Source organism: Trichoderma breve, chromosome 3 (genome assembly GCF_028502605.1).
Source record: "Trichoderma breve strain T069 chromosome 3, whole genome shotgun sequence".
Classification (NCBI taxonomy): domain Eukaryota; kingdom Fungi; phylum Ascomycota; class Sordariomycetes; order Hypocreales; family Hypocreaceae; genus Trichoderma; species Trichoderma breve.
This window is the reverse complement of record NC_079234.1, coordinates 2871747-3757711: the sequence shown is the minus strand read 5'-3', so window position 1 is coordinate 3757711 and position 885965 is coordinate 2871747. Positions and strand designations below refer to the sequence as shown.

General features: G+C 51.1%; 259 protein-coding genes across 259 annotated transcripts; 146 read left to right on the top strand and 113 right to left on the bottom strand.

The window, feature by feature from the left end:
- Window positions 1-1994: 1994 nt before the first annotated feature.
- Window positions 1995-2926, top strand: T069G_05544 (ser-Thr-rich glycosyl-phosphatidyl-inositol-anchored membrane family domain-containing protein; the record flags this gene model as incomplete). The annotated part of the gene is made up of 2 exons (XM_056172754.1): window positions 1995-2226; window positions 2286-2926. 2 exons carry the CDS (start codon window positions 1995-1997, stop codon window positions 2924-2926), a joined length of 873 nt encoding a protein of 290 aa, XP_056029612.1.
- A 2660-nt stretch (window positions 2927-5586) lies between these two features.
- T069G_05543 (tetrahydrofolate dehydrogenase/cyclohydrolase, catalytic domain-containing protein) lies at window positions 5587-6715 on the top strand (the record flags this gene model as incomplete). Its single annotated transcript, XM_056172753.1, has 3 exons — window positions 5587-5789; window positions 5848-6580; window positions 6632-6715. The coding sequence occupies 3 exons, from the start codon at window positions 5587-5589 to the stop codon at window positions 6713-6715; spliced, it is 1020 nt and encodes a 339-aa protein (XP_056029611.1).
- A 2750-nt stretch (window positions 6716-9465) lies between these two features.
- On the top strand, window positions 9466-12213 carry T069G_05542 (uncharacterized protein; the record flags this gene model as incomplete). The annotated part of the gene is made up of 2 exons (XM_056172752.1): window positions 9466-10197; window positions 10276-12213. 2 exons carry the CDS (start codon window positions 9466-9468, stop codon window positions 12211-12213), a joined length of 2670 nt encoding a protein of 889 aa, XP_056029610.1.
- Window positions 12214-13340: 1127 nt separating this feature from the next.
- Window positions 13341-13889, top strand: T069G_05541 (nuclear pore assembly and biogenesis domain-containing protein; the record flags this gene model as incomplete). The annotated part of the gene is made up of 1 exon (XM_056172751.1): window positions 13341-13889. One exon carries the CDS (start codon window positions 13341-13343, stop codon window positions 13887-13889), a length of 549 nt encoding a protein of 182 aa, XP_056029609.1.
- Window positions 13890-14342: 453 nt separating this feature from the next.
- On the bottom strand, window positions 14343-15600 carry T069G_05540 (conserved hypothetical ATP binding protein domain-containing protein; the record flags this gene model as incomplete). The annotated part of the gene is made up of 2 exons (XM_056172750.1): window positions 14343-15197; window positions 15553-15600. 2 exons carry the CDS (start codon window positions 15598-15600, stop codon window positions 14343-14345), a joined length of 903 nt encoding a protein of 300 aa, XP_056029608.1.
- Window positions 15601-17144: 1544 nt separating this feature from the next.
- Window positions 17145-18386, top strand: T069G_05539 (s-adenosylmethionine synthetase, central domain-containing protein; the record flags this gene model as incomplete). Its single annotated transcript, XM_056172749.1, has 2 exons — window positions 17145-17192; window positions 17259-18386. The coding sequence occupies 2 exons, from the start codon at window positions 17145-17147 to the stop codon at window positions 18384-18386; spliced, it is 1176 nt and encodes a 391-aa protein (XP_056029607.1).
- Window positions 18387-20301: 1915 nt separating this feature from the next.
- T069G_05538 (WD domain, g-beta repeat domain-containing protein) lies at window positions 20302-25162 on the bottom strand (the record flags this gene model as incomplete). The annotated part of the gene is made up of 9 exons (XM_056172748.1): window positions 20302-20852; window positions 21092-21600; window positions 21742-21769; window positions 22139-22469; window positions 22518-22610; window positions 22854-23137; window positions 23306-24109; window positions 24187-24264; window positions 24334-25162. The coding sequence occupies 9 exons, from the start codon at window positions 25160-25162 to the stop codon at window positions 20302-20304; spliced, it is 3507 nt and encodes a 1168-aa protein (XP_056029606.1).
- Window positions 25163-32158: 6996 nt separating this feature from the next.
- T069G_05537 (uncharacterized protein) lies at window positions 32159-32788 on the top strand (the record flags this gene model as incomplete). The annotated part of the gene is made up of 1 exon (XM_056172747.1): window positions 32159-32788. One exon carries the CDS (start codon window positions 32159-32161, stop codon window positions 32786-32788), a length of 630 nt encoding a protein of 209 aa, XP_056029605.1.
- Window positions 32789-34139: 1351 nt separating this feature from the next.
- T069G_05536 (phosphatidylinositol-specific phospholipase c, X domain-containing protein) lies at window positions 34140-35573 on the top strand (the record flags this gene model as incomplete). Its single annotated transcript, XM_056172746.1, has 1 exon — window positions 34140-35573. One exon carries the CDS (start codon window positions 34140-34142, stop codon window positions 35571-35573), a length of 1434 nt encoding a protein of 477 aa, XP_056029604.1.
- Window positions 35574-37460: 1887 nt separating this feature from the next.
- Window positions 37461-38774, top strand: T069G_05535 (uncharacterized protein; the record flags this gene model as incomplete). The annotated part of the gene is made up of 1 exon (XM_056172745.1): window positions 37461-38774. The coding sequence occupies one exon, from the start codon at window positions 37461-37463 to the stop codon at window positions 38772-38774; it is 1314 nt and encodes a 437-aa protein (XP_056029603.1).
- A 997-nt stretch (window positions 38775-39771) lies between these two features.
- T069G_05534 (maoC like domain-containing protein) lies at window positions 39772-40838 on the top strand (the record flags this gene model as incomplete). The annotated part of the gene is made up of 3 exons (XM_056172744.1): window positions 39772-39891; window positions 39952-40000; window positions 40078-40838. 3 exons carry the CDS (start codon window positions 39772-39774, stop codon window positions 40836-40838), a joined length of 930 nt encoding a protein of 309 aa, XP_056029602.1.
- A 377-nt stretch (window positions 40839-41215) lies between these two features.
- T069G_05533 (CAP-Gly domain-containing protein) lies at window positions 41216-43130 on the top strand (the record flags this gene model as incomplete). Its single annotated transcript, XM_056172743.1, has 3 exons — window positions 41216-41387; window positions 41460-41877; window positions 41954-43130. 3 exons carry the CDS (start codon window positions 41216-41218, stop codon window positions 43128-43130), a joined length of 1767 nt encoding a protein of 588 aa, XP_056029601.1.
- Window positions 43131-43771: 641 nt separating this feature from the next.
- On the top strand, window positions 43772-44473 carry T069G_05532 (uncharacterized protein; the record flags this gene model as incomplete). The annotated part of the gene is made up of 1 exon (XM_056172742.1): window positions 43772-44473. The coding sequence occupies one exon, from the start codon at window positions 43772-43774 to the stop codon at window positions 44471-44473; it is 702 nt and encodes a 233-aa protein (XP_056029600.1).
- An 826-nt stretch (window positions 44474-45299) lies between these two features.
- Window positions 45300-46419, top strand: T069G_05531 (aldo/keto reductase family domain-containing protein; the record flags this gene model as incomplete). The annotated part of the gene is made up of 3 exons (XM_056172741.1): window positions 45300-45351; window positions 45412-45983; window positions 46054-46419. The coding sequence occupies 3 exons, from the start codon at window positions 45300-45302 to the stop codon at window positions 46417-46419; spliced, it is 990 nt and encodes a 329-aa protein (XP_056029599.1).
- A 713-nt stretch (window positions 46420-47132) lies between these two features.
- Window positions 47133-49296, bottom strand: T069G_05530 (uncharacterized protein; the record flags this gene model as incomplete). The annotated part of the gene is made up of 4 exons (XM_056172740.1): window positions 47133-48134; window positions 48186-48718; window positions 48788-49109; window positions 49171-49296. 4 exons carry the CDS (start codon window positions 49294-49296, stop codon window positions 47133-47135), a joined length of 1983 nt encoding a protein of 660 aa, XP_056029598.1.
- Window positions 49297-49605: 309 nt separating this feature from the next.
- On the top strand, window positions 49606-50422 carry T069G_05529 (ATP synthase E chain domain-containing protein; the record flags this gene model as incomplete). The annotated part of the gene is made up of 3 exons (XM_056172739.1): window positions 49606-49902; window positions 50026-50209; window positions 50349-50422. 3 exons carry the CDS (start codon window positions 49606-49608, stop codon window positions 50420-50422), a joined length of 555 nt encoding a protein of 184 aa, XP_056029597.1.
- An 843-nt stretch (window positions 50423-51265) lies between these two features.
- On the top strand, window positions 51266-53841 carry T069G_05528 (oligosaccharyl transferase STT3 subunit domain-containing protein; the record flags this gene model as incomplete). Its single annotated transcript, XM_056172738.1, has 5 exons — window positions 51266-51392; window positions 51527-51550; window positions 51649-52323; window positions 52386-53514; window positions 53571-53841. 5 exons carry the CDS (start codon window positions 51266-51268, stop codon window positions 53839-53841), a joined length of 2226 nt encoding a protein of 741 aa, XP_056029596.1.
- A 729-nt stretch (window positions 53842-54570) lies between these two features.
- T069G_05527 (uncharacterized protein) lies at window positions 54571-57820 on the top strand (the record flags this gene model as incomplete). The annotated part of the gene is made up of 3 exons (XM_056172737.1): window positions 54571-55929; window positions 55995-57588; window positions 57645-57820. 3 exons carry the CDS (start codon window positions 54571-54573, stop codon window positions 57818-57820), a joined length of 3129 nt encoding a protein of 1042 aa, XP_056029595.1.
- Window positions 57821-58798: 978 nt separating this feature from the next.
- On the bottom strand, window positions 58799-62601 carry T069G_05526 (protein kinase domain-containing protein; the record flags this gene model as incomplete). The annotated part of the gene is made up of 6 exons (XM_056172736.1): window positions 58799-59587; window positions 59654-61010; window positions 61071-61432; window positions 61499-61795; window positions 61844-62499; window positions 62577-62601. 6 exons carry the CDS (start codon window positions 62599-62601, stop codon window positions 58799-58801), a joined length of 3486 nt encoding a protein of 1161 aa, XP_056029594.1.
- Window positions 62602-65104: 2503 nt separating this feature from the next.
- On the bottom strand, window positions 65105-68720 carry T069G_05525 (PH domain-containing protein; the record flags this gene model as incomplete). The annotated part of the gene is made up of 6 exons (XM_056172735.1): window positions 65105-65256; window positions 65323-65511; window positions 65563-67450; window positions 67512-67669; window positions 67741-68142; window positions 68705-68720. 6 exons carry the CDS (start codon window positions 68718-68720, stop codon window positions 65105-65107), a joined length of 2805 nt encoding a protein of 934 aa, XP_056029593.1.
- A 4910-nt stretch (window positions 68721-73630) lies between these two features.
- Window positions 73631-74923, top strand: T069G_05524 (uncharacterized protein; the record flags this gene model as incomplete). Its single annotated transcript, XM_056172734.1, has 3 exons — window positions 73631-74061; window positions 74129-74808; window positions 74865-74923. 3 exons carry the CDS (start codon window positions 73631-73633, stop codon window positions 74921-74923), a joined length of 1170 nt encoding a protein of 389 aa, XP_056029592.1.
- A 558-nt stretch (window positions 74924-75481) lies between these two features.
- On the top strand, window positions 75482-76500 carry T069G_05523 (fcf1 domain-containing protein; the record flags this gene model as incomplete). Its single annotated transcript, XM_056172733.1, has 4 exons — window positions 75482-75569; window positions 75636-75725; window positions 75776-76195; window positions 76271-76500. The coding sequence occupies 4 exons, from the start codon at window positions 75482-75484 to the stop codon at window positions 76498-76500; spliced, it is 828 nt and encodes a 275-aa protein (XP_056029591.1).
- Window positions 76501-77475: 975 nt separating this feature from the next.
- Window positions 77476-81004, top strand: T069G_05522 (uncharacterized protein; the record flags this gene model as incomplete). The annotated part of the gene is made up of 3 exons (XM_056172732.1): window positions 77476-78005; window positions 78063-79578; window positions 79652-81004. The coding sequence occupies 3 exons, from the start codon at window positions 77476-77478 to the stop codon at window positions 81002-81004; spliced, it is 3399 nt and encodes a 1132-aa protein (XP_056029590.1).
- A 2200-nt stretch (window positions 81005-83204) lies between these two features.
- T069G_05521 (uncharacterized protein) lies at window positions 83205-84578 on the top strand (the record flags this gene model as incomplete). The annotated part of the gene is made up of 2 exons (XM_056172731.1): window positions 83205-83667; window positions 83752-84578. 2 exons carry the CDS (start codon window positions 83205-83207, stop codon window positions 84576-84578), a joined length of 1290 nt encoding a protein of 429 aa, XP_056029589.1.
- Window positions 84579-85396: 818 nt separating this feature from the next.
- On the bottom strand, window positions 85397-86122 carry T069G_05520 (uncharacterized protein; the record flags this gene model as incomplete). Its single annotated transcript, XM_056172730.1, has 3 exons — window positions 85397-85551; window positions 85662-85945; window positions 86022-86122. 3 exons carry the CDS (start codon window positions 86120-86122, stop codon window positions 85397-85399), a joined length of 540 nt encoding a protein of 179 aa, XP_056029588.1.
- Window positions 86123-86795: 673 nt separating this feature from the next.
- T069G_05519 (hpcH/HpaI aldolase/citrate lyase family domain-containing protein) lies at window positions 86796-87813 on the top strand (the record flags this gene model as incomplete). The annotated part of the gene is made up of 3 exons (XM_056172729.1): window positions 86796-86841; window positions 86897-87223; window positions 87278-87813. The coding sequence occupies 3 exons, from the start codon at window positions 86796-86798 to the stop codon at window positions 87811-87813; spliced, it is 909 nt and encodes a 302-aa protein (XP_056029587.1).
- A 785-nt stretch (window positions 87814-88598) lies between these two features.
- T069G_05518 (uncharacterized protein) lies at window positions 88599-90222 on the bottom strand (the record flags this gene model as incomplete). Its single annotated transcript, XM_056172728.1, has 5 exons — window positions 88599-88628; window positions 88783-89243; window positions 89298-89402; window positions 89453-89507; window positions 89563-90222. The coding sequence occupies 5 exons, from the start codon at window positions 90220-90222 to the stop codon at window positions 88599-88601; spliced, it is 1311 nt and encodes a 436-aa protein (XP_056029586.1).
- Window positions 90223-94965: 4743 nt separating this feature from the next.
- On the top strand, window positions 94966-95912 carry T069G_05517 (RNA recognition motif domain-containing protein; the record flags this gene model as incomplete). Its single annotated transcript, XM_056172727.1, has 5 exons — window positions 94966-94985; window positions 95064-95136; window positions 95319-95425; window positions 95517-95755; window positions 95833-95912. The coding sequence occupies 5 exons, from the start codon at window positions 94966-94968 to the stop codon at window positions 95910-95912; spliced, it is 519 nt and encodes a 172-aa protein (XP_056029585.1).
- Window positions 95913-96549: 637 nt separating this feature from the next.
- Window positions 96550-97663, bottom strand: T069G_05516 (chaC-like protein domain-containing protein; the record flags this gene model as incomplete). The annotated part of the gene is made up of 5 exons (XM_056172726.1): window positions 96550-97111; window positions 97199-97203; window positions 97296-97345; window positions 97442-97473; window positions 97617-97663. The coding sequence occupies 5 exons, from the start codon at window positions 97661-97663 to the stop codon at window positions 96550-96552; spliced, it is 696 nt and encodes a 231-aa protein (XP_056029584.1).
- A 1679-nt stretch (window positions 97664-99342) lies between these two features.
- T069G_05515 (EF hand domain-containing protein) lies at window positions 99343-100621 on the top strand (the record flags this gene model as incomplete). Its single annotated transcript, XM_056172725.1, has 5 exons — window positions 99343-99383; window positions 99504-99522; window positions 99611-99839; window positions 99897-100058; window positions 100158-100621. 5 exons carry the CDS (start codon window positions 99343-99345, stop codon window positions 100619-100621), a joined length of 915 nt encoding a protein of 304 aa, XP_056029583.1.
- Window positions 100622-100965: 344 nt separating this feature from the next.
- T069G_05514 (uncharacterized protein) lies at window positions 100966-102225 on the bottom strand (the record flags this gene model as incomplete). The annotated part of the gene is made up of 1 exon (XM_056172724.1): window positions 100966-102225. The coding sequence occupies one exon, from the start codon at window positions 102223-102225 to the stop codon at window positions 100966-100968; it is 1260 nt and encodes a 419-aa protein (XP_056029582.1).
- Window positions 102226-107851: 5626 nt separating this feature from the next.
- On the top strand, window positions 107852-109728 carry T069G_05513 (uncharacterized protein; the record flags this gene model as incomplete). The annotated part of the gene is made up of 5 exons (XM_056172723.1): window positions 107852-107965; window positions 108247-108403; window positions 108473-108645; window positions 108802-109233; window positions 109297-109728. The coding sequence occupies 5 exons, from the start codon at window positions 107852-107854 to the stop codon at window positions 109726-109728; spliced, it is 1308 nt and encodes a 435-aa protein (XP_056029581.1).
- A 673-nt stretch (window positions 109729-110401) lies between these two features.
- On the bottom strand, window positions 110402-111672 carry T069G_05512 (hepatocellular carcinoma-associated antigen 59 domain-containing protein; the record flags this gene model as incomplete). The annotated part of the gene is made up of 3 exons (XM_056172722.1): window positions 110402-110682; window positions 110739-111088; window positions 111164-111672. 3 exons carry the CDS (start codon window positions 111670-111672, stop codon window positions 110402-110404), a joined length of 1140 nt encoding a protein of 379 aa, XP_056029580.1.
- A 516-nt stretch (window positions 111673-112188) lies between these two features.
- T069G_05511 (helicase associated domain (HA2) domain-containing protein) lies at window positions 112189-115445 on the bottom strand (the record flags this gene model as incomplete). Its single annotated transcript, XM_056172721.1, has 2 exons — window positions 112189-112416; window positions 112563-115445. The coding sequence occupies 2 exons, from the start codon at window positions 115443-115445 to the stop codon at window positions 112189-112191; spliced, it is 3111 nt and encodes a 1036-aa protein (XP_056029579.1).
- Window positions 115446-115973: 528 nt separating this feature from the next.
- Window positions 115974-117662, top strand: T069G_05510 (nucleoporin domain-containing protein; the record flags this gene model as incomplete). Its single annotated transcript, XM_056172720.1, has 2 exons — window positions 115974-116224; window positions 116285-117662. The coding sequence occupies 2 exons, from the start codon at window positions 115974-115976 to the stop codon at window positions 117660-117662; spliced, it is 1629 nt and encodes a 542-aa protein (XP_056029578.1).
- A 3591-nt stretch (window positions 117663-121253) lies between these two features.
- On the top strand, window positions 121254-122258 carry T069G_05509 (uncharacterized protein; the record flags this gene model as incomplete). The annotated part of the gene is made up of 2 exons (XM_056172719.1): window positions 121254-121829; window positions 121887-122258. The coding sequence occupies 2 exons, from the start codon at window positions 121254-121256 to the stop codon at window positions 122256-122258; spliced, it is 948 nt and encodes a 315-aa protein (XP_056029577.1).
- A 1788-nt stretch (window positions 122259-124046) lies between these two features.
- Window positions 124047-125042, top strand: T069G_05508 (uncharacterized protein; the record flags this gene model as incomplete). The annotated part of the gene is made up of 1 exon (XM_056172718.1): window positions 124047-125042. One exon carries the CDS (start codon window positions 124047-124049, stop codon window positions 125040-125042), a length of 996 nt encoding a protein of 331 aa, XP_056029576.1.
- A 536-nt stretch (window positions 125043-125578) lies between these two features.
- T069G_05507 (polysaccharide deacetylase domain-containing protein) lies at window positions 125579-126391 on the bottom strand (the record flags this gene model as incomplete). Its single annotated transcript, XM_056172717.1, has 1 exon — window positions 125579-126391. The coding sequence occupies one exon, from the start codon at window positions 126389-126391 to the stop codon at window positions 125579-125581; it is 813 nt and encodes a 270-aa protein (XP_056029575.1).
- Window positions 126392-127140: 749 nt separating this feature from the next.
- T069G_05506 (cys/Met metabolism PLP-dependent enzyme domain-containing protein) lies at window positions 127141-128431 on the bottom strand (the record flags this gene model as incomplete). Its single annotated transcript, XM_056172716.1, has 2 exons — window positions 127141-128187; window positions 128252-128431. The coding sequence occupies 2 exons, from the start codon at window positions 128429-128431 to the stop codon at window positions 127141-127143; spliced, it is 1227 nt and encodes a 408-aa protein (XP_056029574.1).
- A 1368-nt stretch (window positions 128432-129799) lies between these two features.
- T069G_05505 (uncharacterized protein) lies at window positions 129800-130771 on the bottom strand (the record flags this gene model as incomplete). The annotated part of the gene is made up of 4 exons (XM_056172715.1): window positions 129800-130138; window positions 130249-130380; window positions 130444-130472; window positions 130585-130771. The coding sequence occupies 4 exons, from the start codon at window positions 130769-130771 to the stop codon at window positions 129800-129802; spliced, it is 687 nt and encodes a 228-aa protein (XP_056029573.1).
- A 2295-nt stretch (window positions 130772-133066) lies between these two features.
- Window positions 133067-133690, top strand: T069G_05504 (uncharacterized protein; the record flags this gene model as incomplete). The annotated part of the gene is made up of 1 exon (XM_056172714.1): window positions 133067-133690. The coding sequence occupies one exon, from the start codon at window positions 133067-133069 to the stop codon at window positions 133688-133690; it is 624 nt and encodes a 207-aa protein (XP_056029572.1).
- Window positions 133691-135203: 1513 nt separating this feature from the next.
- T069G_05503 (uncharacterized protein) lies at window positions 135204-136150 on the top strand (the record flags this gene model as incomplete). Its single annotated transcript, XM_056172713.1, has 2 exons — window positions 135204-135251; window positions 135314-136150. The coding sequence occupies 2 exons, from the start codon at window positions 135204-135206 to the stop codon at window positions 136148-136150; spliced, it is 885 nt and encodes a 294-aa protein (XP_056029571.1).
- A 486-nt stretch (window positions 136151-136636) lies between these two features.
- T069G_05502 (methyltransferase domain-containing protein) lies at window positions 136637-137618 on the top strand (the record flags this gene model as incomplete). Its single annotated transcript, XM_056172712.1, has 3 exons — window positions 136637-136998; window positions 137071-137156; window positions 137233-137618. The coding sequence occupies 3 exons, from the start codon at window positions 136637-136639 to the stop codon at window positions 137616-137618; spliced, it is 834 nt and encodes a 277-aa protein (XP_056029570.1).
- Window positions 137619-137727: 109 nt separating this feature from the next.
- T069G_05501 (LSM domain-containing protein) lies at window positions 137728-138138 on the bottom strand (the record flags this gene model as incomplete). Its single annotated transcript, XM_056172711.1, has 3 exons — window positions 137728-137753; window positions 137819-137932; window positions 138027-138138. 3 exons carry the CDS (start codon window positions 138136-138138, stop codon window positions 137728-137730), a joined length of 252 nt encoding a protein of 83 aa, XP_056029569.1.
- Window positions 138139-138633: 495 nt separating this feature from the next.
- On the top strand, window positions 138634-140247 carry T069G_05500 (ubiquitin-2 like rad60 SUMO-like domain-containing protein; the record flags this gene model as incomplete). The annotated part of the gene is made up of 2 exons (XM_056172710.1): window positions 138634-139022; window positions 139083-140247. 2 exons carry the CDS (start codon window positions 138634-138636, stop codon window positions 140245-140247), a joined length of 1554 nt encoding a protein of 517 aa, XP_056029568.1.
- A 240-nt stretch (window positions 140248-140487) lies between these two features.
- Window positions 140488-141312, bottom strand: T069G_05499 (uncharacterized protein; the record flags this gene model as incomplete). Its single annotated transcript, XM_056172709.1, has 1 exon — window positions 140488-141312. The coding sequence occupies one exon, from the start codon at window positions 141310-141312 to the stop codon at window positions 140488-140490; it is 825 nt and encodes a 274-aa protein (XP_056029567.1).
- Window positions 141313-142810: 1498 nt separating this feature from the next.
- T069G_05498 (bucentaur or craniofacial development domain-containing protein) lies at window positions 142811-143835 on the bottom strand (the record flags this gene model as incomplete). The annotated part of the gene is made up of 3 exons (XM_056172708.1): window positions 142811-143453; window positions 143516-143570; window positions 143616-143835. The coding sequence occupies 3 exons, from the start codon at window positions 143833-143835 to the stop codon at window positions 142811-142813; spliced, it is 918 nt and encodes a 305-aa protein (XP_056029566.1).
- A 542-nt stretch (window positions 143836-144377) lies between these two features.
- On the top strand, window positions 144378-146129 carry T069G_05497 (uncharacterized protein; the record flags this gene model as incomplete). The annotated part of the gene is made up of 2 exons (XM_056172707.1): window positions 144378-144518; window positions 144567-146129. 2 exons carry the CDS (start codon window positions 144378-144380, stop codon window positions 146127-146129), a joined length of 1704 nt encoding a protein of 567 aa, XP_056029565.1.
- A 1129-nt stretch (window positions 146130-147258) lies between these two features.
- T069G_05496 (bromodomain-containing protein) lies at window positions 147259-151734 on the top strand (the record flags this gene model as incomplete). The annotated part of the gene is made up of 3 exons (XM_056172706.1): window positions 147259-147351; window positions 147474-151469; window positions 151531-151734. The coding sequence occupies 3 exons, from the start codon at window positions 147259-147261 to the stop codon at window positions 151732-151734; spliced, it is 4293 nt and encodes a 1430-aa protein (XP_056029564.1).
- Window positions 151735-152730: 996 nt separating this feature from the next.
- Window positions 152731-154251, top strand: T069G_05495 (uncharacterized protein; the record flags this gene model as incomplete). The annotated part of the gene is made up of 4 exons (XM_056172705.1): window positions 152731-152772; window positions 152975-153132; window positions 153211-154022; window positions 154088-154251. 4 exons carry the CDS (start codon window positions 152731-152733, stop codon window positions 154249-154251), a joined length of 1176 nt encoding a protein of 391 aa, XP_056029563.1.
- Window positions 154252-154520: 269 nt separating this feature from the next.
- Window positions 154521-155336, bottom strand: T069G_05494 (protein tyrosine phosphatase-like protein, PTPLA domain-containing protein; the record flags this gene model as incomplete). The annotated part of the gene is made up of 3 exons (XM_056172704.1): window positions 154521-154609; window positions 154672-155040; window positions 155105-155336. 3 exons carry the CDS (start codon window positions 155334-155336, stop codon window positions 154521-154523), a joined length of 690 nt encoding a protein of 229 aa, XP_056029562.1.
- A 2963-nt stretch (window positions 155337-158299) lies between these two features.
- T069G_05493 (lsmAD domain-containing protein) lies at window positions 158300-161392 on the top strand (the record flags this gene model as incomplete). The annotated part of the gene is made up of 5 exons (XM_056172703.1): window positions 158300-158372; window positions 158471-158840; window positions 158902-160726; window positions 160805-161090; window positions 161148-161392. 5 exons carry the CDS (start codon window positions 158300-158302, stop codon window positions 161390-161392), a joined length of 2799 nt encoding a protein of 932 aa, XP_056029561.1.
- Window positions 161393-163264: 1872 nt separating this feature from the next.
- On the top strand, window positions 163265-164086 carry T069G_05492 (BTB/POZ domain-containing protein; the record flags this gene model as incomplete). The annotated part of the gene is made up of 2 exons (XM_056172702.1): window positions 163265-163308; window positions 163366-164086. The coding sequence occupies 2 exons, from the start codon at window positions 163265-163267 to the stop codon at window positions 164084-164086; spliced, it is 765 nt and encodes a 254-aa protein (XP_056029560.1).
- Window positions 164087-165982: 1896 nt separating this feature from the next.
- Window positions 165983-167364, top strand: T069G_05491 (uncharacterized protein; the record flags this gene model as incomplete). Its single annotated transcript, XM_056172701.1, has 3 exons — window positions 165983-166740; window positions 166803-166984; window positions 167039-167364. The coding sequence occupies 3 exons, from the start codon at window positions 165983-165985 to the stop codon at window positions 167362-167364; spliced, it is 1266 nt and encodes a 421-aa protein (XP_056029559.1).
- A 1874-nt stretch (window positions 167365-169238) lies between these two features.
- On the top strand, window positions 169239-170927 carry T069G_05490 (WW domain-containing protein; the record flags this gene model as incomplete). Its single annotated transcript, XM_056172700.1, has 6 exons — window positions 169239-169568; window positions 169658-170023; window positions 170109-170145; window positions 170287-170604; window positions 170650-170734; window positions 170783-170927. 6 exons carry the CDS (start codon window positions 169239-169241, stop codon window positions 170925-170927), a joined length of 1281 nt encoding a protein of 426 aa, XP_056029558.1.
- A 513-nt stretch (window positions 170928-171440) lies between these two features.
- Window positions 171441-172332, bottom strand: T069G_05489 (uncharacterized protein; the record flags this gene model as incomplete). Its single annotated transcript, XM_056172699.1, has 2 exons — window positions 171441-171857; window positions 171985-172332. 2 exons carry the CDS (start codon window positions 172330-172332, stop codon window positions 171441-171443), a joined length of 765 nt encoding a protein of 254 aa, XP_056029557.1.
- A 2419-nt stretch (window positions 172333-174751) lies between these two features.
- Window positions 174752-176616, top strand: T069G_05488 (tubulin/FtsZ family, GTPase domain-containing protein; the record flags this gene model as incomplete). The annotated part of the gene is made up of 7 exons (XM_056172698.1): window positions 174752-174776; window positions 174909-174949; window positions 175019-175045; window positions 175150-175225; window positions 175302-175832; window positions 175895-176318; window positions 176391-176616. 7 exons carry the CDS (start codon window positions 174752-174754, stop codon window positions 176614-176616), a joined length of 1350 nt encoding a protein of 449 aa, XP_056029556.1.
- A 689-nt stretch (window positions 176617-177305) lies between these two features.
- On the top strand, window positions 177306-178489 carry T069G_05487 (HMGL-like domain-containing protein; the record flags this gene model as incomplete). Its single annotated transcript, XM_056172697.1, has 3 exons — window positions 177306-177572; window positions 177644-177757; window positions 177815-178489. 3 exons carry the CDS (start codon window positions 177306-177308, stop codon window positions 178487-178489), a joined length of 1056 nt encoding a protein of 351 aa, XP_056029555.1.
- A 1214-nt stretch (window positions 178490-179703) lies between these two features.
- On the top strand, window positions 179704-181630 carry T069G_05486 (ATP synthase alpha/beta family, nucleotide-binding domain-containing protein; the record flags this gene model as incomplete). The annotated part of the gene is made up of 6 exons (XM_056172696.1): window positions 179704-179802; window positions 179918-180002; window positions 180099-180154; window positions 180217-180378; window positions 180441-180766; window positions 180823-181630. The coding sequence occupies 6 exons, from the start codon at window positions 179704-179706 to the stop codon at window positions 181628-181630; spliced, it is 1536 nt and encodes a 511-aa protein (XP_056029554.1).
- Window positions 181631-183257: 1627 nt separating this feature from the next.
- Window positions 183258-184559, top strand: T069G_05485 (aldose 1-epimerase domain-containing protein; the record flags this gene model as incomplete). Its single annotated transcript, XM_056172695.1, has 2 exons — window positions 183258-184104; window positions 184171-184559. 2 exons carry the CDS (start codon window positions 183258-183260, stop codon window positions 184557-184559), a joined length of 1236 nt encoding a protein of 411 aa, XP_056029553.1.
- A 439-nt stretch (window positions 184560-184998) lies between these two features.
- On the top strand, window positions 184999-186439 carry T069G_05484 (putative diphthamide synthesis protein domain-containing protein; the record flags this gene model as incomplete). The annotated part of the gene is made up of 2 exons (XM_056172694.1): window positions 184999-185209; window positions 185274-186439. 2 exons carry the CDS (start codon window positions 184999-185001, stop codon window positions 186437-186439), a joined length of 1377 nt encoding a protein of 458 aa, XP_056029552.1.
- A 295-nt stretch (window positions 186440-186734) lies between these two features.
- On the bottom strand, window positions 186735-187193 carry T069G_05483 (ctf8 domain-containing protein; the record flags this gene model as incomplete). The annotated part of the gene is made up of 1 exon (XM_056172693.1): window positions 186735-187193. One exon carries the CDS (start codon window positions 187191-187193, stop codon window positions 186735-186737), a length of 459 nt encoding a protein of 152 aa, XP_056029551.1.
- Window positions 187194-187709: 516 nt separating this feature from the next.
- Window positions 187710-189052, top strand: T069G_05482 (ribosomal protein s6e domain-containing protein; the record flags this gene model as incomplete). Its single annotated transcript, XM_056172692.1, has 5 exons — window positions 187710-187715; window positions 187880-187966; window positions 188149-188511; window positions 188718-188885; window positions 188957-189052. 5 exons carry the CDS (start codon window positions 187710-187712, stop codon window positions 189050-189052), a joined length of 720 nt encoding a protein of 239 aa, XP_056029550.1.
- A 753-nt stretch (window positions 189053-189805) lies between these two features.
- Window positions 189806-202388, bottom strand: T069G_05481 (HECT-domain (ubiquitin-transferase) domain-containing protein; the record flags this gene model as incomplete). The annotated part of the gene is made up of 12 exons (XM_056172691.1): window positions 189806-189900; window positions 189973-190317; window positions 190385-192763; window positions 192827-193342; window positions 193394-193651; window positions 193715-194158; window positions 194225-194404; window positions 194462-194521; window positions 194581-197866; window positions 197925-201912; window positions 201964-202226; window positions 202341-202388. The coding sequence occupies 12 exons, from the start codon at window positions 202386-202388 to the stop codon at window positions 189806-189808; spliced, it is 11862 nt and encodes a 3953-aa protein (XP_056029549.1).
- A 3635-nt stretch (window positions 202389-206023) lies between these two features.
- T069G_05480 (rab-GTPase-TBC domain-containing protein) lies at window positions 206024-208850 on the top strand (the record flags this gene model as incomplete). The annotated part of the gene is made up of 4 exons (XM_056172690.1): window positions 206024-206116; window positions 206200-206494; window positions 206560-208721; window positions 208788-208850. The coding sequence occupies 4 exons, from the start codon at window positions 206024-206026 to the stop codon at window positions 208848-208850; spliced, it is 2613 nt and encodes an 870-aa protein (XP_056029548.1).
- An 820-nt stretch (window positions 208851-209670) lies between these two features.
- On the bottom strand, window positions 209671-210367 carry T069G_05479 (ribosomal protein s8e domain-containing protein; the record flags this gene model as incomplete). Its single annotated transcript, XM_056172689.1, has 2 exons — window positions 209671-210227; window positions 210304-210367. 2 exons carry the CDS (start codon window positions 210365-210367, stop codon window positions 209671-209673), a joined length of 621 nt encoding a protein of 206 aa, XP_056029547.1.
- A 1017-nt stretch (window positions 210368-211384) lies between these two features.
- Window positions 211385-211999, bottom strand: T069G_05478 (uncharacterized protein; the record flags this gene model as incomplete). The annotated part of the gene is made up of 1 exon (XM_056172688.1): window positions 211385-211999. The coding sequence occupies one exon, from the start codon at window positions 211997-211999 to the stop codon at window positions 211385-211387; it is 615 nt and encodes a 204-aa protein (XP_056029546.1).
- A 919-nt stretch (window positions 212000-212918) lies between these two features.
- On the bottom strand, window positions 212919-213527 carry T069G_05477 (uncharacterized protein; the record flags this gene model as incomplete). Its single annotated transcript, XM_056172687.1, has 2 exons — window positions 212919-213230; window positions 213360-213527. 2 exons carry the CDS (start codon window positions 213525-213527, stop codon window positions 212919-212921), a joined length of 480 nt encoding a protein of 159 aa, XP_056029545.1.
- Window positions 213528-214926: 1399 nt separating this feature from the next.
- T069G_05476 (3-oxo-5-alpha-steroid 4-dehydrogenase domain-containing protein) lies at window positions 214927-216014 on the top strand (the record flags this gene model as incomplete). Its single annotated transcript, XM_056172686.1, has 3 exons — window positions 214927-214963; window positions 215051-215275; window positions 215353-216014. 3 exons carry the CDS (start codon window positions 214927-214929, stop codon window positions 216012-216014), a joined length of 924 nt encoding a protein of 307 aa, XP_056029544.1.
- A 327-nt stretch (window positions 216015-216341) lies between these two features.
- T069G_05475 (GCN5-like protein 1 (GCN5L1) domain-containing protein) lies at window positions 216342-217112 on the bottom strand (the record flags this gene model as incomplete). Its single annotated transcript, XM_056172685.1, has 2 exons — window positions 216342-216920; window positions 216981-217112. The coding sequence occupies 2 exons, from the start codon at window positions 217110-217112 to the stop codon at window positions 216342-216344; spliced, it is 711 nt and encodes a 236-aa protein (XP_056029543.1).
- A 1256-nt stretch (window positions 217113-218368) lies between these two features.
- T069G_05474 (RAM signaling pathway protein domain-containing protein) lies at window positions 218369-221478 on the bottom strand (the record flags this gene model as incomplete). Its single annotated transcript, XM_056172684.1, has 3 exons — window positions 218369-220762; window positions 220830-220941; window positions 221042-221478. The coding sequence occupies 3 exons, from the start codon at window positions 221476-221478 to the stop codon at window positions 218369-218371; spliced, it is 2943 nt and encodes a 980-aa protein (XP_056029542.1).
- A 2141-nt stretch (window positions 221479-223619) lies between these two features.
- On the top strand, window positions 223620-225315 carry T069G_05473 (DEAD/DEAH box helicase domain-containing protein; the record flags this gene model as incomplete). Its single annotated transcript, XM_056172683.1, has 5 exons — window positions 223620-223699; window positions 223832-223950; window positions 224014-224048; window positions 224113-224671; window positions 224759-225315. The coding sequence occupies 5 exons, from the start codon at window positions 223620-223622 to the stop codon at window positions 225313-225315; spliced, it is 1350 nt and encodes a 449-aa protein (XP_056029541.1).
- A 174-nt stretch (window positions 225316-225489) lies between these two features.
- On the bottom strand, window positions 225490-226176 carry T069G_05472 (uncharacterized protein; the record flags this gene model as incomplete). The annotated part of the gene is made up of 1 exon (XM_056172682.1): window positions 225490-226176. The coding sequence occupies one exon, from the start codon at window positions 226174-226176 to the stop codon at window positions 225490-225492; it is 687 nt and encodes a 228-aa protein (XP_056029540.1).
- A 1888-nt stretch (window positions 226177-228064) lies between these two features.
- T069G_05471 (fungal specific transcription factor domain-containing protein) lies at window positions 228065-230517 on the top strand (the record flags this gene model as incomplete). The annotated part of the gene is made up of 3 exons (XM_056172681.1): window positions 228065-230204; window positions 230250-230293; window positions 230356-230517. The coding sequence occupies 3 exons, from the start codon at window positions 228065-228067 to the stop codon at window positions 230515-230517; spliced, it is 2346 nt and encodes a 781-aa protein (XP_056029539.1).
- Window positions 230518-231750: 1233 nt separating this feature from the next.
- On the top strand, window positions 231751-232473 carry T069G_05470 (ricin-type beta-trefoil lectin domain-like domain-containing protein; the record flags this gene model as incomplete). Its single annotated transcript, XM_056172680.1, has 4 exons — window positions 231751-231866; window positions 231925-232034; window positions 232138-232237; window positions 232338-232473. 4 exons carry the CDS (start codon window positions 231751-231753, stop codon window positions 232471-232473), a joined length of 462 nt encoding a protein of 153 aa, XP_056029538.1.
- Window positions 232474-233810: 1337 nt separating this feature from the next.
- T069G_05469 (uncharacterized protein) lies at window positions 233811-235742 on the bottom strand (the record flags this gene model as incomplete). Its single annotated transcript, XM_056172679.1, has 3 exons — window positions 233811-234139; window positions 234304-235411; window positions 235485-235742. 3 exons carry the CDS (start codon window positions 235740-235742, stop codon window positions 233811-233813), a joined length of 1695 nt encoding a protein of 564 aa, XP_056029537.1.
- A 1451-nt stretch (window positions 235743-237193) lies between these two features.
- On the top strand, window positions 237194-239101 carry T069G_05468 (amidase domain-containing protein; the record flags this gene model as incomplete). Its single annotated transcript, XM_056172678.1, has 7 exons — window positions 237194-237448; window positions 237514-237731; window positions 237832-238216; window positions 238272-238398; window positions 238475-238597; window positions 238651-238839; window positions 238899-239101. The coding sequence occupies 7 exons, from the start codon at window positions 237194-237196 to the stop codon at window positions 239099-239101; spliced, it is 1500 nt and encodes a 499-aa protein (XP_056029536.1).
- An 811-nt stretch (window positions 239102-239912) lies between these two features.
- On the top strand, window positions 239913-240667 carry T069G_05467 (uncharacterized protein; the record flags this gene model as incomplete). Its single annotated transcript, XM_056172677.1, has 2 exons — window positions 239913-239932; window positions 240022-240667. 2 exons carry the CDS (start codon window positions 239913-239915, stop codon window positions 240665-240667), a joined length of 666 nt encoding a protein of 221 aa, XP_056029535.1.
- Window positions 240668-242157: 1490 nt separating this feature from the next.
- Window positions 242158-244095, top strand: T069G_05466 (uncharacterized protein; the record flags this gene model as incomplete). Its single annotated transcript, XM_056172676.1, has 6 exons — window positions 242158-242287; window positions 242344-242466; window positions 242524-242955; window positions 243236-243409; window positions 243467-243857; window positions 243912-244095. 6 exons carry the CDS (start codon window positions 242158-242160, stop codon window positions 244093-244095), a joined length of 1434 nt encoding a protein of 477 aa, XP_056029534.1.
- Window positions 244096-244283: 188 nt separating this feature from the next.
- T069G_05465 (uncharacterized protein) lies at window positions 244284-245257 on the bottom strand (the record flags this gene model as incomplete). The annotated part of the gene is made up of 4 exons (XM_056172675.1): window positions 244284-244480; window positions 244534-244737; window positions 244796-244954; window positions 245011-245257. The coding sequence occupies 4 exons, from the start codon at window positions 245255-245257 to the stop codon at window positions 244284-244286; spliced, it is 807 nt and encodes a 268-aa protein (XP_056029533.1).
- Window positions 245258-246041: 784 nt separating this feature from the next.
- On the top strand, window positions 246042-247062 carry T069G_05464 (uncharacterized protein; the record flags this gene model as incomplete). Its single annotated transcript, XM_056172674.1, has 5 exons — window positions 246042-246282; window positions 246342-246464; window positions 246517-246630; window positions 246692-246801; window positions 246853-247062. The coding sequence occupies 5 exons, from the start codon at window positions 246042-246044 to the stop codon at window positions 247060-247062; spliced, it is 798 nt and encodes a 265-aa protein (XP_056029532.1).
- Window positions 247063-247176: 114 nt separating this feature from the next.
- Window positions 247177-248766, bottom strand: T069G_05463 (acyltransferase family domain-containing protein; the record flags this gene model as incomplete). Its single annotated transcript, XM_056172673.1, has 3 exons — window positions 247177-247995; window positions 248044-248273; window positions 248367-248766. 3 exons carry the CDS (start codon window positions 248764-248766, stop codon window positions 247177-247179), a joined length of 1449 nt encoding a protein of 482 aa, XP_056029531.1.
- Window positions 248767-249983: 1217 nt separating this feature from the next.
- Window positions 249984-250711, top strand: T069G_05462 (uncharacterized protein; the record flags this gene model as incomplete). Its single annotated transcript, XM_056172672.1, has 4 exons — window positions 249984-249996; window positions 250063-250182; window positions 250235-250374; window positions 250439-250711. The coding sequence occupies 4 exons, from the start codon at window positions 249984-249986 to the stop codon at window positions 250709-250711; spliced, it is 546 nt and encodes a 181-aa protein (XP_056029530.1).
- A 1794-nt stretch (window positions 250712-252505) lies between these two features.
- T069G_05461 (uncharacterized protein) lies at window positions 252506-253219 on the top strand (the record flags this gene model as incomplete). The annotated part of the gene is made up of 1 exon (XM_056172671.1): window positions 252506-253219. One exon carries the CDS (start codon window positions 252506-252508, stop codon window positions 253217-253219), a length of 714 nt encoding a protein of 237 aa, XP_056029529.1.
- A 1105-nt stretch (window positions 253220-254324) lies between these two features.
- On the bottom strand, window positions 254325-260037 carry T069G_05460 (glycosyl hydrolases family 18 domain-containing protein; the record flags this gene model as incomplete). The annotated part of the gene is made up of 16 exons (XM_056172670.1): window positions 254325-254422; window positions 254502-254586; window positions 254684-254976; window positions 255053-255848; window positions 255903-255963; window positions 256118-256147; window positions 256216-256307; window positions 256358-256743; window positions 256786-256912; window positions 256993-257420; window positions 257480-257528; window positions 257595-258111; window positions 258185-258290; window positions 258351-258516; window positions 258594-258898; window positions 259152-260037. The coding sequence occupies 16 exons, from the start codon at window positions 260035-260037 to the stop codon at window positions 254325-254327; spliced, it is 4425 nt and encodes a 1474-aa protein (XP_056029528.1).
- Window positions 260038-261269: 1232 nt separating this feature from the next.
- T069G_05459 (uncharacterized protein) lies at window positions 261270-262302 on the top strand (the record flags this gene model as incomplete). Its single annotated transcript, XM_056172669.1, has 5 exons — window positions 261270-261463; window positions 261537-261644; window positions 261709-261828; window positions 261894-262133; window positions 262206-262302. 5 exons carry the CDS (start codon window positions 261270-261272, stop codon window positions 262300-262302), a joined length of 759 nt encoding a protein of 252 aa, XP_056029527.1.
- Window positions 262303-262819: 517 nt separating this feature from the next.
- T069G_05458 (uncharacterized protein) lies at window positions 262820-263527 on the top strand (the record flags this gene model as incomplete). The annotated part of the gene is made up of 3 exons (XM_056172668.1): window positions 262820-262928; window positions 262989-263194; window positions 263282-263527. 3 exons carry the CDS (start codon window positions 262820-262822, stop codon window positions 263525-263527), a joined length of 561 nt encoding a protein of 186 aa, XP_056029526.1.
- Window positions 263528-263930: 403 nt separating this feature from the next.
- T069G_05457 (uncharacterized protein) lies at window positions 263931-265664 on the bottom strand (the record flags this gene model as incomplete). Its single annotated transcript, XM_056172667.1, has 1 exon — window positions 263931-265664. One exon carries the CDS (start codon window positions 265662-265664, stop codon window positions 263931-263933), a length of 1734 nt encoding a protein of 577 aa, XP_056029525.1.
- A 2750-nt stretch (window positions 265665-268414) lies between these two features.
- On the top strand, window positions 268415-269691 carry T069G_05456 (NAD dependent epimerase/dehydratase family domain-containing protein; the record flags this gene model as incomplete). Its single annotated transcript, XM_056172666.1, has 5 exons — window positions 268415-268681; window positions 268738-268918; window positions 268980-269152; window positions 269223-269325; window positions 269393-269691. 5 exons carry the CDS (start codon window positions 268415-268417, stop codon window positions 269689-269691), a joined length of 1023 nt encoding a protein of 340 aa, XP_056029524.1.
- A 1059-nt stretch (window positions 269692-270750) lies between these two features.
- T069G_05455 (rgp1 domain-containing protein) lies at window positions 270751-273277 on the top strand (the record flags this gene model as incomplete). The annotated part of the gene is made up of 2 exons (XM_056172665.1): window positions 270751-271273; window positions 271344-273277. 2 exons carry the CDS (start codon window positions 270751-270753, stop codon window positions 273275-273277), a joined length of 2457 nt encoding a protein of 818 aa, XP_056029523.1.
- Window positions 273278-273603: 326 nt separating this feature from the next.
- T069G_05454 (phosphotransferase enzyme family domain-containing protein) lies at window positions 273604-274878 on the bottom strand (the record flags this gene model as incomplete). The annotated part of the gene is made up of 1 exon (XM_056172664.1): window positions 273604-274878. One exon carries the CDS (start codon window positions 274876-274878, stop codon window positions 273604-273606), a length of 1275 nt encoding a protein of 424 aa, XP_056029522.1.
- Window positions 274879-275365: 487 nt separating this feature from the next.
- T069G_05453 (2OG-Fe(II) oxygenase superfamily domain-containing protein) lies at window positions 275366-276578 on the bottom strand (the record flags this gene model as incomplete). Its single annotated transcript, XM_056172663.1, has 4 exons — window positions 275366-275498; window positions 275552-275778; window positions 275845-276444; window positions 276534-276578. The coding sequence occupies 4 exons, from the start codon at window positions 276576-276578 to the stop codon at window positions 275366-275368; spliced, it is 1005 nt and encodes a 334-aa protein (XP_056029521.1).
- A 702-nt stretch (window positions 276579-277280) lies between these two features.
- On the top strand, window positions 277281-278402 carry T069G_05452 (amidohydrolase domain-containing protein; the record flags this gene model as incomplete). The annotated part of the gene is made up of 1 exon (XM_056172662.1): window positions 277281-278402. One exon carries the CDS (start codon window positions 277281-277283, stop codon window positions 278400-278402), a length of 1122 nt encoding a protein of 373 aa, XP_056029520.1.
- A 102-nt stretch (window positions 278403-278504) lies between these two features.
- On the bottom strand, window positions 278505-279335 carry T069G_05451 (dnaJ domain-containing protein; the record flags this gene model as incomplete). Its single annotated transcript, XM_056172661.1, has 1 exon — window positions 278505-279335. The coding sequence occupies one exon, from the start codon at window positions 279333-279335 to the stop codon at window positions 278505-278507; it is 831 nt and encodes a 276-aa protein (XP_056029519.1).
- A 498-nt stretch (window positions 279336-279833) lies between these two features.
- Window positions 279834-281649, bottom strand: T069G_05450 (uncharacterized alpha/beta hydrolase domain (DUF2235) domain-containing protein; the record flags this gene model as incomplete). Its single annotated transcript, XM_056172660.1, has 5 exons — window positions 279834-280398; window positions 280453-280546; window positions 280619-280856; window positions 280945-281325; window positions 281380-281649. 5 exons carry the CDS (start codon window positions 281647-281649, stop codon window positions 279834-279836), a joined length of 1548 nt encoding a protein of 515 aa, XP_056029518.1.
- Window positions 281650-283645: 1996 nt separating this feature from the next.
- Window positions 283646-287408, top strand: T069G_05449 (AMP-binding enzyme domain-containing protein; the record flags this gene model as incomplete). The annotated part of the gene is made up of 8 exons (XM_056172659.1): window positions 283646-284277; window positions 284329-284424; window positions 284475-284943; window positions 285011-285102; window positions 285181-285224; window positions 285267-286216; window positions 286274-286603; window positions 286662-287408. 8 exons carry the CDS (start codon window positions 283646-283648, stop codon window positions 287406-287408), a joined length of 3360 nt encoding a protein of 1119 aa, XP_056029517.1.
- A 565-nt stretch (window positions 287409-287973) lies between these two features.
- On the bottom strand, window positions 287974-289146 carry T069G_05448 (aminomethyltransferase folate-binding domain-containing protein; the record flags this gene model as incomplete). The annotated part of the gene is made up of 1 exon (XM_056172658.1): window positions 287974-289146. One exon carries the CDS (start codon window positions 289144-289146, stop codon window positions 287974-287976), a length of 1173 nt encoding a protein of 390 aa, XP_056029516.1.
- Window positions 289147-289723: 577 nt separating this feature from the next.
- On the bottom strand, window positions 289724-294059 carry T069G_05447 (major facilitator superfamily domain-containing protein; the record flags this gene model as incomplete). Its single annotated transcript, XM_056172657.1, has 9 exons — window positions 289724-289824; window positions 289885-290210; window positions 290270-290541; window positions 290591-290687; window positions 290774-291445; window positions 291497-291580; window positions 291656-291702; window positions 292423-292624; window positions 292699-294059. 9 exons carry the CDS (start codon window positions 294057-294059, stop codon window positions 289724-289726), a joined length of 3162 nt encoding a protein of 1053 aa, XP_056029515.1.
- A 1717-nt stretch (window positions 294060-295776) lies between these two features.
- Window positions 295777-296799, top strand: T069G_05446 (NADH:flavin oxidoreductase / NADH oxidase family domain-containing protein; the record flags this gene model as incomplete). Its single annotated transcript, XM_056172656.1, has 1 exon — window positions 295777-296799. The coding sequence occupies one exon, from the start codon at window positions 295777-295779 to the stop codon at window positions 296797-296799; it is 1023 nt and encodes a 340-aa protein (XP_056029514.1).
- Window positions 296800-299597: 2798 nt separating this feature from the next.
- Window positions 299598-301341, top strand: T069G_05445 (amino acid permease domain-containing protein; the record flags this gene model as incomplete). Its single annotated transcript, XM_056172655.1, has 4 exons — window positions 299598-299890; window positions 299942-300333; window positions 300400-300989; window positions 301057-301341. 4 exons carry the CDS (start codon window positions 299598-299600, stop codon window positions 301339-301341), a joined length of 1560 nt encoding a protein of 519 aa, XP_056029513.1.
- Window positions 301342-301564: 223 nt separating this feature from the next.
- On the bottom strand, window positions 301565-302050 carry T069G_05444 (uncharacterized protein; the record flags this gene model as incomplete). The annotated part of the gene is made up of 1 exon (XM_056172654.1): window positions 301565-302050. One exon carries the CDS (start codon window positions 302048-302050, stop codon window positions 301565-301567), a length of 486 nt encoding a protein of 161 aa, XP_056029512.1.
- A 1068-nt stretch (window positions 302051-303118) lies between these two features.
- Window positions 303119-304039, top strand: T069G_05443 (histidine biosynthesis protein domain-containing protein; the record flags this gene model as incomplete). The annotated part of the gene is made up of 3 exons (XM_056172653.1): window positions 303119-303418; window positions 303497-303683; window positions 303750-304039. The coding sequence occupies 3 exons, from the start codon at window positions 303119-303121 to the stop codon at window positions 304037-304039; spliced, it is 777 nt and encodes a 258-aa protein (XP_056029511.1).
- A 1818-nt stretch (window positions 304040-305857) lies between these two features.
- T069G_05442 (cell division protein anillin domain-containing protein) lies at window positions 305858-310708 on the top strand (the record flags this gene model as incomplete). The annotated part of the gene is made up of 8 exons (XM_056172652.1): window positions 305858-305872; window positions 305958-306110; window positions 306183-308425; window positions 308486-308879; window positions 309021-309369; window positions 309425-309754; window positions 309806-310155; window positions 310244-310708. 8 exons carry the CDS (start codon window positions 305858-305860, stop codon window positions 310706-310708), a joined length of 4299 nt encoding a protein of 1432 aa, XP_056029510.1.
- Window positions 310709-311852: 1144 nt separating this feature from the next.
- T069G_05441 (type of WD40 repeat domain-containing protein) lies at window positions 311853-314170 on the top strand (the record flags this gene model as incomplete). Its single annotated transcript, XM_056172651.1, has 8 exons — window positions 311853-311886; window positions 311963-312051; window positions 312125-312267; window positions 312386-312532; window positions 312624-313045; window positions 313108-313144; window positions 313224-313338; window positions 313397-314170. 8 exons carry the CDS (start codon window positions 311853-311855, stop codon window positions 314168-314170), a joined length of 1761 nt encoding a protein of 586 aa, XP_056029509.1.
- A 9975-nt stretch (window positions 314171-324145) lies between these two features.
- On the top strand, window positions 324146-326286 carry T069G_05440 (STE like transcription factor domain-containing protein; the record flags this gene model as incomplete). Its single annotated transcript, XM_056172650.1, has 3 exons — window positions 324146-325785; window positions 325847-325930; window positions 325998-326286. The coding sequence occupies 3 exons, from the start codon at window positions 324146-324148 to the stop codon at window positions 326284-326286; spliced, it is 2013 nt and encodes a 670-aa protein (XP_056029508.1).
- Window positions 326287-326929: 643 nt separating this feature from the next.
- T069G_05439 (uncharacterized protein) lies at window positions 326930-328011 on the bottom strand (the record flags this gene model as incomplete). Its single annotated transcript, XM_056172649.1, has 4 exons — window positions 326930-327508; window positions 327577-327665; window positions 327726-327803; window positions 327864-328011. 4 exons carry the CDS (start codon window positions 328009-328011, stop codon window positions 326930-326932), a joined length of 894 nt encoding a protein of 297 aa, XP_056029507.1.
- Window positions 328012-328717: 706 nt separating this feature from the next.
- T069G_05438 (ankyrin repeats (3 copies) domain-containing protein) lies at window positions 328718-330280 on the bottom strand (the record flags this gene model as incomplete). Its single annotated transcript, XM_056172648.1, has 1 exon — window positions 328718-330280. One exon carries the CDS (start codon window positions 330278-330280, stop codon window positions 328718-328720), a length of 1563 nt encoding a protein of 520 aa, XP_056029506.1.
- Window positions 330281-331504: 1224 nt separating this feature from the next.
- On the top strand, window positions 331505-332460 carry T069G_05437 (enoyl-CoA hydratase/isomerase domain-containing protein; the record flags this gene model as incomplete). Its single annotated transcript, XM_056172647.1, has 2 exons — window positions 331505-331646; window positions 331730-332460. The coding sequence occupies 2 exons, from the start codon at window positions 331505-331507 to the stop codon at window positions 332458-332460; spliced, it is 873 nt and encodes a 290-aa protein (XP_056029505.1).
- A 172-nt stretch (window positions 332461-332632) lies between these two features.
- Window positions 332633-333508, bottom strand: T069G_05436 (NAD(P)H-binding domain-containing protein; the record flags this gene model as incomplete). The annotated part of the gene is made up of 3 exons (XM_056172646.1): window positions 332633-332899; window positions 332995-333211; window positions 333273-333508. 3 exons carry the CDS (start codon window positions 333506-333508, stop codon window positions 332633-332635), a joined length of 720 nt encoding a protein of 239 aa, XP_056029504.1.
- Window positions 333509-334425: 917 nt separating this feature from the next.
- Window positions 334426-337324, top strand: T069G_05435 (zinc finger, c3HC4 type (RING finger) domain-containing protein; the record flags this gene model as incomplete). The annotated part of the gene is made up of 5 exons (XM_056172645.1): window positions 334426-334476; window positions 334574-335016; window positions 335083-336025; window positions 336092-336640; window positions 336692-337324. 5 exons carry the CDS (start codon window positions 334426-334428, stop codon window positions 337322-337324), a joined length of 2619 nt encoding a protein of 872 aa, XP_056029503.1.
- Window positions 337325-337877: 553 nt separating this feature from the next.
- T069G_05434 (pyridoxal-phosphate dependent enzyme domain-containing protein) lies at window positions 337878-339104 on the top strand (the record flags this gene model as incomplete). The annotated part of the gene is made up of 2 exons (XM_056172644.1): window positions 337878-337992; window positions 338107-339104. The coding sequence occupies 2 exons, from the start codon at window positions 337878-337880 to the stop codon at window positions 339102-339104; spliced, it is 1113 nt and encodes a 370-aa protein (XP_056029502.1).
- Window positions 339105-339261: 157 nt separating this feature from the next.
- On the bottom strand, window positions 339262-340501 carry T069G_05433 (uncharacterized protein; the record flags this gene model as incomplete). Its single annotated transcript, XM_056172643.1, has 2 exons — window positions 339262-340322; window positions 340390-340501. 2 exons carry the CDS (start codon window positions 340499-340501, stop codon window positions 339262-339264), a joined length of 1173 nt encoding a protein of 390 aa, XP_056029501.1.
- A 266-nt stretch (window positions 340502-340767) lies between these two features.
- On the top strand, window positions 340768-341494 carry T069G_05432 (ribosomal protein l19 domain-containing protein; the record flags this gene model as incomplete). The annotated part of the gene is made up of 2 exons (XM_056172642.1): window positions 340768-340912; window positions 340989-341494. 2 exons carry the CDS (start codon window positions 340768-340770, stop codon window positions 341492-341494), a joined length of 651 nt encoding a protein of 216 aa, XP_056029500.1.
- A 1359-nt stretch (window positions 341495-342853) lies between these two features.
- On the top strand, window positions 342854-344497 carry T069G_05431 (uncharacterized protein; the record flags this gene model as incomplete). Its single annotated transcript, XM_056172641.1, has 1 exon — window positions 342854-344497. One exon carries the CDS (start codon window positions 342854-342856, stop codon window positions 344495-344497), a length of 1644 nt encoding a protein of 547 aa, XP_056029499.1.
- Window positions 344498-346155: 1658 nt separating this feature from the next.
- On the top strand, window positions 346156-349362 carry T069G_05430 (calponin homology (CH) domain-containing protein; the record flags this gene model as incomplete). Its single annotated transcript, XM_056172640.1, has 4 exons — window positions 346156-347126; window positions 347242-347308; window positions 347450-348429; window positions 348486-349362. 4 exons carry the CDS (start codon window positions 346156-346158, stop codon window positions 349360-349362), a joined length of 2895 nt encoding a protein of 964 aa, XP_056029498.1.
- An 836-nt stretch (window positions 349363-350198) lies between these two features.
- T069G_05429 (FAD binding domain-containing protein) lies at window positions 350199-352197 on the top strand (the record flags this gene model as incomplete). Its single annotated transcript, XM_056172639.1, has 3 exons — window positions 350199-351634; window positions 351704-351812; window positions 352165-352197. 3 exons carry the CDS (start codon window positions 350199-350201, stop codon window positions 352195-352197), a joined length of 1578 nt encoding a protein of 525 aa, XP_056029497.1.
- A 1987-nt stretch (window positions 352198-354184) lies between these two features.
- On the top strand, window positions 354185-356093 carry T069G_05428 (fungal zn(2)-Cys(6) binuclear cluster domain-containing protein; the record flags this gene model as incomplete). Its single annotated transcript, XM_056172638.1, has 4 exons — window positions 354185-354244; window positions 354402-354971; window positions 355113-355232; window positions 355323-356093. 4 exons carry the CDS (start codon window positions 354185-354187, stop codon window positions 356091-356093), a joined length of 1521 nt encoding a protein of 506 aa, XP_056029496.1.
- A 1280-nt stretch (window positions 356094-357373) lies between these two features.
- T069G_05427 (proteasome subunit domain-containing protein) lies at window positions 357374-358437 on the top strand (the record flags this gene model as incomplete). Its single annotated transcript, XM_056172637.1, has 5 exons — window positions 357374-357404; window positions 357474-357480; window positions 357541-357593; window positions 357661-358048; window positions 358107-358437. The coding sequence occupies 5 exons, from the start codon at window positions 357374-357376 to the stop codon at window positions 358435-358437; spliced, it is 810 nt and encodes a 269-aa protein (XP_056029495.1).
- Window positions 358438-358694: 257 nt separating this feature from the next.
- On the bottom strand, window positions 358695-359192 carry T069G_05426 (CHY zinc finger domain-containing protein; the record flags this gene model as incomplete). The annotated part of the gene is made up of 3 exons (XM_056172636.1): window positions 358695-359014; window positions 359081-359124; window positions 359188-359192. The coding sequence occupies 3 exons, from the start codon at window positions 359190-359192 to the stop codon at window positions 358695-358697; spliced, it is 369 nt and encodes a 122-aa protein (XP_056029494.1).
- Window positions 359193-359738: 546 nt separating this feature from the next.
- On the top strand, window positions 359739-362243 carry T069G_05425 (type III restriction enzyme, res subunit domain-containing protein; the record flags this gene model as incomplete). The annotated part of the gene is made up of 1 exon (XM_056172635.1): window positions 359739-362243. One exon carries the CDS (start codon window positions 359739-359741, stop codon window positions 362241-362243), a length of 2505 nt encoding a protein of 834 aa, XP_056029493.1.
- Window positions 362244-367089: 4846 nt separating this feature from the next.
- Window positions 367090-370100, top strand: T069G_05424 (cation transport protein domain-containing protein; the record flags this gene model as incomplete). The annotated part of the gene is made up of 5 exons (XM_056172634.1): window positions 367090-367189; window positions 367266-367682; window positions 367758-369019; window positions 369138-369451; window positions 369551-370100. 5 exons carry the CDS (start codon window positions 367090-367092, stop codon window positions 370098-370100), a joined length of 2643 nt encoding a protein of 880 aa, XP_056029492.1.
- A 580-nt stretch (window positions 370101-370680) lies between these two features.
- Window positions 370681-373032, bottom strand: T069G_05423 (vacuolar sorting protein 9 (VPS9) domain-containing protein; the record flags this gene model as incomplete). The annotated part of the gene is made up of 4 exons (XM_056172633.1): window positions 370681-370866; window positions 370945-372470; window positions 372534-372673; window positions 372734-373032. The coding sequence occupies 4 exons, from the start codon at window positions 373030-373032 to the stop codon at window positions 370681-370683; spliced, it is 2151 nt and encodes a 716-aa protein (XP_056029491.1).
- Window positions 373033-374671: 1639 nt separating this feature from the next.
- T069G_05422 (AMP-binding enzyme domain-containing protein) lies at window positions 374672-376561 on the top strand (the record flags this gene model as incomplete). Its single annotated transcript, XM_056172632.1, has 4 exons — window positions 374672-375142; window positions 375200-375480; window positions 375552-375798; window positions 375857-376561. 4 exons carry the CDS (start codon window positions 374672-374674, stop codon window positions 376559-376561), a joined length of 1704 nt encoding a protein of 567 aa, XP_056029490.1.
- A 1322-nt stretch (window positions 376562-377883) lies between these two features.
- On the top strand, window positions 377884-378761 carry T069G_05421 (uncharacterized protein; the record flags this gene model as incomplete). Its single annotated transcript, XM_056172631.1, has 2 exons — window positions 377884-378004; window positions 378181-378761. 2 exons carry the CDS (start codon window positions 377884-377886, stop codon window positions 378759-378761), a joined length of 702 nt encoding a protein of 233 aa, XP_056029489.1.
- Window positions 378762-380238: 1477 nt separating this feature from the next.
- On the top strand, window positions 380239-381710 carry T069G_05420 (glycosyl hydrolase family 1 domain-containing protein; the record flags this gene model as incomplete). The annotated part of the gene is made up of 2 exons (XM_056172630.1): window positions 380239-380279; window positions 380354-381710. The coding sequence occupies 2 exons, from the start codon at window positions 380239-380241 to the stop codon at window positions 381708-381710; spliced, it is 1398 nt and encodes a 465-aa protein (XP_056029488.1).
- A 316-nt stretch (window positions 381711-382026) lies between these two features.
- Window positions 382027-385814, bottom strand: T069G_05419 (ATPase family associated with various cellular activities (AAA) domain-containing protein; the record flags this gene model as incomplete). The annotated part of the gene is made up of 7 exons (XM_056172629.1): window positions 382027-383039; window positions 383105-383260; window positions 383342-383389; window positions 383475-383534; window positions 383593-383775; window positions 383837-384832; window positions 384905-385814. The coding sequence occupies 7 exons, from the start codon at window positions 385812-385814 to the stop codon at window positions 382027-382029; spliced, it is 3366 nt and encodes a 1121-aa protein (XP_056029487.1).
- Window positions 385815-386573: 759 nt separating this feature from the next.
- On the top strand, window positions 386574-388966 carry T069G_05418 (uncharacterized protein; the record flags this gene model as incomplete). Its single annotated transcript, XM_056172628.1, has 4 exons — window positions 386574-387134; window positions 387203-387404; window positions 387477-387638; window positions 387699-388966. 4 exons carry the CDS (start codon window positions 386574-386576, stop codon window positions 388964-388966), a joined length of 2193 nt encoding a protein of 730 aa, XP_056029486.1.
- Window positions 388967-389750: 784 nt separating this feature from the next.
- Window positions 389751-391478, bottom strand: T069G_05417 (uncharacterized protein; the record flags this gene model as incomplete). The annotated part of the gene is made up of 4 exons (XM_056172627.1): window positions 389751-390718; window positions 390781-390827; window positions 390993-391401; window positions 391460-391478. The coding sequence occupies 4 exons, from the start codon at window positions 391476-391478 to the stop codon at window positions 389751-389753; spliced, it is 1443 nt and encodes a 480-aa protein (XP_056029485.1).
- A 1171-nt stretch (window positions 391479-392649) lies between these two features.
- T069G_05416 (uncharacterized protein) lies at window positions 392650-393044 on the top strand (the record flags this gene model as incomplete). The annotated part of the gene is made up of 2 exons (XM_056172626.1): window positions 392650-392926; window positions 392992-393044. 2 exons carry the CDS (start codon window positions 392650-392652, stop codon window positions 393042-393044), a joined length of 330 nt encoding a protein of 109 aa, XP_056029484.1.
- Window positions 393045-394565: 1521 nt separating this feature from the next.
- On the top strand, window positions 394566-396991 carry T069G_05415 (ankyrin repeats (3 copies) domain-containing protein; the record flags this gene model as incomplete). Its single annotated transcript, XM_056172625.1, has 5 exons — window positions 394566-394644; window positions 394716-395349; window positions 395407-395972; window positions 396084-396644; window positions 396690-396991. The coding sequence occupies 5 exons, from the start codon at window positions 394566-394568 to the stop codon at window positions 396989-396991; spliced, it is 2142 nt and encodes a 713-aa protein (XP_056029483.1).
- A 1956-nt stretch (window positions 396992-398947) lies between these two features.
- On the top strand, window positions 398948-399937 carry T069G_05414 (uncharacterized protein; the record flags this gene model as incomplete). Its single annotated transcript, XM_056172624.1, has 3 exons — window positions 398948-399265; window positions 399341-399493; window positions 399575-399937. The coding sequence occupies 3 exons, from the start codon at window positions 398948-398950 to the stop codon at window positions 399935-399937; spliced, it is 834 nt and encodes a 277-aa protein (XP_056029482.1).
- Window positions 399938-400077: 140 nt separating this feature from the next.
- On the bottom strand, window positions 400078-401815 carry T069G_05413 (SBF-like CPA transporter family (DUF4137) domain-containing protein; the record flags this gene model as incomplete). The annotated part of the gene is made up of 5 exons (XM_056172623.1): window positions 400078-400293; window positions 400353-400725; window positions 400786-401224; window positions 401301-401486; window positions 401641-401815. 5 exons carry the CDS (start codon window positions 401813-401815, stop codon window positions 400078-400080), a joined length of 1389 nt encoding a protein of 462 aa, XP_056029481.1.
- Window positions 401816-402816: 1001 nt separating this feature from the next.
- Window positions 402817-405015, bottom strand: T069G_05412 (golgin subfamily A member 7/ERF4 family domain-containing protein; the record flags this gene model as incomplete). Its single annotated transcript, XM_056172622.1, has 4 exons — window positions 402817-402927; window positions 402988-403692; window positions 403756-404346; window positions 405010-405015. The coding sequence occupies 4 exons, from the start codon at window positions 405013-405015 to the stop codon at window positions 402817-402819; spliced, it is 1413 nt and encodes a 470-aa protein (XP_056029480.1).
- Window positions 405016-407069: 2054 nt separating this feature from the next.
- On the top strand, window positions 407070-408625 carry T069G_05411 (uncharacterized protein; the record flags this gene model as incomplete). Its single annotated transcript, XM_056172621.1, has 3 exons — window positions 407070-407533; window positions 407614-407638; window positions 407705-408625. 3 exons carry the CDS (start codon window positions 407070-407072, stop codon window positions 408623-408625), a joined length of 1410 nt encoding a protein of 469 aa, XP_056029479.1.
- A 4548-nt stretch (window positions 408626-413173) lies between these two features.
- On the top strand, window positions 413174-416772 carry T069G_05410 (uncharacterized protein; the record flags this gene model as incomplete). The annotated part of the gene is made up of 5 exons (XM_056172620.1): window positions 413174-413489; window positions 413549-414948; window positions 414994-415483; window positions 415541-416548; window positions 416594-416772. The coding sequence occupies 5 exons, from the start codon at window positions 413174-413176 to the stop codon at window positions 416770-416772; spliced, it is 3393 nt and encodes a 1130-aa protein (XP_056029478.1).
- Window positions 416773-417430: 658 nt separating this feature from the next.
- Window positions 417431-419135, bottom strand: T069G_05409 (pheromone A receptor domain-containing protein; the record flags this gene model as incomplete). The annotated part of the gene is made up of 4 exons (XM_056172619.1): window positions 417431-417863; window positions 417935-417952; window positions 418049-418433; window positions 418508-419135. The coding sequence occupies 4 exons, from the start codon at window positions 419133-419135 to the stop codon at window positions 417431-417433; spliced, it is 1464 nt and encodes a 487-aa protein (XP_056029477.1).
- A 1669-nt stretch (window positions 419136-420804) lies between these two features.
- T069G_05408 (single-strand binding protein family domain-containing protein) lies at window positions 420805-421406 on the top strand (the record flags this gene model as incomplete). The annotated part of the gene is made up of 3 exons (XM_056172618.1): window positions 420805-421088; window positions 421188-421276; window positions 421357-421406. 3 exons carry the CDS (start codon window positions 420805-420807, stop codon window positions 421404-421406), a joined length of 423 nt encoding a protein of 140 aa, XP_056029476.1.
- Window positions 421407-421683: 277 nt separating this feature from the next.
- On the bottom strand, window positions 421684-423429 carry T069G_05407 (eukaryotic glutathione synthase, ATP binding domain-containing protein; the record flags this gene model as incomplete). The annotated part of the gene is made up of 4 exons (XM_056172617.1): window positions 421684-422707; window positions 422762-422910; window positions 422986-423061; window positions 423128-423429. 4 exons carry the CDS (start codon window positions 423427-423429, stop codon window positions 421684-421686), a joined length of 1551 nt encoding a protein of 516 aa, XP_056029475.1.
- Window positions 423430-424881: 1452 nt separating this feature from the next.
- On the top strand, window positions 424882-430565 carry T069G_05406 (uncharacterized protein; the record flags this gene model as incomplete). Its single annotated transcript, XM_056172616.1, has 5 exons — window positions 424882-426478; window positions 426536-429702; window positions 429761-429869; window positions 429939-430318; window positions 430407-430565. The coding sequence occupies 5 exons, from the start codon at window positions 424882-424884 to the stop codon at window positions 430563-430565; spliced, it is 5412 nt and encodes a 1803-aa protein (XP_056029474.1).
- A 1531-nt stretch (window positions 430566-432096) lies between these two features.
- T069G_05405 (aminotransferase class I and II domain-containing protein) lies at window positions 432097-434018 on the top strand (the record flags this gene model as incomplete). Its single annotated transcript, XM_056172615.1, has 2 exons — window positions 432097-432418; window positions 432493-434018. The coding sequence occupies 2 exons, from the start codon at window positions 432097-432099 to the stop codon at window positions 434016-434018; spliced, it is 1848 nt and encodes a 615-aa protein (XP_056029473.1).
- Window positions 434019-435148: 1130 nt separating this feature from the next.
- T069G_05404 (uncharacterized protein) lies at window positions 435149-437615 on the top strand (the record flags this gene model as incomplete). Its single annotated transcript, XM_056172614.1, has 7 exons — window positions 435149-435246; window positions 435552-435744; window positions 435799-436092; window positions 436204-436226; window positions 436316-436501; window positions 436586-436863; window positions 436957-437615. 7 exons carry the CDS (start codon window positions 435149-435151, stop codon window positions 437613-437615), a joined length of 1731 nt encoding a protein of 576 aa, XP_056029472.1.
- Window positions 437616-437897: 282 nt separating this feature from the next.
- Window positions 437898-439866, bottom strand: T069G_05403 (hydroxyethylthiazole kinase family domain-containing protein; the record flags this gene model as incomplete). The annotated part of the gene is made up of 5 exons (XM_056172613.1): window positions 437898-438450; window positions 438552-438763; window positions 438842-439160; window positions 439278-439413; window positions 439581-439866. The coding sequence occupies 5 exons, from the start codon at window positions 439864-439866 to the stop codon at window positions 437898-437900; spliced, it is 1506 nt and encodes a 501-aa protein (XP_056029471.1).
- A 687-nt stretch (window positions 439867-440553) lies between these two features.
- T069G_05402 (uncharacterized protein) lies at window positions 440554-446125 on the bottom strand (the record flags this gene model as incomplete). Its single annotated transcript, XM_056172612.1, has 3 exons — window positions 440554-441459; window positions 441526-445666; window positions 445749-446125. 3 exons carry the CDS (start codon window positions 446123-446125, stop codon window positions 440554-440556), a joined length of 5424 nt encoding a protein of 1807 aa, XP_056029470.1.
- An 843-nt stretch (window positions 446126-446968) lies between these two features.
- T069G_05401 (GDSL-like lipase/Acylhydrolase family domain-containing protein) lies at window positions 446969-447972 on the top strand (the record flags this gene model as incomplete). The annotated part of the gene is made up of 4 exons (XM_056172611.1): window positions 446969-446974; window positions 447027-447123; window positions 447186-447310; window positions 447385-447972. The coding sequence occupies 4 exons, from the start codon at window positions 446969-446971 to the stop codon at window positions 447970-447972; spliced, it is 816 nt and encodes a 271-aa protein (XP_056029469.1).
- A 1632-nt stretch (window positions 447973-449604) lies between these two features.
- On the top strand, window positions 449605-451593 carry T069G_05400 (uncharacterized protein; the record flags this gene model as incomplete). The annotated part of the gene is made up of 4 exons (XM_056172610.1): window positions 449605-449797; window positions 449876-450139; window positions 450188-450838; window positions 450899-451593. 4 exons carry the CDS (start codon window positions 449605-449607, stop codon window positions 451591-451593), a joined length of 1803 nt encoding a protein of 600 aa, XP_056029468.1.
- Window positions 451594-451977: 384 nt separating this feature from the next.
- T069G_05399 (isochorismatase family domain-containing protein) lies at window positions 451978-452841 on the bottom strand (the record flags this gene model as incomplete). Its single annotated transcript, XM_056172609.1, has 4 exons — window positions 451978-452488; window positions 452589-452642; window positions 452733-452748; window positions 452814-452841. The coding sequence occupies 4 exons, from the start codon at window positions 452839-452841 to the stop codon at window positions 451978-451980; spliced, it is 609 nt and encodes a 202-aa protein (XP_056029467.1).
- A 1467-nt stretch (window positions 452842-454308) lies between these two features.
- T069G_05398 (AAA domain (dynein-related subfamily) domain-containing protein) lies at window positions 454309-469178 on the bottom strand (the record flags this gene model as incomplete). The annotated part of the gene is made up of 8 exons (XM_056172608.1): window positions 454309-456455; window positions 456516-458229; window positions 458287-460515; window positions 460567-460860; window positions 460918-461664; window positions 461734-461880; window positions 461940-468761; window positions 468819-469178. 8 exons carry the CDS (start codon window positions 469176-469178, stop codon window positions 454309-454311), a joined length of 14460 nt encoding a protein of 4819 aa, XP_056029466.1.
- A 405-nt stretch (window positions 469179-469583) lies between these two features.
- On the top strand, window positions 469584-470138 carry T069G_05397 (ribosomal protein l7/L12 dimerization domain-containing protein; the record flags this gene model as incomplete). The annotated part of the gene is made up of 2 exons (XM_056172607.1): window positions 469584-469721; window positions 469809-470138. The coding sequence occupies 2 exons, from the start codon at window positions 469584-469586 to the stop codon at window positions 470136-470138; spliced, it is 468 nt and encodes a 155-aa protein (XP_056029465.1).
- Window positions 470139-470477: 339 nt separating this feature from the next.
- On the bottom strand, window positions 470478-471394 carry T069G_05396 (CTD kinase subunit gamma CTK3 domain-containing protein; the record flags this gene model as incomplete). The annotated part of the gene is made up of 4 exons (XM_056172606.1): window positions 470478-470770; window positions 470828-470906; window positions 470979-471155; window positions 471239-471394. 4 exons carry the CDS (start codon window positions 471392-471394, stop codon window positions 470478-470480), a joined length of 705 nt encoding a protein of 234 aa, XP_056029464.1.
- An 856-nt stretch (window positions 471395-472250) lies between these two features.
- On the top strand, window positions 472251-473289 carry T069G_05395 (uncharacterized protein; the record flags this gene model as incomplete). The annotated part of the gene is made up of 2 exons (XM_056172605.1): window positions 472251-472438; window positions 472500-473289. 2 exons carry the CDS (start codon window positions 472251-472253, stop codon window positions 473287-473289), a joined length of 978 nt encoding a protein of 325 aa, XP_056029463.1.
- A 1101-nt stretch (window positions 473290-474390) lies between these two features.
- On the top strand, window positions 474391-475524 carry T069G_05394 (pyrroline-5-carboxylate reductase dimerization domain-containing protein; the record flags this gene model as incomplete). The annotated part of the gene is made up of 2 exons (XM_056172604.1): window positions 474391-474469; window positions 474575-475524. 2 exons carry the CDS (start codon window positions 474391-474393, stop codon window positions 475522-475524), a joined length of 1029 nt encoding a protein of 342 aa, XP_056029462.1.
- A 237-nt stretch (window positions 475525-475761) lies between these two features.
- Window positions 475762-477323, bottom strand: T069G_05393 (uncharacterized protein; the record flags this gene model as incomplete). The annotated part of the gene is made up of 5 exons (XM_056172603.1): window positions 475762-476148; window positions 476224-476443; window positions 476516-476897; window positions 476959-477240; window positions 477296-477323. 5 exons carry the CDS (start codon window positions 477321-477323, stop codon window positions 475762-475764), a joined length of 1299 nt encoding a protein of 432 aa, XP_056029461.1.
- A 596-nt stretch (window positions 477324-477919) lies between these two features.
- T069G_05392 (LMBR1-like membrane protein domain-containing protein) lies at window positions 477920-480089 on the top strand (the record flags this gene model as incomplete). The annotated part of the gene is made up of 2 exons (XM_056172602.1): window positions 477920-478230; window positions 478301-480089. 2 exons carry the CDS (start codon window positions 477920-477922, stop codon window positions 480087-480089), a joined length of 2100 nt encoding a protein of 699 aa, XP_056029460.1.
- A 329-nt stretch (window positions 480090-480418) lies between these two features.
- T069G_05391 (corA-like mg2+ transporter protein domain-containing protein) lies at window positions 480419-482723 on the bottom strand (the record flags this gene model as incomplete). The annotated part of the gene is made up of 7 exons (XM_056172601.1): window positions 480419-480440; window positions 480823-481100; window positions 481175-481806; window positions 481885-482066; window positions 482218-482282; window positions 482481-482552; window positions 482637-482723. The coding sequence occupies 7 exons, from the start codon at window positions 482721-482723 to the stop codon at window positions 480419-480421; spliced, it is 1338 nt and encodes a 445-aa protein (XP_056029459.1).
- Window positions 482724-484696: 1973 nt separating this feature from the next.
- On the bottom strand, window positions 484697-486890 carry T069G_05390 (protein kinase domain-containing protein; the record flags this gene model as incomplete). Its single annotated transcript, XM_056172600.1, has 5 exons — window positions 484697-484724; window positions 484805-485182; window positions 485237-485490; window positions 485625-486454; window positions 486644-486890. The coding sequence occupies 5 exons, from the start codon at window positions 486888-486890 to the stop codon at window positions 484697-484699; spliced, it is 1737 nt and encodes a 578-aa protein (XP_056029458.1).
- Window positions 486891-489530: 2640 nt separating this feature from the next.
- On the bottom strand, window positions 489531-490681 carry T069G_05389 (legume-like lectin family domain-containing protein; the record flags this gene model as incomplete). Its single annotated transcript, XM_056172599.1, has 4 exons — window positions 489531-490290; window positions 490350-490420; window positions 490512-490535; window positions 490598-490681. 4 exons carry the CDS (start codon window positions 490679-490681, stop codon window positions 489531-489533), a joined length of 939 nt encoding a protein of 312 aa, XP_056029457.1.
- Window positions 490682-491948: 1267 nt separating this feature from the next.
- Window positions 491949-492272, top strand: T069G_05388 (tim10/DDP family zinc finger domain-containing protein; the record flags this gene model as incomplete). Its single annotated transcript, XM_056172598.1, has 2 exons — window positions 491949-492035; window positions 492105-492272. 2 exons carry the CDS (start codon window positions 491949-491951, stop codon window positions 492270-492272), a joined length of 255 nt encoding a protein of 84 aa, XP_056029456.1.
- Window positions 492273-492695: 423 nt separating this feature from the next.
- Window positions 492696-493928, bottom strand: T069G_05387 (coiled-coil domain-containing protein 55 (DUF2040) domain-containing protein; the record flags this gene model as incomplete). The annotated part of the gene is made up of 1 exon (XM_056172597.1): window positions 492696-493928. One exon carries the CDS (start codon window positions 493926-493928, stop codon window positions 492696-492698), a length of 1233 nt encoding a protein of 410 aa, XP_056029455.1.
- Window positions 493929-494697: 769 nt separating this feature from the next.
- On the top strand, window positions 494698-495578 carry T069G_05386 (uncharacterized protein; the record flags this gene model as incomplete). Its single annotated transcript, XM_056172596.1, has 2 exons — window positions 494698-494826; window positions 494922-495578. 2 exons carry the CDS (start codon window positions 494698-494700, stop codon window positions 495576-495578), a joined length of 786 nt encoding a protein of 261 aa, XP_056029454.1.
- A 250-nt stretch (window positions 495579-495828) lies between these two features.
- Window positions 495829-499883, bottom strand: T069G_05385 (mono-functional DNA-alkylating methyl methanesulfonate n-term domain-containing protein; the record flags this gene model as incomplete). Its single annotated transcript, XM_056172595.1, has 5 exons — window positions 495829-495855; window positions 495926-497213; window positions 497405-498214; window positions 498266-499484; window positions 499640-499883. 5 exons carry the CDS (start codon window positions 499881-499883, stop codon window positions 495829-495831), a joined length of 3588 nt encoding a protein of 1195 aa, XP_056029453.1.
- Window positions 499884-500187: 304 nt separating this feature from the next.
- On the top strand, window positions 500188-501826 carry T069G_05384 (zinc-finger of mitochondrial splicing suppressor 51 domain-containing protein; the record flags this gene model as incomplete). The annotated part of the gene is made up of 5 exons (XM_056172594.1): window positions 500188-500338; window positions 500417-500500; window positions 500549-501016; window positions 501079-501736; window positions 501799-501826. The coding sequence occupies 5 exons, from the start codon at window positions 500188-500190 to the stop codon at window positions 501824-501826; spliced, it is 1389 nt and encodes a 462-aa protein (XP_056029452.1).
- A 644-nt stretch (window positions 501827-502470) lies between these two features.
- Window positions 502471-505900, top strand: T069G_05383 (PXA domain-containing protein; the record flags this gene model as incomplete). The annotated part of the gene is made up of 3 exons (XM_056172593.1): window positions 502471-502969; window positions 503027-503813; window positions 505441-505900. 3 exons carry the CDS (start codon window positions 502471-502473, stop codon window positions 505898-505900), a joined length of 1746 nt encoding a protein of 581 aa, XP_056029451.1.
- A 1347-nt stretch (window positions 505901-507247) lies between these two features.
- T069G_05382 (tc5 transposase DNA-binding domain-containing protein) lies at window positions 507248-509055 on the bottom strand (the record flags this gene model as incomplete). Its single annotated transcript, XM_056172592.1, has 4 exons — window positions 507248-508092; window positions 508165-508436; window positions 508511-508712; window positions 508779-509055. 4 exons carry the CDS (start codon window positions 509053-509055, stop codon window positions 507248-507250), a joined length of 1596 nt encoding a protein of 531 aa, XP_056029450.1.
- Window positions 509056-517377: 8322 nt separating this feature from the next.
- T069G_05381 (TGS domain-containing protein) lies at window positions 517378-519087 on the bottom strand (the record flags this gene model as incomplete). The annotated part of the gene is made up of 7 exons (XM_056172591.1): window positions 517378-517397; window positions 517496-517616; window positions 517704-517950; window positions 518037-518427; window positions 518533-518815; window positions 518956-518976; window positions 519067-519087. 7 exons carry the CDS (start codon window positions 519085-519087, stop codon window positions 517378-517380), a joined length of 1104 nt encoding a protein of 367 aa, XP_056029449.1.
- A 1097-nt stretch (window positions 519088-520184) lies between these two features.
- On the bottom strand, window positions 520185-524998 carry T069G_05380 (ankyrin repeats (3 copies) domain-containing protein; the record flags this gene model as incomplete). The annotated part of the gene is made up of 4 exons (XM_056172590.1): window positions 520185-520706; window positions 520780-521006; window positions 521071-521337; window positions 521407-524998. The coding sequence occupies 4 exons, from the start codon at window positions 524996-524998 to the stop codon at window positions 520185-520187; spliced, it is 4608 nt and encodes a 1535-aa protein (XP_056029448.1).
- A 1777-nt stretch (window positions 524999-526775) lies between these two features.
- On the top strand, window positions 526776-527663 carry T069G_05379 (uncharacterized protein; the record flags this gene model as incomplete). The annotated part of the gene is made up of 3 exons (XM_056172589.1): window positions 526776-526910; window positions 526977-527263; window positions 527336-527663. The coding sequence occupies 3 exons, from the start codon at window positions 526776-526778 to the stop codon at window positions 527661-527663; spliced, it is 750 nt and encodes a 249-aa protein (XP_056029447.1).
- Window positions 527664-527696: 33 nt separating this feature from the next.
- On the bottom strand, window positions 527697-528729 carry T069G_05378 (3-oxo-5-alpha-steroid 4-dehydrogenase domain-containing protein; the record flags this gene model as incomplete). Its single annotated transcript, XM_056172588.1, has 2 exons — window positions 527697-528085; window positions 528159-528729. The coding sequence occupies 2 exons, from the start codon at window positions 528727-528729 to the stop codon at window positions 527697-527699; spliced, it is 960 nt and encodes a 319-aa protein (XP_056029446.1).
- Window positions 528730-530319: 1590 nt separating this feature from the next.
- T069G_05377 (WSC domain-containing protein) lies at window positions 530320-532108 on the bottom strand (the record flags this gene model as incomplete). Its single annotated transcript, XM_056172587.1, has 2 exons — window positions 530320-531830; window positions 531883-532108. 2 exons carry the CDS (start codon window positions 532106-532108, stop codon window positions 530320-530322), a joined length of 1737 nt encoding a protein of 578 aa, XP_056029445.1.
- Window positions 532109-536115: 4007 nt separating this feature from the next.
- Window positions 536116-539569, bottom strand: T069G_05376 (PCI domain-containing protein; the record flags this gene model as incomplete). The annotated part of the gene is made up of 3 exons (XM_056172586.1): window positions 536116-539088; window positions 539181-539444; window positions 539567-539569. 3 exons carry the CDS (start codon window positions 539567-539569, stop codon window positions 536116-536118), a joined length of 3240 nt encoding a protein of 1079 aa, XP_056029444.1.
- A 1742-nt stretch (window positions 539570-541311) lies between these two features.
- On the top strand, window positions 541312-541941 carry T069G_05375 (ubiquitin family domain-containing protein; the record flags this gene model as incomplete). The annotated part of the gene is made up of 1 exon (XM_056172585.1): window positions 541312-541941. The coding sequence occupies one exon, from the start codon at window positions 541312-541314 to the stop codon at window positions 541939-541941; it is 630 nt and encodes a 209-aa protein (XP_056029443.1).
- A 2932-nt stretch (window positions 541942-544873) lies between these two features.
- T069G_05374 (GGL domain-containing protein) lies at window positions 544874-545224 on the top strand (the record flags this gene model as incomplete). The annotated part of the gene is made up of 2 exons (XM_056172584.1): window positions 544874-545034; window positions 545104-545224. The coding sequence occupies 2 exons, from the start codon at window positions 544874-544876 to the stop codon at window positions 545222-545224; spliced, it is 282 nt and encodes a 93-aa protein (XP_056029442.1).
- Window positions 545225-546733: 1509 nt separating this feature from the next.
- On the top strand, window positions 546734-547421 carry T069G_05373 (rdx family domain-containing protein; the record flags this gene model as incomplete). The annotated part of the gene is made up of 2 exons (XM_056172583.1): window positions 546734-546859; window positions 547032-547421. 2 exons carry the CDS (start codon window positions 546734-546736, stop codon window positions 547419-547421), a joined length of 516 nt encoding a protein of 171 aa, XP_056029441.1.
- An 801-nt stretch (window positions 547422-548222) lies between these two features.
- Window positions 548223-549490, bottom strand: T069G_05372 (calcineurin-like phosphoesterase domain-containing protein; the record flags this gene model as incomplete). The annotated part of the gene is made up of 4 exons (XM_056172582.1): window positions 548223-548267; window positions 548372-548671; window positions 548825-549226; window positions 549311-549490. The coding sequence occupies 4 exons, from the start codon at window positions 549488-549490 to the stop codon at window positions 548223-548225; spliced, it is 927 nt and encodes a 308-aa protein (XP_056029440.1).
- Window positions 549491-553552: 4062 nt separating this feature from the next.
- Window positions 553553-557341, bottom strand: T069G_05371 (PHD-zinc-finger like domain-containing protein; the record flags this gene model as incomplete). Its single annotated transcript, XM_056172581.1, has 5 exons — window positions 553553-553818; window positions 553864-554684; window positions 554770-555800; window positions 555875-556298; window positions 556350-557341. 5 exons carry the CDS (start codon window positions 557339-557341, stop codon window positions 553553-553555), a joined length of 3534 nt encoding a protein of 1177 aa, XP_056029439.1.
- Window positions 557342-560310: 2969 nt separating this feature from the next.
- On the bottom strand, window positions 560311-562906 carry T069G_05370 (leucine rich repeat domain-containing protein; the record flags this gene model as incomplete). The annotated part of the gene is made up of 4 exons (XM_056172580.1): window positions 560311-561839; window positions 561897-562692; window positions 562741-562809; window positions 562874-562906. 4 exons carry the CDS (start codon window positions 562904-562906, stop codon window positions 560311-560313), a joined length of 2427 nt encoding a protein of 808 aa, XP_056029438.1.
- A 12362-nt stretch (window positions 562907-575268) lies between these two features.
- On the top strand, window positions 575269-577246 carry T069G_05369 (major facilitator superfamily domain-containing protein; the record flags this gene model as incomplete). The annotated part of the gene is made up of 3 exons (XM_056172579.1): window positions 575269-575867; window positions 575929-576140; window positions 576204-577246. 3 exons carry the CDS (start codon window positions 575269-575271, stop codon window positions 577244-577246), a joined length of 1854 nt encoding a protein of 617 aa, XP_056029437.1.
- Window positions 577247-577872: 626 nt separating this feature from the next.
- T069G_05368 (uncharacterized protein) lies at window positions 577873-579957 on the bottom strand (the record flags this gene model as incomplete). The annotated part of the gene is made up of 4 exons (XM_056172578.1): window positions 577873-577996; window positions 578083-579012; window positions 579097-579666; window positions 579731-579957. The coding sequence occupies 4 exons, from the start codon at window positions 579955-579957 to the stop codon at window positions 577873-577875; spliced, it is 1851 nt and encodes a 616-aa protein (XP_056029436.1).
- A 2091-nt stretch (window positions 579958-582048) lies between these two features.
- Window positions 582049-584421, bottom strand: T069G_05367 (alpha-N-acetylglucosaminidase (NAGLU) tim-barrel domain-containing protein; the record flags this gene model as incomplete). Its single annotated transcript, XM_056172577.1, has 3 exons — window positions 582049-583898; window positions 583961-584109; window positions 584177-584421. The coding sequence occupies 3 exons, from the start codon at window positions 584419-584421 to the stop codon at window positions 582049-582051; spliced, it is 2244 nt and encodes a 747-aa protein (XP_056029435.1).
- Window positions 584422-586386: 1965 nt separating this feature from the next.
- Window positions 586387-587205, bottom strand: T069G_05366 (uncharacterized protein; the record flags this gene model as incomplete). The annotated part of the gene is made up of 1 exon (XM_056172576.1): window positions 586387-587205. One exon carries the CDS (start codon window positions 587203-587205, stop codon window positions 586387-586389), a length of 819 nt encoding a protein of 272 aa, XP_056029434.1.
- Window positions 587206-589844: 2639 nt separating this feature from the next.
- T069G_05365 (carboxylesterase family domain-containing protein) lies at window positions 589845-591719 on the top strand (the record flags this gene model as incomplete). The annotated part of the gene is made up of 3 exons (XM_056172575.1): window positions 589845-590355; window positions 590432-590587; window positions 590659-591719. The coding sequence occupies 3 exons, from the start codon at window positions 589845-589847 to the stop codon at window positions 591717-591719; spliced, it is 1728 nt and encodes a 575-aa protein (XP_056029433.1).
- Window positions 591720-591830: 111 nt separating this feature from the next.
- Window positions 591831-592787, bottom strand: T069G_05364 (uncharacterized protein; the record flags this gene model as incomplete). The annotated part of the gene is made up of 1 exon (XM_056172574.1): window positions 591831-592787. One exon carries the CDS (start codon window positions 592785-592787, stop codon window positions 591831-591833), a length of 957 nt encoding a protein of 318 aa, XP_056029432.1.
- Window positions 592788-593483: 696 nt separating this feature from the next.
- T069G_05363 (biotin-requiring enzyme domain-containing protein) lies at window positions 593484-594889 on the top strand (the record flags this gene model as incomplete). Its single annotated transcript, XM_056172573.1, has 3 exons — window positions 593484-593547; window positions 593676-594217; window positions 594263-594889. 3 exons carry the CDS (start codon window positions 593484-593486, stop codon window positions 594887-594889), a joined length of 1233 nt encoding a protein of 410 aa, XP_056029431.1.
- A 3851-nt stretch (window positions 594890-598740) lies between these two features.
- Window positions 598741-602251, top strand: T069G_05362 (fungal specific transcription factor domain-containing protein; the record flags this gene model as incomplete). Its single annotated transcript, XM_056172572.1, has 6 exons — window positions 598741-598821; window positions 599540-599933; window positions 600006-600214; window positions 600285-600636; window positions 600712-601375; window positions 601429-602251. 6 exons carry the CDS (start codon window positions 598741-598743, stop codon window positions 602249-602251), a joined length of 2523 nt encoding a protein of 840 aa, XP_056029430.1.
- Window positions 602252-602685: 434 nt separating this feature from the next.
- Window positions 602686-605594, bottom strand: T069G_05361 (OPT oligopeptide transporter protein domain-containing protein; the record flags this gene model as incomplete). The annotated part of the gene is made up of 10 exons (XM_056172571.1): window positions 602686-603173; window positions 603224-603438; window positions 603505-603531; window positions 603615-603820; window positions 603909-604104; window positions 604159-604377; window positions 604437-604632; window positions 604705-604776; window positions 604841-604907; window positions 605004-605594. 10 exons carry the CDS (start codon window positions 605592-605594, stop codon window positions 602686-602688), a joined length of 2277 nt encoding a protein of 758 aa, XP_056029429.1.
- A 723-nt stretch (window positions 605595-606317) lies between these two features.
- Window positions 606318-607761, top strand: T069G_05360 (uncharacterized protein; the record flags this gene model as incomplete). Its single annotated transcript, XM_056172570.1, has 3 exons — window positions 606318-606728; window positions 606796-607518; window positions 607600-607761. The coding sequence occupies 3 exons, from the start codon at window positions 606318-606320 to the stop codon at window positions 607759-607761; spliced, it is 1296 nt and encodes a 431-aa protein (XP_056029428.1).
- Window positions 607762-608202: 441 nt separating this feature from the next.
- Window positions 608203-609178, top strand: T069G_05359 (ubiquinol-cytochrome C chaperone domain-containing protein; the record flags this gene model as incomplete). Its single annotated transcript, XM_056172569.1, has 2 exons — window positions 608203-608572; window positions 608625-609178. The coding sequence occupies 2 exons, from the start codon at window positions 608203-608205 to the stop codon at window positions 609176-609178; spliced, it is 924 nt and encodes a 307-aa protein (XP_056029427.1).
- Window positions 609179-609487: 309 nt separating this feature from the next.
- Window positions 609488-610248, bottom strand: T069G_05358 (dihydrofolate reductase domain-containing protein; the record flags this gene model as incomplete). The annotated part of the gene is made up of 2 exons (XM_056172568.1): window positions 609488-609949; window positions 610102-610248. 2 exons carry the CDS (start codon window positions 610246-610248, stop codon window positions 609488-609490), a joined length of 609 nt encoding a protein of 202 aa, XP_056029426.1.
- Window positions 610249-610513: 265 nt separating this feature from the next.
- On the bottom strand, window positions 610514-611599 carry T069G_05357 (DSBA-like thioredoxin domain-containing protein; the record flags this gene model as incomplete). The annotated part of the gene is made up of 5 exons (XM_056172567.1): window positions 610514-610586; window positions 610673-611153; window positions 611215-611255; window positions 611352-611430; window positions 611566-611599. The coding sequence occupies 5 exons, from the start codon at window positions 611597-611599 to the stop codon at window positions 610514-610516; spliced, it is 708 nt and encodes a 235-aa protein (XP_056029425.1).
- Window positions 611600-612376: 777 nt separating this feature from the next.
- On the top strand, window positions 612377-613526 carry T069G_05356 (short chain dehydrogenase domain-containing protein; the record flags this gene model as incomplete). The annotated part of the gene is made up of 4 exons (XM_056172566.1): window positions 612377-612470; window positions 612537-612727; window positions 612789-613115; window positions 613212-613526. The coding sequence occupies 4 exons, from the start codon at window positions 612377-612379 to the stop codon at window positions 613524-613526; spliced, it is 927 nt and encodes a 308-aa protein (XP_056029424.1).
- A 784-nt stretch (window positions 613527-614310) lies between these two features.
- Window positions 614311-619284, bottom strand: T069G_05355 (ATPase family associated with various cellular activities (AAA) domain-containing protein; the record flags this gene model as incomplete). The annotated part of the gene is made up of 5 exons (XM_056172565.1): window positions 614311-614752; window positions 614819-616017; window positions 616076-616351; window positions 616414-616463; window positions 616521-619284. The coding sequence occupies 5 exons, from the start codon at window positions 619282-619284 to the stop codon at window positions 614311-614313; spliced, it is 4731 nt and encodes a 1576-aa protein (XP_056029423.1).
- Window positions 619285-622071: 2787 nt separating this feature from the next.
- Window positions 622072-622522, top strand: T069G_05354 (uncharacterized protein; the record flags this gene model as incomplete). The annotated part of the gene is made up of 2 exons (XM_056172564.1): window positions 622072-622185; window positions 622307-622522. 2 exons carry the CDS (start codon window positions 622072-622074, stop codon window positions 622520-622522), a joined length of 330 nt encoding a protein of 109 aa, XP_056029422.1.
- Window positions 622523-623347: 825 nt separating this feature from the next.
- On the bottom strand, window positions 623348-625283 carry T069G_05353 (fungal zn(2)-Cys(6) binuclear cluster domain-containing protein; the record flags this gene model as incomplete). Its single annotated transcript, XM_056172563.1, has 3 exons — window positions 623348-624058; window positions 624384-624521; window positions 624618-625283. 3 exons carry the CDS (start codon window positions 625281-625283, stop codon window positions 623348-623350), a joined length of 1515 nt encoding a protein of 504 aa, XP_056029421.1.
- Window positions 625284-631627: 6344 nt separating this feature from the next.
- T069G_05352 (uncharacterized protein) lies at window positions 631628-634179 on the top strand (the record flags this gene model as incomplete). The annotated part of the gene is made up of 5 exons (XM_056172562.1): window positions 631628-632596; window positions 632698-633631; window positions 633690-633809; window positions 633903-634060; window positions 634132-634179. The coding sequence occupies 5 exons, from the start codon at window positions 631628-631630 to the stop codon at window positions 634177-634179; spliced, it is 2229 nt and encodes a 742-aa protein (XP_056029420.1).
- Window positions 634180-635293: 1114 nt separating this feature from the next.
- T069G_05351 (dihydrouridine synthase (Dus) domain-containing protein) lies at window positions 635294-636966 on the top strand (the record flags this gene model as incomplete). The annotated part of the gene is made up of 2 exons (XM_056172561.1): window positions 635294-635416; window positions 635488-636966. The coding sequence occupies 2 exons, from the start codon at window positions 635294-635296 to the stop codon at window positions 636964-636966; spliced, it is 1602 nt and encodes a 533-aa protein (XP_056029419.1).
- A 191-nt stretch (window positions 636967-637157) lies between these two features.
- Window positions 637158-637669, bottom strand: T069G_05350 (interferon-induced 6-16 family domain-containing protein; the record flags this gene model as incomplete). The annotated part of the gene is made up of 3 exons (XM_056172560.1): window positions 637158-637357; window positions 637419-637554; window positions 637652-637669. 3 exons carry the CDS (start codon window positions 637667-637669, stop codon window positions 637158-637160), a joined length of 354 nt encoding a protein of 117 aa, XP_056029418.1.
- A 3243-nt stretch (window positions 637670-640912) lies between these two features.
- On the top strand, window positions 640913-642459 carry T069G_05349 (uncharacterized protein; the record flags this gene model as incomplete). Its single annotated transcript, XM_056172559.1, has 5 exons — window positions 640913-640948; window positions 641015-641158; window positions 641216-641263; window positions 641339-641630; window positions 641717-642459. 5 exons carry the CDS (start codon window positions 640913-640915, stop codon window positions 642457-642459), a joined length of 1263 nt encoding a protein of 420 aa, XP_056029417.1.
- A 1207-nt stretch (window positions 642460-643666) lies between these two features.
- Window positions 643667-646501, top strand: T069G_05348 (glycosyl hydrolases family 2 domain-containing protein; the record flags this gene model as incomplete). Its single annotated transcript, XM_056172558.1, has 3 exons — window positions 643667-643794; window positions 643864-645269; window positions 645348-646501. The coding sequence occupies 3 exons, from the start codon at window positions 643667-643669 to the stop codon at window positions 646499-646501; spliced, it is 2688 nt and encodes an 895-aa protein (XP_056029416.1).
- A 2295-nt stretch (window positions 646502-648796) lies between these two features.
- T069G_05347 (uncharacterized protein) lies at window positions 648797-649376 on the bottom strand (the record flags this gene model as incomplete). The annotated part of the gene is made up of 2 exons (XM_056172557.1): window positions 648797-648866; window positions 648991-649376. The coding sequence occupies 2 exons, from the start codon at window positions 649374-649376 to the stop codon at window positions 648797-648799; spliced, it is 456 nt and encodes a 151-aa protein (XP_056029415.1).
- An 818-nt stretch (window positions 649377-650194) lies between these two features.
- On the top strand, window positions 650195-650548 carry T069G_05346 (dolichol phosphate-mannose biosynthesis regulatory protein (DPM2) domain-containing protein; the record flags this gene model as incomplete). The annotated part of the gene is made up of 2 exons (XM_056172556.1): window positions 650195-650251; window positions 650363-650548. The coding sequence occupies 2 exons, from the start codon at window positions 650195-650197 to the stop codon at window positions 650546-650548; spliced, it is 243 nt and encodes an 80-aa protein (XP_056029414.1).
- Window positions 650549-651203: 655 nt separating this feature from the next.
- T069G_05345 (uncharacterized protein) lies at window positions 651204-654963 on the bottom strand (the record flags this gene model as incomplete). Its single annotated transcript, XM_056172555.1, has 3 exons — window positions 651204-654525; window positions 654704-654782; window positions 654957-654963. The coding sequence occupies 3 exons, from the start codon at window positions 654961-654963 to the stop codon at window positions 651204-651206; spliced, it is 3408 nt and encodes a 1135-aa protein (XP_056029413.1).
- Window positions 654964-658253: 3290 nt separating this feature from the next.
- T069G_05344 (uncharacterized protein) lies at window positions 658254-658927 on the bottom strand (the record flags this gene model as incomplete). The annotated part of the gene is made up of 2 exons (XM_056172554.1): window positions 658254-658519; window positions 658753-658927. 2 exons carry the CDS (start codon window positions 658925-658927, stop codon window positions 658254-658256), a joined length of 441 nt encoding a protein of 146 aa, XP_056029412.1.
- Window positions 658928-659565: 638 nt separating this feature from the next.
- Window positions 659566-662204, bottom strand: T069G_05343 (PHD-finger domain-containing protein; the record flags this gene model as incomplete). Its single annotated transcript, XM_056172553.1, has 3 exons — window positions 659566-659712; window positions 659787-660536; window positions 660594-662204. The coding sequence occupies 3 exons, from the start codon at window positions 662202-662204 to the stop codon at window positions 659566-659568; spliced, it is 2508 nt and encodes an 835-aa protein (XP_056029411.1).
- Window positions 662205-663091: 887 nt separating this feature from the next.
- T069G_05342 (uncharacterized protein) lies at window positions 663092-663825 on the bottom strand (the record flags this gene model as incomplete). Its single annotated transcript, XM_056172552.1, has 4 exons — window positions 663092-663224; window positions 663302-663397; window positions 663458-663511; window positions 663599-663825. The coding sequence occupies 4 exons, from the start codon at window positions 663823-663825 to the stop codon at window positions 663092-663094; spliced, it is 510 nt and encodes a 169-aa protein (XP_056029410.1).
- Window positions 663826-666594: 2769 nt separating this feature from the next.
- On the bottom strand, window positions 666595-667866 carry T069G_05341 (uncharacterized protein; the record flags this gene model as incomplete). The annotated part of the gene is made up of 3 exons (XM_056172551.1): window positions 666595-667254; window positions 667340-667421; window positions 667484-667866. The coding sequence occupies 3 exons, from the start codon at window positions 667864-667866 to the stop codon at window positions 666595-666597; spliced, it is 1125 nt and encodes a 374-aa protein (XP_056029409.1).
- A 1009-nt stretch (window positions 667867-668875) lies between these two features.
- T069G_05340 (uncharacterized protein) lies at window positions 668876-670524 on the bottom strand (the record flags this gene model as incomplete). Its single annotated transcript, XM_056172550.1, has 3 exons — window positions 668876-669659; window positions 669837-670411; window positions 670510-670524. 3 exons carry the CDS (start codon window positions 670522-670524, stop codon window positions 668876-668878), a joined length of 1374 nt encoding a protein of 457 aa, XP_056029408.1.
- Window positions 670525-678088: 7564 nt separating this feature from the next.
- T069G_05339 (uncharacterized protein) lies at window positions 678089-678669 on the top strand (the record flags this gene model as incomplete). The annotated part of the gene is made up of 2 exons (XM_056172549.1): window positions 678089-678178; window positions 678256-678669. The coding sequence occupies 2 exons, from the start codon at window positions 678089-678091 to the stop codon at window positions 678667-678669; spliced, it is 504 nt and encodes a 167-aa protein (XP_056029407.1).
- Window positions 678670-679301: 632 nt separating this feature from the next.
- T069G_05338 (pam16 domain-containing protein) lies at window positions 679302-679839 on the top strand (the record flags this gene model as incomplete). Its single annotated transcript, XM_056172548.1, has 3 exons — window positions 679302-679352; window positions 679503-679630; window positions 679701-679839. 3 exons carry the CDS (start codon window positions 679302-679304, stop codon window positions 679837-679839), a joined length of 318 nt encoding a protein of 105 aa, XP_056029406.1.
- Window positions 679840-680203: 364 nt separating this feature from the next.
- Window positions 680204-681936, bottom strand: T069G_05337 (uncharacterized protein; the record flags this gene model as incomplete). The annotated part of the gene is made up of 4 exons (XM_056172547.1): window positions 680204-680645; window positions 680700-681383; window positions 681432-681478; window positions 681547-681936. The coding sequence occupies 4 exons, from the start codon at window positions 681934-681936 to the stop codon at window positions 680204-680206; spliced, it is 1563 nt and encodes a 520-aa protein (XP_056029405.1).
- Window positions 681937-682555: 619 nt separating this feature from the next.
- Window positions 682556-685060, bottom strand: T069G_05336 (ku70/Ku80 beta-barrel domain-containing protein; the record flags this gene model as incomplete). Its single annotated transcript, XM_056172546.1, has 7 exons — window positions 682556-682573; window positions 682640-683103; window positions 683160-683371; window positions 683435-683826; window positions 683880-684392; window positions 684464-684524; window positions 684576-685060. 7 exons carry the CDS (start codon window positions 685058-685060, stop codon window positions 682556-682558), a joined length of 2145 nt encoding a protein of 714 aa, XP_056029404.1.
- Window positions 685061-685438: 378 nt separating this feature from the next.
- T069G_05335 (uncharacterized protein) lies at window positions 685439-686270 on the top strand (the record flags this gene model as incomplete). The annotated part of the gene is made up of 4 exons (XM_056172545.1): window positions 685439-685485; window positions 685561-685594; window positions 685719-686016; window positions 686104-686270. 4 exons carry the CDS (start codon window positions 685439-685441, stop codon window positions 686268-686270), a joined length of 546 nt encoding a protein of 181 aa, XP_056029403.1.
- A 329-nt stretch (window positions 686271-686599) lies between these two features.
- Window positions 686600-687001, bottom strand: T069G_05334 (uncharacterized protein; the record flags this gene model as incomplete). Its single annotated transcript, XM_056172544.1, has 1 exon — window positions 686600-687001. One exon carries the CDS (start codon window positions 686999-687001, stop codon window positions 686600-686602), a length of 402 nt encoding a protein of 133 aa, XP_056029402.1.
- A 2068-nt stretch (window positions 687002-689069) lies between these two features.
- On the top strand, window positions 689070-690176 carry T069G_05333 (haloacid dehalogenase-like hydrolase domain-containing protein; the record flags this gene model as incomplete). The annotated part of the gene is made up of 4 exons (XM_056172543.1): window positions 689070-689138; window positions 689204-689225; window positions 689279-689347; window positions 689416-690176. The coding sequence occupies 4 exons, from the start codon at window positions 689070-689072 to the stop codon at window positions 690174-690176; spliced, it is 921 nt and encodes a 306-aa protein (XP_056029401.1).
- A 227-nt stretch (window positions 690177-690403) lies between these two features.
- T069G_05332 (uncharacterized protein) lies at window positions 690404-691781 on the bottom strand (the record flags this gene model as incomplete). The annotated part of the gene is made up of 4 exons (XM_056172542.1): window positions 690404-690831; window positions 690893-691119; window positions 691185-691249; window positions 691323-691781. 4 exons carry the CDS (start codon window positions 691779-691781, stop codon window positions 690404-690406), a joined length of 1179 nt encoding a protein of 392 aa, XP_056029400.1.
- Window positions 691782-692362: 581 nt separating this feature from the next.
- Window positions 692363-694638, top strand: T069G_05331 (DNA topoisomerase domain-containing protein; the record flags this gene model as incomplete). The annotated part of the gene is made up of 6 exons (XM_056172541.1): window positions 692363-692443; window positions 692510-692707; window positions 692758-692936; window positions 692993-693162; window positions 693214-694535; window positions 694597-694638. 6 exons carry the CDS (start codon window positions 692363-692365, stop codon window positions 694636-694638), a joined length of 1992 nt encoding a protein of 663 aa, XP_056029399.1.
- A 4117-nt stretch (window positions 694639-698755) lies between these two features.
- T069G_05330 (putative sin3 binding protein domain-containing protein) lies at window positions 698756-699823 on the top strand (the record flags this gene model as incomplete). Its single annotated transcript, XM_056172540.1, has 1 exon — window positions 698756-699823. The coding sequence occupies one exon, from the start codon at window positions 698756-698758 to the stop codon at window positions 699821-699823; it is 1068 nt and encodes a 355-aa protein (XP_056029398.1).
- A 5448-nt stretch (window positions 699824-705271) lies between these two features.
- Window positions 705272-707392, top strand: T069G_05329 (uncharacterized protein; the record flags this gene model as incomplete). The annotated part of the gene is made up of 7 exons (XM_056172539.1): window positions 705272-705421; window positions 705464-705520; window positions 705655-705741; window positions 705793-705858; window positions 705917-705998; window positions 706065-706429; window positions 706478-707392. The coding sequence occupies 7 exons, from the start codon at window positions 705272-705274 to the stop codon at window positions 707390-707392; spliced, it is 1722 nt and encodes a 573-aa protein (XP_056029397.1).
- Window positions 707393-708924: 1532 nt separating this feature from the next.
- Window positions 708925-709329, top strand: T069G_05328 (uncharacterized protein; the record flags this gene model as incomplete). The annotated part of the gene is made up of 1 exon (XM_056172538.1): window positions 708925-709329. The coding sequence occupies one exon, from the start codon at window positions 708925-708927 to the stop codon at window positions 709327-709329; it is 405 nt and encodes a 134-aa protein (XP_056029396.1).
- A 556-nt stretch (window positions 709330-709885) lies between these two features.
- T069G_05327 (alcohol dehydrogenase groES-like domain-containing protein) lies at window positions 709886-710908 on the bottom strand (the record flags this gene model as incomplete). Its single annotated transcript, XM_056172537.1, has 1 exon — window positions 709886-710908. One exon carries the CDS (start codon window positions 710906-710908, stop codon window positions 709886-709888), a length of 1023 nt encoding a protein of 340 aa, XP_056029395.1.
- Window positions 710909-712276: 1368 nt separating this feature from the next.
- On the top strand, window positions 712277-713138 carry T069G_05326 (NADH ubiquinone oxidoreductase, 20 kd subunit domain-containing protein; the record flags this gene model as incomplete). The annotated part of the gene is made up of 3 exons (XM_056172536.1): window positions 712277-712319; window positions 712438-712606; window positions 712688-713138. 3 exons carry the CDS (start codon window positions 712277-712279, stop codon window positions 713136-713138), a joined length of 663 nt encoding a protein of 220 aa, XP_056029394.1.
- Window positions 713139-714188: 1050 nt separating this feature from the next.
- Window positions 714189-717128, bottom strand: T069G_05325 (HECT-domain (ubiquitin-transferase) domain-containing protein; the record flags this gene model as incomplete). Its single annotated transcript, XM_056172535.1, has 9 exons — window positions 714189-714288; window positions 714357-715766; window positions 715809-716062; window positions 716123-716388; window positions 716466-716602; window positions 716674-716779; window positions 716859-716897; window positions 716974-716996; window positions 717106-717128. The coding sequence occupies 9 exons, from the start codon at window positions 717126-717128 to the stop codon at window positions 714189-714191; spliced, it is 2358 nt and encodes a 785-aa protein (XP_056029393.1).
- Window positions 717129-719992: 2864 nt separating this feature from the next.
- Window positions 719993-720771, bottom strand: T069G_05324 (RNA recognition motif domain-containing protein; the record flags this gene model as incomplete). The annotated part of the gene is made up of 3 exons (XM_056172534.1): window positions 719993-720251; window positions 720365-720621; window positions 720694-720771. 3 exons carry the CDS (start codon window positions 720769-720771, stop codon window positions 719993-719995), a joined length of 594 nt encoding a protein of 197 aa, XP_056029392.1.
- Window positions 720772-721627: 856 nt separating this feature from the next.
- T069G_05323 (ion transport protein domain-containing protein) lies at window positions 721628-722355 on the top strand (the record flags this gene model as incomplete). Its single annotated transcript, XM_056172533.1, has 3 exons — window positions 721628-721704; window positions 721756-721992; window positions 722082-722355. The coding sequence occupies 3 exons, from the start codon at window positions 721628-721630 to the stop codon at window positions 722353-722355; spliced, it is 588 nt and encodes a 195-aa protein (XP_056029391.1).
- A 440-nt stretch (window positions 722356-722795) lies between these two features.
- T069G_05322 (uncharacterized protein) lies at window positions 722796-723530 on the bottom strand (the record flags this gene model as incomplete). The annotated part of the gene is made up of 2 exons (XM_056172532.1): window positions 722796-723333; window positions 723376-723530. The coding sequence occupies 2 exons, from the start codon at window positions 723528-723530 to the stop codon at window positions 722796-722798; spliced, it is 693 nt and encodes a 230-aa protein (XP_056029390.1).
- Window positions 723531-724643: 1113 nt separating this feature from the next.
- Window positions 724644-728230, top strand: T069G_05321 (SLIDE domain-containing protein; the record flags this gene model as incomplete). The annotated part of the gene is made up of 4 exons (XM_056172531.1): window positions 724644-724727; window positions 724794-724961; window positions 725057-728023; window positions 728078-728230. 4 exons carry the CDS (start codon window positions 724644-724646, stop codon window positions 728228-728230), a joined length of 3372 nt encoding a protein of 1123 aa, XP_056029389.1.
- Window positions 728231-728824: 594 nt separating this feature from the next.
- On the top strand, window positions 728825-730746 carry T069G_05320 (flavin containing amine oxidoreductase domain-containing protein; the record flags this gene model as incomplete). The annotated part of the gene is made up of 3 exons (XM_056172530.1): window positions 728825-729277; window positions 729352-729960; window positions 730018-730746. The coding sequence occupies 3 exons, from the start codon at window positions 728825-728827 to the stop codon at window positions 730744-730746; spliced, it is 1791 nt and encodes a 596-aa protein (XP_056029388.1).
- A 749-nt stretch (window positions 730747-731495) lies between these two features.
- On the bottom strand, window positions 731496-734939 carry T069G_05319 (mediator complex subunit MED14 domain-containing protein; the record flags this gene model as incomplete). The annotated part of the gene is made up of 4 exons (XM_056172529.1): window positions 731496-732551; window positions 732648-732822; window positions 732983-734169; window positions 734241-734939. The coding sequence occupies 4 exons, from the start codon at window positions 734937-734939 to the stop codon at window positions 731496-731498; spliced, it is 3117 nt and encodes a 1038-aa protein (XP_056029387.1).
- A 1339-nt stretch (window positions 734940-736278) lies between these two features.
- Window positions 736279-738268, bottom strand: T069G_05318 (glucose-6-phosphate dehydrogenase, NAD binding domain-containing protein; the record flags this gene model as incomplete). Its single annotated transcript, XM_056172528.1, has 6 exons — window positions 736279-736394; window positions 736480-737419; window positions 737501-737845; window positions 737943-737963; window positions 738028-738103; window positions 738252-738268. The coding sequence occupies 6 exons, from the start codon at window positions 738266-738268 to the stop codon at window positions 736279-736281; spliced, it is 1515 nt and encodes a 504-aa protein (XP_056029386.1).
- Window positions 738269-740748: 2480 nt separating this feature from the next.
- T069G_05317 (ribosomal protein l35Ae domain-containing protein) lies at window positions 740749-741468 on the top strand (the record flags this gene model as incomplete). Its single annotated transcript, XM_056172527.1, has 5 exons — window positions 740749-740773; window positions 740836-740845; window positions 741051-741146; window positions 741212-741312; window positions 741371-741468. The coding sequence occupies 5 exons, from the start codon at window positions 740749-740751 to the stop codon at window positions 741466-741468; spliced, it is 330 nt and encodes a 109-aa protein (XP_056029385.1).
- A 7531-nt stretch (window positions 741469-748999) lies between these two features.
- On the top strand, window positions 749000-750414 carry T069G_05316 (uncharacterized protein; the record flags this gene model as incomplete). Its single annotated transcript, XM_056172526.1, has 5 exons — window positions 749000-749246; window positions 749329-749409; window positions 749473-749589; window positions 749653-749700; window positions 749774-750414. 5 exons carry the CDS (start codon window positions 749000-749002, stop codon window positions 750412-750414), a joined length of 1134 nt encoding a protein of 377 aa, XP_056029384.1.
- A 734-nt stretch (window positions 750415-751148) lies between these two features.
- On the bottom strand, window positions 751149-751607 carry T069G_05315 (VMA21-like domain-containing protein; the record flags this gene model as incomplete). The annotated part of the gene is made up of 3 exons (XM_056172525.1): window positions 751149-751285; window positions 751353-751444; window positions 751516-751607. The coding sequence occupies 3 exons, from the start codon at window positions 751605-751607 to the stop codon at window positions 751149-751151; spliced, it is 321 nt and encodes a 106-aa protein (XP_056029383.1).
- A 792-nt stretch (window positions 751608-752399) lies between these two features.
- Window positions 752400-755597, top strand: T069G_05314 (uncharacterized protein; the record flags this gene model as incomplete). Its single annotated transcript, XM_056172524.1, has 2 exons — window positions 752400-754335; window positions 754435-755597. The coding sequence occupies 2 exons, from the start codon at window positions 752400-752402 to the stop codon at window positions 755595-755597; spliced, it is 3099 nt and encodes a 1032-aa protein (XP_056029382.1).
- Window positions 755598-757486: 1889 nt separating this feature from the next.
- T069G_05313 (uncharacterized protein) lies at window positions 757487-758344 on the bottom strand (the record flags this gene model as incomplete). Its single annotated transcript, XM_056172523.1, has 1 exon — window positions 757487-758344. The coding sequence occupies one exon, from the start codon at window positions 758342-758344 to the stop codon at window positions 757487-757489; it is 858 nt and encodes a 285-aa protein (XP_056029381.1).
- A 5727-nt stretch (window positions 758345-764071) lies between these two features.
- On the bottom strand, window positions 764072-766471 carry T069G_05312 (uncharacterized protein; the record flags this gene model as incomplete). Its single annotated transcript, XM_056172522.1, has 5 exons — window positions 764072-764319; window positions 764401-765061; window positions 765122-765202; window positions 765242-766102; window positions 766181-766471. 5 exons carry the CDS (start codon window positions 766469-766471, stop codon window positions 764072-764074), a joined length of 2142 nt encoding a protein of 713 aa, XP_056029380.1.
- Window positions 766472-773292: 6821 nt separating this feature from the next.
- On the top strand, window positions 773293-773778 carry T069G_05311 (uncharacterized protein; the record flags this gene model as incomplete). Its single annotated transcript, XM_056172521.1, has 1 exon — window positions 773293-773778. The coding sequence occupies one exon, from the start codon at window positions 773293-773295 to the stop codon at window positions 773776-773778; it is 486 nt and encodes a 161-aa protein (XP_056029379.1).
- A 586-nt stretch (window positions 773779-774364) lies between these two features.
- T069G_05310 (chitin synthase domain-containing protein) lies at window positions 774365-778074 on the top strand (the record flags this gene model as incomplete). The annotated part of the gene is made up of 2 exons (XM_056172520.1): window positions 774365-777563; window positions 777638-778074. The coding sequence occupies 2 exons, from the start codon at window positions 774365-774367 to the stop codon at window positions 778072-778074; spliced, it is 3636 nt and encodes a 1211-aa protein (XP_056029378.1).
- Window positions 778075-779146: 1072 nt separating this feature from the next.
- On the bottom strand, window positions 779147-782328 carry T069G_05309 (protein kinase domain-containing protein; the record flags this gene model as incomplete). Its single annotated transcript, XM_056172519.1, has 4 exons — window positions 779147-779668; window positions 779740-781423; window positions 781488-781936; window positions 781993-782328. The coding sequence occupies 4 exons, from the start codon at window positions 782326-782328 to the stop codon at window positions 779147-779149; spliced, it is 2991 nt and encodes a 996-aa protein (XP_056029377.1).
- A 1246-nt stretch (window positions 782329-783574) lies between these two features.
- On the top strand, window positions 783575-784296 carry T069G_05308 (optic atrophy 3 protein (OPA3) domain-containing protein; the record flags this gene model as incomplete). Its single annotated transcript, XM_056172518.1, has 2 exons — window positions 783575-783640; window positions 783706-784296. The coding sequence occupies 2 exons, from the start codon at window positions 783575-783577 to the stop codon at window positions 784294-784296; spliced, it is 657 nt and encodes a 218-aa protein (XP_056029376.1).
- A 732-nt stretch (window positions 784297-785028) lies between these two features.
- T069G_05307 (uncharacterized protein) lies at window positions 785029-785717 on the top strand (the record flags this gene model as incomplete). The annotated part of the gene is made up of 2 exons (XM_056172517.1): window positions 785029-785204; window positions 785282-785717. The coding sequence occupies 2 exons, from the start codon at window positions 785029-785031 to the stop codon at window positions 785715-785717; spliced, it is 612 nt and encodes a 203-aa protein (XP_056029375.1).
- Window positions 785718-788916: 3199 nt separating this feature from the next.
- On the top strand, window positions 788917-789479 carry T069G_05306 (uncharacterized protein; the record flags this gene model as incomplete). The annotated part of the gene is made up of 3 exons (XM_056172516.1): window positions 788917-788974; window positions 789042-789358; window positions 789420-789479. 3 exons carry the CDS (start codon window positions 788917-788919, stop codon window positions 789477-789479), a joined length of 435 nt encoding a protein of 144 aa, XP_056029374.1.
- An 892-nt stretch (window positions 789480-790371) lies between these two features.
- T069G_05305 (shwachman-Bodian-Diamond syndrome (SBDS) protein domain-containing protein) lies at window positions 790372-790863 on the bottom strand (the record flags this gene model as incomplete). The annotated part of the gene is made up of 3 exons (XM_056172515.1): window positions 790372-790428; window positions 790499-790622; window positions 790700-790863. 3 exons carry the CDS (start codon window positions 790861-790863, stop codon window positions 790372-790374), a joined length of 345 nt encoding a protein of 114 aa, XP_056029373.1.
- Window positions 790864-791925: 1062 nt separating this feature from the next.
- Window positions 791926-795179, bottom strand: T069G_05304 (rhoGEF domain-containing protein; the record flags this gene model as incomplete). The annotated part of the gene is made up of 8 exons (XM_056172514.1): window positions 791926-792782; window positions 792840-793061; window positions 793137-793371; window positions 793428-793646; window positions 793704-793904; window positions 793978-794101; window positions 794141-794307; window positions 794364-795179. The coding sequence occupies 8 exons, from the start codon at window positions 795177-795179 to the stop codon at window positions 791926-791928; spliced, it is 2841 nt and encodes a 946-aa protein (XP_056029372.1).
- A 1690-nt stretch (window positions 795180-796869) lies between these two features.
- T069G_05303 (e1-E2 ATPase domain-containing protein) lies at window positions 796870-800096 on the top strand (the record flags this gene model as incomplete). Its single annotated transcript, XM_056172513.1, has 5 exons — window positions 796870-796987; window positions 797089-797246; window positions 797315-798028; window positions 798089-799941; window positions 800003-800096. 5 exons carry the CDS (start codon window positions 796870-796872, stop codon window positions 800094-800096), a joined length of 2937 nt encoding a protein of 978 aa, XP_056029371.1.
- Window positions 800097-800512: 416 nt separating this feature from the next.
- On the bottom strand, window positions 800513-801362 carry T069G_05302 (proteasome subunit domain-containing protein; the record flags this gene model as incomplete). Its single annotated transcript, XM_056172512.1, has 4 exons — window positions 800513-800656; window positions 800740-801191; window positions 801260-801278; window positions 801360-801362. 4 exons carry the CDS (start codon window positions 801360-801362, stop codon window positions 800513-800515), a joined length of 618 nt encoding a protein of 205 aa, XP_056029370.1.
- Window positions 801363-802113: 751 nt separating this feature from the next.
- Window positions 802114-803724, top strand: T069G_05301 (TUG ubiquitin-like domain-containing protein; the record flags this gene model as incomplete). Its single annotated transcript, XM_056172511.1, has 4 exons — window positions 802114-802250; window positions 802320-802840; window positions 802913-802929; window positions 803017-803724. The coding sequence occupies 4 exons, from the start codon at window positions 802114-802116 to the stop codon at window positions 803722-803724; spliced, it is 1383 nt and encodes a 460-aa protein (XP_056029369.1).
- Window positions 803725-804198: 474 nt separating this feature from the next.
- T069G_05300 (ribosomal protein l36e domain-containing protein) lies at window positions 804199-804730 on the bottom strand (the record flags this gene model as incomplete). Its single annotated transcript, XM_056172510.1, has 3 exons — window positions 804199-804358; window positions 804464-804564; window positions 804674-804730. The coding sequence occupies 3 exons, from the start codon at window positions 804728-804730 to the stop codon at window positions 804199-804201; spliced, it is 318 nt and encodes a 105-aa protein (XP_056029368.1).
- A 2894-nt stretch (window positions 804731-807624) lies between these two features.
- T069G_05299 (uncharacterized protein) lies at window positions 807625-808158 on the top strand (the record flags this gene model as incomplete). The annotated part of the gene is made up of 1 exon (XM_056172509.1): window positions 807625-808158. One exon carries the CDS (start codon window positions 807625-807627, stop codon window positions 808156-808158), a length of 534 nt encoding a protein of 177 aa, XP_056029367.1.
- A 713-nt stretch (window positions 808159-808871) lies between these two features.
- Window positions 808872-811514, bottom strand: T069G_05298 (transketolase, thiamine diphosphate binding domain-containing protein; the record flags this gene model as incomplete). The annotated part of the gene is made up of 6 exons (XM_056172508.1): window positions 808872-808988; window positions 809049-810707; window positions 810831-810915; window positions 811027-811122; window positions 811204-811250; window positions 811461-811514. 6 exons carry the CDS (start codon window positions 811512-811514, stop codon window positions 808872-808874), a joined length of 2058 nt encoding a protein of 685 aa, XP_056029366.1.
- Window positions 811515-813307: 1793 nt separating this feature from the next.
- T069G_05297 (putative SAM-dependent methyltransferase domain-containing protein) lies at window positions 813308-814408 on the top strand (the record flags this gene model as incomplete). The annotated part of the gene is made up of 1 exon (XM_056172507.1): window positions 813308-814408. One exon carries the CDS (start codon window positions 813308-813310, stop codon window positions 814406-814408), a length of 1101 nt encoding a protein of 366 aa, XP_056029365.1.
- A 140-nt stretch (window positions 814409-814548) lies between these two features.
- Window positions 814549-817500, bottom strand: T069G_05296 (sacI homology domain-containing protein; the record flags this gene model as incomplete). Its single annotated transcript, XM_056172506.1, has 3 exons — window positions 814549-815407; window positions 815468-817250; window positions 817305-817500. 3 exons carry the CDS (start codon window positions 817498-817500, stop codon window positions 814549-814551), a joined length of 2838 nt encoding a protein of 945 aa, XP_056029364.1.
- Window positions 817501-819740: 2240 nt separating this feature from the next.
- On the top strand, window positions 819741-821994 carry T069G_05295 (CASC3/Barentsz eIF4AIII binding domain-containing protein; the record flags this gene model as incomplete). Its single annotated transcript, XM_056172505.1, has 3 exons — window positions 819741-820390; window positions 820500-820943; window positions 821001-821994. 3 exons carry the CDS (start codon window positions 819741-819743, stop codon window positions 821992-821994), a joined length of 2088 nt encoding a protein of 695 aa, XP_056029363.1.
- Window positions 821995-826906: 4912 nt separating this feature from the next.
- On the top strand, window positions 826907-829801 carry T069G_05294 (uncharacterized protein; the record flags this gene model as incomplete). The annotated part of the gene is made up of 3 exons (XM_056172504.1): window positions 826907-827029; window positions 827170-828202; window positions 828264-829801. 3 exons carry the CDS (start codon window positions 826907-826909, stop codon window positions 829799-829801), a joined length of 2694 nt encoding a protein of 897 aa, XP_056029362.1.
- A 1428-nt stretch (window positions 829802-831229) lies between these two features.
- T069G_05293 (ranBP1 domain-containing protein) lies at window positions 831230-835020 on the top strand (the record flags this gene model as incomplete). Its single annotated transcript, XM_056172503.1, has 4 exons — window positions 831230-833288; window positions 833334-833460; window positions 833521-834428; window positions 834482-835020. 4 exons carry the CDS (start codon window positions 831230-831232, stop codon window positions 835018-835020), a joined length of 3633 nt encoding a protein of 1210 aa, XP_056029361.1.
- Window positions 835021-835639: 619 nt separating this feature from the next.
- On the top strand, window positions 835640-837591 carry T069G_05292 (tubulin/FtsZ family, GTPase domain-containing protein; the record flags this gene model as incomplete). The annotated part of the gene is made up of 7 exons (XM_056172502.1): window positions 835640-835647; window positions 835720-835760; window positions 835914-836080; window positions 836175-836357; window positions 836425-836718; window positions 836795-837259; window positions 837361-837591. The coding sequence occupies 7 exons, from the start codon at window positions 835640-835642 to the stop codon at window positions 837589-837591; spliced, it is 1389 nt and encodes a 462-aa protein (XP_056029360.1).
- Window positions 837592-837940: 349 nt separating this feature from the next.
- Window positions 837941-838987, bottom strand: T069G_05291 (uncharacterized protein; the record flags this gene model as incomplete). Its single annotated transcript, XM_056172501.1, has 1 exon — window positions 837941-838987. The coding sequence occupies one exon, from the start codon at window positions 838985-838987 to the stop codon at window positions 837941-837943; it is 1047 nt and encodes a 348-aa protein (XP_056029359.1).
- Window positions 838988-840313: 1326 nt separating this feature from the next.
- Window positions 840314-841050, bottom strand: T069G_05290 (cAMP-regulated phosphoprotein/endosulfine conserved region domain-containing protein; the record flags this gene model as incomplete). Its single annotated transcript, XM_056172500.1, has 2 exons — window positions 840314-840772; window positions 841015-841050. 2 exons carry the CDS (start codon window positions 841048-841050, stop codon window positions 840314-840316), a joined length of 495 nt encoding a protein of 164 aa, XP_056029358.1.
- A 4302-nt stretch (window positions 841051-845352) lies between these two features.
- Window positions 845353-847849, top strand: T069G_05289 (glutamate-cysteine ligase domain-containing protein; the record flags this gene model as incomplete). Its single annotated transcript, XM_056172499.1, has 6 exons — window positions 845353-845363; window positions 845425-845497; window positions 845557-845622; window positions 845688-845857; window positions 845915-846632; window positions 846728-847849. The coding sequence occupies 6 exons, from the start codon at window positions 845353-845355 to the stop codon at window positions 847847-847849; spliced, it is 2160 nt and encodes a 719-aa protein (XP_056029357.1).
- A 10326-nt stretch (window positions 847850-858175) lies between these two features.
- Window positions 858176-859546, bottom strand: T069G_05288 (GATA zinc finger domain-containing protein; the record flags this gene model as incomplete). Its single annotated transcript, XM_056172498.1, has 4 exons — window positions 858176-858355; window positions 858407-858724; window positions 858779-859071; window positions 859147-859546. 4 exons carry the CDS (start codon window positions 859544-859546, stop codon window positions 858176-858178), a joined length of 1191 nt encoding a protein of 396 aa, XP_056029356.1.
- An 18274-nt stretch (window positions 859547-877820) lies between these two features.
- On the bottom strand, window positions 877821-880657 carry T069G_05287 (fibronectin type III-like domain-containing protein; the record flags this gene model as incomplete). The annotated part of the gene is made up of 8 exons (XM_056172497.1): window positions 877821-879174; window positions 879225-879391; window positions 879485-879614; window positions 879682-879785; window positions 879863-880085; window positions 880161-880324; window positions 880392-880474; window positions 880537-880657. 8 exons carry the CDS (start codon window positions 880655-880657, stop codon window positions 877821-877823), a joined length of 2346 nt encoding a protein of 781 aa, XP_056029355.1.
- A 2072-nt stretch (window positions 880658-882729) lies between these two features.
- T069G_05286 (g-protein alpha subunit domain-containing protein) lies at window positions 882730-884312 on the bottom strand (the record flags this gene model as incomplete). The annotated part of the gene is made up of 5 exons (XM_056172496.1): window positions 882730-883074; window positions 883139-883397; window positions 883475-883632; window positions 883837-884021; window positions 884195-884312. 5 exons carry the CDS (start codon window positions 884310-884312, stop codon window positions 882730-882732), a joined length of 1065 nt encoding a protein of 354 aa, XP_056029354.1.
- Between the last annotated feature and the right edge of the window lie 1653 nt (window positions 884313-885965).

Below are 885965 nucleotides of genomic sequence, written 5' to 3'. Positions count from 1 at the left end.
CATAGCCATGGGATGAGGTAGAGCTCACAGGGATCCCGCTGCGAGATGCAAGCCACAGGAGCCGCAAATTGAGTGCCAGCGCTTACTGTATTGTACTGGACTGGCCATGGATGAGCTTGAAGAGGCACTGGTTGGTGAATGAAGGAGAAAGGGCAGAGAAGCTTGGACGTGTGTGGTGTTTGCTGCATTCACGCAGTCACACCAGACTTTAATTACCAGCCGCTCCGACGACTGGGATGGCGGGATTCCGCCTCGCGAATCACGGAGTCTGGACGGACGCCACGACGGTCTGAGACAGATTCTTTAGCTGAGAGCAGCCGAGAAGCTGAGCGAAGCTGAACAAGAGCTGAGGGCGAGAGGAGTGTAATTGAGGCTGGCTTTTTAGTGCTTGGCGGAACAATCAGTGTCTTAACCAAGGAAGAATGGAATGGAAGTTGATGAAAATAGTAGCAGCTCGAGGGCCAGAGCTAGCAGCATCGCACACGGCAGGGTCTTTCTTTCATCATCGACGAGGGCAAATTCCTGGCTGTTATTGCGCGATATTCGATAACGGGCCGGTTCCAGCTGCAGTTGGATGGATGGCAACGGGATTTTTTTCTGTCTTTCTTTTTTTCTGTCAGTGCGTCAACGGGTAGCCAAGGCAGCAAGCCTGGCCACATGGATGACTGTAGTCGGTCTCATGGCAACGCACGCCATTTCATCAAGAATTCACCTCAGCCCAACGACCAACAACAGCGGCACAAGCTTCAACGAGCAAAGAACCTTTGTAGCAGCACCGCTCACACACACAAGTATCGGTACAGTACAGCACCGCACCCATAGCACGCCTACACTACGAGTACAGCAGCCAACGTGACGTTGGACGGGGAATGGAGCCCGTGCTCGTCTCGTGGCCTGGCGATACGGAGTAATATCTTGCCAGACCGAAGCCCAAGTTACCAGTTACGAGCCGTGAAATAACCTGGCTCAGCCCTGTCTGCACCTCATCCACTAGCAGCCAATCAGCAGCGGCCCTCAACAGCGTAATTTGCTTTTTTGCCCCTGACGGCCGGCGCCCCGCTTTTGCCGGCCTGGTTGCAGATACGTGGTTCGTCACTTTTTGCTGGAGGGCTCCTGCAGGAACAGAAGAAAACAGGAACAGGAAATGTACAAAGTACCCGTCCCGAGCTAGAGCGTGCTAGCCTCAGCAGCTTGAAGCAATGCCCCCTTGGCCCTGGTCGTGACTGTACCGTACCCTGCAAGTACTGTACTTGCGTGGCTTGGTAGCTCTGCTGTACGCCAATGGTCTCATTGGAGAGGCAATCTCACGATGGCTGCACGCTGGCGGCCTATCAATCAGCACGACGGTATTCAATTCCTCAACTCTGCTATACAATATTGCTGCTTGGGTGCACAACTGTAGGTATCGTAGATTCTCAGCTCTACGGACAGAGCATACAGTATCGTATTCTCTGTTTCAACAGCAGCGGTAATCTCCTTCGTGGTTACATGTGCTATGCATGAGCCATCTTTTGCTTGTAGGGGCTCGGCCAGTCCACGCCAAAAACCCGCATCCACTCGCGCACAGCTCGCCTAACCGCGCTATTGCGTCCGCTGGGATTCAGTGGCTACCTTACGAGTCCATCCCATCATGGAGCGCCTGTCCGCCTTTACAGTAGCTCCCTGTACGAGTACCTGTACTTGTCTGAGTGTGTGCCGGGCGTCTGGCTCAGAGCTGACCGGGGGGTGTCTATTCTCTTCTCTGCCTAGACCCTCATGAAACGCTCAGGTGCTCGTGCTTATTATCTCACCTCTCCCCCATTCCATCCACCTGTTTCTGTTCTTGTTTCTCCTTCACCCACACTCCAGGCTCAGCCGCATAACGCTCCTTTCAGCTTTTTGCATACCAGTCACTCTTTTGTCTTTACGACAACCACACTCTTTTTTTGAACCATTTTCATTCATTCTTCCTTTCAAAACCAAGTAACTTTTTTGTTCAACTTCTCTTCGACAAGATGCGTTTCACTCTGACTGTCCCTGCTTTCCTGGCTCTGGTCTCCGCGGCCTTTGCCCAGACTGCCGACTTCGACCCCGTCACCGTGCCTACTTCCAACCAGGAGATCGCTGCCGGCGCTCCCTTCACCGTTGAGTGGACTGTTCCCGCCAAGTACGCCGCCGACACCATCACCATCGAGCTGATTGGTGGCCCTACCCAGGCCACCCAGCAGGTCCTTGGAACGATTGCCAGTAAGTTGATGCTCTCCAGAGCCCAGGTGCTCTACTCGGTTGTTAACATAGCAAACTAGCCGGTGTCAAGAACAGCGCCAAGAGCTTCGTCTGGAACGTTGATGCCACCCTGGGCACCCAGGCTTTCTACGGCCTCATCGTCCGCTCCGAGAGCAACCCCAACGTCTTCCAGTACTCCAACCCCTTCCACATCAAGACTGGAAGCGTCAAGGCCAGCTCTACTCCCGCTGGACCTGCCCACACCTCTTCTGGCAGCTACGGAAACCTCCCTCCTGCGGACACCACCACTGTCACCACCTCCACTGGTGTCAAGACCGTTACTCTGGCCACTCAGTCCACCACCCAGGCTCCTGTCTACACTCCTCCCGTCTACACTCCTCCGGCCGTCACTGATGTTACCGTCATCCTGAACGCTACCACCACTGTTCCTTGCCGCAACTCCACCATTGCTCCTCCCACCCTGAGCGCTCCCACCACTCTGCAGAGCGCCACCCGTCTGCCTCCTCCTCCTCCCAGCTCTCCCGTCTACGTTCCTCCCGGTGTCCAGACCAGCTCCGTCTGGGTTGCTCCCTCTGCTCCCTCTGCCTCTAACCCTGCTGTCACCGCTCCTCCCACCATCCCTACCAACGGTGGTGCTCGCGTTGGCGGCAGCGCCCTGGCTCTGGTTGCCTCCCTGGTTGCTGCTTACTTCGCTCTGTAAGCGAGAGATGTTTGGAGATTTCGGGTTTTAATCGGCTTGCGGGTTTGATGCCAATTTCTACGGGAGCCTACAGCTCTGGTTTTTACAGTTGATTGCACATATTTTTTTACTTGGAAAAGGGGAAGAAGATTGGTTCTGGTCCGAATCTATCTAGATATACTTGCGGTACGATGTCTGTCTTTTTATGGAACCATGTCGTTTTCGATGTAGGATATTTAGCGCCTGCGTGTTAATAGATTGGTTCTTTCTTAATTGATAATGATTTTACGAGTTTGATCTGCTTCTACTGCGACTTGTGAAGTTACGAGCCCATGTAGATCAGGACTCTGTGTGTGTGTGAATCGAAGCTACCTACCTAGTAGAGAGATAGCCAACGCTCATCGCAATTCTCTCGGAGCCAATGGTGGATTTCTCACCGAGGCTGCGATACGAGTAAAGTAAGCGACGATCACTCTCCTCTCCCCGGTGATGAGACAGACATGGGGAGCGGTTGAGCGGCTATACTAGAAGATGGGGCCGTCTGCTTTGGCGATGAACGACTCAACGGGGCAATTGATCTGCAAGTCGGGAGCTCTAAGACAATGACGCATGATGAAGAGACATTTTTGCCCTGCTTCCATCATAGTGTCTCAGAATTGCGACGCCATCCCTTGCTGTGTCTACAATCATCTTCATACTGCTAATAATACTACTACTCGCCATGTCATGAGTAAGCATGTATCAAAGTTTTGTAGGTAGTAAAAACAGATGCAAGGGCGGTGCTGTGCCAAAAGGGGTTGTTGTGTGCGTGTGTGGTGTTTCCTAACCGACCTGCCTCAGTTGGTTTAACGCAGGACCGCATTGCATTGCGGCGTTAAAATGGCAGCGTCGCAGTAGCTTAGGGGTTTGAGAGGTACCTAGTAGTGCTGAGCCTATTTTTGGGTTGGGCGGTACACTTGTGTCAACTTTTTTTTCTTTTTTTGAGAATCCAATCAAAATTCTTTTTTTGGATGTGGCTGGCTCTAGGGTGGGAATGGGGCTGAATACACGTATGAGTATGAGTACCTAACCGTGAGCTACTGTAAAGATGCGTGTGGATATAGTCGTGTCGCTTTAGTGAGTGCTTTTTGCATGTATAAAGTGCTTATTGCAGTGTTATTGCGCCTTGGTGAGATTTACCTACATAAAGGTGTGAATCTAAATTGTATAGCTTCATCTTAGGCTCAGAGGATGGCATCGCGTGACGACATCAGGCGGCCGCGTAGCAGAAAGCTGCATGTTTTAGTGTACATGTCATCCGCAGCAGAGATGGGCAACCCCTTCATATAATATACTTTTAGTAGCTTCCCGCGACTGAGGTGTGCGTGAATGATATGTGAGAGGGGTATTATATGTGTTGAGTTGAGCGTTGATTAGAAGGAAGAATATATGTTTGCTGTATTGGGGTGCGGTCTGCTTTATCTGAACTACATGCTGACCTGCGCATTGAGAGACAAGCCACCTCAACTGGGTTATCCAGCATGGATCCCAAATTACTTATAGGGAGCTAGCAAAATCTTCATAGATAGCCACTGTTAAACAAGAATACCAGACAATACAAAGAGATCACGACGGTAGCAGGTAAAATATGGCAAAAATAAGCATTAAGGTACTAAGATGTTGGACGAGGGTTGAGAGAGTAGCACACTTAATGTACATATACTTCCTCGGCATCTCACCGTCAAGCGCTTGATACTGTTGTCGCCGGGATATTGCGATAGTCAGTTGATTTGATATATGCGATTACTTCATTACTTTACATGCCTTTGAGGAGTAGAATAACTAGCAAATAGTTCTGACTAATTCTGTGTATGTAGAACAAAGCATGTCTTACTTGCAGAATACAATGGGGATGCTGAGGAACTGGAATGCTCCAAAATGCCCCGCGTGTTCGTCCCCATCTTCAGCTCCATCTCCACACAATATGTACGTTGGAATGCTGAGTAGCATTTTGATTGCCTCATTGCCCGTTCTGGATGCCTCACTTTAGCTGTGCACATGTCGTACTGTCGAGTAACGCTCACGCAGAGATGAGACTACTTTGAGTCACATACTGCTTTCACACGACACTTACAATCTCCGCCAATCAAAACCGACTTGATTCAACTAGATAAACATGGCGGTTAAACATAATCTGGAAGTCATTTATAATAGAGATGTATCTACATCAACACAGCTGAAATGCTTATCCGGCAATCCAATCACTGATGCTTGGAGCTAAGCCATAGCCGGTAAGAGGGGCAGTGAGCGCCGGTGGACGGAGCAGAGGGGCCTCGATTTTTTTTTTCTCGCTCTCTCACATGTTGCGAGACAAAATGACAGCTTCAGCTCAATCATTTCCCTCAGAGTTGTCCCTCATCCTATGCGCCATTTGTCGCCCGTCTTGATTGAAGCGTTCACCAGATCTATTGCCTGTAAGGTTGCCTTTTTCTGTTCTTCTTTTTGCGTATAAAGGAAGTTGCGCTGATGTCATAAAGGGTCGCATTCTTTCCGCTCTGGCTTTGGTGGGGTCAAGAGTCACACTCGTCATCCTCATTTTTTTCTTCCTCTTTGCATCCAGAGGTGAGCAATTCCTTGAAAGACTGTGCAGCACCTCCGCTAATACAGCAATTGAATTGCTCTCTCTCTGCAGTCGCATCACCATGTCTTCTCAAGCTGCCCCAAAGACCTGCAAGGTCATCACGGCCGAAACAATCGCAAAGAAGCTGCTGCTCGAGGTCAAGGAAACCCTTGCCAAGATCCAGGAGACTGGTAGCAGTGCCCCGACCCTGGTAGCATTCCTTGCAAACGAGGACCCTGCCGCTATCAAATATGCCGAGTGGTCCAAGAAGACCTGCGAGGAAAAGTGAGAACACTGCCATGTTGCAATCTCTACGGCAAAAGGTACTAACTGCCTCTTCAAGTGGGTTCAACTTTGAGCTGCGCATCGTCGATAAGGATCTCCTCGAAGAGGACATTATGAAGGCCAACGAGGATGATGCCGTCGACGGAATCATTGTCTACTACCCAATCTTCCCCAAGAACCCCACCCACGACAAGTACGTCCAGGAGACGGTTGATCTTTCCAAGGATGTCGAGGGATTGCGCCACAGCTACTTGCACAACATGTACCACAACATTCGCTTCTTGGACGCTCCCGAGAACAAGAAGAAGTCTATTCTGCCCTGCACACCGCTGGCCGTGGTCAAGATTCTTGAGCACCTCCAGATCTACAACCCCATCCTCGCTTATGGCAACCGCCTGTTTGGCAAGACTATTACCGTCATCAACCGATCCGAGGTGAATGGCCGCCCTCTTGCAGCTCTGCTGGCCAATGACGGTGCCACAGTCTACTCCGTAGACATTACTGGCGTTCAGGTCTTCACTCGAGGCCAAGGTATCAAGAAGCCTCGCCATCAGGTAGAGGAGAAGGAGGGCTGGGGTCTGGAGCAGTGCCTGCCATTGAGCGACGTCATCATTGGAGGAGTGCCCGCCGAGTCATACAAGGTGCCGACAGAGCTCATCAGGGACGGTGCCGTGTGCATCAACTTTTCCTCTTTCAAGAACTTTGACGGAGACGCCGTCAAGGAGAAGGCATCCATCTATGTGCCATCCGTTGGAAAGGTCACAATTGCCATTCTGCTGAGAAATCTTGTGGTGAGTGTACTTTTACTTTTGGAACTGAAGCTTGATAAGCTAATTGAACAGCGTCTGGTTGCGAACCGTCCCTCCAAGGAGACTCTGGATAAGAGCACCATCCAGGCCCGAACCGAAGCCTTTGCCGACGATTGATTTGATTCGACGGATCCAAGACAATAGTCCTTAAAAACGCAGACTTTTCTTTCTCCCTTTCTTAAAAAGACTAAAACAACGGCATATTACTGGGTGGGCCATGCAGGGGGTCTTCACTTTTGATTTTGAGCTCTGGGGGGGCAGGAAAATAAAAATAAACAGAACGAAACGGCTGGTCGATCTCGGCCCGCAGCGGACGCAAGCAAGGCACGTTGATTACCTACAGTAGATGAGATGGATCGTGAAGAGGTTTGAGGGGCACCTAAAACGGGAAAACAAAAAAATCTCATAGAAGAGTTGAGGCATCTTGTACCACTCTGTAGAAAGCAGAATAGTTGGGCCAAGCGTTCTCTAGCACGGCGCGTACAAGTACCTGCGCAACCGATCCGGTGCATTTGGCTCCGTGTTACGCGGCCGAATGATTTGAAGCCATTCGAGCCGCGGAGTTCCAGTACTGTATCTGTACAAGATCTGGCGGAGTATACGGAGTAGGTACAGCACGGAGCATTGAAGTTGGCCTCACGAAGAGCAATAGCCATTGAGAGGGTGGAGCTAGACAATGACGCGGCTCTATAAACGAGAATGGCAAATGAAATGCTTGGATGCAAAGATCATCCATGGGTAAATAGGTTGAAAGCAGGAATTGACTACCTAAAATTGCATGGAGTGTGCGTGTGAGAGACAAGAAAAAGGTGGCATGATCAGCCGTGTTTTGTTTTCCTTTTTCTGCAGCTAAAGTCGAGTATCTTGTTTCTCTTGCCTCAACTGTCATTGTGCCTTGTTTTAGGCGCATTAGCTGCTTACACTGTACCCTCGTACAGCTGAATATATGAAGTCGGACTGGCATATACAACTTGATACAAGTACTAGCAGTAACAAGTAAGGTACCTGTGCTCCGTAATCAGCACGGCCTGGATACGACCCTTTTGACGGATATTAGACCAGGCCAACGGCATCCAATCAATCGACCGAGTCCCTGTCAGGACTAGAACAGGTACCAGGCAAGTGGAGCTCAGGTACCGCCCCAGAAACGGCTTAGCAGGGCCCGGTCGACACGCCGCGACTTGAAGGGAAAAAAACGAAACGAAACGGAAACGGAGAGAGATTACGAGCATCGGGGTAAGATTATGCAGCCCTCCACCGCATTGACTGGGAGTAATACCAACAGTACTTGATTTTGTTTTGATATACGAGGAGGGGTACTCGAAACAAGTACTCGTAGAGCAGGTGGGTGACACGGAGATGCCATGCACGGAGTATTATTCGTTTCATACAATATCAAGTTCACTCAGTCGCACACGGGTATGTACCTGGGTGTACTAATCGTCGTATTCTCGATAGAGTCTATTTGCGCTGTACTGTAAAGTGCAGTGGTACAGGCATGGAGCCCATTTTCCGATTGGATTCTATTTCGGATATTGCGAATGGGAGCGACAAGAAATGGAGTGCGGTGACGGTGACTGTTGGTGGCGGCAACCCGTGCGGTCGGTTGGTGGCCTAGCAAATGTCGTGATATGGGGATTTTTTATATTAACCGGCCGCCTGCATCCAATATCACGCGCATGCATGCAGGCGTGCGTGCGGCAAGCCATTGTTGCCGTACAGTACTGGGTAGTATTCGTGGGTGACGAACCGTTGCATCCGTATCGAGTGTCAAAGGTCGAGGCCAATGGATGGAGTACCTGTAGGATCGAATGGCATCCCATCCATGTGAAGAGGTACCTTACATGTACCTCCCGTCCTTTGTAAACCCTCGGCGTCTCGTAACGTGATGCGCAGATCCAGCGAAACAAAACAAAATCACCTCAAAACGCACAGGTAAAAACACACACTAACAAGGACACACACTAACAAGGCAACTATGCGCATCATCGCTCGTCCATGACAACAATTTCGATTTGACGCATAAAGGACGCTCCATGCTTTTTGCACTGGCCTCTCCTTAGTCAGGCGGCCGGCGCCCTGATTGGGCCTTCTGCGCTGTGCCTTAGCACCTAGAGGCTGCCATTCGCTGGGCCTCTAGCTGTCTTTGTCCCGGTCCGCCGCACTAATCGCCCTAGAAGAGGCCCTTTTGGATCATTTCTCAGGCCCCTGTCCCACCAATCTCCCTCCCTCTTTCGATTTGCGCAAAGTACTTGGATGTACCTGGAGGGCGGCCCGGGCCACGAGACCGCAGGCCAAGGCGCAATTTTTGGCGGGCGATGCCTCCAGCTTCTCTTTTTCGCGACGGCCTCTCTTTGTCAATCCCTTCTAGTATTTTGCTTTCCCTTGTTCTTTCTATTGCTGCAACGGCGGCCTGAGCGTGCTCTGCTTGCTCGTCTGGCGTTGCTTAAACCGCAGATACGACCTCAACTCGGCTCGACTCTTTCTGAAGCTTTTCCCGAGGCCTTTCGCCCGATCCACTGTCGCTCCTTTCTTGTCCCGTGGCGCGCCCGATCGATCTCTCGGAGTTTTTGAATATCTCTCCCTTTTTCTTTTTTTTGCAGTACTTGCTTCGTTGTTCAAGGCACAGCAGCCCGCCAAGCCCTTAGCCACCGTCGTACAGCTCTTTTTCCGTTACCGCTACTCTGGATTCTGCTTTGTTGGGCGCTTGGACCGTAGTGTTGCCTCATCTGAATCAGTCTTTGCCCCCCAGGCTCGGAAGAATAAAGAGGACGAGGGGACCAGGCCAGACGACGAACTCAACAGCACAACACCAACACTCGACTCGACTTGGAGAACAGCCACAGCTAAGCTGAGCCGCCGTGACGATGCAGTCCATTGCCACGAATCGCTATGACAACCGACAGGATGCTCGCGGCACGGCGGTTCCCTATCCCCAGCCTGCGTCTCCCACCTTGACCAATCCAGACATGATCCTGCCCGACTACGATGGCCCCGATTTGTATCACAGCCAGCCTAACACAGGCCCATCGCTGTGGAATAGCGGTCACCATATCGAGGACGGATTCCAGTTCACGCAGGAATTCTACTCCAACCCCGATCCCATGTCGACGCCAATCATCTACGGCAATGGAACCATGCTTTCAGACATTGGAGAGGTCACCGAGGTGGAGAGCGTCGTTGGTCCGATACCGTCTCGCAATGCGTCCAAGCGCTCAAACCACAGTTCGGGTGACGAAGGCCCGTTTCGAGCCTCGCTGGCCGGAGGAAAGAAGTTTATCCAGCAGCGGCTTCAGCAGCAGCGCCAACAGCAGAGCAAGGATCGCGAGCGGAGGATGTCGACCGAATCAACCAGCACAATCGGAACGCACGACGGCGGTGCCTTTGTCGACTTTGACGACTCCGCCAGCCAGGGAGGCGATAGCATCTTTCAGGGCGATGACGAGGAAAGCGTCGCATCTGCGTACCACGAGGGGACGCCTGTCTCGCAGCACTTACGCGCCTATGATCCCATGACTGCCCGGAGACTGAGTGACGATGGGGCTTCCCTCAGCAAGCGGGCCGAGCAGATTCTGGCCAATGCTAAAATGAGATTAACTGTAAGCCCAGCATACGGAGCGATGCTATTCATTATGAGAGAATAAGGACTGATGATAGATTTCTTCCCCCCTTTTTAGCATATGGAGGACAATCTTACCCGAGCAAGAACATTGAGCTATTCATCTGTGTCGGACGGCTCAACGCCATCACCTACCACGGCAAGAGCTCCCACATCCCTTCGCAGGCCCGGTATAACGCCATCTCCGACGAACCCCTCCAAGGGCACAAACGAGAACGGAACTGCTTTCGGAGCAACTTATGGAGCACAAAAGACGTCAGTTCATCCTCAACGTTCCGCCAGTGCTCTTGGCTCTGCCGGAGGCTATCGACGGCCCCTGCCTACATCTAGAAGTATGGACGGCTTAGGGAGCACGCCAGGCCACGGTTCTCAGCCGCACTTCCATTACTACCAACTTGACAGCACTTTGGAGAGTCTAGGTGAGGGTGGAAATGGTGTTGGAATGAACGGGAAGCAGAACGGTTCGCGGACGACCACCTTGGCAAGTCCTACGATGGGGGGCTTTAATGAGTTGGGGCTGACCCGCTCCGCCTCAGCATCGCAGATGCGTGAACTTCAGGATCAACTGAAGGGCTTGAAAGGAAAGATATCCACTCTGAAGGAGCAGGCGCGAGCAGATAGCATGAGGCGTCGCAGTCTTCAGAGCCTTCGCATGCCAAGCCCCTTTACCAACGCCACCTGGGAACCGGGTTTCGCGGAGCAGGGCGGTGACCACAGCAGCAGCAGCGACGAGAAGCTCTCGGAGGTGGAATACGTCTACGGAAACCCTGGTAATAGCGATAACGACCACGAACGAAAACAAGCCGAGTATGTGGCTTCACCTATTGAAGAAGAAGAGGAGGAAGTGGAAGAGGAGGTGATGGCGCAAGAGGAAGAACCAGAGGAAGAGCAGGAGAGCGGAGACGGAGAAGGAGAGGAAGGGGGAGCTGGGGTGCATTATGAGTATCCTCAGACTCCCGAGCCCCAGGACAACTATGAAGAAAATTACGAAGAAAGCGAAACGCCCAAGGGCCGGGCTCTGGCCAGTCCGTTGGAAGTGAGCCAACAGGAAGTAACTGATGGCAGCCGGAGCTCTTCGCCAGCCGAGAGCGTTTCCACCGAGTACACGGAAGCTGAATCGAGCCCCGAGGCCTTCCGAGATGGTTATTCCAGCGAAAGCGAAGAGTCACTTTATCACGAATCTGTCCAGCAGCCCATTTCTCACGAAGATCGAGAAGACGCCTTTGATTATGAGCACTTCTTTCTGCACTCCGCCATGGGCACTATGGGAGGGCGACGAATGCGCTCTGAAAGTGTGAGCTCGACGGGCTCGGTGGAAACGGCTCGTGGCCCAACACGACAGTCGCATAAGCGGAGCAACAGTGCAGATTCGACAGCGTCTATCGACACGTTTGCCACGGCCGCAGAGGATCCTGCCAGTCGTAGTTCAACAGCCCAGTCGGGTTTCAGGGTCTATACTGCGGCCGATCTGTTTCAGGATGCCCGAGAGAGGCACGCGAGATCATTCCGAAACTCAACCGACAGCGACGGGACTGTCTCTAGTCAGGTGCACCAGCGGAGCAGCACCATGACGATGGCTCGACCAGTTAGCCACAGCTCGATCAAGACTATGCACCGGCCGTCATACTCGTCCTTTGAATCAGTGGGAACGAACAGGAGCTTTCCACTTGTCAACAAGGCTAAGCTAAACGGCGGTATCTTGACACCCAGCGGTTCTCCCGATCAACCACTGAAGCGGATTAGAGACTCGCTGTTGACCGATGCTTCGAGCATTTACTCTCAAGCCAGTAGCAACAGCCGAGGCGGACAATCACCCGCTCTCCAGGTCTTGTCCAAGGATGTCCAGATGACGGTGGAACGACTGGTGGCGAGTCTCGGCAAGTGTGTACTGGCATTGGGTGAAGCAGATGGAGCTCATCCAGGCGGCCATGAGTTGTACAAACGGAGGATCGAAGCAGCCCTGCGAGTTCTCGAGGGAGAGGTTGAGCTTCCCTGAACTCGAAGTGGAGGGTGAATTTCTCGACCTGCAGAATATCTTGTGGAGGAATTTTGGAGTATACACTGACTCTGGGCACATATAAAGAACTGAGAGGAGTGCTGCATTTTACTGGGGATGGGGGACGTCGAGTTAGGGAGTGGAGTGGACAAACTATGTAATGCTGTCCGATGCCTTCTCTTGGCACGGATGGCCTACACTTTCGATACCCTTTTCTTTTTTTCTCTTTTGTCTTATTACTTATTTAATTTTCTTCTTCCTTTTCAGCACTTTGCAAGACTTTGTCTTTCGAGCGTTTCTGCTTTGGGAGGCGATGCTTGCTGAGACGAATTGCGATGATGACACGACGGCGGGAGGAAGGAACTCTGTTTTTGGCGACCACCTGGGCTAGCATATAGAAAAGAATAAAAATTGAATATGTCATGCAGTTTTGATTCGGAACGATTGTGTGATGATGTGAAAATCATGGATGGAGATGTGTAAAGTGAGAAGTAGGAGTATAATACTACAAATAAGAGCAGTGAAGTCATCTCGAGTTGGTTGAGCATCAATAACGGTTTAGCGCCGAGGCAGCATCACATGCAAACGGGGCACGTAAGATTTAGCAGCTATTTTTCCCACGAGCTTTAGTGAGAAAGCGGGCCAAAAAAAAACCCACGGGAACAGGACAGAAGAAAAGAGCGGGGGTGATGAGGTCTCGAACCAAATCAGGAGAGAGGTTTCTAAGATAACATAATAATAAAACCGAACAGTTTGTTTCTTTCTAAACCAGACGGAGGAAAGGCTCGAACGGACAGGCAGAACAAGGCCGCAAGAACCAAAGGAGCGTTGTAGAAGAAAGATCCGAACTTGACCCGGGCCTAACGCCTGACAAAGGGACGAGAGTTTGGGACAGTGAAAGAACGTCCTGCGGTATCTTATCACGGGATCCCTGTTCACCACGAAATAAACTTGTTCGTTGGTGTGCCCTCTTGGGGGTATTATTTCTTCTTTGTTTGTTTGGTCTATATCTATAGCAAACTACGACGACAGACGGACGCGCAGATCGACGAAAGATAACACCCCATCACCACTGAAGAACTCAACCCACATAATAAACAACAACAACAACACCAACACCAGAGATCATGGACGAAACGATCGTGAAGCAGCTCCTGGCATCGTTCCTCCCCCCCAACGTCGTCGCCCTCATCGACACACACATCCTCGACCCGCGCTCCCCCATCCAAATCTTCAAGCGTCAAGCCCTCGCGCAAGCCCGCGACGGCGCCTCAGCCGTGATACCCCTCGTCCAGCCCGTCGCGGACCGCGGCATGGCCGTCCTCGCGGAGCACCAGGGCGCGCTGGACCTCCTCCTGCCGCTGGCGACCATCGTGGCGACGCTGGTGGTGCTCAACTGGATCCGGCGGCTGGTGCTGTGGTGGACGCGGCTGGCGATGCGGGCGGTGCTGTGGGCGGCCGTCGTGGCGCTGGCGGCGTGGGTGTGGAACAGGGGGGTGCTTGTGAGCGCGCGGGACGCGGCGGTGGTTGGGGCCAAGATTATGGGTTACATGGCTGTGTTGAAGAATGTTTGGCTGGATGAGTATAAGAGGTATGAAGGGCAGCAGGCGAGTGGAAGGTGGGACGAGTATTCGGCGAGGAGGAGTGGAGGGGGGATGTATGACCAGACGAGGTGAAGATGACAGCTTCTTTGTCTTGGGAGAGAGGTCCCGAGCAGTGATGGGAGGGGAAAGCAAATGAAAGACAACAACATGAACTTTTTTATAAGACACGAGACATGATGTATGATTGGCGATGGATGCAAACATGGGAAGACAATATCAAGGTTGAGGGGGATCATACGAGAGGTTGATAACGGCAAAGGCGACAGCGCGTCTTCAATCACGGGTGTTTTTGTTATTTTTTTTTTGGATGGATGAATTATCATGTTTTTTGCGTTTCTTTTTTAATTTGTTTTCTCAAGATGCAGCTCAACGGGATCGATCAGTTATACCTCCTGTTTTTTGCAAACCACAAAACGCCGTCGCTATGCATTATGCTCCCAACATATGAACCTATCTAAAGCCACTTTTTGTTACCCTATTGATATCCTTTTTGTTTTTTTACTTTTCCAATCCAATGCATACATCTTAATCTGCCTCGTCGTACTCCTGCTCGTCGTCGGGCTCCTTGGGGTCTTGAGCTTCGTGATACTGGATGCAGTCGTCAATGTGGCTGAGGATCCCGCCCACGCTGTCTTCGTCTGTGACGTCTAGCTTGAGGTAGTTAATCATGCTAAAGCTCTCAATGAGGCCTGCTACAGCCCTGTTGAGACGGCGGAAGCTGGCGCCCTTCATCACTTGGCTCTTCTCGTCGGGCGGGACGGACTCGTCGTCTTCGCCCTCCGGGCCTTCGGTGATCCTCCTGCTACGCTCCAAGGGGTCGTCGTCCAAGAGGGCTACGTCGGGCGTCAGGAAGCGCTTGAGATCCTTCTTCTTGACCTGGTCCTTGATCAAGTCCATCTTGGACAGGACGTTGATGTGGGGGACCTCGAGCATGAGCATGGCGCTCATGGCGCTGAGCGTGCCGGCGAAGAACTTTGCCCTGTCGACGACAAACGTCGCCTCGAGCAGGTAGACGGCGGCGAGCCGGATGTCCAGGGCGCCAGATTGAGACAGGAACTTGACCAGGGTGGGCAGGATCGGGATGTGCGTGTACAGCTCGATCTGGCCGGGCATGTCGATGATGATGAGGTACTCTTCGGTGAGCGAGTCCAGGGCCTCGGTCAGCCAGTCGAGGTTCTCCATGAGGAACTCGAAGCAGTAGATGAGGCCGCCGTTGGGGCCCAGGCCCACCTCCTCCATGGCATCTTTGAGGGAGATGAGCTCCTTGATGTCGAGGTCGGGCGTGTGCTCAAAGGACTCGGCGGCGGGGTCGAGGTTGATGTAAAAGGCCGACCGGCGGTTGAGCTGCAGATGGGTGATGAGGGCGGCGCAGAAGGTGGACTAGACGAGGAGCGAAGAAAGCATCAGTCAGTGAGTGAGTCAGTGTTTTTGGAGTTCTTTTGGCAGCATGTGGTGTTTCGGTGGTATGGCATGGCATTGCATCATCGCATCGCATAGCGTCGCATAGCAGCGTCTTGCTCATCCCACTCCCTTGCCTTATCGCAGGACGCAGGAAGACGGCAGAGCCCGGAGGAGGATCGGAGGGATTCCCATGTCGACACGATGGATTGCAAGCATCAGCACCAGCAACCAGCATCAGGGAGCCATCCGGGCCCCCTTCCTCTCTTCCTTTGTGATCAGGCGTAAGCGCGCATAAAAGGCAGAGCCAAAGCAGACAAAAGAGACAAGCCCATACCTTGCCCGCCCCCGCAGGGCCCATGACCATGGCGCCAAACTTGCTCATGATTTGCAGCTTCTGTTGGCTATATATACATGCACAGGTACTTTTTTCTTCCCTTGTGTTATCTCTTCTCCTTGGTTGGCGGCGATTTCTTTTTGGGAAGAGGAAATGGGCTGGGCGGGTTTTCGGCGCCGAAAAAAAATAATAATCCAAGGGACCCAGTTCAAGCTTAGTAGATCGAAGCTTTACGCATCTGGTGTGGGTTACTTTTGTTTCGGCGGATGTGGGGTTTTGGGCGAGAGAAAAAAAAAAACCACCCGAATGGGGGGCCAGCAGCACAAGCACATGCACGTTGCAGCAGCTTAGCAGTCAGATTCGTCGGCGGCAAAAGGTTGAGGGAGATGAAACTTGGGCGGCGGGGTCGGCAGGAATTGGTACAGAGTACGGAGGGGGAGCTGCAGTTGTTGCGCGCAGATGGAGGTAGCTTGTACTTGGATAAAGGACCCTGTTTGCATGTGCAGATGTACCTGGTACTAGTGCTGTGTGGTATCGCTGCACATGCTGGGGGATGGCAGGATGGATGGGGGATGGTGGGATCGTCCTTCGTCTTACTTGCTGCTGGGCACTATTTCGAACGAGTCACTGCAGAGCATCGATGGCTTGTTGACGTGAGATGGCGCAATTTCTGGCCGTGGGCGCACTGCTGCTAGACCGCCATAGAGGGGTACATGAGTTTGGCTGAGGGAGAAGGCTCTTCGCAGAGGTTACCTTTTAACAGACGCCATCTCAGGTACGGGTGTTGGACAATCTTTTTCTGGCTTGGCGTCGTTTTGGGTCCGAGTTCGAGTCACACCAAATCCAATCCAGCGTCCAAATTGGCACCGGGCAAGGTCTATCTATCGTTTTGCAACATACATTGCACGTTGGGCCTCTTTGAGTACACTGCAGTACACAATTGAGTCATCTCACCCAAAGCAATCAAGGGAATAGTGCTCGTAGTACATAGATTGTAGAAAATACCAGCTATACTGCTGGCTAAAGCCCCCAATCCTAGTCCAGCTCGGCTCTCCTTGCCAATCATGGCTGCAATGGGTTTGCGGTAATTTGCACAAAAACAACATGAACCATGTCCGTCCGCTCCTAGCACTATTCGGATTCTTTCTGCCAGCTTCTTTTTCGAAATCCCAACATTTGCATGTGCATGGTGTTGCGAGAGCGGGGTGACTTGCTGGGTACCTGCTGCCCTGCGCCAATCCCGCTGCACATCCCACGTACCCACGGTGCGAATACGAAAGGCCAGCGGTACATTTTACCCGCGTCGCATTTTTTCAAGACATTTCCCAGGTTATCTTATCCATGCCGTGCTTGGCCGCCCCTCTCCGACCGACCACCGGGCCTAAATAAAAATCCAGGCAAATCCGCCATTTTTTTCTTCTCCCCCTTCCTCCTCCTCAGCCATTTCTTATCATTTCCTGCCAGCTCACCTCTTTTCTCCCCTCTCGCATTCTCTCTCCTCGAGCGATTGTCCGTCCTCTTACCTCCTCTTCGTCTTTAGTTCTTCTCTTCTCTACTTTTTACCCCTCCTCACACACACACAGACCGCCACAATGTCTACTCCCAACGGCGTTTCCAAGTCAGGAACTTTCCTGTTCACCGTAAGCAAAATTCTCCTCTAAAACACCAATTCCAGCTTGCTCGCAGCTGCTAACTCCCGCCCACAGTCCGAGTCCGTCGGTGAGGGTCACCCCGACAAGATCGCCGATCAGGTCTCCGATGCCATCCTCGATGCCTGTCTCGCTGAGGACCCCCTCTCCAAGGTTGCTTGCGAGACTGCCACCAAGACTGGTATGATCATGGTCTTCGGTGAGATCACCACCCAGGCCAAGCTTGACTACCAGAAGATTGTCCGCAACACCATCAAGGACATCGGTTATGACGATTCCGAGAAGGGTTTCGACTACAAGACCCTCAACCTGCTCGTTGCCATTGAGCAGCAGTCCCCCGATATTGCTCAGGGTCTCCACCTTGACCAGGCTCTTGAGAGCCTTGGTGCCGGTGACCAGGGTATCATGTTCGGTTATGCCACCGACGAGACCCCCGAGCTCTTCCCCCTCACCCTCCAGCTTGCCCACAAGCTTAACGCTGCCATGTCCGCTGCTCGCCGTGACGGCAGCCTGCCCTGGCTCCGCCCCGACACCAAGACCCAGGTCACCGTTGAGTACAAGCACGACAACGGTGCCGTTGTCCCTGTCCGCGTCGACACCGTCGTCGTCTCTGCCCAGCACTCTGCCGACATCACCACTGAGAACCTCCGCAAGGAGATCCTCGAGAAGATCATCAAGGCCACCATCCCCGCCAAGTACCTTGATGAGAAGACCATCTACCACATCCAGCCCTCTGGTCTCTTCATCATCGGTGGTCCCCAGGGTGATGCCGGTCTGACCGGCCGTAAGATCATCGTCGACACCTACGGTGGTTGGGGTGCTCACGGTGGTGGTGCTTTCTCCGGAAAGGACTTCTCCAAGGTCGACCGATCTGCCGCCTACGTCGGCCGATGGATCGCCAAGTCCCTGGTCGCTGCCGGCCTCGCCCGCCGTGCTCTCGTCCAGCTCTCATACGCCATTGGTGTTGCTGAGCCCCTGTCCATCTACGTCGACACCTACGGCACCTCTGAGAAGACCTCTGATGAGCTTGTCAAGATCATCCGTGACAACTTTGACCTCCGTCCCGGTGTCATTGTCCGTGAGCTGAACCTGACTCGCCCCATCTACCTCCAGACTGCCAAGAACGGCCACTTCGGCACCAACCAGTCCTTCACCTGGGAGCAGCCCAAGCAGCTCAAGTTCTAAGCGGTAGCTGCTACTGCACGCAGAGCATTCAACAAGCGCTCTGCAACGTGATTTACAAAATGATGTGTTTTTTTACATGTCGATTTTTCATCAGGCACATTTAAGGCGGCGTACGGTTCTCAACGAAACCTAAAGGCTTTCCCCACTGGGATTTACGGGAAAGCGAACGGTGGTTTCAGGCGTATTTTTCTTTTCCTTTGTTATCAAAAATTCACATATACCAGGGTACTATGGGGGATCAAACGGGGGGCGTCTTTCAACAAAGACAAAAGTCTGGGTTTATTTGCATAGACAGCAACAGGGTCACGTCTGCAAAACGGATACACATGCACACACTTATGAGCTACGCTAATGATGGGTATAAACAAGAACTGGCGTTTTCGGGGACCAAAAGAAGTTCAACATCTTTTTTCCCGAGTTCTCTTGACCGAGCTGCTGAACATGCAAGTCAGTCGTCGGGGTTGGAAACAGGAGAAGCCGGTTGATCGGGAACAATTTCATGGCTCGGAGAGTTTTATTTTAGACATGAGACTTGAGAATAGAGAAGCCCGATTTCAAGGCACACTTATCGTTTTTCCGAGACCCTTTTGTGAACCATGTTTTTAATCCTCCCGTCCTACGCTTACAACCCCAGATAGGAAGTCGGAATACGACGTGCTAACAGTGACACACGGATGGGGATCAGGGAAAAATCGCCGAATGGATGACGGCAGAAATACTGAGATCCACCCCGGAGGACCTTGCAAGTTATTATGCCATCGTGTACAAGGTAATACTCGACAATTATGCAAGCTGGGGGTTCCCGTTAAGAACAATACGCCGAACGACATTGTCGCGGTGTACGAAGGTGTAGGACAGCCATTTGTTGGATTATGTGATGCGTCATGGTAAGATTATATATGACAATGCTAACGAGAAGAGAGACACACAATGTGGGAAGAGGGGGAAATGGTGATTTACAATGACAGCTGTTTCGGATAATAGTTAAGCTACCCTTACTGCAGCGATGGGAGTGGGAAGACTTGTAGTCTCCGCGTCGAATAGGCGCTCGGACTCCGTGGTGCTATTCCCTTCTATTGTCACACTAATGATAGGATGAATCAAAACGAATTGTCCAATACGTCGGGCGCCTATTGAGTAGCAACTGGGATTTGACATCCTTTGACATCCATGAAGAATGAAGATACGCATGGGAGTGAAAGGCCAGGGATGAGCAGAGAGGGCTTACGTGAGATGTGAATCTGACAGGGACAACTTGCATGCATTTCACCTTCCATCTTGTCCATCTGGGCGGCAAGCACGGCGTTTTTCGGTGCAACGATCTGATAAAGCATCCCTGGTGACGTCTCGTCGGAGTTTCATCTCGCCTTGACTACGTCTTTCTTTCTTTTCTTTTCTTTTGGGGGCTGAAAGGGGAGAGGGTTCCGATTGGATGGTTCGTTTAAGGTGCGTGTTGTCGATCACTTTATTTGTTTTGTCTTGGCTTTTTCTTTTCTTTTCTTCTTCGTTGTGTTTGTTTTGTGTATTCAATTGATGCAATAGAGGGCGTGTGAAAACGTCAATCGGGTTATGGAGAATGAGACGGGGGGAGTGCGAGTGCACGGATTCGGTGTTGGGTATGATGTCAGTTCTGTCAACCTGTCTGTGCTTTTTGGGAGGGCGTGGGTGTAGCACTCGTACGAGTCTTTCGGATCTGGCCATTGCGGAAAAGTTTGTTTTCTTCTTTGTTTTTCTTTTCTTTTTCTTTTTATTCATGGTGGGTGTTTTGACGTCCATATCCACGGAATGGGAAAGTGGGGAGAGCATTGGATTATCTCTTTTCCCTTGAACCTTTATTATATTCAAGGATAACTTTTATCAGAATGTAAATCACGTAGCTCGGTTAATATGATAGTATTATTTATTCTATTGCTCTTTAAATTTTGAGATCAGTACATCTGGAAAATTTTATAAATGTAACTCCTCCCCATTCATGCCCAAGAACAACAGTACGAGTAGCATCATTTGCAGCAGAGCAAGTTGCTCGATACTTAAGGGGAAGCCATAAGATCTTACGGCCTTGGAAACAAACCCACTCATTTTCGAATACTGTAATCTCCTGGCGTTGAACATATCGGTTTTGAAATCTGAGAAATTCTAGGTCCTCTATTGGAGGAGGGCTGATTGGCACGGCATTCTCAGGGACTCTGCCACCCTCTCCTTCCAGGCCCTTGTGCAACTTGCCTGTGCCCAAATTCCAAGGCTCAATGATAGGACCATAAACTGGGCCCCTCAAACCATTGATATTTTCAAACCACTTCTCACGCGCTAGTAGTTGGCGATTTATGGAAAAGGCCACACACGTAAGCTGCCATAGGCAAGATTCAAGAGTCTTTAGCAATACCCCTGTAGTGCAATCCCAAATCTTGACGGCACGAACACAGTCGCCACCCTCACCAGAGAAGCAGACAGCCAGTTGTTGGCCATCTGGAGAAAACGAAATCGAGGACACATTCGAGTAATCTTCCCCTTTTTTTCGTCTTGCTGTTCGTTTCAAAACCCAGGATCCATTGTCCTCCATTCCCTGTTGTAAATTTCCAGTTGCGCTATCATTACTTTTCGTGGGGCTTGAACATTGCGTAAAGCAAGTGTGAACCCAAAAAGAGATGCGTTTTTGTCAAGAGTTACTAATTGCTGGCTGTTTGGTGAAAATGCCAACCTCTCACATTTGTCATTCATCCTGATAGTCCAGTTGATGCCCGCTTTTATGTCCCGTACCTCAACGTGCTTGAAAGTGTCAGGAAAGACGGGTGGGGTGAGAAAAGGATATGCGAGAAATCGTCCATCTGCAGAGAGTGTCATGACATCGTCTCTACCATAAGCCAGGTAGTAATCGTTAAAATCCTGCTCCAGATTCTCTTGAGAGGGATTCCAGACATTAATGCCATTGCTAGAGGAGGAGATAACCAGTTTGCCATCTGAGGAGAACTCAATCTCTTTGATCGCTCTTGAGCGAGACTCTTGTTTCGTAAATTCCACATCAAGATCCCAAAGCTCAATGGTTCTGTTATAAAACGTAGATGCTAGCATCCTGCCATCTGGAGAGTAGGCCATAATATTAGCTGCATTGGAATTTTCTTTGTGCACGCGCTGTGTGGTAATATCCCAAAGTATTGTGCCCTTAGCATGACCGATCGCTAGGAACTGATTATCTGGTGAAAATACCACTTGGCTTCTAATGTAGCGTGTTTCGAAGCTATATTTTTGAGTGCCGGTAATGACATCCCAAAGCTTCACGGTGGAAAATTCGTGGCTATATGCTAATAGCTGGCTATTGGGTGAGAATGCCAAGTATTCGATTCCTTCCTCTTCAAACCGACCCTTAATCGTTTGTCGCACAGCGCCTGTGATAGTATCCCAAACCATGATGTTATTCCCTGAGATACCGGCCAACAGCAACCCATTTGCGGAGAAAGGTAGAGACGAAGATGGCGAAGTTTCGCCTAGCTCGTGCTTTTGAATTCCTAAGGTAAGATCCCATATTGTAGTTTTGCGCAAAGTCCGAGTCGCTAGCAAGGTGAGATCATGAGAAAAAACAGCCTCAAATATCCAATTTTCTTCATGATTTATACTCCGTTGCAAGACGCCTGTGGGAACATCCCAGAACATGATTATCCCATCCTCAGATATAGATACCAAAGTTTGAGAGTCTGGTGAGAAGGCCACACATAAAACTGGCTCTTTATGACTTGAAAAATTTTGTAGCAAGGTGCCAGTGGCAACCTCCCAAATTCTTACAGTTTTATCTCTGCCGCAAGATGCAAGTAGAACTCCGTCAGGAGAAATCGCAATGAATACAATATCATCCTTGTGACCTTCAAGTGTTTGTAGTTGAGCGTCCCAGTTAGCATCGATGTTTCTTGATATTGATATCCAATCTGGTTTTTCCTGAACGAAAAGTTTTTGGATCATTGAGCATGTGGGAGAGAATAAAAGACCGGAAATATAAAGCTGAAGAGGCGCAGCACCAGCTAGATGTCTAAATTTAAGAATAAACCGTCTGGCATCGTACAGGAGTTCTAGCATCTTAGGATTTTGACCACCCTAAAATGTTTAGAACAAATACATCAAGGGCGCCTTGAAATAACATACCTGGGCAACAGATTGCAAATTCTGAATAGCGTGAATAACATCTGAAGCCAATCCTAATATACCCATTGCTTCTATCCAATGAAGCAAATGTTCCTGTAGAAACAATAATACATCTTCAATATGGGTAACTGGATTTTGACTTTTTCCCAGATGGTATACCCAATACCGACATGAGTACTGCAATTCTGGTGGGATATACTGATTAATAATACCAGCATCTATCTCCCCTGGCGCGAGTCCATGATTTGAAAGATTGCAAATATTCTTCTTGAGACTTTTCGACATTCTATGAAGGCATTGAGTTGTGAGCTTTCTGTGAGTTTCCTTTTCATCTACCCAAAGCGCAGTCTTTTCACGTGTTTCGTAATCCAGCAAGAAATCACGAAATGATAGATGGAATAACCGTATTGGCGCAGTTTCGTCAATTGGAATGTTCAAAACGGAATGTAGTGAATTTAATCTTATCTTGATTGTCGTAGTGGGAATGTCAATAAGATTTGAGAGTGCGATAACAGACAGCGGGTTCTCAAAGAGAACAATCGCGCTAACCAGTTCCTGAACTTGCTTGAACTGCTTTTGTCTCCCATTTTTGCCATATTTTGAACATAGCCGGTCTAATACTGGAAGATAAACAGCATCTAGCTTAGATTCTTCAGTTTGGTATTCAAAAACTTCTTCCAGGGTTTCCTCAGGGACCAGGTCGTGATCTTGAAGCATGCGGCACGCAGTCGCAGCAAAAATAAATAACGGAACGGACATTGCGACAAGCGCCCGAATCTTAACTTCACCAGGCCAATCTTCAGGGAGAGATCTGGATCTTCGGATACCATCAAGCTTGTGGTTAATAAAGAGAGAGAGATCATGCTCAATATCAGCCATGGGGACATGATGAAGGACCAGGTCTTGATAATCTCCCTCCACATGCTCAAAGCCCAATCGAATCGGTAACTCGGGCCGACTTGTAATAAATACTCGAAGCCGAACAGACTTAGTCGCCTGAACTTGTGGAAGCAACTGGATTATTGCTCGAATATCATTGTCATTCTCGCACTCGTCTAACGCGTCAATTACAATTATCATCAGCGGAAGCTCATTATTAATTGAATGCAAGGATGATAACGGCTGAAGGATGAGTGTCTCGAATTGCATTGAGAGGGCTTTATTCGACATATCGGGCTGTTCTTCAATGATCTTTCTTAAATCGATCTCGGGTAATTTCTGATATATTTGCTTGGCGATGGTTGGAAAAAATTTATACGCGTTTCCTCGATCTGCTTCACCTTTTTTGAAGAAGAACGTAGCACCAAGAGCTCCTTTTTCTTGGAAATCTTTTGCCAAGGTTCGTGAAATGGTAGATTTGCCCGTACCAGCCATTCCATTTAACCAGAATATGCACTTTCCCTGTGGTGAAATTGCCCATTCACGAATTAAATGAAGGATTTTAGCCCTAGTTCCTGGAAGACATTCCTCGTCATGTTGAGTTGCAAATGAATCAAATGTAGCTCCGCGAGCAATTGATAATTTTGCCCAATTGAGTTTATAGTTGATATTGTCGGTCTTTTGAACTAGGCTTTCAAGTTGACCGTGTATGCCTGGAGATTAACGGTAGGCCAGTCAGCACTTTGGCATATCCATTACATATACTCCGTACACAATCTGAAATACTAACCTTGGAGCATATCGATAGCGCTTTTCCCTGCTACCACCTGTTCAGGGATGAGATGACGTAAAAGGTCTTTTGTATATGCTGCCGCCATGATTGCTGCATAGCCTCGCCATTTGTCGTTCTTGTGCGAATCCGAGTAGTCACAAATACCCCGAATAACAAGACATGGGAAACGATTCATCAATCCTGCAGCCTCCATCTCGAAACACAAAACACCCCTTTGCCTTGCGAGTTTATCGCGGATTTGGGCATCCTTCATGACTTGGTTCCCAGAAGCAATCAATCCGTAATGTATGGCCGGGTCATCATCATCCTGGTCGCGCGGATCTCGTCGTTTTACATAAGAAGGGTCGCTGCCACATGATTTGCAATCTTCCGACGGAATGGAATGTATAAAGGTAGATTTATACAGCCGATCGACGACATTTGGACGGCAATACGCCTTCTTTAATCTCGGTCTATCCTGGAGAACTTTTTCCACGTCGTTGATGAGGGTATGGCCTTCTAGCTGATAAGTAGCCTTCAGGGCTTGTAGTGCAGTCCGTAACATTTCTGGAGGTTGGTTCAAGAAGCCAGTCTCAACAAATTCTTTTGTCTGTATCGATTTGCCGAAATCGTATTGAAAAACTCCCCCATTCCCGTCACCTGGCGTGCTTACGACAATATCACCAAGTCGAATATCATGTCGTCTTGAAGGGGCGCCTCCACCAATCCCCACCATCATCCCAATGCGAATATTAGGAAAGCTGCGAACCATGTTGATGGCAACCCCTGCAGCGGAAGCTGTGCCATATTCTCCCAATGGCAGGCAGGCAATAACAACGTTATGATCAGACATTTTGCCTAGTGCATAATTGTTAGAATCTTTCGGGTCCTGGTCTTTTAGGCGCTCATGCGTTTCATCAAGAAAGGCTCGTGCCGCAACAAATTCCTCGGTAAGCGCACATATCCAACCAACAGTATACTTGGATCGATCCATTGTATGTTTGCTGTGAAATGGGTGCAGTGCAAGGATAATTTGGGTGAGTTAAGGTGGGAATAGCAGCATAAGCGAATATTTCAATCTATTTAATACCCTATTACTGCAACCCAACTTATGCCTTATTGCAACCCAACAGGCAACAGAATATAGTAACAAACCTATTATATCATAGCCTGATATTAAGCTGCAGGCGGAGCGGAATATATTAATCCCTACCAGCTAATCAAAACAAAAGAAGTAAAACAACTTTCCGTAGCCATATATTATGCATAATACTACTAGGTACTGTTCACAATTACGACAGAGTATGATGACTACAGTTCTGCTTTCTGCCTAAGGAGCTTGCCTACGGAGAAAAATATTGGCAGCGCATAATTCTTTTCTGTCTTTCTAGTTCTGACTGCTTTGGTTGTCCTCGATATGCGCCTCGCCTTGACTGTCAAAGTGTATTTCTGAGAAGAATATTATCACTGTTAATTACTGCTTTAGATGTGTTGAAAAGATGGAGCCTCGACTCGTCAAGGAGGATAGAAGCAACTCCTCAATGTAACTGTCTTTCAATTCTAATTGTATGCATTAGTCTCTTCTCTTCAACTAAAAACATGTCTAATATGGCATCTTCCGTAATTGGAGGCGCCATACTATCCAGCCCAGCAGGCAAATTGACCCGACAGAAAGGACCGACCCCAGTCTTGGCTCGCCCGACATCTTAATGGCGAGCTTCTCTTTGCTATTCCCAATCTATATCCAGAAGAAGTGACAGAAGAGGGCGTAAGACTTACTATTTACAGACATCAATCAATGGCCCATTGTGCCATGCCCAGATCCCCGGGACACACGCATCGAACGTGGCGCCGGTGTTTGGCAAGACGCAGACTAAAGATATAGCTGACAGGACTAGCACTTCCCAGAGACATGGTAGGGGATGTAGGGTATACACATAAAAAAGGGGGGGAACCATCAACGAAGGGGAGATGGCGTCTTTGTTCGTCCCTAAGCCATCGGAAAGACGTCCGGCCGCTGGAATGAGATACAATTGGGAGACGCGCTGTACGGAGTACGGGGGAGAAAGACGCGAGAAGGCCGAGGTGGCTGTCAGTGTTTGATGCTAAGTTGATAGTTGCAGATCTGCGGAACTTGAATGAAGCTATCTCGGTTCGCCGAAAATAACAATACCAACGCCATGGTTTAGTTAAAGCCCGACAAAGAACAAGTCTGCATAAGTGTTCCGCTCGGCCAATGCGGCTATTGCGGATTCGAAACATTCTCCGCTGGTTGTGTTTCTTTAGACGGATGGGTCATCGTACTAGAGGGAATCGTGCCGGAGTGAGTGATACGATGCCCGTCTGTCCGTGTCTCCGTTACGTGTATGTGAATGGACCTGCATCATGCAATCTCCATTTCAACATGTAGTTGGTTTTGCATCTATTCATCATGGCCTCTGTCAATCAGAAAGTTCGCTTACGAAGCTATTCAATTACCTCACATGGAGAATGCCCGCACACTTGCATGCATTGGACTCGGCTTGGGATTCTTCAGCTGGAAAGTGTCCTCATCCTGCCCGCTATGCGTGCTCAGTAATTTACCTCCTAACTACCTAGCCAAAGCAGCCATGTTTCTTTGTATACGAGTAGTAGCTTGAAGCCAAGGGGATTAAGCTGATATCTGGTGTCTTCGAAATCCCACAGCTCTGGTTGACGGCGTTCAGTAGGGCGCCAGTGTTCAGCCTTCTCCCTTGGGCCTGTCTCTGTCATCCATAGAAGGCGAAGATGTGGTTGTTTCACGCCCTCTAAGGGCAGACACCCCCTTTTCGGCTCCGTTTCTCTCGTTTCGTTTTTCTTATTTCCATCAAGCCACATCGTTGGCGGCAGACTAAGGTCAGACCAGCGCTGAACCAACGACGTTGGTGCGTGTCCCTTACCGTGGCAGCGGTTCTGGGAGGGGCGTTAAACATAACCAATTACTGCAATTAGTTTAGCTAGCAGACAGACACCATGATTGAATCAATGGATGAATGGATGGTTGACTGGGCTGGGCTGGGTTACAAAGCTGCAGAAATTGAGATCTAAGATGACGAAAGTTTACTTGCCACACTTGTTACTTGTCAGTGTTGATGTCGATGATCTTTCTTAGTTATCGATCTAGAGCGGATTGTCTGGCAATAGCTCCGTATTCTGATTGACCCCGATCCGCCGGGCCGGCAAATACGATGCCCCGGCCCAGCAGCTGGGATCAGAGGACGACACCGTCATGGTCAGTGCATGGGCCGTTTTTTTCTTTTCTTTTTCTATTTCTTTTCTTTTTTTGACCCATTGATGATGTAAAAGAGGCCAATAAGACGTAGCGAGCTTGAAGGAGTGGTTTGATGGGGTGCTATCCGAACGCAACGATCAGTGAGAGGGACGAGGGACGAGGGTCCGCAGAGGGCGTGTGAGTACTAGCATGAGGGAGAAGAATACCAAGAGCTATTTGCGATTAGATCCGAGAGCGGTTATGCACGCACTGATTGATGTCTATGAGTACAAGTATGGAGATCTCATTGTTGCAAAGAAGAGCCGGAGTTGAAGTTGTAAAGATCAAGTTGAGGCCTATAGCATGTTACTCATTGCATCAAGTCTGTGGAATACAACTGAGGGTCAGTTATTTTGATCTTGGAATGTGGCAATGTTCGCATATAGAACAGATAATTCGCACCTACTTACCCGTAATTTGGCAATTAACCAGTCATGAGATTCTCTTTTTCATCGCCCCCGTTGAGATTGACGCATTTGCCGCTGTATTATTGTGACTCTTTCATATATGGCCCATTCTCATTGCTATTCATGACAACACGCTGAGGCCATGCTTGATCCAACAAGAGCAAGATGAAAGTAGCCACTGGGCAAGCCTCGCACAATGGACATCTCTTCGCTTTCACATAGTGGACAATACAACCCACAGCGCAAAAGATCTCTGGGAAGGAGGAAATTTCTGGGACAAACAGTCATCATTGTCGCTTGGCAGTTTGCATACCATATCCACATCTTTCATTCACCAGGGCATTCGTTGATTGCGAAAAGAAAAAAGTAAGAAAATCCCAGTGGCAGTGGAGAATATCACGGCGGGGCATATATGTTGCATCGCAAGATCTTTCATATTCATTGTCAAGAATGCGCAAGATGCACACACTGAATGGAGAGGTTACTTCGTTTGTCGCATTGCAGGCCCAGGCCAAAGCGTGCCACGCGACCACGTCAATGACCGTGAATCTCGGATCTCTTATTCTTTCACACCGGACTCCACAGGTCACGGAGCACATAGACGGCCTTCCTCATGTGCGCGTGTTTGCGTTGTCCCGTGCTTTCTGTTGTGGAAGAGGACGTAATTATGGGCATATGTATCGACTGATGTGTTTGATTCAGTCCTCGTAACAATAGCGAGGGCAAGAAGAAAAAAGAAAAAAGCACAAATTTCATCGCAGATACGACATTGACGGTGGTGGAAGTCTTGGCGGTTCTGGCAATTTGATGCGTAAACAAACAACGTCTGCGCTGTGTGGATATTCTCTGCTTTCCTACTCCGCAACGCATTCAGACAAAGAAAGGCTCTCATTCGATTTCGATACACAGAATTGCGATAGGCACAGCGTCACTCTAGGCCAAGTCTAACTTGGATTGGCAGGACGAGGATGGCCAAGCTTTTCCAACTGGCTGGTAATCAAACGGGCATGCATTAGTCGAGAGAAGCCCCGAGGAAGAGAGAAAAAGCAAAAGCAAATAAGATGGCGGAAAAGGCCTTTCCTAGCCCAAGATGAAGTAGTCTGGCCTACGCCGGCTCTTCGGCCTGTCTGGCGGCTTCCGACCGCACTGGGAAGCGAGCGACAGGAGCTGAAAGTCGCCGGGATGGTGGCTGGAAAGTGTTGCAATTATTTCCTTTTCAGTATAGTGTTAGTGTCGTGTAGGCTGGATAGCGCTGGGAACGGGGTGGGCGTAACGGTTTTGCGGCTATTGATGACGAAGGAGGGAGGATGAATTCATTTCTGGATGGAGGGATCCATTCGGATTCGATTCGGGTTGTGGGAGAAAAGAAGTTGGCGGTGGAATGAAGATGAGGTAGGGTTGAAGATGATGGTGGGAATAAGCTTGGCGCAGTAGGAAATAAGATTACCTATGATTGCGTGGGGAAGCTGAAAAGGGAATATTTCGAGAGAATCACACAATGCAGGAGAAGAAGAAATGATAAGAAAGAGAAACAGCATTGGCGAATCAACATGTACGTGCAATAGTTCCTTCTATTATCATTATAACTTGAGTATTGCAGTATTGAGGTGAATAAATGGCAAGTAACAAAGTCCTTTACGAGTCAAGGCAAGAGGAAAAGGAGTCAAGCAGGTTACAAGCGAGGCTCGCGAAGAGGAAGAGGAAGGCATCCCGAGTCTAGAACATGCCACGATGGGCAGCTTCCTCAAGCAATTCGCCTTTAGACGTTTATCCTCGTGCTTTGTCGGCCCTTCCTGCCGTGTCGCGATGCCGAACCTTACTGCAACGAGTAATGTCAACGCCCAGCCGCTTCCTTTCATCTGCCGCTGCGCTCCTTCTCTCTGCAGGACGGAGTAGACTCTCAAGATACCTCCTTCTCCAAGCCGCGCCTGCTGCAGCTACAGAGTAGTGGCACAGTAGTGTTACTGCAGAATATGGCCAGGGAAGGAGAGATCGCCCGCATCGGCGACTCGCCCCGCAATGTCCGGGTCCCGGGACGGCGGGCGCTAAACCGCTTCGGCACGACAATACGGACAACAATAGCAAGAGACAATAGCAAGACAAAAGCCGGCTAAGACATCCAATCCGCACCCCCTCAATTTCTTGCCTCACCACACACAAAGCCTTTCACGCGATACACACGCCTATTGAATCTGTCGCGCCACAATACCCAGACAATACGCTGGGCCGGCCAAGTGCATGCCGCAGCCAGCAATTCACCCGCCGCTGGTAGTTGGCCGACAGCGTACAGTTATTCGCCGAATGCTTTGCTCGGTGCTTGGTGCTTGGGACTCGCAATTTGTACCAGGTCTGTGTTCTGGGCGGATGGATCATTCAATGGACCTCGCTCGCTCGATTGCCGTGACAAACCTTGCACTTCTAGCTTGGCTCTCGCATTCCATTCCGCCATGACATGACGGCACGACAGCCGGCCGCCCCCTCCACGCACAAACGCAGCTTCTCCCTTGCAGACAGCTAATCCAATAGTGGCATCTTAGATGCATCTTTGTCAGTCTCGTGCATACAACGTACAGCTCTGCGATCCAGTCCCTTGGCAATGGGAGCCGGATCCAAGTACCTCCCAGGGAACCACGTGTGCAATTCTTATCCTACCAACGCCTTGCTGTTGTTGCTGCGATTGTTGTCTCGTGGCATTCCTCCCAACAGTCGACCGATATCCGTCGACAGACAATATGATACGTTGCAACAGCCGCCCATGTCAAACACACAAAGATACTTTAGAGCTTGTTCAGAGTATCGTGAGAGACAATCCGAACCCCGAATGCGCCAGAAGCGGCCCCCCTCCCTTCTTCCCGCAACTCATTCAAACCGGAGGTTCAGATCCGCAAGAAAAAATCAAACAGTGGAAAAAGAATTATGTGTACAGCAACGGAGCTCAGCCGACATGGTGACGGCCTGCCAAGAGCTGTGCTGGACACTTGTAGATCACACACCCCTCCATACCAGACCGTCGGACAGAATCAAAACGGGGGGCGTGTAGCTTTTGGGCTTTTGCTGTGTGGTGTACCACCGGCCTGGGTGCGCTACGCGGCATTTGCGCTCGGGTCGGGGGCAGCAAGCAGGGATAAACGCTTCTCGGTTGACTTATTCCAGGATTGCATTTGACGTTGATTGTGCTCTGTGGCCACGGCCCTGTGCAAGCGGATGCCGTTTTCTCTGTGTGTGAGTGAGTTGTGTGTATCTGTGCGCTCCCATCTAAGGCATATGTCCGTCCCTCTTTTTACCTAATTCCTCCCAACAGCGGAGACGGGACGCAGCAGTGGGTGCGTGTAAGTTAACCGCGGAGCCACGAGTAACCAAAAAGGCAATGATATTGTTGCTAGCGGAAGATTACATGACAAGCGAGGCGTCGTGGGCCAAGGCCACAAGACAAGCCACTTGCAAAAAGGCGCACGGCCTAGGGGGGTGTGTGGCCTGATTGCTGCATGAATCAATCACGTCTCAATCATTCAGTTGAATCATGTTGACGGGGTTTAGATTGACCGCGCTGGGGGGGTCGCCAAACGGCAACGGACATGTTCCATCTTTGGCTTTTCTTCAATCAAGGGGGACACGGGTTGACTTAGGGGGTGGGTGGGCCAAAGAGGTTCATACACAAGACTGACAGCCGGGCTGTTTCCTCAAAAGGGGTATATATCTCTTCGCTTGCCTTGATCCATCGATCTGTGTCTTCGCTGTTCATGATATCGATCTTATTGCAACTCCTGTCCTATCCTATCATAATCATCATTGCCATCATCAGGCTCTGTCAGGCACCCACATTCCTGTGCTCCTCCCTTGGCTGTTGGTTTATACCATACACTCTCGCACTTCGGGCATTTACATTGCCGCTCTGCCCTCACACGGCTTACATACACCACCAACCACCTTGATACCGACCCTCCATTTCGGAAACATACAGGAAAAATAGACTTTCTTCAACTTATCACCTTGAACGTTGGTTTTGGACAAAGAAGGGAGAAGGGAGAAGAAAAAAACTCTTCACCCAAATCTAGAGTGTAGTTGTTTCAACCAAGTCTCATTTCCACAATCTGAAACGCAAAGAGAATAGGCGACTTTGTGGGACTCTCACACTTGGATTCACTGCCAAGGAGATATATCAGCAACTCACCGTCCCCTGTCATTACACTCTTCAACTAGGCTCATTTACGACGCCTTGAGATCCATCGACTATAAGAGTTTAACTCATCCATCCTCTGTTATTCTAGTCTTTACTCCACATCACACATACACCATGAATACATCATCATCGACCGCTACTGCTACTGCAGCTATCCCACAACACAACCACATCAACGGCCCCAAAGACTCTTCACATCAAACCTCTTTGACCTCCCCACCTCCTGCCTACACACCACACACCGCACCAGACCTTGCTCAACTGCAGCAAATGCGCCAACAATTCGTCTTGGGCCGCCCAACGATGGCTGAAGCCATCATGTCAGCTATGACTACTGAGGATGAGGATGACCAAGAGGAAGAGAACATCTCCCCCATCAGCCTCCGCATCAACACCTCAGTCCTCATCTCCAAGAACAACAATCTTGTGTGCCTCACAGATACACCAGCCAGCCATGCCAACGCCATTGCCAGGGCCGTCGTCAAAGCCATCCAGGAGAACAGCTCCGGCCAGTGCGGCATCCCCATGATTGACGAAGATGGCCGGCCTCGCCCCATCAAGATTGAGGTTGACGCGGGCATCACGGTTGAGGGCTCTGGAAATATCGTCGGTAACGAAGATATTGTGAACCAGGTCCTTCAACAGCGCGGGCTTACACGCAAGAGGCCCGCTGATGAGGATGAGAATGATTTGTCTGCTCCGCCAACGAAGCAACGCCGCGCAAGCAGCAGCAATTCTCCTTGAAGCTGCTAAACCCTCGACACACTCTGCGTTTATCACCCCACACAACAACGCAAAGCGTCATCGCATCATCACATCATCACCCTCACCTCTACACACCCAAGGTCATTTGTCGCGTTGCGTTACTTGGCGTTTAGGCATCTTCATCATTATATACCCAAAAGGCAGGGCCTTTTTCTTTTCATGTTCAGGAACTACATTCACTACACTGAAAAGGTATTTCATGTATTTTACTTTTTTCGGGCGGGGGATACTATAGCAAGGGAAAGGAGGTGATGGGCTATGAGCAGGAGTTCTGGAGAAGGAGAATTGGAGGAAAAGTTGACTGCTTCGGTACCCGAAGCGTACGATTAGATGCAGTCAATAATGAATACTTGACAAACAACTCATGTCTCATACGCCCTGTGAATTTGATCAATGATGTTCACGTGTTGTACTGTAGTGCCAAGATAGGACTGCTTTGTTGCAGTTGTGCAGTTGGTTGGCGGACATCACATGCAAGGCAGAACCTGAACCCCCCACGGCTATGAGATCACGACATCCCTTTGTTGTTGGGCCTGGACATTTCTGAAACCTCGCATCGTCATTTTCTACAACGTCCTCGTATAATGAAGCGTCATCGCCGGCATTTGATTCGATGTTGTTTGTTGCTCCCCCTCATCCCGTCACCCTGTGATCTAGATCTTCTTTCAGCTCAAGCAAGGGAGGGGCGCGTCTAATATGTTGATACAAACAACATCAACAACACCAACCCTCGCATTTTGCTCAGGGCTATTAATAATCCAACTTCAGTAACAGCTTCCCGGGTTCAAAGAATGTTGTTGGACCTAGCAAAGATGTTCCGCCACACCTTTTTGTCGGGAGCTTGCCCACTCGGTTGGGCCATCCGCTGAGCCACACCTGGCGGTTTATGACGAGCACGACGGGATGCAAACAAACACCACAGCTGAGTTTGAGATGTGCCTTTTTTGGGACTTTAGAGTTAGTTGTTAGATGGTCTCCTTGATACAAAGCTCATTTTGCGTCTCCCTTGCTTGACTTGGAATAAACGACTGTGTTTGTTTTACTTCGCCACTCAACCAAAGTTGCTGATGTAGGTTATGATAGGCACAGAGTTTAGCCCCACCAACTAATGGTCTTGGCCATTGAGCTGAGTTCCGTGTTGTCTTTGTTGACTTTTGACGTGATTTGCCTTCTCCCTTGCTTCCCTAAACAAATCAATCAATTGTTTGCTTCTCACTCACTCACTCACTCAATCGCCATCTCATCTCTTCCAACTCCATCTCACATCTCCCTTGTTGTTGGCTCTCTCATCCTCATCCTCACACTCACTCACTCATACACACACCCCGCGATGGCCGACCTCACCATCCGCAACCTCACCATCACGCCCCTGGAGCTCATCTCCGTCCAGCGCTTCCAGGGCGAGAAGAAGCGCACCGGCAACGTCGTCTCCAACGTCACCGGCGCAATCTCCGGCTTCATCAACGCCACCGACTTCTCCGCCCACCACATCCTGCCCAAGGGCGACTCGCACGACGCCCGCGATGTGTCTTTCCATCTGGACCCCTTCCGCACCGTCCGCACCGACGTCCGCACCGCCGATCCCGCCGGCCGCGAGGTCCTCCGGCTGACTTTCCGGGCCGGCGACCGGCGATATGAGACGGATGTTCCTAGCCCTTCGCGCAAGTCGGCGGTGATGACGAGGATTGATGGGGATGATGACGGGGATGATGCTCTGGATCTTACTGTTGTTTATGTTCCTACGGGTGCTTTTCTTGCCATCTTCTCTTCGGCTAAGCTCCATGCCTGGATGAAGCAGCTGGATGATGCCTGGCCGCTGCCCATGCTGTCCATCCCTGGCACTCACAACTCACCAACATGCCACACTGCCCTGCCCTCTGTCCGCTGCCAATCTGTCGGCGTCCCCGAGCAGCTCCAGAACGGCGTGCGCTTCCTCGACATTCGCGTCTCCGTCAACACAGACAACGACACCCTGGCCCTCGTCCACTCCGTCTTCCCCGTGTCCCTCACCAGCATAAAGTACTTCCCCGACATGGTCGACGACATCTACCGCTTTCTAGACGCCAACCCCAGCGAGACCATCCTCATGAGCATCAAGCGCGAGGGCGCCGGCCGCGGCACCGACCAGCACCTCAGCCGCTACCTCAAAGCCGGCTACGTCGACAAGCACCCGGACCGCTGGTGGACGGAGCCCCGGATCCCGACGTTGGGTCAGGCAAGAGGCCGCATCATCATCGTCCGCCGCTTCGGCCTCGACGAGGAGATGGCTCGCACGTGCTGGGATGGGCGCGGCTGGGGCATCGACGGCCAGCACTGGCCGGACAACTGCGAGGACGGAACCTGCGAGGGCGGGCACATTCGCGTGCAGGATTTCTACGACGTCACTGAAAGCCAGAACATTGAGCGAAAGATTGACTACAGCCGCGGCCAGCTGGAGCGCTCTGCCGAGCGAGAGTTTCACGTCATTGGGCCTGATCATGATCATAATCCGGATGCTGCGTTGCTGCCTATCTTTGTCAACTTCCTGAGTGGCAGCAACTTCTTCAATGCGACGTGCTGGCCTGAGAGAATTGCTGCCAAGGTGAACCCTGCCATTGTTGAGTATCTCTGCATTCGCCATGGCGAGGACGGCAAGGGGCCTAAGCAGCTCAAGGTCGGCGCGGCGAGCACTGGTATTGTCGTTACGGATTGGGTGGGTGCGAATGGCGATTGGGATCTTATCAGGTGCATTGTCGGCTGGAATGCGAGGTTACAGCTCCCTTGAAGATGATATGAGTTGAGGATAAAATGGTTGATGCATAGTGGTTATTTTTTGTGTTACGAGCTTTACATGAGCATGATTAGGGAGTGACAAGAGAAGAGATTAGGTCACACGAACGAACAAGCGGATAGACTAAATAGTTCAAAAATCGGGTATATTATTATTGTTATGTATATGCTACACCAGTGTGACACCACAAGCTTCTACTACCAGCATGAACTAGGAGAGAAGCTCATGGTATCTCAGCATCATAGCATGTCTGCGGGCAAACAAACAACACCATAGCTCTGACAAACATCTCGCAGCTTCATAATGGTATCTAAAGCAGCAAAGTTAGCCACTACTCTACTACTCTTTCGTTTCAAGTAATGATGATTATGAAACCATATCAGTTCTCCAAGGTGAAACTTTTTTTCGTCACGTGGAACTCGGACAATGTAGATAATAATGAAAGTCATCATGATGGTAGGATAGGAAAGTGATAAGAAGAAAAAAGACAAAATACATACCATTTGATCAACCATGCAAGACATTGATACGTCTCACCTGGATTACTTGATACAATGTCAGCTTCGGTTCAGCGACAGTACAGCAAGCACAGCAAAACATTGACATGATTTTTCTACTCAGTGGTTAGCTACGTGTACGGGCAATCGACGGTGTGCGGGCTGCACTTACTTATCAGAAGGTGTAGGTTTGTTCATATCCAACGACTCCCGAAGGCGTCGCGGAAATCAGACAGTGTGAATACAAAATAATAACATTTCATCACAGAGATACAGCAGCAAAATAAAAAGAAAGCTTTGTATAATAAGTACCTATCATTATACGAGTTAGCTGACATGTACAATCCCAGCTTGAACAAGGAACCGATTCCTATGAACCACGATCAGGTGACGAGATCTCATCCTGAGTTCTCACTCCCCTTCACCACAAGGATTGTACGTCCCTGCTTTCTCAGGGATGAAGAGTAGCAAGGCTCGATATGTCCGCCCGTTCGTTCAAATTTTCATCATGTGGGATAGGTTGAGATATGAGAGAGTATGGAATTACCTATTGACAGTCTGAGTTAGCAAAACAGCTTTGACAACAAAAGACGACAACAGTAAAAATTGTAAATAGTTCTGATCAGACAAGGCTGAAACTTATCAAACACGGTATCCACATCGTATATTAAGCATGAGGAATCCCTGAGGTGTCAATTGTTCATCACACAGAACAAGCTAGTCGACAATAGCTGAAGCAAAATAGAAAGAAAAAATCACCAACCTTTTGAAAATGCAGAGAATCGTGGGTGGATCGAGGGGGTATTAGCCCTATTTCCTGGACATCTGGGACGCGTTAGCAGAGCTCACCAATGGCAAAGAGTCTGAAAAAGGTGCGATCCAAAGCTCGTTCAGGTAAGTTGTAAAAAATTACAGAGTCACCATGGTCTGGTATGAATTGGATTGTTCATGAAAATAAAGCATCATGTAAGGCGCGTTCAAAGGGAGAAGGGTATAGCTTACCGTGAAAACGATTCCAACCACCAGAGCTCGCACCCGAGCGTGCACTTGCAGCTCCGGAATAGAGCTTCTGGTGGTTTGTGAAGTAAAGAAAGAAAGAAGAAAAAAATGGTGGAAAATTTCTCGACGGAAGAAAAGTAGAAAATAAAGAAGCCCGCGCTAGTCCCGGTTTGGCACTAGGCGGCCTCAGCCCCGCATCTGTGGCGCAGATCTAATCTGTGGCGGTGTTGCCAACGCATTAGCGCGCTGCATGCTTGCGTGGCGAATGTCATTGCCGAACTTATATACGGAGTAGAGAGTCCGTCACTTCCCGTCATCTCTCCTGGAGTTTCATCTTCAACCTCTTTCAACCACCTTTTGGTGAAGGAAAACAAAGAATTTCAACATGGCGTCCGCGGGGGCGATATGGGGCCCAGATGCCCTGCGTCTCCTCCGAGTCGCCGTGTCGAGGACCACAGCAGTGGTCCGAGACAAACTCGCCAATGCGGCGAGGCCGTTTCAGAACCAAGCAGTTCAACCAATTCCTGTGTCGGCCAAAGGCGGTCGACAATCCATTCACCCAGCGAATCTCGTCAAGCAACAGGCACGAGGTGCTAGAGGCTTCTCCACCAACGCTGCGAAGAATGCCCACAAGGTTGTCCGACGATACCTCAGCTCCGAGAGCAGTGCTCCTCGACTAGATCGATCTAAGCTCCCGAGCTCCAACACTTCCCGCCGAGTTGCTCAGTTCTCCGGCCGAGCACCCTTTGCGAGTGCTCTGCGACCCAATTTGACGGGCGGAGCTATGCCCCGAACTGCTGGTGGTTATAGCTTGGGCGGAGGTGCTCGATACTTTTCTCATACTCCCACGGCCCCTGCCCAAGTCGTGCAGAACGTCTCTCAGGCAATGAGGGCCTTTTTCCTTTCGGGACAACGAATTCGATATGATGGAACAGGACCACGGGGCGAGGCTCAGTACCGAGCCGTCTCCGTGCTCGAGGACGAGGCTATGCGTAAGCTGGCTGCCATCCCCAAGTTTGCTCCTGGTGCCTATGTCGACTTCCAGCTGAGCCCAACCATCACGGCTATGAGCCCTCTTGCTGCCGCCCTTGTCCAGGCTTCCACCGCCTCTGGCTTCCAGGCTGAGGCTGCTATTCCAAGCCTCAACACCGAGGGATTCCTCGATGTCCTGTCAGCGGATTTCGGCCGTGCTTTGAAAGACTTGACGGCCATTTATGCCGATCTTGAGCGTCTTTCATCCTTGGGCGATTTGCCGATATCCCTAGAATCCGGCAATCTGCTCAGAGTTCGATTTCCAGGCGTTGATGTTGAAACAGTCGAGCGACTGTGCGATGACATTGGCATCCAAAGGGGCATTGTCAGCCAAGACATTGGTTTCGAGAGTGTCACTGGCGTTAGAACGGCACTCAAATTTCCTTTCGCACCAGACACCGAAAAGGCCTTGACGTCCCCCGGAGGGTCGGAGAGGTCTTTAGAAGGGCATGAGTTGGATGATATTTCCTCACTCGGCGATGAGTCTTTCGTTCATGAAGCATTCGCGTACGAAAATTCGGAGGATCCCTGGTGTTCAGAGACGGATGGATATGAAAGCATGTCGCCTCCGACCAAGTCAGAGCAGCACTCTGAGGAGTATGAGGGCCTGGAAGGCATCTATCGGTTTCTCGAAGAATGCGACAAGGCCAAGGGTAGGTTGGGTTGATGCTGATGCACTCATTTGCATGCAGCAAGACGGGAAAACAATACCAACAACACAGCGTATGACGTTATGAAATTCGGACAACCACACTCTTTTTGCATTCTTCTTTGTATTATCAACCATTTAGCATACCTAGCTTACTTCGGCAAGAATGAAAATTTTCTTTTGTGCACTCACTTTTTCATCATATAAATCTAGGGATGTTGAACTAAACAGTGACTGTCGTGAAGCTAGAATTCTAGGCGAAAACTGTCATGATGTCGTATTTTTGAACGCCTGCCTTTTCGAGGCGTTGCAAGCAGGGCCAGGGGGATACGGTGGACCCTTTAGCAGATTGGTATTGGTCGAAATATGCTGCAGAAATATGCCAAACGAGAAGAGGTAGGCACAGGAAAGGTCGCAGCTGATTTCATGCACAGAGACAGGCTCCATGGTTTCCTATTGGAGGTGGGATGCGAGTGCGCTGTATCGCGTGACTGACTGGCCAGAATTGCAACTCTACAGTACTGAATGTGTGTGTAGTTCTTATCGCTTATCGCTTATCGATAGTCACATGTATGGCTTCTTCATCTAATTGGCGACTTACGTTAGCAGCCACATGCTAAGGTACCAGCTAATGTATCTCCCGCTATCTAAGCCCGTGTACAACGACGAATTAGAAGAGTCAGGACCTCGAATTATATCCTTTTCACGGCCAAACATCTCAGTAGACGCGTAGAAAAAATTCTGCAAGATTATCAGATCATCTAATCTCTGCAGCGCCACCCGGAGATGAGTTCGCGGGGTTGCTCGGCTGCCGATCTCGTTTTCCCGGCTGGAGCTTTTCCCCACAGGCGTTGCCTCGGCTTGAGAATGAGTGACCGAGACTCACCTTACCTTGTCCATTCCATCATTTAAGTCGGCCGGCATCCCCAATCTTTTTTCCACCTGCATTTGCATTTGCATCTGTATCCGCTTCCTCGTATTTTCAATTCGGCCTCTCTGTTGAAAAACATTCACAATGTCTGGACCTGGTGTCGGCTTCGAGTATCCTCCTCAGTCTGTTTCTTGGCTGAAGCGCGATGTGCTGCTGTTCGCAAACTCTATCGGCGCTACTGCTGACGAGCTTCACTTCCTCTACGTAAGTTGCTGATTTCGAAGAGAAAAAGAAGAAAGCCACAATTGACAATCCCATCCACAGGAACTCCACCCCAACTTTGCCGTCTTCCCTACCTACCCTGTCATCCTGCGTAAGTGGCCCATTGCTGGCATCCCTTGACCGACAGTCGCCTGACCTTGCGCAAGAGCTGACCAATGAGCGAAACAGCGTTCAAGGGCGACACACAGGAAGTGATTGACTTCTACGCCTCCCAGAAGAAGATCAAGGTCCCCGGCGTTCCCGACTTCGACTCCCGCCGCGTCGTCGACGGCCAGCGAAAGATTGAGTTCCTCAAGCCCCTGCCCGTCTCCTCCGAGGGCCACAAGTTCGAGATCCGCCAAAAGGTCCTCGGTGTCTACGACAAGGGCCGTCCCGGCTCCGTCGTCGACACCCAGCTCGAGCTTGTTGATGCCAACACCAACGAAGTCTACACCCGTCTCTTCGGTAGCGCCTTCTACGTGGCCCAGGGCAACTGGGGCGGTCCCAAGGGCCCTGCCACCGAGAACTTCCCTCCTCCCAAGGACAAGAAGCCCGACTGGGTGCTGGAGAACCAGATCTCCAGGGAGGCTGCCCACCTGTACCGTCTGAATGGCGACTACAACCCCCTGCACGCCACCCCCGAGCCTGGTGTCAAGATGGGCTTCCCAGGCGCCATCATGCACGGTCTGTATTCGTGGAACTCTACTGCTCATGCCATCCTCAAGGCTGTAGGCGGCAGCGATCCTGCCAACCTCAAGGAGTACCAGGCCCGTTTCGCCAGTCCCGTGCTGCCCGGTGACAAGCTCATCACCCAGGTTTGGAGGACAGGAGAGAAGAAGGGAGAGTTTGAAGAGATTCGCTTTGTTGTTGCTGTCGAGGGCGGAAAGGTGTGCTTGAGTAACGGCCGTGCCTTGGTCAAGATTCTGGGAGACATCAAGGGAAAGCTGTAAATTGTATAATAATGTGCCATTTTGATGACTGATTTTGGAGAGACCCCACGATGGGTCCTTTAGCGAAACAATGAATTTAACACCCGACGCTTATGCGTAGCCTCTAAGGGAAAATGGCTGTATGATGAATTCAATTGTCGGATTAGTGAACCAATTGATGTAAAAAAGGAGAAAACTATACAAAAACCTATGTAAATGATTGCTGCCTCAATGTGGATGTCCAAGAGCGATAATAGCTGCCTGCGTCAGGTTGGCCAAATTCTGCTGCCTGACTTGACCGTCTGCTTTTTTTTTCTCCTTTATATCCCACCTCATCTCCATCTCACAACCAGACATGCCTTCACCGACACTCATCTCATAATATTAAAAAAAAAAAAATGAGCGAAACTCATCATATTGGCCAGCGGATTTCTTACGATGGCGCAGCTTGCACGGTGCGCTTCATCGGCGGGGTTGCTGGCACGACGGGCAGCTGGTTAGGCGTCGAGTGGGATGATGCCGCACGAGGCAAACACGATGGCTCTCACAAGGGCACTCGCTACTTTACATGTACTGCATCTATCCCTCTTATGAAAGTTTGAGATTTTATATATTTCATTCGGCTGACGCGATGAGATGCAGGCAAATCAAAATCCCCCACCGCCGCTTCATTTGTCCGGCCAACTCGTCCAGCAGACAGCCCCCAGAGCTTCCTCGCCGCCCTCAATGAGCGGTACGTCATGGATGCGCCGGGGGCGGTCAAGGGCAAGTCCAAGATCGAGATTGTCATCTCGGGCAAGGTCGCCCAGGAGATGGGCTTTGACAAGATCTGGCGGCGACAGTCGCGGCTGCGGGAGACCAAGATTGTAATTCTCGACAGCCTGCGGGTTGCCGTGGCGAGGACGGAGGGGGACGTCAACGAGGAGGGCGTCGCGGCGACGATTGCTGAGACTGCGCCCAAGATTGTGGAGTTGGATTTGAGCAGAAACTTGTTTGAGCGGTTTGGGCCGGTGCTGGACATTTGTCGAGATTTGAAGGATTTGCAGAAGCTTAGCATCAAGTAAGTTTCGACGACATGTGATGTCTGCTATATCCCTACTGCCATGCTAACTTATGATTTCTTTTCACTCTTATAGTGGAAACAGATTTCTAGATATCCTAACCGATGATACTCTCAACGGTGCAGAGTCGGTTCTAGGGGGAGTAATCGAGCTGCAGCTAGGAGAGACGTTGATGAGCTGGCAAGAGTCGTGTTTAGTAGCAAGCAAATGCCCTTCCCTGGCTACACTTCTCGTGGGGTCGAACCAGCTATCAACTCTACCAACTATAGTCCAAGACAGTCTACCATCAACTCTGACGTCGATTAATCTGGAGTACAATGATTTCACGAGCTTGTCAGACATTGCTAGCCTTGCGATGCTCAACAATCTTCGCTATCTACAGCTCAAGGGAAACAACATATCAGCCATATCATCTTCTTCCGGCCCTAACGATGTCGTTTTCCCTCCATCAGTACAATACGTCGATCTCTCTTACAACAAAATAGACAGCTGGGAGTTTGTCGACAAACTCCCGGCCGTATTCCCCGGCATGATAGGGCTTCGCATCACCCACAACCCCATCTACTACTCCATGGATGCCGATTCCAATGCGCAATCTTCGGATGAATCCTTCATGTTTACCGTTGCTCGTATTGCTCAGCTCAAGACGCTCAACTTTACACACATCACCACCACAGACCGCACCAATGCCGAAATGTTCTACCTATCGCGCATCGCGAAGCAGCTGGCTACGGTACCCGAAGCTGCAGAGGATTCCGTCAAAGTCCTCCACCCGCGGTATAATGAGCTGTGTGAAGCGTATGGCGAGCCCGACGTGATTCGTCGTGAGGAAATCAACCCCAACTTCCTCGAAGCTCGCCTCGTCACTACGGAGTTTCATTATGAGGGAGCTTCCGAAGAGGGCAAGAAGACGAGAATCACTAGGATTCCAAAGTCCTTTGACATTTATGCCGTCAAGGGCATCGTGGGCAAGATGTATGGCTTAGCGCCCCTTAAATTAAGGCTGATTTGGGAGACTGGGGAGTGGGATCCCGTAGCCGGATATGACGAACAGGATGGCGATGATGACAGCGACGATGAGGACGACGCCCTCCCGGAGACGGATCCGGACAGTCAGGAAGCAAGCGGTGAAGAAGACAAGGCAGGCAGGTGGGTGAAGAGAGAGGTTGAGCTTACGGATGGTCCAAAGCAGCTGGGGTATTGCGTCGACGGGTTAAGAGCGAGGATCAGAGTAGAGGCATCACGCAGCTGACAAGCTTTCACTGTAAATGGCAATAGTATGTTCCTCTTTCGGTTTCTTTTTTCTCCTCCAATGGTTTCACTCAATTGTTTCCCCAGTGCCAAGCAACAGCGGGCATCAGGTCGGATTCTCGTTGGACGAAAAACAGACAGCTTTCATGCAGGTCCCCTTCCAGCCCCGAGAATGGCATCATCTTTCTTTCCAATTCAACCGCATCGGTTGACAATCTGCGCAGGGAGGTTGTAGCCGTAAGGCGTAGAGACGGGTGAGTTCCGAAAGCGATATTCCCCGAGTTAGTTCTGCAACGTAAAATTTATGCTCAATTGATGGGATCGTATGTCCAGGCCACCCCGCACAGCAGGGATGTCTAGCCGTTATTCGTCATTGGAGCTTTCATGCAGCCTGACGAGAGCTGAGAAAGATGAGAAATGCTGTGGTAGCATAGAAGTGTGGGGATGTAACAACTAGATGTCAGTGATGCATATATGTAGTGTAACCAAAAGCTGTATATATATAGGGACAAGTATACTCAGGCCCGGACGAATGGATCATTAAACAGATCAAGACAGACACTTTCTCCTTACGAGCAAGTCGTCTCAAAGCCGCGATACTCACCAGCTTATACTCGCCTCTCTCTCACACAAATCACAAAGATGCTCTTCACCAACATCGCATGGCTCCTCGCCGGCTCGGCCTCGGCCTCTGCCTCAGCCTCAACATCAAGCTTTAAATGGCATTGGCTCAACAACCCCGGCGTCGAACCCGTATCACCAATCGGCCGCTCAATCACCATCCAAGTGCCCCCCGACACCGACATCTGGCGTCCCGCCCTCTCCAAGCACAACTTCACAGCTCCCTACCTCTACACCACTGTCCCCGCCGCGCACTTCCAGAGCGTCCAAGTAACCGTCACAGGGCCCTGGAAGACTCTCTACGACCAGGGCGGTCTCGTCGTGACGTTTCCCAACCGGCACAACCCCAACGCCACGCGCTTCATCAAGGCCGGCATCGAGTTCAACGATGGTACTCCTGCGCTGGGCGTCGTAGCCACGGACATCCTGTCCGACTGGAGCTTGAGTCCCATCACGGAGAAGCAGACGGGCAACGCAAAGGCCACGATCCTGGTGGAGAGGGACGGCACCGATGCGTGGGTGTATGTGCTAGAGAGCCAGGGCAAGACGAGGCGCGCCCTGAGACAGGTGACTTGGGCCTTCAACGAAGATGATGGTCAGGGCCTGGCTAAGGAGATTGAAGTTGGCATCTATGGCGCGAAGCCGACGGAGGAATCGGGCGAGGGCCACGCGAGGGATAAGATTGCCGTGTCGTTTTCTGGCTTTTCGCTCAAGACTGTGTAAAGGCCGTTTAACGCTTGTATTGGAGCTCTTTTTGTTTGGTAGTTAATTGAAATCATATGCATTCAATGTTGTAATTTTGTGTCCTCGCGCATTTTGCAAAATAACTCCGCTGCCCAAAGACCATCTGCGGGTATCTCCCGCGGCCCTCCGCGGCGGGTTTAATGACGCCGGAGTCGCGACACCACAAAAATCGAGTGGGATGTCTGCAAGCCACGCCACGATATGCATAGAAATCAAAGTCTCGGATCGGACCAGATCAGGTCAGCCGGGAAAAAGATTCATCATCAATTCGCGATAATGGACATTCACAATCGCGAGACAGCGCGAGATTGCTAAGCAGATCTTCGGATGCAATCGAACCAAAGCCGATGGAGCAATCTGGAGATAGCTAAACCCGGGAACATCAATCATTCAGGTACCAAAAACTCAAACAGCGAGACACAGAGAGAAGGGCGAAGGAACAAAGTTTAGCGCCAACCTGCCACAGAGAAGAGCCGTTTCGTGCTTCGCCTTTGAGTTCGGAGATCGGGACGCTAAAGGACGGGTTTGTGTTGTCGGAATAAGTGAGTCGAAATAGACTCGTTATTTCCGATTGCCCAAAAAGGAAATTTCGTACAGTTACATCATTGCCTGGAAAATCTCGAACATGCTGCGGGGCAGAATTTGATATATAGAGGCCTTGAGATGTTGAGATGAATTGTTTTTTTGAATATAGTATCAGCTCAAACAAAGCTTTAATACAACTCATTATACAAGGATTCAATCTCTGATAACATCTGCTTCATTTCATACTATTCCTGCGATTGCAGACATACATCTGAACAACATGGCTACTGTTATCAACAAGAGCGTCGGTCCTATTGGCTACGGCCTCATGGGTGAGTTTGCTCGAAACTCTCAGTTTAAAAATCGCAGTTTATACTGATGCCTTTTGTTAGGATTCACTTGGCGACCAGAGCGTCCTCCACTGGACCAGGCACTAGCCGCCTTAAAGGCAGCTGTTGAAAACGGCATGACTCTCTGGAACGGCGGCGAGTTCTACGGCACACCTGAGTGGAACTCTATGACTTTACTCAAGGAGTACTTCACCAAATATCCGGAAGATGCCGACAAGATTACGCTCATCATCAAGGGTGGCGCGGATCTTGCTACGCACAAGCTCGACGCATCTCCAGAGGGCATTCGACGCTCACTCGACAACATCATCAACCAGCTAGGAGGAACTAAGAAGCTTGACCTCTTCAGCTGCACAAGAAGAGACCCCAACGTCCCTCTGGAAGTGACTTTTGGAGTTATCCAGAAGGAGTACATCGACACTGGCAAGCTTGGCGCCATTGCACTGTCTGAATGCAACGCCGATACTATTCGGGAGGCGGCCAAGATTGCCAAGATCGGTACCGTCGAGGTCGAGTTGAGCATGTTTACCCCGGATATTCTCACCAACGGCGTTGCTGCGGCCTGTGCCGAGAACAACATCCCCATCACTGCCTATTCTCCTATTGGACGAGGAGTAAGTTCAACCCCAAGAGAACTGAACCCCACTCGCACCATCTAGTACATAAGCTGACTCTAGAAATCAGATGCTCACCGGTAGATTCAAGGACGTATCAGAGGTCCAGGGCTTTGGATTCATCTCCAAGTTCCCCCGTTTCGAAAAGGCCGCCTTTGATCACAATCTCCAGTTGGTCGCTCAAGTTGAGGCTCTCGCCAAGGAAAAGGGTTGCACCCCGGCTCAGCTCGCCATCGGCTGGGTGCACAGCCAGAGCAACCGCCCAGAACGACCAACCATCATCCCCATCCCCGGTGCAACAACAGCAGAGCGAGTGAAGGAGAACTCCAAGCTGATCAAGTTGACGGAAGAGGAGGCAAAGAAGATTGACACTCTCGTCGATTCGTTTGAAGTTGCTGGCACGCGATATCCCGCTGGTGTCCCACACAACACCTAGATACAGGCGAGCTGAGGCGTGGCTTTGTCCCAGAAGAGTTTCTGGTTCGTGTTTTGTTAGAACTAGCATAATGACTTGCAATTTACAAGCGATTGAATGTGTTATAAAATTGAGACTCAGGGGTGAAATTGTCCTCATCCGGTCAAGTTGGCTAGAAGCCAAGATGACCTTGAGCATTGCAGAATTCATCGAAATGAATACATCATAGTGCGAATAATCAAAAGGGATATTGTAATTTGATGTTTTTCAAACTTACCATTCTCGGATTGTAGCTTCGTCAATCGACTCAATTGGCGACTGCACGAATACACATTTCATGCCGTATGATTAAGAATAACGATCAAAATTATTCTGAGCAAGAATCGCGTCCGCAAAAAATAATCTTCTTCTCTACGGGGATTCACGTGACGCTAAGAGTGCGGGTACCTGAGCTTACCGACCCCCAAGGTACAAACCTGAAGTACTCCTCCATCACAACCCCTGTCCGACGGTGAGTACTCCATAAAGACAAACGAAATGGCAGAGAGAGCGTACAACCAATACTGTATAGACGTGTAAAACGACTGTCCGTTGCCATTACCAATTTTTTCTACCTCACACTTGTCTAGGGGTATACATATAGAAGCTCACCTTCATCAATCATTGCACAGGTCAGGATTCCAAGAAAAATTAAGGTGCCATGCGTGCCAGTAAACAAAAAGAAAGGAAAAATGCTAAACCATCATCGCCCCATTCATGCCCACGGCTTCCACCCGGTTGACAAGCTTCTTCACATTTGCCCATTCCTCATTCTTGAGTCCTTCCTTGCCGCCCAAGCCACTAGCCACTTCGAAGACGGTAAGAGAACCGTCGATGCCACCGGTTGCGATGCGTTTGCCATCGTTGGGCTCCCAAGCCAGCTTGTTCAAGCTCCTGGATAGCATTGTCCTTCCATCTTGTCGGCTGCTCGGTGTGATTCTCGACACCGGCTCCTCCGTGTCTATAGCAATGTCCCAGAATTCCAGCCAGCCAGCTCCATCTACGAGGGCAAAGACACTGGGCTTCACGGGCGACCATCTTGCGTCGTAGACAACGTCCTCGCGGACAAAATCGATCAGTGGCGAAATAGCACCATCTCCAGCACCAATCGTCGACGTGGCCGCGGGGGCGCGAATCTTCCAGAGTTTGACGCTCCAGTCAAGAGAGGATGAAATGGCCAAGTCGCCGAGATCCACAGGGCCCCTGGCTGGATGGAAGTCAACCGACATGACAGGTGCCGCATGCCCCTTGTAGCTAATCTTCTTGTCGACACCGGCCTTGGCACCAGCGCGGTCATATCTGTGGCAGGGGAATATTGTTCCCTCTTCGCTTCCAACGAGAAAGAATGTCGGGTCCGTCTGGGGGAACGATAGAGATGTAGGGCTGACGTCCTCAACCGCTACCTTGGCTTGGCTGGGGTTCTTCAACTCGAGCAGCTCTTGGGGCTGCGCAAACACATCCATGCTCCAGCCGCAGACAACGCCATCTGTAGAACATGATATAATATTGTTGGCATTTTGCGTGCCCACAATGTCCACTGAGTAGATTGGGTGGGCATGGCCGTAGCCCGTCAACGGCGTCTTCTGGACCGGTGCAGATTTTGCTCGAGTATCCCATAGCAAGACTTGGCCGCTGTAGGAGCCGCCAATGATGAGATTTGGGTGGTAGGGTGAGAATTTTGCGGTGAGGATGTCGGACTGCGCGGTAAAGACATATTCCGGCCGGTTGTGCATGTGAATGTTCCAGACCTGGACAAGCCCATCCGGCTCGTGGGGTGCTGTCGGATTCTTGGTATAGGATGCGAGCACCAGTTCATTGAACTTGGGTGAGAAATCTATCCCGCTAATCATTCGCTTTTTAGACCAACGATCATCGAAGAATTGCACCACCTCCTTGACTCTATGCCCTCCTTTTCCTCCCGTGTTGCCGCTTTCTTCATCCTTGTCTTCGAGGTCCTTGCCATGTAGGGCATAGTCGGTAAGAATATCGTATGTCTCTTGGTCCAAGGCTCTTTCAATAACTTTTGTCGACTGCTCTAGGAAATCTACAAATTCGTCTGAGTGAGTGACGGCTTCCAGTTCTTCGGCAGTAAGTTCTCTAATAGGATAGTTGGTCGAGGAAAAGTTTTGTGCCGCGGTACCACCCTCGGCCAAAAGCTCTTTGGTTGCTCGCAGCTCTTCCTCCACCTCGAATCTAATCTTTTGGCGCAGTTCCTCCTCTCGGTCACGCTCCTTCCTGCTTAGCCTCTTGTTTGCCGTTGAAGTCGGACTCATGAAGTCATCTACATCGGACGCCATCGATTGAGCCCTTGTCCTAGTAGGAGTAGCCCATTCATCTGTAGTCTGTACACCTTTGCTGTAGGAAAAGACTTCCTTAACAGGACTCGGCGGGCATTCGTAAACGGTTGTCAGGGGAACTGTCGTAAGGCTCAGCGTCACAGGTGTAGGGCCTGGTGTAGCTTGTCCGCCTTGTCCAGTCAAGGAAGCCGTCCATTCGGAAGTCACATTGCTGATTTCACCGCCACTGAGTACACTATTCGGCCTGCTTCCACGATGCGCAGGCGATCCAGGGGGTCCCGTCCCAATCGAGCTGGGCCTGCTACTACCGACCAAGCTGTCAATGAGGGTTTCGATCTCGCGGCGGCTATCTCCTCGTGGTGTCGGTGATACTAGCTGTAACAGCACAGACCATCAGCGGACGCGAAAGTGGGTGGCAGACGGAGAGAGAACAAACCTCGCTGGGCGAGCTCATGCCAGTGCGATTGTACGGCGTCTGGCTGGTCGCCCGAAGCTCCCTCTGGCGCTTAAGCTCTGCGAGCTTCGCCTTCTTGGCAAGAATCTCATCTCGACGTTGCTGCATCGTGATTGTCCAAAAGTCCCATGGCGGGACTCGCCAGTACAGTAGGTGAGGTCGAATGCGAAGGGACAAGGAGGGAGGGAGGTCAAGCCACGGCGCCACTCAGCGAGACGGCGATTCACGAGGGCGAGGGCGGGGTTCGAAAAGGCAGGCCTAGTTGGAGGAAATAGAAAGAAACGATTAAGTAAAATCAGGACAGGGGATTGCGCTCTGGTCGGCCACTCTGCCCACTCCTTTTCATCCTCTAATGAATACTCCGTACACCGTAATATTAATGGCACTGGTCTGTATCGGCAGCTAAAGGCGATTGCCATGAGCTTATCGGCCGTGGAGCAGCACCAGGCGCTGGCTGCACGTGACCGCAGCGATGGCACAGGCCTAGAGACAGCCGGACCAGCTGCGGCCGTCCGGGCCTGGAAAAACTGCGACTTTTCCCGAGGACATTTTCAAATCTTCATCCCAGCCGACGCAACAATTCCCTCGAGCCACTCTCGACAGGGTTCATCGACGGCCATTGTCGACCCCCTCAGATCCTCCCTCACTCCCCGATTCCTGCCTGAAGCAGCCGCGCGACGTGCGATTTTCACCATGTCGTCAACAGGAGTCAACGTACGTTGCAGTCTTATCCTCGCAGTGCCCAACCGCAGCCTTCCCGCATCGGCCTCGATCCTGCGATGCTCGCGTGCAATTGGGCCTCGTTTGGCGACACAAGTCTGATTGATCAACTTCCAGGTCCTCCGGTGGTCCGCCCTCGCCTTTGGCGTGTTCTACGGCTTTTCCCACCAGCGCACCATCACCACCACACAGCGAGCTCAGCACGCGCAGCACGAGTACGAGCAGAAGCAGAAGCTGATAGACCAGGCCAAGGCCGAGTACGCAAAGAAGAACAGCCCAGTCACGGCAGCAGCAAACGATGGTACGCATGATCCGAGAGACTATGCAGCATGGCATCTCTTCCCCTTTCTCCAGCGGGGTTATTATAGCAACGCAGGGAATGGAGGGGAAATATGGAAGCGCATTTTGGGATTTTGTCAGCAAAGCTAACTCTGGGACAGCCGCTACCGATGTCAACAGCCCTGAATTTGACCTCGAGAAGTACCTGCTGAAGATCGCCAAGGAGAGCCCTTAACGCAACCAAAACGTGGACTGATGGAGGGGTGAGGAGCAAGGGAGCGATGTTGAAAAAAAAAAATGAGAGAGATGCTGGCGGGCGAAGAAGATGCGGCCGTCATGAAGACCCAAAAAAAAGCCCTGCGAGGCATAATGAGACACCACAGACTGCAAAGGCAGTGTATATTTTGAAACTACACATGGCGCCGCTGCATAGAGGTTTCCTGGGGTCATTTGTTTGGTGAACTGTACTATGTAAAAATATGCGCAATTAGACGATTCAAAGCTAAAAGAAAAGTTTACAAGAGTATCAGCAACGTTGCGAGAAGTAGAGTAACGCTTGAATGGCTTCCAATTGCATGATAAGCGTGAGCAATACACTGCGATTGTAAAAATGAGGTTTCTCATGGCTGGTGTTTATATGCGCAGTAATGAGGTGGAACGATAATCCGCACCAACGGATGTGGTTCTTTTTTCCTTTTTTGCACTTTTGTGCTTTTACTGAGAACAATAATACTCATGGCCAAGGGTACTAGTATTCATACTCTGCAAAATAACAGCACCTTCCACCACCAGGTTCAAATACACACGTCTTCAACAGCTTCAGCGGAGATCAGACTCGTTCCCACTTTTTCAATTGTCGCATGAAGCTTGAGATACATCCTTACAGTCAGTCTCTTGTGTGATTGCGATGCTGCCTCGGGAAAACACCGGAAATAGCAGCAGCCCCACAATGTCTTGACATACGTAGCACCTTAAGCTCCAAGCTGTCCTCAGCAGTCTGAGCGCGGCTTCAGCAGGTACCAGACGAAGAATCTCCAACAACGCTCCCGGAGATTCATCTTCCACACCAGTAGCCACAATGGCGGCAAAAACCCAAGGGCCCGCCGTAGGCTACACTACGGAAAGCACTCGGACGCTGCTTCGGGTTGTCATTCTCTGCTTCATTGCAGCGGCTGCCATCTCGAGCCGTCTCTTCTCTGTTATACGTAAGCCAGCGACTCTTCCAGTTGCGATGGACGCTGCGATGGCGATGCTGCGATGCTGCAGCCATTGCTATGTCCAATTGCATTTGTGGCGCCATATACCAGAGAAAACAGTCTGACTAACTCGCTATCTTTAGGATTTGAAAGTATCATCCACGAATGTTAGTCTATTATATCTACTCTATGCACTCTCTACGCAGAGAGAGCGCACGACTCGCCCCAATCAATGCCACTTACTCTACTAACAACAATCGTCTAGTTGATCCCTGGTTCAACTTCCGAGCAACCAAGTACCTCGTCGCAAATGGCTTCCACAAGTTCTGGGATTGGTTTGACGACCGAACATGGCACCCTCTCGGTCGAGTTACTGGAGGCACCCTGTACCCCGGCCTGATGGTCACCAGCGGCGCCATCTACCACGCTCTCAGAACCCTCACAATTCCAGTCGACATCCGCAATATTTGTGTCCTACTCGCGCCCGCCTGCTCAGGCCTGACTGCGTTTGCCACTTATTTGCTCACCAATGAAATGACTACGTCGCCATCTGCTGGTCTCTTGGCCGCCGTCTTCATGGGAATTGCGCCGGGTTACATTTCCAGATCCGTCGCCGGCAGCTACGATAACGAGGCCATTGCCATCTTCCTTCTCGTCTTTACCTTTTACCTGTGGATCAAGGCCCTGAAGCTGGGTTCCATGCTGTGGGGAGCTCTCTGCGCGCTCTTCTACGGATACATGGTGGCCTCTTGGGGTGGATACGCTTTCATTACCTGCTTGCTGCCTGTGCATGCGTTGGTCCTGATTGCCATGGGCCGGTACAGCACTCGCCTCTACGTCAGCTATACCACCTGGTATGCCCTGGGGACATTGGCCAGCATGCAGATTCCTTTTGTCGGCTTCCTGCCTATCAAGACTAGCGAGCATATGCCCGCCCTTGGTATGAATATCCTTCGATGACAAAACACACCTTAACATGAATCGCTAACATTATTTATATAGGTATCTTCGGCTTCATCCAGCTCATTGGGTTCATCCAGTACGTGCGATCTGCTATTTCTGGCCGTCAATTCCAAACCTTCCTTGTCACCATCCTCGTGGCGACATTCGGCTTGGGTCTGCTGGGTCTCGTCGCCCTTACTTCTCTGGGCTACGTTGCTCCCTGGAGCGGACGTTTCTACTCTCTGTGGGATACCGGCTATGCCAAGATTCACATTCCCATCATTGCCTCCGTCTCCGAGCACCAGCCTACCGCCTGGCCCTCCTTTTTCTTCGACTTGAACTTCCTTATCTGGCTCTTCCCCGCTGGTGTCTATCTGTGCTTCCAGGATCTTAAGGATGAGCATGTCTTCGTCGTTGTATATGCTCTCTTCGGGAGTTACTTCGCCGGTGTCATGGTGCGTCTGATGCTTACACTGACCCCCGTCGTCTGTGTTGCCGCCGCCATGGCTGCCTCTCAGATTCTCGACACCTATCTCTCATGGAAATCAGCTACTCCTGTCGAGGAGCAAGAAGCCCCCAAGAAGGTCAAGGGTGGCCTCCGCGGCAGCGATAAGCCTAATGTTGGCATCTACAGCAACCTGACCAAGGTCATGGTGTCCGGATCCATGCTCGTTTACCTCTTGATGTTTGTCTCTCACTGCACTTGGGTTACGTCCAACGCCTACTCCTCGCCTTCAGTGGTCCTTGCCAGCCGTATGCCGGATGGAAGCCAACACATCATTGATGACTACCGAGAGGCTTACCAGTGGCTGCGCCAAAACACCAAGGAGGACGCCAAGGTCATGTCCTGGTGGGATTACGGCTACCAGATTGGTGGCATGGCCGACCGACCTACGTTGGTTGACAACAACACCTGGAACAATACCCACATTGCTACCGTTGGCAAGGCCATGAGCTCCAGGGAGGAAGTCAGCTACCCCATCATGAGACAGCACGAAGTCGACTATGTTCTCGTTGTGTTTGGTGCCCTCCTGGGCTACTCTGGTGATGATATCAACAAGTTCTTGTGGATGGTCCGAATCGCTGAAGGCATTTGGCCTGATGAGGTCAAGGAGCGAGACTTCTTTACCCCTCAGGGAGAGTACCGCGTTGATGAAGGTGCCACTGAGACCATGAAGAACAGCTTAATGTAAGTGGAAGTAATAAAGTCAGAGGGAAGCCATCGATGTCTAACAAGAAGCGCAGGTACAAGATGTCGTACTACAACTACGCCTCTCTATTCCCCGCGGGACAGGCCGCCGATAGAGTCCGAGGGGTCCGAATTCCCGACCAGGGACCTGTTCTCAACACGCTCGAGGAGGCCTTTACCAGCGAGAACTGGATTATCCGTATCTACAAGGTCAAGGATTTGGATAACATTGGCCGTGATCACGCCAACGCTGCTGCCTTTGAGCGCGGCCAGAAGAAGAAGAAGCCCACCAAGAAGAGGGGCGCTCGTGTGCTTCGCGTGGATTAGAAAGATAAAATGTGTTATCATGGAGAGATATCTAAGGGGGGCTAACAGGAGCCAACAAAAAGAATCATGGCTTGGGTGCTCCTATATATCTAGGCAAAAGATGGTCTAGAATGTACATCAATTTCATTGTTTGCAAAGAAATCATGCCAGCCTTTTCGGAGCGATTGCTACATATGTTTGTTTGCTTGATGTAAACTGTATTGAATGAAATAGCAGCAGTTGATATATGGTGTACGTGATTTGCCCCTATTTCGCAGAATGAAACCAAGATTGATGTCTACCAAACTGTGAACAGATGGAACACATTGGATGCACAACTTTGATGAGGAACTAGAATGTCTTCCAATTGGTTCATCCAATCTTCGACTGCATAGGTAGTCCTCGAAGCTCTCCCGATCATGCTTTCAGATTCGCATATTTCGGCTACCAATGTTGGCAGCTGCGGGAGCAACGGGCTTGCCAGCTGGCAAACACTGTTGCTATTACCGCATCTTCAAGGCAAGGCGCGTTTTCATCCCAAGTCACGCTCGCTATTTGACTTTTTCACTTCACCTTCACTTTCTTCTTCCATCTTCTCTCTTCTCCTCGCCAACCTTCCTGTATCTCTCTCTTCTCCCAACTTCTTTCTCAACCATACACCTCTTCTTCTCTTCGATTCCGTCGCTTCTTTGTTTTCCAGATAACCTTTCCTCTTCAATCTTCCTTGTCTCACTCCCAGATTCTGGCACGATGGGTGGTAGCAAGAAGAATCGGCGCAAGAACCCAGCTGATGACAATGGAGTTGATCTCCTCAGCCTTGCTTTCAACTTGCCCACGCGCCGCGATTTTGAACGTGCAGACAGAGTAGCGGACCAAAACCAGGTCCACAAGCAGAGCATCAGGATTCAATATGACGCTGGCGAAGACGTATCCAGTGAGGTCGAGTCCTCGAGTGTATCTCGAGCAGATAGCAAAAGATCCGACACTCAAGATGCTGATGAGACGCCAAAAGCCCGAAAATCATCCAAGCCTCGCCAGCAGCAACAGCAGCAGCAGAAGCAGGCCAAAGAAAAGAAGAATGACCGACGAGCTCCTTCTCCGAAAGATGATCAGAAAGTACCTGACCGGGCCAAAGTGCCATTACTTACACGTCGACTTTCGAAACGGGGCACTTCCAAGCCCCCCAAGCCTCGTGAGAGGTCGTCATCAAGCCCAGCTTCCATGAGAGCTTCTTCTCCTACTTTTTCCATCCCATCTTCGGCTACCTTTCCCCGTGCCACGTCTAAGCACTCTCAAAAAGCTGCTAATCTCACTGCTTCGGACGCCTCTGCCAGGCCTCTTCAGCTTCACATTGGTGGAGGAGCTCAACCGCAGCAATTCTATCAGCCCATGTTTGCTTTTCCCACAGCCTCTGTGTACCCTCAAACACAATACTACTCTACTGTTGGCAATGATTCTACATTTGGCTGTAATCAATTTGTACCTTTTCCTATGAGCCCACTGCCCTCTACCAATACCACGACATCACCACAGCCGCGCAACCTAATTTCTCAGCAAGTTCAACATATTCAAAGCGAACTCGACGAAGTGGTGATGAAGCTTTCGCAGAACCCCGAGGATGCTACCTTAAAGGGTAATCTGTCAGCTCTTCAGACTGAACTCAACACTCGGTTGAACTCTTTATTGGGTACGGAACGCCAGAAGGAACCCAAGGCCTCGGATGCCCCCAAGCATCATGACTTGACAATGATGTCGTCTATGTCTCAACTCACGACTATTCAGCAGGAGAGGAGCCCTAAAAGGAAAATTCGCCATCACTTGTGTACGGGCTGCGGCAAGGTTCGCTCTTCCGACTATCACAGCAAGCGCCCTGTCATTCCAGGAAACAGGCCTTCCAAGAACTACTGTGAAGATTGCTTTGAAGAAAACGTCGAGAAAGGAATTTTGGAACATCATTTCTGTTACGGCTGCGGCACTGTCAGATCCAAAGACTTCCATCAAAATCACCCGATCTTGAAGGAGGATAAGCCCTTTCCCAACTATTGCTCGATATGTGTTGAAGAGATCCGATCAGCTGAGACCGTTGCAGACTTCTCTGTAGTTGATTATGTAAGTGCTTTGACCAACTATTCATAAAGACATCGGTTTAAGATGAAAACATTAACCTATTACAGGCTCCAGAAAATCGTTCATCTTTGAACTACGCACACTCGGTTGCTGCCCGTGGTCAATTTCAGAATTACAAGCAGGTTGATCCGTTTAAATCAAGGGAAGGGTTGGGCAACAGAGACGACCAATCCAGTATCTTGTTAAACTCGGCTCGTGGCGATAAGAATGACAAGATTGATTCTTATGGAAGAAAGAAGATGCCACATACGCTGAAGATTTCCACAAGCGGCCCCCAGCTGAGCTCCTCAAACTCTTCACCCGACTCCCCATATTATCCAGTTCGCCATACTGGGGCGTCCCAAAGGCGCGCACAGAGAAGCCCTCTTGCTAGCCCAGGAAGTCAATATTGCAGCTCTCCCGATACTCCGACTACGCCAAGATATCAATCCCCCTATGTTGAAGATGTTATTTCGCCCATCCAGGAAGCAAAGAAGCCGGATGGGGACCATCAATTTCATTCAACGGCACCTAGTGGACGAGATTCCCAGAGTGGTCGTCTTCATCGCTCTGCAGAAGATCACAGCTCTGATATCTCTCAGGAGGTGTCCGACGATTCTACGGAAGGGCACGCTTCCACCGACGATTCAGCTCAATCTACCGGGAGCAAGTCTGTGAAGTTTAGGTCGAAGGTTGATATTCGTCTCTCAGATTCTCGAACATCAAGCAATGCCTCATCGCATGCCAAGATTCTTGAAGAAGATATCAAGCCCGACGATGATACCATACCAAGTCGGGTGGGTATATATGGAACTTCGCCAGTGAAATCCCAAAACGGGTATTACCCAAGAGCACTAGGTTCTCACAAGGTGCCTTCCTCTACTACTGTTGAGGACGGATACGTGGAAACCATACCAGAGAGAAGCTACAGGGGAGCTTTTTCCAAGGACAGCCCTGCAAGTTCGTGGCTGCCCCCCACGTCCAATGCTGGAGGAGATTATTGGTATTCAAGGCCCTCCACATATCATTCTACCCCAACTCCCAGTTCTACTACGGAAGGTTTCAAAGGATTCCGGCCAGGTGGCCACTCAACTTTCAATTATGGTTTCAAGAGCGGAAATGGGAATGAAAATGGCCCTCCACCGCTTCGCACTACTGGCGATACATTCAACCCGACAAATGCCGACACCACAAAGGAACGAGAATCGCAAAAGACTCCCCTTTCACCAACCTCTGGCTCCCAATCTCAAGGTCCCCCAGAATTGTCCGGGAGTAGTTGGAGGTACTATACGTCTCCATTTGGAGGAGATCAAAAAGCAGAGTCTACATTCAAAAAGACGTCTCCCTGGAGCAATGTGTCTTCTCGGTCTGACCCTGAGTGCCACACAATGCAAGACGATTCTTCGTTCAGTCAGAGTGCGTTTAGTGATTACTCTCAGCCCAGTAGTAATCCTTACTATGAACCTCGCAAACGAACCATTCCTGATATAAATGATTATTGCTTCTTTGGCACACGGACCCATCGCACTCCTGGCAAATGGGCAAAGGACTATCAAAGTGCAACAAAATTGCCCAAGCCGACGCCATATTGGATTCCTGAGCCTATCATAGAGGAACCGGATTCCCCAGAGAGCTCACCAGGGAAAAAGTCCAACATGCTTGGTAAGTTGATAACTCCACGTCACTCGTGCCAAATTTTCATTTTTAACCATTCACAGAATTTGACGACATCGACATCTCTCCTGCATCTGTCAGTAACCTTGCCACTAACTCATCGCCTGATTCAGCAGAGGGTAAAGCTGGTCTCACAGGACCCGAAATCAAGTTGGACGACGAGTCTGATAAGGAGAACGCTCCCAGCAAAACCAGTGATGATGAGCCATCTCTCGAGTAAATTTGTGAGAGATTTACAAAGTTGGGGTAGGTGGGCAATTTAAATTTGCTGTTCAACGTTTATTTCTTTTTTTTTTGATGATCGCCATTGTTGCTGTGGATGAACCACGTCTGATTTGTATGGACTTTTTTTCTTTCTCACGGCTTCTACACGATGTTTTTGACACGCCCAAGTTGCTATTGCGTTGTTATTTCTTTTTCTTATTTTCTGAAACTCGGCACACATGTATTGACGTCGTTGCTCGCTGTCATGGCCAAGGGAAGAGCGGTATGCTAGTGATTGTCAGGGGGGTGAAGAATGGACATTATGGGAAGCGATATAGCTGGACGAAGATTGAGACTCTCATCTGAGTGCGATTAGCATTCAACTTACTAGCCAGAAAGGGGTTCAGAAAAGTCTGTTGTCATCACCACCAAAAGTAAATGAGGTAGCGAGATCTCGATTTGAAGTTGAGATTGCATTAGCTAAATGGTCTAAATTATACTGGGATTTGCAACACAACGCCGATATAGTAAGATGCCCATGTTATGCATGAATAACGCGCATGGCAGTCAATAAAAAAAGAAAATGCAGCCTGCGCCGCAAGAATATTCCCTCCGACAAGTTTCCTAGCCCCCCTTCCGTCCAGCCCGTCCCAGCCCATCCAACTCATACGTCCTTTTTTTGCTCATCTAATAAAGAAGAAGAAAAAGGAACCCAAATTTCGTTTCCACATGAGTACAGACAGCTTTTTCCCAAGACAAATGTAAAGCACCAGATGACAAAAAGAAAAGAAAAAAATGGAAAAGGAAATAGAAAGACATGATGCTTGCTCACGCATTGCTTACATGGCTTTTTGGTTGATGTACACCAATAACACAAAAGGAGATAGATGTACACCACTAACACAAAAGGAGATGGAAATGAAAAATGAAAAATGGTGAAGAGAATGGCAAGGAAATAGTAACATTACGCTGGCCACAAATAGTAAATACCCGCTCATCGAACCGACCGCAGGGTATCCTTCTCCGGACTCAGCCGAATCATAGTCGACTGCAGCCTATTCGAATGATACATGGTTGTCGGCGTCACCACGCTACCAGGCGAGCCTTTTCTCGACGAGGTGCCCTGCCTCGAGGCCAGCAGCTCAATGGCCTCGAGCCGGTTCTGCTCAAAGGCGTGGCTCCTCTCGCGCTCAAAGTCGAGCCGCCGAACGCGCTCCCTGTCCTCGGCCTTTGCGTCGTTGATCCTGCTGCGCTTCTCGGCGAGCTTGTCGCTGACGTCGCGGATGCGCTTCTCCGTGCGCAGGCAGGCGGCGTCGAGCTTCTCTGCTAAGGAAGCGTCCGCGAACTCGAGCCCCTGTTGATCTGGGCGTGGGAGAGCCGAGCCGCCCCAGAAGCAGCGGAAGACAAACTTTGTCTGGAGTTGAGTGTCCGGGGTGCCCCATACGAGGAGGGTGTCTCCGGCGTACAGTTTTGCCCAGTGTACTGAGGCTGATGCAGGGTTCTTTACATCGGAGGACGGAAGGGCATGTCCGTTTATATGGATCCCATTGGTAGCTTTAGATGAGATCCAGCAGAAGTAGGAGTCTTTGTCTGGTGTAGAGTCCTTGGCCCAGGGAGGAGGCGTCTTGGTCGTGTCCTTGGCGGGATCATAGCCCTCTTTCCATAGGAGAATCTTGAAGGCCCACTTCGGCACTCTTGTGTCAGTCCTTTCCTCGTAGACGATGGTGTTTTCCAGGCCACGGCCAAATGATACTAGCGAGTCCGTCATGGGACATGAGATCCCCTGAATGCAGGAGCTCTTGTCAGGTTCTATCAGGCCAATGGCTCTGGCCTGTGTTTCTTTCTGCACAGGAACCACGAGATTCTGTGAATCTGGGATGAAAGGCTCGGCGTCCTCATCAGGCTGTATGGCAGTTGGAGGGAAATCCATGGCGACATCCTCGTCGGAAGACTGGCCCACAATCGGCGAGTTGATTTGGCCATTCTGCTTCTCTGCCGAGCCAACAGGCGGAAAGTACTTCATCGCCAAGTTCCACAGAGGTGTCTTGCCCGGACTAAACTGTTCGCCCCTGTCGCGCGCAGCTTGGACAAACGCCTGGTATTGAAGCTGCGTCATCTCGGGATAGTTGAGGTGCCACGTCTTGCGGTCTTGCTCCCAAAAGAGCTGCTTGCTTACCGGCCCGTCGATCTGACGGCCAGATCCCGATCTCTGAATCGGCGGCATGCGAGCCAGCAGCTTGCACTCCTCGACGGCCTCCTCGGAAAGGTCGTCGGAGTACACCTCGGACTTTAGCCTTTTGATGGTCGGCTTCCCGGTAGGCGTGCTATCGAATTCGTCGCTGGCTTCAACCGACGGGGGTTTGCGCTTGCTCGTGTTGAAGTCCATTGATGCTGCAGTCAAGTAGAGTGACGACGATTCCACGTGCCGTATCACCGATCCGGTGCCATTCAGGTTCTGCGAAGCGACATCTTCCACCAGACTTTGTAACTGGTCAGCAGACTGATGGGGGGCAATGGACACGCTTGTGTCTTGTCGGAAGATACGGCGGTGCTTAACGAGAGTTGCGGCAGAATCCCCAGAATCGTAGGCTTCGTCTACTTGGCTTTCAAAGTTGCTGCTGCTGCCACCACTGCTGCCGCTCACTCCATTCCTGTTCGTGACGGGCAGGTTGAGATGCTGCTCTGGTACGGCTCCAGAGTTGACAAAGGCGGAAGCGCCAACTTCTCCAAAGAGGCGAGGTTGCGTGCCTCGGCCAAACGTATAGTTTCCGTTCTCCTTTCCTTTTCCCTTTGCATTGCCCCCTTCTTCCTCCTCTTCCCCCATGGAATCGCTCACTCGGTCATCCTCATCCGCATTCTCATGTGCCTGGTACTGGATCAGCGGATCTAAGTAGTCTTCGTCGTCGGTAATTTCATCAAACGACTGCGAGGCCTCAATAGTTGTACCGGCCAGCCATGGATGGTCATCAAGCTCCTCTACTGTCGCACGGTTCTCCGGTCTTCTCTGAAGCATGCGGCAGAGGAAGTCGATACCGCTTGAGGAAATGGAATATTGATCCAACGGTCGGATGTCCAGCATCTCCGTCATGATTTTATGCAGCAGCTCGGAATAGCTGATGCCGCTTTTGACTGGATATGGAGGTTGCCCCGTCATCGAATAAAAGAGGACGCCACCTAGAGACCAGATGTCCACGGCATGGTTGTACCTTTGACCCGGTACACGGCGAGCCTTTTTTCCTCTGCTCCTAATGCCATTGTCATCATACTCCACATACTCGGTATACACCTCTGGTGCACAGTAAAGCAGTGTGCCGCAAAAGGTCCTGAGGAATGTTTGCTCAGTGTCCACCATCTTTGAAAGGCCAAAGTCGGTGAGCTTGACGTCCAGTGGCTGAAGCGTATTGATCAATATGTTGTCTGGCTTGACGTCTCTATGGGTAATGTTATTGCGATGTAAGTAGGCGAGTGCACTCAGCAGCTGCTGGGCCATTGTCCTTGAGTCTTCTTCATTAAATGGGCCATAATCTACGATGTGTTTTCCAAGGTCCCCTCCAGGCACAAACTCCATAATGATGATGAGTAGTCGATCGTCCCAGTCAAAGTTTTCCATGTATCGCACAATGTTGGGCTTTTTAAGAGATGTAATGTCAGCCAACCACGGCCATGATGGATGATTTGAAAAAGCACGACTTACATGATGCACCTTGCGCATAATCTTCATCTCATTCTCCACCTTTTGGTCCAGCACTCCATTCTTAATGAAGCGGCGTTTCTCGAGCTCCTTGGCAGCGTATGGCTTTCCGTCATACTTAGATGTGACTTTGTAAACGACCGCAAAGGCTCCCTTGCCAATCATGCCTATCCTGTTGTATTTGCCGGATCCGGTCCACTCTCGTCGCACGGCTCGGGTATCTTTGGGCTTTGAAGGAGAACGCTGATCAGACGGCACGCGCTCCAGGCGCCGCGGCGTAGCCTGCTGTTGCTGAGCTGTCTTGAACAAATCAACATGACCTCCAGGCCCCGTGGTGATGGTCTCTACCTGCAAGGCGTGGCGAGCAAAGTACTCCTCGACCTGGCGCGCATATGCCCTCTCATATTCACCGTCGCGGCGCGGGATTCGGACTCGAAAGGATAGATCGTTCATATGATTATGGAGATAGATGCAGATGATGGACCCCGAGCTCAACGTCCACCTCGTAATGGGTGGCTTGCCCAGCTCCTTGGGGCGAGAAGTGAGGAGGTTGTCGTCGACAAAGGTGCCATTGGTGGACTTGTCTTCGATCATGACGATGCCGTATTCGTTTACGTATATGCGGAAATGGATGTTGCTGATCCTGCGCAACGGGTCATTGACGAAGACGACGTCGCACCTAGCATTGTTCCTCCCAAAGACGAAGCCGTTCGCAGGGTTCTTGGCTTGGCTCGACAGCCGCAGCAGGATGGCGTAGTTGCCATGATTCGTCGGGTCGGACTCGAAACGGCTCGGGTGGTCCTCGAGTTCGTAGTCAGGCTCGACGCCGTCGGCCTCGTCCTTGCCGATGATGAAGGGCGACCCAATCCTGGCCAGCTGCTGGACCTCGTTGCGGGCGCACTCCGAGTGCGGATACAGCACGCAGACAATGTCCGAGATGTCTTCGTCGGAAAAGCCCGAGTTCTGCTTGCCCACCCTGCGCGGGTCAAGGACGTTTTGCGTCGCTGCGAGAAGGAAGAAATGTCAGCGTTTCGTTTCGTTTCCAGTTCGAGCGCCGTGAACGGCTCGGTCGTCATCTTACCCTGCGTTGGCTCTTCGCCGTCCATTGGGAGCGACCCGGCGAGGCTACGGCGTGCAAAGGGTCCAGGTTGCCGCGTCCAATGCGAAGAGCGTGCGCTCGCTATGCGTATAAGTCAAAAGAGAAAAGCAGCAAAGCCGACCCAAAGCCCGGTTTGTGAGGCGGCCAGAGGGAGGGTCGCTTTTTATCACAGACTCGGCGGAAGCCTAGACGTTTGATTTATTAGTTGAAGGGAGCTACCAGCCCGCACCGTGCCGCCAGTATTAGGTAGTATTTGATAGCTAAGCAGCGGCCGCCCTTTTCTTTGCGCCACCGGGGAACGATCGTTGCGCTACAAGCACAAGCACAAGCACCAACTTCAATCCCGACGTCGTACGCGGAGAATATGAAGAAATTATATTCAAGTTGAGTTTAAAGTAAAATGCCAATCCGGGGGAGGGACAGGGAAGTTTTGGCGTGGCGGAGAAATAAATATGTAGCAAGGCAGTACCTCGAGCAGAAGCAGCGTCCCGTCCCACGGCAGTGATGGCACTTATAGTTCCCCGCTAGAAGACAGCGGCAGCTTAGCGATGGCGGGGTTGACAGTGGCTTACAGGGCACTCTTTTCGTGTTAATTAACATGAACCACTGGAAACAGAGAGTCAAGGCATCCAGAGCGCGGTCCAAGAGGGGAAGAAGAAGCAGAAAAAAAAGCAAAGAAGGCGGGAAAACTTGAGAAAGAAAAGAAAAGAAACGGGACGAAACAAAAAACCGCAGGAAACAGCAATTCATCCCGTCCGCCTGAACCGATCAGCGACCACCCCCCCGTGTCCCGTCATTCACTCATGTCCATTTCGCGCCAAAATACAAGAAAAGCGCTTTGAAACCAAAAAAAAACACCCTACATAACATACTCCGTACAAGAGGGCAAAAAGAAAGACGGGAACAAGAAAAGGCACCAGACAATCAACACCGCTAAGATCCATGGGAGAGCGTGTACCGTGTCCGCGTGCCGCCAGGTCAAACTACCACCAAAAACGCCCTCCAAGTCACGCGAAAGACACCAGACAGCACCGCGCGCGTACTTTTCGCTCTCTCTACGCCTCTTCTTTATCAAACACGTCGCCCTATCAACTAATTTCTTTTCTTTCTTTTTTCTTTTTAGCGTTTCTTTATAATCTTTCCTCGTATCATATCAACAATTCCCCGCCACACATACACACACCCCCCTGCCACACATGTCGCGCGTCCTTCAAGTCACCGGATCGTGTAAACGTCGCCTCATCCCATCTATCCATCTCAGCCCCATCCCATAGCGAAACGCTGGATGTCCCTCCTCAATCGCCAAACACACACACCCCCTGCACGTCATTGCCGTTGCCACGGGTTCCGAGATCTCGCAGCACGCGCCAAGTCCCAATCGATTCCCATGCAGCCCAATGACATGTTGTTGTTTCTTTTTCTTTCTTTTTTTTTTTTTTTTATGATGTTTCCCTCCCATTTCCGTCTTCCTGCTTCGTAATGCCAGAAACCTTCAATGTTTCTGAAGTATCAGCCACTCCAGCTATATTTCTCTAGCATCCACTACTATGTCTATATTTCTTTACTACCTGCTGTTTGTTGTGTCTGTGCCGTTTCAATATCTGTCAGTTTTCTACTAAATGTAAATTTGAGAACGAGTTTCTTGAATAGCTACCGCGAAGAGGGCGGGTGGGGAACCACGCAAGGCACGCAGCGAGTGATGCGCGAATCCAATCCAGTGCTCTTGTACATATGCAAGCCTCACGTTAATGCCGCCCATCGACTGCAACCACCCAAGCAGACCGACCCCGTCTTAGTGCCAAAAAGCCTAATTCTGAATTATTAATTCATTGTAAGACCGACAGTCGTGCGATGTTTCTTCGATGCGAGGCCGACTGGCGTCAGTCATCTTGACATGTGAAACAGCAGCTGTTGCGCGTCCAGCGTCCAAGCAATCATGTGCCCTGCTCATCCGCCAAAACAAGCCTCACTCACTTCTACAAAGAAACAACTCCCTACAAAAAGTCACGCGAACAATGTTTTTTATGAAATCAGCCCCAGTCGTCATGAACAAGAAAATAATCCTCGTTTGCTTGGTAGTATTCCATCTGTATAAAAAATAAATCTACCTGATATCAAGAATGATGTTCTCCCATCGTTTATTATCGTGCCCGCTGGCACAATGTAGGGCATTTCCGTAACAAAGGAAACACAAACGCCATGAATGCACATCTTAGAGCAAGTATCGACAATTGCTCAGATATACTCCCAATATATATATGAATGCTCCCAACCCCAACGCCTACCATGCATACTGCATCCAAAGTTGCATATACATCACTGTCGCCTAACAAGGGTATCTATCACAAGATAGAAAAGACATGTACAAAAGGACAGGAAAAAACCACACATGATATAGAACAAAAAAGGAGAGGGAAAACGAGGCAAGGGAACAATGCAAGGAGGGTATGGTGTGATCAACCGTTGATTTTGTACTTCAAAGGAACGAAAAGAAAAAGATATATGTCATCTTAATATTGTTGCGTGCTCTGTAGTGGTTGTTGGTATCCGCCAGGCTGTGTCGGCTGCACAATGGTGCCGTACACGGGCTGCGGCGACATGCTTCGCGCCGAGTGACCGCCTAGAGAGTTGGCTGAGAGAGTTCTCCCGTGTCCGTACGGTGCTGAGGCAATGGAAGCACGTTGCTGAACATATTGCTGGGGAGTGAGGCGGAAAGATCGCTGGGAACCGGGCGACGTGGGCGCGGCGGGCTGCCATGGCACAGATTCCTGTCTCCTGTGGCCGGGCCTTGGCTCCGTCGGTGTCTTGGGTGCCTTTGGCACAGGGGACTCCGCGGTACGGGGTGCGGGCTTGCGAATCACCGCAGGGGCGCCGTAGTTGACTGTTGGGCCAAAGTTGACGTCTGGGATCGCGAATCCTGAGTTATAGTGTGCGTCCGGATCAGCGCCGCCGGTCGTCTTCAAGACACCATTGCGGGGCCGGTCAACGAAAGGCTGCTGCAGTTCGTCGCCAAACTCCAAGTGCATCGGGGGTTGAGGAGGCAAGAAGCCGTCGTACTGAGCTCGGGACTGGGTAGTGTAATGATCAATGATGTCGTTGGGGGTGATGCTCTGGTGCTTGTTGTTGTAAGGGGCATCTGGCCTCGTAGGGAGGGGCTTCCGGTGGGGATGTTGGCCATATCCGGGAGAGCCACCGGGGCTGTATGAAGCATAATGATCATTGGAGTACGATGATCCGTGGGCCGGCGGAGGCGGAGGCTGAGCGTGGTATGGAGAGTGAGGAGGCTCATCGTAGGGCGTTCTTGGCCCATAGGGGGATGGCTGCCTCTGTTGCGATCGGTGAGAGTGGTGTGAGATGTTAGAGCGGTGAGAGTGGTTAGTAGGAGGGCGATCGCTGTGATGGCTCGGCGGGGGGTTCAGAGACTGAGCGGACCGGTTCTCGCCGGCGTAGAAACCACCACCGTGCATGGGAACCGGCGGCGGGGCGTCAAAGAACTCCTCATCCTCGTCGTCATCAGGGATGTCGGGAACACCAGGCAGAGCAATGCCGCCAGCCTTGGCCATTTGAGCCAGAGTGCCGTTAGACAGGCGATTGTTGGCCCGGCGGAGTTCTTCCGAGTTGTAAGGGGCGCCAGATGGGCGGTTGTGAGAATCGCGCGCAACCATCGGGGGTCGGACAACAGGCTCGGGCGTGCGAATGGCTCCCATGCTGGTCTCGATGGGTTCGACATACGCATTTGGCGTGACAGCACGGCCCTCATCCGAGCTAGAGCTTCCTACTCGCCCGGCCATCTCAAGAGGAGACATGTCATTTGGCGAGGAGTTTGAGCCCATCGAGATGGGGCTGTTGGATTCAGAAGAATGGCGATCACCAGCGAAACCAACTCTGGGCTTTTGTTGGAAGCTTATTCTGTTGCTGGCTCTGTTGGATGCCGGTGAATAAGAGCGGCTTCCGTCCTCAATCGAGTTCATCCGCGTGCCGGTGGCCTCCTTGAGCCGCTTTCGCCACTCCCTCTCGTTCCAGGTTGAGCTCTTGCTGTCCAGTAAGAGCGTATTGACGTCTTCGAGGTCCAGGTAGCCGTATTTCTTACTTCTGGGCATAGCAAACATGAGGGACCTAGCATCCAAAATACTGGCAACAAGTCTGCCGGGACGGCCGTAGAGGCCAAAGGTGTCCCATGTCGGGAACAAGAAGCGGAGCATCGTCTCAAACCCGCTGACGGCAGGGCGCGTCTCGGGCATGATGAAGACAAAGCCCTCCGAAGATGATGCCGGAGTGGAGTGGATGGCAATGTTGCCTTCGATCTTGATGAGGGTCGAAGCGTCCACCAGAGACTTGGCCTGAGGATAGATGGCGTATGCAGAGTAGGCTTCACTGATGGAAGCAACGGGTTTTGTCCTCTTTTGCTTCTTGCCCTCGGTCTTGACATCATAGAATTTGATGTCTCCTCTGACCACGCGAGCGGCAGATCGGTCGTAAGGAGACTTCTTCTTCAACTCCTTTTGAAGTTTGGCGTACTCCTTCTCATCAGGCGGCGTGATGACACACCAGCAGCGCCTCCATGGTACACCAGCTCCAAATCGGACCCTGACCCACGCCTCAATCTTAAACTTGGACCTCTCCATCATAACGCTGATGTTGTTGAGATATTTAGCCCTGCCGGCAATCAGGGCGCCGGTGTATGCCTCCTGGAGAGCTGCATGCTCATACATGGCCAGCCGAACGGCGGATGTCCATTCTATCAGCGACTCATGAGAAGTAAAATGCAGCAAGTAACGGTTTCTGCCAGCGGTGGACAGGCTAAGAATGTTCTGTAGTGGCTGCTCGTCGCTTGAACGGGTAGGCAAAGACTCAATCTGTGAAGACAAGTTAGTTAGACTTAAAGGTCCGCGGTGAAGCACGTGAGGTTCGCCATACCACTTTAATAGAAGCATCCGTGAGATTGATGAATTTAGGAAGAACCATTCCATCTTCACCAGCTGCATCCAGCTCTGCGGCATCCCACAAGGAGAGCACGGTCCCGACAAGCTGTGCAAAGCATTCGGACCATGTTCTATCGGGGTTTGGTTTGCCCTCTATTACAGTGTTGGGGTTAGCAAGCGCTCAGACAGCACCATTGCGGGGGAGCCTTTGCAGGATCACATACGGGTGTTTTGATCATCCAGCTTCAAAAAGTAGCCTTCGTGATAAAGTTTGTTGGAGTGGCTGTTGAGCAGCGAGAAAATGGGCTGCAGCTCCGGGATGGTGTCCTCGTTGACCTCCATGACGGGAGGCTGATACGTCTGGATGATGGACAAGGGTCGTGCACTATTCCGCGAGCTACTTCGGTTGCGTCGGATTGGGGCGTCGATGTTTACCGGCGTGCCATAGTCAGACTGCGGCGAAGGCGTGGAATCTGGAGGGCTGTTGCGCAGGTCGATGTGCGCAAGCGAGTGCCGCTTCTTAACCTTGAATTTGGAGGAAAAGGGAGCTTCGTCCGAGGGCGGTGATGAAGGTGATGATGTTGGTGTCTTGCGCCCAGAGGAAAAATGGGACATGAACGAGACCACTAGACATTTGACACGCGCGCGCCCGGTTAGCAACCTCTACTTCTCGTACTACCTTGCAGGCACCTGCAAAAAAGAGCCCGTAAAGGGAACATCGAGCCCCCTAGCCCAGCATTCAATGGATTCGGCGGCAGGGCATATGCCCATTGCAGAAGGGCTACATGGAAATCATCCATGCTGGCGGTACCTGTACCTGAGTGCTAGCAGCAGCATCTCCGCAGCAACAGATACGAGTACCGCGCATGCACCGCTGGCGCTTGTACCTGTACGGCCAAGAGGCTGCCAAGTCTGGAGGCACAAGCAGCGGCCACAGGTTGCGTGAGCGCCAATGATGCCACCGTTTCTTGCGCAATGCTGGGGTCTAGCGGCAGCCCAGGGGGGGAGGAAGAAAAAAAAAGGGCTTGGAGACGATGGAACAGGGAAGGGGGTTGGCTGGCTTCTGGGGAGGGTCCAACATTGAGCCCGACTAGGGGTCCTGCTGGGGTCCTGCTGGGGTCTGCTGGAGCCCTGGTGACGAATGCGAAAAATGACGGTGCGGACAAGAACAGGAATGGAGCTACGAACCTCGATTGCGACCCATGGTGCGATGTGATGTGCGCCTGGGCTGGTCGGCCGGCGATCTGGAAAAAAGGCGGAAGAAAAACGAAGAGGTCGTCGAATTATGGAAATTGCGATATCATGAGCTGAAAATCGATTTCTTTTTTGTTTTTTCGTATGTCGTCAGCTCCGGGGCGGCGGAATGGAATAATCGATAATCGAGTAACTCTGATGAAGCCAAAAATAAAATAGGAGCAGCGAGTGGCGGGGCCGGCGTCCGGCGGCGGCGATGCTGAGTTAAAAACGAGGGAGCCTCTTCTGCAGCAAAATGCGATCAGATGGCAGTTAAGCCAAAAGACGCAGGTCGGACTTTTTAAATCCAGTCGCGAGAGATGCAAAGCCGGGCCCTCGTATCGTATGTGTCGGCTCGGGGAGACTGCTAGTGACGAGCCCCGTGAGACAAGCACGCGACGTTGGCCGATATGATGTCCTCGTATCGTGTTGCCTTTAGGCGGGCTGCAGTAGGCACTTCGGTGTGCTTGGTGTGCTTGGTGCTTTGCTTTGGTGCAGCTCAAGTTGGCAAATGTCTTCCCACTCTGGGAGAATCGGAAAGGGCGACAAATCAAGGCCAGGCTGAACGAGTGTGTTGCACGGCTACTATTTATCTATTAATTGCCTCCTTCACTCAAACGGCTTGTGTCTATCTGGGGCGAGCGGATATGCCGGAGCCATCAAGCCAGATTGGCATGACAGCATGACTAGGAAGACCAAGACCCAAGGGAAGAAAAAAAAGCCAAGCCAAGCAAAGGGCTCCGCTCTCCATCTCAGGAGGTTTCTTGCTTTTCCTGCTTGCTGAGCTTTGGCGGCCCAACTCGCCCGGGCGGGAATGTCGCAGCCATGCCGTGCAAGTTTGCGCCGCTCGTTGGTGGGTTTTGCGCCGAACCAAGAGCGGCGAGCCACGGCTACGGCACGACGGTACGGAGACGCTGGGACATGGATGGTTTGAAATCTTACTTACAGTGCGCGTATTGTACTCGTAAGTGCCGGAACTCTGTCGGTACCTCACTTTGCTGTTGTTTTTTGTTTTTCTTCTTCTTTTTCTTTTTGAATTCTCCTGTTGTTTCTCCGTATGAGGCGCAGTCGTCAAATCCAGTTCTTGTTTCTCTTATGTCTCTCTTCGTATATGGTGTGTGAGTGTGAGCCAATATTCGTATCGGGATGCCGTTGGTACCTCTAGACCGGGCTTGCCAAGGGGCCTAGATAAAGTCCCCAGCAATGGTTGCAGTCACCAGGCCAGAAGCAGCAACAACTCAAGCAAGCCCCCTTCGGTTTTCTTCTGGTGCGATCTTCCGTCCTCTCTTCACTGACTCTCTCCTCCACGTAAGTCGCCAAGACCCAGCTGCAACAAAAAGTATGCCGTCAGACTAGATGATTGTCAAAAAACGGGAAGCATGCATGCTCGACGTCACTGGCAAAGTGGCAGCTGAGGCGGCGCACTAACCAAGGCGATCGCTAACGCCAGCAAACGTTAAACCCGGAGATGGATGAGAGACAAGATCGTCACAACGACGTCGAAGAGCTGAAGCCACAGATTCCCCCAGACAAGGAAAGGAAAAACAAGAGGGAGGCTACTATTTAAGCATGGCAGAAATAGATTAATCCAGACCCTTTTTTTTGTTCGTTTTGTTTGATTTGCCCATGCCCGGGCTCTTTATTACGGATACGGAGCTTGTCTTTGTCCACGGTGATAACGCCAGTGCTCCATATTGCACGCAAATACGGGGGGATGCCAAGTTCCATCCCATACCTAGCGAGGTAGCTGGGCGCCTATAAGAACAAACAAAGGTACATAACAATGCACCAAGCCCATGTCTCCCAGCGGTGATTGCTACTGCGCACTTTGATCTCGTAACGAGATACTGGGCGTTTCTTCTTTGCAATTCTGCGCCCGCAGGGGTCTGGGCCAAGCAACCTTGGTACCACTGCTAGACAAAGAGACAGTCCGTAAATTTGAGCGACTATCGCCAGGTAGCTCCGGATGCCCCGTAGAAGGTAGGTGGCTGGTGGGGCGCTCAAGCCCCCTATCGACTCTTAGTGAGCTTTGCCCGCACTTTTATACTGGAATTTCCAGCTGCACAAGGCTTCTAGATGGGCTCGCCTTTTGCGCCATAATCGGCGGGTTCCAGAATAAATTATATTGCGTGTTCCGCTTTGGGATGTACATACATGCCATCATTGACTGCCAAACCGGGTCCATGTGCGTTGGTGTGGTGTGGCGTGCGTGAGTTCTTGAGCAAGTATACTCGCACTTGTAGGTATCCATGTACTCGAAGATGAAAGATGGAGTTGAGGCCCTTTTCATTCAACCGCCCAGCAAGGGCCACGGCGCTTTTGCCGCCAAAACAATACGCAGCCTCCCCCAACCAATCTGGCGGGGCTCTTCTATCTAGGGGCTCAGGCTGCGCTTGTAATATTCATGGAATCCATCAAAACGTTTTTCGTACGTTCACGTTGCCCTGCTGCAGGCACAGTTTCGTTGCTCTCCTAGCCGCCCTTGACCACTGGCTGTGAGTGCATACCGCCTTTGACGTGGGAAATGCACAATCCACGAGGTATCCATTGTCATGCATCATGTCACACCACTAAAGGCGCCATCATGCAGGAACTTGTAGCGCACTTTGTTCTCTCTTTTTGTTTGGGAGTGGCCATCTAGCACCCCGAGTTGGCTATCCAGCAATCCCGTGTCTCAAATTTAACGTTACTCAGTAGTGACGGTATCAGATGCTAGAGGAATATCGCAGATGCAAGAACAAAGGTAGAGGTATTTAGTCTGTAGAAGCTAGTACTGAAATAGATGCTCCCCTTCTGTTTTCTTCGTCTTCTTTGATATTCAATCTTCTTTATTCTTTTGTTCTTGCGGTTTCCATCTCTCCATTCAGTTGACACAAGCTTTCAAAGCCCCCCTTGTGCTCGCTTAGCTCTTCTCCGTATCCCAGCTTTGTACCTCGTACAGGCCATGTATCTGCCGTTGTAATTCTAACCTCATTGACACAACTTCTGGTGCATCTCCGAGCTGCCGAGCCACTCCGGGCGATGCTAACCCAGCGCCAGACGCCGCATCTGGTCTAGATAAGCGGAGAGTGCTACTGCAGAAGCATGGCAGTTTCTGCTGGACAATCTTCCAATAGCCTGTTAGTTACACCGAGCAGCAAGACGCTGGTATGAATCAAACGACTCGGGTACAACTCCCACGCCGTCAGCCGAAACTCTCAGAGAATTCGCGGCGCAGCCTGCCAAGCAGAATCCGCAATCCTCGTCCACCAATGGGCTGCTGAGGAAGCTCAAAGTTAAGTCGTGTCGAAGCCTCATCACCAAACGCGGCTTTTCTGAGACAAGATTGTGACACGGACGGGCTCTCCAGCGCATACGAGAACACGGAAGTTGTCAGCGCTTATTGCTAGTGCTGCGCGGACGGGACGGCAATCCGTTGTTACAGTACCTAGCCATTTGGAATAATACGCCGCTGAGATACACGAAGCCCAATCTGGGGCATTCAACTGCCAAGGTTCATTGCTACCCTCACCGCATAACACTAAAATGATTTGCGCGAATGTGGAAACATTTTTTTGTCTTACTCCGGACAAGTCATAGTACGAGGCGTCGTTATGGAATGCTCGTCAGCTCGAACATGGGTCTGGCTGGTCTCGAAATCCCTATCAGGCTTTGAAGCTCCCAACGCAACCTGACGTCATATAAGGCCCCCTAAAAGAATGATCAACTCCAGATGCTCGATCTCGCAGCCACTTTGTGTGCATCATGATGCTTCGCAAATCACTGATTGTCTCACAATGAATCCATTTACCGTCGGTCGTATCAAGTAGACTCACATCAACTTCAATCATCGATCATACGCGTCACAATAAGCCTAAGCCTTGCTGAGGCGATGCCGTGCAACCGTCATGCCGGTTTCCCAGGCCAATCCTTCCGAGCTGTGCACCTTCAGGTCGGTTCCACCATCCGATCACCCGTCTTGGCCGCATAGAGTATACGTCAATGAAATCGATTGGCAGTGAATGCATCGTCATGTATGTATGTGGCTATTCTTGGGTATTGGAGATCGCCCCCCTTGGATGATGCATGAAGGCTCCCGTACTACGGTGTACTCTACTGCTCCGCCTTCTTAGCGGGCATACACTTGCATTGCGCCAGTGTCTAGCTGTACTCCTGTGTCAGTAGCAAAACCCGAATACTGAACATGTCTTGCGTGTCTTGCTGTAGTATCGCCCCGATCTCTCAAGATTAACCCCCCGACTCTGTTGATCCGCTTGCTAGGGCCATATATTTGATAGTCGGTGTGTTGATCGAGAGCTCCGTGGCAATTCATTGACGCGGGTGCCGTAATTTCTAGACGGCTGCGGGATATTCGGGTTGCCGGATTCTTTCATTCATCCAGAAGCTCTCCTCTCATTTCCGTTAAATTGGACGTGATGATATTTTCCGATGCAATTTGGTGGCATCGGCTTATGGCAACAGCGACATTGTTCAACGAGAAAGGCCAGGCGAAGCCGAGTCGAGGGATTACAAATTCACATATGCTAAGCGATATTAGCCAGTCAGTCAGGCGGAAAATGGGCTCGAGCCAAGAATGATATTATTCTAGCGATATTGAAACGAGAAAGCCATGATGTGAAATTCGATGCTGCAGGGTAAGTTGTGGAAATGGGCATGAATTGGAAGCTTTTGATGTGGTACAGTACATGCCGCAGGTACTGGTAGCTCGCTCGCTCACCTCCGGATACGGACCTTTACCAATCACACCATCACGTGCGGCTAATTACCTTAATTCTTGATACCTTCGTAAGCTCCGATCCAGGCAATGACAATCTCCCGATAGCATCCGCAACGGCCGTGGTCAGCGACCCGACAGGTCGTAGCTTGCTGTACATGGTTGGAATGCGCACATTATCCTCTCCAACGTTGGCGACTTTCCTGACATCTACATCTCCATCGCGTCTGAAGCTCTTCGCTGACCCGCTATGGCGGGGTCGGTGCCAGAGATGCCTCGCCTCTGTAGCCTCGCAACAATCGCAAGCACCATCGCAGTATGGGAAACCGCCCTTTCGCTTTGAGACGGGCATCGGGCTGTTTGCAAAGCGGTCGCCTCGGCCGTTCCCGCCGCCCTTCTTGTCCCCTCCATCTGTATCCTTCTCAGACCCCCTAAGCACCCATCACCAGAGCCGGGACCGTCGAGCTCGCGCCTTTGTGAATGGAGAACTCATTAAAGGACTTACGAATGGTGACGATGCCGTGTATGCTAGCGACTATTTCATATGTGCAAACGATGGCGTAGGCGCGTGGGCAGCTCGCCCCAGAGGTCATGCTGGGTAATATATCCCTCCCGTGACATGGAAAACGCATGCTGTAGGAATGCGTCCCTGACGTGAGAAACAGGTTGTGGTCGCGACTGATATTGCACTTCTGGGCGACGGCCATCGAAGAAGAGTCAGCGCAGAACCTATTCCAGCAAAAGGCCTACCAGCCCGACCCCATTGCGTCTCTGCAGACGGCGTTTGAGCAAACACAGGAAGCAACCGGTGCTCATAACTGGCAGGGAACGACGACGGCGTGCGGTGCTCAACTCCATTATAAAATGGTGATGGATGCGGGGCGTCAAGTTGCGGCGCCAGTTCTCTACGTGACCAACCTGGGTGACTGCCAAGTTCTCGTCCTCCGGCCCCGGGATCAGGGAGTTGTATTCAAAACCACAGAGCAGTGGCACTGGTTTGACTGCCCCCGTCAGCTCGGCACCAACAGTCCCGATACCCCGAAGGAGAATGCCGTGGTTGATGTGGTAGACCTAGAAGAAGGCGATGTGGTACTTGCTATGAGTGACGGTGTTATTGATAACCTCTGGGGACACGAAATCGCGACTCGGGTGTTTCAAAGCATCAAGGAGTGGGAGGCCAAGAAAGGTGCTGATGGGGATGCAGATCGAACAGGCGGCCGCAACGGCGGGATGTCTGTCGTGGCTCAGGATCTAGTAGCGGCTGCGAAGGTGATAGCTCTCGATCCATATGCAGAGAGTCCATTCATGGAACATGCCATAGAGGAGGGTCTGGCTAGCGAAGGAGGTTTGTCTATTCTCATCCCCGGTCTGAGTGGTAATATGTGCTCAACTTCTTTACAGGAAAGCTGGACGACATTAGTGTTGTTGCTGCATTATGCGTTAGAGATACGGAACGGTAACACTAAAGATTTAGATGGTGCCTGGTGTTTATACACCGATGGCGCCTTATCTTTGGGATCAGGACTGAGCAATTGTCTTTTTCAATATGGACCTGAGTTTAATGATAATCGATTTCAATAGCAATAGGACGGTTATGGTATGATACAGAGTCGGCATGGTTCATTTTATTTTACTCTACTTGTTTTTAGATGTGCGAAGAAATTCAGCTATATATCCGATAGCAATGTCAATATAATATTCTATGAATTCAAAATTTGGGTTTCTGAAAAGGATAGCTCTTCTTGGACGAGCTTGATAGAGCATCTCATGGTGATAGTGATGATGGATCCAATGAGTTTACAGTAATAGGCCGGCGCTGGAGCGGGTCGCAGTGCGGGCGACCCACTTTTATGAACCTTCGATTCTTTATCGCACGTGCTCCACTGTAAAGCGATAAGAAATTTATTTTCGAGCTGGACCTGAGCTTGGATGAAATTCTATTGCACCCGCGACGACTGGTTTTTCTCGGTTCCAAGTTGTGAAAACCATTCCAAGCCGACCCAAGTCAAGCATACAAGATGAGAGGAAAGCGATCAAAGCAATATCGCAAGCTCATGGAGCAATTCTCCATGACGTTTGGCTTCCGCGAACCATATCAGATTCTAGGTTCGTCTGTACAATGGCTGGAAAAGTGCTGTGAAATGGTCACGACTGACAGTTTTTCAACCACAGTGGACGCAGAGATGATAAAAGATGCGAACCGATGCACTATGGACCTAGAAGCCAGGTTACAGAGCACAGTTCACGGCAAAGTGAAGCCACGTGAGTTTGGCGACAACAACACTCAAGACCACTGCTTACGATGTTCATAGTGATTACCCAATGCGAGATCCGAAAACTCTACGCTGAGAAAGACCAGCCCGGCGTCAATGCGGCAATTGAATTGGCCAAGACATTCGAACGAAGACGCTGTGGCCACCACCCCAACGAGTATCCCAAACCTCTCGAGACCATGGAGTGCATGCGGTCTGTCGTGGATCCCAAGTCAACAGGTGAGAATAAGCACCGCTACGTTGTCGCAAGCCAGAGTGTGGATGTACGAAGAATGCTGCGAGGAATTAGGGGAGTGCCGTTGATATACATCAAGCGGAGCGTCATGATCCTGGAACCCATGGCGGACCAGAGTGTGCAAATTCGAGAACGAGAAGAAAAGCGAAAGTTTAGAGCGGAGCTGAAGAATACCCTGGGCAAGAGGAAACGCGAGGATAAGGAAGAACGAAATGGAGGCGAGGGTGAGGGTGACGACGATGGAAGCGAAAGCGACGACGACGTGAAGCAAAGCAAAGCAAAACAAGAATCTACGTCAGAGAAGAAGCCTAAGAAGAACAGAGGCCCCAAAGGGGTGAATCCACTATCCATGAAAAAGAAGAAGCCTCAGCAACTACCAAAGAAGGAGGCCGACAAGAAACCGGAGACTGCATCAGATGCACCAGCCAAGCGGAAGCGAAGGAAGAAGACCAAGTCAGACAATGAGACGACGTCCAGCGGTCCAGAACCGAGCGCAGTGGCTCAGAACAATGCCGGGGAGGAGAGTTAGAGTGCGAATCCCATGAAAAAAAAGTGGTAACGTGGGCTGGATTCGTCCTAGGTGGTATCTTGTCGAGGGCAATGAAAATTGCCCCTGGTTTTGAAAAGGAGTTATAATACTATGACATTTCGGAGTACAGGTAGAAGCGATTGTACATATTAACTCGTCAGAATATTACGCGCAATTACTAGCAACTCAGTGACGGTTGCGGGTGACTCTCTTAAGGGTATTTCGCTGCTTTGGTGAAATGGTATGGAATGCAATCTGTGGTTCAGCGATGCGTGATGTGTGAAACATCTCAATGCGGCAAAGCAGGGCGGTGCGTGTGTGGGATGCTGTCAGATCATTCTGTCTTGCTCAAGTGTCTCGTTATTAGATCGTGATAAGATAGATAACCTTTATGGTAATCCCCGTCGTCTTACGACAACACTAAGCAGCATCCCCTCCAATGCCCCAGACAAAATACGAATGCGAGCCACTGCCACTCTGGAAATTGCATCACCAACACCGCTGAAGGAATTGCTCCCGTCATCACTGCCCGAAACAACGAAGCCCTTCCCCCTGAATTTACACTTCTTGTCTTCTTGTCCCAATCCAGCTGAGACAGGGACCAAATCAAAACACTTGCTATTGCTGCTACTCCGTAATCCTCTTGGCTTATCCGCGTTGGGTGGCAGTGAGCGCCGGATTTGCAGCCCGAAAGCAGCACACGTTTCTCCCTCCCGCTAGCCGGGGGGCCGCTAAATTTAATTTAACGACGTAACCACCACTTTTGCGACACCGCCCTCTTTAACGGCCTCCAGCGTCAACGGCAGAAGAAGAAATACCAGGGACACGACTTGTTCTTCTTCTTCTGCTTCTTCTCGGAGCCTCGAATCTCCACCACCGCCGTCACGTCCCATCCATGCCCGCGCGTGCCAACCAGGTGGATGTGGACGTGGACGTGATCTTCAACCCCTCCTCACAGATCCTGAGGCTGTGACAATGGCTGCCCAGGATGCAGAGCCCAAGGCGGCCGCCGAGAATGCGACCGCGGCGCCACAGACGAGCACAGCGCCGACTGCTGTGGCCGAGTTTGATGACTTTGGTCTGCCCATAAAGAAGTTCATCGCACCGGTGGCGGAACCCCCGGACTCGGACGCCCAAGATGCGACACACGATGCGGATACGAACAGCGAGACGCAGAATGGCCACCACGACTCCAAAGAAGAACATCAAGAGACATCAGAACCTGCAGGAAGCAAGAATGGGCACACGTCGAGCAGCGATTCTGAAGAGACCGGCCCCAAGGATGTTCAACCAACACGAGAGGACATACCTGCAGTTGCATCACCGATACAGCAGCAGCAGGAGCCCAAGACAGAGATAGAGACCGGCCCCAAAGAGCCGTTGACTCCGCCGGCAAATAATAACCCGTGGCCTCCTACATCCCCATCACCGATCAGAGAAACTCGTGCGATTGAAGCGCCTTCCACTCCAAAGACCCCTAACAGGGGCACCGAGCCGAGCGAAAAGTATCTCTCCCCCGGAGGATTCAGTCAGGCGCAGAAACGAGACCGAAGCTTCTCTAGTCCTATGAGTACCAATGGCGTCTCAGAATTCTCACATCAGCATGTCTTGCAGCGCCAAGAAGTAGTGGAGGAAAAAAAAGAGGACGACGATGGCGGCTGGCAAGAGATGCCATCTTATGCTAGATATGACATGTATGACGATGACGACCGCTTAATCGCCAAGGAACATGATGCAGATGAAGATGAGACATATGGTTATTCAGGACTGGGTGGTGCCGGAAAGGGATATACACGGGTTATCATGGATGAAGATGCCGAGTCGGCGACGAGCATGGACGAGCACACGCAATATCTATTCAAGAACCCAAATGGTACTTCCATAGGCGAAGATGACGAGGCCAGAGACGCCGTATCCCAGATGCAGGCTACGAAGGACCTTCTCACCGAGGGACAGAGGATTGCCTACGTCGGTGTTGTCCGCCTAGAAATCGTGAATATGGTCAAGGAAGCCGAAAAGCTCCAACTCAACACAAAGTCGGCCAAGAAGTCAGTCGTCATGGGTGCTGAAGCAGTCAAGATGTGGGGTCAGAAGATGATGATTCGGATCTACCATCACATGGACATTAGTGATGCGGAGCAGATCATGATTGAACAACTCGCAGATCACGGCGTCATGGCACAGGACCTCACACCAGCCCTCCTTGCTAATTCTCGGGTTCAGAATCCCATGGCCGAAGAGAAGAAGCCGGGGACTCCCAGGTCTAGCCGTTATCCGCCGCCCTATGAGGAAGAGAAGCCTGCTGAGATGCCGCCTCCTTATGAGACACACAGTGGCGAGGAGCTGCCCGAGGTTAAGACGCCTTCACAGATGCCGACGACGCAAAAGATCGATATTGACTTGCGATGGACAGTGCTCTGTGACTTGTTCCTGATACTCATTGCAGACTCAATATATGATGCTCGTTCAAGAGTCCTGTTGGAACGAGTCGGCAAGAGCCTAGATATTACATGGATAGACATTTGCAAGTTTGAAAAGAGGGTTACGGATGCGTTGGAGATGCAGCAAGCAGCTGAGAAAGAAAATTGGAATGAAGAAGAGCACATGGAGAACCGGAGAAAGATGGCATTGAAGAAGAGATACATCATGATGGGCCTCGCTACCGTGGGCGGTGGTCTAGTCATTGGGCTTTCGGCTGGTCTGCTTGCCCCCGTCATTGGAGCTGGCCTGGCTGCCGGTTTCACGACCATTGGTGTGACGGGCACAAGCAGTTTCTTGGCTGGAGCAGGAGGAGCCGCCATCATCACCTCCAGCGCGGCGGCCTCAGGGGGCGTCATTGGTGGCAGGGCTGCCGGTCGCCGAACCGGCGCTGTCAAGACCTTTGAGTACCGACCTCTCCACAATAACAAGCGTGTCAATCTTATCGTCACAGTGTCGGGCTGGTTGACAGGAAAAGTTGACGACGTCCGTTTGCCGTACAGCACGGTTGACCCCATCATGGGCGACATTTACTCGGTGTTGTGGGAACCAGAAATGCTCCGGAGTATGGGTGACACCATCAATATTCTGGCTACCGAGGTAAGCGTTATATATAGAATTTTGATTGGGATTTTTGCTGCAGAGGCTGACACAACGGAACTTTTCCCTCTAGGCACTTACTCAAGGTCTGCAGCAAGTTTTGGGCAGCACCATTCTTGTCAGTTTGATGGCTGCCATTCAGCTGCCTGTAGTCCTGACAAAGCTTTCCTATCTCATCGACAACCCCTGGGCGGTGTCTCTGGATCGTGCAACGTCTGCCGGTCTTATTCTGGCCGACTCGCTCATAGAACGTAGCTTGGGTACGCGGCCCATCACTCTCGTCGGGTATTCACTCGGCGCTCGAGTCATCTTCTCTTGCCTAAAGGAGCTGGCGAAGAAGGGTGCGTTCGGGCTCATTCAAAACGTATACATGTTTGGATCGCCCATTGTTGCCAAACGAGAGGAATTTCTCAAGGCCCGATCCGTGGTTTCCGGCCGCTTCGTAAATGGATACAACCGCAATGACTGGATTCTTGGCTATCTTTTCCGGCTGACCAACGGCGGCATCAGACGAGTTGCCGGCTTAGGTGCCCTGGACGATTGCCCATGGATAGAAAACGTTGATGTAACGGATCTCGTGGCTGGCCATATGGAGTACCGCAAGGCCATGCCTTCACTCCTCATGAGATGCGGATGGCTTGTCACTAGCGAGGAGTTTTCCGAAATTGAAGACCCTGACCCAGATGACCACCAGGGGCGACAGCGAGAGCTTATAAACGAAATCGAAGAAGCACGTAGAGAACTAGAGAAAGAGGGCAAGGCTGGCAAGAGAACAAGCAAGTTTGGATTGTTTGGGCGACGCAACAAGGGGGAGCGACAAGAGTGGGAGATTTACGAAGATTCGGGCAAAGATTCACCCAAGGGTGGGAAGAAGGTTGAGGACAAAGATGGCAACAACTACGGTGTGCTCTTCGACATTGATGCTATCCGGGCTGAATTGGCCAAGGAGGCTGAGAACGATGGCACAGAAGAAATACAGGTCAAAGAGATTAAGTCGACGCTTCCGCCAATGAAGCTCGACTATTCACCGGTGTCATCACCCCAAACGCCCGCCCGAAACTCCGGCCTAGCGCCTCGAGAATCGTGGCAGGCATCAAAGAGTGCAGAGGTGCTGCCGATGCGGCCTGCAAACGACAGCTTCAGTCCCCGAGCTCAGCCTGCTACTACGATGGGCACTCCTGTGACTCGCCCTTCTCCGTCGCCGTACCTCTACGAGCCCAGTCATGATGAAGATGAGATTCAAATGACGTTTGATACATCTTTCCATGAGCCCCCTCGCCGCCACTCCGCATTCGACGGAGAATCTAGCAGACCAGAGATTAAGACGGCCAAGACGGTACCAAACATGACGCTGGCCGACCCATGGAACGATCCAGACGACGACGACTTTGGCAAAGAACAGGAGATTTCTATGACATTTGCGTAAAGGCACAGTCAACCTTTGTCTTTTTTTCTCACCTTTACTTGCATTATCTCTGCACATTATTGGAGTTGGGTAACGCTTTTCACCTGTTTGATTCGGTCGTCAGCTCTTGCCCCCCCTTTTGCTAGATATCTGGGGCTTAATTGAACGAATGGATGGGATTTTTTTTTTCTTTGCTGATGAACTTTGACGTTATGTATAGGAGAGGACTGTTTTGTTGCTGCATTACCAGCGTTTGGGGGGATAATGTGTCGCATGTACGTTTGTGTGGCTGTATGATGGGCCGGAGATGAGACGGTGTATGGATGGTGTGATATGTCTAGAGCGAAAGAATCAGAGAGAACACTTTAAAAAAGAGAAGATATTCATTTAATAGAAGGAAGAGAGAGTTTGTGCAACGTCCAGCCAATGGGGAAAAAAGATGATATTCAGCCTGTACGTTCATCTGTTTGTGTCTTGGTATGGATGGCATGGAATATGGTGATTGATACCTTGATCCTTTTGCATTTTGCCCGATACTTGTCAATCGCCACCCAACGGACCAACTACCCCCGTACTATGGCTACTAATTGGTAGGCGATACCCTATAAAATGCTCAGCTCGGTTTCAGCTCCCAGAGTCTTAAGCATGTATGCATCATGTGTGTGAAACGGGCTATTCCCAAGCCACATGCAATAACGCATTCGCTTGTGCCAATAGGTTTGGGCATGGACGGGACAGTGACCAATCGACGCTGGCCAGCCGCATGGACCTGGTATTTGCTGCTCCTGTACCTGTATTGCAAGGTAAAATGCTACTTTGGCATCAAGTACTACCTAGGTAGTACCCTTTTATCAACACCTGGTACTACCTGTCACTTGAAACCTGAGGCGTCAATCTGTACTACCCAGTACCTCCGGTATTCAACGTCGTCGGCTCCGACCTCCAACTTCAACGCCGACTTCTCACCACATCAACATAGCAATCGCTGCTCCCTTCATGCAACAGCAAGGCAGATCCCAAGCCACTCTTTGACAAGTTCCAGTCCACCAAAATTCTTTCCCCCATGTCAAATGTCCGCCCTAGTCAGCCGCAGTGGAGACCCTTCAGCCTCACCCGGCACTCCATAGGCTGTTCTAAATGGTACGCCACTCCGTTTTATCCATTAATAAATCGGCCTACTGGTGCATGGAGAGCAACGGGAATCCTAGTCCAATCCGTCGGCAGCTTGTCTTGAGGGGGAGGGGCTTGGCAACTTGGCCAGCTCCTTTTTGCTCGTTGGGTTACAAAGCGCGTCGGCTGTTGCTTTGGCCCGTGTCTTTGATTGCATTGCTTTTGGGCTTCTTGAGGTTTGGGTAATTATGAGTAAGTTGAAGAGTAGATACAGGAAGACAAAACAAAACAAGAGACTCAGACTAACAGACGAAAGCAGATGGGATTGGCACGACCCCTGCCATTTACCTGTCAGCATCGTGCCCGTCGTAAGCGACCGAACCCGATTTCATCTCCATCTCACCTTGTACCTATATATACATGCGGTGTACGGAGACGACCAAGCATGCCATTTTTAGACAGCCTCATGTAGCCCCATCCATCCATCTGCCCAAGCCAAACCCACTCCAACCCACTCGCCCATCACCATCTTTTTTTGGTCTTTTATTCAGAATGGACGCCAAACGTACCAGGACAGGGGGGTGAGTGGGTTTGATCTGGCGCTGCCCAGGCTTGCCAGGCCAACGCAACGCAACGCAGGCAGGACAAGGGAAGGGCAAGAAAAACGACACAAGGCATTGGGCATGAGATGGCTTGCAGCAGAGGACCCGTCGTGAGTGGTTGGAGAGAGGCAAACGAACGATGGAATCATGCTCAAGCGAGGGAAGGAATCGACAGGCCTTGCAGCTAGTCCTGCGATTCTATACGCGGCCGCTATTCCCCCCGGTCTGACATCTCACATCTCGTGCGGCTTGCGCCTCTTTGCCATTATCGAGTCTGACGAGCCCACTACTCACATTGACTTACACCTCCTACACCCCCTGTAGATTCTCTCTTTCTCTCTCTCTTTTCTCTTTTCTCTTTTTCTTCTTCTTCTTTCTGCTCCCCTCCTGCTTTGCTCCTCGTTCCGAATATCTGGTTCTCGTGCCGTCGGATGTTGGTGTCAGGCACTATCTGGTTTGGGCAGTACTGCTAGTTACACACTCGTTCAACGCCCTCCAAGCCATTCCTCATGGCGGGCGTAGTGCCTTCCAGCAGCGTTTCAATACTGCCGTCTCAAGATCCCGATCCCAATCCCGATCCCAATCCCAATCCTAACAATGGTGCCGGCGTCGGTGGCGGCACTGGGGGGTCTGGAAGCACCGCAAACAGCTCGCCAACGCCAACACCTTCGATGAACATTCTGCCTCCGGCATCTTCACCTACAAGCACTTTCACTGCCCTCCCGTCACCCACGGTCATTATATTTAACGATGCCGCCAATTTCGGGACCCTACCTGCAGGGCGAGTCTTTTTCACCAGCAACCGGACCAAAACCTTTTCGTGGAGAGTCGGCAACAGCACGACGACGCCCTTGGATATTTCCTGGTACGGAATGCCTTTTGCTTCGGGAGAACCTTTCGATATTTCTCAGGCAAAAGTCATTACTCGTGCCAAATTCGGCGATTCTAAGCCCGGAAACGAGATTGTTAGCCGTATGTTGCTTTTCTTTGTTTACAACATATCGTGGCGCTGTGATCTCATTCACTATATGATGGAAATGCTAACAACGACCCTAGTGAGCTCTTCAAGTGCAACACTTAACCTCACAGGCTCCGATTTAGTTTCAGGCGACTGGTACCAGAAGGGCATGGTTATCAAAATCGATTGGAAAACAAAAAACGGAAACCTGGGTTTCACACAATCAGGTGTCTTTACCGTTGCGAATTCAACCTCCTCGATCGACATAAACACTTTCAACAGGGATGAGGCAACCGATAATGAACAAGATCGCCGAGGCGGCGAGGCTGTTACCTCATCTGTCAACAACCCGACTCTGCCCACCAGCGGGCCTTCTAACCCTTCTGACGGCAACGGCATCGGAGGCAGCAGCAGCGGAGACAGTAGTGGAGGAGGCGGCCACGGGCTCAGCACGGGCGCCATCGTCGGTATTGCCGTGGCGTGCTCCGTCGTTGGCATCCTCCTCATCGGCGGTCTCGCGTGGTTCCTCCTTCGCCGCCGCCGGAGACGCCATTTCGACCAGGGCTACAATGCTGCCGGCCAGACTACCAACTCTTTCGTCGCAACCAAAGAAGTTCAGGCTTCGGTCGCCGAGTCGCCCATCATCTCCCCCTTTTCCGACGACGGCACCCGTACCGGTTCCACCAATGCAATGCTACCTCTTCAGACGACCATCGCAGGGACGAGCGCTGCCAGGGGGATGTCTACTCACGATGATGAGGTGGACCGTCCAGGCAGTTCTGCTTCAGACAACAATAACAGGTCACGCAACATTGCTCACCTCGTTGAAGAAGGCATGACGGAAGCTGATATCCTGCGACTGGAAGAGGAAGAACGGCATCTCGACGCTGAGATTGAACGTGCGGCCCGGAGGACATCCACTTGATCTTCCTCTTGTGCAAGTATAAAATATGTTCCCCACGTCCATCAAAAACGAGAGTTTGCACAAGTTTTGGAAGGCCGTCGGATATCTTCTTTTTTCCTCCTTTCCGTTTGTGGACTCTTAGGAGGCTGGGATAAGCTGGCTTCCGGGCTGCTTTTCATCTGTGAAGCTCGTAATTTTTCTTTATATCATGTTTGTGTGTGACGATTTTGGGATACCATATACAGCAAAGCAAATGGACTTCACAGCTCATGATATGATATCAATCCTTTTGATGGCATCTTTTATTGTCCGCTTTAACCTTTTTGCTGAGATGACTTGGAAAATGAACTCGACGATCTAAAGATATCAATTTGTGTTCCCTCTCGCAGGCATCTCTCTCTCTTTTTTAATCTCGGTTGTATATATACACATATACCCTCTGCGCATATTTAGTAGCTTCATAGTAGCACGAGGGCGCCGCTCGCTGTAAATTCTAATAGAGAAAATAAGGAAACGCAAACCTCGATTCTTTGGTGCATTCGTGTTGATCCCGTGTGAGAGCTGCTAACAGCAACGAGGGGGGTTGGATGAATTCGGCCAAACATTAAAAACTCATTCCCAATCAAGGTCCCAAGAAGAAACAATGTCAACTCCTTTAGGAAATACACTCCGCCGCATAATCCCCTCTGGTAAGTGTACAATGAATGAGGCGGTCTGCCGCCAACCCGTTTGAACCGAAACAATACCGTGCCGTGCAGTCTTTTTCCTCATAGTTTCATCAACAAAAAAAGAAAAACAATATGCCGCTCCTGCACATTCTCCGTCTCTTCATCTCTAGGCTACGATCTGAACATGCGGCTGACAAAGTTGCTCGCAATGCTGCCCGCCAAGTTTGTCGATCCAAAGGCTCCGCCAGCAAAGTTCGATGCCTGGCTAAACTTGTCGCACCGAGAGAACGCCAGCGTATTGATGATAGTGAGAGCCAACGCAATCGCTAAATAAAAGAAAAAGAAGTCAATGTAAGCCCCTCCAGCATCCTACACCACCAACCTGGTGAAATAAAACAAAAGGGACCGCTATCCAAGAAAAGACAAAAAAACTCACCAACAAGAGGCAGCCACAAAAACTGCAGCCGTATAATCGCCAATATCGCCATCAGAATCCACCACACCGGCTGCACGTACAGCGCCAGCCAGAAGAAGCGGCTGTCCGTCGCGTTGATCTGCCGCGTGCCCGGCTCCAGGCTCTCAAACACCCACTGCGACTCGCCCGTCTGAGGGTCGACCTCGTTCCACCACCGCAGGCCGACCAGCCGCCGGCCCGCAATGTTCTTGAGGTAGTAAAAGTCCGCGGCCAGCAACAGAATCGTAATGATGAAGATCATGATCCTAAAAAAATGTTTTATCCAGACATTAGCCGTTTGAAACAACAAGAGAGAACTCCAGGAACTACTACTATACGCACATGCTCTTGATGACCCATAATCCCAAAAAGTAAATAAGAACGCTCGCTACAACAAAAACCCCATCCGTCAGCCTCTCTCTCCACCGTAAAGAAACATCCATCTTCTCTGAGACAAGAAGAATTGGAATTGGGGAGCGCGCCACCAACATATTCGAAAGCCCAGAAAGGTGAGCAACGTAATCGGATGGGAGCTGAGCCGCCAACTCAGCGCTCCCTGTGCGGGCTGCGCGACCTCTTCCATGGCAGCAGCAGGAGTATCGTCACAATCCTGTTGCGATTTCCGATGTCGCGGGTAGATAACGGGAGGAGGAATTCGGGGTTTGCGTCAAAGGTCGGCTTCGTGGTTGTGTTGTCTCGATGTAGATTGTCGTCATCAGAAGAAGCCGACTTGGAGAGCTTCGCGATCAAGCTACCGTAGCTCATCAGGGATGGAGCTATGATGTTCCGGCCAAGGTGGGGTTGTCGGGCGTGGTCTTCGGCTATTATTCGCACGACCGCTGTGGATAAGAGCACAAGTATTCGGCTATTCTTCTTGATAGTGCGCGACATACAAAAGAGACGCCCACCTCTAAGCATGTTGATGCTCATTCAGAAGCCCCAGATGATGACGACCAACTTTCTATATCTATAAATTACTCTTTCCTCGTGTGTATTTAGAAATCACCATCTCAACTCGACTGAATGCATTGCCAAATAGAATCCTTCAATTTGTCTACTCTTTTCTAAACATACGTCTCCACAGTCCCATATTATAACCTCCGCTCAGCATCCATCATGGCTGCACGAGCTTCGTCCATTCTTCGGCGCTCCTTATTATATGGTTGTTCTTCACATCGTCTTTGAAAAAATGATGCTTGACTGATATCGAGTCATAGTTCCTGCATCTTCCCAGAAGATGCTCTCCAAGTCTTTGGCCCTGACAACAGACAATGTCACATATGACTTGGAGGACTCTGTGACTCCCTCTCAGAAGGGAAATGCTCGAAATCAGTTAAAAGAACACATTTCCACTCTAAAATCGCGTCCTTCCACCATTTCAGAGCTTGCTGTTCGGATAAATGCGGTGTCAACCCCGTTTGCCCTTGATGATCTAACCACACTGTCATCGGCAGACCAGGTTGACGCCATTGTCGTGCCCAAAGTCAATTCGGCCGCAGACCTGACCTTTGTCACTGATGTACTGCGACATGTCGCTCCAGAACGTCATAATGATAGCTCAACAAATCCAATCAAGATTATAGCGCTTATTGAATCAGCTCAAGCAGTCATGGACCTTTCTTCCATATGCAAGGCCTCCCCCTTTCTCAGTGGCTTGATATTTGCAGCCGAGGACTTTGCGCTTGACCTTTCGATAACAAGAACGCCTTCTCTGACGGAATTTCTCTATGCACGGTCGGCCATTGTTACTGCAGCTCGAGCGCATAACCTCCCGAGCGCCATTGACCTGGTTTGTACTTCCTATAGAGGCGATGATGGACTCCGGACACTGGAAGAGGAATGCCAAGGTGGAAAAGCCATGGGTTTCAATGGCAAGCAGTGCATACACCCTGGACAGCTAGAGACTGTCCAGAGGATGTTTGCTCCCGATATAAAGGACGTAGAGTGGGCCGTCCGTGTCACCATTGCCGACGAAAAGGCCGCGACTGCAGGGCGTGGTGCGTGGACTCTTGATGGGAAGATGATTGACGCCCCAGTGGTGGGAAAAGCCCATGCCATAACTGCCAAAGCAGAGCAATGTGGAATTGATGTGCAGGATCTAAGAGCAAAGTGGAAAGATCAAGAGCCAGAGTAGTAACTTCATAAAATCTGTTGTTCTTGGAAACATGGAATACTTGGAAGCGAAATGACCACAAGGTATCTTCGCTAAAGATGACTATTACCACATCATATGGTTTGGCTGCCAGAATGATGTGAGCTCTGATTCTATTTCACGATCGAGGATCTCTCCTGGACTTGGAAGCCGTTGATATTGTTGAAAAGGCGAGTAACCTTCTTCATGGATTGGTTGTTGCACTGCTTTTCTTGGAGATGAGCATCTTGCATCATTGAAGACGTCCGTATGTGACACTCTCGAAGTTTGACTATGGCACGCGTCTTGAGCTGAGAGCAAAGAATTGTCCACATACGAGGCGGGGAGCTCGTCAGCACCTAGTAATTCACGCTCCTTTCTTTCGATGTATTCCAAAAGGGATTCACCAGGTATATCATCAATCACACGCAGCGTATCCGAGCACAGGGTATTTGCGTCTTGACAAACCTCCTTGGATAGCTGACAAGCATAGTCGGAGCTGGTGAGCCGCGTGGGTGGGTCGATATTGCATGCATCTCTTAACTCTGTATGGATCGTCTTCAACGATTCCGAATCATCGATAGACAACGAACCATTGTTTGTAAATAGAAGGGAGGGATATTTGGTACTGTCCGAACCATAAACCCAAGCTGGAAAAGAATCAGTTTGAGGACAGTGAATATCGCCGACTTCTGCTTTGAGGTTTAGCCTTTCAGAAACATGTGGTAGATATGTGGGGTACCCGTGTATCTGACTCGCTACACTCGCGGTGCATATTCTTGGGTTGTTTAATCGAGACAGTTGGTCTTGTTGGTTTCCTATGTGAGGTAGCATTTGTGGAAAGGTATTGGGTAGGCGTGGTTCTGTTCTTGAGTTGGAACAATCACCTTCGTCTGTCCAAAGCCGATGGTCGCCATTATCCTCGTCACTCGAGTTGTGATTCTCAGTCCGCTGGTGTATTCGGGGGCTTACCATAACTCCTATGTCTCTGTACTTGGTAGCCTTAACTTGGTTGCCGTCACATAGGTCGCGGTCGTCGCCATTTCCCTCGGTGTTCCGCTCTTGATGTCTTGCAGCGGATTCCCTCTGAGCTTCCTGTATCGAATTACCGTCCGAAGAAAGCGGCGTATTCAACATATCTAGATCGGAGCAATGGGGAGCGGTGGTTGGAGAAAAGCTGTAAATGGGACGAATATGCAGGGTAAAGCTGTCTCGTTGTGGTGGGGGTCTGTTGTTGTCCCCATCGCAGTCTTTGGCACCGTTGCTGCCATTATCTCTATGGCACCCTATAGTGTTGGCCCTCCCAGTAACGGGGTCATCATTGATGATATCAGTAGTGATCGGTCGCCGGATAGGCTGGAAATAGTTTGACGAAGTTACAGAAGTGGCTCTGCTGTTGCGGGTATCGGGGGAGCCTGAAGGCGCGTCGTCTTCTGTTAATTATCGTAAGGCATCAGAGGGCATTTCAACTTTGTCCTGATTCTTACCTTCTCTTTCTGACTTCCTCGCTATTGGTTTTGCCCATTGTTCATTATCGACTGGAGTGCGGCCTTGGTCAGGCGAGGGTATGTCGTTAAATACAAGGTCGGTTTCTGTCGAGACGTTATTAAGTCTGTCCCCATACGTTCCCCGATAAACGTACGAGGCACAGAGCTTCGGCCGTTGACAAATAATCCGGGCGTGAAGCTGGGCTTTAGCTTTTGAATGTTATCCCACGGTGGTCAGCAAACAGGAAATAGGGGGAAGAAATACCGTAATTCTTTCGTTTGGGTTTGTGATTGCGCTGGATCTGAAATTGGCCATTATCTCTCGGCTCGATCGTAGCCTCCCATTTTTTGATACGCGAGTAGACGACCTCTTTGCCTGTTGCTTCCCTCTTCTCGCATCTTTTATTTTAACCGTGTTGTAGCGATCTTTCCGAGTCTTTCGTCTGGCTTGCTTCTCGAAGATGCCATGATCTGCAAGCGAGGCTCCCGACGGCGTCGAGACGTGGGCTTTGGGAAGGGAATGCTCCTTTCTGTCGTGTACAACTTTGTCATAGTCGTCGTTCAGATAAGGATCGTGAACAAGATGGCGACTTGTCTGGCCAGCCAAAGATGGCGGTGATGGGGTATCTTGAATAAAGACATCTGATGCCTGGTACCTCCCGGCGTTGTATTTGGATTGGATATGAACAGTCGGAATGCCGTTGGGATGCCAGAAAGATTTCTCAGGGTCAGGGCTTGCTTGCCGGAAGATTTCCCGTGATGTATCATTGTACACGTCGCTTGCCTGCACGTGCTGCAGCCAGGAAGGGATAGGGTCGGTCGGTGAAGACTGAGAGGCTGACCGCAGGGTACCAGAGTTACGGCACTGATTCTGATGGTAAATGTTGCTCCCAGCTAGAAAAGCGTTATGCCTGTGACTGGCCATGCTGCTGACACGGAATGGTACGTAAAAGGCGGGATCAAGGCCAGAAAGAATCAAAGCAAGCTTCAGGCTGAAGGAAGAAAAGGCCCGAGCTTTGCGTCAAGCCATGTTTGAACAAGGTGGGAGAAATGTTTACAGTCTACAGTTTATTTGGCTTGATACTGTCGAGGAAGCTGGGCGTTGCTCTGGGTCGATATCGAAGGAGCCATGCTCTCAGTCCAGCGTCTTCTTCACGGCTCGAAGCAGGAGCATTCACTCAATTCACTGCTGGACTCACAGCAATTGGCCGCTGAGCTAGCGCAAATAGCCGTTATCTTCAGCATGCTGCATCAAAATCGCTGCTGGTGTAATCCGGACAAGCACTTGTGCGTACAGTATGTACGAGGCTTGGGAATCAAATGGTCACATTCGACCCGGGCCTTGGGGATCCCGAGGCTGATTGACTGGCTGAAACTTGGTCGGTCAATTGGCTGGACGCTGCAACAAGGCCTTGCGTACAGTATTCGTACACTACAGTAGGCAGGATTGCTGTGGCGCTGCCCTAAAGCAGCAAGGCTCCGCCGTGCCCAATCTCGTCGGCTCTCATAGGCTACTCATAGCTTGTGGGCGCTGCAAAGAGGATACCCTTAGGTACCTAAGTACCGTGCTAGGTCAATTACACGTGCGTGCAGCTTACCCCAAAGCAGCGCGGCGGATCCCCTCCCCGCTCCAGCGAGCCGGACTACCAGGCGACCAGGCCCCGTGATTGGCGCGTCGGAGCCCCGAATATCAGGTGCCTAGGCAAGGGCCATGTCCATCCGCCGTGCACGATAGCAGCATGTGTGTTTGATGGCGATACATATCAGAAAGCCACGGAGATCGCCCTGGGCTGTCAGAGATGCACAACAGCGCTGACAAGAATCGAGCTTGCAGGGAACAGGTATCGTGGCTAGTACGAGGACGAGGCATGAAAGCAGCAGCCAAGGTCCCCGTACTCGTAAGCCAAACGGCGACTTTTGCTGCTGGCTGACTAACGCAAGGCAAGCAAACCTAGGCATGGGAATGCATGCAGGCTCCCCTAAACAACTCACTCCCCTACTGTACATGCAGTACTACCTACAACAGGATGTCGACTTGAGCATGGCACCAGACCTCCTTGTTGCTGCTCATTGCTGCTTAATCATGGAGTATATAGTACCCTACAGTATAGCACAGCACAGTAGCAGCTGAATAAGGAGGTGGCTTTCCTGCCAAACAACGTCAGTATATCACGACATGCCGAACCACCGTAGTCGTCTGTGGCATTGCTTCCTACATCAAGTCTTTGCAAGACGATCCTCAGCCTAGTCGCTGTGATTGGCACCCCGTTGATTAGGTTTGTAATCAAACGCCCAGATCTCAGTGGATGGCCGAGGCTTAGCTCAGGCAAGCCCAGGGTCAATCCCAACCTCCAAGTGTGTACGGATTCGTCTAGCTGCAGGGCCTCTGTGTCACCTTGTTCGAGCAAACTCGCATCCTGTATGGCCCGCTTTGTAGGCTGGATGGGGCCGAACCCGGCTGGCTGGTTCGTCGGGGCAGTGGACTGGAAGCGGAGCCAACGAGAAAAGCGCGCGCAAGATCCAAGGAATCCATTTGCTACAGTACGAGTATGGCATTGCATCTGCTATTCTCTTTTCTTTCCAAAGTCCGATGCGCCGCTGCCCAATGCAAAGGGCTGCAGCAAGATAAGGTAGGCCTGCAATCGGGTAAGATGTCGGCTGCCGTATCGGTTCTGCACTCTTCCATCACGGTAAACTTGGCTCTCGGCCAGGGGGGTAACAGCTTTCGGCGGGAAACGAGAAACCAGGCACCTGGATTAGGAAAGCTTTGCTCTCCTCTAGCCAGCTGAAAGACAAATCAAAGGGACTCTGGGCACTCACAACCAAAAAAGATCTGGGTGAGCAATTTGCCAGCTCCTCCGCCCTCTAATTGGTGTGTGACCGGGGGTTGGACGCCAGGAGGGTTAGATCAGGGGTTCAATAAACCAAGTTGACGTGGACCCTCCCTAGCTTACGGCCAGCCAAGCTGGCGAGCGGTTCCCGAATGTATTTGGCCAAGTGCCGACCAGGGGTTCAAGGTAAAAGCCATTGGCGTCTGAGTTGAAACGGACAAGTTGAATAAGTCGCGACAACCGGTGCCATCTACGTCTTTGAGCTGAAAAGTTGGTCATAGCGGCATTAGGTAGGACATGGGTTGTTCTCGTATCTAGGAAACAAGACAGTAAGAATTCGAGATTGTTTAATAAAAAAACAGGGCGATAAGTACCTACCTACACACCCTCTTCAACACGACGCCTCGGATAAGAGGTTGCGGCAAAACACAAGTTGCTATTTTTGTCTTTGGAATAGGAGAGGGTTCAGGATGCCGCATAAACAAAGAAATTGACCCGGCGTAAGATGCGTCATTGCTAAAATCATGCAACCTTGATCTGGCCTTGTTTGATATTGCATCTGGCTAGTGCCAAAAGTTGCAGGGACAAACGAAGCCCTTTCACCAAGGATACGGATGTACGAAGTACATAATCTTCAAACTTGGCACCTTACCCCTGGTATTGCTTGTTGCTAATCTACATGTCAGCCCTGGTCACGCCATCTCGCCGTCATGTATCCGTACCTGTAGCATTATGGATACAATTCGGCTGGCGCATCCATCGAGGATAGTGGCTAAGGGATTTGCGCGGAGAATTTTCAAAGAAGCGAGAGGCTCCGTGCCTCGAGATCGTACCTGCGAGGTTCCAACTATAAGTACCATAAACCTGCTGTATTGTACAGAACAGTACGAGTACGTGTACCTGTATGGGCAGGGCACATAATATTTGTCAAGGGACCAGACCCGACTGTACAAAGGATTGCCCATTGACTATTCGGCCAATAGTATCCAACAGCCAGGGCCTGCGGTGATCCCCTTGATTGCACGAGTGCCGGATACCGCGTGGATGAAAGGCAAAGCGGCAATTCACACCAATGTTGGTTCCTGACAAGGTAGCCTCGTCTATAGAAATCCAATTTGCTGAGCCTTGGCTGCCACATTCAATAATGCGCAGATGACCAGCCATTGACCAATCGTAGACGGGCGTATACACTCATCCGTCGCTCTTTCCAGCCCAGCAACGACGTATCTTGCGAGTCACCCACGTCATCATCAGCCTTGCACACTTCGCCGGTACAAGGCGGTCACCCGGAGAAGTGCACTCTGCGTGGTGGCAATCCACGGTAGTCGCCAAGTACTAAAGTGACATGAAAGCATAGACGCAATGGACCAAGACAAGACCAAGACCAAGACCAAGCAAGCCCCGTTGTAGAAGAAGGTGCTACTGATAACGCCAGCTGCCAACCGCCAGCTGCCAACCTTGCGAGAGGCGAGTACCAAGTACCTTCTTTTGTGCCTGTACCCGCACAGGACAGACGGAGGACTGGCCACCGTTTTTTGTTCTCCCACAACAACTTCTTGACCGCATAAATCTCTTGGTCTTCTCTCCTCATCCCCATCTTCACCTTCACCCTCTTCCCGCCCTTCCCCCTCAAATCCAAGACCCCATCCCTTTTTAGCCGTTACGACATCCCGCCGAATCCAAAAGGCTCTGCGCGCTTCACCAACCGCCCGTCTTCTCGAGGCCGCCGTGACACCCGATAAGCACTTCGTACGGATAAAGACCCAGTCGCCCTCACAAACACACTGCCCCCCCCGACGCGCCGCGGCATTGCCAGCATAGTCCAGCTTCCAGACTGGACTTGGGGTCATTTTAATTAGCGCACTGCTTAGGACACTCGCCGCAGCTCCGTCGATCGCTGAGAGGGCGAGATCAGCAAGCCACAACCACGTTGTGTGGCTCATCTGTCTCTGGGCAAGCTGGGTTGCTGGTTCCAGACGTCACGGACGAATCGGCACAGCTCTAGGTACGTGGTCGCGCAGTAGTCTGCATCTTTTTCTGTCCCTCGCTGCGGTACCGCATGGAACACTTGTCCCGTCTCGTCTCTCCGGCCTCTGGTCTCCATCGCTGTCACCGTCACCGTTGTACCATCATTGTCGCTGCTGCTCCGCCCTTGTTTGCCAACCTTTCCACCGCATCCCGTGCTTTGGAACTAGGCACTACCATATTTTGGCATCCTGCTCCAGAGCATCTCTCCCCCATCACCTGACGCCCCCAGCAAAATATCGAACTGCGATTGGAAACTGGGCCGTAGCCTACTTTCATTTATCCAGTCTCTTTCTTCCCACCCGCACATTGCTGTTGGCCCATGTCGACAAGCCCCCCTTGACTTCGAGGTATGCCATCTCAGACCTTGCTTTTTAGCCCATGCTGGCGGGGGGTTGATCTGGAGCCACAAACCAGATGTTGCCTTGCAAGCACAGTTATACCCGATAGTATCCAATGTCGAATGGCACTATGAGAGGGCTTGGAGTGCATTCGTTGTCCCCTAATGACGAGCGCCGCCCATGGCCAGTGGCCTTGCGCACCACATGCAGTCTAGAGGACTTTATGCCCTACCCTCATCTGCAAGACACTGCCCAAGCCTATGATTCTCTTCTCAGACCATCCTGTTATTACCTGTTGAGACTAGTTCTTTCACTCTCCCCCCTCCCCTAACAGAACCCAACTACCATATCCCGAATTCTGCAGCACCCCGCCTGACAATATCAGAACATTCGGTCAGGGTACTACTGCCACTCTTGACAAGGACTGCCACATCCACCAGCGTCAGAAATCGAGACGCAGTGCATCTCAAAATGTCGAAGCTTTTCATAGGGTAAGTTTTCTAGCCTGCTCCCCGGCTGCGCTCGCCCCCATGGAGTCGTCTGGACGTGCTGCTGACTGAGTGCCAAAGCGGCCTAGCATGGCACACCGAAGAGGCCACTCTGCGCCAAAAGTTTGAGGAGTTTGGCGTGGTTGAGGAAGCGGTAAGTCGTTCTTTAACCCATCCCATTACGCCTTGGTACAGCACGGCTGGCTTTGATTGATTTGCGTCGCCTGAGCCGTGACTTGGACTCGCTCACAAAATGGGATCCAACATTTCCATCAACGCAAATCCCCTGTTGTGGCAGCTCACGCGTGGAACCGTGTTTCTAATGAATTTGTCAAGGTGGTTGTCAAGGATCGAGATACCGGCCGCAGCCGTGGCTTTGGTTTTGTGCGATACGTACAAGAAGCTGATGCCCAAGCTGCCATCACCGCTATGAACAATGTCGAGTACGGATTCTTTGCTTATTCTTTTCTTTGCCTGCTTTTTCTTGCTGGGAGTATCATGTCCATTGCGGAAGAGTTCTGACTCCTTCTCCAGGTTTGACGGGCGAACTATTCGTGTTGATAAGGCATCCGATAATGGTCCCCGTGGCGGAGGATTCGGCAATCGCAACGGCGGAGGGTATGGAGGCCGAGGCGGCGGCGGCTACGGAGCACCGCCAGGACCCTATGGCAATGCACCACCCCCTGGCTACGGCGTTCCCAACATGTACCAGCAAGCTCCGTATGGCCGCGGTTACCCACAGCAGCAGCCTCAGTACGGCATGCCTCCGCAAGGTATTTCAAAAGCAGATTCTCTCCCCATGGCCATAGAGGTGGCTATTCGCTTTGAACCGATGTTGACTGTCTCCTAGGTTACGTCCCATCGTATGGTGGCTACCCCAATGTTCCCCAGCAGCCACCACAGCCTCCCCCCCAGGGTGGAGGCTATTAAGCAAATCCAATAAGGCCCGCTGCAGATTCTCATCCACAGTCCTTCCCCAGGGTGAGAGGCTTAGAGCCCTTCCGGAGCCGTGTTATCGAAAAATAAAGACCCAGGCATGTTCTTTTGGTTTTGCGAACGGCACCCTTTAGAACTCTCGAGGTGGAGCGTCTATAAGTGTCAAAGATATACCCGGATTTGTTTTTCTTTCGATAAAATGGATGAGCTGTCCAGGCTATTAACGAGCCCTGCGTGAGGAGAAGCTCTTGGAGAGGGAGGATTTCTTTTGTTTTTTTTCACTGCCGGTTTTTACTTGCCCCGTCTTGTGCTTTTGGAATCAAAACAGGGGGTTCCTGCACCATTGCTTTGTGGGAGGGACTGGCCGGATCACGGACAAGTCAAGGGGAGATTTCGGGTGGAGAGACATCTGTAGGGGATATTGGAGCCATATATTTGGCCACCTTTCTAGAAAAGGTCCACTATAACATTGGCGACGTTAATGACGGGCTATGATCAATATCTAGGTCGGCCGGTATGAGAGACGAGGGCGGCATTGTCTATCATTAGGGGATCTGAGAGGAAAAAAAAGCATTTGCCTTCCATGTTTCTTTGTCAGTTTTTCTGGTCTTTGTCTTTCCCCGCCTTCTTATTATGAGACAACTTTTTCGATTTCCTCCGCCTCCCTTGTGCTGCTCTCCTGTTTGAAATTGGAGATTTGAGGTGAAGCTCGGGGAGCCTTTGCTGAGCCGTTGGCCGCGGCTTCAAGAGCCCTCACACGGCGCGCGAGATCGCTCACGTGGACATCCTCACTCTCTGGGCACAGTTCAGCCAATGCTGTATCGAGGCCGAAGAGATAGTCCTTGTTCAGCCCGCTGGGGCCACGGCTACGCAAAATGTGCTCGGCAAGTTCCTGAGGGTCTTGAGGACCGACAAACTGCTCGTTGTCTGGCGTGCCGATGTAGACCAGCGTCTGGATGGGTGAAGAGCCATCAGCGGGATGAAATGGCGTGTAATGGATGGAATAGCCGTTGATCTCTCGGATGTCGAGATACTCCTTGACTTCTGTCACATGGTCGGCGTGGATCCGGTAAGCCACTCCCCATACTTTGTCGGGAGCATCATCATGGTGGTCTGTGAGCTGTTCCCAGTGGGACCGTTCAATGAGAGTGACCACTCGCCCAGGAGCTTCTGGCGTTCCTCGGTGATCTTCGCTGGAGTGACATTCGGGTTAGTTTTGCAAATGAGCCTCGTGACTGCACTGCTCTTGCAGGGGCGTTTGTTGTCGTCGTCCTACATACCTGGCCTATTGAGGTTGTGAGCTACCGTACACCATACTGGGCAGTGAGAGAGAAAAAGGGGCAACGAGTTGCTTTCGCCAGAGTGAACTGAACTTACCTGCCAGAAACGCCGGACGTATCCCGTTACCCAACCCGGGATTCTCTTGTCTTGTTGCTGGTGTTAGCAGGTATATGTCTTTTGACTTTTTTCCCCATACAGAGGCAGAGTATGTGCAATGTGAGAAAAGTAGAAGGGAGTAATACCAAAGTGCGGCGGGGGCTTCCATATGAGGCTCCTATACGTTGGGTATCCATCAGAGATTAGATGCACGAACGACATGGGAGGAGCAAGGCTTGGGCGTCGACAGGGGAGCAGGCGGAGACAAAATCCCGAATCCTGTGCCACGTCTTGTACGCCAATTTGATTTGCGAAACGTACCCGTAGCCATAGAGCCAGAATTCCGATGCGTTTTCAGCTGCAGTCATCACGTACGAGGTCACGCGAGATACTATATCTGGGGGTGTGTGTTGTTGTTTTTCGGCTCGATTAAAATTTCTCGTCGACGAATGTTTGAAGCGACAGTATTACAGAGATGAGAAGCGATAGTCTGTTGGAATGACAAGAGCATTTAACAAGATTAGCATGCAAAAGCGCTTTTACGGTGCGGCACATCTGATTTGTCTACGGCGCTGACATGAGAGATATGGAGGTTATGGCGCAAAGAGGTTACGAGACCGTGAGTGGAAATGATTACAAAGCAGCCAGTGAGTGACCTTTTCGAGTCATGAACAACTTCAGGCTTTCGACAATGGCAAGTGACATGCAACGAACAAACAAAGACGCCCTGCTTCTCAAGGAGAGATTAAACGACAGACAAACAGACAGACAGACAGACATATAGACAGACGCTACTACATGTAAGGAGGCCTTCACCGACTGCAGCAAAGTTGGACAGCATGCATGACATTGATTCCTCAGCGTCCGGTTGGCAACTTGCAAGCTGAGGTCTGTGTACTCGCGCCAGGACGATATAATACCGCAACAGCTGCTGAAAAGAATGATCCTTTTGAGGGCCAAGAGCGAATGTGGAGTCATTTTTTGGTTCGCAAAGTCGGCCTGCCGATGAGCCTACCTTGGCCGGATGATGCCATGGGCCGCGCAGAGCCTCATGGGCATGGCGTGGCGGCTGTGCAAGTTTCAGTGTTTTCTCATCTCAGCAGCCCCGGTTTGAGTTGTTCGTAGCAGCAATGGCACTGTACGAAGTCTGAATTGCGGGTAGAAAGTAAGGCGGTTGGTTTGGTTGGTTTACCACTGTATTTTTTGTCTGCTCAGTTGGTGCTCGTATCGTGACCAGAGGTGGCCAAAGCTGAATGAATACAGCTCTCAAAGCTGAAAAGGTGCATTGGAGAACGAGTCGAAAGTATTGGGCGAGAAACGAGGCGAAGGCGCGGCATTCCATGGCCAAACCGGCACCCCGCCACAAACTGTCGCAAGGCACCGACAGGGATCGGCACTATTGAAGCTGCCAGCCCAGCTTTTGCCGCGTTTGTGCTGACGGGATGTGCAGCTGAGGCCCAGCTGCTGCTATTTAGGTACATGTAACTCCGTAGTTGGAGGTGACAACTGACGAGGGAGCGAGTCTCAGCATTTGAATCCTCCATCTGTTTTCCCCGTCGCAACTCGTCGCAGCAGTTGACCAAAATCCTTCCAATAATTTCTCGGCGCCGCGCTCGCAAGGCCTACGACGCCTACAGACCCTGCAGCCCCTATTTTCCATCTACAAGGGCGACGACTCTCGGCATCCAATCTCGCATTGAATTAGTTCTTTTCTACGGACCTGGAGTATTTACCAGCCTGGTGCTTTTTGCTCTAGAAAAGGCCCTGCCCCGCGACCCGATTACCTACAGCGCTCGTACTAGAGACCTACCGCCTCTTACTGCATAACCACACAGCTTTATCTCTCCTCAACCCCACCCCCCCAAGCAACAGCTCTTTCGACGTCCGTCTTGTCTTTGGTAGAAAGAAGCTTCCAGAGCCGACGACGCAACACAAATCCGCATCGACTGAGCACACCAGAAATTCCCTCGTTGTTTTCTCCTGTATCAATACCCGGCGGCCACGTCACAGACACATTCTGCGAAGCTCCTTTGGTACATTCGCAGAAATGGCGTACAACCGGCCCTACGACCCAGATGCTCTCCCCAGGTATGTCTCAGCCTTGGAAGCTCAAAACGTCATGGACTGCCGTGCCGCTTTTGCTCCCCTCCTCGTGGCTCTGAGAACCTTTGGTGAAATGGTCAATCGCTAACTCGTCGCCCACTACAGATTTGCTGAGCCTGATCAAGTAGGTTGCATGAATCCCACCCCCCCTGAGATCGGAGGAAGACATGTTCCATGGGATAGGCAATTAACCAAGCTTTGTCTGCTTGCAGAAACCAGGCCAAGCGCCATCTCCGCACGCTGGAGCGCCTCCGCAGCAGAGATACGACCGCCCTCAGCAGCCACAGTATCAGCAGCAGCAACCGCAATACCAACAGCACCAACAGCCTCCCCCCAACCAGCACCAGTACGATCACCCTCCGCGGCGTGATACGGCGGGACATGGTGGTCAAGGACAGTACGATCACCCTCCGCGGCGCGATACGGCGGGACATGGTCAAGGTCAGCCAAGATACGATCAGCAGCGACATGACACGAGGTCGCCAATCACCCACCCAGGCGCGTACGGGCTTGGATCACCGCCTCCTGTAGCCGCTGCTCAGCGCCCGGCAGCGCAGCATCACCCTGCTGCTACCTCTCGACCGCCCCCTTCGCCATCCAACGACGCGAATGGTGCAGACCCAACGCTGCTGCCGCTGTTTAGGGCTGTGGACAAGGATGGTGAGTTGACATCCAGAGAGATATAGGACGGCTCCTCTCTCTGAAGAATATGTGCATGAGTCAACAACGGGATGCTAACGTCAAGCCTCCTCAACTCAGGAACCGGTCACCTATCCGAAAAGGAGCTCTCAGCGGCCCTTGTCAACGGCGATTGGACCGCCTTCGACATCCAGACTGTCCGCATGATGATTCGCATGTTCGACTCGGACCGCAGCGGCACAATTGGCTTCCAGGAATTCTGCGGCCTCTGGTCCTTCCTCGCCTCGTGGCGCACGCTCTTCGACCGCTTCGACGTCGACCGCAGCGGCAATATCTCTCTACCTGAATTCACCGACGCCCTCATTGCATTCCGTTACCGACTCAGCCCGCAGTTTGTCGAGCTGCTGTTCCGTACGTATGATAAGCGCGGCGAGGGCGTCATGAGCTTTGATCTGTTTGTTCAGGCGTGCATCTCGCTGAAGCGTATGACGGATGTGTTTAAGAGATACGATGATGACCGGGATGGCTACATTACTTTGAGCTTTGAGGATTTCCTGAGCGAGATTTTGAAGCAGATGAAATGAGACCCTGCTTTCAGACCCAAGGGGATGAAAGGGTGGTAAATCGTGGTTAAGAAAGCTGAGAAAACTAGATGTTAAAAGAAGGAAACGGAGGGCTGGGCTAGGCATTTGTTGAGTAGGTTTGAAGAGGTGGGCATAGATAGGCAGATGGATGCACGATACCCTGGGAGATGTGAGGGCGTCTCATCTGCATCTACAAGTCTCATCTCACATGCATGTACCATTTTTTGTTGTTGCTTTCTCCCTCGCATTGTATTTCAAAAGACATTTATCCATCGCGGCAGATGAGAATAAAGAATCATTTACAATATTACCATTATTTTCGATCTAACTGGTGTTTTCAATCCTCAAAACGCTGAAACGCTATGAAATAACCCCAAGGCATCCGGCCCTGCACGCTGATGCTGCGATAAGGGGTCCAGCTCGCAAACACCATCGCTCGTCAGAGTTACTTCTTCACCATGGTACAAATCCAATATCTGCGTGCCCCTCGGCGCATACCGGTTCGAAGAAGCTCTCCTCTCCCTTGCCTCCGCCCGATCCAGCATCTCTTGGACCTCGTGCCAAAGGTACGTCCTTGTACGGGGTCGCTTGCTCCTCACGGTGACCTTGTCGTTCGAGCCACAAGTTGCTACCCAGGCTTTCGCGCCCAGAGCCAGAGCCGTTTCCTGTCCGATGGGGAAATAGCTGTTGTTCCGTCCAAGAGCCCACAGTGGCTTAGGTTCCGTATCGAAGCTGTGGATGAGTGCCGTCAGGGGGAGGGCGGCTTCAGATACGAGATGCGAAGTTGCGTAGGGCTTTATGCTGTTGTACGATGTTCCTCGCGGTGAGAATATCACGGAAAGTGTCTTGCCGGGGAAACGAGGGAGCGGTAATCCTGTGTCTGTATCTTTCGGAGGAGGCGGTGGTAGTTTGGGAGTGAGTGGAGGCGTGGGAGGAACGAGCCTGGCTGTCAAGTCTCCTATCGACGGCACCGGAAGCGAAGGTAAACGTTGAGGCTGCGGAGCTGATACCATTGTTGTTGATCCAGGAGTTGTGGTTGTCACGGGCATGGTGACACACCGCCGGAAGGGAGACGGTCTCGACGGCGAAGGACGATATGTGATGCCTATCGCCGCGCGAGCGCCTTTCATGAACCCCCTCTGGGGAATCAGCGAGACCGTCACTTCGCCGCGATCACCACCAATATAGCACGGAGGAACCGGCACACGAGCCACTCTATCTTCCCCCACCAGACGCGGATCCAGCCACGGCGAGAGCGCGCCGACGATGCTAAAGTCGAAGTTCTTCCATGTACGGAGCGTCTTGGCCGTTGCTGGGTCGGCCAAGATGATTGTTTTTGTGGCTGTGAGGGCGATGTGTCGTAGTGCGGCTTCGAGGGGAGGCGTGATTCTGCCTTTGCTGATGATGACGAGGTGTGGTGTTGGGATGTGGCTTATCGAGGGGATGTGTTTGCTGTGAGGATGATGAAGCAAGTTGTTGGTTGCTGGTTTTTCGAGGACGGGGTCGAGGAGGATGTAGAAAGGGTCGCGGATGCTGCCTTCTACGGGGGTGAATGTTAGGAGGAATGAATCTGCTGAGCATACTTTGGATATGTTCAATGCCATGATGGCAAGGCTCACGAAAGTGAAGAAGCGGATTGGACGTCTAAAGCTCTACGAGGTTCACGATATCCTGATCTCACGGCATGTTGTGACTTATTCATACCTACTTGGCAAAAACAGTCACGGCTAAACATCATTAGGATAAGGAATGCTCTTCAGCTACTGAAAACATCAAACTGAGTTATAGTGATCGAACAAGGCGGTTCCAGCCTTGAGTGCAACTTATCAAAGGGAGATGTAACTATGTACAAGTCAGTAGCTGGTAATGTCTCATAACAAGACAGTCATCTCAAGGAACAACATTCCTGTTGTCGGATGGCAAGACTGTGGTATACGGCGGATAAAACGGCCCAATTGACGGCTGGCATGTTGGTTGAGTCAAGTCCGTAGCATCTTTTCCCAATTCTGGAGCTCCGGATGAGGGTCAGGGATGGAGTCTTTTTGCGTGGCCAAAATCGTTCCGTTCTATATAAGCCGTGCCCACTCCGTACGGAGTCCGAGTTCAAACTACGGAGCGGACCAAATCATGCTAAACCCAGCTTGAGTTGAACCCTTGATTTTACTGGAGCTATGTCGAGATGTATTACTCCGAGGTACGGAGTAGTCATATCAAATCATCCATCCAAAAGCAGTCGATGGTACCATCATAGTGGTGTTGCGTGAAGCTTCAGACTCTCTTCGTCCATCTCAATCCACTATTTTAATTAGCAGTTCCGGTAGTTCACAATAGAAAGACCCAGGCCATTCAGGGCAAAACGGACCAAATATTCCACCACGAAGCAAAAACCGGCTGCCACATCGGAGGCGTCTTGCTTTTGCCGGTCAATGGCTGAGGTAAGGAAAAGGTACCGAAGCGCAATGTAACGGCCGAATGAAGGAAACGGGCCAAAGTGGAAAATAGATTGGATCAAGAAAAAAAAAAAGTGACAGGTATCAATGTATCGAAAGTGGCACATCGCGCCTTTGTATCGTGGCCAGTGGGCATTTGGAAAACGCTAAAGTGTATCGTGGCCAGTGGGCATTGAAACGCTAAAGAGTACTTCCGCACGGGACTCCAGGCACAATAGGCGCGGAGGGCCCCATTACTACTTAGCATAGCGCGGGCAAGTGCAGTGCCAGTGCAGCCGGGTGGGGACGTGGAGCAGCGCAAAGGTGCAGCAAGTGCAGACTGCAGCGTCACAGTGCGTGTGCGTAAGTCCCGCCTTCCTTCCGAGGGAAGCCAAAGCACCCTGCGGTTGCAGTTGCAGTAGCATGGAAGGTCGAGAGACTGTACTGGATGCAGTACCTGCTACTAGTACCTGCTATTAGGTGCTAGTCGGTAGGTACTCGGTAGTAGGACCAACTTGGGGCTTGAGAGAAGGCGTTCCATCACAAACAACAGGATGTATCCAGAACATGGAGGGCACCAAGCATGTACTTTCGTATAAAGGTGTAGCCGACAGCAGATGACATGGCAAGAGCACATCGTAACTTCCACTTACCCAAAGCAAAACAGCTAGGTACAGTACCGACGGAATGAATTGGGAGCTGAGGAAAGAGCAAGCAAACAGCCAGTACCAGAGCAAGAGCTATGGGTGTGTGTGTGTGTGTACTGTACTTACCTAGTAGGCAGGTGGGTGCAGGAGTCAAAGTGCAGCAGTTGCAGGAGCTGGGGGAGGACCCTTGAGAGCGGCCGGTGGTCGGCTGTGACTGGCTGAGCTACGGCCGGTAGGTAGCTGGTACCACTGGGAATAGTATGGCGCGGGGTCACCGCCTTTGAATCAGTGAGAAGAAGAAGAAGCATGGGACTCACTCATCCATCCCATCTCATCCCATGTACCTGTATAATGCACACAAAGCAGTGGCCATCTGGCGGCTGTGATTGGCAAGCAGCTGGCACAAGCGTCCCTTGCTGGGATGGATGGGCTGACGAGAGAGAGACGCTGTTGCAACTATTGTGCTGCTATTGTGTTCCGGCGCGCGCTGAACCTGTCGGTACAGTATCAGCTGGAGCTCTAGAGCACCAAGGTTAGTAACTATTACTACAAGGCACATGGTCTTCTGGTAGTGATATGTGATTTGTGCTGCAATAACATCATCGATTGAGGATAGGTAGAAGCAGGGAGGAGGTATTGACATCAGCTAATGCTGCTAGTTGTGCAGTCCGAGTTCTGGAAAAAGGTCAACTCAACCTCAGGTCAGTATGCATGCATGTCTTCAAAATCACCAAATAGCTCGTGTCCGGAGGGGCTATGCCGCGGTACGTGAGCATGGACAGGCTCGGTCAAGCACACCGATCATGTCGCTGCAACCTCCAAGCTTCCCATCACCACGCTGCTTGTCTGCCTCGTACAACTACCTCTCCGGACAAGCCCATCTCCGTCTTTTGCTTCGCTTCTCTGGCAGACCAAATCTCGTCTACTTCGTACAAGCTCCTTCACGACTCGCTTTGCCTGGCAAGACCCAAAAAGGGCCCTCTCCGATCCCCGTCTCCGACCCAGTCGGCTGCACGTCAGTTTCATGGTGTGCAGACCACTCGGACCCTGGCACACCAGTGATGTCAGTCGCCCTGTTAGGTTGATGACGGCGCAGTGGCGCTTCAAGGATACGATACCTGCGCCAGAAAGGCATGCCGCTGTCTGGCTCCCGTTGTTGCAGTTGTCAGAGGTACTCGCCCAGGTAGCAGATACTTGTCTCGCGACCGAACAAATTTTTTCCTCTTCCTCTGCCCACACGCTGCCGCCACCGAGCCAACACTAGCTGTATGGCCCTCGTTGACTCGCAGCACCGCACACCGACCGATTCAGCACGGCTGTTACTCAGGTGCCATCGCTAACCACGTTGGAACCACGGTTCAGACGCCAGCCCGGCCAGCCCGACCCTGTGAAACTCTTACGATGCTTCTGCGAGGGAGCAGCTTCAGTTCGAGTGTCACGGCGAAGCTACAGGCGCCAAGCGCAAGCTTAGCTCTTTGCAAGACAAACCGGAAGTGGGAGAACGGCTTGGATGACGCCTACGGACCCGCCGGTGCCAGACCTCAGACCCAGAAGCGGCTTGCAGTTGGCGGGAGACGGCCTTTCTTCCCTCTTCTTTTTCTTCTTCAATACGCACATCTTCGGCCAGGCCTGCTCCGTACAGTATGAATACTGTAGCAGGCCTTCGTGCATGTATGCCGGACCAAGGCGGTCCTTTTTTCTTCCCTGCTTCGACCGCTGCTTATCGTCCTATCTGCTTGCCTGACTAGGAAGGATAGGCAGTAGCTTGGCACAAGGGCATGAGCATGTCATGATGAGGGATAACTTGGCTTGGATACGGAGATGCTCATACGAGAAGCAAAGTCCAACAGCTCCGAGACAAGCGGGAAAAGGCGAGCCAATACTTCAACTAAAAGTCAAATAATGCATTTTTGTCCTTCTCAGCTTGGGCTCGGAGCTCCGCCAGGCAAGCCGCCAACCGCGCCTCACGGCACTGGCTGCCCCCAAGGGCGGATGGCATGGCAGACCCCGTATTGCACTTAAGCGGATGTATCACTGGAGCTCAGCAAGCTGATAAAGCTCCCCTGGTTCGCGAACAGAGAACAGACAGCCCCCACTCAAACGACCAGTCAGCTCGAAACCTCAGCCAGCAGCATTGCCTGCTCGAATCTGCAGACGGACTGCAGCATTGCGTTGCGCGATGCCGCCCCGCCAATGCCGAGTCATTACAGTTAAGAGATGCCATGATTTGCCACGAGATTTGGCGCTTGTGAGAAAACGGTACCGGACGGTGGGCAAAAGTGAGAATGTACCTGCTTCTACCAACCAGGACCTGGGGTTAGTCCCTTAGGGTTGTTGTACCAACACCTTTTACCAGCGCAAAATCGAACCCGTTTGTGTACAGTACGAAGTATAAACCAAGGACGGGGAACCTGTACGAGACATTATCACAGCTCCTCCGGAGTACTGTGCTGTTATTACGGAGTACCAAGAGCAACAGAAAGATGAAGAAAAGAGAGAGAACCGAGAGAGGGAAAGAGGGAAAACAGAAAGCTCCCAGTGGAGCCTCTTCTCTTCTTGATTCCAGCAGGGGGGCGCCAGAGCTTAACCCCAAGCTCCCCATTGGCTCGCCACCTCGTCCGGGTTTGAAGCAGAAACCTCTAGCAGATCACAAGGGACCTTCTGCTGCATGCGCACACAGAGACGATGGGGAGCGGGCCTAGGTACCTGCTACCAGACTCCATACTTGTGCATTGAGACGAATGTCAGAAGCGCGCTTTTGCCCACACACATTCCTCACGCCCTGCCTCTCGCTCACTCCCCCTCTCCCGGGGTGCCCTACTCGTGCTTGTGCTTGTGCTTGGACAAGGGACTATAACTCAAGAAGCTCTCCAGCGGCCCCAGGGCGTGTACACTGTACTTTGGTCCAGCAAGCCGAGCGCCCCAGTGACGCTCTTTTGTGCGTGCTGCTGAAGGTCCTGGGTATACAGTACGTGCGTACTTGGTCACTTGCAGCGGTTGTGCCCTTCTTGCCGTCAGCTCGGACGAAGTACTGCATACATGGAGCCTCTGTCCGGCTCTTCTCTCATAATTTTCCAATTTTTCTTTTTGCCTTTCCTGGGTCCGGGCGATGCCATCCGCAGCCAGTCCCCGTGAGCAGAGCCGAATCCATCTGAGCGCCGCCACTGTAACATGGAGTGCTGCGGCCAGGCCAAGCTACTTACTTAGGATAGCTCTCGTCTCCAGTGCTGGTCTGGCTGCTATTTTCTAATCCCCTACACTGTACTTTTACGATCCAAACTCTCCCCTCCCCATTTCCCTCCCACACATTGACGCTGGCAGAGAAATCTGCGAGCTTTCTACGGACTTGAGCTTCTGCTCATCCCTTTCCTCTTACATTGCTTTACCTTTATATTCTCTTTTCTTCTTATCTACTAGGTACCTGAACTCACCTGTAGTACCTTCATCTACCTAAACCTTTTGCCGTCGTCGTACTCGGTATCTACCTCTTACATCCCAAACTCTCTTCTCTCATACTTTTTCCTTGCCATTCTACATCACATTTGCCTCTTATTAAATACAATCGATCCCGCTATACCTTTCTACTCAGCTTGAAGCTATTTCTCTATCCCGTTACGCATCGCTATACCTTCTCGGCCATCTGTTTCTGGACCTCGGCCGTGCCGCTCAGTTTGTCGTTTCCGGAAAACCCACTTGACCTGCATAGCCGCATACCTACAATTATATACATCTGGACGATTTAGCCAAGGAAAAGCTTCAGACTCGCAATTAGAGCCAAGTCGCAAGTTACTTTTCACTAACTGCATCTTGCGGCGTCGTCGACGCAACTCTTACTCGGCGGATCAAGCCGAGAGCACACTTAAAACCAGAGTTGGCCGCTACGCATATTCTGAAGCTCAATTTCTTCCCTTTTTGGTGCTTCGTACTATCCATCTATCCAGACTCATACGCAATTTGAGTCGAGGAAACCAGCAGCTAGGCGGCGAATCGAGCTTCAATACGTCGTGCTCGCGATCGCCGCCCTCGAATTAGACGACTCTTGTTGACTGCTTTTATTCATCGGCTCGATTGAGCAACCTGCCTAGATTTGGTTTCTTCCTTTACGACACCATTGCTTCCGAAGAGAATTCCTGTCTTCTTTACTTGAATTCAAGATGCCGCCGCGATCATCCCTCACCTCGTCCTTTTCCATCACAGATTCCAACAATGAGGTTGTCTGCCCGCTCCGAAACCAAGATGGCTCAAGCTGTCGGAAACGATGCATCGGCGTGAGTACTGGTTGCCCTACTCCAGGGCCACTTCCCTCTCTTCCTGCGGCTATCCGCTTCCCTCTCCCCACAGCCCTTTTCTCCCTTGAGTTTCAATTCTACCTTGCTTCTGCCCTTTGACCGATCCTACGCTGGCACCGCCAGAAAGGCTCTATTGTCATACACGCTCGCATGCATGCAAGCACTCGGAGTTCAGCCTCCGCCACCACCAGCCGCATTGGAAGCTTTCAATGGCACTGTGAACCATAGCACAGACCTCTAACACGACGTTCCAATTATAGGAAAAGAGATATCGATCTATGCAAGAGCACATTCGCCGTGCACACCCGGAGCACTACATATCCAAGCTTCCAGCGACCGAAGAAAGCTTTCTGCTTATGATCAGCACCCCGCCTCAGGATCGCCGCCAGAATGAAGGAACACCCTCAGCCACTCAAAGTGCGTCCAAGCTCCCTTTTCCCACCGCAGTCTCTTGTCAAAATCACAGACTAACGATTGGTCCCAAAGGCTTTCATGATCGCCATTCGTTTTACAGAGACGAATCCAGCAATCCCGGCACTCCGCGGCCTGGCGACGAGAAACTACCTGGGACCAGCTCCATCCTGGGAACTGCCAGCGCAGCGGCTGTTTTGGCCGAGCTCCATGGCGTCAAGTCTGAGAGAGAGCTAGATATGGATGGTGTAAGTGAAGAATGGCTTCGAAGCGTACCCCGCTGCCTATCGATAAATAGATGGATGAATATCTTATCTATTATCTCACGATGATAGCGCTGATAACGGGAGCTTCCCCACGGTACTTTGCTATAGCTGCTAACGGTACGCTTTTCATCACTCTAGGGATATTATTCCGATTTAGATGGTCGTCGCAGACCTAGAAAATCCATTGAGCTGCCGCCTTTGAATCTCAGCAACATCACAAGTGACCCGTATTCCAACAGGCCTCGCGAAATCCTGCCTTCTCTCTTGGCAGCTTCACCACCTGGGCGATCGTCAACTTTGCCTCCGCTCCAACGGCCCTTGGGACCAAGTCGGCCTCGCAAGCAGTCTATATCAAAGAAAAGCCGAGAATCCCATCATAAGAAGAAGCCTTCACGTGGTTCTGATTGGCTACGACGTATCCAGAACGAAGAGCGATACAGAAGTGGTCATGACCGCAAGGCTCTCTCTGCCGAGCCGTGGGCAGATTACGGCAAACGATGGGAAGACTTGATTGATGCCGCGGACCAGGCTGCATCTGCAGCAGGAGATATTGACGAAGATCGCACTCCGGTGAGTAACACAGGTAATGCGTTTGCAGGGAGAAAGTTGTTTGCTAACTTTGTCTTTTAAAAGATGCCTCAATCACCAGTCTCAATTCACAGAGCATCGCTGCCTCCATTTAGCCACCACCAATTCCAGTCTGCCAGCAACAATTATCAAGCCTCTCCTCTGCAACAGGCCTTGACGCCACCCTCGTACAACCAGGATGTGATTGAGCCTTTTCCATCTGTCGAGAGCGGCGAAAGTGGAGATAATTTCCACATTGGATCTCGCGGGCTGTCAGACTCATCACCGAGCTACAACTCACAGAATATTCAGATATACTGTGCCGCCTGCCACGGCATATCCCTGCTTAAGAACTCATATGCCTGTACGGAATGCATATGCGGCCTGTGCTCGTCGTGCGTTGAAGTCCTCATGTCTGAGCATGGAGCTCGTAGAAAGTGCCCTCGCTGCGCGACAATCGGTGGTCGGTACAAGCCCTTTCAGCTTGACATTAGATGATTGATTCTTCTTCTTCTTCTTCTTCTTCTTCTTGCTTTCTTTTCTGCTTTATGGGTAACACTGGGTTTTTCTTCTTCTTCTTTTTATACGCATCAGTCGTTTATTTGCATCTTTGGCGCCACTATACAGAGGCCACTGGCAGGCGCACCAGGAAACATGATACAGGTCTATTTCCTTTCCCGCCTCGGAGCAATTGCCTTGGCCGCCCCCCTTTTTGGGTAAAAAAAGACCCAATTCGGTCCTGGTATGGGACTTTCAACTGGTTTGTTTCTTTTTCCTTTCTTTTTTTGGTTATGGCTTCATTCGTTTTTGGATATATTGGGTTCCAAAGTGCTGCGGCGTTATTACATTGGATCAGATAAGGGTTCTGTTGGGTAACCTGGCTGGCACAGTTGCACGTTTTTTTATGACTTTAGGATTTCAATCTATTGGGTTTGGGTCATGAATGGGTCTTTTATGGTTAGGTAGGGACTGGGTTCTAAGACAGTCAATGAATGATTATGCCATTATATGGATTGACACTGCTCTGCTAGTGACTTTTTTTCTCCTTGAATATACACGCTAAGTTCCAATTTCTTTTTGTAATGCTGACATTATGAGGTTGTACAGTTTTCCAGAGCTCTTGATTGACGGGATAGTCATATTATCTCGCGACAAGAGAGCATGGCTGGAATTACCTGCCCTTCTTCTCCTTCTCCTGTTGCAGCAGTTTGTCTCTAACGGCTGCTCTCATGTTCCTGCTACCACCGAGTTTAGGGCCCTTGAGAACATCGCCCGACTGCTGCTGCTGTTGCTTCTGTTGTTGCACGGGACGCTTCTTCTTGCGGCGCATGGCCTGCTCGTCGTAGTACTGCTGCCGGAATTCTTCGGCGAGGCGGTCGTCGGCGGAGGGATCAGCGCCGGGAGCGGAGGAAGCTGTTGCTGTTGAGGAAGAGGGGACGTTGTAGACGTCGACTGTGAAGTGGTGTGTTAGTAGAGAGTGTTGTTTATGATGAAAGGGGAGAACTCACGGCGGTTTTCGTGGAGGAACTGCTCGACAAGGGCATCGCGCGCAATGTCCTGACTATTGCGGCGGTTGCGGCCGCGACGAGGAGGCGGTTTGGCGGCGCCGTCTGTTTCGACGCGGCGCCGCTTGTGGCTGTCGTTGCTGTTATTGTTCCTTGCACTGTCGAGGTTCGCCATGTCGACCTCGACGAGCTTGCCATGGCGGGTGGGCTGGTCGCGCCACTTGTCTTGGTGGTTGGAGTCGCCGGCAAGACCTTGGTTCGTCGTCGCGGACTGGGATGCGGGCTGTGATGAGGGAGATGTGCCGTGGGGGTCGGCGGAGCGGCTAGCGAGGCGGGATTCTATGTATTCATTCCTGAATGATTAGCTTGGCGCTCTACAAAGGGCAGATATGAGAGAGAGAAAGGGTCGTCTGGTGGTTTTGGCGTACATGTGTTTGTCGTCGAGGATGGTGAGGAGGCCGGTCTGGTGCATGAAGCGGTTTGTAATGCCGCCGACGATGCGATCATGCGCGGCGTCTTTATCTGCGTCTCGGAGAACCAGCGCGTGCTCTCCCTCAAGGTCTTCGTCGTCTTGGTTTCGTCCTTCTGAGCGGAAGCCAACGCCTCCTCGACGAGCTGCCCGGCGCGCATTGCGGATGCGCAGCGCAGCTGCCACAGCTGATTCCCCATCCATTCGATCATCTCCATCATCGCCATTGTCGTCCTCCCCTTCGAGTTCTCTTAGTAGTTTTTCTGCGTCGGCGTTGGCGTCTCGTCCAGGCTCGCCATCCTCGAGCTTCGACGCGCCTGGCAGGATGGATGGAGCTGGAATCACGGTCGCTACGTCATGACTCTCTTCTTCTTCGGTAGGTCGTTGGCGATATGCTTTTCTTTTTTTCCCGGCGCGGAAGCGGATGGGTTCTGTGGTCGGAGTGTTTCCGTCTTGATCTGGTTCCATGATTGGGGTTGATTGTTGAATACTTCAGTTGTAGAGATAAGAACTTTTAGCAGCATGGCTTCCCTGGTAGGAAGTGGGCTAGGTGACGAAAGGGTGGTGACTTCATAGCTTCCATGTCCGGCGATTAGCCGATCGCTGGTGGCTACTACCTATTAATAGCTGATAGACCTGGACAATGAGAATACACAATGGACTCTTCCCAATGATAAACAAGAGATAAACCAGAATCATTGATTAGAGATGGTAAAAAGGGTATGTTTTTCATGTACTCTAAATGTTGCGTGCCGCTCCTTACGTGCTTCTCCAGGTATACTTTGAGGTTCACGGGTTTGTCCAAGGTAAGTGAATGGATGCTGTCATCGATTCCCACTAGCTAACATCGAGTTCCGCAAGGTGTGGGATTTCGGTATGATCAGACTCAGCTTTCTTCAATCTGCACCTAGAGATTAATCAGTCATAGGTACTTTACTAGAAAGAAAGCCCAGCAGTATGGCGTGACGGGGTGGTGCCGCAACACTATCGATGACACGGTGAGTAATCGACTTTGTGGGAGAGGAACGGATAGCTCATGTTTGCCATGAACAGGTCGAGGGTGAAGCCCAGGGCAGCGATGATATCATGCAGATGTTCTTCAATGATATCAACAAAGGCCCAGGCCATGCCAATGTCACCAAAATTACTAAGGAAGACCGCGACGTGGTGGAAGGGGATGGTGCGTTCGAAGTCCGTCGTTGAGACAGTCTTCTAAAGGATGCCTATTAAATGATAAAAAATAATGTCCTGAGACCTACGCTATGCTGAAATAACCTATCCACATGAAATATACACTATAATTACCCAATTCAAGACTAGAACCCTCTTCCCCGTCTCTTAATCACTGGCTTCTTTACCGCACCTTGGACGGTAAACTTCTTCTCGTCCTTGTCGGACTTTTTCTTGACCGTTCGTTCAGCCTCGGCCAGTTTACGCTCCTCGTCAAGGCGCTTGTCCTCTGCCATCTTCGCCTCAATTTCCATCTTGCGGTTGAACTCTGTCTCGGTGATGCGCTTGTCCCGAATTGAGTAGCCCTTCTCCTTGATGGAGTAAAAGACGCCGCCGAGATCAGCCAGCCAGTGAGGGTCAACTGCCGTGACGGTCGAGACATACACTTTGGACGTCAAGATGAGTTCGTGGTAAACAATGTAATCCGGTGGATGGCCGGCGTACAGGGCACTTGTGGGGTGCAGCTGCACTCCGAGATTTGTTCGCAAGTTGGTGTATTCGCCAGACCCCTTGTACTTGGCCGCTTGATGGTAGAATCCAGAGCAGATGCACTTGCGAATAACATCCCAGTCCATGCCGCAGCTAATTAGTTGCATCTTTTGCATTTTTACAATATCCAAGAGCTGCTCTCGAATTTCCTTTGCACGTCTTAAAGACTTGGCGTGAAGGAAATGCTTGATGCACCATCCGTCGGAATATCCGTTGGCTTTCCATGCCGAATAGACTTGGAGGTAGGTAAGATGGTCCGACTCGTGGACCCAAAACTTTTCTCGCTGCGTATCGGCTTCGTCTTGTCGCTCTTTTGGCCGGTAAAATACGTTTGGCACCGACAACATGGATACAATCGTAACCATTTCTTCGCTGCAGCCGTATTCTTCCGCAGTAATGAGGAGCTTGGCCAGGGGAGGGTCCATGGGGAAGGCACTCATCTTCCGCCCGAGCTCGGTCAGTTCTCCCAGGTTGTCCAGGGCCCCCAGAGCCCATAGATCGAACATGGATGTGGAAATGGTATCTTGGGGAGGTGGATCCATAAAGTCAAAATCCAGCAGATCTTTGACTCCGAGCGATTTCAGCATCAGAACCGTATTGGACAAATTGGTCCGCTGGATTTCGGGAATCGTTTGGATATACAACTCTTCCTTGAATGCTTTTTCGGTGTACAGGCGAAACGCCTTTCCTGGCCCTGTTCGACCAGCACGACCTGAACGCTGCCCTGCGTTGGCCTGGGAGATGGGTGTAATCTGAAGGGTATCCATGCCCATCTTTGGGTTGTACACCTTCATTTTCGAGTAGCCTGCGTCAACCACGTATTTGATACCGTCTACAGTCAAACTCGTCTCGGCAATGTTTGTCGCAACAATGCATTTACGAACTCCTGGAGCGGCCCTGTCAAAGATCTTGGCCTGTAGGTCTGCCGGCATTTGACTGTAAATTGGCAATATGCTCAACTTTGGCGGATCATTCAAAGCGTCCAGGCGTTTCTGAACCAGCTCGCATGTGATTTCAATGTCTTCCTGTCCGGTCATGAACACAAGAATATCGCCGGCATCCATGGATACATGGATGGATAGCACTTGTTGGACTGCCTGATCAACATAATCTTCGACGGGAGATCGGTGGAACAGGACGTCGACGGGGAAAGTTCGTCCCGGAATCGTAAATTCAGGGGCACCGCCAAAAAAGTCGGAAAACTTCTTTGCATTCATCGTCGCAGACGTGACAATGAGCTTTAAATCTCGCCGTCTTTGCAATATCTTCTTGAATAGTCCCATCAAGATGTCAGTGTTCAACGCCCGTTCGTGTGCTTCATCCATGATGATGCAGGAATATCTGTCCAGGTCAGGTTCGTTGAGTGACTCTCGGAGTAAAATTCCATCCGTCAGATACTTGATGGTGGTGTCGTTGCTAGTGCAGTCCTCAAATCGAATGGCATATCCAACCGTGCTCCCCAACTTGACTTCCATCTCTTCGGCTACACGCTTGGCAACACTCATTGCGGCCACTCGTCGTGGCTGTGTACATCCAATCATACCAGTCTTCCCGTAGCCATCTTCGTATAGAAATTGGGTGAGCTGAGTTGTCTTTCCTGAACCCGTTTCGCCGATGACGATAATCACTTGGTTCTCTCGTATCACCCGTAGAAGCTCTTCACGGACTGCAAATGCGGGCAGGTATTCTCGTTGCTCGCGCAACGTCTTGCTCTTGCTGAAATCGCTGGCCCCCTCCGCATTCTTGATGTGCTCGCTGAACTTGTTGCCCTTGCGTTCGCTCTTTTCGACATCCTCCTCGGCAGGCATCGGTAGCGCACTATCGCCATCCTCCTCTTTAGCTCCCATGATATTGCCGAGAGCTGTGCCCGTAATGCTTGTGGCTTCGTGTGCCTGCTTCTGCCGCTCTCTTTGCTGGCGGGCTTCCTTCACAACCCTGCTTCCTTTCCGACTGAAGACGGCCATATCGCTTTGATGGTCCCTGACGGCCGGGACAGGCTCGAGTTGTTTGGTGAAAATTGTCTTTCCATCAAGGAATGGCGGCCGTAAATCGTGAACGAGCAGGTGAACTCTGGTTGCTTCCTCCTCGTCGAAGTCCGCGGCCAGATCTCTTCGTTGTGCTACGCCGGATACCAGCATACGATTGGTTTCCCAGGCATCATTTTCTCGCCTTCTCTGCTCCTGCCTGGCGTCATATCGGCTCGTCATCTTCTCGGCCTTGGCCGACTCCTGTTGCTGGCTCTCCCAAGCCGATAGCTCGTAGGATGCGAAAGGATTATACGCCTCATCGCCAAATGTGTGTCCTCCAAATTCGTCACCGCCGTACCAATCGCGATCCAGCGCTAAAGAATCCTCCTCTGTTGGCTGGGGCTGGTCGGGCTCTCGAGGCGTTGACGGGTATCGAGACTGGCCGCGTGGTGTAGAGCTTCGGGATCCATCTTGGTACTTGTTGCCCCTGGATCTGGAGAATTCGAGCCTCCTCCGTTTGGGATTGAACCCGTCGTAATCAGCTTCCGACACCATAATTGAGCCCTCCGATCGCGGTAATGCGCCAGGTAGTAGCAACGCGACAAGGTGAAATTATGGGTGTCTAAAGAAAACAGGAAAAGATGGGCAGTGCACGCACAGTGATCTTACTGTATTTGAGGTACCTACTTATAGCGCCGATGCCACCAGAGAGCACTGTAGGAGCTCACTAAATCATGTGATTAAGGTGGCATTCAGACAGCCAGTAGCAGCTACTCTTCATCTTGCTTCCTTTAGATATGTTTCAAAGACATCAGATATTCTTAATTCCGGTTATTTGACGTGTTACTCTATTTCTGGGAGATGCCGTTGTAGATAGTTATAGTTATAGGCATGCTGCTCTTGAAATGGCATTGGATCTCTTCAACCTGAAGACACCAAAGCTCCACAGCTCCGTCAAGGGTGCGTCGGACGCTTATCGATAAACCCCACCATAGAAATTTTTGGGCAAAATATTTGGAGCGAGTTTGCGAATCGAGAAAAAAGTTACACTGCAAAGTTCAAGATACCCCAGGCATTTGCACAATGTCTTCCATGATAACCGCTGCCCAGTGGGTGCCGCGCGGCTTCGCGGCACAGTTTCCTCAGGTCTACAAGCTTGACGAGTCTGAATTCGAGAGAATAGCTGAATTGGCTAAGCTGCAGCTCAACGACGCAGAGGATGATCTGAAGGAAGCTCAGGAAGACGGCGAGGATGCAGAGGAAGAAGATGAGGGAAAAGATGAGGACATGGGCGAGAAAGAAGAGACAAAGGAGAAGGCCCAGCCTGCTGCAAAGTACGCTCAATTAGCCATTATTGTTCTTGGTCAACATTCGATTCCTTTTGCTAATACAAGAACTAGGTACGATGATGACGACCTGAAAGAATATGACTTGGAACACTATGATGATGACGACGACGAGAACGATGCGCCCGCTGCCAACGGAAGCATGGGCATGTTTGGAAATGTCAAGTCACTTGCGTATTATGAGTCAAACAAGGACGACCCTTATATTACACTGCAGGACGATGAAGAGGACGAGGACAGAGAGGATCTTCAAGTTTTGGCGACTGACAACTTGATCCTGTCGGCAAAGGTCGAAGACGAATTGGCCCACTTGGAGGTTTACGTTTACGAAGACGAAAGCGACAACCTCTACGTTCATCACGACATCATGCTGCCGGCAATTCCCCTCTGCGTAGAGTGGCTTGATATTCCGGTCAACAATTCAACAGACGCACCCAAGGATGGCAGGGGCAACTTTGTCGCCGTTGGTACGATGGATCCTGATATTGAGGTCTGGGATCTTGACACTGTCGACTGCATGTACCCTAACGCCATTCTTGGCCAGGGCGCAAATCCCCAGTCGGGCGAAAAGAAGAAGAAGCAGAAGAAGAAGAAGGCCAAGGCGAATGACGAATACCACGTGGATGCCGTTCTGTCACTTGCAGCCAACCGCAAGCACCGAAACCTGCTTGCTTCCGCCTCTGCGGACAAGACGATCAAGCTCTGGGACCTCAACACGGCCAAGTGCGCCAAGTCATATTCATACCACACCGACAAGGTGTGCTCTCTCGCCTGGCACACAGCTGAGCCCACTGTACTTCTGAGTGGAAGCTATGACCGAACAGTTGTCGCAGCCGACATGAGAGCGCCCGATGCAAAGGCACCTCGATGGGGTGTCGAGAGTGATGTCGAGAATATTCGATGGGACCCCCACGATCAAAACTACTTTTACGTCTCTACGGAAAACGGCGTCATTCACTATCATGATATCCGAAACGCCCCATCAACCCCAGAGGCCACCAAGGCGGTGTGGACCCTGCAGGCGCACGATGAGTCTGTGTCTTCCTTTGACATCAACAGCGTAATTCCCGGTTTCATGGCTACCGGATCCACTGACAAGACGGTTAAGCTGTGGAACATTCAGCCCACGGGTCCTTCACTTGTCGTCTCGCGCAACCTGGACGTGGGTAAGGTGTTTGCTACGACGTTTGCTCCTGATCCAGAGGTTGCTTTCCGACTGGCAGTTGCTGGCAGCTCCGGCAGCATGCACGTCTGGGATACCAGCACCAACGCTGGCGTCCGAAGTGCTTTTGCTCAGCGTGTCCCCGCACAGAGGGAGGGGGTTACCGAGGACCGACTGGTCGGCGTGAACGATGACGAGAGCAGCTCAAGCGAGGATGAGGGAGAGGAGGAAAAAGAGGAAGGAGACTCCATGGATGAGGATTAAACAGGACGGTTCATGCAGCCCCCGGATGATGATGGGATGCTATATATCTGGAACGTGGCGTGGTTTTTAGCAGTGTAATCATGGATGATACCTCGGAGCCGTAAATGCAGGATTGATACCAGCGATGCGGTTGGAGGAATATCATGGGTATTTGGATGTTTAATAGACTTGTCGATTCTAGAAGAGTCATCTAGCCTTGCACAATACGTGATGTTTTCCCCCCTGATCAAAGGAAATCATGTAATACAGTCCAAAGATGGAGGTGAGATCTCACCATCTCAACGCCTAGAAGGTTTCCAAACACGGGGGTTTAACACGCCGCATCTGAAACGGGTTGGCATCATGCCGTTTCGCTATAAATAACCCAACAATGTTTGTCGACTAAGTGAATCCCACGCCGGCACTTGCGGTCAACCTTCCGAAGCACATGCACACGCACGCATATGCAAGCAGGCTTTGTTTGCTACCAACCTTTGCATCTTGCGTCTTGTCAGATCCGTACTGTATGGAGCGGCTTTGGCCCGTGGCCCGTTTTCTTAGCACAACCGGGAACGACGAGGCCATTGAGTTTGTGCCTGGAAATGGCGCCGTCTGGTGGCGGATCGGCTGTTGAGTTAGCGGTGCGACTTACCGGCGGATGGATCACGGCTTGAAGAGATTTTTTTTCTTTTTAGCTTCTGATAAGCAGTGCGTATGTATCCATACAGTAGCATTTGCGATTTTGAAGCAATGGTGAAGATATCGTATGTACTGTGAGGGCTCCAGCTTGAAAGCTGAGCTTTGTCAATGGCGTTTGTGTTTCCGAATAAGAGTGGACAAGCCGAGCAGTAATCGCGCAATGAAAGAGCAGAGATGTACCCATCTGTTGCTAGCATCGGGCAAATAGACCCAACAGCCACAGGATCAGCGGCAGATGCACTCCTTGCTCTGGCGAGGTTTCGAATAACGCGCCTCGTGAGAAAAAAGAACATAAGAAGCCAAGAAACCAGGCTCGAAAGGCACAAAGTCCCCTGGAGGGGCTGAACAGGGGCTGTCAGGCACAAGAGTGCTAAAAAGGGCCCTGAAACAGCGCGGCAAGACAAGGGTCCGGCAAGCTGGGGCCAATCACGCGGCGCCGGCTCTCAGTGTTTGCAGTGCCAGAAGGCAAGATCGGCCTGTTTTCTCCGCTGACTTTTGGGGGAGCAGGAAAGCGATTGGCTGGTGGTGGTTGTTTTTTTGGCAGCCCAGGGTCGGGCATTGATGCTGGTGGCTGATTAGTGGCTTGCGGGTGTAACAAATGCCCGTGAATGGCATTGATCTGTCTTTTGGGATGTTTCTGCAGATGCAGGTACGGACGGAGAGGGTCTAGGTTTTGGGGGCATATTGCATGCATGATTGGGATCGAAACGGAGGGGATACCAGGTGAATGGATAGGAGTAGATGCATCACGGGGGTGTTTTGCCGTGCTGTTGTTTATTCGGCATGCAGAATGTACTCGTGCATGTATGTACACTAGCAGTTGGTACCTCTCTTGAGTCGTGTTTCCGCTAGTTGGCAGCATTCATGCGCGGACAAAGAGACACAAAGAAAACCGGAGAAATTTCTTAGAAAAGATTCTGCAGTGAGCAAAGCGCCACCATCTAAAATACACATTATCTGACAGCTAGGTATGTATGAATTCTCGAGTTGGCCGAGCACCTTCAGTCAAGGCAGTAAGTATCTAATTACTTGTGATAGCTGTACAACCGTATCCGATCTATGGCATGAGTGCAGGCAGGCAGCAAATGCTTGTACTGTAGATGTATACATGCATCCTCTACTCGGTGGCCCGATCCGATCCTTGTCGTCTCACTTATACGCTCCATCCTCATCATTCTCTCCGTCCGGAGGCCAGATCAACTTTGGTTACCTGCAGCCCGGTTCACTCATCAAACCCACCCACACAGTGTCCCCCTCCCCTCCACCGGATAATAGCAGTTGCATGTGCTCTATCGCCATTCCATCGACCAACAAAGAAGAAGAAAAAATGTACCAAAAAAAAGGGCCGCCACTGTGATGGTGGCCAACAACTTGGCTCATGACCATTGGCCGAAATGCAAGAGGGCGCTTCCCTGCATTTTTTCGCACCATCCTTTCATTCTGCACCCTCCCGAACGGGCATGGGTCGGAGCCTGGCCTGAGCCTTAGCCAGGGGTTTGAAGCCTCGAGCTGGTGATGAGTCGCCAGCTGGGCCAATCAGGCGGGCCTGGCGTGAAGCCGGCGTGAATGGGGAATGGGCCAGCAGGGATGCGGCAGATGTGAGGACAAGAACAAGCGCAGGCATCATGGGTTCGTTTGCTGCGGGAAATGCCACGCCTTGCTGCTTGCTGCACAGTACAGTAGCCTAGGGCCCTCTGCCTTGCTCCATAACATCTTGTTCTGCTGCCTCTTCCTCATCGCGCGCCTCGTCCCGCCTTCAACCTTCTTTTGCTCTCCGTCGCCGAGAAGGGCTGTGTTGCGTTGCGTCTCCCAATAGCACCGGCCGCCGTTATTCGCTTCTCTTGCTGCGAGCGCGCATTTACAGCTGTTTGACATCTTTTTCTTTCGTCAGTGCCGTATCGTGTCCGTTTATCGTCTCTCTCCCTCTTCACGTTATACGCCATACTGCCCGACGCAAACGCTGTTTTTGCCGCCCAATTTTCTCTCCTTTCTTTCAAACAATCAAGGCACGTTTTCTCGACACATCACATTCGGCAATCTCAAAAAAAAGCCCGGCCTTTGATTCCTTCAACTTGAAAACGTTGATCGTTTCGTTACTTCTGGCACTTAGTTGCTTGTTATCTTGTCTCACTTACTCTCCTTTCTCTATCTCACCAAAGAAAAAAAAAATTCAACGAGTTGCCGTCTCTCCCTCCGCTTGGCATCTCCAAAGACAAAGCTTTGCTCGCATCTCGAAACAAGACAAGCGACCAACCAGGACAGGACTCCGCCCTATCTGATCGTTTGTGTGACGGCAATCAATCTCTGTATCTCACACAAACAGTACATCGACACACTCGCAACAAGAGTGAAAACAAGGTAGCCGGACAGTTTCCAGTCGCAAACTTTGCCCTTACCGCAACCAACCAACAAATCAACCAACTCGCAACATCATCACCTGGCGTGAACCAAGTTGCCCTTTTTCTCTTCGTTTTTTCACACGTTTTTTCCATCTCCATCTTGGCCTGTTTGAGTGCAGATCTACTCGGCCATTCGGCGCTCATCTGTCATTGAATCCCGCAAGTCACCTTCCGACTTGAGCTTGGATTCACCTCCACCAAGAGGCCCCCTGTGCAACGTTTCCCAGCTTGCTTGTGTGTGTCCTCCGTCATCAGCCCAGCCGTCTTAGATAGTGAGCGCTGGTCACACGGCTTCACAGTCAACTTCCAGATCGGGTTGTGGCATCTTGTCCCTCACCTCACTGACCACCTCATTCGCTTGTGGTGGTTGCTCGCACAAGAGTCAGTCTGTCATACAGAGTGACACCAAATCGTCCTTCTCTTCTGCCACGTCTCCTACTTTTAACCTCTCCTTCGTTCCTCCATCGTCAGTCGGCCATTTCGTTTCCTCCAACTCAAACGAACTACCGCCACCATGTCTCTATCACGAGCTTTTACTACGCGCAAGCTCAAGCTGGGATCTGATTCCGGCGATGGCAAGGGCCCTCAGCGCTCGCATACCCTTCGCCACAAGATCTCGGCTCCCGTTCAGCTGGTTCACACTACCAACATGCTCTCATACAACGCGCCCGATCTGCCCAAGGGCGCCAAGGGCAGTCCTGCTATTCCTGCTGTCCCCGCCGTCCCAGCTGTCCCTGCTATTCCTACTGCTCCTCTACGAACCAACTCTGCCAAATCTCTCGACGATTCCGACAGCTTCGCTACCAACGAATCGACGCCTCCAACCAGCCCAGACATTGCGACGGGCGAGCGCACGCCTTCTCCTAAGCCGAACCACCTTTCAGGCTACTTTAAGAACTCGACCAAGTCCGCTGCCCCAGTCGAACCCGAGCCTGCGCCTGCGCCGATGATTCCCCAGCGCTCTCCTACGCATACCAAGAAGAACTCGGTCGATGCCATTGCCAGATCGCGATCCATTTCCCGCATTTCTCGAGATTCAGATCTATCTGCCGCATCCCGGAGTCTCCAGGCCTTCTCCCGAACTCCGTCCGTATCGACGCACTCCTCGGCACACTCTTCATCCAGCTCAAATCGATCTTTGAAACAGCCTACATCGCCTGCAGCCCCCACGGCCCCCATGGCTTTCGCAGCCCCCAGGGCTCTCAAGACTCCTACGGCTCCTACGGCCCAAGCATCCCCGACCCCCCTGCCTGTGCAACCTCCCATCTCGGCGCAGCACCACGCAACCAATTCTAATCCTTTTGGACCGGAATTGGGTCAATTGACGGAACTTGCGGAAGAGTACAGCTCCGCGACCCAGATGGAGCTAGCTGACGAGGACTTGGAGTACATCCGCTCCAAGGGCCTCGTCAGGCTGCGTCCCGACGACTATCTGAGCATGATTCAGGGCCTGTCTTCCCTCTTCTTTACGGAACCTAGCCACCCAGCTCCTGCAGCTGCGGCCCCGCTCTGGATCTAATGTCCAAGCCCGATAATGCGAAACAGCAAAAACTCCGCTGACGCGGCATTGTACATATCGAAATTGTCCGGACATAGGCTGTACCGCCATGAGCAAACTGCTTGAGCGATGACTTGTTTTTCCTTTTTTCTCTTCTTCTTCCTCTTCTTCTACTACTCTTTTGACATGGATGGGATTTCGGTGTGGGGTCTAGAATATTAGCATTACTAGGTACTTGGATTGGCTGCTTGATATACCTGAAACAGGAGACGATGTGGCGTTGAATAACGGATGGGAATACTTTTTAAATTGGCGTCTTTTGATTTTTCTACCATTTTTCTTATTTTATGATGTGAATACTTTACCAGTCACAAATCTGCACATATTCTCAGCTGATGACATTTCCTTACCATTTTCTTCCCTTCGTGGCTGATTCATCTCTGTGATTATTGTGTAATACTGGCGACTATAATATTATATTAGCGGCTTATGATACGGCATTTGGAAGGCAGACAGGAAACTAGTCAGACGGCCCGATCGTCTGCTGTCTCTCTAGACATGGCAGCTAGCTAGCTAAGATGAGATGAGAATGCCACGCGAACAGAGAATGTCAGCGGGAGGATTGACGTGATCCCTGCTGATGTTTCAACTCCCGCCCCACGCGCCGCGCAGCCAATCGCGTGATGGGGCTGCGGCTGATTGTTTCAAAGGATGCGGATGGGTGCCCGTTTGGTGGATGAGGATGAAATTAGCCTGCACTTGTTCTTTTGGCAGTACGGGATAATTCTGGTAGATGGTAGAATAGGGGAGATTAGGAAGCTGGAGTGCCGATGGGTGTTGAGATTGGTGTATGTTGAAGTGAAGCTGTCCGCTTTGGTAGTTGAAATTGATGTGCAGGATACATGTGAGTCGATGAGAGCTATCAGTCTGAGCTATCAATGACGTACAGCAGAATATTCAGTGCAAGGCCTCGCATAATAAAATTATTGGTTCTTTAGATTAAAGCACCTTGACCTTGGGTAATTGACGATTATCACTTATGCACTATGATTTTGAGACGCGGATTTTCTGCTCGGCAGTATGGCGGCCGGTAAGAGCATTCACCTCGGATCATCCCTACCAATAAGAAGTGTCTTCTTTGTGTGAACAACGATGCGGCTTACAGCGCACGAACTGCAATTTCACAGCATTTTTAACTCCCCTCAGCCCTTGGGTGAGCTCCTCGGGAGGGATTAAAAATGCGGTGAACTGTTGCTCATCCTTATTGTGAAAGCAATTAAGAGAGCAACAAGGGTCTAGGCCCGTCGTCATAACAGTAAGCTGCACTGTCATCCGAGCGGCTCTTCACAGCATTTTTAACCTCTCTCGGGTTGTTAAAAGACTCTCACGGCTTTGCCCAACAAGTACTTTCTGGTATCCCAGACCAATACAGTGGTGTATGCAGAGTGAGTCCCACACTAGATCTTACGCTGATGATCTAAGTGAGCTCTGTTAGTCCATGTATGCGAGTGAGGTGCAGTGCTCGCTCCAACCTTTCGAACTCGCCCAGGCATTTTCTGTGGCATCAATTACAAAAACAACCTTAACTTATTGTTTTCCCTCTATTGGACATTCTGATATCAACTCATAGTAAGCATATGGGTTGCTCGCATAAAGAGAAGAAGCTGCCGTTTACTTGCACCGTAAGCTTAACTATATGTACCATCTGATAAGCAACGGAAACTCACCCCACCATCTGTTTCTATCTCAACCTCTCTTTCACCTGCCCCTCCAACCTTTCAACCATTCCAAATCCCCTCAGTCTCAATCATGTCCTCTCAAGCCGCCATCACCGCCGCCCTCAAGGGCCAAACCCTCCGCGTCCCCAACCTCACAGCTCTTTTCCAAGCCTGGCCTCCCCAAACCCTCAACGAGCACTACCAAGAATCCGTCAACCTCACCACCAACACCATCCTCAAGATCGCCGCCATCGCGCCCCATCTGCAGATTGAGCGCCGTCTCCGCGATGATATTGCCCTACTAGCATGCCTATGGTATACCAATGCGCCCAAGCTGCGTCTCGAAGCCCTTGTGTTGTATGTGGTGTGGGTAGTATGCTGGGATGACACCGTCGACACTGTTGAAGGCGACCTGGCGGCAGATTTCGACCGTGCCGAGCAATGGCGTGACAGAACGCTGGCAATCGCCAAGGCTGCATTGAATCTACCCGGAACAGCTCCAGACGGTGAGGTCGATGCCATCAACGCCGTGCTGGTCGACTTTGGGCGGCGGTACGCAGAGGAGGCACCGCTCCATGAGCGCCAGCGCATGTACGATGAGCTTGTCGTCTACATTCATGCCTGTTCAACTGAACAGAAGATGCGCCTCAGCGAGACTGTGCCTAGCTTTGACGAGTACATGGCGCTCCGGGAGGGTACCATCGGCGGCGGTACGTTCCTCGCCCTGGTTCCTTATTCCCTGGATAGGGACGTGCCGCCGGAGATGGTCAACTCGCCACCCGTCAAGATTCTTCAGAAGCAGGTCAGCGTGCTGGCGAGCTATATTAACGATCTGCTATCACTCAAAAAGGAGCTGCATTCCGGCTGCGCCATCAACGTCGTATGTACGCTTCTAACTCCGGGAACAACACTGGACGAGGTTATGGCGCAGGTACTCCAGAATCTCAAGGACGCAGTCCAGCAATTTGACGAGGCGGCAGGGGAATTCATCGGTCAGTACGTGCACGATGAAATTCTTCACAGCTTAGCACAAGAGCTGGTCAACGGGTACAGACGTATAATTACTGGCGTGCTGGAATTCTCGTAAGTATCTCCCAAATTCCTAGAACCGTGGGACCCTTGATATTACCTAGCACCTTGGATCCATGATGAATACCGGCAGTTTGTAGTAGTACACGGTATAAGCTAACCTCTCTGGAAACCAGGCTCAAATCCCCTCGCTATAAACTCGCGCAGCTCCTGCGTGAAGATGGATCACTAGAAATAGTCCTCTGATATCCTTTTTTGGTTTCCCCCTTTCGCCTCCTTTATATTACTGCGAATAGCTTTCCAACGCTCCCGTGAGTCCCCAACTCCAGTACTCCCTCCCATTCTGCCGGGGGCTTTGTATAACGATGCTCTTCTCATTCCTGACCTTGGCCTCCTGATCTTGGCCTCCAGACCTTTGCCCCTCCGTATATTCCCTTTGTAAATGTGTTGTATGCGGACCCACGCCAATGCCACGAAAAGAAAAGACAAACAGAAGAAAAAGCAATCAATGCGTATAAACGAAGAAAAACGTGACTCCTCCATATTGTATTTTTGGATATGTTTCCCATTTGCAATCCTTCCTGTATTAAGAAATCACCACGATCGACCTCCCAGTGGCTCAACCGACGTCACAAGATCCGTAATGGTGACGATTCTATATCCCTGCCGCTTCAGTTCCGGCAGCACAATCCGCAGCATCGGAGCCGTCCAGCCTCTTCTGTCGTGGCAGATAATAATGCCTCCGGGATGTGCCATACTCAAGATATGCCTGGCATTGGTCGAAGGGTAAGGAATCTGAGGGTCGTGAGGGTATATGCTCCCCAGAACGATACGAAAGCCGCGATTACCCAACAGATCCCTCATGCGATGGTTGAACCAGCCAGACCCAGGCCGGAAGTAATTGTTGGGCAAGATCTTGCCCTCGGCCTCGTACGCCGTCGTCAGCAGCGCCTTGACCTCCTTGACCTGCCTCTCAAGCTCGTCGTTGCTCAAGCTGCTAGACGGCTCGTCGCGCATAGCGTGGTTGCCGAGCTCGTGGCCCTGCGCAACCAACTTCCTCAATATCGCCTCACGACCCTCAACCTGCTGCCCGATGACGAAAAACGTAGCGTGGGCGTCGTTTTCGCGCAGCACCTGCATGATCTCGTCCGTGTGCGCCGAGGGAGCATCATCAAGCGACAGCGCAATGATCTTCTCCGTGGTGGGTTCTTCGAAGAGCACATCGGGGAACTTGTTGCGCAGGTAGCCGATGAGGAAGCGCGGCGGCTTGTAGACGCAGTAGACGGAGTAGAGCGGCAGGGCGAGCAGCACGAGCAGCGCCAGGAGGAGCATCTGCGTCGTCAGGCGGTTGCGGCGGACGCGGCGCCGGAGGGTGGTCGGCAAGCGGAAGAGGTTGAGGCGCGGCATTGGCCGGGAATCAAAGGATCTTTCGGGAGGAGGATGGAGGAGAAGTTGGTCGAGATTCGATTCTTGTGCCCTCGTTAGGAGAGGCGGCGTGAGGAGACGGGGATGCCGCCTGCTGCTGGCATGCTCTCTCTTTGTCTTTCTTTTTGATATATGTCCTTTTTCGATTCCTCTCTAGTGTAAGTTCTCGTAGTCGTCGTTGCGTCAATGGGCGATTAATACAATTAAAATTTGGCCGCAATTGAAAGAAAAGGGATGCCTTTTTTTTTCTCTTCGGTCGAAAAGAGACCGCCTTAGTGGCGGGAAAGGGAAAGGGTTTTTGGGGTAATTGAGGCTTTCGCGGTCCTGTTTAGCCAGGGGCTAGGAGAGCGTGCAAGTTAAGTTATCGGATAGCGGTGCCAGGGGGGCTGATTTGGGGGGGGGGACCCTGTAATTGATTTTCGATGCCCAGTCGCTTGGACATTAGATCTCCATGCTACGGTACCCGTGCATTGATCACTTCAACACTTTACAACCCCCTTACAGAGAAAAAGACGTACAGTTTTACAAAGTTTTATTAGAATGCAATTGCGCAAGTTGGCAAGCTCCGATACATTCTTTTAAGTCGTTCATATGAGTGTCCAATTGCAAATATCATCCAAAGCTCATCACTGACTTGATCTGCTTTGGTGCCCAGCCAGGGGTTCACTCACCATCTCCCTTCCTACTCTCCTCACCTTTTTTAACCATCATACAATCTAGCTATCAATGAATTAGGCAAGCCCTTCCTTCAGCAATGCCTCCAGTCCCTGCTGCAAATCCGCCTTCAAGTCCTCCAAACTCTCCACTCCAACGCTCACCCTCAACAACCTCTGGTCCACCGTCCTATCCGTCATGGCCCGCCACTCAACCAGACTCTCCACGCCTCCCAGGCTCGTCGCGTGCTGGAACAAGCCCAGTTTCCCGGGCAGCCGCTTGGCCAGCTCCTTGTTCTTCAGCGTGACGGCGAAGACGGGCCCGTAGCCGTTGGGCATCTGCTGCCGCAGCCAGCTCCCCTCCTGGGCGGCCTCGGGCTGCAGGCTGGCGTGCTGGATCCTCTCAATCGTCTTGCCGGCGGCCGTCTTGTCGTCCTTAGCTTGTTCCGCCAGCCACGATACCAGCGCCGTGGCCGTGGCGCTCTGTCGGTTGACGCGCAGCTCCAGGGTCCGCAGCGATCGCATGCCCAGCCAGCCCTCCAGGCTGCCAATCACGGAGCCCAGGAGCAATCTGTCGGCGAGCAGGTCGCTCACCCACGTCTCGTGCTTGGGGTTGACCGCCAGGACGCCGCACAGCATGTCCGAGTGTCCTCCAATGTACTTTGTGCCGCTGTGCATCACAATGTCCGCACCCCAGGCGAACGGATCCAGCAACGGAGGCGGCGCAAACGTCGCATCGACAGTCAGATACGCTCCTACGCTATGCGCCCTGTCGGCGTAGTATTTGAGGTTGCGCGCCTCGCCCGTGGGGTTCAGGGGCGTCTCGACGTGGATGATGTCTCCGGGCCCCAGCTCCGAGAGGTCGCAGTCCAGCGGCAGCGACTTGAGGCCGTTGAGGCGCTCAAAGATCTTGAGAATGCCGTGGCAGCCGTGGTAGCCGTCTCCAATGGCAACACGCTTGGGGTTGATGTGCGTGATCATGGCGTGGAAGGAAGCCAGCCCCGATCCGTAGGTGATGGCCTGCTGGCCCAGAATGGACGTCAAGATGGCCTCAAAGCGAGCCATGTTGGGGCTGGTGTGGCGCGAGTAGATGTGGAAGTCGAGAGGCTTAGTTGTCTGTACAGGCTTTGTGTCAGTATCAGAAGCTTTTAAGTTACTTGTATAATCTTCATCTTCATCGCTCACTTACATCGACCTCTGCAATGGGCTTGAGCCTTTCGGGGTCGTTGGGATACCGAAAGGTGGTGCTGGTGTGCAGGCCGGGCGCAATGGCCGGATGACCGTCGATGCGAGCATCAGCATGCACCGCCTTGGAGGCGAGCGACAGCGCCGCAATGTCGGGCACGTATTCGTCTGAGGCGTTGCCCATTGTGACTGTGACTGCGGTTTGTGGTTTGTGTTTGTGTGATCCTTGTGCTTGTGCTTGTGTATGGGTGAGTTTGTTAGTACAATTAAGTCGTCATATGTGGGTGTATTCAGAGCCAATGTATGTCCATTACATACCTAATGTTTCAACTCAACTCAAATCAAATCATTCAAATTCAAGTTTCAAGTAAGTTGATAAGATCAGATTAAACCAAAGCATCAATGCCCATCTTCAACAAACCTTCAGCTCGATAAAAGCAGCTCCGTCCATTGGCCTTTATATCCCGATCCGCAACTCTCTTGCCCCGCTTCAACGCCGTTGTCGCTGTATTACTCAAGCGTTCAATTACCCACTACAGAGTATATCCAGCGTCCAATTACCCACTATGGAGTATATCCCGCTGGTTCCAGCTTGATCACGTCAATCTATCTTATCGCTTTTTAGCAGAAACCCAAATCTCGCAGCAGAAAAGCTGCATGTTAGAAGATAAAAAATGTCAACACAGGGCGTTTGCGCGTCACATTAATATTCATACTCCACCACACTAAGGCGTAATTACCCGGACAAGCACGCCCTCTTGTCATTGCTCTCTGCTCTTGCATTTATATACTATGTAAGTATAAGTATGCCGTGGATTTCCGCACAGAGACAATTGCTCCGAGGAGTTACAGATTCCGTAGTCGGTGGTTGTAGCCATCAAGTGGTGCTCAAGAAGCCAAGCGAATCGGGTAGCAATAAGGAGAAATGATTGAAGCATCATGAGAAATGGAGAAACAAGATGAGAAATTCAACCACGCGGGGGGTTGCACCATCACGCCTTCTACATCACCAAGTCTTGATGATTCGTTCGTGATTAGTATTTAGTAGGACCACAGACTTTATGCCTCGTTCAATGCATCATGAGCCTAGGGCTTATTCAGAACGAATGAACTCTATCAGATATGAAAAGTCGACATGATGACGGTGGCACGAACATATCAAACGTAATATGTGATGTATTAGCGATCAAGCATGTGATCGCCGACATAAGTGATTATCATTAAGTCGTCTTGCTTTTCCTTGCTTGATTATTCCCTCGCCTTAATAAACCCTCCGAGTCTGCCAACCCTTGAATCGTGGGCGTACCGGCGAGCATCGTTGGATGCGAAATACAAACTCCCCATTATACAGTTGTCCTTGCAAGGTGTGACGGCGGCAAATGTGCGTCCACCGTCTACATCGTCCCAAACGCCGTCGTTGCAGAAATAAAACATATCCATAGTCCAGAAAAAAAAAACATGGGCGCCTGATACACTTTTGAAAAGGTATGTACGATAAATTATTTCAAGTTGCAGAGTCGTTGTAGTCGTTGCTTCCCGTGGTAGGCACCTCTCAGTTTGATGAAGTCACCGTCGGCTGGTCCATTGCTGCTAACTCGGCCCCTTGGCCACTTTGAGCCCTCTTGCGACCGGGCATGAGGAATCTCGAGACTCCTGTCTGAGCCGTGGAGTCCTTCTCTTGGGCCTCTGTCAGTTTGGAGAAGAAGCCTCGTTTGCGGGGCGGCTGCTTCTGGTCCTCGAGTCCGACGTCTTCAAAGTTCTCCTCGGCGGTGGGCAGTTGCTCTATGTTACGGTTGATTGCCGACCTAGGCATTCGAGCGAATCGAGCTGAGTCGAGACTCATGCGAGCGGGAACGTCGTACGCAGAAATGGGGGATCGTGCCGAGATATCCTGGGTGACGGCCCTTGTTAGTCTCCGGTTCAGGCGAGTTGCATCGGAGGCGGGGTTGACGCCATGCCCGAGAGAATGAAAGCAAGCCAGAATAACGGAAAAGAACATACAAATGAGCGTCGGTACGAGTCAAACGACTCTCGAGAAATAGAAAATTGCTCAATCTCGCCAGAGCTGTCTGACGATTCTCGCGACGAGAGGTATCTGCGCGGCCAGTGGCCCTTTTCCTCCGACGGTGAGGGCTGTTTGCATCGACAATCAGCGACTGGTGCGCAAGGCAAAATGATGGGGCTATGCAAACTTACAGGGAGATATACGCCACTGTCATTGACGACTGCAATTCAGAAAAAGCAGTTAGCTAGTCGGTCGTGTGACGCTCTGCCTCTGGCATGGTCTACAGGGCACAGGGCAGGGATGCAAGTGAAGGCGGTCACCCCACGACATACCACTCATCTTATACTCGCCGGTATCCTGACTTCTGGCGCTGCGAATACTGAGAGCCGACGATGCCTTGGATCCAACGGTGTCAACTCGCTCAAAGCCGGGAGAGATGCGCTCTTGGTCGGTGTAAACATTGTCCTCGACTGTGACCAGAGTGCCGGGGCGGCGAGTAAATGGATTTCGAATCGGCATGGCGAACGATGAGAGTTGGCGGGATTCAAGTAAGTAGTATTAAGGCGATACGATATGATACAGCCCGGTGGTACACGACACGATACGACACGATACGCCGGTGTTGTGAGAGATGCGGGCAAGAATACGCAGACGGCGGAATAAATATCGTTTTGGCGAGGTGAAGAGAGAGGCAATCAATTGATGGGGGGAAACGGAGACTTTTAATAGGTATCCAATGCGAAAAGCGGAAGGCTTCGTCTAGACTGGGGAGGAAAGTAAAAAGCCAAGGTACGAGTACATGCCGAAAAAAGCAGGGAAGGGGCACAAGGGGTTTCAAGCTTTAAAAACCATTTGGATGACCTGAATGATGGTCAGATGTCAGGCTAGAACGGATCAGCGGCCGGATATGGGGGAATCAGGGCCTGCAAATGGGGCCGATGGCAGTTTTTGCGTAGCATCACTTTTTTGCTAGTGCTTGCAGTTTGAGTCGATGGAGCGGGAACGGCGTCTAACAATCCCCGATGGGTGACTTCAGTTTTGGGGCGGATTTTCTGGATCGAACGAGGCGAAGACGGCGATCTGATTTAATGGGCGGTGTTGTATTGGTACAGACGAAAAGGTACTTAAGGTGCTTGAGTTACCTAGCAGGGCAATGATAAGTCTGTCCAATGTACATGGACTCTCAAAGAGAGAAGCGTGGAGAGATGGATGATTCCATTGCAAGGTCAGCCCAGCAAACATCAGATCTGCGCATCCTCTCGGAGGCGCCTTGCCGACCATTTTGCCCACGGAGCACATCCGCGAGATTCGCTGGATTCCACACTGTCTGCAGTCCGCGTACTCGTACTGCGTATTATCGGCTGGATCAGCCTCTCTTTTGCACTTATACGGCTTGGCTTCTTTGGCTTGGCTCTTTGGCTGTGCGCTGCACCGCCTCGCACTGCTTGGCCTCAGCTCTCTTTGTCTGCCCAAGGCTTTCTCTCTTCCTTTCATGCATTCACCTGCTCCCTTGGCACTTTGATCCCAGCCGGTGCCCGCTCGTTGAGTCCTCTGACATTGTACAGTACCAGGTAGCATTTTCATGCAGCGTCACTCTCATCGTATCGGACCGGCTTTGCAGAGTGAGCGCCTAAAGTGCCGTGGGCATTTCTAGACTTATGAAGCCAAGGACAGTGGAGCCACCAGCCAAGACAAAGGAAAAAGACACGCGCCCGGCCTTGCTGAAAATACCCGGAAACGACTCTCCCGAATCCGAGTAGCGGCAAAGACATTTTATCCGCAGGGCCATGACGATCCATGACAGTGCGGGATGTCGTACTAGTTACCGATTGTGCGTATTTGTTTCTGTATTAGTTGATGCTAAGGTAGCCCGGCATCTGAGCCGCGGCATTCGGACAACCCTACCTTTCGAACCAACACCAACAAGACCAAGTTGGGCAGGTTTTCTTCCTCATTATTACCTCACCTTGCAGTAACTAAAAAAATCTGCCACATGAACTAGCACTCTTTTCGCAGTTCATCATCAAGCAATCGCCACCCTTCCACAAAGAGCTTGTCGACTTGTTCCCAGAAGCGTCGACTATCACTTTGTCACATCTGCGAATGTGATTGTGATGGGCTCTTCCCCGCTCTGTCATGCTTGTTACTGAAAATCCGGGGCCGAGCTGTGTGCAAGGGTTGCTGGAGACCTTGTTTCGATGGCTGAGCCGGGATTTCCGTCTTCTTGGGGAATGCCTCAGTAAAACACCTCTGAAGCTGGCAAAGCAGGACACACACTCGTGGCTGTAAACAGCACTAGAGCGGAAGCGATTGTAGATCTCCGGTGGCAAACTGCTTCCCTTTGAACCTTTTTCATTGAACCTTTTTTCATTGCCCATACCGAAAAAGCATGGGCGCCATCCAGAATAGGCTGATCAAGAGGAACGGCCGCCTGACGCTGCCGCTTTGGTCTGCCATCATACGTTGCTTGCATGGCCTGGGCAAAACGCCACCAGATGCCGGTGCCTGACGGTGAACAATGGTAACGCACACGTACAGGGCACCGAATTGATCAATCCAGCACAGAAAAGCTGCCTGGGAGGATTTGTTGGCCAGCCACAATGCTGCCCAATCTACGGGTGTTGGGAATGACTGGAGTGTGGATAGACGATATGTTATCAGCAACACTGTCGCCCTTCTGTTGCTTCATCTTACCGTGTAGGCGTAGATGCGTAAAACATGGCTTTCGACCTATAAACTTATCGTTGCCAGCGTAGCATCGGGTTCCGCGTTGAAGCGCATGGTCAAAACTGCACCTTCGATAAGCATGAAAACATGAGAGCACGCAATCCTAGTCGCACTGCTGATGCCCAAGCATGTAGCGATCACCTCCAATGGAGACCGCGAGAGGGGCCCTTCATTTCGTTCTTTACTAGCTGGAACGCAGCTCTACAGAGACAGCAGTTGGTGCTAAGGAGGAGGGCCGAAGAAGTTGTTATTGTTGCCGTTTGGTTGAAAGGGTTGCCTGTGGTCTACGATGCTTTGCAGATTGCTGAACGTTTAGGCCTTGGTAACCTTGATAGGTCTCAAAACGAAGTGTTGGTTTACGGAGAAATATCCGCCGACAGCTACAGGATTTTGGCTATTTGTAATGGCAATGGGAACATCAAGGAAGCTGCACTCCATCTCGATGGGTTGAATACCGATGTCCGCATACCAGGGGAGTTTATTGATGGGGTCAGCATCAAGAGGAGTATTGATGGGAAGCCCGATGTAACTGAACTGCTTCGAGACGAGCTATACACCCGCACCGGAACGAGGGACGATGCCAAGTTCATTCCGTTGGTGTTGTCCATGGCGGATCTCACGTACTTTAGGGAAGTTGATAATGCTGGCCCAATGATTCTTTGGTCTTTTGGGGGCAGAGGCTGGCGTTTTCCAAGGCTAAATGCTGCGTAAGTTGGCCATGAAGATACTATTAATCCGTTGCTTAGGTAGGGATTGTCTGAGATTGATACCACGTAAATTGGACAAAGAAGCTTGCAAAATACTGGCTGCTCCTGCAAGAGAATTTCTACAGTCAATGGTACAACTAGCAAATAAGTGCCTGATGCCGCTAGATGTCAACTTGGTTAAGCCGTCTGGCGCCACGCAGCGTGAATCCAAGCCATCCGCCCAATTAGGACATGCAGTCAACTACATGAACCATCAACGTAGATTTGTATTCAGTTCCATATACTGTCTATTACCTCCCGGTCCATATAATTCAACACGATACATACAATTGTCGGGATTTATACTTACTTGTGTACTTTTGTCTGCACAAACGGACACACTTTCGTGTCCGAGACATTGTCGCTGGGTCCTTACCAGTCCCAAAAAAGAAAAAGATCTCAACATCGCCTGAGGCTTGCAGATGTCAACCCGAGCGTTTGGCCAATACAACTCGAGGTTGTGCAGCCACATCACCAAATGTAAAATCTCTTGTGTGACCATGCCCCCTTTTCCTCACAACATGGCAACGTCTCTCTCTCTCTCTCTTCTCAGCCCCCCTCTGCAAGGGACCACAAAACCGGTGAGGCAAAGTCCTTTCGATTCACCGCAGCCCAAGAGCCTCTCCGCATCACAATCCCTGATGTCCTCTCCCCCAGGGATTTCCCAGCTGAATGCACTTCCACCCCTTGTTCGCCGGTCCGATCGGCGCTGTCCCCCTCTTCTTAATTGTCTTTTTTTATGTTTCCTTTTTTTAGATCGACAAACACCTGCCAACAAGCGGCACACATACGAGGTCGCAGGCGGCATAAGCTGCATGTCTGCGGGCCAAGCTTTGCGTCCAACCACAAGTCACCTCCCATGTCGAGTCAAGGCCCATTCCGCGTGGTAGTTCCATGTTGTTTGTGAACCCATCTTTTTGTCTCTCCAACCTATCGTCCATCCCTTGCATCTTTTCTTACCCACAGGAAAATAGATCCCGGCATCCTGGTCCTGTCCCGCTGCGCACATGCTCGCCTGACTGGCTGGGGCGCCGAAAGGGTGCCGGACACACAAAAAAACGTCTTCAAGGGCGCGGCATCCCGATCATCTTTTCCGCTTTCTTATATATTTGACGCCGCTACTGTAACTGTACAAATCACAAAAGTGTCACTCGCTTATCCCATTTTCCCGCGCCAATTCGTCCTTCGTTTTTCTTTCAGGTTCGCTGTGTGTGTCGCTCCTCCTCTGGTCTCACCACCGCCACGTGGATTACACTCGAGCCACCTTCGGATCTTTGCACAACTTCGTTTTCTTCAACTTCTTTTGTTTTTCTCTCGCACTTTACTTTCTTGCTAGGACAGGTGTTGTTTTGGGGGTTCGGAAAATACTTAACAACAACAAAAAGAGAGCCTGCGGATCTCAGATCCTTGCTTCCTCTAACTCGCCCGCTGATACAAACCGGTCCTGGCAGCTAAAAACTCCAGGATTCTCCGTCGATATGGGTGCTTTCTTCATTGGGTGGCAGTTATGGGAGGAAATGACATTTGTAAGTCGCCAATCCTTCTGCATCTCTCGGTTGTTTCGTCGGCTAACCTGACCTTTATGCAGGTTTTGGCATGCTGCATAGTGTTAGTCTTTGCCTTTGGGCTTGTAAGACTCTGGTGGACCAACCGTAAAATTGCGAGGCTCGAATTGATAGACGAAGAACGGCGAGTACGACTGGCAGAGATGCGGTACTGCGGTATCAACGCACGCGGCATCAATGATATCCCCTTTGGGGTGCGCGCAATACAAAAGGGTATCCAGGTCGAAGGCATCTGGATATCACGGCCTAACACGCCTGATGCCAGCCACGTCACCGGCTCTCCCACTCTTATTGGCGACTCGACAGACTCAAGAGGAAAATCGAAAAGAAAAGGGAAGGGAAAGGCGCACTATATTCCGGTGGATGTCACGGAGACTGCCATGCCGTCCTCATCGCGCGAAACTACGCCTACCTCAAGCTCCTCGACACCTCCACGAAACAAACATGCCGATTCAAGCGATACACGACAATCACGACACCGGCAGCCGGTGGATGTGGACACCTCCAGAGGGTCGATTGAAGCTCAACGCAAAAGCATTGCTCGTCAAATGGCTTCTCGTAACTCTTCGGCCAACCGAAGCAGCATGGCCTCGTCCTCCATGGGCGGCGACATTGTGATTCCCCACTCGAGAAGCTCTTACGCCAGCTCGAAGCCAATGCTCAGCGGAGCTACGGAGTACTACTCTGATCTATCTAGAACCGGAACAAACGAATTATACGATGCCCCTCCGCCCGCAGCTTGGGACCATGGATACAGTAGCTCTGATGCAGACAGTTCAGAAGCAGCGGGCCGACGAGCAAAACCGGGCCCTTCTAGGCTGCAGAAAAAACCAGCCTTTTATACGCAAGTACGAAATTAATGAATGGGAGAGAATGGTGGTAGAGATTACTTGGCTGGGCCATGATTTTCGTGTGTTTATAATGACTTAATGTTTTGGACGCCGTTTATGAGTTTATGTGGAACAAGACAAGGATGATGACTAGAGGATTTTGCCATGCAGGTCATTTGCAAATAGTTGAGCTATCAAACAAAAAGGACAGAATAAAAAAAAGAAAATCTCATACAAGTTTAACTATTAATTTTCCTCACTGTAGTCCATACAGTACGTAAAGGCCTAATTCGTCGTTGAGATCATCCTGGATAGTCGGCACTTGGTTACTCGGGGCCGTTCATCGGCTCGGGAATAAGCACGGAATTGTTGTCGGACCTCCGCACCAGTATGAGGCTATAAGCATTGGAAATGTCGAGATAGCCATCTATATAATTAGCTAGGAGCCCGTAAAGAATTAGATTTCACATCCTCTGCACTCAAGATATTTGTAATTACCAATAAGCAACCTTAAAAATGGCGTCTGCAGAGTATCTCCAAGCCTCATCGGACGGCTTCAAGGACGCAAAGGCGTATGACACGCACCGACCGTCGTACCCATCTGAGGCAGTCCAGAGCCTCTTGACCCATCTTGGCCTGGCGGGCAAGTCCAAGGCGAGGATCATCGATTTGGCAGCTGGCACGGGCAAGTTTACTGAGCTGTTGTCGGCGCGGCCAGAGGAATATGATATCCTGGCGGTGGAGCCGACGGCGTCGATGAGGGAGACGCTGGCTGAGAAGAAGTTGAGAGGAGTTGAGGTGAAGGAGGGTACTGCGGAGAAGATGGATGTTGAGGATGGATGGGCAGATGGAATTGTGGTGGCCCAGGCGTTTCACTGGTACGTTGCGAGAGAACAATGGGAGAGATTGAATTCGTCTTTGAAACTGATTGGTTGTGAATCAAACAAAAGGTTTGCGAATGAAGTTGCACTGGCAGAGATCCATCGAGTTCTGAAACCAGGAGGCGCATTGGGTTTGATCTGGAACATTGAAGATTGTAAGGACATTTTGCTTTCACGCTTACTACCTGGATTTCTCTTGAAGGAGAGCTGACAACATGAACACCTGCACAGACAACAAGCCAAGATCGTGGCCGGCGGGCAGCAAGTGGGAAGACGCACTCAACGCCCGCATTTTCACGCTGCCCGACTTCGGCCCGCCGAGATTCCGCAACAACGAGTGGCCGCAGGTGTTTGACCGCCAGGCCAAGTTTGCGAAGCCCTTGTTCTCGACGCCGATTGGGGAGGAGAAGCTCCCGTGGACGGTATGGCTGGAAAAGAGTGCGGTGTGGAACCGGGTCAACACGCTGAGCCATGTGTTTACCTTGGAGGGCGAGGACAAGGCTGCGTTCAAGGCGGCGTTTGATAAGGAGTTGAGCGAGAGTGATGTTGAGGTCAATGAAAAGGGCGAGGTGGCCGTGCATGGAAGGACTCTGGTGGCATGGAGTAAGAAGCTGTGAGTAGGATATCTCTTTGTATCCATAGAATCATCGTATATCATATTCATAAAACGAAAGGGGACATGAGTATTAAGTAGCTGTGAATTCATTGACATTATCCTCCGCGTGATTATGAGTCTGCTGAAATATACATGACTGGTCCAAAGTTAGCTCATCTCGTCCATTGTTTGCACCATCAAGAACAAAGACACATCACTCACCGTTGTTGCCTCGCACAAAGGTATCTCCATACTCCCTCCGCTTGACGCCGTTGACGTATTCCGCCGTCTTCTCCAGCGCAATGTTCATGTATCCGTCCACAGACTGCAGTTCTCCTATACACCATAATATCCCCCAAGAGTCAGATCACGGCAGCTATTCGTTTGAGATTGGAAGTGAGCCAATCTGCCTAATTGCGCCCAAACTTACCCTTGTAGACGACGCCCGAGTTGAGCTTGACGACGACAGAGTTGCCGATGATGTCGCTAAGGAAGCTGGAAGGGTCCTTGCCCTCAGCTTGTGAGATGCCGCCGTTCTCCATGGTTGCTGTGGTCGAGGGCTGCTGGCAATCGCTTTTGTCGTGGGGAAGTTTAGAGGCGAGCTTGATAAGATTGAGATTGTACACTCAAGGTACCCTGTTTTCAGATCGTGGCTGAAAGCTCAAGTGTGGCACGGCTCGCACTGTGACGTTGAGTAGCGGCTTGCAGGTACCTTTCTAGCACTCTGAAAGCGCTATACGGCGGGGCCAGTTAGCGGTGCACGCGCCCGTGATTTCCCCTAACAAAGCCCCGAAATCTCAATCGAGCGCTGTAAACAACGCTTCCATGTTCTCTCTCGCGCGCATCACACTGTCGCAACAACACTATTTATAGGGCGGAATATCCATTGGATATATCGTCAGAGGAGCTCCAGAGCTAGCTCCCCCCAAATCCATCTTCTTGCGCCGTTTCGGCGATTAATTTTCGACGGTTTCATTTCGTTGCCGATCTTTGATTTCTTTTCTCCCAAGCTTGATTCGCTTCAGCAACTCCCCACCATGAGTGATGAAGTCGCCGCCGCACCGGTCAGGAAGAAGAAGCTTCCATTTAAGCCGACGGCTCTGCGCAATGTGGCGCCAATATCACAACCTATCGTCTCTGTAGAGGAGAGTAAACGAAGCGACGGCAATGGCGACGATGACTTGGATCTGTTCCGCCAATCCAGGGAAATGGCACCCATTGTGGCCGCGGACAGAGAGAGGAAGCTCAACAAGTGGAAGCAAAAGCAGGCGGAAGAGCGGCGCCTCTCGGATATCGCAGACAAGCAGCTCTTAGATTCCGACAAGGAAGAAGCTTCACTCGCCCCCGATGAGCACTCGAGTGCGATCGAGGAGGTTCAGGCGACTCCTGTAGACGAGTCTTTACCGCCAGATGGAGACCGCTTCAAGTAAGCCTTACTGCCACTGATTTTCAAGCCAGGTCTTTGGCCATGCTAACGTTACAACAGCAGAGAACTTGCTACTCCTCCTCCTTCGAAACACTCGAGAGTTGACTCTGGTCAGGGCTCAAGGTCGGCCAAACGACGCCGGTCAGCCGCAGAATCTTTGGATGATCCCTTTAACGATTCCCCATCGCAACGGTCAATACGATCAAATCCCAAGATACACACACCGAGCAAACGCCCTAGGAAAGAGTCTGTGACACCGAGCGGTGCGCCGCTGGTCTCAATTGATTCTGAATCTGCCTCCGACTCTGAGTCTGCCACTAAGGATGACTTCGACTCCGGTGACGAGAACGACCGTACCACTGCGCCTGATATGTCGTACCAACGAGACGATAGCGTCGAGTTCGTTGGCTCGGGTATCATCGGCGCACAGCCTATTGATGTTGTCCCGGAAACTCAGACAACAGCAGAGGTGGAAGAAGATGACGATGAATTCAGCGAGTATGTTCGCAAGGCAGAAGAACAGCGCGCCCGCGACAAGGATACCATGCAAATGGATTCCGATAGAACAGCAAAGAAGGACGCGGCAGCCGACATCATGGTCAAGTCCAATATTCCCAATACCAAAGTCGCCCATATAAAGTACCAGTTTCACAGACAGCTTCGCTTGATACGGGATAGTTGGATTGCGCTTCAACGTAGGAAGGGCGTACAGCTACCAATCAACTCAGACGACGACATCATCTTGACCTGGCAGAGGAAGAAGGTGTACAATTATTCTTCTCTGCTCGGACTGGGAATCAGGCCTCAAGGCGACGGCAAAATCATCGCCAACGAATACAGCAAAGGGGGTCTACAGGACGAGCGTACAAAGGTAGTTTTGGAAGCATGGACCGTGGAAAGTTACCGCCAGTGGGAGCTCGAGGAAGAGATGCGTATCAAGAGAGAGGCTGGTGAGCTATCGGAAGAAGAGCCGACACAGGAGCAAGAGGACAAGCGGGCTAAGTTACGCATCAAGCTCGTCGCCAAAGACATGGAGGTAGTCAAGCTGGGTGTGCTGCAAGAAACTACAGTCGAGACGCTCATAATTGGATTCCGAACCCAGAGAAGTATTGGATCAGACAAGGATGTGGGCATTTGGTTTGATGGCGAGAGGCTTGAGGAGCATCAGACTATGGAGGATGCCGGTATTGACGACATGGACACGTTGGAGGTACATGTTAAGTAGCTGTCACTTGGCGGCATGGACAGGAAGATGGACATTTGGCTTGAAAGCATTGCTTATGGATATGGGCGTTTTGAACAATTGCTAGGAAAGCTGAGATACCCCGGGACGGTCATTGGAAGCACTGATACTTTAAGTCGCCACGAATTTAGCATGCAACATAGGAATCATGATTTTCTTTCCCTTTGCCCCTATTATGAACCTTTACCCCTCAACGTGATGCCATACTAACCATCCTACAGTCTAGTCAACCACTGGATGAACACCGACTGATTGATCCGACAGTCGCTGGACGATGGTATCCTCCATCATGTGCACCGTCTCCTCGTGAGCCTGTTCAAACCAAGTCCTGAAGCTAGGAGGAACCGGTTCACCACTACCCACGCGGCGTATAATCGGCGACGGCATATCCATATCTTCAAGCGAAGCGACGATGATGCCGGACTTTGTCTTGTAATAGGTAAGCATGCGCTCCTTAGAGCGTCGAGTCTTTCTCCAGACGCGGCCATCCTGGACCTCGAATCCGTCGTTGACACAGGGGTCGTTGTTGCAGTACTTGATGCCGCCCGGATTGCCAAAGTTGATGGAGAGCTGACGCATGCCTTGCTGATCACTCCGTTGCTGCATCCGCTTCGCAAAGAGTTCTAGCTGGCTGCGCTGCAGGCACTGCTCTTCTTCAGGTACACATCTCGAGACCCGGTGATGCTGAGGAAGTGGAGGGAACGCAGCGCCTTCGGAGGTGACGGACAGAGGGTACGCGTTGCAGGCGCAGTACGGAAGGCCACGATGGCCTGTTTTGTTGAAGCCTTGGGTGCCGCAAATCTCGTTGACGCGGCAGCTGGCGGAGATTGACGTTTTGGTTTTGTTGGAGGAGCCGTATCCGTAGGGGGTGAGGCCGAGGGAGAATGTTTGGGGGAATGATGGTTGGGCGCAGCGGACGGCCCAGCACATGTTGGTGCATATTTCGGGCATTTCGTTGCAGAGGAAGGTAATGTCTGGAGGGCGGGCGAGGATGGATGAAGAGAGGATGGTGAGGAGGAGGAGAATTGCTGTTGATATGCAGGACATTGTGTTGAGTCTTGTAATAATAGGTGCTATGAGGTATCAAGACAGGTAGGTATGAAAGTGATGATATTCGTGGTGGTTGTAGGAGATGTGAAGATGTCATGGCTATGGCTCGGTTTGCGTCCCTCGCCGGCCTTTTTCTAGTCAATCAACCGAGCACTCGGGTATCTGGAAGGGAGGTTACGCTGTCTAGATGGAAAGGAATGACCATCTTGTGTCTGGTGATATCCGGGAAGGAGATGCTGAGTAGCACATTTCATACTTCAAGGCACATATATAGCTATGACACTGAATTTGGAATACGGTATTAAAGTAGTTAGTAATACTGTTGCTCTTATAAGTCGATACAACCGGGTGCTATTTCTTGCAACTTATAATACAGCACATCTTAATCAAATTCTTGGTTATGTTGGAGGAGTTGAGGACTAGAAGCTGAACTCATGTCATGCCAGCAACGTCTGGTTCATTAGCGATGGAAGAGTGAGACGAGGTTTGTTGCATACGAGGCAAACTGGCCAGGCAAGCAACACAACGTTAGCAATTAAGTCGTGATACATGGATGCTCGATGTGTCTCGTTACCCAGACGCAGTGTTTGCAGCGGGCAGGCCGATGCTGTGTCAATAGCGGTGCGTTCTAGAATTATAATTAGAAATGTATGGCCGCTGAGGCAAACTTTAAGTATATCAACTTTCAAGTATCACAGGACTCGGTAGAGCTGAGATAGAAGTCACAAATCAAATATCTATTTATTAGATTATTTTACATACTGATAGACGAGTCGCTGAAGGACAATATAGCATATTGTATTATATACTTCCTACTGCTAATGACGAATATTGAAAATTGATATTTTGATCTGCCTACCCTATTATAAGGAGGGGTTAGATAAAATCTAACGTAAGAACAACCCAGCAATACAAAAACAAAAGCCAGTATCCATCCATCCAGCCGCAATAGCATCAAGCCCATCGAGTCGCCAACAATTCAACCAAAAAAAAACTGCAAAAAGCAATGCGTAGTCGAGCCGGGAGTCGAACCCGGGTCTGTCGCGCGCTCCGCATTTTCTTTCGAAGATGTGAAGCGACTGTACTAACCGTTATACGACTCGACCTAAGCCTGATTTGCTGATGATTGGAGGAGAGCATATTAGCCAATATGTAGGATACTAAAAACGAGTGTTAAGCCAACCTCCACTTACTAGAAATCTTATAAGCTGGAAGTAAACAGACATCTTTAATTGGTGATAATAAGAGCAATGCGTATGGTGTGATTTTGCAAAACAAAATCTGAGCATACTTCATTTTAACAAAACATCGCTGTAATGGAGGGGCCCTGGGCATATATCTGAAGGGGTTGTCCAAGCTAGATAGCAGTAATAAACCCATCATGATGCGTATGCTATTTCTATCCCAACATGTACATATATACGAATCGCCATTGTACACAAAAACCCAAACCCAAGTCGTGGTATCATTCCAAACGCCAATGCCTCTAGCCAGCCTACACTCGCCCCGCAACCCTCGCCTTTCTTGCTTCGCCCTCCCGCATGGCCTCGCTCCGTGCCAAAAAGTCTTGCCGCGAAGCATAGGAATCCTTGGACTTGCCAGCCAGCGCCAGCTCGTCCTTGATGCCCTCCTTGTCCACGAATCCGGCCCAGTCCATACGACTCTTCTCCACTGTGTTGAGCTTCTTTGCTTGTGCTTCGTTGGCCGCCTTCATCCTGGCGGCTAGCCCAAGGTTCAGATCCGAGCGGTTGGTCATTCCCTCCGCTATGGGCTCAAAAGCCGATCGGAACGCTTTCTTGGTCAGTCTTTTGATCGGTAGTGAATCGGGTAAGGCATCTTCGCCTTGTGAGGCGAGGTAGAGCTTGGCTTCGGCCGAATCGCGGGCGACGAGCTTCTCTTCGGTGTGGACTCGACCGGCAAAGTTGTATGTGCGTTTAATTCGAATCATGGTAGATTCATCCTCTTTTGAATCGATATTCCCGTTTGCGGCCGCAGTTTCACCCCCGTTGGCTAGCTTGCCTTCTTCGTTGTTCTGCTGTTCAGCAGCTGGGGTGCCACCCGCCAACATCTCTGCCCAAATAGCATCGATATCGACCGTCACAGGCCCCCTGTTCGCAGCATACTGGCGCTCTTCTTTTCTATACGGCTATTAGTTATGTCCAGTATACCAAATCGTACTCGTAGTGGGGTTGGATCATACTCTGCTGCACGTTGTCTCCTTGTCTTGATTAAGCCACCCTCGCCGCCTTCGTCATCTATGGATTCGCCCTTGGCTTTGGCTCTTTTCTGTCGTTTCCGACCCTTTTCAATTATCGCCTCGTCGCCTGAGTTGTCATAGTTTTCTTCTCCGTCGGTCTTCACGTCCTTCGCCGGCCGTCGACGCTTTGCCGAAGCTGCATCGGCTTCTTCTTCAGAGTCTGAGGAACCAGACGCTGCTTCGGGCGCATCGTCCGGCGCGAAGTCGGAATCCTGGGAGGATTCGTATTCCTCATCTTCGTCGATACTGCGCTCCGGCGGCATTGTGTTGTTCCTGGGTGTTGAATGGAGGGAAATTGAAAGGCGATCGCGCAGGCACGCGCCAGAGATCGGATTTCGGTGAACCTTCTCTTCGGTGTGGAACCAATGACGTACTGCGATTTGCTTCGACGCATCAAGGTGCTAACCTATAGCTCACCAATGAGCTTAACAAATGATTTGAATACGGCTCATTAATAGTATTTAATCGGCATACGACATAAATTCAATGTGGAATTAATTCAGCAAAACAATAACAGCCTCAGTAGCATTACCTTTGAAGCCTTTGCTGCACAATACCTTCGAGTTGGACTTTTCTTCTACAAGGTAGCTTTAGCTGAGTCAGCCAGATCATCGAACCCAATCCCTACCTCAAAGCAAACACATTTAAAGCCATCGGACATCCTCAGTTCACTGCTGCGCTGTTGTGTTCCACTTGACACTCTCAATTCGCGTCTCTTTTCTTCCCTTTCCTCTTCCAAGATTGCCATCTTCCGTCGTAAGTGGGTTCGCTGTCCTCCCTCATCTGGACATTCCGAGTTTTCAGCATGGCTAGCGACGATGAGTACGAGATTGAGGCCCCGGAGCTGGCTGAGGATGACCCCATGAGGGCGTTTCTTCCTACCTCGTTCGGAAAGAAGTCAAAAGAGGCAGACATCGCAGCCCAAATCGAACGGAGCCGCAGAAAAGTGGACACGACTTCGGCAGCAAGCGGCACAGATGGACATGGGAAACAGATACAGCAATCCAAGAATAAGGGTGGCTCAAGCGACGACGATGACGATAGCGACGATTCGGATGAATCCGATGACGAGGATGAATTCCCAGTATCGCATGAGCTTGTTCTGAAGACTCAAGAACGCGCCGTTACCACCGTGTCTCTAGACCCTGCAGGTGGGAGATTAGCTTCTGCTTCTCTAGACTGTACTGTCAAGCTCCACGATTTCGCGTCGATGACGCCGACAACGCTTCGCGCATTCCGCAGTATCGACCCGTTTGTATCTAAGAGAACAGCTGCCAGTGCCGAGGCCCACCCAGTTCACCTTGTTGAATTCAACCCGTTGGCGGGCGGCGCATTGCTTTGTGTATGCGCTCACCCACAGGCAAGAATCATATCACGAGATGGAGATATCTTGACAGAATTTGTCAAGGGTGATATGTACCTTCGGGATATGCACAACACCAAGGGTCACATCTCCGAAATCACCACCGGCACTTGGCATCCCACCGACAAGAATCTCTGTGTCACGGCAGGGACTGACAGCACCCTACGAATATGGGACATTAACAACAAGCGTTCACAAAAAGATGTCATAGTCTTCAAGTCAAAAGCCGCGGGCTCAGCTGGTCGGACCAAAATGACTGCTGTCGCGTGGAAGGCCTCTGCCCAAGGAAGCAACGTGCTAATCGGTGCCGCTCTGGACGGATCGCTGGTCATGTATGGCGGCAACGGGCCATTTACCCGGCCTGCCGGCGAGATCAAAGAAGCACACAAGCCCCAGACATGGACGAGCGGCATTGACATTTCCTCTGATGGCCGCATGGTTGTTACGAGAGGCGGTGACGATCTCATTAAGCTTTGGGACACTCGAAAGTTTGACAAGCCTCTTGTCACGGTGTCGCACTTGTCCACCTCAGACATTTACCCCACGAGCAATATTCGATACTCACCAAACTCCACCAGCATCATCACCGGCTCGGCCACGGGCCATCTCCACATCCTCAACCCTGGCAATCTGCAGCCAGAACATGTCACTCCGATAACGCCAGGATCAGCCTTGATTGCTGTGGATTGGCACCCTAAGATTAACCAGATTGTCACAGGCTCAGCGAACGCCGAGACGCACGTCTTGTACAACCCGTCCATGTCCAGCCGCGGTGCTGTAGAGGTCATGTCGCGAGCGCCCAAGAAACGTCACATTGACGACAACCCCGAGTTTACAATGGACCAGAACGTCGGTATCTCGGGTGACTCCATTGTCACGCCCGGGGCCATGCAGGGCTCGCGCAAGGCTGGAGTTACGGGTACTGGCAAGTCCAAGGATCCCCGACGGCCTGAGGTGCCACTGCAAACGCCATTTCAAAAGAGCCAGCCAGACGAACGGCACATTGCGGAAAACATTCCTCTGGCCAAGATGCTGCACGAGGATCCCCGTGAAGCGTTGCTAAAGTATGCTGACAAGGCCCAGAGCGACCCCATGTTTACCAAGGCGTGGAAAGAGACGCAGCCAGAGACGCAGTATGCTCAGCTGAGTGATGATGAAGACGAGGGTCCAGACAGGAAGCGTGCGAAGCGGTAGACAGCTTCTGTGTGTTGTTGTAAGCGTAACGTATACCTACCTAATCAAAGGTTCATCTATCTACTATATCTACATACAGCAGCAGCCATCTTTTCGACCACTGCCTATCTATCTATAATAGCATATCCATATTTTATTTATTGATAGTACCTAAAGAATACTGTACTTACTAAGAACCTAGCCATTATACATCCTTTACTGATCTCCATGTTCTTTGCATCTCTCTCTTTATCATCAAGCATTGTTCCTGAGACCCACTTCTTTTCTCTTATTCCCGTGAGATAAGCGGTGCATTTAATCACGTGATCCTCAGAATCCCTCTTTACCTAATGCGAAATTCTCTTCCCGGCTTGCCCCCAGCCCCAGCCTGAGGCGTGCGCAGGCATCGTGCTCAAATGTACTGTGGTCAGCCGCGCCAGAACCGCACCAGCCATCACGCCGAATCTTGTCAGTTGTGTCTTCACCACTCCATCATCAGCCAGCGCGCGCATCCCAAAAATCGCCAGGTCCCCTCGCAAACCATCGGCGTCCATCTCCAATCGTCGCAAACCTCGTGTTTCACGCGATTTTGCACGCCGCTCACGCCTGCGGCACCCGATCCGACGCGCCGCGCCTCCCCCTGGGCAGGATTTTTTTTTCTCTTCGCATCAGCTTCGGAGCCCCCTTGGCCTGCGGTTGAACTCTCGCTCGCCTCGAGATCCCCCACGTCCGCGTCTAAGAGCGTCGCAAGGCTGTCGTTGCCGCAACCTCCCACGACCCGGATCTTGACCGTTGCCTCTTTTCCACTTTTTCCTTTGCCCAACTCGCAGTCTCACCAACCGGTGACTTTGTCCCTACGACACCACTCGCCGCGCATTGTCTTTTTTCTTCACCTTCGTGCCATTTTCTTTTGCCCGGTTTGACGCGCCGCCTGCAACTTTTTTTTCCCGGTATCCTTGATATTGCTTCGACATCCAACACCGAGTCGCAACAACAACAGCAGCCACACCAGCCTCGCACACGCCGGGCACGACTTTCACACACTCGCTCCTCGCTATGCACTGTTTATAGGTGGATTACCATCGAGATACATATTGGGGTGTCGACAGGTTAAACGGCTCTTGGCCCAACTCCATCACAACACACCACCATGGCATCAGTACAGATTCCGCCCGCTGTCCAGCTCCCGGGCGCGCCAATGCCTGCCGGGGCGACCAAGCAACAGGCCGAAGAGGTCTTCAAGGTATGCAGCCACGCGCGTATTATTTTTTACCTTTTACTTTTTGACTCTTATATATACTTGTTTTATCTCGCGTTGGTTGCCATGTGTTCTTCCTAGGCGTAAAGCTAACATCTTTGGGATAGAAACTCAAGCAAATGAAAGAACAGGGCATCCCACCATCCGACCCCGAGTATGTGAAAGCCTCACAGTTCCTGCTCAACTTTCAGCAGCAACACAACATGCGACGAACCCAGCAGCAGTATATCCAGGCTCAGCAGCAGATGCAACAGAATGCTCAAAACGCCCAAAACGCTGTTGCCAATGCTGCCAATGGCACTCTCAATGGTGTTCATCCGGGTCGTCCGCAGCAGAATGGGCCCCAAACAACGCAGGCTGCGCCAAACGCCGTTGGAGCGACGACTGCGCCTAACCTGAATGCACCTACCGCCGCTGCCCCGAGCATCCCCCCGCCATCAAGCTCCGGTTCATCATCGAGCCACTTCACCCAAAAGCAGCTAGGCTTGCTTAGACAGCAGATTCATGCGTTCAAGCTTCTCGGCAAGAACGCCGGCATCTCTATGCAGCTCCAGCAAGCCATTTTCCAGCAGCGTCAACTACGCCAAGCTGGCACTACGTCCTCGATTCAAACTCCGGCCTCATCAAAGACTCCCCAACCTGGCTCGGATGCTTCCAAGTCTACGCCGAATGGCGTCGAACCTTCTGCTCAAGACGAATCGCTGTTACTTCCAAAGCCACATACCTACAAGACTGTCAAATCACCATATGGCACTAGCATGATTCGATCCTCCATCAAGTATTTCGATCACGCACAGCGAAAGAACCGATGGTTTATTCCAGGTGTCTTCCCGACAGGCATTGATTTCGACCATCTGCGGTATGAAAGAGAAGTTGTCGTCTTCAACCGCATGAGCCAACGATACTCGGAATTGAAAAATCTGCCTGCAAACATTGCCCACTGGGACACCACCAAGGAGAATGTCGAGGTTGATGATTCCGTAAAGGTCAAGGCCGTCATTGAAATGAAGAGCTTGGCCTTGTACGCCAAACAGCGGGCTCTTCGCGAGAAAATTGCCCGCCAGATGATGCACTACGATAACCTGGCCATGACGACCAACCGGACAAACTACCGTCGTATGAAGAAGCAGAACGTCCGCGAGGCTCGCATTACAGAGAAGCTAGAGAAGCAGCAGCGTGATGCTCGTGAAAACCGCGAAAAGAAGAAGCACAACGACTTCCTTCGGGCTATTTACAACCATCGTGCCGAGATCACCGAGACTGCGGCCGCCCAGAAGAACAAGTCGCACAAACTCAGCAGGCTCATGTACTCACACCATTTCAACATTGAAAAGGAAGAGCAGAAGCGCATTGAGAGGACAGCTAAGCAGCGTCTGCAGGCTCTCAAGGCTAACGATGAGGAGGCCTATCTCAAACTGCTCGACCAAGCCAAGGATACTCGTATCACGCATCTGCTCAAGCAGACCGATGGCTTCTTGCACCAGCTTGCGTCGTCGGTTAAGGCCCAGCAGCGCCAAGCCGCCGAGACCTATGGTACCGATGTGGGCACCTTTGTTGAGGAAGAGAGCGACATTGACGAAGAAGACAGCGGTAAGAAGATTGACTACTACGCTGTTGCGCATCGCATTCGCGAAGAGGTTACCCAGCAGGCCAGCATCCTGGTTGGAGGTACACTGAAGGAGTACCAGATCAAGGGTCTGCAGTGGATGATATCCCTATATAACAACAACCTCAATGGTATCCTTGCAGACGAAATGGGTCTCGGAAAGACGATCCAGACCATCAGTCTGATCACCTACTTGATTGAGCAGAAGCAGCAGAGCGGACCCTACTTGGTGATTGTTCCATTGAGTACTCTTACCAACTGGAATCTCGAATTCGAAAAGTGGGCCCCGTCCGTAGCTCGCGTCGTGTACAAGGGTCCCCCCAATACCCGTAAACTGCAGCAGGAAAAGATTCGACAGGGTCGATTCCAGGTCCTCCTGACTACTTACGAGTACATTATCAAGGATCGGCCTATCCTCAGCAAGATCAAGTGGTTCCACATGATTATCGATGAAGGTCATCGTATGAAGAACACGCAATCCAAGCTCAGCGCCACCATTCAGCAATACTACACCACGCGCTTCCGTTTGATTCTCACTGGTACTCCTCTTCAGAACAACCTTTCTGAACTGTGGGCCATGCTCAACTTCGTCCTGCCAAACATTTTCAAGTCTGTCAAGACGTTTGATGAATGGTTCAACACTCCCTTTGCCAACACTGGTGGCCAGGACAAGATGGAGCTCACCGAAGAAGAGCAGATTCTCGTCATTCGACGTCTGCACAAGGTCCTGCGACCCTTCTTGCTGCGTCGTCTGAAGAAGGATGTCGAGAAAGACTTGCCCGACAAGACCGAAAAGGTCATCAAGTGCAAGTTCTCGGCGTTGCAGTCCAAGCTGTACAAGCAGATGGTTACTCACAACAAGCTGGTTGTCAGCGATGGCAAGGGCGGCAAGACTGGTGCTCGCGGTTTGAGCAACATGATTATGCAGCTGCGAAAGCTTTGCAACCATCCGTTTGTGTTTGATGTGGTCGAGAATGTCATGAACCCCCTCAACATCAGCAACGACCTCCTCTGGAGAACGGCGGGTAAATTCGAACTGCTAGATCGAATTCTACCCAAGTACAAGGCGACCGGCCATCGTGTGTTGATGTTCTTCCAGATGACGGCCATTATGGACATCATGGAAGACTATCTTCGTTACCGGAGCTACAAATATCTACGTTTGGATGGTACAACGAAATCAGATGAGCGTTCTGATCTCCTTCGAGACTTTAATGCTCCTGGCTCTGAATACTTTTTGTTCTTGCTGTCTACTCGTGCCGGTGGTTTGGGACTTAACCTGCAAACGGCCGATACCGTCATCATCTACGACTCTGATTGGAACCCTCATCAGGATCTGCAGGCTCAAGATCGTGCTCATCGTATCGGTCAGAAGAACGAAGTGCGAATTCTGCGTCTTATCAGCTCCAACTCGGTTGAAGAGAAGATTCTGGAACGCGCTAGGTTCAAGCTGGACATGGATGGCAAAGTCATTCAGGCAGGTCGTTTCGACAACAAATCCTCTGAGACTGATCGAGACGCCATGCTTCGAACTTTGCTGGAAACTGCGGATATGGCCGAGTCTGGCGAACAAGAGGAGATGGAAGACGAAGAGCTCAACATGTTACTCGCTCGTAACGATGATGAGCTTGTGGTTTTCCAAAAGTTGGACGATGAAAGGCAGAAGGATCCTGTCTATGGCGGTCCCAAAGGAAAGTCTCGACTGATGGGTGAAGATGAGCTGCCGGATATTTACCTTAACGAAGGCAATCCCATCTCAGATGATGCTGAAGAAGTTATTCTTGGTCGTGGCGCTCGTGAGCGTACCAAGGTGAAATACGACGACGGCCTAACAGAAGAGCAATGGTTAATGGCTGTGGATGATGACGAGGATTCTCCAGAAGCGGCCGCGGCACGCAAGCAAGCCCGCAAGGACAAGAGAGAGGCCAACAGGCTGAAGAAATCCATGGTCAACTCGGTTGACGACTCACCCTCAGCCAGCCGAGCTAGCACGGAAGAAGTCGAGACGCCCAAGAAGAGGGGCCGCAAGCCTGGTAGCAAGAATGACAAGCGAAAGGCAGAAGAAGAGAATGACGAGCCTCCTACGAAGAAGCGACGTGGCCCTCAGGGACGGCCCAGCAAGTCTGCCGCCCACGCTGATTCTCGGATGTCGGCCCAGCAACGAGAGGTTCTGCAAAAGAGTTTGCGGGCGCTCTACGACAGTCTAATGAACTTGGAAGTGGACGACATTGAGCCACCCGCGGAGGATGACGAATCCGATGCCGGGAAGCGTCTCATTATCGGACCGTTTGTCAAGTTGCCTCCGAAGCGCGAGTATGCTGATTACTATGTGATTATTCAAAACCCCATTTGCATGAACCACATTCAGACGCGTATCAAGAAGGAGGAGTACAACTGCCTGAGCGACCTTCGCAAGGACTTTGACTTGCTGATACGCAACTGCCAAACATATAACGAAGATGGTAGCATCCTGTACCAGGATGCTAAAACAATGGATGTAAGTTGAAATTGAATAGAGCAGCCATTTGGGATATCGGAAACTAATGGTTTGAAAATAGGAATTCTTCACCCAGAAATACCAGGAGGAGTTGGACGCACACCCAGAGCTTCTTGAGTTGGAAGAAGGTGGCAAGGCAGGATCAGCAGCGCCTTCTGGCAACGGAAGCACCCCGCAACCGAGCGGAACTCGTATCAAGATCATTTCCAGTGCGGCCAGAGAAGCGAATGGCGCTCGCTCTGCCGCCCAAAGCGACGAAGACTGAGGATGATTACGAGATTGACGATGCATACCCTTCTTCTTCTTTTATGACCAGAGAGTAAGGGGTTGCCAACTCACGACGAAATGGGGGGTTTATGCGGTTGCCAGCGGGAGAAATAATTAGAAAATTGATGGCACCAGGAGGAGGACAACATCTCCCGACGAATGCCCCGCAAGCGGCTTGTTTGATCATGTATTCTGCGGCGTTGGGAGGATCGGCGTTTATATCGAGTGCAACTCAGGGAAAGGCGAGGACAGGTCCAGGCAGGCCAAAAATACCAACAATGTACAAGACGAGGTTGAGATGGAGAGAGAGCAGATGGCTGAAGCATCTGGGCGGCATATTTGGATGACCAGAGGACCCCCCCTTTTTTTTTCTTAATATTTTTTTCTATTGGGAAGGGAAGGATTGGAAGAGGAGACGAAGTCGAGAGAGCATGGTGGCTGTCCTTGTGGCGGTCTGCTATGTCTTTTTTGGGTTGATTGTCTCCCTGCCTGTGCATGTCTAGATATAAGTAGTAAAATGTATTCTTAATAGACGTTGATACAGACGCAAAGCAGCATGTTTTCATAGTATAGTGGTGACAATGTTTGTTTCGTTGATGTCTAGCCATCTATCTACATAGCAGCCAAGCATGTGAACCACACTAACAACAAGCTCTAGGCTATCTTAGTACTGCCTTATACTGAGCTAAAGCGCTAGCTGTACACTGTACTGTACTTGCACCAGCGCCCAAATGCCGTCAGCAAACGCCATCTGCCGCAGCTTCGCCACCTCTTGAGCTGTCCATTTATACCCCATTCGCGCCAGCCCAAGGCGGGACACCCTGCAGTTTCTCGATGCCCAGTGACGCGACATGGGATTTTTTTCAAACTGCTGAAGTAGCACCGAAAACGAACCTGGAAGTCTCCGAAATTCTCCCACCGAGTTGCTGGCGGCGGCCGTCGTGGGAATCAAGTTATAGCCAGTTGTGTCACTGTCACTGCGGATGACGGCAAGATGAAGAAGACGCTCATTTTATGCTTTATTCATGGATTCAAGGTACGTTTTGTTTTTTTCTTTCTTTGGTGTTTGCTTTGACTTCCTTCCTCTATCCCCCCCACCGCTTGAACAGGGTCATGCGTGGTGGGGGAAATCCCCGTGCTGTTGGGCAGTGGTGATGGGTGCCAACGACGTTGCGAAATGGAATTTATATTGTTAGAAGTGGCATTGGGCTTGGACTAATCGAATCGTGTCTGTGTAGGGGGGCGAATCCACGTTTGGAGACAACTACTCGTTTGTCGAGGAGCTTCGCGCGGCGGTGATTCGGGAGCTGCCTGGCATTTCTATCAAGGTGCTGGTGTATCCGAAATACGAGACGAGGGGCGACTTGGGGGAGGCTGTGAGCAGGTTCCGCAGCTGGTGAGTATGATATTTTACGCTTGGGTGCCATTGAAGAAGTGTCACAGGTACAGGGCTGACATAAATGTCCGAAAACAGGCTGCAGGACAAAATCATCGACTATGAAGTCGCTATGGGCACAGCATCGCCAACGGTCGAGCCATCCGTCCGGACGATCTTAATTGGGCACTCCATGGGCGGCATAGTCGCCGCAGAAACAGTCATGGGATTGGCTGCTGAGAAGCCCATCTACACGGAAGACGGTATCGACAAGTCTGGTGGCGGTCCGACGTTCAATCACCTCATGTTTCCTCGCATCCAGGGCGTGTTGGCCTATGATACTCCGTACTTAGGCATTGCGCCCGGCGTGGTTGCGTACGGTGCCGAGGGCCATTACCAGACGGCCCAGTCAGCCCTTGGACAGCTGGGTTCGCTGTGGAAGATGGTGGGAGGCGGCGGTGACGAAGCTGCTGCTGCTTCTAACGCCCTTACCAAAGCGCCGCCGGCCAAGAGTGATGATGGCGGCTGGGGCTGGGGAAAGATTGCCATGTACGGAGCTGCTGCCTCGGTAGCGGCGGCGGGCGGAGCGGCGGCGTGGATGAACCGCGAGCACATTTCGGTTGGATGGTCGTGGGTGTCTTCCCACCTCGAGTTTGTGGGCTGCCTTGCTCGGCCTGAGGCTCTTAAGCAGCGAGTTGCGTACATGGAGAAGCTGAGCGCGGAGCTGAACGTCGGGTTCGCCAATCTGTATACCCGGCTGGGCAAGGGGGCAGAAAGCAAGACGGTCAGCATGGTCGGCACGGTGCTGGGCAAGGACAGGACGTTTTGCGTTGTGCCGAACAAGCAGCCTTCTGGACACTGGATACCGGCTGTGAATGATAGTGTGGCAGACGAGATCGGCGCCCATGTCAGTATGTAAACCCTATCCCCTCCTCTTTTCAATTGACTGTTCTTGAATGCTAATGATGTTTGATAGGCATGTTTGAAGCCAAGAAGAATCCGGCGTTCGAGAAGTTATTACAAGATTCGTCGGGTTTGATTGGCTCTTGGGTGCGTAGGGATTGGTCCGATGGAAGCCATGAGCCACGATCTAGATCTCAGCAGTCTCAACAGTCCCGACAGCTCCAGCAGCTGAGGTAAAGGCGTGGTGAATACTATGACGTGCCATGAAATAGAAAAATACTCGGTACATGGGGAGTCAATTGGCGCGAAGAAGACGGTTGGATTGAATATTTTACGATTAGCATTATTACTCTCTGTATACACACACCGTATTTGGTTTTTTTTTCTTTTTACGCTCTGCCCGTCTATTATCCCAATCGCAAAAACTCCTGCTGAATCTAGTATGCAAATATGGCCATGTCTTGCATAGATGTGATTCTTGCTCCTTTTATATAATTACTTTTCGCTTATTGTGTCGCCTTTTCGTCCTTGGTCTTTAAGCTACGCAAGACCTTTCGTCGTTGAGCCATCATGTGAGTATACAGGATGTATGCGCCTAGAAAACTTCACGTTAGATCTCGCTCTGCGATTGTTTATTCTTAAATGCAATTGACTAACCTGGAACATAGATTGCCAAAATGCCATACAGAATGTAGGGCATCAAAGTCAATGGATACTCGGTAGCGTTCGCAGCAGGTCCCACAGCAGCAAAATAGATGAGCGAGCACTCGCTCATAATGCCAATAGGATACAGAATGAAGAAAGTATTGTATCGCAGCCAGGTGAGAATGCGAGGCGTGAAGCCGGCAAGGCTGAGAGCAAAGTAAGAGTAGCGGATGACCTCGGTGACGGACCAGGCGATGAGCATGGAGCTGTATGTGGGCGATTCGACGGCGAGGTACGGGTACAGGAAGAGCACGCCCCAGACGAGCAGGAAACGGGATGCGACCTGCATGAGAGTTGTGAAGAGGGGCGCGCGGACGACTCCTGCAAGGTCTTCGCGTTAGAAAGGAATTGATGATGTGGGATTTGTTATTGCTGCGCTGCTTACCGAAGAGGGAGTGCAGGATTTCCATGGCGGCTGCGGTTTGCACCCATTTCGTCTGTTCGCCGGTGGTGACGTAGACGAGGCTAGGTCCGCCGCCGGAGGAGAGCGTGGAAACTGTGTTTGCGAGGACAGAGGCCCAAGCTACGGCGGAGACGGCATTGTAGAGGATGAGGTAGGCGGTTTTGATTGGGGAGGAGGCAGGCTTTTGGGGCGCTGCCTTTTGGGAGGGAGCCATGGCTAGAGGATTTTGGATGTTTTGCGACGCGAATTGGGTTGCGTGGAGGGAGAGAAGGAGAGAGTCTTGTGGTGGGAAAGGAAGAAGGGAAATGTTGGCGATGCTGGAAGTTTTGGTGGTTGGATTTAGGTGGAGGAGACCCCGGTTCGTTGGGGTGGGAGGGGTCTTGACTTTTTTGTTGGAACAAATGGTAGATTTTACAGGGACGCTGACGCTGATGCGCTGCTGAATTGATGCACTGCTGAGAGCAAAAGAATGAGAATCAATTCTTCTTCAATTGCGCTGATCAACTTCTTTTTGATTTGGTTGAGTGGGAGATTCAGGAACATTGCCTATAACTGAAGCTCGGCAATGCAAAGTTGCTACATTTCATGTATGGGACACGCCGCTAACTGGATTAGGACGACAAGTTTGCGATTATCACTTCCCAGAGTTGAGATGAATCTTGCCTATCCGCTGTCAAGTCCAACAAGGATCAGAACCAACTCAGTCAAGACTCTACATGTATATGCTGCATCTCTGCGTTTGCTACGTTTCTTCGTTTGCTACGTTTCTTCGTTTGCTGCATATTCAGCCTATTCGACATCGGCAACGCAATCAAATCCATCCGCTCCGTCTCCTCCTTATCTCCACGCCTTGTTTGCACTTCTGCAGCGCCTTACATATGCGGTGCCACCTCCATCACGGACATCATGCCATCCAAAGTACCGTTTTCTCCTCTAACACCAATCGTACCTACACAGCCCCCAAGAGCCGGGGAATCCTCTCTCTCTGCCCAGTCAACTTTCTGTTTCCCCCCCAGCGCCCCGAGGCTAAAGAGAGTTTCTGCTAATGCGAGCAATAACAGCTCCGCAGGCGCGGTGCCCAATGAAGAGCTTCTCTGCCACACAGTTTCCTCTCTTCTCCTTTGTCACGATGCTGTCAGGAGCAGCACGAAGGCTAGATTTAGACTGATAGATCCCATGTGTTCTCTCGGGATGTGCCTAGCGAGCATTAGCAGCATCAAAGGTGAATTCGTCCTGCCGGCGGTGCTCACGCGCCCATGTCAATCCCATGTTTCGGCCAGAAACGCTTAAAGCTTCTGGTGCGGAGCCCTGCGCAAGATACGAATTCAAGTACATGTACCTGAGCCCAGCGTGCTGGAGGCTTCGACGCCGCTCCCGCAGGTCTCGGAACAGGCCCCCCAGGGCCGCCAGAGGGACCGCTAACCGCTAACGCGGCAGAAGGTCTCCTCCCCTGCCGCGTACCGGTACCTCTGGACAGATGCAGGGCGCGCTGCAGAGCCCAAAGCGCAAGTGACAACAGCGCAGTGCAGTGACTGGAGTGCAGCGGCATCAGCAGCAGCAGCAACCTGCAGACGGCATCAACGAGGCCAACGCTGGATGGCCACGCAGCGTCAAACGAGGCCAGGAACCCGTAGCAGGACAAGTCACCTAGCATACAGGTACCTTAGTAGCGCTACTATACCTGGGGTATCGACTGGAAGTGCTTTGGAGTCGGTATCGCTCGTGTATCTGATGCTATCCGCTGTACTTGTAGGTCCACATATCAACTACCTGCTGGATACTCATTTATATGGGGACAAAGGCTAGATTGTCCAGGTACTTTATATGTCGCTGTCGTGCCGGCTTAGCGCCTCCCACTCGCCCAACACTTGTAGCGTCTCCCTGAAAGCCTTAGCACTGCAAAATTCCGGTACTTTGGCTGTACCTCTGCCACCTGTTGTTCTAGCCCCGGGGCAAGAGTGAACAAGGGTCGCCAGCATCAAAGAAAAGTGGCGGTAGCGCTCCATGCCATGATCCGCTCAAGACAAAGCCTCGCCAGATAGACGCCTCGTCCTCCCTTTCACTTCTCTCTCACACTCTCTTTTTTCTTCTTCCATTTCCATGCCCCCTCTGCCCATTGCGAGGCAATCGTAGCAGCGGCGAGCTGGACGACACGGCCGACATTTCGACCCTCTCCTTTGGTTCTTGTTCTTCTTTCGACCTGTACTTAGCCTTTGGTTTGCCTTTGACCTCTGCATTCGCCAAAAAGCCCAGGTGAGCCTCCTTGGCCTCTTTTTCTCTTGCGCCGTTCCCCACCGAACCAGCGCCGCCTCTGAACCCTTTTTTTTTACCTATCAACGCCGCTTCTCACGATACGTCTGTTTTATGCTTGTTGACGGCTCTCTCTCTCTCTTGTCCCTCTCTGCTTCCTGTCCTCTTCTTCCTTGTGCATCTTTTCCCACTACAACCCCTCATTCCCCCTTGACAAGTCCGCCGCCTCTTTGCCGGAAGGTTCTCTTTGCGCCTGGGCCTATCAATCAACGACAATCGTGGTCTCTGCTCTGCGAGCGCCTCCACAGACGATCCGCTAATGCTTCTTTTGTGCGTCTCAGGAGCGAGCGCTGGCCACAAGCAAACTCCCACGACACTTCTCTCTCTTTCCCTCCTTTCTCTTGTCCTCCAACCTACTTAATCTCATCCTCCCCAACAGCCACTCCGACTTGCCCGGCTCGGTGGCCTGTTCGAGTGACACAAGCCCTCTTCGTCAACATCGCGAGGTTCGTCAGGCCTGGTTTTACCTCTCAGACACTCCCTCCTTGGACACCGCCTTGTTTTCAGAGCCTGTCGGCAAGCCCTAGCTGCTTCCACGTGGTGGGAGGACTCTCTTGTCTCCTTGCATTGGGTGCATTGGCTGCACTGCATTGTTTTGGCTTTCCTTGCAATCCCACTGTGTCAATCCCCATGCGCCGTGGCAACGATTTGTTCTTGAAATACGCCCTTGTCTTGATGCTAACATGTACTTTTTTTCGCCTAGGTTGGAGCATACTTCGAGACGGACCCCCCAGTAACTCAGGTTCCCCGACAAACGTGTGAGCTTATTCAAGCCAACACTTCCTGCCAATTCGACGAGTGGTTTACATTGTGGCGGTGTAATAAAGATATTTGGGAAGTTGCGCCTCCGGCAAAAGTTTGATACCAATGTCGAAACCACAGAGAAGAGACGCCCAGCAGGGCGGGGGTAATTCGGTCAAGGTGGACGGAAAAATGAATGGTAAGTTGCTGTCATCACGGCCACTACCTCCTCACGTTTTTGGGGGGATATTTCTTTTTATCAAGTAGATTATGTCAAATATCTAACAGTGCCTCTAGGTAATCGATCTAGTTTCAGGACCGACACTGCAATTTCGAACGGCCGCTTCGGAGCGCAGAGAACTCTGCAGCCATGGATCCCTGACAAGAACGATGCTATTGATGGATCTTTGGAGAAATCTACTTCCACCGCTGGCTGGGACCAGTTTGCTGAAAACGAGAGACTCTTTGGTCTCAAGACCGATTACGATGAGAACATCTATACCACTGCAATCAACAAGGACCACCCGCAGTATCGAGAGAGAATTGCAGCCGCCGAAAAGAAAGCTAGGGAAATTGAGCGCAGTGCAGCCATGACTGCTCACGTAGCCGAGGAACGTGTCATGGACTATTCTGGCCCCAAGGGTGCCGATGATAATGAGGAAGACAAGTGAGTTACATCCATCGGACTTGTTCACCCTGCGTACTGTTGTACTAAACTATCGAAATAGGTACAGCGGTGTCCGCCGTCAAGACTTTCCCCCTCTGGCATCTGGGCGGGAGAATCGGTACATGCCTCCGGCTAAACGAGCTCCAACTGGACAGGCCACTGTCAAGGGCGCTCCTGTCGATCCAGCAATCATCTCTTCGCAGATTAAGGCTGTGCCGAAGAAGCAACCTGCGCAAGCGTCTGAGCCATCAAAGGCTACGGCTGCTGATGCCCTCAAGAACGGAGCCCAGGCCAAGAACGAAACCCAAAAGCCCACTGAGAATCAATCGTCAAACCTCAAGCCTGTGGAAAGCAAAGCCTCTACCCCTACTCCTACCCCCACTGCTACTGCTGCTGCCAATGCCGCTGCCGCTCCCCCAGCGAAAGAAGACAAACCGGCAGAGAAACAAGCGGCGACTACCAGGGCCACCCCTACTCCTAATTCTCGTCCGCTCTCCAACTTGCCCCCGAATGCTCCCAGTGCAACGTCGACTGTTGAACGTGACGTTCTGAAGGAGTTCAAGTCGTTTGCTACCCAGCAACGCCTCAACGCAGAGAAGGCTAGAAGCAACAAGGCAAAGGCGGATAAGGAGGTCAAGTTGACGGAGCTCAAAAAATTTGCAACTAGTTTCAAGCTTTCAACACCGGTTCCTTCTGATCTGGTGTCCATCATCGCCAAGGACCCTGCCAAGCAAAGGGAGATACAGGCCAAGGCAATGAAGAACGCAGAGGAGATGGCCAAGGCTAAGACCGACGCCGCCCAGGTCAAGAAAGATGTCACTGCACCCAAGGACGCGACTCAGCCCAAGCGTGCGGAGGCTTCGACAACAGCACCTCCCGCCGTCGAGACCCGGCCTGCACGGGGGGCTCCTGTTCCCCAGGCCACGCCCCCGAACGGTGGATCCAACCGTCATACTGGCCCTCGCCAACAGTTCACCCAGCAGCAGTATCACAACCAAGGCTACCGAAACGGCCGCGTGGGTCCTCAACATGCGCCGCAGCCTCATGCAAATGGCACACTGGCGCAGCGCATCCGCAACGTGGAGCAGCAAAAGTTCTCTCAGCCTCCTGCTCCCCACCAGCATGCTGTCGGTCCCGAAATTCGTGCACCGCCCACTGGTCCAGCTAACGGCGCGGACTACGCTCGGCGGCACAGTGGCCATCTTGGAGCGAAACTGAACCCCAATAGCAACGAATTCAGACCTAGTCCCTTCGCCCCGTCTTTCAACCCGAATGGACATCCGAGTGCAGGATCTAGCCCCCGATCTGCCGCCAATCATGTCACTGATGCGGCCAATGCCGTCAATCAACCTCAGGGGCAGCTCATCCGGCGAAAGACCAAGGCTATCGACGTCAACAAGTGTTACATTCTGTCACACATCAAGACCATTGTCCCGCCTCAAGGCAGGAACTGGGATGACAATGGTGGTCTGCGGCCATCCTACGACACCTTGCCTACCTGGCGCCAGCTGCAGGATGACGAAAAGTCCGACTCTACTATGCATCTTACCTACAAGGAGTACTTTGAGCGACAGCCTTTCTTGGCCCCCTCCATGGCTACCCCGAACCCGCCTCATGTTGTGCCTCAGATGGCTCACCAGCATCAACTGCCCTTCCACCTCCAACAAGGTGCCCATAACATGATGCCGCGACAGTCTCCACACATGCCCCCGATGCAGATGCACACACCGCAGCATGGGCCTGTGCCTCACCAGCCATACGGTAACGACGACCACCGGATGATGCACTCCAACTCAGCCCAGTCGTTCGCCTCACCCCGCATGGGACAATTGCCCGTGGCGTACCCGCCAGTTAACCCAGGGGCTCAGGTCCCGTATGGACAGCCGGTCTTCCTCGGTGCCGGTAACCCTCAGCTCGGTCAGTTTAGGAGCTACTCTAACAACCCGCACTACGTGCCGGCACAGGGGCATATGGGAGCTCCAATGATGATGCAGCCACAGTTCATTCCGGGACCCCAGGGAATGATGGCCCCTCACCTGATGTATCCAGGTGGACACCACCCACAGTTCATGCCACCCACTGGCCCGCCGCAGCAGGTGCCGGGAGCTAACGGATATCCCAGCCCGGGACGGCCAGCCGCACCCATGATGGTTCATCAGGGGTCTCAGCAAGGGCATAACATGTACGGAATGAGCCCCAGCATCCAATACACCCAGCCGGCATACGGCCCAGCACAAACCAGTGCACCAAGTCAGTGAAGCCTTTATTACTGAACTGGAGGGGAACCTTCCGGGCTGACGTTTGCAGTGTCCAATGCGCGACCTTATAACGGACCTGGGCCTCAACATTTCGCGGCGAACCCTCAGCAAGTGCCGCACCACTACAGCCCACAGCCACCCAGCAGCTATAACAACAACAACAATAGCAACAACAAGCAACAGCAGCAACATCATGTACCACAGAGCCATCCTCATCCGGCCCCGCAGGCCAATCGTACATCTTCCACGTCTCCCAAGAGCCAGGAGGTGGAGGGATCGGATGAAGCTAAGTAGGGGATTGGACATGCACGACTAGATTTGCAAAAGACATAAAGAAGAGTCACCCTGAGCGTTGCATATCTATCAGGTTTTTGGCTGCTATTCGCTCGCCGCGGCAGTTTCTGGCTTTCCATCACAGCTCTGGATTACTTTGCGGTAGTTTTATCTTGCAAAGGAACAAATTATACAATACTCATTTCAACCAAAAAAAAGAGGAGGTGGTGGAGGAAGAGAAAAGAAGGTAAAGAGGCGCATTGAACAGTTGTGATACGGCGGCCCATGAGCGTTTACAGCCAAGTCTACATTTGGGATGACGACTCTTTTTGTGTGTATGTCCACGTGGTCGACACCTTGGCCCGTGAGAGAAGGAAATCCGATTTATGCCAGAACATGATTTCGAACATTGAGCCTGCGAGCTTTACTTCAAAGCATGGGCGACTCCGGCATGAGATTTCGCGGATGAGCTGGCGGCGATAGCCCCCAGCTGACGAGCTCTTAGATGGAGCATGAAGGAGAAGACGACTACACTTTAAATGGGGAGATGGGCAGCATAAGGTGACATTGACGGCAAAGACCGGCGATAGTCTTAGCGAACATGTATTTGGTCAGCGTGATGCAGCATTGCAACATCGCTGTGGACGAACGTTGTCGAACCATGGCATTAGACCATGAGCGGAGAGGAGAAGCAAAGTGGAAGTACGGCAACAGCCGCAGCGTTGAAGAAGGAGAGGGAGAAAGAAATCGCAGCTGCAGGAGGAAGAGGAACGGGATGAAATGATGACCAGTTACGATGATGACTCGAAATTACGGACTGCCCTTTACCGTTGATGGTGGCCTTCCTTTGAGGCTGATCGAAGGCAATGGGAGGATGCGTGTAACTGCTCGGTTTGTCAGCCCACTGCGATGAGTAGTAAGCGATGGATCGAGTTTGTGCACAGCGGAACCAAGGATGGTTTTTGAGGCTCAAGCGGGTAGAAACTCAGGGGCCTCGAGGATTGCAGCTAGCTTTATCTGATGGATTCGAAGGTAGAGTTAGGTATAGGTACTATCTCATGCAGTGGTCAGCTGAGCGAGTTATTGAAGAAGAAAATATGCACACAAAGCGTTCCTATGCAACATGAGATAATGATTCACCTTGTAGCATGAGTATAAATTACAGCTCATATCAACGTGCATATGCCCCTTAGCTATTGTATTGATGCTGTTCAGTTCAATATCAGGAAAGGCACGCAGTCATTCCAGCGTAAGGCTAACAGATACCTTAGGTACTGAGGGAAGATAAAAAGATCTTACTGCTTTCGCAAAAGCCTTCCTTCCTGTAGGAAGTCGTCGTCTCCTTTGGGCTATTCTGGGCTAGCAATCATTCGTGAATCATATGCAACGCAATACCTCGAGCAGTTACAAAGTCCAGCTTATCTACACCTTGATATTTTACAGCACAGCGAAAGACGCTGGAGGAAACGAGACTAGGAGCAATCTGATATTAAAGCGCTCTGTTTTACGTGAGAAAAGGGCCACGTTATGAGAGAGCATGTCTGTAGCCTTGGTCCAGAAGCACAGTGAGATAACTTGGTGGTGCTTGACTACTAATGTACCTATGTAGCACCGATCCCCACGTGCCAGGTCTAGTGACGCAGCAGTGGCTGATACGTTGGGAAATGGATCGCAGTAGCTCAAAGATTGTACTTCTTGTTGGAAAAAAACAGTCATAGATATACTTTTCGAACAAACTTTATATTATCGAACATACATAACAACCGATGTCCCCAGGCGTCGGTCAACCTACCTAGCTGCAATCACAACACGGAGAACTCCTGAGTCCAACAACTGCCGACCATAATTTCAACATTCGAGTCGTATAATGCTGCATATCCTTTGGTATTAATCATGGATCTAACTAAGCTCAGAACGTATAAGACCGGGTCTCTGGAGTGAGTTGAGTCCTTTAAACCTGAATCTTTCATCCTGGTCTGACAAATCGATTGTAGTTTACGGGGTAGAGCACTTACTGTTACGGTTGGATCAACCGACCCTGTGACGTTCTCCGTTCATGAGCATCTGATTTGTCGCACTTCGGATTATTTTAAAGCAGCTATGAAGGCTCACTGGGAGACATCTACTAGCGGGTCTATTGCTCTCAAAGAAGAAGACCCTGAAGCATTTGAGATATACCTGCATTGGTTGTACTTTGAGTCGCTCCCAGTCCAGAATGACAGCCCTGGACTGGAAGGGAACACTGAATACATACAGCTCGCAAAAGCATACACATTGGGAGAGTTTCTCCAGGATGTTGATTTCAAGGACGCTGTCCTGGATGTGATCTTGATCAAAACCCGTTCCAAGGCATCGGACGGTCAGACTTGGTTTCCTATTGGGCCGGTCATCCGCTACATATATGAAGGGACTCCGGAATCATCGGCCGCTCGCCGCCTTCTGGTCGATTTGTACACTTACCATGGACATGGAGACTGGTTTAAAAAATGGGCCGCTAAAGACGACCTGCCCAAACAATTCCTTCTCGACCTTGCCATTGGAGCCTTGACGGAAAGGCCTCGCCCGTCCGCATCTCTAGCTAAAAAAAAAGGAGCTTGTGAATACCATGAGCATCAGCCTGATCCAAGCAACTGCTATTTGAACTCTTCAGCATCAAAGCGCGGCAAGGCACCGCAGATCGCACCCGTCGATCTCCAAAAGATCAACTGGGCTTGAATGGTTTGATGGTGCCAGACTCTGGCAATATGCAAGACCGCTGCGAGGTTCTCGTGAAAATACTTGGATCGCATTTGGAGACTAATGTTAGGCGCAATTTAATACTACACTACACATAGCAAGGGTTTCTAACTATAGCGTGAATGTGATTCACAGCTCATATCATTGTGCATATACTCCCTAGCCATTGTATTGATGCTGTTTAGACAATAAAGGACCAGCCACTCACTAATAAGTAGGGAGCAACTAGGCATGCGTCCGACGAGAATCTAGTGACTTGGCACGTCGTTTGACTGTGGCCACTAGTCCGGCTAGATCCGCTTGGGAGGGGGCATGAATGGATGGGCTAAACTCGACGAGGAGTAGCTTTTTGGGAGTGGGTTCATGTTTTCGAGATGTTGGTGAACAGAGAGAATTTAGGGAGAAATGTGGACATGGCAGACGGAGACCAATGAATTGTTGCCGGTTTGTTTGCGCGGGTGGGTGCGACGTGCATGATGTAAGTTGGGAGGGAACATGTTTTGAGATATTTTGATGTTTGGTTTGCTGGTTTGTTGGACTTAACTGCTATACCTCAGTAGTAATGTTTGGGGGTTTTGAAAGTCGATTTAAGTAAGGCCTGATGTAGGGATGTGATAGAGCTGGTTTGGCATTGGCATGAACCGATGGGGAACATCCATTCAGATTTGATTCACTTAATGGCACCTTGGGTGAACAGAATAAGCATAATAGGTAAAATAAGAGAGAATAGGCTTTTTGCTTGCTTGCGAACGCTGTGGTTGGTTGTTTCTCAAACATGTTTCATGACAGGGGTTTGTGCTGCAGTGTGGTTGGCTGAGAGCAGTTTGCGTGCGTTCGTGACGCTGCGTGTTAGCCGCCCAGTGATCTACGCTTTGACATGGGCTTCATGTACACTCTGCGCGGCTATTGTATGCTTAAGTTACATTCGAGGTGGCCTGCCCTTGATCTACTACTTTATCTCACGCTTTTCTTTTCTTTTTCCTTCTTATTCCCACGTAATTCTGATACAGGCTACTGGAGGCGCTTGTGCAGGGTGTGATTTGAGTGGGTTTAGACGCGGCTCTGCTTTTCTGGGCTCGTAGCATTGAAAGGCAGCAAAAGTGCAAAAATCATGTCATGGGCTCGCTTCTTGTCACACTTTGATCGACAGGACGAATGGCGAGGCTAGAATTTGGGGAACTGATGGAACCCGCCCCTGTGATGGTGGGTTTGTATCGCATTGAGTGTGCTTGATGCTGGCCGAGGCGGTTGATTGAACGGGGGCGGCTAGCTTTTGTCTTCTCGTTTCTCTCACTTATTGCTCAGCACGCAAGCAGAGTGATTGTTGTATAAAGGCAGACTGGGCTCCTCTTCCTCACATGTTGTGCTTGTGTTTCGCTTCTGTACAGTCAACGGTGTTGTGTTTGTTCACTCCCTTCCTCTCCTTCTTCTCTCTTCTTCTTCTCTCCTTTTTTCTTCCTGTTCAGTCCCTCTTGTTCGGCTGTGACTTGCTGTTAAATAGCCCATTCACTCTCCCACCTCTTCGTGGTTGATTTCAATCCTTTATCCATCTTTGATTCGAGCTGGTCTTGAATCCCGAGTATATCCATACGCACCTACACAAGGAAGCGCTCCGCCAGTCGGTCGTACATACACCAGGCCGTCAACAGCTGCCAGCAGCCAGAACCCTCATTCATCGGACCAAAACGCACAAAAAACAGCATTGCCTCGCACAAATTCTTCTCTCCTTCTTCTATTTTTCTCCTTCAAAGGAAAAAAATAATCATTCGCTGCTTTTGAGAGCCACCACAGGTCTCTCTCTTTCTTGCTTTATACCCAACGTCCTTCATTGCTTTCTCGCTCTCAGATCAACGTCTCAACCAGTACCGACTTATCATGAAGCTCACCGAGACAATCGTCGCTGCCGTCCTCGGCCTGGCTGCCGTTGTCAACGGCCACATGGAGATGATTAGCCCTCTTCCCTTTCGCTCAAAGTACAACCCCGCTGTCACTGCCGACGACAGGGACTACTCCATGACCTCTCCTCTCGATAAGAATGGAACCGATTTCCCCTGCAAGGGCTACCACAACCTTCTCGGCACTCCTTTGGGTGCGTCTGCGGCCACTTGGGCCCCTGGTGGCTCCTACAGCTTCACCGTTACCGGCAATGCCAACCATGATGGGGGCAGTTGCCAGGCGTCGCTCTCATACGACAAGGGCCAGACCTTCAAAGTCATTCACTCGTACATAGGCGGATGTCCGCCTGCTAAGGGCGATTCCAGCTACCAATTCACCGTGCCCACTGATGCCCCTGCTGGTGAGGCCTTGTTCGCCTGGACTTGGTTCAACCGGGTTGGTAACCGCGAGATGTACATGAACTGCGCTGCTGTCACCATCGGCGCTGGCAAGAAACGCGATGCTTCTACCCCGTTTTCCAGTCGCCCTGACATATTCGTTGCAAACGTCGCCAACGGCGTCTGCACCTACGAGGGAAAGGATGTCCAGCTCCCGAATCCAGGCCCAGATGTCGACTACAAAAGCCTAGGCACCGTACCTCCTGGACCGCCTCCTGGACAGGACGAGTGCGGCCAAGCTTCTAATGCTCCTGCTGCTCCTCCTGCTGCTCCTCCTGCTGCTCCTCCAGCAGGCCAACCGTAAGTTGAACACTCTCCTCCTCCAATTGATCCATGGCTGTGACTAACATGATGAAACACAGAATCGCTTCCCCTGCACCAGCTCCAGTCGTTGCTCCAGTTGTTGCTCCGCCTCAAGCTACTCAGCCTGCGGAGACGTATCCTTCTGCTTCCAAGATTCCGGGTGGTGTTTTCATCACCTCACCCGTGGGACAGCCAGCAGGACAGCCAACAGCAAAGCCGACTGCTCCCGTCAGCCTCACAAGCAAGGCCCCGGCCGTCACTTCGTCTCAGCCGAAGCCCTCTCCTCCTCCTGCAGTTGCGACTTCTGCCGCTGCTTCGGCTCCCGCCGCTCCTCAGCCAACCAAGCCAGCCAGCGGTGGTTCCAGCCCGTCCAACGGCGCGGTCACCGCGGGAGCAGCTTGCTCCGGCGAGGGCCAGTGGAGCTGCGCATCTGATGGAAAGTCGTTCCAGCGATGTGCCTCCGGAATGTGGTCTGCCTCTATGCCCGTGGCGCCGGGAACTTCGTGCCAGCCTGGAACAAGCGACAATCTCACCTTGGTGAACAAGCGAGGCGGTTCTGACTTTGTTCGGAGACGACGCTTCGTCCCTGAGCGATTCCAGCGTGAACGCGCTCTAGCTTAAAATGTGCACTTGCATTAGATTTTCTCTCTTGTACCTTTTTTTGCTAGGTGATTTAGGATCATGTTTTTGTTCTTCATCAAAGCGGTTGCCGGCAACCAAAGGCACACTTTGCTATACATTTGCATTGAGTCTAGGGGAAGACTCTTGAACAAGGGAGTGAACACTGGATGAGATATGATGGATTAAGATACCAACTAGATATGGAGATTCGGGCGAAAAGAAAAATGACACAAAATTCATCTTGATCACGATGATTGATGCTTTGTCTGTAAAGCGAGTGTTGTGACTGTATGATACATGTCAACTGTCGTTATGGCTGTGAATATCACAGGCCTAGTGCTCAGTCTAGCATCGATATATCGGAGTCTGCAGTAGTTGGCACCGACTAAGCTTAGCATAGCATAAACCAAGACATCAAAGAGGCAACCCGCGAATTAACCGCAAAGCCACGCCGGATGATGAAGCCCGTTCAACGGAGGCCGCCCAAAAGCAAGCGAGACGAAAGTCTGTGGCTAGGCCTCGCCGAAGCACGTGAGCTACCACAAAGGCCGGAGACATTCGAACAAAGAGATACACAAAGCACAGAAGGGAATAGAAACGATAACGACGTGCAAAAAAGGTCATGTCAGGGTCCAGGTGCACAGCTGCGCCACACGAGTCGAGCTGGAAGCGCTGATGGGAAACATGATTCGACGAGATGCAGGGATGACGATTCCTAGAAGGAAGGCATCTTGTGTTCGGGCTGGGCACTGGCAATCGGGTTAGGTGTAATACGGACTTGGAGGATTAGGTAGCGATGCAGGTTCCGGGTACCTACGCGCCGGGGCATTTGACACTCTGGGAGCTAGTACAGGCTACCGGGTCAAGGAGCAGCAGTAGTTGGATCGATGGCCTGCCCGTGGTTGCATCTGCCGGTACCCAACTTGGCCCTATCAAGCATTGCAGGACATGTACGAGTAATCGTTGCTGCTGTAGATACGAGTACACATTCGTCGATAGGTTGCGACCTGGCATCAACGCAAAAGGCGGACAGGGCGATTGCCCCGGTCATCAGCATCCGGACCCCTGGTTAGGACTGGATGAGATGATGGCAAAACTACTACGAGGACTGGGATGATGTGATGATGTGATGTGTTAGGCTCTCACTCTCACTCTCACTCATCTTTCTGGTATAAGGCAAAGTACAGGTATCTAGGTAGCCAAAGGATTGTATTCATAGGTAGTAACCACATACCATGATACAGAGATATTTTGGGGATGCTGGATACCAGTAGGTACCTCTTGTAGCCAAAGTTGGGGTATTAGGAGGTAGACTTGCCACTCTCTCAAAGGACAAAGGAACAAAGCCAAAGCCAAAAAAGAAGGAAAAAAAATTCCATCCATACCACTTGATCCATTTATCCCCAACCCGGCCCAGAACCAGGCCTGGCCGGAGAGGCTCACTCAACCCCACATGTCGATTTTGCTGTTACTTGGGCACATGCGCTGGTACGAGTCGCAGTACTAGCACCTTGACCGACCTTGGTTACTGACTTAGCAGAATCCTGGGTGACAATCGCAAACTCGCCCGGCCCTCGTTTTTCCCTCCCTCCCTCTCTTCTCCTCTTCTTTTTCTTTTTTAGTCTCCGCCCCCTTCTCTTCTCTTCGCTTCTCCTCTCGTCAACCTTTTTTTACTTTTTTGTTGCTTTCTTCTTTTTCTTTTCCCTTTTCCCTTCAAGGGGGGCCCTTGCTTCTCGCAAGCCTAGCATCGATCATCCCCCCTCCCCCGCGAACGGCCTTCCAGACCGCACGGTCTCCTCTCGAACCGCCCACTTTTGTTCGCGATATAATAGAGGCAAAGAGAAAGACAACTTCTCCTCCCATCGATCAACAATATGGCGGGTTCTTCGACTCCAGGCACTGAGGGGCCTACATTTGCGCCCCCGAGCCTGCCAGCGGGCTGGATCGCTCAGTGGGACGGCTCCAGCAGAAAGTACTACTACGTCCAGCTGGCTACGGGCGTCTCCCAATGGGACATTCCCACGGATCCCGTTCAGACAGGCACGCCGGTTCCAGGCAGCGAGCACCCCTACGGCTCGCCGGCGCCGCAGGTCATCACACACCCGGACGGCTCGCAGACGATCAAGCATGCGGATGGACGCATGGAGCCCATCATGCCAGATGGCAGGGGTCCTGACGGCCCTGACGGTGACCGAGGACTTGGGGTAAGCAGAGACTCTGTTGGCAGCTCTGCGGAGGCATTTGTGGATATAAGATCATATATGCTAACGTCTGGTTTCTATGGTGTTTTTAGTCAATGGCTATGAATATGCTCATGGGTGGCAAGGGTTCTGGCGGCCACGGCAGCAGCGGCGGCTCTGGCGGCGGCAACCCCCTCGGTGGTCTGGCTGCTCAGTTCCTTGGAGGCGGTTCGCATGGAAGCAGCGGTGGCGGCAGCGGCGGTGGTAAAGACTCTATCGCGGGAAAGCTGGTGGGACAGCTGGCGTCGAACCTGTTCTCGCCTTCCAGCGGTGGAAAGCCTTCGCAGTCGCAGAACTACCATGGCGGCTCATCAGGCAGCGGCCAGCATCAGCAGGGTGGGCATCAGCAGGGTGGTCTGGCCGGCGTCGTGGGTGGTGGTTTGGCCTCCATTTTTGGAGGAGAGAAGCCAGGTCACGGTGTAAGCAACCATCGCACTTCTTTTTCAACTTCTTGGCGGTTATATAATTACAAAAGGCTAACTAACTGGATGTCACTATCTATAGAACCAGAGCTATGGCTACTCGAATTCCGGCTCGGGCGGTAATACATACTCTGGACAAGCACCCACTTACAATCCTCCCGGATCTACTCACGGCGCAACCCCGTCGTCGTCACATACGGGCACACACCAAAGCCCCCCTTCTGGCAACCACCAAAACTCCTTCCCCCCACCGCCTTCAGGAGCACCACCTGGTGGCCAAACATACGGGCATCAGTCATATGGCAGCCAGTCCTACTCGCATAGTCCGGCGCCTGCTCCCAGCCCGTACGGCGGATCGCACGACCAGCATGGCGCACAGCATGGCGCACAGCATGGCGCACAGCAGCACGGAGCTGGCGGCTATACCCCTCAGCAGCCAAGCTATGGCTCTCCTTCTCACCAGCAAGGCTACGGAGCTCCCTCACCCAGTGGGCATCAACCGAGCTATGGCGCACCGGGAGGCCAGCAGCAGCCTGGATATGGCGCTCCTCAGGGAGGACAACACCAGCAAAACTACGGTGCAACGACGCCTGGTGGTCACCCACAATACCCTCCTCCGCCAGGCCAGCAGCAGCAGTATCCCCCGCCTCCCGGACATCAACAATCGTTCCCTCCGCCTCCTGGACAGCAGCAGCAGCAGCAGCACCAGTATGCTCCACCCCCTGGACAGCACCAGCAATATCCTCCTCCGCCAAGCGGTGGACCACCCGGCGGCTACACCCCATCGTACGGTACCCCAGGCGGCCAGCAGCCCTATGGTCAGCAGCCCTACCAGCCAGGCCCTCCTCCTGTGCCTCATGGTAGCCACCCAAGCCAAGGAGGATATGGCGGTGGCTACTAAAGGACTTTTACGCTGTGCCGTATATTTTCTCTTGTGAGAAGAAGAATGCATGAATTCTTGTGTGTTTGCTCATTTGAATGCGGGGTTTCCTGAGAAGATGACCATTTACCGCGACTGACTAGCATCATTTGCTCGCCAAGAAAGGGCCGGATCTATAATTTCTCGTACGAATAATGCGGTGACATTAGGGAGGTGGTGGATCTTAAAAAAAGTAACGCGCGGTATGGCATGAGAGGTAGAATTATGATGATATAAGTGTAGATAGGGTGGTACATTTGGGTTTTTATTCATTTTTTCTGTTCCATATGTAGACTACCTTACGAGAGAGACGGAGCGCATGTTGTGATGTGATGAAATGGATATGAAGAATGCGTCAAAGAGCAAGAACGTTAACGGGCTGCTGTCAAGGACATGCGGCTGTTGAGAGAGGAGGTGATATCCCGTTATAATATCGTGGAGATAGAGCATCTCAAATTATTGCTACTTTTTCTCTTTTTTTATAGGGTTCTACTATTAATTTTGCTTCTTTGTCTGCTCACTCTTGGTAGAGCTGGCAATTGCAGTTAGTGAACTAGCCACCCATTTTGCTACAAACCATGACACGACGCCGACGACGACGAGATAGCACACTGTCGGAACCAGTGACTGCGGAAGCACGTTGTAAAGGTACGGGTCCAGGATCAAATCGACGAGGACGGGGGGAGGGTCCTTCATGAGTGAGGGGTGGTGAGAGAAGTAGTCGGCTGCGGCGAGGACGCGGAGGAGGAGGACGGAGTTGTCGTCGTTGTTTGGTGGTGAGCCTTCTTGGCTGCTTTGGTGAGATTGATGTTGGTGGGCGGATTTGGCGTTTTGAGTGAGGGATTGGAGGAGTGCTGGTGTTGAGAGGACGGTGGTGAGGGGGTATGTGTCTAGGGTGAATGCCGTTGGTTCCTTTTGATGGTTTGTGAGTTTTATTCTTTCATTTATTACGTGAAAGTGATGTTTGGGGGTATTTGATACAGAGATGAAGAAAATGAAGGGGGTAGCTACGGTATTCATTGGGAGGGAGAACGCTTACAAGTGCGGACCAGCAGACACGAAGCTCATAGCGCTGTCCTGGTGTAAGGTTGTCGAGCAGCAGCCATGACGGGTAGCCTTGCTCCTCGTCCTGCTGATTGAGCGGGAAGACGCGGCTGAGGTTGGTGCGTATGGACCAGCTTGTGGAAGGGCCGAGGACGGGGAGGTCTTTGTGGATGGCGGCGTCGAGGCTGGAGAGTGAGGCGGGCGGGGGTGCGGTGAAGATTACTTTTTCGGTGTTGGCGTGGGAGGGGGATATGAGGGAGAGGAAGGGGAGGAGGAAGATAGAGAGGGATCTTGTGAGTGAGATGGGTGAGGATTGGTGATGGGGGTTGTGGGTTGGCGGCATTGTTTTTGGTGTTGTCGCGTGGGTTTGGTTGACGAATCCGCAGATTTAGGTGAGGAGGATGAAGATGGATGTGAATGTGAAGAGATATGATGCGCCGTCGTTTGATCGCGAGGCAGCACGTTGTTTAAGATTTGGACAGCAGTGTCGCCTGTGCGAGCTTGTGATTGGCTGGCTGTACTTTGAGGTACGTACCCAAAGATGACCAAAGCCAGACTCTTTATGTGGTCCAGTATCTCTTTGCTTGGTCAATAGATAGACGCAAAACAATCATTCTTGTGCGAGAACTGCAACTATCATGAACCGTATGGGACGGGTTATTGTGCATTCATTACTTTGCTGATGCATTTGTGCCCTAGTACAGGCTATGATAACCGCTTTCTACTCCTTTTCTGCAACCTGGTCGAGTATGGGGTAGCGATTATTGCAACCTGGGGCATTGGGTATGAGCATAATATATTAACCTGCACTTATCCTTGAGGATTTATCGTTCTAATGCACTTCTGGAAATCCATCCATGTTATATTCCGTCCTTGACAGGCTCTGATATGTGAAAATCCTCGGCTGATGACGGATACGGGTACGAGAACTTAGCAACGGCAATTGATACTTCTCCTAGTACCGCTACCTAATGCTGAGTTGCTGCTGCTGGTTAATTAGTACCTTCTCGGAGTAATAACGCACCACAGCGATCGCCGGGCCCGTCAGGAGGCTGCTGGTAAGAACACTGGATGAGATTATGGAGCTTTCCCGTGCCGCGCTCTGTGACGATGCCAGCATTGAGAAGGCACTTGACCACATTTAGTGGAGAGCTTTGCTGGCAAGTCTGGGCGAACCATTGATTCGGGAGGGACCCTGTCGTGAGGGTCTGTCTTCTTTTGGGTTAATCCAGAGCATGGCAGAAGGGTACGAGCAAAAGGGGGAGCTAGGGGAAGCGGCGGTCGGGGGAAGCAGCCGGGAGATGATGATTGTTAGGTCAATTGATGGTACATATTGTGGTCTTGTCTCACTCTCTCGTGATGATATGAAATCGCCGTGGTTGTTGATATGATCGCGAGAGGGAAGTGCTGATGCTCAAGTAGCTAGATTTCGGAGGGGGATAGGGGATGGAGCTGCCCATATAAGATTGATCCATTGATGGAGACTGGCTGGTGCCATTTGCGGGAGCCAGAGCTATGCTTGGTACAGTTACTATATCAATACTTTGCGTCTCTCAGGTATCTATCCCACATCCCCCCTATTGATGAGAATGGGTGCTAGCCGAGCATCTTATGATTTTTTGCCTTTGGCCTCTCCCTTCGTCTGTAGGGACGGATAGTACCGTAGAGCGTTGCATTTGTTGCCGTCATTTGCTTGGTAATCTAAGGCGATAGCGGTGCTCGCTCCAGCGCGGGACCCTGTTCAGAGCTTCTGAGGGGGTGGAGGCACTCCGGACCGTACAGGTACAAGCACCGGACAGCTTAGCTCGAGGTTAGGCGGCTATAGTGGCGCCTGTCTGGCGTCGAAGGCCAATGAGCGCGTACAGTAGGAGGACAGACAAGTCTAAGAGAATAACATTGACGGGGAAATTGGAGGAAAACATGCTCACACTGATGATTTACTTGGAAATTTCTTTGTATGTACTATGGAGGATTCAGGTCATGGCATCAAGTCTCCCATCAGACTTCAAGGTAACTGTACATGTACCTATGTGCAGGTATTACAGCCTGGTGTCACCGTCCAGGGTACACGGTTCTTGGTAGCTTTATCGAAGCCCCCCCTTTTGGGCACCACATTATTCTGCCGTATGAAAAAGGATGGATGTACAGTACATGCCTCTGTGAGCTGTCCATCAGGTAGCTGTGGTGCCCCCTAATGAGGACTGTTGACAACCTCAACTTAGCTTAGGTACCATAGCTACAGCACAGCTATAGCCTATACCTCATGTTCAAAAACATCAACACTGCTACTGCATCTGCATCGCCCATGATGAGTTAATTGCACCTGTCCTCACAAGTCCCAGGTCCTCCAGTCACTAAAATTGTTTCTCATCTCGGCAATAATCATTGCTGCCCGCCCAGAGCGGTGAGGTGACAGGGGCGCGCTCGCAGACGCGCTTACCACTTCTAGCCACGCCTGGACCCCCCTGTCCACGTCCCAAACCAAAAAGTCAACAAACCTCCCCTCTTCCTCTTGCTGTGCTGTGAGCAGCCCCTGTCCAGTCCAAATTTCCCCCCCACCTCTTTTCGACCCTCTCCCGACGAACCAGCTGCAACTTGTCCGTCCTCCTGTCCTTTTCACCACCTTTTCCCTCTGGAACCCCGTAATAAAAGCCTTTTTTCTTCTTTCCCCGGGCTCAATCTTGCACTCTTGCTACCTCGAAGTCACCACTCCTACTTTTCCTCTCCAACCCTTCAGAAAACCAAAAGAAAAAGCGTTCACCATGCGTGAGGTTATTAGCATCAACGGTGCGTGCTAGCTCGACAGAGGCAAAGCCCCTTTACCTTTGGGCCCCCTCTCCCCACCAAACAAACGCGTCCCTTCACCGCATCATGGACGCCCAAGACCGCGAGTTGACGATGCTAACTTTTGGAGGATAGTCGGCCAGGCTGGTTGCCAGATTGCCAATTCCTGCTGGGAGGTTAGTTGATTCGCCATTGGCATGTGTTTTTTTCGTGACCATTCGAGCTGACATTTGCCCCTTCTCTAGCTTTACTGCCTCGAGCACGGTATCCAGGTACACCACCACCACTCCCGCACATGTGGCTTGAGCCCATTGTTTACAACCTTTCCACGACTCCAAAACGCGAAGCTAACAACGTCTTTTTTCTTCCCATACAGCCCGATGGTTACCTCACTGAGGAGCGCAAGGCTCAGGACCCCGATCAGGGTTTCAGCACCTTCTTCTCCGAGACTGGTATGTTTATTTTGCTCCCCATCTCCTTTTATATGGTGTCGTTGAGAATATGTCACCTCTAACCCTTTCAAAACAGGCCAGGGCAAGTACGTTCCCCGTGCCATCTACTGCGACTTGGAGCCCAATGTCGTCGACGAGGTCCGCACCGGTCCTTACCGCAACCTCTTCCACCCGGAGATGATGATCACCGGCAAGGAGGATGCTTCCAACAACTACGCCCGTGGCCACTACACCGTCGGCAAGGAGCTGATTGAGGGCGTTCTCGACAAGATCCGACGTGTTGCCGACAACTGCGTTGGTCTTCAGGGCTTCCTGGTCTTCCACTCCTTCGGTGGTGGTACCGGTTCTGGTTTCGGTGCTCTCCTCATGGAGCGTCTGTCCGTCGACTACGGCAAGAAGAGCAAGCTCGAGTTCTGCGTCTACCCTGCTCCCCAGACTGCCACCTCTGTCGTTGAGCCCTACAACTCCATCCTGACCACCCACACCACCCTGGAGCACTCCGACTGCTCCTTCATGGTCGACAACGAGGCCATCTACGACATCTGCCGTCGCAACCTCGGTCTTGAGCGCCCCAACTACGAGAACCTTAACCGCCTGATTGCTCAGGGTAAGTAGCAGCCGAATCTGTGTCCAGTGAAGTCTACGTGCGCTAATCGCTTGCCCACGCAGTTGTTTCCTCCATCACCGCCTCCCTGCGTTTCGATGGTTCCCTCAACGTTGATCTGAACGAGTTCCAGACCAACCTGGTCCCCTACCCTCGTATCCACTTCCCTCTGGTCGCCTATGCTCCTGTCATCTCTGCTGCCAAGGCTGCCCACGAGGCCAACTCCGTCCAGGAGATGACCATGTCCTGCTTCGAGCCCAACAACCAGATGGTCAAGTGTGACCCCCGCAACGGCAAGTACATGGCCACCTGCTTGCTGTACCGTGGTGACGTTGTCCCCAACGACGCCCACAACGCCGTCGCCACCCTCAAGACCAAGCGCACCATCCAGTTCGTCGACTGGTGCCCTACTGGTTTCAAGCTCGGTATCTGCTACCAGGCTCCCGAGAACGTTCCCAACGGCGACCTCGCCAAGGTCAACCGTGCTGTGTAAGTCTTATACACCAAGATTTCCCCCCTGATGCGTGTATGTGCATGAGCCCAAGCTAACGCGCAAAATAGCTGCATGCTGTCCAACACCACCGCCATCGCCGAGGCCTGGTCTTCCCTCTCCCTCAAGTTCGATCTCATGCACTCCAAGCGTGCCTTCGTTCACTGGTACGTTGGTGAGGGTATGGAGGAAGGTGAATTCTCCGAGGCCCGTGAGGATCTCGCTGCCCTGGAGCGCGATTACGAGGAGGTTGCTGCCGACTCTCTCGACAACGAGGAGATGGAGGCTGAGTACTAAGTTGTTTCTTTGCTGTTGGAGTCATGGATATTGAGGGTATGGACTGTGAAAACCGGTACCACCTAATCCCGCCCCTGCGTCCTCTTGGACAGGAGGTGTATTTTCTTTATTAGGTCGCAAGCCTCAGTTTTTAATGTTAAAAAGCAAATCTGTAAATGGGAAGAAGCCAACAGACGCTGTTATCTATAAAGGTTGATTTGAGCAATTGGTGTATGTATAAGAGAAGATTGGTAATCTGTAAACTACAAGTTTGCGGAATCTTGCGATTGCCGCTGCGTTGTATAAATCTGGAGTGCCTTGTCTTGCTTGAAATGTGCTGCTCCATCTGCAAGTTCAAGTACAGTCAGTAGTTCGTACTCCGTATCGTTAGCCACAATAACAATGATAGCAATGATCGATCTATCCACCTTTACGCTAGACTAGTCGGCGGCCCGACAGTTGTGAGAAGGTAATCCTCTTTTTTTAAGGCCGAGGAATGCGGAGGACGACGCCGGGCCAAACGGGCGGGCGTGACTTGCTATAGCCGTCAGACGTGGTGCCACGGGCCGATAATACGCGACAATCGCCGCTCTGTGCAGCTGCTCCCCCAATTGCCATTAATTTCATACCTGCTGCTACTCCAACACAACACTCACCTCTTTTGTTGTCGGCTCGGTGCCTCCCAACCAGATCCCACTCCCTCGCCCACCATGTCTCTACTTCGATCGTCCATCTGCCGGGCCTGCAGGCGCTCTTCACCGCTGAGGGTGCACAGAGGCTTTGCAACGGCCAGCCGCCCTCAGACGTCATCCGACAGCCGAGTCAGGATCGTCGAAGTCGGCCCACGAGATGGACTGCAGAACGAGAAAAAGGCCATTTCGCTGGCAACCAAGATTGAGCTGATTGAGCGATTGGCCAAGACGGGTTTGACGACGATTGAAGCTGGTTCCTTTGTAGCACCGAAATGGGTGCCGCAGGTAAGAGAAGACTTGTTGTTGGCTGCTAGGTCTATTTTCAGGAGAAGGATGGCTGATTCGAGGCGATGCAGATGGCCAACTCGAGCGAGATCATGGAGCATATCCTACAACAGAAGATTGAAGCCCCCGTTCCCATCACCTACTCCTTCCTCGCGCCGAATACAAAGGGTTTCCAAAGTGCAGAAGCGCTGTTGAAACAGAACCCCGGCAGGTTTGCTACATTACTGGAACCCGATGTTAAGAAACCGGCGGTGGAGGTGGCCGTCTTTGCTGCCGCCACTGAGAGCTTCTCGCAGAAGAACCTCAACTGCGACATCAAGACTTCGCTAGACCGATTCAAGGCTGTCATTCAGGACTCCAAGGCGCTGGGACTCCGTGTTCGAGCCTATATCTCAGTGGTTCTGGGCTGTCCCTTTGAGGGCTTCGATGTTGACCCTCACAAGGTGGCTGAGATTGCCACTGACCTGCTGGAGTCTGGAGCCGACGAGATTTCACTTGGCGACACCACTGGCATGGGCACCGCTCCCCGGACGAGCGCACTGCTCAAGTGCATGAGTGCGGCCGGCATTCGCACAGAGGACATTGCGATGCACTTCCACGACACGTATGGACAGGCGCTGGTCAACACGGCTGTGTCACTAGAGCATGGGATCCGGACATTCGATAGCAGCGTGGGCGGACTCGGCGGCTGCCCTTACAGCCCTGGAGCGACGGGCAATGTGGCGACGGAGAACATGGTTTACTTTATGGAGAGTTTGGGCATGGAGACGGGCGTCGATTTGGATGCCATGGCGGATATTGGAGCGTGGATTACGCAGGAGATTGGCAAGCCGAATGACAGCTCGGTAGGAAAGGCAGTGCTGGGAGCGAGGTCGAGGAAGGGAGCCGAGGCTGCTGCAGCTGCTGAAAAGGCATAGAGGACAAAGAACTGAGGATGCTTTGATCTTGCCAAGTAAATATATATACCTATCTACACACATATCTACCTGTCATCTTTTATGCTTAATGGGGTTGTATGATTTACGCTTACAGCTTGACTTTTGGTTAGAAGTGCCACCAACCTTGTTGAAGCGTTGAAGTCTGCTGTAATTCTCTATTGTTAATATTGATTAAACCAGCTCTGTCAGATTAAACTGAACCTCTATTCTATTTAAAACAATAATAACTCAATTGGTTCCGCTGCTGTGCTTATAGACAAGGGTGCAGTCATCGTTCTTTGTAGGAGATCACCGAGCTTCCCCCGTCGTGTCGCTGAACTGATGCCGATGCAGTTTGGAGGGCTTGGAGGGGTAGCTTCTACCTCTCTACAGCTTGGACCGTCGGTACTTTGCTCCCCTCAGGAGAGGTACTCCGTACCGTGTCCATGCTCTATCTCTATCGCTAATGGGCTTCTCTATACTCAATGGCCGAGTACATGTATGGAGAGTAAATAAATTCAACATCTGATAGCAGTACAAGAATCAAATGTAAAAACACACCGTCGCCAAGATAAGGTTACTGGGGAACGCAATTCCAAGCACCTTCCGCTAGCAGTCATGTGATGTCACGGCCGCTCTTCTTCGCTGTCCAAATCATGACTCCATGGGCAGCCAGCCAAAAGGCGCTCGGCGTGGGGTCTATTTTTTTGCGCAGCGAGCGCAGAGGCCTCAGCGCCCCCAAAGCAGCCCGCTAAACCCACTAACGACGCTCGCTGAACAAGAACTGCCAAGGCCATTTGATTGAAAGGCGGCGGTCGCTTGTCTCCACTCTTGTCGAGCTGTTTCGCTTCCAGCCTTCTCTTGTTCTGTCTTCCGACCTTGATCTTTCCTCCCATCTTCGCCAGCTCCCCTTTGCGACGACGCATCCCGATATTCGAGCTCGGTGGTTCTTCTTCGCTGCTCGAATAACCGACCTCTTTCTCTTTTTACTCTTTTGCACCTTTCGGCTTGCTTAAGTCCGTTGCCCTTCTCGGCCAATACGCTCCTCCGCATTCAACTCCCCCCCGACGTAATTCGTGGCTACTTGAGGTTGCTGCGCCGTGACCGCATAAGATCGAAAGCCGACCAAGGTTTAGAGAGATAAGAGCTTCAGAGGGGAAGCTTCCAGCTGCACGCAGGCGGAAACAGCAGAAACACAAGATAGATTCGCAGCAATGGCGGACCCACGCAATTCGTCATCCTACTCAGTTGTGCCGCAACTGCAGTACAACACCGTGAGCGGTGTCAATGGTCCGCTGGTTATCGTCGAGAATGTATGGCATCTCCGCTCTCTCTCTCCCCTCTCTTGTTTCTTTGATCTCAGCTGTCATGATGTGAAATGGAATGAGGATTGGTTATGTACAATGCTGACGAGTGGTTGCGGTATAGGTCAAATTCCCGCGATACAATGAGATCGTTACGCTTACGCTGCCCGACGGAACGGAGAGAAACGGACAGGTTCTGGAAGCCCGAGGTGGGTGATGATTCCTTTTCTATACTACACTTATATATGAGCATGGCGCCGCCAATGCCTGCGTGGAATGTTTGTTCTGACATGAGACGGGGTTAGGTGACCGAGCTGTCGTCCAGGTCTTTGAGGGTACTCCCGGTATCGATGTGAAGAAGGCAAGTGAGCCCGATCGCCAATTGCTAGAGGGCTGGTGACTAACAGGAAGTGCAACAACCAGACTCGTGTCAAGTTTACCGGTCAGAACCTTAAGCTCGGTGTCTCGGAGGACATGCTTGGCCGTATCTTTGATGGATCTGGACGAGCCATCGACAAGGGTCCCAAGGTGCTACCAGAAGAGTACCTCGATATCAACGGCAGTCCCATTAACCCTTTCTCTCGAGTGAGTTACATCTTTCCGGTGCATACCTCGTGAGCCGAGCAGCAAGGCCTAACATGTCTTAGGAATACCCCGAAGAAATGATTGCGACTGGTATCTCGGCCATCGATACGATGAACTCGATCGCTCGAGGACAAAAGATTCCCATCTTCTCAGCCTCTGGTCTGCCGCACAACGAAATTGCTGCTCAGATTTGCCGACAGGCTGGCTTGGTCAAGCAGCAGGGAATTACCAACAAGGGTGTTCATGACGGCCACGAGGAGAACTTCTCCATTGTGTTCGGTGCCATGGGTGTCAACTTGGAGACTGCTCGATTCTTTACTCGTGATTTCGAAGAGAACGGCAGTCTGGAGCGTACTACCCTGTTCCTCAACCTTGCCAACGATCCTACGTAAGTACTCTTGTCTTTCCCCTAACAAGAGCTGTTGGCTGAGACAATTCAAACAGTATCGAGCGTATTATTACTCCTCGTCTTGCCCTTACGACCGCCGAGTACTACGCCTACCAGCTCGAGAAGCACGTCTTGGTCATCTTGACTGATTTGTCGGCCTACTGCGATGCTCTTCGTGAGGTTTCCGCCGCTCGAGAAGAAGTTCCCGGTCGTCGTGGTTTCCCCGGTTACATGTACACGGATTTGTCGACCATCTACGAACGAGCTGGCCGTGTGACGGGACGAAACGGCTCCATCACCCAGATCCCCATCTTGACCATGCCCAACGATGATATTACCCACCCCATCCCCGATCTGACAGGATACATTACCGAGGGACAGATTTTCGTCGACCGACCTCTGTACAACCGTGGTATCTACCCGCCCATCAACGTGCTGCCGTCGCTGTCGCGTTTGATGAAGTCTGCCATCGGTGAGGGTATGACTCGCAAGGATCACGGTGATGTGTCCAACCAGCTGTATGCCAAGTACGCCATTGGCCGTGATGCCGCCGCCATGAAGGCTGTCGTTGGTGAGGAGGCCCTCTCATCCGAGGACAAGCTGTCACTCGAGTTCCTGGACAAGTTTGAGCGCCAGTTCATCAGCCAAGGCGCGTACGAGTCCCGATCGATCTACGAGTCCCTGGACCTGGCCTGGAGCCTGCTCCGCATCTACCCCAAGGACTTGCTCAACCGTATCCCGGCCAAGGTGCTCAATGAGTTCTACCAGCGATCTCAAAAGGACGCCAAGGCAAAGGGCAAGGCGCGAGCCGAGGTCGCCTCAAACGACAGGCAGCAGGCTGAGGAGAACCTGATTGACGCATAGGAGCCCTCCTCGGCGACGTCTGGTGTTTTCTTTTCGGGAGATGAGGAGAAGTAAAGTATAAATTAGTTGCTTGGCTTGGAAGTATGATATTACCCGTGGTAGAAAGTGAGGTGCATAAACCCTGGGTGTGGAACTTGTTATTCTCTAGTTTTCTTTCGTTGTTTGGCATTTCCGACTTGCGCTGGGAGAGACAGCAATCTGACACGATAATGGAGAAGGGTTGTAGCGTGAATATAGGCAGCAGAGCAAATGTCAAGTCGATTTCCAAAAAAAAAAGTTGCAGACAAGCATGTCTACCGTGTGCGGGTTTGGTTTCGCGTACAGTAGGATCTGGCCGATGTGATGCAATGCAACGTGAATTGGACTGACTGATGCAGGGTAGGGATTTCACCGCTCATCAATCCCGGATGATGTACTTGATCCTTTTGGTAATGAAAAACAATGCGGATTGCAATCTGAGTGGTGCGGAAATAGTCGTTGAAATGAAAATGTGCCTGTAAGCAGCTGAGCTAGGGGGAAAAGCCGTGGTTCCCGTTTAGTCTAGCAGTTTGTAGATTTTGGCTTGTAGCTATTGGAGCGCTTACTATGGCGTATAATAGCGTATTAAAGCTGGAGTTTTGGGAGTTGAAAGACAAGCGTGTGTTAGTTGGTTCCGATGGGAGCACTTTTGGCGCACCTATGAGGTTGGTTTGGGGGTAATTACTAGTAGTAGGTATTAATACGTGTAATTTGGTTGTTAATTGGGAGGAATGAAGTGATCGAGGTTGTAGTTGTATCTGATCTGTTGGTCTGCTTTTGCCCCGCGTTTGAGGTTACATTGGCTGATTGGGTAGGTAGGTATGTTGGTGTGTGTGTGAAGAGCTGGATTGGTGTCTTGGAAGAGACTCTATGGGAATTGATTGCAAGTATAAGTTGTCGTGATCTGCGGAGTACACAGGATGAATCAAGTGATCAAGTGACATAAATAGGAGAGAAGAAAAAAACCCAGAACTTCGTTACATAAGTCCTGGGGATTGTCATGCTCCCCCGGGTTGTTTGCATCGGGATTCCTACACCATACATCATAACCAGGTGACATCATGCTCGTATGCATTGATCAACCGCTCCAACCCCGGAGAAGCGAAATCAATCCTTCGCTCACTTCCCCCTGTTCTCTTCTCGCTCTCTCGGAACTTGTGCCTTCAATCGCTTAGCTAGTCCTTTTTTCTCCTCATGGTAAATCCGGGGAAAGCCAACCTTACCCCTCTCATTCCCTTTCCAGCCCCCTGGGATCATCGTGGTTGGTTGCCTGTTGTGGACAGTGATATGTTGGCCGGGACTTTGGTTTCTGCGTCATGTGGATGGACAAAGAAGCCGAAGACACGAGATGCTGCATACTGTGTGCAAGGTTAGAGTAGAATTGGGCAAGGTAGAGTAGCATTGGGGCGCGAGAGTCGTGCTGTGTCACTCATGGCCTCTGGAGTACTTAATGCATGGACGGGTATGCGCCTTGGGCCCTCCCGATCTGCGAATGTCTTGGCCATCTCCCTTTGTTTGACTTTCCACAGGGGCTGAGTTTGTTTTCCATAGGCTGCGCCACTACTTTTCATTGTCTTTGATCTCTTCTGGGGAAGAATTGCTCATCATCATGAAGCTGACGGGTAACTCTTTGGCCGTTTTGGCTGCGGCTGCTGCCCTTCCACTTACAGCCAGCGCCGCGTCGAGTGGAAGCGGCCCAGACAAGGACGGCAAGTATTGGATTCGCGCAAAGGGCATCGAGGCGTCATTCATACCGTATGGAGCGTCCATTTCGAACTTGTTCATCAATGACCGCTACGGCATCCAGCGCGATCTCGTCGGCGGCTTCGACAATGCCACCTACTACGGCATTGACAAGCAGCATCCGCACTTTGGCGGCGTGCCGGGCCGGTACGCGAACCGCATCAAGAACAGCACCTTTGTCATTGACGGCAAGACATATCACGCGCCGCCGAATGAGAATCCCACAAAGGCCGCACCCAATGGGTCGGACACGCTGCACGGAGGCCCTGACGGCTGGGACTGGCGCAACTTCACCGTGTCGGCGCACACCGCGACGAGCATCACCTTTAGCATAGTCGACCCGGACGGAAAGGAGGGATTTCCCGGCGAGGTCGTGTCGCACATCACGTACACGGTGCAGGAAAACCAGTGGGATTTCAAGATGGTGGCGCTGGCGACGACCAAGAAGACGCCCATCATGCTCAGCAGCCACACGTACTGGAACCTGGATGGCTATGCTAATAACGAGACCCAGACGGCGCTGAACCATACGCTGCATCTTCCGTATAGCGGACAGCGCGTCGATGTCGATGGATTCTTGATCCCGACGGGCGACATTTTGGCGAACAAGAAGAACACGGCGAATGACTTTTGGTCGCAGCCGAAGCAGCTTGGCAAGGGATTCCAGCAGAGTGGCATCAAGGAGAATTGCGGTAACAACTGTACCGGCTTTGGTAAGGATCCTGGCGTCTTCCTCCATTCTATCAAGGGAGGAAATAGGAAATGTATTGAGCTAACAGAGACATCAGATACCTGCTACCTCGTCAACCGGGATGCTCTGGGCCCCTTTGACTGGCGTACTGAAGGCCCTGTCGCGAGTCTGTCATCGCCTTGGTCGGGCATCCACCTGGACGTCTATTCGGACCAGACGGCCTTCCAGGTGTACAGCTGCAACGGGCAAAACGGCACGCTGGCGTTGAAGAAGACGCAGGGCCTGCACAATAACAAGCATTTCCCGAGAACGATTCCAAAGTACGGATGTCTGGTGATGGAGGTGGAGGACTGGATCGACGGCATCAACAACCCCGAATGGGGGAGGAAGCAGATCTGGGGACCGGATGATGGTCCGTATGTGGTTCAGGCGAGCTACAGGTTCAGTATTGATGGCAAGAAGAAGAAGAGTTCGTAGGAGAGCAATTTTTGTTGTTACAATAGTAATGGTGTTTATACGAAGAGAGAAATCAGGACGTAGGAATAATATTTATGAGGGTTAATAAGTGTAATTTCCTATCTTTGGTATAAGTGAAACGAAGAGATACATGACAACTGAAGACAAGTCCGTTGTGGGGCCGCTTGCGATCCATCCATCACCCCACCTTGGATTTGCGATCTCCAGTGTAAAAGCTTTTGTCATTTACAACTACAGCCAATCTTGACATATTTTCAAATTGCATATTGCTTGATATTCGATTTACCAGACCCACCAGTTAACACATTATCTCGCATACGAAATCGAAATCGTCAAATTTGCCTCGGACGAGAAGCGAAAAGCAAGTTGTAAACGAGGGGCAGCGAGGGGCAACAGAGAAAGAAAAAAAAATAAGAAGGACGATTACAAACAACCAGAGATGGAGGACGACCGGGCACTCGTCGATCTCGGTGCAGCAGCGGATATTGAGGAAGCGCGACTAGAAGTTCACGGAGCAGACAACGACACTACAAAAGATGAGACACCGGCATTAAGACAGCCAAAGAGGCGCTTCGTAGGACGGAGAGCGGCGGACGAGGCAGCGGCAGCCAAGGGATCAACAGAGGAGGGAGGTAGCGGCGCTGTTCAAGGTATGTTGCAACTATCCAATAGTAAAGCGCTTCGTTGGCTCTCTAACATCATCCTACCATGCAGCGGCCAAACCTCGACGAGCTCCGCGACTTCTAAACAGAGTCCCCAAAGAAATATTAGAAGACCCCAGCCTCAAGGAAGCCATAGCGCTACTACCAGCCAACTACAACTTTGAAATACCAAAGACAATACACCGAATCCGAGAGTCAGGGGCGCGCAAAGTAGCGCTGCAGATGCCCGAAGGCCTGCTGTTGTTTGCGACAACCATTTCGGACATTGTCACGCAGTTCTGCCCGGGCGTCGAGACGCTCATCATGGGCGATGTGACGTACGGCGCGTGCTGCATTGACGATTATACTGCGCGGGCACTGGGTTGCGACTTGCTGGTGCATTATGCGCACAGCTGTTTGATTCCCGTGGATGTGACCAAGATCAAGACGTTGTACGTCTTTGTCGATATCAGCATTGACACGGCGCATCTGATTGCCTCGCTGGAGAGAAACTTTGCCAGTGGCAAGACTATTGCGATTGTCGGCACTATTCAGTTCAACGCCACCATCCACGGCATACGGAGCAGCCTCGAAGCTGCCGGTTTCAGTGTCGTCGTGCCTCAGATTGGACCACTCAGCAAGGGTGAGATCCTGGGGTGCACGTCGCCTCGTCTGCGGGATGAGGATGGTATCGACCTGATTCTCTATCTCGGTGACGGACGCTTCCATCTTGAGAGTATCATGATCCACAACCCGGCCATTCCTGCCTACCGGTACGACCCATACTCGCGCAAGTTGACGCGAGAGACATACGGCCATGACGAGATGCAGTCGGTGCGCCGCTCCGCCATCCAAACTGCCCGCAAAGCCCGTCGCTGGGGCCTCATCCTGGGATCGCTTGGTCGCCAAGGGAACCCGCATACGCTGGCCCTGATCGAGCGGGAGCTGGCCGAGCGGGGCATCCCCAAGATAGATCTCCTCCTGAGCGAGATCTTCCCTGGCAAGCTTGCCATGATGAGCGATGTTGAGTGCTGGGTGCAAGTTGCATGCCCACGGTTGAGTATCGACTGGGGATACGCTTTTCCCAGGCCGCTCCTGACTCCTTACGAGGCGCTTGTGGCGCTGGGGAAGAGAGGCGGCTGGGGAAAGGAGGATGGTGGTGATGGCATTTACCCTATGGATTATTATGGACGGGATGGGCTGGGGAGGACGAAGCCGCTGGAGGGTGTTGCTGCATGAATACCGTTTAGTAGAGCGATTTAGCCACGTATTTCGGTTATGACATAGAGTATATATGTATTGATAGACATGATCTCCTGCTCTAGTAGATGAGATATGCTTTAGTATCCCTGTATATGAGAAACGATGATAATAATACCAATGCTCTTCATGAATAGAAGCAACCTGAATCTATAACAATTGCATTCATATTTCATTACGACTTGTTCATAAAGGCCTCATTGTTGTGTAAATGCAGTAAATTATATACAATGTAGAAAGATGACAAGAGAGGGGATTTTCTTCTCTCCATCCATCATGAAGCGGGGGCATGAGCCGTTCCAACAGGTTCTGGTCGATTCGCAAACATGAGCTTGTACTTGACAATATCAACCACCTCAAGATTATCGCCCTCCTCCATATACGGCCCAGAAGAACTCTCCAGCATTCTATTCTGCCGTTTCCTCACCACGGCAAGCGCCTTGGGGAGCTTCTTCACTTCGCCCGTCAGCCGCTGGTGTTGGCCAATGTACATGTGGACTCGCTTCATCCAAGCCGTCCCGATGGCGTCTGGTGAATATTCTGGAAACTCGAGTCTTCCGAATTCCACGTCTTTGAGAGTTTCGCCTTCGGTGTCTTGGGGGAGGTTTATACTTCCTTGGAGTTCGAGAATGGCGAGGCCGGATGGTGTTTGGAGGAGGGTTGGGAGTGGGTTGGTTGTGGTTGTGGAAGCTTGCTTGGATGGAGGATATAGTTTGGCGGTTGAGGAAGACATGGCTGAATCAATGGCTGTAAGATTTGATTTGAATAAAATGAAATAATAAATTGAAAATGTTGAAACGTCAACTATAGTGATATCCGAATGAGAAAACGATTGATTGGACAAATCTCATCAAGCAAGATCCATCTCAAGAACAAGCTTAAGATGTTAGACGCTGAGAATCCTGCCCCACACGTTCCCAGAGGCAGAAGGTGGATCGACGCCTCATTCAAGCTCCAGGACAAAGAGGCTGGTGAGATCACCCCAGCCACACTTCCACCAAAACTGGATCTGGGAGATCACTCTAACCATCCACAGGCAAAGACCCCACCAATGAACAGAAAGGCCTCTGATTGGCCAGGCTAACTTCCCACACGCCAAAATGGAGCCCTAGGCGAATGCACACAACAATTTCTCGTTTTTTTCTTCTGCCCCAATTTCGCTCTTTTGCCCTACCTATTCCTTCAACACCAAAGCCGACTTCACGCGAGCCAGGTCAAGCCAAACTTGCACCACCACAACACTGGCAAGATGAAGGTACGATACCATACTCATACTCCTCCCAATGCGGAACGAATCTACTCTCGATCGACATAGCCAGATGCTGCTGCAAGCACATCGTCATCTGCGCTTTTGTCGTTCCACCGCCGTGTCAACTCCAGCGTTGTCGCTAACATGATTTTTTTTTTTCTCTTCGATAGTTGAACATCTCTTACCCTGCCAATGGCAGCCAGAAGCTCATCGACATTGAGGATGAGCGTAAGCTCGCCGTCTTCATGGAGAAGCGCGTACGTCTTTCCCCCAATACGGAACGAGAGCAGGACGGGATTTTGGTTATCGACGAGAGAAGAACACCACACTCGATATCGAAAAACCTTTTTCTTCCGTCCTCACATCTTCCGAGGCCTTGTGCCACCAACCCCTCCAACGCAGAAGGAATTCGAGAATTAACATGAAATCTTTGATATAGATGGGCGCTGAGGTCCCCGGTGACTCTGTCGGCGACGAGTTCAAGGGCTACATCTTCCGCATCACTGGTGGAAACGACAAGCAGGGTTTCCCCATGAAGCAGGGTGTCATGCACCCCAGCCGTGTCCGCCTCCTGCTCTCCGACGGCCACTCCTGCTACCGCCCCCGCCGAACCGGTGAGCGCAAGAGAAAGTCTGTCCGCGGCTGCATCGTCGCCATGGACCTGTCCGTCCTCGCCCTCTCCATCGTCAAGCAGGGTGATGCCGACATCCCCGGCCTGACCGACGTCGTCCAGCCCAAGCGCCTCGGACCCAAGCGCGCCACCAAGATCCGCAAGTTCTTCAACCTCACCAAGGATGACGATGTATGTTTCACCCTGTACCCATACTCGGTCATCGCCTACCAGGAGCTGCGGTGGAGGGAATGGCAGTCCGGGTAGAGTGTGAGAAGACTACTGGGCAAACTCCTTTCTCCGCCTTTAAAAGGCGAGGAAAGGGTTAGCCCGGTGCCGAGGTTAAAGAAAAAATCATGAGAATTCAATGGAACTAATCACCATTGGCAAATCAATAGGTCCGCAAGTACGTCATTCGACGAGAGGTCCAGCCCAAGGGCGAGGGCAAGAAGCCTTACACCAAGGCTCCCAAGATCCAGAGACTGGTCACCCCCCAGCGCCTGCAGCACAAGCGCCACCGTCTCGCTCTCAAGCGCCGCCAGGCCGAGAAGGTCAAGGACGAGGCCGTGAGTATTCCCCTTGAAAAAACCAAAACTTTTCTCCCTCCATTTACAATGCTAACAAATTTCCAAAACAGAACGAGTACGCCCAGGTCCTTGCCAAGCGTGTCGCCGAGGCCAAGGCCCACAAGGCCGATGCCCGCAAGCGACGAGCAAGCTCCATGCACAAATAAGGGTTCGGCGTTTTGTTATAATGAAAGAGAAAAAAAGGGGAATCATCATACCTTGGTCCTGTGGTTTGCATGCATTGGGAGTGAGGATCTCTCGGGCTTAATTTTGGGCCCACCTGTTATGAATGTATTAGAAACATATCCAAATATTTCCAAATGCATTCATGACGCCATTTCTTGACAATATCCGTATTTTTTGCTCCATCTTTAATCATGGGGTTCGTAGTTTGCCCAAATGTTGGAGTCCGTACGTGGCCGTATAATATTGCATCGTACATCTTGAACGTGTAATAACGCATCAAAATTTTCACGAGATATACAGCTAACTGATCGAATTGGGGCCATCATACATTTAAGATCATTAAGTGATGTATTCATGAAGAACCTATTGTATTTGCCCAATTCTAAGCCTAGGTAGTCCTGCTAATCTACGTGAAAGCAATGTCTTTTTTACCACCCCTACCAAACATAAACCTTGCTTTCCATGTCATCCCATTTCGAAATATCTCGTCAATGCCAGAGAGATCTGCACTTCTCCTAGCAAGGTGAGAATTCCGAGTAAGGAGCCTTATTCCTCCCCCACCCCCCCTTTTTTTTGTCTTTTTTGTTCTTTCAAATCTCCACCATGAGTTCTGGAAGAGCTATGCATTACAAATAGTCATAAAGTGCCAAGGATATTTCTCTCGGCCACCCAAGCGTCAGTGCCATATATGTCGGTTACCATTCTGTAAAATCACACCGTCTCCAGTATCACCATTAGGCGAAGCCGAAATAATCGCTGCCTTGTGTGATTGCCTTGATGATTTGTGAGCGAAGTATGTCGTAGCTGTCATACTCAGGGAGATCAAGCTCTGTCGGGATATGTTAGTACAAGAATCTTCAAATTTGAGGGGCGGGTAACAGGAGGGGAATTATAAACATACGGTTAAAGCAGGTGTGGGTTGATGGAAGGCGATCCTTGTTTCCATAATCGCGGTGGATGTTGAACCGATTGACTCCGTTCATGCCTTCGAGTTCCTTGAATCCATTGAGAGGAACTTTGCTGGTACCGGTGACAAACTGCAGCAACTTGGCTAGTTCCTCCTTGTCGAATGATCTGACTGCTCTCCAGAACCATTGGATCTGTGGAGAGGAAGGGCTGTAGTTGTGGTACTCAGTATTGGCTTTCCAGTCGTCAATGTCAATGTCCGGAAGGCCAGAGATCAGGAGCTCCAATTCTTGCTCGTTGAAGATTGAGATTAGCTCTGCAGGAATGATGTCGTGGAAACCTAATTTAGAAAGAATATTAGACATTACTTTCAACAGTGCAGTCATGGTCACGAAATGATAACTTACCACTCAAGAAGTTCTCCATTTGATCCTTCACTGAGGATAAGAGTTTATGCTCGACCACAACACGCACATACTCGTGCTTGTTTTCTTCAGTTACCGCAATCTCTCTGCCGTTGGGGACAAGGTCAACAATCTTGGTGACACCGAATTCATCATCCTCAACAGAGAAGGTCTCCGTAATGATGTCGGTGATGTCGTTTTCCAGCATCCAGCAAAGAGACTTGTAATAATCTGGGTCAAATGATTCCATATCCTTGACAGAGACGGATTTTCCGAGGATGCGCTTGTAAACAGCACGGCTGAAGAAACAGTCAAGGAGGCGACCTTCATATAGAGCTTTGCCGATGATGCGACCGATAAAGCTGAAGAACCTCAAGTGCTCATCATTGATGCCACTCAGCTTGTTCGGATGAAAGGTTGTGCGATCGGACGAGACCGGGATGAATAGAGCATAGTTGGGATCGAACATCTGCCGGGCGAGAACCTGGAACCACTCGCGTGTTACACCGCCAGCATCTACACCCTCTTCGCCATTGAACCTTATATTGAGCTTGCCATATTTCATCTCATCGCCTGACTTGAAGCAAAGCCATTTGAATGAGTCATGGAATACGTGCTCTCGGCGAACAGAAATCTGCAACGGCGGGTATGATGGTCGGCTCTGGTTCTGGCCGCTCCGCGAGTGAACACTTCTGTTGAAATAATTGCGTTTGTTGTCAAACTCCAAAACCTTGGGGTTCTTAACAAGTAGAGCAAAAGTGCCAGACATGAGCTTTGGATTGTGTCGCACGAGCTCATTCAGGATACGTCGGTGATCTTCTGTAAAGGTAAAGAAGAGGTTCGCCGTACGAGATTCTGGCTGTGGGCTGGACAGCAGCATGTCCTTCACAATCTGGCTGTGTGAGAGATCGTCATTCGTCGTCGTGTTTTTGCAGACCACCATCAGAGATTCGATCAGCGGAAGTAGGATTGTCGCAACATTGAGCATGTTTTCCCGTTGTCGAATGGCACTAAGACAAGCGCTCAGTTTCTCCCACATAGTAGAGAACGTTGAATTGTGGTAGAGCGAGGTGACAAGATCTTGCTTCTCGGTCTCGCTAGGCCCACCCTCCTCAACGTCGTCCGTCTTCTTCTTGCCATCGAATAGATGGTCTAGTGCGGTGAGAACTCTGAGAAGTTTGTTCTGCTCTGAAGCTCCAGGTGAGAACTTGGCGAGGGCAACTCCTTGAATTTCAGTACCAGACGTAGCCGCGTCAATATGAGGAAGCAGATCGTCTAGATCAGACACAATGTTGCTACTCAACAAGCGAGCTTGGCTGACTAACTCTTGGCCAAAGACCGTCTTGGCTCCAGGTATAGCTGACAAGTTTTTGATGGTAGAGATGGTGTTCTGGAACGTCTTCGAACTACATTCCCTGGCAACAAACACTCTAACCACGAGGGTGAGGTTTTGAGGTGGAATGACCGGGGGCTGCAGCTGACGGGCACGTTTCTGTGACGTGTTCTTCGATTGCTCCTTTGAGTCCTCCGCCCCGGCCTTCTGTTGCTCGGAAGATCCCGCGGGCGCGGATGCTGCCTCACCATCTGCTGTCTGGCTGTTGCTAGTTTGTTGCTCTGCCTCATTCGCATCCGTGACAACGGCCGTGGATTCCGCTTCGTTTGTCTTTGGAGCCGATGCATCTTCATCTTGTGTCTCCTTGCGTCGACGTTCCAAGTTTTGAAGAGGAAGAGTAACTCGGTTCAGCAGGTCTGCGAGGTGTGTCATGACAAGCGAGCTTTCCGTTACAAGCTCGCGGTCCAACAGGGTCAAAAGGGAGTTGATCGCGTATTTATGAGCCTTCGAGTCCTTACCCTTTCCTCTACGGCTGAGGCTTCTCTTGAGAGAAGACCCTACAGACTCGTGTTCTGTCAAGAACAGCCAAGGGATGTGTGGGTTTTTGGTACATAGATCAACAAGGAGATCTAGACATTGCTGTACAATCAACAACGGAGATGTCTCAGAATTTGTTTGGCCAGAAGTGGTCAGGCTGCCAATAGTCGTCAAGGTCCTCTTGAGGCCTTGTGGAGCCTTTTGATCGGCATCTTTGTCCTTGTCTCTCTGCTTTCTAGCTTTCAGCGAGAGCTGGCCAAAACTCCGCTCAACGGCATTCATATCTGTGCTGCCATCCTGCAGAATTTGCAGGATAGTGCTGATGACCTCCAGGCGAGTTTGTCGGTTCTCGCATACGTCTGCGAATACGCTGAAGAGGTAGTTTCGGATAGAGCCCTGTTGCGCAATAAACATCAGACGCACCAAGGTGGCTACACCAGCTTTATCGAGCATCTGGACGACAGCCCTCCGTTGAGACTTATTCTCCCCTTGTTCATCTGGAGAGCGTCGTCCTTGTAAGGCGGCTCTAGCTGCGCTAAGGGAAGTTCTACCTGGGAGAACGATTGGTCGCATACCTCGTTGCTGATGAACCACTGGTGGACGATTTTGAGTCAATGCTCGTACCTGGGCAGCCATTTCTGGAGGAAGTTGGCCCATGATATCTTCACCCTGGTCGATAAGTGCTTGCTCACGAAGCTCCGGCGGGAACGTGAGAAGGATGCTGGCTGGGTCCATCTCCGTGGGAATTGCATCTTGGCCATCGGCAGCAGCCTGACGGCGGCTGTCTTCACGATTACGACGACGCTGCTCTTGCCTCTCTTGTTGCGCAATTTCCAACCGTAGCTCCTCTGGCAGGGCATCAAGGAATTCTTGAAACACTTCGGTCGTTTCTCCTGATGCAGCCTCCTCGCGGGCTTGAGATCGCCTCTCACTGACGGTTTGGGCGATGACTTCTTCTCGGAATTCTTCGGGAAGAGCAGCCAGGTAATCTGGATCGATGCCCAACTCAGTAACATCAACCTCCTCGCCTCTGATGATGGTTGTTACTCTTGGCAGATTAGCCCTCGCCGTGGTGTTTGCGGCATCGTTCGCTGCGGTGTCGCCAGACTCGGTCGATTCAACTCCTTCCATGGCTCCACTACCTTGGTTGCGATTCCCTTCGCTGGTCTGTGATTCAGCATTTTGGCTGGCAGCAAGAGCAGCGGCTTCGGCGGCTTCGGCAGCGAGTCTAGCAGCAGCCTCGCGTTCTTCAGCCTCTTTTCTTTCCCTTTCTGCTCTCTCCTCAGCTTCTTTAGCTTCCCTGGCCACGCGCTCTTCTTCTTCTCGCTTCTTTCGGGCTTCCTCTTGACGCTTGAGATTCTCTTCCTCCTCTGCCTTCAGTTTCCTCTCCAGCTCCATCGCTGCAGGGGTAAGCTGCGCAATGATAGCGTTGCCGAGTCGTGCAGCTTCCACGGCGGGGTTACCACCAAAAATCATCCTGGCCTCCTCCTGGTAGCGATCCAGGGTTGATTCAGGAGTGAACGCAACCGCTTGATGAGGCTCCTGAGCCGCAGCATCTCGGCGCTGATCATTTCTCAGGCCACGAATGGGCCCAAGATCCGCGCTACGAACACCCTGAGGACCGGTAATATGCACGTGGAATGCATGCTGGCTATGATTACCATTGCGCCCCATGATCGGCAAAAATTCCATAAGCTCTCCTAAGAAGCCCATGGGGCCATCAATCATATGTCTGCCTGGCCCCAAGAAGCCCTCTGGGAAGCGAAGGCCAATGGAATTTGATTGACCGGGCCGTGGATGATTCTCTTGAGCCTGGTCGTTGCGACGAAGTAGCGGGTTGATGCCGTCATCTGCGTTAGACTGCTGTCCATTATTGCGATGGCTACGAGAGAAGTAGCTGCGGAAATCTTTTACGGAGAAATACGTCAGTATATAAACCAGTAATGGGGGATTTGAAAACTCTTTCAACTTACCACTAAGCTCACGATTCGACCCGGCCATAAATCGGGGAGGGAAGGGGTTGCGGTCGCCCATTCGTGCAAAGACAGGTCGTCTATTATTGTCAAGCAAGAAGAGTTGGCGATGTCTATCATCAACCTCTGGTGTGAATCCATCCCACCCAAGAGCTGGCATTGGCGGTAGAGTCTCGTTAACTAGTTGTCATGTTAGATAACATCATTCATGGTGCAGTCGTGGAATGGTCTACTTACGCGGATAGTCGTCATCATAGATATATTCTTCATCTTCAATATCCTCTTCCTCGTCATCATCTGTTGGTAAAGGCATTAGCGGGGCCACAATGATTTATGTGCAGAAAATCATTACTCACCTCCTTCCTCGTGACCATCATCCATATAATGCTCGTCTAGTGCCTCCATTATTTCGGGCTCGTAGTCTTGGTCACCACCCATAATCGCTCTGGCCATGTTATCCAGGAGATCTCCAGGACCCAAACCGTGTAGATGAGCCTCGTGTTCGTCTTGGCCATCGGCCTCGTAGTCAATATCATCGACCTCTGGCTCTTCATCTTCTTCAGCACTGGTCTCGCTCTCCCATCCGGATTCTCCATCATCTTCGATGGGGTTTCCATCCTCATCCACAATTTCAACTCGGTCTTCAACATCCTCCATATCAGCAGAGTCGACTTCGTCATCGTCATCGTCTTCACTGCCATCTTCATCATCGTCGTCGTCGTCATCATCATCGTCCATGATGACTTCAACCACTCCAGGCTCACCGTGGAGCCCCTCAATTTCTCCCATTTCACCAAGCTCTTCGTCTTCGTCGCTGATGTTGTCTTCATCATCCGACATACCTTCATCGCCGTAGTCCATCTCATCATCATCGTACTCATCCCCATACATATCCTCGTCATCGTCATCTGGCTCCTCGGATTCGGATTCATCATCCTCCCCACGAGGTTCAAGCATGCCGAGAGCAGAGTTTCGGTATAGGTCGGGAGTTTCCTCCCGGCCCTCATCTAGATCTGACAGGGATGAAGTAGATGCAAAATCCTCATCACTTTGGTCAGCCTGTGAGTCGGATACCAAGATGTTTGAATGGCTAAGTTCTTTCGCAGTATCGGTCAAAACCCGAAGCACACGCAGAATATACTTAATTGCCCGCTTGACTCCCGGAAAATTCAAGTTGATCTCGGCAATGGACGATGTAAGCTTATCCAGGTAACCCTTCTCGTACATGAGCCGCCGAAGCTGTGCTTGGGATCTTGTCTGAATAGTATCAACATTGCGAGATCCGGAGTTTTGTTCCTTGTCTTTCTCTCCGATCATGTGATTCATCAGTTCTGCTAGGCACTGCATCCTTGCATAGCGAACCTCCAGTGGCTCATCGGTAAGTGGTGCCTTCTCGTAAGCTTTCAATATGGTGTCGAGAACGAACTTGCGAACGAAGAGTAGATCTGGCTCATCGTCATATGCGTACTTCTCTTGCTTGCGTTCGAACACTTTCTCGTTGGTTTTTGAAACCAAAGCCACCAAAACCTTTTGAGTCTGCGACGAAGTGGCGGCCTTCTTCTTTGATGCTATGTTATCCGACGTACCGCTCAGGTTGCTCTGACACAGCAGGTCGTAAATTAGGTAGTTGAGAATGCTTGACCGCGGTTTCACAGGGGTGTTGGTAGTCAGAGGGGGGGCACTACGTTTGAAGTTGATGAACTCCACCTTGGTTCTAGTATAGCTTTGCAAGAGCTCGGCCAAGCAGCTGAGCAAAAAGCACCTATACACGAAGATAGGATGTTCTTCTGATTTGAACGTAGGCTTTTGTGGCTTCTTGTCCTTGCCATCGATAGCTCCGCCATCGACAGAAGAGACATCCTGGACCTCAGTAGGGGCCGTCGATTCGCTCTCTGCCTTCACCTCTTTGCTAACTGTTGGAATTTCCTTGTCTTCGACTTCTCGATAGTTGACCAACTCGCAAAGAAGGAAATGGATGACTCCGTCCGGATTTTCAACCACGGGGCGTTTGCTATCATGGTGTGACTTATGTGCGTCTGGCATTTCCTTATCTCCTGACTCAGTTGACTGCTTAACATCATCTTTCTGAGTCTCTTCTGTATCCGCTTGAGCCACATTCGCGTTCCCCTCATCTTGTTCCTTCCAAACCAAGGCTTGGGGTCGGGCACCTTCTGTGGTGGGCGCATTCCAGCGTGAGAACCGAAGCAGTTCATTGGTTACTTCAACAAAGAGATCAGGCGCACGCAGAGCAACTGGGGCCATCGCCCTGAGGTAGGTGGACACATCTAAATGGCCGCGCTGGGTACGTTGAAGATTGGGAAGGTCTGACTTGATTTCCGCTCTCATTATTTGCTTAATAACGTCCTCATCTTCCACAATGTGGCGGAGGATGGTGATGAGGTGAGCCGTCAGTCTAGTCTGCCTCAGACGTTCGGATCCCGCACCTGACATTTGCTTAGCCATGAGGAAGAGTCTTTGCAGGTTTTTCTTCTCGCCGACTTGCTTCGCCAACGAACGCCTACGAGTCAGAATGATGAGAACTCGTAGAATGGCAGTTGCCAACATCTCCTCCTTCCCTATGCGTGGGAGCAAATCCAAAAGGGACTCCAGGACATTGGATCGTTGCTGGTCGTCGAGCAAAGGCGTCCTAAGTTGGATGATGGGCTCTGAAACGGTCTCATCTAAAGACTTGGGTGCCTTCCATTGAGCCGCAACAGGTTTCTCATCATGGCTCAATAACGTCTCTAGCACTAGAAGTATAAAGGGGATCCAAGGCGGTAGCTCTTCAGTCGGCGTCGATGGCGGAACTTTGAGGAACGCTACATAGTCGTCGATCTTATCACGTAGTGTCTCGATATTTCGGCTGAAGAACATCTCATCTTGTAGCAATAGCGCAAGTAGATGGGCATATGCAGCGATACACTTGCCGTTACGTTTTTTCTCGTCTTCTTCTAACCCGAGAGATGCCAGGGCAGATGTAAGAGTAAAGCCCACTTCTTCGTGCGCATCAGCATTTTGATGTCGCAGAACAACAGTGGTGATAAGCTCAGACACCTCAATAGCCGTATCCGGATGAGCGCGAATGACGTCAAGGCATTGATCGATCAGATTTTCGCGCAGCTTTGCCCGATGATTGTCAAGATCATCTTTGAGTGAGTTGAAATCGGCCGCGGTATACTGAGTAGCTGCTGGGTTTGATTCTCCACTGGAGGGAGCCGGCTCTGTAGCTTTTGGCGCTGTATCAGCACCACTTTCGGTCGCTAACTCATTGTTCTCGGGAAGGCGAGAAATCAGGTCATCCAATGTTTCTGCAGATGTATCGGGGGATGTATCCAACGACATTGCCTCTGGATCCGGAGCACGGGAACCACTGGCATCTCGGCTGGTCGTCGTTGGCGTAGCTCCCTCGGCCAAGGCCGCGGCGTCCGGTTCATCCTCAGGAGGCACAGGGTTTCGAGCACCTGCTATCTCAGATTCGTGTGCAGTACAGTATGCTGGGGCGGTAACAACGTTACCAAGCGTACGATACACGGCTTCCTGTGCTAGACCATCATCGTAGTCGTCAGCAAGCTGGCGGACAAGGACTCTAACGGCCCGCCAGTTGAATCGCACGTCTGTATAGTTGAGAAGCATAAAAGGAACCTAAAACAATTAGCTTCGATGGAATTTTTGACGTGGAAAAGACGTAGAAATCGCTTACCTTATCCTTTGGCATGAGCAACAGTTCATTCTCGCCTAGTGACACCATCTTCAAAATGTCCACAAGTCGTTTGACAGTCTGGTCTGGCACTCGCTCCACAAACTCTGAATCCCAAAGGTCCATTACAACAGGCAGTATGAGTGCCCTGAATTCGACGGTAATTTGACTGTGGATATTTGGAACGACTTGAGACCGATCTGTTTGTCGCTGAAGGTTGAAGAAACTATGCGTGTCGGCAATATACTTTCCGTTGACCAGAATGAAGTACAAGTCCAGTATCTTCTTCAAACCAAAAGCAGCAACTTTGACCTTTGAAGATTCATCGGCAGTAGCTGCGCTAGAACTCTTCACCGTCTTTGCAAAGACACGAAGCATAGAATTGAGTACCTCAATACCACGGCGCTCCTTGAATGCGAGGAGAACAGGCATGATAATTTGCACATTAGAGCGGTCATTTTGACGAGCCGAGGGGTGGTCAATCAGCATTTCGTGGATGGTGTGTAGCATGATGATCCAATAGTGGAAATCTTTTGACGTTGGCTCCGGGGTTGCCACAGATGGCCCAAGGTGATCGAGGACCGTATCGGCAAGTGCTCTGGCAATCTCCAAGTGACGCGGTCGGTGGTACGGGTCGCCGTGATTCGATTCACGTCTGGGCAGTAGCGCCTTGCCTATGGTCTGGAAGAGCGGGAATGATGTGGGGATCATGGGATGTAGCAAGATTCTCAGCGTTTCGTAGTTTTGGAACCTGGGGCTAGCTTGTTCCTGCTCTGTTGGACGAGCCGCTGAGGAGTTATCAGCTCCCTCATTAGGTCTCCAACCATCCGTACTGTTAAGAACGTCGGGCAACGAGGTGTCATCAGCTTCACCGTCTGCGACGGCACCTCTGTTGCCGCCTTCTGCAGGTGGCGACTGGCGTCTTAAAGACCAATGCTGGGGGACAGCCGTAAGCTCGCCTGCTTCCTCTGCTAGGACTCCACGTAACAATGGCCCGATTGAGGTTACCAGCTTTTGATAATAATCGTACACGTTGATGGGGTAAAACTGGAGTGAGTTGGATCTCGAGGATGCGAAACAATCAGATATTATTTTGATAAAAGTCTGAGCGTTGAGTAGGGCCTTGACAATATTTGTACCAGTTGCAATTATCTCGGCTGCCTCGGTGCTAGTGTACTCAATGCCTAGGTCAGGTGCCAAAAAGGGCGCGAAATAAGGAGGGACTGCCTCTGTCTTGGTTGATAATGGCTCCAGCACGTCGATGGCACGCTGAGCCCGGTAGAGCAGAGACGTTAATCCCTGGGCAGCACCGTGCTCAACCAGTTGAGAAACAACCTGATTGAGGACCCGAGATGCCATGGAATCGCCGTATCCAGCCGTAAGACTAGGGGATTGGCACATGTCGAGAAGAAACTCGATACCGCCCCTCTCGACAAAGCTGTTTTTCAAGACGTTATTGGACAAGTAGGTCGTCAGGAAAGTAGATAGAGCATAAATATAGGGCGTATACGACTCGTACGGAGATTCCCGTTCGGTTTCGGTTCGCTTGTCGACTTCCAAGCCTTGTGACACGGCCATATCGGACATGTCGACGTCAGATTCCTGCTGCGATTTGGATGCACTGGCCGCAGCAGTTGATTCGGCTGCGGTTTGAAGGTTGCCAATGGGGAGCAGTTTAACCCCCCAGCCTGCGAGTCGAGCCTTCTCAATGCCAAGCATGCGTACTCGGGCGACCATGTCAATTACTGCGTTAGCTATCGCTTTCCTTAGGGGAGGGTGATGGCGCGCAAGCTCGTCAAAGCTGGCACCAACATTGCTGGCGAGCTCAGAATCCGTCTCCATACATTTCACATGTGCAGGGCTTTCAAAGACTTCCAAGAAGCTCTCAATCGCCCGAGAGGCGACCACCAGGTGCATGCCCGCATTGTTGAGAGAGATGGAGTTTAGAACTTGGGGAACAACATTGATAGCATCAGAAGATGCCAAGATGCCTGTTGCAACTGGCCGGCCAAACGCCTGCCGAGCGACTTCATCCTCAGGAGGGTGACGCCGTCTATCGAGATCGGTGATGGATGTTATCGCAGACACGTCCACGGTATTAGGGTCCCCGCCGTCTGATGCCCGTCGTGCAAGCCGTGCGGTATGTACTTCGGGGATCGGCTGTCCAGTGATGGCTTCAAGGTACGTCTTGATCATGCCTGATTCGGAAATAGCAGCGAAGCTTGTTGGGTCATTGTTGATAAAATCGCTGAGGATGGTAACCGAGTTTGTCCAGACAACTGAGCCGAAGCTCTTTTTGTCGTTTATGATGTCCCTCAGATTGGCCAGCAAGTCAGACTTCTCGGCAAGATTTCGCAGGAGTCGGTCTGTATTGCCACTGTAGCTATAGGAATTGGACATGATGTGATGCACAAACTTCAAGATCCACTTGAGTGTCTGTTGCTGGTAATAAGGGATCTCATAATCCACAGCACTGGACTGTTGGTCAGGTTTGATGCCCTTTGATGCTTGAAGTAACATGCGAGCTTCACCAATGGTATCGACAATTAGCTTGGCAACAGCATCCAATCCATCCGCGTTGAAAAACGCAGTAAATGCATTCGGATAGGTCCATATCAAGCCATCCAGGAAGGCAAGAACCATTGAATGGTGGCGCTGCGCAATGATGGATCGAATATTTAAAATTTCGACAAGAATGTCCATTAATCCAGCAGAAACCATTTCACTACCCACGCGAGTAGCCATGGATAAGTGCAAGGTAAGTGAGAATAAATTATTCCGCCATTCGTCCATCTCATTCATCTTATCGCTATCGTCTCCAGCATTCGCTTCAGTCATTCCAGCGACGGCCTTTCTGATAACGTAAAGAAGGATGCCGTGGTTGACATTCGCATTCAAGGCCGACAAGACATCTTGGCATCGAGCGTGGAAGCTCGATACCGCTTCGAGGAGCGCAAGGGCAATGGTCTGCAGCCTCAAAGGGACATCTATTGCGCCATCCGCGGATGGATGGATCAACTCAGCAAGCTGATATACGAGCTGAAATCGGCGGGTTTCGTCAATATCTTGGCGAAGGACTTTCTCAACAAAGTTTGATTCGGAATGTATATACGCCAGGTTAGTTATCGCCAGCAGCCGAGTTGCCAGAATTTGCTGCCGCGACTCTTGGGAGCCAATGAGAGCTTTGGCTACTCTCAAGCGATGGAAGGCCTCATACTTGGCGGCCTGGGGCATATCATCAGGGCACCTGGTAATGAGCTCATAGATGGAGTGAGAGGCAACGACGGATTGGGGCAACTCGAACGTCTTTTGGCCAGACGAAGAATGGTCATCCACAAATCCCGAAGTTCGAGTTCCCAGAGGAGAGGGGTCCTCGGCAGCAGTAGCATTTCGAACCTTTGGGGTGTGTTGAGGGTTCATCGTTGAGCTTCGACGGAGGGGAGTGGGGGTCGAGGGTAGATTCGAGCGCCCCGCCTCCGTTGGAACGTCATGCTGCACCGATGTGGTTTCCTGGGGGTAGTAGAAGACCTTAACATCACCCCAAGAGCTCCACCGGTTATCATCAGCAGTGGTGATGGCGACAAGATCATTGGCGTGCATGGTAGCTACATTTCTGCTGCCACCTCCTGCAACCGCCTTATCCTTTCCCTTAGATGCGGTAGAAGGCGCGCTAGTCGGCGACGGGTCGGAAAGGTTAAAAATGGGCGTTTTGACGAACGGCAATGCAACCTGTTGGACGCGCTCAAGGTCTATGTTGTAATGATTGGCAAGCAGTGCGGCACTGATGTGTCGGGAAGCGCTTCCTATCCGCTTGACCGATGCCTGGTATCTCTGTGCCAACTCAGATCCTACCTCGAGTGTAGCAATGAGAACGGTAGGGGGAGTGCAGTTGAGGAGGTCATTGAGGTGAGCACTGCTGGCGTAGATGCTGCGATTTCCGCAGTGCTCTAGCAGCATGCGAGTAAACTTCAAAACAGCCTCGATCAGCTCTCTGTCACCATCGGAAGGAAAGCCGAGCAGGGTGAGGGCGTCCATCTCCCACTGCTTCTCGCCCTCGAATGCCGAATCCTTTGCATGATTGAGCAGCACATCGCAGCCAAAATCACGCTGCTGGGGGCCTTCATTCAATTTATAGGTTTTGCAGAAATACTCGAGCACGCTATCGAATCGGTTTAACAATGGAATCCAGTGGTAAAGGTCTCCGCGCCCGAATGGCCACCTTGTCGGGAAATCAGCAAGCTGCTGTGGAAGGAGCGGCAACGGGGCTGTTGATGCAGAATCGACGTAAAGCTTTAGCCATGGAGACTATCAAAGGCAAATGGAGTTAGCATAATAGGTTTCCGTGACAGGAGGCATGTGGAAGCGTGTGAGAGTACGGCTGAATTTCAGCCCCGCCCGCCCTGACATGATGCGACGTACCAGAGTCTCTCGATGCTTAGGCTGCATCGCCTTTGTGATCTTGCCCATGGTGAAAACAAGAGCGGCAAAGCCGCAGAAACAAATATCAACTCCCCCTCCACTTCGATCCGGCTATCCGCTGGCGCGACAGCGCGACTTGTGCAGTCGTGATATGTTCCAGTAGTATTTGCTGCAAAGGCCGCGTATACGGCTGGTGCTTTGGGAACAGTGGTGGCTGGGCTGAAGCCGAACCGCGGGGGGCCGTTCAAGTATCGAGAAAGTATATGGATTGCTTCGCGGCAAGCCTACCAGGGTTAGTTGCACAACCAGGGCTCGCCAAGGTCGTCGTCTGTTGCGGTTGAGTCCGATGCGTAGATTAATCAGACGGAAGACCGAGCTCGAGCACCCAGAAGTCTAACAATATCAAGGTGTGGCGTGGTGGAGGAGGACTGGATATGAAAGGAGCTGCTGCGTGAGCTTGCTTGAAAGCGAGTTGTAGGGCGAGTGCAGTCGTCCTCGAACAGCGGCTTCAAGGGTCCAGGCGGGCAGCGGGGAGGGGTATCGCAGGAAATAAAGAAACACGGGAGCACAGATCAGGAGTTCGGATACGATCTGCAGATGTTTCTGTCGTGAAGATACGGGCGGAAAGGTGGAGAGAAGAGGTTGTTGGGAGAGAGAAAAAAAAAGAGATGCTGGTTGACAAACGTCAGGTTGAGCAGCGGAAGCAAGTGGGCCTTTGCGTAATAGGCGTGGTGGTGCAGCTCCTCCCACTGTCCCGCACTTGATGCGAGTGAATGTGTGAATTGCCTACATCGGCATTAGGCGTCAGTGAGGGGCGGGCTGAGCAGGGAGAGGAGGGATGGATGCCGTAATATACAGGCACAGTAGCTGTAGCCTGTAGGAAATACTAATAGCGCCCTCGACGCTATAAAGTTCCGCTGTGCACTCTCTTTAGGTGGCATGGAGCGCTACGACTAAGGCGGTAGCGGGGAGGGCTTGACAAAGAGCGGCAGATGCACAGGCTTAGGACAAAGAACGAATCTGATGCTCTAGCTGTGTATGGTTAGCATCGCCATGGGCTAGTATTCTATGGGCAATGAGTGGACTGGTCCTTGCACCGTGTGCCGGTGGTACCAGCCAGGCGGCGCCGACATGGATTTTCCTACCCGAAAGCAGAACAAACAAAGAACGTTGGATAGAAAAATCTAGTCTACTCCGTACGTGTATATGTAAGTCCGTAGTCGGGTAATTGAAAGACATGGGTCAGGTTGGTCCAAGGCAAGGGTGCTGCAGGTCTCGCCATGTTCCTACAAGGTCAATCAATATATGTACTTTATCCCAGAGAGTTGGAATATCAGACTGTTTGCTACAGGATTCATATGCTCATTTGGCAACCCGAGGTAGCATACCGAGCATCTGACATGTTTGTATTTGAAGCCAGCATTTTGAAGACAAAGCTGTCTTGATATAGCCGAAATCAACCCACCAGAGTACATCTACTTGAGATACCACCCGCAGCCAAAGACTTTAATGACGCCGATGCTGCTCGTAATTTCTGATGCTTTGAACAGACATTGATGGGGTTGGCTCTATATTTGGGCTTGGCGGTATCATGATTATGTTTAAATAGTGATGTGAAACTTTATTCGACTAACCGCACGTTTAGATTCCACACTTGGTCGTGTAGCTACCTGGTTGGGCGTCTGGGAGGCTGGAGTTTATCAGATATTTTGACGACAAATTCCCACTCAAATCGTAGCCATGCTCGTACCTGAATTAGCTTGCCCGGCAGAGGTACCTACCTAGTAGTAGCTTACACGCAGTTTGCGCATGGATCTACATTTGTTTATAACTACCCGTGAGTCTGACAGTTTCTTATCTTCGTAGCATTATGCATGAGAAAGGTAAAGAACGACGCCACAATTGACGTTGCAAGGTACCATTTATCAATCTCGATTGATCAGCAAAGGTCTACAATTTCGTATATGCGGAATATCAATGAAACAGCCCGGACCCCAGCTGGTACCCTGTCATCGCAGCTAGTCAGCTTGGTTCGAATCTGGGGTATCCAAACCATAGTCAGAACTACTTCCAAGTGTCAGCGGTCTTGATTAAGATCGTGATGGTCGCATGATGCATCGTGTACTGTGCGCATGACGGAGAACCACCTGTCGGGTGATACTCGATTTAAAAAGAAAAAAGGCCACGATCACTCCTTCAAGCCGAGAGTCTAATGTTATCGCACCAGCTATTTTTGAAGCTCATTCATGCGTTTTATTTCTGCACTCTCTCCATCTGCTTTCAGCATTGGGCAAAAGATTAAGCAAGGGACCCATGGCTATCAAAAGGTGGGTATCGTGGCTCTACCCTGGAGCTTCATCGACCTCACCTGGGATCTCCAACCTCTATCCATAATGATCCAAGCCAGGAAGTAAGGTCTCCTTCTTGGAATAGTTGCACAAATACGAACTAGGAGCTGCTACGTGATCGTACCGGTGCTACCCCGATAGGAGACAACCTGGGCGTGAAAAGCCACCTGCCACGGAGCTCTGAAACAGACCGTCAAAACGGCGGGCTAGTGTCAAAGGCACCATCGTGAGAGAATTTAGGCATTGTTCCAGATTGGGGTTGAATGCCAGATGCAAGACAAGTCCGCAAGGTATCCATCTAGGTAGCAATACATGCCGCTTATTGACTTGGGTACTACTACCAAGTTGCAAATGTTTCAAGAGCGCCGAGTCCACCTTTTCGCTCGTGTATCGCGGGGCTGGCTGGAGATGGAGGATTTGAGTTTCATCCATGGCTTCTGTCTTTGACACGCCACTTTGCAAATCCGGCCATGTACTTGGTGTATATACCAATCCGTAGACAAACGCAAAATGGTGCTCTTTGTGATCGAGTGAATTGTTGTTTCCCCCTCCCCAACCCGCCGATGCTGCCCCAAGCAAACGGCATGCGAAAAGAGGAGACGGAAAAAGGGGTCGTTAGGCCACCCACCAAACCCACCCACCCATATCAATCCAGCGTTGCCGAGTAGCTGCCGCTTGGTGATCTCTGCCCACGGAGAGGAGAGCAGCACGCGACCCTGGACACCGCTAGAAAGAGGCCAGAGATGCTGTTATCTCGCCTCCGTGGGTGTCAGTTGTGAGGATGGAGAGCTAGCCCCCCTTTGGCCGGCTGTCGAAGTTGTGTGGCTTTTTTTTTTCTTTTTAAAGATGCAACGGGAGACGTTAGGCTCTGAAGACCCGCCAAAGCCACCTACGCACCCCCCACTGCCCACTGACGAGCACTGAGCTTAGCGGCCAGCCAGGGGAAACGTGCCATTTGGCGGCTTGAAAGACGCCCGACTCCATCCCATCCATGCTGGCTGCATGCTCCCTGAGACAAAATCTCCAAGCTCTCAACCTTGAACCTGTACATACCAGCTGGGACGAGCCGGCAACAGCACTCTGTACACAACACTAGCATTCGTCATTTCTTGTGAGACTTGTCCTTTGTTGACGAGTTCTTTTCCCTTTTCTGCTCATTGCTACAATTGTCATCTATACTGCATTGGTTCCACACCGTCAAACGATATCCTTCCCGGCTCTGGCAAGCAACCGCACCTTGGACTCTATAGAGCCTCTGGAAGGCCCGTCGCTGAACTCTGTCTCTTGACACGCCGTATAAACACCCTCTAGGCCAAGCATATCAACAAGGGAGCCATGCCGCAGCCAGACGACGCAGCTTCCCAGCACTCGAGCGAGGGGTCGCTGAAGGAGAGACGTCCGTCCCTTACCGACTCCGATGCTGATACGGTATGTTTAGCGTCATCCCACCACCACAACAACACATGACATGGCAAGTCAAGAACTAATAAATAGTATAGGCTGCTGAGCAGGATACTTTCGAAGACGCCGTAGACGCCGCCTCCGTACGATCCCTGACCAAGAGATCTGTATCTAACTCGAAACCTCAACCTCCCCCGCCGGAGGCGGATGCCACCAAATCCGATGCTGATAGCGACAGTGAGGAAGAGGAAGAAGAAGAGGAGGCCAATTCAGTCAAGAGCGAGGAAAAGCCAGAACCCCCGTCACGCGGCTCATCGCCAGTGTCACATCGCATCTCCAACATCTCCAACACATCAAATCTCGATGTTGTCAATTTGGACGATGATGCTGCCCCACAACACCAGGGTACACCTCTCTCACCGTCTTCACAACTTTTTTTTTTGCTTACATGTTGCTAATTGCCTCGGCAGACCCCGCGAGCCCCTCTGACAAGGACCAGCTGAGCAGAACAACATCTCTAAACAATACTCCTGCCGCTGCACAACCTTCGTCGCCGGACAAGAGCTTGCCGCCCATTCCCACCGCCTCGACCGCTACTCCAGCAGCAGCACCACCCGCTGCGGCTCCCACACCCGCCCCTGCACCGGTAGGCAGGAGACTGACCAGCCCGTTCTCTTGGCTGTCCAGGAATTCTAGTAAAGACAAAGACGTCAATTCGACTTTAACCACCCAGCCATCTGCCCGCCGAAACACTGCTAGCTCCGTCGGTACTGTGGGTAGCAACCCTGAGATGATGTTGAGCAAGCTTGAGGAAGAAAGAGAGGGTGATGGCAAGGCATCCAACCGGAATAGCCTCAAAGATCGATTCAAGGTGCTTCGGATGCAGCAGGAATCTGGTGCTCCGCTTACCATAAACACCGAGGACATCCCGGACGAAACTGCCGAGGGTGAAGCGCTGCCGGCAGCTGACTTGCCTCCCAAATCCCCCTTGCCCCCTCCAAATGCAAGCTTGGCGCCCGGAACGGCAGTCGGCATCAGCGTTGGCCCCTCAGAGACGGCGACGTCACAAGTTGATTGGGACCTTTGGCAATCCGTCGTTTATGAAGGTCCCGCTGCTGTTGCACGGTCGAGTGCCGAGGAGTTGAACAAAGCTATTGCCACTGGTATTCCCAGTGCTATTCGCGGCGTCATTTGGCAAGTGCTGGCACAGAGCAAGAGTGAAGACTTGGAGGGAGTTTACAGGGACCTCCTTGCTAGGGGAACGGAGAAAGAAAACAGGAATCGGCACAGCAGCAGCACAGCAGCAAGCAGCTTTAGCAATGCCAATCTCAGTGTTCAGAGCGGTGACGGAGTAGCGTCATCTGCGTCATCTGTTAACTCTGAGCAGTCGGGTGGCTCAGGTGTCAAGGGTGACAAGAAAGAGGATAAGAATGCTGAGGCCATCGCCAAGGCCCAGGCTGCGGCTGTGGCAGAGAGGATGCGCAAAGAGAAAGAAGACATTGCCTCCATTCAGAGGTTGGAGAAGGTCATTCGCCGTGACCTCGGTGCCCGCACCAGTTATTCTAAATATGCAGCAGCCGCGGGACTTCAGGAGGGTCTTTTCGGCGTTTGCAAGGCGTATGCTCTCTTTGACGAAGGTGTTGGCTATGCTCAGGGCATGAACTTCCTGATTATGCCCCTGTTGTTCAACATGCCGGAGCAGGAGGCATTCTGCCTGCTTGTCCGCCTGATGAACCATTACGGCCTGCGGGACCTCTTTATCCATGATATGCCTGGACTTCATCGACACTTGTATCAGTTTGAGAGACTACTGGAAGACCTTGAGCCTGCCCTGTACTGCCATCTTCACCGGAGAGGCATCTCTCCCCATCTCTACGCGACACCATGGTTCCTCACGTTGTTCGCCTACCGCTTCCCCCTCCAACTTGTCCTAAGAATTTACGACTTGATTCTCTCAGAAGGCCTTTCTGCTATTATTCGGTTTGGTATCGTTCTGATGCAGAAGAACACCGCAACTCTGCTGGAGATTTCTGACATGCAGCAACTCACCACATATCTAAAAGATAAGCTATTTGATGTCTATATCGACAAGGACCCTAGCCAAGGAAGTCTCTTGGAGAATGGCTTCTTTGGCAGCTCCAGCTCAAGCATTGACAAGGAGATTTACAGAGCAGATCAGCTGGTGAGGGATGCCTGCGAAATCAAGCTCTCCGCGGAGCTTCTTGAAGGATACACTGCAGAGTGGGAAGAAAAGACAAAGGCCGAAAAGGAGCGGGAAACCGAAGTCAAGGAACTCCGAACAAACAATCAGAGCCTCACAATCAAAGTTCGAAAGCTGGAGGAGAGAGTTGAGGTTGCTGATCGCGAGCAAGCTGACCTTGCTACGGAACTCGTCCACACAAAGGTTGAGAATGACGAACTGAAGGATGAGGTTGAGGCCCTCAGGAACCAAGTTCAAGAGCTCAAGAAGGTGATTGAGAATCAACCCTTGGAGATTGAGGAAACTTGGAAGCTTGAGCGCGATGACTTGATGAAGCGTAATGAAAAGGTTCACTTGGAGAACGAGAAAGTTGAAAAGGAGTTGGCTGAGCTGGAAGAGGAGCTGGTCCAGACAAAGCTGCGATATGCCGAGGTAAGTTTAGACCGTCACCCTTGGGCCGAAGGAGAAAAAGAAGAAAAAACTAACGATACATGACAGATTGCTGGTCAACATGAGACCCTGAGCCGGAAGTGGACTGAGTTGAAGCGCCAGTTTGTCTAGAGTTCCAGTCCTCTTCAAAAACTGCAATGCGATCACCACATTCCACTATTCTTACACTCCCTACTTCCTCCCTCCCTCCTCTTGTTCTTCTCTGCATTATGATCACATCATGATTCTATGAGAACTCAATTCGCCATCATGACTACCATATTCCCCCCCTCCTTTTGATATCACCCCAATTTTCGTTGTTAAAAAAAGTTTGTTTTTGTAAGGAGTTTTCTTTCTTCTTTTAGTGGTTCGATCAGCAGCACATACGCCCAGCCATGTTTAAACTGGCTGGTGATGAGATGAAGGACTTTGGGGGAAATAGCATTCACGCTCTAGCAGGATTATGACATGCATGTTTTTATTTCCTCTTTTTAGGACAGACTTTTGCAGTGGTACCGAGGGAAAATATGATGTTTTATCAACAATGAGAATAGATGGACTCTACCGGTGCAGCTGCCAAATACTACTACTAAAATTACTTGATACGACTTTATGATTCCTTTTTGCTTTTGTGTAGGCGGTTTCGCTATACTACATAGGTATTCGAAGGAGCTACTAAGAGCACTTAGATATAATGATGACATGCCAAAAATACTACCAGTACGAGTGTGGGTCAAGGCGGAAAGACGGTGTGTTGAATTGTTTTGTTTCTTGTATCATTATCATACTTGAATGAAACAACGTGAAAAAAGTAACATGATTGCAGAAAAGCTTTTCATTTCCCTATGGACCCGTTCCGATGCTTTGTGTGTTAGAAAGCTCTTCATGCCCTGAAAATGCCCAAGATAGCAAAAAAATCCTTGAACACCATCCAACTCACGCCATTGCGAGTTTATTTGTGCAGCTTCTTCTGGTAGAAAGCCAGCTCCTCACCCTCCAGGACGTAACCGTCACAGCGGCCGGACTGGCCGGGACGGCTGGTGACAACGGCGTACAGACGACCGGCCTCGAACTGCTTCTCAACAGCGGACTCGACCTTGCCGTTGGCGGCGTAGCGAGCAGCCTGCTTCTTCTCGACGGACTTGCTCTTCTTGACCTCCTCGACCTCCTTGCCCTCCTTGGCGGCCTGGGCCTTCTGGCGTCTACGGCCGATGGGCTGGCCGTAGTGGGACTCGTACCACTGTCGGAAAGGAGCAGCGTCGATCTGGACGATGGCGCTACGGGTCAGGGTGTTGGTTCGGACCAGCTCGTTGTTGGAAGGGTGGTAGGCGACGGCAATGACACGGGTCTTGCGGGTGCAGCCCTCGGAGGCCCAGGCGAAGTTGCCGGAGTCGAGACGCAGGGCACGGTACTTGTGGTTACCACCACGAGTGCGGACGGTGTGGATTCGCTTGGCGCCGATCTTGGTGTTGGCACCCTGGCGGCCAGCCTCGAAAGCGCGCTTCTTCCCTGTTGACGGAGGTCAGAACGTATGTTCATAAGATCATACGGGCTTTCGGAATTATTCAAGTATCATGGTACGCACGGTAGTAGGCGCGCTTGGCACCGGAGGCGGAGCGCTTGTGGCGAGAGTCACGAGAGATACCCATGATTGCGGTTTCTATACTCAGAAAGAAGGAGAAGAGGTATTAGCAACTCTGTATGAAATTTTTCCCAAGGGTGAAAGAAGATTTGAAGGAAAAGGCGGTTGACCGGAAACCCCTCCAGCAGCAAGCAAATAGTAAACCGTTTGTTCGTTTTTCGCAGTCGATACGAATTGAGTTTCCTTTTGGATGCTGCTGAAGGATCACGGCCGTAGAGACTTACCTGATGATAATGGTGCTCACCAGGGCAATCGACTTGTCGGATGTGGGAGGAATGAAACTTTTGTCGAGCTTGAAAGAGTGGAGGACTGAATTGGGTCGAAAATTGTGGTTGTGGGCTACGCTAGCCCGCGGTACGTACCTCGCCTCAGGGCTTCTTCGGGTGTGCTTTTTTCCGCACGAAAAAAATTCTGGGTGTGTAGTGGGATGCACGTGACTGCGCGTTTCTCGCTAAATGGGTACGCAAATTTTTGTACGGTCGCGACTGAGGGCACTTGACGCGGAAAGTGGTAAGTCACTTAATCGTTGTGACGGCAGTCAACCATGCTTAGACTTCTTATGAGAATTTTATTTTCCTTGACAATTTTCTCTACATATAACGACTTGCGAGATTTCAATCCCGTTCAGCTAAAGCCATGACTTGATCAGATTTCCTACATTGACAAATTTCCTGTTTCTCTTGTCTTCATAGCCAGCGTGCCGCCTCATACTTTTCTTTCGTTGCATCCTGTGAGATACCTCTCTCCTGACCTGATTCATCATGTCGAAAGTCCAAAAGCCCTATCGAAAAACAATGACACTGCCTTCTCCTTCTCGGACGACTTTGTGACAAATACGCTCTAGTATCGCCCTTGTTGATGCCCTCTCTCTTCAAGATCCGTGCTTCTGAATATCCAATACAAAGTCTCTCATAAACCCGTTCAGATCGGCGAGCTCGAGTTGCGGCAGATCGTCCGAGTCGTTTTCGAGTGACGACGTGATGGGCGGGATGTTCCAGGATCCGGTTTTCACGGCCTTCTTCTCCTACAAGATGGTTCCGTCTGCTTCGTAGGCGTGTTCCTGCTCTCCCCCCGGGATTTTGAAAGCGACGGCGTTGATTCGAGGAAGGGGGAGGTATCGGCCATATCTAGTACGTCTGTCGCCTTCTTCTTTCAGCTCAGCTAGCGATGGCCATTCCACACGGCCGTTGACTTTAGCTATATCTTGTTTGTTGAAGCAATTTTGAGCAGCAAACACCGGAGAAAGCCTGTCCCCCATGTCTCGTCCGTTGAACAGAGTGACCTGCGGCTTGGATACCGGTGCCAAGCCCGACGCCTTCGCCAGCTCTTTTTGCCGAGTTTTTGCTTCCAGGATGCTGACCTCGTGGGCAAGCTTCTGTTGTCTGGCTTCTGCAAGAGAGATCTTGAACTTGGTCAGTTCCGCCGGAGTCTTTGGAATAAAAGGTGACTGGTCGGCCTTCATGAACTGAAGGTTAAGCATCATCTTTTGAAATGCCCTGCGCTCTTTGGTCTCCGAGCTTAGCCATCTCTTGGACTGCGACCATGATGCTACCTCAGCTGGGGCTTGGTTCTGACTAGGTCTGTCAGAGGCTGGACCCTTTTTCGAGTATTTGGCTGCCGGCTTGGTGGAGGGCTGCATCGTGAAAAGCGAGGCATCTTTTTTCCAGTTCATCATTATCAATCTCTTGTCAGTGTCTAATGGTATGGGGTGGTTGGGCAGATTGCTGCTTACCTGGCTGGGTTGGCTCATTTATTGCGTTGTGATGATGTTCAGAGCTGAACAGCACGTGGCAGTCGTGTTGCGGCGGCCTTTGTTCAGCTCGATCATTTTTCTCCCCAGCCTGCGGGCCGTTGACAGCTGATGGCAACACCGCCACATTGGTGCAGTCCCAACCAAAAGCTGGCAGCTGGCCTTCGACCCTATAAGTTTTGTCACTGGGTATTTCGGCGAGGTGTCGGCCATCCAAGGCAACTGCCGGTTCGTCGGAGATCTGCTCTTTGGGTCAGTTGTTGAAGTCTCAAACCGAATAACAAGCTATGAATTGAAATTTCCAAGCCGGAAATCACGCACCAATGAACGAGTCTGCACTTGATCACTGTTCGCTGGTGCGTTTACTGCCTGTGTCAACAGTCTTGGATGATTAGGTCTATGCCCTGGGTATCCATGAGTTATGAGATTCATCTCCTCTTGAAGAGGATTTGGGTTCTGGTCCTGAGCTTGGAAGCTAGGATTTGGCATAACGAAGGATGATAGTGACCAGTAGGTTACTTGGTAAGCGTGAGTATATATATCCGGCAACGGCTGACCTGTTGAGACATCCGTGATCTGGCAGGGGATCATGTGAAGCAATGGAATGCAAGGTCCTGGCGGCGGTGGCGGTGATGGCAACACAGGTAACACCGGAGGATGCGGATAAATGGAATAAGTGCCAGATGGCAGCGGAGGGACAACTGGATATATGAAGAACGGACATTGGCCCGGTGGCCTCAGTTCCAGTGCTGGCACAGCCCCCGTGGAAATGAGCTTCGGACCCTGCGATTCGATAAGCTACTGATTCTCAGTTTGCATGGCTGTGGGAGCGAACATTGCCTGGGACAGCGCCCTCATTTGTGTCTGATGCAATCTTTCCACCGGATACGCGATACGCTTGAGGGACATTAGCCTCAAGAAGCTCTGGGGCTCGTTCGTTGCCGATGTTTGGGCCCGAGCTTGTGATGATACTGTTGCTAGCAGCAGAGCTGCCTTCTTCCTTTGTTTGATCACTTTTGAGGCCAGAAGAAGCCTTCTCTGAAGCTTCAGCATTACGCTGAGACAAAGTGGTGGTATGGCCAACGGATCGATCAGAAGTTGAAGTCGTGGGACCGGATGTCTGAGATCACACGTTATTAGCAACCGCATGAACCTGTGAAACCTTGCACCCGGTCTGCGTCATGAATGAGGCGAAACAATGAGCAAAAAGGGAGCCATGAGCTCCCGGTCCTATTTCACTCGACATTACCTGGCCTCGAGATGACAGAGCATCCACCCTCTCATATCTCGCAATTCGTGCAGTTGAGCGAGTCTTTCTGGTACGGCGTGTAGCAAAGCTCGGTTGAGGAGAAGCAAGTGGAATGAAGGGTATAGCGGATGGGTTCATCGCGCCATTAGGGTCTCGTGTCATCTCCATGGCGTTATTGGTCCGCCGTGTAGACCAAGGAGCAAAAAGAAGAGGATTACACGCAAGGAATTCGGTGATGTTGAAGTCTTGATAGGGGGAGCCCAAAAAAAAATAAAAAACGGTAGAGGAACGAAGCGAGACGCGACTGGGTTTCCTGTCCCGAATCGCGTATCCGAAGTATTGTTTTGATACAGCTGTATACATAAGCCAAATGCCGTTAGAATTGGAACTGGAGAATACAGCTGGCAGCTGGCAGCTGCCCTGAGATTGTCAGACGCCTGTAGGTCTGTTGTCAAACGGGTCCAATAGCTCACAGTCTTTATTATGCTGCATAGGTACATGAGGTGGGTATTATTTCCTGTAATGTGTGACATGGATTTTACCTATCGTGAATAGATTGTTGGTGTTGTGGCTTGTAAGAGAAGTGCCAAGACACGATATGAGAATACTCCAGTGTTACAAAGGAAGCAAGCAGACACAAAGGGCAAACATTGAAGTGAGAGATATACTGCTTCACTGTTAACTTTGAATTCACTTGGCATCTTTTCCAAACCCAAGGCGAAAGCAATGACAGCTAATCTTTCGCAGACTAAGATCCGCTGGGTGGTTGATTCGGAAGCCATCACCAGATGGTGTCGGTTCGAACATTTGACCAAATCTGCATTCACTATGGACAGACGGATGTTTTGGTCAATCGCCGATAATCGGTGTGATTTACGGGAGATTGTGCTGTGAACTATGTATGGATGCCTTTTCCCCCATGGCACTTATTAGGCCGGTTTTGGTGGTTGTTCATTCACTCGACTTGTTACCTGAAACAAGGGCAATCGTGGTGTAACAACAATTGAACAAGGTCAAGGCAAATCATAGACCATTCGAATGAGAGAGATGAGGACAATAAGTTAATGGCACTATTCAGTTGTTTCACAGCCCCATTTATGTGTTTTCTTATTGGCGCAAAGAAAACAATGGAGTGCGATGGCAGCTGGTAGTGGATGAAGAGGTGAGGCATGATTTGAGAAACTTGATCTTGCCTGTTCAAGAGATAATTCCAGCTCTAGCTTACTGTTAAATTCAACATGTGATAGCCTAAAAAATCCCCTGGTGATCTCCCTAGCCAACTCTCGAGTACCTAGCAAGCAGTATTGAAGTCCCTTGATGCTAATTCAATGCTACCTCTCTGACGCTGTGATTTCGCTGCTCGGCTCAAGTAACTGGTGCCGTACCCCGCTACCGAGTCTCCCGTACCGCGTACCTCGAAGGCCGCGTCCAGACCCCACCCGCCTATCAAGTCCCGAGGAACTAACACCAAGCCGTAATTTTTTGTTGTAGCTGGTCTTTTCCCCAACGACTTGTCGTGTCTGTTCCCTTGCAACCTCACATCGTCACCAGAGCTCTGCACGTCAAAATGGCTTCTCTAACGACTCTCAAGCTGACGAATCGCTGTAAGTCATCTATGCCATTGTCGTATTACAATCCATTGGTTTATTCCGCATGGTAAAACTCTTACTAATTCATCTTTTCCTGCATAGCTCCCAAGCAGCCCATCAAGAAGCTTCCCCCAACCATCGACCTCCCTGCCAACGCCACGGTTGAAGATGTCAAGAAGTTGATTGCGAAGCAAGCTGGCTTCAGCGACCACAACCGCATTGGCCTGTTTTACACGTCGACCAGGAAGACGCTCAAGGACCGCAGGGCTGTGATTGCAGAGGACAAGGATGTTGCCGAGGCTGGCGAAGTGCTGGTCAAGGATCTCGGTATGGATGATGATGACGATGCCCTGCTTTTTGCTTTCTATAAGACCATTATGACTGACTTATATCTCACCATTTAGGCGTCCAAATCGCATGGAGAACCGTCTTCGTCGTCGAATACCTGGGCCCCATCCTCATCCACGGCGCCGCCGTCGCCGCCCGGCCGTACCTGCTGAAGGACCCGTCCATGTCGCCAACGCAGTGGCTCAGCTTCGGCATGATCGTCGCCCACTTTGCCAAGCGCGAGCTCGAGACGCTTTTCGTCCACAAGTTCTCGGCAAACACGATGCCCGCCCGCAACATCTTCAAGAACAGCTTCTTCTACTGGGCCATCTCCGGCGCCCTCTGCGCCTGGTCCATCTACTACAGCCCCTGGTCACTGGCCGCCCGCGCCAACGACCCTATTGTCGATGCTGTTGGCACCGCGCTCTACCTGTTTGGTGAGATTAGCAACGCCCTGGTGCACCTGTACCTGTCTACTCTGCGGTCCACCGGCGGCACTGAGCGCAAGATCCCGCACGGCTACGGCTTCTCGCTCGTCACCTGCCCCAACTACATGTACGAGGTTCTGGCGTGGGTGGGCATCATTACTGCTAGCCGTGACTGGTCTGTTGCGCTTTTCATCACCATTGGTGCCATCCAGATGTTCATCTGGGCTAAAGGCAAGGAGAGGGCATACCGCAAGGAGTTTGGCGACAAGTACAAGAAGAAGCGCTTCGTCATGCTTCCAGGGCTGCTGTAAGAGGGTTCACGCTATAGGTACATCTATGTGATTGAGGAAAAGGAGCTTGTAGTGATGCTTACTGCCGAGTATGCCGATAGAAATAGAGCCGGGTCGATAGACTAGCTTAAAGGGTATAACGAAGTAACACGATTTCTTGCCATATGCAAACAAATTAGTCGGATAGCAATGGTTATAATATACTATATACCTATACATGGCGTGTACGTACATCTATCTGACCATATGGCGACATAGCTACCTACCTAGTAGCTGACCTCTGTTCATGTACCTATCTGCGTTGATTCCGTCTCTTTATCGTCGCCATATCTGTAGATGGCCGAGGTATCACCCCGTCGAAATAGACGCCGTCTCGGACCCCTTTGCTCGCCCCGTGCCGGTACTCGAGTCGAGGTCCATCAAGCTTCGACTGGCATCCGACATGCCATCCACATCCATTCTCCTCTCAGCACCGTTCTCAACACCACTGTTGGCATTTCCATGACCGCCATCACTGCCCTCGCCCTCTTCAACGTCCATGTCCGAATCGCTGCCGCACTCGCTGCAGCTGCAAGTACACTGACTGCCCGCCTCGTCCGAGTCCTCGCCCCCATTAGCCAGCCTCACGGTCTCCTCCAGCACGAGGAACCCGCGCTCCAGCACCTCGGCCCAGTTCTGGACGTTGCCCAGCTCCTTGACTTTGCGGGCGGCCTTGTCCGCCTCGGCTTTCAGCTTCTGCGTCTCCTTGCGCAGACCGTCGGTGGCGCGCAGCACGTCGCGCTCCTGCTTCTCCAGCGCGGCGGCGTTCGAGTGCAGGATGCCCGCGCGCGACTGCAGCTCCGAGTCGAGCATGTTGCCGATGGAGGCGACCACGGCGGCGCGCGCCTCGGAGACGTGCCGCTGGGTTTCGGCCGAGGGCAGCGTGGGCTGGAGTGCGGGATGCAGTGCGGGAGAAGCCATGGCCGTGGCGGCGGCGGAGGTTGTCACCACGGACGGGGCGGATGGAGGTGAGGCGGCTTGGGTTTGGGAGAACCAGCGAGGGGATGATGATGATGATGGGCCGGCTATGGCGTTGGAGTTGGGGGGCCTTCGCGGGCCGCTGGACGAAGCTGTCGACATGTTTGCGCCGAAGAGAGCAGCTTTGGTATGTATCTGGAGACTGTGCCTTCGTCTGTTTCTTCCACTTGTTGCTTTTTACTGCTTTCAATGTTTATCTGTGTAATACAGCACAGCTCAGCACAGCGATTTGGATGCGCTGATGTGCGGCGTCACTCCATTTCCCTACACACTGGTGTACTGGGCGAATGGATTTGGTGTTGCAGTGCGAGAGGAGAGGCAAAAGATAGACTCGAGGCATGGACATCGAATCACACGCACTTCTTCATTCGCCATCAACCCAACCCCAAAAGCGTTTGACATCATGCTGCTGTGGTGGGGTTTGCATGGCAGGTCGGCAGTTGGCAAGGATCATATGCAAGGCTAAATGGCGGTACTGCTGCTTACTGTACATGCTCCCCCATTGTATTGTATTGTGTTGTATCGTATCAGCCGCAGCAGCACAGCTCAATGTCCTGATACCTTGAGGTATGCTTTCGGATGGTGATGGTACCATCCAAATAAGTACTAGGTATTCAATAACTAAATGAGCTGTGTTATGATACAGGGTAGCGCATGCGAGGAGAAAAGATGCCCCCTCATTAGAGAGTTCTAACAACAGCTGCAAGCAGTAGAAACAACAAAGCTGCGTCACGAGAGAGGCATCTGTCACTATAAACTTCAGGCACACCAACTTTTATTATTCTACCAAAATACATCCCAATAACCCATTTTGAGCAATTTTATTGAATTCTCCTTCTTCCCAAAAGACCCTTCACCACACAAAAAATCGAAGAGAAGAACAAATGTCAACGTGACAGCTAATCTAATATACACCAACACTTTGTGCTTCCCATTTCTCTATCCTCTACTAGTAAAACTTGTTCGTCGTGGTATCGTTGCCCTAGAGTCTAGATATGTCCATCCAAAGGCAATCTGGTATTGAAGGATCTTGTCGGGTGTTCAATGCCATCACACCAAGTATTGTCATAACAAAACCATAAACTCCAGGGCTATGCAGAAAAAAAATGAACGTAACAGCATTCCGGCCTTCAAGCCAACATTTTGTTCCAAAGCAAACAATAATCATTCGTGAAATCCATTCAAGTACGTGCTATGCAAGAATCCCCTTCGCCGGCCAAAACAACACGGCGAGATCCAAACGAAAAAAGAGAGAGAAAAAAGAAAGAAAGAAAGAAAACAAAAAAAGAGAAGATGAGAAGCAATAAATCAGTACTGATAACTAGCTTTTTGTTTTTGGAAATCCAGGGGAGAAGGCTTCAAAGAGCTACTTTCCCCCCATTCATGCGAAATGGCGCGGATCCTAGTTGGACACTAGGACTAAAGGCCGAGGATGGTGTCGGTACACCATCTGATGACATGGATGAAATTGACGACAGTGAGTTGAATCCCGAGTGGCCTCTTGACATGGTGCCGGTGCGGGAGGACATGGAAATGCCAGGGTTGGCCATGAGCGTGTCCGCACGGTCAAAAACGTTGCCTTGGAAAACTGCCGCAAATGATCCTGTCTGAGGCGTAGCAACCGTGGCTTGCATGGCCGGGCCCAGGGCTGCGCTCTGAGGCGTTATCGGAACCTGCGGCGTGGTCGGCGATAGAACGCCTGGTGGAAAAGACCCCGGGGGACCGCCGGCTGGTCTCAGGATGTAATTCCAGGGAGAGTTCATGATGATGATGGTCGTCTCCTTCATGCTCTGATGAATGGGCCGCAATCGAGCTCTAGTGTCAGGCGGCAGAGGAATGGTGTTAATCTCCGACTTGATCTTAGAGGCCATCTTTGTCCAGGCCGAGATGAAATTGCTGCATAAGCTCCAAAATCCTGCGTGAGATCGCACCCCCGGGTCCTTCAACTTGATGAGAGACAATCGGTTCTTCAAAATCTCCGTTTGCTGGATAGCATCGTTACACATGGCAATGAGGTTCTTCCAGTCCCGTATCATTGCACTCGGGGCTCGCTGTTGTATGGCGTTCCGAATACCTCCCGTCAATTGGACATTAAAGTTGGGTAAGATGTGAAGAACGACATCTGTTGACCGTTGCAAGGCCAAATATATCTTGTCGAACTGGGCGTCTTCCTCGGAAAAGTCGGAGCTGATATCGCGTCCAAATGATGATGGGAACGAATCGTTAGATCTGGGCGTTGCCGATGCAAGTCTCGCGGTGCGACTGCCTGTGTTATTATACGGAACAGGTATGTCGGTGGCCACTCTGAGGTTGCTTGGGTTATGCATAATGGGACCGCTTCGATTTCGAGGGGGCGCTGGCTTTTGAGGCGCAGGGACGGGCACGGGAGCCACCGCAGCTGCCTCACGGAAGTAAGGCTTGATAGTATTGCTGTTGTCGGGGACTTCCAAGGCGGGAAGACTATGCTTGCTGTGTTCCGTAGAGACAGAAGAGAGCGTGACGCGAAGTTCCATTATACTGTTATAGATCAACATCAGGAGCGTCCGAATATAACGAGCATCTCCATTGTTGACAAAAGTATCGATATTATCGGCGAGCAGTGTGCAAACATGACCATACGCTCCGACCAGAGTCTGGCAGGCGCGATGCACATTAGCATTGTCTCCAAACGGGCCTTCTTCGTCCTCCGCTACCGCCATGTCGTGCTTCTGGATTTCCTGCTCCAGCTCTTCGACGTGAGAATTGGTGTTGTAAAAGACGATTTCGAGACTCGAACGTTTTGCGGACCCATCATTTGTTAGGGTCATGAGCATTTGGATCATGGGGTGGATTTGGAAAACGGAATAGAGAATGCCTTTGGCGGCTTCAATCACGGGGTCAAAGATCTTGGACTCCCGGCGGCGTTCGGGGAGGACAGAAAGTCTTCTCACGTACACTGGTCGCTGGAGAGAGTCTGTGGGCGTCGCTGGGCTCTTGGATGTTGTTGTTTGAGTCCCCTGCATAGCAGAGCCATGGCTCAGCCCTCGGTAGTGGCTCCATCTATTGCTGCCTTCAACCTCATCGAGCGTGCCCAAATCTGAGGGCGCTTTTTTCGCGAGGATGCCCATGCGGCGTTGACGACTACTTGATCTCTCCGAATGCATCAGAGTTTCAGAGTTGCTGCGGCCGCGCTCGTTGATGTTTCCAATCGTCAACGGCATGACACCGGGGCGACGGGTGGTGGTGCTCTGCTGCGATAGGCCTCGATAATGTGATCGTGATGGGATGGGGGGAGGAGGCCGTGTTCCAATGCCGGGTATCCGCATGTCCGATACATCGGAGCTGCTCACTTTGATCGGGAATCGCCCGCTCGGCATGCGTCTGAGAGGCATCCGCGGAGTGTCCGTGCCCTCACTGGATTCATCGCCAGTCGCCTCCGCGTCACGGCCGCTAATGACGTGTAACTTCATAAACTTCTTGATGTGAGCCGTAATTGCCAGATCGGTCATCTCGCCTTCTCTTCCAGATCCTTCACCAGAAGGACTTGGGGATGGTATTTGCAAAGCATCCCGTGGAGGAAAGCTGATAGGGTTCCCATCGAATTTGAGCACTTGGAGCGAGGCCATTTCGGCCAGGCAAACGGGCAATTCCCGGATCTGGTTCTTTGGGATCGAAAGAACTTTGAGAGACGAAAGTCGTGCAATGTCCGGTGGCAAAACTCGTAGCTGATTACGGCCGAGATCGAGGATTTCGAGAGATTTGAGCTCACAAAGCTAATGCACATGTTAGACTGGGTCCATGCAACGATGAGACAAAGTAAAGGGATATATGGGATCGCACAGGCAAGGGAAATTCTTTAATCTGGTTGCCTCTAATGTTGAGATATCGAAGCGAAACACACTCGGCGAAACGGGCGGGCAAAGACGAAAGCTGGTTGTGTGATAGGGCGAGCCTGTATTGTAACGACTAGTAGTCAGCAAACAAGACCTCTCCTTTGCTGGATGTTTTCCCTCTTGTAGGGAGAAAAAAAATCATGACTGTTGGCTGCTCACCGTTCCAGCTCGTTCTTGACTATATCAACCACCTCTTCGGGGAGCTTCTGTATGCCCTTGCGGCTCAGGTCGATGGTAACGCCCGACTTGAGGCCGGGGCCGACATCGACAGCTTGGCTTTCATTCTCGAGGGCATGTTGCATTGCCTCGCGGGTGAGACTGATAACCTGAGCGGGCGTCAAGATGGGCGTGGGAGGCGGGTTTCCATTGGGAGACGGGCCATTCCGGCCATTGGGCAGCGGCGGAAGCGGCATCATGGGCGGCTGCTGGCCGTTCGAAGGAGCAGTGGTGAGAGGAGGACGACGTGCTTGAGATGGATTGTTATTATCGGGCATGGCCATGCCTATGCCTGTGCCCCTGAGAGCAGTGGCGGGGGGTCCAGGAGCAGCTCCAGGACTTGCGCCCATGCCAACAGGCATTCGGTCGGGTCGCTCCATGGCGACTAACCGGGAGGTCGCTGTTCAAATCAACCGTCTACTATTTTTTTCTTCTGTTCGCGCACACAGACTCTCCCAGAGAGGCGGTACAGAGCACCTGTATCGGATAATCTGATTCGGCCGTTGGGAGCCTTGCAGGGCCGAGGCACTTGGGAGTAGAAAATGTTTCAAAAGCCCCCTCTCCAACCCTCGCGCCAGAAATCTGGGGAATTTTGCGATTAAGCAGATCGGGACTGCGACGAATGACCAAGCGAAGCACGTGAGATCATCATGATCAAGCCCGGCCAGGCGCCTAGAGGAGATTTTGCCGTTTTCGCCTTGCAGAAGGGATTGAAGATGAAGAACCAGAGACACGAGGTCGCGAGAGAGAAGCCGGTCGTTGGACGTGGTTTGGACGTGAGGCTCTTGGCGGGATTGGATCGGATTGGGTTGGACTGATTGGACTGGGGCCGAAGCTGGACGGTTAGAGCCCCTGAAACACTAGCGGGTGGTTGGCGAGGACAGTGCGAGAGTCGCTGCGAGGGTGAAGCCACAGCGGCTAGGCTGGGCCAACCTCGCCCTGAGAACGACCCTGATAGGGGACGGCATACCTGTATGTACTCTGTCCGGCGTCTTTTTTTAGAGCGCCCGCAGCTAGTTGAGCTCCGAAGCTGACTGTAACGCATCATCGATAGCACACGTAGACACGTACCTAGCTTGTGTATAAACATTGATTTGATTTGATCCATCGACTGGAGGATATACTCCGTGCTGCTCTAGGATTTGTTGTTCCCTACCCAATGGAGGCTCCTTATACAGCACTTGGACGTGTATATCAATGTCATATTCATGCTGCTATGCCGGGGTAGTTTTGCTCGTATCTGCCTGAACCTTAGATACTCGTACTGGTGCTCGCGACTCCACCGCATCATCCGGGATTGCCAAATGCATAAACATTGACTCGCATGCCCTGCAAGCACGAGCGCGGGAAGCAATGCGTTCATCTAGCAGTATGGGGCTGTCCTGAGTGCTGATAAAGCATGGGGCAATACTTACTCTACAGCTCCATACATACCTACTTGGAGATCGATATTGCCACTTGTTGGGCGCTTCATCGGCCCCTTTTCCTACCAAGTCGACTGGTACTGTACTGACATTTCTGCAAACCAATACCACCGTATTCATGTGTTACGTAGGACCCAATTCTATAAGGAGCAATCATCCTATTTCTCAAACTAAATACCTTATTCTCTCCGGGGCAAGCTCAGTTAAGTCGCTAGATATGGGATTTGGCTACCTTGGGCATTTATGACGTCCATGACAAACCTGGATAACATGTGCACTCGTACCCAGTTCAGCAATTCATCCTGCCAGCTTGTTGCTCAAGGAAATGGAGTGCTTATTTTGGCCATGGATGCTCCCAAGCAGGACTCAGGAATGCGTTCAACTTCGCATTGGCCGCAATACAGCCGGGGTAGAGAAAAAAAGCAGTTGAAGAGAGGAGACGCTAGCACGGCGCTATTCATTATGGGGAACAGTGTTTAAACGGCCTGCAGCGCTGATTTGTTTACTTGTACTCCGTACCACAGCGTTCCCGCGTCGAACCAGCAATCGAAGCAAACGAACAGAGGGCATTTAGCACATGTAAGTGGATGGATTATCGGGAGTTCCAGGATTGGATGTTTGTCATGCACAAGAAACTAGACGACGCGACCCTCCATAAGAACACACAAGTGAAAAGAAGACAACACGTGCCTCCAGGCAACATCTCCTTAGCAAGGTATTCACTACTTTGTAAGGCGCATCTATTAATATGCGTGCCGTCATATGGCGTGTCCTAGGCTCACGTACCCAATACAAGCACCCCAGCTCCTAACCACGGTACCAGGTACTCCATGTCCCGCGTCCCCGAAAGTGGCGATTCGCGTTCTAGAAGAGCGTCAAAATGCTTCTAACGCGAGCTAACTTGAAGCTTCAATGTTCGTTCACTCTTAGAATCTCAGCAAATAAACCCACATACTCGTACCAGCTCTGTCGGTTCCCAAAGATCTCGATGCTGCGCAGATCTTTGCTCACTCACTCGCTCATCCGTTGCGCCGCGTCCCAGCCAATGCCAGCTTCTGCCTCGCTGCTGTCGCCCTGAAGTCTCGATTCTCTCTGCCATGCCCCCCCTGCAGAGGGCAAATTCATGCACGGACATCGGATTCACTCTCCGGCGACAGTTCCACAAGGACGATTTCAGGTAAGCTCGGTGGATTGGTTGTTCTTGTCGTCATTTCCCCGAGTCGTCGGGGTTCCTTGCTTTTCTGGTGGACGTCCTTTTTCATCGTGTGCAGGGCTGAAACTGACATTCACACGCAATCGGCTACTCAAGGCCTCATCAGCGTGAAATTATTGAGGCGGCATTAGATGGGCATGATGTATATGTCCAAGCAGCCACATCGTTCGGGAAGAGCCTGTGCTTCCAGTTACCCGCCGTGATTGATTCAGGCAGTGAGTTGTCTGTTCGCCTTAAAAGAAAGGAGAATGAGGTGGACTAATGGGCATCTCGGCCAGTTACGATTGTTGTTTCGCCGTTGCTGAGCTTGATGGTACGGTTGGCCGACAGTCTGGTTCCCGTCGATAAGTGTTGGTAGCTGATGATGCTACCTGTAGATCAACCAAGTAGAGGCTTTGAGAGCTGCAGGAATCGATGCCAGCTCTTTAAACAGCAATACCTCGCCTGAAGAGAGAGATCGCATTCAGCGAGATCTCGAAACTGGCCATCCGAGAACCAGACTCCTTTACGTCACTCCGGAGCTGTGTTCGGGCTCGCGGTTCCGCGAGCGGCTGCAGCTCGTACACAGACAGAAGGAGCTTGCTCGCATCGCCATTGATGAGGCTCACTGCATATCGGAGTGGGGCCATGATTTCAGGAAAGACTTCAAGCGACTATCTTGGTTTCGAGAGACGTTTCCGGATGTACCCATCATGTGCCTCACAGCGACGGCAAATGCCCAAGTTCGACAAGATATCCTCAAAATATTGCGTCTCGACGCCACACCGGAAAGGATAAAAACATTTCTGATGAGTCCGGAGAGGGGCAATCTTCATCTGGAAATCAGATACACCAAAGACGAGGATGACAACCGTATATCAGACTTTTTGAAATGGATACATGCCGTATATGATCGTAGGCGCGCCGAACCGCGGCAGAGTGAGCTGGTGAAGCAGCGTGAGAGGACCGAAAATGTTTCGGGCATCATATATACTATGTCTCGCGATGAATGTGAGTCGCTTTCAGCCAGTCTCCGAGACGCAGGCGTCGGCGCACGACCCTTTCATGCGAAGCTGCCCAAAGATGTCAAGGAAGATACCTTGACCAATTGGATCAACAATGAGCCAGGCTACGATATCATCGTTGCTACAACAGCGTTTGGCATGGGCATTGATAAAGATAATGTACGATTCGTCGTGCACTGGCGGCTTCCAAAATCTTTTGAGGGGTATTACCAAGAAGTTGGGCGAGCAGGCCGCGATGGCAATGCCAGCTATTGTTTCTTATACTACAGCCGAGAGGATCTCGAACGAGTCACACGGATGATAAAGAGCGACACAAAAGCCGACTCAAATTATGAGTCGCGACTAAGGAGTCTGCAGTCATTGGCATACTACTGCGAGAGCATTAATGCCTGCCGACACGCAGCTATATGCAAATATTTCGGCGAAGAGACAGTTCCAGCGTGCGATTTCGCATGTGATTTTCACAAGGACCCTGACGATCTCGAAGATAGATTCGTGAGGGGGTTGGCTAGCGAAGAATGGGTGAGCACACAGGCAATGCAAGGTACATATGACAATTACGCGGGTGACTACTGAAGCGAAACTTTGAAGAGATGAAGAAGCATGGAATTGGAGTCTATCAACTGAAAGCATTGAGACTAGATAGCTATATATATAGACGAGAGTCACATGAAATTTCGATATTATTGCAACCCCCGATGCTGTTGCGCCCTTTCTCCACGCAAATCTATTCTGCATGACAGACGAGAATCAGTGTTTCTTCTCTTCCTTCTGAGCTCTCTTCGCGGCAATAATCGAGTCTAGCCTCTTCCATGTCGTCACACCTTCGACAAAAATGTTGCCGGCCCATTTCCACCACACCCAAGAGAACCTCAGAACGCCGTGCTTCTGCAGCTTCCATTTGTCAAGCAAGTACACCTCCACCGTGTGAATACCAAAGACTATCCAGAAAATCGACTTGACTATCCACAAGAACCACTCCGGGCCTCCTGGAAACACCACCCTGAGCGTTTCCCACACGGCGCTCCCTGGCGCAACCCACGGCAAGCCAGCGTAGCAGATGTAGTAAAAGACGACGCCGCCGAGGGGAATCCAGTCGAAGCCTCTGGGCCTGGCCCATTCTGTGAGATAGATGTCGCTGATGCCGAGTGCCTCGCGAGCAGTGACGTCCATGGCGATGACACGAGGGCGGGCCTCGGCCCAGGATGACAAAGGAGGAGAGAACGGGACATTGTAGGGGCCGCCATTGCGGGTTTTGATGGACATGCCGGCGAGGTTCATGTCCTGGATTGCGGGCGAGGCAGTGGCAGCGCGAGCAGAGAGACCGGCATAGTGGCGGAGGTAGTGGGAGAGTTCGCGGGAATGCTGCGTGTTCATATGAGTGATGATGCGGGTTTTCATCTCCTGCTCGGAGGGAGGGGCACGGGTTGTCGCCATGATGTTTTTGTCCGTCGCAAGACGGCTTGAGGGAAAGGATTTCAGGGATCAATTGAGGTGAGAGAAGATGTTCAATTGAGTGGTGGGAGTGAAATGGTGTTACACCATAGGGTCAGTTGATGATGAGGTGAGAAGAAGTTGAGAGTGGAGTCGGCGGATAACGATGTACATCGGTACCTACCGAATGCTTTACCAAATACCTCTACTGGGCCATTGGACTGATCCAGTGTCAGATATATAACAGGGTAGTACGGTTGTGCCACGTGGATATGGACATCGATTGATCGCCTTTTCTGGGTCCTTTTGGCAATTTTAGATTTCATTGCCGGCATTCAGTCGATCTATTGTTATATTCGTTGCCGTGCCGGCCTACATACATGTACCTAGGTAACCTGGATTCACACCACGTCGCGGTGATCTCTCGATTTACGTATTCAGGTCGAATACGGGTGTTTTGCTGAGCGGAATCACAGATTCATTATTGCCCATTATTATAATTTGTGTCTTTTTAGTAGGTCTAAAATAATCATCAATGGCTGCATTTGTGTATGGCAGTTTTAGCATTCCGAGGTTCTTGGGTCACAAAGCACTACTGGTGTCCAATGCTAATTCAACAGCTTTACTGGATAAAACACGCATCAACCCAATAAAGCAATGGAATCTAGCTGCGTATGCTGTTATTGTATGCAGAGTACCGTCGTCCTTTTTGCAGCATTGAGGGTGCAGTTTCCATTACGTAGATGATGGATGACCGAGCTTCACGTGTAAGCGCCATTTACGCGGCCGGATGGCTATCGGAACCATAATGGCTGCACCTAAGAGACTGGGGGGAAAAAGAGATCCAATCTTCGATTCTCGGACCCGCAATGTTACCGGCAGTCCGTGAGTCACTCGAAATCCTAGCAGGGAATTCGATCCTGGTGGAGATTGGTGCAACGAGACTGCGGAATTAGAGCAAATATCCGTCGTTAGCTGGACCGTGTATAACCACGTTTTGATCTAGCTTGACGATGGCTCTATAAGTGCTTGCTGGTCCGATGGAGTATACATATACCGAAGAGAAAGCAGATTTAACAACATGATCTTTATAGAGCTCGAATTGCCTTTTAATCTGGTATGATGAATAATCATTATGAAATACCTCGATAGACAGCCGAATGCTTAATGAACGGACGCTCCGGACCCGGAGGTGAGGGCAGCCGATGGGTGGGTTGAGTCGGTGGGTTTATTTCGCCGGAGGACGCCGGATATGTCAATTTTCATCAGCGATTCCGGGGCCGCGCTTGGCCAGTTTGGAAAGTCTGAGCGAGCTGTGCACAAGGGTTGCAGAACCTGTCTGTCATGCTTGGATCGTGCTGGATGCAGAGATATAATGATGGTCGAGGCAGCCATTTCGCGAACCGCGAAGGATTTCACTAGATGTCCTCGAGCACCGGGTAAATTCTCTTTCATCACATCAACAACGTTTCGTCATATTCGACACGTACGAGCCGAATACGACCAAGGCCACGCACGCCGGAAAAAGGAGCCGGAATTAACATACATATATATACCAACATATATAGCGAGAAAGGACTGGGACTGGCGTATTCTTGAGGTTTCCTGGCTCTTTAATTCCCATCCATGTGAACTCGGAGGTCCGAGGCGCCCAAGGCTAGCTAATGACTAAGCAGCGCAATACCTTCTGCTTCTGGAATAGACCGTCGGAGGTCGGCTCGGCTTTGGCCTGAAAAGGCGTTCATGACACACGTTGCAGCAAAATCTTTATCAGATCAGATTGATAAAAATCTCAACCACCAAACATTTTTGACCCAAGGACCCCTCCTCTCGCCTTGCGCAGTATTTCCTTGTCTCTTTTTTTTCGTCGTAACTCCGACATAACTTCGCCATGGCTGATCGCAGTGAGAGCCCGGACTCCGACGGCGGTTCGGTATCAAGACATGATTCTGACCAACCACCGGCTCGCAAGAGACAACGCGTGCGACTGAGCTGTCTCGAATGCCGCCGCCGCAAGCTCTCGTGCGATCGTGGCTTTCCATGCGAGCGCTGCATTAAGAGCGGCACCCCTGACCGCTGCAGCTACGAATCACGCAACGGGGAAGTTGTTAATGCATCATCCGGCATTCCTCCGTCCTTTGCGCAGCTGGACTCGCGCCGCTTCGGGATTGGCGATGCGGTTTCGGGCTTTGGCCCCCGAGACTCTGAGCTGGCCCGCCAGGATCATGACCGCATCCGCAGGCTGGAGCTGGAGATTACCCAGCTCAAGAACCTGCTCACCAGGCCCGGTGCGTCTCTAGATGGCAGCACCATCGTGGGCAGCACCAACTCGCCGTCGACGCAGAAGGATGAGGGCGTCGACGGTGAGGCGAGACCTCCCGCGGAAGAGCAGGAGATCATTCAGAAGAGTGGCATGGCGGGTGAAAATGGTGAGCTGCGATTCTTCCGTGGCAAAGGCTTCCGCACTCGTTACTTTGGCCCCCACAATGCAAGTATGGCCTTTGTCGAGCTGACCGGCCTGTGTCCCTTTATGCGGGAGACGGCGGATGAGTGGCTGCGGCCGGTGATTCTTCATGACCGCAAGGACCGCAAGCGCCGCCAGGAGGAGCGGGAGACTATCTTTGAGCAGTCGGATCCGGAGCTTGAGGCTCTTCTTCCTCCCAGGGAAGAGGCGGATGCCCTCATCAATGTCTATCTCGAACAGTTTGAGCAGATCCATCGCATTGTACACGTGCCCACCTTCCGCAAGGAGTATGCGGAGTTTTGGACTCCTGGGAGCAAGCACAGATACGCAGCCTTCACGGCTTTAGTCTTGTCGATGATGGCTGTTGCAAGCTGCGTACATACCCACGATGAGCTCAAGTTTATTGGCATGATGTCGAAGCCACGACACATGGCTGAAAAGTGGATCATTGCCTGCGACGCGTGGGCGGACAGGCAGAGCCAGAAGCATCGGCGACTTATTCACTATCAGATTGCCTGTCTGCTCTACCTTGGCAAGCGCGTCAATACCATTAAGAAGAAGCGCTTCTGGACCAGCTCGGGAGCTCTAATCCGCGATGGCATCGCTGTCGGACTGCACCGTGAGCCGAGCCACATGGGCGGCAAGATCACTGTATACAACCAAGAGATGCGGCGGAGGATATGGGCAACAGTGCAGGAGTTTGATATGCAGGCGTCGTTTGACCACGGCCTGCCGACCTTGGTGAGCCAGCTTCACTTCGACACCAACCCTCCTCGGAATCTGGACGACGAAGACTTCGACGAGAACACGACGACATTGCCACCTTCCAAGCCGGCCAAGGAGTATACGTATTCCTCGTTCCAAAACTTGGCGCGACAGAGCTTGCCTCTACGTCTCGAGCTCAGCCGTCTTCTTACTGGGCCAGTGTCCGAGATAGACTATGACCAAGTCATTCGATATACCAATGACTTGACTCATGAAATCGACGCTCTCCCTTCCTGGGATATGAGCCCTGAAAACAACAGCGATAGCAAGAAGAACCCACTGATCGCATACACGTTGCTGCACGTCCAGCTGCGGCAATACATCACCCCTCTGCATCAGCCCTACCTCAAGCTGCGCAAGCAAAACTCCAAGTACCAGTACTCAGAAATCATCTATTACAATGCTGCGCGGGATATGGTTCTTCTACATGATAAGCTGTACGAGCAGGGCGTACGAGCGCTCAACTTCTTGCGAGAGGACGCTCTCACAACGGCTATCAACCTTTGCAGTGTCACAATGTTGCAGCCGCGCGGGTCGACGAACATGATCATGATCAACTCGCACCATACGGTGAAGCTCATTGAGAAGTGCATTGCCATGAAGGAAGATCGTCTGCTGCGTTGCGGCAACAATGAGCCGTGGGGATACTCCATCATGTGCGCGGCCTTGGGACTTCTCGAAGCTCATCTGGGAACTAAGACGACTGAGGCGGCCAAGTCCACATCGGCTGAGAGATTTGTGAATCTCCATTATAAGCTTCTTGCAAACCAAGAGCCGCCTCTATCGTCGGCCCCGCTGCCAGGTACTCCTCTTCATCCTCCTCCTATCGGCCCAATTGCCGGACCAGGCATTGGCCCCGTTCCTGGTTTGGAACTTCCTGATGGAACCAAGGTGAGTACTATTTGTCCGTCTTTCATTTATTGTGTATAACCTGGTACTAACTTTCTTTTCAGTCTGTAACCCCATTCACTTTCCCAGCACCACTGCCAGTCTCTGTGGATCCATCATGGGGTGTAAATGACAATACACAGCCCTTTAACCTCGACCCAAGCCTTGAACTGCTAGGCCTTAATCTTAATGAGCTCTGGGGAGAGTCATGGGAGCTGGGGTTGTAGAAAACCCCTCTCAAAAGGAGCGACTGTTTTAGTATATGAGAGCGCGTGTGTGATATGAGACAGGCCAGCCTGTTTTTGTCTGGTTTTTTTTCCATGACATCGAACTTGTAAAATCGTCGGCGTTTTGCTTGTACTTGTACGAATGGCGTTTTGGTGTATATTATAGAGATACCATGTAAGCATCACAGCTCTTATGATTCTGCGACATGCTGCGGCGTAAGATGTATGTAATAGTATGTACGCGAACTTTGTTATGAGTTTTGATAGCTGGAGCTGGGGGGGTTATTCGTCTATATTGATATAGTTATAATTATGTATTCACTGCAATGATGAAGCAACTACATGAGACGAAGTAATCCTATTGCGTTACACCGTGAAGCCCCTCAACTCTCTGGAGAGAATGTTATGCAAACCACATCATGGGCTATACCAGTCTCCTGACTGACGCTTTCAGACATTGAGTGTTTCTCTAATGAGGTATTAGCCACTTGCAAAATGGGATGTCGCGAGAGCCGATACCTAGCGCAACCGGGACACATGCTTGCTCGCACTATTTTGGGTCTGGAACTACTTCAAGACGTGCTAAAGGCGCCTCGACGGCATGAGAGATGCAGGTCAGCACGGGTACGAAAACTGCAAACATCATTACTGGCCAGTAATAAGGCTAATTTTATGCTTGACCATGAGCCAACGCTCTAGTAGCTAGAGGTCGGGACCGGCATTCATCAATAGTACGTGCAGTAAGTGCCGCCACGCGCTTGGAGCTAGATATCTCAGCTCTGAGGATGGTGATGAATCTATGCTCTTATTGGAAGAAAGAGGCTAGATTAGACGGCAACTATTGATTGCTTGGCTTGCAAATGCTACTCCAGAGCTCTGGTCTCGAATTGCATCGTAAGCAGCCCTTGTGAACATGACCAACGCCTCAATAGTTAGCGGCATCACATCTCAGCCGCAGATGGTAGGAGTGCTGGAGGTACTGCTGCGCCCCGGTAGTCATGCGTCTGGATGCGAGCTATTATCTAGAGAAGCTGAAATGGCTTATTTTCATCATTATAAAACTAAATGATAGCATCTCTAGATAGCAAAAAATATATATAAAACAGTGAACAATCCCTCTTATTCTCAAATCCAAGCCCGTCTTATCTGAAGCAAAGCACTGAATAAACGCCTTGGCAATACATTTATTCTTCTTCTTTCCATCCAAGAGTTAAACATCAAACTCAGTTCATCATGCCTCTCAAGGACGGAATCTACATCATCTCTAGCACTCTCTCGGGCAATCCAGTCCTTGATATTTATCAGGCGGCCAACCCCTTCAACGGCCCCATCAACGGCGTGGTTGGTTTGTCAGTTTCACTCTAGGGCCATGTCTCGTTAAATATTCATCAACTAACTCATCTAAAGCACGAGACAGACTACGAATAACCAACATCAGCAGTGGGTTGTAACCTCTCTTCGCCGGGGTGTCTACAGTCTGGGATCCGTCATTGGCAACGCTTGGATCACTGCTCCCGGTATGCTTCTATGACTTTGTGTACATGCATTCACTGTTTCATCTGATATAAGACTATTAAACTTTGTAATTCTTCAAATGCTCATCCTAACTCTTTTATTCAGTTGATGGTAGTGTTGCGCAGCTCGACACATCCGTATACAACCCCATCTATAACGAGGGTACCCGTTGGAAAATTACCAACATCCAGAATGACACCTACCAGTGGGTACTTTTCTTTTCTTTCTTTTTATATCTTTTTCATTCATATTACTCCTTAATTTTAATTTGAGGTGAAGTATTCCGTGACTAACACATTTCTTAGAATTGAGAGCGTGCAGTTCCCAGGCCGTGTGATAGATCTCGAATATGCTAGCTCTGATGACAACACTGCTGCTATTCTGTATCCGAGTCAGCAGTCCCCCAACCAGATCTGGAAATTCATACCTATTGCGATATAGTGGATTGACATTATGTTGTTTGATAAGATGGATATAATGTGGAGGACTTTTTTGTCTTCCATAGATGTGTAGAGCATAGGACTAGGTAGTATATTAAACGCGTGGTTAGCTGAGATTCCACTTGACATTCACTTTGAATATGATCCAGAACACGCATTTGAACACCAGAACACGCATTTGAATAGGGAAAAACTGAAGAACCGAACTGCTTCCAATTGGAGTACGGTATATCTGTATTATACAACGTTAAGTCTCTTGCCGCAGGATATGGCTACATAATCTTCGTTCATGTTACAACTAACGACGCAGGTACACTCCCAGGGTGGTAATGTGATATGGATACAGATAGTCATTTGAGTACATACAATATGGACCTAATGAGTCTTCATACGGGAACTCTGCATGAATGGCCTGTCTATAAAGCGGGGAGCTTATGCTTATGCTGACCCAGACACTATAAGAACCACGACAACCCCTACGTTACACTTTCAGCGCTTCAGAGACTACTAGAGTGCTCACTACAGGCCTGTCTGTACACCATGTCGTCCCCCAAGACCGTCGACACCGAAAGCGCTGGGCTGTTATACAACCCCGACAACGAGCATGAAGATGAATGCTGCTCACATTGCGGCCGAGCATACAAGCCGCTTTCTCACCAGAAAGAACGAAGCAAAGCAACTTGGATCATCATCTGGATCCTTCTGTGTGCACTTTTAATAAACATAGGTGGGCTGCTATTACAACTACATCGAGTTCCTAGTGGCGTGCAGAAAGACCCTTCGTTGCAATTATACTGTAAGCCCTCACCTAGTCAACGTTGTTGTGTCTGCTCTTCGGCCTAACTTTCAATTGCGACAAGCCCCGGTTAATGACCTGGTGGAATATGTTCCGCATCTATTCAACAGGAGTAGAGGAGAAGATAAAACAAAATTTCAAGGATGGCCAACAGATGAGATCGACGACAATTGGGCATCATTATATTCACGTTAGTACTGCCATTACTTCTCCAATGTTAATACTGATTCAACTAATACTGATCGTTGATCATGTTTGTAGCCGGCATGTTAAGTGCGATCGATGCTCATACTGCTTCTCTGTTGCCTGAGCGCACAGCCCGCCTCCCGTTAGAAGGGAGAGAAAACGAATATGTCATGACGCTCGACATTTTCCACCAAATGCACTGTTTGGATGTTGTAAGGATGGCGTTATATCGAGATCGATACGACAAGCATTTCTACTTTCCCAATGGCACGGTGGATTACTGCAAATGGTTGCATGTTGGTATGTCTTGTCATGTTCCAGATTAATGGAGGACGTGTGGCTCATTTTCCAATCTCTCAGACCATTGCTTGGACCAAGTCCGTCAAGCGCTCATCTGCCAAGCGGACGTCAGCGTTGTTTACTTTGAATGGAGCGAGATTGTCCAAGGCCTTCGACCTCGAGTAGATAACCAGCACACCTGTCGTAATTTCGACAAAATTCTCGACTGGGCCGCTGAACACACGGTAAGTGCGCACAACTGGCACCCCAGCAAACACGTTGTGGAAGGACACGATGGAAAACTGGAGATCCAGAAAGGCAGAAATCACGCACTGCCAGGTCAAGGAGAATGCAATGCTGTATAGGCTATCTAGGTGGATTGTGGAACGGATAGGAAGATATACGTCTGTAGAAATAAAGTATGCTCATAATTTTGTTTATATCTTCAACGCTTCCTACTGCCCTCATATGGCTCCATGCTCTGTAATTCTATCTCATATATGACATACAAATGCCATTGCTCTACTTGACACATCTATTTCTCTTCTCTTTCCTCTTCTACCGACTCACTCGAATCCATTGATACAGGTTTGTAGGACATCAAACCTTCAGTCTCCATACTCTTCATGTCTGTCATCTCATCATGTCTATGTGCTTGATATGTGTTGAGTCCCATCAAAGCTACGACAAGTATAAGAAACAGTAGTTCATATGGCATATCAATGATCCCGAAGCGACTGTGCCAGAACATGTGCGCAAACTTCGTACCGTCGCCGCCGACTTTTAGAATCGCCCAGATGTTGAAACCCACAATAGCAATAATTGGGATACATAAGACCGCAAGAACAAACGAGAGTGGTTTTCGGATGAATTTATCTTCCATTGAAACCTCTCTTTGATGTTCAAGGGTAGCAGTACGTCGTCCCACAAGCATGAAGGCAGCGGCAGCAGCGCCGACAAACAGATAGATTCCGAGAAAAATAGTAACAATGGCAGGTTGAATGCTCTCAGCCGTAGCAGTAAAGTCTGCGAGTGATGCAAGAAGGAAAACAATGGGGAAAACAGCCAGATAGGCATATGGAAGAATCGTTCTGACAATTTTTGACCGCATGCTGTCCGGTGGTGAAGCTTCACTCGCAGCGACAAGCTTATGAATCATGAACATGACGACAGAGTTTTGGGTTAACTCGAGACAGTACCATAAAATTTGCAAAGCAGATGCTGCTTTGGACTCCTCAAGCTGTAGGAAACCCCATTTAAATGCAACTTGGGCAATTGATATGGTGCCTAGCACAGCTATAGAAGGGCCTATAAGCTGTTCTAAAGCCAGGTCTGTAACGAAATAAACCCATATAGAATTTGAGAGAAGCCATATCCGCGCCAAGACGGTGTAGACGGTACGCAAGCCGTTTCGGAACGCTGGGAGATTCCCATTTGGATCGATTGCCAGCAATGTACCTGAGTACGACTTGGCTGAATGGCTGTACGTTGCGGCGCAGAAATAGCCCGGGCCTTGAATGGGATACACAATCGCTATAGGCTTCGTCAAGTTGATGGCGCGAGTAATCATGGGGTGCTTTGCTTTCGCCCTAGCATGGTCTGAGATTAAGAATTCGCCAATCTGACTTTCTTCGCAGAGCTTCCGTTCCACGTTTTGTGAGTTGCAAAAGATCTCCTTCTAGTGATGTGACAATGGTGTTAGATTTGGTACCAGATGTCTATACCGCAGAAGCTTGGACGGTGCAACTTACGTCTTGAGAACCAGGAAGGCGAATTCCTCCTAGATGCTCATCTCCCAGCTCAAATACAACTACGCTCACTGAGCCCTCTGCGGCAGCATCAAACGTGACGACGAGGGAAGATGCAGTACTAGGCTGGAATGCGTGGTCGCCATTCATATCAACGCATCGCTGATGGTTTGCCCATTGCTGGTCAAGAACAAATGACCTCTGAATACCAAATACTGATCGACATAGTAACGAAAGTACAGCGAATGTACGAATGGCCATATTGCAATAGAAAGCCAGGAGAGTTAGGTTTTGGCTTTCCGATATGTCCGTCAAGAAAGAGTTGTGAGTAGCAAACCGGATGTTTCAAATGTTCAAGCTCTAAAGACAGCATACAGGTATACTGAAGGCTGGGTGTGGCTATGTACTGTGACTCCTCACCAATGCCGTTTGTCAGCGGACTGCTGACCATTCTTCGGGAGGCTGTGCAGGACGCATTCACGGATAGTCTGCTATCTCCATGCAATTACATGAAGTGATGCTTTGCGGATAAAGAGTTACTTCATGATCCACTTACGATGGTATCTCCAGGTCTTAGTGCTGATGGAGCTTGACCACCCTAAAGACGGGATCATCATACAGGGGGGAGGGGGGGTTGGTATATCGGCCGGCACTTACTCGTATGTACGAGTACGGAGGGTGTAAACAAAGAATAAACGGATAGACGAGGTTACATACGCGGGACCACTTCTCAAAACCGGGCATGGGCATTTCTGTCATCTGAATGAATCTGTCTGACCAACACGGGCGTAACGGAATCTCCGCGTACGACATATTAGCGCGCGATTCAACTACCCGCATGGATCCTTGCTCCCGGCCAGAGGAAGTGGGCTTCGGCTGGTTGAGCTTACTGTATGAGGCAAATGCTCGGAGTTGCTATCAACGAAAAACTAATTGACGAATGCATTTCCTGGTCCTGCAAGCTCCTTTTCGGCCGAAGGCTTCTGCCATGCTGTCAATGCTCCGCTATCAGGTTAATAAATGGGTCTTCTGAATCCTCATGATGTATCACAAAAAAACATGACTCCGCACAAGTACTTCCAGGATAGGATTTGAGTCTGATTAGCCTGCAGATGCCTTACCTCTTGCAGTAAGTTACATCTTACCTCGAGATATGGTACGGTCCTGAATCTATATCCTTAAAGCTTTTGCTGCATACCGGACAATAGCGGTATTATGAGGGGGGCTTTACACTTGATACACCTAGGCCTTGTTAGGATGTAGTCATCAAGATAATATTCTGCTAGGTGCTAGGATCCTAGACAACTATTCAACCACATCAGAGAGTGCCCCGCTAATAGGCTCTTCAAAGTTGGATGCAGGTTAGCAAGCTTACATGTCCGCGTTAACATTGCTGAGCTTGTTATTTGACGCAAACTGAAAAGATCTGAGTCCTGGCTTACGGCTCAGAACTACATGTAACTGCGCTTGCACAAAATACAGTGAATAGATCCTCAATAGCTGCTCGGGCAAGTGATGCCGAATCAGGCAGGTAGTGTAACACATTCCATTACACCATTCCGCTTAGCATGACTAGCCAGAATTCTGGTATACTTCATAGTGATCGTAGTTGGTGCCTACTGCTCTCTCGTATTTACGCGGTAGCAACAGTCATTTCATTGCGCCCACCTGGCCCGCAACAACACACTCTGTATTCCCTCCAAAATTTCGACATGTCTACTCTCCTGTTTGACCCATTGACAACAACAACTGTCGAGCTGCAGCAGCGACTGGCTAGCGGGAAATTAAATAGTGTTCAGATTATCGAGACATACCTCACCCAAATAGATGCACATAATCCGGCCCTTAATGCCTTCATCTCACTTGCACCTCGGGATGCTCTTAGAAGTATCGCAGCAGCGCTCGATGCTGAGCGCGCTGCTGGATCCCTTCGCGGTCCTTTCCATGGCATACCCATTGTTCTAAAGGTATGAACTTTACTTACACTTTGGATTCAATTATTTCTGATGCATTTCTTTGTGTCCTGGTATAGGATAGCATTATGACGGCTTCAGAGCTTGGGATGCCTACAACTGCGGGCTCCTTCGCGCTGGCGCAAGCAAAATGCAAAAAGAATGCTCCGTTGGTAGAAAAATTAATAGATACTGGCCTCATCATCCTGGGCAAGGCCAATTTGACCGAGTTCTGTGGCTTGAAGACTTCGGCCATGATGCCTGGATGGTCTGCTTACGGTGGCCAGACGCTGTCTCCGTATGTTGGCCAGATTGAGGATAATGAGACAATTCTTGGTCACTCTGTTCGTTCATCACCATCCTTAGTCGCCTTATTACCCTGAACTTTCGTCTAATAGAAAATGTGCACAGTCACCTGGAGGCTCATCGACGGGACCAGCTGTAGCTATAGCTGCTGGATTTGCCCCTCTGTCGATAGGCACTGAAACTACAGGATCGATTATGGTGCCTGCGTCCCGAAATGCGCTGTATGCAATCAAGCCTACTGTTGGGGATGTCGACATAAAAGGAGTGTTCTCCCTAAGTGAACTCTATGATTCCGCCGGACCGATGGCGAAATCAACCCATGATCTTGTACCTGTAACCGAGATACTCCTGGGTCGCAAACTAACCTCTGCAGGGCAAAAAAATTGGCAAGGTTTGTCAGTTGGCTTCGTTGATCCGAGAGTGTGGAATCTGGGCGACTCAATGTGCCGGCATCATGAGGGCACAGCAGAAGAGATGGTCAGTCGTTAATATGGCCTCTACATCACGTTCTTTGTGTGCTAATAATGAGTAGATTGAGACTTACGAGCGGGTTGTCTCCAAGTTAAAGGAGGCTGGAGGTGATCTCCGCTATCCCGTTGTTGTCCCGGATGTTTCAGAGTTGACCGTCGATGGTAAAGAGGCGTTTATGAAGATTGCATGTAAGATGAGTTCAATCTTCTGTGATCAAAGTGAAGTTTTACATCAATTTACTTACATGACCAATTGGAACTATAGTTTGGGATTGCAAGAACAGAACCATTGATAACTTTCTCAAAGAATACGAAGAGTCGCCTGTGCGCTCACTCGCTGATATTGTCAAGTTCAATGAAGAGCACAAAGATGATGCTCTCCCTCATCGTAAGCTATCTGAGCCACTTAGCAGTTTCCTACGGTTGCTAACCAGTCTTTAGCATTCCCTGACCAGAGTGATCTTCACAAGTGTCTGGACAACACTGATGAGGAAGAAGAGATAGAGTTTCTCAAGAAGGGACTACGAGCAAAGGCGAGACAACTTTTGGACTCTACCTTCGATACTGAAGGAGTGAGCATTATTGCTGCGCCCACTGATTCGGCGCTGCTGATCCATGGCGCAGCTGCAGGTGTGTAGAAAAGCATGAAGATGGTTGTGGCATTGAAACTAATTGGAAATGGAAACTAGGCTACCCTACTGCAAATGTTCCTCTTGGAATTCTATCGTACAATGGCAGAGCGTACGGCATTTGTTTAATTGCCAAGGCAGGCGAGGAAGAGACGCTGCTGCGGTTTATGAGTATCTTTGAGAACACGCTCCCACCAAGGCCTGTTCCTGATCTTGGAAAGCTGGATCCCATACCAGGCCATAAGAATATAGGATCTCAGTGAAACATACAATAGTTACTATGAATAAACAAGATGAGCTATAATCGCATGTACCTGAACTTCATTTCTCCGTAGATCCCTGTCCTAACTTAGGTCAGCCCCCATATCTATATAGGCATACTCCGTATACACGGAAATAAAAATCTACCTAAAGCCTCTAAAATGATACATGTTTGGACTGTGAAACTAACATTCTAACTAACTTCCTTAATAGACTGCATTATCTATGACTTTCTCTTGTTCGAAGTAAACCTGCTGATTTTACAGAGGCTGACAGACTTGCTGTTGGATACGGTTTCCGAGTACAAAGCGGGATAAAACCCGCGGTATTATCCGGCTCTATCGTAACCGTAAGCGTAGACGGGTGGAACCGAGGCAAATGCCTCTTTGAGATGATACGGCATCTGAGGTGCGGTTACATTGACTGTCGGGGGTTCGTCCGAGACTCAAAAGTCCTCATACCCCAGGGTAACAGGATGGAATCTTGATGCTGACTATTCGCACCCCGCATGGGACATGAACACTAATGCATGCGTGCAGGTAATGGCCGATCCTTGCAACTAGAGGGAGGGATCGGTATCTTACTGTAATTCAAGATCTTGGAAAATGATCTTGACTCAAGTCACGCGGCCTGAGCGGACTTCGGCGCCCCTGCCCTGTGACTGTCTCTTTCCCCCAGGTTGCAGTGAGGCACTAATTGTCAGATTCTTTTTCTCTTCGACGTTGTATCCACGTCTGTGTTAAGGCACTTCGATATCATATCACTTCAGTAATCATCACCAGCAATAGAGAAAAAAGCCAAGTCGATTGCACAATGGTACACGAATACCAAAAGTAAGTGTGGCACTTCTCAGGTTTATTTGTTTGTTTTTTTGTTTAGTATTGATCCCTACTTTGGAATACTGACGCATCTGCTTCTGCAGGATCGAACTTGGCGAAACAAGCAATGAGAATGACCCAATTCTTGAGCCTCGGAAACGAAAGAGACTTGGATATGTGACTATCCTCATCATAATCAAGGATGTTATCTTGGTTGTCCTCGCCCTAGCCGCTGCTATCGCATTATACATGCAATCGCGACCTACGTCAACGGGGACCAGATGTGACTGCGGCTCTAGCACGGCCGAAGCACGCGCAATGGGCTGTAAATACGATACTATTGCCGCAGCATGGTTGCCTCCGCAATGTATCGACAGTGAACTAGTTGCTGAGTTTGAAAAGATGGGAGATGGAGAGAATGGCACTTGGCAGTATTGGGTGGATGCAGAGCATTCCCGGCTCTTGAGTATAGACGAAGTCGGCGCATTGGCAGATACCAACGGCTTCTTTTGGACTACCACCAACTGGCATTTCATGCATTGCTTTTACTACTGGAGAAAGCAACAACGAGCACGTTTTACTGGGGTGTTGATTGAGCCGAGATACGACAACGAGCGACACGTGAAGCACTGTGGACAAATATTTAAAGATCCTGGTCCCATTGCGTACTCATACGTGGAGCTGAAGAGCAGCAGGCTTGAGGAACCAGAGTTTCTGAAGCACAAGGGTCACAACGACCACAAATTATGATTCAATCCAGTTTTCTCTTGACTTTGACGATAGATCTAGCAAGTAGCTTGTAGTATAATGATCTTGCGATTAAATAGAAAACCGATAGCATAATGCAGTCAATGGCTCAAATTGTACTGTGCAGAAGAGTTGCAGCAAATTGGAAAATCATCACATTTCTCCAACTATTTTGCTCTCTACTTTACGCATTCATAACTTAGTCTACTTGTGGAATCCTCTTGACACAAAGTGCGCTGAGTCTTGACTCAAACTTCTCGACCGATATGAGAAAATATTGAATCTTGAATTGACCTGCACACAATAGGTGTCATTCTCTTGACAATCAAGTTTACAAACATCAAAAAGAGAATAACATATCGCGGGCCTATGTTTCAACCTCATACCTAAGACTGAACTGTAAGTTATCGGTAAGTTGTTTGTGCCGAGTTCATCGAATTGCTAACCCGTTGCGGAAAGTAGCCGTTGATGAATCAGTAATGACTAACCTAAGAACATAACTCCGGGTGCAACCCAATGTTTGCATCTACTTTACTAAGTGTCAGCAGGATCATCCAGATGCTTGCGATATCTGGCAAGTCTGGTTACTCCATACTGTACGGAAAGTTCCATCGGTCTGATTGTTAACCCTCGGAATTAATTCTCCGCTTTCGTACTCTCAGCCTATCTCTGTATGTATACTAATACTTTCTTACGGATATACGATGGATTGTGGGGAGGACAATGGCTATTATCCCGCCATCAACACCCCAGGGGAGTCAGCTTCCAAATTAAGCCTTTACCCCTGCACAGGATACTCCCGCTCTTCGCCCCCACGCTAAGAAGCACACCCCCCTTATCTTCGTCGGATGATGAGATGAACCTGTTGCTGAACTAAAGGCAGATCCTGTTCCATTGTAATCCGCTCCAAAAGATTCAAGCCCCGTGAAGGCGGTAGGGGAGGGAGTACGCATAAAGCTAGTAAGCTGCAGCGCTATTCCAAACATTGAGCGAGATCTACGGAGTACGGAGATAGTCACACCTGGCCCAAAGAACCCCACACGCAGTAATCTCCCACTCTAGCTTGGAGACAGTATAGCAATAAGTACGGCTTCTTTACTCCGAAGAGATACATGTACTCTTACCTGCACCCCATACCGGGCTTGCCAACATGGAATAAAGGTGATGATAACCCTGCTAGTCGTAGCTACGTGTCACATTAAAAAAACGGGCGCTTAAGCGCTTTCATCACCTTTAGAAGAATCTAGGGCTGACACAAGAAGTACCTTGCGTACACGGACGGAGATACCTTTTTGCCAAGCTTAGAAACATCTATGCAGATCAAAAGAGGAGCGTTATCATCAACGCGTGGTGGGCTTTGGCTGAATGTTTTCAGGGAGGTATTGATGCCCCTCGAACAACTAAGACTCGCGAAGTCCGCATCTTATTCTCAAACGCACATTAGGGAGCAATTGTCCTTCTCAGTCCGGACAACAATAGAGCTCACAGCTGAAATGTTCACATCGAAGAGCCTTTATTCAGGTCTCTCATTCACCTTCCTGGCGCTCTCGCTGGTACTTCTCATTGCAGGCCAACGTTATGAGCCAAGCGATCTAGAATGTGTCCAGAGCGTGTCTTCATGGTGTAAGTTGAGAATTGGGACGCACAGTTATCACCCATAAGATACTAACATGTATCAGCTCCTGCATGGGACGCAGTTGAATATACTTGGCAAACATTTCAGAACGGCTTTTCTCAAAAGTCAATATATCGGGGTGTTCCAACTTTGGAGCTGGAAGAAGCGTGGAACGCTTCATTACAACGTATGCAACCGTTTCGTAGCTCTGAAAGTACTATTAAATGCTAACAATTCACCAAAGACGATCCTATCATTATCCCGACAAAGCAATTAACAGGTTTACATGATGCAGATACTCAATTAGTGCAGTCAGAAAACGGCAATGGCGCTTTGGCGTATCTTGAAGTTTTTCGAAACCTGGGATGCTTAAACCTTTTGCGGCAGCACACATACAGGGAAGAGTATGACTACTCTTACTTAGACGCATTCCAAGGTACAGAAGAGCAAATAATGGCTCGAGTTGATGGCTGTGTGCAGAGGCTTCGGGAGGTGCTCATGTGTTTGGGCGACACAACGCCATATCTAATCATGTTGACTCCAGAAAAGGCTCAGAAAGAGTCGCCTGATTTTAACACGTTGCATAATTGTCGCAATTTTGATAAGATTCTGGAATGGACGAAGGAAAGAGAGAGTCCTACGCTGCATAAACTGCCAAATTTGTATAGCCTTAGCCGTGAGTAGTTAATATTGAATCAAGAAGAGAACTAGTTCCATTGACATCGTCGGAAAAGGATATTAAATCTATGTTATAGAATGTGGAATAGCCGAAGCCCTAGAAGATATGTATAAGATATTAGGAAGCCCGTATAACTACCTATCAGATTACTAGTCATATATATAAACCGGCCGCCCCCCATTAGTCCATTCCTCTCTTCCTCTCCTTCAGGTCTCTGCTATATTAGCAACTGCAGCCCTTATTAACAATACATTGAATATTAACAAGATGAAGCTAGGAGAGAGCAGTAAATTTTGCACCTCGGCTTTTCTGCCGTTTGTCGGCGGCGGACTCCTAGGATCCATCATCACCCAAGCGGTGATCCCACGAGCAAATTGGCACTCGTGTCAGCAACTCGGTCTCGAAGCAGCAGCACGGCCTCCCACTTCATCAACACCTCCACAAGCACCACGTATGATAGAGTTAATGCCTTCCTCCCGAGAAGAGAACTAACCATGCCCCGCAACAGTTGACATTTTCTGGGATAATACAGATCTCTCAACTCATCACATGGTACGCACGAATGGCACGTACAATCAAACCTCTCCTTTCCGGGGTCCACCCACAAAAGAAGTTGATCAAGCGTGGGGAAAATATTGGCAAACTTGGACGTTTAGCGTGGATGAGGAGCAATTCAAGGCCTCGATGCCTCAGTATACCGAAGAGGCAGTTCGTCTTGACGATGGGCGCTATCTAGCGACATTTGAATACACCCACCAGCTACACTGTCTGTACAATCTCTTCAGGGCGTCATATATGGACTCATATCCAGATGAGAAAGCCAGCTACGACGAGAACCCTCAAGAGTGGCATGGACGAGTGGACCACTGCATAGAAATCTTGAGACAAAAACTGGAGTGGTACGTTATACACCTACAAATGTCTGATCTCTGAGCACTGATCAATCTGAACAGCGATCGTGATACGGGACTCGTGTTATACGACTGGGTCAAGGGAAGGAAAGCCCCTACGGCGAACTTCAACGTCGCGCGTATGTGTTACAACTGGGAGCCTGTGGAGAAGTGGGCGCAAAACCATGAGGTGGTTGATTTCCCGAAGAAGCCAAAGAATGTTGTGCAGCTCTCTAGAATTCCATAAGTAGAGTCTAGATAGTTGAGAAGTTGATATATTTGTTACTGCCTTATCGTTTAACTACAAATGGATACCATGCAGAATTTACGCAGTGGACTGTAATAGTTGCAATAAAGAAAACAGGCTCTCTTCAATTATAATCAGGGTCTATGTTCTTCCCCATCGCTTTTAGAGCGACCTAATCGCCTTCTGCATCAATTGTGAATCTTTCCCGTCTTCCATGCCTCATCTCTCTCATCTTGCCAATCCATTAGGGCAGGGTAATCCCTGCAAGTGTGTACTAATGAAGTGTCTGCCAAATACATCTGCTTTCCTTCGGACCATACGTGCGGTACAGGAGTCAGGTCACCTTGGCACTGAATAGTCTCACGTAGTATTTCGACGCAGTGATCTGCTGTCGGTCAGCACATTGCCTAACATCGTCCTACATAGAGAGCGACTTACCAACGTGCATGTGGAATGTGGGAACTGTTGGCTTGTTCTCGGTGCGAACAGTCGGATAATACTTGTCATACGCGACCTTCCGAAGATAATTGACGCAGTGAAGACTATGTCGAACGTGTGGAACAACAAAGTATTTTCCATTGTCTATTGAGACTTGGCCTTGAACTTTGCTGGCTTCATCTGCCGTCAAGGCAACGTAGGAGCCTAGATGCATATATGTTAACAATCGAATATGGGTTCGGCATCATCAACAATTACTTGCCTACGATTCTGTCCCATGCTGCATCTAGTTCGGCAGTCGGGTGGCCGACATAACGCTCTTCGCTCGGGTTAAGCATCAACTCAAATTGATTGGATGCGTTGACGACGATATTTCCGTAAAACTGTCGTCTATTCAACTTGATAGCAGAGATAGCGGGTTCTGGAGCCGTCAGCAACCACTTTGCAATCGCAATTCCTCCAATATGGAATACTGACGAAGTTCAGTTATAAACCCTGTTTCATAACTAGGGCTGTGTTGGACTCGTTGACCGAAGAATAAAGAGGCGCCGAGGGAGACTGCAAGTACAACCGTTGCAACTTTCCAAGGCAATGATCCATCTTCCATAAATCGCCAAGAGATCAACTTGGCTTTACCATCTTCTTTGCCATTGGAAAGAAAAGATTGGGCTTCATCCTCGTCGTGGTATTGCTCGTCTGTCTTTTCGAGGCTATTAGGTCTCATCTTGGATATCATATCTATGAACTTCATCTTTCTGGGTGTAAACCGATGTGAAGAAGAGCAGAGGATGAAAGGCGAGGCTGCAGTTGTTGGGGAGCAAAGAATGGCACTGAGGGCTTGAGCCAAACCTGCTGCACTACATCAACTTAGATGCATCACTGTCGGTGACTTCGCAATGATAGACTCAGTAGGAATAAATCAGGTCTGTGCCTGTATCCTTGCGACTCCACAATATCTATCTCTTGGGGGATCTGACATGCATGATTAGACAGGGAGGGGGTGGCCGTAACACGATGCGTCCAGGATCTTCGGGAGATAGCATCCATGCTTGGTCGGCGAATCGACTAAGCAGGGCTTAGGAAGATGATGCCCTTCGCAGAATCCTTCTGCAGACGATATGTAATCGGGCATCATTGCAACGTCTCTCACCGATAGAGTGAGTGGAAACTTCCTGATACGTACCGAGGGACTCGGGTTACCCCCGGACTTCTGTCATGAAACTCACTGCCATGAATTATGACATATACAGAGCGCTGATTGGAGGACAATTGTGACCGGGGTCACACAGGCTCGATACCTTGCATTTGACTAATCTTGGGTTACCATTGGGAGTGGAAACAAAGATAGCGTGGTTGATCCTTTGGAGAGGCCAGCATTGCTCGAAAAGCCTTAGCCCTCCCTCCTGTACCTACAGTATCAATCTGGTCACCATTTCGTTGTCTTCTCTCCTTAACTCATTTGCCATCTTTGCTGTACTGTTTCCCGTTTTCCCGACTCTACGTTCAAAATGGCCCCTGGATATGGATACAGCCTTGTTGCAGATGAGGCCGATGTTGAGGAAGATGGCTCTACTGGTACACAAGAGAAGATAACTCGTAATCCTTTGAAGTCATTAACCTGGCATCTCTTTGGACCTATTGCTTGGCTGTTCACAACCTTCCTCCTTGTTGCGGTTCTTATCCTTCTCGTGGCAGCTGTTACCAAAGAACCATCCACAGATCAGTGTGCAAGAAAACTTTCAGTCTGGTGTAAGTGACGGTTGCGGCTGTGATAGGAGATTTAATGCTGAGATTACATACCTGAATAGCACCGGCGCTAGAGGCTGTCGAATATGTCGATGTTCAGTTCCAGAACAAATTCAACGAAAAATCTATCTACAGAGGAAAACCTACTCCAGAACTTGAGAGAGCATGGCTTGAATTGTGGAATTGTAAGTCCGTTGTTCAACTTGACATGAGCTTCATGGACTGACTTTATCAAAGTTGGCCCGGTGAACATCCCTATGGATAAGCTTGATGCGCTCAACAAATCCAAGGAAGTAGATTGGAAAAGAGCCAAGCCAGAAGCGGGAGGCGGCGTAATTGGAAACTTGGAAAGTAGGCCACAGTGTTGTAATGTACCGCAATCAAGTAGTTTCCGGCTAACAATCTCGTATAGTCTTTCATCAAATTCATTGCTTAGATTTGGTCAGGCAATACACTTATCGAGATGAATACGACTATAGCAAGCAGCCGGCATTTGATGGAACTCCAAAGCAAGTCCGCGAAGTAAGAAGTCCATCACATCCATTTGCAAGGGCTCGCTAACCATTGAAATAGCACGTGGATCACTGCATCAACAGTCTGCTGATATTCTTGAAATGCACATCTGACGTGACTCCTTATTTGATGGTAACGGACAAGAGGAGGCCGTTGGGAATAGATGCTGACTTTAATACCCAACACAAGTGTCGCAATTTTGAGAAGATTCGAGAGTGGGCGGGCGTACACGCATTGAACACTAAGGATTATCAGAATGACATCTCATAATCGCCAACTTACATGTTCAGAAGAGCTAGCAATTGAAGTACAGTGTATGAAAAGAACGTATTGCTTGTGAGCTAGTGAATAGATGTGTTTCTTTTTGAATATGTAATTTTTAGTCTATGTAGGCTCAACCATACGAGAAAACCATGCTTTGGCCAACCGAACAAATGTTACATCTACAGCTCTCCAAAATATATCAGAAACGTAAAGCACCACTCCCAACAGAACCAAATATCCCGATATGAACCCAATGACATATCTCCAAACCTCATCCGTCCCAGAAACTGTCCAGAAGAACGGAAAAACCGCGTATCCAACAGTGTGAATCAAAGGCCCATGAACAATATAAAGACTGTAGCTTATGCGGCCAAGATATTGTGGTATGGATGAATTGAGAAACCATGAGATAGCTGCGTTATTCTGTTCAGTGTGAGTGAGCAGAGAGACAAGAAGGATACCGCCAAGATTTGGCAGAAAACGATTTGGCGCTGGATCTGATGGTGGAATCAACCAGCCCAAGAGTTGAAACCCTGGAGTCTCCATGACACAGAAATCTGGAGCTGACATTAGCCAAAGACTGCCTATCAGTAGCAGCACCTTCATGGCCACTACGGGCCAATTTCGACCAGGCTTCTTGATGTTCAAGGACATTGCGTCTGTTCTTGATGCAATAGCGGTATCGGCGATCAAAAGTCCAGAGAAAAACAGTGCCACGTCCCAACGATCAAGCGCATACACATAGACAATCAGGATAATCATCAAAAATACTCGGATGGTTGACCGAAGTATCATATACACCGGTAGAATGAGAAAGATAGCTAACGAGCATCTAAACTCTACAGGTATTGTCCATAAATGCACATCGTAGCGATTGTGAAGATCTCCCCACCAGAAAACATAGAGCATTCTCCATGATTGATCAAGCCAATGCAAAAGCTGCGCACCAAAAGAGTCCAACCTTTCTTGGTGTTGCTCATTGATGACGGGGACCCATTTAGGATTGTAGGCTATCTTGCGGCCATGTTCGTAAGCACCAAGCTGTATCGCGAGCATGGTGATGAAGCTGGCGACAATTGGTGGTCCATATAAACGGACAGGACGACGAAAGAAGCAGGAGGTCATAGACTTGACTGCCTTGGTAAAGCCAGAAGATGCATCTCGAGATTGTACCAGTGGCTTATAGGAGAGAACAAATCCAGAAAGGACGAAAAAGACTGAGATTGGCCAAGTTCCGACATAGATGAGTCGAAATATTGGTAGTTGATGAAACCAGTTGTTGTGATGATGCATATCCTCAGGCCGTGCACATTGCATAGCAGAACTTTCGGAGAGACCGTAGCCATAGAAAACAAAAGGCTGGTATGCGTATAAGAGATGATAGTTCATAACGGCCAGAGCCGCGTAGCCACGCAGCCCGTCGAGTGCCGAAGTAGACGCATCGCCATTGCGAGACTGTTCGCCAGTATTGCCATGAGATCGAAAGAAGCTAGGCATGAAAAAAAGCATCAGGCTGATGATAGCTTTTGGAACGTTTCTTGCAACCCAGGCTCTCTGAACTGAGGTATCATCCTTGTTGGGGCTCAAGATACGTTCTCTTTGTTGTGACTCAAGCATGCCATGTTCCTCTTCTAAGTCAAGCGACTTTGAAGACCGCCACGGCGGCGGAGATAGCCAAGGAAGTTTCCAGGATCTGGAGAACATTCGCATAATACTGGTAGTCAATTGGCTTTTCTTATGATTGTGCTAAATAGTTTGGGAAAAATTTACGAATGAAGTTTTATCTCAAACCGAGTCTGAAGCAGTCTTGGAACGGAAGTCTCACGAACAGAGCAAATCACACTGGGCATGCTTCATTATTTCCTATACAAGAACATCTCGGCAATGCCTATGGCAATGGTAAGCCGCATAGAGACAACAGTACGAGAACAAATGCCGCGATAACCTCATCAAGCTGCGAACTAACTGCCGTTGCCGTGCGTCATATTATCCGAGGTGCGATAATCCTTTCCGCTTCGCATATCTAGCCGCTGAAATACTACTAATACGAAACCGCAAATGTGACCCGGGATGTATGCAGGGGTTTAGGGACATGCTTACTATGCGTCTAGATTTCGCCAGTATTTCCGTCTACTTCGTATATTTCGTCTGTACATATTTCGTTCTTATTTCTGTCTAGTCAAGATAAGGACTAGGAACATGCAATATTGCTACAATTCGGAATCCGAGGGTCCGAAAATCATCTTACATACATCCAGTCGATGTCCGAGAATCTTACCCCAGAAATCGCTTTATCGGTGCCAAAACAACTGCGGCAAAACAGGCGGAACACGCCCGAGGAGTGTGGTTGTAGTTGCAGATCTTCTTGCAGGGGGCATCTGTGTGATCTTGTGGAGGGGCGTGTACATAAGACATCCCAGGATACCGAAGGTTAGATCAACCGCTTAATATAAGTTCGGATGAATAATCTTACTCATCTTTTAGCTGTGACGGTATCAGGGATTGTACTGGGTATTGCATATCGTGAAATGCTTGTTCTATCGCAGGAAGGGCTGCATTGAAGGGTTTCTTGCAATGCCTAGATGGCTCTTCGCTCTCCCTTCCTCTCTTTGTGATGCTGAAACTATTCTCCATTTCGCTCCCTATTGTAGACTTGAAGTTAGAGCATCCGTTGACTGACTATTGAAACTACTATGTGGTGGAAAAGTCGACTCGCCGAGCGCCTTCGGTACCAGTCAGTAGCGACACCCTCTGACGATGAAGAGCTAGCAGATGAGTCTCTTGATGAATTGAGGGCAATTGAGAGAACGAAAAGGCTCCATACCCGAATATTCTTTGCATTTTCATCCCTCTGTCTCTTCTTGTCTCTGTCTTTTTATATCGAGAGGGTGTCAAACCATGTGTCTGACGAGAGGTGTACACGGCGAATGTCGCCTCCGAGTGCGTGCAATTCCTTGCCATGATGTTTTCGACATCTCGCTAATTATTTAATTGGGATTGTTTTAGGCCCTGTTTTAGAAGCCGTTCGATATGAATGGACGACGTTTAATCAGTTCTTCGAGCCTGACGTATACAGCGGATACCCTTCAGCAGCGTCGGAGGCGGCATGGGCAAAGTTATGGGATTGTGAGTATTCCAGTGCTTGATGATTGCATAGAATCTGACATTGCTATTCCAGTTGGTGCCTTCAGCGTACCGCTTGAGTCACTCGGTAGTCTGAACAAGTCCTCGATGATTGGGGATTTCCGACTCGTGGGCGAAGATCGAGGCGGAGGTGTTGGTGGTTTACTCGAAGGCGCACATCAAATACACTGTCTGGTACGTATGAACACACATATATGAGTTGAAACTAGAACTAATATTGCGAACTTTGATTACACAGAACCTTGTGAGACAATTCATCTACAGAAATCACTGGGACTACAGTAAACTGCCTTCATTTAGTGGTGGAGACAAAACGCGTCGGCATCATGTCGACCATTGTGTTTCGACTCTACGGATGGTGCTGACATGCTCCAGCGACGTAACGCCGTATGTCCTGGAAACTTCAGCGACGGGGAAGATAATGGGAAAAGGGCTTCCTCGCAAGTGCCGTGTATATCCTGACCTAGTTCAATGGGTCAACGGCCACTCAGTTTTCAGCTCGGTAGAATAAGTTGTATTGGAGTTCTCTGAGACATAAATTTACAGTTCGTAGCTATTTTGATGAACTTAATGAAGGAACATGCCTTTTATTTTCCCTCTAGAAGCAAAATATTACTGTATAGTGCTGTCCTCTTTTCCGTGATACCGTTGGACAGAGGAGCCTTGTTAGCTTGCATCTTGGCATCCGGAGAGCGTCTTGGATAAATCCTCTACATTGTGCATAACTTTATAACCATAATTAGAAATTTCATGAATTGTTCCTTCACAGCCTCGTTAGAATCATATCAGAAGCATATTGCGTATTGAGTTATGGGAGGTATAATTACCAAGTTTGGATAGTGTTCTTTATGAAATGTACGTTTGAAGCCATTCCCGGCATCTATTAAACGGCCCGATAAACTGTCCTTCGATCAACAGCTTCTGGGTTGATTTGAGCCTCGCTGACAAACTGGATGGAGCTACGCATCACATGGAGACAAATCTGACAGTTCAATCTGACCCTTATCTCCTTGCCAGGCGAATCAGATTCTTGCCGCCCGGGCCGAGGACGTACTAAATCCTGATACAGGGGTGTAGATGCCGGCGGACTAGCACCCGAGAAATCTGCATCTTGGGTTGATCACATTTCCCATCTACTAATACATAGTAGCATTCCTCCAGATATACGACGCACACCGGGCTTGGCAACCAAGTCCACTTACGTGACGCCCACACGCCCCTTGGGCAAGGATTTGCCGCAGATATACCCGGCGGGTTGACTGCATGTAAGCGGCCGTTGTACGTGTATAGAGAGGCATGGGCTTTAGTTGTGCGGCCGCTCTTTAGCCCGCTCAGGGTATATACATACATGTAGATTCATCTTCACTAACGCGCCTAGAGCGGTATCCTACTCGTGCATACAGGCACCCTGCGCGGAGCAATAAGAAATTCTGTACGGAGTTTTCTAGATGGGGGTCAGATGAGGGCAGGGGGTCATGCATGGTTCACACCTCGCTCAAATTACCCACCAGGGACAAGTCAGCAGTTAGCTGGGTCTCTCAGTGCTACCGTATCACAGATTTGAGGCTCAGGCACAGTTCATAATAGCCCATTAACACTGTATCTTATACATGAAGCATCACGACAATACTAGCACTTGATATTGGAAGAAATAGACATCCCGCCCTAATGCCTTGAACTAATGCCTTGAAAGGAAGTTACCATATTAATGACGTCAGAACTCAGCTCTCGTAGTTTTCATGACTCGGATCTTGGCGGTTAGATAAGACAGTTTTGGATTTGGTGGTGTATTGTTCCTTGTCTTTCAGACCGACATCCCGACATCTGAATGATGGAATTTTCAACGACCAAAACCTCTCTCCTCTTGAGGATACCATAATCCATGGGGGGTGACTATAGAATCTTTTCACCAATTGGGCTATGACTGCAGCTACCATGTCAGCCAAGAGAAATGTTCCTTGTTCAGAATAATTTTGTGATACCCCAAGGCGTGTGAACGGTCTTTGGAGGGCAACGATACCTCGCCTGCTGCTTCCAATGCCCGAGATGCTCGAATTGGCCTCATTGTGAGAAAGTGTACGGAGTAATGTAGTAAATAAGCCATACGTGGAGTCAAAAGTCATTCCATATTCGGAGCATTGATCCTCATTACATTGGATGAATATGAGGGCCCAAGTACATATATAAAGAGAGCCCAGGACGGTGTTTGAAAAGTTTGACCAAGCAACTCATCACTCAAGCTTAAGAAACAACAAACCCGTCATATCATTCATCAAACTATTACAAACTATTACAAACTTTCAAAATGAAGTTCAGCTCATCTCTCGTCGTTTTGTCTCTCTCTGCTCTCAGCCTGGCAGCACCCACGCCTACTGAGTGCAGCGCAGTTACTGCTGCCGATGGAACTGTTACCAAGCGTTACAACATCCCTTGGACTAAGAATTACGGAGAGTACGATGAGAAGCGCGACCTCGAGGAGCGCACTGAGTGCAGCGCAGTAACCGAAGCCGACGGTACTGTCACTAAGCGTTGCAACATCCCTTGGACCAAGAACTACGGAGAGTATGACGAGAAGCGTGATGTTAAGGAGCGCACCGAATGCAGCGTAGTTACTGCCGCTGACGGAACTGTCACCAAGCGCTGCAACATCCCATGGACTAAGAACTATGGCGAGTACGATGAGAAGCGTGACGTCAAGGAGCGCACCGAATGCAGCGTCGTTACTGCTGCTGATGGAACCGTCACCAAGCGTTGCAACATCCCTTGGACCAAGAACTATGGCGAGTATGACGAGAAGCGTGACGTCGAGAAGCGCACCGAGTGCAGTGCAGTTACCGAAGCCGACGGAACTGTCACTAAGCGTTGTAACATCCCTTGGACCAAGAACTACGGCGAATACGACGAGAAGCGTGATGTTAAGGAGCGTACTGAGTGCAGTGCCGTCACTGAAGCCGACGGAACTGTTACCAAGCGCTGCAACATCCCTTGGACTAAGAACTACGGCGAGTACGACCAGTAAGCTTTTCGCCAGAAAATCTGATATGAAACTCCATGGGTAAGTTATAACGGCTCTTCACTTCTTTTCATACAACTTACTAAGATATGGAGTTCAGATATGAACTTACGTCAGACCACTGTGTGTGTTGCTTCAAGTAGGAGGGGGTAGTTTTACACAACTGAAGGAAGATCAGCAAAGGGAATGGAACACAATATTTCGCAGATGTGTAGAGCAGATCACTTCCATAGCATACAGTGTGCCAATAAGACTACGCGATATGAATGTTCTCTATAAACTGGCGCACAATGCGAATACTGATTGTGGTATGTATAAACGACGCTTGAACGATGCGGATAGACTAGTGAAGGCAAATTAATCCTCTTGTTGCGTTTAGTGGTATATAAGATCTCTTTGCCTCTTTCAACTTAGTTTTGATGCCGCAGGATTTATAGTCTTCGCTTGCAGAGCCAATACAATACTTTCTGTCATGGCGCTAGCAAAAGGAATTCCAGTGACTCGCCTACCTCCCATATATGAAACGTGTTCAGTTGAAAATCGTAGAATAGAGGCTGTATAATCCTTTTGGTCTTCTTCTGTAGGTCTACAGGATCTTCCAAACTTTCGCAAAGGCGTCTGACCAGGTTTTTCACTTACTTCCGGCCTGATGTTGCATTCCGCAAACATCTAAGAATGTCACTTGAAGACCCCTGAAGTAGTGATTATAAGAAGCTTTATGAAGATAATTGACTGATAATAAGTATATTATATACCAGGCTTCAAAAATGGTCCACTCTTCAAGTAAAGTCGATTGTGATCAAACGATTTTAGTTTTATCCAAGTGAGTGCACACTCTATCCAGCTTAATTAAACGCCGATTCCAAAAATTGTTGGACCACCATGCATGCCATAATGGGGAAGCAGGCTGTGTATATTTGCTATAATTTGTACAAAAACTCATTAGCCACCTAATTTGGCGTTTAGGGACGTGAGAGCAAACATACTGCTGCTGATACATGTTATCGAACGCAGTCCGCGCGCGGGTCACAGCTGCATCTAGAGCGGTGCGAATAAACTTCTTCCATTCAGCCTGAAAGCTTATTACGATACCTGGACCATTGACCGAGTACTAACTGTCATAGAAGCCCATATGTTGATACATAGCCTCGTATGAAGCACAAAACATGTCCCAGATTTCTGGAGTATTGAGGTAGGTGAAGACTAGGCCTATAATGATGACAAAGGGAAGTAGTTAGTTCATTATTCTCAAATTCAGAACCGCTACAAAGAATATTGTAAGCCTTACCAACTTCCTTAGCTACCAGGAGCTGTTCTTCTGCAGTCTGTTGTTTGAATTTGGTCATGTCTACTACTTTAGTTCCCTGGAATACCTACTATCCGTCAGTACACACCAAAGCAGGATCGTAAAAGCTCAGGATACTGCTTGGCCACGTCTGCCAATAAAAAAATAGCGAATATGAGACTTACACTGCCTTTCCTGTGATTAGGTCTTGCGAGAAAGATTGACAGTCTGTCCAAGTGATCTGAGCAACCGAGTTCAGATAAGAGAATTTCCGGAAGCGCGGCATCATAAGGTCTCCGCAGTCCATTTGAGGTTTTAATTGGGAACAAATCCTTATTATTGATGAAATCATCAATAAAAATGCAGTCAGCCAATGGTGGGGAGTAGTGTACTGTTGGATCGATATCGTTCAATTTCCCCTTCGTCAACCAAAAGTTAAAAAAATCGGGAATAAGCTGGCCTTCAAACGGGTGTTCGGCTACTCGTTGCTTTCTATTAGTCCTGTTGCATTATATACTCCAGTAGAAAAGAGAAAATGGGCCATGGATACTTACTTTCGTACTGTGGTCTCACAGGCTTAGATCCTCCGAACCCATCAGGGATATACGTGGTATCTGCTGGCATGACTTTGCCCGCATTCCAGTTTGTGCAAGAGGCCGATGTGTTGCCCCAATACTTGGATACCGTATCCCATTTGCCATTCTGAATGCCATCCCAAGGAAAGGACGCTTGGTTAGGGAAAGAAGGATATTTGTACGGCTGGAGGGGCCAGTATGTCATGTCGCAAACCGTAAACTCCTTAGAACCCATTGTCGCCACATTGGGTTTTTGTTTTTCGATTTGAGAGAAATTGTTTGCAATGTCCTGGTCATCTCTTTTAAAAATGAACGGTGAATCCAGCCACGGGTCCGGGTGCGGCTCACAAATAGAGCAGGGTGGCATATCGGAAAAACCATAGCGATAGTCCATCGAAACACATCCACAGCACCAGTTCCCTTCTTCGTCATCGGAACTGCACGACATGCCATCCGTGCACGGGAACTTGGTCTTGCGATAGGAGTCGCCAAATGTAAGATGGCCCCGATTTTCACCAAAATAGAGATTTGGATTAATGATTGCGTCCCCCCCGTAGCCCCAATCACCCATTGAGCCTATCTGTCGAGAGTGAAGGGCATTCTTACTAGACTCAGCTTGGGCATTATTCTTTGTGCGATCATTGGTAGAGGTAATTATGCCACCATATGTTGGCTTTGTGGTTGATCTAGAGGCATTTTGATGGAATAATCTTTCTCTCTTCTCCAGAGACTTATTTATACCTGGATAACACTTATACTCCCCGCTAGGTTTTTGCTTAGAACTAGAATTAGCATGATAAATAAAACAATCGTATGTAGGGAATCTTACTCGGTCATAGATGAGTTCTGCCATTGCATCGCTAGGGATGTCGTCCCAGCCAAGAGATTCACTGTTCAAAGTTGCACGAGTCAGTCTTTAGATCCATTATTACATATAAGCAATGCACGAATGTCCAAAGTGAGAAGTGAAAGAAAGAATAACCCTGCCATATCCCTTAGATAGACTAGAATTAACCTATCGGAATGGCTCTAGTTGGTACTTACGCTTTGTCAACTACTTGGTAGATACTGGTACTGTTCACGTGTATGTTAGTCAATCGAGAACTCATTGATCCCGCATATTCAACGTATTGCGAACTCACGTCACGTCGTAGTCAGTACACACGCTCCCAGAATTCTCTTCTTTCCCCTGAGAGAATGTAAAGAGTTCCATAGTATTGTATGCAAGTTCTAGCTATCATCAGTCAGTACGTCTAATAGATGTGAAGAATCGAGTGTACTTACCTTGGGCGTGCCAAGTACCCGTTTAAACAGATCTCCAAATATGAGGAATTTCATCTCTAGCCCAAAGGTGAGGACTGTACCAATGGCAATTTGTCCACCATAGGATGAAGTACCATAGAGGACGTCATCCTGAGGAATGGAAAGTTTATTCTTCTGACGTTTATCGTCATCGATCTCTTGAAAGGGATTCGATTGAGAGGGAAAGTTAGCTTGGAAATCGCCAAGGTCGGTAATAATGCGCGTGGTCATTCGTCCATCAAATGTGACCGTACTGCTTGAAAAGTCATGACCGCTCGATCCATTTAGTGTAGCCATCTCGTATTTGACCTTATAATATGGGTTGAAAGATATAATTCCTCCGGAGGTTGCGGTACTAATAGTGTGGCCTTTGAGATTAAAAACGTCTTCCTGACTTAAGGCTGGATTGCCCATGCGAGCTTTAGATATATCAATATCTCCAACGCCTCCAATGCCATAGGTCAGGTCTGTCTGGCCAGTTGCTTTAAGAAAACCATGGGCCTGATCGACATCAAGTTTAGCGTTTTTTAAAGTCGCCTATTTGTATTCTGGTTAGCTACTTCTTCTTGTTGAGAATGCCATATCAATAAGAAACTGTTGAGAAATAAGGGTCGTACGATCATGGAAAATCCAAACCAAAACTTTGCGTCTATAGTGCCCTGAACAAAGGCGCCGAAGCCTTCGCCGAAGCTTGTGCCATTGATATCACAGTCTCCTGCAGTTTGCCAGAAGAGAATGGTATTCAAATCGTCCTTGATTTTTGTAGCATCGCTAGGAGACCAATCAAAATGTTCTTTTTCAAACACCGAGTTCCAATCAACGGTAGTGGGAGCAAAAAATCGAGACTTTAGACCGTCTATGTCGCGGCTTTGGATACCTGGTGTATCAACAAGATGGTCCCAGTAGCCTTTAACGTTGGAGTAATCCACTCGAATGCTTGTATTATTCGTGTCTCTTCTCATTAGGCCGAGATTAAAGTCGAAAGAAAAGTCATAGACCGGGGAGGTGGGAATCCTGCCTCCTACACTGGAAGGGATTGACTGATCTATTACATCGATTAGTCGTACTTGAAAACATTAACTAACAAGGTATATGGTGGCCAACCAGCTGAAATTTCCAGAGAAATGGCTCTAGCGAACGAATTCGGAGCGCACTGTAGTAGACTCTGATTAATAGGTAGCGATGATTAAAGAAAGGTGATATGGAGAACATGACTGACATTGTCTGGCATCTCGACAATAGTTCCTTCAACCCCGCGTTCCAAGACACGAAAACACTCTTTCAAATCATCACTTAGGTATGTTACTCTAGCCTTTTGTGCTTCATCTTTCGGTTGGTCTTTAACCCTGGAAGGGCAATCAAGAAATACCATGGGCTCGGGATTGCCGTCTCTCTTCCTTAAGTTTGTGACAACATGCGAGTCACCTGCAATTAAGAGAAAGCCGAATGGGCCAGAACCAGGGCTGGGGTCAGCTAAAGAACCACTGCTGCCGAATGGAACAAAGCCAAATGCTGGCTTGGTGTCTGAGAGAGGGAGGTCTTCTGTTGGAAACAAATTCTTGAGATCAACAAGCGAGTATGAGCTGTCAATTCCAGTGGGGCTAATAGGGCCTGAGACAGCCCTGAGCGCATCGAGCCCGCTGCTATCAAGATCGAGGGCCCATATCAAGAGTCCTGAGAGGCCAAGTTTATTGGCATATTCAATCTTGGCTTGGAATGTAGTCTCATCGTCATATCTTGCATTATTCGTGTCAGCTCGTCCTTGGATTTGTTGTGGCCGAGATACCTCGTAGAAGGGTAAGGACTCACGAAACCCAACTGTCGTTGCCATATGTCATATACCTGACGGCTGCGTCCTTATCCAAGTATGAGGTAGCGCCAGTTTGATCAAGGATAGATTGGACCTCTGCGATTGCTGATGTCGGAATTCTCTCTGAAATGCTGTCACTGCCTAAAGGCCTCAAGATACACGAACCTCTGTATGACAAGATGCCCGCGGTGCCAGTACACTGGCCCGCATCTCCAGGGCCGCTGAAGGGGCAGCCTAGTTTCCAGCAAGATGCAGATTTGAGATTAAACGTCCGGCCATAAAATGCTAAGCCCAGGACAATGCTAGAAGGCTCGACCCCTGCTCGCCAAAACTGTGTGTAGTCGCATCACCGTCAGCACAGTGGTTGATAAAAGCCATTATATGACTTAGCAGATACATCAGACTCACCAAGTCTAAAGCGAGGTCAAATTCCGTAAGGTTGGTGTGTGCAAGGACTTGACTTCCAATCGGGTTTTTGCTATCCCATATTCCATGAAGATCATAAGACATGAGATTAATCCAATCAGCATAGGCTGCCATGCCTTTGATATCAAAGTGCCGTAGGTACCAGAATGATGTCGGAGCAGTAAAGGTTATAATGTAATCCTTCCCGCTAGTATTGATGGTTTCTCTTAAGTCTTTAAGCAAGGCAACATAGTTGGCAGCATCCGCGTCGCTGCCACCGCGATCATCCGCGCCGGGGTATTCCCAATCTATAAATGGAATTAGCATTCTCTATGGTTCACTTTTTAGCTGCTATTTGAAGGCAAAAGGTCCGAAACTGGTCATTCAAATTGTCCGTTGACCCGTTGGGCAATACTTAGGGGTGAATCGCAAACCACGCGGAAGAGATTGCTTTGCTGCGATCCATGTAAGCCCAATACTTACCAAAATCTATCATAAATGATTAGCACTCCAGTAACAAATTGCAAGTCTCTTAGGTTCCGTTTTTTTTTTGTAGCTTACCAACTCCATCATATCCATATTCAGACAAGAATCCCAATAGGTTCTGAATAAACGTGGAGCTATTACCCGATGAAGCGGCCATCGTAGGGAAAACGCTGCGCCAGGGACCAGGATCGCTGAATGACCAGCCTCCTAGCGAGATGATAATCTTTAGACTGGGATTTTGAGCCTTTAAATTGCCTACATTTCTGTAAATGTCAGATGCTACACCGTCCATGTTAGTGATTTTCAAGTCCTGGGAAATGTATCCAAAAGCAACATTTAGATGAGTGAGATATGTAACGGGAATCTCTCCAACGTCCATGTTTCCGCATGTGTGCTGTGAGTTACATGCTTCCCAGTAGCCAACCGTCCTCTTTTGGGTGTTGCCTGGTGTGCCTGAGGGCTTAGGTTGTACACAATTAGACTGACACCCGTTGGAGCAGAAGTTTGCAGTAGTCCCACAGAAGCCAAATTCATAGCAACAGACATTGAGAGGACAAACAGCGCCAACAGTTTTAGCATATATGCCACATTCAGCAACAGCATCGCAGTTGGATTGACAGCCTTTGCCACAGTATGTTGGACCATAGCCACACCAGCCGCTGTCACCACAGCAGGCGTTGTTGAAACATGGCTTATCAGGGCCACATGTGAAATCGCCCTGGCCAGGAGCGTTTAGCGTGTCCGTCTTTGTTTCTAGATCTGCAAAGAGATGAGGTGATGATTGGGGATTGGCTGTCACCGAGAATTTGTTGGCTTCTACGCGACGAATATGATGTTGGTAGTGATGGTGATGGTGAGGAGATGCTGTGACGGGTTTCAGTACAATGGGAATGTTAGAGGACAGAACTGTAAGTAGAAGGCCGGCAAAGAGCCATGATAGCTGCTGCCTTAGTGACACCATAATGGCAAAGCGAAAATCTCTCAAGGTTGAAGATAGGTAGAAACAAGAGGCATTAGCAACAGCAATAAGTACTTTGACTCCTGCCTAAACAGACAAATTGAATTAAATAGACGGTGCCCAAAAATGCCCTCGTACGACGGCAACTGAGCCTCTCATGACTCGGAGATAGGAAAGCTGCATAGATGTTTGTGCCACCCCAAAAAGGTCTTCTCCTTATTAACATCAGCACAGGTCTGGTTTACATGTGAATCCTTATTTTGTTTCGTAGTTGTATTTAACATAACCGACATCTGGCGGCGCGAGACTCTTGTTTTCTATAATCGAGCCCGTAGTTATCCCACAGTAATACCTACGGTCATTCAGCCCTGAAGTAGACAGCCTAATGAGGAATGAGACGAAGATATTTTTTCTTAGGGGAGAATGATATATTAGCACTATTAGTGGAACTAAGAGTCTGAAGCCGTGAATTGATCAAAGGTGTCGACGGACTAACACAGGGGAGAAGGTGCAAAAGCGAAGTCTATATTAGTACTTCTCCTAGGCTGTTGTGAATATGCAGTTTTCATGGAGTGGGCCATACCGCATGTCTTCGTATAGAATAGACATACGGTGTGTATTTAATGGGCAATTAATACAGACAAGCGTGGTTAGCAAACGTGTGAAACGTACTCAGTACAAAGGTATATATACCTAACTAACTATAATAATAACCTTAACATGTTTGGGGAGGATTTTGACTACATATGTAGGTTTCCCCACCACTCTGTGCGTTTCCGTCAGTCCCACATCTCCAGGACATCTCAGCCAACAGCGACCGAGAGAATGTGTCCGATGCTGACCTATTTTCAGGTGTGTACGACACAAACAGAAATGAATCCTGCGCTCACCGATATTTTGATCTCAGCTTGGAAAGAAAAAACTTAAGAGAAAGGGGGGGAGGGAGAGAGATCTCCGCCAATACTAGTCAATGGAGTCAAGGCTTGATGGATCAGGGAGTGGATATCAGCTTTCTACAAACAATCCGCGTAGATTTGGCGGTCAAGTCAATCGTGCTTGAAGTAATAGAATCAAAGGATTGAGCGCTGTAAATATCTCATCCATGTTCTTGTCTTTCTCTCTGTTAAATTGGCCCTGGTCTATTATCCATTCTAGTAATGTCTCTCTGTCTCTTTCTCTTTGCCTGATCGATCATTCTCCTCTTCTACTCGAAGACTCTAGCCTATGAAGCTACAATGAATTATCAGCACCTGAGTCTGGGGCTTCTCACCCTAGCTGGAGTATCGGCTTTCGAGGCAGCAGTATTAAGGAGCAATTGCCAGCAGTATACTGTCATTTCAAACGATACGTGCATCGGTATCTGCAGTCATAATAATATCACCTATGCTCAACTACTTTCTTGGAATCCGGGAATTGATCCCGGATGCTCGTATGTGTCTATTATAGGAGCAGATATTATGACGTATGACAGAGATGCTAAACAAGGATATCGAATACCACAGGAATCTCGCGAGCTTCATCGATAAAAGCATATGCCTTAGTAACCCTCAAGGCCAATTCTCAATAACCAGTAACACAATCAGTGCAACTGCAATTGCGACCACAACAGCGCAAGTATTCCTTTTCCTTCCAACCAATTAAAGCGAATCATGGCGTGATTAACATCTGCAACAGTTCTGTCCCATCACCAACATTAAACCAGACGACTTCTCGTTGTGCCCAATATTACCTGATTTCTGATGGAGACGATTGTTCCCTCCTGGCTACAAAATTTGGTATCACTCTCAAGGACTTGTAAGCCGTCATGCCGTCTTCCAAGTGTTCCCAACAGTATATACGACTAACCCCGGACCTCACAGCATCTTCTTAAACTCGGAAGTATGGTCCAATTGTGCAAACCTAGAGCTAGGCTACTATTACTGTGTCCAACCTGTCGGATATATTTCCACCTATCCTGGACATGGCCCTCGCGCTACAGCACCGCTCTTTAACCAGACTCCTACTACTTCACTACCAAAAATTGACAATCCTCTAGCGAATTGGCCCGTGAACGATTCTATCATCCCCATCGCGAATAATACGCGGAAAGATTGCTATGAGTGAGAAGATCGCCGGCTCTTCCGTCATCCACTCAAATTTGGATATTACTAACTTCTTGTCAATTGCTACAGCTACATTTACATGAATAACACAAATACTACGGAAAACCTAGCTGCAGACTGTTGGAATCTGGCTTGGGCTTATGGAATCACCGTGAGGTATGACTGACTCGAAAGCATCAATTGTTGGCTTGATTCTCCTCCTTAAGTTTCGTCCTTCTCCATGCCTTCGTCGATGTGTCGCCGACTAGCTGACAAGCTGCGATTTTAGGAGCTTGTTCTTTGGAATCCATCACTTGAAAAAAACGATACTTCTTTCAGCACCCCGGCCCCCGAGGAATCATCATGCATACAGGTAGCTAGCCCAACCACTGTCTCCAGCGGTTCCAGCGTTTCTGTCGATAGATATACCTATCCATGCACGCTTGCCGCAAATATTTCTTATTGCGTACTCTTGGTATCTCCCACACCTGGTAAGTAACGGTACCTGTAAACTCGAGGTCTTCGTGTCTACCTATTCGAACAACTATGGGCAACACCAATACGAGCTGTTAACCTTTTCAATGTACTTACCAGCCCCGTCAACACCCACTATTCCCCCTGGGCCCCGCGCAAGTGGTCAAGTAACCAACTGCACTAATTGGTATACACCAGTGGCAAGCGTTTCTTGCGCGAAGATCCTGAAAATGTTTCGTCTTACAATTGACCAATTCCATTTCATGAATCCATCGGTTAATCGAGATTGCTCGACACTTGTCGTGGGTACACATTATTGTGTTACGACGGAACGCGGCGGTGCACCTCTAGGGTATTACGATGATGACGACAATAACGAAACTTACACTACAACAATAGGGGGGACAACAAGCAGTGGAACAGGAACTGTTACGCCGTCACCCGTGCAGACCGGAATGACATCTGCGTGTGATAACTTCTATAAAGTTCAGATAGCAGACGGCTGCTCTGATATTGCACAAAACTATAGTATTTCGCTGGGCAACTTTTACGCTTGGAATCCTGCAATCAAGACGAATTGCTCAGGGCTCCATGCCAGTGTTTACGTCTGCGTTGGGGTCTTGACATCAACTAGAACTACTTCAGTTGTTACTACTCTGCCAATTGGCGTTACAACTCCCACCCCGATACAGAGTGGAATGGCTAGAAACTGTAAGAAGTTTCACAGTGTTCATGCCGGAGACGAGTGTGCCGCAATCGCGAGCAGTGAGAGCATCCCCCTGGCTTCCTTTTACGCCTGGAACCAAGCCATCAAGACAAACTGTGGCGGACTTCAGGCGGGCGTCTATGTTTGTGTTGGTGTACAAACGAGTTCACATTCCCTTACCTCTACCACCATCCCCACGCCTACTGAGATATTGGCCCCTAGGCCAACGTAATGTGGCATGGTTTCTGGCTGCAACGGGTTTCAAGATGTACAAGTTGGTGATGAATGCTAGAATACACCAACAAATAAAGAACTAATTTGTCCTCTTTCCATGGGTGGAATCTAGCGGTCAAGACGGACTGCTCTGGGCTCTAGGCTGTATGTCTGCATTAATACAACAACCATAACTACTGTAGTAACCTGTAGCTATGAATAGTGGACAGAGAATCAGAATCAAATAGGTTGCATTAAAATACCTAAGCTGGGGTTGTGGTGATAAATAATAGGTTTAGGATTGATTAAATCTTCATTTCGTCCATTTCTAGGCAGTACCGCATTTATTTCCCCCCTAACCTATATATGCTGGACAACTTTACAAGATATTAGCTATCTTTGCATGGTGTCTTGCCAAGCGATTAGCGAGATTGAGCAGAAGATTGCCACCGTGGAAGATCCCAAGGTTGCTCGAAGTCCGCAAGAAATGCGTCACGTATAACGCCCACACCACGAGGAACTCCAGAACGGGTAGGTTTTCCGGCAAAGGGATTGTTACCACCATTATACAAGAACTCGTCGATTTCCTTATTGAGCTCAATAGCCTGTCCATCCCTGTAGTAACCTCTACGAGGGAGAGCAATCTTGACACTGGGTCGAATTTGCCGTTCTTGCCAACCTAGGGTGTCGCGCATATCTTGTAGCAGATCAAGGTATCTCGCACCATCGTAAAAAAACAGAACGCCGAGCTCAAGTAACTTTAGCGTTTGTGGAAGCTGGGCTAAAAATAAGAGCAATTCGGATTTTTTGACATGATAATTCCACAATTTGAGATGTTGAAGCTTTGGCCAAGAGTTAATTGGGATAATGACCTCCAATGAGGGAGGTTCTTCTTCATCCGGATCCTCCATATCCATGTCAGTTGCTAGAGCAAACTGCTCCAAATCCACAGCTTTAGAAAGTGCATCTTTCAAGAGCCCGCTTCGGAAAGCTTGCCAGTTGTAGAGATACTGCCCCTCAACGTTAAGAGAGAGATGAAAGCGTCGCAGGCCAGGAAGCTCAAGGATCGATACCACATCTATGAACGCTTCGCAAGGTTGCTCAAACAAGCGGCAGCTAATCCCAGTTTGAAGTTGATTGGAGTCAATGAGAAACTCGGAGACATGGTGGTGCTGCCGCTCTTGTGCGAGAGCACAAGCAACAAACAGAAAACCACGCCAATTTTCTCTGACCTGCCTAGCCCAAGCCTCGCGCCCCTCGTCCACCCATGGTGCGGCATCCAAAGGAGACTCTGGCTCACGACGTGCGGGCCAACCGCGGGGAAGAGGGTAGTTGAAGCCAAATGGAAAGGCTCGAATCATTGGCGTCTTATAGAGAGGGCTAAACAACATCCCATGGGCGGCAGGGGTGACGGTGACAGTCCGTAATGAGGGGAACTGTCGGAGGCCATATATAAAAGCTTCTTTATCAGCACCGCTTGCAATAACCTCGTCCTGTTGGCGGACCAGATTCTGATAGTATGCCCACGATGCTGGGTATGACATCTCGCTCTCTGCCTGTTTTTCTCTTGTAAGACTATCCCATTGGCCTTTAGTATGGCTTTTATGGGCGCCGATTTCCCATAGGTTCGCTTTTCGCGCACTTTGAAACCACTCTTCATCTGCTTCCTGAGCTGTTGACTGAAATTCTGCCTCCCACGGAGTGAGAGGGTCAGGAGGAGGGCCTGTGATCAACATTTCGGGCCGCCGTGTCGCTTGAGCCTCAAAAGCAGATCGTGGGAGCCGGGCATCGTCGTAGACAATTTCAGTAACGCCATGGCGATATTCCTCATGGTCAGCAATTGCGCGGAAAACTCTGACGTTGAGCGGGTTCGCAGAAAGGAAAACACGCTTGATGCGCAAGGCCGATGTACTAGCAAGAAGCTTGCAAGAGAGACGGAGGTTCTTGAGATCGCTGTTCTCAAGCTGGCTCACGATGTTGCCCAGAAGCTCACGGGGAAGTTCTATCAGCAGGGAAGGCGATTGAGAGGACAGCCTGAGGTCTGGTTTGGGCTGCCGGGAATTGGTCGAATGAACCGGCTGAGCAGTTTCTGGCACTGTGCCCCGTGTGCCATGTGAATTAGCCTTTGGGCTTTGTTGTGGTGAATTTTCATCCATGGCTGTTGACTTTGCGCGCTCTCAATTCTCAGCGCATCCCAAGGAAGAACTCTTCTATTTAAACAAGGAGAGAGTTGGAAGAAATTGGAAATGAAACGTGGCGGCAACGCCCCAGCGCCACGCAACGGCAGGACACGGTGAATGAATGCTGTTGGTTACCACGACTTTTGTGTCACAACAGTGTGGATCGGGTTTTTATTAGAGGCGGGCATATCCAGCAGGGTAACTGTCTTCATAGAGCATATTGCTTTTTTATCTATATATTTACAGTCGATTTCTGTCTCAGCCACTTTGCAGCCAAACTCTGCATCTAATTCGCAACCTGTTTTGCTGCTTGAGTAAACAACCTTTTTGCTCTGTTACTCTCCTCGAGTACCTGCTTAAGTAGCAACCTCTTTTGCATTACTTGGGCTATTCGGAAACAAAGACATCGGGAGAAAAGAAACTATTTTTTGAAACTATCTAGCAAATTTCGTCATTGTGCTCATGTTGACCATATAGCTCTCGAATGCTTCCAATCCGGTGATGGGTGGTTGTACACTGACGCACAATTGCCCCCCAATCCGAATCATATACCGTGCCTTCTGGCCCTAAGTCATGCCACACACATATAACCATACGCTCTTCTGAGGCTCGTATAGAGAGGTCTGTCCCATAAGCAAGACAGGTGAAAAGAATTTGAGTGTTTGGTGGTGCTGAGAAAGCCGCGTAAAGAATCATCGCGAGATTTAATTTCAGATCATTCTCGTAGATGATTCCACCAAAGGAAATTAAATGAGAGCAAATTTTTAAATACTTCACGGACTGACGTGATACCATCGTGCCAACGCCAAGATAAGTATGGACGGTAAGTAGTATATATCTGCCATTCACAACCTTGGGGTAGAATGAGCGCTGTTCGAGGGGTATATGTATGTTTCGATATCTTGTTGAAAACTTTCATGGTATTATGATTTTGCCTCTTCAACATACTTTGTACTGGAAGCGCTTGTTTAATGATATCAGTAGCAAAAATGTGGAGGGTAAGATTACATTATAAGGCTGACGTAGCATAGCTAATCCTAGAGTTGCGTCTTAGGAATAGTCACAAATAGTTACTTGTAGAGAGAGAGAGAGAGAGAGACTCAGGTGCGTTAATAGCCTTTCATAACTAAGGGCTGTTTTGCATAATGATGACCATTTCACCAGAACGGGACACATGAGATTTATTTTGGAGGAATGAGCAACAAAGCTTGGTCTATATGCATTATTGTAGGCTTGATTGCTATCATAAACCGCGTTTCCGCATAGTACGTGTGGACGATAGTTTGCATGTGGCTAGCTTTATCTGCGCCATAAGATATAGCCGTAGGAGATCTGGCATGACATGACGCACCATTCGTTGACAGTCTTTGCGCCGCAATCCCTGGGAAGAATTACGAAGCTGGAAGCATGGTCCTGGCGAAGGGTTATGATATAAGCATGTCGGATTGAAGGCATCTAACACTACGCGATTGAATGCACTCTCCGATAGCTGGGAGCTCGCTCATTAATTTTCTGGAATGACCATTGATGCATTTTTCTAGGAGAAAACAATCTCAGTACCATAAGAATTCTGTCATCCGCCTTTTTCAATGTGGCCATCGTATATGCCGGAGCATAGATCCCGTCTGAAGTGAAAGTTAAGATCTGACAACGCTCGCCGCACTTGGCATGCGCCATAGCCCTCCGGTTCCGCCTTTTACGTTTTAAAATGAAAAATTGCTACAAGATGTATATAGTCTTTCATCAGTCGCATTTGTAATTACGGATTAGTACGAGGGTTCAATCAAGTGACAACTAGCGAGCAGGAGACGATGAGTGGCCAAGAGGTAATTGAAGCGGTAGAGCACAGAGCTAGTAAAATGGATAAGGTAGGACAACATGGAGTATTTACAGGCAGTTAAACTCCGCATAGACAAGCTGGTTGGTGGGGCAGGCCAAACGCGGCGTCTATAGTAAATCACAGTATCCCTACCGTGTGAATCCTACGCGAAGCTATCCCATCTTGATTTGTCACGTTCTGCATATATGCCATTTACAAATACAAAGAGTAGCGGAAATATATACGTTATCCCACTTGACAAATCAGGATGGCTTTGCGTAACCTATTATCCCTGCGTTCTGAAACCTTCCTGATTTGTAACGTTGGGCATATATGTACATGTACCGATGTATTTGCCGTTTTCTCGTATATTTATGAAGGACTAGCACATCATCACATCATAGATGTGATTCGTTAAAACAGCAACTCATGAGAAATCTTTTTGTGGACATTGTATATAGATTTGAGAGGATATAGATAGATTTATAATCAAGATAGGAGTGACAATAATGATGGAGTAGCTAGTTCAGCAGATAGCTGCGCTACAGCCTTAGAGTCAAACCCCCGAATCAATCTTTTGCTCAATCTGATAAGCGACAGCTGATCACATCATACCCTGGAGAGCGGACATGAAAGCGGACATGAAAGCGGATAGAGTATAAAGCGGTTATTTGTCAGCTGCTCCAACCGGAATGAAGTCTTGGATAACGGAATTAAATGGGTCTTTATATCTTTATATCAAGATTGTGAAAGCAAGAAACATGGGCGTCTTGATATAATATAATATAGTTTCCTAATCATTTCACAATGACTTGCTAGTGGCAGCAAAGCTTTACCGTCATTCCAACCAAGCGACAATTGAAGAATTCAGAAGCAATTGAAAAGTCTGAGCGCAATTTCTGACAGTATGAGACCCTCCGAGTACGCTATCCCTCCCGAAGGTTTGGTACTAGTCACCGGAGCCAATGGGTACATTGCGTCGCATGTTGTCGATGTATTGTTAGAGCTGGGATATAATGTTCGCGGGACTGTTAGGCAAAGTAAACCATGGTTGGATCGCTTCTTCGAAGAGAGATACGGCAAGGGCAGATATGAGAGCATCGTGGTGTCAGCAATGGAAGAAGAGGACGCCTTTGCCTCTGCTGCCAAAGGGACTGACGGAATCATTCATGTGGTAAGAAATGGGCTGATATGCCAATCTCTGTATTATAGTCACTAACCTACGCCTAGGCCACAGACGTTAGTCTTGCCAGTGATCCTCATAGGATCATACCGGCTGTCCGAAATGGCACAATCAATGCCCTCAAGGCCGCTTCGAGTCAAGAGTCAGTGAAGCGCTTCGTTCTGACGTCGTCTTCTACCGCGGCAATCATTCCTCAGGCCAACAAAAAGGGCGTCAAAGTCGATGAGAGTAAGTATAAATTGCATGTACTAGCTACGCACACATATGACTTGTCCTAATAATCTCTCAGACACGTGGAACGACGACGTTGTCGCTCTCGCATGGAGCGGCAAGGCGCCAGACTCTGCAAAAGGCTACATAACGTACGCGGCTTCGAAGACTGAAGGGGAACGGGCTGCATGGAAGTGGGTGGAAGAGAATAAACCCGGGTTTGTCCTTAACACTGTATTGCCAAATTGCAATGTAGGCAAAGACTCTTGGCTCTCTCGCAGGCTATTCACTTTTTCTAATGGACTGGCTAATGAATCTCAAGTTTGGCCGAATTTTGATACCAGAGCATATGCACGGTTCTACCATGGGCTTCGTTCGTAACTTTTTCAAGCGAGACTACTCTGCCCTGGAATTGCTGCCACCACGTAAGTAAACAAGAGATTTTAGTTACGGCGACAAGAGTTCGATTGCTAAAAATGATGCATCATCCAGAATATTTCGTCGACGTCAGAGACACCGCTCGTCTACATGTGGCAGCCCTTCTTGACCCAAATGTCAAAGCAGAGCGCATATTCGCCTTTGCAACAGAGTACAACTGGACAGATGTGCTTACCATTTTGCGCAAACTACGTCCAGACCATGAATTCCCTGACGATCCCGAAAATGAAGGCCGTGACTATACGGAAGTTGTTCCTATAGCCAGAGCCCAGAGGTTGCTTCAAGATTTTTTTGGCCAGGCAGATTGGACATCTCTGGAGGACAGTCTGGCAGCTGGGATTGAGGACATCTAGCGGCTGATTGCAATATGGCATGTGTCTGCGTTGAGCTTTGAAGAGGGATGAAATGCACAAGACATCTCTTTTTGTGAGGTCTGTGAAATAGATACTACAGCTATATATTCTCTAATATTAGGTACTATATCTACATTTCTCTCATAGCTGCTACTACATCTGTATTTTTCTAGCAGTTGCTACTATAATTATATAGTAGATTTCGGATGCTGGCTGAATAGGCGCTCCTCTACACAAGCACCACTTAATGAGTTAATTAAGTGCTTATATCGCTAAATGTATGTATACTTGTGTATTTTGCGCTGTCAACTCGTTGGTGATTAATGTGTCTTCTTTTTGGGCTCCATTTCCTTCTTTGGCCACACTGTTGTACTCTTCCGTCCCTCATCTCATATGACACGCTGTGCATGCAAGGGAGTGCAGGAAAATGGGAGCCTCGAATTGCATGCTCTGCTGCTGATTTGCATCTCCCAATTCCGTCTTACTGTACATACAAGTGAATACGCATCTACATTATCATTGAATGAAATGGACGGGAGTGTTTTGTTGCACCCATTGGCGGCTAGCTCAGACCCAGGACAGATTCGCCATTAGATTAGGCTGAATCAGAGTAGCATTGGCCGTGCTAGACATCAAAACACGAGCATTCAAGTGCACCCAGACAGGTAGGTCCTAGCAAAAGGTACATACACAAATACATACATCCTTGCCCTGTGCAAACAAGACAAGCGCCAGTGAGGGGCGCAAAGCTTCCAGGGACCTGCAGCAGGCGGGGAGCCCGGCGCTGATTGGCTGCCGCCCGGCCCCAGCGGATTGTTCCAGGGCCTGGATTGACAGACAGCAGCTCCAGCGCCCTGCTCGAATCAACTCAACACCATGACGTTGCCACCTCAACCGCACTCGACCATCGCCATTTTCCCTCGCTCTCCCGTCACTACTTCTCGGCCCAGCTGTGCGGTGCTCCTCAGGCAAGGCTAGACGCAGCGCAGAGTTGGAAATGTCGGCTCGGCCTCGTCCTGGCCGCCGCCCTGCTCCCGCCTTGCGCTGAGGGCCGTCACCATGTCCGACAGCTTCAGCAACATCCGAGTCTTCGTCCACTGGCGCGATCAGACCGTCTTCGCGGGCGAGGCGGTTCAATGCACCGTCACCTTTCGAAATATTGCCCCCGAGGCAAATCAGCAGCAGCAGCAGGCTCACTCCCGCCCTCCGTCGCAGTCACAGTCGCAGTCCGAGAGGCAGAGGCTTGCGTCGCCCATTCAAACCCGGGGCAAGGCGGCTGCATCGGCCAGAGGCCATAGGCGTGCGGCTCTATCGCTAAGCGTGCCATCGCCGAGCACAAGAAGCCGGCAGGGCTCGATCCAATGGCCTCAAGCCGTCGTTCCCGGCGACCCCCGGGGCCATGCGCACAAACGATCCGTGTCCATCGTCTCCATCGGATCAACCACCAGCACCATCGACGAGCATTCACAGTCGCCGCGTTATGAAAACTCCCCACGACAGCCGCGTCATTCGCATAATCGCGCAAGCAGTTTGCAGATTGCGTCCCGCGGGCCGCCCACAGTGCCCTCCACTCCCCAATCAGGTATTGCAACTACTTCAGCAAGCTATGTTATGACTATGGACAACCAATTGGCTGACTGATTCCCCCCAAGGCTCATTCTCACAAAGAGGAACATCTTCTCCGCTCTTTACTGCTTCATATCCTCCCGATCGATTTGGTCGGATACCCAGCGGTGGTCCAAGAAGCCCCCAGTCGTCAACTCTCTCGGTGCAGCGCAGGTCCTCCAAAACCTTGGCCAGCCCCATGCCCGAATTCCGATTCCCCGCTGCGCCCGCACCAGATTCGGAACCAATTGCGAGCCCTCGAAAAGCCTCGGGCAATAATAGCCATCTAAGTCCAAGGACGGGGCCGGTCGACAGCCCCATCCCTATACGCTCAAAGGAGCAGATCTCGCCTGCGCCCGACAGACCGATTCTTACCGCGCGTATACTCTCTAGCACGAGCATGGCTGGAGGGACACCCCGGAGCAGTGGTGAATTTTATTCGATAAGCAATCACTCGTCCGAGACGCTGGCCTCGGAATATGTGGCGCAGCCTCTGACCAGAGGTCCTGGGAGGCCAACGTATCCGCGCCGGGGTTCAGCCTTCTCCTTGCACCAGTCAAGGACCGAATCGCTCATGATGGGCTTTGCCCAAATCCAGGGCTCTTTTTCGCTAGATGGCTCCCTGATTAGTCTTGCACCGTTTGAACAGGTCAAAAAGAAGGCCGTTGTTGGCGGGCGAGGTGGTGGAGTGGTTGGACTGGAATCGGGTCGTCGAGAGAATGGCCTCTTGCGGGGCTTTGGCTGGGGAAGCATAAGCAATTCCCTGGGCGACTTTCTCGGTGGCGGAGAGCTGAGCACCATCAAGGAAATGCGTGGTGTTGCAAACTCAAAGGCCGTTCCCCTGCTGAGCACCCCGCAGTCGATCCTCTTTGTCGACTTACAGCTGGCTCCCGGCGAGAGCCGCTCATTTGAATACACATTTAAGCTCCCCAGAGGGCTGCCTCCTACACATAAAGGAAAGGCCATCAAGATTTCATACAGTCTGGTCATTGGCACTCAGAGACCAGGAGGCGCTAGAGAACAGAATGTTCGGACCGTTGAGGTACCGTTTCGTGTTTTGGGGAGCGTCAACAATTACGGCGAGATTCTCGGCCATGATCTCATGAATCCCTATATCTTGCTTCGTGATGAAGCCCTGGTGAAGATGGTTGGGAAGCAGCAGAAGAGCCATAGAGAACGCGAGGTCACTGGGGCAACAGCTGCCATGAGCGACTTTTTATCATACATCGACGGCCTAACGAATCGACCTGGTGATAAAGCAGGCGGCTCGTTGCTGTCTCCGACGGCGACTCCAGATCTACGGCGTCTGTCATCGTCGAGCTTTGACGATACGACCTCGGCCAAAGAGGCAATCCGTCTTGCTATTATGAAGAGCAACCTGACTGGACAAGGACAGCAGAGCGCCAACCGATTCGAAATTGCGCGGAATGGGCAGAGGGTCGGCGTTGTAATGCTGACCCGCCCAGCTTACCGTTTAGGAGAGGTCGTGACCATGGTTATCGACTTTTCAGATGCCGACATACCATGCTACGCTGTACACGCAACCTTGGAATCGTCGGAAAAAATAGATTCGACGCTGGCTCTGCGATCAGATTCGAGTATTCACAGAGTAACTCGCAAGGTGTACGTTGCCTCGTCTGAATCCACGCTCTTCACGCGACGGGTGGTTTTTACGCCTACGATACCCATATCTGCTACGCCCGAATTTGTCACAAGCGGCATCAGCTTTGAATGGAAGATTCGCGTCGAATTCGTCGTGCCGTCACAGGGCCACGATGCCTTGAGGGGGCAGCAAACGCCATTCCCACTGCTGGAGCAGATTTCGAGGGACGACAAGGGAGGGTTGGTTCTCGTAGCGGTTGAGAACTTGGCGTGCGAGAGCTTTGACGTGCCTGTGCCTCTGCGCGTGTACGGAGCGGTCGGAACTGGGTTGGAGCGCTTGGAGAGAGATGAGGCGGCCGAAGAGGGGCTTGTGGTGTAAACATGGAGTATTTTGTTTGTAAAGAGGAGGAGTTGGAGTATTGATGTTTGTGTTGTGTTGTATGTGAGTCTTTCGAGCTTTTCTTTAAACTTGAGCCTCTTGAAGAAATGTAAAGTATCGATGATGATTGGAATCAAAAGGCATATGATGAAGGGATATTGACGCCATACATTGTGCTCGGTGAATGAAGAGTTGAGATGCCTGTACCCGGAAATAACCCCTTCTAGTAAACATGCATCAGATAAAAGAAAAGGAAAAGTTTCATTATTCATTATGCTGGCTGGCCATTTCGCTCTAAATCACATCAAATTAACAAACACAATGTGTTACCTCTTCCCCATGACATTCTGTACAACAGACTCCAAATCTCTGTCCTCATCACCATTTCCTCTCAAATGCACCCTCCTCTTCCTCATCCTCATCCACTCAACACCTCCCCAACACGAAAAGTGTCCAAAATCCCAAAAGATGTTCCGATGATGCACTTTATCTAAACTCTCCAACTCGCTCGGCGCCTCTAGAAACAGCCGCAGCTTCTGTATCTCCGAATCGTCCCTCCCGGCCTCCACAACGCGGTCTATCCTCCCATCGTCAAACGCAATACCCCTCCAGAGTAAGATGCCCAGCTTTCGTGCTGCTTCCACCTGTCTCAGCTGTATCCCCTCTCGTCTAGTCAAGGACAAGAATTTACTCCAAAACACTTGGCGTAGCTCTTCATGGTTGTGATAATATCTGAAGCCTTCCGATGGAACGTGTTCTCCGAGGACCTCTTCAACGCCGTACAGAGCCATCCCAAAGGGCAGCCATTCCGCCTCAGCCCAGTCGATAAGTCCCGTTAATCGTCCAGTCTTTGCATCGACCATCATATTACCCGGAAGAACGTCTCCGTGCGTGAGACACCAATCCGATGCCTCTATGCTGTCAAGCCGGCTCTGCGCTTCAGAGACGTGCCTGAGCAAATCTTCTCCCGGGAGGCCATTTAAAAGACCAAGACGCCACCTCATCGACTCGCCGATTCTGCCCTTCGAAATGCTGCCTGCTAGCATCGCCACGTCTCCCAACGGCTGTCGCCCACGAAATCCCATAGCAAAAACCTTGGCTAGGCCGCGCATCAGCCTCCTGTTGTATATCTTATCATCGGCTTCACGGCCATTCATCTTCCGCCTCGTCCGAAACTCAGATAGAGGGATTCCTGGGATCCGTTTATGCAGGTAGACGTGCATCGCTGGTGATCCGACATTGCCATCGGGATGTTGTATCACGATGTCTTGGACCTTGCCTAGGTATGTGGTTGTCGGAGCGTATTTGCCATATATAGCCTTCACCTCAAGACAAGTATCTATATCCAACATGAAAGCTTCTGGCCGAAACTGCAGCAAATATTCCTTTGATATATTCAACGTATAAGAGCAATAGCCCTGCGTCGACGTCGGCGTTGCTTCTAGGCTAGGGAATCGCACGCGGGCATATTCATCGCACGCATCTCGAGTCCTCACATCAAATCCGTTGCGAATAAAGAACGCTTCAATATCTTGATTGTTCAAATGAATCCCACTGTCAGCCGTGCGGCTGCCAGCCTTTTCGGAGCTGCCCCAAACCATAATCAACTGAATGACTTATATAGCTCAGGTGCACAGATACGTTGAGCGTCTATAACACGACATAGTGCTATTACACGGCACAAGAAGCTCCATGACAAGGGGCCGAGTGTTTTAAGACATGTTCTGGTCAGATGATGAGAGATGGAAACAGGCCCCCAAGGGCAGCTTTATAAGTAAAAAGTTATCATAACTCGCACTCATAGGATCTAATCAAAAGCCACCCCCACATACTCCGTGGCTCTTCCAAAGCTGCACATGACGCGGCCCCTCTTCAGAGTGCGGCTGAAATCGCCATCATGGGCCATATCCTGGTGAATCCTCAGGCCGGGCTGCAGGGATTTATTCATGGAATATCATGTAACCGAGCAGCGCGGGCATTTTCCCCTTGTCACCGAATCGTCGAGACGGAATGGATTATCGTACATATTTCCCTGTGCACGCACACACGCGCTCTTTCGCCTTGATACTAGCCATCTCAACAACCAGTTTAATATGTCGCGGTGAGTCTCTGGACGAGATAATCGCCGCTATTGATGCTGTCATACTTCTTCTCCTTCTCAGTTGCATATGTTCCCGGTAGCACCTCGATAAGGTCCTTGAAGTTAGGGTTGCAAAAGTAGCTGTCCTTGCATTAGAGTGCGGAACATCAAATATTGCATCATCGTCCACTTACGCAATGCTATATCGTGAGGGATACGTCGCGCCCTCTTTTCGCGGCGGCTCTACTACCCTGTGAATAGTACTCTTAATCGTATCGTTGCTCCATCTCGCCAACAGATCGCCGGCGTTGACGACGATGGTGTCCTCCATGGGAGTTGCATCGACAAATGTTCCTTCGGGGCTCTTGACTTGCAAACCGCCCCGGTTGTCCTGGAAGAGAAGTGTGATGGATCCATAATCCTATATCAAACATGTTAAATGAACTCCCTTAAGAAATCATGACGCACAGTGTGATTGGCCGCTTACGCTGTGCTCCCCAGCACGAACTTGGCCTGGGGTATTGAAAATCTCAGACTTGACTTCCGGATAGTGTAGCAGCCGCAGGTTATTATCCCCAACGTCAACAAACCGATCAAAAAAGCTCTCTTCAAATCCCATTCCCAAAGCGATAGCCCGCATGACTTCAATATGCAAAGCCTTGCACTGCTCAAAGAAGTCCTTCATATCCGTCTTGAAGCCAGTAATTGAGCCCTCTTCGCTAGGCCAGTTGTTCGGGTGGCCTTCCTCATCGTCGCGGCCAATCTCAAAGCTCTCCTTCAAGTCTGGCACTGCGCTACGAATCTTTTCCACCTCGGCAACGTCCTCCAGCAAGGAAACCTTTTCACGCCCCTGGGCCACGTAGCCACGGTTGGCCTGTGGAGTGGTCCATCCTAATACCGCTTTCTTTTCGAGAGGTTGCGCAAAGAAGTTTGCCGACATGGCAAAGGTGTGCTTTACTGTGTCTTTCGAAATGGGGTGGTTCTTGAGATAGATGAAGCCAGCGCCTTGGAAGCCATTGAGAATCGCTTTGGCGGTCTCTTGGCGTGTAGTTGCATCGCCATTCAAGAACTTGGAGAAATCGATGAGCTAAATGGTGATGAGATCAGTTTAAAATTCCATTCGTGTGATACAACATGACGTGGCTTTCTGCAATGAGCGTCAAACAATGTACTTACGGGAATGAAAAGCCCATCTTTGCTCACTGCAGCATCAGTCGCCATTGTATGCTCGTATGGATAAGAGTATGCTTAATTTCATGGATATTAATGTGTCCTAGCAGAGTAATTTATCAAGAAAATCCAGCCCAGGTACATGTATTGTCATAGGTATTTATATGGAAAGCTCAAGTCCAAATTAGCGCAGAGCTACAAACTTCCCCATTCCAATGCAACCTCTGACACGCAATAGCGCGGGCGCCGAGGGAGAGAGTCGTGCCACCGTATGAAATCCTCCAAACTGGGTGAGATAAAAAGCACTTCGTATCTCAAGCCAAAGCTTAAGCCTGCGATAAGCTGGGGTCAAGACACGGCAGCTAGTATGCTTAGTCCAGGGTGTGTGCATTGGATGACTGATTCGCTGGACGCTGACTGGTGCAAAGGGTTGATTATCACGGTGGAGAGTTGAGAACTGGTGCGGGGCAATGATCTTTGATGTGCCATGCCCCTCTTCAAGACTCTCTAGCTTGCCTGTTAGGTGTTGTTTTGATGGCAATGGATCCGCGTATCAGTGTAACGTCTGCGTCGCTAAGGAGGTCGCTGAAATGAACCCGTGCTGCAGTTAAGCCACTCGAGGGCTATACCCCCGCTATGCTGCTGACGGGAAGATGAGTTTGTCCCACCATCAACCTCTTCCTCCTAAGCAAAAGCCCGAAGCTTGCTTGTTCAAGATCGATTCTTCTCCAGTGTGAGATGGCGACCTCCAAGATGCGCGTTGTGGACATCCACACGCACATGTATCCTCCGTCATATATCAAGATCCTCGAATCCCGCTCTGCAATCCCTCTGGTCCGTACATTTCCACAGGCCGCTGATCCCCGTCTGATACTCCTCGAAGCCGAAGTCAAATCTCTTGAGGAAGCCACTCAAGATGCCACAGCTAAACTTCCTGGACGGCCGCTCACTTCTCACTTCGCATCGCTTGCTCAAAAGGTCCATTTCATGGACACCCATGGTATCGACATTTCTGTCATATCTCTGGCTAATCCATGGCTTGATTTCCTGAGTGCCTCTGAGTCGGGGAAGATGGCTGAATCCGTCAACGAAGAGTTTTCGCGAATGTGCAGCGAGCACCCTGGACGTTTGTTTTTCTTTGCAACTCTGCCTCTAACCGCGCCTCTTGAGACGTTGCTGGCCGCGGTATCACATGTACAAGGCCTCAAATACTGCAGAGGGATTATCCTCGGCACCACAGGTTTGGGCAAGGGACTTGATGATCCCGCTCTACTGCCTATTCTTGAAGCTGTGGCAGCGGCCCACCTGACTGTCTTCCTGCACCCGCATTATGGACTTCCGAATGAAGTATGGGGACCTAGAGCCAGCGCAGAGTACGGTCACGTTTTGCCCCTCGCCCTCGGCTTTCCAATGGAAACCACCATTGCAGTGACGCGGATGTACTTGGCGGGCGTATTTGACAAGGTGCGAGATCTGAGAATGATCCTAGCCCACAGCGGAGGGACCCTTCCTTTCCTAGCAGGCAGGATTGAAAGCTGCGTCATGCATGACGGACAGCTTGTGAGAGAAGGCAAAGTTGGAAAGGGTCGGCGGACAGTTTGGGAAGTTTTGAAGGAACAGATCTACCTTGACGCGGTTATTTATTCCGAAGTTGGACTCAAGGCGGCCATAGACGCCACCGGGGCTGATAGATTGATGTTCGGCACTGATCATCCCTTCTTCCCACCTCTTGAAACAGATGAGCAAGGAGAGTGGGAGAGCGTGAGTTTGAACGCTGCAGCAGTGACCAAGGCTGTTGGTGAAGGATCGGGAGAGGCAACGGCCATCATGGGAGGGAATGCTATAAGCATCCTTCGCCTGGACCAAGACATTTGAGTAACGTGGCGCTGGCTATTTTCGAGTAATTCGTGCCAAAATGTAGACAGATGATATAGCCAAATGGGTTTGTGGTGTCTCATTTCCTCTGCGTAGGGGTAACTAGACAGCCGCGTCTTGCTGAAATTTTGTCTCTGCATCGTAGATCCGTTGCCTGGCTTCCCTCATTTCCTTCTCGGCGTTTTCGAGCTCCTCGCTACTCGTTACGTCCAGCTTCTGTAGGTTTCTCACCGCTTGAACAGCTCGCAACTTGTCGCAAACCAGTTCCCAGTACATCTTTTTCACTGAGCCGAGATCCACAAGATAATCGCCAGGAACCAGAACGGCGCCATTTGCAGGTCCTGAGGATTTTTTGACAGCACCCGTGGCCTTTAGTGACTCCTTGACCTGCTTCCGTCTTGCCTTTTCTTCTTTCTTCTCTTTGAGTCGTCGCCTAGCCTCGGCCAAGTCCTCCATTTCCTGCGCTGCCTCAGCCTGCCGCTTCTTTTCTTCCTCATGGAAACGCTGCTCCTCTGCCAGCCGCTCCCGCTCCTTGTCCAACTTCTCTTGCTCTCGCTGTTGCTGCTGCTGCCTCTGCTGTCTATGAGCATTTTCGCGGGCCTCAAGGTCGTCGGCAAATTTTTGGTGTTCCCTGTCCATAGCCTCGCGCTCCTGCTTGCGCAGCAGTTTGGCCTTGAGGGACTGATCATAAGCAGCACGAGCATTTGGATCGGACAAAATGTCCCTGGCTCTCTCGAATAGCTCCCATTTTGCTGCATCAAAGTTCTCGCGCGCTTTGTCTGGGTGGTAGTTCAGAGACGCTTTCCTCCAAGCTCGGTGGATGTCTTCCTTGGGGGTGAGAGCATCCACCCCAAGGAGCTCATAGAGGTCAATATTTTTGTCCGCATACTCATTTGCGAACCCTAAAAGGTCCGCCTTCTTGTCGTCACTCATTGCAAGAGTCGGTTGATTCCTTCCGAGTTATGTGTGAGATGAAGTTTGGTATAACGACTTGGACAGAGTACGTTGCCGCTGAAGAAGCCAAAAAATGAAAAGAATCAAAGCTTTTGGTGCAAATCGGTTTTTTAAATGGGTAATTTGAATGAAGAGAAGAAATTCCCAGAGATTTGATGTCGTCTAAACGGCGCCTGCCTGATGCTTATGAGATTTTATGAGTGGCAGAATGCAGTCGCGCCTTCGCGCCGTAGTTTGATACGCTATCACGTGACTCATGGAAGCCTCCAAACTTGCCACAATGAACAAAGCACGAGGTATTCAAGGTAGTGCAAATCCCATTAATACCCTTATTCACATCTATAAAACGCCGTCTTTCCAAATCCCAATGCCGCATTATATCCTAATGCCCTAATTTATGAAATACGCTAAATTGTCTGTGAGCGTCACTACTCTGCCATTAATCATCATTTTTCAAGCGATAGCTCCTCAACCGCCTTACTCCTTGCCACTTCTCAAGGCGGGAATCTTCTTTCCCTGCCAGTCAATATCCTGAGTCTCGGCAAACAGATAGACGTTTGGCGTTCCCTCCGAGAGTTGAAGCAGATATCGCTCATAAGGTCCCAATGGCTCCTCCACCATGATCCTCTGCTTGGGGTCCGTAGGCGCAGAACCCTTTGGCCCCGCGAACTCCCAAATCCATCTTCCAGCCTGTTGTTTATCCACCCCAGATTCATCGGGCGGACCTTGCCACCAGCTGGGATTGTGAGGGATCGGGTCTTCAAAAGTTGCATCCGTATGCTTCAGCTGCCAGCTGGATAGGGATGGACAGCCCCAGACTCCCTTATCGTCCAAGCCAAGACCCTTGCAAGCAAGGCGTACTCTGGCAGAGCTGTGGATACGTTCATTGGTGTCTTGCAAGAAGATATTGGTGTCACGTTCTGTCTTCGGGTCGGTTCGCTTATATAAACCAGGCGTCCTGTCTTCGAATCCCGAGAGTTTGTATATGAAGCTGCCAGCCTTATTGATGGACCCGAGTGCCCACGGCCGCACAGGCTGATTGCTTGAGTAGATAGGATCAACAGCCCATTTCGGACCCTTCTTCTTTGTAGTTTGCAGGCTTTTGTAGTAGCCGATGGTCTTTTGTGCGACCCTCTCGAGACATGATAAATCGAACTCGACTCCGACAGATGCCATCTGGTCCATCATCCCTATTCGCCCAAATGTCAGTTCTTGGCTCAACTCTTTTACTACCGATTTTCCTGTTGTTGAATAATACTTACAGGCAAGTGAAGAGTCAGAAGCCTCCTGATCGGGCCAACCTCCACCACAGTTTCCGTGGTTTCCTGGGAACCAGACCTGTCTAAGATCGGTCGTCAACCTATTCTCTGGAAGACGTTCCCAGACAGCTGGGGAAAATGGAGCACGGGTTTCATCCAGAGCAAGTGCCTGAAAGGCATGTTCTATGCGATCCGACAGCGATGTATCATGCCATTTATATGTGCTGTGGAGGTTAGCTTCCTGCGATGCCATGTATCTGGAGAGCAAATAGAAGGGAGACTTATTCGTCGTTTGAGGGATGAATGCCTATCTTGTCGAGCCACGAGACCTTGGGGATACCCAGACTACCAACAGTGTCCCAAACGCAGACGGCCTTGATTTTGATCAACTCGCCATTCTCCTGGTAAACGCGGGTATACCCCAGCTCCTCGAGCCTCTTTCGGTACACGGCGGCTGCGTTTGGTCCTTTGGGTTTGTTGGGAAACGGCTGCCCTGGAAACTCGTCGTCATAATCGTCGTTGTTCCAGTTTTCCATGTCCTTGAAGATGGGATAGAAGTACTCCAAGCCCTCTCTGGTGAGAAGGCCTAGGTTGCCAATCATTCCTGCGACTGATCGAGCTGTAAAGGCCCCTCGAGAAAATCCGACGAGAAATATTTCATCGCCGTCCATATGGTTGGAGGATAGATATGAGTACGCATCGCGGACTCGCTATATTCCAAGTCAGCTCAATTTGCTTTCCGGAGAGAGTGCGGTTCTTCTCACTTCTGAGAGACCCAGGCCGAATGCGCCGCCGGTGAGGGTGTCAATGGCATTACTACCAGTTCCCACTCCGGATTCATATGACATGACTTGCAGGGTGCCATCGTTGCACCGCCGCTTGAAGCATCGGCTAATTCGCGTCACATTCGAAGGTACTTGAAGTGTTCCCTGAGGGTGTTCCAGAGTCGGCTCTACGTAGCCGTTGTCGCTATTCATCCACGTCCCATCGCAACAGACGATGAGTCGCTTGTGGACAGGAGGCTGAGAACCCATCAGGACAATTTTCGCAAATCTTTTATGTATGAGACTGTTTAGGTAATTGATCGTTGTGAGTAATGAGAAGCACGACCTGAGAAAGGACACCACTTATACAATATACCTATATATATAAGTCAGGCAGAAGACATACACCAGTCCTCATGTGAGGCGGCCTCCCCGCAACGCCCAGATCGTCGGTTACTGTCACCCTCTCCAGAGTGAACACTTTTTACCAACACAATGACTGACTATTGGTGGCGGAAGGGGCATGACCACAGCTACAAAGCCGGCCTCACAATAAGCTCTTCGTGATGGTGTGCATCCCATGAGACTAGGTGGTCAGCCCCAGCCATAGCCCATCGTCCCTTGCTTCAAGCTTCTCCTTACGCTACGCATTTTAGCACGTCCAATACCCATGACCAAAAAAAAGCCAAAGCCTAAAACGGTTGAGGGGGCCAAGGCCAAGAATTCAAGGCTCTTTTGCCGTCAACCACTCAGGTGATCACCAGCAACTCGACTCAACAAGCGCTTCTCAGCTCCGAGCCGTTGTGGAGCGCCGTCTCTCAGCCCTACCGTTGCATCTGTAGGGAAGCAAATCCTGCGTCATTCAGGCGATGCTGACGGCTGTTTGACGATCCAACCACGGTGGTGCAGAATGGCTCATTATTAGCAAGTTTCAGTCCAGGCCTCGTCTCTCGCGTAAAGCGACCCTTGCAGTGCCCAGAACAATAGACTTAAGCCCAGCCTTTTGACGTGGTTCTAGACCGTGTTGAACGAGGTATGATTGAGGTGTTAAGAGAGTGCTTATGTGCATTCTGAGCTAGTGCGGTTATTGGGAAATGAGATTCAGGCGCAGCTTTTTTAGCCAGTCAATTGATTTGGTGTTCCGCAAGTACTGCAGAAGGATTCTTCGCTGCCACCACGTTTCAATCAGCAAACCAATGATAGCTCAAGCTATGGGAGGTGCATGTAAAAGCAGTCATCCTCACTTGCTTGGCTTGTAGCATTTATGTTGAACAGGGGATGAATTATATGGGCGCCACATATGGCTTTTACTGTGCTTTCACTGTAAACCCGAAGTACCTCTAATGGTAGATCCAGGAACAAGGTCTACTACAGCCGCAAGAAAAAAGCTTATGTGTAGTTCCAAATGCAAGCAGATCCAGATTGTATTTCTCACCGAGAAGTTAATGCTACCAGTAAAACAGCCCAGGAAGTTGGATATAGCGAATGAGTAGGTTACTTGCAGAATCCGCGGCAATGTATGCCGATGCGGAACCCCACAACTATCACCGAACAGAACCGGTCGAGTTTTGAATATTTCACCACATATGCTCGATACACCATGCAATGAGCTAAGTAAAAGGTGATATATGTAATATATGTACTGTAGGGAAGTTCTTGTATTTCTTTAATATGAGCTTGATGTAGGCGCATTGGATAGCAATGTGTGCACAATCTGATAAAATGTTTTCCGGCATCCACGGTCGATTTGCGGATCAGTGTCACGCCATTTGTACACTCTGCCATCGTCTTAATCTTGCGCAGTCTAGTTACGTATTATACGGAAAATGGCATTCTATTAGAATAAGTGATATCTATATAGCTACAGCTAGGGGAATTATAAGAAGAAATGAATTAGTCGTTGCAACACATGTTGAAACAAGATTTGTCAAGTACACCTCGTCCATAGCAACGGAACCAGTACTGAGCGGCTGCACGTCATCTGCTACTGCTACGGAGTCCGTACTGCTACAGCTGTTCCCCGCCATCCGGCTCAGGTCCACTTTTTTCAGCTATGCGGCCAGTAGGGTAAAGGTTTCTAGCGACCGCCTACTATAATAGGACACAGTGCCCCTCCCGAAGATCGGAGTGCGGCAGAATTCTTTTAACCATCCTCAACAGAGATGACTCTTTCAGAACATTAGCTTGAACTTATATATACTCCAGAGACACATTCGCTGCGAGGTGTCTTCCCATTCAGTATAGATTTTGCTATATTGCTGCCGCCATGGGATTACCTGATCCTACCTCCGACCTCGATTGGTCAGGCTACATTGGCGCCATCCACGAGATATTCCACAAGAATGCTTTGAAGCATCCCGATGCGCCCTGCGTTACGGAAACGGCCTCCTCCACCACGCCCGAGAGGAGATATACCTACAAGCAGATCTACGAGGCTTCCAATATCTTGGCCAACCAGCTCCATGAAGCTGGTATCACCAATGGCGATGTCGTAATGATCTTTGCCTACCGTTCCGTCGAACTCATCATCGCCTTCATGGGAACCCTTGCTGCCGGTGCCACCATTACCGTCCTAGATCCCGCGTACCCCCCGGCGAGACAACAGATCTACCTCGAAGTCTCACAACCAAAGGCCCTAATCACAATTGGCAGAGCCAGGGACGAGAATGGTACTTTTGCGCCGCGTGTCCAGAAGTACATTGACGAAGAATTATCTCTCAAGATACGAGTACCCGAGCTACGGGTGAGCGACGATGGCCACCTTACCGGAGGCGAGGTTGACGGGAAGGAAGTCTTTACCGACACTGAAAACAAAGCATCAGCACCTCCGGATGTTCTGGTGGGACCAGACTCAACAAGTATCCTCAGCTTTACCAGTGGCACGACATCCACGCCCAAGTACGAGATCCGGCAACTCTCCAAGTTTGGGCATTAGCTAACTATTTTCAGGGGCGTTTTGGGCAGACATTACAGCTTAGCCAAGTACTTCCCATGGATGGCCAAGACTTTCAATTGGACTTCGGACACGAAGTTTGCCTGTCTAAGGTAAACCCCACCAAATGATGCCCGGCATAAGCTCTGCTAACCAATAACAGTGGTATAAGCCATGATCCTATCCAGAGAGACATTTTTAGTCCAATGTTCATGGGCGGAGAGCTCATTATTCCTGCTCGCGAGAACATCGCCCACGAAAAGTTGGCTGAGTGGTTCCGCGATCACAAGCCCAATGCGGTCCATTTGACGCCCGCCATGGGTCAAATCTTGTGCGGCGGTGCCAAGGCAGAGTTCCCTTCATTGAAGTGGGTTCTTTACGTTGGCGATATTCTGACTAAGAAGGATTGCGCTTCTCTCCGCAAGCTGGCGCCCAACGCGGACATTTGCGCCGCGTATGGTACCACTGAGACGAGCCGCAGCGTATCATACTACCATATCAAGAGTCACGCCGAAGATCCAAATGCATTGGATAAATTTGGCGATATTGTTCCTGCCGGAAAGGGTATCGAGAACGTCCAACTCCTCATAGTCAAGCGGGATGATATTACCAAGCTTTGCGGCGTCGGTGAGGTCGGTGAGGTTATGTTGAGAGCAGCAGGTTTAGCTGAGATAAGTTTTCCCCTTTCTTTTTTGAAAGCGTCCTGCTAACATTCTACTTTACGGATATCTGAACGACCCGGAGAAAACCAAAGAAAAGTTCCTCGACAACTGGTTCGTCGACAACCAGAAGTGGGTGGAGGCTGACAACAAAGTTGCCGACCACGCCAACGAGCCCTGGAGAAAGTATTACAAAGGCCCACGGGACAGAATCTACAGGACCGGCGACTTGGGACACTTTTTGGACGATTCTGGTAATACCGCTATTACAGGCAGAGCTGATGATCAAGTCAAAGTTCGTGGCTTCCGCATCGAGCTCAATGAGATTGATAGCAACCTGAGAGGACACCAGTTAGTCCGCGAGTGTAAGACTCTGCTTCGAAGAGATCGGAACGAAGAGCCCACACTGGTCAGCTACATTGTCCCCGAAGACCAAGAGTGGCTCAAGTGGCTAGCAGAACGCGGCCTGGAAGACACTGAGGATCAAGGTACCGAGATCGGGCCCGTCACCGTGTATTCCAAGCGCTACCGGCCAATGCAACCGGAGGTGCGGGATCATCTCAAGTCTCGATTGCCCGTTCACGCTATCCCGACTTATTTCATCTTCCTAAAGAAGATGCCTTTGAACCCCAACGGCAAGGTTGACAGCCCAAACCTGCCGTTCCCGGATGCGGCCTTGATCTCGGAAGAGGCTTCAGAGGAGGATCTGAAGAGATGGGAAACGCTCAGCAGCACCGAAAAGGAACTGGCAGAGCTGTGGGCAACCCTGGTCAATGGTCTGAACGCCAAGACTCTGCATCCCGAGTCTGATTTCTTTGAAAGTGGTGGGCACAGTCTGCTTGCCCAGCAGCTTCTTCTCACTCTCCGCAAGAACCTGGGGGCCAACGTGTCCATCAGCACACTGTACTCGAACTCATCCCTCAGGGCTCTTAGCACCCAGATTGACCGCCTGCGTGAGGGCAAGGGCGACTCGGAAGTGACGGAGGATGTCGAGGCCGCATATGCCCAGTCACTCGAAAAGCTTCTCGGTAGCCTCGACGCCAAATATCAGACGGCGGACCCTGCGGCACTCTCACCGGCAAGCAAGACGACCGTCTTTGTGACTGGTGCCACGGGCTTCCTGGGCTCCTTCATCGTCAAGGACTTGCTCGAGCGTGAGAATGTACACGTGATCGCCCATGTCCGTGGAACAAAGGGTGTCCCGGCCGCCCTCGAGCGGCTCCAGAAGTCACTCCGCGGATACGGAGTATGGCAGGACTCTTGGGCCACCAGGCTCAGTGCAGTCATTGGTGACCTGGCACAGCCGCGTCTTGGAGTTGATGATGACACTTGGAAGATGCTTGGCGACACTGTTGATGTGGTTATCCATAACGGCGCCCTCGTCCACTGGGTGAAGCAGTATAAGCATCTGGAGCGTAGCAATGTTCTATCAACAATCGATGCCCTGCGGCTCTGTAACCAGGGCAAGCCTAAACTTTTCTCATTCGTTAGCTCGACAAGTGTTCTAGACACGGATCACTATATTGACTTGTCACATGAGCAGACCAAGTCTGGACAAGGAGCTGTCATGGAAGCAGATGATCTCAAAGGTAGTTCTACGGGTCTCGGCACCGGATACGGCCAGACCAAATGGGTAAGTAGCCTCTGCAGACCTCTTTCTGCAAAGTAACATTCATGCTGATGGACCACAGGTATCTGAACAGCTCGTCCGCGAGGCTGGCAGACGCGGCCTCCTCGGATCTGTCGTCCGACCTGGCTACATCCTTGGAGACGCTACCACCGGTGTCGTCAACAACGACGATTTCCTCATCCGCATGCTCAAGGGCTGTATCCAGCTGTCTAGCCGTCCTCACATAGTAAACAGCGTCAATGCCGTACCAGTAAATCACGTCTCAGTCGTCGTCGTCGCAGCCAGCTTGAACTCCGTCCCGGCCGAACCCGCAAACAGTGGCAGCAACGATGTCGGTGTCCACGTCATCCACGTCACTGCCCATCCTCGCCTGCGCATGAACGAGTATCTTTCCATTCTGAGCTACTACGGCTACGATGTCCCTGAAGTGGATTACGATCACTGGAAGGCCCAGCTCGAGACCTTTGTCTCGGAGGGTCCTCTTCAGAAGGACGCGGAACAGAGCGCCCTGATGCCTCTTTTCCACATGGCGACGAATAATCTCCCCACAAACACTCGCGCTCCGGAACTAGATGACCGCAATGCTGTTGCTGTCCTCAAGGCCGATGCAGACCGGTGGACAGGCGTCGATGAGAGTGCTGGAGAGGGCATTAGCAGGGAAGCTGTTGGTCGCTTCTTGAGGTACCTCGCCGAAACCAACTTCCTGGCGTGGCCGACTGGACGGGGTAGGGAGCTGCCGCCTATCAAGGCTGGTGTTGTCGAGGCGCAGGCGAAATGGGGTGTTGGAGGCCGTGGTGGTACAGCATGAGGAGAGGGAACGAGAACAAAAGTCGAAAAATGTGGATAGTGAAAAATATGTGTCGATAGGTCAGAGAACATAAGAAAAAGTTAAATATTGGGCATAAGAGACCTTTTGAATTTACGAATAAGGCATCACATTTGTGTCTATACTGCTTTGTTGCAAGCGATATATGAAGTCTTCATATACTCCCTTTTCGCCTCAATGTCCTAGATCAGATTTTTGATGAGACAAAATATTTAACTATTCTTTCTCTGCCTTTGTAGTGCCGGCCCAATACCCAAAGAAAGGATGCCAGAAGATGCATTATAGTATTATGGGAAATTATCGAGGGCCTTGGATTAGAGCTTGAGAAATAATCTGGAAAGCCTGATTGGCAGATTGGGTGTTATTCCAGGCCTGTATACTTCTGCGGGTGCGCCAACACGTTTAATCGCACTGTAAACAGCCACCTCTGGTCCAAAGCAAGGTTGTATCATTCATTGTCTTCCGTCCAAATATCGTACATGATTCGTACACACATGAAACATGCTGCCTCATAGTAGTAGTAATACACACACCAAATCTATGCTCATTACTGGTGCTGTTCATCCAGCCTCCGTCTCAGCCACTCCGGAACAAAGGCCTTGACCTTGACGCCGCTCTTGTTATCCTCCTCTCCCCATTCCAGCTCAAACTCATCGCCATCCTTGAACGTCGCCGCCGCCTGCTCCCCCGGCAGCACCACGTCCGTCATAATCTCCAGACGGCACAGCCCCAGCCCAATGTTGCCCACCCCGCGAAGCCACTTGCCGGCGCTGCGGCCTCGCTTGCCGGACCGCCCGATGCTAGTTTCAGCGGGAATCATGTCCGCCGTCAGCGTCTCGGGGGAGCCGCTCTCGGGTTCGTAGACGAGGCTCGGGGGAGCCGCCTTGGCCTTGTCGTAGATGACGCAGGGCAGGATGCGCTTGCGGACCACGCCGCGGTGCTTGGTGCGGATGGTCAGCTCCTGGCCTACGTAGCAGCCCTTGTGGAAGTCGACGCCGTTCATGAACTCCATGTTACTCTCGAGAGGTAGAGCCTGTTCGCGCAAGATCTCGTCCTGGCCCTCTGCGACGCCGTGTAGATATCGACGAATCGTGTATGCATCTTCGGTCGTCTGGTCAATGTCCACCTCTGGCGCCTTTTGGCCCGCAAGCTGGATGATTCTGTATCCCAAACCAGGCGCTCGAGGGTCTTCGTAGACAATTCTAGATTCGTTCGGTGCGATGTTGAGCTGCGAACCGGGAGTGTCGTTCCACGCATGCCACACAGATATTTCTCCCGAATCTATTGCTCGGAAGGCTACTTTGGCCCTGAGCTTGTACCGCTTGATATACTTTGACAGCGCGTTGATCTGCGCCGCATCCACCTCGATCAAGAAGCCGTCCCCCTCTTGCGCCGGGTCACCCCGAACTGGGTATATAAAGACATCGTGCAGCACCCTTCCTGTCGCATTCAGAAACCCCGTGTAGAAGGCGTCGGTTCGAGGCTCGCCCTTGCTAGAGACGACGTTGGCGGTAATTATTCCCTGTAGAAACTTGGCCGCATCGGGACCAGTCACAGAGAGCAGCTGCCTCGAGGACAAAGCAGCCAAGCCCGCAGCTGGAGGCCGAGCAGACGCAAATTGGCGACGCTGGAGCTTGCAATTGCGGCAGACGAGATTCGGCGAGAAGTCGTGCAACAAGGGGCGCCTCGAGAGGCTTCGAAAGATTGGCGCCGAGGCCATCGAAATGGTCGATGCTATCTAGGGCTGTTGCTCTAATCGCAGAGGGGGGGATCGATAGCACGAGAACTTGACGAATTGATAGCGGCAGCTCGGCGAAAGCTCCAGGGCGCAACCGGAGAGAGAGGAAACGATCTATGGGCGGTTTGATTACGCAGCAAAAGGTGGGAAATTCGGAAGAACGAACCACTCGAGGCCGAAAAGATGCAGCTGTGATCCGATGGTGGGGAACGTGGAGCGCTTTGTGCCTGGTGGGGGAATTCCGGCTCTTGGGCCGAGCACAGCCGGTCACCACTAACAGATATACTATATATCTTCATCTTCAACAACTAAGAAGGCATTATGATAGTAGTAGAAATTATATGTTAAAATGTTGTAAATCATAGCTATGGCATTAGTCCATTTTTTATGTGCAGTGCGATACTTTGAAATCTCCAGATGTTAGAGAGATAGTATTCCCATTGTCTGATATCTCGTCATGAAGACCTTGAAACCAAAGTAGAAAACAAAATATCGAATCCTCTGTTGCGAATAAATTCCTAGATGCTTCATGCTTGTGCAACAAACCAGGAGAGTCCAATCACTGGTCCGGGTCCTGGCTGTACCTAAACGGTCGGGGCCCGCACGCTGCCTCAGAAGCTGTTGTGATTTCTTGAGCATCCAAAATATCCAAATAGACCCCTACTAGCAGTTAGTCTAATGAAACAAGAAAACACGATTCCACCTTAGCAATAAACATACTGGCCATTTTCCAGCGAGGAACAATATCTTGCAGCAGCTCCTTGAACAGTGACATCCTCCGAGTTGTGATATCGTCGGGCTCGCCTCGACTTAATCTAATGAGAAATAACGCCGCCTGATATGCGACATGCGCTAGAAATGGAGTAGCAACCAGGACTGAAGTGGTATCTACCATCTGGTCTCGGAAGCCTTGGGCGGTGGTCGCCAGGTGGTCCAAGGTAGACAGCGTCTCCTCCGAAGTGTCCCTCACAGAGATGTAATTAGGTATGAGATCCATATTATTGCTCTTCGCCCGCCATTGATATTCCTGAAGCAGAAATATTGTGCTATAATTGGTCAACCTTATGCATCGTATCGCACAACTCTCGATGTCGAGCCCTCTTACCTGGAGCAAATCGATAATTGTGGACAAAATCCAGCACATGTCCTCAGTTCTCTCACACTGGCTTCGGCGTTTGAGACTGTAATCAGCGCATGAACAGTTCGTCGCAGTTGTGCTATTTGCTGATCCCTTTCCATTGGGTCTTGGTGATTATCCGGGCAAACAAGATCGAGAGCCTGACTGAGCATATAGGTGGCCTGCCCAAGTCTAGAAAACATGCCCATCTTAAGAGAAAAGCCCTGAGAGATGCTGAAAGCGTCGCTTGGCTTCGCAGTCTAGTGATAGTGTCAGTTTAATGATGAAACTGGAAGCGAAAACTCTTACTCCATCATCCCATAGCTTATCGTCAACCGGGAGCAAATCATCGAAGGTTGGATTCTTCGTCGCGAGGGGTCTGTTAGGATTGCTAATGTTCATAAACCTATCCAGTTGTTAATGACAGTCTGCGAATAAGATATTCCAACGTCAGACAGTAGGAAATATTCTCCTTGCCTCACGCAGACTCACCGATCGAGAAATAAGATGGTCCACCACGCGCGTCTCCGTTCGTCAACTTCGGACATTGAGCGTGGACTACTGTATTCACTCTGTGATTCCTCTCTCAGGTTGTTAACCCCAATTGCTGTGCCGTAGCGTGCACAAGCTCCAACCGTCAAATACGCAGCCGGATAGATGGCCTGCCCGAATTCATAGAGCGCAATCAAGATGCCAGCTTGAAGAACCCGCAGCGACAAAACTCCTGCCGCCTCCATCTCGAAATGCAGTCTCTTAGCATTATGATACAGAGCAGTCACATCAAGTGCCCCCGTCCCTGGATTGAGATCGCGTGCACAGTACAACTGCATACATATGATGAGAAGACCAAGTTCGCTCCGTCGCTGCGCCAGGGGGTTCAGCAGATGTGCAAAGAATCCCTTTTTAGAAATGAGAGGCATCCACCAGTGGATCGAGTCGAAGAAAGTATACGCGATGTTGCGAATACGTGAGGGATCATTTTCGAATGGCGATATATCTGCCGGTATAGAGGGATGGATCCGGGGCAGCTCAAGCTGTGCCTGTCGAAAGATTTGCGGTGCGATGAAGTATATCGCAGTCGCGGTGGCGGTTTCATTGGAGGTTGTAGGAGTTACAGGTGTCACGGGCGTCACGGGCGTCACAATAGAAGTAGACGGAGGTATCCTGTGATCATATTGGCTATCCAGGCGTGATACATTCGCACTGGAGCTCGACAAAGTGTTTGGCGTGGCCGAGCGGCCCTCGGACCGTATCTGACGAGACTTTCGCCGCGATAGATAGACGCATTGGGCACCTTTCCTAGCACACAGGGCACAACGAGGAAGGGTTCGATCGCATCTCCGTTTTCCTTTCCTACAAGGATCGCAGGCAAACCGAGCATAGTTAGCCGGCGCTTCCTCGCCCGATGAAGATGTCATGTTCTGGTCGTGGGTAGTAGCTGATCAGTATGTTGCGGAGCTGGTCTGCGGAATATCCGCCCGGGATACAACATATGCGCCTCGGCTGTGAGATTCCGTGTAAGCGGCCAAATTGGTAAATACCGCAACTCGGATTGATAGCCGACTCGAATCGCTTTCCTTGAATGATAGTTTGGGCCGATCAAGTTCTGCAAGTGAAGCAGCAGGACGAAGCATCGGGTATGCGGAGATGCGGAACTGCGGAAATTCCGCACCGGCAGTATGTATGTAATCATTGCTTCCTATGTTAAATCTTGGCATTAAACCGCCATGTCAGCGCTATCGAGACGCCGGTCTTTTGGTCCTTGGAGGAACTACGACAAGCGAAATTCGCTATTAAATGAGGACGGCTGCTGCTCATCCGCTTTACTTCATTCACATAATTAACCTTAATTCCTTTCTCAGGTCGGTAGCCATGGCGTTAGGCACAATCTTATTCATTTATCTAGCGTCATGGGTGAAAGCATCGTGATCCGACATATTTTCTGGACCTACCTGCTATAGGTCTCCCTACTAGGTACATGTATATATCATTGCAGAATAAAGAGACATAAATATTGACTTGACATGATGATGCAGCTAAACAGGCGCTGGAGTACTTGACCTGGCCGGTTTTCGGCTCCGTCTCCACGACACAAACATAAAAAGCAATGTCAGGATCATTCCGAATCCTGCTAAACCTACGCTGAAATATAACGCCGATCGATATCCTCTAAGCAAATCGCTTCCGTGATGATTTAGTTGGGTCTCGATGGTCCCTGCAAATCCCAGACTTAGGGAGATGGAATAATTGATTGTTGTAGCAATGAGAGACGCTGCAAGTCCCTGGTGCTCGCGTGGCATGGCATTGCTTAGAAGAATAGTTCCCGCAGGGAAAGACATATCCCTAAGAAACAGGTTAGTCCTTTCATTTTGCATCACCTTTAACGGATAGGACAGATGGCTCGCCCCTCCACATACATGCCAAAAGGGTAGATCAAGACCATCACAAACGCTTGTGCCCAATAGGTCTGATCGACCGGAGCTGTGGCCAGAAGCGTGGCTGCAATAAGGAACCCACACATTGCCATAAACATGATGACACTTGGCGATACTCGGCTGAGCAGATACGCTGTTGTGAGGCCTGCGATGACGCCCATGATTGGCGCCGGAGCCCATTTACCTACCGCAAGGAGCGGTTCGTCGCCCTTGATAACTTCCATAAACTGGTAGTAGTAGTAGAGACCAATACCAAAGCTGGCCCAGCCTGCCGCGATGCAGCTTAGAGTCCAGCCAAGATCCCCCGTAAAAACAGAAGTCGGGATCAAAGGGAACTTTGCCTTGCTTTCAACAATTCCAAACACAGCTAGAGAGAGAAATCCAACAATAAGAAGAACATAAACATATGGGTTTGACCACCCGGCAATCGGGGCCTGGTTCCAGGCGAAGTTGATAAGAGCAAGGCCGGTGATGCCAAAAAGAGCGCCAGGAATGTCAATTCGCTCAATAAAGTCGAATCGATTTCCCCGTTTAATCGAAGACTCTGTTCTCGGAGGCGGATCTAGCGCTCTGGGAATTACAAAGATCCCCGCAACAGCAAGGCTGAAGCAGAAGATGGCCATGATCCAGTATGACCAGGGCCACCATACCCGCTGTGCCAACAGTGCGATGAAGACGCCCGCGACGTTGAATCCAGCTGGGGCAGTAGCTCCAAAGAGACTAAACACCAGTTCCTTTCGCCGCCCAGGAGGATACGTCCTCCCCAAGATGGCCACCGCATTTGGCAGCACCAATCCGGCTCCAATGCCCTGAAACGCACGGCAGCAGATGAAGAATGTCGTCGATGTCGAGTACACGCTGAAGCCAGCCAGCAGAGACCACAAGCCATACCAAAAGAAACCGGCGATGAAGAGCCGTCTGTGGCCATACAAGTCACCGAGCCTGCCGGCGACGAGAATAAAGGTGCTGTTGGTCAGAGAGAATGAAGCTGCGAACCAGCTCAGCTGGCCATCGCTTACATGCTCCCAGCTCTGACCAATGATGTGAGCGGTAATGATGGAGAGAGCGAGGCCAGTCTGTCCTAGAAACTGGGCCATGGAGACGACAAAGAGGAAACAGGACTCGTGGAGCAGCGACTCGGGCCTCTTGGCCATGGAATGCGTCGATATCGCGAGAGAGACCGGGCGCGGGGGCCGCAGCGCATTTTCGTCGCTGCCATCGTCTTCGTCATCGACTTCATCTGGTCGGCCGTCTTCCTTCTCAGTGTCGGAACGAGGCGTTATTGGCGGGCTCTCGAGGGGAATGTCGTTGTCTCTGTGCCTATGTATCCGTAGAGGCGCCATATCTTGGACTGCGCGGCTGCGCAGGCGGATTGACGGCAAGGCTCCTGTCGCAAGACATGGTGGCTAATTAGCGAGCCCCCTTGTTCTTATATGGGAACCTGTTCATCACACCTCGGTGGTATATAAGAAATTGGTAAAGACCCGTCCGAGTGGAGCAGATCGCACCCGTCAGGCCGAGATTTGGCCAATGCTGAATCGTTCGGCGGCAAGATGGGATAATTTGACAGGGTTTCCGGGGTAAAATTTGACACGCAAGGCCCTGGCACATTGTTTCAGTGCCAAGGTAGAGTTTTGAGGACGGCTAAAGACGATGAAGTGATTTTGGCTAAGCCGGGGTTCTCGCTGGTCCGCGATCCCGCATCGACCAATAAACGGCTGGGCGCTGCTCTATTCAGGCCAAACTGCATCAGTGAAGCAAACATTCAGTGTTCAGTTGATTGATAAAATGCACGTAGCCAGCCGCCCGCACGACTCATGCTGTTGCCGCCAAATGTGGCAGTTCCGGCCATCTATCCGGGTTGCATTGCATGGCAGATGAACGCGCGGGGCTGCGGACTCTGACTGCGGGATGCGGCGGCCGCAGGCGGACATTCATGTTGATGCTATGCACCTCATCGACGGGGCCTCTAGAAAGAAACGACAACGGTTTCTAAGCCGTTTGTTTATGATTTCTCAGGATTATCAATCGCTCCAACACGACTCTGTCAAGTCCGGACGAATGTGAGAATCAACCTAGATATATGCTCACACATGCCAACTGCAGCTTGGCGGCCTGGCTTCTGACATCTGGACGCCGCAACTGTGGCCGGGATATGGTCATAAACATCGATGAAGTCTCACGATATCCTCGCCACCTGCTGCCCCTGCTGTTTACATATCCGTACATTCCACGTACCAGGAATGGCATACTAACGGCCCGCCACCTCGAAAGCCACAGCCCCCCTGAGACTAACATGTAAGATGATCCCTCGTGTTCAAGGCACGCCCTGCAATCCAACCCACCCAGAGCTTAGTTGATCTTCGAAAGAACCAACCAAAGCTCCAAAGCTCCTCGGAAAAAGTTGTTTGGCAGATAATCCCGGAGGTTTGCTTGCCGCCTCCACATCAACTTGGTGGCTCGGCAGCAATGAGACGGTGTGAAAATGCGTCAGCCTTGGCTCAAACAAGTTGAACGTCCGCAAGCTATTCCAATCAATCGCCTCCAGTATTGTGCTTAAACGAGGTGCGCACAATATGAAATCTAGGCTGATGCCCGCTGTTATAAGTATGGGGATTAGACTAGTTTTCACAACGAGCCACCATGCTGAGCTGCTCTCATAGCTCTGTGCAATACTCGGGTTCTTGTTGTATGGGCTGGGCTTTCATGCTTCACTATCTCTCTCTCTCTTTCGGTTGTCTATCGGTCAGCTACATCATATTGAATCATATTGCATCATATTTCCTCGACTTGAGCTCTCCGATCTCGTAGACTTACGTATCAACACTACCGACTGTCATCTTCATGGAGTCCACAGCAACGATGGACTGTCCAGCGGCAAACACCGTTCTATATCTCCCCCTAAAACTTGGGAATGAAGCCATTTCTAGTCGCATCGTCATGGCGCCAATGGCAAGGCTTCGAAATAGCCGGCGGCACGTGCCTTTGGTCCCTATGGTGCCTACTTATTTCGCTGAACGCGCCAGTTATCCAGGGTCTCTTGTAATAACGGAAATGACCATGATATCTCCTCGTGCGTCTGGCTACCCACACTCTCCTGGAATCTGGACGAATGAACAAGTTGCGGCATGGAAAGCCGTCACAGCCGCTGTTCATGCTCAGGGGTCGCGAATCTACCTTCAGATCGGGGCTCTTGGCCGAGTCGCAAACCCCAGAGTACTAGAAGAAGACGCAGTCTTGTTTGGTCTGCCTAGAGACTCGGTCAGATTTGCCGCTCCAAGCTCAATACCTTGTAGCAAAGGGCATCCGACACCTGCAGAGCTGACCACGGAAGAGATCAATACCCTGGTAAAAGATTTTGCTACGGCCGCAAGGCGCGCCGTATTTGATGCTGAGTTTGATGGAGTCGAAGTCCACGGCGGTTATGGCTACCTCATCGACCAGTTCATCCAAGACACATCGAACCAGCGCACAGATTGTTACGGCGGCAGTGTTGAGAACCGCTCCCGGTTTGCACTCGAAGTCATGCGCGCGGTTGTGGATGCCGTTGGCCCTGAGCGTTCTGCAATTCGTTTGTCGCCATGGTGTTCCTGGCAGGGAATGAGGATGCACGATCCCATGCCACAGTTCATCTATCTTATCCAGCAACTCCGCGGCCTAAAACTCGCATATCTACACTTGGTAGAGGCTTTTAGAGCTCGGCAGACAAACTCTGCAGAAGCTTTATTCGGCGACAGCAATGACATTCTCATCCGTATGTGGGGAATGACAAGCCCAATCGTCTTGAACCACGGTTTTGATGCCACAAGCGCCATCGAGGCTATCGAGAGATATATCGGGGTGGCCGACATTGCGGTGTCTATTGGCGCGCCCTTCATGTCGAATCCAGACCTCGTCTATCGCATCAAGAAAGGAATACCTCTAACGCTGCCAGACCGGTCCAAGTCGCACTCAGTAATAGATCCAGATGGTTATATCACCTATCCTTTTTCAGATGAGTGGAAGGCAGAACAAGACGCGAGGCTACGCGAGACAAACCTTGGCATTTTGCGATCAGTGATGGAATTTTATTCGACATACTAGAGAACCAAATCATCAACCGGACCATCGCTGCATGTAGATGTAAAGGCGCAAAGTCATGCAGCTAAGATAGCCCTGGAGATCATATCTGGAGCTATAAGATCCAACACCAGGATGAGTTAGCTCGGCGACACCACCTCGCAATAGTACTCGGTAGATACTAGCACTAAGCTTATATAACACGCATAAAAGTATACAAAGCGAAAGAAATTTGGAAAAAGAAAACACAAATAAATCATGAACCAAACGGCAAGATGACTTGTGCCTCATTTCGAGAATCCCCAAAATGGTGCTTCGGAGTTCGTGTAGCTCAGACTTGATGGTCCCAGGAAGGTCCATCATTTCGAGTAGGCCATTGCCCTGCACCTTTCTTGCTCAGGCTCTTTGTAGAGACACTCAGGAAGCTAGACTGACCATTGACGGACCCAGGATATTCCGAACTTGGCAACTCATGTTGGCAGCTTGAAGAGCACAAGTGACAGCTCAAGTGGCCACCTTGATTGCCGGCTGTGTGTAGTCGCGCGCTAAACTGATTTTCTGTCTAGCTGTTCGGAAGATGCCGCCAGTCCGAGCAAACAATCGCACAAGATGCGACGCAACACACAAATTCACTTCCAGGACCGATAATCGGCGCAAAATCAGGAGTTATCTGGAACACGTCCAATAGGCTACTCGAAGGATATCAAAGGTCAGCATGGGCAAGTGCGATATATGTCTCATTATTCATTGTCAATTTCACCAGAGAGAGGCGATCAGCCCACTGATAGGATGCCCTTTAACCAGTTTTGGCATGAGGCTCCGCAATAGTCAAAATCACACGAGTAATTCTAGCATTAAAGTGTTGCTCTAGGTGGCTAATCGCAGATACGGATTCTCAGCTAAAATAAACATCAAACTGATAGGAGATTGGAATACGGGTGCTGACACGAGTCTCGCGGCCTTGGTGCCTGATTTCCATCGTACGTCTAGAACAAAAGATAACAGCAAGTGTAATCACGTGCCATCCAGGAGAACCGCACGTTGTTTGGCGGTGGCAAAAACGCCACCACGAGATCTAGACTTGGCAGTATCAAAGCGAATCTTGATTACTGCATGATTCCGTGATCCGACGACAAGTGACGATGGAATTACAACCTCAGTCAACTTTGACCGGCCCGGTCATTCATCCCCTTTCCCCAAGGTTTCGCTTCCCCAGGCTGAGACTCCGCGGCCCCGTCAGGCTGGGGAAATAGTGTTTGCGGGGGATCGTGGGAAGGTGGTATTTTGAACCGTGTTGTGACCATTGACAGGCGAGATTTTACCTCATGGTATGATATTCTGTGGGTGTCATTTCGACACAATGGGGCAACTTTCTGACTACACCGATTCAGAACCTCGAGCCGGTTCCGATGTGGCGCTTGAATAGTGCGGGGAGAAGGTTCACTCTCGTGTCAAGTTCGCCTCCGTGGAATCCCGGAAACCCACAAGAATACACTGTCTTTGGATATCATTGACTAATGAATTGCCCGTCAAGGCGAGCTTGTCAAAATGTCATGGGAAATGTCGGGGGAAATGCACCAGCTGGAGAGGCTGAGGATGTCGGGGAACGGAGCAAAGTGTCAAATGGCAGGGGGAAAGGTGGCTTGCTAGCGCATACCGAGGTGTGGGGAACAGCAAGGAAGGCCGGGAAGAATATGTGCAGAAGGAAAAATCGCCGCCACTGGCTTGACTCGGCCGTGCCTTGGGATGGCGGTTTGGAGGCTTTTGGGGAGGTTTGGGCCACTCAGCGCCCAGATGAAGCCAAGCCCTCTCGTCAGCGGGATCTACGGCATGTGGCCAAATCTGCAGTGTGGCATACATCAAAGTTTTTCTTCAGCCAGGCACTACGCCGAATGGAAGAACAGTGTGCGTGCAGGAACGAGATCAGGCGCAAGGTGCCTGGAGTTTATCTAGGAAGGTTGCTGGGCATGTGCGCAGACATGGATCCCCACGAGGCCGTATCCATCGCATTATACATGAGGATTACTACCCGGACAGCTCAATGGACGCAATGGAGCCATATCTGGAGATAAGGCAGGGGCTGGACCATGGCCTCTGAGATGATCTTGAGTCAGGGTTGCTCCAGCTAGCGCACCAGCCTGTCTCCAGGCTTCCACTTTGATGATTGTGATGCTGCGACACACACTGGGGCCCACTGCCGATAACCAAACGCCAGACTATCTCAAGCGGCGTCTCACTCTTTACCTAACGCGTCCCACTTGGATATCGGTAGCCGCAACCCCCGTGACTTGGTAATGCTGGAGGCGAAACGCCATCAACATGACGGAATCTCTAAATTTCACCTATTTGGTCGACGATTCGGAGCATCGCGCGTGGGCAGTTCCAAGAAAAGTTAACTCGCGCATCCGCGTGGCCGGCGGGGAGGGTGATTGGATGGGGAAGTTGGAGCTAGATGGTTTTAGGATCTCACCGTCGAATCAGCGCATTGCAGAGTTTCATCGTCTTATCAAAAACGGGCATTTCTGGGGGAAGGGGGACCCCAAATTTCTCCAGTTCCCCGTCCCCAGCATGGGCCGTTCTCGGGGGCCCCGATTGTCTATCGCCCATTGAGAAATGTCCCGAATTCTGTGCACTAGCTGCGTTATCAACTGCCCCCATCAGTGCCGGTAGTCTGACGCCTTAGAGCATCATCAGTCCCGGTTGCGTTCCCGGTTCCGGTCCGGTCGGTCAACTAGCGCTTCTCTTGTATTCTCTATTATATCATTTCACTTTCCCTTCTTATTCTTCCTTTCTCCAAGTTGTCCTGCTTCTCCAAGACGAAAATGGAAGACTACAGCAACGACCCCAAACATGACCTCACCCCAGAGGCTGCCGCCCTGGCACAACTGGGTCACAAGCAGGAACTCAAGCGGAATTTCTCCCTGATTTCTATGCTGGGTCTTGCCTTTGCCATCCTCAACACATGGACGGCCTTGGCAGCTTCAATTACACTCGCTCTCCCCTCCGGCGGCGCTAGTTCCGTCATCTGGGGTCTGATCGTGGCCGGTATCTGCAATCTGTGCCAGGCTGCTTCTCTCGCCGAGTTCCTTTCCGCCTACCCCACAGCTGGAGGTCAGTATCACTGGGCCGCCATTGTTTCATGGAAGCGATGGAGTCGCGGTATTAGCTATGTGACTGGGTGGATCAATGTATCCGGCTGGGTTGCTCTTAGTGCCACCGGTGGTTTGCTTGGCAGCACATTCATCGTGAACATCATTTCGCTGCTTCACCCCGACTATGAGCCTAAGGCTTGGCATCAATTCCTGATTTACATCGGCTTCGCTCTCATTGCCTTGGTCATCAATGCTTTCATGACCAGAATTCTGCCTCTCTTCACCAAGGCCGCGTTCTTCTGGTCGGTTGCCGGCTTCGTCATTATCAGCATTACGGTTTTGGCTACCGCGTCCCCGGATTACCAGTCTGGCGAGTTTGTCTACGGCAACTTCATCAATGAGGTTGGCTGGCCTGATGGAATGGCTTGGCTGCTCGGATTGCTGCAGGGAGCATTTGCCCTGACAGGTACGTTGAACCGATATCTGTTGAATCACAGAGAAAGGGCACTGCTAACTCGTCTCACTTGAACAGGTTTCGATGCGGTTGCCCACATGATTGAGGAAATTCCGGAGCCACACAAGGAGGGCCCCAAGATCATGCTCTACTGCATCGGCATTGGCATGTTCACTGGATTCATCTTCCTCACCGCGCTGCTCTTCTGCATCAAGGACGTCGACGACGTCATCAGTGCTGCTTACGGTCCGCTGCTGCAGATCTTCATGGACGCAACCAACAGCAAGGCTGGCAGTGTGTGCCTCCTCATGTTCCCCCTCGTCTGCATGCTTTTCACCACCGTCACCCTGGTCGCCACCAGCACCCGAATGAGCTACGCTTTCGCTCGTGACAAAGGAATGCCCTTCAGCAGTGTCTTCGCTCAGGTGCACCCCACTCTCGACGTCCCTATCAACGCTCTGCTCTGGACTGTGGCTTGGGTCATCATCTTTGGCTGCATCTTCTTGGGCTCTAGCAGCACCTTCAACGCCATCACATCGGCATCCGTTGTGGCTCTTGGTGTCACCTATGCCATTCCCCCGGCGATCAACGTCCTCCGAGGCCGAAAGATGCTCCCGGAGAATCGCTCTTTCAGGATTCCCGAGCCTTTCGGCTGGATTATGAACATTGTAAGTTTTTGTTCTCTGTACACTCAGCGCAAACGTATAGACCAAAGATGCTAACTCTCATTGACAGGTTGGAATCCTTTGGGCTATCTTGACCACCGTCTTGTTCGTGTTCCCTCCGGAGCTTCCCGTCACCCCTGCCAACATGAACTACTGCATTGTCGCCTTTGGCGTCATTCTCCTCATTTCGGGCGGTACTTGGGTTTTCGGCGGCCGAAAGACGTACAAGGGACCTGTCGTGGACATCCAAGGCATGTTCCACGGCACCGTTGACGGCTTGGATGGCCTGGAGGGCCTGGACGCCGCTGCGCAGTCGGATAGCGTGCGTGAGGATCACTCTGCGGAAAAGAAATAAATTTCCTTGTCGTAGATATAGCGAGTTAAGCGGGGATTCTGTTTTTTTGCAATGAATTTAATATGATACCAGTATTCATACCAGTCCTAATCGTGATATTCGCCGAAATGAAAAGTGCATATCGCAAAACTTCCTATGCCAGTATCCATACCAGTCCTAATCGTGATGGCCGGCAAAATGAAAGGTGCAATCGCCAAATTTGCTACGGGTAAATTTCCTTTCACTACCTGAGGTAAAGAGCGTGAGCCTTGCCAATTTCGACAAAATCCCAAGCTGTTCCCGCCCCTTCTTCTGCCTTTTTCTCGACCAACGACTTGCCGTCCTCAGAGATGGCCACCTGCCACAGCTCCTCACCATGAATCGTCAAGAGCACATAGCCGCCGTCTTCATGCCTCTCTGTCATGAAGTGCTCATTAGATTTGTGATGCGGCATGCAAGCTTGTAGCGTTTTGCTCTGCCCCTTATACCCAAGGTACGAGCCGGAGACGACGTTGCGGAAGCCGTACCAGCCGGATTTCTTGACGCATTTCCACAGCCATCCTTGTGCAGCGAACTGGTCTTCCACGAGTACCAGATCGCCGAAGAAGAGCGTGATTATGCGGTGTGGCTTTTGCTTCTCCCGAATCATGAAAAACTTGTCGGCTTTGGGATGGTGCTCTACCGACTGAATGGTGAGGATGTCGTCTTTGATGTGGACGGGGTCTGACATTGTGGAGGGGGTGGGCGTGTGACACTCGTCTGCCGAACTGGTGGTGATGATTGAGGCGGTGTCCCAGGTGCTTTCGTTCATTATCCAAAAGTCTTCATTAGGGGTTGACGAAGTTGCAAAAAGGCGTTGTGGTGGTCCAGGGATGTGGTCGTATGTGCATATGCGTGAAGTGGTTCATGTTCGTTGAGGGAGGGGAGATTACGTAGAAAGGAAGCTTACCTTTGCAGATAGCTAAAATACTGGGCGTCAGTCACTGTGGTATGGAGGCCTACAAACCGCAAACGGCGTGGCTGAGTGGGCAGGTTTCTATTGGCGGGAAGCTTGTGAGTTGGCTTGAAGTTATTGGTTATCATTTGCTCGAACTTGCAGCGGCTTGAGGCTTCAATAATATGCTATGAGCATTCTAAAGTAGTTGAAGAACTTGTTCAGGTTTACCCATGCATTTCTTGCTTCTATAGAGTTACAGAGGGAAGAAATTCAGGGTAGCGAGTATCAATGTTGTACTTGGATGCACCTATTCCGTTGACAGCCATGCTGATAAGACAGTAGTTCATGTGATAGGGCGGAAAGGTTTGTTATTGTTACACCACACGACTTTGTTATCTTTGAGATGGATAACGCCTCGAAACACACAACTCATGAAGAAAGTAAACAAAAAGTTGTTGGTGTGGAGAACTAAAGGACAACTCTGGGATACGGCTAGCACACGAATACACTACCAAATACCCTAGAATCAACAAATCGCCTCTAATTACGGAGCAGCCAAGCAATTGAGTGGCTACTACAGGCAATCTGAAGCAAAATACTGATGTAAACTACACCAATCAAATCTTGGGAATATATTTAATGCTGTCACAAATAAAGAAACCCGATACAATCTTCAGACGTTAATCGAGAACAGTAAATGCCGATGTTTGCTTTAGTGCCGTGAAACTGGTGGCGTCACATCATCCACAACACTAACAGCCCCACAAGGCGGATAGCGGGCAAGATCTTTGAAAAGAGTCATAAAACTTGCAATTCTCAAATCGCAATTGTCGCTCTTGTGAATCCGGGGCTCGCATCGCCATGACGCGCTTTCGTCCCTGCATTGACCTGCATGCCGGCCAGGTGAAGCAGATTGTCGGCGGCACCCTGGACAGCTCATCCGAGGCCCTTCAGACAAACCACGTATCGCAGCATCCGGCGGAGTATTTTGCGCAGCTGTACAGGGACAATGAGCTTGAGGGCGCTCATGTGATTATGCTGGGCGGGGGAAACGATGGCGCTGCGAAACAGGCTCTGCAGGCATGGCCTGGAAGACTCCAAGTGGGAGGCGGCATCAAGGATACGAATGCAAAGGAGTGGATTGATGCGGGAGCAGAAAAGGTATAGAATAGACGGCCCCCTGTGTGTTACGTCAACCAAAATCGTCTCGAGGTGCTAACCCGGATGCTCCTTCGTTAGGTCATCATCACGTCCTATCTCTTCCCGGATGGCCATTTCAGCCAGCAGAGACTGGATGCTGTTCTCGGGGCTCTAGGAGGAGACAAGGCGAAGCTGGTCATTGATCTCAGCTGTCGCCGTCAGGGGGAGAAATGGTTTGTTGCCATGAACAAGTGGCAGACGCTGACAGACATGGAAATCAATCAAGGTTAGTCCTAGTAATCAATCCCTTGGTAATTTTGATTACGGGCTCATTTTTATTAAACATCTGCAGAGTCAATAAAGTTGCTGGAGCCCTACTGCTCAGAGTTTCTCATCCACGCTGCGGACAATGAAGGGCTGCAAAGGGGGATTGACGAGAAGCTTGTTGAGCGTCTGGCAGAGTGGTGCTCTATTCCGGTCACATATGCCGGCGGAGGTCGGCAATTGGAGGATTTAGAAACGGTCAAGAGGCTGAGCCGGGGTAAAGTCGATCTCACGATAGGGAGTGCTTTGGATTGTTTCGGCGGGACGGGCGTCAAGTTTGATGATTGCGTGCAGTGGAATAGGAGCCAGGGGGTCTGAGGAGAAGAAAAACCAGTCCGTTTGTTGACATAAAAAAGAAACCGACCCCAAAAAATCCATGGATAAGAAATGGCCCGACGCTAAGGGACCGCCAGTGTGGATGGAGACTTATGTTATGTTGTGTTGCAATGTGCTGTGCAGGTTACCGTCATAAAAATAGAGTTTACCACCCTGGATCAAACAAGATTGTCCATCTGCTGGCCCTCAGGTAGGACTGGAGTAAATGGGCCTAAAGCCTGGGTTCGTTGAGTTGGTTGAGCCCTACGGGATCGGGGTGGATCAAAGGAGGTCATGCTCCGTATATACGAGTCCACGTACATACACAAATTGGGTTGTAAGACACAAATGCGCACATCTTTGATAACGCAGCCAGGGCCTGGAAATTTGCTGGCTCAAGCGTCCTTCACAAAACCCAGGTCCTTTCTCTCGGTAACCATGGCGTTGCCGTGTTTCACAATCACCTGCAGGTAAGAGTGGCGATGATAATACCAATAAAGGAGTAGCACCAGCACCAGCACCCGTGAGATGAGAGCGCCGTTCATGCAAAGTAAACAAAAGAAAAGTAAACACCAGGATATGGGTCTGTCATGCATCCTCGAGCCTTGCATGAATCCACCGGCCGAAGGAAGAAAGGACAGAAAAGAAAGAAAAAAAGATGGATCACCGCTTAGCAGCAGCTAAGGGCCAAAAAAAGGCCAGAAGGAAAAAGAACAACATGGGCCATGGAGCAACGGAGTATTTATGAAAGTATGATGGCATCTATCGGAAACTGACCGCTTTGCATGTGTCTGATGACGACACGCAACAGGGCAGGCCGAATGCTTTGCAGGCCTCTAGCGCGAGATGCGGGTGCGAATAGCCTCTGCAAGTCTCTGCATCAAAGGCTGTACGTAAACGAATGGGTGCATCGTGCGGCGGAATCAGCCGAATCAGCGTCCTCAGACGGCCCAAACTCTGCTCGCCGTCTTATTGTTTGCATGCTGCCTCGTCTCAGACCCCTGCCGGCTGCCATGGCGACTCTTGCAGGTTCCAATGTTGAGTTTTTGGGGCTGCAAAGCTCCCCGTCGCTCATAGGGCGCTGGTACGAGCAGAGGCTCTGCTAGCTCCCGTTTCCCTTTGGCTGGGCTGCAAGCCGCCTGACGAGAGCCCTGTTGCAGCACGATTTAGCGCGCCTCCAACCCCTCCTCAGCTGCGATGTGCCCCGGAAGGCCCCCCAAAGCTAGGCAAAATAGTGTGCACCAGCAGCCGCGTTGCCACGACAACCCCTGGCACATTGAGGGGCCCGTGTTTTGTTTTGCGTTAGGCCAATCACGCTGCCCGACGGCGGTGCATTTGCTGCTTCCATGTTCCCTTAAACACTCCCGACCTGCAAATGAATAGGCCCCCCTTCTCTGAACCTCGCCAAGTTGTCATCGTTTGATATCGATTTTGGATGCCAACGATCGAGTCGACTTTACGACTCCGAGGCAGTTTTTTTTTATTTCCTTTTTCTTTTTTTTAACTGACATACTGAAGAGAACAGAGTTAACCCGGCGAACATTCTGATATTCTCGCGCCCCCTTTCCCTTTTCCCCCTCTCTCCTTGTTCAATTCCAAACGTTCGTTTTCGAGGCTGCCGTCCCCAACCTTAGCCTCCCTTTTATTTATATATACCCTTTGCGACAAAAATAAAGGAATACACACGACGCCGGCAAGTCGTTTTGCATTCCTCGCTCGAGTCACATCAACCTCTTTGCGCTGATCGGCCCTACGCGCTGATGCGTCAAACGTCCTAGCCCAACCCGAGTGCAAGGATTAGCCAGACCAGTTTCGATCGATATGTCATCTGAACCGGTACGCCCAACGTGGCCCCCAAACTTGGCCCCCGACACGAGAGGCAGCAGAAAAAAAATACTAACCTCCAACCTCTTCTCTCCAGGTGCACCCATTGCGCATCGCCAAGGGCACGCCAGGCTCGTCACCAGCTAAATCGCCCAACGCCGCTCCCCAGCCCCGCCCCCTATCTGAACTTTCTCCCACGGAAAGGAGACGCAATTCTCCTAGCTGGAACAACCAAATGTCTCCTACCAAGGTTTGTGGAATGCTTAGCGACATTGTGTTTGGTGATGTCTCGCGCTGACATGGGGTGTGTGCGTTTTTTTAGAAGTCGACTCAAAACAGCGGCAATGATTCGTCTCCATTCCAGAACTCGCCCGCCGACTCGGTGACATCGCCGCGAGTGTTTTGGCAAAATCGCAATTCGGAGAACATGTACGGCAACGGCTCGCCCTCTCCGACCCGGCGCTCATCGATCGAGCGTCTCCAGAAAGCTTCCCGCGTCAAGAACAGCAACATCAAGGCACTTGAGCAGAAGCAGGAATATGACCCAACCCGAGTTCCTCAGATCGAGAGACCTCTAGCCAAGGTCCAGAGCACATACGGTTTGCCGGTAGGCTCCCCCGGCCCTTACTACGCTGATGGCGACAAGTCCATTGCTGCACCTGCACCCATGAGTCCAACAAAGTCAGATTCTGGTCCCAGTACGCCCAGAGGGCCCAGCAAAGACCAGGCTTCACCCACCAAATCCTCACTTTCGCCATCCAAATTCAAGAGCAGCTTCGACCATGAGACGGGCACGTGGTCTGCAGATGCATCTGCCATGGACGGCTCTCCTAGCGGCCGCCCCTCGCATCGGCACACGAAGAGCGTGACGTTCGACAATGCGCCGCCCCAGATCAACGAGTATGAGATGGCCACTCCGGATCTCTCTTCTATTGGAACAAATTCGCGCGAGGGCAGCTATGACTCGATGGATGAGGACGAGGAGGAAGACGAGGATCTTCTCTACGATCCCAATCACATGGGCGGCCACGATGATGAGAGTTTCGATGCATCTCTGGAGGACACAGACAAGACGCCAGTCGTCGGCCCCGATGATTGGGCCAAAGACAACTCTTTGATGAACCACGAGCATGAGGATTATGATGGAAGCCCCATGCCTGAAGGGGGTCTGGGAGGAAGCAGTTCGGGGCGCCTATCCATCGGCTCGGTCGCAGAAAATCGCCCTCTTCCCCCTCTTCCAGGAAGTCATGTCAGAAGCCAGTCTACCGGCTCTGTGCCCTCATCTCCTGCGCTCTCTCAGGATCCGGAGAAGATGAGTGGTTCTCACAGAAGCCTACCTGTCCCACCTCCAGCCTCAGCCACAAAGTCCGATATCGAAGACTTCATCAGCGGCAAGATGTCACTTGAGGAAAGACTCAAGCTCATGATGATGTCTGATGACAGCAGCGGTAAGACCGCTGCCGAACAACAGCGCGAGCGACGTCTTCGCCGAAGTTCTGGTCGCAGTCGTAGCTCACTGTCCCGTGATGACACGCTCAACACGGCTGATGGCCACGATAGCCAAATCGCCCTCGACATCCACAAAGATGAAGAGGCCGAGGTCCATGAAGAGGAAGACAATCTCGGCGACATGTCCGGACTGGGAGACTATCAGCTGCCGCAGCCCATCTCTAGGGAGTCCATCATGAAGCGTGTCAACGGGAGCAAGATATTGTCGGATCCCGAATCAGAGTACAACTTTTCTTCGCCGCCGGGGAGTCCCCTTCGAGACCAACACTTTCCTCTTGACCCCGATGTTCCCATTCCGTCCACTGAGGACTCTCTGCTGGATGACGAGGACGACGAAGACGATGAAGAAGATGGTTCTTATGATGATGAAGAAGAAGGCGACGGCCCTTATGATGAGGACGACCCCGTGGAGAGCAGCGTGATTATTCATCGGGTTATTCATGAGGACGATTCCGAGCTCGACATGTACGATTCCGAATACGATGACGAATATGACGACGAGTCTCACTTCGAATCTGACGATGACTTGGATGCTTCGGGCTCTCATTATGGGGGTGATGACAGCCAATCTACGGAGTCTGGGCTTAGGACTGAGCCTACTGAGAACACCGTGGAAGACCCAGCCAAGGAACCTGCCAAGGAACCTGCCAAGGAGATTGTCACAGAGCTTGTCAAGGAGCTTGTCGACGAGCCTGCCAAGGAATCTGTCAAGGAGTCTGTGGAAGAATTGTCGCCTCCGGAGCATGATGTTAGCGAAGAGGCGCTGACTCCTCGTGCCGTCTCTCCGGCAGGGACTGAAGATGAAACACAAACCGAGGCTGAATCTAGTATGGTCAGCGAATCAGCACTCTCGGTTTCTGATCTATCATCGGACGCCACTCCTGAAGCTACACTGGACATATCTTCGTTTGACCCTTCTATGCTTTCGGGTTCCGAGCTTGAACCAGCCGCTCTTGAATTCAATCGTGAATTGCCAGAGGCGACAGACTCAGAGGGAGAGCACGACGTATCGCCAAAAGTATCAACTGAAATCCTCCGAAACAAGACTCCAGAGAAGTTGGTCCCCAAACCTGAATACGACGGTACCGGCTGGGGCGACGATTCATACGCAGACAGATCGGAAGATAGATCGGAAACTCCCGACTCTGTCATCCATAACCCCGTATCTGATGAAGAGGAGATTGTCCGCAAAGAATCCCCTGAGATTCCCGAGCGGCTTGCAACTATCAAGTCCTCTGGTTCCAAGTTGAAGACGAGGATTTCCAATACGCCTTCGGATATCGTGGCTATGCGGGAGGCTCGTAGGCACGTCAGTGGTGAAATACCTAGTGTTCCATCGATCCCAAGCAAGCATCGCGCGCTCATGTCAAGAGATGGCAACGATGCTGAGTTTAGCAACGACAGTTTCCTGGCCCGGCACCCAAGCTTTAAGAACAAGAGCCTGACATTGGACCTGGACATGGGCCTCAGCTTGGATAAAGACTTTGAACGAGTCATTGAAACGCAAAAGGTAGCTTTTAGTCGCCCCTATTCTCACACAGCACAGATAACCACCAACCACAACCACTCTTCACCTCGACAAGTGTCAGGGAAGCAGCACACTTCACCAGATAAGAATCAACTCGATGCTAATATTACCTCTCGTTCTCAGCGCGGATATCTCATGCGACAAAACACCAAACTCGTCTCTGCCAGCGACAAGGATGCCGAGGATCCTTGGAAAGCACGATCTGCTAACAACTCACCCATCAAGTCGAGCCGGCCGCAGTCGTGGACTGTGGAACCCTGGAACAGCCAAACTCGTCGCAGTATTCGAAAGGGCCAGCCGATATTAAGCCCCGTTCCACCATTGCCGGGCCAGGAGAGCAATTCGACCGCTCTGAACAAGGTTGTTGAGGAAGATTACAGTGTTGATGCGGCCGGCCCCGATGCGGGTGAGAGAGGCCGCCTGTTTGTCAAGGTCATTGGTGTCAAGGACCTTGACCTGCCAATTCCAAAGAGTAAGAATTCTTCTTTTTCTAAAATGTCAGCCGGATCTAACTTTTTGTTTCTTAGATGAGCGCAGCTGGTTCAGCCTCACTCTCGACAACGGTGTCCACTGTGTGACGACAGCTTGGCTGGAGCTGGCTCGCAATGCACCAATCGGGCAAGAATTCGAACTTGTCGTGCCCAACGACCTCGAGTTCCAGCTCACACTGAACGTTAAGCTAGAGAAGCCCACGTACTCCCATGTCCAGCCTGCAGCAGTCAAGATGACAAAACCCAAGTCATCCACTTTCAGCAGGGTGTTTGCATCACCCAAGAAGCGCAAGGAGCTTGAGCTTCGACAAAGGGCAGAGGAAGAGCGGTTTGCGCTGCAGCAAAAGGAAGCGCTGGCACAAAAGCGTAAGGATGCTGGCTCGGCCTATGAGCTCCTTTCACCATTGGCTGCTGAAGATGGAAGCTTTGCTCGAGCTTACATCTCCCTGAAGGAGCACGAAAACCGATGCTTCGGTCGCCCGTACACAGTCGAAGTTATCTGCTTCAACGAGTGGGCCACCGAGGAAGAGAGTTTTGCCTCCACCATCAAGAGCAAACGAGGCAACGCTGCTGGCATTCTCAGAAAGGCGCCGTACAATATCGGGAAGCTGGAGCTTCAGCTTCTCTTTGTACCGCGCCCCAAGAACGTTACGGATGATGACATGCCCAAGAGCATGAATTCATGCATTCGGGAGCTCAAAGCTGCGGAAGAGAGGCTTGCCCGTAACTGGGAGGGTGTTCTGAGCCAGCAGGGTGGTGACTGTCCTGTAAGTTGATGTTCCAACTTTTTTCTTCTTCCATATTCTCTTTGCCCCCCACCCTTATGCTCTAGTTTTGGCTAACCTATTGAATCAGTACTGGCGCCGCCGATACTTTAAGCTTGTTGGCACAAAGCTGACTGCATACCATGAGGCTACTCGCCAGCCCCGAGCGACGATTAATCTTTCCAACGCCAAACGTTTAATTGACGATCGTCGAACATTGATGGAGAAAGAGACAACGGGCAAGGGAGGCAAACGCCGCAGGTCCGCCTTTGCAGAAGAAGAAGAGGGGTACATGTTTGTTGAGGAGGGTTTCCGCATCCGGTTCAACAATGGCGAGGTGATTGATTTCTACGCCGACTCTGGTGAGGACAAGGAAGGCTGGATGAAGGCCCTTTCCGACGTCATTGGCCGTGGTGATGCCGGATTGGAAGAGGATCCCAGTGGGCCCCGGTCGCGGGCCAAGTGGTGCGAGCTTGTCTTCAAGCACGAAGAGCAAATTCGACGCCGAACGGATAGCCGGAGAGTGCACTCACGGACAAGGAGCACGTTCAACTAAAAAGCGGATGGGCAAGGCGCCAACTTGAGATGTACTTGCTATGTTATGAATACGTGTTGGATTATGGAGTATGACCGACGAAGTCGTGGCGGGGGGGACGGCGCATTTTTTCTCTCTTGCTATTACAGACACATTCATTGGCGTTGCCGGTGGTTTTCTTTGCGTTTATTTTTCTTCTTCATTGCTGCTGTTGGCCTCTCATTTTCATTTTTTTTCTCTTCTTTACATTCTACTTTTTTCTTCATTGTTTGCTGTTTTGATTCCACAGCTGTTGCGACAAAAGATCGCCTGTACGTATGGATTTTGATTTGTACTAAAAACGTTTTTATAGCAAGTATAATGAGACCAACGCAGCCAATGCGCAGTTCCTTGATGCAAAATTTGGAGTAGCTGTAACTGTAGTAGTATCTAGTAGTAATCGTTTCGCATGATGTATAGCCCCTCTCTCCTCGTTCGTTTCTAGAGAGTGAATGAATGGGCGCACGGGTGTAGAAAGTAAAAGGGGGTTCGGTATCAGGAAAGGGGTTATTATCATGCATGTATTTTAAGAGGATGAGCATGCTTGCTCCTTTAACACCCTGCCTGTTTCTTTCAGTGTGTATATTGTATGTATTAAATATTGTATATTGTAAACTATATGAAGCTATTCCCAAGCTTCTTGTATGCTTTGCCGTAAACAAGGCATAGAGCATAGCAACTACGACATACATACAGCAGCAAAACCCCTTTTGTAGACCAACGTCATTTGCTTTGTTTCCTTAATCTTACAAGGTCCCCTTTGCATTCAAGCTGAGACACGTGACCCTTGCGCCATCTCGCATTGATGCCCGCGTTAATTGAGCCTTGGGAGCGCTGACGGCAGCACCAAAAAGCGGGCTGGTGGGGTCCAGCTGGCGAGGCGCAGCGGGCCCTTTCAGTGGGCTTAGAAGCTCTGGGGGGGTCCTTTTGGGGGGGTCCTTCGGGGGGGCATCGTCACCTGGAACGGGGATTGTGAAGCACCTGGACTTCTGCTTCCTCCATCTTCAGCACCCTCAAACCCTCAGCTGTTCTTCCAAAGCGCAAGCCCGCAAAGCCCTCCATCTCTCTCTCCTGCCTCTTCTCTTCTCCCTTCTCCCCCAGATCTCGTTCGCCAGAGGACGCCACAATGGCTGGTCGATTCGTCCGGGCGTCCAAGTACCGTAAGGTCTCTCCCCAGGCGCGAGCCGCATTTCACTGACTGGCGCTGACGACGACGACGAGGCTGACGGACTACAGGACACATCTTTGGCAAGCCCACGAAGAAGGAGTTCTGCTACGACAACCTGCGCATCAGCCGGAATGCCTGGGACACAAACCTGGTAAAGGTACGGACGGCGTCGAGACGCGACATGCGACAAACTTGGGATACGGGTTGCTGATCAAAGAGCTGTAACTTAGGCCAACGCCGAGTACCTGTCGGTCAATTGGGATTCCTCTGGAGGCGGCGCTTTTGCTGTCATCCCTCTCAACGAGAAGGGAAAGGCACCTGACCAGATTCCTCTGTTCCGCGGACACACGGCGACTGTGCTCGATACTGACTGGTGAGCTTTGCCTCTATGAAACCTTCCCCCCTATTTCGGGTTGCCTTTTAGCAAACACCCCTTGTCAACCTGCCTTTCGCTCAGAGGGTTTGGGTCGCTGACTTGTCTTATCGCCAAGGAACCCGTTCAACGACCGCATCATCGCCTCGGCTTCGGAGGACGGAAAGGTCTTCATCTGGGAGGTCCCTCAGGACTTTACGCTCTACACGGATGCCGAGGTCATCCCCGATGTATCGCCGGTCAGCAAGCTGGGAGGCCACACGAGGTAGGCGACTGCCCTTTCGATTTCGATGCGTGATCCATGCTTCTGAAGCAGAAGGAATAATTACAACACCATACTGACTAGCTCGCAATAGAAAAGTCGGGCAGGTCCTGTTTAACCCCGCGGCCGATAACATCCTCGCCTCTGCCTCGGGCGACTTCACAATCAAGCTCTGGGACATCGGCACCGGCCAGAACCACTTGACTCTCCCCCACGGCGACATCGTACAGAGTCTGTCATGGAACGCGAGCGGCGATCTCCTTGTCACGACGTCGCGAGACAAGAAGATCCGAGTGTGGGACGTCCGCCAGGAGAAGCCTGTGCACGAGTACGCGGGCCACACAGGCGCCAAGAACAGCAGAGCAGTCTGGCTGGGCGAACACAACCGCTTCGCCACGACTGGTTTCTCCAAGATGAGCGAGCGCCAGATTGCCTTGTGGGAGCCTGGCCGCAGCGATCCCATCGGAGGATTCACTCATCTGGATGCCATTTCCGGTGTCTGCATGCCGTTCTGGGGTTCGTTCATGTCAACACTCCTCCAAGTCGCGCTGATCAGGTCGCTGACATGTGATTTATAGATGACGGTTCCAACTGCCTCTACCTTGCTGGCAAGGGGTAAGCTCTCTCTCCTTCCTTCGCCTCTATGGGTTACCATCTTGTGATTACTGTGTGCAGCTACTGACCAGCTTTACAGTGATGGCAACATCCGCTACTACGAGTACGAGAACGACAAGTTTGAGTACCTGAGCGAGTACAAGTCTGTCGATCCCCAGCGAGGTATCGCCTTTATTCCGCGACGCGGTATCAACGTCAGTATTTCAGCGACTCGTGGGTGTTACTTTGACAGCCCCGGCTAACCCATCCCAGGTTCACGAGAACGAGGTCATGCGCGCCTTCAAGACAGTAAACGACAACTACATCGAGCCCATCTCCTTCACTGTGCCTCGAAGAGCAGAGACCTTCCAGGCAGACATCTTCCCCCCCGCCGTAGGCCTTCGTCCCGCCGTCAGCGCCAAGGAGTGGCTCGATGGCAAGACTGGACTCCCGGCCAAGATTGATTTGGAGAGTGTCTATGAGGGAACTGCTCCTAAGGAGGTTGCTGCAGACTACCAGCCACCCGCTCCCGTAGTGGCCCCCAAGGTCGAGCCCAAGAAGGAGGAGCCCAAGGAAGAGCCCAAGCCGGTTGTGCGAGCCCCGCCTCCTAGTGTCAGTGACCAGAAGAGCTCCATTGCCGCCATGGCCAACAAGTTCCAGGACGACGAAGAGGAGGAGCCCAAGCAGGAGGAGCCATCCAGCTTTGACGAAGAGGTCAAGCCTGTTCAGCGAGCACCTCTGCCTATCCGATCCGAACCGAAGCCGGCAACTCCTCCAGCCGCCTCACCCGCCCCAGCTCCTGTCAAGCCCGTATCCTCCGTTCCAGCTCCTACCCCCGCCGCGGCTTCCAGTGATCCTACAACCTCCCTGAGCGAGATTAAGGAGCTTATTGAGAACCAGACCAAGGTGATTAGTGCGCAAAACGACCAGATTGGCCTCTTGACGTCCGAGGTCGAATCACTCAAGAAACGGCTTGGATCGGGATCCCAGGACCAGAGCGAGCGAATCAGGCAGCTCGAGCTAGAACTAGAAGAGGCACGATCCTAGATCCGTGTCTAGTACAGCAGTAGTATCACGGCCTTTACCTATCCAGATTTGTTTACCCTTTTGTTCTAAGAAAAGCTTTGTGTGCGCGTGCGTGTGTGTTGTCGTCTCATCGAGAGCCTGGAGTCTAAGGGGCGTGGGAAAGACGGGAACGGGAGGATCTTGGAAAAAAAGAAAGAAAGCAAAGAGCCATTCCTGAGAAGGGAAAAAAGCAAATGAGAGAAAAAGCAAAAAAATCAGTTGATGTAAGGGGGTGGGAGTGGTTGGTTTGATGCAAGGGCAAGGCAGCTGAGCTGTTGTTGGTTTTCCTGTTTATTTGTTTGTTTGTTTTTTTCTGACGGAAAAGAAAACGAAACGAAAACGTTGTAATTAGTTCAACTTGCATTTATCTGTCTGTCTGTCTGTATGTGTTGGAGCCAAAGACTTCTTCATATTTTGCTTTTTTCTCGTTTCTTTTTAGCTTTTTCTTTTTATTGATTCGAGCAGCTCGGCTTGTTTTATTTCATCTTACTACATCCCGTTGTACCTATCCAAGGATTATGTCCTGGGGTTTTCGCTTAAAACTTGTTTTTTTTTCATCTTACTATTTCCTTTCTTTTTGTGCTTCTTGAACGGTATACGATGGTGTTGTTTTCTCGTCTTGTTATCTCGGGACTTTTGTATCCGCGGTGCAGCCTTGCTTTTTTTTTTCCCCAGCCGTATTTTCATCATTATTGTAGTAGACACGGTTGGTAGTCCTTTTCAAGAGGTGATGATGAAATTTCCATGTGACTTGTGATGAGTAACAAAAGCCAGGGATGATCAACGAGGCTGTACAGAATCCCTACTCATGCTTTTGTGTCGGGACTCACGGGGAATCGAGAAGTGACCAGCATACGAAGTACAGAAACAGACAATCCGCACTTATCCGCCAGACTAGACTCGTCTAGAGACGTTGATCGTATTCTTCTCATGTATACGTATGTTCATTTTGATGTCCTTGGTTTTTCTGCAGTCCGTCTGGCACTGTATATGGTGAGTTGTATAATATGATACATCCATCGGTTATATAGTTACAAGCATCTACAGGCATCATCCTTCCTGTAGAAGCGTATGAGTATTGAATCTCGAGGTCTGATTTGCGAGGTCGTATTAGCACGACGTCGTGAGTCCTCACCATCACAAGCCACAACCGACTCTTTTCCTTGCTTTTCATCTTTCCTTTTTTTCATTGCGTAAGCAAGGCAAGCTCTCTGCATTCAGGGCTTGTAAATGCAACGCCATCATCCATGGACCATCCAAGCACGCCGCTTACAACGTGCATATGCGAAATTGAAGCTACCCTACAAGATCCTCCAAACAAGCCGGATCTGCAAGGGCAATTTCCACGGCCTGGGTAGAATCAGGCCATTTCCCCAGCGATCCTGTTGTCTCCCGCAGTTGGTCTGAATTTCGCCTGGGACCGCGGGAATTACAGGTAACAAAAGCACGGACAGCTCAACCACCCCCGGTTCCCTGTCAAAGGCGAAGGAACAGACGTCCAGTTGCCGCGGCTGTGACCTTGTAATCGCATCACGGGGGTGTCATTGCTTGTTCCCTCTCTCTTTTCTCACATCTCTCATAGCTCGTAACTCGCAGGCCTCCATCGCCGGGGGAACCGGGTGTGACAAATCACAATTTTCAACGCTCACCAGCAGACGCCAAATCATGATATCAGCCCTATTTCGTAAACCGTCCCTTAGATAGCTTTACTGGGTACGTACTCCGTGCCCAGCTTTTGTTCCTATTCTTAGAGACGAACGGAATGCTTTATCTGAAACCCAGACATCGGACGTACTCCCTTATGACTTTGCCCTGGTAGTTGACCGAAGCGGCTGAATGGCAAGAGGAGAAAGCGTGAGGCACCGCGCGCCGATGTGACGATGTCAATGCGACCTCCCCGTCACAGGGATTCCAAAACGAGCGAAATAGGAATAGACGGTGCCCACGGAGCTGGATGCCCTCTGTTTCAAGGCTAAAAGTTCCGGTTTCAGAATGTTGTACTGTGCCATGCGGCCAATCGGTTCACAGCCCATCAAAGCCATCACGACTTGCAATGCAGAGGGAAGGGGGTTAAACGGCATTAGGTACTATGGATTATACAGGAATGCTCCGTAGGCGAAGAGGGAGAAGCGGGCATCAGAAGCCTGTACGGAGTTGCAGTAGTATGCGCAAATACCTAGCGAAAAGAGACGCAAGTGATGGTCTGCAGGGGTCGGCAGCGGAGATGAACCTGGGATGTGATGGCTTTTCATAGCTGCATACGAAGGATGCCTAGAGGGCCAGAGCTTCTAAGTAAAGATTTGTGCCTGGCAGTCAGGGTGCTGGTAGCGATATTGCAAGGAAAGTCAAAGCGAACAATGGCCACTGCAATGCTGGTTAGCTAGCTTTCATAGAGGACCAATGCCCAGCCATGGCCGACATTCAACGCCGAAGACTCGCATGCCCCCATCGCCGATGGGAACCATGGTAGACAATACCAGGATTCAGTTCCCGGCCAGCGGGAGATCTGGGGCCGAAAGGTAGCACTCGCATCTGGGTATCATAAAGACGACCGGACTTTGAACCCGTCCGGCAGGATGAAAAGGCCATGGGTCAGCATTGACCAGACTCGACAAAGGAAACACATCAGCCACGCCAAGCATAGTAGACGTCCTTCACGAGTCAAGGCTCAACTCAGCTTCTATGCTACGCTTGGCTTCCAGAGCGCAGTTCCCAGCCTCGAGACTCTTCAGTGGCGCAATCATTTCTTTGTTCGGTAAATGGAAGCCCTCTAGCTGAACGCATGACCAATATTCCCATCTTCTAGATGCAATGGTAGTCCTCTGTTTCGAAACGTGATACGAACAAAGAAGGCTGGAAAATTTCCAGAAACGGACTTCCTTGGAGAGTTCGGGTCCGAACAGCATGGCCCTAGCTGTTGTTAGTCCGTCGCTCGTCTTCTAGAAGAGGATGAAACGGGGGCCCTGAGTCTCGTGTATAATGAAATATTGCTCCGTATCTGGCCTAGGTGTCGACGTCTGCATGTGGTCATGTAGACTAACACTTGGTGTCGTGTAAAGAGAGCCAGGTCTCGAACAAATACTCCGCACAATGCTCAAAACTGAGCTCATGGCCGTCTTTGCTGCGGATCCACCGCAACGCCTATCGCTTTGCTAGACTCTATTCGCATTAGACAGCGATCGAGTCAGCCGTGCCAGGGAAGCAAATGAGGGAAATTGACCCCGTAATCGATCGGTCGGTGAAGGCCAGTGCGGCGGACATCGATAGGTAACAGCTCATGCAGGCGGTCCGTCATCGAGCTGAGTTGGTATTAGCAGCAGTAGCAGCAGCGGTGGCGGCAGCACCCTCTTGAACGAGTTTCGCCTTTTCGGGAGCTGATGCGCTGTTTCAGGTTCAACAGCTACTCGGACCTAGTGCCCAGCCTCGCCTACCAAGTGCGATGCGAGCTCCGACCTGGGCTCCAAGCAGCTTGAAGGCATCAAGAGAAGGCGCCGATCTAGTCTCCTCTGGTGCCAGCTTCATCAGAAGCCACTGGATCCAATTGCTGGCCAAGAATAATTTGGAAATCAGTTCCGTGCTTGCATATTCTCCGTCCTCGTACTGTAGCTCAAGCCAAATTGTGCGGTCCAAAATCAGCACCGGATCAAAGGCCAGGGTTGACGATGAATGACTAGCCGACACCAGTCCTGCGCTTCTTGGCTCCGTTTCAGCGTCTGAAGCCCGTGTGGCGTTCTTCAAGAAGGGCCTTTTTTTTGCCCTTCTTGACGCCACGCAACATCAATTCCATGCAGAAATCATGGTCAGCTGAATCACATCACTCAGTCGGTTTGGTTGAGGGATGCGGGCCCATCCATGTCTTGCGTTACTATCTTTATCCCAAGGCCCATTCTCAAGACCGCGTTTGGTAACAAAAAGGGATACTCTGAGCGGTAATGCAGAGTTTACAAGATATAGCACAGAGAAAAGAGAGAAGAGGATGATAACAATATGCAAGGGGCAACGTGCAGCAAACCAATCAGTACAAGCTCCGTGAGCACCACGGCTGGTGTGCTGGGACAAACTTTGAAGTCGACACGTTCTCGAGTCCCTGGTTGGCCGATAGAGCGTTAAGCTTGATCTATATTTGGCCCGCGCCCTGAGTTGTTGGGCGTCAAGCGGCATCTGGCGAGTGCCGTCGAGGGTTTACTACCAATGAAAAGCCTGGCAAGCAGTGCCAAACAACTCTTGAGAGACCGATTTGCGGGCCAAGAATTCGCCACGCCATAGATTGATGTCGGGACTCCAGAAAAACCGTTTAATATATTTCACGTCATGATCCAGCCAGTGCCGTGCGAGAGATGCATGTTAGCTGCAAGCCGAAGCGCCAGGAACCTCTTTGAGTAGAGGTGATGATGATGCTGATTTGTGAAGATTGATGTTTTTACATCCTGATCATGCTGCCTGTATCGCACCGCATGTAAGACCCGCATGCCCCTTACATGCTCCCTCCTCACAAATAGTCATCACCATCACAAAATGGCTCGGAGTCTCAGATGGCCGCGGCGCGTACCGGGCTATCAGTTCAGACGGGCGGGACGATCAAGCACGCACACATCTATCTTCATGTTTCAGATGGCCGCTACCTTGGCCGGGGGGGGGGAACAAGTCATCACATCGCAGGACCCCATAGCTGCAGGATCTCGTCATCTTTCCGTTCACAATGCGACTAGTAGCGGCTGCTTGTGGTCAAATCTTTCAAAGACGTCGTCTTGGCACATTGGCGTTGAAGAGCAAAAGTTTGATGCCTTCTTTGTCAACATATCGTCGGCCGCAGACTCTTTTGTGGAGCAAGTTGGGCTTCGCTTTGTTAAGTCTTCCGCTTTGTGCGCCGTGCGCCAGCCTCGTCGATCTATTGATCCGGACTGAAGGGAACAAAAACTGCATGGCAATGGCGATTGTGCCTGGACGATCTGATGTGCTGGATCATCGCCTTGGCTTACTTGCATGAGATGAACTTGCCGAAGGGTGTTGGTGGAGGTCGTTTGTAACAGTACAAACTTAATACTGCCTTTACGGCGTACACACAGAAGCATCCATGGGCATATAGATGCAAAGCATTCACTTGGGTAGTGCTTGTCTGACGTCTTCCAAAGCGCCGAGTTCGTATCACAGACAGCTCAGCTCTGTGAGCAGGCATAGCCGCAAGCCACCCGGCTGCATCTTGCGGTTGCTCCAACGCCCGTGGGTTCTTAGCCTCTACCGCTCGCTGTCGTTGTCGGACAAGATGCGGTCGAGAAAAAGGACGGACCGTGGGCTCGCCATCCAAGGCGCCCGGGTACAGAGTCATGGCCCGTCTAGTTGCGGTCACCTGCATTCATCGTCAACACGACCTCACGGCATCAGGCTTAGCGACGTCGCATTCCAAGCTGTCGAGCAACCGACGCACCCATGCTCGTGCATGATAGCATGAGGGGTCGGGCTCAGCCATGATTCGGCGGGAATATGTGAAGCAAGACATGGGACAGGATCCAGGGGCGTACACACTCTGAGGCAGCCAATCAGCGCCGCGCGTGTCTCTAGCAACGCCTTGTCCCCGCCGAAGCGTCGCTCCAGGCGCGTTTCATGTTGAGAAGCCTCTCGTGCAGCCGCTTGGGCCAACCTGTGATCAGGGCGATGCTGGGTTTGCAAGGCTTTTGCGTCGATTGGCCTGGAGTTGCTTCTGGGAAGATGGGAAGAGAAAGACTTGGCGTGGGCAAAGGCCGTCGGCAGCGGAAAAAGGTTTGGCAGGCGAGGACGTACCTACATACGGAGTACCAGTACATGTACCTAGGCACGTGTGTACTTCAATGCTCGACGGTGCTCGTACATACAAGCAGCACCAGCATCGTGAGGCGAGCAATGAGATGGGCGTTGCTCGTATTTGGCCAAAACAAAAGGGCTGCTGGCTTCGATACCAACGAGGAAGCTGGAAGCAGAGTTTCATTGCCACAAGCCACTTCGGAGAATGCAGCGCTCTGACTCTCCTCTCTGGTGTGCTTCGGATCGGATGAAATCAACGACCTTTGCTCTCGTCTTTTCTCCCTTCCAGGATTCAACGGCCACAACCCTCTCCAGCCATTCTGTTTCGGATATGACAGGGGGGTCGAATGTGACAGGAGAAGTTTTTTTTCTCTTCTGTCGAGGCAATCCTGCGCTGCCAAGGAGATAGCATCTGATCGTTACCACCGATTTGAACAGCGAGGACATGCATCGCCATCCAGACTGGAGCGCGTTGTGGGGAAACATGATCACATCACTCGACGAAACATGGGCTTTTGTCGTTACAGGTGACGATTCGGACGCTATCTTGCCGGCTCTGCTCAGGCGGCATGCCGGGGTTCTACGAATATGTACGAGTTTGCAGACTAATCGCTGTCATATAGCGGACGACTCGGGATGCCACCCGGTGACTGGGCAGACAGGAGTCGGCAAAGATTGACTTCGCATACCGTGGCCTTTTTGACGAATGGTATCGACTCCGGAATCTGAGTTTCTGTTGGTGGGAAGACACAGTGGTGGTATTCCGGGATGAGTTGGATCTATGGCGAACAACATGTCGCCGTTTCTTCCCTGACAGCAATGTAAGAATCGACGGTGGCATCTTGTCGGCCAACTCTGGCGCCTTGATGCGATAAATCGAAAACAATGTTTATCGGATTCATCGTTGGGGGGTTCCTGGTTCGCATGCCGGCAGTGACGGATCACGGAGAGGCGAGACACCGGCAATGGGAGCGGGAGCAATCTTTTGGTAACGCTGACTTGTTCCTGCGTCAAGGACCAGGACACGACGAGCCCCAATCGGACATCCTTGCTGACATGGCTACAAGATGCGGTCGTCTCATGAGCCGCCAAACACTGCTCCGCCAAACACTGCTCCTCGATCGGCGCTGCGAGTGAGAGAGTCACTCTCAGGGAGTGAGTTTCTCGATTAAGCGGGTATGGACGCGTTGCGGGGCCGGCAATGAGGCACGAAAAGCATGCGGCTGTACCTGTATTCTCCATTCCCAGTCTGTTCATGTGCTCCGAGGCTTTCATGTAATGAATAAGGGACCAAATGAGCCCTAGATTGCATGTTTATGCGGTCGACACATCCGGCCAGGGGTATGGACGACTAGCGCCCAGCATAGCAACGGACTTATGAGAGCCACACAATCAAACAGAAGAAGCTAACGCAGGCCTTCTTTCTCGTTGCCATTAATTTCCATTCTCCTTTTGGCCATGGTCAACGAGCTGGCGTTGCGGCATGAATGGCATTGAGCCGCCTTGTGCGCCATGCCCCGAAAGGCTATTCGTCCAACAAGTATCCAAGTTGCCATGTGGTTGCGAGCGTGCTAGTGCACGCAGAGTTAATTACTTCGTACATTACCGTAGCACCGTACACACTGTAACGACAGAGTCAGTCCCTTTTGGGGGGCAGGGGAGCAGCCTTGGATAGAGAAAGGAGAAGATGCAGCAGCAAGGTCCGGGCTTGTCAAATGAGAGCAAAAGGAAGGCGTTGCATTGACATTGACTTGCCAGAGTTGAGGTGACGCTGAAGGATTGGGTTATGAATGCTCGTATGTCTGGATGCCACTCACTGACCTGCAGAGCGCCCAAAAGCCCCCTTTGCTTATTACGAGCACTCGTAGTGTAGTGGTGATGGTCGACACACGCCCGTCCTATTTTTGTCTCGTTATCTGCACGCCCACTCTCTGACACTGTCGTGCAAAAAGCTGTTGAGCAGGGAACTGGACTGGGCTTTTGGTGGAGGCTAGATGAAGGGGCCCGGTTTTGGCCCTCCCTGTAGCCCCCCCTTGGCTGCAATTCCACCAGTTGCTTGTTCTTTGGCCTCGTCCACATTTCGGCCGATGTGCGAATCTTCGGTCCAGTAGGTCAATTCACTGTTCGTGGTCGGGAATCTTCGTCGACTGACTGGTCTGATGCTGTCGCTGCATGCGCGCTGATGCATGTACTTTGGCTGTGATTGGGCTCTGCAGCAAAGCGCTCAGGCACCCAAACAATTGCTTTGTACGGAGTGGTTGGCTGTGGAGCCTCAGCCTGAGCGCCATGGCGGCGCCAACGTGCACTGACCGACGCAGCTTCCACGTCAAGACTGCATCAATTGCTTTGCTGTGCTGTGCTTTTGCTTTGCTTTTGCTTTTTGCTTTGCTTGCAGCCAAAGAGCTTAGACGAGGCGAACAATCTGGCCAGTCCAGACTAGCCCTGTCCTGTCCTATCCCGGTTCTCTTATCGAGACTCGCCTCTGCACCTCGTACCTGTACTTGTGGCTTCTTGGTGGCGTGTCGTGCCGTGTTGTGCCTCTTCAGCCAGCACCGGTAACTAAACTGTACTGCAACTGCACCTCCACTCTGTTATTATTAGGCGGCGCTCTAGGGGAACGCACCACCAAGGTACCACTGCCCAGGGCCTGGCCCCAGTGGGTGCTCATGCGCTATGACAGCAATTGCTCGTTTCCCAGAGGTCCACACCCTCTCAGCAAGTCACGCCCCCGCCGCTCTTGCCCGTACCGCCCATGCCCTCTTCAGGCTTAGCTTGTGCCTGGCTGGCGCCGAGCTGGCTGTGCGCACCGACCCTTGCACGTTGTTTTTTATTTTTATTTTTATTTTTTGTTATTAATGGGCCCCGGCTTTTTGATTATTTTCTTGCGCGTGTATTATTAGTGGCCCCTCACTCTCCTCCCCCTCTCCTTCCGCCAAAGGGAGTACAGCTTCGGCCAAAGTAGATATGGGGTACACTGTCACCCGCCGCCACGCCACAGAGTACGCCGCGTCTACTCCGTGCCTGGGCTGACCTGTTAATAACGGCTCTCCCACCTGCAGCCAGCGCTTCTTTAGCAGGTTCGGCTCCAGTTCACTCAGTTTTCGTTCGTTCAGGCACAGCACGAGTACAGTACAGTATACATACAGTACGTCCAGGCACAGGCACAACTTCCCGCGCCGCAGCAGGTACTCGTTACTTGTCCCGTCCACCTACACCTACAGTACAGCACACCAGTCCAATCCAGTCCAGTCCAATCTAATCTCATTGAAGCTACCACCACCTAGACAGGCACAGGCACTCAGGCACAGGCTCTCTCCCAGGCTCAGGCATCGCAAAGACGCACAACCCATTTGCAAGGCCCGCGCCACTCCACCCCATTAAACGTGCCATCCCCCGTTGTCCATCCTCACAGTCCCCTTCTTCTGAAATCTCTTCCCTGTGTTTCTTATTTCAACGTTTTTCTGCCCTTTCGCTTCTCTCCTCCGCCTCCACCCTCTCCCTCCTGCTTTTCTCCTTCTTCTTCGGAGCCGCACAGAATTTCCTCTTTCTTGTGCCTCTCGCTTTTCTTCATTTTTCTTCTTTTCCCCGCTGGGCCAGGCTGTCCCTCAATCGCGCGCATAGATCGCCGCAATCCGCTCGTCGCTTCAACAATCATCCCTCAAAGAACAACAACCCGCGAGGTTTTGCCGACTGCGCTCCTCTCCTGGACCCTTCGTTTCTATACGCATTTAATTCGTCTTGCGATCGACACCGTTTCTGCTCCCCAACGCACGACGGCTTCATCCTCGCCTTGACGGTTCGCTTTTTCGGACGCGCCCATACATTCGCTAGACGCTGTTGTTCGGGTCGTTCCCCCTTGCTGTGCAACCTCTTTCAGTCGTTTCGAGCTGGTCTCTCTCGGTCTCTCTCACTCTCTCACCACCGTCGCGTCGAATCATCAATTCCCGCGACTCTCGGGCAGCGCCTTTCATTTGATATTTCCTTTTCTCTGTCTCCAAACTGGTCTCGCACCGCCTCCGCGCGCAAATCACCAATTACCGCCCGCCACGGTGTCCGCCACACCCGTAGGACAATCATCCGCCATCGCCAATTGCATTGGCCACCGCAGATCGCCGTCTCCCCAGACGCTGTCCTCCAACAACTTGACTCACCAAGTCGCATCGTCGCAACTCGCGCATCATGTATTCACAACACCCGGCCATTGCGCCTCAGAAACCTGAGACGTTCATGCTGAGCACCGAAGCTCAGCAGGCTCTTCCCCATGATGCCCAGGTCGCCCTTCAGCAAGTCGACAACCTCAAGTATTTCCTCATCTCCGCCCCAGTCGATTGGCAGCCGGATCAGTACATTCGACGCTTTCTTCTGCCGACGGGTGAATACGTCTCTTGCATCCTGTGGAACAACCTCTTCCACATCTCCGGCACTGACATTGTGCGATGCCTCTCCTTCAGATTCCAGGCCTTTGGCCGCCCCGTCAAGAACTCCAAAAAGTTCGAGGAGGGAATCTTCTCCGATCTCCGAAATCTCAAGTCAGGAACTGATGCCTCCCTGGAGGAACCAAAGAGCGCTTTCCTCGACTTTCTCTACAAAAACAACTGCATCCGTACCCAGAAGAAGCAAAAGGTCTTCTACTGGTACAGTGTGCCCCACGACCGCCTCTTCTTGGATGCTCTGGAGCGAGACTTGAAGCGGGAGAAGATGGGCCAGGAAGCCACCACTGTCGCTGTTAGCGAGCCCGCGTTGTCCTTCCAGTACGATTCGTCGCAGTCGCTCTACGAGCAGCTCACGAAGAGCCAGCAGGCCAACTCGTCCTCCTTCAGCGCTCAGCAGTCTTCTTTTCACCCCAGCCAGTCCACCTCTCCCGTCATGAGGGCCATGGACTCCATGCCTCCCCCGAGCATGATTCCCAACACCATGGCCCCTATGGCTGAGACCATGGACTCCATGGTTCCCTACGACACCATGACCATGGCTCCCGCCGTCCCCCAGCAGGTTGCGGCAGTCAAGAGGGAGGCTGACTTCACTCGTGTCCACTACAACCAGAATGGAATTCCCATTACGCACAGCCACCACCGCCATTCCTCGATGCCCGCCTACGGCCTGGAGTACTCGCCTGCTCCGTCCTTTGTGTCTTCGGGCTACGAGGATTACAGCAACCGGGGTTTGTCCTTTGAGCCCATCACTCCTCCTCAGCAGGCTCTCGGCATGACTGCCGAGCCCGCCTACATTGCCAACGAGGAGACTGGACTCTACTCTGCCATCCCCGATCACCTCTCTGCCATGTCTGGCCTCGGCGGAATGGTCCAGATGCCGTCCCACCTTGCTGGCCCGCAGTTCCCTCGCTCTTACGGCGCAAATAACATTTACTCCGTCATCGAGGGATCTCCCACCTATAAGCAGCGAAGACGCCGCACGTCCATCCCCACCTCAATGTCTGCTATCGCACCTACGTCAACCCCGTCTGCCCCTCACAGGCCTTCGGACCTGCGTCGGTCAGTCTCCGTCTCCATGGGCCCCGTCGCTGAGGGAGAAGAGTCTACCGGCAACTCACCTTCCAGCATGGTTTACCCCTCCCAGCACAAGGATCTCATGGATATCTCAAGACATGGCAGCCCCGCTGTTCACCCCATGGCTCTCCAACATGACTTTTCCCACATCAGCGATGACCTCTCTGGTGACCGCTCCATGATGGCTGGCGGAATTGTCCGACGTGCCAGATCAGCTACTGTGATGGAGCTGGGTCCTTATCCTCACAAGTCTCACTCTTGCCCAATTCCCACCTGTGGCCGACTGTTCAAGAGACTAGAGCACCTCAAGAGGTAAGAGCGCGCCTCCAAGGAAATAACTATCGAGATAGCAAAGCTAATTATACGACCCTAGGCATGTCCGAACACACACTCAAGAGAAGCCTTATATCTGCCCTCACTGCAGCAAAGCTTTCTCCCGATCAGATAACCTGGCGCAGTATGTGCACCCTATTTCTCCACATAACTCTATGGTTATAAATAGCAGTTGGCTAACTTCATTACAGGCACAAGCGTACCCACAGCCGCGAGGATGGTGGCGAGGGCTCATTACATCTCTCTGCCGAGGAGGAGGAGGAGTTTTCTGGCGAGGAGCATCTTGGATCTGTCGAGGAGGCGTCACCAACATCAGAATCGGCCTTTGCCCCTGGCTCGATCAACGCTGTTGTTACCAGCGGCGGTATCGCTCCTCAGACCACCATGACTTCCAGCCATAGCTTCAACAGCCTCCAGACCCTGAGCATGCCCATGACCATCAGTCAACCTACCCCCATCAATGCTGGCGGTGCCATGTAATGCGCCTTGTTTTAATCTGTTCTTTTTTCCATATGATCTTTTCTCTATTTCTTTTCTCTATTTATTTGCGTCATGATACAATTTCACGTTCTATGGATCTCGGTTTAGGGGATTTCATGTTTTGTTTCCTTCTTGATATCATTTCTTCTCCATCTTTCTTTTATTTACCTCTTTTCTTTATGCGTCTTATGCTCGGATTGTCCTTTTTTATTTACGGCTGCAACAACAGATTTGCTCTTTATACACATTGGCTCAGGGCCGACGCCAGCGGAGTAGCATCTGCTGTGTTTTTGGCTCTGGACGAAAAACGAAGAGAAGGGGCTTGCATGTGACAGGAGTGAAAATGACGCCATCTGTATATATATATTATATACTATTTATTCTTCAATGTCAGATTATAAGGAAGGCTTCTCGTGGAAGGAATTACCACTTGGAGGCTTTCCTTTGTGTTAGTGTTGAGGTGTAGGATTCGATCAATAGACATGAAAAACAGTTTCTATTTACTTTTGTTTTGCGAGAACGCTCTCACCAGTGATGTGATGTGTGTCATGTTGACAATTGTCAATCTATACTATATAATATTTTCATTTCCGCTCCCAATCAAGTGATTAATATGGTATTTCCAATTCAACGCTTCTGCTTCTCATCGCTTGCCTCCCTTTCTACCAAACGTATCTCTCGTCCCCTCAATCTTCTTGACATCTCTCTCGCTGATTCTAAGCTCAGCACCCTTGAGCCTACCTACAGCCGGGCCAAACCCACCACCGCCGCCACCGCCTCCTCTTCGATCTCTCTTCTTCTTCTTGCCAGTCTCTCGTTCCAGGATAACGCCAGTCTCCTTGGCCTCGCGTCTGCGCTTAGCCTCTCTCTCCACAGCAGCAGCATTAATCCCCTTGCGCATGTGCATGGGCATCTTCTCCTGCTTGAGAATCGAAGTCTTCGAACCAAGCGCCTGTATACGCATATCGAGCGCCTTTTGGCGTACGCGGCCAGAAGAAAAGGCCTTTGGCCGGGCGTTTGGTGAGGACGTCGTGGAGAGTGCGGCGGCGAGGGAGAGGGGCTTGTTTGTCTGGAGGAGGTGGGATTCTGCGATGAGGCGGCGGAGCTCGAGGTCTTGTGCGAGGAGGGAGGGTGCGTCTTCGGGGAGGCCGGCGGAGGATTTTGAGGAGGAGGGTTGGGCGGTTGGTTTGGGGGAGGAGGTTTGATCTGGGGGACGAGAGGACTGTTTGTGTTTTGATTGTTAGCGTTGTTGTGGTTTTGGAGGGGCGGTTTTGGAGGATGAGGATGTACCATGAAGGCTTTGAGTTCGCGTTTGGACATTGTGCTTGTTGTGGGAGCCTGAGAGACGGAATGGTCGACTACTTCGATGACTGGATTGTCTGGTGGTCAAGTCAGCAAGAAGAAGATACTGACAGAAGCAAATGTGTTGCTCGTCCTACCATCTTCATCTTCCTCCTCCTCTTCGTCGTCGTCGTCGTCATCTTCACTTCCATCCTCATCCTCATCCTCGTCTTCATCTTCGTTTGATAAGCCATCCCATTCACCTCCTTCACTCCCACTGTCGCTGTCGTCCTCACTTCCATCCTCTTCCTCCACAGCCTTCGCCTTGCGCTTCGCTTCCGGCAGCGGAAGAAACTGCGCCTCAAAGTGTCGCCGAAAAATCTCTTGTGCGTCTTCTGTTGATACCGTCGGCTCTGGAGCCTTGCGCTTTCCGAGGACGGCCATTTCAAAGGGTGTGGTTGTGTGTAATTGATGTTGATTATGGCGCTGCTGCTACGATGGAACCTCAGAACAAGAGTGAGGCTCGACTTTTTTGCTTTATCGTTATCGGTCTCAATTGTTGCGGTGCTGATTTAGGCTAAGCGCGGTATTCCAAGTGCTGGAGCTTCGGCCCCACTTTTACGGAGTGATGCCGCGAGTCTGTTCTAACTGGGATGTACCTCCGTAATTGGCTGTGTCTTATACAGCGGATCGAATCATTTATCTCTGAAGAAAATTGCAGCAAGGTTGCTTGAATGAGATGAAGCTGATCCAAATGCAATGTATGAGGGCGGCTTATAGGTTGGCAAGAAAAAACATCTTGAACATGCAAAAGAAAGCGCTGGGGAAACCCATTGGATCCCACTGAAGTGGGAATGCCATTTTGGCACAGCAATTTTATGATTACACGTATCCAGCATCATGTAGCTCAAGGTTATGAATAATGGTAATCTTGAATACTAAATGGTGATATATATAATAGCAGATGATAGAGAAATATATTTACAGTGGCGGATACCAGAGAATTATAGCGATAGTAGCAAAAAGTAGAGATAGTAGAAGAGGGTAACGTATACTACAGGAATATAGCGATGGTAGTAGAAAGTGGATATATATATCTATGGCAGCGGATAGTAGCAGAATATTGCGACAGTATTAGATACTCAAGGAACTAACCTTCCAAGCAAAGCATCCCCTCTATCCCATCCCTTCTCATCCTCGCGGCCCGAGTATCCCGGAAGAGAAGCGCTCGCACGCCTCGTTCGCCATCTTTCATGGCCAATTCGGTCTTTTCTCGCCCAAAACGGTCTATCATATATGCCTCGATGTTCTTGCACTTGATTATCGATTCCACTAAGCTTACGGCAATATCAGAATCGACCAATGCGTTGTACATGACAACCATCTCTGCATGGAGCGTCATGGTCGCTCCGTGCTGGGTCAGAAGTCTCATTAAGGGAACAGACTTGCTTCTTGGGGCGTTTTTGGCATGGGCGAGCGGCGTCCAGCCCCAATCGTCCTCCGCGTTAATATCGACATCGGGGTGTTTGAGAAGAACCTCGGCCACGTCCGGCCATCCCATTTGCATGCAGAGGGCGAGAGGCGTCAAGCCGTCCTCTTCCAGTGAATTAGGATCAACCTCTTCCAGTTCAAGCAGCCTTTCAACCATCTTCTTGCGGCCCAAGAATGCGGCCCATGAGAGAGCTGTCATTCCCCAGTAGTCTTTCTTATCGGGCTCAATGTTATGCCATTTCAGGAGGAATTCAACCGCCCAGTCGTGGTTTTCTTGGACTGCTTTGATGAGAGGAGTCGTTTTCTTGCAGTTGCCCAGATTGGCATCTGTTGCTGGATGCTCAAGAAGGAGCTTGACTATCGTCTTGTCCGCGATACATACGGCCTCCTGTAAGGGAGTGTGCCCGTACCAGTCTCTCATATTCGGATTGACATTTGGGTGTGCCAGGATCGCTTTTATGGCGGCTTGATTCTTGCTTCTAACTGCCATGTGCAACGTGCTGTTGCCCAAATGATCCTCTGCATTGACGTTTACTCCTTTTTGCTGAATCAACAAGTCGGTGATGCCCATACGGCCACGAAGCACCGAAAAGGTGAGAGCCGTGATGCCATATGAGGCTTGGGAATTGACGCTGATTCTGTGTCCATGGCGCTCGAGGATCACCCTCACAGTAGCTTCATGGCCATACTCGGCCGCAAGACAAAGGGGGTTTGACCTTTGGTTGGAGTTCCAGTCGACCGTCATATTCGGATTATCCAGGAGCAAACTGACAACTTCAGCGTGTCCAGCCTTTGCTGCCCGTTCCACACACGTACACCCAGATTTGTCCTGCCGATTCAAATCCAAATCTGGCCTCTTCGAGATCCAGTCGACAATACCCAAATATCCATTGGATGCCGCCAGGTGAATAGGCGTAGCACCATCGTTGTTTACAGAGCGTGTAAGAAGCATCTGCTTTAACCGAGGAATGATGTTGCCAGATATGAGACTTGCTTCCAGATCTTCGTCTCGGAATAGCGACTTCAGCAAGAATTCCTCCCCCTTTTGCGCTAATATATGCACCAAGTTGTTGCCATTATCATCGGTGGTAGCCAGGAGATGCCGCGAGTACGTGAATTGACTTGCGAGTGATGGGATCGCTCGTAGAAGGGCGTACTGCTCTTGACAGTCGAGGTACGCGGCTATGCTGAGTATAATTTCGACGGGAAGTATGGCCGCCATTTTGCGCCTGGTAGGACAAGCAAGCTGTATTATGTGATTTAGATCGTAGATTTGGATGAGAATATGAAGAGGAGAGGAAGAGGGAAAGCAAAAAGGGATGGTAAGCAGTATGTTTATATAGGTCGACAGCCACGGCTTATCGCTGTCATCGAATGTAAACAACATGAATATGATTGGCGTGAAGCCACCATGTTTGGCTCATGTGGGCGTAAGTTAACAGGACTGGAGGCTGAGATTTGCACCACATAGCAACACTGGGAGAAACCATGGCGTAAGACGCCATAATCTTATTCACGGGAAGTTTGTCGACTGGCGGCATCATCATCTTTGAACCTTCGACCGCCGCAACTCATCTCCCCAGCGATGCGAAGAGTATAATGAATGGGCAGCGCTCTTGATTTTAGCTCATTGTAAACATGAGAGGCGACATAGGTTTATTGATCTATTCTTATCGTCAACGAGATGAGAATACCATATAGATGAGGCAATAATGCAATTGAGTGCCGTGTAAGCTCGAAGTTTGGCTGTCAGACTCTCTGGTTGGCGCATGTAAGCACGGGATTGAGGCATCTTATGCTATTGCCGCTCTAGTTGCGACGGGGCTAGCTTAAGCCCTATACGTTCCTTGTTGGTAAAAGGCAAAAGAAAGCTCTTCAATGGGAACATCGAATTGACGCAGAAAGGAAGCGATGTAAGTTGGTTGCTTCATGTCCTCTGGCATAACACTGCGTGCTGCTACCATCGCAATGATTCGTACCTTCAGCCTTCTCCTCCTCCTTTTCGTGTTAGTTAATGCCGATTTTAGCTTCTGGGATTGCCTGAACGATACATGTACTGAGCTCAATCATGTTGGTTTTTGGGATCGTCTGTCTGGCTGTTACTACTCAAAGCTCCTTATTCCCAACGCTATTCCAACAATTAACAGGCGCATTCTATCAAGATCCCAAAGATGGTTCCATATTTGGACCTTGCAGAGAATAAGTCAGCCACTCTTTGCGTACACACTTTAGTACGTTGTCTGCCTTAGTCAGCACCCCTCTCGCCGTGTCGTCACTGGAGCTCCGAGACGCGGTACCTGTTAGGCAGTTTATCCTCGGCTTAGAGCCGATGCTTTCCAGCATTTCCCCATCCAAAGCCGGCATCTTCACCTCATCTCATTTTGTCCATTGGAAGCTTCTCTTCTGATCAAACATAAACACAATCAAAACACAAAACACACTCATCATGAATACTTTCCGTTTTGCGAGGCCCGCAGTCGCCAAGGTGCCGTTCCAGCGGTCCACGCTGCCTCGAATTGCACGGGCCTATAGCTCCAAGTCTTATGAGTATATCTTGACCTCGACCCCGAAGCCGGGCGTTGGACAAGGTGAGTATCAACGGGTGCAGCGTGATTCTATGTAGAGAAAAATGAGCTTGCTAACCAATATTCTCTTATTTCTTCTTTCTTAGTGACTTTGAACCGACCAAAGGCACTCAATGCACTCTGCACCCCTCTTATCAAGGAGCTCAACGAGGCTCTCAACGACTTCAACGCCTCCGATGAGACCTCGGTTATTATTCTTACCGGCTCACAAAAGGCTTTTGCCGCCGGAGCCGATATCAAGGAGATGGCCCCTCTCACATTTTCAGAGGCTTACACCAAGGCATTCATCGAGTCCTGGTCCCTGCTGACCACTCAGGTGAAGAAGCCCATCATCGCTGCCGTCTCTGGCCATGCGCTTGGTGGTGGCTGCGAGCTTGCCATGATGTGCGATCTCCTCTACTGCACCGAAACCGCCAACTTTGGCCAGCCCGAAGTCAAGCTGGGAACCATCCCCGGCGCCGGTGGTAGCCAGCGACTCACTCACGCCATTGGCAAGTCCAAGGCCATGGAGCTGATCCTGACGGGCAAGTCCTTCAGCGGTGCTGAGGCTGAGAAATGGGGTCTTGCTGCTAGGACCTTCCCCACATATGAGGCCCTGATGGAGGAGACACTGAAGCTCGCTGAGACCATTGCTGGATACTCAAAGGTCGCTGTCCAGGCATGCAAGGAGGTTGTCAACAAGAGCCAGGACCTTGGCCTGCGGGATGGAGTTGAGTTTGAGAGACGTGTTTTCCACAGCCTGTTTGGCAGCCAAGACCAGAAGATTGGCATGAAGGCTTTTGCCGAAAAGAAGAAGCCCGAGTGGACTCACTCTTAAGCGGTTGGACAGATAATGCGGAGGGCATTAAAGATATATCACTGCGATGATACAAGCATGTACGCTGAAAAGGCGCAAACAAGATAAAAAATGATAGAAGCATTGATTACTACAAAACCTGGGTGTTTGTTTGAGCAGCCTAAATATGCGCTGCACTCATTTTCTTGAGACTCTATTTACTCCCTCCAATTCTGGTGATATCGTCACATTCCAGCGTTTCCTTCTCAATTCTTTCTGTCGCCTGGTTGAGTAACGTCGCCGCCACATCGTGTAAAGAAACAATAGGGAGGCTTATGACGCTAGTGAGGACATTCTGAAAGGTGTTGGTGACAATATTTCCCTGTTGAGGATCTCGAATGAGGCCCGGCTTGACTATGCAAGCTTCAATAGCATTGTTGGAGTTCTTGGCAAAGTCCAAGACGCGAGTTTCCACCTCTCCCTGTGATGAATCAGTTTAGCGATCAACGATCAACTTTTTATTCTCCCACTTTATTCTCCCAATAGTCACTCAGTAAGACGAGATATGATCCTTACCCTCATGAGACAGTAGTCGCCCAATACCCATGGCTTCTTGGACTGGTCGCGCTCAGCGTTGGCGCCACTAACATATACAAACCGCAGAGGCTTTGTCGTGTTATTCCGAGGAGCCTTGGATAACTCTTTAAGACCAGCAATGGTGTAGTCGGAGCAGATCTTGCGAACTTCATCCCAAGGCATCTTGCTGGAATTCCTCGGAGTTACCGCCATCAGCCTATATAGTAAAGAAACGTTAGGCTACCAGCTCACTCAAATATTCCTGAATCAAGTCTCACCAAATGCAGGCATCGGCATTGGATAGATGCTGCTTGACATTGTCCGAATAGTTCAAAAAGTCATCGCACACAACAGAGATTAATTTTGCTGCGTCACTAGAGTCTTTGAGGCTCTCCGGGACTGGCGTTTCGCGGCGACCAATTCCCACGACTGAGGTTACAGCAGGACTGGTGATGGCCTGTCGAACGAGCTCTGTGCCCACGAAGCCACTGGATCCAACAATGATCACTTTCATGGTGAATGATTGTTTCTGATACTGAGTGTTTTCAAGATGGGAATATTGGATGACTGAAAGTATGAATTGCGTCACTGGCTCTATTTAAGTATGCCATCCCCAATCCTTGCAACTAAGTGTTTGACCTTACTAACTGGTCTGCATACACCCTTTACACACTTTACACACTTTACATGTTTGCTAGGATTCTAAGGATAGCCCACGTATGTGGCGGAGATAGGATTCGGTCCGGAATTAGACCTAGGCGCTGCATGAGGGGTCATATCGGAATTATTAAATCCCTAGAGAACTGAATTTGTTGGTTGTAGAGATGGAATTTATATCGGAGAGTATCAGAAGAGGGAAGCCATGCGAGATGCTATGATCAAGCTCCATCCATACCTCAAGTAGGTAAGAGGAAGTATCAAGGTGACGACCCAATTTGGAAATAAGCTGCACTAGGCACACTGGGGAGTTAATTCGCACCTAGCAGTTGGCTTTCCGCATTGTGATGGGCACTATGGATATCATGGCGTTTTGTCTTAGATGAAGCTTGAAAATACAAGACGCTACACACAGTATGGCGTTTTTAAGCATATCGACTTTTGTTTTGAAGCTATTCACAGTCTATTTTCTCAACCACAATTTTCTCAGCTGACGATGCTCATCTAATTGCTGAGCTGATTCTAATTTGCACGCCTTTACCTGCAGCTCACCCAAATTGGTACCTCTGTCTACCTCGTATCCCGCTCTCCAGTGACGAGGCATCTGCAGTACGTACCCACCGCCCGTCTTGCCCTGAGTGGCCAGTGACCACCGCTCCAAATCTGCTCTTTTCACGATGAATCGCGACTCCTCTCGCACAAACCATTTGCGTACATATGCGCCGCTCCGATAGTCCGGGCATCTCCCCATCCGCCACAAGAACCAAAATATGAATGGAGTCTCGCAAGCCGAGCTTCGACCTGGGCAAGGAGTTGACGTGTTCGGTACGAGACCCCCGCCATTTGGTCCCTCCATGCTTGATGCTTGGATTCATATCTTCATATTCATATCAGCGCCAGTCTGACTAACACAACTCTTTAGATATGCACTGAGCTCCTCTATCAGCCGCTCACTCTGCTCGACTGCCTTCACACATACTGCGGAGCCTGTCTGAAAGAATGGTTTCGCTTCCAGGCTGAAAAGGTCGGCCGCGCACCTACCCCGCCACCTCCAGATGCAATCATCTTCACATGCCCGTCATGTCGAAGCTCGGTACGGGACACACGACACAATGCTACCGTTGCGACGCTCCTTGACATGTACACCGCCGCCAACCCGGCCAAGGCGCGGTCAGAGGCAGACAAGCAGGAGATGGAGGAAAAGTACAAGCCAGGGGACCAGGTTCTACCCAAAGTCAAGACCAGGGAACGGACGGCCGAGGAGAAGCGCGCAGAGGAGGAAGACCGGAGGCTTATCGACGAGGTTAGGGAGATGAGTCTACGAGAGGCAGTTGCCGCAGCCGCGCCAGAAACCCAGCAAGCGAGGTCGGCTCGGAGACACGCAGAAGGCCGGAGCAGCGATGGGCGGGCTCGATCAGGCTCAGATTATAGATCGGACGGCCGTTCGCAACGATCAAGAGATGGGAGAGGGGGGAATGGGCAAAGCAATACCGAACATCTGGCTGTGGAGGGCGACTCGCAGGCTCGGAGCAGACGAAGCGAATCCCGGCAACGTCAAGTCGAGCACCAGTCGTCACTAAGGTCTTTAATCGGGTCCGAGATGAGTGAGCGGGATATTGAGAGGGAAATCGAAGAGTTTGCGCGGCAAATCCAAGAAGAGGGTCTTTTAGATGGCCTTGACCTTGACAACATCGACTTGAGTCGAGATGACGAGCTCAGTCAGCGCATCACGGAAGCGTATAGAAGGCGCCAACGAGGCCGCTCCAGGCAAGAGTCAGAAAGAAGAGCCGAGACTCGTGCAAATGATAATGCTACATCTACGTCAAGGGATTCCAGGCTCCGGCCAGATAATGCCCGACCCCAAAGCCGACATCGAGCGCATTCACGATCGACAAGCGAAGTTGGAGACAGGAATAGGCCGCCAGTTTCACCATCAGCAAACCTCGGAGTTCGGGAGCCGGAAAGGAGAGCAAGAAGACGAACAACCAGCGGCGGTCATCACCCAACGCTGCCGGTAGGCTCGTCTCTGTCTGCTATGGATACGAGGCCCGCTGCCCACTCTCAAAATGATTTAGTCTTGAGGAGGGATCCGAATGAATTTGATCCTACGGCGTCAGTACCTGCTCTCAGAATCGGAAGAAGCTCTAGCTCGACTACTGTCCCTGCTGCTGCTGCTGCTGCTGCTGCTCAACCGGCCGATAGACCAGCAATTGGCAATGGGAAAATCGCATCCTTTGCAAGCCGCGCGCAGAGCTATCCATCAGCTTCCTCAACTCCAAATTCTATCAACTCCGAATTGATGGAAATAACAGCGGCGCGAAATTCAAAATCGAGCCGACTAACTGAAGTGGTGGTTAGTCCTCCTGATTCTCTGGTATCTAGCCCTATTCAAAGCCCAACGGCGGCGACGTCGCTACACCAACCACCACGATCTCAGCAGCTTTATGAAGAGCCTTCGATTAGTTGTTCAAGATGCAAAAGGCCTGACATTCAATACGACGTGCATTACAATTGCAAGGCGTGCACTGACGGCCACTGGAACATGTGTATTGACTGCTATCGATCAGGCAAAGGCTGCCTTTACTGGTTTGGATTTGGCTATGGAGCATGGAAGAAGTGGGAGAAGCGCAAACAAGCTGACGAATCGATACCCATGCCTCACATGCTGAACGCTGGTCGCTATAAGCAGCCAGCGTCAACAACTGTTAGTGGGGACGGTAAGAAAAAATTGACGACTGACGATCCAAGGTCGAGACTGGAGACTGGCACATTTTGCTCAGGGTGCTTTGCGTGGACCAATGATTGCTTCTGGCGCTGCGATTTCTGCAATGAGGGCGACTGGGGGTTCTGCAACAACTGTGTGAATCAAGGCAAGTCGTGTAGCCATAGGCTTCTGCCATTGGCTCATGAAGGAACGTTCAAGTCTACATACGAGCCTCGCAGTCCCAAGTCGGGCGGTCGACCCTCTACAGCGACGGTCATAACAGGGGCACAGCTACCTGGGATCGGACCATTTAAACCACTCATATTCAACCCAAAGTGCGACATTTGCAAGGATATCATCCCGCCATCTTCAACGAGATATCACTGTTTCAGTTGCTCAAGCTCGGCTGTGCAAGACGCCACTCCTGGCGACTACGACATTTGTAATTCCTGCTACAGCAACTTGGAATCCAAGGGAGATATTAGCGAAGAGAACAGCTCATCAGGGTGGAGAAGGTGCCCCAGTGGCCACAGAATGGTCGTTGTTGGATTCATCGAAGGTAAACTTGGGCAGTGGCGATATGTGGAAAGGGACCTCGTCGGTGGGAGAGCCCTCCGCACCGAACCTCTCGAGAATATTGCGCATCCGGATTTTCAAAAGTGGTCATGGAATGATGGAAAGGAAAAGGTAGAGCGCCTTGTCACCACAGATGTGTCGGCGACAGCCCCAGAAAGCTTTGGTGAGATATCATATGCGCGCACGTTTCCACCAGATGGCGGCTCCGGCCAGGTAGCCCATGCAATGTGGTCGTGGTATCCCAAGTCTGGTGCTGAGGATGAGCTCATGTTTCCCCGAGGGGCCGAGATACAGGAGATGCGGGATATCAATGGCGACTGGTTCTTTGGGACGTACATGGGTGCCAAGGGTCTATTCCCAGCACCATATGTTAAGATGCCACAGCAGTCATAAAGAGGCAATACGTGATGTGAACTTTGGATGGTGTAATCGAAGGAGCAAGACATATCTACACAGGAAGATGGTGCATGTGGCTGGCCAGATACCTCGAGCATTGGGATGATTTGACGGAGATGAAGCATATTTGTTTACAAGAGCTTCTTGGCTCTACTACCTAGTAATAACTGCCTGTATAAAGATGATAATCAAGCCTCACACAAGATGAGATTTGCGCTTATACCCAATATACCAATCATCCTGCAAACGATCGGTATAGTCGGATAACTTTCGGCAACATGACAGACATGGAGATGGAATCATTGGTAAATGATATGAAAATAAACATTCATGTTCCTCTAAAGCTCTCCGCTAACGGCATCTAATTGAAGCGCAAAATGACGTGATCGGGCCATCGGGGAAATGCCCCACCACGGGCCCTCGGCGCCAGCAAGCTTCTGGGGAAAGAGAGAGAGAGGCTTATGAATGGGAATTCTGAGGCTTTCCAACAGCTTACAACTCTCTCGTGGTTCATCAATTGAAGGCTGAAAAGGCATAGCATCGTTACGCCATGTTCCGACACACGACGCGGCGTCTGGCGGTTGCGGCGGCCAAGGCTGCTGAGCCGAGCGCATATACTCTGGCCGTGTCCAAGGCGCAGGGCGTGGCACGAGGGTTGACTGGAGGTATGAGATTTGAGATGAGATGAGATGAGATGGTGCTGTGATGTTGATATGACACTGTTGCTGTGGCTGGTGTTGCTGCTGTTACATGTTCGAGGCTAACCATCGCATACACAGCCATTGGAAACACGCCTTTGATCCGCCTCAACCGCCTCTCCGAGGAGACCGGCTGCGAGGTCCTGGGCAAGGCCGAGTTCATGAACCCCGGCGGCTCCGTCAAGGACCGCGCCGCCCTGTACGTGGTCAAGGACGCCGAGGAGCGCGGCCTGCTCAAGCCCGGCGGCACCGTCGTCGAGGGCACCGCCGGCAACACGGGCATCGGCCTGGCGCACGTCTGCCGCTCGCGGGGTTACAAGCTGGTCATCTACATGCCCAACACGCAGTCCCAGGGCAAGATTGACCTGCTGCGGCTGCTGGGCGCCGAGGTGTATCCCGTTCCCGCCGTGGCCTTTGACAACCCGCAGAATTATAATCATCAGGCGAAGAGGCATGCTGAGGCGTTGGAGAATGCTGTTTGGACGAATCAGTTTGATAATACGGCGAATCGACGGGCGCATATTGAGACGACGGGGCCGGAGATTTGGACGCAGACGAATGGCAAGGTGGATGCCTTTACATGTGCCACTGGTACTGCGGGCACGCTTGCTGGAACTACGCGCTATCTCAAGGACATCTCGGGCGGCCGTGTCAAGAGCTTCCTCGCCGACCCTCCAGGAAGCGTGTTGCACTCGTACATCTCGTCGGGCGGCAAGCTGATTGAGCGCACGGGCTCCAGCATCACCGAGGGCATCGGCCAGGGCCGCGTCACGGACAACCTTTCGCCGGACATTGACCTGCTGGACGGATCACTAACCATCTCGGACGAGAAGAGCATCGAGATGGTGTACCGCTGCCTGGACGAGGAAGGCCTATACCTGGGCGCCAGCTCGGCGCTCAACGTCGTCGCCGCCAAGGAGGTCGCCGAGAAGCTGGGCCGGGGCCACGTCGTGGTGACGATGCTGTGCGATGGGGCGTATCGGTATGCGGACCGCTTGTTCTCGCGCAAGTGGCTGGGGGAGAAGAAGCTCTTGGGGGCTATTCCGAAGCATTTAGAAAAGTACATTGTGCTGCCGTGAGCTCTCTCATTGAATTTGTGTTTTTTTTATATTGTACACGTATATATCATACATATATAGACTTTATCCCTTTCTTTCTTCTCTTTTTTGTGTGGTCCTTGATTTGTTTCCTGACGCCTTCCCCCTTTTCCTTCTCTGCTACTTTGTACAATGAAGTTTACCACTTGGGTGCTTGTCCGACGATTTTTGAGTATTCCTGGTCCCAGCCTTTTGTCGGGCTCTTGCTGGTCTGAACAAAGTGCCGCAGATGGTCGGCCAGAGCAACTTCCACCGGCGCAAGGGCCTGAGCCTCCTCTCCAACAATCTCCCGCGCGAGCGCAATACCCTTGATGTTCTGTGCCAAAACCTGCACGTATGCGCTTCCGTTCAGGGCAGTGGGAATCTTGACGCCCTTGGGGCTGGAGTTTCTCTCCAGTGTAGGGTTGAGCTTTGCGAATTCGGCCACCTCCTCCAGGTTGGCATTCGTTGAGTCTTTCCACAGAGAGTTGAGCAGTTCGACTTCGTCCTTGAGGAGCAAAATGTCCTGCTCGACGGCTTCGCCCGCTGCCTGCTTGACCTTGATGGCGGATGCCCTTGTGAACAGAGTCATTCCACGTACAACGCGAGAAAAGTGTAGTCTCTCTCGTGTAGGCTGGCCCTCGACTGTGTGTTCCCTGCGCTGGATAAGATCAAGGACCTGGTCCGCCCATTTCTGCGCCTGCTTCGTCTCGGCCTCGTCCCAATTGCTGCCGCTGACCTTTTCGTTGATGTAAGAGAGCACCCGGACCACCGTCTCTCGGTTAGTGAACAAGAGGCCCGTCTTCTCGGACTGCTTCGCGCACTCAATGACGGCGTGGATGTTGCCGCTCTTGCCCGCCATGCGCACAATCTTCCCCCAGTGGTTTGCCTTGAGCCGTATCCCCGCCTTCTTGTACCCCGCCAGGAGGGTTCCCAGGTTGGCCCAGTCGTCCTGGCTCTTCATGCTGCTGAGGGCCTCGGAGAGGATGGTCTTTGAGTTTTCGATGCCGGTGAAGTGGTCAATGGAGGAGAATTTGTGTTCGAGGCCCTCGACCTCGATGATGATGGGGTTTTGCTCGAGGTAGGACTTCATCTTGGGGTCGAAGACGAGCCTGCGCTGCTTCTCGGGGAGGTAGGCGGGGAGGATGATGTTTTCTTGGATGGTGTTGAGGATCTTGTTCATTTCGGTGTTTTCCGTCTCGGCGAAGACAGCCCTGACGCCTGTTTGTGTGCTTCCAGTTAGAATCTTTTGATTACAAGGCTCAGAGCCCTTCTTCCGATTGCATACCATGTGCTGGCGAGGTGCTGAATTGCCTCTGCACAAGGCCCGTAGACCGAGCCGTCCGTCCATTTAGTCGTCCAACCGACCGGACAGCCGCCCTCAGCGACTGATTTGACATTGTCGCCATGTTGGTGGGCTTTTCGAACAATTACCGACGAAATGGAAAAAGTTCCTTCGTACATGCAAAGGCCCATTGCCATAGTCGCAAGATGGTCGGGTGGGTCGGAGAAAAAGAGGCGCCGGGCCAATCACGGCGGAGAATTGCCTTTTGCTTTTCGACCCATTCGAGCTTTTGCGAAACGTCCGATCCCAAATCTCGACATTGAATCCAGCGCAAACAACCGGCCAAATTCTTCTCCCCGGCGGGCGCCAATTCCGATCACGATGAATGCTGCTGTTGCGAGGCAGCCGGTGGGCTGTCTGAAGGCGGCTTTGAGGAGGACGAGATTCCAGAGATCGTGGCAGCGGTGCATGGCGACAGAGGCTGCGAGCCCCTCCATCCCCAGAACAGCCTTCAGTCAGAGACAACGTATGGCAATCTTTGTTTGGGAATCAGGACCTTAATGACGGGCAGCTTTGCTAATGGTAATTTTTTTCTATTCTAGACATGGAGCAGCAAAAGGTCGCAAAGTTCCAGATATGGCCTCAGGTCCCTTCACCACGAGCCACCCATCCCGATCCGATGCCCGCCTTGAAACAGCAGGAGATTGCCCGTCTCGATCCGACCGGCGCCAGGACGAGGCTCTTTTCCCGAGAGCACGCCGATAGTGCTAAAGTCGGCGACGTGCTCATGGTGACGACCAAGGCCGGAGAACCCTTTTCGGGAGCATTCATCCAACTGCGGAGGCGTGGCGTAGACACGGCCATCTTGCTACGAGGCCAGATGATGAAGGTCGGCGTGGAGATGTGGTTCAAGATTTACAGCCCGACTGTTACGGGTATCGACATCATATGGCGCAAGCCCAAGAGGGCCAGGAGAGCGCGGTTGACGTTTATGCGCAAGCCCAAGCACGACATGGGTAGCGTGGATAACTTGGTGTCTGCCTGGAAGAAGGAGAGATATGCGCTGAGATCCAAGGCGAAGCAGGGTGGAGGAAGACAGGTGAGATAAAGGGGAATTGGAGAGGCGAGGCGTCATGGTTCATGTTGTATGATAGGGTCTGCAAAATGTATAATTCGACTGATTACATGAATGATTTCAATGCAAATAAATAAGACATCAAGTTTTCATTTATGAAGATATCTTTTTTGTTTACGTATAAACGGTGGAATCGAGACATGGGTGACCAAAACAAGGAAAAGGGAAATTCACTTGTTCACGCAAGGCCTGAGGCCAAAGAAGCCAAAGAAGCCAGAGCTATTTGCACTTATACAACCTTACAGAATTCAATCAGACGCTCAATTCCAGGTTACCTGCAAGTCATCCATGGCCGAACCATGGCGGTTTGTCTTTATCGATAAGAGTGTCAGGAGTCGGTTCTACCTGCCTACTACGGAGATGCCAATTGGCTGCTGCCATTGTCGAAACACTAAAAGGGTAGGAAGCCCTAACAAAGTACTAAGGCAGAGAAGAGGCAATTTGCAACCTCTCTATCTCTTCTTTCTCCTCCACTTGATTCTGCTCAGTGCTTGCGCGGAATTTGCCAAAGCGGACAGTATGAAGAGGTCGCGCTGCTGCGGTAGGTGCACTGGTAAGTTGCAGGGAAGCAAAATGCAGGGATGATGCGGTTTCGCTTTTGCGACTTTACCATCGCAAAAGAAATTCCTGGCATTTTTCCCATTTTCGTGGCATGGTCAAAAAAATCCTGCTATTTGGAATTTTGCACTAGAGAGTGTTGGGTTATATATTAAAATATCGCAATCTATATCGCCTTCGGGCATTTGGTCAATTTATAACGATGTACGTTGTATCCCCGCTCCCGTTTAGAGAGGTCGCAAGTTCGAATCGCTAACGGTGCAAACAACAGACAGAGAAGATTAGCATGGCCCCTGCACTAAGGATGTAAGTTCCACCGCCCTGGACCTTCGCTCCAGTCAACCGAATACTAATGGATTCTGCAGGACACGCTCAATCAAAGAGAAGCTAAACATTTTTTTTTTTTTTTTTCCTTTTTCAATTTTACGATTCCCCCCCTTCCCCCAATCTCTTTTTTCCCTTGTAAAGACTTCAAAAAGAAGAAGAAGAAGAGGAATGAAAAGGAAGAAAGAACCATTCTGTTTTCGAGTAAACGCAAAACGTAGGAGTGCATATCTCCAACCTCAATGCCCAAGATTCTGTCTAAATATGAAATTGTGTGCTCTCATTCAGAATGCTATCATTGCAAAACCCGTCGACTTTGCTTGTGTATCCTCTTTTACAATTGTTACCTAATTTGCGGTCAAGCACGGAAAGTATCCCTTTTGCCTAATTTTTCAACAGCGAAACTTCAAACTCATTCCAACAAACGCCCGGCACTCTGGTACGGAAACAATGGATGCAACTAGAGTTCCACCAAATTCTGCTCAGGATAAAAAGTTCTGGGAGCAAGAAACGCAAGAGATGACAAGCAGCCTTCTACAACATGATCTCACAATTACCAGCGACATGAACGTGATAAGGTTCCAAAAAAGAATTACTGGAGCGCTCAGTGTTCTCATGGACTATCCAACCAGAGTCCCATATCCCGAATTCGAAAAACTAAGCCGAGAGGAACAGCCAATGGTTACACAATTCTACACATTGATGCGAACAACAAACCTTCAGGTACTTGTTGATGTTGTGATGCAAGCCACTCTGTCGCATGTCAAACACACACTAGGAATGGAGCAGCCAACTTTTGAAGACCTCTTAGCCATGCCACTTCCAACAGAAGCCGACAAGAAGCTGTGGCTGGTATATTTTGACGGAACCGAAAGAAGAGATGTCATTGAGATTCAAGAGGGTGCCCACGAATCTGGGACAATTGTTCGACGTGGTAAATACGTTGGGTCTTCGGTGGATAATCGTGGTGGTGGTGTGAGGCTGGCAAAGCATGAACGCGCTGCAGTATCGAAGCAAAGCAGTGAAAAAAAGCAGCGCCACCATGAAGAGCTTTGTCGACCAGGATGCAAAGCCAACCTTCGGGTTTTAGCTATCTTTCATCATAATGTTGTTGAGAGGCCTTACATTGGACTCCTCGAAACATTGTTTGTGGCGTTACTGGGTACATTTGTTAGACGCGAACGTCCAAGAACACACAACCCAGCATGTTGTTATGAGCTTTATGACGAAATGAGAGAGCGATCCGATATGCCCGTGATCGAAGGAGACGGCCTCAACGGAGCGCTGCCCATCCACCAGGGAATGACGGCGATCAAACATGCAGACCAAACGTTCTATTGCACAGTATGTGGCCAAGAGCTCAGGCCATATTCGAAAGCGCGAAACGCCTGCCGTTTAGTTGATCGTGGAAATCCTCTAGGATCACGACGCTGTGGACCCTGCCATACGGCATTTTCAAAAGATGGCAAGGAGCGCACTCCAGGACCAGATGGAAAATTTCGTAGCAGTGGCGGGATGCGGAAGCAGCACCAGGCATGGGTAGCTGAAGGCAATGCTGATGTTTGTGGAAACGCAGCATGTGCAGCATTGAGACAACCAGGGGCTAATTTCAGCGGTTGGATGGAGAATGCGAGATGTGGCGACTGCTACGCATATCTATCATATTACAAGCAAAGTGAAAATTCCATTGCTGGTGTACAGGAGAGACAGCCATCTGAGAAAGAGCTTCTTGCGCGAAAGCATATATGGACCGTTGAGGAAGACGAACTTTTGAAAGCACAATGCGAATTGGGGATGGGTTACGGAACTATTGCCCGTGATTATTTTCCTGATATGCCTGCACAAACCTTGAGAATTCGAATGGGCATTCTAAAAGCATCCAGGAAATTATCACGACAGACAACCAAACCGAAAGCTCCACCATGGAATGACGAAGAAGTGAAGCTGTTGCAAGACGCCGTGGAAAATAAAACCAAGCCGAAAAGTATCGAACATCTTCTACCTCAGCGATCAATAAGCGCAATCCATGTCAAGATGGGGGAGCTCAGGAAAAAGGCTCAGAAGGAAACCGAATTTGATTCTCTGGGGGTATAGAATCCCCATCTCATCAACACTCTCCACCATATATCGACGCTCGTGTAAATGTGCATGGACAGACAGTGTGAGAATAGCAGCCAATCCTCCCACAACGTGGAAGATACAGAAGTAGCAGCATTGTTTCCCATATGTCTGGATACTCCATGATATGAGATGTCAAAAATCCGCCAAGACCTCCACACATCGTCCCCTGCCAACAGCTGAAATCGATGAAGCGAAAGTAAGCCGTCAACAGCAACAACCCGGGGTGAAAATCAAGGCAGACATCCTGGTAGTTGCAGAATGGAGGCACATCAAGTCGACAACGGTGGGAGAAACCGGAGAGACATTTCGAGCGAGAGTGGCAACGGGCCTACCGGTTGACCGTACGGTACGACGGATGCAGCTCTTGATCCTCCATGGCAACTGGCATCCTGTTAGTTCCGTCAGACAACAATATCAACGTGTCTCAATATTGAATGGAAAAGGTGCTTCGGCAAATATCCTTGACTGCATCGCATCAAAGACGACCTGTCACGTCCCCAGGAGTTGGCAGTCTGCGTGGTATAGGGGTGTGTTTGCTGAGTCCTTGAAGACGCGCTTTCGCCACTGCCCGGCGTGTCTGTTATTCTGGCTGTTTCGGTCCTTTGCCTGTGAGTGATACGGATGAAGCGGTCAATTATGAGCGTCCAGAGTCATTGTAAGATGGAAGACTGCCGAGAGCCACGAGGTCCCACTGATGGCTAATGATCACCACGGCTGAGGCTTAACGCGGTAACGTTGAATTGCCTATGCCATGCTCGCGATTGACAGCAAAGCTGATCCGAACCGGTTTCTGCAGCATCGAACGACGGCCGCGCAATCACGAGATGGCAGAGTGGATGAGATGGGTCAGAAACGAGGATTCGTGCAGCCAAGTGAACAGACGAGGCGCCCGCCACGAAGGCCTGGCGATTTGCTGGCCTTGCGTGTGTACTAGGTAGAGTTCCATCCACCGTTTTCGCGACGCATCGAGGTGCAGCTGCAGCATGCCGGCTCTGGGGTTGCTTGAGTACATGTACATGTAGGTTCACCTCTTTGAGAGAAATTCAGGTGGTTGGAACGCGATGCCAGCTGGACGCTCGTTGGGTCGTGGACGAGGCGAACTTTGTCCCCATCCTTTTCGCCTCGATCCGAGCGTTGGCGGACCTGTCTGGACTGGCCTGGCGCAGCTTTTATGCGGCCAGCGTGGAGACGCGCATGAGGACCCAATCGCGTAGACGGCGAGGATGCTTTAACGGTGCCACGTCTGTGGTTACGGAGCATCTGTCAAGCTCGCCCGCAGGGAACTCCAGAAAAGTTTCTGATACATCTCATACAAGTACTTGTCCAAAGAGTATAATAACAGTCGAGGCCCTGGTGGTAGAAGAAGAAGAAAGAGACAAAAAGGCATCAAAAAATAAAAAAGCATCAAGTCTTATATACTACTACTTAATACTACTGCTATATCCATCTGTTGATATTCTCTCTTTGGAGTTCTTGGCTGAATTTAGAGTAAAGCCACCCGCTGGGCCGTCCTATCGATAAGATACTCTGCCCCCCATCCCAAGTACCTGTACATGTACCGGTACCACGACGACGACCGTCTTTTACCGCTGCCACTAGTAGTGCTACTGCTGCTGCTCACCTCCTTCGCCATGGCCTATTACAGCCTGAGCCAGAGCGCCACAGGGCCGCTAAAGACGCCCAAGAAGATGGCGCCTACGCCCACTGGCAGCACCGTTATTAGCACCACCAGCAGCGCTGGTATTAGCGGCGTTAGCACACAAGTAACCGCCGGCACAACGGGCGCCACAGGCCTGTTGGAGGAGCTGCAGCCCGGCAACGTCGAGCTGGCGGACCAGTTCCCGGAATTTTGTTTACAACCCCAGCGCCCCTCTGGTCTAAATATCGACACCAACCTCGCCGCTTCATCTGCATCGGTCCAGCTCCAGCTGCAGCTCCAGCATCTCACCAGCACCAGTAATACTTGTAATAGTACTACTACGACGACTGCCACTGCTACCACCACCACCGTCACCACCACTTCATCCACCTGCTTGACCTCCCTGGGCCTCTGCACGCCCCCAAGCTCTCCCGTCAGCTCATCGGCCGTCTCCAGACTCGCATCGCCTGTCAGTGCCGCCAAGGCTGAGGCTGACCCTGTGCCTGTGTCTCTGTCCGTGTCGCTGCCAGTTGAGCGCCTGCAAACGCCCCTCTCTCTATCTCTACCCCGGCCACGCTGCGCTTCGGACCCCCAGCGGAGTGGGCGGGACAAGGAGGAGACTCGTAGTATTACCGGTACTGCTGCACTCCAGCGGTCAGAGAAGCGTCGCTCGTCATTGGGCACCAAGGCCCTGAGCCAGTCTCCAACGCGCTCAAAGCTTTCCCGTCCTCCAAAGCCACCGCCCAAGCCAGCAAAGTTTTCCAGACAACCTCGCCCGGCAGAAACCCAGAGTCAAGCCGACTCTGACTCTGATCTCGCCCTAGCGGAGTCCAAGGCCTCTGCTGCCGACGTACTAGTCGATTCGTCGTCGATTCGAGGGGTCCATGAACAATTCCTCAACAGGATGACTCTTTCAGAGCAGCAGAGATGGATCACGGTCCAGGAAAAGACGTTTACCAAATGGTATGTTTCTTTCAACCCGCCTGCCCGCCTTCCACAAAGGAAAAGAAGGGGGAAACCCGAATTACAGGTTTCTCAACCAACCCCTTGTGTAACATGCTGACAAAGACTTCCCTAGGCTTAACACAAAGATTGTAGCCAGGAATCTTGAGGTCAAGGACTTGGTGCCGGACCTTAGCGATGGTGTAAGTTGACCCTATCTACACCACGATGCTGCTGGCTATTTTCCCATTTTTTTTCTCGCCCTTCCTCCTACTTCTTTTCCCCTCTTGGCCCATGTCAACTCAAGAAGGTCTCACATTAACACGGAAACTATGATTTATTAGGTTATGTTGATTCACTTGCTCGAATGCCTGTCTCACGAATCTCTCGGTCGATATGCCTCCCGGCCGAAGCTCCGAGTTCAGAAATTCGAAAATGCCAACCTGTCTTTGGACTTCATCAGGTCGAGGGGTATCCAGATGACAAATATTGGTGCTGAAGATGTCGTCGATGGCAACCGCAAGATTGTTCTCGGTCTTATCTGGACCCTGATTCTGCGCTTTACCATCAGTGATATCAATGAGGAGGGCATGTCGGCCAAGGAGGGTCTGCTCCTGTGGTGTCAACGAAAAACTGCATGCTATGATGAGGTCGAAGTTCGCGACTTTAGTAGCAGCTGGAACAACGGCCTTGCCTTTTGCGCCTTGCTCGATATTCACCGCCCGGATTTGATTGACTTTGATACCCTGGACAAGTCGGACCACCGCGGCAACATGCAGCTGGCCTTTGACATTGCCCAAGAGGAGATTGGCATTCCCAAGCTGTTGGATGTGGAAGATGTGTGCGATGTGGCGAAGCCTGATGAGCGAAGTTTGATGACATACATTGCCTACTGGTTCCATGCCTTCTCCCAGATGGAAAAGGTCGAAAATGCAGGACGACGAGTTGAAAAGTTTTTCAACAACATGCAGGGCGCGTGGGAGATGCAGAATGCCTACGAGAGACGGATGCGGGAGCTCCTCAAGAACATCCGAGGCCAGGTTGACCAGTGGCACACAGCCAAGTTTGAAGGCACCTATGCTGATGCAAAGGCCCAGGCCGCTCAATTCTCAGAGTACAAGAGGGGTAAGAAGCGAGAGTGGGTTGCTGAGAAGAGCGAGCTGGCCACGTTGTTGGGAAATATCAAGACGAAGCTCAGCACGTACCGGTTACGGCCCTACGAACCTCCGTTCGAGGTCAGTCAAGAGGTCATTGAGAGAGACTGGAAGAGTCTCACAAAGAGCGAGATGGCTCGCGCACAGCTCATCAATGAGACCATTCGAGAGTATGTGGACTTTTTGTTCTGTATGCAGCGAAGGCAGCTGGCTAACAACGTCGCAGTATCAAGAACGCGCTACGAAAGTCATTTGCAGATAAAGCCAACGATTTTGCAATGGCTTTGAACACCATGCAACTTGCCATTTCAGGCTTGGATGGCGATATTGAAGACCAGTTGCACCACGTCAAAAAACTCAGCGATAATTTGGCACCCCTCGATCGATATCTCAGCACCATTGCAGAAGTAGATGCCATGTGCGAGGAAGCAAACATTGAGGAGAACGACTTCACCACATACACATATGACGAATTGGCCTACGAGTTAACCTTGGTCAGATCATCCGTCCAGAAAAAGCTGTCCTTTTTGGAAAATCAAATGGTCGCCCGCAACATGACCAACTTGACGCCCATCCAATTGGAAGAGTTCGAGAGTGTGTTCCGTCATTTCGACCGCGACGCTTCAAATTCGTTGCAGGAGCTCGAGTTCAGTGCGGCCCTGGCCTCGCTGGGACTGGTTTTCTCTGAAGAGGAGATGCACGACTACTTTGTCGATACGTCTGGGGGCAAGGAATATGTCACATTCGAGCAGTTTATTCGGTTCATGGTCGATGTCACCGAGGACCAAAACACTGCCGAGCAAGTGTTCCAGTCGTTCCGAGAGGTTGCGGATGGAAAACCGTACGTCACCGAAATGGATCTGCGCCACAGTCTTGTCCCTGAGGAGGTCATTGATACGCTCCTCAACATGATGCCGCCGCACAGCGGTCCAGATATGTCAAGGGATCGGGGTAAAGCCCAGTACGACTACATCTCCTTCATGGAGAAGATGATGGGTGGCGAAGATGCGGACGACGATATACCACCCGGTGTGCTCCAGGATAGCACCAACAGCGGTGATCGACCCCGAAGAGATTCCAAGGTCAACGGCGTGCATGCTTAAAGAGTCCCAGCGACGAACAGAATGATACATGGCCCACTGTCATTTTGTGGACGGCCTCCGTATATTTCTTTGTATACTTTCCCCCCCTTTTCTCCTTGTCGCGCACATATGCCCATTATACGGAGTCCCTGTCTCCTATGTTGTCTGGATAGTACTTGGTTGGAGAGGCAGCGGTGTTTTTCTCGGTCCCCTCGATGCATGCACGCATTGCTTATTTTGTTTTTTTCTCTCTTTTTGGATGGTAATGGTGATGTGCGGATTAAAATTGGACACAATTCTGTAGTGTATTCCCCACGTTGAATTAATAGTACTACGACGGTAGATAACCAAACTAATTGGCACTTGGCCTCCTATTTATCAATTACGAAGAAGACTCGTATTGCCTTTTATGATGGATTCCATTTGCTCGTATTACAGTTGACCAAGCTTCTTACCCGGCATCAATTCTCCGAGGCCGGACTCGGAGGCAAAGGCCCACTAATGACTTCAAGGGCCCTCAAAAGCACCGAATTGTAACTGCCCGACAGGCAATTGGGCATTTAACCAAGGGCGTCTTAGTGGCAGAAAAAAAAAGAAAAGTGACGCCTGAAAGTGGTCTTATGGCGCTTAAGCATCAATGAGGTGCTTCTGCTTGGCTCATTGTCTACCCATACGGAGTACTAAAGAGAAAAATAGGTAGCTCCGGCTCTTGCCTACCCGGGAATCGCCAGCCGATCGAAGGTGCTAAGCAAAGGAAGCTTCAACCTATGCCCCTCTGATCTCACTCCGTCTTTTTTTTTCCACCCTCCGACATTGGTTGGCCTCACGACAGCAGGATTCTCACCCTCTGACTGAAAATGGTGACACGATCGAGGCTCGTGCGAGTGCTGCAATCGCCCGGCCGGCGAATGGGCGCAATTGGCGGTGCCAGACTTGCGCCCTGCTATGCAATTTCGCCTGCTCGATGCTTTGCGACTTCGGTCCCGAGATTGTTGTCTCAATCACAAGCCGTCCAGCACCTTGCCAAACTCACGTCCGAGACGTATCCGGGACTGACAAGAGACGCCAAATATGCGTCACTGACGGCGGATGATGTGGCTTACTTCAAAAACCTGCTTGGAGGCGAGCAGGCCGTGATCGATGGCACCACCGGCGGCGCAGAGGACGATCTCAAGCCCTTCAACGAGGATTGGATGCACAAGTACCGAGGTCAAGGCCGTCTCGTGCTCAAGCCAGGGTCGACCGAGGATGTCAGCCAGATCCTCAAGTACTGCAATGACAGGAAGCTGGCGGTGGTGCCGCAGGGAGGCAACACGGGTCTTGTTGGGGGCTCTGTGCCTATTTTCGACGAGATCATCATCAACATGAGCCGCATGAACCAGATCCATTCCTTCGACGAGGTCAGCGGCTCACTCGTGTTGGATGCTGGATGCATCTTGGAGGTGGCCGATCAGTACCTCGCTGAAAGGGGATACATCTTTCCCCTCGACCTAGGAGCTAAGGGATCGTGCCATGTGGGTGGTACAGTTGCCACCAATGCTGGAGGCCTGAGGCTGTTGCGCTACGGCAGCTTGCACGGAAACGTCTTGGGCATGGAAGCCGTCTTGCCAGATGGCACGGTCATGAACGACCTGTGTGCTCTGCGCAAGAACAACACGGGCTACGACCTGAAGCAGCTGTTTATCGGTGGTGAGGGAACCATTGGCATCATCACCAAGCTGGTCATCCAGTGCCCGCAGCGCTCTGCCGCCGTCAACGTGGCCTACTTTGGCCTGGAGTCGTATGAAAAGGCACAGCTTGCCTTCCGGGAGGCAAAGAAGCAGCTGGGGGAAATCCTTTCTGCCTTTGAGCTGATGGATTCTCGGACCCAGCAGATCGTGCACAAGATCAAGGGTGAAGAGAGGCCTCTGGAGGGTGAACACCCCTTCTATTGTCTTATCGAGACCAGCGGCTCCAACGGCGACCATGACTACGAGAAGCTAGAAAAGTTCCTCGAGGACGTGCTGACCAAGGAAATCGTGATCGATGGCGTCGTGGCCCAAGGCGAGGGGCAGGCCAAGGCACTGTGGAGCTGGCGCGAGAGCATCACCGAGTGCATTGGCCACGGCGGCGGGGTGTACAAGTATGATGTCTCGATCCCACTGGCCGAGATGTACTCGCTTGTCGAGGATGTCAAGGCGCGCATGGGGGAGGCTGGCCTAATCGGCGAAACCGAGGAGCACCCGGTAAGCGCAGTTGTGGGCTACGGCCATATGGGTGACTCCAACCTGCATCTCAATGTGGCCGTAAGACGGTATGACGCCAAGGTCGAGGAGGCTCTAGAGCCCTTTGTGTACGAATGGATCGAGAAGCGTAATGGTAGCATCAGCGCCGAGCATGGTCTGGGGCTGGCCAAGAAGAAGTACGTGCAGTACAGCCGGAACGAGACTGTGATTGGCCTGATGAAGCAGATTAAGAAGCTCTATGATCCGGTAAGCCAAGCCCACACCTCGTTTGTTCCCCATTCTCAGTTGTCGCCTGTCGCTTGTTTCTTACCCTTGCTTTTGCGCCTTGTTTCAACCTGCTTTTGTTTCATGATTTTCCTCGTGTTTCCCCATACGACCCTCTTTCTGTCTTTTGCATGATCTGATTGCTTGCGGCTGGCAATATGGCATATCACATGTCTCTTGAGTCCCGCGCGGGAGGGCTTGTCATGGCTGTAGAGATGCCGCGGCGCGCGCGCTCTCATGCACCCTCTTCCCAATCCAACCTGACCTGAGCAATCTCTCCCAACTTATGCACTGCTACGCCGGTAGGGCTGACACTGACAATGGCTCATGACAGAATGGCATTATGAATCCGTACAAGTACATTTGATGACTGGGGGGTACATACAGTATTCGTCCGAGGTGGCGGCGGGGATGCGATAGCTCGAGTAATACCAAACCAGCACAAGTACATTTTTGCGGTCGGTCCATCCTAAAAAAAAACCCCCAAGGCTCCCTTTTTGGGCCTTTTGCATGTATGTAAGTCATGGCAGATGCGGACCGCTGGGAAGTGGGAGGGCCTTTCAAGGGCCATCCCCTCCCCTGGATCCCCTTAGGCAGATTCGTCACATCTTGTAACTCTTTTGAGCCTGGCGCCATTTCCCGATTTGGCTCCGTATCGGCCGACACCGGTTTGTGTGGACGGCAGAGACGCGGAACAAGGAGAAGGCAGAAGCACCATGATAGTAGTATTTTGCAAAGTCCCCTATTTTTCTTGGTCTACTGTGTCTTCTTCTTGTTATCCCCGGCGCGGCGGTCTACGAAAGTGGGCAATACTGTGCTAGCAAAACTTGATCATCGTAATCAACTTACAGGCACCCACGCAGCACGGCTGGGACGAGGCTGTTGGGCTCCGGATGGTTCCTTGGGGTTTTCGCGGCTGGGGACCCCCCGGACAACCTATCAGATTGCCGGACAGGGTGAGCGGCGGATAGGTTGGGATAGGTTGAGGGAGCCACAGGAGGCCCAAAGAGGTCCAGTCTTCCAAGAGGCCACAGGTTTTCTCATAGGTCATATTCCTGTCATTTCAGCGAGCCGGCCAATGGCAGCGCGCGCCTTGTCCAAACATCTGATCGCTGACACAAGACGACTTGGGCGACCAAGCTCAGCCGTCTCGGTGGGCCAGCCAACCAGGAGCAGAGCTGGCCCTCCGCGTCAGCCCTACGAAACTTAGTGCCAGAAAGAAGATGGTGGGACTGCAGTCTGCAGCACAAGCAGAAGGGCTGCCAGTCTAGCGTCATGCCGGGCGGACGAAGGCTGCATTTGCAGCGGAAGTTGCCCTGCTTGCTTAGCTGGGGGGGATGGGGGCAGAAGAAAGCGGACCAAAAGTGACAAGACACACAGACGAGAGACTCAAAGCTAGACCGAGAGCCAACAAGAGGCCTCGGAGCCCCTGAACCGACCGGCAATGTGGTAAGCCTTGCATCTCATGTCGTCCGTGGGGCTGAGGCCGAGAGGCCATCTCAGCCTTCCCATTCGCCGGACGCCTGGTCGCCGTTCGTACGTTTTTGCTTCGGTGGTTGCCGGGCCTTTACGTGGGATGCCACCAATCCACAGCCAAAGGGAGCCAAAGGGCCCATGCCAAAAGGCGGAGTTGTGTGCCTGGCAATATGTCCCAAGACCAGAGGAGACCAGAGGAGACCAGAGGTGAAAGGCCATTCACAGCTCGAGATTGGACATCTTTCCTGTGGGGATTCACCATTTCTAAAATTTTCCCTCTCTTCCCCCCCCCTCCAGTATGGGACGTTTTGCTGCCATGTGGTTCTGGTTTCCGGCTTGGGCCTTGTTCCCTTACCTCACCTCCGTATCATTAATGTCCCGACCCTTACACACCTGTCCCCCATCTACCTAACCTACCTACACAACCTTGTTAGCCGGAATAGCTCCCGCGTACCCAGTCCCATGCTTGGTCCTCGTCCAGGAGGCCTATAGACCAACGGCGTCCTCTTCCTCCCTCTTTTACAAATATAAAACAGACCCAACGATGATGCAAAGAGGATAAGCGGTGGCAAAGAGAAGCAAGACTGCGGGCCGGGTTGCAATAGACACCGACCAAACCAAACAGCTTTCAGCGACGAACGAACCGGACATTTTTCTTTTTTTGTTTCTTCCCATTTCTTTCTGGAAAAGGCTGAGGAACAAATCGCCGGCCTTCCCCCCCACAAGAGACCACACACACACTTACGCGCTCGCGCATACACGAACTTCTCATACATACATACGTTTCAAGCTCACACACGCACACACGCACATATTCGCACACACAATTATAAATATATATCTATATATACACACGCGTGAGTCCGAAGATCGACATCATGGTTGGTGTTCCGGGCAAGTATAAGGGGTGCGAGACCTGCCGCAGGCGTCGAGTCAAGGTTTGTTCTTCCTCTTCCCTCCCCCCTTTACTTATACGCCTTTGTCGATGAAAAATGAGACATTATGATGAAGAGAAACGAGAAAGAAGAGAGAGACAGACACACATGCAAAGAGGAAGATGTAACACGGGCAGCAACTAACATGTCGAGAAAATAGTGCAGCAATGAGCGTCCATTCTGCCAGAACTGCATCAGCAGCGGCAGAACTTGCGAGGGCTATGAGAGAGAACGAGTTTTCATCACTGGTACGCCCGAGACCAAAGGCCGTGTAGCTTCGCATCCGAAGAAGACGACACCTTCCAAGAAGCCAAAGGCCAGCCCTAGCCCCAGTGTCAAGGCTTCGGACGAGCCTGGCAGCAGCAGCAGCAGCATCTTCAGCGGCCCTCAACTCTTTCAACCCCTGGCACCACTTACCTCTGCGTGGGACGACTACGTTCGATTGACACCCGGGGGCCAGGGGGGAACCGGTTTCCCAGCCCTCATCACCGCGCTCCAGACGAATTTGCAAAGCGTGGCGAGACTCGAGGCGGCTGTCGGTGGTGAAGGCGGCGGTGATGGATCCGCCGCGGGACTTTTGAGTGCTATACAGTTTCCTCCCTACGCGGCGGCTGAGTTGCTGCCGGTGGCGGACGATGCCTTCGGTATGAATGCGCAATGTTTTGTGCGCCAAAAGGCCACTAATTCTGAGCATGACTCGACAGAGAGCTATTGCGCGTTTCTATTTGAGGTGGGTTTTGCTTTGTTTCTTGCATTTCTGTTTCCTCGTCGTGGTGTTTTGTTTTTGCAATTGCAAATCACCGCGGGATTTCCTCGGACGAGGTTCGCTCTTCAAGTCCGGTCGAAGCTAATTCGGAGATGACTTACACAGCACGATTCGTCCGGCGCATCATGGAGGCTCACGGCCGAACAGATGACCAGACTTGGTCCGCACTATTTCGCCTCTTTTCCGAATCACCACTTCTTCGTGAGGGTATATCGCCCTGTAGCTGTAGGTTCTCGGTCGATGATTTCCCCTCTGGCTGGCTGTCCGGATCTTCCCTTCCCCTTTTCTCCGAATGCTAATTGCTGGACAAAATAGATGAGCATTGCTCTCCTGAGCAGACGAGATACCTTTTTGAGAGCACCGGAATGGACCACGATACCATGGGACCAGCATCCGAAATCTGCCCTCGACCAGCTGTTTGACATCATACTTCAACTTCCCGCTATCTTCGAGCAGATGGATCGAATCATCCACCTCCAGGCAACGCTTGCCCGCCGAACACAAGCCCAGGAGCTTTTGCATCATTGTCTGGTTGTCGAAGCGCAATTCCGTCAATGGCTGCAGGAGGCCTACAGAGGAACGGAAGAGCACCCGTACCCATTCTGGGCCGAGGAGCTCAGGAGCCCCGGCGGCGCCATCCCTTTTGCGAACGCATATACCTTCAAGGACGGAGTCACTGGCTTGATGTTCGTCTATTACTGGATGGCCATGATCCCATTCCACCGCTGCATCGAGCATATTCACATGGCCATTTTCCAGCCGGTTGTTGACGCCTATCCCAACATGTGGCCGGAACTGCCGCCCAACCTGCAAATCGACCCGGCACATTACCAAGACGGACGAGAGCTGGCCGCCAACATCTGCAGGGGACTGGATTCAGCATTGAATTCGACCGTCCAGCCGGACTTGCTCCTGGGGCCGATGACGGTTGCCATGGACTTTTACCGAGACGTCAACGCCGCGTCACAGGATGGCGTGCTTGAGATTCTGTGGCTGGACGGCTTCAAGAAGCGGCTGTGGGCAAAGGCGCAGGCCGTGACGAGTGTTTTGCAAGCCCACAAATGGTCTGAAGTGGCCAAATTCTAATGAATAATCAGTGTACGCACATATCAACCAACCAACTCATATAAGTTGACCGAGGGGGGGTTGCAACCAAAAACCGACGACGACGAGGCAAAGAACGAACGATGACATTACAGTGTAGAATAACTTGTATAGCGACATTTGAAACTTTTTAAACAGATAGAATCGATAGAGATTTTTCATATAAGGGAGGCAGCTGGACTGCCGTTGGAAGGACAGACAGCAGCAAAGAAGGAACATTTTTGGGGGAAATCAAGCGGGGGAATATTCATCTCACCTCCTTCAGGAAGGGGAAGTTTTTTTTAAGGGGAGAAGGGAAAAAAGAAAAGGAAGATTGCATCAACTTTCTATAGCTTGAATATTATACATGGCCCAAACTTCTTTTGGGTGTATGCACGAGTATTGGTCATGCCTGTGATGTGGTGGCTAAGAATAGCAGTGTTAGGAGATACAGTGTGGGGGTATGGGATTATTGGGTGAGCGTTGCTGTAGATGTACAGTGTATGGGATGATGTTGGTACTGTCGTTTCTGGATGATTTGATAGGCGAGTAAGGGGTGCATGCATCGGTATTACACGCATTGAATACGAACTGCATCTTGATTATCTTGATAGAAACAGGGAAGCACGGTGTAAGCGGAGAGTTTGGAGATGATGTGAGTGGTGTGTGAGGGAATGTCGTGATTTTGCGGTATTGCGAAGCTTTGTTTGATTGGGTATTGAGGAAGGGATTATGGCGTTGAAAATGAGAGTTGTAAAGAAGATGGCGGATTTTTTTAAGCTTAACTGATCGTTTTAGCAATTTGGATTTAGTTAATTTGGTTGTATTATTCTTTATAAGTGCATCAGATTGATTGAGTCTTGTTGCTGATTCGACTCCATTCAGCATGTTATGTCCCAATGCGCGTGTAAGTCGAGCTGCTCGAGGTACAAAGTACTTTGCAGTTGAGAATTGATGTCATGTGATCACGCTCTTTGGATAGAGTACGTACCTTGAAACCGGCCCCGCCATCACGTTTCTCCGTTCCCCCCAGCGCGGCTGCCACAGGGAAGCTCCAGCCAGCTCCAGCCTTTCCCAAGTACCGCCACAGGCAAGGTAGGCTGCCACTCTGACGAAGCTCCGCTAGAACCAGCATATCGACCCCCCCAATTATCGACGTCAAGGTGCCAGAAACAAACAACAACAACCTCCTCTTGCCCACAGCATTGACCGCCAGAACTGCACTCGGGTGGCCTCGAACAATCATAATTGCATCAATTTTCCCCTTGCAATAGTCAGCGGCCATGGCGTCTGGTTACGACAGAGCTCTGTCCGGTAAGTTATTACGCACTCGCTGGCTGGTATCGATATCCTCAGGTTGCTGACATTTGCTGTGTGTTCTAGTCTTCAGGTTTGTGCCCGCTGCAGCTGTGTCTACTATCGCGCCTAGTCCATCTGACATTTAGACCAGCCCCGACGGACACGTTTTCCAGGTTGAATATGCCGGCGAAGCTGTGAAGAGAGGTCCGTTTGGATGAAGCTGTCTGCCCACCCGCCCCCCCACCTTCGACTGACACTTTCTCGGGAATAGGAACATGCGCTGTCGGCGTCAAAGGCAAGGAAGTTGTGGTGCTGGGATGTGAGAAGAGGTCTGCGATGAAGCTGCAGGACACAAGAATTACGCCCTCCAAGATCCAGGTCCTGGACCACCACGTCGCCCTGGCCTTTGCCGGCCTGAATGCAGATGCCCGAATCCTCGTCGACAAGGCACGGTTAGAAGCCCAATCGCACCGTCTGTCGGTGGAGGACCCCGTCACGATCGAGTACATTACAAAATACGTTGCCGGTGTGCAGCAGCGCTATACACAGGCCGGAGGTGTCCGACCGTTCGGTATTAGCACCTTGGTGGTTGGATTTGACAATGGAAGCGAGGTGCCCAGATTGTACCAGACCGAGCCCTCTGGTATCTACTCAGCCTGGTAAGGCCCTTGTATGCATTTCATCAAGTCTCTGATGGCTGACTCTTGATCATTACAGGAAAGCAAATGCCATCGGCCGTTCCAGCAAGACGGTTCGAGAGTTCCTGGAGCGAAACTACAAGGAGGACATGGACCGGGAGACCACCATTCGGCTAGCGATAAAGTCTCTCCTTGAAGTGGTACAGACTGGTGCGAAGAACATTGAGATCGCGCTCATGGCCCCCGGCGCACCTATGGAGCTGCTGCCGACGGACGAGATTGAGGGCTACGTGAAGGAGATTGAGCAAGAGAAGCAGGAGGAGGCTGCCAAGAAGAAGACGGGACGAACACCGGGCACCGGAAGCGCTGCCATCCTGACGAGGAGCGGCGATGACTCTGCTGCTGAATAGAGAATAAATGGAAATGGTATTTATTGGAATGCAAACTTTAGAGCGCAGATGCTATTGTATCAACATGATATGCAAGATTTAAAGAGGGACGCCATAATAAAATTGCTACCTCGGCTGATGAACGAAGAAAAGAAAAGAACTCCAATTAATGTGATGCCGTGGAACGCCGAAACAGGTGCTTTCCAAACAACGACCGTATAAATTGTATATATACACAGCCCATGCTCCCCCTTCCCCCCTTATTCGAATAGGTGCCTTTAGCCAAGCTTGTCAGCTTCTGGCGTGGGGTCGAAGATGGTCCTCCGCCCTTCCTGCCGGACCCTCTCGTCCTTGAGTAGCCTGTTGTCCATCCGAATGTCGTCGCCCTCGATGGTCAGGGCGGCCTTGGGGGTCTTTGCCTCGAGGACATAGTGGTTGTCGCAGTGCGGGCAGTACTCGTCGCTCTCGTCGAACTCCTCGGCGTCCTTGCGGAAGACCTTTTTGCACTTTTTGCAGGCGAATGTCATTTCCATGCTTTGCTTGAGGGGGTGGGTTTCTTGTTCGGAGTGGCATTCGGCGCAGTCGAACCATTTCCGGCCTTTTTTGAGGTTTGATGTTAGTGGTGGAAAGGAGATGGGGAGATTGTTGTTTGAGGGGGGCGTACAGCATGGTGACCGGATGGCGACTTGGGCGTTGAGAATGTGTTTGCTGGGAGGGTTTGGTTAGCTGCTTTGCTGGATGTTGGGTTTGTGGTGGTTGTTTCGTGCGTACCACATGGTTGGAGATGTTGACGAAGCTGGATTCGTCCCTCTTAGGCTTGAGAATATGCAGTGACTCAGAATAAGGAGAAGAAGAGATGGGTGAGATATAGGATTCCTCCTTTATCTCGTCCTTAGTAACGAGTGTGGTGATATTTCTGGAGCTGCTGCAGAATCTCTTGGTCTTGGGTTTTGTCTCCCAGACGCCGCCCTCTGCAGCTGCTATTGGTGGGGGTGCCTTTTAGTGCACTGGCCCCCTGGACTGTCTTCCGCAATTTACTTAGTCGGGGCCGCCTGAACAGTTCTTCCTCTCGGTGGCGCGTCTTTGACTCTTTGGTGCTCGGTTAGTCAGCATCTGCCTGCAGTGACGGTCATCTATTCGTCGAGCATGACCGTGAACTCTGATTAATCTTTCTCTCTTTCTTCTTTTTCCTCAGTCGTCGGCTTGCTTGTTCTCGCCACTTCTCCTTCTATCCACGGCGGTGACGCGCTCGTCTCGTCTCCCCATCAAACCAGCGATTGCGTCTCGCAGTCTCTTTCTTTCGTAGCAGAATCAGAATCACGATGCCTCCTATCAAGAGAAAGGCAGGCAGCAGCGCCGTGCAGGGAGGGCTCAAGGCTGGCCGGTCCTCGCGCATGTCGACGCCTGGAGGCACGACTCCCCGCAGCATCGATAGTGGCGATGAGGTGGCGGAGGAGGACGATGCGCCGCTGGACGAGGAGCTGGAGCAGGACATCGACAAGAATATAGATCGCTTCTCACTGGGGCGGTACCAGAAGAAGCATCACATCCGGGAGCCTCTCCCGCACATCTTTGGTAGCAATGATTTCTCGTACCTCGATCTCAAGAAAGATCACCAGAACCGGCCGCTTTGGATTGACCCTCAGAAGGGCAGAATCATCCTCGAGAGCTTCAATCCACTGGCGGAGCAGGCCCAAGACTTCCTCATTACCATTGCCGAGCCCTTGTCGCGCCCGACGTTTATGCATGAATATGCCCTCACCACGCATAGTCTCTACGCCGCGGTTTCCGTTGGCTTGTCGCCTCATGACATAATAAATACCCTCGATCGCTTTCTCAAGACGCCTCTGCCGGACGAGATCCGATCCTTTATCGAGAGCTGCACCCAGAGCTACGGAAAGGTCAAGCTCGTCCTGAAGAACACCAAGTACTACGTCGAGAGTCCAGACCCCAACATGCTACAGATGCTACTCAAGAACCCCAGGATTGGCCCTCTTCGTGTTCAAGGGACAGCAGAAATCACGACATCCGCCGCGCCGAAACTCGGCAACCTGGTCATTCCTGGTACAAAGAATGCTGCGGGTGCCAAGCAGGCGAACGGTTTGCAGCCAGCAAATGGCGAGCAAGCGCAAGACGGCCAACCAGCCATGCAGGGAGGCGACGTGCTCGCTCGACTCGGCGAGGAAGATGACGATGACCAAGAGGTGACGCACTCGTTCGAGATTGCCGATAAAGATGTCGAGACGGTTCAGAAGGAATGTCTCAACCTAGGATTCCCGGTTCTCGAAGAGTACGACTTTAGACGAGATGAAGTCAACGCGACGCTGGATATCGATCTCAAGCCCGGCACCCAGATCCGACCATACCAGGAAAAGAGTCTCAGCAAAATGTTTGGTAACGGCCGTGCCAAGAGTGGCTTGATCGTCTTGCCCTGCGGTGCTGGAAAGACGCTGGTTGGCATTACCGCAGCGTGCACTATCAAGAAGGGTGTCATTGTGCTATGCACGAGTTCCATGTCCGTGGTGCAATGGCGAAACGAGTTTTTGAAGTGGTCCAATATTAATCCAGACGATATTGTCGCCTTCACATCGGACTCCAAAAACAGCGTCTTCACGGGAAGCACCGGTATCATCGTCACAACTTATTCCATGGTTACCCAGTCGAGAGCTCGATCGTACGATGCGGAAAAAATGATGAGGTTTCTTACCGGGCGAGAATGGGGCTTGATGCTCTTAGACGAGGTGCACGTCGTGCCCGCCAACATCTTCCGAAAAGTCACATCTTCCATCAAGACGCACTCTAAGCTGGGTTTAACGGCCACATTGCTCCGAGAGGACGACAAAATCTCTGATCTCAATTTCCTCATTGGGCCAAAGCTATTCGAGGCCAACTGGATGGAGCTGTCCAAGCAAGGCCACATTGCCCGAGTGCAGTGCGCCGAAGTTTGGTGTCCTATGCCCACCGAGTTCTATGACGAGTATCTTCGGGCGCCATCGCGCAAGAAGAACCTGCTCTACATTATGAACCCGCGCAAGTTTCAGGCGTGTCAGTACCTGATTAACTATCACGAATCCAGAGGTGACAAGATTATCGTCTTCTCGGATAACGTGTACGCGCTGAAAGCATACGCGTTAAAGTTGGGTAAGGCCTTCATCTACGGCGGTACTGGCCAGGCAGAACGCCTACAAGTGTTGGAAAACTTTCAACACAACCCGCAAGTCAATACTCTATTCCTATCAAAGATTGGAGACACATCCCTGGACTTGCCAGAGGCTACATGCCTGATTCAGATCTCATCGCATTATGGTTCTCGACGTCAAGAGGCCCAGAGACTGGGTCGTATCCTTCGAGCCAAGCGCAGAAATGACGAGGGTTTCAATGCGTTTTTCTACTCTCTTGTCTCTAAAGATACGCAGGAAATGTACTTTTCCTCGAAGAGACAGGCTTTTTTAGTTGACCAGGGCTATGCTTTCAAGGTGATTACCCAGTTGGCAAACATAGAAAAGACGCCCGGACTGGCATTTGCAACGGCGACTGAGCGTCGTGAGCTGCTACAAAAGGTGCTGGTCGAGAATGAGACGATGGACGATGAAGATATCACGGACGACCTGTTTCACAGTGGTACAATGGGCCGAAAGAAGAAGAAAGGAGCAGCCCGCCGAACAGCCGGTACACTGGGCGAGCTCAGCGGTGGACAAGATATGGCTTACATTGAGCAGAACAAGAAGATGAATGGCGCTCTCAAGAAAGGAAAAGGGAAGAAGGAGAGCAGCGCATTCTTTAAGAAGATTGGGCGAGAAAATGCCAGGCGAGCTGCCTTGGGTTAGACGTTTGACCTTGGTGACAGGTTTCCTCTCCCCCTTCTCCCTTCCTTTTTCTCTCATTTCATAATTATTCGTTATTCACTACCATACAGATTGGATGATCAGATACTACTAACCAAGGTTTGATTTAATGCGAGGTTTTATGACATATATGAAGGTGTTGCTAAAAAGCATAAGAGCAGCCTTCTTGGTGAACGGCGTTGATCTCGGAGTTTTCATCAATGGTGGATATGATTCTACCTCCTGCAACGGCTGCATGGAGTTATACACTATAAAAGAATAACCATACCCATACAATATTATTCCTACTATTATTCCCACCAACTTAGCTCGTATTTTTAGACTGCATGCACGACTGGTAATCCTTGTTTGAGCGTCTCGTGACAGCCATCGTATGTTGATTGGCATGGAGGGGGCTTGCATATGGCGAATGGAAAGGCATTGGGTCAGCAATGTGCAGAGGGGGTTCGATGCTGGGTGCCCAAAGCTCGCGTGGTGAGTTGCATCGAGGAGCCCAAGCAGAGAGGAGAGGCACAGGGTTGTTTCATTGGCTGCTGATGCGCGAATGGGCCACTACGCCTCCTCACATCACGAAGGAGGCGGGCGTCAAGCAGCGCGAGTTATGATAAGAGAAGTGAGAGATTGCCTTGCTTGTGTGTGGTATGTGGAGATATTGTTCATGTTATGTTACTTTGAGAGGAGAATGGAGGAGGTGATAACTGATGGTCGTCTTACAAGATGCCTGTGGAGCTCTCCCGTTTCTGACAGACATTGTATTGCAATCGAGATTGGTTGAATGATGGATATAAACAAACTGATTCTCATGCATATAGTCACTCTAAAAATACAGAGTTTCCTAAGACTTGGGTAGTTTGGTGCTTGATGTAACGAATCCAACTGCAAAATATCAAGCGATACACGCTGCAACTGGCGCGCAAGGAGCAAAGACGGCACCAGCAACAAGACTGCCATATACACAAAACGGCAGTTCAATATTCCCCCGACACCGGCTATTCATACTGGATTTCCCTTTTCTGGTAAGGTACCAATATAGTTGAGAGTGAGCCGCTTGAGCCGTGTTTCCATTCCTTTTGACGAAGTTTGTACCACACAGGGTCAGTGCCTCGATACCAGCCTCACGTAACAATCAGTGGTACACGTCCATATTCAAAAGCAATGGGGAGGTCTATCACGACTGGATTGTAAAGATTGAATCCGCATATGCATGAAGCTTACAGCCTGTACATGGTAGTGATCAGGTATGTATTCTTTTCATGTATTCCTTACCTTAAGGTACCTATACTTTCTGTTTGCACTTGCAGCTTGTAGCGTAAGAAGTCATGTCGAGCGCATAGAACTCCTTGCTTAGTTTATGCTCAGCTCCTCACCGTATCCAATACGGCATCCGTTTGTTGTTTCTAGATCAATTTAGCTGCTAACTAGGATACGCTGTGATGACACGCTTGCGTTTAAAAGGCCGATCTACTACTGGTATTGGGGTTGGGCAGCAAGAGACTGGTGCCTTATTGTGTGGTAGATGCTTATCAGCGAATACATTTTGGAGAATTTAGCCGCCGCCGTCTTGTATGCAGTAACATGAAGGTGAGCTATGGAAATGAGATTTTGCCGCCATGGAAAGAATGGTAAATGAACCGTGAGTCTCTTCTCTTCACGTCGTTGTTAGACTCCTTCGTCAGAATCAGGCCACGAAAGATCTCTCAACAAATCACCGTGTTCATCCATCACCCCAGATGCACGTGGCTATATCAGAATGAACAAGCCATATCGAGTACCCCGGAGAATTGTTGGGCTTGGCATTTCATTGGGGAACATGGGCTAGATTCCGATTCTGGATTCCGGGTTTGGATTCTCATCATTAGACGTCATGGGATTGGAATGAACAACGTGTGCTTTCTGTATGCACATGACGGACAACAGATGCATGATCGGTGTGCGGGCGGCGGGATGCTTGCAAGACATGCATGGTGCTGTGAGAGGCTTTGCAACGGTATATTGGATATTGACTTGGTGCAACATGTGTGTTGGTGGCCGGTATGCTGTCTCGTGGGGGTGGGTTGTACAAATGCTACGGGATGTTGATTTCGTTCTAGAACTTGGCCGGCTTGAATTTGAATGGGAAATGCCATTGTCTTGGTGTAACGCTGGGCGCGCACGGAGGGCAGTGCTAATGAATCTTGCGTTTGCATTCTGATGCCGTGCGTTGCGCTATCTTACCAAAACTGGGGGTCACTTGTTTTATTTAGTTCCGTTGCAAAAGCACGGCGCATGAATCGGAGGTTGCATCCGGCCGGGGAGGGACAACAAAAGAGGCCAATGGAAGAGTGAAAATTGAATAAAAGTGCCGCAAATGACATGCTCGCCCGGCTTTGATTTGGGGGATCGGCGTTGGTGCATGATGAGGATCCCAAGGACTGGGAGCAGTGACATCATTGCTGGCGTATTAGATGCTGCCCAACGCTGCCCATTTTGGAGTGTTAGCAGAGGCAGATGATGGGGATATCCTCACGATGCATCGTGCTTATTTGGTTGACCTTTTTTGGAGTTCTTCGCTTTTATGCGGGGGAGCAAATAGTAGTAGCAATGGGTCAATAACTCTATAATGAATTCACTGCATATTATGACCCTAAATGATCGATGCTGATGTTTCATGGATATTCATTTCAGGCGTTTTTTGCTTCTCTGCACCCCGGTTTTGCGGCATGGCCGTCGGGCGCTACGGGGGATTTATTGGTCGGGGAGAGTCGCTGCGAACGAGTCAAACGGGCTCCATTATAGCGGGAGGATTCGCTGTTCGGCGTTGGCTGAGCTTACAGTACTGATGTTTATAGGGGCCCATTCCGAGGAGCTGGAGCATGCGTGGCGGATCAAATGTCCAATTGCCATCAAGACTAGTGGTGGTATCAGCAGATGGCCATTGGGGGTGCAATGCGTATAACTGATATATCAATTGGGCCAAATTGATGATTTTCTTGTTCAACAGCATCACCAAATGTACTATCAATGCTGAAAATTCCATGACATAGCAAGTGGGCAGGCTCCTATTGATTCCTGATACCTGATAACAAGGGTATGATCCAAGTAATAGGAGGTACCGAACAGACGGAGCATGAGCTAAGAGAGGGCAGCAGCTCCGTCCATCGAGATGCAAAAGCGACGAGTACTTCTGTTATCGAGGTACCAGCCCTTTTGGTGGCATCCAGCAGCAGTCATCCAGCCTCCTCTTAGCAGCTACAGGTACCCAGTGCTGCGTCTACTGACGTATGTGGGGGCCTCGTTCTTGCGTTCTGGGTCAGAAAAAGACCTGGGCTAAGCTTTCTGCTAAGCCTCTCCCGGAATAGGCCGTTTGGCTGAGAGAAGCAACGGAAGACGCTGAAAAGTCGGCAGTAACAAGTCGCACGAGGCGCACGTCGTCGATTTTCTTTTGCCCCCCTTCCCTTTCCTGGCGAGAGAGGCTTTGACTTCATCCCCCGTTTCTCTCCCAATCTCCTCCAATTTTTCCTCCTTCACCCCCCAGCTATCCCGCCGAAACACTGCGAAAACAGCGCCTCGAAACGGAACGATCTCGACCCTCTTAGACGGTGGCGCGTCTCGCACCGTCTGGCAGTGCTCCATTCTTGGCTCTCCGTCCTCCGTGCCACCAATCGCCGCCAAAGGGGCTTGGCATCTTGCCGCAGCCGCGGGACTCGACGAGGCCGGGATAATTGCATTGGCCGTTGCTTGCACCGTAACCCTGCATCTGAGCTCCGTCCACGCTGCATATTCGGGTGGTGACACTACAAGTGCCACAAATCCGGCTGTTCGAGGGCCACACGCAATCCAGCGAGAGGGTGCCTTGCAACCACGGGCCTTGCGCATCACATCAGCCCACGGGCCACGACAACGAGAAGGGGATCCCGGAACCCTGCTTTGGCTCCGACGTTTACAGCAATACTTATACGCCACCGTTCTCGTCGTTTTTTCATTGCTTCACCGTCTTTTCCTGAGTCCGATTCTGCTCAGCTACTTTGCAATTCCGCCTTGACGACCACCCCTCCAATTCCAACTTTGCGCCGTTGATCAAAGCGTCTGCAAACCAGCCTACAGCTTGCAGGCGCGCCCGGCCAATTCGCAAGAGGACTCGCCAATTACGATCTTCCTCCTCGCCAATCTCCCCAGCAGAATCAGCGCCATCCTTGTCTTTTTTCTTCTCTTTGGCTGCCACAAACCACGGCTACCTTGGCAGGCATAAATCAGTCAGCGCTCTTACTTGCACTCCTGATAAGCTCGATATCAGGCCAGGCCTCCTTGCTCCCCCCTCCCGCTACTGGCTCGTAAAGTGTCAATCAGCACGCGCTATCCTCTGTCGTTTTTCTTCACCCATCTCGGCGATAGTGTCTGCTCCTGCATCTGCATACCACTATCGGTACTCCTCTTTTTTGACTCTTTCTGCTTCCCTCTTTCAGCTTTTCTGAAAGTAAGCTTCCCCTGGACTTCGAGCTTTGCCCCCCTGACCAGACATGGTCGCCTCACGATAATCGAATCTCGACGCTTGCATTGCTCTCGATCATGCCTTTTAGCGTTTTGTTGATTGTGAGGTCCTTCGATTGGACTCACGCGTAAAGAAACGCAATCCGAACCCCGACGATCGAGATTTTTCCCGTCAAAAGAAATTTCGTCTTGCCAGCGACATCACGTTTGCTCTCACACTTCGTTCTGCTAATTCATAATCTTACCATACCTTGGCGTCGCGTCTGCCTGACGCTTTTGAAGTCAAACCTCGTTTGCTTTTTGGAGCCACCTGCGTCTACCCCTTGTAATATCTGGAGTATCTGATCCTCTCTTGGATAAAATGTTTGACGACACTCGCGCCTTTATCGCGGCGCAGATTAAGGGCGCTAAACCCGCCTTTGTATCAAAAACACCACATTTTAACTTTATCACCGTACATTGTGAGTGCTTCGCTTACCCGTTTTGCAACCTTTGCATCACCCAGGTCGTTTCCATACTGACTGTTGCGCGGCTTAGATTTTTGGATTATTTTCGCAACATTGCTTAGCGGCATTCTCATATATGCTGGTGGCAAAGGAGAGCTTCATTTTATTGATGCTCTCATGTTCGGCAGTGGTGCAAATACACAAGCCGGCCTTAATCCTGTTGATGTCAACAATCTCAATGGATTTCAGCAGTCATGGATCTACACCTTTTCTCTGCTCTCAAATCCCATCACACTACACACATGTGTTGTGTTCCTCAGGCTTTACTGGTTTGAGAAACGTTTCCAGAATTGGGCTAAAGAAGCTCGGATGCGTCGCCGAACTCTCAGTAAATCCAAATCAAAGGCAAGAAATGACTTGAGCCAGCTTGAAAATGGCCTCGGCGTGAATGGGAGACACATCACTATTGTGCCACGAGGCGACAAGGCAAACCGAATTACCAATGATGGTATCCTTCTGGATAAGATAGAAGAGGCCGAGCCTAGACCTACTGCGAATAGCGACGCAAGCGATACGACTACAGTGTCTGACGACTTGCACAAGAGCGTTTCTCTTGATGACATTGACCCTCTAGATCAACCTCGTCAAAAGGACACATCTCGTGCAATTCCGGATGGAAATGACTCTGCGCCTAGTCCTCAACCAGACAACCCGCCTTACCTCACAACCGCCATCACATTTGCCGATACTGTTAAGAGGAGTGATGGCTTGGGAAGCGACCCTACCAAGTTTCCTCAACGACGCCCTAATGCCGAACATATTGCCATCCTTGAGAGGCAGCGAAATCAGGACAATGAGGTCCTCCGCATTCCCGGGCCGCGGGAAACTGAAAGAGGCCTAGGACCTCGCCGTCTTGAAGAAGATGACCAACAGGAAGAAGAAGATCGCCAAATTGCTCGCCAGAGGACTATTGAATTTCGTAATGACGAGCCCAGCGGCATTCACGGCCGGCAACCGACTATTACCATTGCCGAGCCTGAGCATCATAAGCGAGACGAACTCAAAGATGACGTTGCAGCTGCCGGCAACGTCGTTGATAGCCTAAGGTTCCGAAGGCCGCGCTTTTTCAACAGATCACAAGATAAGTTACACGAAGACGGCGAAGAACCCAGACACGAAAGGTCAAGGACTCCGCATCCACACCCTGTACGAACCAGAACAATGGACACTATTCGCTCCGCCTTGACTCGAGAGAAGGTAGACGACATGCCGTATCTTAGTTATACGCCCACCATGGGACGCAACTCAAATTTCCTCGGCCTGACCCTGGAACAGCGTGAGGAGCTCGGCGGCATCGAATACCGCGCGCTGAGAACTTTGGCTTTGGTGTTGCTGTTTTACTTTTGGATGTTCCACATCTTGGCGGTCGTCTGTTTGCTTCCTTACATTCTTCATAATCAGCATTACGGAAACGTTCTCACGGCTGACGACATTGGCAAGACATGGTGGGCGTTTTGGACAGCCAACGTAGCCTTTATGGATGTGGGATTTACCCTGACTCCGGACAGCATGAACTCATTTGCAACTTCCGAATGGGTCTTGATGGCTATGTGGTTCTTCATCATTATTGGAAACACTGGTTTCCCCGTCATGTTACGTTTCATGATCTGGGTCGCTTCTAAACTTACGCCTCGAGGCACTGGCCTTTGGGAAGAGTTCAGATTTTTACTTGACCATCCCCGTCGGTGCTTTACTTTGCTCTTTCCATCCAATGCCAATTGGTGGCTGTTTTGGATTCTCGTCTTGCTCAACGTTATTGACCTTGTATTCTTCATTGTCCTTGATGTAGGTTCCATTTCCTCTCCTTTCCCTTCATATTCACCTTCTCCCCTAGGCCTCTATTCGCCTTCTCGTTCGCTTATATATATACTTTTAAGCGATTAATGCTAACGACTTCCTCTAGCTCGGAGCCGAACCCATCACTGCTTACCCGCTTAGGAACCGCGTTGTTATTGGCCTCTTCCAAGCTGCCTCAACCCGAACCGCTGGCTTCTCGGCAGTCAGCATGTCAGAACTTCACCCTGCCATGCCGGTTCTATATATGATAATGATGTATATATCCGTGTTCCCCATTGCCATTTCTATCCGACGAACGAACGTCTACGAGGAGAAGTCTCTGGGCGTGTATCGCGACCGAGATAGCGAGGATGCTGAAGAAGCAAGCGCTCTTGATTATGTGGGAACGCACTTGCGACGTCAACTTTCTTTCGACTTGTGGTATGTCTTTTTGGGCTTCTTTCTTCTCGCCATCACCGAAGGCGGCAAGATTGTTGGAGGTCGGTTTGACTTGTTTGCTGTTCTTTTTGAGATCGTCAGTGCCTACGGAACCGTGGGCCTAAGCATGGGCGTGCCCGGTGTCAATGCCTCTCTCTGTTCACAGTTTTCCGTTGTCGGCAAGCTGATCATCGTGGCCATGCAAATCCGTGGTCGACATCGCGGTCTGCCATACGGCCTTGATCGCGCTGTCATTCTTCCGAGCGAAGCCCGCTTGAAAAAGGAACAGGAAGAATCCGAAGCCGCCCTCGCCCGGACAAACACTGCGGTATCTACTGGTGCTACCTCAGCTCTGCAGCGACATGTAACTACGGGACGAAGCCGGAGCAGGAGTCGTGACAGGGCCAACGGCAGCCTGATAACACAACTACTCCACCCGGGACCGGTCGTTCCGCCAGATCCATTCCTGCGACCAAGGGGAAGATCGGTGGAGGGACACCAGAGGAGCATGTCTGCGGATGTGACTGGCGCTTTGCCAGAACCCGCGGGCGCTCACTTACACCCCTCAATAGAGGAAGATGACGAATTGCACCAATTGTCGAGCAACGACTTCCCACACAAGCCGAGACGGATAGAGTCCTCCGCCTTTTAGAAGAATCCATGGAAATAAGACGGATTCGATCAACTTCGTTTCTTAACCGCCCAGGCGCGGTTCTGTTACTGCTGTATATATTTATTACGTTTTTTTTTTTTCATTTTCCACGTGAAAGAAGATTCCAAAGAGGGCTTGCTTAGAGCAAGAGGAATCCCCGAGCTGGCCGTGGGTGGCGACAACAGAAGCCCTCGTGGAGTTGGCTTACTGCGCCTGTTCATGCTTGGATTGTACTCGGAGTCGCTTTTGCGGATTGGAGCACCTTTTGTTCCCAAGACTTTCATGTCACAGCGGTCGCCCGCATAATGTATTTATGATTGCAAAGAAGAAATATATGGGACTTTGCGAAAGTCAGTTTATTATTTCGTGAGTGACGCCTGTAAGACCTGATGCTCTCTCTATCCGTGTTGCCGTGTAATGAATGAAACCACATGCTCCGCCACCTTTCCATCTACTTGCACCAATTAAGCTCAAAGACAAAGAATGAAATGATGAGAAATTAATCCAGAATGTTGAGAAATGTATGGGAAACCGGTGTAGATGAGATTACGAAAATTCCGTGTCTACGATGCCCTTTTATTTATTTGTCCTCAAAGGCGCCCATGTTCTTCAGGGCGCCAGCAAGGCGACGATAGTCCTTTAGCAGATCTAATACCTCACTGAGCCTCAGATCGCCCGGATTCTGAAGCTCCATGAACCGTTTATTGGGAGGGCTGATTTTGGGGATTTCTTTCGGTGGTAGGATGCCTGCGATGTCGGGGAATGCCTTTTTTTACAATCCATGTTAGTGGTCATTGCATAACAAGTGAAAACAATGGAGTGGGTTGGGTGCTGGAAAACTTACAGTTGCCAAATCTCCTCCATCAGTTGGCTTCACGCCGTCCTTTGCATCTTTCGAGTCTTTGTCTTTGCTATCCTTGGTGGCGTCCTTTGCGTCCTTGGGAGGAGTGACAACGGGGGTGGATACACTTCGGCCAAAGCCTCGGACGAGGCTGATGCCGGAGAGTCGGGCCATGGGGTTGAATGTGTTGCCCAAGTTTCGCATTTGGTCCAGCATGGCTGGCTGAGCTGGTGCAGGAGAGGCGGCGCCGGCTTTTGCATCCTCTGCTGCAAAGAGCACCTTTTTAGAGGAGCTCGCGCTGCGACCACTGCGGGCGCTGTCTGTGCTATGATCGCGACGGCCGCCAATTATGCTTAATACACGATCATCCCGTCCATTTTGGGGTTTGACTTGATCTGTATCTGCCGCTGCCGCTGCTAAGGAGATGGTAGTGTCTTCATCTTCGGGAGGTGGGGTGCTAACAAGCTTGCGAGCATCGTCTAGGGTCTTTGGGACGGCAATGGGCTCCTTGGGATCCTCTTGACGCTCCTTAAGCTTGCCGAGAAGGAAACTATAACTCTCGCCCAGACTGTTTGAGATGGTTTTGAGTCCTTGATCGGCTGTGGTAAAAACGGCATCACTAGCGGCACCAAATGCCTGGGTGGGTGTGTTGATCAAGTCGCTCAGTCTCCGGTTCTTGACAGTCGAAGCTGGCTTGAGGCTGGGTGATGATTCGGGCTTTGGAGCGGTAGCATTTTCAGTGTTGACTGCAGATGTACTCTGCGGTGAAGTTGTAAGTCCCTGTGAGTATGCTGGTGGGAATGTTTCCACTCTAGGAGTTGCGGGTTGCCCCGGGGTCTTGACCGGCCCTGATGGGCGCTCGTCTTCTCTCAAAGTTGCAAGATCAACCGTTTGCAGGAAGCTGATGGCAGCCTCGAGGTTTGTAAGGCAGTATGCCTCTTCACCCGTCAGTTTTTGCTCCCATCGAAAGCTTTGGATGAAATTGAGGTCGCTGATAACGTTGAGGTGTTCAGGGGGGAGCGTGATGAGTGTGTAAATAAGCATCGGCATGATTTCATCCGCAGAGGCTGAAGGATGAAACTGAGCAAGTGTATCGACGATGCTCTTATGCGCTGCCTTGAGACGGTTTAGTTTCCCAAGAGGATACCTTGACTCGCCCATTCGAACTAGGTCTTTTCTGGCAGACTCAAGCTGACCACGGATAATTTCTGTCCTCTCGGCGGTTGATTTTTCGGTTTGGGCGTCCACTTCACCCAAGTCTATCCCGAGGTCTGAAGGGCCAATGCCAACGAGGGACAATGCGGCGGTCTTGGATCTAAGCTTTGCATCCTGAGCCTCATCCTGTGTACTCCTGTGGCGATAAATTCGGTCGTATATACCCTCGCAGAGCCTCCTTTCAACGGCCTCCTCGAGCAAACTTCGTTTCGCCTCTAGAGCTTTCCTTGCCTTCTTTCTATTTGCTAGCTCTTCGGGTGTAATCATCTGCTGTTCATTTTCTGCCTTTGATTTGTCTTTTGAGCCCAACGAGGCTGCTTTTGATCGAAAGCGGCTAGCGACGGAGGATGATGGTGGCGGAGGTTGGAAAATCTCACGGCTTTGGCGCGAGGCGAGGGCGCTAATATGGGTGCCAATATGAGAAGATGCTGTAGTATAGAATTCTTGAAAAAGCTGGGATAGCTTGGCGATATTCGGCGGAGTGGAGTGGACTTTGGCAGAGAGTGATTCGACGAAGCTACAGAAGTTGGTCAGACAGGTAATAGGGTGTATTCGAGCGCAGCATCCATCTCCTCACCTATCAGTCAAGGTAATTAGCTCGATTGGTAGATCGTCAAGCTCAATGGATGCTCGCGTGATCTCAGGAGGCTCATCGTTGTCGGAATTCTCGGCAGTGTCAAATGTGTCGGGAGCCTCGGCGCTGGCTCCGGCATCTCCATGCTTTTCGGAAGGCGAAGGGGAGTGGAAAGTATGTGCTCTCTTGGGGGTTTCACGGCTGGCTGTAGAAGCCGTACTTGGTTGATGTGAGTAGGAGGAGAGTCTGTCTGGGCTTGGTCGAGCTGCGGGGGGAGTGTCGGCGGATTGCTGAGAAGCCATGAGCCTCTATACGAGTAATGGAGTCCTAATAGCACAATGGTGTGAGTCTTCTGTGGCTTGGAAGGGCGCATTCAAACAAAGCAAAAGAGGATGTATAAAGATAAGGTTATCAACTGATGGCTGTTGTGGAGAGTGGAGGAGAGAGCTATCTATGGGATGAAGTAGCGGTTGAGGTACCCAGGGGCTCGATGGAGTTTCACAAGTGTACCACAGATGAACTATACATACTTGATATGTCTAGAGTAGCACCAGCTGCAGAGAAAGTATTGTAATGTAGATGCCCTCGCAAAAGGGATGCAATGGGGAGAGGTCGAGCAAGGAGAAGCTGTCGAGTTGGAGTAGTTGGGTGGACAGTGGATAGATAAGGTTACGATGGCTGAAGAGCGGACGACAGGGTGTGAACGAGGGGCTGCAGATGGATTCGGCTCTGCGGTGAAGGAAGACGAATAGGGAAGATGCTGGTATTTGGTGCCGGGAAAGATGCAAAACAAGGCCGCGACGAGATGCAATGCAATACAGACGAAGTTGTACTTGGGACGAATGGGATGACGAAGCTTTGAGATGATTTGGAGTTGGAGTCGAAGCTCAGATCCGGCGCGCCACCAAAGCTGTACTTTACAGTACCTAGTGGGCGGGCGCCCCACTTTGTTGTTATCGGGCTTATCGATATGCCGCAGGCAGCGCTGTCACTGCAGTGGTAATGCTTACTCGTGTGCTTACAGCATGCTCAATTCATCTTCCTCTTATCTCTTGCTGAGGGATAGAAGAGACAATGTCTCAAGAGAAGATAGTAAATAAAGAAGAAAAAGGAGAAGCAAGGCTGATACTTTGGGTTGTATCCATAATGGATTTTCGTTTGCATCCAAGCAGTAAAAGATCAGCGCAAGATTGGCCGCTAAAATCTCCAAAAGCCACTGTACGCAAACAATCAATTAGCACCGTCGTCATTCTCTCTCAACTTGAGTCGGCCCTCCATTACACCCGATTGCCTCGTGCACGCACACTGTACTACCTTACTCTGTAATAGTAGTACACTGCTCTATTATCTTGGTACGACTACGGAGTAATGTATACCTTGTCCAGGATGTTAGTAGATGAGAATGAAGGAGATAAAGAATGAAAATGCTAGTCAATGGCTCAACTGTGTGTGATTGCAATACCTCAGCAACACTAATGTAATCATCATCTACTCCGTTCCGCACTCCGTACTCCGTATACTAACGTCAAACAACCAAGCCCAAAGATGCCGAAGAAATGCGGAGGAGTCCCCAGATTTCCCCCCACGGCTCCACGAACAAGCCTGGTCCCTCGATATTAGTCAATGTATTAGCCGTGCCGTCCCGCGAGTCGCATCGCAACACAACTGAGCCGCGCTTTAAACCGAGGGCAAGCTGCGACTGTCTTAAAGAAGCTCGAGCTTGGATCCCTTTTGCCTCTTCTCTTCTTCTTTTCTTTAAGAACACCACCCCATTGCGACGGCTGTATACCGGTTTCTTATTCCTTTCCGCCTCCTACTTCTCCTACCTCCTCTTTTCTTTTCTCGTTTCTCTCTCTCTCCAATTTATAATCTACCCTTCTTAATCTAACTCCCTTGATCCGAGGTCGGGGCCTCTCTCCGTCTCCCTTCACCATCGCCATCATGTCCGGGCCACCGTCTCGCATCCGCTCAATTCTCGGCCATCTCATTCCCCATCAAACTCCGCCTCCTCACATCCATCATCTGTCGCCAACATTCTTCCTCGAGCGCGCTGCATCCATTGAGCCGAATGCCGAGGCAATCTATCACATCACCTCTAACGGCGCCATCTTGCACCGCACCTACCAGGAATTCGCCGATCGCGCCAGAGGCTTGGCCTATTATCTGAAAAAGCACGGCTTCAAACGCGTTGGCATTCTCGCGCCCAACACGCCCGCTTTCCTTGAGGCTATCTACGGCATCCCGGCAGCTGGAGCAGTGATTGCGCCGGCCAATTACAGGCTGAAGCCGGACGACATTGCCTACATCTTTGAGTTTGCTGAGGTCGACAGCATCATTGTCGATCACGAGTTTGTTCATCTGTTGGATCAGTTCAAGGAGAAGCACCCAAAAGTTCCTCTAATTATTGATTCGGTAAGGTTACTTACCTGGGATCTCGTTTGAAGGCTGACTGACAAATCCTGTATTCAGGATACCGACGCCACAGAAGGCCAGCTCTGCGGACCTTTCGATGAGGCCGTACTAGAGGGACTCAACTATGATCGCGCCACGGGTAACGCAGGGTGGGCTGGGCTCCATGCGCATGCCACTAATGAGGATGATATGATTGCCATTCCCTTTACTTCTGGCACCACATCTCGGCCCAAAGGAGTCGTCTTCACTAACCGAGGTTCATATCTTGCCGCCATGGGCAACATCATTGAGTCTGGACTCAATCAAGGCCGCTGCAAGTACCTGTGGACGCTGCCTATGTAAGCAATCTTACTTGATGTAGATGCTGCCGTCATGAAATCTAGATTGCTAACGATGATTTCTTAACTAGGTTCCACGCCATTGGATGGACTTTCCCATGGGCTGTTGTAGCGGTGCGCGGCTTGAATGTCTGCTTGCGAAAGATTGACTACCCTCTGATCTGGAAGCTCCTGAAAGAGCAAGGCATTACTCATTTCAACGCGGCTCCCACGGTCAACACTCTCTTGGTAGCAGCAAAGGAGGCCGAAAGACTCCCTCACGAAGTCCGAGTAACGGTTGCAGCCAGCCCGCCAAGTGGCCATCTCTTTGAGCAAATGGCAAGTATACCAGAAAATTTTGCCAGGCGTTGAATAGTGGCTAACATGAAGTTTGTAGACCAACCTTAATCTTATTCCTGTCCATGTTTATGGAATGACAGAGACTTATGGGCCTCTCACAAAATGCTACGTCATGCCCGAATGGGATGATCTCCCACCGCAGGAGAAGTACGCCAAGATGGCTCGCCAGGGCCACGGCTTCATCACCAGCCTTCCCATCCGGATTGTCAAGCAAGATCAGCCCGGCGGAGTCCTGGTAGACGTGGCCAAGAACGGTCAAGAGATTGGCGAAATTGTCTTCTTTGGAAACATTTGCGCCAAGGAATACTACAAAGATCCCGAAGCAACACGGAAGCTCTTCGAGGGAGGCGGCCTGCACTCGGGCGACTTGGCAGTATGGCATCCGGATGGCAGTGCTCAAATTCTGGACCGTGCCAAGGATATCATCATCTCTGGTGGCGAAAACATCTCCTCGGTGGCATTGGAGAGCATGCTGGTCGAGCATCCCGACATTCTCGAAGCCGGCGTGGTATCGGTTCCAGACTCTCACTGGGGTGAGCGACCCAAGGCCTATGTCACCGTCAAGGAGGGTAAGAGCCTGGTTGGGGAAGATGTGATCAACTGGGCCAAGCACCAGAGCAACATTAGCAAGTTCATGGTGCCCAGAGAAGTCGAGGTGGTCAAGGAGCTGCCCAAGACGAGCACGGGCAAGATTAAGAAGAATGACCTGCGGCAATGGGCCAAGACTGGGCGTAAGGAGTAAAAGAGGAGGCAATGGGCAAATAGCGAGGGGTTTGGGACTTGATTTGGATTGTAGAGCGTCTTGACTTGTTTATTATTTTGGTTGATTAAGATGGATTAAGAGGATAGAAGTCTTGGTTAACGGCCAAAATTCATGTGCTTGGAAAGCACTGGATACATGAATGCAGATTACATAGATATGTACCTAAATTCTGCTTTTTGGATGCTGGTCTTCTAGAGTTTTCGGCGAGAATCTGAGCTGTATCTTACCTCTTTATAAACGCCTTTCCTAGTCCTTATCATAGTACTCTACTTTCTAGATATGGCACTCGGTATTTACAGATGACATGCATGATTTGCTGTTGGGAATCATCAAACATTCAACTACCCTGGCGCCAGCTTTATAGGCCGAATATTGAAAGCCCTTCGACGCGAAAAGGTCGAGTCGTATAACGGTTAGTACAGTCGCTTCACATGTTCGAATCGAAGATGCGGAGCGCGCGACAGACCCGGGTTCGACTCCCGGCTCGACTACGCTTTTTGCCGGAGCGGATATTATTTTTGGTTGTTGAGTTTGAAGATGAGCCGTGAAGAAGAGACTGTTGCCGTGATGTTCATCTTAGAGCTAGGATAGGATGAGCAGACATTGGGTGAGCAATTCAATACATTTTGCTTTAAGCATGAATCATGTCTCGTCTTACTAAGTATGGCTGAGAGCTTCAGCATCTGGCTAGTATGGAGGATTTCTGCAATGGATCTTTAGCTTTGAGCCACCAACTACCTCCTTGCCCCGATCAGCTGTTACCGAACTGTGCGCATAAAGCATTCCTATGAGCTGCATTGACCCAGTTGACATCATTTTACTTCTGCATCATCCTCTCTTGCTTCAATCCGTCTCTCAACATTATCTACATTGCGTTGCGTTGTGTACGAGTATGTCAAAGAGGAAAACCGATCGATTCAACGCCCTGGACAATCATTACCTCTCTGGAACTCGAGCTCCAGTGGGGGTCTCTGGTCTCTGGTTCTAGAAATTCCACAACGGCGCAGTGGAACGATCCAGCACCATCGAGAGCTTCTGCACCCAAGCTTTTTAGCGCACAGACACCCTAAACCCCCCCAATCACAGCATCCATCGATTCAATTCATTCATCCATCCGTCATCCCATCGACTAAAAGCAGCAGCTGTTGTTTTTGCTTCATCCCGCCCGCGATTATTTATTTCTGCATTCACTCCACCTCTCGACAACGGCGGTCAATTGCCTTTCAAACGTCTTTGATTAATCATCTTTATTTACTATCCATCTTCAACTTCTTTCCACTGTTTGCAGGCCTCAATTCATCATGAGCGGGTCGCGGCCACTGCGGGGCGGATGCCAATGCGGCCGGAATCGTTACATCATCGTCATCCCAGAGAATGGCATCAAGGACGCTCAGGTCTTGTTTAACACTGAGCCACAGCATCGTAAGTATTTGGCCCTGTTTGCATTAGTTAATTGATTGCTACAAAGATTCTCTTTTACGGGCTATCAATCCGCTACGAATTGGAATTGCATGAGGTCGATTGATGGTCCGGGTGATTTGTTTGTTTGTTTACTTGTTTTGAATCCCGAAGCTGACAATCCTGGTGCAACCGCGCAGAGATCCCCCTCGCAACACCTCTAGCAGCGTACATTCGTGTGCCGCTATCATGGTATCACAGCTCTACGTACGCCTTCTTCCCAGATGAAACGCACACCATGATCCGCAAGGTCTACTCGCACCCAAGCCAAGACTACTCCAAACGGCATTTCTGCGGCTTCTGCGGGACGCCCTTGTCGTATTGGTCCGAGGAGCCTCGCAGCGAGGCCGAGTACATCAACCTCACCCTGGGGAGCCTGCTTCGGGAAGACATTCGAGACTTGGAGGACATGGGCCTGATTCCCGAAGACGAAGAGTCGCCACCTAGAAGCGAGGCGGCGCCGCCAGCAGTGCCGACGAGAAGAACCGCCCTCCAGCAGTCGTTTGGCGTGCCGTGGTTCGACGGGCTGATTGAGGGCTCGCGGCTAGGAAGCATGCGCAGGAGCTACGGCGCTACGCGATCGCGCGATGGGCAGACGAGCATCGAATGGGACATTGTCGAGTATTCGGAGAATGGCGGCGGAGAAATGGAAGTGGAAGAGGATGAGCCTGCCGGGGCAGTGTCGACGCAGCTGGGCAAAAGGAAGCTCAGAGATCATTAGTACGAGTACGGGATGGAATTTATGCTCGGTACAAAGTCTGTGTATAGGCAGTTTGATAAGGGAAAAGCGATGGGACCTGGTTTAGGGCATGGCCTGGCCTGTTGTGTGTATATGAGCTGTCGCTTACGGCTGCTCCCTTCTTTTTTTTTTCTTTCTCGGTAAGGCGTTTATTGTTTTATTCTTTTGTTTTTGGCTCGGACAGTGGCCGGCCGGGGTGTTTTACCTTTAGGCGTATCTCATGTCGGCGACAAGACAGAGGCTATATAGACACGAATGGGATGAGGCAAGTCTTTGTAGTACTGAGCAGCCGTGGTTTATTTACCCACCATCTATCGACCTACCTATGTAGGTATATGTAGCCTAGCAAGATGCCGCCCGTTATGCATATAATATACGGAGGACCAGTAGGGTCAATACTTTTCAATAGTTTACAGGACGAACGAATTATGCCACCGTAGCCGGAATGCAGGTTGCTTACACTTGTGCTTCAACATTGCAACTCTCCCACGTGGGCTGTCGGCTGAATCTATCCGTCGGGGCTTCTGAGCAATGTATGCATCACAAATAGCCAGATCATCCATCAAGTGACTTGACTTGACCATCCCGAGTTCCCCGATGGGCATCTCTGTCCGTTCTCACCCCATCGAAATCCTTCCTCAATACTATCACCACTAGTAAGTAATATCACCACATTTCTCTTGTCGGCCCGCTGCCACCACTTCGGACAATCATCCACCTCACCCACCGGCCTAGGCTGCTTGGAGCCCGCCGGATCGCCATCCTCCGTGGCGCCAGCTTCCCCATTGAGGCCGACTAGCCTTGCCTTGTGACTCGTTTGTCGTCGGTCAAGATGGCTAGCTGCTGTTGCGAGGCTACGTTGCGAGGTGACCATTTTTTCGGTATCCCCGCCAATTCTTCTTTTTGTTGGTTGGCCTCTCTGTTCTCTCACTATTCAGTACTAAACTTGCACTGCATTTTAGACTTCCGGGGTAGATACCATGTTGCGCCCCATAGACTACCAGAGGTAATACGGGGTTTATACGGGGCATGTCGAGCAAACTAACGTCTATGTAGATAAACAGGCACCAGACCACCTCGGACCCTTGCTTTTCTCACGGCCGTATTGGATAAAATACTCGCGGCCAAGCAAGCGGTTGGCTAAATGCGCAGGTACCCAGACGAGACGCAGCGCCATCCAAACTATCCGGGAAAATGCAGCGTCTCGCATGATGCGGGCTTTGTATTTCTCCATGTTTATTTTCCGACGTCAAGGTGTGAGGGGGGGCTTCGTTAGTGTGTATATATATCCGGGGGACCAAACGCTATTTCTCGCCGTTTCTAGCTTTGCATGAACTTGCAAGTGGTGTTGAGAGTGAGTGCAGTGAAGTGTGTCTTATTCATCTCTTGATTACTATATAGTATATATAGTATTTTTCATATCTTACAGTTGAAAAAGGAGAGAGAAACAGTTGCGAGAATGTTGCCCAAGGACTTTCAGTGGGGTTTTGCGACGGCTGCGTAAGTCTTTGTCTTTGTCTCGTCTTACCTCATTCATCCCTGCAACATACAACTTACACACAAACTTCCAACAGCTACCAGATTGAGGGCGCCATCGAAAAGGACGGACGAGGCCCCAGCATCTGGGACACCTTTTGCGCCATCCCCGGCAAGATTGCCGATGGAACCTCCGGCGTCACGGCCTGCGACTCGTACAACCGCACCGCCGAGGACATTGCGCTGCTCAAGTCGCTTGGAGCAAAGTCCTACCGCTTCTCCATCTCCTGGTCCCGAATCATCCCCAAGGGCGGCCGCGACGACCCCGTGAACCAGCTGGGAATCGACCACTATGCCCAATTTGTTGACGACCTGCTGGAGGCGGGCATCACGCCCTTCATCACGCTGTTCCACTGGGATCTGCCCGAGGAGCTGCATCAGCGATATGGTGGCCTGCTGAACCGCACCGAGTTCCCGCTGGATTTCGAGAATTATGCGCGCGTCATGTTCAAGGCATTGCCCAAGGTGAGGAACTGGATCACCTTCAACGAGCCGCTCTGCTCTGCCATCCCCGGCTACGGTTCTGGCACTTTTGCCCCTGGCCGCCAGAGCACCACCGAGCCCTGGATCGTTGGTCACAACCTTCTTGTTGCCCACGGCCGTGCTGTCAAGGTTTACCGCGATGAGTTCAAGGACCTCAACGACGGCCAGATCGGCATCGTCCTCAATGGCGACTTTACGTACCCCTGGGACTCGTCTGATCCCCTCGACAGAGAGGCCGCCGAGAGGCGATTGGAGTTCTTCACGGCCTGGTATGCGGACCCCATCTACCTGGGCGACTACCCTGCCTCTATGCGCAAGCAGCTGGGCGACCGCCTGCCAGAGTTCACTCCCGAGGAGAAAGCCTTTGTCCTTGGCTCCAATGACTTCTACGGCATGAACCACTACACGTCCAACTACATCCGCCACCGCACCTCGCCCGCCACCGCAGACGACACCGTTGGCAACGTCGATGTGTTGTTCTACAACAAGGAGGGCCAGTGCATCGGCCCAGAGACGCAGTCCTCGTGGCTTCGTCCTTGTCCTGCCGGCTTCCGCGACTTCCTCGTGTGGATCAGCAAGCGTTACAATTACCCCAAGATCTACGTCACCGAGAACGGCACGAGTCTCAAGGGAGAGAACGACCTACCCAAGGAGAAGATTCTGGAGGATGATTTCCGCGTCAACTACTACAACGAGTATATCCGCGCCATGTTCACCGCCGCGACGCTGGACGGAGTGAACGTCAAGGGATACTTTGCCTGGTCGCTGATGGACAACTTTGAGTGGGCTGATGGCTATGTGACGAGATTTGGTGTGACTTATGTGGATTACGAGAATGGGCAGCAGCGATTCCCGAAGAAGAGCGCAAAGAGCTTGAAGCCCTTGTTTGACGAGTTGATTGCGAAGGAGTAAGCGGGTGTTGATACCTATGACATTTTTTGTGCTGGGATGCAAATATGAATTTACGATGGAAAGGATATGAACCAGAAAGAAATGAAATATGACATATCTGGATTGCTTAGGGAATTGGTATATAATGAGTAAAAATAGAAAATACAAAAAAAGAACTATAGTCCTATATAAACAGGATTGGAGTGACATAACTGGGATATGTCGTAAAATAGGCATGTGAATAGGTATTAATACACAAGTTTCACAAGATCATTATTGACAAACAAAGAAACCCTGGTCTCTCAACTGCTAGCATTCATTATTCGTCATCTAATGTCTACGATTGTGCTACTGGAGAGGCTCCTTCGTTACTTCTCCCCACAGCTTGAGAAGGCATCATGTTCTGCATCATGGGCCACGCCCCATTTCCATTCCCATTAGGCCAATTCTGACCAGACATCTGTTGTCCTGGATTGAACATTGCCTGTTGGTTACCCATCATGAAAGGTTGCTGGGGATGATTCTGGCCCTGTGCAAATTGTTGAGGCATCCAATACATGCCTTGTGGACCATTGGCCATCACATATGAGCCCTGAGCCGGCATCATCTGAGGCGCCGCTGATTCTGAGGTTGAAGAAGGTGTCGCGAGTCCAGTTGAGACGGGCATGTGGCCTGTATTCGGGATGGCACCGGCCATCATGGGAGGCATCCCAGTCATCGGTGGAACCATACCGCTAATTGCTGAAGGAGGTATAGCTGGCTGAGTTCCTTTAGTAGGACCATAAATAGCCTCATCATCACTCGTGTCAGTCGTATCATCATCATCGTCTTCATCCTTCTTAGCTGCCTTGGGATGTTTCGCACGAAGCCTCATATTCTTGGCGACTTCATCCGCACTGAACCCATATATACTCTTAAGATAGCGCATAAACTCGAGATACGCGTCCGAAACAATCTGAACATGATGATGAGTCAGTTCCACCTGAGTAGCATGAGCATCACCACCTCCCGAAGCAGTCTGGGCATCGAATTCTGCCATTGCCAGGGCAGTTTGGCAAGCGTTTCGGATTTGGCGGCCGTTCCAACGCATGTTTTCGTGCTTCTTCCAGTAGGCGGTGGCGTATTTGAGGATGTCTCTTTCGTTGATGTTGATGATGCGGCCTTTGTCTTCGAATCGTTTTTTGATGATGCGTAAGTTGAGGCGGAAGATTTCGCGGGTGGATGTTTTGTCGAGGGGTGGGTAGTAGAGGCTGATGTGGATTCGGGATGTAAAGGCTTCGTCGAAGTCGCCGATTCGATTCGTTGTGAGGAAGAGGATGCCGGCGTAGTATTCCAAGACTCGAAGGAAAACTGCATACCAGACAGATTAGATACTATTTATTTGGTATATAGATAGCATACTGAGGGAGTCTTACCTGCGACAAGTCCATTTCGAACAAAGTTCTTGGGCGAGCGTTGGGCAAGGAAAACGTCTGCTTCGTCTAGGAGAAGAATGCATCCCCATCTGTTGGCAAGACTAAAGTTTCTCTCTAGGGCAGCTTCTACTTCACTAGCAGTAGCACCAAGATCACCTAAATGAAGGGGATAAACACGTTAATATATGTCTCTCGACTTATATCTTGATAGGCAAAGAAAAAGATATAGAGCCATACCACATGTAATTTGGAACAAAGGCTTGTTGAAGCGCTCAGCAACACCCTCTATAATGGCCATCGGGTCAGTATATGCACAAAACAGAATAGACTGTGGCAATGCTCAAATTGCTATAATAAACGTTATACTCACCAGCGGTGGTCGTCTTACCCACTCCAGGGGAGCCGTGTAGAAGAAGAATGAGACCCTTTCCTATATTGAGAGTCAGCAAGTTCTGTAAGCAGATCATATTAGTGAAACACGAGACAACCTTTTCCTCGAATAATGTCGACCTCTTCATTGTCACTAACTCGGGCCTCCTTATTTCGAAAGTGCTGGTCGACTAAACAGTAGACTATGTCTTTATGCTGCTTGGGAAGCACCAGTTGGTCAAAAGCCGTCTGTTCTTTAGAGCCCTCACTAACAGGACTCAGATACTTGAGATCGAGTTTTGCTATTAGAGGCATATGGTTAGCCAACATTTTTGCATTTCCTTGATAGTGAAGTGGACAAACCCCATTTGCGGCTTCGCAAGACAAAGCCAAAAACTCGATAGGACATGATAACCAAGTCATCATTCGTTAGAGAATTCTTGGAGGCCGTAATCTCCTTTAATGATCGGGGATAGATGGCTACCGATGGCTCGTCGTTAGGCTCATCAGGGCCAGGCATCAAACTCGCGATATAGTTCTCGTTCCTCGTCTTATCGACATAGTTGTCATTGTATATGTATTCGCCCGCACAACAGGCAGCCGAGCAGCTCTCCTCCTCAGATGAGCTTGATCCTCCCAAATCTTTTCCAATAAGAGATTCAATCTCGGGCTGCCACCCGCTTGACTGTGTTGCAGCAAAAGCCTCCGCAAAATCAACCATGACTTGGCTGTCAACTTCGTCTCGTGCCTCCAGGGTGAATCCATTGTAATGCATGTGCTTCACGCTGGCCACGTCAATAAACATCTTGCCACGGTCGATGAGCTCTTGCTGGAAAGTAGCCTTGGAATCCTCCTTTGCGGAGTCATCGCGGCTCTGGTAGTTTGAAGTAGGGCTGTCTGCGAATCGGATGGGATACACTTCGAGTGACGTAATCGCCTTCTCGCCGTCGAACTTTGAAATGACGAATGACTTCGATACTGGACCGAGTTGCTTTCCGTCAAAGTCGATGTAAACACAAAAGAGTGTGATGTGGGCGGCCGGTTCGCTTTCGTCTTTCCTCCAGGCACGCCAGGGAGGAGTGACTTTGTGTCCCGTGCTGGTGATGCTTATGACTCGGTAGGCTTGTCGTCGGCCCTGTGCTACGACGTCATCTCCTGGCTTGAAGAGGTACCATAGGTGGTTGAAGGAAATGGTGCGAGGCTGAGTTTCTGACAGATAATTGATCTTGGCCTGGATTGTGTTATCCATAAAGTCGATGAGGCAGCTCATATGCTGGTATGCCGTCAGCGAGTTTGTAAACTCATCCTCCTCGGTTGCTTCATTGCCTTCAGTGCCAGATTTTGGTTCCTCTTGGTCTTCTGAGGGTTTTGGTTGCTCCAGTATAACCTCACCGTTGCCAAACTTCTCTTTTAGCTGTGCAAATTTCTCACGAATTTCCTGGTTGTAATAGACGAGTGCTCGGAAAGGGCGAATCATGACAAGAGCGCTGTTCATGCGATAATCCTTGGCTTTATTCTTGAATATGTTGTTGAATATCTTTATAATGCTCTGCGATCTGATTCGAATTCGCTCTGGCACAAGTTGTTTGCCTCGGGTAACGTTGTTGGCGATGTCAGCCCACGACGAGACTTTTTGCTCTTTTCCGCCTGCGCTTATTGCTGGGTTTTGCGATTTTTCCGCGTAGCGCATGAACCAGGGATTGTTATAGCCGTCGTAAGTGATTGAAGGTTCTTCCGTGAGGACTTCAATGATGAAATGATCTCTGTTTTGGTCTCCGTGATGACCCTGGAATTTAAAACTGCTCCAATCCATTGGACTCACTTCCACCTGCACTACATTCGGCGTGGCCTTATCCGGATCGTCTTCAGCATCTGAATCTTCTGTTTTGATTCCATTAACCTCTTCCAATGTCGGAATGTGCGCTCCGGGTCGCGCATCTTGAAGCTGAGTTTTCAATACGTCGAAATATGTAGCCCACTCCATTTCTTTCTTGGTCATTGTCTCTTTGGTCTTTTCTTCCTCTTCGATATCCCGAAGCTTTGTCCTTAGGCTTCTCAATTTACGCCAAGAATTATATGAAGTGTTGCCTTTATTTATGAGGGTCTCTGTCCTCTCTTGCATCAGTGTTAGCGAAGATAAAAGGCCGGGCCCCTCTTCGTTTGCGATTTCCTCAACGAATCCCAGCATTTGCTTTTCAAGTCGCTCCCTATCGCGCTTCTCACGCTTAGCATCTTCTTCTACAGTATTGAGTCTTTGTTGCAGTTTGAGCAATAACTGTTCCATGTTTCCTTGGTCCCCGTTAGCCTGACCAGAGGCATGTGTGACTGGGGTTTCTGCCATGGTGATGCTTGGGGGTACTGCTGCGCCCTGATTTGATTCAGTTTTTTTCGCATCCTTAGCCGAGGAAGCATCCATGGCTAGTCGATGAAGATGCTTATTGTATTGATTATATGACATGAAAAATAAAATAATGGAGTGAGTTTCGAAACGCCGCAGAAGAGAACGCAATATCCTTCCTACAGCATGTCTTTCTTCCTAGGCAAGGTACATCTATATGTATGTACCTAACGCTGGGACAGGGATCGCAGCAAAAGGCGCCATCTTGTCCAATAGAGACAAACTCCATAATCATGCAAACACTTGAAGAGACCTGTCGATTAGGCAGCAATGCAGCCAAGAAGGAATCATTGGCTGAAACGTGAGGCGACGGGACAACTAGAATACCGCGCAATATCTCGACGGTTGCAAAGAGCAAGGAGTGGTGCAATCATGGAGGGTCGGCAAAGCAATTGGTAGGAACAAAAACTCAGCCGCTTATGGATCCAGCGTATATGAGGTTAGCTTAAAGGAATAGGTAGCCTGTCAAAATATATATAGAAAGAGGGGTAAGTCATTTTTGGTTTCACAAGGGTGTTGAAAAGTGACAGGAAATAAGCAAGTGATAGGAAATATCAAGGGATGGCTAATACCAAGTGGCAATACTATTAACTATTTTAATATGGTTTCTGAGTTACGGTTCTGTCAGCTGTAAGACGCAAGACATCCTTCCTTGACATATCCACCCTTTGTATAACAGTTTCTGTCTTCAACTCAACAGTCATGTCGACTAAATCTTCGTCGATTCCACCTGTTCATCTGCAGCCTCCATCTGTTGACTATATTGATAATCGGCTTCCAGAACACCATGGCGTCTTTAAAAATACAAACTCTCACTACGATCATACTGTACAAAAATATGTGCAAAACGAATCCGGAAGAGACGGGAAAAGCATAGTCGGAAACCAGGACAAGGGTCAAAGTGAGAACCAACTAAGCCCGACATCTCAACTAGGAGATATTGGAGACCCCGAGAAGTTTTGGGGTCTTATTTTCCCCGAGGCAATTGCAGCATTTACAACCAAGTATCCAAAGGAGCCTGATGGGCTCGAGAAGCTAGGATATCGCATCCGAGACCAGACAACATGGAAAGGCATCAATGCCCAGCTCCACAGAGCTCGTGAGGTTTACGATGGTACACAAGTAAATTTTCAGGGTCGTTGCAAGCGAGCGTTGCGCAAACTGGGTGATAGTGCTATTGAACCGACAACGAATGTCGTCAACCTCGTTCCCAATATTGAATACATCTCTCCTGTGCTTGGAGCAGTGCAACTACTTCTCAACGTAAGCTTAGTTATATTCTTGATAATACACTAGCCATGCGCAACATCATTGCTGACTGGTACATGAAGGCGTATAAAGTGGCATCTGAAGTGCGAGAAAGAGTTACGTCCAGCTTCGACGAGGCAGAGATCCAAGAACTCTTCAACGATGCCGAGGTCTATTTGATTACGTTTCCAGACAGTAGCAAGGTAAAAGATGCGACTATATCACTAGTAGTGACAGTGATGAAGGCAATCGAGGATGCTATCGTATTTTTCTTGTCTAAACAAAGTATGTTCCTTTACATCAACAGCATGCACTTATAAGCGGTTCAAGGCTAACATGATACCATCTCGTGCTAAGTAAAACGACTTCTGTCCGCTTTTTATCGTGGGAAAAAGGGATATCAAGAGACTCTTCTTAGAAGCCTCGAAGCTATTAAGATTAATAGTGAAAAGCTCATTCAACAAGCACAGAGTGCACACCTCTTGTACACACAGTTCAATCTTGCAGCCATTCGAACCGGTAAGTCTCGAGTACGAATCGGACATTGCAAACAACATCTAACAGTGCACACCATTGTAGAGGCTAAACGGTTTCATAATGATGCCAAAGACCAATCAAGGCATACTACACTAATGCTTAACGATATACATGAAGTCTCCCTGGAAGCATGCAACAATGTACTTATTATGCTCAATGATGCCGAGGAGAATAAAAAGCGACAATTACAGATTTTAGCCAACCAAGAAAGCATACTCAGCAGACTGGAAGAGATCTCCAGAGGATCAACTCCGGTGCCCCCAGAGACTCTACCATGGCCAACTCAACAAACTTCAAGCTTCAATTCTCAATTCCAGTTTAATACAGTTCTGCCAATGCCTTATCAACAATATTTCCAGCCAGGGCAGCCACAGATATCTCTACATACTGGTCAAATAGGTTGGTTCGACAGCTTTCCTAATGCGGCCCAACAGAGGCCTGTATCGCCACAGCCGAGGATCGTTAGCTCTTCGATGATTCTAGACTTACTGAACATCCCACTCGACCTAGACAGTGTAGACCTGCTAGCTGTCAAGGAATACAGTTATCGACTACCAAGGAAATACCACACCCGTGCCGTGCAAGTGACCCAAACACGAGAATTCCGCCAATTCATCGTCGCCCCTACCTCAAGACGACTATTGATCCATGGTCACTTTTCACCACAGAGTCTTGATACATGGCGAAGTTCTCCGCTGTCCTTTTTCTGCCTCTTACTGGTTAAAATGCTCCGTGAGAGAGAGAGATACATCACCCTAGTGTTCTTCTGTGGGTTCCATGTCGAGGACGAAGACAGCAACGTCGGCGGTGCTGCGATAATCAGGAGCTTTATTGCTCAGCTGCTACAGCAAATACCGTTCGATTTTATGCCGCTGGATATGGCGATAGACTTGGATAGTATTTCCAAGGATGACTGCAAGATCTCGCATCTGTGTGACCTCTTTGTTTATCTTGTTCGACACTTGCTCCGCCAAGATCGCACTCTTGTTTGCATCATTGACGGTATCGGAGATTATGAAACAGATGAACTCGAATCCGATATGCTGGCTGTTGTAAAAATGCTTCTTGGGTTCTGCAACGCAGACGAGCATGGCAATGGTGCAGGTCTACCACATGGCGATGTTAAAGTACTGGCTACAGCTCCGTTCTCCACTGAGTCAGTTCAAGAACTCTTCATTGGTGAAGGAAACGAAGATGAAGATGATTTGCCATTTCTGACAATGGAAAGCTTTCCGGATGTAAACGACACTGTTGGCATAAGCATGCCGTCGTTTTCATTACGCAGGGGGAATACGGATGAACTTGATTGAAGCACCGATGACTCTAACGATAACGGTAAATGTCAAATACATGACCTCTTTTCGCGTTGTTCTTCTAAGGCCCGACCCAATCTCAGTGTATCCTTCAGTTCCAAGCAACGACGGGATACAACCTACATTTCTAAAAAATAAACGATCGACTATGAGAGGAAAGTTCACTTACGCATCCATCCACACGAACAACACTAGAGAAACAATTTTTACACAAATTTTAAAAGAAGGAAAAAGAGCAAAAAATTAAGCGCATTGGAGATTTGCTCCCGGCAGGGCTTGAACCTGCGACCTTCGCATTACCAAGACTGGGCTGAAAGCTGAAGTATTAGTACGAAGCTCTAACCAACTGAGCTACGGAAGCGCTCGATGATGACCAGAGACGATGATAGGAGACTCTTGAACTCTGCTCCGCGGGAGATTGAATCTCCAAATGGTGATGGAAATGGATGTTGGACACAGGAGCGCAAAGAAATGCTCATACCCATTACATGACACAGGTCTCAGATATATGTAAAGCGAAAATATCATGCCGCGTACATGACTCGCGTAAAATAATATAGTTCACAGTTTGTTACCATGTAATCAACATAGCCAAAGCGTTGACAATCATGAGGAAACATCTTTCATCTACCTGATTCTCCAAATATGAATTGCTAATTGCTATCGTCCTGTGGTATCCTTGTGTAATTAATGTGTTAACGCTAAACAAATCCCAGTAAACATTCGTGATAGTCATTCTCCTCGCTCCTCATAAAAGTAGACCTCAAAGACCCAAATACGCTCAAACCTCTGGTTTTTCCTCCGTCACATCTATCGTTTGGCTGGGCCTCCTCCAGCCTTGTGACCAGCTCCAGATAGACTTTACCCATTCTTTGCAATCACTCACACCTCTAGACATTTCGTTATCAATCACCCAGAACAGCAGTATAAGGGTAACTGGCACAGAGATAGCCCAATAGACGTAGAAGAGCCTTTCACCAGCTGCAAACTCTCCATTCATAGACAGAACTGACGCCACAAAGGTGCACGGCACAACAACTGTGGCTATCTTGGCGAGTTGGCCTGAACTTCGTGCCATTTTGTTGGTGGCTTCTGTCTGAAAGAAAGATTCACGAGACTGAATCTTGGCTTCGCGGGCCTCTTCCATATTGGCACAAACGGTGTACATCTCCATGTGGCTGCTGATGATTTCATCCATCCCTCTTAGCTTTTCCTCAAGAAATTTCCATGCCCTACCCTCCTCTGTCGCGATACGCCGAAACTTCTCATCTTCCGGTGATAGAATTCCAAGGTCTCGGAGTTGGAATTTCCAGGTAATGGCTTGTAGCTCCAGCTTATCAAAATTGATGCTCTGCCGCTCCTGCATCAGGCCATCATACGCCTTGATGGCCTCGTCGCTTTCGTAGGCCCATTTTTGCCTGACTCGGTAAAATCGTTTATCTTCCACTATGAAGTCGTGAAAATGACGCTCGCGTCGCCAGACATGCTCTTCCCACACTGCACGAATGCAATTGCGAGCAAAATAAGTCGCTGAAAACACATCATCGTTAAAAACCATGGGCACATTCTCGTAGGCCTTGACGAGACTGTTGAACATTGAGCGCTTGTGCACTTGTGCATGGTTGTTTTGTGAGGAATTTATTATCACTTCGCGTAGAACATCGAGCCCAGGTTCCCAATTTTCCAAAACAACCGATTCAAGTCCATTTAGATGCAAGTGAGAAATCTGAGGATCGAGTAAAATAACAGCTGTGTTATATCGTCCCTTGTTAGCATATTATACCTGTTCTCAACTCGGAAAAGCGACAAACCTGTCCATGAGCCGTTCCCATACGACTTGCCCCAGTAAGATACCAAGCTACGAAACATTAACCAATTATTACTCTTGTCTAGGATTCCTGCTCCGCGGTAAAAACTTCCACAAAAGACGTCTACAAAACAGTCAACACGAAATCCCTTAGGAAGGCAACGTCTTTGTGGCACCGGTACTCTCCAATACGTCGAACTGCCTTGTTTGACGTACTGTTCATCCATGATATTGAGGTCCACGCTTTCGTCGCAGTGCGCCAGGAAAAATTCTGGAGGAATGTCGAGCAAGACTCCCAACATCTCTGCTAGCCGCGCGGAGACGTCTTCCAAGATGATAATGCGTCGGTTTCTCTTCTTGGCTGTGCCGTCTTTTGGTGTATTCTCCCAATACATGAATTCATCTCGCGGGTTAGAAAATGTAGGCTGGCCATTTTCTAAGCCAACATGATCCCCTTCAAACTCATATATATAGTAAGTGCATGATACGCTGTGCGGCACCTCTTTCCATGGGTGAGTTGTCTCTTCTTTCAGCATCTCAGTTTCTGCAATGCGCCTTGCCCTCGCTGCGTACGCCATAGTCTTTTGTCTCATATCGTCATTATCCGCCCAAAACACATTCGGATCTGAGAATAGTCAGCGCCCTGTTATATTATGCTTCAGTCGCCGTGAGACTTTTGGTACCTTGATCTGATCGCGGCATCGCGCCTCAGTACTTTGTTGGTCTCAGTTACTGGTCTTCCTATCTTGTGCCTCCCAGTTGCACTTTAAGAACAATGACGATTAAAAAAAGATGAAAGGTTTCTGATATATCCAAATGTATTAGACGAACTAAAGCCATCATCGCCCTTCAGATGCCGCATCCCCCCTCAACCGACTTAACTACAAGTGCCATTACTAGTACATGCAGCCTCCCACACTTCACAAGGAACAGCTATCTTCTAGCGAATGAGGGAGCACTGCGCAATGACACATGCAAACTAATGCATCCAAGTGACCTATGGCGCTGTTAGCACATCGAACTATTAGCCCTCGTCTACATGGGTAGGCAGGGATTCTCAAAAAACCAGCCGCAGCTGAAATGTTGAACCGAACGAGGGGGCGCTGGCATGACACACACGGCATAAATTCTTCTTTGCTAGATTCATTCATTTTGTATAAAAATACAAAGCATGACGACCTTATCAGTCCATGGGATTGCTTGTCTGGATGATGTAACTCTCTCGTATCCCTCATTTGTTTATACTTCTCTGCTAGCAAACACTCGTGAGGGTCCATAGAGCTCAAGGATTATTTACCCAAGGAGAAGGCTCTTGGCTTTGGCATATTTATAAGATCTTAAGGGTATATTTGTGATAAGTTGCGATTGTTAGATCAACCAAGAGTATACCCAGTCGATGTATCGTACGACTGCAGCGAAATCCTAGGGTAGATTCTACCAACGACGGTTGAGTAACAGAATTCCAGCCATACTGATAACACAAGCCCTCAAGCATATAACAAAAAGGCCGCCTATGAATCCAAAGGCTTGAATAATGAATCTAAGGTTAAAAAACAGCCCGATTTTATCATAGGCCCGATAAATGGAATTATACTCCATTAATACACCATATATAGAATGCGATACTCTCCCACTTTCTCTGGCGGAGTATCCTTCTTTCCATTGCCACGAATGCGCTTTTCATCACCATGGCTATTTTCCATTTTATTGGTATCACGAACTCTCTCATCTTCTCGCAGAGACATCGACGTGCGCGCAGTACCTCTGTTTCTCCAAACCAATCTCCTCAGCCGAGCCATCCATATCAGATCAAGAAACCGCCGCTTCTCGAGAGAGTGCTCCTACTTTTAAAAGAGACAGCTCAAAAGACGATATGACTGAAGAATCTATGCTCAAAGACGGCGCTCTTAAAGATAGAGTTTCTGGAATTGATGATAATTTCGGAGATGAGACTTCTGGAGACGATGAGTCTAAAGATGTTCAGTCTAGAGATGTTCAGTCTGGAGACGATGATAATTCTGGAGACGATGATAATTCTGGAGACGATGATAATTCTGGAGACGATGATAATTCTGGAGACGATGATAATTCTGGAGACGATGATAATTCTGGAGACGATGACGAGGCTGGAGACAATAATCCCAGAGAGGGTAATTCCAGAGTCAGCGATTCCAAAGACGACGAAACTCTTGAAAATGACGGCGATTACATCCAGATGATGCCACCGTCGTATCAAGAAGCAACTGCAGCCTCGGAAAATATTGCTGACCCAGATGGATCCCGTTACAGCACCTCATGTGTTTGTGTATCTCACCAAGGCTGCTGCCGCAGGCATAACTCACTACGGTCGTCGAATTGCAACCCTTTGCAAGCATTAAGCACATCTCAATTCCTCCCCATATGGTGGTCGAATGGAATGTATCTCATACAGATGGAAGCCGGAGATTCCAATGCGGGAACACCATCGTCTAGCACGCAATCAGCCCTCACACTTGCGCCTATACATTCTGCTATATCCTACCATCTATCGCTGGATAATCTATGTTGCATCCGTCATTAGAGATGAAGTCGAGAAGGCCCGTATTAAAGACCTATCTTACAAAGATCAATGTACCTCTGTCACATTTACCAGCTATAGGTGGTCTAATGAGATATACTTTTACCGAGGCACCTTTTTACAAAAGCAAAAAATCATCTGCTCTCTACCCAAAGGATACGAAAATCCACCCGAACGCTTCACTGCCTGCCCGCATCAGAGTTTGTCCATCTCTGCCCCGGAGTTTTTGATAGAAAACAACTTGGATAAGGTACAGGCATGCTTAATTCCCAATCCACCACGCTGTTCTCGCCATCTAACGGAAACATGGAGCAACACTCATGGGCCTTATGCCAAGATAACTGCTTGCACGATATGCCACTTAGTTGCTGAGTGTTCTTTAAAGTTGCGAAATCGCATTTTTTATATAAAGTATACTTGCTATAAAGACCTTGGCCCAGGAACAGATCTTTATCACCCTAAATGGCTTGCTTCCCTCACAGGCGCGGGCAACCCCCATCTACAAGAAAATAGGCACGAAAGGCTTTATGCACATTTTTGGCGTATAGTTACTGCTTAGAGAAAGAATAAGGAATGACGATTCGGCGCCGAAAATTTGCTATCAAGCATCCCATTTACAGCTTTAATGGCAGTTTTAATATTAAATACTAGATTCATATACTGTATAGTAGTAAATACTAAAAGATTATAGTTATAGTAGCAGATACTAGGGGAACACGGCTATAGTAGTAGAAAGTAGCCATAGGGGCAGATATTCAAGAAATCGGCCATCAATTACCTCAGTAAATGACTGTATTGGTAAATGCACTACTTTCTTTCATATCTGGTTTCGAGGCTTGAACTTCACTCTGTTTCCGACGTTCTCGGTAGGTAGTCCCAAATAATACCTAACAGCTGAAGTCACGCAAGATACCTAGTATTGAACGGGGTGTCTCACACCAGTTCTATGTGATGGGCGAAGCCCTCGTAAAATAGGAGAAAAAAAAAAAAGAATAATTCTCGTCCAATACATCGAAACTACACACCGTATCATTTCACGATAACCAATCATTGCTATTTTTAGTGTTTGGCGATATGTGCGGCTAGAATTCCAGTTTCTTGTTCGCCTGGCTGTCGATCCCGTGATTACAGCCTTATTCTCGAGCACGGCATGCCCAAGTATTTCAAACCCCTCAGCACACTCACAGCACCAATGCATCGACAATTGACACGCTTAAAAATGACCTCAAGCAATGGAGAACTACAGCATTTCCTCTAATTCATTCGAAAATAACGTCCAAATTCATCAGGGAAACAACTATTACGCTTCTGGTACGTCACGCTCATCTCATTCTTACATTTACCTGGATGGAGACTTTCCGCTAATCCTCTCGACGACACAGAACCACCCCAAAGCAAATCTGACGCTTGTCGAGATGCGCTGTTCCTTGCAGACCCAATTGTTGATCGGGAAACTCTCAAAAGTACAAAAGGCCGAAGGACTGCAGGCACCTGTGAATGGATCAGAGACAATGAAACCTACCAATCCTGGCTTGATGGTGACGTGCAATGTCTCTGGATTACTGGCGGCCCCGGCAAGGGAAAAACAATACTCTCAATCTTCCTAACTGAAGAACTTGAAAGGCGCACTCAAGAAAGCAAAGCTGCAGAACTTCTGTTGTTCTTTTTTTGTACCCCAGACGAGAAGCACAGCAGTGCTGTGGCTATTCTTAGAGGTCTGGTTTACCAGCTGGTCAGAATGCGCCCAAACTTGGTCAGCCGTATCCTGTCCGACTTTGAAAGTACGGAAAAAACCCAAGAGACGCTAAAGTCTCCCAACGCTCTCTGGATGGTATTGGAAAAGCTCCTGCAAGCTCCCGACCTTGGAACGGTCTTTTGCGTGCTCGATGGACTTGATGAATGCGACGAGGAGTCATCAAGCCTACTGGCTGACAAATTTTACGAATATTTCTTGGAGAACTCAAAACCAAGCAGTACGCAGTTCAAACTAGCGATTGTTAGCCGAAAGATTGACGGGTTGGATGTCCTCCCCCAAGTGAAACTAGATCCTGACAACAACGAATATGTCAACAGCGACATTCAAAACTTCATCGCCAGCAGCGTTAAAAAACTGGAAAGGATACGAGGCTTCAATGATTATCGAGAGAGTATCGAAACCACTCTTCTAGATCGAGCCCAAGGCACATTCCTATGGGTCGGCTTCGTTATGGTAGAGCTGTCGAAAAAAAGGACCTGTACCCACATCATAGAAACTTTGGAGGAAATTCCTCTAGGGTTGCATGGAATTTACAGCCGAATGTTGACACAGATTGAAGCCAGTCGACAATCAGTCATCTTCGACATTTTGCAATGGGTTACCAATTCCGTTCGGCCTCTGACACTGTCTGAACTGGGGGAAGCTATCCATCTTCCGCCTACAACGAAAATCAGCAAAGACCAGGCTATTCTCGATTATGTCACTCTATGTGGGCATATTCTCACAATCCATGATCAGCAAGTCAGCCTTGTTCACCAATCAGCGAGGGACTACCTATTACAAAAGGACGCCGACAGCGACCCTATACTCAAAGAGTTTCAAATCAAAGCGGAACATGCGCATGCTACTCTAGCAGAAGTATGTCTTGACTATATTGAGAAGAGTGAGTTACGTAATAGACATCTGGATATAAAAGATACCTCTGTCCTGCAAAAGTCGCCTCTATTACAATACGCTACAATGCACTGGCCAGAACATGCAAAATTGTGTTCAGATGCGGATAATAAGAATGCTTTGAGGCTTTCAAGACCATTTTTCGAAGAGACATCCATTGTGCGGGAGCACTGGTGGCAGATTTACAAGATGGAGAACGACATGTATTTTGTTATATTCCCGGATATCTCCAGTCTGCCTTTGTTACACATGGCCTCTTGGTTCGGGATATATGACTTGGTTCGGGGGCTGCTTATGGCCAATACTTTGCTCCGGACATGCCCAACGGTAGATGAAACTGGCAGGACTTACACCAAGCCGCTTGGGTTGGCTCTCAGCAATGGCCACATGTCTATTGCACAGCTACTGCTTGCAAACGGCGCGGATGGTAAAGACGAGGCACTGGAATCGGCTGCTAGCAGTGGTCATATAGATGCTGTGCAGCTACTGCTTGCATACGGCGTAGATAGTAAAGCTAGGGCGCTGCGATCGGCTGCTAGCAGTGGCCACATGTCTATTGTGCAGCTACTGCTTGCAAATGGCGCGGATGGTAAAGACGAGGCACTGGACACGGCTGCTCGCTATGGCCACACGGCTGTTATGCAGCTACTGTTTTCAAATGGTGCAGATGGTACAGCTGAGGCGTTGCGACACGCTGCCTTCTTAGGCCAAACGGATATAGTGCAGTTATTTCTTGCAAACGGCACGGGTGGTAAAGATGACGCGCTGACAGTGGCTTCCTTAAATGGCCAAACGGCTACGGTGCAACTACTCCTTGAAAGCGGGTGCAAACGGTTAACGGAGGCGTTGGAAGGGGCTGCCAACAGAGGCCACACGGCTATTGTGCAGCTACTTCTTGCATATGGTGCAGATGATAAAAATATGGCGCTGCAAATGGCTGCATCCTCACACCATATGGATATTGTGCAACTCCTTCTTGCAAATGGCGCGGACGATAAACTGACGTGATGCTATAGAGCTAGACTTAAAAGTAGGCAGCTCTTGATGGCAGACGGTGATGGCAGCAAAGATGTTGAAAGGAGCGGCAACTGTGCAACTACTGCGTCAACAAAGTAACCGCAACATATAAATGACATAGGTTAATCATCCAACCGCTAGACAGAAAAGATTTCATATAGTTTCGGGTAATTAGCACGCTGAGCCTCGCGTAGCACCAGCACTTATGATATGCGCATTGGATTTATAGGGCATAATACTGCCTACCGTCAACAACTAGTGATCGCACCTGTAGATTCGTCCTTTTGTTAAAGACCGGGCCTGGATGTGTCGTCCTTTTGCCCCGTTTCGTCCGAGGACTGGGGCCGGCGACGTGCTCCGGACCGAAGCCACATGCCGCTCCCGATGGCGCCGAGCGCCACTGCCGACATGTAGCGGAAGCACCGGCCAAGACGCCGGCAAGTTCATGGCGTCAGTAGAGGAGGCTCTCTTTTTTTACAACATCTATAATTCAATATTCTCCTCGGTTTTTTTCGCGTTCTTCTCTCTTTTCTTCTTCACGGCATCATCGGTATTGTTGCTAAAGCCTAAATTGAGGCTAGAGTGAAGCTGGAGCTACTGTTGGTGTTGTCGATCGCATGCTGATTACAGAGTATTCTCTATTTTGAAGTATTGAACGATAACAGAAGATTGTAATAGACGAGAGAAGCATGATACGCAGGCTGCCTCCAATGTTATACACGAATATCAGTCATGAGATACCCTTGTCCGTGAAGCTAGGCAGACATTTGTACGTCGCATCGGTAGCTGCGCCCACTGCATGCATGATGTGATTGGCCTCAGCTGGGGTCAGATCCTGGCGCATGTTGCAGTGGGCTAGTATTTGGGGATTGGACCTGTGAGGCTAACTGCGAAATTGAGCTGAGCCTCAATTTAATCGCAATTCTTGTTTTCTTCGCATCTACATTGTGTTGAGCACCAGCCGGTCACAGGAATATAAACCAGGCTTGCCAAGGAGCCTTATCCAGTTGCAACTAATATCCCGGGAATATCGTCAAACGGTTATCTTCGAGTGCCCACCTGGATCCTACACACTGCATTACATCCGACCACTGTTTGATCCTCGTCAGCTAAGGCGCTATCCAAGGCCCAACTGCAGACTCGCCCTGACAAATCCGAGAGAAGAATATGTCCGAGAACTCAGCTGCTTCGGGCTTTGGAGGCCAGGGAAATCGAGAATGGTTATTTGATTGGTGTCCAAATGTCCGAAAGTCACCCTCGGAGAAAGCCAATTTCGATATTGCGATGATTGAATGTTGGAAATATGAAGACGATGAACCAACCAAAAAATACGAACTCTGTGGCTTCCACACAGAAACCGTGGACTCGTGGCTAAAAGAGCCCACCCCAACGCGAGATGGACAACAGCCATCGGCCGGCTTCAAGGTGGCAGTGTTGCCTTGTGCCGATTCCGAAAAACTTCCACACTTGACAAATGGCGAGATACAAGCGTTTAACGCTGCTTTTGGGCTGCCATATTTTCAGAAGCATTTCTGCTCCATAGACAGCGGTGCATGCGGCATGTTTTTGCAGCCTGACAACAGTTATGGTATTTGACTTCTCTATACATGTACCTAGGGGCCTACATACGTGCCTACTAGGTAGTATATGTATGCACATACACGTGTGAATAGGCACTGACTGCGGCTAGTCTTTATCATTCAAAGAGCCACTGACTGGGCTTCGATCGGTTCGGCGCTTCGATACGATCCCCAAACGAACATCACTCGTGGCTTTTTCTATATTGCACTTAAAAATATCAGCTTCGCACAGTTTGAGAAGATGCCTGAGCAATTCATGAATTGTAGTCATCCTCTCTTGCTGCCGCTGCTAGCCGTCGAGAAAACATTTGAGGCGAAAGCCAATCACCTTTGGATGAATTTAAGAGATCTAAAAAAGATAGAAGAAATGACGGGATACGGTCTCAGCGTCTCGGAGAATGCGACAGACTCACAGAACGACTACCGCGTCCTGGTGAAAGGACTAGGTAAATTGCAAAGTCAGCTGTATTTGGGACTGGCAACAATAAATTCGTCTCGATACATGGCTCTATTTCTGCGTCAGAAAATACAGCATCTTAGTGGAGTTATACCAGAGGAATGTCAGCAGAAACTAGCCCCAGCCTGCCACATGTTGGATGAGCGGATCGAATTCCTTCTGAGCAATATGGAACACATGTGCATAATGGACGGCATGAAGGAACGAATGGAAGCGCAGCAAACCGTCGTAAGTACATTTTACCTAGACTTCCCTGTTTAGCCAAAATGCAATTTGAGAAAAAATAGAATTGACAGTAAAAAGCTTTTCAACCTCATTGCTCAGGCAGATAGTCTGATCAATGTCAGCCTCGCGCAAGATTCCAGAGAAATGGCCGTGTCGAGCAAGCAAGACAGTTCAGCTATGAAGATCATTGCCCTACTCACAACTTTTTTCTTACCAGGCACCTTCATTGCGGTAAGTTCCAGACTATCTAGCTATCCCGCGGCTAACCAGCAAATTCCTATTTGACGCATGATATGCTGACTCTCTTCCTAGTCATTCTTCGCCATGCCGCTATTTAACTGGTCTGAGCCTTCACTCCATCAGGTCGCAAACAGCCACTTTTGGGTGTACTGGGCCGTGACAGGTCCTCTGACATTACTCACTATGGCAGGCGTCATTGCCTGGGCAGTCTGGAACAGCCGTCGCATCCAGCTCTTACAGTCTCGTGCAAGAGAGAGCGTGGTTGGTGAAGCCAACAGACGCAGAGCGAGGGACATGGACGAGAAACAATCACAGGAAACGGAGACAAAACGGAGTTCGATATCGGAGCAAGATCCTTACAAAAAGTATTCCATGTTTGATATCCTTAACCACCGCTGGCGCCACCATCACGATTTGGACACAGCCGAGCCGTGAGAATTGGCAGTTGGACTCAAACGAGATTTCGCATACGATGCAATTCCATGGCTTAGACCACGCTCCCAAGCATTGATCTTCATGAGACATTAGGTCCACATTAGGTGCGCATTAATCATCATATCTAAACATATACCCCTCTATCCGCTTTTCACAGTGTCTTTCTCTTCAACCCTTTCTACCGGCACTCTTTCTTCCTCGTTATCATCATTATCATGAGCCGTTATATCGCTTTCGTGATCTCCTGTTGTCGCAGGTTGCTCCTCATCAACAATCCCTGCATTACTAGCACCTGGTTTTCGATCGCGTCGTAAATACCATCTAAAATAATAGACTAGACCTTGAGCCATAAAGACCTTATTCAAACGCTCGTTAACAAATAAACACAAATCAAAGAGTGGATCCAAAAACTCACCTGTTCAATTGTATAAAGCAAAACTGGAATCGTGATAAACGCCCTTGTCAAATCATCCGCCTGGTTCCACATGGACGTTACCAAAGGGATACCCAAGCTTGTCGTTTTCGCCGCTCCGCAAAAGCACACGGCAATGGTCTGTTCCTTAGACATTTTCTTAACAGAGACTATACGTTTGACGCATTCGGGCAGACGAGATTCCTTGACATGAGGGTTGACGTATGTTGCGAGAAAGGCGGGTGGGCGAGCGAGGTAGAAGCAGATGAGGGTGAAGATCATGTAGAGGCCGATATTAATGAAGACGTTGAAGATGACGTCTTCTTTAGATAGCTTGTAGAGCGCACCAGTGCCGAATGCGCCTGAAAATGTGGTCCTTTCGTCATATTCTTGTTAGTTAAACAGCAATATCCAGCTTGAAACATGCCCAACTCACCATACTAGCAGTATCAAGCAAACAGCCGGTAGCTTTCCCAACATCGTCACCCTCAGCACCTTTGCTACAAGATCCCCCTTCCACCACCTCACCGCCTGTCCCACTGCCAGGGGTAACAAGACGCTCAAGCCAAGCTGCTTGGCCACGTTGGCATACATGTCGCCCAGGGTACTCGGGTCCGCAGGTCGCCAGTTGTCAAAGACGGAATCGCGCGGTATGAAGCCGTATATCAAGATTGGCGTGAGGAACGAGCCGAGTGTGTTGCCAATGACTACTGAGATGACGGCCGCAGCTTCATCGCCTCCTGCTGAGCGTGTCATGACAACGTTGGAGGCGATTGTGGTGGGGAGACAGGCTGTGGCGAGCATGCCGAGGATGATGGGGATAGAAGGAGTGCCGTGCCGGAGGGCGCCAGCCGCAAGACAGATGTGTACAAAGGCTATATTTCACATCTTTGTTAGTTTATGTATATGGCGATTGTAGTGACAGGAGTCGTATAGTTGGTCTCTACTCACCCAGCATAATCACAGGAATAATCACAAAGCTGCAGCCCTGAACCATGATATGCAGCCTCCAATTTGTCAGGTTCTGCTTCAACTTATCCGGAGGAAGCTGCAGTCCGTTGATCAGAAATATAATTGCCACGGCACCATATAGGATGCTATACTCTGATCTGATGACACCCCCATGTTCTGCGACATCTGTATTTGTTGACGTAACCAACCGATTAGCTTACTCTATTCCACGGCACCACCCCTCATCCAATTGCCGAGGGCAAATCCGATTCAGAAAAGAAAAGGAACTCAGCATCGTTGAAGATGTCAACGAAGAGAAAATGAAGAAGAGAAAACTCACGTGGGAAGAAGCATCCAAGCACACATGCCACGCCGAATCCAATGAGCAACCACTGCGCCGCCACAAACTCGACTCCCTTCCAAATCCACACCAGAGCTTTGTTTTCCTTCCAATTACTCCTGTCCGTCGTCGTCGTCACTGTCGTCATCGCTGTCGTTAATGTCGTAGCAGCCATGGCTCCCAATCACTTTGTCGTAAATATCCAAAAAAGCAGAATACACAATCAACGAGAAAATTTTATCATAAAATCATCGAGAGCATGTCAAAATGTAAGCCAACATATTCAAATAATTAGAGGAAAATAGTCAAAAATGAGAAAATGGAGAAAAAGAAAGAAAGAGAAAAAAAGTCACGATATGGATCGTAGATAAAATACCGTGCCGGTCGGTCAAAATATGTTTTAAAGACCGAAAGGGCTGCACAAGTTCTGAGACCGCGCAGGAATGCTGCGGGAGCAAAATGCGTCTTATTACCGGCGATGAAGGGCGGGTCTCGTCGGCCGATCGCTTGAGATATCTGCCGACATCGCATATTGGAATAGCCAAAATAGGACAACTGAGGCGGTCGTCGGTGGGATGATGGGTTGGAATCTTCTTGTAAGCGTCATGATAATGGAAAGGGGGCGAGCGGCCTGAAAAAGCATCAGATGCAAGGGGAACAACGAGCTTTGAGACAGGCATACAATGGCGTCAGGTCGGCATACATACTCCCGTGCAGAGCATAAAGATGTGAGAATGAGGAGACTCTTAATGCTTGGATAATCACAATAGTATATTCAATCCAGACCGCTATTAAATACGTCGGCTACTCCTATCGTCTGAACTCTTCATAAGCTTATACAGTCGGGACATCAGAACAACATTCACCCTCCGTCACGTCCCGTTTTTCACCAAGTGACAAACATCTAATCATCCAAGAAAAAAAAATCGCTGCCTCCTCAAAAGGCAGCTCAAAGCAAGGCTAACCCCAACGCCGTGCGATGCCTATGGTATCAAAATAAACATTCCTCTGAAAAACAAGTTTTTCAAGGATCAAATCGTAACAAAAGAGCCTGCTCTTCTCATGGCGCCTCCATTGGTCGTGAGAATATTAGATGGAAGAATAAATATAAGAAGAAGAATGAGGTAGCAAATCTTCAGACAGACAAAGAGAAAAAAGTATCGGTATATGGTTGTTTTATGCGACAAGCACGGGTGCTGGCTCCAAGGGCATAGCTGCAATGGACTCAGCAGCGCCGGTGCTACTCGGTGCTGGTGCAATCTCTGGGTCTGGTATTTGGATGTCCAGCTGACGAGAATCATTAGCATTGGCTGCCAGAAATTCCAAACAGGAGAGAAGTCCACTTACAGTCATGTAACCCGTGCGCCGGAGCGAAATGAGTTTTGGAGGGAGAATGCCCTCCTCAGATGGTGTGGTCTTTTCTTTTTCTCGATTCCACTTCTCTATCCACAACTCCAAGTTATTCAATCGAGATTTGATGCCAGTCATACCGAAGTCATCCCAAAGCCATCCAGTAACAAGGCCCAAGACCGCGTCAAGCACATTACGGGGATTGTAGGGATCAAAAGCCGGTACCAGCTCCTTGTTGAGCTTGTCTATGATGCGCCGAAATTCAGGCTCAGGAATTCCAGCAGGATCTAGGATCTCAGGGTAAAGATTCGAAAATGTGGGAGCAAGATCACCCTGGAGAAGCCAGTCGCGGCGGATTCGGATTATCCGCGTCTTGGCATATTCTGCAGAGTCTGATGGTACATGGGGGTTTAAGTGAGGGAAGCAAGGGTGCTGCGGTCCCCACGATTCACCTAGATCTGGCTGGATCTCTTCGCCCATGATTGACGAGTTGGATGACGAGATTGCAGATCCTATACCATCCCCAAGGGATACGTTGGAGAAGCGATGGTTGTCCATTACATCAGGTCCTCGCTCCAGGTCTCTGGAGTAGGACCTCCTCGGCTCCTCATTTTCGGGTAGCATGATGCCTTTGCCCTTGTCAACTTTAGGATTGTTGGTAGGTGGCGGCGATTCGCCAGTGTAATCGCCGCTAGTTCTCGTCTGGAAATCAAACCGAGTTGGGGAGAGGGTTTGTGAGCGTCTCTCGTCGTACGAAGCCCGGACAGATCCAGGCAAGCTTATGCGCTTATTATCCGTTGTGTTTAGGTCAAATTGAAAGCTGAGGGGTGTTGACGAAGAGTGCCGCACCTGTCGGTGTTCGGTGAGGGTCAGCAGGGGATAGTCGCCAGCACCAGTGACGTTCGGGTCGGCAGTGTCGGTAGATTGATCAAGGGCCGGGTGCTGTAGTGGGACGGGAGGTCCAATCGGACTTGAAGGGCGTCGCTTGTGGGAGGGAGCTCTGGGGGTTGAGTTTGTAGGATTCCACAGACGGGCGGAAGAAAGGCGTTGAAGTCGAGTCGGGCCAGTGGCCGATGTTGTGAGACTGCGAAAAATCGAGTGTTGGTTCCGCTTATGCAAGACGGGCTGTGGCGACGCAGGTTCCGTCACCTTGGAAGCGTCGGGACGAGGAGGCTGGTGAGAGGCCGAGGGTGAGGCTGGGACGGCGTCTGAGCGAGGGTTTACCTGCGCGCCTAGGGAGGGCGGGCCGGTTGCTGTTGAAATTGCCTGAAGCTCGTATGAAGCCGTGGGAATGGTGGAAACGGCACGGCCGCTGGGACGACCGCGCAGCGAGGAAATGGCGAGATCGCGTCGGGCCTAGGAGTCGGCGAGACCAGCGCAAAGCTGCTCCCAGTTGAATTCGAGAGTGCCGTTGACTCTGAGAAGAGCAGCCACAGATGCGATAGAGTCGCTGCGGGAGAAATTTGAGACTCTTCCGCAGTGGCCGTCGAGCGCAACGCTGAGTTAGAAATGCACAGCCGGAGAAGTGCTGAGAATGGTTTGGCGTTGAAGCCGTACTCGTATCGGCTAATCAGGGGCGCGCGCTCGAACGGGTTAGTGCGGGTGATTAATTCTCTTGCGCGGCTGTTGCGTGATTGCATATTTATCGATTTGGCATCAAGTGCGATAAGACAGCATCGAAAATATTCGGCAGGCTGTGGAAGATGCTGGGAGAAGAAAGAATTTTAAATGCCCATTGCTGGTGGTCCAAATAACGAGCCGAGATCAAATGGTTCTAAAATAAGAATAAGAAGAAAAAATAAGAAGAAGAAAAGAGAGCGAGAATGGAGAAAGAAAAAGAAATTATGTTTACCCGACCTGTACCGGAGGAAGAAATGGTCTGTGGCCTGGGCCTGGGAGCCGCCTCACCTTTATCTGCGTTTGATGCTTGTTTGCTTGCTCGCCTGCACAAACCACTAACACGCCTTTGCCCTGACGATCCATGCAGCATCTCAAGTGCGAGAAGCCGTGCTTACTTACATCCATGAATGCTTGCCTAAGCCGCTGCGAGTGAGCTCTAGCTAGGAGAATGCGGCATGGCTTCGGGACTCTGCGTGGGTGGCGCCCAGCAGCAGGCCAAGCTGAACCGTTAGACTTAATTTTGCCCTGCCAAGGGTCATTTATTATCGTGGATCTTGTGACGACAACCCAACAGTCAAAATTCCACGATGGGACTGGGCTGCTATTCTAAGGATCAGACCCATGGCGAACAGAAATTTGCATCATCACTCGCGGCAATCCCGAAGATCTAGAGGCACGCATAACACATGGCATGGATGGTGATAATGCATGAAAGATCACACCGATTCACATCATGCCACTCACTAAAACTAGTAGACGACTCGCTTCTGGATGTGGCTTGCAGAACCACCTGGTTAGTTAGGGCTATTGAGCGATTTGACAGCCCTCACTGCTACCTCCTGATTGCTGCATGGAGGCGTTCCTAGCCTTGTCTCACCTTTGTCTGAGGAAGCAACTCTGTTACGTACAGGCTGGGGCTTTTCATCCAAGAGCCAAGGCCAAAGGATTGAGTTTACCAGGGAATAGCAATACATCTACGAATAGGCTGGGGTGTCGAATAGAAGACTGGATGGAACAATGATAGCAACAGCTTCGTATCGTCAGCCTCAGCTACAGCAGCAACAATGGTGCCAGGGGCCATCCCGGGCAAATCTATCGGGTCTCACCGACCAGGCTTCATGCGGAGAAAGAACTGAAAGATCGTAAAACCCCTTCAGCCTGCCATCGATCGAGCAGCAGTAATTCCGAATAGGGGGCTGAACGAACCGTGCGCTTCCATATTGCACGGGCCGCTGTCATTGCTGTTCCCCGGTGGGAAATGCCAGCTAGTCACCACGGTGCGGGACAGGGGCCAGCATTCAATTTAAGTCTCCTATTATCGCTATCCAAACCAAGGTTAGAATCGGATTTCTCGAGATTGCCCTGCCTGCTCACACTGCGGTGATGCGGAATATCACCACGAAGGGAAATTATTCAATGCGCACTTGGGAGATGACGTAGGCGATGATCTGCAAGAGCTCTTCAGAGCTGGGAGGCGGGGCGAGATCTAGGCTGGGCCTCATTTCTGGGAACTGACTTGTCAGCCCGCAGTTGTTTGCTGCTGTCTGGGGAAATGAGATGGGCAGTGTAGGGCCGAACGATGGAATACAAGCTTGATGCCTGATCTAAATCGATCCATCTACCGCAATTTGCATACATGTATGCTGTAAATGCTATAACTGTCGTGCTCTTGATCAGTATTGTGGTCGACACAGGGCGGGCCTTAAAGTCAGATGACTGTATGATGACGCTTAGAAAAGCGCGAAATAATGAGAAACTCCATCCAGCCAGTGGTAAGCTACTAAGGCCGTTAAATAAGAAAAATCAAGTAACCACACAAGACAGTGGACCAATTACATGTACATGATTCATTCCATTCATGTCAATGGCGCCTTTGGCGCCCGGAGTCTTTCGTCCAGAATTGTTCCAGTGGAGACTTGTTTGTCGTGCCATGTTGCGCCGCAAGATGGGGTAGCTGGTGCAAGGAATGCACAAAGATATCACTGCGGGAAACCATGCGTAAATGGATCTCTTATCAATTCATGGGAGAACTATCAAAGATTAAGATGCATCAACACATCAAAACATCACACCTTCTTATCCAGCCATACCTTATCATTGGACCTTGTATCAATGCTATTGATATATTAAGGTACCGCTATCAGCCGGTGACATTTTTGCTGCCCGCAGCCCGCCACTACGTCAAAACTGCCAAAATCAGCACAAGCCCGCTGTACCCCAGATTCTAGCCCGCCCAGCCATGCGGGAGCGCTAGCCATTAGCAGGGAAGAGCGCTGGAGCATCCACTGACACCCGCTAACAGCAGCCCGGCCTCGAATTCCAGTTGACGTAACGACTGGACGCTGCGTGTCTGCCCACCACTCCATCTCTCCCTCTCCTCCCTGCCACTCGTCCAATGATCCTCTGCTGACATCCATCCTGCACGATCGTGCATATCCTAAACCATGTCGGCGGCAGCAATGCCAGACGACGGCCGTCAGGCCTCGACCGCTTCATCCTCAGCTCGGCCCGGACTCGCCGCAAGCTCCGGCATCAGCCTCGGCCACGGTGTCGGAAACGCCAGCAACGCTCCTCCTGGACACTCCATCCGCCGTGTCAAAACTCTAGACGAGCCTTCGATGCGATTTGGCTCCATGTCGCGGCACTTTTCTTCAGATTCCTCCTCCGAGGCGCCTCCGCGCAGGAGCTCCAACTTTTCGGATTACAGCCTAAATGAGGCACGCGACATCCTCAACCCCCGGCCGCACGCTCACGGCGAGGTATCCCATCACGATTCATCGCCGTTAGCATCTCTGTCGCTGGCCTTTGCATTATTGCCCGCCATCGCCGGCGTTCTATTTCAGAATGGCACCTCCGTCGTCACCGACATTATGCTCTTGGGCCTCGCCGCCATCTTCCTTCATTGGTCGGTGACGCAGCCTTGGTATGTAGCAGCACCACTATCGCGTCTACCACGCTCTATATGGTGGGAAACATAATAACCAAGCTCATACTTTGTTGTAGGCAATGGTATCATGCCGCGCAGGAAGTCCGTACCTTTGAAGAGCAATCGATTAATATCGCGCTTGAAACGGACAGCGATCTCGATTCTCAGGCCAAGGCTCCGAGTACTAGCACACCCTTGGACGACGTCCCTGAAGAGCGAGAGGGAGATAAAGCAGATAATTTCAACTCAGAAAAGAGAGAGACAAGAGAGAAGGTGGTAACAGAACAGCAACAGGCCGCTCTCAAGGAGCTATATCGCCACGAAGGTCTTGCTCTCGCATCATGCTTCGTATTACCGATGCTTAGCGCATACCTCCTACATTATATCAGAGGGCAGCTGAGCCGACCATCTGAGGGGCTCGTTTCCAACTTCAACTTGACGATTTTCCTCATGGCAGCTGAGCTGCGTGTATTGTCACATATAATCACGCTGGTCCAGTCTCGGACGCTGCACCTTCAGAAAATAGTGCAAGAAAGTCCGTTTGGTCAACGAGTTGGCACCGAAACGCTACTTGAGGAGATGCTCAGAAGGTTAGAAAGGCTTGAGACTCTTTCAACGTCTCAAGGCAACGTGATCGCTGGGCACGGAGAGTCCCTGGGTACGACCACAGCGACGGTTAGTCGAGACGTCAGGAATGCTATCCAGCCAGAACTGGATGCTCTGAATCGAGCCGTAAGGCGATATGAGAAGAAGGCAACGCTCCTGCAGCTACAAACAGAGGCTAGGTTCTCTCAAATGCACGCAAAGCTGGAGGACGCCATATCCTTGGCGGCAGCGGCAGCAAAGCAATCGAATCAACGAAGCAATTGGCTCCCGTGGGCATGGAAATTGATCGTGACGGCAGCGACGTTTCCTTTCAAGGTTTTCCTGGAGATACTCGCCCTGCCGTTGAAGCCCATAGTTGCATTTGCAAACAGAAATAAACAGCCATCTGCCAACCTTCGGGCACCGCGGAGCAAGCCGGGGAAGCCACCAGTGTCGGTAAAATATAACGGCGATCGAGTGCCGCCGAGAATAATCAAGAGATGATACCTTTTTCACTTCATGTTGCTTATTCTGCTGGGGTTTTGTTTTGGGCTTGTTAATGTTTTCGTTATTAGCAAGCAAATTGGTACAGCAGACTGGCCAACGGCTGTATTTGAATCACGATGGATATTATTGTTATTACCATGTACATCATTAAAGGAGATACCTTACCTGATAGCATTGCCTCTTGGAATCATCACTACTGCAATAGAGTTTGATCCTGAAACGCTTACCCTGCAAAGTGATGATTGATGAGCGGCCTTTAATTTCCAGCTGGAATAAACTTCATCGCCTGCATATTTGGATATTTACTATCAACTTAATTATTTACGGGTGCTTCGCTTGTGGCGTTGACTCGTTTTCATTTCCCCACAAGCCCCTCTCAGCTCAAATGAAGCTCCCGGCGATCTCGAGCGTGTATCGCAAATCATCGGAGCGGCCCTCAGAACTAACTGTCAGATATCATACGGCTCAAGCTTATCGACTAAAAAAAAAAAAAAAACAATACAAATCATGATCGGGTAATGCACGTGTTCACGTGTTCCTGAAAACTCCCTTTCAGGTTATCCAAACCAGCTTTTCGGCTCAACATTCGGGGAGGGGACGGGGGCACGAGAAGGTAGTGCTACCACACGGCGATGGCTTCATATGTCAGGTGAGGCGCCTCAGCTCATCGTCACTCCAGGAGCGGAAATTGCAATGTTCTTTGAGTTTTAAACTCTTGCATGTCACGAGACGTTTATTGATTGTTTATTATTGTAATGCCAAGCGGCCAGGTGAAATTATGTACCACCATGCACTTCGAGCGAGCTTGGAGTTGAGCTTTTTCTAGCGCCATGTATCGACGAACGATGGGATTAGCTCTGGTCGATCAACAACAACGCGTCATAGCATTTCCCCTCCCCTCTTTTATTTGGCGAAGCTTGCTGATACGAATATGCATTCAGATGCAATGCGTATTTCTGTGTTTTCCGAGTACCACGTGCAGTTCTTAGACTGACTTTCTTTAAACGCAAATGGATGATATACTACCGAACGGACTCGTAAGCCATTTCTCTCAAGAGTAGGCGTTGCCTCGCCGCCAGAGCCAACTAAATGTTTTGTGGCATGTTGACACTGCTTCAGGGCCAGAACACGACTTTGATGCTGTGAAGAAAAAAGCATGTGGTGCAGTCCACACTTTTCGCGTCTTCCACTATAGCAGGTAAAGCTGGAAGATGAAAACGGTATGTGTATCGTTGAGCTGCTTGTAAGTGGAGTAAATACAGCGTGGCACAATTCCCATTAGGCCGCGCATGGTAAGGTTTCACTATCGACGGAGATGTGCACCCAAAGTGATCACTGATGAACCGACCAAAGTTTAAACAGGCCGATTTGCTGCTGCAAGATCGCGAAAATAAAACGGGTTTCATGGGAGGTACGGGCCTGAACGTGGGAAGAGGTTCAGTTGTATTGTGCACCACAACGAGCCAGTCATATGTCGACATCGAGTCACGCCAGCGGAGTGGATCTTTTAATTTCAGAACACAATGTAGCGTGGCGCAAGGGATTGCATGAATGAACGCTGGTTGTGTCCTGGGCCCGAAAGTTTGAAGTTGCACCAGGACTCATACGGAGTAGTCCATGGCTGATAGTGTCGCTGCTTTTCATGTGTTGCCAGAAGAGAACTGGTTCTTCCGTGCATGTGCTCTGTATATCCCTGGCTGCAGAAGATGATTGTTCATGCTTCTCCTGCATGCCAACATCGTATCATGCAAGGGATATGCTTGGTTTCGTAGGGGGGGGGGAACGAGTGGCGATGGGCACGATCGGCTGTGCGTGGCTGGGATTTTTCTAGAGCATACGTAGTACATGCGATCTTTCAGTGTACACTGAAGAAAATGGTGAACCGTGCAGGTGGTGATTCTCTAGCAAGCAGTGGCGGAGAGACATTCGTGGACAGACATACAGCGGTCAACATGTCTGTCTGCGATGTAACAGTGTGAATCAGGATTCAGTTGGCGTTATCGGGGCTCCGTAGCCGCTGGAGACGTGATGAGCCTTGGATGCCACCACATCCGACAAGACAAGGAAATGCCTGGTCAGACAACTCGACAACTCTTGAACCTTGCATTGCAGTGTTTCGCAACCGGCCACTTCCAAGACCATGGGTGGTCAGCGGCTTCCCCGCCCCCAATCGCGATGCCAGGATATTCAGTGAGAAAGGCGCTCTTTGGCTCGTCCAGAGTGCATCTCTCCGTACTAACAGGATGATGCATCAGTGGCGTCCTTTGCGTAGGGATGCGGTGCAAGGGAGGATTTCAGCTTCATTTTTGCTTTTTGCTAGCAGTACAGAATACGGGGTACTTGCAGCAATTTGTAGGATCCGGGAGCGAACCAATGGCTGGTCATTCACCATATGCAAGGGAAAGCATCATGAGATACGGAACACGATAGACACTTGGGCTGCTGCCCGGTAATAGGTACTGAGCTGTCTCTTGCGTGGATTGAAGAGAGGCCAATGTCATGCCAGGCACAGTTTGATAGGTAGACAGAGCACCTGAGATCTTGACTTGGGGGAAATGAGACCGGAGATCTCGGGTACACGGATCACTTTTGGTTGGACTCAGTTGGTGTATCCAGAAATAAACCGTACCAATACCCATGGAATTCTCCGGCGAATGCTCCGTACAGCAGGGGAGAAGACGACGCAGTCGAGAATTTAGCCGTCTGGGCGGTTGGCCTTTAGTGACACAATGAGTTGAGGCTTCCAGCCCTCGTACTACTGCGGCGCCCTGTAACGAGCACTGCTGGGCCTCGATTTGGGTAATGGATGACGAGATGGCGCTGTTGGTGGTGCGAGTCAAACGAGCTGATCTATGCCTCGTCAAGCACTGACTGGCTTGCCCAGTACCAAGCAGCTTGTAATACTGTATGCATCCTGATTCTCTTCTGAGTGAGAGTGAGGGATGAACAGTCAAATATCATGGACTGACAAATGAGTGTCTGCCACGACCTCACCAATTCTTCTGTCGAACCCAGCCAAATACTGCAGCAGTTCCAATTGGGTGGCGCATCACACGGCATTTTAGCTTCTGGCTTGGCTGGCTGAAAGCGGATGGCACCGCGCCCGGCTTTCCTGCCAGCCTTGGCGTTCTTTTGGCGCAAGGGGCAGTAGCTGAACAACCCCGCCCGGCCAGAGCTCTTTCCTGCCCCTGGGCCGGCTGGAGCAGCACAGCTCAGGTACCACTGGAGCCACTACTACCATTAGTGCCCCAGCACCTGCGGTAGAGCTTGCGGTAGCATGGGGCAGTGGAGGTACTTGCGGGTACCTGATGCAATGAGATCGGCCAGGTTCCTGCATGCATCTCTGCCGAAGCCGCATCTGGCCCTTGCGCGCCCGCTCGCTCTTGCTCTTACAATCTTGGGCACAGAGCATTCTGCAATTGAGTACATACGAGTCAGTACCTATGATTCCAACCAAGGCTGAGCTTGTCCGATTGATCATCTTGTCTTTATCTGAGCTGCTCACGCCAAACAACACCAGAACAACACCAGGCGTCATTGATGGGGGCTAGCTAATGCGTCCTAATGCTGCGAGTCCTCCCTCCGGACGCCTCTCAGTGTACGAGTACATCCGCCTGCACCACGACGTCACGCTTCTTGGTGGTACCGCCCAGAGCTGCGAGCCTCTGCTCTCGACTTCATCTCTCCACCAGCCCTGCATCCACCGCTGCAGCCGGGAAATTGGCCCAACAGCCACGCGCCATGGCAGATGCCCGCTATCCAACCAACTAGAAGCAACTAGCAGCTTTCAATTCTCACGATGGACCCGCCTTGGGAGCATGTCCCGCGATTCCGGGTTTGACTTTGGGTCCGTTCGTCAGAGGTACAGGGAATAGAGCCATAACTGACGAGTACGGTACCAGCATGTGCCACACGTCCAAGGCTTACCAGGTGCTGATAGAACCGCAAGCACTAGACATGTGGGCAAATGCCGTGCCGATGGAACTGATGCTGTCCGCATGCAGGTATTACCAAACCAAACTATTGGGCCGGAGGGGGAAGAGAGTGAAAATTGTGACGCTCGTTGCTTTTTGGCCACCACCAGCCTCTGCCCCATATTCTTTCCCTCCTCTCGCTTGGTGTTTTCAGGTCTCGCTCGATTTTTTCATGGTTATTTGACCGTCTCCCCCCATTGTGCCTCCTGATGCAGATGAGACATCGTTGTTCAGTCTCTTCGTCCTCCTCCACCAATCCCCTACCGCCGCTACCATTCGTGTCTCAGCCCGTGCCAACTTGACCTGGGTGTAAACTCGCAAGCGTATTAGCGCTATCTGGGAGCAGTTTTTCTTTCTTTTTCGTGTAATTACCCCGACCTGACGATACATTCTTTCGTGAATTTGCTCCTTCGCTTCATTCAAAGTAATCCTTTCTTACCCTTATTGCTACAACCAGTAGCTCTCGGATAATGCTTTGTGAGCCGGCAGATATAAGCGGGAGCCTTTTCTGATACTAGAAGTTTCGACATTTACCGCTGGCGGTACCCGTGATCGGGCTGGTACAGCGAGGATGTTGAAGATGGTGAGGCTACAGGCACTCGTATGCCTCTTGTGTTTTCAATTGGCCACAGCCCAGGGCTTTCGTGCGCTGAGACGAGACGAACATTCCATCTCATCACCCACTGTGTCATTATCCAACCCACAGCCAAGTTCTCAGCACTCGGCTACCAAAAAGCCGGATGACGAGCACAAACAAACAGACGGCCCTAAAGAGCCAACCATCACAAAGGCTCCCGGGACAACTGCCTCTGCGGAGACGACAATTCAAATCACAACGACGTCGATTGCTCCAGAGGCACCTCTCAATAGCTCGACCTTGTTTAACAGTGAGAACAAGTCTTTATACTCTATCGATTGAAGTTTGTGCTGATATAGAGCGTGCTAGCAACGATCCCGGCCGGCCATCTACCAATCCAACCTACCATAACTCCAGGATGGGGTGTTGCCGGCGTCATTTTGATGCTCACCGGTCTTGTCTACACCCTAGTAGGCATCAAAAATCGATGGATTAACTGTTTCTTCTCGGCCGCCTTTATCACTGCACTTGGAATCTCGGTTCTTATCGTCTACATCATGAATGTCCCAGTCAGTCTAGGTATTCAGGGAGCATATGTCGTTGCCGTTACCTTGTCTGGTTGTGCGCTAGGCGGAGCATCACTGATCTTCAAAGATTTGACCGAAGGTTTGGGGTGTGCTCTGGGCGGCTTTTGCCTCAGTATGTGGTTCCTCTGTTTGGCACCGGGAGGCTTGATACACGATACGATCGGTAGGGCCATTTTCATCTCCTGCATGTCTGTCGTTGGCTTCTGTTTTTATTTCAGTCGCTATACTCGGGATTGGGCCATGATTTTCTTGATGTCCTTTGGAGGCGCGACGGCCATTGTTTTGGGCATTGACTGCTACAGCAGAGCCGGACTGAAAGAATTCTGGGCCTATATCTGGAATCTCAATGATAACCTGTTCCCCCTCGGTGCAGACACCTATCCCATCACCAGAGGCATTCGAGTCGAGATTGCAGCCATCATCATAATCTGCTTGATTGGAATCGTTTCCCAAGTGAAACTTTGGAAAGTGGTTCGAGAGAAGCGCGAAAGAAAGGCCGCAAGTCTTGCTGAGAGCCGGAGATACTTGGAGGAGGAAGAAGCGATTGTTGGTCGCAACATCGAAGCGCAAGCAGCAAGAGAACGAGTCGAGTGGGAAAAGGTCTATGCAGGCAGAGTCCTGGTCAACAGCAAAAGTACAGCTTCACAATACTCGGATGGCACCGACGGTGCCAGCAACAGCAAGAGCTCTCCCGCTGGATACTCTGGATCTGCCTATACAGGCCTCAAAGCTGATGGTATCGAGATGGCAGACCTTTCAGACTCAAGTGCTGCACATACTGGGTCAGATGGGCTTGCGTACTCCGAAAAAGCTAAGGGCGTCAAGGTCATGGTGCGAGTGGCTGCAGATGAAATAATGGAGTCGCCAAACGACAACGAAAATGAGATCAAGGAGAAAGTTGTAACTTTCCCAGAATCTGACGCAGTATCTTACTATGGCGAGAGATCCGCTTCAAAAGGGGATGTGGCAAAAGGGAAGCAACTCTCCCAAGCAAGCTCGGAGGCCGATGGTAACTCTCAACAGAGGCACGTCACAACGGCACCTGAAGTTGTACCCCTGCCCTTCAAGATTCCGAGCGAAGACGACTTGAAATCCGTTGGCGACCGATCTTCTGTTGCAACTTTTGCTGACGACGAAGCTATCGCACCCGCATCTCTCCCACGAGATTCTCTTGTCAAGAGGGTCTCACAAGGTTCAGTCACGCTTCTGAGAAGTTTGTCCCAGCAGAAGAAAAATGTTTCCTCTGAGCGTCAATTAGAGACTGGCGAAAGTACTGAAGAGTTAGTTGAGCCGGTTGTCATTCCCCACCACGATGATGACCAGTCGTCCCTGGCTGCAACTGTTGACTACGACAGCTCGAGCGATGATGATGCGCATAGTTCAGTCATTGGCAATGAGCAAAGAAGGAGTATTGAGATTGCTGCGGAATTGGGCAATGTTGAAGAGACCGGAGAACCAGAAAAGACGGAAACAGAAATTGCCGCTGACAACAATGTTGGCGAGGCAGATAATGAGGCATCTCAAAACGATGCCGAGCAAAATATCGCGCCCAAATCAGACACAGAACTACAACAAAAAGATGTCGAGCCAAGCGGAATGGATGAGAACCAGGAAAAGGGTAAAGAGGGCTTAGAAGCTAAAACTGAAAATGCGGCCGACGTTGACGAAGAAAATTCGCTGCCTCGTGAGCAGGAATCTACAGCAACTGGAAGCAATGGTGCCGAGGTTCTAAAGCCGCTTGAGCCCACTGAAAAAGCCACATCTCTTTCTTCAGCGACCTCGAATCTTGTTAGTCTGACCAAGGACCGATTGCCTGAATCTTTGTCCAGAGTTGCCCTTTCGTATAGAACAAACGAGTGGACCAAGCATCTCAGCCATGCGGATACCCCGGAACCTGAAGCCATCTACATCGAGCCATATGCATCTGAACAAGATGTTCAAGAGGTCCCTAGATATGTCGACGTGGAGGACCTTCAGAAGACTGTCGCTGGCGAGATCATCTCTCCCCCAGCCGCCAAGATATCGAATTCTAAGACAACACAAGTCTCTTTTGCTCAGCCGAGCCACAGAAACGGCAAAAAGAAGCATCGTCTTTCTAATGTGGTTATATCAACCGCAGTGCCTCCAAATGTTGCGAGCCCTAATGGAAGCCCCGGATCGCCCCCCATGGATGCCTCTCTCCAGCCGGCTTCACCAACCCTGCAACGTACTTCCACAGGATTTGCTCCAATTGTCGAAGAACAGGATGGAGTACAGGCAGCTGGTGTGCCCATTTCCGAAGAGGCAATGCAACAAGATCGCGTCCAATCGAATTCGACACCTTTCCGGCCCATAGTGCCTCGCGTTGTGTCCTTTTCTAATCCTAATACCTTGCTTGGTCAACGAGAATCTGTCCTTCGGAGTAGGTCACAGGGCAACCTTGTTTACAACGTGTCCGAGTTTCCTATAGATACGCAAGGATCCGTTGGTGATGCCGAGTCGCTCCATAACTATCCCGTATACAGCCGAGTACTGAGTCCCGACCCTGATGATCTTCCACTCAATCGACGGAGAGAAATTCTACGCCAGAGTAGCATGACAAATCTGCCGCCATCGAATTTTAGACTGAATCGCACCAGCAGTGGTGTTGAGGTTTCGGGCAATACGCAGTTCAACTCCCATCAGCCGAAGCGAGAATCTATGGTCTCAGGGGTAGCTCGAGAGACAAAGCTTGCCAACTTCAGACAGTCTATAGCTCACGACCTTCAATCTATGACTCCTGGTGTACCCAGCAACATGGGGCGTGAGACACCTTTTGCATCGACTTCTACTCTTATTGACGACATAGAAGTGCAGCGCACTATTCTAATGGAGAAGAAGGAAGCTGAAATGCAGCGGAGGGAGATGCAGAGACGCCAAAAGGAATGGAATGATCGCATGTTTGACAGTCGTATGCGGAGTGGCGACCTCCTGGAGGCACATCGAGAAGTCATACGCAAGATGCAGAGTGCTGCAAGAGATGCATAAATGATCAAAGAAATCAGGGGTTGTCGGATATTGAGCCAATATGGCGTCATACAAGAGGGATTTCACCCAGATTCTGTGTTTATATTCTCGTTTGGTTTGATGTAATTGATTATCAAGACGTATAATGGCGATACCAATTTCTTTTTCTTTGGTTGGATACAAAAGGGATACTGGTGGGATGGCTTCGGATAAGAGCCCGGCCTAGGTAGTAGTCGTGGGCTATCTACATTGCACTCGCTTGTACTAGAACATGGAGAGAGAAGAGTAAAAAGACAATAAAGTAATAAAAATATGTTTAAGATGAAGAAGTCAATTAGCGGGACTATTCGACGAAAAATAGGAGATGTAAATTGCTACCAGCGACTATAAGTTAGTGTTCAAGCTCCTCCTTTTCATGACACTAGCTAACTAAAAACGTGAATGAAGCAAGTGAATATGATACGACTGAGCTCTCTCCTCCCTTTCCTCATTATGTCCATTGCACACTTGTGTTATAATACTGTATATATCAAGAGAGGTTTCCTGAGTTGGATGCTTTCGGGGGGGAAGGACACAGGCGAAGACATTGAAAGGCTTAGAAAGACTGCGCTTCATGGAAACAGAAATGTACCTCCTTTTCTTCATACCCATAGCCACCAGAGCGATATGAATAACACATCTAATGTTTCCTTTCGCTATTGGACCGGTCCAGTGTAGAGTCGAGTACTAGCACTGGTGGAAGAGCCGTGATGGCAAGATGATCGTTTTCGTTACCTCTATCGTCCGAAGCAGAAGCTGAAGAAGGGACAAAGAGCTTGGCTTCCTCGTCTGACCAGGCGGATTGGTGAGTGGGTTGATAACTGAGTGGTTCCAGTGGAGTTGAAGATGTCTTTGTCTCTGGAACCTTGAAGAGCGAAAGACTGAATGGAAGAGAGAAGTTGAGGCGGGTGCGGAAGAGAAATGGATTTGGCTGAGGCAATTGAATGGGGACGTCTTGGTTGTGTATGGGGAGGGATGCCGTGGGAAGAGGTTGTTGGAGAGCTGACGATGTGGTTTGGTTGGACAAAATGTTTGAGAGGACGCCCGAGGAGGCTGGATTCTTTCTGGAGGATCTGGTAACGACTTGGTTAGCATTTCTTTTTCTGTGGTTGAAGTAGTAGACTATTAGTTGAAAAGTAATTACCTTGTTGATGCCGTGTTGCTGTTTGAACAACCGTTAGACATCGAGGCCAGGGCCCTTGAGTCAGGATTATACTCTTCGTATAGACTGGGAAACACTTTCCCAAGCCCAACATACAAGAGAATAACTCGATAGCAGTTCATGGCGTCTTTGGTCATGCCGAAGAAGACGAATACCGGTATCGCTGTTACGATGGGTACGTAGCAGATGTTCGTAAACATCCATCCTATCTGGCTGCTGGGTATATACATAATAGTGTTCCAGGGGACCGATCGATCATTACTATGGATGGCTTTGAAGTCGAAAGGCTCTAATGGCAAAGTATTGACAATGTTGATGGCTGCCAGCGCGAGGATGACAGGAAGGAAGGGTATAAGAATGGAGATGACCATGAGATAGAGACGGCGGCGGGCTCGTTGGTTGCGGACGTGAGCAAGGGGGTTGCTGGAGAGGGCAGATTGAGTTGACTTTGTGATCTGGCGGAAGCGTATGTAAATGAAGACTGGGAAAGATGTTAGCGGATGACTCTTAAGGTTTCCGGAGCCGTGTATCTCGGATATTGATTGCTATACTTACCCGCATAGCCGGCAGTGATAACAGACACAATTGCCTGTGGGAGAATTTCGAAGACGATAGTAGGCCAGGCAGAAGCATTCGGCCAGAAACACCCAACCAAGGTGCCGACGTAATATCGCTGCTGTGCAAGAGGATACGTCCAGGCAACCTGCACCAGCGGCAATGGGAATATGATGAGAGCCTGGATGATGTTGCGTCTTCGTTTCTCCCTGCGAGAGGGAGGGTTGGCTCTCAGACTACCGACCTGGATGGCCAGGTTCCGCATGATGGCCAGCAGGCATGTGGCGTAGAGACTGATACAAAAGTTGTGCAGGTGGCCGTCGACGTCACACAAACCGTAACCTGGCCACCACGATTCCACATCGTCGTTGCGCCAGATGAGAGCATTGACGATGTTGCGCAGGTTCTCCAACTCCATGTTGAGGATGAAGACGACGGCGGCGAATTCTCCGTTGCGGTAGAGCAGTTGAAGGGGGATGAGGCAGATGAGGTTGGCGAGGATGCCGAAGAAGATGCGGCAGACGAGGTTGACCGTGAGGGAGGGAGTGGTGTAGATGGTTGGGGGTGGACCAAGCATGAAGATGGAGAAGTCAGGGGTGATGGGATAGAGGGGGATGGTGGTACTCATGATGACAGGATTGATCGAGGGAGAAATTGATGATGATGATGGGTTGATATCGTGATGTTGAACAAACTTGTGGTAGATGATGGAGATGGAGATGGTGATACTGATGAAGATGGTGATATATATAGAGAGGAAGAAGAAGAAGGAGAAGAGTGACGCTGATGAAGAGAAATCCGCACAACTTTTGAAAGCAGACGAAAGAAAAAGAGCCTTTGCAAAGATGAATCCAAGTTCAATAACACATCACTGTGTAAAGGTGAACGGTTGACAAAAGAGAGTCGAGCAATTGATTTTTATACAGTCAATAAGACAATAAGGCACAGCAGCAGCACTCAAGGATATTTCATTACGAACAGCATCTAAGCGACCTGAATGCCCAAAGTAATAAAAACGCCCATCTGAAAAAAAAAAAAAGAAAACCCTAATCATCAGCTCATACAATTGGCCAAGATAAAACTATCGACCGCTAAAAGAACAGCAAACTGCAGCGGCAGCCTGCGAAGGGGGGAGAAGCACGGCATCAAGGACCAGGTTCAAGATCCAGCTCGAAGCAGCCCATTCATTTTCTTGCAGATGGTTTCTCAGCAGGCACTGTAGGGGATACGAGCCTGCACAGCGCAGGCCAAAAAGCAAAGTAAAGTACATTTTTAATTAACATGCGCCTGGAGATGAAGCATCACAGCGCGGGCAATCACACGGCGTAAGCAAGTTTTGTGAAGTTTGTCTCAGTTTGGAGGCGTTTATTGAGAGCCGTATTGGGAGTCTATTGACGACCGGATTGGGAAAGTCTGTGCGCCCGCCATCCCGCACCTTCAGCGGCAGCGGCTCCCGGGATTTGGGATTGGAGGCAAGGCGTGGGAGAAAAATAGAAAAAAATAGGGGAGGATTAGGGACGGCTGTGGCTGGATTTGGAGGGTGGGCAGTCTGTTTGATGCCGTGACAAGGGGGAGGCTTCAAGGTTGACTTGAGTTTGGGTTGTTGTGATGGATTTGGTGGAGAGAGGATTGGAGGCTCACCGGAGAGGCGGGTAGGCAGCCGGAGATGGAATTTGATTTGCAGGATTAGGGTCAGGTCGTGTTTGATGCTATTAATGTCTTTACATGTGCAATTTATACAAAATTGTGCTGCTTATTCGCGGCAGAGCTATGCTGAGTACTATTTACGTGTTGCTATTGCTGTTGTTGTTGCACATGTGAGATCTGACTTACATTGATAGCCCGGATACTTGCTGGGTACCTGGCTGCCGCTGCTAAAAATGCTAAAAACAGAGCAATGGGCTAGTCACCCCGCAGTGACGACTGCCAGAAGCTACAGGACAAGGTACCGACGATGTTACTGTAAGCTGGTCTACCTCATATAGCGATTCATCCCTTTAGAGGCATATGAACCACATGCCCTGCAGCTGTTGCAAGGGGAGCTTCTGCATTCTGGCGTTGTTGATCTCACAACCGGGGGCCGGAAAAATACCCCGCCATCCAATCACTGCTCAGAGAGCTTGGGCGTGGGTCCTTGATCTTATCGCGGGCCGTTCGTTTCGACGAGGGAGAAGAGCAAACGGAAAAACAACAACCAAAAGCTACGAAAACCTCTTGCTGCTGCTCTTCTTTACCCTTCCATAACTACTTTTTTTTTTCCTCCAGTACTTTCCGTCTTTGCGTCGATTACCATCACAATGTCGTCCTTCTTGCTGCGCCGCGCCACCGTCGCTACTGCGGGAGCTGCTCGCGCATTTAGCACCACCTCGCCTCGCTCCGTCGCCCGCATCACCATCATTGGCCACTTGGCTGACTCGCCCGAGGGCATGACTGCCGGCTCTGGCGAGAGCCTTAAAGAATACGTCAGATACACCGTCGCGAGCAACAGTGGGCCCAAGGATGCTCGCCAGACGAGCTGGTTCCGCGTCACTGGCTTCGTCGAGGGTCCCCGCAGGGAGTTTATCATGGGTCTGCCCAAGGGGTATGCTATTTGTTCTTCTTTTTTCTCTGTTTGGTCGCGAAAGGGCGATGAAGATATCTGTTACGAGGAACGCTGCTGATATTGAACTTTGATTACTAGCTCCATGGTCTATGTCGAGGGCGATGCGTCCATCAACACTTATACCGATTCCAACGGCCAGAACAGACAAGGCCTCAGCATCATCCAGCGTAAGCCATCCTCCTCTCCAAGATTACACGAAGTTTTATAATCACAACAGCTTGCTAACTCAATGGTGTGAAAATTACAGGCAACATTGAGGTTCTGAAGCGCCCTTCCCTCCCTGAGCAGGGCGAGTAAATCGATACAAACGTGGCTGGCTGCAACTGGTCGGGATCGGTGTTTGGCGAATTGAAGGGCGGATGGATGCCTACTATGTAACTGTATTGCCTGATGATATGATGTACGATCTGTTATGGTGGATGAACTCTCGGCTCTCTTGCTAGCTTCTATGCGATGTGCGCTCCCAAGGCTAGTTTGCCGGAGCATCTTTAATACGAGTCCCCTACGTGCTTGTGATGATAAGTAGTATTGACTTTTATTTTACTTTACTGATTTGATTCTAATGATTCAGTTTCTACACCAGACTGACGCTATCCATGCAACCGTACCCTGCCGCAACGCCGCCCTCCTCACTCTGGTCTCCCTTTGAACGGAGCAGATATCCTGCGCCCTTGTTGTGGAGTATCTCACCGGTGCCCTGATTCCATAGACATGTACCGTATATGCCCAACTCGCATATGATGCCACCCTCCTCCAGGTGGCCATTTCGAAGGATGATGTTTGAAACCGGAGGCGGTACAATGAGTTCCATGAGAATATATGCGCTCCAGTGGGATTCTGGCAGCGCCTTGAGGAACTCGGGGATGGCGCTGCGGTAGATGTTGTTGCCTCCACCCTCTCGTTGGGGCTTGAGAACGTATGCCTTGCAAAGCTCGGGATCCTGGGCCTTCCTGCGTGCTTCTAGACCAGCCTCAGATGTGTCCATGGGGTAAATGTTGGTAAACGTTTTCCAGAGCTCGGCTGCAGCTGGCGTGCTGTCGTCGATGAATTTGCTGAGGACAGACGGCGCGGATGATGGCCGAGGAGTGGCGAGCACTTGCTGGACCTTTTTCGTACCGGCGAGTTGGGTGAGGATGCTGGGACACTTGATCGCACCAGATCGCTCTAGGTGGTATCTGGCGTCCCAGGCTGTTTGATCAGGGTAGTCATTGGTGTGGTAACCAGATCGCATGTAGATGACAGCTACTTCGAAGACTTTGGAGGGGTCACGGGGAAGATGGTAGAGGAGCTGGCGCTTCGAGGTGTCGGCGAGGGTAGTGTGCTTAAGGATGTCGGCAATGGCAAGTCTGAAGACTGGTATCGTTGGTGATGACTGAGTGACTTGGTACTCCAGATGGCGTTGGTCAAAGATGTTGCGTTCGCCGCCCTGGACCAGGAAGATGACGCACTTGGCGTAACCTAGTTCTGATTTGGGGTATGCGTGAAAGGCGGCTTGGATACCGCCGGCGAGGCCCTGGATGCTTTGATTATCGGGAAGGTTGAGTGAGTTGGGTGCCAAGGCATTTTGGAGTAGGGGGTACTCGGTATCAGCAAGAAATCTATGAGGAGGGTTTAGCTTCTGTGATCATATAAAAGGTGAGGTATGGACTGACTTGTGTAGTTTTGAGGTGTAAGCTGAGAGACCACCGAAAGATGCAGCAATGGTGTTGAATTCAACTTGCTTCGCTTGGACGGACGGGGGAGACGTTGAGCTGTCTTGGTGAACCATGTAGTCTGATCTAAATAGGCCTAGGGACAGAGGCTGGAGGCAAGGGTCATGAATGAGTATGACGCTCATAGGTAGAAATCAATTTGTAAAGGGTGATGTAGTAGATACCTGAGTGTAGCCCTCAGCCTTGACCTTGAGATGAACATCCCACAGGTTGCGGATGAAGTCGTCACCATCTATGACCCTGAGCAGATTACGTTAGTCTGATGAAGCTCACAAAAGGGATAAGATGTCTATTGCTGCTGCTCACTCCTTGACTGTTTGCTCCAGAAATGCCTCGTCACGACCCACGGCCGCATACAGCTCATTGTAAGTCTGCTGCACCGCCTGCCCCTGCTCGAAGCACTTCTTCGGGAACGGACTGGGGAAGAGAGTGACGGGGACGTTGACGGCCGTGATGCCCGCTGGATCTGTCTCAGATGGAACAACCGTGGGGGGCGACCGCACAGCGAGGCCATTGGCAATGGCCCAGTCCTTGACAACCTCGACGAGAGCATTCTTCTCAGTCTCTTTCAGTGGTGGGGGGAATGCCCCGCTCGTGAGAGAAGCCATGATGGCTGGGAATGAGGCGAGGCGGGTAGGAGGCCTCGTTGGAGAGGGGGAAAATGGCTAGCTGGAGGCTGTTGGGTCTGGATAACGGCCGGGAATTGTGGTGAAGAAGTTTCAAGTGTGGTTGTTGGTTGTGTAAGAGTTGCCCGTAGGCTGAGCGGATGGGACGTTGATGCTAGGGCGCGATGTCGCTGAGTGGCTTATTAATTGCGTCTTAATGAATTTTTTTTCTTCTTCTCTCTTCCAGAGATTAGAGGCACCTTGATGAACTTGGATCAATTATTTGTATAGGAATCGCTACATCAGCTTAAAATCATTCCATATGTATAGAAAAATTATAACAAGCAACCCTATATACGCTATTCTTCTTCTTTGCGCTCATCATTATGCCAGCCGTCCCTCGGTCGTTGGATCCCAGCTGCGAAAAAGATGCCTTGTCCAGACGCAGCGCAACCCAGTGCCCGCCTCAGCCCCCGCGATCGCCTATCAGCTCCCCCAACTAGGCGCCAGTCCCCTGTAAACCACGTTTGTCTGAGACCCTAGACTACATACTAGCCGCCTCCCTAGCAGTTCCCGCTTTGGCACTACCGCCATGGCTGAGACGCCCTGACACCAGTGCCGTCATCTTTTTAAGCTTTGGTGGGCTGAGGCCGGCATGAAAAATAATTCGAAGAAAAAGAACACAAGGAAAAACCAAACAACAGCACAGATATAAAGCGCCCGGCCGCGCTCGTGGCAGCTGGGCATACACAAGGAGAAGAGTTGATCCGCTGCATCTGTGGTTTGCGCATTCGAGAGTCACGTGAGTGCGTGCTTGAATCGTTCTATTTCTCAACCAACAAACTCGAGCCAACGCGTATCGAGCCTGCACAGATGCAATCACCACAGCAAACAAACTTATGAGCACGCAGCCCGCATCTGGTCATTAGCAGTCTGTGCAGGGTTGCATTTCTTTGTTCTTGTTGTTTTCTGGGAAGATTCCTAGAATTGTTTGCGGTTCTTTTACTTTCTATTTGCTTTTCTCGCGGATTAAGTGAGGGCACGGGCCATTTAATATTCCTCTTCCTCACAACCTCAGATATCAAGCACGCTCCCATCTCTTATCATTTCCATCTTTCTCTTTTCATCCCATCATATCTCCTTTTACTCATCTCTCTTTAATCTTCTTCTCGAATGTTTCGACCTGTTTCAAGGATTCCTTCCCCTCTTCACAAAACCGCCATCTCTCTGTTCTAATGCACACGCTGCTTTCAGCGGGAGAAATCCTAGTAGTGAGTTGGCTCTCTATTTCCTGCACCACAATCTTTGTTTACGTCACCTTCAATCTTTATGAAAACATTGCCCTTCTTTCTATTTGAAGATGAAACGACCAGCAAATCTTGCTCAAGCCTACGAGATATGACTGGCTAACGCTTGATAGTGGATTCATTCGCATTGACTGCACCCGTGGCCCTGATGGGTACTGCGACTCAGAATGATCCGTTCTACTGGGACCCAGATACTCTCTCAAGGGAACTCTGTTCTCAAAGCCATCTATGGGTCAGAAATCCGGCTGCGTTGGCCGCGAAGCTAGCTACTGAAGACATCGATGGAAGAACACTGCTCACCTACGAGCTTCTTTTTGGAAGGAGAGAGCTGCAGGAAGCTCTCGGCATAACCACTGCGCGCAGCAAAGCAGGTCTAGCAGAGGCCATCCTTAGTTTCCAAGCGAAAAGTCAAGGTTTTCGTTCATGGAAGAAAAAATGGCTGAAAGAGAGCCGCGATGCGACCAACCTCGACGAAGAAGGAGGTGACGTCAAAGGCGAGACAGCCAATACACCTCCCGTGAAGCCGTATTCATATGCATCACCAAATTTAGGCCTACATGGCAATCCAGCCAAGCATGAGACAGATCAAGAGGAAGGGATGAATACAAGACATGTTCAAGATGTTACATCCTTCGACAACTTCTTTGCAGAATTTGACGGGGACTGTGTCATGCAAACAAGGAATGGAGACACAGATCATTGTATCAAGGCAGACTCTGCATCTGTTCCTCCTCTTAATCTCATTGAAAGCCCGCCGCCTGCTCAGCAAAGCGAAGAACAGCCTTCTAAGCGGAGACGATTAGCGCCAACAAACTTGAGCACGAAGCCTCTGGCTGATTCGGATTCACTTGCATTGACGCAAACAGCACCATTAAATTTGGTGGACACAGTTCAGGAACAAAGCAATAATGACGAGCGTCCCGCTACAGAAATTTCCCCTGTTTATGCCTACCTAGGCGAAAAAGGCCGCCGTCGAGAAATTGTGCTGTCTCATATTGATTCTCCTGACGTCCCTCGGATCAGTCATGTCAATGGCGGATTTGCCGTCCTGTCTTCAAAATACACGATACCTCCTGGGAAAAGACTTGTCACCAACAGCATCATACGAAGGCAATTACGTAAAAACTCCAAGAAAGAAGCGGCGCTCAAACGGGGTGATGCTGTTGTTAGGTCTCCGACCCCTTCTGACAGAAGTGGGTCTGTGGTTAATCTTGACGACCTGCCAGATTCTTGGGATGAAGAGACGCAGCGAGAGATTGATGAAGAGAACGCAGAGACTGCTGCAAGGGAGCGTGAACAGGCCCGCCAATTCTCCACAGAGCGCGTGGGATCCATCTTGAAGGAAGAGATGGCTGCCATGGAAGCTAGATGGAAAGAAACAAAGCTGCCTAAATACAACCTCAAAGCCTACCAAATCTGGAAAAAGTCTACGCGAGGAGAGAGGACTAAAGAGAAGAGATTTAAGGTGCGCAGAGAAGTTTTGCGCTATGAAGCGCGGATAAAGAAGCTTTATGCCGAAATACTCGACAACACTTGGCAAACGGAGCGCGAGGTCCGAACGCAAGCAAGTGTTATGGAGCAGAGTTTGAGCGACAAGCTGTATCAAACATGGCTGCTTGAGCTTCTGGAACAGCGCGAAGCCCCGCCTAAACCCTTGGATATGCCAAAGCCAAAGCCGAAATTATCTACCGCAAAGACTCCCCTGGATCCTTTCGGCGACGAAGTGCTGACTAGTGATGATGAAGGTGAATTCCTTGTGCCTGATGAAGAGGAATTCCTTGTGCCTCATGATGGCGATGAAGATGAATTCATTGTGCCTGATGATGGCGATAAAGGTGACTTGTTCATGGCCGACAGAGAGTCTTTTGAAGACGTTCCCCAATCGCTACCATTTCGACCAAGTCACATACCATCTGATATTGAATCTGACATGGTCATCGATCTTACGCTTCTGGAGTCTGATGATCAAATCACAGACAGTAAATCGGCGATACAATACATTGATTTGACATCTCCGGTTAAGCGTGAAGTGCGAGAAGCTGGTGTCATCGCAGAAAAGTCATTGCTAGCAATCGTTTTGCCCAAAGAGGTACCGCCTATGGATCATCTGGGAAGCCTACAGACCATCGGTGAACATTCTCCAAGGCACTGGGCAAAGCAGAAAGATCGTTGGAGATTAGTTCTCTGTCTGCTATGGAAGCTTCCACAGACTCGCCGTGAATGGATTCTTCGATTAATGCAAGACAATACGGCAGAAGATGCTTGGCAGGCTTCAATACACTCCCACCAGACGAATCCTCTTACCCAAGAGTCCGATATTGGAAAAGAAGAGACAACAACCGTTGCATTTGATGTCACAAAACTCTTCTTGAGCTGCACGCGGTGCCGTCAATTGATAGATAAGCGAATCGTGGCTTTGGACAAGACAGACAAGAACAGAATCAATCGCGCAAAGGCTTTCTTCTCTACTTTCCATGCGTTTATTAAAGAGTGGGCGCCCCAATTCCCACAGAGCAACCAAATTTACAGAACCGATGCCTTTGACGACGAAATAGGGCTAGACGAAGCTGATGAGCATCAGCTTGGCGTTACCGATACGCCCTCAAAGGTGCGCAAACACGTGGTCAAAGAAATTATCCAAAATAAAGAGGGCGTTGCTCTTCGAGAACGAGAGATGAAACGTGCTGCAGAGATTGAGGCTCGCCGAGAGAAAGTGCGAGCTACTCTAGCAAACTCAAACGCCCTCTCTGTGGATAAGTCTCGAGTCATTATCAACGAAAGCAAGGAGGACGACCAACCATTCATTTATGTGAACGATGATATCGGACAGCGCATAAAGGATCATCAGATCAATGGAGTGCGGTTTCTGTGGGACCAAATTGTCCTCGACGCAAAGGAGCGAAAGACTCGCCAGGGCTGTCTCCTCGCTCACACCATGGGCCTAGGGAAAACGATGCAAGTCATCACATTTCTGGTAGCTGTGACCGAGGCTGCAAACTCAGATGATGAATCTGTGCGTTCACAGGTTCCCCAAGAGCTCAGAAAGTCGCAGTCACTTATCCTATGCCCCGCTGGCCTGGTCGATAATTGGCTCGACGAGATATTGATGTGGTCCCCCAAAGGCTTACTTGGCAATGTGTTTAAACTCGAGTCAGCTCAGAAAGGGAATGAACGCATGTCGATTATCAAGGCCTGGGAGCGAGATGGCGGAGTGTTGGTTGTTGGGCACCAGATGTTTGTAGGGACCGAAAACGACATGCGGGAGATACTTACACAGTCGCCTAACATGGTGATATGTGACGAAGCCCATGCGATGAAGAATCCGAAATCGAAGATTCACCGAGCTTGCCAGGAATTTCGCACTAGAAGTCGAATTGCCTTGACCGGCTCTCCACTGTCCAACAATGTCGAAGAGTACTATTGGATGATCAACTGGGTGGCGCCGAATTTCCTCGGCCCTGAACAAGAATTTCGAGACATATACGGCAACCCAATCCAATGCGGCCTGTGGCATGACAGTACAAGGGAAGAAAAACGAAAAGCCCTGAAAATGCTGGAAGTATTGAAGCTCAATGTAGCACCCAAAGTGCAACGAGCCACCACTCAGAGTGTCAAACATGAGCTGCCTGCCAAGTACGAATTCGTCCTATTTGTTGAGCCAACCCCCACTCAGAAACTACTCTACAACCTCTACTTGGCCGAAATGGCGCCGTATTTGGCGGACTCGAAACAGGTAATGGTATTTGGCGCCACAGATCACCTCAGGCTCATCTGCAATCATCCCCGTTGCTTCAGGCAAAAGGTGTTGGAAATGTCGTCCAAGGCAGATGTGCCAGGATCATCAAGGACACCAGCGGCGGCACAGCTGAAAGAAACCGACGAAAACGAAGACGACACAGGCGACGATTGCATTGAGAAGACTAAAGCTCCGGCGATGACCTTTCCCCAGAGTATGATTTCTAGTGTTCTTAAGGAGACAAGCAAGGCTGATAATGCCAATCCTGCTCTGTCACGAAAAGTTGAGCTTCTTCTCATGATTCTAGATGAAGCACGTGCTATAGGAGACAAGGTTCTCGTGTTTAGCCACTCTCTTCTTACCTTGGATTATCTCGAAAATTTGTTCAAGGAGCAAAGGCGTACGGTATGTCGCCTAGACGGTTCAACCGCCGTTAACAAACGACAGGAGCAGATCAAAGCTTTCAATACTGGGAAGCAAGAGATCTATCTCATTTCTACAGATGCTGGTGGCGTGGGCCTTAATATTTACGGTGCCAACCGTGTGGTCATCTTTGATTTCAAGTGGAATCCGGTGACAGAGCAACAAGCGGTGGGACGAGCCTACCGATTTGGGCAACAAAAGACGGTATACGTCTATCAATTTGTCGTTTCAGGAGCTTTTGAGGAGGCATTGCAAAATAAGACTGTTTTCAAGATGCAACTCGCGTCACGCGTGGTAGACAAGAAGAAACCCGTTAGCTGGGGCAAGCGAGTAGGGGAGTTGCTTCAGCCAATAAAACCGAAGCCAGCCAAGGACCTCGGAGTCTTAAAAGGTCGAGACAGAATACTGGACAAGCTCATCGAGCATGCTCAACCTGGAGGTACCATTCGCGAAATCATCTCGACAGATACATTTGAAGAAGAAGACCCCACCAATGAACTGACAGATGAAGAGCGAAAGTACGCCCAAGAGCTGCACGACTTGGAGCGGATAAGGCACACCAACCCTGAGAAGTACAGGATGATGCTGGACCAGAAACAAAGAGCAGAACAGATTCGAGCTATGGCTGAAGCCGCCAGGCCCTCTAGGGTTGATATGGCCGATTTCAACGCACGCTTGATGGAGGACCTGTATATACCACAATTGAGTCCGTCACAGGGTCTTGCTCATGACGAAACAACGGCACCAAATACAAACACTGAGCCGGTTGCGCAAACACAAGCAGATGGTATCGTGCCACTTGGCCCTCAAGTAAGTGATGCGAGATCCTTTCACCACCAAGAGCTCATGACTAATATCCAGAGCAAAGGCGCACATGCCGCAGTTTTCGTCGTCAGCCCCGTTACCAATGACCGGGGCAAACACACATATCCTGAGATCTAACGCTCCATCTATCTTTCCAATAACGCCATCGAATGGTGCGGCAAGGGAAATGGGACAAGAAGAAGGATCAACGCCAACAGTTGCGGCACTTGCGACTAACACAGGGGCATCATTGTTCAGCCAGCCTCGGAGTCATGCTAAGGTCGATTTCGAGAAGGAGTTGGCTAAAATGATAGAAGCTCATTCAGAAATCAAAGATAATTCGCCTGATGTAGCAAGAATGCTTACCGAAGGAATTACCGTGGCCCAAAAAGCACAGGGCCATGGGTTTCTCCCTGACGACGCTCGATGGCGCCTCCTGCTGAACCATATACGAAATAATCGCCGGTTTATGCTTGCGATAGTATTGGGCCATTGCACTCCAACATACCTAGCAACAGCACCGGAAGAGGAAATCCAAAATAGGATCGCAATTATGAACGGTCATTCGGAGAAGGACTTTTTGGCCCAATTAAGACGGGTATTTGAGACACCTGACCCAAGTGTAGGTTTGTCATGATTTTCTTCCTATTGATGTTTTCCTCCTGGCTGTGTTTGATATCCTCTCTTGTGCTTACACCGGGGTTTAACAGAACTTGAACAATATCCATCGGCCGATGCCACATTCGGCTCGAGCTTCCGAAGATGCGCAGGTAATGCGGCGAGCGGCCGATAAAAGGACGGAGCGTCGCTTTCGGCTACCTCAATGGGCAAACAATGCACTCCATCAGCCCAACAGCCAAAATTTTTGAGAAGAAAACGTGCGCATACGATACAATACTGAGGACGGTGAGGCGAGTTCATTCCGGTGTTTGCGGCATTCATGCGGCGGAGTGCGGCGTTTGGGCGGCTAAAACTTTTTAAGCCTCTTTTTCTTTCTTTCTTTTTTTCTGGGCTTCTTGTGGTCCTTTAGTCTCATGTCAGTTTATGTAAAATCGAGATACCCACCAATGCTCCATATGGAGTATAACGGCGAGAATGCGGGTGTTGCTTGGCCTTGTTGTTTGGCGTTTTTTCTTCTTCTCTATCAGGGATGGTATTCGATTCTACCAAGTTCGTTACAGACCTCTGGAGCAGCACGGGATGGGATTTTTGGAGTCTCTCTATTTACCGCTAGCTAATAGGACAGGAGAAGAAGATATACATGTAGGAAATGGAGATTGTGCTGCATGGGCAGCCACGGCGATTTTTAGTGGATGTATGCGGTCTAGAACAGCAGAAATCATACGAAGGACTGGGAGAATCAGTCCATAAAGTGAGCAATTTGAGTCATTGGCAATGGAGAATTGATGCAGAGCATTTGGACCTGACAAGTGAGAATTACACATTTAAAGCACTAATAACGGCTGAGCAAGTAAAGGACAGCGCTGCAATGCAGGTAGCCCGTAGTCGGGCAACGAGAATGACGACAAGGTTGGCTGCACTCCGTAAAACCGGAGAATATACGGAGTGGACTACAGGCAAAGACAAAAAGGGCTCAACTTCTTTTCCGAACTGCCATGGCCCTAACCGGAGATCCGAAGATGCAGGGCATTGGAAGGTCGGCCAATCAGCAGCGAGGCAATGTCAGACGACCCGAGCCAGGCCGAGGCGAGCGGGTTGGTCTGACGGCTGACTGGCTGGGATGCACGCGCTATAACGGGCGGGTTTTGCAGGGGCTTCTAGAAGTTGCAGCGAGCGAGAGGCCGGAATCGCCAGAGGCGTAAACTGCAGCTGAGAGGGCGTATTTTGGGGCGTACTGTATGTACAGTACGAGTATTGGATGTTGGGGGGACTCCGGCATTCGGGAAGTGAAGCTGTGGGGTGGTGTCGTATTAGTGAGTCTTGAGTCTGAGACTGTCTGGAATAGATATTGGCGCTGTCCCCGAGCCTCGGATGGACGAGTTTCCATTGTCTTCCACTTTTCTGCATCTTCTATTTCTTCTTCCGTTTTCCTCCACTCGCATCGACTGGACAAGTATCTTTATTTTCTCCTTTTTTTTCTGCAAGCAATTGCAGGGACTCGAGGTGCAGTGCAACCGCTTTGTGCTTTGTGCTTGTGGACAGACAAATCTGGAAAGGCGACCTGACACGGGGTTTCTGTGGCTGGACTATTCCTCCGCTTTTTCGTCTCACCACTGACTAAACACCACGGGCTATTTTTTTCTCTTTTCTCTTCCCAGCTTCCTCAATTGTTGCCACGCTTACTTTGCAACATTGAACCTGGAACAACCCGAATTCTAGGCTTCTCCCATCGTCAATCCTGCAACCAGCGAACATCTGATCAACACCAACTTCTTCGCCATGGATAGCGTCCTGCGTCAATCCAAGGCCATGTGCCCGTTCTTGAAGTCGGCATCGCCCGCGACCCTGCGTGCCATGTCGACGGTGGCTCGCCCCAAGGCCTCGCCATTGGGCGGCACCATGTCCAAGCTGCAGCTGTATGCGCACCGCTGCCCCGTCATGGGCAAGGCCATGGCCGTTCAATCGTCCAAGTACGGCGCTGCGGCTGGCATTCGTGCCTTTTCGGCGCAGACCAAGACCACCGGCAAGGCCAGGCTTCACACGAGCCGCAACCAGGAGGCCCGGGCTGTTGAAAGCCCAATTCTCGAGGGACGCAAGAATGGTGAGTTTTTCATGAAGTTTGCAATTGCAATTGTGAATCAATTCAATCCAACTAACATGTATATTTTGTTACAGCGCCACCTCCTCCTCCCGGCGTGGCAACCCGCAAAGATGCGCCGCCGGTCGCCGCGACTCCGTCCGTCTTCAGCTCGACCGGCAAGTTTTCCTATGAGGATTTCTACCAGTCCGAACTGGACAAGAAGCACAAGGACAAATCGTACCGTTACTTTAACAACATCAATCGCCTCGCCAAGGAGTTCCCGGTTGCCCACATGGCCAGTAAGGAGGACAAGGTGACCGTCTGGTGCGCCAACGACTACCTCGGCATGGGTGGAAACCAGCACGTTCTCAACACCATGCACGAAGCTCTGGAGAAATATGGTGCCGGTGCTGGAGGCACTAGAAATATTTCTGGACACAACAAGCATGCCGTTGAATTGGAGCAGACGCTGGCCAAGCTCCACGCCACCGAGTCGGCCCTTGTCTTTAGCTCCTGCTACGTTGCCAACGATGCCACTCTGGCCACTCTTGGCAGCAAACTCCCAGACTGTGTTATCCTGTCTGACAGCTTAAACCACGCTTCCATGATTCAGGGCATTCGCCATTCTGGAACCAAGAAGATTGTTTTCAAGCACAATGACATTGCAGATCTCGAGGCCAAGCTGGCGTCGCTGCCTCTGCACGTCCCCAAGATTATCGCTTTCGAGTCCGTTTACAGCATGTGCGGTTCCATTGGACCGATTGAGGAAATTTGCAACCTGGCTGAAAAGTATGGCGCTCTCACCTTTTTGGATGAAGTTCACGCTGTCGGCATGTACGGCCCAACCGGCGCTGGTGTTGCCGAGCACCTGGATTGGGAGGCTCATGCCAACGGCAGGCCTCGTGGAACCATCATGGACCGCATTGACATTTTCACCGGAACTCTTGCCAAGGCCTACGGATGCGTTGGTGGCTACATTGCTGGCAGCGCCAAGTTTGTCGACATGATCCGATCGCTCGCTCCCGGCTTCATCTTCACCTCGACTCTGCCACCGGCAACAATGGCCGGCGCCAGGGCTTCTATCGAGTACCAGATGGCCTATGATGGCGACCGTCGCCTGCAACAGCTCCACACCCGCGCCGTCAAGGAGGAGCTCAACGCCCGCGACATTCCCGTCATTCCTAACCCGTCTCACATTATCCCCATCCTGGTCGGCAACGCTGGTTTGGCCAAGGCCGCCTCGGATCTTCTCCTCCAGGACTACAAGATCTATGTCCAGGCCATTAACTACCCCACCGTCCCCGTTGGCCAGGAGCGTCTCCGAGTCACTCCTACCCCCGGCCACAACAAGGAACTCCGCGAGAAGCTCGTGACTGCTCTTGATGAGATCTGGACTCGCCTTGATATCAAGCGCACTTCGCAATGGGCTGCTGAGGGTGGCTTCATTGGCGTCGGCGAACCGGACAACGTCCAGGAGCCTCTGTGGACTGATAAGCTGCTGGGTATCGAGCAGGCCACGCAGGAGGCCAAGGCCGCCGGTGTTCCTGAAAATGGCATCACCGAGGCTCTGCTCGCCCGCGAGGAAAACAACGCCAACCGCGTGATGGACGTCTCGGCTTAAATGACCGAGTGCCGCCATGCGATGGCCGCGGCTTGCCTCGAGCCAGCTGCAAATCAAGTTCCTTTCTCTATATAGCCACATTTTTGATGACACTTTTTTTTGATGCTCCCACGACAGCTAAAGCTGCATATAAGATGGGATGACGAATACAATAAGTTCTTTGGCGTCGTATACGATGCCGCCTATAACCTCTCTTGTGTCCCTCTGCATTGTGCCTTGTGTTTCTGTGTCTGTGTCCATCTATATTCATCTTGTGATGACGTACTTTGTATAACTCCGTGTACTTACTCGTATCGCCTTGGATCGGAACTAACGCCTTGTGTAAATGAAATCTTTAATTGACGTTTTCCAGTTGGCCAATAAGACGCCCATGATTGCAAACTGCGTCATTCCCACATGCTGCATGTTGGCTGTCACTTTTGCCATGGAATGTCTGGCAGCTGCTACAACTGTATGTACGAGTACAGTACCCGTCTCCCCATTCGGCCTAGCACTCCCCGGAGCTGGAAAAATGTGTCGGATGTCAACTGTCAACTGTCAACCGCAACCCGCGGAACATCAGCCCCACAAGTTCCGAGACGGACGTCCGGTGCAATTTCAACTCCGACTCTCCGTCTCTCAGGCCTTCATGGAGCCCTTCTCTGGATCGTTCCGTTTCTGCAGAAGCCCCCCGAATGAATGAGATTCCCTTTCCTCTCTCTCTCTCTCTCGTACATTGGCAACTTTTGTTTTTCTCTCTCTGCTTGTTTTGTTGGGACATGTGCTGACTGGATGAATGGCTGCCTGTTTCGATTCCCCGTGCTAAAAATTCACACCACCACCCAACTTACTTTTTGTTTTTGGTGTCTTTCTCTTTTGTCTGTCTCCCTTATCACTTATCAACCATACTTTACTCTTCCGTGATATCAAGACGGAGCAACTCCACGCGGCGAGCTTACGGAGCAAAAGCCATCTACGGCTCCGTAACTAACCTAAAGACCTAGTACTTGCACCGGGGATTTCCATACCTTGTGTGTAAATCCAAAAAGTACAAGCGAACCAGCCCTCCACAAAATAATAGAGAGAGAGACCTCGGCATCCCCAGAAGCAAGCATCAAGAAAAGAAGACCTACCGTCCCGGCCCCCCGGCGATGGAGCTCACTAATAAAGGTCCGAAGGCTTGCACGACATGTGCAAAGGCCAAGGCGCGGTGCATTCCCGGCCCGGAGAGGAGCAGCAAGTGTGAAAGGTATGTGAGAGCTCTCTTGCATTTGAGTCTGCCCGTGGTGTGCTTTTGTATTTGTATTCCTCCGGAGCCCGATCCCGGGGGGAGGGGAGGGGAGATGTACGTGCGTGGGGTGTGTTTGTTGTTCCCTCCTCTCTCGGAGGGACCCGGGGACGGGATTTTCTTTTTTGGTTGTCAGTGCGGCTCCGGAGTGATTTCCCTATCCTATCTCTCTTTGGGCTTGGTTGGCTTTTGCTGTTGTTTACGTTATTGTGTGTTACGGCAGGACTTTGGTTTATTAATACGTTTGCCTGTGTTGTTGTTGTTAGGTGCCAGAGACTAAACAAGGAATGCGTCTCGCAGCGGCCCGCCCCGCCCCGAGCCAAAAAGGCGCCGAAGAGATCCAGGGTGGCCGAGCTGGAGAAGCGATTGGACGAGCTGTCGTCGCAGTTTGTCGATGGAGTCGTTGCTGTAAACCCCAGGCCCAAGCAGCCGTCGTCGTCGTCGACGGGGCCGGAGTCGGTGTCGACCTCATCAACCAATGGCCAGTCGCTCACTGAACGGCCCCACGGACAGCGTCCGCAGCAGCGGCGGCAGAAGACAAAGTGCGACAGCATTGTCACGTTTGAGTATCTGTTCCCGTCGCCGAGGTCAGAGAGTGCCGAGGCTTCGGGGTGGAGCTCCGAGGCCGGGAGTAACGACTATGTTGCGGTTGATCGGCTGTGGCCCGATGCGGCGGAGGCGGAGGCTTTGCTGCTGCAGTTCCATGATACACATGCGCCCCTTGCGCCGTTTGTGGTTGTGCCGAAGCATTTGACGGCGGCGGAGCTGCGTCGACAGAGGCCGTTTTTGTGGAGCGTGGTGATGATGGTGAGTTGCTTCGTTGATGGGCCAAGACAGCATCGGTTGGGAAAGGAGGTGATGACTGAGCTGGGGAGGTTGATGGTGATGGAAGGGAGTAAAAGACTTGAAACTCTACAGGGACTGTTGTTGATAATCGGCTGGTGAGTGAAGTCTTTTTGTCGCTAATGATTTACTGCAACCCCCTTGCTTCAGGATATGGCGATGCTAATGGTAGTTTCACCTGAAACAGGCACAACTTTGCCTTGAGGAGTGCGCAGTTGACCAACCTGCTCTTCCTCGCAAGATCTATGAGTTTAAATACAGCCAATACCGGATGTCTATGTGGCGCCACCGGCCCTACCAGCAAAGACGAGATCAGATGGGGAGAGCTAGAATACGCACGAGCATACGTGGGGACATACTACGTCAACGCCATGTAAGTTCAGCAGCCCTAAGACGAAGAATATCAGCTTTCGAACCCTATTGCCTCTCTCATTTTTCTAACGACAATATGAAACAGCGTCTTCAACACCAATAAAAAGGCAGATGCCTTTATAAACACTTCACAGCTAGACAACTTCTGCAACATGCTTACTTCGCCGGGGGAATATCCCTCTGATATATACTTGGCGAAGCTGGTCAAGATTCAGATGCTGTCGCAGTCGATATCTATGGCCATGACGTTTGATCCTACGCAGCCGCAGCCGATGCAGCTGCCCCTGACGATGGTGATACAGACGTTCCAGGAGCAGATTGATGCATATCGCGCATCGTTACCAGCTCATCTTGTTGACAATGGCAAGTTCTCTTCATTCCTTTTCTCTCCTCTTTTCTTTAACACTCTGTTCCATGAATATACCTATAGCCATCAACATTCTAACATCTTTGCAGGCACCATCCAATGTCACATGGCCATATCAGAAATCCTCCTCGCCGACATGTCCATCTCCGATTCCCACTGCTCCTCAGTCGGCCTCTCCCTCGAAGACCGCATTCAACTCCTCTGGTCCTGCCTCCGTGCTCTCCGCCGCTTCTACACCGCCCACGCAGCGGTCAAGTGCTGCGACCTCAGCGACAAGGAGCAGCGCAACTTCCTCGGCCTCAACGCCTCGGATCTCGCCTACGCCATCATCACGGGCATCAAAATGCTCATCATACGGCTTCCCGGGTGGGACCCCAGGTATATCGTTTCCGAGCTGGGCATCAGGGAGATGCTGGATCGGGAGGTTGAGGTCGTGGGCGCGGTTGTAGCGCGGAGGGAGAGCGATCGTTGGTTGGAGGAGGATCCGCTGGATAGGATGTACAAATTGTTAAAGTACGGTAGGGATCTGGTGGATTTGCAGCTGCAGAAACTTGGGATGGAGATGGATGTGAGGAGCAGTAGTGATTCTGCGTCGTTGTCGCCGCCGTCGGTGGTGAATAAGAGGGAGGATGGGCCGGGGTGGATGATGATGGGGATGGAGGATTTGGATGATGACTTGTGGCAGAGCTTTATGAACGATACGGCGTGGAGCTTGAATGGGGAGCCGATGGTGATGGATGCGTTTTAATTTGGTGTTTTTTGATTGACTTGTAAGATTGGGGGCATCAAGAGTTGTTTGTACTATGGATCTGGATCGATCTACAGACTGGACAAAGCGGTATCATCAGGCGTTTTGAGAATTGAAGCGAGCAGGAATGGGCATTGGATTATATTAGCGATTTTGTATTATAGCCCGGCAGGCAACATACATCATAGGGTTTCTCTTCTCATAATTATATCTTATAACTTCCAGTCCTCCTTTTATTTGTTTATATATCAACCACTCTACCTTGATAGTTATTTACACTCTTCACTCTACTGCCAGAGCTTCAATCTTGGCCTTTGCTAGCCATGCAACGTCTCCCTTTACTGTCTCCGTCCGAATTGCACTCAGCTCATCTATAAAAGCCGGCACAAACGTCCCCGGCCCCCTAACATCATCCCTCACAGCCGCCCTCTCCGCCGCAATCTCAAACAATACCATGCCCGCCACAGCCGCAATCAACGGATCACTCCGAAACGCAGCCTCCATGGCACTAATAGTCGTCCCAAGCGTGCACCCCGTGCCCGTAACCCTGCCCAAAAACTCATGCCCATTGTCCACACGCAGCGTCCGCACGCCATCACTAACAACGTCCGTGGTGCCGGTCAGCACGACGACGGCGCCGGTGCTGCGGGCGACGGCTTTGGCGAGGGAGGCGCGCTGGGGGATGGTCAGGGACGAGGCGGAGTCGACGCCGCGCTGGGTGACGGAGGCGCCGTAGACGGTCTGGATTTCGCCTTCGTTGCCCTTGATGACGGTGAATTTGCCGGAGGAGAGAAGGGTTTTGACGGCGTTGCGGCGGATGGAGGTTGCTCCAGCACTATAAACGTGTGATGTTAGCATTATGATCGAAGTGAGATGTCATACGAAGTGAAGTTGAATAGGGGGATACAGGGGCAAAAGGAGTTATCATGGACATACCCAACAGGATCGAGCACGACGGGCCCTCCAACGGCGTTATATGCCTGCAGTGCTTGAATGTGGTTCTTCAGGCCTTCAGGCGTCACAGTGCCCATGTTGATGACGAGGGCGCCTCCCAGCTTGGCCAGATCAGCGGCCTCTTCGGCGTAGTTGGCCATGATGGGGCTTCCGCCAACAGCGAGAGCGACGTTAGCGGCGAAGTTTTGCACGACCTAAGCATGAATATAGTCAATCAATCATAGCTCTATAATTTCCTTTTAGTATTTCATTCTTCAGAGTAAGAAACCCACCAGGTTGGTCATGTTATGAGACAATGGCGTCGTGGCGGCCACACCCTTGATGACATCCGGAACCCGGCCGGCGACGACCTTTCCAAGCAAATCCCGGGCCGCGGCCGCAGGGTCCGCAGCGGCGACAATGGCGCTGACGACTGCGATGCCATCGAGGCTCTTTGCGGGGGCGGCGCTGGACTCGGCCAGCACGGAGGTGGCGTTGGAGCCGTTGATGCCGCCGATGCAGACGGTTGGGATGGAGTAGCCGGCGGAGGAGAGGCCGAGCAGGATGGAGCGGATGCCGGCGGGGCCGATGATGGATTTTGTGTCTTTTTTGCTGTGTTTTGCGTGTCATTCGGTTGTTATACATATGTGTATGTATGTATGGTAGATGTCATGTGTTGATATAAGGGGGGGGAGAAGGGAGAGAGTTCTCGTGAGACAACCGACTTACGTTGAAGTGGCGTAGACGGTGCCCAGGCCGAGATAATCGGCGCCGGCTTCACATGCCTTGAGGGCTTCTTGGATGGAGCTGGCTGTGACGCCGATGATTTTGTCGGGGCCTAGCAGTTTTCGAGCTTCTTCGTATGCTGTTTGTTTTTGAGTCATGAATGGTCAGCTTCTCTTGTTACCCATGATATATCTGTCACAACGACAACCAATTGAAAGCGAATTAATCTCAACTAGAGAAGTTTCTTCACCTCATGCTCCTCAACAGTAAAAAGACAATCAAAATAAAAATAAGATAAAAACTCACCCATGTCATCCTGTCCAATATGCACTCCCTCGCATCCAACCTCAACCGCAACGTCCACCCGATCATTCACCAGCAGCGGCACTCCAAACCGCCTCGTCACCTCGTGCAGCGCCCTCGCCGTCTTCACCGCCGTCTCTCGGTCGCTCAGCTTGTCGCGGTACTGCACAATCGTCACGCCGCCCTGCAGAGCCGCTTCGACGACGCTGGTGAGGTCTTTGTTGCCTAGGATTGCGGGCGTCGAGTCGGTTACCAGGTAGACGCTGTAGTCTACTTTTCCCTTGGCCATTTTTGTAATTCAATATCTTTTCCAACAAGCTAATTTTATAGTTTGAGAAAAAGAAGTCGGTATTAAACCGTTGAGTGAATGAGGGATTGTGGTTGTTTTTTTGAGGTGAAAATGTGTTGTGGAAACTGCTCAAGACTCGCAGGGCGTAATTTGATACCCGGGAGGCGGCTATGATCGGACCCATAGGACATGAGCTTTATTATGACGCCATGTTGAAGTAGCTCACCAACAATGGCAAAGGGAATCAAATGATTCATTTTTCTATATGATAAAAAGAACAAAATGAGATCAATTATCAGCCAAGAACAATTTCCATTAAGAAGTTTTCCACGGTTTTTTTTCTTCTGCGCATTTATCCAATTTCCAGCTCAATACTCCAAAATGCTAGATACTATTCCCCAGAGACGATTCGGCTCTCAAGAGTTAAGTCGATCAAAATCTACCTCATACAAATTTCATACATTAAAGACACTGACAGTCACTGTTTAGCTCTCCTGCGTCTATTCCAAAATGTACTCTGTATTTTTGCGCCAAATGCTGCTGAGATCTGGAAATATACCCATCTAAGCTATTTATATCCACAACACCATATAATTCACATCGACAGCCTTTTTTGTTTCCCTCCTTGCGTGACATTTTCTGACACGCCGGCCCATACTTTATTTTATTATATACTTCCCTCCCACATTACTGCAACATGGCATCCAGGCTCTCGCCAAGCACGCCCTCAATCTTGACAATCCATCTGTGAGTCTCTCTTTCAACCACCTCGTCGTCATCCTCCTGCAGCTCGCTGATTCTAGGAAGCATCTCATGCAGCATCGAGAGCCATTCTTCGCCGAGTCGATCCGTCAACGCCTGCTCACACTTGACAGCTGCCAACCTGATGGCTGCCTTTTCCGATCGAAGATGCTTGAGCAGCGCCGAGTTCAGTTCCTTCTGGTGAGCCTGCGAGTCTGCCGCTGCTGCAAGCTCCACGGTTGTTGGAATCAGGGCTTCGTCAACATTAACCAATGCAGCGTGAGCGTATTGCTCCATCAGCACGGGGGCAATTGCTCCAAAGTGCGATGGCGCCTGCCAGAAGTCGTCCTGATCATGTTCGAAGCACTTGGCCAGTGTGGTGAGAACGCGGCTCCAAAGCTGCTTTTCGCCGCTAATCTTGACATCGACGCTGCTCAGAATCTTGATGGCGTCTTCCAACACGTACGTGGCATAGTTGGTCACAATTGACTTGAGGTTCTCGAAGAATGATTGCAAGAACCCGTAGACACTGTACCGTCGAGCTGCCAATCCAACCTTGTCGCCCTTGGGTAGCCCGGTGCTAGACCATTCGATAAGCTGCACGAAAATAGGTCTGAAAGCGGCATCGTTGAGTTTGTAAATCATCTTCAGCGCCTTGTCGTTCATCGACTCCTCTAGGGCAGTGACACGAGCAAGCGTTGCATCGCTGGTCTCGCCCTTGGCCAGTATCTGCCTTCGCAAGTCGAATGCCTTTAGCAAGATGCTGGACAAAACTCCGGCATTCTTAGTAATGGAAGACTTGGGGTGCTTGTCGATAGCCATTCCCAGCATCTCAATATACTCGGACGTAGCCTGTGTTCCACAAGTTAGTGCCCTGCTCTCTTCTCCAAAACTTGTCATCTTATTGTCATATCTTACCGTAAAACCATTGGATGTGGCGCTCTCCCAGTTCAGGTCCAAGCTTGTAAAGATCTCCTTGGCTTCCAATTTCTTCGCAAGGAACTCGCGGCAGCCAACACGGGCCTCATTTGTTTCCGCACCAAGCTCGGCTTCCGCTGACTTGTTGGAGACCTCCAAGATCCGGCCAATGTAAGTGGAGAGCATGTACGGCAAGTGTTCAGCAAGAGCGCTGATGAATCCGAAACCAGCCGAGTGAAGCTCCTCATCTCGAGTATCCTCTTGTAAGCTTTGGTTGAGATAAGTAACTGCCTGAGGAATAGCAATGGGCAAAACTGGCACAATGGCGTCTTGCAGCACGTCGACGAGAGAGGTGAGGCACAAGAGAGCCATGATACGAAGCTGCTTCTCATCTTGACCAAGGCAGTGCTCTCCAGCAATTGTTGATGCAGCCGCAACCACAGCCTCGATATCCTTCTTGCCATACTTTTCAGCAATCTTGTCAACACAAGTGACCGCCGTATGCTTGTAGCGGATATCGCTGGACTCTCGGATCGCTGCCGTGAGTTGTGGCAGGAAGGTGAGCAATGCTGTCCTTGAGGCAGGATCCGTGTTGCTTTCTGATCCCACGCGGAGTTCCAACGCGCGAAGGACCTTTTGGCGAAGGTCAAGGTTGGGTCTGTCGAGCAGGCTCTCCACGGCCTTGATGAATTCACCAATTGAAAGGAGGTTCAGCAGGTTGGAAAGTGCATTGCCGCATCGGCTGTGCAGGCTCTTGTTTGATTTGACCGTATCCGCGAGTACCAGCACGTCCTCAAGCAGAGTTGCATAGAGTTGGCGGACCTCTGATGTTTCCATATCATCTCGGTCGGCAAGCTTGCTAATCTGCACCTTGAGCTTTCGGTTGGCCAAAAGACTCGGGAGCACGGAAAGTTGGCGAAGTGCAATCTTTTCAACGTCCTTTTCTTCGTCTTCATCACCGCTACCAAGCAAAACAAGCGACAGGGAAGGCTTGGGCTTGAAAAGATCAGAAGTGAGGTCGAGCAACTTAACCAGCGTCTCCAGCTGGATTTCGATGCTGAAATCATTGAGAAGGTCCAAAACAAACTGGAGCAAGTCGTCGTTGAGTTCATAGCGGTCGACAAGCATGCTCACCAGAGTGAATAAAAAGTCCTTGGGTCCCATGGTTTCAACCAGTGCTACGAACAGGCCGTGTCGTCGGTGCACCGGGATATGCTCGTATGCCGTCGTGAAGCTGACCAGAATGTCCGAAGCACCGGCAACGGGGCTCTTCTGACCTTGTCGTAGCGACTCAATCAGCGGAGGCACGACCTCTTTGATTGTCTGCGCTACTACGTGAGCAGAGTAGTCGTCGCTCTGGCGAAGCACCGATGTGCCCATAAAGGTGAAAATGGGCATGACACTGTGAAGCACCAGGTGCGGCGCAATAGTGGCCAGGTTTGCGATCAGCAACAGCGCAGCGTTCTGGACTACAGGGCTTGACGATTTCTGGATACAGCTCACGAGCAAGTCTCCGTAACCGCCAGAGCTGTCCACCTTGAGATTCTTGTTGGCCTTGTATGCTGGCATCATGGCCAAAAGACTGCGTAGGATCAGGTTCTGCAGGTATCCCAGCTCTGAGCCGACGACAGTCCTAAAGTGTTGAAGCTCGGATAAAGCTGTGAACAGGCCGTCCAGCAGCTCAGGATGTGATACAGGATCCGAGCTGTCGACGATTTGCAGAACAAAAGTAACCTTGCGCAGCGCACGGCTCAGCTCGGGAGTAACCTGGGTGTTCAGACCGCGGTTGGCATCGGAAGAGCTTGTTCGCCTTCGCTTGTTGGGAGGAGGCTCGGTAATCATCTTGGTGCCTGTCTGAATCGAGTCCAAGAAGAAGGATAGGATATCGGTCGTCAGGGGCACAGACTTGAGAAGATCTGCAGCCTCGGCGGGGATGACGGATTCTGTATTCTCGGAAGCAGCCTCTGGTTCTTGAGACAGCTCCAAGAACTGTTCCGCCACCATAAACTTCATTTCATCCTTCATCGAAGCCCACATCTTCTTGATTCGAGAGAAAGCCGCCCGAATAAGGCCCGGTCTTTCGCCACTTGCAGTACCCTTCAGCAGCGTAAACACAAATTCTAACCCGGCAGCGTCGCTGGGAACAATAATGTCAATGAACTGAGAATCCAAGACGGACTTGTCCAGCTGTTGAGAGAGGCAGATCTCTGTCACCTCGGAATCCGTCAAGCTAGCCCAAGACTGCAGGGCAGGCAGAAGAAGCTGTGTCCGTGTCACGTTGGAAACACCGCGGATTTCGTTTAGGGATTTGAGGAGTCTACTCTTCACAAGCAGCAATGGAGTCGAAACAATGTGAGAGGCGAAGAAGGTTAGCAGCGCCTGTCTGCCGGACTGAGATAGGTGGTCTTTTTTGTCCAGAGACGGCTCAGGGGCGAGTGAATATTTGCCGCTCTCGATGGCAGACTTGAGAACGGCAGAGATGTGCTCTGGGTCCATGACGCACTCTTCAACTGCTGGCAGGAGCTGGAGGTGAAGGAATCTGGCGGCAACATCTACACCCAGGGCAGCGACATCCTTGGATTTGAGCTTTCCATAGAGAGAGTCGGCTCCCCATGCCTTTGCCGATTGCTTAGCAAAGGGAGGGTTGTAAAGCCCAGATGCTACGGTGATGAGATCTGCTGCTGCTTGGCGCACTCGCTTGGAAGGGTCACCCAGAGCCGCAACAGTGTAAGGGATTAGGGCCTGTACATCCACAGTAGACCCTTGTGCAGCCTTTAGTCTGTTCCGAACCATATCCAATGCCGCAGCACGCGCCAATGCTGGGTATTGTCCGCACCAGATCCTAATAAAGAAGCTAAAGTATGTGCAGTCTGCCAAGGCTGATTCCCGTTTGAGCTTGGGGAACTGGTCAAGCTGGCCAAGAAGTTCCGGTTTCCGCGGAGTCTGGTCGGAGACGATGGACACAAACAAATCGCTGAGACTAACAAAGGCTGCATCATCTTCTGTTGAGAGAGATGAAGCGAGAGACGCGGAGATGTTGGCCAACTCGGCGAGGCGTGCCTCAGGGTCCTGCGATTGGGCTTGAGCAGCGGCGTCTCCTGCCTCGTCTTCTCTCGTGGCTTCGGGAAGTTTCCTGGTGCGGAATACGAGATCCAGCTTCATTTCCAGCTCCTCGATATCGAATTTGACTTCGTTAATGACCAGTTGAATAACCTCGCCAGACGATCCAGTGGTTTGAGACAAAGAAATCAGGGTAGATCCGACATCTCTTCTCAGAGAACCGTCTTTGTCGTTTTCGTCGTGGAGCTCGTGAGCTGTTAAGAGTAGCGATTTGAAAATGACAGACACCTGCTTGTCCTTCAAGATGTTGCTGCCCAAAATCGTGGTGATAGTTGCAAGACCTCGTGAATCGCCCTTCTTTACCAGTCGTTCGACCAGTGCCAAGCATAATCCGTTCGCCAACTTATCTACACGACGCTCCTGGCCAATTTCGACGAGAAGGCTACCGATATCTTGCACCTTCATAAGCGCTCTGGTAACTTTGCTGCTCATCTGTTTGGCGGATCGGAACTGAGCAAGGATCGTCAAGCAGACAAGACCGGGTCGAACGGTGTCGGCAGTCCAGCCGTGAACGAGTTGCTGCATCAGCGCCGTAACAGCATTGTCGTGCAGATCGCCCTTTGAGACGAAGACGGTCACAGCCATGTAGGAGGCAATTTGAAGGTTGGGGACCTTTCTCATGACGAGCGATTCGGCGAAGATGGGGCCCAGTCTGTGCAACAACGCCTGGCTGCTGTCGCTCTGCACTGCAGCTCGGCCAGACTTGGTGCGATCCAGGATTCCACTCACGGCTTCGGTTACGAGCCCGCCCCAAAAGGTGATGAGAGCGGGATACTGATAGCCTTTGCGGCATGATTCGAGAACGTATTCAGACACAGCAGTTACGAAGTCGACGTGGTGGATGGCCTGGTGAACAAAGATGGATCGGGGAGGTGGCGTGAGAGATCGAATATAGGGATCGAGGAATCGGAACTGGCTCGGAATCTTCGGGGGAAGAATGGATAGGAGAGTTGCAAATGCGGTGATGGAATGATATGGCAAGAAGGTCATGAGCAGGATTGACGTATTATCCACATGAACGCTATAGATGGGTAGACAGGTCAGCTAACCCCCATTCAACTTGAGGGGGGACCGCAATTGAATTGCTTTGGTATTAAACGCACTTGAATCGTCGAACCAGCCACTCAATGGCCTTGATTGCGGGCATCAATCTCAACCGACTTCCCACAAGTCTGAGAAAGGCTTCGATGTGACGATCCAGCTCTTCATTTTCAGCGATTGTGAGCTGGTTTCGGTCTTGGTTCTGGCTCTCTTCGCTGAATAGCGTTGAATGGAAGGCAGTGAATCGACCGTCCAACTGACAAAGCTCTTCAAAGCCCTGGTGGCATGTTGCATACAGAGTTTGATAGCTCTGGGCGGCCGCAACTCGAGGCTCCCAGATCAGAGACTTTGAATGGGCAGCCTTTTGCGCTTTGATGTCCAAACTCGACTTGGAGTTTGCGGCAACCTGCGCCAGCTGCGCAGCAAGCGAGGTCGCCATTATGTCGAAAGTTGAGGCTCCAGGTCGGAAAACGGACTCGAGATGGGAAAAATCAGGAACGCGGCGTTCTTGACTATGGCGCCTTGAAGCCTGTTGAACTTTTTTTTTTCAAGACCTGGAAGATTGGCGGAGACTTGCTAATAATTTTCTTATCGATAACTCCGCACTAACAATGATGGCTGCAGAATGTACTCCACGTCCAATCACGTGGCTGGTGTCATCCGTTTCACCACTAAATTTGGAGCACCAGCGATTACACTAAGACATCCATTGATCCGCGCAGTACGGAGTAGGTTGCTTGTAGTGCTGAGATGAAAATAGCCGCCTGGAACTTTTCTTTTGTCGCGTGAGGCTGGTTTTGGAATGTATGTGCGATGGTGCATTGTATTTGAAGAATGCGCTTGGTTACCTATGTTTACCATTTCTTCAGCTGGTTTGCTACTATTGAGCTTTCGATGTTACAGCGAGATGGAATTACATCCATGTGTAGTACAGTTCTTCTGTGCTCAATATCAAGTCTAACCAGAGGCATTATTATTCTACTTGACTAAGAATTACAAACTGAGGCAGTGTTTGCGTATCTGAGTTACTCCATACAATTATATGGTGCCGTGTTCCACTGCATTTATACCCGACCAATTGGAGATTAACAAAGGCAGCAAAAGGGCAAACTTCATTATTCGGTGAGATTCAAGTGGGGAGGAAGCTACTATTGATATAAGTGCGGGCAATACTCCGTAACTCCTCCGTAGATTCCTAAGAGTTGAACCCCCCGCATCCTCGTAAAGATCAATACTGCCGCATCTACAACTTCAAGAGATCTCTGGTAGTGTATTTGGTAAAATGGCGGTACGTCACTCAATAACTCTGGTAGCTTCTGTAGAAAGCTTACTCGTCATAGAAACCGTATCCTCAAGTTATCCTCCTGGGGGACTCTCTGATTGAATTTACTGCCCTTACCCTCAGCGGCTTTTCGTTCCAGTCGGCTCTTCAAACACGTAAGGCCTCAAAGTACAGGCCTCATAGACTCGGACTGGGATATCTAACGAAGAATCTACAGGGTTGATACGACGCTTCGACGTGGTTAACCGCGGCTTTTCAGGATGGAACACGGCAAACGTGGTCAAGTATTTGCCCGAGATTTTCTCAGAGCCATCTGATTCGTCACCAAAGATTGCGTATTTGGTGAGTGCAATGCAAGGGGATGAAGTCTTACTCATTAAGAGTATAAAATGCTGATAAGCGGGGGAAACCACCAGCTTATTCTCTTGGGCGCAAATGACGCAGTTCTTCCTCTGGAGACTACCTCGCAACATGTTCCCATTGAAACATACAAAGAGAACTTAAACAAGATCATCAACGATCCTCGGGTACGGGCGCACAACCCCAAGATCCTGCTGGTGACCCCTCCTCCGGCGGATGAAATCAGGCTCAAGGAATTAGACATGGCACAGGGCCACGCCCAAGCGATCCGAAGCTCGGCCGTATCTGCGTCGTATGCAGAGAAAGCCCGCGAGGTAGCCCGCGAGAACCCCGGCGTGGTTTTGGTTGATCTCTGGCAGGCCATTATGGGCGAGGCGATTTCCATGGCTCCCGGAGATTATCAGCCTGGAGGTCCGTGGCTGGGGTCGCCAGAAAATGGGAAGCAGGGGGGCCTGACCACGCTGCTTCCGGACGGGCTTCACATGGGCGGAGAAGGCTACAAGGTGTTTTTCGACGAGATCAAGGCGCATATTGGACAAGACATTGTTCCTGATGAGAGGGGAGACTATGTGCTGCCCGACTGGAGAGTGGTGAACCCTCCCAAGGTGGCTCTAGCTCCTCCTGTACGCGTCTCTCTTGAATAGATGAACTGCTCATTACCTCCATACTCAGGTATGCTATAGATTGGTGTAGTAGATATCCAATAGATAGATGGGATGGTAGAAGGTGCATGTAGGTAGAGATAGATACTAATTGAGTGATGCACAATATGTTAAAGCTTTCTAACGTAATACATCAAATTTATACATGAAATGAAATGCGGATTTATATCGAGAAATCTGATGTGCAGTAATCAGCTGAGAAAGTACGTCATCTGAAGAAGGAATCATGCTGAAATGCATGGATGGCATGGGACATCCATGAGAAACAAGCTCAAGCTCGCATTTGTCAGTCAGAACCTGGACTTACAGGGCTGTCTGCGGGGAAGCGCCAGCTTACAGCCGGCCGTCTACCCGCTACGGCGCTGTAAGCAATGGCTGGACTTGGGCTGCCCTGCGCTGTAAGGGCCGCTGTTAGCCAATCGACAGCCCCCTGGTCATGAGTGGTGTTTTTCTCGGGCTGGAATCCTGGATTGTGGAGAGACGCAACAACCTCGCATCATCCATCGCCCAGGCATTTCATCCCATCCGCCTTTGGACCTGAAACCGCGTGCTGTGCTTGCCCTCAGCCGTTTATTTACCTCCCGTCTGCACATGCACATGCACATGCCACAGCCCGCCAATCGATAAGCCAGTCTCCTTCTGCGGTTGTCCCTCTTCGGTCTCTCCTCTCTCCCGTCTCTGCTCCGACTCGTCGCCTCTCCCTCTCCAACGGCCTCCGCTCAGACGGCCAGCCAGCTTCTTCAACGCTGCCCCCTCTCGCCCACTCGCTCGTGCAGTTCAAGCATTCCTACCGCCTACTGACTCAGCATATCCGTTGCCCGTTGCTCGTTGGACGCTGCGCCCTCGTCGCGACTCTCCCTGCGATATACAGCACCTGCGCCTGACAAGAGCAAACAAACTGTCGAGCTGCTCTACTCCATACGCATCCAACATACGCATACATACCGGCATATATTCTGTCTTTGTATTCGGCTACTGCTCTGACCTAGCTGCGTTATCGTATACACAGAGTTTGCCCTGCACGTCTTATTAGCATTATACTCCCGCATACGAGGCCTCTTGGGTGTGGTTAGAGCCACAATATTGGTGCCGTCTTGTGTCCGTGACGACACAGTATCTGCTACGCGATCTCGCCGTTACTTGAACCATTCCTCGCTTCTATCGATACATCCAATACCCAAAGTGCTCAAGCCTTGAAATCTACCCAGGCCATAGCGCACATTCTGCGTTATCGGCAGTGTGGCCCCGGGGTGTAGGGCAAGGAGATGTGGTCGACGAGGTTGATCGTGAACTGTTGCTAATACCCGAGGGAATAAATCCAAAAGAGCCACGCACCAACACCACCTCTAAACGACCACCGAGTCGACTGTGAAGCCCAGGCTTACAATACTTGGCACCTTCTCATTCTTTACCCCTGTGGCTTCGACCTTGTGCGACCCTGCCTGAACCCTGCTTTTCTTCCTTTTGTTTCCTTGTGTCGATACCTAAGCCTAATATTTTTTTCTCTCCTAAACCCGCTGTTCAAGTATACACTCTCCCTTCCTATCAGCTTGAATTTGTCTTTTTGCACCCTCACATGTCCCCTTAATCCCTTTGTTGAGAAGTCTTTCGGACATGGATCCCCGCTTTTCTGTTTCCCGGGACGAGCTGTACAACCTGCAGATGGAGTTGAAGCAGGTCCAATATGCCCAAGCAAACCACGCAGAACGAATTGTGAGACTAGAAAAGCGTCAGGCAGACGACTCTGCACTGAAATCTGTATGGAACTCACCATTTCCAGGAGTTCTGGCCGGGACGCCACAGCATGGTGAGCCATGGCCCTCTGTACCGTTTATGCTAATGCATGTTTTCTTCATATCTTTACTAACAATAACATCTTCTGTAGGCCCCGTCCAAATTTCTACGAATGATGTGTTCGACGACTTGGATGAGCAGGGAGAGCAGCTGCTGGGCTCTCTGCACTTGGGACCTGCAGAGGAGGAACCCGTTCGGCGCGGTGGTGCGGCTTCGCGAGCAAACAGCGTCCGGTTTGACGAGAGCGCGTTGCACGGCTCAAGCTGGGGTGCCCAAAACAACCGTCACTCTGGAGACTTTGGCGCAGTTCGTCCCGGATATATGATGGAACGGTCCCTGTCACACAAGTCAGACGGTAGGCATAGTTCGGCCGGCCACTCGGTTCACTCGCACCATTCTGTAGCGTCTGGCCGAGCCAGTAGCATTGGCCTCGATACAAATTTTGCCACGGGCGATGAAGACGACGACGATTCTTCATTTGACATGCCGGGGCTTCCAGCCTCCGTTTACGTCTTGGGAACGGTCCCTTCCATTGTTCGCTGTTGGCTGACCACGGATTACGCTCACGGAACGCTGCTCTATGCAGACATTTGCACTGGGTCGCAAAAATCTACAATTGATTATTCGCTCGTGAAAGAACTCGACTTTCTCAGCGAGTTCCACCGAGACGTCAACGGAGTTTACAGGGCCAGATTGGATGTCTATCTTGCAGAGGCCGTCATCACACGCCATAGCAGTCGGTCAGACTCCGCTGCAGGCTCGGTTCCCTCCATGTCGGTTTGCTTCGAAATGTGCGGCAGTGAACAGACCAAGCCGAATCAGGTGTCGAAAGCAGTCCGTATCTTCATCGGAAGCGATGCTCTGAGGGCACATGCGGCCGATATTCTTTTCTCTCAGAACACAATGGTGCTCTATAGCAACGAGCGAGACCGGCTGCGCGTTCCCTTCATTCGCCCAGAAGACGAAGAGGTATTCCGCCACATAACCACCAGCAGCGCCGCGCCAGAACGGCCAAAGCTGAATGCCAACGCCGCGCCATTCGTCTTTGGAGATGGTAGCCGGGCTGATGGCGAGGACAAGGCCGCGGCCGCACCGCTAACCGCAACATCTACAGCGACTGCAACAACGCCTACATCGGCAACAGCAACAACTAAAGAGTCGGGAAGTAGCGAAACTAGAAGCCAGGCTTCCCCCGCTACATCACATTCCGAGCCTTCGGGCCGTGTTCGGGCGAATAGTGTTCCCGATTACGAGGAGGAAAATGAAAAGTCTGGAGGAGACGCTAACGGCTCCGAGCGCCGGCGAAGAGACGGATCAAGCGCGTCTGAAACTTCGCGACGAGGAACGTCGTCCGGCATCTGGGGCTCTTGGCGAAACCCCAACGGCAGCGGAGCAGATCAACGTGAGACTGGACCGCCTCTGAGCGGATATCAGCCTGCACCTCGAGGACGCAACATGAAGGTGCTCAAGGCCCAGAAATCGGGGTCATCGTCGGCACGCACCGGGGCGTCGTACGAACCCCCGCTGCCGTCCAAGTCTGAGCTTGGCCGGCGGAAGAGCCAGGTTAGCATGAACGGTGAAAGTTCGACGGCTGCGAATGGCGGCATCAGATGGGATCTCAAGGGGCCAGCGACGCCAGGCGAGGCAAAGGGTGAAGCAGCAAAGTCTGGCTCTAGTTCTGGTGGCCGGGCGGCCTCGACTTCAGTGTCGTTGCCCAGATCGGCGAACAACCCGATAGGAGCAGCGTCGGCCTTTCCTTGGATGACACCACCGGCGAAGCCTACTAAGACGTCGCCGTCGGCAGAATAAAAATGCCCAGCAACGATGGTTGCCCCGGTCAGCGGTATTGGGACTGTTGTGGATTTAAACATCTACACTTCCTACGACGGATGAACCGACACTCTGTGCAGTGGTTGGCTTGATTTTGACTTGGGCCTCGCAGCCGTGTCTATTGCTGTAGCTAGGAATTGAAACAATTCAGCGCCCCTAATTCCTCCCAGATTTTCCAAACCTCGCTGTATCTAGGTACCTACATAAGACTGGTGATGATGACTTTGCCCTGTGAATTAACTAACTGCCTCCTCTTTGACCCAAAAATGAAGATTTGGCTACTTAGCCAGGATGTTTTGAACAAAAGTATTGGAGTAGAACCGAATATAGAAACGAGAAATAAGAGGGCATATTTTGCCGATTTTAGATCTTGGGAGCAGGAGCAGGCGGCAGCACGCTCAAGACCTTGCTGGTCTCGCTGCTCTTGTTCTTGACCACTGTGATTAAGGACTTGAACAAGGGGTGTGAGGCATCGCCCAGACACTCGTACATCCAGCTCTCGCTCGTGGTAACCGTAATACCCGGCTCGCTCCTCAGCCTATCCAGAGCGATGCCGACTTCTCCGCGGTTGCAGGAGCTGACGCCGTCGGCGATGACGTAGGGGAAGTGGCCGGCGTCGCGCAGGTCGAGGGCGGTCTGGGTGATGCAGATGTGGGACTCGATGCCGACGAGGGCGATGCGGGATTGCGGTTCGAGTTGGGCGGCGACGGAGGGGACGAGCATGGAGAATTTGGTCTTGTCGTGGGGAGGGGAGGGGAGGAGGTCGGCGATGGCGGGGACGGTTGCGCCGAGCTTGGCGGAGGTTTGGGTTGTTGTGTGGACGGGGATGGAGAGGGATTGGGCGTAGGTGAGGAGTTTGACGGTGGTGGTGACGCTGTTTGTTTGGTGTTGTTGTTAGCTGGATGGTTTGGTGACGGTGATACCGGGGGTTGAGAGAGTGCGTCTTTAGATGGAAAGGGAAGTGATAGGCTTACATGCTGTCGAATTCGTAAATGACGTTGCGGAACTTGTCTTGCATGTCACAGACGCTGTATAGTTGGAGTTGATTGTCAGCCGAGGCTCTCTTTCGCGATGGAGTTGGGGTCGAGATTGCGATTGTCTAGGCGCGGCGAACTTACAAGATGGCAGGGTTCTCTATTTAAAGAAACATGGTTAGCTCTATTCAATGCCTCCGTAAAGACGAACTCTGAAGAACTTACTGAACCGCAATTCCGTGGGGGTGGCCATTTTGAGGGGAGATGAGAGAGAATGCGACAGAGAGAGGGGACGCAGGCGTGCGAGATTGGAGGACGGGAGTATCACGGGACGGAGAGTCTGGAAGGGAAACGGCCGTCGAATAAGCATGAAGAGGATAGAAAAGTAAGGAGAAGAGATATAAAGAAGAAGAGGAGGAGGAGAGAAGAGAGAAAAGAGGAAGATGAAGTTGCTGGCAGATGGTGCTATTAATTAGTTCTGGGGCCTTGAAGATCTGCCGGCGGGGAAAGGGAAAGGAATCCGGGGGGGCGTTTGTTTAGTCAGATGTCAGTTTTGATGTAGATAGATAGATAAATAGATAGGTATAGCTAATGTGTCTGTTTTAGAGTATCATTTCCCGAAAATGGAATTCATCTCATCTCATCTTTTTATGGCGAGTCTCAGTTTACTTCTTCCCACCTTCCTGGTGCGTCTTGAAGCATCCAAAATGATTTGATTTTCCATCTGAGACCGAGATCGCCCACGGACGGACCTTTTTCGGCGTTTGGAACCCCGGGGCGTGGGGGTAGTGAAGAGCTTTGCGCCTTTACTGTATATCTGCTGATCTAGATGTTGGCATGAATAAAAGAGTACATTCTCGAGACTATTTACGCTAGTAGATGTATGCTTGAGAGGAAACAATTTGCATTACTATATACCTTATATAAAAACGGACATACCAAAAGACTCAATTCTTCCAATGTCTTGGTCTCGTCAACAAGAGGGGTAGCCTCCAAATCAACGCAAAAATAACCCATATGAGACACACATATATGAGCATCCCCATAGTCTCCCCTCGTGACAAACGGCAGATCCATGAGCCGAGGCGCCTTGTCTCTATCCCGCCAAGTCACAAAGTATTTCAAATTATCGCAGTCTAGCTGTGGGTTCCTTGCAGATTTGATAGACACGCTAAGGCGAGATGACGAGAGGAGGGGGCGTAAAGAGAGTAAAAAAGGTCTCAGTTGAAAGAGGGTACGTTCCACATCCGGGCTCCCATTTCCAGGTTTCAAATGAAACAATGGACTTGGCTAGCTGAAGCAGGGATGAAGTAAAAGAATGAAAGAAGAAGAAGAAAACTCAAATACTAAAGACACGGCTATAATTGCGTTATCAGGGCCTTTGGAGACGTGGTTATTGTGTTTGTGTAATCTTGCGGCATGGCTTGCATGATGCATATGAATATATTGACATGTGCAGGGATGGATGGAGTACGAATGGCGCCATGTAGGATTTAACACGGTAGATGTTAAAGAGAAGACGACTCATGCTGATTAACATGTGATTATTTGAAAATGAATAACACCTAAATACCACGATTCTATGCATTATAATAAAAGAAAAAGGAAACCCGTCTAAGCTCGCAAACACAGGCATACCATCACAAATCCAATCCAATCCATTCCCCAAGAAACGCCGTGTTCCCATGCTTTTTTAAACCTTATCCGCTGTTACACAACTTCATGATGCCACTTCTGCAAACCACGTCCGCAGCAATCCCGCCAGGGCGCTCGGCAGCTCCTCCAGATTATGCACAATCAGGTAGTACTGGAAGGGGAACGTGTCCAGGTACCGCTCAATCACGACCCGGCTCTCGCCCCCCTCGCTGACAAACTTGGCCTCCTTGAGCTCCAGCACGCTGTCGCCCTTCTTCTTGCCCGTGTCGTCCATGATGATGAAGACAATCATGATGCGCTCCTCCATGGCTTCTCGCAGCAGCCGCCGGATGGAATCGTGGGCCGACGACGGCGTTAGGCCGTCTGAAAGGATCAGCGCGAGCTGCCACAGATCCGATCCTCCGCTCGACCGCTGTCGTGCCGTGCGGAACGTGTCAATGGTCTGCCGGATCAGCAGCGCAATGTCCGTCCTGTCCTGGCCAAACGAGAACCGCTGCAGAACCTTGGCACCCGCATCCGAGCCAAAGGGATCCGTCAGCTGATGCGCCGTGAAGACGTCGGCGCCGAAGCCCAGCACGCCCACTTGACCAGCCTCGAGCATCGTCAGGGATCGCGACACCATGACCAACGACTCCATTGCCAGCGCGCCAGACGACGACTCGCCCATGCTCTTGCTGTCGTCCACGCACAGCATGATCTGGTACGTCCGCTTCGTCGGGATGCTGCGCCGCATCCAGATCTTGTCTCGCTTGTAGCTCGAGGCAATGTAAGGGATGATGCGCTTGATGTTGAGTCGCTTTCCGGTGCGGAACGATCCCGACAGCTTGGTAGACTGCGACGGCGTGAGAATCAGCCGCAGCTGGGATGTTAGCGACAGCGACAGGCTGTGAGACTTGGTCTGAAGTTCGGTCCACTGCTCAAGACACTGCGAAAAGTCGCGCAAGGGTCGTTGATCCTCCCAAAGGTGAGTTGTCGAGAGCTGGGCGGATGCGTCTTGTACGTCTTCTTCTTCCTCTTCGACCTTGAGCTTCTGGTCCTCTTCTTCCTCTTCTTCAGACGTAGGCTCCTTGTTGTAGGCACCCTGTCTCGTCTTCACGCCAGTGCGACTGTCGTCCACATCATTCATGCCCGCTTCTTTGTCGTCCTCTGCTGGCTCACTGAGGTCCATCTTGTCAAGCTCTGCATCTTCCTTCTCCTCTTCATCTCCGTCCATGACGTGGCTGGTTGGGTCTTGCTTCTCCTCGTCAATTGCCATAGACTCATCCAGGGGTTGTGCCTCTTCGTTGTCCGCTGTGCCAAGAGCCTGAGTATCCTCGGCTGCTTGGTCGTCCTTCAGGTGCTGGAATTCGCGCTGGCCTTGCTCTTCAGCTTCCGGCCCGTGCTGCTGCTCTTCTTCGGGATTGGCATCCTTAATGTCCTGTTGTTGGCGGTGCCATCTCTCCAGTGCGTCGCCCAGTTTCTTGAACGGGTCGCTGCGGGCTTCTTCCTGAGCATCGCCGTCTTCAGGCTTGTCCACCGCCTCCTTCGACCGTGATGTAGCTCCTTTGTTGCCAGCGCTTGTATCCTGGTCCGCTGCGCCATCTCCCATGTCACCTTCATCTTGCTGAGCTGCCTTGGCTTGGAATTCGTCATCCATGTCCATGGAATCTGCGTTTTGGTCGATTCCGGAACTCTTGACATCGCTTGGTGCCGCATTCTCCTTGTCTGCCTTGGTCTCCTCTTGCTTATTAGGCGTCTGATCTGGATGGCTCTCGTCTGGTTGTTCTTCATCCTTCTTCTCTTCCTCTTGCTCAGGCTCTGCTTCTTCTTGAATCTCGTCGACGCCGACGTTCTCTTCAATCTCCTCCGCCTCGCTCACCTCGTCCTCAACCGCAGTCTCTGGCTCTACTTGTTGCTCTGCGTCCTCTTCCATCTTCTCATCATCAACTGCCTCCGCATCTTTAGGCTGCTCTTCTTGCTCTTTGTCTTCTTCAATGTCCGACATGAGATCCAAGTCATCCTCATCTGAGCCCTCTGCGTCATTTTCGTCGAGATTCATATCCAAGTCTTCGGGAAGCTCCAGTGCGTCGTTCTCCTCCACTGTTTGGTCTTGGCGGTTTAGCTCTTCCTTTGCTTGCACATCCTCTTCCTCTGCCCCTACGTCTTCGGCCTCAGGCTCCTCGGGTTCTTCGCCATCGGGCTTTTGATCTTGATCTTGGTCTTGATCCTGATCTGCATCGTCTGGTTTCGCTTCTCCTTCAGTCGCCATTTGCTCATCCTCTTGCTTCTGACCCTTTGCTTTATCGCCCTCCTGGTCTTTCTCTGCCTTTTCATCATCGCCATCCCACATCTTTTCGTCAACGGCAGTGGGGTCAAGGTCATCCACATCACCAGCCTCTTCATCCATAGCATCCTCTTCCTCTTCCTCATCTCCCTTCTGAGACTTGTCTTCGTCTTCTTCCTCAGCGCCATCCACACTGTTCATATCTCCTTCCAGTTCCTCATCTGCCATATCGACTGCGTCCTTTTCATCTTCCATCTCACCGTCCTTCTCCTTATTCGCCTCTTGTGCAAGCTCAGAAAGGTCCTCGTCAGCTTGGATATCTTTGCTAATATCTTCAGCGCCTTCACCATCGCCAAGACCAGTGCCAGATTCCAACTTGCCTTCGGCACCTGATTTCTCGTCCGATTTTTCTTGCGGCGTGCAGAATCCCTGTGAAGCGATTTGCGTGAAAGCTTTTGTCATGCCATATCCCATCTTAACAGTAGCACGATGGATATCCACACCGGCCGTAATTGATTGTTCGCATAATGCCGTGAATTGATTCAGGATTGGCGATGCGACGGTAATAGCACTCATTGCGGCCATGCTTGCCAGTGGCTGTCCTAGATCGATTTTCTGCAAGGCGCGAATGCATTGCTCAATTGTCTTCTCCACGTTCTTCATGTGAAGCTGATTAATCATGGAGAGATAGGCGTCGCTATGCTTCTTCAACCAGGCTGCCTCATCCTCTTTCCTTGGAATCTCTGCTCCGGCTTTCTTTGCATTCTCAACGGCCACCAAAACGGTGTCACACAGAGTAGAAACTGATTCTGCAAAGCCCAAAAGGTCCATGGTATGGCCTCGAGTTTCCAAGGGCTCAGTGGTCGTATGGTTCCAGACACGGAGTTGCTGAAGAATGAAGCCAACACCAGGGTTGCTCTGAATAGCCTCGCTAACAGTTGACTGCAGCTCGGCTAAATCCCTTGTCACATCTTCGTGTAGCTTAGTATGGACATCGGACGTCAGCAGTGCAGGAAGCTTGGCCAATTCGCCCAGTCTCTTTGCGTGATTCTCAATGGTTTCTAACCACGTCTGCAGCTTTTGAACCAATGCACTGTGATCAAGCTTGCCCAATTTGCCGTGAACGCCTAGCAAGTGGATGGCAAATTTCAGTCCTTGCACGGTCCATGGGAGGAAACGTGACAAATCAGTGATTCCTTGGCTTCGAGATAGACCACCTAGGCTTTGGAATTTACCCAGGTCTTGGAACTGGAATATCGCCTTTTTGAGTGATCCGAAAGCAGACATGATGCTCGCAAGGCTGTTTCGCTGGGACAAGGCGAAGTGAATAAACCCTTCAACGAAGCCAATGCTTCGCGCGACCTCGGCGCCAGTCAAATCTTCAGAATGCTCTCGAGCTGCGTTTCGAGCCTTTGGAGCGAGATCCAGAGTCTTGTGGAAGTAATACTCTGCTTCGCTTAAAATGCCGGAATTAGAAAATTCCAATGGCGCAGTAGAAGCAAGCACAACAGACAACGATTCTTGCTCAGCCAAGTTATCCTGGCCAAGGTTGTATCGTAGACCCATACCGCGGAGATCTCGTAGTGTATCGGCAAATAGCTTGCGCTTCCTTGTCTTCATATGCTTGACCTGCTCTTTATTCTCGTCGGTCAGAGTTGACGGGGTTTCTTTCTTCAGCTCTGCCATTGACTCTTCCAAGCTAACAAGATATGCGTCCAAAGACTGGGGAACAGAGCTGGTGACTTCGGGGCTGGCTGCGATCCTCTGCATCACAGATACCGTCTTTACTACGTTGCCGAGACGTTTGTGTTTTTCCAGCCAACCGGGGAGTGCTCCATTTAGCGACTCAACAGCGGCATCAGGTACTTCGATTTCGCCAACTTGGCCTGCCACAGCTGCTGGTTGAGATGACGACTCATCAGGAAGACCCTGCTCAATAACCATTTTCATTTCCGCGCCCAAAATGCCACGGAATTTTCGAACGATTCTGAAAAGCTTCTGGTGAGATCTCTTGGCGCTATCCCGGAGAGCATTAATGTTGGTATCTTTCCAGCTAGCCATAAGAAGCACATCTTTCATTTTCTTATCGAGTGAGGCCCGGCCCTTCTGGATAGCAGCCTCGGCAGCCTTCTCGTAACGGGTAAAGTAGAAAATGAAATTTGTGAGAGCATGGAAGATGACTGTCAGGCTGGGGTAGTCTTGAATGAGGAGCTGAAGGTGGCTCTGTAGCTGTCGCAAAAGCGACAAACGAGTTGCGAATTGCCCAACGATGGAGGTCAAAAAGTACGTCTCCAAGCTCTGGATAAGCGACACAGTATACTCTTGCAGTTCAGCGGGAGAATCAACCATGGAGAGGGGAACAGCAACGACCACTTGGTAGGCGATAAACCACCATGAATAGGCGTCCTCTTGGCATTTTGTTTGTTCCGTCTCAAATAGATTGGCCCATGTTGACAGCTCCAATCGTCGCCAGCGAACAATAGTATCCGTGAGCGCGTTATAGAGCGACAGAACAGCATACACCTTACTAGCCCAACCGCCGAATTGCCATTCATAAACGTGCGCGTGTAGATGCTCTACCTTAGGTAATATCTTGGCTAGGGGATCTTCATGGATGAGCTCAAGAACGTTGTTACAGCTCTGAATGACGTCCGCCAGCGGCTGCATGTGGCCAATCTCATCAACCAGCTGCAGTTCGCGGAACCTAGCCTTGATCTTGCCAATCAGAATCACAAGTTGTCGGGCTTCAGGCAAGTTGGGGCTAGTATAGAAGCTGTACGACTTATCCTTCTCAGATGTTTGCAGCCCATTGAGCTTGTCGTCAAGGAGAAGCGTTGTGCTTGCGAGCATTCTGTTGTTCAGTCCACGATCAAGGTATGACTGATTCTTGGTTTCGTTCGCAACCCTATTGCCCACATCTCTGCTCAAATTTTGAATCGAGACTTGGGCATCCTCTCTATCCAGGAAGATCTTCCTGTGAGCTTCGGCAACCTTTAGAGACATGTTACGAACAGTGTCCTTCTTGTTTCCTGGGCTAACAGTCTCTTTATCAGCATCATATGTCGGGAACAGCTCGTTAAATTCCTGTTCATCGATTTCTTCCTCATCCTCCAAGGAACCACGGAATTGGTAGATGCTGCCCTTTGTCTCTTCTGCCTTTCGGTCTGCTTCGAGTTTCTTGCTCCACTCGTCGTAAAACCCATGGAAGCATTCGAAAATAGCCTCTCGTATGCCCGGTCGGAAACTTTCGCTTCCTTCAATATTCACAGCAACTCGGACAAGACTGAGGAACTCAAAGTTCTTCTCAAAAGAGGACTGCATGGTGACATCCCAGGTTGACCCTCCGAAGAACGGCGTCATATCTAGAAGCTGGGATGTAGGCGATGTCAGCGATGAAGCTGCGGCTGCATCATAGAGTGATAGACCGACGCGCAGGCACTGCAAGAGGTTCGCAGCAGGCCTGGTCATATCCTGGTATGCTTCAAATCGAGCTGTAAGTCGATCTTGTAGCCTCTTGACGTTTTCCTTTACCAGTACCAACCCTTCCCTGTCAACTGAAGAGTTGATGTTGTCAGAAAACTCTAGCGCTGCTCGAAGAGCTGGGCTTGTGATAGCCTTCAGGATGTTAGAAAATTCTGCATGCAGTCGGCTAAGCTCTGACTGCTCTGGTCGGAATACTGGCTGGACCTCTTCAGGTAACGGGCCCATACTAGAAAGCTCCTGGCTGAGCAATTCAATACGCTCGTTTGTCTTCTGTCCAGTAAATTTGCTTTCAAATGCGATAAGAGAAGATATCTTGTCAGCAATACCATTCTGAAGCTCCTCAAAGAACTCTCTTTCCATCTTTGGGCGTAGCTGAGGATCGAAGACGCGATCAGGCACGTAGAGCTTCAGAACGCCAACGCTGAAGTGAGTCCATGCCAGTGCAGACAAATATGTGTGTCGATCATCGTTTTTCTTCGCTAGCAGAGAAGCCATGGCCGGAATTAGATGCTGTTCAGCTACCTGCTGGAGATGGAGAGGCTCAACAGTTCTCAGGAAGGCATCAAAGGGGCTAACAGCCACATCGCCGTTGGTCTTGGCTTGTTCCTCTGCGTTGAGATAGGCGTGAATAGCAGCTTCTTTGAGGCTCGCTGAATGCGCGCCAAATACTTCGAAAATCAGCTGCTGAAGAATATTGTTCAGCTTTGGTAGCGGGTCGGCAGCGACTTCAGCAGACAGCGAAGCCACATGTCGTCCCATAGCTGGCAACTCCACATCAAGCAATGCCAGAGATCCAAGACTAACTCCACCCATAGACTGCAACTTCGACCACAAGATGGGTGTAAACGTTCCATCCCATGGGAATTGATCCTGGTGTACCAAACAATCCATTGACTGTAAAAGTGCCGCTTCTCTAGTGGCACTCACAAGCGATAATCTGGTTTTGGTTGGAACATTTGACAAAATGTAGAGATCCCGGAATCCGCTCTCTAGAATAATATTGGGCGAAACAGATCGAAGAATGTCGAATTGTCTCAAAGACTCGAATTCATTCGCCAAAAATGGCAACAGTTCGGCTTCTTCGTCAGCAATACGGCTCTCCAGAGACTCAATTCCAGTGATGAGGTCTTTGACCAATCCATCCGTTGCAACGACGCCGTCTCTGATAATTTTGTAAGCTTGCTCGAGAGTCTGCTGAGCTTTCGACAAATCAACAACAGAGGCTCCAGCCTTCCATCGTAGGTTATCAAATCTAGCGCCCAGTCGGTCAAGTTCAACGGACCGATCAAGAACCGACTTATCAGGAATAGGGATTGGTCTCATCAGGTTCCAGAGCAATTCCATACTCAAACCGGTACTCAGTTTGAATCCGCCGTCAAAGTCGTCCTCCAATCTTCCTAGTATGTAGGTTGAAAGCTGACGGTTATTGTCGGATTTCGCAGCCAGGATCTGTTTCCCTAGGAGCGCTGTACCCTGTGCCAAATGGGCCTGGAATACGGCCTCGTCAAAATCACCCTTTGTTGCAAGGGCAATTGTGCGGTCCATGTAGTATCGAATAGCTCTAATAAACTGAGTACCCTCCCAAGTATCATGAGACAGCATTTCAAGCCCGAAAAACTCAGTCAGAGCAGTCAAAATTGAAGAGACAAACGTAGCCAACTTCACAGTAGAGTCCTTCGACACAGCTGCCACACGATCACTAATGAGAGATCTCTGTAGTCTGTTTAGAGAGATCAACTTTGCCGAGCGAGCTTGTGTCTGCTGCGAGTCAAGAACGCTTTGGATGTGATACAAGTGTCGGTATGTATCATAACGAGCTGCATTCCACCTAGCCAAATCAACCGAGGGAAGCATGTTGCTGACAGTCATATTGTTGAGAGGGTGTAATGGCTATGTTAATGTCAGCGAATGAACCAACTTCGGTTACAAAAAGAGGTAGAAAGTCTTACCTGAGCATTTGCCAGTGCATCCGAGGCAGCACCAGCCAAGTTCGAATACAGTTCTCTGAGAGATAGCTGTAATCGCGATCCAAGTGGCGATTGTAGAAGCGTCAAAAATTCTTGCACGAGGGTTAGGTATGATGCACGTTCTGTTGTCATCGAATTGACGAATCTTGGAAGAAGAGCAACGTCCTGGATAGAAAGATTCTCCAGAGAAACCAGACTGGCCTCCGGATCAACACCCTCAGATAGCAGTGACTCCGAGTATTCTGTGGACTTGAGATATCGCTGGAGAGAGCTCTCAACATGCGACATCCTAGCAAGGGACGCATCTAGGACCGGCGGCGGGGTATAGATGTGAATCTCAATAGCACGGTTCCTCATGGCACGAGAAAGCTCACCATGGCGAGGATCCATGGTCAAGAAAATTCGGAACTCAGGATGAGGTTTGACGATCCTAGGTTCTCCTCCTGGGCCGCAGTGCTCATTGATGCTGAGGAATCCATTGGGCTCAAGCAACGAGTTCAATCGGTCCAAAACGGAAGCATTGCACATGTTAGCATTGTCCAACACTAGCCACTGGCCAGTCTCCAAAGCCTTGACAATCACACCATCTAGCCACTCGAATCGAGGATTCGAGAGCACCAGAGGGCTGTGAAGAATCTCCAGAGTACGAGAAAGCGAGAGGGACACTTCAGAACCGGCAGCAATCTGCTGGAGTAAAGCCTCTATCGTAGTTCTAATAGTGAAGATGCTTTCACTATCGCCATTGTAGTTGTCGAGCTGATGAAGCAGCTGTAGCACCTCACTTGGGGCCTGTGCAGGAACAACCGACATGACTGAATCCTGAAGGAAATCTCTCAGGTTCCGGAGAGTGGCATTGATCTCTCTCAGGGGATCCGCTTGTTCAAAGCCACCAACCAAATCCATGGTATCAATGTCTGCATTCATGGGGAACACGACTAGGGGCTTTCCGGCGAGTGCTGCGACATATTTCAACAGCACAGACTTGCCGTATCCCGAAGGGCTGCTGAGAATACAAGGAATATTCTGCTTCACACAGAGCATAATGGATTCGAGCTCCGGGAGCCTTGGTACAATGTCAATACTAGGAAGTCTCTCTGGCTGGGAGTTCAAGTTCCTGTCTAGTAAAGCAAGACCAACTTGGCCAAATCGAGACCCAAGATCATGGTAGAAGTGGCGAGAGCGGGGTTGCCAGCTGATAACGTGCCGGAATATCTTGTCTACTTCAGCACGGTCGGCTTCAGTGCGGAAACGCTGCCTAATTACGATGTCAAGGAAGTCTTCAACATGGCGAGTCTTCAGGAGCGGGTCGGACGAGCTCAGTAGGTTGAGCCATCGAAGGACATCTCGGAGGTTGAACTCCCACGGACTACCTTGCGCACCAAAAGTCTTTTCGACCAGAAGATGGTGCTCAATCTGTGTTACAAATTGGATCAGCAAACTGATGACCTCAGCGGACAGCTGCGGGAAGCTATGGCTGGCGATCAATTTGAGATCATGATCTTTGAAGACATCGGCATATACAACGACGAATCGGTTGACGAATGAAGCTGGAAGTCCCTTACGGCCGCCACCCTGGTGGTGGGGATTCTGAGCAGCAAAGAGACGGAAGTTTGGATGGCGCTTGAACACTTGATCGAGTTCAGAGATGTATACTTCGCCACGGTGATCCAAACAGGCGTTCAAACCCTCCAATACAGACTGAGAAGCAAGGTTCATTTCGTCGAGAAGAACCCATTCACCCTTTTGCATTGCTTGGAGGAACGGTGCATCTCTCCATGCAAAGTTACCTGCTTCTTCACCCTCAACTGGGACATCTGTTCCGAAGAGATCCATTAGATCAGTTTGATCTGACAGGTTGATTCTGGTCAATGGCCGGCCGCAGGCTTGCGCCAAGGCAACCACAAGAGATGTTTTTCCAACACCAGGGCTACCTTCTAGCAAGATAGGCTTTTGGGTTTGCATCGCTCGTATCACTCTCATGGCGTTTAGACGAGTAGTTGGCGCATGGAAGGCAAAACTTGAAGGATTAGAAGCATCTGCTGTTCGAACTGCGCTGAATCCTCCAATGGTCAAGTGAGATTCTGTGACGTCGAGTTCAGGTTGAGTCTGGTAAGTAGCAGAAACATCCCGGCCAAGAAGTTGCCCCAGCTTGTGTAAACAGTCTACCCGTTGGCGGTGGATCGCGTTAATGTCTGTTGCCAAAATAGCGGATGGGTTGGCACCCAAGCTATCAATAAAGATAGCAGCAGCTCCATGAACTATTGATAGCACGACGTCCTGATCTGCCGATGCATTGATGAATTGAACCCAAGCAAGAACCTCTCTCACTGAGAATGGAGCAGTGGCCATCGGTCGAAACGTAGCGCCAAACCAAGCCGCAAACTGTACCACAGCTTCAGCATAGCTCTTGGCGGCCTCGACCAACTTCGTCCTAGTAATGTCATAGATATCATCGCTCTCTGACAGCGGAGGAACCCAAATCTCGGTAAATCGGTTTCGCAGGGCTGGAGAAAGCTCTTTCTTGCCAAAGTCACCTCCGGGATTCATGGTGGCGAAGAACTGATAGCCGTCTACGCCAACGACGAATGAGTTATCCACTCCCTTTTCAGCTAAAAGAAGCGTTCTCTGAGGCTCTAGAACGGAATTGAGTCGTTCCAGAACCGAATCGTCAGCCAATGAAATCTCATCGAGGAGAAAGAAGTGACCGCCTCGCATAGCCTCAACAAGAGCACCATCGGACCACTCGAACAAAGCCATGCTCCTGGTCTCGTTCGACGCAATTCTCTCTTTTGTCTGCTCAGGGATGCCATCAAGGAATGTTTTATCGAGGGATTTGTATCTCTCCAGCCTATCTGCTGCCGTGCCAGATACATCGACATTGCAGTGTCTCAAGACCTCAGTCACATCAGCATCCAGCGCCTCAATGCTGGCGCCCCTGTTTCGGATAGGACGTTGAGAACCAATGATATCTCCAGTCTCTGTATTCTGGTGAGCATTCACAATATGCAATTGTCTGCCTAGAATCTCTGCGAGCAGCTGGACAACTGTTGTTTTGCCGCATCCAGTTTCACCAACCAAGAGAACCGGCTCGTTATTCTGCAACGCTCGAGATACCAGCACATACAACCTCCTGATTGCGTGAGTCCAAACAACGCCTTGAGCATTAGCCCGATGAGCAATATCCTTTAGCTCAGGTGCCAGTTCTGCGGAGTAAAGGTCCTGGGGATTAAGTCTAACTTTGAAGACTTTTTCAATAACCTCCTTGACGGCTCTTCGTTCTTCCTCGTTACGAACTCTTTCGGCCAAAAGCATGAATCCATGTGCAGCAATCTCTTCACGTGTGTCTGCATTTCTGAGAGCCCATCGAAATAGATCTCGAAGAGTGGCGAAGCTGTCTTTCTGCTCAAAAAGTCTGCTAGTTTGACGGAGTCGTGATAATTCCTTGTAGACATTGACAATGCGCCTACAATCGGGGGGTGAGGTATTGCGGCTTCGCTGCTGGAGAATGTATTCCAGTTCATCTTCGGGAATGTCGTCGAAATGAAGTTCGAGAAATCGATTTCGGAACGCCCTAGATAGCACTTTTCTGCCTCCATAAAGGCCAGGAGGATTCTGAGTAGCAAAGAGAATGAAGTTCTCGTGAGGCTTAACAACCTCCTGCGTCTCAGGAATTAACAGCTCGCGGTTATCATCAAGTAGACGATTGAGAGCCTCAAGTACATCAGTCGGTGCCAAGTTCAACTCATCAAGAACGATCCAGTGTCCCTGTCGCATGGCCTGAACGAGAAGACCCTCTTGAAAGCGTAGTTTCCCATCTGGCCCTGAAATATAAGTGCCCAGATATTCTTGAAGATCGGTATGCTCGTGGTTATTGATTCGGACGAACTTATTTCCAGTGAAATTTGCCAAATACTCAATCATACTGGTTTTACCGGCCGATGTAGGTCCTTGAATCAGGATAGGGAAGCGCCTAGTAGAAGTTGCTCGGACAAGATTGAGAAGATTTCTCTCCACGTAAGGAGTAATAATGTAATCGTCTCTCTCAATGGGTGTCTGCTCGCCTTGGAAGAGCCAGTAATGTCGATCCCGGCTCTGGTTTTGAAACTTGACATACTGTCTACCGTCGCCCGGTTGCTTTGGAGGCTGGGATAGTAATGACTGCGGATTTCCATGCTTGTCCAGAAGGTGGTGATAAATAAGCGGCAGAAGCATCTTCTCCGAGTTTCGGTCCAGTAATGTCAAGAAACCCATGGAGAATCCTTCATACATTGCTCGTCTTAAACCATAAAAGGGGGCTATCATATTGACATAGCTCAGCACTCGAGTTAGCGTACGAAGACTGAAGTGAGGGACTTCATTCGCTCCGTCTACCAAACGCTTCTCTTCTGCCATTCGCTTCGTGTTGAGATACAGGCGTGCGATATCATCTCCCACTTGGTCATTCTTGTTGCTGCCATTGCCCAAGTATGTCTTGATTATGGTAAGGAGATCCTTCAAGTCCTTATCGGGGCTTTTCACATAAAGCTCAGTGAACCTCGATCGAATACCAATAGGCAAATCTCTTTTTCCAATATCGGTCGCCGGGTTCATTGCACCAAATATGCGAAAGTTTGGATGTGCCACAATTTTTTCAATCTCTCCCGTCTCAGAGAGAAGGATGGACGGCCTCTCGTTGGGTCCCGTCAACAGATCTGTAATGCTCTCAAGGGTGTCTGGAGAGGCTAGGTTGATTTCATCCAAAAGAACCCAGTCGCCATTTCTGACGGCCTTTACCAAATTTCCTTCCACAAATGAGAATGCAAAGGCGTTTCCACCTGAAATTTGTATATCAAATTGCTCGAGAGTACGGGCAAACTGATCCCATCTAGGCTTGAGTTCCAGCAGCGTTTGCAGCTTAGACTGGGTCTTCCGTCTCTTTGTCGGTTGTGAATCATCTCCGTTTCTCGCCTCGGCCTTTTCTGAGTGAGCCCGCTCCAACTCAGACACAATTTTGAGAAACATTTTAGGAGCCTCCCTCCACAGCTTAGATAGTCTTGACCACTGTCCTTTGGCAAGGCATTTTCCGACCTGCTCGAGATACTTTTGGTTTTTGGATGCAGATATCCCTGTCGCTGAAAAGAGATCTTCGAATTCCTCTTTCAGGGGCACCGCAAGACTTCGGACATTGACGGGCTTGAAGCCACCCAAAAGGTCGCCCACCTCACTTTGCTGTGAAAGATTGACCGCGATAAGCTTATGGCCAAGCGACTCAGCCAACTGCTGAACGACTGTCGTTTTTCCTATACCTGTCTCTCCGACAAGAAGCACCGGTTCGTTGAGCTTGACAGCTACAGCGATCTGTTCCAAGAGCTTCTTGGCATGCGAAGTGCTTGCGAAGGGTCGTTTTGACTTTTGCAGCTTGGCCACAGTCTTCTTTTTCCGTAGCTGGACTCGCCCAATGCTGAATTGAACATCATTCTCTTCCAAAGGGGGTATATTGGCAGTCAAATAATGGTCTGCCCGTTCTTTGGACAAATGCATCTCCTCCGCAATGGCATAAATGAGTTGTTTGCCAAGCTCATCATCCGGACAGCTTCCCACAAAACAGTCGACTGCTTCCATGAACATCCAGTCTCGTGTAGTCTCAGTTATCGGCTCATCTCCAGTCGTTGATCCTGCAGCTAGCAAGCACTCTTGTAGTCGCCGGCACCATTTTAACAGGTCTCTGAGGTTCATCTGTCGATCCATAAGTGCTCGTCCGCGGGATAATGATCGAGATCCGCCGCTGACTTGGGTCAGACGGCCATAGACAGCGATTATTCCGGGAAGAAACTTGTGCAGAATAGGATGCGTCTGCAAAACCACTTCCTCCAGCTCTGATTGAACCATGAGCTCTGTATACAGGGATTGCCAGAATCGCATGCCGACAATGCTAGGCAGATTTTCGCGTCCATTCATACCCATTGACGTCCTCACAGTCGCAAAAAGACGGAAGGTATTCGCAGCTTTTATCCTCTCTCCTCGGCTCGGGATCAACAGTTCGTTCCGCTCAATCAGAGGAAGGAAAGTGCTGAGAACTTCGGTAGGGGCTCGGTCGAGATCCTCCACTAATACCCATCTGCCTTCCTTGATGGCTGTGGTCAGTACACCTGGGCGCCATGAAAAGCTGCCCGGTTTTGAGTCCGTCGAGTACAGGCCTATCAGCATCTTTGCGTCTGTTTGCTCGTTCAAGTGCAGCGTAACCATGCCGGAGTACATTCCGAGTTGCTTGGCCATCTCGTGGACTAGCGCCGTCTTTCCAACACCCGGCAGGCCATGAAGAAGGATAGGTTCGGGATTGCGGATCATGGCAGCGAGCCGTTCGAGATTATTAGTAGTTGTCGCAGTCATAACAAGATCCGATGGGCCTCCAGTCGGTACGGATGGTCGCGGAAGAACGATTTTGCCATAGGACACTGCATGCTGAGTGAGAGACTGGAGTAAAGGCTGGCAATCATCTTCGGGGTCTTGAGCATATCGCTTCACCTGCTGCCGTAATGCGATGATCCTCTTGGCGCGGGCTTGTTCATGCAGCGACAAGAATCCATAATCCACCGATGCACCGTCGAAATCGGCTTTGATGGCATTCGCATTGCCAACGTGTGTTTCGATAAGCGACTCAAGCTTGAAATCGGAGGCGTGGAACAGCTGGCAGAAGATGCGAATGGCAAGGTATCTCACTGCCCTGCTCTGATGCGCAAACAAGCTCTGCAGGTACTCGGGGGGGATTAATGAGCTGAAAGTTCTCAGGTCGAAGCTGAAAAGTCTCCAGTATGTTAATAAGGCCTGCGCCAATGCATCTGCATCCAACCCCAAGGTCACTCCATCAAGGGTCGGCAGCACCAAGTGAAGCGAAGGTCCCTGCGCCGCTTCCTCTCCAGCTCTGGCGGGACATTGAAGAAAAGTCGAGAGATACGGCGCAAATGGCAAAATCCTGGCAATAGCTGACGCAATTAAGAACCGTCGTGGTCCGTTGCCGGCGTTGAGAATCCATCGTGCGCAAATGTCTGAAAACACATCTTCGAAATGCACAAAGATTCTCTCTGTAAGTGATGGTATGAGCGCGGCTTCTGATACAGCATCGAAGAGCTTCGTTGACGACTGATGCTTGATAATTTCAAGTAATTCAGCGGGCAGATGGTCCAATGCAGCCGCATCCTTCAGGAGCGACCTCCTCTGCCGAGAGACATCAATCATGGCCATGATTGTGCTCTGTGTCGAACGAATTTTCACCTCTCCTCTATGCCGTTGTCGCGTTTCTGAACTTTTTTTTTTTCTTATCGATGGATATGAGAGCGCCCGCCAACTTTTTTTTTCCTAGTCGGGAACAAGGGTGCGGGAAGGAGGGGCACTCGGGGCTACGAATTTCCGGACCAATCAGAGCCCACCCAGACCAGCAAACTTGAAGCTTTCGAAAAACTTCATGACAGGCCATCGCACGACAGCCAAGCCGGTTCGAGAGATTAACCCCACGAAATTGTCAATTGCGAATTGCCCACCGCCGCCAATTCCTCCCAAACCATAGCAATGGCCACTCCGTGTCGGTTCGCTGCGCGCAGCTGCGCTCGCCAGTTGCGATCAGCCGCCTCTCCCCGATCCTCCGCACAAATGCTCCGAGTGTCATGCACAACGAGACGGTACAACTCAACCGAAGCCGCTGCCGTAAACCCCAAGATTGCCGACATTGTCGACCAGATCAGCAAGCTCACGCTGCTGGAGACTGCCGATCTCGTCTCAAGCCTAAAAGTAAATGACTAGCAAAGCACACGAGTGGCTGACCAAAGTCTGTCATGCCACCAAACACTCGACTAACATGGGATTTTTTCTAAATAGAGCACGCTGAACATTCCCGACATGCCCATCGGTGGCTTCGCTGCTGCCCCTGCCGCTGCCGCCCCCGCTGCTGCTGCTGAGGAAGCCGAGGAGGCCCCTGCTGCCCCCGCCGAGAAGACTCTCTTCACATTGAAGCTGCAGTCAATCGATGCCACCGCCAAGGCCAAGATCATCAAGGAGGTCAAGGGTATGCTGGGCCTGAGTCTGGTCGACAGCAAGAAGTTTGTTGAGAGCGCACCCAAGATGATGAAGGAGAACGTGCCCAAGGAGGACGCAGAGAAGATCATTGCCACCATGAAGGAGCTTGGTGCGGTGGTCGTGATGGAGTAAAGGAAACGAAAAGGCAAAGAAAATATCGGGAGGATATTTGCATGATCTTTATGACACGATAGATGGTCGAGGTACATGTACAACAAAATATTGTGTATTATATATTCAAAGAAGAGAATTCTTTTTTCTATTTTCCCTTTGCATGATATGGGCCAAAACCATTCTCGGTGCTTGCGGAGTCCTGTTTCCTAATTGCAAATGTATTTTCCCAGGACCATGAATAGTACAGAAATTCTCTGGGGTATCTCAACTCCATGCATATAATTTTCATAACCTCAATGTGTACACTGAAACACACAACGCCGCCCAATGCAGTAGCCAACGAACAGGATAAAAGATTCAATGGCCGTTGCCATTCGTCGGTGGTTGGTGATGACACTGCTGTATCTCCATCTCCTTGGTGAAGTCGTCACCCTCTTCGGTTAGCAGGCGGTCGTCGTCATCGCCAAAGTCGCTCGTCTCCTCCCACAGTTTGTTCATCTCGGCGTCCTCCCCCTTGGGGACAGCCCAAATCCTCTCTCGCTCGCGCTTGTGTCGTTCTCGATCCTCCTCGATCCGCTGCTCTACTTGACGCTTATCCAAGCCATGGGTCGCGGGTCGCCGCCGAGATTTTGACTCGGAAGCGGGAGCGTCTGTCATGTCAACGTCGCTGTTGGGAGATGCAAGGCCCAAATCGTCATCATTAGTACCGCGTTCCTTGATGACGTCCTCAATCTGCGTGACCGCTTGGTCTTCCAGAAAGCCCTTGTTCTGAAGGCCTATCAAAACCTGTTGACGCCAAGTTAGTCCAAGGCATCGAAAAGACAAAATAATGGCTGCTGAGAAGAGGAATACACATGCCTTGCGGACGACTTTGACATTGGCGGCTCCAGAGCCATCATCGGGGGCCACAGCATCGACAACTCTGATGATATCACGCTGCATCATGCGGATATAATCCGAGTGGCCGTCCCGCTGAGCCAAGTCGAGGAAGTGCTCAATAAAATACATGATATTGGCACGTGTATTCATGTTGTTCTTCATGTGATATATGGTCAGCGTTGAAAGGCAGGGGGAGAATAAAAACTCGTAAAAATTCATCACCACCGACTCAAACTCACCCGCTCTACTTGCTCCAGGATACATGAGTGCAGGTCCTCATCCATGTCCTTGTATTTGAGCGCATATTGGGCTGCTTTTTGCGCCGAAGCAACTGATGCGTTGAGATGCTGCAGCTGCGAGCTGAATCGCATGCGGACCTCGAAAGGATCCGCCATTTTCCGGGTGAATCCTCCGTTCTGCAGGATTTGGGCACGGCTTTGTCGAGTCTGAATTGCTGCAGTGCCAGCGCAAGGCTGAGAGATGGAGTTCAGGGTGCGCCTCAGTGTGGCTTTGCCCAGCTAAACCCGGTTCCTCGGTGAAGGGAGCCGCCACAGCGCTAGTCTAGATCAGCTTGCAGGTCGTGCTCCGTATTGCTGCTCCGGGCTTTGATGCTCCATTGATGCTATTGTGCTGTGCTACTCCGGGGCTATTATTCGACTGGCCTGGACTGAACTGGAGCTATTAATTTGCCCGCCATGCCATGCAACCCACGGGAAAGAGCCGGGACGCTGCATGGCCCCCGATCTAGGCGATGGGCCCGAAGTCGCAGCTGGGACTGACGTTTCCAACGGTTCAGCCATGCCGGGAAGCCCCTGAAATCAAGCACACGCGAGCCTAAAGTGCTCCATACTTTGCATACAAGTGATCGGAAATGATGTTCAAGATGAGGTGTGGCTGTGCATAGTGCGATTTATCATGTTTGCGCACCCGGAAAGTAACTTGAATCCGCCATTTATCTCGGCCAGAAATAACCCTGATACGAGATGCTTGCTAAGCCGCCGACAATATAATGCTTCAGCCGCCCGGCTTCTGCCTAGATACTATCTTATGATTAAAACGTCGACTCTCCGCACGACAATATCTGAGGCGAAAAGAAATGATGTTATTCATATGATACAAGCATCAAACCTGTAAGAAGGTTCTTGCTCAAGTATTTTCTCATCATCGTGAAATTATCCCTGAAGTCAATCGCCCCGTGTGCGAGTTATACAATCTCGCCACTCAGCAGACGGTAGAGCCCTTTCACACACGATGATGGGCCCCTGGAAATTGTGCCGTATTATCTGGCGGCTGTTCTTATCGATCCTCAGTGCTTGGTTGCTTCTGGCCCTGCTGTGGGCGCTTCTTCCCTTCCCTTCCGGTGAACAAGACATTAACAACGGCGCCGACTACGCCACCAAGACCCTCCTGGGCGGCAAGATACTACGTCGAGTATACTGGTAAGGACTGGCGAATTCAAACGAATAAAGACCAAAAAGGCTAACCTTGTCATCTTTACAGGAAATCCGCACAGGTGCCCGATGGTTCCCGACAGGGCTTTGCGCTTGACTATCAGCTCAACATCTCCAGCCGCACCCTTGCGGTTTCGGGGCTGGAAAAGCCTATAGACATATTTCGCCATGCATCGGCTGAGGACAACGGACATGCAGAGGAAGTATCTGCGACCGCACGAGCGGGTGACACGGATGGCGCCAACTTGCCATATTTCGCAGAGGCAGACGCACTCTTGCTCTTTTGGGAGATTCACCAAGAGTATGCGACGGTTCCACTTAGACTAGTATGGTCGACACAGGAAGCGGAAGATGTGCAAAAGTTCGATATATTGCTTAATGATCAAGGACACGGAGAAGATGCGCTTTTGTCTCTAACGATGAAGGGGGACCACATCTCGACAATCAGAGCCAGCTTCTCACCAGAGCCGCGTTCTTCATCGCCATCCAACACGTACCCTCTCCGTGCCGCCATCATACGGGCACTCGCTCCATTCTCACTCTTGCTCGCCGCAGTCTTTGAACCTCTCGCGGCACTTTTCGGCTTTCTGGTGTCCTGGATATTCAAGGGTATCTGTCTTGGACTCGTGGTGTCGGGTGTAGCGGCGATCTATATGTGCTACTCCGGGAAACGTCTCCCTGAGCTCGTTGATATGGTTGGAGACGAGCTGCAGAAGGTGAGAGATTCTGAAACGATGAGAAAATGGAGAGAGTCAGACAGTGCTGAAAGAGGATCGGCGGGCATCCCGGGAGAGCAGAAGAAAGCTTCTACCGAAGCCGACGCCAACATCGTTTTATAATCACTTATTTGAAAGTAATTTAGTCGATTCGAAGCCTGGCATTAACAACTTTTGTATATATCCATCGTGTAATATAAGGTATCATCACCCAGGCCCCTGGTACTCTCGCGAGAAGTTCTGAAGTCGTCTTCAAGTAACTTAGTGTCGGGTTGTTGTCTCGCCCAATAAAAGAGATCTACTCGGCTCAATAGTCACAGATAAATAGAGATGAACAAAGAAATTAATACCATTATTTCAGGTGATTATATCATTCTCTAGCACAACACAGCGATTTCATCCTGGTCTACCTTTGGCTTACAGTGGGTGCACAGTACTAGCCACATGTGGCGCCCATAGTCCGTGCTCGAAGTGTGTAAAAGTCCTGAAATAAATTCTTGAAAAAAGACATACAACTCGTTTTCATTCTGCCTTGAAATAATAAGAGTATTAACTCTATGATCGATCAGTATTATCGGCTCTCCATAACATCAATATTAGTAGTACAGTAGTGCACGTCAATCATCGCCTGTCCTAGTGACGGCAAGGGCGAAAAAGTCCGGGGCAAAAAGCTCAGGCGTGAGCTTCAAAGCGATGAAACATCGTCGGCTGAGCCATTAATTCATGCCCTCCCCCCCATTCAGCTCAACTGAGTCGGGGTCAGCCAAATCCAGGAGCCCAACACTTCCGTAGGCCGCCGTGTTCACACACACACCAAGAAAGATCCTTGTTCCCTTTCTTTTACTTCCTATTTGTCCCATTTTGACGATCCCGCTGGGCAGCAATCGTTACGGAGACAACCGTTTAAAAAGGGGGGAGGGGGCCAAAATGGCACTGTTTTCGGGATGGGCTCTCACTCATTCTTTTTTACTTATTTAAACTTGGACCAACTTGAGATGTGAAATAAAATCTCAACTTGATCAGTTCTTTTTTTTTCTCTCTCTCATCTCCCCTTTTTAAATAAAACCTGTCAGCCTGGCAACGACTTGGGTGACCAGAACGCTTTCTCTTCTCTCACGGCCCTTCTTTTCGCTGTTCTTTTTCTTTCGGCCACCTGTCACCGCTAGTGCTAGTAAACTCTTACTCCTGGAAACCCCAGACCAAGACCAAGACCAAACAGACAAAATGTCCAACCACCTGGCTCTCACGCATCACAGCATGCCTCAGCCGCCTCAGGACCTGACCATGGCGGTCTTGGGCTGCGGTAAGTCTTAAAAAAAATAAAAAATTGAAGCCTCGCATCATCACTTCAAGGCATCGTTTTGACCATATTTTCCTGGGCTCATACGAGATGCTTTTCTTTTTGTAGGCACCATGGGAATTGCCATCCTCAACGGCATCCTCACCTCCCTGGTCGAGATGCAAGGCCCCAAGCCACTACAATCTGGCGCCTCCACGCCCTCAGAGGAAGTCCCTCGCTCTCTGCCGTCTCGCTTCATCGCCTGCGTGCGGACCCCAGAAACAGCGAAAAAGGTCAAGAGCGCGCTGTGGGAGCACTCGTCCATCCTCAAGGTCGTCCGCAACGACAATCTCGCCGCCGTCCAGCAGTCCCAGGTCATCCTGCTGACCTGCAAGCCCTTCATGGTCAAGGAGATCCTTGGCGCCCCCGGCATGGCAAAAGCCCTGCACGGCAAGCTCCTCATCAGCGTCTGCGCGGGAATCACCGTCGAGCAGCTGGAAATCGCCCTGCACGGCGCCGTCCCGTCAAAGGACCCCGAGGAGGACGGCCGCTGCAGGATCGTGCGGGCCATGTGCAACACGGCCGCCCTCATCAGAGAGTCCATGACCGTCATCAGCGCTACCGAGCCCCCCCTGCCCCTAGAGACGGAGCTGCTGGTCACCTGGATCTTCAAGCGCGTCGGCGACGTCGTCTACCTGCCCGCCCGCTACATGAACGCTTCAACGGCCCTCTGCGGCTCCGGGCCTGCGTTTTACTCTCTGTTCCTCGAGGCCGCCATCGAGGGAGCCGTCGCCATGGGTCTCCCCCGTGCTGAAGCAACCAGGATGGCAACTCAGACCATGCGAGGAACGACTGGTCTTATTCAGAGCGGAGAGCACCCGGCTCTTCTCCGCGAGAAGGTGTGCACTCCTGGCGGCTGCACCGTCAGCGGCGTTCTCGTGCTAGAAGAGGAGCGTGTGCGTGGAACCATTTCCAAGGCCGTGCGGGAGGCCAGTTTGGTTGCCAGCCAGCTTGGTAAGAACATTCAGGTTGCTACCGTAGCCCCCCGGAATGACGTTCATCAACACTACGATGAGTAGGTATTTGGTTTGGGTTGAGGAGGTACAGGTTTTCCCATTTAATGATTGTTTTAATGAAGAGGGAGCATTTAGCATGTCTTGCTTGCTCGGGTTGCCCAGTTATACAATAGATTACATAGAGTCATTGTTTTTCTCCTAAAGCATCGTATCAAGTTTTCCCCAACGCCTGCTATTAATTTACCTTGTCAGCCATCCACTAGGATCAAGCTCAGTCTCGATATGCCATAGTCTTCCCTCTCACGCGTCCTCCACTCTGGCCTTCTTGCTGGAGGTCGCCTCGGCCAAAGCCTCACTCGGTTTCCGCTTTCCATTGGATGAGGTCGAATGCTTCATGGCACGATCATGGGCTGCCAGTATCCTAGCATATTCTAATTCAACGCTTCCTAGCGTTTCTGACAGTTTGTCGATCCTTTCGCCAACATCGATTTGAGAAAGGACTTCTTTGTTGTGGCGGTATAATCGCTGCTTGACAATAAGCTGCCACAGCTTTTCTTTATGCTTGTCCGCCGCTGTAGGAGACGGGACATAGTCGTCCAGTGACATGGTTGGACGAACTGATTTTGGGAGCTGAGACATCAAGTGCATTTCTAGAACTCGATAAAACTGTCGGGGCGCAATCTTGGCCTGCAACCGAATCGTCTCGAGGTCATCTCCTCCAGCGATGAGTCGGGGCAGGGGCCCTGACTTAGGAACAGTCACCTTGGTATCAAGGCGAAGCTCTCTGAATTCGGGCATGCTTCGCAGGAAAGCCAGGTCACAGCTGTCTCGCAAATCGTCAAAAGCTTCATTGGGATTCTCAACTGTGAACTCGTGTGTCTGGGGGTGGTCGTGGTAGTACTTGAAGACGGTGTTGTATAGGCGCGCGCCACTTCCCTTGCCCTGGAATGGTGGGAGAATGATAAACTGTGAGAGCCTCGTTCTGCATGGAAGCTGAGACAGGTCCATGTCACCAGTGGGAAGCTCCCAGGTATCCGCTGGGGAGGTTGGTGGCGTCGGTAGCGGTGGGAAATAGAAGAAGCGGTAAACCGTGGCATAGCCCATAAAGGTGTACGAGCTCTTTTCCGCGTCATCAGCAGACTTTTGCTTGCGATAGAGGAAAAATAAGGTCCATCGATCGGCCTCTGATAAATCCAACTCTGTCGAGTCCGACTCTGGATCATAGCCGATGTAGGTGCCTCCTTCGATGAGTAAGCGAACCAGGATTTGAATTCGACTGTTCAACTGTCTCACGGCTGGGTCGACGAGACTTCCTTTCCAAATCTCATACTGTCCATCGGGACCCTCGAACGTATCGTGCAGTGTTCCAGGAGGAGACCAGTTGTCGCCAAGTTGTTGCGAGCTGCTGTCAAAGTCTGACCCCTTAACGAAAGCAACTACATTAAGGTCAGCGAGTGTTGGTTAAAGGTAGAGTATCCAACGTCGAGTAGCGCAAACCTTTTGGCAGATGGCCTCCCTCCTCCAGAATTTCCACAATATCGGTGGGCTCTTGCTCGCCAACGGGCTTGAACTTTTTGCTGTAGGCAACCCGCAGGTGCGGGCGCATATCATTGGCACGATATCGCAGGTGGATCTTCAGGTCCTTGTAACCAAATATTTTCTCATCGTCGCCAAAGATGGAATACGTGAACTTTGGGTTGAATGCCGCAATGGTCTTGAGGCCCGATTTCGACGGCGCCACGAGACTGATGTTGAGCGCCTCGTTGGCATCTTGATACCCTGTTCCGCAAAAGTTAGAAAGAGAGGATTTCCTGAGGGCAAGATGGATCCTTACACTCTTCGAGGTTGGGAAGACCAGCCATGGTCAAAGGAGAAGATAAGAGGCGCTAGATTTCAAAGGTGCAGTGAGGTAGCTGAACTGCGCAAAAGAATTACGATTGCGGAGGTAGAGAAGGTCTCCAACCGTCCAATCAAAAAGGAAAAGAGGAAAAGAGAGGAATGAGGCCGTGTTTGTCGCAACGAGGCTGGTCAGCTGCAATTCGGACCTTTGGCACTAAAAAGCAGAGCGCGTCTGCAAGCATCCTTGTAACGCGATTCAATTAAGCTGCTGCAGCTGTTGCTGCGTTAGTGCCTTATATCCAAGGCATCAAAATGAGCGCCAGGTACAGAAGTACTTGAGTACCATCCCTTGTTACGTCACGCATGCTAAAGTCAAGTCACCTGGTGGGTCTGCGAAACCCATCCAAAGCATCCCGTAACTTGTGTGGACATAATCCGGACTTGTCCATACAAAACCATCCACCACAGCTCCGACTTGCTGATTGTCTTACGTGCCTTGCAGCAAAGCCTCTTCCAGCGTCGAAACGCCCTGCAGCTGCGTCGCCGTCTTTGTATTTGTCTTGCAGCATCCGTCATACGAGAGCGCATATGGCGTTCACCCCTGAACCCCCTCTTCGCCATGCCTGAAATCGCGAGCAGTCCAACGCCAGTTGGCTCTTTTGTCTTCTCGTCCTTTGCCCTGCTGCTGGTGTCGCTGGCAGTCCTCCTCATATTGCGCCACTACCTCCCTCTCCGAACCACGCCGGCCTTCTACATCGTCCCCATCTTCTTCGCCCTGTGGCTACCGTCGATTCTCGTTCTCCTGGTTCCGATAGATCTCGCTTCAAGCGCCATCACCGACGATGTGGCTTCGCGGGGCATCTGGTTGCCTCAGCGCGTGGTCCTGGTGCTGTGGCGGATCACATACTGGTTGACATTCTGCTTGACATGGTAAGGAGGGAGACTCTATATTCTAGACTCGATCGTATGCTTGTCGCTGTTTCTAACTCATCTCTCGCAGGTTCATCCTCCCCATCCTTGCCGAATACTCCGACACTGGCTATCGGGAGCCCTATGACAAGTTTATGTACTCTCTCCGTGCCAACGCGCAATTCTATGCCATGATTCTGGGAGCTGGCATCATCGGCCTGGTTTACATATTCGCCTCCTACGAGTTCTCCTTTGAAGCTCTCAAAGCGCTCATCATGGCTCTTTCTTACTGTTGGGGTCTCATTCTTGCCATCTACCTCATGGGCCACGGACTTGTTGCTATACCAAGGCACCTACTCCGAAGCGGAAGCATTAGCGGCAGGCTACGGCGATTACAGATACAGGCGCCTAGGGTGTATGAGAAGATGGAGGACTCTCTCACCGGTGTCGAGGAGGTTGAGCAGCAGGTTTCAGAGCTCGGCCGCCGGAAAACCGGAAGCGCCGCGGCCTTTCAGGATTGGATTGAAGAGCTCCAGGAGATTGCCAATATTCCCGAATCACAGCCTCGATCAGGGCTTCTAGACTCAACGGCACCTGCCCAAGCAGTCCCGCATGTCATTACCGAAAAGTATTTGGCCGACTTGACACGAAAACTCGTACGAGCACGGCACTCACGATCGCAATATGTTGGGGAGTGGAATCGATTGGTGCAAGAGGCTGCCAACCTTCAAACGATCCTGGACTCGGTCGCCTCCCAGAAACTAGATTTTGGCAATGTTTCCCCCCATGCCGAATTCTGGGATAGAGTAAAGATACTCACGCCGTATTCTCGATTCGTTTGCTATTATTACGTCCTTCCTTATACTCGAATGGCCCTGGGTGGGCTGTTGGCTCTAGCGTCTGCCTGCATTGTCTGGTCAGAAATTGTCAAGTTCCCCTTTCCTAAGCTGTCCATCATTCGTGTCAGCGTGGTCCATCACTGGGTTGGTGACAAGGCCCAGGTCGGATTCGCAGGGCAGGTCATTTCGGCTTTTTGGATTTGCTACATGTGCGCTGCCGCTCTTTCGTCCATGACCGGGATCAAGGTATGGCGCGGACGAGCTCTCGTCAGGCGAAACACTGGACACGAAGCAGCTTTTTGGTTCGCAGGGCAAGTGGCAAAGCTCAGTGTCCCGCTCTCATACAATTTCCTCACCTTCTTATCCGCCGAAGTCTACCAGAAGACCATCTTCTACAATTTCCTTGGACAGTATGTCGATGTTACCCCACTAGGAAAGTGGTTTGACAATCTCTTCCCCATCGCCCTCGTGGTGCCTGTCCTAGCTGCTACTTTCGGGCTGTACGGCAAGGTCAAGCGGATATTTACAGGCGTGGACATTATCGAGGACGAGGAAGATAATCCTACGGGCTACGGCACTGGCAACTGGCGCGAAGGCCGTGATCTCATCGCTAGAGAATTAGGGGGCTCAACCCAACGACGCAGCGGCGCCGCAGCCAATGGGGCTTCGAGCCGAGCAGCTCCAATTCTCTCCATTCCCGCCATTCAAGATTCGGCTGCCACACCGTCGAGATCACCACTGCGATCCCCCGTCAGCAACAACCGTAGACTCGGCCAAACACAGCCCCGCTTCACCGACGAACCGCCCGAGGATGACAACATCTTTACGATTCTCGGACATCGCATGAAGAATACGGTCGATTCATTCGAGACGCCGCAGTGGTTCTCAGATCTCGGACAGGGCATCAAGAAGCCCAAGTGGATGGGAGGAAACGATGATCAGCCAGCCAACGCCGGCAGTGGAAGCAATAACAATGACAGCGGGACCGATATAAGGAGATGGTTCGGAGGTGGTGGTGGCGATAGCCATATCCGCATTTGATTTCAGAAGCCTCTTGTTGTTGTTGTTCTTTTTTCAAAATTTCTCTTGGCCACCATCTAATGTTCCGTCGGTCGATCTTGGGTATGAATGGCATGCCTTATTACCGCATTGTCATGGAGTTGTGGTGCTTAATACATCTAGGGTTTGGTGGAGTATATATTTTTCTTCTAATATCCTAGAACCATAGATCTCATGTCTATTCTTATTTTTCTCTCTCCAGCGTTCAAATATCACCTCCATTGTCTTCTTGTTAAAAGAGATCTTCTGGTAGTGTCAATAATATAAATATTAAGTTTATTGCAATTTTGTATCGTTGCTTGCTATGCTATTTACGTATTACGTTTCTGCCAACTATGAAGCCAACCCACAGCTTTTTCACAATCTGCCGCCGTATGTTCGCCCACCCCCCTTGAAACTAAGTATATTCCCACGCCGAAATAACCAAAAACAAGCAAAAATATATATGCCCGCCATTCATAAACTTCGTAAGAAAATAAATATCGTTACCGTTTCGTCATTCCATGAAGAAAGCGCCAAAGAACAAAAAACCGTCGTCGTGTAATTCTCACCGCTCTACGGAGAATTGAGCGTTTTATTGCGACTGTTCCAAGTATGCGTTTTACTCATCGTCCTCTTGCGCAAAGAATTCAATATATGAGCCTCCATCTGCTCAATGTCGCCATCAAGCTCTTTATCCTCCTTCGCGTAACGAGCTTCCCTGCGTCGGTCATACCACAGCCAGAAGCCGACGATGATTACGGTCAGGGGAATGGTGATGATGAAGTAGACCCAGAGCCAGTTGGAGATGACGGGGTCGGCGCCCGACTGGAAGTTGAAAAAGGTCATGCTGAAGACGGAGGCGAGGTACGTGCCTGGGAGAAAGAGGGCTCCCATAAGGGAGATTGTCTTCATGGCGGTGCTGTCGCGCTTGCTTGCGTGTGCGATGCGGCGCTGCTCTCCGGCGATTTCGAGGTTGAGTCGGGCCTCTCGCTGAGAGATGATGTTGTACAGCTGGTAGAAAGAAGAAAAAAGGACATGATAAGTATAGGAAAAATAAAAGAATGCCAACAGAGAATAAAACTTACTGCTTCTCGCTGGACTTTCAATCTCTCCAGTGTAGTGTGGATATAATTCTCCAGCCCCTTGAGCTTGACCTTGTAAAACTCCAGCCGCGCCAGAATGCTCCTGTGCAGCTGATCAATCGTCTTCCTATGCGCAATCTCCTCATCGCTCAAGAAATCCTTCTTCCAATCCAGCCAGGAAACCTTGAAGCGCTCCATGCACAGCTCCATCTCCCTGACCAGCATGAAATACGCCTGGGGCCGCTTCCACATGACATGGCTGTGGCACTCGACCAAGTCGCGGTTCAGCCCGTCGACGGACAGGATTCCGTCCTGGAAATACTGCTCCTCGGTGTCGACTTCGTCGCGCATGCTGACTGCGTTCTCCAGGCGGCGCAGCCAGTCGCGCGCATCGCGCTGCTTCTCGTCGTTGGCGGGCGAGAGGTCGTGTGAGAGGATGATTGTGGAGAGGAGCATCGGGTGGCCAACCTGGCTGTAGCACCCGCGCAGGTGTTTGAGCGCCTGGACAATGTCGGAGCTGGGCGTGCCCTTGATGAAGCCCGTAGTGATGCCGGTTCTGAAGGAGTAGGACAGGATCATTTCCCAGCCGCGGGTTCTGCCCTTTTTGCGCACATCTGATTTGCGATGCACAATGTCTGTATTTTGGGGTTAGAATAAGAAGATAAATGACACTTTATCGTCGCCATTATGGTTCACAGGGATATTTCACGTACGGAGATGCGGGTCTTCATCGTCCTGGTCATACGAGCACCAAAAGAAGGGCCCGACCACAGACGATGATTCTATGGCGCGGAAGGGCAGTTTGAGTGTCCTAGCCATGGTCATGTACTTGTCCTTTGGCAAGGAGATGATCCTTGGCATGAATGTGTCCTTGTGCTGGGCATCTTTTTGGATACTGGGTGCGCAAATGTCAGTATCTTGTGCTTTGTCCAAGTGTTAAGGTGCGTCGATATATGACTGCAAGGGGAGTTCAATATCAAGTATTAAAAAGCGAATAAAGAAATCAATCAGACATCAGGAATAAGAGAAAGAAGAAGAAAACTCACATGAGTCGAATGCCGCTCAAGAGTTTTGTGCCCTCGCGCATCTTCTGCGGCGGCTCAAAGGCGCCCTGATCGTAAAATGTTCATGTCAGCCTCACACTGTGACTGTCAAGCGCCCAAAGCTTCCATCCCATCCCATCCAAGTTCACTTCATCCCATCTTACTTCGTCCCATCTTCATCTCATCTCATCTGCATCTGCATCTTCATCTCCATCAATGCCTCTCAATCGAATAAAAGAAAAGACGGCACCCGCCATTGCACTCACCCTTCGATTCAGAAAGTTCTCAAACTCCGACATGGGCAGCGGATGCTCCTCCACCGAATTGTAAAACGCATCCTAATCCTCGGCATCAGCTCAACATCCCCCTAAAAAAAGCCATCTCCCCTCGGAAACAGCCAAATGGACCTCTGAAATACTCACAGTGTAGTTGAAAATCTCGACATAGCTCGTCTTCTCCTCTACCACGCGACACTCATCCACAAAGAACTTGAACATGTACTCGTCCATCTTGGGCCCCCCAGCTTTTCAACTCCCTTCAAAAACGGTAACCGCGCAATCTCCGCCCCAAAAGCCCCCCTTTTGCAAAGTTCCTCGCCGTAAATCTCGAGCGGTTCCTAGAATGAATGGTAGATAGATTCCAACGGTGCGAGATGGTGATGGCGGGCAATGGTCGTGATGGGTTCAAACTGCGCTATGTCGCCGAGGCCTCCGCCCAAACACAATGGAGGTCACGCTCGCTATGCCGCTTCCGCTAACGAATAAGATGCAGGCGCACGCTTATAGAATGACAAATGGACAGTTCAAGCCGATTCATCAATCACTGCCAATGCAACAACGAAGATATGAATAAAAAAGAAATAAAAATCCCCATCAAAATAATCATGTACCGTAGTATGGAATATCAATTCCCCACTTTCCCAGGTGAGAACAAAAGGGGACGGGAATCAAGCCATACAAAAGTAACCGATCAAAATAGGTTAAAAAGAGAAGAAAGAAAGAAGGGAAAAGAGACAAACGACCAGAAACTGTTTCGGGCAAACCCCCCCAGCCTCGCGACTTCGGCTGCAGCAGCAACCACGCAAGCAAAAGGTCACCCCGAAAGGCCTCCATGCATCCACATAAGGCGTGCTACCCTAAAAAAATTGATATGCAAGCAGGGGGGAAATCTCAACTATCATAAACCACCTACATAAAAAACCCCACGTCAGCGAACCGAGTCGAGTTCAGTGGCCAGCAAAACCCCTGTAAAAATAGAACAGAGACAGAGGCGACGATACACCAAGAACAATCGACAGACAGCAAGCAAATCTACCGGTATGGAGTTAGCTTTGGACGGATTCCCTCTAGACCGCTGGAACCGGAGCATCTACTCACTCAATGTCACCACCTGCACCCCTAGCGGCTCCGCACAGGGGAGGGTAAAACAACGTGCATTGAACATCAACTCACCTATTGCCGAGTAAGCTACAGAATGCAACTCGGTATTACGGAGCACTGACTTTTAATCTATTCCACCGCCTTTCTCCGCCATCTCGCAGCATCGAGGCCACACGATCAACAGCACCACCTCAGCTTTTCCGCTCCGTGCTCCTTTTTTCCCGGGGGTTCTCTGTCATTCTATAGCCAAATGCAGCCAATCGGTCATGTAATGCCCCAGACCCATGGAAAATCTCTGCATGCATTGATTGTACTATCAACAAACATGGATATACGTGTGCTCCATTACCTGGTATGGCATGCACGCGTCAGACTCACTGTTGTGTTTATATGATATCTCAAGGCCACCAGTAGCCTCCTATTCACACGTATCATAGGCGTAACAGTAATCATATTCCGCACTATTACTAGATGCTCAGGTAACACACCATGATAGATAGGTATAGTAGTAGGTATGTAGTATTACTAGTACCAAGGTATAATGAGGAGCACAAGCAATTGAACGTACGCCCTCCCAGGCTCAGCTCCTTCGACAACGACAACTCTCACCCCCGAGACAGGCCGAGTATACAATGTGTCTCCCCTTCGCTCCCTCTCGTAGCCCAAAAATGAAAGAAGAAAAACAAGAAAAGAACAAGAAACAGGAAGAGGAAGAGCAAGAGGAAAGAGAAAAAGCTGGATATACAGGTGTCGTATAATTGGCTACCGGGCGAGACGGTTTTTGGCGTTGCAGCATCAAAACACAGCTCCTCCCTCCCCCGAATACACGTTTTCCAACACAGACTCCAGGTCGAAACGAGCCCCCCAAGACCGATCAAACCGCCCTTTCCAAAGAGAGAAGAAAACCCATCTCCAATGCAGAGCCCATTATCGAGACGCAACTAAAATGGCCCATCAACCCGCATCTTTTACATCCAAAAACAAAACAGTCAAAGAGCAGACATTGCTCTTTTGTTTTTCCCCCCTTGGGTCACGCATCCATCGCCTTACTTCGTCAAGTCATCAACGTTTTCGTGTATGCTCGGATATTGAATGTTGATCCCTTAGAATTCAGTAAACAGATTGCCGTACCTGCAAGAACACCCAACTTGTTAGCCACAGAAGCGTTCCAAATACATGTATAGGGGAGGGGAAAAAGGAGCACCACTCACTCATCATGACCGCCCGGACCCCCGTACTTTTCAGGGTCCTCGGGGTATCGGTCAAACTGGCTGGCGTCGCCGGCTCCAGCCTTGACTGGCGGCGTATACGGAGCATCAATGTCTTTGCGAGCCAACCGGTCCCACGTGACTTCTGCAAACCACGGATGGTTCCTGACGTCTTGTGAGCCTCCAAACAGATTGCCCAATCTCTTGGTCAAGTCTGCCGTGATCAGCCGCTCGAGCAGGTTCTGAGCATCCGGGTTTATATACGCGGGGTACTTGACCTTGCCCTTGAGAATGTTTTCGTATATGCGCATGGGAGAGCCGCTGTCCCAGAATGGCGTGTATCCACAAAGCATCTCGTATATCAAAATTCCGAGGGACCACCTAGACAAGCACAATCAGTTTCGTCCATCCAAGCCCCAAGTTACCGTCACTTACCAGTCTACAGACTTGTTGTAGCCCTTGTTAGAGACTACTTCAGGAGCGAGATAATCTGGTGTTCCGCAGAGCGTCCATGTCTTGTCCGGCACCCGCTTCGCGAAGCCAAAATCGGTGATTTTCAGGTGTCCATGCCGATCCAGCAGCAAGTTTTCGGGCTTCAAATCGCGGTAAATGATGTTTTTGGAGTGCAGGTATTCCAATGCCAACGTGGCCTCGGCAGCGTAGAATTTGGCGACCGGGTTAGGAAACCGCTATAGTTTGGAAATTTCCATCAAGTTAGCTAAAAAAGAGCTCATAGTCAAACCAAGCAGACATTTGGCACAAAAACAAAAAAGAAAAAGAAAACACTCGTGCAAAACAATGGACAGGGGTGGACTCTTCATACCCCGGATTTTCTTAGCAGCGAAAACAGCTCGCCGCCCTCGACAAAGTCCATGACCATGTAGAGATTCTTCCAGTCCTGAAAGGTACCCCACAGGGTGATGAGGAACGGGTGCTTGACGTCGCTGAGCATGCGGCGCTCGTCGTTTGTGTGCTCGACCTGCTTCATCTTGACCACCTGCGCCTTCTTGAGCACTTTGACGGCATAGAAGCGCTGGTTGTGCTTGGACTGGACCAGGTGAACGCGCCCGAAGCTACCGGTACCGAGCGTTCTCAGGATCTCAAAGTCGCCGAGCGAATACTTGCCCTTGGTGACGCGGGGCTGGGATAGCGATACGCTGTGGCCATGGTGGATCTGGTGATGCTGCTGGGGTTGTTGCTGTTGTTGTTGCTGTTGTTGGGGCGGTTGCTGCTGGGGTTGTTGTTGTTGCGGCTGCTGTTGCTGTTGCTGATGAGGAGGATCGAGCTGCATTTCCGACGACAAATGCTGCTGTTGCTGCTGTTGTTGCTGCTGTAGAAGCTGCTGTTGCTGCAGCTGGGCATTTTGGTCGGCCATCTGGGAGCCTACGGCAGCGGAGTTCTGATACGGCGAGGGGGGGTAGCCGTTGGTCGAGCCGTCATTCTGGGGCGAATTGATGAGGTTGCTGATGCTGGGGAGGTTCTGCGAGTCGTGACCCGGCGCGTACGAGTGAGGCGACTGAACGTTGACGGGATTCATGGCTGGCTGGCGGTCCGGGTCAGGAGCAGCGGTGGGAGGAACGGCCGTGGCCGGGTCTCGCGCGGCGGCGGCAGTAGCAGGGGCGGGAGCGAGAGTTGACGCTTGTTGACCTGAGGCTGGCAGAGACGACGTTGTCGAGGTCAGAGTCGAGCCCGGCGCAGGAGCTGGCGTGGAGGACGCGGGTGCGGAGGCGGGAATGGGAGTGGATGCGGACGGCGAGATGGAGCCAGGCGAGACGGCGACGGTGCTTGAGCCTGGGCCTGGAGCTGGCGCTGGACCTGTGCCTAGAGCACCTGGGAACGCACCTGAAGCGGCGTGATTGCTGTCGCCTGTAGTCGCTGTAGCTGCAGTGGCACTCGTACTCGACCCGGGCGTCACTCGCGGCTGTGTCGAATCCAAGTGCCTCGAGCCCGGCGTGGGTGCGACGGGGCTGGTGGGGTTGGCAGTGCTCAAGCTATTGCCGTTACTGGTGCTGGTGCTGGCTTTGGCTGAGGGGTCAGAGCTGCCCTCCTTTGTCCGCTTCTTCTTGAGGAATGAGCCGAAGGAAGGCATAAGGCTCGAAGTTGTCAATGGCTGCGGGGGTGGATTGAGACAAGTGAAAAAAAAAATATAGTGAGACCAGGCCGCAAACAGGGCGTGGGGAGAGAGGCAATTGGGTTGAGGGGAAGCACTCGATTCGATTGATTCGATTCGATTGAACTGAGCAAGCTGGTTTGGTTCTGTTCCGTTCGCGCCGATCTGAGCTGAGTGAGCTGAGTGACGAGTGAGTACTTGCTGAGCTTGGGAGGTACCTCGTATCAATGCAAAAGATGGAGCACGCTGGGGGAAAAGTTGGGGGAGTTTGTAGCGTGGTCGTCGTTGGAAGGATGGCGGGCTGGAGAACTGGAGAGCCTAGGGCGCTGGCTTATGGTGCTATTTAGGCGGGGGAGAAGGTGCTGCTTGGTGGCTGCTTCAGGGGCCGAGGCAGAGCAGTTCAGTTGAAGTGCTGAGGGAGCTTTAGCGTCTGTGCAGCTGGGGGGCAGGCAAGTACCGGCCAAGGTTTGGATGGAGCAGGAAATCGGGATTGAAATGCAGAGAATTGGATCTGATGGGCCGGCAATTGGCGGAGCAGGGCGTCAATGGTCAACGGGGTGCGTAACGAGTAACCGTCGAGTCTGATGCAATGGAGCTCTGGAGGGCAAATCACCAGAATGCGACTGGACAAGCTGGCCGAACTTGCTCCTCTTGCGCACGTACCGCCTTTGAGCTCGAGCTGAGCAGCTGTTTCCCAGCAACTGAGGCGGGCAACAACAACAAGATTGATGCGGCAGAGCGGCACTCGGCTGCCTGGATCGGTTGCAATGCTGCGAAATCGGTTTGGCGAGATTTGGTCCAATTGTCCCTTGCTGTTCGCTTCGGCAGTTTTTTTTTTGCTTTTTCTTTTCGTCTGCTTTCTGCTGCTGCTTCTACTTGCTTCTTCTGTTGGACGCTTTGCCCTCCCTTCGAATTGAATTGAATGGTTGCTTGCAGCCGAGTCCCCGAGCTTAACCCTCAATCCCTTTTCGTCTGTTGTCTCTCTTGCTCTGCTCTGTTCTGTTCTGCTCTGCTTGGGCTCTTCAGCAAAGTTCCTCCGATCAAGTCCAGTCCAGTGCTCAGACCATGCGCTGCTCCCGACTCAATACGAAGTCCCCAAAGCCAAGCAATCAGCTACCAATTCGCTGGGCCCCACGGCAGTCCTCGGGGGGCAATCGAATAGCTGAAACACTCCAAATTTCGTTGCCGAGTACGCTTAATGTTGTCGTCGGGCTTTTTTGAGAGTCAAATGTCCGATTGAATCTCTTTGGAAGCATTCAATTGACATTAATGAAGCTTCCACTGAGTGACCGTAGCTGCTTGCATGTGTATCGCCCTGTTTCTTTCTCCCTGGGACCGAACAATCGCTGAATAAGCGATCGTAGATGTATGATGACGCTAGGTGTAACTTGGACTCTCTCTAGCCGAACTAATGATGCAAGATGATGATGCCCATGAGCGAGATCTGGTCTGGAGGACACTATCGATTCGACAAATAGATGTTGAATAATGCCTTTTCTTGGATGTAGAGTCAATCCCTTTGCTCCCCTTCGTCTTGGTTTTCTCTAGTTTATTTTATTTTTCCATATCGCCCGGCAGCGCAACCATGTCCCGAAAGCAACACAGACGATCCATCCCTCACCGAACCAGCCGTTGATGTAAATCACACGAGCTAAGCCGCCACACTTTGCGGGGGAAGTCAGATTCAGCTACACATGCATTCGCGAAATCCGGACAAATCCCATGCTCGGTGAAACAATGCCCGGGGTGATTCAGTGGAAACGCATAAAATCCGGACAAGGACCTGCATTCGAGCCAAGAAGCTGTGAGTCTTAAGTGGATGATATAAGAAGAAACATGAGAAAATAGCCAAGACAGCTCAAGGCATGAACCGGTGAAAAGGTGACGAGGGAGACCACATACACAGCAATGCACAGACACTTACCCAATTCCAGTGGTGTAACCAAATTGTTTAGCTGCACCTAGCTCAGACTTTCTTTTCCCCTCATTCTTGACTCGCACTCGCTTGCTCAATTGGCGATCCTTCTTGGTGACGCCGTCAAAACTCTGAATTGTCCCAGAAATGTGGTGCTTCTTAGCTCCGGAGAACGACGGATTGCTTGCAGCAAATCTACACTGTAGTTTTTACAATATCCATATTTCGCAACTAAGACGCTTTGGGACAGCTATAGTATTGCTTTCGTCAAGCTCCCTTTTGCTCCATCAACATGTTCAACAAAACATCATGAATCATCAGACGGGAAGAAAAGGTTGGACCAGTAAAGCCGTTATTTCGCTGCTAAGAATGCGCTCTTACCCATCAATCAATTTCCTCCACCTCCTCACTTTATTCCCGTGCCATCATGATAAAACCCACCACCCCGTGCCGGTCAAGCAATGTATCACAAAATGACCCAACTCCCAGCACAAAGTAAATCTCTGACAGCAGACATGGCCGGCATCCAACACTAGCATGCTTTTTATGTGGCAACGACGTCTTCCCGCCTATCCATCGACCGTTTGAATTATATAATCCCTTCGATAAGGCCTCTGCCTGCGTCAGTTTCCTGGGTGAGTCCAACATCTCCCTCGCTCGTCACCACTCCCACACGTTACAGATTCGAAAAAGAGTGGCCCTGTCTAGAATCTGTGGCTCTTGGTTCTCGACCTGTACGCGGTGAAGCCCGCATATCCGCCGCCTACCACGAGGAAAAACAAAAAGATCTTGGTAAAGAACCAGGTCCAGCTTCCACCACTTGCCTCGTTCTTGGCCTTGAACTGGTTCCTCGTGTTCGCCTTGCCGGGGCCGCTGGCGGTCGGGCTGCTGTACAGGTTCTTGGCAGAGATGGAGATGATATCGTGGTGGTCGCTCAGCTCGCCGGTCTCGGCGCTGAAGCCCAGGTAGGCAATGTTGGGGATCGCAGGGGGGTTATCCACCTCGAAGCACACCAGCCAGTCGCCCACGGTCTTGTACTGGAGCTCGAGCTTGAGGCTCTTGTCTTGGAAATAGGTCAATCGCATCTTGGTGGGGATGCTCGAGTGGCGGAGACCTCTGGCCGAGCAGCCAGCCAGCTCCGTCTCCTTGCCGTCGTTATTCTTGTCGTATGACTTCTGTCCGTCTCCAAACATGGCCATGACATAGGGGAAGACAACGCCGGGGCGGTTGTTCTTGTACGTGTCGACGAAAACGCCCAGGCCCTCAAACTTGTCGGCGTGGCCAAAGACAGGTCCGAGCTGGCCTCGCTGCTTGGTGATCCACATGGCGAAGCCATCGCCATACAGTTGGTTCTTGCCATGAATCTTGAACTCGACCTCGATTTCCCAGTTGGTCGCTGTGAGGGGTACTCGTGAAAAGAGCCAGCCGTTTTGCGAAGGTCGATCGGAGGTGAGGCGGATATATCTGTAGCATGGTTGAGCTATTGGGTCGCATAGAGTGAGTGCGCTGGGCATGGAACGTACGAGTCTGTTCTAATGATTGTATCACCGCCAAAATCGAACCATCGGCTCTGCATGTCAGAGTCCAGGTAGGGCTAGAAAAGATTAGAACTCCAGTTAGCTTCTTCACTGTTCACATTTGTCCACTCTCTTCCCCCCTTTCCTCTGCATCGATTTGCGACTGACTTGTTCGAGAGTGTGCGTCTTGAGCTGCGCGCGGTTCATTAGTCCACAGCCATTCCTGCGCAATCCATGTTCGAGATCAAACCAACCGTTATGCTTCTAAAGTCATCCTGGGCCGCCGCAGTCCACGCAAACGCCGTGGCGAGCACGGCCGACAGCGAGGAGAGCCGCATCTTGGCGCGATTGTGACGCAGATTGATCCAATGGTCGGGCAGTCGGCGAGGTCACTTGGAGATCGGCACGGGATCTGATACCGCCTCTCTCGTCGTCCGGAGTTTTGGTGTTTTTGGGAATAACAAGCAACAAGCACCGGCCAGTGATGCGGTTCACATGGGAGGTTCCGAAAGGCCACAATTCGTGTTAAGCCCGCGACACAGTGCTATTCCTCAATGAGCTAGACTGTGGAGGCCCGGAGGTATCCGCCCCTACTAGCACCTGCTGGAGCTGCGCCAGGTGCTTTGGTACCTGTAGGTATATTTTATCTGACGTGCACGCAGGCTCTGGGACTCATGATGCCTCATATTACTGTTTCATGCTACTTTATGTCTTCAATATCTAGATACTGTATCAATTGGCAACTTTTAAGTCTGCTATACCAATGCTGTGGAAACGTCACCTCTAATACCAAGTCACACATCGAGTATCGGTACTTGGAGGAGACGACTTGTACGCCTGTAGTGGGGCATTATACACTGTGCTGTCTCAGGACATTGTTTGAGGCACGAGCTCTCGAATACTGGTATGTGATCCATAAATGCATTTTTTATTGAATAAATATTTCTTGTCTACCAATTTTGCGACATGCAGTTTGCCGGGCAGATACTTCAGAGCATGCCTTTCGTTGTCATTCAACCAACAGTTCCATCTAGGCAGGTAGTCACATGTCAGATGCCATATGCCATAGCTCACAAGATCAGTATCACAATGCGAACAATACAACCGAAAAGGACATCAGCCATCTGGATGCAATGTATCAACTCACTGGAGCCAAAAGAAATTGGTATTTGTATCTTTTCTTGTTTCAGAAATTGCGTGACAATATCTAAGTAGGTACAATAACATGCATCAACATGCTCCAGATTTTAGTATTACTTGACAACGAGCAAGTGTTCATCATAGAATTACGACAAGGTAAGTGAAAAAGAAAGAACACTATACAACTTATAGTGAATGCAATATAAATAGATGAAGAATCAATAAAGATTAGTCTCATGATCCGTACCATCTTGATTGCAATTTACACCTCGACGTTACAACTTGAACTCGACCAATTCAGCCGCACCCGCCTCTCCACTAGCTCTCCAACGCCACACTCAGCCACACCGATTTTCCAACTACTCAAGGTCCTCGCATCTCCAAAATCTTCCCAGCAATTCCAGTCAACCAATCCCCCTCCAATTCCAATCCACCCAAATCCTCCTCGCAAACCCCAATCCCAAAATGTCCGACTCCTCCTCCATCAAGCAATCTGTCATGAAGCAGGTCCTCGCGGAAGCGAACCTCGCCAACGCCCGAGTCCTCATCGAAGTACGCAAATTCCCCCACCTATCCTGGGCAATAAGAAGAAAACTAACAATATTTGTTTTAACTATACAGAAACTCCAAGAGAACTGCTTCGAAAAGTGCGTCCCCAAGCCCGGCAGCTCGCTCTCCAGCAGCGAACAGACGTGCATGACGTCTTGCATGGAAAAGTACATGGCGGCCTGGAACCAGGTCAACGCGGCGTACATCAACAGGATACGACAGGAGCAGGGAAACAACTAAAGATTCGATAATAATAAAGAGAATGAGAAATGATTGGAAGAAGCGGTGGAAGAGAAAAGGCATAAAATCCGAAATTGGATGATAAACGAACGAGCAAAAAGATGAGCAAAGAGATGTACTGTATGATACGGTTCAGACGGGTGAATGAGGCTGGAGGAAAGCATGAACTGGGAAAATTACGACAAGGTCAGACTACACTGGCCTTTGAGTCTCCCTATGATGGGGTTTTGTATTACTATTTCTTCAAATTAGAGTGGTCTTGGGTGCCACGGCGCGGAATCTCGGGACGGGACATAGAGCATATACAATGGATCATCCACTCTACGTCTTGAAACATTGAATTGCCTTGCGACTCGTGTATCATTACATTTCGTTTTGGGTATCTATATGTAAGTGTGTGTATATACATCATCATCCACACCATCACTCCGCCGCAGCCCCAGCAGCCTTCTTCTTCTTCTCCTCCTCCGCCGCCTTCTTTCTCGCCAGATATCTCTCCTTGGCCCCCATAATCTCCCCCTCCGTCTTGCGCGTCTTGGCCGCCCGCTCGGCCTCCTCCCTCTTAACTTCCTCTGCCTCCCGCGTGCGCTTCAGCGAAGCCTCCAGCTGTTCCGCCAGCATCCGCGACTGCCGCTCCCTCATGGCCTGTTTCCGGCCGAGCTGCTGCCCTGTGATTTCCCGGCGCTCCCGCTCCACCGGTCGTTCGGCTTCTCGCTGCGCCTCTACTTGCTTCTTTGCGCCGACGTTGAGGCCGCCCTTGAGAAGTTGTCGCTTGTCGACGACTTGGCCGTCCTCGTTGACGGAGATGGAAGCGCCCTTCTCATTGAGCTCCTGCGCCGCCTTGGCGTATTCCTTTTCCTTATCATCATCGGCCTCTCCTCCATCCCCTCCGTTTGCCTCTGTAGGACCTCTCTTGGCCATTTCCTCCGCGGCCCGAACAGTCTCCGCATGTCTCTCCTGCTCCTTGTCCAGTAGCTTCCGGTAGAAAGACGCCATGCCAGTGCCCTCATTCTTCTTCGCCTCCTCCTCTTCTTTCCTCCGCTCCTCTTCCTCCAATTTCTTGTTCTCCTCCTGCTGTTTCTTGTATGCCTCTGTCACAAACTTCTCCTTGTCGGCGAACTCGTCTCCCTCGGCTTCGCGCTCCCGCGCAATCTTCTTCTCCTCGGCAATCAGCTGGTCTCGTTTCCGCACGTCAGCCGCGCGCATCAGGTTCTTCATGTATTTCGGTTTTCGTTCTTCATCTTCCTTGGACTTGTTTTTCTGAGGCTTCATGGAATCGTATATGGAGTCGTACTCGTAGACGCTGGCGTCCAGTTCGGTGGCTGCCTCGGCATTTTTGCGCGAGGCGAGTGTGCTGGAGAGATCGCCAAACATTGTACTTGTTTGAGGTTTTGATTTTAGTTTTGGTGGTTCATTTATGAGACCCTTTTTTGATTTGGGGCCCCTCGAAGAGTCTGACGGTGCTTGAGCTGGGGCAGACGAGAAATCATCCAAATCGCCTCCAATTTCTTCAATATTGGAGTCTTTGGTAGTCCCTTCATCTTCTGAATCATCGTCGTGATTACCAAACATGGGTTTCGATCTCGAGGGCATTGGCTTGGATGCGCCAGGCTTTTTCGTCAGGTTGAGCCCGAAGGCCAGCTTTGGTTTATTCATCGCCTCGGTTGACTTTGAAATTCTGCGGTATAGAGGCAAGTGATAGGTATGTATGAAGACCAAAGGCGTGCGTAGAGGAACAGAGCAGTCACTACATGCAATTCCAATTCGAGAGTTCGTGGTAATGAAAATGGAAGAAAAAGAACAAAAGCTGCCAAGCTGTCGGCGCGTTGACCAAGTACCGAACCGGAGCACCAAATAGACGCGCGCCAGGCGGCTCCGCAATTTATCTCTGGATCCAATCCATTTTAACAATTTTTGACAATTTTGACAGGTCCCGGGTAACCTGTAAAGTGCGAGGTAGCTCAGCAACTCAGTTTAGCCACAGACGCATTCATTACAGCAAACTGGACAGTCCAATCTCGATATTCTCCCGCTAATGAGAAACCAAAACCTCCAGCTCTGGCGCCTTTTCTAGTAGCATCTCCCCCCATGTGGCGACAAACAACCAGAACAAGCAGCTTGCCATCGGCCATGACGTGATTGGCCCCCCATGTTGTCTCTCCCACGGCCAACTCGAGTATGTAATCCAAAAGCGGCGATTAAACTCACCTATTAATACAACCTACTAAGCACTCTATGTTATTCAGCCTTAGTAGGTTAGTAGATAGCAGGGCAGGTGTCTGAGATAACTAAAACCACAAGACCGAAGTTCGTGCCTCTCTCATGCCTGTCACGAGGACAAACCTCAGGTCTATTTCTACCTCCAGTTCCAGTTCCAACCTCTGCTTCTGTACATCTCGCAACTACTAGGTGTAGTAGGAATATCATGGAATACTGCAGTACCTGCACAGGCAGCCTTGCCTCGTCGCCTCCATATTCGCAAGACGCCGCATCTTTCCCGCAGGACCGGAGAGTAGAGTGCTGTTCCCGAGTTATCTGCGCAAAGTGTATACAGGTTAGCCACACAGCTTGAAGTCTTCTTATCTGCATGATACAGCGTTTATACCAGTTCCCCGAAATCTGTTGCTAATCCGCGCAAATGTCTTTTAGAGCTATCCGCGCTTTGCATCCTACTGTCCATTCTGCCAAGTATCAAGCACGCCCTCGCCGTTACCGCAAGGCCTTCGGGATCCTCCTTTGTACACCTCGGTCCCAAGTCTAGGGTCCAGATCCATCCCGGCTTCTGCTCCCCCGCCACCGTACAAATCTGTAGATGATGCGCCACCAGCCAAGAACAACAAAAGCAGCACGCCCGAGTTCGATGAGAAAGCTGCCCTAGACGACACACTCCATTTCCTGGACCATGACCACGACACCGTCCAGTCGCTGTCGCTGCGGTATGGCGTCCCGCCCGCGGCGTTGCGACGGCGAAACAACCTCACAAGTGATCACCTGCTAGTCGGCCGAAAGACGATCCTGATCCCCGGCGAGTTTTACAAGGGCGGCGTCAGCCTGTCTCCTCGGCCAGTCGAGGGCGAGGAAGAGGAGCTGAGAAAGGGGAAAATCCGGCGCTTCATGACACTTTGCAAAGTTGCCGACTATGATTACGCTCTGCTGTATATGGAACAGGCCGGTTATGATATCGATGCTGCCATCGTCGCTTACATGGATGATGAAGCCTGGGAGAGGACTCATCCAAACCAGCGAGGGAGAAATGCCGAGGCCAACAAGGTCAAGAGTCGTGGGTTGTTTTGGAGGGGCCTGTAAACCCGTCACAGCTGGTTTTCTGGCGCATATTTGCTTTCTTTGCTTTTGGAGAATTTGGGACATTAGAATTTCGTATTTCATGTAAACGTGCAAAATCTGCACGAGCATCGTCTTGGATGCCTTCTGCCTAGCCTATTGGGCATATATCATCCTGTATGTAACGCCATCATCCCTGAAACCTACTTAGTTACACCATTCATTGCCATATATTCCACATGATAAAATTAAAGTAAAAGTAAAAACAAGGCTCTTAAAAGGCAGACCGAGTTCGGATGTCCTAAGTATGAAATGTTAGCTTGTGTTATGCCGTGATACGGTATGGTGTAGGCGGAGAGGTAGGTCCTTACCGATATTTTCCGCTCAATTTCTCGGACAGAGCGGTCCAGCTCCCCTGCAATCATTTGCTTCTTATCATTTGGAAGCAGAGCATATCTCTCGCAGAGATCGCCGTCAATGATGCCCTTCATGGGTGCATAGTAGCTGCGGTACATTAGGTGGTCTCGGCCTGCCAGAGGAGGATCCTCGGCCCTCATATGCTGTTCTAGACTTTGGAAGAAGTCTGTATCTTCTCGCGTAACAAACGGAATCAAAACACCAATAGTGCCCATAAGTCCGCTCCACAACAGGACGTCCTGCCCTCCAACTACCAAGCTGGTTTTGGCAATGCTCGTTGGAATGTCCTGAGTGAAGAGGTGGCACATCAGATCCAGGCGATGAGAGGTTCCGTGAAGGTAATCTCTGGCGTTGAGTAGATGGAGTCCTGCTTGCTCCTCATCGGCCTCTTCACTGGCCTTCTGTGGAGAGCGCACGATGAAGATGTTGCCAAATTTGTCTCCACCGGCAACCGTCTCATAATCTACCATCGTTGTGCAAGTCGTCCATCTGGCGACGGTGTCGTCCACGAAAGGAATGAGTTTGTTTGTTGACTGCTTGTAGACAGCGTAGGTTATGCCTTGCTGCACGTCTCCAACAACAATTCGGTTACCTTGAGTACTTAGAGAGATGATCTGCTGTGGTGCGACTTCGGCTTGGGCCTTTCGTAGCAGCTGCCGCATACCGAGATCGTATATGCGGAGTGTCTTTCCAATGCCCACTAACACTCGTCCTTGGAAAGGTATCATGGCCATAGGAGGCTCTTCGACCTTGGTTTTGTGGATGAATACTAGACCCCTGCCGTCGTTCTCAAACCGGTAGATATGGACGAATGCATCAGAAAAACTGCGAGGGTTCACGACCATATCTTTCCCGGTTCCAACGACCAGGAAGGTTTCGTTCTCCTGACTGGCAAACGTCACGATGGCCACACTGACTGCGGCCTCATTCTCCTCTAGGTCTATTCTTTGCAGAACTTGACCATCTTCGGCTTGAGGGTCAACGACGCTGATACACGAGGCCCAGCGTCGGTTGCCTCTGGGGTGCCCAAATTCTTCTGGTGGAAGAACCTTGGTGTCCCCATTGACACGGGCTGGGTCTGCAAGCAATTTGGCGCAGAGCTCAGGAGCAAGAGTGTGATTATCCGCCTCAATCACATAGAAAAGAGGATGATCTGGATGCTTCACCATCTTCTTGGGCGTGTAAGTCAAGGGAATTGAACTCTGGATGAGTGTGTCGCCAAGTCGGTCGACAGAGAAAATCCTAGTAATCATCAGCATCTGCAATGGTAGGTTTCATGATATCAAAACAAAAACAGATGATCGAGTGCCTTTCAGTAGGAACAATTGGAAAAAAAATGCGTAATAAGAACCTCATAGCCCGCAGGCTTGGATCCCATATTTTTCATCATATGGCACGACAGGATAAAGGAGAAAGAGACGTCAATTACTTACCGTAGAGTTTGTCCTTGAATACCCACGACGCCTTCCTCGCACTGCTCGCTTGTAAAATTCCAGCCCCATTCCAGATCAACATAGTTGAGGGGAGTGACGACAAAGGTCTTGGTGATGGGATCAGCATATCCCAGCCATGGTCGAGAGCTTAGACCAAGTACACAAGTCCTTCCCTGGACCGTTACCTGGAATAGTCTCACTTGCTTCGGCCCCAGAAACTTCTGTCGCGTGTCTGTTAATTCGCCAGTAACTTCATCCAAGACAGTCCGCAAGTAGACGCCTGAGTAGAGGCCGATGTGTAGGTAGAGGGTGGAGCCGCCTGATGACGAGTCTTCCATGGAAATGATGGCGAGGGAGGTGGGCGCTGCTGTCAGTGCTTGCACTGACTTGTTTTCAAGAGTAGACTCTGGGTCAAGGCTCAAAATACGGACTGTGCAGTCGTCACAGCCAACTGCAAGGAAAGAACTTCGCAATCTGCCTTCAGGAACTTCGCCCAGGCTTAGGCACGTAACTGTTCCGAACATTTCTTTCTTCTCGTCGTATTCTGCCAGTGAACCGTCATCATCCATCTCGAAATAGACAATTTCACCAGAGCTTAGGGCAATAGCTACTTGGTGGGCGTTGGTTGAAGCGGCCACGATAGACCGGTGCTGTGGAGCGTCCCACTGGTTAACTTGCCCATTACGGATATGCCTAATACCCTTGGGGTGGACTTGAATCAGACCGTCATCACCGAGCAGCTGGGCAGCCAGAGTTGGGACACTGGTAAGAAAGCCAGAGTCGCTGACTTCTTCCACCGTCTCTCCGATACTGAGGACAAGAGTCCCGTTAGTAAAGGAGAGGACAATGTAGGCATCATACTGTGCAGTTCGATTCAGCTTCAGCGTCCAAACAGCAGATGGGATGCCGGGCAGCTCAGAGGACACGATTTCATTAATCTCAAGTCCGTGCTTCAGTGTCCGGAATGTGCTTCGAGCACCGTTGCCACAAATGGTATAAATCTGAGGCGCATCCTCGTTGGTCAAGTTGGCAACCTTGCAGTCAAGAAGAGGGTTCATGGAAGGAATGCTCTCAACGAGGACCAGATTTTCCAATGGCCGGGGATAGAAGTAGACGGGATTATACGAAGCCTGTGCATCGACAGGGAAGTCGTCGCTGGTAAACTCCAACTCTTCGTCATCGTCTCCAAGTTTTTCGAATTGGTAGAAGGAGAAGTTTCCGAACTGGCTGGCAACATAGAGGAAGCCGCTCTTCAAAATACAGAGACTAGCTGCAGCTGGGACTGTATCGAAATACTTGATTTTGAGCCTTCTGACTTCACCTGTAGTGTTGCCTTCTTCGTCCTCTACCATGTCGATTGTAACCTTGAACATGTCACCGTCCTCGGTCTGGAGTAGGAAGAAGAAAGCGCCAGCGCTGCCCTTGAGCTTGTGCATGACACCAGAGATGATGGTGCGCTTTCTGGACGGATCCTCCGTTGCTCCTCGTCGGCGGGGAATTGGCACTCGGAAAGCCTCTTGGTTGGAATGGCGGTATGTGATGTTTTCCTCGCCACACACCAGGACGCCACTGGGCCCATCATTGCCACCAGGTACCTGGAATAGCAGCGAGGCAGTTGAGTCTACAGGCTCTGACCACTTTCTCACAACGTGATTGAGACCGAGATCAAGCTCATAGTAGACCAGCTGAGTTTCCAGCTCTCGCAAAGCTTCTCCTGTAGCATCTTGATCCGCCTCAGTATAGTCCATCTCTAGAGCAGCAAACACGGGGTTGGCATATCCAACATCGAGTGCTACCATGGAAATGACTAAGACTCCAGGCTTGTGAGCCTCGAGGGGCGAGGAGATGGTGAGCTCTGCCTGGGAGTTTCGATTGAGCACGTATACGAGCTTGTTCTTCTCAATGGATGCAATGAGACACGCGCGCCCCTTGGGGTCACAAGCGAGATATTCTCCAGGAATAACTCTCCGCACGCCAGACTTTCCAAAAGTCTCCAGATGCAGCTTGTGGAATCGATTCTCTTTCGGAAGATACTCAATAATCGTGATCCGACCAGAGTCAGTTGCTAAGATTAAGTAGTCTGGAACATGATATTAGCCCATTGGTCGCGAAATAGTAACAACCCCCCGCTCTATAAGGGGGTGTTTGTCTGGTAGGGTGCGTTGTAAAGCTTTTTTTTATCTTCACCATCACTATGTGGCCCCTCCAAAAAATAATGGGAGCTGAGTAACTCACCCTTATTGCTGCCGGCTAGGCGAAAGGCGGCCAAAGACCTGATAATGCCGAAGATGTCATGAGACAATAGTGTGATGACCTTTCCCTGGGACGGGTCAGGCCGTAAGAGAGCCAACCGTGACCCAGCACCCGTGATGATGAGCTGCTCCTTGGTGCCCGCGAACTGACCCAGAACCGCTTGGACGACATTGGTTGGCGGCTGGATCGTCAGCGAGTAAAGGAACATGTTAGAAGTGGTCGCCATGTTCCTGACTGGGCGCAGTCAAGCCTGCGCGGCTTTTCAGAAGCTTGAATGGCCGATTGAGCAGCTCAGTCGCGTTGGGAAGCGGTTGTTGTGTGGAAAATCAACAGGCGGAGCTCTGCTTGAGATTTGATGCTAAAAGTTTGGAAAAGGGCCGGAAGAATGGAGGAACTATAATGCGGCGGTGGTGCGAGGGTGGTCCGAGCTCCTTGCAAATTGCGCCCATTCAATCCATCTTTTTATACTGGCGAGAGAGGCATAGCGGGGGATCATTTTCAACGTCAATTCGAGTCAATCAGGCATTACAATGGAGCCGGCTCTACGTCGAGCGGCTCACAGCCTGTGTGGGCGTTGCTCAGCATCTTTGCGGAGGCAAACAGCTGTGCGAGGCGCATTGAAGCCGTGGGCGCAAGTGTCAATACGGAGCGTGCATTCGTGCAAGTCGCAAGACGCCAAACGTACGATTGCGGGATCCAAGTTGACCACTGCGCGGGAGTTTACATCCAGCGCGAACGCAGCTTCCGAGGCTTCTGCAGCTGGGAAGTCGCCGGTATCTACACTTCGCTTGAACCCCGATGACCTTTTCCATCCATTTTCTGAATCGCCAGTTCCCGAATTCCGTCGCCGAGCTGCCTTTATGAAACAGCATGCATACTGCCCTCACCCAGACCACAAGCATGCTAGAGTTCCCCTCGACGCTTCGGCGGTTGACGACGCTGCTCCGGCCACTGGTGGCGATATGCCGCCTGCGAACGTGGATTTCGAGTGCCCCGATTGTGGCATTGCAGTGTACTGCAGCAAAGAGCACTGGATGGATGATTATGAGAATCACCTGAAGATCTGCGATACTCTCCGCCAAATCAACGAAGACGACCACGATCTACGATCCGGACGAGTGTTTCACGAAGGCAACCTCCCCGACCTTCAGATGGAGAATGCTGCGGTCAACATGACAAATTGGGACACTTTTATGTACACTCGAGAGTTCGAGGCGGTTGACTCGGACCGCTCAATGAGACAAATCACTCGACTCCTCACGTATCCGATTACCATTGGCAGTGTTCTTCATGAATTAAGCCCCTACAATATCCAAAACGGAGGCCGTTTGACGGTGGAGGGACTGAAGAGCTTTAGTGGTAAGTGGGAGCGAACCGAGCCGCGGACTGCATATTGGACTAATGTGGTATTGGGATTCTAGCTTTGAGATATAACCTGCATATACCAAGGTCTGGCCGTGGCGCTGGCATCAACCAACTTCGCCCAGAACCCCCGCCAGTGAGAATATTTATTCTCGGTGCTCGAGCCGAATCATCGCTGCCACGACCTGTATGGGTGCAGCTGGCCCATCTATTCCCAGAATCACGACTGCACCTTATCTTTATCGGACCGGAGAGCATGGCAAACCGTGACGACGAATTCCCACTGCCAGAACGCACGCCGTCGAACCCCTTTGGCACCATAGTTGAAGACCGAGTGTGGTACAACATGAAGATTAGCACCATTGTGGATTATTACCACACCATTCACAAGACGGGTCACTTTGCGCCTTATGATCCCTACTTTGATTGCTTCATGCTCTTCCACCCAGGTCTTGGCCATCCTGCAAGCAGCCACGACTGGGAAGAAACTCTGCCCTTGCTGCTGGAGACCAAGGTGCCAATTATCAGCACTGGATATACTCAGGTCGACTTGGATCGTGACGTCGAATGGGTGAAGAAGAAATCAGGAGGGGAGTTTGACATCCTGTTAGAGCCTGGAGAGAACAAATTCCGGAGTCTGCGATGGGACCTTGATGACATGGACCCTCAGGATATCAGCTGTGGCAACTGGGGTGTTTGGGCGTTCCGAGGAAAGAGGTTCGTTTTGACGATGATTGCATAATGCTTTTCCATTTCAGGCCGGCTAACAAACTTGACAGATATGAGACGACCACGAGGGACCTATAGAGAAGAGGAAGAAAACCCAAAGAAGTAGGTGGGTTTCGATGGCGCAGGCTTGTGCCAGACGCCATGCTGAAAGAGTGTAAACCATCCACCACCATTGTACGGCTATACTGTATGCATAGATGCACCTCTCCAATGTACTATATATCTAAGAGGCGTTTAAAAAGGAAGAGATAAAAAAATTGGTTTGTTTCAAAGTCATCAAATCCCTCGAGATACTGTATAGTTCCTTTTATCTCAACTTGTCTGGTCTCGGATATGCAGGCTTTATGAGGTCCAGACTAAGCTGACTGCTGCAGCACCTATCTAAGAGCCCTGTATTACTGCAGATTCCCGCTGAAACAGCTCGCCACAGCGCCTAATCCAAAACGACATGAACCCACTTGACGCACGTGCGGGGTGACCTGCAGCGCACGGTGCAGCCCAGCCCAAGCCAATTCAAGGCCAAACATCGAACTGCATGCCTGCATATCCCAGACCTGCGACCCAACAGGCGACCCAACTTTACCTTGACGACCAGCCTCCTCTGTCCAGTTCCGTGCAGTTCCGCTGCCTTCTGTTTCTCTCCGTCATCGCCTCTCCGCCTCTGCGTCTCCCCGCCTCTTGCGCGCAATGATCCTGCGACGACGCCGCTCGACTCGCCGGCCATGATAGCCGCCTCCGCCTCCGCTTCAGCTTCAGCTCCAGCTCCCCCTCCTCTCGCTCACAGAGCCTCAACGAGGCCAAAACATGCCGCCGCCTCTCCGCCTCCCGAAGCCGGCACCGCAGATCGCCGGAGCACCCGTGCCGTGCCGATAGACCCGCTGTCTGATCGGGCAACGCTGAACCTCATCCGCCGGACGCTGTGCCCGCAGCAACTGGGAGACAAAGGCCGAGATGCCCAGCCCGCCATCCAGGACCTGCTGCTGCCGCCGCTCACGAGCCGCAATGATGTCGACCTGCAGCTCTACGCCTTCCTCGCTATAATTATGCGGGAGTTTGTACAGAGCTGGTATAGCAAGATCACTGCCGACGAGACGTTTGTGCCTGAGATTCTGCGTATCATTGCACACTGCACCACGGCGCTGGAGCAGAGGTTTAGGAAGTTGGATCTCGAGAGTCTGCTCCTGGATGAAATACCAGACCTGCTCGATAGACATGCTACAGGCTAGTAGTGGTGTGGCATTGCCCTACGCTTTGGATCTGCCACTGACTGGGTCCCAGCTCGCCGCGTGGCCTCTCGATCTGCTTTGCAATCATCGGTTGATGCTGATCCCCGAGAGGTTTACCACTCCATTTTCCCCTTGCCGTTCCTTTCCCCCGTGCCTCGCTTGGATGATAACACGGCTGTGGAGCTACAACGAGAGAACGAGGCGACCTATCGCCAGTTGCTGGTCCAAGGTGTTCTAGCCATCCTGCTCCCTACTGAAGATTTGGAGAACCCCTGCCTAACGGCCCTTGTGGAACAAATATTCTCGGAGTTAATCATTGGCAATATCATCGCGGGCAAAGCATCCCAGCCATGGCTGCTCTACGAGGCCATCTGTATCGCCGCAAGGTCGTTGGGCGAACAGAAAGATAGGACAAAGGCAAGGATCGTGTCTGGGAAGGACCGATCACCGGACCTTGGTCAGGATGCGGCCAAGTCTCCAAAGTGGACGGTCCAAGGGGTCTTTGTGTTGATTATTCACTTGGGCATCCTCTTCTTCAACGCTCTTCGGCTCATGGCCGGCACCTTGGCGGACTCCATATCGCTACCTCCCAGAACGGCGCTTCATCTCGATGAGGAAGCCGCAGAAGACGCTCACAACGACAAGCAACCACCACCATCAACGGATACGAACCTCGGGGCCAAAGTACCTGTACTTAGCTTCAAGCTCTGGGCGTGTTTTGGGAATCTGATTGAGCTGGAGGAGAGGAAACCCTGGCTGGGTGGCTTCATATCATTGTTACAGACTGCGGCCATTGATGGGCCATGGCGTATTGCGGGGCTTAATGGTCCTCTCGACAGGTAAGATACGCAAATTTCCTTGTTGTACTGATGAATCGTCTTGGCCCTTCCCTTCCGATCCCTGATCATTGTTGATTCTACTCGTCATCTCGCATCTTCTCAAAGTCACTGGACCTTCCCACCCCCCTTGCCTCCAGCGAGTGAGCTTTCAAAACAGGGTCTCTCTCTGGACGGACCGTGCCTTAGCCGGATGCCGCATTCCCCATCTGTGGCACAAATACAATCTACATTGTGCACACACTCCTGCCTGGCCGACGCCCTCGGAGTCTATCTAGTAGATAGGTAGCTCCATTCGATGAGAAGTCGAACATGGCCATCCCGACAGGGTTATCATGACCGGCGCAATTTGCAACCCAAGACCACACCACACCGAGCATTCTAGATCTGGGCTGCTAGCTCCTGACCTGGCCAGCCAATGGAAATGCGAGACTCGCCATCTCGGCTCCGATTGCTCGAAATTGTCGCGCCGGCCTGGGCCACCACAAAACGGCCCGTCCATCGAGAAGCCTTTATTACGCGCCGGCCTCGAACAGGGGGGGCAATCAGCTACGAGAGAAAGCGGGTCAGGACCCCAGCTGTCTAGCCTCTCACGACGAAATGGTGTTGGAAGAGCATTTCGTCTGAAAATCAAATCACCCGCTCGCCCCGTGCCGCGCCACCTCCAGGTAGCCATCTGCTGTCCATTGGGCCGACTTCCCCCAAAGCAGACAAGGCCTCGTGGTTCCTGACCGCGCTGGTTTCTCTTGTCACACGGAAAGGAAAAAAACCCGTTTGTCCCAGCGACTGCTCCACCACGCGTGGGCGCTCGGTGGTTAGTACCCAAGGCCACTGATGGGACGCATGTCACTCGCTTCTCCTCCTCCGCTGGCTTGTTGCGGAAGCTGGGATCGTTTGCGTCAATGGCTAAAGGAATCATACGAAACTACCTGTCAGAAATCAACGGACTTTGGGCGAGAACGCGCTTATGCAAGGCGCTCGTTGGCAAGTGGCCTGTGAGCCTCCTTCACCCTCCGTCCTCGCAACGACTCCTGGCTTTTGCCGCATTACCTGACCGACATGGAGCACGACACATCACTTTCTCCCACGATGCCCATTGGCAGGTCCCTCGCCGCACTATGAAGATCCAGCAGGCACCGTACCACACATCGGAGATGTTCCTTTCTTGTTTTCCCCGCACGCAGCAAGCCTCCTGTCTTGCTATCCAATCTGGTTCAACATTTACCTCCATGGATCATGGATAGCATGAGGAGCTTTCTCTCCCCCCTCTCTGGCCTTGACCTTGACCCATGATCACATGTACCTTTCTCCATCACACCTTGAGAGAAGGGAGCACGGGTCATCCTTGACAGACGTCCCCTTTCACAAGCTAAACTTGCCAGCAAGTGGCTCTCGATGGCAACGCTTCCTCCTCGCATTCTCTATCTGTTTTTCTTGTCTACCCACACACAGCATCCACCAACCCCTCCCCTTCTGAATCTCGCTTTCTTTCCCCACCTATAGCGGGCGGACCCGATGGGAATATCCATTTCTTTCCCGGACTCGTCGTTTTTTTCTCTCTCTTGCTCTCTGATGGGGGACTAACTGAAGCTAACTAATGGCCCTTTTGCTTTTCCGTCGGCTTGTGTAGACTCCTCTCGCACCATATTCAATCTCTCTTCGATTCGTCTCATCTACCACCCATCCTTCGGTCGCTCCGAGGCGCCCTGTTTCCTAACAACAGCCCCGGCACGTCCACTCTTGTGGCTCCCCAGTCGGAGAGGGAGCTGCTCGCTCTGCGCCGTAGGGCCGCCAGCGCTATCTCGGACTTGCTCCCTGCAAGCGTGACCCGCGTGTACTTTGGCCGTCGGCATTGGCGCCTGGGCGGGCTATTTGGCCCTGGCGATGATGCAGGATCGCCTTCTGCCGCGATCGACGAGGACGATGACGAGAGGATCTTGGATGAGCTCGAGAGTCTCCTCGACGTCGTTGGAGACGAGTACTGCAACAAACACTTGATGTATAGCGCTTTGGAACTGGTTCTTGTGAGGCTGATGCCAGAGCTAAGCGACAAGGGCGTTGTGGAGCTACGGCAAGACAGACTTGGTTAATACTAAGCACCCACGAATATACCTTATTAACTGTAAAGTGCATAAACACAACCTTTTTGCACACGTAGTACTCTGTACGGATATGACCAGCAGTGTGTACGAGTACCCTCGTAGTCGTGCCCAGTAATAGTGTGTATTACAGCTTCTGCCTAGCCCCCTGTTCCAGGTCCCCATCTGGACACCTGCTCTCAACTCTCCACATGGGATAGACAGACCATCGACATGTACCCAGTACACGCAGATACTAACACACACTCTGGCACTCACACACAATGTTAAATGTGGCCCATATTAAATGACAAAAGTTGAGAAAAAAACGGGGATTAGCCGGTACAGTAACAAAGCGAAAAGCATGTAGATGCCGAGAAGAAAATTATGTCCCCATATGGGTTCCCCCCCGCTCCCCGAAGACCCTCTTTTGGTCATTCCCGTACAAAAAAACACATTTGATATTGAAAAGCATGCTTCTCCGTGAGGAGTATGGTGCCAAACAGGCCCTTGTAATTTTTTTGGTCTTGTCTTGTTCCCCCAATTCATATCCTTTCAAAAATGAAATATCACAAGAAAATAATGAAACAGGAAATGTAAAAAAATGTTAAGACCCAAGTAGATAATCTTAAGAAAACCAGAAGCGGCAGGGGATGGAGCCCAAGGTCCTGCTTACTCCCACACCATGTCAGCGACACCTGTCCGTCTTTTTTTGTCCTTTTCTGGTGTATCAAGTCAAACCAAGGAAAACAAGAAAATATGTGAAGAAAATTCCAAAGACGGATGAAAAAAGAATCAAAGCAGTAGCACACTCAGGTTGCGCGCGAGCAGCAAGCAGAATCTTTGGTCGCTAGATATGTGTTAGGAGAGTGGTAGGTGTCATCGCACTGGTTTCAAATGGAAACCAGGTAAAAAAAAAAAAAAAAAAATGAAATGAGTGATATCTGAATGATAGAAGAAAAAAATCAGTTTTGATGCTGGTAGATCTGTTGCCAGATGAAGTCGCCTTTCTCTTTTAGTTATAACCCCGTTTCCATCCGTTCAGTTCCTTGTCCATTCCTTACTTCCGTCGCCTGCGGTGTGGAAGCGGAAGCCTTTTCATGTTGTTGAAATAGGCCAGTGCCACAGCATCGATTCGATGTGAAAAGATCATCTTTGCTCTTACTCCGAGTTGGGTAGCCCGGTCCGCCGTCTTCTTCCCATACTCAATCCTTTGTTTGTTCCAGAAATGCTCAAAAAATTCCGTAACGCCAGGGGAAAAAAAAACTTCAATAACAGATGTTCAAAAACAGGGAAACAGGCGTATGCGTATGAAAGAAGTGTGTAGTTGATATTCCAGAGACGCATTTGATGTCTCCGTCATATCTCCACCATCGATGTCTCAGTTAACGACTGAATTTCCCCGTCATCACCTTCGGGGATCCTCGATAGCCCTCCTATAGAAGGACGAGTAGTTTGGTGTTGATGTAATTGTAGCTTCTTTGTAAGTTGAACAATGGTGGCGTAGTCGCTTTTGTCAAATGGCCCATTTGGTGTCATGCTGTGCAGGTAGTTTAGCAGCGTTTCCGCGGCACGTCTAGCATCCTCAGGGGTCGGAGATGTTGGCGAAGAGTCAGCAGTAGTCGAGGATACAGAGCTAGTGTTTGTGGAAGGGTTGTTTGACCGCGCAGCAATACTCGAATTGCTGCTGCTGCGGCGTAAAGCCGGCGGCGATGATACTGTTGAATCAAGCGTGAAGGGAGTGTTTCGGATGTCATTTGTTGGTGATTCAAGTGTTGAAGCTGACGTGACGGCAGATGGGTGTCGAGGGGTGAGTGGACCCGCACTTATATCCTGGTTCACACAATCGATGTTAAGAGAAGGGAATGTGTTGCTTCTCTTTCCGCGATGTTGTTGAAAATCAGGGGCGGCCGGTTGTATGTGTAAACTATTTTGAAACGCTCCAATGTTGGGGTCAGGTGAGAAGTGAAAGGGCGCTGTTGGGCTTATCGTATCACCGGGAAACGAAACACTTGGGTCCCTCAAATCACTGGCCAACGATGTAGAGGAGTGTGACCCAGCATGTCCGTATCGAAAACTGAAATCATGGGCTTCAGCTTGCAAGTCCTCGTCGCTGCGGCTGGCAGACAAAGGGGAGAGTTGTTGAGTTGGAGAAACAGGAGAGACGGTAGGATTTGTTTTATCTCCTGTGAAACGGGGAATAGCTGTGGACACGGTCATGCGGTCCGGAATGTTCGTTTCAGAGGCACGGCGCATTAACCGGCCAGCCCCTATGCCGTGCTTTTGCTTGAATTTGAGAAGCCAGTTGCTGTTAATGTTAGTCAGCCCTCTGTCTTGGCTGCCGCTAGCTCGAGCAAAGAGCCTTGCTTGTTCGATTATCTCCTCATCTTTGACTTCAAATCCTCGTTGTTGTTGTCGACGGACATAGTTACTGAGCGTTCGATCAAAATCTGGATGCTTCCCCTTCAAACGCTTAAGTGCTGAGCTATCTGGCTCCGGATCTTGCTTAAGGTACTGATCCTTGTGCCTCAACACCTTGGATACAGTGCTTGACGCCGACGTTAGTTTATTCTCGTCCAAGTGTAAAGGGGAAAAGTCCCGAGTAATGTTTGGAGAGGTTACCTTCTTTCAACACCAAATTTTGCGCCGATGTCTGCCTGCCTTGTGCCCGGGTTGTCCTCGTGATACTGGCACATGGCCCGTTTCTGCTCTGCGCTCAAAGTCTTTCTTGCTTTCTCATGGTGCACAGGGGGCCTCGGCGACGGGTCAACTGGGGGCAGGCTGGACGCCGGCGCGATGGACAACGGAGGTGCAGAGTAGCTCCCTGACGGAGTCGGGTTTGTCAACTGGCTCGGCCACTGCGTGTTCAGCATCGGCAACTGGTGATGACCCATTAGCGGCGCAGGCTGGATTAGTTGATGGGTCGAGGGCGGAGGAATGGACGGTTGAATGGGCGGAGGCATCCTGTTGAGTGATTCTGATGGCAACCCGTGAGATATAAATCCGCCAAAGGTGGCGCCATATTCATTCAGAGGACTGTTTCCATAAGGGCTCTGGCTATACGGACTGATGCTCGCCCAGTGGTCGCTGGAATACCCAGCTCCGTTACTCTGTACCATGGTAGCGTCCTGGCCCAGGTTGGCAGAACCGTGACCAGCAGTGTTCATTGTATGTATTCCAAGAAGTTTAGAGGCCCAGTCTATCGCTGGGTTTTGCTAGTTGCTGAAAAACTGAGAAAGTCAGCACTTGGCAAATAGTCTCTTGCCAGAAAACGGACAGGAGGAAGAGGAGAGCAAGAGAGAAGCGGAACGAGTGGGGGGTATTATCATTCATCCGTCAGCGAAGAGACAAAGTCCAAACCTTGTCTTGGGCCGTCATCAATGAGCCGGCAATAATATGTCAAGTATCGTTACGGGAAGCATTTGTTCAGAGCAAACAAAAAGAAGCGTACGAACCTCATGGACAGTTATGATAGGGAATGGCATAACCCTTTTCTTTTGGAGATGAACAGACCAGACGAGAAGGACAAATAAATGGAGATGCTAAAATATGATTGCAACGCAAACTAATGATGGAGAAAGGTATCGCAGTATAAGCAAGTTTGTAGGAGTTTGAGAGCAAAGAGAACCAAGATGGGTAATAGTAAAGAATGAAGTCTCGGTGACAAATTTGCTGGATGAGGGGTGCTCTGCTAGATAATGTATCGCTACTTGGCTAGCTGTAGAGCAACGCCCTGGAGCAAGCAAAGAAGCAAAGAAGCACACCTGTCAAGGAAAGCCCTGCTTCTCACGTCACTTTAACTACTACTGAAGCGTGCAAGACCCGCTGGTGGGCTCTCTTCCGCGCGGTAACGGTCTGGTGAGACAATGACGGAACTTTTCTTCGCCGTTACTCGCTGCCTCGTGCTTTCGTGGGGGTGAAAATACAAGACTGCGGAGAAGGGAAACGACTCATGTCAGCCCTGGGCAAGAACAGAAAGTAGCAGCATTCGGTCTGGTCGAGGGGCGGTGATGCATCTAAGATGATAAACCAAGTACCGGCCCCGGACCTGGCAGTGGAAGTCGTCGCACCGCGTGCTTGTCTGTGCGGCAAGCGAGTCCGTACAAGATCTGACAAGCTGCAGCAGGCCGATGCTGTTGGTCAAGGAGACGGCAAGCTCGGTGGTTTGCTGCAGACGAGCAAGTGGCCCACCAGCCAGTGTTATGCTAGGTCTACCAAGCCGGGCTAGACTAGGGTATCCAAGCAGTATCCTCCCAGAGGCGTACAAGAAGTGGTTCTTGTAACTGTACTCGTCCTGGGAAGATGCTGAAGCCGGAGCGCATTGTCTGCGAAGGAAGCGGAACGTTGGCCGTGGAGGCAGGCATGCAGACGCATGCACGAAGAGGTCCTGTACATGTACGTCCAGGGGCCCTGATGCAGGGGGCCCATGGAGAGGAGGGGGCGTGTGAGTCGGCAAGGTAATGGGCGCCTCTCCATCGTGTGGGCGAGTTGAGCTACAGTAGGTACTCGTACCTATAACCTATAAGTGAGTGAGTGAGTGAGTCTGCGTGTGTCAGTTTTGGCTGTCTACATAGCTTGCTTGTCTGCATGTCCGGCGCCCTTGTTTGCTAGGGAGAAGACGGGTGGGATTCCGTCCCAGAAGGGAATGGGCCTGAGAGACCAGAGACCGGAATGACTGAGGGGTGCTCTGGACGAACAGGCTAGGATTGGGAACGGGCCATGGATCATGGAGATTGGGCATGATAGGGCAAACATTGACCAACGGGTGACCAGGGCCAGCATGGCCAGAAGAGGCAGCGTCGGCGGGATCTGGGAACTCGACATGGGACCATATGTAGGTACAGGCAAGGCAAACCCACACCCACTCACTGATTAATATTGGTTCGTTGGCGGTCTCCTGAGCTTCTGCTGGCGCTGTGTCGCATCCGTGCCGTCGGCCTTGTAAGTTGGAAGAAGTTTCCTTTCTGCACGGCCTGTTGCATGATGCAGCATACGAGTATGTATGCTCTTAGTAAGTTAGTAGGTAGCATCCAGAGTACCAAGATGCCCTGTTTGGTGTTGTGCGACGTCGGAAAAAAATGATTCAGCATTCCGTACCTTCCCTCCGTGACGTCGGCCCAGAAGCGTGACAAGAGCCATCAACGACAAGGATGGACCAGAATGAAGCTTATTCATCTCAGGCAACGGCAACGCTTCAAGCACGTTGAGCACCCAAAATGAGCCCAGAGAGAAGCACGAAACCCACGCGAGCGCAATACTTCCGATGGCCATGCACAATGCTAGTACCACTCGGTGCAAGTACGCAAAAAGCCGCTGCTTCCAAGCCCCATGTGGTTGTCTAGGATGGACATGGACCGTCACCGACTACGAGTGCTTGTACAAGTTACGAGTGCTACTACTGACTGCTGCCAGGGCTTCATCGCGATTCCGGCGCACGAGAGCCTGGCCCGGCATATTCATGGGTCGACGATTTCATCAGCCAGACTAGGAAATAGTCTTCCGGGCAAGCATCCATCCAAGCAGGATTACAGTACAGCACAGGTATTGTGGGAAAATCCACCCTCCGGAGCGCTACAGGTACCCAGTACGAAGCTGCTCTACCGTACAAGGACGCAGCAGCGTCAAAAGAACCCCGGCAAAAAATGAGAAACCTTGATCCCGGTCTCATCACCAATAGCCACAGCGAAGCCCGCGCAAACACACCGTACCTGGGCTTGTGGACAAATACGAATCGAAATGTTCTGTATCAAACACCAAGCAAACACAGCCACTTGGTCTCGAGATTCGCCACGGAGTTCAGCTCTCCGCTCCTCAGCTAAAAGCAGTCTTTTTGCGCTCGAATCTCGCGAGTGATAGCTGAGTAGATTGACTGCCAAGTCGCTGCTCAAGCTGTGGTGGATGAGGCTTCAACGGCTCGTATACAAGAGAGGGGTTGGAGCATGTCTCTGTGGAGCGGCCCGAACTAGCTAGCGCACTTGTCGCAGATGATACCGATCAACAACGAATCATTTGCCTAGTTCAAGGTACAGTTATGCCCTCATGTACGAAGTGCCGCAGCTGATCATGTCAATCAAGCTAAGGAACGGTGGCCGTCGAGGAAGTACTCCAGATGTAAATGACAGCCCAATGCCAGAGAGGCACTTGTTCAGCCACAACCGTCTCCACCATCGCCGCCGTTTACGAGTGCAAGTATACGCAATTTTAAGCATTAGACAAATGGAAGTTTCAGATATAATAGCTTACGGAGATTTGAGAGTTGCCCCCAGATGGAGGTTACCTTTTAGGTAGGATGCTGAGTCGTACCTGTTGGTACTTCTAGCAGCTGCCCTCTTCTCCACGTTTTCAGCTACGCGCAAGTCGAGCGCGCCAAATGATGGGTGCTATACTACTGACAGGGGTAGCTAATCCTAGCCGCTCATCGGAAATACTATCACTAGCAACAAGAGAAATTGCAGCCGCTTTATCGACGCCATCTTGACTACGCCGTAAAGGCAGAGACCAATCCGCCATTTCTTCCATTGGCAAGCCTGCTCATGCCGAAGCTGCTGACCGATGACTTTTTTTTTTAGTTCAATGAGAAAGGGTCCAGGCTGTCCCTCTAATCGAGACACGACCATCGTAGCTTGGTTATACTCCGACGGATGAAGCAACAAGATTTATAGTCACCCGCTCATTCAAAAACTAATATTAACCTTAGAAACTTTGAGACTTACCGAATCTGCCGTTGGCTCATCTTATAAGACAAGATTGATCGACATTGCTGTGCGAAATACCCTCTAGTGCTCTCGAGCTTTATTCTGAAAGTCAACGCACGGGAGCGCGGGAAGACCGTCCACGTTGGCCAGGGCCGTGCCACTAGCGCCTATTCCTTCTTGAGGTAAATACTTGTGTGAAGTATTCGACGGCTTCTATCTTGCAAGCAGTACTTCTGGAGGATGATGAGGCGTCGAGGCGGCGAGCCATGGCGCGGTGGTAGTTCACACGCTAAAGCACTGAGAGGGGTGTAATTGTTGGATCGCTTGACATCGAACATAACATTGGTTCGAGCTCATCGGCCATTCCACCAACAAGATCTCTGGCTACTACTATACGAGTGCCTCTAGAGGGGAGTGTTTCCTCCATCGACCAATTTGGACGAGATCATGACTTATCGCTTGACCAAATTGGCGAAGTCATGCACACGCTTCTCTATCTACGCACAAACGACTTCAGGTGCCTTTTCATCAGCCTATTCGTGCTAGATGGTCCCTTGTTTGGGGGGGAAAAAATGCGGCTTGGCAGTGCACTAGACAACAGTATCAGTGGTCAATTTACGACGGAGGTGCCTCTGAGAACAATAGCAGTGCTGCCACTCCAACCACAGCTTATTAGACGGAACAACGTGATGCAGAACTGCTTATTGCAGCATCAGTCTCCCATCCCTGGAGGGTTCGATATCGAATTCATTCACTATGGCGCTCAGTCCGAAACTTTTTCACCTTCCCTTTCTTTCTTTTTACCCGGACAGTCCGGTGGAAGTTATAAACAGGCACCTGTCAAGAGATAGGTCATGAGGATACCTCTGATGCTTGAAAGTACGTACACAAGCAGCTCTGCATCCCTGTTAGTACTTGCATACCAGAACGATTACATATCGTCCAACACCAAAGATTAACTTCATGCTGGCAGTGACATACTTATATAACCGGCATATCGTTGACCCGAACTCAAAAGCTTCCGATTCAAGGCCAGGGAGTTCTTAAGCTGCAGACTTATGAATTCTCGGCATCTTTGTTCTCGTCTTCGCTCAAATTGAACGGGAACAAGGGGGCGGTGGCGTCCGCGCCAAGTGAATAGCTTCCGCTTCCAGGCTCTCTTCCAGTTGGCCAATTTCAACCCCTGCCTCTGGCTGCCGCTGCGTGGAGGTCCGTGCTCAACGTTTAACCCCAGCAAGATACAAGGAGCACCTGGCACTTACCAGAGCAGACAGAGAGTCAGCACCTCACAGGCGTGAGACAACACTCGGCCTCCACGATGGCTTCTTTTGGAGGCATTCATGAGTCCAACACGATGTTGTACGGCCGAATATATTCGCTGACTGCCGGCATTGACTGCTTATATTCCCCATCATTTCACGGTGGTGCATTGAGATTTGGCTCAGCATGGGTACTGCCATGTGTTATTAGACTGAGGGCCAGGTTCAATTTAGCATCCTCTCGTCAATCTCATGCTATTAACCTTTCTCTCCCGAAAAGGGCCGCTTTTGGTCTCTCTACTAGCTCCTCATGCTCTGTCTCCAACTTACGAAATAGAAGTTAGGCGAATTGTTATCAGTGCAGTCAGCTCAACGAAGCATACCGTTGGGTGTTCTCTCCAACTAAATGTTGAGAGATGTGACGCGTCCTGATCCTGTGCTTTTCCCAACAGCCAACTGAACCAAGGCGGCATGAATATCATCACCAGTACCTGGTCATTCTGGACTTCGTGTAGGATAACAACCTTTCTCTCTTGGGCAGAGTCGATGGTTCAGCTACACGCGATTTGATCCAATTGAAATGGAGACTTTAATTAGATGGAAGGAGGCGGCCAATCCCGACGAGATCTACCGATGCCCACTCTTCAAAACGCGTCCAGGTGCCGGCAAGGTGGATCATGACTGGTTGGTGGTGATACACAGAAACAACCAATTACACTTCTCGACGGAGCTGATACCTCGAAGGAATATTGCCGCGTGACGCTCTCCGTAATAGGAAAACACCCCAGGGAATCGGTCTTCAAGGTTTCCCAGTTTCCTCGTGGCGAAATTGTCCGGTAGTCTGCTTGTACGACGTCGTCGAGTTCTCATTTCAGGCAAAGATGATACAATTGTCTCCGAACGATGGCTTCGTATATGCAAGAATACTTTCCAGACCTGTGGTAGACAATAGAGCAAACGCCGAGTTTGTCGAACTCTCAGTCGTTTCATCATCATATCCGTCATAGGGAGCAGCAGGTGGAAAACTACCACCAACTTTCTGCGTGTTCTGTGTGGAAGACTTCATTTGCGGCATGGCTCGGCCTGTACGATACAATGGCTTGTATGATGCGGCTCCGCGGCGGAGGCTCTGTCACCGAAAGCCCATCCAGCTCTGCTTGCACATGGGTACAGGGCATCATGCCTGGTTCACCGGCATCACGATGTTATCTATCGCATTATGCACCTCCACCGAGCCCCATCGCAAAATTGGATTTCCCTTCTGCTGGCATGTGCGTACGAGCATTGAAGGCAGTCAAGTACTCGTACCTGTCAAGACGTCGCAACTCAACTTTGCAAGGTCTCCATGTATGCTTTCAACAAGGGCAGCATCATGTTAGTGTCCTCTTGACGGCAGGGCCAACACTGGTCTGTGCCTTATGGCTCTTGTCTCCGTCTCCGCTGCGGGCGAACTACTCCGTAGTCAGTAAGGACATGCATGAGCCATGCCGCGCCGCGCGCTCATCTTTGCTAAAACCACAGGCCGCCACCAAAATACTCGTTCCCGCGAAGCCTCTGTCCAAGCATGTACGAGTATCACATGAAGTGCTAGCAGCATGTACGAGCACAGTACCTGTACGACTACGGCCACTGAGGATGCGATTACTGGGCCTAGTACTTACAGGTGAGCACCTTGCAACATGCAAACCCTCGTTTGTACAGGCTGCCCCTGCGGCTTCCCCTCCCATGTCCCGTCTCCTAGACCGGCCGCCATTGTCAAGATGGCTTTATCTCTCCACTCCTTCGAAAGCAAGCGACACCACTCACCACTCGATTCTTATCCCAGGCCGGGTCCCGTACCTGTACGCATGATGAAGGTGGCTTGACCGACCGCGTGTTTTGTGTCTCTGCCTGTGGTCATGCTCTTGTTATCCTTTTGGCAGCACTCACTTGGATGCCGTATAAAGCACAGGGGTTCTTTTCAGACCGGGTCGCCGTTGGCCCACTCACCAATTTCTCGCAAAGCAGCAACTCGGGGCTCGACTTAGACGTTTAGAAGCCAGTAGCATTCCTCCGGCACTTGGCACCAAAGGTGGATCAGAGAAAAATACAAGAGCTCACAAATACGTACAGAGTCTGTCTTGAGCAGGGTCACCGCCATAAAGAGAGGAAACCAAATAATGCGCCTTCCGCATGCGTCTCCACCCGGCGCCCATCATTTTCTAGTTCTTCCTCGTCTGGGCGGCAAGAGAAGCTCTCTGAAAGGCTGGGCTGGAGACAACCAAGGCCCAATACAACTCCCTGGGGCGCAATGCAGCCAGCATCGGGCCTCCATATCCAGCGAATCGTGTTGCTGCGTCGCCCATCCAAAGCCACCCTGCGAACTTCCAATTAGCGTCAAGGCCGGAGTGCCTTCTCTCTCTCTCTCTCTCTCGTTCTTTTCTCCCACTCTCTCGAACACACCACACCCCCCTCCCTGGTTGTCTCTTCTTGGTGTAGCCCCAGGTTGGGCTCTCGTCCGCAGCCCCAAAAGGGACTCTTCCCATCCCCACGTTTCTAGCTCTACTTTTTTTTTCTGCGAAGGGCGGCCGCAGATCGAGAGGCCCTCGGCTATGCAGGGCCAAAGTACATCAGCCCCCCCGGGGATTGGGCCATGGCCAATTCAACTACGTTCATGCTTCTCTTCACACGCCTATGTCCATCCATCGTCGAATGGCGAGTAAGGCGTACGAAACAGCGGACCCCGAGGTTTATCTTCAGGACGAATTACTCGCGTGCCAGTTATCGCTTCTACGCAAACTCATTTGACACCCGTACACGTGCTCTGTATGCCATGTCTGCTGTCCCTGTCGATGGCACGCTGGACGGACTTGACTGCTCTGATCGTTGGGAGAGGGAAATTGGGTTATTTTCTATGAGCGTCAGAGCACGGCGTACTACAAAGTACTAACTACTTTTCTCATTTGAGTCCCCAAAGTGAACGCCCTACCACTTGCTCCGTAGTTGGCCACCCCCCTTTTCCTTTTGTTCTTTTTTTCTTTTTAATTTTCTTTTTTGCTGTTGTTGCTGCCGTTGTAGTTGTTGCTTGGTGGCAGCGTTGGTACTGTCCCATTTCCATGCACCATTCTACTCCCCATCTCCGTAGGGCCTAGAGAATCATTGCCGCCGATCATCATAGCTCATTCCCCTTCTGACGTGCCGAGTCGCGAATTGCCTGCGCATTGGCCTTTGAAACTGTCATGCTCGTGCAATATGCCACATCAATGCCGCCCATCCCTGTCCCGTTCCCGGCCAGTCACCCGGCCAAGGTTTGCATGAACTGAAAAACCATACACGTAGGGTGTGCCCCTGGCCCCCGAAGCGCTCGGGCTTTGTGAATGAAATTCTGCTTGGTCCATTTGCAGGGCCGAAACTCGGGACTTGGGCTTCGCGGGCAGATAACGGATGACAGCCTCCTTGGTTTGCACGGCACTCCAAAGAGCCGGATGAGTTATGTCGTTCTCTCCTGCATCCGGCGGATTGCCCACTATGTTTTTGGGCTTTGAAAATTGTCAAATCATCGCTTGATAATAGTCACTGGTAATAAGCTGAATTAGTATTGCGCGGTTCGCTGCCGTCCGATTCTCGGACAAGATAAGGGGTAGAGGACGTAAAGAGTAGATAATAATACATACCGACATCTTCATCTTCCAGCTCGTGTGCCAGACCAACCCTCTGCGGCTGATGCTTCACCGACTTGCCATAAACAATGGCTGACTTGAACTGTTCCACAATGCTGCGGTGAATAGCGTTGCACTAATGTTGTGTAACGCACATTAGTTGAGAAGCCCTCGTGATAGTAATAAGGGTGGGAAAGGGGGAGTGGCCTTCTTGGTGACTCACAAAGTCTTCCACGGTGCATCTCGACGCTTTGAGCACAACGGGGGCTGTGTAGTCGGGTGCCCTGCCCTTGGGCTTTGTATACACTCGTTTCAGGCTCAGCTTCTCCCACATGGCTTCCATGAGCTCGTCAATGTTCCAGCCATGCTCTGAGCTGATGGGGACTGAGTTGGGGATTCGGTAGAGCAGATCCAGCTCTTCAATGCTGATAGAATCGATCTTGTTGAGGCAGTAGACGACGGGAATGTAACTATTCAGCAGCATTAGCAATCCATCGTCCAGTTTGCCAGTAAACGCGTAGCTTCGGCACAATTCTCGTTGTCTCTTTCAACTCACCTTCGGCTCTTTGCCTCGATAATGTCAATCAGATCATCAACAGTAGCATCGCATCGAATCGTAATATCAGCAGAGTTAATGCGGTACTCGCTCATGACCGCCTTGATCTCGTCGTGGTCGATGTGCGTCAGGGGCTGGGTGCTGGTGATGTTCAAGCCACCCTTGTCCTTCTTCCTGAACGTAATGTTGGGGGGCTCTTTGTTGATGCGGATGCCGAAGCCCTCGAGTTCGGCCTCAATGACTCGCTTGTCCGTCAAGGGCTTGTTGACGTCGAGCACAATGAAAATCAAATGGCACGTCTTGGCGACGGCGATGACCTGGCGACCTCTTCCTCGACCGTCCTTGGCTCCCTCAATGATTCCGGGAAGATCGATAATCTGCAAGGGGGCGCCTGCAGCAATGTTCAGTTAGCATTATTCCTATCATTCTCTAGTCCTCTCGCTCTCCCAAGCGGGCGAAAAGAAAAGAAAAACAAAATAACCACGGCAACACGCACCATTGTACATGACCTGACCAGGAACCGATGTCAGCGTCGTAAACTCGTACGCCGCAGCTTCTGAGTGCTGGCCCGTCAACCTGCTCATCAAAGTACTCTTGCCCACAGACGGAAACCCAATGAAGCCAATACTGGCCACACCCGTCCTGGCCACGTCGAAACCGGCACCGCCGCCGCCGCCGCTGCTGCTGGGGGTGAGCAGCTCACGTTTCAGCTTGGCCAGCTTGGCCTTGAGCTGACCCAAGTGATACGACGTCGCCTTATTCTTTTGAGTCTTGGCCATCTAATGCAGGGAAAAAACGGTCAGGGTCCTTGTTCCCAGTAAAAAAAAAAAAAGCAGACCGCTCAACGCCGGATTTCGCCTTCGGAAATAACGTCGTCTCGTCGTGCTCGCTGGGGGGGTTTTCGATGCGGAAGACATACCTCGGCCTCAATCTCCTTGATCTACATTGTCCAATGTCAGTCAAAAGCTCAGGGTCGAGAGAAGATACACAAATTAAACAAAAATGCAAGCTAGAGGAGGCAAGATCATACCTTGTCCACAGTTGTCGACATGATGCCGGTGGTGTGTATCAGCTATTCCAAATAAGTTCCTCGAGTTCCCTCTTGCTTCTCTCTTCGATATTCGCGTGCTCGCAACTCTCTGCGGCGTCGTGATGGCGGCTGTGATGATACGAGTCTGTTATCACAAACTTGTTTGTGTGTGGTGGCATGAATCTTTTGGAAGGAATTTGGTGGGGTAAATTTTTGGTTTGTGGTTCCTGGTGGCCAATGATGTCAGCCCATTTGGACCAATCCGCTTTAGGGAAGAGGAGCCACAGCATTTATATGGCTGGAAGGCTTTTTGCCACAGCTTGTGTCTCATAAGATCAATGATACCATCACAGCTCTTATAAGTTATAAACTTACAGGCACCTTATACGCAAACAATTCCATCAGATATACAAGAGCGAAAAAACATAACTGTATTTAATACAAGGCTATTGTAGTCCATGTATCTTCATCACCCAAATTCCGGGTCCTCCTAAGGGGGAAAAAAAAAGCCATCAAGAATTCTTCTTGCCCAATGCCGCATTGCTGGAAACTCTTGCATCAAAACGCCTTCGTCTCACATACAAAGCTTCCCTTTTCCTCCCTGTCCGACCAAAAAAAGGAAAGACGACTCTGTAGAACCATTGACCTGTTCCATAAACAAGCAAACTGTCCAAATATACCGTAGCATACCATAGCACTCCGTCCAAGCTGTAAAGGGAGAAAAGAAGAAAGGCTTTTTTTTGTCCCTCTGCTCATGCTGTAAAAGTGTCAAGACCCATGTCAAGCAAAACAGAAATCATTCCCTCCTCAAGGAGCCAGCCACCAAAACGTCGTATTGCGTGCGTTGCGTTGCGTTGCGTCAAAGTGTGCGTAATGTGCGCGTGTGTACAAGGGAGCGCGCGGCCTCATTCCCGTCCAATCCACCACCGTCCAAGTCTATAGACATTTACATGAACAAGGCCAAAGCAATAAAAAAAATAGAAAGGGGGAGGGAGGAGGAGGAAGAAGAAGAAGCCAAGAAACCGGAAACCAAATGCAAAGGGTGTCGGATAGCGCAAGATTGTACAGCATGAGTTGATTTCATGTATTTCTCTTTCTCTTCCAGGCCAGTTCTGCTATCAACTGGTCGATCCATTAATACCATTAGTTATACCACTATCCATTGCTGCCTCGTCCTTGACCTCATCTGAGGCAGCGTGTCCATTCGTGCCGTTCATGGTCGGCTTGGGCCGTGGGGCTGAAGTTGGGCTGATTGGCGAGGAGTGAATGCCGTTTGGGAGCGGCGAAGGGCTCGTTGTATCCTTGATGAGATGCCCTAGGCCTTGAGTCAGGCAAAGGGCGTTGTAGTCCGTATCTTCGGGATACGCCCGGGTCAGGCCTCGTCGGGGAACTCGCGTCTCCGGAAATGGAGTTCGGCTCGTTTGAGAAAGAGTTGGCAGTTCTTCTTCGACCATGACTCCGTTGACATAGTATTTATGTCGTGGGGCGAGGCCGTGGTAGCGGCCAGCATCTGGGTCTTGCTTCCATTTCGAAGCTGATGCCCATTGTTGCTCGTTTTCCATGAGCTCACAATACTCTACTCCTAATCTGATGCCTCGCAGGTGTGGAATGCCAGGCACAATATCCATGAAGTCGGATACCTATGTCAAAATTAGTTACATTGTCAGGAGAGGTTGATAATAAGAAATTCTCGTCGCCTGCGGTGCAACTTACCTTCACAAAGAACATGTCCGTTGCCTGGAACTTTTCCCATGCATCTTGCTTGAGCCTGTCCTTGTTGTCGTAACTCAAGCTCTGCGGTGCCTCACCGCCATAGCATCCAGGAAGCTGTTCGCCAAGCTCCCACAGCTTCTCGGAGAAGAGCGTGTATCGCACCCACTCTGTCCTCCAAAGGCTGACTTTGGCAAGTCGAGAAGTCGGTACGCGGGTCCAGGAAGCATCTAGCAATGTGTTAGCAAAAGTCTTTTAAGAACACGGGGCAGGTGGGCGTATTGTTCGGCTTACATTTAGGGAGACTCAGATCCTTCTCTCCCAACAGCAGGGCGATGTGGGTGTTGAGAACCCATTGCTCACGACCCTCGGCGGTATTGTTCGTCTCTGGGCGGATCGTGTCAAACCGGGGCGCGCGCATGTACTTGAATTTTTCGGCAACGGCCGCGGTCTTGGGGTTTGATGCTGTACAGAGCCATCGCAGCAATGGGGGCAGCTTCTCTACTCGAGCTCGCTCTTGCTCCTCTCGAAGGCGTTCCTGTTCCTCGCGCCGTTCTTGTTCTTCACGAAGGCGTCGTTGTTCTGCTTCTTTGGCGGCTCGTTTCCGCTCCATTTCTTCCCGCTGGGCACGTTCTTGACGTTCGCGCTCCCTGCGTTCTTCTTGTTCCCGTTGTTGTCGGGCCTCTTCGGCAGCTTTGCGTTCTTGTTCTTTGTGGAGCCGTTCCTCTTCCTCCCGTAGCCTCTGTTCTTCCTCTTCCTCCCTCTTCTTCTTTTCCTCTTCTCTCCTCTTTTCCTCTTCCTTCTTCTTCCTCTCCTCTTCTCTCCTCTTCTTCTCCTCCTGTTCGAGCTTCTTCTTTTCTTCCTCTAAACGACGGGCCTCATCCTCACGCCGACGGGCCGCAGCCTCCTCAGCCTCGCGCCGTTCACGCTCGGCCTTCTCACGAAGCTTGTTGCGCGCCTCGTCTTCTTCTCGTTTCTTCCGATCTCTCTCTTCCTGCTCCTTTCGCTTCTTGGTCTCTTCTTCTCGTTGACGAGCTTCTTCTGCCTCTCGTTTCTTCCTCTCCTCAATTTTGGCACGCCGTCGTTCCTCTTCTTTGAGAGCGTCCTCTTTCTCGGCAGCTTCCTTCTTCTTGGCTTGTTCTTCCTCGTTTTCTCGATTTCTTCGATCACGAGGTGCTGCCTGTTCCTTGACATTGTCCGCGTCTGGCATTTCGACATCGTCGTCTTCTTGCTTGACTCGTATCGACTTCTCGCCAGATGTGTTTCGGACAGAGTCTTTTCGCTTGGGTTCCCGCTCATCGTGATTGCTCTTTGGCGGGTCGTCCTCGCGATGTTTTCGAGGCAGGAGAGCCGAAGATTTGGAAGAATTATCCCGAGATATACTACCCTTGCGGGGTTTGGCTTCTTCAGAGACTGGTCGCTTTGGCAGGGATCGCTTCTCCTGGCTGTCACCCTCCAGTCGCCGGCGCTTTACCGGCCCTTCGTCCTTGTCAATGTCGCTCGGCCGATCTGGGGTAATACTATTTCGGTGTCGTTTTGAGACACCATCTCCCGATACCGAGAGGCGATCTCTCGACTCATCGCGTTTCAGGGCCTTTGTTCGGTCATGATATTTCTCGGATAGCTTGGGCTTGTCTACACTTTCTTCATGTCTTGGCTCGCTAGGGCTGGACGGTTCCTTGGCCCCAGATGAACCGATAGACGCCAAGCTGCCACGTTTTTGCCTTTCCCGCTCGTCTCGCAATTCGCCTTTGGATATCAGCTTCCTTCTCGGCTTAACAGCCTCTCCTTCAGACGAGACACCGGTGGCATCTGACTCGGTGCGCTTCGGTTTGGGCACTTTGTGAGTAGGTGGCGCAGGGGACGCCTCGCGATCCGAAGCGTTTGAGGCCTTGTTGTCTTCTTTCCGTGGCCGTCCAGGTCCTCTCTTTTGAGAGTTGTCGTCGCCTCCATGGCCGGTAAAAGAATCCGACCTTCGCTTCTCCCTTGGGGCATCCGACTTGGGGGCTGAGGGCTTCTTCGGCTCTCGAGAGGGACTGGCAGCGCTTCGTTTCGGCGGTCTCGAGTCTTCTTTGGCGTCCTCTCTTTTAGCCCGCTTTTCCTCCCGCTCTCTTTCCCTGTCTCTCCGCGATGGCGATTTCGCCCTAGCTGAGTCCTTATGCGTCCGCCTATATTCGTCGTACGCGTTTTTCAACATGTGTTCTTCTTCCTTCCAATTCGATCCTTGCCGACGGCGGGCAATCTCATAATACGTCTCCCCTTTGAATTTTCGCGTGGGGTCAAACTCCTGCTGTTCTAAAAGTAATTCAACGACCTTGATATTTTCTTGGCCGATAGCTGCGAGCATTGGGGTTGCAAATTCTGGTTGTAAAGTTTTCACGGGGGCAGGGTCTGCATTGGCACTACCCAGGCCCAGTAGTAGCTGGATTACCAGATCATGGCCTCCTCTCGCGGCAGCCACCATGGATTCGGGGTCGTCGCAGTTTTCCTTGACCTGTAAAATACGTGCCACAGTTTCTTCGTCACCACGGCCAGCGGCCTGCCGGAGGGTTTTGTCGTCCAAAGGCATGTAGAGCAGGTCGTTCCTCGTCTTGGTGGACCGAACGGTCCCTGATCTTCGATTTGTTGGCATTGTTGTAGCTGGAGAGCGGCGAGGGCTGTCGGGAGCGTGGGAGTCTCGTGCGTCGTGGTAGTCGTGAGAATGACGGTCTTCAGAAGTGCGGCGCCTTTCGCCCTGTCGCTTTTTGGCCGCGAGAAGTAATGCGCGGATTTCGTCACCATGTTCAGTATCGTCCGTAACTCTATCAATAGGTTCCTCCCCATTCACATTAGCCTTTCGTGGATTGACGCCAGCGTCCAAAAGTAGCTTTACAACTGCAACGTGGCCATTATCGACCGCATCCAGCAAAGGTGTGTCCTTATCGTAGTTGACACAATCCAAATTGCAGCCAGCGTCAATGAGAAGCTTGACGATATCTTCGCAACCATTAATGGCTGCGATTTGCAGAGGCGTGTTGCCGGCATAATCAGCTACATTCAGGTCTTCAGGTCGGTCACTGAGCCTCCTCTTTGCACTGTCGTATTCGCCACGTGCGCAGGCCCTGGCAAGTAAAGTCTGACCGTGTGCATCCAGGTGTTTCTTGTGAGGTGCCATTTTCACGGGCGAGGCATGAGACTCGGGCACCGTGGGAGTAGCAAGGCCTCGCAGCTTGGCGCTACGAGGATGAGGGCTCCCGCTGGCCGAGGATTCGTCGGAGTGGTAGTCTGCTGAATGCAGCGGGGGAGGTAAACGCTTCTTTTTAAGGCTGCTAGAAAGATGATGGGCGGGTAGCTGTGTCGATACGCTTCTACGATGCTGTCGAGGGTGTGGAGAGATGGAACGAGTCCGAGTCCTCGGGTCATGATGGGACTGCTTCGAGGCCGGCTTGGTCTCCTTGAGCGTCCGCCCGGTGTCGAGGGTGACGCTCGTGGTTCGCTGGCGGCGAGCCTTTCGCTGGTCAGCTTCGTCGTCGGACTCGGCCTTGGGAGCCTTTCGCTTGTGCGGCAGCAGACGCTCTCCAGACTTTAGCTTGTCACGCAGGGACGAGGAGACTGGCTTGGCATGGGTGCCCTCAGAGTCTGACGGTGATGCGGCAGCGACGGCGTCAGATCGCCGACGGCGGTGAGATGGAAGCGGGAGCTGTTGACGGAGCTGGCTGTGATTGTGGGGAGGCGATGTCGGGGCAGAACTCAAGCCGCTCGAAGCGCCGTCCTTGCTGCGAGGTTGGCGGTCCTTGTCGACAGGGCCCGGCAGCCGTTTCTTGACACCCTCGACGGGCCGGTTGCCAGCTGCATTCTTGTCGCCCTGGTTACTGGCAGCCGGCTGGCCGTTGCCTCTGGCCGAGTCGGCGTCACTCTCGCTCCTGTCCTCCTGCCTCACCTTTCGAACCTTGGAGGGCGAATGGCCATCTTTGCCAGGCAGAACAATCGTCTCGGCGTCTGAGTCGCGGTCGGCACCAGCAACGTCGTCGATTCGGGCGGCCGTCGACGACGACAGCGACGACGACTCCCTCGTCTTCAGCTTGGGCTCCCTGGAGGGCGACGAGGCCCTCAGAGACGAACGCGGTTTCGGATCCGAGTCGGAGCCAGAGCCTCGTCGCGGGCGCTCGTGTTTGTTTTGCTGCTGAGGGGAAGCGCCAGCATGCTTGGGCGTGTCGGACTCGGCAGCATTCTGCGCGTCCATGACATTTATCTTCGAGAATTGCCAACGGCTACCACCATCATGGAGATGAAACGAGATTCGGCAGTGTGCGAGCCGGGCAAGAGGCCGATTGATCTGGTCACGTCGACCGCCACGTCAGAGCTGCTGGCAATGGCCTCTTGCGGAGATGGATTGGATAGCCGGGGGATTTTAGGCACGACAGCAGCTGGCAAAGTGGCGAAGCTCGTTACAGTATGCCGGCACGGAAGCGGCCGCCTGGGGGGATAAACAATGTGAAGGAGAAAGAGGAATTATATCTGCTACGATGAGGGCCGATGGGGCGGGCGGCGAAACAGGCGGCGTGGGAATGAGTCGATGCTTTTTTTTCCCGGTCGGTTGGCAAGAAAGCAGAAAGACTGGAGTTTCAATCTTCAATCGAAGCGTGTTCACCGTAGTGCTGCCCAGGGCACGGAGTACGGAGCAGTTTAGCGGGCTCGAGAGCTGGGAAAATAGCACGAAACTGCCGGGGGCTGGGAGCTGGGGTGGGCGGTCGCGACTGGTAGCGGAACATGTACAGGCATCGATGCGGTGCTACCAGCAACAGCGGCAGAGCGAGGTACTGCTACCGCCACGAGTAAGACGTGCTGGTACGAGCCGGCAGAGCGTCGAGTCAATCACGGAGGGCCTGCGCGTGCCGGGAGAAGGAGCAGGCTAGAGCAGACAGCGCAGCTAGTACACGCGCGAGCAACATCAACATTGAATGAAGCAACCCAGACAACATACATACAGCATCATGACTACACTACAACAGACCAGACAACACACACCGCAGACTAAGAGCCTGAAAACGGGACTTGGTGCGAAACTCAGCCAGCAGCGCCAGGCTAGGCTGCCGCGCTATGATTGGCCGTCGCCCCAAGCCGCTCCAGCCGGCGCAGCGCCTTCGCGGTGCAGTTGTGCGGCCGAAACAGCGGAGTCGCAGCCTAAACAAAAACCCTGTCAAGCCCTGTCTAGCTGCCATCCCGCGTTGCCACCCTCTAAAACCCCCCCCCAAAAGGCCCTCACGCATTGGTGCTGCAGCGGTCCCCGCCGTCTGCCAATCACGGCTGCAGGCGGCATCGGCAGTCCTGGGAGGCCACCTCGGGTTGTCTGGGCTTGAAATACGGGCGGTCTCGCCTCTTGGACAGGAAGAAAAAGAAAAGGAACAAGAGAGAGTGAGAGAGACGGCATCCTTGCCCGCCCATATTCACACGCATGCACGCATCCGACCGCGCTGTGCCGTGGCTGCAATGGACCAAATGCGCTCTTTTTTCTTTCCCTGCTCTCGTTGGTGCGACCTGCAGCACGCATCCATGGATCCATTGATCCTATCAGTCCAGCAGCGGTGCACCAGATAGCACCAGTACAGCATGGAGAGCCTGGCGGCGTCTGACTGCCCGGAGGCGGCTCAACGCGATTTGACGCCAAACGCTGCACGCCGATAAACAACATTCGTGCAATTGCTTGAACTTTGCACAACCTACACCTACACGGGACTAATTCTGCCCGGCTAACCCTAAGCGGCATCCGTTCTGCTGCGAGGGAGCAAACAGGCGCTGCAGCCCCCCTAACTCGATGTGGCTATTCGCTGGCTCATCACCCCATCGTCCCCTCTTACGACCATTCGATTCGATCTTCTCCCAGTCAAGCCAGTCCATCCCCTCGCGACTCTTCTTCCGAACAGGCTGTCTCGCTCATTGGGGGGGTTCTTGGCGCAGCTCAAGGCAGCTTCTCCTCCTGCTCGACATTTTGCCTGCACGAGTCCCGAGTCCTGCCTATGATGGCAGCCCGAGGCATCGGCGACGCGTGGCTTCCCTCTTCTCTTGAAGCCGCCAGAATCACTTCGCTTCCGTCGACGGCCTATTATTTGCCCAACTTTATCAGCGAGGAAGAAGAGCGCTTGATTCTTGATAGAGTGCGTGTTGTGCTGTCGCCATGACCAGGTGCCATCGTGCAATCTCGCTGATGACGCCGCGCCCAGATCGCCGCTGCTCCTCGTCCACGATGGAAACAGCTCACGCATCGACGTCTACAGACTTGGCCGTCCGATCTCGTCCAGAACAAGCTCCTCGATGCGCCGCTGCCTTCCTGGCTTGAAACACCCGTAGTATCGCGCTTACTGTCTCTCCCGCTCTCCGATGACGGCCAAGGCGAAAGTGTCAGACACATCTTCGCCGAGAGCCCCCACCAGCGCCCGAATCATGTCCTCATCAACGAATATCCTCCCGGTATTGGTATCATGCCGCATAAGTTAAGTATTATGGCAAAGTAGATGATCCTTCGAAATGCTCATCCACCCTAGGATGGCGCAGCGTACTGGCCCGTCGTGTGCACCGTCAGCCTTGGCGCAAGCCTCTGTCTGAACTTGCACCGCAGCAAAGAAGACGGTGCCCTTGATCCCGAGCCTGCCTGGCGCATTATCCAAGAACCTCGTAGTCTTCTCATCACTACAGACACTCTCTACACAGACTATCTGCATGGGATATCCGACATTAAGGAGGACCTTGATCTATCCGCCGATACGATTGTGAACTGGTCCTTGCTTCGAGATGCCGAGGCGTTTGCCAGCGGTCGAAACCCGAGGCAGACCCGCACCAGCCTCACGTACCGCGACGTCCTCAAAGTTTCCAAAGTCGGAGCCAAACTAGGTCTTTTCAACAAGCGATAAAAAATGCTCTCGATGCTCAATGAGCCAACTAGCCTAGAATACAAAGGGGATCATGATCCATTTCCCCACCAACTTGTCCGCCCCGAATTTGCTGGCATACCAAGCTTTTGTTCCATATGCCGTCGCGCCGAGATTTGCCAAGACGAAAATCAATGAGCACAGGACTGGTCTGTTCAAGATACATCCTGTCGGTGCCGCAACGACGGAAAGGCTCAAGTAGAGTAGGCATTCGAATGTGTAATGGGGGCAAATGAAGTATTTGAACCAGCCCTCGTTGGGAAGCGTATATTTCTTGAGTCCGGCCAAGTAGCTGTGGCATTGGTGCTGCTGAGCACCTGCCCACCCAAAGACTGCCGCACCAATGATAACTTGTGGTGTGAAGTGAATTGGCTGCGGGTGCTCCCACGATTGAAGAATTGCTCCTGTAAAGCCCCGTCAGTTTCACTTCCATGTTGACCATTTAACTAGAGTAGGGATAGAGCCCGTTAGACGAACCTGAGCCCTGAATCCAGACGGAGACACCCAATGCCGTGTAGTAGGACAGCCCAAGAGCCCAGTGGACAAACCACATGGGAGATGATCCGGGCTTGGTGACAAAGATACACTCAAGAAGCCTCCTTGCTCCTTGGGAGCTCATCAACATCCACGCCACCAGCGTCCCGGTAAGGTCAACCTCCGGTGTTTGACTATTGACTGCAGAAGAGTGCTGCATCTCGGCCACGGTCCGCATCAACCACCCCTTGGACAAATACTGATAGCCCCAGAAAATGGACCATGACAGCGATGTGATGTAGAAATGTATGAACCACGAATGAGGTACCTGGCCATAGCTTGTCAAGACGTCCAAAACCCCTTGATTGGGTTCCGGAGCCTTGGATTTCTCGGAAGGTTGACTGGGCTTTGCCATCCTGGCACCGTAGTCTAGCAAGGCCCTGCGCATATGCTCCGGGACTGCTGCGAGCATAAAAATGCTGGCCGCACTGACAATGAAGAAGATTTGGCACCACTCGGCCGGTGATGGGTCACCAACGCCAAGCGTGGCCAGCAAATTGGATGCACTGCCCATCTTTGATCTCTGAACAAAGACGCAGGAAAAATCAGAAAAAGAAGAGGAGTAGAAGGTGAGACGAGAGTGTCCCGGAAACAACGGTGACAGGGACAAGAGATGAATAAATAAGTAAACAAAAAGCTCAGCGTTGGCTTCAGTCGGAAAAGACTTGAGTACTCGTAATCGGTAGTGCGAAATTTGGCTGTGGACAGCGAGAGCCGCTTCTAGTTGCCCCCGTCCTAAGCTAGCATCATTACTCCGACCCTCCCCACCACTGCCGGTACCTGATAGAGCAACTGCAGCAGCTTCTTGGCAACTCGTGCGGCTAGACGGATAGCAAAACCCCCCCCTTTCTCTCCGCTTAGAAGATACAGGTATTGACCAACAGTTTCAACATCGGCGATAAAGGGCCAAGCCGCGTGCTAATGGACATTGGCGTTGCACTGATGTGGGGTTTGAGCGGCGGCTCGCTTGTGGATATGGGCGTTTGCCGCAAATTGTTGCTTCTTGAGATCCACGATTTCACGGGTATTTGGCTGAAAGGGGAGTGCGATCCGGCACCTGTGACAAATCTTGAGATGGGGTTAAACAGAAAGAGATGTCTTTGAGAGGGATCGAGAAGAAGCGATGAGATAAATCAGGAATAATGACACGTGAACTGTTGAGTACAGGGTAGAGGTAGAGGCGAAATCTATTCGTAGGGGGAGTTGTATCGAAGCTGAAATGCCATGGTAATATCGATCGGCTAAAGAGGGGCATTTCGGAGATCAGCATCGTATCAGTTACATTACCATTGTGCTCCGTACGCGTGTCCAAGATCTACTCTTCATCTAATAAAAACAAAATCAGAAGAGGAGCTGCGGATATCTGCTCTGTCGGATATATAAAACCCGTGGGGGAAGATAACCTGTGGTCTAAAGAAGTCTATATCCGGCAATGTTAATGCTACTCATCTACATGCTGCAATCCGGTGATTCGCCCAGAACTGCTGGGCTGGAGCTGCAGGCGGTGAGCATTGGTGATGTATGTATGACAGCACGACAGATATTTCATGCACACATGTCTTCTAGCTTAAGTACCTCTATCAATGCCTTCTCAGTTTAGATCGCTATATGCAGCAACGTGATATTGTATATAATTTCTATCAGTGATTTTTAGCACATCCAAAATCCAAACTGCAAGAACGAATTTCCCATCTTGCTACCTTTCGCACCTGATGACGACAAACTCTGTCTGTGGCACGTGAATAAAGTCGTCAAAGACCAATCACAAACCGCGGGACGACGTCATTCGCTTGGTTGTTGCCATTCTTAGTAAATGTTGGATGAAATCCAGTGCTCCTGCCTGTGCAAGCCGATGATTCTGAGACATCTGTGCTCCACGACTATTATAGTTGTATCACGGGAAACTATTTTTAAATCCAATTTTTTCAATTCTTTCAACCTCCAAGCTTCAATACAGAAGCCCAAGAAGTCATGATATCTACGGCATCAGCCAATTGTCATTATCGACGGCGTTATGAACCCTTTGTCCCAAATCCGAATCCCTTTATTCCCTGTCTGATATACACCATGCCTCGCCAGGCTTTTTACCCAAAGAAATACGCTTTTAATAGCACCAAGTCTTGCACTGCTGCTTGGGGTTGACATTTTTGTTAACGGCCAAGCAGTCAGAATACTGGGCCTGGCACTTCTTGGCTGCGTTGGAAGGAGTGTTATCGCCAAAGCCCCAGTTCTGCGTGAACTGGCTGATGCCGAGCAAGCGCTTGATCTCCTCGTTACGCTTCCACCGGCCGCTGGAGCCATCCTGGCAGCCCTTCTGGTAGACGTTTGTGCACTGGTCGTACTGCTCCTTGCAGGCATCGGCGCAAGCATTGCCGCAGCGTGAAGGGGGATATGAGGGGCAGTTGCGGCTGTTCTGGTCGATATACAGCTTAAAGGGGTTGTTGCGCCAATCGCTGTAGATGTCATTGCAGCTGACAATGGGCAGATCAATTCCACCGACAGGCTTGCCTGGGCCATATCCATACTTGGAGTTGGAGGGCTGTGTGCAAATGTTGGTAGGAGGAGGAGGGCAAGTGGAGGGCTTTGTCGTGGTAGCCGGAGGCTTGGATGTCGTGGTGGGAGGGCAAGGAATGACGGTAGTAGACGTCTTGGGGAGGCTACCGCCCTGGCCGGGGTTGTGGTTCCAACAATCACCCTTGGAACACTTGCCGTACTTGCATGTCGAGCCGCAGTACTTCTGAATGTTACCGCACCACGCGCCAAAGTTGAAGCACTGGAGAGCATCGGGGAATCCAGCTTGGATGAAGCAAGAAGCGGTGCCGGCTACGCAAGTAGCGTAGGCCTTCAAGCAATCCTTCTCATTACCCCAATCAGGCAGAGGAGGGAAGCACCACTTGCCACACTTGTACTCGCAAGTGGGAGGAGTGGTGACGGTGGCCGTACACACGGAGCTGGTGGTCGTGGTGCTGGTGCTCTTGGTGGTGGTCGTGCAGGTAGTCGTGGTGGCAGGAGGGGGAGGGGGAGAACTCGTGGAAGTAGGAGGAGGAGGAGGATAACTCGTGGAGGTAGGAGGCGGAGGAGGAACCGTGGAGCTGGGGGGAGTGTAGCCGCAGGGCTCCAAAGACTCCAGATCCTTGGCAATGTACAAGTTCAAGAGGCCTCTTCCTCCACATGTTTCCGACGAGTTTCCGTTGCAAGCGAAATTGCATTGCGAATCATCAACCTTGGCAGTATTATTCGCAAGGACATTACCGCACCAGCACTCGCCTCCAAACTCAGTTCCGGCCAACGGGAAGCCTTCTTTCTCGCAGGCAGCCAAGCAGCTCTCAGTGGTAAAGGTGGAGGAATCGACATCAGCGGACCATGAAAGGGTACGTCCCAGTTGCGAATTATCAGTGAAGCAACCAGAAGCCTTGTAGTCACCGATGGTGACGTCCTTGGTGGGGAATGTTGGGTCTTGCCAGACAGAGAGGACATTGTTTCCTCCACATGTCTCAGACTTGTCGCCGTTGCAAGGGAAAGTACACTGAGAGTCATCAACCTGAGGACCATCTACAGTGTTGCCGCAGAAGCAGACGCCATAATACTCGAGGCCAGCATAACGGAAGCCATTGCCTAGGGAGAGAGTTAGTTCCACATCAGAAGCATTTGAAGGCAACAAACAGACCTTTACAGTCAGCAACACACTGCTCAACAGTCATGTTGTCAGAGGACAGAGATGAGCGGAAGATGAGAGCCTGAGGGGTACCAGGTGTGCCATCTTGGAAACAACCTGAAGCGACAAAGGGCTTGAATTCATCCAAGCAAGGAGGCAGCTCCACGTTCCATGCCTGTGTGGATTTCACAAGAGAGAGCGTGGCAACCGCGGCCACGAGGGACCGGGAGAAGGCCATTGTAATGATACTGAAGGAGATCTGAGACACGAGAAACGGGTGTAAGTCGATCACCCTTTATTCGGGATGCTGAGACAGGCGGCTACTGATGATGAACGAGATCTTGAGTGAGATGGCGACGACGGGCCGGGGATTTATATACACATTGTCGAAGCTACGCTTGCCCTTTGGGAACCATACGACGACTTGACATCTAAACACCACCAGCCTCCACAATCTCTCTCGGACGACACCCACTCACCATCCGCGCATAGCGATTCAGGCCGCAGGGGTCTTACTCTCCGAAGTCCACCAGATCGGGTTGAGAGGTGCCCCTGTTGCTTGCCATCCCTTGTTCTCGGAAAAGGTGCGCCACGCCGCTGCCAATGTCAGCAGCGTTGCAAGTTGCCGCGAGCTGAAGGATAGTAACAGACAGCTAGCATACAAGCGCTTTGAACAAAGCACACTGCCAAGACCATTGCCGATGTCCCGTCTAGCTGCTTTGTGGTCCATTGTCGTCCTGCAAGGAGGAAATCCTATTGTCGGACAGACCAGAACTGCCTGTCACTTTCACCCGGCCAGGACGGGAGTGCTGGGATGCCCGAACTGAGGCTGGCTGAATGCAACTCTGTTGAGTCAAAGAAAGTGGAAATGCTAGAGCGAGTATGGTTGGATATGCATGCACACGTTAGGCTGCAGTTCGTTTTGTGCCTGGCACACATCAGATTTCCTGAACCATTTCAGGGCAGAATGTGCGAAGGGTCCTCGCCCTCGGCTGGTTAATGCTACCATTTCGATACTACCCATGTCAGCATCGTGAGCATCTGAAAACCTTACGATATACTACTTTCAGCCAGGGACAGATACGCTACCAGGACGGCAGGATACCCGGGTCTTGCCGAGCATAGTACAACTAAACAGTGCGTTTCATTTGTTTAACATTATTGCCTGCCAGCAAAATTCTACCCTGATGTCCTATTCCGCGTTTATGAAGCTGGCCTTAGATTGGAGTAACACTGCAATAGGACCCTTCATACTAGGCGTAAGCGTGTCGAGCACTACTAATGCATAGCCAAAGTTTTACAAATGAATGTGTGAGCGTGTAAGTCAGAACGCAACATCACTGGGCGGGTACAGTTGAACCCTCATGCAAGGAGGGTTCTAGACCTCTCAGCCTCTCCAACCCCCAATCCTTCTCAGGTCCCGACGCTGCTTACCTTTTTAGCTTGGAGGGTCAGCTAACTTTGTGATTAACCCTACGCTCAAGTGCTCATCGCGTTCGGCTCTGCGTATGGGACACACTTATGCATATTCTCGTATACTACGAAAGACCCATGAGCGATACTGGTGCCACGACTTTTCAGCTATTATGCTGGGGTATCGGGGCTTTACGATGGGCGAAATGGGCACACTATGTGGGCTTTGCTTCCAAAGATCGAGACCCGCAGTGGAGTTTTTCTATTTGATCTGTTGCTTTACTGGAGAGCCGATGGCGGGAGGAGACAAAAGTGAAGAAGAAATGGAATTGACCAAGGCGTACGTATGAGTCTCATTGAGCCGGCTAACAACATGAAAGATGCTGTAACGCTCATATCTTCTTGATCAATGACTGATTGTCAATTCCTAACTACGCAGTAGTAATGCCAAGCAGAGTCGGTGCTCTTAGGCGTCTCTACGGTGGAGGGTAACATCAACATACCAATATTGCTACCTAAGAAAAGAGCGTGAACGGACGTGGGTGCAAGGGAGAGGATGAAGATTGCTGCCAGCTCATCATGCATCCCAGCTCAGTTCCTTGCGTACCACAGCTGCATTTATCCCACGACTAGAATACGAGCGGCTGAAGTTTTCGTTTTTCTTCTTGTGCCGTGGTGGAGATCGCCTACTGGCGGCACGTACGGAGTAGTGCGGAGGAGCAATCGTTCGATATGCACGTCCTGAGAGAACAATGGCCTGCAGCATGTCCATCCATCTGCCTGTCTCAACCGACCGACCGACTATCCGCCACCCGCAGCGTTGCTAAGAATAGACGTGTAAACACGGAACTGGTGTTACTACACTTGGGCTATCCTAGGAGGGCACGGACTCGTCCTATACCCGATGCTAGTTTTGAAGTGTTTCCCTTGCGAAGCATTGGGCTGGAATTTGAGATGCTACGAGCATCCTAGTGCGTACTGCAGCTCGTCATGGAGTGCCGGATACATCATGGCCGGCTTTAAGCAGATCTCGGTCCCCATCAGCCCACAAAGCCTGTCGAGTTCAGGCTCCTGTCAGTCAGAATAACGTTATTGGGCCAGTGTTGCAGGGCGGAGTCAAACATCAACAGCTGGCCCGAGGTAATGCTTGCATCAGCCTCTCGGCCGTCCGGCTGGTCGGCCTAGTTGTGAATGCTTCAGGCTGGGGCTGCGTTTTTGCCAGGGATGCTCAAGTCTAGGCGCTTGCTTGCTGCGAGGGTGGATGCACAATGATGTTTGGTCGCCTGTTCTTGTGTGGTTTATTTTGGGTACTCATTTTAGATTATTCTCGGTGAGGTTTTCCGATACGGACCACCTCTCCTACCGTCAAAACAGATTAGTAGCGGAAACTAACACACCTGAGATTACAGATCCTGATCCTCTTCTACAGGCCCCAGTTCCGTATCGGATACCAAGCCGGGAGTCGTCTTTGAAGTCCAGGGTCGCGGAACTCGTTTTGCTTCAACTTGTTCCCGAGAATATTACTTCATCCTAAGCAGAAATGGAGAACGTCAAGGAAGAAGCTGTTCAGCTGGAATGGCCAAATGACCATGCAAGCTGCAGCTAGTTTGCGCTCCCTACATACAGCAAACTTCAGCCCCCATCCATCCCATCCAGCCGCTCTGTCAAGGGGAGCCACACCGGCCGGATCTACCCTGACTTGCCCATCTAGGCTCCCCGCTCTGCTGAGCTAGGATCTCCGGGCTTGGAGCAAATCGTCTTCGCATCTTGCCGCCTCACCAGACTCTTGTGATACCCATCTTCAACGCCAAAAGCCACACTATGCACGCGGCCGGCTTGTTCTCGAAATAAATCACCGGTGCTTGTCGTATTCCTTATTACTTACACACCACCATCTAGGTTAGCCTGGAGAAACCTCACAATTACTGCAAAGAGCTGGTTTTCGTCTTCTAAACTATATTGTGTATCTCTGCCCAGTGGGAGGCACTCTGCGTGCGTTGATGCCGCCCATTTCGACCCGACAATCCGACTCCCCGACATTTCCTTTTTCGTCTCACTCACCTGAGCTATTGATTGTTGGGGCCGCGTCTGAGCCCTCTGTGCCGCCCTTGCAGCACAAGGCTCGGTGCCAGTTCCAACCAAGGAAAAACAACAAAGAAGAGTCGAAACCTAAAAGGCGGCATTGGTAGGTCCCGTAAGCCTTAGTAAAAACGCTGTTCAGGCGTTATACTTTGTCTAAATGTGGCAGTCTAGCCAGTACCTGCAGCGAGGGCGAGTCTGGTGACTTTTTGTCTGAGAAAATCGGGGTTTTCGTCGTGGCTGGTTGTAATCCAAGAGATTGTACGTCGTGCCTTTTTGTGGTCTCAGATTTCAGGTTTGTTATGTAATTTGATTGGATACCGACTTGTATAGAGAGTAGACAATCACGAACTCAGCGATTCTATAAAGGATGGTATGCTTCAATCATACTACAATATAGACTGAATACATCTCATATATGTTCATCATATCAAATCAAACTTTAAGAAAACACGCGGTTGTTTATTTAGAATTACATCTGTAATATGGCTCATGACCCCAAAGATTCGGGCAAAGACAGCTCCTCAACTGGGTCACATAATAGAGAAAAAAAGCAAAAAAGGGGGAAGGCAAAAGAGAGAGATGCTGTGTGCTTTTTTTTCTTCTTCCATTCTGGTGTGCTCGCACCTCAGAGGACGGCGAATTATGCTGAGCTCTAGAGTACATTCAATGCAAACCATCCATCCTCTTGAATTTTCCCCCAAAACGCCAGTGCAAAATATGTAGCCAGGACTATCCATGCGCTCATTCCCTTCATGACTTGTTCCTCAGGTGAGGAGGAACCCACTTGCCAGCAGTTCGAGTAGGCAGAGACTCCGTAGGGGCGGCAGACTCAGTCTTGCCGTTCTCGCCCCGCCTTGAGCCACCACGCTCAAGAGGCTCGCGAGGTTCGCGAGGTTCACGTGGAGAATCACGAGGGGACTCGCGAGGAGAGTCGCGAGGAGAGTCGCGGGGCCCAGGGCCTCTGGCAGGCGGGGGGAGGTTGTCGCTCGCTCCGCCCTCCTTCTGTCGGTCTCTCCAGCTTGGCCTGTTGCCAGAGCCGGCCAACTGCAGTCTTGGGGGGCCGCCGGATGAGCGTTCACTGGGGCGCTCGCCAGAGTCGGTGCGCTCCATCGCGGCTCCTGTCCGTGCTGGTGGTGCGCCGCCCTCAGCAGCTCTGGCTGCCTCCTTCTCACGCTCTCTGTCTCGCCAGCTGCCTGAGCCGATGACTGGTGGTCGTCGGCCATCGGCAGCCGCAGCAGCAGGGGGAGCCTCTGGTCCTCTGAGGCCTCCCTTTTCTCTCTCTGCTTTGCGGCGAGCAAGGGCTTCTTCCTCGCGTCTCTGCTGGAGTGCTGCCTTCTCCAACATTTCCTGGCGTTCCTTCTCACGCTGCTCCTTGAGCTTGGCGAGTTCGGCCTTCCTGGCCTCCTCACGAAGGCGTTGCTCCTCCTTCTCACGAGCGGCCTGCTCCTCTTGTTCTTGGAGGATACGCTCTCTCTCTTCCCGTTCTCTCTTCTCGCGAAGCTTTCGGTCGCGGTATTCCTTCTTGCGGATGGCAATCTGCTTCTCCAGCTCGCGCTCGGCATCCCTGCGGCGCTTCTCAAACTCATCGCGACGCTTCTCGTGCAGCGTCGCTCTGAATGTCTCGTAAACGCCCACCAGGCGGCTAAGGCGGTGCTTGAGCTCCACACTCTCCTTGTGCTTCTCCTCAGATTCCTGGAGTGTCTTGGCCTTGACTGTTTCGTAAATCTTGCGATCACGCTCTGTCTGCTTGGCGTAATCATCGGCAAGCTTCTTGGCTTCCTCCTTTCGGTAAGCTCGCTCCAAGTGGTCGAGTCGCTTGCCAGTTATGCGAAGCTTCTCGTTGACATCGTTCTTCTCCCGTTCCAACTGGGCTAGCTTCATGGCACGAAGTCTGTTGCTATCCAGGTTGTCCAGGTCTTCCAAATCAATGTCGAGAGCCTTGTCGCTCATCTTCAGGTCTGCGATCTGCTTCTTGATCTCCTCCTTGCGAACACGGTCGTGCTCAGCCTTGATACGTCGGGCCTCACGCTCACGCTGCTCCTCAGCCAGGCGCTTGTCTTCGGCCTCTTGCAGAGCTTGCTCCCGCAGTCTCTTCTGTCGGGCGTTCTCCTTCTCCTTCTTAGCCTGGAGTTCGGATGCCTCCTCCTTGCGCTTCTGAATAACCTCCTTACGGGCAAGGGTATCGAGGTGCTCCTTCTCTGCGCCAGCCTTTGCACGGGCCAATGCAGCGTCATGGGCCGCCAGGCGATCCTTGTTGAAGTTGGGATCGATGTAGTGGCACGAAACGAAGAGCGACTTGGCAAGACGAGTCAGCTGGGAGCGGACAATCTCAGAGGGAGTGCTCTGGAGACGCTGAACATTGCCAGTCTCAGCCTCGGCAGAGCCAGCGGAAGATCCGCTGTGGCCGGCCTTGGCAGACGAGAAGACGTCGTTGTCGAAGCTGAGGACGCCGGTAGCATGGTCCATGCGGATAGCAAGGTCACCCTTCTTGTTTCCGTTCATGATGAACTTTTCAATAGTGCCACGAGTAACCTGGTATGGCTCAGGGAACTGAGCCAAGCTCTCAACAAAGTTCAGGTCCACAGTTTCGTAGACCTGAGACAGCTGCTGGAACAGACGGGTCAGGATGACTTGCTGGAGGGGTTGGATGTACTTCTCCATCTCGGCATCAGCAGCGATCTTGGTCAGGATGGGCGAGATCTTCTTGCAGATGAAGAGAGGGTGGAAGTCAACTTCCAGGATGTTGTAGAGATCCCGGATTTCAGGGAGGGATCGCTGAATGATTGACTTGGACAGAGCATCGCGGAACAAACGAGAACGAGAGGGGGCCTGGCTCATGCCGAGCAGGGTGGTCAGGCGAGTGTTCTTGTTCTTGCGAGCCTCGTCAAAGTCGACCATGGCACCTCGGGATCGGGAGGTGCTGATGACGGGGATGGCGAGGGCGGACAAGAGGACAAAAGAAGCAGCCCTCTGGAGATCGGCATCAGAGGCCGGGGGGTTGTCAGCCTTCTTGCCCTGGCCAGAGGCGACCAAGGCGGAGACCTGGCGGAGAAGGGTGTAGTATCTTGACCAGGCTGCAGCGTGGAAGAGGTAGTTCTCGCCAACGAGGAAGATTCGGGTGAGCTTCTCGTAGTAGTTGGCCATCATAATGTTCTTAGGAGGGCGCTTGCTGAGGTTCAGCAGAGTGTGGATGTCCTCAACACTTCGGAAAGCCTCCTGCCACAGTTCCAGCTCGACGGCGACGTTGAGCTGCTGGAAGCGAGTCTCGAGATGACGCTGCAGGGTGTCCGGGTCGCTCAGGTTGATGGCGTGCATCTGAGACGAGTACTTGGCCGCGGTCTGGACATGATTTCGGAGAAGCTCGCAGAGTCTTCGGAACTCGGTCTTTCGGGTGTACTTGAGGCAGAAGTCGAAGGCCTGCATGGCAGTGCTCTGGTAAAGGACCTCGAGACGAGCATTGTTGCGGAGGATATCGAGGACGGTTCGGTACGCCTCCCAGAGGAACTTGAGCCAAGGAGTGACGATGGCTCGGTCAGTTCGGTCACGGGACTGCTCTCCAGAGACGGTGGCGAGGAGGATGGACTCGGGGGTCTCGCTGGCTTCCAAATCGTCGATGCTGGAGGTGGCAGCGGTGGCTTCAATGGTAGACTGAACCTCGTCGGCCTTTGCCTGGGCAGCGGTAACCTTCTCCACGGCGAGTTCGATGAATTTTTTCAAGACCAACTGTGGGGCGGGTCAGTAATCCATCCAACTGCGTTTGATTTCTTTTTTTCTTTCATCCCCCTTTCTTCATTCCACGCCGGTATTGGACCTACCTCAATGGTCGAAATGTTGGTGTTCTGGGACAAGTTCTTGTACTGATACAAGGCATCCTTGGCCAGCTTTCCCTTCTTCTGCTCGACGGAGAGCTCAACCAACAGGAGCATAACCGGCTCCAGAGAAGCGATGGCGGCGCTTCGGGAGCGCTTGTTGGTGATGTGTTCATGGAGCAGGGTCAAGGCCGTCGGGGCCTGGTTGACCCCGATGAGCTCGTGGGCGCGCTTCAGGACATTTTCGGGCTTTTGATGCGGCGGGGGCGGCTGGAGAAAGGAAGCAAGGTCAGCATCACGGCCCAATGTGAATCCATGAATTGTAGGTGTATGGGGGAGGGGTAGCGGCTGGCAACGAGACGGTCAGTCGCATCAGGGCCTGTCGTACGCACCATGCTGGGCAACCTCCTTCACGGATCGACGTGAGCCGGACAAGGAGATTCGGGGGCAATGAGTAGCCGTCGCAGGCCTGAGGATGGTTGAGATGGGGCGCTGGCGTGGCACTCTTGGTGGTGAAGCGACGCACTCGGGGAGGAATTTTTCAATTTCGTGTGTGGACGCTATCCGAGCATGAGGGGCTGCGGAACGACCCATGTCACGTGCATGCTTATGTCATGCATCTTTTGCTGTGAACTGAGCTTGCTGAGCCATCTGGCTGCTGGCCGTGAAGTTTGAGTACAAGCCATGCCGTTGATCTCAACTTAAAAATATGAGAAGAGTAGACACAGTGTACTGCAGGTATATATGGCAGCTGTTGTGCACTTTTGCAATTTGGTACAAGAGATGGGGGTGGTGTATGTGATGGTCAAACATTAGGCCAGTAGTGATTCACCTCCCGTGTATTATGTATGTAAGCGTCGGTTTGCTGGGACAATCCACGATGGGCTTCTAGTCACGAGATCGATGCCTTCGATTGATCCAGAACTGCAAGTGATGATCAAGATCCTTGGCCTTGGCTCAGTCATTTCCCGGACCCGAATCCGCGGGAGGCCAATAGCCAATAACCCCAGCATGGCCTGTTCCAGAACCAAGAAGATTGGGCAACTCGTGAGATGCTACTCCGTACGCTGGACTGCTGGCACGGAGTGGTTGCTTAATTTGCGCCATCCTGACTGTGCAAATCCGCTAGCACTGCTTTTGGTTCATGGCCCTTTAGCGGCCGCGGATTTGCTAGACTGCGACTTTCGCGCAACAAAGTCACATGACCACAATGAATGCAAACAAAGCACTTTACAGAAAGATGTACTCGTAAAAGTGTATATAATTATGTCTCTTTGGAGGCGATGAGGCTGGATTTTGTGTTTTCCATTCCCCGTTACTCGTGCGATATCTCTCCAAACAGACTCAGTGTAGTGCCAAGTTAGCTATTGTAGGTTTACAGGCGTAGACAGGGATCCGTAGTAGAAGATAGTAGGGGTCTGGTACCATGCCAGCACGGTGCAATAGGTGCCGGCACAGTGCCTTGTCGGTGCCGCAAGGTGCCATAAGGTGCCAAAGGGGCGCCGTGAGGTGCCACGCGGTGTAAGCGTTCCAACGTTCCTGACGCACGGCACCGGCATATAAGGCAAGAGTACACAAGACACCTTACGCATATAGAGAAATAGTCAAGTAGTCTAGACAGTAATACCTTCATTTTTTCACCTCTGTCCAATTCCCTGCACTTGTGAGATTTTGGTGTCAGTAAAAAGCGCTGTATAAAAAGGTAGAAAAGGGCGAAGATGAGTTTCTTCTTTTGTGGCTTCGTTGGCTGTACAGCACCTCCGTGGTACCTTGCGGCACCTCTATGGCACCCATTTCCCACCGTGCCAGGCGGTACCAGGTCACCACACACTTCCACTACATGTACGAATTGTTCAAGCCACCTATCTGTAGGTTTCTAGCTCGAACCAGACTCTATAAGAAGAGGTTGCCCCCTTTGTAAAACGTCAACAAACATAAATCTATCTCTACACAGATACAGCACACCAGCTGAATAGCTGCAAAGACACCTCTTCTCCTACGTTGTGAAAGTCCTGGGATCTTAGAAGAATCTCCATTATTACCCGACCCTTTACCGAAGGGCCCCTCTAGATAGCTACTCTACTCTTCTACAGCAACCAGTGCCAGCAAAATCTGTGTTCAAACACCAGCACCAGCCATGGACTCTTCCTCGCGAAGATCGCGATCGCGATCACCTCCGCGGAGGGCGCCAAAAGGCAGTGGTGGGTTTCGGTGGAAGGATAAAAGCCGCCCAAGCGACGACAACCGCGGCAGCTATGATTCGAGAAGAGACCGATATGGAGACCGAGACCGGGATCGAGAAAGAGAACGTGACCGAGGCCGCGACCGCGATTATGGAGAGCGACGACGTGACTACCGCGATCGCTCGCGGGATCGTGGTGGCCGTGATCGATACGAGGGCCGCCCAAGATCGCGATCTCCTCGGCGACATGGTTCTGGACCAAAAGACACGGGCGACAAGGTGAAGAGAGACGACAAGAAGGAAAAGAAAGAAACCAAGACTCCCAAAGCTGCCGTTGGAGCGGGACAAGAGTTTATCATTGTTCATGTCAACGACCGGCTGGGCACCAAGTCAGCCATTCCATGCTTGCCTTCGGACACGGTTGGGCAGTTCAAGCTCATGATTGCGGCGCGCATTGGACGAGAAGCGGGACAGATTATGCTGAGACGGCAGGGCGAACGGCCTTTTAAGGATCACATCACGTTGGAGGACTATGGCATCTCGAATGGAGTCCAGCTGGATCTCGAGGTTGACACTGGCGATTGAGCAAGATGTTTTGGCGTCTCCTTTCTCTTTCATAAGTGCAACTTTATTACAATCCATATGCTCCATATTAAAATACCACACAACCACATCTGCTCTTACTCTCGTACGTAGAACTTCCGCGTATATTCTGATCCATTTACTGACGAATACCAGATGACGACACATATGGGAAGACGAACCACCTACTACTATGCTGTGTTCTTGGTTCTTGGCAAAACTACCAGTCGAGGTATCATTGCATGCTGACTGGTACGCCCGCCATCATGCTTGTCGTAAACATGGTACATGCAGTCATACGTCCGTGGTCATGACTGTGCGCTTGCAATATGCCTTGCAGTATCGGAGCTGAGAGATAGAATTGTGGATCTAGAGCATCAACAGGTAGACATACAGCGAGGATAATCCGGTATATCATTAGTACAGTCTTGGCCAAGTTGGCCCAGCGGTGCTATGCAGTTGGATTTGGAATGTCTCTGACAAGACAAGATTGAGGATTCATCTGACAAGGCATATCCTTGTTGGGACACTCGTGGGCGAGAGAAATACAAACTACCTACAGACACATGACTTGGACGCAATGGTACCGAACATTCCGTAGCGGCAGCTGAAGAAAGACCACCGGTAGTGGCAGGTAATGGAGAGACCAAGATGAGGTAATACCAGCATCGCATCGTACGTGTAATTTAAAGCAAAGGCCTCGGCGAGCTGAAGGTACATGCACAGTACGTAGTTGCATTTCATGGGTGCGTGTGGTGAAAAGTACTCGTTCGTACAGGAACAGGAACAGGTTGGTAGCGAGGCCCCGTGCCCCCGTTCTGTACCTGATGGAATGACGTGACGGCGATCGCATCTTCCGTTTCCGGGTCTGTAGGAAGTACGTACTTTGTATCGTCCCTCAAGCAAATCGTCCTACTGTACGGCACCGCTCGACAATTGTCACGCCAGCAGGTGTTCTGAGATTGATTCCGCTGTCGAATTGCTGACGCGATGCGTCGCACCCGCGCATGGACGTTGCGGTGGAGGGTTAGTACATGTACTTCGTATCTGGAGCTGCATGTACCTGTAAGATTTGGTTCCCATTAAATCAGTACCAGCAGCAGGGTTGATGGATCCTCTCTGGCTGGCTTGGAGGCCGGAAATGGCAGTGAGGCTAGGCCGGACGTGGTCTAAGCTTGATGCGGACGGGGAGGAGAAAGGGAAAGAAAAGGACCTCCTTTGTTTTGTGTTGGCAAGCAAGGTACAGTAACCTCGGCGAAGGCCATGAGTGAGGAGAGGTACTTGTGTGGTGTAGGATCCTGGGTGTCAGGTAGAGGAGAAATTGTCACACGATGAATCGTTTCCATCCATAAATCTCGATGTAGTGTACGGGTAGATCCTACTGACGCTCTGCCACGCGTGATTGATGACAATTCTCTCTCAACTCTCTTTCTCTCTTCCTCGAAGTTAGTAGAGTTCTGTCAGTGCGCACTCAAAGTAAGGTACGAGCACTCGCAAACCCCAGGTACCTCTCAGCACGGGCACTTGACTCCAACTCATCCATCAAGCAGCAATCAAATATTACTGCCTGGGTACATCCATAATGCAGCACTAAAAGGCCCGGCAAGTGCAGCAGTGCAGTAGCGCACGTCGTAACGGGGTGCTAACGCTGTGCTAAGCCAGCTAGTGCTCGTACCTACGGTAAGGGGTACATGGCTGCAGCCAGGCGGCAGGTCACTCGCACGTTACATGAAGCAAAGCACCCACCGCGCCATGGAAATCCTGGAGCAAATCCGCGCTTTGTGGTGCGCCTTGAGCCTGATTGCAAGAGCCCCCAAAGTACCCCCCTGGTCGTGTCCAATTTCCAGCACCGGCGCACGTCCCACCCGGGCTCCCGCCAAGTACAGGTAGAACTATAGAGAAAAAAAAACAGCCCCCAGCACAATCTAGCCCCCTACAGGAGCATGGAGCAGCAGCAGCAGGCGGCCAGTTACAGCAGTTCCCACTGCTAATTATCCGCCGGCAGCAGCCCGCCGCCCAGCCCAGAAGCTGCTTGGCTTGGCTTGAGACTTGGGTCAATCCAATCTCGTCTGGTGTGTGGCGGATTCTTCCAACTCTCTTCTCCAGGCTTTCCAACCCGCTCTTTCACTCTCTTGGGCCTCTCTCTCATTTTCTCACTCACACACACATTCACGTAACGCACGTCTCGCCTTCGCGACCAAACCCTCTCCTCTTCCTTTCAACCCCCATATTGGAGCAAGTGTGTCGTCGCTGTTTCTCGCGACCGATAATTGAGGGTTTCTACGACGGTTGGTAAGTCTTTGCCATTTTTTTTTTTTTCTCATTGTATCTTCCCGTTCCATTGCGCGATACGGGCTAGGGGGGAGGCAAGAAAGAGGAGGCGTCCCAAGCTCCGGCAGACACGACGTTTCGATGGCATGGCGATGGGATCAATTGAACAGACACGAATGCATCGGCATGAGCGAAAAGGGGGAATGACGAGAGGCTGGCATTGTTTTTTCTCTCGTCTCCTCCATCACCAGCAGTCGATCGCGAGTTCGACGGGGGAGAGGCGAATCGTCGCTCGCCGCTGTTGCCGATTCTTGTATCGTCTCGCGGTGTCGATCGTTGCACTGCGTCTCTTGAGCCGTCATCACTGTCGCGCCAACGTGACGGCAGCAGAGCAGACGGGCCTTTTCCATCCTCTTTGTGATTGATTTTTTGCAATTCTTTGTGTTCCATTTAGCATCGCGTATCCACCGAAGCAACCGATTGGTGATAGGTGCCTAGATGAAATTGAGGCTAACCAGGCAGCTGCAGGCAGTTTTCGCAACAACTCCGTCAACACAATCCATCGTCCCGGCTGACGAGTGCGAGCCATTCAATCACTCTCACCACCCCGACTCCGGTCAAATCCAACTCAATAGTCATTCCTTTATTTTAACGTACCGTTACGATGCCTCAGTACACCTCCCGTGATGTCGGCGACCCGACCCAGATTAAGAAGACGAAGCAGTCAATGGCAGACCTCAAGCTTAGGCGCTTAACGGAGCTCAACAACAGACTACGCGAGGATTTGGACCGGGAACGCATTCCCGTCAGCACCGCTTCCAAGAGGTAAGAGCTAAAAGACGCATCCACAGCCACTGCCGGACAGGGGACACGAGGCTAACGCGACGGCTGCAGCATCATTGCGTACTGCAATGGTACGAGAGACTACATGGTTCCTTCAGTATGGGGAACCGTACCAAAGGGCGAGGATCCCTACGCACCCCAGCAATCCGGCGGCTGCTGTGTCGTCATGTAATTCTGTTTCCCAGGACGTGGAGGAACGACCAATCGATGATGACTTAGTTGGGAGGAATTCTTGGCGCGGGACCTTTTTTCTTTTTCCCCTTGTGTGCGATATGGGTTTATTTTTCTCTCTCTCTCTCTCTTTATTTTACAACGCCACGCAGCTGGAATCAGACAGCGAGCGACGAATTCGTCACGCCGACACACCATTCAAACAATAAACACCTGGTCCGGAAAGCCTTTTACGAGAAACTAGAACGGGACTCTGAGCTGGATCGATGCAGTCTCAAATGATTATATCAATGCTGGGGAAAGGGGAGGAGGCGATGGGGGGGATGAGGAAGCAAAAGGTTGTCTGTGACCGAGGAAAGCCCCCACGCTCGCTTTTCTCAACGAGTTTTATTTTTTTTTACTACTTATTTCAGCTCTCTCTTACTTTTTAATAAAGCAGTCGAGCGGTTTCTTCTAGGCAGGATGGGATGGAGGAGGAAAGAGAGATATCCAGATAAAGGGGCCTACGGTCTTGGCCCCTTTTAGCATGTATTAATTCCCGATTTCTCTATTGTCCTTTTCTGTTCAATCGAGTGGCTCCCCTATATGCCTTCTTTCTTCTTTTTCTCTCATTCTACGTTGACTCTCTGTTTCTTCTCTATGCATTGAGGATGAGGAGGGGGTGTGATGGGATTCTTGGCGGGTGATGAGGGAGAGGTTTTTGTGCGTGTGTATGGTGGTTTTGTGAAGATGTGTTGTTGGAGGACTCGGTGTATAGGGCCGCTGGTTACGCGGGTGTAGATAATTTGACGGCCGGATTCTGAATTGATATGGAAATGTGATGGGGAAAAAAAAAACTCGTGGAGTGCCTTGTCGTGATACCCTGTACGTGTGTACACGCGCGTGATAATTCCTCGCATTGCATCGAAATGCGACAGTCCTACATAATTTCACTAAATGATATTTTTCAACAAAAGACGCGTTTAATTGTCACATTAAAAAGAGCAGCATTCTAGAGATTCTGGAAGAGGAAGCCGGAGTTGTTGGTACTGCTATTGTGTGGTGTTTTTTCTTTGCCTTGATATGTCTGTGCACGTGAGGTCATGAAGAGAAGAGCCCGCCGATCTCAAAGAGGTAACATCACATGCATTTGTCCCATAGAATAACCAATATACATGTTAAATTACACTCATATTTTCGCTCTGCTACGTAAAAGCATCGAAGAAAAAACAGAAAAACAGTTGGTCAAAACTTCAAGTGATATTTGCAGAGAGAAAAAGTCGCTCACTTCATCCATAGTAATCAAAGCAGCACCAAATTCATTCTCCACATAAAGCATTACAACATCCGCCCCGAACCCGGACCTCCGTAGCTTACCAGCAGTATTCCGTTATCATCATTCGCCTCATACAACCGTCAAGAACGCTGATATTCACGACGAGAAACACTTCAATCTCCTTAACCATACTACTTACAAATATTCTCATCTACTCTTTTTCAAAAAAGAAGAATAAAAACAGCAACAGCAACCATGGCTACATCAACATCAACATCTGCATCATCCCAGCCGCTGCAACATGCCGCCGTTACGGCTCCCCTGCCACGCATAACCATCCAGTTCTGCACTCAGTGTAAATGGATGCTGCGAGCTGCCTATGTACGTCCTCAAATAGACTCACCCTTGTTCCTCATCGCGTTCATCTCGAGAACCACTCTTCTCTTCACTTTCATTCTACAAACCGCCCACTCACCCACCCACTCCTTCACCATCTCCTCCTCCACCCTCAGAGAACCACAATATCACAGACTAACTCAAAACCTCACCACAGTTCGCCCAAGAACTCCTCTCCACATTCTCCCTCTCCCTGGGCGAAGTCGCCCTCCAGCCCTCCACAGGCGGAACCTTCATCGTCACAATCCACCACCTCTCCCCATCAACCTCAACCTCTTCATCATCCCCTCCAGCATCCGTCCAGTCCACAGTTCTATGGGACCGCAAAACAGACGGCGGCTTCCCCGAAACAAAGGAACTCAAGCGCCGCGTTAGGGACGTCATCGACCCGTCCCGGGACCTGGGCCACGTTGACCGGAATCATCGCGCTGCTGCTCCGGCTGTGGAGGCCGCTCCGGTGAAGGAGACTGCTCCTGCTCCCGCTACCGAAGAGCCAGTAAAACAAGAACAGGCCTCATCAACCATTGTATGCGAAGACTGCACTTAAAGGGGGGGAATCCTCACGGATGGAAGTGAGCAGGAAACATGGAAAAAAAGAGCTCATGTATGATATCAAGGGTCAGGGGCAAGAAAGCTGTGTGGAGAGACAACATCTGGATGAGAAAGATACCAAAGAACAAGTAACACCGCAATCGAGGACTGACATAGCATTGTCGCCTTCTAATTCTCTTCTGGAAGCCCTCGTACGATGAAACATGACATATACACTTTATCTACTGCCTTGTCAGTTCGAGCTCCGCCAAGAACCCGTGCGTTTAGCCACTCTCGTGGCAGAGGATCTCGTGGCAGATGATACAAGAAGCATGAATACGAACTCACCCCATCCTTCCAAGCCACATGGATCAGAGCACAGGTTACACAGCAGGCATCCAACGGCCTACGGTCTAGAGTACGACTACGTCATGTCATTCACACAGCACGTCAAGAAATGGTCTGCCCAAACGTGTTGGGACAGCAAAAGTTTAAAGTGACATCATGATGTATTTTTTTTTCTGTGAATGATTTGATCTGTGAAGCTAAGAAACAGCCATTTGTCGTGACGAAGTTTGCATGTTGGGACATTAGAGGCGATGCGAGCTAACCGCCGAGTCGGTACATTAATGCAGGAAGGGCTCGGCGTGTAGTTCTCCAGGCAACCCGTTCTCGCCACCAGGGCCCTGCGACGGTGCGACGTAAGAGGTTGCAGAGTATGAAGAGAGTCGGAGAGTCAAAAAGAAAAGTCGGCGGTGTCAAGTCGTCGAGATGGATCGTGCTCAGTCGAGAGACCGAACAAGGTCATCCCGCTAGTTTAACGCCGTCCGAACTTTTGTTTCTTCTCAGCAGGCTTGAGAATCTATCAAGAGGGAAAAAAGGTTAGCCGAGGTCTGAAGAAAGAAATGAAAAAGACTATCCCAGCCGTAGGGTAATTTGGGAGGCCTTTGGGTGGATTGCACAAACCTGGAATGAGCAGAGCAAACTCTCGTCCACGCTCATCATGGCACCTGCATTGTCGAACTCGCCACAGTAGTTGGGTGCACTAAACAGCGTGACGAGTTGACGCTTGGAGAAGAATTCGTAGCCATCTTCGACGACCTGGTGAGCACGGCAGATGAGGTCCATGTCGTGCTTCTGCAGGAAACGAGACACCACGTCTGGACCAAAGGTGAATGACACACCACGGTCGTTTTCGCTCCAGCCGGTAATGTCCTTGTCGGGATCGGACCACAGGAGATCACACAGCAGTCCACAATCGGGGATCTAAGGACATAGACAGGTTAGCGGACGGTCCCAGCAAGTTAGAGCACGAGCTGCCCTTGGTTGGAGCGGATGGAGCAGATTTGAGAGACAACAGAACGAAGAAGCCGGATTCTTCTGTGGGTAGAAGGCTATCGAGAGAGAGGAGGCACGTACATCAGTGGGGCGCATGACGCGACGAATCTGCTCCATCGAGTTCAGATCGGGGCTGAGACCTCCGTGCATGGTGAAGATCTTCTCGTCAATGATGGCGGCAATGGGTAAGCAGTTGAAGCAATCGGTAAATGTCTTCCAAAGCTTAATGTTGTAGCGCCGCTTGCACTCATCGTAGAAGCCGTAGATACGGTTGATGGAGGCGCACTCGTGGTTGCCACGGAGAATGAAGAAGTTCTCGGGATACTTGATCTTGTAGGCGAGGAGAAGGCAGATGGTCTCGAGAGACTGCTTGCCACGGTCGACGTAGTCACCTAGGAAGAGGTAGTTGGCTTCAGGGGGGAAGCCGCCATACTCAAACAGACGCAGAAGATCATAGTATTGGCCGTGAATATCACCGCAAATCTGCCAAGTATCGAGTCAGCACCACTACTGCACCGGCATTCCTCCCTGACAAAGGGGGTAGGTGTGACGGCAGCTTTATCCTACCTTGATGGGAGCCTCCAACTCGAGGAGGATGGGCTGAGAAATGAAAATCTCGCGAGCCTTGGTGCAGAGGAAGCGAATCTCAGTCTCGAGAAGCTGGACCTGCTTTCCAGGCCGGCTACCTCGGACCTCGAGCAGCCGGTCAATTATAGAATCGAGATCGACCTCGTGTTGGTCAGCCATCTTATAGATGCTCCCCGTGGGAGAGACGGTTCGTGTATATCGAATTAATAAGCCGAGAGAGGCTGCGCGTTAAAGAAATCGCGGGAGAAGAGAAGGGAGGGCGTGCTAGAAGCAGGCCGATGCGCAAAATAATGCGGCCCCTCGAGAAGGAAAAAGAGAGCAGTACGACAGATGATAATACACTAGACAATATGCACTTTGATAATTGAGAGATAATCCTGCCATCGAGCGTTAGAAGAAGAATAGACGAGAACCATCAATGGCTTGGGTTTAGTCATCGAGGGGAATTTGTTGCCTCCCAACTCGAGCAACGAAGAGTAAGAGGGGGAGAAAAAAGGGCGTGATGAGAGTCAGACCAACATCCCGATGACAGGAGCGATCCCAATCTGGCCCATCCAAAAGACGATTGCCGTTGTGGTGATTCCATCACGCCGCCCCTTTCCCTCTCCGTCTCTCCTTCTCTCGTCAAAAATGAGGGGGAGCAGACAATCGCCGGCAGGATGGTTGCTTTTCGGTGCCGAAAAATAGAACGAGAGCGCGCCATCGCCAGGTGGGGGAAAAAAGGGCGAAAAAACTCACAGCTATGCGGCAAATGGCTTCAGAGACCAACGCGAGAGAGGGAAAAAAAGAGACTAAGAGAGGGCGCAGCGGATGAGAAACAGGGTTCTAAACGCGCGATGGGCTTCTGCTCTCTGGATGGGCGTAAAATAAACGAAATGAAATAAAGCCGCTGAAGGGTTGATGCAGCTGTTCGTCGCCGTTTAGGGTGGCCTCGAAAAGGGCTCGTCGCTTGGGGGGAAAAAGTTCTAGTTATGGGGATGGCCTCGCGGGGGGGCAGTTCGTGTGCCTTCGTCTGCTCTCAGCGTCCTTTGTTGCTGTGGGCGCAGCCAAACAATCAGCCCGAAGTCGTCGCGTCTGGAAAGTCCCGTCAAACGGGTAGCCGTTGCAGAGCCGTGGAATCGATGCTGGATCGATGGACGATGATGGCTATCGTCGGTCGTCGTTGGGCAAAAAGAGGTCGTCTTCTTGCGGAGGATCGTCAAAAGAGAGGCTTTGACGGGGTTCGCTTTTGTGTGGTGGGAGAGAGAAAGAGAAGAGGCAAGCTTTTTTTTCCCTGGCCAGGCGAAAAAGAAGGGAAGAGTGGGTTCAGGTTTTGTGCTGGTGCTGGCCTGGGGCGGCGCTTGGCCTCGCTGGACTGGACGCAGCAGGGCAGGCAGGGTGGCCTCCACTGTAATACAGCGCATCCATCGCCTCAAGCGAACAACCTACAGCTGGCAGTGGGCGTCAATTGATAAGGCCATCAATCTTGAGAGTTCAAGTTTCTGTGCGACCTGCCCATCAATCACTATCTGCTATCTGTCCATCTTCGCACGACACTGATGCACGCGAAATATCAATCCCAAACGCAATCCCACGTGCCACAAGTTATGTACAGCACCGCACCACACGTCAATCCCCAGACAAAAAACCCAACATACCCGAATCAAATCCCATCCGTGCAATCTTCACTCAGGAGATGAATGGAATGCACCCACCCAGGGACCCCCCAAGAAAAACGCCCGTGTCCAGGCTCTGAAGCGGCCTGCTAGCGGCCCCCTCCTCGCCGAACTTAGTTTTCCCTCCAGGGCCGGGCCAGGTTCCATCCAGGTCCAGCCAGGTCAGGTAAGCTGTCGTGAGAAAAAAAAAAAAAAAGAAATAAGAAATAAAATTGAAAGACTAAACTCGGAAGCTGGAACTTGCGGATAGACGGACGCTTTGACTTCTATGATAGCTGCCCTGTCACGATGACTCGTACAAGCAAGCACCCGGTGCTTAGCAGGTACCTTACAGCAGCAACCAGCTTCGAGCGATACATGCCCACTACATGCACCTTACCTGCTCTTCTGCCTGCCCGAGTCGAGTCCTACGTGTACACCTACTCGTACTGTATCAAACCGGACGATATCCGCAACACACGAGAAAACGCGGCGCCCGTCAAAAACCCAGCCGGATTCGGCACTGCCCCTCTGCAGACACCTGAAAAGCTGGTGGGCATCCAGCATATGTCCAAATCGAGGCTAACGGGGCGAATTGGCCCTTTTTTTGTCCCAGCTTGCCTTGGTTCCTGTCCACCCCTCTCTCTCTCCAAACCGGTTATTCACAGGCGCGGCTCACAACACAACGAATCACAGCCAGAACCAAGAATTTCTGGATCTTCTTCTTTTTTTGCCTTCTACAACCCACCAGCAGTCACCCCCTTTTTTGCCGATTTATTTGTTCTATTTATTTATTGGTTATGCCCAGCGTCGTCTTTTCAAACTAGCTTCGCGCCCTTTTTTTTGCTCGTCCATTGGACAGTCTAGAGCCTGGCCCGGAACCCGCCGCCTCTTTCTACGTACCAACCTAAACGCACCTCTTTGTTCGTATCGCATCGAAGGCGTCTCGCTTTGAGAAAAAAAAAAAAACAGGGGCAAAGAACAGAATCGAAAAATGAGAAACAGAAAAAGACATCAAAACAACATCATCACCCGATAGATGCTCTCAATCCGGATACCAACACACACACACGTCCATATTTTATGATGCGTCGATTCCTCACCCCCTGCCGCCGCTGATTTTCGAAACCAAGTCGCCTCAAATCAGATGCTCGCGCAAAACGGGCTCCTCCTGCTTTTCCTTTTCTAGCTTCTCGCCTCATCACACTGCTGACGAGTCCGGCACCGGGGGACCGGGTCTCCGCATCGCCTTTTTCTCGCTCTCTCACACTTATTTTCCCCCCCTCCCCTCCCTCGGCCATCCTCCCACCCCATCTGAAAAAAGAAAAGTCACTGGAGCACACTCGAAACTTGGGATTCTCCAATAGAATCCTCGTTCGGTGTCCCGCAATTCCGCCTCGTTTCCTTCTTCTTCCCATCTGGAGTTCCCCCGTCTAAGCCCGTCTGCAGCGCACGGAGACGGCAAGTCTATGTAGCTAGTAGTACTAAGTTCTCACTGTATTTGCCTGGCTGTGAGCTTTGTTTTTCTCTTCTTTCCCATCAGCCCATGCCTAAACCATAAAAGCCCTTGTGGAAAGTGACAGTCAGCCGCAAAAATAGAACCCCAGCCTAAAAACGTTAAATTTTCTACAATCGCATATGTACCTTTAACTTTTGCCATCCATGGAGATTCTACAGTAACGTGAAAGTACGAGGTACAAGCTGCTGTCAACCCCGCCACCCCGCAGAGGCTTTAGCTTGGCTACATGTACAGAGGGATGAAACTCCGTCAAAGTGTTGGTACTTTGCCGTCCTATCAGCGCCTTGCGCAGCCTCGCCTCATGTCAAAGCTTCAAAGAGAGAAAATGACCGCCAAAGAGGATCACACATTGCCATCACCACGACAAGGCAAGTTGGCACTAGATCTGCAATATGGCAAGACAAATACAGCCATTAGGTGCTTTCAAGTTGAATTAACACAAAATGTTATATTATAATGCATACCATGTCGAAGAGCGGGATTCCGTTTAACATGCTGTAGACTGCTCCGAAACAAGTCAAACAAAGAATCATCTCATTGAGGATGCCACATTATGCACATTTGTATCAGATCCATTGAATACGTTAATCCTACACATAAAAGTTGCACCTTTGTCCGCCCGATTATCATTGATCCAGGGCAATTCGTTACCCGTTCCTAGCTCACAAAAAACAACGCCCTCCCCCCTTGCCCGGCCCATGGCAAGTCAAGTCGCCCTTTCGTTTCCCCCCAAGGAAATAAAAAACAGAAAAAAGACGTGGATAAAAGGACAGGATGAGAAGAAGAAAAGAAGAAGGTTAAAAAAAATTGAAGAAAAGAGACGGTCAAACAAAGAAGCCGGATTACTGGGTGTATCAATAGGAAATAAAGAAACAATAAAAAAAAGCAATGCTGCTGTCCTCCCAACGCCAGAGCCTTATATACCGATGCTTTCGTCGTAAAAGCGCTCAGCTGCAAAACAAAAACATCAGGACGTAAAAAAACAATCCCGTAGCAATTTCGCATAGAAAGCACATCTTTCCCATCCCAATATACCTCTTGGCTTAAATCACTCCCAAATTTCTTCCCTTATCGCCGTCTAGTCGGTCTTCGTTTCTTTGGAAGTCTACTCGCCGTCTTGTTCTTGGTGCTGCCGGCGCTCGACGCATCTCTCGGCTCTTCCGTATCCATCGCCGCAGCTGTCACGGCATCGTCAAGGTCCTTAAAGTCCTCGTCATCGAAATCCGTCAGCTCTTCGCTGAGCGTCCGCACTGCATCTCGGCCCGCTGCCCAGTGCTCCTCAAGGATGGACGTTCCGTATGGCTCAAGTGCCCTAAGGTACCAAAGGATACCACCTTCCGAGAGAGGATCGGCTGGTTCATTACCTAGGCTTCCATTACTCTGCGGTGGGGTTGGTGGCCCATCTTGTGATGGGCGACTTATGACGACGTAGCTGCTCGTGCTGTTAGGAGGGGTTTCAGATGCGATAGCAGCATTGACTCTCGCCGATTTAATGTTCATCTCTGTCGTTATACCGAGGCCCCCTGAGGTGCGGCTGGTCATGATGCCCAACCCGACGGTATTAACCTCAATACTGTCACCTTCCTCTTCCTCATGGCGATCGTTATCGTCCTCATCATCATCTTCATCATCTTCTTCTTCTTCATTCTCAGCAGTGTCCATTACGTCGCCGTTGTCGGAGACAATGCCACTCCCGCCTGCTAGAGGCTCACTCTTAATGGTAGGGAGGACTTCAGATGACGGCTCAGGAGCGTCGAGCATAATGGTGTCTTCAGCTGCCGCATCTGCTTCGTTATGTGCCGCTGCGTTGGGCTGTCGCCCTACTTCGATGCTAGCATCAATAAGGGCCTCCAACTCTCTCTGCAGCGCTTCAGACGGCTTTGTAGATATTTCGGCTTCAACCTGTAGCGACATTTCAAGCAGTGGCTGCACAGCCTTGAGAATTCGCTTTCCGAGCTTCCGCCGCTCTCGTATGTCTGAAAATGTTGATGTTATAATGGAGTTATTGGTGCTGTTGTTATCCGCTTCATCCTCCTCCATTTCACGATTAATGGATTCCGAGAGCTCAGGAGGAGTCAAGATTCCCTTGCTGATGATATCGCCGAGGTCTTGTGCAAAGCTCAAGGTGTTGACATACACCCGCTTCTCAATGCTTGCCTGTAAATCGGCCAAGCCATCCGTAAAGAGACCCTTATCCAGCCTGTCAACCGCCAATTAGCAAACCCATTCAACGCCGAGATCTTGCCCGTATATCATGATAAAGAAAAGAAACAAGAGAAACTTACGAAATAGCCTTCTCCACAGCAGGAACTAGTAACTTGGCAGTCGGAAAGTAGCACTCGTCTACAAAGTCCTGCTCGAGCTCGGCAGCATCCAACTTGAGCTGTTCACGCTGCACAATGTCGTCGGCAAGAACCTTGAGCTGTTCGAGCTCGTGAATGATACCCTGGGCAAACTCGATGCGGCGAGCCAGTCTCGCCTTGCCGCTGGGACCCATGGCGGCGAAGTTTCGCCTTGTCAGTTCCATGGAAGAGAATGACTCCATCTGCAGCTGCAAGCGCTTGAGGAGCGCGGCACCCCTACGTGCCTCTCTCTTCAGGGTCCAATAGCGGCAAGCTTCGCTGAGGAAGTCCTTGCGCTTCCTGAACGTGAACCGTTGAATAGATGCCTCGACAATGTCAAAGACGACCTGAGGGATGATGGGTGCTCCAGATGGAAGCTTCCAGAGGTTTTTAGGAGGCTGTCCCTTCTTTTTGTCGCCCAGGATGGCTAGGTTCTTCGCACCCGTCATCTGGCTCTCATCTGGCGGGTGATCTGTAATGGCAGTGCGGTGTTGCGCTGCAATGACATTTGCCATGGCTTGATTGTCTGCCCAGATACGCCCACGCATGTTCCTCTTATAGAACTTTTTGGCGGCTCGCGTGGCCTGGTGGACCTGGTTTTCTTGGGCGTGATCCGGCGGGCAATGCTTATCGCAAAATGCCTTGAGCACCATGCTGCCGTCTAACACAGCAAGAGTGCCCTGGACAGTCTTCATCTTGAGAAATAATCGTGCTCTCCTGGCACATGTGACATGGAAGGCCTGGTAGCAATTTTTGTTGCCACACTGAATGCAGGCGCCCATTCTCTGACGGCAGATATAACAAGTCAACTTCCACCTAGTTTTGGGGACCTTTTCTACGTCCATGACGGGCTCCATGAACGTATGGTTTCCTAAGGAGACTTCAGGAATCCACATGGCACAGAGTAGATGGGCCCATTTTGACGAGTTGGTTTGCTTGAATGCGCCGTCCGTATTGGGGCAGAATATGCATGTCTAGGAAGGAAAAAGAGTCAGAGATTGAAGACACAAAAAAAGAACGTAAGGGAGAGAGAAAAAGAGAATCTTACTGGTATTCCGCGACCACATAGCTGGCATTTCCTGCATAGCCACTGGCCCTCTGGAATAAAAGGCACACCGTAGCATTCTTGGTGAACCGCGAGGTTACAACCATCGCAGAAAACAATTGCGTTGGTATTTTCGCAATCTCCATCATCACATATAGCGCATTTACTGTCAGGTTCCTCGCCGCTGTGAGTCTCGCCGTTAACGGCCACAGCTGAGCTGGACCGCGGCCTGTGCGTCTGTGGCGGTTTGGGGTTTGGCTTTGGTATTCTTCGTTCCAAAGCGTGCCACTCCTTTTCGATCTTGGTCATGGTAATTTCAAAGACCTCGCGCGTGATGGCTTCCAGCTCGTTCTGCTTGCGCTGGGCGTTGTATTGCTCAAGCCACATATCGTCTTGCTCGTCCATGTCATACTCAACACGGCCAAGTCTAGACTGGTGCACATGGTCATCGCTCGCAGCCACTGAAAACTGTTCAAACTCATCATCGGCATTGCCATCGATGGCTTTGATCAGTGTACGCTCGGATCGAATAAAGTTGTCGCTTTCTTGGTAGCCAACATTGCTCATGGCCTTGTCAACATAGCGTGCCTGGCCAAAAGTCTTGCTTTCAAACAATTCGATGCGGTTGGTCTTTCTATACTGTGGTTGTTTTAGGTCGAGCCGCTCCTTTGGCGTCTGGTTCGATATGGGGAGGATCTTGGGGGTTCTAGGAGTAGGAGCAAAGTCAAGGGGTCGAACGTTATAAAAGCTGACGACTTCACGAGTGGATCGGCGAGGGCGTCTTGATGGGGTACCAGCAGCTGAATCGTCGGCATCGACTTCTGGGCCGCGCGCTGCCTGGGGATTTGGTGTATTTCCTGTCGAGGCGGGGTTGACGGATTTGGACGGTGTCATGGACTCTAGGTGTGGTGTGGTAGGAGGCGGCGCATCTATAGCGGGAGTATTCGGCGCCTCTTGCAGGACGACTCCGTCGACATCGTCGGCAGGAAAGATGACAAACGGGAGGTCGATATCAAGGTTTGGATGGAACTCTTCCCAGCTGCGCTCCTCTCGAGGCTTGTAGTCTTCGGCCTGCTTCACGGACGCAGCCATGGCGGCGGCTGATCCCCATCGCATCTCGTCGCTGTCTTCGTTGGCAGCAGTTCTGGCTCGTGTGCTCCGCTCCCGCCGCGGGGGCAGAGACGGGGAGGCGCCGTTGAGGGCCATCCGGGAGGCCGAGGTTCTGGATCGCGAGGCTGTCATGGTGCGGGTTGTATCGGGGGTGTCGATGGCGTCGGCGTCAAGATATCGTCCACCACCTCCAGGGCCTCCGGGAACGTAGCGACGTCGCTTCTTGGGGGGTGGTTCGGAGACAGCGGCGGCGGCAAGTGAAGCCTGTCTGAGGGCACGCGCAGCGTTGGTGGTGCCGGGTGGACGCCCTCTGCGGCGTCCCGTGGGTGTTCGACGGGGAGTTGGAGAGGCCGGAGCCATTGTGCCCACTACAGGGCAGCGATTTCACGGCAGCTAGGCTCAGTAACTGAGAGCAGGGCGCAAGGCGACGGTGGTGATGGGAGGCAAGTCGAGGCGAGGCTGTCGCTCGAGGCGGACGGCGCGCGCAAGAGACGAGGCAGCGGCTGGAGGGGATCGAGGGGCTTCTGAAGGCCCCGAAGCAGCAGCTGAAGCGCCAGGGTTCATAGGCAAGGCAAAACAGGCCCTCGTTGGCGAGCAGTCGATGGACGAAGGCAGCATCAGGGGACGACGTGACGTCGGCTGGCGGCTCTCGATTCGGGGGCGAGCGAAAAACAGACAACGCGTGAAGGCGTGCGCACGGACCACCTGCGGAATCTCGAACCAGACGGCTTCATTTTCATTTGGCTGAGGTGCGTTAGTCAGATCAGAGGGCCCTTGTGCGTTTCGGGCTAGCGGCGTGCCTGGGGAAAGCCATGCGCTAAACTGGCCGAGATCAATGCACTACGTGAACTGTAAAAAAAGAGCTAATCAGCTGGAACATGGAAATGGATGACGAAAAGATAACGGACGAGACGATAGATGAATCAGAAGGGTGAGTGTCAAAGATATTTCTCCTTCTCTTATTTCTTATTCTGTAATCTCTACAAAAGAATAAATGAATGCGACGACAAGAAGTAGTTCAATTTGGGTATAGTATCTTTTCATCAGGTCGCATAGGAGAATCAAGAGTGTCCATGACTTGCAGTATATGCCGCGACTCATACCACCAATCTAGACGATTTTCTAGAAGAAATGCGCCTCATGCTCCGATATAAGTCATCCACCAATTCGAGATCATGTCCCATGGCTCGTGTGGATCATGGACGACAAAATATTCATGCAATACGCCATAAGCCCCGATCCATCACACCTACACAGATTATTCCCGCTCCTCCATATCCAACAGTTTTTTCTCATCCTCTTATACACTCTCGTATCTCTCCCACCAGTTCCCCCACATTTCAATCAGTGTACCTGCCGCCAACACTCTAAAAATAACCTTGAAGAAACCCGGCGGCAATCGGCCATTGTCCCAGACGCCCGGGGCGGATTCCCGGCTCGAGCCTTCGCCAATCACACCTCGCCCCGTCAGAAAAGCGCTGCTAGTCTAATTCATTCACAGATCGGGACGGGAGTTTCTGATGCGTGGCCGCCCATCGATCCAGGCACGCACCGATTTAGATTTGACAGATCATGGATGGGAAAATGCCGGTCCCCGCTCGCTCCATCAGCCCGGGCGGCCGCCCCCAAACCTGGTCTCTCTCGTCTCTTCTCTGCCGCATTGTTAGAGATGATGGCGTGGCTGTCGCCCGAAACTAGGTCATTGAATCTACATTTGGGACAGGGCTTTCGTGTAGATGAATCTAGATGCGACATGATCAAAGCATTTGATCGTCCATCAAATATATTCTCTCGCAGTATCTACGCGTTTCGGCAATGCTGCCACACATGGAGAATATAAATCAGCGCGCAGGCACAAGATAATCAAGGTCGCAAAAAGATCAAGAAGAGGTCGTAGAGAGAGAGAGCATAGAAAGAAAGAGAAGGGTACAATTGACGCGAAGCTGCTGTTCGTATCTACAAGACCAGCAATCCATTCATCTATCCCCAAGTAGAGGTGGCGCCATGGCCAATCCATTACGACATCCCGGGAGCGGGAGAAAAAAAAAACTCGCCGAGATTCACTCAAAGACCCCTGATCGCCAAGAGCACAATGATGACACCCATCACATGGTAAATCCGAGCCCGGGAGCGGGTGCTGCTGGACACTTCAAGCCTCCGCCAAGTCTTATAACAACGTGTCAATTACACATGGCATGCAAGCCACCTGTTGGTCGGGCGGGCCGCTTCGAAAATTATTGCGTACATGTACTTAACCAGGGGCCAATTGTCCATCGCAGATTTGGTAGGTCAAGCTTGGGACTCGACCTCTTAATACTTAGACCGACCGTATGTCACATCATGGATGCGTATCTGCAGCGTCTAGTGCGGGCTTACGTACATGGATTGCATCATCCTGCCTACATGTAGAGACTAAGTACGCATACCTCACTTTACCTTAAGTACATCATGTAAGGTAGTAGTAGCCAAGACACATGCCGTACATGTAGGCTGACATGGACATTCACATGTGAAAGGGAACAAGCATCGTCACAAAGTAATAGGAACTCTAAAGGTGCAACGTGAAACTCGCATGCTCTATCATTCTTCCGTCAACAGCTCATCAGTGTTACTACTCATATTCCCGGTTTGTCACAAAACCATCTCGACGCTTGCGACGCTCAAACTCGAGCATGTCTTTCAAAGCAATGGAGTGCCGACCCGAAGCTACTTGGGGGAACACACGACACAAGTGCCGGCTCACCCCTATCATAACGCCGTTTCCAAGCCAAACAGAAAAAAGAGGTCGTAGACCCAGCTTATGCCACTGGTTGCTCTCAGCAAAGTCAAGAAAATAAAAGAAAAAAGTCATGCCAAAAACAGGAATTTTCATGCAACGTTCATAACGTGTCAAGCCACTTTTTTTATCCCCTCCCAGCCTCTGAACATCATTTAACAGAACCAATCCGTGGAAAAACCAGACAGACAAGACGAGAATTCAAAAGAAAAGGGTTTGCAATAAAACCCTGGCAATGACAGCAATTCCTAGCCGTGACGCCATATCCGCTATGCTCCGTAATAGAAAAGACAAACCGCGGTACCAATCAAGCCCTGTCGTGTGGGAAGGGACAGAGTAAAATAAGATGGATAAATAGACAAGATGAAGCAGAAAGGGTAGCTTAGCTCTTTCAAACTAGCTGTAGGAGAAGCAAAGGACGTAGGAGTGTGCCAGTGGGATGAGTAGGCAAATTTGTAAAGACGTAGAAAGGGTATCGAGGGGGGGTATCATTGAGTAAAATGGGTATATAGTCAAGGGCGCTAGGCATGAACTCGGAACACGCAGCCGGGCATTATGAGTGGCCTCCATGGATGGCTTGCATGGGAGGAGCGTGGTGGGCGGGATGGGCCGCCAACAGCGCAGCGGTGGTGGTGGGGATATTGGATGAGCCAAAAACATTGTTGGCATCCCAGCTCTCCTCGCTCAGCACGCTCAGATAGCCCTCGCCGACCTTGTCACGCAGGGCCTCTATTTTGCGACGGTACAGCTCGCCGCTGGCATCCCAGTCTTGCTGCTGGATATCGCTCGTGCTAAAAATGTGGTCGGCATGGGCGGGACCGTTGGCATGTGCGTTCTCGAAAGAAAAGGCTCCGCTGCCAAACTCGTGGGCCTTTGGATATGAGAGGGGAGTCGACGGTTGAGTTTTAGATACGTGAGAAATTTTATAGCTCCCATCCATTGAGCCGGCAATTGGGGAATTGATCGGGTATTTTGGGCTATGCACATCAACCGGCGAGGGCATTGGGTTTTTGTCACTAGTCGAAAGATCGACGATGCGTCGTTTGGTGTTCCTCCGGCGCCTCGTTGAAGTCGTGTTGATTTCGCTGGCGACGGCCTTTGGCACTGGCCTCTCCTTGCGCAGGACGGAAGCCTCCTTGACAGCACTATAGACAACGGTGGGCTTGCTTACGTCGACGCCTCGCATCTCGGTCACGATCGGCTTCACCACTGGGACAGACTCGGGAATCGGGACTCGGTCAACCAGAATACGCTTTTCAGAGGAGCTGGGGCCTGAGCCATCGATGACGATATCCTCGGTGTATCCCGGCGTCATCCGAAACAGGTTGAAGATCACCACACGGTAGTCCTTGTGAGTGCGGGCAAAGGGGTTGCCCTCGACCCAGATTTCACGAATCTCTGGAATTCCAGTCAAGCGTGCAAGTTCCTTGGGGTCTGTAAGGCGGTTGTCTCTAAGGTCCAGCCTTTCCAAGGGATACAGCTTCTCGATACCGGCGAGAGATTGCAGTCTATTGGCTCTCAAGTTGAGAGCAGTAATGGCGGGGAGGGGGTTTCGGGTCAGGGAGTGCAGAGAGTCAATCATGCAATGAGACAGGTTTAGGGCGCGGAGAGCGGTGAGGGTGGACAGGCTGTCCGGGATTTGGCTGAAGAGATTGGATGACAAATCGAGAGAGAAGAGGGTGTTGGAAAGAGGAGCCAGGCTTGAGGCCGGAATCGACGTCATGGGGTTATCTGCCAGACTGAGATGCCTCAGGAAGCGCCACTTGGACGAAGGTAGGACTGTGTTTCCCAAGAGGTTGGCAGAACTGCCTCTAGAGTGGTGATGGTACCAAGAGTCGGATAGGCTGGAGTTGGAACTCCCAGATCCAGAACGCCGCATTCTCTGTTGAGATCGGATGTGGGTGTGATTACGAGAGCTTGATGGGCGTGATGGGGAATTGCTCCTCGGCCGAGAGTCCTTGTTTAGAGAACGTGATAGGTCATCCGTAGATTGTCTTCGCAGGGTGCGGGCCGAGCCATCGGACGTGTTACCGTCCTCGACGGCAGCCTCGCTGGGAGCCATGGAGCCGACACGAAGTTCACCTAGGGAGGATCGTGGATCGGGAGAGCCAGGAATCGATACCGATCGGGGAAATTCACGACCGGACATGGTTGGGCTCTTGCGGGGGCTATGGCTCCCGCTCCAAGGTATTGAGGGCGAGTGCTGTGACTTTGACGTTCTGCGGCGCCTCTTGTCCATATCATCCAGGACAATATCGATTAAAATATCGGCAGGATCTTCGATGCCGGCATGCTTGAGCGTAAGCGAGCGGAGCTGGTCGGCCATGCGATCCCAGCCAAAGAATTGACGAAAGTCAATGTTGCTCACTTCCAGCGCCTGGACATTCTTGAAGACGTAGAGGGGGACCGCAGAGTCAAAGGGAAACTCTTCGTAGCCCTTGATGAGCCGAGCTCGCCAATCAGGGGCCAAGCGAAGACAGGGGATCTTGGTGAAGGCGGAATACAAATACTTCATGTCCGCCTCCAACGCGGCCTTTTGACGCTCCGTCCGAGCAGCAGATATGCTGGCACCGATACCGAAGCTGGCCCACAAGGCAGACATGCCAGACATGACGCTCCGGATACTGGAGACGGAGTGGATGGAGCCTACATCTGAGCTATGGCTTCTAGACCGCTGGGTGTTGCTCAGAAATGACACGTAGTTTGCAGACGATGAGCTGTCGTGGAGATCCTCCAAGCGAACCTTCATGGGCCCCACATTGATACCCAATTCTTCGAAGCGAGAGAGGAGATAGAACAGGTGGTGGGGAGTGAGGGCGAGCTTCGCAGATTTTACTCCGTGAGAGGAAAAGTTGAGCGGCCCCAGAGACAGAGCGTTGGCAAAGGCGCTGGTGCTGGAGATTGCAGTTGAGGGACGCTCAGGAAACGTCGGAGTCTGCGGGATCGTGGCAGAGCTCGTGCTTTGCGTGGCTCGGTGACGCACATCGCGGCGCTGAAGCTGCAAGGCGTTGGCGAGAGCCTTTTCGTTGCTGCGAACAAAAGCAGCAAGTTGCTGTTGGAAGTTAGCACGCCGATCTCGGGGCAGCAGAGGTAAATCACAGCAGCAGCGTATTTACCTTGATAAACAAGCTTCCGTCTTCTGAATCCATAGCTGTGGTATTCAGGGTCATATAGGCATTGGGGGTAAAGAAGATGTTTTCGCTATTATATATTTCGGGGTGGTAGAAGTGAAAGGAGCGGCGAAAGAGCGTCGTAAACGGTCGAGTGGGAAGAGTACAACTGTGCTGAATCTTCGACGTCCGACTCGAAAACCCTAATGGCCTTGTGGTGCAACAACTTTACACCACACTCTGTATCGATTAGTTAGCGACAAAGAAGCGAATGAGGTTGCCATCAGCGGGTACAATGTGAGTATGAGGGGGAAATAGCAGAATATGGTTCAAGAGGAGAAGGAGATAAATCGTGCGTACATCTAGGACGTAGCACTGCAAAGAGGGAGGGGGGTACTGAAAGGCTGCCACGATGGACCCTTTCACAGAAACATGGACAAACTGGCAATTGGCTATCAAGCAGGCTGGATGATGAGGCGATCATCTTATCATGCTGCCCGTTCCCTTGGCCAAGCCTTTGAACGCAGAGAGGCCTCACCAAGCTTCCGGCGGCCACGGAGGACAGGAGAGAGACTAGGCACCCGAAAGAAGACACCAGGATATCAAAGTGGTATCGCCACGGTTACTGCTAACTGGCTGCAACGAAGCACAGGAGGATGACAGCCAAGAGCTGCCAAGGGGGCAGTCGTACGCGAAGGGCAAAAGATGTGAGGGTTTGTACGAGGCAGGTGGTGGTGATGGTTGGACAATAGTAATAGAGGAGACAGCGTTTGGGTTGGGAAGTTGACTGAGGAGAGAGAGGATCGCCGCGACGGTTATTTTCTTCTTGTCGGTTCCCTTTCTTGATCTCGTTCTTGTTCTCGTTCGCCGCAGCAGGCAGACAGATAGGCCGAGCGAAACATGGTCAAAGAGTAAGGCAGGCAAGGCGAGGCAGAGGCAGGTAAGGCAAGGCAAAAGCAAAAACAAGCAAGCAGAAGAGCGGTCGGTAGCTGATAGCAACGAAGCAAAAAAACCAAATCATCACACCGTGACTCACCTCAATCAATCGCAGAAGAAGAATATATAAAAAACAAGAGGAAAAATAAAATAAAACAAAAGACCAACAGGACAGGACAGGCGACCAAGTCCGCCAACGAAGGGAACAAAGGTCAAGGACGAAGATCGTAAGCCGAAATCTGCCGGCAGATACTCCAGGCTTTGATGATGGCGAGGCTTCTGATTTCTCAGAGAAGCGTTTGCCTCTTTGCAAAGCCTTGCAGCCCGTCTGTAGTCGCGCAGGTTCGGCGTTGAGCAGACGAGGGAAAGGGTCCAGAGGCAAGGAATGGAGGGGTCTTGGGATCGAGGTCTCTAATAACAAAGCGCCTGCCAGCGGTGGGCCTGGCGACAGGGCCCTTCTGATGCCTGCTGATTGGGGAGGGTCACAGGTCATCTCGCTGGGCCGGGGGGGTGGGCCAGTCAAAGCACAAGTACCCGGTACAAGATCGAGTCTTGCCGCGCTCACAGGCGAGTGCGTGCACTCCGGGTCTGGAACCAATCAGTGGCGGCATCTCTAGCACTCGCAGCGCCGGCGAGTGGTTTGCGGCAGCACGTCCAATCCATCGCCGTTTTCCCTGCTTGGAGCCCCTAAACACTACATGTACAGCTACTTGCACGTTTGCACACACTAACACTAACGCAGCAACGGCGTCGAGTCAAGGGAGAATCTGTCTGTCGTTGAACTCGACTCTCTCTGCCCATGGTTGTCCATGCCGTTTCGCCTCCGAGAGAGCCAAGAGAAAATAAAATGCCCTTATCTTTTCGTCGACAAGCCATGGCCGGGCTATGGAGCTTTTGGCGCTCGTATGTACTCGCTACTATCCCGGCTGTGGCGCTAATCTATGGAGCCCAATGACAGGGTCCTGCGGAGAGAGTCTGTTTTGGCTCTGTCGCTCTTTGCTCTCAAGCCTGATAAAGAGAGATAGTTGCACGCTAGGAAGGGAAAAAAAAAAAAAGTGAAGCCGGAGGATAGTAGGTAAGTAGAGAGAAGAGAGGGGAAAATGGGCAAAAATAGCGAGAGTGAGCGATAAGCTAAAAGAGTCCGGCTCGAGACAATTATCGACGAACTCCAAGACACGGAGTTTAGAAGCAAAGCGTCCAGTCTTCTCTGTACTCATACGTACAGTAGAATGTAGAACAAGTCGGCATGCAGCCAACGCAGCGCGCATAGAGGAACTCCATGGTTCGGGGGTCCAATCACTGCTCAGATTGGTGATGTTGACTTGGAGGAGGGTCCATCCATCATGTGGGGGTTTTCTTTTTTTTTCTTTTTTGGCGCGAGCAGGGATGGATCCTTGGAGTGCAGCAGCAAGGCGCAACCCGTGAAATGACGAGTTTGGCTACGTAAAACACGGCGGAGTGACGAAGTGATGGGCTCGTTTCAAAGTCCGCACGCCAATCGACAGAAGCGACGCCGGTTGTCGTTCGTCATGCGCTTGTGTCTTGTTTATGCGGCCGGCGTCTTGATTGTTCTTTTTTCTCTCTCTCTCTAACCTACTTTCATGAATTGCCAGGTGAATGTGCAGTAGAATCACATCATAGCAGCTTGGTCCAAACTGAGCAGAGAATTGAGGGCGAGAGAAAGAGAGCACACGACCCGTCCGTCTGCGGCTGACAGCAACAAGCAACATTACATACCCCCCAGCCCGCGGAGGTCTCATTCGAAGCCCAGCCCAGCCCAGCCCAGTCCCAGCCTAATATTTGCTGCTCCTTGCTCTCTCTCACGCACCACCAGCAATCCCAAGATCCAGCCAGTGCCGGTGCTGATTGGGCGACCGTCTTCCATGGCCATTTTAGGCTCGAGATCGCTGAGAGCCACTGCCACTCCCTACCTCACAGCCGCCGATGGTGTGTCTTGGGAGAGGTTCCAGATACATGTGCCGTCCTGTCATGGGACTGGGTGGCTGCGAGACATTGCCCAGCTGGTCTCAGACAGCGTCGCCGTTGACTGGCCGCCCGGTCAACACCACATGTAATTTCGCAGCTGAGCGCCAAAAGGAGAGGAGCGCGTGCATGGCCTGGAGTTGGATGCAGCCACCAATCCGAGATGCGACTGGCACTGCTCGGAATGCGCTCGCCGAAAGGGCTCCAATCGGCCATCCCCTGTCAGGCCAGTATCATGAATCGATTTTCTTGGGTGCGCCTCGCCCGCAGCCAGGGACGCTACTGTAACTCGCACAATGAGCGGAACCTTGTGCCTGGGTTGGTGAACATTGTCTGCCAGAAAGAGATTTTGATGCCAAGTTACCATGGCGACACCTCAGCTCGAGCCCAGCCCACGGTGATGCTGTACCCCGTACGGAGGACTAGGTAGCATCCGTCATGGCGTGACCCCCGATGACAGGGTTCACATGCTTGCATGATTCTAAACAATTTAGAGCTCCGTCCAAATGGAATCTGAAAATTCCAAGCGCAGGTAGCAGTACAGATAGTGTACGAGTACTCGTTCCAGGCGCTATACTAGCATGAGATCGACTGTTTCTCCCGCCGTGGTAGCAGTTGCAGCGGTTGACGCGCGCCAGTCCGTTCACCGGGCTGTCCACCTTGATGTCAATCATGTCTTGGAGGTACTCCGCAAACGGCGTCCTCGTACGAGGTACGTGCTTATTCTCTGGATCTCGGAACATCATGCCATCGCGTTAGCCTTGTGGGATGTTGGCCATGGCCAAAACAGTAAATGGGCGCATGAATGACAGCTTCTGGTTACCAGTGGACGGCATGGCCCGGTTGACATCATCTATTTCTGACGGGAAAAGAGGCATCATGACCTCTATTCTCAGCTGATTGATGAGAGGTTATAGCGAATCATGGCCCGAACCGCACTGCTGAGCTTAGACAGCGAATGGAGTCAGCGACCGATCCAAAATCCACCTGCGGCATAAACCGCTACCCGGGAAAGGTCCATGAGGAAACAAAGGAAGAAGAGACGTCATTGTGCTTGCTTGGCAATGGGGAACGACTCCAACGTATGATGCTGCTCAGGTGAATTCCATGATTCTATACAGCATCCTCCAAAGTTGCGGTATGAGAACGGTAGAGTACAGCATCTAGTCATGAGGCCAAGGTATCGGATACTTGATGAAGATCTTGGAGCCTCCCACCCGCAACAGTGGGGTTTTGCGCCATATTGCGTACGAATGGTGGTGGCAGTATATCAGGATTGTGTGTATGTGCATGTACTTGGTACCTGAGCCCGGCACGGCGCCTGGTACCTTGCCGGAAGAGCAGCTCCAGTCGAAAAATATCCCGTGCCGGGCCGGGCGTGTTCCTGCCTCGTACCTTTTGCAGCTAAAAACAACAGAGTCGACTCGGTGCTGTTCCCTTTGCCAGAATCGTCCCTGGAGCCTCCCAGATATGTATCACACACTTGCAGTCCGATCGCTGGGAGCTGGGATTAACAAATCCAGTGTGAGGCTAGTTGTAGCCTCGCGGCCCTTTTTCCCACCCACTCGCATGCAAGACGCGCCTCTTTGAGATGAAGTGTGGCGGGTCTGGAAATTGCAAGCCCGCTTTTTGGTCGCTAAACTTAGCGCTGGTCGTTTCGCGGGCCCCACAAGCTCTCCCGAATGACATGCCCGTCACGGGCCCTGCGCCAAACCCGATAAAAAGAGAAAAAAAAAAGAAGTGAGAAGAGACGGCCGAGACATGATCTATCCACGAGACTCGTGATATCCATGGTGTTTTGGTCAGCCCGTGCCATTGGCGTTGCTTCCAAGGGGGTTGTATCGCATTTGCGCGCACCATCTTTTCGCCTATCTAGCGTGCACATGCATGTGCCGACTCACTCTGTACCTACCTATTTCCTCGATGCATCACGAATCACGAGCCAGACACAAGTCTCGATTTCCCTCTCTCTGTCTGTCTCTCTCCCGCTCTGCATAGCGATCTACTACGAATGTCGATGTTTACGATAATAGTCACTCTCAGACCCTCAAATGGCTATGTCATAATCCCCGCCCGCCGTCTTCTGATTGGGATACAGGGATGTCACTCCGAACGACAAGGATGGTCTCGCATCGTCCGGACAAGCCACTCCCACCACCATTGGCATTAGCATTAGCACGACCCCCACATTGCCTCTGCGCAAAGGGCTCTGCCAAATCTGAGATTTGACCAACCATCTCGTTAGAAGCTGGCGCTTTTATCATAAAAGACAGAATGGCCGACTCCGTCTCGTCTCAGACGAAGCGACAAGAGACGGTTGCATCCAACGCAATTCCCCCCTTGCGTTTCGTCTGGGCTGCCGGAAATCAGGGTGCATGTACATGTACTCGTATACAGCACGGGCGACCGAATCTAGACTATTTGTAGTGTATTGATCGCATTTGCAAAGACATCCATCCATCCACTATCGAAAATGCGCACCATCTGTGAAATTTCAGCCGCCTTCTCGCTAGTCCGACGTTTGCTTGAGCCCGAGATTTCAAAGGACCTCAAGAGCGACGCCATGTCCACATTTAGCCGAACGCCCGTATCAGTGATCAGCGCGTCCTCCTCTAATACTCGTAAGTACGAGTAGAATCTCGACATGACACAACACCCAGCGTCTGACTAAGAGGCACCGCCCGAAAAGCCACTCGACGGACCGAGAGATGGTCGACAAGTTGAGGTTGAGGCTATACAAGTGCAAGTGCACCAGGAATCGCGGTTCACCATGATTTAGTTTGCCCCTCCATTCACGCTTCGAATCTCTCCGCCCCGAGATGCACGGCATACCGGAGACAGTCCGTGCCACACCACCTTCGCTCTTCTATTTGCGGCTGGATCGCGCTCGCTCACCGCCTCGACGTGCGCACCAGAAAGTGTGCGCGACAAGGTGCTTTGGCGCCGTGGCGAGGCTCAGCCCGCAAGCAAAGTCTGTTGTACGGAGTCGACCAATATCCTGTGTTTTCTTTGTGTTTACATCTCGTTACATCCATGGAATTGGGGAGCTTGCTATGTTTATCCTCTCTCTCTCTAACCATTATTCTGATCTGCTCTGCTGATGATGCGCGTACTTACTCGTACGGAGCATCACGACTGGACAAGACCCTCCGTACAGGCGCCTAGCCGGAAAGTCTCGACCTCTGTGAGACACCAGAGAGGGCGTCAGCTTGCCACCCTGCGTACAATGTTTGGCACCATGCAAAGCCACCTCTTGGCTGCTTTGTCGTGTCTCAGATAAGCATCAGACTCTCTCCATCACTATCACTCCTCAACTCTCCAATCTGGAGCTGCTCTGCTGTACAGATACCTATCTAGCCGTGCTACAAGTACGGGTGTTAGTGCTTGTCTGTACCAAGCAAGGAGCACTCGTAGTTCGCTTCTGTTTGTGCCAGGGATGTACTCGCATGGTGTGTTGTCGCCCAACCAATAGATTGCCATTGTTTATGAGAAGTGAAAACGTAAACCAACAGCCCACGCCGAGAAACAGGTGTAGTGTACCGTATCGTACTTGACGCACCTACGGCAACGGTTGGCGGATGATTCATGTCACGTATGGCGTCTTTTCTCGTTGGCATGTCCACGAAGTGGACTTTTTCACATCATCCCATCATGCTATACAAAACTCGAGCACAGCTCATCGGGAGAATGTACGAGTACCTCTACAAGCATCCTCTACCCAAAGGCTGGGGTAGCGTTTCGACGTCACTTGGACTGCGTACCCCAGTTAAGGGATACCCTTACAGGAGACTCTAGAACCTGGTAACGGTAGCATTCAGTTGTTAGTCCTGCTACAGATGCCTCCTACTGGATGCAACAACCAAGCGACGATCCTCCGCCAGACCCTGATAGGCAGGCTTGTTGTGCAGGGTCGATAGTCGATACCCTAGAGTCTGAGACCCCGAATTTTTCTCATCTGCCGATGAAGATCGGGCTTCCATGTTTGCAAGGTTCATGTTGCCTTGCCCCGTGCCCCTTCTTCCCCTTGGTGTTGCGTCGTTGTCCATCGGCCGTTGAAACTTCCGGTTGAAGACATGGCACTTACACCGGCGAGTATACATGCATGCATATGGTGGACTTACACGTATCAGCGACATCCATATTATATCCAAAAGTTTCTAGACTCATGCGCTGTTAGCCTGCCCCTCCGATTTTTCTGTGGACGAAGATGATCAACGCGCCCCACTGAACTAGTTTCCCCAGCCATGACAAACTAAGCCGAGCCTACATTGATGATACAGTACATCTGTCTTGGGAATATCTCGTTACGAAACGCGAGGCATGAAACGACTTTGGAGATCGTCACAGCCCCGGCCACGTCGCTTGGCCTTTGACGACATGAACCGGCTCATTCACAGTACGCCGATGCTCTTGGACGATGGCACTGCAGACTTTATCTCAGTTTTCTTTTCTTCTAACGAGGTAAAAGTCGAGCCTCGCTGTTTGCTTTCCCAGGATCTATTCTGGCTTGGCGCGGTACGAGCGGCTGTTCCATAAATATCACCAGCGGACCCAGGCGACACATGACTCCAAAGTGGGCATTCCAACGTCGAGTCGACGGGATTTTACGGTTTGCTATGTCTCCGACAGCCTGCTGCTGCTGCTTGCTGCTCCCCCAGGGCCAGTCAGACTCCAGCACACCGCTGCAGCCAGCAAATGCTGTACTGAGGATACGATACGTGGATATGCTGCGAGCTACATCGACGATGGCGGCGGCAAAAGGGTATCGTCTGCCAGCAAAGAGCTGCGGATAAGGGCACTTCGTCAGTCCGCTGGGCTGGGAATAGCTGCACGTCTTTGGGCTCTCTCTCTGCTGCCCCCCCGCCGCCGTCCCAAGCCCGGTGCGTCATACCTGCCCGTCTCGTCTTCATGCTTGCTTGCTGCTAATGCACGAACGCCGCCATCATGGTGGAATGGCAGACCCTTGGTTGGCTAATCACGTCCTGAGCAGCGAACACCAGCTTTCTTCTCTTATCAATTTGCCAATCCTTGCTGCGGGGGATCGTCGCCACCTGCGCCATGGGCTAGACCGCAAGGCAAGGTAAAATACGCCACTTGGGCGAGAATGCTCTCTTTTTTAGTATTTGCAATCGTTTGGTCTCAGATCGAGGGAACGATAATCGCGAGCCATGATGGTTTTTAGCAAACTAGGACCTGGAGGAGGTTACTATGGGCGTGTGATTCAGCTGTGAAATGTTGCGATCTGCGTTCGGCCATTTTTTTCTGTGACGGCTGACTGTCATAACAGCGGTGAAGAGTTCATCTACGTTCCACAACCAGAATGCCTTTTCTTCTATCTTCTTCTTGCCTCTCTGGTGGTGTAGCTGCGAGTTTGCCTCCCCCCACCGATGACAAGCAGTGCGAAATTGTGGGAGCTGGGTGAAAGGTCTAGAACTGGGAACGGTGCATCTACAAGACTGGATACGCGATGACATGTGCCACAAGTACAGTAGTTCCAGCTCGCAAGAAGCTCTCTCTTTTTATTTTTGGCTGCAACATCTGTCTTGCTGTCCTCTTCTTCTCTGCAAGCTTCTGATAACACAAGATTTAGCTTCTGAGCTAAAAAGAGAGTGCCCCCCCACTGAGTCTGTGAAGCGTGATGCTGAAGACTTTTTCCTGATTCACAATTGGTATGGCTCGTAATCGGCATTGACTAGTTGTCGGCATCTGGAATTCTACGGTTTTGGACTGAGATTGGAGTCTGAACTACGGAGCGGAATATTTTTTCCGCCTCCGAGGCTGCTTTGACGAATGTTACCTTCTCTGTGTGGCAAGTTTCTGGTCTGCTTACAAAGAATGATATCGTACATAGTGGTATCGCCTCCATATATATGAGATCAAATAGAGCGCTTGTAGGTATGTAATCGCGGTTGCTTCGGCTTCGTGGGATCTGGAGATCTGGATTATTGCTTCCTAGTATTTCTTTTATGGACGTTCCGTTCTTTTTGCCATCGGAAGGTTGTTAGTCAAAACTGGTTGCACTGTAATATGTGATATAAGAGTCAGTCGCTCGTTGAAAGCGGTTGTAGTATGTGAGGGATCAAGCTAGGGATCCCAAATGAACAAAACAAGCAAAGAGAAGAAAACACAAAAGGGCCAAAGGCACTGAGCTCAAATGCAAAGAAGCAACCTTTGTGATTGAAATCTGGGTTGCGATGAAGATGGAGAGAGAATAACTAGGCATGAGAGCGAGGAGCTAGGTAACAGCCGCTCGTTGAAAGCGGTTGTAGTATGCGTATACTGCATATTTTTTCCGTAGCAAGGGGCTGGTAAGTAAAATATTGCTTATGGAGTAATATTTTATCTGTGGAGATCGATGTCTGAAATTTTCTATCCATTTGCTGCATAGGTTGCTGTATTTGTCGGAGGAAAAGCGACGATGTCAGCCTTTGGAGTTGGGCTGTCGAGGGGGAGTGATGTAGCAATAGTGAGAAATCGTCGGTTGCATGCTATCCTGACCATCAGATCATTCATCAAACTTGCCCCAAACTTTTTTTTTTTACCGAAGTCTTGCGTTAATTATGTGCAGTCTGAGAAGTGTTGGTTCGGTTATCGTTGTGCTCAATATCTCGAATTGATACTGCGGTCTCATCTCCACCCTCAGCCCCATGACTCGTTAACCGAACATTGCCGAATATTATATGATAAAAAATGGAAAAAGAAATTAAAACAAACAAACAAACAAAATAATAAATAAATAAAATTTCTGATTCAGGTAAATGGAGTAAACTATCGTTTCATCTATAATGGCAGTGTTCGATAGTTGATGGTTGTTGTGAGATTGAGTTCGCGTCGTTCTGGGTTGGTATCGGATCGTCTATCTATTGTTTTCATTCCATAAAATTAGCTTGAGAGTTATACATACATGCCATTTACTTCGTTGACCAGTGTTTAGGGCCTGTTAATGGAGGGCTTTTGGTGCCAGAAGGATCGTGGATAGCCCCAGCGTTATTTGTGACATGATTTTGTCCAACGGGTAGACTCTCGGTGGAACTTTTATTGGAGTGTAAGACGGCAAATTTAATGCATCTTAAAATAAAAAGGGGCGGGCCATTGATGTGAGTGAAGGATTCGATACAGTCGTCCTGCTGGATAGGTAGGTGACAGGGGGTCTCGTCAACGGAGTTGATAAGCGGATTCGATACGGAATCACTCAACCACTCGACCACTCAAACGTTGCATTGGGCACCATCAAGAGCGCGAAGCAGCGAGGCAGCTGTTTTATTAGCCTTCCACGGAGTTTTGAGTGGTTTCCATGGAAGCCGGACGGACAATCGTAAGACGGGCGGCTATCTGCTGGAATCGAAGTATACGCGATTCCGGGTTGAACATGATGGAGGGTGGCATTTATAGGACTTGGAGTTAAGCTGACGAGCTAGCAGACAGATGAAAGAGGGGAAATGAAGAAAGATTCCAAACTTGATTGTTGCCTGAAATCCTGGCATATATACAATCTCGAGGTGGCAAGCTGGTGTTGCAGCTTTCAACCTTCGTGACTCGTGGTATGGATTCGACTGCACGATCTCATGGATATACTCTCCATGTCAAGTAGATCGGCTATTCGTGTCCGTCATCGGAGCTCTCATTGCCGTCGTTTAAGGGCAGATAGACGGGCACTCCTTACGATACATCAGAGGCGTAAGACATTTACATCCAACTCGTACGAGTTACATGTAAATGTGGAGCACCGTGATGAGCACAGACGAGGCGACTCATTTATCACGAAGAGAATTATGGGTCTGACCTCGCAGAACTAGCCGTCTTATCAGCTCAATAGACGGCTTCATTGCAGGCCTAGACGCGGCTGGATTCTAGCTGATGTGACCTAGGAATTTTGCGTGAACTAGTCCAATCCGTTCCATGGAACTTGGGATTCCGGGGACTGCACATCAAGAGACACCATATTACTTGCAGACTTAGCCGAGTAGTCTTGGAGCCGGAGTCGCTGATCCATGCAATCCGGCTTTAATCCCGTTAAGCATACTCGACGGAAACAAAGGTCCAACCTGCTTAGTAAAGCTGGAACGTGGTGTACACGCGTGTTCGATGGAAGCAGTGGATATTGAGAGAACAGCCTTAGCGCGCCATGAGACATGCCCAATTAGGAAACTGTAACTAGATCAGGGAGAGAAGAAATTTAAATTAGGACCCAAAAGCTTCTGGATTTGTTCTTCGAGGCTTTTTTTTTTTGGCTCTACTTTCTGATGTCATGGTTAGGGTTGGGACGAAAAATGTGATTCCGTTGAAGCTGCTGATGTTTGTTTTGCGCTTTCCTACTGTTGACATATGTGACGTCCTTTGCCAGTTGCTCTCATCGAAAGCTCCAAGCTTACAGTAGCAGCCCATGCAGCATGTCGTCACGAGCTGCTCAATAACGTATGTACAAACAAGGTGCGGCTCCTTGCATCTTCCACGATGCCAAATGGAAATTGTGGCTGCGAGACGACAACCGATTCCGTTATTCCGGAACCATAGCCGGGAGACCCACCTTTCCGAGCAAGCGGCGATGGTACCGACACCAGCTGCCGATCGAGGTCGGACTCCATGAATAATTGATCGATTTTAACGCTGAAAGAGGGGAAGCTGGTCTAGAGAATGATTTCAAAGGATCCCGCAGGTCATTTTGCCAAGTTTTTGTAATTAATCCTTGCGGCAAACATCGCGGCGTGCTCAGGCACAAGTCACGGCTATGTCTCGCGGCAATGCTTCTCGAGAAGATTCTGCTGCGTCAACTGTGACGCTAAGCTCCCCCCTGGCCAGTGGAGCTGGGAATAATTTTCACGCTAAGGGATTTATTTCCTTTTCCAAGACCCGCATAACCGCGGCTTATCGTCCAATCACGAATTCAAACGTGCAGCAGGGCTGGCGATAAGCCGCTCAAGCTTCTGGATCACGATGGACTGAGTGGGGCCCGTGCCCGGTTATGGTTGTTTTTGGGCAGCTGCACTGTTTTCTGCTCGGCTTCATCCGCGCTGGCCAATGGCGGCACTTGCCATGATGAAACTTTTTTTCATCCACCAGCCAGGCCGCAGTGGGGCGCGTCCAGCTATCTGCTTGCGGCAGCCGCAACCCTTGGCTCTTGCTTCCCCTGGCCAAGACGATGACGTCCGGCGTCGGCTTTGCGTTGGTCGGACGAATGGACCGAGGTTACAGAGCAGCTCTTTGGGAGTGAGATATAGCAAACCATCGAGAGCTTTTGGATCTTGTAAGTGAGTATATATATCAAGGGCACGCCACGCCAGGATCATGATGGCCTGATTCGAGCACACTCGCACACTCTCACACACACACATTTCCCACTCACACTTACACTTACATACACACACACACTTTCGACATCTTGCATCTGGCCATCTGACATCCACTTGCAACATTACCCTTCCTTCTGCTATTATCAGTCCACTTGTGCATATCTTAGTTACCATCCATCTATTCTATCCGCTATGGCGGGATTACCTTCAACAGACTCCTCTTCAACTCTAGAGGGAGCAGCTACAGATGTGGATAAAGAGCTACATTTTCAACCCATCCGCCGACCTTCCAACGCTGCGAGACGCGGTTCAACTGCTTCAAGAGCTTCAAGACGCGGTTCAATTTCTGCAAGGTCCCAAAAGGAGACCTACGACCCCAACCTCGATGTCAACTTGCCCTATCGCACCCTTAGCCGCGATGCCAACTTCGATGAGTACCGCGTCACATCTCACACGGGCACTATCCCGGGCCCAATCGAGCCTCCGTCCGTCGCTGGTCCAGGAAATGAAAAGCGTTACCAGCTGGTAACTTTTACCCCTGACGACCCTGAGAACCCTAAGAATTGGTCCAAGGCATACAAATGGTACTGCACCATGGTTGTTGCTCTTACTTGCTTTGTTGTGGCATTTTGTTCGGCTGTCATCACTGCGGATCTGGTTGGCCCGGCTGAGGAATTTCACGTCAGCCTGGAGGTTGCATTTCTCACGATTTCGGTCTTTGTCATTGGCTTTGGTGTTGGACCTATGGCTTTTGCGCCCCTGTCTGAGGTATTTGGACGACGAGTCATTTAGTAAGCCCATCACTGCGCACAATTAAAGACGAAAATCATTGAATACTAACACACTATGTAGCGGATCGACACTTTTCCTTGCCGTCATCTTCATCATCCCCTGCGCCGTCTCAAAGAATATCGGAACCCTGATCGTCTGCCGTGCCATCGATGGCATCGCCTTTTCGGCCCCCATGACCCTGGTCGGCGGTACGCTTGCGGATCTGTGGAGGAACGAGGAGCGTGGTGTTCCCATGGCCGCCTTTTCTGCCGCTCCCTTTATTGGACCTGCTAGTGAGTACTTCCCAAACCAAGTATCTTAATTAGATCAAATCATCTAACCAAATTGCAATCCAGTTGGCCCTCTTGTTGGTGGCTTCCTTGCTGATGGCGCTGGCTGGCGCTGGCTGTACTATATCCAGATTATCCTGGCCGGTGTCGTCTGGATTCTCATCACATTCACCGTCCCCGAAACTTACGCGCCTACAATCCTTGCTCGCCGCGCCAAGAAGCTGCGTGAGACCACTGGTGATGAGAGCTACGTTACCGAACAAGACATTGATGAGCGGTCCATGGGCGAACGACTCACCGTTTTCATGGTCCGACCCTTCCAGCTGCTCTTCCAGGAGCTCATCGTCCTCCTCATTTCGCTGTACATGAGCGTTCTCTACGGCTTGCTTTACATGTTCTTCGTTGCTTTCCCCATTGTCTTCCAGGAGGGCAAGGGATGGAATGCCGGCAACACTGGTTTGATGTTCATCCCCTTGGCCGTCGGTGTCCTTCTCTCTGCGGTCCTCTCTCCACTTGTCAACAAGCACTACATCAAGATGGTTCACAAATACAACGGAAAGCCGCCTGCGGAGGTTCGCTTGATTCCCATGATGATCTCTTGCTGGTGCATCCCTATTGGCTTGTTCATCTTCGCATGGACCTCGTACACAGATCTCATCTGGGTCGGCCCCGCTCTGGGTGGCTTCCCCGTTGGCTTCGGCTTCATCTTCCTTTACAACTCTGCAAACAACTACCTGGTCGACTCCTACCAGCACCAAGCCGCTTCTGCCCTCGCCGCCAAGACATGTATCCGAAGTTTCTGGGGTGCTGGCGTGGTTTTGTTCACTGAGCAGATGTACCACCGACTTGGTGACCAGTGGGCCTCTTCGCTGTTGGCATTCATTAGCTTGGCTTGCTGCGCTATTCCCTACTGCTTCTGGATCTGGGGCGCTAAGATCCGTGCTCGCAGCAAGTATGCCTATGGCGGTGATGATGAGGTCCCAACCACCACGGGCCCCAATGATCTCGAAAAGGCTCAGAGGGTTCCCACCAACGGCAGCGCTGTTCGAGACAATGCTGACACTGATCTTGACCTGAGGAGGGCGAGGAGCTACGTCAGCAACCCATAAATCAACAAACATGAATACAATCACACAAACACCAGACTGCACGAACAAACCAACCAATCGAAACCACCAAATCAAACCAATCATACAATCATACAGCATGATAGACACGATTTTTTCTTTTAGAATGATATCCCCTACGATAGATATTTTGATTTAGCATTTGGGCGGCGTTTTAAAAATGGATGGATATACCTGGACGATACTCTGCATATAGGAGAGAATGGTATGGGGTATAGACAGCATACTACACATAATACACTAATGATAAGACTTTACTATATTTGACTTTTTTCGTTGCTGTGAGATCGTAATTGACTACCAACTAACAGTGCTCAACTCAACTACCCAGCCAGGACATATTTCCTGCAGTTCCACTTGCATACGTGTAACTTGAATACTAGGACTAATCCACTATTGTACAAGGTCCATCTCTTGTCGATCTTTTCGGCCTCTGCCGAGAGCTGGAGCCCACTTGTCGGATGCAAGTCAAGCTCCCAGCCTCTGAGACCCACCGTGGCAACGGCGATGGGGGCAGCACGGCAATCACATGATGTCGGATGAAGAAAACATGAGAACATGGCTGAAAGACGAAAACAGGGGTATAAAACAAAGAAAAAGAAAAATCATCAATCATCTTCTGGGCGGACTGGGGCATAAGAAGCCACGACTGGCTGTGCCTTGGTGCCCACAACAGTAGTCTCTGCTTTTACCAATGTGGACGATGCCTTGCGGTGTCGTCGGAAGAAGTAACTAGAGGCATGACCTGTTAGCACCGAGAAAAGAAATAGGACCCATAGAGGAGGAGCTTTGAGAAGGGAGAAGGCTTTTTGACTTACATGAATGCTCCTATGGCGGCGAGGAGGACTGGGACGCCGAGACCGACACTGACGCCGATGATGACGGCGTTGCTTACGCGGTGCTTCCCGGACTTTTCTCCGGTTGATGAATCGCCTGCGGCTGAACCTGGGGTTGATGATGTGCTTGTTGGAGGAGGAGGAGGAGGGGGTGGAGTGTAGGACTTTGGCTTGCCGGATGAGCTTGTCATGGTCACGGCGTCGTCCTGAAAGTCGACCGTCTGGAAGGTGGATGCGGGGCCTGTAGTCCAAGCAACAGACACGCCGGGTGTGATGGTCGACGTGAGCGTCTTTGTGACAACGGTTCTTTGCACACTTTGCATGGAGGCTGGGCAGTTGATCAGGCCGGAGGAGGCGCAGACGGTGGCTGATATGGTCTCGGTGGTGACTGTGCTTGTCACGGAGGGGCCATCAGCACGTTTCTTGGGGGCAGATGATGCAGCTGTTGTAGTGGCTGTTGTTGTGACTATGGTCGGTGCTGAAGATTTGCTAGTAATACAAGCTGCTGCCAGCGTGGTGAAGAAGAGAGGAATCTCTGTCTCTGGCGAAGGGCCCCAGGTGTTGCCGAGGAGTTCAACAGAGGCGCCAGCTGCGGCACCGATGCCAAAGGTGAAGCCCTGGTCTATGGTTAACTGACAGTTGTCAGTGTCAGTATCGCTGTCGTCTCTCTTTTTGAGAGAGTCGACTTCGTTGAGAGTGATGTTTGTGATGAACTCGGCAACGTTGGCGTATATGCGTGCCTCCACTCCGGCACCGACTTTGAGGGGTCCTGAGACTTCTGATCCGACGTGGAGGGAGCCCAAAAAGGTCTCAAAGGCGATGCCAATGCGAGCCTCCACGCGGAGGATTGCCTTTAGGATGACTTGGCCGTATTGGATTGTTACGGGGAGGAATGCAATCTTGCCTCCATCGCTGTAGAGGGGCCTTTGTTAGCAGCTATTCATATGTTCTTGTACTGTGCCTTATCGTGGCACGACATGGAATGAAGAGACTTACAAGTCGATTTTCGAGGCTTCTTCGCTAAATAGGGCAATCTGGGTTATTATGTTGTCGAAGCGGACGTGAAACCCGCTGCGGATATCGATCTCGCTGTCAACGCTGAAAATAAGATCAATAGAGAAGACGGCACCCAGGAGCAACTCGTCATCAAGGGACACACCGACAATCGTTTTGGATTGATATATATTGAAGGTGTATGTCATGCTGGCTGCGAGGATGGTGTCAATCTCCATGTAGATCTCCAAGTCTGTCAAGTTTACGGCCACGTTGTACTCTGGCAGCTTGAGGTCGAGATTCAGGTCGATGGGCGGAGGGCCAATTTCCTCAATCTTGTTGAATGTTCCTTTGATGTCTGTGATTGTGAAATTGTCCAAAACATCCTCTGCAAAGTCCTTAGCCCAGTGCGTGAGGTTGTTGAATGTGTTCTCGAAGCTGTCTTTGGCTTGGCCAATGGCAGCACTGACATTGAACTCGCCCTGGGCAGTGAGCTTTGCGCTGGCCTGGCCTTTGACGTAGCATTTTGTGCATACGATGGTGACAGTCGCTGGGCTGTCATCGAGAAAAGGGCTTTTAAGTTGTGCTGTTAGAACTGGAATTCTACGAAAGGAAAAGAGGAACTAATAACACTTACTACTTGAAGATTGTTTGCCCGTCGAGACCTAGGGAAAAGGAAGTCGAATTGTCAAATATGACATTTGTGCCGGTTCGCTTCACCCTGTTGGCAAGCCGCCTGCGAACCTCGTGTACGGTCTCATCGGCCGACTTTCCAGGCAGGTTTCTGACAACGAGCTCCGAAGATGCGGCAAACGGCAGCAATACGCACAGCCAGCTGAGCAAGAAGAGCAACCTCGATGCCATTGTGGACTAGATTTTAATGACAGCGCTTAAGCCGGAAGCAATCTGTTACACTTCATCTAGAAAACGTGTCGAACCGGCACTAACACAATGCGGCACCATCTCGATTCTTAAGAAAACAAGCCCAACCCCCCGGTCTGCTCGCGCCAAGCGCTTCTCAATTGCGCGAGGCAAGGCTGCGACAGCGAATGCGGCTCTTGCGCAGGTCAGCCCGGCCTCGGTTACAGAAATCTGTGCGTTGGCCCGACTAGGACCGCCATACATGTATGGTGGACTGCAAATTTAGAAGCTCAGCGAAGAAAAAACTCAGCGGAACCAACGCGTGGTTGCAGCTCTGTGGAGAGAGTACAAGGGTTTCCATGCTGTTGGGTGACTTCAAAACACTCAGACCCTTGTTTCACCCATCCATGTTAATCCTTTCGTGCGGAGACGCAGGAGATGAAGCTGCATTCCGCGGTTTCAGCTCAATGGGCTCGCTGTTGCTGCGACCAGCCGCCGACCGCCGGCCGCATGCAATTGCATCGGCGGAGATGCCGCGGAGGAACTAGACTCGCCGTCGCAACAAGAAATCGAGCTCAATCGACCCGGTCTCGCAGCTTTTTGGCGTTGGTAGCAAGTGTGTGAGTGTGTAAGTGTGTCTGTCAGTGTGGCTGTGCCAGAGTTGGATTGATTGAATTGTCTGTATGTACGTGTAAGTAAGGCGTACGGCTGCTTTGACGGGCTCCACAAGGATCAAACTAACGCTCCCGAGAAGCAAAAATAGGTTTCATCTTCGGTGTCTGTGAATTTGGGGGGGACTCAAGAGGTTGCCTAACCTGGTGTGATCAAGTTGCCCGAATAGCTGCATGGGGCTAGGCATTTTGCTGGGACAGGGGGAGGTTTGCATCACGTAGAGTGTCTGGTGACTGTCACTTTTTGACAGAGCCGCAACTAGTATATCGTTGTGGGATGGCCGAAAGAACGATAGGCGAATGTAGACGAATGTAAGCTTAGGGTTACAACAAAGATAGGTGCTGTGTATATAGTAAAGGGTTCAAGTTGCTAGTTGCAGCAATTGATCCTAGGGTATCCGCTTCACCCGTCTATTAGTTCTTACAACACCAAGTCTCTTGTCAATGCACGGCAACCTGTCGTGGAAGCGGCGAACTATCACTCAATGCGGAAATTTCTCGGAGACGTCTTTACACACTGAGGAAACATTCTCATGTGATAGTCCTTGCTGACGGTTGTGAGTTGTCAGAGGCCTTTCTTTCAAAGTAACTGCAGGTATGATTATAGATGGCTTTGGATATACATTTCTTCTCATTTCATCTCTCAAATTCCTCAATCCATGTCTATTCCATAGAAAATACTACCTAAGTAGTCTGTCTAGTCTGACTACATGCATGGAGAGCTACAATAAGACATGCTGCCCTGCTGCCCGAAGACAAGAAGACAGTATCCGCCCAGTATCCGCCCCGCGGTGAGAACATTTCCAATAGCGCAAGTATACCTATTTATAGCCATCTACATATTGAGATATAATGCAAAATAGAGAATCTAGCAATGCGTCAAATAATATCACCAAATTCGGAACAAGGAAGAAGGTCTATTTAGATCCGTTGCCTAAAAAATAGTCGCAAAAAAGACTTTGTGGCCATGTGGCATGTCGGTTACCGGCTATGCAACGGTGAATGTTACCTACCTTATGCAGTCGTGGATCTGTCAAGATAATGGAAACTGCTGCTTCTTCTAGGAATATGCTGGTTGAAGGTAGAGTTATTCTTACAAATGGCAACTGTTTTAGCGAACTTATTGCGGCATAGACTAATAGGCTTGGCTATATGCTGTGTCGCCAACTTGTTGTAAGTGGTTGCAACAACAGATATGAGTACTAAGAGTACATATGTATCTTAGTGACAGTAAGCACTATGTTCCAAGGATGTAGCTCCGAATGAAGTATTTGCCGAAATCCCGCGAGAACCGAGAGTGGTGGAAACATCACACCCGGGCCCATAGTGCAAATTACAGGCTGACACATGACAAGGACTACTAACAATAGATAAGTGGCTTAAAGAACAACTCAGATTGTCTCAATCTAAGGCTACAGAACTTCTAAAGCTTGAACAGGCTACCCCAAGTCTTGATGGTTGTGTCCAGAACGGACCGAATATCGCTGGGTCCCGTTGCTGCCTTCTTGGTGGAGGAGGTCTGTTGTCCCCATTGTATCTCCCATGCCATCAGCTTCGTGTGGAAAGCGGTCTGGTTGTAGTTTGCGGGCTTGGTTGTCGCAAGGTAGTCGATGAACTGCTGCCATCGTTCGACGTAGTAGGTGCCAACCAGTCCGGCCCACTGCTTCGAGGCGTAGTCTTCGATGTTGCCTTGAGGACCCCACAGAGTGATTTGGTTGCGCGCGTTGTACTCAAGGAAGTTGGCCGTTGATGGGCTACTTGCGCGGGCCTCGTTGATCCAGGGGGTGAGTTGGAAGTGCACATTGGTGGCGAGCACAGCATCGAGAGTCTTCAAAAGAGCAATGAGCTTGGCACCACGAGACTTGATGACGCTGGAGCTTGCGGAGCTGGTGTATGCATCAACGAGATCCTTGTAAAGGCCGTCGAATTCGTTGACGAGAACCTGGCGAGTCCAGTCAACAAGATCGTACTGGTATGCCGGGTTGGCAAATAGCTGGATGTCCTGGAGACCGGCCTTGAAGAGCTCACTCCAGGCCTCAACCATGACCGCTGGGTTGTAGGTGATGGTGGTTGGATGGTGACCGGTGCGACCCAAGAGACCGCTAATGCTGGGCACCAGCTCCAAGATTGACTTGGGCACGGCAGTAATCGTCAAGTTGGTGTTGTTGAACACGGTAGGCCTCAGAAGCTCCCATCCGGTATACAGGCTCTTCACCTTCGTGGTACCGTATCTGGCCGAGACCCAATCATGAAAATACGTCTCGGTGTCGATAGGCTTAGGGCTCCAAGCCTGATCCAACAACAGGTCATACATGATTTCGTTGCCCTCCTGGCCCTCCATTGTCAAGCCGAACCCAACGAGAGAGCTTGAGTTGCGCACCGCATCCATTGAGTTGATGGTGACGTTCTCGATCTGGCCATACAAGCCCATGTTACCGCCATAGTCGTGGAGCTCACACCAGATCCAAGGCTTGCCATAGAAGGAGTTGGTTCGGAGCCACTGGGGAGCAGATTCAGCAAACAGGTCGAGGAGCAACATATCCGAGTTTACAGGAATGCCACCCAAGAAAGACTCGATACGGTCGTTCGACCAGAAGGCACTGTCACTTGAGAACAACCAGGCCTGCATAACCCAGACGGCATCGGGATCAGCGGCCTTGAGGGCAGTCCAAGTGTTGTGGCTGACGTTTTGAAGGTATCCCAGGTCACCAGAGAGCGGCTGGTTTTCGTTGAACTGATCCAAAGTCCAAAAGTTGGTAACATTTCCATATAGCTCCTGCTGCTTGCTAATGAAGAGCTTTTGCAGCTGAGCAAAACGAGGGTCGAATGGGTTGATGTAAGTATCGGCGCTCAATTCCGCAGGAAAGTTTGACCAGAGAGGGCTTGTTGACAGAGAAATGTCAGGGAATACGCGGGAGATGTTACGAGGAACGAATCCTGGGAAGGCTGGCAGAATGGGAGTGATGCCGAGCTCTTCCATACGATCCAAGATCTTGAGCTGGAGATCAAACTGGCTGTCGACCCAGGATTGAGGCATCGATCCGCCCCATGAACCTTGAATATTGCCAAAGTGGTTCCACGCCAGGAAAGCAGGTCCGCTGATGAAAGAGTTGATCTCATCGGCATTCAGGCCGATTTCAGTAAAGACCTCAATGAAGATCTTCTCGACACCGATCCAGGCAAGGGCCAGATTGATACCACGGAGGGCCATCCAGTCCAGCTGCGTCTCCCAATCCTCCCATGTCCAGAAGGCACTGGTATAAGAGGTTGTGACTGAACAATACGGTCAGCATCCAATGCGATTGAGCGTTCAGTTCACGTGGAATTGAGCCTACCAGTGTTCCAGTGGTAGCGGTACGGCACGACACTGGTGCCCTTCAGGGGAGACTTGAGCTGGGGAAGTCGTTTCGGAGCTTGATCCAGTTGGCTCCCCACGAACCACCAAATGTCAACATTTGCCTCGCTAGACAGATATTTATGAAGACTGCAGCATCACATTGGGAGAACTCATCAGCGCCGGCACAAAAAGGGATAGCTACGAAGATACTCACCCTGATAGCAGAGCACTGGTCGTCGTACCCTCAATTCGGATCTTTCCATCCTTTGTCGAGGACACGGCATAGCTATCGTTGGTAAGGCCAGAGATCTGCGCAGGCTCAATGACAAACTCAAACGAATCTACATGCTGTGGGAGACGGCGCTTGACAAGAGATTCAACGCCGGCAGTCGGATCACAGCTGGACGCAGCAGCGCCAATGGCCGAGAGCAGCCAGACGCAGGACTTGAAGGCACGCATTAGGGGCGAGCGGGTTGCTGATGCTGCAACGGAGTCGATGTGCTCTCCTGGAGGGGAAAGTTCAAAGACATCTTCCGGACGCTTTAGGGACCGAGCTCTTATAAGAATCTCACGGCGAACATGGATGTCACCACCGCATGAAGCTAGTTTGCGTGTGGGGGTTTTACGGCATTCTGCAAGATTTGGCGTTGAAGCGACAACCACGTGGGATCGTGAAGCTGTTCAACTAGACAAGGGTTGAGGAAACCCGGCAAGGGGGTTGGTGGGGAGACAATGCGGCACTTGACCGCGAGTTCGGAGCCTGCTAATGGCAATTGTCGGTGACACAATCCAAGAGTTTGAAAGAGAATCCAAGAAGAGGAGAAACCCGAAATAAAACCAAGGTTAGTGTCTCGATCTAATTCCAGAGCCGGAATCTGCAATGTAACGTTGAGTCGTGACTTTTAGCGCTTGATAGCCATTGATCAACGGTTCCATGCACGTCTTTCGCATATTCGGTGCCTGGGGCCGAGACAGCTTCGGTAACCCCGGCACTTTTGTACACCGAATGTCCATCTTATCGACATTTAGAATAGACATCCTTAACTTGCATGGTTGAACAGGCTTAAAGATACGGAGCATTTATTCTGCGTAAGGTACGAAGTATAGCAGGTCCAATGAGATAAAAGATGTCAGCAACGTTTCCAGGCACAGCAAGTTAGCTCGGGGTTTATTGTGGCGTGAGCGTTTGCTTTCGGTCCCTGATCTGCCGTAGCTATATTCTGCTAGGATGAAAAGGGTTTGGGGATGACGCATATAAAATGTCTTACCAAGGCTTGGATAGAATGGTTCATGATTTGACAGCTAACGTGGGGAGTTGGAGATGGTGGACCCTGGAGATGGCATTCATCCAGGCACTAGTATCCCACTCCACAGACACGGTCCCGGTCCCGGCTGTTTGGCGATTGGCGAATGAATACGATGAATTTAAGGCATGTGGAAGGCTACTGAGGACATCGAAGGCAAGAGATGTCTCTGCGTGTTGCGAGTAAGTGTGTTTTGCTATGAGATGTGTCGGCATCTGCAGACGACTATAATACTCTGTACGCAGCGGCGCTTTTGCCACTCATACGGAGGGAAACCATTTAATTCCTCACTCACTGGTTAATATCTACTAGGTAATGAAAAGCAAATTCCCAAGGTACCTAAGTAGCTCTTCAGTATCTGCTTCTGTTGCTACTTTCCGTTAATATTAGTATCTTAATTTAGTATTTGCTGCTATTGTCATATTAGTATCTGCTACTATGGCTATTTTTCTTTGTCAGTAGGCTATTTCCGATGCATTATTAATCCATCACTTATAATTTAAATTTTGTAACATCAAATGGAACATTGGACAACAGAGTTGGGGTGCTGGCTAGCATTTCCCAAACGTTGCGCTGTAACACATGGCATTGTCTCTCCGAATACCGACTGATGTATGAATCCTTGCATTATCGTGTACTAACGACCCGTTCCGAATACTACTCTAGATGTATTGTATGGTACACACGCAGTCTCGTTTGGCGTAGCGTCTACCAACTTACACTACACGATGGGCAAGATCCACAAGCTACGCCGTTCCTGAATACCTGCATGTTTTCCCATGTGGAGAGCTAGAGTATAGAGTAACAGCTCGCGTGACACGTGCGTGCTGAGCACGGTTTTCTTCTTTTGGCGAATAAACATGTGAAAGTGAATACATATGGCCGATATGGTAGGTGGTATTCTGTAAATATGTATGACACAAAATTGTTTGGCAGGTTACAATCACGCGAATGCGATTTATACCATGAATCAAGTCCATATATACTGTATATATCATTTTCAGTGGATATAGCTATAACTGATGACAAACCCAATCTTCACTCTTTACCCAACATTACTGTTGATATTGTAAATCAAGCCGTTCCAAGTCCTGGTACCGATTGCTCAAAGCCCGTCTATCTATATATGCCCCTGCATCAACAAATGACACTCTCTTGCAAGTTTTCTCGCCTCAGCCGATAGAAGATCCTGCTCTTCACTCACTTGCAACAGCGTGCGCCGCCAAGTCTCCCAATGCTGTGCCATCGTGCCTTGAACAGCATGCTGCTGCCCAGGCTGCCCGCCGAGTACAGGCCTTGACCAATTTCTCACCTCCTCTGGATTCAAATCTTTCAACAGCTTTGTTCCGGCTACGGTAAGCCAAGCATGTATCTCGCCTACGACGACCTCGAGCCCCGGACGCCTCAAGCAGGCCAGATTCAACAGCTCGTATCCCCAGTTTTCTGTTACGCCGCCGAGCCCTCGAACGTACAGTTTGGCTTCTACTGTACCAATCGAGGTATAATGTTGACGTACTTTAGCTTGTTTGTCCTCAGGTATTGGCTCTCCTATTATCTCCCAGCCGTTCAGGCCACGCATATGAGGCCGATACAAGTCACTCCACATGTTCCGAAGTCCAGGGAGAACTGCCCAGTTGATTGCGCCGGGCGGCAGTTCCTGGATGGATTCGAGAAGATTTAGCAGCTTCTCACGCTCATCGCTCAACTCTACCAGGGCTTCGCACAGTAATCCCATGAGGCGATACAGTTTGGTGGGTGGGTTGGGATCGTCCAGCACAGGCGCAGCTATTAATACTGCAGTCTCATTGGAAGTCAGGTTTCCATCGAGATAGTCGCCTAGGTAGATGAAAACGTCCTCATCTTCGTGGTAGCCATCGCTCTGTTGTAGTTGTCGTATTTGAATGATGTGTAGTTTGAGCCATTCCACCGTAGTCGGCATCGCGATTCTCTGATAACAAGACAAGATGATGATATGGCGAAGAATGATAATACGAGATATAAAGATGAAAATAGACAGAAACAAGATTCAGAAAAAAATCGCCCAAGGTTGATGGCGTTTGTTCAGCTGGGCGATTGAAAGCTCCGGATATGGGCTAGCAGAATGTTAATTGTTTGCGCTGCACTGTGTCCATTGTATTCGCCTCACTGCTAGAAATTGTCGGGAGAGACCACCTGACGGGAGGAAATCGAGTCAAGAATTGGCTCAAGCAAAGCTCGGCGAAAGATTGGATGGATTCAATAAAGCTGATACGATGCTGTGCAGATCAGTTGGGCTGCTCTACATACCACCTACGTACATATACATTACATACATGCACTCGTAAGGGACAGGCTCACATCCACGTATCAATGCATGTGCATACACCTACATGTACATATGCACATGTACGAGGCAGAAATGGCCTGGTCTTTTGAGGGGGGCTGCAAAGGTGCATGCCGCCATGTATGAACAACCTGGACGCATTAAGCGACTGTAACTCTGGTGACGCAGCGCATCCAGCGGAAACACTCTCATGGTCGGATCCTACGGTTAGCCACGTCACCAAAGGAGTCGCCCTGCGGGAGAATAAGAGTGGTGAGCATTGATGATGGTGAGCAGCTCAGCGGATTCAGCAGTTGAATGCGAAGCAATGGTCCCTTGCATGAGTTATGCTAGTAAGACGAAACGAAGCCGGATCCTTGTCAAGTGTCAGAGAATAGCCGGACCCGGTAGTTGTTGAGATGGTAGCATCAGCCCCTAGTATCATATTATCTCCACTAATACAAGGCAGACGCGTTTACAGAATATTAGATGTTGGAGGAATAATCGAGAGGAATAAGAGCGGTCTATCTGGTTCTTAGCTCTATAATCCGACTCTCTCTTGAGCTTTACTATGGCGTGTTTCGGTTGGCGCTTCCGACTGTGATTGTGCTTGCTTAGCCGACAAGATGACCAGGGTAAGTGGTGTTTGTCGAAAAGAATGGGTTCGCAAACTCATTCCTGGTGAATAACATAGTCTGCGTCTGTAGAATATATTTTGCTGATATGAATCCTAGATGCGGTACTCAGAGCCAATCAATTTTCCATGAATAATTTTACTTTCTCGCATCGGCCAACAGGGATATTCATATATAAAAGCCTGCTAAGTACTAAGGTTTGGGCACATATATATATCTTTGAATTCGTATACTTACCTTCTCGTGGATTCGAGATACTAGATGTCTATTCGTAATGCTAACTACACAAATAGCCATAAAATCTTGGGCATATCCCCTCAACCTGCGGGTTGTGGCTGTCCCGGGTCCCCCAGTACTCTTTGGCGTGTGACTTCAGCCCCTGTGGATTTAAGATCAAAAGCCTCACCACAAAGTGTAGTAGTACGGTGTGATATCAACCTAGAGCTCAAATCTACGCCGGTTTACATCTAGCAAAGCCGTAGGCGCCATCCTCCGGAACAAGGATAACTTCCGCGGCAATGTCTAGCGAATTCAAATAGCCTGGTCGATCCCCAGCTTAGCTTCAGCACAGACCGTTCATCAGACGATTTCAGCAAAGGTCACGGCTCCATCTTCAGTATGCATGTAGTAATGCTTATTCATATCACCAGTGGGCTCAAAGATAACGGATAGCCACAGGGGTGTAAGGGCGATCTGGTCATCTGCTACTGGAAACTAATGCTGTAAATCTAGGGAAGTGAGGGGATCTGATAGCAGCCCTACGAGATGATTCCTGATGCCACGTCTCGGAGAGAAACCTCACTGAGTATTGAACTTCTGACCCTTGAAAGAGTTGGGCGCCGGGTTGCCACTTCATGTATTGCACGTATGTAGATCAAAAGGAGCTGAAAGGGACAAAAGGCGGATTTTAGGTGAACCAGCTCTGTATAGAAATCCACCGCCATTAACTGCCAGACATTGATTATAGCTTGAATTGACGTCTGATTAGCAATACTTGGCGAAAACTACGTGCAAGCGGGGAGACACTACGAACAAGCAATCGCTGAGCATCCGCATATACACTCATAATATTGAAACCCATACTGTCGTCGTAAAAGGTAAGGAGTGCGGAGAGCACCTGGTCGATCGCATTTCATGGGTGTGCCGCGCCATGTAACATCAGGGCTTGCATAGTAAGTGCTGTCATACTGTACAGAGCAGACAGAGGTATTACATGATGCTACTCTAGAGACTGTCTCGGATTAGTATAGACTTACGCGCATTCACGGGGTATTACGAGATGCGCTCTCGGGAGACTTCCTATCCATGTATACAAATGTCATCTGGGCTACTAAAAGGTAATTGCTGTGAAACCGTGTTTTATTAGCTTGTTAATCCTTGCCGCCCTTCTTCTTGTTTGTGCTCGGACCATTAATTTCATAGGAGCACAAAGATGGAACATTGAACTTTGTACGAGTATACTGATATTTGAGATATCCGCGAATGTCAATCGTTGCTTCATACATATAAGTAGCAGCTGATTATTTATGTAGCTTCCCACCGCTTCGTAGGAGCCTCATTGTGTCATTCCCTTGTCTCTATTCGTATTCCGCGGCCAGTTAGAAGCTCACAAATCGCATTATCCGCCTCGACAGTCACAAGATGCGGTCTGCTTATGTGCAGGCGATCTGGGGCCTGCTAGCCCACAACAGTCTTGCTGCTTTGGCCCCGTCCGCAACCATTCCCGACTGTGATGTAACCTACCGGGGTATCAATCGCAACGGGGTGGAAGCGTTCTTGAACATACAGTATGGAATGTCCACGTCTGGCGCGCATCGTTTCAAGCCGCCTCGACTTCATGTTCCAATACATGGGACTACCGTCTATGCGGATTCGTATGGACCGGCTTGTCCTCAGGCCTTGGGAGGCTGGGTAGCGCCCTTGTCTTTGACAAACGTCACTCGGATTTCGGAAGACTGCTTGAATCTCAACATCGTCAGGCCAAAAGGAACAAAACCAAATGACTTGCTCCCTGTCATGATATATATCCACGGTGGTAGCTTCTGGGCCGGCCAAAACAGCGAGATAACCACTACTCCGGATGGCTTGATTCTGGAATCGGTCAAAAATGGGCTCCCAATCATGCATGTTGGCATGAATTATCGCCTTGGGTGTAAGTTGGAATGATTCAATGTTCCCTGGGTAACCTAAGGCTAGAGCTGAGTGTGCAATGGCTTACACGGATATAGTCTTTGGATTCGCTCAGTCTGATGCTCTAAAGGCGGAGCGCTCTAACAATGCTGGATTGAGAGATCAACGACTTGCTATGGAGTGGGTTCGAGACAACATTGCGCATTTCGGTGGCGATCCCTCCAAAATAACAGTATTTGGTCAATCTTCCGGAGGTATGTGGTTATTTCATCTATAAGTGCGCAAGTATCGCCATTGCTGACTGAGTACTTCTACGACGACATAGGTCTAGCCGTGGGTATGCACATTCTATCATTTGGTGGCAAGCAACCTCTGCCCTTCCATAATGCAATCGCCTCAAGCGGTGCCTTGGAGCCTGGAGTCGTTTCAAATATAACAGAAAATGCCATGAAAGCCGTTGTGGACTATGTTGGATGTAATGAGACTGACTTTCATTCTTTCGACACCCTACTCTGTCTTCGTAACCACAGCATGGACTCCCTACTCCAGGGCTCTCTAAAGACTTATCGATCCGATATCAACGTTGGCGACATTTGGCTACCTTCCATCGACGGTGACTTTCTCCCGGAGTGCCCTTCAGCTCTCCTTCAGCAAGGGAAATTTGCCAAGAATCTCAATGTGATATTGAGCTGGTGTGAGGATGATGTCACACTCTTTACTGACGAGAGTATCTCGACTGCCGACGATACTCGAAATTTCATCGCAAACTATGTGCCGAATCTGTCTAGTGGAAATCTCAATGAGCTTCTCTCGCTTTATCCTGGGTCTGAATTCGCCACCAACGGAGAGTTATCCGCAGAGTTCTATCGTTCTGCCAGGATATTTCGAGACATTGTCATGACATGCCCAGCTCTTTATTTTGGCGAAGGAGTTGCCGAGCAGAGTGCAAATACGGTGTACTTCTACCACTGGAATCAGACTGTTTTGGGTCCTGTTTTGGAACATCTTGGCCATCCTCCTGGCATGGGCCCTATTCACACCGCAGAGTTCGCATACGTCTTCGGAAACCTCTCACATTATAAGATGGATGATGTTCCATTCAACCCTTCGCCTTCTGATCTTGAGCTCACAGTTAGGGCCTCTAGGTCTTTCTCGACTTTTGTTAGCGTTGGGGAGCCGGGGTTACCAAACCACCATACATTTCGGGGCTTCAATCCAGCCTTTGAAAAGCCAGGCCAGACCAAGGTCTTTGTCGTTGGGGGATCGGATGAGGGCCTCTCTTACATTGATGGGCTACAGGCTAATCGGGCTTTGGCCTCGCAGAAAATTAGAGAGCGATGTTCTTTTCTTAATTCAGAGGACGTATTGAAGGAGCTCGGAACCTAAACGGGATGATGTGATTTCTGCAGACATTTCGCTATTCTGAAAGACATTAGTTCGTCTAGATTACACCTTTTAATATTGTACATTTCATTGCCGAGACATTCTCAGCCCTGATTATTTGAATCCTACATTTACAATCTGCTCCAGCGTTTTGAATCCGTCGTGGGCGTACCCTTTTGTGACGTCTACTTTGTACTGCTTTCCGTCCACCTTGATAATGCCGTATCCCACATCTGTCCATGCCGCCCTTACACCTTGAAACATGTTCACAAAAGCACGGCCGATCCTTCGGAAAGGCATGGTGAAGAGATGTTCCATGTCGAATTTGAACAAGGCCTTCTTCCGTGCCTCTTCTTCAAGCTGCAGCTCGAGTCGTCTCAGCTCCGGCACGTATTCGCTCGGAAGTGAGAAGCGGGTCTTGAGTGCAACATTATCGAGCTCCGTCCTGATGACCTTGGGCTGAAGCAAGGGGACCATTCGCTTGACTGTCACTTCGAGTTGGGGCACGCCAGCGGCGATTCCTGGTCGTGTGGCCGCTTGGCCCGCCGCTTGAAGGGGTGGCAGCACTCGGATGCTGCTGACGATGTTGGGTGTCTTTGAGATGAGATAGAAGCCCATGGCTCCGAGCAGGGCATATGACGCCCCAAAGGTAAAGCCAACCCATTGCGGGATGCCTTCTGGCTGCTGGATGGCCGTTGGGCCGGTCAGCACCGTCCAGGTGATTATAGATAGACCACTCGACCAGCATCCGAAATAGAACCAGAAATGTGAAGGTGCTTCGTATAACAGGGTTGGCGTCTGCTTGGACGCCAAGCTCTTCACAAAGGCATATCGGCTGGGGGCTATTGAAGCTGACGGCGACGCGGGAGAATTCGCTTGGCTTGTTGGTGATTTCGATCTGATGTCTTTAGGAAGCTTCGGTTGGGGTTTCGGTGTCGCAGAGGCGCGCAGTCGCAATGATGCTGTGAAGAAGCGGGATTGAGTGGATGTGAGGTCTGGGAGAGTTGTTCGCGGGGTCAAGGGCGCCCGAGGGCATGGGAAGAGGCGAAAGCCCCTCGCGAAGCTCGCCATGGTTGAGCGGCAGCAGTGAGTTGAAGCTCTGTTGGTCAATGAACTGTGATATAATTGACGTTGGGCGGCTCAATTGGCTTCTTGTGTCATGAAGCAGCTGCCATCACTTGCAATGGCCGATATGGTGAAGCTATCGCAAGCACTTATATGTAGAAAATGTTGACAATCAGGCGATCTAAGAACTGCCGTATCTGTGGTCTGCGCTAAGATAACAAGTTAAGCCTGTACCTAGCTTGAGAGCAGATTGAGTGTGTGCATCGATGTCCCTAAAAAACAGCGCATTCTCCACTTGTGCTACAGGACAGCTGCTGTAGTACCTTGTTAGTACTTGATGAATGGGACTTTAAGTCTTTCGACGCAGAGTACACGGATAATGTAGTATGGCTATATTCTGAAGAGTAAGTTTCTTGTCATAAAACACATATTTGTTATTATTATTTTGTTTGTCTCTAACATGAATTCTCTTTATCAGGTAAAAAAAAAGCTTCCACGAATTCTTCCGTGCGGCATTCCGTTAGTACCAGAAACTTCCCGGCGCCTTGCACCCCACCAAAAAAAGGCCCGTGGTCTGTGCGCGCCTTTCAACAGGGCCGATTCCCAACAGCAAAGAAAGCTCTCATCTGCGAGCATTTGAGCCTCTCCGCTTGAGCATCACCACCAAAAACTCGCCTTTGCGTCTTGGTCAATTGGGCTCCAATGGCTTCACTTGCGGCGGCATGCCGCATTTCATCCCGCCTTGCAAGCGGCCGGGCCGCCCGCGGTACGTGTCCCGTCCCGTGCGCCGTTGCGCGCAAACCCTCCTACCGGAGTATAAAATGCAGAAGATGGCATGAACGGCGAGATGCAGAGAAGACACCGTAGCTAACATGACATGGCCGCTTCCTACAGGCTTCACCACTTCGTCGCGATGTCTCGCCGCCCAGAACTTCACCATGCCGGCCCTCTCCCCCACGATGACGGAAGGAAACATCGCCAGCTGGAAGGTTAAAGAGGGCGATTCCTTTAGCGCCGGCGACGTCCTGCTCGAGATCGAAACCGACAAGGCTACCATGGATGTCGAGGCCCAGGATGAAGGTATCATGATGAAGATTATCTCCCAGGATGGTAGCAAGAGCGTCCAGGTAGGCACTCGAATTGCCGTCTTGGCCGATGCCGGAGACGATATCAGCACTCTTGAGCTGCCTGCAGATGAGCAGCCCCAGCAGTCAGCCCAGAGCACTTCACAGTCCTCAGCTCCCGCGCCGCGGGAAGAGCCAAAGTCTGCTGCAAAGCCCTCTGCAAAGCCAGAATCCGCTGCCAGCGGAACCTACGAGCACAACTACCCTCTGCTCCCCTCAGTCGGCCTTCTTGTACATGAACACGGCATCAGCAAAGAGGATCTGAGCAAGATCAAGGGCACGGGACCCAGCGGACGACTACTAAAGGGCGACGTATTGGCCTTTATCGGTGCTATCAACGCCGATCGCCCCGCCCAGGTGTCTTCGCATTTCAGCAAGCTGGCCCATCTGGACTTGAGCAATATCAAAGTAGCTGAGAAGAAGGCTCCTGCTCCTAAGGCATCCGAGGCTGCCTCTAAAGCACCGAAAGCTGCTCCCAAGGAGGAAAAGGTCCTTGTCCAACTTCCCATCTCGTTGGAAAGTGTTGTGCAGCTGCAAAGACGTCTTCAGGATTCCGCCGACGTCTCCGTCTCAACAGCCACATTCATCTCCAAGGCCACAGCATTTGCAAACAGCCGTCTACCTGCCGTGCCTCATGCGCCAACTGCCAGTGAGTTGTTCGACGAGGTCCTTGGCCTAGGCAAGGCCAAAGCTACCAAATTCTCTCAGGGAGCCTATGTTCCCACCATCCCCGATTACTCATTCACTGCCTCCCGGAGGGCCTCTACCCCCAAGTCTGACATTATTGACATCTTGGCCGGCCCTGCCAAAAAGTCCAGCTCATCGTCAGCCCAACGGGCTACTCCTAGGCTCGATGCTAGACTTGCTGCCGATGGAATTCACACCTTCAGCCTGCTGGTTCCCAAGGAAGAAAAGGCCAGGGCCGAGCTGTTCTTAGAGCGATGCAAGCTCGCCCTGGAGGAAGTGCCCGAGACATTGATATGAATTTGAACCCCTTTTTGTCAGCTGAATTGTAATTATAATCACGTCCCCCAAAAACTAGACTTTTCAATTATACTTAAACACCATCTTCATTGTCACGTTTCTACTTGTTTCATGAAACTGGATTGACTTCAGGGAGAGCAGGAACAGGAAGCGGCTGAAATTTTAGGGGGGGACTCTAACCCATTCTCAGATTGGTCTTTGGTGGAGAGGTCAAGGTAATTTGCAGTCAGTGTTCGGCAGGGAGAGCACAATGTCATTGTCAGCGACTCATCTGACCCTTGGACACAGGTCAGTGTCGAGACACGGTACGCCGGGCGTAATCCGAGAGAAAGGTGGCTTGCAGCTCGGCGTCGAAAGCTAACACTGACTGGGACGAATTGGGGACCTTCGCCAATGTTCGGTAAGCAGGGATACATACTATTCAGGTTGCCATTGCTGCAGTTGCTGTTGCTACTATTTTGTGCTACGTGTGAGCGATGTTTGTCCGACTGGCTTGGTCTCGGGAGCGAAGGCCACACGCCAGAGCAATTGCAGAACAGGGATGACTTGTCCCATGCATAAACCTTTTTCTGCCCCCAATTCCCTCCTTTTTTCTTGCCAATATCCCCGTGTCTAAGACACCAGTGTCCGCCTTGTTATCCCAAGTGCGATTGAGCAACTGCCTTGTCCCATGATCCTTGCCGTGGTTTCACAGCAGAGGGATAGCTTGTGATCTTCAGCCCGAAAGATTTCGACGTTTCTAATTTCTAACCCAGCTGTGCTGTAGGTAGGATTGCTCTTCATGGCCTAGCGCCTCACCACTAACGACGAAATGGTTGCAGCACGGCAAGATTCGACGTTGGACTTCCCCCTTCGAAGCTCTACCACACTCACACTACTCTTTGGCCAAATGCAAGGGTGATCAGGCACGTGGACACTCGCGGCGATGCCGCATCTTGGAAACATCGAATAGCACGCGTCAAGGCCTGGTTGTCCATTTCCAATCATCCCATGGCGCGGCAGCCAGACCCCGAGCTTTCTACACCGGCTGTAGCTTACTGTTCCGTCATTGGGTATGTGAGGCCAGCGGGGTACGCTCGGTGAATGTAGCATGGATGATATGCATCAGGTACGAAGTACGTGGCGCAAGGGATGCTCGCAGCCATCAGGCTCTCAAGTTTATGCGGGCGCTAGTCTTCGGTCTAGACTTGCGCGGACATCGATCTTGGACTCTCGACAGCATTGGTGACCATCGATTTGCAAACTACTGCTATCTAAACGCATGCGAGGGGGCGCCATTTGCATTCAGACGTGTCTACGCAGGCTCATCGAGAAGCATGTGACTATCTTGTTTTGAAGCCCCTACGCAATCGACACGGCGTTAAGAGCCAGACCGCTGTGGACAAAGGCAACGAATGAAGCATGAGCTGGCTGTTGTCACATTATGCTCGCCAAGTGGCACGAACCGTCTCCAGGGCTCGGGTATGTCGACTTGGGTGTAGGCGAAGCTCAGACGTCGTTTACATGTACTAACGGGATAAGCCGCTTCGCTATTTTCAGACACCAAGCTGGCAACATCGGCACTATGACCGCCAGTTTGAAATTGGGGGCGAGTACCGCGAGTACCGAACGCAGTACCCAGTACTTCCCTGCTGCTTGCTTGCCTGTCGACTTTGACTCTTTTCGTCATTCTGACGCTCTGGCACTCTTCGAATCGTGGGCGGATCTTGTCTTACTTGAATATCCCGGTAATTTCACTTATGACTACGAAACCAAATATGAGAGGATGAAGGATATGCTGTGTATCCTGAGTTTCATCCACCCAAGAGGGGAAAAAATTCGTTTCTCCTCACTTTTTTCGAACCAACGGCACACACGTCAGTTCCAACACGCACATCCATGGTTTGAAAAATTACACAAGGCTGCGATGCCCAACTATGCACATTTAATCGTTTGGCCTCGTTAGACTGACAGCAAGCGCTCCACTCCTTGATGGCCCGTCCACAATTGCGCTTACACGAGGCCCCCCAGTATTCGTTCTGGATAGATACTGTGATGGTTATGTTATTTTCCGAGTGGATTGCATAGAAGATTGCATGTGCCGTCCCGTGTTCATGACAAGGAGAGACAGTGTTACGAGGCCCCTCAGCTCTCTCTTTCTCTCACTCTCTCTATTTCTCTCCCTATCTCCTCCATGGGGGGCGTACAGGATTTCGTGATCATTGGCCCCCATCCAAGTTGAACGTATCAACCTGTTGGCGTTTGTTGCTCTTAACGATCATCAGCTAGTGCCAAATCACTGGCTTTCCTTCTTTTGACACCCTTGATGACGCTTTCCTGTGGGGGAAATGTAAAATATCCACGCTACATCACATAAAGAACGACCCAGTAATTCGTCTCTCGTTTAAACGATGAGGGATACGCCCGAAGCCTTTCGATAAGCGTGCTTGGTACATGAAGTTCTCCATAATCTTGGCTGGACCGATGGTACGGCCAATCCCAGGTCTGTCTTTATATGTATGTATTACGGGATATGACCAACACTAACAGCTATCCCGACGGCAGCAGCTCAAATCTCCTTATCATCCTCGAATGTTTCAGCTGCCAATAAAGCTTCCCCGAAAGGTTGCTTTGGCCAGGATGCTTAAATGACATGCGCGGTACTAGAGTCGCACTGTCTCATAGGCCCATGCCCATGCTGAATGGAGATACATCAAACTGATGCTATACATACAGCTGCAGAGCGGTCTGAGATGGTGAAGGAGCCAAGTCTCCACCTCAAGCGCGATCGGTGCAAGCCCAACTGGGCCTCAAGCTCCTAACTCGGACGGAGATGGTAGCTGCCTTTCCGGCCAGCTCAGTGCTATTTGCGGCGAGGCTCAGACAAGAGAGAGTACCGGGGACTACGGAGCTGAGCTCATCCTTGACGCCACTGTTTCCATGTTCATGTCTTTTGCAGAAGCCTTGAACGGTCCTCATTCGTGTTAGATACTCGGTGCCGTTAAACCTCCAAGATGAGAGAGATCTCCGCTACGTCACCGATGGGCAGCAGGCATGAATTCAAAGCCCGACGCCAAGAGGGCCTTTGGGACAACAAGCAAACAGTGTTGAAACGATCAGGCGGGTGCTACGCCCTAGTACATCTTTACCAATCACTCGGAGTCATTAATCCAATGAGGACTTGCCACAGACCACCAAACGGCATATGCTTGAGTCCGAACAGCTCGGGGGTGTGTATTTGCTCCTGTCCCACCCACACGTCAGGCAAATCGCACACCGGTTCCCTTTTGCTAGGTTGATATTTCCCCAGGTGTCACCATTCTTTCAAAAGGTTTGGCTCTTTCAGTCTGACATTACATCCAGCTATCCACTCAATTCGAAGCCGTCGTCGGGCTGTCTCTGCACCAGGGGGTGTCGTGTTAACATCATTCACCCATGGAATAGGGACCGTCTCGTCCGTCTGCTCAGTTGTCATTCCAATCTGCATACTCCCGATCCAATCTTACAGCCATCGCTTCCCAAGAGCCCTTCATTAGCGGGCTAACATCTACGCCGGGAAGACCCTTGAGCATAGGGAGTGACGGGGCGATAACCTCCCATCATAGCATTGGGGGAAGTTTGTGCCTTACCGCCACGTGGGCACTTCTTACTTCTCGCCGACTCTTTTGCCAAAGAGCTCACGAGACGCGGGGGTTAGCAAAAACCAAAGCCTTATAAGTGCACGATGACGGTAGACGAGCTGTCGTGGAGGCTTTGTGAATTGCTCTACGGTAGCTGGTGCCTCCGCCTTTGGTAGCTATTACAAGAAAGGAACGATACCCGGTTTCGCAAAGAGGGCATCTGTCGGATGCACAGCACTCCTCTCGCCCCTCATGACCCGGCCAAGAGTTCCTGACGACAAGCGGCAAAGGACTGCGCGTGCCTGTGATTCTTGCAAGCGCCGGAAGCAGAAGGTGAGCCTACGAGTCATCAGTCATATTTCATTCAGTTGGCCCTAGAGGATTTGGGGCTTGTTACTTTTCTTTTTGTGTACACTCCAAGACAACGCACACACACTTCGCACTCACACTCACACTCACACACAACCTTTCTCTCTCTCTCTGTCTCTCGCACACGCATACTCTCACACTCACACACGCGCGCGTTCCCCCTCAAAAGAAAGAAAGACAGGAAAAAAAAAAATAAAGGAAAAGGGGCCTTGACCTCGCGGCTTTATTTGCGCTATTACACATTCCCACGCTCCAATTTCTGACTATCGAATGTCGCGATATGCATGTCACCCCCAACATGCGTTCGGTGTACGGAATATGGGCAGTTCGTGCGGGAAAAAAGTGGTATTTTCTTACTTCAGCTGCAGCGAACTATTCCGAGCGAGGCGAAACCATATGCGAGTGAGCGGTGGTTTTTTTGATTGCACAGCATATGTACATTTCGTATATGTCTGTGCAATGTGACAGATCTTCTACATTCAACCAGCGCCCGGCTTTAACATGGCTTGACCGGCATAAGTGTGTTGGCAAGCGGACGCATTGCCCCTTTGGAGAAACCAGGCCGTCCGCGGTGTATCATACAAAAAGCAAGCTGCATGGAAAACGCCTTCGCTAAGAGTCTCGCATGCTACTCTCGTCGTCTCGGTTATGTACGCTGCATGAGCTGACTTTTGCTTCCAAGTGTAATGGCCTTCACCCGTGCAACACGTGTATCAAGAGAAACTTGATATGCGACTACACGGACGGTCGAGGCCCTGCCAAACTCATGGCAGTCCATACGACCTCTCCGACAGGACAAAGCAACGCCTCTGACTCTGTCGATGCCGTCGGCGCAACTCCTGCCCGCGAAGCCACGCTCGAGACGCCCCCGAAGAGAGCATCCAAGCAAGCCAAGGCGGCGCGACAGGCGAAAAGGAGAAGCCAGGGCAAGGAAAAATATTCTCGCAATGTCTATGAGGTTTCTTCCGTCAGCGAGGGGGATGAAAGCGTCCGCCAGAGTACAGCGTCGGAATCGGACGAAGAGGCCGAAGTTATTGGTCAAATTAGAATGCTGCAGGACCCCATGAAACGGCTCCGTAAGTAGACTTTTTTTTTTTTATTTCCTTAGTCAAATTACTGGACCGTTGGCTGATCTCAATCAATTGCAGTTTATATCGGGGACTCGTCCACCCTTTCGTATCTGCAGTTAATCCGTATGATTGTTTTTAACACGACTGGGTCGTCTGCGTTTACAGATGATCCCAGCCGACACCACATCTTGGAGCCCGCTACAGCAACATCTTCGAGTTCCATGATTCAGTATATGCTGCCCAATAGAGATGTATCGAATTTCTTGGCTCAATCTTATTTTGTTAATGTATGTGCTGGCAAAACATCCCTACTTTACTCCCCATCGCATTACGGCCAATTGGCTAATCCCGCTACAGACCAATGCTCTCATAGAACTGTTTGATCGAGCAACTTTTTATCAGTATCTAGATGCATGTTATTCAACCCCAATGGAGGTCAATTCTTCGACACTTTGTTTGGTTTATCTGACTTTGGCAATTGGTTTTGTTCTTGCAACACCAGGCCCCAACAGCCCTGAGGAGCTGATGATGAAGAGTTTCCCAGAAGGGCCCGAAGGACGGGCAGAAACCCTGTTTCGGGCTGCCAAGTGTCTTAGTGATCCTCTGAATGTGGCTGAACATGCAGATTTATGGACAATTCAGGCCTGGACACTGATGGCGTTTTACATGTTGATTGTATCGAAGCGCAACGCAGCATACGCATATTGCGGTTAGTAGATTTCTCCTCCAACCTCATTTTTTTTTTCCTTTTCTTTCTCCTTTTCGATCCTAACATGAGCCTTAGGGATGGCTGTTCGCTCTGCGTATTCCCTGGGTTTGCATCGCATCCGGGACACAATGATGAAGTTTGACGATGAATCCGCAAGGCGGAACCTCTGGAGAAGTTTATTTGTTCTAGACAGATTTCTTGCTACAGCTCTCGGGCGTCCTGCTGCGATATGCGAGGAAGACTGCTCAAGTGATGCGTTACATTCGCCAGCAGCAGCCCAACAAGAAGAAGTTATTAGAACTGTTAACCTTGACGCCTCTGTGCGGATTTCCAAGTCTATCGGCACAATGCTGAAGAAGGTTTACTCGGAACGAAAGATTTCAACCAAGTTGGCTCAGGAGATTGTCGACGACTGCCAGTTATGGGCTTTTAACGGTGATCCGTCCCTGGCAGCGCACGATCTCCTCCACGGCAAGGCGCCGGCGGAAACGGGGATCCCCATCTTGCATGTGCAGCTCCTTCATTACCACTCAATTCTTCTCCTAAGCAGGCCGTTTTTTATTGATCTTTTGGTGAAGACGCGGCCGACGATCTCAAATGATGTGGAGCCCTTCCATCGAACATTTACGAGATCAGAGAAGTTTTCTCAGGCTTGCGTGGCGGCGTCGACTCACTCAGTGACGCTCATTCAGGCGGCGTTTGAGGCAAAGTATTTGCCGCGACGCAACCCATTTATCTTGTAAGTGTATTGGCCGGAATCCCCCCAAGACGATTTGCTAATCACGTTTGCAGATATTACCTTTTTGCGGCGGCGCTGATTATCTTGAGTAATGAGTTTGCTGGACTATATGAAAACGAGCAATACCCAGACTCCATGAGGAGCGCAATCAACATCATGGAGTACTGCGCCGTCGTAGACGTTCAAGCTCAAAGAATGCTCTACATTCTAAAGTCATTCTTGGCAGACGTGGAGAAGCACTTGAAGTCCTCGGTACCAAACGAGCAATCTGAGCCCGCCCTACCAGAGTGCCACATCGGTGATCCTGAGGAGGTTTTGCACACGAGAAGACAGAGCCTCACTGCCCGTCGCAATCACCACCATCACCATCAACCCTCTACCCCTATCGGTGGTGGATCTTCGTCCGATGCTATGGAATACTACCATCACATCGAGACGGATGCTCGGCAATCGAGCATTCATATTCAGAGCATGGGTCCCCTCGTGATGAGAGGAGAGCGTGGAATGCCTTCTTCTACTACCACCAGCCCGGCTGTGCCGAGACGCTCAAACGCCCCTCGCTCAATGTATCGGCGAGCAGATCTCACGCTCGCGAAGCCAGACCGCATGGGAATCGAACAAGAGTTTGAAGAGTTCGATCAAATCAGCCCTGCTGAATATCAGTCGCCCATGGATTCGGAGGAAACCAAAGTTTACACGCACGACTATGGCTCCGCGATGATGTCTCACGGGGAGCAAGCTGCTTTCCAGGCTCACCACGGTAGTAGCGGCGGCGGCTTTAGGGGTTATTCTACTCCTGGCGTGTCGTCGAGTGCGAGTCGGGAGGCGGAGAGAGCTCACTTTGGCGGACATTATTTGTACGTCGATGAGAAGTGAGCTACTTGGAGGCTTAGAAACGGGCGTTGAGAGTAAGTTTGAAGAAGGGGAAGACAATATTTTTACTAGAGGGTGTTGGTCGGCAAAGAAAAAAAAATAGTTTGAAAACCTTTATTTTATCTCAACATCATCATGACGGCGAAGGATTATCCTACTTGAGGATATAGGGAAGAAGAGTAAGGGGAAAGGTTTTTTTTTTTTTATAAATTTTTTATATTTTATATTTTTTTTTTTTTTTTTCACATTCGTTTTATTTATTCTTCCCTTTGTTTATATCTTCATGACTATATTCAAGAAAATTCGAATCTATATAGCAGTTCACTCCATGTTGGTCTCTTTCTTGATGGAAAGACATTTGTCGTGAAAACTGCCCAAAACTATAAAATTCTATGGAAAGCCAGCTATCAACCCTCCAACAACTTTTTGGTCCGTCTTCACCATGAACTTGGGCCAAAATGCTCTCCCGCTGCAACATGCGCTCTTATAGCCGTACCCTTGGAATCCATCGTCGAGTCAACAACAGTATTCCCCCACCACTTTGGCGGATCAATCCCATTCAAAGTAAACGCGAAAAATATGAAGAGTGTCGCCAACGCCAGACCCAAATCCAAGCCAGACGACGTCAAAAAGTTCAAGCGGCTCCACCACCGGAAGTAGCGCTTCTTGATCCAGAACTGGAAGACGAAGCCCACGATGCCCCAGGAGAAGTAATTGAGAGGGGTGGCGGGCGGGATGGAGCCAGGCCCTCCGAAGAGGAGCGGCGCGATGAGGTATCTCACGGGGGATTTTGGGTATTTCTTAACGGCGAAGTAGATGATGATTGGGGTGATTGCGCCGAGGATGAAGAAGATGAAGAGGCCGGAGTAGATTTGGCCCGGGGAGAACATTCGGCCTGGGCCAATGAGGCCCCAGATAACAGAGGCTAGGAAATTATGAGCATGGTAAATTTCAGGCGAGGAGGGGTATTCTTACCAGAATAGAATACTCTTCCACCTGGGCATGTGAAGTGGTCCTCTTGCTGATCGTCGCATACATTTTCGATGCTGTTGAGTGCCAAGTTAAGGACCAAGACTTGGATGACGCATGAATAAGTCGTGGCGACGACCTGGGCCATGAACATGGTCCTGGGAGGGATTTTCATGTAATGGCCGAATTTAAGATCTGACACGAAATTCAGTGCTTGGGACCTGTTTCGGGGCGTGGTAAGAAGACTGCCTATGAAGGGCGTTCATTGTTGCATGGCATGCACTTACATCGTGATGTATCCAAACGTTTTGAAACTAATCATGTACATAATCATGGTTAACGGCAAAGTATCTTTTCGTATTTGTCAGGGTTGCATAAAACGCGGGATAAAACATACAGCATGAGCGCTAGAGGCCGTCCCGGCTGGATGTAGCCGTAGACAAACTCCGTGAGCACATTCAAGCCAATCTGATTATTCGTCACGGCCTGGATGATACCGATTGGCAAAGAGAAGCCGAACGAAATCATGACGGCCAGTAAAAAGGCCCACCAAGTTAAATTGGTTGGGTACGCGAGCACTGTATAGAAGCCCAATGCCAGCATCTACATCACGTACGATGATGTCAGCGGGTGCCGAAGATGATGGTTGCCTGTGCTGCTGGGAAATTGGGAGAGGGTGGGAGCAACTGACAATGCAGAAGAGAGAGAGGTACCACCAGGTTGGTGCCTCTTTGTACTTTCTCATCAGTTTCATGTGAATGTCCGGCTTTTCCGTGGTGCTGTTCATGTACTGCTTCCAAATGTACTTGCCGTGGTGCAGATACGTATATACGACGAGTGAGGAGATGGCGGCGAAAGACAGGCCATATGAGATGGCAAATGTGGTGCTATTGAGCCATGAGCTATGAGGTGAGACTACTCTGGAGCAGACTGGAACTGACCTGATGAACAAGGGTGAATATTTATGGTAGGCTTCCTCATTCAGAGTCATGTCTGGATTCACAACCCGACTAATGTTGTACCTTGCTCCCGTGTTGTCGTAGATGCTGGCATCGTTGATGGGTAGGAACTGGGCATACCATGTCCCAGAGTAGTGGAGTAGAATCGTCAGACCTGAATAGAATATGACAACGCTGATCAAGGTATTGGCAATCGCGTGCCTATGTTGCTGTTACTATCAACAGCAATGCAGCCAGTTGGATGGGCTGGTGTCACTCACCAAGGCGTAACAAGAGGAGATCCAATGTAGCCTGTCACCTGGCTCCAGTCAAAGGTAATGGGTATAATGGACAAGCCAGTGTTTCCACCGAATAGCTGATTGATGACTGGGTTTTGCGGCGCCATCCAGGTTGCAAAAGCAAAGACGCTCAAGAACTGGGCAAAAAAGCCGGGGATGAAGTAGTATGCAAAGGATGCTGCAGTAATGAGGCCAAACCATGTATACCTAGGTAGTCTGCCGCCGAGGACTGTTGGGTCAATGTCATCACCCTCGTCATACATGGCATTCATCATGGCCACGGAAGCTAGGTTTCCAGGCCATATCATCGACGCAGGATACACTACGATCAAACAGTTAGCTGCCATGTAAGAGGATTCGCATCAAGGAAAGTGTAGGTATCAAACCTAGGTATTTGCGCATAACGCCAGCAATTCCGTATCCCAACGACTGCGTGGAAACGGTGAGCAAGATCTGGAAGAGCAATCCGAAATTCTGCTTATAGAAAACCAGCTGCGCCAGGATAATATCTGTTGAATAGGCAACAGAAAACGATACAGACGCCATTACTCCGATGATTGCATGCTCCTTCATGTTAAATGGGCCCGGGTTCAGCTGCCACTTGAGGCCAAATATGTTGAACTCTCGTTCCGGGACAAATCTTGCCCATCCATGACCGATGGGCCAGGCAATGATCTGAGCGACTAGAGCCCCGATGGAAATCGCCGGCCGGCGCAGCGAAAAGATGGTGTTCATTGATGCTCCGAGAATGACAAGAGACAGTCCAATTGTCCACGCACGGACTGTATTGCATGGCACATCTTCGTCGTAATTGTGGACAGCGGCGCGAACCTCTGGATATGGGGAATTCTCCTCGTCGTCCTCATCCTCAGCTTTCTTAGACCCGTCATCGGATAAGCCGTCTTCATGATGTGCATGGCGACGGGACTCATGATCCTCTGGCAAGTTTGGGTCCATGAGGAGCTCATACTCGGAGCCTTGATCATCGTCGTCAGCATCATTCCGGGCGCCTGAATCAGGCCACTTGGAGATGTTTTCCCGTAGGTTCTCCATGAGTCCGGTAGTTGGACCTGAAAGAGAATGCCGAGGATGAAGCCCGGATTCGCTCTCACGTCCACTCGTCTCAGCCATGTTATCCATGGTCGCCTCTATTCAAGGCGCTGGTTGAAGTATATGTATCTCAAGGAGCGCCTGAGAGGGGGAGATCATTAGTGGGTTAGGTCAGCTGAGGAGAGCGACGCGGTAAGAAAATAAGCCTGTATAGCATAAATTCTCTCTCTTTCTCTCTCTTCCCTCTGATTTCAATTCGGAGCATCCATCTTGAATGAAGTGGAATGAATATTGTCGTGTTGGTTCTGAGGCGTTATCAAGGCTAAGCTCACTCCGATAAGTGGCCACGCGACAATAGAACAAGCGCCTGAAGCTATGTCCAGCAGGCTCCCGGGTATTTCGGTAAGCTCGTTGAGGCTATTGCTGAATAAATAATTTCCACATGATATTTCCAGTAGATGGGCTTTCTATTGAAGCAATTGAGATGATTATTTCCTTGTGTTGAGAAGGATGAATGTCTGAGACTGAGACAGAGGAGACAAGTAGCAAGAGCGCCTTAGACGGTGAGCAGCTGCGTAACTGCAAAAAGAGGTTTAGTGTATTTGGACCCGCACTAACTGACAATACGCTGCTAAACCGGGTCGGGCTATTTCCACAAACATTTACATGTGCTCTGGATAAGTCATCTCACTCATCTCGAATTTAAGCATTTCTCATCAGATCTAGCAAAACGCCGCCAAAGTAAAATCATTTTCAAACAACTGCTCACAACCCCCAATTCCGTCTAGATCCTGATATGGAATCATAAAAAACATGCGGCGAGTTGTCGTGACTGGCCTCGGCGCCATCACGCCTCTCGGGCTCGGCATCCAACGGACATGGGCTCGTCTCATTGCTGGCGAGTCTGGCATCGTCAGCGTTGCGGATCGAGAACCTCGACAACGATGGCGAGAGCTGACATGTACCGTTGCCGGCGTCGTTCCTCAAGGGCCTGGCGGGAAGGCTGACGGCTTGTGGAAGGCCGATGACTGGCTGAGTGCCCCGGAGCAGCGACGCATGTCGGCTTTTACGCAGTATGCGATTGCAGCTAGCGACATGGCTTTGAAGGATGCTGGGTGGGAGGCATCACGAGTTGAGGACCAAGAGGCTACGGGAGTGTGTCTTGGGAGCGGTATTGGGAACCTGGAAGAGATGTATGACACGAGTCTGTCTCACGGTAGAGATGTAAGCCCACCAAACGCAATCTATGCCTATCTATAGTACTTATTAACTGACGCAATGTCTACAACAGGGATATAAGAAAGTATCGCCGCTTTTTGTGCCCAAACTCCTCATCAACATGGCGGCGGGGCACATTGCCATGAGGCACGGATTCCAAGGCCCAAACCATGCCGCAACGACGGCTTGCACTACCGGCGCGCATTCTATTGGGGATGCAGCTCGGTTCATCGCACTGGGAGATGCCGATGTCATGGTTGCTGGAGGATCAGAGTCCTGCATCCACCCTCTCACTTTTGCCGGCTTCGGCAGGGCAAGATCCCTGGCCACAGCGTACAACGATAGGCCGCAGGCGGCATGCCGCCCTTTTGATGCCGATCGGAATGGCTTTGTCCTTGCTGAGGGAGCAGCAGTGTGCGTCCTCGAGGAGCTTGAGTATGCAAAGGCCAGGGGAGCCAAGATTTATGCCGAAGTGAGCGGGTACGGCTGCAGTGGTGATGCATACCACATGACGGCGCCCCGAGAAGATGGACATGGAGCATATCTGGCGATGAAAAAGGCCTTGAAGAGCGCGGGCGTCAAGCCATCTCAAGTCGACTACGTGAATGCACACGCTACGAGCACGCAGGTGGGAGACTCGGCCGAAGCTGCCGCTATTAAACGGATCATGATGGGTGACGAAGGCGTTTCATCCGAATCTGAAGTCACCGTAAGCAGTACCAAGGGCGCAATAGGGCATTTGCTAGGTGCAGCTGGAGCAATCGAAGCCCTCTTCTGCATCCTGGCAATTCATGAGGTGAGTCCAAGTCCCCATCTTCATTCCACTCGTACATGCAAGGAGCTCTACTGTGTCAGATACTAACAACCAACTAAACAGGGAGTTGTGCCGGCTACTTTGAATCTGGAGCGGCCGAATGTAGACGTCAACTTCAACCTTGTCCCCTGCACATCCCAGGAGAAGGAAGTCAAGGTTGCAATGAGCAATAGCTTTGGATTTGGGGGAACCAACAGCACGCTTGTGTTTACCAAGTTTGAGTAAGCTTGTAAGAATAAGATACTTGTACATTATATATAAACATCAATGTAGAACTAAATAACATGACATTCTCCGATATTCTCAACTAAAAAAAAATGAAGAATCATCTTATATCAAACATCAAATCATTGATTCTCAACCCCTCCTCTACTATTGGACTCTGCGGAATCTGCCCCTCCATCGAAAACGCATACAAACCGCCAGCCGAACTTCAGCCGCCACCAACCATCCGATCGTCTAGCTAATTTCTTCGCACAAGGGAAATCCACCGCGTCATGGAAAGCCTGCCGGGCCATGTTCAGAAAAAAAAATCCATCCAATATAGCTCGCCCGCCCAACGTCCCTCTCCCTCATGGCCATTCGATCCCTCCCAAAGCGCTCACCATAATTCATAATCTTTTTCTCAATCTTTAATCTTTTTTATCTTCTTTTTCTTTATTCACAATGGCCTGCGAAAGCTGCAGATCACAGGCCCGGTCCCTGCTCCGGATCGCATCTCGCACATCAGTATCCCGGTCTTCGGCCGCCAAATCGGTTTTTTTGCCGCTGCTTCATGCCAATGCGCCCGTCCGATCGTCGCCGCTGTCCCGGAGCTTCAGCAGCTCTAACTCTAGGAAGCTGTTGGGAGGTCTTGGAAGCTCGATTGGGGAGTCGTACCGAGTGTTGGGCGCTTCGGAGAGACTGTTCAAGGCATGTGCCAAAACAGCTGATTATCGCATCACTGAGGAGCAGCGCAAGAATGATCAGGTAGAGAGATTGGATGATGGCGAGGAAATTGGCCAGGCTCTAGAGGAGGGGAACATCTGGCACAACAGTATGTCGACTTCAGTCCAAAATAAAACATCACAATTGCTAACGGACTGCAGCTTTCAAACTGCCGCCCACCTTTAGCACTTGGTCGCACGTCACCATGTTGCACCTCTACCTCATCAACGCCCGCATACGATGCCTCGAGCGAGACGCATACCGAAACTGGCAGCAGCAGCTCATCGACCACTTCTTCTTCGAGTGCGAGAAGAAGATGCACATTGACCACAACATCACATCCAGCGCCCTCCGACAGCGCTACCTCAAGGACATATTTGTCCAGTGGCGAGGTCTCCTGCTTGCATACGATGAGGGTCTCATCAAGGGCGACGCCGTGTTGGCGAGCGCCGTGTGGAGGAATCTGTTCAAGGGCGACCCCGAGGTCGACCCCCGAGCGCTGGTGGCCATTGTTGGATGGATGAGATCGGGCCTTGTGTCGCTGGAGAGCGCTTCGGACATGGCCATGCCCAATAGGGCGCTGGAAGTGCTAGCCAGGCCGGTTGATGTGTTTTGGACGAGGCTGGAGGAGCCGTTCAAGAAGGAGACTGGCAAGGATGCCGTGCAGGAGAGCCAAGAAGTAAAGCCTACACCCGAGGTGGCCAAGGCTGCTTGAATCAATAAGACGGGAGGAGATCAAAGCGACAATGATGATGACGACCAAAAGAAAACTGGCGACTATGGGACCTGTAAAATATATGTATAGTGTCAAGGGCGAAAACGGTGGCGTGGGCAAGAAAAAACGAAAAGAAGACGACGGAGGCTTAAGACGATGAGTCCCTCTTCTTTGATGGTGCATATAATAATGCAGTGTACGAGTGTGTTGGCATAAAGCGGAGGGCCGACACGCCACCTCCTGGTATATAGAACTTTGTTGATGTATAGATGAAAAAACAACCAATCTCACGCTCATCTTCATGCTCGCTCACTCACTCCTCTCCCACATCTGAAATTCATACTTGACGCCCGCCTCCTCCTGTCCACCCTCCTCAACCTCTTCACCCGTCCACTCCTGCAACTCCTCTCTTGACCTCTTCTTCCACCCATCAACCCCCTCCCCCGTCAAGTTCAGCGGGAAAAACGTATCGCACTCAAACTCAGCATCAATGCTCGTCAGCAGCACGCGCTTCGCAGCCGGATGCCTCAGCGCCGCCTCGTAGATCTGCGCGCCGCCCATGACGAAGATGCGCCCGCCGCTCGAATTCGCCTCTTGCGCGTACCGCAGCGCCGCCTCCACGGACGGCACTCGGATCTCAGAGCCTCCTGCGGGGGGAGAGGGCGGGTTGGCCGGCGCTGAGCGGGTGATGACGATGTTGAGGCGGTTCTTGAGAGGGCGGAATTTGGGGGGGATAGAGTCCCAGGTTTTGCGGCCCATGATGACTGCGTTCTGGGAAGTCTGGAGTCTAGTTAGTAAGTTGCTCATATGTACGTGATTATTTGTATTTGAATTATGGAAAGAATAGATTTAAATTTCAGTCAAAGCAACGTTGTTTGTTGAGATGAACCTCATATGAGATGGAACAAGTTTTTTCATCATACCTGTGATGAAGAAGCCGGAACTCGAGTCGTCACGCGAGCAAAATACTGCATTTCTCTTTTCAGGCCTTTCCAGGGCATCGTGCCCTGGAAGCCTATGCCCATGCTGCGGGTGGCGGCCACAATGAGGGTGAGTTCTGGCGATGCCATTGCAGCTGTGTTGTTGTTTGATATGAGGATGAGTAAGTGGTGAAAAATGGTGTAAGTTGTTTAGTTGCCAATTTAGCGCAGTGAAAGTTGCCTGCATGCTGTACTTAGGTTAGGCCATGGGTGGATATGCCAGAACAGAGACAACAAACAGCTGGCTAATGAGGATGACATCTCAAAAATTAGGCCTCAGATTATACATGAACATCAATCTAATTATCATATAACATAGTTATTACGCTTCCGGTCGCCCAGTACCATTTCTTCGCTACAACTTTGACGGCGTCAACACCGCAATATCTTGAAATGGAATGTCCAAAAACTTGTAAATATGATGAAATCTGAATGCAGTCAGTATAATAAACCCCCTTTTAGATGCCACTCATCCCTTCTTAAGCAAAGGGAAACATTTTTGATAAACACTCACCGGTCGCTACCAAAAAAGGGCTCCTGCTCGCCCTTTGCATTCGTCACCCAAATCCAAGGCGCGCCAAAGGCCCCCTGATCAACAGCCCTCTGGGTAGTAGCCATGAGAACGTCTTTCATCCCACCACGGGCCTTCAAAATCTTTTCCACCTCCTCCTCAGTGAAGAGCTTCTTGCCATTGCCCTTGCCAGGATTCTCTGTCGCCCCCTGGAGCACAGCGCGCAGGTTCTCCTCCGGGATGAGATTGACGTGGGGAGGCGTCCAGAAGGCCTTAAATAAGGACTCAAAGGTGGCAAGGAATGTTTCCTTTGGGTAGTTGGCCTTGATGTAGTGAAGTGCACGCAGTGGCGAGACGGTATGGGAGACAGCCATGAGGTCCGGAGGACCCTGGATACCGAAAAGGCCGACGCGCTCAGCGGCACGGCGAGAGTCATATTTTAGGTAGGCTGCCTTGATCTCGTTTGTCCACGGAGGACGGTTCCCTGTATGGCCAGTCAGTACCATGGTGTGATGTTGTTGAATGATATCCGAGTTAAGGAATACCTGAGAGGTGGTTGATGCCACCCAGCAGCACAGGATGTATCCTAGCGAACACAAGATGAGTATTTGATCCAATATAACGATTTCTTGTACACAATCATGCGCCGTGTCCATGACAAGGAGCATGTAGGATGACATACTCTATTTCGACTCCATTGGCCGCCAGCTTATCTCGATTCTGCGCCAAGTCTATGAACGCGATATAGCTGAAATAGGATGCTAATCGCGGGAATACATTGGTCAGTCATAAAAAGACACAATATCAAAAAAGAAAAGAAAAGATAAATGACAGCATCGCCCCATCCGGGACACACCGAGGCCAGAAACCCCGGAAAGGCACCGTGCAAGACTCACCGAGATCCAAGAAGCACTCAATCTTGCCGCCCATGGTTGGTTTGCGCTTGTTCCCCTTGTCTGCTCCAAAACAAGCAGCTTCTCCCCCAGATTTCCGCTTTTTTGCTGAGATCAAGACTAAGGAGAATTGATTCCCGCAGCTAGGCGCAGATTGCGTGATTGACGATGATGACAAAATCAGAATTCAGAGGGCATTTGAGAGAGGAGCAGCGAGAGGCACATGTAAGACCGCCCCAGTACTTGTAGTCCATAGTACGGCAAAGCAATAGCGAGGCTTTCCCCCCCATTCCTCGATTCCCATATGGACACTTAGTGTAATCCAGCCATGACTTTACCCCGGCTTACTCCAAACTGCTAATCCACTGCAGCTTTACCACACAGCCGCGCTGTAAGTTTGCGGGGCAACAGCGCTGAGGACGCTATAATCAGCACCTGGGCACGGAACCGAGGCATCAGCGCCCCTGACCCATAGCGGCGGATGTTGAGTAATCCGAAAAGAGCTCCCGGGTTTAGATGCTGTGCTCCACAATCTCGGCAGCTTCACGCCCAGCTTAACTGAACGATTTATAAGTTTCGGAGGGGATGACATACTCGTTATGCTTCAGGGCTACTGGAATCTCATCAGCCTTATAATAAGCTCTGTCTGCTTCTCCACTTTGTGAATTGAAAGGAGGAAGAAAAGCAGTTGAGCATTTATATCAATCTCTTTGAACCATCGTCGCGTCTCTCATTGTAGCCTCCATCTTACTACACACATCTTACTATCTCTCCCTCTCACTCTTCTTAAACGTAAAACAACATACCACCCAAAATGGTCAGCTCAAAGCCCGTAGCCCTCGTCGTGGGAGCTTCCCGCGGAATCGGCCGCCAAGTCGCCGTCGATCTAGCTGCCAACGGCTACGCAAGTGAGTATCTTATTAAATCCAGCGTCCAGCATTCCATATCAATCAAATCAAACTAACAACATCCAGTCGTTGTGGCTGCCAAGTCCATCACAGACCCTTCCAAGCTCACCGATAAAGCCCCCAATCCAAAGTCCAACGACTCAACCATCACCACCGTCGCCCGCGAAATCACCTCTGCCGGCGGCGATGCCACGCCCATCCAGGTCGATGTGCGGTCCGAGGAGAGCGTGAATGCCCTCGTCGCAAAGACTATTGCTGTAAGACAAGACAAAAGCCCTCCACTAATCCATCACCAAATGCTAATACTTCTCGCTTCAGACATACGGCCGCCTCGACGTCCTCGTCTACAACTCGGGCGCCATCTGGTGGGCTTCCGTCGCAAACTCGCCCCTCAAGCGCTTCCAGCTCATGCAGCGCGTCAACCCCGAGGGCCTCTACGCCGTCGTCCAGGCCGCCCTCCCGCACCTCCGCCCTCACGGCCGCATCGTCGTCGTCAGCCCGCCCATCTACAGCCGCTTCTTCCGCGGCAAGACCGCCTACGCCATGGGTAAAGTCGGCATGAGCGTCCTGACAAAGGGCCTGGCCATGGACTTTAAGCGCGAGGGCCTCAAGGACATGGCCATTACAAGCATCTGGCCCGCCGTGGTAAGTAACATACATATACACAAAACCTCCATCAAAACATATACATACACAGACATATACCATATATAAAGGCAACATTTTACTAACCAAACGCAGGCAATCGAATCCGCCGCCACCGAGCAATTCACAAAGAAAAACCCCGGCGAGGAAAAGGACCTCCGCAAGCCCACCATCTTCTCCGACGCCATCCTCGGCATCCTCCGCTCCCCCGCCGAAAAGGTCAACGGCGAGCTCGTCCTCGACGAGGACTTCCTCCGCGAGCACATGGGCGTCACCGACTTCTCAAAGTACAGCGTCGTCCCCGGCTCCAGCCCGCGCCGCATCATGCCCGCCCGCTTGCCAGACTTGACTGTCGCTGAGCAGGATGATGAGGGGCAGAGGGTTGATAGCGCTACTAAATCGAAATTGTAATTGCATTTTTTCCAAGGGAGGTGGGCCGTAGAGTATGTGTTGGAAAGCAAGCTTCAGTTGTTTGGATAATGGAGCCGTACGGAATTGGGTTTTGGCTAGAGCAAAGATTGTCAGTCAGCCATTGTAGGATATTGAGACAAATACATCACCGAAACAGATATACGAAGCATATATTTGCCTTGCTCGTGTATCAAAATAACTATGTCCGACGTGATGCTTAGCGTATCACGCCCACCCACCCAGCCTTCAAAGAAACGCTCACACAATCATGATATCACAGTTTGAGGCCAAATACCTAGTTCATAGTGTATGTAGTATCCATAAGCTTATACATCTAGTTTTCCTCAAGGTATCTCCTATTACTTATCTCAAAAAGAAAAAGGGGCAAAGGAAAAAAGACAAGGAAATATAAGAAGCACGGGTTCCTGTAAACTCCAAAGCTTTAGGCAAACACGGGGCCACTCCTTTTTTGTCGGCGCCACCCTCCTTAGCCAACAGTCCTTTTTGACTTCCTCAGAATATGTCTGCTTTTTTCTTTTCTTCGTACACAAAAGGGGAAAGATCAAAAATAGAAAAAAAAAAAAAAAAAAGAAAGATTAGACAAGGGGGGGAAAGAAGAAGAAAGAAAAAAGCGCTGTGCCAACCCAAATCCAGTATCCATAATCAATCTTACAAGAAACAATTCTGCATAATGTCTCTTCACATATTTTTGGTCGCTCCAATGCTCTAGCGATGATGTCAAAAGATTGAAACAAACTTATCGCTTCCTTCGTCAAAGACGTTCCTACACGTCCATGTCCTCTCGCTGACTCAGTGGATCCACGCCCTGCATGTTTTCAATGTCGCTCATCACTTCGTTGAACACTGCTGACACGTTCCCGAGCACCTTGACTCGATTCCACTCGTGTCTGCTTCGCCATATCTCGTCCATCATCTCACGGTTGACTTGCTCCAGTTGCTCAATTGTACAGCCCGAGGTGAATTCTGCCACTCTGTGCAAAAGTTCTTCAATTTGCCCCTCCACTTGCAACGGTTGAGAAGACGACCCCGAGTTGCGAACCGCATCCCCCGCCGAGCTTGAATCATGAGACGGCAAGCTTATCACCGACTTCACACCTCCCGGGCTCTTGTGAGTTTGCGAATCGAGCGATGGGCGGCTTATGAGCGAGGCGGATGAGCTGTCGTCGAGAGCCGGTCCCCTAGCTTGAGTATGAGGCCAAATCTCACTAGAAGATGACAAGATACTTTGGTTATGCGGCAACATTTGGCTCTGGTTCTGGTTAACTACCAACGTGTCCGGCAACGTATCATCGTGCTCTTGGTTTCCGTTTGTGTTCTGCGTGCTCCAGTTGGAAGACCTATGAGTCGACGGATCTGACGTCTTAGTCGAGGATGCCTCGTTGATTACAGCCGATGGTGATACCCCAGGAGGCAGGGTGGTAATTGCAGCTCGTTGAGATACCTGTGTTGCCCCAGCCGCCAAATTTGCTGAGGAAGACAACTCTTGGGATCTTGGCGGCGGGGCCATGGGAGAGGTTTGGGATTGGGTCAGATTCTGGGTGTCGTCGTCGGTCCCGCTCATCTGAACATCGCCCTCCTTTATTGGAGTGGGAACACCATTGCTAAGCGGATGCCCATTTTGGCCAGCTTCGCCATGTCCGTTGGATAAGGGGCTTCGTATCTGGAAGCGGGCCATGGTGCGAGCCCCCGGCACTGGTTCTCCAAGGGTGAGAGGGCCCTGCGAGTCGCTGTCATTGCCTCCGCCAAGATCCGACTGGACTCGTTCCAATACAGATTGCATGGCCTTTCGCTTTCGCTCCTTCTCTGCTGCCTCCTTGGCTCGCTGCTGCTGGCGCTGGTAGAGTGCTTCCCAATCAATATGGGCTGTGCTGGCTTCGATGCTCGCTACATCTACCTCGACGTTGCTGAGCAACTCGTTGGCCTTGAGAGTGCGCTCCTTATCGCCAATGTTCTTGGCATCCTTTGCCAGAGCCTTGATGTCGAACAAGAAGTCCTTGGGGCGAGCATAGAACCCGTTCGACAGGCGCTCCTCGATGGTTGTGGTCTCGAGATTGTAATAATACTTGCCAGACTCGACGTGCATCAGCACGTCATTTCCATGCTTGTCCTTGACAATTTCGAAGGGCCTGTTCTCCCCTTCTGTCAAATCAGGTCGTACATAGTTCGGATCTGCCTCCAGGAACAAGTACTCAATCAGGTTCTGTTGAAGAACTGGCTGTCTGAACTTCTTGTACCTGCGGTTGATCTGATCCATGATGGGCTGTAGTTGGATCTTGAGAGCATTCAGGAGCTGGTGATCTTTCTTCTTCAGAGCCTTCGTCTCTTCTTTAGTCGGTGGCTTGACAGGTGCCGGAGGAGCTACTGGGAGCTCCTCGAGAACTCTCTTCTTGCGGTTGTCAAGATCTGGGAAGGCACGAGGTTGCAGCTTCACATAATCCAACGTTTTCGAAAAATACTCCATACGGTTGGCCTACTGACTGTTAGCGATCCTTGCTCGCACTTATGATTATCGTGGCACCCTTTCTCACCTTGTTCGGTCTCGTTATCTGCATTTGGTTTTTGCGAGAGTAGCCGAAAAAGTCACGAACCATCTCTTGTGAGAGATCTTTCTTTTCGCAATCTGCGGTGGCCAAGAGGAGTACGGGGTCCGTCGGGGCGATAGACCTCAACATGGTACGGAAGGTGACCAGCGCCAGCGTTCCAGCCAGCACCGTGTACCAGGCGTCAATGTTTGGAATATAGATCACACTCGGCTTGTGGCGCCTTACTTCAGTGAAGAGGCCAACAATGACTTGCTCCATTGCCTATTATTCAGTTAGCGGTGATCTGATACAAACGAAGAGAGAGGGGGGCAGCTGAGGCTTACTCGTCCGTCATTGAGGAGGGCGGGAAGGTCAAAATTCTGTACGTGAATCCCTTCAAAGTGATGGAGGATTGCAGACGAGATGTAGCCTTGGCCCATGCCATGAGCACCTGAGATGAGAAATCTGGGCCGGAAGACTCGAGAGCGTTCAAACTCTTGGTTCAGTGTCTCACGTCCAAATCCATGATCTTCGTCCTCGAACTGCTCATACATGGCCTCTTCCAACGCGGTCGTCTTCTTTCTCCGAGGCAAGAGCAGATCAAGAGCCCGCTTGGCCTCGTCGAACTGTTCACGGAGCAGAGGCGCAATAGAGTTTGGAAGAGGGCGTGCTCCTGATGTCGCAGAACGCTCGGACGAAGGTATCAGCTTCTTGATGGAGATCATGAAATCAGAAGCATGGACCGAGATTTTGGCAGGATCGACAAGCAGTTTCTCTGTAGAAGAATAAATCTGTGGGTATGTTCGTTGAATGGCGTTGAGTGACGCTTCAGTACAGAGAGCTCTCAAATCAGCACCGCCATAGCCCTTGGTGTTCTCAGCCAGTGATCGCATGAAGTCATCCGACAGGCCCCAGTCTTGCGTATGGATGTTAAGGATGGACCGACGGCCCTCGAGGTCGGGAAGAGGAAAGTAGAATTCTCTATCAAATCGTCCGGGTCGTCGAAGAGCAGGGTCAATGTTATCTGGTCGGTTGGTAGCACCGATGACGATGACTTGTCCACGTCCATCCATGCCATCCATCAGGGCCAAGAGGGTCGAGACAATAGAAGCATGGATTTGTTCTTGCTTGCTCGATCTGACCGGCGCCAGTCCATCAATCTCATCAAAAAAGATGATACTGGGCTGGGTCTTCCTCGCTTCTTCAAAGAGCAGGCGAAGTTGCTTTTCAGCCTCGCCAACCCATTTGCTAAGCGCATCAGCACCCTTGCGCATGTAGAATGAGATCTTCTTGCCGCCAGAGCCAACCGAGTTGGCTAGAGCACGAGCAAGCAGCGTTTTACCGGTACCTGGTGGACCATGGAACAAGACACCACGGGGCGGCGTAACATGGAATCTCGTGAAGAGTTCAGGGTACAGCAGAGGAAGCTGAACCATCTCCTTGAGTTGATCGATGTGGCCTTGCAAACCGCCGACCTTGCTGAAGTCGACATTCAAATCCACACCGAGGGGATCAGCATCGGCAAGCGCTTTGCGGTCTTTGATCTTGCCCACGTTTGGTGTAGCATCGACGCCATGTCCCTGCCCACCAGATACAAGGCCACCAGCTGGAACTGCAGACGTCGGCGTCATACCAACATTTCCTGCGGCAGTGGATCTGTGTGTCATTTCATCATCACTGCTATCCGAGTCGACTCCGCCAGTGGCACCGGTCCCCCATGGGCCGCCAAGCAGAGACCCAACATCGCCGCCGCCGCCAAAGGGACCGTATGTGGTGTTGAGATTCCTGTCCCAGCCAACGCCGCCGCCGCCTCGTCTACGATTGCGGGCCGGAGTAGGTGCAGGATCTTCTGCTTCTTCTTCGATGTTGGCTGCAGTCAAGGGAGGCATGTAATAGTTAACCTTATTTCGCCTACGGGAGCCTTCCTGGTACACAATGGGAGACTCTGTCCGGGCCTTTCTATGAGGCCTAGATGAGCGTCTCAGCTCGCGGGCTTCTTCGTTGAGCTCATCCAAGTCGAAATCAGGCTCCTCATCAGCGGAAGAGTTTCGGCGGCGAGAGGTACGGCCGCGGGATCGGGTCTGTCTCCCTCGAGGCGTTGGGCTGTCCATAACATCGTCTAGATTCCCCTGCTTCTCTTCGGCGTCATCAGAATCATCACCAGGCTCAAAATCGCTACTAGGCTCCTGAGTGGATTTCTTGGTGCCTCTCGCTAGTCGGCGAGAGCGGCGAGCACCACCGGCGTCCGACCCTTCCTCGGCCGCAGCTTCAGCGTCAACGGCCTCGGTGGTTTCGACGGCTTCCTCTGTAGAAGCCCCAGCAGTAACTCGAGAGCTTCTGGTCCTCCGAGTAGTAGGTACGTCATCGTCATCGTCGTCATCATCGGCCACGTCTTGCTTCACTGCGGCGGAATCGTCCGCTGGGGCCTCTTCGTCCTCGTTGGCCTCCTTAACAGCATCCGGCATATCAGAGTCAATTTCTTCCTGCTTCTCACGATTTGGTGAATATTGCGAGAGCTCATCGGGTTCATCGGCGTCCGCCTTCTCCGGGAAGCTACTCTCATGGGAAGCCTCCAAAATTGGCTCGGGGGCTTTCTTCACCCCCTTGGCAGCGCGGGTGGCCCTGATATTTCGTGCAGCCGCCTCGGGGCTTCTACTTTGTGATTCCCGGGATGGAACGGCGTGCCGGCCCGAAGTGGATAGCTCCATGAACTCTTCAGCATCTTCGGTGTTTCCTCGAGTCCTACGCGTCTGGGCCAAGGCTGTACGAGAAACCTTGAGCTTGACCAGCCTTGAGGTTTCTCGCTTCGTAGGCTTGAGGGGAACATCGTCTAACTCATCGGGATCCTCTTCCTCTTCTTTCTCCTCAATGTCCTCGTCGTCGTCTTCGCTGCTCTCCTTGTAATTTTGCTGTTTGACTGCCACTTTCCTGGCCCGCCGCCCAGCCGCATTCCTAGGCGCTTCTTCATCCGATTCTTCAGTGCCCTCATCAAAAGAGCCTTCTTCGCTATCGGATAACTCGTCTTCGTCGTCGTCAATGTCAGAGCCGCGATAGCGGTTGGTCCTCTTCTGTCCTGGTTTCCCATTTCTAGACTGGCGAGTTTTCTTGGAGCTTCGGCTGGGTCGTGCCTCTATCGGGTCGAAGTTTTCATCTTCCGAATCCGATTTATTGGGATCGAAGTCCTCGAGGACTCTCTTCCTCTTGCTGCCAGCCATTGTATTGGATTCTGCGGCGGTTCGGGGCGACGTTCAAGGGACTGGGCCAATGTAAATGATGGGAGGTTGATGGATGAATTGCGTATGTGCGGATAGGTATTGATAAGCCCAACAACCCCTAAGCTATCAAATATGAGTCAGTAATTGCTCTTGATTCCAGGCCGCGCATCTCATGCCTCCAGTGGCTGGGTTGAGGGACTGACCTATGACCTGGATGGTGCCGCACGGTGGATATATAAGGCGTGCATGGAATCGCGCAATGACACACTAATCATGAACAGGCCCGGCGGCGTCAGAGAGCCAGAGCAGCTACACACGCAAGGACCGTCTGGATCTGTGCGTTTCGAGAACGTCGCGTTGACGGGGCGCGCCGAGACGAGCCTTTTGGCGAGCACAAAGGAAGTGCAGCAGTGGTCGCAAATCGAACTGGAATACTTGTAACGAGACTTCGCGCGTCGCGAGAGCTATTAGCGCTGAGGCCAAAAAAAACGGAGGTGTCTCCTCACGTGCAGCCACGCAGGCACGAGCCGGGCTGTGAGTGGCCCGAGCTTTTTTTTTTTTCTGCCTCCAGTGCACTCTGCCACTGCACCTATTCTAGAGTCTGCAGCCTATTGTGAAGCCTGTTGCCCAACCCAGGGCCCGCTATTCAAGGCCACAAAAGCGGCCCATGAATGACGATGTGCAACCAGGGCTTCAAACGAGATGCTGGCGAGAGTGAGGGCACGTTGATACAGTTTGGAATTGTTGCATGCATTGCGAATGAAAAGTGAATTACTAAATATTGTGGTTACGACGCGAAGATGAACCGACTCCAGCATTTGTCCATCTACTAACCCAACACCAATTTCACTGCTCGCGGCGTCAATGGCTTGTCCATGATGGCAATGTGAATTGGCATTGATTTAATTTCCAGCTTCCCCAGATTCTTCGATCTGTCTTCGGCACTGATCCCCCTGATGCGGCTCAAGCATTCTAGTCTTGCCGTAGGGCTGATGAAGAACTGCTACCACTGCTACTTTTCCTTGGACCCCACGCTTAATAAAGTCAGGTGGACAGGCACATCGTGGAACACAGAAGTTGATGCCTTGGTGCCTGAGATTTGGACTTTGCTTGTGCCGGTCCAGGGTAGGCCATGTACCTTCTGATGTTTGATGGATTCTGTCGCTATCACCCTACCGTAGGACTTAGTTGGCCACATCAACTTGAAGCAGCACGCACATCAATGTCAGCATCATGCAGCCCAGTCCTAGATTTGCGTCGCTCTAGCCGTTTCTCTCCTTCTGCATCGTCCAAGCAGATTCTGAATCCGCTCCTCTGCACCACCATTCGCTCGTTTCACATCAAGTGGAAAAGTGGGAAATGTCTCTCTTTTTCCTCCTGAGGCGTGACTCATGTTGTGGTCCAGAGCCGGCAGCATGACTGCATTCCCAACAGCCAAGAGTCGACGGACAAGATGACCTTTGCCGTTGCTCGGAAGCCATTGGCCCTTTCTGGCTCAGCTCACGCCGCCATGACAGCACATTACGACTGCGACTAGCCCGTGCTACGACGAGAGCGGCAGTAAAGGGGCAGCTAGGGCCATTCCATCGCTCGGTCTCCCAGGTTACAATTTTTTGGCCCCCGAGCTGACTGGGTGCTAGCGACGGCTGGACCTGGTTACCGACGCCTGGAGTGGTCCAGCCGACAGCCGTTCCGTGATGCGGGTACATGGGTTGATGTGATAGAGGAGAGTTTGATGCCTGGCTTGGCAATACGATGAAAGACTAACTACGAGTACTGCTCACTAACGACTACTAGCACATGTAGGCTGTCGGAAGGGCCCGTTATTGAGTTCTCCATATCGGTGCGAGTGCGAGTGCGAGTATATTCGGCTTCATCATGTTGGTTGCCGCTTCCTTGTTCTCGGCGTTGGCTCGGATCCTGGAGAAAGACAATGTCAGAAACAAAACAGGGACAAAGGGGGTTCGTCATGTCATGATATGCCGCCAAGGGCTGACTGGAGCTCATTGTCGGATGCCTACCTACCTAACTTGCTCATGCTGGACTGGCACGCTCTTCACCCTGACCGGCTGCTAAACTCTGTCTGGAAGCGATTCCTTGCGATCGACACTAGCAAAAAGCCATCAGGTTCGAGGTCGAGCCGGACAGGGTCCCCGCCATGACGCCAGCTTCCCTTGCAACCTCTCCTTTGCCCGTCACCGATTCCAGGTTTTTGGCCTGCTGCCTTATCGCGGGCTTCCCCATCATGTGATGGCCGTGATTGGCCCAGGCCGTCAATAGTCGCCATTTGATGTTTTACCGACAATATGGCTCCTTTGATGCTCCACGCGACTGGAATGCCGGCCTGGTGGTCGCACTGCAGCGTCTTGGCCGGCTGCATCTGCGGCCTGACACGGATTCGGTCAGCCGCCACATCTAGTCTGCGAGTTATGCGCATCGCAAATGAATAACACACTCCCTTTGTGCCCAGGAATAGCTGTCGTAGGTATTTATTCAGCAGCCATCCCATTCCCTCTTCCTTCTCTCCCATCTCGTAGTTCCATCAACGTATCAGTCGATGATTTGAGTACACCTCAACCTTTACTCTCGTCTTTTTTTGTTTTTCGCACCCGGCGTGCAGATCTTCAGCTGCCTTGACGGCACGGGTCATTACTATCTTTTCTAAGAGCAAGCTGTCAAGAAGCAAGCCTTCTTGTTGTCGGACGGAGCAGAGAACCGCGCCCCGGAATAGAAATAGAATTCACGTCTTGTAACGAAATAACGAAAAGAAAAAACCACACGTTCGCTATGGGTCGCTCATCTCGTGCCACCCGTCCTTCCCCGTTGGAACTGGACCCTTCCTTCGGTATCTCTGAATACACTCGCGACTCACTGGATTCGCCGCTTTTCTCTCCATCAAAGGTATGTAGCTAGCCTATCATGACATGCCATCTCTATCCATCCGTTTCATTTTCTATAAAAAGACAAGCAAAAAGCCACAAGCCACCAGACATGTCAATACTAATACCAAACCCACAAACAGAGAGTCGGAACAAGCTCCAGCGCCGCCACAAGCCCTCAATCCATCTCCTCCCCCTCGCGCAGGACCTCCTTCGGCTTCATCAAGTCCTCGCCCACTGTCAACGTCCACACCACCTGTGGCCGCCACACCGACCAGCTGCTCTTCAGCGGCCCCTCCTTGTCGGGCCTCGCCCGTACTTTTCTGTGGAAGAAAAAGAGACGGACCTCGAGCAACTGAAACAAGCCCACTCGCCGAAACAAGCTTTGGATGAAATTTGACAGCGCTGAATCCCATGTGAAAGTGGGACAGCACGTTGAACACAAAAAGCTAAATTGGGCCTCCGTTTTACTTCATCATCACCTTTTTTCGCTTTATTTCTTCTTCTTATCACACGACTTACAGTGCTGGCTGGATCGGTGCAACACCTAGTACGTTATACGATATGGCTTAATGATACGAACTATTTTACTACCATCACCCTATAATACTTTGGCAACGGGAAGGAAGTAAAAAAAAGAGACACGTCTTATGTGGCTTGCTATTTATATCTTAGATACTACTATACTAATAATGCCACCTCCTTTTTTTTAAACGAGACCACACGGGATCATCAACGTGGCGGCTTACGAGTTATCACGTTCCTGTCGCCAATCAAGTGAAGCCATCTCTGCAACCTAAAATCACCAGATCTGTGCGCACAAGTGACCTCACGTCAGTCATAAGGTAGTATTTCATAATAAAAGCAAGGCATGACTTGGACCGTCAAGCAAAAATCTCCCCCGTATCTGTATGTCGATAGCTAGCTGGTCATTCACACCATCCATCGGTGAGCCCAGCTGGCTATCTCTCGCTTTTTTTACACGTACCTTGCATCCCAAACGTCTACAAGAAAATTAATACCCAAAACACCCTAGAGCTTCCCCTCTCCACCCATTTTTTCCCCAATCAGGTGGGCGCCGACATGTGAGAAACTTGGCAGCAGGCATGCAGGGTCCAAAAGCTTCCTTTCCTCAGCAGGGAGCGAAAGAAAAAGGGTTCAGTCTCTCTCCGTTGCTCACCGTCTCAAAACGAGTACCCTTGCGCGTCCGCACGTGGACTCGGGTAGCTGTTCTTGTCCGTGGCCGCATATCTCTTAGAAAACTTGTCCAGCAGCGAAATGATCCATCGCTGAGCCTCAACACTGGCAAACTCATACGCGATTCTTATCGAATAACCCAGCCGGAACGGCCCCATGGTGCCGCTTCCCACGCTCTCGACGGATCGAAGAATGTTTTGCACCAGCTCCTTCTGGGATTCCCGATAATCCACGGGCCACCCACATTGAAGCATCAACTCCTGCAGAATCAGCATGCTGGCCCAGTAGCCCATGTGCATAGACCCGAGCCATCCCACGGGGTGTTCCAGCACCACCTGGTACGGCGAGCTGGGGTCCTTTGACGGCACCTCCTTCAGCTCGACGCCGAGCTTCTTAAAGTCTTCGTACCACGCGGCGAACCGCTCATGGTTTGCGGCTGCCAACTCGGCAACATGCTGTAAACGCTTGGGACTCACTCGTTTGCCGGCCAGCAGAGCCTGGCGGACCGGATATCCCCACCACATAACCTCGGGCATGTCTGCCAGGCACACGAAAAACGAATTGACTACTTGCATCGAAAACCCCGGGTTTTCAGGAGTGTAAATCGATCGCCCTTGGCCGTTGTAAATCACCTTTCTCCATTCTGGCTGAGCCAAGAAGCATTTGTCGCTTGTTGGAAAGAATAGGGAGCTCATAATCTAAATCGGGAAAAAAAGGACGAAAACAGTAGGATGCGTTAGCTACTCGGGCTTCACTAAGGTAGTCTTTCGGAGTAAAGGAGCGTCTTATTCCTTCAAGTTTGGCTGCAGCGGTATGCCGCTTCTCAGCCAGCCACTGGGCTTGGGTACAGCTTTGCAAAATTTGGGGGCGTGTTGAACGCCCTCGTCCATTGTTCAACGCTTCAGCTCCGAAGACGCAGGAACAGACAGCTTCGCTGCCCCAGACAAAGCAAAAAAGCACCATCGTAATCACCAATAACATCGGGGTAGAAGAAACGGGAGTGGGTAATGGGAGTATGCCTACCAGGATGCCTCGGAAAGAAAACAGTATAGCTGCGTCATTGCCCTGCGCATGAGCTGCAGGACCACGTTGCTCCATCAGCGTAGCAATTCCCTGAGCATGCTGCAACCAAGTCTCTGCTGAGGTCGTACCCGCAAACAGCTGTTTCCTGCGTCAGCAAGGCTCGGTCATGCCTTTTGGAGACAAGATAGAAGGAGGTGGGATGTGGCATATCACCGCCGATTGTTACAGGCATACCTCAAAGAAGCAAAGTAAGACAGCCGAGCAGAAGGTCTCGGACGTCTTCCACTTAGTAGGATGTCTCAATGTCGCCTGAAGAGCACCAAGGGACCATCCATATACGGTCCTGCTCCGGGCGACGAGGCTGTCATCCGCCAGCTCTTTGCCCATAAGATGCAGAGAGAGCGAACAAATGGCACCATCTAGAGCCGCCACCGTGCCAAACTCCTCGAATCTGAGACGTCCAAAGAAGCCCAGGAACGTAGAGACGTCCTTGGAGGCCAGTCTAGTCTGGGCCATGTCCATCAGAGTGCCAATAAAGAGGGCTCGATTGGGCTGCAGAGACGCCACAAGGGACGTGGACACGGCAGCAGCAGTACCACTTGTGCTGCCGCCGCTGCCAATACTTTCAGGCGTCGTGGCGGCGGCAGACAGATTCGAGGTGGTGGATGGCGAAGCTTCCGACGAGGCAGCACCAGTGCTGCTACGACACTTGGTTTGCAGCGGCCGAGAACCCTTGCTCCGGATCGTGTGCTTGCCAGACACGAACTTGATGGCTCGCTCGTAGCCTGGGCACCCAGTGCCGTACTTGCGACAGTTGCCGCACTCTGGTCTAACCTCGTCGCACTTGACCCTTCGCTGTCTGCAGAGCTGACAGCCGCTGCTGCGCGGAACTCCGACCATGGCGACGGAGCCTTTGTGTGTCGTGCCCGTACGGGCTTGTCGCACGTTGAGCTATCGGAAAGACTCGAGGCGTTGGGCGTATTTCTTGGCAAGGCAAGGAGCCATCGGGAGCGGGATGGAGCGAAAGGCGTTATGCTGCCTTTGGTCCCATGTGCTTGACGCTATCGCGAACAACCTCGAGACGACAATCTCTGTTGGGATATCATGCATACAAGTGCTCTGGTGTTTTTCTGGTGTTTCACAGAGGTTTATACCTGTACAAGTATGACGACGGGCGGTTGTTGATGATCAGGATCATTGATACAAGATGCTGTCCACGTCTGCCTGGCGACATTGAGCCGAAGGATTGAGCTGAATTTGGCACGGCTGTTGTTAGCACAAGTGGTCTTGTTAGTGTCACTTCCTCCAACTGCTTGGAGTCCATCTTTTGAGGCTAATCAACTAATAACCGGTTGATGGATGCTAGTACTATTTGGGTTACCACAATGGGGGGCTCTAGGTTAGGCCCGTTCTAGGGCAAAAGTCGAACGACTCAAGCCCAGTTAAAGCTGGCGTTTCTAATACTACCGTTCAACTGAAACGAGGTAATATTAGAGCAAACATGAAATAAGGCAAGGGATGTAACAGTGGAGCTTTTGATGAACAAAAGGTGTCTCCAGTTCCAGAGACACCGAGTTACTAAGCTCGGTCTACCCGCACCGTGAGATAGATTGAGCACCAAGTGTACCTACTACCTACTAATGCACGTACAATATTTACGTGCCAGCTTTGAAAAAGCTTGTTTAAACATGACAATTGCCAATCATTACCGCAAGCAATCAATCATGGCTGCGAGATCTTGGCGTCTACACAGTAGCTGAGCAGATTCTCCCCTCAACTAGCCCCGCGTCCAAGTAGATTTGAGCTACCGCGAACAGACAATCAGGGCCGGTTGCATCCACGGCTCCTCCCAGTGGCAAAATCAAATGTTCGAAAGTCCACAGCCGTCTGATCGGCGTGGCGTCCAATCCACAAGCCACGGCCCGTCTCAAGTTGAAGATGGAGACCATGACGGGGTTGTGAGGAGAATTTTTGTTTGTAAAAAAAGGCTCGCTTTCGGGTTGCCGGTAGTTGTACTCCGTAGTGGTAGTTGACATGACATCTATCCATTGATGATAAAGCCAATATATCACATGGGCTGGGTACGCGTACTTGTGCTACCTGAGTCGTCGTCTTCAATAATAACAAGCCTCTTACAAATAACTTGAGTAGAGTGTGAGCAAGGCGCCACCCCCTTCGGAAAAAGAAGGGAGTGGCTAATAGCCATCACCCCCGACCTGACTATTCAGCATTCCAGACTACAGTATGAAGTATATCATTACGAGATGCACATCATCTTGTCCAGTCTACCTGTACCTAGCTCTTCGAGTATTTATCCCTCTTGCTGTGGTTATCTTCCTCTGGTAGATGATATCAAGTATCATGAAGTTCTAATGGCTCCAGCCTCTTCTATGTTGTGTAATTTGGGAAGCTTTTATGATACTGCCAAGTTGTTGGGAATGCGTACGCCTGTGTATGTATGTATGTACTTATATCAGAGGCGGGCAAGGCGTTGTGCAACACCACCACTTCGCAGCTAGCCGGGAACGGATCCGCAAGATCGTATGTACGGAGCAACTCCGTAGAAGGCTTCTGCTTCGGAGAGGATAGAGATTTCTTGCGCCATGGCTTCGTAACCCGTGAGAGATCCCGAACTATTGGAACGGCCTAAAAATAACCGACGTGGGCCTCATCGGTGGTGGAGTGGAGGGTCTCGATTCTTCACGTCCGAGCATCACATGAACCTAAGGCCACCTTCTACCAGATGCTCCTACAGGCCAGAATATTCTGGAGACAACCACTTCCCCTCTGCGAATACGATAATTGTCGCATGGGATGCTACTCCATAGCGCGCACTGCATTAAGGTTTCCGTGTGGGTTTCTCATGCTTGTTACGTCATTTGCTTGTCCGGCTTCGTCCTTCTCCCTAGATAGTTTTTATGTTTTTTTTTTGCAACTCGTGCACAAAGTGAGGAAGCATTGAAAGCTTAGATTCTTGGGGGCTACGCTGACCGAAACAAACTTTGATCATATGGGTGGAAGCGACAGAGCTTTTCTCCCTGGCCATGGTAAATGAGTAGGACTGGAGCAATTTTGCCAATATCCTCGTTGTTAGGGCCCGCAATCTCCGAGTAATCACTCTACCAGTAAGCGCGTGGAAATTGGCTCAGCTGTGTGGGATACATAATATGTCTTCAATTCTTCAGCAACTTGCGGCTCGCTGCATGGCGTTGTAGAAAGCCTCTTGACCCGAGTCCGGCGCTTCTTTGCGTTCTCCTTGAGCATTTCGTGCATATACATCAAAGCCAACCAGATGCATCCCGCCGGGCATATTGCCTCACCTGGGACTACTGCATGAAATAGCGCCATGAGGGTGTGGGCTGGTGGTGCTCCAGGATAGACGACCCACGCACCTGTGCTGTGGCCGTATCGTATTGATACAAGTTTTGCCGTAGCATCCACGATCCGTGGGCGCAAGAGCAAAAACATGGAGAAGCGATAGAGCACCAGGATTAGTGCTTGTCGATCCCCGTGCTTGTTCGTGGAGATTCGTGTCTCTTTCTCAAGGCATGGGAAGAAGGCTTGGGGTAGTTGCAAGGCCTTGTACAAGTAGTCCCTAGACCCTTAAGATTTGGATGAGGTGAGTCCAAGAACGAGCATAGCCAGGGTGATCCATCAGAAGCAAAGGCTCCTAGCGCTCAGTACGTACGAGTACCGCTCGATCGTAGCGGTCCTTTGTCCACTCGGTGCTCGTACATGCACAATTACGGCACGTACTCGTAGGAGTTGCCGCCTCGCCTGGAGCACGGCAGCATCGCTCAAGCCGTTGGCCGGTCATTACGAAGAGGCAGGTCACCTTTTGCCCGGCGTGATGGTGCCACTGCCAACTTCAGTCACCCAATTGAATGATGTCCATGGGCTTTTGCAAGAAATCTGCGGCATGGGTTGCTTACAAGTATGATGGGACAATGCAGCGAGGGGAGTGGCCAGAGAAGCGGATTGTCGTATCGTATTGGGTCGGCGGCTCGTCTGGAGGTCGAGCATGTACCGGTACAAAGAGGACAGCTAGCCTTGCTGGATATTTCGGATGCTGCGCGAAGTCGGATCTGGCGCTGCTAGATGTCGATCTCACCGTGGGGGGAGGATAATCATACCAGCCGGAGGTTCTCGCAAATGAGAGACATCGACCGAGAGAAGCGTTGACCGAAGCAGCGTCGAAAGCAAAAAAGAAAAGACGACGCCTTCTTTTCCTGGCTTGGCAGCTCGTCCTGCATCCGGCCAAAGGCGAGGTTGCGGCATCGACGTACCAGTAGCGGTACGAGCCCAAGGTCGCGCTACTTTGCAGTCATCTGCGGCCCTGGTCGATGGCCCCTGGCTATCGTACCTAGTCGCAGTGGGTTTAATGCGGTCGCGAGTCGGGGATGATCCAATCAGTCGCGTCTTGGCTGGTGCTTGTTCTGTGCATCGACGCGACCTTGTCCAAAGCAAAAGCGGCCGAGGGCTGCCTACGAGAACTAGCCCAGCAAGGCATGTGTATGTGTACTTTGTCATAAGTGTCAGGGGGGAGAAAATAAAATGACACAGTACAGTACAGAGTAACTGCTGCTTCTTTTGATGTCTTCATTTTCTCTAGAAACATCAGTACTCAATGTCGGCGACAGTGACTGAGGGCATGGGGGCGATGCAATCAATGCGAGGTGAGGAGGCGACATTGCATTCATGTTGTCAAATTGCAGTGCTTAATCCCATCCATGCTGCTGCACGTGTACCTGGTACTGCACTTGCATCCAATCCAATGTACAGTAAATTGCATCCATCCAATGTGGCATCAAACGCGAGCGGAGCACGGTGCGGTGGGCAAGCTCGGAGTCCCAGCTAGGTTGGAGCCGTACCGAACCCAACAAGGCATGTCCAAGTACGGCGCAATGCTTGTCCAAGTTATTAGCAAATTGATGGATGCTACCACAAAGCCGTACGAGTACAAGTGTATTAATGGCATTGATGGAAAATGAAATCAAATCAATGTTACAGTTGAAGCTAGGCGGTCCGGAAGTTGAGACGCCCGTCCGGGGCATTCAAGCCCGGCACGGTCTCTGCACTACGGGCTGTCCTGCAAAAGTTACAGGCACAGCACCCAAGCCTAAGGTAGATGGTACCTGAATGTGCGCAAATGACACAGTCAACACCGTGAGACCATCTGATTGATAGATTGATAGATTGATTGAATGCGCCGCTCTGCCCGCAACACTCCAATCTCAACTCTCCTTTAGCCTCTTGGTTTCAGAGGACTGGGCCAAAAGGGTCGAGGTCGAAGGGGGGGAGGCGCCGATTTTTAGTGCTTCGTATCCCCCGAGTCTGACGAAGCGGCGTGCCCAGAGCTGCTGCACAGGTGGCCCACGCCATTGTTGTTCTGTGCTTGTTTGGTTCCTGGTGCAGGAACCAGTGCAACCCGTTGTTGCGCCCGCCTGGCCGCGCAAGTACAGGTACCTGTGGCCTTTTGCTGCTCGGCGCCGGCCTGTTTACATCAAATGCACAACTGCGCTTGTACGAGAGAGAAACCCGTTCCAGTGCTACTACATACAGCCTTGGCTTCTTCCAAGCTCTGCCGCTACTCATAATCCATCCATCTATTGGTAATCTAGGTACTGTACTGTGCGAGCATCAAAAATTGGATTTCAAATGGATGTTCAATGTTGTCCTTTCTCGCTGTTTGTCGGTTCTTGCAGGCCGGCCGCGCGTTGGCCCCCAGCCCTGGCTGTCGGTACGAGACCTGTACGGGGACACACCGGCCTTCCCCAGCAGCGCTTGTGCGTACCTCTGCAGTACCTGTACTCGTGCCTTGCATGTCCTCAGCCAGCGCTCAATGCGAGACCCAAGTAAAGCAATGTACCTGTACCCTCCGCTCCCCCAACTGGCTAACACCAGGCCCCGCGAGATAGCACGGTTAGGGGCGTGCTCCACCCCTGGCAGCCCGCTAAACCTGACCCTAGCCAAGCCCAGCCGTTGCCACTGCCAGGTGCCAGGTGCCCTGTGCGCTGCCTGCTTTGGCGTGGTCACTTCTCTCGCTCTCTCTTCCTCGACTTTTCTGCCTCTGTCTCCAAGGGTGGCTGCTCTTCTCCTCAGCCCATCACCATCACCATCAACCACGAACCATTGCGGCTCGTCCACCTTCACTCTCTTCTTTTCTTTCTTTCTTTCTTCTCCATCCCCAAAGCCTTCCCCTTCTGCTTCTTGGTTCGCCTGCTTTTCTCTCGCGCCCTTGCCTCTGTCCGACTTTACACAGCACGCATTTCCGCTACGCTACGCCTTTCGTCGTGCCCCCTTTCCCAGCCTTCGCCTTCGCCTTCGTCTTCGAGCCATCTTGTTTCTTTTCTCTCTTTTCACCACCTTGGGCGTTGCGCTTTATTGCACACACGTCGACATTTCTGACTCTATTGTCTCTGTCCTGTGCATTTACCTTTCCTTTTTCTTGTTATTTTTTTCTCCGTTCTGGTGACTGGCTCTGCCTAGAAAGCTCTACCTTTTTTTAACCCGTCATTTTCCCTTCTGAGCCCGTAATACCTCAGAGCCATCCTCCGACCTTCAAAGTCGGCATCTCGATACGAACGATCGATATCTGCACAACTCCCATGTTTCTTTGCAGCTAGTTGTGGTCCAACGTGTCTCATGTGACACTTGATCGTGCTCAACCAGTTAGCAGTTAGCCATCTGCTCTGTAATAGTCGATTGTGGCCTCGTGGTAATAGTGAGCTCTTCATTTCGACGCGAGGAATCTTTTAGCATCCTTGGCCGCTGGCGTCCTTCTATACAATCGTCATACCGGCCTTTCTTCTTTTGCGATTAATTGGAAAAAAACATCGAAAGCGAAATAACCGCACTTATTTGCTGTTGGCCCGTTCCCAGCTCTGAAAACAGAAAAAAAACGAAAAAAGAGAAAGGTTAGATTACATTTTGATATGTTCGCCTTCCATTTTTTCTTTTGCTGTAGTCCCGATCCTTTTCGAATGGGCAATGCCATCTACAGAGACATTGGAGCAATAGCTAATATTCGATAATGTTCTAGCATTCTCGACCCCGAATTGATCGTGAAAGCGTTGCCGTCTATTACTTTTGATAAACACCAAAATTTCCGAAGCTTTGTATCGGCACTCGTATAATTGAAAGGAGGAATTGCTGCTTCAAGCACGTTTGTTTTTGGTTCCCGGTCTGGGAGGATTATGGCTGCGTTGATCCAAACGTATCAGCAACAGACTGGTACGGTGACAATGCTTCAACGACCAACACCCTCAGGCATGATGCCTGCAAGCCAATCTAACGGCCACCATCAATACACAACTTCGGCACCGAGAGGAGGAGGAGGATATCGAGGGAGCACTGTTCCCGTTCAGTCATATGCCTTTGCACCCCAACCGAATCTGAATCAGAGCCTGCAATGGCAGCAGTACGGGACCTACCGGACGAATTCAGCACCCTCCGGAATTCCCACGCAGACTTTCGACCCCAGCCTGGTTCAGCGCTCTCATCGCACCAACCCATCCGTCACAAACATGGCCTTGATTCCTACCTACAACGGTAGCCACAGCAGTGGCCACAGCAGCGGTCATAGCAGCGGTCATAGCAGCGGTCATAGCAGTGGTCATAGCAGCGGTCATAGCAGCAGCCACAGCAGTAGCCACGGTAGCAGCAGTGCACGCGATGACTCTGTCAAGTCTCCGTCTAGAAATGCCGCGACACGCCCCCAGCTTTCGCACGCTTCTACCGGATCACAGTCGACACTGCCTTCCAGTGCGATGTCCAAGAATGCACCCGATCGATATCGGAGACCAAGCCACTCAAACACTCGATCCCAAAGCTCGAACCCCCCGCTCAGTCCCGGCAATCAAAATCAGATGTATCATGCACCCAGCGGCTCTCGATCAGTCCCGAACCTGGCAGCTTCTCCCTCGCTCGGCCCGGGCGGCTCCATGGATGACTCGAATCTGCACCGCAGACCGTCCCCAGATGAGGCAAAGAAGATGCGCCGCCGAAGCGTGCATACCATACAATCCACAGATTCGTTCAGGCCTCTTCTGAAGCCCGAAAACTCCCCTCGTCCAGAGCAAGCTGTCAATGTCAAGAGCGTTGACAGGAGTGAAAAGTCTCCTCAGGTTGCTCAGAAGATGGCTATGCACGTCCGTAAAGGAAGTAATGATAGCGCATCGTCTAGTCGAAGCAGTCATTCGCGATCGGCCTCGGTAAGTTGACCCCTTCATCGCCACTCGTCATCCAATCGCACTGTGGATTTTGGGGGCCCTTTTGTAAGTTGTGTGCATACTAACCAGGGATTGATGTGCAGTCTTCCAACCGCAATCCGACTACCCCCACCGGCAACCCCTCTTCACCGGGCGCTGACGAAACACCGGTCAAGAGCGATCAGCTCAAGGTAGCGAATATACCTGCGAGAGGTTCATCTGCCGATGGAGTTAAGCGGACACTTAGTCCTTCTCCCTTATCCAAACCCGCCACGATGGCAAATGAACCAACTGGTGATGCCACCGCCGCCGCAGCGCCCTCGGGCAAGAGTGCGGTGTCCCCCGCGGCAAAGCAGCTTGCAGCAATCAATGAAAAGGACGTCAAGGGAAAGACTAAAACCTCTAGGCTTCGCCGCGCCTTTTCATTTGGAAGCGCAGCTGAATTCCGAAAGGCTGCTGGTCCTGATGGCGAAGGCATGGAAAGAGTGGAAGCAGCCAAGCTCCGCAAAGACCCAACATCGGAGGAGGCTTATGACGCCGAGCAAGCGCGAATTGCTGAAGCACAAGAAGCCGCCGGTATTGGCAATAGCATCTATGGCGGTCGCTTCTTTGGTGGATCGACGGATAACCTCTCCATCTCGTCTACTGCCTCATCTGCTTCTATTATGATCAGGAAGATGGGCCGTGGCATGAAAAAGAGCACCCGTTCGCTGGTTGGCCTCTTCCGGCCGAAGTCTGTTGTGGGCGTGCCGGCGGCCGATGGTCCTGTTACCGAGGGGCAGGCTGCCGTGTCTATGATTACCGTGGAAGCAGAGACTCGACGTGTCAACGTGACCGCGGACCCCCAGGCCGGCAAAGGTGGTACGGGATTCCCTCGCCTCGAACGCAACTCCCTTGACGCTACTCAGATCCCTGAAATTGGAGCAGAGCGTCTGGGCAGTGCAGGAACGGATAACTCTGGACCTCGAAAGAGCATTGTGGGTGGTGAAAAAGAACGTGCAGAGGTACTTGCGGCGGTTCGCAAGGGCATCTTGAAGCGTAAGTATTGCCTCATGTTTTCTATCATCTCTATTAGCTGTTAATTAACTGACAACAGGTTCAGGCTCTTCAAGCCCTTCCATCCGGCCATCGGAGTCGCCAGATCTCGTTCTGCCAAACATTCCAGCTGTCACCGACTCGCCCAATTCAAGTGCGCCGAGTACACCAAATGATGACGGTAAAAGAACCGGATCCCCCGCTATTGGTACTGAGGACTACTTCATGAGTGCTCTAGGTCGGCTTGGAAAGAGCCGACCCGGAACCCCCTCAGCTGGTCCCAAGAGAAATGCCACGTTTTCACCACGCATCATCTTTTACGACACATGGCCTAGCCAAGAGTATGACCGCCGTGGTGAAATTGCCACGTGCAACCGTCTTACACCGATGCTGGCTCAGCAAATCAAAGAAGAGCTGAACAGCTTCAAAATGGTTCGTCGAAACTCAATTGTTTAGGTACCCGATGCGGGTTCTAGAACGATCTAAACTAACTCAATTTTTAGGAAATGGAAGTCCATGAAAATTCCAAGATTTATACGCATTTCTTCTGATGATATTATCCGATGGACGAAAATCTTGTCAGCTGTTTATTTTTTCCCCTTTGCTACACACGGGGTATAAAGCCCCAACCATGTATTTCTTCACATTTACCATTTGCGGCGTTTAGGGACAGCATAGTAAGGTGTCACGGGCGTTTTGTCACACTACCTCACTACATGTCATGGTATTTAGCCCTTAAAGACTCATACATCTCATTAATATTCAGTTGGAACTCGTTGGCGCGAGGAATGGGCGATGGGGGATGGCGGGAAGAGCCGGCGTCGGATGATGCCGTCTGTTGTCATTGAAAAATCGGAAACTCGTGGCTGCGACCTATGGCTCAGCCACGAGGACTGAGGATGGAAGAGCAGCATGTTAAAATGACACGATGCCACGTTGGCACAGCACGAGCATTTAGAGTTGACCGTGGAGGCGAAGACGTTTAGGTATGGCAACTCAGCCGATTGGGAGGTGAAATATAGGCCGGCAACTTGTGTTTTTTCCTCTGCTTCATTTTTATCTATGTCTCTATAGCCGGATTTAGTCTATGAGCGTGATGTGTCTGGTGTCTCCTTTTTCAGCAAATAAAAACTCAGTACATTTATTCAATTCTTGCCTAGAGGCCCTTTTGCTACTAATATCTGCCAAGAGTGGGACACATCGTGCTCAGCCCACAATTGTATTTGCATGGGATTGTCGATCTAGATGTCTATAAATAGCATTAATTGGCACTTATCGATGCCTCTGCTGCTTGTTGTTTGTTGTAGTATTGAGCAGGTAACTTACATTGGGGGCTAATCTTGTACTTGATGTCATCGTAGGCTGAAGGTAATTCTGGGGAAATTTAGTGTTGCCCGGGTATTAATCAGCCCCGCCGTTTAGTAAACACCAGTGATGGCTTTTTTTTTTTTCAACGCCGCCATAGGAAAAAAAAAAAAAGTCTTTGGTCACATTTATCTTTCGCTCATTGACCCTCGAAACTACTCTCCATCCACCAAGTGCATAGGCTGTGCTTCTTTTGGAGCACTTATGTGGCCGCGCTTGCCTGGGAAGACTGTGACACATCGATTGTTGCTTCAGTCTAGATTCTCTGCTGTTCCCTGCACTTTCCGTGGGGTTGCGACCATGACTGCGACAGAGGCGGCCAAGGGAGCCGAACCGCCCAAGAAGCTCCATGGACGGGCGTTTTACGAGAGCATTGGGAGTCCCAAGTTTATCGTGGCTCCCATGGTGGACCAATCCGAGTTTGTTTGTCTTGCATTGGATCCCGGCGGCGATGCTTTGCCCATGTTTTTTGCTAACGTGTGTGCGCTTGACAGGCCTGGCGAATGCTCACACGATCTTTCTTGTTGCCCTCGGAGCAGTCCAAGCTGCTAGCTTATACGCCCATGCTTCACGCTCGACTCTTCTCCCAAGACGAAAAATACCGAAAGGCGCATTACCAGGCTGTTCGAGCGGGATCCGACGAGCCTTGGCTGGACGGAAACCCAAAGATTGACCGGCCTCTCTTTGTTCAGTTTTGCGCAAACGATCCCGAGGCGCTGCTCTCTGCGGCGCAACATGTTGTTCCATACTGCGATGCTGTCGACTTGAACCTTGGATGCCCGCAGGGTATTGCGCGCAAGGGCCACTACGGAGCGTTTCTGCAGGAAGATCAAGATCTCATCTTTAAGCTGATCAACACATTGCACAAGGAGCTTTCGATCCCGGTCACGGCCAAAATCCGCGTGCTAGAGACAAAAGAGAAGACTCTGGAATACGCACAGAATGTGCTTAAGGCTGGAGCTTCTATATTGACCGTGCATGGACGGAGGCGAGAACAGAAGGGGCACCTTACTGGAGTTGCCGACTGGGAGATGATTAGGTTCCTCAGAGATAGCCTGCCACCAGAAACTGTACTCTTTGCGAACGGTAACATCCTACAAGACGGGGATCTACAGAAGTGTTTGGACGCTACTGGAGCGGATGGCATCATGTCAGCCGAGGGAAACCTCAGCGATCCCGGCCTGTTCGGCAATCCCCCGCCGGTCGAAGAGAAGAGCAGGGAATACTGGAGGGGCAAGGACGGAAAAGGCGGCTGGCGAGTTGATGCCATCACAAGACGATACCTGGACATCCTGCACAAATACGTGTACGACCAGGAACCTCCACAGAGACGACCGCTGTTTGTCCCGGGCGATGATACCGCCTGGATCACAGAGACCGAGAGCTCAGACGACGCGGACGAGCCCGCGAAGAAGAAGAGAAAGAAGGAAGACGACAAGAGCCTCAACTCATCGCCCAACATCTCGGCGCTGCAGCCCCACATGTTCCACGTCCTCAGACACTTTGTCACCAAGCACACCGATATCAGAGATCAGCTGGCAAGGGCCCGCAGGGACGGCATCGACGGCTACGAGCGGGTCCTCGCGGCCGTGGAGAAGAGAGTGGCCGAGGGCCTGCTGGAATACGAGCAGACGGACGGCCGGAGCTTCGAGGAGGAGCTGGAGAAAGTGATAGGCGAGCGGACCCTGGAGGGCGTGCCCGAGGAGGAGAGCTCCATCGGCACCATCAAGAGGTGTAAGCGCCCTTGGTGGGTGGCCCAGCCCATTATTCGGCCGCTGCCGAGCGAGGCCCTGGCCAAGGGGGCGATTTCTCTCAAGAAGGACAAGGGGAGCAAGGCCAAAGACAAGGCCGACGGCGACGACGCTAATAAGGCGAAGAGCGGAAATGGGGTGGCTGATGATAAGAAGGAGACGGAAACACAGCGGCAGACAAAGCAGGAGATTGCGTCCAGAGACGAGCTCGTCTCCGGATGAGACACTTGCAGGATGCAAGGGAGGATGAGGAGACATACAAGGCCCATGCTCGTTGGGTAGCAAAGATTCGTACATGAATAGACAACTAGCTAATGCAATTATCTTTTAGCAAGACCGTAGAGATACTCGTACCGTGCTTAGATGATCATCTTTTCGCCTCCCCTCCTCTATCTGAAACTCGCTTTCCAGCGTCACGTTGCCGTGGCATTGCTGCTCAAGCATTGCAGAAGCGTGTGTACGGGCCCTGCGGTCATCGCTCCTCCAGCAGCTAGAATGGCTGTCTTCACAGCGGCCAGTCCCATCCCTCCAGCTCCCGCACTCTGCAAAATGGCAAACAGACTCTTTGCCGCAATGGGGCCTATGCTCCCTTGGATCGTTGCAGCCAGAGAACCTTGAGAAGTTCCAGTTAGTAATCAACCAAGCTTTTCGTAAAGTTGACATCCATGCCATACCCCCTGCTACACCAACAGCTCCAAAGCCAAGTGCGCCCAAGAAGGGGACAGCAACGGCCACAGGGGCAGCGGTGACGGTTATTCCGCCAAGTAGCTTCGCCGCTTCGATGGGATGTTCGGTTACGAAATGCTGAATCTTTTTGGATGTTGGATGCAAGCATTAGTACATGTGTAATGCATAAGGCTGTTTTTTTTTAGAGAGGGTGTGGGCAGATATGCATGTGCCAACTTACACAGTCTTGAGGGGTCATGATGTAAAAAAAGGCAGAACTGGCCGCCCTCGCTAAATGAAGATCTCTTGTAATGATGTGCCTCGCGCCTCTCGGTTTCTCGGTCTTCTTAGGAGATGACTCCTCTCTCGATCTCTTAGATTTCGCTTGAAAGCCACCCGGAATCAGGATCAGAGCGGCAGGCCCAGGCATAAATTAATTCTGAGGCGCGTAAACAGACGTTCCAATGACGCTCTGCCAACTGTCACCGCAGGGAGCGGCAGCCAGTGAAGTGAGCATTTCGGTCTGCATGCAGGCGATGAATATGCACACGGCAATTAATTCGCCTGATGGCCCGCCTCTAAACCCGAATTCCATGCTTTGATTCGTGCGACAGTCTGTGGATGCAGCTGTGGTGAGTGACTGGTGTGGTCTGGTGGCTGGGAAGTAATCTTGCGGCATGCTTTCCTTGCGCGTGCTAGTTTGTGTTCATCAAGATTCGTATTCGATTCGTCGTTTGATGCCGATGCTGCATTCTCGCTGCTTGAAAGAGAGATTAGCCAGGTCGATGAATGCCTTTTCGAGGTTATTAATAACCCACGGCAAGCATCAAACCGATCAAGGAAGCTGGGCTTTTTTTTTTTTCCACCCGGACATACGACTGTAAGCCTGCAGTGATAATCCCAGCACACCGAGAACCTCTTGCATAGACAGACGCACGTGCATTTGAATGCACCCCGTAAACTGCTTTAGTTTGCTCAAAAGGATCAGGTTATGCATGCTGGTTGCTTCCTGTTATGCCGTCTCTCTAGTGGAGGAGATGCCACGGACATTGGCCAGAGATGAGAACGGCCCGATGTTAGAGAAGGGGCGTGGTTGTTGTTGGGTGTGTGTTCCCTCGAGATAACAAAACAGGTACGTGATATGCCGCTTTTGATTGGAGAGAATGGTCGAAGGAGAGCGTGTAATAGAAGATAGAGAAAGCATTACCTTACTAGAAAGACGGCAGAGAGATGATAGGATGGGTGGCTCGAGATGGCCTTCAGCTCTTTGAGATTGAGACGCCAATTGCACATGGTCATTCGGGTATTGACTGCTCGATTGAACATCTCTTTGTGATAAGAAGTGGCCGCGAAATGGACAAAACGACGGGTCGAGTTTCCAGTCTCTCGATATGCATACCCCTGTATCTTCTTGTAATGGAATCCAGCCTTGCCGTGCCGTCTCTGTGATTGCATTGAAAACATTGCCAGAAATTCGATTGCAAATAAGTCCAGCTAAAGTTGAGTAAAAGAAGAAGAAGGTGATGCTGTGACAACATTGGTAGGAAGATCGGATTATCGTAACCCAGTCCCGTTCCTTCCCTCATATGCTTCTAGCTGCCGATCTTCACCTACCTACTAGGCAATGCTTAATCCAACCTTCTTTGTAATTTCGTCTCGATTCAATCAATCGTCAATGCAAGGAATATCGCAATCGTCACGAGGTAAAACTATCGGTTTCGATACTGAGCGTCGATTAAGAGGTAATTGGATTCGTTGGAAGAATGCAGGATGATTGACAACTCAACTCGAGGGCGCGAGTTCTTTCAATATCGAATGGAATACGACGCACTAGCAGATCATGGTAAGATGCCCCGATGTTGCCTGAAGGTCCAATATCCTTGCGAATCTATCGATTTGGCATATTTCTCATCTTTTGTCCTTGGGAAAGATAGTGTTGACAACGTTTCTCCCCAGATTGAGCCTGAACAGTCTTCTATGCCCTGTGGTTGCTTTCGGACTCGGGTTCACTTTCACAAATGCTATTCCATTACTGCCAGCTTTTACTATTGTCCAACTCATTTCCATGTTAGTATCGTGGGAGTTCATCCGAGTTCTCGATCACTCTCGTCGTTTTACTGGGGGAGAAGCATCGCGGCGGGCACATTAGACTGCACGGTATTGGCTGTTGGCATTAGCAAGGATCCCAGTTTGTCATCCATCTCAACGGGTGATCAGACGCCTATTATCGCTGAGAATCGATATTCAAACTACTTTGCCGGCGTGTTATTCGTTTCTTGGCAGCGTGACGATCACTAAGAAGATCTATTAGTCGCCTGGAGCACCTAAGATCTTATGGAAATGACTTACTCATGACTTCTTCCTGCAGAGTTTAGCCCAGCCACCAAACTTGAAACAAGTCTGGAGGTTTCTTCTGAGTCTGAATTAGTCTGGTGAGTAGGTGCTCCATGATCTTGAGAGTGGTGCGATTAATGAAGAAAGAAGAGTCATTCTTGGATACAATTTGGTGGCCAAGCTGAAATGTGTAAGTCACGGCAATATCAGGATGCTAATGTGAACAGCGACGACAACCTCCTATCTAGTGATTTTGCGACAACAACACCCGCAGGTTTGATCCAGACGCCATTAAAAGGGGAAAGAGTCTCGCGGATATTTTGAGTATGTTCTGGCCAATGGGATCCAGTTCCGGTAGAATTGGCCATTATTGAATCCTACGATGAACCTGGCCCCAACAAGATGAATGGGAGGGCGGGGACTTTGTGGCCTTCCACAACATCCTTTGGCTGAAGGTTGCCTGGACAGGCCTCTTAGTGGGTGCCAAGGCGGCCTGCATCGCAGATTCTTATGCATATAATACGCCGTCGAGGGAGCGATGCTCCATCACCATGCACGGATTACGAGTTGCATGCGTGTGCGTGCCCCGTGTCAGGCTGTCGATCGTCCAAGTTGCTAAAAAGATGAAAAAAACAGGGGGTGCCTTTCCGAGGCCTACCGCAACGAAAGTGCATATGCGGCTTCGCAGCTAAGTGGAAGTGAGTTCTCAAATCTTGGTTTCAATATTCATATGCAGCCAAAGTTCGCTGCATAGGCCGGAGCAGCTTGATTAAGCGGTGGCTGCGCTTCACATGAAAGTCATGTTGTCGTGTCGTGTCCGCCTGGCCTGCAGCTTCTCGCCTTTCCATTGGACATCGGCTGCTCTATCAGTTCCTCCGCTGCGACATGTCGTGCTGCTATTCGACCAGCGCAATGCTGTGCAAAGCGCCACGTCGGTGGCCAAATCAAAAGTCACAGGGCGACGCCTGGAGATGAGGAAGGGTATCGCACAGTCTTTCTACCATGCATATAAAATGACGATCTATACTTGTTTCATTCTTCCTCGCTGAATATGCGTCCTCTCTGGGAGTGAGTATTATGTCCAGCATTTCTTGAACCACTCAAAGTATTGGAGATGACGGAAAATCAAGAGCATCTGAAGAGATTGGAGGAGCAATGGAATTTAGTCATGGCAGAAGATGAGCGTAAACATGCATTGATCTCAGTGAGGCCCCAGAATCCGTTGCCGCCAGGGAATTCTCAATGATACACAGGCTAAGACCCTCTCTAGGACTTATTTGGGCACATCAGCGATTTGACGGCGCAGCTCGCCGAGGCCCATATGGACCTTCGAGACCGAAAGGATATGCTTGAGCTCAAACGCGCCAAACTTGATCAAGCTGAGAAGCAGATTGAAGATTTACGACGCAAGACGGTAGGAGGAAAACGATGAACACCCGAAGATGTGAGCGAGCTGACCACAGTGACGCAGGATGAACATGTTTTTAGTATGGTTATAATCGATGGCGACAATATGCCGGTGAGTATACACGTGCTTTACGGCGTCGCCCTCCCTCGCGGCTAGAGATTCGCTGACTGTTTATAAACAAACCAGTTTCAAGATGAATTTGTGAGAGATGGCCTGCTGGGGGGCAAGAGGGTAGCTAGCCTCCTGAGGAAGGCGATAGCCGAGGATATCAAGACAAGATTTCCATCCCTTCCTGCCAACGCGCAGGTGGTGATTCGTGTATATGCGAATTTGAAAGGGCTGTCCAAGAAATATAGAGAACTTCTGCCTGACTCGGCATCGTTTGAAGATTTTGTTCGAGGGTATAACACAGTTCACCCCACCTGCGACTTTATTGACGCTGGGTGTGGTAAAGAATGCGCAGACGAGAAGATCAAAGGTGAGCTGCCGTCGTGAATTTGGAGTTTCTCTCTCCCATTCCAATACTGGTTATAGGTTTACAATTTGGATACTGATATGACAAAGCGGCCCTCAAGTTTGGTCTCGGCGACAGCCATTGCAAGCAGGTGTTTTTTGGAGGGCCGGGAGACAACGGATACGCCCGCGTGTTCGACTCTTTCCTCGAAGATCAGACGATTCGAGGTCAAATAACGCTCATGTCAGGCCCCCCTTTCGCCTACGAGCTGGCAGCAATCAAAGACAAGTTCCAGAATGTGGCGTTCGACAACATCTTTAGAGGCCAAAAGCTCCCCAATGAGACGAACCGCAGGACCTCGTTCCACATTACACCACCAGGAACACCGATGCCTTCAAACGCTCCATTGAGCTTTGCAGCTGCTGCCAAGGTGCCCACTAGCCCAGCACATAGTGTTCCCGCTCAACTGTATTGTCCGGAGCCGAAGCCGTCGCCCAATGGAGTCATATTGCGGAACAGGCTGGGACAGAGGGTGGACTCGCGCCTTTCGTATTCGCAGTCTGATTTCTCCAGCTTGAAAGACCGTAAGCTCTGCAACAATTTCCACCTCTTGGGCAAGTGTTTTTATCTTGACAAGTATGGGAAATGCCACCACATTCACGGGGAAAAATTGACTGCTCAGCAGTTGGAAGCCTTGCGAGGCATTGCCCGTCAGTCTCCATGTTTGAACGGACTGAGCTGCAGCCAGACAGATTGTGTGGCCGGACATCGCTGTCCTAGGGAGCCTTGCCATTTGGAGAATTGCTGGTTCCCAAAGGAGATGCACGGCGTTGACTCTCAGGTCATTGACTGAGGCTTATGATGAACTTAATATCTTTTTTTTTTATACGTCAGGCATACGGACGGGAATTTGTATCCAGCGTTTTGGGGTGGACGGATGAATTGGATGGCTAACTGGCTGTCCGGCGTTATGATGAACGGTATACATGTGGTTCATTGGGATGCCGGCAGCATTGCTTCAACGGCAATGATGGAATTTGGCACTAGTTAATGTTTTTAATGCTCTTCAAGCAAAAGGAGACGGAGAGAAGTAATAGCCATAGTCTAGATATCTTGAGTTGAGGGCTCGGAACTTGAAATTGAGTATTGATGAGCTCCATAGCCACGTTGTTCCATATCATCCATGGGGCACTAACAGTACCGTGGGGGGCTATCAGAGCCACCGGGAAGCCCCCAAATCCCAACCCCATCCACTGTGGCACCGCTAAATGGACCCCTTCTATGGGGGACTTTCAGCTTGTGTTCGCTAAAGACAAGCTTATGTGACCAGTTGACCGACTCGATCGATTGTTGACTTCACTTGTCACAGCCAAGACAAGCAGACGCGTCTCCTGGATCCAAAAAGGATGTATCCGATCCATCGTCACCCTCAAACAGCTACGAGAAGCAACCGTTAACGCTCTGCTGCCGGCTAAGATGTTCTTTTTAGCCCCGACTCCGAGCAGCTTCTGGTCGGGTATTCTGCATTCGGAGCCATCGCGAGGTACACAAAGAGCTGAGGCGTCACTGGCGAACGGCCAAGTACCCCTTGATAAGCCCTACGCAAAAAAGGCTAAAGACGGCGTGGATTCTGGCCCCACGACGGCCAACTTTTTGCTCCCCCCCAAACAAATGTTCCTGCTACGCCTTTTGCTTCCTTGGACAGCCGCTTTTCGGCGACTATGAAGCTCTCTCGGCCGGATCCCCGCAAAGTGGGGGAGGGGCTTTATGCTGTCGTGGGGGGAGAAATCAGGTGCAAGTTGATGGCTGAGGCGAGGTTGGAACGTGTTGGAACTGCAGTACTCAGGGCTCTTCTATGATATATAGGAGTCTGCCGGTCCCGGAGCGAGGGTTATTCTGTCTTCTTTAATGGGTGTTGCCCATATTGTGCGTCACGGTAAGGTGAAACACAGGGAGAAGAGAAGAGCGTATAGATGATGTGTGTTTGATGCTGACTTGCCTTCCAGACTACAAGCTTTGGACAGTCAGGCATATCGTCGACTTTCTTACTCTACAACAACATGTCTCAGCAAAGCACTCAGCTGGTCAGCGGCTGGACCTTTAGGCAGCATCAAGGTCCTTCGACAGAATGGCTGCCGGTGGAAAAAGTGCCAACGCAGGTTCACACGGATCTGCTGGCTAACAAAAAGTATGCCCCCATATGAGACTACATATAAACAGCTTCCACCAGAGCAATGTAGAGCTAACAAAATTCTAGGATTCCAGACCCCTTTGTGGACCTAAATGAACGCGCCGTTCAGTGGATTGGCGACAAGGACTGGGAGTATCAAGTGACAATTACCCCTGATGCCATGCAAGGTGAAAATGTGACAAGAGACTTGGTATTCAGCGGCCTCGACACTTTTGCCACCGTCTATCTCAATGAGGAAAAACTGCTGGAATCGGAGAATATGTTTGTCTCTTATCGTGTAAATGTCACAGACCGCATCAAAGTCGGGTCGGAGAACACCCTCCGCATCGTCTTTCACTCCGCCATCGTCAAAGGTGAAGAGCTCATCAAAGAGTATGGCAATGAGCACAAATTCTACGTTCGACAGACTGAGAGAAGTCGTGTCCCGGTACGGAAAGCCCAGTACAATTGGGGTTGGGATTGGGGCCCAATTCTCATGACAGCCGGACCTTGGAAACCCGTCACTCTCGAGACGTACGTTGCGAGGATTGACGATGTCTGGGTTCAGAGCGAAGTCGGTCAGGATCTGTCGTCTGTTTCCGGATCCATCTTCGCTCGCATAGCTGGCGTTCCGGGCCAGGATGCCCAAGTTTCAGTGGCCCTGTCATTAGAAGGCCAGACGGTGTTCCAGCAGGCAGTAGACCTTGCTTCGGCTAAAGATGGGCTGATCAAGGTTCCGTTTAAGCTCGAGAAGCCCAAGCTTTGGTATCCAAAAGGATACGGAAGTCAGCCCCGTTATCAACTGACCGCCAAGCTCCACCACAAGGCTTCTGATGCCAAAGAAATCGACAGTCAGTCTAAACTGGTTGGGTTCCGACGAACCGAGCTGGTTCAAGAGCCGGACGCTCACGGCAAATCCTTCTACTTCCGCATAAACAACGTCGACGTGTTTGCTGGTGGCTCATGTTGGATTCCTGCCGATAGTTATCTCGCCGGTGTGCCCTCAGAACGATATTACGAATGGGCCAAGCTCATGGCAGAGGGCAACCAGGTCATGCTGCGAGTATGGGGAGGTGGCGTCTACGAAGAAGATGCTCTTATCGAAGCTTGCGACGAGTTTGGCATCTTGGTGTTCCACGACTTTCAGTTCGCTTGCGCATCTTATCCCGCCTACCCGTCCTATCTGAAGACTCTGGAAGAGGAAGCGAGGCAGCAGATTCAACGCCTGCGGACACACCCCTCCGTGATGGCTTGGGCGGGCAACAACGAAGATTACCAGGTCCAAGAGAGGTATAAGCTCGACTATGACTTTGACAACAAGGATCCAGAATCATGGCTCAAGTCTTCGTTCCCCGCGAGGTATATTTATGAGCACCTTCTGCCAACATGGGTTGAGGAAGAAGACCCAGGCAAGATTTACCACCCTAGCAGTCCTTGGGGAGATGGCAAGCCCACGGCTGACCCAACCGTTGGCGATATTCATCAATGGAACAGTGAGTTTTTCTCCCCCCTTTTTTTGAGTCTCTCATCGCAGCTTTGAGAGCCAAATATCGCTAACAGTCGTCTACCAGTCTGGCACGGAGCCATGAACAAATACCAAGAAGCCGTCGGCATGGGAGGCCGATTCGTCAGCGAGTTTGGCATGGAGGCATATCCTCATCTTAGCACCACGCGTCGCATGGCCAGCGACCCGGCGCAGCTCTACCCCGGCTCCATGGTCCTCGACGCCCACAACAAGGCCATCGGCCACGAACGCCGCATGATCAGCTACGTCGTGGACAACTTCCGGCCCCGGCTCGATCTCGGCGGCTACACTCACCTGACGCAAATCGTCCAGTCAGAGACGATGCGTGCCGCGTACAAGGCCTGGCGAAGACAATGGGGCAAGCCCGGAGCCAGGCAATGCGGTGGTGTTCTGGTATGGCAGCTCAACGACTGCTGGCCAACCATGTCGTGGGCCGTGGTGGACTACTACCTCATCAAGAAGCCAGCCTACTACGCCATCTCGCGGGCACTGCGCTCCGTCGACGTTGGTGTGCATAGGACATTCCATGACTGGACTCAGACAGGAGACTGGGTTGACAAGGACTCCGGCCTCGTTACCGGCCAAGTCGACCAGACCCTGCCCGCCCGTAAGGGAACTTTTGACGTCTGGGTCGTCAGCAACGACACCAAGCCCGTCGAGCTGAGTCTCATCGTGCGCTTCATCTCCGTCCGCTCTGGAAAGGACGTCGTCGACCCCATCAAGTCCACAATCACCGCCGCTGCAAACTCCACCACCGACGTCCTCCAGGGCAAGCCGCTGCCGCCGTCGATCCCCAACCCTGAGGACCTCACCAAGCCCTTCGACCTGGCCGAGTACGACCCCTACGTCGTGCACGCCACCATCACCGATGCTTCCACCGGCGCTCTCGTCGCCCAAGACACTGCCTGGCCCGAGCCCATTAAGTTCCTCGACCTGTCTGACCGGGGCATCTCGTTTGAGGTTTCGTCCGCAAAGGATGAGGTCGTCGTTTCGGCCCAGAAGCCCGTCAAGGGATTCGTGTTTGAAGAGGTTGAGGGGCTGAAGCTGAGTGACAATGGCTTTGACATTGTGCCAGGCGAGAAGCACACTATCAAGGTGGAGGGCGCTCTGAAAGCGGATCAGTTGCTGTGGACGTGTATTGGAGCCCCTGAGGCGTCGTTGACGATTTCTGGAGCATCTTCTTCGCTGCCCCTTCGATAGAGTAAAAAAAGCACTGGACTAGTACGTACGTAATATAGCATATATATAATGGAAGAGTTGATATCTACGATTGCCTCACTACGTGACGCCAAATAAGGAATACCGAGCAATGGCCAAAGTAGACATTAAATGTTCATTTTCAATTTTTAGTCGCTAATGACATTAATAAAGAAGGGGGCCAAAACTTGATGTAGGTAAACCCAGGATAAATCTCCCCAATCCCACTCAATCCATTACACACATATCCATTCCCAGCCCATTTCACGAAACCGTCCCAATCTGGCGATAGAGATATAAAAAAAGGGGTAATAATAAGTATACCAATTTACAGGGATAGACCGAAACCTCAAGTCTCCCGCCGACCACGCTTCACAGGAGGCGGTGACCTGGACACGCTCTCACTATCGTACCGCCGCCTCTTCATCGGCACAGGACTCCTCTCTCGCGGACGATCCGCCGAATCATCTCTTGTCCTGCGCGAGGGCGGACTACGGCTGCGCGACGGGCTGTAAGAAGCCCTTCTGCCGCGCGAAGGAGGGACCGGAGACCTTGATCTCGACCTTGATCTCGAATCCTCGCGGGACGGCGATCGGCTGATATCCCGTCTGAGCTTCTTCCGGGGTCCTCCGCTGCTGACAGACGAGCTGTTTCTACGACCAGCGGGTCCGCCGGGGCTCTGGCGAGGTCGACCCCGTCGAGGTGGTGGGCTGGCCGAGTTTGCGTCTCGTCGCGGTGGGGATGGTGAGCGGCTGTAGGAGCTGTACGAGTTGCTTCGCGCACGGCCACGATTCCGTTGTGGAGGTGGAGACTGCGAGGAGCGCGAGCGTGAGGAGTAGCTTCGGCTTCTGGAAGCATCTCGTCGGCCTCCCCGTCTAGGAGGACTAGCGGAGTACGACCCTCGATCTCGTCCACGAGATGAGATAGAGTCAGACCGAGACCGGGATCGTGACCGCGAGTCGGAGTATGATCGATCTCTTGCACCACGTCGTGGCGGTGTTCGGGAAAGGGATCGGCCTCGACTGTCGTCACGTCGAGCCGCAGATCGAGAACGGGAGCGAGATCGAGAAGAGTATGATGAGCGAGTATAAGACGAGTAGCTTGAGACAGACTCCGAATCCGAGCGGTCCTGGGCAGGGGGTGCGGGGAGTGCAGGCTTGGGCATGTTCTGGAGGTGCTCTCGCATCTCCTCGGTCAAAACACCCATGCCGATGCTGGTAAAGTAGTTGATGGAGAATCTGATGTTGCGGGGGTTCTCGCGGGGGAAGATGCCTTCGAGACTGGGGCGGAGGGTTTCGTCCGTCATGCGTGCCCTCAGCTTAACCATACCGACTTCCTCCGAGATGTGTTGGAATAGAATCTTAATGAAGATACGGCTGCTGGATGTGGTTTCATCCTCGTTCAGGTGGATGACGGAGAGGCAGTGCCAGCCAAGGGAGTCGGCGGCAAACATGTGGCCGAACAGCATGGCAATGTTTCGTAGCTTGTTGTTCTCATATCGGTGGATAGTCTCGTAGTACTTGGCAAAAGCCTGCTCAAAGAGATCGCACCACAGACGGTTGATCTTGGCAAACCGCTCGCCAATCAGGCCAAAGAACTTGGTGTACGTCTTTTCCTGGGAGCAACACTCGACAATCATGGACGGCAGCTCAGGCTCCTGGCCAGCGGGAAGATTGATCTTCATCAACTTGTGGACTGCTTCCTCTGGATCGGCGCTCGACATGATAGTGAGGTAGATGGTTCTTCGTAGATTGACCAAGTCGGCGTTAGACTGGTCCTTGATCTCCATGGCTTTCGATTCCTCCTCCTCCTCTTCATCGCTCTCGTCCTCATCATCCTCGTCGCCGTCCTCATCGTCGCTACCCTCGCCGAGAATTTCCGCCTTGAGTTTCCGGTAAGCCTCTTCGTGCTCCTCCCACTCGGAGTCGAATTTGAAGATGTTGAGTCCATCCTGAACATCAATCTCGCCATCAAGCTCAACCTTGTGTGTGATTTGGTCCTCCTCCTCAACCAGGTCCAGCTCTTCCTTGATAGCAGGGCTATCCTTAAACTTGTCCTTTCGGATCTGGAAAAGCACCTCAATCATATACTGGGTTCGCTTGTCGATGTCGGACTCGTGAAGGATGTTGCGGAACTGGTCGAAGACGGCCATGGAGATGGCAGGCTGCATCTCCTCCAGGTACTGCCCGACCTCCTTGCAGAACCCCACGGCAATCTCCACGCTGTCGTCCGTCGGTTTGTGCAGGAGCAGCAGCAGGATCTGGCCGGCCAGCATCTCGTGCTGGACCTGCTGGTTGATCAGGTGCGCGAGGAAAGTCGTCGAGGAGAGGCAGACGGCCTTGTCGTTTCGCTTGAAGCCCTTGCGGAACTGCATGATGAGGCGCTTGATCAGCAGCTCGCCAACCTGCGGCAGCTTGGTGTTGACAATGGCCGCCATGGCCGCGTAGATGGGCGTGAAGGGCAAGCTGGCGGCCTGAGCCTTCATGATGGACCGGCAGAACAGGCCCCGCCCCCGGATCAGGTTCTCGCCAAACAGCTCGGGGACGATGTGCTTTATGTTGGCCGTGTTGACCTTATTGATCAGTCCGTTGATGCTCTTCTTGAGGGCCTCCCACGCCATCCGCTGGTACTCCTTGCTGGTCTTGTCCGTGATCTGTGCCTGCAGCGCCCTGAGCCTCGCGGGCGGAATGTACGTGCCTCCCGACCGCATGTTGAGCAGCTTCTCGTACTCGGCCTTTGCCGCCGCCTGTTTCTCCTCCTCCGTCCGCACCGGCACCGGTACGGGCGAGCGCGCAGCACGAGCGGGACGATAGGAATCGCCGCCCTCTCGCTGCTTTCCGCGCTCGCGGTGCGGCATGTCGACCACGGCCGACGCCATCGTTTCGCGATCTAGCTGGAGAATAAAAGTGTCGTCGAGGTTCGTAAAGGGGAGAGGTAAAAGAAAGAGAAGAGCAATCGAAGCTGGAGACAAGCGAGTAGGCGAGACAATGCAGTTGCACAAAACAAGTTGCCTTTGTCGAGACGGCGCGGATGATGTTTTATTCCAAGAAGCAAGAAAGTTGGTACGACGCAAGCAAAGCAGTAAAAGGCTAGGCTGAAAGAAAAGAAAAAATCGTGCACGGACCAGGTCTCAGTTGCTTCATGCGCCACACACAGCTACAGTACACACACAGCAGCAGCCTTGCCACTACCGCATCCACCCAAAAGTCTACCTATTCCATCCATACTCTCCGCCGCACAGAATCGTGTAACTACCGCACCGCCACAAGTACCTCCCCAACCAGCACCGCAAACAAGCCCCTAAAAAAGGCGCCTCGGAATCGAATCTCAATCCCTGGCGCGTTCATGCCAGCGTGGGCACATCGCCTGCCAACCTTCTCGTTCGCGATTCAGTTGCCAACTTTCTCTCTCCTCCACCCAAAGAAACCACCCACGCTCCTTTATAATCTTCGCCCGATTCCTCTCCATACGGAGACATAAACTCATACTACAACTCTCCAATCTTCCGTTCAATTAATTGCAGTTCGAAAGACAAGACCAAAGCTTCCCAACAATGGTTCGTCCCATCGTCCCCCCTTCATCCAGTGATATCACCACTTCTTCGAAATTGCTCCCCCACGTCGACTCGACACACAGCAAGGAAAAAAAACACAACAACTAACTCCCTCTCAGCTCGATAAACTCGTCGGTTTCGCCATGCTTGTGGCCGCATCCGTCATCTTCCTCTACTACACCATCTGGACCCTTCTCATGGTAAACCCTTCCCCCCATCTAAATACGCTTGCTTTACTCTAAAGCGCCCCCAATCAAACACACTTGCTTCGCTTTACAAGAGAGAATCAAATCGTACTAACAAACTCACAGCCCTTTGTCGACGACGACCACCCCCTCCAGAACCTCTTCCTCCCCCGCGTCTGGGCAATCCGCATCCCCGTCATCCTCCTCCTCCTGGGTTCCGCCGTCGTCGGCTCCTTCGTCGGCATGGTCATGATTCGGAGCAACCAGAAGAAAGCCGCCAAGGCCAAGGCCGCTGCCAAGAAGAAGGCGTAAAGCAGAAGAAGAAAGAAAAACATAATGCCTTAACATGTATATGAGTGAGCCCATGTGCGAAATGGGGCTCGTCAAATGTATGCATGGGGTAATCTGGGTGTTAGAAGTGGCCGTAGCAATCAACATTAATAGTGCCTTTGCACAATCATGTACGAACTTTTACTGGGTGCGCATATAAGCCATGTACGAGAGAGAGAGCTTCTTCACAATGACTGGGAACAGAATATAGAGAGAGGGAAAAGAGGCGACAATGATTTGGGTATCTCGAGTGTGGTGTCTATTCAGTAATGGGGTGCAACAGGAGCTGCTAAACTAAAGAGATGCTACCTATAGAACATAACAGGAACATGCAGCCATACAGGCGACGCATCCAATCTAGATAAATCCCGAGCAGCCTTAGTGAGGGACTCGAAGAGTATAAGCATCCGTCAAACCAATCCTCCAACAGTGTTTGCTCAACTTTGCTTAAGAGAAGAAGAAGAAAGCCAAGCAAAACAGTGAACCCAATGTCAGAAGTTGTCAAATTAGTAGAACCTAGTTTATACCCAAGAAAAAAAAAGAAAAAAATTAGGGGAGAAGGTTCCCTCTCGAGTCCCAAGAAGCCCAAAGTAAGGCTTCGGTCTTGAAATTGCAAGACTGCTCGGTAGCCGCTTATTTAGACTCTCTGGTCAGCAAAATCGAGAACCTCGCAGTCGTCCTCGAAGAATCCGTCACCGTCAGGATCCCCTTGGTGGGCTCCACGTCGTCGCCTCGTCGTAACGACGATCTGCTCCGAGTCGCCATACTCCATAACACGCTCCATGGCTGATGGAGGCAGAGGTCGGTGGTCCTCTGGATCGTCGTATTCGTCTTCAAAAGCAGAGGGGAGGCCCAGGTCCAGCTTGACAACGGAAATGTCCTGTCCAAACGCCCAGGTGGATGCATCTGACCCGCCGCTTGGCGCATTCGCACTCAGATGCTGGGTCTTCTTTGCCTTCTTGGAGGTCGGCGCCGCCGGGGCATCCATAGAAGAGTTTGCAAGGACGTTCGATCCAACGAGCTGACTGCCATAGGCCGGAGTATACTCGCAAAGAACGACGCGTCTGTCAGTATGGAAAGGTTGATAAGGCGCACTGCACTCGATTTCTGCTTGAGGAATAGTCTCGCCCATGGTATGAAGAGTGTTGGAAACCACACGTGGGCGACCCTTGAGCGTCAATGTCGTTCCCACGTCCATTTCCGCCTCTGACAGCTCCAGATACTCTTCCTGAGCGCCCAGTTCTAGGATCTGGCGAACAGCCGGAGCAACAGTATCATCTGGCAGCAGCGGCAATCGATAGTCTGTATATCGATTGGCACGTGTATTGCGCTTGCCGCTGTGACGTCGAGACTTGCTGGGGTACGTTCGAACAAGGCCCCCGCCTAGGTTGAAGAGAGAGGCGCTCCGCCTGCCTCTGATCCAGATGACACACGACGATGTAGGTAGTGAGGCACTTGGGGGCAGGGACACGCGGTTCTCTCCGGTGTGGCGTAACTGGCTGATGGCGGAGCCAGTCTTTCCAATGGAGCTGGTGATGCTCGCGGCAATCGCACGCCCACCCTGAGCTGCCGAGTCCTTCAGGATGCTGCCAGCACTGTTTGAAGTATTACCGCTGCCCTGGCGCGAGCGTGTGACAAAGGGCATTGCCACCTGGTATGCAGCACCAAAAGCGCCAGATGCGAGGGAAACGGCGGAGCTCGAAGGCTCGGATGGTTCTGCGGCAGGCTTTTGCGTCACTTTGCGTCTGCGCGGCGGTGGCCACATGAAAGCGCTAAAGGGCATCTCCAAGAGATGAACAGTTCCTCTCTCAGTCACCATGGCCAGTCGCTCGCCTTGAGGCTCTGTCCAGACCACCTCAATAATGCGAGCCACAGTCATGCGCGAGAACTGGGCAATTTGGCGAACCTGAGGACCAGCGCTCTCATGGGAGGCCAACGACGCCTGCAGGGGCGACGAATGGGTGTGTTGAATACGGAGCAAGTCCCACACTGTCTGCACATCTCCCTTGCTGCTCGCTGTGAATAGAGACAAGGAGGAGGGCGAAAACGACAGAAAACTGCAGCCTAGAGGGGTGGCGAAAGTGCAAGAAGGGTGAATAGAAGGAGACGTCACCAGCGAGTCAACATCCACGATGGAGACAAGTCCAGGATCCTTGGCCGAGACCGCTTGCGCAGACGCACCATGAGTTGGTGGGAATGAAGCACCATCGTTGCGAGAAGCCCACTGCTGAGGTGGTGATCGGGGCTGCAACTGCTGTTGTTGCTGCTGCTGTTGGGACTGCGGGCTCGTTGATCGATTCCAATACGAATTCCAAGCCTGTAAACCTTGCTGGCCGACCCATTTCGCGCCTTGAATGAGCTCCTGGGTCGCCTCGCGCATCACCTTGTTGACGACACTGTCAGAAATAGGCAGATCCACGGCAGCGGTAACCGAAGGAAGGTGAGGCGGCGTGTGGGATGAGATTCCGGCACCTCTTCCTAGAATTGGCACTGGTAGATGCGCTCGGATAGCGATGTTCGAAGATGGCGGAGCTGGGCAGTAGGCAATCCTGCGGCCGTTGAGAGCAAATATGGCCGTTGGAGGATTGGGTCGGCGGATTGTGCCAAGGGGGTTCATCTTATCCGTCTCCTCAGCTACATCGCCGCCTCGCTGACCCTGCTGCACACAAGTCCAGAGCTTGGCGGTGCAAGCAAAGACATGTCCATTCTGCGGCTGTAGTAGCTGCGTGTATATCCAACATTCGCCAGTAGCGCCGGAGCATACTGCAACGGTTCCGGCATCTGCCTTGATGGCAAATGCCCCGGTGGGAGGAGGAGGTTGGAAAATTGGGCTAGTCAGAGAAACCTCTGCGCTGATGGGGATGGCGGGAGCCTGCAAGAGGACATCGACCAACTTGTTAGTCTTGAGCGAGTAGATTTCGACGGCTGTCTGGTAGGCCTCAATCACATGCCCGTTCTGGCCACCCCGCCCAGTAAAGGCGTCCTGGTGAGCATAGGTAGACCGGGGGCTCGTGGCACCGTCGACCTTCCTCGCGGTGTCGTCATCGTCGTCCGGGCCTGCAGCCGGGGCTGCGCGCTGAGGAAGTACGGGGCCGTGCACGACCAGAGCTACCAAGGGGAACACAGAGTCCTTGTCTCCGCCAGCAGTCCACGGAAGTATCTTGGCGTAATGAACGCCACCCCGCAGGCCCTTGAGGCTGGCGATGTGCTCCAGCCCCCGTTTGCTAACACCGTAAACCTCCAAGCCGCCCTGGTACCCGGCCAAGACGACATTTCCAGAGCCAGCAGAGCTGTAGGGGCTCGGGAGCTTGTCGAAGCCAAAGTAGAGTCCCTGGTCGCCCGGCTTCATACCGGACTGCGGCTTGATGGTGAGGTCCAGGTCTGAGACGCCGTAAAAGTGCGCCTGGGGTTGGTGGGGAAGCGGAGGAGGGTGGGATCCGATTCGGGAGTGAGTGTGAGCATACGGGACCGGAGAGTGAAGGGAGCTCCGGCGATGGTGGGCGGCGGTCGAAGAAGGCCTGGGCATGTTGTCCGGAGACACAAAATGGGGATCCATCTGGTAGCTGAGAGGCCGCCTCGGGTGACTGGTGGGCGGAGAGGGCGATGCCGGTGACGGCGTCATGAAGGCCCTCTGGGCCGTCCAGCCATGGTGAAGGCGGCCTGAGTCTTCGTAGGAAGAGGGCTGTGTAGGCGGCGATTCACTCGCCAGAGCGATCAGGTTGCTCGGAGAGGCTGCCATTCCGTTTCTCGCCCAGTCATGTATCACGCTCGGAGCGGTGCTTGCAGAAACCGAAGTGGTGGACAAGGCATCCAAGGAAGGCGACGGCTCAGGATTGTCATTGTCAGGAGCAGCCGTAGGCCTTATCTCGGGCGTGTTGATGGGAGGGGAGGAGGCGTTGGAAGTAGGAATGCTCTTTGGGGTGTCGTTTCCACTTTCGTCGCCGTCGTTGACAGGTCTCCTATTTATTCACAAGCACCAGGTCAGCAAACCCAGCTGTTCATACGGCATCAGATTGTGCCCAAGACCCAAAGCAGCAAGGAAAAGCGCAGCAGAAAGGGTGAGTCACGAGGCCGAGGGCCATGCGCTGCGATGCCTTGCCATGGGCCATGGGGGGGTGTTTTAGCGGGAGGACTCACGCGAACTTGCCGGCCGTCTGTTTGGTCACCGCTGCGGCAATGCCGCCGCTGTGCTTTGCATTTTTCCTTTCCTTCTTGGCTGTAGGGAATTCATAGGTCAGCGATAACGCCCTTTTTTATGTGTGTCTGTGTGTATGTCTGGCGGCCGATCGGTCTGTATGTCTGCCTCGCCGTGCTTCAAGGGATGGCGATGCACGTCTTATCGCGGTGTCGTCACAGCAGTGGTACAAGATAAGACGGGACTGTTACTCACCCGGCATTCAACCTGTGTAAGGGGATTGGAGCAGTGGTCCCGCTCCAGCTGCTTTTGCTTCCGCAGAACGAAACGGGTTCTGGAAAGCCAAAAGCTAAAGCTCGTTTATCAAGTCGAGGAGAGAAAAAGGAAAATAAAAAAGAGTATAGTAGGTATAATGCGACGGTATTGTCCCGATCAGCTCGATGGGAAAAAATGGAAGCTTCTCGTCGTCGGGTAGGGCCAGATACTAGGCAGCTCCGGCAGCAGGTCTAGCAGGTATAGACGAGATTTGAGGTACCGCCAGATAAGGGGTTTGCCTGCGGGAGGAACAGAGGGGCTATCGACGGTGACGAGGGGTTCGCGTCGTTGAGGTACTACTAGGCAGATATAGTAGTACGGAGGGGAAGATGGTTGGCAAAAGATGAATACGAAATGTGCAGTAATACGCTGGTTCGTGCAACAAAAGAAACAAGGCGATCTCTAGGTTGGTATAAGTATAGTAGGTAGGGAGGGAATGGCGCAGCCACCGGGCCTCGTTTTTTGGTGTTCGTGAGAAGATGCGACGTCTATCGTTAATACAGCAAGATGTATGATATGGTATCGAAACAAGAACAAAGAGAAGAAAAGGTCGTGTAAGTAACAAGATCAAATATTATTCAGAGCTGAGCTGAGCTGAGCCGGTTCATCAAAGAAAGAGACTGGAGTGCTGTTTGAGCTGGTATCGTTGGCTGGTTGTATGTAGTGTAGCAAAGTTGTAACATATGAAGAGATGAAGCAGAGAAGGGTTCCGTTGTTGCTCAAGACGTTCGGGGGGTGGCAGCTTTGATGAGTGGCCGCCCGCCCAATTACAGCTACAGCTACGAAGTACCAGACCTTACAGCATCGACACGACATGAATGCATGTACCTGCTGGTACTGCGACGGCCGGGGCGCTGTTGTCAGTGACTCGATAACGCGGGGGGAGTTGGAAGGTTCCAGGTCCGCTGGCCGGGCCTTGCAGTGGCAGCTGTTGGGGGGCGTGATTCCGCCAAGGGGGCCGAAGGAGGGGGGTATCCCAGCCTGCGAGGTCAGAGGGGGAGGGGGGCGTGCCGCGTACAGTGACGGCGAGGTACTGGGCTGGCAGAGGTGACGGGACAGTGGTCAGCGGCCACAGGGGCAAACAGCGCTCGCGGCAGCGCTAATCTCAGCTGGGCGAACCTGGAGTCTGGTGCTCCTAGGGGTGTCTGTCTGCCTGTCTCAATTTGTTCGTGTACTGTAGTGACGAGTTCCGGCGCTCGCCATCAACAGACGCATGGGGTACAGAGGACTTGTGCAGGTGCGGTTTTGATTAATGCAAGGTACCTCGAGATTTGGTAGCCACGATTACATCAACGGGACCTTCTCCTTGCCTGTTGCAGCTTGTGTAATTACGCAGCAGTCAGAGGTACATGGCAGGTACCGGTCATATGAACACAATCTGCCAATCGAATCAACGGGCTGCCACGCGCTACAGTGCCTATCGCTGAGTGGCCCTGCGGCTTCGGGTTCTGACGGCGCGTTTAGAATGGATTGGCTGGATGCTGGCTGTTGCATGCATGTAGTCTGTACCTGGAGCAGCAGGGTAAACAGAGGCCTTGAGGTCATGACGCACGTACATGGTACCCGATAGCATAGCACTGCAGTTGTTGCGTAAAGCCAAGGCCATGTACATGTATGGACGATTCCGTCACTCCCGGGCAGCGCCGACAAGAAAGAACATTACTGTACATGGTAATCAAATCAAATGCGACAACGAACACCCGCGGCTAGAAACGCTCAAATCATTTCTTGGTCATCCGCGTTCTTCCTCAGCCCTTTGTTTCTCCCAAAAGTACCGAGTACCTCTCCTCAAGACAAGACAAGACAAAGCGGCATTTCACTAGCATGCCTCAGCCACCTCACCAGACCAGAACAGACCAGACCAGTGACCGGCTCCGGCGCGTCATCAACATCACCAGCCTGTTGCCAAAATGACGTTCCCCGCCGAATAGGAATAGGGATGGCGGCCCCGGCAAATGACTAAGATACGATACGATACCAGCACTCACTCCTTTCTCTCCTTATCTCTCTTGTACCGTTGAGATACCCAGTTGCAATCATATCCGGTGCGGAGCTGCCCGCGAGAGTAATATGAGCAAAGTACCAGGTTTGCTGGACAAAGGAGCAAAGATACTGATAAGCTCCCCTTCAACTTCTGCCGTTCACAGCTACGAGCCTCTTTTTTGATGCAATGCTCCGGCCGTGTTGCGCCACAACTTCTCTCCCACACACCCCTAACTACGATTTTACGAGTACGTCCATGTCCATGTCCATGTCCGTGTTCCTATGGGCCACCCGTAGAAGCTGAGAGAAGAGATCCGCAAAGTGCTATAATTACCGCCCTGCTACCAAGTAATTAAAACAAACCAAGTGCAGCTATCACTCCGGACGGAGGCGTGACGAGGTGTCAGGTGATGGGTGCCTCCTACGCCATGGACACGCAGCGGGAGCCCTCATTTCCTCTCCCCCCGTGGCAAAACAAAGCTAGGTATACGATGAGCAGTTCGCGTTGTTTTGAACTATTACCATATAGATCGCTTGTCATGAGCGCTAAGTTGCCCAAACCAAAAGTTCGTACTGTAGAGAGTAATGCAAGGGACGGTGACGCTGCCGCGGGATCGCCACTGGGATTCCGGGGAAAGGGCTCTAGACAAACACAGCAACGCAACACACAACCCCTCACCTCCATCGTCGTCGAAATCGTCATCGTCATTCACTCACGTAAAGAAGACAAAAAGAGATGCCCTTAAGTTACCTACTATAGCCGCTCCGTACTTCGTCTCCCCCATTGCCGGTATCGCAACACACGCCCCCCCCCCTTTGTCTGATAAGCTCCGATGGAACCAAAACCAGCCTCGTTGCTTATCTATCAGCGCTGCATGTGGCTTGCTTGTGCCTGTTATTTCTCCCTGCAAACAAACGCGGTTCGAAACGTCAGCACGTTAAGTAAAACATTTGAAACGGATAGCAGTGATTTGTTCCCTCTTTACGTGCTCGTAACAGCCTGGCGTTTTCATGTGAAACATTCGAGTCTTTTGCGGCATGAATCAAAGCACCTCATAGTGGAGTATCAACGCAACACTGGCACAGGCACACAGAAGTATAAGCAGGTACTAATGCAAGAGATGGATGCAGTGCCAGCATCAAATTGCTATTTATACTCGTATTGCACAATACGGCCATTGATCAATTATATTGGTGGTTTTGGTCTAGTATAATGTGACATGCTGTACCTCTCCAACTCTCTCTCCGGAGTCTCTACTTGAGCAGATATACCCGGTACTCTGCCAACTTCCACGCCTCCTCTCCGCCCTCAACCTGCACCTTTTTTAGAATCGCATGTCCTGCCCATGGAACGGTGCTCGAGTTGCCGTCCTTGGTCTTGTACGCCACGTCGCCATGCAGCATCAGCTCGGCCCCCTTGCTGTCTTCATTGTCGTTGAACCGCCCCGGGAACACTTTGGTGACTGTGTGCTTTCGCGATGCCACGACGGACCACATTCCCTCGCGCATAGTACGGAGCTCTATTGTGCTTCATTAGAATACATGATTAAATAGGTAACACTGAGTAAATCAATCAAGCCCTCATGCAATTCAAGGCAGTAGTGTTCATCCGCTCTCGCTTGATGTAAATACCCGACAACTTATAAGAAAGCATCCGAAAGAGTTAAGAAGCTCTCACTCTCATTCTCACTCCATCACTCTCAAAGAAGAAACACAGAAAAAAAAACCTCACCTTCATGTCCATTCGCCTTACCAGGCCCAATAGTTACACGCGCATCCTTGGTGAATTGATCAACCCACTGCTCGTTCGCCTCCGGTTTATCGGATATTTTGTAAAAGTTGGTGATAAAAGTCCGGATCTCGGCGTCGGGAAGCCCATCGGGAACCGGATACAGAGGAGTGTAACCCGCATCAGCAGAGCCAGCCATTTTGTATATAGGGCGGTAATCCAGACAGAGAAAAGATGAAAGCGACAGGTATGTAGGAGGCAGGAAAGAGAGAAACAATGAGTGCCGATTTAAAAGCTCTTCAACTATCGCTTCTCTCGCGTAGTTCTCCAAACTAGAGGCTGTCTGTAAAAGGGCGTTGGTAATCAAGCCATGGGTCATCAACTCGGCTTCCAATCAAAACCCCGCCTCCGGTCGGCTGCCGTCCCGTATAGCGGCAAGTTCCTCAACGTCGGATGCGTTCCGCCGATCGAACTTGCGATTCATGTTTGCGCCTCGTTTCTCGCTCTAGTCATTATGTATGTATTCATAGCACCGGCACGGGCAGCGGCCCGTCAATTTAACTGTGATGTAAACAAACATCAGACAAGCCGTCATCGTATATAGGTATCTCTGGTGAAGCCGGGAGGAAAAAAACACCCGCCGTCTTCTTGAAGCCTTATGAAAGCAAAAAAACACGTAGCCGCCATATCTCCGATATTTCGGAGAGAGTATATCGGCGAAGAGTTGCCTACCTCATATTCCGTCCCAGCACCCGTATTCCAAGGCCCCCTAACTCCATGCTTCGCATTATTAACACAAGACAATCAAAACACACAACATGCATGAAATAGGAAAGCCTACTTCTTAACTCCCCGCGCACTAATCTCTCCCTTCTCACCAATATTGAGAAGCTTACGACAATCGGGGCAATACCACTTCGTCGTTCGCGCAGGGATATCCGAAAGGCCTACACATTCGAGATGGAACCATTCCTGCTTGCAATTCTGCTTGCTTTGTCAGCGGCCGTGGTTTCTCTCCGCGGACATGTTTGCCAATCCAGCAAGATGATTAAACTTACATCGACGTTATCACACTGAATCATGGTCCCAAAGCTCACCCTATTGCAGAGGCAATACCGTGGCTCATCAGGATCAATGGGGTTGCCCTCATCGTCTACCTCCACCATCTCCTCCGTCACTTGACCCTTGTCTCTCTTAGTTGCGCGAGCCTTCCTCTTGGGTGCCGCTTTCCGCTTGCCAACGGCGCTGTTACCGCCGCTGCTAGTCGTACTGACAACACCGGGGGCGGGGCGTTTGGTACGTTTTCCCGGCTGCTTAACTTCGGGAACCGGTGTGTTGCGCGCCGTACTGGCACGGCGAGATCTATCCACGGCCAGTGACGGCTGTGGCTCCTGGCTCGCGGCCTTACCTCGCGAGCCGGGTCGGCGAGAAGGGAGCGACTCTGGAGCAGGTGTTAACCTGGGTGTGCCACTGCGTGATGACGGTTCAGGCGCCGCTGATTGGCCTCGTGGCAGTTGAGGTGACGTGGACGCAGATAGCTGCTGCTGCTGTTGCTGTTGCTGTGATCGCTTCGCCGCCTCTCCCCGCGTTTCACGCTTAGTGGCCTCTCGCCCGGGCAGCTCTCTAATCGTCGGCGGAGGGATAGGTGTGGTAGACATCCTCGGCTCCGTCTTGGGAAGAGGGACAGGGGTTTCGAATGGAGCCTTGATAGGCACGGGAGTAGAGACGGTGACAGTGCCATTGCTCGCATTGGCTGGAATGGTAGAGCCTGGCACTGGAGACGTTGCTGACCTAGTAGTGACGGAAGACTGTGGAGGAATGGGGATCGGGACGGGAGTCTCCGACTGGGGAACAGCACTAACTACCCCAGACGTCGTGACAGCTTGTGCAGAGTTGTCGGAGGAGACCGAGCTGCCCTGTGCAATCAGACCGGGCACTGGCGGTGGGACGGGTGTCTCAGTCTTGGTGCGCTTTAGCTGCGGCCGCGATGATGGCACTGCTTCACCGCCTTCTGCCGGTGCCGCTGCTGCTGCTGCTGCTGCTGCTGCGGCGTCGCCATTGGTCTCATCTTCAGCCTCTCTCTTTCGCTTAGATCTGGAGTTGGTCCGCGGCTTAGGCTGCGGTCCAGGACTCTTCGCGTTCTCGGGCGTCATACTGGAAGTCGTGCTGCTGCCCAGGAATAGTTTCGCCGCCTGCTGCATCTTACGAGCAGATTCCTCGGCCTCTTCGGCGGCCAACTTTGCGAGCTGCTCTCTCTTGAGCTTTTTGGCCTCGTTGAGCTTCATGCCCCGGTTGCTGGTCGGTACTTCGGTGGCAGCCAGAGAGTCGACACTGATGGCGCCAGCAGGCATCTGTCGAGTGCCGGATTCGTTGTCAATGATGGGCGTTGGCACCGTAGCCTCAAACACCCGGCCCTCCTCCTCTGCCTTCTTCTTGGCCTCTCTGTAAGCATCTGGCCCACGACACAAGGCCTTCAGTTCCCTAGCTATCATGGTCTCGCTAGGTGTCCATGTTGCATTCTTCTTCATCCGTTTCCTTAGTTTGGCCAGCTCATATTGGGTCAACTGCAGCCACGGCGCATCAGGACTACCAATGACGGCGTTCTCAGGGGGAGGGTTAAGCAGCGCAGCCGCATTTGCAGCAGCCGCAGCACTCAGGGCAGGCGTAGCATATTGCCCTCGTGAAGAGCGGCCACTAGATTTCTGGCTCTTGTTGCTGACCAGTTTGATCCGAGGCGTGGGAACTTGTATCCTGCGGTTTGTAGCTGGCGGTTCGGACTCTTCATCAGAGCTGATATCGCTGTCGTCGCTAAAGGTGTCGTATTCAATTTCGTAGGGGGCGAGAACCTCGCCGGGAACCGTGATCCGTGGGACTCGGGACCGTCGCACTTTCTGCCCGTCTTCTCCCGTAGCTCTAACCGTTAGCTTCGCCCTCGTCATCTGAGGAGACCTGGGCTCGACAAGAGCCTGCTCTTCCGTTGGGTAGTTTTCCATCATTGTCTTGAGCTTAGAAAGCAGCGCCGTCGCCTTGTTGTAGTGGCGGTTGACATTGTCTGCCATCCTGACTGCCTCTGCGTGGGCAAAAATGCGCGAATCCAGCGCTTGCCTCAAGTGCTCCGAGATGTCAGCGCGCAGCTGCACCGGCGATGGGCGCTCATGGGCCGGTAAGCCTGGAAGCTGGCCCCATACTGTCGTCAAGTCATCGACCTTGTGTGAGGCATCGGCATATCTCTGATCCAGCTGGCCCACGAGCGTGAGGGAGCGCATCATGTCGGCGGGCAGGTATTCCGTGAAGTCGAGGAAGTCGGTTACTGTCGTCTGCGCATCGGGATCGGCGCGTGCCGTGAGAACGCTGCTCATTGGACCCATGGAAGGGCCCTCGGCGATCTCAAAGGTGGCAGTCTTTGTCTTTGGAGAAACAACCTCCTCATGATCCATGGCGGTTGGGACGTCTGCGGACTCGGTTGAGGTGGCCATGTTGTGTAGCGCAATCTACAGCACCTGCAGGCTCGTGGCCGCGCACTAAAGATACCCGCTGCTCCGTAGATGCTGGTCAAATCAAGGGCTGTCGGATATTGAATATTCGCACTCGCCGGCGTCCATTTGGAGATGCTGAATGTCGTCGCGATCCGGTCGATTTGTTGGCGTGACTTCGACAACCGCGTTGCGATGGCTAGCTTCCTTTGGGGAACTAAAACCCGGTCCGTCAGGGAGGGCAAGAGGACCGTGCGCCGTAAAGTGTCTGGTGCAACCGCACCCCAGGCTGAGTCATCACGGCTGCTGTAAATCGGACGAGACTTGGGCTTTTCAGCTCCGGACAATTTGGTTCAGCTGAAGCAACATCACACAAAAGCACAGAAAAATGTCTCGTTGGGATATTTGCGACGTTGTGCTGGTGTTACAATCATGTTACGACCGTTAAATTTGACTGCGCAGTTCCGCCTCTTTTTTTTCTTCCACATACACCAAACTGAAAACCGTTTCAGTGGCTTGGTCTACCAATCCTCCCCACAGCCATTTATACGATATACCTACCTATGCAGCAAACATGAACCTTGCATAGGCAGCCAAAGGCGGTAATATTATTAGTTGCTGACACGGCAATCTTGATGAGATCCTAGTTTGTGAGATTACCCTTATTTCATTGATCTCATTTCTTAATCTATATTACTCCATTTCTCAGGGGTACCTAACCCGGCAACCAAACGTTCCCTGCCTACTCCGTATACACAAAGGAAAACACCACGTCTATATCGCAATTCATACCATGCTTGTTCCCCAGTGGGTTCAAAAGCTCTCTATCGTTTCATCATGACAGAATACATGCCTCAAGCACAAGCATTCTCTAGGGTATTTCCGTTGGCTCACAAATCCCAATCTGCCTCCGTGTCCCGCATCAGCTTAGCCCCCGCAATTTCTTCCGATTCCTCAACGAGATAGGTGGAATCTGGTCCAATGAGGGTTAATGAACCATATAGAACCAGGCGTCTACATTTCCTATTGTGATTGTCAGGTCAGCCAGAGTGTCTCCGTGGCAGCAACAGCCTTGTTGGCGCATGGGGATGCAATCTTACAGGAAGCCAATGATGATCAAGTTCCCCCAAACCTCGAGGTCTACCCCCTCAAGGGTACCTTCTACTCTCAGCTTTCCATATCCGATGATCTTGTCGCTATTTTGAACTTGCATTAGCAACAGTGGGGATGTGTGACGGCGTTTTACGGCGACTCACCTCGAGGCTAGATAGCCGTTGATCAAGATGTTGCCGTATGCTTTGATCTGTCCCCTTTTTCCAAAGAGCACGAGTCAGCATTTTCCCGATCTTGACCGCCCTCTTCTCTATTAACCCCTTTTGATGAAATGGTCAACTTACTGGCAACTCATCTCCCCATTTGTGGTAATGTTGCCATAGGCATCGATGGGACCTCTGACGGAGATACAGCCCTGGAAGTTGATGCCACGGCCGGATTGCACGGAGCCAGCTACCTCAAGCGGGCCTTGGATATTGATCTCCTCTTCACTCTTGATACTCTTGGACTTCTTGACATTTCTCGGCGCCGCATATCCTGACGTCGATCCAGAAGCATAGTGCTCTGACATGGCCGAAGGAAGGAATGGAAGAGAGCGCTGGCGTTTGTCCAATTCGGTAATGGAAAGCCCCAGACGTATTCAACGGGAAGAATACTACCTAAGTCTTTAACGTTAGGGTATCGGCTTATTAGCGCTCACACCCCTTGTCTGGCGATAGCCGAGAGAACCTGTCAATGATGAGCGTCTTTGACATTTTCCAAAAAGGCCAGAGCGAGGGGGCATCTTATACACATAAGTCAAATAGCGTGTAACGAGTCTTGGGGGTGGCCAAGGGCTTCTCCCGTACTCTCCAGGGCAAGGTGCCGCCGTAACAAGAGGAGGAAGGGGAACAAAGAAAAAAAGGAAAACACCCCGGAATCAGCTCCGTGGGAAAGGGTCAGTCAGAAGATGCAGATGCAAGACGAGTTGGTGATGAGTCTCCGCCGTCGCCTGATTGCACCCCTGCCAGCAACAGTCATGTTCTGTTCAGCTCACCGTTTCCCCGACAAAGAGCTGAACCGGCCGAGTGACGATTCCTGCCTTGTTTGCCCTCGCCGGTGTCTCGTCTCGTCCTATCTCTCCGCCTTACGTCTCCCTTGTCATGAACAAAGAAGGCCAGATGCGGTAGGCTGTGTGACTGGACGACTGACCGGCTCTGCCCACCCCCCGTTTCGGCTTTCTCGACGACAGGCAGCGTGGTAATATTGATAATATTGGCCCGGACGGGGCGGTTGACACGGCAGAGCAATTATTGGAAATCCTCACTCCGCACGAGGGGGTGGCCAAGGCAGAAGAGGAGCCGGAACGACGGTGGAGAAGAAACGAAGGAATCAAAGCCTGCTGCTCTGCTTTCTGCTTTTGGTGTAAGTGCTGCGGAGATGGGAAAAACCGCCCAGCTTCAAAACGTGGCATCCCGGTTGTCTAAACCCTTGGACCCAAGAAGCCTCACCTGGCTTTTTTATTTTTTGTTTTTATGGAGCCGGGGATTTCTTACGGGTATACGGCGTAATGTTTCTCTCCTCTCTTCTCTCGGTACTTTTTTTTTTCTGTCATTGTCCTTTTTCCCCCCATCTTGAACTAACACCGATTTAAAACCCCTCAGTAGGTTCTAGTTGTTGGTGAAATCCCCCCCTCTCTTACAAGCAGCACCAAAAAAGAGAGAGAGAACCACTTGGTGCTGCGGGCCCCCTTTGTCAGATACCGAGGGTAAAAATAAAACAAGCAAATAAACAAGCAAACGGACAAATCAAGCTATAATGCTTAGCAATGACCCGAACAAATCTCGCCAAGCTCCCCAAAAAGAAAAAGAGGCACAAGACCGGTGTCTCTCATCGAGATGCTAACCCTCGAAAACTACTAGCGGCTGCTACACAGAGCATGGCAAACTCACAAGGGGCCCCAAAAAAGACCCGAAGTTCAGGTTCTCCCCCTGCCTTCGTCTCGTTAATTGTTGCCAGGCGTTATTATACATAGAAGCCCTTGCTGTTCCCGGGTTCAGCAATCCAGCCAGCCCGTTTAATCAAGAACCTGCTTGTCGGGTTTTGCCTTTTCGCACGTGTTCCGGCATATGCACGAAGCCATGCCATGGGAAAAAAAGCACAGGCCCTCCCTCCACCTTCCCATGCAACATCCCCCATGCAAGCCTGCATCCGTCCTAGTTTTTTCAGCTCTGAGCCCAATATAGAAGCGCCCCAGTGAGCCCTGCTTGGGGGCCGTTTTCCCTCTTTCATCGTATTGATTGCATTGCATTTGCATCTGCATGGCAGGTGTAGGCGGAGTTTGGCATTTTGCGGTACTGATTGTGTGATTTCGAATCATTGCCTTGAATGACCAGTCACTCTCACACCCTCTTTCTTTGTTTCTTTTCTCTTCTCGGAATCTTGCCCCCCTCCTAGTCATGAAAGCTGCAGCAGCCTCAATAATATTCATCATTTACCGTTTCTGGGCTACCTTCTGCGCTCTGCGTGACCCGTAGCCCGGGCAGATTGAGTTGTGATAACCGAGAGCTTCAAGAGGCTCCGCTGCCTCGTGTTAGGCATCTCGATTCCGGGCTGAAGGTACTTGACATACAACCTCGAAACATCATACTCTAAATGGCGTTAGTTTGCCATCCCACCCACAAGACAAGGCTTCCAGATGAAGCAAACGAGAACAAAGAGTGAGTGCTTCGTAAGTTCGTATACATGTCAAACTCGTGCTCATATAAACGCACGTGCCATATAAAATAGCGTCACTCACCGTAGAGGTTTCAGTCATCCATGTCCATTTATGATGAGCTGAATGATTCCATCGCACAGTATGATCAAATAAGGGCAAGATTGACTCTCATTGAAATTATTTTCTTTTGTTTTTTTTTTCTCGGGGTTTCGTCACTCTCCGCCATCCCAGGCTCACTTGTCCCGTACCAAAAAAGAAAGTAGCTGCCTGTGAGGATTTTTTTTCTTATGCTAAGCCCATGCATTCCGTATACACCACCAACTACCCTGAACCATACACAAAAAAAGCAAAAAGAAACAGAAAACAACAAAAAGAAAATACATGTAGCCAAGCCAGTAGTGAGCTTCATCTATTCCCTACCTCCAGAGAGAGAAAGGAAAAAGAAAGAAAGCAAAATGGCCAAAAACAGAACCCTCCCGACCCATTCAGAGATCCGAAATGAGGCACTAGAATACACGTTTTAAATAAACAAAGATAAGCAAAAAGCAAAAAGCAAAAGACGTGGGCATTGCTGCCTGTCTCCAGTCACGTCCAATATGCCCTCCCGAAACCTCATACATGGCGCCGTCGTCATCACACAGTTCAGTCGCGTCCCACGAGTCCCAGCCCTAGGCCCGTGCATAGAGCTGCAAACACCCACACAGCTGCGTATGCCGCAGCCCCGGTAGGCTCAACACCAGGGATAGTCATGGCGCAGGCGAGATACGTGTTGACGCCCGTGACCAGCAGAGTCACTGCGGTGCGGCCAATGGCCACCTTGGCCTTGGTGGTATAGCCCAAAAAGTTCCACCACATAGTCTCTCCCAGGCTGGCCTCGACAGGGTTGAAGTTGGTGACGCGCTCGTCTTCCTTTGTCTTGCCCGTGGTTGCAAACGGCGGGAAGATGAAGGTGCTGGCGGCGGCGCCAAACAGCAGCGTCACAGGCAGCACAGTGGCGTAAGATGCCGCGTACGCCGGCTCGAGGTTGGGAAGGCCATTGAAGTGGAGGACAAAGATCTGAGGCAGCAAATATCGCAGCGACGTAACCAGAACAACGGTGTATATGCTCGTCGACAAGGCCGCGGTGAGCAGCTGGAGAGGCAGGCCAATGAGCTCGCGGTTGGGCAGCTTCGAAGATGGCTTGTGGACGGCCGAAAAGGGCCGTAGGAGAGAAAAGGGAACCGATGCAGACACGACGTCAACGGCGAGGGCAGCAATCGCCGTTCTCGGGCTGAGGTTGTAAAAGGCGAACAAGAGATACATCTAGAAATTGCAAAAGTCAGCTTCATCCGCCACACGTCTGCACAGCGTGGCAGCAGAGGAGGAAAAAGCTTTTTCGTGTACATACCGCCGGTCCGTGGGACAAGAAATCCATCATGGCGACATCCAGCCCATCCAGCCCGCTGAACCAGCTCAGCGCCAGCTCAAATCTACGCCGTCTCGTTAGCAAAGATCCCGAAAACTCCAATTCTCGTCGCGAAAAGCCACTCACATCCTCCACCCGGCAAGGATGCCGATGTCCTGTTGCGTCTCCTGGCTCCGGCTCACACTTGCCAGCTCCCCCTTGGTCAGCTCGGCCACCACGCTGTATCCAAGACTCGCCGTAGCGAAGCTGATGGCCGCCACGAGCGGAAACTGCACCAGCGTGGGGATCCTGGCTGAGGGCGCTGCTTCTACTGAATCTGGAGCCCCTCCATCCTTTGCGGGAGTGCTGGCGCTGGAAACATCACCGCCATCGCGGCGCTTGGGCGTTGTCTTGTCGACAGCCTTGTCCCTTGACCGGTCTGGCGTCGCTACCTTCTCCACGACATCCGCATCCACATCCGTAACCCCCCGCGCAGCCTCGCTTCTCTGCGCTCGCCGCAATGTCGGCATCGTGGCTTTTCTTGTGTGTGTTTTGTTTTGAGCTGGTGCTCAAGCGAACCAAGTCGCAGTGGTGATCGTCGGACGTGCGTGTCCCGAAATGCGCGTCTCCCACGAGGTCGACACGACTGGATGAGTAAGCAGCCGAGTCCAATTGTCGCAGCTGCAATCTGAGGCTATCACGAGCTTTTTCGTGTCCAATGCAAGATTGATTAAATCGATTGTGTTTGTTGAGGGTTTGATTCCCGCTCGGAAGCTTGCCCGCGCCGGATAGCTGTGGAGCAACGTGACGTTTAGGTCGCTGGGGAAACAACGCCTGGCCAGGTCCCCGCTCTTTCTCGATGGAGCTCAATCTCCAGCTAAAGCTCAATTTCTTTCTCTCTAGGGTCTGCACCAAATTTTTCTCTTTTCTTTTCCACATCTCAATCTCTTCACCATGAAAATCGAGGATATCCATTCTTGCCGTGGCCACTGCTAGACTCATTGCGTTACAGTCACCAATTCGCTCGTGTTTGTGGGCTAGATTTGATTCATCAGTTGGCAGTCTTCAAAAATGCATAACCATTATCATTATCACTGTGCACGTGTGCTTCCTGTATCATGGCATGGGCTTCTGGTGATGGTGTGAAATGTCTTGTTTTTTTCTTTCTTTCAAAGATCAATGCTTTATTTATTCAGAATTTATTCGGGCGTACGCTCGACGCCTCGTCGAACCCTCACTTTAACCTCGTGGAGAAGCAATCTCGTCTCAGACCATGATCAGTCCAGACGGGCCCTCCACTCTTCGGTGCTGAAGATTCGACAGCGGAGCAGAACCACCACTAATACAGTTGCTTCGAGTATATCGTTGTACAAAAGAGACACCGCGCCGATTTCCCTTCCCAGTTGGTGATATCCATAATTCATTCCAGAGCAATCCGACTCCAGGGGCCACATTATAAAAAAAAAAAAAAAACAAGAAAGAATAGCGTTACGATTCGAGTTCCCAAGAGAAGTTGCTCCGTTCCATACCCAATAAAGTTTACTCCTCCATACGACCAAAAACTCCGTCGTCATCTTCGTCACTGCGAGCGCGGGATCGCATATCGAAATCGTCTTCGCTATCCTCCATCTTGACATCTTCACTTCCGCGACGCATCTCGCCGCGGGTGAAGCTTTCGGGTTGCCTGCTGGGGTAGCTGTTGATGAAGCCAGCGCTGACAAAGGATGCGGCTTGATCTAGGAATTGAGCTGGGACGGGTGGTACAGGCGGTGCGTCCTCAACATGTGTTACAGCGGGTCGTGAGCCACTGTTGCTTCCAAAGCTGCAGCTCAACAACTCGACAGCCGCAGCCAGGTCGTGATCGTCCTCAGCGTTGGCGTTGATCCCGGAGGATGATGGCCGCACGTCAATGCTACCGCTGCGGCCATGATCGAAACCGTGCGCGTTGGGAATGCTACCAAAGAGGAGAGGGTTCGACGGCTGCGGGGATTGAAAGCTTCGAGAAAATACGCTGCCCATGCTGTAACGCTTGTCGCGGTATGCAGAGGTATCAAATGCATGTCCCTCCTCGGTAATCGGGGGCGGGGTAGTGTCAGCGGAACTCTGACCATCTGCTTGCTCCGAGTAACCAGAGGCGGTGGGCGACGAAGCCGTTTCTGGCTCGCTCGCAAAGTCTCTGGCAGAATCCGGAGGGGTGACAGATCTCTCCTTGGGGTTGCCGTTCATGGCCACCAGGACAGACGCCGCCTCAAGCAGCTGCACTTGCTGGTGCTTGGAGATGAGCAGCTTGGAGGTGTAGGACCACTCAGGAGTGTGCTCCCATCTAGTACCCAACGAGTCAACAAATGAAACTCAAATCACGCATGTTTTGCCAGTGTAAAGAGTGAAAGAGGGAGGGGAGGGAGAGGGGGGAAAGCCGAGGACCGATGGTAGGATGAGGCATGCAGCCAAACCTAGGCAAGTGCAGACATCACAGGTACAAGAGGGGAGGGAGACCAACAGATGCTTCGTCAGACAGCTGCTGTGCTTGTAGCCCTTGCCGCACGTTTCGCAGCGGACCTCTACTCGGCTGCTCTTCTTGCCATCCTTGGTCAGAGGCTGTCCGTCGCTGGCTCGCCTTATACGGGCCTGGTCGAGGTGGGCCGCCGCCTCGTCGGCCGAAAGCTCGTTCGAATCGTCGTCGATGGCGCTGTCCTGGACTTCTCGCTTGGCCTCCAGCAGCGACTTGTTGGGCAGGCTGGCGGGTGGTGAGGGCAGGCCGTCCATGAGGCCGGCCCGGACGGCGGACTGCTTGGACATGGTGTTTGTGTTCCGCCTTCCCCCGCTTGCAATCGGAATGGCACCGCTCTGCTCGCTCTCTCGAATGGCGGCCGCGAGAGCAGCGACGTTGGCGCCGGGAGTGGTGACGGACTTTCGGCGAGTGATTCGGTGTGTGGGATTGAGGGCACCGGCGAGGAGGGAATGCGAGTGCGAGTTGGTTCGGGCGTGGGATTGACGGCCGGTCAGGGCCGAGGATGCGGAGCTCGACAAGGGAGAACGCTGGTGCGTCAATGGCCTCGTAGAAGGCTGCATCTCCTGCGGGTGGACAAAGATATCAGCAAAAAGAACCGGAGCCTCACGAGCGCAGGAACAAGCCACATCGGCAACTCCCAGACGACGGCATCAGGTCATACTTTTGAGGAGGCCATTGCCAGGCGGGCTTGAATTGCTCGGGATTGCGAGACGACACACGCTGGACCGTCGCACGCTCGGGGTTGAAGTGGCAACGCTTTCGATCACAGACGACGTCAACACAAGAAGGTTTGTCCGGCTCGACCAGATGCTATGCTTAGATACGTTCAACTCAGCGCGGGTTGGTGTTGTGAGGGAGAAAAAAAAAGTCAGGCCAAAAAAAAAAAAAGCCAGGATCTCTTCGCAAGTAGTGAGAACGAGAAATAATTATTTTGGGAGGAACAATCCGGCGCCAGGCAAGGGAGTGTGTGTGAGTGTGTGTAGATGTGGCACGGCGGGGGCGCGTGTATTAGCATGAGCACCCGGGCGGTCTTTGGGTACGGAGGAGGCGTCTGGTGCCTTGTACGGGGTACATTAGGAGGGACGATACGGAGTAAGGACTGCTACTGCGTCCCGCATTGGAACGCTGTGAACGCTGCGCGCTGCCGAAGTACCTGCTAACCAAGGATACCCGGGTGAGCTGTACCGAGTACCAGGACGTGGGCTAGACTACAAGTATAATGTTGTGCCAGACGCAGAGCCGCGACCAGAGCACAAAGACTACAAGACAAAGGCGCTCCTCTCTTTCTTTCTCTTGTCGAGATTGAGAATGAAAATCGAAATTGCGTCAAAGGCAAGAAACAGGGCACGGAACACCCTCCGTGCGCTGCGTACTCGTACCTGGGCCGCACTTCGGTACCTGGTACCCCGTGCTGGTGCTGGGACTCCGTACTCCGTGCAGGAATCAGGAGACGGCCGCAGAAAACCAGAAACCAAACGGCAGGGTTTCCATTTGGTTTGCCTCAGCAGGGCCGTTAGTGAGCACGAACAAACGTTCAGCCCGTGGGGCGCAGCATCGATGGCTGGTGAGAGCCGGAGAGTGTACAGTAGAGTAGAGAGCCGTGCAGACAGAGCCAGAGCCAGAGCGACAGCCAGCAACAGGCATCAATTGGCCGTCCTTCCAGCGGCTTCCACAGGCGATGGGGCCCATCTCCATCAGGGCTCTCCATTTATTTTCCTGTCGCAGTCGCGCGCGCCCGACGGTGGGGTGTAGCCAAGTCTGACTGGGCCATTGGCCCGCTGACCCGGGTTGATCACCAGGTCGAATGGAGAGGCCGTAAAGGGGGATGCTGGAGGCATGCGAAGGAGCAATTGGAGGGCCACAAAGAGGTGCCGGGGGGCGTGTGGCGAGAGGCCCCAGCGCCTTGGTTGCTGGGCACTGTACGCTAAAAAGGGTCAACTTTGGCTCTACAGTGTCAATATTCGTGATTAATATCGCTGCCTTGATTCTCTCCCTTTGGGGCAGTACAGTTCTGTACGGTGATTGAATGCAGAAGACGGAGGTGCTGTGGTGGAATTATTAGATTGATCCAATTCCATTGATCGTTGTCTGACTTCCATGACTTACCCACGGTACTGGGTACTTGCCCCCCGTGAGCCCATCCAGGTTCTAATCATAGCAGTCCAAGGTACCTGTACCGGCAAGGGATGGAGCGCTGGCACTAAAAAAGGGCACGACCTCCCTACCGGCCAGCTCAGCAGCATGGGGACACGACCTGGGTGGGCTGTTTGGGCTTACTGGCACTGATCCATTGATAGGTACGTCCTACGAAAACAAGGTGCCAGGCAACGTGTCTCTCCGTCCTGTCAAGTCAAGTCAAGCCCTATCAAGGAACATGGAAGACGGCCCGTAATGCTCCGGAAAGGGATGAGGGCTGCCTCCTATCGGGGCCGTGGTTCAGCGAGCAAAAAAGTTGGGAGGGGGACATTTGATTGCAATTGAAGTACTACCAAGTAGGAGATTGTACTGTACAGGATAGAATCAATCCATCAATCACTGAGTCATCAGTCAATCAATCAATCCAATACCAGATTTGATGCGCTGCTGCTCCATAACGCTGCTACCTAGTGCCAACTTTCTGATACAAACAATGGAATCAGACGAAACGTGCTGTTTTATGCCTTACTCATCCCATCCAGCAACTCGCTCCCATTTAGTACGGTCCTGGCTTCACAGTACGGTACTTGGTACTACCCCTTCCGCCTCACATGACGAGCGCCAGGCGTTCCTCGCACGGAGGCACCTGATTCAGTCGTGGAGGGGGAGTGGCTGACGAAGGAACGAACGCTGAAATGAAATCGATGGATTCGACCTAGTACTCGTAGCAGTATTGCAGAGTACTCGTATGTACCTACAATTATCACCTTAGTTCTTCGGGTATGTGAGAGCAGCATCCCGGCCTAGCGTCGCTGAGGCCAAGTTCAGGTTACCACTATCAATTTGCTCCGCAGCCCAGCGCAATAATCAATATTACACTTCATGTGCTCCGTTCTGACTGTACATGACATTACATGCGAGCGAGTAATACGAGTATTACCTACATGTTGCTCTCTGTAGCCCGGCCGATTGGCGAAAAGACGCATGGTAGTGAATTGCATTGGTCCGGGTGAGCTTATTAGTAGACACACGTAAGTATGGAATCCGCAGATATGTACATACACACGCGCACAGATGGAAAAAAAAAAAGAAAAAGCAAAAAAAGGAGGGGGATTTGCTCAATGGGATTTCAGCTGAAAAAGACCAAGACCGAATTGAAATGACCTGGCCGTTCAGCTCTCGCTTCGGCATCAGCAAGGTTCATGGGTCTTTGCCGCTTGGGTTTGATAAGAGCCCCAGCCCTACCTCCACGATACCGGAGCTTGGTATGACTACAATCTAACTAACAAACCGTAGCTGCCCGCAAACTGAATCGCTCATCGTTGATGAAGCTGCATCGGACTCGATTCTCGCCAGGCCGAAGTGGATCAACTCCCCCGAGCCCCGTTTCCACCCCCGCAACCAAGACTCCGCAAGACCTCACTTCCGTGTATTCGCAGCAAGCGTCCTAAGAGCCATCGTCGATCTGCTAAGAAAGCATCTCATCTTACTAGCATTTCGCATCAATTCGAAAGAGGGGGGAGGCAAGCTACAGCAGAAAGAGGCCTGGGCAAGGCCCGGGATTCTTGGTCTTTTCGGGGGCCGAATACGGCTTGGGTGAGGGGCAACTGAAGCGGGGGAGATGATTTGGATGAGATAGATAGAGAAGCTCCCATGTCCGTTGGGAACCGACGGGTGCGTCTAACCAGCTATTTCCTGGACACCAGAGGAGCTCGGCAGAGTTGAGTTTCTTGTGCGGATTGCACCGAGGAAGTGATTGGCATGTAACAGAGGTGTCAATTGGTCGAGACGGGCGGCCTCTGCCTCTCAATGCTGGGTTGAGAATTGGCCGACAGCTAGGGATACTTTGCGCTTCGTATGCATGTTTGAATCACCACTTTGCTCATCTCCATTAGACTGCACAAACAGCTTTTCCTCTTCCAGGCAAAACCAGAGACAACAACAACCGCACAACAGCAATCGGCTAAATGCGGCAGGTCCGGGGAATCATTAAGCATATGGTCTTAGCAGATAGCGGAGTACGGGTACGAATAGTCGTATGCCGCATCGCATAGTAGTAGCAGCAGAAGAGCAATTGCGGTCACCGCTGGTCTGTAGATAGAAAGAGAATGCGCAAGAGTCACCAGTTGATTAGGTTTGTCGCCATCAGGTATAAAGGCAGCCGGTGTGATGGAGACGTTGTGGATATCATGGAGACATGGAGCTATGAAAGAGAGTAGCACCTTGTACTCGTACGGAGTCAATTGGGGAACTAACAACAGCAGATAATAGGTCAACAGACAAAGACGCCACCGGGGAATAAAAAAAGTAAAAAGAAAAAAGAGACAAAGGATAAGCATTAAAAACAAAACAAGAGGAGAGCAAAACAGCACAAGACATGGGGGATAAAGTCAAACCCCTGGCGCAAAGAACAACCGAAACAGAATAGAATCGCCGTGGAACAGAATAAAGAATCGCAAGGCACAAGTCGAAAAGTCAAAAAGTCAAAAAGTCAGGCCACCACCATGTCGTTGCGCCTCGTTATCCAGGAACCCGCTACAACTGGACGCCTTCTTGCCCTCTGGCACGAGCGCGATGACATTTTGATTGATGTCGTTTGCTAGCTGCACAGTATAAGTGGCTGCGCTAACACGGTATTTCTTACAGGCACCTTTTGCCCACTAGCCACAGCGTTAGTTCCTCCCTCCCAGTGCCAACAGTTTAGGTTCCATCTGTTCCTTGGAACTGATTGATCCATTGATGTTTATGCCGTCTACCTAGAGTGAGTGTGTGGACGCACCCCCCGGCCGTGCGCTTACGCAGGTCACGACTTCCGGCAGCGAACTAGTTCTAGGGCATTCGGCCATGGCACCATCGCAGGCGCATCGAGCAAACATTTCGATGCGGTTGAACCACGTTGGCCGAATCATGGCCATTCAAGGGCGAAATGGACCGGGATGGGATGGGATGTTGGTTCCTCCTATATTTAAAAATGGCAAGATAATTCACTTATTTTTCTCAATTGCCTAACCCGTTCGGAACCAATGCAGATTTCTGCAATAACAAGGCCCCGAAACGGTTCCCGAAGCAGGCAACGAATGATATTGATCCCGCAGATAAGGGCAAACCAACGGCCTTTAACCTCAAACCACACAAAGGCAGGCAAACCATGGAAAGAAAATTTTCCTTCATCCATGGGCCCTTGCAGCCGCCCAAGGAGATGCCGAACTCGTTTCTTTCTCCTTACAGCAGCAGCTCTAGCTTTCCAATTTCGGTGCCCAACAGAAGAAACAAGCAAACACCCCCCCAAGCTCTCTTCTTTTGGCTGATGGATCCCACATCACCCCGGGCGTCGGCTTCACTTTTTGCATGTTCCGCCCGTCCAATGCCAGCGCAACCTGCTTGGCTCAGCCCGTAAAATGCACTCAATTGGAACCTGACAATTGCAGATGAAGATTGCATGACGTCCTCGTTGGAAGCATGAAAAATTTTCTCTCTCTTATACATGGTTTGCAGCTCGTACAGTAGTGGCGAATGGGTGCCCAACTCTAGCCTTCGGATGATGGACAGACGGATCATCTTTCAGCTGGGCCTTTTGATAGCCCATGATCCAATTGATCGCCTTGCGGGGCCATGGCAGTCGGAGATGGTGTAGATGTGCCTGAACATCAATGGCGAAACCGCTCCGAAAAGGATGTCGAGTCTACAAGGTAGTATCAGTAGTATGTTGGCGATCAGCTCTAGAGACGAGCCGAGCCGGCCTGTCAACGGTCGTCGGATGAAGTTCTTGGGTGGGAGTCTTATCTCACGATTCATGTTTATGCTAGTGACTGTCTGTCTGCACTGGAATTAGCCGATTTTGATACCACCTTTGTTGATATCAAATATGGAGGCCCTTGCGTTCGCCGTCCATGTACACGACAATGGTAAAGCATCTTCAATGATTTACATCAAATGCTACGACTCCAAAGCACCCACCACCCAATGTAATTCGTACAGTATATATCGGCAAACATTAGTACAGTGCAGCATTTCTTCAAACCTACAGCCAAATACACCATATTCTCTCCCCTTTTACTACACTGCCCATAGGTAATTAGAACAATCCGACATCGTGATTGCGTGCGCCGCAACGTCTCGACAATCATCTCGACTTCCGCTCGGCAGCCGCTCGGTAGCCAATCGGAGGCCGCAGTTCCCACTTCCAAGCCCAATCATCGTGTCACCATCGACCGAGAGCCATCATTGGGTCGGTGACGAGCGCAACGGTTCTCGATCCTTCAACAGGATCAATTAAGTAATAAGAAAGTCAGATGAAAGGGAGGGGGGTGTTGACGAGGCATTTGGTGAATGTATACCACGTCGTACCGGCATAGTACGAGCATGTTTCCCAGCTCACTCACTGCTGGTGCACAATATCTGGAGAGGATGCCACCACTTTGATCAACACCATCAGCCGACTCGCCAATGATACTCCAAGGTCATGTCGCACAGAATGCACGCTCTATAGTTTTCGACGTCTACATGGCATCAACCATCGGCGCCATGATTCAGTTAATCAATATCTGGGCAGAAAAGTTCATGCGGTGGAGGCCTAAAACAGCTCTCTGGCATCAACGCCTCCCCCCGTTCACCCGTATCAATATCCATTGATGTCTTTGACTCATCCGATGTACATACGGTATCACATACAAAGCATGCATACCTAGGAGTACTTGATAGAAACCTGATCCGTTCTTATGTAATGGTGCCCAAGTTTGCAGCTCGCCAGCTGTGCATGGACCTTTTTTTTTGTTTGTTTCGACTTTTGCCGGATTCATTGCTACACTCCCTCGTTGCCCCATCACGCTGCGTCAAAGATGAAATGAAACGACATTGGATACGAATCAAAAAAAAACACAGTGCGTGCGCTTCGGTAGTCGTGCGACATTTCTCCACCGTTCGCACTGTCCTCCGAAACGCCGCTTACATGGGACGCTTTTTACATGGAGCATCTGACGCTGCATCGACGTTTTCTTGCATCAGCAAAAACGTTGCTTGAATAGAATACGCTCCCGGCTTTGGGACACGGACCTCGTCCCGCCGAAACCATGTCGGGATCTCCGGAACCAAACTCGGCGAGAAGCACGCCGCAGAAAAAAAAGATACGCGGGCAAGAATCCCTGCACAACTTGCGCATCGACGATTCCATGGAAGCCGGGTCAAGCGTCAGGGCCGCTGTACTCGTAGATTTTGAGAGCGGCAGCCGCCCGCCACTTCCGAATGGGCGCAACGGGTAGTGCTGTAAGGCTTGATTGTCTGACTGGAGAAAGGATACTTGTCATATATTCGATGGCTCTTTGAGTTTGCCTTGTGGGGATCACCGGTGTCCCTATGCGAACTGCTGCGGAATCATCTGTTGTGCATGTGTCGTTACAAGCTGGCACTAACACTCATGGCTTCTCTTTGACGTTGGATCGTAGAATAAAGAGGCCGCCTGTCGATCCATGACCGACGATTTCCGCAACAGAAGTTTGACTGCTATCCAATGCGGCGGTACTTTGACTGATCAGCGAGAGTACCGGCAAGGTACACGCACTGACATAGATCATCGCCTTGCCAAACTGCCAAAACTGCGCCAAACGAGGGCTTGGCTGACTTGACATGCATCCACGTCCGTTTGGCTCCCGCCTCCGAATCAACCTTTCTGTCGATCCCCTCGCATATTTTTCCCGCAAGCCAAACTTTCACCCTTATGCCAGGGCCCAGAGCCACGGCCCAAATTCAAATACAAACCTTGTTGTTTCTCGCACATGGCGTCGACCCAAAGAATAGAATCCCTGCCTGGCTGCTTCGGCTCCGTCGTTTTTTCAATACCGCGTACGTCATGGCCGGGTCCACATAGCCTCGTGACGTCAGCGAAGCCTCTTTGTCTTCTACCATCACGCCCTGGCATCTTTTTTTTTTTCCACCAAAAAACTTGGTCGGCTTCAACAAAACAAAGTGGGCTTTTGGTACGTAATTCAGAAAACGCCAAAGGTACGGTTACTTGTTGAGGTTAACCCTCTTTTATTTTTAATACTTCCTTCCTTTCAAAGTTCCACAACTCACACCCCCCCTTGTACGTGGCCTTGTAGCATTTTGCGATGCCTCAGGACCAAGATGCGCTCTACAAAGTCGGCCGCGGTGGGGCAGGCAACTACGTCTCGTCGAAACAGGCCGACGAGGCTTCCAAAGTAAATCCCGACCCTGGCTCTCCCAGAGTATCAATATACCCCCTCCAGTGGTTTCTAATACAGCGCCCGCCTTTTAGGATCTTGAAGCGCAGCAGCTAAAGGCCATTGCCTCTTCCTTCTCTTCGCCGTCAGCGGCCCCGTCGCAGCCGCAGGGCCCCGCAAGAGCCGGCCGTGGAGGCGCCGGAAACTTCATCGACCCGTCGTATGCCGCGCAGAACCAGGGGCGGCTGGCAGACGAGACGGGGGCCGCCGTGGCCTCGAGCCTGAAGAAGAACCCGCAGCCTCACCGCGCGGGCTGGTCGGGGCGCGGGGGCGCCGGCAACTACAACTGGGAGCAGGCCGCTGAAGAAGAGAGGCGGCAGCAGGAGGAGGAGAGCAAAGCAGAGCTGGATAAGAAGATTAAAGAGGCGGTTGAAGGAGCCTTGAAGATGCCGGAAAAGGCGCATCAGCACGTAACCAAAGAGGAGGAAGCGGAAGAGGAGCAAGGGTGAAGTGCAAACTGTGGACAACACGATTTCCTTCAACCATCCTGCAACTGAGGCAAGCCCCTGCGTGATATCGGCCCCGGGGCCATGATTCTCGGCCGGACGAATGCCTACTATATTCAAGAGAACATCTTCAGAAGCAGGAAAGAGCCTTGAGTTCAAGCAACCGAGGCCATGCATCGCCGAGACTTGAAGCATACCTGCAGGCCGAATTATTACGGGCTACTGCCGAGCGCACTTAGATAGACAAGTCCTGACCTCGTACCGGCCCTTGAGCATCACCACAAGAAAGAAGCAAATCAATATATAGTTTATCATATATCGCCTTGTAAATTATATAGAAATTAAACTACAGTATTTTAACGAACTGCAGATCGTCCGCAACCAATCAACGTCTCCAATGCCCCTCCAATCCATGCATGCACATCATCCACGAGTCCAACTCCCAAGCCATGCATCTTCCCCGGAAAAACTATTGCCCCGCACCCATCATCCGTCCCTAGCAAAACTTCAACTTTCTCAGAAGCCGATTCTCTCCAAACCCACTCCCAGTATTGCGACAAATCAACCTCCCAACAATCCACAGCCAACACTGTCAATCTCACTCATCCGAGATCAACAGAAACAAACTTCACATCATGGCTTCAGTAATGGCTTGGGGCGCCGGTGTTGCCGTCGCAGCATTCCTCGTACGTGCACTCTCTTCTCTCTTCGGCTTCGTATAAGCGCAACTTCGCCATCCATGTCACACTTGCATCAAAAACCATACATGCCCTGAAATACAGCATCCGAAACAATAAGAATACGACCAACAGCTAACACTTTTTCTTCTTCCACAGGGCCGCGCAGGCTTCGTCGCCCTCCGTCGTTCCCGCGGCGGCGTCGGCGCCATGGGCAAGGCTTTTTACAAAGGCGGTTTCGAGCCCCGGATGACCAAGAAGGAGGCTTCTCTCATTCTATCACTAAGGTAATAACAAGCACGAAAGACAAATCATTTTGTGATGAAATCAACTAGGACTAATTCCATTCACCCACAGCGAGCGATCCATTACCAAAGACAAGGTCCGCAAGGCCCACCGAACGCTCATGCTCCTCAACCACCCCGATCGAGGCGGCAGCCCGTACTTGGCGACTAAAGTCAACGAAGCAAAGGAATTACTGGATAAAACTGTCTGACCGAAGCTGAGCCGGTGAACTTGCAAAGAAGCGGAAATGAACAGCCCCATGTGTCCAACCACGTAACGCATTATTACGAACCCGCCGCGTTGATAATGAGAGAGAGAAAAAAGAGAGAGGGTCGGTTTGGGGGGCCGTGTGTATATGTCTTGTACGATATTCGATTTCCATAGCGATTGGCGTTGGTGGGTTGGTGGGCTGAATTTGAAAGCCATCTAAGCGACTCATAGCTAAGGTATGGGAAAGATTTTAGAGATGAAGGAGGCTAGCTACATGAAAGATTTCGCGGCTTGCCACTTCGGGGGAAAAAACAAACCCACAAGAAGAAAGAAAAGAAAATACCAAGTCTCAACTCAAGACGGTTTCATACCCACTTCTCCATTCCTTCAACCTCGGGCTCCTTTATCTCGACATCCCACAGTGCCGGCTTGTACTCTTCTCCTTTCGCCTTTGCTTCCTTTTCCCGAATCTCCTCAATAGCGACGCCGATCAGGGCACGAAGAGTAAATACGGCGTCATTGCCAGCGTTGTGCAGGTGCTTGCTGCGAATTGATAGGTCGTTGAGTACGGCCACAAGGCCCTTGCCGCTCTCCCGTTCTTTCCAAGCCTGGTGAATATCCTTCGTGTCGAGTTGCTCAACAAGACCTCGAAGGGACAATATCTCAAATCCTACACTCGAGAGGTACTTGATGTCCTGGTTGGCGTCATGACCAACAAATACCAGCTGACGCTTCTTTTTTATATACGGCGCCAGGATTTCCAGAATTGCTTCGGGAAGCTCACATTCTTCCGGAAAGGTGCTTTTACTATTAATAGATTAGTAGAAGCTCATACAAGAAGAGGGTGCTTTGGACAATTACCCAAAATCAAAGTAGCTAGGACACCCATGGACGAAGCGATGGTTCACCAGGCCTGCATACTCCTTGGTTCGAAGGTGGTATGCCTTGATAAACTGCCACCAATTGTGGCCACCAGGGCCCGATGGCACACCCTTGAGGTCCTTAACATCAAGGATGGCTATCCCAACTTCAGACACGGGATTCGGCGGCATCTCGATGGCCTCGACGTCCATGCAGAGGAAAACAACATTTTCCCCCTTGCTGCTGTCTGGTATCAGATGAAGAAATTCTTGGGCCTCGTAAAGCATTCGCTCTCTGTCAAGCTTTTTCTGAGCCGCCTTTCTTCCGTTATCCTTCTTCTTATCGCGGAAAGCTGGCCTTGGCACCATCATGTTCCAGGTTTCCTTCCAGTCTTGCTGAATGGCACCATGCGCGGCCCTGAAACTGTCCCAGTCCACCTGATGAAAGTCTGGGAAGCTTTCAATCTCCAGGGATTTTTGATCTCTTGATCTCTTCAGGTATCGCGGCCTTGGCGCATCTCCCTGGCCGAATTTCATATAGAAGCGATCTTGGTTTGCGCCTCCCGGGATAGCGAGTGAAGTTCCGAGCTCTCTGTTGATGCTCTTGAGAAAGTATTCCAGCTGAACCGTGGGCACCAGCAGACGAGGCTTATCACCAGGTTTCTCAGGATGGTAGAGGTAGAAACTGCAAGATTAGTCAGAATGCATTCATGATAATCCAAGGGATACTCACAAATCCCAGACTCGATCCTCCAATATTTTGTCAAAGAAAACCTTGGCCTGTGGACTATGTCAGCAACATACCCTCTCTATATTTGTATATCAGAGCAACAGAATCCTGTACATACCCGAGGCCTGTTCACCTTGCCGATGAAGCTATTAGGATAAGCCAGAACGACCTTCCATGAACAAAAGCTGATGGTCTCGTCTGCAGGCTCTCCAACAATGAATTTAGAACAATCCAGAGGCATTACTGGAGGCGAATCGTCAATCTTCATAACCGGCGCCTTCTTCTCTGGCAAAGAATGGCCCACGGAATTCCAAGTGTCGCGGCCAGCGTCGTATCGTGAGGCATCTTTTCCTCCTGACTGAGGTGCTACTACGGCTGGAAACTCATCCTCTGAATCGATTGATGCTGTCTCGTTGAGTTTTTCCTCTCGTACATGTTCGCCGTACTCAACATTCACCCCGAGGCCCTTGAGCGTCTCGAGGCGAGATGTGAAGTCGAAACTGGCCATCTTGAGGCTAGGCAACGATGGACGATATGTTTGCTTGGTAACACCGTGGATTGAATTCCGAGGCAAATGAATAATTTGTGGCTGAAATCAAGAATCTAGATGCGCTGAAGAAAAGAGAAACTGAAAACACGGAGACACAGAAAGAAAAGAAAAAGTGTGCTGGAAAGCGAGGTGAAGGGCAAGGTGAAGCGAAACTGAAGTGCAGCTGATTGGGCAACATGCAGCTGTAGCGGTTGGGCAGGCACTGACGAACGGCCGCCTGCACAATCAGTTCACACAACTTGAAAACTGCAGGCAATAAATATAACAGCAACAAACTCCAATTCAAAGCATCACAAGGGCAAAATTTAGTACTCGCCACAGATGGGGTCGTTTGACAGAATAAATCTATATGAGCAGAGTTACGTGGCGATAAGCAAGGAAACAAGAAGCTGTGCTGTGGTTCTTAATCCTGTCAAGGGGGCACATGTGTACCATTATCCCCTCGTGTTTCTCTCATCTATTCGTTATAATCATATATTTACATGCTCAATCATCGCCTTTTCAGTGTTTCGGTGCTACATAGTCCATCTACATACTGCCCGCTTGATCAAATAAGTGCAACTCCCACCTATTATCTTCATCTTGACTTGTAAAACTATCACACAGGTTAGCAAACAACAACGAAAATTCCCACAGACCAACAGCGTGCGGCGTTACTCACCTCATCCGCCTCTTCAGGCGTAACTGTCGACACCTCCAACAGCTTCTTGTCAATCAGTCCCTGTTTCGCCCACCTCAGCTTGAACCAAAAGTCTCGCCTATCGCCACCCAGAGCCCCAGAAAGCAGGCTTTTCTTCAAGTCGCGCACAAATTCGTTGTACAGCCCGGGCTCTTCCAGGTTTGTGAGCTCCTCTCTCATTGCCCCGATGCCCTCCATCGCTTGAGCGTATTTGCTGTCCCCAAAGCTGTCTGTGATGAGGGATCGTACAATGGCTCCCATCTGCTTTGTCGCCTCGGCAATCTGTTCAACCTCTTCTGACGAGTTCAAGGCTCGCTTGAAATCGGGGATTGCATTCTCGGGACTAATTGAACCCTTCGTTTCTTCTCCCAAAAGAGCATCCACATCCAGCCCTGAGATGGGCTTGACCGCTTCTCTTTGACGTTTACCTTTAGCCTTGGGTGGCACTGAGGGGACGTTAGCATATCAGACTCCAGTGTCTGGGATGTTTGTATATAATCACCTTTCTTGACGTCTGCAGCTTGGACTAGGGAGTCGATCTTGGCCTGCACTGTCTCAATCAGTTCCGTCGGAGGAGCTGCAAATCTGAGCAAGACTGGGGGGATTTCTGGTATTGGCCTTTCTGGATGGACTGCTCGTTGTTTGATAGCATGGGTGATGCGATGTATTGCGGGGTTATATATTTTATCAATGGTGGCATATTCAGCAGGTTCCCTAACAAAACGAGCAAGATTAGCGATGGAGACTTATATAAAGGGGCCTTCTTCATATACTCACCCATCCTCGTCAATTCCATAATTTGATATATCCATGGCGTCCACGTAATCGCTCATCGCCTCGTTGAGCTCATCTGAGGGCAATAAGCGATGGCTGGTGAGTGTTTGACCACTGACAGTAACGACTCTGTCCAACGGAGGGAACTGGTACGGTCTAATGTCTTCTGCAAACGGAAGAGGCACATCGTATAGGCAAACGTAATTGGGCTCCATGTGAGGCATCAGCAACAACATTATAGGCTCCTTTTCGTCCTTGGCCACTAGACGGGCCACGGCGTACGAGTCAAGCTCTGAAAGTGCCCACACCAGAGAGCTGAATGCCAGCTCCGACTTCTCGTCGTACTTGGCTGCAATGGTGACGCAACTTTCGCCAAGGTTAAGCAGCAACTCATACTGGAAGACGGTTAGATGGAATCCCGGTCTGGCGTCGACAATCAAGACGTTACCTTTTCTTTTTGGACAAAGCCAATAATCTTGAAGCTTTTCTGCGTCTCTAGCTTGGTGACGTTGTGATCAGACTCACTGATGTGAACTGCTGTCCTGCCATACTCATACCCCTTGGCCAGAGACTCAAACTCGACGTCACGTTTGCCACCGGGAGCATCTGGATCATTGACCTTGTATGTTCTCGCCTGCTTAACGGCTGTAAGCTCCACTCCATCCATCTTCTCGTCTTCTACTTCCTGTGAAGCCCCAGCCTGCTCTTCTTTGACCACCACAGTGCTGGCTGTTGGCGGCCTAGCAAGATGTGTCTTGAAGTATCTCTCAACGTGGATTTCCACCACCGCGGGGGCGTTTTTCGGATCTCCCAGGGTCAGGAAGCCGTCATATGCCTTGTACGGCTTGACTGATTTTGCTCGTGGCTCGTTCATGTCGTCAATTGCTTCGACTATGGAGGCAAACCTTGAGTCTTCACCGCAAGCATCCACTAATTTTTTTAGAGTCTCTTCATTTTGTTTCTAAAAAAAACCCGAGTATTAGAGATGATTGAAAACAAGCAGGTAAGACACGACATTTTCGTGCTAATTACCTTGATCGAAGGCTTGTCTTCTTCCTTAAAGCCATAATCGGGGGCATCAAAGTCAACGCCCCTTGTATATCAGTCAGCACCGTGACCATTCCAAGACGCCATTTCTACTCACAAGACTGTCAATTCAATACCCGAGTCGCGCATCTTCTTTGAAATGTCGTCAATGTCATCCGGGTCTATCTCTCCGCGGCCGTCGGTAACCAGACAAATCTGCCGCTTCCACTTATTCTTCTTGGTGTAGGTGTCAATCATGTCGACTGCAACCACAATGGCTGATATGGCGTCACCATCCTCGGTCCCGCTGGGCTTCACTTTGGACTGAAGAGTCTTGAGGCTGGTCATTGTCATTGGCCCCAAAGGCTGCAGGATAGAGATGTTCTCGTAACCATCCTCACCCAGCGTGTGGTTGGTCTCATCGGTTCTGAGTCCAACCACGCCGACACACAGCGTCTTGCGGTTCGAGGCGACAACATTGCTAATCTTGTCCCACACATAGCTCATGCTCCAATCAAGATCTGATTCCTTTCGGTCCCCATTGGTGGCGGTCATGGACGCGCCGAGGTCGATGATGAAGACAGTCGCTTCCTTGTCCGCCATCGCTGCGAAGAAGGAAAAGATGAAGAAATGAAAATGAAATGAAATGAAAAGAGGAAATCGCCAATTGCTCGTCTATTTTATTCAACCCAGCAAAGCAGCCCCCGGAATCAAATCGTGAAAGCTGATAGGCCCGCCTTTGCTTGCACCCTCGCCCAGATTTAGGCAGACGACGCCGTTTCGCTGATGGCCAGTTGACAAGCCCCAGTTACAAACGCGCATGTATCGCGACATCACGTGACCGCCTATGACCTCACGTTTCATCAAGGTAAAGGTGTATCGGATGATCGGAAACCACCGTTGATATCGGCCCAACCAGGGTATTTTTGCTCCTCAACCTCAATTCTGCCCAGCCTTGGTGTTAAGCTGGGGAACGGCAACATGGTCGCCTCAATTATTACTTCGGTGGTTCCGTACCACATCATCTCGTGGGTTCTCCGTCTAAGACAGTGTCTTGAGTGATCGGTGAGCTAATGCCAGGCTTCATGTTTCGACTGAATTAGATACGGCACCCTGTTGGGAACGACATTCTTTCATGTGCGTCACAAAAGATCCCATCTGCTTCCTCTTACCTCAATCTCTTACGTTTCCACCTGAGACATGTCGATTTCAGCTTTCATGAGAATTGGACCGCCGCTTACATTACACCACGCTACTGCAGTCCTTCATCAATGGCATCGTCATGTTCCGAACCGTCGACAGGCCATCCTTCTCCGCCGTCCAGAGCAAATTGTTCCCCATCTACTTCGGCATGCAAACCGCAATCCCCGCGTTCCTCGCTCTGACGTTCCCCGGAAACGCCCTCTTGGGCATCAAAGGTGGCATCAGCGGCCTGCTTGAGGCTCCCAACAAGTGGAGCTCCTTGCTGCCCATCGCAACCATGTTTGTCAGCGGCCTCGTCCAGCTTGCCGTGCTGCTTCCCGCCACTATCAAGACCATGAAGGACCGCCGTGGACAAGGTAGCTAGCCCCGACCTGTACCCCTTCAATTTGTTGAGATGAAGCCATTGGGAACCCAGAACTAATGAATGAAATCCCCCTCATCAGCCAAGCGAGACGGACAGGAGTGGTATGACAAGGATACAAAGTCGGATGAGATGCGTGCCCTCAACAAGAAGTTTGGTATCCTGCACGGCATCTCTTCGCTCGTCAACCTCGTCGAGTTCGTTGCCCTTGTGGGCTACGGCTTCTCGCTGGCTGCTCGCATCCAGTAAAAAGGGGGCAATCTCATGGCATTGCAGATATGTCATTGTATTATATCCATTATTACGACTCGTTGGTATATACTTGAGCCCCTCTCGAAACCTGCTCCCCTCTAGTACAACAAGTAAAGGATTCTCGCTAGTCATGCAATACGAATCACGGCCCAACTGTGAAGGTTTATTGTAACAAATCCATTTTTTGCCCCCAGAAAACATCTCTAGCCTGCTGATGCTCTACTCCCCAGTAGCCACTCGGACACTCTCTATGGGTATATCTCCGCTTAACCGTTGCGCCACGCAAATAGAAAGCAAAACATGTAAAGTCGTCAACGTAATCGGCATCATCGTCCTGCGCCGGAACCCTTCTGCAAGGCGCTGTCGTGGAACGCTAGTAGTTCCCGCTTGGCCGCCTCAAAATCTCTCGCTTTCTGGTCCTTGTCCTCGGGTCGGAGTGCAGCGGTTTGGGCTCTGATTTGGTTTGCCTTCATCTGGCCCTGGATGCTCCATCTCCCAGGCTGGCGCTCAAGGGCCTCCTTGACGTCGATCTCGTTGGTGGGCTTCGGGTACTCTCGTGAAAGAGGCGGCAGAGGGTTTGTCAAGAGTTTATGTGCGAAGCCGCCAACGAACTCGTGGGATTCTAGTGTAGGAGTTGAGGTAGCCGAGACAGAAGGAGTAGAAAAGTTGCTGTTGGCAAGACTGAGTGACTCGGTGGTCAAGCGAGGGTTTGGTGTCTGGGTATCCATCGATGATAGAGAGGAAGTTGCAGTCTCGCAGCTGGTAGATAGTAAAATGTGATACTCAGGCGAGACGTTGAGTAATCGTTGTTGTTTGTTACGTAGGTGTAATGAATGCTTGCGTTAGGTATTCAAGCACGGTGTTTAGGTTGGAGAGTTGAAGAGTTTGCAGAGTGGGAGCGTGGGAGCGTGGGAGGTATTTGTAGTTTGACAGAAGTATTTTTTAAAAAGTGGGAGGTTCCTATTTTTATTTCACCGAGCATCTGAACTTGTATTTTTTTCTCGCCGCCTTATCGGAGCGTCTAAGAGCTCACGAGTCAAGCTGTCCAGGCTCTGCTAGCAGATTTCTAATGCAAGCAAGCAAGTGACTCCCCGTCGGGCTGGATGAGTCTTACCCGGGCCGTGGAACCTTGTTAAACTACCCAAGGAGTTAAAATTCCCTTGATGCCTAGCAGAATAAGGTAATAAAATAGCACCAGCACATCAATTTTGTTTCCTCGTCTTCGGGGCATACTTGGCGATTCTCCGGCCCTTGTCCTATCGCCTTTCCATGTGAGCCGTCTATGAGAGTCTACTGACCAGAACGCCGCCTTATCTCCTGTTGAGCAGGGGTTCTTTTTTTTTTCTTCTCTCGGTTCGGCCGGGATCCATAATTTCGAGGTAGCCACATGGACGCTTTGCCTCATTAAAACGTTACGCCATCAAGGGTCCTCCGAGGCCTTGTATCAGCCACGGCGATCGGACTATGCACTAAAGCCAGGGAATTGCCGATAAGAGCAACGTCTGCCCGGAAGTGAAAGCCGGACAAGTTTGACCGACGCAAAGTGTGACCGGGGGAGCCACAAATCCGTGCTCATGCTTGGTTTATACGTTGTGCCCTGTCCCCTTGTTCTCCTTACGACTGTGAAGTGATTCGCGTCCAAATAGTGGCAATCATGAGACGTGAGAGTAATGGGGATCCACGAAACGACTCCTTCTGCCTCAGCTGGTGAACACGTTACGCCAGGGATGCCTTGCACTGTCACGGACGTGTGCTCGGTCCAACAAGAGGCTAGAATGGCTTCACTCGCGGAAGCGCAAGTCCGCCCGGTTTAGCGACGATCATACAACGAGGCTTGGTGTAAGAGGAACGCTGCGCCGTATAGAGTCCGTTCATGGAGACTTGGTCGGAAGCTGCCTCCATCCCGTGACAAAATCCACATGTTTTCGGATTCGGCTGCAGCATGTACAAGTGCCAATAAGGCAGCAATACATTCATGACCCCATTGAGAAAGTCGACAGTTTCGCGAAGGAATATTCATTACATAGAAGCAACCCCCACGACGAAGCCTATTGGCATGATGATGCGTATTGGGTCAGCTCCATCCACACTTGCTCGTGTACTGCCTAAAATCAGTAGGGAAAACATATACGAGTACATGCAGAAGCATCTTTGGGCTTCAAGTCGAACGCCCGCAGCAAAATGAAAAGCAAATGTAATTTCTTCATGCCCCACAACTAAGAGGTAGCATTCGAGCCTGAGTTGTTCGGATTCGCGGCTCACTTTGAGTCTCGGAAGCGTCATCTACGGCATTAGGAATTAAGAGAAAATGAACCTGAAAAGAAACCCGGTTTATAAATTGGCCCTTCTGTCAAATAAGGTATATCCGGCTTGGCTTTGCTATGACGTAGTCCGGCAGCCACACTTCTGCCTCCGAAATCGCAACTTTTGACTTACCCTACACTCCCAGCATCAAAATTGAAAAACAGCTGCTCCTTTGTGACCGCATTCTAGATTCGTTCAGTGCTTGCTTCATTGTAGAGGACTGTATAGACAAAATATTCTTCATTCTATAAATAGGATCGTCATAAATGATCCTGATATGCTGCTGCAGCTGAATACAGCAGGTGCAAGGTCTCGAGCGTAATTCGTGACTAAGCACCAAGCAAATGCTACATCCTGACTCATTGTTAAGCCTGCCACATTCACTAAGATTCAATCCAATCACGGGTCAGTTAAAAAGACGGTGATTGATGAGACGAAATTTCTCATCAAAAATTTCATCCGTTCCCTTTATAACACATAGAGTTTTAGAAAATGGCTGCAACGCCAAAGTATCTCACCGGCGACGGTGCCGGAATCAAAGAGTTCATTGATAAGTTTGACGTGAGTGATTTTATCATTTCCTTCCTGAATTCACTCTCGTGGCGGTCGCTCACATGAAGATGTAGACATTCCTCTTCGACTGTGATGGTTAGCCGGAATTCACCCTTCCAAAGAGCTGAGCAGTCTCTCACATTTGCTAGGTGTACTATGGAATGGAGACCACGTGTATGAAGGCGTTCCCGAGACAATCTCTCTCCTCAAGTCAAAAGGTTGGGCAACTCCCTGAGACACAACCCAGCTCAAACTCATCACTCACACACATTCTCTCGTCTCTTAGGCAAAAGAGTCGTGTTCGTGACCAATAATTCCACAAAGTCACGGCAGGACTACGTCAAGAAGCTCGAGAAGCTGGGCATCCCCTGCGACGCCGAAGATGTCTTTGGCTCCTCCTACTCCGCAGCCATCTACATCAACCGCATCCTCAAGCTCCCTCCCGGCAAGAACAAGGTCTTTGCAATCGGTGAGTCCGGAATCGAGACGGAGCTGGCCTCCGAGGGCATCCCCTTCATCGGCGGAACGGACTCCAACTTTAGGAGGGACATCACCCCCGCTGATTTCGAGGGCATGGCCAACGGTTCGATACTGGACCCCGAGGTCGGTGTCGTCCTGTGTGGTCTGGATTTTCACATCAACTACCTGAAGCTCGCCCTCGGCTTCCACTATATCCAGCGCGGAGCCATTTTCCTGGCAACAAATGCGGATTCCACTTTGCCCATGCACCATGCATTCTTCCTCGGCGCTGGATCAATCATGATACCCGTTGCCAACGCCGTCGGAGAGCAGCCTACGATTCTCGGAAAGCCAAGCCAGGCCATGATGGACGCTGTCGAGGGCAAGTTTCAGCTTGACCGCGCCAAGACGTGCATGATTGGCGACAGGTTAAACACCGACATCAAATTTGGCATTGAAGGGAACCTGGGCGGAACGCTTCATGTGTTGACCGGTGTAAACCAAAAGGCAGACTGGGATCGTGAGGATGCGATCGCGGTGCCGGCTTACTATGCTGACAAGCTGAGTGATCTTCTTCACGGTGCATAGATTCATGACATTTAGACTCTAGATTAGACCTTTTTTTTTTCTTTTTTAGATGTGGTATGATATAATAGACAAAAAAGCATTTCCAATATTTTTCCCAAGTCCTAAATCCCCCCTCTTGGTTTATCCGTATATAGCGACTATTGTTTTCGTAGAAAGTTCTATAAGTACACCGTTGGAGCAGCTCATTAGCATCGAGGTTGTGCAGGTATTATATAGAATTCATCATTTCAGCCCTGCTTCTTCTTGTGCTTCTGCTTCTGCTCAGCACGCTTAACCAGCTCGCTCGACCTGATGACTTTCGGCCCAGGGGTCGCATACGGAATCAGTGTCTTGGGGATGAACATGCCAACGTGATTTTGATAGGCCTTGTACTCTGGATATTTACCGGACGTGATATTCTCTGTAAGGTTAGTGGAGCCCTGGAAGAGCAAAACCAAGAGGACGGCGCCGATACCAGCCCAGCTGTATGGGGTGTTGGTGGCGAAGCAGCTCCATTGGTAGAGCATGAACCAAATGGTTTGTTCACCAAAGAAGTTGGGGTGTCGGCTATAAGCCCACAGGCCCGTTGTGATAAAGCCTCTCTCCAGCTCAGCCGATGTATACCCACTGGTAAGTTTCCCAGTGTCTTTGTATTTGTATTTGGCGGTTTGATAAGCTGGCATGGTGTTAGTTCGGATAAAGAACCGGCTTTTAAACTAACGGTGAGTTCAACATACCCCATTGCTGGCCATCGCTTATCCATTCGCTCAGGACGAGAAGAATCTCAACGCCGGCAAAGACCAGATCAACTGCCTGAACTTCAGGCTCAAACTGAGATGACAGCAAGATGACGTACGCCGGCACACACGAGAAGAGGTACAGGAGGATGCTCTGAATAAACGAAATGAAGGTGACGTTGAAGATGAACCAGACAACCGAGTTGAGTTGCGCTTTGACAATCATCCTGCTGAGAGTTAGCCTGCCTCGTACTCTACTGCAAGATGACATGATGATGTGATGTGCCCTTACCATCTGTAATCTTCCGAGCCAATGTTGTAGCCACCACGTCTCCAGTAGTTATACGTCAAACGAATCTGCAATGAGCCCGATGTCAGCAGTGTCCTGATAAATCTAACCACATCGCACTAGTACACGATATGCACGTACACTCCATAATGTCGTACAGATAGCAATCAAATCGACTCGTCCATGCGGCAAACCAGCTACACGTGCCCAGAGCGCAATGTGGACAACGTATAGGTTGGGCAGGATGCTCCACAGCCGGTCGATCTGAGAATAGTTGCGATTGATCTCGGACACAATCAAGGCGAGAAGTCCAACGACAAGAGACGCAGCAAAGCCTGATATCAGGGGATTCGTCGTGACATAGAGCTCTCTCAGAGCATCCAGGCTGTCGATGCTCTCCCAGATATGGTGGGGAAGCTGGTAGAGCTGGGGCAGGAAAGGCTCAACGACCTTTGAGTAGTCGACGCAGTCCTGCAGGGATTTGACCTGGGGCAGAGCCATTGCGGGCGAACGCCAGATGTTGAATGAATTGAGGGTTGAGACCAGCTTGTCGAGCATGGGCAGCTCAACCCCCGTCATGGACTTTATATATGCGGCCATGGCGGTCCAAGTGCTCGTACAGGTATGTAAGGGATTGATGGAATCAATGCCTATGACGGAGGTAGAAATCGGTGGCGGACCAATAAATGGGCCGTAGTTGTTGGCTGTGGCCGATTGCCTCCAGCGCCTGCGACCGTGCTGATCGAGGCGCGGGTTAGCGTCTACAGGCCGTTTCAGTGCCGTCCCTAGCCTGGAGTTTCAGTGTTTGGCGATGCGCTGCTTGACCTCGATCTGGTACTTGACCACGTACAGTAGCTGGAGCTCTGGTGGGGCGATGGTGCAGCTTTGCCGTGCTCCAGTAAAATCTCGGCTCAAGCTCAACTTCTCTCATTCTATCCGATCTGATACTATCACGAGCACACGGTTCCACACGTGCAGCTGTCAAGGAGCAGCCCCGTCAGTCTCGGCAGGTCAAGCATAGCGTGAAGCTTCCGCAGAATGGCAGTTGAAGGAATTCCCGCTGATTGGTGACTCAAAAACGCCTGGTGGAGGTCAATGTATGAAAAGAGAGACGTGAATCTCGATTGGAGAGCTCCATGCACTTCACCCGTCGGTGTTTGTCCGCCCTCAAGCCTCGAGCCATGAAAGTCCTCTGCGTGGCTGAGAAGCCATCCATTTCCAAGGCTGTGGCCGGCCATCTCTCTGGAGGCTCGTTCTCAACAGTGCGTACACGCTCAAGTAGTCCAGAGTGATCTTTGGCGAGGGAACTGACATGAATCCAACACAAGCACAACACACGCAACAAGTTCATCAAGAACTACTCGTTTGATTTCGACTTTGGACAGCAATGGGGATCCTCAAATGTTACCATGACCTGCGTCACAGGCCATCTAACCAATGTTGAGTTCACTAGCGAGTACAAGAACTGGAGCCATCCTCCACCAGAATCGCTCTTCACTGCGCCGATAGTGACGAATGTCCATGATGTGGGTAATACCAGACTGGCCCGTATGAGTTGATGCTAACCAATGAACAGGATAAAAAAGACATTGCCAAGAATATAGCCGATCAAGCCAAATATGCTCGTCTACTGGTGATATGGACTGATTGCGATCGTGAAGGAGAGCACATTGGCCAGGAGATTGTCGACGCAGCCAAGAAGGGCAACGCTGGTATCCAGGTGAAGCGTGCCAAATTCAGCAATGTAGAACGAGCGTATGGACCATCTTCCGTTTTGTGGTATTTTCTTGTGCTGACACCTCCTTTCCCAGCCATGTGCTGTCGGCAGCCAGGCGTCTTGTTGAATTGGATGAGAAACAAGTTAATGCTGTTGCGACAAGAATCGAGCTGGATCTTCGCATTGGATACGCGTTTACGCGCTTCATAACGAATAACCTCAAGCATCTGGGTGGACCTCTGGCAGATCTGGTTCTTAGCTATGGTACGTAGAGAACAACTCCACCTTTATCTCATACTAAATGAAGTCATGTAGGTTCTTGCCAATTCCCAACTCTGGGCTTCGTCGTGGATAGATACTTTCGAGTCAAGAATTTCGTTCCCGAGCCGTTCTGGGGCATTTCATTAATGCACAAAAAAGAGGGCAAGCAAGTTCGGTTTTCTTGGGCTCGTAACCGCCTCTTTGACCGGATGACGGCCGTGCTCTTATACGAGCGATGCCTTGCTGCCAAAAAGGCCAAAGTCACCAAGGTGCAAGAGAAACCGACCCGGAAGTTCAAGCCACTGCCTCTCACTACCGTCGAGCTTCAAAAGGCGGCGACACGCTTGCTTCGTATGTCTGGTCAGCAAGCCATGACGATAGCCGAAGGTCTCTACAATAAGGGCTTCATCAGTTATCCGAGGACAGAAACCGATCGTTTTGACAAGGGCATGAATCTGAGGGCCCTGGTTCAGAAACAGACAACAGACCAGCGCTGGGGCCCCTTTGCTCAGGGACTCGTCAACGGCGGTTTTCAACAACCAAGAGAAGGAAAACATGACGACAAGGCGCATCCGCCTATTCATCCCATCGCGCATGTAGCACCGACCGCATTGAGCTATGACGAGGGACGGCTCTATGAGTATGTTACGCGCCGATTTCTTGCATGCTGCTCAGAGGATGCTAAAGGAATGGCCACGGATATTGAGCTTCTGTTTGGAGATGAGCATTTCAGCACGCGAGGAATCATTGTGCTTGAAAGGAACTACTTGGACGTCTACATATACGAAAACTGGACTGATAGCACAGAGCTTCCGAGATTCACCGTTGGTGAGCAGTTTGAGCCTACCGAGGCAATGATGACCGAAGGTAAAACATCGCCGCCAAATTATCTTACTGAAGCGGATTTGATCGCGCTCATGGACGCCAATGGCATTGGAACCGATGCCACGATGGCGGAGCACATCCAGAAGATCCAAGACCGAGAGTACGTGGCAACTACAACGCGGGGAGGCACGGCAGCTACAGAGGGGGACGAGGATGGGCCGGACGAAGCTCCAGCTACTCGAGGCGGTCGTGGACGTGGCAGAGGAGGCCGTGGCCGAGGAGGAGGTGCCGGCGGCTCAGCAAGAGGGGGGAGGGGAAGTGGACTGAAAGTGTTCGTGCCAACTCAACTTGGCGTAGCCCTTATCTTGGGCTTCGACCGGATGAGCTTCGAAACGAGCCTCGGAAAGCCGTTTTTGCGTAAAGAAATGGAGCTGCAGATGAAGGCCATTTGCCAAGGCAGCACAACACGCCGGGCGGTTCTTGAACAAAGCATTGCACAGTACAGACAGGTATTCCTTCAATCTCAAGAACAAGTGGGAGTCCTTAAGCAGGTGAGTGGAGTCCTCCTTATTCGAACATTGCATCCCTTGATAACGTTTGTACTTCATGTAGGCCTGCCGCGAGTTCATCTTTGGTCAGGGGCCAAGAGCATAACCCGACTGAAAGCGTGTCATCTTCGTACTCCTCTCTGTTTGTATAACAGCTGTATCATGCTGGTGTTAGCTCGTGTTATCTCACATGCTCAACTCAGCCTAGATCTAATCAATCGCCGATGCACACTACAATCCCGATCTCGCTTTCTTCGGGGTAACCAAACCCTACTCTCTGTCACCATCATCACACAAAAATGAATAGTTCATTTCCTGGATTCGACACGAGCGCGTCATTCAGCTCCTTAATACTAGCCTATAAATAACAACCCCATTACGGAGCACAGCTACCTCCTTTAAACCTACCAAGGTTCTCGCGGGACCCATCCAAGGGGGCGTGCAAGAAATAAGCGTCGCCGCCGATCGCTGAAGTCGTTGTACCTGTTCATCAATACGTCACTAAAGAAAACCAACACGGGTAATACTCCACAAATCTCTTTGTCTGGGCACTGGGGCTCCAGCCCTCAAACTACCAACGAAGCCACTCGTTATGCGGAAATTCGAAAACAATATTGCCTCGAGCGCACAAAGAAAAAAGTGGGATGAGATGAGATGAACAGAAATGACTCTTATCGCTAAATAGAACCGTTTTCGAGAATGTCGGGTCCATGTTCGGCGTGGCTGACACACACACACGCCTCATCAACTATTAACACGCTTGGCTTGTCACTAACAACCACTTACACGCTCACACACACACCCAAATCGAGAAATGGGGGGTCACATGGAGGCGCGGTAAATGAATCGTTACCAATCAGCTTATCTATCGAGCAACGTGACGGTTGCACAGCGTTCAACGGTTCTGGTTTTAGAGAATCGCTGAGAGCTGTTGGAGGAACTGCACAGTACCAATTATTCGTACTCTACAGATAGAAGCGCGGACCGTTTTGTCTAAGTATACAGTAAGTAGCGGCTTACCTGTTTGCAGAACATTCGGAGGCGGATGTAGTTTCTTGTCCGTTGCGTTCGCCGTGTTGTTTTCCTACTAACAGTTCTGTTACTGCAAGTGCGTGCATATTGTCCCATGGGGATTCGTGTACACCCAGATGTAGGAGGTACGGGCAGATACATGCGCAGAGCATACTTGCGCAGGTTCCGATGAAGTTGAAGAAATGGCTCCCGCTTGGGCCGGTCACTCGGGCAGAACCAATGCAGGGAATGATCATTCAGTGTCAAAACGTTGCTTCTTTGCGGATAGTGTCAAGATCGGGATCGCCTGATTGCCTTCGCAGGGCATTGACAGGCATCCATCAATCCGACCAGCTGCGTTGTCGGACTACCCCGATTGGCTGCCGGCCGAACGCTTGATTCTTCAGTGCGCGCCATCACATACATTGGCGCCAGCCAGTAATGTGGCCGTTCAAACCACACTGCGGATGCGCGTTTTGACGTCGGATGTCTGTCTCTGCCTCCCATAGCCGTGTTTGCATATTACAAGACAAAGACCCGCGGCAAGAAACCTGTTTGCGCCAAAGGGCTGAGACAGACCCAGAGGGCGGTTCTGCCCACAAGCTAAAGCCGGCGGGGAAACTAGATGGTTCGGCTTTGTGTTTGCCCAGTCGGGCAATCGGGTCTGCCCACGGCTCTCCATGGTTTCGAGCATCGTGACAGATGGGAGGTGGACTCGGACTCCATGTGCTCCGTACTAGACGGTTCATTATCGCAGCCGAACAGACCGTCTCATTGTCTAGTCCGATAACTAACGGCACACCCCGCTTTAGCAAGGAAGCCGTTGGCCGCGATGCCGCAAAAGCATGGCGCGCACAAACGTCGATTTCCCGCCATGGCCATGGGGGGGTTTGATGCTTATCGCGATGGAAATTGGCGCAAAGCCTCGCCTACGCCCGCGTCAAAGCCCTAGAATCAGGGCTTGGTTTCTTTGTTCTGTGCACGAGATGAGTGTCAGATGGATCGCATGGTAAAGCCCAGCTACAATGACGTTGCCTGCTGACGTGCAAGGTGGCATTGCCATAAGACTTCGTATACCACCATGTAAAGCGCAGGTTGGTTGAAGCAGGCAATATCCATACACTGCGGCGGGGTCTACTGCTATCTCCTGGGAATAGTAGGAAGTAATACCGGGAGCAAGGGCACAGGCAAAACTACCACCTACCTGTCTGTATATGGCTCGTACTTGGCGATATGTACTTGTCTATGACATGACATGACAATACGTTTTTGTTACGTCTCATGGATTTTGTCTGTGGCCCTCGTTTGTGCCCCCTAAACAAACTAAACAGAAACCAACGACAAATGCCGAGCCAGAAGCAGCTCGAATTACCCCTTTCCGAGGCATAAAGGCCTCGCATCGTCGGACGGGTCAAGCCAGGTGTTTGTACGAGGACCACAACTCCCGTCGAATAAGAGCCAGCCCGCGATGAATGTGCGCGCTAGCTGGTTCCCCAGACTCGGGCCAAGATGGGGCCATGGAAGCCGTCGACGACAGCCTGGAGAGACGCCTGCTTGCACGTTGTCCAGCCCGTGGCCGAAATGCTCCGACTATCCCCGCTCCCGAGTCTCAGTGATAGGCTCATGTTAGAGACTCGCGGTTGTGCGCGCGGGTTTTGCTAGCTGCGACTTACTCGTTGCCCACGTTAGTCGGGTTGGCGACTCGAGCTCATGGTGTGTGAATTCGCATGTACGAAATACATGAACCGAGGAGCCCTGCCAGGTGCTTTAGCGATGCAGGAGAAGATGAGGGACAGTCAGCTCGAGTCAACTGGCAGAGTAAGTCGGCGGGTGAGAGGTATCACCAAAGTACTGGGGTCCGTCTCCGGTGTCGCTGCGCCAACCGATATGGAATTGGGAATGCGACAGTGATTGAAGTTTAATCAGCCATTTTATCAGTACAAAGGGTCTGCCTTAATTCGGGAAATACTTTAATGCCCGGAAGAGCGCCTTTGGCGTAATACATGCGCCTCTTGAGTGTCAAGCCCTGGGTGATTTCCCACGTACGAGTATACAGTACGAAGCATCTACACCGGTTGGGCTCGACTTGCTGATACGAAATGCCCCGACCCAAGCACTCGTCAAAGCCCCCGTTTCTGCCCTCTCGCTTGACCACGCACTGCTCCTCCTCAAATCGACGCCAAATCATTACCTTGCCTTAGCTGGTGGTCGCATTGGGCTCCGGGACGCCGTGCCGCGGAGCGTATCAGCATTTAGAAGCTGGGGCTGGCTCATGCACTATGTATAACCAACGAACCAAATCGCTGTTCGCCATATACAGTATTTGAGTGGTGGCCGACAATTTTTCACCTCATCACCGACTTGCGTCAAACGAGCGTCTCTTAATCATTGCCGCCTTGATCTCATCTTATCTTGGGCTGCAAGTTGGTGCTTCCAAAAACGTCCATGCAATTACAAGGCATGGATGGCCAAATCCCAAGTCATGGGACGGGCTGAGGTACAAAGGAGTACTGCCAGGTACCTGGAGCCCGCCCGGCGACGCGCTGCAGCCACGCCCCTCCCCTCTAAAGCCTCTAAACCTCTAAACGGTTCCAGCGCACAGTGGGCCCGTTTTTCTTCCCTGGGGGCGCCCGGCTTGGGTTTTAGAAGGCTGCAAGCATCTGGGGCGTGCGGCTAGCAGTCGCGCCTTGTATCTCGTGCCTGCGCATGTACTCAGACTCGTACACACGGCCTTCATAATCGCTTCAGTCGCACCCTTCCAATCCTTTTCCTTCTCCCTTTCTTCCTCAAAGCAATCACAACAACGCAAAACCGTGCAAACGATTCACATCGGGAATCATCTGTCACAGTCTCGATCGTCGCGCCAGCCCTGCCACCGAAGCCCTTTTCTCTTCTTTCCAACATCGCCTTTGTTTTGCCAGGCTGTCTGTCACTGGTTTGCTCCTTTTGGTACGTACTCCGCAGGCACCCCTGGCCAGTGACTCAACCCCCTTTGCCAGCAAAACTTGCATTACCGCTGCTCGAGCATCACCGCCTCTTGCTTGCTTGCATGCATGCGTTTTTCTTTTGTTTTCTTTTTTGCCTTCTTCTTCCTTGTTTCGCGTGCGCCGGGCGAAAAACCAAAAAAAGTACATATACTGACCGAGTCGCCTCCCTTGCCGCAGACTTAGCTCCCAAGCATTTGCAAATCCCGGTAAAAGAGAAAGAAAACAATGGCTTCTTTGGCGACTGCTGCCCGTGATATCCCCCAGGCCTCCTTGAGCCGAGACAACTTAACTGCTGTAGCGGCTCGGAGTGATCCTGCGATGACTGTGACACGATCTCGGGACCTCCCGACCCCTCCAAACTCCATCTCTCCCTCCTTGCCGGCCCATGGCCTCAAGGCCCAGCTTCAGAAGGCCAGGCTCGACCCTATCGACTCTGACTTGGATCTTCACGACAACGCCAGCGGAAGGTCGCTGTCCCCGGCGCTCGAGTCTGCAGGCGCCATCACCAGCTCCATGCTGGCTAAATACCACCTGCCCGAGATTCTGCTAAACCACGGACCGCTGGCCATCCGCCACATCATGGGATACCTTACCACGTCAGTTCCTGGATTTTCCGGCATCCCGCCGACCAAGGCGCGCAGGGTGGTTGTTGGTGCGTTGGAAGGACGTGGTGGCGAAGGTCGCGGTGTCGATGGGGACGTCGTCTTCGAGAAAGTGGGTTGGGGAAGATGGGATGCGCGCCGACGGGGACAGGCTGCCCGACACCGTCAAGCAACTCCGCCCAGCGGCCCATCCTCGTACACCGCTGGAATCCCAATCTCTAGGGTCAGCGGCCGGGGCTTGAGCCTGAGCAGGGCGAGGCTGAACATGGCCGGGTCCAACGGCGGGGATTCGGTGCACTTCTCCCACGACGACCTCTATGACATCTCCATGATGGAGCACGAGGCCGATAAGATGTCCATGGATGATGACTCTGCGTCGGCTTCCTGCTCCGAGGCCCCTGACGATGATGTCGCTATGAATGATGACCCGGAGGATGTGACGGACGACGAAGACTGGGCCGCCGTCGGAGCCGCCGCTCTGCGGGCCGACTCATACCCAAACATGGCCGCAGCCTTCGAGTCCGGCCTGTCCTCCAACACTTACGCTGGCGGGATGCGCACGCTGCCTTCCACCTTTGGAGGTGTGGCGCATCCACCACAAGTCAAGATTGACTATTCTGCGTTCCCTGGTCCCTCGGACGCTCAGGAGCGCGAAGCTGTCGAAGCCCTTCTTCGACTAGGTTCTGTATAATACCAACTGCATGCACGGCGTTTGCTTTTTTTTCCTATTTTTAATTGGTTGGGCGCGGCTTGCTTCTTTTTGGGTTCCCACGGTGGGAGGGTTTTCACTCGGTTCTGGGTGGGCTGGTTGGCTGGACCATGGAATACGTGTCACGCAATGCCCGGGGCGGCGTCCCGGATCAAACCCTTTCATGCTCATGACGACACGGTTGTTCTGCACGCATTGATGTTATTGTTTTGGACCCTTTTACTTTCGATACTCCGCACGCGGCATGTTTCTGTTTTTGCGTTTTGGCCCCTCATCTTCCCCTCCAAACTGAGGGGAGGATCACCACTCTTTTCCATCTGCCTAGATGGAGACGAGCCTTGGGCGGCTCGCATACCTCACTGCGGCCCTAGCCTATATCGGCTTTCGATGGGACTCTTCAAAAGAGGAGAGAAACGGACACACTGATCCGAGTCACCACCAGCACTCGCTATTGGGATGTTTTCTGCCTGGATTTTGGCAACTAATGCCCGTCATGCATGTCGGAGAGCAGTGTCCTTACTGCTTTGTGGCACAACCCGCATACCGGAGAACTCTTATACCCTCGTCTCACGACGAAAACTTTTTGGGTCTTCCCTTGATGGGATGACTTGCCCCCTTTTTCCATTTCATCTTTTCCTATAACGGGCAGGGCATTTTTCTTGCACATACACATTTTTTGAAATGAAAAAAACTTAATAATACGGCGCTTTCCGAAAGCGCTTGGCTCTTCAACACCACTCGCGGAAGAAATTTCCAATCTGCCATGGCTGCCCAATGGCGGCACTTCAGGCTCGAGATGCAACAATTCTCCACTTCAGTTGCTTTTTATTTTATCTTATTTTTTTCACACTCCCTTGCTTGATATTGCACAAGAGGAGAGGGGATTGGTTGGCTTTATAGAAATGGGAATGGCATCATGACGGAGAAGGACTGGGTGTTGGATTTACGTGGAGAAAGAGGTCACAAATGCGCAAAGCTGAAAAAAAGAGGAAGTGAGGGGGAACAACAGAGGTGACGTGGCTTCTGATGCTTGTCTCTTTACAGAGCCCCTCAAAGAGAAGGATATATCTCAATGAGGGAAACAAAGAAAAAAAATCAATATTAACCGAGGACTGGCATAGCCAGATGGGTACCTAGCTTCCGGTCTCATTGTGGGACTCGATTTTATAGAATGGAAGTATTGACCATTTCCTCAAGTTTTGGAATTTCTGTGGCATCCAGTGACGTGCTTGTGATTGATAATTGACTTGATGATGTTGGTTGTGCATGTCAAGATGGTTTCACTGCCCGGGACTATTGCTGCTCGTACATGCAGCACACAATGCAATGCCGGCTAGTAGAGGCACAAAGGCAATAGCGTGACGCTTCTGCAGGGAGCTGGGCTGAATAGGCAAAAAGGTTTGCTGGCAAGATGCTAGACGACGCTCTCTGAGTTGTCAGCGCAGATGGGGCTACGATTTACGTACGGAGCAGGGAATGCAGATGAAGATCAACGAAGGGGGAGGAGGGAAGAAGGTTGTCGATCAGATGCGAGAGCCGAGGAGGGGTCCTAAGAGGAAACTTTGGGGAAAGGACATGTTGAGTGTAGGTGTGTAGGGAGAGGTTTACACGATGTGATGGCATGATATGGTGTTGCATATATAGGAGATGCTGTTGAGGAGAGGAAAATGGAATATGATGGGTGATGGGTATTGTTCGACTTTGTGTGGGTGTTTTTGATTGATGTTTTGCGTGCGGACATGATGGGTTTAAAACACAGCCGTAGGCTTATGCGGGAGACACGAGGGGAAAGGAAGATGACAGTTTGTCACTTTTGGAGAAAAGAAAAGAAGAAAAGAACAACAAGAATCCGAGATTACCTTCAAGGATTGCACATGTAAGCTTAAAAGATTCCGTGCAAGTAAGAAATGAGCAAGATGGATGGATGGATGGATGATTAGATAACGGAGCCTTGGCGAATAATTGCGTTACGCCCGGAAGGGCTGGTGTCAAGACATTGTCTTTTTTGACGAGATAGTTGGCCTTTCTGATGTGATGGGACGGAGGGAACGCTCCTGGTTTGACGCGGGATAATAAATGTGCGGATTTGAGGCTGGTGGTTGAGAGGGTGAGGGTTTATCGCGGGATAATACGCGGGACGCGAAAGGTCGACTTGCTGTTGTTGTTGTTAGGTGATGGTAGTACAGATACAGGAGTAGTAGTAATACGGAATCCTTCCGAATTGCTTGGCCCTTTGGCCTTTCTTCCATTCCATTCGAAATCTTCGATCCTATGAAGAAAGGATTCGTGGAATACCGCCTGCTATAAGAATGCGCCTATGTTGAAATCTGGCCTTCACTCGAACCTCCGCCATGACTAAGAAAATGAGTAATGAACAACCTCGGAATTGTCAAAAGACAAGGGATCTTTTCTCTTCTCATTTTTTAGGTTCGATGCACTGCCACCATCCTCGGAGAAAGGTGTGTGTAGGGGACAATGTAAGTGTGTCATTGAAGAAAGTAGGAGCAGGTGGCGGCTCCTTGGCAAAGTGGCAATGTTTCTTGGTATTACGGAGCAGTGGGTTGTGCCCAGCTGGAATGGCTTGTCTTGGCGATAGGGGGAATATGGAGTCGTTTTGATGGGAACGGCCTTTTTGGTTTACCGAGGAGGGGTCAACATGTGCGAGGATATACGTGCAAAGATGGGAAGAAGAGATGTCAACAATCAGTTGTGTGTGAATGCTCGAGGGTGCCTATGTATGTGTGTTCCAAGTATGAGATTAAACTGCAGGGTTAGATGAGCTGCTGGTAGTTTGGTTGTTGAATATAGGCGAGGAGAATGGCCAGAACGGAATCGGAAACAGTGATGAAGTGATGCAAAAGCAACAATATTCGGCGATATCTACGGGGTACTACCAAAGTGAGGTAGACCCTGTCCAGCATCGAATTGACATAGACCTCCTTCCTAGTCCATGGTATCGGGTCAATCTGATGGTTTCCAGCATCCATGTGTCAGATACAGCTGTATTAGGTAGTAGATTCCCGGGCAGACATCAAGCAGCATCAGCATCAGGTACGAGTATGGGGTACTGCGTACAATTAGCCAGGCACAGGCGCCGGGCCAGGGTCCTGTACCAGTGACCGGCTGCACGGATTGCTCAATCAGGAAAGGGGGGTCAACAGGACACAAAGAAAAACCCCAAGATGCGATCAATTAGCACTTGGAACCACCGAGGAGGATCCATTCATGTACCAACAACAGCTGGTGTAATTCTATGGATGTGAGAAATGATGGTAATAATAACGAAAGCTGGTAATACTCGTACTGGTAATGAGCGTACTATAGCCACGGAATCCAGAGAGAGCGTATATGTATATAGCCGAACGTTACCTGGCTATCGGGATTGGTCGGAGTTCTCTGGGTCCGTCAGGCCGCCAATAAAGGAGCTGGGCCACGTTTGCACTCTGCCGTAGTCAATCGATTGCGAGCGAGTCAAAGTCAGATCGCAATTTGGCACCGGTTTCCGTCCCCCATTGCAAATGACCCCTAGTCCACCGAGCCACCCCAACTCAGGCCATGCCTCAATCGTCCAGCGATGCTACTCGAGGTGACTTGGAGCGATGCAAGCAATGATACCGGAGGCAAGTTCAGCACTCCGTACGAGCACATGTCCCGACGAGCTGAACCGAGACCCAAGGAACGAGCCGTTGTCGATCAAGGCTTTCGGTATTCGGTACACGCGAGAGCTGTGCGTGCAGCAGGCTAGCGGCTTTATTACCTATCAATCTTCAACCTTCTCGCTGCTGGTCCCTTGCACGCGACCTGGCTGAAGGGAGAGGCGCTGACGCGGTGCTCAGACGCCAAACGGGGCGCTAGAGTTTGATTTGGGGAACATGACAGGCTAGTGTCGTCTCGGCGCACTTGGCTTTGTCTCTAATGCGGCGGAAAGCTTGATTCAGGCGTCTCGAGATATGCATAATGTTGTTCCGACTTGGCGAGCATACTCTTACATACATCGACAGGTATACAGCCCATCCCTCCATCAGCTGCCATGTCCATGGGCGTGTCATGTCATCCGCACATGGCCTGTTGTTTGGAAACGACAAGCTCAACCGTTGAGGTAAATGAACAAGCTAAAAGATATAGATTTGCCACGGCCAAAGCAAATTGAAGCGTGGTGAGACCTGCGGGTATAGGTGCTGAGCAGGTATTGCCGTAAAGGAGCACATCTGATAAGACGGAGGACCAGACTCCGCATACGATTTCGTACCTGTTTCCAAACATTTCGTACTTGGTGCAAATTACTCCGTACGGGGGGGAAAAAGCACCGCTTGTTTGCTTCGTTAGGCCGCGTAACCGCTAGATATCGAGGCAATTCGCGGGTTGTTGCTGCTGCTATCCGTTGGTTTGGATGTTGTCATTTCCATCATGTCTGACAAAATGAGGTTCGTCCCGTCTTGTCTATGCCGTCTGAACCGGCGGTCCCTATTTCCACTTGATGCTTTCCATCTCCATACATACGAGGTACCTGCAGCATAGGTGCCACCATATACTCGTACCTGTATGGATATGGATACATGCACCCATCCAACGTTTACTGTACAGTACCCGTATTAGTAGGAGCAGCAGTTCTGTATCACGCATGATAGCATGACGGCACAAAGCAAAGTACAGTAGCACTGCCTCTCCGTAAACGCGCGAGGGCGAGATTAAACCGACGGGAACCAGGAGATAGTAGAGAGAGGGAGAAGAAAAAGAATTGGACACTGACAGACATGTGCCATGGCTCGAATCGATTTACACAAAAGGTCGGAGTGAGCGGCCACAGCGACAGCAACTGCGACCAGAGCGACGCTGGCGAGGGCCACGAGGCCAATCGAGAGCGCTGGGTGGGCACCGCGCCAAGGATGCCAAGTCTTGGCATTTCTTGGCATCGTATGCGCCGCTGCTCTCCGGTGGGCTGGACTGCTAGTGGTTACCTGTAAGAGACTTTTAATTTGGAGCAAATCTCGCCTACCGAATAAGTTGCCCCAGGTCCCCCTCCATCCGAACCCGCTAGCCCAGCAACGCCAAGAAATGCCAAGAACGCCAAGAATTTCCGCTTGGCCCTCTCGCGCCTGCCCAGGCCTTTGTGTCGATGTAAAGGGAGCCTCTGCCCCCAGAAAGCCTCGACCAGAGGCGCGAGTCTTTTCCCCCGGAACTTGCGTCCATCATAATCCCATATTTCATATCCCGGCATCCCGTATCCCCCAGAAATTCCAGCGTTCGCCTTTCGAGATAAAAACGTCCTGCAACCGCCCGCCGTTGTTGCGCATCCCGAATCTGCATCTGCATCTCCCCTTCTGAAATTTTACTGCTACTGCGCCCAAAGCGCCTCTTGGCCCCTCCCCGAAGATCGCGGCACCTCTGGTTGACTTTTCTGCTGCCCCACCACCAACAAGCCCCCCGACAATGTCGGCCCAAGTCCCCGACCAGGCGTCGGCTCTGTCGCCCAGCCATGATCACAAATCCGCCTCACCAACTGATGCCTCGTCCACCACGAGCCCCAATGGCAGCACCAGCACCGGCAACAACGCCAGCAGTGCCTCGTCCAACGCGCAGGTGTCGCCGTCGCTTGGTGACGCCGTGGATGCGCCCCGGCAGCTCGTCTGCCGCTGGAACCAGTGCGGCCTGAAGTTTACCAACGCCGAGACGCTCTATGTAAGTGATTGATCGATTGATAGATGGATGGATGATAGCTTGGTAGCAGACATGGAGATGGTCTAGCCCAGCCTGAGCTTACTTACTTTACACTTCCTTATGCGTGGATGATGCTAACCAGGTCTTTCGTGCAGGAACACATTTGTGAGCGTCATGTTGGTCGCAAGAGCACAAACAACCTGAGCCTCACCTGCCAATGGAACTCTTGTCGCACCACCACTGTAAAGCGTGATCACATCACTTCTCACATCCGTGTTCACGTCCCTCTCAAGCCTCACAAGTGCGAGTTCTGTGGCAAGTCTTTCAAGAGACCTCAGGACTTGAAGAAGCACGTCAAGGTACTTATTCCCCATGTTGGCGATGGTCGAGTTCTAGTTGACTTACTCACTCTCCTAGACCCATGCCGATGACTCGGTTCTCTCCCGACCTGGCCAGGATAACCAGCCAGGCATGAACTACAGACCACAAGCTCCCAAACGTGAGTATTCTACAACTTTGTTTCACTGTTTCGACGTTTCATCGGCACTAACTCAGACCCTCTTAGCCCCTAGCTATTATGACCACAACGGGCAGATGCGAAGCCCCGTCACCGGCTTCCCTCAACCACATGCTGGCGGCTATTATGCTCCTCAGCCGTCGACCAACTATGGTCTCTACTTCAACCAGCAGCATGTCAACACGGCACCCCGCTCTGAGCACATTGGCTACGCTGCGAGCTATGACCGCAAGCGCACTCATACTCATGAGATGGTGGACGATTTCTTTGGCAACGTCAAGCGTCGCCAGATCGACCCGACTTCCTATGCTCAGATCGGACGTTCCCTGCTCCCTCTTCACAATGCCCTGTCTATCCCCAGCGGACCCATGGCCGCCACCGAATCTTACTTTCCCCAGCCGGCTGGTCATGCTGTAGGTCACGGCGTGGTCCACGCTGCGCCTGCGCCCGCGCCTACTCAGAATCCCTTGGCCCAGCAGTATTATCTACCCATGCCCAATGCGAGGTCGCAGAAAGACCTAATTCAGCTCGACCAGATGCTAGGGCAGATGCAAAACACTGTGTACGAGACCGCCCCTCAAATGACCACAGGAATGCACCCCCATGACGGCCAATTCGCCGGATACCGCAGCACACCGTCGCCAACTACGCTTCACCGCGGCCCAGATGCTATGCACGTTGGTGCTGATGGCTACCACCAGCCTGTCTCAGCAGCAAGTATGGCATCCCCTCTAACGGCCATTTCATCTACCGGCACCCCTGCAGTGACACCACCGTCCAGCGCCATGTCATATACTTCTGGTCATTCCCCAAGCCCCTCAGCCTCCTCGGGATTTTCACCACAGTCCCGCCACAGCTCGACTGCTTCGTCCATCATGTATCCCAGCCTTCCCACTAGCCTGCCAGCCGTTAGCCAGGGATTCGGACAGTCCACCACGGCAACGCTGGGCCCTAGCTTTGACGCGGGCGAGCGTCGCCGATACTCGGGTGGCATGCTCCAGAGAGCTCGCGGCGCACCGCCACGATCTGTCGAGGAGCCCACCGGCGCAGTCACTCCCAAGGCCAGCGAATCTACCCAATCAATTGGATCTCCCTCCTCGGAATCATCAGACGTCAGTGACGGTACCCGCGAAAAAGAGGAGCAGTACGAGCGATGGGTAGATAACATGCGGGTGATTGAGGCTCTTCGTGAGTATGTCCAAGGGCGCCTCAAGCGCGGTGACTACGAAGAGGAGTATCCTAGCGTTAGCAAGATCCGCAAGGATGTTGATGCCATGGACCTCGAAGGCAAATCCAGGAGCCCGCTTGCCAACGAGCGCCCCATGTCCAAGGAGAGCAACCCTCTGTACCCTGTCCTTCCAGTTCCCGGTACCTAAATCATGTGCCCAGCTCATGAGATTGGTTGTATGAGGCGGCTTACTTTTTTTCTCTCCACATTTTTTTTCATATGGTACCATGTTGGTGGAATTTGACGGATCAAAATGACGCACTGCGACGTTCATGGCATTTGGCGTATGTGATACTAGGTTTATTCTCTATTTATTCCCAATATGTACGATTCAGGCTGGTGGAAGGCTTTTATATACTGGTGTGGGGAACAAATTCAAAGGGAATAGTATGAAGTGAATATTATAAGCTTGACTGTCCCCTGGTGGCTGTACCTCGTAGTCAAGTGCAAGATGAGCTATGTGCATGTAGAAGAGATGTATTTACCATGCTGTATTTTTATTGAGTACGTTTCACATTCTATCAAATAGGTTAGTAGGTATCTAGTGCCAACAAAGGGTAATAGAATCTTTGACTAGCAGAATACCGTGTCTCTTTGCACCGAGTACTTTTCGCCAGAGTCTAAATTTAGAGACAAGGTGTCTCAAGCAGCTCGCGGGAACAAGCATTGTCATTTCCTAATCACTGTGCAACAACCACAGAGTACACTGACGCAGAAGGCAATTCCCGAGAACCACGTTGGCCCTCGGTGATGTCTATGATGGTGACGGCATTGACAAGATCAGGAAAGACCGAGAGAAAGGAAAGATTCGGAGTCCTCTCTTGGCGAACCAGATGAGAACGTTGCTGATGTTAGTGCAGCTGTCCAGGTCTAGAACATATTAGTATGTAAGAGCATGCAGCCTCAAGCCAAGGAGGAGCCCGTGCGGTGATTGACGGAGCGGGAGATTCTAATTTTGGGGCTGGAATGCGGCTGCAGAGCCGAGTTACACAGACGATGCTCAGACGGGGAGAGTCTGTGTGTACTTGCATGTACATTATGTAAAAAAAGAAGAAGAGGAAGAGGCAGGAAGGCCAAGAGAAGGAAGAGGCAAGAAGGCCAAGAGAAGGAAGAGGCAAAGAGGAAAGTGACAAAAGGCCGAGAGTGTTGAAGGATTGAGGAGCTGGAATTGGGTGTTGGCAAGTAAACGAAGGAAGGAGCACGAGGCAACGGGAAGCTCGTGAAGTGAGCAGGGAAAGAGCCGGGTTGTGCCTCGTCCGATGTTTCTCTCATAGCCCTAAGCTACTAAAGCACACGGACCATATCTCTATTCATTCTTCTTCCTATTCAAAACTCTCAACAAATCCGCTGGAAAGCCCCTTCTCGATTCTCATTTAACTCCCCTAACTAAATCTCTTCATTTTCTGCTTTCTCCTGGGATTTCGTGTGCAAAAATCTGCCCTTGTTTGCGTCTTTCCGCCTGCGCAAACCAAAACACCGCACTTCCTCCCAAGACAGAAACAAGGGTTGGTTGCCCCAGACTGTCTTTGATTCTGAGACATTTGGCCTCCCTTGCAGGTAACTGACGGTGAGAATAAAAGCTGACGGGCCGCCGCCTGCAGCAAACGAAACCAGCAAAGCAAAAAAAAAAAAAAAACACAAATCAATTACCGAGAAAGCAAAAGAAAAAAACACAGCATCATGAAGACACTTTCGTTTGCCGCCGCCATCTCGGTACTGGTGTTGGGCGCTTCGGCCCTCGCTGCGCCGCCGGCCCACCCCCCGGCCGACTCAGGGTGTTGCTGCTGCGACATCAACAAGAACAGAATCGACTGCGACAGGTCGATCCCGGCGTCGGAGTGCGTCTGCCCCCAGGTCGTCTGCCCCGCCGGCGCGCCCACGTTCTGGCACGGCACGCCGCCGAAAGCCACCCCACCGCCCACACCGCTGCCGACTTACAAGCAGTGCTGCTGCTGCAATCCCAACATTAACAAGATTGTGTGCTCGCTGAGGCTCGTGGAGGACTGTATCTGCTTGGCCGTGGCGTGTCCGACGGATGCAAAGACCATCTTTGTCAAGCCAACTGGCGTTCCGACTGTTGCTTAAGAGTATTCGTTGTCGAGCCGACTTGTCTGAATCCTGGACCGGGGACATGACATGGGGGGAAAGGAAAATACAAGGAAAGGCATTGTGAATGGTGAATGCACAACACGCGTGGCAGACTGGCTGAAAAATTGATGATTTACTGATGGGCGGCTTTGGAGCTGACTGGAACTTGAGAAGAGGCATGCCGGATGGGTTACTTGACAGTATTTACACCGTTTCTATTCAACAATAAGTGGAATTCTCTACTAGGTAGATAATTGTTACTGAATTTTAACCACACATCACGGCCATAGTTGCATCTAATGGTCGCCAAAGTTGTAGAACTGAGTCCAGATGCTTTTTTATTGATTGAAAAGTTACACTACATCATTGTAAAATCATTTACAGGTGCTACTTGAGAGCTGCCTCTAAATCCCTTGGGACACAAATATGTGCTCAAGCTGGCACGGGTATGGCCCTACCGCTCTTTCTTTTTTTCTTTTACCCATTCGTCGATTCTCCTCCCAAAATTAAATTCCAACTCCCAACACCAACAGCTAACAGCATCAGCATCTCATTACATTATCAAGACATTCCTAAACCGCGGCTTGCCGGCTTCCAGGCTATCAATGGCCTTCTTGACGTCGCTGAACTGGTACCGCTCAATCATGCACTTGACCCCGTGCGTCATGGCAAACTGAATGGCCTCCTCGCTATCCAGCGCATGGCCACTCGCCCAGCCTTGCACGCTGGCGCCCTTCATAATCAGCGTCACAGTGTTGACATCGACGGAGCCCACCGGGGCCAAGCTTAGGATCTTGCCATTGGGAGCGAGGCCATCAGCCAAGGCGCCAACAACCTTTGGATTGGGCGCCGTCTGGACGATGATGGAGGCACCGCCCATCTTGGCCAGCTCGGCAGGACCGTCGGCCTTGCCCGTGTCGATGTAGTGGTGTGCGCCCAGCTGCTTGGCAAACGACTCCTTGTCGCTGCCGTGGGACAGCACGGCCACCTCGTAGCCCATCTTGCTGGCGAACTGGACGGCCAAGTGGCCCAGCCCGCCGAGGCCCTGGATGGCAACCAGGCGGCCCTGCTCGACCTTTTGCTTGCGGATGCCGTTGAAGACGGTGACGCCGGCGCATAATAGCGGTGCGGCCTCTGCGGGATCGATTTCCTTGGGGATGCGGACTACGGCCTCGGCTCGCAGCAGGACGTATTCAGCGTAGCCACCGTCCCGCGATACGCCGTTGATGAGCTCGTTCTTACAGTACTGGAACTCGCCGCGCTGACACTCGCGGCACACGCCGTCGTGCCCTCCGTGCCACGGCCCGCCCACGCGCTGGCCCACCTCGAGATTCTTCACGTCGGAGCCGAGCTCGACAATGTCGCCGACGATTTCGTGGCCTGGGATACGGGGGAAGACGTCGCCCATGTGGCCATGTGCGACTTCCATGTCAGACCAACACACGCCGCAGGCGATGACCTTGACGAGGACCTGGCCGGCCTCGGGGTGTTTTAGGGGGACATCTTGGAGCTCGATGGGGGAGTTTGGCCCTGTGAGGACAAGGGCCTTGTATGTTTTGGGGAGGGAGGGCGCCATTTCGATTTGTTTTGCTTATGGTCCACCAACTAGGTATTGTATATGCCTGTCTTTAAGCTTCACAAACAAAGTGCTGACAGACTTGGGTTGAGAGACAGGAAGCTCAAGCTTGAAGAGGTTGAATGTGCCTGAATGACAGTTCTCGTGGCATAAACTTAAAAAGGGGAATGGAAGCTTCTTGGGTATTTATAGGGTTTTCCATTTCCTCTTTTGCCAGAATTGCTTTACCACAAGGGCATTTGACAATGCCCATTGACCCAATGGGTCAAGCTGCTCTCCTCCCACTTGTACCTCAGCACCGGCATCAAATCAGCCGAAACATTGCTCCAGCTCTGCAATATCCATAGAAACTATCAAAAAGTTAAAAAGCCCATCTCATCCGGGCGAGCTTGCTAGACGGAATGGGAAAAGAAGGACAAGAACTAGTGCGATGGGCTGAAGTCAGTGTGACTTCACCGGTGGGGGGGCTGGATGCTTTGCAAGGAAACTGAGCTGATCGGAGGTAATTGGGGATAGGAGAAGGGGGGTTAGGTAAGGCAAAATAGGATCTTCGCTTCCTTATCTTCTATATGTACGTTGTGCTGTAGAGGTGGGAAGCATTTGGTTGGTTGCAAGCAGGGGGGTTTTGGTGGCTTCAGCGTCTTGCATTTTGGTGTATTAGTGATTATTGGGATCGAGATTACGACATTGAACGATCGATTACATGGAGACAGCTTGTCTATTTTCCCCAATGTCCGATCTTTTATCCGCTAGGAGTTGAAATGATTTCTAATGCGGAGACTTCTTGGTCCCAATGTGATGAGACTATTTGGTTTTCTTCTTTATGCTCTTAGTTCTAGTTGTTATGCATTGCAAGACTGCTCTGAGACCTAAACTTGCAACCATCCCCGTATATTCCCGTGAGAAGCAATGGCTAGGAAATATGCTTTATTACGAAGGATTCGTACCACACCTTGTTGTGCATGTGGCTACCTATATGCAAGTTAAGGTGTCAACAGCTTGATGATCTCTTTTCTTATCTTCAATTTCGCCCAAAATCAGGAAAAAAAGCTCCAGGGTAGCCCTTCCATCAAAGAAAGCCCATCTATGACAGCGCGGAGGCGAAATAAATCCCCCCAACGGCTAATCCTCGCTCCCACCCATCCCACCCATCCCACCCAGCCAATCAGCGCCCTCGTAATTCCGGCATCACGGGGCGAAAGAGGCGAATCAATCAATCAATCAATCAACCTATCTTGGTCCTCCCTCAACCTCGCCCAGCTTCTCTCCAACAGCCGCGGCTTCTTCAATCGCCCAACCTCCCCAACAGGTCTGTTCGTTTGAAGCTCATTCGAAGCTCCTGTTCGCCATTTCCCCTTCACAGCAGCAATGTTGCCGGCAACGCGATCCGCGGCCTCAATGGCCCTCCGAGGTGCGTCAAATTTTCCAAAGCAGCCAAACAACACACATATGCTCTCTCTCGTGAAGCCAGCATAGCAATATAAACCAATGGGATAGAGTTGCTAATGCAGAATCTCGTCACAATTTAGTCAAGCCTGCCTCTGCGCTGATTCCCTTCCGAGCCGCTGCCGCCTTCACAACAACGTCTCGACAAGATGCCACCTCGCTGACCCCCCACTCCGCGAGCTTCGGCAAGGTTCGCAAGGAAGTTCCCCTCCCCAGCGAGGAGGGCACCAAGGGCGTCATGCAATATGCGCTGTACGTTTTCTCTTCATCCAAAATCTAACCAGAAAACAAAAAACCAAAACCAAAACAACTTCTTAACTCATGAATCCACAGCACCACGCTCGACATCGTCGCCAACTGGGCCCGTCAATCCTCCCTCTGGCCCATGACCTTTGGCCTCGCCTGCTGCGCCGTCGAAATGATGCACCTCTCGACCCCACGATACGACCAAGATCGCCTCGGCATCATCTTCCGTGCCTCCCCCCGTCAATCCGACGTCATGATCGTCGCCGGCACCCTCACCAACAAGATGGCTCCCGCCCTGCGCCAGGTCTACGACCAGATGCCCGAGCCCCGATGGGTCATCTCCATGGGCAGCTGCGCAAACGGCGGCGGCTACTACCACTACAGCTACAGCGTCGTCCGCGGCTGCGACCGCATCGTCCCCGTCGACATTTACGTTCCTGGGTGCCCACCTACGAGCGAGGCCCTCATGTATGGCATCTTTCAGCTGCAGAGGAAGATGCGCAACACCAAGATTACGCGAATGTGGTACAGACGGTAAAGGAAGAGCAAAGGGAAAGAAAGGAAGAGGCGGCAACATGGGTGGAGGATGTCCAAGTGGTTTCAACGACACAGAAGATGCTATAAGGAAGGATTGATGAGGGAGAAAAGGGGCCCCCTTTTCACCTTTCTTGGAGAGAAAGAACTCACTGGGCCGAGTTGAGATATGAAATGAGATTCAATGGAATCCCAAGCAAGAGAAAAAAAAGGAAGAAAAAAAAAAATTCAAGAGTCAGCATGACGGAAGGAAGGAAGCCACGTCAAACCTTGACTCGACGTCTCATAATTCTTTTTTATTTAACCTGTTTTTTTTTTGTCCTCAAAAGTGTACATACACTCGCTGGGTTGTGGGAGGTTAGAGGTGTAAAGTATCTGCCAAAATACTGTACCAATTCTAAAGAACTATAAGCGATCCAAGAATGGAGTATATCATGATTGTGTGAACTAGTAATAACAGCCTCGCTTGCCAGAATGAACAATCTCAGCCTATCAAACCATTGAATCTAGCCAACATCGTCTACATCAGAGCAAAAAAGGGGGATTGGAGAAATAAAAAAGTCAAATTCCATTCAATGCTTGCCTTTACTATATATATATCGTAATACCTCCAGCTATTAATAAATATTGGCGCTCCAATCATTCACAACATCAAAAATGCCCATGCAACAAGGCACATTGGTCATCGACATTCGAGTCCAAACAACCTTGGTGCACAAACGCTAGCCCATCTCTTCTCATCTGACCATCATGGGCTGTCTTTTGATCTCGCATCTTCTTTTCCGCTCTCATGTCAAATTGACAGCGCTGCATTTCGTTCCATCCCGTCTCGTCTGATAACAAATAGATCCCACCAGCGCCAAACCAAGCATACCAAGTCTGTCTGCTGACTCTTCAACCAAAGCATATGTACCCAAAGAAAAACCCAAATACTGTCAATGAGGGGATGTGAAGGGATCTGAGTTAAAAAAGCAATACTGCTACACAGCACTGTACAGGGCTGTGGCTTCAGGGGGCCCCTTGATTTGGGCACCTCATACACCAAACCTCTTGTCTATTCTTGGCCAAAGCCCATGGTCTCCTCAACGGCAATAGTAAGCTTCTGTTGTAGCGTTTCCAATGTCTTATATGCAGGCAGATCAATTCGGTTGAAGCTGTGTCAAAATTGTTAGCTTTCTGAGCCTTCCAGCTTTATGGAGATATATGGTTGATAAAGACTTACCAAGTATGCGCCTTGGGTAGGTTAGTCAAGTCACCAGCCTTTTCAATAGTGAATCTTCTGGGGCCATCACTGCCCTGAAGGTCCTTGAAGCCGTTGACTGGGATTCTGGAGGTACCCGTGGTAAACTGCAGCAGACGCGACTTCTGCTCGCCATCCCAGGACCGTACGGTTGCCCAGAAGTTCTGGATAACCTCATCGGACTCCGTATATCCGCGGTAATCTGTGTGCTTCTTCCAGTCGTCGACGTCAATCTCAGCAATGCCGCCAATGAGCAGTTCGAGCTCACGCTCGTCAAATACATTGATGAGATCCTGAGGGATCAGCTCCTGGAAGCCCTCCTTGAAGGCTTGGAATTGCTCGGCGATGCGCTTCTCGATACGCCACTTGACCATGAGTTCCACATACTCCTTCTTGTTCTCGTTGGTCACCTCAATGTCACGACCGCCAGGGATCAGATCCTCCGTCGTCAAAACTCCGAAGCGCTCGTCTTCCGTGGAGAATGTTTGCTCGAGAATACCTCCCGAAATGTCGTTATCCAGCATCCACTGCAGTGAACGATGGAAATCTGCATCTACACCCTCCATATCCGCCAGCGTGACACCCTTGCCCAGCACCATCTTGTAGAGAGCACCAATGAAGAAGGCGTCCAAGAATCGTCGGTGGAAAATGGCCATACCAACCACGCGTCCGATGAACTTGAAGTAATTGAGATGTTCGGGGTTGATGCCGGAGTGAGGGTTGATTTGGAGGGTATAATTATCGTGCGCTGAGTATTCGAATAAGCAGTAGAAGGGATTGAACATTTCGTGAGAAAGCAGGAAGAAGAACTCTCGGGAAAGACCACCGTAATCCAGACCGTCTTCGCCGTCAAACTTGATCATGAGTCGCTTCTTCAGATCCGTAGCAGACTGGCGGGTGATTTCGGCGAATGAGTCTTCAAAAATGTGTGATCGTCGGACCTTGATGTGGCACTGCCCGCTAAGAATGCGCATGGCAGGCTGAGATCGGAAGTAAATGAGCTTTCGTCTAAAATCTCGCTTGTACTGGGGCACGTTTTGATCCAGCGATGAAGGAAGGCGTGGATCATCCCAGGTAGTCGTCTTGGTATTGTGGTCAACAAAGTAGACTCTGGCCGTATTTGTGAGACGCATCTCCCACCCGCTAGGCAGAGGGCCGAGCTGAGATACGGGCTGCTGCTGAATCTGGCCATTGGTGTTGTTCTGGCCGTACATGCGGATGAACTGCTGGCGGCGTGGGTCGACCCAAGTCGTGGTCCGCGTGTTGTGGTCGACAAAGTAGGGGCGTCCTTCGGGGGTCCAGCGCTGTTCCCATCCTGGAGGAAGTTCACCGGAGCCGGGTTGAGTAGCACCCGTATGCATCATGGCCGTGTGGCTGTTAGGGGCGGCATTGCTAGCAGCGGCGCTGTTAGGGCTGCCCGCGCCAGAGCCTTGCTGTTGTTGCTGGAGAGTGGGCGAGCTTGTACCGGTCCTATCCTCGGGCAGGGTTCTGTTTTGGTGTCTCTGGCGTTCAACCTGAGTAACGGCCTCACGCTCGTTTCGGGTTTCCGCGGCGCCGCCGGCGGCCGTCGGGCGATTCCAGCTGGTGGTGCGGGTGTTATGGTCAACATAATATGTACGGCCGAGGTTATCCTCCCTGCGTTCCCAACCGGCAGGCAAACGGCCTTGAGAATCCTCAAACGGGCTCAGCTGACTAGTGGGGCGGGAGTGAGAGCCATTGACGCTCGAAGACGCGGGTACGGCACTGACACTGGCGGGATGGTGGGAGGAGAGGTTGGGTTGAGAAACAAGCGCGTTGCCGTTGGGACCAGACATGGCAGAACTCGGCCGGTCACCGGCCGGAGCGGACAGGGTCGACAGGTTGGAGGCACTGGGCGCACCAAGGGTAGGTCTATTGGATGACGCTTGGCCTGCACGAATGGGGGTGCTAAGGTTGCAAGATAGGTTGAGAATGAGTTTGCCGTGCACGACGAGGTTATCAGTCGACTTCTTCAGGTCTCTCGTAATCATTTGATCTGGAAATAACCAAGCGTTAGCGAGCTACTAGCAGGCCTTGAGAAAATAAAAGGGGGAAGGGAGGGCTGAGACATACCGTCGGCTTCGGGTCCGACTTCTGGAATCAGGTCACCGATTCGGATATTGATAACGCCAAGGAAACCCTGGTCCTTCTTTTTAAACTTCTTTTGATCGAAGACCTGGACGGCCAGGATGCTTCCCTCGTCGACCCGACTACACAGATATCAATATTCAGCTCATCAATGGGGCATATGGTGAATGCGAGGGGGGGATATTGGTCGTACAAATCAAAGCTCTCGTTCCAGTAAGGGTTGAGCGTCTTCTTGCTCACAGTCGTCGTCTTGGTCTGCTCTCCATTGATGGTCGCTACAGCAAAGGGATCCGGGAAGCCTGATGTTGTTAACGAGATGCAAACTGGCGAATGGAAGCGGAAAGCGCTTATTAGCAAGCAGGAGGGGAAGATACATACGAAAGACATCTCGCTTGTACAAACCATCGGCGGCGATGACTATGAGAACGCATCCATGTTAATAACGAACGTAAGGGTCTCTGAAGCGGGAGTGGGCTTTGTATCTAGGACGCACTTGTAATCCGCAGATTGGGTCTACTGTAAGACATGCGTGTTAGCTGGACGAGGCTTGCATAAAGATAGGCTCCGCGGTCCTGATATAAAACCAAAGCCAAAACAAAAACAAAAGAGTGAATGTGATGCTTACCCAGAATCGTTTCGGCTCGCCATGGTGACGGGATCTCGGTCGTGTTCGCAGCGCTCCAGGCACGGCAGCACCAGCCTTCCGACAAGGCACAGCAGGCAAGACAAGCGGACGGCAGCGGTTGTCGATGGCGCAGTTTAAGGAGAAGGACGACGAGACGCTGCAAGTGACGACGATGCGAACTGGACTGAGCAAAAGTTGGGGCTGTGCAGCAATAGCAGCGCCAGACACTCCCCGCTCTATGGCTTGGGTGGCGGGCGATAAGGAGCACGTGACGCGATCTCGTGCTCAGCAGCGAGGGCAGCGACGAGAGGCAGACGCGAGGGGCTGGGATCTCACTGCAGCAGCGATAGTGATGGCAGGGCAATGGGCGGGATGGCAGAGCTGATGATGGAGGAGATGGAATCTAGTCGAGACGAGTCGGGATTGCAAAGGCGGGCTGACAAGTGGAATCCCCTCTCAGCGTTACTGTAACGGGGCTGTAGCGGCCAGTGCCAGGGTGGGGAGCCAAGAGGCGGCCTCCTTTGGTCTCCTTTAGGCTTGCCGTTGCCGCTGTGCTTTCGATTCTTTACAGTGTATTTGACCACTCTACGGAGTACGGGACCGGCATCTACTAGGCCTACTTATAATGCTTTTAAGAAATCGATCTTTTGCCATGTTGTGTAAGTATTTATAATACTTGTGAGTGAACCGGCAAGATCTGCCCGCTATTTTGCTTGTTCCGAAAGCAGCTCCAGTACCTGTATAGAGGGCCTGTCCATCTGGTGACGTTTTGGGTACATTACCCTTAACCTCACGCTTCTTTTTCTCTACAGCCTCTACTGCTTCTCCTACCAACACCACTACCACTAACTCCTCCATACTACTTCGACACGGCCAGTCGGCACAGAACAGCCACAGAAAGCTTGCTGCTAGTCGTGCTCCCCTGCCATATGATTGGATGTCGCCCTGATGTACTCGTACCTACTACTGCCAACACGCAGCACTCATACTGCACATTGCCCGCTCTAGGCCCGGTAGAGGTACCTCGCAGTAACCAGCGACGGGCAATGCAACAAGCACGGGAGCATGATCCTGGCGCGACAAACACCTTTGACGCCCTGACAAACTCCCCTAAGGCGCCCGACTGATTTGCATGTTTGCCTGTGGGAGCACGACATGCCCAGCTCTTCCGCTGGCACTGCCTCTATCCGGGGGTGGGTGCCGTGCTGTATCTTCCTTGCTAACCACCAGGCACTAAGGCACCCGACTTGTAGCACGAGCACTGCACGAATCGCCCACCCAGCTAAACTGTCAATGGAATCTCTCAAGGTGCTCATATTAGTGCATAGCTGCTCGTTCTCTTGTGGAACATGAGGAGCCATGCCGGCACAGCCAGCCTTGACTAATGCTGTCAAATCAATTTTATCGGGGCAGCGGTGGTTGAAAGAAGCCCTCTCGTCCGTGATGACCAATGTTTACAGTGCAAAGGGTACCGCCGCTCTAGGGCGCAGTTTTTGCCATCGAGCAGGTCAAGCGGGTACAGAACAAGCACCGCTTTACGGAGCAAATCGAATCCATCCCCCTCTATATTACTCAGACTCTCTGTACGTGTATTACTCTGTACTTTGTACTACCAACTGCCCTCTTCTGCTGTACTATTATTGGCATCAAATGCTCAATCTGGAGACGGGGTGCCGGGCTGGTGACCCCGAACTCATCCAATCCAGAGCCAGATCGCTCCCCCCCAGTTTCCGAGTAGCACGGAAGATGGATAGGTAAACCAACATGGGTTGGCTGACACAAGCTCCCAACTAGATCATGATGGCATGAAGAGGAATCGGAAGTTGTGCCAAAAGGGATTAAGCAAATGAAAAAAAGGACCAAAGAGAAAAAAGAAGGGATTCGAATGCTGTAGGCTGAACGGCAAAAGTCATAAGCCACCTGGCCTCAAAATGAGACCATCTTGGCTGGTGTGGCCGGCCGGTTTCTGCGCGGAGCTGTATCATCAAAAGATAAAAAACGCCACCTTGCAAAGCCCATGCTGCTTGGTTTGTCATCCTTTGGAGCAACCTCATAGGGCGTGCCATGACTCTGTCTTGTCGAGATGACCACTACGGGTATGGATCTGCCCTATGCTCTCTGTCTATGATGTGAGGATCGGACGAAGGAGCGTCGAATGTCGTCAATAGTAGGGCGGAAGTCGGTGGAGGAGGGGCTGCTGTCCCCTGCATTCACGCTTTGTAAGAGACGCCCTAAAGAGCATATTGATTGACCAAGTTTGAATCATCGCATATCACCATGTATGGGAATGGACTGTACATGATAACCCTGCAACAAGCATAGCTTAGACAAGATGCGCCTTAGCTATACGCCTTAGCTGTGGGCCTTGACAATGAGCGAAGCGCTACAAAGCTAACAAACAGAGAAAAATCAATTTACTTCTCGTCTAGCCTCCGATTAGCATCTGGTGTCAACACCAAGGCCTAAAACTCCAGATCCTTTCCCTTGTCGAATTCTGATACTATACACGCAATCTCGTCGCCCATATCTGATCCTGTCTTTCTCAACTTGGACTCGGCTACTGGATGACACGCAGCTCTTCCATCAAAGTAAAGCAATACCAGCGTCCTCATCCCCGTCCATTTTCTTGTTGTAGCTCCCTCCCAGCCCTTCTCCTCAATTATGCCAACCTAGATGCTGGATATCTTTCGTCATCTGCGTAGAGAAAAGAAGGAAAAAAGAATCCGCCATAACTCTCCAAAACAAATAAAATCAAGTCAAAGAAAAGCAAGCAACCGTTTTAGTCGCGAGAAATGATAAACCTCCCCTCAGAGCCGGTACCTAAAAGACCATCACTCGATCCATCGCTCTGGGCAGGTCGTGTAATTGGAGAAACACTTCCTTGCTCCTAGTAAGGGGCGTAGCCTCGTCCACGGCCCCGGTAACCGCCACGGTAGCCGCCGCCGCGGGGGAATCCGCCTCCGCCGCCGCGTCCAAAACCTCCCCGACCACCGCCGCGGAAGCCTCCTCTTCCACGACCGCGGCTCATGCCAGGAATATTGGTGCGCTTGGGGGTGACCTTGATGTTGCGTCCTTTGAAGACACTCTCGTTCAGGACGAGGGCTTGGGCCACCAAGCTAGGCTCGGTAAACTCGACATAGGCGTAGCTATAGAAGGGGAAAAGGACGCCATTGTTAGCTTGTGAAATGCACAGCAACAAGAGAGAGCGAAGAGAGCCAGAAGCTAGTTGAGGTGGGATTCGTAAAGATGTTGTGCTTACCCCTTGGGCTGTCCGGTGAACTTGTCAAGAAGGATGGTGACTCGGTTGATGGAACCGCAGCTCTGGAAGTGCGCCTGGACCTCCTCAGGAGAGGCCGAGTAATCGACGTTGCCCACAAAGATGCTGCGCGCATCCACAGACTCCTTGTCGTCGGCGAGATCAGCAGACTGCTGCTCCAGCGTCGCCTGCATCTCGCGGAGCTTCTTGGCTTCTTCCTCCATCTCAGCAACTCGGCGCTTCATCGCCAGAATCTCCTCCTAGCAGGCGGGCGTGTCAGATCCATCACGTAACAGCTTCTCGTCTCGAAGTGCGCGTCAAAGTAAACCCACCTCTTCACTGGCCGCAGTCTCGTGCTCCGGCTCACGCTCCCCCTCGGGGATGCCCTCAGGCTTGTCTGCGTCCGACATTGTGCTTGACCGAATGAATCGACAGAGTCTCTTGCTGGGAAAACTGAAAAGGACGACAATGGTATCAGCGATGGTTGTTCGAATGCGACCAATGGAACAGCTTGTCGTTGTTACTTCAACAAAGAGCTGTTGATAGGACGGGAAGAAAAAAAAAGGGCTAGGATGCGACCACCCCTGTGCAGATTGGGAATAACCTTTAGACGGAGCCTGAAGCGCGACCGCTTTAGGTTTTCTGCGTCGAAATAGGATTCATCGAAGCGCCAAATGCTACTGACCTGGATTAACTGGCTGCAGCGATATCGGACGCGACAGCTCGGTTGTCTGCGACGTAAAGGACAGTAACGGATCTGAAAGAGCAAAGAGAGGAAGAATTCGAGATGGGAACAATCGTCACTTGAGCCTCGTGTTGCCGCGACGCAGAGCCGAAGTTTGCCCGCCCATAAGGCTGCTTGTCGTGCGCGGCCCACTGGAGTTACTGCTGGTGCAAGGTCGTGGTAGCTGGGGCCTGGCTTGTGTGGGGGAGCAGATTCACTGGGCTACTGTATTATCCACTGGGCTGGCTAAATGGCTTCACATGGATTGCTGCCCGCATATCAGCATGGATGGATCGCTGGTGACGAGCATCCTCAGCTCAACCACTCAAATCACTTAGTACTAGCAGCTGACGCTCGATACTACCTTGCTAGACTAATGCATTCCAGCTTCTCTTGACTTGTAGCGTCCTTTTTCTGCATTGCAAAATCCCAGGCTTGCTCCTAGACCTGCACTTATAGATTGAGGCTCTGTTGTCTTGTTTATCTCCGACTCATATCAAAACACTGACAATATAACTCACTCATCCGCCAGCCATCCCATCATGGCGGATCGCTCATCCGCCCCCTTGCTCCAGTCCTACCATGACGACGACAGCGATGATTCTCCCGCCTGGGACAGGTCCTCCCAACAGGCTTCATATACATCTCGCTCCTGGCAACGATGGCGCAGGACAGGCCAGCGCCTCCTCGAGTCCCGTACCAAGCACTTTGTTGTCATGGGCATCGTTGCGCTGGATGTTGCTGCGCTCCTTGCAAATGTCTTTATCCAGCTGATTGCCTGCGAGATGCATCAAAACGACGAGCCCTGGGTGGAGCAGCTGACTGAAGGTCTGGAAATTGCCGGTCTGGTATTCAGCAGCCTCTTTCTCATTGAACTTGGGGCATGTTTATTTGCTTTTGGCTTGCGGTAGGTCGAAAAAAAAGCCCCCCCATTTATTTGTTTGTTTTTTACATTGCGTTTGTTTATGTCTATCTAACTCTATTGGTAACCTGAAGCTTCCTTGCCTCTTGGTTTCATCTCTTTGATGCCGCCGTCATTATTGCCAGCTTCGTCATAGATGTAACGTCCAGAGGCTTGACCGAGTCCATTGGATCCCTCATTGTCGTGCTTCGTCTATGGAGACTGGCCAAGATATCCGAAGAAGTGGTGCTGGGCGCTACTGAGAGAATGGAGGTGCTGGAGAAGCAGTTGGAAGACCTCGAGGCCGAGAATAGCAGATTGCGATCCCAGCTCGGCATCGAGTTCTCTGACCATTCAGGCACTGAGTAGGATTTGAATCAAAAATTGGTATCATTGACATGTATTACAGTTACAATTAATCTGTTGCACAATCAATGGCCCCAAAACAAATTTGCGTGTCCAGACAATTCAGAGCTGACATGTTAGCTCTGATTCATGGTATATGTATGTTCCTAGATTACTCCCATTCATTCCTTCTATTCGAGACAAACTCCAGGTATGTATGACAGAATCCTTCATCCATTTACACCATCGATGCAGTTTCGTTCCTCCAAAATGAAAAATAAAAAAAACGCCCCTGATATCTATGCTACCTCCCGCCCATGTCCCGCAGTTGCCCTATGTTCCCATCCTATGTATACGAAATATGTGGCGGTGCTATGTCTGCCATCTCTGAACGACATGGTGATCGCTGGTAGAAAAAAAAACGAAAAAAGAAAGAAAGAAGCGTCGCTGAGAGTGGAAAGCGGTCATGTATGTCGACTGCGTTTGCTTCCGTTGTTCACAGGATCTTTGCCGCCTAGGCAACCTCCAAAAAAGTCGTCAAAGTCCATCCTCCGTTTCGTTCCGGCTCCGCGACCAAGGTGTGGTGAGGACCGCGGGCCCGTCCGAGAAGAGCTTCCTCCAAATTTGGAACTGAAAGATGTTGGGAAAGCAGGTACCTCCTGCTGTCTTTGGTCTGATAAATCCAAGGTGGCGATATTAGGATACGACGAGTGGAAAGTAAAGGCGTCTTGCGTGGGTACAACGAAGTGGGTTGGTTCTTCGTTCATAGGAGCGACGTGGACGGCAGCAGGAGGGGAGACGGTTCGTGTTTCGATCGGAATTGGTGTCGAGGTGGATGGTTCGGCGCTGGCTCTAGCGATCTCGGGAGATGTATTTCGTTCGCCCTTGTCGACCTCATCCTCGCTCTCAGCGCTCTGGTGTCCCGCGTCTCGGCCATCAAGCCTTTCCGTGGCCCACCTCCTAATCCGCCAGCCCTCGCCGTCGTCCAAGCCAATGTTTTCCCTGTCCAGAAACATGAGCAGTTCGTCCAAGCACTCCTGGTACCCATCTGCACGAGCGCGAGCTTCTGCCTTGGCGGAGGTCTTGTAGAGCTTAGTAACGGAGAGGGCGGCGGCCTTGAAAACGTCGAGAAGCTGTTCAGGTGAGTCATACTGCGCCGCCTGCTTCCCAACGGCGCTTCGGGTTTTCGACGAGTCCATCTTCAAAGAGGGTATTTGTTGTTATGGCAAGCGCGTGTGTGTGTGGTATGTATGGCCTAGCTTCTGGTTAGGGTGGCGTAACGACAAACTGGGAGCTTTGTGTTCCTACCTGAGGACTCGTATGGATTCCAGCAAGCAGGCTCAGGGAGAGAGATTCCACGGCCTGGTTTTAGAGGGTCGCACGGCAGAGACAATGCCGAGTTGTGGGCTAGGCAGCCTCAAAATCGAATATCAAGCTCTCAAAAAAGGAAGAGAATGAGCGAAAGGTCTGGAGATAGTCCCCAAATCGGATCAAACGATGGAGGGGAAAGTCCTGGCAATTTAGTCTGGAGCGGCAAACTTCGAGGTCAGCAGGTTCGAAAGGTGGGCGAAGGCGGTAGAACGGCACGTGGGGTTGATGGGTCGATACCCTGGCATCTACCACGTGACTTTGAAGCTGGCCGCAAGCTACCAGACGAGAGCGGGAGATGCTTTTGGATATGAGGAGCGATACGGGAGAATTTATTATTAAAGTTCAAGGTTTTGATTATGAGGGTGTGTATGGCGAGCTGCCGAGTGCTGGGAGCTGGACGAGACACGTGCACGCACCGCGCGGTGATTTCAAATGCTACGAGTACGAGTTGCATGCACTGCGCACTCCTTGCAGGCCTTGAATGACGGGAGGCAAATCCCCTGCTAAATTGAACCGCATCTGCATTTGCAGCGCTGAAAAGCCCCTGACGCTGTTGACGTCGTTGGCTAATCCCGCTTGGGCTCCGGACTTTTCTTGTTCCTTTGAGCAATAAGTGGGGGCCCGAATCGGCTTTCTTTGGCGGAGAGACAAGGGTGGGACCTGCACAAAGCGCTAGGCCCAAAGGCGACAACCTCTGGATGAGCACGTCGAGCCTCTTGCCAGGCGCAATTCTAGAAAAAACATCTTCTCCTTTCCACCAGCAACAGGGAGGTCGATTCACGGCTTCCAACACCACCCAAAACATCTCGAGAAGCCAGAGGCCCCTACTAGATTTACGGAATCACTCTCGGCCCCTCGCACTTTCGCCCAGCGGCGCATTTGAAGCGCGTTTCGTGCACGCAAGTCGCGTAAAGAGGCTCCCCTCTGAGATTTTAGTCGCAATGGCTCCGCGACCTCGAGCCAACGGCGTGGATACGGACGCGTCCATGTCTGATGCTCCGGAGCATCCTCATGCTGAAGAAATGGTAAGTTCATCTATTTAATTGCTGCTTTTCGCCGCTTGATCGATGTTTTAACAGCTATAACCCTAGGACGTTGATGAGACTCCCGACTATACCGATTCCGACACCAACCCCAACACCACAGCCAGCAGCGTAGCTGGTGAGCCCCTCACAGATGGTAGGAAGCGACGTAGCGAGGCGAATCAATTGCGTCGGAGCATCTTCGGAAAGAAGCATGACCGCCTTGGAGAATCAAAGGTATGTTTTCCCATATTGCCCAGCTATAAGACAATGCCTACCGAAGATTGTATTCGATATTAACGCTTTGACCCTTTTCTTTCTCTTTCAAATAGGAAGATGATACTATTCGAAGATTTCGATACTTGCTCGGCCTTACCGATCTCTTCCGGCACTTTATCGAGACGAATCCCGACCCTAAAATCCGTGACATTATGGCCGAGATCGATCATCAGAATGCCGAAGCTGCTCGAGGCAAGAAGGGCGCTGGTAGAAAAGGTGGTGCCACGAGTGATCGACGGCGACGAACGGAGGCCGAGGAAGACGCGGAACTCTTGAGCGACGAGAAGCATGGTGGATCCGCAGATACAGTCTTCAGAGAGTCACCCTCGTTTATCCAGGGTACCATGAGGGATTACCAGGTTGCAGGCCTCAACTGGCTCATTTCGCTGCATGAAAACGGCATTTCAGGCATTTTGGCCGACGAAATGGGCTTGGGTAAAACTCTGCAAACCATCTCCTTTCTGGGCTATCTCCGCCACATCATGGGTATTACTGGTCCCCACCTTGTGACGGTGCCCAAGTCGACGCTCGACAACTGGAAGCGAGAGTTTGCAAAGTGGACCCCCGAAGTCAATGTGCTGGTGCTTCAAGGTGCAAAGGATGAGCGTCACGAACTCATCAACGAACGTCTTGTTGACGAGAAGTTCGACGTTTGCATCACGAGCTACGAAATGGTCCTGAGAGAGAAGGCACATCTCAAGAAGTTTGCTTGGGAGTATATCATCATTGACGAGGCACATCGCATCAAAAACGAAGAATCCTCTCTCTCGCAGGTCATCCGACTCTTCAACTCCCGTAACCGACTGCTCATTACCGGTACCCCGCTGCAAAACAACTTGCACGAGCTCTGGGCTCTCCTCAACTTCCTCCTGCCCGACGTCTTTGGCGATGCTGATGCGTTCGACCAATGGTTTTCAGGACAAGACCAGGATCAGGACAAGGTGGTGCAACAGCTGCATCGAGTTTTGCGCCCGTTCTTGCTCCGACGTGTCAAGAGTGATGTTGAAAAGAGTCTTTTGCCGAAGAAGGAGGTCAACGTGTACCTGGGCATGTCCGAGATGCAGGTCAAGTGGTACCAGAAGATTCTGGAAAAAGATATCGATGCTGTCAACGGTGCTGGAGGAAAGCGAGAGTCCAAGACTAGGCTTTTGAACATTGTTATGCAGCTGCGAAAGTGCTGCAACCATCCATATCTCTTCGAAGGTGCCGAGCCAGGTCCTCCCTACACAACTGACGAGCATCTGATCTACAATGCTGGCAAGATGAAGGTCCTGGACAAGTTGCTAGGACGACTTCAGAAGCAGGGAAGCAGAGTCTTGATCTTTTCACAAATGAGTCGACTGCTCGATATTTTGGAGGATTACTGCGTCTTCAGGCAGTACAAGTATTGCCGTATTGACGGTGGTACTGCTCACGAGGACCGAATTGCAGCCATCGACGATTACAATAAGCCCGGATCAGAAAAGTTTGTCTTTTTGCTCACGACGAGAGCTGGTGGCCTGGGCATCAACTTGACAACTGCCGACATTGTCATTCTCTACGATAGTGATTGGAACCCGCAGGCCGATCTGCAGGCCATGGACCGCGCTCACCGTATTGGACAGACTAAGCAAGTTGTAGTGTACAGATTCGTCACTGATAATGCGATTGAAGAAAAGGTCCTCGAGCGAGCGGCTCAGAAACTACGACTGGACCAGGTCGTCATTCAGCAGGGCCGTGCCCAGGTTGCGGCCAAGGCCGCCGCAAACAAGGATGAACTCTTGTCCATGATTCAACATGGTGCCGAGAAAGTATTCCAGTCAAAAAGCTCTACGGACGAAGCAGCAAACAAAGACAAGGAACTGGACGATGAGGATATCGATGATATCTTGACTCGAGGCGAGTCCCGTACCAAGGAGCTGAATGCCAGGTACGAAAAGCTTGGTATCGAAGATCTTCAGAAATTCACATCCGAATCTGCTTACGAGTGGAATGGAGAAAACTTTGCAGCTACAAAGAAGAATATCGGCATGAACTGGATCAATCCATCGAAGCGAGAACGCAGGGAACAGAGCTACTCGATGGACAAATACTTTAGACAGGCCATGTATCCCAACCCCAAGACTGATGCCAAGCCAAAGGCTCCCCGTGCGCCCAAGCAGGTGCCAGTTCACGATTACCAATTCTACCCTCCCCGACTGCAGGATCTGCAGGACAGAGAGACTGCCTTCTATCGCAAGGAGATTGGGTACAAAGTTCCGTTGCCTGATGGAGACGATGATAACTTGTCCGAGCGCGAGGCTGAGAGAGCACTCGAGCAGCAGGAGATTGACACTGCTACACCTCTCACAGAGGAAGAGCGAGCTGAAAAGGAGGAGCTTTCCAATCAAGGTTTCGGCCACTGGAACCGCCGTGATTTCCAGCAGTTTATCAACGGATCAGGGAAATATGGCCGCAACGATTACCAGGGCATTTCCAATGAGATTGATAGCAAGACGACGGCGGAAATCCGGGCCTATGCCAAGGTGTTCTGGCAGCGATACACCGAAATTTCCGACTATCCCAAGTACATCAAGGTTATCGAAGATGGTGAGGAGCGCACTAGGCGCATCGATCATCAAGGCAAGCTTCTTCGGAAGAAGATGCAGCAGTATCGCGTTCCTCTTCAGCAACTGAAGATCAATTACTCAGTCTCAACCACTAACAAGAAGGTCTACACCGAAGAAGAGGATCGGTTCCTGTTGGTTCTTCTTGACCGTTATGGCATCGACTCCGAGGGCCTCTATGAAAAAATGCGAGACGAGATCCGCGACTCTCCTCTTTTCCGCTTCGATTGGTTTTTCCTCAGTCGCACGCCTATTGAGCTGTCGCGACGATGCAACACACTGCTCACAACTATCGTGAAGGAGTTTGAGGACGGCCCTGGAACCGGAAAGAATGGGGTCAATGGCAAGTCCAAGCGCGATCTGGACGAGGAGAATGATGAAGACAGCATCCTGAGCATGGCACCAGCAAAGAAGAAGTCTAAGAATGGCGTCAAGGTATGTAACATCCCAGAGTAAATTAAAGGGCCCGATGCTAACACATGTCTCTAGAATAAGGCTCTTGACAACGTCAAATCAAAGTCCAGCAAAGCCAGCTCAGCTTCCCCTTCAAGAGCCTCCAGCGTCGCTTCCAACGCTAACTCCGTTGCCGGTGGCTCTTCCAAGGGCAAGAAGACCAAGACCACGGGTAGAAAGAAGAAATGAGTAAGATGAAAAGCGGGAAAACCAAGGATTAAGGGCAAAACAACTCGGGCTCAAGGAAGGGATGCGGATACGAGGTTTAGAGAGGGGAATAACGTTGCTTTATTATGTCGACAAAACTTATGGCGTTTTCATGCTTGGGGGACTAATGAGGATTGAATCGAGCTTGGTGGTGGATAATTCTGTCGGCAGGACAGTTATCGTGATCCCGAGCAATGAAGGATGTGGGAAAGGCATCGACGATGCTCCAGCTTCTTGTGTCAGACGAAAAAAAGATATAGTTTGTGTAGTTTGTACAGTAGTAATGCAATGAAGGAACTCAACTTGAGAGAAGTCGTTCACATCTTCTCCGATAGTTATACAACCTGGTTAGAATCTCTGAAACAACAAAATCTATCCGTGGATATCACATACACCATCTCGTACTCGTATATCTGCCGAGGCGCGACTCCATTCCCAGCGCCCGGAACAAAGTGGGCCCCGATCTCCGATCATCCCATCGAGTACCCGGAGAGCTCCAGAGGTGGCACCATCATGATTTCTATTTCTACTCGCATGCTCGGCCAGAGCTCGACAATGATCAATTGAGCTGCCAATATGAGCCTTCAGCGCGCGGATGGCGCTGCAACGGCCCTCCTCAGGCTGTCAACCGCCTGGAGGAGAAGCGCCGCCTCAGCGACAACCCGATCCGGAGCCTGGCGCAATCTGGGCCGCGGCTTGAGCTCAGCTCGCAACTCGACCGACGATGGCGGTGCTGCTGCGAAACGAAGCAAGGCTGGGAAGCTGCCCGATAACGCAAACGTGGCCGTTCTGGGAGGCGGTTTGACGGGCTTGACGACGGCGTATTACCTGGCCAAGTGGCTGCCGGCGACGACCAAGATTACGCTGCTCGAGGGCGGCGATCGACTGGGCGGATGGATCAGGACGGACAAGGTACCCGTCAGAGTTGGCGGTGTTGAGGGAGTGGTGAATTTCGAGCGTGGCCCAAGGTCGTTTTCGTCGTTGAACAAGAGCACCTGGCGGTTTGACGACTTGGTGCTCTGGGATCTGGTGCGTCTGACTGCGAGGAAGAGGATGTTCGAGTGAAGAAACAGAAGGCTAACGAGGTTGTGCTGCTTTCATAGGCTCTCGACCTGGGTCTCAAAGTCGTCTCGCCTCCCGATCAACCACGATACATCTACTATCCCGACCATCTCGTGCCGCTCCCTCCACACACCAGCCTGGCTGCATTCGCACGCGAGCCCGTCGTTCTCGAGTCTCTATGGGCCGGGTTCGGATACGTGATGCGACGGCTCTTCAGCAGAAAGGACGGCGTGCCCGTCCAAGACCTCTCCATCGCCGACTGGATCTACCACATCACGGGCAGCAAAGCCGTAGCCGAGAACCTGGCCTCGGCCATGGTCCACGGCATCTACGGCGGCGACATCTACACTCTCAGCGCGCGGAGTGTCCTCGACCGTTTCTACTGGGTGCATTATCTGCCGGCTTTGGGGCCCAACATCCGGCATATGGCCATCTCGGAGCAGACGTTTATGGAGGCTATGGGCCAGGATCCGCAGATCCGGAAGCTTGCGCAGCAGCCGAGGGGTGCGCTGTTGAATTTTGGCGAGACGGGCATGGAGACGTTGCCGATTGCGTTGGGAGATGCTCTCAAGGGTCAGGCGAACGTCGAGGTTAAGCTTAATGCCAAGGTTACTGATATTGATTACGACTCGGAGACTGAGCTCATCAAGGTACGACATAACAACTAACATATATACACTCGTTCTTGCTAACGCCTCGAAATCTAGATCACAACCGGCGAAAACTCGTCTGAGAAATACCACAAAGTCATCTCTACCCTGCCCTCCCAGCACCTCGCCCGCATCACCGACGACATCCCCAGCCTCGGCTCCTCGCAAGCAGTCTCCATCATGACCGTCAACATCTGGTATCCCCAGACAAACCTCAAGCCCCCAGGCTTCGGCTACCTCATCCCCCTCTCCGTGCCCCCCGAGCAGAACCCCGAGCGCGCCCTGGGCGTCTTTTTCGACTCCGACGTTGGCGTCAGGGGCCCCGACGAGCCCGCCGGCACGAAGCTCTTCGTCCTCATGGGCGGCCACTACTACGATACCAAGAAAGAGCACGGCCCGACCGTCCGGGTGCCCTCCGAGGAAGAGGCCATTCAGCAGGCAAAGGCCGTCCTCGAGCGCCACCTCGGCATCCCCCAGTCCACTCCTTGCTTCGCCATGGCCCGCCTCGCCAACGAGTGCATCCCGCAGTACAACCGCGGCCACCAGGACACCATGGCCGCCGCCGACCAGGAGCTGCACGACAGCTTCAAGGGCAGGCTCGCCGTCGCAGGAGGGTCGTACACGAAGATTGGCGCAATGGGCGCGCTGCGCAACGGCTACGACATTGCCAATACCGTTGCTAGGGAGAATTGGCTCACTACGGGCTTGGAGCAGCTGGAGTTCCCGACTCAGTTCTGCGGCGTGCCGACGGAGAGGATTCCCGTCAGGAGGTTTTCTAGAAGGTAAATAAACAAAGGTCGGAAACGGTACGATTAATAGGGGGTTATATGTACGAATCTCTTTCTCTGGTATTACCATATAGATGGCGGAAACGAAAGGGGGGAAAGTACATATCAAAAACTGAGTTGGTTCACCAGCAATCACCACTTTTCATCACCATAGCATAGACTTCGCATTGGACGCATCAATATAAAAAAAAACAAGGGCATTAGAACCAAAGCAGGATCCCGCCGCACGTTATGCACATAACATTAATTACCAGGCATCTATCTCATAATACAAACCGCCTCCAGTCGTCCATCCACATAATCTTTTTTTTATTGGTCAAAAGGGGGAGAGAAAGAAGAACAGAGTAAAAAAAAAAAGACGAATGGTTATAGAAGCCCCCCGTCCGGCCCCCTTCCAATGTAGATTACCCTGGCTGATGAATGCTCCCATTATCCAAATTCTCTCGCTGCGTAGTGAGCTTTTTTGCACGTTTCACTCGAGGTATCATTAGGCGAAAGAAAAAAAAAAAAAATAGACAAGAAAAGGAGCAGGAAAAAAAAGCACGAATGCCGCAAATTCCCCCCTTGATACCGAACCGACCAAACCCCCTTCCAAGCTTCGTAACAGCCCCTTGGTTCTTTTGCAATCCGCCCCCTTTTTTGATATGACAAGTCTTGACGGAAACTCTCCGCAAGATAGTCGTTTCGTTTGTGGAGAGTAGATGTATATATACCTATGCCTTATAGGACCCCCTTGCGACATTGTAGTTAGTCTAATGTTATCACCTCTGCTTTCACGCCGCCGGGTGGTATTGACGGTGATGCATGTACAACTCCTCGAATCGCAGCATCAATCGCAAGCAGCATATCCATGACAGCCTCATTAGACTGGGCTGCTGCGCCGCTAGTAAGACCAAGCCAATTGTTCCCTTTGCCTTCCCACACAGCTTTCAAAGCCTGGTCAAACTCGTCGGGTGCTGCGTTGGTAGTAGACCGCCAAGCGTGCCACCACCCTTCACCACGGCGGGCCTTCATTTTGACATCTATGGAAATGCTCCTCTTGGTCTTGTCTCCAGGTTGACCTGTCGCAAGGTCCTTATACTTGAGATTGATCCACGTCATGGATTTCATGCTAAAGTCCAACTGGCCCTGTCCTTTTTCAAACAGCTCAGTCCACTGGGCATCCAGCTGGACGAGAGCCTTCATCGCGTGTAATGACATGGGAAGCCAGGCCATCAGTAAGCCGATACCACCTTCTGTGCTGGCCAAATTCCTTGCGAGATCGATAACCCGGACATGGGGGTTATCCTTCTCCATGTGAATATCGATGTCTTCGCTGGATAGATCCATCTTCACTCTCCATAGTTCGCGAGCTGAAGGAGGAGCGGCAGTTTCCCCATCCGGCGGCGCGGGTAGCGGCGAGCTATAGCAGAAGACAACTCCTTTTAACGTGATCGATTCGCTAATGATTGAACCTTTAGCGTTCTCCATAGCTTCGAGAAAGTTGACAAATCTGTCAATTGCCTTGATTCGCGACTTTAGTATGTCAAAAACTGGCTCAGTGACGCGACGCTGGACTTGTAAGATGAATTCGCCCCTCTGAGGGTTGTAGGAAACATTCCGATCCACCACACCCTTCAGGTCCAAGAATCTTGTTGGTCGTCGCACTCTGATCACCACGTCTGAGGTGCAGACCAACTCATGGGATGTTGTGTAGCTTCCTTCGCTTGTCTCTTCACGTCTGGACTCTGAGTGAACACCCTTGAAGTTGATTGCAACCATATTTTCTGCCCACGGTTCCCTAGCCGAGGGAGAGATTCCCGCCTTTAAGCGTAATAACGCAAGTACTTGCGGATCTTCGTTCAATCCAAAAGCGCTGTGGTGCTGTGATTTTACTTCCTCCGCGTCTTCTTGCGTCACTGTTGGGAAAATGGCCGATAGTGCCACTTCGATGGATGGCATTCTGACTTGTTGAGGTAGAGATAAATCGATGCTTCCGTTCGATTGGCACTTAACCCTACGCCGATGTAGCTCTCTCATATCGACTGACTGAGTGATCATGCCACCTGCAAAGAGATTTAGGTTATCCCAAAAACTGCCTGACATGTGGGGTGTTCCCTTGTTAAGTGGAAGCTTGGTGTGGAATTTGGAGACACCATTCGTTTGAGTAGAATCCCTAAAATTCTTGGTTAGCCGCGAGAGAAAAAAGGGGGAAGGAACAAGAAAATATCAAGTTAAGAGCGGCATATACTCACGTCTCGAGCAACCACCATTCATCGCCCTCCAGGCTGAGAATCACTCCAACAAACCAAGTTGAACCCCATCCTCCGTGTTGTAGCCATAATGTACGGCTCCATCTCCGCATCTTGGTAATCGACCTCAACTCATCAACGTTTACGGGTGCTTTCCGGACAGACCAACCCCTAGCAGTTCCCATTCTACCCAGTTCATCTTCTATAATTGCGCATCGCAAGTGTTCTAAGAAGTTGACTCCGTCTTCCGTTGGGTTTTTTCCATTGTTCAGCTGAAGCTCCGGCTGAATGGAAAACTTTGAATGCGGCTTCATGGCAAAGGCACCGCTCGTTGGCTCGATTAAGAGGGACACTGTGCCACCGTACCCTACTTGCAGATTTAGGCAGGATGCCACCGGATCGGTTTTTGATATGTTTAGGACCACGCCGGTCTCGCGATTCTTGAATCTTGGCGCTGCCAATAGCCCAGAGTGAATATTTGACAGGATGTGCTCGATGTGCCGTCCAACGACGTCTTTCAGCAGTGATTCTGCCGACAGATTCTCGGTATTCACCTCAATCTCAACGTCTTTGACTTCTTTACCATCGCGATACCACTTTGCTGCCAAGAAACTCGATGCCTTTGGATCTGTTCTGCCTCCCTGCTTGCGTCCGCTGTTTACCGCTACAATGATCCAGTTTTTCAGACCAGTAGCGGGTGAACGAGACGTCCAGTACTGGATGGACAAGGCTCTGTTTAGAGGTTCCACTGCCAACGTACCAGTCCATGATGTCCGGCTCAGCTGCAACGCTTGGCGCTTCAGCTCATTGATCTTGGTGGTTAAGACGTATTCGTGCAAAAATTGATAGCAACCCGTTAATCCATCCTTTGCCAGTGCCTCGTTTACGCAGTTTTCAAGTGGTGTTCGTAACGATTCGGGGAGTGATAGTGCCGCCGGTCGAAAGGCAAATCTGAAGTCAATGAACCAAAACTGCTTTTCGAAGTCTTCATCTGCAATCGTTAAATCCACTTCGAATTCTCCGGCAACTTTGAAAGTGACTCGGCCTGATCCAATCGTGTAGTTTCGGAACTGATGCGGAATTTTGTCAAAATCGTCAAGGTTTAGCCGCAGAGATAGCAGCGTATCCAGATCACCAATGCCTCTCAGCTGCTCCTCTGTTGTCAAAGGGGGCGGCTCAATATATTGAAGCTAGAGACATGAAATTGTAAGATAAAGGATCAATCTAATTTGGAGCTATGTTATAAGGGACTTTCACTTACGTCTGGCATCCACGGCGCCGTTCCAGTGGAAAGAACTTGTAGTGCCGTCTTTAGATCAGGGCTTGGCATTCGGGCATACGTCAAGTCCCGCTTCACATTGATAATGCTATCCAGGGCCGTATCGTAGAGGATTCGTTGTTGATCGAGGTGGAATTTGAGATCGATAAGTTTGCTGACCATGGAAGCTTTCCTGCTCCATTCCACAATAACTAGTGCTTTAACCCACTTTGCATGCATATCCTGGGTGAAATGTAGTAACATCGCCTTCTTTCGAAGGTTTTCGCCTGAAGTGTCATCCGGAGCGCTCTGAGTGTAGTTTGTGGTCCCGTTCGTGGCAGCAGCAGGAAGTGGCAGTTTGGCCAGCTCGGCGATCTTGTCTTGTAACATGTTGTGCGTAGATTGAGCGAGCCGTGTTAGGAGGAGGGAGAGCGGAACGAAGCCCTGAGTGATGTGAACGATTTCATCAGGGAGATTGTTCATCCGCGAAACTTGCTCGATCGGAGAATTTGATCGAGCCTCGCCCTCGGCCCCCCCTCCATTGACGGCATTGCTCCCATTGTTGGCTGTAGTTGTAGCTGGCGCCTTTCCCTTATCTGGCGCGACTCGCGGCCCGTCAATGCTCTTGACACCGTTAATGCCATTCACGGCAGAGTCCTTGTGGTGGTCGGAAAGTGCGCCATTCTGGCCTCCACTGTCCATAGTGACGACGCCAGGCATTTATCGAGCTGTGAAAACGAAGTCGCCGCAGCCCCCGCGCAGAAACTGATACTGCCAGCACCACGCCCCCTGACAACGCAATCGACCTGGCTCGCGAGAGAATTGTCGAATTATCGCGCGCGTATCATGGAAGGGTTATGTTCTGCCTCTTTATGAGCGGCGGCAGTGGAGCATGACCGTCGAGGTCATCTGCACCGATGCGGACGGTCGGAGGCGCGTTGGAAACGAGTTCGCATATAAATTCAAAGGCCGCGAGGGGACTCAAGCAGCTATTCCAAAGTGGCTGCTAGGAATCAGAGTTCTCGATAGATGTCGCAACAGGAACAGCAACGGCTGAGGGCGTCTGCACGTGTTGGATGGCTCGGTTTGATTATGGGCCTTTCGCGAGAGAAAGTGGCACGGAAGCAGCCGAGAGAGCGTGAACGCGGCTTGAATTCAGGCACCAAATGTTTCGAGACTCGGCGATACGGGCGGTGCTCGGATCAGTGCGCCTTGAGGTGGGAGGAGGATGAAATACAGGCGCGGATTGGGTCGTGGTCGGGGGTTGAGGATGATGCGCCAACAAAGCCGCCCTTCTCCGTTTTCAAAGATTCGAGGTAACACGGGCAAGGCGGACACCGAAAGCTACGGCAGATCACGTGAATTTGCGCACGGACCAGATGGACTTGTGAAGCGCCCATAACAACTGCCCGACACGAAGTACCTGAACGGCCGCATCTTAGCCAGCAATTCGGATGGTGGTTCCGATCAGTGCATGGCAACTCTATATAGCCTAAAAGTTGGATAGAATGGGGGTCATGTTGGCAAAGGAACATGGAAACTTGGCCTCGTATAGTAGTTCTAAAAGCAATCAACCAGTCAATTCATTGATTGCATGGTACGGTGCACGGGTGATTACTGCTATTGATGGGATTGTTTGGTTGAATTACGGAGTACCACAGCAACCTTTCCCAAGACACTGCGACATCACTCAGCAAAGACCGCAACAAAAGAAGTTGAACACTGCGTTTCGAGAAAAAAAATGTCATCTAGAATTTTTATTTTCTTCATATTGCGAAATAGAAGCTTAAGCTCTTGATAATCCAGTACGTGCCACTGCAGCTTAGACGACGCTCAACTTTTTTATGAAATCCATACTACCTCACAGCCATATCCCGCCTAAGACCCATGATACGTCCAATGCATTATATTTGGGGACGATGTATATAACAAAGATTTTTTTCTTTTTTTTTTTAACTGCAACAATTGTTACTATGCTTGCTCCATCTAGGATCCAAGGCAATACATGTCAAACATTGTGCATTGCAATTGCACCAGCCACTTACAACTTGGTAGGAGGGGCAGCCGAGGTTGTCGGCCACTGGTAGCCGGCAGCATCGCTGAACTTGTATCCATACGATGCTGTGAAGTCATCCAAGACAGCGGGGCCTCGAGAGCCTATACCGACGGATTAGTTTGAAGCTCAATTCAGCTAGGCCGTGAACATGCCCGGGGGGTTGGCAAAGATGAGGCAGGAACTTACCGTAGGGGTACTCCATGGGGATAATCTCCTTGTTGTCTTCCAGGTAGTGCAGCAGGGGAGTAAACATGCGCCAGCTAGCATCCAGCTCGTCGTCACGAACAAAGTTGGAGTGGTCGCCCTTCAAGCAGTCGAGGACAAGTGACTCGTATGCCTCGGGGATCTTGAGGTCCGAGAATCGGCGTCTGTAGGTAAGGTCAAGCTCGGTAACGACAGTCTGGGTGCTGAGTCCAGGAAGCTTGGAGTTCATCTTGATGTAGACACTCTCGTTGGGCTGAATGCGCATAACAAGTTCGTTCCGTGGAATGTCCTTGAAGATGCCTGAAGTAACGTCCTTGAACTGAATACGGATCTCCGTCTTTTGCTCGTTGAGGGCTTTGCCAGCCTTCATGATGAATGGAACGCCATCCCATCGCTCGTTCTTAATGTAGGCAACAAGGGCGCAGAATGTTGGGCATCGAGAGTCCTTGGGCACAGTGTCGTCCTCCTTGTACGACGGCTTGCTGCCATCCAACGACCTTCCATACTGTCCAATGATGACGTTCTTGGGCTCAATAGCAGGCATGGCTCGGAGGACACGGACCTTTTCATCTCGGATATCCTCGGAGTCGAACGAGATGGGGCGCTCCATAGCCAGGAGAGTGAGGACCTGGAGAAGATGGTTTTGCATAACGTCTCGGATAATGCCAAACTCGTCAAAGTAGCCTCCACGGCCCTCGGTGCCAAAGGGCTCCTTGAAGGTGATTTGCACATTGTCGATGTGGTGTCTGTTCCAGGTAGCACCAAGGAAGGAGTTGCCGAAGCGCATGATGAGAATGTTCTTGACCATCTCCTTACCGAGGTAGTGGTCAATACGGTAGAGCTCCTCCTCCTTCCAGTCGGGCTCAAGAGACTTTTGCAGCTCGCGAGAGCTGGCAAGATCCTTGCCGAAGGGCTTCTCAATCTACAGGCGAGTGATTAGGAGGGGAACAACAATAGAACGAATGAGACATCAAGGCAGAAAAGAAGCATGCCGTCAACTTACAATGACACGGGCGATACCCCTGGTGGGGTAGCAGCATCTCTTCAGGTGCTGGGAGACGATGGTAAAGACACTGGGAGGCAGCGCCATGTAGAACAGGCGGTGCGCTTCTGGCCATCCCTTCTCCAGGTCCTTGAGGTGGTTGTCCAAAACAGCAAAGGACTCATCCTTGTCGTACTGGCCGGAAATGTAGGTGCACAGGCTGGTGAACTCCTCAAGCTGCTTCTCGATTTCCGGGGTAGGCGTCTTGATGTATGACTTCACCCGTCGCAGGTACTCCTCGTGGTCCATCTTTGTCCGGGCATATCCGACGATCTTGACGCCCTTGGGCAGAAATTGGTTTCGGTACTAACAATTGCCATGTAAGCTGGTGCACATCTCGATGGAGGCGCTTCTCTGCAAAAAAACGCATAGCCTATTCTGTGGTTATGGTTGGGCTGCTTACCAGGCCAAAGAGCGCGGGGTACTGCGAAGTGCTTGTGTCAGCGCAAAGAGTTGCAAAACAACGATAGATTAAGGCGGCTTCTCACAGTCTTCTTCTTAGCAAGATCTCCGGAGGCACCGAGAACGATAATCGTCGTGTTCTCCTTGAGCTCGAGCGTTTGGCTGCATCGCAATTGTTAGCGAACCGTCTTCTTGCGGATGCTCTTTTTTTTTTCTCTCGATGCCAGAGTTTGGCTCAACCCCGCCGTGCACTGAAGCTTGTAGACGCAGTGACGATAGCTGGTGTCATGGTGGGGTTACCGGTACTTACGGCTGGTTGGGGTCCATTGCTGCGGTTTGCTCTGGATTCGGACGGGATAAGGTAACGCGGGAAAGTGAAAACTGGCTCCTTGTTGAGCGTGCAAGAGAGTAGCAAACAACCGGTCTGGCTTGGGGCGAAGATTGAAGGTGTAGGCGCCGGTCCAAGATCAAGGTTCAGCGTTGGGTTGGGGAGAGAAGAGAGGGAGCTTGAGGATCGGAGGGGGAGACGCGGTGGGCTTGCTTGGTTTTTTAGGCGACGGGGTTAGAATGCGCTGACGGAGTTTGGAGCTCTAGCAGTACAGCGTCAAGTGCTCCAGTGTTAGCGCAAGTCCTGCTAGAGCGCCCCTCAGTGCTGTTCTCCGTCGGTGCCGTCAGGTACCTGCTGGGCTGCAAAGTCATCAGGAAGCTCGGAGTCCTGCTAGCCGCACTGCGATAGTCACGTAGCCTCCGGGGCTCCTTTCGAGGGTCGTTCTCCACCATCCAGCACGGTTAGTAATTTGCCCGGCTTGAGTCTACCGGGAGAAAGATGGGGATTTAACTGTGAGCCAGCGTGGGCGATACCGGGCGGAGGCAAACAGCCAAGAGACGAAGCTTGAAGTTTACGGCATTGAAGTCGGGAATATCATGAAGGGACTGGAGTTGAAAACAGGTTACCTGTCCAGGTAATTGTAAACCACTATTGTCAAGTATAGCACAACGGGGCATTCATTCAACTGGCACCTACCTATCATGGCTGTAGCATCTGCATAATTGCACATCGGCATCTTACTTTGCCTTCGTGGATATGTACATGTAACTGACAAATGTAAGCACCGTATGCCTATTTCGTACTGAGGGGGTCACCCGCAGATTGAGTTGCAGATAACGCCTCAACTAAACACCAATTGCCAAAAAGGGCCATATTTGCATCCCCTAGCACACTCGCCAAGAGCACAAGATTCGGGACGGGAACATTATTATTGATTGTTAAAAATCCTTTGTCGTTTTCTAGTCATGGATCACCCCTTGTGAAGTATGTTGCTTACAAAGTCTGGGATAATCCACCTAAGTACCTTATGCGTGGAAGGAGAGGAACACAGTGGAAGAAAAAAAAGCGCAGCATAGAACTTGACGGATGTTCCCGATGATTGACTGGGCCGAGCAACTAGCCAGCCCGTCTACTCTACACGTTATAGGACCTATTGTCCCGGGTTCCAGAGACATCAGGTGGTGCTTCTGTTTGGTTCTCAGCGCCTCGTCGCCGCTACGGGAATTCGATAATTCCGCTGGAAGCGCAGCAAACCCCCTAACACCGCACCAGTGGACCGAAAGTGCGAGTATACGGCAGAGCCTGTTACAAGATTCTGCGAGTAATACCACATGGGAGGGATTGGTAATCTTACTTCTGCCTGTTTCGAGGTCTGGTCGCCCCGGCTTGCCCCCTCATGGAGCCGGGAACTTTTAGACGGCCTGTGGTTGATCAGTCGCCGCATCTTCCGAGAACAACCCGGGCCGGACTAGGAGTGGCCTCGGCGATTTTGGCACGCTGAATGGAACATTGGAAACTTTGTCCGAGCATCCATCCATGTTGGTGATTTACCACTAGGACTCGTAATAGTCATTCAACCCATATAACTTGCCTAATGCTGCCTCATGCCTTTGTGCCTCGTGTCTTTTTTTTCCGTTAGTTGGTTTTTCTTTTTCTTCTTACTGTTTTGTGCCAGTGCCTTGAGTTGAGTCAACCTGTTCAAATACATGGTCTCCATAGTTGGGTTTCATCTTGATGTGTGATAGCCTAACTATCATGGATTACCTAGTGTCTTTTGCATTTACCCAGGTAGGTAGTCGGCCTACCGAAAGTGACGTATGATCCCGTGGGCATAGAGATGGACAATTAATGGATCAAGATCCAAGAGAACTAAGAGAGCAGCGCTGAATGATTCGATCAATGTTATGCAAGCGAGGGGCTGAGCGCTCAGCCGGCTATTTGATTGAAGAGGACAACGGTGACCAATGGTTAATCCCCGCGGCCCCCAACAATTTCTCTCGTCTTCCAGAGCTTGGGAAGAATGATACTGTACGTTAGTATCTAGCTTAGCCATAGATTCGAAGGGAAAAAATATTCCCCGAAAAGCGTGATATCTAAGAGAGATCTAAGCAGGCAGGCCGTCTTCGGTACAGAGGTAGGGCGAATTATTGGGATCAAGTTGCATGCTTTTCCCAAATAGGCTAGCTGATGGAAGTCTTTAGCGAGAAAACGAAGTGTGGCTACTTACATATCGATATCTCAAATCGCAGGAAATGAGGCGGTGCAGCACTCTCCAGCACTCTCCAGCCACAGTCGCTTGTGAACTAAAATGCCCTAAGCCACCACGTGATGCCGAGGGCTCAAATTTTCGTGCTAGAGCCACCACACACGATATCGCATCCACCCCGTTGCCATCAGTTCGACATCACGACAAACGACGAGCACCAGACCTCCTTGTATATCGGTTACTTGAGAGGGCGGAAGCTACACAACAGACACGATGCCTTCCGAAAGTGGTCACAGATGTGAGTTGCCTTGCCGATGGACTCTGCGAAATTGTCATCTAATCGTACTAACTTTCTGGCAGTATACGTCAAGTAAGTAATTGCGATCGCGAATTCCGAATGGCAGCGGAGAAGGAGAGGGGGATCACAGAGAGGGAATGGAAGAGATGGGTGCCTTCTTGGCTTTGACGAGAATTGCCTCATCACGTCGCGAAACACGTTCCTCCTCGAAATCTCCCGACTGCTTTGCACCAGATCCGAAAGAAACCGAACGTTTGGCTAACAGAGACAACCATAGGGGACGTCACCTGAGCTACCAGCGCTCTCGTAACATTACCCACCCTGGCACCAGCCTGATCAAGATCGAGGGTGTTGACAGCACAAACGCTGCCAAGTACGTTTCACAATCTCGAGCGCAGAATGATGGGGAGGGCAACAGTACTAACAATGCGAAAACAGCTTCTACCTCGGCAAGAAGGTCGCCTTCGTCTACCGTGGCCAGAAGGAGATCCGCGGCACCAAGATCCGCGTGATCTGGGGCAAGGTTACCCGACCTCACGGTAATAATCTATTCTCGTCACTGAAGCCATTTTCGATCCAACTAACGCTCTCAACCAGGTAACTCCGGCGTTGTCCGCGCCAAGTTCGCCAAGCCTCTTCCCTCAAAGTCTTTCGGTGCTTCCGTTCGCGTCATGCTGTACCCCTCGTCGATATAAATAGGATTTCGGATTGGAGTTGGTAGTGAGGGCGGTTCTCATTTGGTTGCATTGGTCGAGGCAAGGATAAAGCATATCGCCTTGCTTTGAGGCACTCAATTAAAACTCGTCAAATTCCCAACTTCGAAAGGTTCTTGGGCAACTGTGACTTGACGTATGTGGGAGAAAATTTTGCGAACTGCAGAAATGGAGACTCGAAACGAAACGAACTGAGGCTGTGGCAGACCAATTCTTCTTCTTTCTTCTTTTTTCCCCCCCTCCAAAAATTGGCGCCTGTCTTGTTACTCGGTCTCTGGGCTTTTTTTTCTCGTGTATCCATCCAGCAAGAACTGCCTATCTCATGATGGCCTGCAATTCAAAGGAATTGCGCATAAAAAAACAAAACAAAGAAAAATGATACACGACAGATGGCGGAGTATTCGTGATGCGATACCTGCTTGGTGTTTTATATTGGCTTTAATGGATTTTGCACTGCAGAGCGACACTCCAGTCGCCTGTCCACGGCAATTCTCACATAGAGAAGATAGTCGTTGGTTTATTCTTATGACTTCACTACTGCTCTGTCTCCTCCAATTGGTTCCTCTGCAATTCCTTTGGAGGCTTCGCAAGTCCACCCATGTGAAGATAAACGTAATAATAGCCCCTTAAAGGAAACACGACGAGCCCAGTCTGAGCCGTAGTCGCCCTAATCCCAATGAGACTAATTCTTCACAGATCAGATCTAATCAGATCGGACGTATATACGGCAGGATAGTAAGAGGCAGAAACAACACAAGTACTCAGGGCAGAGTAGTAGACATATCATTTATATAGAACGGTTGTTGCCATAATGAACTATCAGCTACCCAACAGTTCAGATTCATCGATTCTACTCAATAGGTGAAGCTATTATAGGCATTTTCACATGATAACTACGTGGATATTCAGGCTGTACCTTCAGGCAGCTCACAGGTCAATTTATACATAGGCATTAATCAACCTCGTAAATAGTCGGTCACCCGATTTAGCTCTTTATATTCTGTGCTACAAAAGTTTCCAGAGAAGAATGCCGCCCTCCTAGAAAAGATTGAAAGAAAAGCAGCCGAATGCAGATCCGAAGAAAGACACCGGCATACATCTGTCCGCCAAGTCTGATTTTCCGACTGTGCCCAATAAATCTGTACCCGATCTGAGCTTGCGCCAAACTGCAAGCCAGATATTAAACCCAAGCCGCTTCAGGGGAGGCTATAGAATGAAGTTTACGAACAGCTGAAGTCAAACAATGCCGAATCAGCCCATATAAGGAAACATTGCTACGTAATAGGACAAAGTACGGCTTAGAGCAAAGAGAATATTGATTCAACAGTAAAATGAGACTGAGATTCCCATATCGAACGAGGTAGTTATAAGAATGAGTGTATTGAGTCAATGTTAAAATCCATATCGTAGGACTAGATATCCAACGCCTTCACATAGCATATGACCCAAGTAATGATACCAAACTGTCCACATATACTAGCATACGGTTATATAACACAGGGTCTAATCCAGCGGATGGAAGCCTTGACAATCTTCACGAACTGGTATGTAAATGAGAAAGAAAGAAAGCTTGCTTTCCATGCTGCAGAACAATAAGTTTGCATCACGTTTCACATTCCATACACGGGTAAATATTCCACGGAATAGACTTGCTCAATCTCTACAGAGTAGACTTACTCAGTCGTAATATTCAGTAGCAATAGGCTTTTGGATCACCTCCAATCGCAAAATACAAATCGATACTTCACAGACAAATGTCGCAGTGCGATATTGAACCATTCATTCCACGATCATCATCTACAAGACACCAAACAAAGCAAACAATGGCCGACGCCCCCGCGTCATTATAGCACTTTGACTTTAAAAGGACCCCTAAGTTCATGTGCGCGCGCAAAAGGATTAGAAAGACAAGTCACGTCGAATTCCTCAGAAGAATCCGTGGTGAGACACAGAAATTCCAGTTGACGCCCAATGGATGATTCTCAGCTCGCGTACGACATCAAATGTCTCAAATAAGCACGCTTAAGCTATAACCACACTCCGTTATCTGAGTCAAAAAAAAAAAGATCTTACACGAGGTCTATGGAACCTTGTAAAAAAGAAAAGAAGGGAAAAAAGAAAATTTGTGGCGAGGGAAAGCTCTCGGTCTCTCCCCTCTCATGGACCCCGCGTGGCTAACAATCAGCTCACATGCCGTTATGGAGACGCCGAAACGTTCAACTCTAAATTCAATTCCTGGAGTTTATGTATTTCGGCACATTATTTTGCCAGTGTCGAAAAGGGCAGCTTCAGTACAAAGGGAAAATCTCTTAAGCAATTTCTTACCATGCTTCTCAGGCGTCACAGAACTGGCACACACAACCTCGGACTCATTTGCAGTTCAAAGCACAGTATGTACGGAATACTTAGTCCGTGAGTTATGCTTACAACAAGTAAAAAAAGAAATAGGAAAGGAAGCGCATTGCCAATGGAAAACTAGGCTGGCCGCAGAAGCCACACGCCGCCAACTCACGCACTTGCGCAACCCCGAGCCACGTCTCTGAATGGATTGGGCGGATTGGCCAGGCAAGGTAACCTAGTCCCTGCAACTCTGTTCCCCCTCAAATCCTGTGTGTGCGCTTGATTGTGCGCTCGCATGTATGTGCCGAGAAGAGAAGCATCAAAACAGGCTCATTGTCCGGGAGGCTCGGGACTGGGACGCCAACGTGTGGCTTGGGCATTGATGCATATCCCTTCATGCTGTTGTACTCCGTACTTGTAGCCCTGAATTATAGTTTGCGCTCTTTGCTTCGTATTAGTTGCTTTCTCAGCCTTCGTGTTGGTGTCAGTCAGAAAACGCCCAAGATGTCTTACAATCATAACTTAACCACTGTGGCTAGGACGCGCCACAGAAAAGAATGCTTCTGGGAGAGGCGTCTGGAGAAGAACCGCGTCTGCATTCCATCCAACAGGAATAGAAACATAACGCCCGTCCTCCTGGGTTATGATCGGCCCGTCCTAGTGTCACGGTTTCTGGACTAACATCCAGCCATTGCCCCTCAGTTACTGGGATTCACCGAGTCTTCTAGAGTAAACAAAAAACAAAACAACAGATGAGGTCACTAGCTCTGGCTGAAGCACCTTTTAGCCGAGTAATAAAGGAGCTCAAGTTTGGTACGCGGAACCACTACGGGTACGAGCACGTCCCAGAATAGTACCCGTACGGAGTCCTCTGTGGAATGATCGTCGATGGTCATTGTCTCGGGCATAAGAAAAGGATTGAGGCAAGCCTGCCTAGTGGTAGCCCCCCATCTCCCCCCCCCGGGCGTGGATCGACGATTTGAGATGGCAATGCTGTTTGGCTCCGGCAGAATGCAATGCAGCATGTCGCAAAAATGACAATTGCATTATGCCGGGGAGGGCATTCGTGACAGCCAAGATGATCCCATCGGGACATCCCATGAATAGAGAACCAGAAAAGAAAGGCATTAGTGTCCCTGAGCGAAACAGCGCACCCTGGTAACTGGGAGGCACGATGAGGTGTAAGATACGTCAACGACATAGAATAGACAAGGGAGAAAGGAGATTGGTAGTGGCTTTTCGCGCGCCGTCTCTTCCAGGCTGGCGCGATAATCAAATCAGCTTGTGCATGCTTGGCATTAGTGCGCTGATTTCGAGAGCCTAGTTACTTATTTTTTTTTCTTCCTCTGAGGGTTTCATCTGGACACGCCAGTTGCCAAGAATCCGCTATTGAGAAACTATTCTCAATCAGCTCTGCAGAGTGGAATTGAGACAGCATGAGAGTCCTGCAGCTGCGACTGAGACAGAACAACTCGATAGCTGCATGATGCCGTGATGAGCTCACGGTATTACTCCGTATTCCAGAGGGGAAATGAATTATCAAGACTTACCCCATACAGCCTGGAGGACGAGGCTCATGGTAAACGAGGAGCTAAAGAAGGTCGCTTGCAAGGTTGTTGGGGGAAAGGAGGGTGTGAGCAACGCCAGAACACGAAGCTCGGTGCCGACGCTTGTCCAGGAACATGAGGGCACACCTACTTGGCCGCGGCGCTATTGCCATACAGGTCGCACTGCCTGCGGGAGAATGCAGACTGATAACGGGATTTGATTAGTATCGCTCGTATGGCCGTGGATGCATCATTATCTACTTCGTAACGGCTCTTCGCAACCCATTCTGATGTCGTGGAATCAAGGGCGACCTGTGCAACACCTGACTCAAATTGCCATGTGTCTGGCCGAGCGCACACTTGTAGTATCCGAGCCTCTCATGTGACACGGCATCCGAAATGGAACGAGAAAACAAGATATCAGCCAGGTTGGTTCATTACTGGGAGGTAGCCGGTGAGAGTGAGAGCGAGGGCAACCGGGGAGCCTATGGCATATCGTTAAGCTCAATAGCTCCTCTCACAAGCATTAAGGTTTGGTTCGAGGCCAATCTGGTCTCCGCCTCGAATTGCCTATCCCGGCCTTTTCCTGCCAAAATTAAATTCATTGACGATTGCGGGTTGGACGACAGCGCGGGAATGGGGCGGACGGTGGAAAAGCAAAAAGAGCGTGAGGCCGAAACCATTGTCAAGGGCATGGCGAATTGGCCGAGCTCGAGGCAGCTGGTGATACTAGGTGCTCCATAAATGCTCCGTACAAGCAGCCCTAGCAGACGTAACGTGAAGGTAGCACTCCGTGGGCTTGCTGGGGCACCGGACTGGGCAAGTCGAAGTAATCGTGGCCAGGGCTTGGGGGGTTCGCGGATATCACCGTCGAGACATAAACAAACCAGACGCCTCTTTCTGCTGGCTGTTCTACTGTTGATGTGCTCATCAAACCAGCAACAATGAAAAGCAACAGCGATGGCTGCAGCATACTCCGTCAATCCGTACAACAGGTACGATCATGGTGTCATTGCCATCGGTGGGTAAAGAGGATTGACGCGCAGCTCGCCGCCACAGCTGTCGCACCTGTTGATCCCGGGTTTCGCAGACGGCACATCACATCAACTCCCGCTTATCCAAGCACTGGGGAAATCGTCAACCATCGAACGCCATGCGGGCATATGGCGCTTTAGGCGGCGCTCGCTTGCTGTTTTGTCTCGCAGCGAGGCGCATCCGGTGTCTTGATTGCCTGAGTCGCCCTGAGCTGCGGCGTCTAACTGCTGATCAGATCCTCGTACATATAGCGGGCTTGGATCCCGCAGGCGTATTCTTTTGCCGCCGACCTCGTATTCAGCCAGCATTACGCACATGCTTTTGCTGTCGCCTGAGCCGCCCGATCCCACCTCGCAGCAACTGGTTGTGCTATCGTAACCTGATCGATATTAGTTTCTCGTCTTTTTCCATCTCTTTGCCCTCTTCTTCTCTCGCCCCTACACCTCCCGTCTAGTTTTTCGTATTTGGCGCAGCATCATTCGTCGGTGTCGGGCTAGTCCGAATCTTGGGCCATCGTCATCGTCCGTGCTAATCAATTTTTTTTTTTTTTTTCCTTTTTTTTTTTCACAGCCGCCGCATCTCGATTTGTCGCCTTTGGGTGGCGCCGAGACACACACGCGCTCCACTTGTTTATATTAACCAAGACAACTGCATGCGGTCTGAGACGGGCGGTTGTGTCATCGTCGCTCAAGAAGCCGTCAGTGGAGCAGGGGAAACCGGCAGACCAGTTCCAGGAACTCCGTATCGTCAGCTAGCAGCTCCATAGTATTTCGCACCAAGCCCTGTAGTGGTGTGCAAGCTCTTGGCCTCTAGCCACTCGCGTCCTCAGACGAAGAAAAAAAAGATAGACAGACGCCAGAAGCCTGCCCAGCTGGACCAAGCTCCTGTTTCTAGCTTCCGGCTCCAGCAATCCAGTCCCCCCTGGGCTAGGCCGCGCTGTACACGTACTGGACTTGTGTTTGATGCTGGACTGGACGCGGAACAAGAGCCAAATCCGAGGAACAAAGCGCAATCAATTGACGTCAGCTCACTGATGTGGTGACAGAGCGTCAGAGTACACGTTTGATGTGACTGGGACGGCACCAGCCACATGTCGGTCGATTCACTAGCCGCACCCCGTTTTCCGCAGCTCAAGTACCTCACCAAGTACCTGTACCAGCACCAGTGGCTATAGCAGTACCTGTGCCTGTGCCGGTGCCTTGTGCCTGGAACTTTGCTTGCATTGATAACTGTGCAGTAAGCGGCAGGCCAGGCCAGGGCCGAGCAGAGAGGCACGGACAAGAACTTCCGAGGCCGCTTCATTCGCCCAACCTCGAGCTGTGAAAAATACAGTCGAAACGAGAAGAGAAGAAAAGACGGGCCCAAAGAAAAGAAAGCATCGACTTCGGAACAAAGAGACTCCAAAGGTGGCACAAGCTGCGCGCATTCAGCTGCTTACCTACGGGTACGAGCACGACTAGTTGGTGCTGTAGCTCAGCCACAAGGTTGTTTGCAGGCATCGGATCGACCATCAAACCATCGTCGTCGTTTTCATCTGCAGCATCGCAGTCACGACAAGCTCTCCCCATTTTCCCTTGCCCTTCCATCTCCATCCCGGCTGCGTTTTTCTACCTAAAGTTGTGTTTTTTGTCTTTTTGTCCTGTCCGAACTCCATCTCACCTCCTTCGTCTGTTTAGTTCTTCTCTTCTGTTATCTTCTTTCTTTCTTTCCTCTCCCCCCTTTCCGTTCCCCCCTGCCCACCGTCGTTCTGCATCGCTAAAGGGCTCTTCTCCCTTCGCCTTGCTTGGTTCTTCAAAAGCAAACGTCACGCCGCTTCTTGTGCCCTGTCGCAGCCCTGGTACCGCTACCAGACTATTTCATTCCCTCCTGTGCAGCTTCCAGCAACTGTACAAGCGGTTGACCTCCCGTTCTCGGCATTCCCCAGCGCCGCTACCAGGTACCAAACGCGTACAGACGCAGCTCCCTGGCCTGCAGCACTTCCGCACACCCCTCCCCCCCTGGCACGTCGTTCTGCTAGCACTAGATTCCCTCTATCGTTACCCGCTGCCACGCAGTTCTGGCACCACAAGCTACTGGGCTACAGCTTCTTACAGGCTGCCCAGTTTCCACTTCTGATAGCCAAAAGGCTCCGGAAGCATCGTTCGCCTCGCCCCCAACCTCTCTTCCGCCAACCTCTTTTCTCCTCCCCCCAGCCCATTCCCTCCCGGCGACTCGTCAACACCATCGCGAGAATTCCAACGCCAGGAATTGTCTCTGTTGGCCGTCTCATTTTTTGGGCTCCACGCAAAACCGCTTCTTCTGGCCAGTTTGCTCGTCATCCTAGCATTGTTTCGACTCGACTCAGGCTGCCGTCGACCCGTGCCCGCCCCATTTGTGCTTTGGACAGGGGCCCCCGTAACATTAATTACTAGCACTGCTGTGCGACGACGACAAGAGTCAACCTTGGACATTATCGTCCGTCCTCTCTGCGACCCGCATTGATCGCTCGATCCCCACGACCGTGCCGAGTGCCCTAGGCACCGTCGTCGCAAGAGCCCCAGCTATCTCGTCTAGCTCAAGATAAAGAAGCTCCAGTCCCAGAATCAGGCACCATGGCGACTCCGGCAAACAAGGAGCGCCCTCTCCCGTCGCCTACTCAGCAGGCCTTCTCGTCGCAGTCGGCGCAGCAGCAGCAGCAGAGGCCCAATTCGCGACGATTTAGCTTCTTGTCCGACAAGTCTCGCAAGAACAGCGTCAACAACAACAAGATCGACCTGCACGAAACGCACGCTGAAAAGGATTCTAGACGCCTCCACAGCAAGGCCGATCCCACGTTGGCCATGAATGAAGCGGAGCCTTGTATGTTATGTTCCTCTCCTCAGTACCGCGCCTGAGCGGCCTGCTCGCTTGGCCGTCCTTTTGCTGACACTTTGTAAAATAGCTGTCGAAGCTGTGATGACAGCGTCGTCACTGTCTTCTCTGCGCGCCATGCAACACAAGGATTCCTACGGGAACGTGATAGGTACGTGATTCTCCTTTGTCTGATGCCAATGGCAGTCGTCACTTACACTCCATTCTACTTTAGCCGACCCTGATTTGTCCAATCCGACGCGCAACCGATGGGAGCGACCTCTCGACACCATCCGAAGCTTTGAGGCGGCCATTGAAGGCGACTATGCGCGCAGGTCCATGCATCGTTCAGGTATGTTTGCTTTCAAGGGGGAGCTTTCATGAGAAGCGCCTCGAGCTAACCCTACTTTTTTAGAAACCGACCCTGCTGCGAACTTTAGCCGTCGAAACAGCTACTATAAAGGTACGTTGGTGTGATACTCGCTGTTGGAGCTTACGCATTAGTTATTCTAACACTATTTGTTTTGTGGAATTAGCAAATCAGCCACCACGATTTCCTCAAGATAGCTACTATGGTAGCCGTGCGGCTTCTTTTCGAGGAGAGGAAGGCCCATACGGAGGCCCACCACCTGTCTCGACGAGGAACAGCTACTACGACAACCAGCATTATAGCAACAATGGCGGCTACTATACTACGAATGCAGGCCCTAGCGGCTATGGGCGCCGCCCGTCGCGAGAGCCAAGGATGGCTTCCGAACCACACCTTCGAAACTACGGCCGAGAGCAAAACGTCTATCCTTTGCCTCACAAGGATCGCTCTTATGAGACAGTGACATCTGCGGCCGCCAGTGGAAATTCCGACCCCGCAGGCTACCAAACCGACCCTACTAGCAGTGATAACAGCTCGATTCATCGAACTTCTCCGGCTAAGCAAGTAAACGACTACGGCATCGCTTTCAGCCAGTCCCAGTCCTACAAGGCTCCGACCTTGACAGTGAACCTAAACCCTCCTGGAAACGGTAAAATGCCAAGCCCACCGACTGCGAGCTACCAAAATCCTCTCCCGGCGATCCCTAGAAAGGAGGCTTCGTTGCTTAAGAGACAGGTCTCTACTACGCCGTCTGGAGGAGAGAAGCGAAAGAGCTGGTTTTCTCGCCGGTTTAGCAAGAATTCCTAAGTCTTCTGGAAAGTCAAATACCCGATTACATCATCATCATCATCATTCCTTTACATTTTCCTTTGAACGCTCTACTGGACTTGGCTCCCTTTTGTTTGTCTTCTGTCTGTTTGTTTGTTGAGGTAGAAAAGGCTCCATTAAGTTGCTTCACGATTGGTTTTTTGGGCATTCATTGCTTGTTGCCTATAATCACGCCATTATTGCAGGTCTAGGAGAGACGAATACGGCTGGGCGGATACCATCATTTTTGCTTTTCATTTTTCTTTTTCTTTGCACCATTGGGAAACTCGTTTGTTTGAAAGAGCTCTATTAGGAGCGCTTAGCACATGACATTCTGGACGAGGATGGGTATATACGCGGATAAACTCCGTATGTGGCGTTGAGGTGTTGATAAATCCTTGCCGTTGGCTCTGACGGAGAGTAATAGTCTGCTTCAGATGTATGGCAAGAAGAGCATGGATCTGTTCATGGCAATGATGCTAAATCATCCTCCCGTCGACTAAGCTGATTGTGGCATATAGACGTGGTCTCCTGAAAGTAAGATTTCAGGAATCCGCATGTTGATGATGACAGGCTCTACAAACATAATGAATAGGAGATGTCTATTTTTTTCTCGTGTTTTTTTCTATTTTGAATTCTTTTTTCTCTAAATTGGAAAAAAATTGCTTCTTGTTCTGTCTCGTGAAATGTGATATTAACAACTATGATACGATGCGCCCCGCACACCTGGCTATTTACTGTGTCTTTTTGCTCTCCGGTTTTGTGCCCTCTCTTAGATCTGTTTGATCTTCCTTCATGGCTACCACTATGTATGAAATAAGCACAACGTTGGCCAGCACAGCAGCCATACCACCAGCGAGCGACGAGTTCCCTAGTAAAGAAAGGTAAATCAGTTACTAACTCTGCACTGGTCTACGTCAAACAAGAAGGGGCGCTACCGTTAAAGACTGTATGGACGGTCGCAAAATATGATCCAATGGGGATAATGATCATGGCGGCGGAGAAGCCGAGGAGCTTGTAGATGACGTCTCTGGTGATGGTGAGGGGGGGGATTAGTTGGAATGCGCATATGTGTTTTCTTTGAGTTGAGAGTGCTCTCACTTTGGGACAGCGGGGCTGATGTTGGACTTTTCCTCCGTGTCATCTTTTTCGAGGATTGTCCTTTCGGAGTTGACGATGCGGCGGGTGGCCATTGTTGATGGTGTCGGTGATTGGTCGTTGGAATGAAGGTCAGAGAGTTGCTGGGTAATATTGAGATTGAGACTGAGATTTAGATGAGATGAGATGAGATGAGATGAGATTGAGATGAGGCCCCCGTACTAACGAAACAAAGATTGATGGAGCTCTCGCCAGAAGAGGGTCCCAGCTATTCTTATCGACGCTACCCGTTAAAGTGGCTGGGGCAAATGCCAATCTGTACCTGCCCGTGCTTGCTCTCACGCTTTCGAGGTCTTTGTTGTCTTTTCTCTCTTTGTTGAAACTCGATCTTCTCCAATTCTCGTTCTTGTTAAGAGCCCTTAAGCTTGTCGTCTCCTGCTACTGAAGCAGTCATGTTGTCCTTCTAAACTTCCTCCAGCCACCGGATCGAGAGTAAAGTGGTCATGTGACTTCGCGACTTGGTGTTCTAGGCACGGCGCGTCTCGGGTTGTCACGAAAATTGTTGCAAAAAAGTGCCACTTTGTTGCGCTTCAACTAACACCCGCCACCAGTTTCTTCTTCGGCTTTCCCCGTTTGTACGATCTCTACGCCACTTTAGATCTGGGCATCTGGCGGGCGGGTGCTTCAGATCGCTTTCTGACCCTGGTTGATTTTTTTTTTATCGTTTCCTCACTTTCGTCTCACTTCTATCTCAGCTCTGCATCAGGCTGCGGGCGGGAAGTTTTAGCTTCTTTGTCTTAGAGAACGAAAATCGCTTTTCCTCACTAATTGGCTCCTCCACTCTCGCCCCCCTGAGGAAGAATTTCTTCTTTCTCTTCTTCCTCATCATGGCACGAAGCTCATCACCGCTGCCATCAATTGCGCATCTCGGCATCGTACCGCGAACGCCTTCTCTCGGACGAGGACGATTACAACCGCAGGCGGAAGACATGGATGAACTGGCTGGAGACACGATCCCTTGCTCACCGTCAGTCTTCATGAAAGATCACGACACCACCCAGGCGACGCAGGTCCTTAGCCGTCCTGGGCTTACAATGGCCGGGTCTTCCTCTCCCGTCCCGAGCGTAATTGAGGTTCCTGCATCGTCGCCATTCCAGCCAAAGCTGCAGCAGACGCGGTTGGGCTCTCGTCTGGCACCGGCCGGCACCGTCTTCCGCCCCCCTCGACCACAGCCAGTCTCTGAGAGGAGACCAACTCCAGAGCCTATTAATCTCATCTCAGACGACGACGACGACCTTACGCCACCCAGAGGGAACATCCGCCCGACCAATTTTAAAGCACAGATTGCAGCCTTTGCTTACAAACAGCCCGCATCTTCCATCGACGAAAAGGAGACAACAAGGAAGCTACGGCAGATATTTGACGTTTTTGGCGATCGATACCCGTCGGATAAGGTTAGGGAAGCTCTTAGGACGTGTAAGAACGACTTGGACGATTCAATAGAATGGCTGGAGCGCAATGTACCGCGCCAGACTCAGACTCAGAGCCGGATTGCGAACCCTCCTTCGAAACCTACTGTCAACCGACGCTTGGTATCCAAGGGCCAAATGCTTTCACTTTCAAAGCCCGCGTCTCGTGCTACTTCTCCTTCCGTCACTTCTGTCACTTCAAGTCCTCCCAAACCACAACCCCCGCCGCCCAGGCGCCGACTCATGCAAGGGCTACGCAAGAGACGTGCCTCTACACTCGAACCTGACGTGGAAGAACTGCCCAAACCAGCCTCGAGCGACGATCCGCTAGTCATAGACCTGGTAGACGACGGCAGAGAAGAATCGTACGAGGCAGAGGAATCCCCGCCAGCCTCCCAGGAAGACGACGACAAGGTGCTTGACTGCATCAATGAGAGTAGTGTTCAGGAGCTAGCAGCCATGACGGGCATGAAGGAGGATCTTCTTAAACCCATTATCGACAAGCGCCCCTTTCACGACCTGATGCAGGCCAGAAGAGTGAGCGTCAACAAGAAGCCTGGGGCCCGCAAATCTGCCAGGGTCAGTATCGGAGAGACGGTTGTGGATGCTGTCGAAGTATTCATGGATGCCGTTACCGCCATTGACAAGGTCGTGGCCAAGTGCGAAATCAAAGGACAGGCAGTTAAAGGAGTCGTCGATTCCTGGGACCTCAACATGTTTGGTCAGAACAAACGCAGCACGAGGTCGACTCCCTCCGATGACGATGCTCCCCTAACGCCGACGAGCTTGAGCAGTACCAAGTACTCAAAACCATTGGTCCCTCGTCAGCCGAAAATGATGGATGGACACTGCGTAATGAAGCCATTCCAGCTCTATGGCTTAAACTGGATGTCGGTCCTCTACAACTATGATATCGGCTGTATCCTTGCCGACGAAATGGGTCTCGGCAAGACCTGTCAAGTTATCTCATTCATGTGTCATCTCGTAGAGGAGGATGAGAGAGAACCCAAAGACAGACGGCCATGGCCAAACTTGATTGTTGTGCCACCCAGTACATACAACAACTGGCTCGGCGAATTCAAGAAATTTGCACCTGGATTATCCGTGATAGGGTATCGAGGGTCTCAAGCAGAACGTGCCGAGATTGGTTACATGGTTGAGCAAGATCCTGATTCCTACCATGTCGTCCTGGCTACATATTCACAGATTAATTCTGAAGAGGACATTGCCGCCATGCGGTCATTTGACCTCAACGCAGCCATCTTTGATGAGGGGCACAAGATGAAGAACCCAGAAACCAAGATCTACAAGGACCTTCGAAGAATTCCATCCGCTTGGAAGATGCTGCTTACAGGTAGGTGCCACCAAGCCCACTTATAGAGGAGATTCGATATGTATAGTGAAGAGGCAGTTGTAAAAGGACTAGAGAGCTGACTATGGTATCATGATGCAGGCACTCCCGTTCAGAACAACTTACTGGAGATGACTTCGCTCCTGAATTTCATCAACCCGAGACTTTTTGACGGCTACATGAACCAGATCCAATACATTTTCAGCCAAAAGGTCACAATCCGCGACGTTACGAATGGCGCTTTCTTGTACAGCGAGCGAGTCAAGCGCGCCAGGACAATCCTCGAGCCCTTTATCCTGCAGCGTCGAAAGGATCAGGTTTTGTCTGATATGCCTCGCAAGATTTGCACCGTTGTCCACTGCGACATGCCCAAGGAGCAAAAGGAGGTGTATGATGAATATGAAGAATTGTTCAAGATGGAGCCATCACAGCGCACTACACGAGGGTCCCGTGGTCGTCAAAACGATCAGAATAACGTGTGGATACAGCTGCGAAAGGCGGCGCTGCACCCGCTCCTCTTCCGCCGCCAGTTTACAGACGAGAAAATTACAGAGATGGCCAAGATACTAATGGACAGGCTCCCACAATCAGAGCTTCATCAGCCAGATATCAAGCATCTTATCCAAGAGCTCAAGAACTCATCCGATTTTGAGCTTCATCTTTGGTGCCGCGATTATCCCCGCTTACTAAAGGAATTCGACATCCCCCCTACAACAGAGCTTGACAGCGGCAAAATCAGAAAGCTCCTAGATCTTATCAAACAGTACCAGGAGAATGGTGATCGAGTCCTAGTCTTTAGCAAGTTTTCGCGAATCATTGAGCTTTTGCAAGAGGTGCTCGCGCGCAAGGACATTGATCATCGCGTGCTCATGGGCAACACCAATGTGTCAGAACGACAGACACTGATTGACGAATTCAATCAAGATACTAGCATCCCCGTCTTTTTACTAACTACGGGTGCGGGTGGCACGGGCATTAACTTGACGTCAGCCAACAAGGTCATCATCTTTGACCAGTCGGATAATCCGCAAGACGACATCCAGGCGGAGAATCGTGCCCATCGCCTGGGACAGAAGCGAGACGTGGAGGTAATCCGGCTCATCTCAGCGCACACCATCGAGGAATTGATATACAAGGCCTGCCAAAAGAAGATTGAATTGGCAAACAAGGTTACCGGTGCAATTGAGGAAGATGCCGCAGACGCGAGCAAGAACCTCGAGCAGGAAGTTCGCAAGATGATGGAAGAGCAAATGACGCCCCCGTAGGTCGGCGAGGCCAGTCCGTTCTAATCATTGCCGAAACCTTGGTCTTCTTAATCTTCTTCTATTTTGTTTTTTAAAAAGCATCATCTTAATGAACGGCATTTGAAAGAGCAGCATGATCAAAAGGAGCGTTGAAAGAATTGAGAGCAAGAGGATAAAGAAGAGGCATAAATGCATGCGTTAGCTTTAACATCATGAGTCTGTTTTGCTACGTTCTTGTTTTATTTATATTTTTATTTGATTTTGTATGGATTATATATATGTCAACCAGTTATGCGATGGGCCTGGTTGGTGGGCGCGGATACCAACGCACACGCATGATACAGTGCTGGTATAATGTTGCTTTGCAATTCAGAATGAGATGGCAAGATAACTTTGTCATCTACTTATGAGCTTTATTATTTTTGGGAGAGTGAATAGAGGAGAGGAGGACGAATGGCTGGGGAGATACAAAGTAGTAATTACATATAGAAAGCGAAAAGAGATTACGTTGATGCCAATGTTAATAAAAGGGTGAAAGCAGATGTAGCGAGGTGATTGTATCTGCAGTAAAGATGTTAATCTGGATCGATCAGTCAAGTGACCATTCACTCTACTAGCTGGAAGCAGATCCCTTGAGAAGGTGTACGAGTATTGAGCTTACAAACTGAAGGGGGTGGGAGAGACAGGCCCGAATGCATATTGAAGGCTCCCTTTAAACTAACCCACGGAAAGTCACGGCGTTGGGATGGCTGGAGTTGGGATTGAGAGGTTTATACTCCGTAGATGGTGTTCCCTTCATGGATTGGGAGTGTTGACTCGTTTTTAGTGATGTTTTGTTTCCCTTTGGCTCTTTTGAAAGTTTGCGCCCTTGATATGTTATACTCCTGTTGTTTTGACTCTTGTATTAATTCATGTTGAGGTAAAAAGAAGGCTTTCTCTGATGTTATCTATATTTGTATACAGAGTTTTACATACGAGATAATAACCCATTGAATTAACTACTAGTTTCTCTTCTCAAAGCTTGCACGTGCCAAGTTGAATCTGCTGAGCAGTCTCAAAGGCACACATATTGCAAAAAGGTAAACTGCGAAAGGAGTAAAGTGTATTTGTCCTCCCTTGGCTAAAGGGGCGAGGAGGTTGGAAGCGTGGATACCTGGGGCTAGGTTCAACAGATCGCCTTCTTTCGGCGGATTTAGCAGCTTGTTTGAAACAAAACGTGGCTATTTTTTTCTTCAAGGGATTCGTTAAAGTGGTTGCATCGATGGATCGTGGCGATCTCTGAGTGGTCCCTTGATGACGTTTCGAGGGCGCCCATCTACACAGACTACGGTAAAGTAAGTGGCTGTATCGAAGGTCACGAAGAGGCAGAAACTCATAACAGTTATTTTGACTTCTTTTTTTCATTGTGCTGATCCAGCTAGTAATAGTAATAAGTAATAAGTAGCGGTAGTAGTAGTAGTAGTACCGTAGTAATAGTTGTTGTAATAGTCCAAAAAGTAATAATATCCACGGCACCCAATATCCAGGTGTGCCTCAATAAAAAAAGAAAAAGCGTACAAGTAATAGTAGGTAGTAGGACCTAGTAATAGTGAGTCTCCCCATTTCCTTTGTTTTTTTCCCTCGACGCCAGTGCCCCGAAAATATGCGCTGTTTACAGGTAGATGATGAATTGACAAAGTAGGACGTTGTTGTTGGTACAATGCTTGACAGGATTAAGAAAGAGGTAATAAGCCAACAAAGCCATCTGACAAAGGAAAACAAAATAGTTGTCGAAAAGACAGACATATTAGTAGGTAGGTAGTAAATAATACACCGCTAGCTTGATCAGATTCGACGGCTCCCCCACAAAAGTAGACAAGGAAAAATAAGTGTAGCAATAAAAAGGATTGTAAGTGAATGATAGGAAAGGCTCATCGCCAAGTCGAGTGAATTCTCGCTCGCCGACTCCTCGTCTTGACTCCAATGTCGCCGTTCATGATGAGGCTTTTCCAGCGCCTATTGACGCTGTGCCGGTCCTTGCCCAGACTTCGCGCGCAGTCTTTCCACTCCATCTTGGACAGCTTCAGCTTCTCGAGCACCAGCTCAACGAGGACGCGGTCGTCTTCGACGCTCCATTCAGTGCCGTCCGCCTCAACCTGGACGTCTGTGCCGGGCTTTTCCGTCTCCTGGTCAAGGGCGCTGCCTTCCTGGAGGTGAACGTTGTGAAAGTCGGAGCGCTCGAGGCCCAGGGGCAGTTGTTCGGGCGAGATGCGCGCGCGCTTGGGTGTCGACGGCGCCTGCGGCGATGACGATGACAAGGGCGGGATTTGTAGTGCCTCAGCCTCCAGCTCGGCCTCAGTGTCCATGTCGGACTCGTCGTTGCGCCCCATGTCGTCGCTGTCGTCGCGCCGGCGTTTGTTGACGCCTCTCGGAGGCGCGCGCTTCGCAATCCTCTTCCTTGCCACTGGAGTCTCGTCGCCTTTGCCGTCCGTCTTGGCGGCGCGCGACCGCAGGCGCAACTTCATAGGCGTCGGGGCATGTGCGAGGGGCGGCGTAGGGAGTTGCGTGAGGGTGGGCGCGGGCGCAAGCGCGCCGTGGTCGGTGTTGGAGGCGGTCATGGAGATGAGAGACTGGAGGGAGCGGCAGGTGTTCATGATGTTGTCGATGGAGTATTGAGCAGACAGAGTCGTTGGGCTGGACGGCGGCGATACGAAGCGGCCAGCCTGTGATCTGGCTTGAGGCGCGGCGTGCGATCCGCCATCGCAGGAGAACGCGGACGGGAGAAGCATGTTGATTGATAGTGTTTTGTTCTTTTCCTTCGCAGGTAATTGTAGTATTCTATAGTTTTGGGTCTCTTGGGAGAAACGTCTTTTGAGTCTTTGCGCCCAGCTGCGCTTAGATGTTGGTTGTTGTTGTCGCGACTTGGATGTTCAAGGATTCGCGCTCTCACAAGCCAGCAGGCAGACCTGATTGACTACGGCGACAGAAGGGAAGTGAATGGACGCTGACTGCACAGTTGTAACTTGGTAATATAAAACGGCGTAATGGATAGTAGCGGATGCCAGCAGCCGAGGGTGGGCGAAATTCGTCGTTGTTCAAAGGAATGAAGCTGTTGTTATTGTTGTTGCAGAAACTTGGAGATGCGGGAGCGGGAGGGCGAAGCGCAGGTAATATGAGCGCTGGGCGGTGCCTGGGGGGGATCATGGATGCGACATGGCAGGGGGCCATCCGTAGAATTGGGCGTTAGTGTTAGCGTTCCCAGAGGACCCTTCAGGCACTAGAGACAGTTGGCAGCGGGAGGGTCGAAAAGGGCCAAACAAGGTGCAAAAAACTGGGCAATGGCGGGCACCGTGCGAGCGACGCCTGGAAAATTCAGCACCAGGCGCCAATATTCAGCGACAGGGGGTCGTCCTTTAGGGGGCCTTGACGGCCTGGAGGGTCCGGCTGCTGCCCTGGGACAGGGGTTGGTAGTAGCCGGATGCGGATTGACGTCTGGCGCGGGTCTGAGGTAGCGGGCGGGTAGCCGTTGAGTACTTGCTGCGTACCGTTTGCGCGTAAAGTGTCTTGAGACGAGACTGCTTTCGCACTGGCAGCAGTACGGCACGGGTACCTACAAAGGAGAATGATGCACGGTGCTGTTCTGGCAGTTTGCACATGGTTTCCGCCAATACTCTCTCCCAGTAAGAGGGCCCACCAGTCCAAATGCGGCGATGGCACTTGGTGCACTCTCAGTTTTTAGTGTCGTTTGCATCTCTCTCACCTCTCCTGAGATTCAACCTGATGTTCACTGACAATCAAACTCTTGTTTCCGTTTTTCCTCTCTCTCCACAAATCTGTTGACAAACAAGGACGAATCCATGCCCGTACAAATCACTACAAACATACTCAACGATTTCTCAATCCGTTCGCCAACGTGCCGCTGCACCGCCTCCCCCGCAATCTCTCGCTCTTGGGCCTCGTGTTTCTGCTATTTTTTGTGTGGCCTCGTGTCTCTTCACCAGCCCAAGTCAGCCCAAGCTCCTCATGCAAGCACTTTAGGCGCGCCTTGCAGGGCCATGAGGGAAAAACCGCTGGTGCAACATTCGGCGGAGCTTACAGTACGAGCTCCAGCCTCTATCCAGGCTCACGGCGGGCTTCAACACTGTGCCGCATGCGGACACGGACGTTGGGCACCTCTTTTTTGCGAATCTCTGTCTCGCCTTGTCCCTCGTCGAAGCCCTTTTGCTCTCCCTCGCCAAGCCCTCTAGACCTGCCTGGATCAACCCATTGCGATTGCTATCTGCCGAGAGTCAAGTCGTCATCTGCAAAGCATTGCGGGGGGCTGTCTTGGATCTGGTCTCACGGGAACGCCCTGACAACAGGAGCCATGCGAGAAAGAGAAAAAGAGGAGGCAGAAAGGCAATTTGACCAAGCTGCTAGTTTTGGTCCATTGAGGGAGCCTCTGTCTCTCTCGCCTCTTTTTTTTTTCTTCAGCAGCTGTTTCTGCCCCATCGGTCCCCATGCGTCTTGTCTCGGTCACACACACCTGCACACTTGCTCACATATTCTCTTTTCGCCCTCTCTCCCACTCTCTCTCCACTCACACTAGCTACATGCAAGTAGCACCAAGTTTAACAGCTTTCAAGCCCATCTTTAGTGGCACGGGACCAAGAGGAACGGCTCGCCCTTGTTAGTTCAACTCCTCTTTTCATCAGATGCAGCAAAGGGACGGAAGACCCAACGTTGCCAAGAGATGGCAGACCAGATGAAATCGGAAACGCTTCGTCAAGTGACGATTCGATAGCTCCTCTGTTGATTCCAGCGCATTCTGATCCAGGGACACTGTGATATTGGTCATACAGTATATTGGTCTTGCTACAGCTCTACGCCATGCAAACCAGCATCCCCCATGTCCACCGTGAATGGGATCTGCTCTTTGTGCCCGAAAACGTGCGGAGCCCGGGCCAGATTCCGGCATAATGCGCCGCTGACAAGCTCTTGTTTCCCCTCTGCCTCTTTCGCTTCGTCTTCCCCGTGTTGCACGTGTATCCCGGCCGACTTCTCGTACTGTATGATGATAACGATTTCGATGGTTCCCCAAGACAGAGATGTGCACGATGCCAGTAGCGTCATCAATGAAGTCAGTGCCTCCCTCTAAACTGGAGTTGCTGCCCTCCCCCCTGGTATACAATAGTTGTTCCGAGTAGACCGTGAGCCCTTGGAAGGAGTCAAGGTCAAAGCCATTGCGATCTCGATCCCTCTTCTCCTTTCCATCATGACGCAGCCTTTCCAGCTGATCAATGGTTTGGCTTACTGTCTGGGTTGCCCGTCGTAGAGGTCATGATTGCGCAAGACAAGAGACATTAACTTGTTTGCCCGTTCGTACGTGCAAGTGGCTTGGGATGACAAGCACACTCCGAGCTGACAAGCCGAAGGGAGGGAGGGCAGGTGTTTCCTTCAGTGCCAATAGCTGGCAACTATTGGCACCGCCGATACCCATATCCGACGAGCCGAGCTCGTGTTCAAATGTTCACGGTCAGCTTGGCCGTATTCTACTCTACTGAGACTATCCTAACCAGCTTAGTACCGAGTCATTGGCACCAGCCTACCATTACCTTTCTCCAAGAGCCGTCCATCCGGACAAAAAGAGCTTGCCATTCGATGCCCTCGCATCGGCCTTTACATAGCCGCCGCGAGCCAATTCAGGGGCCTATCTGATCGAAACTCATCGAAACTCGGCTTCATCTCCGCACTGAGGTCCCAATTGGCACATGTGAGCGTGAATTGCCTCACATCGTGATCACGTTGTGAGGGGCTCCATCACAGCCATTATCGATACCCGCCTCAGCCATGGCCTGGTGACGATTGAAACGCGCCTCCACGCGTGTCTGACGCGCTTTGACACGCCCCATTAATGACGCAGCCTTGGAAACACCGGCCAATAATGCATCACGGTTCGGTGGGCCGAGTGACCAGCCCCCCCTGCGAAGCATATTCCGCTTAAGAGCTTGCAGCCACAGCCGCCACAGGGTGCATGTCAAGGGTTTGAATGGGTCCCTTGGCATATTCGAACATGGCCGTGAGAATGGAAGCCTCTCCATGGAACGAACATGGCAAGCTGTTCACTACATCCCGGGTAGTTGGACGGCACGGCATATGGATGAGTGATGCCGAGATGCCACAGTTATGCCCAATAGTGCATACAATGGCATATCCTCAGCATCTCGAGTATTCTCCGACTTTTGATAAGAATCACATGCAAAGTTCCCTCCACTGTACACGGACTTTGCAATTTGAACATTCAATTGCCATAAGATCGACCCATGATGGTCTCAGCTCTGTGGAGCTTGCAGGGGTAACAAGCTGCATAGCCCGCACGTGTCATTGTGAAAAGCGCCGGGCCAACCTTAGTCCTGCTTCCAGGCAACGCATGACATTATCATCGCGGGTTTTAATATAGTGACATGTGTCTGCCAGGCACTCCCGTTTCACCATCTGTCCAATCGAGACGCTCCGGTGACGACACATGTGTTGGTCGGTTCCGTCGACCAGATATCCGGGCTAGTCGAGCTTCAATATTGTTCATCTCTAGCCTCGTCGCAGATTGACTGCAAGGCAAGTTGAGGCCTTTGGGCCAAAGAGTGATGAACTTGTTTGCATGCTTTGTGTTACGGAAAAGGGCCTCCCCCGCATGCGCCTTGATGGTAACACAGACAGATATGCATCAACTGACTGAGTCCAGAACACATGAACTTTGGTGTAACCTCGGGGGAAGCTCGATCCGTACCGAGGCCGTCATTGCGGACATGTTACGTGATACTTGGCGGGACGATGAACCAACCAGCTGTTGGTATGCCAAAAGCAACCCGCCCTCGCAAAATGGTCACTCGCCATGAAATCTCATTCTCATCCCGCCAACCAAACATTACGCAGCGTGGCCAGTTCGTCATCCCCCGTCTCCGTCTTTCTTTTCGCTTTCGTGTCACTCTATGTACTTCAGGATCCCAGGTTCCACGATGCCCTCTGGAAGGCAAATATACAGAAGATTCACGCATATCCGCGGTCATCTTTCAAAGTCCAACCAAGATCTATATCTATATTAGTATTTACTCCCGTAACTGTATTCGTCCAGTACTCAGTATTATTTACAGCACGGGATGCTGAACAGCAAAATTGGGGTGCTGGATAGGCATTCCCAAAACTTATCGTCTAGTAGCGGATTATCAGTGAATCTTACACAAGAAGATTCCACCGTGTAACTTCCTTCTTTAGACTTCTATTCGTAATGCTGCAATGTTCAGGGTATAATTAATACATACCACAGCCCCTTTCAATAATAACTATCCCCAATTACCCATCACTCTAATATATCAAATCTCCATCTCTAAGAAGCAACGAAGAACCACATTGTCCACCAAAACTACAAGCTCTCAACACCATCAAAGCATCACCAAGCAAAAGAAAAGAATCTCACTATTCAGGTTTCATTCTCTAAATAAAGACGCAGCATGCAATGCCCATATTATCTGCCCCCAAGCAGGATGCATTTTTTTGCTACTTAACTTGCCAACTCCCTCTACACAGCAACGCGCGCGCGCAAAAAAGTGAAAAGCAGAGCCAATATCCAATAATACACACAGCTTGATGCAACTCCCATAACGCCACCGTGAGCAATACTAAATTGAAAAAGAAAAAGGAGAGGAAAGGGGTAACAAAGAGTCGTAGGAAAATAACACAGCGGCAGCACAACGCTGTCCAATTTCCATCCCTCTGCAGTTTCTTCTCAACTATGCAAAGAAAAACAAGACGCATCCAAAGAAGAACAAGAAGAAAAGTGCAGTGGTAGGCTCTCATTCCCCTTCGAAAACAAGACATTAATCTCAAAGGCGACAAGGAGAGTCTCTCCCTCTCTCCGGCCTCGCCTTCGTCGTATGTATATATAAATAAGATGAAAATGAAAAAGCATTCAGTCAACTTAACAATGCCTGCTGTATCAACCTTTTTTGAAGAATTTTTTATTGTTTGCTTTGTTTCCCCTTCGCCAGGTGATGTGTTTTTTTGCGAGGGAATACAGTCCTCTAAGTCAAATCCGACCTTGTTCCCACCCTCCTATCCGTCTCTCCATGTGGTGCTCTAAAAGGCCCTGCATCGATAAACCAGAAAATTGCAGCATATGCTCTCAAAATTAGATATAGATCAAAACTTGGCATAAACGTCGTGAGGCCACGCCCGTGAATATCAAAGCTTCCAGGACAAAAATCGACGCGGGTATGCAGAGAATAAGAAAAAAGGCGGGAAAAAAATATTATCAAGGAGAGTTTTCGACGGGTATCCATCTCTCAAAAATCCAAGGAGAAAAGTCGTCAGAAAGTTTCCAAAGCTCGCTTGTTCGTATTATTCATGCCGCGGCCGCCTAATCGTTGCTCTTTTTTGTTCGTGTTATGTCGTTCTTCCGCCTGAGTTTGATTTGAGTGCAAGGTAATCATTTTTCCTCCCTTCTTTTCGTTCTTCTTTTTTTCCCTTTCGTTCCCAGCTTCTCACATGACAACACAGTCCTTGTCGTCTTTGCCTCCTTTTGCTAATTTGCCGTTTCTCGGGGCGCCAACTTCCATGGGAGTTCCCTGGCCGCTCACAGCTGCTTGGATGATGGATAACCGCTGCTTGGCTCTCTCATCGCCTGCGTCTGCAGCCTTGACGTACCAAACATTAGCTTCCAGAATGTCTCGTCTGCAGCCAATGCCCATCTCCGTAAAGTATCCAATGGCGTACTGAGCCTTGACGTAACCTGAACAATTAAAACAACATAATTAGTGATCATAGTTGATGAAAAAGTGAAGATGACTGAAGAAGAAAGCTTTCAACTTACCCATATCGGCAGACCGGCGAGCCCACTCATAAGCCTCTTCCTCGTCCTTTTCTAGCATCGGCGGAGCACCAACCATGTACCAGGCACACAAGCCCATCATGGCGGGAGCGTGTCCACGTTCAGCAGCACCAGTATAAAAGTGAACGCTAAGCGCCGGGTCTCGCGGACAGTTGAGATGACCATGCTCATAAGCGTCACCCATGCGGAAGTTGGCCTCTGGGTGGCCCAGCTCTGCAGCCTGTGTATACAACTCAGCCGCATAGTTGAGGTCGAGAAATATATCGTCGCCATAGCCCGTCTCGTACAAACATCCCAGCTGGTAAGGGGCGGCGTTGTACTGCGCATCAGCAGACTCTGCAGCCAGCTTCAGCCACTTGATACCTTCACGATACCTCTTCTCGCCCAAATCTCCGGAAAGGCATGCCTTGCCGAGGCGGGTCATGGCTCCCGGGTGCCTCTTAGAGGCAGCCGTGCGTAGAAACTGAACCGCCTTAGCAGGGTCCTTTCGGCAACCCCAGCCAAACTCATAAGAAAGAGCAGTTCGGTATGCGGACTCGGCGTGGCCATGCTTGGCGGCAAGGACAAAGAGAGGGAACGCTTGGTTGTAGTCTTCTTTGCCTTTGTTAAAGAGCCCAGAGGCATAACCATCGGCCAGGTAGTACTGCGCAAACGGATAACCTCCACTGGCCAGGCGCTGCAAGATCTGCTTGGCCTCCCGGACCAGTTCAGTAGGGCTAGCCACGGTGGCTTCAACAATGGGGCTGTCCAGATCGCGGAACGGCTGCGGGCTATTCTTGCGGCCCTTGGGATCAGAAAAGTCCAGCCCCTGCTCCTGAGCCACAGAAATCAAGAAGACAGCGAAAGAATACTGAACAGTAAAATCGTTGGTTTTCTTGACATTCTGACGGTACATCTCAAGTGTCTTCTGTACACTGAGCAGCGAGGCATTGTTGCCCACGACACCACGAAGCCCCGAGTTGTCCATAGTGATGGGCGGGGGAGCCTGCTGGGGATAAGGAACATTGAGAAGCTCGGCATATGTAGAATTACGGACATCAGGCGACTTTCGCGACTGGACTGACGGAGCGCGCATATGTGAGCCACCAGGCATCAAAGCAGGCGACCGCCCTCGCTGCCCCTCAGAGAGCACAGAGTAGGCAGATTGGGGACGCGGCAGGGAGCTTCTGCTTATGTTGTTGGACGTGGGAGTCAGGTGGCGCTTGATATTGCCTGCGCTGTCCACCAATTCCGGGTTGGAGGGAGTGCGAATGCCATCGTTCGGAACACTTGATACGCGGGGTGGATATTCCTGCTTGCGATACTGAAGCTGCTGCATCGACGCGCCTCGAGGCAAGTTGCCCTCGATGATGGAGCTGCCGGGAGAGTCTTCGTCGGGGATGTACTCTGGTCCCTCGTTTATACCCGATAATGAGCTTGCGCTCGTTGTTGCCGATGATTTGAAAGAAATAGGCTCTTGGGAGGGGTTGGTCGTCTCATCGGACTCACGGCTGTTTCTGTCCACTTCCTCCTTTCGCACAAGATCCCGAGGGCTCGTAGCAGCCGAATCGGTTCCATTGACCGTAGCGGCAGGTGGAATAGGCGGAGGGGCGCGGTCAGGTGTGGGCAGGTTGCTCTCAGCAGCAGTCGGGCTAGAGACGTCATCCTGGGACGACTGTTGCTTTGAGGTTTCAAGGAACGGAAGCTGTAAGTCGAGAGAACCCGAGACGGGGCTGCTCAGCAGTCCTGTAAACGGTTCCTGCTCTTTTGGGGGAGCTACTACCTCTGGTTGTTGAGGCGCATCGTTGAGATTCAAGTTGAAGCTCAGGTCAAGTGGCTGAGACCAGCTATCATGCGCCGAGTTCGTCTGGCCGGGAGACACCGGAGCTTCCTGCGGTGATGCTACCTCTGCAGAAACGACCGCTGGAGCTGCCTGCGGTACGGGCTTCCGCACGGTCCCTGCGACTGGCTTCCTCGGTGGTGATAGGGCCTGTGGTATGGAAACTGAGTCTCGTTGACTTGGCGAGCTGGGAGAAGTTGCAGTTGGGGGCGGCGAAGCGGTGGCTGCGGCCATGATGGCGGCGGACAGACCGGCACGTCTATGAGCTCGTCGTCTCCTTGGCCTCCGCGGGCGGTCAAGGGTAAAAATAAAGGAGAGAGTTCCGTGGCAAGAAGATGCGTCAAGCCGTGGGAGAGGCAGGCGCTAAATGATGCCGTTTAACTAGCGAATGGCGAAACGAATGCAAAGGCGCTGCGGGCGTTGCCGCTGCGATCTCCTCTCTTTCTCTGGTTTTTTAACTTGGCCGTAAAACGATGCTAATATAATCGATGTATTCCCTTCTCGCGGCGACAAGCGATTTGGCGATGCCGAACGCAGCTGTATTGCGCGCCGAGGTCTGCAACTCTGTTCGTTGGTGCGGCGTCTAGACAGCGGAGAAAGCGAGCGACTGGATGGGCGTGCGACGGCGAGACTGCGCTGGGATGTGAGCAAAAGGAGCGCACAAAACTGAGAGGCAAAGGGATTCAGCGAGAGGACAGCAGTGATAATAATAATTGGCCCGGCAGCAGCAGCTCGGAGGAAGCTGGAAATTCGCTGGCTGGGGGGGTGGAGGAGGAGAGGCGACTGGAAGTTGGGGGAGAGGGCCGACGATATTCAGCGAGGAGGGAAAATTCCACAGCCCGAGACAGGCAAAGACAAGGTACGCTCTTGGTACCTACCAAATGAGTAAAGTGGAGGGAGCGCTACGGCTCAGCGAGGGTACAAGCACTAGCAGGTGCGGGAGACGCGCAGGCAGGTTACAGGTCACAGGCAGCCAGGCCAAGTACCGCCAGGTATTGAGTGCAGCGGGCAGCTCAGGTCCAGTATTTACGAGTTGAGCCCAGGTTGCCTGCCTGTAGCTGCAGTGGATGCACCTGCTGAGGTCCAGCCGGTGCTCCGTCAATCAAATGGATTGATGCAATGGATTTGATGTACAGTGAGTGGCAGGCTACACCTTGTAGTCAATACTATTGACACCAAGTACCAGGTAGTACCAGTCAATACCCGGACCCTGATATTGAATCAATAAATCGACACAAAGGGATGGTAGTTGTGCCAAGCGGTGCAGTCGCTGCCCGTTTATCAGACACTCGTTGAATGGATCAAATCAAATGCCTTCAATGCTGTTGGTATTAGCATCCTTCTGTCAGCACCCATGGCATGTGGTGGCGTGAAATACAGTAGCGCCAGAAAGGGGGTAAGGTTAGGTTGATGGGCAATACGGAGCGGGCAAGGTTCAGTTAGCACCCAGGCTGGGTACGAGTCCATCCATTACTTACAACGAAGGGTTGAGAGAGCTCTTACAGGTCCATACCTCAGCCCAGGGCCCGGCCAAACCTTAGTTCCTGTCGGCCGAAAATAAGTGATCAAAGCAATCTGGATTGAATTTGCCAGCGGGCGATTCGGTGGGCGGGCGCTGCTAGCGGGTTCGTGGGCGCCTCCAGCAACGGTCCAGTCGGGGGTTATGGCTGTTGAGTCGTCACTTTGCACCTGTTTTGGGGGGACGGGATTTAATCTTGTTTTTAAGCCAGGCACAAAACCTCCCAAAACAGCGTCCACCAGCTCCAAGATGGAAAGGACAAGGCAACAAAAGTCTCGTCAATGCACGCCATTGACTCAAGTTCAGCTCCAAGGCTTCCACGGCGGCTCTGGTTGGTGCTACAGCTCCTATCCAGAAGAGCTGAAGGCTAGAGCAGTGGGGTTTCCTGAGCAGAGAGCCTCATCATCCCGCTAAGGGGAGGAGAGGGGGAGCAGAAGCGCCGAGCTAGGAAGGACGAGCAAGACAAAGAGCCTCATTCAAGACCAAGGAGAAACAAAGCGTGAAGCAGGAGGGGATCCAGCTGAGTGCGATTGAGCCTTGGCTGGGCTCCGTCTCCGTGCCCTTGATACGTGGCCCCTCTCACAAGAGGGATCGAAATATCGGTTTTGCATATGTGCTCGAAACACCAAAGATCCTGCCGATGGCGTCGAGTGTCTAGCCTTGCTGTTTAGGCTTCGACTAACACTAGCGATTCTCCATGCTTTAGCAACTGCCCTCTAGCTTCAACTTGCACATCAGCTCCGGGCCATAGCCCCAGCGCCAGACAAAACTGTTGCGTCAATGCCAAGCCCAAGCTCCATATCTCGAGCCCACATCGGCCTTAGCACGATGAAGCAATCGGCGCGGCGAAGAGGGAAGAAGCTCACAGATGTCGAAGTCGTGAGTGATTCCGTCAACTCAGGTCGCGGCTGTAGCGGATACGAGCGTATCGAAAGCGCAGTTGTGGGCATTCAAGCACCAGAACCTGTCGAGATCCATACAGGCACGGGCCCTGCGTCGAATCCCCGTACATCCTACACAGCCTTTTCCTAACGCATGCACGTCTGACGAGACCAGACCCCGGGCTCGTAACCTTCTCTTGCCGGCTGTCATGCAACGTCCCAAGGCCAACACTTTGGGCTTGCATTACCGCCATACTTGTGCTCGTACAAGTAAGTACAGAGTGCTCCGTAGGCCGTGATACATATGGACAGCACCTAAGTAGGTACGGATGCAATGCAGTCAACCGCCAGCGAATTCCTCCTTAGTTCGGGAAGCCGGCTTTGCGCTGGATCTGACCAGCCACAAGGGTTGGGGCAACATGACAGCGTCCATCCAGAACGCACAACGGCGGGTTGCCTGCACCCGAAAATGGAGTGCGGACTCCAACCATCTCCAGACGCCGTATCCCGCCCTGTCCTGACACCGGACCTCTGGATGGTGCCAGCGGAGTCACTTGAAGTACATGGTAGCCCACCGTTTGCGTGTGCTTCGAGATGCTGCCAAGAGCCGATTCCCAGTCATTACATCAGAAATATGCCCCCCTTTCCATGACATGGCATCGCATGGCATAGTGGTATCATGCCGCGTCGTATCCAGAGTTCGCTGGTCATCCGACACTATCAAACCTCGTACAGAAAATGCACTCGCCCACAGATCCGTATTACCTCCCTTTTACGGCCGAGATCTGCCGGTATACGGCAACTGGCGCTCTGGAGGTCAATGCTGGCCTTGCCGCTTTGCTTTGTCTTTATCTGTATTCTCCAAGAACAAGTTGTGTTTGCCCCCCATATTCCCACTTTTCCCCAATGGATCACCTTTGAGTCCCTGCATCTTGGTGTTCCTTTCCTCTCTTGACGTCCGTCATTCTTTTTTTAGTTCTCGTTTCTGCTTCCACTCGTGTCAACTCGTGGCAGTGTGGAGATGAGACGAAATAGTATCGGAGGCTGCTTCATCTGGAAAACCCTTGACGCCAAGTCCCTGCAGACAGTCATTGGCTACAGTTACCCGAAGGGACCTCCAAGAGCAGCCCTCAGAAAAGAGAGACAGGCTAGAAGTTGAAGAACCACAACGGCAAAACGGATCGCCGCCGAAAACGAGGCGAGGCTGCCACCCGCAGTCTTGATTTGCCATTCGTGATTCCGTCAAGCCATAGTGAAAACGTTACGAGTGGCTTCTTCCCTGCTAGCACTACTTGTTTGTTCGAATTTGGACGGAATGGCAACATGGTAACCCTAAACAAGAACAATTCCCCTGGATAGATGGGCTCCGGTCCCAAGCGCCATCTCAATAGTGCGCCTGTCAACGACGCTACAGCATGTCAAATCATGTCGAGATGTTTCTTTGGGGGCGTGCGCATCAGGCCCGCTTGGCCAGCGCCTTACATACTCCAAGAGCTCAGGCGGCATCCTACCGGCATCCTCAACTCCCGAGCCAGCACTTCACTCGATAGCCTCTCAGCCATTCCGTGTGTCATTGCCCGCTCCTACAGCCTGTCAGTGAGCGGCAAAGGCGCATGGCTGGCCTTAGGGCTCTTTCATGTAGCATCCATGTCAAGTCTCCGATCGTGAATCTGTCATGGACTGCATCAATTCTCTCAATGTAAATCCCTGCGTCCTGTCGAGTGTAGCTATTGCCGCTGTTGCAGTAGAGTTTTTATAGTTGGCCGGGGCATATCGTGGTGGCAATCTCCCCATGATTGGTGAAGAGTGTTAAATGTCCCCATGTCCGTTACGAATACGTCCAGCTGCCCCCTTCATGTGCATCTCCCATGCAGTCAACCAGCAGGCAATTAGGCGCTCGCTGGATAGTAGCCTCCTTTTCTTCAAAGGCTTTATTGGGATCCAAAGCACTGCAGACATGTACAAGCATGGAGCAATAGCAACCCGACTCCGTTGATACTATTGCCCAGTAGCACTTGTACTACTATGTAGTGTGGCCAATGTTAAAATCAGCTGGAATGGGGACCCATCTTGGATCCATAGTTGTCCAAGCTCCCTGCGTCTCGACCCCGTGAGTAAAGGTTTCTCTTCCTGGGGATGGCGATGTGGGTGAGAATTGACTTTGAGACGATGCACTTACGAATACAAGTAATCTCACTGTGGCAGCAGACTTGCCGAAGCCGACTTGCCCTGGGCTCAAGATACGACGGAGTCCCCTTTTGCCAGACCACCAAGTGGCCTCGTATTTGACAGGGCAAAAGTCTTGGCGTTCCCCATCCCAGCACATCGGAATAAGAGCGTCCATCAATGGGTCGGTTTGTTGTCCCCACTGCTGCACATCACTCTGCCTGTATGTAAGTACAGACTTGTACTCGTCGGCAACCCGCGCATCAACGTCATATCTCGGGTTTGAGAGAGCGGCCGGCGGAAGAGGTCTGGTTCTCTGCGCTATCTATGCAGATGCCGGCTTATATTGCGCCACTTTATGTGACGGATCCTTGGTCTGCTAGTTGTACTGGCGACAACTGGACGAGTAGAATGCGTACCTGGCCTGGAAGAAACAAGAGAAAAAAAGATAGACCAGGTTTGTCGCAAGTGAGTGCATTAGAACGCTGCTCGCCTTTTTGTCGGTTTCGATGCTAGTAATATGACTCTAGACCTGGTCCGGATTAGCGCCGGGCTGTGCGCCAACTGTAACGCCGGTCAGGGTCCAGGTGTCGATGCAACGTCCAGCCGTACCACTGCTTCTATGTACGGACAAGTACACGTGCAAGTAAGGAGCACGACATCAGTGATGAATGGTGATGGTAAGTGTCCTCAGGAAAGACGAGTTCCAAGCCCCGAGTCACTGACTTTGTACTCAGTTGTTGCAACACTTCGTCGAAGTCGAAAGGCAATAGTGGCGGTCCAGTTGCAAGAAATACGAAGTACGAGGCACGCTGTCGAGTCGTGGTGACGCCGCTGCCGTGGACTGAAGCTTGACTTTCGACCCGCCCGCCCAAAATGTATAAACGACAAATTCATCGAGTATTAAGGTTTCGAAACGTCACATGGTAATATCGGGGGCCATGGGATGCTATGTTAACACTTTCTCCGATTATGGCGCGGTGAGACGGCCTAACTAAGGTAGCGCTTTTAGTCGTGAGATCTGGTGACTCGGCAATTTTCTCATCGGGCTTTCGGCTGTCTTACCCTGTGAACTAAGGCACAAAGTACGTATTTGATGGTGAATTGTGTTTCGTATTGGACAGGTCTAGTCAAGTTTTGCAGTGTTGATTTGTCAATTGGAGGTTGATCCTGGACAGGCAATGGTCTTGAAATGCCAAATCTCGCTGGTTTTGCCTTTTTTTCGCAGCTCAGAGAAGCGACCTGGTTGGGGCTGGGTATCTGAACGCTAACGGCCAGCTCATGTACCTACATATGCAACGTTAGAATTGATTTGTTAGTCAGCTCTCCAGCAACGGTGGGCTAACACTTGAGATTGGTGCTTGCTGTGTACTGGGTCCATGTCGAATCAATAATAGTGAGGCGAGGACATCAACGGGATTGGCGGAGGGATGATGAGAAGAGAAAATCCAAGTGACAGACGATGTTATGTATCCCCAGAGTAGAATGTGGAAGCCGCGATGAATTGATGTATGCACTTTCCATGTACCTGCCATTGCACGAAGCATATTAAGCTTGGCAGGAACAAACTGATGGCAGCTCATGCAGTGGCGGCGGTGGCGTAACTCGCTTGATTTTAAGGTGAAGGAATTCTCAAGCCACTCAATCTGTCACCATACACAAAACTTTGATGAAAATGATTATCTTGCATTTATAGTATATCCACATCTGGAGCACCTATACGTAGATGTATGCAGCACCAAAGTCCGCATCTTCACAGATGGTAATCACCAAACAGTAGAAACCATTGATGTCAATGTCGCTTTTCTTTGTTTTGCAGCTTCCGGGTAGCAATAGATGGATGGAACATTTACTTCCCCACCGCTGACCAGATACGAGTGCTTAACTCTAGTCTAACCCTAGACTTAAAAACTGTTTTTTCGGACGGGGAAAAAAGGATACCTGTGGAGAGCGGGTATCTAGATCATATGTTCCATTTATCATAGCACAGCAGTATTGCTTGTGGACGTACGAGGATTAATTAATCAACAGATTAGGATCGTCTTTAATTACGCTGGTGGAGTCCTGCGCCCGTGCATGCGGTTGGAAACAGGAAAAGTGAGAAGCAGATCAGAAACAAGGAGCAAAAATCAAGGAAAAGAAAGAGAGAACACACCAGGAGCCAATGAGAAAAGCAGAAAAAAAAGCACGAGAGCGCAAGAGCGTTGACATCCAGGAACCAAGCAAGCGAGACTGGTTCGACTAGGTAGGAAGGTACCCAGCGCCACGCCTGTACATGCCGTCTGGGGCAAAGCAAGGGCTCCAAGCCCGTACCCCTTGGCCATGCAGGACCTTCCGCAGCAGGTCGCAGATGTCCACTGGTGCTAGCACCACAACGAATTAGTAGCTGCGAGCAAGTCAACCGCACATCGTATCCATCAATCCAAGTCACTAACGCAACAGGCCATGCCATCTGGCTCGGCGCCTCTAGCGGGCTAGTACCGCCTAAAATGCTCCCCGAGTCGCCCCCCCGCGCCTGCTTTTGGGGCTGGTCTGGTGTCTGGGACAAGAATAGCCACGGAGGGCGCCGTACAGCTCCAGGTCGCTTTTTCCTCCTCGCCTGGACGAACTTCCCCCCTAACCCAACCAGAATCTCTCTGCGAGCGCTGGGGACGAGGCCGCGCTCATCGTCTCTCGTTCAGTTCCTGGGACTTCCATTCGTTCTTCGCGGCGTGTCTTGCGCGTCGCTTCTCGCAATCGGTACGACTTTGTCCATCGCGCCTGTTCCCATCGCGAGCTGCGTCGTCTGTTCCAATTTTCGCTCTATCCGAAACGGTTCCGCTGGGCTCGTGTCGCTCGCTGCCACCGCCTCTACTTTCGCTTACCTCTCTGCTGAGCGCCTTATTCCTACCCTTGGGAACCATCGATCGTTTGCGCCTGCCTGTGCTGCCTCGATCGATTTCCCCCTCTTGGCCCCGAGTTCGACTTTCCCTTAGAATCGCATCTGATCAATTACTCGTGCTTCAACGGCCGGTACAAGCTCGTTGCGAGTGGGCCATCGTGGAAGCTGGAGTTGATTTGATTAGCACCTGCTTAGGCACTACGGAGCACTGCTGCGTCCGCTAAGACAGCGCGCTCACTCGCTGCAAGTGGCCTCGTGTGGTTACAGCCTCCATATTTTCGCTTCCCCACCTGCGACGCCTTAGCGCAGTTTCTGTTTTGGGCAGGCTGAACAGACCACCGCCCGTCTCCCAAACAACCCGCCTCTCGCCAATTGGCTGCGCATTGTTTGTTTGCTGCGCTGACTTCGCATCGGGTGAGCAACTGTGTTTATTTCCTTCATTTGTCGCTTCACTTTCGTCACCCATTCTTTGCCCTCAAAAAGCACAGTAGAAGAGTGACTGTTGATCTTCTCCCTCTTCTTTTGTTCCCTTTTTGTTCCCCTGGGCTTCGGCCACTGAATCATCGCCTGCAGCGCAAGGGCGGACTTCTGCTTGTCTGTCCCTTTGGAATGCTGTCCCCAACGGCCACCCTGCCGCAGCAACAAGACGTTTGGTCACTGACATTCTTCATATAAGAGCCATGTCTCTGCCTGAGAGGCCTGGGGCTAGCCCCAGCTACGATCGCCGAACAAGCTATCGAAGTCCGCCGGCATCGCGACGAGCACGACCCATGGATGTCGAAACCGGCGCATACGAACCTTCTGTTGCCGGTCATCATCGTGGGAAATCCGTCTCCTCATATGCCGAAACTATTTCGAACTCTAATGTGAATACAGAGAGCACGCCTCTGTCCCCTACGGAGATGTCGGGCAGAACTCCTGACCCTGCCTTCACCCGCAAGAGAAGCCTGATCAGGCCGGAGAGGAACCGCATCGACAGAGACCACAGGAACTATCACTATCACCGCCATGCCGCTAATATGACCGTCCTGCCCTCGTCCACTGGAAATGATCCTCTGTTGGAAAATTTGGCTGGGTCGACGGAACGTTCTGCCAATACTGAAAGTGTCACCGACGAGACTCCACGCCCGTCTCGTAGCCGAACCGCCAGCGGAGACCACGAAAAGAATGCCACCACAACCCAACAGCGCCGCGTGTCAGGGAAGATCACAAAGGAAAAAAGCAAGCGATCTTCGAAACGCAAGACCAAGCAGACGGAGGAGCTGCGGCCGCCCAGCTTTTGGAATGTTTACTGCGCCATTGTGACCTTCTGGTGCCCTGATTTTATCCTCGGATGCTGCAAACCGACAAGAGCCCAGCGCCGAGCATGGAGAGAAAAGATGGGATTGATTAGCATCATCTTGGCCATCATGGCCATTGTCGGTTTCTTGACGTTCGGCTTCACCGCTGCCGTTTGCAGTGCACCTCCTGTGAGGCTACGTGTGAACGAGGTCTCCGGCGGTTACATGATTTTCCATGGCGTAGCCTACAACCTGGCCAACTCTCACCACCCCCCGGCTGAGGGTATTCCTTTGAGACAGGATGGCCTCGGCGCCAACGTCCTCTTCGACCTTCCCCAGAAGCACTCAGGAGAAGACGGCAGCTTTCTTTTCCAAAATGTCAATGGCAACTGCAAGAACCTAATCACCCTTGCTGAAGGCTCTGATGTCCCAACTGATCCCTCAGGCGACCTGGCTTGGTATTTCCCGTGTACAACCTTCAGGCAAGATGGGGGCTCGGAACCCAACTTGACTATTCCGTATTACCTTGGCTATGCCTGCCACACCTCAGTCAATGCCCGAAATGCCTTTTATGTCGACCTTCACGGCACGGCCGATGTCTACTTTACTTGGGATGACATTAAAAACAGCTCCCGCAACCTGATTGCTTATTCTGGCAGCGTCCTAGACCTCAACCTTCTCAATTGGTTCAACGAAAGTCAGGTCCAGATCCCTGATCGTTTCAAGGAACTGCGAGACACAAATTCCGACGTAAACAAGGCGATCCGTGGTCGCGATGTGACGCGAATGTTCCAATCTTCGGCCGACAAGAAGTATATGCAGTGCTTCCAGGACATCATCAAGGTTGGCTCCATTGATACCGAGACCGTTGGCTGCATTGCCTCCAAGGTTGTGCTCTATTGCGCTCTGGTCTTGATTCTCTCCGTTGTCGGTGCCAGATTCGCCCTGGCTCTTGTTTTCCAATGGTTCATCAGCCGCAATTATGCCGCCGCCAAGACGTCTCAAAGCTCTGACCGGAGAAAGCGTAATCGCCAGATTGAAGACTGGTCTGAGGACATTTACCGTGCTCCTGTTAGACTCCCTGGCGACGGCAGCACTGTTGTGACCTCGGATAGGAGCAAGCGAGCATCCTCTTTCCTCCCCACCACGTCCCGATTTTCTGGTGTGTACGGGCCAGACCGAAGCTCCTCATCCCGCCGTGTTCCCACGACTATGGCCAGCCAAGGCGGTTCCAGCTCTCTATATCCACCCTCTCCGATGTACAAACAGGGCAATGACAGCCGCGCGAGTTTCCTTCGTTCAGACCCGTTTGGCTCTGCGCCCATTTCCGAAGGCCCCGGCCCCGCTGGCTTTATTCACGAGGCCGTCGTGCCCCAGCCTCCTTCCGACTGGATGCCTTTTGGATTCCCTCTCGCACATACCATGTGCCTGGTCACGGCCTACTCCGAGGGAGCTGAAGGTGTCCGAACTACCCTTGATTCAATTGCTACCACGGATTACCCCAACAGTCACAAGGTTATTGTCGTAATCTGTGATGGCATCATCAAGGGTGCGGGCGAGACTGTGTCTACCCCAGATGTCTGCTTGAGTATGATGAAGGATTTCTCTATTCCTCGCGAGATGGTGAAGCCGTTCTCGTATGTTGCGGTAGCGAGTGGATCAAAACGACACAACATGGCCAAGGTATACTGCGGGTTCTACGACTATGGGTCCTCGTCTCGCATCCCAGCCGACAAACAACAGCGCGTGCCCATGATTACCATTGTCAAGTGCGGAACCCCCGCTGAGGAAAAGGCATCCAAACCCGGTAACCGAGGCAAGCGTGACAGTCAAATCATCCTCATGTCGTTCCTCCAAAAGGTCATGTTTGACGAGCGAATGACGGAGCTCGAATATGAAATGTTTAATGGATTATGGAAAGTCACTGGCATCTCACCTGATTACTATGAAATCATTCTCATGGTCGACGCCGATACAAAGGTTTTCCCAGACAGTCTCACCCACATGGTGTCTGCCATGGTCAAGGATCCGGATATCATGGGTCTCTGTGGCGAGACCAAGATTGCCAACAAACGAGCCAGTTGGGTGTCGGCTATTCAGGTGTTTGAGTACTTCATCTCTCACCATCTCGCTAAATCGTTTGAGTCTGTCTTTGGTGGTGTCACCTGCTTGCCTGGATGTTTCTGCATGTACCGCATCAAAGCACCAAAGGGAGGACAAAACTACTGGGTGCCGATTCTGGCTAATCCTGACATTGTGGAGCACTATTCTGAAAACGTGGTTGAGACTCTTCACGAGAAGAATCTCTATCTTCTCGGCGAGGATCGTTACCTGACCACGCTCATGTTGCGAACCTTCCCCAAGAGAAAACAGGTCTTTGTTCCCCAGGCTGTCTGCAAGACCACAGTTCCAGACGAGTTTATGGTTCTGTTGTCTCAACGACGTCGCTGGATCAACTCGACCATCCACAATCTTATGGAACTGGTTCTTGTCCGCGATCTCTGTGGCACCTTTTGCTTCAGTATGCAGTTTGTCGTTTTCGTCGAGCTTATCGGTACTCTTGTGCTTCCAGCAGCCATTGCCTTCACCTTCTATGTCGGTAAGTTATTGAACTCCATGAAAACAATTATCTCACATTTAGATACCTCAGCCGCTAACTTGTCGCTCTTATAGTCATCACGTCTATCATCCACCAGCCACCCCAGATCATCCCGTTGGTGCTTCTGGGTCTCATTCTTGGTCTTCCCGGTGTTCTCATCATTGTCACCGCGCACTCGTGGTCCTATGTCGTCTGGATGTTCATCTACCTCTTGTCTCTCCCCGTCTGGAACTTTGTCCTCCCAGCCTATGCTTTCTGGAAGTTTGATGACTTCTCGTGGGGTGAAACCCGCAAGACAGATGGCGATAAGGGCAAGGGCGGCCATGACGAGAGCAAGGGAGAGTTTGACAGCAGCAAGATTACGATGAAGAGATGGGCCGAATTTGAGCGCGATAAGCGTGTAAAGAGCGCTTATTGGGGATCGAGAGAAAACGTCGTTGGCGGCAACACCAATAGCTGGGCCATGCCTCCTCCTGGCCACCACAGCGAAGAGTACCTCTCTGACGCATGATTGAGCCGTTATGGCATATGATGACCCGAAAACTAATAATATCGGACCCCCCTTTTTATATTTTATTTTTATCTTTGAAATAATGGAATACATATGGTCACATACGCATATTTTCACACAAACAACAGAAGCTCACCTGCGCATATGATTCGGAGAGAGACCTCGCTCGCCTTTTGTACCACCATCCTTTGTTTCCACCCCCCTGTCCTTCACTTGGCGAAGGAGATGACTGATGGCATTTTCTAACGAATCGCGATTTGCTACATAGAGGAGGACGTTAACATGACGAACAGAAGAGGGAGGAGAGATGTTTTTCGGGCGTCGGACTTGTTTGTAATGAGGCAGGCGATTGATTGATTGATTGATTGAGTCTGATTGACTGAACTGATTGATGGATTGAATGGTCGATGAAGTTTTGCTGTACATAGCTTTTTTTTATTGATTTGAGCCCTGGTTCCGGGGGGAAAGATCTTTTATGACGACGCCGGTTTATTTGTACCATGTTCCCCTTAGCTCGCCAGAGCGATAATAATAAGCACGTTTTGTTGATGACTTTGTTGCACAGGTGATTTAGTAAACTTTCAGTTCTTTTCCCTTGAAGCTATTATCTATTAGGAGAATATTCAACATGATTTCTTCTCTTTTTTCGTCTTTTCGCCCAGTGTCCAACCAAAAACTCGAGTTCATTCATTCAATCATTCATCGCACAAACCAATATCAACATGTATCAAACATGTGTAAACAGGGTATTATATCCCATTTCAAACAAAAAAAGGAGAGAGAAAAAAAGCAGAGGCCATCTTCCACCAGCCCTTCCCCTTCCCCACCAACGCCAGAATTCCCAGAAAATCCTTCCATAGCCCAAAGTCCGTCGACGCCGGCCTACCATCATAGCTGTTGATGCATATGAATTGGAGAGAGAGAGAGATAAGAAAAGAGAATCAAGGCGAATAAGGCCTTCTGAATACTACGCATTTATTATTCATAGTGGCCTTGTCCTCTCTTGATGAATTAAACCAAAAACACAAAGCCCAGCTTATAGGCCCCAATCGCTGCGGTAGATTCAGTAGATTCATTTCTTAGAATTCTCCACCTCCTCGCCCAGCTCCCAGGGTTTGCATGGGTCGACAAAGGTCGATATGCGCTGATCACCCCATCGAGCGCCGATGGTGACCCAAACGTGCTTTTGGGGAGCGGTTGCATGGACCGTCTCTCGGTATCCGGTCCATCTCAGACGCGATTCCCTCTCCATGGAGCTGTTGCCGAGACCACCGTTGGTAGCCCACTCCTTGACAACGTCCTTGATAAATTCGACCTTTCGGCGGAAGTCATTCGCCGCAGGGATGCCTTGAATCTCTGGTTCGATCTCGGGCCGCCTCCTGGAGGCCGTAGTCGCAGTTCGCGTTGATGATCTCGCCTGGAAGTTGAGCAAAGTCTGTAGGGGATACGACAGTGTGGCGCGGTCGTCCAGCGCGGTGGCACCAATTGAGCCTGTACTGGCGAGCCTCTCTGCCGCCTCCTGAGGTAGATGCCAGAAGTGACACCAAGTTCCTGTTGCGTCTAGGACAATCTTGGTATGATCAGGGAAGTTGAACTGTGCAAAGGAGCCGTTAGTATCTCATTCTATGCTGTAAGGGTTACAAATCTTATCAGAAGTCTTCTTACCTGAAGGTGTCCGTCGCCAAAGACCCAGCAACCAACATCTCCGAATCGCTGGTAGAAAGTTACTAGCTCTGCAGGCGTTCCCTTTTGCCCTGGAGACAAGGTGCCATCTGCCTCGTCCTCTTCGGCTAGCACGTCATCACGGCCATAAGCAATCATATAATTGGCAAATTTCTTCCATAGGATGATTCTTTCCCGCTTTCGGTGTTGAAAGACGTCCTTGCCAGGAGCCATCTTGCCGGCTGTACCATCCTCGTTTATGGTCACTCGAAACTGGTCGGGGGAGATTGTAACCTGGGAAAGGCCAGCCTCCCCATTGTTCTCGAAGAACTTGATCGGCTCTGTCATTGGTACTGGCTGATGGCGGTCTTTGTAGGAGTCATCTTGTCGTCGAATGATATGTTTCTCTGCGCTACGAATGAAGACACCTGCTGGAGGGAGTAAAGCGGTTTTGCTACCTTCAGTGGTAGGAATGTCACGAAGGATGCATCCTACGCTGCCGTCGTTCAAAATGTAACCGAGACCAAATTTGTTCGTGTAATCAACCCACTTGACCACAATATGAGGATGTGGCGGCGGCGAGGTCTTTGAAGAGATGATGGCCATGGTACGGGCGTTGAGAGCTCGCTCAAGCTCCGTCTGGAGTTCGCGTAGTCGGTCAAGGATATCATCGGGCTTTGACCCTGGCATTTCCGTAGGCGACTCGGCGGGGCTAAACAAAGTGGCTGATCGAATGGATTCCGAGTTTCGTCTTTTGTGCATCGGTACATTTGCAGACGAGCCTTGCGCTGCCCTCTCGTGTAAATTCGGTGCAGACCGAGCTGCTGAAAGCTGAGCCCTTGCTGATACGCGCATAGTTCTGGCAGTAGTAGCAGGCTCAGGGGCCTCTTTCGACGGAGGTGACGGCCTACGAGTAGCAGAATCTGGTCGCTCTGAACGGGGTCGGATTTTGGTACTTTGTGAGGCAGTGAGGACGGCCTCGGGAGCGGTTCGACTCCTTGTAGAGGTAGATGGGGCGAGAGGTCGGCCTTGCGATCGTTGTTGAGCCGCGAAACTCTGAGGTGGTTGTCGTAAGAGGCCTGTGGGAGGAGGCATCCTTTCTGAGCCAACCATGGCATTTTCCTGCCCCTCCATGGCCATTGATCGTGCAGAGACGGATGCTGCATGCTTTGCGCGAATCTGCTGTTGTTCTCTGAGCCAGTCATCAAATGGTCGATAGACTACGCCATCCGCGAGAGGGATAATCGGTGTCAGGCCTGCCTTTTCCTCGGCGGCCATCTCTTTCCAGATCTGAGTGTGTGAAGGCTTTTCTGAGCTCCAGGGTCCAACATTGCAGTCCCGGCACTGCTCCTTGAGGTTACGGTGAGACTGAGCTAGCGTAGAGCTGCTCAGGCGCGAGGCATAGTACTCATCCGCCTCAGGAGGGATTTCTCGCAGCTTGGAAGTGATCTCCACGGATGATGGCATATAGCCCGTAGTAAAAAATGGATGCTGGACGATGGCGTCGGGGTCGGGCCGCTGGTCTGCATCCTCAAGCATCGTGGCCACCAGGTCTTTAGCCTCCTGGCTAATGTATTTCTGGGATACCTCTGCACTTGGCCATTCGTAATCTCGCTCCCTGGCACGGCGATAGATTTCGTCTGTAGTTGAAGACTGGAAAGGCGGTTTCGAGGTGAACATGGCAAACCTATTCGTCTTCATTAGCTTTTTTGAACCGGAATACAAACTTCAAATTGTCGGTTGATTCTTACATGATAATGCCCAAGCTCCAAATATCAACCATGTGGTCATGGCCTTTCTTTCCCTTCTCAAGGATCTCAGGAGCAATGTAGTTTGGTGTGCCACATAGAGTGGTTCGTCGGATGGTTTGCATATCCCTGCCAGTGACTACCAATGCAGCAAGGCCGAAGTCGCCGATCTTGGCATTCATCTGGTGATCCAAAAAGATGTTGCCCATTTTCAAGTCTCGATGAATAATGCCCTTGCCGTGCATGTACTTGATAGCGCCGGATATCTGAACGGCATAGAATCGGACCTCGGGCTCGGTGAGGCCCTTTCGACGCTTCACCATGTCCATAAGAGAGCCATTGGGGCAAAGCTCGAGCGCTAGGAAAGTGCAGTTGACGTATGAAAATGCCCTGAAGAATTGGACAATGTTCCTGTGGCGCATCTTGGAATGGATTTGCAACTCGGTTTGAAACTGCCGTGTGGTGAGCGGATGTGAACAGCCAAGGTGAAAACCGCAACGGTACTAACCTTTTGCTCCATTTTGGAGGGCATTTGGCTCTTGACAATCTTGAGAGCGAACTTTTGCTTGCTTGGTAGCAGCTGGCCGCTGTAGCAGATCGCAAACCCTCCCTTTCCCAGTAATTTTCCAATGTGGTAGACCGCGCCATCTGGACGATCTGCACTGCTCGGTTCGACAACCTCTGGCGGAGGAGGGGGCGGGTGTTCTTTATCTTTGGCAACCTTTAGCTGGGCGGCCGCTTTCGCTTTGGCTTCTGTGGTTTTGGGCATTCGCTGGGCGTTGACATCCCTAGGGGACAACGCCTCCACGTCGATGCCTCCCCTGGGGACTAGCCTGTGTGCCATGGCGACGGAGACACCGCTGGTGCGAACGAGAGGGCCGATCGATTTACGTAGCGATGAGGAATGGGCAAGCCGAGGAATTCAGCAGTTGCCCGAGAACGTGTCGTGAGGAGCCTGGGTAAAAAACTTCAACGCGATTAGAAGAGAGATCCCTTTGGCAAGAGAGTTACCAAGTAGAGGCAAAGGTGCGCGCCCAAAGCTCGGCGAGGTGGGAGGCAAATGGACCAAAAAAAACAAAATAGGGCGAGGCTCTCAGCTTGTGACATAAGCCGCATGAGAGCAGACAGGCGATGCTAAAAAAGGTCAACTCACAGGATGCTTGGATACACACAGCATGCAAAGGAGCAACGATGCAGCGAAGGCGTTTGTTGTGACCAGCTTCAAAGCATCCAGCCCGCAGCTTTGTCAACAAAAGGCATCAAGCAATGCCGGATGGCTGTTAGGCGGCTGCTCGGCCGGAGGATGGAGGTTATGATGCAAGAAAAGGTGAGCGCAAGCGTGACCAGTCGCAGCCACCGAAGCCCTGGCAAGTTGACGTTGACCCCATATTGTGATTTGTGTACTTTGTGGGAGCTGGTTGCTGCTGGCAACAGCATGGCATCTTGCGGGTCTCACCGCCATTGCCGTATTGATAAGTGGCTGTAGCGAGGTATTTGGGGCATTTGGGGGGCCCACAGCGGCCAGATTGGCTGCCGTTGGGAGGCGCTGCGAGGGAGGGCTTAGCGGACGGTAGTGGCTAGCTCCCACTGAAGCTCTGCCCACTAAGCACCAGATAGCGGGATGAAGTGTGTACAAGCACATGCCTAGACAGCTCCAGCTGTCATGTCAACAACATTGAAGTCAGCTCTGGCGAATCAAGGCTGGCATTGAGATGGACTGGTGTGGTGCCTCGATACATTCAGAGCATAGTCGTAGGTGCCTAGTTTAGCGTTTTGCTCCAGTATGAGCTGGCAACAAAGCAGCTCAAGTAAGGCTCAAGTTAGTTGGGCTGTGCTGTATGCTCTCCCGAAGGGCCAGCGCCGGTGGGCACCGGAATAATCGCGGGCTCCGGCGCGGACAAGAGGCAAATTCATGGCGATGCCGGGCTAGCTCTTCCCGTAAGGCCTCCATGAGAGGCACATGCTCAGCCCAAACCTCGCGCTTCGAATAAAACCGTGATGGAGTAATTGACAGACACGAAGCCGCCCGAACACATTGAACCGGACAGGGAACCCCGCAGACGGCATCGGCATCGGCCCCAGACCTCACAATGGTGCCCCTCCCCTTGTTCAAGCTCGCCTCTCTTCTTGTGCGGCACGTCTCCAAGTATGGCGCGGTACGTATTGGACTCCGTTGAGCTTCGCTGCCGTCCTTCTGATGCTGATGCCATGCCACTTCCAGAACCGTATCAAGGCCCAGGCCCATGACCACCCGCGATTCCGGGCATTCGCAGCCAAATACGGCCAGGCGATCCACCAGCTCAACATGAAGATGTCCGTCGCCCTCCTCAGAGACCCCGAAGCAGAGCGACGAGCAAAGGAGATTGCCGAAGCGCCCACAGTCAAGACGGAGGAGCAAACCAAAAAAGATGAAGTAGCCAAGCAGAAGGCGAAGAAGAAGAACGAGCCCGAACCAGCAAGCTATCCCAGGTTTACACTCCAGAACGTGTGGAGGCGCAAATTCCGGCCATTGCCAGAAGCCAAGGCCGTAGATCTGTTTGCCGATGTTGCTGGCGACACATTTATACTTTCCGTGGCGGGAGCATTGATTATATACGAGTACTGGAAATCATCACAAAAGCCCGATGCCAACAAGGAGCGGTTTGAGGAGCTGAATAGAAGGTTCGAGGAGCTGCAGAAGAAGGAGGAGGAGCTCGCAGATGCCGAGGAGAAGCAGAGACAACGATTCGATTCTCTTGAGGATGCTCTCAGGACGTTGAAGGATCCAAAGACGAAGCAGCCGCTATTCCCGTCATTGCAAGTCAGCTCCTAAGCAGCATATTCACCGGCGCCGTGGCCTTATCTAAACCAACGTAGGCATTGCGATTTGCCAATGCCTGTGATATGGTGAGCTTGTAAGGTATCAAGCCTGGTGGATGATATCTTGCGTCTCTTGGTAAGGGCAAGATTCGAAATCGCATATGGGGTCTGAGGCTTCTTGTGCAACCAAACTCGGTCTTTTTTGGGCCGCTCAACACTCCACTCAACATCGCAAGCAATGTGTTTTTTTCTTCAATTTTTACTTATACTGGATATAAAGCGTGTGGAATAAAGGTCGATGGATATTTAGAAGGATCAATGGGAAAGGGATTGGACATGAATGACGTGGAGAAGGAGCGAAGAGGCTCATTCCCACATTGAACATGCCAGCTGTCATGGGGAGCGTGGTTTAGGTATATCTACATCTTTCATAGGTACATACAACACGAGTAGAACCCTGAAAAGAGAGGGAAATTAGAAATTCCTTGAAGAACAAGACAGCCGAATTGTCAACTTTCCTTGTCACTAGAGAGCCAACGGCTACAATGTTTTGCTCGTCTCTACGGCGGCGAAAGGATTGGGCAGCAGTGGTTCCAGCTCTTTCACGAACCACTGGCTCAGGCTGGAAAGGCGAGTTAAAAGCTAAACGAGATCCCGATATCCAAAAGCCGAAGCTGATATCAATTGCTCGCCAGAGACGACTCTCGATGGCTGCGATGTTTCCTTCGCACTGGCGCCGCAAAGCATGCATCGTCAGAACTTCTTCAGGATCTTGCTGCTCTCATCTGAAGAGGCCAAAACGGCAGCTGCCAAAGCAAGAATCGAACGACTTTCCATGCTCGACGGCGGAAAGAATGTAGCTGTGATGCTGCTCCTAGACCAGAGTGGACGTGTGGACTCACTGGTTGACTTGCAGATGAGGTGAGAGCTCACATACCTGGCCTTGCACCTACATCTAGGTATGCAGGGCATCTTGCGCAAGCGCCCGTCCCTGACAGAAAGAGCCCCAGCATCGTGACGCACGGCATGGCCTCCGTCCCCATAATCCCCATGTCGTCTGCAGCGGAACTAGTCGGACGCTTGGATGCCCTGCGCCGTCAATGTGCTCCAGCCCATACCGCCAGCGTTTCCCGTCGTCGCAGCCATGCCGATGGAGTGGCAGAGATACGCGGGCTCGCATCGCATTGCGTGCACGGCCAGGCTCTCCCTCCGGAACATGTGGACATCCTGACTGACGTTTCGGCGGGATTGGGGAGCTTGGCACAGCTCGTGTTTAGTGTAGAGGGACAGAGGAAGATTTGCGACTTGCTCGGCGATGCGCAGGGCGGTAGGGTGATTTCATTTTTTACGCATGGGCACGAGGCCAATCGCCGTTTGAGCATCTGGGGACAGGCTCAGTCATCCAAGGGCGAGAGAGGCGGACAGGGCCAGTAGAGATTCGAGTTTGCGGTGAATGACTTTCTTCTATCCGTCTTTTTTTTAGAAGATCAATAAGCATGATGAAAAATGCCTACTCAGTACTTGTACGAGTGGATGCTTGAGCGGGGATGAAATGCCCAGCCAGAATCAGCTGCCCGTCAATTGTGTCTGGCCGTGTCATCCGATCCTCTGCTCATTCACACCGTTAGTTCCTGGCTAGATATCTCGTCACCGAGCTGTGATTGCTTGTCAGATTTCCATTGCCAATATCACGACCATGATCCATGCGCTACGAGCCCACGTGAAGAAGAAGAAATCCGATGAAAATGAGCCGGCATGGCGGTCAATGCAGAACAGAGCTTTGTAATGGGGCGAAATACCTAGTGCTGGTCAATAGATGGTGATAGCGGCGGTGGTTGGCTGGGGGAAGCAAGAGGGGAACCAATCAGCGAGAGTGTAGAGCCGCCCTGAGGCTGAAGAGGGCAATTCTAAGGTAATCCGCTGAGGGCGCTGGGGCCACGCTTTTCGACGGTCTGTCTGGCTACGACTCGAAATAGTGAGCAGTCAGTACGAGATAGTTTTTCTCTTGTCAAGCAAAAAAGGCCGTTTAAGCGGTCTGTCGTTCATCCGACGGAGGGCCCTCGGCTTGCTCTGGGCATGCTAATGTAGAGTGATTTGATGTGATGAGAAAAGATGACGGATAGTGTCTGTAGTAATAAGTGATAGCCAGCGAGCTGCTGATAATAATGGAGACCATCAAGTCCCGCCGTATAAACAGCCAAGCATGAAGTCGATGGTAGAGATCGTTTCTACGAGGAAAAAGCTTATTTATCTCGAATTCATGCGAAACAAAAGACCAAATAACATTAAAAAGGCGAACAAACACAATGTCGCATCGCCTGTTCCCGCCAACGTGGCAAGCGGGAACGGAAATGCAAGCATAGAAAATGGGACGCTCAACCAACAGCAAGATCTCGAAGGGCTCGGAAGCCAATGATTAGTGACGCCACAGAGAAACAAAAAGAGACTGGCATCGCGACCCGCAAGTTTCTATTTCTAGGACCCCCCCGGACGAAAGTATCATGCACAGGACATGGGTGCACTTGGTAGCTTGTAATTTTCTCTCGCTCTCTTTTTTTTTTTGCGTGAAGACGACCAGGGGAGGGGAGAGTCCCGCAGAGGAGGAGGCTTTGCTGCCCTAGACGAAACAGGTCAAACGCGGCGTGCTTCACAATTGGGGCATGTGAGACTGCCATGGTCGCGCCTCTGTTCGAGGAGTCGAAAAGAGGAGTTTACAAGGTATTTCGTCTTTTTCCCCTTTTCTTTTTGCTATTGAAGAAATGGCAAAAGAGAGAGAGAAAAGCTGTGTTGTTAGTTTATGTAATAATATTGACTGCATCCCGAATGCAAGGCATGCGGAGCAACAGGATGCCCGGATCAGACCTCCGAACTGCAAGGGAAAAAAGCACCCAACATACAGAGTTATCCAAGGCGCCAATCCTAAACGGGCCTCCGAGATTTTGAATCATGCCGACGTGCCTGTTCGCTCTCTCTCGCCAATGTGCGGCTGCAGCGGAGGTGGCATCGCATCTTTGGTCGACAAGCTCTACCTCAATAATACTTGGCAGACACACGCTAGAAAGGGCAATGATCCCGCCCAGCCAGTGGCATCTGTTAAGTACTGCCTGTCCATCAAGCTCCAATGCCCAGATTACAGTAGAGGCAAATTGGCCGTATGGCAGGGGTCTCGTATAAGCCAGTGGACCACCCCCCCTGTTCCCCCGACGCACAGGAGCAGCGGCATGCGCGCTGATTGGCCGTGAGCCTCTCTGTAACCGCCGACGATGCACCAATCGCCGCTGCGCTGCCCGGCTGGACACAGGCACAACACCAAAAGAAGCAGCACAACAAGACAGTCAAGAGGCCTTTTCGCACACGCCATTTGTGTGACGATGCATGGCTAGCAGTAGCTCACCTGCAGTCTGCAGTCCGCGGTCCCACTGCGCCCGCCGGCTTGGCTCGTCCGATCGCTGCACTTGAGACCTTGCTGGATTACACGTAAAAACATGCTGTATTTCATCCAGCGCTTACACTGCTACAGTACATGTACTCGACCTTTCCCTCCTCTTCCCCCCTCGCCCGCATTTCTCTTGCTTCCACTGCTTCAGAAAACCTCCATCGTCCTTTTGATACCCCCTCAGCGTTAATCCAGTTGCACGGCCTCCTTTTGCAGGCCTTTTTCCTGTTTTCTCTCTCCCCTGTACGAGACCACGACTGCCGACGACTTTCGTTACCCAGCTACTACGCCTAGTCCAGCAACTTGAAACTTGTGTCTAAATAACCTCCCCCTCTCAACCCCGGATCTGGATTTTTGAGCTGCTGGCCAGCCCGTACAATCTTTTTTGCTTGCGCTGCCCCCCAGTCGCCAAACAAACCTCAAACAAGCTCCTCGTTAGAGATCTGCCTCAGGTCTCTCCACCCTTGCTTGGCTCGAAACGGATATCGATCTATCCGACCTTGTCGCCCATCGCCTACATTGGCAACGCCAAAAGTCCATGATCCGAGCTCGACAGGCCCAAACCAGCATCGCCAGCACGGCCACTTTTACCAAGACGGGCTACCAGCACGCAGAGAACCCTCCCCCAAAGCTGAGGCAGACCAGTCGATCCCTCGGCTGCCCATCTCGCTAGCTTCCGGGACCTGACACAAGGCCTCAAACCGTCCATTTGCTGCATCGGCGCCAAAAATCCAAACGCACAGGCCCAAAGAGAAACGGCTAGGGACGTCAGAGGAAGCCCAGCCGCTGCTGGCGGGTTCCAATATAGACTCGAACCGCCCTGCCTTCTTCTGCTGTCTCGACTTGGTTCTTCCTTGGCCACTCTTTTTCGTTTCCTTTGTGTCACCAGCTGCGAGTCTGCTCGGTGTCCTTTTTTCCTTCTTTTTCACTTCTCTTCTCTTGATACACAGGTCCGGTACCTGTTTTCTTTTTTAATCAAACTTTATTTTAACCTTTATTTTTTTTTCTTTTTTCGTCTTCGAGGAGTGTTCGGTAGATCCGATTTGGCTGTGGTTTATTGTTCAAGGGTTCAAGGGAAAAAACGAAGGAAGAGATATCTGGGAATTCTCATATACGCCTGAGACGAGAAAGACAATAAGGGAAAAAAAGAAACCGAATCACGACGACAATTTTTCTTCATTTCCATAAACCGCAACCATGGGAAAGCTTATCAAGAACCACTGGGCTCGGCTCATCATGTTGACGGCCGCCACCTGTATGTGCTTCCCTTCCCCCCTTGTTCACTTATACAGACGTGCACAATACTAACACCTCTCCGCCAGACCAAATCGGCGCCGCCATCGAGGGCTACTTCTGGCCCAAGATCTTCTGGGACTTCCTGACACACTCGCTCGACGCCGCCGTCAGGCCCGCCCCCATCCTGCAGACCATCAACCTGGTCTTTGGCATCGCCATGCTCGCCCTGGAGTGGCCCCTCCCCCTCCTCGCGGGGACCAGCATCCACCGATCCATCGAATTCCGCCTCGCCATGCTCCCCCTCACTGCCCTCGCCTGTCTGCTCATGTATCAGTCAACAAACCCCGGCATCTACTATCTGATCGGAATGGGTGCTTATTTCTGGGCTTACAGTGAAGGCGAAGTACGTTCTCTTATCTTTAAAGTCGTGTCATCTTAAAGAGACTAACATGTTTCTCGTCTAGATTATTTGTGCGAAACCCTGGACTCTACCTCCAAGAGCAGGCAGCTCAGGCAAAGTCTGAGAGCAAAGACAAGAAAGGAGGTGGGAAAAGGAGCAGTGAACAATTCGCATGTTCTCAGAGGGAAATACCAAGGGAAAACACATTGGGAACACAAAGGAAGCAAGGCAGAGGAAAGGGAAAGGAAAGGGACGAGCCAAGGACCAGCGTTGCATGTACAGTAATTTTTTTTTTCGGGAATCCCGCGATGAAAACCGCCAAATCGAACTTCTCTACAAGAGGCCTCACGAGAGCTATCTCATTCTCCGTCTCCGTTTCGTTCTTCTCCATCTATTTTTCTTTCTTTGCATTTTTCTTGCATCAGTTGGCATTTGGTAGCATATGCTGCAGTGTATTATTATTGATGTTGTTGATGTTGGCCTGTATTTCTTTTTATATTTTCTTTGTGGTTTTTCATTTTAGTCGTCGTTGTTCATTTGAACTGATTTGGCATGAACGAGAGGGATGAGCATGTAGTGAAGGAAATACCACGGTATTCAATGGAAAGTGCGAGATTTCGATTAAGAAAATGAATCATATTGGGACATCATATTAGCACAATTGAATATATTACAGATGCGTCACTGAGAATCTCGTATCATACGGAGACGTTGAAAATGCAATGCTTGATTATTCTCTTGTAAAGAGATTCCTACTGTAGTTACGTAAGAAGAGCGACGTTGTGCAGGCATGGCTCATAGCATGACCTCTCTGTCACAGAGCGCTGTAGCTGAAACTCCTTCGTCGCTCAATCAGCTCATATTCCATATTCCTCGCACCACCATCTCGCTGCCATAGTACCGCTAGAGAAAAAAAAAAAATGAGAAGGCGGTAGGCATCAAGTAAGGCGCGCTCAACGCAGCTCATGAAGCGCTTATTTCGCCCTCATCGAGCTCCCAGAGTTGCTTGTAACTCCTTATTTCACCCTCATTGAGCTCATAGAGTCGTTTGTAACTCCTTGCCGACCAGGCATCTATTCAAGAACCGCCATGATTAGTCTTTTGCCAGGAGCAAGATTAGATCTAGTGAATGAAGTGACTTACCTCCATAGTCTGCATAGTACCCTCCTTCAGGATCCGCTCAATCGCCTCATCGGCATTCTCAGTGTCAAACTCGGCCGCTAGTGACATCTTTGACGCAGAGTCATAGGTTCCCTGGGCACCTTGTCTGCAGAGGAGTATCGTGTTAGCCGCCTGCACCGACATCCAATAATTTTTTTTTGGAGAGATGTAGCAAATACATACCGATGTGTCTGGAACACCTGGAAAGTAGAGATGAAATGAGCTAGAGGAACGCTCTTGTCGCTCTGCCACTTCTTGTACGTATCGACATCGTCCACGAAGACAAGGAAGTCTTCCTGCTTTCCCTTGTAGTGAACCTTGGACTGGGTGGATTCTCCTCGAGTCATCTTGGCGGTTTGTTCGTGAGACAGGGGTGTGTTTGCTTGTTAATTGAAAGTGGCTGGAGGGGTCGCGTGATGTTGCGCTAGAGAGAGGTAGCTTGATTGGTGTTGTAGGAGTCGTGTGTAGATGAGAAGTATAAAAAAATCAAAGACGTGCTGGAAGAAGAGAGTTGTTCTTATTCTTTGTCTAAGGTAGAGTTTAAATGTTCAATGAGGGGAGAGAAGGAAGAATTGGAAATTGGGAAGAAGCAGCAGTCTTAAAGAAGTGCTGCGAAGAGGGGAGCTGTCACTGCCCACTACGTCATCGTGGCGTGCAGACTGTGTACATCTGCGCACACCTGCAGTTGGTACCAAGGCTGCAGCTTCCCCGGCTCACCGTAGCTGATTCACTGCACCTCCACAGCAGGCATCGCAACGGGTACATGATGACCTCATCATTGTCTGTATCCGGCACTGACGACACGCGCAATACGTAAGAGTTGCACTTTGCTTTGGCCAGTTGTGGATCGTCTTAGCCGGCGATCCAGGAACAATTAATCAATTCCATGGCAGCTCTTGACATTCACCGTCTTCAGTCACAGCTCGTCAATTGCTTGCTTCTCCGGCCTTCTACTGCCATCCTCGGTCCCACCTCCCACTCCTCTGATCTGGAGCTGTGGTATGGTCAAGGTATGGATGCACGGGCACAGTCTCACGGTCTCGCCTACATACTTCGCCCTGCGAATGTGGCTCACGGCAGATGACATGCCAGCTGCTCTAGCTTCAGATCGTCTCAAGGTACTGTAGCACCTTGTTTGTGAAATAGCGTCATCACCATCCATTGGCCCTTCATAATCGATCTGCTCATTCTCATTCTCACATGAATAATCTAGAATATGCCCTGCCTTGTCTAGAGAATCTGTAGAGCCAAGGAGCTAATCATACACATACACAGCCCGTAGATATGCTTATTCTGTTAGTAGCCAGACAAAAACAACTATCCACCCGCAGTCCCACGCTCCCCATTTCCAAGTAATGTGCATCCAACAACTTGCTTAGCCATCCCCACGCATGACAGCATCCTCCCAATTACAAATCTCTGCCAATTGAAAGAAACTTTCTGAAACTGCCAGGTCCATCGCTCTTCCCCACACCGAGCTTAGCCCATCGATCAAGATATCGGACCTTTTCTCTTGCTGGTTTTCTCGTCCTACCCTTACTCTCGGGAGGCATCGCAGCCTGGGAATTTGTAGGCCTTATCGACCGTGGGACGTTCGTGGTTGCTATGCGAGCAGGAAACATGTACGTGTCGCTGGTGGTATCTGACCTTGAGGGCGCATTCTCCTGTACCCGGCGTCTTCGAAAGCTTCCCGTAACCTCTTTCATGCTACGAGCGGGCGTCCCTAGTATTGCGTGCCCCTTGACGGTGCGCTGTCTCTTCACTTTTCTGCCTGCTTCGTCACCTATATACGCATCGTCACTCGTAATCGAATCCATTGGACGTAGAATACCCCGGCGCTTGATAGTTTCCATGGCAATATGTTCACAAGATTGATTCTTGTGGGCAGAAGAGACCGATCTCTTTGTAAAGTTACTGGCGAAGCTAGCCACGCTGAGTTTTCTCATGACGGTAGATGCGGAATTTCGAACGAGATTTTCACTCCGAGACTTCATCGTCATTCCGGGAAACGGGAGGACTTCTCTACTCCATACGTCTGACAGGAGCGCCTCTAGTCGAGCTCGCTCGCCTCTTGGCGGCGCAAGCACCGGTATTCGGGTTGTGGTTGTGAGTAGAGACTGAGAGCGGTTGATAGTCGAAGCCGTAGAAGCACTCCCGCCGTGATCTTTCAATACATTGGTGTTCTTCAAGATGACTTGGCATAGAGGCGATTTGGCCCCTCCCACAGTGGTGGCCCGCTGTATAGATATCCGTCGAACGAGTGTGCCTTGGGTCTCAGTTAGCATATCGCAGACTCATTCATGTTGATGTGGTGATTGAATACCCTGCTTTCCAAAGACAGACCCCAAACTCTTTATATTCATATGTATTGTGCTGAACACATCCGGCCCCTTTGCCCCTTGGTCATCGCTCGCCGGCCGAGATAATCTTGCTCTCCATTCCGTTTCTTCCTTGGATGTACAAGCTGTCATGATGATTTCGTATAATTGATGATCGCATTCAAACACTACCTTCCAAGAAAAAGGTGCGGTGTGGCACTGCAACCCTGGTAACTGTCAGTTTTGCTGTCTACAGAGCGAACTGTTATTCGGAGTGCCAGCCAGATGCCTGAAAGGCTCACCTCGTCCATTATCCACTTTTTCGATCCTGATGCTGTCAATATTGATACAAGCCATGATGGTGTAAATCGGGTCGACTTTGCCCGCAGAGGCAAGACAGAGCATATCGCGATAGAGTAGACAAATGAAATATTGACCATCAACTCCTTCATCTGTTTGCCAGCATACGTGAAGTGTTCCGCAAAGCCGGATGTGGCCAAAAGACCGTATTTGTCTTTTAGAAATGGCGTCGAATTTCTACACTGAGAGTCAGCTTGTTTAGACCTTATCAAGGATTGTCAATTCGAATGTACTCTGTCTGGGAACACTAATCGATCCTGTAGAATCCATGTTTTTTCGAGTGTAGACTTGATGTTCCTGTCATTCGATGCTCTATTGATCTCCGTGGTTGCTTCGCGAAGCCTGGTCAGGGTATTATCGACTTCCATGTGAGAGTTTGGACAGTCTGATATTGGAGTGCACTTGAGAAGCTCGGAAAAGATGAGGGGGTATTTACAGATCCTCTGGATAGGCTGCAGTACGTGTTAGCTATTTTCGCATGGAGAGTGGCATTGTCCGAATGAGAGCACCTTGACAAGCAGGTCATTTATAGTCAGAGCTTTTTTCGCTCCATCTTCGCTACCTTTGACCGACCCCAGTGCCATCGCCAAGGCCTCAAGGCCTTTTTGATATGTCTCCCAATCTGGTATGGTTTGCTGGGCTGAAGCGATGTCTTTGATCATCATCTCATATGTTGCTCCGTATTCCTCGTATATGAAGAAGCGGCTTATCTAGAAGCCGAGCAGGTTAGTCGAATTACGGTTCCGGAATATGGGAAATTGATACGATGTGGCAAGCAGCTACCTTCTTCCCAAAGGCTTTTGAGACCTCTGCTGCCACTTGAGGATCTGACAGCATGCCTGGGGCTTTCAGCAGCCACCTTGCTTTCGTATTTTGCTCTGGCACGGCACCGAGACTGGACCATCGTCTGTGAGAATAAGGGTAATCCAAATTTGGTAAATGAGACAATGGGGGCGTCACGTCGGCTTGCGTGTATTCCGAGTGTGGAACCGCTCGGTGCAATTCGCCAAGGAGTTCCTCGTGTAACTTGACTATTTCTGTCAAATTTTGGTTGATGGATGACCGCAGGCCGACGCATATAGAGGGCAACGCAGCCAAGATTGTGACGTATACCTGGATACAAGTTAACTAAAGATGCACTCCAATGCCATAGATTAGCCTCAAATTACATTCATGAGGAATCGTATATCGCCAATGTACCCTTCTTCCGTGCTGATGAGCTCTTCTAGCACTCTTCGTCGCTGCAGCGATCTCTCCATGGCAGCCAAGTTGGCTAGGGATTGATTTTCCCGGAGCCCATTATCTTCAGAGGCACGAGGACCCGAGATGGATGCTCTGCTGCTGTGCTCCGTTGTGGAGAAGCCTTGTGAGCGCGGTACGTTTCTTCGTGATCGTGCCACAACACTGACGCTGGCACTGGCAAGACTGGCACTAGCACTTCGGACCGCCGAAACAAAGGCAAAGGAAGATCCAGAGGACGATTGTCGATGGTGCGTTCTTCTCCAATGAGCTGTATGGCTGTGGACATCAGGATCGAATGGCGGCCGTAGAGAACCAAAGCTTTCGTCCGACCGTGTGTGTCGATGCTGTGCTCTACGATGTATCGTCCGCATCCATTTATGAAATGGCCCCTGTGATTTGAATTGTTCAGGATTCTCTGACTCTATGTCAGGGGTAGGGCTCTGATCAATGATAATTTGGGGCACCTCGGCGGTGATGTCCATGGTAGCAGTTTCGACAATTGTCTGAAGCTCCAGATCAGTTCCTTGGGGGTCGAATGGAATAATCTCAGTCGCTTCGATATCAAGATTGGCCATTTTGGTAACCACTTGGGCGTCGTCGGCGCCATATACGGCGTCATATACGACATCATCACTTGGATACTCGACTGCATCTTCATAGTTTTGCATGAGAGCAGCCCAGCTGGAGCGTCGAGAGCTGGAGTTGGAGTCACTGGGACTCGAAGATGAGTCGACCGGAGCCATTTCGAAAGCAGATCAAGAATGAAGTAGAAAGACGAGACCCAAAAAGGAGATGCAAAAATAGACTCCAATATGTCAAGGATGAAAGAGACGTAGGAGAGGAAGACCCAAACATGACCTGGTGCAGAAACTGGGAAAAGAATAATATGGACATAGAAACCATTTGAGCGTGTAAAGAGGAGAAGAAGGTCAGAAACAGAATCGAGTACTTGAAGGGTGCAATAGCGGTGATGGAAGCTCCAGGAACGATCAAATGTGGTTGGCAGGGCATTGGCTCTTTCCGATAATTGCAGGTGGGCAGCATGAACCTGCACTACCTGGTATCATGGTCACATGTTAAGTGGTCGATACATGGAGAACACTGTAAAGTCAGTAAATAACAATGATATATGGATATTTGATGCTATCACGATATTGAAGAATACACAGCTAATGTAACTGATCATAGTAACACCAGTGATGCTTGGTACCTGGTAGAAATATACATCTCGGTACTAGTAGTATTCAATAGGCACTTTAGGCTCTTTGAGGCTCTTTGAGGCTCTTTGAGTCTTTGGCAATATTGCACGTGCAAGAGAATGACATCACCCGGATCTGAAGCACAATATCGTCGAAATCTCAAACTGTTGATCTGAATTCTTCGCTTTGCCACCTCGAATCGGAGCCATGATATGCGGACCGACACGGAGCAAAATTGTGGAGTTGGACGGCTTCAGCTGGACCCTACGGAGAAAGGCACCTGGGCTGTGGAGATGCTATTGACGGCCGGTTTGCCCAGGATTGGTGGACATTCGTGCAGTGTTTCGCAAGTGAGAGTGGCGTCTGATCTTAGTAATGGAACAAAACGCTGCACGCCAGGCCAGGCATCTGCCGCGTTTTGCCATTCAAGGGAGAAGAGCCAAAAATGGACACGGCATGGCATCTACTGTACGAGTATGAAGAGTACGAATTAATTAATTAATTACCCGGACTCGATTTAATCAATCATGCTTAATATTGCAAGGGCCTTTGCCGAGTCGTAGTGTTGCATAGCCCTCCAACTTTCTCCGTATCATCAATCTAACAACCTGGAAACCATGTCCTCTAAAACACGAAGATGCAGAGCCTGCCGCCCGAGATCGCACTGTGACACTGCTGCATTCCAGTGGACCGACACCCGCCAAAAGGGCGCCGCCGATGGCCCGCGACCTGCCGCAGCCACTGTGCGATTAACCATCCTTGATCCCATGCAACCAATGCCAGGGCCGACTCGCCTAGCCGGGCGCTGCAAAACGGCCCTGAAGCTAACCGCACAGGGGCAAGCCCAAGCCCTTTGCGCGAGGCAATGCAAAGTTCCGCCCCTTCGGTCCAAACGAACACGTTGAACTTTTCTGGTGACGGCGATGAGACCCCCCAACTTTTTTTTCTGCTAGTAACTGGAGACCTATAATATAGAGGGTAGCCTTCTTTCGCCCGCCACGTGGAGCCTTGCGGAAGCCTTGACAAATCGGCCATGTTGGCATATCGCTGAAGTGGCCCTGCTGATTCTCTCTCTTTACCCTGACATCCTCTTCTTTTCTTGTCCCGTTACCCTCTTTTGAGTTGACTGTCTGTTGTTGTCTCGAGACTTGCGTATAGCCTCATCTCAAGCAGACGATAGCACGATAAGGATCCAGAGCCCGTCGCCCCGCCGCTCTCGGCGCAACCCGCCATCATGGACAACGCCTATGCTCTCCCCATCGACGCGGTCCTCGCCAACTTCAAAGTCGAGGAGCACAACGGCTTGACTGATAATCAAGTCACGGAGCTTCGAAACAAGCACGGCCGCAATGGTGCGCAGTCCCCGAGCCCCGGAGCCTCAAAATCACCCCGCCATATCAGGGCAAATGGGCTAGGCTTCGACTTGATATGTATCATGCTAACATGGGCGTAGCGATCCCCGAAGAGCCTCCTACTCCCCTCTGGGAGCTGATTCTCGAACAGTTCAAAGATCAACTAGTCATCATCCTCCTTGGTTCCGCCGCTGTCTCCTTCGTCCTCGCTCTGTTCGAAGATGAGGGCGGCTGGAGTGCCTTCGTCGATCCCGCTGTCGTAAGTGGACATGCCTGACTTCAACCCGTTCGGCTATGGTCGCTAACTGTGTCTCGTTGTACATGTAGATTCTCACAATCCTCATCCTCAACGCCGTCGTTGGTGTATCCCAAGAAAGCAGTGCCGAGAAGGCCATCGCCGCTCTGCAAGAATACTCCGCCAACGAAGCCAACGTCGTCCGCAACGGTGGTCACGTATCCCGAGTCAAGGCCGACGACCTTGTTCCTGGCGACATTGTGTCCGTTTCCGTTGGAGATCGAATCCCCGCCGACTGCCGTATTGTTTCCATCGAGAGCAACAGCTTTTCGGTTGATCAGGCTATCTTGACCGGAGAGAGCGAGAGCGTTGGAAAAGACTCCACCGCGGTCGTCAACGATGATAAGGCTGTTAAGCAGGATCAGGTCAACATGCTCTTCTCGGGAACCACTGTTGTTACTGGACGTGCAAAGGCCATTGTTGTCCTGACTGGCTCCAACACCGCTATTGGAGATATCCACGAGAGCATCACCGCTCAAATCTCTGAGCCTACCCCCTTGAAGCAGAAACTCAACGACTTTGGTGACAACCTGGCCAAGGTCATTACCGTTATCTGCATCCTCGTCTGGCTGATCAACATTCCCAACTTCAACGACCCCAGCCATGGCAGCTGGACCAAGGGTGCTATCTACTACCTCAAGATTGCCGTCTCCCTGGGTGTGGCTGCCATTCCCGAGGGTCTTGCGGTTGTCATCACCACTTGTCTTGCTCTGGGTACCCGTAAGATGGCGGCTAAGAACGCTGTTGTGCGTAGCTTGCCGTCTGTCGAAACCCTGGGAAGCTGCAGCGTCATCTGCTCCGATAAGACTGGTACGCTCACCACCAACCAGATGAGCGTCAACAAGGTCGTCTATCTCAACGAAGCCGGAACCGACTTGACCGAACTTACCGTTGAGGGCACAACATACGCCCCCAAGGGTAACATCACCCTCAACGGCCAGATTGCCGAGAACCTTACTGCCTCTTCTTCTACAATCCTCCAGATGGCCGAGGTTGCCGCTCTCTGTAACGACGCTCACTTGGCCTATGATTCACGTACTGCTGCCTTTTCCAGTGTTGGCGAGTCGACTGAAGGTGCCCTCCGAGTTCTTGTTGAGAAAATCGGACCTTGTGCCCCTACTGGAACTGCTCTTGAAGACTGTGGACACTTTGCTAGCGCTGCTCACGAGAAGAGACTTCCCCGGCTCGCCACCTATGAGTTCTCCCGTGACAGGAAGAGCATGTCAGTCGCTGTTCAGAATGGTTCCGCCAAGAAGCTGCTTGTCAAGGGAGCTCCCGAGTCTGTCATTGAACGCTGCACAAGCACCATCATCGGTGCCAACGGTAACCGAGTCCCCCTGAACGAAAAGCTCCGTAACACTCTGCTCAAGGAAGTTGTCGAATATGGTAACCGAGGTCTTCGCGTCATTGCCCTGGCTAGCATCGATGATGTTTCCCAGAACCCGTTGTTTGGCCACGCCAAGACTACCGAACAGTATGCGCAACTGGAACAGAACATGACCTTCCTTGGATTGACTGCCATGTTGGACCCTCCTCGCCCCGAAGTCCCCGCCTCTATCAAGAAGTGCAAGGATGCTGGTATCCGTATCATTGTCATCACTGGCGACAACCGCAACACCGCTGAGAGCATCTGCAGACAGATTGGTGTCTTTGGCCAGCATGAAGATCTCCAAGGAAAGAGCTATACCGGACGTGAATTTGACAACCTCAGCCCCAGCGAGCAGCTGGAAGCGGCTAAGAAGGCCTCCCTGTTCTCTCGTGTTGAGCCCGGCCACAAGTCCAAGCTGGTTGACCTCCTCCAGTCTCTCGGTGAGGTTGTTGCCATGACCGGTGACGGTGTCAACGATGCCCCCGCTCTGAAGAAGGCTGATATCGGTGTGGCCATGGGTTCTGGAACGGATGTCTCTAAGCTGGCTGCCGACATGGTTCTGGCTGACAGCAACTTTGCGACCATTGAGGTGGCCATCGAAGAGGGTCGCTCCATCTACAGCAACACCCAACAGTTTATCCGCTACTTGATCTCCTCCAACATTGGCGAGGTTGTTTCCATCTTCTTGACTGCTGCCCTGGGCATGCCCGAGGCGCTGATCCCCGTTCAGCTGCTCTGGGTCAACCTCGTCACAGACGGTCTCCCCGCCACGGCTCTGTCCTTTAACCCGCCTGACCACGGCATCATGAAGCGCCACCCTCGTAGGAGAGACGAGCCCCTCATTGGTGGATGGCTGTTCCTGCGTTACCTGATCATTGGCACCTACGTTGGTCTTGCAACCGTTGCCGGCTACGCCTGGTGGTTCATGTACAACCCCGAGGGCCCCCAGATCACCTTCCGACAGCTCTCCAGCTTCCACCGCTGCTCGACCGAGTTCCCCGAGATTGGATGCGAAATGTTCAGCAACGAAATGTCCAAGTCTGCCTCGACCGTGTCTCTGTCGATCCTGGTTGTGATTGAGATGTTCAACGCCATGAATGCCCTGTCATCCAGCGAGTCGCTCCTCACCCTTCCCCTGTGGAACAACATGATGCTCGTGTACGCCATCGCCTTGTCCATGGCTCTGCACTTTGCTCTCCTTTACACACCCGTTCTGCAGAACCTGTTTGCCATCCTGCCGCTGAATGCGCTGGAATGGCAGGCAGTCACCATTATCAGCGCGCCTGTAATGTAAGTTTCTAATGAGCCACAAACCTCTTTCATATTTAATGGAAACTAACCAGCTATTTAGTCTTCTTGACGAAATTCTCAAAGTTGTTGAGAGACAGTTCTTCATGCAGCAGAAGCCGGCTGACAAGGCTATCAAGGCGAAGAAGGAGGAGTAGACGAGAGCTTAGAAGAAAAACATATACACATTTATACACATACAATGCATACAGGTATATAGACGGAAAAGAAAGGCGTCACAAACTCAGCTTCTTATTATTGGATGATTCAGAGTGCTGTACATTGTGCCTTGTTACCCCATCTGCCTGTGATAGTCTTACGATGAACAAAAGTTGGGAAAAGCAAGGTATGGCGTGAAAAACACTGTGGCGCAATAACTTGGATGGAATTTTCTTCAGGTTTTTTTTTATTCTCTTGTTTCATTTGCTTCTTTTTGCATGCATTAGAAATTCGACTCGTTGGTTGTTTCGAGTCAAACTCTCTATTTCATACAGCATACACACTTTCAGTCAACTTGCAGACCGCAGGCGTATGTCATATTCCCCCATCTCTATACGTGGCATGTAATCAACCCTTAGTCCTGTCTACCCTTTAGTAACCTCTTGGTGACCTTGTCCTTCTCGATGATGTACACGTGGGCTCCCCAGCCGGATAGGGCGTCACGGTCGACGGCGTTTAGGAGGGCTTGTGAGATGGTCTCGAACAACGCATCGGGCTCCTAGAGAGGCGGACAGGTGTCAGTAGTGATTCGATTTCGTCAAGTTATCTCTGTTAAACAAAGGGAGGATGAAGAGAGCGTACCAAATCAGGCTCCCACAAGCCTTCGCACATGCCAAACAGCTGCTCCGACGCCGTGCCAGACACGATAAAGTCCTTTGCAAAGTCAATGCAGCCAATACTGTCAAACCCGCAAATAAACGGCTTCCCCGTCTTGGGATCCAAGCCAGCAACAACGGGGGAGACAAAGTAGGGCCCGAAGCGGCGCTCGTAGAGGGAGGAGGAGACGAGGTTGGCAAAGGTGCGCGGGGCGATGGCGCGCTCCTCGCGCAGGCGGTACATGTTGACCTTGTAGCGGAAGAGGTCGCTGACGGTGCTGACGTCGGTGGCCAGGCCCGTCAGGCCGAGGAAGACGTCGCCGTACTGGAAGATTTTGGGGAAGTTGTTGGAGATGGTGAGGGCTTGGAGGCCCAGGCGGAGGTCGCAGGCGATGGCGACGCAGTCCTTGCCGACCATGGCGACACAGGCGCCGCCGTCTGTGTTTTGTTAGTTTGGGGACGGTGGTGGGATTGGAAGTAGATTAGAGTTGGAGATGGGGACTGACTGATCGAAAAGGGAGAAGACTAGATTGAGCCATGTTAGCATGTGCCATCATCATCGGATCGTTGGTGGTGATGCTGGGTTGGGTATACGATACGACATACCATGATGCTTCTGTTTGCTTGTCTGTAGCTGGCCGAGTAAATTGATCAAATTCCGAGCTCCAGCCAGAGATGTTCACAATCTGTTCTCCCCGTCTGTCTCTAGAGCCTCGTCCGAATCAATGCCCGTTCGTGAGATCGTATGTTAACTCGAATTGTTTGGTGTATGTAGGTATGAAGCAGTCAGTTGAGCTTCCCTCCAAGCTTGCACCAGCCCCAGCTCCCCCCCATCGCTGGCACGCAAAAGCGGCAGGCAAACATGGTCTGGCGTGGCCGCTTGGCTGCCAGAGCGCTGTGGCGTAGGCTGTCCGAGGTTCTGCCGCTGTGGCTGGTGCTTGTTACGTACTGCGTCGCCTTGGAGGCTGCCTGCGGATTGTTCGAGAAAGAGGGTGGGGCCGAAATTTGATATCTAATCTGGCTTCTGAGCTTCAGACAGTTTGGGGGTTCGACGGCAAGAAATAGTGGAAGAAAGAGACTGCATGTCTTTTGGGGTTATGACATTCTCACCTCTTCGATTCATCACTTGTAACCTTCTACCTCGCGGCCTGTTTTGTGCTACTTGAGCCTGTCGCTTTGTTACTTCAGTTCTAAAGTACTCCGCCGAGCAGCTACCTGTAACCCCACCATAGACGACATCCAGCAGCGTTCCGAGTGCTTCTAAGACTTTCGTGCTTCAATTTAAACCGTTTCCACCCCCGTCTTCTTCCTTCGGGGAGCTTGCTCAATTCCCTAATAACTCTCTCATCCAACCTTCATCATGGCGTCGCACGTCGTTGTCATCGCCACGGATCTGAGGCGCACAACCGTCAAAGTCAACCCCGGCACATACCTATCAGATGTTCTCCAGGAAGCTTGCAAGAAGCTCAGCCTAGACAGCGACAAGTTCCTGCTAAAGTAGGTGCCAAGCCTAAGACTCTACGAACTTCTCATTACATGTTCTTCATATCTAACACGACCGCCTAGACACAAGCAGAAACAAGTCGACCTTTCTGTGCCCTTCCGCACCTCTGGCCTCATCGCCGGCGCCAAACTGGAGCTCGTACTAAAGTCAAAGACTCCCTCCGCTGTGCAAATCGCCCTACAAATCCCCCAACCCGAAGCCAAAGAAATCCCCGGCGGCCGATTAATCAAAAAGTTCCCCTCCGACTTGTCAATATGGCAGGTGCTGCGACAATTTGAGAGCGGCGAGGCGAGCGCGGGCAAGAACATCAACATCACCGCCAGGGGCGTGGCCCAGACGGTCGACACCAACAACTCTGGCGCCGGCCAGCTGTACTACGAAACACCGGTCTTGAACATCATGGGGAGGGAGCTTGGGTCGTTTGCCGACTTTCAGAAGACGCTGTCGCAGCTGGGCCACAACTCTGGCAATGTCCTGATACGGCTGACGTTTAGGAGGACTGAACAGACGCTGTACGAGGCCATGGAGCAGATTGGTGTCTTTTTCAAGGAGGAGGCGAAGAAGAAGGAAGAGGAAAAGGAGAGTGCGTCCTCAGGCGCTCAAGAGGAGACGCCAAAGAACCCATCAGCGGATGGAGATGTGCCCATGGCTGAAGCTCCTTCAGCAGAGTCCGTGAGCAATACAGCTGAAGCTCGAGAAGCAGACCATGCGGCTCCTCAAGGCACACAGAACTCATCACTACAACTCGATGCACATCAGACATTGCCCGAAGTTAATAATTCGGACCCCCAGTCACGCCTCCAACCAGTTAATGTATTCCTCGCCCCCACGAATTCGACTCCTGCTGCTGCTCTTCTCCCAGCCGAAGACAGTGATTTCACACCGACCGTCGCTCACGCCCAGCTGCATCAACAGCGCCTGCTAGAAAGCTCTCGCAATAAGCGGCTCCTATCCGACAGAGAAATCGAGGAAAAGGAGGCCGCTGAGCAAGCCAAGATTGATGCCGTCAAGTCTGTGCTCATCAAGGTGCGGTTCCCAGACAATACCAGCAGCGACTGGGAGATTGGTCCGTCAGACACAGGTGCCTTCTTGTATCAAGCCGTGCGACACGTCATGGCCAGCAATGAGCATTCCTTCCATCTCGTCATTCCTGGTAGTAAGACGGTGATTAAGGACGACGATACCCCCAAGCACAATCTAATACGGGCGTATAAGCTCTCGGGCAGGGTGCTCGTTAGTCTAGTGTGGAATGATGGTGTGCCAGCTGACGTTCGAAAACGGCCCTTTCTCAAGTCCAACTTTGCTCAGCAGGGCCAGGAAATCAAGGTGCCTGAGATTCCGACGGCTGAGGATGATAAAGACGGACCATCGGTGGCACCCAAGGTTCAACAGGCGCCGACGAATAGAGAAGGGGGGGAGGGTTCTGGGAAGAAGATGCCAAAGTGGTTTAAGCTTGGAAAGAAATGATTAATCAATAGCGAGCAGTGAAATTGTTTTTGTTTCTTTCTTTTTCCGCATCCAGAGAAGATGTACGGCGGAATGGCATAATGTATCTATATATCACGGGCAGTTTTACAGCAAAGACGCAAGAGCGGAAGTTGCATACTCAAGACAAGTAACACAAACTTCTTAAAATATTAATCAAGGCATTTGTACCCATCATGCTGGGCGTTGAGGTTTCAGGGAAGAAGAAGAAAATTTTCTAGGTTGGGTCATAAAGACGGCATGTCTTGAAGAGTTTAAGAAATTCGATGAACGAAATCGCAGCTATATAACCGCTGCTGCGCCCGCATCAAAGCCCCATTGAATTCAATCAAAATTCATGACCACGCCAAATCCATGCGAAACCCGTAGTGTTTTAATTCATTCATTTCCCTGTTGAAAATATTTTTGTTTTTCCCATTACCAAGATAATCCCCGCTCGCTTAAAGACGAAATCGTTTAGTGAGCACGACGAGACTCGGCGATGACGCGCTGGAGCTCATCGACCTTTCTCTTGGCACGGCCGAAGGTACCGAGCCTCTTCTTGGCTAGCTTACGGGCACGCTTGTCCTTGCTGTTTCGGAGCAGTTCGATGACACGACGCTCATAGGGGGCGAGGCTATATAGTAACACACACACTCAACGTCAGTATATACCCTTTCAATTATATTTTCTTCTTCTTCTTTGATTGAAAGACCAAAGATCGATAAATGGGAAAACTCACCCAGCAACCTCCTTGACGACCTCACGCACGAAAGCGGTTCGCTTGCTCAGGTGGCCCTTGGTGCGCGAAACACGGGGCTTGACGACACGAGCAGTGGTCTTCTAAATTGAGGAAAATAACACAAACCAAACGTCAGCGTCCATCGTCTGCCGATATTCAAGGGGGGCAGAGATCCTCCACGAGGTGAGATCGCGAGTTGTATTGACGTACGTGGCCCTTGTTCAGGCCAACGGCCAGACCGGTCTTTGCAGGCGTTTCCTTAGCCATCTTGAATGAATTGTCGACTGATCGAGAAATTTCGTTGTCGAAAGAGAGGAGGAGTAAAAAAGAACGTCTCTTTTTTTTCTTCCACAACTTGGGAAATTCGACAGCGCTAGTGGACAATTTTTGGCGAGAGTGTGTGGGTAGGGTCGGTGTGTCTGATTTTCCGGGCGGAGGTTGTGGGTCACGTGCACGAGGGTAAACGATAAGATAAGATGGCAGAGAGTGAACGCTGAAGTGGTGTGATTGGTCAAATTGAGGGCAGCTTTTTTTCTGAATTGGGATAGTGCATAATCTAGCAGCTGTGTTATGTAATGGCAAAACCGCGACGGCTTGAAGCCATGACTGATATCCTCGGTATCAAAGACAGAGACATACGATAGGAACCTGCTTGGTGAGGATCTGCAACTCTTGCTCAACTGACCAGCAAATTGCAGCACACAAACAAATCATTCAATTGGTCACGAAGAGTTTGACTCGTCTTATCTAAAGCCTTTGCTCATGTCCATTAGCCAAAGCACAGTGTCATAGCCATAGCTGAGTCTTGCCAACTCGCACGTGTGTACTAGAGGAATTCTAGAACAAGGCTTATCTCAGAGCACGTCTTCTTTCACGAGTCATGCAGCGGTTGTGTTGAGAAGCTAAGCTGTAGCCTCACGAACCAGTTGCTAATGCAATAGCTATTTCCGTCGGTTAGCCGGCTGGCAGTAGCTAGGATTGACCCAGGGGGAGAGAAGATACACAGCGCGAATTGCTCGACTCTTGTGTGATAACGGGCAGGGTCCGAAGCCATGTCCGGATCGCCAATCGAACTCGATCATGCCTGAGCTTGATAATGGCCTGTCGTTTCCCGAGGCACAAGTAAGGGGTCACGAGCCACGGACAGGGCCATACGTAGCATCAGCGAGCAAAAGAGACAGTTGAACACCCTTGCTCCGCTGTTTGGTGATGCAGCTGCTCGTACTTGTCGTACTTGTGCAGTATTATGTACAGATTACAGCAATTAATCCGACAGAAGCTCCCTCATGGGCCCTGTTTCTCCCCCGCTTCATTCTTTGAGCTAGTTGTTGGCCGTTCGAGGTGAGAAACAACAGACCAACCGGCAGTCGTCAGAAGGGACGCTAGGGCGGAACTGTGTCGTCTTGCATCCCAAGCGGCGTTTTTGGTCGCCATCGTTGCCCATTGGCGCTCTGCTCATCGTCATCAAGGCGGCGACAAGGGCGCTTAATTCCATGATAATATCCCGTACTGCTGCTGCCCCAGACTCCATAGCAAAGGAGGAAACGAGGTGATTTTCCCCATTGCGAACCCCCCCCCCCCTTTATCGGTGCCCCGGGCCATTGGCTGCTTCGGCTCCGTCGTCGCGCCCGTATGAGATGGAGATGGGCTCACATCCTGGGCCGTCGTTTTGGAGTCGTCAGATCACCGCCCGCTCGCATCGCAAGGACACCTTCTGTGTTTGGAAGTGCCTGACAGCTGCCAATGCTTTGTCCATGCCATTGGGCGGGTGATTTAAGGTATGAGGCGGTTGTCAGGTCGGCACACGGTGACGTAGTTTTTGGAGAGACGGGCCAGGACCGGCTCAAGCGATGGATCGTGGATGTATCTTTGGGGGCGAGATGAGTTGAGTTGAGACACTTGACTCGGACAGCTCATGATTCCATGTTGTTAGCGCGCCGCTGCTATCATTGCTGCACTCAATGTGGCTATCAATTCAATTGATCAATCGCCAATTCTCGCAGAATGCCATCCAATGCACGTCTGCATCTGCATCCGGCTCTCGTTATCAGGGGGTTGATCAATTTCCCCCTGGTGACTTGCGGTCTGCTTCGTCTGTCCTGTCATATCCTGTACTGTCTTGTGCTCCCTTTGCTCCGTGCTGTACCCGTGCTACCCGTAGCAGTACCTGTTCTGTACCTGTGCCTTACTCCGTACGTCTGCACTAATTGTCCGGCTTGATCAATGTCCATGACGCTTCAATATTTTCACCTCAGGTAGCACTGCTAGGTAAGGTAGTAGTAGTAATGCGTACCACATATCGTCAGGCAATTTCTCCCCTCTTTTCTCTTTCTCTCCTCTCCTCTCCTCTCTTCATCCCAATTCCCCGCCCCCAAAGATGCAATCAGCAACAGAAGCAACACCACTCCCCCCCCCAATGCTACTGTACTATGCCTCCTCTCCTTGTGTTAGTACATTAGAGCTCAACTCGCAAAAGGCCAAGTGCTAACGCAAGCACCAAAGCGCGGGGTGACCCAGCCTAGCGGGGCCCAAAGAGGGGGGGCTGGACCTCTTCTCCTCTAGGCCCTGTCTCTTGTCTCTTTAGCGCTTTACCTAAGATAGGGCCCGCTGCGACAGCTTCCCGACGCTGCTGCTTCTGCTGCTGCTGTGCATGTATGTACGAGTACATGATAGCAGAGAATGGACCCTCTTAATACCTCAGTGTGTCTTATTGCACCGAGTGCGTGACTCGCTTCTTTTTGCTCTCATCTTCTCATCCTTTTCCCCCTTGTGCTCGCTCTTCTGTCGTTTTCATCATCTTTTTCCAGCTTTCTCTCCCTTTTCTTCTACCCAGCTGCGAGAACGACGCGCTCGCAATGACACGACGATAAAACGCCTTGCTACACCGACGTCATCAGCACCCACTCTGTCGAGATAAGGCGAGGCAGCGACTCACCTCCATTCTTGCCCATCACCACCATCGCCAACCAATCTCGAGCGCCTTCACCGTTCCATGTCGCTGCGGAAGCAGAAACCACAATAACAGAGGGGGGAAACAATAAAAAAAAAACTACATATACAAACCAAACAGGAGGGATAGCGCAGCAAAAAATCTCCCTATAGATACAGACACGGAGACCACATCACTTGGACAAGCAAAGCAAAAAAAAGACTCCTTCACCATGTCCAGTCTCCCGTCACAGCATCCTACCCTCTCCCTCCACCTCACCGACCTCACTCTCACCCCGCTCATCACCTCATCTTCGTCGCCCACCCATCTCGAGTCCCTCACTTCGCTCACCTCGAGCGCCATCACCTCCCAGACCACCGCCCAGCGCGCCAACCTCGGCCGCCCCCAGCGCATCATGGTCGAGTACCCCGACTCCGGCGCCGTCGTCCTGCAATCCTACCTCGACCCCCGCGAGTCAGGCGGTGGCCACTCCGAGTCCGAGCCCGGCTCCAAATACAAGCACGGCCACGACCATGACCATGACGCCGACGCCGACGCCGACCCGGACGACGCAACGGCCAGGACCGGTAGCGACGACGCCGTTGCCCCCGTCCTCATCGGCGTTGTCGTCGCCGCCTCGTCGGACGATGCGAGGGAGGCCCGGCGCGCTGCTGCCAGGCTGGAGCGCATCGGCCGCGAGTTTCAAAAGGAGTGGGCGGCTCAGGGACTGGAGCAGGACACTGACGGGAGGAGCACTCCTGAGTGAGGCCAGCACACCTTCATACATCCAGCAGCAATAATAGCAACAATTTACGAGAACCATGGATGGTATATATAGCCATCCCCCATCTCTACCAGCGACAAAGCTCGACACCGAACCAGGCGGAGTCGGCTTTTATAACAGCTCGAAGAGAATGGATCCGAAAGAATTCAGCCGAGGCCGCACTCGAGCGAAATAATACATTGGGGCGCGGAAGACAACAGCATTTTTTTGGGAGCGCGGCGCAGAGAAAAAAAGGACGAGTATACACGCGCGTTAATGAGAAAGATGGCTGGATCGCTCTTTTTTACCTGTTGTTTTTTCTTGTTCATTCTATATTTATATTTTCCTACTTGTTTCTCCAAATCTTACGCAACGCAGTCAAGAGTCGCGTTATAGCATACAGGAGATTTAGCTACCACGTTGGCTCCACTGGCGTTTAAAAACAGGGTTATCATAGGCAATTGACTTTTCATCTCAAAGATTCATTACGGCTTTTCATCTTGAGCTTCATTTTGTTCAATTTTTTTTTTCTCATTTCATCTATTTGCGATATATAAAAAAGGAAATCGAACGTTTCCTTTGATCTCAGAGTACAGTCGTCAATACGTGAAATCATATTTTACCCCCTTTTCTTAGCAACCGGCCTTTTCTTTCCACATGTTTTTGTATGATTTAAATTTTTATAGAAGAGTTTTTTATTGCGTCTGCTGTAAAATTTAAATGAGCTGCTGGAAAGCACGGTTGATGGGAGAGCGAACGTTGGGGACGTCCTTCCAGAAGTCGATGGTGAGCAGAGCACGCTTGGTGATACCCTCGGGGGTGAACTCGAACTTCTATAGCGATGTGTTAGCAGGCCGTTACTTTCTCCGGCGTTTTCTTCTTCTCCAACGTACCTTGTAGACATCCTTGTAGGCACCAGAGGCACCGAATCGGTTGAGGCCGAACTGCTCGTGAGTGTAGCGCTCCCAGCCCATGGTGCTCATCACCTCAATGGACAGAGAGGGGATGCCGTCGGGCAGGACGGAGAGTCTGTACTCCTTGGACTGGGCATCGAACACCTCGAAGCAAGGGATAGAGACGATGCGGGCCTTGACGTTGTGCTTCTCCAAGAGGACCTTGGCGGCATCCACGGCGATGGAAACCTCGGAACCGGTAGAGACCAGGGTGATCTGGGCACCCTCAACCTCCTGCAGGACGTATCCACCCTTGATGGCCTTCTCGATGATGGAGCCCTCGAGCTGGGGCAGGTTCTGGCGAGACAGGGCAATGATGCTGGGGGTGTGCTTGGAGGTCAGGGCAATGTAGTAGGCAGCGCTGGTCTCGTTGCCGTCAGCAGGGCGCCACACCATGCAGTTGGGGAGGGCACGGAAGTGAGCCAGAGTCTCGATAGGCTGGTGAGTAGGACCGTCCTCACCCAGACCGATGGAATCGTGGGTAGCGACCCAGATGACTCGGACGCGGGACAGGGCGGACAGACGAACGGCACCGGCAGCGTAGGAGACGAAGTTGAGGAAAGTACCACCGTAAGGGATGATGGTTCCGTAGGCGGCCAGACCGTTCATGATGGCGCCCATACCGTGCTCACGGACACCATATCGGATGTATCGTCCGGAGTAGTCGCCGAGGCCGGTGGCAGGGGGCTGGAAGTCGACGGCCTCCTTCCAGCGGGTCAGGTTGGAGCCAGTCAGATCGGCAGAGCCACCCTGAAGCTCGGGGAGGATGGTCTGGACCTTGCTCAGGACGGTCTCGGACAGCTTTCGGCTGGCAATGGCAGCGTCGCTGGTGCTGTAGACGGGCAGGCTCTTCTCCCAGCCCTCGGGCAGCTCGCCCTTCAGGCGGCGAGTGAGGTCAGCGTGCTCGGCGGGGTACTTCTCAGCGTACTGAGCGAACAGCTTGTTCCACTCCTCCTCCTTGGCGGCACCCTCAGAGGAGTGTCTGCCGTAGAGCTCAGCGACCTCCTTGGGGACGACGAAGCTCTCCTCGGGGTTGAAGCCGAACTTGGTCTTGAGCTGCTTGATGTCGTCGGCCTTGAGGGGGGAGCCGTGGACACCGTGGGTGCCCTCCTGGAGGGAGCCGAAACCAATGGTGGTTCGCAGCTTGATGATTGAAGGCTTGTCCTTGACGGCCTGGCACTTCTTGATGGCGGCCTCCATGGCCTCGAGGTCGTGATCGCCGTTCTCGACGACCTCGACGTGCCAGCCGTAGGCCTCGTAGCGCTTGGCAACATCCTCAGTGAAGGCAACGTTGGTGTCACCGTCAATGGAAATGTGGTTGTCATCGTAGATGCAGATGAGGTTGCCGAGCTGGAGGTGGCCAGCCAGGGAAGAGGCCTCGCCAGAGACACCCTCCATCAAGCAACCATCACCGAGGAAGCAGTAGGTGTAGTTGTCAACCAGGTTGAAGCCGGGCTTGTTGAAGGTAGCGGCAGTGTGAGCCTGGGCCATGGCCAGACCAACAGCATTGCAGATACCCTGGCCCAGAGGGCCAGTGGTGACCTCGATACCGGGAGTATCGTGAGCCTCGGGGTGGCCAGGGGTGATGCTGTCAACAGTCTGTAGGGAGAAGACACCAGTTAGTGCTGCTCGACATATCCTAGCCTCTTTTGCAAAGGCTAGGCTAACTGAGCTTTTTTTTTTTTCTTCCCTTGTTCAGTTCGGAGCTTGGCGCAAACTTACTCGGAAGGCCTTGAGGTCATCGATGGTCAGGGCGTAGCCGAACAGGTGAAGCAGAGCATACTGGAGCATGCAGCCGTGGCCGTTGCTAGATTGGGGCGAAAAAAAGCACCTGTTAGTCTCGCGATTCGCAGAGCGGGGATATCTTTCTCTCCTCTATTTCCTTTAGAGGGAGGGGCGGGACGGCGAGAGCACTCACGAGAGAACAAATCGGTCACGGTTCAACCAATCGGGGTTCTTGGGGTTGAACCTCAGGAACTTGTCCCAAAGAACGTGGGCAATGGGAGCCATGCCCCTGCGATATCATCGTTAGCAGCCAGAACGGGCGGAAGTGGCGGGAGCGGAGCTTCGCGTCACGAAGCGTGGCCAGACTCACATGGGGGCACCGGGATGTCCCGAGTTGCTCTTGAAGGTCGCATCAACCTGGAATCGCAAAGCAAGTCAGTCAATGCTCTGCGTCTTTGTTCTTTCTCTCTCGTCTGTCTTTTTTGCACTTCTTTTTGTCGTCCTTCTCGCGTTGGTGCCTCGCAACCTCCACCACTGTCGTCGGGCGTAACCAAAACTTTCCAGCCCAAAGCTCTCACACAATGGAGGGGCAATGGCGGGGTAAAAAAGCAAAGGGGAAAAACATACCGCGAGCAGGCGGATGGTGTTGATGGCCTTCTGGTCAACCTCTGTGTAGCCCATGATTGCGAATGGTCGGATCTGCGCTATAGAAGAAATCGGGTATCAAAGTAATTGGGAATATGGAGAGAGAGAAACGGACGGGGCCTGATGGGGGGAGGGCCGCATATAAAGCTGCCCGGTGTTGAGGGAACCTTTTTGTTGAGGGGTTAATGTTATGTCACGGATTAGGGGATGCTTAGCTCAGGCCATCAATGTTCCCTCTATCGGCCCCTCTAACAGCAGCCCTGGAGAGCTTCCCAAGTTCCGTAGCCCCTCCACGAGCCACTCTGATGCCGCCCTACTGGAGCCCCGGGGCAGCGCAGCCAGGCAACGGCAAATGGCAATCGGAGCGCAAGTTCCAGCGGGGCCCGTTTCCGCTACTGGGAGCCCGCCCGTAGCTTGTTGCGGCTTGCTGCAGCGCCGATTCGCCCTCTTACTGTGTGTGCGTGTTGTTTCGTACTTAAAGGATTTTTAACGTGGATTCCACGCTTTCCAGGTTTTTTAAACTCCGTGCTCACCAAGGGCTCCTTGTGACTTATGGTCCCCTGTAAGTTAGTATGCAATTTCTGCGAGGAACCTTTACGAGGAACCTTTTCGAGGAACTTTACCACTAGGTAGGTACAGGTAATCATGGGTCAATGGAATCAATCAAATTGTTTCTCACTCACCTGGCTGGTACATACCTACATAGTGCCATTAGATAGCATGCACTCTGCTTACAGACAAGAACCGTCTTCAGGCAACAGAGGCAACAAGATCTACCGCCCACTTGACGCAATCCTATCCACCGGGCAAAACGCTCCATTCCCGCAACAAAGAGCGGAGACTCTAACCGCCCTGACAGCAAAAGACATTTTGAAGCCATCAATTCCATTGTTCCTTGCCTTTTGCAACGGCAACGGCAACCTGCAACGGCATCCCGCATTCGGATACTCCGTTTCGGCCCGGCCTCTGACGTAGGGGCTGCTGATGGGCCTTATCATCGCCTCACTCAAATCTCACAAGACGACGGGAGTCACAAACGGATGTGATGGATGGATGGTTACAGGCTCCCAGGCCAGACAAATCACTCTCTCTCTGACCCTCGTGAAACAACTGCACCAACGTCTCCAAACCCGGGCAAGCCGCCAATGCAACTTTCAGACGTGAATTGCACCAAATCCATCCATCCACACACACGATAGGCTACCCTTGACACTCAATGCCTATCCGCGTCACCTGCAGCAAAATCCTTGGCCTTGGCCTTTATAAGCGGCCTCGAATGTTATTCCTAAGCAATCGTTCATCGCCTTGCCAAGCGAGTCCACCAATCAGATAGGCCAAATCAGACACCTGAGCGTCTGGCGCTATTCCAATAGCCGATCTAGCATCCCGGAAGCTGCGCGTAAAGCGGCGCTGGCCGGATCGTTTCTTTTGAGACGGGGCTGAAAGTCAAAAAAAGCATTTCAGGCTATTTGTTGCCCTCGAACTACGGAGGACTAGCAATGAGTATTGATGAATAAGTTTGTATGTAAGCATGTGTCGGCACCACCATGAGGATGCAAGCGAATGAATCACTGTGAAGATGAGATTTTACCATATGCCATGTTAATGAAATCTGATGGGAGCTGCAATTCCTTACAATTTGTATCTGTCGATGTAACATAGAAGAAAGATAAATACACCGAATTACAATCCATTCTCTTAAGTGAGGCTATCAGCGCTACCAATGTACACCAATTTACCCACTTTCCGTGAGAAACTCAATTTTTCACCACATCAAATCCCCCATCTCATTCAACCAAGTAATCCATCACAACAACAACATATAAACAATGGTTAAAAAACAAACCCCTAAAAAGAATCCATCCAAAAAAGACAAACAAGCATCAGCAGCTGACCCCATCCTACCCGTCGACCCCCAAATCCTCATCCATCAGCAGCGCATCCTCAAGCTCTTTTCAGATGCCTTCAATCCCGTTCTCTTATCCGAGGACTTCACAGCCCGCCTCCAATCCATAAAACAGGCCCTCTTCAACCGGGAATTCGACGCCGCCTTTGGGACAGAGGAGAATCTTCAGGCGTACGCTGCAAGATGGAGTCCTACCAGAGCTCTTTGCTACTCGTCCATCTTCCAAACCATCGCCCACCACTTTGACGATATGGCCCTCACATCGCCTCCTCCTACCAACAACAACGATGATGATGAAAACAGCTCAGAATCAGCCAGCATCGAAACTTCAGATTCAAACACCCGGAAAGCAATCAAAATGCTCTGCATCGGCGGCTGCGCAGCCGAACAAATTGCCTTCGCCTCCCTCCTCCACCAAACAAATTCCTCCGGCCACCTCACCCTCCTAGACGCCGCCCCCTGGACACAAGTCGTCTCTCTTCTCCAAAACCACATCACGTCACCGCCTCTCCTTTCAAAATACGCCTCCGCAGCCATCAAGGCCGCAAACACGCCTCTCCTCGAGCAAGGCCAACTCGAGACAACATTCTCCCAGGGCGACATCCTAGCTTTAGACAAGGAGGCACTGTCTTCACTGCTTGGCCGCGAACCTCTGACTGTGACGCTAATGTTTACGTTGAATGAACTCTACACCAACGGAGGCATCGGCAAAACGACAAAGTTCTTGAAGCTGCTGGGCGAGGTCATGCCGGACGGGAGCATGCTCCTCGTCGTGGACAGCCCGGGCAGTTACTCAGAAGCCGCCGTAGGAAAAGAGCAGAAGAGGTACCCCATGCAGTGGCTACTGGATCACACTTTGATTGATCCTCGTGCCCCGTCTCCGGGCTACGAGTGGGAAAAGATTGAGTCTCACGACTCGGTATGGTTCCGCCTTCCAGATGGCCTCTCTTACCCTATTCAACTGGAGAACATGCGTTACCAGATGCATCTATATCAGAGGAGGAGTACATCCCCAACTCAATGAAATTCTATTAGGAGAGGATGTTTCAAAAAAGAGAAGAGAGGGAAAGAAAACTATAGTCGATAAAAGCTGCCCTTAAGTTGCTATGTATAAAAAAGAACCGTATCAGGTCTCTTCGTCAGGGATATCTATCTACTAGGTATCTATGCCCACACCAGCTTCTTCAGCGAGTGGCCCAGCTGCTCGAGTAGCCCGGTGCTGCGTCTTGCCGTGTCCAGCGAAATAATGTCGCCCTTTTCCACCAACTTCTTTCGCTCTCCGCCTTCCTTGACCTGCTGCCGTTCGAAAGCAAGGCGCTCAATCTCTGAGCATATCGTGTCGATGATCTGCATCTCCGTTTGCCGTGGCCCCGCCCCGCTGGCCGGCAATGAAGAATCGGCATATGGCGCCTTGAATGCGAGTTTGCGAATGGCAGGCTCCTTGGAGGCGTTTGCTCCGGAGAAGAGGCCGGCGAAGCCAGTTGGTGCAGGTAGAGGCTCACCAGTAGCCGTGAACTTGGGTGCGTCTTTCGTAGACAGTGTACGGGTGTTCCTCCTCCGCACGTCGCTTTTGCCCGGTTGATATGACACCACGAAACCTACGTTCCTTGTCTCGTTCATGTGCGCCTGCGAGATGGTCGAGGTGATGTAAGTGCCGATTTTGATATTTGTGATGCTGGCAAGGGTGACTCTTTCAAAGGACGATACCTTGTCCAGATCCCAGTCAAAGCGGCAAAAGTACAGCGCAGCATCCGTCAGGAGAAGGACAGTTTCTTCCATCGGCCACGATTTGAGGACGTTGGCGGCATTGGGACTAATCAAAACCCAGCCGCCGTGGAATTCTTCATTGACGTCTGCCACGACTCGCTTCTGGCACAGCTCCACGGCACGCTCCCGCATTCTTTCTACGGAAACAGCCGGATCCTTGGTCATCATGTCCATCTCGAATTCTTCAAATACTTTGGCACTGACATTTCCGAGCAGGAAATCTATGGCAGCTTGGCTGAAGTAGTCATTGACCATGCTAAAGGGGAGATGATGATTAGCCATTGGGCTTGGAGAGAAGCAGAAAAAAGAAACTCACCCAGTATAGAGACGTGTTAGGGAAATGCCGAGATCATTTAGTGCCCCCCTGTAATCCCTCTTTCGTGTCCTCGTATAGTCACCTTTCATAGCGGATGTAGAGGCGTACTGCTTTGAAACGGCATCGCCGTTGTCAGCCCAGAGAGTATTAAACCAGGCCGTCTCTTGGTCTATCTGCGCACTCATGTCTATGCCTTCTTCTTTCAGTTGTAAATCTAGCAAGTGTTTTGCAAAAGAGCTCTGGCAGACGTTTGTTCGGTCCAGGCAGTCCATACAATTTGTCCTAAGGACACCTTGTTGCTTACGGACTAGCTGGCCATTGTTCTTCACCGTGCTGCCCAGCGTCTCTAATTGATCTTTCAATGTGGACAACAGATGGCTCACGTTCTCAAATTTCATGCCACGACAAGCGTGGTGAAAGTCAAACCACTCAAATGGAATCTTTGCCTTGTCATCGAGCCCATCGTTGATTCGCGCCATCGTATTTTGGTATTGCGTTCCGATAGGGCCCTCAACTCCACGTTTCTCGACCAGATTGACAATCTGTACCGTGCCGTAAGATGCCGAGAGTCTTTCAAAATGCTGCTTGGCGGCATTGTAGTTTGCGTCCTCAGAGTGCTGCAAAACTGGCACGGGCTTGAGCGCGTAGGCAGTCTGGGTAAAGAAGAGCGGAATGCTGCCTCTTATCTGAGTAAACGAATACACTGGGGAAGAGGTATCCCACGCAGGGGATGAAAGGACCTGCTCTGTCTCGACAAAGTTGGCCGTATAGCCGCCCTCGTCAATGCCGCGCCGGAGGTATCGTAGACCAGCCCTCTTAGTTGATCGTCGCGATATGAGGGTGATGAGATAGCTCTTTTCAGTAGGCCGCAGCTCTAAAGAATGCCTCGCCGTGCCTGAAGGCGGCGAACCCGGAGCAGATGGCGAGGGCGAGAGGTCCTTGAGCTCCATAGATTCTGTTCCAGGGTCATCTACCTGGGGAGGCTGAGAATCCGCCACAAAGGTTCTCTGGCCGACAAAGCCCTGCATAAGAGGTAGGGTCAAGGCATCTTGTCCGGCATCTATAAAAGGTTGAATAATATGCCGGTTCCAAAAGAATGTCTTCTTGACCTGCTCATAGAGGGAGCCGCTGGGGTTAACCACTGAGGCACTGTCACTCGGACTGCGGGTTATATCCAGGTCATATGAAAAGTAAAAACTACGTGATGAGCCAAACAGTATTTGGACAGTCCGAAGCAGCTTCGGTAGCAGCGTGGATGCCGGAGCCAAGAGACTCTCATCCGCTTCTTGTAGGCTGGCGAGACTAACCACTGGGGTCTGTGATGCCGATGGCGCAAGGGGCGGCGTGGACGTTGGCGAGTTGCTCATTCCCATAGTCCTCCTCTGGTCGACTGTCCACCCGCTTCGACTAAACCAGCGCTGTGCAAATCTCCCATAGCTACCCCGTCTCCGGATCACGTCTTCGGCAACGCTGCTCTTGGGGTCCGGGGGGGCGTCTCCTTTGTCGACAACCTCGTCGTCGACTTCCTCATCAGGAGTCGAAATTGGCATCTCGCCGTCCTCGTCACTGCTGCTATCTTCTTCTTCATTATTCACGCTGTTGGACGACTCCGTACGCAAAAGGCGTGCCGTCTTGCGCACCGATTCCTCGGCATCAGTCTGCGACGAGCACGGCGTCACGGCCACTTGGGTGACGACATAGATGGGCAATCCAAACACCTGGGCCACCTGCTCTCGGCGTGTAATCGTCACCAGATACGTCAACCGCGACACCGTAATCAATCCTGGCGACTGTTTAACACGCCATCACATCATATCGACGCCTGCCCGGGACTCACCAATGACGCCGAGCGCTTCAAACCACGAATCGGGCTTTGCCGAATCAGGGGCCTGATCGCGTGCCGCCGACACGGACGCATCGCCATACTTGATTCTTGCAGGTTGGAACGGCTTCTGTCCCTTGGAAGACAATGGCTGGATGATGAGGCCGTCGACAGCGGCAAAGATTAAGACCTTGCGCGCAAGACCCGGCATCGTGCGGGGTCTGTGTCTCACCGCAGGAAACTCCGAGAATTAGAGGAAAATGCCGGAAGTCGGTCAAGGAGTCAAGAGCCGGGGCTCGTGGCTACAAGGACGAGTAGGAGGAAGCCATTGGGGGTGATGTTGAATCGAGGCGAATAGGTAATGAAGTTGTATCGAAGCGAAGTTCAACGTCATCAATTACACGTACATCTACCTGTAGTAGGTACATCCGTCTGCGCCCCAGAAGCCGCAAACCCGCCTAAAGCTCCGAGTCAGTGGTGCTTAGGCGTTGTACTGTATTAGAAAACGTGGATGCGCTGTCCAACCAGAGACTGAGAGAACAATGGGGGCTTATGGGGGACTCCATACAGCTGTTAAGTCTCGGTGATCGATGGAGTGCCATCAACCATATACGTTTGACGCTACATGGATATTTACGACATTGGCGCCATCTTCCGCAACCCTACTGAAACCTTGGTGCTCTTAAGCTGGATGCTCTATATCCTTAAGGTTCCAAGTGACACATGGACCCCTAGTAAGAGGAGAACCACCTCCAGTGCTCCAATATTCTCCAACAGCGTTTCTATTTCTAGAGCATCTCGACTACAATCATCGCCAGCCAATTCCTACACTGTACCAATAGCGGGCTACCCTGATAATGCATCAGCAAGTCATACAGACACATCACTTTGATTAAGTGTCGGGATTATATTCCACCCGAGCTGGTCACTGCTACAGCAGCACAATCCAGGCGAGCTACCGCCTGCGTGAGATCAAACAGCGTCATCTGTCTGTTGTGCTTCGGATTAGTGAGATGCAGAGGGGCATTGAGGTCGTGGTTGGCCAGCGACGGCAGGGATGCTCTGCGAGTCTACAACAAAGAACGAGCAACTCCAGCAGCCATCTGGAGCTGTCGAGCATCCAACCACTCAGTCCGCGGCCCAGAAAACCCGTGGGGTAGCTCCGTCTGCCCGTCAGCAGCCATGGTCGCCATTTGCATCAACGGACAGGCAGCAATGCATCCCGAGCACCAGTCGGCGTTTGCGGCCTTGGTGGCCAACAGGACGAGCTTGCTTGATGCCACTTGTGGACCTCACCTGCAGTTTGCACGTCGCCAATTGCATAAGCAGGCCAGTGAGGGGTTGCGACGCTGGCAGGACGACATGATCCGACCGAAACTCGCCTACGCAATGCCCATTCAAACGCATGCATCCGTGCCTGGCTGTGAGCATGAGAAACAGAGCCAGAGGCCGGCGTGATCGTGATGGTGGCTGTCACCAGGTTATGAGTGGTGGTGGCACGGCGGCGGTGGTTGCTTGATTGATTGATTGACGTGGTGTCGACCCCTAGAATAAGCCGGCTGATGATGGGTCACGTCAAGCAAGCAGCAAGAAAAGAGGCTCTAGCAGTGATGACATGGGCAGATGGCTGGCTGCATCCCATTTGCTGCGATCGCCCATTTGACAGATCTGGCGGTCGTGGTGACTGTTGGCATTTGTTTGGGGCGCCCAAAGTCGAAAAGGGGTAGTCCCTGCTAGCTCTCCGCATACATTGAAGCAAGTCTGCACTATCATCAGGTACTTTATCGGTACCTCTTTCAAGAGCCGAAGCGGCAGCTTTGTTTGGCCTTGGCCCATGACGCTGAAAGGGGAGCGCCAGGGCCTGGAGGGCCTGCTGCAGCTAGACCAAGTCACTTTGCACCCATCCTGCGCGTAAAAGCTACATAGCTGGGGAGGGGGCCAGCAAGCCTGGATTGGGCTAAGCGTCCACCACCTCACCTCACCACTTCACAGGCCAGCACCAGCACTTTTTCTAGGGCCTGGCGTCAAATCTTCCGCTTTCTGTCCTTGGAAACCACCATCACGACCTCTCTTCATTCGCCGTCCCGGCCCCCTGGATCATCAACGAGGCGCCCGAGGACCGCTGCCCGCCTTCTTCTTGTCTTTCTTTCATCTCTTGCCCCTTCTTGACCCCCTTGTCTGGTCTGGCCCGTCGAGATTTGTTTGCTCGTGGGCATCGTGCTTCTTTGCCTTTCTCTTCGTGTCTAGCACCGCAGGACGGGTTGGGCTCCTCACTCCTCCTTGCGGCCCTTTGTTGTTCAATCTCCTCCGACTTGCCCTCTGTCCTCGCCCACCACCCGCCGCTGCATGGTCTCCCTGATCCATCACTCGCCACTCTCTCCGTCCCCGACGAGCCCCATTCGTCCGCCGTCTAATCGTCTCGCTGAAGCCGCCAACTAACTGCCCCCCGTCATGGCCGCTGCCCCCCGACGTAGAAAGCTCATCGGCCAACGACGCCGAGTCGAGGACGAGGGCGACGATGAGGGCCGTCCGGAGACGCTGGAGCTGGATGACGACTCCCTGACCGAGGGCTCCGTCATCTCCGACGACCACGATGGAGCTGATGATAGCGACACCAGCAACATCGACGAGGTGTCACCCACCTCACCCAACGCGCGGAAGTCTGCCAACGGCACCGCAAAGGGGGCCGGCCACAGAGCCGCCAGGGCTGGTGCTCAGGGAGATGGCAACAAGTCTGTGTCGGATACCGAGCTGATGCTTCATGGCCTGTCCATTGCGGATCGGCCGGACTCTGCACAGGAGCTACAGTTCGACGAGGTGACGCCGTCGCCACCCAAGTCGCCCTCTGCTCCTGTCATTGTTAGCTCCTCGTCTGCCATGCGGTCTCAGCCTGGGCAACCAGCCAATCGACGCCGACAAGAGCACGAGGATTACAAGCGCCGGAGGGACGAGGACCCGGCCTTTGTGCCCAACCGGGGCTCCTTCTTCATGCATGATCATCGGCATCCGGGGCCGGCCGCGAATGGCTTCAGGCCGTTTGGAAGAGGTCGGGGCAGAGGTGGTGGTCGCGGTGGCATCGGGGGCCCTTTTGCTCCAATGAAGTAAGTCACATCGTCTTTTGCTGTCGCCATGATTACCGTCTCTTTGAGCTCTCTCTATCCCCTACCTGGCCCTCTTTGCCTCATCTGCTAACGTGGAATTACTATGTAGTAACCAGATGCACCACCCCGCCGATCCGACCACAAACTCCCCATGGACGCACGACATGCACGAGACTGTCGCAGACGTGATCCCACGTCGCCCTCGGCAAGCACCTCATGAGGAGGGACCGCCTAACGGCAATGGCTTCATCCCCACGTGCGAGCCCAGTGCTACTCCCATCAACAGAACCTTGTCGACTGAGAAACACATCGGCAACGCTCAAGTCCGCGTCATTCTGCCTACGGTGGCCATCTCGAAGGTGTTTCCTGGCTTCCCGGTCAAGCAGTACACGAAGCTGCCCGACCACCGCCCGCCCCTGCGTAGGGACAAGCCGGTTCGCATCTCCCTGCCGAACCATCCTCCGAGATACATCTTCCCCGCTTCGGACCGATCGTTCACCTTCATCCCCCGTGCATTACGCCCCAATCAGCAGCGACTTAGAGGTAAGCCCCGGTCTGCATGGGGTTCTGTGGGTGGATTTTCGCGGAGGACCAGTATATTTGGTGGCAGCTACTATGGTGGAAGCATATACTCCCCCAGTGCTGCCGTCAGCAGGCGGTCATCCATCGTGGTGCACGATAGGGAGGCCATATTTTCGCCTACCGGGTCCATCATCTCCCGCCCCGCACCACAAGCCGATACCAGGCCTGTGGTCCGTCTACCTCCGGCTCCGCAAACATTCAATATGCCGCCTGTTGGAGTTGAGGTGCCTGTAGGCCAATCGGACCCAATGTTGATGGCCGGACAGGAGGCTTCGATCGTCGACATGCCCCAGCCACAAACACATCCCCTTCCGCAGAAGCCCAATTTCCAGGAGAACTTCCCAGCATCGATCCCAATGCACCAGCCTCGCCCTCAGAAGAACATTTCTGTTGCGGGCATCGAGTCGCCAACGATGTCGCAGAATGGCCCGGGCTTCCAGCAAGCCTTCCACCAGCAAGTTCCCGTGCAGATGGCAAACGGATACCAGGACTCGCACGCTCGCCGGCCTTCATACTCAACCCATGTCTCGACCGGCACGCCTCTGTCCCAAATCCCAGAGCGGGCTATACACGCCGCGCCGTTCCAGCCCAACACGTATGGTCAAACGGCCTACTATGGCGGCCAGCCGTACCAGCCTCATCCTCAACAGGGATACTACTATCCGCATGGCTACTCTGGCCCAAGCATGCCCGCCTCTGCTGTCACCGCACCTCCATTCGTCCCCCAGGGACAGCCGGGCATGCCTGGAAGCTTTACACCTCAGAATCCAATGGAGCAGCCAGGTGTCAACGTGACGGGGCCACCGGCACCCCCCAATACAAACCTCGTGGCCCAGGAAGTCAATGGCATGGTTTACTATTATGATGCTTCTCAGCTGCCGTCGGTAAACCCTTACCAGTCGTACCCTGCCTCACAGCCATATCAGCCTAGCGTGATGGGAATGGGTGGAATGGTGACTCCCAGCCCCGACGGCTTCTACTACCCTCAGCCCGCGCCGGGCATGGTCTATTACTCACAATAGCGTTGATTCGTGTGGTGGATGCGACAACGACGCTGGCATGATGATTGGCTTCTCAGTGCCCACCGACATTTAATAACCCTATTGCAGACCCTACACATCTCACTCCTTCTCCTGCACTTTCTTGTTGATTCCTTTTCCCTTTGGTGTCATGGGTTGGGTTCTACGCATCATTCTTATCCATTTTCGCGGTTCGGGTGGTTGGGTGCTCAAAATCATGAACTTTTTTCCCTATTTTTTTCAACGTCTGATATTGTTATCTTCATCATGCGTATCCTGGGATGGCCAGCTGGGAACCCCGGGATGGCCTTTACGTCTTTGTGTGTGCGTGTGTACCGGGGAAACGGACCTTTTTTCTTGAAAACAAAAAATAAGTATTGGAAGTTGGAGGTTGAAAGATGCTTGCTGCGGCATTCATTTGTGTTAGCTGAAGTTATCGTCACCACGGCCAACAATCGATGGCCATATGCGGAGGGATGGAAAAACGTCTTGCGGGATGACCTTTTCTTTTTTTTCGGTCTGAGCTAAAGGGGAAGAAACGCATGGGTAGCTGGGGAGCGATTCTGTAGCGGCTTCATTGCGTCCTTTACCTTTGTTAGCCCGGATGTCCTTGTAACTTCGGGGTTGATTCCTTGTGCTGTTCATGGCAGCGGCGTTTAGCGGTGTTTGGAGGCAATTATGTAGTAGCTTTAAATGTGCGGGAAATGGAGTTGCAATCTGTGGAATATCTTTGTGTCTACTCTCTCTTTTGAGCTTCATTTGCATATATTTTATTTGAGCGAGCAGCTTCTTGTTTCATGTTGGATGGTGAATGTTTTGGTGAAGAATGAGTGATGCTAGTGAATGTTGCGCTTTAAATGCCGTCCGATGCTATGAACGTAGAAGCTGATACTTCAAGTGCTAAATCTAGTTCTTAGTTGGCTTGAACTACCTTGCCTGCGTAGAGATAGGTTGAGCTACATAAGAAGTTTCTTTTGATACCAGGGCCATTTATTGAATTCAATGGGTAATTAGGTGGTCATATATTCGAGTTAGATACATGTACGCCTTTCATCTGATGTCGCATTTAGCTGTTCTTTCCTGCATACATAGATTACTTTTTTTCCCCCTTATCTAGGGGATCAATTGGTCCCTCGTTTGAGATTACATTTCGTCTGCTATCTTAACCAACACTCTATTTCTTCTGTATCGTCATCGCCGATAGCTCCGAGATGTGTAGGGTGTAGGATTGCCAACGCCCCTCGCCGCGATAGGCGCAGCTTGCCGAAAAGTGCTATCAGGGTAGCCCCATTTGCTGGGCATAAAAGTTAGCGGAAGATGGTAGATGAATGGAATGAAATGGAACTGTGAGAGGGACTGTAGGTGCAGCGGAATAAGCTATCTAGAGGAACGAAGTATTTAGATTTTGCAGAGTTGGGTGAATGGGGGTTTTTTTTTAGGTAGGTAGTCTGAAGTGAATGCTGGGTTGATGTTGAGATTGCGTCGGAAGGACATAGAGGTACATAAATGAGATTTTGACAGAAGTCAATTGAGCTCCAGGGCTCCATAAAAGTAGGGGAATTCACCTTTTGAATTTTTTTCTTGCTTTTTATTATCTCTTTCATTGATAACTTATCGCATTGGTTGGTATAGTACTGGGTTCTAATGAATATCACTGGCAACCTGACTTGCTTTTCTCATGCATTAATACTCGTCGCCTAGTATCAGAGCCGTAAGCTCTCGTGTAGATGCTACTGGTATAGACCAAGAGCGTTAGAGAGCAATACCTATGTATTTTTAACAAATGCGGCTGTAATTTTTCGTCATTGGGGTATTGAGAAAGTGAACCTTGTTAGGCTGCGAGGTTCGTTAGGCGGACTCGACATCAACGGTGCCTACAATTGGAGTCTTCCCGGACGGTCCGCAAGCTGCAATATGGCCGAATCTCTACACGTTTCATGGCGTGAATATGCCTTGGTTCCCCCCTGGCGCCTAGAATATAGAGAGAAATCATGATCCTAAAAGGCTTGGTTCCGTATGATAGCTAAGGACACGGTTGATATCGCTTTGAATCTAACCTTGAGAAATGGCAGCCTGCACATGTTATACCTAGGGAGCACGTATGCATAAGGGCATGCAGTCTTTCTTTGACCCGCCTCTCTCTCACCCGATGAGTGCCGGGGTTGAGTAAAATAGGTATATAAGCCAAAGTAGAGATTTCTTCCCGTTTATGAGGATGGATGTACTTCGCGGTACTAAGCAAAGCGCCTGCTGACAGAAAGGAAGAGCAAGACGCAAGGGAGTGTAATAGGCGTCTACTAAGACTTTAACGAGTGATGATGACAATGCAAGGGATGCAGTTGAGCTGGCAGACTACAGACTAGCTAGGTATGTAGAAGAAGCAAAAAGAGACAGAAGCACCAAGCTTCGGGCAGGGCGCATCGAGCTAGCAATCTCACGTACCGCATTGATACTTGGCTTCAAAGGCTAAAGTGAGACATTGTGTTGAAGCCATGGAAACCTTGGGTGTAACTTTGGACTGTCCAGACTTGCCAGAGAGCTCCACAGAAAAGAAGAGCAGAGAAAAGAGAATAAATTCTGACGTCTCTCACTAAGAATGATGGTGTATTATGTGGGTGGCCCGTGTGAATTGGAGCCTGTTTTGGCTATTGGGTTAGGCAGTCCTTTGTGCTTAGAAAGTAATCGATCGAGAGCTGCTCGTCTGTGCAATCTACGAGCTGTCGTGTCCCTCCCAATGACCACCAATCAATGCTGGAGCCTGGTTGGGATGCTCCGACATGCTCGGCTCGGTGACACGATATGTTGCCGCATTCGGCACATCACGCGCACCGAGCGGAGCCAGACAAGCAGAGGCCGCATCGATCCAATTGCTTCACGTACTCGTATCGCGCCATGGCGACAGGCCCGGGCATTATTACTACGAGTCCTACCTAGGTAAATATTAGTAGTTCGGGTATTATATAAGAGCAGAAGCACCGCAAGTATCGGGTACTTTGGCAGGCAAAGTACCTGATCAGAACTCACCGAACGAGGCACGTACAGTAGCATCGGGTCTCGGGATGGCTGCAGTTTGTGGTGTTTGTCTGCCTTCGTGTTATTACATCTTACTTTGACTTTGGAGCGTCAGGCAATCTACGCCGCCACGACGCCGTACCATGGGATCTTGCTCTTGTTCTCCCGAGCCAGCTGCAAGTTCCAGAGGCCCCAAAGTGTCGTAATCGGCCTTTGCACAAGCCTGCCTACGAGATGCCGTGGCGGCCGATCGAGCATGAATCGGCAAGCCCTGAAACCGGGACCAGCTTCACTAACACAACCTTATCCGCTGTCTTTGGGATGGTCGCAGCTGGCTGGTAATAGCACCACGTAGTCGCCGTCGCCTGAGAGGGGTCGGCCGGTCGCCAAGGCAAGGGATGCTCGAGTAGTACTCGTAGAGTGCGAGGACAGTGTGGATGGATGGGACGAGGTGCGAGGGAGAGAAGCTGGCGTGGCTCCTCTGCAGCCTGGGCTTTCTTGTGTCCCGTCTCCTCGCCTCATCCGCAGCCAATTGCTTGTGGGAGTGGCGAGCCGTCCAGGCATCCGGAGCCAGCTAAGCTGCAGTGGCAGCGCCATTGGCTCTGGCAGTGGCCAACGGCAAGAACTGAAGTTAGCCCCATGATCCGAGAGAGTTTGACGTCTGGTCTGCTTCCATGAGATTTTGAGTTGCCTGGCAGCCTGCGTAGTCTGTACATAGCATAGCTCGGGGCTTGGGAATGGATGGGCCGAGGATACCGTAGGCTGAAGCCGTCTTTGTCTCTGGCAACACCAACGTTACCCAAAGTTTGCAGCAAATGACAGCCACTGGATTTGATTTTTGATTTTTATTTTGATACCAGTACCAGAGAGGTCAAAGGATGCGAGGGCCTCCGAGGCGGCACACATGTGATGCAGCGCTCTGAGACAGGACAGGCATCATTTCCATATCATCTTTTGGCCACCCGGCTGCTCTTCTTCTTCCTGGCGTTATCGTGCATCGTGCAATCTGCGCTTGACCGCCTTGGTGCTGGAATTCCTTCGCCCCATGTCGCCATTGGCCGCCATGAGTCCACCTCTTGCAGTCCCCCAGCTCGGGGCAGGGCAGGGATTCATTCCGCCATTGAACCCTCCAGGGCGCAGACAGTAAATCCAGGTGCGTAATGCACCGTGTGTCCGCTGCAGCTTAGGAGCCGACCTTCTCCGCACTTGTCGTTGCCCGCACTGTGACGTCCTGGAGCTAGTCACATCCACTGACACGGCCCACTGAGCACCCGCTGCATCAGCGCTCAGTGCTGTCTGCACCTCAGATGCTTGCGGGTACTGTACCTACTACCGTCGCGGTACCTGAGTGCTCAATGGCCGCCAAGCTGGCTGAGTGCTCCGGTCGCTGTGCTCTTCGCCGTGACTCGCCGTGGTCCCACCGCTAAAGTTCAAATCAATGTTGCCTCATCGCCTCCCTGTCGGTGTGCCAGAGCCAGAGCCGGGTCTGCGTCACTGCACAGTCATGTAGCCGCAAAGTACCTACCACAGGTATCTGGTACTTGCGTTAAACTCTCCAGTTTCCGGCTCGCCTACCCCAGTCAGCCTGGCGTCTGGAGCTTCTGCTTCTCTCCCAACCACGCAATCGTCATCTCTCCTCTTCCTTCTCTCTTCTTCAACCAACTCCCATTTCCTTCTCCACACAAAAAGCATCACATCGCCTCACACTGCCTCAAATATTGCCATCTGTCCTTTATCGCCCGTGTTTATATACCTGAGCTGCCAGCTCTCGATAGCATCCATCAACGGGGGAAAGTTGTTATCGCGTGAGTTCGCCTCTCCCGGTCGCCCACCGCTTCGTCACCGTCCTAATTGTGCTGCATCTTGCTAACACAGCATCGTTCACCACGACAGGCTGCCCATCATGGCTTCTGCCCCCCAGCTTGTTCCGGAGACCATGGTCACCCTCAAGGTGACCTTCGAGAATACCACTCGCCGCGTCAAGATGCCGCTGCGCGACATGGTGCCTAATATTCTCGAAGCCAACGTACGTGCTTCCATCAAACTTTCATCGTTTATTCTTCCCCAATCATCGTGATTTTCTTCGACAACGCAATCATGCCATGCATTGGGTGCCTCATTTGAATCTCGCAGAGATATTTGATAAATGCTGACACTTCTGTCCAGATCCGACACTTCCTCCACATCCCACTTGAGACCCAGGTCATCATCGAACGCTACTCCGACTCTGCCAGCGCCTTTGTTGTTCTCGACTCTAGTAACCAGCCAGTCTACAAGCAACTGTATAGAGCCGCCAAGGCCAAGTCAAAGTTGAAACTGCGCGTGTTTATTCCCGACCTGCAGCCAAAGACTACACCAAAGCCGGTCACAGTGGAGGACGAGCCCGAGGCGTCCGTGGCAGAGACCTACGAGTCCACCGAAAAGATTACTCCTACCGAGAGCGAGGAATCATCGTCAACGGTCGAACCTGCCACAGAGATGTCAGTGCCTTCTGCGGCCCCGTCTTCAATCACCTTGCTCTCCGGAGTTGAATTGCCCCTGCGAACCTCTTCATCTATCCAGCTCGACACACCTGAGGTGACCAAGGTGGAGGAGACTGAGGCTGCTACTCAGAAGCTACCCGCAAACTTCGCTCAGTCTGCTCCCTTCGACCCTCAGTCAATATACTCATCGTTCGAGGACTACTGTGCTCCCGCCGCGCAGTCACACCATGTCATTGCTCCCGCCCCATTCGCCGTCTGCTGCAACAACTGTGAAAAGACTGTTTCAGACGTGCACTATCACTGCCAGACCTGCGATGACGGCGACTTCGACCTCTGCCAGGCTTGCGTTGACCAGGCCGTCAGTTGCTATGATGACAACCACTGGCTCATTAAGCGGACCATGATTGACGGCCAGCTCATCGCCAGCAGCACCGAAAGAATTGAGCCCAAGGCCCAAGCCAAGAAGCAGACCGAGAGCCCCGTTCAGGAGGCCTCTATTATCCCATCAATTGAGAACGTCGAGAAGGAAGAGAAGGAGACTCTCAAGATTTCCCGCCCTGAGAAGGCCTCGGAGCAACCCGCTCTCCAGGCGTCGCCGGATGCCATGAATGATCTTCCCTTCTTCGTTCCTATTCACCCTTCGTTTGTGGGCGCCCCTCCAGTTCCTAGGTGGTCCTGCATGGGCACCATGCGAACATGCAACTGCTGTGTCCAAGGTATGTGTGAACGCATCTCATTACATCCATGAAATATGCCAAACTAATCAATGATTTACAGAACTTCCCGAATGGGAGTTCCTCCACTGCACATCTTGTGAGGACTTTGACCTCTGCCAAGCATGCTTCGGCAAGGATGCCCATGGCCACCACCCCAAGCATGCCTTTGTTCCTGCTGTTGCAGGCACCAAGATGCCAGATCACATTACTGTGAAGATGGGTGCTGGCCGTAACCAGGCGCACCACGCCATCTGTGACGGCTGTGACAAGTACATCACTGGAGTCCGCCACAAGTGCCTCGACTGCCCAGACTGGGACTACTGCTCCGACTGCATTCCCAATGCTGCGTTTGTCCACGCCAACCACCGCTTCGCGCCCATCTATGAGCCTCTCGCAGACCTCCATGCCTGTGCGGCTGCTCAGCCAGTGCACATGGGTATCTGCTGTGATGGCCCCCTGTGCTCCAACACCCAGGGCTATCCTACCTACATTAGAGGCGTGCGTTACAAGTGCGCAGTCTGCCACGACCTTGATTTCTGCGCAAGCTGCGAGGCCAATCCTGCCAATGACCACAACAAGACGCACCCTCTCATCAAGTTTAAGACTCCTGTTCGCCACGTCAGCGTTACCACCACTGGCGAGCACCAGGATGGAAAGCGCATGCCTCCTATGGGTGACCGCGCCAAGAATGCCTCCAAGCCTTCCGAGGTTCCGACCTTGAGCCCCATCCAGGCCGTCATTCCCGAGCCACCCGTGGCTGATGCTAAGCCTGAGGAGCCTGAGACCGAAGAAGTCGAGGTCAAGCAAGAGCCCGAGGTTGAGGCTGAGACCAAGGAGGTCGAGATCAAGGAGGAGCCTACCCCTGAGATCAAGGAGGAGGTTGAGGAAGAAAAGGTTGCTGAGCCCGTTCCATCAGTCAATGAGCACGATCTCCGGGCCGTCTTCATTCGCGACTCGGTCTCCGATGGCACAATCATGCCGCCCAACCACGTCTTTGAGCAGACATGGGTGCTTCGCAACGAGGGTACTGCTACCTGGCCTGCTGGATGCTCCGTCAAGTTTGTTGGCGGCGACTACATGGGCCACGTTGACTCTGCCCACCCTGCTGGCATCTCGGAGCTTGTGTCGGCATCAGAGTCGACGGTCTGCTACGCCCCGCTTGCACCCGGCAGCGAGTTCCCCTTCACCGTGCTGCTCCGCACACCCGCCCGCGCTGGCCAGATCATCTCCTACTGGCGTTTGACTACGCCTGAGGGATTCAAGTTCGGCCACCGCCTCTGGTGCGACGTCAGTGTGCGCATGCCGCCTGCTGAGGTCCTACCGGCGACCACGGTTGAGGAGCCCAAGAAGGAAGAGGATGCCCAGACCGGCAGCGTCATGATCTTCCCCAAGCTTGACAAGGAGTCACCTCACTCTAGCATGCACGCAGAGATGCAGGCCGAGTCCGTCTCTGGAGCCCCGGAGACTGATGCTCAGACTGAGGAGTACGAGTGGGATGGATCCGACGACGGCTTCATGACCGACGAAGAGTATGACATCTTGGATGCCTCTGATGAAGAATATCTGGAGGATCGCGAGAACAAGAAGCTGAGGAAGTAGGGGATGTGTCTTTTATGAGCAAGAAATTTTGTAACGGAATCTGGGATCTTTGGCGTGCGTTTCTTTTCCTTCTTCCCTACCAAATGGGCCACAGTACTGTACTCTTCTCTATCCCCTCTTAACTTTGGGATTTTTTTTTTCGCTGGCAGTCGTCATGGCCTAAACACTCGGTTCTGTTGGCCTACGGGACGAGTCTGGCACCACTCTCGTTTGATTTCCATCTAGTAATTGTAGGATTTGATTAGGAATAGGACGCTATTATTGACTGTTATTATTAACTACCAGTATTGGTTTACTTTCTTTTCTTTTTTCCTGCTTTAATTTTCCCTCTTTTTCTTTTTTCTTTTTCCTTTCTTTTTTCCTTGGCCTCCGCTCCCACGCCCTCTCGTGATGTGAGGTCGCCCTTGTTAGGCTCTTTGCCTGTTTTTTTCTTTTTTCACAGCTGGGTGGGTGGTGCTCGGTACGGGGTACCAAATGAGTACTTGTGATCCGTCTTCGCAGTCGGGCGGCGTGATTGGCTGGAGCCGCGACGTGTGAGTGTAAGAAAATTCTGCCATGGTGACGTTAATGGGCAAAGGCACGCCCGGAGCTGCAGCGGCGATGGTGTGCTGCCTTGGTTGCTTTGGCCTGGTTGGTAGCGCCGCGGTAGCAGTGACCTCAGCCGCGGCAGTCACCAGATCACCCGCGTGCAGCAGCAACATCAACTGACAGCTAGCTGCTGGAAGCGCCGGCTTACCTAAGGCAAGTTGCTACCTACAGTAAGGCCTCGCCTCCTCTGGGTGTCCTGCTTTGCCTGCCTCTGATTTTTCTTTTCGCCTCAGGCAGAACCTCACATAACTTGCCATAACCTGGAGCGAAGAGGGGCGCAGAAAAGCGGGCCCCTAAACTTCCTCCCTCATCCCTGTTCGAGCCCGCTATCTATAACCTAAGGTATAACCCCTTGCCGGCCGCGCTGCTCGTCCCTCGTTTTTTTCCTCTCTCTGCGCAGGTGCCGCCAAAACAAGCTGCGGGCCATCACTCGACTCGACTTTTCAAACACCGTCGCGGGTTGTCGTGTCAACTCTCAGCAACGGCCAGGGCTGGATGCCACCAACTTGCATCAGCGCTGCATCGCGACGACCGTTGACGAGCCCCTGATTTTATTTGTCCGTTTGCCGCACTCTCTCTTTTTCTTGCGGTGAATCGCTTTGTGCTCGCTGCGAGTGCTTGGCTTTGACGGCGTGTTTTTTTTTTTTCTTTTTTTTTTTTTTCGCCTCCCACTTCTGCCTCTGTGGACTCCCGCTTTTGTCCCCTTAGGCCGTTTTCATCCACCTACCCTGACGCGACGCAACACATATATCACCATCGCGCCTCGTCGCTAATTACTCCACCTTTGTCCTCTTTTTCCTATCTCCCCTCCTCTCTATCCATCTCTCTACTGTCGCCGCCATGGTGACCTTCGCCCTCCCCGGCGAATACGACGGCGCGGATGTTGCCAACGGCACTCCCAAGTCACGTCCTCCTCTACCCTTTGCGAAGCGCACTTACGTCGCGACGCCCTATGCCAACAAGCGCCTGTCAACGTCTGCGGCTTCATCGCGCAAGCTGCTGATTACGCGCGATGAGACGATGAGCCAAGACCCTGTGTCCTCGTCACGCAACAACCTCTTCAGAGCAACAGCCGTCGAGAGCCCTCCGACAAGCACCACCTTCTCTCCCACCAATCTCCCCCAGAGCACGATGAAGAAAGTTTTTGCTCCTGGCGTGACGCCCATGTCAAATCGCGTTTATCGCGAGAACACTGCTCGCGCGACGCCGCGCGGTTTGGCTGCTAACTCGTCAGACAAGGAGCTGTTCAACATGCGAATCTCATCGCCTCCTCCGGAGCTGACTGGCGAAGTCCTGGCGAACAAGGTTCCAAAGGACTGGAATTCTAAGGGATCCATCTACGCCGATCAGTTCTTGGCTCATCTCTGCCCTCCAAACCTCGACGACGAGCAGCGTCGCCAGTTCTTCTGCATTCTCGATCTACGTCGACTGAAATATGCCGCCAACGAGATCTTCACCAAGAAGAGCTGGAAGCTCAACATCATGAACTTTGCCAAGGAGTTCGAAAAGAGTCGGTCTATCATCCTGCTCCGATATGGACTTTACGAGTTCCAGAGCGTCAAGCCATCAAAGGAAGTTCTCAAGAGATGGCGACGGGAGCATGGCTTGCCCGATCCCGTGGAAGAGGCAGACGAGGAGGCTGCTGAGGCTCTGGACGGCACGCCAAGCAAACCAGCGACTGCCAAGAAGCGCAAGGCTGATGACAACTTGTCAAAGGAGACTGTTGATGCTACTGAGAATGTGGCCTCGGCGGTCAAGCGAAGGGCCACCGTCAGAGATGAAGAAGACGAGCCTACTGCCGCTACCCCAGCTCCTATGAAGAACAAGAGAAAAGCCACCATTACCGAAGAGTCACCCGCCAAGCTGCAAAAGACGCCTTCTTCTTCCGCCAAGTCGCTCTTTGAGAAGATTGCCAACAAGCCGGCTGCAAGCCCCGTCCCCGTCAAGGCAGCTGAGAAGAATGCTGCCAACGGTAGACTTTCTCGCTCAGTTTTCACTAGCTTGAAGCCCCCGGCCAACGGCGTCAGCAACGGCAACATCTTTGGCTACCTTTCCGATGCTAGCTCTGCCAAGAACAGCGGAATCGAGGCTGATGCTGAGAGCGAAAGCGAGTCTGACAATGACGAAGAAGTCGAAGAAAGCCAGGAAGCCGGTCAGAGCGACGAACCTAGCGGTGCTAGTGACGCTTCCCCTCAAGTTGGATCCAACCTGTTTAACACTAAGCCATCAACCGCCTTTGGCACTGGTGTCTCTAGTGCTGCAGGTACCCGCGAGAGCACTCCGGGACGCAGCCTGTTCGAACGCATTACCAAGGGTCAAGATGGACAGCCCGTTCGGGCTGATGAGAATGCAGAGGAGGTCATCCCCAAGGCCCCAGCATCATCCTTGAACCAGACCTGGAATCCCACCAGCACCCCCCTCAAGTTTGCGCCTGCTGCTGCTCCTTCTACTACTCAGAACGGCTCGCTCTTTGGTAAACCAGCCTCTGCTCCCGCTGGCTCCATCTTCGCACCAAAGAGCACCGCACCATCCAACATCTTCGGCGTGTCTAAGCAAGACCAGAGCTCCAAGGCCAACACTCCTCTTTCAGAGACTGACGTGACTGGCGGAGAGTCTGATAAGGAAAACGACTCCCAGCCTGCCAAGAAGCTGTTTTCTGAACCCAAGGTGGCTGCTCTACCCAGCACCACCGCCGCTCCGCTGTTTGGTTTCAAGCCCGCTGCAGCCGAGCCCGTCAAGCCCGCAGCGACCACTACCAGTCTCTTTGGCGCTATTGGAAGCTCTGATGCAACCTCTAAGCTGTTTGGTGATGTCAAGACATCAATCCCTTCGGCGCCTACCTCCGCTCTCTTTGCTCCCAAGAAGGAGAGTGAGAAGCCCAAGGGCAACAGCCTGTTTGGTACTTCCGACGCAAATGCGGCTCCCCTGACCGGCGCATCTGCAGCTCTCTTCGGCATCAAGCCGGCAGAGACGCCTGCTCCCGCTGCCGCTCCCGCCCCCGCTACCAGCCTCTTTGGCACTGCGTCTTCAGCTCCTCCTGCAACGACCGCTCCCGCTATGTCGTCCAACTTGTTTGGTACCGCAGCCCCTGCATCTACATCAACCAACCTGTTTGGATCCGCCAATTCCAGTTTCACTTCTGAGCCTGACCAGTCAACGCCCGCTCCCACTACCACCAACTTGTTTGGCGCTGCTTCATCGGCCCCAACAACTTCCCTTTTCGGCGCCTCAAGCTCTGTGCCCTCTAAGAAGGATCCTTCCCCCTCTGCCACAACTCAGCCCGCGTCTGCGCCTCTGTTTAGCTTTGGCACGTCCGCAGGCCCCAAACCCACTGAAACTTCTCAGGCCGCTGCCAAATCCCTGTTTGGTGCTCCAAAGTCCCCTCCCGCTGCGTCTTCCAGCTTGTTCGCTGGAAGTCCGATGAAACAGGATGCGGCATCACCTGCTAAGAAGCAGTTTGGTCTCGGCACTGATACTTCGGCCCCTCCTCCGGTGTTCAGCTTCGGCTCAACTGGCGCAAGCTCAGGTTCATCAAACTTGTTTGGTAACCCTGCGCCTTCTGCGCCTACTCCGGCTCCTCTCTTTGGCGCCACTCCTTCAAGTGCCCAATCGGGATCTGGAGACAGCAACGGTGGCAGCTTCAACTTCAACTTTGGATCTGGAGCAGTAGCACCCGCCTCTACAGGCAGCTTCAACAACCCTTTCTCATCTGGCAACACTGGGGGAGCCCCGGCTCCGGCATCAGCTCCCGCACCCGTGTTCTCCTTTGGTTCTTCCGCTCAGCCAGGAGGAGGATCTGGTAGCTCTGGCGGCTCTGGAATGTTCCAGTTTGGCAACGGCACCGGAAGTCAGCCCTCTCAAGCATCAACGCCCTTGTTTGGCGGCGCCTCGGCCACGACTCCCAGCGTGCCATCTTTCACTGCCACGGGGCCTTCAAGTCAACCATCGACTTCCATGTTCTCCTTTGGAGCAAGCAGCCAGCCTTCCTCCGGGTTCAACCTCGCGCCGCCAGCCGGTGGATCCTCGACCACCGGGACAAGTAAGTCACCTTTTCCGCACCGGAAAATCGCCCCGCTAAAGCGTCGGGTCTAGACTCTCCATTCAACCTCGGGGGAGGCTCTAGCTTGGCAACCACACCAGCTGGCGGGACGCCGGAACCATCGGCCCAACTGAAGACGAACACCAGCGCTGCTGAAAACAACGACGAGGAGGGCGAGAAGCATGAGCAGATCAGCCTGACCGAAGGCGTTGAGAAGGATGAAGAAGTCCTACACGAGGTTCGCGCAAAGGTGCTGAAGTTTGTCCCTGCAGGGGAAGCGTCCGAGAGTGAGGAGAAGAAGTCCAAGAGCCCCTGGGCTACTAAGGGTGTTGGATCCCTGCGTCTGTTGAAGCACAAGGAAACCAACAATGTGCGTCTGCTCTTGCGAGCAGAGCCCAGAGGCAACGTCGCGATGAACCGCTCCGTACTGCCAGATTTATCGTACAAGGCGGATGAGAAGTATGTGAAAATGACTACGTCGAATGACACGGGTGACGGCCTCGAGACCTGGATGATCCAGGTGAAGACAAAAGACATGGCCAAGGCGCTGGCTGAATCGTTGGAGACGCACAAGGCGTTAAACAAGAAATAATGTGGAGGAGCATCATGTATTTTATGACCGGGCTGTTCACCAAGAAATGGAGGGTTGGGGAGCTCGTGGGGTTTGTCCTTTTTTAGCATTGCGGGCGTTAGAAAGCATTAAAGCTGGACGCAGTTTGGTTTTGATTTTTCGGCTGGGTTCTGTGAAAGAATGAAGCTCTATATATCCCACGGAGCAATCAAGCCTTTTTGATTGTGATGATTTCCCTCTGCCCCCTTACCATCATGGTTCTGTAATAACATTTCTGTACTTTAATTTGGGTTTGCCGCTGCTGGTTGGAGAGGTGAAGGGGCTTCTGTAGAAAAACTACCAAAAAAGTCGAGCGTTTGCAATTTAATTTTTTATCTCACATCCCGTGATGGTCTTTTACGATGAATAATCTGTTTTGTATTCCGTTTTTGACGTAGATGCTTCAATATGAAATTGTAGAGTTCCGTGTAGAACAAGCTCTCTTTCGTTTGTGGGGGCGGGGAGTCGCTATCGATAGCGGTACCTTGAGCGCTGCCAAATGCGCGTGGCGCGTCTGCAGCTCGCTGGCTCTGGTATAACCGCAACTAAACCTCCTACACCACAGCTCCCCTCGAGAGCTTGCAGCCCAACGCCAACAGCGATGCCACGGTACGGTTTTTCGAATGCACCAGGAGAAAACATGTCGGTTAATGGACTGTGCTAACATATTTCTCATCTTAGCGAGATCATCACCATCCAGGCTGGACAATGCGGCAACAGCAGTGAGTGTCATGCGCCTTCGGCCTCCCTCCTTTTGTTTGTTTGTTTACCGTATCGCGGGGTGTATTTTTCTGGGGAATGTCACGGGGTGGTAGTTGTTGATGTTTAATTTTTACTGACCGGTGGGGGGGTTTTTACTCCTTTCTCTTGTATAGTTGGAAGTCAGTTCTGGCAGCAGCTTTGCCAGGAGCATGGAATTAGCCAGGATGGCAACCTGGAGGACTTTGCGACGGAGGGCGGCGATCGCAAGGATGTGTTTTACTACCAGAGCGACGATACGCGATACATTCCCAGGGCGATTCTGATTGATTTGGAACCCCGAGTATGTTTGCCCTGCCTCCTTCTCTATCTCTTCGCGCTACGTCAATACTGGGAAAGAGAACAAGAGTGCTAATATGTGTTGGTTTTGTTTGTAGGTGTTGAACAGCATCCAGACGGGCCCGTACCGAAACATTTACAACCCAGAAAACTTTTACGTGGGGAAGAATGGAATGGGTGCAGCGAATAACTGGGGTGATGGATATCAGAGCGGTGAGGCGGTTTACGAGGATGTCATGGAGATGATTGACCGAGAGGCCGATGGCAGTGATTCGCTGGAGGTAAGAATATCTTTGGCCGTCCCTAGTTATCCATCGTGCACTTACTGGAACGGTATGATATATGCAGGGCTTCATGATGCTGCACTCGATTGCCGGAGGTACTGGCTCAGGTCTGGGGTCGTTCCTCCTTGAGCGGCTCAACGATCGGTTTCCCAAGAAGATTATACAGACATATTCTGTCTTTCCCAACACAACAAACGCCCCAGATGTCGTGGTGCACCCTTATAACAGCATTCTGTCCATGCGGAGGCTGACGCAGAACGCCGACTCGGTTGTTGTCCTCGACAACGGTGCGCTGTCACACATTGCAGCGGACAGACTGCACGTTCAAGAGCCTTCGTTTCAGCAGACAAACCAGCTGGTGAGTAGCGGCAATATATATGGCACACGATTCATTTTGCAGAGAATGGACGGCTAAACGATGTGGTTGAATATAGGTCGCAACTGTCATGTCTGCAAGTACTACTACTCTTCGTTACCCTGGGTACATGCACAACGATCTTGTTAGCATTTTAGCCTCGTTGATACCGACGCCACGATGCCACTTCCTTATGACAGCCTACACACCATTCACCGGTGACCAGGTGGAGCAGGCCAAGACAGTCCGCAAGACGACGGTTCTAGACGTGATGAGGCGACTGCTACAGCCAAAGAACCGCATGGTGTCAACGGTGCCGGGCAAGAAGAGCTGTTACATTTCCATCTTGAACGTTATCCAGGGAGAGGTTGATCCGACAGATGTGCACAAGAGTTTGCTGCGTATCAGAGAGCGAAAGCTGGCCACATTCATCCCGTGGGGGCCTGCCAGTATCCAGGTGGCACTGACGAAGAGGAGTCCATATATGCCCATGAGCCATCGCGTGAGCGGGTTGATGCTGGCAAATCACACGAGCATTGCTACGGTTCGTCACTCTACAGATTGCCCCTTTTCCTGTCTCTCCCCCACCCCTTTGTCTCTATCTAGAAGCTTTTCCACGGCTGCTAACAAAAAAAAATGGTGTAGCTTTTCAAGAGAATATTAAAACAGTACGACGGCATGCGCAAGCGCAATGCCTTTATCGAGGGCTACAAGAAGACGGCGCCCTTTTCGGAAAACTTGGACGAATTCGACGAGGCAAGGCAAGTAGTATCTGACCTGATACAGGAGTACGAGGCTGCAGAGGACGCAGACTACTTGAACCCGGACAATGGCGAAAAGGCCACGTCTGCCGAGACGGATAGGCGGATGGCATGAGGTGGAACACGGCGCTTGGTTTTCGCGCCATATCAAGATACGCAAAACGGGAACTGTGTGCGCTGGATAGAGCGGACGGTTTCAAACCCCCCGACTGATATGACAAAGCTGGAAGAATTGGAGCGGCCGGCGTTTAAGGCAAGGAAATGCATTGCGATATATCACTGTTTTTTCTTCTTTCTGTTTTTGTTTTTTTTATCAGAGTAGCCAGCTGGCCAAGGCAAAATCTAAGCAAAGTTGGCATATTTTGGGATCCGGTTTGAGTATGATGCTTTTTTTCTCGTCATTAACGTCGTTAAGTCCAATCCTATCCTTATTTTATCCTTTCCAAGTCCCTCTTTTTTTCTATTTACAGCGCCAACGCCTTGGTAGCCATCTCCATGGCACCCTCAAACGTCTTGTTACCGCCAATGAAGCCTGCAGCATGAACAAACACGCAGCCGTCAACACCCGCGACGCCGTCCAGCTCAGCGTCGCGGAAGCCGCGCCAGGCCTCGGGCAGGGGCTTCCTGCTGGTGAAGGAGTCCTGGGTCTCGGGCACGCACTGGATGCGCCACTTTGCGCCGGGCTGGGTGCTCTCCGCGTAGAGGACGTAGAGGACCGAGGGGTTGCCCTCGCCCTCGAGGCTGTAGAGGTGCTCCTTCCAGGGGACGCTCTGGCCCTCGAGGACGAGGATGCGGCCCTGCGGGTCGTGCTTGAGGCGCTGGTCGAAGGCGGCCTGGACGATGGAGCGGGCGGGAAGCCAGGCGTTTGTCATGAAGTCGAGGGTTCGCTCGAACTCGTCGCCGATGCGGGCGCTGGCCTTGAGGAAGAGCTCGTCTTCGGCTTGTTGGGCTGCTGCTGGGTCGGACGGCTTGGGGTCGTTCCAGGCGGGGTTGAGGCGGCCGACCATTGCGCCGAGGGTGAAGCCTCCTGAGCTGAAGCGCTGCTCGATGCCCGCTGCGGCGAGGGCGTCCCTGTCGTAGCGCGAGATGCCGTTGTCGTGAGCATCAACAGCCTCAATGAAGTTTTCGTAAATCTTGTTGTACAGCAGGTCAACGTCCGCACCGGCCTCATCCTCGGTCTTAAGCTTCTGAGCGATCAACTGTCGTCCAAAGTGCATATACACGAGCCCTGCGGACGACAGCTTGGTGTTCTTCCCCGGGAAAGTGGTGGTGAACCCCCGCTGGTGGTGGTCGTAGCGATTCCGCTCCGCATCATATTCGCCACCGACATCGACGACGGTGTGGCACGTCTCGAGCGTCTTGGGGTCGCGCGTGCGCACGAGGGCGCTGTCGCGGTACGAGGGCAGCATGCGCAGCATGTGCACGGCGAGGGCCTCGTCGGCGTGGAAGTGGCCGTTGTGCGTGCCGACGAGGACGTCCGTCTTGAGTCTCTTGGGAGCGGATTCGGCCATTGTAGTGAGTAGGCGGCGGAACATAGACCTATGGAGGGATAATCTGGGGGATGTTTGGGAGGAAGAGAGAGAAGGGAAATGGACTTTGGAGATGTGATGGTTTTGGGCTAAAATTTTGGGAGGGAGAGAGGCGAGGCTGTGAGGGATTGGGCCAATTGGGGGAGAGTATCCCCGCTATAGTACCCCGCTGAAGGGACGAGGCTGCCCCTCTATTGTAATTTGTGGTGGTGGTGATTATATTGTGCTTGCTCTGAGTGGTGCTGTATTGGTCGGATTGTGCCTCATGTTTCTCCCAGCTGTTATGTCTTATATACGTACAAGAATGCTGAAGCATCACTTTGAATTGGGTATCTTCATATCAGCATCAACAGCCCTTGTTTATTTGCCCAATCTGCAACACAGCCGGCGAATCATCTATAGCGGCATTCAGTCGCCATCGAGTCAATGGCAATGTTATGCCATATCGACACACAGCGGACACGCACAAATAACCTGGATAAATAAGTAGGTAATACACACAGGTAGGTGTAGGAGGTACGTGAATATCAAGTACATAAAACTATCGGCGGCCGGAAACAATCTAGCAACAGTTCAACTACCTCATCTCGGACTCGCAAAGCAATGCAAGCACAAACAAAAATTGGAATAGGTAGACAAGGTAAACGAAGAGAAAAGTCGTCGAAAAACAGAAAGTACCAAAAGAAGAGAGATCACAGAGCATGCACCAGTCTCTCGCCTCTCTCCTTATCCATTCTTGAAAATAGCATAGAAATAAAACACAAAGCACCGTGAAGAGAAACAAGAAAAAAAAACAGATCCAAGACATGGCTTGTCCATTGGTACTTGAGGGTTAATTGTTCGTTTGTGGGTTTTCTCTTTTTTTTCTGCGCAAGATTCATGTCGCCCGAGATTTGATAATGAACATTTCCCTTCCGCCCAGTTCCTAGTAAACGCCAATAAAATCAGAAAGGAAGAAAGAAACTGAAGCAAGAAACTAAGGCTCGTCAAACAACAGAATTTTCTCATCCCACTTCCAGTCAACCCTTTCATCTCAGTCTCTTCCACCTCCAAGATCTCTTCTCTCCTCGTAACAAGCATCTTTCGTACATGGAATTTAAGCAAAGCAGGACGAACGAAAACAAGGGTGAAGAGAAAATCTCATTCCATGCATGTTTGATACGGCACACGTCGTCTGCGCCGTCTATCATGCCGCCTTCAAATAAAACTCCCCATATAAGCATTCCTTTTGCATCTCATGGCTTCCATACTACAATGTAGTCCCATCGCATCGGCGGGTATATATCGAATCCGGCTATGCATGCGAGGTTATTGCCGAAGGGGCATGGCCTCTCCAGCAGCAATGGGCGCTGAGGTAAGGCTGGTGACGACGGGCTTGGCCTCGACGCCCTCGGCTGGCTGGTCCTGATCCTTCTTCTCGTCACCGCTCAGCGTTACCTGGCCCTCGGCCGACGTCTCTCTGTTCAAGAAGCTGCCCTCCTTGACGGGGCTGCCAGCCTGGATGCCTGGGATTGAGCCGCGGTGAGTGTGTCCGGGGGCGTTGGGGCCGCCGTTGGTGGGAGATGTCAGGTGGGGGATGTTCTCGGGGACGGGGTGCTGCGAGCCTACGGCGCCAGCGTCCACGCCGTCGCCCTTGCCAGCCTTGGACATGGCATAGTCGCCCGAGTCGAAGTATTTGCGGTCCTTGAGGTGCTTGGCGAAGTGGTCGGATCGGGAGGGCAGCTTGCCGTAGAGGCGGAAGAGACGCTGCTCATCCGGCGAGAGCGACTAAAGGGCGCAATTTGGTGAGTTAGCATATACGTGGCCTTGAAGAGCGATGCGATTATGATGCCGGGACATGGTTTTCTTTTGCATTGCTCGTGTGACTCAACATGGGGGCGGTGTCAAAGTTGCCAGCAGCGTCATGGGCTTCCCATCTGGCCTGGCCTGGCAATTTACCCCAACGCTGGGCCAAGCGGAGGAGGGGTAAGGGAACGGAACAGCATAGGACAGGCAATGGTGGCTCTCACATTGATGTCGACCTTGTTCTTCTGGTGAGGGTTCATGATCACTCGAGTCAAGGGTCAAACAGAGGTATTCGAATCGACTTGTCCTCAGACCGCTCGTCGCACTGGCACAAACAAACGAGGGCAGTCCAGCTCTAGGGCCTCGGGAAAAGTCGACCGGGTTCGTTGTGCGTTAAGCGTCAAGAGGGGTGGATGCGGGGGAAACAAAGGGCCAGTTGAGTCGAGTTGAAGAGGGGGGAAAAGAAGGAGAAGAGTCAAAAGAGAGAATCGGGAGTTGTCGTTGGATAAGAGGAAGAAGAAGGGGAAAATATTGACGTGAATAAGAAAAATAAAAATAGTCGGTCCCTGAAGGGTCAGGTCTACTGTAGGTAGTGTCCAGTCTGCTGCATACACCAAGGCCAAGGTACTGTCACAAGAGGGGACAAGGAACAAGGAGCAGGTGATCCAGTTGATCGATGGGCCTTTGGGCCGCGCGCTTTGGTTGGCTCGGCAGTGGCTGAAGCAGCTGCAGCTGTAGCTTCGATGCTCCAAAAATGCGCTGTGCTGCTACTGCCCAATGCAATGTCCGTCCACTTGATTGATCTTCCTTTTCGAGGCTTGATTGATTTGCATTTACAGTGTCGATAGGTATTTATTTAATTCAATCCCCCTTTTCATTTTTTATTTTTATTTTTATTTTTTCTTCTTGCTGTTCCCGCAAAATGTTCAGCTACGGGCAGCTTATAACTGGGAATGTGTCACTCCTAGTACCTAAGCTGAGCTACCCATCAAGCTCAGGTACTGCTATGGAACCCAGCTGCATTTGATACCTGCCCAACAGTGGGTTCTTGGCTCCAAGCGCGGGCTGAATGTTCTGCGTGACGAAGCATTGTGCATGAGAATACCTAGCAATTACCTATCTCGTAAGTAGAATGCACTTCGTAGTACTGGTACCTGATAGAGGTGTTGAGAGCGGCACTTGTCCGGTAAATGCACTCTTGTTTCATTTCATGCATTGGGAGGCGCCGACGAAGAGGGGTTCGGCGATCAACTCCTGGCATCGACAAGAGACACATGAGGTCAGCATGTTTAACCGGATACAAGGACAAAGGCGAACTATTACAGAACACCATGATGCATACCAAGACAGCTAGCCTATTAAACCAAGAGTCAATACCTCAGGAGAGACATACACAATCAAGCTGCGATGCCGTCACCACGCACTTCGCCTTCGTTCTGAAACAGATGGGGTCCCTACAGGAGGGTCATCTGTGCCCACAAGGGTCCTTGTGTCCACCGGATCGGAAGCGTTTTAACACTTATCTTGCCTCTATCCACTCGAGACATGTCCATCTCGAGACAACCTAACATATATGTACTGTAAGGCACACTGAACTGCCCATTGATTAGTCTAAACCCCCTCGTACTGTATTAGTTGCCTCAGTCATCGGCAAAGTCGTGAGCACGCCTTGGTGACACTTTGTTTGAATATGACGTAATCAATGGCACGCTCTCCACCTGTCCAGTCACCAAAGCCGAGTGACGTCGTGCCGTTTTATGACGCCGTTCTCGTTCTACATATTGTCACTGTAGAGTACATGCAGACTTCGAGACATGCAAGTTGGCTGGCCGTTACTGTGAATACTTGATACAAATGCTTGATCCTTAGTAACGCACCATAGGAATCGATACGAAAGTTGGCATAATTCACACTGCCACCATCTTCCATCTTTATCCAAATGTGCCATTTGCTTTCTAGGCCAGAACGGGCCAAAAGTCAAAAAGACCCCCCATGATCCGGGTTTTCGATGGCCAAACGCTCACCAGTCACAGCCCTTCTAAGACGCAAATCTCGGCCTAGAGCAAATACGACGGCCAGTCAAATCACCCACAGCTGTGATGCCCCTCTTTCCTGGCTCTCGCCCTTCTCTTGCGCCCTTTAGTCTTGGTTGTGCGTGTTGCAAAATGGGCGGACCAAAAGTCAATTGGCGTGTCTGCCTTTATCCATTGGGGAAGGCCTGCCACTGTCCAGCACACTGGGGCGTTGGAGAGCTGCAGACACTTGGTTGATAGAGTTTCATACTTTTCTTGCACCCAGTTTTCTCGCACATGGCCAGAACTGCCGCATTCCTTGAGTTATAGACGAAATATGCGGCAATTGCCAGGTTGGTTTCGTTTCATATAGGTCCAATCACAGGTAATGCATGTGTACATGCAGCCTTTACCAGCCCTGTGAAATAGTATTGGAACGATAATGAGAGTTGAAGCCCATTCTGTTGCGGCTGATCCCACCGGGTCATCCCACGAGCCATGCGGAGTTTGTGACAGGACCCGGAGCGTACTCCGTACTGTACTGTCCTGTCCTGTACGAACCCTGCTTTTGCAGCTGTTGCATGGATTGGATTCCTCTTGGTAATGAATACTGCAGGAGGACGCATAGACCCGGTGCGCTACGGAGATAACAGAGGAATGTTGATTAGGATTTCGTGCTTGGTCAGCTTCTCCACGTCGGAACGGCATGGCATCGGCATCGCATGGCATGATATGATGTGCAGAGCGGAGCAGACGAGATGGTGAGGTGAGCCACGGTGTGTGCTCGGTGTGCGTTGTACTCCAACTGCTACGGTAGAGAAAGGAGAGCAAGGTTCTATACTAGATGGGCGTCTCAAAATCCCCCTTGCATTGATTGCAGGTTAATTGAATGCATACATATCGTACCATCATGCTGGCCGAAGTGGTGGTGTCTCTTCTCGGCGTCTAGCGCGGCTTTCCCAATTCTCACTATTCGCCTCGGCTTCGGAATGCCAATGAGCCTGGCCGATGGTGTAACACACAGCCAAGACTGCTCGGGGGACGAAATCCGCATGGAAGGACTCGTCCCTATGAGCCGTCTGCAGGGTTTGTCTGGTTTACATGATATATGAGTGCATCACTCTGAGCACATGACGCAATGCATCCGTTGCATGTTGCCATCGCCAGCTGAGAGCTGGGTGTGTTTCTCCAAGGAATAGAGGGCATGGGGGGAGTTGGACACGCAGAATTTCTGACATTTTATGTTGACATGTTATTCTGTGCAAAGGCAAGGAGACAGAAATGGCTATAGTAGTGTGCCAGCATCCTATTAATAAGTCAATACTTTAGTTGGGGATAGTTGTTGTCGGCTCAGTATTAATTTGGCGGAGTTTGAGGAGGGTCGGCAATAATTCCCCGTAAGACAGTAACATCAACATCAACAAACGCCTTAGATTTGACATAAACTGCATCCCACAGCCTTATACAAATCAACAAATGCCCGATTTCTTCTCTTGCCCCATATAGCCCCATCGTCCCTTCCCGCAACAGCGTACTTGCTCCTTCCCCGACAAGCCGAGGGCGAGGAAGCGACGTTCCAGCTCCGAAGCTTGGATTTCTAAGCTTTCACAAATTTTCGGCCAGCAGCTTCCCGCCCTGGGCCCCACTGCGTATTTGTTACGGATCACCTCTTTGGTTGGGCGAAGCAGAGAGAGAGAGATTTACTACTAGGTATGGTACCTGGTTATATCATTTTTGACGTTACTTTAGTCTGTTTTATCATATTTTTCTTTCTTCTTTTCATTCCTTCTTATTCCTCTTTATTGCCTAGCAGGGGCAATCACTGTCTTGTTGTGTAGCTAGTTTTCAGCCGTAAGTAGAGGTGGGGGAGAATGAAGATGAGGAACCTTGAAGGCACAGAAAAAAAAAAGCATGACACTTGATTGGGCCTATAATAAATAAACCATCACCATCCCATCCTCAACGTGATCCAACTCATTTCCATTATTCATCTTTCCCCCAGATCTCCAATAGTCTAGCCACTTGTGATTCCAGATTAGATCTATCTCAGCTTTTTGCTGCCTTTTTCGCCTGTCTTACCCCCCCGTCCCGGCGTGGCTTTTGGCGCCCTTCTTTCTCCCGGAGTGGGGGCGACCGTCTCTAACAAGTTCGAGATTTTTTTTTCTCTGGGCTGCTTAAGTACATCAACCCCGGCATCGCCATCGTCTGTTGGATTGATCTTTTCTTTACCGGGTCCGGGCTTGGTCATAGCTGCCGTCCTGCTTACCGCTCCCCGTGGCTCAGTGACGCTTAATAATTCAGCCGGGTTGGTGCGACGACGACTTCAAAAGCTCGTCGTTTACCGAGTAGTCGGAACTTCCCGAGGAGAAGGAAAATTGTCTCCCTCATCGAATTCTTCTTCCTCTTTATTTTCGCGGCATCTTTGGAATCACTGCTGTCCCCGCCGTCACTAGTGGCATCTAAGGCAATCTCTTATTCTAGTTGAATTGCCCTTTGCAGCTTCAGAGCATCCCGCACTCGGCTCTTGCCATCCCACCCAATTGTTGAACCATGGGTCTCCTGTATGTTGTGCTCCAAATTGTATTGCAACTACTGATTGGCTAATGAGTCTCGGTTGAATAGAGCCCTTGGAACGGCACTAGAGTGGCCAGAGGCCAAGCTGCGCGCAAACCAAGTGAGAGAATGGGGCATCAAGGTTGGTTGGCTTCACTCCCCTTACTCTCTAGTTTAGTACAGGCTCTGACATTACTGCAGCAACTACTTGAGATCTGGAACAAGGCCAAGGGCAAAGAACGTGATGCCTTGCTATGGGGAGATGAGGTTACACGCCCTCGGTTCAATCTGGCAGTACGCCGCTCTCCAATGGGTTACTAACAAGACTTTAGGTCGAGTATCTCGTTGTGACGTACGCAGAGGATGAGCCAAAGGTGCTTCTGTCCCTTAGACAAGCTGAAATTCTCACGGCCCTTGCAGCCGATAAAGAGCTTGCAGAGGCGGGCTGTGTACCTGCCCTTCAAGACGAGCTGCCTGCCTCAAAGCCTACCGGGAAGCAAAGGTAAGGCTATCAGTCCTTTTCAACGCCTTTCGTCATAATCTGACTCAAATCCTGTAGCAAACCCTCCAAAGTAACACTTCCTGTCTTCCACCCAGAGTTTGGCCGCTTCATGCTTGAGGCCACGCCAGGAAAGCCGTGGGGTATTGGTTTAAAGGAGCTACTCGGCGTTGAGCCTGATATGAAGCTCCGGCGAAAGATTGCCAAGGAGCATATGCTTTCCACCGAGTACCCCATTACTCTGACGACTTTTCCCCAGATCGGAGTTCCGGGCCAATTCACTTACCCGTTTTACCCTCCCTCCGGACCCAAGCTGCGGTCACAGTTTGTGCCCGACGAAATCGCCAATCCCCATATCCGCTTCCCGACGCTGGCCGCTAATATTCGCTCCCGAAGGACTCGCAAAGTGCAAGTCAATGTCCCCATTTTCCATGACAAGAACACTCCAAACCCCTGGAAGGACCCCACCGTCAACTATGACCTACACAACTGGCCCGAAGACGATGATGTACGCAATGGAGCCGCCCCAGACAACTTCATCCACATGGACGCAATGGCTTTTGGAATGGGAAGCTGCTGTCTTCAAATAACTTTCCAGGCCAAGAACATTGTCGAAGGTCGGGAGCTGTACGATCAGTTGAGCCCTCTAGGCCCCATCATGCTGGCTTTGACTGCAGCAACACCTGTGTATAAAGGCTTCTTGGCAGGCACTGATGTGCGGTGGAATCAGATCAGTCGTGCAGTCGATTGCAGAACACCAGAGGAGCTTGGTGAAAAGGTAAGCCAGGATCCCTCCCCCCCTTATCAGAAAGAAGCACATGATGTCTCTCTCAGAGATACATATCCGTAATACTGACTCGTAAACTTGTACAGCCCCTGAAAAATGATCGCTGGAGGATCCCCAAGTCCCGATATGCCTCCAATTCAACGTACATCTCGACAAATCCTCGACTCCGACCAGAGTACTTGGATCCCGATCTGGTCATTGATCCTGAGATCAAGGCCAAGTTGATTGAAGGAGGCATGGATGATCGTCTGGCCACCCATTTTGCTCATCTCTTCATTCGAGACCCCATTGTCATCTTTGAGGAAGACCTCCAAGAGCTTGACTTGACAAAGACTGACCACTTCGAAAACATCCAGTCGACTAACTGGCAGCACATGCGGTTCAAGCCTCCGCCAGCTGACAACAACATTGGATGGAGAGTCGAGTTCCGGTCGATGGAGATTCAGGTTACTGATTTTGAAAACGCAGCCTTCTCTGTCTTCATGGTTCTGGTTACGAGGGCTATCCTCTCATTTGACCTCAACTTTTATATCCCCATCAAGAAGGTGGATGAAAACATGGAGCGTGCTCACAGCATAGATGCTGTTCTCAAAGACAAGTTCTATTTCCGCAAGAATCCATTCCCACCTCGACCATCACGCGCGAATACTGCCTTTGGAGATGATAGTCGGCCAGGCTCCGCGATGCCCAGTCGACCCGGCTCACCTGGAAGCCTTCCTGTAGAGGAAGAGTACGAAGAGATGACGATTAACGAGATTATCAACGGTTCTGTCGACGGGGACTTCCCAGGATTGATTCCCATCGTCGAAAGCTACCTTGATAGCGTCAACGTGGATGTGCAAACCCGATGTGAGCTTGCAACATATCTCTCTCTCATTAGCAAGCGAGCAAGCGGCGAGCTCGATACTGCCGCGCGATGGATCCGCAACTTTATCGACGCCCATCCCAACTATAAGCATGATAGCGTCGTTGATGATACCATTACCCATGACCTCATTGGATCTGTCGTGGCTATTGGCGAGCGGGAAAGCGAGGGCAGAGGCTTTGCTGGATTGGACATTCCCGGATTTTCCAAATTCCTGGGCAAATTCAGAAGCACTGGGCGGGCAGTGAGCGGGCAGGCTGAGAATGCACCCGAGGCCGGACTTGGGTCGCGGAAACGAAAGAGCGAATGGATAGACGGAACAACAGCTGAAGTCGGAGCATAATATGACATGAAAGCACGGAGTTTGGTTTGGATATTGCCCTGCTGAGAGCAGGTCATCTGGCGATTTAATCCATGGGATACCAAGCATATAATTATTTCTTATTCTATCTCAACGTAAATGACAGAGATTATTCATCAAGTTATCGTCATATGACTTCTTTTTTATTTTTGTACAAGTGGGAGACTAGTTACGGAGATGTCATATATCTGGCTGCCTACGGGATTGCATTTGTTTGGCGGACTTGATGAGCACTCTCTTTCTTCGAACCTACAAAGCGCAAGGGAAGGAAGAGCAGCCAAGGATTCCGGCATTCGAAACTATGATGATGAGATAAGATGTCATAAACTACCCTAAAATGCGATTAGAAGCATTTAAATTGTTGAGGGACTATCCAGAGACTAGTCAATTATATAAACATGTGTGTGTTGTATGTTTTATAAACTGTCATGTCTTCAACCATGTATAGAAGATGCCAGATTTCTCTTAGAACGCCGCGATTCGTGAGCTCATATATGCCATCTATTAGATTCCATTCATGCGATGATAACTTGAAGAGGATGTTGCAGTTTGACCAGCCCATAGGATTCCAGACTGTCGACGAAATTTCACCACTAGCCAGGAAGATATATCAGTTGCTATTCAGAATGAATAGCTTCTCTGCAGTAATCATAGGATACAGAGTGGAACATTCATATATATTTGGATTGCTTTTGTACCTGCTACAAGCTTCAACCTCGATATACATGCCGTATTATCTTATAGACTGAGTGGGCCCGCGAATAATGATGACCTTTAGGTTAGATATGCTTGTAATAGAACCCGTTTCCTTGTATCTGTGTTGAAAAGAGCAGGCTTTTCTTGGATATACCAATTAATGCGATAAATTTTAACACAATACAGGCTGCAGAGAAGAAATGGTCAAGAAATCATTGCAACATTGTCTCTATACTGATACTATTACAGGCTTGCCTCATTTCCTTCTCTTCTTCGCACTCAGTATTCTCTATCTTGGCGACACCATCCCCCAAATCACACATACTTAACCTATACTTGCATATCATATCATATCACATCATATCCCTAGCAAACAACTTCGTAAAGGCAGTAGTGAACGCCCTATACTTGACAACCCAGTGCTCGTATACTCTCCAACTGAACACTCCAACGGTAATGTCTCACAGCTGCGTAAAAGCGGCATGTAAGAATCCACCAATCCACCCAACTCTGCTACGTCGACACCCGTTTCCATCTCGATGCTGTCTCACTTTTCTTTTTGGCGCCCGAAGCTTTGGTCCAATAGAGAGACATACACACACATGAGCCGCGAGATCTACTCCCTAGTTTCAGGGATTCTCCTACCAAAGCTGACATCAGATCTCTTTGTATCGACACACATTCCAGACGTTCATCCGCCTAGAGATCCTTCTTGAAGCAGTCACAACATTGTTCTGTCTACCAAAGTAGTAATTGCTGTGTTCGTAGTGTATATAGCCCCAGTTTCCATCTAGCTGGTGTGGGTGTCAAGGAAGATGGATGGACAAGGATTGCATCTCCCACCGCAATGGTAGCGCGGTCAAAGAGAGACTAGTCGAAATTATAGAGTAGCAGCGTAGTGTTTGTTTAACGCATGTCTCAATATCCTTAATGGTGAATGCGAAAGTGGGCGGACCGTTCATATCAAGACACTCGGCTCCGACAAGGCAGCCGAACGGTGTCCGACAACAAGATTGGGCCATTGGCATCTCATTCTGGCCCCCCCTTGTGACAAACACTGGAAGCGACGTCGCCGTCCATACTGACTCGGTTTATTTGCTGTCAAACAAAGGCTGGAATGAACCCCGTCAGGTGGTCTCTCCGGCCCATGTTTCGGAGGGGAAACCGATTTGTCGGTCAAGAGCATTCCGAAGAGGACCCCTTTCCCAAAATGCCTTGTCTCGGGTGTGTTTCCCGCTCTGGGAGTTTTCCTTTCCTTGATTCGGAGATGTGTCAGATGATGCTACGATAATAGAACCTTGTTGGTGGAGAAGAAAGAACAAAAGGTGTCAGTCAGGGGTATCGGACGTCTCTCTTTGGTGTCTTACCCTCTATTGGGAGCGCGTGGCATTGGACACACGATATTACAAACATGTGAGTCCTGATACATCCCGTCTTTTCCCCCATTTCCTCTTTGGGAACATTCCTCTGAGCTGGGAAGAAAGAGAGACAATGTTACGTTTTTGGCGGTAGCGCCAGCCAGGCTTCATTGCCAAGCTGTCAGTGATGTCTTGGTAAAAACAGAGACATGGATGGGATGGGACAGAAAACGACACTATTATTGCCCAACATACGAAGCACTTGTCTCGGATTAATGCTAAAACCCATATTAATATTTGAAGCACACTATTCTTATTCAATATGGTGAATACTCAGTATTGTATTTTCATATGTTGACTTACCTAAGTACACTATCGCGGCTTGCCCAGTAATATGGATTATGAAAAGGGGGGAGGGGGCGTAACAATCGACTCGCCTGAAAATTCTAGACTGTTAGAAGGACGACGTACGCAGGATACCGCTATGATTTTTAACGGAACCATGCGTACGAACGCCTGCACTCGTGCCGCTGTGGAAGCCAAAAGCTCCGTTTGCTTCCTCAGCTGTGGACCATACTTGCGCGTTTTTGGCAGAGGCGGGCTGCACTATAGGCATGCAGAAAAGCACTAGTTTGTCGGCTCGGACGATTCCAGGACACCGTAGCGATGGAAAGCACCAGATGCCACCGATCGTATTAGCCCAGGAACTAAGTGGGCGTGTGTGTGCGTGATGACTGCTAGATGAAGCTCGGCTGAGATGCGATCCATGGAGCATGTCTCATCCGTCACTCCACAGAATGTCACAGGTGGAGCACAATAACCAGCCAGTGGGGAGGGAACCGCAAACACGAGAGTAAGAGCCAAAAGCCAAGTGAAGAAATCAAACCCAAAAGATCGTATGTTTGAAGCTGGCCGCAGGGAACCACCAGTGGACTGTTTGACAGGGCCAAACCACTGAATATTGTGTCTTGACAATTCACAAACTTGCAAAGGCAGGATCAGGAGCCCGAAGGGGGGCGTGAGAACTTTGCCGCCGGGAGAGATCTCGCGGCAACAAAGAGTGCCCTTCTGATCTGATCTGATCTGGCCTCGCAAAATTAGGGGCGATCTGCGGTCATCCATTGGGGCAGGACACAGGTCGCTGGGACAAAAAGGGCGTGCGACGTGTACCTATCATGGAGGTGTGTCTGTATCAAACAATCAAATGCGGTGGGCAAGGTCTCCTTACCGGCCGCCTCACTCAAAAACGCATAGAGTCACCGTCCGTATGGTTGGAGCTGGAGCTGGAGCTGGAGCTGGAGCTGGACGCCGACCATCTGCCACTTCATCTCCCTTACCTCTGGAAATGATGCCCGAGCGGAGAAAATTGTCCGGCTGGCCTCGATGGCTCGGGCCCATGTCTTGGGTTGCTTCAGCCGCAATCCCCAGTCGACGTCACCGACAGAGGGGATGCGACGGTGGCCACGTGCCGGCCTCGCTGTCAAAGGGAAGAAGCAAAGGAATGAAGATGGAGACGGGAAGAGATGCTAAACATAGCAGTAACACCAGCGATACTTTGCCATGGCACCTGATTGCATCTCCAGGGGCATGTATAAGTAACAAGTATACTCGTATCTCGCACACTTGTGCAAGTAGGGTACGTGTTAGTGTGTAGTCGCATCTAAATATGCACCTTGGGTTTGTCTCCGGGCAGATCCCGTTGGCCCACTGTGCGGCTGAAGGTGTTGGCGCGCTCATCGAGTCCCATCTTGTTTCGGCGATGCCCAGTCGAGCCAGTAGCTTATCTCGCCGAACCTGCATGGCTGGAGGAATCGTCGGCGAAGTGGTGTTCCATTTCATTAATGCGGGCTAGCTTTTCCCAACGCATTCGCCTGCCCCAGATATAGGATGGTCCCCCCAGGGATCCTTGGTTGGATAGATGTACTCCATTCTCTGTACATCACTCGATGCCTGACGGCCAAGGACTCTCGTGACAAGTGAGCGAGGTTGTGACAACGTTTTCTTTTTGCGCGGCAACGCAACGGGCCTCTGGGAACCCCCTTTCTATTCAACCAAAGTCCGAATCCCCTGTCATAATCTGAGTCGATCTCACTTCCCATGTGCTCAAACTCCCTTGGACCCCATGGATCGGAGCCCCCTTCGCAACGGCGTGAAAGTAAAAGTGATTCAGTGATGCCACCCCTTCCGGGAAACGCCCACCCACTTATGGCGTAGTGCTTGCGTGTGGAAAGGTTTCAGTCTGGTGTGTAATCCCGAATTCCTGTCGAGTGGAATCGGATGCTAATCAAGGGTAGCCCCCCTCGCATCGGACCCGTACTGGAGTAGAAGTTGTACGCGTACTTGAAAGCATTATTGCACAACAAAGCAGACAGGGCCGCAGAGCAGACAAAGAAAGGCACAACAAACAGCACGTTCTGGGTTGTACGAGTACAAACGACACTGCGTGGCCAAGCCAGCTCCGCTCGTCTTCTGCGTCTATCCGCTGACCGGCCGTTTATACGAGACGTCGTCGATTACACGAGGCGGCGCGTGTCAGTGGCAGCCGCAGCCGGGGCGCCAAGTCGCTCTGCTCTGCTGTCAGGATGGCGTTTGTCCATGGATGGCAGCGTTGCTTTCTTCCGAATCACTTTCACTGTTGCTCTTGCTCGTACACCGATCGGAAGATGGAAGAGGCCGCCAAGCTGAGCAGAGGCCATGGCTGAGACTCTGGACCCGCGTGGCTGGCTGCGGGCTCACATGAATGATGAGAAGGAGTCGGTACCCAGTAACCGTCAATAGCAATCATTGGCTGCAGTATCCCAGCGGTGGCTTGACCGTTGAAGTCTCGATGCTTTTTGTACCAGGAATAATATCCAAGGGGAGGTGACAAGGTCAAGGATGAGATGTGCGGTCTGTCCCGAGCGAGGAGGGCAGCTGAGCTTGGATCGACACCCAGCGGTTCCTTCCCCGTCTTAACCTTGTCACTTGACATGAAAGTACAGGTACATGGACTTTGATCTGGACAAATTAAGCTACTGTAGGTACCTGAATGGGAGTATTTTACCCATCAACATTTGAATCATATTAGCCTGTACTGGATATGCCCAGCAAACTACTGCACAATGTAATATACGAGTGCCGTAGTCGACGGGGCCGAGAGGCGAAGCAGTGGATTAGGTATCTCATCGTAAAATGATCTGGTACGGAATGATTCCTAAAGCACATACTCGTACGATTGAAAAGCGAAGGGTGTGCACCAAGTAAAGCTCCCAAGTGCCTGGTCTACTCATACTTGGTCGATCAGGGTCTGGTATGAATCGTGCTCTACCGGCAGATACAGTCGTATCCAGGTGGAAACGGCTCGAGATTCCCTCTCCGGCTTCTCACGAGAGCCAAGAGAGGGATAATCAAACATTGGCCCTCAGCTTTCGGCCCTTGCTGCCGCTGAGCTCGGCTCGTCACATGTGCTCACGCCCCCCGTTGGGGTTGCGCAGCATGAGGCTTGGAAGCCATCAAACGGCCATTCACATGATACACACGCGCACCCGTGCATATGTGCTTATAGCTTACTTGCCCGGTATCGTATGCACATGTATATTAAATTGTATACATTACATTCATGCAACGCACAGCACAGCACAGGTGATACAGCCTTTCTAGCGGCTGCATATGCCATGATGCCCAAAGGTAACCCCAAGCGCTGGGCAGCGGGCGCTCTCCCCGGGATTTGACGGGAAATGAGATCAAGATTGACTGAGATCAAGCTGGGCTCTTGGTCGTCTTTGCAGCGAGCTAGTCTCTGCGTAACGGGCGCGATGCAACCGCCGTCGCTACGAAAACCAACGGCAGCCTGCGATGGCATGGATGTGCCCGATTCTCGGTCAGCAGCCTGGCCAATGTTGTAAGAGGCCCTTTGTTGAATGGCTTGCTTGGCCCATGGCAGTACGACACCAACTACTATCACCCAAGTCACAAAGGAGGATGGCTGCCACGTAGGGGACTCGCAATATATCCAAAGCGAGCCGAGCAGCATCTGCCGCGCTCCTTAGGATGTGATGTGATGAGCATGCAAACGGTGCAGTATGAGACGAGACGAAGAGCAAGGCTGTGTCTGGAGTGGACACCCATGATCGCTGCAGGGTGTTTGTTAGCCATGGACGGCGATCGAGACCAGGGACAGGGGGGCCTTGTTGGCTGGATTATTTGCCGACGAGGCAAGAATCCAGTACAGCACAGCTTCGGGTGTAGGCATGACAATGCATGCTCTTTGTCTGCTTCTGGACGGACACGCATCTTGGTGCTTCAATTGTTTACTCGCTTTACTCCGAATGGTGTTATTTAACGACTTTGGTACGATGCAAGTACACATAGAAGGCTTACAGTACGTCGTTCACGGCTTTCATCCTCATCGTCTCGAATTACACATCACCCCCTCGGCAACGACATCCTTATAAACCACGCAGATATATATGAGCAACAACCCAAAATTAAATATATCTCAGCTCGCCAATCCATCAATCTCCCAAACGCTCCACCCCCTCCAAAAGGGAGAGAACAAGAACAAGAAGCAGAACGGCAAGCCCCAGCCCAGCTATTCCGGCGCGCCACAAAAAGCCACCTGGACAGGGATATCCGTGTTGTGCTCGGTTTGCCAAAACCACACCGGGTGCGAAGCTACTTCGCGCACTGCATACCAGAAACGGAATTGCTTTTTTCTTTTCTTTTCCTGCGAGAATGAGAAAACAAGACCCCCCAGTACGCGTACACACACAAGAAAAAGAAAAGAAAAACAAATTATGAGGCAGGGAATAGCTCGTGGCATTGCCATGTTTCTGTGCTTCCGAAGGTCTACGCCCCGGGTTGACGCCACAGCCCGGCAGCTTCTTTTTTTTTTTTTTTTTTGCCCCCTTGCCGCTCAACGGGCTTTTTTAAACCACGGCAGCTAGCCTCGAAGTATGGATAATGCACCAAGTGCTACCGAGAAAGCCTCTACGAACTGCCGTGGTTTTCTTTTTCAGCTAACGGCTCCCTTGTAGGTTCGTGATATAGTACAGAATACTGTGTTGTAGACTTGAATCGTGACGAGATGCCCCAACCGAGCTGACTGACTCAACCCTCTCCTATCCATTGCAGCTGTATCACAAACCGTACAATGGCCCATACCCAAAAGTCTCATCCTCACATACAGCTCATCTATATCCAACTCTATGTATGCCCTTGCCCCCCCTGCTCATGGCCCATGGTCCCACGGCCGTCGTGCCACAACAACGCCTCAGTCCAGCGTCACTCCCTGTTTAGAAGTAAGTGGTGAGCCGTGACACGTTCTTGTTCAATAAGCCTTGTGGAAGCCAAACGCACGAGCACAAGAGCACAGAGCACAGAGCACGAGCAAAGGCGTATCACAAAGCAACCCAGAAAGCAACACAAGAGTTCAAGATTCCGCGTCTTGTGTCCGATGAAGTCCAGCAGGCTCCCCGCCTGTCCGATCTTTCCGCGCCCCCCTCTCCAGCCTCGTACGACTTTTCGCAGAAAAACCAAGCCGTTGCCAGAGAACGAACGGGTAAGGGGCAAGGTTCAAACTCGTTGGTTCTTTGGGTTTCTTGTCCCTGTTTCATGCAATGCACTCCGTGCGGCGGCGTATGGAGCAACCGTCGTCTTGTTTCCTCCATCTCGGCTGCTTCCAGCTCACTGGCCACTACCCCCTCCTCCCCATCCATAATCCATGGCCTATCTCGCCCATCTCTCCCTTGCATGTTTGCCGGAGCCACCTCCCGGCCCGTGGCTTTTCTCTTGATGAGATGTGACCAGTAAATGTGACCAGTCTTTCGCCTCCAACGCGGCTGTGAGCAAATGCCAACGCATGGGGATTGGCGCCAGAGTAAATCGTACGAGTGAGTAGCGTCCACAGTGCTTCCTACTACCAAAAGCTGCTGAGCGGTTTCCATCGTCTCCTTGTATCATGTCTCACTAGAATGGCCCATGTCGTGGCTTCGTGCGTAGTGGGAGGAATCTTGCCAGCAAAGTGGCAGTCCCTGCTCTGTGCTCTAGTAAACTTGTGCATGAAGGACACCTTAGTACCTATAGTAGTCGTTGGCTTCTGTCCTTTTTCGAAACCCGGACTTGGTACCAAGCATACGCGGCGCACATGGCAAGAAGAAGAAATCACCGCCAACAACTCTTCGCTTCGGACAGTCCGAGGCCACGGCACGGCCCTGACAAATGACCGACTGCTGGCACGCAGTAGCACTGGTTGACCCAGCTCGGGCCTTGTGTTGGGTGCGTTCTAGACGGGTCTTGATCGAGATGAGATGATGTGGTGTAAGTCGAATCAACAAACGATCCCGTGGGCAGGGATGCCACGGCTTCCAATCAAAACGCCAATGACAAGAGAAAAATCCAGGAGTCGTCAGCAACCCAAGAGAAAGAGGGGGAGACACATGCAACACCAAGCATCTCTCCCTCTCTCTCTGCTTTCTGCGCGCGCCCGCCCGCTACTAACAGCAGCTCGATGGTGATGATAGGCCTCTGCCCTCTTGTCCCCCCTCTCCTTGTCCATCATCCATCTTCCAATTCCGTAAGGCCATGCATATCCGTCGCTGCAGCTACCCGGTCTGCCGATCCGTCCGCCGTCAGTTCTCAGCCCGTCCGTGGGCTCTTGTTAGAACCAACAGTATGGCCCGGGCTCTCTCTTAATTCAAAACCCGCACATGGCCGTAGAGAACTATCACCTGCATGAGAGCAAGCGGTTGAAGGATTTTGTGACAATTCATGCAAGCGAGGGGGGAGAGTGCATGTAAGCCTCGCTACTATTGATTGATCCCGTTCATCTTTCTTGGGTTAACGGTTGTTTTCTCTTTTATAGGCACTCCATACCGTAGATGTAAGCTAGTTGTCTCGCCGCAACGTAAAACGGCCATGCTTGATAACTGATTTCCAGAACGCTCGCCTAAAGCAAAAAAAAAAGAAAAAAGAAGAGAAAAAAAGCCAAGAAAACAAGAAAACAAGGGAACATACATAAATCTCCGCATAACAGCAAGCCGTGGAGCAGGTCACGCCATACAGAAAGGGGGTGTTGGTTCAACACACGCATCTCTCTCTACCCGCCGTACGGAGCAGAAAAAGCAACCTGAAAAAAGGACAAAAAAAGAACACGGCGCTAGAAGCACGTTTGCCCCAGCCATTGCGCAGACCGCCCCCCATTAGAAGGAAAGTGATAAAAATAAAAATAAACCCAAAAGATCAAAAGACAGCGGTACAAGTCAAAAAGAAAAGAAAGCAAGAAATGCACTTCTTCTCTCTTCCCTTAGCTTACGTACTTCTCACGAAAAAGGAAGTGCACAGCACATAACCAGCCTCGCCCATCAGCACTAGCCGCGGTATCGACCCTAAATTGAACGGAGTGCTACAACTTAATCTCACCCTCTTCTACCCGAAACACAGCGTCACTTGATCTCCCTCACCCCAAGATCTCATCCCTCCCGATCCTATTAGTAAAAGTCAGATGAGCCAATCAGCGCCATATTACCTCAACAGCTTAGCTCTAGTCTATGACGCACCAATTTGAGGGAGCAACGAAAAAAAGGAAAAAAAGAGGCAGCAAAGAAAAGCAAAGAAAAAAACTCGCTTGCACAGAACTTGAAGCGACGATTTGAATGCATCACGCGCACGGACATTCTCATGCATGCGCGCCTACAATCGGAAGAAAGAAAAAGGAACAAACCAGGCATCTTGTGCTCCCACAGGGTTCACTGCATCCATCACCATTGGCACCAAGATTGAGCGATAGTGTTGCGAATTTTCTTCTTCATTCTGCCTCTGCCAGGGCAGGCAATAATAAAACTATTTTATCTAAAATCCCAAAGTAGCTTGGCATCGTCGTTCCCATGGCAAATTCTCATCATTAAAGGTGAATGTTGCCCAGACCCTGAAGTATATGTATATATATTGAACGCCTGCAATGCCATGATGATTTGCCGCCCAAATCCAATGAAATAAAAATAAAACAAAGAAAAGAATAGAAATCCCCGCAATCAAAGACACATGTACAGTAAAAACCATCAGTGCAGGCCCTCGGCTAGAAAAATGGGTATTGTGTTCTGCAAGTTTTTTTTTTTCTTCCTTTCAGTGAAAAAGAAATGTTGAATATTTCTTTGCGTCATCAATATGCTCCGCGCCCGTTAAGCTCCGTGCCCAGAAAAATCAATAAACATCATGCAAAGGACTAGGGAGTTTGAAAAGTGTAAAGTAGGGTGATAAGGCTCAGGTTGGCCACGCTCTAGCTTCTCTCCTCAGGCTTGGGACGTAGTGATCTTGCTTCTAGCTGGCGTTTGCGCTCAAGCTTGGCGTAATGGAGACCACAGGCATTGCACAAAGTCCTGGCACCATCAGGACCCCGTCTCCATTCTGGAGTGTCGATGCGATTGCAGCTGTGACATCGTCCAGGAGGGGCAGCACGCTGTTACTCTATTAGCGGGGCTCATGTATACAAAATTGGCTGTAAGCTTACGCCTCGTCGCTTTTTGACTTCTGTCATGCCATATGGTGGCTTAATGGAGTCTCCATACATGGGGACGTCTTGGTCTTCCTCATAAGGGCCTTTTGGTGGTTTGGCACCTTCGCGAGCCCTCTCGCTCTGTAGTGAGGCTACAATTACCTCTCTGCATTGCTCGAGAGAACGCTTGAGGTACTCGACGTTGGAGAGCATGTCGCTCACTTCTCGCTCAGTCGGAAGACGCTCGGGAATTGGTTGAGATCCGTGCTGCTCTTGGGCAATTCGGCCGTAGGCCTCTGCGAAGTTGAAAATGGTTCGCGAGCAGGTTCCAATCTATATACTCATTTAGCGCATACTCTTTTATGTCAGTTTCACATTGTCACTTACCCGGCTCAAAGCTTCCTGGTAGCTCCAGCTCTCAAACGATCGCGAGGTCCCGTTATCGTATCGAGCCCTGGCAGCATACTCGGCCTCTTCAGCATGTGTAGGCGCCGGCCGAGAATCGTATTGCCCGGGCAGATGCGAAGCCGCATGACCTCGAGGTGATACCTGATAAGGAGGGAGCGGCTGTTGCCCAGGTGGAAGCTGTGCCGGCTGATACGGGACGGAAGTCGGCGGGGGCGGTGGTTGGGAGTAGACTCCATTCAGTGAGCGGTGATCAGATGGTTTTGGCGGTTCAGCTAGGTGGTGAGGAAGGGGGTGACCATCATGCTTCGTCGGGGGAGTAGGCCGGCGATCAGAAACGGGAGGGAGACCGGGTCGGCCAGTGCTAAAGGGCGGCCTCGGTGAATCTGAGTATGCATTGTGGCTTTCCTGTCGGGGAGGAAAGGCAACAGAGTGCAGAGGCTGAGATGAGTGCTTGTCGGCTTCGGGGTACTGTCGAGCAGACGGAGCAAATGGTGAGGGCAGGCTTGAGCCAGGCTGCAGAGGATGCGCAGGCGGAGGGTACTGTCCAGGCCGTGCACCAGAAATGACTTCTGAAATCGATGGTAGTGACTGGCGAGTCGAGGACTCATTGTCGGGAGAGGGTCGTCGAGGCTCCGAGGAGATCATGTTGGCAACACTTGGCCCGGATGAGGGTGGGTGAGAGTAGTTGGAAGGATATGGCTGAGGTGGGTAGTGGGCGTTAGGGGCGAGAACTGAGGCTGCTGCCATGGTAGGCTGGTCCAGATACCGTCGGTCGACGGCTTCTCGGTGTTGTTGGTGAGAATGGGGAGATGTTGCAAGTTGATGTTCAAGTCGCGTAGGAGTAGAAGAAAGACCGGTGCTGGGGAGAGGGGGACGATGTGAGTTAATAATTCCGCCGATTTAGAGGGGGGGCGTACGATGGAGCAGCTAGGCATGGAGGAATGCACGAGTAAGAACGCACCTCTGTCGGGTTCCAACGTCACCCGCTTCCATAGCGCGTGTGGCAAGTAAAAGATCTGGCGCTCAGGGTCGTCGATACATCTGACTTAGCACGAATGCTAGGGGCACAAAGCGCTGGGTCGAGTTCGGCGTGTGCGGTGGAGTGACGGCTGGGCTGACGACTTGCAAACGGGGCCAAGGATGATCGCAGCAGACACGCATATGTATGTACAGATACAGGTAGGTGGTATACTTGTAAGCAGACCGGGCCCAGACGTGGGGGGCCAGACCAGCAGAGATAAGTTGGAATTTAAATAGAGAAAAGGGCAGAGAGGGAAGCGAGGACAAGGCTATAAATGGTGATGCTAATAAAGGCCTGTCGCCGAGTTGGCCAAGCCCTGTCGTCTCCCAAAGCATGACCGGGGTCCCAGGAAAAGAGATCTAAACTCGTGGTGGCGTCCAAAGTTGGGTGATGGCTCACCCCAAAGCCTGGCCAGTACGGAGTCTGCTCCGTACACCTCGAGCGGCTTGGCCAATGGGCAGGGGTCCGAAGTCAGACTTGTTAAGATGGGAGGCTGCCCTAACGAGGCCCTTGGCCCGGCCCCAAAAGAACAAGAGATTGAGATGAGTGCGGGTGGGACCCTGCCCAGCAAATCCGCGGTACTGGATTGCACTTGCCTTTGCGTCCGAGCTAGCGAGTTTGGGCGGGCGGCCATAACGTGGTTCTGGGCGTGGTGTGAGCCTAAGATTTCGAAATTCGAACCTTGCCGTCTAGCACCGGGAGGGGTGAAGATGATGGGAAAAGGGCGGGAGGGAGTGAGGTTGGAGACCCATGGATGGAAAACGACGACGCAGTGGGACCCCCTCCCCTTGCCCTTAGCGGCACTCCTCCACTCCTCTGCCTGCTGGAATGCTGAAGCAGTGACAGGGGCGGCTGAGATGGATGAAAGCCATGTTTCTGCGCAGAGAGGCGTGTGCGTACGAGTACCACTAGCATGTACGATACGGAGCTTGGTCGCCGGCCAGCGGTCGCAGCATGCGCGTACATGTACAGGTCGGTAGGGTGTGCTCCGTTTTGATCTCGATTTGCGCCTTTCCCTGGTTGACGCCACGATATGGAGTGTTCGCGCGGCGAAGAATGCTGCTTATTTGCCTAGGCGCTGCGGAGCTGAGAAAAAGTCGACTGACACTGACAGCCCAGCTGATGGAGTCGAGTCGGGCGTTTCCATTTACTTACGTACCTGTATTTCAATCGCCATCGTCTTCTTCTCCATCTTCATCTTCATCTTACCAGCACGCTGCAACTGCAGCGGCAAAGTGCTCGCGTCTCGCATCTAGATGACGATGGCCTGGACACTTCCCGTACCCGTACTAGCAGCGCGGAGAGAGATGATGCATAACAAAGATGGAGCACCAAGGAGATGAGATGAGAGGATGAATCATGGGAAATATTGTCAACTGCCTACTACCTACCGTACGAAGTCTTATGGCCACGGCGGCGATTACCTTACGGAGCGCTACTTACAGCCGCGGTACCTGGTACCTGCCAACAGAGCTGCAAGACAGGGTTGGTGCGGGCATGGACTACGAAAGCCTAGGAGTACAGTACGCACACAGAGGTAGACCTTGGTATTAGATAAAAAAGCGGGAGAAAAACGGAAAGAGACACCAGGGGTTTTGGCCCGCTTCAAGGACGAGATCAGCAGAGATTTTGGAAGGGTACAATAACGGGGAAGGAGCCAACGGCTCTAGCCTAAGCCAGTCTGGGGAGCGCACTTGCCCATCCCCATTCAGCAGCCTTTCATGCACGGCCTCACCGCAGACACATGGCGCCACGTGTGTCTACGGGAGACACACGGTACTCTTCCTTTGCACAATAGAATGCCTGACGATGCCTTCATCTGCACGGCGGTTCAACCAGGGGAGCGTCGCTTTATAGTGACCGTCTGTCTGCTAGGTGAGTTGACTGCTATCGTTCTCTCTCTTTTCTCACTCCGCCTCTTCTCTCCCAGGAGAGGAAAGGGACGGTAAGCGTGCATGAGCTCGCGTTAGGCACTTGTCGATCCACCATGATGGTGACAAGCCCTGGACTCGATACGGCCGGGTTCTTAATGGCCGTAGTCATCGTGCTAGCACCCACAGGGTATTTGTGCTGTTCCCAGCACTGTACAGGTAGCAGCTTACTACGGCTACCCAGTACGGAGTTCAACTAAGGCGGTATTACCTTGGCTCTTGGTACCTTGCTGCTCCATATCGTACGGCACGGGTAAGATTTGATGTGCCTGCCTCATCGGTACGATCACATCTGCGATCACAAGCCCGAAAGGGTCGAGACCCTCGCCACGGGATGACGCTGGGCTGTCGGCATCGTCAGCTTCACTGGACGTGCTAAACCACCACTGCCGCTCTGCTTAGGCTTAGGCACCAGCAAAGCCCCGTCGAATCGTTGCAAATTCCAGCAGTCGAGATAAAATCAAATGGGAGGGCTGTGTGGAATCCAATCGCCCAAGAGTTGCGAGATCTCGACAGACCAAAGAGCTGACGGGGAGGATCGTGCATTACATCTTCATGCAGGAGCACAGCTGACCATTGGTAGTAGTCCTCGCATTCGCCACTCCCTCTGCAGCAGGTCTGAAGGGGCCAACTGCATCTCAAATAAGCCAGAACCGTCGTCGAGTTGCTCGTCATCCTGCTGCAGCCATGACCGCTGATGCACTTCTGCTCACTTTGGGACAGGGGAGATGCCAGATTTACGAGTATACAGTCCCCAGAATCGGGCCTCCTCGCGCCGCAGCTCAACAGCAATGCAGCTCTCTCGCATACAACTTCTCCGTCCTCCGTCAAAGCAATTTCATTCCAACGGCTTGGCAATTCGTCATAGGACTGTACCAGATCAGTCTTGGTACAGAGACTAGATGGTCTAGAAAAGAACTTTTCCAGGACGATGCGACGTTGGACTGTCCGCTCCGTACTCGGTGCACTGTCTGTTATTTTATTCTGATTTTCGCCCCCCTTCTGGTGTGCCGCTCTCAGCAACCGCGTTTTCCTTCAACCAGTGTTGTTAGTGGCATTCGCCTACCAGGAACCTTGGCGCCATGGACGGAGTAGCATCCAGAGCGGTAAATCTGGCCCCCTCGGCTGGGGTCTTTGGCTACCGGCTCTTCAGTGCATCTACAATTGGTGGGCCGTCACCCTGAGCTTAGCGACGGCCGCAGCTGGACGAGCGAGCCCTCAAGACCTAGAAGTATCGAAAGGGCATCTCGGTCAGCGGTCTGCTGAGGCTTCGGCTGTTGCCCCAGGGTTGTGACGGAGATAATTATCGTGCTTGACTTAACCCAGTGCACAGATACGAAGTACGAGGGTATGACAAGACCTGCCTCATGGCAAACTACTCCGTAGAACGTTGGTTGTTTTACCAGGGCGACGAGTGTCCAACCACCGCCCCATCAGTTGACAGAATAAACCCTCTTCCTTCGGCAGCCTCTAACTCTAATGACATACCTGAAGAGTCATTCTAGACATCCTATAGACTCCTAACATGTCTTGGCAGGACTAGGTATTACTACGCCGACGATTACGACTCGAACTAGCCTACGAAAATCTACTCTGTACGGAATCGCTCAGTGGCAGCCACTTACTAGCTGCTCCAAAGTCTCGAAGCCCCTTACCGACACCCAAGCAGCGACGGCGCTACGATAGCTGCGTGCGGGTGGCACCCCGTTGCAATCGCGGCCTTGTAAGATGGCGAGATGGCCCGTCGACCCAATCTCGCTGAGATACTAACTAGCCTAGATCAGATGCCTCTTTAATGTGGATCTTGATCACGCCAGGTCAGGCGAGCCTTGTCCGCTCCTGGTTGGTTCTCTTCTGGTGTTCAGAGTAGAGTCCCTCGTCACTGGAAAGGCAACCCACATCGCAATGCTCATCAACCCATTCGTGACAGATGGCGACGCGCTACAGCTTCCTTGGCTGCAGGCTGCTTTACTGGATTTAGAAGAGTGACTTTTTGGTCTTGCTTTCCCTTCGGACCTCCTCTCCGAGCGCTACCTGCACTATCCTATCTGATCACACCAAGGGGTGACAGCCCAGCGGCAAGCTGAGAGATGTGGAAATGAGCATTCAACAGGGATATGCGATTGGGCTTTACTTTACGACGTTACCATGAATCGTCCGCCAGAGGCATTTACACATACCGCTTAGGACATGAACCTGGCTGGACGAAATACACTTAGTGGCACCGATATGTATTTTGCCCAGCTGACTCTGAATATCGACAGCGCTCAGGCCATGCTGATCGATCAGCTAGCCATTGGATAGCCTCAACACATCGATCGCGCTCCATCTCTATCATCGTGGGGTGCGATTGTCAACAATATCAACACATTACCTCAACATCTTGAAGCATGGCCACTTGGTGGACCGTGTTACTCTCGCAACCCATTCATCCTCTCCAACTTATCAACCTTGTGTTGGCTTGCTCGTAGCACATGTGCATATTGATCAGCCGTCTTGTGCAACCTACAGGATACATATGCGTATATGCGTGCGACGACCACCTTGAAAGTCTAAATGACAGATGCTCAACACACGCTCCAATCAAGTGTTATGACCCGAAGTCTGCAGCAATTCTTACTGGTTTGCACTCATTATACAGTCTCTTCTGCCGTGCATTGTCGCCTGCAACTCTCCTTGATCAAATCAGAAGCACATCATGCTCCATTTGTCCTGCTCGCTTGGCTACAACTAGTCAAGTCTCAGGGGAATCGGAGTGGGCGCGAAGAAGCGATCATTGATTGCCAGGTTGCTTACCCCTTCCCTCCTTTTCTATGTTACTGATGCTACCACTATTGTTTGACCAGCCTCAAATCTCAGAATTCCAGCCCATTCCCAGCAGCTTGTCGCATCATTTCCACAAGGTGTGCCCAGGTTGCAGAGGAGTTCGGTGAGGGCCACTAAGAGCATATTCTCAGATGCACGAGGGGACGGCAGAGTATCCCCTGGTTTGTTTGTTCATTCACTCACGCCGGCTTCAGTCTATGAGGGCGTGATATAACCCGCTGCATGCATTTCCTTGAACAAGAGTGTTTCTGCACTGCAGGATCAGACGGTACTGCTAATACCGCCACTGCTACTACCCAAGACCTCGAAAAGGCATGGGGGTAGACGCAGGATGGCATCCACAATGAAGCACTAGCTTCGATCTCGCCCCAGCAACTGCTCTTCGACCACTCGATCCTAGCCGCTTTTCTTTACATCTTGAATAACTGGCTGAAGAGATGCAGAAGCGTTATCTGCACCCATACTGGTACACTGTTTGCGCGCGCGCCACATAACAATCAAGACGCGGAATTGGCCAGCCACAAAATGAGTCACTAAATCCTTCACGCTTCATTTGTCCATTTGACTATGGTTGGATGCAATATCTGTCCAGTGCATTTACCCCGGCGAGTCCAGAACGTGCAGGCCACACAAGCGTGCTCAGGTTGGCACACCTCACCACAGCCTCCGGTCCTTGTGCCGCCAAATCGACCGACTTGCGGAACTCGGAAATTTTAATATATTCAAGCATGGCTGAACCTTTGTGGTTGGTGCAGCCAACTGAATCACAAACTTGCTTGTGCGTTACCTCTCGAACAGACAGCGGTAATTGAAGAGGGGATGCGATAAGAATAGCCGTCTGTTTGCACCACACAGGCTCTATTCGGCAGATGTTCAATGCTTTTCCAGCCCTACGGAATGAACCAGAATCACTTTTGGCAAGTTTCAAAGCTCTAAACGCCATATAACAACGATATCAATCTGGTTCGTATCGGTTGCTGCGCAGATGGTCCTCAAAAAAAGATCTAGGATACGTCCATCGAGTACAAGCGGCAGCATTCGTCGCTTTCAGAAGACTCGACGACAATCAGCCCTCAGGATGCTTAAGTCGCTTGCTTCTCTAATTTATTTTCCCCTTCAGATAACAAGCCATCTGGCTGCCGCGTTACAGCTGGAAACACCACGCAAAAAAACCAAGAGAGATGGGCAAACATGAGGCCTGCTCTGTTGCATCCTTATAACTATATTCAACTGTGAGCAGTTACACTAAGACCAACCAACATGCATGACTGCATGGCGTTTGCCCAAATGCTTGCTTGGGTCAATCAAAAGCAATGGCGTACGCCGAGGTTTCAGGACATCACGGCTCGGCCAAGGCTTGCGTACCCGTCTCTAGTCAACGCAACTACTACTATTACCCAGTACCTCGCAACACACGGCAAGCCAGTTTTCGTCGTCATAAGACGGGCAAAGCGGGGTTGGATATATTGGCTCGGTCTGGAACAAGAGCGCCTTGCCCTTTCACAAGGGGCTCCTCAGCTCGGCGCAGACAGCATCAACAAGAAATTTGCTTTTGGCTGAGCAGGGACCCTTGCCTGGCCGGATAAAGCCATTCATGGGCCAATGGAACACCCCACAGGTGTCGGAATCGCACGTGGCGTGTGCTTCTAGCTTCTAGGCTGGGAGGATCGAATATTCTTGCAGTTCCGAGCGCGCAAGGCGCCAAGCACAAAACAGTCCACTTTTGACTAAAGCAGCGGTATCGTTCAATAGCGCCGATTCTCTGTTCTTGATGGATCGATCAAACGGCGTCCCACTCGAGAGCCACTTTTACGTCGCTTTTTTTTTTTTTCTTTCGATCACACGCACACACGCCAAACCACTGCGCCCGACACGAACCTTCTCCATCGCAAGCCCGTTTACGAGTCAACGAAATTAGCATGCATTAGTCTGTGTACAAGCCATGATGGGCCGCTACTCTGTGCCTTCGCCCTCGTACATGCACGTCTTGCGCACAATCACATTTAATGTGATGAGTTTTTGATGTTGTTGCTCTTATGGTGATCCTTCGCCTCCTTCTCTGCCCTGGCGGCTCTCTTTGTGCTGGCTGGGCTCGGCGGCCTTTGCCCCGATGGAATTTGGTCACTTGTCGGCCGAGAAAGAAAAGAGAAGGGGGGAAAGGTGCGACACCGGGGTCCAACACTAACATGGCCCGCCACGGCGCTGCGAGACGTTGAGATCGGGGCTGTCGAGTTGTCGAGCTGCCAGGCCGTTCAGTAGCAAGCGAGGATCCGCTGAAAATAATAACAGCACCTCGTACTCCGTACTTGATGCGCAGGACATTGCTAGGGATCATCTCTCTGGATATTCCGTATTCGGCACGTTTCCTGCCTAAGCGAGCATGTCTCTTTCTCCATTCTTGCCCCTTGAGCACGATGGCGACCTATCCGGGCTGCAAAATCGGCATCAACAAGTCAATTTAAAGGTCATCTGCAAGGCCATCTGCAAATCCATCGAGCCCTTCACCCGAAACCCCCCAGAAGACAGCTTGCCTGCATAAAGGGAGTTGAGAGCTCCACCTCTTCACACCATGATTAAATCTTGGTTGTAATTTTATCAAATCGCTAGAAGCACCCGTATAGCAATTTGCTCCGTGGCAATCATTAAAGTAACACTGCTACCTGTACGGAGTAGTATGATCTGGATGTCGATGTGGTGTGGCAGGCAATTTGCCCTTCACTAGCACGCCACACAAGCTTGATCCGAAAGATGGACCATTTCCAAAGCTGGAAGCCTCCGCCGAAGAAGAGACAGATCCTACCACATGTACGGGGTGAGGAGAGCATGGCGTGTTGGTTGGGGCATCTTACCGAACAGCATGCGTATACGAATATGTGGGCTATCATCTGAAAGTCTGTACGCTGCCTGACTAACTTTTTGCTGGTCGGCAAATGCAATTCTCGGGCTTTCGGGATATTTTCATGCATGGGGACAATTACGCAGTCCAAAGTACGGCCGGCTCACCTCCATATCCAGCATGCCATTCCTCCACACCTCCTTTCTTCAGATCCATTTGTAACTGTCCCAAACGCTCAGGCATGTTGGCTGGGGAGTATGGAGCTTGATTGTGGCAGCATCTTGGATGACCTCGGCGCTACCACTTTCCATAATGGCAATGCATGAAGGGGGTAGTGATATGTGGTCGTTCTCGCAGCAGGGCGATATGTGGAATACTTGCACTTCAGCCATGTCCATTTGGGCTTACGGGTAATACTGGGTATGGTGATCGAGAGTTTGTATATTGGCGTCGGATGACACCACTGCTTCCCATCTAACTCTCATGACATGCCTGCTTCGATATGGGCGTGGCAGCTGAAGATGGGCATGGGTAGTATCCGCGGTATTCTCAGTCCATTATTAGTATATGACGCATCTCCTCCTGCCTATTGCAGAGGTCTATTGGGATATGTTGCCCTTTCTGAGTTGAGTAGCTGACTCTCTTGATTAGAGGGCGCGAGGGACCGTGCAGCTGTGGCAACTTCTGACGAAGGATTTGGTCGTTCGATCTGGAGTCTGGAGGCATGGCCAATCTTCCCAGGTCCATACTCTGCCAGCTTTGATTACGATGTACAGTGCATCTTGCTCGTATCAAAAGAACAATAAGCTTCCAGGTTTCGATAGGAAGGTTGGATGCCTTGCCGTGCGTCATCATGACTCGAAGATCCCGTCGAGGTTTATTGTCTAGCACCTAACCTGTAGGATGAGCGTTTCACCACGGCAAGACATGTCAGAATTCTAAAAGCCGAGCAAGATGTTGTCTCCTAGCAGAGCAGATCTCGAAGCTAACTTGATTAGAGACTGGTCTTACACTAGGTGACCGCTACGAGTATCTTGAGTCAGCAGGAAAAGAATCCGCGAAGAAAAAAAGAAAGGAGTGAACTCACACCGACTTGCAAATCCGCATCGTGTCTTTCTCTTCTCACCTTGTTGCCGGGCCAGATGCATGAACAAAATTCCAGCTAATGCTACAGTAAGGCGACACTAGCCGCGACTGCAAGGAGAAGCTCTAGCTCGCTTGCACAAGACCCTCTTTCATGACAGCTAGACGCCCGCGCCAGTGGGCAGCTCTGACTTGAAGTTCTCTGAAGGATGACAAATGATGGACTTGAGATCTGGCCACGATACTAGCACAATCAGATGCGGCGGGGGGTTGGAAGCTTTTCCCAGCCACCATGCCCATGCCACGCTAGTGCAAATTGCTGGGAGAATATCACGCCAAGAAGGGCGAAGCTCGAAAAAACAAAGGGGTATCGCATCTCCTTGGAGTCTTGATACTGGCACGCCCCTTCGGCAACGGCCGGGTAAGTCGACGTTTTGGTCAAAGGACGATTCCCGATTCTGGGACGCTGTAACCCCCGTGTGAGATTTCTTGGCTTATATCAGATGTACTCACCGACGTTACTCAGACCACAGGCTACAGTGCTATGGCGATGGCGATGGCGATGGCGATGGCGATGGCGAGAAAGAGGATAACGTCCGCACGCCTAGAGCAAAAGCAAAATCAACGAGAAGGAAATGGCAGAAGAAGGTGGAGCGTAGCCGACCGATCGTCTGATCTGGGAGATCGGCCGTTGTCAATACATGTACATACGCCGTACTCGCTTCGCGCACACATACCGACAGACTTTGGCTGGATGCAACTGGCAGACGCCCTACGTCCAGCCCTTCGGCGTGAGATTTACGCTCCGTGTGACTGATCGTAGATGGATCAGATGGGCCGATTTCCTGCTGCGAGGGGGGAAGACTAAGATTTGGGGGTCGAGGAGTGGTTCTAGAGGAACGGGCAAAGGGCCTCTCTGCTGACCATTCCAGGTCTTCGATTTCCCAGGCTGGCACCCTCAACAGGCCACATTCTGTAAATAGCGTCGGAAGGTCCCCAAGCTACCCATCCCTGTGGTGGTGTTGCTGAACCCCCGGATTGAGGGGTTTTGCCCCTACGAATTCGGGAGGGGGGTCGATTAGCTTTTTGGGCTGGTGGGCTGCTTGCGAAGCCAGAAGGGCAGCGAAATTGAAGGGCTCAGTCTTTTAGGCTGCAGTATGCATCTGGAGCCTAGAATGTGGGATCGAGGTCGATGAAATGACGGATAATCTAGCCAAGTGTTGGGGGAAGGGATCCCGGCGGTCATGATGTCAAGACTCCGCTGGCCGGCAAAATGCAAAAGGCAGCGCCCACGAGCATCTCCGGACTTGTGCAGGGGTGGTTTTTTCTCCCCTTCACCTTTTGCGCGTCAGGTCGACGACCGTTGCCTGTTCTGGGCTAATACCACAGTACAGTATTGGAGATTTAAGAAGAAAAAGCCCGCGTAATTATGTGGTTGGGAGCCCTCTCTGTGTGATGTGACGCATCACTAATGATATCTGGGCTTCTCTGCCACTCGCCGCCACACCAAGGTAAGCCCAGCGGATGCGTGAGTGGTGGCCGCTGTTCTGCAGACGGGAGATTTATTTTCAGCCATTGCGAGAGCGCGGCTGTGCCCGTCCAGATGTCAGCCGGACAATGTGCGATCCTACGCATGCAGAGACATGCCCCCAAGGAGTATCCTGTACGTATACGGAGGGCCGTGTAAGAGTAAAAAAGGCACTCCCGTAAGAAATATCCCCTTCTCAGATTTGGAGCCGGGGGATGGGGGAGGGAGGACGGATTGGGAGTATTATGGCGAAAGTGACGTGTAAGATATGACAAGATGGAAATAATAACAATGTCAAACGCCAACCCCGTACTCCGTAATTTTTTCCTGCGCTGTTTTTGTAATAGGATCATTTAAATTAACAGAGAAACCCGGGGAGCTAAAAGGTTCCTGAGCTGGGTTGCCGAGGAAGAGAGGTTCCGACGGCGTATTGTTATGAGTACATACAGTACAGGCTGACTGAGGATGGAGATGGATCAGACGAATGAGGAGAGGAAATAGGAAAAAGGCAGATTTCCACCCCTTTTTCGTTCATATTCTTCTTCTTTCTTTCGGGAGTGTTTTGTTCTTACAGATGATGCCGACACGCCTCGTTGCAGCCAAACGTCGTCATCCTTCAAGCGCCCCCAAAGCACCAGCACTGCAACTGTCGCAATATAACGTCTGGCGTACTCCATAGCATCGAATAGAGAAGAGGCACTACTGCACCAGAAAGCAGAAAAGCACGTACTAGTAAGTGCATGGGGCGGAGGCTTGGCGCGCAGCTTTTGGACGAAAAGAATGAGATTGTTCATGCGCTGCCCCGAGGGGGGGGACCCAGTCAGATTTCTTCGTCTGTCCGCAGCAGACCTCACGCCATTCCGTTGGGTCTGATTTCTTTGGGTTCCTCTTTTTCTTCGTTCTTGGCTTCTTGATTCGGATTGGTTTTTTTAATTTTGCTTCCTCGAGATTTGAGATTATAAAGGTGGGGGCTGGAAGGGGGTGAGATTTGCTGTTCTGCTTTCTCATTGCTGGGCTTTTTGTGATTTCATTATATGTCTACCTTGCCCATATCGTACTCGTAGGTGTAGCTCTTCTCGGCGGTTTGCCTCGAGATAGATGTGCAAGTTGATTACTTATAGCGCTACGTTCTCTTGGCACAGGCTGGATTCCATCTCGGAAACAGGGGTACGTTCGGTATATAGGCAGTACAGCATTAGTAGATTCGAGGTAGATTCGAGGCACGGCAGATCGGGAGAGTTACTTGCGGAATACCCAAAAGCAGCAGCGGGTTACGAGGATATTTTTAGCGGCCGGTGCATCTTTATTTGCCATCTTATTTGGGCGTCTTTGTCAGAACGACAAGCTTACCTAAGGCCCCCAAAAGAGGCCGCGCACAATGTGGACAAACACAGCAACTCTTTCTTACTCGTACCGTCTCTACAGGGCCAGGGAATCTGAACTGCAAGGTACCTGGCAAGTACAGCGCTGGATCTCTCCTTGTCTTTTCTCCTTCTCCCTTCTATCCACACGCCGTCAACTGCGAATTTCTTCCCCATCTTCCATCCTCGACACCCTCATCTGCGGCCTCCAAATAAGCGAAGGCCGAGAAGGCTGCTGCCCGTCAGCCCGCGATTTGCCCTGTGCATTGTCAAGTCAAATCTCGAGGTCGGCCGGCGTCATCCTGGGGGCATTGACTGGCCTGCGACCGCCAATCATTCCACTGCCAGGCGCGCGAGTAAGTTTTCTAGCTTTGTCGACCTCGGGTCCTGCCACAACGTGACGAGTCTCTTTTCTGCACGCTCTTTCATCTTTTTCCTTTTTTTGCTTTTTGCCAAGTTTAGCCACCCTATTAAGGAGGCTCTGTCGACCGTTGGTTCAAGGGGTGCCAAGGGGGGGCTGATACGACGCCGTTGGCACTCGTCGCGTGGAACAACCGGGTCATCGACACCGTCTAAGCTTGGGCCGATCCCATGTCGATATACTACGGCAGATTTCCCCCATTGGGACTGGCAAATATGGAGTTGCTGTCCTGACGTACGGGATACTTCGCACCCATGGCGGCGTCGTGCTGTGCAGCTTTCACCCACGGCATGTGCTCTACGAGTATACTACTCCGTATACGCCAGCATGGGTCAAAAGACACACTGGGCCGGCATCGCAAGAAAGAAAAGAGCCTATGTGACGTGCGTGGAAATTGCGTCTTCTGCGATGGTCCAACGCCCGGCGGTGCTGCTCAACTCTCCGCGTCTCTCTTCCCTCCCACCCCTTGGAAAGAGATGAGCTTCATCAGGCCGTGACGATGACGCATTGTTTGTGCTCGATGCACACCTGCATGCATATTGCATGGACGGAGCACTGCTACTACGGCTGCATTCGTACTGTTTGATCAAGCGCCAGTGTATCGTATACGAGTGCTTTGGTGGTGCTCGTAGCATTTGCGAATCGGTACCGGCATGGATCGGCGGGAGGCTATATCGACCCACTCACGCGCTGGCGATGGGCTGTGATAACTCTGCATGTGCAGAGTTGCAACGGCAACCCTCCAAATTCAACCGTCGCTGGCAACCCAAACGCCACTAGAGAAATCTTCTGGGACGCGGTCGATAGCGCCGCCCGGCTTCGTAAAACACAAGCTAACCCCGCCATCTCCAAACCAAAGGACGTGATGGGAGACAAGACTCGAAACCGATGGAAGCTGACGCTGATCACGGCACAAGGATCGTTGGAAGCGTATTATTGCGCTTCTCCCTATCGGCAATACTGCATCTAGCGATTCTAGCCCGCCAAAGCAAAAGCCATTGCAGAGCTGGGCCAAACTCACTTTTACAGGCATCGCGGATCTGTTGCCTGTCTCCCGCTGCCCTCTCAGCCTTACCGCATCAATAACAAAGACCGAATCCCAGCAAGCTCCGATGCTACGCTCCAGTTCACTGAGACTAACGATGATACGAAAACGGCAGCCTCATTTCATCTCTTGCTATAATATCATGCCGTACAGTACTACTTTCAAGGCAGCAGAATCATCTCGGGGAGGCTCCGTTGGTTAATCAAGCCGGGCTTCTTACGGTATCGTTCTTCCTGGTTATTCAGCAGGATGTGTTTTTGGAAGCATGGAAGCAATGGCTTACGGTCGTCTGCCTCGGCCAGAATCTCCCCAGGATACATTCCCTGAGCCAATGGCCTATCCTCCATGATTTCCCATTGCTTCTCCACAACCTTTAATGCCTTCTCCACTTTATATCCATTGTCATCTGAAATCGTACCATTATTTACCGGTCCCAATTGGCAATTTAGGTCGGCGCCAGGCCGAGAAGTGCTAGTGACGTCTGAGGGGATCGTGCGGCTTACTGCTGCCTCTACAGTACAAATGCAGCAGGACGCTATGACAGCCAGTACGAGTACTCGTATATCGATCCGTCATACTGCTAGTACGAGAGCATACAACATGCCAAGAGTGGAAGTGCTATGAGGAATAGTAATCGTTCCTTGTCAATGAAGTGGATGGCCCTATTGACAGCTCCTGGGCGGAACACGGTCACTCCGGTGCATAATAGGCAAGAGAAAAGTAAGTTAGTGCGATCATTCCTCCAATGTGTACTCCTTACTCATGCACAATCCGGATCACACGGTATGAACACTGCGAGCTTGCCATGGAATCAAAAAGGGCAATCACGGGGTTTGTGGTGGAAGTGATACGAGGCACGGAGTAAAGATTCCAGTGTCACGGTCGATACATCGCAGATTCTTTTTCACGCGCTTCGATTCGTTCCTAGATCGCGCACGAGGGAGTCGAAAGATCTCGCTTCCTACTGACAAGGACAAGGGACGGACCGACATCATCAGCTTGGGATACGCTAACAGGGGGCTTGTACGAATCGACCTGGGCTCTCCGACAACCTTGTCGTGCAGTTCACGGTGCAGATTGGTGCTCCGTAGCATCGGTCAGATCCCTCGATTCTCGGCCAACCTTGGCTTAGTTGGCCGAAGGGGGGTGCGAGCACATGCAGTCCAGCGGCCTCGTACAGTACATCTTCGTACATGCGCAGCCGCCAAAACCAAACGCCGGCCTTATCGGGTTTGCATCTCTCTGCCTTGGGGAGGTATGCATGTGCGTGCCTGTACTCCGTACGTCTGTGTGTTTTGTATGCACGCCCGCATCCTGTATGCAGGCCTTCTGGGAGATCACACGGACAAGGACAGCTAGGTTCAGAGCTTATTGGAGGCTTACCATGCAATCATGGCTCCCGTGTCTCTGTTTTACCGACCAGTTCCCTCTCGTCTTCTCAAACCCAACCGTCTGAGTGGCTTGAAAAAATGCGTGTGGTTGCTAACCTCGAAACACATTGGCTAATGGGTGAGATGGGTTCGCTGCTTTGTATTCGTGTGTGCCACAGCTCCATCCAGTGTGGAGCGATTTAAGTGACAGCTTCATCCGATGCCATGGAGAAGGGTGACGGCAGCTCACTGCTTTGCGCGCAAAATTCCCTGGTCCTCGTTAACCCCTAGCCAATCCTGACCCATCTGCCCATCTGCTCATCTTCTCGTACTTTGCACACGTCCCCTTGTTAGTGGACAAGCTGACATGACAAGCTGTTAGGATTGGCGGGTATCGGCGCCCATCTTGTGCGCAGGTGATCTATCTAGGTTTCGCGATTAGCCTTCCTTGCTGCCTTGAACTGAGGCTTTTCTCTCCCCCTGATGGGTGCCTTTTGAGAGCTGCTGATGGTGGCGGCTTTGCGGCCTCAAACTTAAATCTACTCCTGTCGAGTTGATTGGTGTATAGGCTTCCAAAAAGCTGATGGGCCGTCCCGCGCCGACGCCTGTTTCGTTCGCCCTCGTGTGTGCGGAAGAAAGTCATTGGTTCGCTAGTATTGAAATCATGATATCCGTGTGATGCAGCATTTCGCATTTCTGCCTGGTCAAGCGGCCATTTCTGCCTCTAGTTTTGCAGCAGGATAGCCCGGGCTCCTGCAGGCTTCGTTCACACCAAATCACCTGCGGCGAACAGACAAATCGAAAGAGAGAATGAGCCTCGTGCTCGATGACTTTGTAGCCAAACATGGCGCTCAGATGCTTGATGGCTTTCGCCACCCCCAGAGAATGCAATTCGTCGTGAGAATTGGCTGTGTCTGTGCAACAAAACCAAACTCCACTCAGTCTTTTCTGCCAGCATCTCCTCGGACGCCCCCTTTCCTAGGTAGGTAGCAAGCCTAGGTCAGAATAACTGCCGGCCGCTTACGCGCCGCAGCCACATCACATCGGGGCAGCACCGGATTTAGTCTCATCTGAAAGCATCATGTCACATTTGATAGATGCTCGAGATATCCTGGCCAAGAACCTCTTCCTGGGCGTTGGACTGAGCCTGATACAAAGACACACCCTGTGCGGCCCTTTTGTCTTGTTCTTTTCTTTCGTCCATCTGTGCCCGGGCTTCTGCTGTACCCCTGCCGTTTCCTCTCATTCGGCCTGCTATTACTGCAATACCACTTGCAGGTGTATTCCTTGTGCTGGTATGAAGAAGACAGGCCTGCGAGTCCATCAAGCGAGTCGTCGTACACAGGTCTACCTGAGGGAAGGACTGTGTATGGGCCAGCACCCCATGCTGTTTGCATGATGCTATTTCACAAAAGCTTTCGGAACGTGGCGATACTTATTGTACAGATACTCCGCCATTTCCCCTCCCCTTGTAATCGACGGGCTCTTCCGAGATACTAGCGAGGCGACAATTACGGATCAGTTTCAGCGCTGCTGCGGCAGAGAATCGGCGATAAAGCGGGTGCAGCGAGCATCATCTAGATATTGATCAGGCATCACCACCACCACTACGGAGTTCGCAAGATGTGAGATCGCCAGAGTGTGCTACACCACTACGAGACTTGTTCGATGAACTATTACCAATGCAAATATGGGGACGCAGCGATTGATCCATACACACTGCCGTTCCGAGACACGGAATCTAATGGAGCGGCAGCCTTGAGCCGCTAGTCTGCGCTGCGAGACTCCAATATGACTAGCGATGAGAAAATCGTACGATTTTTTCGAGGCGTGGGGGAAAAAAAGACATGTTTGTCCGGAAGTGTCTTGGGCTATTTTTCTTTTCTTTTTTTCTCCGCTGCTTTTTCTTTTTCTTTTCTCTTCTGCGTTGGGTGCTCCAGCTCCTCCGGACATCGGCAGCCGTCATCTTTCCCCAAAGAAGCATCGTGTGTCCACCGGAAGCCGCTCCCTAAGACTAACAGCGATTATATCCCATGGCCATGGTAAGGGGTGCCCTTGAAATCGGCTTTGCCGAAAGAGTCTTGTCCTGGGTCAAGGATGGGCCAGCCTTTGAGATCAAAAAGTCATGGCCCCCCCCCCTCCCCTAGCCAGAATCTTTGCTGCCCACGGGCTGGGAAAGGAAAAAGAAAAGAGGGAAAAAGCTGGGTACTGGGATAAAGTAGGGGTGGGCCTTGTTGTTGGCTCTGCCCGCTGTCAATGATGCCGATCGCTTAAATCTAGCCGCACTGTTCATGTTACAGAACAAAGAAGCCAACAGAAGCCCGGTCTCTTTTTTTTGCCTTTTGGACTAACTGGGCATGACGGAGTCTGGAGTTCCGGTAGGAGGCTTGCTTATCAGGGCCAAGCAATTTGCGACGGAGGCCACTTTTTCTGTTTCGAGCAGTAAACAGTTCATGCGATCGTCGATCGTGTGACTTTTTGTCCGCACCGGCGGCCGGGGAGGGGGGGGGTCCCTTTTTCTTTTTGCCTTGTTCTTTTTTTCTTTTCGTTCTAATCTTGGTCGTTTCTGTGTTGAGAAGGCGATCTATGATGGAACAATTTAGGGCGCGCCACTCCCCTCCTAAATTTACTCCATCATCTATCTAAAGCAGCCGGTCTCCCCCATGTCGATGGGCAAAGCCGCCGGCGATTGGGGACGCAAATCTCACGGCCGTCGGGGCATTCTGCATTGAACGTAATCTCGTCCACAAAATATTGGAGAAGGGAGAGGAGACCCATTGTGAAAATGGGGAACTATGGAGAAAGAAAAAAAATAAGGAAGCGTAAGAAGAAGAAAAAAGCACCGAAAGTGCTGCTTGTTAGTGATTCTTTTCTAGGAGTAGCAAGTAGAAACTCGTATACTAAATAGTGATACTCCATACTCCTCCATACTGTAGCTCCATCTGACTTGTAGTCTTAGTTGTAGATGATGAGAGAGAAGGCGTATCGGTCGGCGATTGGAAGCGGAACATACCGCTATGGGCCGCATGAAAGACGACGGCACATGACACACAATGCTCCATGGCAATCGAAGCTGCGATCCGCCCCTTTTTTTCCTTCTTTGATGGTTTCCATTGCTTCTGTAGATTTGCCAAGATGTCTTACAAGGGGCATACGAAGCACGAGTAATGTGCTATTGTAGACGAATTATAATAACACCGAGCGGGGAGGCTCCGAGCGTTCGTTGAAGATTCGAAAACGTAAAAAGCTGTTGGCACTAGATGAGCCCAAAGGCTCTCGGTATAACACGGAACACAAGTAAGGCGGTGAACATGTCAGATACGAAGCACCGCTCAAACTCGGCGTCAGCTTGACTACTCAAGTTGCCTATTAGAGCCGATGGACCACTTCCACGTAGTACAAAGCAAGTAAATACGATCTATCCAATAGACGGTTAGTTGCTGCCTTCTCAGCTCGCTTGAAGGAGGAAACAACAACCTTCTGGCAGCTGTATCTACACATGTATGTACCCCATACAGAGCTCCATTCATCACGCAGCATACCATTTCGCCATACGTAGTACTTGAGCTGCATCTGGAAGTCCGCTGGCCTTGATTCTCTTATAAATCCATCGTCCCATTCAGGGGAAGTCGTCTGCTGCTGCTCCCAACGTAGAACTTGTAGTTGCCCTTCTGCAACTGCCACTTCTGTCTCTCTACGCTCCACACGCTCAAATCTCTTCTTGTGAGATGGAATGTCACCGACTGTGTCTCATTAGGCTGCAAAAAGGGCTTTTCAAAGCCGCGAAGCTGCTTCGCCGGAGCTCCTGGAATACCAATGTAGAGCTGCGCCACTTCAGCACCAGCAACGCTGCCTGTATTCTTGATGTTTACGCTGACGGTGGCGATTGCATCCCAGAGATCCGTTTGTCCGCCGCTGACAATAGGGCCACCCGGCCATGGATACGTATTTGCCCCCTGAATGTAGTTGATGGATATGTTGGAATATGCAAAGGTTGTGTAGCCGAGTCCAAAGCCGAACTCGTACCGAGGTTCAATGCCCTTCTTGTCAAAGTAGCGATAGTCAAGATAAACTCCCTCGTGGAAATCGGCCTGGGGAAAGTTGACGAATTCGCCTTCTGGCTCTACTGGATCGAGAACATCGCCATAATCAGATTCATTCTTCGCCACTGTGTAAGGAAGCTTGCCGGAAGGGCTGGTATCCCCAAAGAGAAGTGAAGCGAGTGCTGGCCCACTCTCTTGACCTGGCAAATGGGCAAAGATGATTGCTGTGACGTTTGGATGATCAACAAAGCCGTCTACCAATCGAGGCCCTGCGTTGTGGAAGACGACAACGGTCTTGCTGCACTGGTCAGCCACTGACTTGATTAGGGAGTCTGTATAATCATCTCGGATAGCAGGACGGTCGTATCCTTCGCAGGACCATGCGTTACCAAAGACAATGCAGGCATCAGAACTGGGCTCAACAGAGGGCTTGTCAGATAAGAAATCGTTGAACACAGCAGTGCCCTCCTGGGAAGCCCTCATCTTCAAGGCCTCGAACGGAGAGATTGGGAGTGCCGGCGTGATGGCCCCGGAGCCACAGCCGCCGAACATGGTGCCATTTTTGCCAAAAGTGGCCAGCCCATTATCAGAAACATAGTTTGAGTCAAGCGCCTCATTACCCGAGATCCAATTTTGGCTGTAAAGTAGATTTGAAGAGGGATTAAAAAAGTCTGGAGTCTTGGCAGAATAGCCAAAGAGGGAGAGCATGCGAGGCGACTTGAAAGGGAGAGTATTCTTTGTGTTTTTGACGAGGACGTGACCTTCAATGGCGCCATTCAGAAGAACGGGTGCAGCGGCAGGATCTCGCCCGTCAACAATTGTATGGGGATCTAGGACATTAGAAGGCATGCCAACTCCCGGCTTGGGGAAATCGGTGTCCTGGTTGAACTGATACCAGGCGGCAATGACTCTAAACGTATATCAGCAGTTGTAGAGTTCAATAACGATTAGCGCCATTACCTTGTTGCCATGTCCGTCACTCGCGACTCTGGCAATGAGCCATTCTTCACGGCCTCAACCAAGTGATCGCCCCAGAAATCGCTTGCACCGGGCATGGCCACGTCTAGGCCAGCTTCCGCGGTGGCAACACCTGCGTGTTGAGCGCCCCAGTCGGAAACAACGAACCCCTTGGTTCGAACAATTTGTCAGTGCCACCATACAGTGTATAAGAGGGGGGGATTAAGAAAAGATAAGAGGGCCTGAGGATAGAATTTACACACCTGGAAGCCGAGCTCAGTCTTGAGAAGGCCATTCAAAGTCTTGCTATTGGAACAGCCGTACGAGTTGTTGACACGCTGGTAGGAGCACATGATATTTCCACTGCCTGCTCTCACAGCATCTTGGAAGGGCCTGGTAAGAGGCGCTGATGATTAAAATTTGACCATAGATGGCTATCAAGGGAGCAGCTCTTTCTTACCATAGATATACCTCGTGCATTGTCTTATCGTCAATGTTCGAAGAAACAGAGGACGTATTTCCTTCTGGATTACGGTTGGTCTCTTGCTCGTTGCCGATGTAGTGCTGCAAACGTATCAGATGTCGTGCTCTAGGATCTAACATCTCTGCTGAATGACGAGGGCTATTGGAAGCCGACTTACCTTGGTACTAGTAATAACCCCCTGCCCCTGAATGCCAGAAACAGTCTGAGAAACCAAGACGCCAGACAGCCAAGGATCGACAGAGATGCCTTCCCAGTTTCTTCCACCACGAACAATACGCCAAGCAGGGCCAACGACAGGGCCGAGTAGGACATTGACGCCTTTCTTCTTGAACTCTCCACCCATGGCAGCTCCTCTCCTAAAAGCCAAGTCTTTACTCCAGCTAGAGCGTGGTCAACCTGACGGTGTTCTTCGACTAGATAGCCGGAGTTTGACTCAAACTGAAAGAGCCTCTTACCTAGCACCCACATGAATTCCACTGGGAAAACCGCTAACAAAATCTGTATTGCGAAGCCCATTGCCAGCATCACTGAGGCACATGCCCGGAAACTTCAGACGCTTGATGGCAGGAATAAAGCCTGAGCAAGTAGACTCAACTGTAACACCTGCTGTAAGATTAACCTAGCAGTAGGTCAGAAATTGGATTCACTTGTAAACGGCTTCTAAGTCTTGTAAAGCCTCCCCTTACCTTTTCTTCTAAAGTCATCTTGCCGACCAAGGCCTTGGCCTTTTGGAAAGCCGCCTCCCACTCATTGCCGCCCACCATTTCAGCTGTTCAGCCATAGTATCAATATCAGAATATTATATCTTTCGATCAAGCTGTTGGGACATACGCGATGGATAAACTGGCGGCGATTGGCCGTAGAAATGAGTATCATCAGTGATGACATCTGCAGCGGCGCCCGTCCAAAAGGCGAGGCCCGCAAGTAGGGCGATGTGCCTCATTACTACCATGATTTCGATTGATCGCAAAACGAATATCAGTGCTGAATATGCGTGTCTACAACTGGCGATTGAATACGTCAAACGTGAAAGCGATTGGCTCTAGAAAAGAATCATTCGCGCGCTCGCAGGCTCAAAGACGAAAACCTCATTGAAATTGCAGAAAATAACGATGCCGACAGATCTTCTATTACGAGTTGTCTTCACCGAAAGAAACAAACAATTCCATGCTACTCGCAGACGGCAGTCAAAACAATAGGAAGAGTGTAAAGAGGAGAGAAAAGAGGACTAGAAAAGAGGACTAGAAAAGACACGAGAAGAGGGGGAAAGGAAACAAGTTGATTTATCCCCGTCACTGATCTAAACAGCCGTGAATTGAGACATGCATACAAAAAAGCTCCCTTCCATTGTTCCGTGCAACTCGAAAATCAGGTGCCCCCCAACCGGCAAAGCGGCAGCTCTTTCCCACTGGCTAAAAGCTGATCAACTGCCTACTAGGTATGTAACAATACAGCAGCTGCCGTAAACCGCAACCGCAACCGGCCGTTATTGCTTGCTTGTTTACATAGGTACAAACTTGGAGCTGGGTGTGTGTTGCCTTCCCCGCAAAAGCCAGACGAGAAAGATGGCGGGAAGGAGCGCAGCAGCCGATTGGCGAGTTGGCGAAGGCTGGGGCCAATGAGGGAGCTTGGAGCTCTTCTTTTTGCTTGGCGGAAGGTGACCCACTGCAATGACGATTGTGTGCATGACGTTTTGTAGAAGTACCTCCGTACCGTGATGTTGATGTTCGTTTTTATGGGTTTTGCGTGGTATTCATGAGTCAAAATACGAGGTTATGTTTATCTTTACGACGCGTTTGTTTTCTTAGACATTGGATAAAAATAAAAGAGAATATCAATAAGGGAATAAGTGAGAATTGGAAAAAGAAAAAAAAATCAACTGAGCGAGTAGCAATTGCACGTTTCGATCGTGCGACCTCCGGGTTATGAGCCCGGCGCGCTTCCACTGCGCCAAATTGCTTTCTAACCTGCTGCGGTTGTTGGTAACGACATCGTGCTCAATCCAATTATGAAGAGAATGCCGAAATCACAGCAATCAAGAAATTCAACTTTTTAAGACTGTCTCAATTTATGTTACAAAATACGACTTGCAAAATTGCATTTTAACTGTTCGGTTGCATCCTCAGATATTGGTAGCTCAAACATAACGATTTCTGCAATAATTCAGGCACGCATCTGCCATGCTTAGACGCACATGGACCATCTGCCTATCAATCTGCCACGTGCTTTCATCCCGTCGTCGCGCTATCCATCTGCACGTCAAGTACATTATAAAAAAAGGAGAGAGAAAAATTCAGGCACACTTTTCAACTTTATCTGCTTGCAATTGCAGACTGATCAAGTCTAGTAATGAAAATAAGAGAAGACTTAGGTATCACTGATGAAAGGAAAGAAAATATATAATATCCACCAGTCCTTCATTTGTCCACAGGATTCTGGTTTCCCCTTTTCCACCTCTTCCTCATTGCCCTCCCATCATGTCTTCTTAAGATATCAACTTCAACCCTAGTAACGTAAACTCAAGCAGGCATCCTCCTTCTTCTCATCCTAGATTTCAACAGTCCTCCCCCTCCATCCCCTCCATAGCCACAGTATAGACTGGCCGGGGGAAATATACAAAGAAAATAAACAAAAGGTTCAAAATAAAATAAAAATAAAATAAAAAACACGGAAGAGTGGCATGCCCCCGCTAGTGTATATGTGAGACAAAAAGCAAAAATGCAGCTGAGAAGCTTTGGTGCCGATGAATAATGAATGTGAAGCCGTAAAATGCCATAATCATGCATGAAAAGGGGGGCCGAGTCGACTCAGGCAGCAGCCCTAAACCTAGGTGTCAAAAATAAACCGGTGGTCGAAGCGTGAATCGAGATCCAGGCAGGTAAAATAACGAGTAGGCGACGATAATAACAACATTGATGGAAAGATGAAAAAGGTGCTCTAAATAAGTAACCTGGAAAAACACAAGTGTTAATAATCCACGCTACCACGCACTGTAGCAATAGATTGAAAAGTACGTTAGGGACCTTATAGTATTAACTTTTTGAGGTTTCGCTGGATAATCATGTCTTGGACGGAGCCCATTGTGATTTTCAGCAGGTTTGTGTCGGTGGCATTTGTGAAATGGCCGTAGATTTCTTTTTCGGGGTTCCTGCTCAGAGCTCGGAATTTGTCTAGGAAGTATTTGCTGGCCGCCTTGTAGTCGTCGTCGGGTCCGTGATAATCGGTGAATCCGTACTTGGAGATCGGGCTCTTGGGTAGCTTCTCTTTGAACAGATCCATCTTGTTGAGGAACAGGATCAAGGATGTCATGGTGAACCAGTGTGAGTTGGCGATGGATTCCCATAGCATCAAAGCCTCGTTCATTTGGTTCTATCGTCTCATGTCAGTGCATCGCGTATCGTTGAGTAGATCTTCTCTTGCAATCAAAACTTACGCCATCCTTGTCTTCCACGAGACACTGATCGTAACCACTAATAGCAACCAGGAAGAGCAGACAGTTGACATTCTCGAAACAGTGGATCCACTTCTTTCGTTCTGATCTCTGGCCACCGACATCAAACATACGGTATGTCAGCTGGCCAAGGTCAAAGACGGTTTCTGTGATACCTGTAGTTCTCAATCGAGAGCGGAGCAGATCTTGGTCATTCGGTACGTAGCCGTCAGCCCATATCCGGTCAATGTCTGTAACAAAGCTGGACGGGAGTTAGCCATTTCGCTGCAGCTAGATAAATAACGTTGCAGCTGCCTAAGCAGCAAAGGGTGGACTGACTATGTGAGGTTATCGTGTAAGGCGTATTCATTGCCCTTGGCAACTGCCGCCAGCACTCCGCTGTCTTGCCATAGCGCCTTGATAGGCTCTAGGTAGTCCTCAGGCATGCCACTGTCTGGGCTGATTTCGTTGTCAACCAAAATGTGAGCCATGTATTTCTATAAATAGCATGCGCGTTAGTAAGTGTTTCAGGATATTGAGCTGTGTAGCACCCTTATTGCTCTTCAGTGCGATATGGCATTGCGTCCACGGATAGCGTAACACAAGCACAAACACGGGGCTGACGTTAGGAGCATAGATAGACACATGCAATGGTTGTGCAGCGATAAGGAGGGGGCCGAGGCACGGTGGTGATTACAAACCTCGTTATCTGGGCTGTCATATTCGATTCCAATCTCGGACATGGCCTCGGAGATGGTCTTGAATGACTGGACAATGTTGCTGAAGATGACTGGCTTGAAATCAAGTCTTTCGCTCTTGTTGAAGCCTTGAGCATAGATAAGCTTCATCTGCTTCAGAATTGTAGACTTTCCAGACTCTCCAGCACCTATAGATGAGCGCGTTAGCATATTCAATTTTAGAGCAGCAATTGATGCTATGCCTTTGTCCATTCCATTGCTGTCCATTGCTATGTTATCTTTTCCCCTAGCAGCCGAAGCTGGAGAAAAAAAGCAAAAGGAAAAGAAAAGGTTTCAGCAGGATATCACAAGCAAGACTTACCCAACAGCAACAGCTTGACTTCTTTAGCCATGCGCTTCTCCTCCTGGCGGATGACCTTGTCCAGCTCTCGCGAGCGAGCCTCGCCATCTTCGTTCTTGTTCCGAGCGCCGAAGCACATCGTGGCGTTCTGTGACCAAGGATTGGCCGTCGTGACGGTCTAAATGGTGTATGTGATGTGCAATGGCTGAATCGGCGGCCGGGTCGTGAAGTCGCGTTCACGGAAGCGGCGGCCTACGGAGAAGGCTTGAATCAACGGGTAGCGGCAGAAATAGCGGCTACTTTGTCTTTTCTTTTTTTGACGTATGTGCGCAAGTGTGTGCGTCCAAGGCGTGTCAGTTTGCAATGGCAAGATTGTCGCTTAGCAAAAATGCTACCGTGCTGCCAACGTTCGATTGGGAGGGAAATGCGGTGCTTCCCGGGCTTTCTCTCTCTTCGCCCCTTTGTTTCGCGGTCGTCTCTGTGCTGCGCGAAAAGGCCCCTGTCAATCTCGAGTCCCTGTCGGCCCGTCGCTGTGTAGGGTCCGTCAATCGTCGCCGTCCGTCGTCGATCGGGGTGAGGATCAGGGCACGGATGGAGAGGAGAAGAGAAGACGGGCTTGGAGAAAGAGGTTTGAACTACCAAGTAGGCAAGGTTCAAGTACAACTAAGCAAGCAAGCAAGCCAACGACACTGAACTTACACTACCTTGCCGGACAGACAGCACTAACACTCGGCAGAAAAGTGGTGACCAGAGGTACAGTACGAGGAGAAGAGAAGAGAAGAAAATGACAAGATTAAACCCTTTGCCGTCCCCCGTTCAAAAGGCGCCGGGGATGACAAACTGCGACAGCCTATTGTGCCTTTGGGGGGATGGATTTCTTACAGCAGTCAGTCTAAACAACCTGTATTGAGCAAGCTGCTGCCGAAGCATGGCATTTGCATGGGGGCCCTTGGCGGTTCTTTCTATGCATGACCGGGGGGTCTCTAGTGCCTGCGGCGGCCGAGCCTGCCATCGAGCTTCTCTTCGAGACACCAAGACACTCTAGCGTCCTTCGACGCTACGCTACAGGGGGCGAATAAGGGGCTTGTAGTGGACAGGCCCAGGAGATACTTCTGTACTACTCGACAGGGATGGGTGAGTACTTGATAAAGCAGAGGGAGAGTCGGCAGAGACCACCTAGTACGCTTATTAGGCACGGCTACCTATTGTATCGCTGTCCCACACAGAGGTATTGTCTGGGTCTTCATCCCGAGTCGACAGCGGAGTAGAGTGTACCGCCCATTCTTCATCTGGATTCCAGTTCGGGCCGTAGAGGATACCAGGGCAGAGCCGGCCATTTGCGGCAAAACGCATTGAACAGGAGTGGCGGAACCAACGCCCCCGAGGTCGCAAGTACCAACCGCTGCTCAATCTCGACAGCAGCACAGGTACACAGTACCTCCGGCTGCGTACTCCGCATGGCTTCCTGTAGCTTTAGGCCTACCACCTGAGTGCCACGGAGCTCCTCATCTTCAACTCCATTTTAGTGGTCCCTGCATGCGGCGCACACGTTTTTCCACACCAAATGCTGAAGAGACATTTTGCCAACTACCGGAACGGCGGATCAAGACGACTCGTGGCATGACCTGATGAATATGGGCAATCCCTGCGCGCGTGCCGCCGTGCGGAGCAAAATGTCATGACGGAGGCAAAAAGATGTTGTCAATATGATGAAGAAAATTTTGAAGAGAAAAAAAAAAATAGAAAAAGAAAAAAACAAGAGCCCACAGAAAGGGAGATGGAACTCCGGAGA